General features: G+C 42.3%; 20 protein-coding genes and 2 long non-coding RNA genes across 85 annotated transcripts; 12 read left to right on the top strand and 10 right to left on the bottom strand.

The window, feature by feature from the left end:
• The first annotated feature begins 5,676 nt into the window (after window positions 1-5,676).
• Window positions 5,677-27,422, top strand: PITX3 (paired like homeodomain 3). Its single transcript, XM_061358872.1, has 4 exons — window positions 5,677-5,940; window positions 20,051-20,191; window positions 24,718-24,923; window positions 25,920-27,422. Exons 2-4 carry the CDS (start codon window positions 20,083-20,085, stop codon window positions 26,481-26,483), a joined length of 879 nt encoding a protein of 292 aa, XP_061214856.1. The 5' UTR covers window positions 5,677-5,940; window positions 20,051-20,082; the 3' UTR covers window positions 26,484-27,422.
• Window positions 27,423-41,219: 13,797 nt separating this feature from the next.
• LOC133215046 (2-hydroxyacylsphingosine 1-beta-galactosyltransferase-like) lies at window positions 41,220-54,347 on the bottom strand. 2 transcript variants are annotated; one of them, XM_061358724.1, is made up of 6 exons: window positions 54,206-54,347; window positions 46,975-47,822; window positions 44,043-44,182; window positions 43,793-43,869; window positions 43,181-43,400; window positions 41,220-42,170 (listed from the first exon to the last, which is right to left on the bottom strand). In XM_061358724.1, the coding sequence occupies exons 2-6, from the start codon at window positions 47,818-47,820 to the stop codon at window positions 41,855-41,857; spliced, it is 1,599 nt and encodes a 532-aa protein (XP_061214708.1). In that variant the 5' UTR covers window positions 47,821-47,822; window positions 54,206-54,347; the 3' UTR covers window positions 41,220-41,854. The 2 variants fall into 2 exon arrangements, with proteins under 2 accessions (XP_061214708.1, XP_061214709.1); XM_061358725.1 differs by lacking the exon at window positions 54,206-54,347 and adding an exon at window positions 49,306-50,994.
• Window positions 54,348-57,323: 2,976 nt separating this feature from the next.
• On the bottom strand, window positions 57,324-67,315 carry NOLC1 (nucleolar and coiled-body phosphoprotein 1). Of its 4 annotated transcripts, XM_061358722.1 has the most exons (15): window positions 67,144-67,315; window positions 67,002-67,057; window positions 66,748-66,869; window positions 65,479-65,591; window positions 64,547-64,688; window positions 64,020-64,123; window positions 63,180-63,330; window positions 62,158-62,298; window positions 61,669-61,758; window positions 60,174-60,320; window positions 59,891-59,947; window positions 59,324-59,848; window positions 58,508-58,620; window positions 58,047-58,127; window positions 57,324-57,763 (listed from the first exon to the last, which is right to left on the bottom strand). In XM_061358722.1, the coding sequence occupies exons 1-15, from the start codon at window positions 67,264-67,266 to the stop codon at window positions 57,605-57,607; spliced, it is 2,124 nt and encodes a 707-aa protein (XP_061214706.1). In that variant the 5' UTR covers window positions 67,267-67,315; the 3' UTR covers window positions 57,324-57,604. The 4 variants fall into 4 exon arrangements, with proteins under 4 accessions (XP_061214706.1, XP_061214704.1, XP_061214707.1 ...); XM_061358720.1 differs by having other exon boundaries at window positions 59,324-59,947; XM_061358723.1 differs by lacking the exon at window positions 62,158-62,298.
• A 4,034-nt stretch (window positions 67,316-71,349) lies between these two features.
• PIK3AP1 (phosphoinositide-3-kinase adaptor protein 1) lies at window positions 71,350-117,322 on the top strand. 3 transcript variants are annotated; one of them, XM_061358715.1, is made up of 17 exons: window positions 71,350-71,482; window positions 77,904-78,320; window positions 94,596-94,744; window positions 95,498-95,642; window positions 97,190-97,332; window positions 98,474-98,606; window positions 99,212-99,408; window positions 101,622-101,811; window positions 107,638-107,733; window positions 109,137-109,316; window positions 110,118-110,180; window positions 111,164-111,369; window positions 113,116-113,188; window positions 113,526-113,681; window positions 115,402-115,472; window positions 115,658-115,767; window positions 116,862-117,322. In XM_061358715.1, exons 1-17 carry the CDS (start codon window positions 71,470-71,472, stop codon window positions 116,914-116,916), a joined length of 2,397 nt encoding a protein of 798 aa, XP_061214699.1. In that variant the 5' UTR covers window positions 71,350-71,469; the 3' UTR covers window positions 116,917-117,322. The 3 variants fall into 3 exon arrangements, with proteins under 3 accessions (XP_061214699.1, XP_061214701.1, XP_061214700.1); XM_061358717.1 differs by lacking the exons at window positions 71,350-71,482; window positions 77,904-78,320 and adding an exon at window positions 80,492-80,513; XM_061358716.1 differs by lacking the exons at window positions 71,350-71,482; window positions 77,904-78,320 and adding an exon at window positions 90,279-90,417.
• Window positions 117,323-121,336: 4,014 nt separating this feature from the next.
• TM9SF3 (transmembrane 9 superfamily member 3) lies at window positions 121,337-176,016 on the top strand. Of its 2 annotated transcripts, XM_061358718.1 has the most exons (15): window positions 121,337-121,522; window positions 133,186-133,381; window positions 144,635-144,757; window positions 148,123-148,283; window positions 151,848-151,925; window positions 152,734-152,865; window positions 153,344-153,510; window positions 156,171-156,265; window positions 158,197-158,327; window positions 167,083-167,222; window positions 168,776-168,844; window positions 168,936-169,086; window positions 169,519-169,598; window positions 169,707-169,783; window positions 174,349-176,016. In XM_061358718.1, exons 1-12 carry the CDS (start codon window positions 121,421-121,423, stop codon window positions 169,084-169,086), a joined length of 1,545 nt encoding a protein of 514 aa, XP_061214702.1. In that variant the 5' UTR covers window positions 121,337-121,420; the 3' UTR covers window positions 169,519-169,598; window positions 169,707-169,783; window positions 174,349-176,016. The 2 variants fall into 2 exon arrangements, with proteins under 2 accessions (XP_061214702.1, XP_061214703.1); XM_061358719.1 differs by lacking the exons at window positions 121,337-121,522; window positions 133,186-133,381 and adding an exon at window positions 139,157-139,247.
• Window positions 176,017-185,757: 9,741 nt separating this feature from the next.
• Window positions 185,758-694,028, top strand: TLL2 (tolloid like 2). 10 transcript variants are annotated; one of them, XR_009726296.1, is made up of 22 exons: window positions 185,759-186,001; window positions 220,359-220,469; window positions 238,058-238,135; window positions 241,992-242,162; window positions 244,069-244,186; window positions 244,595-244,773; window positions 245,072-245,177; window positions 250,137-250,261; window positions 256,510-256,625; window positions 258,585-258,687; window positions 261,330-261,446; window positions 264,992-265,137; window positions 266,084-266,279; window positions 269,312-269,437; window positions 271,093-271,253; window positions 272,017-272,197; window positions 273,464-273,589; window positions 274,409-274,536; window positions 275,282-275,495; window positions 276,212-276,462; window positions 277,768-278,443; window positions 694,016-694,028. XR_009726296.1 is itself a non-coding variant. In XM_061358695.1 (21 exons), exons 1-21 carry the CDS (start codon window positions 185,851-185,853, stop codon window positions 277,900-277,902), a joined length of 3,039 nt encoding a protein of 1,012 aa, XP_061214679.1. In that variant the 5' UTR covers window positions 185,759-185,850; the 3' UTR covers window positions 277,903-280,463. The 10 variants fall into 10 exon arrangements, 9 of the variants coding, with proteins under 9 accessions (XP_061214680.1, XP_061214681.1, XP_061214682.1 ...); XM_061358695.1 differs by lacking the exon at window positions 694,016-694,028 and having other exon boundaries at window positions 277,768-280,463; XM_061358696.1 differs by lacking the exons at window positions 220,359-220,469; window positions 694,016-694,028 and having other exon boundaries at window positions 185,758-186,001; window positions 277,768-280,463.
• LOC133215033 (cytochrome P450 2C19-like) lies at window positions 289,645-295,746 on the bottom strand. The gene is given in 10 exon segments (XM_061358659.1): window positions 289,645-290,268; window positions 290,910-291,051; window positions 292,042-292,229; window positions 292,645-292,786; window positions 293,314-293,490; window positions 293,924-294,084; window positions 294,393-294,542; window positions 295,034-295,196; window positions 295,535-295,601; window positions 295,603-295,746. Coding segments are annotated over 10 exon segments (1,479 nt in total). The 5' UTR covers window positions 295,710-295,746; the 3' UTR covers window positions 289,645-290,086.
• Window positions 302,596-304,944, top strand: LOC133215014 (zona pellucida sperm-binding protein 4-like). The gene is made up of 5 exons (XM_061358617.1): window positions 302,596-302,802; window positions 303,155-303,276; window positions 303,355-303,457; window positions 303,993-304,148; window positions 304,874-304,944. Exons 1-5 carry the CDS (start codon window positions 302,604-302,606, stop codon window positions 304,942-304,944), a joined length of 651 nt encoding a protein of 216 aa, XP_061214601.1. The 5' UTR covers window positions 302,596-302,603.
• On the bottom strand, window positions 304,980-311,099 carry LOC133215032 (cytochrome P450 2C19-like). The gene is given in 10 exon segments (XM_061358658.1): window positions 304,980-305,603; window positions 306,246-306,387; window positions 307,369-307,440; window positions 307,442-307,566; window positions 307,982-308,123; window positions 308,651-308,827; window positions 309,263-309,423; window positions 309,734-309,883; window positions 310,372-310,534; window positions 310,878-311,099. Coding segments are annotated over 10 exon segments (1,494 nt in total). The 5' UTR covers window positions 311,058-311,099; the 3' UTR covers window positions 304,980-305,421.
• LOC133215106 (zona pellucida sperm-binding protein 4-like) lies at window positions 316,019-321,514 on the top strand. 2 transcript variants are annotated; one of them, XM_061358870.1, is made up of 12 exons: window positions 316,019-316,256; window positions 316,623-316,744; window positions 316,823-316,925; window positions 317,460-317,615; window positions 317,992-318,179; window positions 318,355-318,452; window positions 318,787-318,917; window positions 319,128-319,317; window positions 319,400-319,547; window positions 320,787-320,865; window positions 321,105-321,221; window positions 321,355-321,514. In XM_061358870.1, the coding sequence occupies exons 1-12, from the start codon at window positions 316,058-316,060 to the stop codon at window positions 321,495-321,497; spliced, it is 1,674 nt and encodes a 557-aa protein (XP_061214854.1). In that variant the 5' UTR covers window positions 316,019-316,057; the 3' UTR covers window positions 321,498-321,514. The 2 variants fall into 2 exon arrangements, with proteins under 2 accessions (XP_061214854.1, XP_061214855.1); XM_061358871.1 differs by lacking the exon at window positions 321,105-321,221.
• Window positions 326,230-357,259, bottom strand: LOC133215031 (uncharacterized). 5 transcript variants are annotated; one of them, XM_061358652.1, is made up of 9 exons: window positions 356,887-357,259; window positions 346,132-346,985; window positions 338,709-338,870; window positions 335,975-336,158; window positions 334,865-335,019; window positions 333,633-333,659; window positions 332,078-332,196; window positions 327,548-327,667; window positions 326,230-327,025 (listed from the first exon to the last, which is right to left on the bottom strand). In XM_061358652.1, exons 1-8 carry the CDS (start codon window positions 356,933-356,935, stop codon window positions 327,571-327,573), a joined length of 1,647 nt encoding a protein of 548 aa, XP_061214636.1. In that variant the 5' UTR covers window positions 356,936-357,259; the 3' UTR covers window positions 326,230-327,025; window positions 327,548-327,570. The 5 variants fall into 5 exon arrangements, with proteins under 5 accessions (XP_061214636.1, XP_061214638.1, XP_061214639.1 ...); XM_061358654.1 differs by having other exon boundaries at window positions 346,132-346,982; XM_061358655.1 differs by lacking the exon at window positions 356,887-357,259 and adding an exon at window positions 356,626-356,841.
• HELLS (helicase, lymphoid specific) lies at window positions 378,772-403,669 on the top strand. The gene is made up of 22 exons (XM_061358714.1): window positions 378,772-378,900; window positions 378,979-379,100; window positions 382,731-382,853; window positions 384,230-384,289; window positions 384,755-384,791; window positions 384,886-384,950; window positions 385,275-385,316; window positions 386,036-386,257; window positions 387,712-387,894; window positions 388,122-388,265; window positions 389,262-389,458; window positions 390,144-390,240; window positions 391,127-391,288; window positions 391,801-391,943; window positions 393,500-393,638; window positions 395,013-395,096; window positions 395,181-395,300; window positions 396,968-397,084; window positions 398,002-398,161; window positions 401,286-401,382; window positions 401,600-401,676; window positions 403,110-403,669. The coding sequence occupies exons 1-22, from the start codon at window positions 378,870-378,872 to the stop codon at window positions 403,205-403,207; spliced, it is 2,520 nt and encodes an 839-aa protein (XP_061214698.1). The 5' UTR covers window positions 378,772-378,869; the 3' UTR covers window positions 403,208-403,669.
• Window positions 409,367-452,276, bottom strand: PDLIM1 (PDZ and LIM domain 1). 6 transcript variants are annotated; one of them, XM_061358647.1, is made up of 8 exons: window positions 452,088-452,273; window positions 440,380-440,531; window positions 431,146-431,230; window positions 420,622-420,683; window positions 418,625-418,921; window positions 414,680-414,834; window positions 411,508-411,625; window positions 409,367-409,897 (listed from the first exon to the last, which is right to left on the bottom strand). In XM_061358647.1, exons 1-8 carry the CDS (start codon window positions 452,181-452,183, stop codon window positions 409,711-409,713), a joined length of 1,152 nt encoding a protein of 383 aa, XP_061214631.1. In that variant the 5' UTR covers window positions 452,184-452,273; the 3' UTR covers window positions 409,367-409,710. The 6 variants fall into 6 exon arrangements, 5 of the variants coding, with proteins under 5 accessions (XP_061214631.1, XP_061214634.1, XP_061214632.1 ...); XR_009726295.1 differs by lacking the exon at window positions 409,367-409,897 and adding an exon at window positions 412,302-412,361 and having other exon boundaries at window positions 411,537-411,625; window positions 452,088-452,276; XM_061358650.1 differs by lacking the exon at window positions 418,625-418,921 and having other exon boundaries at window positions 452,088-452,271.
• SORBS1 (sorbin and SH3 domain containing 1) lies at window positions 455,678-533,039 on the bottom strand. Of its 31 annotated transcripts, XM_061358660.1 has the most exons (37): window positions 532,914-533,039; window positions 524,882-524,937; window positions 523,966-524,031; window positions 521,874-521,969; window positions 518,685-518,804; window positions 517,105-517,131; window positions 516,816-516,931; window positions 513,655-514,464; window positions 512,731-513,102; window positions 509,593-509,737; window positions 503,956-503,985; window positions 500,065-500,240; window positions 499,197-499,260; window positions 498,014-498,088; window positions 497,619-497,681; window positions 491,991-492,038; window positions 491,806-491,878; window positions 490,156-490,270; window positions 487,546-487,629; window positions 484,428-484,442; window positions 483,840-483,905; window positions 483,167-483,268; window positions 481,783-481,832; window positions 478,634-478,800; window positions 475,532-477,049; window positions 474,708-474,793; window positions 472,969-473,136; window positions 471,471-471,517; window positions 470,271-470,385; window positions 470,038-470,163; window positions 468,886-469,080; window positions 466,261-466,989; window positions 464,813-464,929; window positions 459,503-459,562; window positions 458,703-458,893; window positions 457,374-457,486; window positions 455,678-456,567 (listed from the first exon to the last, which is right to left on the bottom strand). In XM_061358660.1, exons 1-37 carry the CDS (start codon window positions 532,943-532,945, stop codon window positions 456,500-456,502), a joined length of 6,501 nt encoding a protein of 2,166 aa, XP_061214644.1. In that variant the 5' UTR covers window positions 532,946-533,039; the 3' UTR covers window positions 455,678-456,499. The 31 variants fall into 31 exon arrangements, with proteins under 31 accessions (XP_061214644.1, XP_061214645.1, XP_061214647.1 ...); XM_061358661.1 differs by lacking the exon at window positions 513,655-514,464 and having other exon boundaries at window positions 491,749-491,878; window positions 532,914-533,035; XM_061358663.1 differs by lacking the exons at window positions 513,655-514,464; window positions 517,105-517,131 and having other exon boundaries at window positions 491,749-491,878; window positions 532,914-533,036.
• On the top strand, window positions 693,019-699,587 carry EIF3F (eukaryotic translation initiation factor 3 subunit F). Its single transcript, XM_061358712.1, has 8 exons — window positions 693,019-693,329; window positions 693,405-693,475; window positions 693,701-693,780; window positions 694,788-694,925; window positions 695,994-696,085; window positions 696,266-696,402; window positions 696,542-696,655; window positions 697,401-699,587. Exons 1-8 carry the CDS (start codon window positions 693,044-693,046, stop codon window positions 697,476-697,478), a joined length of 996 nt encoding a protein of 331 aa, XP_061214696.1. The 5' UTR covers window positions 693,019-693,043; the 3' UTR covers window positions 697,479-699,587.
• Window positions 699,588-704,481: 4,894 nt separating this feature from the next.
• ANXA7 (annexin A7) lies at window positions 704,482-720,773 on the top strand. Of its 2 annotated transcripts, none has more exons than XM_061358710.1 (13): window positions 704,482-704,595; window positions 708,583-708,640; window positions 711,265-711,466; window positions 711,765-711,872; window positions 713,027-713,070; window positions 713,461-713,563; window positions 713,848-713,942; window positions 714,608-714,721; window positions 716,306-716,476; window positions 718,271-718,441; window positions 718,550-718,625; window positions 719,803-719,915; window positions 720,426-720,773. In XM_061358710.1, exons 2-13 carry the CDS (start codon window positions 708,584-708,586, stop codon window positions 720,546-720,548), a joined length of 1,377 nt encoding a protein of 458 aa, XP_061214694.1. In that variant the 5' UTR covers window positions 704,482-704,595; window position 708,583; the 3' UTR covers window positions 720,549-720,773. The 2 variants fall into 2 exon arrangements, with proteins under 2 accessions (XP_061214694.1, XP_061214695.1); XM_061358711.1 differs by lacking the exon at window positions 704,482-704,595 and adding an exon at window positions 706,691-706,813.
• On the bottom strand, window positions 717,559-766,544 carry PPP3CB (protein phosphatase 3 catalytic subunit beta). Of its 7 annotated transcripts, none has more exons than XR_009726298.1 (15): window positions 766,151-766,544; window positions 753,012-753,212; window positions 750,742-750,866; window positions 747,505-747,616; window positions 746,481-746,626; window positions 742,602-742,741; window positions 742,428-742,505; window positions 742,232-742,326; window positions 740,611-740,736; window positions 738,740-738,817; window positions 734,058-734,142; window positions 733,077-733,174; window positions 723,571-723,630; window positions 722,892-722,978; window positions 717,559-717,926 (listed from the first exon to the last, which is right to left on the bottom strand). XR_009726298.1 is itself a non-coding variant. In XM_061358706.1 (14 exons), the coding sequence occupies exons 1-14, from the start codon at window positions 766,218-766,220 to the stop codon at window positions 725,716-725,718; spliced, it is 1,560 nt and encodes a 519-aa protein (XP_061214690.1). In that variant the 5' UTR covers window positions 766,221-766,544; the 3' UTR covers window positions 724,180-725,715. The 7 variants fall into 7 exon arrangements, 5 of the variants coding, with proteins under 5 accessions (XP_061214690.1, XP_061214688.1, XP_061214693.1 ...); XR_009726297.1 differs by having other exon boundaries at window positions 717,559-717,944; window positions 722,908-722,978; XM_061358706.1 differs by lacking the exons at window positions 717,559-717,926; window positions 722,892-722,978; window positions 723,571-723,630 and adding exons at window positions 724,180-725,894; window positions 727,573-727,602 and having other exon boundaries at window positions 734,058-734,139.
• Window positions 766,545-774,716: 8,172 nt separating this feature from the next.
• On the bottom strand, window positions 774,717-837,236 carry USP54 (ubiquitin specific peptidase 54). The gene is made up of 24 exons (XM_061358645.1): window positions 836,985-837,236; window positions 836,820-836,909; window positions 829,846-830,700; window positions 827,540-827,632; window positions 817,328-817,462; window positions 811,841-811,954; window positions 811,597-811,679; window positions 809,020-809,125; window positions 805,193-805,339; window positions 803,596-803,745; window positions 802,202-802,370; window positions 799,158-799,328; window positions 795,101-795,232; window positions 794,445-794,825; window positions 792,831-793,065; window positions 791,817-791,956; window positions 790,560-790,733; window positions 786,433-786,552; window positions 785,059-785,251; window positions 781,405-782,858; window positions 778,923-779,041; window positions 778,226-778,366; window positions 776,870-777,056; window positions 774,717-776,133 (listed from the first exon to the last, which is right to left on the bottom strand). The coding sequence occupies exons 3-24, from the start codon at window positions 829,990-829,992 to the stop codon at window positions 775,502-775,504; spliced, it is 5,223 nt and encodes a 1,740-aa protein (XP_061214629.1). The 5' UTR covers window positions 829,993-830,700; window positions 836,820-836,909; window positions 836,985-837,236; the 3' UTR covers window positions 774,717-775,501.
• Window positions 837,237-883,391: 46,155 nt separating this feature from the next.
• On the bottom strand, window positions 883,392-901,309 carry MYOZ1 (myozenin 1). Its single transcript, XM_061358646.1, has 6 exons — window positions 901,111-901,309; window positions 898,879-898,980; window positions 897,056-897,237; window positions 888,941-889,184; window positions 885,956-886,115; window positions 883,392-885,123 (listed from the first exon to the last, which is right to left on the bottom strand). Exons 2-6 carry the CDS (start codon window positions 898,952-898,954, stop codon window positions 884,892-884,894), a joined length of 894 nt encoding a protein of 297 aa, XP_061214630.1. The 5' UTR covers window positions 898,955-898,980; window positions 901,111-901,309; the 3' UTR covers window positions 883,392-884,891.
• Window positions 901,310-910,741: 9,432 nt separating this feature from the next.
• On the top strand, window positions 910,742-912,543 carry LOC133215105 (uncharacterized). Its single transcript, XR_009726312.1, has 3 exons — window positions 910,742-910,826; window positions 911,077-911,180; window positions 912,418-912,543. It is a non-coding gene; the product is annotated as an uncharacterized LOC133215105 (long non-coding RNA).
• A 990-nt stretch (window positions 912,544-913,533) lies between these two features.
• Window positions 913,534-936,430, top strand: LOC133215027 (uncharacterized). Its single transcript, XR_009726294.1, has 5 exons — window positions 913,534-914,524; window positions 915,181-915,573; window positions 923,644-923,744; window positions 924,537-924,685; window positions 935,780-936,430. It is a non-coding gene; the product is annotated as an uncharacterized LOC133215027 (long non-coding RNA).
• Window positions 936,431-940,701: 4,271 nt separating this feature from the next.
• Window positions 940,702-988,416, top strand: LY75 (lymphocyte antigen 75). Its single transcript, XM_061358643.1, has 35 exons — window positions 940,702-940,973; window positions 943,443-943,817; window positions 944,904-945,077; window positions 945,355-945,519; window positions 946,101-946,211; window positions 947,954-948,094; window positions 949,796-949,984; window positions 950,582-950,739; window positions 951,645-951,755; window positions 953,038-953,126; window positions 953,482-953,654; window positions 953,826-954,022; window positions 955,388-955,530; window positions 961,107-961,188; window positions 961,725-961,796; window positions 963,173-963,296; window positions 964,149-964,184; window positions 964,463-964,638; window positions 965,463-965,527; window positions 966,761-966,837; window positions 967,900-968,036; window positions 969,008-969,113; window positions 971,140-971,300; window positions 971,959-972,088; window positions 974,485-974,711; window positions 976,384-976,552; window positions 977,725-977,886; window positions 978,882-979,004; window positions 979,466-979,660; window positions 980,696-980,916; window positions 982,047-982,221; window positions 982,724-982,891; window positions 984,124-984,246; window positions 984,679-984,846; window positions 985,831-988,416. Exons 1-35 carry the CDS (start codon window positions 940,874-940,876, stop codon window positions 986,013-986,015), a joined length of 5,208 nt encoding a protein of 1,735 aa, XP_061214627.1. The 5' UTR covers window positions 940,702-940,873; the 3' UTR covers window positions 986,016-988,416.
• Window positions 988,417-993,886: the final 5,470 nt, after the last annotated feature.

The raw sequence follows: 993,886 nt of genomic DNA, 5'->3' as shown, positions 1-993,886 counted from the left end.
GAGGACAGGGCTAGCACCTGCAGCCAGGTCAGCCTGGGGATCTGTTTTGGCAGGTGTTAAGAGTGATCAAAGCAGCAGCTACCACAAAATCTTTCTCTGAGGAAAACACAAATCAAACTGAAGGTGAAGGAAAGGTGAAAAGGTCAAAAAGTATTCATTCACTGTCCTGATCACAACTTCATCTGCTGCAGTATGGCTGAAGGAGGGAAGTTCTCATACAAAGAACCAGGGGAATGTGTAGCAGGACTCCTTGGCCAGTCAAACCCAAATCTGATGTGGACTCAAATGCTGCCCTGAAAGATGGCTATCATGTCCCTCTCTTGAGAGCCCAGCCTCCAGAGAATGTGTTGGGGGATGAGGCACTCAGGAAATGGTGGTCACAATATCATAGAATCATGGAATAGTTTGGGTTGGAAAAGACCTTAAGATCATCTAGTTCCAACCCCCCTGCCATGAGCAGGGACACCTCCCACTAAACAACGTCACCCAAGGCTCTGTCCAGCCTGGCCTTGAACACCGCCAGTGATGGAGTATTCGCAACTTCCTGGGCAACCCATTCCAGGGCCTCACCACCTTCACAGTAAAGAACTTCCTCCTTATATCCAATCTAAACTTCCCCTGTTTTAAGTTTTAACCCATTACCCCTTGTCCTATCACTACAGTCCCTAATGAAGAGTCCCTCCCCAGCATCCCTATAGGCCCACTTCAGATACTGGAAGGCTGCTATGAGGTCTCCATGCAGCCTTCTCCACGCTGAACAGCCCCAACTTGCTCTGCCTGTCTTCATACAGGAGGTGCTCCAGCCCCCAAATATCCTTCCCTTTCCACATGAATAGCTGCCCAAAATTGCCTGATCAAGAATCAATGTGCTTTAGACTGAAACTGCTGTTATCTCCCAGCTCTGACAGATGGAGACCAGGGTACCTGCTTCAGCTGGGCTTTATCTGTTGGCATTACGAAGTTTTTGGAGTTGGACTTTTAAGCTGTAATTGTGTAATTAAGCACCCACATTTATTCTCCAACAGTGGAACAAGATACAGCATGTTCCAGTGGTCTAACCATGGGCTCAGAAGCTAAAATATATCACCCCAGTCTCTCCTGCAGCCATGGTGCATGCAATTTTTAGCTTGATTTCCTCATCTATAAAACAGGTGGTCAAATACCTAGTGCAGAGAGATTGCAAAAGCCATCTGAACAGAGCAAAGGTTTGCAGAACAAGCACATTAGTTGCTAGTGCTTTCTCCTTCTCTTCCTCCCTGCTCCAGCAGCCACTGAAGCTCCTGTGGTATCTGCCACCCATATGGAAATTCACAGGTGTGATTTCCTGCCCAGGGAAGGGGGTTTCAGGTGCTGGCTTGGGCACCGCACATAGTGCAGCTCAGTCCAGGTCAGCCAAGCCTGCCTGCCCTCTCAGGGAAGGGTCTGTAGCCCTCTCCCTGCCTTCCTGCCTCTCTCAGTGTCAGCCACTGACGCTCAGGTTCCCACCCTTTCCAATCTGGTGAATCAAACCCTCCTAAGGTGTTATTTATGGAAGCCTGTCACGAAGCTTGAAACTGAGCCAGCCAGGAGCCTTCTGCTTGACCCAAATGCATCTTAGTGCATTAATAAAGAGCAAACATTGCAATGTGCTTTGCATTTTTACTTACAACCCAGCATTGTCTGGAGAGAAAAACAATATGGTACAGCCTCAGCTGCCTGGGGAGAAAAGAGTTTGCTGGCACTGTGTTAGTCAGCCCTTGAGCAGCCCAGCACCGCCCTGGCCACACAGAAAATCCTGCTGATGTGACAGTGCGGCACCAACGCCTCCACGCCGGCACCAGTAGGAAAACCTGGGCTGCTTGGGCCGCCTGATCCAGCGGCACGTTGCCAGAGTGGTGCACAGCTGCATACAGACCTTGTGTGGGCAAGCTGGAGCACTAATTTGCACCAAAGGACCCAGTTGTAGGAGCAGGACCCAGGACAGTCCCTTTATTCCCGAGGTAACACACTAGTTCTCACATACAAAGTGGTACAATGAAACCAGACACCACACAAGCACAGTCTGTGCAAATCCCTCAGGTTCCAGCTGCCTGATCAGGGAAGGTGGGCATTATCCTCACTGCAAAGATGCAGCTTTTTAGCAGTTTCTGTCTTCTTTATTCCTCCTCAGCCAACAAGGAGCACACAGAGGGGCTGCAGACTCAGTCATCTCCTCAGGCCTTGCCTATCTACCCAGTGAGCTCACCCGCTTTCATGAGACATCTGAGCAGCCACCTCCTTGCAAGGAGCACTGTCTCATGTGCTACATCAACTGCCTTCATTTGGGTCCAGGATGCCAGAGTAAAAGCCTGCTCCCCACAAGACTTTGATGAGACTTTCACAAAACCATGTTGCAAACCACCTCTGCCTCTGCAATCTGCATCAGCTTTGCACGGTCCATCACTCTTGCTCAGCCCCTGCCAGTTCACGGTTGTCTGTAGGTATCAGACCCAGGGGCACATGCAACACACAGATTTCCTAGCAGGTTATAGAGCCTGAGAGAGTTTGAATTTCACACTGTCCTCTTAGAGACTTTCGCTATTTCTCAGAGGCTTAGTAAGGTTTCCAGAAAAAGAGAAGAAAGAAGGAGTTGACTCGGAAGCAATTGTCATGGCTAAAAACTACTTGCAGCCACTCTCCCCAGAGCTGAGCATCCCAAAAACACTGCTGAATGCTGAACACAGTGGTTCTAACCAGCTGCTTCTTTCCAGAGCAAGCTCAGGGAGAGGCTAGTCCAAAGGCAGCTGAAGGCTCTCCAAAGGAAAACTGATGTGCTGCATCTGGTGCAACATGCACCAGGGCAAAAACCTTTTTAGGTTTCTGAAGCAGCAGAGCTAAACTGAGAGTCAAGAATATGAAAACCCTTCTCTGGAAACGATACAAAGTACAATATTGAGGGTGCAGAGCAGCCTCCTTAGGCTAAAATCCCCTTCCAGCTGTTCTGTTTAGCCCATTTCTCAGGAACACTCCTGCACTTCCCGGTGACATGGAACTCTCCTGATGAACATCCTTTGTCTCTCCATTGTCTTTGTTTTCCATTGTCTCTCCTTAGCCAACCCAAGCCATGGTTTTTTGGAAGAACCAACCCAGGCTCAGTTAGTCATACCTTTGTCACCTCTTGGCTGGACTACAGCTGTATGATACACCTGGGCATGAAGCCCACAGCACTTGGCAAATACCAGATAGAAGGGCATGCTGCAGTGGGAGCCCTGGCTACCACAAAGGCATAAAACCTACCTTCTGCTTCCTAGGCCACCTTCTGGCTTGGAAGCCAAGCCAAATTCAAGCCTGAGTCCTGGTCTTCAAGGCATTTGATGGCATGGACCCAGCATGGCCAGAAGATCAGTTAGGACACACAGATGGAAACCATGATCAACAATCAACAACTCCACTGCTCTCGGAGAGCAGTGAACACATCCAGCATGAGGAGTGCATCTGCCTGTGACAGAGATGGGAATTTCTTTGAGAACAAACTCTTCCTGGCTGGTGAAAAATGCAGAATGTCAAAGATGCTGAGTAATTCCCTCCCTTTGAATATCTTATCTGCCAAGATGTGAGTCAGGTTCACTTTGGGTTTAGTTTGCTTTTGCTTCCCCCCTCCCCTTTATTTTTTATTTCATGTAAAATTGTAATATCTGTTTCCTGAACCCAGCTGAAGTTCTTGGTAGCAGCAAGATCTGCTACTGCATTTCAACAAGACACTCTGGAGCACTCCCTCCCAAAGACATCCTTCAGGGGTCAGTCCAGCAGTTGTGCTGATGTTGCCCTAAATGAAAGGCTCCTCGTGCAGGTCCCTGGATGGTCTAATCCAGCAGTCTTCACACAGTGCTCAACACGGAACAAGCTTGTGACATACTGCCCAAGGGAGATATCTAAAACCACCTTTGTTTCGTTATTACTTGAAAGCGTAAGCGCTACCTGTGTTTGCCGCAGGCTACTGATGATGAAAGGTTTGGAGAGAGAAGGAAGCAATTCAAAATAAAGTCCCTTCATTGCTGCTCATCCTGAGTAGGGTTTGGAGCTTCCCTGTGGCCTGTGGTGGCAGAGACAGACTGTCCCATGGAAAGTGCTAGTGCTGTTACACTTCAATTCTCTTGATGGAGATGAGCCTATGCCGGGGTTGATTAAAATCTGGGCTGGAAAAAGATGCGGTCTAGTTTGCTGTCATTTTTGGCAGGCAAAAAAGCAGTTAGGCAAACACAAACCCCAGATTACAACCATTAAAAAAACATGGTAATTTCTCATAAGCGTGTCAACATTGTGACTCCTTTTAAACTCTCTGTGTCTCTACTGAATCAATGTGTTTGTGTGTGGTTTTAAACTGTAAGCCATAATGCCTGGGTCTTCTTAACCTCTCTTAACATCCTGTGCTTGTTCGTGTACATTTGTCTTCTTGTACATATCTATATGCCACGTTATGCGTTTAGCAGGCTCCCTAAATATGGCTTGTAAATCACCCGGGGTTAAAATTCACTCCTATTCTCGCAATTTATTTCCTAATCTCTAAAACATGTCAGTGGAAGAGCCTGACAGTGACCTTTGGCATCATAAATCGGAGAACGGGTTGACATGGAAATGACCTCAAGAAAATCAGACCGTAGAATCACGCGTCCAGCTCCCTAAGAGCCTGGCGGGGATAAACCTCTCCCCTGGGCTCAGGCATCCCAAGGCAGGAGAGGCCAACCCCGACTGCTGCAAACCTCTCCCTGTGAGCTCTGGGAGAGAAGGGACGTGTCTGCTCGGAGCGAAATGTGTGTGCAGAAACGCTCAACGCTTGCTGCAGCGGGGACACGCATTCGGCGACACTTCAGGCAGGGATCGCGCCCTGCCCGGCTGCACCGGGATGCTGCCATCCTGAACCTCGGGAGGAGCCAGACTGGAGCCTCAGCTACAAGTACCGTTTGTGTTCCTCGAGAGCTGTTAAGCGGGCGGGAGCGCGGTGTTTCCCGCAGAGCCGGCAGCCTCGCGTTCCCGGGAGAAGCGGCACGGACGATATCGCCGAAGAAGCGCTTGTCGGTACCGCCGAGAGTCGCAACAGCGTGCGCGGTAATTAGCCTGTAATTAGCATCCCCTGCAAGTCCTGCTCCATGCAGCATGTGCAGGGGAACGCATCCAGCAGCCGACTGTGGACTCAGTTCCCCCCCAGAAACCTCTGCCTGGATGGTGACTTTAACTGTAAAGCCCGAATATGCTTGCCGCGCCAGTACTGTCCCGTGCGGATGCCCAACACGGGCTCCAGGATACCGTATCGCCAAGCAGCGAACAGCGCACGCAGGCAATGGTAACGGCAGCGGTAACAACAGTATGTAAGTGTACGTGTACATATGTATTCACACACGGAGACCTCTACAAGCCCCAGGGCTGATGGGGCAGGACGCCTGCCACTGACCGACATCCCCCCTCCTCCGCCGGCCGCTCACCCTGCCCCGGCGCGGCCGTGGCGGAAGCCCCGGTGCGAAGGGACAGGGGCGGGGCCAACGCGGCGGGGGCGGGGCCTACCGCCCTCCTCTGCGAATCCCGGGGCCGGGGCGCGGCGGGAGGAAAATGAGGCGCAGGGCGATTGGACGGCGGGAGCGCAGGGCGGGGCACGGGGCGGGGCCGGGGCGGGCGGTGCTGGACGGGGCGGGCGGCGGCGGGCGCGCAGCTGGAATGGGGCGGGCGGGAGCGGGGTGCTCAGTGCAGCTGGCGGGGGGCGCCGGCCGCCCGCCATAAAGTGAATGGCCAGAGTGAATGGGAGGCAGTCGGCTGGCGCCCTCCGCCCTTCCCGTGAGCCGCGGGCCGGCAGCAAGGCTCAGAGTGCCCGGGGAGCCGGGGGGATTTACTTTCTGACGGCGGCAGAGCAGCCCGGGCCGCGGGGCGGGGGCCAGCTTCGCCCTCTCGCAGGATTAAGGCCGCCCAGCTGAGCCCGCATCTGGAGCCGCTGTAAGTGTCCCTCCGTCCCCGGCCTCCCAGGCGGGGGTCTCCCCTTCTCTCCTCGTAAGCCCCTAGGTACCAGCCCGTCCGTGCAGAGCCGCTCGGCCGCAGCCCTTGCCACGCTGCCACAGGACTAGAGCATCCCCGGCGGGGCGGCTCATTGCGCTCTGCCCAGCAGCTCCGCTCCCGCGGGGCACAGAGCGGCAACCAGGGGCAGGCGGAGAGCGGGACGTTCGATCCCTACCCTGCCACACAGGATAGGTCCCGGGGCTGAGTGCGGCGGAGCTGCTCCCCAGCTCTGCCCCTACAGCTGCCTGCCCGGCGGCGGTGCGCGGCGCCTCTTCCGCTCTGCCCTTGCAGGACACGGCGGTCCCCTGCCCGCTGGTACCGGGGTGCCGCCATCCCAGCCACGCTTCGGGACCACTGCGGACGCTTTCCCGGCGAGCGCTGCCGGAGCCTTCCGCCGTTGCTAAACTTAGTCATTTTCCATTCGGGAGAGTGGGGTAGCGGCTGTTTAAATTAGTCGGGGCTCGCCGTAAATAACGGAGCCGCGGGCTGCGGCTCAGCTGTCTGCAGGATCCATGGGAGAAGGGCGCGGGGAGCAGAGGCGGGGAAAAGGAAGGCAGCCCGACGGTTTTTGGACAGTTGGATAAATGATATTTATGTAACGGGCTGGCTCCTGTTTACAGCAGAGCAGACCTCCCTGCAGGGCCGGAGAGAGGGCGAGCCGGCCCCCGCAGACGGGGCGAACCTGCCCCGGAACGCCGCCTCCGGCTGCGCGCCGGGGCTCCCGGGCGCCTGATCGGGGCTGCGGGAGAAGGAGGAGGGCGGGAAACGCCGAGCTCCGCTGGGAGCTCCGAGCCGCCCCGGCAGAGCGCAGCCGCTCGGCGCTGGGGGGCTGCGGGCAGATCCGGCCGTCAGACCTGCGGGCGATTGCACGGGCTCCGCCGGCTCCCCGGCTGTGGAGGCACGGTGCAAACCGGCGCCCCTCCGTCCCGCTGAGTGCCCGGGAAGCCCGGCCGATCGCAGCGGGCGCCCGACGGAGCCCTGTGCCTGCCGCTCCCCCGGCAATTCCCCGCTCAACGAGTGCAGCCCCGGGGGAAGAGCTACCCCGCCAGCGCGGCACCCCCTTGTCATTCCCCCCGTCCTCCTCCTCGGAGCGGCAGAGAGGGACGGCTTCGCCACGGCTCCGGCGGGGGAGGGCGGCCGCGCTCCGCCGCAGCTGCTGGAGCTCGGTGGGGCCCGGGGGGGCGGTGGGCCCGATGCCGCCGAGCCGGGCACACCTGTCGGCCGCTCTCCCGGCGCCCCCGCGGCCGGACAGCTGGGGGGGGACGGGCTAGGAGGTGGCTGGCTTCCCCCCAGCAGCGCCAGGGCCCCGAAGAGGCGCTGCCGGCGTCGGTGCACTCTCCCCCATCCCCGGCGGGGCTGAGCAGCCCGGAGCAGCCTGCCCCCGGCGAGGCTCCCGGGACCCTGCACAGCTTTCCCACCCGGCTGGCGGGTTGTTGTGGTGCAGAGTTCGGCTGCGCACGGACCGCCGCAGAGGGCACGCTGCTGCAGGGCCCCGGGGTCCGGCAGAGCCCGGTGTGAGCTCCCAGCCGCGGCACCGGTTGGTGCTGCAAGCCGGAGGTGCAGGAACCAAAACCAGTCCCTCACCGGCCTCCCCGTTCCTTTGCCGTAGAAGGAGGCAGCCTTCGGACAATTGGTCCATGATCCGTGCACTTTTTTTAGTAGAGACTAGTGCTAAAGGCAAAGAGGGGAATTTGGCAATCCCCAGACAAGCTTTGTGGGTCCTCCATGCCTGGCGCGGGGCCTTGAGGATGCTAGGAATGAAACGGCTCTACCGCCTCTACGATTTCGGGAGATGCTAAAAGCAACAGCTCAGGAAGGTGCCTTTCGGGAGTGTCACCGCTGTTCCTGTCCTACCTTCCAAAGGCAGGGAAAGGACCTTCTTTTTGGCAATGGGATCAGGGTCTTCCTGGTTCCCTGCAATCCCTCTCAGTCCCTCAGCCTGTTGGTGAGGCAGAGGGATGGATGGGTGTTTGTGCCTTGCTGCGAGGGACAAAGCGCTGTCTGCTGGCTCCTGGGGGACCAGCAGAGCATGGTAGCTGCTTCAGTCTCCACAAATGTCTTCAGAAGCAGAGCAGGGTTTGATTCTTTTTTCGTTATCAAACAATAACACCATGCCCGCTGCTCCTCACAGGGAGGTGTCTTTCCCCAACACTCTGGAGAGGGGTTTGGTTGATTCTGGTGTTTTTCCTGCTGTCATTGGTGTTACTGGGTTTGCGTGACCTGCAGCCCAGGCTCCCCCCCCGGTGAAAGCCCACGTTTATTCCCGAGTTGTTTCCTGTTCCAAGGCACTGGTTTATAAACCGGTATATCTCTCTCGCAGATAAACTGTTGCCTCACTTAATACCTATCATATTTCTATAAGGACTTAATTCAGGCAGTTAATAGATCTGGAAATTGTGACTGGATTGCAAAAGTATTGGTTAATGTACCCTACAGAGAGTTGACAAAAAAGAGTGGCATCTCCTCTCTCTGTCAGATGCTACCCAAAACCTTGAGATTGAGAGGTGAGGCTGACTTTGGAGACTGCCAAAAAGAAAAAGCCAGAAACCTGATCTAGGAGACTGCTCCAAAAGGAAGATGAGATGAGCTGGGGACATAAGGTCTGTCTCGTGACATGTGCCCCAGCTCTGGGGACAGGGGAGGTACCTGGGCTGGGAGCGAAGTCCCAGATGGGGAGAACCAGTATTTTCATGCTGTGTGCTCTGTGTCGGGAAGGCAGCGGGATGAGGCTGTGCGGCCATGGAGGGAGAGGGGGTCAGAAACAGGCTTCTCTGAGCAGGCTCAGCGATTATCTGGCTGTTTGAAAATGGGAGATTGCTATTTACTTAGGGCCCAATGGCAGAGGGGGCAAAGCTCTCCCTCTTACCGGGGCCAAGGGCATCAGGCTGTGCCAAGCCCAGGCATTTGCTGTTGGCAGGGGCACAGCCACCACCAGCTGGCATCAGAGTTAGTGCTGAGGCCGTAGAAAAAACCCTCTCTTGTCAACACCCGGCTGAAATGGGCTGGGGCTTCAGACAGCTGGAGAAAGAGGATTTCTGAGGCCGGCCTGCGCGCTTCCCTTCCTCCCCTTTGTGTGCCGCTCCCCCTCGCCAGCACCCCTGCCCTCCTCCCGCCTCACCTCTGAATATTAATGCCTCTGGCAGATTGGATAATAATGTGACTGGGAATTGAATGAAGCTGGTTATTAGCTCTGGGCTTCCTTGGGGCATTTAAGGGAGTCCACAGGCTGTTCTTGGAGGCTTGGCAGCACAAGGAATGGGGCCGGACTTGGTGCAGAGTGGGTTGCTTCTGTAGGAAAGGACTTGCTCAAAAATCCTCAGTCTCCATCCAACCCCGGAGGAGGACAGGTACGGCAGCCTGGCCAGGGATGCAGATTCCCAGGAGATAGTTAGTGATGGATCTGCTGTTTTCCAGCAACAGTTAAATATTGAAAGTTGTTTTCAGGCAGGAACTAAGAGATCTAGCTGGGCAGAAGCTGGGAAACATTTCTTTTATTATTAGGCTTTATAAAGAGATGGGGAAAAAGCAAGAGAGGTCCTCCTCCTTCTCCCCACCAGTTTCAGAGTATTACCCAGCAGATTCGGGAAGAGGGCCAGTGCTCTGCACACTAAACAAGATATTTCCTGCTGCCTGGCGGGGTACAAGTTCAAGCTCAGAGCCCTCAGTTCTGAAGAGCTGCACCTTATGATCTCTCCTTGGGAGCTACCTAGCCTTCCTGTCGGCAGAGCTCTGGATGCTTAAACACAAAGAGAAGTATTCCTGTTGTGCACAGGAGAGACGGCTCTGTCAGAATTACCTGTTCTGAGCCAGAAATACAACCTCTGTCCCTTGACCCTCAATCTGAGGCTCTTTGCTATGTCCCAAACCACAGCTCCACCAGAAAATAAACATTTACACCCTGTTAACTAGTGCAAAAGAGGAGGGAAACCAGAGCTGAATTTGCAGAAGCTGCTGTTAATTTCGTCCATCTGATTTTTTGACTGTTGAGAGCGTTCAGAGATGCACTAATGGGTCTGTAGCTGCTGGGGATCTCAGCTGATGTGGGGAACTGGGTCCTGCTTGCATTAAATTAACCCCTCAAAATCACCATCAGAGCTAGTGTAAGACACAAGTTCCACAATCCCAAATCTGGGAAGCTAAGAAACACTTTTCTATGCAGGGTGCAGCATGTATGCCCCTCTGTTCCATGTAGTCCTGATCCTGCAGACCGCTCTTATTATATCAATGCATTTATTTGCTACTTGGGGAGGTTCAGTGGGGTGGCACGGGCTGGAAGGCTCAGTGCCTGCAGAGCTGCAGAAAATGAGAAAGTACAAAGATGAAATAGGAGAAACGACCGGACAGTTTGCAGTTACTTTCACCTTCCTCCCTCTTCGTTCCTTTTCCTCCCAATCTCATCTCAAGAAGAAGGAACACCCTCCTCCCATTGTCTTTTCTCCCCCTTCCAATGCTGCTGCTATTTATGCAAGCATTTTCCTTAAAAAAGGCTTATTAAAAATGCCCAGTGAGAAGCATGCAGATATAACTGTAAATCAAATTGACCTGTCTGTGTGTGGACATTTTTATTTACTCCTCTTTCTGAAAAAACAAATAAACAGAGAATCCCTCCCAAATAAAGCAGCTCCCTGCTTAGACTTGAACACACTTTAAAAGAAATCTCTTTTGTTTTAGCCATTTTTATTTCCTGTTTGTTTCTGAGCTTAGACTTGACAATGAAAACCACATGAAATTCCCTTTTTGTTCCATCAGTTTTATTTTTGGTGCCACAATATCCCAACTTCCAGTTCTACAAGTTGGGGTTAGGCGTCTTTTTTTTTTTTGTATGAGTTTATTGCAATGTTATTTTATAAAGTAAATTCATGGAAGTTTTCCTCCAAAATAAAGCAAGTACAAGGATAATTAAAAATATGAAATCTAAACCTTTAAGCTAAATTAATTGAGGCATAGAGGTCAATCTGGATACGTATCCGTACCTAACAAGGGAGACATTCCAAAATGTTGAACAATATGCGCTTTTGTGTCCCGTTTAAAAGGGTTTTGCAGCTTAAGTTGTGTTGGGTGGGTTTAATAATGGTGTTTAAAAAAACTCAGTGCTTGAGCTGAGATGTACCGCGAGTCCGAGGCCATGGTGGGAGGCTGGGGAGCTGCCGGTGGGGTCTGCTGGCGGGCTGGCTGTGGCTTTCTGGGCCGGGGGTATGTCAGCGTGTAAGGTCCCCGTCCTCAGCGCAGCCAGGCTGGCAGGGAGGTGATGTGACCCAAGCGGCAGCGTTTCGAGACAGTTCACTTCCCTCTGCCCCGTCCCTTTTCAATCCGAACCGCTTTGATGGGATTGCCCGGGGGCCAGGCTGGATGAGTAATGAGGGCTCTACAGCTTCCTTTCTTACCCACCCAAACTGCCTACCTCCCAAGGCTCTGCATGGGATGCAGCCTCCAGCAGATGGAAAAACTAAGGATTTAAGGGAAGGAAGGAAAAAAGAAACAGACTTTGTACATAGGCTGTAGGCAGCACAGTGCTTGGATCCTGAAATTCAAACCTCTTGTTTTGGTGCTTGTGATGCCTGTCGTGCCCCTGAATTCAGGGACACAGGGAGGTTTGCCATGGCCCTGAGTGGGGCACCTGGGTGAGAGGCTGTGGGGATGGAGGGCTCCCATCCCTCCCTGCTCACCCACCCGCTGTTCCTCTTCTCATGTCCCCCGATATGCACAATTTAACCATTTGCTGCAGGCACACAGCACAAAACCGGGTGCGCTGTGGGCCTGATCCTGTCAGGGCAGGCTGCTTGCAAAATGCTGTCAGGTTGGACCCAGCGGTGTTTGCAGTGGGGACAGCTAATTGCCTCCCTCGGCCCCCTTCAATGTCTGGGTAAACAGGCTGACCTTCAGGGCATGTTGCAAGGTCCATAAAGGCAGAGTATGGGGGAGCGAGCTCAGTCATTCCTCCTGGAGCCACCCTCCTCCTGTCCCAGCCCTACCTGCTGCAGTATCCTGAGGAAGAGGGGAGGGATACTGCATGCTGAGATCATCCCCTTGTTTTATTTGTGGAAGCCTGTGTCCCACAAGGGTTTTGTTGCCAGAGAGCTTTAAAAAAACAACTATATATATATATATATATAAATTGCTTGGGAAGAAAGAAAGGAAGAAGACAAATCATCAGGAAACCTTACAGCCGGGCGCAGCAGACATCGGCTCCCTCCGGCGCTGCGGGTTGCACTGTGAGACAACACAGCCCTCAGAGTGAGCCAGCCACTTCTGGGCTCTTCTTGCCCTAACCAGCAGAGCCATTTGTTGGTCATGGTGGCTGGTGGGGCTGTCACGGCACCCTCAACAGTCACTACTTTTCCCTTTGCAGCCCCGCAACCCTCTGAGCTCTGCCAGGTTGTTTTAAAGCAACGAACCAGCACCCTTCCCCAGAAAGCAGCTCCTTCCTAGCTGCTGGTTTTGCCAAGTTTTGTCACAGAACAAATGTTTATGATCAAGTCGAACTTCTCCAGAAAGGCTTTCTAGCAGAAGTGCTGATGGATGGCGGACGCCGGCAGCTCCACAGTGCACTGAGGTCAGCCAGCCAAAAGGGTGTGACGTGCCGACAGCATGGCGGGATCCTTCCTGACCTTCAGCCCCCTGCATCACCCGCTTGATTAGGGGCTTTCTTGAGCTTGTTTACTAATTGTGAGAATCATTTACATCTTTGATAACGTCTGAGTCATCCACAGCCCTCCATCTGCATACAAAACTCCTGACAGCAGCTGGAGTCATGCAGCTTCAGTCCTTGATCTTGCTATCTGAGCCTCCCTAAAATGGGCCAACTTTACGGCCGCAAAGATACAGAAATGACCCTGCCATGCTGTTGTGAGCGCAGCCCCCATGGGAATCGGGCCAGTTTCCTTTGAATGCCAGAATAATTAGTTGAATTCATACAATCACCCAAATAAATACAGCCACGCATACCGATCTGCTGATGCCAGCCCCTGCTGCCCTGTGCTGCTGCATGAGCAGCGCGTGTCTGGCTCCTGAGCTGCAGTCAGGCTGCCTGTGCCTCTCATTCCTGCTTGGGACCCTGGTTTGCAATTGTCTCTTCTTGCTCCCAGCTCTGCTTCTGCTCAGCTTGTGGGTACAAGGAGAGATCACGGTCCCTCATACACTGTAGCAGTACAGCTCTTTCCTCAGTGCAGATGCAGGCAGATCCTGCAGCGCTGGCAGGAGTCGCTTTGAAGCTAGCCCATGTTGCTGTGGGAGCAGGCAAGGGCAGGCAGGGACAAGCAGGGTTGGTACATCTGGGCCAGGCCAATGCTGGCGCTGTGCTTTAGCGGGTCCTTTGTTTCAGTTGCGAGATTCTCCCAGGCAGAATTTCTTACAGAAATCAGTTTCTTTTCTCCCTTCCCCAAAGCAAAGGGATTAATTTTCCTGAAGGACTTTTCTTCCCCAGTAATTGCAGACCACGCTCTCCTTCCCAGCACTCCTGTGCCATGGAGCCTCCCTGTGCCAGCAACTTTGTGCGATCTCAATTCGTTTGGGCAAAACTGAGCCTTTGCTGATTTATTTTGTTCCAGATGCCTAACAAACAAAATAAGCCGTAACAAAGCATGGCTTTATTAATATAACTGCATGGTCTGTCAGAAAGAAAATCCCAGCCCTGATGAAGCCAAGGTGCTGAGGTAGAGCATCCAAGGGATACTGGAGTCGCAGCCAGACACAGACCTGCAGTGCAGTGCGTACAAGAATGCAAGAAGTGTGAATGCCACGTTTAGGAAGAAACACAACTTTGCAGAATGTCTGGCAGGGCTTTCCTTCTGGGTTAGGTTTAGCTCTTTGAACCCAAATCATGGTCACCATTTGAAAAACTACCCAGGTAGGCTAAGGGCAGCACTGGGGTCCAAAGACACTAATGCAAATAGCTTGCTTTAAGCCAAACCCAAGTGTGTTGCTCTGTCTCTGCAGACCGCCACCTATCAGGGCCTGCACCGGTTGGGAGCCGCAGGTACACTGCTTGGGGAGGGCAGTGCGTGATGTACAGGGCATGGTTACATCAGGGCTCTTCCCCGGCACAGGGGCATGGCTTGGGCCATCAAATCAGCGAACAGGACAGATTCCATTGTGGGCTTTTTTTGCTGTGGACATGAGTATGGAGCTGTCAATCCTTGGGACGTTTCCATTGTGATAATCCTCCAGAATACAGGCGATTTATTAACCCTCTGCTGCCCAGAGAAAGGTTTTTTGTCATCGCCCCCCTCCACAGCCAGAGACTCCTGTCGCAGCGGAGGAAGGGAGCAGCTTGCTCTCACCTTGCAGGCTGCTGCCAGCCCCCAGGGAATGCACTAGACAGTGTTCAGCAAGGATGTGGACATTTCCCTAGCACCTCTTATCTCAGGATCTGGAAGCACTTAGAGAAATTCTGCTTCATAGCCTCTACCAGTTTAGATAGGTTCATTAACATCATTTCTGAGACGAAGGATGGAGTCCCAGGGCTGCAGAGTGGTTTTACCTACACCATAAACCCAGTCAGCTACAGTGCCTTACCTCCCCATCCTCTCCCCACCTCACAGTATCATGAACTTCTCAGTGGAGCCATGCACAAAAAGAGAAGACGGTGGAAACAGCCTGGACATCCTCTTCAGAAAGCCAGCCCATGCTGTAAGCTGTGGGTAAAAAGCCGACAGCAAGGTCTGCTGCAGCTAGTGTGGTACCACGCTGCTGCAGGTAATGTTCTTGCAGCCCACACCACGTGTGGGGCAATGCCAGGTAATATGCTCTGACAGCTAAAAGATACCAAGCACTACAGGGAGCTTTGGCAGTTCCTCCCAATGGGAGGAAAAAAACCCCAAGCCACGTTTCAGCCTTTAGAGCAGTTCACACCGCTACAAAAGCGCCCAGCAGCAGAGCTCAGGCGTTGGTGCCCAACTGCAAGGACTAAATCAAGAAATAAAGTTTATTATAACCTGTGACTCAGCCCTTGCTGGAGGTCGATGATCCATTTCTGATTGTGCGCCTGAAAGCCAGCCTGGGGCTCTGCACAGCCTGAAGTTTTTGGAGGCACGCAGCTTGCTCTCCTGTCCTGTAATGGCTCTGTGCTCTGGGTCACCAGTTGGCTGCTGCTGTTTATCTTCCAGTGATTAATGGTCGCTCTTGGTTCCTGCTGCAATTCCATTAAGATTAGAGACTTAAAGCTACACTGAGATGTTTAGCAGTGGGTCACCCTGGTCTCCCTGCAGTTGTATTTCTATATTCTTGAGGAAATGAAGTCTTCTTTTGCATCCCATCCTTTTTGCTTTCTAGCTGCAGGGAAAGAACCCCTTGCAGTCAGCATTCGTGTCTGCAGGCAAAGAGAGCCTGACTCTCAGGTCACTGTGCTATTCATGTGCTGTGCAAGCTGTGGCACTTGAAATCCCAGCCCACAGGCGCTCCAATAGCACCATCCCCTGAACACATGCATGTATCCGGAGAACAAAGTGCTCTTCCAGGAGGTTACAGGCACCCTTTGACACAGGGCAGAGGAAGTGGCAAGGACTGTTCCAACTTAGCTCATCCCCTCCTGGGGACCAAAGTACAGAGGCAGATCATCTTCTCGAAAACGTACAGTTAAATAGAGTCCCAAATGTTTATCAGTGCTAGGAGTAAGCCAGCATGCAGGGAACGTGAGCATGAGAGGAGTGAAGCAATCAGCCAGACTCCATTGGGAATCTAGTTACTCCCAGCAGTTTGACTTCTGGGATTGATGGAGCAGAAGGAGACAGCTCTGACCCTAAGACATCTAGTGTAACATCATCCCTTCACCTCAGGGGATGAAAGAAAGAAGACACCACCCCCCATAACTGATTGCAGAGCACCTTTCAGCCTGAGGGATAACCCTGAACCCTTTGTGGAGATCAGCAATCCCAAGCAGAGACTGCAGCTTTCATGGCCCTGGACAGAGACACAAGCAATGGGGGAAGCTCACAGGTCCACAGGGCTATGATGATCTGCCAAAGGGAGTGAAGCCAGGTGCGCTTCCCTCCTACCAGTGGGTCACCAGTGGTCCATGTGTGGCTGCCTAGGGACCCCAGCTGTCATGTCTGTGCTGAAGCATCACTGCATGCCCATGGAAACCAAATAACATCAAAACAGCATGAGATAGCTTTTTTTCTCCAGGTTGACCTGATGAAAGAGGTTCAGCAGGTACCTGCTCCCTCCTGGTAGCGGAGAGTTGAGCAGCACGCACTTGTCACTCCGAAGGCAGCTCTCAGCGGGCAATTTCCACATCACAAAAGCCGCCACTATAATTAGCCTCCCTTGGCTCACAGTCAGCATTTACGTTTCCTTCCCACCCATTCCAAAAAAAACAAGCAAAGGCATCTTTGCTCCTGGGTGATGGAGCAGTGTGTTACTGAGAAGCAGGAGAGAGGTCAGGGGGACCCTTGCTTGCTCTTTTTAGGTAAACAAGGTTGTCCTCCCCTATAGAAGTGCCCTCCCCCTCCTGCCCCAGCGTCCTTGTCTTGGGGAGGCTAGCATTGACCCAGAAATAGGAAGGGGGTGAATTTGGAAGGAGAAAAAGCCTAGAGCCAGAGCTGCTCTCTTTCGCTTGCCTGCACTGTGCCTGTGGGGCAGGGACGGAAGCCCCCAGTCCAGCTGGAGGGACCTGTGCTGCCGGCACTGTTGTATGGGAGCCAGGGAGAGAATACACACATGCAGTGACTGGAAGAAAAGGTGTGTACGTTACAGATTTGGGAACCTTTATCTTTGGGGCAATTGTGTACGTTGATGGAAGAAGATTGAGGTGCCAGAGCAAGGTAGGAGCCAGGGCTACTTTTATGAAACTGAAACCTCTGAGCAAGCCTGGCTGCATGTTGCTGGGACAGGAGCTGTCCCTAAAGAAACCCTTGTTTTATGTTAGTGAGACAAAGACTCAGATGGAAATGATAGATTTGATCTTGTCTAACGATGTTTTTGAGGTGCAATTTCAGTAACTCCCTGAGACAAAGCAAACAACTTAGTAGTAATGCAATGAAGGTTTAGCGTTGACTTTCTTAATGTCTCTGCCTACAGTGAAATCTAGCCAGCATGGAAGAAAGCTCCTTTAATTAAACCCAAAAAGGCTGTATAATCTAAAGTAATACCTACAGCCTTTTGTGTCAGTGGCATGGGATTGCCTTTGGGTAAATACATTAGTACAGAGCTCACGTGCTGTCCCCACTGCAGACTTTTCCTGCTTTCATAACCATGCTGAGCAGATCCCCCTCTCCTTTTGCTTTTGATTCTCTGTGAACTGCTTACAGCAAGCTGAGAAAGCCTGCCTTGAAGGTACCGTGTAGGCCACATGCGATAGGTATGTAATTACATATATATAAGATCTTCTCTGAAATCCTCCTAGTTTAAAATTCAGTTCAAAAAGCAAACTTGTTCATAGCCACAAGTCCCAGTTTCAATTTGAATATGGGCCACACTGTAAAACCTGTTAATCTAGTGCCCACTGCTTCTCTGAGGCAGGCCAAGCACATTATGTTGTGCTCAGCAGCTTGGATCAACCTTGTAATCACTGCAATGGTGTGGTTCAGGATGGGGAATGAATTTTTAATGTACCTTGAGCCTCGTACTGTCATTTACACCTGTGAAACCAGCTGTAAAATACTCCTCCATCGTTTTCCAACCCCACTCCAGTTTGCATAGGTGAACGCAATGCAAGACATGCAAAAGGACTCTCAAACCAAAGAGGACCCTGCACAGGAGGACACTGTCCTTCAGTTACAGCAAGGCGAGAGTCTGAATTCCTCCTTAAATCTGGTCCAGTACAGAGTCAAGCTCTAGAAAAGAGGAAATTGTGCTTGACAGATGCAATCATATGCAAATGGCTGTAGAAGAGGGGAAATTATCATCTACAAACATTGGGCAGAAATTCCATCTGCCGCTGCCTCAAGAAGGGCTCTTAATAAATTCTGAGACAGCAAAGTGACACACATCTTAATCAAGACTTAATCCATGGAATTAATTCACTGCGCGTTTCTGCATAATTCTGAGAGTAATACTAAAAGCCATAGCAATATCAGCAGCAGATGGACTTCCCCTACTCCATGCAAAGGTATTAAAGAAAACACAGCCCCTGTCACATCACTTCATGTACATACACATGGCAAAAAGCAACAGGGCTGTGCCCTGCCGCTGCCAGGAGCTTATACAGCTGGTGGGCATCAGAGGTCAGGCTTGCTGTGAGGTAGAAATAGAAAGCAGCCTCACAGCAAAGACAGAACCCTTGCCACTTCTCTCTCACAGAAGTCCGGAGGGAGGCAAAGGTCTGGGATACTGACACCAGGTCCATTTGTTAGATACTGCTTTTGGAGAACACTGATTGAGGCCAGTGTAGAGATGGATTCATCAGCACCTGTGAAAGGCTGGGGATGGAGGTCAAGCGAAGGGGAGAGCAAGGGAAACTGCTGGGGGATTGTGAGTGACATCTGCTGCATAAGCCAGGCGGATAACCATTAGAAATGGCTCCCTGCCCTCTCACCACAGCCTGGAAAGCATGCTGCAGGTATGGGGGTCAGCCTTGCCAAGGGCCCTGGCGGCAGCCCTGCTCAAATTGACAGGAGGTTTTAGACAGCTCTGAAAATACATTCTTAGTCACTGTCATCCACCTCCAAAGGAGGTGCAACAGCTATGTGATTAATCTCTTGTTTACATGTCTAAATGCTAGTGCAGTCCAGATGAAATACTGCCTTCAGCAGGCTGCCTCCCTGACACACATGGATTTGAGGGGCCAGGCAATCCTTCACCAGCTAGAATCCAGACTTCACAACTGACAACACCTGGTCCAAACCCCCCTAAACCCAGGGATCCCAGATCCAGGCATGGTGCCTCAGCTGCTATTCTGTTTTAGAGAGGCTCCTTAGCTGGGAAGGTATTAGCTGGAGTGACTAGAGTTTCAGGAGCTGCTGTGGTCCCCTCGAAGCAGTCCAGCCTTTACAAACTTTTACAGCTGCATTGGTAGCAATGCATTATCCTGTATGTGGCAGGGTTGTGACTTGAAACTCAGACTGAGGGCTAACACAGGGCCAGCTCAGCCTTCCAAGGTGATGTGGCTGGACTTGTAGCACCTACTGCCTCATGCCTACCTCTTCATGAGTGTCCAAGCGTGGGCAAGAACAAAGCAGTGCTCTTGGCTCTGAGTTCTGGGCAATACAGGTGGAGGGTGCAGTGGCCTTGAGGAAGAGCATGATGAGAACAATTGATCCTGGGACAGAGAGATGTGGAAAGAGGTGGTAGAGGAGTCCCAGTGGTGCCTGTAGTGGTGCCACCAGCTTACCAGCGGGGATGCTTTCAGCCACGGTAGATGGCTCACAGGCACAGTATGGTCACTTGAGGCTGGCCTTCAGCCAGGATGACCTAAGGCTGGAAGCGAGCTGGTGCTGCAGCCGGGATCGCTCATTCCCAGGCACCCAAGGGTGTGTAATGTGATTCCTGTGTTAATTCAGGCTCCAGAGATCCTTATGTACCCTGAAGGAATCAACTTGCACTGCCTGAGTCCCTGCTCAAGGTAGTGGCTGTGCAGACAGACATGTCTTCCTATCAGTACCATGCACAGGAGTGATTTTCTTTTGGGATGAGTGCATGTACATCTGCATTAGTGCTGTATGGACAGCGGTACTTGGGCTTGACTAGTTTGTGGAGAAGCAAGGGAGAAAGAGGAGGGAAGCTAGGCAGGGAGGATGGGAGAGGTAGGATGTCTGGGGAAGGTGCTAACAGCCCTCGGCTGGCCCAGAAGCACTTCCTCAGATCTCCATTACACAGCATGCTCCTGGTGTTGCTATTTCAGTCTGAATGTCACCTATAAATTGCAGGCTCTTTCTCTGAAGGCTGCAAATAGAAGTGTCACTAGATGATCTTTGATTTATAGGGAAGCTCAAGAGAAAGCCTGGCATGTCCATTTTCCAGCTAGGAAACTCTAAGGGGTCCAAGGATGACACAGGGATCCTTTGCTTTTCCTAGACCTTTCCGGAAGGGTTGGCAAGTCCCTCCCAGAGGAGCTAGGGAGAGGTCACACAAGAGATCCATCTCCCTAATCCCTCTGTGTTTACTGCTTTTTCAGATTCCACCTCTTCTGCCAGCCATCCCTGCCCCATGGATTTCAACCTGCTGGCAGATGCAGAGGCGCGCAGCCCAGCCTTGTCTCTCTCAGACTCTGGAACCCCTCAACACGAGCACAGCTGCAAAGGACAGGACCACAGTGGTGAGTGCAAGGCTCAGGATGCAAAGGCTCCAACCTGTCCTTGCAGGTGGATCCACGTGGCCAATGGCTTGCAGGAGCTGGATGTGGTGCTCCTGGGGAACCACTGAGCTTGCTCTTGTACCATGAGCCAGCATGGTGCTGCGGCAGCACCGCATCCCAGCAATCAGGGGGAAGGTGCAGGGGCGTATATCACAAGGACAGCCATTGGGAAGGCAAGAGATCCATCCCAGTGATCAGATTGCCTGGGCCCAGGCAGGAAGCCATGGCAGGCAGGAGCTAGGCAAGCCAGGTCACTGGCCAACCAGGATTTCATTGTATGTGCCTAAGCCAGGTCCCCAGAGCAGGAGAGCAATGCCTGCAATATGGGAGATCTCATCTCGGAAGGGGATGAAACCTAGTTTGAAACTGGCTTTGTTTTGTTTCGTTTGATTGCTTTTTAAAAAGCCTGTGCTTAAATTGCTTAGGTTGAAACTTTCCATGCTACAGGTTAACCTTGGGCTGAACTTCCCGGGGTCAGGCAATAAGGAAGAGAAGTACTGTCATGCCCTTGCTTTAATTGAAACAGCCTGCTTACCTGTGCCGTGGTGCAAGGCTCCACAGTGAGCTGCTGATGTCTCAGGGAGGTGCCTCTGACCATTCCCAAAGGCTGAACATACCCCAGGCCTACCACATTCTTTATCAGGCTCTGAAGTAGGAACATCACTATTCACACCTGGCTCAGAAATCAGCTACCAAACACCATGGCTTCCCCTGGATTTTGCATCTGCCCTGTGACTGCTCCATCCCTTGTTACTCCGGGTGCAGCAGGACAACCAAAGCTGCCAGTGCCAGCACGAGAGGAGGTGAGGGCTGTGGACAGCCTGCTGCTCTCCGTGTAAAGCCTTCAGGCTCACCCACAGGCAAAAGCTAATAAGCATAATGATGCAGGTTAAAATTCCCCAGAGTGAGTATCATGAAGGGAGTTAGGCTGGAATAACTATGGTCAGAGAATCCACCCGCCGAATTCCTCGTTGCACACATACCTTAGTTGGGCACATCCCCAACCAAGCTCAGTGGCTCCTCATCAGCTGCTTTGGATGCACGGCGGTCATCCCCATTCAAGTGGCCTTAACGATCAAGCCCACCCTGGCACGCCGCAGAGCTGCCAGTTTAGGAGCTGCCTTTTTTTTCCATTAGGCATGAACAGCTAATTCCAGATATGACCACAGTCGTTTCATTGAGTGGGTGAACGTGCGCAAGATATATTCCACAGTCTATTTTGGGATGACAATAAAATGCTGGGTGCCTGGCTACGTCACTCACCACTGCCTTGGTCTAGAAATAAAATGGTGCTGGGAGGTGGGTGTCTTCCAGCGCTACCTGCACAAAGAGGCTGGTGGGCACCGATGTCAGGCAGAGCAAAGCGCACCACCAAGGGCTGCCCAGGCCAGGCCAGGGCAGGGCTGCGCTTCTGGCACTTCTTGCCTCTCTTCTCTCCTCCTCTCTTTCGTTCACCTGCAGTGTAAGAGATCCTGAGGAAGGGAGCACAAACCTTGCTTGTCTGGGCTCAGCTGTCTGACTTCCCAAGTGCTTTCTATGGTGTGGTGTGTGACACCCCCTTCCATTAGGTTTCATCAGGCAGCACAGGTCAGTGGGAGAGCAACAATGAAGTAGGATGTGGTGAGAAGCTGCCCTGCATCTCCCTATATTCTTTCTGCTTCTCAATATGGATTCAGGACAGCAAAAGGCCCATTGTTTCTGCAAGGTCCCTTTTTTCCCTGTATTACCATGCTTCTGGTCCCCACTGCAATGCCCAAGCTCTGCACCATTTGCAGAGGGCACTTCTCCCCCGCCTATAGAAGAAGCAGAAACAGAGATGATGCTGCCTATAAGCAATGCTCAGAAAGAGCCACAGGTAGCAGGTACAGAAATAGAGATCAAAAAGAAGAATTTGTAGCTGCAGAGATTTTTCCAGATTCAAAGTCAGGACTCCTTGGACTTCACAAGATCTATGAAAAGTTCTACACCAGAAGGCATAGAGAAGAGCAGTAATAACTCAAGACACTTGGTGAGCTTATCCACCCACTTGCAGCCTATAAGCCAGTGGTACCTTTGCTCCATTTTCCTTCCCCCTCAGTGTAGTTTCTTCCTGCAATGAAGAAGGGCAGTCCTTCATCAGGAGCTCCTGATGAAAGCACAGCCTCTGTTCCGCAGCAGCCCCTTTGGAAATGCGCATTTGTCAGGGGCTCCTGTGGGAACAACTCCTGTGTGCATCAGGCTCTTAATTAACCCAGACTCAGCAGATGAACAAACAAACCAAATGTTGTCTCTTCATCTGTACTGAGCCATTTCTAATAACTAGCTCAGACACAGTGGCATCACTCCGCTTTTAATCTGTTTTAGAGATGGATAATGCAGGAATCTCCCTCTTCCAACACTGGCTTAGAGCACTGAGCTGGAGGAATCAGATTTATCTCATTGGCAAGAACCACTATAGAAATGGATCTTAAAAAGTTAAGAGCATTCTTCCAAGACTTCTGTTGAACATGGGATCCCCATGTGAAGATGCTCATGGGAACAAGGAGAGTATGAGACCAGAGCCGGCTCACTCTCCTTGCATTGGCTTTCCTGCTGGTGGCTAACATTAAATGTGCCACAGAAGTGGAGGTGGCTGGTGGGGACCCTGCGGGGAACCCACATTGCTTCAGTCAGTGCAATGCTTACCCATAGAAACAAACCCTTTCTGACTGCACCTTGCTGTCCTTCATGAAGAATGTGTGCCTCTCCTGCAAATGCTCCCTGTGACTCCAGCATTGCTCCCTTGGGAGGAGGGCAGGGAGGGTTTTCCCTGGAACAGCAGGAAGAGGTTTCTGAATTAACACAGATCAGAATAGTGGCACCAGGTTCCTGGGGCACGAGGTTCTCTCAGGGCTGGGCTCCGTTAAAGCACCTGCTGTTGGGTACAGCACAGCCCTGAAGAAGAGACCCTTCTCTCCTGGGGCTCAGGTGCTTTTCAGCCTCTCCCTATAAGCTTTCTCTTTTCCATTTAGCTTTCATGAGGCATATTTTTCCAGAGCATATCTGTCTGACTTGAGGAACCCTGTTATTTTTCTTCACCCAGCTGTATTCCAGGTTACTGTTTTCTTGGCTCCCTGCTTTTTAAGGGGCTGGATACACTTTTCATGTTAGGATTTTTCTGGACTTTGAAGCCTTTTAGGCTAACTTCCACTTAAAAATTCCAACCAAACAAGAAATACTTTTAATCTGAATCTCACCAGAGTGATGCCAGAATTTTTTAAAGGTTTTCTTCCAGATGCAACAGTTTGGTAACTTTGCAGTAATTTCTACTTAGTTTAGCTGAGTATTTCCCACTGTAAAACAACACCTCTCCCCCCACAAGAAATCCTTGATTTTCAGTTGGGACTGCTTCACTGTGCTTCTAGGTCAAAAGAAGAAGGTGGTGAACATCACAAGCTACTTATTTTCTCCGGAATAAAGTGGTTCTGTGGTGACTTACCTTGGTTCCCAGCAGAATTAAACACAAGCTGTATCTTTCCTCCCTATAGTTGTCCTCCATTGTTCAAGTGCTCAAATGTGACATTTTCTTCTGACAATGGAAGATGTTTATATTTGCCTTGTGCCCATTTGCAGAGTACTGACAGCCCCAGGAGGGGCAGTGGCACAGGGAAGTACCTGATGCCCACCTCCAGCCACAGCAGCCCAAAGCTCAGAGTTAAGGCCTGGGTTTAACACCTGGGAGGAGGCTGACCTGTACTTTCAGTTAGATACCAGCTGACCACTGGAGAGTTTCAGGATGTTCAGTTAAGGGCCACAGAATGAAAGATGCTGCTTCTAGGAAGGGGATCTAGGAGGGTGCGGTGGAAGGACAGGGAGATGTTGGAGTACTTCATGATAAGTTCTAAGAGTTAGTAAGTAAGCCTTTTCCTACTTTTAAGAAATGGATGTGCACCCAAGTAAGAAGGTAGAGGAGGAAGAAGGGAGGAAGGACAAAATAACTAAATCTGAGAAGCATGAATTTTTAAGAGCCTCAACCTGCTATCATTGGCAGTTTGCCTTTTCCCATTATTTGTCCTTAAAACCTCTATGGATCTTTTGCTGTAAGTGCCAGTTTCTGTTCACTTTTTCTGAAGGGCACCTAGGCAGAAAGTTTTAAGCAGAGTAAGAACCTGCTGGCCTGGGTAAGTTCTGTCACTATCTTCTACCTTAACTGTGACCAATGAAAACCAGAGACTGGAAGCCTGGGAGATCCAAGTCCAGTCACTTGGAAGCTGACATCCATTACGGCAGTTAAACAAGAGCAAGCTGTGCTGCAGCAAGGGGCTGTTGGTTTTGGTGCAGGGTGGATGCCTGCTCACAAGGGCAAGGGAGGGAGATGGGACCACGCCTGTAGGTGCAGCTGGAGCTGCTGGTGGCCACAGCAGATGGGGACCTGGCATGCACTGGCTGCCCCAAGGACGGACTCTCCAAATGCATCTAAGCCTCCAAGTTAACTCAGGAGATCTCTCCCATCTTTCTGTTTCTTGCAGACACTGAGAAGTCCCAGCAAAACCAGACGGACGACTCCAACCCTGAAGACGGCTCACTCAAGAAGAAGCAGCGGCGGCAGAGGACGCACTTCACCAGCCAGCAGCTCCAGGAGCTCGAAGCCACTTTCCAGAGAAACCGCTACCCAGACATGAGCACCAGGGAGGAGATTGCAGTCTGGACCAATCTGACGGAGGCACGAGTGCGGGTAGGACTGCGGCCCTCCCACCTTCCTGGGCCTCATCTGGTGGGGAGGAAGGCAGCTCTGATACAAGCCACCATGTTCCCCACAAACCAAGGAAGTAATTAGGGGCACCAGAAAATTTCCTATCTTAGAAACACCTCACCAAGCTCTAAAATTTGACACATCAGCCACATACGTACTCCATGCTGGTAGTGTGTTCCCATCCAGTGCCACCTTGTAATAACATAGAGAGGTGCAAAGTCCAGGGTCTGCCCCACAGAACCCCACTAGCTGCTGCCCTGACCCAGCAGACCCTTTCCTTGCAGTGCCATTGTCCCCCAGCCTTAGCCTTGTTGGAGGTCACTCTTTGGGGTTCCCAAACCACTGTGTGGTCACAGGCATAGCGTGGCAAAGCTCCAGCTGGAATCAGAGCTTCTCTCTGCTACTAGAAATATGAGTTAGCAGCACCATCAATAGCCTTCCAGCAGCTTCCATGCTCTAGGAAGTTACATTGTTTGAGTCACTCCACCACCAACAGATTTTCCTGTTAGGAGACAGACTTCTAACACCTCACCCCGAGCTGGTCCTGAAGTGAAGTTAAAACAAGAGAGGTTATTTCCTCCACTCAGCAGCTCTCAAATGACATCCCGCAAATACTTTGCTCCCAACTCACACAACCCGAACTGTTCCTCCTGGGCTGTGGTCACTCAGAAATACAGCAAGTATTTTCCTCCCTTTTCCTCATACAAAGGGCATCTGTTGGTTGAGTGAGGTGGGTTATTCTTTGGGTTGTAAAATGGCAGTGGCTGGGCTTTGATCAAGGTGGTGATTCTTGCTGGGAGATGACCCTGCAGCCCAGACATCTTGCTGCAACCCTTTCCTCATGCTCAGTCTCACAGCTCCCGGGGAGCATCCCCAGCCCTACAAAAGCTCTTGCCTTGCTGGGCAAAGAGACCAGGGCAAGGCCCCTTCCAGGGACAGCCTGGAGTGATTCCCATCCCCTCCCTCTCTCTCTCACAGGTCTGGTTCAAAAACCGCAGAGCTAAGTGGAGGAAACGGGAGAGGAACCAACAGGCCGAACTGTGCAAGAACAGCTTCGGAGCCCAGTTCAATGGACTGATGCAGCCTTACGATGACATGTATTCCAGCTATTCCTACAACAACTGGGCCACCAAGGGGCTTGCCACCAGCCCACTCTCAGCCAAAAGCTTCCCATTCTTCAACTCCATGAACGTCAGTCCCCTCTCCTCCCAGCCCATGTTCTCCCCACCCAGCTCCATCACCTCAATGACCATGCCCTCATCCATGGTCCCTTCTGCAGTGACCGGAGTACCAGCCTCCAGCCTCAACAACCTGGGAAACATCAACAACCTGAATAGCCCAAGCCTCAACTCTGCTGTCTCATCCAGTGCCTGTCCTTACGCCTCAACAGCCAGCCCCTACATGTACAGGGACACATGCAACTCCAGCCTGGCCAGCCTGCGGCTGAAGGCCAAGCAGCACGCTAACTTCACCTACCCGGCAGTGCAGACGGCAGCTTCCAATCTGAGCCCTTGCCAATATGCCGTAGACAGGCCCGTATGAAGGGCTGCCCTCCGCCAACCAGGGACTTGACCTTAGCCTGACAAAAGGAGACCTTTAGCCCTACAACAGCGTACGTACTGCAGAGAATGGGAGTGAACGCAGGAGAGCAAGACAGCGAGAGAGCAAGAATGAGAGGCGAGCAGGCAGACGGACCTTGATGAAGATTTGTCTAACTATCGTATGGTGAATTTTGACTGTATTTCCCTTCCCAAACCCCTTCCCCTCTTTGCCCACCAAACCTTCTCCTTTGTGGTAAAGAAACCAAAACAGTCTACTGGAAGCCCTACAGGGAAATAGGAGCCCCGACGTGTAGGGTGCCTGACCCATGGGCAGCAGAATTGAATGTGTTTCTATCTGCCCCTCTGAGCCCCACAAGGGAACAGCTAGGAACAGGGCAATGCAGGCTGCCATTTGGTGCTTGGATGACCCCTTCTTCCTGCACACATGCAAGATTTCAGATGGAGACATCTTGCCCACATATTTATCACACAGCCAGTAAAGAAAGCCTTGTCTCAGTCGGTTGGCATTGTTCTTTATAATGCATATATACACATAGCCCTTCAGACTTGAAGACTTTAGGACCTGGGAGTTGTAAGAATATGTGTGTGTATATATCTCCTATATATACAAATACATATATAGACATTAAAACATGCTTTTTTGTTTTGTACATGAAATAATTTACAATGTAGACCTTAAAACCAAAAACCCCATAAAGCAAGCACATCCACTGAGGCAACGTCCTGCCTGTCATGCTTTACTGCTTCAGTCATTTCCAGTCAGACAGGAACACTTTTGCCAGTGTGCATCCAAAGCATCCCCTTTTGCAACAATCAGCTACCCCCTGCACATCTTCCCTTCCTTCCCTTCTCCAAATCCCATTTCCAAACAAGATAATAAAATAAAAGTTGGCACAATCCCTTTAAGGCATCTGCCTGTCTGGTTATTGAGAGCATGAACCTGCGTCTGAAGACTGAAATAAAGAGCCAGCAGCCCAGGTGGAAGCAAGCATCCTTGGGAATATCAGCACAAGGAGGCCTGAGGTTTGGAGGAGCCATCTCTGTTCCTCGCTCACAAATCAAACACTTGATCCCGCAGGACAGGAAAAGCCACAGTCACAGCTTGAAGGGGAAACCAAGCCCCCCCTCACCCCGCTCCCTGCCTGCATGCACCCACTGCAGCAGGAAGGTTGAGCCTCTCCTGGCTCAGGTTTCCCCACTGTGCTGGATGGGGCCAGTGCCTTTGGGCTCCTGGTAGGCCAGGATAGGGAAGTGCCTCCAGGCACTCCTGCTCCAAAAAGCCATTCCCAGGGGAGAGACCAGCTGCAGCAACCCGCCCTGCTATCCTGTCCCGCTGCTAGCATGCCCTGGTGCAATTTCTGCTGGGAAAGCTGTAAAATCAGTGGCTCTCTGGAGATGTACAGCACCATGGGATCCTGCTGCTTCAGCCAGTGCGGAGGGATGCAGCTGGCTGCCCCAAGGGCCCAAGGAAGCTCCACAGGTAGGAGAGGAGCAGGACATCCCTACCCAGTGCAGCCTCCTTTCTCTTCACCAGGCATATGCTCCAAGGGGAAAGCACAGTCCTTATATCTTACTCTCCTCTCAGGAAAAACAAAGGCAAAAAAACACCAACACACAAAACCCCCCAAACCCAATACATCATCACAACAAACTATCTTATTTGAATGAATGGGACAAGCAAACCTGGTATAAACTAGGTTTATATATTCTTATCATGCGGAGAGGAAGAAAGTTCTTTGCTCAGAAGGGATCCTTACTAGAACATAGTAAGAGATTCTTCACAAGCAAAGCATATGAACCACTCAATCCTTGCCAAAGACTGTTCCACAGGGAGCAGCTGCTACTGAAGGTATTGGTGAGCAGATGCTGAAAGCAGCCACCAATGTTAGTCCAACTTCACTGTAACAAAATTATTCTTTACTCTGAGCTAATCCAAAACAAGGGAGCCAAATTAGCCTGCACTGAAACAGCTACCACTGGAAGCACAACCCTGTCTGCAAAGGGCACTCAAAGATCAAGCATAAACATCTAAAACACAGATGTAGCACATCTGAGACAAGACCGTTCATTGTAACCTGGATTGTACCTTGCCACTGGCAGGCAGTGCTACTGCTCTGAGCTGGAGCCTCCATCTAGCAGCCTTCCCACCAAACACATACATCATCTTAATATTACCGTTCGAATTGATGTTACCCCTGACCAGTCTGATTCCAGAGCAGGACAGACTCAGTCACTACCCACATGAGGCAGCTGGTGCATGTGGCCAATGGCTCTGCTGGCTGGCTAGTTTGTTCAGGTTTCTTTTTCCCAATCCTGTATGGAGAAGATGGTGGGGTCTGTTTCTGTGGTCAACGTCACTGCACCATGTAGTATCCAGACCAGATGGGGAAACACACACCAGCTGTGAGCTGAGAGTGCTTTGTACAGTGGCACCAAATAAATGACACAACCTCCAGAAAACTCTGGTGCAGACACCAGAGACGGCCAACAGCAAATAACAACATGAGCAAGTTGGCAGCAGAGCTCCGGGAGAGGTCCTCTGCTTTCCAAATGCACCTGCCTTCCTGATGCAGCTGAGCCAGTACAGCCTCCCACATTTTGGCTTCCTCCCCATGGGTCCAGGACATGGACATCATGCTCTCTGGTCCAGCACAAATACAGCAGGTGTCCTACAGGCTTTCTCAGGACCTCTCCAAGTCACCAGTACCTCCCTAGCTGTACCTCCTTGGTACTGCAACCCAAGCAGGTGGTTTTTAGCAGAGTCTTGCTTGTTCTAAAGACCTGCTAGGCAAGTAACTTTGTCACTGGATACGTCCCAATCTGCACATTTAGCAAATGCACATTCTCCTCCATCATCCAGGACATTAATGGAAATGCTGAACAAAACTAGATCCAAAACAGATGTCCTTGAACTTCACTCAACAGACCCCTCCGTTTTCAACAGTGAACCGTAGATGACTTTCTGGGTATAATTATCCAATGGGTTTAGTATCTACCCAATATCCAATCTACATCATCCTTAAAACCCACTTAAATAGCAGCCAGGACTCTTCACCGTACTCTTACCCTGCCATAGAAGAAGATCAAACCAGATTCTGCTCTTGGCAGATCCTTATGGCCCCTGCTCATCTACACTGCTTGCAAGTAATGAGATTCTTTGTGTCAGCATTTTTTGGGCGGTGGGTGGGTGGATGGGTGAAGGATTTAACTGTCAGCAGTTCCTGGCTTTTGACCCCAGTCCCCATTTCAAAGGAGGGGTACAAAGCTTGCATTTTACAGTCTTCCCATGCCTCAGTGTCCTGCAGTAGCTCTCCCAGATAACAGCAACTATTTCTGGGGTTGCTCTGCATGATGTTCACCACTCCCAGTAGATCTGAAAAAATTCTGTTTATCTAAGTACTCTCTTACTTGGGCTTTCCTTATTCGAGGCCCAGATTTCTAGCCCCCATCACCTGCAGGGCCTGTGCTGTCCTTTTCCCCGATGCAAAAGTGTACCAAAGAGTGGCTGCCCCCAGCGTTTCCCCTCTCTGCCGAAAAGCAGCACAGCACCATCCCTGGTTATTCTCTTACTAATGGAGACTTGCTCTGAGCATGCTTGGTGCGTGCTACCTGTAACCACGGTCCCTCTATCACAGAGCGCCGAACCGCAAGCTCCCCTCACTGCCACACCGCACCTTCCTCCTGCGGCAGCGGAGCCAGCGCGGCTCCCTCCGCGCAGCCGGCGGCGGCCGGTGAGCTGGTGTCACCTAGCGGCTGCCAGCACCCAGGGCTCTCCAGCCCGGCTGCTCCTGCTCTCGTAGCCTGAGGCTCCCTTGCCCCTGGCCCGTGAAGTCCTCCTCTGTGCAGCACATCCCCTGCCCGGCCTGTGCCAGAGCTGCAGGGCTTCTCCCCTGCTCCCCGCATCCTCCCCGCATCCCTTCACCCACCTTCAACGGGGACCACGGCTCCCCGTGAGCAAGGGCTCCAGCACAAGAGAGGCACTAATTGCTGTCCATGCCCTCAAAGTACAAAAGAACAAAACCAGACTAAAACTCAAAATACCTCCCCTCCAAAACTGTCCTGCTGGCTACTGCAGTTCACCAACGGCACATTAAGAAGGACTTTTCGTCACAGAGCACCAGGAGAAGTCATTTCCACAAAGCTACAGGGAAATAGCGCTGACCTGGGGAAGGACAAAGTTATTAGGTCCCTGAGCCCCACCAAGCACCACTGTTTTTTTCTCATCCACAGTTCAGCTCTCCAGACATCTTGCTAAAGAGCAGCAGCAGCAAAATAAAACACAGGAGAAATCAAAGTCTTCCCCTGCCTAGGTCTGGTAGATTTATTGTTATTTCTTGTTTAGCCAGAGAGAACAGCAGAGTGAAGGGGCTGATGCTGGGCCCATGGCATGCATTCCCTGGGGAGGGCACAGAGCAGGCAGGGAGTGGAAAGTCCTGGAAGCATTGGAAAGGGGGTACCCTCATTGTGAGAGGAGGGATATGGCCGTTTAAGAAGCTACAATGCTTTTTGGAGGGGGTGAAAGGGTCCCTACAAGACAGTCTCAGCAAACCTTCCTTCTTCTGGGGTGATTCCTGCCCTGTGAAAGATACTTCCCACCCCAGCAGCATGCACAGGTGAACTGGCAGCAAAGAGCTCTTCCAGAGGTGAAGCTTTCTGGGGATGCAGAGCCCTGATTCCAGTGCCCTGCTCTGCACTGCGGAGCATCACCTCTGAAGGACCAAGAGCACGTCAGGCAGGTTAGGCAGAAAAGAGCAAATGTGGAAAGACCACCTCGTTGGTGCTCTTCTGAATGCCTGGCGCAGCTCGGGGAGCAGTGCTGGGGCAGCCAAGGGCACAAGTAAGGAGAGAGGTGGTGGCTGCCTCACCCAGACCCATGGCTGTCGTAGCAAGTGCGCTAAATAGCACCATGCAAGAGAGAGGTACTCCCATGTGTTTACCATCACCTCTATAGGAGGACTTCCAAACGTGGAAGCCAGTTTATTCCTCTTTCCCAAACACCATCACCTCAACAGCCTGCTTATGCATTTCCCAAGGCTGGGGAAAGCCCTGTGATCGTTTTGTTACTCATGGTTTATACATCAGAGCACAATGGAAGCCCTTGAGTGATTTTCTTGCACAAGCACTGTAAGTTTTATTGGAGCTTAGGATAATGCCCTGATTCCATATGTCCTTGGCTGCAGAAAATATGATTTCTCCATCACACTGGCCACACTATGAAAACAGCAAACAGCCTTTGGATTCTTGGTCAAAATATCTTTTAACCCTTTTAATGGCATGAGAGAGGTGGCATGGCAGGTAAACCATGATTTTGTTATGCATACTACAGTTTGATTTAAGTAGGTTTAATAGATGGGAAGAAATGCTAAGGATAAGCAAATAAACTTTCTCACCTGGTTGCCTCCTTAACTTTGGAAAACAACCTAGGTTTAACGCATATTGCAGCAAAGAGCTTGACAGAAGATGCTGGAGAAATTACCCTGGGCTGTTGGGCTTACATCCAGCTAACACAAACCTTATGTTCATATAGTTCCAGTGAGACACTGGAACATGTTGCCCAGATAGGCAGCAGATGCCCCCATCCCTGAAAACACTCAAGGTCAGGTTGGACGGGACTCTGAGCAACCTGAAGGTGTCCCTGCTCATTGCAGAGGGGTTGGAAGGGAGACCTTCAAAAATCCCTTCGTAACTGAACTGTTCTATGATAAACCCAAGATGTAAAAGCTGATGAAAAAATTATTTGCATATTATTTACATTTTCTGGCACTTCAGATGTGGGCAGCTCCGAAAAGCTTTTTTAAAGAAGAGCAACAGCAGGTAATGCAACACAATAAACAGCATAATTGGTTGAAAGCCAAAGCTTCAGGCACATGAACACTCACATTTTTGCACAGATTGGGGCCATAAGCTCAGTCAGCTTATGTTTATGAACTGCTTATAGGCGGTTGAGGTAAAACCCAGGCAGCAGGCATATCTTGTCTGAACAAGAGGGAAGAACTTCAGTGTCAGTGTCAAAGGCAGAGAGCTTCAGTTAGTGGTGCAGGCAGGAGGAGGCACTGACTTAGGGAAGACTCTCAGATCTGTGCAGGTTTACCTGTGTTGCCCCTCTTTCCCAAGTTTAACTGTAGCCCTTCATACAAGCCACCACGACACACGTGCATTTCATGAGAGATGGAACAGAAAGAAAAAGTAAGCCCCAACAACTGGAGCTGGGGGAGACCCTGCAGTCAACGCAGTGCTGGGTATCCATGCGCCTGCCTGGAGGCTCGGTGCTCACAGGTCTCCTAGCACATGGGCACCCTCTGAAACCAGTCACCACAGCCTGTGACTCCACGGTCTGCAGCAAAGGGGCTCTCAGCTCTTTGGCCATTAGGGGGGAGCAAAAGCCCACACAATTGCAGAGATGCATCACCCACTGAGCAGAACCCTTTACTCCTCAAAAGCAAGAGCAAGCAGGAGGCTGGCTGTGCATCTTCCTGACTCCTGAGCTATCAGCTGTCCTCCCCTGGAGAAGCAGGACCCTCATATTCAGGGGGAAGAGAGGATCCCCTGCTCCTTGCAGAGGACTGAGAGAGTTGGGCATTAAAGAACAGTTTTTACATAGCGCCAAAGTATTGCTCATCAATGCATATATGCTCTAAAATACAGCTTCTGGGGAAGGCATTGGATGGCACTGCTTTCCCTCTGCCAGGCAGACTGTTTCCCAAACAGGACGAAACCAAAGCAGACCTACTGAATGAATGGGAAGATGAGGCCTCTTGGAAGGGATTACCTGGAGTCCTTACTACTTGCTCTCTGACCTAGTTGCTCTCGCAACAGTGAAGCTTCTCCAAAGAGAAAATAATGTAAGGGATAGCTAATGTCCTAAGGGTTAAACAAAATGATGGTGATGTCAAGAGCTATTAACCCAAAGATGTCAATCTGCAATCACCCTTCAGATGAGTGCTATCATGGCTCTAAACTAAGGGTACAAATCCTATATGAAGCACCAATGATGAAATTCACCTTCTAAGGAGCTCTCTTATCAGTTTTGTGGCAGCATGTATTGTTTACAAAACCTTTTGCTCTTTAAAGACTGTAAGTAGGTCCACTGGTGCTTGGAAACAGTGATTAAGCCAAGTGCATTAAGTGGGCAGCTGGGCTTTAGCCTAGAGTTGCTGTGTCTTCAAACTCCATGCTGAAAACAGCAGTTGAATGCACATGCAGAATCTGGAGAACCTGAGGTTAGCAGAGAATGTGTCAGTTTAGTTTGTCGGTTGAAAATTTAGGAGCTCAGCCTGGCTGCCTAACAAGTACTTGAACAAATGCAGGTACAAAAATCCTATTGAAGGATTTCAGATTAAGATCAAAGGTGTCTTTTAAACAGCCTGATAAACTACGCCTCTGTCACAGAAGTTTCAAAGCTCAGGCTGAGTTTAAGAACATCTGCAGGCATTCATGCACGTACCTATTTGTGTTTTCTGAACTGTTCATTAAAGACAGACTTTGTACAAAACAACATTGTGAATTTCTCAGCCAGAACAGGTCCAGTGCTTTTTTAAACAAGAGTAAAATAAACCACAGCACAATAACAGCATTATCAAATTAACCAAATTGCCGTCGTGAGCTGTTGCCTGTGATGGTTATGCTGTCTAAGAGTGCTCCACCCTGCATTCTCAAACATAAAAAGGACCTTCTCCTTTACTAAGACAAACAGAACAGCCCCAGGGTCATTCATGCAGCCAGACCTTGCCAATATCTCTGTGCTGGCCCCTCTCCACTTCATCAATCTTCTGCTCCAAAGCCCAATTAATTCACCTGCACTTACAGTTAGAAGTTACACCAACACCTGACACACACAAAGCATCATGCCCCCCACCCCCAACCTAAACCAGCATTCATTTTCCTTGATTCTGTCTCGAGAGTATTTTGATCCCTGGTAAAGCTTTGCTTGCCACTGCCAACTCCTTGCCTTCTCTTTCGCTTTTTGGAGAGCCCCTCGTGGAATCTTTGGGAGGTCCGGTTAGGAAGAGCCCATGCTCCTTTATCAGTCACTGAACTGATGCATTCAGGGGACTCCTTGCTTGGCAAGGTATGGCCTGTGAAGGAGAACAGTCTTCAAGCCTTTGGGTTGACAACTGGGGTTTTTGTCAACCCATTTGGTGCAAAGCTTACTGTGATACAACTTCCCTTGTTCCGATCAGACTCGACCTCTTCTTACAATACAGGTGCTCTGTTTGAGACTGGGAACTCCTGGCAAACCATGGATGGTGTCTGTGTGCTGCCCTAAAGGCTGGATGGCACACTAGATTCAAAGGAGCTCAGACTGAATGGAAATGAAGCTTTACATCCCAATCTGAGGCCTGAGGGAACAAATACAAGTCTGAAGGTAGGGGTGTTATATAAACATGTTTCTTCTGAAACAAGAGCATGGCCCTGAAGGCCACCTCAGCCAGAACTGGGGCAAGAAGGGGGATGTTCCTACAGTTAGGCAGATGCAGGCAGGGCAGCAGCACAGCAGAGAGGCTCATGTGTGGCTTGAAGTGCTCTGATCCCCACTGGCTCCAGCCCTGCGCTACTTATAACTTCCCACCCCAGCAATTAATAATTAATTACAATTAATTATTTCACACTCCTCTGAGAGGCCTTCAGGCCTGATCCCAACTCAGCTGATATTTTTACTGTCTGTAGCTACTTGAAGCTTTGTTCACCCATCTTCTGCCAAAACATGTCTTTAGCACCATCCCTCACTCTTCTGATCCAGCGGCAAGTGCAAGAGAGAAGAGAGCAAACAATTTTTAAGATCTCTTTTAACCAATCCATTTTTTGTGCCTGCTGAGGCCCTCAGCTTCTTGCCAGTTTAGTTTCAGCAAAAATTAACCATTCAACCCTTCTTTCCAGTTAGTTTAGATTTTAAAGACTGTCCTTAAGAGCAATCTACATACATCACTGGTGAGTTCAGAGCACAGACATTAATGCTTCCCTGCCTAGAGTCCAAAATCCAGCATTCCCACTCCTTGAGGTAATAGCTTTCCTCACTCAAAGCTTTGCACAAATAGTGTTGAAGTTTAGCTCCTTTTGGTTGAACTCCTATCATCAGGATTATAAAATTGAGTTTGCCACTTGCAGAGCAGGTAATGTTGTTTCTATTTTACTTTCTTTTTTTCTTGTTTTTTTTTTGTCATGATACACAGGTTAATCTCCATTGCTTTCAAAAAAGTTTAGCTATTCTTCTATTACTTTACATACTTTTCTAAGACCAGATGTATGGGCTGCCCTTACCCTTGTGAATGCTACTATTCTGTTTTCAACAACTCCTCTATCCTTCCTTGTTCTCTTGTATTTTAAAAACCAAAAATTCACCTTGTTTCCACTGTTAAAAGGTTCTCTGTGCACACTCACCTCTTCACAACCCAGCAGGATCACTCTGGTTTCCCAGGATTACCAACAGTGGAAGAAAACTCAATTCTGCAAAGCTCTGTACTGAGATCGAGCTTTATGTCAGCATGTGGGTTGATCTCAGAAGAGCTTGCCTTACAGGAACACATATAGCTGCATTCAAAGGAGACAGGGATCAGGTTAGTCAACAGCATTGCTAACATAGTACTGGTATAAAGTTATTCTTAAATAACAACTCAGATTCCCTTAAAAAGAACGCTGCACAGGCATTCCTCCTATAGACACCACTGAGGGTGGCTGTGAGAAGCTGAAAAGGAACTAACTCCAGCTACACCCCACCTAGAGTCTTTTATAGCAGCAGGGATGGTGCTTCTGATGGGAAGCAAAACAGGCTGAGCTGGAGTGTGAGATGCATTTTACTTAGCAGCAGCTCCTGAGGAGCAGGGAAGGGATGGGGGGAAGGAGGAAGGAGCTTCTTGAATCCCAATAGACCTGCCAGCTATTTGGAGCAACCAGCTGCCCTCAGCTGTCCTGAGAGGCATGGTGCTCAGCTCCTGGCTGGCTGGGTGTGCAGCAGCACCCTTGGCATGCAGCATCTCCCTGCTCCAGCTTGGGAAGGGTCACGGGTCTTTCTGCTGTTTGAGATATGCCTTGCCTGAGTGCCCAGCAGTACAGCTGCTCTCCACTGCACTGCCTTTGAGACTCGCCTACTTGGCTGTCCAAGTGAGCAGGGGCTGTTACAAATGTCAGAGCCCTGAACGAGCTTCCCCCATCCCACAGTTTGGCCCCAGCAGGGATGTGCTGTCCCCTCCACCTTGTCATCACACGGGGCTCCCTGAGCCTCACAGAGCAGCTGGTCCTTCCTGAACCCCAACAAGGAATAGCCCATTTGCATACCTCCTTGTATGCCTAGGTGATGCATGTTTTGAGCTGTAATTTATATCACATGTCTCCTCTCTGAAAGGCACCAAATCTAAGTTACAAGACCAAAAGTGTGGGTACATCTGCTAAAGCCTGCCAAGAACTCATTACCTCACTGTTCAAATGTTTTGCCCTGTTTGCAGGTGGAATTTCTCTCACTTCCAGACCAGCTGAGGAGCTGCTGTTGCAGTGTCCCTGCATAGTGTGACTGAGCAGGCTTTTGCTGCAGGCCAGCCACAGAGGACACCCCTCCTCATGTTGTCCCTTGGCTGACACCACAGCAGCAAATAGCTACTGCCTGGAGATGACCTGTAACTCCAGCAGCCTGAAAGACTCACCCCTGAAACATGGCTGGTGAGCCACGTAATCCCCACCACTGATACTTCAATCCAAGCTCTATTCAGCTTGTTCCCCCAAGGAAATCTCCCTCCTCAAACAAATCAGGGTTGGGACCTTTGCACCAGTCTGGTAATCCCTGCTCCCAGTAACAAGGGTGGTTATAGGTATGAGGAGCAAGACTTGCTGTGCAGCTCTGCCTGCTGGGACACAGTTCGAAGGAGGTCCCAGGGGGACTTGCCTGCTCCAGCTGTCTTGATGGCAAAGGGCCACTGCTGGGGACTGGGCGCCCACAGAGCCTGGGCTCATCCGCTTCCTCTGTGGGAAATATTTGCAACGTGGAAGCATCATAGAAAGGCATTGCCTGTGATCTCAAGAGCATCAAAAGGGTCACGGGGACCGCCAGGGAGACCTCCATGGGCAGAGCCTCCCTGTCAGGGGTGACTGGCTGGGGCTAAGCCATGTATATGCCCCTACATCACAGATGTTCCTGACACAAAGGCACACTTTGCTTATTGACGTTTAATGGTGGGGTGAGTCAAAATCACCGTCTTCTAGGAGCCAGTCCTCCTCCAGGCTTTCCTCCCGCAGCTGGAGCGGTTTCACACTTGCCTGCAGAGGGAGACGGCTCCTCTTTATGAGGCAAATTTTGTTGACACACTTTGGTGCCGCCACCTTACCGAGCTGGAAAAACCAGCCGTGGAGCTCATGTGGCCCTGCTCTTGCCACCACCAGGCTCTCCAGTGGGGATGCTGCCAATGGGTATGTGAGGACCCTCCGCCATGCAGAAGCACTGGGGGTGAAGCAGCAGTAGCTTGTTAGCTGCTTGCAAAGTCCTGCAGGAGAGCAGCTTCTGAGACAGTGCCAGGTCCTCTGTGTGCTCCAGCAGCGGTACAGCAGTACAGCCACTGACGCTGGGCTAAGAAGAGGGGCCACAACCGGAGCAGCATGACTGTATGGCTTCAACCCTTCCCAGCAGGGGACTGGGTCCCCAGCAAGGAGCTGTTCCCAGAAGAGGTTTGGGCAGACCTGCATGGCCTTCACCTGGAAAACACACTCATTTGCAAATGCAGGGTGCCTCAAATGTGGGATGCTCGCAGGGCTGCCGTGCCTCACGCACAGAGCAGGTTTGTGAGGAGCTGCCAGGGCGGGGTGAACCTGAAAAGCTGGCTCACGGTGTCCTGAGCTCCTCCCTGCCCGCAGAGCCACTCAGGGCCTTCACAGGGAGCTCTGCACACAGTGGCAGACTGATGGCGTGTCAGCATCCTGCTCAGGCTTCCCCGTGCCTTGCCAAGAGTGAGGCAGAGGGGCAGAAGGCAGCTTTGCACTGTGTAGGGCTTTGCTGCTGTTGCAGCTCCTGGGTGAGGTTTCTTCAGCCTTCAGAAAAGTATTGACTCATGGCCTACTTTTCCTTGAGGGGAAAAGAAAACAAATGGGCTTGTTCCCTGCTCGCTGCCTCATAAACCGTGCTTTTAATTTCCTAAGTTACGCCACAGCCCTACCTGCCCACCTGGGTACCTGTTGCAGGGGAGGGCACGCTGTAACCAAGAGGCACCTTGCCCAGAGATCAGGTACCAAACTGAAGGCAGAGCTGCCTGAAGGATAACGCTCACCTACATCCCTTCCCCCACCAAGGCTTTTAATGCGTGTGACAGGCTACTCATTATTCATAATTGAACTTAATAGCTAGCTTAATGTTTTGTTATACTTTCTTTCTGCATTCAGTACTGAAGGAATAACAAGGAGAAAAGGAAACAAAGGAACCTATGTGTTTAACAGGAAAAGATTTACAGAGGGGAATAAAGCTAGAGGAGCTCTCATCTTTAGGAAGTTTATCCAAGTACTTCCAGAAAACTGCCCCATAACATAAAGAATGGCTCCTGTCAGTTTTTAAGCCCATACACACCTTGTCCTGAGGAAGACTCTTCACTTCAGGGGTGCTTTTTGAATGTCTGCTTCTTACTCACAGGATCCTTGGGCAGGTTTGTGCTTTACTCCATTAGAAGTCATTCTCACCAAATTACTGAATAATTTTTTAATACACCATATATATTTTGACTCCCTGGATAGACATGCCTTCTAAGTCTGCTAATGCATATGGAAATGAAAGTAGTCGTGAAAAGCTCAAGGAATTAAGGACATATCTGATAGGAGACACCATGCTAATGCTGCACGTGGTGCTGGCTTGAACTTCTCTCTGAAGTTGTGAACAGCAAGAAGGCAGTGTCCTAAGAAAGCTGGAAAATAGACTCAATTTTATGTAAGCCCACAAGGGCTCCTTAGGTCTCAAACACTTCTCTCTGCTCTTATATTCACAAGCAGAACAACATGCAGGTCTCTGCAGTGCCCAGCACTGGTGATCCACATCTGGCCTGAAGAATTTCAGTGGGCAAGGCCGAAGCTGGTACCCTCTCCCCAGCATCTCCAAGGCCGGAGGTGACTGCTGTGGGGCAGGGCCAAACTGAAGCAGCCCCTCTCCTCCACTGTGTTTTGCTACACTGCTGGGCTGCAGGGGCTGCAGACAAGCCGCTCCACTGGAGCATCAGTTTGCAAACATGGTGCATTTGTCCTCTTGCTCTTTTTATTTCTCTTCAAGTTCACAGTAATCCAGTGTTGCCCCCAAGCCACAAGCTTCCCAGCCCACATGCTATATTCAGCCTAACATAAATAGCCAAACTCTCACATAGGCAGCAGTAATGATCTCCCTCTTTCACCCCAGAGACGGTAAAGAACTGAGCAAAATGCCCCACCTCCACCCCCTTGTCCACTCTCATCTGTGAGGAGATGACACAAAGCCACTATAGTGCAACTGGCAACAGGCAGGCATACTGCAAAATTTGTGGCAATATCTTTCCCCCCCCCAAAAAAAAACCCCAAACCCCATTAAACTTAAAATTTCAACTCAAAGGCAGAAAGGTGCCAGATACCGTTTCTGTCACTTATCTACAAATCCTGGATTTCCTCTGCTATCTATTATCAGCCTATCTTATTCTGATCTCCTCCCACCCCCACTGGGACAATTAGACTCTATATCCTCAGCTCAAAAGTGACATAGGGTGGCTACAGAGCAGGACTGATGGGTTGCTGTGCCCACCACTGACCATCGTCAGGCTTGGGCATCGCAGAAGGCAGACAGAAACTCCCGGAAGAGCAGCTTCTGCAACAGGATAGCTACAGGTCCCAGTAGAGGTCTATGGGGATTTCCCATCTGTCCTTGATGGCAAATGATACTCTCATCCAACCCTTTCTTCATCACAGCCCCCCTGCAAGCTGAGGGTTGGGTGAAGCACTGCTCAACCTGAGAGGAGCCACCGAATCAGAACTGGGCACTTTCCCAAGCCAGCGCATTCCAGGAGTCCAGCCAAACATGGCAACATGCCTTTCATCTAGAGAGAAACACATGCAATAGCAAGGGAGAGCAGAGCTTGAAAACACCAGCAGGGGCAGCGGTGGCAACGAGGTTACTCTTGAGTTAGTGCCAGCACTGCCATGCCCCAGCTGAGAGCACAGAGCAGAGCCCTAGATCTTCAGCATGGGCCATTGCTGGTTGGACCATGAGCCAATATTTCAGGTGGGCTGTGCAGCTGCACCCAAGCTTGTGGGCTTGCCTTAGAGTCCAGTGTGAGTAGAAACACAGGTATCACTCCATAGAATGTCCCCAAGTGGGGCAAGGTCATACGTGTTCACACTGAGATGAGCAGGCACTTCTCTTTTCCTCAGAAAGAGCAGCTTGTTTCTTCTATAAACGTATGGCGTCCCATACTGTATGGCCCATTGCTTACGACCAGCTCTGAGCTATTGCCAGCTCTCCCTGTGGTCCTGGCACTTGCATCTGTTCCAAACTTCTTTTATCACATCTGAGGTTTGGAGACTCCATGAGCATGGGTGTGTGTAACACTGGCAGAGGAGAGAAGGCACTGCCTGAAACCCCCTGGGAAGACCAAAATATTGCTGATGGAGGTTTGTAGGGATCCAGCGGTATGCGGACACTGTAGCAGCAGTAATGAGAAGGAAAAGGCACTTTAATACATCATGTTACACAGATCACAGGTTCACACCAAACCAAGACCAGAGAACTGCCACACAGGAGAAAGAATACAACTTTATTTTAAAAAATAATAATTTAGCTCAAACATGAACAGGATGGCAGAGGGTTGGTTGAAGCAGGAAGAACAATATCGACCCACAGAACTTAAACCAGACCAATTTCATTCTCGTGTAGATGACACTTTCAGTGCCCTTCCCTGTCCACAGCTCTGCTTCAGGTCCTCACCCACACATAAAGAAATCCTGACTCCCAGGGCTCTTAGTAACAAGGCAGAGGAGAAATGGTGTCTGCTACACATGAAATGCTATTCCTATCTCCAGAGCCTCCACGGAAGATCCAAAAAAGCCAGAAGAGCAACACCAGCACATAAACCAAGGTGCAATACAAAGGGAACAACCTGCGCTCCTCCCTGGAAGTCTACCTACCCATGCCCCGCTCCCAGCATCCTGGCCAAGTGCTTCCACCCATGCCTGAATCCGCGTCCCCACCCATAGGTGCTGTACACAGAGGTGTGCACACAGGCCTCTGTAACACTCCTCCCTCCCCAGTCGCTTCTCACCCAGACTTGCTGATCTTTCACCTCTCGCCGTGCCTGCATGCCGTACATTTCTTGGCACAGCAGCAGTTTGTTTCACAGTGATGGGATGGGCTCAGTGGAACACACTGAGCCACTACTGCCATTTCTTCTCTTCTGTGAAGTGGCCTTTCATGCAATTGCCATTCTGATACACAGGGCTGGCGCCCTTCCTTCTGCACCACACCACAGATTTGTAGAGGACGAATCCAACGCCAGCCAGGCACAAGAGGAGAAGAGCCAAGATGTCCAAGCAGAAGTACTCGTACAAGGAGAGGTCATAGACAGCAGGGCGAAGATAGGGTGCCCCATCGTGACGAAGGATGTACTCCAGCCAATACACTGTCCTATTGAGAGCATGCATTGGTCTGTCCAGGTGCAGCGCTGAGATGAGCTTGGCTGCTTTTCTGTAGCTGCAAGAGAAGGAGACAAGAACTTACCCTTCTCATAGGAGCTTCATAGCTGTGGTCTGTGGTGTCCAGTGGTCTCTTTCACATCCCAACTAGTACCTTAGGAGACTGGCAAATTTCTTCCACGATTCTCTTCATACACACCTCTGAAAGCCACCCTGACAGCAATTGTTAGCCACAGCAGCACAAGCCAGAGTGTATTTTATTCTGTGTTTCGTTAACAAGACTGGAGTTCAGCTCACAAGTACCTGCTCAGTGGGCTCATGTGGACTGCTACTTTCTGAGGAGAGTTTGCATCCAAAGACCTCACACAGCACCAAGCAACAGTTGCACACTTGATGTGCAACCGGCCAACTCCTTCAAGGTACTGAGTTACACCACCTTAATAACTTACACTGAGGTCAGTAGCTGAGAGATCCTAATTGGTAACAAAAAAAACCCCAAATCAAACAAAACATCAACAAAATAAAACAAACCCTAACAAAACAAACAAACAAGTCAAGCTCTCAGATGGCATTTCAAACACTAGCAGTTGCTCGTATCCTCTAGAAAGTGGGAGCCCTGTGTCACTGTGCTGCAGCACATCTAGGAAAGGGCAGAGTATCAGTTGTCAGAAGGAAGAGATGAAGCATTACTTTCAGTCCATTTCCCTGCGCTGTTTCTACAGTTTGGAGCAGACCAGGGAGATCCCAAGGTGAGGTAGCGAGCTCACTTTCCCTGATGGCAGGCTGACGTTAAAAGAGGTTTGTCCTCAGCATCTCAGAAAGCTTTCTAAGAAAATTACAGTTGGAGTCAAACAGGACTAAATCACGCTCTCTAACAGCTAATGCTGGAGTATCTTCTCCTGGACTGCATCTCACGGTTTCGAGGCACTAACACATCTGGCCAGCTAAGCAATGCTTGCAACTCTGCTTGGTGCAGAAGACATGAGAGGCTGTGTGGGGATCAACACAACACTGGTCCCTACATACAGTCTGTACCAAGGAAGAGCTCAATGCTTCTGGATGCCTCACCTGGGGTCAGAGATAACTGTGACGACAGCCTGGTAAAGATCCTCTTCTTTTACACTGCTCCAGTCCATGAGGATACCCATGCCCTTTGCCTGCACTCTGGTCATGATGTCAAACTGGTCCCCATAGAAAGGAAATCCCACCACTGGCACACCGTGATAAATCGCCTCAAATACACCGTTCATCCCACAGTGGCTGACGAAGGCTTTCACATTGGGATGACCTGCAGGCAACAAAACAGCAGCAAGTCAGTGCCTTCCACACTGAAACAGGACTAGTGGTGGCTTCAATCCACAGCACTCTTGTAGGTTTAGGAAAAACCAGGTATGCTGAGTAGACAAGATGTTACCCTTTGGGAACACACCTGGCTTTCAGCAGCCCAAAACTTGCTTAGTACCACTCAGAGGAGGAGGGAGATAGGGGCCAAGATGGAGCTTCAAGCAGGTGTTAGAAGAAGACCATGTTTTTTACAGATCAGATTCACAACATGCAACAGACTTAGAGCCACAAAGGTGCTGTTGTCCTTATACACCTTTGCTGTGGTTTGGGCTAAACTCCAGGGATGCTTCTAGTGGCACACACACACACATGCACACACACAGAGCCTAGCCTTACCTAGCAGGTCATTCTGGGGCAGCCACCCCATCATCAGTGTATTCTCACCGAGGTTTTTTGGCTTCTCCCCGAAGTATCTGTGGGAGGTGATAAAGGGGGGGGGGGGGGAAGGGAGAAGAAACACACAGAGAACAATTATAAATTCAATCAGATTAAGAAATGGAAAGCCAATCTGTGTTTCGAGATGAATCACCCCTCAACACTGATTTTCATCCAACCAGAGTTAAAAGGAATCCTATTCCCTCCTTACCTCCACACCACCCTCTGCGGGAGGCGAGCAAATGCGCCAGCCATCTTCTCCACCAAATCGCTTGGCAGAGCTCGGATCCCAATGCCAAAGGAGACAACAACAACACCCGCATCTGCTTCTTCCACCCAGAGACGCAGACCCTGTGGGCAAAACACACACAGCTGCCTTGAAGTCTTGCTGGAGAAAGGCTCTTCCCGCTGCTGCCTCTGCCAGTAGAAAGCTGCCTACAGAGAGGATGAAGCCAAATCCACCTAGAGCACAAAGCTACCTGGTTTTCACCAGGCAACAAACTAGAACCACTGTGATTTCTGCACCCAGCCAAGCAGAAATTACTTGAGCACCTGCTTGGCTTGGGAGCTTGCAGGGAGGTGTCCAAAACCAGCATTTTGCAGCATTTCCTCCTGCTTTGGAGGCAACACAATTACCATTTGGCAAATAGGGCTCTGAAAACATCAGGCCCACACAGGAGCAGCCAGAGCTGAGAAGGAAGAGGAAGGGATTTTCCATCATTAGTAAAGCAGGAGGCTTGTCAGGATCTCTAGCTGTAGGCTGATACAACAGACAAAACATCACACAGGCAGTCAGGAGCAGTACCTGGCTGGAGATTCCCCACAAACCCTCCAATGGCAAAGCCTCCTGGAGGTAGCAGAAGGTTTTCTCATCTTGCCAGCAGACTTCTACTTATCCTTGATAGCTGCTTGCAAGTAGCAGATTTAGCTTTCTGGTCACTCGGCAGAGAGGTAGCTACAGCTCCAGCAAAACCCACAGTTGTTTGTCCTTTGTTTAGAGGCTACATAAAGAAGGTGTGTATCCAGGACAGAGAATGTACTTTTTCAACCAGGACCAGAAGGCTGCAGGGAGAAGAAGTCAGCCACCACAGCTGCCATGGAGCAAACACAGATTATTCCCTTTTATGCCAGGTTGCGCTGAGCCTATTTCTCATTATGGATTCTATGCTGGTTCAGGTTTCCCATGTATCACAGCCAGGAGCATTTTAGGAAAGTTTCATAAAATCTGTCTTTGAATATGAATACTTCCTTGAAATAAACACCATAGAAGAACATGAAAAGCAAATGAAATAGTTCTCCCTGTTATTAAAGCAGAAAAATTGGATGACTAATAAAGAAATCTTATTAATAGTAGCCTACAGGTTGGGGGATCAGAGTACAGAAGAGTCACAAAGCACATCTTGGTATTATTCTCTGGGGATATCTGTCCTTTGTTGTATGCTTCAGGGACTCAAACTTATCCTTGCAGAAATCCTTAAAAAGCCCCAAAACAACCCAACAACCAAGAATCGTAAGTTTACAGTGAAGGGATTTTGGTTTCTCCATTCTCTTGAGTTGCACATCCTTTGATCAATAAAACCACTAAAACTGGTGCAGAAGAGAAAGTGCTAGTTTTACTTTTCTATATAAAATTATTCATAACCCAGATTATCACATTATCCATTACACCTGGGCCTTAGATATTTTTCTTTCAGAAACACCATTAAAATTGCTAGGGCAGCATGGCTGTCCACCAAAAGTTCTCACCATCTCTCAAACGCATAGCTATATTTCTTTGAGTTCTGATTAGAGGAACTCACAATCATACTGTTTCAAATAGGAAGAAATAAACACCTTAATTACATAACTCTGCTCCAGTTCAGAATGGGACATGCCTTGTGCTACCCCTAGACCTAGGGAGTCCCTCTCTTCTGCTGACATCCTATAACCTTGACAGAGACATCCCTACCTGCTCCACAGCAGCCACTGCCTACTGCAGGGCTCCGGATTTATCTACACCATTCTTCCCTCAGGTGCCTTGGGGTCTGTTCTGGAAGCTGTGAAGCACATGAGTAATGCCCCAGCAGACAACTCCCTTCTTTATAAGGCGGGCATGTACATGGGCAGATTGGACCAAGACAACGTTTTGCAAGAGCCATGAGGCAGCCACTCTCTGACACAGCTTCTGGAGCACGCTACGTGCATTGCATTATCTGCATGCTGTGCCACATGGGAAAGGGTGATGTGCAGCCACACACATCTGGAGAACTTCTGTTCTCAAGCATCTGATGTAACTTCTTGCTTTTAGCTGGGAAAAAGTTAGCACCCACAGTCTCAATTAAAGCTGCCATCAGAGATCTTGATAGGCCTCTAATAATTTGAAACCTTATTCTTAATATCAGAACACCAGGATCAACCTGACTGCCTGCGTGTCATTATCCAGGTTTAGTTCCCTTCAGTGTTTGTGAAAGTGGTAAGGCAATGGGAGGAATGGCAAACAGGTCCTCCTCTGGTTCAATATTGTCTTCAGTTGGAGGCTTTAAGAGCTTATGCCTCTGAATTTATTACTGGGGACAGTAAGGTACAGGCCAGAGAAAGCTTCCAGAATGCCTGGGAATTTTTCCTTAGGGCTGGACCTTGAGAAAAAGAGGATAATATAATTAAATGTTGTACACTTTGGGATTCCACATTGAATTTTATGAGGGAACATGCACAGATCTCCCCTATGGGTTCTTAAGTCTACAGACTCAAGGGCAGAAACACCCTGTGAGAAATAGGATTAAGGAGGAGATTCTGGATTGACATAAATTGGTGACAAAGCAATGAAGAATAATTGGTCTTCCCATTTCTGCTTCAAATATAGGAACAAACAAACTACTCGTGATCAAGTTCCAGGAGTAACATAGCCAATTGTGGACTTTCAGACACTACTTTACATGGAGAGCAAAGGCACATCCCACTGCAGGTTGGACAACTTAATTCTACATTTTCCCTGCAACCCCATGGTGTGCCATGTCTCCCTGCTGCACCCAAGCACCAAAACACAGAAGCTTTCCAGACTCCTGGGGCTTCCAAGCTTTTCCAAGGTTCTTCAAAAGATGATTTATATTGCATAACTCCCCAGGTTAATGTGCAATCACAGCTCAAAGCTTTCCTGCACTTACCACTGGAAGGGGCTTTGCCGGCTCAGCGAGGATGCCCCCTGTGAAAATGACATGGGGGAGTGTTGGACGGGGGAAGTCCAACACCACATCGTTACAGAGGAAGAAGAGACTAGTTCCATGGACAAGGTCCAACATAGATATCTTGGGCTCCACCCTATGCTTCTCCATGAGACGTTCAAACTTGGGCAGGATGACCAGCTTTGTAGCCACACGAGTGATCATGTAGACTAGGAGATTCCAAGTCCTACCAAAGAAGCCCATCCTGTCCGTCATCAGGGAGTTGAACTCAGGGACATAGGCAATAGGAGAAGTAGCACCAATCTCTGCTGGGAACCAGAAACCAGTGGAGATCACAGCATATTTCACCTGGAGGATGTGGGCCAGGATAAAGCCGCACATCTCATTAGGGTCCACCAACAGCAGGTCAAAGTTCTCAAACTGGAGTTTCTGCAGAAGAGTGGAGTTTCCCAGCACCAGGTCACAGTTCTCCAGGTACTTCTCCAAAAACGAGAACACCTCCAGAGAGGTCATTTTCCCCTGGAAGACACGCTTTATCTTCTCCTGCACCCAGGCGTCTGCACTCTCTGTGCTGAAGATACCCCGGTACCTCTGCACACGGAAGCCAGGCAGGTAGGTTTCCACATCCCGACCCTCATGAAGTAGCAGCACAGGGTCATGGCCCCGGTCAGTCAATGCCTCTGCCACTCGCATGAAGACTCGTAAGTGGCTGTCAAAGACTATTGTGGGCATGATCAGCACCTTGGCAGAGTGAGATGGCTCCAGAGTGAACGCAGCCACTAGGAAGAGAACAGCAGCAGGGCATGGCAGCACCTTCATCATCTTCATCACTGCAAGGAGAGAAACAAGCCATTAATACAATATGAAATGCTCTGTCACATAGTTGGGCAACTAACAGCCTGGACTGTTCCAAGCAGAAGCTCATGAGCTGGCAGAGGAGAGACACCTGGAATTCATCACTGGAAAAAAACCAAAACCAGCAAATAACAACCCCTCCCCCCAAAAAAAAGTCACAAAAATCACAAATAAATAAATAAATAAAAACCCAACACCCCCCCTCAAACAAACAACAAAACCAAAATCACACACCACTGTTCTTTCCAGAAGCTCAAGATCTCCTCTGTGCTCCTAAGGCTCAAACACTAGCAGAGTGACTTGCAGGAGGTTAGAGGGAAAGTGGCTGGAGGAGCTCTGCTGGCTCACAGCACCAGGAGACATCTGCTGCTCAACCCCCAGTTACCGCTACAGAACCAGCACAGCTGGATTTCATTTCTATTTCTGTGCAGCCAGAATGGCTGGTTCCCTCTGGGCCCTTGATCCTGTACAAGCTCACTGGGAGGCCTGCAGAGCCTGGTGGGAATGCCGACATGCACGCTCTGGCTTTGGCCCCTGCAAGGCCAACTTGCTCAGCACAGACAGGCTAGGAGTGAGCCCAGATTACAGCAGGAACCTCAAGATGAACCCAAATCCCAGCAGGGGTCTGATGGAGAGCTTCTCCAGTACAGATTAGCTGTGGGAAGATGGGAAGGCTCCAGGGAAGAGATGGGAAGGGAAAGCAGGTGCCAGGATACTGATGCACTGAAAGAAAGCAAACCCAGAAAGTAGCCCAGAGATAACGTGCTAGATCTGTGGCACACCGACGCCCCTTAGTCACACTCCTGCTGCTGTCATCCGACTCCCGGTTTGGTGAAACACCCAGCATTTCTCTTGTGTAAGGGATGTTGCTACACCACTGGAAGCGAACGCGCCTCACCCACACCTTGCATTATTTTGGGAGAAGAATTATGTGATAATTATTTGGGAACGGTCAGAAGCAGAGCCGTGTCCTGAAGACCCAGTTCAGACATGCTGGGAAGGGAGGGGGGAGGAAAGGTTACAATGGGAACAATTGTAAGTGGATTTTGGATGGCCTCATATGCTAAGCCCTGGGCGCAGCGGGGCTGAAGGGATGTGGTAGAGCAGAATCTGGTACAAGATTTTCTGCCAGCCTCTCCGCTATCGCGTGATCAATTAAGAGGCAGGAAAGAAAGCAATGGAGAAGATGCTGCTAAATACAATCTTCAGACCTTCCTCAGCACCTGGATATCTCTGGCCAGAGACAGTGCATGGGGGGCTGGTAAAAGTGACATACTCCTCCCCCATTATTCTCTTGCTCCATGTGGGGACCGGACATGGGAAAGAAAGAGAGTAGCCACTGGCTGAGACCTTCCCCTCTTTCAAAGACAGCTCCTACTAGTGCTTGGTCTCCCACCCTTCCCACCCTGGGCTGTGCCAGCAGGAGTGATAAGAAACATGAGAAATGCTAGCAGATACCAAGGAGGTTGTTGGACCCACAGAGCAAGAGCTCCAGGAGGAAGGAGACAAAGGTGATAGGCTGGAAAGAAGACAGCAAAAGCCTGGCAAGGAAATAAGAATCTGTCCGGCATCCTTCCTCCTGCCCATACCAGCAGAGCTGGCCACCGTAGAGCTATACCCCATGAAGCTGGGTCTAGTTCTCAGCTTATCTGAGAGGCTCAAAGGGGATTTATCCTGCTCAGCACCAGCATTTGGCTATGACATCGCACAGCAGATCTGGAGTGAATATGCAGCTTTCAGAGGAGGGAAAGAAGGAGGGATGGCAGCCCTGTACTGCTCCAGGTCAGCAGAGAGCTCAGGATAGGCCCCATGACAAGAGCAGGTATAGACTTGTCCTGGGGCACTTGGTGGGTCATGCACATGCATAACTATGCTGAGAGGAGCAGAAGTGGTTTTCTGTGTGGGGTGGGGTGTTCTATCATTGGGCAATAAGTAAAAGGCAAAGAAACAGTGCAGGCAAAAGGAATAGTTTTTTAAAGAAAAAATCTGTCACCCATCTTCAGCAAAGGCCATGGCTTGCCATGGACCTGTGTGCCAGATATTGCTGAGACCCTCAGCTCTGCCAGGACCCTCTAGGGGCTACCAAAATCCAAATGACAAGTAAGCTGTCTAACTTGGCCCTCAGGCCAGGGGCACTGCTGACACAGGAGACTGGAAACCTGTTCTTGACTGCTTCATCCCTAACAGCATTAGGAGCAATCCCTACAGGTGCTGGCTCAGGAGCCCCTTCTCCCTGTCCAGGCAACAAGAGAGGCTGTAAATCTTCCTAAGTGGTGAGAGGATGCCAGGCTGCAGGAAGGGACCTTTTTTCCTACCCCAGCCCAATACCACCAGAGATCTCTGGTCTGCCTATACCCAGAGGGGTACCCTGGCCACATCTCCAGACCTAGGTCTGTGCTAGATACATCAGGCAGGTTCTACCCAGGCACATTGTGCTTCTCAGTCCTCCTGGGATATAATGAAGGCATAACTATCAGCTCAAAGGGCAATACTCTGCTCTTCATCCCTTGTTCAGCAAGGAGTCACTGTTAGGACCTCAGATTGACAGCAAAGAGGAAAGCAAACTTATGCACACAACGGCTAAATGGCTTAGATGAGGGAGGGCTCAAAATCCACATGTTCACTTCTCTACTTTATCTTTTACCAACACTGAACAACAAAGCCACGCCATGAGCTTTGCAGCAGGATCCTCCAGCAAGGGCAGGTGCTGTGGCCAGTGCAGCACCTTTTACAGCTGGGGTGCTGGCTGCAGCCCAGCCCTCGGGCTACGGGAGTTCAGGTGGTCTTCAACAGAAACCTCCAAACAGCTGAGCACAGAAATCAATTCTGCAGGGAGGTGAATTCACAGCCTGTGCTGCAGGAGAGGTGCGGAATCCAAGTAAGCGACATATCCCACACTAGATCTGAGAGCAGGGCAGACATAGCCACCTCTTGCTTGTGGTCTGGAAGTCCTGGACTAGGAGCTAAGTCACATAAACACTGCAAGAAATAACACTGCAAGGAGAAGGCTTGTAAAGAGAGAATAGACCCTTCCCACTGTTTTCATGACAAGCACCCAGTAAAGCCATGCTGACTGGCTGATCTGCGCAGAGCAATCCCCCTAACAGCACAGTTAGCACCAACACACAGAAGTCAAGGTTCAAGAAAACTGTTAATAAAGCCTGTGCCACAGAGCAACAGAAAAGGAGCAAAGAGAAAGCAGCCCTCTGATACACCTCCCCCCCCCCCCAAACAGCTTACTGCAACAAAATCTGTCCTTGATTTTGCCCTGTTTAACATGTTTGGCAGGGTATGACTTTGATATTGATGGAAAATAACATCAGTTCAACTGAAAGTAACATCAGTTTAACTAAAGTGAAGTAACTGAACAGCTACAGCTCTAAAGATAGGGGTTTCTTTAATCCTGGTGCCTTTTCCTAGGTTGAAGTACTAAGACCTCTGCCAGCAGTCCAGGCAGAGAAGCCCACAAAGAAACAGCAGTGAACAGACTTCAAGGCAAGAGCCCTGCTGTGTACATTTATGCCTCTCTTCCAGCATTTTGTATTATGTAGCTCCTGCCTAGGACTCGGAAGCTGGGCTGAATTACTTCCCCTCCTGCACTCTAGTCTCTATCCAGCTCTTGACCACAGTAAGAAGAAATGTTTGCACTGTGAACTTCTCAATAGTTAACAAAGCAGCACAATTCATTTGAAGCCAAAAGGAAAAGACATCTTCACTTGGATGCTCAAAACTATTCCTGGAATAAGAAACCAAAGTTTGCCTCATTTGTTGGGTATGTTCCAGAAAAAACAGGACCATCTGCTACCATCGGGCTGATGACAGCTAACCCAGCTGTGGCTTATTTATGGAAGCCAAACCTCCATGCAAGCAGGTATGCAGCTCCGAGCGCAATTCTGCCGCTGCAGGAAGATGTTGCAGTACAAGCAGGAGCTGCCCAGGAGAAACTCTAGTAAAATCCTAGAAGATAAATGCTGTATAAAGTAAACTTAATAAAGCATGTGTTGAAGCAGTGTAGTCTAACCATCAATCACATCCAACCCAGTACTTGGAGGGCTTCTGTGCTCTGGTTTTGGATTATCACAGGCTCCTGCTTCACCAGAGTCACCTGGGTGAATAACACTAAAATACTAATATTAGTGTTATGGGATACTAATGTTAGCAATACAGTATACTAGTACTAGTATTCTAGTATAGAAAACAATGAACAAGAAAGAAACCCTTTGTCGTCAAATACAAGCCTCCCCAGGGAGCCTACAGCCCTGTGTTTTTTAAAACACTGTTCACACACAGAGTGAATAGTGCACAGACATGGTCTGCTCCAAACACCGCTCCTTCCTACCGTTCTTCTTTCTGCATCTTCATGGTGGCCCCCAAGGAAAACAGAGAATGAAGAAAGCCCAAAAGACCAAAGGGAACAACCACAGCAATGATCAGGCATGCATCAGAATAACTCATACTTCACACCACACTTGGTGCTACTGCTTCCACACAACAGCATCAGAAGTGCTCTGCTCATCTTCGTCTGTTTTGGACAAAGTCCCCAGTCAGTTCCAAACTTTTGGGACCTTGGGCCATCTTCAACATCCTTCCTCGCTCATCAGAGTTTTTTGGAGGAATCTCTACAGGCAAGGTGGAATCTGTGGGCCAGCAGGAAGTTGGCGTTCCATAGATCACAGCCAGGGAATCATGGTACTAAAGAAAATACTGATCCATAATAACCGAGAAAATAAATAAAGATCTGGATGCTTATCAAGGCATTTGAAACTACAGACATCCTCATGAACTTGAGATAGGGATGGTGTCAAACACCATCATCTGCTTCCCCATGTGGCCTCTCATCAGTCATTAAATCTGTCTATGTGGTAAGAGAGATTCCCCCCACTCCACATCCACAGGCTTCCTGGGTATCTCCTGTAAGGGACACCACTGTGCTCTGCAGGAGCAAGTTCTTCTGGATGTCCAAAAGGACATCCTCATTTACAACACAGCTGCAATACAGAAGCAGCTGATGTGTGGGCTGTGCTGCTTGTGAGGGTCTCATGTCTGCAGTGTGGAAGCACTTAAGTTTATTTGTAATCCCTGGATGCAAGAGACAAAAAGGCTTGGGGCCCTTTCCAAATATTCATGTGATCCACAAACCTTGAAGTGAGAGCACACGACAGTTCAGTGCACATTCTGGTCTTAAGAAGGGGTTTTGCCTGTACAGCAGTCAAGTTGAACAAGTTCTTGAGACTGCAAAGAAGACTGAAGAGATACAAGTGCACCAATCTTTAGAGAAGTGATCAAGGGGAGTGTGGAGGAGAAGAGCCTTCCATTTACTGCCCTGTCATTTCAGCTTTGCTCTGCAGAGAAGCACCACGTTAAAAAGAAAAGTCATTAAACAGCCCCAGAAGGTTGTGAAACCTTGTGTAGGAAGTGCTGGGGATTGATAAAGCCCTGACAGACAAGTCTGATCACATTTGACAGAATTACAGGAGTAGAGGAGCCAGAAACGACTCATATCTTCAATAAAGCAATCGCTGCCCTCACGTTAAAGAAAAACACACCAAACAACAATCCCAAGACCAAACCAAAGAGCTCCTTGGCTCTGAGCACGCTGGAGGAATGATGCCTGGCCAAGCTGCCATAAACAAAGGCTGAGGAGGGATGCGTAGGATGAGGAGGCAGAGCAGGAGAGAGAATACGCTCCTGAGATCTAATCTCCTGCAGGAAGATGAAGCAAGTTACACAAAAGCTCTTTGAACATTTGTTCAGGTGCCAAGGCTCTGATCCTGTGCAGTTAAGCAGATGCTTGACTCGTGGCCTTCAGTAGCCCTGTTGCAGTTACCCGGGCTGTTCACATGCATCCTGGCAGAGCCAAGGCCAAGCTGAGGGCTGGGAGCTCAGCCCGTTCCCGTCTCTCCTCCCCAGCAGCAGAGAGGCGTTCAGCTGCCTCTGCCATCAGCTCAAGAACTTCAGTCCAACCCTTCAAGGTCCTCGCAGAGCACGGCCAGGAGCCGTGCAGCACCCGCTGTTCGCACTGCACCAGCCGCCTGCGCAGCCGCGACCCTGCAGTGCCGGGAGCGCCCGGGGGCAGAGCAGCCCTCTTCCCTCTTCCCTCTTCCTCCCCCTCTCCCTCGCACGGCAGCGGGGCAGGACGGCGGGACAGACATCGCAACCTTCGGCCGTGTTCTCACCAGCAGCGGATGCCCCTACAGGGAGTCAGCGCGGCACTAGGGGGCCGAGAGCTGCCCCGGCAGAACGGGGTTGCCGAGCACCGGCCGCAGCCGCTCCCGTGCCGGCTCCTCCCGGACCGCCCTCCCTCTCGGGGCCCCTCCGCCGCGCCCGCCCCGCCGGTGGCAGCAGTGCCGATACCCACCTGCAGCGAGTCCCTCTGGCAGCGTGGCCCCAGTCGCGGCACAGAGAAGCTCAGCGCGGCGGTAGGAAAGGAGCGGAGCAGTCGTCCCCGCCTTCCTCTTTCAGGCCGACCGGCAGCGGGCGCGGGGGGGGCGGGCCGCGCAGCACCGGCCCCCGGGCCGCACCCACGGGCCGCCCTGCCGGGCCGGGCCAAAGGCGGGGCGGACCCGTCAGCACGGGGAGCGCGGAGAGCCGGCCCCGCCGCTCTGCAGCTGCAGCGGGCAGGAGGACAGCACCCGGCAGCTGCGGGACGGTGTGTCAAAAGGGCGTCAAAGCACCTCTCCAGTGACCGGTGCCGGACCCTGCTCAGGCGTCCGGAGGGCCAGGACAGGAGACTGCACCCAGATCAGTCAGGACAGCAAAATGTAAAGGACGGCGCTGGGAGAATTAGGGCGCTAGGGACATACATACAAGTACAGCACATGCCAGAGGGGCATGTCCTGTTTGGCCAGCTCCAGCATTAAACCATAGCAGAAACTGCACCAGTAACTAGGCTTAAGTGCTCCATGAGGTGTTTCCTTCACACCAGGACTGCACTAGAGATGTACGTTCAAGCCTTCTGAGCTGCTGCAAAAGCTTGTGAAAGTTTTCCCCTAGGAGCGTCAAAGCAAATGGAAGATCACACAGCTCTGAGCATCTCCCAGAGCATTCCCCACCACCCCAGCACTTGTCGCACTTGCTGAGTCATGTACTGATCTCCAGCAAGGCTAATGACATTCTATGCATCTGCTACTGCAACTTCAGGTAGCATTACACCTTCTACAGCACCAGATTTGATGGGGAAGGCTGTGGCAAAAAGCCTTGGTTAACACTCTGCGACAGCCGAATCTGCCTGGTGATTCTTCCCAACCTTTTCACAGACGCATAACAGAAGGGGTCAAAATAAGCATTATAGCACACAAGACCTCCACCAGGCCCTGCGTACTGGGGAGTTTCTTTTCCTTGCACACATAGCCACAGCAGAGGAAGAGATCTAAGGGGACACAGAAATAACTTCTTTGCACTAGGCATATACAGAATGTGTTCAGTTATGCCTTTAATTCCTTATTCCCATAGGCTGGTGCCTCTTACATTGCCAGCTGCCACACAGCCTTTTTGACAGCAGTATTTGAGAAGAGCTAACTAGATATTCTGGTGGGCAGTTAACAGCCTGAGTTTGTCTTGATATAAGCAAACATGTTTCTAGTTTCATCCAGATTTCTTGCAGTCACTCTACAGCCAGCTTCACAGGCCACCTTGCACTTCTGAAGGCCCATTATATGCACATAAGCATAAAACTAGGCAGACAGTAAGCTGCAGACAGATGGAGAGACCGTGGTACCTCAGCCCTTTTCCCAGCTGCTGTTGCACACCTTTAACTACCAGATCCACTCAGATTACAAAAGCATCAATCTTTATTTTTCTGACACATTAAAATTCTTAGACTTAAAATACCCCCAAAACAGAGAAATTTCTTAAAAGTTTAAGAGTTCCAAATGTAAGTTCTGATAAAGAGGGCAAATAACAAACCACAAGCAAGATGATGTTCAGATTCCCAGATAGAAAAAACATCCTCCACCTTCCCTTGGCATCTAATCCTTAATTTCTTGTAATAACTGTGGCCTCCTGGACCCCTCTGTGCTGTAGCCTAGAATTCAGGCACCAAACTGATCATGCAAGCCAGAGAAGTCCTGAAAAATGTTCACTGGAACAAGTTGCAGCTCATGTATATGGGGGTGGCTCATCAAGACTCATCCTAACCCTCAATTAGGTGACACTGCTTTGCAAACAAACATAGGTTCCTGTAACAACAGAGCTCTTCTCATTGTCACTCTCTGGGAAGAGAACGGAAACATGGAATCAGGCCCTGCATAACCTTGCCCGGTGGGTGGCAGTTTCATGAGATGGGGTAGCAGTTCTCACAGCCCTCTACCCCGGCTTCCCAAACATGCACTACCACTGTTCAATCCATACTGGCTGTGGGCTCAACAGACTGTTCTACCACTAAAATGAACCCTAACAGGGTTAATTACCCAACAGGGGAAAAAATGTAGTTGGAGGAACCATTTTCTACAGATGCAAACTGCACCAGAAATAAGTAGGCAGTCACACAACTAGAGCAAGCCCTCCTCTCAACAGCAGGAAGCCATTATATTGTCTCAAGTTGCTCATGGTATCTGTTTAGGCTGCAAACTGTTGAATTTGAGGGTCCTTGTATCAAACATGCACATGTTCAAACCTTGTAGCACCAGTCTTTATTTGCCCCAGTGCTATAGGGAAATACAATTTACCTTGAGAGGGATTTAACAGATGGAAAACAGCTCAAAGAGCAAGTGAACCAAACCAGAAATTTAAGGCATTAATGATACATTCATCTTGACTCCTAACAAGCTGCACAGCACACTGCTGGGAGTAAGCATAAGCTGGCATGTTTTATGTTCAGAAAAAACAAGGAGTAACGCCACACTGCAGTCAGAGCCTCTGAAACAAAAACATGGAAAAAAAGCAAAGCTGGGTAGAAAAGGTGGCTTTATTACCTCTGCTTCCTTACCCACTCCCACCAAGCCAAATGTCACAATCTCCATGCAGTCAAGTTTCTGCACATCTCCACTCCCCAACTACATTCCCAGTGTCATCAAGGAGTGCCACAGCAGTACTATAGACCTTAGTCTTCCTCACAATAGCCCACAGCTTCCAACTGCAAGCAACAGTTACTCAACTACTAAGGTGTATTTAGACTCTGCTTCTCTAAACACTCTTGTTAGCGGCCTCAACAGAAGTGTTAAGGAAGAGGAAGGTAAGAATTTACTGCAAGGTGAAACCATTAAAGAAGAAACCCTGTCACACTACAACTGTGAACTTGAAATGTCAGCTGGGGTAGGGATTACAGCCAAAGGCTTCAAATAAGTTGTTGCTTATACAGTAACTAACCAAAAGCAAGTTACAATACTTGCCATTTCACAGGTATCCCAGTTAAACTGGCTGAAAAAGGGGGAGATTAAGATGCAGAAGAATTACTTTCTTTTTTTCTACTAGATTGGCAGGAGATTGAAATGAAAAAAATTAAAAAAAAAAAAAAATTAAAAAAATCACTGCCAGCCTTTTAAAATAAGACCACAGAAAATTTAAGTCTTGGAGAGTCACCCTAGTGGTGTCAATAACACCAGCTCAAGGATGGTTTCAAATCAGGGGCTTAAACCAGAATTGGAAACAAAAGGGGGAAACAGCCAACCATTCTCCCACATCCCTACACTGAAGCTGCCTGACCCACAATGGGCATGGGGAGGTAGCACTCCAGGCAGGCTTGACGTCCATAATGTTCACATGCCCATCCAGGCCGTTCTGGTGAGCAGATGTTTTATGAATTCCAAAGGAAACATTCTCAGTCACTTTCAAACTTGACAGAATTGACTTGGGTTGATATAGTGCCCCCACGGTAGCTGCCTCGTTTTTTCTTTGTCTTCTCATGGCGGAAAGACTTGCCTTTAGTGAATTTGAGGATATTGTTAGCCTTCTCACCCCAGTCACCAGCTGCTCCTTTCTGTGAGAGTTGAAGGGGGAGAGGAAAAAGAAATTCAGGTCACTACCCAAGAGTCAAGGCAATGCTTTGCACTCAACCATACCCAGCACACTCCACTACATTAACACTGGAGCTGATACCACCCTCCCATGCACCTTCTGCCAGTGCTCACACGCTTAACAGCACCTCCTGGTGGAAAAAATTTCCACCAAAAAAGCTCCCCACAAGCACACCGGGGCTGCTCTGCCAGTATTTGCTGGGGTCAGGGTCAGGCATCACTGTAGTGGGCACTACCTAACTCTACCTTTGCTTCAAATGAGTTATCAGCAACACGGGCATCCACCTCAATTTCTTCTTCCCTTACGCGGCGGAATGGAGAGGCTGGCTGTTAAAGAGAAAGAAAACGAGATAAGAGTAGAGCATACACACACAACATTCACTTAGTGACAACCTCATCCTGCAAATATAGAGTGCTGCTCATGTCAGCTTAATCTTTCTCAGGTTTATAATTCTTTTCCTTCTTCAGATCAGGTGGCTCAGGGACGCTCCTGTGCAAGCACATCCAATCAACCTTTGCCACAGTAATGCTATGCACACACATGTACTCCCTAGGGTTCTCCAGACAAGGTTCAAGTGCTTGAAGAAGGAGCAAAACTACAATTAAAGCTGTGAGACCAACCTCCCCCCAAAGCCCCAAACATGCCTACTAGTTCAGGAGGCAGAAATGCCCCTGGGCTGCAGTCACCCCAGTCCATGCTCACTCACCCGCTTCACCTTGGGAACTGTGTGCGGTGTTTTGGCTTTGATCTTTGCCTTTTTCCTGTGTGGTGTCTCTGGCTCCTGAGCATCTTTCCTCTTTTGTTTCTTCCCGATTGTGCCTGTTAGATGTACGGTAGCAAAACTTCAAAGGGAGTAACTACAGTATTGGGAAAGGTAATGGCATCTCCTCCCAGAATGCAAACCCAATTTTGACACAAGTGTGAGAAACAGTCCCTGCATTATCTTACTCAGAAAACAGACGGCTATAACAGACACTAATAGCCATTCTGGGTCAGCAAGGACTTTGCCATCCTAGCCTAATGGAGACAGATAATTTTGTGGAATAGGGTACCTCTACATTTAAGATTTAGCACACTGGAAGTTCTGTTTCTTAAAATTTACTAGTTCTTGAACCCTTACAGTATGCACTTGCACAAATCATTAGTGCATTCAAAGCTGGTTTTCTCCTGGAGGAAAAAAGATTGAGACTGTGCACTGGGACATTATCCATGGTGTCCTACTCAACACAATGTCCTCCAGCACTCTGCCTTGCTGTCACTAACAGTCACTAACATATGGATCCACATACGGCAACTGACAACTGTACAGAAGTGTACCTAACCTTACCATAAATTGCATTGCCAGCAGATATACAGTAGAAACAAAAAGGATCACACCAAATGAAAAACAAGCCATTCCTTCTCAGTACTGCACCAGATGGCATAAACTAGTAACGCATAGAGACTAGACTCAATATCATTTAGGAAAGATCCTCATTCATGTTCAGCTCAGTAACGCTACCTGACAGACTATGGGTAATACCTCCATTGACTTCTCTAGTCTCTTCTTCAGAGCTGCTTTCACTGCTGCTACTGCTGCTATCAGCTGGCTTAGACTTCAGGTTGTTTGCTGCTGGTGTGGATGCTTTTGCCTTCTCTGTGGAGACAGCAGTGTTAGAATTGCTCTGGGCCCCTTTTGCTGCCTTTTTGGGCTTCTCGTCCTCTTCACTGGAACTATCGGATGAGCTGCTACTACTAGAAGCAGCTGCCTTCTTCCCCACAGTTGCTTTTGCTGTCCCTGTAGATTTGGTGGCTGGTTTCACTGTAGATTTGGTGGCTGGTTTCACTGCTGGCTTCTTTTCTTCTTCACTGCTTGAGCTATCAGTGTCAGAACTGTCTGCTTTGGAAGCTGTGGTAGAAGGTTTGGACACCGGCTTACCCACTTTGCCAGCTAATTTAGCTGGAGTGGCTTGCTTCTTCTTTGCATCCTCAGAGCTGCTGGAGCTGCTATCTGAATCAGAGCTAGTTTGTGTTTTCTTTGTGGCAGCTTGTGACTTATTTGTTGCAGCTTGTGACTTATTTGTTGCAGCTTGTGACTTATTTGTTGCAGGGGCTGCTGCTTTAGTTGTGGGCTTCACGGGGGCCTTCTTGTCAGAGCTATCAGAATCTAGAATGGAAAGAAAAAAAAATGATCAAGGCTAAGCCCCATTCCTTGAACATAAAGCTAACACACAGATTCCATGTTGATACACAGTGCACTTCACCAGCTACTTGAAACAATACTGCCACAGGTATTCCTGTCCAACTGCACTATCATACCCTGCCTAGAAACATGGAGGTCTGAGCAAGCACAACATGCATGTGGAAATTCTTCTTTTCTCCTACCCCAATACCTGAACTGTCTGAGGAGGAACTGGATTCTTTCTTCGCTTGTCCAGGCTTGACAGATACTTTTGCTAGTTTTGAAGTACTCTTCAGCACAGGTTGTTTAGCTGGGAGTTTATTCCCTACCTTCTTCTTGTCATCCTCAGAGCTAGAATCTAAACACAAACACAAAAAGAATGCTCTTTAAATGACTGAACTTTTGGTGTAAGTATAGAGCTCACAGGGAGTGAAAATCAAAAGCGGTTATGACTCAAGGGCTGAGTGACTAGGTAACTGGCAGTAAGCAGCATTTGATGAACATCTGGATGGTGAGGGTCAGCATTTGTCTTTCCAGATTATCTCCTTTGTTGGGAAGCAGTGGAAACATGCGGTTTTAAGTTTTTCACTAATGCATACACAAGGAAGCACATATTTGGAGAATAAGGTCAAAGACGTACAGAAGAAGGGACTGGAGAAAGTACAGGTATCACGAGGAACAAACTCAGGAAGAAGAAACCAAGAAAAGAAGCTAGGTGGTACAGATCAAAGAACAGGCAACAAACAAGGAGATAAAACTGACAAAGCAGGGAAACTGACGCAGCAACACTTCAGTATCTCACTTAAGCTTTCTATTTCCTGTATTAAATGTTTAGCAGCAGTCTGAGGATGGATTGGAGACTCCTGCATAGAAATATGCCTTTGTATTGTGTGTCACAGGAATCTGGAATGCTAAGCCTGATCTATTCCAACATTTATGAACACTAACAACAGTAATCAAAACCTTGTATGGTTTTGAAAAACTAGGTGACAAAACCAGAAAACACGTAACTGCTGTCACTTGTTGGAAGCGCTAGAATATGGGAAGACACCCATTCTAAATGCTAGCTTTCTGCAGACAGACAGGCTGCTGCCACCTACAGTCCCTGATGTGGCACTAGCAATGTTGAGATACACAACTGAAGCACCCTGAACTTGGAGGAGAGATGCAGCAAGCACATAGGGAACTTGTATAGGAAATGCAGCAGTGCAAAGTTAAACCTGATGAACAGAGGATACAAAGTACATTGTCCCCATTTCCGCAGTCACATTAAGAGAAGGCATCTTTTGAGTCTATTTCGAACGAGTCTATTTTGAACTTGGTATGGCAATGACGTTTTTCATTTCAGAAACTTCTCCCAAACACAATGGGACAACAGAAACCAAAAATCTTGAAGACTCAGATCCTCAAAAAATATAAGCATTAACCTTCCTGGAGAAACCTGATACACATGATGCCCCCCCCCGTCAATCTAGCAATATACAGACCTTCCTGCACTTGCCAATTGGTCTCACAATGGCGTCTCATGGTCAGGCTTCACTTTGCGTAGTACACTGCTGTTTTCCAACTTCACATTCTTGTTAAGATATGGAGACTGTGAAGCTTTTGAGCTTCGATACTAAGGATCTTAGTAGGTACACCGTTATACAGCAACCTAGCCAATAAAACCATTAGCACAAAAACCCCAAAACTATGTACTGAATTACCTGAGTCACTGTCAGAACTGGATTCATCCTTCTTAGTAGTCACAGCTTTTTTTTGTGAGACAGGTGTTTTTTTGGCTACTACTGCTTTGCCTGCAAAAGTAAGCTCAAAATTAAAAGGCCACATCCACATTAAACCTTTGCCCCAAGATCCAAATTTTTCCAGATGCACCATCCTCAGTGCACCAGTCATTCAGCCAGCACACTGGAAGCCAAGCAAGTACCTTGTCAGCTGCAGTAACAGGCCTGGCTTAAACCAGATCCTGATGACTTTTCAACATGCGCAAAGTACTCCAACCTGCACATAGTTTGGATCCACAGATCGTATCCAATGTTTTTTGGAATGCCTTCAAATTATTCAGAAGTTTCCAGAGAAGCAAATGGCAACACAGACTAAAGTCAAACGGCTTTTTCAAGGAAACCAAGACATATTCAAAACATTGTCTGCACCATGTAGTACTTCCTCTGCAGAGTCCTGTCCTCACAACATACCTGCTCCACCCTTTGGGGTCACCTGCTCTGCCTCATCACTACTGTCTGAAGAGTCACTGCTCTCAGCCTTTTTCACAGGAACCTTGGCAAGGCCTTTCTTGGTCTGTGTAGCCTGAGGAGGTGGTACAGCACTGTATGGACCTATGAAGATAGACACAGCATTCAGATGCCTGCATAATAACGTGAGTAGCACAAGAGATTTGTTGTAGTGAGAACAAAGCACTTCTGCTATTTGGCTCCATTTATTCACTGTTTATTTGAAAGGTTACACACACTCTACTGCTACTTCCTGTCTCTACTGTGAACTTAACTCTCCTCTTGGCGTTCACTGACCCAACCACTTCTGCAGAAGTTTCTTCTGCACTTTTATAATGGGAGTTTGTGTTGCCAAAACTTTTCAAAAACCCCAACAAATAGAGGTATCAATTGTTGACTGTTTTCCTCTACTGCCTTCTCAAACCCTCTAGTTAAGAGACCAGACTCAGTTTCAGTGTGTGATCCTCCACACAGATCATCTCTCTACTGGAATCTTAAAAGCACTGTACTGAAAAGGCCCATTTAGCCCGTCAGTTGGACTGCAACTGAGTAGCCCTGGGTACTTCACCAAAAAAAAGAAAAAAGGGGGACCCCACCCACCCAAACTCTCAAAGCCTTAAAAATGCTTGAATTGCTTCAGCTGCAGAATAACAAAACCACTGGCAAATTACTTCCCAAATCCTAGCAGTCAGGAAACCTGCAAGAATGTACTTAAAGGCTACTTGCATTGAAGACATGCAAACCAAGCAGCATCTGTCACAACCTCTCGCACCCCATGCCTTGCTGAGGGAGGAGCTGAATTGTAAGCTTAGCCTCAACAGCACACATGAAGAGAGCTACTGTATTTCTGGTTCATGGTACCACCATCACCTGGAACCTTGTGTGCAGCAACAGTTGCCTGTGCCCTGCACATGCTTCTCTCAAAACAGTGGGACTAGCAGAAAGAATCCTCCTCCCACGTAGCAGCAACAGTATTTAGTACTTACCAGGCTTCGGCTTTTGTTTTGCAGGTGGCTTTTCATCATCTGAACTGTCAGATGAGTCCTCGCTACTAGAACTTTCTTTGGCACGTTTGTTTTTTCCTGGACATGCTTGAGTGGCTGCGGGTTTTGGCAGAGGCGATTTCTTGGGAACAGCCTTATCACAGGAAGAAAAGAAATTCACATTAAATAATAAGTTACAGAAGTCTTGTGGGAAGAGCTGGATGTGGATCTTGTTTAACTCTATATCCCATGTAAGACAGCAAATTTTGAAGACAAAGTGAGAAAGATTAATGAAAATTCTCGAATGTAAATTTTAAGAAATATATGAGCATCATCTTTCTGGCCACTCTGCTCCTGTTTCTGTTGCGTGCATCCCTAAGGAGGAGCTCTTCTGATCAAGGGGCACAGAACTAGCTGAAATGATAGCAATTACATGATAGCTGATTAAATACAACTCTGATTATTTTTGTGTTGCAGAAAACATTTTTAAACTCCCTAGTGGAAAACTCAAAATTACAAATAGCTAAGCACAAAAGAACATGCAAAAGTGAACATATAATAAAGATTACAATATGGTTATGACACAGTGATATATTTTCATGTAAAAGGAAGGAGCAGAGGAAGTGGTAAGGAGGTATTAGGGAAGACAGCAAATGCACAAAGAGGTGCTAGAATACATAATCCTACTCTATAAGGGAGAAGGTACAAGAACCACAAACGCTGTGCTCAGCATCTGTGTCATCTGTGCCTTTGTCTACAAACTTTGCAGGCCCTGTGGGACAGATAAACTCCGTCTTACTAGACTTCTACAGGGTTCACAAAGCTTTTGACAGCCTAATTTACCTTTTTTGGTGCAGTTTCTTCCTCATCAGAATCTTCACTACTACTGCTACTGCTTGCTGCCTTTCCATTGACCACCTTGGTGGCTGCCTGGGCAACTTTACTTCCTTTTGAGATAAGCAAAAAGGGACATTAGAAAATATGCTACAGCAGATAAGGGGTAATTATACTCAGCATAAAGTACCACAGAGAGAAACAAATCACAGGAAGCCAGTAGGGCAGATTAAGAAAGTACTGCAAAGCCATTGTTTTAACCTAGTGCAAGCTTAGAGAAAGCATTAGGATTACTGATTACAACTGCTTATGCAAACAATGCAGCATCTGGGACCAGATGTTTTATTTGCAGTCAGTTCTACTCCTATTCCATATCAGAAGCAGACTGGAATGGAGCGCAAATGGCAGTGTCAGCAGATTGTCAGACTGCTGTTAACACATGTGCCTTTGTACGTAGCTACAGCCCACACCAGCCTATATCCTGCCCTGGCTTTTTTGGTTTTGCACTTCGACTCATGATACACAATAAGACATACCTGATTTAGGTGCTGCTGGTTTTGGTGGCTGTTTCTTTGGTGCTTCTTCATCTGAGCTGCTTGAGTCAGAGCTGGAACTCTCTGCTTTCTTCCGAGGCGGGATTTTGGTACCAGCTGGCTCCACCACAGGTTTTGCACTTTTCTAAACATCAAGAGGGAAAGGTTATTAGCCCTTGTAGCCATGAAATAGTGAAAAAGAGCTTAATAAGTGGAACACATGTACAGATAATATAAACAGCTGTCTTTGAAAGATATTATAATTTTGACTTGGAAATGCTACTCTGCCTAATGGTTAGGGCCTGAAAATCTCTGGATAACAATTCTGCTCTTGAAAACCTCCCAGCAGCCCATGGGAGACTTCCTTTGCACCTCAGACTCCAGTTGTGTTCTGCTTCCATAAATGGCGCAGCTCTGGGGCTGGCACTGTTCTCTTCCATCTCCAGACCAAGCTCATTTGAAGACAGAAGACACTGACTGGGCAACTCTGGATGGTCTCCTCTAGCATACACTGGCATCATTCTTCCCACCCCAATGCTTCTCAAGACCTTGACTGCAGCAAGAGAAGGTTTGCTTTTTATATAGGCACCCATATAAAAAAAAAAAAAGGTAAAAACTTTTTTTTGTGACTGTAAATAAATATTTCTCCCAGAAAAAAAAAAGAAAAAAAAAAGTAAGCCCTGGCAGTCTGAGGATAAAAGCAGGGAGCAGGATATGAATCAAAGTGGGTGCTGGACATTAAATCATCTTCCATAGCATCAGTTCAAATGGCACACCATCCAGTACAGAAATGTCTTCTTACGTTGTACCTGCAGAAGCCTAGGCTTCTAGCCTAGTTGAAGTGAGCCCAGTTTCAGAGAGAACTCTGCTGGTCAAATTTGCCATTATCTATCACTGTCAAATATGCGTGAAAGAGGCTGGAAAGAAAAGCTGACCTTTGCTGGCTTCTCTTCCTCTGAGTCTGAATCATCACTGGAGTCCTCACTGCTGCTCTCTGACTTCTTGGCTGGAGGAACTGCTTTTGCCTTGGGCACAGCTGCTGCTTTAGCTGCAAATAAGGGAAAGCACACATTGATAATAAGTTAATTCACGACTTTCCTGCACCCATATCCTGCACTCGTGTGTATCAGGGCAAAAGGATATGCTAAGATAATTAAACCATGAATGAAGCTCTTAACAGTGACTTGGTTTCTTCAGTTTTAGCCAAATCTACTCCCTTCTGGTTACTGACTGCTTTTATTAACATGGGACAAAAGAAATCGTTTTGCCTCAAGTGAAGTGTACACCATGATTCAGGTAAGGCATAAGAACAATTCCAGATAAAAAGGGAAAAAATATGGCTCGCCACATAACAAAGTGCAGTGGAAGGACATATTTTTTGATAACACTAGGACACAGGCTTGAGAGAAAGGAGGGCAGTAACCTCACATAAGCAGCAGGTGGGATACTCAGCGTTTCTCTGGAAGTAAAAGATATCACTACGCTGTATCAAACAGGTCACAGTGCCCACCAATACAGAAGGTCCTGATAAATCTCAGCCATGCGGGAATTTTGTCAAATTATGCGTATTTAAATAGATGCGAAAGCATTTAAAAAGCCTGAACTGGTTTTCCTGAAATAACAAGATAAGAAATCATCCTTTAAAGCTCCCAGTGAAACTGAGAATCCCTAGAAAATAGCACAGGGTGGGGTGGGTGGAGGATCATGTGGAGAGTACCAGTCCAAGCTACAGACACTTAGAAAAGTTTTGCTCAATATTTAAATTGACGCACGATTTGAACGTGCTGAAGCAAGTTGGAGTAACCCTGCCAAGACATCTTATTAGTGAATTTTTGGGAAGCAGAATCTCAATAGAGACAAGGTAATAATAATGCTACTTTTATGGCACCTACAAAACTCAATATGGCCCAATGTCTCTACCAGTCTCAGCCAAAAGAGACGAACTGAATGGCTAAAACTTCCTAGCGCACACAAACCTTGATGTGCTTATCTTAAAACTGGATAAAGAGATCTTCCTCAGCTAGGATGAATGTACCTCACATGTCTCTTGCAAGTCTTTTGCCTGTGATAAATCAATGAAAACCTAGTCCTTGATAGCTGTTGAAGCACCTCAAATGAGCTGCTCAAGCCGAGCTCTATATCCCGATGAGGATCCAATGCCAAACACAACCCTGGCCTGCCCTAGGGCCTCTCACAAACCCCACCTGGTTTCTTGGCTGGGGGCTTCTCATCCTCCTCGCTGGAGCTGTCATCGCTGCTGGAGGACGGCTTCCTCTTCGCCTGGGAACCGTTGGGAACAGCCTTTCTCTTCTTGGCCGCCGGAGACCTACAGCGAGGAAATCCAAGGGCCGGAGAGCGGTTGGCGCCGGTGCGAGACCGGCAGCATGGCAGAGCATGCCCGCGGCCTCTAAACCCCCACCCCGGTAAGCTTGGCCCCCGCGGCCGGAGGGACACTTACTTCAGCCAGTAACTATAGATATCCAGGAGGGAGGCTGCGTTGGGGTCTTGCTCCTTCTAAACCACGAGAGAAGACGTGTCAGTCGGTCAGCCACTGGGCCGCGCTCGCTCCCTCCCGCTCCCTCCCCTCCCCTCAGCCTCACCCCGCCGCTCACCGCCGCAGCCTCCTTAGCGAAGGCGCGCGCGGCGCCCTCGAAGCGGTTCTCGCGCAAGAAGGAGAGCACGAAAGGGAAGAGGTCGCTGGGCACCGCGCGCCACTCCGCCATGCTGCCCCGCCGACACGTGCCGTCCGCGCGCACGCGCGAGCAGCGCCACGTACGTACGTACAGGCGGGCGCGGGAGCGCCTTTCCGGCTCCGCCTTCACCGCCATGTTGGCCGGGCTGTGAGGGGGCAGCGGGGTCCTAAGCGCTTGGCAGGCTGGAGGTGTGGGTGTGACGGGCGAGTGAGTCGTAAGTGTTTTCCTGGTGAGAAAGGAGTTAGGTCCCGTTCAGTGGCTCTGATTACGTCTGCCTGAAGGCATCGACCAGAGCGGGAAGGCTGCTTGTGGGGCAGAGGCAGGCTTAGGAGGGGAGGAGGCGGTAGGAACCCGGAACATCTCTGCAATGAAACTTGTACTGTGCATGTGGCATTGGAAGATGGAAGGCTCCACTTCACTTAAACCCCGTCCCCCCATCAGTCTACTCTTGGCTGTAATCCATTTTAAATATGGTCACGGAAAGGAGAACGGTAGACAGCCGAAGGAACGAGGGTGCTGCGTGGAGGATAACAAACCAGTAGCTGCGGACTATCTCAGTCCTGGTAGTGGCTTCACCGATAGAGTGCACTACTACGTAGCTTGAACACGGCAAGTAGAACTAGGTGTTGACAAAATTAATCAGTCCCAGGAAAGGTGAGCCATGTAAGATGAAGCCAGAGAGAAAATTAGGAATAAGATTACTTACAACATAGGTTTAAGGAGTATCAAGAAAGTAAGGCTGGAGAGAAGACTTAAAACAGACACACTTATTAATTAGGATAAGCATGTACTGAATGTCCAAGCCTGGGCTTAAATTGAGCTCTTGAGCCTATGGACAAAGGGTAGGTGTCGAAGCCCCAGGTGAGGCTGATCAGGACAAACGGCCTGTTAGAGTTCTCATCTCTCCTGATAAGGAGACTTTGTTCAGCTGTTGTATATTGCTGTAGCTTTAAATTAGTCATTTTTCCACTGGAGTTTTTTCTTCTGTGAAATTAACAGTTGCTCTGATGGATGTAGTGCTCTGTTCCTGCCTTTATGATGGGGCTTTAAATTTTTTTTACTGCTCCTTTCAATTGAGTGTACTGTAAATCCTGCTGAGTGTAAAGGAAGAAGAAAGTCACACTTAGAAAGTCCTGAGTTAGGGCTGCCAAGGTTAATCAAGCAGCAGTAGTAGTAGTAGTGCAAGTAGGTAGGTAGTGTTACGCCTTTCACATTTCCCATACCTAGCCCTCTGCTTCTGATCACCTCTAGATGCTGCTGTGCCGTGCGTGTGGGTTCTGTCCCTCGTGTGCAGTTGGGTAGTGCCTGCTAAATGCTCGGGCAGGCTGTGTGCGCAGCAGAGCACCCCTGTTGGTGGTGTCTGCAAGGTGCTGTGTGTGTACTGCTGAGGAAATGAAAAGCAGCTCATATAGTGGAGGATTGTGCTGTAAGATACTGACGCTTCGTGCAAGTGCTGCTGCCTGTAGCGTAGAAAAGGGACATTAAACTGAGGGGTTATTATGGATGGGTACTTAGTTTTCAGATAGCCCCGATCTGGCCTGCCCCTGTTGTATATGGGATAACTTGCTTGTGTTGCAGAAAGGAAGCTGTTTCCAGGAGCCAATTCTCCTCTCAGTTTTTGTAGCTTCCATCCACAGTAAGCTACAGCTGGAAGCTTTATCTGCAAAGCTCAGCACAAGATCTGCTCTTTTGCCTGAGAAAGGAAGAGATGTAGCTATTGCTGATAAACTGTCCTTATTTTAAGTTCTGCTGTCTGAATTAACTGCTATGAGGAACAAGGAGAATGAGTGTGTTTCTGGTTTGCTTTGCTTCTTGCCTGGCTAGTATTTCCCTCTCCTGCCAGGCCTTTGCCAGTGAGGTCTGTTCCCACGTGCACTGTGACTGCTTCTCTTTGGAGCTGTTTAGCTGCATTTGCTGTGTTGTACCTGCAGTTGTCCAGGTGACCTGGCTGGGCAGTAACCATGCAAAGAAAGCTATTTTGTTCTTACATTCCCCAAAGGAGTAGTGGGAGATCCTGCTGCTGCTTGTAGCATACTACTTCCTCCCATCACATGCTCCTCATAGGTCTTCAGCCCTTCCCCTTGGCTGGCATCTCTTTTGTTAGGACTGCAGGGAGAGCTATTCACCTCAGAAGAGAGCATTCTCATGAGAGGTCTCTGTCACACTCTGGCCAAGATGTGAAAAGATGGCACGGGTATTCAAGCAGTTACTGAGTCCCTTCCATGTTACCCCTCAAAAAATACCTAGCAAAAAACCCCAATGGCTCCAGGAAGAGCAAACCTTGCCCTTTTCTTTGGACAGGGATAAAACAGATCCTTGAGAATAATGCTGCAAATGCAATGGTGTTCCCATGCTGCAGTGAATTGAAGGAAGGAATGGTCAGACTCGGGAGACAGTCAGCTTTGGGCAAGTGTGGATGAAGAGCTCTCTGTTTCTTCATTTTGTTCTTAACTCATTACAAACTCTGTGACTCTTCCTTCCCTTAGGCCAACGTGAAGGTGCTTTTGCGTCACTTTGTCATCTGAGTTCTTTGGTGGAGGTTGCTGTGAACAACCTCCACCTAAGCTGAAACAACAGCCTAGCAGTTATTTTACCTAGGCTCCTTTGGGAAGGCTCATTAATTTCACTTTAGTTTCCTGTTGGCTTTGTATTGATTAAATAAAATACATAGCACCATAACTGACACTAATCCATACGAGAAGCCCCATGGGTTCCCACAAAGCAGGAAGCTGACTCTGCTAGCCCTCTAAGGCTTTAAAGAGCAAAAGAATTTAAAAGCTAGTTCCAAAGAGCACGTTGAAATCCTCATCTAACATCAGAGAGATTATTTTGGTTTTAACATTTTCTTCTGAAAGTTAGAAGATAAGCAAGTTTATGTGGGAAATAATGTAGAACAATCATTATAAAGCCGTATATCCATGGTTATCCACCTGCTTTACTAGTTCTTAGTACATGTGTATTATTCCATAATAGTAAAAGAATTTGGCTAGAGACTGTAGTTTGAAACTAGTAAATTTTTGTCCCTCACACAAATCCCAAGCAGATTCTGTATTTGCACCCTTCCCCGGTTCCCAGGTGTTCTTTATTCTATTGTGTGTTTTGAGGGTGATTCAGATGGGAAAGTACTGCTAGTACTTTCTTACTGTGGGAGCAAACACTCTGCTTCTGGAAGGCAGGCTGTGGCACACAGTTTGTAAGCTCCAAGTAGGTTTGGGATAAAAAAGATTTGGAGGTCACAGGAGAGTTTGACCAACTTTTAAGTCAGAGTTGATTAGTAGGAAAGAGTTGGTTCATTAGTGTTTGTAACCAGCTCTGTTTCAACATTAGTGTTTGTGACATTAAATAAGCTGCAAGCACAATGTCCTCTGACTGCTTGGGGAATGATTGTTTGGGAATCTGGCTTGTAAGGTATCTGCTTTTGTTTTGCTGAAGTGCAGCAAGAAAAGACTACTAGTTCTTACCAAAGATGTGTTTCTGAACACAAATCAGTGCAAGTTTGCAAAGGATCATGCAATTATTTAGGCAGAATCTGTTGCTTGTTTCTAGCAACAAAATTAAATTGAATCTTACTCTCTGAACTTCAACAGTGTCCTTTCACTGCTTGTTTTCCCTGTACTCAGACATGAGCATGGTCATACAGAGTCAGGTAAATCTTAAGTTAAAAGACAGCATCTTCTAGAGGGAAATACAGAACATCAAGATGCATCATTCTACATGGAACTATTTGTTTTCCCCTAGGAAAACATAAACCTCCTTACTCATAGGAGGCAGAATTCAAAGCCAACTTTAGGGGTGTACATGGATCAGGTCTTGCTTGTTCTCTTCCACAACTATTGCTCTAAGTGTCTTGTGACTAACGATAAGGAGTTTCTGTATCACCATAATACATAAACATTCCTCGCTGTAGCGCTGTTTGCTCGGCCAGCCATGGAATGTGTGATTGGAGCCAGCTGGAATTTCCCTCCAGTGGCAGGAGGCTCCCGCTGTGTACCTGTCTGGAAGAGGCATGCACCGCTGGCTTTGGCTGGGCCGGCCCGGAGCCGCCCTCTGCCCAGCTCTGCAGGGGGCGTCGCGGGCCGCCGTGGCTGCCGGGTGCCCTCCCTGGCCGCGGGAGGCGGAGCCCGGTGCAGCACCCGGCCGGGGTCGAGGAAGTGACCGTCTGTGGGGGGGACTCGCCGTTCCGGCGGTGATGTGAGGGGAACGGAGCGGCGCCTTCCTCGCGAGTCCCAGACCATGGCGGCTCCAGGTAGGTGCTGCGGCCTCTTGTCCCGGGAGCCGGGGGAGCGACGGGGTTTCTCTGCCCCCCGCGAAGCCCGTTCTGTGAGCGGGCTGTCTCGCCCGTTGGTGCCGGTAAGTGGGGGCGTAGCGGAGAGTCGCGTCCTGTCGCTACTCAGTACCCGCTCCCGCCTGCGGGACGATGCTGCTGCGCGGCTCTGCTCGCCTCTGTTCTCGCTGCTGGGGAAGGGGGAAACGGGGTGTCTTCCCCGAGTTTAGGGGAGCCCGGGGGCTCTTCAGAGCAGCGGAAACTCCCTTGTTCCCAGCCAGGTTGTTGCGCTTTATGCCTTATCTTTCTTTACTTGGCTTGAGCACAGGCAGGTGCTGATAGAGCTATGCCTTCAGTGTACTTCAGGTTGGCAGCTCAGCTAGCTCTAAGGGAGGATATTTTGTACAGCACTGTGTCCCTGTTCAGTTTGGCTGGTTTTCAGCTCAGGTGTTTCTCTGTGATGTTTTGCAGAGATGTTCCTAAATACTAGATCTTCCTAAATACTGCTTTATCCCCCTGCATTTGCATACTTGCTTTTTAGGATATGACTTGATGCCCCTTGTGACACAGTGCACAGGATCACAAACAAACTGAGCTAGTTTGCCATCAATGAAAATATTTTAGCCAGCACATGTTCAGGTAGAAGTGGTGAGTAGAGCTGGAAACTCCAGGGGAGAAGGGTTTAACCTATATTGTGCAAGCCTTGCTAGTGCCCAGTTTGCAAGTTCTCCTCCCTGCACGGAAGTGTACGTGTTTTATCTAAAAAAGGAAAAACGTGCTATTCTCAGGGTGTGAAGTAACATTCGTGTTTCACTGGCGCGTATCTCCTTGTGATGTAAAAATAAGTTAAACTGTGGCCTCAGGAGACTTGTGGGCAAAACTACTCTTCTTATAAACAGAAGGTGATTTCACAGAGACTCTTAAAGTAGAACAACTTAAGGTCCACATATCATAATGCAAATCTCTTGTTCCTATCACTGAAGTTTGGCTTGCAAAGCTTATCTACTTTGATTCTGCTATTTTCTCTTGCTTTTTGTTTAAAGCAAAGGTTTTCTGTTCCAGTCAAAGTGAGAGGTCTCTCTAGGATGTTAGTAATTATTTTGTGATCACTGTTATTTTGTTATGTATTCCATTTAGACAAAGAATGCATTCATCTCCTCGTACATCACTTAAATACATAAAATTTAGGCACAGAAATATGAAAAATGCTGAGGACTTAATGTTAATGGCCTACCACCTCCTGGAAATGCTCTCTCTTTAAGAATCTGATTATTAAGGCACCTTGGGTTGGGTTTTATTTATATCACAGCTAATTGTCTTTAATAGGAAGTGAGTCCTCCTCTACCAAGGATTGATATTTTGGGCTGCCATATTCATGTATCCTCCATACACATGAATCTGAAAGCAATTTGAGAAGTTAGCTTTAGAGGCTACGTAGTGACTTCTCACTTAGTCACAATTCGGGGAAGATTTGATCCAGTAGATAAAAATAAATTTGCTTGCCATTGCGTATGGTCATCTGAGTGGGAGTAATGGATTTCTCTGTCAGTTTTTTACCTCGTCTGTGAACAATGAGAAGTCATGGTCTACACAGAAAAGCTGTGTAATTATTATTAGAGACCCTAAATTGTCTTTATAGGACCAACAAGTACAACGGAAAACTATTTATGATCTGTAAATTGAAAAAGCTCAAACGTTTTGGCTTGTACAGTGAAATAATAGGTAATAACAGTTGATGACATCTGATTCAAATTTGGGAAGTGTTAACTGGGCAAGATGTAGTCTTACCCAGAGCAGATATGCCAGCTTCCTGCAGTATTCTTTAGCTATTGCAGTGGTAATTAGAACCTTGCAATATAGTATTAATCCACTATCCCATGTTTGCTCTGGACTCAAGAATTGTCACCTCACTTCTCCCAGACATGATCTGAAGATGACCCTGATCTGTTTGCCTCTCAAAGAGGGGCTATGAAAGCATGAGACACTGTATCTCTGTAGGATATTTTTATCCTCTTGCCGTGGGTCTTCTGTGATTTTTGGCTGAATTGCTTCATTCCCTTCCATGCTGTTTATAAACCGGGGAAAGCTTTGTATCATGTTCTGTCTCTGTGCTATTTATTCTGTGGGCCTTCCACCACAATTAGCATTTCTACAGTACTAGTCTGTAATCTCATCAGTCTTTTAGCATTGCTGTATAATAGAGTGAGCAACTAAGCACTGAAGATGCAGTTACAGCAGAAAGAAGATATTGGTAAAATTTTGTTGTAAAACTAACAAGGTTACACTTGAGAGGATAAAAAAAACTTTTGAAACCGTTAGCTGGTGCAAATCTTTCTCCATCATGCAATTGCATATACTATTCATATCTTTTTTACTTGAATTTAGGGCTTCCTTGTGTTTGCTTTTCCAAAACCAGCCTGTTGTCAAAGCATCCATCTAAGGCCAGGGTTTAAAGAAATACAATGCTTGGTGTTCACCTAGGGGTCTCCTTATACGTTTAAAATAACTGGAACATACATTATGCTTCAAAGTGTGCTCTTAGGGTTTTTCTGTAACTGATATGTGACAAGTTGCAGGAAAAACTCCCCAAAACATGCTGTATTCTGTATTTGTTGCACTTTCCCCTGAAGACTGTGCAGTAGTTTGTACTGCAAAGGAAAGTAGTTGGTTAGACAAATAATAGCATGATCTAGAAAAGTAAGTCCTGTGTCATCCTTCTTTTAAATGGGGATGTGGCAGTTGAAACTATTTCTGGACTTTTGTTCTTTGAAACAGTCCTATTGCTGACTTAAGCTTATTTAGCTCTTCAAGATCCCCTTCCAGTATTTTTGCTTATGAACATACAGAATTTCCTTGGCTATAAAAGTGGAGTCAGTAATTTTATTTCTCAGTTCTTCTTTTAAAAGCGCTGTTCCTCAGTTTATCCTAAAAGTGTAAAAGGCCGAGGTAAGAGGGCTGAGAAGAGCATGCACAGCTCTGTTGAGGTGAATGGTTTGCCAGTAGAGCAATACTATCTAGGGAATCAATACATTTCCTAAACACTAGGTAAAGTTCCTTCCTGCAGGTTGCAGAGGCTACACTGCTCTGGGTGGTGTTGTCTCTGGGGATATAAATGGTGGCAGGGAACTTGCAGAGTCTGTCAAGTCTGCGTCTTTTGCCTACGTATTGGGGAAGGGAAGCTTCTTGGATACTTAGTGCCCCTACAGTGCAATGCACTTTTAAAATCAGTGTCTCCCCCACCCTGCATCCCCCTCCAAGCGCAGCTGCTTCCTTTCATTGAAAGATTGGAGAAGGTCCTGTTTGCTAACAGGCTTAGTTGTGAAAGCTGTGCTCTTTTAAAAAGGCATGGTAGGATTTGGTGTTCCATTTAATAGAACATTAAAATGCTCTGGAGGCAACTGCTGCTTTCCCCAGTGTCCAGAGGTGGGACTTCCCTTGGAGGCTGCCAGGGTGGGACTTTAGGAGCCCTGGGCATACCTTGGGGAGCTGCTGCATCATCTCCCTGTCTGATGAGGTTTGGCTCAGCTGGCTGTGCTGTAGGGTATGGTCTCCATACTCAGCAAATAGTTGCGCTGTCCTTTCCCACGGTGCTGTGTGTGCATCAACATGTGGCATTGGAATCACAGAATACCAGGTTGGAAGGGACCTCAAGGATCAACTGGTCCAACCTTTCTAGGCAAAGCATGACCTAGACTAGATGTCCCAGCAGCCTGTCCAGCTGAATCTTAAGTGTCCAGCATTGGGGGAGTCCACCACTTTCCTGGGGAGATAATTCCAATGGCTGATTGTTCTCACTGTGAAAAGTTTTCCTCTTGTGTTCAATTGAAATTTCCCCAGGAGTAATTAACTTGTGTCCATTACCCTTCATCTTTTTCATGTGACGCCACGTAGAAAGGAAGCAGAAATCTCTTGTGCTTCTCCCTTTCTAGAATAAAACAACTGACCTCCTGAATTCTGCTGGGTTTTCCTGTTTCTGCTCATGTGATTCTGTTGACTTTGTCAAGTGGTGTTCAGCCAGAAGGGGCATTTTGGCATATTGGTGTTCTCACTGGTGTTGAAGCCATTTTCTTTTCACAGCAGTTCTGCTCTCTTACCTTGAAGGTCCCAAAGCTTTGGTTCTGTTTGTTTGCTTTATGAATTTGCTGGATCCTCGCCATTGAGAATGCTGACTCCTACAGGCCTCCATCTGGGGTTCAGGAGCTGTATTCACCCAGAAACAGGCAGCTATTCTAGTGAATACTGCTGAACTGCAGTGTCCATGATCTTCATAGCTAGGACATCATCCTGTCACTGCTGGAGACTTCCCATTTATGTAGGTAGCCATAACCCTATTGGTTGAGAACAGAGCACATCTCCACACTTCCTAACTGCCACTTCTGTTCAACTACAGTCTGAAGTTGGTAATTGCCTGGTTTAGAGCGGGGGTACAGTAGCCTATACATCATTTCAGCCTTCATTTCTTAATGAAGGTTGTTGGGAAGGTGTAGTCTTTGGAGGCTGTTCAATTTTGGTTGAATTTTAATAAGATGACTACAAAACTGTCATCTTCAATTCTGATAAATCCACTCTCTGCAGATGCTCTTTTTGGCATGCCATATTTTAGGCATTGCCTTCTACTTTAATTAGAAAAATCTGTCTTTGTTTGCTTGCTTCTGGATGGAGATGAGTTGGAAATGTTGACACTTTTAAAGAGTCAAACTGGCATTAGATGACAATTTGCTAATAAGATTTGAAATGCTCAGCACTGAAATTTACTATGGGACCAGAGCCATAATCCTCAAATTTGGATATATTTCTTCACAGGTAAAAAAGAAAAATAAATTTAGACTTAAAGTTTTCTTAAGATTGGTGGGAGAGCCCTGTCGTACTTGTTCAATCTGTATGTGAGCTCCTGGCAAGCTGGAAGAAGTTTTAAAAGTGCTTTCATTCCAGAGCACAGAAATGCAGGAGTGTGTAAGTAGGAGCCTAGGGAATTACGGAATAAGTTCATTTTGTTGGGTCTGTTCTGGGCTGCACCACTGTTCTATTAGATCTTTCCCTCTGAAGAGACAGTTTGTCATGCCAAGTGATTGGATAACATTTGTATGACCATTCTGGGGGAGGGACTCCAACACAGGCTTGTAAAACGTCTGAAGCCTGAATGACTGAACTGCTATGCTGTGAGCATAGGGTCTGGTGTACCCTTCAGTTGCATGCATACTTTGCAGGCAGTTTGCTCTTTGCTGCAATGAGAGCAAATGTCTAACACCATGAAAGCCATCCATAGTGACTTCCTGTAAGCATTGTGGGACCTCATTTAAATAAAGGTCTTTCTTATTTTAGGTGTGCTATGTCTAGTGTATCACAGTATCACAGTATCACAGTAGGTTAGAGATTGGAAGGGACCTCAAAAGATCATCTAGTCCAATCCCCCTGCCGGAGCAGGAACACCTAGATAAGGTTACACAGGAACGTGTCCAGGCAGGTCTTGAATGTCTCCAAAGAAGGAGATTCCACAACCTCCCTGGGCAGCCTGTTCCAGTGTTCCGTCACCCTCACCGAGAAGAAGTTTCTTCTCAGGTTTAAGTGGAACCTCTTGTGCTCCAATTTGTACCCATTACCCCTTGTCCTTTCATTGTTTGCCACTGAGAAGAGCCTGGCTCCATCCTCGTGACACTCCCCCTTTATATATTTATATACACTAATAAGGTCACCCCTCAATCTCCTCTTCTCCAAACTATAGAGACCCAGCTCCCTCAGTCTTTCCTCATAAGGGAGATGCTCCACTCCCTTAATCATCTTAGTTGCCCTGCGCTGGACTCTCTCCAGCAGGTCCCTGTCCTTTTTAAACTGAGGGGCCCAGAACTGGACACAATATTCCAGATGAGGTCTCACCAGGGCAGAGTAGAGGGGAAGGAGGACCTCTCTCGACCTACTAACCACCCCCCTTCTAATACAAACTCTGCTTGAGCGCGTAATGGTTTGCAGTTGTGTTGCAGGGACCATATAGTTACCTAAAATGATTTCACTTCACACACAAAGGTGAACCCCCCTTCTCAAGCTAGTTTGTTTCGGAGGTTGAGTTTTTGTGGGGTTTTTTCCTATCAGCATGCTTTAAATCTGTAAATCTCCACATGTATGGTTTGTTTCATACTACACAGAAAATACTTTTCTCATAAGAAGATTTTTGAAAATTAAAAAACTACTTATATTTTAGTGGGGTAAATGCAGATAGGAGTTCAGCCATGCTTAGGATTGCTCTATGGCTGTGAACACCTTGCTTTGGATACGTCTGCTGTTTTTTGAAGAGCTTTGGAGCTTCTGACATGAATTACAGAGACAACCCTATGGGTTTTTTGCTGCAAAGTTGTGGGTCAGTTCTTGCTTTGAATTTAATCTTCCTCCCTGTGATCATCTTGTACAGGAACCCGTGGAGGATATGATGTGCTGATTGTGTATGCAAGTGATGCCACTGAATGGTGTCAGTACCTCCAGAACCTCTTCCTCTTTACTCGGCACATTCGAAAGCATCGGATTCTAAGCTACCAGCTGGAAGGCAAGTCTGCCATCCCACAGCAGGAGCTGGACCTTTTCAGTAGAAGTCGGAGCATCATCCTTTTGCTGTCTGCTGAGCTGGTGCAGAGTTTTTATCTCCCTCCCATTCTGCAGAGCCTTCAAGAAGCCTTAGGCCCCCCCCACAAAGTAGTCAAGCTGTTCTGTGGTGTTACAGACTGTGATGACTATTTGAACTTTTTCAAGGACTGGTCTCAGTGGCAAGAACTCACAAATGATGATGAACCTGATGCTTACCTTGCAGCTGTCAAGAAGGCTATTTCAGAAGGTAAGGTAGCACCTGTGGTGTCATGCTTCCTGGCCAGGGGTTGGAGGAGGGAGATATGTGGTATTGTTTATTTAAACAGTGGTAGCATGTTTTACTGAAACGGAAAACTAGAGAAAATTGCACAACCGTTGTAAACTAGGAAGTTTTGCAAGCTGATTTTGTTATGTCTGGTCCATTGGTCCCTAATTCAGGAGAGGTTACTGATGACTTACAGAGAACTTCTGAATTTGGAGGTTATTGTAGGTGCCTGGCTTTGAATGCAAATCAAAAATAAAAACTGGGTACCTTTGAAGTTATGCCTGTAAATATTGTGCCCTGCACTTTATTGACCCTAGTTGATGGAAAATTCCTTCGGACTTACATTTCTGTCATACCAAAACCAAAATAAGCTTGCCTAGTATGTATTCACTAGCACTGGGCCTGAAGTCAGAGATACAACCATACTGGCAGCAGATCAGCTTGTTACTTATGACGGAATGACAGAGGTTATCTGGAAAATTGCACTGATCACCTTAAAAATAATTGAACTAGTCTGCAAGTGGTCACCTCATTTTGTACTTACAGAGGACTTTCTAGCAGGAGACTACAGAAGCCAAATGTACTGAGTTTCAATTGAGTCTGAACTTTCCTAAACTCTAGGGGTGTGTGTGGTACTCCATTGCTATGATTTCTGTGGAAATGAAGGTGGACAGCTCTGGGGAGTCATGCTGCTCAGGATGTTTTAATGACACTGCCATACATAGGGTTGTAGTGTTCTTTGTCAGCCTTATCAGGATTGAAGTCCTGTGGTTGGCTTAGGATTTGTCTGTATTTAATGGTATGAATGAGTCAATGCAGTCTTCTAATGTGTCTGGTGGTGTGTGCATACAGGTGCTTTATGCCAGGATAATAACGGCAATCATGACAATGACAGATTTATCACAGTAAAAATAAATTTTTAAGTTACGATCTTGGCCAAAACAGCCTCCCTGAAAAAAGATGACTTAGGGATTGTGCTGAAGATGGTATTCTCAGGTAACAAGGTCACAACAGATATTTCCTAGTACCTTTTCAAAGCCTGCATAAACTAAAATTTGCATCATCCTTTCAAACACCCCTAAAACACCTTGGTTTCCCAATGGATAACCTAGGACTAAAATAATCTGGCTCCTTTGCTTTAAGCCTGGAAGAACGCAGAGAACAATAGCTGAGCTTTTGAACTCTGGAAAAGAAAACTGACCAGAGATTAGCTTAACTTTTCTGACTGTATCAGATCCTTCCTCTGTGTGGGGAAAAAAATGACTAGGTGACCTCTTCCATCATGTGATTCTACATACCAGGTTTTGTGAATGGCCTCAAATGCAAATGTTCTGATACTTCCCCTGGAGAGAAGACAACCCCAGGTGTACATAGTTCCCTTTCTGGCTGAAACTGGGAAAACTTTCTTCTTGGTTGGTAATATAAATTAGCATCTGCCTTGCGGTCTGGTTGCAGCCAACCACAGCATAAGCGACTTAAAGTAAGAGCGTTTTTGGCAGCAGACCTCTCCTATAGGGGAACACAGCCTGTGCTCTGCTCCCAGGATTTCATTGCTAGTATTTTAGGTGAAGATGAATTTTGAAGTCAGGAGCTCTTAGAAGGTCTTGGGTAAGTCCATTCTGTACGTCAAACTGAACTTTTCTAGAGTAAAGCAGCCTGCCATTGCTACAGTACTTAGCAGAGAAAGTTTATGACCATATTTGAAATTATTTGTCTGGGTGGCTTCCTCTGGAAAGAACTTCTCTCCATGTGCATTCACCAGTACTTCTAACAGCAGTGTCAGCATGGATTTTAAAACTAAGCCTGATGCAACAATGACCAAACTTCAGCTGCAGCTTCCTAATAGTTGAATCTTAAGCTAGTGGAGCGTATGACACAGGGCATGGGGATGGCAAATACCTCTCCAGAGCCTGCACTCTGGCCCTGCTCAGGTTGTGCTGTTGCCTGTAGCACAGTTGTTAGGCTGTGGTTTGTTTAGTGCATCATGGGAACATGACACCCCCAGACACCACATGGTGACAGCTATTTTATTTTTGTTAGTTTAGTATGAATTCAGAAAAGAGGAAGTACTTATCTAGCCTTGTTGAGAACTGTGTGCTGGCACTGACTCTTGCTCTCTTGTAGATGGGAGTTTTTTACAGTTTCTCAATCCTGGCAAACTGCAGAAGGCTGAAAGTTTGCATCTACAGGCGCTTCTGTTATCTGTGGGGAAGTTTTCCAGGCTAACCAAGTTTTTCAGGCTATACAATAACTGTGGGACATGAGAATGCTCAGGATGGCACGGTACCAGCCAGCTCAGGTCTGGCAGAGTATAATCAGCAGCGAGGGTGCAGTGACCAGCATGCCACTTAAGCCCTCTTGTTTGACTTGTGATACCACATCATGCTGTGCTGTTGTGCATGGGACAGCTGGAAGTCTGTGCCACACATTTGGAGTCAGTGACCTTTCTTTTCCTCCTGTGTTCTCAGAGCTCGATTGAAATATGTTTTGTATTATGCATATTTCTTCTTCTCTAGTTTATTTCAGCCACTACCTATGTTGGCTTGAAAAAAATCAAATTTTCTGCTTTAAAAGCTGGTGTTTCTGGAACATTTGCTATTTAATCAGTGGCTTTGAACTTAATGTACCCAAGCAAGCTCTTGCAGGGAAAAACCCAGGGTAGTCAACATCTGCCTGAGGTTGCTAAGGTGATAACAGAGTGTAACATCCGCTGTGAGCAGTGCTGTTGAAGGACAAGTGCAGCCTTGGCTGAACAGAGCTCTTATACAATGAAATGGACAAGAAAGAAAGACCAGTACCAGCAAACTTCTTGCAAAATGGGGGAGGTCAGGAGTAGGTATAAGGAAGTATGTGGTAAATATGGAGGACAGTGGGCAGTTAGAAGGAAGATGAGAATTTTGCTGGAGCCCTGTAGATGAGGGAGAGCTGAGATGTTACTCCATCTAGTGAGGGGCTTACTGTGAGATACTAGAGACCAAAGCAGTGAGCTTTTGTGGGAGAGAAGTAGCATAACAGAAACTGCATAAGGTGTTACCGTTCTCCTTCCTGTACATGTTAGGGAATTTAATGAACTTGTTGGCAGTCATTTGTTGCACTGGTGAAACAACAAATGAAACTTGAGAGCGTGTCACAGAATCAGTCAGGTTAGAAAGGACCTCTTGAGATCACCTAGTCCAGCCTCCTTGCTGAGACATGGTGAGATAAAGCAGGTTGCCCGAGGCCATGGCCAGTCAGGTTTTCAATGTCTCTGTAGGTGAAGACCTCACAGTCTTTCTGAGCAACGCATTCCAGAGAATTTGTTTGACACCCTCAGAGTAACAAAGCATTTTCTTGTGTTCACATGAAATTTCATGTGTTTCAGTTTGTGCCCATTGCCTCTTGTCCTGTCAGTGGTCACTATGGAGGAGAGTCTGGCTCCCTCTTTTTCATTTCCTCCCATCAGGTAAACATTGTTAAGAGTTCCCCAACTCTTCTCCATGCTGAAGAGCTCCAGCTTTTGCAGCCTCACCTTGTATGAAAGATGCTGTGGCTCCTTAATTATCTTTGTGGTCCTATGCTGTACTCTGCCTGTAAAGCTAAAGTAACCTTGGAATAGGCTATCCAGAGTTTGAGGTCAGGTTGGACAGATGCATGAGGTGTTCTCAAGTATCTCTCAAACCAGGGGGATGAAGTGATAGTACATGGGACATTCCTTTCAGCCTGACACCTCTAGTTGTTTGGTTGCTAGCTTTTGCTTGTCACTGCCATTTAGGGTTAGAGGCCTACATTCACAATGAATTTGTTTGGTGAGCTTCTCTCCTCTTACTGTAGGGGCTGATGTTGAATGATCTGTTTGGTGATGATCTATAAATTCTTATTTGTTATGTATGTCAAGATTTCTGCCAAAAGTCAGGTTTTTCCTGGGCCTGGCTAATAGTCTTTCATTGAAGGCTGTCAGTTTGTTCATTTGATTGCTCAGACAAACTCTGTGTAAGGGCTTTAATGCAGTTATGACTTTCTGCTTTACCATGTACCTATTTCAGGACACAAGTACAGTGAAATCCAGTATTATCTGTTATGTTACCCTTATACTTGAGATGTCCTGAGGAATGACAAAGCAAATAGCTTATCTTAGAAAAATAGTCTGTGGCTTTTGTGGATAGATTCAAACTTTACTTTCTTTCCCTCCCTTAAAAATACATTCACTCACATTGTTACTATCTGGTGGTTTTTGTGGTTTCTACTAAAAAGCTGCCTTTAGAAGTATTCAGAACTGCACACCTTGGCATAAGACAGGGGTGATCTTATCTCATTACAACAATTCATTGAGGCGTGGGTGCTGTGTACTCTATGGTGACATTGTTAATTATTCCTCTGAGAGTAGCAGTTACTGTATCTATTATGCTGTGTCTGTTTCTGGCAGGTAGCACTTCAGTCAGGACTGCTCTTTCAGCCTAACACCAAGACTTGAAGGTGAGGCAGTAGTTGAGATACTATAAACTGGGAACTGCAATTGTTTTCTCCACAGCTCTATTCTGTCCCTTATGGGAGCATGTTCCTACAAGATGGGGTACTGTGGTGTGATTTCCAGTGCCTGTGGAGTTTGCTGTTGCATGTCAGGCAGAACAGGGTCTCAGTGTTGTAGCAGCTCTTCCCTGTGCTGCTTGTTAAATTTCGTAAAGCATGGCCATTGAGAAACACTGAATACAGAAAGTAATCCTGCTAGGAAGAGGCATGACATGACCAAGTACTTTATGGGAAAGCTGTGCCACCCCCTTAAAGGATACAACCTGGAAATAAAGCAGCCAAAAATAGTTCTGCAAGTTAGTTTAAAAATCCCTGGTCATCATTTTAGAGAAGCGTCATGAAGCTATGACAGATCAATGCCTGTATGACGCTACCTCCTTAATATTTGACCTTACAGAAAATGATGCTCTGGAAACTATTCTATTGCTAGAGAGCTAATACTGCATCTCTGGGGCTCCAGCTTGTCAGCACACCCAAGTTCATGCAGCTCTAACTTCCTGCAGTGTTCCTCTGGCCCTGCTGGTATCTTTTTACTTGTCTGTATGACATCCTAGAGGAGATCCTAGCATTGCATTTTCCTCACAAGCTGTTGTCTTCAAGCCCTTATTTTGTGGTCCTACGTCCTTACAATGCTCCTGAAGAGTTTTTAGTCCTATGCATGCCATTTTCTGCAAGGTTCATTTTGGCCCTTAGTTGGTTCTGGAAATTGAAAATTGCATAGGGAAGCCTGTGACATCCAAGTTCGTGATCTCTGCTTCATCTTCAGAGTCTGTTTGGATCAGAAGTACAGTAAAAGAGGGAGGCTGGAGGTTGGAAGACATAAGAATTGGTCTTCAAACCTAAAGGGACAGAGAAATGTGAAACTGGGGACCATTTATTGTTTCCTTCTGGCTCTTGATGCTCTGTGGATGAATATGTTCTTTTCAGCCCTATCTTGGAGAATAACATCCAGCGCTTATTCCTGCCAGCTTATTAGAATGATCTTGAAGACATAATGCAGCATGATCATTTGCCGTACTGCAGTCTTCTCTCCCTCCCTTGCTCCTTTTTTTTTTTTCCCTCTTTGAAGGGGCAAAATTAAGTGAATTCTTAAAGCTGTACTTTTCTCTGTTACATTGTGTTGAAATAAAAGATACGCTTCTTTGACCCCGCTTTTTGAAGAGGAGCAGGTGAGGTATTAGTTAGCTCTCTGGGAGCAATGAGAGTCCACCTCATTATATGGGAGCTCTGTAGCCTGACTGTGTCTCACTGCCTGTCAAGGAGAGGAAACTGTGATGCTCTTGCACAGGAATCAAGGTTGAGAGAACATAGCGATAGCATGCCCTTCCTTGCAGATGCTAGTATGGTTATAAATGGCTGGTGCTGGAAGCACAAAGACTTCAGAGAGCTGGTTAAAGAATCAGAGAAACCTTAACTAAGTCCCCAAGTGATACTGAGAGAAATGTATGAATGACCTTATCCATCTGTAGCAAACAGGATTGAGCAGTTGAAGTAGAATCATAGAAAAGTTAGGGTTGGAAAGGACCTTAAGATCACCTAGTTCCAACCCCCCTGCCATGGGCAGGGACACCTCACACTAAACCATGTCACCCAAGGCTCTCTTCAACCTAGCCTTGAACACCGCCAGGGATGGAACATTCACAACTTCCCTAGGCAACCCATTCCAGTGCCTCATCACCCTTACAGTAAAGAACTTCCTCCTTATATCCAATCTAAACTTCCCCTGTTTAAGTTTTAACTCATTACCCCTTGTCCTACCACTACAGTCCCTAATGAAGAGTCCCTCCCCAGCATCCCTACAGGCCTCCTTCAGATACTGGAAGGCTGCTATGAGGTCTCCACGCAGCCTTCTCTTCTCCAGGCTGAACAGCCCCAACTTTCTCAGCCTATCTTCATATGGGAAGTCCTCCAGTCCCCTGGTCATCCTTGTGGCCCTCCTCTGGACTTGCTCCAACAGTTCCGTGTCCTTTTTATGTTGAGGACACCAGAACTGTACACAGTACTCCAAATGAGGTCTCACAAGAGCAGAGGGGTAGGATCATGTCCTTCGACCTGCTGGTCATGCTCCTCTTGATGCAGCCCAAGAACCAGTTGGCTCACTGTGCACACTGCTGGCTCATGTTCATTTTCTCATCGATCAACACCCCCAAGTCCCTCTCTGCAGGGCTGCTCTGAATCTATTCTCTGCCCAAGCTGCAGCTGTGCTTGGGATTGCTCCGACCTGTGTAGGTGTAGGACCTTTCCCAGTTGCAGGATGGATGAATTGTTTTCCAACAAAAAGTGCATCATAAAGTTCCAGTTTAAGGACATTAAAAGCAATACTTCACAGCTTTTCATGGCAGTATGAGATTCAAGCAGTGCTAGCATTGGTGCATACTAGCTTTTTAGACAGAGGCAATAAAATGATAGCCTGGAACTAGTAAAGTATAGAAACTAGTGTTGTCAGGGCTATAATGGACTTCATGCATATTGGAAATCCTAATCTTACTTCTCATTTCTCTGTATTTTATAGTTCTAATAATCTTTCTGCAGGTTGCTTTAAGGTAGCGACTAAGCCTTCTTCTACATATCTTCCAATGTGAACTGCAAGGCTTTAAAACACCCACTTAAAAGAAGAGCCCAGTGACCATCTCTGAGGGCTTCTTCCAGGTTTGAAACAGCTGAAGTAATTTCTTTGCAGAAGTATGTGGTCAAACCAAAGATGCTTTACAGGGCAGGTCTGAAGAAATGCGTGGGGCAGACTTCAGGTTGTTTCAAAGACCTTTGTGGTGCACTTGGACAGTTGTTTTCCTTCAAGGATTGCATTTTGTAGGATTTTCATGGCTTTTCATTGTCACCACAGAAAGCTGTTGATATATTTCTCAAAAGTGACTTGAGAATAACAGTGGATCTTAAGTTTTCTGGCAGAGGTTTCATCAGGGGCACAGGCTGACTTTAGCATGGAGTGCTGTGCAAGTGTCCACCTTTTCCATGTGTGTGGAATATCTGCAAGGCAGACTACCTGAAGGTCAGGAAGGGCAGAACTGCCCTTTCAGTAGTAATGTAGCCTTAGATATTCTGAAGCCCCTTGTAGAGCCACACCTCCTGCCAAACAGTGATCTGCTGATGGATCTTTCGGAAGCAGCTCACCAGCTCTCTTAGGTGGAATTTCAGCTTTAGGGGCTTTGTGTGGACAGTCTTTTCTGTCATGCAAGTGTTACACATTGTGCCTAAATTGAATCAAAGAGATACCGCAAGGAATAATTAATCAACAAGTTGGTTGTTCAAGTTACTTGCATATGGTTGCTCAGGAAGACTTGAATCAGTGCCCGGTGTAATGTGGGTCTTGACAGTCTCAAACATGAATAACCATGCATACACTTTTTCAGTATGTGTTGAGTTATTTTTTCCCCTTTCTTGGGATTTTGGTTACGTCTGCAGTGTCTGTTGTCTGGGTGGCCAGAACCCTGCATCTTCCTCAGAAGTTATTTCCTGTCTCTGTCCTGGTCCCATGCACCAAGCTAGTTCTTCAGATTGATACACTTAATCCTGTCACAAACTGATCAGTAGGCCTGTGAGACCCTCAGGCTAATTGTGAGGTCAAAGCGTTAGGATGATGAGTTGGCTTGCATTTTCTGAACCATAGTAGCCAGGCATGCTTTTAGCTTGAGGCAGGCATAGTGTTGTACATGTTTGCTTGAATCTTAGTGAAAGAACAAGCTAAATGGACTTTGCATTTGTAGCATGCTCTAGAGGTGGTCAGATAAACTATGTTATCTCTGTATTATAAGAGATTTCGTCCTTGAGCTGGAAGCTACTGTCTTTGCAGTAGGTATGAGTGAAATGTATAAATATTTCTCCTCATCCTGAAGTTCAGGAACTGGCAGCTTAGCTTACACCCCTGTTGCCAGCTGCTGAAGCAGAAATCCTGGTCCTGTGTCTTGCTGATGCAGCCAAATACGTGCCCTTTTCTCCTGGTTCTGCTGCGTGGGCCTCTGGTGAAATTAAAGACAAGGGGAAACAGGAAGAGGAAAAAGTGATGTGATGGGCATAGTTATATTTTAAACTGCTATAGCTCTTTCTGGTGTGAACATCTGCCGTCAGATGAATGCACAGATTTTACTGGTTTTTATTTATTTGATTTTTAGCTCAGCAGCCTCACTAAGCCAGGATAACTCTCTGAAGTCAGGTGTGTATTTGAGCTAAAATGTCTTTTCTGGACAAGTAATTTTGAGCTGAAAAGTCTTTTCTGGACAAGTAATTTTGAGCTGAAAAGTCTTTTCTGGACAAGTAACAGTACTGTAGGGGCAATGTTGGTACTCACATTATTAGGTAATAGAAGAAGACTTTTCTTTTTCAGGACTGTCCAGTGATAGGACAAGGGGCAGTAGGTGTAAACTGGAGCATAGGAGGTTCCATGTGAACATCAGGAAAAACTTCTTTACTGTGAGAGTGACGGACCACTGGAACAGGTTGCCCAGGGGGGTTGTGGAGTCTCCTACATTGGAGATATTCAAGGCCCACCTGGACAAGTTCCTGTGTGATGTGCTCTAGGTTACCCTGCTCTTGCATGGGGGTTGGACTAGATGATCTTTTGAGGTCCCTTCCAACCCTTGGGATTCTGTGACTGTGCAAGGTCATATTATAAGGTTTCTATGAGCAGAATTTGGTATAACTTGGAACAGTATTTTGAGGGGTCTGTATTTGTAAAAAGATTGCTTGTTACTGGGGTTGGAGGAAAACCTGTGCTGGATTCAGGCTGTGTGGTTTCCCCAAAGCCTTGCACGTTGCAGCTGTAAGACTCACTTATCTCAAACATGTCCAGTTCTTTACATTACAGGTCATGCTCTCAGTTCAGGGCTGCTAGTGAATGAACAAGAGCTGTAAGCTTAAAAGAGTTTTGCAGGAGGCCACAAACTGCAATTTCCTCTTTAATCTGCGATAGGACTACCGAATGTTGTCATCCTGGGGAAATCTCTGAGCTTCTGTGGAGCTTCCTTGTGCTTAGATCTTTGTGGATGGTGCCTCCATGCAGCCTGCAGCATTACAGAGTGAATGTACCTTCCTAAGCTATTGGGGAAGAGTGGGCTGCAGTGATCCCAAACTGAGCTGTAAGAGCCCATCTACAGTCAAGTCAGAGGAGGGTGAGGAGTGTTGCTGGTGCAGATAATATGTAGTAGGCAGTTTTTCAGCTGTTACCTATGTGTCACTATACCCATGACAAGAATTCCAAAGGGGTGTTAATCCGTTCCAGTTTCCATACATCAGTAATACAGGAAGGACTTCCCGTGTGGGGTTCCTACTGGTGCTTCTGCGCATCAGGAAATGCCACAGTAAGTGTGATGGTTGTATGCATCAGTCTGATCACAGTTGCTTTGCAGCTGCTTTGCCTCCTCACTTCAATTTTTCATCTGAAATTAATAATGAGTGCCAGCAATAATTAAAAACTGAGCCCAGCCCAAGTAACCAACTGGAAGTTACTGGTGACATTTGTTCCTGAATTGGAATATTCCCACAGAAGATCTGTGGGTTAGCTTTCTGTTCTCTGCAAGTTCCCCACCTACATGAGGGTTTTATTTTACCACTCTTTTCTAATGCCTGGTATTTTTTTCATAGTTTTTCTCTTACTTTCTTTTCTGTGTCCTTTCCACTCTTGTGGCTTTTCAGACCAGACTTTCTTAACCTCACTGTTGCCAGAACTACGTGCTCAGTTTCCTGTTCCTGCAACCCAAGTATGGTATTTATTGGCCACTTTCTCATCTCTACCTTCCAGTATTTAAAGTAGTGACATGGATTTGCCCATGGCATTGTAAACAATTTTTGGTGACTCAGCTTTTTCCAAACCCTTTCCTTTTCAAAGATGAAATAAAAAAACCCAACTTGGAAGCAGCACTTGGGAGCACCGAACCAAAGAAAGTGAATAGATTGGTTCACTTGGGTTAAATTTTCATGAAGATTGTTAAAGCCTCTTGCACTCTACTGTAAAGACATTGTTCTCCTTTCAGTAGTATGTCTGTAATTCTAAAATACAACAAAGAAAACCTGTTCTTTGAAGTTTGGATGAGATGTGCTTTATAGAGTAAAACTGTGGAGTAATGTATGTTTTTTTTAGTATTAAGGATATATGTTAGTTTAGTAGGTTAAGTAGATACTTTCTGGCTTCCCACAGTTTACTGATACACTGGTCCTGTCAACAGGTGTCTTAATAGCCCAGTTGTGTCACTCATAAGGATACAGCTTCCCTAAGCAATGCCCAAGCGTGTGTGCACATGCTGGCTCAAGCAAAATTTGGCATAGTAAAATACAGCTCATATCTTTGGTGAAATATGAGAACTCGTTTATTGTAACTTCCAACTTTACAGAAGAAATGAAACATGACCACTTTCTTTATAGAACTGAAAATCCATTTTTAGGTGCTATACTTGTAGATGAGCTGCTTGGAGTGAGAGGTTTGGAGAGAAGGGGGAGATATCCTGTACTTTATTTGTTCTGTATGGACAGTTTCAGAATCTTACATTTTCATCTGTATTTTCTACTTCTCTGCATTCTGCTGTCCACTCTGTTGAAAGGGAAAATATTGCTACAATATATCCCAGTTTTGAGGGGTTATCACGAGATGTTTCACTAAGTGTATATCTCTGTGGCAGAGCAGGGGTCCTGAGGTTAGCATGATGAAAGATAACTTTCCCTGCTTTCCCTGACTACTTTGTCAGAACATTGCCTGCTTCTTGCAAATGCAACTGGAGTTGCTCTGTGAGACTTAATGTCCTTGTTTGCCCTTGGAGAAGAAGGGTGGCCAGTTGCAAGCTTCAGTGATAGCAAGAGCTCTCTTTGAAGGTCTTCCGTCTTGCTCTAGGTGTACTGACATGAAAGGCTGAGGCCTAGAGAAAGCTAGTTGTCTTGGCTGGTGATCTGTCCTGTGGTTGGGTGGGAAGATGTCTGCAAAGGGGTAGTCTACACATGCAGAACCCATAGGGGTAAACTGTTGCCCAATTGTGTCATTTGCACCAGTATCTAGATGATAGAATGGCCTGGACTGGCTGCTGACTTGTTCCGAGCATTCACATGTCCTGTAGTGTAAGGGCTGACTTCTGAGAAACCACAGCTGTTGGCTCCATGCTGATAGCCTGCCAGCTTAGCCAGGAGGAAATGGATGACAGAGCAAGCTGTGTGCACTGTACAGGAACAGGCAGAATAACTGGCTGCTTCATTTACTTCCTTAAGCTGCTAAATGGCTCATGAAACATGTGGCCATGCCTGTGTCTTCCCTGGAATTTTCCCAGGCATGAGTTTCTGCAGGGCAACTGTCTGGGGAGCCGAGCAGGGCTGGCAAAAAGTGTGGGGCTGCTCTCTGTAGCTCAGCTACTGGTGCTTCCTGGAGTGGGGCATGTTCCTCAAGGGGAAATGTGGTTGGGTTTCTTGGACCGCATCTCCTTCCCTTGCTGCTATGCTCACAAGTATTTCACAGGCTGAAACGTGGCCAGAGGTAGCCTTCATTTAAAGGGGAACAGAAAGGCTCTCCAGGCAAGGCAGAGCTGTTTATAACCACAAGCTGTTGACCTACAGCGGCTGCTCATGGAGAAGCTCAATTCAGGTACACATTTAACTTTCTAATGAGACTGTTGATGTCGTCAGTAATGGTCTTTGTAGCTTGGGCATTGTTGCAAAGATATAATTGCTGAATCTATATGTGCAGATGGGTTGTCATTACTCAAGCATCTTTGTGAGTGGGAAGCCCAATCTAGCAACCTGTCCCTTTAGAGCATGGATGTTATTAAATGTAATGGAATGGCTTCCTCTTGCAGTGCTTGCACGTTCACAAGTCAGTAGCACGTGACTGGAACTTGCAAGATGACCGTAGCTTCACTTCACTGCTTATGTGGGAGGTTGCAACTTCAGAATTTTCTGAATGAGAAACCAGATGAATAATACCCGAAACTGTGACTGCTTGTTCCCTCAGCTGTTAATCCAATTACTGATTAACATTGCTTGCTTCTTCCCGTATTACCTAACAGATCTGTGCTTACATATGACCTCCGGGCAGTCAGCTCTGTTGCAAGAATGTAGAAGTGTGAGACAGGGTCAGGGAATACCAGAACTTCTTAAAAGATCAGATTATTCTTAATCTGCTGGGTTTTTTTTCTAGTAGAAAACAACATCAACAAAGCAGAGAGACCAGTGGGCTTGTTCTCTCCTTGCAACCCTCTTATTCTTGCGTAGTGTAGATGTTGTAGCTGAGATCCATAGCTTTAGGTTATATTTTACTCTGAAATGGACTGTATGTTAGGCAAATAAGATACAAGTTACCACACTAATGGTGCCATATGGGGGTGGGTATGATGTTGGTGGTATCAGCATGCTGGCAAGCGTCAGTTTGTGCATATGTTGAAGGAACTTTAATGCTTTGTTGTAATTTGGTCATCATTTGCTCTCTCTTATCTGTGGTGAGCTTAGTCTTTCTGATTTAGTCATACTGGAAATAACCAACAGAGATTACAGAGTCGCTATTCAAGTAAGAGTTGCCTCTTCTCCCTCTTGCTCTGCATGTGCTAGATGCCTGATGTGATAGCCATTGTATAAGGGAAGAATATGGGACCAGTGCTTCTTTTTTCTCCTGGGCAGCCTGACATTCCCAGGTGGGAGTAGTCCACCTTTTCATAAGAGAAGAGTTCCCAAAACTGGGGTCTGGCTCTTGCAGCTGATGACTTTGGACAGTATCAATTAAACATATTGTGTTAAGGAATTTAAAGTTTCAGTACACTTTCTCTAGTACTACCACTGTGTGAAAATCCGAAAGACCACCTTCAGTACACAGCCTTGTGTCAAAGTAGTTTCTTAGTCAAATCTGCATATTTGTGTTGGTGCAGTATTAAAATCTGTTTGCTAAATTACATGTGCTGTTCTTGGTTTGTTTAAGAAATGTCAGTGTTGGTGGTGATACCTTGAACTTTAGAGCTGCAGATTTTTGGCTCTACTCTTTCTACAGCAAATATTAAAGCAGCAACGTACTTGTACTCATGTGAGTAGGCTTACTTGCCATGTGGGATGACTCACATACATAAAGTTAGGCAAATGTGTACCACTATTCTTGAAAAAAATTTCAGCTGAATGATTTGCTTAAAACTTTGTGCTTTAAAACCTGTCTCCGGAAAGCAGAGTTGCAATAATATAATTCATAAAATCCCATTTAAATGTATATAAAATATATATTTTAAAAGTATATTTTTTTATTTCAAATATCTTAAGTTTTTAAAGATCTTAAATTTTTTTTCTTTTTTCATCTGTGAAATGACAAGGGTTTGGAGAAGACTGAGTCACCAAAAGTTGTTTACAATGCCCAGGGCAAGTCCATGTCGCTCCTGCAAACACTGGAAGGTAGAGATGAGAAAGTGGACAATAAATACCATACTTGGGTTGCAGGAACAATTTCAAATATCTTCATTTTTTTGTGATGGTGATGATGATAATAATGATTTAAATTCCCATCCAGAGGGACCTTGACACGCTTGTGAGATGGGCTGATGCCAACCTCATGAAGTTTAACCATGCCAAGTGCAAGGTCCTACACCTGGATCGAAGCAATCCCAGACACAGCTACAGGCTGGGCAGAGAAGAGATTCAGAGCAGCCCTGTGGAGAAGGACGTGGAGGTGCTGGTCGATGAGAAAATGAACATGAGCCAGCTTCAGTGTGCGCTTGCAGCCCAGAAAGCCAACTGTATCCTGGGCTGCATCAAAAGGAGTGTGACCAGCAGGTCGAAGGAGGCGATCCTGCCCCTTTATTCTGCTCTCGTGAGACCTCACTTGGAGTAATGTGTGGAGTTCTGGTGTCCTCAACATAAAAAGGACATGGATCTGTTGGAACAAGTCCAGAGGAGGGCCACGAGAATGATCAGGGGACTGGAGCACCTCCCATATGAAGATAGGCTGAGAAAGTTGGGGCTGTTCATCCTGGAGAAGAGAAAGCTGCGTGGAGACCTCATAGCAGCCTTCCAGTATCTGAAGGGGGGCATATAGGGATGCTGGGGATGGACTCTTCATTAGGGACTGTAGTGACAGGACAAGGGGTAATGGGTTAAAACTTAAACAGAGGAAGTTTAGATTGGATACGAGGAAATTCTTTCCTGTTAAGGTGGTGAGGCACTGGAATGGGTTGCCCAAGGAGGTTGTGAATGCTCCATCCCTGGCAGTGTTCATGGCCAGGTTGGGCGAGGCCTTGGGTAATACGGTTTAGAGTGAGGTGTCCCTGCCCATGGCAGGGGGGTTGGAACTTGATGATCTTAAGGTCCTTTCCAACCCTAACTATTCTATGATTCTATGATTCTAGCTTCACTGTTGGCAACTAGCATGAACTCCTATAAAAGCCTGTTTTAATAACTTTGACTTTCTTGTTTTATGGAAACTTGATGTACACAGAGATTGGGGGATTCTGAGTAAAACCGGGACTATTGGCAGCTTCACTGTATGGTTACCACAGGTTAGACAGTGCAATTGGTCTCTCAGGTCTTTCTCATCAGGACTGAGCATTTTAAATAGAGCACTTCTTACTAATTTAAGAACTCTGCCAGTCCAAATTGGAAATTTTATCTAGTAAATAGTTTATGCTGCTCTTTACAGATGTGTTTTACAGTAAATAATAATAATAACAGGTAACTTTCAAAATGTTGTCTTAAATGCTTGACTACTCTACAGTTTTCCAAGCTTTGGAAAATTTTGGCCATGGCATATTGAGTTTTAAGAGTTCATGCTAGTCTTCTGACAAGGGGGAGGCAGTGACTTTCACACTATGTTTTGGGAGATGGGTGAAAAAAGGTGTGACTCTTGAATGAAGAGGTAGAAACAAAAGCACTCTGCTAAGTAGATACAAAATCATCTGGTGTTTCCTGTCTCTAGTTGGGAAAAATATTTCCTGGCAGGGGTAGACGCCCTGTAGTCTATTTTAAGTCTTGCTAGGTGTTTTTTTTCTTGCAGGCAGTGATATCAATTCAGTTTTTTGCTCTTTCATCAATATTCATGCTGGTAGAGGCAAACAGGAATGAGAACACTGTTTTGTACACACAGATGGTAGAGTTACATGTGTTTACTTCTGCTTTTGGATCTGTTTGGGTATTGTTATTCTTCAGCGCAAAGGCTCTGGTACATTTCAGTTTCACTCTTGTATAGATACAGGAGCTTATAGTTCCTGCTTGAGGAACAGGATCCCTTAAGGCTATTGTTTCATATTGTATTTTGTCATCACAGCAATGAACTTGGGAGTTGGGGTGAGCAACATAAGCAGGATCCAGAAAAACAAAGTTGCTACTGAAAAGCAAGAAAAGATGGTTTTCTTCATTTACTTTAGAAGAGGAAGACTAAAGGCTGCTGCCCATCCTACAATGTGCTCAGAGCACAGCTAGATTCAGATGGGTCCAGTTGCTGATCGTTCTTACATTAGACCTCTACATCCTAATCTTGTTATCTAACATGAGAAGGGACTATCCATCTCAGCAAAGAGTGGCACTGCTGTTTGTTTTGTTAGCATGCTTAGTGCTACAACAGCACTTTTATGTCTTTGTGAATGTTACCCAACCATCTTTTTAAGGGGTAAAAAAAAAGCAGAAGCTCTGTAGTTTCCCTTTCTTCAACTAGATCCCCTTTCCTGAGAATTATATTGAGAAGGAAAGCAAGTTCCACCCCACCACTTCACTGGCTGTTTAGCAGGATGAATGTGTATGATATGCATTTTCAGCAAAGGGGAGTGATGTAATAAGAAGACCTTGTGTGCTTTATTTTAGACTCAGGCTGTGATTCTGTGACTGATACAGAAACAGAAGACGAGAAGAACCTAACTGACTCCCAGAGATTCGCCATGAGTGATGAACATAGATCATCCAAGAGTACTGGGGACCATCTGGTGGTGCAGCCTGATCACATACGGTGTGGGGTACTGTATGTCTACTCCTTGGGCTACATTCTTACCATGAGCTGGTGCAACTCGTGCTGCTGTGTAGTGGAAGCCTTTACAGGCCTGGGAATTAGCCCCTAATTCCTGTTCTATAACCTTTCCTCTCAGCCCCAATCCTCAGTGTCTCTGTTTCATGAGCTTGGGTCCCTAGGCCCAGAAATAGCTGGATAACATGCCATGCCCAGTGCTGTGTAGGCTGCAATGTCACTTATTGACAGTCTTGTTAACATAGCTGCTTAACTCCACAGCCTGGATGCAATCTAATATAACAATTTTGATGCATGTCCTATAAGTGACTCCAAAGAGCTTGGATCATGGCTTCCTGTCTGAAAAACAGCATTTCTTAGTATAGCATCTCCTCAGATGGAAAAAGTCTAAGTTTATTCTTTCGTTTCTGTTTAGAGTGGGAGTGTGCTGCTTGAGAGAAGAGACTGATAGAGTTGAGACTAAATAACTCTATAAATCTAGCTTTAATCAGTTTATGAATCTAGCTGATACATCTGGAGTTTTATCAGATTAATTCATCTATCTGTGCTGGTGCAAGCTGTAACAGAAGCCACCTGTCAATATCCAAGGGTGGAAGATACTCCTGAAAAGCATCCAGGACCATGAAAATGACAGCTGATAATTTATGCATTGATTGCAATGACAACAAAATTCCTATAAAAGGGGCTTAACAAAGTAAGTGTTTTCATGTTGTGAACCTGCATGTTGTAACGCCTTTTCTCTTAGGTGCAGACAACAGTTTATATTATCATGAAATGTAAACTAGATGGAGAAGTGAAAACTGAAGTTGAATTCTCTCCAGAGAATGCATCATCTGTGCGTGTGTTGGCTGAGATGGAGAATGAGTACACAATCTCTGTGGAGGCTCCAAGTAAGCTGGACTGAGATTTCCCCCAACCCTCTACCCACTGCTTCCTTTCTGTCTCAACCTGCCTGTTATGAAAAGTGCCAGAGGGATAAGGGTAAAGGCTGCAATGTAAGAAAACTTGAGGCCAGGAAATCTTGAATTTGCATTCTCTGTGATACTTCTGTGGTGAGAAACAGAGATAGATTTTTGCTGGGGGCTCTGTTTTTCCCTCAGCAGTGGCAGGGTTGCAGTGTGGAAACACCTTACTGGGAGTTCCGAGAACAGATTGCAGCTTGTAAAACTCTTTGAACTTGATTGCGTGTTATAACCACCACCACATTAGCATTGGCAGGGCACCAAGAGAATGTAAGTCCCAGTAAATAATTGCATGCTTATAACGGCATGTTTTTAATGTGTGGTGATCTCTCTGTGATCAGAGCTGAAACTGTTTATCCTGGTTTGCCTTTTAATACAGGTATGTTCTATTCTTCTAGATATTTACATTTACAAAACTGTAAGTTGTCTGAACTTTAGGTTCACTAAAGTTTAGGGGCAAGATTTCAGAGTCCTACACATTGGTAGTAGTTTTGCAGCATGATTTTATGTAATCTACTTTGGTCTGCCCTCTTGAAGAGTTATTATGACAGCTTTGAGAACAGAGACTAATAGCCATTATAGCAACTCCCTTAAAGTCAGTGAGGTGGATTGATTTAAAGAAGGTGACTTCACCCACATAAAAATGTTCAATTTAATCTGTCTTAAATCAAAATTTATAATTTAAGCATGGACCTGGAAATTAATCTTGCAGTTTGAATTATAAACATGACCTTTGAATTATCAACGTGGCATTGATGGAGCATACAACTATGTAAGCTCTGCAGTTTCTAGCATTAAGAGGAAATATATCTTTAATTCCTTTTGTGTACGACTGTAACTATTTCATAATTTCCCGAGACATTAATAGCCACTAGGGAAAGGTTAATTTCAGTGGGATTCAACATACTTGTGTTTCAAAGAGAAAGTTCGGATCTGTGAATGCACATTAGACAAAACATCGAGAAACTCCCAAGGTGCAGGTAGGAGATACATCCTGCGAATGAGTAAAGTTGCAAAGCTTGAATTCTTTTAAGATGATCTCCTTCAGAGACTAAGAAGGCTGACAAGTTGCAAAACCCCTAGTGTCTTTTCTGGTTCCTCTCCTCTTCTTCACCAGCTCTCACATTTTCTGGCACTGCTCCAGAGAAAACCAGGGATGGAGAGATATGAGGCTGTTTTTTTTTGAGGCGTGTGCTGTTAACATTAGTGGTCTAGACTACCGTTAACAGAGGACCTAGCAGGTCACAGGTGAAACACATTGATATAGCTATGAAGAAGGTAGTTCCAAAGTGCTTTATTACCTGGTGTTCAAACAAACATTATCTCATTTTCTTCATGACTTTTCATGAATTCAGTACAACAGAACTGTTTGGTATCCAGCTGGCAGTATCTCCAGGCTCCTGCTATCCTCAGGGTATTTGATGCAGACTCATTCACATTTGTTCTTAATGGTGATGTCTTCTCTTTCTTTTCAGATTTAACCCCTGGGACAGTGCCTCTGAAGATATATTCAGGGGACCTGATGGTGGGAGAAACAAGCGTCACGTATCATACTGACATGGAGGAAATCAGCCGTCTGTTGGCTAATGCAGCCAACCCAGTACAGTTCATGTGCCAGGTAATGACTAGCAAACAGCTGCTTTGGAAACCAGCTTTCTCAGAGACTAGACAAGTGGAAATGAGAAACAGTACTTCCATGAAGTAGCTCTTCTGAAGAGAAGAAATGCAAGGTTATTTAGGGATTTTCACATAACCTTAACATCCCCTTTTAGGAAAAGCTTTGGTGCTTTTCCTGTCTCTGGAGCAAATAGCTGCTAAGGTGACTCAGGCTAGCCAACTAACAAAAAAATGCAGTCAATCCTCACATTCAGACCTTGATGACTTGAAAAGATCATCAGGATGACAGAATTTGATACAACAGAAAGAATTGTAAAGGAGTAGATTGTTTGGAAACTTGTACCTAATGGTTTTTTGAAGAGATATGAATAGGTAGCAAAGATTCATACTAGCTGAATGAAGTAATGTAAAATGACTTTATTATTAGCACTTTTTTAAAGCCACTCCTCAGTTCTCATATCACATTTTGCACAGTTGAGGTACCTGAACCCTATTAGAAGGGTAAATCTTGCACAAGAAGTTCTCCAGATGTGGGTTTGTTTTGTTGTTTTGGGGTTTTTTGGTTGGGTTTTTTTTTCCCTGCCTGCTGGCGTGTCAACCATGTAGTGGGAACCTACAGAGCAGTGTTGTTAGACATAAGTATACCTGGGGCAGGAGAGACTGTCTTTCCCTTCTTTTTTAGTTCAAGTTGTGGAGCAGTTGGCACTGGGCTGTGCCTCTACTTGGTGAATAGGCATGCAGTTTTTGGCTAAGAACCAGTTCAAAAGCCAAGCCCAGAGTATACAAAGAGCAATTCCAAATGAACTAGTTCATGCTTAGAGCAGGAGTGACACTTCACTGGAACAGTTTCAGAAGTGAGAGTATACCTGTCAAGGAACTAAGAAGTAACGGTTTTCTGTGCTTCCGGTTGCATGAGTGACTTTCTCATTGTATTGTCTTGCTCTGGAGAGTGTGGTTCTCGTCTGCTCAGATTACTAATAATTTGTTTCTGGACCAGGAAGCTATTCATGTTTTTTGCTTGGCCTTCAGTGTTTAGGCCTACTGTTTTATGATATGTGCTAAATAAACAAACACCCTATAAATCTCACCTTAACTGAATCTCCAGGCACCTTCAAACAAAGTCACTTTCCATTTACCTCTAGGCCTTTAAAATCGTGCCATACAGTGTAGAAGCACTGGACAAACTATTGACTGAGTCACTCAAGAAGAACATTCCTGCCAGTGGCTTACACCTGTTTGGAATCAACCAGCTGGAGGAAGAAGATATGAGAACAAGTAAGTTGAAAGATTTTTGTTTTCATTTTAAACCTCGCCTGTATTGGTTGTTCTGCATTGGAGCCGCAAGTGTGTGGTACCTGTACAGGCTGTCTCAAATATTTTGGATCTCAACCAGGAAGCTAAATTTCTGATGATGCCTATAGAAGGGGGATTGCCATTTGGGTTGGGTGACCTTTCTTTATTACATGGCATCAGTCTCACTTCCTTGCACTGCAACAGAGGCCATGGACAGCTCCAAACACTACCAAAGTCAAAAGATGATGCTCTCAAAAATGTCTCCCATATTTTGTCCCTTGTTCTTCTCCCAGCCTTGTACGTCATTTCTCTCCAGCCCAGTCCTTTTCCCCCACCCCCATGATTCTGTTTGAAGGTTCACAGTGGGCACTCAGCAGTTGGACTGTGTGTGAATCACCATGACATGATTATCTTACAGCAGCTGGATTCTAGTGGTTTGATGATCTAAGAGGTCCTTGCAAACCTGGGATCCTACATATATTATACTATTAGAGTGCCAGGCTCCCCACTAAAGGTCATAAGACTTAAACTTACTGCCTCTGCTGCTTGAGAAAAACTTAGATTCTAACAGGTTCTTGTTCTCACAGATCAGAGGGATGAGGAGTTGCCAACACTGCTTCACTTTTCTGCAAGATACGGGCTGAAGAACCTCACTGCCTTACTGCTCACTTGCCCTGGAGCTCTGCAGGCCTACAGTGTAGCCAACAAATATGGCCACTATCCAAACACCATAGCAGAAAAGCATGGCTTTAAGGACCTTCGCCAATTCATTGATGAATATGTGGTAAGAGGAAGCAGCAGTCCTTCTGCATTGTCCCACAGCAGCTGTGGGCAGTGGCACCAAGCTTGTCATTTGGTGTTGTGGGAGCAGGAGTGAAGGGGTAATAAAGGGAGCAGTATGTTATGGTAGGGTGTAGAATACAGACATTCGGACACACTGAAAGGCTGGAGGTCTGGGTCTGTGGAGGTGGGGATGTTCTTGGAGGTTTTGCACAGAAACAAATAAGATGGAAGCAGAGACTGCCATGGCTGGGTTTCCTTATCATCCGTTCATCTAGTGAAGTTTCGGCAGGGATGTGGTTGGTGCCTGGTGTACTCTTCTAACCTCTGATCTTGGGAAAACTATATACCCTTCATCCCACTTACATTAGGGAGTAATATAGGTACAGGATATGTTTGGCAGGGTAGAATCTGAGATGCTCTCTGAGTAATCGAAGTTCAGTCTGGATTGTTTATTAGCTCATTCACAGCTGTTTTGTGTAGTATGCCTGCCGCACTTGAAATCCGTTTCTTCCTGTGTTAGGATAGCTGTCCATCCCCTACTTGTTATCTCTGGTAGCTCAATTCACAATTCAGTTCTCTTTGAGCTAACCCCATCCCTAGAAAACAGCATTCTGACTTTTCCAGATTATGACATGGACCTGACTCCAGCTGTTGTTTCTGTGGGGTCATTTGGTGTGCATGGGGGTTTATCCTTTCTTTTCCATTTGATTTGTTTCCAGACTGTATACTTCAAAATAATAAGCAGCTGCTTGACTCAGATCACATGAATTATTGAGCAGATTTTATTTACCTTTGCTTTCAGCTGAAAAGTTGTGCATAACTGCCTCTAACAGTTGTCTGAATGGTGGGTGGATCTGCCAGCCTTCGTGTGGTTCTGCCAGCCAGTTATGGTAGTGTTTAAGCTTATTTAGGAGGCATAGGTGGCTCTTATGATGTTGGGCTTGCTTCATAAGCATGAATTTAAGGTTATATGTAAGAGCTTCTTACAAAGGCCTCTTCCTGTTCTGATATCAGAAAGGCTGCAGAAACTCTTAAGTTGTGTGATTAAGTCTTTGCATTGGGATAAGTGAGAGATGCTTAGGAAGTCCTTCCAACCTCTTATTGCAGTACTGTACTCTTCCCATGTCCTCCTTTCCACCAGCACACTGAGAGCTGTGTTAAGAGTAGGTCCTGCTTCCTGACCATCAAATTATCTGTGCAGCTTACTACCAGAGCACACAAATTATCTGCACTACTGTGTCCACTGCAGGTAGTGACTAGAAGCATGACTAGTATGAGTATCTGAAAGTCCCAGTAATCCCAGTTACCTAATTTTCTCCCTGGAAAAAGTTCCTCTGCGCCTTCCTAAAGTATCCCATGAGCTACCTGCCTGACCTATTTTGACTGTGGGAGAAACCATGTGCAGGCAGTTCTGACACACATGCCCTGTGGATTGAGGTGACTGCTATGGATGGAAGGATTTCTTACAGTAGTGCAACTGGTTAAAATGGCTGTGGTTGTGACATAGTTGGAACCTGGGGAGGAAGCTGGAAGAAAGATTTATGTTTTCCTCCTTTGCATCATTTGGTGAAGATCCGCACTGCTCTTCCTCCACCCCATGCTGCAAATATGTGAGAAAGGGTTCTGCTGTCCTGTGAGTTGAAAGTTGCCTGTATTACACAAACAACTGCCTGCTGTGAGGTTTCCTGTTACTCTCACAGAAAAGGGTCTGTGTACTCCCACTGTGGGTGTTACATACTGCTGCTAATACTAGGAAACTGAAACCAAATCTACACCAAAGCTAAAACTTTGCTTTCTTGTAAGTGCTCTGCATATGGCAGCTACGCTTATCCCAAAATAGCCTTTGTCAGGCATTTGCATTTTGAGAATGAGCTTTGCCTGTGTTGTAGGAGTTTGCAGGTATCATGTAGGACACAAAATTGAGGGGGCGAGAGTCTGCAATAGCTATTCAGATATGTGTCAGCACCAACTTATATCACCTTCATTACCTGTTATTACACCATGGATATTGAAGGCTGGGCCCAGCAGCTGCAATGGGGATTTAATTCTTTTGAGAAGCCTTAGTCTTTGGGAATAGGCTGCTTTTAGAAGGCATTTTTCCATCGGTGATGGGAGAGTGTGATATCTTTTGCCTGCTTCAGTTTCCCAGATTCTTTATCTAAATGAGACTTGATAATTTTATATATTTTTTTCATTGCCCTCCTTCCTCTCCAGGAAACTGCAGATATGCTGAAGAGTCACATTAAGGAAGAGCTGATGCAGGGCGAGGAGGATGAGTCTGTTTATGAGTCCATGGCTTATCTGTCCACTGATCTGTTAATGAAGTGTTCCTTGAATCCTGGCTCCGATGAAGAGCTTTATGAATCCATGGCTGGATTTGTCCCTGCTGCCCCAGAAGATCTTTGTATGTATATTCATAGTATCACAGAATCATAGGATGGTTTAGATTGGACAGGACCTCTGAAGTCATCTAGCTCAACCTCCCTGCAATGAGCAGAGACATCTTCAACTAGATCAGGTTGCTCAGAGTCCCTGTCCAAGAGGCCTAAGCTGATCTGTCTCTCCTATACATGTCAGTGCCTCAGCTGAATTTCAGAGTAAGGGCTGATTATAGCTTTTATGCTCTCACCACAAGGAAACCGTGCTCCAGTTCTGAGCTGGCTGGCTAATAAAATTGCTCTAAACCTTTCTCCGCCACTGTACAAGGTCAAGAGCTGTTTTCCTCAGTGCTTTGAGCTCAGTGCTGAACACTGAGCAAGTGAATTAGGATTTGGAAGAGACCAAATTTTTACTGTCCTGCTTCTCTCTCTTGTGATTCAGGGTGTTAAGGGCACTGCTCTGTAGCCACTGGTGGAAGATCTGTTTTTCTGACAACTGGGAAACTGAAAAAACAAGAGCTGAGCTTCTAGCTCAACAACTGGAGAACAAAAGAAAATGAACATTTAGGAATGTGTACTGAAAAGATTATAAGTGCAAAATCATTATTTTAATCCACTTAGTTTATTGCTAAAAATATAGAGCTAATTCTGATAAATATGCAGATGTTTAAGTTTTCCACCATGCCATTAATATTCAGTGAGGCTGATTGAAAATATCAAGTTAAGCACCTGTGTTAAGCAGTTGTAAATTTGCTGTTCTTACCTGCCTGCCTATTTGGTCTAGATTCATTCCACTGATATATTTTATGATTCCCTTGGCGAGCAGAGAATTCAGCTACTTAAGTACCTGCATAAGGACTTCCAGTGTATCTGCAGTTTTAAGTGTGTTGCTTCAGGGGGAAAGCTTAGTTACTGAAACAGTTATGCTTATAGCTATATCTGCCCTGGGCTGGTTTGCACCTGTTTTAGATTAAATGATGTTATAAAGCACATTTTCATTGACTGTGGAGTCCAGAAGACTTTGTTGGTTCTCCATCTGAAATCATAAACTCTTTTCTGAAGCTTTGGCCTCTGCAGGGATAGTTTTGCTACCAAAACTAGGATTATTCTGCCTTCAGGTGGAGATGAAGAAATAAGACTGGTTGGACACCTAAGGAACAAAGCTACTGCTGTTTGCAGTAATGGGGGTGAGAATTTCTAGATGTTTGGAAGTGCTGCAAGCAACCAGTGCACCCCGATAGATTAAGTCTGTGGAGGGAAAAAAACATGCTTAAAACCACTAAGCCCAACTTGTTTTCTTCCATCCTGAAATGTCCAGATCTCTCAGAAACTATGAAGGGGATAATCTTTCTTTTGTGGATACAAAACAAGCTCCTTGTAATTTACTGATTTTGACCTGGACTCTAAAAAGCCTCTCTGAAAAGCCACACTAAGTTAAACTATTCAAGTACATAGGTGATCTGGCCCATGCTTACTGGATCCATCCATGACTGATGGATCTCAGGGGGAGGTTGGCTGGTGTTTTGGATGAATACACAAAACTGAGCCTGCTTGGCTGCCAGGCACAGGTATGGAGAGCTAGGAAAGGTTGCTGTGGGTGGGAAAGGTTGTGCATTTGAAGCCTAAATCAGGCTGCTTTCCTTAAGCCTCCTCAGTAGCAAAGGTCCATCAGGCATATTTCCTGATCAGCAGGGTGACAGAGGTTTATGAGATCAGCACTAGAAAGTTCTCCTGGTATGCAAATGTGCTGCAGGGTTTGCAGGCCTAGTAGGGCTAGAACGGCAAAAACTCTTTAGCTGTCCCTAAAGTAGGTACTTATGATTCCTTTACTCAAAAGCAGAGCTGAATGAGTCTGTGTTTTGAAATGTTTTCCTCATCAGTGAGATGCTGTATATGGCTTATACCTCAGCAAGGAATGAGAGTGTGTTTCCTGCTTCTTAAGGAGTTCTCTTGAGTGGAATGTAACAGAGATACTTGTTCAGGAGCAGTACACTAGGAGTCTTTTACTGAAAAATCCCTGTTCTTATGTAGTCTGTTAGTCTTTGCCTGAAGAATATTTACAGCTTGTCTGACCAGTGCTTAAAACCTACCTGTATTGTAACAGGTAAGTTTAAATTGGTACAGTGTTCAACACTTAGATTGGTTCTCTCAAAGTGAAGGTCTTTCAATATTATTTAAATATCAGCACACAGGCAAACCCTCACTAAAATTAATGGGTGCTGGCTGGTTTAGAACTGCCATCACAAATAAAGGCTTCAAGCTTTTGTACAGACTTAAAGGTTTATGAGGATGAAAAACTCCCTAGGACATCATAATCAACTTCCACTGAGGTACTTTCTCAGTGGGAGCTCTTACGTAAGTAGTTACGGCTGTGGTGTACAGGACAATACCTTAGCTATTTTAAGTGTAGCGGTATTGTGGCTGAATGCCCATTTGGTTATGATCAAGATGTGCTTCCACCACAGTTTTTCAGACACTGATCAAAGGAAGGTTACATACCACAGGGCCAATTTTTCTGGCAGGATTTGGTTTGAGAATAAGGTAATGCAGGACTGGAGCCATTGTAATGAGTTAAAAGCAGTAGCAAATACTCGAATACTGCAATGTTCTGTTAGTTCTTGTACTCTTCATTCAATTTTCAGTGTGTTTCATGTGTTGTTTTTTTTTTCTCTCTGCATTTGGTCCTTGGAAAATATTTACAGAGAGAATGCAGAAGCTGTGCAAGGGCCCAGTTCTGCTTAAGCTGGAGATGCACATACCTGTGTAGAGTTGCTAGTTGTCCCTTTGAGATAAATGATAGAATTTAAAAAAATGGGAAAATTTCGTTCATCTACAGAACACTGCCTCCCTTTCTGCTGCAGGGGAGTGTTCTTTTCCAGGTAGGTCTTAATGTGCTGCGTAGTGTAGATCATAAGGTACTCCCAACCAAATCAGTGGGAATTTACTAGCCCCTGCTGTTACCTTGTTTGCTATTTTTTAATGATGAGATTGAATTGCCTTATTTAATTTTTATCATTCATCTAATTGTTTCTGCTTTGGAAGAGCACTTTCCTTCTATTACACTTTCCTAACACCTGTAAAGTGAAACATAAATTTTCTAGAACATGCTGCAGGTTGATGCAGGTTGCAGATAAGTGTCACCTAGCTGAGTCACACAGTAGCTCAATAGCAAAATAGCTCCATCATATCAGTCTGGTAGTATGAACTACAGCATCAGATAAAGTGCTTTGCTTTTATTGCTATCCTTTCACTGGCACCTCCTGCTGATTTTTGCAAAATGGAGTATTTTGAGTAGGCTGAAGTTGTGTGCAGCATGGGCTCTGAGAGCAAAGGACTCTTGAAAATGCAGAAACCTGTTTGATCTGTGTGAAGATCAAACTGCCTGGTGTGTGGGTTACACTGTTTTACTTGGGGAAAGAGGCTGTATTTCCTCTGTCCAAGGTCAAACAGTGTCAGTGGCTAAGGGCTGGTGGAAACCTGGATTCTTAGCACTGTTTCCATATCTGTGAGCTGTGTGACACTCAGACCCTAGACAGTGAGAATTTCATGCAGAGATTTAATCCTCTATCCTAGAGAGCTTCAGCTGACTGAAATCTGTTGTCCTGCATTTGCAGACCTCCAGCACCTAAAGAATAGATGTTAGTTCACATACAAGTTGTGATGCTCTCTCTCTTGTATATCCCTTCTTTACTCTACTTTCTTGTATATCCCTTCCACCCTCCACCATTTTTATTGAGACCAAGCTTTTGACACTGCCCTTACTGGTTTTTATTTTTTCTTTCTGTAATGCAGGATACAGCAATCTCCTTGTTATTCTTGAGCAAACTGAGAGAACTGTGCACAAAAATCTAACTGTTTATAAAGTTCTGAGTTGCAATTTATGCCAACACATTGAAGCCTGTGTCTTGCATAATGAATGACTGGCCTCTATAAAGAGGTAGCTTGCTTCATGTGCACGAATACCTGGCATCTAGTGTTCGCAAATGTTTAGAGGGAAGGGTATTACCCCTTTGTAAAGGGTGCCCATGCATGATTTTTTTAGCTGTTGTGAAGGGTGTGTAGGTTATAACTTGTCTTCTGTGTGTCTGTCTCTTCGCTGTCTTCTGAAGCCTACAACCCTGCAAAGGGAAACTTAAAACTCTTTGAATAAATATCTTTTAGCTACTAAATTCTGACATCTGGGAACTACTTAACTGTCTTCCTGCTAAACCTTCAGACCAGCTTTCCCCAGTAGCCTCAGGAAAATCTGGGGACCTTTGCCGTTTTATCCAAGTTTGTGTGTGCCACATTCTTGTCACTTCTGTCTCACAACCCTGTTTTTTGCAGCAAGTGGAACTGAAGGTGTCATTGATGAAGTCTAAAACTCGTTTTCAATTTTGGTACATGGGTGAGTTGTTAGGTCTCATCTGTATGTTAGACATGCCCATGTGCACGAGGGTAGTGAGGTGGCAACCGTGTCTTTGAAGGAGAACTAACTAGTTGATTAATTTAATTGCATTGACTACGTGATGGAAAACAAACCCTGCAGTAGGTATCCTGTTGCACTGCTGTTAGGTTTAGTAATCCTGCAGAGAATAGCTAAGTCTGGGAAGCTACTGTTCCCTCCACAGAGGATGAAAGGAACTTTGCACACCTCTCACATCATGCTCTGCCCCCAAATCCATAAAGTGGTGGGTTTCCTCTAGGCCTCTGTTTGCTAGAAGCTGATTTCTAAAAGCTATGTTAAAAGTAACTGAAGTGGCTGCAAGAGGCAAAAATCACTCTAGAGAAAAATACAGGTCTGTAGTGGTCATACTTCAGGATGCTCAAATGTCAAATCTGTGCTTTCATGTAGTAATGCAGCAAAACTTAAGTGACCTTTATATGAGGTAGGTGATGCGCAATTAGCTCTAGCAGCATGGAGCTTGGCATGGACTGCAGAGCCCTTGAGAAGCTGCTAGTGTGGTTAGTCCACCTCTACAACATTCTAACAAAGCAAAATCCTGCTAGCATGTTCTTATCCCTCTCTCAAAGTCTCCTCAGCTTAGCAGAAGAAAGTCAGCAGATACTAAAATTACATTTATAGAGAAATATTTCATATTCTCTTGTGTAACCCAAACCATCTAGTTTACATAATAGATATTTCACAATATGCCTCAGCAATTCACTTACAATAATAAGCCTTAACAATTCATTTATATCACTCATTAGGAGCATTTTAGTTTTAGGATTAGTCTTAGTGTTACAATGAGGTTGCCTCTTTTTTGGAATTAGAATTCCTTATGTCAAAACCACTGAATTAACAAAATACCTTATTGTTCACTGTCACTGCTTTCTCGGTACTAAATTACCTTCTGACCTCTGTACACTTTCCAGTCCAACTAATTATCTCAGCCAGCTGTTTTGACTTTTATCCAATAAACAAAACAAATACTATTTTCTGTGTCATGGGCAAATTGCCATTAAGATCTTGTTTTGCCAAGTTGCAGAGCTTCCACTCACTTTGCCCTCTCAGGAGCATTGCACGGAGGCCAAAACCTTCACCTGGCCAACACACTCTCAATAATAGCTAATCCTCAGTGCCTGCTTGGAGGCTTGTCAGAACTTCTCAGTTATGAATGCTAGTCACCCTCAAGCATCAGGCAGCTGGCAAAGACTTGTGCAGAGCTGGCTGAACATAGCAACTTAGGAGCCTTTTTTGAGGCAGATATCTTGAGGCAGATATCTGGTCAGTTGCCTGGCTTTCCTCTTTGCTTTTCACCATAAGCCTGAAGTCCAGTCAGAAATATCACATGATTTCATTATGTTATGTTATATTACTCCACATATTTAAAGGCATAATCAACAGGCTCATCTTTCTGATTTCTTTTCAGATGTAGAGATGCTTCAGTCCAAACCAGACACTCCAGTTGGCAGAGATGAAATTTCTCTAACTACAAAAGACTCAATGCTTCGCAAGTTTTTAGAAGGTAAGACCTGTTTGGAGAGAGGATCGCCATAGCACAGTTAAAGCAATGAAGTGGAACTTGAGATTTGTCCTTGATCTGTAAAGATAGGAGCTAGTTGACACTTTGTGGCTTTGCCTTAGTGGGTACAAACAGGGCAAACAGCTTGTGAAGTGATATCACAAATGCAGTTAGTTTATTACCAAAGAGGAGGAGTGGTTTCTAGTTCCAGTCCTTGCCTACTAGTGAGTGCAAGCATACAGCTGGTACATATTCAGGAATCTCTGTCTTCTGTCCTTATCTTAGTGATGGGAATTAATTCTGGTGTCCAGATGTTGTTGCAGGATGTGAAGTGCAGCAGCACAAACTAGTGATGAATTCCAATGTAGATGCTTTATTCAAAATTCTATACATTGAAAACAGCAACCTGGAAAGAGGAAGGGAGCTGCTAGCTCCCAAACCTGATCTGTGCTCTGCCTCTTCGGTGCTCCATGAGACTTCTTTGACCACAATCAGACCTTAGCTCCATGCTATCCCCACCAAACATGATTGGGTTGTCCAAGCCTTTTCCTGACTTGCCAGGTGCCATGGGATGCAGACTCATGTTTTATGGGTGACCCATGGACTCAGACCTAGATGAAGTCTGGGGCTTATAACAGCTTGTTCTGTTTTCCCTGCCAACACCAGTGCTCTGGCAGTATTGACTCCATGAGGTGTTACAATATCACTAAAGGGAAGTCAGTCCACTGGTTATGGTGTTTAGTTGTGCAGTGGTAACAGAGTAGGGAGTTACTCCAGGGCTTCTTAATTCATTTTGCTGCCATGCGAACAGAGAGAAACTAGCTTTTAAATGAGGTATTACAACATTTGCAGTAATTTTAGGAGTGAGAATTAGAGTGGAGATGATGAGGTAGTACAGTGGTAGCTGGGTTTGTTAAGTACAGATGTGCATACCCAGCTTCCTCTGAGACACACTGTTCTGAGATCCAAATACCTTGTCAGCTGATGGAGATTGCTCATTTAAGACAAAGGAAAAATTCTGTATAGTACTTTGTAGACCACCGTAAGTAGCTTTTGGAAACCAGCGCTCTGACTTGTTAATTGTTATAATATGTTAATTAACTGGAATTAATTGAACTAAATGTTCCTCAAATTCTTAAAAACAGTTACAGGATTTTCCACTATGGGGTTTTTTTCCAAAACAGATCGTACAAGCTTAGTGGCAAGCACTTGCATGCTACTAGATGTTAGTGACTTATAAAGTCCTGTCTTGAAGGGCTTTAGCATTTTAAGTCATTGCAAAACTGAATGTTTTTGCCTGTGAAATGGCCGTGTTGGTAAGAATATGGTACACAGTGCATCTGGAATGATGTAGTGTTCAGTGAGGTGGCCAGGTTGTTTTTCTTACAAACTCTACTCTGTTATAGGCAGTAGAGTGGATGTGCCAGATTCAGAGGAAGGAGCTTACCAGCAGTATGGTGAAGATGTGTACTATTCAGTGGAACAAGATACTTTTCCGCAGGAAATGGCTAGCAGACCTCCGGTTCCTGTTCCAAGACCAGAGACCAGCTCTCCACAGCCAGACAATGAGCTGTACATCTCCAAAAGTGAGTTGGGTACCAGGACCTGAACTGTAGACTAGTCAGCTGTAGAATGGCCTTCACATGGGCTCCAGTTGCCAAATCAACACCAAGAAAATCTACAGGTTATTGAGGCCTCTGGGTTGTTTGGCTCTGGAGCTGGATTGCCTTTGGGATCCAATTTCAGATCTGTTTTCATCTGCCTCATCTGAAAATGTGAGGTTATTGTATTCTGAGGTCTTGGCCTGAGCTTGCGCTTAATGAAAGCAGTAGGATGACACATAGCCCCTAAGTAGTATAAACACATCTAACTAAATAGGAAAGATCCTGATGTTATAAGGGGACAATCAAGCTAATAAATTAAGACATTACTGCTCTATAATGGTACCACTGATTCAGTAACATTTGTACAGGCCCTGATTCTATACCTCAATACCTCCCTTTGAAGTGGGGTTTAATTGAAGAAAATTGTGTCTCCTAGCTTACTAGGCAGTTTTAGAAATCTTGGTCATATTTTACAAACATTTTAACAAGAACCACAGTAATGTGTGGGAGAGGAATTTCAGTGACTCCTCCTTCCCCCCATGACAGGACTGTGGGGAAATATTATATTATACTATCCAGATTTCTCTTACAAGTGGCTGAGCTAAATCCGTTGAGGTCCATAGAAAGGGAGATCTATTGCAACTCCTTGTTTTCTTAAATGGACTTAGTAGGGTAACGGAAGCTATAATGCAGTGTAGAATTATGTTTACTTCCCATATTTATGCTTGTTATTTCTGTCTTCATGAGATGTGTTTTAGTATTTAAGGAGTGTTTGTTTTACAGTTTTTGCACAGAAAGCAAAAAGACCTGAGAATCTATACGTCCCTAGAGGAAGAGTTAAGAAAGGTAAGTCAGAAGTTCACCCTGAGAATCTTTCCAGTAATCCTAAAGCAAATCTGCTGAGATAACTTCATTTGTATGAAATGTGACAGAACAGTCTTTTTTACAAGGCTCTGGGGATTACAGTCCTATATGGAGGACCCAAGCTTTCTGACCTTATGCGATACTGAAAACATTTTATAACTGCAGAATGAAAGGCACCCCTTTATCACACCCTGTATATATCCCCTGTCTTGGAGTTTATCCTCTGGCATAATGATCACTGGAGTCCTTTATGTTGTGATTCATGTTACTTCATGGAGTCAATGTCCCACTTCTGATCCTTCTGCATATATCTATCCACTGCCTGTTGATCATTATTTCCTGGGATCTGACCATTAGTGAGCCGCTTGCCATTGATCTCTGCACTTCCAAAACTGTGTCCTAATCTTTCACCTCTTGTCCTGTGCACCATCAGAGTGCTAGGGACTGCATCTGAGCTTTTGTCTCGTGTGTTACGAACACTTCATGTTGCAAATGAGTTACAAAGAGTAGGATGAGTTTCCACCTCTCTGTTTCTGCAGTTACGCTGCACAAATTACCTAAGAAGAGTCTACCTTGGTGAATGTCAAGGTGAAAGCTCTGTTTTGTGAACTGCTGAGGAGAGAGAGATTTTTGCAGGGAGGAAGCAGAGCATTTTAAGAAGTACGCTTTGTGCTGTTCACTTAAATTATGTTTGTAAGAGCAGAGATTATCCTTGGGACGTATTTGCATACAGGGCTACCTCTCAGCTGGGCAAAAAGCAAGATGGCATAAGGAGAAAATACTCTTCTGGTTCGGGAGTCGTTCAGTTTGTAGGTTGGGTTTGGTTTTGTTTTGTTTGCTTGTTTGTTTGTTTGTTTGCTTTTTTAGATCTCTGCTGTACCAAGGGTGCTTGATATTCTTTGTATTCAGTGAGGAGGGCAGATGCTACAAGTTCAGTAACATTTTTGGTGATGTTCTCTCTTCAGAGACAATAGTCAGGCCTGTAAGGGATCCATCTCAATCAAGTATATATGATCCATTTGCTGGAATGAAAACCCCAGGTCAACGGCAGCTGATAACATTACAAGAGCAAGTGAAAATGGGCATACTCTCTGTTGATGAAGCTGTACTTCATTTTAAGGAGTGGCAACTAAACCAGAAAAAAAGATCAGAATCATTTCGGTTCCAGCAGGTACAGGCTTACTCTACTGTTTAAGAAATGCATCTGTCTCTCTAGGTATATCTCACAAGCTGTTCAGCATGGTTACACCCCTTTCCTCGTTGGAGCAGGAAGGCTGCTAAGATAGTCTCCCACCTAGCAGAGTTCTGTCCTAACATAGAATCATAGAATCGTAGAATAGTTAGGGTTGGAAAAGACCTGAAGATCATCTAGTTCCACCCCCCCCTGCTATGGGCAGGGACACCTCACACTAAACCATGTCACCCAGGGCTCTGTCCAACCTAACCTTGAACACCGCCAGGGATGGAGCATTCACAACTTCCCTGTGCAACCCATTCCAGTGCCTCACCACTCTTATAGTAAAGAATTTCTTCCTTATATCCAGTCTAAACTTCTCCTGTTTAAGTTTTAACCCATTACCCCTTGTCCTATCACTACAGTCCCTAATGAAGAGTCCCTCCCCAGCATCATGGAGGGGTTGTTCTCATGCATCAGTAAACAGGCAGCTGTTTTACAGATTTGATTGTGTTGTAGTACTATTGTGAGGTTTTGAAGATCTGTGCATTATGAATTGGGCCAAATCCAGTTGGCTCAGTTACCTTTCTAGAAGTCACCTAGCACCTGCCTGCTGGTGGGGGACTTCTGTGGTGCACATTTAGCTTGTCAGTTCTCATCCCTTTCAGATCAGTGAAGATTCAGTGTCCCAGATGGTGTATTGGCTTTGAAGTCCTATATTGTAGATGGTTTGATCTTTCCCTGGGTGTTTGATGGCTGCACGACTATCTGTTCTTTGCATGTGTGCAATGTCTAGCAACGGTCAAAAGTGAAAGCGGTGTTTGGGTGGTTTAGCTGAAAGAGGGAGTTGTGTTGGCAGCAGCAACAAAATGACTGATGGAACTAGCAGTCATAGTTTAAAATTTCCATTCTCAAGTTAGAGTGGGGCTCCCTCTTTAAAACCACTGCCTGCTTTGTTTGAAGCTTTTTGTCCATGGTGCAGCAGTCTGCTCTCACACTTGAGGTGTTGATCTCCAGTATGTGACACTGTTTTGGGAGCTGTCGGAAAAAAAGACTTCTCCTGATTCACTTTGAAGGGTCCTCTCTACCCAGAAACAGTAGAGAAATCCCTTCTTCTGTCAATAAAGAATGCAGTGCTACTTCAGTGGATGCCTGTGGCAGAGATGAAGTGTCATGCTCTGTGCCCCATCCCATTAGCAGCTTTCAAAAGTTCCAAATCTTGCCAGTATGCTGCCATATAGTGGTGAGAAGGCTTTGCTCCCAGTTACATTTCCAGTTGTCCCCTCTTGCTTTAGAGGGGCATTCTGAATTTTCCCTCGCTCTCTGGGATGCATAGCAGTCTCCTCTGAACCCTGCAGTCAGAATTATCTGTTCATTAGTACAGAAAGGACTATGCTTGATCATGGGTCTTGTTTTTGTGCCAGTGTCACAGTGGAAATGGAAAATAGAGGAAGTTCTAAACTAAATGAGCTGCTTATCTGCAACTGCCAGTGCGTCTGTGCACTTGACCTAATCACACACAACGAACATCGGAAAAAAACTGGCTTCTGAAAGGCAGATGTGAATTTCTGAAGGGAATAAATTAAAACCTGTTGATATGGTTTGGACTTCAGCCAAGTCTAGCAGGCTTTGTTACAGCTGGGTTGAAAAGTTAGCTGAAACACAATACTGGCTAACTTTTCAGAAAGCTGCTCATCCTCCTTTATCCAAAGCCCTGAAAAGAATATCTTGTGATGTTTCTAGGAAAACCTGAAACGGCTACGAGACAGCATAACCAGGAGGCAAATGGAGAAGCAAAAAAAAGACAAAGCTGCAGGTAACAGTCTCTGATTCTGACATTCTCTGGTAATGAAGCAGCTGACAATATTAATATGCTTTTCAGGCAGAAGTGTCTCCATGTGTATTGTAGTTTTGTCATATTTTAATATTCACATCCATCTGTCTGTTGGCTAAAACATAGCGCTTTACTCCTTAATTTTTCAGACTGAGGAAAGGATGCCCACATCTGTGGAGTAAATCTTGATCCATTCAACATACATTGCATGTATGATCGTCCTTACGGGATCATGTTTAACCTTATTCTCAGGTGGAAAGCTGTCACTCAGGGACTATACTTGCCTAGAGCCTTCTGAGCTGTTCATTTTTCCTTTCAGATTTGGAAATTACAGTACCCATTCGACATTCTCATAATACTTTGGGGAAACCAGAATGTGGAATATATGAATACACACCCAGGAAAAATGTTTTCCCACCAAAAAATGAGTTAAAGCGAGGAGACTGGAAAACAGAAAGCACATCTAGCACAACAAGTAAGCAAGCCCTGAGTGCCACCCTCTCTACAGGAATGCTGGATGGAAAACACTTCCCCATCCTGACTCTGGAGTAAGCTCAGGGGACAAGACTTCTGATACTGAATCCCAGTGCTGACTCACCACCCCAAACCTTGCATGCATTCTGTTGCATGCTGGCTGTTCTCAAAACGGTGAAAGCAACTCCAGGTACATCAAGGGGGTTGAGCATCTCTTGCCTGCATCTCTGCAGGAGGAGAACCTGAAAGCTGAGTGAAAAATTCCCTTGAGCCTCTTCAGGGAAAGCATATTACCTGTCTTCAGTTCTTAAAAGTATATGGCAGCTGCTGCCTTAGAAAAAAAGGATGATACCTTGCCATAACTCTCAGCAGGCAATGTGCTCTTCTTGTTTGAAGGGCATAGTTATATTGCAGGCTGAGAACCCATATCTGCTGTAGTTTTCTCAACTGTTGCAAATAAAGGACAACATTTTTCATGTGGGACCTCTTGAGTAACTTACACAGTCTGCACATTTTTATTATCTTTGTTTTTTATTAGGTTTAATTTGCACAAATTAAATACCTGCGTTTTTGCTGTTGTTGCAGACTGCACAATTCTTGCAGAAATCAAGATCATTTTGGTGCTCTGAAAGGAAAATTGAGTCCCAGTGAGGTTACCTTTGTGGCTCTTGGCAAGATAGAGCTGGCACATGTCCAAAGTAGGTGCCAGAGGCAGTTGACAGAGCCAGTAACTTGCATATAAGTAGCTGAGAGAAATGTTAATGCGTCTAAGGAGTGCATTATGCACAGCTTGGCTCTCTTTTCCATGGCATGATTTTGAGAATGGACTCTAATACAGTATTTAGCACTCTTAAGCGCTGCTGTTTGAACCAACTGATAATGAGTTACTTCACCAAGGTTAGGGAGGAGGTGCATCTTATGAGAGAACCTCTCTAGCCTCCATTTCAATGTATAGGTTTCTGAACATTAGTGTCTTAGTATTGAACAGCCCTACAGCACATTATATATTTGTGACTGAAATCAGCCATAGCAGTGTAAGATATGTTTGTGTGTTGCTGTCCCCTTCGGAGATGGCATGTCTGACTGCAAAACCATTTCATAGTCTGGGTCCATGCAAGTTAAATGGGTTTGCATAAATGGTGGCTGCAGGCTGTTTGAACAAACTTGTAATTTTTAGCTCTGAAGTAGACTAGGAAACATTCCTGTAATGAGTAAGGATTGTTGTGAGAGGAGGTGGTGAACAGCTCTTGGGAACAAGAACATCATGAGCAGTCACTTACTGCAGGAATGAATGTGTGACAGTGCTCAGAGCCATTTAACTCCACACAGTTGTTAAAGACATGGAGACCGATAATTTAAATATACGTAAGTGTTGGGTGTGTAACACTTGTGAAAATATTTACCTGACTTGGCAACTGATATTGGCATTGTATCCTTTCAATTAGGTTATGGTTGAGAGTATTTAACCAGAAGCCTGGACCTAGAGAGGGCAGAAATCGGCTAGAAAGAAAGCAAAACTGAATGATATGGCCCTGTGGTCAGCATTGTGTGAAATGCAATTGTTTGGATCCTGAACATGTGAAAAATAACAGTGGAAATAAATTTATCTAAACAAGCATTAAATGACGTGTGCAAGAGATTAGAAGGAGCCCTGAGTTAGTGATTTGCAGTTAAATCACCAGGATTTAATAATCAGTTTGTTTTTATCTTGTTTACTCTAGGTAGTGCAAGTAACCGCTCCAGCACTCGGAGCGTATTGAGTATCAGCAGTGGGATGGAAGGGGACAGTGAGGTAGGTTCTCACCTCCGCTACATACTGATCCACTGTTCTTAAGTACATGGCTTTGTTTTCATGCAGAAGAAAAGGAGCTCAAGGATAGCACTGCATTTGCAGAAATGGCAAATGTAGCCACTTCTGTTGTAAAGCTAACAAGGACCAAATTTTCCTGGTCTGTAACCTCTTTCCTCATTTTGTAGGACAATGAAGTTGCAGAAACAATTAGAAGCCGCAGCCCAGTTACCCACCAAACAGAGAGGCTGCCCTTCCCAGAAAGGCCTCCCAGAGTGCCTCCTCGAGGTGCAAGCAGGTAAAGCTAAAAAGCAGCTTATACGTGAGTGTTCTGCGCATCAATATAGAAGTCTTGGGCAGAAAGCAAGGCAGGAAGCAAATGTGTCTTTCAGCAAGATTTACCAGTCTATTATTTATAAATGCATGCTGTTGGAAATTGTAAAATTCTTGTTCCTCATCTGGAATGCTTGGTGGAATCGGTTTCCTGGTTAGTAACATGCCAATTGCAGTGTTGTTACTGTGGTTCACATGCTGCAAGGACAGCAGTATTGAAGCACACAATGCTTGCCACAATAAGACTGACTGAGATGGAGTAGCATCCTGATCCTGGCAGAGATTTAGTACCTAATCGTCCTGAGATGATCTGTTTGTAACATACAGAGTGGAGTGCACAGGGAATTCCTGTTTGGCATTCCCTTAGACTTCTTCAGTTTTGACAAAATCTCTCCAAAGCATACTTGTTTACATGTATGATTGGCCTCAAAGCACAAACTGCACTGGTTTTGTAAACCGTGTTGAGGGGTTTTGCCTTGATTTGGCCACCACAAACTTAAGTGACTTACAAATATTTCTTCAGTCCAACCAACTGCAAGTCTATGAAGTCCAGGACTCAGAGGTTTATCTAAGTACAGACCCTGTTTGAAATTCTCCAACTGTTAAAATAGTAATTAGTAATGTGTGGATGCAGTAAATTCCGAATGTTGGCTTGAGGCTTTGGCAAGAACATAGCTGGAATTTCTCTCTAGTTAGTTTGAAGAAAAAAAAAAAAAGATTTTGGGTCTTTTGATCTCTTCCTATTGCTCTTCATGTAATTTTCAGGAGAAAGCTGTTATACTATCAAAGTTTTACTCCACCCAAGTATTACAGCATCTCTTTCCAGTAATAGTAGAATTACTGCAGCTGAAAAGCAGAAGAAATAACTTGTGCAGGAACAGGGCCCCGGTACCTTGGCATCTGCTTTGTTGCTGAATTGACGGAAGCCTGTTTTATTTCGTGTATGACTATTGCTTGTAGTGTATTCTTAGTTATGATGTTATTGTGTGCAATGTGTTGTTCCAGAACCCTATTCTCTACTTTTTTTTTTAAATGCATTTGTATTCTGTCTTTTTATAGGCCTGTAAGCAGTGAAGGCTTTTATCCTCCACCTGTGCCCCCAAGAGGTCGCTGAGTCTCTCAACATCTGTGGAATATGAGATTTTTCTGGTTTTATATGTGTTTGTACAGATATTTTTGGGTTGTCTTTAAATTATTTATAACTGGGAGCCAAATGCGTTCTTCCCCATCCTTCCCTTTAAAGTTATGATGACTTTTCACATGATTTTCACTGAGACTTCTAGGTCTTCTATAACGTTTTTTTTTAAATTTAAATAATTTTGGTGCTTTGGGACTTCAAGAAAAAGCATCATGGTTGGGAAGGAGAACACTGATGTGTGTCTTGGCAGCCCTGCACCAACACAAACTTTCTTTTTGACCAAGAAAGAACACGTGTCCTCTTAGAAACTAAATCCTGATAAGCATTGCTACCAAAGCCCTTGAAACATGCTTGAAAAAGTAAAGAAAATTAGTTGTTCAAAGACTTTGTTTGAAGAACACTCATTATAGGAGGAACAGCTGAATGTACTCCTGTTTGGTATAACATTTTGGGTACGAACATACTGACCTTTCAGAAGATGTGGAATCTCCCTCCAGCAATCATTAAACGATGGGAGGTTGAGAAGTTGTCTTTATTCAAGGTTGTATGCAAAATACATAAAAAACCCTCATGTTTCACTTTCTCCTTTCTTTCCTGAAGACAATAGACATTGTCAAGGTGTTATTTGTGCTACATTTGCCATGAAATTTCCCAAGGGAGCTGGTAAAAGACCTGTTGTATCACAAAACAGCTGTACTTAAAGCATTTTGGGGAGCGGGTGGGTATGTTGTTATTTGAAACCACATGACTGACCTCTTAAATTAGAGGAAAGAGTTGGCAGCAGTGCTGTGTTTGGCATCTCTTATATGTGTTCATTGTAGAAGCAATATGAAGGTGTTTCATGCTCTGGAATAATATAGCGAGTCTCCAGTTATAAATGCACACACCTTACAAATACCAGGCATGTAGTTGCCCTGCTGCTGTGGAAGCATGCAGCCCTGGGGCTGGACTCTGCTCGCCCTACTCTTCCTGTTTAGCAATGTGAATCTGCAACAGCTATGTCCAGCTTTTTTTCTGCCCGAGGTCTTATCTCAAGGGACGCAAGTGATGGAAGTGAGGTGTGTTGGGAATTTTTTGGGTTGTGGGGTTTTTTGGGTTGTTTTTGGTTGTTATTTTTTTTTTTTTTTTTTTTTCCTTCCAGGCCTTGCAGTCTTTTGTGTGTATCCTGGCCACTGGGGAACCAAGTATAGGGCTCTGTTTGTCCATGAGTGATGCAGATGGGAATTCTGCAAGATAAGATTCAGGGTAGAGAATTAAGCATCATACTTGGTTTTCAAACCATATGCTTTCTTACAGCCCTGACACGGACATAGATACATCTGTATTAGGTGATCCCTTGGGTGCAGGTAGGACATGTAAAGCTTCTGTCTGGTCATGTAAGCTCTCAATCTGTAAGAGAGCAAGAGTTGTAGCTCCTTCCTCTTGCAGGGTGGCAAAGTCAATGTGGGGAGGTGCAGGAGTGACAGATGGCAACTGTGACTCAGTCAGCACTGAACGAAGGTGGAGAAGGCCCTGCTGCTCTCAGGGGATAGGCATAAGCTAAGTATCATCTACACATTAAACTCATAGGATATGACTGCAAATGCAGTTCAGATAGCCTCTCCATTTTATGGTAGAGGGATGCAGGTGTTGTGCTGCAGGTCTATAGTGAGAGGTACACAGGTGACCTTTTTTTTTCTCTTTTCCAAAGGACCTCAGCACTTTCTCCAGTAACTCCAGCACTACAGGCTCACTGACAGTTTGCTTTTTGTTCACAGTAGCCAGGAGAATCGTGAGGTGGGAGCTGCCTTCCCGTACTGCTCTTGGAACAGAACAAAGTTCCCAGCAATATTCAGTCAAATTAGAAGCAGGAAAGGAGGTTTTGGTGCTGAAATTAGGAAAACAGTAGCATGGATAGGGGAAGGAAACAGGGATAAAATAAATGGGGAAATTCAACAGCTTGATTGTCTTCATCTGTCACATATGCTTTGGTTTGCACACAGCTCCCTGGTTTTGCTCAGATGTTCCCCATCTCCTTAGTGCCGCCTGCAGCTGTGCTGCAGAGCTTGGAGTGGTGATGTGGTAAGACGAGTTTGTTTCCACATCTCCCAGGCACAACATAAGGCAGACCTGTAGGATGTGGCGAAAACTATAACAAGGCAGGAAGGGAAGGGCAAAATAAGAGTGTATCACACAGAAGGTTTCCTTTCAAAGCCACTGGACTGAAGCAGTCCAGGTATCCCTGCCTTGCTCAGCTAATTTTTAATTCTGCACCCCTGCATGTGATAGCCAAATGTCTTCTGTGGGAGGGGTTTATCTGAACTGTATCTGAACGTTTGCCTTTGCACAGTCCTAATAATGTGGCTGTAAACTTGATTTTTATTGGTAGTGCTGCAGTTAGATGGCTTATATCTGTATTACTGAAAAGTAGCACCAAAGTAGCCTTTCAGTCCCTCTCCCGTTTGCAACTTAGATACTTCTTTAGTCTGACCTGACCAAATGCTGACAATGTCTGACAAAACCAAATGCAAGGGGGTTCTGGTTTAGAGGAGGTGAGGTAGGACAGGTGGGACTGAGAAATACTATAAATGCAGTCCGTTCAGCCCCCTTCCACATTGCCTAAGGGTGGGAAATAGAAGATAGAACTATACTCTCTGGCATTCCCATATTTCTTTCTAACTTCTCCTGGATCAGTTGGGAATTTCACTGACCAGCCATCACAGATTCTACTACTGTCCTATGAAGGAGGAAAAGGAATAGCTCTGAAATGGCTTCACCTGATAAATGCAGGTAAACATTTGGGATGCAGGCAAGACGCTTAAGGTTTATGAAGACCATCAGAGATGCACCTTTTCAACTGCCGAAACGTGTTCCATGTTGATGTGGTTTCAGTTAGTTGCCTGAAGCCTTTTCTGGCTCAGTGTGTGCAGCCCTTGTATCTGTAATTTCCATTTGTGCTGGTGAGCTTGTGGTGTGTATTGTTTCCACCTAAGGTGGGAAGTGCACTGACACTGAAGCTTAGAAGATAATGGAGAAGAAAATTGTGTGTAACCAGACTCTTGATTACTCAAGAATATGCTTGTGGGAGGAGAGTGGGAAGGAACTGTGTTTCTGTCAGACATTAGAGATCAAAGACTGAACAGGTAATAAAATTGCTGGTAAAAAGTAAATGACCTGGCCCCCTCCAGGGGCATCCACCAAGCTCAGGTGGCAGCTGGCTGGCTGGCCTGGGGAAAGCATTTGCTCTTTGTACAACTGCTTCAGAAAACCCACTGCAGCAGATGGCTCTGGCTGGCTCTGTTGTTGACTGAGAGACTTAAGTACTGAATAAAGTGAAGATGCTGAAGCCTCCTTTCTCTGTATCCCATGGGTAAGCTACTCTGTTTTGGACTGAGGCACAACTAGAAAGAAACATATGGTGTTATCACAGCTGACTAGGAAATTTTTGCTTTGGGTTTTTGCTTGTTTTGTGGTTGTTTTTTCATATAAACGTGTTTTGAATGGGTTTTGACAAGCATCTCTACAGCAACCACGCTTCTACTGAAATAGGCAGGAGAATGCGAATATACTGTCTGGAAAGCGCTTCATATAAAAACACAGCTCGTTAAAATATATTCAGGGAAGGTAGACTGAACGTGTTAAGATCACAAAGGGAAAAGCTGTTAGGATGTGTATGGTAGTTAGTGGTTAATGGGTATCTGGTTTTGCACCATTTCTACAAAGCATGGATGGCAGGTAACGGCACTGAGAGTGTCTCCTTTGCAATTTGTTAATGTGCACAAAATTTGAGCAGACTGTTTAGCCCTTTTTAAAAAAATACTGTCTGATAGTCTCTGAAAATTGTTTTTGCATTTGCTCAGTTTAAAAATTGTATCACTGTACACTTAATGCCATTAGCTTTTTGGCTCTGGGCTTTTGCTTGGGCTTTTCACTTTGGCCTTGTAGCCTGAGCTGGTTCCAAGCTCACACACAGGGCTGCAGGCTCCATCCGAGCCAGAGCTGACTGATAACCTCCCGGTGTGTGCCGCCCTGGTACCTGCCCTTGGGCAGCGGGGCTTTCTGCACTGCGGAGTTCCTGGATTTCTCCTACATGTACAAGTGCTGTAGGAAACGGGAGCACTTACTGTTACAGGCACTTTAAAAGAGTCCATGGCACGTTCCCCTTAAATAACTTTATCTGTTCACTGATCCGTATGTGATCAGTGAGAAGATAATCGAGGCCTTAGTGTCTAACACGCCCGTGGTGCGGGGCAGGTGCGTCCTGCCCGCCGTCTCCCTCCCTTTAATATCCGCAGGTACCGATCTTTCCCCCGCCCCGCGGGCACCACCCCGGCGCTCAGCTTGGCACCCGGCGGCCGCCGTAGGTGTCGCGCTTCCGGCGTGCGGCCGGATGACGTGGCCGGGCGGAGCGGAAGTGGCGTCTCAGGTCGGCGTTGGCGGCGGGGCGCGGGCCGGCTCCGCGGCGGGGCCTGCTGCGTGCGCGCGGACGCCGAGGCCCGAGATGGCGGCGCCCGGGCTGCAGCTGTGCGCGGCAGCCGCGCTGCTCCCTCTGTTCCTCCTGTGCCTGCCGCTGCGCGCCCGCGCCGATGAGCACGAGCACACGGTGAGGCGGTGCCCGGCCTCCCCCGGGGGGCCCGCGGTGCTTGGGCCGCCGCCCCGACCTCCCCGGCCGCGGCCCTTGCTGCCAACGAGGGGCAGCGGCGTCCGCAGCGGCCCGGGGAGTGCGGCCGGGGAGTGACGGGCCGCGGCCTGGGTTGGGGGTGAGTGAGCGGGCGGGCGGCGGCCCTGGCGGGTGGTCCCGCCCAGCGGAGCTTTCTCCTTGTCTTCCCCGCTGTGTGGATTGTGTTGGCAGCGCGGGGCAGGTGTGGGCTATGTTCTCTCTCATTTGGTGTGAGCGTGACTTTCGGGGAAGCGCTGCCGGAGGTTTGTGATCCGTTCGGACATCCGTGTGTCGTCCGGGCGCGGTGCCGCTTAGATAGCGGTCGCGCGTCCCGCCTTTTCCCGGCGCAGATAAAAACCCTGCAGGTGCCGGTGCGTTGTTTGAAGAGGGCTGCCCGGCTGTTGGTGTTGTGCTCTGCGGGAGTGGCCGTTCCTTCCGGGAGGGTGTTTGCATTTGCTTCTGCACAGCGGTACAGTCCGGAGCTGCCTGCCCCGGGGGAGCCGCAGCCGGGTGACAGCCGGTTCCGGGGGATGGCGTGGGCCCGAGCTCAGGGCAGGGCGGAGCGCTCCGCCTGGGGCACTGCATGGATCCCGGAGGGAAAGGGTGCGAAAAACATAGCTTGAGCGCTCGCTTGTCAGTGTGAAGATAGGTGTTCCGAAGCGCTTGCAATGTCACCCGAACAGAATCTCTAAAAAGGAAGTACCAGTGTACGATTTTGCATCGGAGTGTTGTTTTCTGTGGCTTTTGATGTGGGAGGGTAGAAGTCTGCGATGAGCTGAGATGGGATTTTATCACCAGCCTTTTCTGAAAACCATCCCTGTTTCCTCGGAAGTGGAGTGGATTGGAGTGTGCCCATGATTAAATACAGTGTCTGTCTCTGTCAGAACTTTAATGCTCCTGAGAAGCCTGGTGGGTTAATGGTTGCTCGGTTTCTTTACATGACTTTCTCTAAGTAGGGTGTAGTAAGCTTAATAAATGTTTTTAATAAAACAGATAAATAGCATTGGTAGTTTGCATAAGCAGTCATTAATCAGTTGCCCAATTCGATGTATTTGTGAGGTGTGAAAGCTGTTTAGGATTGTTTTTATTTTTTAAAAAGCTATGGGAATTATCAGTGCTGCAGTTAATGACAGTAAAGTTAAGCTAACATTGAGGACTTTCAAGGAGCACGGACACTTTGAACGAGCTTAAGTCCCAGTTTTATTGCTGAACCGGCGTTTTGGTGTTGGGTGTCTGCTGAGGTGAGGTGGTTTTCGACTTAGCACTGTCTATTTTTGAAGGCTGTTTGACTTGAGGAATTACTAATTATTTATGTAATATTGGTAGTCTTCTGGGGAAAAAAGGATTTAGTAAAGCTATTGCTGAATTTATTTGGTTTTGAGCTCTCCCATCAAAAGGGAATTCTGATAGTTTTTAGATCTTCTGAATGATTATCTAAACAATTACCAATGGAAATCACAAATTCCTTTTGAAGGCTGGTCATTTTTTTCATCTGAATTACTGAACTCTTCCAGGCTCTCTCTCTCTTGGTTTAGTGTTCTCACTCGTGTGGCATCTGGCTTAGTAACATCACATGATAGGTTAGGAATAGTTGATGCAGGAAGATAGTTACCTTTTTTTGGAAAGCTGTCTCCTTGATTAGATATTTTGATACTTTAATATTGTTCAGGAGAGTAGAGTGGAAGTGTTAATAGCATGAGTGAAACATGAACAAGATTTTGTAATAGTACACTGATTTTGAGATTAAAAACCTGAAGGAAATGTTCCTTAAATACTGCATTTTAATGAATTTCAGTTTTGAATATGGCTGCAGTTGGAAGATTAATCTTTCGATAATCAAAGTGTTTTGTTAAATTTTGGAGGCTCTGCACACTTTTGGGGAAGTTTGAGGAAATACTAGTATACCAGTTCACAGCTTGGTAACTTCAAAATGTATATTTTCACTAATTTTAAGACTTGAGTCTTATTGGTAGGAATACACACCACTATGTGCTGCTGTTTCCTTGTTACTGCCTTAGTGTGCAGCTTCTGGGTGAAGGCGTGCCGCAGTTTACTTTTAACTGCTGATGTAGAGGGGCCTTATCTGTACCAAGCGTGCCGAACGTCTAGAAGCACTGACTTGAAGGTTTAATGCTCTGTGTTAGCAGGTCAATTTATTTACCGCTGCTATAACACATAGTAGCATACAATGTTTATAAAATAATACGTGTGCTATAATGCGTATTTTTGTGTTAATATAAATTGGCTGTTAATAGTTTATATATGTCCCTTTTAACTGTAGGACTGCATAAGCAAATATTATAAAGGGTAACTGTAAGAGGACTCCACATGAAGCTTTATGGTTGTACTAGTATTTCTGGAGTTTCTAGGTGTGGATAGCTTCATTGGATCAACAGCTAAATCCTTTGTCTTAAAATTGAAATAGCCTTTAAAAATGTATTTCCTTAGGAGAAGAGTAGTTAAAAATACAATTATAAGGTAGGGACATAGGTATTTAAAATCATTAGTAAGTGAAGAGAAGTTAGGATTTGACACAGCATTTAAAATCTTCATCGTCAAAAGGCAGTGCAGCACGGTAACTTCAGACTACAACAGAGCAATGTGTCAGAAACTAAGTGAAAACTTGTCTGCTGATTCTTTAACTGGTTTTCATTCTTCAGAGTGTGTCATGTGTCTACTTTTTGCCTGTATTCTGATAGTTGTACCGTTTATTGACAGTTGCCCTTTTACCTGTACAGCTGAGATGTTGGTAGCCTTACCACAATATATACTGATGCTGCAGAAGCAGGGGGGGTGGGCTCCTGCCGGGCTTCTGCTTTCACATCTTCTTTTACTAGACTTGTTGGAGTTGACAAAATATGCAAACCATAAAATTATTCTGATATATGCTGGGGGTTTTATTAGGGCAGAATGATCTAGGCAGTAGGTAGCATTTTAATTTTAACATTGCTTCAGTTTAACTATCAGTGCTTCGTAAGCATGAGAGTACAGGACAAACATTGAAAAACAAACAAAACCCAGCCTATACTGCATAGCAAAATTCCTAATTGATAGTGACTGAGTAAAGCATTTTTGTTGGACTTTAGTCTGATGAAGTATGTTAAAGCCACAAGCATGTAATAAAATAATGACTTTTGTATAGTATCTGTAACTTGTCAATTAGAGAAACACTGTAGAAAACATCTCTGTGCTTGTAAAGTACCTCTTTGCATACTAAGTTGTGTGTAGATGAGCAGCCAGATTCCTTTTGAAGTTCTAGTGGTTCCATTTTGAAGAGGTGAAATAAATGTCACGGAAGCAGGACGAGGTGTCCCTGAGCAACTTGTGCATCTAGGAAGCGTAGCAGTAAAAGCACTGCTTGTACAACAGTTCAGACTGTCCTTCTGGTGTAGTTCCAGCCACGGTTTGGTGAGGTCTACAATTCAGAGAGAAATGAAAAGATGTTACTGGAAATAATGTGTTTTATCCAAAGGAGAGCACAGGGCTGAAATCCACAATTTATGGGTTCAGGTTATGGGTGCGAGCTGCAAACATCAAGTATTGTCACAGTGCTTGACAGAATATCTGTAAGGTACTGGGACTAGAAGCCTGGGTTATTACTCACTGATTGGGTCTTACTTGCTGCCTCTCTTGTTTCCTGTCCTGTTTCTGCAGCTTTGCTCTGCCGGTAACACTTGGTTCTTTTCCCCTTGAAAGATGTGTGCTGGTGTTCAAGGAACTGTATTGTGGAAAGCCTCCCTCCAAACTTCAACTTGAGAAAAGGAGTAAGATGGCATACTTTCTGAAAGAAGCTATCCTGATTTGAATTTATTTTGCTGAGTCACCATTTAAGATTTGGTAGTTGTAGTCCTCTCTGGCCTTCCATAATTTTTTGCAAAGGGTTTTCATGGTTCAAAAAGGATTATCACAACCTTCCAGTCTCATATCCTTTTCTGCAGCTTTTTGTATCCTAACTTAATCTAGCCTTAATTGTTTTGTAGAATAAATAGTTTATTTCTAGGGCTACGATGCTAATTTCTGCAGTTGTGCAAAAAGAATATTAAGTTGCTTTCCACATCATGAGTGCCCTGTTGGGTTAAAGAAAAGAAAGATGCATGTACTGTGCTGAAAACAGCCTCAGTATTGCTATAGAATCATAGAATAGTTAGGGTTGGAAAGGACCTTAAGATCATCAAGTTCCAACCCCCCTGCCATGTGCAGGGCCACCTCACACTAAACCATGTCACTCAAGGCCTCGTCCAACCTGGCCTTGAACACTGCCAGGGATGGAGAATTCACAACTTCCTTGGGCAACCCATTCCAGTGCCTCACCACCCTTACAGTAAAGAACTTCCTCCTTATATCCAGTCTAAACTTCCCCTGTTTAAGTTTTAACCCATTACCCCTTGGCCTATCGCTACAGTCCCTAATGAAGAGTCCCTCCCCAGCATCCTTATAGACCCCCTTCAGATACTGGAAGGCTGCTATGAGGTCTCCACACAGCCTTCTCTTCTCCAGGCTGAACAGCCCCAACTTTCTCAGCCTGTCTTCATGCAGGAGGTGCTTCAGCCCCTTGATCATCCTCGTGGCCCTCCTCTGGACTTGTTCCAACAGTTCCATGTCCTCGTTATGTTGAGGACACCAGAACTGCACACAGTACTCCAAGTGAGGTCTCACAAGAGCAGAGTAGAGGGGCAGGGTCATGTCTTTCAACCTGCTGGTCACGCTCCTTTTGATGCAGCCCAGGATCCGGTTGGCTTTCTGGGCTGCGAGCACACACTGAAGCTGGCTCATGTTCATTTTCTCATCAGCCAACACCCCCAAGTCCTTCTCCACAGGGCTGCTCTGAATATCTTCTCTGCCGAACCTGCAGGTGTGCCTGGGATTGCTCTGACCCAGATATAGGACCTTGCACTTGGCATCAGTTTGAATAGTTTTTAAACCATAAGGTTATATGGAAATTGTCTTTGTATTAAACCAGTAGTTGTCATGGAAGAAGTCCATATGTACCAGGTCAAAGTGCAGAAGCTTCATGCTAGCTTATTATTCTGCAGGGGACTAGAATGGTTGTGTTACCTTTTTGCTGGTATAGATGGGTTTAACATGATTTTTGCTTGCACATGCACAACATCTCTCTAGCCCAGTGCTCTGAATAGATAGTGTGACCATGTTGTGCTGCTTTGAAGCAGATGTCCCCAGCTGCCATAAGGGCTGTAGCTGATAGGTGGTTAACACTTGAGGTGCACATTGGTCCTCCACCAACTGGGTGTCAGTTACAGAAAAAAGTGTTTGCAGGTTTGTCTCCCATTACTCAGATTGTACCAGCAAAAGGTAGGTAACTTGTGTTGGTGCTGAGACTTGTTCAGGCTGCCCCTGTGATTTTTCATAGTTCAAGTAGATTATGATATACTTGTCATGGTTTAACCCCAACCAGACAGCTTGTGCACTCACTCCCAGTGAGTGGTGCCGGGCTGGAAGCAATCGAGGCCCATGTCCGCCCACCCCTCCCCAGAGGCTCCCCCCCTTTCCCCTCTCCCAGAGGGATGGGGAGGAGAATTGAAAGAATGCGACTCCCAGGGGCTGAGATAAGAACAGTCCAGCAGCCAATGTACAACACAGATCACCACCGCTACCACCACTAACAATGATAAGAGATAATAGCAAGGGAAAAGAGTACAATACCACCCGGCGAACAAGTCCGACCCTGCAGACCCCCTGTCCTTCCGAGTAACTCCCAGTTACCTCCTGGGCATGATGTGCTGTGGTATGGAATACCTCTTTGGTCAGTTTGGGTCAGGTGTCCTGTGTCTGCTTCCTCCCGGCTTCCCCTCCTCCCTGGCAGAGCATGAGGCTCACAAAGTCCTTGGCCAAACCAAACCATCATTGTTATCAGCTCTGTTCCCAGCCCGAAAGTCAAAACATAGCACTGCACCAGCTACCAAGGAAGAGAAAAATGACTGCTACTGCTAAACCCAGGACAATACTCCATATAGTTACTGAAATTACTGAGCTGATACCAAGCTTAGTGCAGAAAGATGCGAAGCCAAACTTGCTAAGTACTACATTTTTCATAAATTACAGTAAGTAAAAGGTATTTCAAATTGTGTTTTGTAGTCTTCTCTCATATTTGGAATTAGTGAACTCTGAATTCTGGCACCATTACCAGGTTGTTAAATGCCTGTGTCTTTGAGCTATATGCAGTGTATAGTTCCTTCACACGAACCAAAACCAGAGGAGTTTGCTGAGGTGTACTAGGGCAGAAATTGCAGCATCTTATTTGTTGATCTTTTTTGCTTTATCGGTTACTATATTCTTAATAGGATACCTGTGTCCATATTCTGGCATGTGAAAAGCTGCGTTTCCACCATCTACTTCTCTGTAAACAAGTCAGGAAGAAGAATGAAGAAAAATAAAAATAATTTCTGAAATAGTAGTAGTTTGTACATTGAAGTCAGTCCTTCATGTTAGAAAGATGTTTGGCACTTGTTTTCTGAAGGGATGAATATGCAATTCCATTGATGCATAAGTGTAACTCTAGGTATTAGATTTATGTCACTAAAATTATCTAGAGTCAACTCTGCAGATCATTAATTTTACTTCAAATTATTTTACTGTTTGACATTAATACTTGCTGTGTTGCAAGCCTCAGTAGTTTAGATACAGCTGTAATAGGAGTATGTTTAAGAACACTGTGGCAGTGATGGGTCAGATAGTGGCTGAAGACTCCTACATGTGGAGAGCAGGAAATGTTTTTTTACATCTCTTACCATGACAGCTGTTCTTGGTGATCTTAACGAACTTGTTGAGCACATGATATGGATGTTCTTGCACTTTGTAGTTGACTTCCTCTCTTGTTTGTTCCCTCCCTGTATTGACAGGGAGTTCTTGGTACTTTTCTCATGTTCTCGGATCTGGTGCAGTCTCAGTGAATCAGAAGTATTTTGTTTGCTGCTGATCCAGCAGAAGATAGGGAAACAATCACACTTACAACTGGTTATGCAAGTTTTCTGTCTTTGTATAGCAATTTATGAAAAAGACCATTGGACTCTTCACACCCTGTCTTACTCTGTGTTGGTTTTGACTATGAGTTATTGCTGATTTGCCTACTAAGGTTAATGGAAGGCAATAGGATTTTGATTCGCTCTGTTGCATTCAGAGCTCAGAGGGTACAATTGAACAGTTGCTCATCAGCCAATAGCAAAACCATAAAAATGAGAATTCAGGGTTCTTTGGTTTTGTCATTTTGTCCAGTGTGTCGAAGGCTGATCGGTCCCTGATAAAATGAGAATAGTTTCTTCTGTGTGTTCTTTCTGCCAAGAATGCAAGATGGAGCTACAGAGCTGGAATTTTCTTCCTGTTTTCTATGATTCCAAGTTTTCCGCGGTTTGCAGATTCCGCATATAGAGTGGTTTGGGTTGGAAGAAAGCTGAAAGATCATCTAGTTCCATCCCTGCCCAATCCAGCCTGCCTTGAACACTTCCAGGGATGGAGCATCCATAACTTCTCTGGGCAACCTGCTCTGGTGTCTCACTGCCCTCGTGCTGAAGGAAGATAGAATTTGACAGAAGTTGAAACTACTGCAAGACTGACAACAAATGTGCTGACCAATATCTGACTGGCACTGCTACAGCGTACCTGAGTGCTGTGGCTCCCCTTGTGACCAGGGCTTTATTTAGCACTGTATTTTATGTTACCTCTCTCATAATGTGACATTTTTGCATATTTGTTTGCCTTCTCTGAACCTGGAAGTCCTTTTAGAGAGGTGACAAAACGGTACTCCAAGATATGCTTGTTCTTTGTCTTGCCTAAATAAGAATTATTTTCCTGTGTGTCAACACTGTTCTTTGTTGTAGGTGCTTTGATATTTGTGAAGGCAGTAATACCACCACAAACGTGAACCTTTTGATAGCCCCGAGTTCTTGCCAGCAAATTACCCTACCAGTAGGGTAGGATGAGATATGTCATGACAGCAATATATTCAAATGTGAAGGATCATCCTTATAATGGGTAATGAGCAAAACCCAACTGTCATGGTTTAAGACCAGCCAGCAACCCAGAACCACGCAGCCGCTCGCTCACTCCCAGCCCTTCCTCCCCCCACTCCCAGAGGGATGGGGAGGAGAATCACAAGAATGAAACTCCCACGGGCTGAGATAAGAACAGTCCAATAACTAAGGTATAACACAAAACCACTGCTGCTACCACCAATAATAATAATGATAAGGGAAATAAGGGAAGAGAATACAACCGCTCACCACCTGCCAACCAATACCCAGCCCGACCCAAATGGCGATCTAGCCTTCCAGGTAACTGCCCCCGGTTTATATAGTGGGCATGACGTGCTGTGGTAAGGAATACCTCTTTGGTTAGTTTGGGTCAGGTGTCCTGTCTCTGATTCCTCCTGGCTTCCCCTCCTCCCTGGCAGAGCATGAGGCTCAGAAAGTCCTTGGTCAGAGTAAACATTACTGAGCAGCAGCTAAAAACATCGGCGTTATCAGCATTGTTCCCAGGCTGAGAGTCAAAAACACAGCATTGAACCAGCTACTAAGACTGAGAAAAATGTCTGCTACTGCTGAACCCAGGACATAATATAGGACAAATACAGGGAGAGGAAAATCAGATTCTGCTAGACACCCCCTCCTTCCCTCTCAAATTCAGGCTGATGAATTAAGTTGCTTAATCTGGGTTTCTTACTACAGACCTCTTAATTTTGTGAGGGCACTGGGAGCAGCTGATGGTCTGCAAATTGCTGTGACTAGGGACTTGCTGATTGTGAGTGAGGTATAGCTGGGAATGGCTGAGGTGCTGTGATAATTTATGTAGCAGCCGTGAACAGATTTCTCTTACAGTGTTCTGGGATGCTTGTAAGAAAGGGAGAAGTAATAAATGTAGGTTATATTCTTTGCGTATGTTTTAGCTGATCCCTTATGTCTCCAGAGGAGACTGATGGCATCTTGGAGTCATTGTGGGAAAAGCCTGTAGGCCCTGAAGGAGGTCTAAGCATCATGCAGATAAGAGACAAACACAGACCAAATTTATTATTGCAGATGTTGTAATTACAGTGTAGATCAGAAAATGTAACAAGATTTTTGAACAATGTGTTCTTAAGAAGTTGGTATTTGTTGCTTGAAGATGATCTGGTATAATTCCAAAAATAGAGAGGTCCCAACTCAGTATGAAGTAGGCTGGAAACAAGAAGCTAATTAAAGCAGTGGTCAGTCCTTACTTTATTCAGGCACTGACAAAGATGAATTCACAGACCTAATGATGTTGTCATATTCTGTTACTGAAAGTTGGGCAGAGACATAGCTCAGTTCTCACGTAAGCTGTTGCATTGCAAGGATTAATGCCAAAGTAGGCTCTTGACAAGTTAAGACCATTTTGAGACATGGCTGAAAATACATTCTGCAGCTGTTAGGGAAAGAAACAGAAGATGTGCTAGGCATAACACACTAGAAAGATACAGACCAAATTGTCCCTTGTTACATGTGCAAGAGCTAGAGGTGGTATCATTGTGCAGTTTCCACTGTTTCTGCTGCTGAGGGAGCTGGAACTGTGATCTTTCTTTCGCTCTTCATTCCCAACTTTCTTTGAAGTTTGACAGCTGTGCTGTACAGGCATAACCTGTCTGGTTGCTGGTCTAGAGGAGGAATATCTACTTTCTCTTTCTATGTTGTTTTCTCTTTCTTCATTGACATTTCTTCATTGGCTGTATGGAGACCTCATAGCAGACTTCTGGCATCTGAAGCAGGCCTACAAGGATACTTGAGAGGGATGCTTCATCAGGGACTGTAGCAATAGGACAAGGGATAATGAGTTTAAACTGAAACAGGGGAAGTTCAGGTTAGTTATAAGGAAAAAGTTCTGTACTGGGAGGGTGGTGAGGCACTGGAACAGGTTGCCCAAAGAAGTGGCAAATACTCCATCCCTGGCAGTGTTCAAGGCTAGGCTGGGCAGAGGGGTTAGAATTAGATAATTTAATGTCTTTCCAATCCTCACCATTCTGTGACATTCTGTACCTGTCAGAAATGTTTCAAAGTATGTGCTCTGTGAACAGGCAGGTTTGTGAAGCTGTGTTTGGTCTCTTCTACAGCTCAGAATGAAATCAGTAAGATATTTGAAGTTTCTTGTTGGAGATGGCTCACATAAGAGGCTGGAATTACCCTTGTGCACCTTTGTAACACAAAAAAACTATGCTTGTAATTGAGATGATGTTTTAGTGTAGAGGAATTAAATTATTTCCTGAAGCGTGTTTGTTTAAATCCTTGAATTTGACTTTTAAACAGCTCATCTGAAGAGTTTATTGCATACCACATGCAGCTAATTATTTGTGAGTTAACCTGTTGGTATGACTATGGTAATTCAGAATAAATAGAGTTGAAGAACCTTTGTTCACTTGTTAAAAAGGGAGATGCAAAGCTGTATTCAGTATTTCAGCTGTGTGCTATGAAATAGTTATGGCTAATTAACGTTTGACTTTCCTCTCCGGTGTGTTCTGTGTATGTGTATTGGTCTTGAAATAGTACTTCTGCACTTAAAAAAAGAATAAGTCAGGATTTATATGGTGATTGTACTTGCAGGTGCATACTGTTATTAATAAGTGTTTTCTGCCTTAAAAGTTAGATCACTGTCCCTCCTAATCTTTTGAAATTATAGTAGGTGAACAAAGTATGTTGTGAGGGAAGCTTTGTAGTAACCAGCAAACCTGATGCCTCATCCAGATGCAGTCAGATACAGCACAAATAGTGATTTCAAACCACTTCATGCAGGATTAGAATACTGATAGATTAATGGCTTTAAGGACTTTTTTGTTGTTGAAAAGTTATAGGGGTTTGAAAAAGATTACTAGCTTCTAGCCAAGGAATAAATTTTCCTAGCTAACAGTAGCTCTGGAGAGTGTAAGGTGGGTGTTCCCAGAAAGAATTTCATGGCAGCTGCCAGACTCCTTGCTGTTCTGTTTTGGGTTTTTTTTCACTGTGAGAGGGTTGAAGATACATCAGAATAGTCCTTCTGTCCGAGTGTTTTGTCCCTTGTAGGTATGTGACAGCTTCATTTTACTGCTTCCTGTGAGGCCTTGTGCTCTTCTGGGAATTTTAAATGTAATTTGTACCATTATAAAAATCGAAAGGAGTTGCATTTTAGGAAAATACAGTATACCTTACACCATGGGTAGACTGCCTGATTTATTTGCTTGTTTAACAAGATTTTAGTTTGATATTTTGTTTTTCTCGGTGGAGATAGGCAGGGTTCTGCTCTTAACTGGTGTGTGTTTCCACAGAATTTGTAAAAGCTGTTTTATTTTTGAAACTGATGCTTTTCTCCACTTCTGCTCACTGTATCTTTTGCCTCTCTGTTAAATTTGTATGAATCCCTCTCTTCTGATGCTTCAGGGGTAGGCTCTACTAAAGTATACAGTCAATGCAGCTTTCTTTTTGTAGGAAAGCAGACTGAAAATCTTTTCCTAGAATCCATGCCACCCGAAAGACAAAAATATGCAACTGTCTTTAAATATAGCTGTTGCCTGTGATTGAACAGTCCTGCCTTGCTAGTTAATATGAATGTGAGAGTTTCTTGAATATTTGTATTCTGCTGAGCTTGTCATCTAACTCAATAACTTTGTCTTTCAGTACCATGATAAAGAGGAAGTTGTTTTATGGATGAATACAGTAGGACCCTACCATAATCGCCAAGAAACGTACAAATACTTCTCCCTTCCTTTCTGTGTGGGATCAAAAAAAAGTATCAGCCATTACCACGAAACCTTAGGAGAAGCACTGCAAGGAGTTGAATTGGAATTTAGTGGTCTTGACATAAAATTTAAAGGTAAGCAATTGAAAGTGCATTTAGTCTCTTAAAAAAATCACAAACCCTTAAAAATTCATTTTTGACTTAGAACTGAAAGTTTGTTGCACTAGCAACTGAATGTATTTTATATTGTTGCTTGAACTGCCCTATAAGGTTGTCTATTACTACTTACTGTTCAGTTTACAGTAGTTTTTATCTGTGTGCCCTTTAAAGAAGATGCTTGCAGCAGATACATGCTTCTCAGGTAACTGATGACATTTTATAAAGTGAAACTAAGGTTTCTGTAAATGAATGATTAAAAGTATATTTACTGAAATTGTTATTCTGGTTTACCAGTTCTGAAGATGCAGTTGGAAAGGAGTAGCAAGGGTTCAACACCTAAAGTTCTATGTTAACATGAAGTTAATTATTGTATCCCTCTGGTTACTGTCTAGTTTCAAACACCTTTGAGAGATACCTTTATGTTATTGGCTCCAACTCATCATATGCCTACATTTGGAGAAGGCTGAGTTTCTAAATGACTTCTTTGCCTCCGTCTTCATGGCAGATACTCTGACCACACCACCCAAGTCTTGGAAGGCAGATACAGGGACTGTGAGAATGAATTAGGCCCATTGTAGGAGAGAATCTGATTCAAGACCATCTTAACCTGAACGTGCACAAGTCCATGGGACCCATTTGTGGGTTCTGAAGGAGCCGGCGAATGAAGTTGCTAAACCACTGTCCATCATATTTGAAAAATCATGGCAGTCAGGTGAAGTTCCCAACTACTGGGAAAAGGGAAACATAACCCCCATTTTCAAGAAGGGCAAAATAAATGATCCAGGGAGCTACAGATCAGTCAGTCTCACCTCTGTGCCTGGCAAAATCATGGAGCAGATTCTCCTGAAAGGCATGCTAAGGTGCACGGAAAGCAGCACTGTGGTTGGTAACAGCCAGTATGGCTTCACTAGGGGGAAATCCTGCCTGACCAATTTGGTGGCCTTTTATGATGGGGCTACGGAACTGATGGACGGGGTAGAGCAGTTGATGTCATCTACCTGGACTTGTGCAAAGCATTTGACACTGTCCTACACGACATCCTTATCTCTAAATTGGAGAGACATCAATTTGATAGATGGACCACTTGGTGGATAAAGAACTGGCTGGATGGCCTCACACACAGGGTTGTTTCTGGTCTCCAGCTGGACATTGAGCCATTGACCACGAGTGGTGCCCCTCAGGGATCGGTGTTGGGACCGGTCTTGTTCAACACTGTTGTCAGTGACATGGACAGTGGGATTGAGTGCACCCTCAGCAAGTTTGCTGATGACACCAAGCTGTGTGGTTCGACTGATACACTGGAGGGAAGGAATGCCATCCAGAGGGACCTTGAGATGCTTGTGAGGTAGGCTGATGCCAACCTTATGAAGTTTAACCATGCCAAGTGCAAGGGCCTGCAGCTGAGTCGAAGCAATGCCAGGCTGGGCAGAGAAGAGATTCAGAGCAGCCCTGTGGAGAAGGACTTGGGGGTTTTGGTTGATGAGAAAATGAATATGAGCTGGCTTCAGTGTGTGCTCGCAGCCCAGAAAGCCAACCGTATCCTGGGATGCATCAAGAGGAGTGTGACCAGCAGGTCGAAGGAGGTGATCCTGCCCACCTACTCTGCTTTTGTGAGACCTCACTTGGAGTATTGTGTGCAGTTCTGGTGTTCTCAACATAAAGAGGCCATGGAACTGTTGGAGCAAGTCCAGAGGAGGTCCACAAGGATGATCAGGGGACTGGAGCACCTCTCGTATGAAGATTGGCTGAGAAAGTTGGGGCTGTTCAGCCTGGAGAAGAGAGGACTGCGTGGAGACTTCATAGTATCTGAAGGGGGCCTATAGGGATTCTGGGGAGGGACTCTTCATTAGGAACTGTAGTGGTAGGCCAAGGGGTAATGGGTTAAAACTTAAACACGAGAAGTTTAGATTGAATATAAGGAAGAAGTTAGGGTGGTGAGGCACTGGAACGGGTTGCCCAAGGAGGTTGTGAATGCTCCATCCCTGGCAGTGTTCAAGGCCAGGTTGGACAGAGCCTTGGGTGACATGGTTTAGTGTGAGGTGTCCCTGCCCATGTCAGGAGGATTGGAGCTAGGTGATCTTAAGGTTCTTTCCAGCCCTAACTATTCCGTGATTCTATATGCCTGTCAGGATGGAGCTGGTCTGTTTGGTTTGTTTTTTTTCCTGTTGATTCCCATCTTCTCCCTCTTTTCTTACTGTTATTGAGATGGCATTTAGCTTCTTTTGCAAATACATTTCTTGGTGTTAGGTTCAGAGTCTTCTATTGCGTGATTTCTGTGTGTGTCTTCTTTGGCACCCAGAGTCTTTTTAGGTCTCTGGGTGCCAAATAATAACAGTCTTTTTGTCTGTGTTGAATTTTAGCATTTCTGTGTGTAATCCAATTTGGGTTTCTGTGTATATGTGTCTTTTTTTCCTTAGAGAGGTACAGTTCATTGCATTACCAGTGCTGAACTTAAGCATAGTATCTCTTGTCTGAGCATTTGCAATCATTGGAGTTAGTTTCTGTAAGTTACAAAAGTTTTATCCAAAACCGACATCTGCCAAATTATGTTTTTGTTATAAGTAGGTTAAATAGAATAAAGTGTTAGAAGCTTGTTAAAAGCATGAATTCTTCATAATATTTTAAGTTGCTCAGGGGATAGCATCTCTGCATTAAAGGAATTTGGAGTTGAACCTTTCCTTTTAAGAAAGGAACTGGACCTGCACAGTCACTGGAAAGCAGGCCTGTTACTTGTTTGCAAGACTTGTAGCCTGCTGAAAATTTTACTCAAGATGGGAGAACCAGTTTTCCTGTCCAGTCTCACAGAATGTGTTCAGAAATGCAAAATGGAAAGAACAGAGAAGGCAGCTGGCAGCAATTCAGCATGGCTGTGAAGATTAAATAAAACTTCTATTGTATGAATATGATAAATACATATTTTACAGCCAGTTATGTAAGTTTTACTTACTTTAATTGCTCTGTTTTTATAAAGAGCTTGTGTTAGCTCCAGTGACAAGTGTGCTGTCTATATGCAGCACTAAATTGAAAAGACTTGAAGGTTTGTGAGTTAGTTTACTGTTCTGAAGTATCCTGTTCCCAGATTTATTTCCTGAAGATTGTCCATGGTTAATTTATTCCCTTATGATATCAAACTTTTGCTAGATCAAGTCTTTTAATTTTGTGTCTGGAAAGCAGATTGTGCTGTTCTGTAGCTTGCTTTTTGTCACTTAGATCTTGGACCTGCTCTTTTCTTTATTGACCTGGATGTACTAAGTAATTGTTTTTGTAGTGGAAGTGTTGAGATGATATCAGGGGAAGGAAATGGACTGGCTAAACATCGGGAACTGGCTGAAATGCTTAAAATGTTTTATGCTTTAGGGGTCTGAAGAAAGCTAGAGCCTCTGTTATTCCAAAAGTACATGCAGTAGTCGGGCTGTCTTAGATTTATAAAATATGCTAATAATTTTTTTCTTGAAATAACAAATGAGATAGATGAAACTTTCAGTTTCTCTTTTGTCTCTTGTGACGACTGTATAGTCTGTAGTCAGATGTAGTTTAGCTTTCTGTCATTTCTGAGGGAAATATGCAGTAGAGCATTGGACAAATCAGTTCTTTGAATACAGTCTCGAATACTTCTGTAAAATACTCTAATAATGGAGAACTTAATGAGTTTCTGTTTTCATAATTCTTTAACAATTAAAAAGATACCTAACATCTGTTATCTTAAACAAAAAGAAGTACAACTTGGGTCATAGTGAGCCTCAAGCTCCTCAATACACAGAAATTGATACCGTTCCAATTTGCTTAAGTCTTTTGGAATTCTGAGCTATGGGGAGCCAAAATCATCCCAGAATAACACAGATTAGAATGTTGGAAAAATGCTTTGCTTTTCATACCCTGTGATTGTTTTGGTTTTGATTGTGTCCTTGCCATATTAGCTTATCTGTTGTCTCCTGTAGTTATTTATAACAGGCAAACCTGTTTTCCTTAAGTCTTATTTTTCTTTCTAGTTAGATATTTCTCATTCACAACTGGTTGTGCTTATGTTTTAACACAGTGTTGTGGTTTAAACCCAGCCATGTAGCTCATTCATTTACTCCCCCCCTTCCTCCCTCCCCCCACTTCTGGAGGGACGGATAGGAGAATTGAAAAGAATGCAACTCCCACGGGTTGAGACAAGAACAGTTTAGTAACTAAGGTATAACATAAATCACTACTGCTACCACCAATAATAATAATGATAAAGGAAGTAACAAGGGAAGAGGATACAACACCTCACCATGTGCCGATCGATAACTCACCCCCCTGACTGACTGAGCACTGACTGATACCTAGTCCAACCCTGCAGTCAACTAGCCCTTCCAGGAAACTCCCAGTTACATCCTGGGCATGATGTGCTGTGGTATGGAATCAATACTTCTTTGGTCAGTTTGGGTCAGGTGTCCCGTCTCTGCTTCCTCCTGGCTTCCCCTTGTCACTGGCAGAGCATGAGACTCACAAAGTCCTTGGTCAGTCTAAACATTTGAGCAGTAACTAAAAACATCGGTGTTATCAGCTCTGTTTCCAGGCCGAAAGTCAAAAACACAGCACTGCACCAGCTACTAAGACTGAGGAAAATGACTGCTACTGCTGAACCCAGGACACACAGAAAGCTTTGGATTTTTTCTGTTCTAAGTACTGTTTATTCTGATAAGTTCAGTGTGATTTCTTCAGTATTTAAGGTCTGGTCTTCCATTCGTGCTAGTTTTTTTTAGGTGCATTTTTGCACCTCTGATTGCTTTACCAGTGTACACCAGGTGTGTAGTTGCTATATCAGGGCTTGTTCTTCCACAGGCTGTGTGTGGTGTAGTTCAAAGCAGGCTTTGAATAGGTATGAAAGAGTAGGGATTTGAAAAGAATCAAGGTGTTTATAGCTTGTGAGTATAGGTGATTGATGTGCTGATGGGGAATTCCTCTTCATTCATGCCCTTGCTTGCTTTTTAAAAATGTATTTATTATTAACACATTGGTACTCTGGGCAGATTGATAATCTCTGTTGGACCTGCAGTGAATTTAACTCCTAACCAAAGTGGCTGCACCTCAGATACTTTCTGTAAAGCAGGTGGTACATGGTAGCTGGTTAATTACTAAACATGTGTACATGACCTGGGAAGTTGTCTGTGTGTGCTTCTAGATTTTTCCATTCCAATCTGTGCTCTCTGGATAAAAGAGGAAGACAATAATTTCTTTGCTGTTAACTGGGATCCAGCAGCTTCTGTATCAGGAGGTGCTTTAGTATTCCTAGGGTTGGATCCATGAAGTGAAATCTGAACGGGTGTCAACTTTATTTTACTATCTTTAATCTGCTATTGAAAGTATTCAAATATCCTTCACCCAATTTCATAGTAACAAATATAAAGTAATTGTAGCAGTCATTATTTAATATAAAATTCTGTAAAAAGGTTGGAATCTGAGATTCATTTTTTACAGTCTTAAAAACTGTCATAAACCTATTACAACTTACATCAAATGCATGCAGGAAAATTTAAGTTTCATAGACAAGCCCTTAAAATTTAGCATTAGTATAAACAATTCTTACCCAGTTTGGTTGTTGAAAAGTGGTGGTAGCTCATTTTTTAGTGACTCTTTAATGGCAGGTCTTATTCTTGGCTGAAGTGGTGTTCACCTTTTTGTGTTTCTTTTTTGGTTGTTGGGTTTGGGTTTTTAAAATAATTATAACTGGATTATATCAGTAAGATGGATTATATTTTTTTTAATGAATAGATTTTATCTGGTTGTGATTGATCCATGCTCCTGCCTCTTCACCAGTGGTTTAGAAATTGTTGCAGTGAGATTGAAAGACTTGTTGGTGATTTGTGGTTTGGTAGAGATTTCTGTGGGTCGCTTGTGGTGGGTTGTTTGTTGTTGTGGTTTCTTTTTAGTTCTTCCCCCTCTTTTGTTCTGTTTAATAAACAAAAGATTATGTTTTGGCACTTGTAGATTCATATGTTCTTAAGAAAAAGACTCAAGGAATGTGGAGTGTATAACATCTACAGCTGAAATAGTTAGGACCTGCTCCAAGTAACTTTCAGTAATCATTTTGGTGCTTGATTATGCATGTAAATACCTAACCACAAGGCCTTGCTTTTCAAAATGTTGGTGTTACTGTCTGAAAGACTTGTAGAGGTTTTCTTTGTGGGTATGTGAATTGGATCCAGGCTCTGAATTAACAGGTAACCATGTTTTTCCTCGTGTTTGGGATTAGGGCAATTCTAACAACTACAGTTATTTTTCCTCTTTAAATAAGAGTAGTAAGAATTTTTAAAAATAAATTATATTTGGATTTTATACTTCTAGATTTTTATCCTCTCGAGTCAGTAAAGAGGAATTAGAACTGTTCTAATTAAATTCTGCAATAAAAGAAAATTTTCTTCTCAACATAGTTTAACTAAACAGCAGTAGCAGGTAAGTGTGAAACTTTGTGTTGTTCATCAGATTGGAAGAGGTATTCAGGCTGCAGCTGTCATTTACTAACTTAAGTATTAAGCTGTCAGTTCAGTCAGCGGACCTTGCCTGTGATTTTGAAATAGACTATGAAAATTATGGCTCTGCAGAAACGTATTCTGAAAATGCAGGTTTGCTCTTGAATGTTTGTGGTGGGGCAAAACTACAGTGTATTCAAGAATCCATTAAGTAGTGTTTCTTTCTGTATTTAAAAATGTGTCATGTGAAAGCATAAGTGCAACCATACAAGATAGCTGGGTTTCCCTTCTGTTGCAAATATGAACCATGTTCTTCTTGTATCACAGGTCTCAAATCTGTGTAAATATCTTTATGAAGAAAGTAATTGAGTTATTAATATACACTTTTCTTGTCAAGCTAAGCCTAGAGTAATAATGCTTTTTATGTAGTATGTCAAGTTCTTTATTCAAGCATTCTGACATTCTCTACGTTACACCTGAGACCTAGTGAATTATGAGATCTTTTTGAACCTTGGATTATAGTAACTTCAATTAGAAAACTAACTTTTAATATTGGCATACAGTAACAAGTAGAGAAGATTAATTTAAAGGGGAAAAGGATTTTTTAACATATTTGAATTTTTGCTTATTAGAAATATTACTAAGTGACCCTACTGCCTATTGTGAACTCCTTGCCCAAGACTTCCTTTTGCAACACCTCTAGAAAATATGGCAGCTATTCAGGATGATGTTCAGTGTTATACTAGAAGATGGTTGGGTATAATGAGGTTTTATATGGTTTATATATTTGAATAAAACTCAATTGATCTGACTGTTCATAGGAAATTTTAAATCTGGCATAACTGCACCTACTTTTGTAATGAGTTTTGCTTTCATAGTCTTTTAAAAATTTGCCTAATTTGCTGTTGACATTACTGAGGCTTTAATACATAGTAGATGTTATCTCTTAAGCATCCCTGATGTAGACACAGCACAAAACATACCTCTAACTTCACACACCTCTTGGATGCACACACAACCGTAACTTGGGCAAGAACTATCTAACATACGCAAAACTTACATCTGGTGAAGGTGTAATGAAGTTGACTTCACTTTCCCCAGGTACTGAATGCTGTTCTAAGCCACTTTCATTTAATCATTTAACACAGTGAATTTCAGCTTAGCCTTATAATCCTGTCCTGTAACTAAATGACACCTTCAGTATTCTCAGTGGCTGGAGAAAGAAGCACTTGTCTTCATTCGTTTGCTTTCATTGATCTTTTCTAGGGGAGGTGAGAGGAAGTGTACTATAAGGTATGGTTGAGGGTGAAATCATATACCATATGTGAAGTCATGCCTATCACAGTATCACAGTATGCTAGAGATTGGAAGGGACCTCAAAAGATCATCTAGTCCAATCCCCCTGCCGGAGCAGGAACACCTAGATAAGTTTACACAGGAACGTGTCCAGGCGGGTTTTTTTCTCTCCAGAGAAGGAGACTGCACAACCTCCCTGGGTTCTGAGATCATTAAGCCCATTGTGACATCATTGACCCCATTGTGACGTCATTGACATCATTGTGACCTCATTGACCCCATTATGGCATCACTGAACCCATTGCAACTTTATTCTGAGATCATTGACCCCATTGTGACATCATTGACCCCATTGTGACATCATTGACCCCATTATGACATCATTGACAGCATTGTGACCTCATGGATCCCATTGTGACCTCATGGAACCCATTATGACATCATGGAACCAATTGTGACATCATGGAACCAATTGTGACCGTATTGTGACATCATGCACCCCATTGTGAGATCATGGACACCATTGTGACCTCATTGACCCCATTATGACATCATGGAGCCAGTTGTGACATCATGGACCCAATTGTGACATCACTGATGCATTGTGGCATCATTGAACCCATTATAACCCCATTCTGAGATAATTATTCCCATTGTGACATCACTGACCCCCATTGTGACGTCATTGACCACGTTGTGACCTTAATGACCCCATTATGATATCATATGACATCAAGGAACCAATTGTGATGCCATTGTGACATCATGGACCCCATTGTGACCTCATAGAGTCTATTATGACATCAAGGATGCCATTGTGACCTCATAAGTCCATTATGACTTCATGTACCCCATTAAGACATCATGGACCCAATTGTGACCCAGAGCACTATGTTTTACAAGAATTGAATGAGGTAGTTTCTAATGATTCTGCTGGGGGTTTGTGTATGTGCGCTGGAGTAGTTTGTAAAGTAGTTCATCCGCAGTTGTTTTTAATATCTCTGTGGTGTCTTTTGGTATTCTGAATACTGTCAGTAAAATCTCTAAAAATGGATGAAGACAGATTTTTGGTGGTGTGCTGTTGTCTGCAGCCTGGTTGGATGTCAATGCAGTCATTTCACTTCAAATGATATTTTAAAGGGGTTTTTTGTTTGTTTTGTTGGGTTGGGTTTTTTGTTGTTTAAACAGCAGTACAAGCCAATGTTTGCATCCGAAAGTTTTAGATGCAGAGTGGCTTTTTTTGTTTGCTTCTAATTGAAAAGTGGCAAATTCCAGAGATCCAAAAGGCCATGGAGTAGCTTGGTATTTGATTGCAATCTAATACCATGTTTGCCTTGGTTAATAACCGAAAACAAAGGCTTCTGTGTTCAGGCTATAAAATTGGACAAGTCTCTAAAAGGAGGGCTTGTAGTTCCTGTGATTTTTATTTTGCTAGTAGCAGTTGCAGCTATCCCTATGCTGCCCTCACTTGTGCTGGTAGTGCTGTGTGTATGGGTGAACCAGTCAGGAGAAGAGCCACCTAAAACCAGTCTGGCCTCCACATCAGATCAGGCTTCCATGCTCCAGCACTGGGTAATACTTCATTTGAGAGCCTCCACCAGTTTCTCTTTTACCTTTATTTTAATTCACAGGATATTTTTATTTGACTGCTCCGTAATGAGCAATCCTTTGTGAATTAAAAAAATTAACATTAGAAAGGTGTTATCCTTTATTTGAGATTAGTATGAAACTGCTGGAGACTGACAATAAAGTACCAAGTATTTCTTAAAGAATTAATCCTACTTTAGCAACAAATTCAGAAGATAGGGATTGTTTTTTTTTCTTTTTAATTAATGTCAAGATGACTCAAAAAATGTTAAAGTGAAAAAGTGCCAAGCAGAGGCTTTTTTTTTTTTTGCTTTTTTTTTGCTTTTTTTTTCTTTTGAGGAAGATGGTCCAAAAAATACAGGATCAGCTCAGTGGAAGCATAAATGCAAACTGAGGCCTGGGTTTGTAAGTCTGTGTTTCAGCTGTGTTGCCAACTTTAATGGCCTCCCTCTCCTGAAAGTACGAGTACAGGTCCTGAAAATACAGCCTGTGGTCTAACAGTCGTCTTGGGACGCTTGTGGGCTCGAATGGTTGTGTTATTCTCTGTTTTTCCCTCAGCAAAAGTTTTATTGTCTAAAAACCTCTACTTTTATTTCAGTGAAAAAATGAAGCTTAGAGTGCATTTGTGAGGTCTTGGGGGGTATGGAGGGTGTGTGGGAAGAGTGAGAGGAAAGAAAAAAAAGAACAAAAATAGAAAATACTGAAATGTTCATGAGAAATAGGAGGAAGAGATGCATCCATTCCAGAATAAACAAGGGCACTATTTTCTGAAGGGCTGTGGGAAATCACTGCAACTATGCAGGACTGCTGTTGGTTTCTTACTGTCTTACTTCACCTGGCTTTACTTCAGTTTTGCCTGACCAGACATACTGTGTATATTTTCATTTTTCTCATTATCTGAGAAATAATGTTTCATGTTGGAAACACTCTACTTGCTGGTGCTTTTTCTCTGCAGGTGATTTGATTTTCTTTTCAGTTTTATATTGCAGTTAGCGTACAGGAGAAAGCTGAATTTTGATACAGATTACAACTGTACTCAGGGCAGTAATTAATTTTATCTGCTAGAAATGGTCCAGTGAGAACACAAAGAGAGGGGAGCTGGAATTACATGCGTTCACTTTGTTTCACTTGAAAACGTTTGCTAAGAAGCAGATGGGGGGGTTGTATCTAAATGTGTTGCTGTCTGAATTATTGTAAATATGAGCCCTTTTGTCTTTTTTCACTTAAAAAGGAAACATTAGGGAAGGAATTGGGATGTGATAGAATGACTGCTAACTCCATTACTTACGAATTGTAGATGCGGGGAAAACAGCTTTCCGGCTCAAAGAGGTGGATTTAGTTTATTTCCAAATGGAGTCTCTTGTGCATTCTTTGTGTTATTCCTAATTTTGTCTTCTGTCCTTTTTTCTACCTTCACCTGATTGCTTGGTTTCTTCCTTTATGGTAGTTTATTGAAAATTGCTTTAAAAGTTTCAGTTTTCACAAACAGTATTTCTAGTCAGTGAGACTGATTATCCTAAAATAGGGTGAGAACATCATACATAGTGTAGGTGTTTGTTAATAACTTCATACCACTTCTTAAAGTAAAAGAGGCCTCATGGTCTGTCCAGGCAAAGCTGCCACCAGCTAATGGGTCTTAATTTAGTGTAGGTGAAGTAGCAAAAGGATACCTTGAAACCTTTCCTTATCCAGTCAGTATGAAGCTTCTACATGTGGAAGGGTAGAATTACAAAGTCATGTAATTGCTTTAATGGTTCCTTTTTAAATGTCTTTCTTTGTTATCTACTTCAGGATAGCCAAGAAGGGTTAAAGACTCCAGCAATGTCTAGTCCTCCATTCGCTTGCTTTGCCTTCCTTTGAGCCAGCTCATTAATAAATCATTAACTGTGCTGTATTTTTTTTACAGAGGATGTGATGCAGACTACTTACTGTGAAATTGACTTGGACAAAGGAAGAAGAGATGCATTTGTGTATGCTATCAAAAATCACTATTGGTACCAGATGTATATTGATGACTTGCCAATATGGGGTGAGTGATATTATGCAGAAATAGCTTGATTACAACTACAGGCGTCCTGTGCTGGTGGGTTTCATGGAGTCATTTAATGACTAAGCTTCGTTAGTTCACAAGTATATAGAAATTAGGTAACCAAATAATACAAAGAAATTGAAGGATTGTTGCATGGAAAGAACAGTAGGACGGCTTGTACTAGTGAACTGCAGAAACAGTGAAAAGCTGTTTTGTTTCTCAAGCGCTGGTTTAATAATGGTGATTTCTTAGGGTTAAACTCTTTTAAATGGACTTTTTAAATGGAGTGGTAATGAGATGTGTCAGATAAAAGATCCGTGTTAATGTGTCATGAATAACAACTTTTTGTAAAACTCAGTGTTTAAACTGTATTTTGCTGGTTCTTGTGTTTATTGCTAATGCAAGAGCTATTTGATTTAATAAACTAGTTTAGTCACTTTATAACAGTTTTGCATGTGCAGTCTGTGGTTATGTGAAGGAGTTTTTAAAATTGCTGAGTATTATTAATCTGGGTTTAAAGTGCCCGTGTCTTGAACAAAAATTTGTGTCCTTATTGCCATTGTCTCCTAAACTTTCTGCTTTTTGTTACTCCCTTGTAATCTGTGATTGCATAACTAGTAAAGATTGCTCTGAAGATTGCACTTTGCACTGATAGCAGTCAGTGAAGCCCCAAAGCCCTAGCCTCCCTTTTGTAGATACAAGTTGAAGAGAAATGAAGAGTACCACAAAATGCTTTGTTAAGGCAAGATCTTTATTGTCTGTGTTCAATGAGAGAGTTAAAACCATCTAATATAAACAAAATCCCACAACACCGTCAAGAATACAGTTGATGCCATGTGAAAGAAGTCCTTTGATAGACCGTATGATGAATAATCTTACCCATCATTCATTCTGTCAGAGGGCAGGGTTTTCTTAAGCTCTTTCTTGTAATTTTAATAGGTTTTAGAAAGTAGCTATCTGATGAACATGAGCCTCAGCCAGAAATGCTGGTGCTTTGTTTGGGTTTTATTTATATGTTAAGAAGGTTCTTGCTTTTTTAAAAAATGGATCTGTTTTTAAGAGATAACATTATAATGCCTGGTAGGAGAAGTACCCATGTATTGTACTTGTTCTTTTCTGCTGATTTGCTTAGTGTATATAACAGCTCTGTGGCAGGACTTGAAGTAGACCCTAATTAATCTAATTAATATGTGAGGCATTTATTTCTCGTGCAATTGCTGGTATGCTTTTTAAAAGCATTCATGAGTAACAGTTGTTGCTTCAGTAATTTTTATGCATTTGGCCTTTCAGCAAAAGATCAGTGATTTTCGTAGACTAGTGACAGCTGTGTTGGCTTTAGACAGCCCAAGGATGATGGATGCTAAGCTGATGTCTTTGGAATCATGTGTGGCTAGTGAGTCTTAGAAACTTTCTTTTTTTAAGACTGATTTTTCAAATCTGGTTTGTGAACATTTCTTCTCACCTCAAATACCAAAGAATAAATACTAAATATTCTACACACTGACTAAATTACATGCTTTTGGCTGAAAAATCTATTTTAATGTAATTCCAGTGTTTTTAACGTTCTTCAGTAGTATGCTATGTATGCATAAAAAACCATTCCTAATGCTACAACTAACAAACACATAAAACATAGGTATCATCTTCGTATTATGTTAAGAAGCTGGTTTTGATAGTTGTTTGGAAACAGGACCTCAAGTTGTGATGCTTAATACATGGCTACAGCATTGTAAATACTGTAGTATTATGCAAGGATATAATCTGACATGAAGCGTGAAAGCAAGTGGTGCTGATCTGTCCATGTCTCCTGTTTGCTAGGTAAAATTAGCAGGACTGTAGATTGGTCAGTCAACATTAGCTGGGGTTTTATTAAAAAAACCAACCAACCAACCAAGCAAAACAACAAAAAATCCCAAACAAAACAAAACGGCTCTTGATGGGGGGCTGAGAAAGGAATGGATGCACCTGAACTCGTCAGAAGTGTTTATCTGCAAGTCTGAACCAGTCTTTCTGACCTTTGTGTTCCCAGTACAGTTTAGAAGGCTGTGAATAGATCTTATCTGTATTAATTTTGTTTGTTTTTTGTTGGGTCTGTGTTCAACAGGAGGAATATTTTGGGCTCTGAGTACTACCTAAAACTTAAGGCTCTGAGACTTGCTGCTCAGGACATCTCCCTAAATATAGGGAGCACTGTGTTAGTTCACTCCTTCAGGTAGTGATTGATCAGAATGTCCTTTACATAGTTTAGAGGTGGGTATTGTCATGTTTTTGGATACTACCATGGGAGCAGATGGTAGTCCAGGTGCTAGGCTCTATGGCATAGGTGCAAACTGGCATATGTTTCATATGGAAGGCAATCCTGACAGATGAGCATGAGTAAAAAACATGACACAAAAATACCACCTTGAAAATGTAAAAGTACAGGTAATGCACAACCGCTATTCCTTCGTAGGCCTGCTGCTTTGTGGTAACCTGTTCCATATCCTCCACCACGTTGCCTGCCCTCACCTTTGAGTATCTTGACTGCTGCTTTTATTCGTGGCTTTCTATCTTGTATGTGATTTTTGGTATGATGGTCTTGACATTAAAGGTGACACCTGTAGCCTGTGAATTTCATGACTGTTAGACTTGACTTCCCCACTGCCTACATAGGACATTCTCTGGAATTTTCCAGAGTAGGTAATAGATAAGACATTTTTGTGGCAATTTATTAAAAAGTAAGAACTTAATCGTGGCTAGTATTGAGTTTAGTTGTGTTCTGATGCTCCAGGAGCATCTGAGGAGCTTTTAATGTTGGAGGTAATAAAAATCTTCACGTAAGTATATAACTTTATGAAATGTTCAGTGAAAGTAACAGAATAGTCAAGAACTACCATTCTTAACAAGTGTTGGAAGTTTGTGTGAAAATGAGACCAAAAGTATGTGTTGGGGAGTCAACTAATGAGGAGTACAGAATTTAAGTAAAATTTTTAAGAGGAAGAGAAATGAATGAAGTGATACACAGGAGATGGGAAAATACAGGGGTCTTGGCTAAGTTCTGTTCATGGAAATGAAATCTGTATTCAGCTAGTTGTTAATCTGGTAAGAATTCCAAAGAAACCTAGAGGGACTCTTCTGCAATGTTTGTAGCTGCATGCTTTTTTCTGTTAATACAGTTACAGAATGGTTTTTGCAAATACCTGTGGATTGAAAGAACATCCCAAGTATTAGATTTGAGAAGAGGAGCATTAAGGTCTGCTGTGATCTCTTCACTGCAGTCATGCAGCTTTTTTGGCTGGCAAAACTTTTGGAATGCATATTTAAAAAATCTCAGAGTATTTGAAAAGTATGCCTATAATAGATGCTTACACTTGTTTCCTATGCAGGTATTGTGGGAGAAGCAGATGAAAATGGAGAAGATTATTATCTTTGGACTTACAAAAAACTTGAAATTGGTTACAATGGAAATAGAATTGTAGATGTCAACCTGACAAGTGAAGGAAAGGTGAAATTGGTACCAAACACAAAAATCCAGATGTCATATTCAGTAAGTAATTTGATGATGCATCTATAATAATGTATTATAAATGGTGAAGTAGCTCAAAAATAGGTACTTGTATACTTAAAACTGTATTAGAGGAAGATGTATTTTCACTCCTTCACATTTTTTTTCATTACTGACAAACAATGACAGGTTTATTAATAATAAAAAATTATTTTTTAAACATTTCAAATATACTGAAGCTTCTATGATCTTCAGAAAAGTGTTTTGGTGAGAAAGGAAGATGTCTGATAAGGTATGGAGACGAAGTATGGAGGAGCCACCAGTAGGTAGACATCTTCTTAAATTTGGAGCTCTATCATTTACATCATAGATTTGAGCTGGATTCTGAGCTATGGCCTTCATACTTTGCAGGCAGTTATTATCAAAGCTTATTTTGGCACTGCCGTTCCAGCAGAAATTTGTCTTATTTATATAACTTATATAATAAGATGTCTTATTATATGACATCTTCTTAAATTTGGAGCTCTATCATTTACATCATAGATTTGAGCTGGATTCTGAGCTATGGCCTTCATACTTTGCAGGCATTTATTATCAAATCTTATTTTGGCACTGCAGTTCCAGCAGAAATTTGTCTTATTTATATAACTTTCAGTCAGGTTTTCTCTGAAGCCTTCTGCTAGTTTATTGAATTGCTGTGATAAAAGGTAGTGAACAAACATTTGCTGCTCTGAGGTATGGGTTTTTTTTCCTGCAGTTTTCCTCATTTATTTGATGTTGCTTAAATCTGTAATGGTTCACTTCTCATATTCACCATATTTGTGTACTAAAACTAGTTCTTAATGAATTTATTTTCTACAGTGTATTAGCAGTAGGTGTAAGCATACAATTCTATTTCAGAGGATATTCTTGCCATTGTTACATTCTTCTTGTGCTGGATAAGTTGTATAGTTTCAAGTACAGATAACTGTGTCTAAATATACCTTCTAGAATTACATTTACACTGATCACCCTATTTCTGTTGCAAAATTGATAGTAGAAATGTTAAAATTCTCTATTTCAAATTCTATGAGCATTGTGAAGTCCATTTGCTCTATGAATTTTGAGTTGGACAGCACTGAATTAGCTGTCAGAAATGAAAATAACATTAGATATTTCCTTAAAATACTTTTTAGTATACAAAGTTCAAGGCTTACCTCTACAGTTCTGTTTGCAGCACTGGGCAATCGCTGGGCTGGCATGTGTGTGGTGTTTAATTCACAGATTGAATCTAGTGGATTTGTTCTAAGCAGTGCTTCTCAGTGGCAGATGCTCTAATAAGAAGTGTATCTGCTTAAACCAGTGTTGAAATCTGTTAATGTTGTGAGCTACTACTCTTGAACAAGGTTGTAATTTGAACCGAAGAACGTTAGTATCATACCTCAAAGTAATACTTAAGTCTTGGCGTTTTTAACGTCTCGGGACTGTGGTGAGTGATATGGGTGTTCAATCTACATGTATATGCTTTCCTCTAAACTGAGTAAGAGAACATGTGTTTTGAAAAGGTAGTTCATTTTCATGTATTTTAAACAGATATGCAAAAGGGGCCTGCATTTGTTACAAGATCACTAAAAATCCTAGTATTTCCTAGGGAAGCTAGGGACTAGGTTAGGAAAGCTAAGGCCCAGTTAGAATTAAACTTGGTTAGGGATGTTAAGGATAACAGAAAGGGATGCTGTAGGTACATAGTGAATAAAAGACAGACTAGGGACAACGTAGGCCTCTGGAAGCTATTGGAGGAACTGGCTACCTTGGAGTTGGAGAAGGCTGAGGTTCTGAATGACTTCTTTGCCTCGGTCTTCACTGGCAAATGCTCTGACCACACCACCCAAGTCTTGGAAGGCAGACACACCCAAGTCTTGGAAGGGACTGTGAGAATGAAGACCCTAGGCCCACTGTAGGAGTGGATCTAGTTCGAGACCATCTTAACCTGAACGTGCACAAGTCCATGGGACCCATTTGTGGGTTCTGAAGGAGCCGGCGAATGAAGTTGCTAAGGTACTGTCCATCATATTTGAAAAATCATGACAGTCAGGTGAAGTTCCCGATGACTGGAAAAAGAGAAACATAACCCCCGTTTTCAACAAGGAGAAAATGGATGACCCAGGGAACTACAGATCAGTCAGTCTCACCTCTGTGCCTGGCAAAATCTTGGAGCATATTCTCCTGAAAGACATGCTAAGGCACATGAAAAACAGCAAAGTGCTTGGTGACAGCCAGCATGGCTTCACTAAGGGGAAGTCCTGCCTGACCAGTTTGGTGGCCTTTTATGATGGGGCTACGGAACTGATGGACAAGGGTTGAGCAGTTGATGTCATCTACCTGGATTTGTGTAGGGCGTTCGACACTGTCCCACATGACATCCTTGTCTCTAAATTGGAGAGACATCAATTTGATAGATGGACCACTTGGTGGATAAAGAACTGGCTGGATGGCCACATGCAAAGAGTTGTGGTCAATGGCTCAGTGTCTGGCTGGAGACCAGTAACGAGTGGTGTCCCTCAGGGATCGGTGTTGGGACCGGTCTTGTTCAACACTGCTGTCAGTGACATGGACAGTGGGATTGAGTGCACCCTCAGCAAGTTTGCTGATGACACCAAGCCGTGTGGTTCAGTTGATACGCTGGAGGGAAGGAATGACATCCAGAGGGACCTTGACATGCTTGTGAAGTGGGCGGATGAGAGCTTCATGAAGTTTAACCGTGCCAAGTGCAAGGTCCTACACCTGGGTCAGAGCAATCCCAGGCACAGCTTCAGGTTGGGCAGAGAATAGATTCAGAGCAGCCCTGTGGAGAAGCACTTGGGGGTTTTGGTTGATGAGAAAATGAACATGAGCTGGCTTCGGTGTGCCCTCACAGCCCAGAAAGCCAACCGTATGCTGGGCTGCATCAAGAGGAGTGTGACCAGCAGGTCGAAGGAGGTGATCCTGCCCACCTACTCTGCTCTTGTGAGGCCTCACCTGGAGTATTGTGTGCAGTTCTGGTGTCCTCAACATAAAGAGGCCATGGAACTGTTGGAACAAGTGCAGAGAAGGGCCACGAGGATGATCAAGGGGCTGGAACACCTCCCATATGAAGATAGGCTGAGAAAGTTGGGGCTGTTCAGCCTGGAGTAGAGAAGGTTGCGTGGAGACCTCATAGTATCTGAAGGGGGTCTATAAGGATGCTGCGGAGGGACTCTTGATTAGGAACCTGTAGTGCTAGTCCAGGGGGTAATGGGTTAAAACTTAAGCAGGGGAAGCTTAGACTGGTTATAAGGAGGAAATTCTTTACTGTTACGGTGATGAGGCACTGGAATGGGTTGCCCAGGGAAGTTGTGAATGCTCCATCCCTGGTGATGCTCAAGGCCAGGTTGAACAGAGCCTTGGGTGACATGGTTTAGTGTGAGGTGTCCCTGCCCATGTCAGGAGGATTGGAACTAGGTGATCTTAAGATCCTTTCCAACCCTATTTTATGATTCTGTGAATACATCTAAAGTGGATGATTGTAAAAATGCATTTTGGGTTTCTGCATGTGACTATAGCTGAACATATTATGAGCATTTAAAGTGGTCATTTTTCTCTCTTAAGGTGAAATGGAAGAAATCAGATGTGAAGTTTGAAGACCGATTTGACAAGTATCTGGACCCATCATTCTTTCAGCATAGAGTATGTATGGTTCTAAGACAACCTTACAAAATATCCCTTTGAAATGGTTGCTTTAGTTCAGATGTCATAGAATTTTTAGATGACATCTGAATGTTTGGATGTCAGAGGTGTTCTGGGACAGTGAAACAGGCCAGGTCTAAGTCTGTAGACGTTAAGGCGTAGTTCTGTGTTCCAGGCTTTTAGACTGCTTCAGTAAATGTGCAGGCATGACTTGTAAGCTGGATAACTGCAATTGATCATAAATACATTTTTTACTGAAGTAAATGCAAAGCAAAAAGTATTAGCCTAAGCCAATTGGCAACATTGGTTGTCATTGTTTAAACCTATGGTTATAGTCTCCTTATGGCTAGTGTAATGAGATACACTTTTTTCTGAAATCAAAGGGTTTGAATTCCGTTTGGAGCTTAGTGGTGTGCTTGTTAGACACAAAATAATGCCGCTGCATGTTTTGGTCCTGTGCAAAGCAGTGGTGTGAGCATTTTTTTTAGTCAAACCTCCTCTCTAGGAAGGCAGCAGTATATTATGTTGCCTTTCCTTTACCAAGGCAGCATGCATAGCCAACTGTTCAAACTTTGCTGTGATAACTTCGTCATGAGCAAACTTGGCCATTGGAAAGCTTTATGTATGGTGTTTCACAAGCTGGTCTTAGTAGGACTTTCTACAACTGTATTATTACTTACAGCATGGGTTTATTATTACTTTGCTAGTGCTGACAAGCTGTCCTGCTAGGCAGCAATTTATCCTTATTGGAACAAATCTGAAATATATTTACAGTTTTAAACCTTAGGGATGTGTTTTCTTTTTGTAGATTCACTGGTTTTCAATTTTCAATTCTTTTATGATGGTGATCTTTCTGGTTGGCCTAGTGTCTATGATACTAATGAGAACTTTGCGAAAAGATTATGCAAGATACAGCAAGGAGGAAGAAATGGATGATATGGTAAGATCTGCATTTGCAGTTTTTTCAGTCTTTTTTTTTAAGGCTTATTGTTTTCTCTTCAAGAAAAACTGCCTTATGTGTGTCTTGAAAGTTAGTGGTTTTCTTTATAACATGCTCCTAGAATTGTCTGTAGTCACTGTGTTAATGTTCATATCCATACTTGGATTAAACAAGGTCTGTTCTAAGTGTGTAATAGAAGCCTGTGTATACTCCTAGGAACTTCAGAGGATTTTAGGGGTAGGGAAGGAACCACATAGATTTTACTGCATTGTACATTCATGTAGTAATTTTTGTTGTTTTCCATAAGCGTAAGAAAAGGAAACTTTTCTCCTAGATTTGATGCTTTCAGCAGAGAAGATACAGTTGTACTTGAAGTTGCTTTAATAAATCAAAACTTTAATTTTCGCCTAACTTGTGGAGGTTTTTATTAATTGCCATGATTATACTTAATTTTTTTTGTTGTTGTTCTTGCTCCTAGGACAGAGATCTAGGTGATGAGTATGGGTGGAAACAGGTCCATGGAGATGTGTTTAGACCATCCAGTCATCCGCTAATATTTTCCTCGCTTATTGGTTCTGGTTGTCAAATTTTTGCAGTGTCTCTTATAGTCATTGTTGTTGCAATGATAGAGGATTTATACACAGAGTAAGTATAGTAGTACCATGCCTTCCACATATAAATGCTAAATGAACAAAATAATTGCAAAAGTGAATGTTCTAAGTGGTCTGGAAAAAATTGTTCGAGAGTCTTTAGTCTTTGTCTTTAGAACAGCTGTAGCTGTATTCAGAAGAGCTTTTTTAAGTTGTATTGAAACTTTGTCCTACTCTTATCATGTAATTTGTTCTCCTTTTATTCTTTTAATGCTTTTTACATGATATATTATGAAACTAATCTGTTGTTCTGCAGCATCATGGGTAGATGATACGGGAAATAAATGCTAAAAGGTACATATTTCACTCCTGGTTTCTTCTGGAGTGACAAGATATTGCTATATTTCTTACCCTGTTTTCCCCAACATGTCCTCTAAAGAACTGGAGTGGCAGCATGCTGTGTTGTGAATAGTCCTGTTCACTGCTAACAGTTCATTAAGCCAGTCTTACCCACAACTCTTCTCAGCACTGGAGATTCAATTTTTTAAGTTATTTCAAACACATACAGCTCAGCCTGTGTTTCACGTAAAACCTCCAGCAACAGAAGGGTCCTGATTGGAGAGAATTCATTTAAAACAAAAACAGTACTCAAGTTTAACACACCACTTGTGGTTCACCCAGTATTTTTCCTTTACCTTATACCTGTTTGAGATTTTTGGTGTCTTGAATGGACTTCTTATGTTTCTGTAGTGATTGTATTTTGGATATTGTAGGGATTTTTTCTTTTTTTTTCTTTTACAAGTGCTTTGTTTTAAGCACTGACTAGAATTTCAAATCTCTGTTATATTTTCCCTTGACTATCACCTGTAACTTGATTTTAACAAGTTGTAATACTCCTAGCGTGCCACTAGAGAGAGCTCTTGTTTTTGAAGGTAGCTGCCTTGTAATGGTGTTATTAAATACCTACTCTATAGTAGCAGTACTTTGGCATATTCTCATTTTTCATATGGTGTTATTCCCCCTTTATGTCCCATGGTTACATTTCTGGAGAGGTTTACATACACACTTTTAATTGTACAGCATGTCAGCCCTTTAAGGGAGGGAATGAAACCATTTCAGAATGTCCGTGCACTGTCGGGAAGCTGTAAATTGGTAATGGCAATTTTAAAATGCATCAGAACAGTAATTTTAAAAAATATATGTGCACTTAGTCTTTTATTGCATTATCACTTTATATCACTCTAAGTGAATTTAATTCTGGGTGTGTAACAGAACAATTGATGAAATCAGGTGTAGACAGTTCTTATGTTTAAAAGAATAGTGATGTGAGTGAAAAAGGCTGTAAACCAGAATTACAAGAATGATTGCCTGTCAGTGTTCTTCAGGTATTTCAGAACTCTCAGGAGTCATGTCAGCTGTTAATTTATTGTACTGTATTGTGTTTTGGGAAGCTTTTCTATTGGAATATTTGAAGCATAAGTGAGTAAGCTTGAGAATAGGAAATTCTGAGACAATTTAAGATGAACATCTGTGGGTCATTTTACAATTAGCCTGGATTTACATGTGTCATTTCAGACTATGCATAGGCTTCTGGGGTTTTCCATGTGTTTCTGAATTGTCTCAAATTAGGAGAAGTGTTAAAAGCGCTTTCTGTCTCACCAGTAGCTTTCTAAAATAGAATTACTACTTTTTTTTTTTTTAAGAGGCAATGTTAGCATGTGTGACCAGAACATGTATTTGCTTAATTCAATCCATAAAGTCATGGAACGCATTCGTACTAAAGATTACTACTTTGAGTAGAGCAGGCATCCAGTAATGCTTCATCAAAACCCAAAATGCCAGTAGTCTGGAATCTCTCAGAACAAGTAATTTGCAGAAAGTACAGCAAACTGGCTGAAAACTTTCTGCTGCCTTTTGCTGATAAAGAGCAGCAGAGGGACATGGAGATACAGGTCTATTCATGAATAACATTTATAGCTTGCTATAATTTTTAGCCATGACTTTTAAAAATAAATTTGGAGATGGCTTTTGTGATTTAAAATTATTAGCTTTGCCTGTAAAATTTTAGAAAAACTATTGCAAAATGAGTACTCCAGCATTTAATGCGGTGATAATTTTAAAATTACGGAACTCTTCTGGCTGGACTACTCAATGGTGACTTGTGGCTTCATTGTAGTATTTATAGCTTCTGAATCAGGTTTTCTAATTATCTGTAAGATGAACACATTCCATCTTCAAAGTTAATTTCTGAGGGATGGCAGAAACACCATTCACACTCTTAACATATTTTTGTTAATACTGGCCTTCATACTAAGTAAAGAGGGGCTTTTGTCTGCAGTAGTTGAATCTTATAGTTGATACATGTCATAGAAATAGTTCAGTTCTTTATACACAAAGTATACCTTGTCCAAATGTCAGAATATTTTGATCAGAGATGAGGTTTTGTACTCAGTGAAAATAAACAGATATTAGAAAAGAATGTAATACGTCAAAACACGTTTGGTTTTTTTCCAGGTTGAATTAGACTTGGCCAGAAGCTTTGGATACAAACAGTTCTCGTTATTATACAGATTTTACAATTTCAGCACTTTTAAATTACTACATTAGCTAAAAATATTAAGTAACTGCTTCTAAATGTACATATCTTACTGTAATCTTTTGCTCTAATAAAGCTTGTTTTTCTGTTTCATTTACCAAACAAATCACTTATTGTAGGAGAGGATCAATGCTTAGTACAGCTATATTTGTTTATGCTGCAACATCACCAGTGAATGGATATTTTGGAGGAAGCCTTTATGCTAGACAAGGAGGTAAATTGTTTTCATGTTTCAGCATTTTCATTAAATTCTTAAAGGAAGAAATTATTTTGTGATTTGCACCAGTAGAGGTGTCCTCGTGGAGTTGGGCCATTCAGATGGAATCCATTAAATTCTTAATAAACAGAAATATGTTGAGTATATTTAACTTTTTTCTTACTTCCTATGCAGTTTTGGCTGCATTTTCTAACTAAAGATAGCTGAAGTCTTTGGTTAATTTGAAAATAATAAGAGCTAAAGAACTGTTAACAGTTGTGTCTTATGAATTGCTTGTTATACTCTTTATATATAATTGTTTGGCTCATGAAATCCAGAGAGTGTAATAGTCTCTCCCTCATCTACAGTGTGCTGTTAAATAGCTCATATTGTCTTCTCCAGATGACTCCTACATAGCCCTCCTTTACAGGTACCAGGGGGTTATGTTTACTAACACAGAAAGTACTTACAGTACTTACTAGACCATTAATTGTGGATGGGGAGAACTGTTTATGGCATCTTTTAAAGAAGGTTATTCTTTCCAATATGTGCTCTGCTTTATACTTGGCAAACTCAAAATGAGTATCAGTAGAGAGCAGAAACCCAATAAAATTGACATAACGGATTTGGACAGGCTGTCTTCAAGTGCTCCCCGCTATGCCTTTGAGTTATGACCAGTTATGTCCTTGCAGTCCAATAGCTTCATCCATTCCCTATGCTGCAACAAAAGAGTAATCAATATCTATTATCTTCTACAGTGCTTTATTAAAAATAATTCTGGTAAGTTTGCAGAAGAAAATCTTGTATCTTTTTAGCACGGCATACTTGTTAGTATTCAGTCTCAACTGCAGTGTACTCTTGAGTTTTGGGGTTAGATGTTTCTTTTCATGTGGTTTGTTTATAAACCTAGTAGTTTGTAGAAAACCAGATCTAGGTAAATGAGGGTTGTTCTAAAGTGTACTGTGCCGTATAGTTGAGCCAAATTTGCATATTTTTTTGTACAGATCAGCTGTGTATCAAACCATGAAATGGTGGTTATGTTGGCTCACAGTGAAAATACATACAATGGTTTTAAAAAGAATATGCTAGTTTTCTGGTTTTATTTAGTGCATATTTCAGATGCATCTGTGGTGTATTTAAATATATGTAGTATTTAAGAGCATAGAAACTAAAGGGAATATAGACAGTGAAAATTCTTAAGGTGTTGCTCAAGAGGGTTGGTGTTTGGGGTTTTTTTTTGGGGGGGGGTTGGTGGTTTGGTGGTTTTTTTTTTTTTAGCTCCTCAGAGAGCTCTAACAACTGCGTACAAGTGATGTTGTCCTTTATGCCTGGGGTTTAGAAATCGCTTTCTACCTTTTCTGATGTTGAAGATGTATATTAATTCAATTTTAGTGTCTATTCAATGCTGTGGCATTTTGCTTAACACTAGGGACATCCAGTTCCTTAACACATTCTGAATGTAAGTTGGCTTAGTTGGGTGAAGACAATCCAGAGCAGGAGCTGCCTTGAAAGCAGCTGCAGTACTGAGTTGTCCCTTGAGTGGTGCTGAGCTCTTATGCTCTCAAGGTGTGAGCAGGCTCTGCACAGGACCAGCTCTGGTCTCTACTAACCTGCAGCTTACACGTAGACTTAATGTTCCATACTCTGGTTTGTTTGGCCAGCTTATTCAGCATGTGCTGTTCCTCAGCTGGAATTTTGTCATGCTGTATCCCTTTTCCCATCTTTTCAACTGATGTAATGAATTGATTAATGTGCTGCTTCTTGTGAGTTGCCAGGAGTCAAATCAAACTGTTAGCTGACTTGTATTGATGTAGTATGTTGTTACTTATTTCTTTCACCTTTTTGGGGGAGTAGAAGTTGAACACCTCAGTTCTAGACATCTTGCTGATAACTTTTTGAGCAAAATATGCTGTATCTTACCAGCCCCATTGGCATGTGCATTCTTACAGGAAGGCGATGGATAAAGCAGATGTTCATTGGAGCCTTCCTTATTCCAGCCATGGTGTGTGGAACTGCCTTCTTCATTAACTTCATTGCTATCTATTACCATGCTTCAAGAGCTATACCCTTTGGAACTATGGTGAGTCATTTTACTGGAGAATTTAAACACGACTGTAGGCACAGGAAAACTACATTTTACTCTAAGTACAATTGCGAGTCATAGCTTTAGCTTCCTAGTTTGAAATTTATTCTAGGAGCAGTTTGAGGTGCTTCAAGTATAATTCATTTTAATCATGATAGCAACAGCTGTTGGATGCCAATAACAGTCTTCTCTCTGCTTAAAATGACATTTCTGCTTTGTATTCAAGAGTAGTGTTACAACATGGGAAGTTAGTAACTTGAATTTTCTTCTGGATGACCAATTCAAACTGGTTATAAGCTAAAATGATTCCAACTGAAAGCGACTTCCGAAACATTGCAGTCAAGCAGAAAAAATAAAAAGACTAGGCAACAGTGTGAGATGAGATGTCCTGAGGAGATCTGGCTTTTCAAAAGTGAATCAGTTTTCACTTTGTGAAGTTGTATTTAGTATCCAATTACGGTCTTGTGTCTGTGTATTAACCATGTCACTTGAAAAACAATGCTGGTTGGATTACTTTTTCATTTAATCAGGATGACTTCTTGTTCCTTGTGGCTTTTGTCAGGGTTTTGTTTGTCATGGCCCTTTCAAGCAACCTCAGATAACCCTATGAATGATAGAATTGTCGAATGGTTTGGGTTAGAAGGGACCTTTAAACTTCTCTAGTTCTAACTTTCTGCCGTAGGCAGGGACACCTTCTGCTACACTAGGTTGCTTACTTTGTCCCCTGTCCCTGCCCTCCCTTTAACCCTGACCCATAAGCTCTCAGTCAGCTCCTCATCTATCCCCAGGCAGAGGTCCATGCACTCCAGCTGATCATTGGCATACGGTGCTCTTCAGCCAGACATTGACCATACAGTGTAATTGCTTGGCGCTTTGGCAGAATTTCTGTTTGAGCTTGCAAGAGGTAGTATTTGAGGGCGGATTATTTATTTCCTAAATATGTGCCATAAAATTGTTTTTTCTTATTCTGTGCAGTAGCACTGTTAACTTACAAAATATTTTAATATAGGAAGGCTTGTTTTCAATTTCTATAGCAAGACTTGGGATTAGCATTATATTTTTTTTAATACCTTCCGTCTTGACATATCAGTATTTGTGATATGTTAAATTATTCAGTCTGTTCAGAGATGTTTGAATAGCCTTGGATTTCTTTTTAGTTTAAATCCACCACAGAATGAAGCTTAGTGCTACAAGTTCTGTCTTATATATTGTATTATTTGGGATATGATCAAATTCAGTGTGTGACTGAAAATACTTCTTAAGAACACACTGTTAATGAATGTGGTAGAAATCATAAATGGTAATAAAAACAGATAATTCTCAGTTTCAGGCAAAGGTTTTCAACAGTTTTTTACTGATGGAGGAGTCATTAATTTAATTGTACATTGCTGGTTCTAGTCACCTCCTTATTAGTAGCATTTGCAATGCATGCCTAGGTACCAACTTTTTACGTTGAATTCATTGTTATAAACCCACTAAATATAATATCAAGCTAAATATTATTATAAACTGTTCACTTAATTTTTTCTGGTTTTCTTCAAGAAATTAGACTAAATTTCTATCTTTGGATATGTATCAAATATATTAGTTGTTGCCCCAAAGGAATATTGTATTGGTTTTTCTTTCCTAAGCTAGCAGTCATATACAGTACTGTCATAAAAGTTTACAACATTGATCTTCGATATGCGCAAAGAGGCTCTGTTTTACTGCTGAGCAAGCATTTATGATATCACATTTCTCACTTGTATTCCCATTTGGAGGTCAGAAATGCTGAGGGAAGGGAATTCTACCTGTGCTGAAGTTTGTCTTGTAAATGTGTTCAACTGATTTGTGTTTTAAGATCATGGAAACATGTATATGCCAGAAGCAAATGGGAATATAAATCTTCAGGGGTCACTTAATCAGGATGTTAGGACCCTTTGTACACAATGATTTTAATGATCTCAAGGTTTTATGAAAGTGTTTGAATCATTATGACTGTGGCAATAAAACTTCACTGGAGTTAGCAGAGTTTTAGTAGGAGCAGGTTATGAATCGTAAACTTCATCAGCATAAGCAATGCTCTGATGACTTCAAATCAGCTAATGAAGCTGCTTTCTAAAAGGAAATGAAAATTGTTTGAAATTACCATGTTCTGCCTTGGGTTTAAGTCCCCAGTAAGCCCTCTGGCTTTATGGATAAGGAACCTTTGTGTCTTTCTGCCTTTGTTTGCAAGGTAGAGAAGTTTTCAGAATTCTCTAGTGCAAACTTGCTGCTGCAACTTTCTTGGGAAAATAAAACCTTGGCCATCTCCATGTACTAGAACACAAAAATTACTTCCTTTACCTTCTCATGTCTTGAAGCCACCCTCCTTGATTTAAATTGCTGGAAAGAATTGCCACCCTTTCTTGACTACTGTAAATCTTGAAAAAGCAGAAACAGAGTTGCTGAAAAAAGTCTCTGAGCTAAAAGTCTGCTAAGAGACTCTGCTTCAATATGATATCCTGTGCTTTGCCATTTTGCATTGCCATCCTCTGTGAACCTCTTGGTAAGTCTCTTTTCTCTGTGACTTAATTCCTCCCTCCAGACAGATTTTTCTATGGAATGTAGGCAAGGGCAGCCAATAGTGTCAAAGCCAAGATATCCAAGCTAACAGTTGCTGCATCTGTGGTCCACCTGTCTGCTCTTTTACGCTTTGCCTTGAAATGCTCAGATAGATTGGGCTCTTCAGGATCCTCATACACCTCATTGTCATTGCAGTCTGTTTTTCTGGTTTGAACTTCAAGGAGATCCCAGACATCAGGAATGAGTTGTACGAGGTGAATGGAGCTCTGAAGATGTGATAGGGGCTGGGAAGTTCCAAAGCTTGTTTCTGAAATAATTCTTCAGTCTTGGGTCTCTGCTTTTAGCCCTGTTAGATATACTGTGCAAGCACTCTTACCTGTACTGTGACAGACATGGTGTAGTGAAATACACCATAAGCCTGGACAAAGACTTAACCTCTTCCCTGGGATATCTTTCAGCTGCCTTTCCCTTCAAAATTCAATAAAGACTGTGACAGATTTTATTCAAATATGGAAGCTTTTTAAAACTTAATGATTTAAAACTTTCAATTCCTTACGCATATGAAAGAGAGATAGAAGTCTGGGTTTTGCTCTCTCATCTTTTCACCTTTGTAGAAATGCAGTGGGTGCTGTTCAATTCTTTGTTCTTTTGGAGCCCAAATTTGATTTTTGGGGCTGGTTTGTTGGTGTTTTTTTTTATTATATCCTCTTACTAGTGAGCATAGATGAGTTGTGAAGGTGTTGTACACCTTGACTCACCTTCTGTTGCTGTTTGTCAGTCTTTTCCGTGTATTTAGCAATTACCTTTCTATTTTGTTGTGTTTAAATTATATGCAAAAAATAGAGCATGGAACAAGCAAAAAGAATTTTAGATAATGGCAAGTGAAGTGACCTTTTCATATATGTTTGAGGAGTGTGGTGGTAGTTCTATACAGAAATAGTAAGTAATGCAGAATTGCTACAGACTACAGCATGATTGAATTTGAAGGGAACATCTTAAATCTGGTATCTCATAAGTTGTGACTGCTTTGCGTTGCTCTGCATCTGATACATAATTTAAAGATTTCCTTTAAGGCTGCTATGACTAGTGTAGCGTTCTGACTGCAGCATCCATGCATCTTATATTAAATTGATTAAGATGTACCATTTTTGTTTTGTTTGAGCAGTAGGTTCCTGGGTGGCTAACGTTTCCAGGATGCGTTTTAAATGATTTAATTAAATAGGGTTATGCACACTGATTTTCTCTTGGGATCAAGAACCTAGTGTTTGCATCTTTTATACCTTGTTTAAACTGGAAGAAAGTGTTTCTTCCAAGAGATGGCTTAATCCAGACTGCAGCCATCCTTGACAGCTCTAACTTTATATGACTACTGGCTGCCACAGCAAAACGAGGACCTAATAGAAGCAATGATTTTCATGCCATGAGCCAGATAAGGAAATACACCTGGCTAAAAATAGAAAAAAATCTAGTTATATACATCTAGCAGAGTAAATCCTCAGATTGCCTGAAAATGACTCTGGAAACCTTGGCTGAAAGCCTCATTTTTGCTGAAAATAGATACAGCATAATGCTTCTGCCTAATTTTTCAACAGTTCAGTTTATTACCCAAAGCAGCATCCTAGATTAACAACTTAGTTGTAATAAAATAACACTTTATTTTGAAGCCTTTTTTCTTTTCTTGTTCTGTATAGTGTTTGGTCAGATGATGTGCAGAAAACTGTTTCATTATACAGATTCAGTAACCTCTATATGGGGGGAGAGTCGCATGACTGAGTGCGGTTTTGGTAGCTGACGGGAAAGATCAAGCTGCTGCTTTGACAGTTAATTTTTATTGCTTTTCTCCCTTGTGCATTAAGCAGTCAAAGCACCATAACCTGCCAGTAGCTGTTTAATATTAGATATGCTCATAAAAATTTTAATTATCACCTTTGAATGAAGTTTAATCTACAGTTGTCAGAAAATATGAAACACATGGCGCTAGAACATAAATTATATCCCTCTTGACAATGTTTCCTTTCAAATAAGGAAAACTGAATTCTGCATGTTCAGTCAAGGGCAGTAGAATATTCTTTCCCCATTAAAACAAAACAAAAAGGGGTTAGAAAGAATGTAAGCTTGGTGAGGCTGACAGTCTCTTCTTCTGTGGCAACTAAAACCTGCAAACTAAATCAGGTGCTTGTGTATAAATAAGATATTTTGAACAACAAAAACGCAGCAGTCAAAATGAGTATGTTTTAATAAACTGCTTAGTAGAAGAGCTCACGTAATTTGTCTTCAGCAACATGGATTATGGAGAACGTTCTTGTTTGCTTGATGGAAAACTGGGTTTGTAGATCTAGTAGATTTGCCTGTTTGCTTAACCTGTGTTTTCTGAAATAGCTAAAACTGTTCTCTGAATTTCTCTTGGCTGGTGTTACATTACTTCTCTTATAAGGCTCACAAAGGCCTAACTTTTTTACCTCTGCCAGTCATGCAACAACTATTATTGGGGTTTGAGCTTTTTGGTATGTTACTAGTGACCTCTGCAGGGAGATGCTTCTGCTGGAGGGAAATGCATGTGGAAAAGGTGAATGGAAACCAGTAAGTGCCCGAGCTGCTGTCACCATTGTAATCTGATTCTCCAGAGCTTTTGAGGCAGAAGTCTCAACTTCATCTCTTTTTTTCAGTAAAGACACTTGTGTACCCCAGTGCCCTATGTTCACTTCAGTTTGGATTTAAACTCTCTAGGTTTAGACATTGCCCACCCTGCATCTGCAACTGCCCTTCCTATGTGTGGCAACAGGCACTACCTGCTCAGCTCGGGGAGGGAGACCAGTGTCTTCACCTTGGAGTTAAAATTAAGAGGAACATACCTTTTAAAAAGGCAGAAGCTAGAAAAGCCAGCTGTCCCCAGTCTCTCACATTCAGAGAAGACTAGTGGTGCCAAGAATGAAGAATGTAAATATTCAAGCATCAGTCTGTGCAGGTAGACTACACTGTAGTCAGAGTTGGAAGCAAGAAAGAAGATGCTACTGAGATCAGCAGTGTCTGTTGATTCTAACCAGTACTGATTGTGTTGGTCAGCCTACTAAGGCCAGCATGTTGCTGCCACCAGGGTGGGGTTATCTCAGAAGACAGAATGTTCACATCTTCATCAACTTTAACAGGTAGAAGTGGAAGGTATTCCTGAGTCTGCACTATGGTGCATCCTTGCTTGCCTAGTTGGGCCTCCTTTGCACTGCGAAAGCATCAAAGAATTTTTAGACTCCTGAATGGCTCCAGGAAAAAAACCAAACCAAAACAAAGAAAACAAAACAAAAAAAACAAAACCAAAAGGAATCGTAGTTCAGCTCCAGCTTTCCTCAGGACATAGCATTGAGACAGGCAGTTCACTGTTTAACAAAACATTGTCTTTACCTGTAGCTACTTACTGTATTTCACTGAAGATGCTAGCTGTTCTGTCTCAAATCAGTCCCTTTTTCAGCCAAATGGCTAGTAGAATAGAACATGTTACACTATTATCAGTCATGCTTTGGGTGATCTGATAATGAAACTGCAAGCACTTAAATTTTCTGACAGATGCCAGTTATAAGTGTGCTTTTGAGTCAGGTTGGCAGTTCTTTTGAAGCTGTTATTCCAGGAACCTTCATCTGTCTCAGCTTGTTTTATGAAAATAAAATATTATAGAATTCAGAGTTGATGCTGAGTGAGTTTCTTGGACAGCACAGTAGCCAAGCCATGCTGGAACAAGTCAGGCCTTTTAATTGCGCACCTGATTTGAAGTTCTGCAGTGGGTGTCACTAGAATGAGATACTACTGACTGCCTTTTCTTTCCTCTAGGGTTTTCCAGTAACTGTAGTAACTAGGCCTGTAAAATCAGTAACTGGGCCTGGATATTTCCTTGCTTGGTTCCTTGTCCAAGATTATATTCTTTCCATGTGGATTCCCTATGGTAGATGTGTTTTGCAAGATGAACATTTAAAAGCTACCAAGTTTTGTTCCAGGTCAGTTTGGAACCCAAGGCTGTTCTGGACAGCTTCTGCACTGAAGCATTGGATTCACTTTTTACCACTATTCCCAATTAGGGGTAATTTCTGAGATTAAGAAATTAAGCTACAGGGGTTTTGATAAATGTGCTATAGACATTTGTAGCTGGATGAGAAGTGCAGGACCCTTTCACACTGCCTGTGTTGAGCTTTTTGCCTCAGCCAGGTTTGAAACCTACCAGCTGGGATGCCATGGAGCACCATGGACAGGGCCACCTGAAACACCTGGAGGTCCTTGCTGGGCCAGAAGCAGAGCAAGTTCATCCTGCAACTGGAAGTAGTTTCAGTATGATCAGCTTGAAATTTATTTGGATCCTGGATTCTCGGATGTCTCTCCTACCCAGTACACCTCAAACGTGCTGGGACTTCTGGTCAGGATTTTGGTAAATGTAGCACTCAGGATGATGGTTCTTGATTTTTTTTTTCCAGTGTTTTTTTGACATTCTTCTCTGAAAACTCTCATCTGCTATTCTGTTAGACTGAGTAGTTTTAAAAGGCAAAACCTTCACCCATTAAGTGAGTTAGCTGAATACTTCTGCAATTTATTTTAGGCAACCTAAGACTATGCTTGCTTTCCTGTGTTTTTTCAAGTAATGGAAGAAGATAAATAGGAGATAACAAATATGTATTAATTGTTTAAAATCTGCTTTATTATTGGCAAGTATAAATACTACTTAGCTTTTCTGTCTTTATCACTGAAGCTTCATATTGTAGTGGCTAACAATGTAATTCTTTAATAAACTCTCCTCAAAGATATACAGAGCAGTCTGGACACTGCTTCTGCTTGTTGACCACCTGTTTGGTGTACCCCTTCTATGAACCATGGAGGCTTGCTCTATCCAACCACAGGCAACATTTTCCATTTGCATCTGGCCTAGCCTAGTAATGCTATACAAGTCAGTAATAGAGGGATAACCCACAGGCTTTTGTCAGATGTGGCCTGGTGTGATTGATGTAATGCTTTGTATTGAGCTAATGTAGTTCTGGCTTTTCAGTTACTTGGCGTAGAATTCTACAGATACAACATATGTGAGCAGCCTTTATTTATCCTGGAGTAATTGTTTTGTAAACAAGTCAGTGTGTTGGTCTTAGACTTGGTCCTCTATCCATTGTTTTGAATTAATCTGCTGCCATGGACTTTGTGTCCTGATGGTGTGATTTGCTCAGGAGGCAGCAGGGTGTACACAGCACCTCAGGCAACAATCCTTTTAAAAGGCAGTATTTTCGTGTGTTTGCAAAAAGAAGGACACAGGGTCAATATTCAGAACTGTAGTTACTACATCACAGCTAACTGTTCTGTCTTTAATTATCAATATCAAAATCTTAACAAACTGTCTAATGTGACTGCATCTTGGAATGAAATGTTACAAATAGAGAACATCTTGCTAAACACTTTGATTTTTTCCCCATTTTGGAGGAAAAAAAAATGCTTTTAAGGAATAGCAGAAGTAGAGCTACATACATATATGGGGGGGGGGAAGGTGATTCATAGTGAAATTTTAAGGAGGCTGTTCCATTGGAAAGAGCCGGAACATTGGCTTGACTTTGCCGCATTGTGTGTAAACCTAACCTTTATATGTAATAGGACCATTGCACTTCTAAGTTGTATATGTGTGCATACAAATGATCACTTGTATCTTTGGCAGTCTGTGTATTTAATTACGCAGTTGGTGGATGGTAGAGAAAACTGAACCCTAAATTTTGGTTGTTAGCATTCTGATGTGGCTTTGCAGTTATGTTTGGGTTTCTTTTTTGGATTGGATTAAAATTTTGCACCCAGCAGTTTTAATCCCATGCAAGTGCCTAACCGCCAGATGTTAACTCCCAGGGATAGCTTACTCTGCAAAAGACAAGCTGACAAAATTTTCTGTGATGAAGTGCCGTGAAGATTTCCATTTCTTTCCTGTGCAGAAAATCTGAATCTGTGATGGTTCTGTTCTCTCAACTGAGGCAAGAAAATACACTTAATAATAATTATTAAGAAGTTTCTCAGGAAAATGAATGCTTCCGTTTGATAAAATAGATGTATGTTGACTAATGCTTCATGACTATGAGTACGATTCTACAGCAATAACTACCAAGGGCTAATATATAGAGAGTGGGCTGGTTGCCTTCTGTCATCTTACGCCTGTTGGGCTTTTATTTATTTATTTAATTATTTATTATTTTATTTTTGCTTGCAGGTGGCAGTGTGCTGTATTTGTTTCTTTGTCATTCTTCCATTGAATCTTGTTGGTACGATTCTCGGCCGAAATCTGTCAGGACAGCCTAATTTTCCATGTCGTGTCAATGCAGTGCCTCGTCCTATACCAGAGAAAAAATGGTAAAGAGAAGCATGAATATTAAGAAGTATTCAATTCAGTATGTTTAAAATGACTTTTCAGGTGTGATCATTAAATAAAATAGTTATCACAGAAAAAAATTAAGTTGAGCTGTGCCTAGAAGAACAGCTCTACTGATACTTTCTTAATATGATTTTTCTGTTGAATTAAAGCATGATAGTTAATAGTTGTAGCAAATTTTACAGTCCTGGATCACCGATTCACATTTGGCTGGATATACTCTTTAGTCTCTCATGTAAAAAGGATGGTCCCAACCCAGTTCTTACATGGGTATCTTGAAACTAAACCTTCCTCTTTTAGTTAATGCCTCTTACAAATTTAGGATAGAATGTGCCTTGAAGGCAGAACTGTTCTGGTTAATGGTCTTCATGTACAAGCTGAGACATCTTTGCAGGCTGATGGTGGGGAGAAGCTTGCAGTGCTGTTTTCCCAATTCTGCACTTTTGTTAATGTCACAGAGCTTAAAATATTCCAGGTGTACCATCTGAACTGTGAATCAGCCTTTATTTTTTAGTGAATGTAAAGGGGTGTCTAGTCTCAAAAAGCAGACGGGGCTTTGGAAAGTCATGAATGCAGTCACGTTTTCCTATTGATTTAATTCTGAGATGGAAGCAGCAAGCTATGGAAATGAAAATATCCTCAGAGGATTTTTTAATAGATTTTTCTTACTTTTCCGATTCAGAGGATTGGAACAGACGAATTGGGCAGTGAAACGTGTACACCTGTGATTATCCAGAAAGAGCAGCACACTTAGTCTCTTGTTAGTGGTGGGTTATGCAGCTCAGATACTAGAACCTGATTTATGCTGTGACCTGTGTCTTTGAAATCTGATGGATTTTTCTGGGTCAGCATGACAGATAAAAAGAAATAAGATACTTCTCTTGAAGGTAATGAAATTGCACACAGTCAGCTTAGACAAGTATCCCTATAAATAATAAAAGAAGCTGCAAATTAAATCACTGGTTACTAGCTAGACTTGGCATCACTGCAAGTACTGCACAGAGGTCACCTTTAGTAAGTGACAGTATCATGTACAGGTAGATGAGTATTCATTTTTGGCCACAGCTCATGACTCAGCATAGCATTAAAAATAAACACTGGTTCTTAGTTACATAACCATTACCCTGCAAAATTTTTTCTACGCTTTTTTTGCTGTATTTGTAGCCATCAACAGCGCTGAGTTTTCTCTAACTTTATTCAAGGCTAATGGATGTTATGGGACTTGATTGCTTAGACCCTTCTGGACCAAGGGAGATTCTTTCTGTAGCCTTTAGGGCTGGTTAGATATCTAACTTCCTGCCTGTAGGTGATACAGGCATGAGTCTTATGTTTTGTTTCAGCTTACCCCGCAAATAATTTCTCCTTCTCTCCATACACATGACATCTTTGGGGGAATCTAATATGCTGGTGTTATACATAAATGTTCTTGTTTAGCGTGCCTTTTAAATAGTAGTTGTAATCTGTTCATATATCTTAATATATTTATAAACAAAAGATTAAAAATTGCCCCTAAACTAATCTTAATACCTTCCAGGTTCATGGAACCAGCTGTTATTGTTTGCCTAGGTGGAATCCTTCCTTTTGGATCAATTTTTATTGAAATGTGAGTCTATCAGCTATTTACTGATTTGGTTACAAATTAAAATCAGTTAAGTTCAATTACAATATTGTTGCATATTTTGTTTACTCTCCAGGTATTTCATTTTTACTTCATTCTGGGCTTACAAGATCTACTATGTTTATGGCTTTATGATGTTGGTTCTGGTTATCCTCTGCATTGTGACAGTATGTGTGACTATCGTTTGTACGTATTTCCTGCTAAATGCAGAAGATTACAGGTGGTAAGTATTGCATTATTTGCATAGTTAACCACATTATGGGAGTTCTATAGAACACTAATGTTTCCTCAGTCTAGGTGGGTCTTACCAAAGTGTCCCATGTCCAAATTTTAGCTGTAGGGAATAAAAGCAGTTCTTGGATCCTTTCTGTACAAGAGCTTTCTGTGTGTATGTGCACCTGTGAGCACATGTATGTTTGTATAAAAAATGGTATGTGAAGGTATGCAGGAATATGTATGAAGAAGGATCATCACTTGGTGTCAGTGGTAGCTGTTGAAATAGAGGCTTTTGTCACAGCAGACAACATGTAGATTTTGTTAAATAAGTCTGTAGAACCAGTGCACTTTTTTTTCAGACTAAGGTTTTAGTGCGTTGTGCATCTTCTTGGAAAGCCTTTTGGTTAGATATATGATGGACATGTGTGTTTACTTTCAGGCAGTGGACAAGCTTTCTTTCCGCGGCATCAACTGCGATTTATGTTTACATGTACTCCTTTTACTACTACTTTTTCAAGACAAAGTAAGTGGTAGTTTTCTTGCTTGAATATCAGATTATTGCATTGTCAAATAAGTTTATTGTTAAAAATGGAGAAAATACTTAGCATAAATTCTTATCTATCTTTTTCAGGATGTATGGCTTATTTCAAACATCATTTTACTTTGGTTATATGGCAGTATTTAGCACAGCTTTGGGAATCATGTGTGGTAAGTTTTAAATATATAGGCAGTTTTCTATGGGAATTTTCCAGACTGTTATATTTCTGATTTTAGCTATGTGATTTTGGTGGTGGAGTGTGTATGTCTGCAAGTTCTGCTCAAAAAAGCTTACAATTTTGAAACACAGTCTTTGAGTTCTGTGCTTATACTTCATTCCTAACTAATATAGGAGATCTGTGGATTGTGCCTTCTGATAGGAAGATAGTTTATTATTCTCTGTGCAGAGAATTTCACCTTCAGCGCAAGCTTGAAAGACTCAATCTTAGGCAAGAAATTCTGCAAAACAAATTCCAAATCAAGTTTAGTCCATGCTAGAATTTCATTGTGCAGTTTTTACTGTTGTCCCAAGAAAAGGAGCTAGATACAACCATTGAGGTACCAATGGTATCACAGTGCTGATGACACTACTGTCTGTATCTTTTGGCATGCATATGTGAGGGTGACCAGAAAAAAAGGGCTGAAGTTTCAGGTTAACATTTGAGAAGGAAGTATTGGGATATTCATGGGTGAGGGGAGTTCAGAGTGCTCCTATGTGCACCTGGGTTTCATTGCTTTTTAAGATTCTGTTTGACAGATGTTTAGAGAAAACCATAGTTTTTGGTGTGGAGGTCATGTAATAAAGTTGGATATACTTGTTCACCTGTTAGCTTTATTTTTATCCTTCGTTTCCTGACTTTCTGAAAAGTGCTACTTAGTTCTTTTACACTTTGTATGATGTTACTTGCTTTTTAAGTGTGATCCTTATTTCATACTTCTCAGCAGTGAACGAATAGTCTTATAGACACTGGTGAAAGGCTTTCTTTGCATTAGATATTTGAGACATATACTATCTTACAGGAACTTACTTCTGGTAAAGTATACATTTCTTGATATCCCAAGAAGGTGGTTAATTTCATGGTGCTTTATAGAAAGGGGAGGGAAATAATCTCTTAACTGCTGAGTACCTGTTCCCCTTTTCTCTCATACAATCTAATCTTGCCTCATCAGGTTCTTGGCACATTCCAAGACTTCCCTGCTGTTCTGGTAGTCTTGCAACCATTTTTTTTTCCTTTTTTTTTTTTTCTTTAATAGGCTTACACTTTTCAGCTCTAATCTTTTCTTTTTAAAGTGCTCAGGCTGTTATTGATTAAAATGTCTATGATGCAGAAGCCAGGCTTGCCCACTAGTTTCTTTAATTAAATGTTTTTTAAAACGTGGAAAAGGAAGATTGTCAAATGCTTTCTTGTCATGGTAGGACACTACTTGACCGAATATTAAGAGTAAAATCCAAATTTATTCAGAATCAGAAAATACTTTAACACACATTAAACTTCATTTCCACAGCTCTATTGAGATTTCTTTTTGTCTCTTTAAGTGTGTTGGAAGAGAAGCTGTGAGATTCCTTTTTAGTGAGAACTCCCATTTACAGCATGTGGAGGGAATAAAAAAAAAATCCCCTGTCAAAAAGCATTTGTCTAGGGAACTTGCTGCCATTGAGGTCTAACAAAGACATTTGTGTTAAAGAATTGTGTAGTATGTGTGCTACTGACTGTATGTCTCCTGTGAAATGTGTGTAGAGCTATGCTTTGGAGGCTCCCACAAATGGGCGTGTTCAGCAGCACACAGCTGAATATGAGACAAACTAGTTAGGGTCCAAAGCAGCCACAGGGAAACTCTCTGTATGCTTGTATCATCCAACTCGGGTTTTAGTTCCCCTGACAATGCCTAGTGAACTCAAATCCCACATGTAGTGGGATGCTTTGATCCACGAAGTCTGCTGCCCTCTGTAGAGCATCTCAGTGCTGGGACTGGACAGTAGGGAGCCCATGAGAACTTCCAAACCTTTTGAGCTCCTTGTGTTTCCCTTTTAGTGACAGAAAAGAATAAAACTTACTCCTCAATTCAGTGGATGGCTTAGGAGCTAGGTAGTATACAGAACAGCCTCTTGTAATACCACACTTCAGTGTCCAGATAAATACTGTAAGTATGATTGAAGGGCTTTCTTTAAAAAATTCTGTGCTTACCATTACATTACCACTGTAAGCAGTGGTAATTGGCTTGAAGAATAGATAAGAATTAATCTTTTTTTTTGTTCTACGGTTTCTCTTTCTCACTGTTTTGATTTTTCTGATTTTTTTTTAAAAAAGCTTGTTCTGCTGAAATACACTTGCAGTCTGTTTCTGCTAAACCTGTATAGGCCACAACCAAGTCATAAATATCATCTGATAAGGGGTTTAATAAATAAATAATTTCCTTTAATATGGACTTTTTATGTAAATGAACCAATTGTCCTGCATTTGTTTCAGGAGGATGTTGTCTTGGGTCATTGTCTAGGGTTTCCCCCTCCCTGCCCCATGTTTTATTCAATGCCTATGAAGTAGCCTTGAGGCTTAACCCCTGCCTTGGATATTGGCCTTTAGGGTCTTCATGGATAAGGCTTCTATGATTCAGAATAGGTTTTGATTTGTTTATGGGGTTGAGAGCCTGTGGTCTCATGTGACTGCTACTCTCTGCTCCTCCCCCTCACTTCCATCTCATGCACACATTCACTAGATCGCAAATGAAACACAATTAATGCTTTGTTCTCCCAAATCTCTGTGGTATCTGGCATCACATCACTAGAGAAACCCTCAGAGAACGAGTTCTGGAATTTATCTGAGTTTAGCAACTAAAATGGGCATTAAATCTGTTGGTAGTGCCTGCTTTAACAGGCAAAACATGACAAGTCTTAAAACTGAGGTTTAGTGATGTTATTTTGTCCATTTACTGCATAAGACAGAAGGTGAGTTGTTGACAGACTGTAGAAGAATCTGCTTGCTCTGCTGTATAACTCTAAGCTCACATCACCAAGCCCATGCTTGGGTCTGTCTGAATGCTACAGTGGTCTCTCCTGGAACTGCCAGGTCTTCATAGACTCATTCCCTCTGGTGTGTGCTCAGCACACTTCATGCTTGGAAGCAGCAACCTGATCTTGTGTGTGCTGTATTTGTCTTAACTGAACTCTACTTTGTCCAAGTTAGTAATACAAATCCCTAATTTGCTGGCCATGATACTTATACAGCTTGAAATGCTGTATAGCCCAAAGACTGATTCCACAAGCTTTTTACCAGTGCAGTAGCATTGGAATAATGCATTGGGTTTGCCTTGTGCAGATTTCCTGATCAGATATAAATGTTGGCTTTTGGGGGTGTAAAAACCAAAATTTTACAAGTGTTTCATGGCTGACCTCAAGAATTATCCAATTAGTCTGCAGGATATAAATAACTCTCCAGATTCTGAGAAACTCTTGTATTCAGCACTGCTGGCTGCAGCTCTGTGCAGCCTTTAATTTCTGATAGCAAAAGAAACTTTTTATATTTTTATTGGGAAATGAAGTTGTGGCAGAAAACTGAGTGTTGGTTAGGATTTTGTATTTAACACATCTTGGGTTAAGTTTGGTGCATCCCACATCACTGAAAAATGTTGTTTCATACGTTGTTCTGGGCTTTTCTGTATTGCTTCAAGGAAGCAAAAATATAAAAAATCTTTTCTGTTTAGCATCTGTTCTTTACTGAGCATCCAGACATTTTATATGAGAAGTTCTCTGTAGCAAGTTACAGGCCCTGACTTCTCTATCCTTTTCTTCCCATGTTTTATGATGAATTATTCTAGCAGTCCGAAAGCAGTTGTGTCTAATTCTTCCATGATTTCCAACTTCACTTCTCACCTGAGAATTTGCCAAACTGACTTCCACAAGGCTGATTTTACTCTCATTTTGCTTGAAAGAGATGAAGCTATTACATGCAGATACTGTAAAACAACCGTATTTACTGAGCCTGGCAAATCTGAGGTTCTAGGTTTGACCAGCTAGGTTGCTGAATCTCTTTGTGAGAAGAGGTCTTGGTCCAGTGCATTTTTTTCATTTCTAGCTGTCATTACTCTTGCAGTATTTTGGATTTAGTATAAACTGTTGCCCTATCAAGACCCAGTGACCTGTTCTTTTATAACTGCTGTGACAGTGCATACTCTGCTCATGATTCTTACTAAGTTGAAAACCACAGGTTGCAATTTCCTTTAACTACTTACTGCTACTAGTTTAATCTCTTTGTACGGACCTCCTTGGAGTTTACGACTCCTGGGATGGGGATCTATTATTATTTGTGCCTTGTGGGAATGAAAAACCCATCTGCCAATAAAACATCCAGAAGGCATGTAACTTATAATAAAAACCCACCTCCCATCCACCTTCCCTGCAGAGTGGGTGATTGTATGCTTTTTACCCTCTGTTCAGAAAAAGGGACCCAGTTATTGGCAGCAGTAGGGGGGCTGCTATATTTATCAAGGCCAAGTGAGCATGGCCTCTTGGTAAGATGGCTTAATGGATTTAGATTGCTAGACTAGGGAAGTTCTTGCCAGATGTTCACTGGAAACATGGATAATTAGAGTTTGAAAACAAGTATTGCAGGTAAATAATTTTCTGCATGCAGAACACGTGCTTTAGGTGATTTTCTATTTAAGTGTGTGTGTTTTATATTCCTGGCCTATTTTGATGATCAGCTTTCTAACATACTAAACGTTTTCGGTTTATTTTGCAGGAGCTATTGGTTACATGGGAACAAGTGCCTTTGTTCGTAAAATCTACACTAATGTGAAAATTGACTAAGGAAATAAGAAAATTGAACTATGGATCACCTCCTGTTTTCATGGGGATGAACTTGCACAAGAAAAAGAGCGAGAAGAGATTTGGGTTTTAACACTGGGCACTATATGGGTCTCCATTTTGTGGATGGCTTAAAGTAACATCTATTTCATTGATCCTAGGTTCTTACTGACTGCTTTCTCCAACTGTTCACAGCAAATGCTTGGATTATATGCAGTAGGCATTACTACAGTACGTGGCTAATCTTCCCAAAAACAAAAAACAAAACAAAAAACCTAGCTCATTAAAAATGAATAGACTAGCTCTCTTCAGTGAAGAGGACAAACGGTTTATTTAAAGCATTTGTTCCATTCAGTAAAAAGAGGGAAACTTGGCTGCTAAAACTACCTGATTAGTAGTCTTCCTGGTACTTAACATTTCTAAATTATGTAAAAATGCCGTTCCAGAAAGATTACTCTTCTGATTTTTACTGCCATTGCCAGGATAGGAGGTATGTTTTATATTTTGACTCCAGGTGCTTTTTGGTTTATTTGCGGTATCAACTATGCCCTACACTCATTTGTTTAAAAAATAATTTAAAACTATATAAAAAACCCATATGCATGTAATATATCAGCTGTTGTTCTAGTTGGACCAACTTCAATTTATTTATCTTTAAAGTAATATCCAACTACATCTTAAATCCATCCAAAGAATATACAGTTTGAAGATGGGACGTGTTCTCTGCAATGCAGTTTACTGTACAGTTAGAAAGCAAAATGTTAAATGAAGAAGATCGTTTGTTTTATAATAAACAATTTGAGGTCTAGATTAAAACAAAACCAACATTTTAATGGAATGTCAAAAGTGATTTTCCTTTTTTTTTTTTCCAAGTTAGTCTTGCCTTTTTTTTTGGGGGGGGGGGTGTTGAATGATTTTCCTTTAGGCATTATACAAGGGGTAATAAGTGTATATAACATTAAATAATGTAACTTAGGTGTAGATCCCAAATGTATTTGGATGTACAGATTTACTACAGAGTACTTTTCTGATGATTCGGTGTAAAAATGTGTGAATTTGGGTGGCTTTTTACATCTTGCCTGCCATTGCATGAAAAGTTGGGGTTTCTTCACAATGTGTGTATGTCATGCTTTTCTGTTCTATTTCCTTTCTCATGCTCTTACAGGAATTAAATTTGTAATTTAGAACATTTTAATTTTTGTTAATTGTATCTGGACACTTGTGTAACATCAAAAGCACAGTTGCTTTAGAGTGTTCAGAGAACTAAAATAAACTTTTCAGACAAAAATGTTCTGATTGTGAAAATAGATGAGTTTGCAATTGAAAATGTTTGTAAAGGCGACACTGCTGACTGTCAGTTTCTTTATACAACATTAGTGTGGTTTTCAAATATCAAAACCCCATGCTTTGAATTCAGAATTTGCTTACACAACTGTATTGTACAGTAGAGCTCCAAAGTGGATGACCAGCCCAAAAAGATTCTTCTTGGCTAAATTGTTTGTGGAGAAATTTGTTTTGTGATCCAGCTAGTGTACTGAGAAAAGTAGGGGTAAGCGTGGGCTGAAATAAATGGGCAAATAAAGGTTAAGTCTTTCTAATATGACTGTTAATTATGCACTGTGTTTAGCTAGAAATATTCTGAATGTTTGTGACAGATTTGAGAGCCAGTTGGGTTGAGAGAGATATATATATGTATATGTATTTTATTTTTTTTTTCAGGCATCTGCCTGTGTGGCTTTTCTGAAATAAGAGCACCTTTTCTCAAATAAGAGCACCTGCCATGGAGGAGGCAACTTCCTGAATTTAAAAAATGAGCAAAGTGTTTGTATTGATCAGCACTGTATTGTCTCTGTTTAAAAGTACTGATAATGCAGTAGCCACAGTGAGAAGCACCCGTGCTTGGCAGAGTTGGGTTGGAGGCTGAGGAAGCTGAACTGATAGGTAATAGTGAGAAGCAATTCATCCTCCTGTATATAGCGTGTGAAAAGTATTTGAGCTTTCAGCTCTGATTTCCCTGGACAATTTTAGCCAGTCTGTCAGAAAATAATTAAGTTTTGCTTCAAGTGAATGGTTGATGTCTGTAGCTGAACAGTGCCATTTAACAGAAGGTAATGGGGTTTTTTTAAAGTACAGGATGATTTTAAGATGAGCCCGTAAACTCGGTCAACAGTTAGTTTTCCTTTGTTCCAAAACATGGAAACTTAAAGCAAAGAATGGGTTCTGTACTAGTTCTTGTTTGTGCATACAGCTGTGGGAAGCCCTCTTTTCATCCATGTTCTTATAAATCTGAAGTGAGAAGCCATTATCTCCACACAATAAATACATTAAGTACTCCGCTGAGATACAAGGTTTTTTAAAGGGATTATTTTGATAATGGGTCTGTTTCTCTATTTAGAGCACTGCTATGTGATTAGTCTATCAGAAATGTCACTAAACCGTTTGTGAATTTCATTTAATCACTTTTTAATGCCACAGAATGGTGGGCTGCCTACTTGCTTTCTCTGTCGTCTGGCATTATTAGCTTTTGCATATCCAGATAGGATTGTATAGCTTTTAAAGTGACTTTGAAAAGATACTTACTGCACAGGCATTGCTTTTGTTTCTGCGAGCACGTTCTTCTGGAGAGGTACTGTGTTGAAATAATTGGCATTTTTATACTTCCACTCTAGGATGCAAGTTGGGGGTTTGCTTTGTTTTCCCCTTTTCTTCTGGTTTCTTAAGGAGTGCAAAACGTGACCAATTTTGAGCAGCTTGTCTTTACGGTTGCTGTTTGGGGCAAGGTTATTTATTTGCCCACCCTCCCCTCCTCCCCAACTGTCGATATAGATTGAACCATCTTGCTTAATAGAATTTGGAAGCTTTCTGCTTAGATGATGTAGTCCTTCCTCTTTTATGGAAGAAATAAAGATCTTACAGCCAACACTCCTTTTCCCATGGTTGTTTCTTAGGAGTTTCTGGTTCTTGAATTCACACTTTTTGGTAACTCGTCAATTGGCTGCCCAGTGCTTCTCTTCCCACTTGTGCTACAGAGGTCAGAGAATTAGGTAAACAGTTGTGTACCAATAGCCAATCTTGATCAAATGCTTTAGATAAATACGGTTGTGTTTTCAATTGAGGCAGAGTGCATATAGAAATCACTTCTGAGACTTCATGTATGAAAAGTGGTGAATACTGGATTGGAGATAGTGGAGACTGCAAATAAACATTACACTATGCTCTCTTTTTGATGTCCGAATGTTTCAAGCAACAATGTCTATTAATTACTTTCCAGAATTACATTCCAAAGTATGTGTAAAGGACACACAATTAAATTGCTTTCTGTATGATAGTCTAGGTGTGTTTCTTTAACAAGTTTCAAGTTAAAAAAGAAAACCAAAACGCTTACACTTTCATGGCTAAAACGGGGGAAAATTTATAGCACATTCTTACCACTACTGCTACTGCAGAGGTAACACAAATGAGAAAGTTACATTTTGCTCTGGCTTCAGCATCACCACCATCTAGCCAGATTTGCCCAGTGAAGTCTATGTACACAGCTATGCTGAAGACAGCAAAAATGCCTAATGGTGAGTGCATCAGCAATTTCTCCATTGGAACATGTCCCAAAAGTATAAACTCAGGAAAAAAGTCTCTTCTCCAGTCTGTAGACAAGTAAACTGGGTAGTTGGAGATAGAGTGGAGGGGTCCTCTTACCTAGAATTAATTTGTAACTGAGCAGCTTGTGGTTCATAAGAGTCATTTGGAACTAGGTTTGTGTCCCTTGGATCTTTTCTAGCTAGATGTACTTATAGTAGTGGCAGCCTGGCAATGGCTATTAGCACTGCTGCTGTCTAAGCTGAGTACTTTGTGCCAGGATTAGCACTGAAGTCAGGAAAGCCCTTGCTGTTGCTGGACTTCAGTTGGAATAAAGCCACGCTTCAGAATTTTGAAGCAGCACAATTATGTCTTGCATTCTTCAGGAGCCTTTTTTAACAACAACAAAAAAAAGAGATAAACGATGCCATGTATTTTCCAAAGCCTTGCAAAGGAACATTTGCTTTTTGCTAAATAGCTTCAGTGAGAAAACTCTTTTTTACGAAGGAGGTATCTGCATGTGCGTCCTACAAGTTTTTCCTCACATCTCACAGTTTTATCCAGGAGGTGCTTTTTTCAGTTGTGGGAAGGAGCTGTTGCAGTATTTGCTTTTATAACTAGTTCTGTGGTTCTGAATTTTTTCTTCCATTTTTGGGTTATGGCATGCGGGGCAAGTGGGGGAGAGAAATGGGAGAACCCATGAATCTGGAGGGGTTTATGCGGTTCCAGTAAATTCAAGCAGTTCTTGAAGGGCAGAAATTAGATTTGGAAAAGGATAAGAAAAAGTTGTTTTATCTGGTGGACAAGCCTATTTCGGAGGCAGAGCTCTAAAGGCAAAGTTGCTGTTAACGGTGTGATGGGTCCCAGCCTCATACCAGTTGTGGTCTTTTTGTTTTCATCCATGTGTTTGCCATGGTGCAAGGCATTTGCAATAGACCAAGGATTCATCTGTCATAAGCAAGGGAGATTGTTAGTTGCTATCAGCACTTCTGGCTTGTTGATAGGTTAAGTAATGCAATGCAGAACAATATTTCAAGTCTTTCTGGAGGTTCCACCATGCTGAGGCTTCATTTGTTAGGTAAACCAAACCCATAGGAACTTTTCCTTATATTCTAGATGGAAAATCTTCAAGGCCTTCAGCTTGAAGCATTCCAAAGCGTAACTATGAAAGTTCATACTTACCCTTCAGCTGGCATCACCTGACTACAGCATTCCAGAAAATGCATGCATTTTCAGGCTTAGGAGTTTATGTGCAATAAACAAAATGCATAATTTCACGGAACTGTTATTTTAGGATTTTCTAATACTGAAACATGCTTACCCATATGATGCAGCAGTTACCTTGATAGATTCCAGTTCACCAAAGCACAGACCTGAAGTTTTGAGGGTGCTGAGGCACTGGCACTGGTTGCCCAGAGAAGCTGCAGCTGCCCCTCTCAGGCAGTGTTCAAGGCCAGGCTGAAGGGGGATTGGAGCAACCTGGTCTGTTGGAAGGTGTCCATGCCCCTGGCAGGGGGTTAGAACTGAATGATCTTCAAGGTTCCTTCCAACCCAAACCATTCTATCATTCTATAGTAACTAACTTGTTCTGAGAAGCTTCCAAATGTAGCTGAGAACATCATGCCACACTGAATTAAAGGAAGGCTTTGTGCCTACTCATTCTCAAATCTCAAAGATTTGTCTCTGGAATTTTGGTGGTGTGTGATATACTGAAGCAGTGGAGAAGGCATGGTGCTTTTCTGGGCTACTGGCTGTGTGCTGGATCCTTTGAGTTCATTTTACGCTATTTTTTTCATTCTGAATCACCAGTCTTGGTTTAGCCATATCGCTTAATTGGACTGAAAGAAACAGATATTATTAGCTTAGCATGGGGCTTTTCTAGCTTTGCTACAGAGGAGTAGCTACAGGAATGGGATGGAAATTTCCTCCTCATTTCTCTTCTAAATGTGTGGCCCGAAGTTGGCAGGTGAATTGGGTGAACATTACCTACTGTTTGTTTTAAAGAGATCTGACAGACACCCATTTAGTAGTTCTTAATAATCTGAGTTGCTTAGTTGAAGCTGAAAGTTGATTTTTGTTGAGATCTTTTCCCGTTTCTCTCTCTTCCAGAAACTGATCAAACACCCACCTTTGTCTGAATCTGAAATGTGCCACTTCTTTTTTTATGATATGTATAGTGAAATAAGTAATGAACCAGGAAATGTCTGACTGGTTTTAGCTATCTAAAGAATTACATGTAAGAATGACAAACCTTTTTAAAGTATTGTTTGCCTGACAAGAGGAAATGCCTGCACGTTCCGTGCTGAAGCCAGGTGTGTGGTTTGGATGAAGATGTTACTACAGAAAAATGTAAGTACAAAATCCTGTGCAGGAACAGCAGTTTCCTGTGGTTGGGAAACTGCTCTAAGGCAATTTTCCATTAAGCAGCATTTCTGCTTTTTTGAGAGGTTCATTAAATTCTACCCACTGTTGGGAAACAGCCTAAACTCAGGTAGCTACCAGCCTCTGTAAAGGATGCCTGTGGGTGAACAGGTAAATGCAACTATCCCATCTTCATTCATAGCAGAGGCTTAGGGGAATGTTTTTACTTTCCTAGATCCATCTTTAAGGGAAAAACAGAAGAAAAATAAATATATATGACAGATTTTTTTTTTCCTATTAAAAAAACAAAAACAAAAACCAAAACCCACCCCCCAACAAACCTTTGGATAGATCAGTGGATTCACCTTTCAGAATTTGGGACAGATGCTTTTCCAAAGGTATTCCCGTGCCCTCCTGCTTAACCTTGCTGCAGAGATCACCAGACCCACCAGCTTTGCTCAATGCTTTCCAAGTACAACTGACTTCCTTATGAACCTTGAAATGGATTTGAAGTGAAGTAATGAAACATGAGTTTGACATGCCACAGTTTGGGAACCAGTGGTCAAGCCAAAATTCATCCTTAAGACAGATTTCTCTTCCTGCCTCCCACAGCTTGTCTCTGATAAGATCTCAAAAATACCCTAGAAGTAACTTGGTTTTCCTCACACAGTTGAAGGATTACAGTAATGATGGGGAAAAAGTTTGTTTTTTTTTTTTAGAAGGAAAGACTTAAACTCCAGTCTGCTGCTACGTTGATGAAGAGGAAGAAATTTTCCAACCCTAGGTTACTTACTCTTAGCTTCCAAAGTGTCACTGCTTGTGTATAGCAGGGCTATGTTGTTAATCATGGAATGGTTAGGGTTGGAAAGGACCTTAAGGTCGTCTAATTACAACACCTCTGACATGGGCAGGGACACCTCACACTAAACCATGTTACCCATGGCTCTGTCCAGCCTCCCCTTGAACACTGCCAGGGATGGAGCATTCACAACTTCCTTGGGCAACCCATTCCAGTGCCTCACCACCCTCACAGTGAAGAACTTCTTCCTTATATTTGACCTGAACTTCCCCTGTTTAAGTTTTAACCCATTACCCCTTGTCCTATCACTACAGTCCCTAATGAAGAGTCCCTCCCCAGCATTCCTATAGGCCCCCTTCAGATACTGGAAGGATGCTATGAGGTCTCCACGCAGCCTTCTCTTCTCCAGACTGATGAGCCCCAACTTTCTCAGCCTGTCTTTATACGGGAGGTGCTCCAGGCCCCCTGCTCATCCTCATGGCCCTCCTCTGGACTTGTTCCAACAGTTACGTGTCCTTTTGATGTTGAGAACACCAGAACTGCACACAGTACTCCAAGTTGGATCTCACAGGACCAGAGCAGAGGGGCAGGATCGCCTCCTTAAATGTGTGCACAGGTACATGTCTTGTCATCCTTGCCTATGACTGCAACAAGCTCTGTAGAGTGGATTTCAGGACCCCTGAAACAAGTTTCAGCACATATAGATTCCTTTAGTGAAAGGGTAGTGAATCATTCAACCTTACAAGTATTTGTTGTGTGGCAATGCAATAAACTTGATTAAAGAAAGAACACCCCACCCCCCCACCCCCTAGCAACCTACTGCAGGAGAGACTAAAATGGATGATGGATGGAAATGAAATCGGGGTCAATATTGGTTTTATCACCTGGATTAGTCAATGATAGTGGTCAAGCTGGTGAAGAAGGGCTGTCTTGAGAGGGATCAACTCTAGGAGTTATAAGGAATGTTGAGAGTAATAGGCTGCTAGATAAAACCAGGTGGAGAAAATGTGCAAGAGAAGAGGGGGAAATTGAAAATGCTTCATCAGGGTGGGAAGCCTGTAATGGTACTAACAGATTAAATGAGCCTTTGATAGAGTGTCATCAAGCAGAGGGAGGTGATGGCTCTGCAGAGCATGCAGTGGTGCCTGTAGGAAGTGATGCACGGCACACAGGGTTACACGTGCAGCAGGAAGCAATGAACTAAGCCTAAGCAGATGTGAGGGGCACTGGAAATGCAGAGGCAAGAGAATGCTTTGTGTTCAGAGGGATGTGCTGCAGGTCTCCAGGGCTCCATCTGCCCTTGAGTGGCGATGTGCATGGAGGAAGAAATATGTTAGCATGTTTGGGGAGCTAAGACCAGGAAAGGAAATCTCTGTAAACCTGGAGGCGGGTGAGGAGTCAGCACTGGGACAGGCTCCAAAGGAGTAGTGCCTCTGTCACTGCTGGAAGATTCGCTGGACCCAAGTGTTGGCAAGAGGGAAGAAGCAGGTCTTGTGGAAGACCTAATAAATGTGTATGTGTGTGTTTTGGCCCCAGGACATGTTATGTGCTAAGTAGCTCCTGCATAGCTTTGCTCATGGATGCTGTTCAGAAAAAGCTGTGTGCATTCCTGCTCAGTGAGGCTTGAAAAGGCAGTGGATTTTGTTTGCATGTGTTGGGCAGGAGGGGATTCTGCAAAGGAAAAAGCTGCCTTTGACAGCGATGGATAGAGATTGTTTTGTTTTCAAATAGCTATCTGTGGGTGTCACGAGTTGCATTGCTGGTGTGAAACTTCACTGACTTTTACCAGCTCAGATGAAAAATGTGCTTTCACAGGGCTTATTGTGTTCCTTGTTTGCACTGATGTGGCATTTGCCAATCAAGGTGATGTGAAGTGATCTTCTAAACACCAGGTAGTAGCCATTACTGTGTGCACTACTTTGTGTGCCAGTTGCATAATGCCATGACTGTTACTGTGAGCTGGTTCTAGAAGGGTTAAGCAGCTCTCATGTTCAGGATTTCCAGAGCCTGCTTTAGGGGGCAACTTTTTTGTTTTATGTGGATGATAATAATAATATACTCCTCTGAATAATTTGCACAATTAACAAGCCACAATTTATTTTGCTCCCTTCCTCTTCCTTCTTCAAAGCTGTAGGATGTCCTCTTGTATGCCTATCCATGTCTATACAGAGCTTCTGTATGTGAGAGTTTGGGCTCCACAGCATAGGCTGCCACCCTCAAAGAGGTTAGTTTCCAAGTGGTCAAAAGACTTTGTTCTTAGTGGGTGACAGCCCAGCTCTCCACACTGCTGACAAGGGTGGTGCTTGCTCTGCTCATCCATGATGCTCATGAAGGAAGCTGTTGACCCACCCTTGCAAGTGTTCAAGCTTTTATTTTCCAGCTCAGAAGTGAAGTAATACTGCCAGCACCTTCTCTACAGAGTAGAGAGAAAGAGCTGTTATCTCATTAGAATTGGGAGTTCTGAAGCACAAAGAGTCAATCATCCTTTCCTTTTAAAGTAACCATTAGGCTTTGCTCTTTGTCTGACAACAACATAGAAAGTAGCAACCTAACACAGGTTTCAAAAATTACCAATCCTTTCCTTGTTTCTGTTCAGGACACTCATCAATGGCTGGGTCAGCTGCATTTCAAATCTTCAGGAGTTTGGTACTCATTTAGGGGTCCCATTCAAAGTGCTGATATTCTCCAGGGTTCATTTTGTGTTGCAACCCCAGTTTGGTGACCATCAGTGAGGAGTGAAGGGCAGAGAGTTTGGAATGAGCATCCTCAGGGAAATCAAGTTACCAAGCAGCACTTTCAGCAGTAAGTCCTAGTCACAGCCTTGAACCATCCGTTGAACTGTGTTCTTGTTAGTCCTGGTTTTGCCTCATTTTATCAAGACTGGTGCAACAAAGGGGTGTTTCACTCTTGCAGTGAAATTCCTGTTCATGCTTTCTCTTCCTACCCTGTGAGTAACAGTCCCTGGAGTAGCCTGAGCCTTTCCCTTGGGGGGGATCCAGACTCTGCACCTGCGGATCCCTGTCCTTCAGGATCCTCCTTTGATCTTTCAAGACCTGCTTGGAAGCACGAAGTGGAAGAAACGTGTTCTGTCTTCTGCTGAACTGTTGCCAGAACCACTGATGTTAAAGTCTGAATGCAGGTCTTGCGCCTTGCTGGGAGTAGTTTATTTGACATCTGTTCTTTATCTTTCTTGAGCTCCCCCTCTGGGTAGCTACATGGGCTGTGTCTCCCCAGTGCTGTGCGTTACGGAAAATAGGTAGAGAACCTGCTACTTGGTGTGCAAAGTGTGTAACTCATGCCAGTCTCCCCTTCACGTGTGAGGGAGTCTCCTTGTGCTCCCCAGCCAGCTCTTTGTCTTTACCCAATGGGTGTTTCATCAGCTGTAGAAAACTCTAGTGCATTCAATCAGCAGAGATTTTGACCATGGTCTTCATGCCAGGGTTTGATGCAGCTTTTTTGGCCTCTGTAAAGGTTTGGAGAGGATATTAATTTCCTGACTTTATCTTTTCTGGGAAGCCAATATTAGGGGGAGGGGGGAGGAGAAGAGGCAGAAACAGAAGCGGCTTGCAGTAGCCTGCATTAGCCTGCTGAGGAGATGCCTGAATCACGTTGTTTCTTTTTATGCTCAGGTATCATTCATTGTCGTAGATGAAGTGACAAGTTTATGGATAGCTGATGGCAAACCATCATCTGTCTGAGTGAAGGAAGGGATTGGAACTAGTGCTGTAATGCGAAACGCTGCTCAAAGATCCTGCTGTGGGAGCCTAGGAGCACACAGTTGAAGGAGCGAAGAGTTATGGCACAGGGTGATTGTGGTGTCAATCTTCACCCCAAGAACTCCCCACTGAGTCTGCACACTTGTCAGCTCGCCTCTGCTCACCAGGGCAGGGTTTGTACTGTCTTTGCCTAATGCTGTCTGTTGAGTGGCATGAGAATAGGTGACAGACCTTTTAACTGTTGCTGCAGCCTCAGACTCTAATGTCTTGTTTGAGCAGTAACTGTCCTATGCAGTGTTGAATCCACATGAAAGGACACAGCTGATCCTTGTGTGACAGCTCTTAAGGCTCTCCAGCATCCAGCGGGGTGATCCCAAAGCCCAAATTTCCAGGTAAACAGCCCAGTTGCCCCTGAAAGCTACTATAATGCACTTAAAAAGTGGATTAGAGAGGTAGACACCCTGATGCTTTGCCCCATCTTTCTTAATTTCTCCCATTCTTTACTTTGGGTTTGTTTTTTGCACATCTTTCTCCATCCACAGTCTTGCAACTCCTTGTACATGTGGATTTTAAGGCTGCGCTGCATAATAATGTTTCTCCCAGAGGTAGCTGAACTATTCTCTTTGGCTGCCTTTCAAGCAGTGATTATTTTGGGGGCAAACAATAATAATAATGGCAATTATTAATGAATTTGGTTGTCTTTATTTTAGTATCACAGTTTCAGCTTTTGCACCCAAGTGCGAGAACGGGGACGGGAAACGGGTGTCCCGCTCCCGACGGACCCCGCAGCCCTGGAAAGGGCGGGGCTTCAGGGTCCGTCGAGGGCGGGGAAGAAGCGCGGGTGCAGCCGTGATTGGCTGTCCGTGCCTTGATTGACGGCGGCGGCACACACACACCTCCCCCCCGCCCGCCCCTCACCTTGGCGGCGGGGCCGCTGGCGCCGCGCAGTGCCCGCATCCCGGGCAGCCGTGCTGCCTGCTCCGCCGCTATGGTCCGCGGGGCCGGCCCGCTCCGCTGCTTGCTGCTGTTGCTGCTACTTCTGCCTCCCGCGGGGGCAGGCGGAGGGGGAATCGCCTTAACGGTGCGGGAACCGGAGACGGCGGAGGAGCTGCTGGAGTACCGCGACCCTTGTAAAGCCGGTAGGGGAGCGGGCGGGCTGCAACTCCGGGAGAAGTTTGCAAGCGCGGCGGAGGTGCACAGGTGTCCCGGCGAAGCGCTCCATCGGTGTCCCGGTGTCGCCCGCTGGGACCAGCCCAGGGCTCACTTGGACGCGGCGGGAGCCCCACGGCCGGGAGCTGCCTCGGCATCCCGCTGCCTTCCCAAACCCCACCGGGGACCCGGCGAGAACCCTGCTGCTCCCAGTCCCACCGGTCGCCGCTTCTTGATTGTCCCTTTCCCCGTTACCTGCTGGCTGTAGCCCCGGGCAGGAGGGTACGTCTGGGGCTTCTTAAGCTCCCCCACTTGTTACCACCCCTCCTCCACGGATCTCCTGTGCAAAGCCAGGAAAGAGCCCAGCAGTCCTTCGCGTTTTACTGTTGGGGGTTCTCTCCTCCCCACCTCCCTAAGCTTTTTCTGTGCGTTTTGGCACCCCGCTGGCCCGGGATCGGTCCGACCCGATGCCGCGGTGGGTGCCTCGGCGAGGCAGAAGCCGGCCGCGCTGAGCGACCAGCCCCGGCACCAGCCGAGCCGCCGGTGTATCCGGATACTTTCTGTTGCCCGTGTACAAGTTACCGCATCCTCTCCAGGAAGCCTCCAGCTGCTCCCTCCATCCCTTTTTCAGAGTTCTTCGTTCCCGTGTTAGACTGCGCTCAGTTGTTTACGAGCTCTCTGTAACCTTTTTAAACCTTTGGATTTATCCAAGAGCTTCTGTCACCTCTACTGTCTTAATTTGAAGGGAATATGATCCCAGGTTTTCTTTTTGGAAGCTGGGCAGTACTTTCTCTTGATGTGACTGTTACTCCTTCTGGTTCCAGATATCAGCAAACGTGGTCTTGTGAATTGCTTCTTTGCTGGCAAATTTGCAATCAATACCTTGTTAATTTTATTCTATTTACAGGTAATGTGTGCAGTCCTGTTTTCTTAATGTAGGAATCAAAAAAAGGAAGGAGTTTCTTTGTATGTGGTGTTCTTGGTCTTTTGAGTTGGGGCTCTGCCTCCTGAAGGCTCTTCTGGCTGTTCCTCAGTGTCCCTTGGTGATAGCTGCCCCTGTTATCAGCTCTCTCCTGACTGTTTTTAGGGGACTCATAGCCGTATCTGCTCAAGAAGATTTGCTCTGTCATGGCAACATCTATTGGAGCCCCTCTGTCTTGTATAGGACATTGTTTCACTGGCCTTGCATGCAGGCTGTGATGTGAGTGGTGGATTTTATTCAACTTGGTCCTCTCCACAGAGTATTTTTTGCACAAAGCTTTCCCTTGATCAGTAATTTGTGGTTTAATATATGGGGCATGGGGGGGTGTTATTAGTTCTTTTTAATAAATATGGGAATTAGCCCACCCAGACATACTTTGCTGTGTTTGTGGCTGCTTCTAAATGGTAATTACTTCATGTCTCTCTCTTTCCAGTGAAACTAGTTATTAGTGGTAAGGGTGATGGTTCAGAGCTGGAGACCTGCAGGGGCAGCGCTTTGGCCTTCCTATCTGAAAATGTATTATCCTTGATTGCTCCTCAGAAGTATGGCATCACCTCCGGTGTGCCCCACTTGCACTCGGGGCTGTTTGGTATTAGTGTCAGGTCAAGTACATGGAGGATGAGAAATGCTTGTTTAAGCACCAGAGAGAGAACGTTTACTTTATTTGACTCACCTACATCAGATAGGGAACCTGTGTTAGAAAGGGAAAAAAGAAGTATTTCCCTAACCTGCCATTTACCTGCCTCTGCTGCAAGAGCCTTTGTTTTCTTTGCAGTACCCCCATTGTCCAGGCTCTCCACCTCTCGCTTCTGCACGTACACAGAAAAGAGCCTGGACAACAGCCTCCCTTCGTTGTACCTCCTCACCTTTTCTCCTGGTGGGCAGAAAAACCTTGTGTGTGTTATTCCAGTCAATTCAGTTCAGTCAGGATTGGTCGCAGAAATGATCTTTATATTCTGACTTCCCAGTGTTTGCCTCTAATACTTTTCCACTGTCTTCTTCAGGAGTGAATGAGACCTCTGGAGCTCACCTGGTCCTTTTCTGGAGCCTAGGGCCAGGCGGGTGTTCCTGGCAGTGCTGGCGCACATCTGCCTGTGGTGGCAGTGGCCAAGCAGCCTAGCCCAGCACTGCTTTGCTTTCCTGTTGTCTGACCTGAGGCTCCAGTGCTGCTGTTCAGAGAAAGTGGCTTTCTCACCAGCCTGTGTGTGTGTGGAGGGCAGCACGGTGCTTTCAGCTCTGCTGCAGTCTGTGTCACCGGTGAGCCCAGCCACTGGCTTTCTCAAGTTGCAGTCTTCTTTTCCATAGGAGAAACAGGCTCTCGCTCTTTCAGTGTGTCCTGACTGGCTGTGCTTCCTGGCCCTCTGATCCGGTTTCTCTCTATGTGAGCTTTAGCAACCCCTGAAGTGCAGAGCACTTGGGGAACAAGACACTGCTTACATGCTGTGTACCTACCTCTGTGCCTTGAATGGCTCCAGTTTCTAAAGTCAGCCCCAAAACAAAGCAGGCAGGACTTCTACCACAAGAACCCATGTTAGACCCTGCCTCTTCTCCCCCCCCGCCCCCCACCTTCCATTCACAACCTTCCTCTTCCAGTGCTAGACCATCCACAGAGCTAGGCAAGTGTTTGCTGCTGCAGATGCCATCCGAAGGGTTAGTTCAGCCAAGATTAATGACTGAAAAGGTCAGTTTCTGTGAGATGAGGTGAAGACAGAGTTGTCCATCCAAGACAGCCTCTGTCAGGGCTGTTCTCTAACGCCTGTATAGAAAGTCTATTGCGCTCTGTTCCTGATGTGCTGTAGCAGTGACAAGTCTTCTTAACCTCTTTGGCATTTCTACAGTGGTGGGACAGTGTCAGTGTTTGTCTAGAAGCACGACTGGCGGGAGGCAATGATTGCAGACCTACTGTGAAAAGCTCTGGTACCCTGCATATTCTTTAAGGGAATTTGTTTGATGGTCTGTGGAAACCGAGCTGGCACTGTGAGACTTTTGGTGATGTTTCCATTGCTCCTGTAGGCACAAGCTACTGTGCATGGTATTGTGGCTGCAGACTGTGTGCAGGCCTCAGCCCACTGTGAAGACAAACTGCTGCTCCACTTAGATGTTTTCCAAAGCTGTTAAAACTGTAGTGCTTTACTTCTTTCTTGCTTCAGGCTAATGGCTGTGACCCAGAGGCTGTGATGGATTTAGATCTGGCAGGTTACGAAGTAAAAGCTTGCCAGTTCCTCACCCCTGCAGCTCATGCCCTGAGGTTGAGTGCAGACTGTTGATGGTTGATCTGCTGGGCTGGAAGTGGAAAGCCTGGCACACGCTCCTGTCTGTTGCGTTAGCTAAGGGTATAATAATCTCCATCAGCAAGGCAGGATGGACAGCACAGGGCAGTAACCTCCCCAGTCACTGCAGCTACTGAGCTGCTAGTATAAATATGTGCCCAGTTACCAGGGCTTAGCTGATGGGCCAGAACTGCACTGGTGCTCAACCTCTTAACTCCAGGCATTCAGAATTTCTTTTTGCTAATCTGTGGCTGCTTTCCTGCCTTTTTTATAGGGTCAAAAGAGAGGGGGAAATGCTTGAATGGCTGATAAAGGGGCAGCTGAGGCAGAACTGTGCCGTTGGTCTGAGTTGCCAGGGAAGGTGACAGTGCTGACTCTGCTGGGTGGGTTTTGCTGAGTGTTGCAGCAGGTCACTGGAGCTTTTCAAAGGGAATGGTACAAAGGTTCCTGCCCAGATCTGCGGTGTTATAGATAGAAAAATGCCATAAGCCTGGCATGTGCTTCAGATAGATCTGCTGCTCAGAGGGTCCAGCTAAGGATACTCAGGTCAGGGTGCAGGTTGGAGTGAAGCTGCCTGACAGGCAGCATGAGGAACTATGGATTCCTCATTAAAAAAAGAAGAACATCCTTCTGGGTCTCCTCAGGCAAACTGGAACCAAAGGAATTAAATAGACTGTAATTTGTTCTGGTAGTTATTTTGGTGCAAGCTTATATGAACTTTAGTTTGAGGTGAACAGCAGAATCACTGAGGTTCAAAGTGATCGCTGGAGATGCTATAGTTCAGCTACAGTCATCAAAGGGAGGTAGAAGACATAAATAGGAAAGAGTAGTCAGTAACTCGCTCCATGAATGTTTACAGGCTTGATGACCCCTTCCCCCCCCAGTGGCAAGCCTGTGATGGGGCTCTTTTCCACTTCCTAAAATCAGCAGGTGAGAAGAAAAAGCTGCTGTTTAGTCTCAGCATCTCGGTTCCTGGGTACTCTGGCCTCTAGTATGGCGCCTCCTGCCCTTTGTGACATGGAGGTGCAGTGTTGCTTCCCAAAAACCTGGCATTTCCCTCAGTAGCTCAACTTCCAGGATGGGGTCCATTGACAGAGTTCGGTGTCGGAGTCCCCTGTTTCTGTCTGCTCTGGCTTAAGTCTTCTGTCACTTGTCCTGTCTGACTGAGCCTGGACACGGGCCAACCTGCAAGTCTTGACTCTCACGCCAAAGAGGCAATGTGGTGATTCTCTGTGCAGACGTGTGCGTTAGAAGGCAGGCGGATCTGCCTGCCTAGCCATGCACTCCTGCAGCAGAGGCCAAAATGGTCTAGGGCTCCTGCTGCCTGCGTGTGCCTCAAGTACCGTTCAGGAGGGTTGGTGTTGCTGAGGAGAGCCACGCAGGGGAAGAATTGCATGTGGGTTCAAAAGAGCCTTGCAAACACATTCAGCTTCTTTACATGAGACTTCAGTCAGAGACATGGTTTGTGCTCTGGGCTGTTGCTCGCAGGGCTTTGGCAGGTAGCACCTAGAAAGTGAGTTAGTTCCGATGGATTTTGTGGAGTGCTTGGAATGTGAGCTTGGGAGGGGAAGAACCAAGGCAGGAGGTGTGAGAGGACACCGTTAGGGAACAGAGCAGTAATCCTTGTTGCTTTGTCACCAGAAAAGTTGTTAGATTTCATTTGGGTTGTGGGGCAAACATCTGAAGTTGTGTGCAGACATTCCTGTGGGTAGCTGAGGAGCTTACCGCTAGGAACTGAAAGCCCTGAGTGGGTAAACAAATGAGAAAGGGGAGGGAGGATCAGTACAGTCCAGGTCGCTTGAGCATTGCTCGAGTTTGGACTGGGATGCAGATGCTGTTTGCTCTGTGGGAAGCACAGATCCATCATGGCAGCAGGGCAAACTGAAAGCCCTTTGCAGGCTGCACTGTGGATCCAGCACTCTCAGCTCTTGATGAGGGTCTTCCTGCAGTTTCACAAGTTGTTCTGCTTGGTTTGGCAATGGCAGGAGCATTAGCAGAGTGTATGCAAACCTGCCCTTTGCTTGGGGATCCCACAATGCTGTGGAGGAATCTCATTCACATCTCATGCACTTTCCATAAAGCTTCAGAGCCTCTGAGCTGGTGTGGAAAGCCTAAGGGAGCTGCAGTGCACCTGTGGTGAAGGTACCAGTGCCTCTGCTGTGGGGCTTTGAGTTGTGGAGGATGGTGGTGGGAGCCACCAGCGTACCCAAGGGCAGTCAGTATGGTGTAGCAGTGCTGGGAGCTGAATCCCAGTCTCCTGACATCAGAAGACATGTGTGCTTCCAGAAAAGAAAGCTTCCTTCCTCCTGTCTTTGCGACTAATACTTACATGTGTGCTTGGAGGGAAGAGTCTGGGACATAACCCAGTCTGTGGATTCCTCGATGCTGATGCAAGCATTTACAGAGGAAGGAGAAAACTCTCACCAGCAATCATTCCCATAACGTTTTTTTCCCTCTAGGCTGTGGGAAGGGTTAAATGCTCAAGGAGGAAGTTGAGCCTTTTTGGGTGGTCTGGGAAAGAATGAGAGAACAGGCTGTTCAGTCTTTAATTTACCTGCTTTAGGGAGGTGACAGCAGTTACAGGGTGGAAAACAGGTGGGTGAGGACTGCTGGAAACGCTGTCTTTATACACATTCAGTGCGGCAGCCTTTTGCTGTTTGTGAAGCTGTGTTTTGCACTGAGGTAGAGCTGCAGCAGAAGCTTCCTCCTCAAAGGGAAGGTTTAAGGTGGCTTTTATTATAATCCTAGTCAAGCACAAGTTAGTGGCTGTGGCTTAAAGGGAAAATAGCTACTAATCAGTTTTTTGCAGCTGAGATTCCCAGGTAGAGAAGCCATTGGCCTGGTGAATTGGAAAGCAAAACTGGGAAAAGCAGCCCTTGAGATCCAGGTCTGAAGTCCTTCCAGTGTTCAGCTTCTACTTGGGATCTGACAAAAACATGCATGATCTGTGACACTTCTTGTGGTGTGTTGGATCTACTTGTCGTGCGTGAGATGTAATGCTCAGTGTTACACCTACACCTTGGGGTTTAGCAATGGACAGGACAAGGGATGGGCAAGTTTAGGACAGGGGGATCTCTTTTCCTTAAAAAGGTGGTGGGGTGGGGAAGAGGTGTTTGGAATTGTCCTGGATAGTTCTCCACAACATTTTTGTAGAGCCTTTATTGAACCGTGTAGTGTGGGTGCGGTTCACAGGTGCATCCCATGGTCCATAGCCTGCTCAGGTTTGATCAGTGAAGACTGCGCCTTTCTCAGGTGTTTTGTAGTGTAAGATTAACAAGTCACAGAGCCCTGGACAAAGGCATTTAGAAACCATGCTGCAGGCCTCCGAGGCTTCAAAAGTCCACAAAACTTAGGATTTTGGTTTGAGGCACTTTCCACTTCTGTAATTATTTTCTACTTTTGCAGTTGTGCTTGGAGTTTTTATTCTCTTCCTATCCTAACCTCCTGTGTAGTGTGCCTATGCCTTGCTGGATGGCTAATGCAAGAACTAGCTGCATTTTATTGGTAAGCCAGCTCTTTCTCAGTGCTCAAACTGTGCTCGTGGATGCTTCCCAGGTGAGGGGCTGCTGCCCCAGGCCGGGGAGGAGCTGTTGACTACAGCTACTCGCTGCAGCATGTTCAGGCTCACACATTTGTACTTGGGAAATGCAGGTGCCGTGTGCCTGACACACTGGATTTTCTAGCCTCCGTTCTCTAATATATCCATTTTCTTTTCTTTCACACTGGCTTTGCTGCAGAGACTCTTGTGCTCTCTGCCTGATTCCCCCATGTTTCCTGCAGACCCATTTCAGAAGTTACCCATCTCCCTTTTCCTGGAGCTTTCTCCAGTCCCTGCCTGAGGGATTGCTCAAATCCTTCTCTGCTTTCTGCCTTGGGTGTTCTGTGATGCTTTCTCCCCCGGGCTGTGGGGTACCCCATCTCCTCTCCCACCCCAGCAGTAATTCATGCTGCTCTCCCAGTGATCAGTAGGATCTTCCATCCTTGCTCACCTAACAGCAGCCTTTTGCTATGGTATGCATTTACTTGCTGTGTTGCACTTGATGAACCAGTTCTGTTCAATGGGCTGTAATCGGTGGGCTGCTGTGCCCATCTCATCTTTCCTTCCAGAAACCAAAGGGGAATGGTGAGGCTGGGTTCTGTGAGTCAGTCCAGAGCTGTCTGTGCCAAGGAGGTGGTGCTGGGACTGGGAAGAACACTGACCTGACAGGTCGGTATCCTTTGTGGAGATTTGCAGCCCTGGAAGAAAGGAGGCACTTCTGACACTGAATGACCTGGTTGTCCTGGATCACGAGTATTGCAGGTGTGAACCTGCATCAGCACTGCTTTCAGCTAGTGCTGAAACGTGCTTTTGTTGATCAGAAGGGATGGATGATTGAAGGGATGGACTGTTGTTTCAATACAGCTACTAGGTTTTCTGGTTTGTTTTTTGTTGGGTTTTTTTTCCCTTCCTTTGTTTCAGCTGAGCTCCCAGAAATGCTGATCTCCAAGGGCGCCTGTACTTTGATGTTCAGATCCACTCTAGCACTTCCTGTGAACAGGAAGGTTTCCTGTCAATAGAAACTGCTTGAATGTGCAAGAAAGCCGTTGATTAAAGAACTCTCAATGATTGATTGCTCTTTCTTGGCCAGTTTGTGTCAGCCCAGCTTGGAATGAGAGCAGTCTTAAACTGCGTGTTGAGAAGGAAGCCCACGCGAAACCTCAGCCACCCGTAAATCACCCTCTGGTTTGACTGATACAAATTGTCAGAGACCTGCAGCTGCTGCCAGTCCATGAATCAGCTTCACTTTAGACCCGAACAGAAATTCACATCCTCTCATGTAATTTTGTATTCCTGCAAATGTCAGCACCCCAGCAAAAAGCATCTGTTTAACCTCCCCATCCACAAACACCAGAGCTGTTTGCAGAGCAAACGCTGCCACAGTGTTCCAAGACAGGAGTTCAAGTCTGCCGAGCATTTTATCTCCTCCTGTTGAGAGATAATGTTGGGGTATGGTTGTGTCCCTTTGTCTCCTTATTAGAATCTTGTTGATACAGTCCTGGAGAGTGCTGAGAATTACCTTTCTCCACTTCTCATGTCATAACTGTGGGTGTTGCCAGTCTCCCACGCCTCGTCAGCGCAACTTCCAACTTCGGTAGCATTGCCTGTGAATAGCGTTTTATCAGAAGCGCTTTCATTTTGCTCAGACCTTTGGCAAAATTAGCTGGTTTCATTGGTGCTTTGGGTGCTGAGTTTCAGGTGAGACCTGATGGGGGTTGTTCATTCATTTCAGAAAGCAAAGTTTGGCAGACAGAGATTTATTTACCCCGCCTCCCGTTAGCAGTGGCTATACCTGTCAGAAAGGCCAGGGGCACATGTCTGTTGTGGAAGCAGAGCTCTGTCTGTGCCGATGTATATGTTGGCAAAAGGTATTGGTTCAGTGAGGCACCAGTTTTGCTTGAATATTCTCCAGATATAAAATTACTTAAATGCACTGAATTTTCAAATCCAGTGCATTTCATTTTACAAATTTGCAAACTTCCTTTTTGCAGAAATTCCAGCACTAGCTCTGCTTTGGAGCTTGTGATACAGGTCCTTGGGCATGAAGGTAGACTTGAATGATATGACATGGAACTACCTCTGTTTTGAACAGGTATCCTGTACAGTAAGTCTATTTTGACTCTGCATCAAATATCGGCAACAAAAAGGCTTTTGGCTGTGTTACCTGTGTCTCTATTGCAGAGGTTGGGTAGTGGGTAGCAAACAAGGCAAACGCTGCAGGACAAGCTTGGGCAGCTGCATGGCAGAGGTGTTTGAGCTGTACTGGAGTCAAGAGGCCTCAGATTAGAGAGCAGCAGTTGGTAAATGATTACGGCAGGCAGTGGGGGAACCTAATATAGTGACCTACAATTTTGGTGGCCTTGAAAAGGATGGCAATCATGCACCTGCATTTCCTCTATTGAGTATCTTAGGCTAAAGTAAAGCATTTCTAGGGTAGCCTACTGCCAGTAGCTCAAGCTAGATGTAGGGAGGGGAGTGATAAAACAGCAAGGGTCTGTGCTTCTTTTATGGAGTCTGCCAGCAGGGCTCCAATCAGAAGGAACTGCAGTTCAAAGTTACATGCACCTGTCTTTGGATGTGTTTGATACTACAGAGGTCTAGTTCAAGCTTCTGTGGCCACCAGATCTTGTGCCCTGTCATTGTCCAGATGCTTCTCTGTTGCATTGTCTGCTTCCTGTGTGTTCCTGACAAGAGCAAGGCACAGCTCTTTACCTAAAAGTGAGTTTTGAGAAGTTTGTCCACAGGGCCAAGATCTTTCTGAGTTACTTGCCCAGTGTGACCCCTGGTACAGTCTGCTTTTTGTGATTCTATGGCAGTGGCTCAGAGACCCACAGACCATTTTGTTTTGTCTATGCTGGCTTTGCTGACCTGGGAAGGCTGAGATGCTCTGATTGTTGGGGCTGACCCTTTGGGGTTGGGGGGCTGGGGTGGCCTGTTGGACTGTTCTTGCCCTGGAAGAGAAGCCTGTTATTTGCTGTGCTGTTGACATTGCAAGTGTATGTTGCTCAGTGACGCTCTGAGCTGCAGCTGGCCAGTGTATCAAGCTGCTGATGTGTTGTGCAGTTGACCGCTGCCTGGATTTGATCTCTAACCTTTGATTGTTCTTGAAAGCATGTTCTAGGGATTGCATTCCCACCCACACTGCTCCTGTGACCCCTTCCATTTCCTGGGTGTCTAAGTACAGAACAGAAAAGATTCATTAACCTGGCAAGTAACCTCTTTTTATGGGGGAAGTGATTTTCTGTCACGCTCTGTTAGATCCTATTGATTTCTGGTTTTCTCCTCTTTGGCCTCTTCTGCCATATATTCTCTTCTTTGTCATGCTTCAGTAGGAAGGTGATATGTGATATGCTGGAGGGGTGTTTTTTTGCTGTTTCCTGGGCAGAGAGCTGGGATCTCCCAAGGCCATTGCTCAAGTGCCCAAGTCTGCCTTTTCTTGGAAAGCTTTGTTGTCAAGGTGAACTGCTGGTTAGGAGTGGGATGTTGACATCAGGAGTAAAACCTCCGGGCTGCTCTCTTTTTTCCTAGATGTTGAGAAGAGCATTTTCTGTCCTTTTTGCCTATTGTACAACCCCTCATCTCCTGGCAGAGGTGTGACGCATTTGCCATGGGGTTTGCAAGCATGCGTGAAATGGAGACCCTCAAACTGTCAAGTGTGCCTGCTCTTTTTGTCCTCCCAAGCTGTGTTGGTGTCTGGGTCCTGCTGCTTTTGCAGTGCCTGTGTCTCTCATAGCTGCACCTCTGCTCGGTGTGAAATGGAAGGAGCTGCCAGGTTTGCGCTGTAGTAGTGGCTTGTCATTACGGAGGTATATTGTGGCAATTGGTGGGGAGGAACAGGCATGTCCTTAGGGCTGGGTGGGAGGCCATGGGGATGTCCCCTGTTTTAGGAGGAATAGGACATTCTGTGCAAAATTCCACACAGGGAATGGGGACCACATTTTCTTCCCCACAAGTTCCTTTCCTCCTGTGCACATTTGTGTATTCCTCCCGCTAGACAGTCATTTTTATGCTAAAGCAGCGTTTGCAAAGATCAAATATGAAGGTAAATGCTAAATACATACTCTGTGAGCAGGATACCTCAGTTTTGAGAAGGCCGTTGCTGTTTACTAGTGTATTTGATTTTTAGACAGAGCCCGTCTGTGATTCTAGGCAGATATTTCACTAGTTGGAGGAACAGTTTTCCTTCCAAAAGTACACTTTGACTGTATTACTCTCTCAACTTTCATGACTCTTGTGAATCCCTCCTCTTTATGCATGAATATTCTGTGGTAGTCCTGCGTAAAAAGTATTGCAATTGAAGGGTCGAAGACTTAAAACCTAGGTGGGCATTGTTGTTTCTTTTAGACTTTTGTATTGTTAGAGGATGGTGTATTCTGGAGAAACAGCTGGCCTTTGCACTGCCTGTCCTACTGATGCCCAGGTTCAGCTGATCTGAGCGAGAAGCTCTGCCCAAAAGGAGAAATAAAGCTCGCTGTGGCCACGTTTGTCATCTAGGTTGTCCTAAGGAAAGATGTGTGAAGAAAAGATCCTGCTAATCTGCAAATCTTAAGCTGCACTTTCCCTAAGATGGGCAATTAAACCCTGAGGCATCAGTGAAGGGGTACAAGCTCTGTTTGCAGACCAGCCAGACTGATCTACACTGATGTGAAGAGCTGTGCTTCTAGCTCTTAACAAAACAGGGCCTGGCTTTTTGAAGGGTTGGTTTCATGGTTTGCTGCCTTAAACTGGAGAAGGGGGAAAAGCTAATGGGAAGGTTTTGTAGGAAAAGAGAGGGTAGGTAGTCTAGTGAGTGGAATACACCAGAGAACTCCTTAAGACCTTATTGTATAACAGTCTTTGCTTTTAATTGTGAGTGGGGAAACAAACCAACAAGTTCAGGAGTCTTAAAATGTATTCAATTTAGCATTAAAAGTTGTTTTCTTCATATTGCTTTTGAGGCTTTGAACTTTCAGTGTTGCTTTTTGTTTGTGTCTTTTTAAACAAACAAACAAAGCCAAACCAAAAAGTTTTTGCATGTCCTTCATTAACTCCAAAGCCTCTTCACATACCCTGGGAGGGGTCAGGGATCTGTACGAGTTGGAGTGGAAACGCTGGAAACAGCACAGCAAAACCAGGAAAGCTGGCATTGTTGCTGTGAGCAGAACACATGATCAAAGGAGCAGCTGGATGTGGGGCTGCCTCAGGAGGCTTGGGACTCTTTAGTTTGCTATTCAGTGTGAATGCAGAACTGGAGCTTGGTGACTGCTCCCTGCAGGACTGTTTTCAGAATGACAAAGTGCCCTTTCAGTCACTATGAAGGCTCAAGGCATTCTGTTTAGTCATAGAATCATAGACTAGTTAGGGTTGGAAAGGACCTTAAGATCATCAAGTTCCAACCCCCCTGCCATGGGCAGGGACACCTCACACTAAACCATATCACCCAAGGCCTCGTCCAACCTGGCCTTGAACACTGCCAGGGATGGAGCATTCACAACCTCCCTGGGCAACCCATTCCAGTGCCTCACCACCCTAACAGGAAAGAATTTCCTCCTTATATCCAATCTAAACTTCCCCTGTTTAAGTTTTAACCCATTACCCCTTGTCCTATCACTACAGTCCCTAATGAAGAGTCCATCCCCAGCATCCCTGTAGGCCCCCTTCAGATACTGGAAGGCTGCTATGAGGTCTCCACGCAGCCTTCTCTTCTCCAGGCTGAACAGCCCAAACTTTCTCAGCCGATCTTCATACAGGAGGTGCTCCAGTCCCCTGATCATCCTTGTGGCCCTCCTCTGGACTTGTTCCAAAAATTCCATGCCCTTTTTATGCTGAGGACACCAGAACTGTACACAGTACTCCAAGTGAGGTCTCACGAGAGCAGAGTAGAGGGGCAGGATCACTTCCTTCGACCTGCTGGTCACACTCCTTTTGATGCAGCCCAGGATACGGTTGGCTTTCTGGGCTGTAAGCGCACACTGCTGGCTCATGTTCATTTTCTCATCAACCAGCACCCCCAAGTCCTTCTCCGCAGGGCTTTTCTGAATCTATTCTCTAGTCGTGTGCAGGTCTTCCTCACAGGTAAGGAGCAGACCTCTCCTCTGCTCCATGGTGCTGCTGTGTGATGCACACAGCTGCTGCTTCCTCGAGGGCCAGCCTGAGGATGCTGTGCTCCTCTGGAGAAACTCTGGAATGAGTCATGTCCTGGAGGGACCGGAGGTGATGGATAGGTTTGTGTTGCAGATGGTGCCTCTTCTGCTGCAGGTGGGGAGGCAGAGGATGATGATAGACCAGCAGTGCTGTGCATGCTGGGGCTCTTGTTACTCATTACAAAAACCTACCAACAGCCTCTGTCACACTGTCGCACTGGTGTTGCCTCCGTCCCCCTGCCTTGCCTTGAATTTTGCTAACATGCATGAATGCAGAGTCCTGAAATTCAGGTTCATGGTTCCAAAGTTCATGGTCTTGAGAATAAACAAAAAACTATTGTGGTGGCTGAGAGCTGGGTACCCCATTAACCCAGAATCATGAATATTTATCATGCTGGATTACAAAAGAACATAGAGACTATATTGTATTTCCTATAACTTTATTTCCATGGCATCTTTTCTTGGCGGGTCACTTAAATGTAAGCTTTGCTTATTTAGTTGCACACTTTAAGCCGATTAACTTTTTACTAATAAAATGTGTGTTGACTCCCTTTGTCCTGGCTCCTGTTTGTTTGTACCTACACTCCTGTGACAAAGAGTCACAGAGAACTGCTTTAAGCTCTGGGTAAATCCTGCTGCTGGAAGCTTTGAATGAGCTGAATGTGTCTGGGGTGATTTCAGCCTTGCATTTTCTCTCTCTCCCTCTTGCTGCCTGGAAGTTGGTCAATGCAAAACAAGCTCTTTGGAACACCCCCTTCATTTCTGAAACTGTTCATAGTGCTTAGGGGTTGGGCAGGAATGATCCAACCTCTTATTGTCACTCCCTGAGCTGGCTCAGAGTAAAACTGCAAGTGGAGGAAATGGAGAAGATTTCCAGCCATGAACACTGGTCTGTGGCTCTGCATGTTCAGCAGTTTCCCAGGTGGTAACCGCATCGTTCCTTTCCTGCTTACATACCTTGGTCAACAATACCGCATGTTTTATTGTGACTTCTCTCTAGGAACATCCCAGAGAGATGATTACATCCTGCTGGTTTAGTAAAGGCCCTCTAGAAAAATTATTCTTTTCCACCAAAAACGGTCCAGAACAGAAATTTAAAGTTAGTTGGGACCCTAAAAAGATGGCTGAGGACTTGGAAAATACTTTCTAAAAGCCTTTTATAAATCCATTCCTTTGTATTTGGAGCTTTGCTAAAGCTAAAACGATCCCTTGGAAATGTTCTGTTAGTACTTAAGAATGGCTGGTCTGCCTCAAAACAAACTCAGTAGTCTGTTTCCATTGGGCAAATGCCAAGGGAGGTGTAGAAAAGCAGGGTAAAACAGAGCCAAAAGTCAAAAAATTCTCCCTGACTGTGGCAGGCTCACAATCCCTCAGCCATAGATGGCCAATTGTCTTTAACAATCTTGGATAGCTTTGTCTTTTGTCTGCTTTCTTTTTGGACCTGAATAAGCTTTTAGCATCCTTAGCCTTCTGGGATAAGAAGTGCCAGAGCTTAGCTACAACATCACTTCTCTCTTTTCTTATCCACTTGTGAGTTGGTACATCAGGTGTTGCAGAGGTTTAGTGAAGTGTTGCCTACCAGTTTCCATTCTTGTCTCCTTTTAGGTCAAAGCTTTCCACGTGGAACACAGATGGTTTTAATAGCAAAAATTACTCATGCTTTGCTATTGCGAGAAAATCCTTTCTTTAAGAACTCTGACATCATACTGGCTGGGGGAGGGAAATGTTGAGGACAATAGCAGCCATGATCCACACCTTGTAGAAATTGCTTAGTGGCTCTCTGGAGCATCTTTTGCAGGTGGATCACTCGGGTTTGAAGTACAACTTTGAATGGGCCCATTCATTTACTTGCAGTAGAGAAAGGAGGTACATGCCATTGGTCACCCATCGCCTGTCCTTCTCTTGCTCTCTGACCCATCATGCCACATTCTCTCACTGGTTTGTAACCTTTCCTGTGGAGTCAGAACTGCTGAGGAGACAAAACCAGCCTTAGCATGTGAAGCCATCACCCGCCATGGCAATACTGGTTTCCCATCTGACAATACTCAGTTCCTGTGTGACAGCTGTGCAATGTCCTGCACTAGGAACACCTTTAACGTAAAGGGACACTGAACTGTACTCATCCTACCTAACCAGCATTAAATACAAACAAAGGATAAATCTCTGTGCTGGATGCAAGCTGCTTCTTTGTGGTGCTGATGGTATCTCTTTTTGTTGCATCAGTTCCTACTAGGGACACAAGAAATTTAGGGCTCTTGCTGCTCCCAATTTCCTCCTGCTGAGCGGTTGACATGTTTATGTGATCTATTTGTCAGCATTGTAGTTCAACAGTCTCCATCATACCGATGTAGCTCCAGAGTGGAGTGTACATTGCATGACTGTTGAGTGTGGGGTGTTTGAATGTGTATAAAGAAGGCTGATGTGGGGCAGTAAGGTCCCAATAAATGAATGAAACATGGACATAAGCTACTTGTATAGTTGATTATGGAGAACCAATTGTCTTGTGTTGGTTGCTTTGTTTGAGGAATGGTATGTTGGGAACTAAGTTATGTTTTTACATTTATTACATTGCTAAAGTTCCTCAGACTCCTAGATCTTGGTAATAACTCTTTCCAGCAGTGGATTTGCCTGCTCTCAGCTCTTCAGTATTTGATGGTGGGGGATTTCTGTCCTCTCTTGCAGGTGCATGGAGAGCGGATGAAGGTTTGCTCCCCACTATACTGCATGTCTGTTCAAAATCTGGAGGGGAATCAGAGGAGTACAGCTCTAAGACCAGCATGCTGGGCAATGCTGCTTTATGGTGGTTTTAATCTTGTGCAAGGTGTGTACCATGCAGGGAAGCACTGGCGTTTGGTGGGTGTTGATGTGGCTGCAGAGGGATTACTGACAGGAGGGGAAGCAGATCTGCTGCTGCTGGGTTGCTACAATAGCTGGAAGTTTTTTTCCAGCCCTTCTGGAATGTGCCTGCATTTTGCTTTCCACTGATCCAGGATTGGCCCTGAGAGAGCGAGCCAAGGGCAGATCTCCCTGCTCATCCTTTCTGCTAATGGTGGGAAGGAAAGGGGTTTGCTACAGCTTCCTCAGGCTCTCCTGCTGAGCTAATCCCCTGTCTGCAGCTTCTTCTGGAGGAGCAGGAGGTGTTGAAAACCAGCAGCTCCTGGAGCAAATGCTGGAGCACTGACCCAGCACAAGTGTCCTTCTGCAATAAATGAGCCAATTCCCATTTTTGGTGCCTTCCTTTTTTTCCAGGGGGCTGGTGACCCTGCCTCCTGCTGATGTTCAGGGGTGCTTATGGCAAGACCTGGCATAAGGCTTTGGGAAACTGGAAGTAGTTTCTTGTTTGCAGCTCTTTGGGCTGGAGTTTTTCCTGACATTGGTCTGCCTGGGGCTGTGGAGTGTTTTTAGAGCTTTAGCCAAAAGTGGGCTTTGCTGCCTCAGAGTAAGACTAACACAGGGAGACCTTACTGGCACTGTTAAATCCTGGCAACTGTCTCGAAGCATCTCTCTCCACTCTCCCCTTTGCTCCTTGCTTTTGTCATACCACAACCTCCCACTTTGAAGATAGGCACGCTCCTGAATAAGTTGTCTTCATTCCAAAAGTAAAGAGATTTAATTAAGGCTGGAAAATATCAAAATTGAAGTTTGCACCTTCAGCAGAGCCCTGCTTATGTGTTGCAATGGTCACTAACACAATTGCATGATGCTGCTCCTTGGATAGATCCAGGAGTGGGGTGAAAGGGACTGGTGATGACCAAGATCCTTCCTTTTCTGTTGCAGAGCCAGAGAAGTGCACAATGAGCAAGGATGAAAAAAGCCTGTGTCTTTTTTGACGTCTGTGTGGCACCATGGCAGAGTGCATGCCAGTGTTCTGCATCACTGTTCCTACGTGGTCTTCAGTGAGCTGTGGCACCAGTCTTTCCAAGACTCCTTGCTACCTTTGTTCTTTTCTGGGTGTTTGACATGGGAGCATACAGATCACTTGTAAAAGTTGCACGTACTTGCTGTTGCAGAGGAGGGGGTGGAGCTCTGATACAGGCAGAACTAGGTGCATCCGGGGTGTTTCAGAGAGGGATGGCCAGCTGAAGTAGTTATGGTATATATTTATAGGGTTATATATTTAATATAACCTTGTGTGAATGTTTGTGAGAGTCTGGGATGAGTAACTCTGGGTAATGCTGTGTTTTCAGGGCAAAGCTGGAAAGGGAGGGATGGGCATACTTGAAGACCATCCACTACCTAAGCAGGGCTGAACAGCTGCTCTCTAAGCCATCCACGTCCACTGATGCTGCAGTCGTGACCACTTAAATCTGGCTGCTGCTGAGGAAGTCAGTCTTCCCTCCCATATTTCTTCTCCCAGTATCAGTGAACTGTGGGAGCCGAGTGCAAAGAGGAACTCATCTAGTTGAGAACAAACTGGTTTTTACTGACTTGGTAGGACCAAGTCGGTTTTTACTGTGTTGCTTCTCAGTCCTGTGAATGCTTGTGGTAGCACAGGAGAAACCATAGGAACAAGTGACTAGGAAGGAGGAAAGGAAGAAAACAGAGAAAACCAGCTGCCTCAGGGAGTGCAAACCAACAATTATGCAAGCCGTGTAAGTGCACAGTGAGATGATGTTTCTGTTGTGCATGTGCTTGTCTCATCATGCTGACTTGTCTGGACAGTCATAGCTGAGACCCTCCAGTTTCCAGGAAGTTGTAGGAGATTTTATGTGTAAGTGATCAAATGTGGCTATAAAGCACTAAGAATGAGTTAGCAGTCTATGGAAGTGTGGAAGGTAGACCGTATTTGCATACGCATGAAGCAGAAGCCTTGTCGAATGTCAGCTTCTGCTGGATGCTTTAAGCCAGTCTTGCTGCATGACAGGACAGAGCTCAGTTAGACTGGCCTTCCCTAGGAGGTGAAGGATTAACGGTGCCTCCTTCAAATTAACACTGTAGTATTTTGCTGGCTCTTTGCACTTGCTGAAACGTGATACAATGCCAGGTGCCATGAAGGGCCTTTAAATGGTGAACAGCTTCCACCTGAAATTCTCCTGACTTCAGAGCCTTTGATTCCAGCCCAGAGCTGGGTCTACTTATATTTTGTATGAATTCCACCACCTTGCCTTTGGAGATGGCAGTGTGTTGATTTTCTTTCTATAAGCAATCTCTAGTGCACTGATTTCTGTTCTTGATAAGACTTGTGTGTTCTGCAGTGATATCCCCAAAAGCTAAGGAGACAGACTGTGATGGAGAGCCTTGGTATGGTCCTAGCACTCTCTAAGGGCAGCCTTCCATGACTGTAGCCTCATACTTGAATGTGCTTTGGACTTCCTGCAGAGTTCAGGGCATAAAATAACTCCTATAATTTGGGAATTATACAGCCACGGGAAGAGGCTGAACTGGAGAGGATCCTGCACTAACAGTGGAGGAAGCAGAGGTGGCTGCAGTTACCATGCTGAATCACACAGCATTTTCATTCAAACTGTTTAATGGGAGCCACATGAAGAGTGGCTTCTGCCTGCAGGTGCTTCGTGCCTATGGAAATCTGCAGCTGTCTGGATTGGTTATGTGCAAATCCGATGCCTCCACTTTATGCGTCGGAATTTGTGAATGATGGAAACCATGTGAATCAATTGCATGAGTAATTTTTCATGTGCTTCACCCCACGTCAGGTTTGAGGGGGCTTTCCGTTAATTGTGTCTGTGGTCCCCGACAGCTTGCCCAAAGAGGGAGGGGATGCTTCTGGAAGGCCACTAGGTGTAGGAGTAGGATAGTTTTGGTGAAAGTGAATCCCCTTGCCTTGGGCAATGAGAGACATCCCAGTGTGCAAGTGAGCATGGTGCTGAATGCACTCACTTGATCCAACTGCCCTTTCTGTAGCATGACTGCCTTGTGAAGTGGCAAGGACTTGAAACCTTTCAGCCTCAAGAGAGGGATGGTCTCTCTAATGGAGGAGCACTGGAATGTGGACCTGGAACGTCCAGCTCTGCCTTGGATTCTGTGACAAAAATTGCTTCACTTCTTCAGGACAGGCTGAGAAACAGATCTTTTGGTGGTTCTTAGAGACATCTGTTTGGTGCCTGTTTTCAGCAAGCTTTGTCTAAAGAGATGAGGTGGGTTTTGCTGTGTGAGGCCTGTTCCAATAGGCACGGATCCCACACTGTGCTTTCTTGGGGTGCAAGCACAACATTCCGTTATTGACAAGGGAAATAGTGGCATCCACGTACTTTGCCCTTTCCTCCTAATAGCTTCCCCTGCATTTCCAAATAGAGATACTTATTGCCTGCTTCTCTGACTAGATCTGTCTTTTGGAGAGCAATACCCCTGAGTGGAGGCCTTACCTGTGTATCTGCTCAGTCTTCCCATCTACCCAGCTACAGAGCATTAGTTTGGACATGGTCTAACTGTAATATGGCAAACGCCCTGTTGCCAGGCTGGAACTGAGCAGGGAGCCATAATGGGTGCATTAAAAGTGAGATGCTAATTTCAGATGGCTCAGAAAATGTGGAAACATGAAATTATAGCTTACATGGTGCCCCAGAGCTTCATTTGTGCTTTCAGGAGTTCTAACAGCTCCAGCCTGGTGCCCGATGGTAATGTCTGGATGAGGGCTGAGCAAAAAGCATGCCTGTCCTATGAATAAGTGCAACCAGCTGGTTGCACTGCTTGACCTGATAGATGGTAGTGAAACACTGGAACAGGTTGCCCAGAGAGGTGGTAGATGCCCCATCCCTAAAAACATTTCAGGTCAGGCTCGACAGGGCTCTGAGCAACCAGGTCTAATTGAAGATGTCCCTGCTTACTGCAGGGGGTTGGACTAGATGACCTTTAAAGGTCCCTTCCAACCCAAACTACTCTATGATTCTATGATCTTCACATAGTGGGGTGTTCATTACAGTCTTTTCCAAAGACTGCTCATTGTGGTCCATAAAGAGTGTTGCTGTGGTGGTACAGTCCTGGGAGGAGGCAGCTTTTGGACTGGTCAGCTGCATCTGACTGCAGAAGGGACTGGGGAAGCACAGGCAGACCTGGGAACAAAGGAGCTGTTGCTCTGAGCTGCGTGATGAAACTTCTCTGTGTAAGCTAGACAATCTCTCCATTTATTTGCAAGTGGCGTTTGGTCACAGTTTTTTGGCAACATATGGAAACTGTTTAAATTAGCTGTATGAGCCATACGTGAAACAGATGCATATTCTTGAGCAGGCTTTTGTCATTGATGTTTGAGCAAGTGAACGGTGCAGCTGGCTTGCTTACGAAGTGGGGAGCATGTCCTCACCCAGATGTATTTAAGCGCTTGAAGCGAAACAGAGAACCAGAATGTTGAAGGATGTGTGTTGATAAAGACCGACTCCTTACGGGCACCTACTATATAAATAAGTTGAACGGCTGTAATGACACTTAACCCTTCACTGCTTTCCTGATTGCTCCCTGCTGGTGCAGGATCATTAGTATAAACAGAAGACTGTAGGTCCATAGCTCTCCTGCTACTGTTTTTCACTTGTATGGTAGTGTATCAACACTAGTTTAAAGCCCTGCAGTCTGATCAGAGCACATTGCTACACCTTTCTGAGCAATTTTAGTAAATAGTAGAGAGATCTTGTTGAAGAAAGCAGAACATTGTGATTGCTGTGGCTTTTGGGTGTGAATCTTGAGACCAATTCTATCTACATAGGGAGAAATTGCACCTGAAGCTGATGCCTTTGTAACTGGAGCTGTGATTGCCTCTGAACTTTAAATCCTTGCGGAGCTTTGTTGACTGTGATGATTGTGTTGCTGCACAGTCTTAGGTGCTCACAGTGGTGTGTATGGCTGGGACAATAAAAAATGGCCTTGAATATTGAGAGCATTGACTTTACATGTGCCAACTGCAATGGGATAGACAAGGGTGGGAGTTACTGAGACTGCAGTGATGGGTGCTGCAGATGTTTGTGTGGCTGAGTTTAGCTGATGTAGGACAGCAGCACCGAAAGGCAAGAGCAGAGAATTTAAGGCAGTAGGGTTCAGAAAGGGGTGAGGAAGCAGTGAAAGCAGAGTGCTGGGAGCATTGCTGGTAGGGCTGAGGAGCAGAAGAGGTTTTGGGACATCAGAAGGAGCCAACTAAGGGAAGGTCAATGCAGGATGTGAATCTCTGCTATGAGGGTAGAACTGTAACTTGTATTCCACACAGGGATGTCTGCTCAGTGCAACATTTGTATGTGGGTGTGCTGCTCACAGTCTTGTAATGCTCATCATCATGAGGCAGACTTGAGTGTCTGCTGGGGTGGGCTGGCTGGCCGGACCCTCTGCTATGTGTCTCTAAAGGTGCAAATCCAGGGAGGTATTTGAACAGGCTGCTGACAAGGCTTATGAGCTGCAGAAGGGGAAGCAGAAGACCCTGTTTACTCTATACAGATGATGAGAAAAGGCAGTAATTGTTTTTTCAAACTTTCCTTTAGGAGTTTAAAAGAGTCAGGGAATGACCAGAGGGACATGGAGTGGTTTAGGGGACTGTAGTTGTCTCCCTAAACTAGGTGGCCTTGCAGAAGCCTGTGCTGTGGACTGTGTTGAGCTGAGCTAGCAGCACACTTCCCATCTGGAGCATTGTTGTATCCTGCAGGATTGTCCCCTTCTGGGAAAGCCACCTCTTTGAGTTACATGGCACTAGAGATTGGGTTTTTGTGACCCAGGTGAGTTACTTGGCAAATGCCTGTTTCTGGGCAAGCAGGTGGTTTCCCTGAGGTGCATAGTGCAGGTGTGAGTGCCCCTTCTCAGACACCAATGGGCTGAACCTTCATTAGGCTTTTGAGCACCAGCAGCTGCCATGCAAGCGCAGGTAGATCCTGTGCAGAGGGGATTCCAGTTACTGTAGCATCAAAGTCTTCAAGTGTAAAACCAAACTTAGAAGGTGGACTGGACAGCTGTTTGTAGTGACAAACACTGATAGTTTGGCTTATGGACAAAGCTGGGTGAAACATCTCTTGGGATGCGCTTTGACCTCTTCTTTTTGTTTTGTTTTGTTCTGAAGTTTCTTTGAACCATTTTTGCCTGCCTTGAGCCTTACCCAGAAGCATCCTTGCCACAGGTGTTACTCTGATGAAGTTTTGTGTGCTGTAGGGGGTGGAGCACTTCATTTTGCAAGGTTATTTTTAACTCCTAAATGCTTATGCTGAGGCCAGTCCAGGATGGTGGCTGGATTCGTTGCAAGGAAGGGCTGTGCTCTGCTGTCAGGGTGGGTGGTTTCCACTCCTCCTGTTCGGGGTGCTGCTATAATTTTCTGGGTGTATTATCTTCCCTGGGGCATGTTTGTAAAGTTTGATTTTTAGAGGGAAGAGGAAGGAAAGGAGATAAAATCTGCTGGTCTCCTTTTGTTGTGTGTTTGGTTGTTGGGTTTGCTGTTGTGTTGTTTCTTTTAGTTGGGAGGGGAGAAATGCTTTTTCATATTTTGCCCCTTATTAATAAAACACAAATGCCGTGTTTCAGACTGCATCATGGTTCAGCATGTCCCTGGGACACTGCTGGTGCCAGCCTGCTTCCTCCTTGGTTTGTCTTCTAAGCTTATCTTGCCTTCTGCTTTGCTGTGTTGTGCTATGAGACACACTTGTCTGCTGTTTCATCTGCTATGACCTCCTGCTTTTCCTTGACACTGTGATTTTGTACCTTGTGAGGGTTGCAGTCCTGTGGAGTGCTGAGCCTTTCATTCCCTGGAGTGAGCTCAGTTGTCTGTGAAGGTTGTTACTGGTTTGCAGAGCAGGAATGTGGCGTTTGCCCAGTTCCTGACATCTCATGCAAGGGTGGCATTTTGTCTGTTCTGGTGGGACACCTATGCCTGCCTTAGGGCACAAACCCCACTATAGTCTGGGGGTGCCTTTGGTCACAGCCTATGCCCCCACCATGCCACTCAGTGCCGCAGCCTCTCTGGCTGCTAATCTCATTCTGATCTCTTCATTGTTGTGTTTTTGGCAACCCAAATTCCCCACCCGGGCCTGAGAATTTAACATCAGCACATTTGCATGACTGATCGGATTTGTCTCGCTTCTATGACGACATTGTTTCTATGGAAAATTAATGGATTCTCACGTTGTATTTTTAATGGCTGAAACCACTCCCCTGCCACCCTCCCATCCCCAAGCTCTCAGAGGGGAGGTCTGTAAACAGCTCAAATTATCTATCCTCTGTAAATAGCTCTCGTTTCTTTCCTGCCTGCTGTCCATTTCTTTTCTCTCTTCCAGCAGTGCTGCAACACTCCTCTCCTGGTGTTGGCTGATAAAGAACAATAAGTAAAACAAGCCTATGTTTGCTTTCCTTGTATGGCCCTTGAATAGAAGTGATCTATCATGAGCTACCCCCTTTCATCCAGGACCATGTGGTTTTAAATTGTCAGCTTTCCTTGAAGTTTGCTCCACACAGGCCTGGGTTGCTGCCTTCCTTCTTTGAGGATGCAGCTAGTTAATGGTCTCATTTATGTTCGGTTTTGCTATGACCCAATTTATTCTGTGGGTGGGCAGGTGGCAGTGATTTTCCTGCCTCTTTGGGATCACCCATTCTTCTGCTGAAGTGCTTGGGGTGAGAACAGTGAGTTTTTGACACCTACTGTGTCAAACATCCCTCCCCAGATGATGCAATGAAATAAGGTGTAATGGTCACTTTGCATTGTGGTGCGACTGGTAAAATGTCCTCAGTGGTGGGACAGTGCTTAGGTACTGAACCATTCCAAATGTGCTTTAGGTTTAGTGCAGTTTTAGTCATACATTTTCTTCTGTCATCTCTAAGGTTATTATTCCTCAACTTAGTTTTGAGGAATAAATACAGGGCAAGTCCCATGGTATCAGAATTACCTGAGGAGAAGGTTTGACCTGGATTTTCTCCTCCCAGAAGACTGAAGCTGGTGACTATAAGGTTCCTAAAGCGTCTCTTGTGGAATATCTGCTGAGGGGGATGTGATGTTTTAGGTCAAGATCTCCTAACCCATAGTACCAAGATAGCAGTGTTGAATAAGGACCTGAATGCCTGAGCCTGGTATCTCAGCCAGGAGGTCATGTTTGTGAGCAGAATAGGCTTTGCATTAGTGCTTTGGTAATAAGGATGCACTACTACAAATGGCAGGCAGAAAACTCCAGTGACCCGAATGCTTAGTTACTTAGGACAGAAGTGTTGCCAATTCTTAAGGCAAAAATGCTGAAGGTATGGAGATAAGATGATTGCTGTGAATATTTGTGGTGGTGGGAGAAAGGGGGGCAGGAGAGAATCCACCCTGAGCTGGCAGAAGCTGGGCTGAAGCAGTCAGCTGTGCAAAGTGTTACTTTTCTGCATGCGATTGTTGCTTGGGGCTTTGGATTATATTAGCATGGAAAAAAATGCCTCCAAGTGACGGGCTACAAATCATTGCTGGGCCAATAGGGAGGGAAAGAGGACTATAAAACAGGAAATCAATTTAATACTCAGTAGGTGTTTGCAGCGTGCTCACCCTTCCTTCAAATTGCCAAAGGAAAGATTAATTAAAGTTATATTGAGCAGCGGAAATGATGGAGGGTGTGTGATGGGGTTTGCATGGTACAGCTTTCTCCATAATTAATTGACAAAGGCATTCTTGGATTTCATTACCCAGAACCTTGCCATCTCCTGCTCTTAAAGGGCAGCTGAAGCACTGCTGGATTTCCAAGCCAGTGTTGCAGCCTTGCAGGTTGAACTAAGAAGGATCACTTCATAGGCACTTAGAGAAGGTGCTGCCTATGTCAAGCAGTTCCACTGTGCTATCTGTTGGGCCTGTCATTTAAATTCAGACTACAATATGTTTTTATCTGCTTCTGGTTTTGTTTCCTGATTCCCTCTTCTGAGGTTGAGAGGTGTCTGCACTGCAAGGTACATACATATTGCAAGATGAATGTGTTGGCAGGGCATAGAGATAGCCAGTGGCTGGGTCTCTCATCTCTGCTGCCTTTACTTAGTCAAATTTGAGCGGGGTGTGACAAAAGCTATAGGAGGCACAGCTTGTGTGGACCACTTGCTAACTGTCAAACAGGGAGAGAATTGTATGTGTCTCCCATTTCACTGGGTCATGATCCAGATGCCATCTGTGTTCCTTCTGTACTTTTCATGAAAAGATACACCTGATCAGTGCTATCTTTCAGAGAGGCTTTTCCTGCTTGCACCAGCTGTTTTGGGGGGCTCTTGTGAATTACTTTCTCTCTCTGGGGCAGTCTTTGGAGACATCAGGGCTTTGCCTTTGTGATGAAGTTTCAGAAGCCAGCTCCTGTAAGCTGAGATGCAGCTCAACCTACCAGGTTCTACCTATGACTAGAGCATTTTCTCCCAGATTTTCTCTTGAAGATCATTCCTTGGTTTGATGCCAGAGCTTCACTTAAATCTGGCTGAATATGAAGCTTTCTGCTCTTGTCCTTCTGAAAAGGAGCTGTGACAGTCCTCTCTAAAGGTGTTTAAACCCTTTATTGTGCAAAAGGGAATGTCTACATGCTATGCTGTTATAAGGGGAAAGCTCTGCTGTCTGCCCAGTGGTCCAAGGTCTGCCAGTCCTGGAAGCTTGTTTCCTCTGTTGATTTTGATAATAAATTACTAAACATGCTCACTACTGCAGGGTTGGGAAATGTAAAGCAGGATGAAGCTTTGGATTTATTGGATGCATCATCTCCAGTCTTTATTGGCAATATAAACACCATGGCCATACCTGACTTGTGTTTGTTGTGCATTATTGCTGTGATGGCAGACAGCACTTGCTGTGTTTTAAACCCAGCTGGCAACTGGGGTTGCTCATTCACCCTCTGCTGGGATGGGAACAAGAATCAGGAAAAGGTAAAATCTGTAGGTTGAGATAAGCACAGTTTAATAACTGAAATAAATTAAAATACAGTAATAATAATTTTAATGAAGAGGAAAAGAGAGAAAGGAATAAAACCCAATAAAAAACCAAGTGATACACCATACAGTTGCTCACCACCCTCTGACTAATGCCAAGCCTGTCCCCAAGTAGCAATTGGTCCCTCCTGGCCAATTCTCACTGCCGCATTCCTGGCAGAATTCAAGGCCAGGTTGGATGGGGCTTTGAGCAACCAGGGCTAGTGGAAGGTGTCCCTGCCCATGGCAGAGGGGCTGGAACTAAGTGATCTTTAAGGTCCCTTCCAACCCTAACCATTCTATGGTTCTATGAAGTCCCTCCAGTTTACACACTGAGCATGATGTGCTGTGGTATGAAATATCCTTTTGGCTAGTTTGGGTCTGCTGTCCTTGCTTTGCTCCCTGCCAGCTTCTTCTGCACCTCCTCACTGGCAGAACATGGGACATTGAAATGTCCTCAACTTAGAGTAAGCATTACTTTAGCAACAACTAAAAGATCAGTGTGTTATCAGCATGCTTATACTAAATCCAAAACACAGTACTTTGCCAGGTACTAGGAAGAAAATTAACTCTATCCCAGCTGAAACCAGGACACTCTTGGCTGTGGTAAATAAGTTCTTTGTTTAAAAAATATGTGTATGTGTAACAATCTCTTGATGAAAAGCCAGCACTAGATGTTCCTAAAAATCAATTGTAATTGATTGGACCAAGAAGAGGAGAAAGTGTCACAGTTTATGCTGGGTTTGGTACTTCTTAAACCTGCTAGGATGGAAGAAACAGTGGTTGGATTGTTTAAATTAGATGAAGCTGGCAAATCAAGGGTTTGGTTTTTGTTTTGTTTTTAGCAAGGGTATCTTGCTAGGCTGTTGGGTTAAAGGGAAGATAGCAGGTCTGTTCTGAGTCACTGTTGCCTTTTCTTCTACATGGCTCTGAACTGTGTGTAACTTGGAGAGCAAACAGACTTATGAACACTAGCCCTATTTAAAAGCAATTCCTTGGCACTCTTTTAAACAGGCTAGGAAGGTGTCAGTTGCTCAGCTTACGGATGTGTGTAGCTAAACACAGAAAATGTGTGCTTTCTCATCATCCCTGGATGCTCTGCAGAGAGACTGTTGCTTCCTAGTCCACTACCTCAGTGGAGTAAAATGTGAGGTTTTTCCTGGGCTATCTTACGTGGAGACTGCTTCCTTAAACATTAAGCAATAGCAAATGGAGAGTTGTCCAAGTGAGGGTGGGATGGGGTGGTATCCAGTTGAGAGCTATACACCAGGGTAGAGGGAAGTAATGCTGAGCTGGTGAAATTGCAGAGGAAGAATCTAACTTTGAAGTGGTGGCATGAGGTGAGGGCATGCTGCCTGCACTTGGGAACAAGCTGGATTGAAAAGCCCTTCCTGGCTTGTGGGAAAAGAACGTGCTGAAATTAAGCCCTCCTTCTCAGCAGGATGGAGCATCTGTGGCCATGGTGGAGTTGTACAGGAGCTGGGAAAGGTTCCTGTGACCCTCAGGCATCAGAAGGGTGCCAGGGCTGCCTGGGCAGAAGGATAACAAGAGTTACAGAGCTTGGTTTCTCTTGTGTAGGAGTGAGGTCTCCAAGTGAATTTAACTGCCTGTGGGTTGGCTCTGTGCATGTCAATGTTGGGGAGTAGAGATCAAACTACATCTGTGTGTCCCTGATAGCCTCTTCCTAAAGTCTGTTTCCTGTCTACATGTAAAATGTAGCCAAGAGGTGCTCTGCACAGTGAACAGCTTCAACAGAGAGCAAGTCAGCGATGCACAGCCAAAGCGCTGTGTGGTATTGGCATTGCCATGGGACATGCACTGTCAACTTAGAGCAGAAAGCAGAGAGAACAAAAATGTCATGAAGCTCACATAGCTCAATTTACTTTGCATGGAAACAGGAGGGGGTAAGCCAGTCCCTTGGGTTTTGCACACCACATTACAGGGGAGTAGCATTCTAAACCCTAAGTTTAAGGTGTAAGATGTGAGGTGGTCTGAAGTATTGGGCAGCAGACATCCCCCTGCAGTGCTTTCTTATGGAGAGGCAGGTGTTTAACCATTTAAGGGTCCATAGAGGGAGCTGCTTTGCTGCTTGTGGCATGGATTTCCAGTTCTGTGTGCTCGTATGTGCCCTTCTGCATTGCTCATCGTACCAGGAGTGGATTCATAGGTCACTGGACTGCAGTGACTCTTACATCAATGCAGAAAAGATGAAGACCTTGAGTGAAGAAGAAACCAGCAGCAGTAGTGAATATTAACATTAGAAGTTCTTTCTCCTATTTATGGCAGGCACTGTAATCCATGCTATGGAATTGTTCAGATCTTGTTTCAAATAACATGGCATTCAGCAAAGGGAGAACATCTATCGTTCCTTAAAGGTGGCCATTGTGTAGGTTCGCATGCATGATTGCAGCTTTAGACAAGCTCAAGCCCAAAGAATGTATCTGTTCCTGCATCCTCACCTTCCAGGAAAGGAAATTCATTGAACATAAATCAGAATTTCTGGCCTAATTTGGTCTCCTGCAGGTAGCTTCCCAAGAGGTGCTAGAGGTGGGAGCACTACACAGGATAATTTAGGCAATTCTGGTTTCTGCAGAAGCCTGAACAGGGATACAGACTGATTCCAGCAGGTTTTGATGGTTTAGAAATATCTGTTGTGTTTAGAAGTGGACCATCTTCACAGACATTCCTCCACAAACTGAGACTTGTTTCTGAAGTGAAATGTGCTTCCTGAGCAGGGGGACTCCTGCCCACTGAAAATTGAATTGTTGAGTTCCCATTGCCAGGAAACCCTGCTGATGCCAGACACCAGCTCTGGCTCCAGACGCTCTTGCTGTGTGGAGGGGTTTAGCGGCAGAGCCTTCGAGCCAGTTCATCCCTAGAGCTAGGCAGTAGAAAACTTCTGATCATTCCTATCGAGGAGAAAGAAACTGATCCAAAGGAAAACATAATGACTGAATGTGGTGGTCTTAATGCTTTTCTTTTATTCATTACTGCTGCTCGTTTCCCATCCCCCTTTGGCTTGAGGGGTCAATGCTCAGGATCTGGCCCCTATTTCTAAAGTGTTGGTTTGGAATATTTTCTTTCTCTTCTTTCACTGGGTTCTGCCTTGTTTTGAGGTTTTCTCTCCCCTCTGACACAGTTGTTACTTAGCGCAAAGGAATGCGTTTTTTCTTCAAGGTATAAATCTCTCTTAGCATAGTTCAGAATATTGTTCTGTTGGCTCCTGTGCCAGCAGGCGGTTCAGCAACAGCAGCAGACCTGTCTTCATGTGAAGAAAAATGAAATATGGAGGTGCTGGGAATGCACTTTGATCTGTTGATTTATTTATTTATTGTTAGACCGCAGAATGTTAGCTCTAATGAAAGCGTGGCCAGCCCTGAAAATTTACATTTCCCAGTGCTCAAGCCTGTCAGGTTAGGTAGCATCAGCAAATGCTCAAAAATAACCTGCTCGTTTTTGCCAGCGTATGAATAGTCATATTGTTGTTTGCCAGGAGGTGGCACTCATCGTTGCCTACCTGTGTCTGCATATGCCCAGCACTGCATATTCCGGCTGCTCATGCTGCTGAGGCGGGACATTGGTTTTTCCCTTATGTCATTTGGATGTGATACCAACTCTAGAGCAAGAGGAGCTGGTGCCCTAAGATCTTTCAGTAATGCAGATGGTGGAGAGCAAAGATATGAGTGGGCATGGACATTGTCCCTTACAAATACACATGTGATTGATCTGATGGGTAGGGTCAGAGTACATCCTTCAGCTGCACTGTAAGCCATAAGCAACCAGTGTAGCTCATCAGCTGGGTGACACAGCTGAGTCTGTGTCACGCAGATACAGGCAGGCCCCCTGGGTTGCCTGAAAGTGGCATCTGTTGATGCTTACAGAATTGGAGGTGCCAAGGTTAACTGTTGCAAATGCTTCTTCCTTGGATATTTTGGGCTGGCATAAGTAGTCTTGAGGTATCCCTGCTTTGGAGCCCAGCTAGCATCTACACGCAGAGGTTGTGAACACTAGTGAAAACTAAGTTGTGAGCATTGATGAAACAAGCCTGTGGCATTTACTTGGATTCACACTGCTATTTGGTTTCCATGCTCATTGCTGTGCTGCACTGTGGGAAACCTGCTGAGCAAGAGTGAAGTCCTTCCAGCAAAACTGTGTTAAAACTATGCTGGAAGAACTGAAACGAAGTCTGTCAGTGTGAGCTGTGCCAGATGGCTGCAAGTTCACATGAGACCGTCGAGCTGGTGACATACACTTTGTAGCTCCAGCCCTACAGAAAGAGAGCTCCTTTGGGTAAAGTTAGAAGACACAGTCCTCAATCTAGGTTCAGCATTCAGCATCTAAAACCTGCCATTTCTTAATAAACGCTTCAGCTGGTGAAAGAGTCTGTGTCTGAGGTTGGGTGGGATGGAGGGACCTCTCCTGGCAAGCAGGGTATTCCTGTTTCCAAGGCCTCTTTTTCTGTGAATCTCTGTCACAGCTGTCCTCATTGGTGCTAGAGGGAAAATTGCAGTGGTCTTCTATAACTTCCAGAGGGTGACTGCTTTGCTGATCCCTATCATCAGGGTATATCTATGGCCTATACTGATGCTCTGGTGCAGGAATGGGGGCTTCCTAGTAAGGGGTTGTGGCAGGTGGAAGTTCTGTTCCAGCTTGGTGGCTAGAGATCAGTTAGCTCAGACACAGACGTTTGGTGATGCTTCTCAAGCATGGAGTTATATTCTTCTGCCAAGGGGAGTATAACTTGTATAAACTCGTGTACTCGGATAAACTTAGAGCTGACTGCTGTGAGGGTGGAGGACACCCATCCCCAGGTATTTGTCTTGCAGTGTCAGAGATCAGCTTGTTTTTAGCAAATCACAATATTGGATTTGATTTTGAGATGTATTTTTAGGAACAATGTTATTCAGCTTTCTGGCTGAATGCCAGAAGCTTTTCTTCATGATTTTTTTCCTCCTGCTTGTTGTCTTTGGGAAATAAAAACAGAGCAACAAGAATTTTCTGAAAAGGCATGGACAAAACACACTTTCAACAGGAAAAGGGTATTTAAAACTATTGTGAACCCTTCTGTACTGAGTTATTATAAGAGTCAGCAAAGTTATTTTTCTCCCCTGAAATGATGAAATCATATTGTGCTACTCAGAACTAGAGAAAGAAGAAAACACAAGCAGGGAATAGGAGAGGGAAATTGCTTGGGGGTGTTGAGAGAAAAGGAGTTTGGAGATTATTTGTAGGGAAGAGTGATGGAGATTTTAGAAAGAAGACACCTTGGGCTGTCACATTGCTTTGGAGTGGGAGGCTGACAGAGAACCCCCCAGGGTTACTGTGGAAAATGTGAACTGAGAAGGCATTGCTGGGCTTGGACTCTGTGGTTGTGTGTGAAGCACCTGGAGAAACTGTTCAACCTGTTGGAAGAGATGTTCTTCTTCCCCAGTGCCACCTGCCATACCTTCCAGGTACCTCTGTGCTCAGCATGCAATGTGGACACCAGCATGTGGACTGTTTTCCTGGGGGAGAAATGTGCTGAAAATGGAGACAGCTTGCCAGGCTGCTTTTTTCATTTGAGTGCTGGACTTGTGTGTTAAACATAGTTGTCCTTCCCCTTTGCCCCAACAGAAAACTGCTGTCCGGCTGCATGTGCTGGAGGTGGTGAGGTTAAACATTTGGGGTGGTTGGTGCAGGTAACTAGCCCAGGGTAGAAGCAAACTCACATTGGCTCCATCCACCTCAGTAAGAGCTACTCTGTTCTTTCTATCGAGAGCGATTAATGCATCTTGTTAAAGAAAAGCTGGCACGCTGTTGCACTGAGTGTAAAGAGTTTGCACCTGGCTGTACATTGCAGAGCTCTCTGCCAAGAAAATACTGGTTTCCAAGTTTGTTAGCCTGCTGTTTGGAGATTTTAATGTTTTTTGTTTGTTTTTGTTTTCTTTTTTTTGGAAATCCTCCCACATTAAATTAGAAAGGAGAACCTGGTAAAGGAAATCAGAAGGGATGCTTTGAGATGCTTCATTTGCCAGCAGCCTCTGAACTTGTGACCCTCTAAAATAAAGTACTTGGGCTTTCCTGTGAGACAGCTCCCTTGGGGTGGAAGCAAGCATCTTTCAGGCTTGTTTGCCTTTAGGAAGGAGCCTTTGACAGCACAGGAGAAGTTGTAGTGCAGCATTCTCAGCCGCGACTTCCAGTGAGGAAAGTTGTTCAGCTGGTTGGGGACTGTGATAAATCATGGTTCCCCTGGAGCATGCTGGGACTGCAGAGAGCTGGAAATAAATGCTAGGGAAATTCACCTTTTGTAGTGAGCCATCTTTCAGGATGATGTATGGCTTTGTAACAGAAAGAGATTCCTTTGCTAGGGCTGGGAGAAAGCTGTTGCCTTCCATTGGGAAGGAAAATGTAAGAAGTTTGTTGATGTAAATCCATGCTGCAGGTTTTCCCTGAAAGCTGTGCTTTGGCATGGGCTACCTTACCCTGAGAAACAATCTGTGTGGTACTAATGGAAAAGAGTTGCTGATAGCCCAAGGTGGTGGTAATTAGTGTTTGGAGTGAAATGAGACAGTGGGTTTGGCAGGAGGGTAGGGACTGCACATTCAGTTGGCCAGTATAGTAATGACTTACCAAATGCGGCTGCGGAGGGGATCAGATGGCATGAGATGCTGTTTGCATCTCTGCCCCTTGGCTGCTACATTGTCCTGAGCAAGTAATTTCTCTGGACAGATAAAATGTCTTGTCTTCAAATTGCAGTCACAGGAGCCTATGTTTCTGGTTTTTATCCTTGGACATTCCAAATCAGCTTGGGATGTTTTGGCCATGTTGATAGGCTTGTTAGCTGGTGGGGATCTAACAATATTTTAGACTCTCCTCTCTTCTGTGTGAGGGGTTGGTTTGAATTGCTAAGAAGTAGGGGAGAGCCTGAGTTCTGTGTTTGTGTAGCAAACAGAAGTTTCCTAGTTATAATTGATGTCAGTCTGTGGCTAGGTTTGTCTGAACTAACTGTGTCATCTTCGGGAGTTGTTGCCATAGTTCTCTACTCAGGGTTTTGGTAGCACTGTTAAGGAGATGCAGACACAAAGCCAGAGCCAGCCTCCTTTGAGGCTTCCTTCCATCCCTCTGCGGTGGCCAAATAACCACAGGGAGACAGCTTTGCCCCAGTGAAAGGGGGAAACAGCTGAGTCGCGCTCTGCTCATGCCAGGGTTCTGCTGCTTGTAGCAGCTCTTGGCTGGGGCAGTGTATGGCAGCTGGGATATGCCCAGTAGCAGGCAAAGACTTCTTGCTTTTCCCATGTCCCAGACAGTGGCAAATGCTATTTTGCTGACTGAGATGCAGAATTGAGGAGACAAGTGCTGCAACAGAAGTAGTGCCATGTTGTATCAGAAAAAACTCTGAGTTAACCTTTAGCATTCAGTTGGTACAGATCTGATTGCAGGCTTCTGATAGTCAGACAAAGGTCCATATTTCATTTGGTCTTGGTAGTAAAAGTGAGATGATCAGTGATGCTGATCAAAGTATGTTCTGTAGAAATGAGATGTTTCCACTCCCTAACCTCCCCAAGCAATGTAGATGCTGTTGACTTAACAAGAGAAGAAGAAAAGGATTCCATCAAATCTGGTCACTGTTGCAGACAGTGAATCAGTGTTGCTCCTTGTATGACTTACTGAGCTCTCTTGAACTGTACCACTAATTTGCTCTGTTTCTTCTTATTTTTGATCAGCCTAAGCAGGCTTCTTGTGTGAGTTTGAGCAGTTCTGTTTGTAACCTGTTTGTTACCTCTGAAAGATCTTGGTCACCTGCCTCGTTGCCTGTGTTTATTTTGTTCAGATTCCCCACATGGTAACTATATACTGTGCAGTGTCAGCTTGGTTAGAATACTTCAGGGGTATAATTTTGTCCACTCAGATGATTTCCAGTCTCTCTGAGCTATGAATGTCGAGTTATCAGTTTGTGTACCTTGTTGTCATGGCTTCTGCCTGAAACTCAAAAGATTTTTACAAAATTAAATACTCTGCAAACTTAAATCTGGGTAACTGATCCACAAGTTAACTCGCGTTCCTCCACCAAAGTGGAAATAATAGGCTGGCTCTCAGCTTGGATTCAGACCAGTGCAGTGCGTGTGAGCGGTAACCACTTGTATGAGGTCCTGCAGGCTGACAACTGTAGCCTTTAGATACAAGCTGCTGAGCTTCAGTGCTTCACCACTGTCCTCCTGTCTTGTGCAAATTATTAGCCTGGGGATGGTACTGATGCAACGTCTCAGTCAGGATCTGTGCCACAACTTAGCTAGCTCCTTCACACTAGGAGCTACCTAGGGAAATGCCACTGATTGTGCTTTTTGTAGGCTTGAATGAAGAGTGAATACCACCACCACCTCAGTGCCTGGTTGAGAGTCAGACCTAGAATGAGTAACATGAGAATCCCAACTAATCATTTTCTTCTGGGGGATCTCCACAGTGGCTACATTTACATGCTGTCACCTGTCTCCACTGATGTTCACTCTGTACTTTTAAATAGCTCCTGTATACTACCTTTTCCTGGTCCGGGGAGTAATTGCCTTTTTGGTATGATACAGGCCACAGAGGAATTGTACTTTCCTTTCAAAATAAAACATAAACTAATTGCAGTTTGTTTCTCTCCAGCTGCCTTTTGGGGAGATATCGCTTTAGATGAAGATGATCTGAAGCTGTTTCAAATAGACAGAACTGTTGACTTAACAAAGCACTCAGATGGCAACGCAAGACACACTTCAGGTAAGGGCAGCCCTGGGATGGTGCCTTCTTTCCCCTGGTTTTGTCCTTAGGGAGGAAGGACTTCTCCCTCACTTGTGACACTTGTTTCCACAGCCAGGGCAGAGCTTAGTTATGTGACTGGGGGTGGCATCCAAGTATGAGCTTTGTTAAACAAAATCCAAGTCATAGTTTGGTCTATCCAAATCCTATCTTGTTTGAGGGAGGAGACTTTAAAATTTTCAGCACGTGTCTTTTCCTGTGAGGAACTTCCTTTCTGTGAACTTGGAAGAAAATGTGTTTGAAGTTGGGCCACTCAGTTTGGAATTAATTTTGACTCTTACTGTCCTCCTCCCTTTCTTGCTATGTATGACCTTAATGGAATAATGCTTTTTTTTCCAGCCATCTATCTAAATAAAGCCACTGCAGTCTTGTAACAGACTACCCTTGAAGTGATGTTATACTTGAAATAGTCTAACTGTTGTTTTTATTTCCTATAAAGCCAATAGATGTTGCCCCTGTACATGGCTCTTATGTCTACTCAGTCTTGTGCAGGACCAGAGCTGTTTCTTGACTCAGGAGCTCTGACTGGACTCCACCTTTAACAGCCTGAAATGCTTTTCAGTTTGTTTGGAGGGTTTGGAGGGCTCGCTGCATTATTGTTGCCTCCACTTTATGCTGCAAAAGAGAAATTATTGGAAGCCTGAGCTCTGAGAGATACCAGAGGGACTGGAAACAGAGCAGGTCAGGACAAACTTATTTTCTCTCTCTGCTCTTACACTCTTAGGTTAGCAATTAGGGTGAAAGGTTTGATAGAAGCAGAAATCACTGAAATCGTATTCACCTGCCCCTTGAGCATCTCAGCAAATTATACGATAAATGTTGTATAATTTGTAAGGACTTGTGGCTGCATCTGTATCCTTGTGACTGCCTAACTTTGGTTTCAGATCATCTAAGCACTGTGTAGGTCCTGTTCTGAGGATCAGTGCTCCAGCTTTCTGTTGGGATGAAAGATGACATATCCAACACAGAGGCATGCTTTTGATGTTGATGTAACTGATTAAACTCATGCTGATGCTGAAATTCTGGGCAGAGGAAAGGTATTCAGTTCTTCAGATTATGGACTGCTCCCTGGAAATGCTGTAATCCCACATTGTCATGTCACTTAACCCATTCATATCATGTTTTGGGCTGTGGTGCATTCTCAGGTCATAGGTAATTAAGAGTAGGTTGCCTTTAGAGCAAAAGGTAAATCAGAAAATGAGGGCTAAGAATGTGGGTCAGGCAGCATTAATCTCTTCCATATTAGTTGACAGTTCCTGAAGTTAGGTGAGGAGACTACTGGGGAAGCAAAGCCAGACAGTGTTTGACTGTATTGTTTTGCTCTGATAGCTTTTTCGGTTGTCATATCTAACACATTTCTTTCAGTTGGCACTGGTGCCAGACCACCATCTGCAAATGGACTGAGTTTTGTAGCCCACATCTATATCACATAACGCAGGCACTGGTCTCTTAGATCCGTGCTGTGTGGTTAGACTAGTCTCTGCCTGGCACCTTTTACTGAGGCAAAGCTGGAACATCATACGATGCTTTGCATCAGGTTAATGGTGGTGTCACTTCACTCACTTGGCCCTGTCCTCATCTCTGGTTTCATTTGTCCTCCTGGTTTTCAGCCCCTAGAACCACAAGCTGACAAGGGGGCAGCCCCCGTGACTGCCATGCTTTCTGTGGAGCATGCACAGTGCTCACTTGCCCTGTGAGGGGGCTCTCTGCAGGAGCAGGGAGGGTTGATTCTTCTCTTACAGGGCTTGCCTGACACTCACGTGAATTGTAAAAGGGTGGTCTACTTCAGCATGGTAGGGACTGGGACCCATTCTTCCCTGGGATAAATTTCTGCTCTCTGCTTTTCTTATTTCCAATGGGAAGAATGCAACCTCTGTATAGAAAGAGCCTAAAACCTTTTGTGAATGGGACCCCGTGAATTATAACATTTCAGAGTTTCCTAAAGCTGTTAATCGGATTATTTGTATAGTGGAGGAAGTACTTAATATGTATATACAGACATACAGGCTCTTCGTATCTGGTAGCTGCAGTTCTGAGCATGCTATTAGGCCAGGCATTCTTCTTCTCCTGTGTTGTTTCCTTGTCCCTGGAAAATGCTGTTTGGGTGGAGGGAGGGGTGAAAATTGTGCCATTTTGCATTGTTGGACTGTTTATAGACATATACCCTATTAGCTTGTGTGGAGCATCTGCAGCTGGCAGACTCTGGAGGAAGAATGAGATTCTTATGTGCTTATGGATGACAGGGGACATGGTTCTTTACTGGATCCAGTTGAAGATGATATGCTTTAGTAAAAGCTCTACCTTTGCTGGTGAGGACTGAGACTATCAGATATTTTAAGCTTTTCCCTTCTTTACCTGCTTCTAGGCTTTGTCTAGAAAGATGGCTGTGCCCATCTCTAGGCCCTTGAGAGACAGGCAGGGAATGTGATCTGAGGACAGTCTGGATTCTGCCACAAATTTCTATGCTGAGTTTAGTTTCACAGCATGAATGTGCTTCAGGCTTGTTTTCTGCATTAATTTCCTGCTTGCAGAAATGCCATAGTTGCTATTCAGACCCTCAAAATCTGTGAGCCTGCTTTGCTTGAGAGTGGGATGCATCATAGTTTAGTGTTTCCAAGCATCTTCTCAGCAGATTTTGGAGCTACTGTTTTTTTTTCCTGATATCTGGGGCTTTAAGGAATGGACCAAATAGCATTTACAACCAGTAAGGGGTGATTGTTAAAATAAAAGCATTTAAAACATTGAAGTTAGCTACCTCCCTGTCTCTGCTTCTGTGGGATCAAGTTCGGATGTCATGTTTACTATGAAAATCTGTTGTTCTCATGCAGTGGTGTTGAAGTGGATACACTTAGGATTTGGCCCTGTAGAGATTTGGCAATGGTTCAAGACATAATGAGAAGAACATGGTACCTGGAGATCTGCCAGTGAGTGCTATCCTCAGCAAGCCCAAGCTTTACCAATGCCTAATCACTCTGATGAAAGATTTTTTTCAAACAGCTCACAGTTTCAAAAAGTTTCCCATAGATTTTTTTCTTTAAGTTTAGTGAAAATCCTTGCTTTTACAATGCAATTTTAGCTTAAAAGAAACCTGAATTGAAGCTTTAGGGATTTCTCTGCTGCTGAGAGCCCACGGATGGCTTCAAAATAGGAAACAAGAAGATCCACAGGCTGTGAAACTGCCCAGTGTCACCTCTCTTTTGGACCCAATTGAGTCCACTGGTTCAATGTGATTTGCTTTATTGCTTTCTACTGAAGCATTAGCTGTAAAGGAAGAAGACCTTTTCTTTTCTTGCTATGCCTGTGGAAAGAATGTGCCTATTTAATTCAAATGGGTTTAATTTAAATCTTTTCAGGCATCTTAGGGATTAAGAGGACTTTTCTGATATATTACCCCTTTTCCTGATTTTTGTATCGTGGAGGCAGTTTCTAGTCCTGAAAGGCACTTCTGTGAGTGAGAAAGGCAAGTTTGTCTTTTCTGGGTTTGGCACCAGCAGACCAGAAGACACATGGGAGTCTGGCTGCCCTCATCAGTGCCATGCTGTGCTGGACTTGCTGCTGAGGCACTGACTCTGCATCTCACTGCCGCCAAGAATGCTTTTCAAGAACAGTCAAAACAGGTTCTCTTTGCCTTTGATCCTGAGAGGTTTTTTCAGCTTATGGCTTGAGGGCCTTCATGAGGCTTTCACACTATCACAAATGAGTGGGAGGGAGGATTTGCAGAGCATCTTTGCTACCTAAAGTAACACTTCACATAACAGTGAAGCTGGGATGGGAGTATAGTTGATTCCAGGATTTCTAGTGAAATCAGAGGGGAGACAGCGGCTGCTGTGAATGGCTGAAGGCTCTGACATCAAATTTGTGTGTTATTCTCTGGCAAACAAGCTAGGCAGGAGTTCTGCATTAAACCTTCTCTTAATAAGAGCAGGGAGTTGGTTTGTTGGCACACAGTAGATCCGCTGCTTTTGAGCATACTGTGAAAATGCAGGCAGCCAGATGCTTCACCAGATCTGCATGAGGCCCACATCTGCAGCAGGCTGCTTTGGTTTATCTTGCTTTGGAATGCCCCTGGTAGCTTTTCCTGGTTCAGGACTGGCTCATAACTTTTTTTTTGTAGCAACCCAGAAATCACAGGTTTCAGTCCAGTGTGCATAAACTGCTTTGGAGCATGGAGGCAAACCTTGAAGGAATCTGAAAAGGAGCAGAAGAACGTGCGGTCCTGTGTAAGTGCACACATGAAAGACTGTATGGTGCAGGGGGGATCACTGCAGTGCTTTTCAAGTTACACAGCAACTTCTAATTCACCTGAGGTGGGCTGTCAGACCTAAAACATGTTTCTCTGCCCTCTGGTTGACTCCCATGTGAGCTGGAGTTGCTTGCAGGACAGGTTGCTGGGGTGCAGCTCTCCTGCTAAGAGTTGTACTGTTTAGCTTCAGGGTGGAGAATAAGACATCTCCCTAAGGTGCTGGAAGCAGTCTCAAGAGGGGCTTCTGCTGCTTCTCTTTGTGAGAGGTTGCACAGTCTAGGGGCTGTGGCCACTAATAGTGCTGCACATTACTTCCTTTTTGATGCTACTGACGTGTTTCTAGTGAAATTCAGGTTAGTGCAAAACGCACCTCTAGAAGAATGAAAAATCCAGGGATTTTAGACCATAACTATCTGAAATACCAGAGAAGATGTGATTTACGGATTTGAAGGAGAGACTGTTAAATTTCAGCTGACATGGCACATGCATGCCAAGTGCAGAGCTGTTTTTTCCCTCTAACTCATGTCTGGTGCTCTCCTGTAGTGGCACTTGGCTAAGGGTAGAAGGGGTGGACTTAAGCATTAGTGGTTTCAGGGCTTCCTAGGGCCTAACCTTCCATTAATTTAGACTTACAGCAAATCCATGGGTTGTGCTAACTGAATGTGAGTTGTATTGGTTGTAATTGGCCAGGAACAATGCAAATAACTATGTATGTGCTGTAACATAACCCACATCTGTGAACTCTCTGCAGGGGTCTGCGCTTCCACTGGGAAATCTTTAGTGAAGGTTGCTTCCTCTTATGTGGGTAGAGGAATATCTCTGTTCCAAGAGACCTGTCTGAGGGCTCTGTCCATCTGTTTGCATACCTTGTTTCAGTTTTCCACAACATGTGATGTGCACTCCGGGGATGTCTCTTTTCAGTCCATGCAGCCTCTTAACAGGAAGGGGAGCCACAGCCCCCTCTGTGGAAAGGTAGGTGCCAAGTGCCTGATGCTTGGCCTGACGCTGAGGTTTGTTTAGCTGTGCCAAATGATTTTCCTGTGACTAGCCACAATGTTTATCTTTTGAAGCCATTCAGTCAGGACTTTTCCCAGAGCAGACAACCATGAAATGGATTTCCTACAGTTCTGTAGTTTGCTAAGGCAAGGCAGGAGCTCTCCTATGGAAGAACTGGGTAAGTCCTCTATGGCTGAGGGTGCTCTTATTCACACTTGTTTTTCTGAGTTACCCCCTTTCCCAGTTCCACATTTCTGTGCAGTAAGACAGTGATCCTCTCTTTGCAGAAAAGGAAATACTGTGTTTTTGCCATTCCAGCCCAGTCTTGCAATCCTATTGCAAGCTTCTCAGACCTGCCTGACTTTCTCCAGCATAAAGATAGTTGTCTACAAAACCCATGACCCTTGACTACTGCTGATCGATCTTCTAATTCCCATTGCTAGCAAATGCTAATCTTTAAGGTTGATAATTTTCTTTTTTTGATTCCTGAGTGCCAACTTGAATCCGTTTTGGAAAATGTTGAGAGGTATTTTTCTCTTATTGCTGGCCTTAGCAATGCCATTTTGCTAACTACAGGAATAGAATCTGCCAGTCTGGTGCCTGACAGTAGGAAAGGAGAGAAGGTGATCAAGTAAATGTGCCAAAACGTGGGATGTCTATATGTGCAAAGAGGACAGATTTCCCTTGCAGTGCTGGAAAAGTGGTCTTGCGTCAGGACAGCATGGCTGTCAGGAGCAGGGAAGTTGGTTTGTTAGGCATGTCTTCTTGTTCTAAGCTTGCCACTGGATTGATGTGTCAATGGACAGTGCCTGGTGTGATTGCAAAGCACATAATGCTGGTCCATCCACTGAGCTGCAGCTCAGTTCACAGGCACGGATTCTGCTCTCGAGGGCTTCGCATCTCACACTTCCAAAAGCACAGCACAGGCCAGCTTTGTGGTTTTGGCTGGGCTGTTTTGCCCTTTCCATATTGCTTGCTTCGAATAAGGAAGAATGCCCCCAGCTGTTCAGTGTGGGGGCACAAGAGAAATGCAGAGCAGCAGCTTATTTCTTTGCTCCTGCCCTTGTATGTGCAAGGGATTAATCCAATTTCCTCTGTTGCATGTTCAGCTCTTCTACTTTAGAGAGTCCTGCTCATCCTTGGGCTGTCCAATAGCCCCTTCCCCCTTGTCCAGAGGGTTGTATTCTCCTCCATCAGGAGGCAGTTTCACCTTGCCCACTGCCCAGAGAGGTTTTGGTGCGTTTGGCAAATTTTGCCTTCCTATGTTCACCAAAGGGAGTTTTTTCTTTTCCTTATATGTCCCATCAGACTTCTCCCTTAGGAAATACCCATGGAGAGCTGTCTCATGTGCTGACAAGTGCTGTCCTACTGTTATATCTGCTTCTCAGTGTTGTTTTTGTTCCTACTTTCACTGAGTTTTGTACAGTCCCTATGTGACCTTGAAGTATGATGCAGGAGTGGTCATTGAGTGCTAGATAATGTTAACATCAGATGTTAATGGAGGGCTGTCCACTGCCTCGGTAGGCAGTAAGGTACTGCTTGTGATATGCCTGACTAGCAATAAGAGGTTCTACAGATTTTACTCCACCTGTTCCACCAAAATGTATGCAGGCTCCCATTTTCTTTGGATGAGGGTCTTTCCAGTACAATACATTGCTTAAAAACCAGTTGAGACCAGTGGGGCTTGCAGTGTTCCTTCACGTACTGGGCTGTGGTGTTCCAAAGTTGGCTTGTGTCAGGCAGAGAAATGCTTCACTCATCACAAGTAAATTCTGTCTCTTCTTTCACCTTTGCTTGTGATAAAGGTCTTGCAGGGCAGGGTAAAGAGAGTCCCAACCAATAGGTGAAGATAACACCTGGCCCTTGTCAGAGCACAGCCTGGATGACATAGCCCTGCATTCCCCGCAGAGTAGCATGTACTTTTTCTTCTTGTCCAGGTTCCCAATGGCAGCTGGTCACATGCACCACAACATTTGTTTTGTAAACGCACTGTTCCCTGAAATCAAGTTTTCTGGATGCTGGCTTCCCACCTGTCAAAATAAGTGGTTTTATTTCTGCTGCGCAGAAACGTTGTGCAGTCCGCATGCAGCCTTACATAGCTTTTCTTTCAGCGATTTTATGAGCTCTGCAATATTGCTCAAATTAATCCACACAAGCAGTAAAGCTTTCTCCATTGTAAGGAAAATCCCCAGCTATTTCAAACTCTGCCACTTACTCATTCTGAGTGGAAACTTTGGTTGTGTTTATCCTGTGAGTCCAATTCATATGCTTCCTTCAGAAATCAGCCAGGAAGGCAGAAACACTGTAACACTCTTGTCAAATGATGCACATCAGAAATTAATCTGCTTGGATTTTGTTAACGAGCAATTAACTTTCTTTAAGTACCCAAAGAGACATCTGCAGAAATTATGTATGATGCCATGTTTGAAGCTGCTTCAAAACAGTCTGTTTCTATAGCTCCTTCCTATTCAACATGGTGCCTCCATCAGCTTTGGGCATAGCTGCAGCCTTGGGCACAATGTTGCTGCATGGCCAATGCTGAATCTCTGCGGCTCCCTGCTTGGCTTCGCCTGACTGGCTGCCAGCATACTGCTTTCCCTATCCCCTAAGTTCTCTTTAGGGCACATCTCAAGCACCTGGAAGTTGGAGGTAGATGGCAATATTAACCCTTTAAGGAGATGTGATAGTCACCATATAGAGCATTTGTAACGCCTGATTTTTGTTTGTGACTGTCTTGCTCTAGATCACTCTTAATTAAATTTTCTTTCGCTCTTGTCTACAGCTGGTGTAACACACTGGGAGGCTGTTCCTTTTACTGATGCCAGAAGAGTCTGAATAGTCTTTTGTGTTTAAGTGGAGGTTATTAAATAGCTTTATATTAATTAGCTGTGATGCAGGGAACACATGGGCAAATGTACTTGACGGGATCAGTTTATCCATATGGAAATGACATTGGATGTTAAATCCATTACCCTAATGGTAAACTTTGACAGTGCTTAGCCAGTAACTGCAGAATTGCCTAAATCATGCGTTTGTTTCAGAGCTGGGAAAATGCCTGATTTCTTGGAACACTTGCCCAAACGAAGAACTGAATTTGCCTGACCTGTGTACCCTGCCTTGTGTTTTAGCAAATGAATTTGGAGGCAGAAATGGTAGGGTCTAACAAGGTCTGACAGTAGTCATAGCAGGATGGTCACTCTGCAGGGATGGCTTGGGTGCCTTGACCCTCTGGCTCTCTCCTTTCAAGCAGGGATGTTGCTGTGCCCACAAAATAGAAGTTGCTTACCCTGTTCAGGGAAATAGCTGGCAGGTCCAAGAAACAATCAGCAGCCAAAATGGCTTGATGGATAATAGCAAACAACAAATAAATTAGAAGTTGTAAACTGCTCGTGTTTGATTGCGAACAGAAAGGGGTTACGTTTGTGGAATAAATGTGTTCACTTCGAGCTACTTGTTAAGGCCTAATTTGGAAAGAAGGCTGGTGCTTGTAGCTGCAGTGGACAAAACCCCCTTCGCTGCAGCTCCCCTTTTCAAATGGCAAGGACAAAGTATTTATTCAGCTGTCAAGTGGGAAAAGAAAGCAAATTAGTTTTAGGTTGAATTGCTGGACTGTGTTTACCGCTGTAGTTTTGAGGCCAGATGGTGACTTGGACAGCCCTGGGGAATGGGTAACAAGTTTCTGCGGGGCAAAGATCAGAGGCAGAAGAAAATATTCAGATTATCTTGCTGTTTCACTTCCTAGAGCGCAGAAGATAGTGTGCAATGCATAAGGCTGTGCTGGGGAGGGGATTAGCCACTCTTTTTACAGTTGATGGTGCTGCTGAATCCTGGAGTCAGCGGCAGAGTGGGTTTGAGACCTGACTCCCCCACCAAACTGCAGCTGTTCCTGGGATGGATGGGGCAGCTTCTCTGCCAGCAGCTCTCAGTGGGCAGCTTGCTGCAGTGAGGAAAGCTCCTCTGCCACTATTCCCCACTGCTCCCCCATGGCTTCTTTAATGACTGCATATGATTTGGGCATCTGTTTCCACAAGGAGCCCGGACCTTAGTGCTGGATGTGGCCTAAGGCCTCCCAGTAGTAGCCATGTTTGGCTTGTGCTCTCAAAGCTTTCCAAGCTCCACTTGTCCTTCTGCCTCAGTGCTGGTTCATGCCTCAGTTTCTCTGCTGTTGGCAGTTCATTTGAAGTGAACTGTGGTGGAGCTGGTAGGTAACCAAGGAAATGGGGTGTCTTGGCTATATCTTCTTAGGTTGCTCAACTGCCTGTTAAAGATGGTACATGTTCCTGGGGGCCAAGGCAGCACCAAAAACTCTCCAAGAAGCTCCAGGATTGTAAGGGTCTGAATATCCAGGCAGAAAGCAAGCTGGAAGAAAAGTCTCTGTACTGGCACCACATACTCTGTATGGACGGAGTTTTAATTGCATTCAAACATAATTGAGCTTCCAGTGTAGTGTTTTTCATTTTGAGTTATTTTTTATCCAGTATAAACAAGGTAGGGGAAAACAGAAGGATTAGGAAGGCTGAGTGGGAAGAGTGGTCTGGCCAAGCTGTGGAGAGCCCTGGGATCTGACTGGGAGCCCACAGCTGGAATGGGGCATGGGGGTGCTGCAAGGCAATGTAGGGAGCCTGTCATGGCTGTGCCCAAAAGGGGCCCAGGGTAGGCTGAGGCTGAAGCAATTAGACTGTGTAGGTCAGAGGGAAAGGGGTGTTAGCGGAGGAGGACCAGGAGGGTTTATACTGCCTGTTAGAACGGTAATGGGTGAACCCAAGCCAACTCTTACAGATTCCTTCTCACCTGCAAGTTCGTTTGTCTCTCCTTTGAAAGGAGAGACAGGGAACAAGGTGGATTATTGTGAATCAAGAGGAATACGGTGGGGAGGCAGCCACCTGTTAGATTTTGATCTCAGGTTGACAAGAAATCAAGTGCAATAGGCTGGGGGGGGGGGGTACTTGTTGCTATACATTATTGGTTTTATGTGCTGCTGCACACTGTGTGTGTGGACCTGGCCATACAGAGACATGCACAGGCCAAAGTACCTGTGTACTCACTTCAGCTTTTCATTTTCACTTACTGCAGTAAAAGCACTGTAAGCCAGTGCTTTGTAGGACTCCTTCCTGGAAGAAATCAGTGACATGACACAGCTTGTAGGTAACTTTTTTTACTCGCTTTTCTTTCTCATCTGTCTGTCTTTCCACGCCGAGGGACAGAGGTGGTTGTTACAGCCTGTGGGAAAAGGCCTCTTCCAGTATTCTCAGTCCTCCCTTGTCTCCAGATAGCATTGCTCCCCTTAAACATTGATTCTCAGTTGAAAGGTTGGTGGAGAGCTTGGGTCAGGTTGTCCCATTTCCTGCAATGCCTTCTTTCAAAAGAATGCATAGCAGAATAAAAGTGATGCTGCCATTTACAGAGTGGCAGGGAGTGCCCTGGGAAAACACAGGGTGTTGGGGTATGGTGCTGCCTACACTATGCTTCTGCTCTGCCTGCTGTGCCATGCCAAGCATGGCTGGCCAGCAAAAGGGTTTGGTGCATTAAATGCTTTGCAGCTGATGTTTGTGGCAGCCCTGTGTTTGTTTAGCTGTGTTCACCTTCCTCTTCTCATGAACTTCCCTGGGAGACCAGTGTCCTCGCTATGCACAAGCATTTGCAGAGCTGATGTGGAGATGACACATCTGCTTGTCAAGCCTCTGGACCCCGGGACTCTCCTGAGTTATTGCAGCTAGTCAGCTTACTCTGAATATGAAAAACAGATTCCTGCAGGGAATTTGGGGTTCAGAATTCTTCTCCTCTTTAATTTATTTTTCTTTAAGTAAATTGAGGGAACTTCGGCTATTCCACTGACAGGAAATGCTGAAGGATCTATCTCAAATCATTTGCTCAGATCTCTAGGGCCCAGGGGTTTATGAAAGGTTCTTGCTATAGACTCTCCACCAGCTCTGGGAAACATCTGTTCCATATTCTGAATGCGTTTTCCCAGCAGAGCTTGCTTTTAATAAAATCATTGCTTTCTCCGTGGTTAGAAAATCCAGTGCAATAAAGTGTTTTTTCTATGCTAAAAACTTCTTGACCACTGGTTAATGAGGAAGTTAAAAAGCAGAATGTAACATCACGTTTGATTTACCCTGTTTTTCTAGAAGCTTCTCTGCTGGTCAAGCTATGATAGAGTTCAGCAGAACTGAAGCTCTAAACAGTGACAGTTCAGTTGTTGGACTCACAGTGGACAGTTCAATGTTACCTGCGTTTCTTGGTTTTGTTGGTGCTTCATTGTAGCCTCTGTTTGAAATCCAGTGTTTAAGCTGTGGCATGTGACTAGCTTATGTATTGAATGAGACTATGAAAGTGAGTTGTTCTGAGGCATAGGCAAGGGAGATGAAATTGTTAATTTTTAAAACTTATTTTATGATGATTTTTTCCCCTGGGTTGTGTCACAGCTCTGAAATGGCCTTTCCTCCACAGTAAAACGCACTAGAAAAAGTCTTGCTGTTGTTTGATTCGCCTGAGACCAGATAATGTACAGCCACAGTATCTCTGCTAACAGAAAAATAAGAGACCCTGGCAAAGTCCTCAGCGCTCCTTTGTCCTAAATAGAGGTGATGAACTTAGTGGTGGTAGCTACCTTCTGTGTCCAGCTATGGAGCTCTTCGCCTGTGTGGACAACCAGGGATCCAGTGAACATGGAGAGAGTCTTCATTTGTATGGAGAGGAAAAATTATCCATGCTTGGAACTGCTCTGAAAGTGGGATGTTTTGATTTTAATGGGACTCTTATGTTTTTGGAAAAAAAGGGAGAATATAGCACAGAAATAAATGCCTTCAACCCTAAGCTGCATCTTGCAGAAGACATATTACTACTTCTTCTAGTCCCACTCTGTCTTGTGGGAAGAATTGGTACTGAATGGAGTCTGCTTCCTGCTCTTTCACTAGGTTATGCATTTTTTGTTCTGTGCTAGTGGTACAAGGGAGCTGCAAGCAGTACAGTTTTGATGGCATGCTTTGTGTGCTCTCTCTCTCTCTTCATAAATTGTCTTTTGTTTTGGTTCCAGTTGAACAACTTTGACTTCTTTTGACAAAATTAGATTTTTGTTTTCCTCTTCTGGAAGAGCAAGAGAAACTGCTTTCTTCCCAACAATGCTGCAGCCTGCTGCTTTCTGCTTCGGTGGACTCTTACCACCTCAGGCTGCCCCTCTAGTTCCTGCAAACAATTTAGGCACCTGTTCTTCAGCCAGGGTTACAAGTGTGGTGGATTTATATCAGATTTATGGTGCATTTAAGCTACTGGACATTTATTTCAGTGAGCCAAGCTCCCTTGGCAGTGCTGGTCTGTGGGAAACAGAAAAACGAGTTGTTATACAAGTGTGCTGTAGGTAGAAGATGAAATATTCCCGGCCTGGGCAGAGAACCTCTTGTGTATTCCCTGCCAGGTCATGCACAGAAGCTGAGTTATCTAGTTAGGGAGTCCAGAAGTGTCCTGCTGGGGTTGTAGCTGTAAAGCAGGAAAAATCGTTAGGAAGGACTGAATCACAAAAATGTGGGAGTTAAAAGAGCTTAAGAGTTCTAGTGCAGCTCTCTGCATGGAGGCATGATCTAACAAAGTCTGTATCATGCCTGGTTGTGGGAGAAGCAGACAAAGCTTGAACAGCCAGGCTGGAGAAAGATGATGACTGGTCTGGCACACCAGCAAAGTACTGAGGATGAAAGTGATCTTGGAGGTCTTATCAACTGCTGGATATATATTGAAAAACAGAAAAGTCAACCCTGTTTTGCTTATTTCAGTAGGGGTTACTGTAAGCAGTAGGCCAAGCCTGACTTTTTATTATCCTGTTGGTTTTCCATGGAGCACTGTGTCAAACTGAAAATCTCCATTCTCTTCAGTGTTTCTAAAGATAATAGGCTGAAACACATATACGGGCATTTCATGGATGTGGCAGCATAATCCAGCAGAGAGGTACAGCTTCAGGAACATGTTAAGAGGGCAAAAGGAGCTGCACATCGCCTGAAACCTTTGTGTAACTGCTTCCAGATGCAAAGTGTATTTCCTGGATTGCTTATTTATTGATTATGGCACATCAGTTACTTATCTTTGTTTTGCTAGGATCCTGCATTAGCTTTCTCTTGGGAGGAATCAGAGGACTAAATATTTGTCAAGTCACTTTAATCTTTGTGCTTTACCTAGTTGTCATAAGGATATGAAATGTCTAAACGCTCAAGTGAATCAGAACAGGATCTCTCAAAATTCTCATGTATGATTCAAAAAGACGCCTGTGGGAGGGAAGTGTAGGAGTGCTCCTTGTCTGTGCTAGTGAGATTAGTGATGTTTGAAAATATGTGATATATCTGCTCACCCATATCTGGCCTTTGTGTAGTGCTCTCCCTTTTCAGCAGCTACAATGAGACAAAACATGCAAAGATGTTGTAGATTTCATTAGTCACACTAGTTTATTCAAACATCTCCTTTGCATAAGAAACCAAGGCTTGCACTGATCTCTGGGAAAGAATGTGCTCACATCTTGGAAAAGCAGTCTGTGCAAATGACACTGCAGCACGGCAGAGGTCAGCAGCTTGGGTGCAGGAGAGGGGCCTGGCTGTAGGGTTTGGTGCCATCATTTGCAATTCAATCCCACACAGCTCCCTCTTAGGGGAACAATTCACTAAATACAGAGTTGTTCTTTTTTCCTAATTCACCATATAATTCACCTTCCAAGTTCAATTAAGAAGCAATCTGTTTGTGGCTGGAAGCAAGCTGCATTTATTTAAAAATACAAAATTATTCTTTGCTTCAGCAAAGACCACATGCCTTAATAATTCTGGTGGTGAATGGCTGGTTAAGGTTTCCTTTAAATGGAATGGAATATTGTGTGAAGAATAGCATACTTTGGGGGGGAAAGGGGGAGGAAGGGTGTGAGAAGTCTTGGGGATGTAAAATTCAACTAAGAAGAGGAACTTTTGTTGAGCTTGGGCTTAAGGAAGTGACGAGGACTGGGCATGAAAGAAAACAAAGGGAAATCTTAGGATGGGACATTGAGGCTGGAAAAGAGTGATAGAGTTCAGAGCAATCCATCTTGTTGAATCAGGCTTGTTCCTGTTCACACATCTAGTGGCTTTTGTCCAGCCAAGCTCTGTTAAACTATGGCACTTCCTCAGGGAGACAATCCCCTGATTTAGTGTGTCTCTTGGACTAGGAAACTTTAATCTATAGTCAGCTGAGGGTCTGGGTATTTTATTTTCCTCTGGTTCATTTTGTCACTGTCTTTCATCATCCCTGATATTCTAAGTAGTATAATGCTGGAGATGTAGAATTTGATACCGTCCTCTAAAGTGTCAGAGATGGATTTTTTCCCCCCTATTCTTGCCCCTTAGAAGGGGCTGGAGAAGGATTTGCAAGAAGCCAGCTCCAGAGCACAAGGGTAGTTTTACAGCTAGCAGAGCAAGACTGGTTTAGGGGCTGGAAAATGTTCAGTTGTCTTGAAAGTGGGACATCCCTCTTGGAAGTGTCCACACAACATCCATCAATGTTGCATAATACAATATCTCCCCTTCTACATATGGTGGTTGACCATGCTTTTTGCTCTTTACCTTGCCACATAGACTTTAGAAACTTGCTCTTGCTAATACCTCTGCAGAGATCAGCTCATTCAGCTCTCCTTCTATTCACAGGGGATCCACAATTCCAAGATGGGGAAGGAGGGAAGGGGACAACAGTGGTCAGCACCACCATTTTAAGGCTGTGAATGTAGTTTGGGCCAGTTTCAGTTATCTGTTATACATTTTGCTGTCTCATGTGTTGTGCTCTCTCACTATGTAGGCCTAATTTACAGGTTCAAACTTAAACAGGGGAAGTTTAGATTAGATATAAGGAAGAAGTTCTTCACTGTGGGGGTGGTGAGGCACTGAAATGGGTTGCCCAGGGGAGCTGTGAATGCTCCATCCCTGGCAGTGTTCAAGGCCAGGTTGGACAGAGCCTTGGGTGACATGGTTTTAGTGTGAGGTGTCCCTGTCCATGGCAGGCAGGTTGGAACTTGATGATCTTAAGGTCCTTTCCAATCCTAACTATTCTATGATTCTATGATTTTTGAGCTCTCCCTTCTACTGCAGTCACCATGGAGAGCTTTCCTGCCAAAGCGATGCCGGTTGTTTTTCCATATTGGGTCTGTGACTGTACAGTGGCTTATTGCCTGGGTTCTCTCTATAGTTACCTTCTGGCTTCTCTGGTAATCCAAAGTTGGACCTTGCAAAATGGAATGCCCAGGAAACCTAGAAGACAAACAACTACAGAAAGAAGAGCCTTGTTCTTATCTCTTTCCCTTTCCACATTTTCCAACCATTTTTCTATCCCTTTCACTGCATTTTCTTCTACTGTTCCTGTCCTGAAGGTTCTCTTGCTGCTGGATGATCCTTCATTGCTCCTACCCTCCCGACACTCAGCAACTGCTGGTACTACACAGAATTCAAATCTCAAGGCTGCATGGCTGGTGGTTCCTCCCCTGGTGGGACAATCAGAAGATCCCTGGGCAGATTTAATGATAGGATACAAAAGCATTAAGCACTCTGAACTTTTTATTCATGTAGACATTTTTAAGAAACTGAAGAATACCACAGGAAATCAATATTGTGATAATGCCTCTGCTTTTTCACCCTTTTGAAATACTTAGCCTCTCTTGAGTTTGGGTTTTGTTTTTTTTGTGGTTTTTTTTTTACTTTGGTTTTGGTTCTTTTTAGTTTTTCTTTTGCTTTGCTGGCTATTACTGGTGGAGCTTGTTTTTGAAACAGGCATTTTAGAGGAAGCTGACGGGAAGAAACAAAATATTTTGTGAACAGAAAAATACAGTCACAAAATCAAGGCAGAAGATGCATAATTCAGGGGCTTTTCAGTGCTCTGAAAACTGCTTTGATTAACAGTACTTACAGAAATCAGACTGTAGTGGTAACAAGCAATTTGAGTGGAGGCAGATTTCAGTTTGCTTCCTGCAGCACAGGTCAGTTTGCACAGTTGGTATTTTTCATTGCAGTGAGCAGAACTATTCTAAAGTCCTTTGAAACAGAAGTGTGAACAGGTTATTGTTTTAAATCAGTTTCTGGCACTGGGTGACATTTTAAATCTTTTTCTGTGGCAGAATGGATCTGGTATTGAGGGAAGATCCAATTTCTATGTTATACAATAGAAAAACTGAAATCAAGTACTTGTGCTACTGCTAAGTATTGTGGTACCTTAATGGTCAAAAGACTAGTATGGCCTAGAGACAGAGGTCTCCATCTCCATTTGTTAGCAATGTGACTTTCACGAGGAGCTAGGATCTCTCCCTGGCTTTGTCTTACGGTGGAGGATTCTGGATGCACTGAGCCTACTCTGCCCTGTCTCTGGGTGTGCTGGACAGCCTAACGTGGCAGAGTCACCTTTGCAGCCCCTGCACCCTGCTATGGGCAGTGCTCTGATGGAGCACTCTGGTTGGGAGAGGATGCCTGGATAAAAGGAGAGGGTTAGGCACAGTGCTGGTACAAAGTTGCCATAGAACTGTTGTGGTTTCTGTACCAAATAGCTGGACATTAAGCAGTCAAATCCCTCCTCCAGCATGTTGGTGTCTTGTGCATCATGGGAACGTTGTAAGTCGGTTTTCTGTGTGGAAATAGGAAAGGCAGGCAGCAAGGCACTCAGAGTGGACCTAGCAGTTTTGGTTCAGTGACTGAGCTGGAGAGAGCCACCTCCGTGAACAAGCTGGGGATCTCCCTGTACGTAGCAGTTCCTATGCTTTTCCAAAAGGTAGCTAGCTGGTCCTGGATGAAGCACAATAAATACTTGGGAGCTAACGTTACAGTTCTTCCTGCTTTGATAGCCAATGGGAATTAGCATCACAGAGAAGGACTTTTCAGATTAAGCTGAGTTCAGGCCAGAGGTATGAAAGTTGATAATAGTCTATTTGTCTGAATATATATTATTCTTCTTCTTGACAGTGTACCTATTTTCATTTGAGATATAATAGGGGTACTTATTATTCCTAGCACCTTTCTTGTATAGCTCCTTTTCTCAGTAAAGCTCTGTAGAATTAGCCTTCCCTAGAAGAGACTTTCTGCCTATTCAGTGTATGGCCAAACTAAGGGACAGGATGGTAACAAGTTGCAAAGTGTCACTGTAGGCTGGGAACAAATGGAGGAAAAGAGCCCAGCTTTATTGTGCTCTTAGTCCCTGCACTGTGTATAGGAAAAGCAGCCAGTTTCTGAGGCCAGCCAGCCTCCAGAAGGCATCACTGGTAGCTGCTGTCCTTCCCGTATCAGAGCTCTGTCACCCAACTCACCAGATGTCTCTGCTCTTCTTTCTTTTGCAGGCGGCCTGGGAGAACAGTCTCTTATGTCAAGTGAGAACACCACTGCAACCGATCGTAGTAACAAAGCAGTTAAAAAGGGTAATGTGGTACCCCACCCAGACCTTTGGGTATTTTTTTATTTACTTTTTTATCCCCTGTAAAACCGTGTTTGTCCTGTGTACATCTGTGTGCCTCTGTGCCTGGGAGACCAGCCCAGCCCAGCCCAGGCATCTGCATTTGTTGCTGTTGGTGGACTCTGCAAGGCTGGGTTTGCCTTGTAGAGTGCGGTGTGTTGACCCCAGCCAAGCACCCACACAGCTCCTTGGTCACTACCCCCCTCCTCTGGCAGGATGGGTGAGAGAGCAGGAAAAGCAAAAGTGAGAAAACTCTTTGGTTGAGATAGAGTTTAGTAAGTGAAGGAAAGAGGGGGAAAAGATCCCAAACCAAGTGATATAAAGGCAACTGCTCACACCTACCCACAAGCAGACTGATGCCCAGGCAGTTTCTGAGCATTAGCTATATTGGGAGCCAAAACCTAGCAGATTTTATTGCTAATAATTATGACACATGGTATGGAATATCCATCTAGCCAGTTTGGGTCAGTTTATCCCAGCTGCATTCTCTCCCAGTTTATTGCCAATCCCATGTCTACTTGCCTGGGGAGTGGACAGGGCTCAGCAGAATAATGAAAAAAAAGCCTTGATGCTTTGCAAGCAGTTTTCAGCAATAGCTTGAATGCTGGTGTGTTACCAACACTTTTTTACCACGAGTCCACAACAGTGTGTGTTATGGGCTGCTATGAGGACAGTTAACTTGATTCCAGCCAGACCCAACCCATACAGGTAGCTACAACTGTCACCAGGACAGCAAAAACATTTTACCCCAAGGCAGAGAGCATAATGCCAGCTGGCTGCTCCCTGCTGTAGGGATGTTTCAGCTGAACCAGTTTAAGCTCCTCTTCCCCTGAGGAAGCAGGGCTATCACCCAGGCCAAGTTTTTCTTACTTGTGTAGGTAAGGTGTTACTTACAGGATTGGTCCAGACCTGTGAACTTAAAAGGCATTCTCTCAGGGTTACCCAGTTCTATGCAAGATGTTTTCAACCCACTGTGTGCAGGAGGGACTGTTGTTTTCCATGTATAGACAGAGGCACTGAGGCAGAGAACCATATAGTGAGTTAGTGCAGGAGAGAGACATTTGAACTCATGGCTGCTGTGTTCATAGCCCAGTGCTGTATTTCCTCATCAGAGCTGCTTATGTCTTCTGAGCTGGTGGCAGGCCTGAGGCAGTGAAGCAGTGGGCAAGAGCACTTGAGGAAGGTGCTTCTGCTTGCAAAGCTGTGTTGGTGCTTCTGGTGGCCTGTTTCTACTTAGAGATGGGCTGGTGCTGCTGTTGGCATAAAGCTGGACTGTCTGTGCTGTTCAGATGAGTCCAAGAGACCCCTGAGTAAGTTTCAGAGAGCAGCAAGGACTGTTTTATGGCATGTTGCAGATGCAGAGAACTGCCTGGGCTGTGGGCAGTGTAAAGAGTCTCCCACAGCTGGTGTACAGAAACCTCTGAGTGCTGTTCATCATGAAGGGAAGGGGGATTTTATGAAAGGATCTCAGTTCTCCCAGGCTTAGTGATAGTAAGAGAGGTTATGTCCAGGTAGACTAAGCATTAGAAAGGCTGCATGGCTTTATTTTTCACTGAAGAAACCCTCTTCATGCATGCCACTGGGCAGTGACTGTAAGCAGTGCTTCCTCAAGCATGCTGTCCAGATTTCTTCTGTCCCCTGGTGGTATAGCATCTGCTGCCTGCTTTCCCCAGGTCCCTGCTAGGAAGGTGTGTCTCCAAGGACCCACTGCACATCTAAGTTGTTGAAGGCAGAAAATCTCAGCAGGAATCAGGAGCAGTCAAGAGCTGCTGCAGGACTGGTGCAGAGAATTCACACAAGAAAGTGTGTGGCTACCAAGGAATGGAAGCGTTGGTGGGGCAGAAGCGTGGATGCAGGGTCCTCTGTGCAGAACTCCAGGTGAAGGCGAGTGTGAGGCTAATGACTCCTTACTTGGCTTTGCTGGCAGGAGCTGTCTATGCACAAAACCATGTAGATTCTGGGCAGCCCAAGGAGCAGTTTGTGACTGAGAGACAGGTATCCATGAGACTACTTCTGTCTTGAGACCTCTCCTGAACTCCAGCTGTGGCCCTTGTAATGCAGCTGCAGTACATCTGTGGGAGATGTGTATGAAAAGAAGGGCAGGATGGTTCTTATTTCATTGAGGGAACCACCAGTCTCAGAGCACTTGCCTTCCACATCCAGCAGCTGGTTTGGGGACAGGGCAGCTTCTGAAATGCTAGGTGCATCCGGTATGCCAGGGATGTGCTCAGGAGGAAGAGGAACAAAAGGCAAATTCCCAGCTTTGTCCTACAGCTCAGAGCAAGGCCTTCAGCAGGAAGGGCCGGGCCTGGTGAAGCAGGAAAGAAGGGTTTGAAGTTCATTCCTTCCATCCCCCTGCACTGCCTTAATTTCCTTCCCATTGTTTTGATCCTCTCAGCCTTGACAGTAGTGGTTTGCTTACCAGTGCTTCCGCTGCAGGGATGAATGGGAGCTATCTAGTCACTGGAGGAAGGTCTCAGCAGGGCTTGTGCTTTTTCATAACCTGGCAGCCCATGTCCCTGACTTGGGAGGCAAAGCTGTAGCCTGTCTTGCTGATTTCCATATAAATCACAAGACCACAACTGGAGCTTAGATCTCTCCTCTTGGAGCTTCAGAGAGATCACCAGCACCGAGGAGACACCACCACCAGTGCTGCCTCTGGAGATGACCCAAGCTCCCCTTGGTGTGACCTTTTAGGTGAGGACTCTCTGTGGGTGTAGCAACCCTTGTACTCTTATTATTCCTCTGCCCAATTCCAGCTGAGGAGTTGGCTGTGCAATACAGACAGCTTATTTAAGACGTGGTGTCTACACAGTCGTTACACGTGCTAGTAAAGCCCCGTTGGTCTACAGTTGCTTGGAGATTTTGGGTCACCCACGGCACAGCAAATGGGGACGAGCAGCCAGACAGTTTTGAATGGAGGGTATTTTCTGCTGGGCCAGACCCACACCACGTTCAAGTGTAATGTGTAAGCATAGCCAGTATCTGAGCAGAGCTGCTGCAGCATGAGAGCAGGCTAAGGTACAGGGTCTGCGTAGGAGCTTGTGTGAACCCTCAGGCAGGTTTTATGACCAGCACTGATCACACAAACAGGGCTCTTCTGCCTTTTTAGCAAGAAATTAGACATGTTCTACTTTCCTTTTTGTATTTTTGCTCCTTCCATTAAAATGAAGAGATTCAGCATGGATGGAGATTTGTGCTAAGTATAGAATGTCTTAGGTTTTTCACCCTGAGTATCCCTCCTCCAGCAGAGACTGATCAGTATGTTTCTAAACCACCCAAGGTCTAACATGTGAAAACAAACACACTAATGTAATACTTTTCATTCTTTAGTATAGGTTTCAGTCTAAGGGCCCTATTTTCTTCCTCCGAGACTAACTCGAATGAGTAGCTGTTGCTGCTACGAAGCTAGCCCTGAGAGAAGAAACCCTTCTCTGCAGATCTGGATGAACAGGGCATGTTGAGAATATACAGTGGTATCTGGGCTTGTTTAACCCCCCTTCCTCCTGTTCTCCTTGTTTAAGTGCTGTGTTGCCATGTATGAAGTTGCTGTTGGAGAGGGGAGGGTGTCCCTTTATGCTTCTCTAAGAGAGTAGGTTTGTCATAGTGTGTATGAAGGCTCCAGACAAGAAGGGCCAGGTTGCTGCAGATTAACTGTCTCTAAGTCCCATACAAAGCACTGGCAAATATGACTATGGCTTCTGATTTGGGTTAGCATCTTGCTTTTTCTGTTTTTCTTTTTCTGAAGCTCCAGGGTATTACCTGAGGGCTGCATATGGAACTAAAGAGGATTTAAACAGTGTTGCCACTGTGTCTTGCAGACGGCAGGCAGAACACAACGCTTGCAAGGAGGCCGAAGAGGAAGGAATATAAAGATGAGTCTGGGATGGATTCACGCTCCTCTCCCAGAGTGCGCAGGGCAACCACGTCCAGGGCTGAGAGGATCTGGCCAGGGGGAGTCATTCCCTATGTGATCGGAGGAAATTTCACTGGTCAGTAGTGAAAACATTGTTCCCTATTTGGTCAGCGGTGAGTGTCTCAAAATGTGAGGCAGATCTCAGGAGCAGAGTTTTCCCACAGATAACTCTCCTGGGGCACAGTGGGCATGTACTTGCACAAGGAATCATGCACTGTGGAGGCCTGAGACCGAAGTGAGATGTTTCTTCTCTTGGAGTCCAAGAAACAATTGGGTGACTTGGTCACTTTTCTTGATTGCTTCAGGCACCAGCATCTGTGAGTTGTGCTCACCCCCTGTGCTCCCAGAAAGGGATCCTCCCTGCTGTTGGAAAAGGAGGAGCAGGAGTACCCTGGGTTGCTTTCTGAATCCCCACTTGGAGAACTTTCCCTGAGCATTCTGCTTCCTGACCTGCTGTTTTTTGGGTACCAACTTCAGGATCTCCTGTAGGTGTGTGAAGGGGAGGATCAGTGAGCTGTGTCCCATGGTGGATGAGGAGCTCTCCAAAGTATCCTTTCCAGGATCTTCATAGCATCTCCTGGGCACTGTCCAAACTAAGGTGTGTCTTGGGGTGCAGCATATCACTTGTCTGTGCCTCATGTGAAGCAGAGCACCTCTCCATAGCTCAGTGGTTCCCCACGGGATTTGTTTCATTGACTCATGGATGACAAACGCCCTGTGCCTCAGTGAAGCCAGCTCCTTCCTGTCTCCCCCAGGCTGCCTCCACCATCTCCCAGTAGGATCCAGCAGGCCTTACTGGCTTGGGCTCCTATCATGTACTTTGTTCCAGTGCCCACGCTGCTGCCCAAAGTCTGCAAAGCCCCAGTGGAACAGTTTGTTCCCCTCCTACAAAGGGAGGGGCTCCTGCAACCTGGCAGGATATTGAATAGCCTGCTGGCCACAGCTGTCCTCCCACACTTGTCAGAGAACAGCCTTCCCCGTCCCTCAGGGTGTGATGAGAGAGTGTTCTCTGGGTTACATGTACCCCACTGCCTTAACCAGTCCAGAGCAGGTAATGCCATCCTTCCATTTGGGAGACTTGTAAGAAGCAGCTCTTGCCGTAGGACAGTTCTCTCGTGTTCAGTTTGGTGTTTTGCCTCAGCTTAATCCCACCCTGGAGTGCATCTCTCTATTCCTTGTGGCTTTCTGATGTACTTCTGGCCTTTCTCCACTCTCTAGTCCTTCTTGAGAGTGGCAGCTTGCTCTGCAGCTCTGTGTGTACCAGAGGCTCTGCTGGAAAGACAGTACTGTGGGAAAGCCGCCTGAGGCTGTGTACCACTGGGGCATCGCTGCCCAGCTCTCTGAATGGCTGTTCTGGATGCTACTGAATGGCTGCTGAAGATGGCCCATTCTCTGGGGAGGGGACATCCTGTTTCCTGTCTTCTTACAAGTGTGAAACAGGCATAATACCCTGCTTCACAGGTGAGCTTTCCCTCAGTTCAAGCATAGAGCAGTGTATCTTTACACCTTCTCATACTGTCCTGAGACTGCCTCTAGCTCCTATATAATTCTTGCTTCTAATTTCAAAGATCAACTGCCTGACGACAGCTTTGCCTTAGTTTTGAGGAGCATCTGTAGCACTCATGAGGTTTCTTGGTCTTGAAAGATGTATGTGGTCATGGTACATTGCACGATGAGAGTAAACTTGGCACACCACTAAGCAGCTGGTGCACAGATCAGATCAACAAGCAGCTCTGTCAGAATGACCTCTACATAGTGAGGTGACATTTCTCAATGCAGAAATGAGATGCACAAAGAGAGGAAAGGATGATACAGTAAATTAGTGCTGTAGTTGGAAGTAGGTCCCAGATACCTAGAGATGTTTACAGGTGTAAGATTAACTGTTGGAAAGATTGACCGTTCTTCTATCCTGATGAAGTCCACTAGAGATTTTCCAGAAAGCCTGGCCTTCACTGTTTGCTTTTCTTGGTTTTCCTTTTCAGGAACCCAAAGAGCTATCTTTAAGCAAGCAATGAGGCACTGGGAGAAGCACACTTGCGTGACATTTGTGGAGAGAACCGATGAAGAGAGTTTCATTGTGTTCACATACAGAACATGTGGGTAAGTGACACACATATCACCTGCAGCTATGTGTGTTGCAAACATCCCTTTCGTTGACAGATGGCTTTGTAAGTCCAGCTCTTGTCAGAACAGACCAATGGCTACCTGGAGGAATCTGTCACAGAGATGCATCTGTCACTTATAGTATGGATTTCCAGGATAGTTTAGTATTTGCTCAGAAGAAGGTGCTAAGCCTTGCTGAATTCTTTTCCCTGGGTTCACTTAATTGTATGTATGCATTTTTACTGGTATATGCTTAAATATTTTCTTTATACATACACATGTAGGTACATATAGTATATGCAACTGGCCTGTCCTGGACCCTGCCAGATGCCATCCTCTGTTTTTATAGCTCAGACTTCCCCAATTTACTGATTTGCTCATGAATTTGTGGGTTTTCTTTTCCAGATGTTGCTCATATGTGGGTCGCCGAGGAGGGGGCCCTCAGGCTATATCCATTGGAAAGAACTGTGACAAGTTTGGTATTGTGGCTCATGAGCTGGGTCATGTGGTGGGTTTCTGGCATGAGCACACACGGCCTGACAGGGACCAGCATGTCACGATTATCAGAGAGAACATACAGCAAGGTAAAATAGCACTTTAGGTTATTCCACCTGGCTTTTGGGTGATGGGAAACATTTCCTGCTGGACTTCTGGAAAACCCTAGTGGTCTATGAGCTGGGATGGAGAAGAAAAAATATAGCTAGTTCTTGCCTACAGCAAGGTCAAAATGGTTGGGTGAATAGAGATTTTGGATGTCCAGCTGGAACTGTTGGAACGCAGGAATATATCCCTTTCATTCTAGGCTACCAGAGGTGGAAGAGGGTTTTTTGCTTGGTTTTTTTAAGTGATTTGTTTTTTTCCCCTTTGTGTTTGGCACCATAGGACAGGAGTACAACTTTTTAAAGATGGAAGCTGGGGAAGTGAACTCACTGGGAGAGACCTACGACTTCGACAGCATCATGCATTATGCTAGGAACACATTCTCCAGGTGATGATCCAAGGTTACATGTCATTGGGAGTATTTTCATTAGTTGTAATTCACTCTGTGGGATACATGGAGTGTAGAAGGAGGCCTATGATCTATTGCAGAGATATGTGGAAGCTGCAGTGAGCTCCACTGCATTGCAAAGCTTGAAAAATATGTGAAAAAGCAAGATGGGTGAATAGAAGTATGGTGTATTCCCACTATATCCACCCAGTGTTGTTAATCTCAGAGACCTTCCAAAGCCATATTAACATGTTTTGCAACCTTTCCAGGCAGAAGGGTTGCACAGCATCTATGTATGCCTGTGTGTATCTGCCCACATGCAATGAGGGCAGTGCTAAAACCAGCTTTGAATCTCTTGGTTGTCCAGCTCATGCTTTGGAGTCACAATATTGCCTTCAGAATCTATAGCAGCTTTACTAAGGGCGAATATAAACTCTAGATCATGATCTTTAATTACTTGGATTTTTTTTTAGCCATTTATGTGCGTGCTTTAAATCATAGCCTCTGTACTTCTATAGTTCTGGGTGACTGGATTCTTCATGAAGGAGTTTTCAGTCCTGGCCTAACTAACTGACCAATTTCTGTGCACACTGTTTGCCCTTGATTCCTGTCTCATCCCTCCAGAGGGAGGAATTTTCTGATCAAGCAGCCTTACAGTATAGAGAGGTGAAATGAACCTAATTAGTTATGTTCTGGATTTGGAGTGAGAGTTGCTGTATGACCAGCTTCATTTGGTTGCATTATTTTTTCATAAATCCCACTACTGCTCCTTCTAAAGAGCTTTCCACCACTACATGTCAAGAGTAAAGAGGATGGGAGGCAGAGCACAAATATTCACACTCTTGAGCGCTTTTTGTTGCAAAAATTAAAGGTGTCTTTGCGCTTTTTAAATTTTCTCATTCCCCAGTCTTATGGAATTGCCAAACCTATTGGTTTGTGTTCTTGTTTCTGAAGCTTCATGTCAACTAGGGGAAAATGATCAAACTTGCTGAAATGCTGCTTGTTCTGGCAGGAGGAAATGGTGGCTGGGCAAGAGTGCTTTGCAGTCTTCAGAGATTTCTTTGGCTCAGATACCCAAAGCAAACAGTTTTTCTTCCCTTGAGGCATCTGCTGGATACTTCCAGCATTTGCTAGGCTCTAAATGGTTAGAATTGTCTTGCACAAAAGCGGGATTAAGTTATTACTGCCATTTATATTGTAGATGCCTTTGAGTTTGTGTCTCTTGAAAACCAGGGTCCTTCAGAACACTGCTGGGCCAAAAAGGGATAAAAATGGCAAGAGTCCTTCTAAATTTGAATTGGTGCTTAATAGGATTTTTAAGTCTGTTTTCTTTAAGTCCTTTGTCTCTGTAACCCACCCTCACCCCAGTCACAGTCTTTGTGCAGTAATTGAACTGAGGACTAAGTGCCTCTGTGGGCTGATTGTGTTCTCACCATAAATAGGCAGTTCTGGGAACAAGCTTTTACTTTACCAAGACCTTTCTTGACATCTGCTCCCCTAAGGAGAATGATGCTTACTTTGACTGATGAGTAGAAATCTGTGAGTGTATGTGTATCTCCTTCCCACCTTACTGAGTTTTGCAAGTGCTGGCCAATTGCAACCCAAGCTGACAAAAGCATACACCCCATGAAGACAATAAGTTCCAGCAAATTTCATTAAGATCAGTGGCTAGGTATGGGAGATAGCCCCTGCATGACCCAGGGGGAGGGCTGTAGGGGCTGTTAAGACATTAGCAGATGCTAGAAAGCCCATATAGGAAAAAGATGGTACCCCAGCACCCCACCAGTGGAGGTGGGGTGTGAGTGGAAGAGGAAGTGAAGGACGCAGAGCAGTATCTGTGACTTGTTTCTTGAAGCAACTCTTACATAGCACTTAGCACAACCTTGATGTTTTTAACTCTTGTGAATGTTGACAGCAAGTCATACGGTCAAACGCTGCTGCAAATCCTGGGTCACTCCTCATTTTCAGTTCACAGCAAAACAAATTTCTCATTAGCATCTGTAGCTAATAGGAATAGGAGTGTGGCACAAGAGACTGTAATGACAACAGTTACAATTTTTTATCATGGGAATTTCTGTTCTATGTCAGAAAGTAAGTTGTCTGCTTTGCAGAATGTGGCTGCAGGCTTATTTCCTGGTGCATTCCTTTACAGACATGGCAGCAAATTAAATTGGATGTTGCTGTCTCATTAAACAATTTCTTTTACAGCTGTCAAGACCCATAAGTGGCAGCTTATCAATAAGAAAATTTAAACCTCTGCAGAACCCTAAGCAAATCGTGGGTTAAATTCACTAAGTCTCTTGCTAGTAGACATGGCAGCATAGCCTGGAGTTACAAAACATAACCTCTGCAAAGCTTGTGTTCGAATCAGGACACAGGTAGCACTGCCTGTGTGTCAAGGGACATCTTCTTGATGTATTTGAAACACACCATACAAATCCTATACAACATGTATACACATCCTCCACAGGTTTTACTGTCTGGAGTTACACTGCCTTTCTTGTGCACAAGGGAATGTAAATACAGAGCTGGAACAAACCGTAGCAGCCTGCAGCTGAGTGCTTAATCTGCCTTGGGTATCTGCTTCCTTGAGTAGCGTTTAAGCACCTGACGGGACAGTGAATGTTCAGCATTTATTGAGATCAATTGATAACTTCATAGCATTTGCACAACACTTTACGAATTCAGGCAGATTAGCAGATGCTAATGATTCTTGAGAGTATCTCTTCTCAAACTCTGTTGTTCTTAGCTGGTAGCAATGGTCAGTTGTGCTTGACTAACCCCTGCATTGGGCAGGTAGTGTGAGCTCTGCCCATGCCTGGACAGCAGAACAATGGAGCATCCAAGATTCCTGGGTTATTTTCCTACCTCTGGGAGGATAGATTAGGTATCTTATTCAATGGTTAGGGTGTTAGTCATTGAGCTGCTCTGTTTAATGATGTCTGCCTGGTGTTTATTGATTTGTGAGCCAAAGTACTGGTGCTCTTAGAGACACTCGCCAACGGTGCAACTTAACATTGTAAGTGTTGTTAAGCAGATGCGGTTTGGGTGGACAGCATGGGACTGCTGGAACCTGTGTGGTTTAAGCCAGAAAGACTCTTCCCTGTTCTCAGTTCCTTTGATTGTTAAATGAGGGGAACTAACTGCTTCCTAATTTGGAGTCATGTTCAGCAATGCATGTGAAGGGAGTACAAAATTCAGGTGGTGGAAGAAGGAAAAACAGAAATCTGACAGCCCCAGCCTAGGATACAGCCCTCTGGAAGAAAATGTGTTTGGCAAGTTGTAAGCGTAATTTGAAGTATTGTGTGAGCAATACGCTAGCTCTATGCTATGTGCAGAAGGCTGGGGGCTGTGAGTATGCAGTTGTGAGGGATGGAATGGGAAAAAGAACCAAAAGTTTGCTTGTGCAAGTGGTGGTTTCTCTATTAAACTTTGTCATTCTCCCCTGGTTGAGCCTGGAGATCTACAGAAAGCATTTCACTGGCCACAGAAGTATGTCCCTGCCAAACACTAGTTCTTCCGTGAACTCCTGAGGAGGCTTGAAAATTTACCAACCTGTTTCTCTGTAAGTGGCGTTTCTAGAATTGGAGGATTTATTTTCAGTGCATAAACTTAAATAAATTCAGCCTGAGGCATGCAGCTGGCATGTAGAATGTCAGCCTGAATTTGTCAATCAAAATTCGATGGGCTCACCTCAGAGCTTGTAAGCACTGATTTTGGTGCTGATCAGGAATTTTCTTACCACTGAAGAAAAACAGCATTTCCCATGCAAAAGCTGATTCTAGTTTCAGTTCCCTTCCCTCTTTCTTCAGTTTGAATATTTACAAAATAAGTTTACCTCACAAAAAATGTTTAATAGAATGACACTTTATTTTCCAGAATAATGACTGCAGCTCTGGACAGCTGTGATCCAAATTGTCTACTTACAGTATTTATTTAAAATTAAACCAATGCAAAAGAGCCCTCTCAAACTCCTTCCAAAGGCTCTTACACAGCTGAGCATCCCAGTGAACAGAATTACTTTGTCTTAACCCGTACCTGAAGACTCTTTCATCAGGACTAGGCAGTACTAAAATTACTGCTTCTGCCCCTCAGAGAAGTCTACCTCACTGAGCTGATGCTAAACTGTCAAGCTCACTGTTAGCCTTGGCACCTCCAAGCCTGTTAGGCATTCAGGGGTGCAGTGAAATGGTTCCTGTGGACTGGGCAGCCTGGCTGCAAGAGCTTGGACTTTTCCAACCTGAAATTCTGGTTTCTGATTCCTCCCACTTCAGCCAAGGCTGCCCTGGGGTCTCTCTTGCATGCAAGATTTTGCTTGGATGCACTGACTTTTCTTTTTGATGGAATTGAGGCCCCAGCTTAAGTCCTTTACTGGACTAAGATCAGAGGTGCAGTAAAGAGCTCCTGAGTATGAAGTACCACATGGAAGAAATAGTAGTGAGGAAAAATAAGCAGAGACAAGTTGAGTTATTAGCTTGGAAATTTGTGCAGAACAAAGGTAAAACTCTTGGTGTCTTTCTCTTGTCTGTGGCAACCAGTCACTGCCGGCCCAACCTCAACTGCTGCTGAACAAGCTCCTCTTCCCTCTGCTCCTTTGGCTTAAGCATATAGTCTGTGCTTCTGCTGAGCCAGATGTGCCATGAACCTTCTGCAAGAATATTTCATTGCCTTTTCTGATTTATGGCAAAGAATGTGTCTATACTCAAACAGAGGCAGCAGCAATTTAGGTATCTCAAAAGAGGAATTTACTGGCTTGGCAGACTTGTCTGTACATTTGGAAGCTGTCTGCTCTAGTGAGAAGGCCACCTCAAGACATGCAGTTTTCACAGTCTGCATTACTCTTGCTTGTTAGCATGGGATATGGTCAAGGGGATGATGTGGGAGGCCTGCCAGAATAACCTCCTGTGCATCGTGTCGCTTTCCCTACTTCACTGCTCTGTGTCTCTGTTCTTCCTTTAGAGGGGTTTTTCTCGACACCATCCTTCCCCGTCGTGATGATAACGGGGTCCGGCCAACTATTGGTCAGCGTATCCGCCTGAGTCAGGGAGACATCGCTCAGGCGAGGAAGTTGTACAAATGCCCAGGTAAATATGGCTTATGGAGATGGCTCCAACTTTATTATAGATACATGGTTTATCTGTAAGGCACTGGAATTCAAGAGCACCTTAACAATTCCTTTGATGAAAGAGACTCAGGCTGTACAGACCATCAAATGCTTCAGGCTGGAGCTGTGGGAGAAGTGAAGTTGCCTAACGTGTCTCCTGTTCGTACTTTGCTAGTATTCCTGTTTGGTTTAGGCTTCAGGTTGGTCCAATGTACACTCTGCTCATAGAAAATTAAATCAGTGTACAAGACCACGGAAAGAGTGGGGTCTAGGAGGTAGCAAAGTGGCTATAGCAGGGAGATATCTGGTATGCTGGTTCTCTGCACACCAACCATCACAATTCTGTTGAGTTATTTATATAATTGTTGTCCAAGAGATAAGCCTTAAGGGAATGGCAAATTTATGTTGTGATTATGGTGTGTTGCACTGAGGCTTGGGAGATAACATGGAAGAAAGCTCAAAAATGCTGATTTGTGAAACAGCCAGGTGGTGGCAGCTGGTGCTCTGAGCTGTTCAGGGGAGGGTTGTATCCCTCTGTCTGCTGTGAAAGGGTTGATAGACTGGGAACAGCTTTGATAGAGAAGCCATCTACATATGTGTGACATACCAGACCAACAGTCTGGGTCTTGCTTTTTGTGGGGTCTAAAAAGTTTGTCAGTGTTCCGGGTTCAGCAGTAGCAGCCATTTTTCTCCTTCTTAGTAGCTGGTTCAATGCTGTGTTTTTGTCTCTCAGACAGAGAACAATGCTGATAACACCGATGTTTTCAATTGTTGCTCAGTAATGTTTACTCTGACCAAGGACTTTCTGAGTCTCATGCTCTGCCAGGGAGGAGGGGAAGCCGGGAGGAAGCAGAGGCAGGACGCCTGACCCAAACTAGCCAAAGAGGTATTCCTTACCACAGCACGTCATGCCCACTGTATAAACTGGGGGCAGTTACCTGGAAGGGTGAAATCACTGCTCGGTCCAGCTGGGTATTGGTCAGTGGGTGGTGAGCAGTTGTATTCTCTTCCCTTGTTATTTCCCTTATTATTATTGGTGGTAGCAGTAGTGGTTTTGTGTTACACCTTAGTTACTGGACTGTTCTATCTCAACCCGTGGGAATTACCTTCTTCCCATTCTCCTCCCCATCCCTCCAGGAGCAGCAGGGAGGAAGGGTGGGGAGTGAGCGAGGAGCTGCGTGATTCTGGGTTGCTGGCTGGGCTTAAACCACGACAGTCAGAAAGAGATTTGGGGTCACAGATATGATTGAGAGACTAAATTTAGCCATGAGAACAGAAGGATCATTTAAAGTGGAGATGTTAGACAGTGAAAGTTTATGCAACAGTTTTAGCTGAATAGGTTAATAGAGAAAACTAAATTTCAGAGAAGTAATCTGCTGGTCTTAAGGACAGGTTGAATATGAGGATTCATAAAGAAAGGCTCTTTGCTTGAAAGAAGCTTCAAGCAAAGATGGCAGCCAGTCTGGTGCCTGTGGCATGAACTTCAGCAACTGAAAGGGAGAGAGCATGGAAAGTGTGAAGCTCAAAAGCAGAAAATTTAACATGTTCTGCTGAATTTCTGCAGGTAATGAAACATCCATGAGAACGTGTCAGAGAATGAGAGAGCTGCAATAATTTTGCAGAATTATCATGAACGCTCATAATAATGCAGAGGGGAAAAAAAGGACATTTGCAAGCATGGCCCAGGAGTTTATCTGTATGGGTTGGTCTGGACAGCATATTGGTCCAGTTGAGAGTGGCTTTGACTAGTTATAAACCTAATATAGTCATAAGTGATTAATCCTCTTGGAATCAGCATATTATCAGAGGGAGAGGGAGAAGGTGAGGAGGGAGGGATGAGTTTACCAGTATACAGAGTCACATTTTAAGTGAGTAGCTGGCTAGCACTGCTCTGTGAACCATTCGTGAGGCAATGGGAACTTGCTGTGCAAATCTGCTGCTTCTCTGTATATAGCTACAGGAGAGAGAGCACGGATTCATAAGGGTCTAGAATAAATTCTGGGGACTTCAGGATCTGTGACGTTTAAGGATCTCTTCTTAGCTTATAGTGAATGATAATAACTTTCTTAGGTGTGCTAGTTCTAATTACCTTTTTTATTTTTTTCTTTGCCACTTAGAATTTTCTCTTATTTGCTTTGGTTGAACAAGATGTAGTTTTTGGAAAATTATCTCATGGATTAGCTTAGGAATTTGTTTGTTTGAATACTCAAAAGAAAGAAAAAAAGGATGTTTTGTACCATGTTTTTTTGATTGAGTCAGACTTAATGCAAGCAGGCTTTTCATTCTCATAGCTGGAAGCATCAACTACAGACTCCGATTTCTTGAAGCAAGCTGAAAAGCCACTTTGGCCTGAGGTTAAAGTCAAACTAAAAGCACAAAGCAACTTTCTTTAAAATGAGTCTCAAGTTTTCCACTTGCAAAATCGAACTTTTCTACTTTTTAGGTTTTGGTTTTTTTTTTCCCATAAAGTTTTAGCACATGTTATTGCAGTTCAGAGCATACTTGGCAGCAGAATGATTAGAGCTTTAAGCCTACAAAACCAATTGGCTTCATGTACCTGTTGTTTTGGTTTGGTTTTCTTTTTTCTTTGCATCAAAATTTATACACATGTTGCATTTGAAGAGAAGGGGTGCAGTATATTTTATAACATTAATATCTTCAGCTGCCATTTGAATCTGTAGCTTGAAAAGTTCTGCAAAATGCAAAGCGCAGGAGTTCACAAAGGACTGCAGTTGTATGATCAGGCAAGGACTGAATGAGACTTTAGGTTGAGGACAATTTTGTTCAGTAGTCAAACTGAGGAATTTTAGGTAAAATGCACAACATAATACAGAAATTGGATGGCAGATGGTTTCCCTTTTAGAAAGAGAGTCTCCATCTGAGAATGACTGAGAAAAAACCCCAGAAAAGAGCTAACATGGTGGAGGATGAGTTACAAGCATGCACTGGCATGAGCCGGGACAACTGCTGTGTCTATTGTAAGAAACAGGGCTTTCCAACTCATTAGACTGGAGCTCTTGTGGCTCCTACAGTTAGGGCTGGCTTAGCTTTTTGATTCTAAAACCCTGCTGGTTTAAATTGCTCTTAACTCCCCAAAGCTTATACCTGCTGGGTTAAAGTTAGTGTCAAGCCAGGTGAAACCAAATGAAATTTGTCGAAAGAATTTCTGGAAGGCAAGATGCATTCTGCTACATAGTAGTAAATGCTAGATTTGGTATGGTTAAATGGTTGAGGATTTGATGAGTATAGTCACTACAAAAGACTTGAAAACAGCATGTCCTGCTCTTTTGTGCTGAGCTGAAGGGAACAAGCCTAACTCTGCAGGAATGGTTAAACCATAAATTGAGAATGGTCCTCTATTATACCATTTATTCCAATTCTCTGTACATTTTCAAAAAGATTTAGTGTACCAGTAAGCAGATGGTAAGCAGTAAGTGCCTGTCACTCAACTACTTCATTTACAAATGACTTCTGAAGCATTCACCTATTCTACTTTGCTTTTCAACTCTGCTCTTTTCTAGTTGCTTATATGTGCAACAGCCTCTTTACCATGGGCAAAAAGCACCTTGGCTCAGTTTCTTGGATCCCAGAAGTACCAAACACTAGTGTTGTTGGACCTATTGGCTTCTTTGCTGCTAACCGGAGTATAGTTGTACTGCTTTTTGTTGTGCTCTGCAAGAGATTATGCTCTACACACAGATATGCATTGTTCTTTATTATAATGCTTCTCCCTGCACGTGCAAGCAGTTTCTCTCCTCTGTGCTGAAAGGCCAGCCTCTCGCAGCTTGTCTGGAGAGTTTCCTCTGCAAGGTTTGGACAGTTAACTAGATCTCCAAAAACAATGTTTTGCAGAGTAGTGTTTGGTAGTAGATACATTAGTACCTGTTCCGTAGTTACACGGTCTTGCCAGGAACTGTGTAAGTACGCTTGGGAGAATTAAGTCTGGGCTGTTGGAAGCCTTCGCTGTGGTTCAGCTTAGGGCAGTAGTCCTCTTTGTCCTATGTGATTATGGTCATGTAGTATATGTTTCCAGTGATTTAGAGCCTACTAAACAAACTTTCTCTTTCAAATAGATTTTTGAACAGAGAAAAAGAATCTTTATGTATCTTGGTGAGTTATGAATTAGAATCCCCTATTTACTGAGACACCTTGTCAGATGGTGGCATTTCTAGATACATCATAAGGTGGTGGTCACTCCAGACCATGCATTGACCAGTGATGATGCCAGAGGATCAGCTGAAGAATGGCTTGCTGTCCTCAGCATAAGTATAGTGGGACTCAGCTTCTTTGAGATGTCTAACTGTTAAATAGGTAGCATGCCATTTCCTAGTTGAGGATCCTAGGAGCATTCTAGGAGCTGGAGTTATGCTGACAGATTTTGATGAAGATAATAAGGCAAGGCATCATTGCAAGAGGTAGAAAGGAAGAAAGTATACTTATTTTGCAAATGGCAGCCATATTTGTTCTCTGATTCATGCGTGTTATCACTTTTTATAAGCATCTTTCTGCCCACCTGATGAATACAGACAGCATCACCTGCCAAATATTTTGGGAGAGGTGGGAGGATCTTAGCTATTTCTGCAGAACTGAAACTCTAACTTGCTGTGCAATGCTCCTTCGTAGTTGCATAATGTAGGGGGAGTTGTCAGGCCTCAAAACTGCTTGAGAAGGAAGGAGCAATGTAAAGGTTTTGACCTTTCATTTATTTTCTTCATTCCTCTAGGGCAGGTGTGTTCATTTACCTGATGATTTTGCTAAGTCGTGCTCTTTTCAAGTAGTTTAAAATACCTTTGGCTTTCCTGACAGGAATCACTTTTCCACATCCCATGCTGACCTCTGCCTTGAAATATGTAGAACTTGTTCCTTGGAGTGACTCCGCCTTCCAGAGCACCCCTATGAGCTGCTTGGTTGGGCAAAACCCTTTTTTATGTCCTCACCTATTGTTCATCTGGTCTGCTCTGTCAAGCTGGGGATCAAACTGCTTCGGGGAAATTAAGGAATTCTGGCCTAGGTGACTCCCTCTTTCCTTTTTTGAAGATATTAAGCTTTTTGAATGGGGCCAGTCTCTTTTCACCTCCAAATTCCAACCCGCCCATCTAAATGTAATTATGGCTGAAAAATTAGTGAGGGTGTGATAACATGAGGCAGAGGAATATTCTCTAGCATTTCCATGGGAAGGGGAGGTCCTTGTCGGAGCTTTCAAAGCACTCCTGCTTAACAAGGGATTTTTGGGAGCTGCCTTACCGTCACTGAGGAAACCAAGTTGCAGGTCAAGGCAGCCTTGTAAGATCAGCTCATTATGAAATTGGAAAAAAACTGGAAAGCAGATAAGCCAAGGTCCCTGCTCCTTGCAATAGGCATTTGCATGTGTCTAGTGAGCACTCTGAAGGAGATGGGAGCTTTGATATTTACGATCCTCCCACCTAGCCCATCAGCTGCTCTGCAGATGTAGATGGTCACTCCCTGTTCCAGCTCAATCCTTCTGGATCAGAGAGCAGGAACTACAGTAGTCACAGCTTTCCCAGATGTTGGAAGCTGTAGTTCCCGAAAGGAGCATATGTGTGTGCATATTACTTGCTTTCCAAAAGTCGCTCTGGGATCTACATTTCATCAACTGCAGCAGGCCACAAAAACAGGAAGGCGGAGAGCAGTGAGCTGCAGTACTCACATTTTATCCTGCACAGTATGACAGAAGGGTAGGTGCTGAACAGATGAAGCATGAGGGCAGTGGGGCTTGCCCTGCTTTTGTTAGGGTATTTTAGCCCTCCAGAAAGAGGAGGTACCTTAACAATGGTAACTAAGGAGAACTTCATTGTGTAGCTTGTAATGAGGGGAAAACAGATTTGCTGGCAGCAGTCTTGGGGTTGCAAGGTGGAGTGGGGTTGATATTTTGCATTTGAATGATGGATAAGATATTCCTCAGTAGGGTTGAAACCTGAAAGTGCTGGCATGTGGAAGGAAGATGAAGGAGGAGGGGTGTCTCTTTAAAAGCTGTTTCACCTGTGTCCTTGCACTGACCATCATCTATCCAGAGGATTCTGCCAAATTTCACATCACCGCTTTGGCAAGGTCTCATTTGGTCAGCGACCTTTATCCAGTACCATGAATGATCATCCTTGGAGCACCAGCCACCAACCTGCACACAACCATGTGCAAACATTTTGGTAGCCTCTGATGTCTTTCTGAAAGTCACTCCTTGTTGCTGGTTTCTTTTTCCTCCTCCTGCAGCTTGTGGAGAGACTTTGCAGGACTCAACAGGGAATTTTTCAGCCCCTGGCTTTCCAAATGGCTACCCGTCTTATTCCCACTGTGTCTGGAGGATCTCAGTGACCCCAGGGGAGAAGGTAGGTGCCAAGCCAACACAAGGTGTACTCTGTGCTTCCCTTGCATGTGGTTTTGCCTGTGATGATGGCTTTAGCAACTACCAGTGATCTTCAGCATGCCTGGAGTGCAGGGTTGGAGCCTGGAAAGGCTCCTGAGCACCACTGCTGTCTTTCCAGAGACAGGATCAGGAATACATGGTCCTGAGGAGAGAAGAGGTACTGCTGGAGCAGAGCCCCCTCACAGGTCTGGGTTGCATGTTGATCTCTGATCCTTCCTCTCTATTTGAGGCTGAACCCTGCGTGGACATTGCATGTCACCCACAGGTGACTGTCAGATGAGTTGGATAAAATGTGCCAGCAAGCTGGCGGCCCAAAGACAGCCTGAGGAGCTGTGACTGACGTTAGTGGCCTGCCCCTGTCACACAGCATAATGTTCCTGTCAGCGGACTCCTGCTCCCAGCCTTGAAACAGTGAGCCCCGCTGTGCATCAATCACCCACCCTGTCCACTTTCTTCCCAGGTCCTTTTATTTTATTGATCTTCCTGTGGAAATGAAATCTTTCCTTAATCCACTAACACCAGCCCTTCAGGCCTTTCATGCCATACCAGCCTGCAAAAATGCACAGCCTGGCCTGGGAGCTGCTCAACAGAGTGGCTTTGCTGAGGACCACCCTCGAAACACACTTAAGACTCAGACTTGAACAAAGAAGAGCAGAGCTCATTCATTTTGCAGCAGACGTCTTGCTCTGGGACAGTTCTGTCTCCTGCAAGCCTGGTCCAATGCAGTGATGAGCTCCCACCATTCACTGCAGGGAGAGCTTCGCCAGGGGCAGAGGTGTCAGGAACTGTCCGGGTTTTGAGACTGTGGCACTGGGAGTTTTGCAGTGCAAATGTTTCTGTAAATTCTCCCTTTGTCTCTCAGCTTCTTCAGAAGAGTTGTACTGGATAGGACCCAGCATCTAAATACTGAACCACTGATGTAAAATAAACAACAAAAAAACAACAAACAAAAAAAAACCCAACTTCAGATTAAAAGATCAAATGCTTCAATTTGTCTGTTTAGTCAAAAGCAGCACTTGGTACAAAGTAGCAGGATAGCACTGAGGCATTAGCTTAGGACAGATACTGGGCTTGTAGTATTCATTTGCATAGAGCAGATGAATCTCTTTTTGCTGTCCTAAGTCAAAAAACTGCTAAAGTGTGAACAAAATAAGCAACACAGTTCCAGACTGGACTCTGCACATCCAGCCAGGGCTTTGGGGGAAAACATCTATTTTAATCTAATGAAGCAGACTGTAGATGTAAGTTAATAAATTCATCAAATCTTGCAAGGAAAAATGCCAGAAGTACACCCCATCAATTACTTCCATAAGCCCATAGAGAGGCCTATATTCCATGTTACAGTGGAAGGGGAGACCAAATGGATAAAATTTTAATGCTAAACTCTGCTCAGTTAATCTGCCAAAACACAATTGTATCATAATGATGGTGTGGGTGTAATTGTCAGAATGTGGAAACTTGTCAGCAAAATTAGCTATTTTTTACAAGTGTCATTTACATAAGGGTAGAGACCCCAAACATCTGTGTTTTGGGTCTGTGTGTTTCTCCATGATGTTCACATTAATCAAAACCAGTGATTCAAATTTTTATGGAAAAAAAAAATAATCCCAAAACCAAATAAACCGCAACAAATAGGGCTTTTTTTAGTAATTTTAGTAACTGAGGAGCAGTGACTGTGAATTACAGGATGGATAGTTAAGTGCTGTCCGCTGTCATGTACTTTCATGGTTTCATTAAATTACTTTGAGAAGCATTTCTTTTTTTTTCAGGAAAGCTGATTAAAAAATCAGCAAACTGTCCAACTGTCTTTTCCTGTATACTCACTTAGGCAGCAGTGTAGCAGAGGTCGAGCACGTAATCTGTAGGGTCTTCCCTTTAAAGTAGCTCCCTTCCCACAGAAGTATATGCTCTCTCCTTTCAGATTATGTTAAACTTCACATCCATGGACCTATTTAAAAGTCGCCTTTGCTGGTATGATTATGTGGAGGTGCGTGATGGCTACTGGAGGAAGGCTCCATTGCTGGGTGAGTACTTGCTTCATTTCAATTGCATTTTGTGTGTTCCTCTTGATGCTTAGGGGGGTAGGTGGAGAAAATAAGCAGAAACAAACTTCTTTACCTGGAAAGAGCTTCCACTGAGCCAGTGTACTGGCCATCCATTAATGTCTCCATCCAGGATGTCAGTGTGCTGTATTCACATCAGATGATCCCTGCTCCAATTCCTTTGGTAGCAGTCTTTATTCCTCCCTTTTGTGGCTTCAGAAGAGATGCAGAGAGGGCATGGCTGGGACTGAAAATGTGGTCTCTGGAGTTTTATTGTGGGGTTTTCCTAAGATCAGGGTAGAACAACCAGGCAGTCGGAATGAAGAAGCCATAGAGCTCCTGGCATTATTTCCCAAGTATTGTGTTTACAAATACACAAGTAGCCTGTGCTTTCAGCCTTTGTACTTCTATCAGGGAACTTGCTAGACCATGCCTAGGATGTCAAAGTGTGCAAGGGCCCTACTCTACTCCTGCTCTCAAATGTAAAATGGTGCACTGCAAACAGCTCTTCCTGCCTGAAAGGAAATAAGTGATCAGGTTGTTTAGCATCACCACTTGTGTTAGAGGTGCTATGCCCCATGCTGCAGCACAGTCAGCATGGGGTCAGTAGGCTTAGGGAGGTCTGGGTGCTCTCCTTGGCCCCACGCAACATCCCAGCCCTGGTACCAGGTGAGGCGCTAAGGCTGAAGCCATGCTGCTTTCCACAAGTTTCCATGGGCCTGACTTTCAGTGCAGAGTTGGAAGCTGGTTTTACTGCTTCCTGCCTGTTTCAGGGTTGGCAGCATGTGTTGCTGTTTTCTGCTGTACGTACATCAGGTAACATTGCTCCAGCAGCTGCGACCTAGCTCCTCTTTACTTATTTTTTTCTGCTGAGTAATTTAAAGGTATTTCAGAAGGCAAGCACCTCCCTGTCCCCCAGTGCAGGTGGACCTGCGAGTGTTCCCATCTGGAAAGAGACACTGCGTGAGTGGCCACAGCTCCCGCAAGGGGCTGAGCCCATGAAATTAGCTCAGAAGAGGCAAACAGACGGCAATTCAGAAGGGGGTGGGGAGGGGATTAGCGTGAATTGTGAAAGCACGGGCTTCTTGCAGGGAGAAAAAAATACATGTGCACTGCATATTTTCCCAGGGAAGTGTGTGAAAACCCAGCCTTTAAATGGTGTATAACTTTTTATGAATGGGCCTTTTATCACACTCTGAGGAGTTTGCTCATTCTCGTTCCTCATCTGCGTTTCCTCTCCTTGACACCCTTGTTAAACTCCAAGTCTAAATCCAGGAGGCAGTTGCTCAGTGACCCTAGAGAAAGGTGCTTTGCAGTGCTGATGTTTTTTGTTAGTATGCCCTTTGGGAGTGGAGGTGGGAGATGCTATTGGTACACTGCAGGGCTGTCACGCTGCCCCAGCAGTGCTGGGCAGCTGGGGGATATAGCAGCTTAGAATTGAGTAGCCAAGTAAAGCTAGGATCCAAGATAATATATGGATGGGTGACTTCGTAAGAGAAAAAAGTTGCAGGTGAAACTGCTGAAGAGAAACAAAGTTTGCAACTCACTTGTGGCCTGCCACAGAGGGATAGCTCTTGCATCCTTGAAGGTCATAGCCTTTGTGACCTGCCAGCCAACAGGCTTTGAACTGACACCTTATTCAGTGTAGGGAACCACCAGTGCAGCCTGCTAATGGGAACTAAGGCGATGTCTTGCAGGTAAGACATTAACCAGGTTTTTTGCCCATTGGAGGTAAGCCTTTGCCTGGTGATGCAATGCCAGGATCCCTATCACTGCTGTCCTGAATAAATTCAACCTCGCAAGCTGCTCTCTGCCCCTATCAAATTCCCACTGGGGATTCAGAGGGACAGGTTGCCAAGGCCACGCTGAATTTCGCATATAGCCCTGCTGGTGTCAGCTGAAGTGAAGAACCACGCTTGCACTGAGTCCTCTCATTGCATACTTGGTTTTTGCTCTGTTTCTGTGAGGAGCTTCTGGCTGGAACTGTTACAGCTGAATCCAGGACAAACAGGTAGAGGAGCACCAAATCAGGTTATTAAGCTTGTTTGGGACATCTGCAGCTGTTCTTTTTCAGGGCTCATTCTTGTTGGCAGGATTTGGGTATTTACCAGTGCAGGTGCCCACCAGAGAGCTCAGATATGGGTGAATCATGGAGCAAAAGGGCTCTTGGTCTCTCTTGAAAGAGATTGAATGGGTTAGGGTTAGGGTTAACTGGGAAGAGGTGAGAACAGAGGACAAGATAGACAACATAGTGTTTTCTCATCAGCATGGCCACATCTCGCCTTTGGTTTGAGTTGGACAATTTTATCTTAGTGCAAAATGCTGAAGGAATTTCCAAGGGCTAACAGGTGGAAAGGATGTTTCTTCATGTCACATCTCTAGAAGGACAAGGGATGTTTTCCCACTTTTATTGAATTAATACTTGAAGAGGATATGAATTAACTGGGGGGGTGGGAATGGGAACAGAAACTCGTTTAAAAGCACAAGTGGTGGGAGGGAAAGGGTGTTTTACACAAGCAAGCTCCTTTAACCACAGCCTCTTTCCTTCCTGGAGCCGTAGGTGCCTGCTATGCTGTGCTGTCCATCAGCCAGGAGATCTTGATCATCTCTTTCCTGCCTTGTAGGTAGATTTTGTGGTGACAAGATCCCTGAACCAGTAATTTCCACGGACAGCAGGCTGTGGATCGAGTTCCGGAGCAGCAGTAACATCCTGGGCAAAGGCTTCTTTGTGGTCTATGAAGGTACAGCCACTAGCTAGAAGTCTGTTGCATTGCACAGAGCAGCCAGAACAGGATGCAGGGGGTTATGGGATCAGCAGGAGTTCTGTGTCACCACATAATTAGAAACAGCTCTCACTCTTGTCTTTATGGGAATAGGCAGATTTTGCAGGCTGCTTCAGCAGACAGGGCATGGATCTTCCAATGAGATCATCACCTTTTGGGGAGGACAACAGGATGGCAGCATGCAGCTATAGATCGTGTTCATACACCACATTCTGCTTCACATAACCAGCTCCTGCAAGCAGCATTGCTGGGTATAGCAGGATTTCTTCCAGTAACTTAGTAGGCAATATTCTGTTTCGGATCATGCATTTTATATTACTTCATGCAGCTTATTTTGTTGTGGGTTTTGTGGGTACTATTTTTTTATTATTATTTATTTTTTTGTAGTCTTTTTGGTTTTGCTTTGTTTTTTCTCAAATGCAGAGGTTGTTCTTTGGCTTCTCCCTTGTATATTTTACTTCCAGAAGGTTAGAAATTAGCATATCGAATCTTCTGCAGGTCAGGTACTTTGGAAACTTGCATGGCACGGAATGCTGAAACCACTTCAGCAGAGCAATACTATAAAAGTCAGTAACAAATGAGTAACATCCCTTCTTCATACATGTTTATTTTTTTACAGTATTGACTCTAAAATGTATTACAAGCCTTTATGGTTATCCAGGCAACAGGCATTTTCTTAGAAGTACCAGTGTTGGCCACAATATTGACTTTCACTGTATCAGTATCAACATTGCATTATCTTCTTTCTGCAGCCACAGAAACAAGCATGACACTGGAAGCCAGTGCTCAAATGTCCAATATACTCATGAATAATGATGCTAACAGAGGGAAGCGAAGAAAACATGGGACTGTTGGAGAAGTGCAAATAAAGCATATGAGGATTTCACAACCGTGTGGGGCTAACAAATCTGTTTGACAGGAGAAATATCTGGTTTCTACAGGAATTGTTGCCCCAGAGACAGAAGTAGCTTCCCTGATTATGGGTTTTTTTACATCTCTCCTGAGAAGCAGCTGTTGCCTGAACCATGTGGTTTGTAACACCCCTTTTATGGTAGTTTGTTGGAATTAGAAGTGATCAAACTAGTACGTCTCTAATAGACTGATTTATTTTGGGTTTTTGTGTTGGTGGGCTTGTCAGATTAATTCTTACAGTGGGTTATTCCCCAGTGATACCTGCTCCAACTTTAGAAGAAAAAGAAAAATAAAAGTCAAGGTGAGGAATGCTTTGGGGAAGCAACTTCTCTGTTCTTCGCCATGGATGTTAATATGGCATCATGCTTCATATTGTTAAATGGTATCAGAAGAAAATAAATATTACCTTGCTTACATGCCAAAGTCACTATGCAGGCTTTCTTTTCTCTTCGTAATTTTCTGTATTTCCTGTTGATTAGTAAATGACCCCTAGAGGCTTAGTAAATATGAGCTATACTTGCTTCGCTTAACTTTTGAGGAGAGCAAATGAAAGCAGAATGTGCATCTTGTGGTCAAACTTCCCTTCGACTCTTCACATTTTTCTAGCTCTTCAAGACTCTGGCTCTTTATGGTAACACTTTCCTGCAATAAACTTCCAATTGGAAAGGTATGAAGTCTATAGCTAAGCCTCAGAGCAAGCAGAGACTATGACTCGCAGAAGCCAGACTGTACCACAGAACCAGTGACAGTCCATTGTATAATTCTTAATTTAGCCTCCTCATGACAGAGCAGCAGGTAGTGAGATTATCAGCACCTCTCTCCATAATTCATTTGCTGAAATTGGAGAGTTTCCAAAAATCCTTAATCCCTATTGACCTCCAGTGCGAACTCTGGCAATGGCTTGTTTCTTTCCTCTGTTGTGACTTCTGTGTCTTGGCAACAAGGGTAACTTTTATTTTCAGGAGGAATTGTGCTTAAATGCTTTAATTTTTAACAATTCTTGTTCAAAACCTCTCTGCATTACTATTAGTTCCTCTTTTTCTTTTGAACTTTTCTCCCTCACATACTAAAAAGCAAAAGTATGGTTTAGCACTTTGTTTCTCTGTGCTCTGCTTTACTTAGAGTGCATGTAAATGTTTGTACATCTGAACACTGCTGGGAGCTCTGTGGCTGAGGACTCATTTTTGGATTTGGATTCCTCCAGGTCTTGGCCCTAAAGTTTCCAGTAAATGGGATGGAAGAGACAGAAGGATGTAGCCACTTGATGGGAAAATTACTTGATACTAAATGACAGTTAATGTAGTGAGAGTGTCCTCATAGTTCAGTTTTTCCTTTTCTTTCATGAGATTCAGGATGGGAAGATGCTGGTGGTTTTGCCCTACAGCAATGCTGACAGCCCTGAATTTGTCATCGTTATTGTCTTCTGAGGCTCTATCAACAGATGTTCTTTCCATTTTACAGTAATGCTCTTCCAGTATACTTTGGAGCTCAGCTAAATTTCAGTGTGAACTATGGCAGTGGTAGAGAATATATTGTTTGCTGGCTGACAGTTTTACAGGGAGACAGTTCTCTAAAGGTTTACTCAGAGGTTCTATATAGCACCAGTTGTAGATCTGAATATATGAATTTCAACTTCAAACTATATTATGCTCTGAAGCTGAATTTTGGGTGCAACTATTTGGTGGTGCCTTAATACTGATTCTCTAGGAAGAAGTTATCACTGCATTAGTGAATCAGTGCTTTTAACTAGGCCACAGTTAAGCATTAGCAGCTTACAAGGCAAAACCAAGGCAATGTTACCCAATGCAGGCAATTTCCAGGACAGTATAGTGAGACCCACATCTGAATACAGTCTCTTGTGGAGAGACTCCAGGAGTGAAGATGATTGATGTCTGTCAGGTGTCATTGCAGTGCCATCTCTCTTGTACCTACTGTCAGTGCGGTTTGTTTGCTTGACTTTAAGCACAGCCAAAACATACATAAGCCTTCTGTAGACATGCATTTTGTGCATCATGGGTTAACACAAGTTTTAGCCTGTGGTCTTACTTTCATTTGTTATTGTCTTGCAGACAATTATGCTGAACTGCTATTGTCTTTGAGGTCTCTGCTAGTTTTATATTAAGCTAGATTATCATTAAACTTTCTGTTCTTGTCTTTAAACTTACTCATCCTTACATTTAGCAACAACCTTAATTTTTCATACACAGCAGTCATCCTGGTGGTCTCCTGGGGAACAGCTGAACTCATGCTTGCTAATGTTGCCATCTTGTGGCTGGATTAGATTTGCAACTGATTTTTTTGTTTTGTTTTGTTTTTTGTTTTTGTTGCCATTTTTCCATGGTCTTTATTGCTCGCAGCAGGTTTTAAGCACTTATTAAGGTGACCAGGAGTGTGAAATGTGAAAAATCATAGAACTTCTCTGTCCCAGTGAGTTCACCTTCTACAGCAGTTGGCACAGAAAGAGAGGAGACACTGTCACTGGGACAAAATGCTAGATTTGTAAAAACTTCCAAGACTTGTATTCTGCCTTTGGGTAACAAGCAGTATCGATACAGATTTGAACAAGGTTTTGCTATTTGTTTTTTATGAAGCTATTTGTGGTGGAGAAATTCACAAAGATGCTGGCCAGATCCAATCGCCCAATTACCCAGATGACTACAGACCTTCCAAAGAGTGCATCTGGAAAATCATAGTTTCTGAGGGTTTTCACATAGGAATCACATTCCAAGCCTTTGAGGTGAGAAATGTAATTTTGTATTACATCGTGAATATTTTTTTGCCTCTGTAGATGTTTTAAAATGAAGATGAAAGTCTAAAAAGTTTAAAAAAAAAAACCAACCCAACTCTTTTGAGTCCTTCATAACGTAATTTCTTCTCACCAGAAGTTTGTGCATTTTGAAGCCAAGTTTTAAATACGAGTTTTCAAAAACTGTTACTCTAGAGAGAAAGAATTAGAAGGGGCACAAAATTGTAGATGATACTAAGTAAGGACTCATGAGTCCTTAAATTTTCAGCTTGGTCAAATGAAGTTGAATGGTCACAATTCAGGTGTCGCTAGGGCTTGGCAGATTGCAGGATGTTTGTGACTCCCCAAGGATACATCATGTTCCCAGATGGCAGACAGGCTTTGAAAAGCTCAAAAAAGCTTTTCTCCTACTGCTTATAGAATCTCTTACACTTTTATCTAGGTGTCCAGTGATCTGTTTCTGGCTACTGATGTATATGTAAGTCAGAGATCGGAATGGCCAGGACCTGGATAAATCCAATCAACCCCATAGACTCTTGTGGCTTGTGTACTTGTACGATGCTTGTCCTGGAAAGGGCTGACACCACCACCTCCTAGCTGTGACCCCACAGCTATTTCTGTAGCCTTTTTTTTTTTTATAGTGTTCTGCTCTGTTCCTTCCAACTTCCCATGGAAAAGCAGCTTGTAGATAGTCGTGGACTGGGCTTCACCAAAAGGAAGCCATGAAAATAGCAGTAGAACTGAGATGTGCCCAGGCTTGAATGCAGTTTCCACTGCAGGAGAGCTCAATGGCAGCAATGAGGCAAGTATGTAGTTGTGACCAGTTGTTTGGGATGCTTGTTTGGAGCTGATCTCTGGCCAAAGTCAAACTGGGTAGCTAGCCTAACTCAGAGCACTCATACTACTGAACTACAGTCATACCCTTTTCCTCTTGCAGATTGAATGGCATGATGCATGTTCTTATGACTACCTGGAGATCCGAGATGGCCTAACTGAATACAGCCCACTGCTTGGTCACTTCTGTGGCTATGAGAAGCCAGAAGATATCAAATCCAGTTCAAATAAAGTATGGATGAAGTTTGCATCTGATGCAACCATCAATAAAGCAGGCTTTGCAGCAAATTTCTTTAAAGGTACATGATCTATTACCTCACAAGGTCAAAGGTTGGGACCGTTCGTCACCAGTCTACTGACATCTCAAAGTGATCAGTTACCACTGTATCTACTTGTAGTTAAGAGCTGTTAGACATTCCTGTACAATCACCAATACTAAGTTTATATACAAATGGTTTAGGGAGTATAGCGAGGTTTGATGCTGAGGCACGAATACCGCCTCCTTGATTAAAGCAGAATGAAAGAGTGCTGGGTCAGTACCAGCACAGGCACTGATGCCTTGTGTTGCACTGCTGGCAGAATGTAACCTCCACTTAGCCATGCCAGGGCACATTTTCAAAGAAAGTACTGATGCTGGGTGCGCAGTGTTCAAACAACTCTCTGCTAAATTGTATTCCAAAGGAAACCTCTGGAGAGAAGGTGAATTTGAATACAGGTAGAATCTTCTGAGTCTTTAGGAGACAAATGTGTTCCTGACCTGAGATCCTCTTCAGAAAGATGTAGATAAGACTTAAGATTTTTCTTAAGAGCTAGACCCAAGACATGGTCCTTTACCAGCATTCTGCTGAGCTGAATAGAGGCAAGAACCAAATATCTAACCACTTTGGAAAATGCCTGCTGAGCTGCTGCAAGGTAGATACTCATGTTTCTGTTAGGTTCAGTGACAGTTTTACAGAAATAACAGTTGCAATGCCAATATTTGGATTGCACAAGTCCTTTATTTATTCCTACTTTAACTTCTGGCTCATGTTAAGGGTGTCATGGTTCATTTGGATCTCTCAAATTTACAGGACAATGTACTCTGTGAAATAAACATCATTTCATGAGCCTGTTAGGAAGTACAACAAACACAGCAGGGCTCAACCCCCTTTGCTTGGACTAGTCTATCGTGTGAATTCACTTACTCACTTACTCTAGTTATAAGGTTTCATAATTTATGGCCTGTAATTCCTAATCCATGTGCTTATGCACAAAAGAAAATAATTACTTAAAGTTTGAGAGATCCAAATGGACCGTGACAAAGGGCAATTGCAAGATCACTGGCAAATACTGTGGTATTTAATTTCAGACCCTGAACAATGTTCACAGTGCCTAGACATCCTTGTTTAAATTTCTCATGTTCCATAAAGACACAGAATACTTCTTCCTAAAGACATTTGGCTTCTTTCAGGAGCTGAAAGCAGTGCAGGCTGACTAGCAGAGTTGTCTTCCAGAGATTAGTACTAAATGGAGACTTTCTGACCTGCAGCAAGCCATTCTCCAGAACCTGAGCTCATCCTGCAAATTTGTAGGAGAACAAAGTTACATACCTGAATCTGGGGCGCTTTCCTTGTGAAACAGTCATAAGTAAATGTATTTGTATTTTTTACGTAAAAAAATGCATAAATGTGCACTTCTACTGCAGTTGCAGACACAAGTGATTTACAGCCACGTTAGAAGCTATTGAACCTGTCATGGAGCAGCAAAGAAATACTCTGCATTCTTTATAGTTAATTCACAGACCAGAAAATAAAATCTGCTCGATCTAGAACTGTTGCAGTATGGGGTTCCTGACTGTGGCAAGGCTTTGCAGGAAGGCAGAGTTATGAATAGAAGAGAATGGAGTATTTCAGTTGGAAAGGACCTACCGTGATTAGTCAAGACTGGTCCTATTTGATGAACATAGCAGTAACTGTAACTGTAACATTATATTGGGTGTAGGTGGCAAGGTGTTGACAGTGGGAGGCTGCAGGGCTGCCTTGTGCTAACTCCATAGTGGACCCACCACAGGACACAGATGAACCTATCAGCTATGTTGGTAGCACCTCGGTGAAAACATAAACCAGAAAGGAGCAAAAAGGGCTGAACAGCAGAGGTAACACCAAAGTGAGAGGTGTTACTCTTAGTAGGAGATGTTGTACTTAATATGAGGTGTTACCTCTTACTTAGTGAGCAGAAGGTGGAGGTGCTTCATGGCAGAGCAGATACTCCCTGCAGCCCATGGAGGACCCAGCACCCGGGTGGGGGGAATGTATTAGAAGGAAGGAGTGCCACACTCATGTACTGGCTGTAGCTCCCCATGCCCTCTGCCTTTGCATGCTAATGGCCTTGCTGAATGGACTGAGTTTAAGCTGTGGTGATACAAGGTGGGGAGAGAAGTCTGGAGTGTAATTGAGCTTGGGAAGGGGGCAGAAAGGTATTTTCCCTAAATGTTTTGACGTTTGTTTCTTTTTTTTTTTTCCCCAGTGTTTGTTTCCCAATAACCAAATCAATACTCAAATATTTAAATTGTCAATAAATTAAGTTAAATTCCCTAAAGTTGAGTCTGTTTTACCTACAACAGTAATTGGTGGATAATTTTCTGGTCTCAACCCAAGAACTTTCTTGTTCTTTTTCTTCCTATATTCTCCCCCATTCCACTGGAGGGTGGGGATAGAGAGTGAACAAGCAACTGGGTGGGAGTCTGGCTGCTAGCTGAGGCCAGTCCACCACAACCATGTTAATAAAACCGTCCATTTGCACGGGGTCAGGGGGAGAAGCCAGTACATCTGGCGATCTGTATATGAAAATGTCAGTTCAGGCTGTTGAGGTGTAATTGGAAGAACCTGGATTCAAAGCCTAGCATAGTAAGTCTTCATGCATCTGTGAAAAAGGATTACCTGTGTATTCTCACAGCTCCTTCATTGCACCCCACTCAGTGGGATATGGCATTCTACAGCTCTGTTACTGTGGGCACCATGATGGGCTGGTTCATGGTAGCCCAAATTACTCAAGAGAGTGAGAAATTTAAAAAACAAAACAGGGGCAAATGAGAACAAAAAGCAGTGAAGTCATTTCAGGAGATCATGTGTTCCTGCTCCTGTCCAGAAAAAGCACTCTTGAATTGTAACAGTACTCTTAGTTCCTTATGGTTTTGGTGCTAGGAGTGCTTTAGCTCTTGTGAGATTTGCAGCAGCTCCATGGGCTTGGCTCATCAGCTAGTCCTCTCGTCCTTCTGTCCAGAAGTGCTGCATGAGGAATATGAGGGGGGTTGAGTGGTCTAGAAACTGACTTGTTCTGGTTTTATCGACAGAGATGGATGAATGTTCTCTGCCAGACAATGGTGGGTGTGAGCAGCACTGTGAGAACACACTGGGCAGTTACAAATGCACCTGTGAGCCTGGCTATGAGTTGACAGCTGATAAAAAGAGCTGTGAAGGTGAGTAACCTACAGATTGTCTGTATACAATTCATATATAGTATGACTGTATCAGATATACAGATACAGTATATCTGTATTCAGATACAGTATACAGATGGTCTGTATATGACAATCTTGGAGATGATTTTCCTTGCCCTTGGATCCTCTTTGCTTCTGTTTATCTTTCCCCACCTGAAAAAAATCCTTTTGTCAACATCTTCCATTGAAAAACAAGTTTTGGTTGAAAAACTGAGAATACTGATTCTGTAGTAATAAACATCTCTAAAACCATTTGCTCTTCATAACTAGAGATTCCTGTTCAAATCAGATCTCCCACAGTGCAACATAAGGGAGGATGAGCATTATAACCTAAACATTAAGTGGCACAGAAGTATTTCAATTTAAGGTTGAGTTTCTTATTTTTTAAAAGACATTTATTTTGCAGAATAAAATAGCTATGTTTTGCCTGCATGCAAACCAGACATTCTGCATACTGAGGAGTAAATTTCCTTCTTCGGTTATGGGAGGGGAAAAAACAGCCCTACAGCACATCTTCAGTAGAAACTGTTTCTGTCAGCTTTCTATTTACACAGTTGATCTCTTGAAACTAGCGCTTGCTCCTACCAACAATACAGCTGTTGGTGTGTTAGAATCCACTCATTGTTCTTGTCTCTGCCTTTTAGCTGAGATATGTAAGGAGCTCCACACCGAGTGGTGCTCTCAAAGTCACACGGTTTGCCCTGACTTCTAATTTTTTCACTGTCTGGGAAAGGCTGGTATTGACTTGGTAAGGCCAGAGTTAGGTGCCATCTTTTTTTCAATAATTTCTTGCAATTTTGAGCAAACAAGTTGATATAATTTGGCAAGCATTTTCTGAACTTCACTCTTAGTCTCCTATTTTAAACTTCATTTGTGGGCAATACAGGAAGGATAATCTTTGAAATTGTAGCGAGGCACATCAGAGTAAATTGCTTTTGTTTCTTCTGATATGCTTGCCACTCTTTTTGTATCAAAGCTGCTCCCTTGGGTTTGCCTTACTGCAAATGGAATTTTGCAACAAAAGAGCAAACTGAGATGGATTCCTTTGATGTAAAAGCCATGTTCTCCCACAAGAGGATGAAGCTGAGATGTCCCAAGTTTTTAAAATAAATTGGATAATAAAGTCTTTGGTTTTGTCTTCAGTTTTCCCTAGAGAAGATGCAGTCCACATATAATAAGCCACTGAAGAGTTGATAGGGGTGTCTTCCTAGGATTCCATTATCTTCCAGTAATTCCATCACTAGTAAACTTGAAATAGTATGGTTTGTATGGCTGAATGTGGGTAAATTTGCCAAGCTGGCCTTTACAAATATGTTGTACATGTCAAGTCAGCTGATCCACAGTTGAAGCTACTACTAATCTTTAAGCCCAAGGTTAAAGAGTAAAAAGGAGATCAATCTTACATGATTTAAGTGGCTCTCAAGGTCATAGCCTGGCTGTGTGTGTTTCACTGGTGAGTAAAGGTGAGGTTTCTGTCTTCTTCACAGCTGCCAGCATTTTTACCTGTTCTGGAGGCCAGGATTTGCAATGCGCTACCAACCAGGATCCGATTCGTTTTATAGCTAACAGTGTGGCCCAATCTGTGTGTCTGAACAGAACCAAGTAAAACTTGTGTTCATTTATTGCCTCTCCAGCTGCGTGTGGGGGCTTCATCACCAAGCTCAATGGGACCATTACTAGCCCTGGATGGCCCAAGGAATATCCTACTAATAAAAACTGCGTCTGGCAGGTGGTAGCTCCAACCCAGTACCGGATCTCTCTGCAGTTCGAAGTGTTTGAGCTGGAAGGCAATGATGTACGTAACCAGTCCCTGCATCTCAGAGGTGTGACTACTGGCTAACTCAGAAGGGGATAAATCCTTGGGGTACAAGGAAAAGGAGACTCTGTCTTGCTGGTGGAGCTTCTGGTTGTTTCCCAGCCTTTACAATAATAAGCCATTAACAGTGATTGTTCTCTCTGAAGTCTGGATCCACTTTCTCTTTGGAGTGGAGAAGTGTTCTGTTATAAATGGGCTTCTTTTCTCTACTAGTTTTGAGTAACTGTAGGTGTTTTCGTTTCCTAATAAGTATATCATCCTCCCCTTACCCAGGGCTGTCTTTGCAGGAAAATAATTGAAAATGAACAGTGAAGTAGAGTTCTTCAAGGACAAACAAAATAGCCAGTAAAAAAGTCTGTTCCCTGCCCTGCCAAGGGCAGGGTGGAATTTGAACAAAACATTCGGGTTCTAGCTTCCCACTGTAAATGGGAGCAGTGATTCTTCCTTAATTCAGCAGGCTGCAGAAGTTTGTTCAACTCTGTCAGGTTCCTGGATAAAGTCAGAGTAATTATTTTAGCTAAGTTGCATGGAACCTTTGCTAAACTGGAAACACACCCATGCTTTAAGGTGAGGGAAGCAATGAAAGGGGATGAGAACACTGACAGAGGAGAGTCTGGGGAAGATAAGAGTGTGTTTGAGTAGCAAGCAGGCTGTTTCTGTTCCCTCAGTCAAGCCTCTGTCCCCTTCCTCTGAAATGTTCTGTTCAATGTTGATAGAGCTGAGAAATCTCCTCTCTTGGCAGGTCTGTAAATACGACTATGTTGAGGTTCGTAGTGGGTTGGCTTCTGACTCCAAGCTGCATGGCAAATTCTGCGGCTCAGAGAAGCCGGAATTAATCACATCGTATGGCAACAACATGAGACTGGAGTTCAAATCAGACAACACGGTCTCCAAGAAAGGCTTTAAAGTTCACTACTTCTCTGGTGCGTGGCTCTATTCTTTCACTTGGTTACCTGTCTCCTCTGACTGAACCCCTTGTTTTGGGGGAATTTTCTTCAACCTCCTGTCAAATCAGGCAGAGCCTGACATGGTTATTTTCATCTAAAAACCATGGTTGCCCTCTGCTGTGTCACTTTTCATCTAGGCTTCTCAGTGCAGTGTTTGGTCCAATTTCATAGTGTAGTGTCAACAAGATACATTGATGAAATCCATACCTCCAGTCCTTCCACAGCAGGAAGCAATGGGGAACCTGACCTGAAACTAAAGGAGTCAGAAAATTTCCAAAAGTCTTCTGTATGGCAATCCTTTCAATCAAAGCAGTGCATGCTGATTCTCTGTTCTGAATCCATAGTAGCTTTTGGTGTCAGTGTTGTACCTTCTTAGTAGGCAGCTCTGGATTGTACAGAAGTGGAATTTAAATTTCATGCTGTGTCTTCACTGAGGAGTATTAATGTTTTTGAGGAGGATGATGAGGCAAAATGGCCTTGAATTAAACAGTTGCGGAGCAGAATCAGGTCTAAGGGCTTGGCTAATTAAATCTTAGGAAGGATGAGGTGGGGTATGTTTCATCTAGAAATACATTTGAGGGTGAGGAGACAGATAAGGTTAATGAGGTCAAGGGAGGATATTGGTCCAAGAAAAATTGGAGATAAACTGCTCATAAATTAAATTGGACTGGAAACCATAAGCAGATTCAATGCTCAGAGCACTGAGATTCAAGACTATATAGTCCTGAACACAAAGGAGTGAACATCCACTGGGGCATATTTCAGCTTCATGGAGCAGCTCAAACCTTAGATCCCCTTTTCCACCTGTCTTTCTGTGCTCTTGAACAGAGCTATATAAAGATGGAGGCTCATCAGAGCATGTAAAAACTTGAAAATACAAAGACTGGCCAGTGGATATTTGCCTAGGCTAGTGAATTTGTGTGATACTTTTCCTGGACTCTGTTCTAGAAGAATGACATATTGCTATATGTTTCTTTTAACCTATGGCACTGCTCTAGGTTAAAAGAGGTATTTAACTACTCAAAACCTACATTATATAATAAATTTGCAATGCATTTTATGGAATAAAGAACAATCAAAGAGAGTTGTATCTGGGCTAAAAAGCTGACTGGACTAATCCAGCAGCAGAGGTTGGATGCTTGCACTGGTATCTGCCAGTCTGTGTATGGCACTCCCAGCTGGCAACTGTGGTTGTGTATTTCTCGTTGTCAACGGAGTGGTTGTTGGTTTGATCTTGCCCAGACAAGGACGAATGCTCCAAAGACAATGGTGGTTGCCAGCATGAATGTGTCAACACCTTTGGTAGCTACACATGCCAGTGCAGAAATGGGTTCATGCTGCATGAAAATGGCCATGACTGTAAAGAAGGTAAGGTCCTCACTCCCTGCCCTCAGGAAAGATAAGGTGCTTTGAATATAGGTTGCTCCAGGATGCTTTCATGCCAGGTGTACCATGTTTGTACCACAGGCCAGTCTGGAGCCCTGAAAAAGCCCCAGTTAGCTGAAAAACTACCTAATAAAATGAAGGAGACCTGTTTTCACTGTGTCCATTCCCTAGTCTGGCCCTCTGTATGGCCATGGGGGATGGACGGGGAGGGCAAGAAGCTGGCTTAGCGAAAGGATCAATCGTGGGACATCATGATTTGACTAGTCACTGCTACTTCAATTTAATTATTGGGTTTGAGTCAGAAGATGAAGGATGAGCTGATCTAACTGCTTGCTGCTGCCAAAACTACCCTTCTTCCTGCACCCTACCGCTACTGTGTGCAGCAAAGGCCTTCTTGTGTACCACCCCTGGTCCTTTTCTGGTCTTCCAAGTTGGCAAAACAACTCAAGGCTGAGATAGCATCAGAGTCAACAGGGTTGGAGGGGTTGGATACCATGTCACTGGAAACAGAGCAGATGAGATGGAGGAACAGGAGAATACACCTGAAAGTGAGGAGGTGGATGAGGTTAATGAGGCCCAGGGGAATGAGGTGGTCCATTTTACCAGCTGATGAGTTAGCTCAAAGGAGTGTAGGACAAACCCACCAGAACTATGCAGTAATACTAAAAGGTGTTGTTCAGTGAGTGAAGCCTTCCCTGTTTCTGCCGTGCTGAGGGTGGGCAGAGAGGAACATGTAGGATGTTACATGGTTCCCATGTGAGATCTGTCTTGATGACTTCATCTTGTGACCTCTCTCTCAAGCTGGTTGTGAGCACAAGCTGAGTGGTGCAGAGGGAGTGATGAGCAGTCCAAACTGGCCTGACAAGTATCCCAGCCGGAAAGAGTGCACCTGGGACATCTCTGCAACGCCTGGCCACCGAGTGAAAGTAGTGAGTAATCAGTGAGCGGGAGGGGAGGAGTAGGCTGGACTGTGAGGAGATGAAGTATTTCTCCCCATACTGTGTGAGTGGGACATTGATCTCCATAGGTCCTGTTCAGGGTGCTCAGAGGAAGGCATCCCAGGAGGCTGCATCTGGCCTGCAAAAGGGCAGAGAGTCTCAGAGAAACGTGAGGCAGAGGTGAGTCTCTTGAGGAGATTGCTTTCTCTGTTAACAGAAGGTGTAACATGCCCTCCCGCCTCTGCTCCTCCCTCTGAGCCACTCTGTGGGACCACATCTACATAAGGTGGTGGCAGAGCCAGTGCCCAGCCCCTCTGAGGGAGAAGTGTGAGGCCCACTTTACAGCATGGCCTGATGAATATGGCAGGGCATGCCCAAAGCTGTGCAATGGGGAAGATAGTGCCTCGATCACTGTGCTCAGTGGAAATAATACTGAATACCCATTCAGTGTGCTAGGCAGGATTTCCAGCAGGAAAAATAAGAGCATATAAAGCTTGCAGATGAAAACCATTGTTGTGCACCCATGTGAGGCAGCAAAGCTGCACATTCATATGAAGTTCTGAGCTTTGTCACCCTGAGGTCATTCTTGTCTGAAAGCACACCATTCTAGTTTAGTCTGTGGGAGGAGTGAGACAGACATACTATTTGACCTGTTTTTCCTTTGTTTTCATACTCTGTTAAACTGCATACTCAGATTTACAAATGTCTGTTTTAATTCTCCTTATTCTTGCTGTAGACCTTCAATGAGTTTGAGATTGAGCAGCACCAAGAATGTGCCTATGACCACTTAGAAATGTATGATGGGCCCAACAGCAAATCACCTGTCCTTGGCCGTTTCTGTGGCAGCAAGAAGCCAGACCCTGTAGTGGCTTCTACCAACAAGATGTTCCTCAGGTTTTACTCTGATGCTTCTGTGCAAAGAAGAGGTTTCCAGGCAAAGCACAGCACAGGTAATCTGGTTGCCTGCCAATACCCCAGTGCGATAAGATGTCATCAAGTCTCACTGCATTTTCTTACTAGGCAAAACTAGACACACTTTTCACCCAAATAATCTTAGCCTGATTTTTAAGTGATTGTGTATTGTGCTGACCATTTCCCAGACCATTGTTGGCACCATACCATAAATGCCAGCTTCCTTGTCAGTTTAGAGATCTCTTGATATCAGACATTCCTGCTCATGTTCTTTTGTTTAAACTGGAGGTGTTTGGTTGAGCAGCAACCCCTTCTGTTCCACATCAACCGTCAGAAAATGAGATGATGCAACTTAGTCCATGTACTGGCCCAGATCAGAATTTCAGCTACAGGACAAGCACAAAGAACATGTGGAGTCTTCCTTTAAGCAATTGCATTCTAAAATAATGCTGTTTTCTAAAGTACAATGTAGCAGGAATCCCATCCTGCTAGTTTTAGCTGGTCACTTCTTTCTGTGCATGTTCAGTACCCAAAAAGCCAAGCTCTTCTACTCTGTGTGGATCATCAGATTCACGGGTGACTGGACAATTCACTGGTTTATCATAGTTTGTTGCAGTGGTTAATTACCTTCCCTGTTGTACATGCACTTCAGGCTGGAGGTCTTATCTCCTCATGGCTGGCCCAAAAGTGGTAGGATACATCTTTGTTGTGAGGTAAGGCCTTTGAGAGACTGGTTTGTGCCCTTTTCTTCCAGAATGTGGTGGTCTCTTAAGGGCTGAAGTACGAACTAAGGAGCTATATTCCCATGCTCAGTTTGGGGACAACAACTATCCAGGTCAAACCAACTGTGACTGGGTGATTGTAGCTGAAGATGGCTATGGAGTGGAGCTGATATTCCAGATATTCGAGATTGAGGAGGAGGCTGACTGTGGGTACGATTACATGGAAATTTATGATGGTTACGACAGCACTGCACCCCGCCTGGGACGCTTCTGTGGCTCAGGGGTAAGCTGTTGTGGTGGTAATTTCATAGGGATAACTGGGGTTGGCAAAGAAGAATACTCTTGTACCTTTTTTAGAGAGGGGCAGATGTCACAAACTGGTGATGAGAATGCCTTGTGTGTCTGGGTTTTGCTTTTCCCCTATTGCTGCATATAACAGCCATTATATCTGATGCACAGAGTTGGTCTGAAAACCTTGCTGACTGCTTTGCCCTTTTTAGCCCAGGTCCACATGCAGCAGGATGGGACTGCCACAAAAGTGTTGTGTCAATGTGGGAAACTTCTTCCAAAGGCCAGTTTCATCCTCAGTCACTTCTGGCCTGAAGCCACATCACGTTGCGGCTGTGCTGTGGCAAAGGGTGGAAGGACTTGCAGAGCTGCATGTTGATTCCAGGATGATGTGCTGTCTCCTGAACTGTTATCTGTGTCCCTGTTAACAGGAATTACTCTGTTAGCATAAGTAATGGTGTGTGGTTTTTAAAACCAGCGAGTATAACTTCTTTCAGTCTTCAGCAATGAATTGGAGTGGGTTCTGAATGAATTTAAAGAGAGACAATCAGGGAGCAGGTGTGTGGAAGCATTCCTTGCAAACTGGGGAGATGATCTGGAACATAAAAGATAGATTGGTGTGAAGAAGTTCAGGGCAGTGGGGTAGCAATCTACCTACCTGCACACTGCCAAATGGAGAATGGCTGAGAAAGTGTCCCACAGAGAGTACAGGGAGGCAGAGAGGTTGGAGCAGGTCACAGCAGTGAGGGAGATAACCAGTGCTATCATGTAAGATAAGTAACTAAGTTATTTTGCTGCTAATGAGCTCTGGGAGAATCTCAATTGTTGAACAGGGTCCAGTTGAATTGTGCAATTTCCTGAAAAGACAAGGACAAATTAAAGCAAACTCAGAAGACTGGAACAAGAATATCCTGTGGGAAAAATACAAAATGAAATGCCACAAAAAAAAAAAAAAAAACAACAAAAAACAACAAAACCCAACAAACAAACCCAAACCCCAAAACAAACCAACCAACCAACCAACCAAACGAAAAAAAAACAACCCAAAACCCAAACCAAACAGGTGGAAGAACTGGGACTGTAGAGTGGACTGACATCAGTCTTCAAATATAAAAGGCAAGCATACAAAGAGCAAGGGAATATGCTCAGGAAGTCAGAGCAGGGCAGGAGGTACTGAGCACTCAGTCTTTGTGCTTAATGGCCAGTCTGTCTTCACTGTGAGCTTAAACTCTAGCATCATAGTGCAGACAGTTATATAGCCTGCAGATTTGACCACTGTGTCTTCTTTCCTTTCCTGCAGCCTCTGGAAGAGATCTACTCTGCAGGGGATTCCATCATGATTCGATTCCACACAGATGACACCATCAACAAGAAAGGCTTTCATGCCCAATACATAAGTACCAAATTTCAGGATGCACTGCACATGAGAAAGTAGTTTAACTGCTCCTCACAGACATTCCCTGTCTGAAGACTGAGGCATTTAACTGTGATCTTTGGTGGGTTTTTTTTTCCTTTGAAGCTTCTGTGCAGCTGGCCAAAAGCAGTGTACAGTATTTTCTGTAACTAAAACTAAATCCAGTCTCAAAGGTTTGCCTTTGCAGTTATTAGTATGACCCTTTCTTGTTAACATACCCAGGACCAAAAATTGTCTTTTAATCATACCTGTCAGGGCATAAACATTGTATTTTGCACAGCTTGCCATGGGGCTGAGTGAAGATTGAGCTTGAATTGGGAAAACCCTTCGTCTCTTGTGTGTCCTGTTTCTAGGTGACATTTCCTAAGCATCCTGTATACATGAGCAGTCTCAACATATTTTCTGGAGCAGGTGATGTGGATAGCCACCCAGTAGGAATTTCTCAAAGGAGCATGTAAGCTCCCTACTTTCCCCTAGCAGCCCAAAACACTCTGTGCAATAAGTGAACAACAAGATGGCTGGAACTCCATCACTGCTTCTGTCCTATCTGTTTATTGTCTTGGTTATTGTGGGTTGAGAGCTAGGCAGGGGCACAGGGACAGTCTCCTTAGGGCTGCTAACTACTTGGATCACGGTGAATGAGAAGGGCCCAATTCCTGAATTGCAGTAATTGTCATGGTATATGTTGAATGGAAGTACTTCAATGCAGTGGCCAAGGGAAAGGTGGTAGCTGACAGAAAAGTGCTGTGGTGGGTTGCAAGGCATGACTGTGTGACGGTGGCAAAGCTTAGCAATTAGAGCGCTGACAGCATGCTTCAGTTACACCACCAAGCAATGCAGCTCAAAGAGCTGTAGCAGCAGTTCAGGCCTTACCTGAAATAAGGAATCTCTCCTGCTTACTCCACCCACATTAGCTTTCTTAGCCTTGTTTATACTGCTTCCTTGCCTCAGTACCACTTCCCTGGGAGCCCTTCCTTTCTACAGCTAAGCTGCTCTCTCCAGGGCTCCCCACTACAACCTAGGAGTGCTATTCAACATCAGCTAGCCAGAGCATCTCACCAGAGGAAATATTGGGCCAGAGGTAGTCATGGTGTCCATGAGGCAGAGGGACAGAGGCCATGCTGCAGGTCAGCTCTGGTGAGCTGGTGAAACCTGTCAAACATGTAAGCTCCAGGCATGGGACTAGGAATGGGAGAGCTGTGCTGGTTTCTGCTTTCTCACAGTTCTTTGCCAGCTCATGGCCCAGGCTCTTAACTTCATGGCAGGGGTGCAAGCAGGATGGTGACTAAAGCACTTTGAGCTATAAGGCTCAGACACGCTCTGTGTTGCAGTTATTTATGTACATAGAAGCTACCAAGCCATGGGCTCGCAGAATTAACAGGTAGCTTGGCACTTCTTTGGGAAAAAAGTAGTGAAAACTCTGCTTTTGAGGAAACCACTGTAAATTGAACTGTTGCTGGGGGGGGGAGGGGGGGAGGCAGGGAGGGAAGAGAAGAAAAAGACTTTATTGTGAATGATATTTCATTAAGGCACTCATGGGCAATTCTGAGCTAAAAGCTGCGGTATGTTAGCTTTAATAAAGTATTTATAATCCATGGATTACTATGTTTACATAACCAATGTACTGTCAGGCTCCGGGGTGAAACCTCCTCTTTGGTGTATGACTGGAGAAATGTAGGGCCAGCACTAGTCAGGCACAAATGGCATTCCTGGAGATGAGGGTATTTCTAGATAGACCCAGCCCTCTCCAGAAGTCCTTGAACAGAACATGGTCAAAGTATTGTGAATACTAGGAGAAGCAAATGCATGAAAATATTTTCTTGCTTAGAACAAGAAAAATAAAGTAATTTATACACACACACACAAGAATATATGTATATAAAATGTGCATGTAGAAGACCAGTAGTCAAAGCCTTAATAAGTGTCGTGTGAACAATACTGTACCATTGACTATAGCTTTATTGCAGGCTGTATAAAGCCATGTTTTGTTTTTTAGCTCTGTTTTGTTCCTCTTTCCAAATGCTATGGCCTTTTTACAGGCAAGAAGTCTGATCTCAAGTTGTTTGACCATTCAGGTCTGGGGAAGCAAGCTCGGCTAGATGGGGTCTGCAATAGTCCTTCTCTTCCTTGCCCCTGTTAAGTAAAACCAGAGTGACTTGAGTCTGGAAATAAAAGCATGACACTGATCCCTGTGAATGAGAAAGAAGTTTCAGGTGGTAAGCAGTGGTTCAAGTTTCCTGGCTCTCTAATGGGAGCAATGACTCCGGAGAGAAGTGACTGTAGCAGCTTCCCATGTACTTTAACATCTTTGTTCCATGTTCTGGTAATTTCCCATCTTTCCCAGACTGGCTCATTGCAGATGCTTGCAATGTTGTTTGACAGATCTACTACACTTAGCATTCATGCAGGTCTCGTGACAGTGTGCTTGCAGCTGTTATACTGTGCATTTCAACCAATGATCTATGTAGAATATTTCTGCTGTACTGACTGGGCTTAACAGTCAATAATTCTGAATGTCTGAAAAGTTTCTTCATAAAAAAAAAAAAAAAGAAAAAAAAGTTGGTCCCTCTAATGTGTGTAAATGTACCCTGGTCTTTTTGTGATTTTACATTTCACTAACTAAAATAATTTTTTTAAGAGGGGGAGGAGAGGAGGGTATGGTGTCAATCACAAATGTACCTGTGCCCAGAATGAGTCTCTGCATTCATTAAAGACTGTGGATTTTGTTGCATCTTGTATTGTGTGCACGCATTTACTACTTCCTCAAGGGGAGGGAATTTTTTAATACATTCCTTGTTCTGCCAACTGTTTGTGTCTACTGCTAACACCAGGTGGGATTTACCCTCTGCAGGAAACAACTTTTCCTTGAGCCTTTAATTTTGTCTTGGCTTTTACAATCAAGATAGCATTTAGGAAGTGGGGCAAAGGAGTAAGTTGATCAGCCAAAGGGCTACATTGTTGTTGCAAGTTCTGCACTCATGCTTTATTAGGCTGAGATGCAGGTCTGCAGCAATAAGCATCAGGAATCTGGGAATAAGTACATAAGTAGACCTTAAAAGAGGAGGCTTATTTACCACACCACAGGGGATGGTCCCCGAGACTCTGAGGCATGAAACTCCTGTGCAAAGGACAGCAGGATGAATATGAGGCAGATGTTCCTTACTGCAAAGCTGTGGTCTGTACTCTCACTACACTAGCTGAACATTCAGTAGCGGGGCAGCACTTAGCATGCTTTTCTTCCTCTTTCTGTCCCCTGCTTGATGTCTGTCCTGCTTGCTACGGGTGTCTGTGTTCCTTCCCCAGTACTTGCGTTTCCCATCACCAGAACATTTCCTGTGGTGTGATGAAGTAATAAGCATCCCCACGTAGCCTCCTGCACCTATCATGGCACAGTATGACCTTGGAATGAGGCTGCAGTCAAGTCAGCAGGTGGACATAATTTCCAAAGTGAGGACCAGCAGCCTTCAGTTGCACAGAGTTACACTCCAAAGCAATGCTGTAGCATTAGAAATTACACAGCTCAAGTGAAGATGGTGGGAAGTTTGAGGTAAAATAGAAGGTGGAATATGAACTGGAGTCACATCTGCTAGAGAAACACAGACATTTGCAATTGCAGTGACAGATTCTTACTGTGTGCACAATCTCTCTGTTGTATGTGTAAAGATCTTTTGCAGGCTTATATCTTCCCTGCTGTTCAGCTATCATGTTCCCTTAATGTCTCTTCCCACACTGATTGCCTGCCACCAGTGCTGTGTGACATGGTGGGTCCTCATTTTCTCTGTTTACTTTTAGAAGTAGGACTTAATTTTTCAGAAAGCACCCAAGGACCATCCAGTCACTATGTGTGTGTTACTGAAGGAAATATCCATCGTCTACCAGAAGATGATTCGTCCTTTAAAAACACAATTACCGAGTAGTATGGTTCACTTCAAAGAACAATGCCGCTGATGCAACAGGCTCTTTGTCTCTGCATCAAGCCAGTGGAAATATTCCACTTTGTTCTGGCATTTCCAGCAAATGTGCTCTGACAGATGAGGTGCTAACCTTAGAAAGCAAAAGCAGGATTCCCGTGCAACTCATCTGTGGCACATACTAAACATGCTCTGGGAGCCAGGAGCAATTTTATTTGCTGTGGGGCTGGTAGAGAAGAGGCGGAGTCCTCACCCCTGAAGCCCAGCTTCCCAGGTGCATGCCAGACCCTGCCCTGTCAGGGACCTGTCTCTAGTCAGGTGTGCTGGGACCCAGCCAGGTTGGCTGAGTCAGCCCAAGAGAAGTGTCATTGCCTCTTCCTCTTTGCAGGTCTGCTGTTCAGTTTTTAACAGGAAGAGAAAGTCATCCTAAAAGGAAAACTAACCCTGGTGTTGGGCAGTCTGCTGTTAACATGTGCAGGGATTTCTCAAGGAGAAGAGTGAAATGGTGAGTGGGAGCTGTTCTGTCAAGTTGGGTCTTGTTTGAATGGAAGTCACTGTCGGGAGGTCAGAGTGCAGGAGAGGTGAGGCCACCAGACAGTTAATCTAATCTGTTGGATCAATAGCTCCCTGGGAGTGTTTAACCCTACCTGTTCTTTGCCCTGACCAGATCAATGAAGATGGTCCCTTCATTAGATCTGCATTTCCTTATGGTGCAACTAATAGTTTCAGACACCTGCTTGGGTTTTAGTATCCAGAAAAGCCCCACCTTTTCTGTCCTGGAATTACTGCCTGGGTTTTGGGCAGCTGGAGAAAAGAGGAGGCTTGTGTCCTGGATCATGCAATGGGCCCTTCTTAAGGAGATTCCCTGTCCTCGGAGATGGGACCTGCTGAAACACACAAGCTCTTTGTTTAGAGATTGCCAGGAGAGAGTGGCTGGGAATGAAATCTCCTTCCTCCCAGCAGTTAGCTGGCTCTGAGGCTAAAGCAACATTCTCCTCCGAAATGTAACCATTAATTAATTCTATGAGTATTCATTGAAAACATGCTCTCAACAATTCTTAGATCAATAGCAGAGCTAGGAGAGCACAGCAAAAAATTACTTCCTTATGGCATACAAACAGAAATGATAGATCTGTGGCTTTGGTCTAACCTCTGTTGATCTTCTTTCACTTCCCCATATTGGTCCCCTTGGGATGTCCCTTTGTCTCTCTCCCACAGCCTTACCCAGTGAAAGACAGCCTCTGTTGCCTCCATCCAAGAGCTGGTCAGGTGTTACCTCTAGAGCTGTATAGGCACAGAAGAGGAGATAGTCGCTGCCCATGAGCAATTGAATTTGAGCAAGTGTGAGAACAGCTACAGGAAAGGGAATACTATCTGTATGTTGGAGAACAGAGTAAGCATCTGTGGTAAATCTGAGGAGTAAATCAGGAGTATGTGATCACTGGATATGTGTCTTAACTGCATTTGCCCATCTCCCCTCCCTTCAGTGAGAAGCTCTCTTGACTGAGCTGCAGGGTCCCAGTGATGCTGATTTTGGCTGGGGAAGAGGCTTGTCTTCTTGTGGTCTCTCCTGCGTATAGGTCCGCAAGATGCTACAAGTTACTGAGTGGCAAAAAGGGAGAGGGAAAGGTTGCAATGTTTGGCATTTTTTTACCTCAGCTGCAGTATAAGGCTTTCTCTCCCTCAAGATATGCTCTTGACAGACAGATGCTGTAGGTAGTCCTGCCAGGAAGGCTACCTGACTCACATCAGGGTCACTGATACTCAGAGCCCTTTAAACTCTGACTACTCTGGAGTAGTCAGGGCAATGTACGAGCAAAAGCAGGGGCCCTGCAGGCATAGAGGAATATCACAATATTGAATTACTTTCACTTTATATTTAGAAATTTCAGAGCAATTATCACTTTTAATCAGGAGTATTACAATTGCCCTTTCTTTTTGAAGTAAATAAATTAGAAATCAATAGTAATTTTCATGTAAAGGACATACTTGATTCTCCTGACATGGCTAGCATACAAACTTGCATACTGATCCATTTTTGCAAGTGACTTGAGACAATGTGTACAATGCGCACAATTGAGAGAAACAACCTGTTTCTCAGTGTCTTGCTGTGGCTTTCTATATTTGCTTGTTAGCAGGTGGGACACTCTAGCTTCCAAATATGGTGGTCTTAGGATACCCTAAATCCTGCATTTTGTAATTAAAGGCCGTTAGAGCAAAGTACAAATGCCCGCTACCCTCAAGTCACCTACTGAAGGTTTAAGTGCAGAACCAGGCTTTTGTTTTAAATAAGGTCTGACTTATGTGGTCTGTTAGTGTCCCACCTTAAGAAGCCAAATATTTAACCCTGGTCTGGAAGTGTGATTGAATAAGCAAGGAAAATAAATAACATTTCTACTCAAAGCAAGGGCTACTAATCAGGTTATTGTAACAGACCTGTTAAGCTGTCAGCTTAAATTTGTAAATAGTCAGTTGCACACACATATATAGCTTCACAAATAACCTGAGCAAAGTGACCATATGTAAACGTTATTTATGGGGCTCCTTCTATTCAAAATTCCATTTTACTCGCATGCACAGTCATAAAATTAATAAAAGTCCATTAAGTGCACTGTCTTTAACCAAAAAGAATGAAAGAAAACATATTCACAGCTTCAGAGAAGAGGCAGGTATGAAAATCTAAGCTCAAAATTTAACAGTTCAGCTGTTCAAGAAGGTTTGTTTCAGTGATGAAGTTCAATGAAGTCACAGTAGAAAATTTGGGTGAGAAATGTCTCTGCTATATTTCATTGCCAGCTGGCAGCCTGCGTGCAGCCATGCCTGCACCTCTAAGGAGTTTGAAAGAAAACCCTTTCACTTAATGACCAGCTGCTAGCTGTGGCTGCATTCTCAGTGGCATTCTCCAACATCTGTGGCCCCATAAGCCAAGATATTCAGAGATTACTCTTACAGTACAATTTCCACAGCTTGCATATAAAGGCAACACTTATAAACAATGCTCCAGTTGGCATCTATAAGGGAGGATGAGTTCCAGTTCTTTCAATAATCTCATCCCCTCTTTGGTTTTGATGTGATTGTGGTCCTCAGCTTGCAGCAATGTGTCCCTCTCCTCGACTGCAGGACTTGAACTGAGCCAAATTTCCCATAGCTTGCTTGCATTTTGAGCCTCCCTTCTTCATATCCTGTAATATCCAGACAACTATTGGCACACTTTTATGGCACTGTTCTTGTTCTAAAGTAGCCAGGCCATCATCAGTGCATGGCAGCAGAACTTCCTGTAGTCAGAAAAGGGCAACTTTCTGCCAGATTCCCTTCATACTGCTGTTTTGGGGTGGGTTTTTTTTGTGGAGGCAAAGTGAAGCTCTTTCAGCCTTTTCCTGTCACTTTCCAGAGCATCAGAGTTTCACTTCCAAGAAAGACCTCAGCAACTTTTCTGTTTCATTCCAGTTTATTTTATTCTTACATGTTTCTGGGACTGACTGGGCTTCAAGAATAACATTGAGCCTAACTGTCTTAAAAGAGCTGTTTCATACAGAAGTGCATGATACTTAGCTCTGGATTATAGGAGAGAAGAGGCTCCTGCACTGCTTGTCCTGATAATCAACCTCTGAAGCTCAGCTTCTCTGCAGTAACACTCCCAACACTGTCACTAGCACCGATCCCTGCAGGCAGCCCCTGCTGCCAATAGAACTCACCATGTAACGGACCCAGCATTGCTACCAGTGGTAGAGCTGCATCAATAAAAGAAGTTAAGAGCAGCTTTCAACTGCCTCCAAGCCTCTTTCTGCATTCCTCCCAGTTAACAGTGTCTCTGACAGACAAACAATCTATCTAGCAAAGACTCTTCTAAATACCCTCCTCTCTAAAAGTGTAGACAATTTGGTCAGGGAGGACTTAATGTGTTTATATTATTTCCAGCTGGCCTTGAATCAACAGGCACAGGCACATGTGATTAGTTTGAGGTTCAAAGGCTGCAGGTGCCATGTTCTTGCTAATTTAGAAGCTACCACTGAACTTCAGCTCCCAAGCCAAAGTGGGGTTAAACAGCCTTACACTTTCCAACTTAGGAGCTATCAGGGTAAGTGCATTAAATGACAGGCTCTGATTATTCAGAGGTATTGCATGGTATAAACAACTTGGGCAAACCAGTTCATGTTACCTCATATCACTTTCTTCAATAGCATGGCATGGCTTCTGTTTTCTCTGGAATGTGCCTTCCCTGTTCAGCTCAAATGAGTATATTCTCATGCTATCATTTCCAGTCACTTCAGAAATACTCCTCCCCGCTACCACACCTGGCCAGAGTTATCTTCCAATAGCTAATACTCTGTTCTGGTTTTCTTCTTCATCATCATCATTATTATTATTTATTAGTTATTATTATTATTGTTTTTTCTTTTACTTCATTTCTCTACAGGAGACAACATCTTTCTCACCGTTTTACAACACAACTCTGAAGTCAGTAAGTACATTGCATAGGATGAAGACCAACTAATGACTCACTGTCATGTTACCTGTAGGAGCTGTGGGATGGGATTCTGGAAGAGAAATTCTTGCTTTTATGGATGAAGTTTTGTATAGGGTACACCAGGTTTGCCAGTGCCCTGCACTACACGCCTTGCATCTGTGAGGCACTGATTGATCCTCCAGGCAAGGCTGTGCGGGCCACTGCCTCCGGCATCATGGCAAGGACAGAGAGAAGACTGTGGTAAAAGTGCATCTTTTCTTGGAGTTTCCCATTCCCCTTTGTGCTGTTTTTCCTTCTGAATCCAGCTTTCTCTGGCTTATATATATGCTTATCTCTTGTATATACTTTGCATATGCTTTCTTTCAGCCTCAAGCCTCCTTTTCAGGAAAAAAAAATACATTCTTCCCATTCAGTTAGAACCATTGTTGGTAGGACCAGAGTTTGGGTTTTTGCTTATGACTGGCAAGTACAGGCCATGACTTCAGGGGACAGCTGGGTGCTCCATGTGTTACTGACCACATGCTGGTTTTAGGGTCTTGAAACTGCTCACTTAGCCTTTCTCCTTGCTTGCTTTCTATGAAACACTTCTTTGTAAATGTTCTATAACCATCTTATTTCTAGTCTTCTGCACACATCTGGAAGCATGACTGCCCAGGCAGATTGTTCTTCTGGGGTAAGAGCTTGTTTCATTATGTCATGCAATTGATTACATGGAATGTTTTCCTTCTGAAATCAAATCTCTTCTTCTGTCAGTCTCAGTGTGCAGTACAGCTGTGTTGGGCGACACTGCTTTGATCCAGGTCTGTGGTTTTGTTCCTTGCATTGGCTATTCTTGATGTCGTATGGTAGCCACTCGCCCACCTACAAAGCACAGCGTTAAAGGATCACATTCCATGCATTTAATCTGTCTTTCTTTGCAAGTTAGTATGAGCCCTGGGTTGTTGGAGTAGCCGCAGGGATACCCAGCATTCTGACCTTGGTCGTTGCAGTCATCTTGGTGGTGGTCTGTGTTACCCAGTGGAAGAACTACAGCTTGAATCACATGACTACCTTTCACTTCTGGATGCCTTGCTATGTCCAGGCCTAGGCCTCTGTATCAGAAACCTTATTCAGCATCATCTGCAGCTCTCTGCAAGTTCAGCACCACATCCCTTGGCACTCAGACTGTCTCTGCTCCATCATCAAAGGCTGGACCTCAGACTAAGAGTTAAAGTTTCATAAAGATAGAAGAGAAACTCATGTGAAAATACTGTGATTGTACCTAATTAGAGAGTGTTTTGACATCCAGCTTAGAATATGTTGGATATTATCCCAAATATTATTCCCTGTGTGGTTATTTATCCCCTGGGCATGTCCTGAGTTCTGGAGCTGTTTAGTAACTGACCATTTTCTCACTTCCCTGTGCTTCTTATGCAGTTGTTTGTGAATTGTAGGTAGTTGTTGTTTGCCACTGTTTTATTCATTGCTTCAGATGAATCAACATCCCGATGGGCAGGAAGAACGTGAATATGAATTATCCCCTCCCAGACGTCCAAATGTAAGTCACCTCTTAACGGATTTGCAACATAACACACATATTGCTGAGCAACTTACTAAATGCATGACTGGCTTTAAGGGTAGCCCTAAACTAATACAGAGCTCACGGTGATCTCTTTCCCCATGCTTGCCTGGGGCTCCTACATGACTGCTGTTCCTGGTTGCATGTCTGTCCCTTAGATGCAATCCCAAATAAGAGGCCAACAATGGTTTGCCATTGGTTTAGAACACCCAGGCATTATAGCTGTGCTCTGCATAAGCAAAAATGGAGGGCGAAAGAGGGAAGAACCCAAGATGTGAGCATATGTGATATTTCTTCAAAATACTGGTAAATGTTTCCAAAGGGAGGTGGAAATTCTTGCATACTGAATTCTCTGCAGCACTCACAAGGTCTCTGACTACCTTGTGACAATCATCATAGAAATTCTATTTTCCCTTTAGGACTTTTATATGACCGTGGTGCAGGGGACAACAAATACATACGTAAATGAAGATCCAGACAGACACTGCAAACCGGAGATCCAAACACAACCAAAGCCCATGAGGATGCAGAAACACAGAAGAGAGACACCTGTGGTGGAATCCATTTATGAAAACCATCCATCCTGTCACTGAAAAAAGCCGCACCAAATAGTGGCTGGGACCAGCAATAACAGGAACAATCCTTCTCCTGGACACCAAGGGTCACACGGTGGCAGTGAGAGTTTTCTCTTTGTGCGTACATGAAATTCTGTGGAAAACGGGACAGACTTTGGATGGGGGAAGGACTGCTTGAAATGATGTCTCTAAGATGTGGAAGCAAAATCTGATTCCCCTGGAGCACCCAACCTCTCTGGGAAAGATGTTTTGCTGTCTACCTAAATTAATTCATTTTAATAAAGAACATATAAATCCTTGCAGTGATACCGATGGTAGAAAAGAGCAGCCAGAGAGTTTGTTGGAGTCCTTACCACTCAGGTGCCTGAGCTCCTTGCAGCAGCCTGCAAAGACAAACTCTTCATTTGACAGAAGGAGTCCAGACCATAACTGAGATGAAATGATATGCCTAAGAAAAGCGGAATAAAAATGCAACTCCAGCTGCAGAACTTTGCCCCCATGATGGCAGCTTCCCTTAGTTCTCAGCTGTTCCTTACCAGCAGTGGTCTCTCACTACTCTGTTTTCTCCCTTAGACTTAGACTTTTCAGCTCGAGGTGGAGTGAAAGTGTGATTCAAGCAAGAGACACCATCCAGAGAAACTGCCTCCTCAGCAGCCCCATCTTGATTCACGGCAGGGTGCTGAGTGGCCACAGTGACAGGTGAGGTTGTACTGGCAAATGCCTGGGTGGGAGCAGAAGGGGGAGATGGTGGGAGGAGAACAGGGCCGAGCCGTAACAAAGGCTTCCCACTCCTAGCTTGTGGGAAGGCTGGGCCACAGAGTGCCTGAGACATGAAAGGAGCCTCCAGGAGCAGCCATGGCTCCCACCAAGAGGGTGAAGGCAGACAGAACTTCAGCCTCTGAACCTCTGAATGTACCACTTTAGGAGGGATGCTGCAGTTATACTTTGTCCAGCTCTGGGTAGCAGGGTTGGCAACCCCAAGAACAGCAGATAGAGCTGCATAAAGGCCCCAGGCTGCAGGACCCTCTTCCTATCCTGCACTGCGAGTCTTCCTGCCCGGTCTTGTGCTGTGACTGGCAGGGGGTCCTTGCAGGCAGCAGCAATGGGTCCAGCAGGTGAAGCAGGCAGGAACCTTGCCCCTGTAGGCACAGCCTTCACCACAGGGCACTGGCCACAGGCACTGCAGACCTACTCTGCAGTGGAGCAGCAGATGTAGGTACCAACCTAACCCAAAGAAAATAACGGCTCAAATCTTTTCAAACAGATTTTTCTTTATTGGGTCATTAACAAAGACACATACAGTGGTATCCACATGCAAAGCATGCTGCTTTTTTGGGGAGACCCATGCTGAAGGAGAAATATGTCATGGGTAGTCACGAGAGCCGTTTGTGAGAAAATAGGCTGTTTGATGCAGCCACTGCACTCAATGAGCCCATGGACAGAGTATCAGTGCAACAGGCTACAATGACACCCAAGGCCTCCCTGAGGTGTGATGGAGCAGTTCTGGGAGGCTTTGAAGGTGTCTCCTCTGTATCTGTACCTGTGTTTGGGCTGCCTTCTTGGAGGCCTTGGAAAGGTGGGCCAATGCTCCTGCAATTGTTTTTATTAAGGGGCATGTGTCCTGGTTTCAGCTGGGATAAATTTTCTACCCAGGAGAAGGAGTGGTAGAGTGCAGAAAATGGTTTTGTACTTTTCAGCGGGGGATAGCACAGAGCTGGTAGGCAGGAGGTACGTTGCCTGTCCCGCTCAGCACTGGGGTTATGTTGATTTCCTGGGGGTTGACAGTAGGCTTCAGGGTATAGTTCTGCAAAATGGTGGTCATGAATAAGAATATCTCCATGCGTGCCAGGCCCTCTCCAGGGCATATTCGCTTCCCTAGAGGTGAAAACAGCAAATGGCACTCTGCTGACTAGACCAGAGTGTGTACTAAGCAGATGTGTTGCACAGATACAACCACAGCAGTGAGATGACCGTCAGGATTACTGACGACATTTGCAAGAGAAGAGTTTGTTGAAGAAAAACCCTTGGCCCTTTGATTGGGTATGTGAAGGAAGAACAGTAGTAAGAAAAGTCTTAAATGTGGAGGGGGCATCACAGGAAACAAGATGAGACAAGGTGACATAAAGCATGGATGAGAAAGCAGAGGGTAGGGGCTCTGTTGGTAGGAGAGTACTTGAGAGGGCTGGGGAAAAGTGGAGCTACCACAGAAAGACAGGATGGTTAAGGATGACTGGTGGCTTTGCAAGAAGGTGACAGGTATTTTAGAAAGTGTCAGTGGGTCCCACTCATATCATTATATTGGCAACTCCTAGTAGGAGGTTTGAGAAGCCCCAGACAAGATGGGAGATGCAGCTGAGGAGGATAGCAGCAGGGAGGAGTTATCCAAAGAGCAGTGAGCCCCAAGGGAACACCAAGAGGACCATGCTAGGGAGAGGGAGTGTGTGTTATAGGGAAAGACAGGATGATTGCCAGAGCAGGAAGTCAACAGAGGAAGAGAGAGAAAGCCTGTGCTTTACCTGCTGAGAAGGGCATGAAGAACTCGCTCTTCCTAAAGGTGCCATTCGCGTTCAAGAAATGTCCAGGGTTGAACTCATTTGGGTTTGGAAACTCTTTACTGTCATGGAGGACAGAATTGAGGATGGGAAAAATCGTAGTGCCCTGAGGTAACACAAGAAGAAGAGAACATGAAGGGGAGTCTAGTTGGACCACTTAATCTGACTGCGTGCCAAGGGAACACTCAGCTTCCCAGCACAACCCTACCCATGTTTCATTTCCCTTTGGGGACCCTTCCTTTGAGGAGGCAGCTTTAGGGAGACCCTGCTAGATATTACAACAGGGACAGTTGGCTTCTCTTCTGGAGCACTTCCTCTCACTTTCACATCATTTATCCTCACCCTACTCTAGTCAACTGGGGACGCCTTATCTAATTCTTCTTCTTAGTGTTTCACAATCATGAACTTGTAGATGCATCATGTTCCTTCTTTTCTGCAAGATCCCAAAAGCAAAAGCATACACGGTGGTGGAAATAAAGCACTGTTGCATCCTCCTGACAAATTTCTCTTGACGGAAATCCTCTTCTTTCTCCCATCCGGATCTTTTGTGGAGCTTTTGTGTGGATCATGGGTAGGGAGAAATAAACAATCCAGCAGTGATGACACAAGAGGTGGAAGCTAAGCAGATCCCTGGGTCCTGCGTATTGATTTTACAAGATAGCTGAAAATCAAGATGGCAACAGCCACATGCGACTGTTTCCCATAGCCACCCATTAGAGAAATGAGCATTGCTGTAGCCTGCCCGGCCAGGCCAGGTCCTGGGTTGCTCTAGCCCTGCCTCTGGCTGTGGCCAGCAGTGACTGCCCCAAGCAGTGTTTAAAAACAGGGCAAACAGGTTTTTCTTGTTCCCTTGAATACCAGGAGAGCCTCCAGCATTTTGTGGCTGAGGGGCTTTCTGTGTTCAGCACCTACCAACTGACTTTGCAGTCTCTCCTGGAGGGTGGTGAGCAGTTCCACAGCTTTGCTGCCTTTTGTGTGAGGAGTCACTGCTCTGTGTTTTTTGTGAACCCACTGTATTTCTACAGGGAGGTAAAGCTGCAGAGCAGGTGAGCAAAGGTGTTGGGCAGAGCTGCTCTTCCACTCTTTGCCTACTAACCTTTGGAATGACGTAGTCTCTGAAGCGTGTGTCTTTAGTCACAGTGTGAGGGAGGGCCATGGGGATGAGGGAGATGAAGCGCTGGATTTCATGGGCCACTGCATCTGTGTAGGGCATCTGGGTCCTGTCAGCCGCACAAGGTCTTCGTGACCGTCCTACTACCTGGTCAATCTCTTCTTGAACTTTCTCTGTCATGAGAGGCACAAACCATAAAATGGGTAAAGAAAACCAAACCTACCTCAACAGGTTGCCCTAAGCTGTCCAAAGATCACAGGTGACAGGAGCAGTGATGCTGGTTTTGGTGTCAACTAGAACACACCTGCACTGGAGCCCATGCAAAGAATGTCTTCCTAGTGACTTGGTGAAATAGGAGTACTGGGAGACAAAGATGTGAACGCAGTCAGGTCCCTGGCCGTGAGGAGAGTGTGGCTGATGATGATGCCAGTGAAGCTGAGGGATCGCTAATGACCACCCCGGGGAAAGATGGTGCAGGGACTTTGCCCATTTGGATAAAATATGAGAAAGGGAGGAGAAAAGTTCTGGTATTAGACATGTGCCCAGCCCAGGCAAACAGCTAAAGAGGAAGAGGTCACAGACTGGTACCTTGTATCTTTGGGTGTTTCAGAAGAAGCAGAAGCCCATATCTTATGGTGGTGCTAGTTGTCTCAGTTGCAGCAATGAACAAGTCGAAGGCGGTGGTTATCAGGTTCTTCATGTGGAAAGTGGAATTGGGACAGTCTTTCTCCTAGAGAAAAAGCTGGGATGTTTCTCCAGCTGAGATAAGAAAAGTGGCCCTCTCTTGTGTCATCCCAGGCCTTCCTTTTCACCCAGAGCTGTTGCATTTCTCTGCTAAGGTGCAGCAGTCATCTGGGGCATTATAATGCCGTCTTCATGCAGTAAGCTCAACCCCACAGCAATCTTCTTTCAAGCTGTTGACCAAATGCTACGTAGCTGCCTCTTTGCCCTGGCTATGCCAACTACTAGTTGGCTAGTTTCTAGTGAAAGAACTGCAAGACCAGACTGCAAATGTCCCTGTGTTTTGGTGAGAGCAGGTGAAGGTCTTGATGTCCAAGCAGCTACAGGAAGTGGCTGGTAAGTGTGTAGACCCAGAGCTGTAAGCTCTAGCAGAGTTAGCATCTGAGGTTTGGTATCTTCCCACAGCCCAGCGCAGCTGCCTGGGAAGGAGTCATCCTAATGCCCGTGTTAGGAGAGGAAAGGGGTTCAGTGTAGGTGTGTTTGGGGCTGAGCTGGGGCTCTATGCTGTCTCCTTACCTCCTGCATTTTGTTGAGGAAGAGGTCGATGAAATCCTGAGGGGAAGTGGGATCTAGGGAGGCTTGGTGTATTTTCACTTCCTCTGACACAAAGGCTTTTAGAGAATCAAATTCTTTGAAGATGTTGTTGTGTGGGCCAGGCAAGTAAACCAAAATGTTTGAGAACATCTGGTAGAGCTGGAAAGAAAGAAACAGGAAAGTCCATAGCATGATCATTGCCCTTTTCTTTCATATTAGCAGAAAGCCTAGGAAGGCTACAACCCTCTCAACTGTGCCCAGCAGAAGGCTTGGCACAAGCATGAGGCTGGGCACCAGCATGAGGCACAAGTATGGGGCTGGGCAGTCTAACAGTGTGGTAGGGTCTTGCTTAGTAGTAGTGGAATTCTCAAAGGTGGAAAAGAAGGATGTTCAGGACTAGGGGGAAGCTGCACTTAGCTGGCAAAGCCAACTCCATTGGTGAGGGTGCTTCTTACTCTTGAATGAATTCCCTCTTGTGCAGCAGGGCATTGATGGAGTCCTAGTTAGAAGACTGAAATGCAACTTCATTGGGAGGGAGACCTCCTGCTCCCCTGGGATAATACTGACACTGTGAAATGGCTACTGAATGTACCTGTCCCCAGCGAGAATTCATCATCTCAAAGATGTTGTTCATGTTGTTCATCAGGGCCAGGAACTTCTTGTCTTTATAACCATATCGTTTCCCAAAGACGATGGAGCATATGACATTGGAGATAGCACAGCTCAGGAGAAAGGTTGGGTCAAAAGGTGTTCCTGTGATTTCAGATAAGTTACAAACCGTAAAAAAATCCCCCAAACTGTGGCTACTTATGACTACTCTGGGTACCCTGAGATCTGGTTACTAGAGCAAATATCAGATTACAGTCTTTCAGTGACACAGAAGGGTCCTCCAAAAAGAACAGTACATGATTATGGAATTATTTACTGCTTTGTAATGGGCATAGCTGGTGCACAGACCAGACACATGGGAACTTCAACTCTATGCTGAAGAGATGAGTCCCTTAATATAGTCTTTTTTTTTCTTTTTTGCAATCATAAGCTATATTAAAAATGGACCATACCCTTTGTTTTGTCAATCTCTTCCAGAAAGTACTCAATTTCCTCCTGGATTCTCTCTTCAATGCTCCTCTTCCCCATTCCAAAGTTGCGCAGAGCGCTGAGAGCAAACCGCCGGGCTTGCAACCACTCCTCGTTGTTGCTAAACACAATCCCTGCAGAGGAAGAAGGAAGAGGAAAGACCTGGCTTGGGCATGCTACATGTGAGATGAAGAGGTTCATGGTGACAGTGAATCCTGTCCCTGTGACAGCATTGACATGGTGGTGTCAGTACTGTGGTCTGGAAAAAATCCCTGGAGGTCCTGTAGCCCAACTACCTGCTTTTGGCTTTTTTCACCACATACCCAGCCTCCCTGTGAACAAAGAAGTCATCACTCATATCCACATGTAATTTCCCTTGTTGCAACTGGTGGCTCCTGCTGCTTACCCTTTCACTGGCCATCACTGGTATCAGTCCAGCTTCATTTCTCTGCTATGCTCATTAGGTCATGTAAGCCAACAATCACAGCCCACTCTGCCTTCCCTTCTACAGGTGGGTCCCATTAACACCCCACAGTCTTCCCTTGTGTATAATAAACTCCAACTCTGCCGAATGCATACTCAACACTTCCCTTCTCATCAGAAGGAGCTTGATCAGCAAACATACCTAATCCATTGTTAGCCCTGTCTCCTATTGGCATGTGTCCTCTGCCAGCAAACTCATCCGCACGATCAACCAAGGCTTCTTTCACCACATCATGTCCATGCAGGACCACCACTGGCTCAGAGCCCAGGTGCACTGTGAACACTGGTCCATACTCTTCACTGAGCTGTCAAAATGCAAGAGAGAATGAGCAGACAGGGAGGAGGAGTGGAAAAGTGGCCTTGCTGCTGCATCCCAGTGCAGGTAGCGCAGCTTCACAGATCAGGAGTGTCCAGGTTGGTCCTGTCATGATAAATCTGGGTGTGGAGAGGGTTTCCAGCTAGCAGGCCCTGAACAATGGCAACAGCAGTGAGGGGAGAAGCTGAGATCCCTATCACTTTTCTGCTCCTCTAGGCTTGCCACTCATCAAGCTAGAGCCACATGTTGTCCCCATGCACAGGTCGTACATGTTTCTCAACCATAGAATAAGAGAGAATAACGTAAGAGAGAAGAAAGTAGCTTTACCTTCTGGAGGGTTTCAGACATGTTCTTTGGTTTCACCTGCAGCACGTTACCTAGGATGGGAAGGGGAATTGTCTGGCATCTTCCCCTTTCCAGACTTCCCTCTCCATGCTGCAACAGAAAGCAGGCAAGCAATGCAAACTAGAAGGACAACACCGGCTGCTCCCAGGAGCTCCATTTGCTTCTGCAGCTCAGGAGGGAGTGACTCTGGCTGCCGGAGCCCAAATTTATATACAGAAGGGCTATGTTGGTTGAATAGCAGGTTTCTGATTACATGGCTTAGTCAACACTACCAGTCAATCATTTGTTAGACTGCCCTGTGTTATGAAACTAGGATTTCTTTTGGTGTTATTAGGTCATTGAAAACATACCTTATCTCAAATAACTGCAGCAGCCAAGAGTGGTTAAGAAACTTGTGCTGATAAAACTTCTTTTGTTTCATCTAAAGTTTATCATTAAAGAGGTCCCGCATAGGAGCGCACTTTTCTACTGGGGTGCTCGCAGAAATTCGCTGTTGCGAGAACATCTTCCAAGTTCTTCAGTGTCATTTGGATTTTCTGTTCTTTGGTATTGACTGTACAAGCTCTCAGTGGGGTCAGCCATCCTTGCGTGTTCCTGAAGTCTTCCTGACATTATCAGTGGAGTTTGTGCTTCATGCAGTAAGAAAAAAAACTTACTGATATGTTGTCAGTGCACAGCAATCGTCTGGGTCTCTCTCCCTAGGCTGTCTGGCCTCACAAGAGACAAAAGTAAAAAAGTATCCATGTAGCAAGGGCAGAAAGGCCTCCATACATCACAACAGACAAGAAAGGATTTGCTGAGAGAGAGAACATAAACACGTAAGAAAAGGGGACTGACCTCTTCAAGGTCTCCTAGAGGAGAGAAAGACTGAGATAAGTAGGTAGAGAAATCAACAACTGGAGCATCTCTAGGGAATGATTTCCCAAGCTGAGACAAAGCTGCACATGTGAGAGGCTGGGTATAGGTTAGTGCAACCTGGCAACTAGTCCTTGTACTTGCAATGGCCAAAGAAGCTCACCCAGCCTACTGATGGAAGCTGGCCCGCGCAAGTTCCTGTTTTGTTGATGTCTTGACTCTGGCATGAGGAACTGCTTCCCTGGAAGGGCCAGAGGTGCTCTGGAGGCCAAACAGCATGTCTGGCATGTTGCAAGGACTTCAAAAAGAGTTGGGGGCTTCCTGACAAAGATTACTCCAGGGGCAGCGTACTTTGAAGGTCCCAGCAGCAGCGGCAATGGCAGGTAGAAAGGACCTTTATGGCTGTGGCACTGAGTGTGCTCAACTTGCTCAGCCTGGCTGTATCCCTCTGTGCCTCCTGAGCTGTGACACTTTTGCAGGCAGGTAGATCTCATCTAACTGAGCTGGTGTGTGAGTACCTGGGATGAGGGACGTGGTGGGAATTAGTGAGGGGCCTAGTGTGCTGGGTTTGCTGTGCAGCGGTGTGTTAACGTGAGTTTCCCTTTCACTCAGAGATCCTAGTGAAGGTCTCCATCCAAGGCCAGGTTGAATGGGTCTTTGAGCAACCTGGTCTAATGGGAAGTGTCCCTGCCCATGACAGAGGGTTGGAACTAGATGAGCTCTATGGTCCCTTCCAAACCAAGCCATGCTATGATTCTGTGATCCCTTGCAAAAGTTTCTGTGGCTTCTATATGTCATCCTTGTTCATCTTTAAGTCACCCTTAAGTCATCCTTGCTCTCTCTCACAGACACAATAATTTGCTAGTTGGTATTTTAAAATCTCATTTTACTTCTTAAAGATCTGTATTTGTTACTTCAGTGGAAAATCTGAATTGCCAACAAGTTTGGGCTGGTTCTTGGGCTGGCCTAAACTCCTGCATCAGCTCAGATGTTTCCAGAAAAGGTCATGGAAGTTCATGTAGTTCTATGGCCTTTGATCTGGTGAAAGTGGAGTTCATGGGAGTTTGTGCTGCTACATGAGGTACCTCTGCTGATAGAGTTTATGAGCTTACCATGTTCTCTGTAAAGTTCCCTCTTTCCTGGGAAGTGACAAGGGGTCACTTCTCAGCTCTGTCTCACAGTTTGCCACATACTTTGGGCAAAAGCCCTGGAACAAGGAATACTTTCAAAATTTCTCATTTTTATCAGGATAAAATCATTATATTCCAGATATTCCCACCACCCTGCAGGCACTCTGGGGGATTTACAAGGGGGCGGAACCCCTAAAACTAGTCACTCAAATCTTTCACTGTGGGAAAGCATGGACCATTTCATGTGACGGTAGTGCCCAAGGGTTTTCTGAGTACTCACTTCTGTTTGCAGACACTAAGAGTAGGAAGGGCTGGTGACTAGTGACCTGAAGAGATGCTTGCTTCACCTACCTTCCTCCTCTGCATGTCCTGTTTGTGGTGGTTTGGGTGTTAGCTGAATTACAGCTGGGCCATTATATCGTGTGGGAGCTATCAAATACATGAGGAAGAGATTGGAGAGACCTGCCTGTTTCCTCTTAGCCAGGTTGCTTTCCACTTCCTATAACAACTTCCAAACAAAAGCATTTCATTTCCATGAATTTCAGGTTCATTTCACTTGCCACCCGTCTCTACATCACCCAACCTGGCTTTCAAATGTGTGTGTAGAAATTACGAAAGGGTGTTTACTTGAGAGTGTTTTTAGCACAGATATTGCTTGGGGATCTACAGCACTCCCAGTGTTGATTCACAGAGTTGTTCTTTAAGTATGTGTAGACGTTTTATCCTGCCAGCATAGGCAAGGAATTGATGAGTTAAAGTGTAATGAAAACTATCTATGGCTCCAAGGTACTTTGTTTATTTGTTACACTTAACCCAATTATCAGCAAGTATTGCAGTCAAATGAAGCATTCAGCAGTCATACAGTAGCTCTGAGATGAGGCAGGGTGACTTGGAACAATGATCAGCTTGTACAGAGGTGAAGTCTCCCTCCCTGACAAAGTCCAAACGTTTTTCCTAGGTGCCTCTCCACCGTGGCTGGTCAGTGCCTTGGCAGGGCACAGGCAGGAGCACATCTGGTTCATGAGCACTGCTCAAGCAGCAGCCCTACAGGCAGCCTTTTGAGATCCATGTGTAGCAGTTTCTGCGGTGCAGAGCAGCTGAAAAGGTCTTGTTCTTTGTGGAACAACCTTTCTGGTTGGAAAGCGGTGTGCAGGCCAGGCACAGTAATATTCTTCACCTAGATGGGATCACAGCATCCTGTACAGCTGTAGAGGAAAGATGGGCTGTAGGCTAAGGTGGAAGAGCAGAGGAAGCACTTCCCTTAGACTCAGTTACTACCCATGCCTGCTGATGAGGGCTGGCTGGAGAGGCAAACATGCTGCCTGCTTTGTGGTGCTGTGCAAACATCAAGGAGCAGGAGGGTCTCCTGAGAGCAGAAGTGCAGTTGGATAGCAATGGAAGTACATTATTAAGGGTCAAGATTAGAAATCCTACTCATCTAACCCACAGACTCTTCTGGGAAGTGATGATCTAGCCCCAAAGGAATAAGCAGATTACAAAAGAACATGATGGCACAGGCTAGGCCAATGCTCCCACTGCAAACAGTAGGGCATATAAAAGCATGCACAAAGTATGTGTGCATCACCCCTACAACAATGTAAAGACATGCACACCTCCATTGCATGAATGCAGAAACATCTGTATGGAAGATGGACAATAAGGCTTTTACTCTGTGTGGTTGCTGTAGCCTGATGTGTGGCATGGGAGAAGGCTCTACATGAGACACATTGCAGTTACAGCAGGCAGTGGCTGTTGGCAGGAAGGGCTTTCTCTGGGGTCACGGAGGCCCCTATTGTCTGTATTTTCAGGCCCATCAGGGCTCTTCCTGCCAGCTTGTAAGGGTCCCATACAGTGGATGGCCCTGCCACCTTGCAGCCAGGCCTGGAAGAGTCTTGCCGCTATCCCATACAACCACACTACAAATGCAGGTGTAGTCCACAGCCAGGAGTGCTTAAGGGGAATCACCTCCTTTTAGGTGTGCAAAGTCTCCTGAGCATCATAGTTTTCCACAGATTTCACATGGAGGGCTGTTTCTGTGTTTATATGTCAGCACCTGTGTTGGCATTTGGAACAGTGGCACCTTGAAAAGAGCAAAAGAGCATTGTCATTCAGCTTCTTGCACTCATGTGATGTAATGAGCACTTAGAGCAGCAGCAGGCTGCACAGAGGCAAGCAGGCAGATATCCTGGATGAACCAGTGGTGGGAAGAACTCAGGGTCAGGAAACAGGGTTTGAAGATCCTCCTGGAGCTCTACAGCAAATGGCACAGATGAGCTCCTCTTAGCTTAGGGAGACGAAGACACATACGGCTCCTGACACAAGCTCAGTTCCTGCCCTGTGGTTTTCTTCAAAGGGTGCAAACAGACTGTGGTGGGTTCAGAGCCAGGTGAGGGCAATGGAAGGTGTTAAATTGTTGGTCTGGGTCTACCTGGACAGTCAGTGAATTTCTGATCCCAGCTGACTCCAACATATAAAAGGGGTAGGCTAAGAGCAGCTGCTTTGTGGCCCTTAGCAAGTGTCCTGGGTTTAGCAGTAGCAGTCATTTTTCTTCGTAGCTGGTGCAGTGCTGTGTTTTGACTTTCAGCTGGGAACAGAGCTGAAAACAATGATGTTTTGGTTTGGCCAAGGACTTTGTGGGCCTCATGCTCTGCCAGGGAGGAGGGAAGCTGGGAGGAAGCAGAGACAGGACACCTGACCCAAACTGACCCAAGAGGTATTCCATACCACAGCACATCAAGCCCAGGAGGTAACTGGGAGTTACCCGGAAGGGCAGGTGGACGGCAGGGTTGGAGGAGGTATTGGTCGGTGCTTGGTTGGGCTGGGGGGGCAAGTTATCGGTCACCTGGTGACGGGGTGTTGTATTCTCTTCCCTTGTTATTTCCTTTATCATTACTATTATTGGTGGTAGCAGTAGTGATTTGTGTTATACCTTAGTTACTAAACTGTTCTTATCTCAACCCGTGGGAGTTGCATTCTTTCTGATTCTCCTCTCCGTCCCTCCGAGAGTAGGAGGAGGGCAAGAAAGGGGGGGGGAGTGAGTGAGTGAAAGCTGTCTGGTTGGGGTTAAACCACGACAGTTCTTTTTGGCGCCCAACGTGGGGCACGAGGGGTTGAGATAACGACAGATCTGACCGTCACAATGCTGATTTATTGGCTCTCAGAGTTGTTCCTCTTGATCTCACAGCTTCAGAATGTTGTAACTTGCTTAGAGCCGGTATTTGCTGTGTTAGTGTTTATCAAGTGTGGGGCTTGGGCTAAGGTTCCTGTCTCACTGTACTTTATGGCAATGACTTGTAATACGGGTGGGCTCCAGCAGCAGGGTGGGACGGACGTGGCCGTTGACTGGTCCCTGGCCGTCCGGCTGCTCCTCACCTTCCTGGCCCTCACCCTCGCCTCCATCTGCGTGAGGCCGCGGGGAGCCGAGGGGGCGCGTCCCCGGGAGCCGGCGGCTGCTGAAGCGGCCCGGGAGAGCGGCCTCGGGCACCAAGCGGGAGCGGGACCGGAGGCCGGCAGGGAGCGGCTGCCGGTGGAGGAGGTCAGGGCGGTCGAGGAGCGGGAGGAGGCGGCTGCCGAGCAGCGGGAGAAGGCGGTGGAGGAGCCGAGCCCCACAGAGGAGCCGAGCCTCGTGACGGCCAAGAGCATTCCCCGGAAGCCGCCCGCCGAGCCCCAGGAGGACGCAGGAGACCCCGCAGCATTTCCCAGCAAGGCAGAGGTGGAAGAGCTGGACTCAAAAGAGAAGCTGGTGGTGGGAGAGCCGGCAAGCACAGCAGCTACACCAGCCCCAGTGACAAGTACAGCAGCATCGCTTGAGAGTTCTGAAGGTTTTGGATGGCCTTTGGGTATCCTTGGGACCTCCCTGCTGATTGTGATGGGGATCAGCATGCTGGCACACACGCAGAGTGTGTTTTACCCACCACCATTTTGTCTGATCTCAAAAGTTAAGCAGAGTCAGGTTTGGGTCTTGTCTGGGGTTAGATGACAATATGGGAGGACCAAGAGGTTCCCCCAAGGCTGGACAGCCATGAGTGGCAGGGTGTGTGGGACAGTATGGGCAAGTATCTAGTCCACTGGGCCCCTCCAGTGCTTTGGAAACATTGGAAATGGAAGGCAGCTGTATGGAGTCCCCAGTAACAAGCTGCAGAAACTGCTGAAGGGGACAGTGAATTATTTTGAGCCTAGTGGGCCCATGACACTTAAGGCCATCAGAGCAGAGATGCAACACAGAGATGAACTCATGATCGAGGGGTGGACTTAGCAATTGACACTACTGCCCAGGTTATTCACAAGTGTGAACACTGCACACAGTCTCTCCTGCTCTGGAAGACTGCTACAAGAGGTGGAGCCTGACATCATAGACCAGATGGACTCAGCAGCTTTATAGGGACTAGTCCATGCACTAAGATAGAAGTGCACTGAGATCAGAGTGATGGTATCTTGAAAATGTAGGATCTGAGCATGACGTGAATGGTATGGAATAAGGGGTGGATAATGTCCTGGGTTTAGCAGTAGCAGTCATTTTTCTCTTTCTTGGTAGCTGGTGCAGTGCTGTGTTTTGACTTTCAGCTGGGAACAGAGCTGAAAACAATGATGTTTTGGTTTGGCCCAGGACTTTGTGGGCCTCATGCTCTGCCAGGGAGGAGGGAAGCTGGGAGGAAGCAGAGACAGGACACCTGACCCAAACTGACCCAAGAGGTATTCCATACCACAGCACGTCATGCCCAGGATGTAACTGGGAGTTACCCGGAAGGGCAGGTGGACGGCAGGGTTGGAGGAGGTATTGGTCGGTGCTTGGTCGGGCTGGGGGGGCGAGTTATCGGTCGTCTGGTGATGGGGTGTTGTATTCTCTTCCCTTGTTATTTCCTTTATCATTACTATTATTGGTGGTAGCAGTAGTGATTTGTGTTATACCTTAGTTACTAAACTGTTCTTATCTCAACCCGTGGGAGTTGCATTCTTTCTGATTCTCCTCTCCGTCCCTCCGAGAGTAGGAGGAGGGCAAGAAAGGGGGGGAGTGAGTGAGTGAAAGCTGTCTGGTTGGGGTTAAACCACGACAGCAAGAGAGCAGGATGGGTGTTGTAGGACAATCTAGGACTGCATTTGGAGCTATGCTCTTCTTGGGGTTTCTTGGTCTCCTGTTTTTGGTTATGGGAGCTCAGGGTAGTGTTTTTTCTGACCCCAGTCTGCTGGCTTGTGGTCAAGAAACCATGCAGCTCACCTTATCTTTAGGCTGGCAAGGGAATACTACCTTTGTGTTGATTGCTTGGGGTAAGTGAGGATTCTGTCAAGAGGCTTTCTTGCTGCTGTGTCTTTGTACAGTGCACAGGTATGTCTGGAATGAGGAGAAAGAGGAAGGTTTTAATGTGAAGTGTTGCCTAGCAGCCTCAATGCATCTTGTGTAGCCAGGGGGCTGTTAGGTGACCCCCCAGTCAAGGGTTGTGGTGGAGTGCTGTGCTTGGCTCTAGACGGTCTTGGCTGCTGGGCTTTCCCAAACACCTCTACTGATTCAGACCCTAATACTGGCTAGGGTTTTATTTCCTGTGGAAAAATAGGATTGTAGTGGACTCTATATTCAGTGTAGGATGCTGAAGCCCCTGCTGCTGTCTTCTTCTCTCTCTAGATGTTGAGGGGAAGGCACATGCTTTGCAGAATGACTCAGAGTGTGGGCTCTTGGTATTTGGGACTTTAGATGGCTCCCAGACAGTAATGATCTCCTACGCTGGCTGTTATGTCTTTGAATGGGTAAGCGACCTCAGGAGTTCTGCTGGCACTGTGACTACCGCTGCTCTGGCTGCCCTGACTGGTGTGGCTCTCCTGCAGGATGGCCATTATCTCATGCTGGTCGGGCTTGAAGGAAGTGATGCTGCTGGACAAAAAGTTCTTCATGAAGAGAAGCTGCTCAGGTGCCCTGTGGACCTTCCTGGTAAGATTCTGGCATCCCCTTGGGAGACTCTGCTTGTATCTGTGTCAGTGGGTACCCTTCCTTTCAGATGGACATTCCTAGTCAGTTAGTGGGTTGGGAAAGGGGATTTTCTGTTGGGCAGAAGACTCCCTGGAGAACGATTTGGACGCAGGAGCCACTAGCTTGCTGGGGACTTGTGCCTCCTTTGTCGGGCTAGCAGGTGAGTGTTTCTTGTGTTTCCTGGTCCCAGTTTGAGTGTAAGTCCCTGTAAACCTGGGGACTGGGCAGAGACTAGCTACAATGATTTTCCTATCTACCAGAGCACTTTACCTTGAAAGGTGCCATACAGTGCAGTCTCCTTTACAGGGCCCCAGGGAAATACAGGCCTTTTCTGAGCAGGCTTCCATGCCTGCTCCAGGCATGTGTTTGATCCTCATCAGAGTCCAGCTTCCTTTGATTTGTATGCTGTGTCACCATGACACCTTCCACCAGTGTCCTCTGTGACTTTGTCCCTCACTCCTGAGCTTTAGCTACAAATTCCTGCTGTTTCTTCCAGCCCTGGATGCTCCAAGCAGCAGTGTCTGCTCTGCTATACTCAGCCAAGACCGACTGCTGTGTGCCTCCTTGCCTATCAACCAAGGAGACTGTGAAGTGCGAGGCTGCTGCTATGACCCTAGGGATAGGGTGATGCCTTGTTACTTTGGTAACAAAGGTAAGTGTGAACAACTGCTCTCCCCTCCTCCTGGAGGAGCTGCAGACTGGGATTCCTCACTTCCCTGGCAGGGCAGGATTAGCATGTACCAGTTTTGCAGGTGGCTTAGGGCTATGGTTTTGGCTGTCAAGAATACTCAGTCCTATTGAAGCACCCAGCTCTTTCATGTGTATTGCATCATCACCTGGCTTATGGTCATAATTGGTGTTAGTCTTGGAGCTGGTTGTCTTGCAGCCCCATCTTGATTCACGGCAGGGTGCTGAGTGGCCACAGTGACAGGTGAGGTTGTACTAGCAAATGCCTGGGTGGGAGCAGAAGGGGGAGATGGTGGGAGGAGAACAGGGCCGAGCCGTAACAAAGGCTTCCCACTCCTAGCTTGTGGGAAGGCTGGGCCACAGAGTGCCTGAGACATGAAAGGAGCCTCCAGGAGCAGCCATGGCTCCCACCAAGAGGGTGAAGGCAGACAGAACTTCAGCCTCTGAACCTCTGAATGTACCACTTTAGGAGGGATGCTGCAGTTATACTTTGTCCAGCTCTGGGTAGCAGGGTTGGCAACCCCAAGAACAGCAGATAGAGCTGCATAAAGGCCCCAGGCTGCAGGACCCTCTTCCTATCCTGCACTGCGAGTCTTCCTGCCTGGTCTTGTGCTGTGACTGGCAGGGGATCCTTGCAGGCAGCAGCAATGGGTCCAGCAGGTGAAGCAGGCAGGAACCTTGCCCCTGTAGGAACAGCCTTCACCACAGGGCACTGGCCACAGGCACTGCAGACCTACTCTGCAGTGGAGCAGCAGATGTAGGTACCAACCTAACCCAAAGGAAATAACGGCTCAAATCTTTTCAAACAGATTTTTCTTTATTGGGTCATTAACAAAGACGCATACAGTGGTATCCACATGCAAAGCATGCTGCTTTTTTGGGGGGACCCATGCTGAAGGAGAAATATGTCATGGGTAGTCACGAGAGCCATTTGTGAGAAAATAGGCTGTTTGATGCAGCCACTGCACTCAATGAGCCCATGGACAGAGTATCAGTGCAACAGGCTACAATGACACCCAAGGCCTCCCTGAGGTGTGATGGAGCAGTTCTGGGAGGCTTTGAAGGTGTCTCCTCTGTATCTGTACCTGTGTTTGGGGTGCCCTTTTGGAGGCCTTGGAAAGGTGGGCCAATGCTCCTGCAATTGTTTTTATTAAGGGGCATGTGTCCTGGTTTCAGCTGGGATAAATTTTCTACCCAGGAGAAGGAGTGGTAGAGTGCAGAGAATGGTTTTGTACTTTTCAACGGGGGATAGCACAGAGCTGGTAGGCAGGAGGTACGTTGCCTGTCCCACTCAGCACTGGGGTTATGTTGATTTCCTGGGGTTTGACAGTAGGCTTCAGGGTATAGTTCTGCAAAATGGTGGTCATGAATAAGAATATCTCCATGCGTGCCAGGCCCTCTCCAGGGCATATTCGCTTCCCTAAAGGTGAAAACAGCAAATGGCACTCTGCTGACTAGACCAGAGTGTGTACTAAGCAGATGTGTTGCACAGATACAACCACAGCAGTGAGATGACCGTCAGGATTACTGACGACATTTGCAAGAGAAGAGTTTGTTGAAGAAAAACCCTTGGCCCTTTGATTGGGTATGTGAAGGAAGAACAGTAATAAGAAAAGTCTTAAATGTGGAGGGGGCATCACAGGAAACAAGATGAGACAAGGTGACATAAAGCATGGATGAGAAAGCAGAGGGTAGGGGCTCTGTTGGTAGGAGAGTACTTGAGAGGTGCTGGGGAAAAGTGGAGCTACCACAGAAAGACAGGATGGTTAAGGATGACTGGTGGCTTTGCAGGAAGGTGACAGGTATTTTAGAAAGTGTCAGTGGGTCCCACTCGTATCATTATATTGGCAACTCCTAGGAGGAGGTTTGAGAAGCCCCAGACAAGATGGGAGATGCAGCTGAGGAGGATAGCAGCAGGGAGGAGTTATCCAAAGAGCAGTGAGCCCCAAGGGAATACCAAGAGGACCATGCTAGGGAGAGGGAGTGTGTGTTATAGGGAAAGACAGGATGATTGCCAGAGCAGGAAGTCAACAGAGGAAGAGAGAGAAAGCCTGTGCTTTACCTGCTGAGAAGGGCATGAAGAACTCGCTCTTCCTAAAGGTGCCATTCGCATTCAAGAAATGTCCAGGGTTGAACTCATTTGGGTTTGGAAACTCTTTACTGTCATGGAGGACAGAACTGAGGATGGGAAAAATCGTAGTGCCCTGAGGTAACACAAGAAGAAGAGAACATGAAGGGGAGTCTAGTTGGACCACTTAATCTGACTGCCTACCAAGGGAACACTCAGCTTCCCAGCACAGCCCTACCCATGTTTCATTTCCCTTTGGGGACCCTTCCTTTGAGGAGGCAGCTTTAGGGAGACCCTGCTAGATATCACAACAGGGACAGTTGGCTTCTCTTCCGGAGCACTTCCTCTCACTTTCACATCATTTATCCTCACCCTGTTCTAGTCATCTGGGGACGCCTTATCTAATTCTTCTTCTTAGTGTTTCACAATCATGAACGTGTAGATGCATCATGTTCCTTCTTTTCTGCAAGATCCCAAAAGCAAAAGCATACACGGTGGTGGAAATAAAGCACTGTTGCATCCTCCTGACAAATTTCTCCTGACAGAGATCCTGTTCTTTCTCCCTTCCGGATCATTTGTGGAGCTTTTGTGTGGATCATGGGTAGGGAGAAATAAACAATCCAGCAGTGATGACACAAGAGGTGGAAGCTAAGCACATCCCTGGGTCCTGCGTTTTGATTTTACAAGATAGCTGAAAATCAGAATGGCAACAGCCACATGCTACTGTTTCCCATAGTCACCCATTAGAGCAATGAGCATTGCTGTAGCCTGCCCGGCCAGGCCAGGTCCTGGGTTGCTCTAGCCCTGCCTCTGGCTGTGGCCAGCAGTGACTGCCCCAAGCAGTGTTTAAAAACAGGGCAAACAGGTTTTTCTTGTTCCCTTGAATACCAGGAGAGCCTCCAGCATTTTGTGGCTGAGGGGCTTTCTGTGCTCAGCACCTACCAACTGACTTTGCAGTCTCTCCTGGAGGGTGGTGAGCAGTTCCACAGCTTTGCTGCCTTTTGTGTGAGGAGTCACTGCTCTGTGTTTTTTGTGAACCCACTGTATTTCTACAGGGAGGTAAAGCTGCAGAGCAGGTGAAGAAGGCGTTGGGCAGAGCTGCTCTTCCACTCTTTGCCTACTAACCTTTTGGAATGACATAGTCTCTGAAGCGTGTGTCTTTAGTCACAGTGTGAGGGAGGGCCATGGGGAATGAGGGAGATGGAGCGCTGGATTGACTGGGCCACTGCATCTGTGTAGGGCATCTGGGTCCTGTCAGCCGCACAAGGTCTTCGTGACCGTCCTACTACCTGGTCAATCTCTTCTTGAACTTTCTCTGTCATGAGAGGCACAAACCATAAAATGGGTAAAGAAAACCAAACCTACCTCAACAGGTTGCCCTAAGCTGTCCAAAGATCACAGGTGACAGGAGCAGTGATGCTGGTTTTGGTGTCAACTAGAACACACCTGCACTGGAGCCCATGCAAAGAATGTCTTCCTAGTGACTTGGTGAAATAGGAGTACTAGGAGACAAAGATGTGAACGCAGTCAGGTCCCTGGCCGTGAGGAGAGTGTGGCTGATGATGATGCCAGCGAAGCTGAGGGATCGCTAATGACCACCCCGGGGAAAGATGGTGCAGGGACTTTGACCATTTGGGTGAAATATGAGAAAGGGTGGAGAAAAGTTCTGGTATTAGACATGTGCCCAGCCCAGGCAAACAGCTAAAGAGGAAGAGGTCACAGACTGGTACCTTGTATCTTCGGGTGTTTCAGAAGAAGCAGAAGCCCATATCTTATGGTGGTGCTAGTTGTCTCAGTTGCAGCAACGAACAAGTCGAAGGCGGTGGTTATCAGGTTCTTCATGTGGAAAGTGGAATTGGGACAGTCTTTCTCCTAGAGAAAAAGCTGGGATGTTTCTCCAGCTGAGATAAGAAAAGTGGCCCTCTCTTGTGTCATCCCAGGCCTTCCTTTTCACCCAGAGCTGTTGCATTTCTCTGCTAAGGTGCAGCAGTCATCTGGGGCATTATAATGCCGTCTTTATGCAGTAAGCTCAACCCCACAGCAATCTTCTTTCAAGCTGTTGACCAAATGCTACGTAGCTGCCTCTTTGCCCTGGCTATGCCAACTGCTGGTTGGCTAGTTTCTAGTGAAAGAACTGCAAGACCAGACTGCAAATGTCCCTGTGTTTTGGTGAGAGCAGGTGACAGTCTTGTTGTCCAAGCAGCTACAGGAAGTGGCTGGTAAGTGTGTAGACCCAGAGCTGTAAGCTCTAGCAGAGTTAGCATCTGAGGTTTGGTATCTTCCCACAGCCCAGCGCAGCTGCCTGGGAAGGACTCATCCTAACGCCCGTGTTAGGAGAGGAAAGGGGTTCAGTGTAGGTGTGTTTGGGGCTGAGCTGGGGCTCTATGCTGTCTCCTTACCTCCTGCATTTTGTTGAGGAAGAGGTCGATGAAATCCTGAGGGGAAGTGGGATCTAGGGAGGCTTGGTGTATTTTCACTTCCTCTGACACAAAGGCTTTTAGAGAATCAAATTCTTTGAAGATGTTGTTGTGTGGGCCAGGCAAGTAAACCAAAATGTTTGAGAACATCTGGTAGAGCTGGAAAGAAAGAAACAGGAAAGTCCATAGCATGATCATTGCCCTTTTCTTTCATATTAGCAAAAAGCCTAGGAAGGCTACAACCCTCTCAACTGTGCCCAGCAGAAGACTTGGCACAAGTATGAGGCTGGGCACCAGCATGAGGCACAAGTATGGGGCTGGGCAGTCTAACAGTGTGGTAGGGTCTTGCTTAGTAGTAGTGGAATTCTCAAAGGTGGAAAAGAAGGATGTTCAGGGCTAGGGGGAAGCTGCACTTAGCTGGCAAAGCCAACTCCATTGGTGAGGGTGCTTCTTACTCTTGAATGAATTCCCTCTTGTGCAGCAGGGCATTGATGGAGTCCTAGTTAGAAGACTGAAATGCAACTTCATTGGGAGGGAGACCTCCTGCTCCCCTGGATAGAACACCTGACACTGTGAAATGGCTACTGAATGTACCTGTCCCCAGCGAGAATTCATCATCTCAAAGATGTTGTTCATGTTGTTCATCAGGGCCAGGAACTTCTTGTCTTTATAACCATATCGTTTCCCAAAGACGATGGAGCATATGACATTGGAGATAGCACAGCTCAGGAGAAAGGTTGGGTCAAAAGGTGTTCCTGTGATTTCAGATAAGTTACAAACCGTAAAAAAATCCCCCAAACTGTGGCTACTTATGACTACTCTGGGTACCCTGAGATCTGGTTACTAGAGCAAATATCAGATTACAGTCTTTCAGTGACACAGAAGGGTCCTCCAAAAAGAACAGTACATGATTATAGAATTATTTACTGCTTTGTAATGGGCATAGCTGGTGCACAGACCAGACACATGGGAACTTCAACTCTATGCTGAAGAGATGAGTCCCTTAGTACAGTCTTTTTTTTTTTCTTTTTTGCAATCATAAGCTATATTAAAAATGGACCATACCCTTTGTTTTGTCAATCTCTTCCAGAAAGTACTCAATTTCCTCCTGGATTCTCTCTTCAATGCTCCTCTTCCCCATTCCAAAGTTGCGCAGAGCGCTGAGAGCAAACCGCCGGGCTTGCAACCACTCCTCGTTGTTGCTAAACACAATCCCTGCAGAGGAAGAAGGAAGAGGAAAGACCTGGCTTGGGCATGCTACATGTGAGATGAAGAGGTTCATGGTGACAGTGAATCCTGTCCCTGTGACAGCATTGACATGGTGGTGTCAGTACTGTGGTCTGGAAAAAATCCCTGGAGGTCCTGTAGCCCAACTACCTGCTTTTGGCTTTTTTCACCACATACCCAGCCTCCCTGTGAACAAAGAAGTCATCACTCATATCCACATGTAGTTTCCCTTGTTGCAACTGGTGGCTCCTGCTGCTTACCCTTTCACTGGCCATCACTGGTATCAATCCAGCTTCATTTCTCTGCTATCATTAGGTCATGTAAGCCAACAGTCACAGCCCACTCTGCCTTCCCTTCTACAGGTGGGTCCCATTAACACCCCACAGTCTTCCCTTGTGTATAATAAACTCCAACTCTGCCGAATGCATACTCAACCCTTCCCTTCTCATCAGAAGGAGCTTGATCAGCAAACATACCTAATCCATTGTTAGCCCTGTCTCCTATTGGCATGTGTCCTCTGCCAGCAAACTCATCCGCACGATCAACCAAGGCTTCTTTCACCACATCATGTCCATGCAGGACCACCACTGGCTCAGAGCCCAGGTGCACTGTGAACACTGGTCCATACTCTTCACTGAGCTGTCAAAATGCAAGAGAGAATGAGCAGACAGGGAGGAGGAGTGGAAAAGTGGCCTTGCTGCTGCATCCCAGTGCAGGTAGCGCAGCTTCACAGATCAGGAGTGACCAGGTTGGTCCTGTCATGATAAATCTGGGTGTGGAGAGGGTTTCCAGCTAGCAGGCCCTGAACAATGGCAACAGCAGTGAGGGGAGAAGCTGAGATCCCTATCACTTTTCTGCTCCTCTAGGCTTGCCACTCATCAAGCTAGAGCCACATGTTGTCCCCATGCACAGGTCGTACATGTTTCTCAACCATAGAATAAAGTAAGAGAGAATAACGTAAGAGAGAAGAAAGTAGCTTTACCTTCTGGAGGGTTTCAGACATGTTCTTTGGTTTCACCTGCAGCACGTTACCTAGGATGGGAAGGGGAATTGGTCCTGGGGGCATCTTCCCCTTTCCAGACTTCCCTCTCCATGCTGCAACAGAAAGCAGGCAAGCAATGCAAACTAGAAGGACAACACCGGCTGCTCCCAGGAGCTCCATTTGCTTCTGCAGCTCAGGAGGGAGTGACTCTGGCTGCCGGAGCCCAAATTTATATACAGAAGGGCTATGTTGGTTGAATAGCAGGTTTCTGATTACATGGCTTAGTCAACACTACCAGTCAATCATTTGTTAGACTGCCCTGTGTTATGAAACTAGGATTTCTTTTGGTGTTATTAGGTCATTGAAAACATACCTTATCTCAAATAACTGCAGCAGCCAAGAGTGGTTAAGAAACTTGTGCTGATAAAACTTCTTTTGTTTCATCTAAAGTTTATCATTAAAGAGGTCCCGCATAGGAGCGCACTTTTCTACTGGGGTGCTCGCAGAAATTTGCTGTTGCGAGAACATCTTCCAAGTTCTTCAATGTCATTTGGATTTTCTGTTCTTTGGTATTGACTGTACAAGCTCTCAGTGGGGTCAGCCATCCTTGCGTGTTCCTGAAGTCTTCCTGACATTATCAGTGGAGTTTGTGCTTCATGCAGTAAGAAAATAAACTTACTGATATGTTGTCAGTGCACAGCAATCATCTGGGTCTCACTCCCTAGGCTGTCTGGCCTCACAAGAGACAAAAGTAAAAAAGTATCCATGTAGCAAGGGCAGAAAGGCCTCCATACATCACAACAGACAAGAAAGGATTTGCTGAGAGAGAGAACATGAACACATAAGAAAAGGGGACTGACCTCTTCAAGGTCTCCTAGAGGAGAGAAAGACTGAGATAAGTAAGTAGAGAAATCAACAACTGGAGCATCTCTAGGGAATGATTTCCCAAGCTGAGACAAAGCTGCACATGTGAGAGGCTGGGTATAGGTTAGTGCAACCTGGCAACTAGTCCTCGCACTTGCAATGGCCAAAGAAGCTCACCCAGCCTACTGATGGAAGCTGGCCCATGCAAGTTCCTGTTTTGTTGATGTCTTGACTCTGGCATGAGGAACTGCTTCCCTGGAAGGGCCAGAGGTGCTCTGGAGGCCAAACAGCATGTCTGGTATGTTGCAAGGACTTCAAAAAGAGTTGGGGGCTTCCTGACAAAGATTACTCCAGGAGCAGCGTACTTGCAAGGTCCCAACAGCAGCGGCAATGACAGGTAGAAAGGACCTTTAGGGCTGTGGCACTGAGTGTGCTCAACTTGCTCAGCCTGGCTGTATCCCTCTGTGCCTCCTGAGCTGTGACACTTTTGCAGGCAGGTAGATCTCATCTAACTGAGCTGGTGTGTGAGTACCTGGGATGAGGGACTTGGTGGGAACTAGTGAGGGGCCTAGTGTGCTGGGTTTGCTGTGCAGCGGTGTGTTAACGAGTTTCCCTTTCACTCAGAGATCCTAGTGAAGGTCTCCATCCAAGGCCAGGTTGAATGTGTCTTTGAGCAACCTGGTCTAATGGGAAGTGTCCCTGCCCATGACAGAGGGTTGGAACTAGATGAGCTCTATGGTCCCTTCCAAACCAAGCCATGCTATGATTCTGTGATCCCTTGCAAAAGTTTCTGTGGCTTCTATATGTCAACCTTGTTCATCCTTAAGTCACCCTTAAGTCATCCTTGCTCTCTCTCACAAGCACAATAATTTGCTAGTTGGTATTTTAAAATCTCATTTTACTTCTTAAAGATCTGTATTTGTTACTTCAGTGGAAAATCTGAATTGTCAACAAGTTTGGGCTGGTTCTTGGGCTGGCCTAAACTCCTGCATCAGCTCAGATGTTTCCAGAAAAGGTCATGGAAGTTCATGTAGTTCTACAGCCTTTGATCTGGTGAAAGTGGAGTTCATGGGAGTTTGCACTGCTACATGAGGTACCTCTGCTGATAGAGTTCATGTGCTTACCATGTTCTCTGTAAAGTTCCCTCTTTCCTGGGAAGTGACAAGGGGTCACTTCTCAGCTCTGTCTCACAGTTTGCCACATACTTTGGGCAAAAGCCCTGAAACAAGGAATACTTTCAAAATTTCTCATTTTTATCAGGATAAAATCATTATATTCCAGATATTCCCACCACCCTACAGGCACTCTGGGGGATTTACAAGGGGGCGGAACCCCTAAAACTAGTCACTCAAATCTTTCACTGTGGGAAGCATGGACCATTTCATGTGACGGTAGTGCCCAAGGGTTTTTGAGTACTCACTTCTGTTTGCAGACACTAAGAGTAGGAAGGGCTGGTCTGTCCTCTCCATCCATGTAAAAGTCCGGGAAGGTAAGGTTGAAATCCTCCCCTCTCCATCGTCCCCAGGAACTTTTGTTTTAAGTTCACTGGAAGCACGTATTAAGGATCTTCAAAGAAAAGGCTACCAGTGTTGTAGCTTCGCCTCTTTTTTAATAAAATAAAGCACAAGCATGAGAAAAACCTGCCATCACTGTGTAGAATCTCCTCAGGCTTGCTGCCTGTGCCTTCTCATTTTGGACCTCGGTTCAGAAGGTGGCACTGCGAGATGCCACGTCTGCCAGAACCCTTGTACCTGGAATGCTTAGTGCAGACATCCCTGTTGTCTGCAAACGCAATTCAGCTTCTGTGGAGGATTATTTTGGATGAATCACTCCTTCATGCACTTCCATTTTGTACCATACGTGGGTACTGCCCATACCACGTACAGGCCAGACAACACACAGGGCATTTTTAATTCCTTTTCCCAACACTTCTTGATGGTCGTGTTCAATACCAAGTTTCCTTCCAATAGGTCTCTAGAGCCAGGACAACTCCTACTGCCACCCTGTCTGCCCAGTTTCCCAGGCTCAAAATCATTAGGAGGAGATCTTCCTGATGGACATCCCAGGACAATATTAGCTTGCTGGAGTCATGATCGGCTTAAGACTACTGACCTGAAGAAATGCTTGCTTCACCGAACTTCCTCCTCTGCATGTCCTGTTTGTGGTGGTTTGGGTGTTAGCTGAATTGGTGCTTACAGCTGGGCCATTATATCGTGTGGGAACCATCAAACATATGAGGAAGAGATTGGAGAGACCTGCCTGTTTCCTCTGAGCCAGGTTGCTTTCCACTTCCTATAACAACTTCCAAACAAAAGCATTTCATTTCCATGAATTTCAGGTTCATTTCACTTGCCACCCGTCTCTACATCACCCAACCTGGCTTTCAAATGTGTGTGTAGAAATTAGGAAAGGGTGCTTACTTGAGAGTGTTTTTAGCACAGATATTGCTTGGGGATCTACAGCACTCCCAGTGTTGATTCAGAGTTGTTCTTTAAGTATGTGTAGACGTTTCATCCTGTCAGCATAGGCAAAGTATTGATGAGTTAAAGTGTAATGAAAACTATCTATGGCTCCAAGGTACTTTGTTTATTTGTTACAGTTAACCCAATTATCAGCAAGTATTGCAGTCAAATGAAGCATTCAGCAGTCATACAGTAGCTCTGAGATGAGGCAGGATGACTTGGAACAATGATCAGCTTGTACAGAGGTGAAGTCTCTCTCCCTGACAAAGTCCAAACGTTTTTCCTAGGTGCCTCTCCACCGTGGCTGGTCAGTGCCTTGGCAGGGCACAGGCAGGAACACATCTGGTTCATGAGCAATGCTCAAGCAGCAGCCCTACAGGCAGCCTTTTGAGATCCATGTGTAGCAGTCTCTGCGGTGCAGAGCAACTGAAAAGGTATTGTTCTTTGTGGAACAACCTTTCTGGTTGGAAAGCGGTGTGCAGGCCAGGCAGAGTAATATTCTTCACCTAGATGGGATCACGGCATCCTGTACAGCTGTAGAGGAAAGATGGGCTGTAGGCTAAGGTGGAAGAGCGGAGGAAGCACTTCCCTTAGACTCAGTTACTACCCATGCCTGCTGATGAGGGCTGGCTGGAGAGGCAAACATGCTGCCTGCTTTGTGGTGCTGTGCAAACATCAAGGAGCAGGAGGGTCTCCTGAGAGCAGAAGTGCAGTTGGATAGCAATGGAAGTACATTATTAAGGGTCAAGATTAGAAATCCTACTCATCTAACCCACAGACTCTTCTGGGAAGTGTGATGATCTAGCCCCAAAGGAATAAGCAGATTACAAAAGAACATGATGGCACAGGCTAGGCCAATGCTCCCACTGCAAACAGTAGGGCATATAAAGCATGCACAACGTATGTGTGCATCACCCCTACAACAATGTAAAGACATGCACACCTCCATTGCATGAATGCAGAAACATCTGTATGGAAGATGGACAATAAGGCTTTTACTCTGTGTGGTTGCTGTAGCCTGATGTGTGGCATGGGAGAAGGCTCTATATGAGACACATTGCAGTTACAGCAGGCAGTGGCTGTTGGCAGGAAGGGCTTTCTCTGGGGTCACGGAGGCCCCCATTGTCTGTATTTTCAGGCCCATCAGGGCTCTTCCTGCCAGCTTGTAAGGGTCCCACACAGTGGATGGCCCTGCCACCTTGCAGCCAGGCCTGGAAGAGTCTTGCCGCTACCCCATACAACCACACTACAAATGCAGGTGTAGTCCACAGCCAGGAGTGCTTAAGGGTAATCACCTCCTTTTAGGTGTGCAAAGTCTCCTGAGCATCATAGTTTTCCACAGATTTCACATGGAGGGCTGTTTCTGTGTTTATATGTCATCACCTGTGTTGGCATTTGGAACAGTGGCACCTTGAAAAGAGCAAAAGAGCATTGTCATTCAGCTTCTTGCACTCATGTGATGTAATGAGCACTTAGAGCAGCAGCAGGCTGCACAGAGGCAAGCAGGCAGATATCCTGGATGAACCGGTGGTGGGAAGAACTCAGGGTCAGAAAACAGGGTTTGAAGATCCTCCTGTAGCTCTACAGCAAATGGCACACATGAGCTCCTCTTAGCTTAGGGAGATGAAGACACATACAGCTCCTGACACAAGCTCAGTTCCTGCCCTGTGGTTTTCTTCAAAGGGTGCAAACAGACTGTGGTGGGTTCAGAGCCAGGTGAGGGCAATGGAAGGTGTTAAATTGTTGGTCTGGGTCCACCTGGACACTCAGTGAATTTCTGATCCCAGCTGACTCCAACATATAAAAGGGCTAGGCTAAGAGCAGCTGCTTTGTGGCCCTTAGCAAGAGAGCAGGATGGGTGTTGTAGGACAATCTAGGACTGCATTTGGAGCTATGCTCTTCTTGGGGTTTCTTGGTCTCCTGTTTTTGGTTATGGGAGCTCAGGGTAGTGTTTTTTCTGATCCCAGTCTGCTGGCTTGTGGTCAAGAAAGCATGCAGCTCACCTTATCTTCAGGCTGGCAAGGGAATGCTACCTTTGTGTTGATTGCTTGGGGTAAGTGAGGATTCTGTCAAGAGGCTTTCTTGCTGCTGTGTCTTTGTACAGTGCACAGGTATGCCTGGAATGAGGAGAGAGAGGTTGGTTTTAATGTGAAGTGTTGCCTAGCAGCCTCAATGCATCTTGTGTAGCCAGCCAGCCAGCCAGGGGGCTGTTAGGTGACACCCCAGTCAAGGGTTGTGGTGGAGTGCTGTGCTTGGCTGTAGACGGTCTTGGCTGCTGGGCTTTCCCAAACACCTCTGCTGATTCAGACCCTAATACTGGCTAGGGTTTTATTTCCTGTGGAAAAATAGGATTGTAGTGGACTCTATATTCAGTGTAGGATGCTGAAGCCCCTGCTGCTGTCTTCTTCTCTCTCCCTAGATATTGAGGGGAAGGCACATGCTTTGCAGAATGACTCAGAGTGTGGGCTCTTGGTACTTGGGACTTCAGATGGCTCCCAGACAGTAATGATCTCCTACGCTGGCTGTTATGTCTTTGAATGGGTAAGCGACCTCAGGAGTTCTGCTGGCACTGTGACTACCACTGCTCTGGCTGCCCTGACTGGTATGGCTCTCCTGCAGGATGGCCATTATCTCATGCTGGTCGGGCTTGAAGGAAGTGATGCTGCTGGACAAAAAGTTCTTCATGAAGAGAAGCTGCTCAGGTGCCCTGTGGACCTTCCTGGTAAGATTCTGGCATCCCCTTGGGAGACTCTGCTTGTATCTGTGTCAGTGGGTACCCTTCCTTCAGATGGACATTCCTAGTCAGTTAGTGGGTTGGGAAAGGGGATTTTCTGTTGGGCAGAAGACTCCCTGGAGAACAATTTGGACGCAGGAGCCACTAGCTTGCTGGGGACTTGTGCCTCCTTTGCTGGGCTACCAGGTGAGTGTTTCTTGTGTTTCCTGGTCCCAGTTTGAGTGTAAGTCCCTGTAAACCTGGGGACTGGGCAGAGACTAGATACAATGATTTTCCTATCTACCAGAGCACTTTACCTTGAAAGGTGCCATACAGTGCAGTCTCCTTTACAGGGCCCCAGGGAAATACAGGCCTTTTCTGAGCAGGCTTCCATGCCAGCTCCAGGCATGTGTTTGATCCTCATCAGAGTCCAGCTTCCTTTGATTTGTATGCTGTGTCACCATGACACCTTCCACCAGTGTCCTCTGTGACTTTGACCCTCTCTCCTGAGCTTTAGCTACAAATTCCTGCTGTTTCTTCCAGCCCTGGATGCTCCAAGCAGCAGTGTCTGCTCTGCTGTACTCAGCCAAGACCGACTGCTGTGTGCCTCCTTGCCTATCAACCAAGGAGACTGTGAAGTGCGAGGCTGCTGCTATGACCCTAGGGATAGGGTGATGCCTTGTTACTTTGGTAACAAAGGTAAGTGTGAACAACTGGTCTCCCCTCCTCCTGGAGGAGCTGCAGACTGGGATTCCTCACTTCCCTGGCAGAGCAGGATTAGCATGTACCAGTTTTGCAGGTGGCTTAGGGCTTTGGTTTTGACTGTCAAGAATACTCAGTCCTATTGAAGCACCCAGCTCTTTCATGTGTATTGCAGCATCGCCTGGCTTATGGCCAGGATTGGTGTTAGTCTTGGAGCTGGTTACGCTTGTCTTGCTGTACTTTGCACTTGCTTTGGGGGTGACAGGCAGGAGAACCTGCAGGACTTGCTGGCCTTGTCCTTGCTGTGATGTTTGAGCCTCCTTTCCATCCCTCTTTTCCCTGAGTTCAAGACTGGTTATATCTTTTCCTCCAGTGACAGCTCATTGCACACCGGATGGCCATTTTTCCATTGCTGTCTCTCGGGATGTGACCCTGCCACCTGTTATCCTGGACTCTGTGCAACTGGCCAGTGGACACAGTAGTGGCTGTGTGCCTGTTGTGAAAAACAATGCATTTGTTGTGTACCACTTCCCGCTCCCTGCCTGTGGCACTACTTTTCAGGTAAGAGCTACAGCTATCCCCAGGCTGGAATAGCGAGAGCTTGCAGACCTGGAGCAACCTGATGTGGCTTTAGCTACTTAGTGGGTGCCTTGCAGATTTCCAGAGGCTGTTCTTCAGCCCAGTGTTAATCCAGCTTGACTTTACTGCAGTGACAGTGCTGGCTCTGTCCTTCCAGGTGACTGGAGACCAGGTCATATATGAGAATGAGTTGGTGGCATCCAGGGATGTGAAGACTGGGAAGCTTGGCTCTGTCACTAGGGATAGCACTTTCAGGTAATGCTCTGGGACTTGTATTGCTGAATGCCACTGTTTAGTGTCACTAGAGAAACTTCCACTTGTCTTTGGCTCTGAATTCACAACAGGGCAATGGAGTAAGCTAAGGTCTGGTATGTCTCTAGTTGGTATGAATAAAGCTGATGCTGATCAGTGAAGCTGTGCATGCTCAAGCTGAACTCTGAAAAGAATTTAAAGTATGTGTTAGAAGGATATGTGGGATGAAAGACTGGGGATATGACTAATTAAAGCAACTATTTCTTTGTGATCTTGGAGAAAGGAGATATCAGAGTGACCTTTATCCGATTCATTTGGGGCTTTCCTGTCCTACCAGGTTACATGTCCGCTGTAGTTACTCCACCATTGGGAGCCTCATTCCCTTGAGTGTTCAAGTCTTCACACTGCCTCCACTCCCTGCTGTGTCCCAGCCAGGTCCTCTGTCCTTGGAGCTGCGTATTGCCTCAGGTAAGATAGATTTGCAGGACCTGTTCAAGCCTCCTGGTGCAGAGCTGTGATCTCTGTTGAGAAATAAAGGAGTATTTGATTAGTGAATTTAGCACTGCTTCTTCCCTGCCTTGGTGGGACCTTATTGCCATGGCTATAAAAGATGCTCTTGGGCTCTCTCTTTCTCTTTGTTCCTGCTCTAAAATGGCTGTTGGTCTTCTTTTATCTCAGATGGAAGCTATACTTCCTACTATACTGACAGTGACTATCCTATTGTGAAGACTCTGAGAGACCCTGTTTATGCAGAAGTCAAGATCCTTCAGAGAACAGACCCAGACCTGATTTTGGTCCTGCACCACTGCTGGGCCACAGCAAGTGTCAATCCCCAGCAACAGCTGCAGTGGCCTGTTTTGGTGGATGGGTATGTGTACTTATAAAGCTATTTACAAGTCACAGGGTCAGGTGAATGACTTCCACTTTTTTCACTGCTGGCTTCTTTTCAGGTGCCCTTATACAGGGGACAACTATCAGACACAGCTGGTGCCTCTGAGTGTTACCTCAGGACTGCTGTTCCCTTCTCATTACCAGCGTTTCACCCTCTACACATTCACCTTTGTGGACTCCACTTCTCAAGAGATGCTCTCTGGGCTGGTAAGATCCTGTCCTGGTTGCCTAGCTCCCTAATGAGGACAAGTAACATGTGAGCAGTAAGAACTACTTTATGATACTTCTGATTTTCTTGGGAGGAGGAGGCCATAAGTCCAAGAAAATCCCCTCCTGAGACAGGAGGAGAGAGGTTGATGCAAGAAACTTAATTTCCTGAATTTAATGTGGTAGAGGTAAGGTGCATCAAGAGAGGGATGTGTCAGGAAATGGGCTGAAAGAGTAACTTCACTTAAGCATGGGCTAACTTGCTGCCTAAGCTGTTCTGTTGAATTAGCTTAGGGTGTGTGCTTCAACCATGCTAAACTGTCTGTAAACTGAAGTGTAGTGGTGTTGGGGCAGCTGTGTCCCAAGTGTCAGAAGTGCTGTAATGCCAGATGTGAGTTTGAAGGTGTGTAGCAAAGGCACTGAGGTTGCTCTCCGCAGGCAGCAGAGGGCTCCAAGGCTACGCAGGGCCTGTATGCTAAGCAAGCCGAAGCAGTGTTCTTGTTTTCTGTTTTGTACTCAGGTGCACTGGGTCTGGCTGGAATGGTGTGCACTTTCTTCATAGCAACGCATAGGGGGCTCTTGCCCTCAGAAGCAGTTCTCTGGTGGGGGTTTTTTGTTGTTGTGGTTTTTGTTGTTTTTTTTTTTTGGGGGGGGGGGCAGGGATTGTTTGATTGGCTGTTTTTTTTCTTGTGGCTAAAACTGTGTTAATAGCTAGAACATAGTGTTAATTTCTGAATAGTGCTTGCAGAGCATCAAGGCTTGTTCTCCTAGCTCTGCTGTCCAAGCACCATGTCTTAACCCCAAGTGAGTAGGCATACGGTAGGCTGGAAGGAGTACAGTTGGGACAGCTGACCCAATTGGTCAAATGGATATTCCATCTGTTATCTTGTCATTCTCTATAATAAACACTGGAGGGTTTTGTCTTCCAATGTAGCTGCTACTCAGACTGCCTGGGCATCAGTCTGCTTATGGGAGTGGGATGGGTGAATTGCCTTTGCATCACTTGTGCTTTTGTTACTTCCTCTTCCGTCCTCCTTCTCTTATAAAACTGTCTTTATCTCTTCAGCCATGTTTTTGCTTGCTTTTGCTTTAATAGCCTTTTCCCACCCAGCAGAGACAGGGTAGGGAGACAGGCTGTGTGGGTTCTTACCTGCTGACTAGGCTCAATGCACCACACCAGGGTATGAACTGTCTACAGATATTGGCTGAGTGGTTTCAGGCTGTGTCCATTCTTTCTAGGTGTACCTGCACTGCAGTGCTTCAGTGTGCCACAGATCTGTACAGGAGTCCTGCACTACCTCTTGTCCTGCTACAGCCAGTAAGTGTCCTAGCCCTCCTGCTTCCCATCCAAAGGGGCAACAAGGGTCTAACCTCTAAGCTGGGGTGTAGGATGTGTAGCATATGGATAAGTTATCTTGAGCCACAGACAGTTTGAAAGGTATTTCCTACTACTTTCTACTGAGGAGGTCTTCAGAGGCTCTTAATTCTGTATTGACTTGCATGAAATCCTTCAGGTCTATGTGTCTTTTGAAGTAAAAGCTTCATATTGCTCTGTAGGGAATAAAAGGAGTGCTGAGCATCCTCTTGAGGATGGTGCCTCACATGTCTGCAGCAAAGGCCCTGTGATTTTCCTCCAAGATGAGATAAGATGGGACACAGCCAAGGATGGCCTTGGTAAGTGTGCCAGCCCAACATGACCACCTGTGGAAGGTCCTGCTCCAAGTCTTTTCCACAGAAAGTCTGAGCCTCTGAGGCATCCCTCTGCCTCTCCGGGAGAGCATTAACTGAGGCTTCTCTCTCCTCACAGGAGCAGATATGAATGCTGCAGCCCCCTGGGCTCTGGGGTTTGCTGTTGCAGCAACTGGTGCAGCTCTGTGCATGGTGTTTGTGGCTGCTGTGCTGTGGTGCAGGAAGGGGTCTGTAATGCATGAAGTCAGTATATTGCAATAAAGCAGTTGTAAAATCCACTTGGTCTGTGGGGCTTCTTCTCCCTGGCCTGGAGCCACATACAGGATTGTGTCCTGGGGACCCTGGCTGAAAGCCTCTGCTTGCAAGACAAAAACTTTCCTGATGGCTGAGAACTTTCCAAATGCTGTTTCTCTGAATCAGTCTCACTTCCTGGCTATTTATTGTGCTCTGGGGCTAGCACTGACTGTCTGCTGCTGTTAAGAGGGAGCCTTTTTAATGACCAGGGCAGCTAGAAAGCTGCAGACTGAGTCAGAGGAGTGATGCTGGGTGGTGTCTACATTTGTGTCAGTGGCTAAGGTGGTCTCCTGAAGTCCTTGCCCCTCTCAAAACACTGTGTAGGAGTGCAGCAAAACTAACCCAAAGCAAAACTTGCAGCTGCTTCTCCTCTGGGGATGCAGAGCTGGTATCTGACTGCTCAGAGGAGCTGGGAACTGCCTGCTTGTCCCTGAGTTCACTAGGTAAGTCAGGGTTGTGCTCATATGGTGGGAGACTCAGAGGCAGGAATGGCAAAGCACTACACAAATGGACCTTCTTAACGATCCTATATGGGAACCTATGGGAAACAAAAAAGGGCAGGTGGGGCTTTTTGGAGGATAAGAGCAGGGAAGCTTTACTCCAACTGGAAAAAATATCAAAGGGCCTAGGTCGTTTGAACTTCAGGAAAAAATTCAAACTTGACTTGAAGTTTAAAATTAAACTTTAATGTGAAAGCAGACAATGAAGTCTTCAAAGCTTTTGGTTTAAAGCTAATTTGACACCACTGTTGGCATAACAGTGCCACAGGTGTGCTGCTTTGAGATGAGAAAACTTGCTGTTCTGAGCATCAGGAGCAGTTTAGTGTGGTGATTTCAGTCACAGCAGCTGAGCAGGGTCATTCTTGGCTTCCTGAGGTCATGGACAAAGACAGTCCAGCAAATGTCTCCAGATGGTGGAGCAGGAAAGGGGGTCCACCACCCTATTTCCTGCCCAAGCTGGGGGAGCTCTGGTGCTTGCACCCACACTGAGACCCCCTTAGAGCTGATGGAATAGTTCTTGAGCAAGTACTTTAGAGGGGAAGGAAAAATATTTTTCTCTGCCCCCGTTATTAGAAATTATTAAGTGTGTCATCCTCCCCTTCCCCACCTCTGGGCTATATTAGACATTTCCCCTGTTAAAAGACAGTTGAGCAGTCTTAGTCATACCTTTCAGAGGCCTTTAAGGTAGAAGAGCAGCTCTTGTATACATGGAAGCAAAGGACTGAACAGTGTCTTGCTTGTGGTATTTTTCTATGTAATTGGCCACTGCCAATGCTGCAGTTGGAAAGCATTAACAGGTGGGGGGAACTACTTTTAATACTTTTCTTATTGCAGCAAGATTTTTTTTTTTTGAATCATCTTACAATGCTTTTGTTTTCCTAGCAGAACTGTTCTTCCCTGCTACTTTCAGGATAACCAGTGCTCTTTAAGTCCTGCCTGTTTTGAAAATGTAATCAGAAGATAAGACTGTTCCAAGTTGTATGGTTGGAGGGTGAACAAGATCACAGGCTGGAGAAATCCTCATCTGGGTATAGGTCAAACAGCCTCATCCTTTAGGGAGTGTCTCTGGCAACTAAATGGCCTTGGTACAGGTGGTCATCTGTTTGGGGAAGCTGAGTGTAAACTCCTAATGACAGGTCTTCATCTGCTGTCTGTAATGTTAACTGGGCAATTAGAGTAATATAGACCACACCTTTCCAGTACATGGAAAGTGTATCCAATGCATTGGCTATAAGGAGGAAATTCTTTCCTGTTAGGGTGGTGAGGCACTGGAATAGGTTGCCCAGGGAGGTTGTGAATGCTCCATCCCTGGCAGTGTTCAAGGCCAGGTTGGAAGAGGCCTTGGGTAATATGGTTTAGAGCGAGGTGTCCCTGCCCATGGCAGGGGGGTTGGAACTCGATGATCTTAAGGTCCTTTCCAACCCTAACTATTCTATGATTCTACATCAGGCAGGGTGCTCTGGCACTGCTTTTAGCAGTGTGTTAGCCAAGTATTACACACACTCCTTGCTGCTGCTGCAGTCTTCCCGTGCCCTGTAAGGTAGACAAAAATACTTGCTTAGAGAGCTTAGGTGTCTGTGTGGAGACTGAAGGAGAGCGAAGTCTCTGCTCAGTTGCTCCCTGCTGCCCTGCATGGGGCTGCTGAACCATCCCAAAGAGGTAGGGAGCTCTGGGCACATAGTCTATGGGTATCAGGTAGGTTCTGCTGTAGAGCTGGATCTTTCTATAATGGCCCTGCTTCTGAGTGCAGGGTGTATACACAGATAAGTAGAGGCGAGAGCAGAGGAGTGAACTTAATTCCCTCAAGCCAATCCAGGAAGTGTTCTGTGCTTAAGGCTTAGTATTTGGTCTCTAGCAGGAGAGGAAGGATGTAAGCAGCAGTGGGATGAGGGGTGTGTGTGTGTGAAGCACCAGTACAGGGTGAAAACAAGGCAACACAGACATTTCACCCTCTGCATTGCTCCCATCTTCCTAGCTTGTTCTTCCCTACTAGGATGTTGGGGCTTTCATAGCTCCATTCTGCAGGAGATAAAATTGCAAAAGTGTGGTTTGGGTTTGTTGTTTTTTTTTTTTTTTCCCCTACCTCCACAGGTGCATTTCTGTCTCTTCCCCACCCCCCAGCCTCTACTTTCTTTAGCTGCATCTCATTGATTTCTCCTTTACCCTTTTTTTGAGTAACCTATATGACTTGTGTCGGCACCCTCTTTAGCTTCACTCTACACTGCCTGGTTATACAGCTGAACTAAAGGTGTGGGTTGTGTAGATATTGGCCTTAGCTCCTGCAGGTGAAGGAAACCTTCCCTGTTCAGGATGTTGCTGTGGTCTGTGAGTTAAGGAAGTTGATGAAAAACAGCCTTGAAGCCAGCACCTCTTGGCTGAGCCTGTTGTGTGGTGCTGCTAATTAGACCAGATTTTTGGGAAGAAACCCTGATGCTGAGCATCTGCATACTTTGTCACCAGCGCCTTCACCCTTTCCTCTGGAGGTGGTGTGTGCTACCTTGCTGTGTCTATCTCCTTTGTGGCTTTGGAAGCACTTAATATAGCACTGCTAAAACTGAACATCTACATGTGGCCTGAGCTTTCCAAATGCTCTCTGTGCTGTCCGGGTCTTTGAAAACAGCACCAGCCTCAAACAACCAAACTTGATGCTTTTCTGAAGCTAAAGTTCTTTGAATGTGTGGAAGTAATGGTTCCTTTCTTGCCCACCTGTGTTTACCTGAAACTATAAATGTGGCAGTTGCTATACTAACATCCAGGGGTTCATTAATCAAATATGTGAAAACAATTATTGTAGTGATGCTTTTATTAAATTTTTTATGCTTGTATTACAATGCATTCTGTAATGAAGAACTATACAGTATGTTACATTTTATAAATATATTTCTGAAAATACATGAATATATTTCATATAATACTATAGTAAAAAAGAGTGCTAGATCATTTTAGTAAAAAAAAAACAAACCAATAAATTTATAATGTGAGTGGTGGTGGTTGGAAATAGTAGTTCACGATGCTACATCTTAAAATACTTCAAATTCAGTTTGCACTGATTCACATTCCTTACAGACTCTGTAAAGCTGGAGGGATAATGGAGGGTGTAAGTTAATGCAGAATTTTAGGCCCCTGTATTTATGAAGATATACAGACTATTCACAGAATAATCAAGTTATAAATCTTTCTAGCTTTGGATGAAGCTAGCAAGATATACAGTGAATAACAGAGTCCTGCAGCAGCTACAACTGAAATATTAGACATAGCACCTACTTTAGGGTGCTAACTTTGAGTCAGCACAGACCTGTTGGGGTTTTTATTAGGTGGGTGGTTTTGGGTTTGGTGGTTCAGTTGTTTTTTGGGTTTTGGTTTTTTTTTGGGGGGGTATTTTATTTTTGGGGGGAGAGGGTGTTGGTTGGTAGGTTTTTTGTTTGTTTTATTGTTGGTGGTTTTTGATATGCTAAATAGCAACCCTTCTGATACTTGAAGAACCAGGACTGGGCTGCTGCCTTTACTTCTGCAAACCACAGCTGCCTGGAAGAGTGTGGCTGGGGAGCTTTGAATCTCCAAAGAGATCCTGATCTGGTTTAGCAGACTCCTAGGGCTCCACCTGATCCTAGTGGGCAAGGAGGAATCATCTGTTACTAAAAGGCCAAGCCTGCTAAAGTTGATCCATTCCTGACAGCTTCTCAAATCTTGGTTCCCAGGCAAGTTTGGGTTATGGAAGGATTTTCAAAGAGCAATTGCTTGACTTCCACTTGCATTGTAATTTAGGGCGTAGAATGATCTACTAACAAAAGGAAAAGTTTATTTATTTAAATCTTTCCTTTATGTACATTAATTATTGTGCTAATAACAGTAAGAGCTGGTCTGCAGAGACCACTGCAACCATGGGACCTTCAGAAGCATGTGCTGCCTGTCTCTTGAGTCTGGAATCAGTGGACATGGGGCAGTAAGGCAGCTCCAAACATGGCCACTGTTACAACTGTTACACGATTGTTAACAGGGCCCTGAAGACCAGCAGCTTGTAAAGGATGTATGTGTTTTAATAAGTCTTCCTTGCAGCTCTGTGCTCCCTCTTGCCTTTTCCCAGCAGTGAGAGCATAGGCTGAGCCATTTGACAAAATGACTATCCTACCTGCACAGCTAGAGGACTTAACTTGTAATTTAGAAGTAGGAAATCAAGTGTGGTTCCCTCCCCAAAAAGCATAAGAGCTGAGCTGCCTGGTGAAACTGACGTGTTGTCTCAGATGAACCCTCTGGTCTCTTTAAAGGCTAATTCCCACAGTGCTCCTCACTCTGATGTCTGCAATGAACATTCATGATGTCTGCAGGGCAGCACTAGATTTGAGGGGCCTCTGCAGAAGGAGGAGGCTTGCAGGATTAGAAGCCAGGGGTGGATTCAGGAATGGCCTTGTAGGAAGTCTTGACATTACAGACTTGGTTTTCCTGTTAGATTCCAGTAAAATGGCACAGCTGGTCAGATGCTGCTCTGAATGGAGGAGCTGCGTTGGGGACACACAGAGGTTGCCATTCAGCCCACCCTGAGAGGAGGCTGTCCTTCCACCAGCCACTTCTGCACTGGGCAGTGAGTCCCTGGCACCTTTCTAGATGCTGCTGTGTCCCATAAAGCTTAAATGTATTTCAGCTGGAGAAGTTCCCCAGAAAGCAATGATAATTTAAAAGCTTCAATGTTTCAGTAATGGTGTTTCTAAGCCAGAGAGGAGGAAGAATAATTTCTGTATCTCTATCATTTACGTTGCCAAGACACTAACAACAATTTTCATCTGTGGCTTGACTTTTGTGAGTGTATTTCAGATTCAGGAGCAAAGCCGTACATAGCTGAGCATAAAAAGGTCCACGCACCCTTCTCTACCATCCCCTTCTTTTTCCCTTCCAATACGCAAAGTGGAGTTGCTCTGTTGAAAACTGCAAGATGCAGGTTGCACAAAGTAACCTTGGGGTTCTTGGGTTTGCATCCATTGGTGTTCCCATTTTGCCTTTCTGAAACAGAAACATGTAGTGAGTATGAGAGATCAGCAAAAGTTTCTCTGTATTTAACTCGTTGGCCGAGTTGGGAAGATGGAAGATGAGGCTGAGCCTGGTTCTCATTTAGTCTTGATTATGGGCAAATTATTTCTTTCCCAAGACACCTGGTTGGCTTATTATTTGGGAGTCTTTTAACTGACTTCAGATATAAGAATTTGCTGCTGCTCTTCTTACAAAAAGGCTGCATGATGTAGCCTGTATAACTACAGATACCTTTAAATTGTGTTTTGTGTTTAGTTTTGGTTGTTTGGTTTTACTTTTTGTCAAAGTGAGAACTATTAAAATGAAGGTATATGGGCCAGTCCTCAGCTGGCATGAATCCATATAATTAGAACTTCAAAAATCTGACATGTTTTTGTCCTTTCATGTTGGAGCACGTCTGGATGAAGGTACAGGACTGTTAAATTTCTGTGCTGAGAAGAGGCAAAAAACCCCCTCAAACCCACAAAGACGAACATGCTGCTCTACTTATTTTACCTTGTCCCGTTTGACTCAGGTTATCAGAAAGGCCATAGGTTTTCATTCTTTGTGTTTTGTCCCAGAACGATCATGGAGTTCCTCTCAGTTTTCCTTAGCTCTGAAGACATAATATCTGGCCTTAGAAAGGGAAAAATACAATTAAAATTGACACCCAGCAGTCAGAAGGCATGGCTATGTTTTTAGTATTAATATGCTGTGCATATGTATTTAACATCCAAGCTGCACCCAGAGCAGCTTCCCCCTCTCCAGTTTGAAATTCCAAAACAGACACTGTGCAAATATTTGTGTCAGCATACAAAAGGGAAAAAAAAAGAGTGACAAAATGCAGCACTTGGCACAGAGTCACAAGGTAATGGATGAACACAAACATCAGTTTGTTGACAGCAACCACTATTTTCTGCCTAGCTGGAAGCGAAGGGGGGAGACTGGTGGATGAATGTCGCAGGGAAGTTAAAAACTCTGGCCTGAAGTAGTAAGGAGGAAATGAGACATTTTGAAGAACAGCAGTAAGCTAGCTGCTGCAGACTGTCTCCAACTTATTTTTTTTTTCTTGTTCATCATTTATTACATACGATTGAAGTAAGTGTAATGCATCCTATTCGGTTGTAATGGCTTAGCTCAGCCTTCTGGGAGCTACGGAAGACAAACCTTCTGGAACACTGTTTAAAAATAGCTGCTGTTTGAGAACGAAAAGCTGTAGCTTTGTGGGGGTTTTAATACAATATTTCAAAGCTATTTATTTAAAATAACAGTAACATCTATTTGCTTCAAATCCTTAATTTTACACATTTTCAACACAAAATCCTGACTGATGTGGTGCAGACTTTTTATTTTGCCAGGTACAAATTTTTCTTTTTGACCTAAATGTTGTATGATTTTTGTTTTGTTCAGCTTTTAATTCTTTTTCAGTGGAATTGTCAAATGTCTGCCTTGATGTTATTCTTTAATTCTTTGGCTGCTTTGCAACCCTGAGCACAGAAATCTCTTGGTAGTAATTTGCCACATGAAGGGCAGTGTTTGGACCCAGATATGAGGCTCTAGGGCCCTTTTCAGCCTTTGCTATACAATAATGAAGATGGGAATTGTCATGTTAGAACTGCACTGTCCTTCCTAACTTACTTTACCTGAACCATGAAGTAGTTATACAGCAGCAAGCTTTTGGTGGCTGTCAAACTGAAACTAGCATCCTTACCATGAAAGATATCATAATTTGAGGTTAGCTCATTCCCATGCAGCTTGCATTAAAGCTGCAACTCCCACAGATAACACAGGTAGGTGTGTCTGCACTGGAATGCCAGAATGGGATTGCCCAGAGCTTCCCAAATTAGATCCTGCCCTGGAGAGGGGTTGGGGATAGCATCAGAAAAGCTCCTGAGCACAAATACTTTCATTGAGATAGCTGCCTCTGTATCTGTGCCAGGGCTGGAACAACTGCTGGGCCAGTCTGCTTCTCGGCAGCAGTAATGGCAAGCAGTGGAAGGCTGTATGTCTCTCTGTTTGTCCTCAAAGGGAGCTAGGGAAAGTAAGGAAAAATTATGTAAAAGTGTTAATTCGCTCCTCCTTCACCCTGGGTTTTTGGGATTGTAATGTGATTCCAGCCAGAGTCAACTCCACACATTTTATAATGTCAGATGGAGTGGCAACATACAGGCAATAACTTGATCAAGGTTGGCTCCTGCAGAATTTTCAGCCCAGCTTTCACATGTCAAGCTAGATTCTCTGCTTACTGTTCAAAGCAGCATCAGGTTGTCATTGTTTAACAAGGGCAAGTATTTAACCATATCATCTGTTATCATTATCAAACTAGTCACAGTGGAAGGGCAACAAGTTTTTTGTCTTGGGGGTCATTTGAGCTAGAGGTAATTCCTTGCTCTTTGTGGAGGGATCATTCTGCAATAATTTGGAGAAGAAATCTACTTTCCCTGCCTTAGGTCAGATGCGGGCCCATGTGCTGCTTAAGTTCATGACATGTAATCAAGTCACTCATCAGCCTGTTCTGGCCCTTTGCACTAAATTTTGCTTTGCAGGGGTAAATGTACTAGCAGAAAAGAAAAATGAAATGAAAACCGGAGCCTGTTTAGAACAATGTATGACAAACCACCAAGTCTTGTGCCAGTAGGTTTACCTTGGCAGGCCCCCCTCTCTTCTGCTGGAAGAACAAAGTTCTCTCTACTCTGAGAATTCTTTTGTGGATGTTTGAAGAAAAAAAAAATAATGAAAAGAAAACCAAAACAACTGCCCTGAGCAGATCATTCATCATAGCAGAGTGGGAGCATGAAAGGGGATTTGCTTTGACCTAGTTATAAAAACAAAAACAAAGAGACTTTCCCTAATTGCCCAAATGACTGGGTGTTAAAAGCAACAAAGAGAATCATAGAATAGTTTGGATTGGAAGGCACCTCTCTGCTTCCTTCAGAGCTGTATGTTAATACAGGGCACCAGGCTCCAACCTGTTTCCAGTGCAACACCTTGGGAGATGCCTCTGTGACTAAGGAAGCCTGGGTAAGCAAAAGCCAGCCAATTCCATATGCCTGCATGTACAAACAGAATCAGGGCCAGGACAAACATGTTTCATAAATTAAAACAAAGACAGTGGCTTTAAATGCTGAAAGTATCAGGGCTTCAATGTTTGCTTTGTCAAGAGCTGTAGACAAGCAAGACTTTCTTGCTTTGCCATTCTGCTGCAGGAAGGGCTTCGCTTTTTTTCCAGCAGCATTTGAAGCCCTGTCACTAACCCTAAACCTAACTTTTTATTTCAGAGGAGCTGAGGGCCACTGTGTATCCAAAATGCCATAGGAGCAAGGTGCCCAGCTTTTCCAGGCACTGGTGAAAAGCCCAGTGTGCAGTGCTGTTGCAGGGTGTGGGGTAAAAAGGGCAAGATCAAATGCAGATATGGCTGGGGAATAAAAGGTAGGAAGCAGGAGAAGAGGCAGTGAAGGGAGATAAAGGGCATGAGTAGAGGCAAGCTTTTTATGTAGATATATGAGAGAAGAAAGTTAGTGAAAGAAAAGACAAGGCCATTCATCAGCTATGGAAAGCAGCCTGAAAAAATCAGTGTATGAGATATCTGGGGCTGTCTAGTTACAGTCAGGTGAAAAAAAATCAACTTGGCATCTTGCTGTATAGCATTTCCATGGCAGTAGTAGCTGTCCAATACATATGTGGAAGTAGCAAAAGCTGTTTCTGTTGGGAGCTATTGGCCTGACCCTATTGGAGTAAGCCCAATGAAGCCGAGGACCTAGCCTGCCATTCTCAGTGTCCTCAGTGCTGCAGAGAAAGGGACAAATGGGAGATCACAGAGACATGACTTTTCTGAAACCCAAATAAAATCCTGGTTCTATTCAGGTTTAGAGGGAAGGTTCCCAAGTTTGTTTTTACCCCAGCTGGTTCACCATCTATTTTAGATTGAACTGTTTGATCTCTTTCTGCTTTGCGTTTCTTTCAGTTTCCCAAACAATAGGAGGAAGTTTGCCTGTTATGTGTGCTTGGGCTCCAACCAAGCTTTTCCCAGCTGGAAAAATCACTCCATGAACTACAGCAGATTTTTTTTCCAGATGTAATTATGAGATTCCCAGTTCCCTTATGCGTATTTTAAGGTAGGTACAGGCTAAGGGGAACAATGGGACATTCCTGAGTGCTTAAACAACTGCTGTTTCCCCATCACAACCCCCTCTAAAATCTGAGGAGGGTTTAAGCACATTTGAGCTGTTTCATGTAAGGTTACTGAGACCTCAGCTGAAAAAACACATGGAGGTACGCAGCTCCATGTAATGCTCCTGCTTTGGTGAGTAAGATACCCAGTCTCTTCCTGTTACCTGATTATGTACACAAACAACCCAAATTCACCAGACCAGCTGGGAGATCTTGGTAAATGCACAGGGAATATCTGTGCAAGGGGTAGCTGGCAGCACTGTCATTACCTCAGAGAGACATGCACTGCACAGCATAGCTCAGAGGCCAGGCTGTAACTAGCCTGGTAGACAAACTTGCCCAAGGGACCAGCACAGATCTCTTAACAGAAATTAAACCCTGCTTGACCCAAACATTCATCTGTAGCAACAAGCACACCCTGCCCATAAGCACACGCTCAGCAAACTTCATGTCATCTTCTGACAGGAAACCTTCCAGCTGATCCTGACTGTCCCATCCCATCACACATCAGATGTAAGATGGGTTGCAGTTCCACTAGATGAAAAGCGTGAAGGTGGATAGAGAACAGCATTAACCTTGACTGTAATGCTTAGGAGCGAGCTCTGCCTAGTTGTCAACATGCCCTTGCCATGTTGGGGATATGTATCTTCTTTTAGGGACTAACATTTCCATTATTTTCACACAGGTAACATTATCCAGTTAGGATCTTAGAGCACCTGAGGCACTAAGGAGGCAAATGGCTTTGCTGGCCAGGATCACTACGTGCAATGGAGGGAATGTAAGGAGAGGTCTTCTCCAGCCAGCAGCAACCAGAAGTAAATCTTACATCACCTCTTCCCAAAGACTAACTGAAAATCTCCCACAGCTCTGCCTTACCTGTATAGCTGTGGACAGGACCTCTTCAGAGCAGCAGAGGACAGACCCAGCTTGTTCTGGTTTCTCAGACGTGTCTTCCTCATAAGATCTTTCATTCTCCCCCAAGCATGGCTCTCACCCTAGGGAGCAAAAAGAAGCCACAACTTGGAAGGACCAAAGGCTAGCTGCTGGCAGACCTCATCTGGCCAACATATGATAGATACTTCAGGGTACTCCAGGGTGGTAGGAAGAGGGGAGATTCCTTATTTCAGACAGATAAGAGTCAGGTACCAGGACACCACCCCCCACTCCCACCCCCCCCAATGATGCTCCAGTGGCCAGCCTGTACTTGTATGGGACACAATGAGACAGGATGGACAACTGTCACTAATACCATTCTTTTTCTGTTTTGTTAACCAAACTCTGTTCTGTTCCTAGGACACTCCTGTTCTTTCTGACCCAAGGTTTCAGAGAGTGAAGGCACTTCACTAGGGAGTGAGTAGCTGTAGAATGGCACGTTTTACCTTATTGTTATACGGTGCTAAAGGTTTGGTTTCCTACCTACTCATATGCACCCAGGGGGCCTTTACAACAAAAACAACACAAAAAAGCAGCTTGACTCCATTCTCCTTTCTATTAGGCCAGGTGCATTGGTATCAGCCCTTTTCAAGGTGATGACTTCTGTGGACCATGAATTAGAAGAGATCAAGCCTTTGTTTTCCTGTCAGGTTTGCAAGCTGCAGCTCTTGGGCAGTTACATTTGAAATGCTAATAGAGATTATCAGGAGGTCAGGGAGTCCCATGAGGCCTTCCCTAATGTTTATTCTCTTCGGGCTGTGAGCTCATCTGGACTCTTGAACTGTAAAGGAGCCACGCACCAAAAAAAATAACGGGCTGTTTTGGGGTATTTTTTGTTTGTTTGTTTGGGATTTTTTGCTACATTGTTTTAAACTTCCTAAAGTAATGGCTGGAAAACCTTGGGAACTGGACAAAAAGGATCATGCCCCAAGACTCTTGTAGTGGGAAGAAATGGTTCCATTTAATGAAGTTCTGAAACCATTGTCACATTTGGGGCTTTGTTCTGCCAGGTCTCGAGGTGCCTTCCCACTGTGCCACCAGCAGAGCCATTGCTCCATGGGAGCACAAGCTGAAAACTGCACCACTGGTTTCTGTGCTATTGAGTTAATTGCCTGTAAGTGAGACTGTTTACTCATGGAAATATCAAACCTTTGTGTTTACTACTAGGATTAATGTATGCCGTGGAAGGGTTTTGGAGGTCTCCACAGTTAGTCCCTTATTGTGCTGGTGGTATCCCAGAAAAGCAAGCACTGCTCATGTCACAGAAAGCCTGTTGCCTGATCCTGAAGGCTAGCTAGCTGTTGTCTGCAGCGGGGGTGGGAGGACAGCAGACCACATGTAAGTAAGTCATCATATATGTCTATCTCTTACTTTGATAGTAAACACTGGGAGTGAGTGAACCTTTTTTTATTCATGTATAATATCATGCACTATACAGAGGTTTAGTCCATGCTAATGCAGGTACCAGTTAAATACATTCTGGAAAGGCAGTACATACCGAGATGTTCTTGCTGATGTCCAGACCCTAAAAACAAAAGGCAAATAACACTGATAAATAAGTCAGAGACCATCTCAACAGTGCTGGGAACAGACTGGCTCTATTCTCAGCTCTGTCCTGGAGTCCACCCATAGCCTCTGTCAAGTCTCTTTACGGTTCAGTCCCTCACATATGTGATAATCCCTTCTTTCCTCCTCCACCTCTTACCTCTCTTTTGTATTTAGACTGCCAGTTCATGTGTATAGCACCCAGTAGTGCCAGACTTGTGCAGCAGGATTCCCACACAGTACCTCACTTTAGAAGTAAATGGGGCATTTAATGCTCAGGGCACAAAATGCAACACTGACAATACTAAGGTGCGTTGTAACAAAAAGAGCATGAAGATTTAGTTTAAAGATGGATCTTGATTCTGCAGTTCTGTGAAATCATCAGGGCTTCCTATTTGCTTAATATAATGCTTGCACTCCAGAAGTTGACTGGACACAAGGCAGAACACAGAGCACTTTTTAGGATTCGGCCTTGATTTGGTTGTGAAGTGTTTCATCAAAGCGTTTGCAACTTATTTGCAATTTTGGGGTGGAAATTTCATGAGAAGGTCTTTCCCGTGAGAGCCCTCCTCTTTCCTCTTTCCTGTCGGGCTGGGAATACTGTGATTAGAGCCTCTGCCCTGGCATTTCAGCAGTTCTGATCCCCAACGGAACCTGAAAATGCTGAGGCAGCCACAAACAACAGGAAAGAAAGGGAGAGGAAAAGCATTCGTTCTGGCTCTCTGAAACATGCTTTGGGGAGTGGAGCTAATTATACTGATAATGCTGCTAGTCTGGTACTAAGTGTTGCCAATGAAGATTTGACCTACTAGATTTTTTTATATGTGGTAATGAACGCATAGTTGGTTTAATCTGGGTAGCAGCAGTAGTGAAGATACTTATAGCAGAGTTCGTGCATTATTTGTAGTGAGGGCTAAAGCCCATGCTGATGCCTGCAGTGCTTCGCTCCCCTGCACCAGTGCTCTGCTTGTGCCTTTCTTAGCATAAAGACATAGCCATTGCCTTCCTTTAAGGCTGGGAGCAGAGAGGCATAGAGTGGCCTGGCCCTCAATGCCCCAGCACCATTCACTACCAGACAGGGTTGGCTTGTTCTCATGGCACCCCATTCTGATCTGCCTGAGCAGAACTTCTCCCTGCTTCTCCCACAGATCCCACTTGGAGTCTGACTCCCAGCTTATCACTCACCTTTCTTACTGCAGGGTCCTTTGATGGAAAAGCCTGAACTTCAGTCATACTACCAGCTTCTCTGGACTCATTCTCCTTGTTGCTCCTATTGTTTGACAACTTTCTGAGTCCCACCATCGGTTGGCTGTTTCCTGATTCTGGGTATCTCTCACCTCCTGCAACGAAATGCAAGGATTTTCTCACGTTTCTCATCAATGTCCTGTTAGGACAGCCTCTGGGCAATGCTGCTAGCAAGCTGCAACTCCAGATGGGATGAGAACCCATTTGCTTTCATGAAAAGCTGCAGTGGAAAGAAGATAAATGCTCCAAAAAAGTGTCTGACCACAACAGGACTTTCTAATTGCTACCTCATGCTCTTTATTTTCCTTCCAGGCCTGCTCTGAAACTGCTCAGCACTAGAGATCCCAAAGGTCATTTACACTCTGACTCAACCCTGCTAGGAGGTGTGTTGATGTTCTGCATTTCACCAGGTATTAGAGGCAGGCTTAAGTCCAAGGTTTGAAATAAACTAATCAGCCTTACTTGGTGGGTTGGCTCACATCTAACATTGGATCCAGACTTTTCAGCTGGCTTTATCATCGGTAGGCTGAGCCCAGTCTTTCTCAGCCTTCAGGAAAAGTTGTTCTCTGGATCCAAGCTTTGCAGCTGGGGCTTATTTCCACTTGGTCTATATAAAATAAGTCATCCTCCAGGAATGTGTTCTGTGCCTGCTTGAGAGGGTATGAGACTAACAGGCATAAGGCTTTCCATCTTGGATCAAATTCTACCTTGGCTAGTGCTGTTTTAAAGCCAAATGGAGGGACTCCACTAACAAACCCATTCAAGCATGCTAAGTTTCCAAAAGAGAGACCCATTTTATAACACATTTGTCCTAATCTTTGTAGCCACAGCTGCAGAGCAAAGAGTCTTGCTTCACACATGTGAAGCAGCAAGTGTTAAAATCCTAGGAGTAGATTTTAGAATGCTTTTCTTAGATTTCCAGCTAAAGTTTAGCTCCTTTAACAATTGCTCTGTTCTCATCTGTCTTTCCTAGGGAAAGGAAGTTGCTGGTCAGCTTATTTCACCAACTGGTGGCAAACAGGAGGACAGGTTTGAGGCATTTGAACTCACCATTGCAGCTGCTCAGCTTTTCAGTATTTGCTCCTATTTCTGGGATGATGGAAAGATCAGATGGGTTTCCAGTCTGAACTAAAAGGCTGTGAGGTCTGCTCCTCCCAGCAAAAGATGTCTTCACATCCTGGTGTGAGTTGAGGACACTGGCAGCTCCACAGGAGCAATGCTGAAGAAGGTACTCCTACACCAGACAAAAAGAAAGCATTCAGACTCTCAGGCTGCAATGGCCCAAGGTAACTGGGTGGTGTGATGGTACAGAGAAATTGCAGTCATTACAGTGAAGGATGCCCAGTGTTTTCCTGAGAACCATCAGAACCCAGACAAATTATTTAATTCTATAAAAGTCTAAGCAGCCTGGAACAGGCAACATAACATTTTTCATGGGCTCATTGATGTTTAACTTATATTAACTCAGCATCTTTTGTGCTTGTTTCCCAGAAGGAATTGAATACAAATTTCTAAACACAGGGCTGCTCAGCTAAGGCATTTGTGTAAATAAACAGATCTGTTACAATAATGACTCTCATTTTAAGACAGCACTATTTGTTTTGGAATGTGCACAGACAATATCTCGTATTTTTATTGATGGGATGCCATAGTTTGCTTGCATATTACCAGTCAGATTCACTGTTTGTGGTACTTCAGCTGCTGTACTTCTGCTCTAGTTGTGGTGGGCAGGGAAGATTTTCTACCTTGCACAACCATGTCACACAAGAGTTTATCATGGCAGGAAGCAGGTAGAGCTTTATCTGGCTGAAGTGGAAAGGGAACCAAACTATTGATGTTGCAACCAGGACAGACCAACACCAACTTAGCACCTCTGGAGATCCCCAAGCCATTGATGGTTTTAACATAACATCTCTTCTGGATACATGCCACAGGAGCATGGCACTTTGCATTACCTTTGAGAGGTGCTTTGAAAGTCTGGTGAAAGATGCATTAATGCCCACAGCATTAAAGATTTCCTGGTAAACCAAAGAATGTGGAGTAACTATGTTCCCTTTGTGTCCCACAACCAAAATGTCATCAGTCTCTGTGGTGATGTGCGTACAGCTCTCAAGAACACCATTGAGAGCACTGGCTACCTACAGTCCTCATGGCCAGCTCTTAGTACTACATCAACCCATCTCTGCTCTTGGGGTTGTGTCTTCCGCAGATGCACCTGAGGCATGGAAATCTTTCTATGCTTATAGTCTGCATGGAGATTGAACATGGTTTGGAAAGCAGCTTTAGGATGCCTTCCAAAATGTGATGTGGACTGCAACCTTCACATCTCATGGCAAACGGGTGTAGTATAGTGTTCCTCTTCTACAAAGAGGGGCTGTGACTCTGAAGAGGAAAATGATGGAGAGCTGCTTGATCATTTATAGGAGCTCCATCATGATATAGGAGATGCAGGCACCACAGAGATATCCAAGAGAGAACACCCATGCAGAGCATGGTGCAAATGCAGTTAGACATCTAGGTGTCCAATTCCCCACTAAAGAGCAGGGGACAAATATGGCTGAGAAGGCGTAGCTCAGACATCTTGGAAAATACCAAGAAGACCCAAGTTTCAAAATATTTAAATGAAAGCATGGTGCCATTCATTTCAGTAGGACCTGGAAACGACGGGGTGTATAAGCCAGATGAGGATTTGACCCTGAATTTGCAGCTTGGAAGAGCTACTTTGAGCAATGACTCACAGTTGTAAAGCTTCAGGAAATGCGTTAACAATTCCCAGGCTCCATGTAGGAGGCTGCATTCCTCTGAGCGTAAGAGATGGGTACATGGAAATGACGGGCTATTCTGCAACCTGACTCAACTTTTCTTTGGCTCTGAAGAGGAGTCAGTGACCTACTGCAGATCCAGTCCCAGCAGGTGGCACTAGGGGAGGAATGACACTGTCAGGAAAATAAAAGATTTGCCACAGCATGGCTAGGAAGAAATAGCTGAGTGTGACAGACCCCTTCTGTTCTTTTGGGAGTGATAAAATAAATAGAAAGGGAGGGGAGGAAAAAAGCTGGAAACCTGGTGTGATGGCCAAAATAAAGAACTAAGAAGCAGAGGTGGGATAGAGCTGAACGAAATATGCAGATGCTAAAAAATGCTGTTTAGGATGCTGAAATAATCTGCAAATTTCAGTCAAATTCCCTAGCTAGCTCTGGATGATAAAAAAGACAAATGAGCACACTGAGATGTTTCATGCCATAGATTCTTCATTTGGCAGCTCAGAAGTGCAGGAAAAGAAAGAGAGTATGGAGTTGGGCAGTAGTACCTCTGCTTCTCTTTCCCATTGTATCCGTTTTGTGGGAAATTCTGTGATTTTGACAGTTTGAAACCAGAAGGAAAAGAAAGAGCTTTTAATTCAAAACACAATTGCTAAGGAGGATCATGGATTTTGTTTTGGTAGCATTGACAGGGGGAGATATGTTATTGGGAAGTTTACAACTGTAGAGAAGTAAAAGCTACTGACTCTGAGCTTACCATCACATGAAGTCAGGACACTATTTAACTCAGAAGCAAGCACATCTGGGAAACAAAACTGAAAAAGAACAGAAACCCAAGCCCACCCTAAGGGAAGGTAAGCCCACTATGGTGGGTGAAAGCTTCTGGAAGACCAGAGCACCCAGCCCAGGTGAGTGTGTGGTCAAGTAGATCAGCATCTTCTCTTACACAGACTTGGAACTTTAAAGGCAGACCTGGGCCTTGAGTATATAATTTAATTGGAGATACTATGGTGTCTGCTTACCTCTTTTATCTGGCTGATCTTCTGTTCTTTCTGCAAGCTGCACACTTGCTTTTGGAGACGCATGTTGTGCTCCTGCAGTTGCCCGATCTTCTCAATCAGTTGACAAATGTGTTCCAGGTATCCCAGACCAGATCCTAGGGCTTTGCTGTTACCCTGGTTCACCTGCAATAATAATGCGTCTTGGATCATGGAGTAACAGCAGAGCAATTCCTGCTAGCAGCTGGGAGCCCAGAACAGTCCTTACAGTTGCGTGGGCTATGGTAAAGACACTCATGCTTTCTCTTGCAAGAGGCTTTGGGTATGGGCAGGTCTGAACTACAGCATTGCTTGCGCACAGCTCTTTTATGGATTACTTAGCAAGATGTGCCATCAGAGGAACGCATCTGACTGATCACAGGCTGACACAGAGGACCACCTCATGTCAACCAGTTTCAGTTTCACCTCCCAGGGTAATTTTAGTCTTTTACTTGCCACAGGACCCTTACAAACAAATACAGTTCTACTGTATGGTATGGCTGGGGTTAGTATGGCTTACTTAGCCATAGCCCCCAGCACAAGTCACACTTACGTGTAGTGAAGCTGAGCTTGGCCCCTATCCAAAGGCACATATCTGCAGGTTGCAATGGTTTAATTCTTTGTGACCAGCTTGGGTTGGTCTGCCTTTGGCAATCTGCAATCTTTACAACACAGCTGAACTCAGATCCTCATCACTACTGGGTCAGTGAGAGGTAAATGTGCCTGAACCATGCTGCCAAGGTGAAAGAACATTTTTCCACTGGTCTTTAGCAGATCCCAGATTACATTCCTGCTGCTACTTTCTCAATCATTAAGTGATGCCTGAAGAAAATCTTCAGGATCAAGCTTGCTGTCTGGGTATGGTGGGATATTCTGTACCATTGACTTCTCCACACCAAGGGCCTGCAGAGCCTCACTGCTGCTCAGCCAAGGGTGCTGCTGGAGACAGGCAGTAATCCTGTGGCAGAAGAAAGGCAATGGTGCTTCCCAGCCCCCTGCTCTGCACCTCACCATTTCTGGCCCCAGGACTTTCCCCATGCACAGCAAGTACCTTCTCCTGTGCCGCAAGTGGACTTCGCTGAACGTGCTACTAGCAAATCTGTACAGAGGCTCACTTCCACCTTGGCCCTGCCTGCTGATGTGCATGTGATATAAGTAAGTAAATAAGCCTCGATCTTTACAAAAGCAGTGCTCTAAGTTTATCTTACTTTAAAAAAAAAATAAGTTCCCTCCACAAAAGCAGGAAGCTTACTCTGTCTCCTTTCCCACAACAATCTACATTTTTGGGGAAATGCCAGCCTTGGGACTCTTCCTGTCTTTTCATTATGTCAGAAAGCTCATGGTGTGTTCAAAAATAATCAACATTAGGATTTACTTCTTTTTAAACAAATGATGATACAATGTTATTTATAAACAGGTATTATTATGTCCAGATGCTTTTGTGTCTGAGGTTGGGACAGAGGTCACATGAAATCATACGAAAAACTGTGATGAATACAAGCCAACCAGTCATTTACAGTCACGATTTTTATTTTCCTCTCAGGCAGAGCCTGCAGAAGTGGTAGCAAGACAAAGGCTTCTCAGCCATAAAATTAAGTCCTTAGCGTGTCTGTGTGGTAGGAAGGGGCACAGACCCAGGACCCTCAGGGAGAACAAAGCCTCCATGGCATCTGCTGGGAAACGCTTGAATCAATGCACTTGTAACCAACATATCTGAAAGCAGATAGGGATTTTGGGGCTGCCCAGCTTCAGAAGCATGATTTGCAGGAAGTATATGATATAAGCTTCTGAAAATCTGGCAGTATTGAGCTGTCCCAAAACGCATAGTCAATTTTTTCACTGTCCCATCCATTACCCTTCAAAATGTAGGTAGCCACTCAGTACCGCTTTTTTGCACATTTAACTCCCCTTTCTGCCAGTTTGCCATTGCAGTGTCTGATGCCACTAAGTGGCTGATGTCACTAATGTCTCCCCAAGCTGTTATAGCTGTAGAAACACAACAGAAGACTACAAGAGACAGAGGTGCTCTTGGAAAAGAGGATGATACTTGGCTGTAACCTCAGGATTTGAGAGAAAGCATAAAGCATTTGACTGTGACCTCTTTCACTTAGACACCCTCCTTTTGTTCCATATTTATCTCGTGCTTAGCATTGTAAGGTCCTTCTTCATGTTCATGGGTGCTAGGTTTATAGAGCAAAACAGGCAGGGAAGGAGAAGAGAAGGTGGTCTTGATTTTCAGTGCTCTGCTTCTTGGGCTGAAGGCACTTGAAAGCACAGGTGTGTTTGGAGCAGGCATGGAAAAAATCTGGCTTTTAGCAAAAGTTAGAGAGAACTTCCAACTCCTGAGCATAAATACAGGTGCCTAGAAAATGAGAAGGAAAAAGCATAGAGCAGTTGCTCCAGGTTTAGGGGCAAGGTAGATTTACACCTGTAGAGGGTATAAATAAGACTAAAGGGTTGTACTCAATATGCTGGAGAACCCTGTTTCACAGCCAGCCTTCAGAGACTACTCAGGGCAGACAGTTTGGGACTAGTTAATAGGAAATTAACCTGCATTTTATTGAAGTGATCCCAGAAAGTGCAAATGAGCAAAAGGCAAATAAGGCAGAGCCTCTGATGCCTGCCCATCCCTGCAGGGCCAGCCACCTGTGTGGTCAGTGTGCAAGGGCAAAAAGCTTTTGGGGGGACGCCTCACCTTGCTTGCCCTGCCGCAAGGCCCGTTAGCATGAGGATTGCTCAGATATGGCAGGTGCTCAATACAGAAAATTCGCGTAATTTAGCTGGTTGCCTCCCAAGCAATTGCTCAGAGAGGGCCTCTCTGAGGACTCTTCCAGGACTTTCTTTTCTATAGACTGGAAACATCTCAGCAGCCCTCGCTATCTTCTAGTCATGGCAAGTACAGCATAGAACCCATGCTGTCACGTTCTGGCCTAAATATTTTCCTCCTGGCACCTGTGAGACAGTTTTATGCTAGCAGTGGAGGGTGAGCAAACACAGAAAAACTGCAAACATCCTCCAGGATGAGTCTCTTCCCATCCCTGTACTCCCAGTTGAAGCTTCCCGAAACATTCACCTAACTGGACTGAAATTTTTCACATCCCCCACATGCGGATTGTCAAATGGTATTTGATCAAAAGCCATGTGCCCATTTTTGAGTTGATGAAACCTAAGAGGGAAAAACATCTCACCTACTTTTTTGAAGCTGAAGATGCAGAGATCAGACAGACACAATTTATGAGCCAGATGGTTAAAGCTGCGCTAGAAAAGTAATGTATAAATAGGTGACAGATTTTGCTTCCAGGTACATCAGACTGAGCCTGATTCTTAGCTGGGAGAAAAGGAATCCAAGGCTCTCAGCTATACTACGCTGAGTTAATTTCATTACAATTTTGACTGTGTGGAGTTAGGTGCACTATGCTGACTTTACACACATGTAACCAAAGAGAGATTTCTGCCCTTGTTATTGCTCCCCTGGCAAAGTTTTGGAGTTAAGTTTTCAGTACATGTGCCCCTGCTCAGCTGGCAATAAACCATCACACTTCTGCTGGCTCACAAGACTGGCATCTGCACAGGGAACTTTGGCTTATCTAGAGCCTTTCAGTCAATATTTTCACTAGTGTAAAATCACAGTTTTCCTTTGAAGCCACCAGAATCACAGAGGTGGGAGCCTGTCCCTCTGTGTATGTGTGAAATCATGCTTACTGCAGCATCTGAGCACTACAAAGGTTTGAAGTTCAGTGGGAGCTGCAAGAAAGACTTGTTTTCAAGACTCTTGTCCAATTGAGTTATAATCAAAATCTGCTTTTCAGATCATCTAATCAGCATTTTATCCTGTCTCTGAAATGTTAATCTTATCTGTTACTCTGATGCATGTCATAGGCCTTTCTTCCACTGGGCTCAGGGGAAAACTGTCTTGGCCTGGGCATGGCAGCAGGAGCTGAAGCTGACAGGCAGAACTGGCTTGCAGGTGAAGCTCTTCATCATTCAGCCAACAGTTCGCTGCTGGTTTTTGCAGTGACTGAGGTTTCTGTGCTTCACGCAATGCTCTTCACTATCTTTTGTGGATAGTTTAGAGTTGTACCTCTCTCCATCCTCCCATAAATTCCTCACTGCCCGCTCCCACCACATTCGTGTGGCCAAATATGGAGGCAATGTGGTCACTGCACTGACAGCTAAGGAACATAATTACAAATTGCCCATCGTGGGCTTAGGGCAACTGATTAGTGACGCCACAGGCTGAGCATTTGTCACTGGAAGCTGACAACACCAAAAGGCTTGTGAATAACAGGAAAGAGAGGGATCGTGCTGTATATTTCTGGCGGCTCCACCCTGCTGTCCAGGAGGGGCTGTGCTTGCTGATAGCTTTTGGTTTCCTCTAAGCAGCACACACACGCTATGGGGCTGACCATCACAGGTTGCCCTCTGCTCCCTCTGAACTGTACCACTCTCTGAGGAAAAGTATTTTGACTGCTTTGGCCCATGATAATAATTAGTACTGTGTGAATAATGTGGGGATTTTTTATTTAATGATGCCAATGCTCCCACCCTCTCTCTTCTTCTAGGGGTATGGGCTGACCTTAAATGTAAACTTAATGGAGTGTGAGGAAGTGTTTGCAAAGCAAAAGCATCAAAAGCTATGTCTCTTCAAACTGACCCCAAACATTTCATTTGGCTTAAAAGGAAATGCTTTTATTTAGCCTTCAAAGTTCTTTCACTTGCTGTTTGACAGCTTCCACTTCCTTTCATCTTTCTAAATGTAGGCAAATGTCAAAATAATGACAGTTGAAAACAAAAGATCAGAAAGCTTTGTTTAAGAAATGTCAGACTGAAATGATTTGATGTATATTTTCAGCCAAAGCCATGAATACAAATGGTCAAAACATTTGGTCATTTCTAGTCCCTCTTCTTCAACACTTTCCTTCCTGTTCTCTTGGAAGTGGCCTCAGCAGTCAGGGAGGACATCAAGGGGCATCCTCATCCAGAGACTGACTCCTTGCTCAGCTGTGGTATGCCATTAAGCATGGTGCTGTTGGCATTGCCGCAGCCAGCTGGGTGGGGGAAAAGCAACTGCTCTCCTGATACTCAAAAGCTGTATTCCCCAAACCAGCAACAGAACTGAGAAAGCTGCTGTCACCTAAAATCAAATATTATCAGCTGGCATAAAATATAAGCCAATGTAAGCACTCTTGCATCTCTATCAACATGAATTTAATGCAGCAGGAACAGATTTGATAGAACAATTTGGTTTGCCATGTTCTTTGTGGCAGAGCAGGAATACCCTGTACTGGCCTGCTGTCTTTCAGACAACACTGATGGCATTTCCAGCGGTATCTAAGTCCCAGAGATGACATTAGGACAGAAAACATGTCCCACATAACTTATTGTGTCTTGGACATGTTACAGGCAAATGTGAAAACCACAGAGTAAGCCTGGAGCAGGGTCTCAGCTGGGGTGAACCATAATGCACCCATCAGTTGCATGGGCAGATGATCATCCAGGCATCATTTCTTAGCAGGTCTCACTCTGTCCTGCCTGTGTTGTATGGCAGTGAGGAGAGGTCAATCCTGTGCATGTCTGGCGAGGACAGGTGGCTTTACAGCTACAAGAGGCTGTCCCTGTGCTCGGAGGCACACAGCACAGCTGCAGGCACGGGTCAGTGCAGCAGCCATGGGCATTTCTTGCCGCAGTCAGCTTGGGTGATACTTGGCATCCCAGCAGTTTGAAGAGCACTGCTCTTGAGATACAGCAGCCCGGAGGTGCTCTGCAAAGAGGGGCAACCCTCCCCAGGATCTAGGTCACAGCTGTATTTATACAGCTCAAAAAACAAAGAAAGAAAAGTGCTCTGGGGCACAGAGCTTTAGCACTCAGCCAGTGAGGATATTAAAAAGGAGGGAAGATAAGCTACCAAGAGCTTCATTTCCTCTTCAGCTTCTTTCTAATTTATTCTCTTGTTTATTTAAATGCTCTCCTTTGGGAAACTGAATCTCTATTTCACAAAAGATTTAAAGGAATTTCACAGGCAGCCAGAGCTGTCAGACAAGACCAAGCTGGCTGCACACTCTCTGGAGGGTGACAGAGAATTTAGGTAACTTTATTAAAAGTCTTCTTTGTGGCAAATGGTCCCTTTTAACTGTCAAAAGGCCAAGCTGCTAACTGCTTAGGAACTATGCAAAATAGACATTTGTCTTTGCTGTGTGTGAGACAGCTCTGGAGAGGAAGAGGCTACTTAAGTGGATCATGCGTTGCTTTTTACCGTCTCAATATCCAATGTTAAGAGAGATGGGCCATCTCTGACCTTCCTCACTGCTCAGGAGGGTTTGGCATCCTGGCCAGGAAGGCCGTTCCCTGATGATTTAGAGCCCAGGCAGACAGGTCATGGTAAAATTATATGCACAGCACACAGCACTTGTCACTTGGCTTCCTTCCACCCATCTCCCATTTCAATTCATCACTATTACTGCAGTGAACACCCTAAAAAGAAATCCCTATTATGCACTGATGTTTTTGGTGACTCTGTGTGACTCTCTTCACCTAGTCTGCTCTTCTCCTTTCCTTTTGCTCACGGGGCTCTTTGGTATGCCTCCTTGTCAGGAATCGGCTACCCACTTATATCTTGCCTTTGCTGGTTCATGGAAGCCACCACAGTGAGCAAACAAAGCGGTGATCTGTTGGCATGTCTGCAGCATGGGGTGAGTGCTTGCCAGCATCCACTATGGGAGAAGGGGCAGCAGGGCTTTTTATCCTCCTGTCTGTGGCACAGTGTACACAGCAAGGGGGGAAAGGAGTCTGGTGTGGAACAACCTACTGAAATTATGTCTTTAAGTTGTGTCCACCACACCTCTGCTGGGGAGTTAAAATGCAATCTCCATTTCTAGCCCAGCAAAGATTTGGATTGGTACATGTGCTCACTGCTCCCTCATTAAGAGCTGGCTCAAGGGAACAGGACAGACCTGAGCAGAAATTAGCTACTCCTTAGATAAGTTCCCTCCAAATTCTGGTGCGCCAACAGCAGCCCAGCTGCTCCCAGAACAGGAATAACCTGACCTTGAAAAAGAAACTATGTTCTGATCCACGTCACATGTATCAGAGGACAATGACTAACTTCACAATCTTCATTTTAAGACCAAAAGCAAGTCCATTCTCTAATCTAGGGCTTTTTGAAACATCAGATCTCCATGAGCCGTTAGTCATCATTACCCAGACCTGATATACGTGAATTACTTAAGAATTTCACTACTGGGAAAAAAAGCTCTTAAAAATCAGTTACCATGATTTGCTGCTTACAACAGTTTCAGGCGAGATTTTCTAACTCGCATATGTCCTAGTTTGTGACAAACAAAAGGACTTGAACCTTGGCTGACATATTTGGACAGGCCTAGCTCTAAGATTCAGTTTAGGTGTTTCTTACCTCACTCAGTCTACAGCATTTATCCATGTATTCATCTAGACTGTCACTTGTGGGGTACTTCTTCAGCTGATGGCCATGGATCTGGAGGTCTTGCATGCTGCCAAAGTTCTCTGGGAAACTGTCAGCAATTGTCTTTGGATCTTCAATGGGATCTGGGGTGTGAAGAGTGCTCTCCCTGGGAGGGTCTGTCTCCGGGGTGGGTTCCTTTTCCAGAGATTGGCTTTTGCTCTGGTCAAAATGTTCATCTGGATTTTCTTCCTGAGGGACACTTAAGTCTTCAAGGGAAGCTGTAGGACCCTGCACAACATCCGCCTCCTGGCTGTAGTACTCAGCTTGCTTTTCATTCTCTGGATCTTGGTGGCTGACTTTTCTGGCATCCTCTTTACATGTTCTCATTACCAAATGGTCAATTTCTGGAGAAGAAGAGGTGCTAAGCACACCTGAGTCACAAAACGAGTCTCTGCTGTGAAGCACAAAGCTCTTCTCTGAACCGGTTGGTGTTGATGGAGAATTAGCCCCACTCGGCAATTCAACCCCTGAGTCCTCAGATTCGAATTTGGAGAATCTGTGAAGTCGGCACTTGGACTGGAAGGCACTGAGGTCAGGCAGTGTGGCTACATAGTCTGTGCTTGCTGGGGCATCTGCATAGTCTGGATCTGCTGGTTCGGCTGCTGCATTCGGATTTCCCTGGCAGTCTGGTGGGAGGCTGGCACCAGGGAGATGGGACTCTTCTGTGCAGGCTGTGTCAGCTGCAGCCTCTGTGATTAACCCTGGGTTTTGAATTCCTTCATTGCTCAATATCTTCATATGTGTTAACACAACTTTGTCCTCAGCAGGTGGGCTCTTCTTACCTGCTGAAATGAAAGTAAGTAGAAGGTCACAAAAGGCTACAAAACTTAGGGTCTAGTGCATCCCCTGAGGGATGTGAAATGCAGAACTTCTACATTAAGGTGGTAGAGGGGGACAGCCCTTATTTGTTTCTCTAGAGCTACATGAAGATTTCTTGTAGGCTTTGCTACAATAGAAGTGTTTCGTTTCATAGCCCCAGAGCCCTCCAAGGGGAGTCATAAATGCACACTGAGTTCTGATTTAGTAGATAGGTAGAAAACAACACATGCATGTAGCCAGATAACTTTTTAGTGATTACCTGTGTACAAACACAGAGAAGTACATGCCCTTTCAGCACAATAGCTGTGAATTTAAGGCTAAAACATTTCCTCTGATTAAACGTATCCTGAACCAGCAGACAAAAAGGATAAAATGAAATTTCCAACAGGCTTAAGTGAATTTTACAAGCAGCTTGCAAACTGATATTCTCTACACACATAGAGGTGATAGAAAGCAAGAACTGATAGGAAAAGCAAATGAGGTACTCTGGATCTTTTTCACTCCCTGTATGGTTTTAGCTATGAAATAATTTCTTTAAATGAAATCTTACCTTCTCTGAAAAGAGAAAGGAAATGGGAGCTTTGTTCATGAGCTTTTTGCACACAAAGAAGACCTTTTTTCATATCACAATTATTTCACATGGTAATGTGGTAGAACAGTCTCTGGATGAAAGGCTGATCTACAGGAGTTGAAGATCTGCCCCCAGGTTTTCTTACTGTTTTCCTGAATCTAGTATTTATTTCACCATGCAGTCTTCTGGTATGAAAGCCAGTGTGAAAGCTCTGCATCCACCCTTTAGCAAACTGCAACCTCAGCTTCAAGTTCTTCTGTATGTGGATTTGGAACCAAAACTTCAGTTTCTCTGGTACCTTTTCGCTTATTAGTGCCTGACCCACAGCGCCTCAGAGGGCTACAATGCATACTCTTTTCAGGATATCTTACTTCCCCTTCATTTCCTTTCATTCCCCTTTCCTACTTGCTTCCTTCTGCCTGACATCAAAACTGGGCAAACCCACTCATGGTAATGTAAACATCCATAAGCAAGCAGAGAAGCTGGGGACCCTCAGCTTGGTGGTAGAGCAGGGCGAGGTATGCTGTACAGCCTTCCTTCAGAGTAACTCAGAAAACTCTCCATTTCAGAAATAACCCATTTTTCATGCTTCCCTCCTCCAGTTTGCTTTCTGCAATGTCCACAGACAATGGAAAATTTTACTCATTAAGGCCATTTTCTATTTTATTTAAATTCCTTCTATTTGATCCTGAGAATTTCTTGGGATGCCACTGAAACATGCCCTTTGCTGTTCATAGGCAGCCATAAATCTAGAATTTTACACTGGATTTTCATAAGGTGCTGTCAGTGATAAATCATGCCATCTGATGGGGTTTTTTTTTGTGGCATTTAGGCATAGTGCTTCTGATACCGTACAGAATATCTTGTTTATCATATACAGAATTTGCACCTGCCTCCATTGTCAGGATTCACGGGCATCTGTCCAATGTAAAGAGCCACATCTGGGACAGTAAATGCCAGACCATCAGCAGTGCAATACCAGTACATTGCTGGGAGCGGGGAGCCTGATTTGCAGCCTCATGCACAGCAAAATGCCACCTATGAGAGGGAGTTTTGTGCCAGGTCTTGGAAGGAGGTGGAGCTGAGTCGTTACTGATTTGGAATAAAGAGGATCTACCTGCTCAGTTGCAAACACCTTTGGCAGAGTGAGGCAAAGCATCGTATCTCCATGAAAAATAAAAGGCTAACAGGCTCTTCTAATGGCATCACCACCCCAGATGGCACAACAAACCCACTGAGGCTCAAGAGGAGAACAGCTGCAATGCTGCACTTTCTTTTTAAGAACAAATAGTACAGCTATCACTCTTGACAGGAATTACTAGATGCAATGGTAGTTCCTTCCCACAGACTCCAATAGCCTTCAGTTATTAACCATGCCATGCTTTCCTTTGACTGGAGATTGATTCTCTTACAGTCTTTCAATCTGTCCCCTTTTTTCTTGCTTAACTGGTTCCACCCTGGCCTACACAAATATTTCTTTGTCTGAAATCAGGAGGCAGCATATTAAAATGAGGTCTTGCTACTTACAGAAGGAGATGTCAGATGCTTAAATTCATGTCTTTTATGACTACAAAAGCTATAATGTGTACCAGAAAGTTTGGCTGGGTAGAAAAACTGAAAAATGAGATGAAATCTCTGACCCTCTACACGAGGGTTCCCTCAATACCAGAAACTCCAAGCTGAGAAAGGTCTGCACTCTGGACAAGACAGTCCCTTGCTCTCCTCATCCTGTAGTCACTAGCCACATTACATGGTTTCACAAGAGTTTCTTATTTATCTGTTCTAGGCTGCAAACCACTGATCTCAGCATTGGCAGATCCTGGTAATCACAGTCTTTGAGCATTTCTGATTTAACCTCCCAACCCTTTGCAATGATGCAAAATGTTATCATCCCCCTACCGCAAGTTCAGAATAGATGCAGAGGACAGCAATATTTTGCAAAACACTTAGGCACCTCACCCTCATCCATTCAGTGATGCTTTCTCGTGGTCAGTGAGGTCACCTGTGCTACAGCAGAGAGATTTCCCATGATTAAGGCAGTGACCTGAAACTCGAGTTTTTCTTGCTGCACCTCACTGACAGAACAGTCTCTTCTTCTCTGTTAACTGGGTTATGGGATCTAAACCATGGGGCTTCCAACAAGCAGGTTTTTTCTGCTATAAATCTTGAAAGAAACAGGGAAAAAAAAAAACCCCTCAGCTCTTTCAAGCCTATTTCAACAAACACCAGAATGGTGCAAATAAGGCTCATCTGTGCAATTACAGAAAAAAAAGTGAGTCAGCCCTTCAGCTGCTATAAATAAGCTCATCACCAGGGCCTCTACCAGAATTGTGTCAGCTAACTCTGGTTGAGGACTTAGCTTGTAAGTGCTTTGTACAACAATACCAGGGCCTCAAAGCAAAACAGGGGAGATGGTGTCCTGTCTGTGCTAGAGGGACTGTGCTGCAGGGGTTCAGTTACAGTGCTGTGTGGAGGCTTCTGAAAGGAGGTGTGAAGCACTTCAGAGTGCTGAACGCGTGGCACTAAGGTTGGTAAGATGCATTTACTTGTGCTGGAGGCCAGCCAGGTTTGACACTGTTGCTCCTGGGAACTCAGCCAAGAGTTTTGCTGTTGTTTTTTGTTTCCTTTCCCCTGGACTGCTTTTCCACACCTCTTCTAGGTGGGGATAAGGTACTGGAAGGCAGCTGGCTGGGACACTGGTATAGCAGCAGGGGAGAGAATCGAGTTGTATATGCTTGGGAATCAGTATAGCTTCCTGCATCTTTGGCAACATGTGTCTAGGCCAAATATGGTCTTGGGTTAACCTGTGCTACTTGCCTAGTAGCCCTCTCAGAGGGTTTTAAGGCTCTGTAATCACACTAGAGATAAAAAGGGTTCCCTGAGTGGTAATATGAGCCTGTAACAGATTGTGATTGTGTTGCCATGGGCAAGTTGCTGGATTTCCTATACAACTGGAGAGTAAGACTGCTTCCCTTCTAAGGAGGAGGTGGTAACAGTGAACTAGCTAATATCTGAAGGTAATTAGTAGGGCGGAAAAGGAATTGATGTGTCCCAGCTAGGTCTCTAGAAGTTTGCTTTGCTTTGTTTCCAAATTGCTTTCTAGGATACTTCTCTGTTGCCAGTTAGCAAAGTCTAGCAGAGAAGTAAATCCTTCAAAGGTGAGTAACATTCCATCAGCTCCTGTCCCTTCCTTTCCTTGCAGTTTTAAGTCCAGGTGTATTTTTCCTGTTGCACAATAAATAGTAGCTGCCAGGGCACAGCCTAGTGCATTAATACAGAGATTTCTGGCCTGTGGAAGGAGGGCAGGTATCTGACATGAAATTAATTTCAAGCACTTTCTTTATCCCAAGTAAGTTGTGTGCAAGAGATGCACTCCAACAACTGCCCAGGCAAAACTCCTAGGCATTCCCAGTCCTGGCCAGACCCAACTTTTGCAGAAGCTCCCACCTTTCTAGTAAATCAAGCCAAAGTCTGTGTTCAAATTCTCATGTTCCAAAGCATTGAAACCCAGCTCCAGGTGTTTTTAATTTTTTTGCATTTACACCTGTGGCTCAAAGGCATGTTTCACTGGCAGCTCCTTCAGCCTGAGCCCTGTTAAGCTCTGGTAAATCACTTGGGGGGTTCTTGGCCTCAAACCCATTGGCTCAAGTATCATAGCACATGGTCTTCTGATGCATCTAGCTAATAGGAAGAAGCCAGATTGGCAGTAGGATGAGTGCTGCTAGTGGCAGTAGAGAGCTATACCATACAGTTACTGCCCTGTGCTGCTCTTCTCTCTTCTGGTCTGTGCCCACCTATCTTCCCAAAATGTCTATGCTTTGTAGGCTACTTGCATGGGGAGAATCTCTATGTGCACAATGACTGACACAACTGGAGCCAAAGCTTTGCTTGTCTCAGTCTGCCATTCTGTTACAAAGGATAGCAGCAGTGGAGCTACGGCAGCACTCTGCTTGCCCCCAGAGCTGCTGCAAGGTTCATGTGCACAGAGTACCCATCCATGGTGGGTGGTGCTGACAGGATTTTGCAGGGTGGCAGTCCCAGGGAGAGGCACAAGGTGAACAATCCAGAGATGCTCAGAGTACCTTTCCCTCCCCCGCACTCCCACCCACCACAAGATATGCAACACCCTCTAGATTTCAGTTTGTAAGGCCAGTACTTTCCAACTGTAGTGTGTCATGGGAAAAGGGCACCAAAACCAAAGGGCAGCACCAATGACTTGAGTTGCTGGAGTAGCAGGGATTTTGCACAGCTGCCCTGCAAAGGAAGACCAGAGTCAGCCACCTTCATTCCTACCAGTCTACTTAGCCCTGAGCACAGGAGCAGGATGCACATGCATCCCAAAAAAGGTTTTTCAGCATCCCATAGAGGACCCACAGAGCCTGCCAAGTAAATCCTTTCTAGCTGTGCCAAGGATTTAAGTCCTGTGCTATGCAGGACAGGTTCCATGACGGGGCTGTGGCCTCCAAGTAGCAGACTAAGAGATGATCATCAGCTTCTGAAGAATCATTAGGCAGCAGCGACTAGTGAGCTGGAGTCGAACTCATGACGTAGAAATGAAACGATGCCTCTCCCATTCAGTCCTTGCACTCCCTTACTTTCCTTCCTTCCTTTACAAAAAAGTCTCCCTTTAGTCCTGTTACTGAGGCACGTTCTCTAACGCTGCTGGCAGTACAGCTCAGGTGGTATTTCCCTTTCACTTCGAAGAGGGGATTGGGGTTTTTTTTCCTCAGCAGTGATGAGGTCTCAATTTCCCAGCATTTAAGGGGAAAATGCTCACTTCCTTTCTGAAACAATAGGCATTTTTTTGCTGTTGACTCTTCCCCCATCTGTGCTGAGGGGTGGTGCTGGGGCTGTGCTGGCACCTCCTCCTCAGCACTAGCATACCAGTGAGCCACATGCAGAGCATTCAGGAGCTGTGTTAACTTTGCTAGCTGGGCAATGGCTGTCCCTTGCACAGGCCCTGTGGGCACACAGAATTGTTGCACGTGCAGGATCCCATTACTTGGAAGAACTGGATTACTTCTGTGCTGCAGAAAAACCCAAAATCACACATCAAACAACCTCTACCAAAAAAAAAAACCAACCCTGCAACCACTACCAACTGATGGTCTGGGAGGAAAATCTATTTCCACAGAGCTTTGCCATGGACTTCCATGGGGTGAGGATCTCCCTTGTTCCCTGATGCTTTAGAGGCCTGTTCAAGACCACATCCCAGGCCCGGCAATGGCAGGGGTGCTGCCTGGCCCCAAGTACCTGCAATTCATCTGCCTTCCCAATGCCTTTCATGCAAAGCTAGTATGTGAGCATGCTGCTGTAATTTGGGCTGCCCAACCTGAGCAATGGCTTCTCATAAACAATTAGGACAATTGTGAGCCAAAGCATTTCTAAGGGGTGCTTATGGAAATGTGTTTGGTGCACCACTTACAACCTCTATCTGCAAGGGTAGAAACTTCTGAAGGCATGAAAATCACTGTCTTAGAAATATTTGGGTTTACTGGAATTGTGACTGAAAAATCCACATGTGCAGAGGAACAAACTCCCACGTGGTAACTATATTTGTATGATCAAATTCTTGAAATCTCAATTTATCCAACTGGGGAACTGAAAAGCACCTGGATTTCATGAGAATGTGTACAGTTCGTTTTGTTCGAAATGCTGAATGCAAAGGAATAACCACAATAAAACTGAGATCTCAGACAGTCCTTAAACAAAAAAGCACAAAGTTCTTAGATTGTTTGGCTCCAAGGTGCTCGCCAGTCACACTGTTAGTTAAGGGTGTGAAGTTCCTCCGGATGATAGTTTAGTGATATAAGGTGACCAGAAATGTTATAAATCCCCCACAGCTGCAGCTGATAATGGTAAATCCATAAAACAGATCCATAAAATAGATGTTCAAAGATAACAGGGTTCAAGGACTCTGACTGGAGAGGTATTCATTGCTTTAATACATATGTTTTAGAAGAGGAGGAGATAATTATAGATCTTCCCAGGCATTTGAGAAGGAATGAGAGGGAGATTGATTGTTTACTGATGGATATAGTTGGGTGGATTAAAGAGGAAATGGATTTCCAAGTAGAGAGGCCACTTGACATTTTTACAGCTTGCTCCTATTCATTCCAAGTGACCTGTGAAGTTTTTGAAACAGGGCGACAGGTCTGATGGATTACTGACCTCTGGCAGAAGGTGGCACAGCAGGTCCCCACAGACCACCTGCTTTATCAGAGATAACTTGGGTAGCTGCCAGTCACCAGTTTTCAGATCAGTGCCTGACCTTGCGCATCGCTAAAGAGCCTTTGCCACCTATTGCTGCCTTTATCCTGCAACTTATTTCACAGAATCACAGAATGGTTTGGGTTGGAAGGGGCCTTAAACACCATCTAGTTTCTTTGAATATATTGCCCAGTGGGAAATCCAGGCCAAGGATGATTTTGGTGCACGAGGATCTGTGCCCAAGTCCTCCCTACTCTACAGCGTAACCATTCCTGGGGTCAGGGGGAAGCTCACTTCTCACCATCACCTGTGAGGCTTATTTGTGAGACTCTGTCAGGGAGATGACAGTTTTCACTGAAGACCTGCAAATTCTTCTCTGTGTAAATTCCCATGTGCTTCTTCAGGAGAAAGGTTCAAAACCTCAAATAGAGGAAATGGTGCTTCCAGGGGTAGCCCGGTGTAATACCAAAAGATTATTTGGCTCGCAACTTATTAGTGTGTCTGAGCAGAAAATTAAAACAATAGAAACAAATACACCACATCTTGGCAAAACTGTCTAATTTAGGAGCTCTTTCCTTGCACATCTGATCTGCAGGCTGCCTCATATTCTAAAGCAGTATTCAGCCAGTAACGAACTAGGAGACTGGAAGACCTTTGCAGGGATGGAACTTGCCCCCCAGTGATGACAGGTATGTAGTAATTCAGGTTTTATTGCCTATAATAAGCTTGGATAAACAACTGTTCAATAGCCCCACAAACTAAAGCCATTAAGACCCCAGTGCTTCTACTGAAGCTAAAGGAACCCATGAATCATATCAGAAAGGTCACTGTTAACCCATTCTTCATGTACAGTCATTGCTGTCCCTAGGCAAAAACCTGGAGTGCTGGTTTTGCTAAATGAGGCAGCAGTGGGCAGGAATAAGCATGCTCTTTGGTATGTCTGAAATCTTTTATGGTTGAAATGAGAGTGGTGACAATTTGGGGGTTTGTTGCTCTTGCTGGGGCCACACAAGGACCTTGCTGAGATAACAAGGAGGAGATGGTGATCCAGGGCTCCGTAGCTCCAGTAAACTGAACTTCTTGATAGAAGGTCCTGCTACCCTGGTACTTCTGCTCTAAAAGCCCTCGGGGGGGGGAGGGGGGGGGGTGCAGAGGAAGAGGAAGATCAGCTTATATCTCTGTTATTGAGATGCCATTCTAAAAAAGTTTTGTTTGGTTTATATTCTCTATTTCGAGATGCAACTATAAAGTCCCTGCCACAAAACTTGCACAAAACAGCATATTCTTGGCTCTTTCTGAATACAAACAAGGTCCAAATCAGGACACAGTATTTGGTACCCCTTTCCAGCCAAAGTGATTACAGAGTGCTGTCCCTGTTTCTTACCTGGAGAAATTTTAGCTGTATCTCTTTTTGATTCCTCAGTGCTCTGAGGGATATGTCTCTTCCCCCACCAAAAGCTTCCACCTACCCTTCTGACAATACTGCTGTGCCTGGGTAATGAGGGACACTTCCATGTGGAAGAGCAAGCTTCCTTTCCCCTCTTAACCTTGCCATCAGACTTGCGGTATATAGTTTGGAGGAAACAAAGTTCATGGTCAGATTACATCCGGGGGGGAGGGAGGGGGGGTGTGTGTGAATAACGAGCAGTTTCCATCATTCTGTAAAATGGAATCTCTTCCAACACTCCCCATGTCTTGTGGTGATGATGGAGTGCTCTCGCAGCAGCACTGCTCCAGAGTCCTTTGTGTCATTGGGTAAAAATGCAGTCTCTAGACCAGACCCAGGCAGAGAAATGTGCTTCAGCAGCCTTGCTACATCAGTGCCCAGCAGATACCTGCTACCACACCTCAGAGAGGCTCCAGCTCACACTGAGCTCTGAGGACCTGCCCCAGAGCAGGATTGCTGGGAAGCATAGTAGCAGCAGTGAGTGCCTGAGCACATGGGCACACAGATGCCCAGGAACATGGCAGCCCTGTTGAGTCCTGTCTCCTTGAACTACGGCAGTACAAGCAGTTCCTGCAGAGTTCAGCATGCTGATGGGAAGTCAGGACCCCAGGAGGCATAGCCACACCACCACGGTGTTTTACATCTTTACCATTCTGCTCTTGTACAGCAGGCTACACTCAGACTCTGGCAAACCCTGAGTGGACACCTCTGTGCCAAGTAAACCAACCACCCAGTGCAGTGATGTTAATGGAGACAGAAACTGCAGATCTCATTTACATCTGGCACAAGCTAAGCTGAAGGGTAAATAGGGAGGCTAAAGGGTTTCTGCTACCTGGGACTTGCAATCTCAGTCTGCAGCCTTGGCTAAGTAATAAAACCAGACCTATTGTGCCTGAGAAAGGCAGACTGAGACCACATAGTTTGTTTCAACAGACTTGGAAAGTTGCAAGCGATCTGCTGCCTTCTCTACTTGGGTCACCTCATGTGCACAGAAAAGGAGGATGCAAATAATACACCTCAAACTGGGGATAATCCCTGTTGGATGCGGATATACGTGCCCAGAAAGCGATCCGATGCGCGTTGCCAGCGCAGTGTCAGATCGAGGACAGATCCGACCCGCCTCACGTTAGCGCAGAGCCCGAGCGATGCGTGCGGGCCAGCGTGCGCGCAGCTGCTGGGATGCCGAGCCCCGTTTTCACTCTCCCTGCTCCCATCCTGGGCAGTTCGCCCTCCTTCACTCACTCACATCCCACTCGGGATCGCAGGGCTCCCGCCTCTCCCGCTGTTCTCTCCCAAATCTTATAAATGCAAAATAAACCCATTTAAAGAGGAAAACAATTCGGCTTCAGGCGCAGGGACGGACTGGTTGCAGCCTTACCTGCGTGTGGGCAGAGGCAGCCGGAGAGCAGCGAGCGCAGCATGGGGCCGGGAGCGGGCGGCAGCGGGTTGGCGGGGCGCGGGCAGCCCGTCCGGCGGGGCCCGGCAGCGGGGCGGGCCGGGCTGGGTTTGCCCTAAGTACCGTCTGCGCGGCCGCTGAGGGGAAGGAAGGGGGTGGCGGAGGAGCGGGTTTAGGGAGGTGTGCCGGCAGCGCCGGCTGGCCCCGGGCGGGCCGGGGCAGCCCCGGGGGGCGCGGACTCACCTCTCCTCCACGGCGCTCCCAGGGTGAAGCTCCGGTGCCAGCTGAACATCACGGCAGCAGCCGCCCTCAGAGGCGGGCGGGGAACGGGGATGCCATCGCCGCCGGCCCTCCCCCGGGCTGCTGCGCGTCCCCCGGTGGGCGAAAAGGGCCGGGGGCCCGGGCTAGGGCATGGCGGGGCAGCGGGCAGCAGGCAGCGCTGCCGGCGCGGAGACTGCGGAGCGGCGAGTGGGCGCCCCGCCAGCAGTGACTTATAAAGGGAGCAGCCCAGAGGAATGCATCTCCTTTGGCTGATAAGCCGAGATGACTGGAGGGGTTTGAACTACCTTTGCAACCCCCAGAGGACAGAGGGGGAGAAAGGAAAAAAGGCACGGGAGAGAAGAAAACGTAAAATATTTCAGCACTTGCATAATGTCAATAAACAACCCCCCTCTCAAGTGGCAAGAAAGGAAAGGCTGGAATGTTTTGGGTGGAGAGGAGAGGGAGTAGAGTGGGTTTGGTGGTTGCTTTTTCTATTTTTTTCTTTTGATTTTTTTCTTTTTCTGTTTAAATAACATCTTCATAATGCAAAACTCTACCGTGGTTGTAGCTGGGGCTGCAAACTACGGGTAAGAGGGGTGAGGGGGAAGTGGCAGGACTGTCCTGAAAGCAAGCTTCCACGGGCAGGTTTGTGGTGTCACCCCACTGCACTGAACTCCGAATATGCAGGCCAGGTGTGAAGAGTCTGGCATGCCCTGAGCATGGCTGTGCTCACCAGAGTGCTGCCCTGGGAAAATCGTGGGAAATTACTCCTAGGCTAGGTTTAAGCAACACAAGCTCCCTACAGCCAGTAACCCCATAACAGATATGGGGTCTCTGCTTGCTAAGAAAGCACCAGTCCCTGCGTCACCCTCCCACCTGACTCAAGCACTGGCAGGTGCTGCTCCACCGGTTAAATCAGCCTAATTCTGTGGACTTCAGCTATCCACAGGATCAGTGGCCCTGAAGAGACCACAGAGTGGGTGCTACAGCCCTGTTACAAATGCCACGAAAAAGCCAGGCAGGAAGGGAGCTGTCAGGAGAGACCTGGTCCAGCTGCCTTATCAGCTCTCAAAGGTGCTGGTCCTCCTGTGTCTCTGCAACAACCATGTTGGGCCAGATACCTGCTGAGGTGAATTGACTTATTGCTGTAGCAGTCACTGGAGTTTGCTGATTGACACCAGCCACAATTCAAAGACAGGGAGTTTAATCAGCCCCTTTTCTCCACCACATTGCTCTTGTATTTAGTTATTATTTTATTGCTCCAGAACTCATATCATCCAACAGAAGGCATAATTCATCCCCTGGCTGGGAGATTTATCATACTGTTTCCCATCTTGCCTCCCACCGCAGTGGGATACAGAGTCTGTGGGTTGCACCCAGTTTTCTTGTAGCGTTCCACTCATCATGCACCTGGTGCCTGCTCCCATTTTTGGGGGAAAGGCAGAGGGTTGTGAGCAGGGCTGGTGAGAAGGAAAGCCATAAATTCCCTCAGGGAAGGAGGTCCATATTTCTTGCACTGAGACAGTGCCAGGGTGGGGAGGTATACACTGCTGTGGTTATTGCTGTGTGGTGTGCAATGTGCTGCCATGCTCTACCCATGGCACCAGTCTGAGCTCACCAGCTCAGCTGCCAGCTGCAGTGGGCAGACTTAAATTGTGTGAGCAGAAGCATAATTTAAAGGTGCCTTAGCATGAATTCAATAGCACTGTTAGCTAGAGGAATTCTGGGGACAAAGTTATTACTCTCCCACCTCCAGCTCTGCTGCCCATATACCACTGCACCCTCCTTTTTTCCTGCCATTAAGCTCCATTGCTTTGTACATAGATGAATGCTCTCTTACTACCCAGAGGCTTATTTAAAAAAACAACTAGTTTGGGAAAGGAAAAAAGCTGCCATGCTGATGTCTGTGTATAGCTGCAACTGCAAGTGCTTTGGGATGCATTAGATTTGTAGTGAGAAAAATGTTCAATGTCAGAAAACAAGGTTCCTAAAGGTGACTCTGAAGCTGCTATTTCTATGCTCAGTTTACCCCCCTTGTGTTCAACAAATTCTTGAGGCCAATAGAAATGACTGTGTTACCAAAATATAATAGATAAAAGAACCCAGTTACAGTAAGCTTTTTGAACAAGAATAAAACATCCCCTGAAATGCACACAAGCCAAGTGCTCCAGCCCTGGGCTAGGGCAAACATGGAGTGAAATTGGCTGGCAATAAGCACAAGATTTCAATGCTCTAGCTACTCTCATGAGAGGGTATGTGTGAAACACACAATTACTACTGGAAGCGTCCTGTGTTGACACAATATATGACAGTGTTCAGAGTCTAGAGGGCCCCACAAAGTTGTCATTAGGTGTTGTCCATGGTTATTTTTGTCTACACTTGAGAAGTTTTAGTTGCATAACTGTTCTATGTATTTTTTCAATTCAGGTTTATTGGCCATATTAGGATCAAAATGTTTTACACCTGAATAGCTTAGCACTGGATCAGGAAAAAGCATGCTGAGCACTTTTATCCAAGTATAAATGCATCTACCTGGAGGGAGTTTTACCATTTTGTAGTTGTATTATTAACAGCAAGGGAAGCCTTCCACAGGGTGGACACCACAGATTCCAGTCCTTGTCAAAAACAGCCTACAAGCAAGAAAACTAAGTGGTGCTTGGTTTTGGTGTCCAAACTTGAAGAAGTGCAGAAAAGGGAACCTGATTATTAATATGCTTTTGTCTAAACCTTGTGAACACCCTTGACATGGGAAAGGTCATATCCCTTCTGCACAGAAATACATGAGGCCCAGTTGTGTCTGTAGTCTACATGTGGAGAGAAAGGAAGGATGCTTCCAGCCAATAGCTTTTTTCTCTTGTCTGGCAGCAAGAGTATTGCCAGGTCTATTTAATTGGGAGTTTTGAGACTGGTTGGCTCCTTTTCCTTAAAGCCCAGCCTGTTAGTGAGGGGATCATGGGGCACCAGGGCTGAGCTGTAGACTGCTGTGACAGATGCAAAGCATAAGGATGGGGAGGAACCACCTGGGCAGGGAAATGGACCTGCTTCAGTCACAGGGACAACCTGGTCTGAGGACTGGGGCCATGCTACCACATACCCCCTGATAATACTGTCATTTTTGGCACATGTTATATCTGACCTTTCCCAGCAGCTGCCAGTTCTCATGCTGGTGCTCCTTCCCATTTACTCATGTGCTGAGAGTGTGAGATGAGTTCTCAGAATTGCAACTGGGCAGGAAATTCCCTCTTGAGCTGCAGAGGTTGTAACGGGAAGAGGAAAAACCTCTTAGTCAGCATCTACTTAATTTCTGATGGATGCATCAATTTCCTCAGCCGTAAGAAAACTCTCCACTCAAAGAAGTCTCTGAGTGTGGAAAGCTGTTGTGTCTCTGGATTCCTCAGCTGCATCCTGTCTTTCTTGTTGCCTTTGTCAGACTCAGGGCCAGGGGGAAGCGACTTCAGAGGGAAAGGCACTTCCCTACCACAGAGAAACCAGGCATGAGCTCACAGGGTGCTGCTCGGCCTTTGCACCAAAGTGGGTGGGTGGGGGTGTGTGGCAAGGTCTGTTTATAGTGCAGTTCCCAAGTTAGGGACCTGGAAAGCCAGACATACATTTAATGGTGACTCCTAAAAATACGCTGGCCCTTGTGCTGTTTGTCCATGCCCCAGTCAGTACTGTGCATTACAGGGGTTGAATCTTCCTTAAAAGTGGCTCCTGGTGTCCCTTGAGATACCATGCAGTTGCAAAGGAGGTTGCATGTTGAATGTATGCCCTATTCAAAACACTCCCCAGGAGCCAAATTATGTGGTATGAGGACAGAGCCCTGAGCGTGCGCATGGGTGAGCTCTCCTAGCTGGGACAGGTGCTCCTCTGTTGTTTGTCTTGAGGCAAGTTCTCTGTGCAAATAACTTCATCTCCTTCTGCTGCAGCTTGTCTGGCAGAACAGGATTTTTCTCAGTACTTTCAGGACCTGTCTTCTGTAAATTTTGCAGCCCCCAAGTCACAGGATTTCTCATGCATATAAAAGGCCCCTCCAACTGTTGTGAAGTATTTATGCTGACAAAAAACACATTCCAGTATCATTGTCACTGTGGTTTTCACACTGAAGTACACAGTGAAATAGCTGTCAACCTTTCATCATATGTATATATTAGACCTCATTTTCCCTGACCCCTTAGTTAAAGGCTAGATCTGGATAGGTTGCTCCACTACCTCCTGGGTTGGCTTGTACACCTGCAGTGCTGTACTGATGTCATTTAAGCAAGGACTGGCAGCACCTCCTGCATGAGGGTGTACAGTGCCACCCTGGGGGTACCCTGTGCTGGCTAGTGTGGCTTGGCTTGCGGAACACACACTGCCTCGGCCAGCAGCCTCTCGCACAAGAGATGGGTCAAGGGCAAAAAAAAGACAGGGGGGTGATGGTGTTCAAACGGAAGTTTCCAGAAGACTCCAGTTTCCTGTGAAATGGTTCTCCTGTAACTTGGCAGTGGCCTGCACATGTCCTGCTTGTGCAGGTGGAGGTTTGGGGTCACAAAAGAGGAAGATGTTTTACTGCAATGCCCTTACAAGTGTAAAAATAGCCTGTTGGGCTAGCAAGCAGCTCTCGAGTCTGCTAGCAGTAATGTGTTAATTCCTGTGAACCTCATGCTTTGCTCCAGGCACTTGCCTTAGTCTAGATATGTTGTAGCTTTTGCTCTTTCCTCAGGGAATCTGATAAATGCACGAAATACTCAAAATGAGCAAAGCCTGTCTGTACAAGCAAAGCCCCTCTGCATCTTCTTAGCCTTTTGCATGGAAGCCTCTTCCCAAAACAATTCACAGAGTAGGGGAGAAACCTGCCACCCAGCTCAACACTTACTGCCCAGTCTGCTTGCTGGTGTGTCCCGTAGCCTTTCCAGAGCAGAGAAGGTTCAAATGCCAGGTTTGTTTTGGATCCTGGAGCACGAACATGGTCCTTGCTCCTCCCTGCTGTGAAAGGAGCCCTGGTGAGCCAGGTGGGAAGCAGCTGCCCAGCACGGTGCCCCAGGGAGCTGGGGCCAGTAGCTTGCCAGTGGCCTTGCCACCTTTGTGCTCACTGTGTGGGGCTGAAGGGACCTTTGATTTCAAAAGCTCTTGGGGTTAAACATGCTTAAACTCAGGTTGCTGCTCTCTAACTCTCCAGAGCCAGCACAGTCCCCCTCCTTTCCTGTGGATTACCTGCCCTGAGAGTCCACACCTTTCCCAGCCAAGCGACAAGCTGGCATACTTTGTCAACACCTTCCAAAGGCAGGTTGAGCTGTGCTGTGCTGCACTGGCTGCTTTCTGGGTAATGGCACAACCCAAACCCTCTGTGATGCTGCAGGCTGGCTGGTGGCATGCAGGCACTCAGGGATCCCCATCAGGTCCTCCTCCCCACAGCACACCTCCACCCCTCTCCACCAGTGTTTTTGGGTGAGGTTTTTGAGTGGTGGGCACCTTGGGCAGCCAGGCACAAGTGGACGAGGAGTGGGGTGATGCCAGGCAGCTGGCAAGGGGCAGGAAAGGCAACAGAGGTACTTGGGGAGCAGTGGCAACCCTTCATGAAGGAAGAATGGAAGGAATGAAGCAAGCAAGTTGACTGGGTCTGAGATAGAGGTGTCTTGGTTTTCTGCTGGGACTTCGGTGTCCTGAGAATACCAGGGTACTGCTTTAGTAGTCCCAGCAAAGGGCAAATCTCAGCCAGGGGCGCTCTGCTCCTGGGCTTTGCCAGGGGCCATTGCCCTCCTCCAGGGGTGAGAAGCAGATCCCACTTTTGCTGTGCTGCCTTTATTTCTACGATTCTTTATCTTTGTGATGGAGGGCAGCTTGTCCTCCAGTTCAGCAACCCTCAGCTCAGTTTCTGTGCAACAGCCCTGATAGATGCTGTGGGGTTACTGTGAGGAGCACAGGTGCTCTCTCATCCCAGTTCACCTACCGGCATCCCCCTGCTTTCTGCCAAGCACTGGTCAGCACCCTTCACCAGAGCCCTGCTGTCATGGGAGCCACCTTGATGCCAGCCTTGCCATCCTCTCACCACCTCACATGTAGCAGCAGAACAGATGGGTGGAGTTTTAGGGTGTTGCAGCTGCAAGAGTAGATGTGACTGCCTTGAGGAGCTGTGCCTGCTGCCTGCCTCCTGGCTTCCCTGGCATCAGTAAGCCTGTGCGAGACAGTGAGCATGGCCTCTGCCTTCTATCCAGCTCACAGCTGGGCCAAGCTTTGTCCCTGTCCTGCACATCCTTTCACAAAGCCCATCCAACAGGAGTGAGTGGCACTGTGTCTAACCTCACATCTGTGTGTGCATGTGCTGGCCTGAAAATACAGCCATGGGGCAGAGTGGTGCGAGGGTCATAGCACAGCAGCATAGCGTAGCAGGGCTGGGTGCATGGCAGGAGGGGCATTTCACCTCTGCAAAGCTCTAGCTGAGCATACTGGAAGTGCTGCATAGTTTCATGCTCTGCTTTGTCAAGAAGAGACTGGTAAAACTAGACAGGAATCCAGGGAACCGTGACAGAAAATATAGAGGGCGTGAGGCAAGTGTTGGGGAGTTTCCCACCCTGAAATCAGGTGAAAAGGTGATGAGAAGGAACTCAGAAGAGCTGTGCTTTTGACCTGGGCCCCGCTTTCCACCATCTGAGGTGTCTGCAGTACCGTTGAAGCTCCAACAAGGTCTGTGTTTGGCCTGTTCCTCTGTCCCCATCATGACTCTGCTCAGTGCAGAACAACCAGTACCCTCCACCCTTACTCACTCTGCTGCCAGGAGGTAGCCAGCCTGGGCAAGATCTGCCAGGCACACACCAACACCATATCCTGGGCCAGAGCTAGGGAGCAAGAGTTTCCAGAGCATCCCTTAGCCTGTTTGGCTTTTTATCCCTGGAGAATCCTGGTGGTTGTGAAAGTGGTGCTTAATCCTTGCAATTAACAGGGCTGAGGGTTTGGCAATCTGTGGCTCATTTACCTTGGTGTAAATGCTGGATCATGTGCAGCTTTTGGTTTGGAAATGCTCACTCTCAGTTTAGAGCAATCTGTTTCAGTGGAGTGCAAGAAAAGAGTTACATGTGACTTGCTAAATATATCACCAGAGCATAAAGCAGTACAAATAGCGATTAATGAGATCCTGGGCAATTTGCATTGCTTTCCCCTGAATATATGTGTACTCATCAGTAGAAGTAAATATTTTTCTTGTGTAGCAATTTAATTAGAACTGATTAAAGTAAACATGTCCTGAAGGTTTGAATATGATAGTGGCATTACATTATAAATGTAATTTTGATTAAATAATGGCTTCTTTGCTTGAACAGGGTAACTATCCACCTGAAACACAGAGGTGAAACTTTAGTTAATAATAAAACTCCCACCAACTTCAATAGGGCTGTATTTCACCTTAATTGTATTCGTAATTACGCTTTCATTGTTTGACTGTTTCCTGCTTGGAGGGGGTATACATTGTTGTAACACCTACAAAAAAAACTGAACCAAAAACTGTTGACATACAGTACGTGAGCCTGGGCTCAGGAATGAGGTGATTTGTCCCATCCAGTGAAATGATAGAGCTCCCTTGTCCTTGAAAAACACAGGAGCACTGAGAGTTGCCACATGGGCTCTCATTAAAGAAGACACCAGATTAGCCTGGAGCAGTGGTTGCCAGTTCCTGTGGATCTGGCTGCTCTGGTATTCAGGAGGAGTAACTGAGGAAAGAAGGATGACTGTGAGAAGGTTTAAATATGCTGCACAAGACCTAACCTCCACTGGAAATGTATACAGGGGCTTCCTGGGCTCAAAAGGGTTGAAAACAACTGTCCTTGATGAGCAGATAGTGTTCAGTAGCCAAGGACCTGGCAGATAACCCCAGGACATACTTTACAAATAGCATCTGTTTCTGCAAACCTGCTATTTAAAAAATCTCTTGCTGAAGCCAAATCAATGCTCTTTAGTTTGTGTACAACTCTGATATCCAGTTCTTGGGTGTGTATTTCCTCTGGACATCCCGGAGGATATTGCTGGCTCCACTGTTTGTGAACTGAAGTTGGTAACGTGACTGTGGACTGTGTACACAACCATGAGCAGCAGCAGGTGTGTGCTGTTGCTTGGCCCCACAACTGGTACCTTCTGAATGCAGTGGAAAGGGCATAAGAGCTCAGATTTGACACTAGCATTGAGATGCTCTGCCCCTTCAGCATGTCACTTCACTGCTCTGTGCTTTTTATCTCCCTCCTTGAAAAGAGGTAAAACCATTCTCCTTTGTAAAGCTGCCTGGGCATTAGAACTGTGAATCTATATTAAGCTTTGTGTTTCTATGAGCAATAAGTGACCATTGCCATCCAGAGTAACAAAAGCAAATTCACCATAAATAGATATTTTTTCCTCTCCAAAATTAAGCCCAAAGCAGATTATCTCCTAGGTCCAGATGGGAAATGCCAGTGGAAATATCTCTCTTCATAGCCCCTCTGTTCAGTCTGATGAAGCTCACTGAAGAAAATTAAATACTACCACATACTTTTCTGTGACCAGGACCTTTGTGATTTTCATCTTAGCAGTGCTACTTGTGCTCTTATCTATAAAACTCTGCTTCTTTTTGTATGCTTGTTTAGTGTGGGATGAATGGAGACAGTCTACTGTTTTACTGCAGACTTCCCTGCGCTTACTAATTTAAGGCTGCCATTCAGACTGAAATTTCCATGTTGGCTCACGATGAATCCGTACTTTATATGCAGTGCTTGAGAGATATTTCCGTATCCTGAAATAACAGGAGGGATGTGATACATCACTTCATGGTTCTGTGGTGCTCCACAACCCACAGGATGGAGGACAGATGTCACTGAACTGCTGCACACCAAAACAGTCACTGTGCAATGATCCTTCATCAAAAGCCAATACGGTTGAACTGATACACAGGTTTCCATGCCAGGTAAAAATAACAGGTGTATGTATTTTTAGTGGATGTGTGTAAGGAGAACACAATTCTTTGGTGCCTTCCACAGTTCCTGGCAGTGGTCTTAACAAAAACCAAAAGAGTAAATACTGACCTCCAGATGACCCAGCTTTGAATCTCAGTGATTTGCAGTCTGACAGCACAATTTGCTTGTCCCTAAGTTAGTTTTCATGTGAAGAACAGGCAAAGACACAATAAAATATTGCCCCAAGTTTGCAAACTGAATCAGCCAAGTTCTAGTCTGTCAAAAACAGCAGTAGGCGGGGGGGCAGACTTACCTTTGTCCTGATAACACATGTTAGTGCAGGCTGAGAAGGTAGCAGGGAACAAGGGAAGGGCTGCAAAGGCCTGCAAAGCAGATTTAAGGTAAGCTTGGCTGCCAAGGAGGCATTGAGCTAGTCCAATTTTTCTGCAAACGCTCCACATCTAACTGTTTCAGGGATACTTAAAGTCATGTTTTCAAAGCACACCATTACAGAGAGCCCTCTGGGAAGAGCTGGCTGCTCATTTTAGTGCCCAAAAATGCAGGGTAAGCTGTTATGAAGATCTGGCCCTGTTTGTGGCTGCTGAACTATTTCAAAAGCCAAACCCTTTATTCATATAAACACCAAACTGCCTGATGTCAAGTCAGGTTTGCAAGATAAGATAAGAGCACTTCAGTGAGGAATAAATGGAGGAGAGTTTATGGAAACTGAGTTATGGTAAATAGATAGCATCGAGAAGGGGGTTTTAAGTGGTATTCTGCATAGCTGAGGTGGATAGGGAGTGTAGATATATTTTTCAGAGCTGTGGGAGAAGATGAGTGGAAAGCCAGGGGTTCCCTACCCTTGTCTTTCCAGTGGCCAGGAACCCCATGACACAGGTCTGAGCAAGGGGATCTGGAAGCAGTGGGGTGCAGCAGCGCAGGCTCAGTGTTTCAGAGGCAAGCTCTGAGGGTGATGAGAGGAATGGAGAGAATGTGATAAGGCCAGGGGAAGATTCTGTGAGGGAAGGGGAAGGAATGAGCACGAGAAAGGAGGAGGTGTAGGGAGGCCATTCCACTGTCAGTTTCCCCTTACTGGAGGCAAGTTTGGGTCCTTCAGCTGAAACATCAGAGAACTGAGGGCTATGCCTGTTGCTTTTATGGGTGAAGCAGATACCCTGACTAGTGTTCCCTCAGCCATCCCTAACAGCAAACATGGGACAGCATGCTGCCAGCAGCCATTCATCCTGGCCACCAGCAACCTTAGAAATAGCAAGCCTTTGTTGTCACTGTCCTTGTGTTTGTAGGTGATTTAGCCCAAGCAGTGATGAAAGCCAGTAGAAACCTGTAACTTACTGCAGATGTTCCTGTGAAGACAGTACAGGTCCAAAGGATCATACAGTTGCACTGTGTGGCTGTGGTGCTGCTGGATGCTGAAGGAGCAGCAGCAGTGTACCACCACTCCCTGTTAGATCTGGTGTAACATTTCTGGCTCCAGCACTAACCCAAGTGTCTGCACATTCTTATCAGCAAGCCTTGCAGGTAGCATTACATGCTTGTCGACTTGAAATAGAAATATTCCTTAACTCTGAACCTCCTTGGCCTCTCTCTTCATGTGCTAGTCTCTGTTGGTGGCAAATAGATTCGACTAATTTATATTTAACCTTCCTGGCTATGAGCTGGCTGCAATGGCTCACAAAATTCATGCCTGCAATGGCTCACAACTGTTAGAATTCAGGAAAAAAAGGCAATCAGAAAAAATTCACCATGATGCAAATGTACAAGTGAGTCTTCTAACACACTTGCTATCCCCACATGAAAGCTCATGATCTGGGAGCTTTGAGGTATTAACATAACGCAAGCTCCATATCTGGACACCTGGACCTTTATAGACATTTAGCACAACTTGCATTGGGTAGCTCACAAACACTTTGAGAAAGCTCTAGGAGAAAGAGAGGTGAACTTTAAGGCCATGGATGAAGGAAGACAGTGGGATATGAAACAGACTAAACTAGACAGGCTCTAGTTAGCACCTGACTGGTATTTTTTTTAGAGGATTCTTTGGCATAGTTCCTAAACTTTTTGGATCATTGGTCAGTTTTAACTTTTAGTTTCTTGCAAGCCATCACTTAACTTAAAGCACTAGAATGATGGTACTCTACAGATTTCCTGACCTCCCAGAGCAGACCACACTTCACTGCTGGCACAGAAAATACTATGTGGAAAGACTGTGGTGAGGAAAAGATTTCACAACGTCAGCAGTACCCAAAGGGAGGATAAGATGGAGCTCTCGATGAGTAATGTGAGGTTTGGTACCAGCAGGTTTAAATATCTGTGATAAAAGTTGTGATTTCATCCGTTGTTCTGGGGAAGACCTGGCCTGCCAAGTATGCTGTGTTCACCCTGCTTTGCCCTCACAGAAGAAAATTAGTTTTCCCACCCTTGATATTGGGGTGCTGGCCTCAGGCAAGGGAGAGTTACATCCGTGTTCTCACTCCATCCCCAGGCCTTCAGATCCAGAAAGGCCTCCAGATCTTTCCAGTGCTGTTTCCCAGGTGTTTCTCTGCATATTGAGTGGGCACATCTTAGGCAACCTCTAACTCTTCAAAACTGTCCTGCTTTTCCCCAAACCAGATGCTGCTTTCCTACCATCACACACATTAGCCATGCTTTCTACTGCAAAATGCATTAACAAGGGTTTAAGTCAATGTCAGGTGGGTCCCCAAGTGTTACATCTGAGAGGCAGCTGAATTCCATTTGTGTTGCAGTAAAGGGCCATGCTGGATCTCGGTGGGATATTATGACAATGTCCCAGTGAAAAGGATGTGTGATGTCATTTTAAGCTGGAGGAGAAAAATGGTGAGCAGCCTGCATTAATTAGTATTAAATCACACTTGGCAGCCACGGACTCCTCTGCAAAGTATCTATTGCTAGAGGGCGTGAAAACATACCTGTTGAGTTGGATGGGTGAGGTGCAGAGATAGTAATACCAGGAAACAGGATTTGCAACAAGATGGTGCAGAAAGCAGCATGATGTTCTTTGGTGAAAAATCACTGAAAAGCAAGTAGCACTGTCCACGAATTTCATCTCCCTTTTCACTTGGGCACTGAAGTCAGCTGATATTGGAAAGAAAATGGTTGAAGACAAAATGGTCTGTTCTAGACAGGAAAATGCAGCTGTGATTGCTGATGACTGCATATGTGTGTTTCCCAGCATATGGAAGTGGCAATGTGTTTCTGCTGTTGTTTTACCAGTAGATCTAAATGCATTTTGCAGCAGAAAGTCTCTCTACAGTTAATTCCACTCTTCTGTGGGAGTACAAAGTTCAGGTAGCTAAGGCACAGGGAAGGGAAGAGAGTCAGGAAATCTGCATATACTGTTACCATCTTTAGGGACACATGATAATTAAAGCAGACATACAGAGAGCCTTTGGCTAGATCAGGGTCTCTGTAAAGCAAACCCAAGCTACCAGCATTCATTGTCTCAATTTTGTGACAGTCATTTGGGTGTAAGAGTAAAGTGCTATACAGGAATGGGAACTTTTTCTTGTTTACCTTTTTCTACCAGATGAAAACTAGAATTTCCAACTAAAAAAAATGCAAGGTACCAGCATAGCTGGAAGTGGCTCCCTGGGCTCTCAGGTTGGTCTTCATCTGCTGGGAATCTCTGCCTGAGTTAGTCTTGTGGGCATGTTCAGTGTTCATGTCTCATGGGTTTCAGGGGAAATAAAGTGTCACTTCAACTTCTTTCCCCACAAATCTTTGGTTTTACCACCACCACCCTAACAAAACCCTCCAGCACTGAAAACAATAGAACATTAAACCTAAATTGATGCTTTCAGTATTACTGGAATAGAAGAAAATTTCAACACAGCATTAAAAATATGTCACCTTTGCTGTGGCATTGTACGGGAACTGACATGACTTCTTATTTTGTTTGCCCATGGAAGGGAACTGTCATTTTCATTGCTAAAATATTTGTCCATTGGATGGAAATAGTCACAAATGGAACAAACCAATATGTTTTGATTAAATACAGGGCTAGTCTTGTTTTTTTCCAGTAAATGTTCGATGTTTTCAATTCTCTTCCTCCTCCCCTGGGGATAATATAATGGACAGTTATAGATCACCTTGCATCTCAGAAGATTTCAGATTGCATAGGGTCACTATCCTTGCACTGGAGCGTTGGTACCTATGCAGCAAACAACAGTGAACAATTTATCCCCATGGTGTACTGTAGTGAAGGTGAGTCACCTTCCACAGAGCAGGGGAGTTTTCAGGAGACAGACTCCAGTTCGTAATTTGTGCCAAACCCAGGGGTTAACACTGCAGTGTCAGATCTGGCTACCCTATGGCTGAGGAATGAAAACCAGCAGCTGTCTGAATTCCAAGGATGGTGCTGGGAATAGCTGCGATGAAACAAAGTCCCACCAACTTTGATCTTGGATCTCATGCACTGAATTAAAAGGGTAACTGAGTTTGGGCCTCAGGCACAGGCATCTGGGGAAGCAGCAAGGGAATTTGCTATGTTTTCATGGGAATTTTCTAAGCATATGATGATAAAGTGAAGATAACTCTCTTTTATCACTGAGATCAATTTATTTTGAGTGCTTCGAGGCCCCTGCAAGATCACAGTGAGGCCATCAGCAGACTTCTGATGCCCCCTGCATGTTGCTGCTTTGGGTTGAAGAGGTGACGCTTTGGCCTCAATCAACCTTGTAAATAAAAATGGGGCAAGAAAAGATTTGTTTGTGCATATCCAAACACTTTCCTCATTCCTTCTGCTTTCTCCCAAGTTTGGTGTGATCAGTTCATATACCCACCACTTTCCTGGGATATGAGCAGCTGCCAGAACCCCCTCTGGCTGTTGTCAGTTTGGCTCAAGACACCTCTGCAGGAGTGGCTCCAATAGAAGAGAGTGCTGTCCATACAGATACAGCATTCAATCTCCACCATTGTCAGAGCAAAGAATCATATTTCTCCCACCCCTGCCCTCTGGGTAAGAAAAGGCAAACATGTCATAAAGGTACCATAACAAGCCTGCTGGAGATGTCTTTGCAGCCTCTTTCTCCACCCCAAATTGGAATGTACCTAAGCTCCTTCTGGTCTGCTTATTTATTTTTTTCTGGCAGCCCTTGGGGAAGGCACCTAATACCTTTTTGCAAAGATTATTTATGGACTCAGAATGCCAGGAACGTGTCTTTGACAATTAGTCTGTACAATATGTCCTGAGCCCTCCTGTCTGGCACCTAATGGTGTCAGTCCACAATGCTCAGATTTCTTTGGCTTTTTGCTGTAAGCTGGATGTATATGATCCTGGGTTGCTTCCATGTGAGCAGAGTACTGTAATGACCAATGAGATGCACTCGTATGACTTAACATGGTAGCATCCCAGTAGTGCACAATTCCTGGTGATTCCTACTTAGGTTCTAGGAAAAATGTCTAGTGAAAAGAGAAAGATCACTGCTAGCCCTGGAGTAATACCTGCACAGCACCCTAAGGTGCTACAGGCTTGTCCCACAGAGGGTGAGCTTGCTTGATCTGTAGTGTACCATCTCCTACCTAGCACCACTTGCTACTGTGAGGTCTGTATTACTTAGATGCACCTATGGGTCCAAGTGGGAGCTCTGCCTGTGTACCCAGCACTAAGGTTAAAGAGCATATTTGTATCAGACAGACAGCTGTAGACACACTTTGTATCAAAAAACCTTAAACCCCTTCTTTTGGATGAAAAACACTGGCTTAGTTAGTATTTCTGCCTTTTCAGGATCAAGATCACAGCATAAAATCTTCTGAGAGAAGCTTGGTGGGTTTGCCTCTTACCTAAAAGAAAGAGGGAAAGGTTGCATTTTCACACCTTCATAGTGTTTCCCATCCCCTGTGAATCTGGAATACTTTATAAATGACGTAGATCTTGGTCTCAATATAACAGCATGAAATGAAACTCCTTACTCCCAGTCAAGACTTTGAGACAAAATGGAAAACAGTGTATCCAGCTGAAACCACAGGGCAGGAACTGATCCCAGGAAGAATTTGGTCTGGCTGCAAATATTAACATCTATTATTCAGTCAATACTAGATGACATTTAATGACTGTAGTTGCATAAACCCTCCAGTTTTATGTTTAAATCAAAGTGCAGTATCTCCAGCACAGATCCTGCAGCCTATCCTCTGTCATTTCCATGTGTAGGCTTTACCATAAAGCCTTCTGTGACTTGGGGTTTAATCATGAACAGCAAACTCTAGAGGTGCTGAGAATCTCGGTGAAATATTGGGAATTTTGACAGAAATTTGGTGTGGAAAGGATATGCACTGACATGGCAAAATACTCAGTGAGTTCATTGAGGCTGGGATTCCCTCCAGTTACTCCTGGATGTTTTGCTGGCCATTCCAGCCCCTCTTCAAAGCCTCACCTACAGCTACTCCTGAAGCTCTGCACCCATTGGTTTGTCTTCATGGAAGACACTGAAGCATCATGGAAGACTAGCATTTTCTGAATGCTGGCAGAAAAGATGGGACTTGCTAATGCAAGACAAGACGCCCGAGCATGCAAAAGGTCTTTACTGTCAACAGTCTCTTAAAATTCATTTTAAAAGGAGAAAGCGATGAAGGGAGGAAAACCAAAATACTCAGAGATGCTGACTTGCCATCTATAGTCATCCTCCCTCGCTGGTAATTAATCTTCTCCCCCTCTGAGCCCAACAGACCAGCTACACACATTCCTTATTCTCTTTATTGCTGGAAAGAAATTTGATTTTTGGCATGCCTTTGGTAGGATTCAAAATACCTTTGTGCTGTGGTGAGTGTGAAGGAAGGGAGTTTCTCTCCTCAGCAGATATGCTAAAAGCATAGCATGTCTTATGGGCTGGGCTCTCCACCCCACCCAGGTTGCAGGGAACCATTTGTGGCTGCCTGATCCCACAGCTCTGGCATATGCTGGACTTACAGGCTGGAGACACTGGGTCTGTGTATATTGCTGCCTGTTGCTGGAGATCAATATTCTCTTGCAAGGTGGAAGTTCCTTCTGAGTCATCAAAAAAATCAGTATGTAGGAATCAGGAGGAATGGGATTTCAGGTGAAATAGTAACTTCCCATTACTGTCTGCATGCAGCCAACTGAGTAAATTTTGGGTCTTGTATTACAAAACATAAATAAATCACATTAGCAAGTACAATTGCAAGCAAACCATGAACAATGTAGAATTCTCTGAAGGCGATCTAAGCCCAGTAAAGAAGGTGTTGACTAAACCCTGTGAGAAGGTTCTTAATGGTACTGACACGTCCTTTTCCACCATAGCTGTGGTTCAAGAGGCCTTCAAGAAGGCAATATGAATGGGAATCTGGCCCTTCTTACTGCTGGGGTTAAACTACAGTCTTGCTAATGATGCAGCATTTCCTTATATTTGTAACGAGAATTAAATGGATAAAGAACATCTACCTGGTGATAAAGCTTGTGTCTAGCCCAGTTCTGAAGGACTTACAATAAAAGACTGATCATTTCACACAAACCAGCTGTCACGCAATGTGGCTGAATCACAGTGATGAAAAGCCATGAAAGAAGGAGCCAATTTACTACCTATGAACAGAGTTTTGTGAACATCACAGTGCTTGAACCACTACTCACATGTTGTCAGTGCTGGGTTTTGCCTGTACATAAGTGTTTCCCTGCTCTGTGCTCCCAACCTGTAGTAAGACCTCAACATGCATGTTTAGTACATTGAGCTCAGGATTGTTTGTGTTCCCCCTTTGCCTGCCAGCAAAAATTTCACAAGAATTTTCCTTTAGCATGATTTAGAGGTCATTATGTCATGTGACACTCAAAAATGTAATCATTCCTGGTTAGAGTTAACTCTGACTATGAGGAGAAGCAGGGAGCTGGTAGGTGAGGACTCTGAGCTTGCACCTCTGTGGGTTGCTGTGCAGCACACACAAAGCTGCACCTTGTGATTAGCTTTTCCAGATCCCTTAAACACATTCTGTGACCTCTCGGCATCCACTGGGTCACAGGCTGCAGTCAGTCATGCTGTGGCCCCCAGACTTCACTGGGAAATTGGAAAGAGTGCTGGGCAGGTAGCAAGCTGCACCACACCAGGATTTCTGTGCTTGCACTCTCTGCCTCACCTGTAACATTTTAATTTCTTGCAGCCACAAGCAAAGAGGTGGTTTAGGGACCAGGAGCTTTGTCCAATGGGATTGGATGCCATCCAGTGTTTGGAGCCATCTTGCCCATGTGGGGTACCTTGATAGGAAGCTGTAAGCTCTGATCCGAGTATGTACTCATATCAAGAGAGGGCAGCCTGTATTTTTGAAGCAGAGGATTATCAGGATGAGTGCCATTCCTCATCATGCATGAAGCTGGTGCCTGTGTGAATACACAGCCACAAATCACTGCAAAGAGCCAAACAGTTATGGGCAGAGAAACTAGGAGAGGATTTTGTTAGTTACCCAAATGTAAGCCAGGAAACACATTGCTGACAGAACTTTGCTTGAAAGATTTGGACCAAGGGATCCGCTGGATAAAAATGTCATTTCTTACCAGATGCTGTATTCTCAGTTACAAGCAGAAGTGCTGTAACATCCAGACCTTATCACAGTGGAAAAACACAAGCAATCTTTTAAGAAATGGAGGAATAAAAACTGTGTATTTAAGCACCAGGCTAAACAGCTCACTAACTGACAGATTAATGTGGTGATTTTTTTTTTTTTGTCACTTTTGCATCAGCTTTTCAAGGCAGGATCCTGGCCCCCAACAGAACTGCTTACCTGTTGAAGTGTGACATCATGCTATCAATTGTTTTCCCTGACAATTCTGATCCTGTTCTCTTTTGTCTGAGCTGCATGCTGCAACAGGAGCTAGAAAACAGGGAACTGTGTACCCCAAAATAACCTTGGGATGTTGATGTACAGAATGGTGGGTGGTGTTATTTAGATGTCTTTGTAAACAAACAAATACAGCTGATTAAAGCTGGAAGGCCACAGGGGTTTCTGCCTCCCTCTGCACACCCCACCCTTTGCAGTTATGGGGATTTCAGGTTACTCCGAAGGCCAGGTTGGAAATGGGTTTCTCAGGGGATGCTCTATATGTGGTTCAGCTCCTGCTGGTGGAGACACAGCAAATCAGGAGGAAGACTGCATCGCTGTAGCATATTTTTATTATTTGGTGGGATGTTTCAGTCCAGCCATCAGCAAATGCCATTCCTAGTACCCTGCAGCTCTGACTGATAGCTTAGAGAACTTGATTGCTTATTTAACACAGAGGGAGTGGCACACAAACGTGCTCCTACTTCACTGATCAATACACCCTACGTTATATATTTCCGGTGCACAAGCCACACAACTGAACTTGGAAGACAACAGCAGTTTCTTGGAGACTGTGCAGCCATCTAGCGTTACTGTGTATATAGCATGCTGGTTATCTGCTGAGACCTCAGACAGCTTCAGTGCTTTTTTCCTGCATGTGTCCCAGCTGGATGTTTAAGTTACAGGAGATTTTGTTAAATGTGCCAATTCACTGGTCTCGATGGTCTCTGAAATTTCTGACTACCTAAGGACTGTGGTTGTGGATGGAGAAGAGGATGCTGCTATGGTATTTCTTTAAGCCATAGCAAGTACAGGGTGTTACTACCAGGAAGATCAACCAGGGAGTCTGTGGCTGCTACTGCTGCATTTTAGCAATCACTGAGTCTTAAGGGGAAAAAAAAAAAAAAGTAAAAAGGGAAAAGGAAAAACTAAATTTAAATTCGAAGAACAGTGAGCAAGTTCAGGGATGCCACTGCTATCTGCCACAGTTTTGGAGACTTTTCATTTGCTCAGGAATAGGAAAGCCTTGTACCCACAACGTGAAAGAGTAAGATAAGGGCAAAATAGCTTGAACCTGAATGCCTCACTTTTCATATCTGGAGAAAACCATCTTATTTCAAAGCCCCAGCTTCCTCTTCAGTCATTCAGCAGACAGGGCAATTAGTTCAAGGAACTACTTTTACAGTTTGCAGTAAATTAGTTAGTCAACCTGTGCAGGCAAGGAGCATGCTGAAACAACATGCATTCTTGTATTGCATACCAGAGTGACAAGTAAATCTCAAAGGTGACAACCCAGGGTTACTGCGACTTAGCAGCAGCCTCTTGGCCAACCTGAGAACAGAACCGTCTTTGTTTACAATCTGCATTTTTCTAACTCTTATCTGCTCTCTTGCACTGTAATTTCCCCCAGCCCCCTCTGTGCACTAGGTTCATCTTTCTCTGCTCCTTGCATTACACTGTGTAAGTGTCCAGGTGTGTTATGAGGAACTTTAATCTTCTGAAACAAAAGGTGATGAATTGGTGACTTTCTGCACTGCAGCAACAAGTCACCAACTACTGAGGTAAAAGAAATTGCTTCTAGATAGAAGTTATATATTACAACCTCTTTGCTTGAGCTAAGCAGCAAGTGGAGATTTGTACCATGGAGACACATCATTTTCTGGATCCTGCTGCACTTACGGATGGTGCTACCAGCTCTGGCTTTTTAACATCCTTTGCTGATAGAAATAGCCTTATTCTCAACCCATAAGAATCTACCCCATGAACAATTTACATAAACATTGCCTTATTCCCCTTGTTACCTCAGACATTAATATCAAATATAGAAGCCTCAGTCTCTAGAGCAGCTGGAGAGGAGCAGTGACAAGCAGCAATTACTCATTCCACAGTAATCGCTGGATCTGGATGAGGATGTTTGTCAGCATCACCTTACTCACGTGTGCTAAACCAGGTAAGAGCAAGACTGGACATGAATCTTTTGCACACTCCCCTTCTGTCTATCTGTGGGATGTTAAAACCAGACCATGGTATGTGTCCAATAGGCTCTAGCCACAGTTGACTGATCCGGTAGCATTTACCTGGAATACTTTTTTTTTTAAAGTCACATTCTACAAAATCTTTCACTTCATCAGTTTTTGTGGATATTGGATATTTCAGTGTCACCGAAGACGTAGCTTTAATTACTATTCTGTCATTTATTTCTGATGACTTTTACCGATAAACAGGGAAAGTAATATTCCAGCCCTAAATTATGACTAGTTGAACACAGAAACACTCTGCACACAAAGGAAATACTCTCCTAGAGGCTAACAGAACCGCTCTCCTGTTGTGGTGCTTAGTAGTATCTTGGGACTAGTGGCTGGGGTGGTGGGAAGAAGGGTGAGGGCTGTTACACAATGGCACAGTCTCTCCCTGCAAAACTGAATGGCATTCATGATGCTGAGCAGCCCACAGGGAGTCAAAACTGCACTACCCACCATCAAATCCCTTCCTGCCACGAACAGCTTTCAGACAAGGTGTTGGCCAGAGCAGGAAATGGCTGAAACACAACTGTCTGATTTAAGTGATAATCTGGGGTAAGGTGGTTTATGTAATCACAATTCTAAAAATGGCTTTAAGTACATTACAAAATAATGTGTATGGATACCAAAGTGAAATGGAACGTTTGTATTCTGTTATGTATTTTATGTAGAGGCTTATTTTCTTTGGAAAGAAGATATAAATTGTGCTACTTAGAATTTCTGGGCAGAACAGGTTTTACGGTGGTTTGTGAAAGCAGCAGAGGTGTTAACGTTTACATCCCAGCCAAAAGCTTTGCAGTTTCATTTTCCTGAGTGCTCCTGAAGTTCCAGCTACATCTTCATCCATGCTTCCTGCTTGCAACTGATGTTAGGAGCCACTTAAGCCACCACCATATTCCAGCTTGAACGCATTCCAGTTGTCATCTAGGTGATTATTCTGCTCTAGTTTGGAAAGCACGTTATGTCTCATGGAATGAAAGATGCCTCAGAAAAAAAAAAGGTTTTATTTATTTACCATGATGTCTTGAGAATAGTTTCAAGTGAGACAGGCGGCTGGAAAAGCCTGCATTCAATTGCACTATGCCAGTAAAATAACCTTACTAGGGGTTAAGAACATTCCCTTACATCCATGCAGAACCATCCCAAGTTAGCCTCCAAACTGTGCCTTGCAAAGCAGCATCACTTTTCCACAAAACACATTACAACATCCAGAATCAGCCTTTAAGGCTTTGGGAATGAGAAGAATGCCATCTACCTCAGTTATTACTAAACTTGTTTGCTCTACCGCTGCTTCTTTCATTCCCCTTTCTCCCTTTCCAGGTTTCTGTTTAGAACCAGGAGGAGCTCTGGTCCCCTTGTTCACAGAGTAAGTTTCAAATAGTGATCAATTTTGACACAAGCCAAGAAATGAGTAGCACAGCATTTTTTTTTATTTTTTTTTTTTATGGATTTGAGGTGATAAGCCCAAAGGTATTTCGGCAGCTTGTGTTATTTAGGTGACGCTAAAGTGTTTGTGTTATGAACAACTAGAAATAATTACTTTGATACAGATTGTGTTTGGGAAGGAGGGTTTTTCCACTGGTGAAGGAAGCACAGCTGTCCCTTGGGTTTTAAGCGTTCCTCCGCCCTCTCGTGGCACAAAGCAAATGTTCAAAGTATTTCGGTCCTTGCACCGGCGGACATAATCAGCCTTTGCCACGTTCACGCTCCTCCAGGTGGAGATCCAGTGACGGGTACCGGTGCCGCTCCTGTTTGCAGAGGAAAGCAGGATGATGGAGCCGACAGTATCGGCCTACGGCGGCCCTCTGAGGGCGCGCTGTACACCACAGGACCCCAAACACGGCTGAACTGAAACAACGACCACCACCCACGGCAGAGGTTCCCCAGGCTCGCTGCAGAGAGTGGAGGTCCCTCGCTGGGAGGGAGGACAGACAAGCCCAAGAGCGCTTCAACACTGCAGCAGCAGTCGGGCTCGAAGGAGAACACCGGCAGAGGAGCTCCCCGGCATAACCGCAGCGCCGCGGGGGGCAGAAAGACAACCAGCTGTGCCCGTCGTCCGCCAGGACTCAAGATGGCTTCCAGGCAGGCCACAGAGGGGGCGGAGCAGGCTGCCTCGCGAGAACACCGCCACCTCCCGCGCGGCTTGGTCTAGCGCGCGTTTCTCTTGGTCTCGCGAGCGGTGGTGTGCGCGGGAGTCTGGGCTGTGTGTGTGGTGGCACTGCACCGGTTTGAGCTCTAACGGTCCCGGCGCTTTGCCATGCCGGCCCAGAACACGGCGAGCAGTGGCGGTAAGGGCAAGGTTGGGGGGCGGGCGGGATTGTGGTGTGTGAGGGCGGGCATACCGAGTAACCGTGCGCTCGTTGCAGAACCGCTGGGAGTGGAGATGGGGAAGCAGGCGGAGGCAGCGGTGATAACGCCGGCCATGCTGAAGGAGGAGGAGCAGCTGGAGGCGGCGGGGTTGGAAAAAGAGCGGCAGATGCTGGAGAAGGTGAGGGGCGGCCTGAGAGCACGGCACATGCGGCTATCCCCGTACCCGTGGGTCCGAGCGCCGTGCTCGGCGGAGGCTGCGGGCCGGGGCCGGGTGTCTGCAGCCCCGTTGATTTCAAAACAAATAAACGTGGGAGGCTGGTGAAGTTCCGGGAGGCGGCTGTGATTCACAAGCGCCTTTGATCAGCCACTGGAGTGTTTGGATTTTTTTTCCTTCTAAAGGCTAGCGGTGGCCTCTCGCAGCCAGTGAGAAGCCTACTGCATTTTTTACGCATTTAAGTTTGCAGTGAGGAAATTATTACCTGTTGATTTTTGTTGTTCTGAGCTTAAGAAAATTATAATGTGCCTTTAGAAAGTGTAGTAAGATAAATATGAATTTCTACATGAAATATTAAAGGGAAGCTTTTTTCTTTGCGTTTCCTGTGTGTGTACATAACGCTTCTTTTCCTAGTTTTGCTCCTTACTGTACAAAGCAAACAAAAAAAAATACCCTTCCCCATCCCCCCCCAAAAAAAACAAACCCAAACCAACCAAACTAACTGATGACCTGATACAAGCCTGCAGGACGCTGACACTGTTAGCTTCAAACTGACTGGAGGTAGATTACAGTTGTCATTAGGAAAAATTCTTCACTAAGAGGGTGGTGAGTTGCTGGCACAAGTTGCCTAGAGAAGCTATAGCTGCCCCATCCTTGGCAGTGTTCAAGGCTGGATGGAGCTTTGAGCAACCTGGTCTAGTGAAAGGTGGCCCTGAATGTGACAGGAGGGTTGGAACTAGGTGAGGTTTAAAGGCCTTTCCAACCCAAACCATTCTATGGCACCTCTATAGATACTATTCATCCTTTCCAGAAATAAGCAGTATTTTTGGTAGCAGGTATAGTTTAGGCAGCATCAAGGAAGTAGCCTAGCCAGAAAGGATCAATTTATTGCCAGTCGTTGTCCTTGTCTGCTCTTCGCTGCATGCAGTTGTGCAGGCACCCCTGAGTTGAGGAGAGCAGGAGCTGCTTGAACTGGCCTTGTTGCCAGAAGAAATGGATATTTGAGCATCTGAAGAGTCAACGTTTTAGTCCTGTTATGTTGCAGGAAATACAGACTGTATCAAGGAAATGATACATGGCTAATTCAAGTGACCTAATCATCACTACACTTCGTTTCTCTCTCACTGTGAATGTTTTCTTATGTTGAAAATAAGTATTGTTTGATATGAACCAATTTTGGAGAGAGAAGATGAAAACATGATGCTTCTCAGTCTCTGCTGATACAAATTATCAAGCTATTGGCATATTACATAAGATGCTGTATTTCAGGTGTAAGAAAATAAGGCTTGAAAAAACTCTTAAATGCTTTTGGGAATTGTATTCTGAAGAACTAGTGCTATTACTTGAAATACTTGAGAAATAAGTTTGATTTTTTTTTTCCCCTATCTGAAAAACTGAAGCATTAGTGTAAGGGGATGAAAAATACAGTTTCTAAAACCTGGAATTAATTTTAATTTATCTTTTAGCTAGGAAAAACTGATTTATGAAGGTGGTTTTAGGCTGCAGCATTTTGTGATGCTGTAGTTGGAAAATAATACTTCATTTTCGCAGAAATTTTACAATCTTCTTGCAAACAAAAAGCCACTATGGAGCTTGTTTGAACTTCTGTGCAGGTACTTGATCGGACTTGAAACTAAAAATTTGGAGGCAGTGCTTTTATAGGCTGAGAAGGGAAGGAGCTCTTGTAGAGCAAATCATCTCATTGCACAGGAAGTGTTGACAAAAGGGCTTAGAATTTCATTTCTTTAACAATCAACCGCTTCTGCAACAGTGCTATAATGTGATAGTGCTGGGGGTTTCTGTATTCTCAATTTGTTCAGAATCCATGGAGCTTACCTGTAGCAAGAGTGTTGCTATATTTTTCTGTGTGGTTCTGTTACGCTTTCTCTGTGCAATCTGGGGGCAGTGAGACCAGAGGAAATTACTCTTGTAGTTAAACCCAGGCATACTGGCACCTCACGGGCAGCTGATGTTTTTGAAGCATCTGGGTTTCTTATGCTTGTCACTTAAGCAAGCTCCCTGCCAGGTGATTTGAACAGCCGTTCAACAAAGCAGTCACTTGTTCTTTCTGTGGGTTGATGGCAGTATTCCACTACACAAATACATAGGAATGTAGAGTGATGAAAGAGAGTGACTGAAAAGGTCAAAAATTTGCCAAAAAAGAGGGAGGGGGGAACCCATTTTCTTGACACTTTAAGGTTTGGGTCAGAGGACAAGATGGAAATAATAAGAATTCCATGCTGTTTGTCATCTTTGAGGTTTCTGTTTTCCCCTTGATATTTTCGCAGTTGGACAAGGTAAAGTCATTCAGATTGATCGAATAATGGAAGGATGCTGTGTTCAGTAAAAACTGAGCAATAGTTATTTGCTGAATGAAGTAGTTTAATTATTCGCTCCTTGCACTGCCACCAAGGGTTGATCTTTCTGAGCTCAGGTTCTTTTCATCTGAAGGAAAAAACCTGTATTGGGTAGGGCAGAAGTGAGTAGAAACTATGGAAAATCACAGGCAGGCAATCTCTTCCTCCAGAAAACCTGTGGAGATAGGTTCTTCCTCTCCTAAAAGGATCCAGTGGTAGCTACTTGATAAGAACGACATGGAGTATTACTTGTGGAAAATAAAGGTGTGATTTCTCTGGGAGATAAACATGCCCCCCCCATTCTTGTGTCACACACCAGCTAATTCAGCTAATACCCTTTCCCCCTGTCTGTTAACTCTACTTTCAGAAGGTTCCCTTGCCTTTCTGTTTTAGCGTGCCCTTCCCCCAGTTTCTTCTAAAGGCAGTGGCGTAGATAAGCATCTTGTAAAGCTCTGCATCTTGCCTTCCTGGGTTTTCTCTTGGAGATGCTAATTTTACCTTTTCAGTTGTTTAATACCTCAGTCTAATGGGCAATGTTAGATGAATGCAGAAGGGTGAACACTTTTTTACTTTTGGGTGGGAGTTTTGATCTGAGTTTTAAAGAATAATTGGAAATCCACTAAATGCACATCCTTGACTAGTTCAACAGAAGTTAGTTTTAAAAGCATGTGTTGATTTTCTAAGCGAAGCAAGCAGAAATTGCTGTTTTCACATTAGGAATTAACCTGTGTAAATTAGGCATAATGAGTCTTGTAGTCGTCTGAATATCTTGTTCATGATGGACAACTACCTTTGTGCAAGTAGTTGGCACATGGAGGAGTCCCAGCTGGTACTTGGTGAAATTGTTGCCATGTGGATTCTTTCTCCCCCTTCTCAAATTTTGCAGGTTACAAATTAACTTCAGTTTCAGTTTGCTCTAAATCTGTTATATTTGAGTTGAGACAGCTTTGAGCCCTTGAATGCCTTGTGCTACTCCACTGGTGTGTGTGTGTGTGTGTGTGTGTGTTACAGAGCTCTGTTTATGTATGCAACTGAATGCAACCCTCAGTTCCTTTGATTTTACAGAACTTTGTAGGTACATGCGAGTCCATACACTCAGGACTTGTACACCTATAACTGAGGGAAGGGAAAAGGGTATGCGTGTGAGACAATTGTAGTTATCCCGAACCCTTCGATGTATTAAAAGCCTTCTCTCTGAAACATTTGTAAGTACTTGACATCTCTTTGTGTTGGTTAGGCTCGCACTTCTTGGGACAGGGAGTCAAGCGAAATGCGCTATAAGAGGCTTCAACATTTGCTGGAAAAGAGCAACATCTATTCCAAATTCCTGCTAACGAAAATGGAACAGCAGCAACTGGAGGTAGGTGTATTCTTGTCTGCAGTGGGGATACTTAAGATGTGCTGCCATCTGGTTGTGTTTTGGTCATTTGTTGTTGTTTTTTTTTTTTTTTTTTTTGTCATCCAACTGTTTGAAATGAAGTAAAAATGCTGTTAACAGTAACAACATGAAAATCCACTGCCCAGCCATGAAGTTGTGCTTTATATAATATTCAGAATTTGTTCTATAGATTAATAGCTAAATTGGACTGGGAATAGCATGAATTATAATTTAAAATCACAGTGTAAAGATGGCACTGATATCTTTACAATTATTCTGTTGGCCTGAATGCTAGGAAGGAAAAATAAGCTTCAAATAAGAAACAAAGTTTAAGGGAGCTAGAGGATAGAAGACACAAAGAATTGACAAGAAGTTGTGCAGCCTATTATGTTAATTACTGAAGGCTGAGATGATGTGTCTCTTCAGGATGCTAATGTAGGCCTCCCTCAAACAAATTTATGAATTAAAGTGATCTGAGGCCATGATGTTACTAAACAAGAGCTTCCATAAAATGATGCGGAGTTTTGTTGTTTGTAGATTTTGTTTTGATTGGTTGGTTGGTCAGGGTTTTGTTTGCTTGGTTGTTTAATCCATGGGCTGCTGACTTCATGGGTTGCTGACTTCATTTTTATCTTGACTTTCTTAACTGTACCTTTGTGGACAAGCTTATAAGAGTTTATGCTTGAGAGAGGGGGCAGTGACTTAGGAAAAAGACTTGGCAGACTGCAGGAATCTCCTTTCTGTAGTTTAACTGTTAGCTCGAATTCATGGTTACTGCTTTGATAGAATGCAGGTTTCAGTACTAAGTCTTGCTCCATCTGATAAATACCGAAGTCTGTTATCTCTTTTTCCCAGGGTCCTTTTGCATTCAGCAAGTAGAAGTAGTAGATGGGATGAAAATCTTAAATTGTTCAAGGCATGAAAGCACTTCTTCCTTAAAGGCATTATAGACTACTTAAAAAATGCTTTCTGTTCTTCAATGAAGACAGGTGGTAGTATGTTAAGGAGAGCTGAATACATGGAAAGCTTACTGCAGTAGATGTGATCTTGAAGAGTTTGAAAATTTTTGTTGTATTCTTTCTAAAATACTGTATTTAAGTGTTCAAAGTATTCACTGACAAGTAATTCTGGGCAGGTGCCCTTTCTTGTCTAAGTTTTGCTTTACCATTTTAAACTATGTCAGAATAGAAGCTTTTAGTGAGAGTGTAAAAACAGTGTAAAAACAAAGTCCATAGAGTGAGGAACCCTGCATTACCAATGTAATCTCTGCCTGTTATCATTTCTATAATGGGTAGTGTTATTGAAGGATAAAAAAATGTGTGGGTGTTTGGTTTTTGTTTTTGCTTTTTTTTTTTTAGGAACAGCGGAAGAAAGAGAAGTTAGAAAGAAAGAGGGAGATGATGTTAAAATCTGCCAAGGTAAGATTAACCAGCTATTTATGCAACTTCCTGAATAAAAGTCTAACAAATTATGACAATTTTGATCAAGGTAGCTAAACTAAATAAATTAGATTAGCTGGTATTTGAAATGCAGGATCTATCTAGTATGCCATATCTATTTTAACCATAATAAAACTGTTTATAAGTGCTTAAAAATTGCATAACATGACAGTTATCTTAAGGAGATGCTTCTAATTAATTTATACTAAAGAAAATGGTTTCAATCTGTGTTGAGATTTTTTTTATTTTTTTTTTTAATTTAGGAATGATTGTTTAATTAACCAAGATGCTGAATAAGTAGTGAAAAAGCAGGAACAACTGCTTAATGGTAAAAGTGCTTCAAGAATCTTTCGAAGGCAGTGGTTTGAGGCTGATAGTGTCTTTTATTTGTGTCATGACAGAGATGGAAAAGAAGATGAACCTCTTCCTCTGTTTATTTTCTAGGGTCAAAGTGCAGTTGATGGCAAAGAGGAGAAACCAGGTACTGTTATTACATATTGAGTCTTGTCAGTTACAGGTGTTTTTAGTTTCCTTAATGTTTGATGTGTTGTATAAACTCAAATGTGATATTTTAGGTGCAAAGAAGAAGAGAGGAAGAGAAGAAGGGACATACAACATCTCAGAAATTATGTCCAAAGAGGTAGGCTATAACTAAATAGGTTTGTCTGGACTTTCGTAGCACAAACTTTAACTGATGAGGCAAATTTTTTTTAAGACTTTGGGGAGACAACCTGTGAAGGGATATCACCATTTGAATTTTCAGTTACCCTTTGTAACTGCAGTGTATTCTCTGGTGTGTGTGGCCTTGCTTAGAATCACGTGTATGATTAATGATGTTGTATAGGAAGATTCCTAAAGTATGTCCAAATTCTTCAATTAAAAGATCTCATGAAATACAAATTGTAGTAGCCTTTAAGGTTGAAAAGCATGTAAGATTTTAATTTTTTTTTTTCTTTGCTTCCAGGAAATACTGTCTGTGGCAAAAAAAACTAAAGTGGAAAATCAGGTATGTTGGCTTATGTTATTGCAGTTTAACTGTCTTAAGCCCAAAGAGAGGGAGGGCTTTTTATACTTTATAGTATATCTTTAAACTTTTCCTAAATTACAGGTTTAAAAAAGTGATAAAAGTGAATGCTCTTAAATACTTACAGAAATCCAAACTTTTGATTTATTTTTTTAACACTAGAGCACCTGTATTTTAAAAACTGAAGGACATATAAATTTACTAAGAAATATTTTTGCTGGTGTATAAGACCTTAAGACATCATTCTTAAGCATTCAAACATGCTGATAACAGGTGTGGTCTCTTTTCCTTCTATAGTTTAAAAGCTACATGCACAGTATGAATTTCTTCCCACCATTTTCTAGAATCAGCTTACAGAAGGGGAATGGCTTCATTAAATGCCAGCCGCTGTGGGGAAGGTTTTAAGTCTGCTCACTTTTATAAGTAGAAAATGATAAGCCAAATATCTTTAGTAGCTATCCCTGCTCTTCAATTCTTAAGGAGTAAAATATGCATTGAAATTTTGCATCCCCCTAGGTAGTAATATTAATCTTAAAAATAAATTCCACTTAAGTTGACAGTTACAGAGAATTAGTCTTTGTGTCAGGGGCTGGCTTACATCACTGCATATTAAGACCGGTGTAAATTTGGCAAAAGTATGTTTTGGTTGGGATTTGTTGTGTATTACACTTGCCATGTGTTTCTTGAACTTCATTCTATAGGATGGAACTTCTGCTAACCTGTGTCCAGAAGACCTGCAGAAAAATGAAGACTCAAACAGCGTCATTAAGGACAGATTGTGTCAAGCTGTACGAAATAGTGCCAAGCAATTCCTTGATCCAGTACGGAAATTTAATGGACAACCAGTGCCTTTTCAGCAGCCAAAGATTTTTACTGGCGGTGTAATGAGGTGGTACCAAGTGGAAGGCATGGAGTGGCTACGGGTATGGAGTGATTGTTGTTGATACTGAGATCTGCTGATTGGAAACAGAGAAATGGAGGGGAAGATACACTAAAAGTCTGTGGTAATAGTTGATACAGGGAGGGTGGAGAAGACACAGTTCTTCATGATTTCTTATGACAGAAGAACCTGGTGTTATAAAAATTGTCAAGCAGCAGATAATGTTTCAGCATGGGGAGGATATTTGTAAACATTTCTTTAGACTTTCTGGCTGGTCTTCTCCATCTTCCCCTTGCCCATCTATTTTCTTGTTCAACTCTGTCTTTGCAGCATCTTTTTACAAAATACTTGGTGAAAGCAGGACTATGCATACTATTAAGGGACAGTTACTATTTTTCTCTCTTAAAAGCTTGAATCCCTAGCGCATAGGTGTTTAAAGGCCCACTGCCTTGTAGACTTGGCATGGATGAGTTTTCAGTTCTCTGCATCTAGAAATCTTAACTAGTGATACCAACACAGTATTTTAAAAACGTTTTGTCTTTAGTTTTTTAAATAAACCTACAGAAACTTGCCATAAAAAATGCCCAGATACATATTTAACTTGTGCCTGGTTTTGCTTGCAAGCCAGATTAGAACAGCTTTGATTTTTTTTATTATTGGAACCATACAGAATTGATATTCATTCTGCTACTGATCTTATATTTTCCTTATGCTTTTTTTTCTAATTTTTCTTCCCCACAAGTGTATTTATCCTGTTTTAACTGGCTTAGGCTGAAGTGAGTGCCATTAAACTTGCTCACTGACTTCTGTCTTTGGGAAGTACCTAGGGAGGACAGGCCACTTCTGAGGGGAAAATCAGCTTTCTTAGTGGGGCCCTCAGTTATCGTAATCTTTTTCATGAATCTTTATGATTACTAGTTAGAGTAGCCAAAGAGCAATCCTATGTCTTCGTTTCTCTTCTTTTGTGAGAGTTTGCTCTGTTGCTTGTTAGAATAGGCAGAATCTGCACAAAGAACTTTGGCTGGAGCAGGCAGCTATATTGGTCAGGAGTTGTACCTTCTTCCTATGATGAAGTAGCCATGCCTGCAGAAGCTACTTGTCTAGATAAAACTGAAGCATCAGCATAATAACTTGCTTTTTTAGAGTTAGAGTGGGGAGCTAAGGGAATTCTTTGGAGCTGTGATGAATAAAAAATCGTATGAGCTGTACTTGAAGTGCTTTTTGATATAACACTAATTTATATTTTTTGATACTGTTCTGGGCTTTTTTTGTGCCGTAGTCAGGCACTTAATTGGCTAGGAACATGCACCTACTTATAAATGGCTCAGGTTAACAAGATGCTTGTATTTATTTTCACCATGGAGAAAATCATCTTCATCTGTAATGTAAAATGTGCTTAGTAGAGAGTTTCCACATGTCCTACATTCCTAAAAATGTCTGTTGTTCCTAAGGTGTGTTGGTTATTTTGTATTTACAATTCTTTTTCTATATATGCAGATGCTTTGGGAAAATGGTATCAATGGCATTTTAGCTGATGAAATGGGGTTGGGGAAGACGATCCAGTGTATTGCGACAATAGCACTGATGGTGGAGCGAGGAGTACCTGGTCCATTCTTAGTATGTGGTCCTTTGTCTACTCTTCCAAATTGGATGTCTGAATTCAAGCGATTTACTCCAGAGGTAAAAGATTTTTCTTTTTCTTAGGTTTTAAAAGAACAAATTATTCTTATTCTTTAAAGCTTTCTCTGTATAGGACATAAGTTTAATTTCAGTTGTTGGTTGCTACACACTGTGCCATGATGTGCTATGCATTTACAGCCTTCTTGTAACAGATCATTATCTCTACTATCTTCTCTTTAGGTTTAAATGAGCTTAGTTCACCTGACTTCTCAACCTCTTTTTTTCAGATTCCCCTTATGCTCTATCATGGAGCTCAGCAGGAACGTCGTAAACTGGTTCGCAAAATTCATGGGCGACAAGGATCACTGCAGATCCATCCTGTGGTCATTACTTCATTTGAAATAGCCATGCGAGATAGAAATGCCCTGCAGGTACCTAAGTTCTCCTGAAATCCCTCAGGAGGGTGGAATGCCTCACCACTAATAGCAGTGCTTTTGAATACAGTAAAAAACCCCTGTATGCTGCCCATACAATTAATGTCATACTGTGGCATTTGTATTATCATTCTTTTCTGTTTCATTGGTAGTAGTGGCTCTGGAATTTCATGTTTAAGAAGTTCATAGAATCATAGAATAGTTAGGGTCGAAAAGGACCTTAAGAGCATCTAGTTCCAAACCTCCTGCCATGGGCAGGAACACCTCACACTAAACCATGTTACCCAAGGCTCTGTCCAATTTGGCCTTAAACACTGCCAGGGATGGAGCGTTCACAACCTCCATAGGCAACCCATTCTAGTGCCTCACCAACCTCACAGTAAAGAACTTCTTCCTTATATCTGACCTAAACTTCCCCTGTTTAATTTTGAACCCGTTAGCCCTTGTCCTACCACTACGGTCCCTGATGGAAAGAGTCCCTCCCCAGCATCCCTGCAGGTCCCCTTCAGATACTGGAAGACTGGTGTGAGGTTTCCACACAGCCTTCTCTTCTCCAGGCTGAACAGCCCCAACTTTCTCAGCCTGTCTTCATACAGGAGGTGCTCCAGTCCCCTGAGCATCCTAAGCAGATAGTTACAGCATACCTGCTTTTCTTGCTGCCTCTCTGTAGGTGATGGTGAGTGAGGCTTAGAGTGAAAGCTAAGCTTAGTGTATAAATATCATGGTTAACATGAGAATGGCTGGTTCAGCAAGATGAGTTTCTTACAGAAGTTTTATTGTAATCACCTAAGCTTTCTAGATGTAACCGCCATGAAGCAGGTTTATGGCATTAACTGTTTAGACTCAGCTCTTCCAGTCTGGCAAAGTGAGAACCAAAAGTAAATAGAATCTTTAACAGGCAGTATCGATCTTATTAGTCCTACTTTATCTCACCTGGCATGTGTTTTGATGGAGTAAAGCTAAGAGTTATTGAAATATCCTTTCTTTTTGTAGCACTTCTTCTGGAAATACCTTATAGTAGATGAAGGTCACAGGATTAAAAACATGAACTGCCGTCTTATTAGAGAATTGAAACAATTCAATGCAGACAATAAACTCTTGTTGACTGGTACTCCCCTGCAAAACAACTTGGCAGAGCTTTGGTCATTGCTTAACTTCCTGTTGCCAGATGTGTTTGATGATTTGAAAAGGTAGGTTGCAATCTGATGGTGAAAACTATTCCCGTTTGTTCTGTTTGGGCATTACTGTGAATCTTTTAATTATTAAACTTATACCAACATATAAAGAGCTATTTTATGGTATGGTTGTAATTTGGTATGATTATTTGGTGGCAAAGGCTTTGAAATGTGTCTTGCCTTCACACTTTGCTGTTTCAGAAAGGAAGTGATTGTCAGCTCTGTCAGTAGTGGAAGCTCAACTTTGAGATAAGACTTGAGCATTTAATGGGGAGATGTTTGCCTAATCAAAGGGCCTTGTGCTGCTTGAGGATACTCTCAAGGTGCTAGAGGAAGCTGTGTGATGCTGGCAGATGTGGGACCCATGAGAGATTGATCCTTTTCTGAAGCAGTCTGGGGTCAGGTGAAAGAATGTTGCCAAAACATTCTTTAGGCTAATTTTGGAAAAAGATATAGACTAGATTGAATAAATTGTAGTGAATATTCCAAGCAATAAAAGTATTTTTACCAATCATTTAAAACATCAAGCATCTGAATTGGCAGGTATGTTTCAGTGATGCTTCCTGTTCACGCTTTATTCATGATGGATGTTAGTGCTTTGTTTTTCTTGAATTACAGGGTAAGACAAGAATAGATTACTTAAATAATGAAGAATAATACATGTGAAGAAAGCTATTTTTTTCTTTCTTTGTTTTTATAGCTTTGAATCCTGGTTTGATATTACCAGCATTACAGAAACTGCTGAAGATATTATTGCTAAAGAAAGGGAGCAAAACATCTTGCATATGCTGCATCAGGTTTTCACTTTGTGTTGTTTTTTTATTGTTTATTTCTAACATTGACCATTATTGTGAAGTGTGTCAAAATCTTGTTTGTGGAGCTCAATTATATAGGCCTGAGGCTTTTATTGTGACACTTCCAGACTTAGACTTGTGGGTTTTTCTTTTAGTCGTTACAGCACATAAATGCTGAAAGCAACAATATACCTCTTTGACAATGACTCATTTTTATTCTTGCAACTGAATTGAGTTTAGTCAATCGTGGTTACTTGCTTCTGTTCGAAAGAAGATTTAATTGGTGTATCGCTTTTGTTGAAAGGTAATTTTGAAGGAGTTTATGTAACTTTTACAGGTTGAACAGGATACCTTTTGACAAACTATATTATGTCCCTGTCTTCAAAAACTTACACTCAAAACTGAAATGCTTATATAACTCTAATTTTTCCATCACAAGCTGATGGCAAATTATAAATTGTATCTTCCACATACAGTTGTCAATTACAATGAATTACTTGGTTAAAGGTTTGGGACTTTACTGGAGTAACTTGATTTAAGAAATATGACAAGTGAAATAAGCTGTTCATAATAATAAAATTACTTTCAGTTAATGAAAATTATTGAAAGGTCTGTAATACAGTTACTACTGCACCCCTGTGAAACACTTCAGAATTTAAAAAATGTCAGTAGATGTGGTGTTTGAATGCATGTATTACTGACATGCACATAAAAGTTTTGGAGAAGGTATCCATATTAAGAAATGAAACATGAACTCTGCAAATTAAGTCCCTTGTATTAAATTGTCAAAACAGCATTATATCAGTAGGCCTGTTTGTGTATTGTTTTGTTTTAAACTAACAATGTTGAGAGCTTTGAATAATAGTAAGTCATCTGTTCAATGTTTCAGATTTTGACACCTTTCTTACTGAGAAGACTGAAAACTGATGTTGCTCTTGAGGTTCCTCCTAAACGAGAAGTTGTGGTATATGCACCACTGTCAAAGAAGCAAGAAACTTTCTATACTGCCATTGTAAATCGCACCATTAGGAAGCTATTTGGAAATAATGAGGTATTTACTAATGTGGATATTAGAAATATGCTATTAATGGTTTGTAGGCAAAACCACATTAGTGTTGCTTCATTACCATTGTAATGAAACCAACATTCTGCTTAAATATGTAGTCTGATCCGTTTGTTATCTATTTCAGTGGTAATTACTGTGACTGACCTCAGTGTGCACAGAACTAACACAATATAAGCATAAATGTTTTCTTGATTACTTGTAGCCTTGGGGTAAAGAAAGCAGGTTTAATAGAGTTGACAATCTCTGCTGTAAAATCAACAAGCTATTAATGCAGCTTTTAAAAACTAAAGCAGAAGCTTTCAAAATCTACAATTATAGACCTTTAAAATTTGGATTGCATTTTCTCTATAGCAAAGCTTGCAGCTGCTGAGTCTAAGTACTTATTGCATGATGCATATCAGTGAGACCTCTTTTTCGTATTGAGAATTACAGGGTCAACATAGCCCTTTGAATCTGAAGCTGTGTGTTGTTGATGGCAATGTTATCATTTCCTACAGGAAGAAGTAACTGAGTTGGGTCCTACAGGTCGACCAAAACGCCGTAGTCGAAAAGTGGTTGATTACTGTGAAGACCATAATGGTTCATCTGACGACTTGGAAAAATGGATCAGCAAAATGCAAGAGGAAGTAGAAAAAGAGAGGTGCCTACTCTTAAAAGATTCTTTTATTTACCATTATACTGCTTATCTCACTCTTAATTTGGTTTCTGAGCTTTGCTTATTCAAATTGATCAAGAAGAACAGAATTTTGTCAGTCACTATCTTTGTAGCTTTATGACTTATTTCTTTGCTTTTAGCTAATATGCTTTTGCTGGGCCATGATAGCAATGATTAGCTTGTAACATCACTCATTAGAGTTAATGTTGAATAAGACATTTACTACTAGATGTGTGGCCTTTGCAGAGTCACAATAAATTTGCTTCTTGAGTCCCTGTTTTCATTAGTCAGTTTTTTGTAGGCCCTGTGACAATAGTGCTGTTGATAGCCATAGAGAGCTAAAATGTCCTAGTGTGAAGTGTAATTTTGGGGGGCTGTTAAAACTTTTTAATAGTGAAGAACTGTGTTTTCACCAAAGCCTCGGGGTCTAAGGTAGTGTTAGGTGCCAGCCAGGAAAGAACTGCTTCATCTTAGTTATTTGGTTGTTGAAATTTCATTGTAATAGCTTAGGTCTTGGCTATGGCTGGCAATGAGGACAAAGAGCTGAAGAGCTTGATTTATTGCTATGTTTTGTTGTCTCTGATGTCCAGCTATATTTACAGCTGTATCTTTCAGTGGCTCCAAGACAGTGGACAAGGGATAATGCTTGTGTGCTAACTACAGTTAACTCCTAGTTTTTTGCAGAATTACTCAAGAATACTTAAAATTTGGGTTTAAGACTGGAGAAAAGAGAGGAGTCTTACTTCCTTGTTAAATTTTCTAAAATATGTAGGCTTAAACTGAGGCCTAGAACCCAGATGGTCAGCACAGTTATTGCTGTTTTCGTGACAAGCATTGGTCACTTTCTGGTGCTTAAGATCAGAGTTGAGGTTCAGGACTGAGGAAGCTGAGGAATCATGTTCATTCCTGAGTTTGATAAGGTCTGTTGTTGGCTCTGAATTGGCTGGAAGTCCCTTGGATGTAAGGAAAAGCAGGTTAATCTTCAGGGTTGAAATGTATTTTACTAGATTTTTATTGTAATCCTGTTCTTTACAAGAACAGGCACTTAAATACATGTTTATATTAGTTTTATGGTACTCATGGACCCTTATGTTGGAAACAGAACTTAGATGTGGAAGAGCTAAATAGCTGTATTTGTTGCAAATCCTGCACTTTGTAGGTGTGGCCAAAATGGGATAGGCAGAGAGCTGATTTGAAATAGCTTATGTATTATTCCACAGGAGATGTCACCATTTGTTTTACAGAGGGCTTGCTTCTGTTCCCTTTTCTGCTGGGTGACTTGCACAAGTGGGGGTATTTTTGTTTCTGATTATTGCTGATTGCCCTTTTGTATTTTAAACCAGTAATGGCAAACCCATCCGAAGTGTGACACTAGAAGTTTTATCTGATAATAGCTATACTAAATATGAGGAATTTTGAGGACATTTGACCAGCATGTGAATCCAGTACTTTCTTGTGGTTTTATTGTTTTCTGCTGTTCAGTATCTGTAGCATAATAAAGTGACAGTTTCCATACTAATAAGGTGACATATTTTTTCAAGGCCAGTGGTAGCAGTGAGCGTTCCCATGGATTCTGAGGTGAACCTGAAACTGCAGAATATTATGATGTTACTGAGGAAATGTTGTAATCACCCCTACCTTATTGAATATCCTTTGGACCCTGCTACACAACAATTCAAGGTACATATTTTAAAAGGATTACAAGAAAAAATATTCCAACATTAGAAAGCAATAGACTGAGGTGACAGCAGTAAAGAATGACCTTTTCAGTGTATTTGGCAAATGCTTCCCCAATGAATTCCAGCAGTGTCCTGAATCCATTATTTGAAATTTCCTGCAGTAGCAGTTTCAGAGACTATTTCAGTCTCTGCGTGTTCAGCCTTCGCATAGTGATGCTTAATGTTCTACATTATGGCAGCACTCATCTGCTGGGAAGAGAGTTACTGAATTCAGACAGTAGCTGGGTTTCCTTTGACCTGAGGTGTTTTAGGATTTGCCTCAAGCTCTCCTCACTAAGGTTTCTTTTGAAAACAAAAATGCTGACCTTGGTGGACTGTTCATAATGTACACGCTGCAGGAGGTGTAGCAGTAACTTTAAAGTGTGAGGTGTTGAAGGGCTGAACCAAGTACAACAGAGTTGTCTGCTCAGAGAATACAGCATTCCTTCTCCTCAAAAGGGGAAAAAAAATCCAAATTATATCATGAGGGCCAGCTGGTAGCTTAATCTACACAAAGCAATTGATAATATAGGAAACTATGAAGTAATCTGAATTGAAAGAATCTTGAGCAACTGTAAGTTACTTGCACATTCTGAGTGTAGGTTTGTGGTCATGTTTAATGGTGTTTCCTGTTCAGTGAGTGATAATAGATGCAGCTGTGCTCAGGAGCAAGTTGCTGAAGCTTATCAATGTAGAGTCGGTGCATGAAAAGGAGACTGCCTAGTCTGGGGGATGAGAGGAAATTATTGTAGAAAATGCAGGCTGACAGTTGACACCACTTGCAGGAGCTAGTACCTGCTCAGGAAAATGGATTGGGAAATACTGAGGTGATTGTTATATGGCTCAGGCCTGAGAAGTTTACTACATCATTGCTCTTAGAACATACCAAGAATTAGGAGTCTAAGGTAGCAGTGTGGAAGCTTGTTCTGCGGACTTTGTCACTTGGATACGTGTGCAGTAACTTCTTCAGCAGTGCTTCCTTACAGCCAGTAGGTGGAAGTCTTGTGCATTAATTATAAGCTGTGAAAGAAACAGTGGCACTTTTCTTTTGGAAAAAATAAGTGTCGTCAGGGTTTTGCCTTCCAGAATTGGGATAAAAATGATATATTTTTTTTTAATAATTATTTGGGTGTATGAAATGTTGGGGTTGGTTTTAGTTTTGGCATGATTTATTTGATTCAGTGTAGTTTGCTAAAGTTAGTGTTGCTTTTAGTTAAAAAGATGGTACAAGCTTGTTTCTGTGAGCTTTCAGACAGCTTTTGTTAGTGCTTCTGAGTTGGTGAAACCTGTGATATCGTTCCCTCCTAATACATGATCCTCTCTTCCCTTTTCCAAGATTGATGAAGATCTAGTAAAGAATTCAGGCAAATTTCTACTCTTGGACAGAATGCTTCCAGAACTGAAAAAAAGAGGACATAAGGTAAAGCTTATGATTTTACGGGGGAGCATAGCTATCTTCTTGTGACCAAAAAAATGGTATTAAGGAATCTTCTTGCTTTTGTAGGTCTTAATGTTCTCACAAATGACTCTCATGCTTGACATCTTGATGGATTATTGCTATTTAAGGGACTTCAAATTTAGTCGATTGGATGGCTCTATGTCCTACTCAGAGAGAGAAGAAAACGTAAGTAGATGTATATACCCTTTGAGCCTATTAATAAATTGCAAATAGCTTGATCCTGTGACACTGGAATATTATTTCATGCAGCATTTAACCTTAAATAGGCAAAAGATCTGTGTTGAAAACTGACATCCTTGCTGCTGCTTTAATATCCGTAGCTCCTGAATACTGAAGCAATGAAATGTGTTACTACAAATATCTTGGGGTATGCTTAGAATGAGGAGTGTTCACTTGCTCTGTTGTACAAATACGATATGTATTGTGTGCATGAGGTGTGTATGTAATATATCTAGATTGTGGAAGATGCTAATCATAATTTTACCCCTTCATGTATCATTTCCTAGCATCCAGGGTATGATACCAACATCTATGGGGAGTGTACTGCAAGTCTAGTGCCAAATAAAGTACATTTCCAGAACATCAACTTTTTGTACCTAGTAGGAGACCAGTAACTTCAGCCTGAAATTGCACATGTATTCGTTCCAGCACAATCCTCTGCACTTGGTTGCTTGTAATATATTTTCAAATAACTACAGAATACCTTACGACTGATGCATATATTTATCATGAAGAGCAGCCATGCAGTGTTGTTCTGGAAAACCACCTCTCTGAGGGTTTGCAGGGATGTAAAAGAGGAATATGGAGGAAATATGCAGGATATATCATGGAGGTGTGCTACAATTGCTGTCTGGTCTACAAAGTATGCACTAGTGCTTTTGAAGATACAGAAGAACAGTGGCAGATGACAGATATTCTAGCTCAAACTGTGCTTCCTTTTGTGCAATTCTTTCTTCTGTGCTGAGGAAAACCAAACCCTGAACACTTAAGTTACTACTGTTAGAGCTGATTCTTAATGAGGAAAGGCTAATTAGCAACATATTTATGAGCTATAGTAACTTTTATTAAGCTGGTAAAATTCTGAACTGGCTTGTGGCAGTGGGGGGGATTAGTCAGTTCTGTGTAAACCACCATGTGATGTGTGTGCAGGATGAGAGAAATCTTTGGGTCACCAGTCTGAATTTCAGCAAGGCTCTTTGATTTGCTGCTGTTGATACAGATGTTGATGTCCAGGAAAGTCCAGAGAATATGGACTCTCCTGGACACCCTTTCATTTAGAGAGCTTGGGTAGCTGCTTCCACCTGGCAATGGGGTGATAGTTTATTTTTCTGTGCTGTGATCAAGGTCCTGAAAGTTACGGTACACTTGTACTTTTCTACCAGTATGTGACTGGTCAAAGTTAAGTAGACTAGGTTTTGACTGGTACTGTAAACCTGGCAGGAGCTGTGCTGACACTTGGAAACATCTTGCAGTGAAAGTAGGCTTAATGTTGAGTAGGAGGCCAGAAAGTTACTCTTAGCTTTGAAATAAGAGGAGGGGGTATACAGGGTGGCTGGAAGGTATAGTCAAGTTGGCATCGGTATTTTAGTAAGTGGATATGTCTTTAGGCTCTGGCAACTTGGACTGTGCTCATCAGACAAGAAAATACAATTGTTTCACTTCTTGGTGTTGTCCTGTTCCAAATGCATGCAGTGTTTCTTAAAGCCTTGCTTTGGCCTCTTGACAGCATGTGCTGTATTTTATCTGTGTTAATAGTTTTAAACATACATGTCTCAAAATGGAGCATCTTGTGTTTGATTTATCTGCTGTTTTTTTAATGAATTCTCTTCCAGATGCGTCAATTTAATACTGATCCTGAAGTCTTCCTGTTCTTAGTGAGTACAAGAGCTGGAGGCTTGGGCATTAATTTAACTGCGGCAGACACCGTGATCATATATGATAGTGACTGGGTATGTTGACAGACTGTTAACTTAGTGAGAAGTGTCATCAAATGCTTTCTGTTGCTGCTTTTGATAATTATTTACTAACCCATTATGCTATAGACCATTTCTAGAACTTTAATGAGGTGTTACAAAGTAACATATGCAGACATGTTATGTAATATGCAGCCTTGTTTGAAAAGTTCTAGTTTATGAAATGTTAGAGCTGGTTTCCACAGCTAACCTGTTTGCCCCCGAGTTATAGAAAAAGCAGGGAGGGTTTTCTTACTACTGGTGAAGATGTTTCCTTCTTCAGATTTACTAAAGTGTGAATGTAGCTGGACCTTCTACAGGTTCCCTGTTTCTAGCAGCTGCCATGTTAGTATCAGCCTCTTGAATTTTCTCCTGTGACTTGATATGTGTTTTACCTAGCTAGGATTATACTGCTCCTGTGAGTCTGGAGGCAGGGTAGAAGAGCAGTATGGAAGCATATGACTGAGGACCTCTCCATCTTCACTTACTTTAATAGGAATCTCTGCTGTTTTCATTGACTATTCAGCTTCAGGAGAGTTAAAGCAGCTTCACAAATCGCTGTATTTTTATAATATTTTTTTTTTAAATCCTCCAACAAAAAATCCTCACAAACCTAAAACTATGACACCCTCAGCTAAATCTGTGATACCCATGCCCATTTGTTGAAAACTGCAGCATATAATGCAGAAGCTGCCCAAATTAGTTGGGTTACTCTGGCTGCGTAGCTACAGCAGCAGAGTTTGGACAAGTGTAAGAGTAGGACAAGCGTAAGATACAAGGTTCTATTATGCCATGGATGCCCTGCTTACTGCTTCTGCTCTGACTCTTAGGGCTCACTACTGAAAGTGCTGCCTGTGGTATGTCTCTTAAGAAAAGGTTAATGGTATAACTAGCTTGTTTCTTCATCTGCTTAGAACCCCCAGTCGGACCTGCAGGCCCAAGACAGATGTCACAGAATTGGCCAGACAAAGCCAGTGGTTGTTTATCGTCTTGTGACAGCAAATACCATTGACCAGAAGATTGTGGAGAGAGCTGCTGCCAAAAGGAAGCTAGAAAAGCTGATTATCCACAAAAGTTAGTTTCTTTCTCTTACTACTTCCAGTAAACATGTGTTGCTTCTTTGAATCTTGAGACAACTCCTGCTGCTCGGTTTTGTGACTGCTTAGTATTTTTTCTCAAATGCAAAAAGCTTCATTCTCCCAGCAGATGGCTAGATAGTATTACTTTTCAAAATGCAGTCTTAAGACACATCGTAAATAACTTCTGCAGCAAATTAAAGGAAAGCACTTCTGTTATCTCCGAAATACCATGTCATGACTACTCCTTTGCTAGTACATACAGAAAAGAGGGGTGATGAGCCTACCTGGAAGATACGCAGGTAAAGCCAGGCAATAAATGAGTAGAGCTCTGGGCTTTTGTGGCAGCTTGTCAGGTAGTTTGACTGAAATGCTTTTGGACTTTTTTACCATTGAAAATGCTGGTGGTAGATGATAAGTCTTGAGTTGATAATATTTAAAAAAATCTTACTTAAATGAACCAGAATATAAATCGAAAAACCACTTAAAAAATTCTTAATGCATGCAGTTTAATTTGTAACAGTTCTTCATTAGGAGGAGCAATATGCCCTCTTAATGACATCTAGAGCAGTGTTTCATGATGTGAAGTTTAGCAATAGACTTTTCCAGCTGCACTGGCAAACTTGCTTGAGTAGGGAGTGCTCCTATTAAAATTGTTAAAATTAATAAAGAATATAGAACAGAAAGTTGTTTACCCAGAGGTACCTACTAAACTTGGTTGAGACTGCAAATCCTAGAGCTGTAGGAAAAAAAAATCACCATCCTGTTTGCATCTGTCCTTTTGAATTTTAAGAACAGTATATTATAACCCCCATAGAATAGTTCTGTTTGAACAATTAATAGTGCTGAATAGAACAATAGTCCTTGATTTTAGGTGTAGAACAATGGTGCTTCTTGTTGTAGTTCTTAATTACATAGCTGGTCATACTCAGAAGTTTTTAGAAGCAATTGCGTTGAAGTAGCTCTTTTGGGGGTAAATTTTTCTTGTTTGTGTCCCATAGGGATCATGCTTTGATTCCATAGTTTATTCTGTTTGTGATATTTGGACAGTAGCTACATATAGCATTTTTTTCAAACACTAAGCTTACTTGAAAAACACAATTCTTGTAACTTGGTATGGGCAATAATTAGCCTTATATTAAACTTGAAAAGTGGGTAAAGAACTTTCCCATAGTATACTGGGGGAGGCAAGAAGCAAACTTTCGTGTGGATATAAAGGGGCAGAAGGCCACACCTGTAACTGTCTGCTGCACAGTGCACTGCATGTCAAGCTGAAGCTGTGGTTTGCCTCTGGTTTTGGATGATGTCAGTCAGTCTTTGTTAGATGCTTCCTTTATCCTAGCCTTTTTCTTTGTTTTGTTTGCCACTGGTCTCTTCACGTGACAGCCAGGACTGCCATCTGACTCATCCGTAGGCATGTTAATGACCATTTTAAGTAAGAAAAAAGTGGCTTTTTAATGGTATGATTATGGTCCAATCTGAAGTTAAAATGAAAGTGGCAAGATGAGCGCATGAAAGAGAATGGGCTCTAATAGCAGATAACTGGCATTCTATAGAAGCAGTGGGAACTGGTGTAAGCTAAGCATCAAGTTGGGTCATGCCTTCAGTTTTGCCGTAAGTTAAATATTAATGTTCATAACTGTTGGTGGATCTTGCAACTTAGTTAGGGGTGTCCCCTCCAGGAACCTTTGGATCCACTGTGTACATATAAAGGTGCTGTAATGGATCCTGTTATTTTGAATATTTAGAAAGTGTTGTAATTTTGGAGGAATGAATGAGGAAGAAATATCACAAAGCTTACTTAACTCAGGCCTTTCCATAGTGTCTAACCAAGTAGAGTGTACAGTACTAGTACTAGAGCTTAAGAACTGGAATGTATTGCAAAACAGAATGCTTTTTTGTCCTCAGTACCAGGTTACTCTTTCTGTGTTGTGCTTCTGTTTTACTGGCAAAAGTTGCCTAGCAAACTATATGAGAACCAGCATGCTTTTAGTTAAATTAGTAAAATTCAGACTAAGAGGAAGTAATAATAATCTTCTATTTAAAGTGTCAAGCACTTGATAGGGTTCTCTATATTTTTCTGTATGTTGCTATTATGGCAACCCAAAATCTGTACAGCACTAATTCAGTGCCAGGTAGTTTGTGAAACTCTGAAAACTAAAAGGGAGAAACTACATCACTAATAATGCATGACAGGGCTGATCCTGTGTCTCAGCAGGAGACATTAAGGGGTAATAGGGAGAACCCCATAGCTCAAAGTCCTCTAGAACTTGCATCTGATTTGCACTTCACAGAGAAACAGCCAGTCCTTGGAGGGAGATGGGGAAAAGGTGTGAGAAGGACTTCTGAAACCAAGATATAGGAAAGAACAACAGGGAATATAGTGAAAGGGGTCAGTAAAGCCTCAGTAAGAAAATGAGTAAATGTGTTGATAAAAAACGAGGAAACTTGGCACAAAACAGTAAGCCTTGCCTGTCTCCTCAAAATGTGCAAGACTGAGCTTGACTTCATCCATGCTCAGCTTTGCTTAAGTAATAATTGTGTACAATTTTTTAATATATTTGGGCAGACGTCCAGATTTGTGTGTAGACAGGAGTTAGCATAATCTCTTCAAGAAATCAACCTGTCAGGTGTATTACTTTGTCATGCCTATCTAGTCCATCAAACTGAGGTATGTTCTGTCTGCAAACCATGTATCCTTCACGTGTTTCCTGTCTTGTGGTTAATACCGCTTACTTTGTTTCAACCAGCTTACAGTAGAAAGGGAACAAACTTCAGTATCCGCCATCTAACTTTATTTACAATATTTTTACTGTAAGTAGAACTAATGGCTGTTCTGCTCTGTGTGTGTGTGTGTGTGTGCATGTCAAATTGGTGTTTCAATCAGTTGTTCTGCATACTGCGGCTAGAAGCTGAAAGGCCTGCATGTAAAAACTCTTCATGTACCTTTGACTTTTTCTCACCAGTTAGGTTATTAACACATTATGTGTTTACCTGAGGGCTAAAACAATGAAACTTAGCATTACTAATTTGTTCAATACATGATTCCAGCATTGATGTAACATTTTACAGAATTTGTTCCTGTCTGTGTGTACTGACCTTAAAATTTCTTCTTTCTACAGATCAGTTTAAAGGTGGCAAATCTGGTTTAGCACAGTCAAAGAGCTGCCTGGACCCTCAGGAATTATTAGAATTACTGAAATCCAGAGACTATGAGAGGTATGCAGATTTCATATTTTTATTGGATCATGAGTTTGTAACTTGCAGCTTGCCAGCAGCTGTTAGAAGTTCTCTTCTCTTCTGAAGTGATATGTGGATCTTCATAGTGGAAAGAATGTCCTAGGGATTCTGTAGAGTGGGAAAACTGACTTCTATGCAATACTAACTGTAAAATGCTTTTTTATCTTATTAAGAGAGATTATTTCTTCCTCTACAGGGAGGTTAAAGGATCTAAGGAAAAAGTAATCAGTGATAAAGATCTGGAGTTACTCTTGGATAGAAGTGATCTTATTGGTAAGTCAGTTTTCATCTGGTGGATTGAGTTTTTATTTCCCTCTGTTCAACAGTAAGTTTGTATTTTCTAAAAGTCTTTATATAGAGAAACCTGCCATAGCTTCACTTCCCTACAGCTGTGTTGCACATCTTAAGAAGGACTCTTTCGTTCCTTTGCTGACATTTCCAACAGGATCTGATGAAAAAGAAGCAACTTACTTAGACAAAAGTATTCCAAACTATATTCCTATCTGCCTTGAGCATCCTGTGAATAAAGAGTAAGATCTGGAAGTGTTCTGCAAAGCAGTTTTCACTGTAAGATGCTGTAATTGGATCAAAATAGAAATTACTCTCAGAAAAGATTTATTTCAACAAACTTGTATAAAAACCTATGTTGATACTATCATAATTCAAAATATAACATTGGGGGAAGTTGGGCTTTTTAGAGTTACTGTGACTTGTCAGTGGATCAAATATGTAAAAAAAATAGGTTGTCTGCACATTCTAGTGCTTGATTAGGTAGGACAAGCTGCTATAAAAAAAAGAAAAAACAAAACAATCCTTAACTCTTTTGATAAAGGAAAAAAATCTTGTCCAGTTCATCTAAAGTAGATTTAGAATGAGTGCTTTGCTTCCTTCAGCATCTTCAGCAGAGGTAAGCCTCAAAGCATATATACATGAAAAAAATCAGTAATTACTGGATTTAGAAGTACAAAATGCTAGCTAGCCTTAAGTAAGTGTGATACATATATTCTGAGTAAAATAACTTTGCCTTAGGAGAACTATTCCTATAGTTTTTTCTTCATACATTACGTAAAGAAGTTGTTCTATAAAATTGCTTATTTCAGTTAACTGACTGCTAATAGAGAAAATTATTCCATGGTGTGGTACTAAGCAAATTTAGTATATCAATTTTCAAAAAAAAAAAAGTTTATACAAAGACACTGATCTGTCATTACGTACTGAATATTTACTACAGCTAACTATAGTTAATGCTTTTGGAACTGAAATGCCACCCCATATGCCATAATTATTAAATTTGATATAAAGACAGTACTTCATCATCTTTATATTTGCAGTGATTATATGCTATATATTTGTAGTGCTATATGTTGCTATATATTTACAGTGATTGCAAGTGCTAGGAAAACAAGAGGTAGGTCTTTGAACTTTAGAAAATAATATTGCTTAGCATGGCCATAATTTTATCTTCCTGGTAACTTCACTAAATAAATAGGTTTACTGCATTCTGTTTATTCTCAGGAAAATGAGACTAGTTTTTCCAAAGTGGCAAACTAGTTTTTCTAGTGGCAAACTGTAGATGAAGGAGCAAAATGATTTTATCAGCTTGCTTTCCAGATCCAAACAAAAATACATGCAACTCTTATGTTGCAGTAGTTAGGTTGCATATACTCCATCTGTCATTGGTGATCTTTGTTTTGTTTTAATCCTAGATCAAATGAAGACCTCTGAAAAAATGAAAAAGGAAAAAATGGGTGTCTTCAAGGTCTTAGAAGAATCATCAGATTCCAGTGCAGAATGTGTGTTTTAATGTGCAAATGTGGCTGGTAGCCTTACAGCACAAATGTATGACTGACATCAGATCTTCCAGAGATGTTACTTACGCATACTGTTCGTTTATGCTGACTTTCTTTAAGGCATTTTTCAAATCCCTTGTGTTCTTTCAGTGAAATACAACATGTTCTACATTATAATGCAGGTGATAGTTTCATGTTATAGCTTTGTTAGGCTCTCAAAAGGTTAAGAAAATGGACATGTTTCACCTTTACAGCTAGCTCCTGTGAGCAGTGGTAAATACTGGCAAATTTGTGTACAAAAAAATCTTCCTGTGGAAGTCCTAAAACACTTTTTTTTTTTCCCCTCCTTATATGGTGTGAATTACGGTTTTATTTGGAAGGGAGAGAACGTGTCCCATCGTTACAGCCATTTCTGTAGCTTGTGTTTTAAATTCTCCAAATTATTTTGATTAAATAAATCTCTGGTTTGTCTTAAAGGTGTAGGGGTTTTAGCATAGCTTCTTAAATAAGTGAAACTTATGTTGTGTCCATTAATTTCATTCTCTGCCTACTCTGGCTAAGGTCTAAATGTAGCACACATTAAAAGAGGGAGAAAAAAAAAAATGCAAAAAAAAACCCAAACAAAGAACAACCCCCAAACAAACAAACCCAACAACCAAACAAAAAAAGGCAGCTTGAATTTTGCTGGTGCAGGCATTACTTCAGTATTGACTTGTCAGCTTGCACAGCTAAGGTTCCTTTTCGAACCATGTGGAGGGGAAAGTGCAGAGTATCTCTGGGGCTCTGTGGATGACCAGGGAGTACTTTCTAGGAAGGCTTTGAGACTACAGTGGAGCAGAAAGGATAGGTGAAGGATACTATGTTTATGTTGCCTCAAGCAATGAGACTTCCAGTGAAGATGTTTTTCCCAGTATCCAACCTAAACCTCTGGTTTAACTTGAGGCCATTTTCTCTTGTCCTGTCTCATATTACTTGGGACGTGAGACTGACACCCACCTCCCTCCATCCTCCTTTCATGTAGTTGGGAGCAATAAAGTCTCCCCTGAACCTTTTTTCTCCAGGCTAAACAACCCCAGTTCCCTCAGTTGCTCCTTGTAAGACTTGCGTTCTGCACCTTTCACTAGCTTCATTGCTCTTTGAATGTGCGCCAACACCTCAATGTCTTTCACGTGGTGAGGGGCTCAAAACTGAACACAATATTCAAGGCATCAAGTAGCCTTTAATCTTTGAGTTCTGATTTGTGAAAATGTCATCTAGGTATAATTAGAAGCTGCAGTCATGGAATTGCAGCTGGAGCCATCACAGTGCACTAGTGATGCTAAGGCACAGGTAAAATGCAGTAAAATAAAATCCTACCTAATCCCATCAGACTTTGGAAACCACATTCCAGTCACTTTATGATCATAATTACTCTCCATAGAGAGTAATCTGATTGCATGATAGAGCACCAGTTATTTTCTGTTAGTGAGAGATGTTTATCCTTGCCTCTATAAGGTAACAAATCTTTTCAAGTAATGAGTAGGCTAGCTTTGACCTTTGCCTGTTGAAAGCCCAGTCCTGTTTCTAATATCTGAAGACAAGTTTCCAGGTTTTATGCTCAGTTACTTATTAGCCCAGGTAATGGGAAGTCCAACATGTGTTGTCTCCATGTGTTACTTGTACTGGCTGAGCTACTTTGCTAGTCTCCTTTATGCCTCATTCTATGCTGGCAGAGACCTTCAAGGTTTAAGAGTAGATAGAGCTACAATAGTATCTAAAAGAAATAATTGTAAAAGTTTTAATAGGAACTAACATAACTGCTTCCACACAGGCATACTTAACTTTTGAAGACTGATTTACCCTGTTTAACCTGCACAGCTACCTGATTGTCATCACCAGGCAGTATGGTAGAAAATAAAAATGAAGTTTCTATCCTATAGCTAGGATTTAATACTTGCAGCCTTCCTGAATTTGCATAAACTGGCATTAATGCTAATGGTACCATTAGCGAAATGTAGTTGCCATTCAGTGATGTGTGGAGCTTGATGTTTTGTAGAGACTTTGCAGAGCTGTGACTGCTTTTGTAGCCCACCTCCAAAAAGCAAAAGCAATGCATATTTTTTCATGTTTTTTGCTTACTGCCATAGAGGAGCCTATCTCTCCATCCCCTGTTGTTTTTAGCTCCTGAAGCAAGCACTGTGCTTTCTTTGTACGACTTTATATTTCTTATGCCAATAGTCAAGACTAATATTCAAACTTGCCATCCAACTAAGCTTTGAAGGGGCAGTCCTGCACTTGTGTGCCTACTGCTGACAGGCAAATCTTGTGGCATGCTGTGAGGGGTGTTGGTATTTTGGAAAGCAGCCTTTCTAGGCTGGGGGAGATACACAAGTAAATGCGGTAATGATAATGTGGGATGTCGGGGGCTCTGTAGGGACGTGACTGGAGCTAGCAGTTTTTAATTGTTCTGGGTGAAATAATGTCCCCTTGGTTGTCTGAGGGCAAAAATATTTCCAGAGCTGCAAGACACATTCTTGAAGCATAGATTGTCCTGGTAATGGAAGCAGTTCTTCTGTCCCATGCTGCATCCAGATACACTCAGCTATTGTTCTCTTGCTGGGGATGTTTGCAGATGTTTGAGTTGAGACCAAATTCATGGACAAAAAGATGGGTCTCAGCTCACTTGTGTGTTAATGCTGTGTGTCTGCTTGCAAGTTGTTTTTCTCCTTTCTGGGGTTTTGTTTGTTTGTTTGTTTGTTTGCTGGGGGTTTTGGTGTGATTTTGGTTTTTTTTGTTTAGGTTTTTTGTTATAACTGGTGAGCAGTTCATATTCTTGGCCAGGGAGGGTCAGGGAGAGGCTGCTAGTGCTTTTTCCAAGTGGTGACAAGAAAATGTGCGGTAAACTTATCTCACATATTAGAATCTATTTAGTGGCATTTCACCAGTGCTCAAATGCTCTTTGCGCTTACCATCATTTGAATATTTTTACTTTCTGCCTAGCAAAAGATGATGATTTTTGAGCTGCCAAGACCCATGCGTTGCCATTAACAAATGAAACTTCAATGTCCAAGCTGGAGCAACTTCCTTTACTGCCCAGAGCTGGTTTTGCTGGGGGCAGTGGTGGTCGTGGTGTAGGGTGTGAGGAGGAGACCTATATGAGACCTCTGTCTTGATGCTGTTAGTTCAGCAGCTTTTAACCCTTTCCTGTCTTATTTCCTTGGGGCTAGCTCTGTCAAGTCACTTCCAGCAGCAGGGTCTTTTTGACTGTGTAAACACTTGCAAAATAGTGATCTGCATTCTTGGTTCAGGGAGGAGATGTGCTACTCTGGCCCATGTGAGCCCTCTTCTCCAGCCTGCCATGGCCCACGGCTCCTGCTGTGCTCACAGGTTTCCATGCTGCAGCTGAGCTTGGCACCCTGCGCTCTGGGGGGGGAGGGGGGCGCTCCTGCCAGCCAACAGGGAGGAGCAATACAGGACCCTGTCTGCTGCAGAAGAACGGGAGATGTGGCAGTAAGAGACCAGAACTGGAAACACAAGTGGTCTGGTCCATGTTAAAAGTCACAGATTGTTCTTTCTGCAGTGCTGTACACCTATGTGAGACAATCCCTCCTTGGCAGGCTGCTAGCTCACTTACAGACTGCCCGATACACTTCAGCTAGGAAGAATGCATAAAGCATTTCTTACATTATTGTTAAATTCTGGAGCAGACACCTCAGTGTGGTTGCAGATGTGACCCTATTTAAACCTATTGTTGACAAACAACAATTCCTCTGTTAAACTCCAGAGGAATTTGGAAAGTGAGACTACAGTGAACACTGCAGTTGCCAAGTATTTTGTCCTGCATCATGAAAAATGAATACATTCCTTTTCTCAGCAAGCTACAGCGGAAAGCTATCAATGTCCTCCCTAAGTAATGAATGTGAATTGCCTGGCTAGCCTGTTCCCATAGCGATAAATTGGATCAGCTCTGGTATCTGCAGAGAACCCTCCATCTCCAGAGCTACCCCACAAGCCTTTTGTAGTTCCCGGCTCTTGCACCATGCCCTGCACAATCGGTGTTTTCCCAGCAGTGCTGCCAGCCTTCGCCCCAGGAGCTCAGCCGGGTGATAAACGCACATGGCGTTGGACAAAGCCAGGCCTGGCTGTTTGCTGGAGTGGGGAGGGCAGGGGAAATGCCAGGCACGGTTCAGGCTCTTCACCCCTGACCCCCTGAAGGAAGAGCAAGCTCGTGAGTTTATCTGGAACAAGCCCCGTTTTGTTGACAGACGTTTGTACAGTAGGAAAACAGTCGGTGACTGCAGGCGCTGGCGGGCTCAGCCCACCCGCTGGTGTTGGGATGCAGCACTCCAGATGGCCCCAGCAGCCAGCATTTTCCTCCTGCCGTGTGTGGTGGGCAGCCAGGAGACCGCAGCCTGCTGAGAAAGTGGGCAGCAAGGAGCATGCGGTGCTGAGAGCAGCCACGCTCCCACGCCATGGCAGGGCAGGAGCACCCATCTGAGATGCAGCCAGAACAATTTGTTCCTACAGGTTTACTCACTCCTTCCGCCCTGCGGGTCTGTGCTCTCCATTGCAGCACTGGCTTTTTGTCCAGGCCAGCCTGCCTGCACCTGCCAGCACTGCAGCATGGAGGGCCTTTCCCTGGGGAAATGTGCTGCAAATGGAAGAGAATTAGCCCCCATAGGCAGCAGTGAGGGGAGATGTCACCCCAGCAGGCCAGAAAAAACCCACTCACCTTGAAAATTAAAGCTGCTTGTGTAGTGGCTGGAGTGTGTGCAGGTGTGTGCAGGCATGTGCTGGTGGCATGGAGAAGCCAGGCTTTTCCCACGGATGAGCAGGACAAGGAGTCTGCTGTTTGAGCTATGCCATCCTTGCTTGCTTGCCACTGCTTATAGAAGGAGTTGGGGGGGATGAGCTAAATTGAGCTGGATTGGTGAAATTAGTTCCCTCCCAACCTGTCAAAAAGCTGTAGAGTTGAGCTGGACCATAGGAGGCTTATAATCTTGGTAATGGGTCAGGTTTTTGCTGATAGTTTTGGGGTTTGTGGTTTGGGTTTAGTGTTTTTGATTGGGTTTTGGGTGAGATTTTTTGCAAGTAGCTGTGCTGTGGTGTGATTCATTGTGAAGGAGAGGAAACACAGAGTGCAGCAATAACGGGTTGCTGAAGACAGCTAGAACTTTCCAAGCTGCTGCAGATGCACCCATTAACCCCTGTGCCTGCAAAAGTGGTTCTGTATGCAGCTACAATCCCTTCTGTTTTCAACCTCTGGCAGTCTGTTTTAAAGCAAAGATGACACTACATCCTAGAAACCATTTGTTTTTACACCAGAACAGCCAGTGTCTTGTTCAGAGGTGTGAGCCCAGAAATAACTTCACTGCACAGCTTTTTGCTATATACATGGGTGGAGCAGCACTGCTGCTCAGGCACCATCAGCCCTTCATCCAGTGCACATGGGGCATGTGCCCCCTGCCCCCGTCAGTCCTGTGGCACCTCTAGCAGCTGCATGCCTGGCAGCACAGCAATACCTCTGGCAGCCACATGGGCCCTTGCACAGGGGACTGTCCCAAATGTCTGCAGACAGAAACAACCCTGGCCACAGGTCTGCCCTGCTTTGGACAAGAGATGTGGGTCTCCAGCCTGCACCCAGCCCTGAGCCTGTGGTATGGGGCTGGGGAGCCAGCACAGGATGGTCAGGGTCAGCTGGAACAGGGGAGAGAGACCACGGCCACTCAAACCTTCCTCTCTTTGAGGCAGGACTTCCCTGGCTTCCAGCAAGCCTCAAGTGGATGTTTTTTCAGAGAGCTCAGTTTGTGACCACGGGGAATAGAGTGGCAGATAAGTGATGCAGTATGGGAATCACAGGACCCATCATCATAGAATCATAGAATAGTTAGGGTTGGAAAGGACCCTAAGATCATCATGAAGCAGTGCTGGATGTGGAAGGAGGCAGGTTCCAGTTGCCTTGCACCAGGGACAGGCCACCGGTGCCAGCTATGGTCTGTGGCTTGGTTGTGCCCACTGGGCCTTTGCTGGGTGCCAGCAGGCAGCTGCTAACAGCAGCTGGGCAGCATGTGTAATCCTTGTAATCCCCCCCTGCTACTCTCTATAAACACAGCCATGCACCGAGTACCCTTCTGCTGCCCAGGGAAACCCAGTCCAGTGCACAGGAATACCAGGAGAAAGCAGAGCCATCTGCCTTGTAGATTCACCCCGTTTATTGAATGCAAACCGAAGGCAAATAACTGGGACACAGGAGAGTGGTAATGTGACTTTGGCCTCTGATTTTCCTGTGTGAGTGACAGTGTAAAGGAGGGAAAAAAAGTATAATTCTGTGTATTAGGAAAAAGCCAAGAGGAAACAAAAAGAATGTTGAACAATTAGTGACATCTCATGTGAACAAATGGAGGATTAATAATGGCAAGGAAATTCAAAGCCATGCCTAGCATTCCTTATTGCAAACAAGATTCGGCAGGCAGGCAGGGATGATGCTTTTCAAGGAAAAGCAGCTGGGGACCCACACTGGCTTTGTGAGCAGTGCAGTTTACTTTGGGAAGACGGTGACCACCTCGTAGCCCTCTGGGGGAATCACCCGCTCCCGTGCGTGCTTCTCGCAATAGATTTGGTCTTCCACGAAGAAGTGTCCTTTCTGCTTGAGGTTGGTGCCGCAGTCACTGCACACATAGCACTCGGGGTGTCGCTGCTTGTCCCGGATCTTCACAAACACCCCTCTGGGGAAGGAACCAGTACCCCTCAGCACTAGGTACTCCCCACTGCCTCCTTCTTCCCCAGCTACCTCCCACCCAGCCCAGACCCACACCAGTGCTGAGGGCAGAAAATTTTCTCCTGCTCCTCAGAAGTCAAAGGATTGACTTCTCCTGAGAAGTCATAGAAGAGTCCCTACCTCCTGCCAGGCAGATGTTAGCAACACTTTTAGAGCCCAACACATGCTGGCATGGGACTGCTCCTCTGGAAGGTGTTTCCTATCACTGCCCTGCCTAAGTTTCACAGGGACCCTATCGTGTAGCGACAAGAATCACTGTGATGGCATCTTTTAGCTGATAGCTGGAGACAGCACAACAGCTTCCAAATGCCCAAAATCAAATGGCAGGCATCAAGTCGACCATCTCAGGGAGCAAAATCCAGGTCCAAACCAAGTGGACTGCAAAAGAAATACAGAAATGACTGCCTGCCACCAACCTAGGGCTGCTGTTGCTGCCCTTTTGCTAGTGACCGATGTGCCAGGTTTGTGTGGGAGAAGCACAGACCAGATCCTTGTTCTGATCTCAGACACTGATGCTCAGGCGCCACAGTGAATGGATCCAGCCAAATATGGGCCAGCTCTGGAAAATTTCACAGCTTAACTCAGCAGATGATGAGGAAAACACAACAATTTGCCAGGAGTATAATTTTGTTCCAGCAGCCACCTGTATTTTCCGTAATTCATTAAGTTTTTATTGCTGTTTATAGCTTTGTGCTTTCTCTCCTGATCTACCCAGCTGTTAGAATAATTACAGGGTTTGTCTCTGATTCATATTTTACAGGGTATGGATTGCCTCTAATGACTGCCAGTCCCTGGTGCTCCAGGCAATCAGTGTAGAGAGTCTCAGCAACTATCTGATAGCTTGTGGTGGGCAGCATGGAAGAAAGCTGAATTCTTCCATGACAATGCAGGTGGACTACCAATACTTAACTGCTGGAGTCAGCTGTTAAGCTAAGGCGGTTGTGGGAAAGAATCTGTGGTTGAGAAACTGAACATCAAACTGAATGCATGCGTTGGGTTCCTCCTGTTACACTTACGGTGCAGCAGCTCTGTATCAAACCCATGCCCCTGGTGTGCTGGCAGTCAGACATACCCACATAGAGACAACTAAAATTATGTCTGTGTAAGCAGAGGTGTGCTACAGCTAACCAGGGAGAACACAGCTCACTTGGTCCACACTGCCTCTGACCACCAATGCACCTCTGACCATGGCAGGGGGTGCCAAGACATTAAAAGCATTGAATACACAGGCCCTGGCTGAATAGCACATTTTGTTTCTGGGTGTTTCCTACCTGAAAAGTAGGAAGCAAAACACTGCAGCAACAACTGTATCAAAGTTTTCTCATAGGGCCTGTTTTGGTTTCCACTGATATTAATCTATAGAGGGAAACCCAACTCCTGTCTCACTACAGAGAACTGCAAAGTTGGTGCTATCAAAGCTGGTGAGAATAACTGTGCCTTGAGCCAGCTCCTGGATGCTCTGGATGTGAGCAGGTGACGTGTTTTGGGTGCAGCACCTCAGCCCCTCGCACAGGCATGGTATGCTTGGCCTGAAACCCCAGGGACAGGCTTACTTACACAATGCCAGATCCACACTTCTCACACATGGGCAGCTTCTGGGCATTCCCAATCGATGAGGCCACCTTTGTGGTGGGGGCTTTGACGCTCCTAAATCCAGATGGTTTGGTGGGGTCTCCTGGGGGGTGGAAGGAGAGTGCTTCAGAGCATGTGAGATGCGTGGTTCTGGGCTATCCCTCCCAAGCAGATGTTTTTCTAGGGAGGTGTGGTGTTCTTTGATGCCAGCTCTGAGGCTGGGATTCATGCATAGAAAGCAGGCAGGGATTTAGGGATGTGTGGGAAGGAGGGAGAGAAAGGGCACAGCTGAACCTGGCCCTGGAAATTTGAGGGCCTGAGATTGTGGGCAGTCAGATTAGAGTTTCTCTTCCTCGTAACAGCCCATCAGACCTCAGCCGATGTGTCTCACATGCACAGATGCACAAAGCAAAGCAAAGCCTCTACCCCTGCGCCAGCCTTGGCAGCACCAGAGACTGCCTGCCATGTCCCAGTCACACACACAGGGTCAAGCTAATTGCCAGATTTGGGCTCAGCAAGAGGAGGTGATCATCCTAGCAGACTGGGGAGGGCTGTCAGAAGTCCTTTTCCAGTCTGCTCTCTGGCATATGGTAGGGCTGACTCTCCCAAGACTCCTGGAAGATCTTGTTAACAAACTCCTTGTTCTTGCAGGGCCCTGGGACACTGGGGATAACCTCGTGCCCTCCTGCTGCTGCATAGCATGCTCCAGGTGTCTCCCTAGTGCAGCTCCTCTGGAGCAGGGATGTCCTGCAGGTCCTTTGCAGGAGACATCTGCTGACCTGAATTCCTACAACGGCAGTGGATCCTAGATGCAGGATACAAAGCAAGCCTTTAAATATCTGCAGTGAAAAAGGAGCCTCTTACAAAATGACACCATTGATGTGACTAGTCTTATCTATATCACTTTTTCAAGCAGTTCAACATGGTGTTTCACCCAAAACAGAAGGGATCAACAGGCACCTCAGGCTAGGAAGGACACTGATAAAACCCTTCTGACTAGCATCAAACCAAAAGCACACTGTAGGGGATGTTCCTGGTGTAAGGGAAGGAAATATCCTCCAGAGGCATATGCTGTTGACCAGCAAAGTTAAGGACATGTCACAGCCCAGGGCAGCATCACTGACAGGGGAGCTGAAGGATAAAGGAAGGAACTGCCCTGTCACCACTGCTCACCCATGGGGCAGGTGACGCTGATATGCTTTGCCTCTGTGGCAGCCTTCAGCTCAGAGGTTTGCACTCAGTTCAGTGAAGAGATGCTGGTCGAGAGGTGCATGTTCCCTACAGCTTATGTACCCTCCGAACACAGAATGAAGCACCTGGTCTCCAACAGTTACTGCAAGTGACCCTTCCTGGGAAGGATACAGCAGCAACCACATTTACAGGCTCTTCCCTATCACCTCTGCTCCCTCCCTGTGCCTCAAACTTTGCTCATATCAGCATTTACAGCATGATTTTAAATCTTTCTGAAGGGATCAACTTAATCAAATGCCCACAGGAAACATAACGTGTTCTACCCTGTGAAACACCCTCCCCCTATTAGTACAGGGTCAGGTCTAAACATGGGAACACAGACCAGCCATGGTACCTCCACACACCAGTGCCCACACGTATCCCCTGTGTGTTGGGAGCTAGGTTCTCAGCTGGTGTAAATCAGCACAGCCGACAGAGCAATGCCCGGAGGAACTCGTCCCAGCTGGGGAGACAGCTCCCTGCTGCTACTCACAAGCCATCACTTGAAGACAGGCTGGGAGAAGCACCCAACCAATGTGCCACTTATCGCCAATGTGCTATTTATCACAGCAGACATGAGCTGACTCAGCAGCAGGGGTGTTTGAGCCTGGCAGGCAGGAGGACCATCTCCTCAAGGACTGACATTCCTTTGGGGCTGTGTAACCTTCCGGCCCTCCTCCGCATGGGTGATTATCAGTTCACAGTGTAGTGATGCCAAAGCCCACCCTGGCCTGTGATCTGGCAGGCAAACCTTGTGCCAGAGAATCCCAGTAATTCTGCAAATCTTCGAAGAAAGATAAAGCAGAGAGGCCTTGGCTTCATATCTTCTTCAGCACTACTAAGCATGGAGGAGAACCTTGGCTGCGTAAGAAGTCGCAGCTACTCAAGTCCTTCCACACAGGAGCTGAAACCTGAGGGCAGGTTGCAAACCCAGTGTTTAAAAGATGCTTTCAGGTAGGTATTTTAACAGCATATTAAAGACTCCAAGATCCTGGTTTATTTCTTCCTATTGTTTTCTTATTTCCTTCATTTTTCTGTTTCCGTACAGATCCCTCAGACCTACCAGGTCTGAGGCTAATCTGTTTCCCTTTGTGGTGAGTATCTCAGCACCAGGCTTTTGTTGGATGAAACTGAACATACCACTGCCAAGCTAGTAACAAAAGACAAAGTCTCAACTGATCTAAGGAAAAAAAAAAAAAAAGTCATTCTTGGAATTCTTTTCCTATTTACTTGTTTATTTTAGTTTATTTAAGGGGAAAAGTGAGTACAATTTGGCCCCCATCTAAGTCAACTGGCTTTTTTTGTCTTAAGCTCTATAGCCCTTAACTGCAGAAGTCCAGATGTCAGATCAAGAATGCCAAGCAGACTGAAATTTCGGAGTTTAAAAGCTATATGAACTGCTTGCTGTAACTCAACTTCCATATTTTTACATTCAACTGTAGAAGCAGATAACTTTTTCTTATATAAAAGAATAGCTATCAGAAGCATTAAGATTCACTAAAGATCACTATCTTGAGGTACCTTTCAAAATCTTGAATCCAAGATGGTCTTTAATCAGTGAATATTATCTTAAAGGGGCAAAACTTTACATGTTACATGGACAAATTTTTGCAACTTTGTAAATTCCTTCTTGATAACTAAATGTTGTAGGGGGTTATTTCTTGAGCACTTACTCCAAGAGTGAGCAGTGATATAGGCCTGTAGACACTGACACTAATCAACAAGAGAACATTTAAGAGTTAAGTTTATGAGAGGGTCTGTAGATTGGAAACCATTAGTTAGGAAACCGTTGACGTGTGCTACCTTGAACAATCAACAGCTAAAAAAGGAAAACAAAGTTTTAGATATTACTCTCAAACACCATATGCTGCCCAAGGAATGGCAAAGAGAAAAGCACACTCAGATTAGGTGTGCAGTAAGTGCTCACCTTTTTCTTCTGACTCCAAGATTTCTTGCAGCACAAGGAACGAAGCAGACTGTCTGGGTGGCTCATTTGACTCTTGATTCTCCTGGAGCATCTTGTAAACCTCAGATTCTCTGTCTATGACAATACCGCCTGGGGGCTGGTTATGCTGATCTAAACTGAGAAAGGAACAGGGAATAAGCTTGTTAAAAAGCTGAAAACTAAAGCCAGTGCTTCTAGCAAAATTTTCACAATGCATCATATGACTGAAGAACAAACGTGCAAAACAAGTGTGCAACAGGATGCCATAAAACACAGAGGTGCTGGATGTGCTCACACAAGACCCGCAGCCCAGGTGGGACTGGCACCCTGCCCTATCCACATACACCACTGTGAATGGGTTCACATTTACTGTCCCCAGCCAGTCCCCAGGTGTTCTCTGTGCTTCACAATTAACTATTTACTCCAGAAACTAAAACTCTCTCAGGAACTCACCACTCTGTTAACAGGAAAATAAAGAATTTGTGCTGTGATGGGATCCTGCATGGTAGCTGTGCCATCTGTGCATGTTCCTTGCATGCATGAACTAATACCTTAGACTAATACCTTGCACCACTGTGAATCTCAAATTAAGTAAAGTTTATTTCATTAAAAAGATGATTTTTTTTATATCTTTGAATGTACACTATGAATGGGTCCTAAAGGCTATCCTCACAAAGTAACAGCTGTACAATCTAACAATAAGAACCCCTAATTGGCAACAATTTAATTTGGTTTTCAAGTGAGTGTTATTTCCATTTTATAGGAGAAGACTCTGAACCACAAGCCATTTACAGCATTTAATCAAGGTTAACAAGCAAGTGAAGGGCAGAGATTTCTGTGTGCTAACACTAAGCCCTCCTTTCAGCTGCCACTCATTTCATGAGGGACCTGCACCCTCAGTCTAGAGCCTTAAGTGCTTCAGTGTCAGCTTTTCACAATGCAGGGTGGTTGAAAGGGTGGTTATTATGCCAGTGGAAGGGTCATTAGGGGGGGAAAAAGAGAGGCTTGGAGGCACTACCTAGGATGTTCTCCACATCCAGTGGGTGCAGGATAAGCTACAGGCTTAAAACTGCAGGAGGATGTTCAGAATATTCCTTGCTGCCTTCCAATGGACAGACTCCAAAATGCTGGAGATTGCTACGGAGAAGTGAGCAACCTCCATCCTAAAGGATTTAAAAAGAGTCTGGACAGATATCCCATGGGAATTATTTAAATTGATGGTTTAAATCAAATAACTGCTGGGCTAGGGGATGGACATGGGAGGTTCCTGCCTACTTTGTATTCTATGACTGGAGTAAAAACATCTCTAGAAAAATGAGACAACTGACAAGTCTCTGACAGCTCAACTACATAAGCAGCCTTATAAATGTAAATGGTCTATTAGGTTTCGCTGTTCCTGCACCCTGTGATTGCCTGAAAAGTACATAAAGATTCTAAAGTTAAGACTAAACTGCAGAGGGAATTTTTTTTTGAGGAGGCAACTGCATACTTTCCATGCCAATGTGCAGCAGACTCATCTGAGAGTTACTCTACATAATAAATCTTCAGGCATCAGAGCTAAAATCATTGCACGTGTTATAAAACACTATTTCCATAAAAAGAATTTCATAAAATGTTTCCATCTTTAGTAATTTTCAGTGGAGCAGGAAGCACATTAGGCTTGCAAGCAGTTGAACCCTTGATGCCTGAATGTCATTTACTGAAGCCTCTCACCCAAAATAAAATAATGATGTGCTTTCTATTACACAGAAAATGTCCTAGATCCTTCATCCAAAATGAATCCATGCTCCACATTATGTTCATCTTATGTAAACCCATATACTCCCCCCACTCTATAGGCCCGTGAAAACATTAGGCAAAAAACCTTTCACTGCAGTTCGCATACTAAGAATGTTTCATTAACATGCATTCAAAAAGCAAAGGCTACATCACCTTCAAGAGCACTGAAGTCAAACAAACATTTCAACCACATGTTGTGGCAGTGTGCAAAAGATACAGATCACCTCTCCCTGGTACACACCCTATAGGTACATTTGCCTCTACAAGACTTCCAAAAGACTATAAAACCCCCCAAATCCTAGGATTTGTATGAGCAGAGTGAAATAGCTCAATTTGTCAGGGCAGAAAGCTATGCTGCTTAAAGAAAATGAAATATAAAAAAACAAAACGACAAAAGCACATGCATCTTTTGAATGGGCGCAGGCACACGAGTTGTGCCTGCAGGACAGTAAGTCTCTGTACGTTTGCTGATTTATGGCAGGTACTTTATCTGCAGCAGTCACCAGCGACTGGTCTCATTTACCATGCACCAAAGTTCCCCAACTCCAAAACTTTGTAGGGGACAACTCCAACATGCTTTACTGGATTTCAGACTCACAAAACCATTACTGGATCTCACAGCTTCTGCCATGGGCAATTTGCAACACTGATTGAATAACACTGCATTGCTGAGCTTTTAAAATTGGCAAGAAGATGGCAATAAAACCCATAAAGCCACAGTCTAGCACAGCGTCTTCAGAAAAGCACAGCTTATTCTTTACTACTGGCATTTTATGATTTTCTGTTAGCACATTTTGTGAAGTTTACAAGGATCTCAGAGCTGGGCTCCAAAGTACTTGGGAGCACTCACTTTTGCAATGAAACAACTGCTGATGCCTGGGGCTCCTTTGGTGAGTGTTATCAGCTGTCTGGACTGGCACAGCCAGCCAGCACACTGTTACTGGAATGCTCTGGCTTCTGGTTTACCAACTAGAAGCCAAAGCAAGTAACTGGCCTGAGTAACGAGGCAGGAGTAAAACCACAGCCTCCCATTACCTCTTGGCTGCTGGCACACAGCAAAAGCTTGGCTGTGTGGGTCCATGGGTGAGGACACCAACTTTTCTTCTTCAAAGCATGTGGTGCTTAGCCCAGGAGGGCACTGTGAGCAGCAGAATAGCTATGAGGTCTGTGCCCTTTCACTCTATCCCTTGGAAGCCATAGGACTGATCACCTCCCTGAACCACATGTTACACAGCTCCAAGCTGCCTGGTTACAGAGTGGGGTAAGTCTGCTGATGGTTCACAACTGAAACAATTCAGCCTTGATTGGAGCCCTCCTGTGAGATGCCTAAATGTACTTTCTGCTTCACCCTTCTCAGTACTGAAGTCCTCCCTGTAAAACCCTGTGGGCTGACATTTAGAGAGATAGGCCAGCTGGTTCCCAACTGCCACAAAGCAGAACACCTAAAAGCACCCCGGCCTTGTGATGCTGAGGCTCTTGCACATGCTGCAGAAATCAGACCATGTTGAGCATCCTCCACTCCTATGGGCAAAGAGGCAGCTGCAAGAGCAGCAACCTTTGCAGCCAAGTGGCCAGGGGTGGGAACACAGACTGGGTCCTCCCAGTCCACTGCCTTCCCAGGCTGCTCCGAACTCATGACTGTTACCAACATAAGATGGACCTGCTTCAGCCTGAAATGAAACACGCCCAGCGCATACACAGGGCCTTGCCCGCAGCCTGTGGAACAAAAACACAAGGACACATGTGGCAACACCTTCCAGTGACATACAACAATCAGTGCAGGAGAAACACCAGCTTTCAGGATAAAGCACTCTCCTGCCCCCAGCAAAGCCATCTGCTACAGGTGGCTCCTCCAGGAAAGCCACCAGCTGCTGGTCAAGGGCGTGCCGCATGGGTGCACAGGGGGCAATGGACACAGTGACAGGCTGAAATCATGTTTGGTGCTTCCCGCAATGTTGGACACAGACACGATGCAGAGGAAGTCCCTGTGAAGAGTCATGCACTAGTGTCAGAAAGGTGAAATGTAGACGCTGTTTCCTTGTGACCAGCAACACTGTGAGCCACAGACAGGGACGAGGTACTCGTGGACACCAAGATACAGATGAAGGGATGCACTGAAGCCCACTGCAGAGGCGGTGGGCATGTTACCTGGGGAAATCAGGGCTAACAGAAGAGATCTGCCCCTTCAGGGAATCCATGATGTTGCTCTGCGAATAGAGCTGCAGGGGAGAATTGAACTGCACATGTAGCACTTTGAGTCCAGGCACCTCCACTTCCACAGGGCTCTTGGGGCAGATCTGAGCCGTGCGCTTCAGCTGCTCAGGCCCCACTCGGACTTGGCTGGGCATGGAGGAGGTGCTGTGCCTCCGCTCGGAGCTCTGCACCTGCAGAGGGTTATAGATGGAGGCCACGGGAGCCTGCATCGGGCTCACTGGCAAAGGGCAGCTAAGGCCCCACAAGTTCATGTGGGCAGATTGAGTTGTGTTTGTTTGGGGGTTCATTTGGGTTTTACGTTGTAGAATTGAGGGAAGGGTGCAACGGAGGAAGAAAGGAAAGAAGGAAGATATTAATAGACTAAACCTAATACTCTAAGCAGTACAAGCAGTTGCAGAATAATGTCTGAGGGGCACATTACTGAATACATGACTTTACATTAAAGGCTTCTGGCTAATGCTGTGGCTCTGGTCTCACGCCCCGTAAAGGCTTCTGGCTAATGCTGTGGCTCTGGTCTCACGCCCCCAGTGTGTCCACACAAAAACTTAAAATGTAGTCACTCTACTGATGAGCAAAGGGGTTGTAAAGGTAATGAAGACATGGCAGCATGGATTTTAATATAAACTAGCACTCATGGTCCCACTGTCCAACCAAGGAGTGCCACCTTCACTGCTACCCTTCCCAAACCTAGCCTGGGCATCCTACTGAGGGCCCATCTCACCTCCAACCCCAAAACAGATGTGTTCAGCAGTGAGGCTTCCCCCTCCCCTCCCCTCCCCACCTGCTTTGAAACACCAGTTGCAAATCCAGTGGATTTGCTGGTGTTTCTGTCTGTACCAGCCTTGCATTTACATCATACAGTATGGAGCATGGACCAGGTCCCCATGTCGCATCACCATGTGCAGTGGCAGGATCAGGCTGTTGGGTTCAGATAGGCTGTGTGTCTACTGGGTGCAGCATGGGGGTGCAGATAAAATGCCAGGTAAACCCACAGCAAGGTGGGCCATGTACAAATAACTCAGAAAACAAAAGGGCAGGAATATAAAGACAGCTGCAAGGCTGTGTAGAGGAACAACCTACACATCCTTTGCTTGTGCCAAATGGTCCCATCAGCTTAATGCAAAGTCAGATTTCTCTTGTTCTCTCTGCCTTTGCTCAGCCCCTGAGTGAGGCTGCTGAGCTCTACCAGAAGCAAATGAGGAACAAACATCTGGCACCTTGTCTGCCAGCTGCAGCACTGGAACTGCCTAGAAGGGACCCTGCTACAGATGGGGCTGCCAGTGTGAGAAGCCGGTTTTGGTCAGGGGCAAGTTTTTAGGCTTGTGTTAAGACACAATCTCAGGTCTTTGTGCCCTACAAAAGCAAAGGCTGAAATTCCTTTTGGCTCCACATTCACAAGTCAGAAATTTAACTGAGTATCATGTAAAGCATTGGTCATGCAGCTTTTGTTGTAAAAGTGGCCAAAGTTTTCCTGGCAGTTGGTATGGCTATAGACTTAGGGCAGTTAAGCAACTTGACCAACACAGCCAGAAAGATTTCAGACAGCTCCTGCTTTATTGCTTCCAATGAAAAAAGAGGAATGTTGGACTTTTGGAATAATGTCTCTGGCGAACTCAGACACAACCACAAAAGTCAGCAGGCCCTTTTAAGGTTGGGAACCTTTCCAGTCCCATATATGAAATTGTTCACACAGGTATCAATGTTTCAGCTATCAATGTTTCAACTACTTTTTAAAACTCCTGTGAAAAACAAGGTTCAGTAGTAAGAAACAGAAAGATCCAAACTTAGGCAGAGTCTGACTATGAATCCCAGACCAGCCAAGAAGGGGGACGTGTGTGCTTCCTGCATTAGCTAGTACCCCTCCTGCCCAGCATTACCCACAAAGCCAACACAAAACTCTAACTAAGTGCTCGTAACAAGCTGTCAGGCACCTGGTCGGACCAGCAGGCTGGCATGTCATGCTGAATGCACGTGGAAACTGCGTCGGCCTCTGCTAAACAAAGAAACACAACAGCATTAATTTCATTTCTGGATCTGTTGCAATGTTCCCCGCTCCTCCAAGCCCTGCCCTGGGAACCACATTCATATTCATGTGTCTGCTCCTTCCCTTGACCTGAAAAAAAGCTCTTCTGGGTTAACAAACCGGTGTCCTCACAGTGAACTCACATCTCCTGGAGCCTTTCCCTGGGGGCTTGGGCAGGGATGGGAAGCAAGAAAGATACTTACGGCTTGGTAGATTCTAGGGCCCCTGGTGATGTCTTTGACTCCACAGCAGTGTTGAAGGACTGGATGTTCTCTGAGGAGTAGAGCCCTGCTGGGCTGTTGTACTGAGCAGTGATCACCCTGGGGGCAGAAGCTGTGGCAGCAGTGAAGGGCACTGCACTCCGGTTGTGTGCACTTCCTATGTGTTTTACTTCCTGCATGCAAAGGAGCAGAGGCAAAAATCAGAGGTGCCCAAGCATGCAGGTGGGATGTGACAGGGCAGCCTGAAGCAAGCAGCCACTGCAGTGGTGGCCTTTATGTGTGGTGTCAGCTGAGGAGTACAGAACCACAACCATCAAATCAGGCAAGTATCGTCCACAAGTCACAAGGGCCTCAGCCCTATCCTGGATGGCTTCAGGCTGACTTTCAAGACATTTCAGAGGTGATATGCTGGCAACATCAGAGCCCAGAAACATCGCCAGAGCTGTTAGTTCCAGGTGTCACATACCTGGGACCTACTGCAAGCCTGTGGCAAACCACAGGACGTACCTTCTCATGCAAGACTCAAGCATTCCTTGCAATTCCTGAAAGCAAGGCTTTCTATGGAAAAAAGATGAGCAGCAGAAAGAGGCAGACTCTTCAATGACATCTGAAAGCTTGGTTTTACTTACACAAGGGCAACCCAGAAAGAAGGGGTTTGTTATTACTGTATGTGGTCTGGAGTGTGTCTGCTCCTTCAGCTAAGACTGGGGTTCACAGCTGTCTCTGATAAACAACTTTGGACTTTCTGGACAAGAAATTCCCACAATAAGGGTGGGAAGATGGCTGTTGTTAATAAAAAAGACTGTCCACAGGCAGTGACAGCTAACTGCCAGAGACTTCTACAGTGTCGGAAGTATGAGATACCACCCAGACATCCTGGGTTTGCCGCAAACAGGAGGTTTTGAGCAGTATTAGCGGATATTAAGAAACACTAATTACAATTTAATATGAAAGGGGGAAAAGCCAAATCTTAAATAAGACATGAGATGATGTAAGACTCTTCTGAATCACAAGCAGTGCTAACAAGAAGAGGAAACTTTCTAAGCCCCATTACCAGTTCAGGAGGCTGGGAATTAGCAGCCTGGGCAGAGATAACATTTCTCTCCAGAGAAGACACTTGACCAAAGCAAGAAGAAAGTACGATGAGGCCTCACTAGAGCAGGCATAAGAAAGGATTTACAATGGCAGCTGAAATATCCAGGGCTAAAAGATGGCACCCAAATGTGCATTTTGAAGTATTTTAGCCATCTGTAAAGTCTGGGCAGGGCTTCAATACAGGGTCAATGGCACAAGATGAAACAGGGCCCTTCTTAACATGCTGGGCCCATGGTTCCCAGCACTAATTAACACAACCAGTTCCCCCTCCCACTCAGTATAGGCGCTGACTTTTACAGCAACGAAGTGAGCCTTCACCGCCCTTTGAACATCTCATGACATTTGTTTGATAGAGCTATAGTTACAGGATAAACACTCAATAAAAACAAGTATGACTAAATTCCCCTACAGATTTTTTCTTTAAATCACTTTTATGTCCCCTGATTTCCTTAGGCAGTTGGCTAACATTCCCAGACTGACAGATGGGAGTCATCTCATGTCATGGCACTCAAACGCTGTTTATGGCACCAAGCACAGCACATAGGAGCCCTTAGAGAAGAGCAGTGTGGATCCAAACACCCTCATGAGTTACAAGCAATCTGAAATCAGTGGGCTAACTCAAGATGTGGGGTGGCAGAACTGCTCTCCCATGACTTTCTGGCTGATGCTTATGGAATTCAGCCATGCAGCTTTCCCACACACCAAAGGAAGAAAGACCCTGGAGTAATTAGCTAATCTCCCTTTGTTGCAATCTCACTCAAAGCACATAATAGTGCTCATAAAAATAGTCTTTCCCATGGCATAAACTGTGGATTTTAGCAAAAAAAATTACTTCAGCCTGTATGTCACACCATGGGGAAAAGTATCAGTGATCTTTTATCAGCATTAAATGCACATGCTAGCCCACCATTTGGAGGCCACAAGTAGGAAATGGGTTCAGAAGTGCACATAAATAGCTGGTTTAATGAAAGACAGAGGCACAAGTTTTAGGCTAAAGGAGTTACACTCTTAGGTCAAATAGGCTCAAAGTTGAAATCATGTCACAACCTGAATTGCAGAAATGTTTAAGTATTAATCAAGAATTAGAAAAAAAGAAGTAATTTAGAGTTGCTTTTATTTTTTAATTCTGGTTTCCTAAGGAAACAAGGCATCTCAATTAATCACTCCACATGTACATGGGCATGTTCCCACTCCCAAGAAGGACCTCTGGATCTGTCAGCCAAGCCCAAATCAGTTTGACAGTAATAGAGGCCTCAAGGATGTTTAGGTTCCTACAGGTGTTAAGAAAATAGACAGCCAGATGGATGAGTGAGGCTGAAATCACATTAGTGCTTTGACTCCAAGAGCTCCAACACATGCTCAGACACAAAATCCACACAGGAGATTTTGGCTTACTTTTGGCTACCAGATAGGCTTTCTGCTGTGTAATAGTATCCAAGACCACAAAGGAAGCTTTCAAAAGCATCAGGACATCTGTAGTAACTCTCACGTGGATCAAGTCCACTGATTATAAGGGAATTTATAACAGGTTAAATAGAGATACTGGTGCTTAAGGTATTATCTGAAGATTATATTAGATGACTAGAAAACTTCCATCTAGAGAACAGTGTAGAGGTGTATAATCCAAGAACCTATGGACAAGTATTACAAGAACAGTAACATTACAAAGAGCATTTTGGATAATCCAAAGTCTCCAGCACTTCCTGTCATGCTGTTCTGCTCTTTCTGTGTGAGCTGTGAAAGGAATTTGCAAAGAACAAGTGCTTTCATGATCCCAAGATCAAAAGATAGTGTGTTCTCACTGTCAAATGTATTTACCTAAGGATCTGCCAGAACCACCAATACAGGCTCTGTGGTGTTGCAGCAGTTTTGTTAAAGCCCCAGCTCCTGAAATCATATGTTTATGTGAGAGTCTTGGACTTGTCTTAAAAAAAAAAACCAAAACACCCAGAAACGTGACATTCCCAAAAACCTGACCACCAGAAAGCAAGTGAAACATGTTAGTACAAAACCAGTGCATACTGCATTTGTATGCAGCTGAGATGCCTGGGGTTTGCAGCATCTCTAAGGCTGTGGTGTCCTCAGGACCAACACAAAGGAAAGGGGGCAAGCAGCATTAAACAGCATCTCTGGCTGCACATGCACTGCAAGATCAGTAAGCAATGATCTGCTGGCAGTCAGACACAAAGACATGATCTTATCCAGGCAGAGCATGGCCTACTCTTTCTTTGTCAGCAGTAGAGAGGAGTGTGACTAATTAATATTAGATCTTTTTGGAGACATCTTCAGTTGGAATCTGCAGTCAGATCCGGAAGCACTTGCCTCACCCTTCCTGCAAGCCATGGCGCTGCCTTCCATGAGGCACAGAATGCACTATAGAGGTGTGGCTCATTAAGTCATTGCTATTGTTGCTAAGCCTGTGGACAGGCTGCCCCAGTCCCCCCGACGCCAGCCCTGTCTGCAGCGGGTTGCAGTCAGCAGGGAACAGGGGCAATGGCAGCAGATGTTTTGGTCTGAATACAGCGTATAGAAGCTCCCAGCCTCCAGGCAGTATACTCAAGAACAGTATTTTACCACTATAAATCGACACCACGATAGTTAAAGCACTTTATCTGCACAGCTACCAGCCACTGCAGAGGTATGCCTCCAGGGAGCCTGGCAGGGTGGTTAGCCCAAGCTAAAATGGATTAGCAACTGCACAAACTTCTCTGCCAGGGTTCTGCTTCTGAACTTAGGGAGGTCTCATGTTGCTTCACTTCAAAATGAAGCCTGTTCCTCCAACAGCCCCCTCCCTATCTGATACTACCGCCCCCTCCTATGAACAAGCTCCAAGTGGCTTTGGAGCACAACCCTGTGTGCTCCCAAGTCCTTCCGGCACTAGTGCAAACCCCTCCCCCTGCATCCCAGAGAAAAAGCTATTCCCCAGTCCCAAGGACAAACAAGGTTTGTAGGACCCCAGCTTCAGGTCAAATACGCAGGTGTCCTGCCAGGTGAGTTGTCTGAGTGCCAGCCGTTAGTGGTAGAAGCCCTCTCTGAGAGCACAGGGGGTTGCTGCTGTGTGCTGCAGACACTGCACAGTGGCTCTTCCAGCTGGGTGCCAAGTGGCTCCCCTGCTATCAGCCCTCCTGGCAGGGAGCCGCCAGCCACAGAACCAGGCTGTGGGGATGGGGACATCATCCCTGCGCGGGGGCAGGAAGCTGATCAGCATTTCCTACTGCACGGCTGCGTCATGGGGAATTATCTGGGAAAACAATAGCCCCTTCCTCCCACTCATGCCAGGCCATGCTCAGTGACGCTGAAGCCCAGTCTGTGAAATCCCCAAAGCTACGTCAGCCACCACCTCAGTGCCTGGAGCTGGGGTCGGGCAGCAGCTCACAGTGGCTGGCTGCTTCCTCCTCACCATGCACGGACACCACCATAGGGCCTGTTTATCCTGGGAATCTGAATGGGACTCCAGGGAAATTCCAGCTGTCAGCAAGGCAAATGGATAGGCAGACCAGGATGAACCACCTCCATCAGCTGAGCTGCAGCACATCCCATGCATCAGGGGCATAAAGCCACCTGGATGCCTCCATGGCCCCAAGTGCCATCAGGCAGGTTAGAGGCAGTCTGGGATGAGGGTGGGCTCTTGTGACCCATCCGCTGCGCAGTGAAGTAGCCAAGGCCATCCCGGCAGCACTGACCTCACCACCACCAGAAACAGGAAAAAGCTGGAAGTTCTTCATACTTGCTAAATAAACTAAACCAAGACATGAGGGTTGGGCAGCCTTTCCCCTAAGCAGGGTTTTCCTCTCCCCACAGCACAGCCTGAAGGCAGCCAGCAGTGCTGGCGGCTCAGAGGTGCTGGCTGCTGCCCTGCTGCCTCTGCACCTAGAGTACCCCACTCCCCTGCCTCCTCCTGCCCCCTCCCAGGTCCCTAGTCAGAGCCTGGCGGCTCGGCGCGGGTGATCCTGGATTGCACACCTCGAGAGCCACGCCAAGCGGAAACAAGATTAAACATTTCTCAGCACGAATGTTTATTCAGCTCTAAGAAAACAGGCCCCTGACCAAACCTCAGCAAACGAGAGCTCTCTGGTCCCACAAGGAGGGACGAGTGGAGCCTGGCAGCCAAACCCCCTGGTCCCATCCTCACCCTTGTGAAGCTGCCTGGGGAGCAAAGGCCATGCTTGTGCCCAGCTGAGGGGTAGGCTGCTCTCACCAAACGTGCAGCAACAGCTCGGAAGGGGAAATCTGCATGGCAAACTACCTCTTGCTATGTTTCAACAGCTGTGATCACAAGTATTCAGAAGTGCCTTTACTTTCACCTCTCCCACTGTTATGGTTTGGGGTTTTCAGCTATGGAAAGATCTTTTGCAATGCTTTGAAATATGATTAGAAATTAGGAAGAGTTTGGGGTCTTGTTATTACAGGGGGGTAGAACAACAAGCTGGCTTCCCACATTCTCTCCCTTCACATCCCCGACACATTCCACATCCATGTGGTAACGCCTTTTAACCAAAAACAGGTCACAATATGCCAGCACAATTCCCTTGTCTGAAATGTGATGTTATTACTTTATATACCTATTGCTTCATGCTTTGCCCATACATGCATGGCCTTATCAAAGGCCAAGCCAGCCACACACCCAGTTTCTATAGCCCCTGCCTTCTCTGTATCCAAGGAGATAAAATACACAAGATGGAAACAATGACATCACTCTGCAAGGACAAGGATGACAAGGATAAGGACAGGACAGGCACTCAAGAAGCCATGGGAAGACAGAAGTGGCTGTCTGTCTCTCTCATCCCACAGATACCCCGATTCACCCCCAGAGCTCCTCCAGCTGCATGTCTGTAGGTTATTTTTCATTTAAAACAAAACAAAACATCCTCATGTTTGACTGACTGTATCTTCTGTGGTTAGGAAGAACTGATCATCCATTGTAAACGAAAAGTTTTTGCTGACATTCTTGAGGGGTGACGTTAATATGTGCCTCACTGCAAACAGGGTATGTGGCCTTCACGGAGCTGGACAAGCTTTGTTGGAGACAGTGCTGGCGTTGACCTCCCTTGAAGCTGGCCTCTCTCAGCTCATTCCCTGCATGAGCTCACTCAGCTCAGAGACCTAAACCCCACTGATCTCACTGTCCTACAAATACAGGGAGGGATAAAAAAAGATGACAAACTTTTTCCCACAGAGCCTAGGTCTGACAGGACATGGCACAGTCTGCGGGATGGAGCTTTATTGTTTAACTGACCAAGGGGCAATACAGACACACAGACATCAGCGCATGGGTCCTAAGCTTAATTCCTGGCCCAGGGTCACCACAGGGCATGGCTGAGTCTGAAAGTTATGCTGGTCTCTGGTCACTGTCATGAGCATTAAAATACCTAAGTCACCACATAACTTGCTCTCTCCTGCTGTGATCGCTTTCCTCAAGAAACATTAAACAGAAGAGAGAGGCAGACATGCTATTTTAATCTTTCCCACTGCGGTAAGGAAAAGATGGCAAAATGACACTAAGTTATCGCCCTGAGGATCTGGGTGAGAAGTGCAAGTGAAATAATTGAGTAAATGCACTAAGACGACTGTCATTTCCTCCCCCTAATGTTGCCATGGTCACTCCCAAAACAAAGCTGGCTCAGCTGCTGAGCCATCATCACCGACAGGCTGCTGCACCTTTTGATGAAATGTGATTTTGTCATCACTTTTGCCTCAGTTTAAAGTAATTTCAGAAGACAAAGATAAGAATAATAATAATGAAATAATAATAAGGCTGTAACTCTTTCACGGGCAGAGGTCAGCTTAGTGAAGTCAGTCTTAGGATTCAGGACTTTGGGAATGCACAAGGGGTTATAGAATGTCTTTTTATTTTCCAAAGATGCCTGAACGTATCTTGAACTTACATTCCCAGTAAGGGAAAATACTTACAGAGGATGACACAGCACTTCACCAAGTATCAGCCTCCAAAAGGATTACAGCAATAAACAAGTAGACTATATCAAATGGGGTAAAAAGAATGTGTAAGCAGTGATCTGAAAATATGTGGCTAGTCATCTAGCTCTTGAGACAAACGGGAAAATAACTTCTTTTGCAAGATCTTTTGCAAAGACCTAGTTATTTAACTGCACCAACAAAATGTGAAGAGGAAAGGAAGGCAGACAAGTGTGAGAAACTTCAGTTAAGATATTGAAGGTAGTTTCCTACCTTCAACAAACTATCTAAGAAAGGCGGAAACTTATTTGAATAACTGCAGTCTCGTGTCTTCAAAGAGTTTAAAAGCTTTTGGTTGTTTGGTTTTTGTTTTTTTTTTCTATTCACATGTATTTCTGCATTTTTGAATGGCTGTGTGAAAAAAGTTAGATGTCAGAGGACCTTGGATCAGGGCTTAAACGAACCACTTGGACTCCCTATGTCCTGTTTTCTTTGGTAAGTGAATTAATAAGTGTTCTGTAGAAGACTGTTGCCAAGGAAAGCAAATACACTGTTTTCACTGGCGAACAAGTTAAAAAAACCTGAACAGCTCAGCACTGCCTTCGAAGATTCAGCTCTACTCATAACTTCAACCAATCCTGTTGGAAAAGTGAGATCAGCATCTTTGTGCTTAAATTCATAACAGTTTGCCATTTGGTATGTATATGCACAGCATCTGCTCCACTCCACTGCTGCTAATTTGAAGCAAGCCTGGCTGAAATCCCTGGTGATGCTGCAAAGACACAGACCCAGAGTGACTCAGCCAATGCTTGCCACAGCTCTGACACCAGTTGGTGTGCTCCACTGACTTCATGCTCCAAGCAGACAGATCTCACCACAAACTTTACTTGCTGCAGTCAGCTACTGAACAAGTAAGCAAGTCTGTATAAAAAAAAAAATAAATAAAAACCAAACAACCACCAACACAACCTTAAAACTTCATGGTGTTCATGGCACCTTTCTTTGACACAGTGGACTGGAAGCATCAGGCCTATGAAGCAGCAAGAGTAAATGGGAACTTGAGGTTTGGTGATATTGTATGTCTTCCCTCTCACAGTTGAATTCCTTTGAAAATGAAGCAGGCAAAACCTTTTAAAGGAAAGCTCCATGCTCTGAACAATAGCACACCCCACTCTCTTAGGCAACTGCAAATGACTTCCTTGGCTTCATTTTAGGAAGGGGAATAAGAAAGGCAAGATTTCTGTGAGATCCTGAATGTTCCTTTCACAGCAGGAAATAACTCTTCTGTTAGCCATCACAAGGGTCAAAGCTTAATTTTGAGGCAACAGTTTAATCCTAGTATTAGATTAAGACAGTGGTGACTGCTCAAAGATAAGGTTTGTAACAGGAATCTCTCCACAGTCAGTTTCTCACCAAATTCTCCTGCTGAAGTCAGTTACAGGTTGGTGTTAACAAATTCAGTTGTGCCACATTTACAAATTGGCAGCATAGGGTTATCTGTACACCTAACTCCACCTGTGGCCAGACCTACAATCAGCATTAGATTAAGGTTAGGATTTAGGAGGGAATGTGCTCCACACCATCAGGATTATTCCTGAATCCTGCACAGTCTGAACTTCATAGTACCCTTTACTTGGATTCTTAGAAAGCAGGGCATGACTTGGTAGTCAAAGACTAGAGTTAAGGTTAGTCTCTCTCAACCGTCTGTTGCTGATTGCAGCAGGCTCCCTGCAACACCCCAGGGCTGACTCACATACAAACACTCTACCTGGAGGGCAGCTGACTAAAAGAAAGCTATTGATTAGGGTTAAAACTGCAATAGGAAATGAGTTTAAGAGGTGGCATTAGTTAATTAAAATGGCCTATGTTTAGTACTTGAGCAGCAGTGAATTCAGTTACCCAGCCTGGACTCAGCCCGGGGGGGTAGGAGGTAAGGGAGGGGGGACACAAGACACAGGCCAGATCTCAGCTTGAGAGTGTCACAGCCAGGTGTCATTGCATGGCCCCACCCCAAACTAAGTCCGAATGGCTCAGTCTCATACTGTGCCTTGGCTGAGTTATGACATACCTGGAGAACACCACACTGCATTCTTAAGCCAAGCAACACACAGCTCAACATGAAACAGAACAGGAACAGATCCTAGGCCAAGGTCTGGACAGGGTATTGCTGCAAATGTGCTACTTTTGATTCAGGTCTTTTCCAACCCAAATAGATTTATTAGTGTTTAATTAATTATTATACAATCACAGAATGGTTAGGGTTGGAAAGGACCTTAAGATCATCAAGTTCCAACCCCCCTGCCACGGGCAGGGACACCTCACACTAAACCATGTCACCCAAGGCTCTGTCCAGCCTGGCCTTGAACACTGCCAGGGATGAAGCATTCCCAGCTTCCTTGGGCAACCCATTCCAGTGCCTCACCACCCTTAAAGAATTTCTTCCTTATATCCAATCTAAGCTTCCCCTGTTCAAGTTTTAACCTGTTACCCCTTGTCATATCACTACAGTTCCTAATGAAGAGTTTTATCTCTACTGATTTTGCTAGAAAGACTCACATGGGATGTGTGCTAGGACCAAAATCCATGTGCTAGGACCAAAATCCATGTGCTAGGAATCCACGACAGAGGCAGCAGACCAGCGAAACAAGGTTGTCAACAGGTTACAAAACCAACCTTCTAGATAGAGGCTGAAAGATCTGCCACACAGGTAAAACTGTAAAAGACTGATGTACTTCTCATCCACTTTCTCCACAGCTAGACTGCTAATAAGAACCTACTAAGAGGAAGAAAAAACCAACAAACCAACAAAAAGAAACAACCCAGCAACAAAGTGTAAGAGTGAATCGTTTTCCTTCCCTCTCAAGACCTTTCTTATCTATGAAAATCATCAGGCTTAGCAACAATAGCAATGATTTACTGAGCCACACCTTTACAGTGTGTTCTCTGCCTCACTGTAGGTATGAGCATGCAGACAACAGGAGACAGCACCTCTCCACAGCAGCAGACTTCCCGCCATGAGGCAGGGGGTCTGTCTCCCAGGGTTTCTAAGGGACATGTGGTTTCCAGGACACATGGGGCATGGTGCTATCCCCAGAGCTACCAAGGGAGCGACACATGCTCAGCTGCTTGGAGTATAGGCCACAGGCCACGCTGAAGTTGGACAGGAGTATGCAGGAAGGGCACTCAGTTATTCCATTACTTACCTGTGGTTGAGAGGCCAGATTCATCTTATAAGGATGTGTCTTTCCCTCCTCATTTACAAGTGGTGACCAGACTTTTGACTCTGTCCTGCAACACACAAATTTTGAATAATCTGTTTTCATCAGGGAGAATCATTATTGTGACTAAAAGACCTAAAGTTCATCAATTTCTCAAACTTTTCCCCAGTCTTTTATGTAATATTATCCACATCAGAAGGAATCTAGACAGCCTCATTTTAGGCATGTAACTTGAATGACTTAATTATGTTGTACAAGGTCCTTGGAGAAAGACAGGATCTCAGCAGTTACTGTCCTGGCTTATCCTTTGGGACTTCACTGGCTACACATCAAGCATGGGCTCCAAACCAGGCAGTAAAGTTGGTGGTCACCCAAGAGCAGAAGGTGGAGATATCCCTAAGATGCAGATTCTTTAAGTAAATGGGACAATTCAGATTACTGTGTGCTTCAGCTTTTAGGGATAGCTGGGAAGAGAAACAGACTGTACAGCTAGCATTTTGCTCTTGAAGTTGGGCTGCCTTGGATAACCTAGAAATATTTATTTGGGTCTCTGAAATTTTCTTCTTATTTATACAGCAGTATCCATGCTAAACAAAGAGGCTTTTGGGAATTGTGGGGAGGAAAAAAAACCAAACCAAACCAGACGCCTAGGAACTGAGATGACATCATGTGTCAGAGAAAGTCTACATAACCTTTACTGGTCTGTGGTCTGACCCAGTTACTCACAGAAGCCTGAAACACAAATGAAGGTCTGTGACCAAAACCAACTGCTTTTACCATCATAATTTTGGAGTTTTGCTATGTCCCAGAGAACAACAAACAAGTGGTGAGGAAGAAGAAGAGTGCTCTGATCTGCTTGAGATACTGTGTGGGAAACATATTACCAGCATTTGTCAGAAGTACAACAGTAGCTGATATCACAGGTGGACTAAACATTGCCACTTTTCCCAAGGTTTTTAATAGTAGGGAACGAGTGGCTGCAGTATTGCTGAGTGAAAACTGTAGTTCAGTGCTAAACATTGCATAATGCAACAACCAGATGGCTGATAAACTTTTAGGATGAGTTTTGAAAACCACGTCCTGTTTTGACAAGAGCCCTTTGTGGAATCTGCAACTGCAGATAGATGTACTTCCCAGGTACTTGTGGGTGCAGGGCCAGTTCCAATTTAAGTACTTTGCAAAACAGGAATGCTTCCACTGGGAATTAAGACTGATAACTGGAAAAAAACACAACCCAACCTTTAAACAGAAAAGGCTTATAAAACTGATAAGGACGGAGAAATAGGTGTCAGAGCTACCAGTGATAAATCCAGTCTGATCTATACCATCCTTCTAGAAGCTCTCTAATATCAGGACATTTTTTAAACAGCCCAAAATTACCTGTGATGCACATGTACATCCCAAACATTTGCTGCATAAGCAGAATTTTAACACTTAACATCCAGAGGGCAACTCAGTGGGAGGCAGCAGGAGGCAGCATTCTCACTCTGGGAAGAGGAGAAATTTCATTGACCTGCTATTGCCTGTATTGCACTCTGGACTTTACACAGAAGAAACCTGAATTATGTCTGCTCTGCTGCACCCCCTTTCACAGAAAAGTACAAAGACACAGGTGACACCAGATATCCTTTACAAGCGTTCAGGTACAGCAAACCTTTGATTCCAGGCTACTGCATCTTGCAGGACCAGCCACAGTGCTAATACCCGAGAACCTGTTACCCAGATCTTGACATCTGGCATGTTATGGCACACACGGACTAACAAATATAAATGTAACAGCTGCATGGGATCAGATCTATGCCAATCCAATCATTATTTTGTCTCAACAGCTGCTGCTACTGAATGCACAACTTACCCCAGGTGAGTATAAAACAACCAATCCCTCCTTGCTTCTGGCAACCCATGCTTTAAGCAGTTTTACCCCGATTATGGCTATCGACCCTGACAGTCACAGCTGTATCTAAGATAGAGGTTTTTGCACTTGAAAATTGTATTTGCAGAGCAGAGCAGCCTGTTGACCAATGCAAAGCCTTACTCCTTGAAAGTGTTTTGAACTCATGTGTGACCAAGTTTCATCTCCTCTGGAAAAACAAGGAACACATCAAAGTATATGGAATTCAAACACCCTGCCAGCCAGGCTGCAAGCAAGTGGACATCGGCTGCTTCATGAAGAGGTGAAAGAGCAGGTCAGAGAGCATTAACACTTCAGCTGATTTCTGGCATGAGGCATCCACGTGCTGGTTCCCACTAGCAGTGATCTAAGTAATTTTGAGGTAGCATTATCTTTTTTACAGCAGCTTAATATTATTAGATGTCAGAAGCACCAAAAGGCCTTAATCAGACTGGAAGTTTAAGCTCATAGCAGGCTAATGTCTGAATGCGGAGTGGAGACTTCTCAGGCACTTGCCCCCCACTCAGTGCATTTGAGGTGGCACAGTACACTGGTCTCCATCATAGCAGAAACAGCTATGGCCAGCTACTGCAGCCCGTGGGGTTTGGTTGTTTTGTTTTGTTTTGTTTTGTTTTACCAGATTTTTCTCATTTATTAGCAAAGCAAAAGCTCAACTTTGTTTCCCAGCTTGCTGCCATTCTGATCTGTCACTGGATATAAATGGAAGCAGCAAGGTCGCTCCAGGCTTTACTTTCAATCCAGTTTAAAAGTTATCCAAACAGAAAGGTTAAATAGCCCGCATGATTGTCCCTCTAAGGCTGGAAGGATAAAGCTTCCCTTTGTCTTCACAACAGCTGCAGCAAAGCCCTTCAGCCACTCTCAGCAGCCCATTTATAGCCCCAGTGAAGCCACCAAGAGGAGACAGCTTTGCTTCCCTGCCTTTATGTAGCTTTGAAAAGGTGCATGCCCATCCCACCACACTGCCAGTGGAGCCCATGGTCTGCAGGTCATCAGTAGAACCACTATGGTTTCAGCTCTCAGCAAGGGTTTTCTGCATCTCCTCCTGGTGTCAGTGCTTGCACTTTTACTGAAGCATAGAGAAGAAAGAAAAGCTGCACCTAAAACTTCACCTCCTGTCCCACTGCTAGCCAGGGACTTTCTGAAAGGCTGGGACATGTGGGCATAAGACAAAGACAGTAGGCTGGATTCATCAGGCTCATCATGTTTGTACTTTATCTACATTTTTCCATCTTCTTTATATGAAGCCAGGAACAAGCATCAGAGTACATAGCTCAAACCCAGCCTTCACAATGGTGCCTTATCACAGCAGGCTTCTACAGGTAGGGCTGTAGTAGCTTTCTGGAGGACTTTTTCCCTGATTTGGGAGAGAAGATCCCCACCCACAAAACTACCTCCATGCTCACTGTACCTCTGCCACAGAGCGTGGCCATGCTAGCAGGGCTACCAGACTTGCCGCTCCACCAGTGGTGGGGCTGGATGTCCAACAACATACTGTGGAAACCCACCCCATCTTTGGTGAAAGCCCCACAGGATCTCACAGACTCCCGTTTAAATTGATGAATATTTATAATATGGCTTCTAATTGATATTCTTTCAAATGAGACTCCAGCAGAGAGCACCACTTAAACAGCGCAGAAAGAAAATACAGAAACATGACACAAACAAGCCTGGAAACAAGTGCCAAACAAATTAATTGCAGGCATGTGGATATACAAACTTTAACATGTTTGCAGTTTACATTTCCATGCTGTTTTCCTCACTACAAGAGAGAAAGCAACCAAGACAAGGCCAGGGAATGAGCTGTTTTGTCCAGGCAGAAACCAATGATTAGAAGGGAATTTCTCTGATTCTGGTTTGGATGGGGAGGTACTGGTAGGAAGGGAAGGAAAGAAAATGCATGCAAGTCAAGGCAGGAATCTGGAGAGGTATTTACAAAATACAACATTTTTCAAGAAGCTTGGCCTGAATATGGTGTAATATAAACATTACAAGAACCTAGATTTTGCTATCAATGCTTTGGTGCAGGGCTGTGCCATAGCTTCAAGGGAAAATTCAGAGCTGGAAAATGAGGGTCTATTTCTGTGCACTGGGAACTGTGTAAGTTCCGTGAAGAAAAAAATGTCACATTTACATTCCCATTTCAAACACTGGGATGGAAATGACTAAGACAGCAAAGTATAAGCGCATACAGATTGAAAACTTCCCTGTAAAACACAAAGTTTGCTAGCAGAAAAAATGAGGAAAGACCTAAAGAATTATTCTTTGAACCCTCTCCAGAGTTTTTAGACAGGCATTTTAATAACGTTTAGAAACTAGCTGCAAGAGCTCTCAGGCTACCAGGAAGGTATCATCTTTTAATTAGCCTTTTAGCTGCAACAAGCGCAAAGTACATGCCCTTGGATTTAAACATGAGCAGTCACTTTTAGCAACCATCCATTAATGGAATTACTCTCTTTGGCAAACAAAACTGTACTCCAGCGGCATGCAGCCTATTGCCAATTCAAACAGCAATGCTAGTCACAGCTTCCTAGAGACAAGAGGCCCCAGATTTACTCCTTCACACATGGCCCTCTGCTCTTTGCGCTTCAGGTGCCTCTTCACACAACTACTAATACCGAAAGGGCAACTCCAGCTACATAGAAGCAGCAACAGAAGTTTATAATAAGCAGTTTTGTTACAGAGCTATGACTGATAAAAAACACCTGAGTGCTTAAACTCACTGTTCTTCCACTAGCCAGCTACAGAGTTAACTAGCTACTTTTGCCTCACCTAAGAGGCTGTAAACCACAATCAGTGGCAAGCTTCACTTGCCAAAATGACTTTGAACTTGCCAATCCTTAGTAAAAGCTGCCAGTATGCACCCAAGAGGGCTGGAAGCACCACACCAGCCATGGAGAGGTTGTGAGCTGCACAGAGGGCCAGGCCATCTGCATGCCCTAATATAGCTGCAAGCAGAGCATCGGCTTTTCCCAGAGCCAGAGGAATTATTAGTAAGATGACAGAGCTGGAAAACTTTTCTTGGCAGGGAAGCAAAAAGCAAACCTAAATGAGTCAATGGATTCCACCAACTTCCTAGAACACAAATTTGAGTCTATTGCGGCTTTGTGCAACTAGTACCCAAAGCCAAAAACTGCAAACATGCGGATCAAGCAAGAGTGCAGCTGAACCTCCCGAATAAAATACAGATGACATTGCACAGATGCTCTCTTCTTCTTCATAAACATCTACACATGATCCTTTCTGACAATGCATTTAACATGTACTACTAGCAGATCTGACTTCCCCAATCCCAGCACTCTTCAAAAAACAAATACATAATTTCTTCCTTGGCATCACTTTCAGCAAAGTAACAGCCTGTTTTGCAAACAAAACCGGTGCATTAATATATTATATGCTGGCAGCAGAGCTGCAGAAAAGTAGTTTGAAAATTGAAGAAAAAGACATTAGGAGCAGAACAAAAGATTACATGTTTGCACTCCCTTTTCACAAATATTCACTCTTACTACCACCCCCAACCTGCCTCCAAACAGAGGTAAGGACAGACGCCCTGTAGGAACACTTCTGTTGGGGAAGAAAACAAACAAACAAACAAATAATCACCAAAAAAACTCCAAACCACCCACTGTACCTTCAAATTGCTCAGGGCTGCACAGTTCCACCACCCATTTGGTGACTAAAGCCACAGGCAAAAAGCCATTTCTTTTAGAAGCAACTTTCACCTGTGCTTCAATGAATAGCTGTCTGCTTTTGTACATGTGCAGCTACAGGTACACAGATGTGCATGTCAAATTCATCATGAACATTATCACTGGCATTGGTAATGCCTGGATCTTTTGGTTATCAGGGGAATTGTGTTGTTAGGAGAATTGCTCCTCCTGAGCCTTCCCTTCTTTGAGTGCTCTTCATCAGAACAAGTGTCCTTCCCAAAATAACATCAAGTTTCCATAGGAAGTTGATAGCTTTCTCCAGTCTGTTGGACAGGTCTTGCTGCTTATCCCCATTAAAGGAAAACCAGAGGTAAGTTTGGAAAGGGCGCAGACTATGGGGGGGCTTTGCTTGACCTTAGCATGTTACACTGACATTTACACTCCCTAATTGGGAAAAGAGGGGGGAGGGGAGAAGGGGAGAAGAGCAGCTCTTCTCAGACACAAGATCCAAAACTTTGTTTTTCCTGTGAATGGGAGAAGCTCAAAAATTTGCCTGTGAAATTTCTCAGTTTATCAACCAGGTGGTTTTGAGTTGACTGAAGAACACTGTCTGCTGCAGGTCAGTCCTTCTCCATGTACCGTACGAAACCATGGTGCTGAGCTTGAATTTACACTGCTGAAGTCAGTAATGGAACCTTTATCTTGATTTCCTGGAGAACTACATTTCTAAAAGCACTCCCTAGCCTTAAACAAAAAGCAAAATGAATGAACAAACACAGGCTCAGAAAAGCGCAGGGAACTGCCAGACATGTTAAGTTCAGCAGGAATTTGGTGTATGCGCCAACATTGTTGAATACCCACTTTTGAGGCTGAAAACAGACCCTTCCAACTCTTCACACATCAAACAGTAAAGCACCTGGCAATCCTGCTTAAAAAAGCATATTCAGGGAAAGCAATTTGTGGCTGGGTTTTAAATCCTAGGCAATTAACAGATTTGCACCTTTGGGTGAAAAAGCAGACCAGGCATGTTTTCTTCAGCTGGTAATTTGATCCATTTTTAATGGTGACATGTGTTAAGACTAGATTTCCTGCTTACAATCTGATCTGAAACATTTTTGGACTGTTACCATCGTTAAGGAAAATACCAAAACAGGAAACATTGGAATGCTGTTGATATTCACAATCAAGTACACACTGCAAACAGCGTTTCCTTTACCAGAAGTGTTTAAGTCCTTTCAATTTTCTACATTTACACTTCTCTTAAATAATCATCAGTACAGCAAAACATGAAGACATCTTAACCACTTGACTTCCATGAAAAGAGAAAAGAGGGTTGCATATTTGCAGAACACATACAAACTTTGCTTTTGTCCACAGAAGGAGCACAAGAGACAAGCATAGTGCAATACGTCCCTGAAACTTTCCCAGCCTCCAGCCACTTGTAGCTAAAGGCTTTCTACAGCAGAGATACTGCAGACCAGTGGTCTTTACTAATACAGCTACTTGGTACAACTGGTTCAACAACAAGCTACAACTGCAGAGCCTGGAGACCAGACCCGAGAGCTGGTGATGCTGAAGTATTACACTTTCATTTTCATACTCAGCCAAATGCTTACAGAGCTACTTTGACGGAGAAAAGACTTCCAGCTCTGACCTGGCTGTATTGCCAGCCTTCCTCATTAACTGTATGGTCAAGCCTTACTGACAGAGTTTGCCCACCAAGGTTCAGGAAGACCAAGCCATACCACTTTTTCAGGTGGCACTTCTTTTCCAAAGTGCTTTCCACCCTTTCTGCCTCTGCAGCTCCCCTTCTTCACAGAGGGGGGCTGACCGCTGACCACTGACCCAATCAGCTTTCCTCACCCATTTCCTCTACCCTAAGCTGAACAGGAAGATGAAGCGTGGGTTCCAACTGTTTTAAAATGCCTCCTCTATCACCCCTCTAGGCCTCTTCTCAAGATCTTCCATTTTAAGGTCTTGGCCCTAGACTGCAAAGTAAAGGTCTCCAGCCTCAGCAGCAAGGACAGAGACATAACAATTCTGACACTTGTGTCCAGCTGCATTTGGGGCAACACAGTTACAGCGGGCCAGAAGGAGACAGCTGGGTGCTAGGGATAAATTATTCTCAACAGAGCACAACCAGGAAAGACCAAGTGATACACGCTGTTGTCTTTTGGCATTAAAGAGTTTCTCCTCCAAGAAAGCCTCCTGCAGTATCATATTCCTCAATAAAAACACATCTCTAGCAGCTATCAAGCTATCAAGTACCCAAAGAGTAAGAAATTCTTCCCTAAGCAGAACTTTACTTCCAAGGAGGAGGATGACCAAAGACTTAAAGTCCACCAGAATCATATAAAATGGATTTCATATAGAGCAATGAGTAGCAATATCAAACCCTGAAGTGGATAAGTAGTCAGATCAATGTTTTCACATCCTTGTGGTCTTGACACTCCTTGTCTCTTTCGTCAGCAGTGTTCATCAATCAGTACAGCAGCAGAAGTGTCCAGCACACACTCATGCTACCTCATTGAAAAGGGGTCTTGAAAAAGAGTTGAGCTTTGCTAAATCAAAGTCCCTGCATCCTTTTACACAGCTGCACATCCAGCTAGAAATCTCTCCCTGGACAGCTTCCATGCCCAAGGCCCACGAAACATGCATAGGGTAGCTATAAAGTTAACGACTTTTTAATTAACATTAGCAAACACATTTTATAGACTCAATGATCTGTAAGAGTGAGCTTGCCCGCAGGCTGAAAGAGCCCTAGCCTCCCCTCCTCTCTCCCAGCCAGAGCCACATGGCACTGGTTTGCTAAGTCAAGCAGCCGGATATGACAGAGAGGAAAAGGAGCACTCTTTTGCAGGAAGATTACAGGATGCCAAGTCAGAGGCCATTATGAGAAACTCTGGGGCTAACAGGCTGCTGCAATGCTCGCCACCCATTCACACTGCCAGCACTGTGCTCTCTTCTTCCCTCTGTGAATTCCCTCAATGAATTATCAGGCTTTTTTTGGCCAAGACCCATCTCTTCTTCCTGAACTGGGAAATGCCTGCTGAACTCCTGGCATTGTAATTGCTATGGTAAAAGACTTCTGTTTATCACAGAAAAGCCCTGAACAACTAAACTACTGTCATGCTTTTGTACTCCTTCTGAAAGCACTTCCCTTGCATCTGCCATGATGCTGACGGACGATTGCTCTGGTAGGAGGCAGCCACAGGAAAATCTCACTCCAGAGCAACTAGAAATGCCATGTGACTTTGACAAGTGCTGGAACCCAAGGCTACAATTTAAACCACGAGGAAGGATAAATCCCCAGCGCCCTCAAAAAAACCCCAGGTTCCAGTTGTTTATGAGGGAAGTTTTCACAAGACCCATCTTTGCTGTCAGCAGTAACAGAACAGGCTGCCAGACCCTGCCACAAATTATCAGGGAATTTCTCAGTGGGAAAACTGTTTTCATAAGGTCAAAGTGCAGCAAATGCAAGCTGCATTAGGATTAAAGACTGAAATGGAGTTGCTATACAGTGCCTGACCACAGAAAGCACTAAGAGGTCAAATTAAACAAACCAGCCAGAGGTCTTTTGTCAACCCAAAACACAGGTACTGCCCACCCCAAATCCCTCCCTCCCTCCCTCTTCCCACCCCGCCTCGCCCAGTGATGTACCTGCTGACCGTCAGAGTTAGTTCATCTGTGCAACCTTTGATTTTGTTCTGTGCCTCAAGGTGTGTCATGTTATCTGTGTTAACTCCATCAATAGCTATGATCTGGTCTCCTATGCACAAGTTGGCTACTGCAGCTTTGCTACCTGGAGTCACCTAAGAGAAAACAAAAAGAGTGATTTGACTTTCAATGGAGAACCTTCCATAGAAACATTGGAAAAAGCCCCAGGCAGTTGGAGCACTCAGGGTTTCTCTCACTGGCACCTGGAAGCAAAGAGGTGGAAATTCATGGAAGTAAATTCTCAGCAGAAACCTCTCTGAGTCCCTCAGATAGTTCTCAGTATTGGGGGCAGGATCCTGTTTTGGCACCCACAGTCTGAGGGGGGGACAGCAAGTAAATAACAAAAATTATGTTTTCACTTAAGGCAATTTTCTTTGTGCTAGAGAGTGAGATTGTACAGAAAGCAACTGTTTTTTGCTGGACAGAGAAGTGCTCTCCTTGAACAGAAGGTGCTGAGGACAGCTAGGAAGTTGGAGTCTCTAAGAATGGAAGTGACAAAAAAGAGGATCAGAGTCATTGCAATATAATCAATGACAGTCACAAACACCTCCATCTGCATCATGATCTCATTTGTTTCTGTCCTTGGGAGAAACATTTGGGGTCAAGATTTTGGATCACTCCTTTAGCTGTAATGAACTGGTTTTGCCAGTAACAGGTGCAACACTCACTGACTTCAGTGAGATCAATCCCAAAGCAGTGCTTTATCTAATAAGTAGACTGGAAGGGAGAAAGCCATCAGTAACTTCATCTTTAAACCACAACCTGAAGATACTTTCTGAAAAAGAAGCATCATCTGCAGCCTGCCAGGCTGACCACAGCTTAGCTTGACACATTCTGTCATATTGCATCTCCCTTTCCTCTGCATATGGGGTGCTTGGCTTCCCACTTACACCACTGCACTGCTAAAGAGGTGCTGTGCTGTACCTGAGAAATCACTGATAGGAAGGAGCTCAGCGTAACCTCAGAGATCCCAAGCAGAAGACACTAAGCAGGAATGCCATCATTATGATACTCCTCATGAAAACGAAGGTCCCAGCTGAAACTTGGCATTTTCAAGCAAATCAACCAACTGGCTAATTCATTTTTTTCCTACTTCTTTTAAAGGGGTGTCCTCTTAACAACCAAGACCTCTTTGAGACTAAATTATTGCCTAGGCAGAGGGTGAAGAATGTCATGTTTGTTTGTGGCTTTGCAAACACAACATAAGATTTGGTGCAGTTTTAATGATTTTGTGGAAGAAGCATGATGATTACTGTGGGCTCTCATCAATTATTTAACAGGCAGAGGAAATTAGAAGGGTGGGCTAATCTCAGACACAAATACAGATTAAAACATGCCTTGCAGCTGAGGCATACCTCGTTTATGAATCTGTTGCAACTGGCATTCATTCTATGCATTCATGCTAGGTTTCAGCATGCTGGAAAGCAGCTGAGCAAACCCAGCAGAGCTGTCATACATAAATAAACATTGTTCACAAGATTTAGAGATTCCTAATGTGGGATTGGATGGCAAATCATTGCCCCTAGGGAAACCTTCATGTCCTGGAGGTGACACACATTAGCTGCAATCACTGCTTTCCCTGGGCCAAAACTGAGGCTGTTCAGCACATCACCTCACAGCTGTACTGGGAAATTTTCCCTAACCAGAGGGAAGATCATAAACTGCTTTTCTTTATTGCACCACTCCACTAAGATAGTATTTTATGGAAATGGTAAGGATACAGATGTCCCAGGTTAGCCAAGGTGCTCAATATTTACCCAAAGACCATCAGATAGGTCAACCAAATACCTGCTCACCACTTTCAATGCTTCAAAGCAGAATACAAAGTGACATGAAATGAACAGACAAGCCACCAGATGGATACAGAAAATCTGCTTTAAATGTGAAGATCACCATCTCCCAAGCTGCATCCTGCAGCTGACTGGTGACCTACTAAGACCACTGAGTGTAGCTTGCTGCTGCTCCACCGGATGCATTGCTTTGAGAACCCCTTCATGTAAACCTTGTGACAGGGACAGCTAGAAGCCATGAAGAAATCTTGAGCACTGGAAGTCACCCATATTCACACTGGATTTGGAAGCTGTCATTTTAGAAACCATGAGACAGGTCCCTAAAGACATCTCTACACCAGAGGGAGCCTGCAGGAGATGCATTGTGGGTCACTTGACCTTAACCAAGTCACTTGGTTTCTTGGTGCCTTTACTTCCTCTACTACCGAAGGAGGGAGAGCAGCACGTTACTCACCCCTGTGAGGAGCACTGAGCTCAGCACACTATCACTGTGATTCATTTTTGATCAAACAAGACTGCCAAAGGGTGAAGAGTAAGTGTGTATTAACATTGCCGCTGAAGCACTGCTGGAGGCTCGGCCATATAGCTTGCATTTAAAGACCACCAGGTCTACACAATGTGTCAGGGTGCTAGAAATGATCCTGTACCACAAGGAGCAGCTGAGCCAGACCAGTCAGGGGTACTAAACACTGAAGCCTCCTGAAGAAATTCCCAAGAGCAACAGGGATGAGCGAGTGGCATTCACAGTAATACCTCAAGCCAGTGCTTGTAGTGTCACATTCCCCTTCTGTGACCACTTCAGAAGAATTTGAAATGTGAGTGCTCCTCTTCATCAGATAAAAGCCACTGGTAGCACAAGGGTGATTACATCCACTCAGGTACCATACAAACCTCTCCCCTGAGGGGAAGCTACAATGATGCACAGTAATGAAAAAGATAAGTGAATTTGCCAAAAGGAAACATGCTTTAAAATCCAGTTTCTTCAGTTCTGGAAATAACTTGCCCTAAAATGCAACCATCCACAGACTGCTCCCCTACAACATCCAGCTCATACTGCCTGCCAGGATTACTCTGAGCAAACATGTCTGCACAAGGGCATGGTACTGCAGGGAACCCATCCCCCATCCTTTTAGGATGATTTATAGCTACTAATAACATTCCCTTCCCCCCTTGCAGTAAGGTCTGGGCTTATCTCAGTGCTGTCAACGCTCTTTTGAGATCTGCTCACCTACCAGTTAGGCCAGGAAAGAAAAAACATTTCTGTTACTAAGTGAAGAGCAGAGAGCTGCCGCTGGGAAGACCTTTTCCTGCTTTTATTTTTGTCCCATCTCTCCCTGACCATGGTGAGCAGCAAGGGCAGGCGTACGGCCCGGGAGGGAAGGCAGAGGCACTCAGAGTACTGACAGCTACCAGCCATCTTACACAACCCAACCAAAAGGACTCCAAAAATGAGCAAAAGCTTTCAGGCTCACAGGCATCCAAGTGAATGTTGCACTGTCTGAAACAGCTTTGGTCCTGCTCCCCTCTCAGATGACTTAAAGCTTTGCACCAGCCTCTCTCCTTTGAGCAGACAGAGCTGCACTGCTGCATGGGAAGGCAAGGAGGGATGAAAGACACTGCGAGGAACAAAACCTGCAAACACAACTCTGTACAAGTTAAGTCTCATGCAAAGGCAAAGTCTCTGGTCTCCTTCAAAAGAGCTTCCTGACTGGCTTCCCCCACTGGTCAAGCAGCATCTGGCAGAGCAGATATGGGCAGCATCACAGGGCCCCAGGAGCCCCCAGCTCCAGGGATACTATCTGTGAATAAAGCTCTGCACACCTTGTAACATCATGCCCAAGGACTTCCTTTGGAAAGGAGCTGTGTTCTACCTTGTGGTGCCTGCTGCCAGGGAATTGTGTAACACTTTGCCATTAGGTCACTTCACTGTTGAACACACAATGCTGAGACAGGCTGAACAACACTGCTTCATACTGTATCCAAAATAGGTCCTAGAGGTCACCAGAGTCTGCCTGTGGTGATGCCATTTGACTGATGTCTCTTGTGTAAGAAATCTGGGCTACCACGAATCTAGATACTTATAACCAGACGTATCAAGCTAGGTCCCTGGTACCACGTCAGACACTTTTGCCAGCATGTCGGAAAAACAAATAATGTCTATAATCCGTAGGCTTGATTGCGCACTCCACACTCATGCAGAGCTCAGTGTGGTACATTACAGTTTAAACCAGCTATAGGCTTGAAAGCTGGTTTTTTTTCCCAAGCGGACCCATAGATTCAGGGTTGGTATGGATAGAAGAAAAACAGACGTTACCTTCTAATACTACAAAGTGAAGCTTTGTGTACATGTGCACACACACACAGATTGATACAGATATATAAAGCTCTGTAATTATGAAGTGAGTAGAAAATGATTCGTTCCCCTCACTTTCCCTGCACATACACTGTGGGCTCCACCTTGCCAACATCACAGGGACTTTACAAAGTTCACATTTCTGTCTACTAGGTGGTTTGTTGGCTAGCATCCCCTTGCACTGGCAGCCAAGCAGCAAATGAAAGACTCTGCTATGACATATCAAGTTTTCAGCTAGTCTTTGGGCAAGTGCATTTACAATAGAAAAGGAAATACTTTGCTTTAGTGGAGGGATATATTTGGAGGAGTGGAGATATATTTGGCTGCTTACCCAGCTCCCAGGCCCTCTTTATAAAACTCCTATCTGACCCAGAGCTAGATGAACACAAATATATTTTACATTCAATGCAATTACTTCCATACATGCTACCTAACAAGATTTGCAGTCCCTGGACGGGGATATACAGTGCTTTTTTTTCTTACGTAGGCAAGGATCTGAGGCAGCAGTGGATATATTAAGGGAAGCTGCTGCCCACAGCAAATGAAAAGGAGAAAGGGTGGGAAACATTTCTATGAAAAGCAGCATAACACAACTCCATGTGAGTCAACACAGATGGGTGGGTCTAAAATTCATTCAATACTTTCTGGCATTCTCTCCCTGTGGATTCAGGCACACTGCTTGCTCACTTCATCAGCCCTTCAGTTTCGCACAGACCCTACAGCCTCCGGCACCACCCGTCACTCCACACCTAGACACACATAGCAAGAAGTGGTGAAGAGATAAGAATGAGAAAATTAACATCAGCCAAGACAAAGATCCTGAGAAACAGCACCTCTCTGAGCTTGCAAGGAAAACCCAGCTGTGTCTTCGTGGGACAGAACAGACATGCAGCAACATACTTCTGAGGCCACCAGTGACAACTAGACAACTCTGACATGCAGCTTAATCCTCCCAACCCACACACACTGCTCTTTTACCATGAGTAATGTCCTCAGCACTGGAGTATTATGCTAAGCAGCCACAAGTTCTCCCAGCAAAAGCATGCAGCTGGGTCAGCAGAGATCAGAGGCTATGAGAAAATTCAGGCAAGCACGTTCCCCACCCCTTGTTTTTAGGGGAGGGGGAATGACAAGCCGGTTCCTTACAACCGGCTCTGGGAGATTTTCCTCCCAAGCTGCTCCCATTCTCTGCACCATTACAGTCTGACACTGCCGTAGCCCACACCACACCATTACAAGGAAAGAAGGGGAAAGCGGATAAGCCCTTAGCTGGTGAAACCCCTGAGCATCAGCCCACACCAGCAGGGTCTAGGCTTCCACTACAACAAGACCCTCTGTGATAGCCCAGCTTTCCCTCACCTTCCTGCCTGCTTCATGTCCTGCCTATTCCTGACAGCCAGATGGGCATTATTAACACAGAAAGTGGAAGGCATTAGGCACAGCACAGAGAGGGCTGACCTCAGGAAGGTGGTGTAAAAGGACATATGTGAGATTATTTGCTGAGACAGAGGCTCAAGTGGTGGTCAAGGAGTTGCAGAGCAGCCTCACAGCTTGTTCTGCAACATGCCCTACATTAAAAAGAAAAATAAATTAAAGATTTCTTGCAAGACCTCACAGACATTACACGGAGCTGCTCATCAGCTGAGCCTTCCTGATGGTTTATTTCATCCTCTAAACAAACAACATGTCCAGTAATCAGCAACCATCTAAGATACTGTGTCACTGTCCAGAACAACATCAATTATTTATGTAGTTAAGGCCTCCTTTAATTTCCCTGTTTATACTACTGAGGGAAAAAAACCCATACAAAAAAATTCCAATTGCTGCTGCTATTTTGATGTTGCACCCTTCAAATACAAAGCATTTTCCAAGCCAAATACATCTCTTGCTGGACAAAGTGAGTTTTGAGGGTGAAAGGTGCCAAGAAGCTTGCAACCATCTGTAACTTGACAACTAGGAATAAGCAGATAAAAGAACAAAAAGGAGTCTCTTTCTGCCAGTAAGTCCAATGTTTACCTTTATCAACTTCAGTCCTGAGACTTAAAGCTCTGCCTGTCTGTTCCAGAGCTAGCCAAATTGGAGCTCTCAAAGTGGAGTTCTCTATGTTCTTTGGAAAACTTGTCAATGTGGGTTGCCATTCCCAAAAGAACTTGGGTTTGACTCAAAAGAAGAGGTACAGAGAAATGAGTACTCCAGAGTCTGACAGTATCAAGTTGCCGCATAATGGTGGCAAATTGGTCTGAAAAGGTGAACTGCAGAAAGTCCACTTCTGGCTCCTACTGAGGCAAGGGTACTGATGCTGCATGTAACTCTGATAGAAGGTGTTTTACTAATATCCTAATTCTTTTAAACGTTTTTCTAAAGATAAAACTGCCCCCAGACTCATGAAACAGGGCTGGGAAAGGTCACGCCTGTCCTGTGTCCCAAAGTGCTCTCTTTACAGACAGAAAATTCTGCTACTTTCCCTTGCTACAATTCAGGATGATTTCATCTCAGCCAAACCCCAGCAGCCAGGGAGACAGGGAGCCATTTGTATCTTTGAAGCACAAGCTTGTCCAGCCTCAGCAACTGCCCGGGAAGCTGCCAGGGTTCGTGTTGGCTTTGAAGTCTATAGGAGCATTACTGCGATGTGAACCTCTGCTCTCCATACCCCACACAGTCAGACACCAGGCAGGACTCCCTCCAGCATCAAGGGCACAAGGCATCATGTTGGGCTCTAAACATCAACCCAGATTCTTCTGGGGGCCAGAAGCTCTTGGCCAGTGACCTTAATGACCAGTACTTGACAGGCACTGATCAACTGTCTAGTTATGGAGCAGCTGTGCCAGACACCCTGAGCAATGCAGCACAGCACGGCCCAGCAGGGCGGGTGCTGCCACAGCCCCTGTCCAGCCTGGCAGCTGAGAGCAGCAGTGCAAGAGCAAACATCAGTGCAGGAAACATAAAGCCACTTTCACCTTCCCATAAACCCCAGCAGTTTTCCCCAGCCGGCTCCCTCTGCCCAGCCAGCCTCAGAACAAGAGCCAAGCGTAATGCCAATATCTGCTGTTATAGGCAAGAAAGCTGGGCTGTGCAGCAGCCATAGGCATGCACAATGGGGACCAGCCAATGCTCCCCATGCTGAGGAGGAAAGCCAGCCCAATCCTGAGTCCTATCACATCCACCACGCCCCATGTTTCTTTTGCAGAGGGGGAGGCATTCCAGCACCCGTCTGGATGCAGAGGCCTCCCCGATCAGCCCCAGCACTCCCCACGTATCAAAACATGGCTGCAGGTTATTTTCCTTTCTTTCTATGTGGGAAAGAGGCTGCAGCCCAGCTCCCAAAGCAGACACTTGTGCCACAGAGCTGAGCACTGGCAGGGTTCAGATGGAGCTCAGTCTCCACCCACCCACTGCCATGGTCACCCCACTGAGCCCCCACAAGAGACACCCATTAGCAGGCTGTCTCGTACCACTGGAGCTTCCTTTCACTGGTAGCTCCAGGATGTCTTTGCTCAGCTGAGAGAGGGGTAAGGATGTCAGCCGGTACCAAAGTAAAACCTAATGTCTTTTCATACCATGGGATTCAGTCCTGTGCTTGATTTCAGACCATCACATCCAGTGATTTCACTAAATCAGATTTTAAGTTTACAAAGCTGGTTCAGAGGACCATGCTTAAAAATACCAAACACCAAAAAAATGCCCAATTATCTTCTGATTCTGTAATTGCTAGAAATCCTGAAATTTTAAAAGACCATGAATAGATAAAGCATCAGACTAAGCAGGGATGAATTCACATTACTGTGGTTGAACTCAGCAGCAAGCATAATACTGAGATTTCATCTTTTGCCATTTGCAAAACTGGGCTGTCCTGAAACCACTTTTTCATTGGGAAAATGCTCAGTTTCAATACAAAATGTTCAGTTCCACAGACTCTGACAGTCACCCCTCCTTAATTAAGCTGGGAGGTTTTTAAATGACAAAACATAGAGCAAAACTCCCCTGTGCCTTTATTTTGGGTCAGATATTCAAGATCAACACATCACTACCACAAACCACATAAATCATCTCAAGAACAGGGTTTATTGGACAGTTCCATGTATATGTGCAACTGGAAAGAGAAATTGCCAATGTTTATCAAAATTAAAGGCAACCAAACAGGAAAAAGCTCATGTTACCTGAGGATGGAGGGGGATGGGAGTCTATCAGCTGCGCTGCTTTTTAGCCAGCTCCACTTCATCAGCATCTCATCTCATGAAACACGTCATGTGAGAGGGGAGCTTGAGAAGCCAAAAGCCATTATGAAGGAGCTGAGGTACAATGCTAATGAGGGCCATAAATACCAAGACAAGCCCACTGCAAGGATAACACGGCCAGAAGCCAAATCTGAGCTCCTGGTAGGCAACATAGGCTGAATTCTGACATCTTCATTCAAAGAGAGCTGCAAAACACCCAATTCAGGCCCATGACTGGATGGATGTCTCTCTCCTGGCATGCTACCATGCGAGCACACACCTGGAACAGCAGGGTGACCCTATCAGTGCATCGCTGGGATGGGCAGCCTGGATGAGGCATAGCCAGGCTCCACTGGCCACGCGGGAGGGTACTTGTCCCCCACGTAGCACACCTGAATTGCTGTGCTCCCAGCTGGCAGTGGCCAGGGATATATGGTTGTATATATGCCTGGCACAGGGTAGGCAGCCCAGCCCTGTGTACTGCTCCTAACAGTACTCCCCATGAGCACATCTGTATCACGGGCCTACAACCTACATGCTGCAGTAAACATATAACAGTGCTGGGAGAGACAGCCACATCCTCCCTGCTCTGTGGGCAATGCTCTCATCACAGACTACAGCTTCCCCACCCTCTCATTCTCTTCAGGTAGCCCCTATCTCACAGCTTAGTGGGACCAAAGCCCTCATAACCCTTGGCAGATGCCAATCCTACAGCCAGAGCTTGCTGACAAAGCTTATCCACCATAGAATCACAGAATGGTTAGGGTTGGAAAGAACCTTAAGATCATCTAGTTCCAATATCCATGGGCAGGGATGCCTTACACTAGACCACATTTCCCAAGGCTCTGTCCAACCTGGCCTTTAAAACTGACAAGGATGGAGCATTTACCACTTCCCTGGGCAACCCATTCCAGTGCCTTATCACCCTTACAGTAAAGAACTTCCTCCTTATATCCTACCTAAACTTCCCCTGTTTAAGTTTGAACCCATTACCCTTTGTCCTATCACTACAGTCCCTAATGAAGAGTCCCTCCCCAGCATCCTTATAGGCCCCCTTCAGATACTGGAAGGCTGCTATGAGGTCTCCACACAGCCTTCTCTTCTCCAGGATGAACAGCCCCAACTTTCTCAGCTGATCTTCCTATGGGAGGTGCTCCAGTCCCCTGATCATCCTCATGGCCTCCTCTGGACTTGTTCCAACAGTTCCATGACCTTTTTATGTTGAGGACACTGGAACTGCTCGCAATACCCCCAGTGAGGCCTCATGAGAGCAGAGTAGAGGGGCAGGATCACCTCCTTCGACCTGCTGGTCACACTCCTTTTGATGCAGCCCAGGATACGGTTGGCTTTCTGGGCTGTGAGCGCACACCTACAAGGAGAGGAGGGCTCCATGCCCAAAAAGCTCTTTGGTCAGAGCACAGGTATAAAATGCAATAAGGAAGAAGAAAAATTAAGTTATAGCCCCGTAAAATCATCACACAAGGAGGATCAGACTCTAAAATTTACGAACCAAAACTTTACCAGATCTTGGTACAGTTTGGGGATTTTTTACATGGTGAAGGAGGAATCTCCGAGACCTTTGTTCCTGAGCCAAGGGCACAAACCCAGGAACCTTAGGAGCGAGGCACAGGAAAGATTAATGGCTTGAAGTCTTGGAGGGGAAATTAAACATGTCAGAGGGGCCACCAGAGAAAGCCATGATAAGCGCTGCCAATTGTCAGCATTTACGTCATCACCACCAGAGAGGATATTTTATTACATTTTAGTCTCCAGGGTCACAATTTCCCATAAGGTGGTTATTTTTGCTGCTTTGCTGATCTGTGTCTCTTGGTATGTGCCCATAAGTGCTGACAAAGGTGACTGAGCAGAAGAGGTAAGAGCAGTGAGGTAGGACTTCAGCCATTTTTCTTCCTCAGAGCCTTTTGCTGGAGGGAAACGGCAACAATTACCATAACAGTGAAGTAAATATCACTTCCCCTACACTAAAGCTGCTTTCATGGCAAAAAAATGCTTTAGAAGAATGAGGCATTATAACTGTGATTGAAAGAGGTTACACGGAAAACTAATAACTTCCCCCCCTCTGTGAGTCTGACAGCACTCCCAGCTCTGCCCTTCCTGAAGCCAGCAGCCTTCCCCACGGCACCTGGGGTCATTCAGGCAGCAGCACCCCACTGCATGAGACCAAGGGGCAGGAGATATTTAGAACAATTCACAAGTTTCACCATCCTGGCCTTCCTGAAGTGCAGTTCACAGAGGTTCAAGTTCTTGTATGTCCCACTTCCCATGGCCCTTCCTCGCCTGAAGACCCTAAAGCCACATAAAGGTGGTGGCAGAGCCAGAGCCCAGGGCCGCCAGCAGCTCATCGGATGCCTGCGGTTTGCAGAGGAATTGCTGGAAATCATGAAATCAGAGCAAGTCCTTCCCCCGGGGGGGGGGCGGGCCTGCAGCCAGCCCCAGCAAGACACCGAGCAGCCCACCCCATCGAAAGCCACAGAGGGACAGGGAGTTTGGGGTGCACTGCCGACACACAGGAAGCAATGGGCATGTACACCTTTGGTTGTTGCAGGTGTGCAGCGAGCAGCTCAGGGCAGGGCCCAGCTCCCAGCCAGCAGCAGCCATGCAGGCGGCAGCACCTGCACGGGGATGTCTGGGTGCAGGGGGTACGTGGACAGCAAAGCCAGGCCCTCTGAACCAATCCCTGACGTTACATGGGCAAACACTGGAGCCCAGCACGGCGCATTAAGTTACACCACTAAAACTGTTTGCATGTGGAACTTTACTGTCATTTCATAACTAATTTTTCTTTAAGTGGGTAAGAAGTACTTAGAACAGAAACAGGCTGCAGCACTTAAGGTACGTTAATATGGCTTCTGTAAACAAAGGCTTTTCTTTTACCTATACATGGCAAGCCAACACAGGCGAGCACTAACACCACCTCAGCGTGACTGCTTCCCACAGCATGGGCTGCAAAACCCAAATTACAGGCTGGTGGGAGCAGAGAGCATTCTCTGCCTGCAGTAAGGGGTTTGCTATGGACGAACGATAAGAAGCAAAGGCTCTGGTCAAAGACAGGTCAAAGGGCTGCGTGGGACACTACTTTCTCTATACATGCCAGATAAATAAACGGGGGGAAGAAAAAGAGAAGATCCCCCCGTGCCCCTGTGCCACCAACCCTGCCCCTGTGCCACCAGTCAGCCCCAGCCTTCCCCGGAGCCGCCGCCGCGCAGACCCGGTCCCAGCGACTTCCCCGGCCCCCAGCACCGCCCGCTCCCCCGGGCCGCCGCCGAGCCCTACCCGGGAGATGGCGAGGGGCTGCTCGAAGTCCCGGCCGCCCACCAGGCGGAAGCCCCAGGGCCCGGGGCCCGAGAGCACGATGCGGTGTGTCCCCATGTGCGCGACTGCACCTCGCAGGACGCCCAGCAGCCCCGCCGCCTGCACCGGCACGGCCCGGCACGGCCCGCCCCCGGCCCGCCCCAGACCCTCCCCAGGACTCCCGGGCTCCGCCGCCACCAGGCTGCCGGGCCCGCCCCGGGGCAGTGCTCCCCGGATACCGCTGGCCCGTCGCGCTCCAAGGCGAAGCCCTGGGGAGGTTTGCGGGGCCGAGCCGCGGTGGGAGGGCGAGAATTTCGGTCGTCGGGAGCTGGGAGCGCCTCACGCCCCGTCTCGGCCCATTCCACTCCGTCGCCTCCCAGCTGAGAGCCGAGCAGGCCGCCGGTGGGAAACCGCATGCAAGACTGCCCCGGTGCGGCGCTTCTCGTGCAAAGGCGGACCGGCCTGCGGTAGCTTGGCGCGGTGTTAACTCTGAAACCTAATGGGAGCGATGGAAATAAGCAGCATTGTGTGCAGTTTCCCAGCTGGGAGCTGATGGGTAGGGGCGGAGCCTGGGAAGGGTTCAAGTCCATCAGTGCTTATTTCTAGCCCCTTAGAGTGGTACCACCAACAAAGGAATTCCCTTATAGGAGTTTTTTTCCAGCCAACCTCCTTAGCTATGATTTGGGAAAAATACTTGTTCCAGTTGCATGTTAAGCCCCCACCAATCTGAGATGTTGTTTACAGCAACGGTGCTGGCATTTACAACTTGAGTGTAAGCACTGCTGCATATTTGATAAACGCACATCAGTGAGCAGAACAGTAGCAACCCGTAGCACAAAGCGGCTGCTGAAGCTGGGACTCAGGCACAGTGGGAGAGCATGGAGCAGTCAGCAAATGTGGCTGAGGTGGGTCACTAAGTGCTGGCATTATGAGACATGGCCACAAATGACCACAAGGCACACCCTTGCCTCTGCAATCCCCTTTCTTGGCTTCCTCCTTTTTTCCTGCATTCACTTGTTGTTTCATGGGTTATTTCCTTCCAGGGTACCTGCATTCAGACTGTTAATCTCATTTCTATCAGAGAGCAGCAGTTCTTTTACCACATAATTACACATCTCCTGGCAGTGAAGAAAGTAACACCAAGAGCTCCTTCCCTCCCAGGTGTGAGGGATTACCAGAGGGCTGTGACATGCCACTGGGTCCTCTTCTTCCCTGTGACCCAGTATATTAGGATAGACAGTGCAGCAAAGCAGTGATCAGGCTGCCCTTTTGCAGCATATAAGGTAACCTGCAAAACAGAAAAGTGGGCTTGTGTCTGTGTGCTTTCTGGGGAAGTGGAAAACAGCTTGAGGCTTTTGCTACTCTGTTAGTTCAGGTTTAGGGTTGGCTTGCTAAAGTTTCCCAAAATCACTGTGACTGCAGCCACGACGTGTTGTATGTGTCTGCCTGGTCACCCCATCAGCCATCACAGAGTTTGTTGCCCAATTTTGGCTCAGGCTGAGGTGGAGGCCTCAAGAAGTGAAAGACCAGCCTTTGGGGTCAGCACAGCCCCACATAGGCAGATTGCATTAGGCAGATTTGTGGAGGTGCAAGGTGCAATTTGGTGGTACCTGTGAGTTACTGAGCCCCAGTGGGCTCCCCCAAGGCAGCTCAGCTCCAGCCTTCCCTTGCTCTGCTCCTGCAGGGACTGTTCCTCTACAAGGCACACCCAGAAAGCCCCAGTTAGCTCTGCTGCTCCACAGATAGAAGACATGGTGTGTTCACCACAAACCTTACACAAACCCCTTGAGTTAGTGCTGCAGCCCTACCTGCCTGGTCAGAACGCAGCTACTGCAGAAGTCAGCATCTTACGGCTTTCGACCCAGGTTAGGGTTAAAAATGCCTGTGTAAACCCAGTGTCAATCAACACCCCTTCCCACAGAGGTTGGCATTTGGGGTTTCTTGCCCTACTTAACCTGTGTGGTCTTCTCATCTTAAAAGAGAGTCACAAAGAGCCTCTGTAAACTGGTGGACTTGGGCACGCTCCTGAGCTCCCAGCTCCGCATGCACACCACAGCAGCTGCACCCTGACCCCATGTTACAGTGAGATCTGGGTGCAAAACAGCTTTTTCTCTGCTTTTACACCTTGGTTTCTTTGAGGAAAAAGTCATGGCCTGCCTACAGCTCAGGAGGGAGAACTGGTCAACAAGTCATAAGCAGGATCCTCAGGTGCAGGACACTCAGAAAGTCCATAGCAGACACTTGCTGCTTATATGGACACAGCCAAGGAGGGGCACTCATACAGAAGCGCACTGCTACAGGAACAGTGGGAATAGACTTTATTTAATAATTCATACAAGGTACACAATAGTAATTCAATAATTCCATTTATTAATTGTCAAAGAGTAATCCACTGCAATAAGAAACAAAAAAATCAGCACAAAAATAAGTTGCAGTTTGTACGTGTGTGTGTGTGTGTGTGTGTGTGTGTAACTTAAAATGGCAAGAGCAAGAACAAAAAATAAACCTTTAAATGAGTATGTTATATACAGTCAGTATCATCATGTTACTTTGCTGGAGAGATTAATTTGGTCTTATCCAATCTTAGCAACAGACCTAAATATTGCTGCAAATAACTGGAGAGCAAACCCAAAGCAGAAAAACAAACCCATAAATAAGATGCAGGATTAAAGGTATCTCCTGCTGAAAAGAAACAGTGGTGCTTTGTGTCATACCTGAAAACCTTTCATAATGGATATTTTGTGCTAAAACTCTTTATGTGAACATACACAGAATTCCATCATTTAAATAAAAGTGGAAAAAATATCCTGACCTTTCACAACTGCCTTTTTTTCCCCCTCCCTTCTCTCAATGTGTTTAAATTATTTTTTCTATACAAGGTAAGTACATTGTCTGTACAAAGTTAAATATACATATTTACAGTCAAACTTCTGAGACAATGAGTCTTCTCTTCCGCTGAGCTAGGCGGAAGACAAGCCTACTTGATTTCAAACCCAGGAGCATGGCTAGTTTATCAAAACATTGCAAGTCGTGCTAACAGTTAGTTGTAGTTACTCTTAATAAATCTGTATAAAAGCATCAGCATAAAAATAGGCATTTTATATTATTAAATACGGCTTATGACAAAATAGCAATTTAACCCTTTGCTATTTGTATGGTAACTGCAGGAAGCAGAGTCTGATAGAACTGGTTTTGTTTATGCTGTTTCTTAATAACAAATTGTCTATCAAAAGAGTGGATTTACAGGCATGCCACAGTTTCCCCCCTCATGGAAACGTGCATCTATGTAACTGGTAGTAACTGCTGGAAACAGCTTTCCAAATTGATTAGAATTTTGTATGCCAAAATGCATGTATTTGTTTGAGACCTACCATCGACACTGACCAAAAAGGAAAAAAAAAGGCACCCTCAGTGATATGTTGCTCAGATATATCAGAGCTTCTAAGATTCAATGCTGGGAAAGAAGCAGTCTTCATCCCCAAGAGTATACTTCAAAAAGTGTGTGATCCTTTAGGAACAACAACAGGGCAAGGAAGAAAAAGAAAGTGAATGGCCATAGCACTCAAACAGGATTTGCTCTCATGGATGTTCTGTTTATTGGTTCTATTCTTTGTGCAGATAAATGTCAAAGACAGGCTGATTTCTCTTTAAAAACCAGGACTCGGTTCGTTTTGATGCACACTCACACACACACCACCTGCACAAAAGAAAAAAACCCTGCAGAGATAAGGTTATATTAAAGAGTTTGTGATTTTCACGTTTGCATTACGTGCATTTAACCTGCACAGGTTAAACAGATTAAACCATGAGTGCCAAACTCCTTTTCCACATAGAGCTCTGCAGTTTAACCACATCAGTTGTCCTCTGCCTCTGCTGGGTCTTAAGATGCATGTCATGAAGGAAGGTTTTTCTATGGAAGTCGAAGGCTGTGCAAAGTGAGTCTTCAGGGAGGCAGAAACTGGGCAGAGAGCCTGGCCTCCCTGAACCTTCCCAGTGAAAGGGAGCAGCTGCAAGGGTGCACACTGCCCCAAAGCATTATCCTATCTCAACACACAAACAAAACCTATATATACCATGTGCTTCCCTGAAGCCTTCTCAGAGGTAAGTACGCCATACAAATTAAGATTATCATCAAAACTCTTGCTGGGAGGGAAGAGGAATACACAAAGGCAGCACTGTAAACTAGAAACTGTCTCTTTTTCAGCAAACAAATCACACCCTGAATCCACTGAAGCAGGGTTACACATTCAACTCAGTACTGTACCACGTAACCACGTCCTCCTAACACGTCTTGTCTCTTCTCTATTACATTCATAAATTGTCTGTTTCTTCACTGTTTAAAAATGCCATCTGGAAAACAACCCCATCATTGTCATGGTGGGATTACTCTTATTTTACAGGTACAGAAGCTTCACATAGTTGCCTGGGAAGGTGCCAAATTGCCTTGTTCTCCTGGATGTACCTGTCACAAAATAAAACACAAGGAAGCCAGGGTAAGATGGAGCCATGCACAGGAGGCTTAGAGGTAAGGTAGAGATGGCAGCCTCTCCTGCCTGCAGGCATTTATTTCTAAAGTTAAATAGGAATCCTTCTCAAAGAGCCTTTCAGTAAAGACAAGCTCACAACTAGTTCTACTACTAGTCATCTTTGTCTTCCCTTGTAACACTTAGTAAGGTGCTGGTGAAAGCTCCTGGACCCATAGGATAGGAGCCAAACTCCTATCAGTGTAAATGAGCTAATATCCCTTAAGAAGAGAGAACAAGCTTAGATTTGCAGTGTTGAGATGAAGAACATTGTCCAGACTTGCATTCTTCGCAGGTAAAGGGATAGATTTTGCTAAATGTACAGCTACAGTTGAGGCTGAATTTTCAGGGACTACAATTCCCATCCATATGTTTCCTTTGTCCCCTACTTGCCACTTGTGGTAACTTGCCACAGCTACCTCAGCTTTGGAAAAGCTACAGAAATCCATTTTTCCTTGGTTCCCTCTGTTGCTCTGCTATCTGGGAGAGCAGAAAGGATCAGGAGGAAGAGGGGAATGGGGAAATTAAGAAAAGGTAAAAGTTAAAACTAGAGCCATAGCAAGGAAAACAAAGCTCCACCTCCCTGAACCCCAAATTTAATGGTTTTGGTGGGAAAAGATGAGAAATCGTGAAAAAAGTCAAGTTCACTGTTTTGACCCCACAAATGAAAGTAACTTGCAGACACTCTGCAAAACTGCTCATCTGCATCTCAAAAAGCTCTGCTGACAGAAAGTATCACACTCACCCACAAACCAGCCATCGTCACATTTCTCCATGACATCAACGATGTCACCATCCCTCAGTTCCAGCTCATCATCATTCTGAGGAGTGTAGCTGTAGAGGGCTTGGTAGCTAACTCTAAATCCAGAAAGATACTGCATGTTAGTCATTGGATTTCCCTCACATCCCTTCAGGAGACATCTCCCTTCTCCTTTCTAATTCCTACTATATTTTGTTCAATGCAATCTAGACCTGTGTTTTCCATTTGAGAAGTGGAAGCCAAGTGCATTAAATTGGCTGTTGTCACAAGGCCATGGCAGTAAAAAGTGTCACGCCTCCATTGTGTGGGATATGCAGAGAGCTTCTACTTCCTTTTTGCCATGTAGCGGTCTCCATAGACTGTAATAATTGGAGTCTTCCTAGCATGTAGCACCTACAGAATGTACGAGTGCAGACACGCTACTGAATACAAGCCAAAACCTGGATACACTCATTCCTGGGCTAAGTGAGACATCTCTTCCCTTGCCCAGGCTCATGGCAGAGGAGGTACAGTGCCTACAAAATCCAAGGTTGAATTCTGCCCTGAGATACCACTTGCACCAGAGGCACTCTGTATTTGTTAGAAAGGAGCTTTATGGAGTGGCAACAATCTTTGGGCAAATCTGGGGAGGCTTGGATCCCCTGTCTGTGGTGAGTGAAAACAGCTGATGTGAAACTTCCCATTCTGCATAAAGGAGCAGGGCAAAGCGAAGCAAAGTGCCCAGGAACTTCAGTCCCCAGCACATAGTGCAGGCTACTATTCCCAAAATCATCAGCGAAAACCTGCACCTAGCTTAATGGCTGCTCCAGGTTTAAATCTACCAGACAGCTTTGAAAATCTCAGGCTTGGTCTCTCAAATCACCTAGCACCAATTTATCTGTAGAACTGGCCAACAAAAGACCAAGTGGCATCAGTGCTGAACTGCTCACTGTACTGGGAGAAGCTAAGAACAGGGGTGAATACACTGACCCATGCCATACGAGCATGATGTAGCCAGTGGATATTAATTTGAACTCCAGGTTCAAAATACAAAGACACTGAGATAATCTCCATGACCAGCATGAGCCAAGTGCCCAAAAGGAGACCCATTCTTGGATCATGAGGTCACTTTTTCAGGTGCTATACAGACACAAGGTCCCAGATTCAAGCTACTCATTATGATGATACATGGCTATTTTTTTTCTATAAAGAAAAGCTGACACTTTCCCATAATTCTAATGTAACTCCTGAAATGCTGAAGCTTTCACAGCTCCCCGTTTTCACCACCAATCAGATATAAGGCTCTTGGAAGAGACGGGAGCCAAAAGGACTTACATGTCTCGTGGTGTTTGACTTCTGTCAGGGCTGGTTCCTTGCTGCTGTGCTTGAGGTTGCTGAGAAATGATGAGAGATGGTTTATGATCATTAGAGGTCACCTTGTGGCGAGAGTCAAGAGGCTGAGCAATAGTACTGCAGTAATGAACAGACTTTTCTGCAATGTTTATGATCTCATTGCAAACAGCTTCCTGTGTGGTGAGCAGCATTGACATCCAAGAACACCCAAAGGACAGTCAACAGGGGGGAGGGAGGGGAAAATATAGACAAGAAGAGATGGGACATTCCAGATGCAGCACATAAGTCCAGTAAAAGGAAAAAAAAAAAAAGAGAGTTGTAGATCCAGGTAATTATCCAGGTAGTGGAGTGCAGAAGGGATCCAGGTGTAAGCATGGAAAAATAGGCAAGATACAGAAGAATTTGGCATTTAGTTTGAAGATTTGTAACAAATACATATACATACACTTTTAAAAGCAGCAGCATATGAGGTTGCAATTAGTTATGCAGTGGCACCAATACAAATGCTATGAAGTCAGTTCAAGAATGCAGGGCAGGCCGCTCCATTCATGCATTTTGCTTCATTTAACTTATACCCAGGGACTGGCAGCACAATTAGCCCAACTTCGCATTGACAGTTTTCCTAATTGATAAGTTCCCTTTTACTGTTGCAAAGAAAACAATATATGCAAATAGATAAATAGGTACCTACTTTGTAGCTAAAAACAGTGCTGGCATTTTATCTCTACTGTCTGGGTGAGGAGAGTCTAGGACTACACATCTGATTTAAACAGTGGCCTTACCACATAGCTCTTTTCAGACTCTGTGAGATCTGGTCCAGCTCTCAATGAATGGTGGGAAGGCTGTGTGATCACCAAGCAAATGATAAGGAAGACATTTTAGCAGATGATATATTGGTCAGAATTAAAAAAATGTAAATGGAGAGCAGACAAAAGAAAACAAACAATTCTTCCCCTCCCCACCCCAACACCACACTTCTTGGACAGCAATGTCTGTCTTTTACACAAGAGACATTGAGGCTACAGTAATGCAACTGCACTGCAGCACACAATGCTACAAAGAGAAAGGTGACAGCAAGACAGAAGTTCAGTGCAGGGAACTGGAGTGGAAGATTATGGACACTGCTACAACCAGAAATGGTACATGGTGTCATACTGCCTTCCTATGAAGGGGGAAAACCCACAAGGACAGAAGCACATACTTGAAAGCATCAAACTTTAAAAGCCAAAAGCATGCTGGAAGGAATCTACTGCTGTCTTTACAAAAAGTCCTCAATGACTTTGACACAGGAGAGAAGAGTAACTCTTTTGCTTCTTAAAAAAAAGATCAGCTCAGGTCTTTAGAAGGCACAGTGCCATGCAGCCCCATCAAAAATCACTCTAGCTTGTACAAAGAGAGGATCTGAGCTGCTCTGTTAATTCACACAGAGGGAGAGCTTCAGGTCAGAGGAGACCCTGAGTGGAAACCCCAGCTCCAAACACCACCATCTGTGAAGCTTCTGACCTCTACCCAGCCTCTCTCCCCAGTCACAACTTTTCACAAGGACTCGTATATCCAAGGGCACAGCAAGGAAAATCAAGGTGTTTGAGGCTGGAGGTTTTATGGGGAAGGGAAAGGTCACCGAGAAAGTTGCACATGTATCCAGACCCTGGTTTTGCATGCTTTTTGTATATTCAAACACCTACTGAAGGCAAGGGGCATGCTGTGAGTAAACGGGACGTCTGAACTAGTGTAGGGTTACTTGGACTAACTGCAGGACTGCTTCCCAAAGTGGATTGTGTAAGATATAGAGCACTGCCAACCTCTGTGATCATTCAATACAATTTTAAACCCAAATTCTAACAACCTCAAATTTTACACTTTCCCTCCTTTTTATTCACTTTAACAGTGTCCTTCAGTAACAGGTTTGCTTTCTCACAGCATTCCGAGACAGAGCAGAAGCAGAAGATCAAGATGTTTGTGACGCCTTCAGTCTAAGCATGGTAAAAGAGTTTGGAGAAGTACAGGGTGATGAGCTCAGCCCTGTCCAATTCCCATTCTCAAAGCTCCTCTGAACCACATCTTACACCTCTGGAGCTGTGCCCATCACTGCATTAAAACAAACTCTCTTTTCTTGAGGACTGTGACCCACTCCAGGCCAACCCAACCCAATAGTAACTCCTTCATAATCAGCTGCACTGCCTGGTGCAGGAATCTGGGATCACTGCCCTACAAAACAATGCTCTGTTACCATACATATTCCTATAGAGAGAACATTAAATGTCAGTTGGATGAACTAATTGCAGTGGAATCTGCATTCAAAGCAGATTCCTGGAGCCTGAAATCGTCACAGGATTTCTGGAAGTCATTCCTGCCTCTCTATCATCAGTCCTGAAAGGGAAATCAAATAATTAGAAATTTAAAATTAATATTGTGGAAAGCAACCAGATACAGTGGATCAAATCAGATGAGATCAGAGCTAATGCAGGTGGGCAAGCAGCTGGGAAAACCAATTTCCAGGCTGAGCTGAGAGGCAGTTGTGATTTATTTTTTTAATTCAAGAAAGTGCTTCTCTACTCCATGCTAATAAATTGTCTGCTCGAACTGCTCCATGAGCTCCTAAGATTCTATGGTCCCTTTCCCATTGATTACTTGTGACCTCCCTGACCAGCTTTTCCTGCAAAAAGCATTAATAACTATGAAGTAAGTCTGTTATCTGAAAGCTGAAAAAATCTGATACTACCTCTGAATGCTCTTCAAACATGGGTTCAGAAAGCCCGTGTACTACCTACAGTGATGGCTCTATGTGCCAGAAGTGGCCAAGGAATCAGCAAGTGTGGGGCACAGCTCCAAAGCAAAACCACAAGAGGTTTCCCCAAAACAATAAGCCAGCCCTGCTGCTGCTGCTGGAGGTAAACTGAGGGCACTAAAAGTGATCAAGTATTCAAAATCCCTGAGGACACCTCAATTCCTACCCATCAGTCACACTATGTGCTTTGTAAAACTAAGTGAATAAACTTAAGCAGGTGCTGAAGCGTGTATGTCTCCTTTAGCGTGCACACTATACAAATATGTGGTATAATCAGTCCTGAAGCACAGCTGGCCACTACTTCCACCTTATATGGAGTCTGAGGATGGATCTAAAGAGTACCACAAATATGTAACAATACCAGAAAAATATTCTAAGATAATTAATAGCCTAGCAAAGCCCTGAGACAGGTTTTAACCATTAGGGAGAAAGATGACGGTGCTAATTCAGTAGTATTCTCCCTGATCCTAGTGAAGTCGAGTGTCATCACTGTGTCTATCCATTGCAGCTCTTGTTTACCTGTATTCTTCCATCCCTTTCTGGTGGGAATTAGAGGACTACATAAGCAAAAAGAAAGCTAAGCAGAACAGACAGACAGACAAGACAGATATACAGACAAATTGGTAGCCCCTCCAAGAAGGGCACACATCAGCAGTGATGCTCCCACACGTGAATGGAGAACCATGAGCAGGGAAGAGTCCCCAGCCCAGCTGAAAGGAAAAAAGAAAAACTTCTGGACACACCAAAGCCCCAGCTCTGGTGAACATTAGGGAAAAGCTGGACAAAGAGCTCTCACAAAGGACCCTGAGAAACCTGAAGTGCAGAGCAGCCTGAAGGCTATCAGAAGGTAGACTCCCCCTCAGCCTCTGGATCAGAAGCTGAAACACTAAGATGCGTCTCCCATGGGGAGCAGGAGACAATGCCTGCTGCAGGTTGTGCAGCGCTGGCTTGGACAGTAAACATGCTGGGTAGAAATACCACCGTGCTGAACCTCTGCAGCAGCAGAAAACCACTGGGGGATATAAAAGCTTATCTGGAGATGTTGCTAACTATGTAATAGACATGCTAAGAAAGCATAGCTAGTCTGTGTTGGGGAAGATGGGGTCTGAGCACCCTCCTCATATGCTCTCCCTCTCTACCACAGGCAGATTAAATTAACACTCTGCCACAGTGGTTTTCTACAAGTGCAAAAGAGCAGGCAGCCTCCCTGACACTCCTCACACTGTCAGGTGATACAGGGACCCTCGTCCAGCCACTCCTGCTGCTTACACACTTGATAGCACCACTGCTTACCACTGCTGACTGTCACACTGTGCTAACAGGACCTCAGAATACAACAGGGGTTAAATTAGAAATTCCATGATACATTGCATTACTGCTTAATATTTATGTTTTACTGGAATATTCAAACAAATTATCTGGAAGTTATACTTGATGTATCTTTCACATGCTGAGGGGTATTTATTTTTTCTTTTTAGTATGGACAGTAAAAATAAAATGCAACAACTTCAGAATAGGTAAAAGCCATTGCAATTTATACTATCAATAAATGGAATAGGCAAAACCACATTCTTTCCACCAGCCCTGTACCAAAGAAGTCTTAAGCCTGCAAAAAAACCCCTGGGTCAGACTTTTATAACTGGGAAGGTTCTCTATAATGAGAAATAAAATTATAAAACTAAACTTTAAAATAGTAAAATATCTCAGACACCAAGGATGGACAGCACTGGAAACAAAACCCAAATGTAATGTCTCATTTTCATGTCTACCAGGCAATTTTCTCATTTGATTAAAACCAATGAAAAGATACAGATTTTTGTAAAGGCCTCCAACATATTACCCATAGTTTTGCTGAAGTCATCAGCCTCTGCATGGGACACACAGGTAATTAGAGGTCATTTGTACACATAAATAGTGCTCCTGCTCCCTAAACAACTGTAGGCCAAGAGAGGGAAAAGAAGCTAAGACTACTGGTAATGTCAGACAGAGTTTTAATTCGACACTGACAATGCTCTGATTGTCAATGCATATAAAATATAAATTTTGTCTTGACTTTGACTTCAAAGAAAGGCCACAGGGTCCTATTACAACCAGGTGCAACACCCAAAATAAACCGTGTGCTAGTCAGCACTCGGGAGAAATGTTTTTCCCCAAAAGCAGCTTTTTGCTCCTGCTGCTTTAAATCACACACGTCCAGCGCAAGCACGAGCAGGACCAGGCCATCACAAGTCAGGAGAAAGGCCAACAGAGAAAATTTCTATGTATTTTTAACATGAGGCAGAATATGTATCCTGTTGGACTCAGACATTGAAACTAAAATGGAAGCAGGAGGTGGCTGTTCAGTAAAAAGTTGTGCAAGCTCACAATCAGAGGGAAATGAGCAAGTAACAGGGAAATTTCAGGGTTCAAGCTGTATCTCGGTCTCATAAACTGCTAAAGAAAATAAGTAACATTGGCAGCTACTTCTGACACTCATCCTGCATGAGCAGCCTGCCTGGTTCACAGAACAAACCAGATTGCTTCCCAAACACCCATCACTACAAACTCAGTCCAGTTTCTGCTGAGCTTTCCGTTTCAAATATTGCCATCTTGTGGAAGCTGCCTGGAAGGACTGATGAGCCACCAGCAGCTGCGAGCACTGGTTATGCCCGGATCTTGAACAGCTCAGCCACAGAGTCCTGATTGAGACAAGGGGGTTGCTGAGTTGGTTGTGCTGTACAGACCCAACTGCACCCCTCCTTAAAGGCGTTTGTATCTGTCAGCAATAGAGCTGAGAACCTCTGGATCCTACTTAAGAAGGCTAGCACAGGTCCCTGACGTTATGGATAGCAAATTGTGTATGCCTTACCCCTAGGTCCAAAATGCTCAAACCTTGAATTTTGATCTGATGTGGTTAAACAAAACCTGAACCAAAGTATCTCACACTACATCATTCCTGTTAACAAGACCACCAGTACTGCCTTATAATGCAATCAAGCTGTAGGAATTCAAGGTCAGAACTAGGTGAGCCCTGGGTTAATCCTTTGGAGGAACAGAAAACGAGATCCTCAGCTGGTACAAACTGGCAGAAACCTAGACTTTGAGCTATGTGGATCTGCACCAGCTGAAGAGTTTGGGCATACCTGCCCTTCTGCACAGCCTGGAAGTCATTTAAAATTATAAAAAAAAAAAGCCAACAAAAATTCTGAATTAAATGATAGGATAAATATCTCACCTGTGAATGAATGGCTAAACAAGCACATGACAAAACAATGGCATGGAAACATCTCTAAATAATGGAAGAGTAATCAGCAAAGATGATTACCTGTGGCTTATTGACTCTGCATGTAAGTCTGGGAGGTGGCTGTGTTGTGACAGTAGAGGAAGAGAGGGCAGAGGAAGGGAGAGGAGCAGATGAAGAGAATGCTTTTGAGTCTGCAGTCTTTTGAAGAAAAGAAAAGTTGGTCAGCTTCGCACATAGTCTCTTATCACTATCACTGCTAGTGATAAGAGCATCTACTATGCAGTAAATCTGATGCACACACAGCAAACATAACTTCATGCAAAGGCAAGTGCAGTTTTCAGCTAGTTCATCTGAGCTGACCACCTCATTCTGCTTTAAACATGCAGCTTATGTCTGTAAAAAATAGTACTAGAAGTATGTCCAGGTGGTAAACAGCACAGTCATTATACAGCTTTTGATGCACCTCTGGTTGACTCAAGCAGAAATCAAGCAATTCTTCATATGATTTCCCAGTGTGAAATGTGTCATCTTAGAAATCTTAGTTCTTCACTATTTAATGTTTGCTAGATGGTGTATGTCATAGTGGCTTATCACAGTGCATTCCAGATGGTATTTATAATGCTGTGATTTTGAGCTCTCCAAACTTCCACTCTTACACAACATAGCATGGGGGATGCTGTCATGTATTTGGGCTCTGTTGTCCACAGTGGACCCCAAGTCAACTGAGAGCTGCAAACTAGGGCAGATCTACATCAAGACAAAGGTTTAGAGATTTATTGTAGAAGCTACTGCAGGGTTACCCTATCTTCCCTTTCATTGTAACATACAGCTTTATGTAACTAAGAACTCTTAGGGAAAAGTATCATTAGTTCTAATTCTTATTTATGGCTAGATCCTTTCACATCATTTTGGAGACACAAAAGCAGTAAGTTCCACTCAATGTATAGACAACAGTCAAGCTCCCTGACTGAGTCACATATATCTCAAGAGTGAGGTTCACTGAACCACAGACTCTGGGATCATCAAGGGACAGCCTTTGTGATGCTAGGAGCCAGGTTGACATTTACAAGGCTTTTAGTCCTTGGCTTTAGGAGGAACAAATAAATCCTATAAACAAAGATGATCCATTATGCACTGGAAAAATCCCTGAATAGCAAGGAATTGCTTGTATTCCACACAGTGGAATATAGGTATATGTGCATGAGGCCTGTGTGATACTTTCATCTGACACATCTGGTAACAGCCACTATCTGGGACAATCACCTCATTAGAGGTGACCAGTTGAGTCAGTCCTTTGTTATTACCTATTCTAAAATAATTTTCACTACACTGCTCCTGAGCCCTCTTCTAAAACTTTTTGATCTACTACCCAGTGAACACCACCGGTAAACCCTGGAAGAAGTTTTTAGGAACATCAAAATTATGTGTGGCAATCACTGGCTCTGCCTGGCCAGCAGAGCAGCACAAACCTTAACACACCAGTTAAAATCAGCAATTCAGAGCAACACACACACATGCAGGAGAAGTACCTTATTTTCCCCGCTTTGAAACTTTCCCAGATCACCTTTCCTCATGCCTCTTTTCTCTGTTTTACCTCCCTGCACAATAGCCATTAGTTCCTGACACAACTGGTTGTCCTCAGACGAACCCACAAGTCTCTTTTCTGGGCTCACACGCATGTCTAGTTGGGATGGTTTCAGGCAGCGCTCAACAGAGATCTTGGGAGCAGTGGGAGCACCCTGCTCAGGGTTGCTGCTGCCCTCTCCAGTCTTTTGGAGCCAGGTTTGGCTGCCAGCGATGTCACGCTGCTCTGTGAAGATGCCTTCGGGGCTCTCCGCTGCCCAGCGAGGGGAGTTAGAGTAGCTCATGCTGGGAGAAGGGGAACGAACAAACTTTTCTTCGCTTTGTGGGGTGGCCTCATAGAAACTGTGGGTGGAGGACTGAGGTCTGGATGAGTAAGAGGGCAATGGGGATTTAGTGGACCTGGGAGTTGAGGAGCCAGAGAGAAGAGAATGGTGGAGGCTGACCGTGGGGGAAGGGCTGGCTGCAGCAGAAGGTGAGAGATAGCCAGAGTGAGAGAGAGAGGCTTCAGGTGGAGGAGGCAATGGAGGAGTTATGGCAGGAGTGGGGCTAGGAGATACTCCCACGGTCAGAGCAATCCACTCAGATGTGACTGCCTGCACCTCTGGAGATAAGGCACAGCGTGCGAAAGGCAAAGGTGGAGGAGTTGGCGTATGGAGCTGCTCAGAGCTGGGAGACTTAAAGGAGACAAAAGTGGGAGAGAAAAAGAAAGAAATGAACAACAACAAAAAAAAACCAAACCAAAACAAAGGAATATATAAAGTGACTGAGCAAAAGTAAAAGGAGAGCAAACGAGAATGGAGAAGAGCAGATCCGTGATCAAGCATGGTGCTTAGGTCTTCCACAGACAGCGCACTGTGTGGAGAACATGCTGTTCACGGCTACTCCAACCACAGGGTCCAGTGTGTGTCTGTGCTGCCAATAACCTTCTCCAGCCTTTCTCAGGTTCCCAGGCACAAAACATCTTGCGGAAGACTTAAAGACTTCATACTGTATGTCCTAAGTCCCTTAGGGAGCAGTTGAAGCCACCATTCGTGATGGCAACATGTAGCATTTGACTGTCCCGCAGTAACAGCTGGGGCCCCAGCAACTCACACTGTGAAGCCAAGTCAGAATTCACTGCTGCAATGAATTTTGACTTTATCCACTCTAGCATGAGCAATGCCTGCTCCTCAAGAGACTTGCACTGCTGATGCTGTGGAGGAGAAAGGGATAAAAAAGCCGACTGTGGCTATTTGGCATTTTGGTGATTAAAGTAGGTCCTATGTTTATAAAGGCAGAACACACAACTGACTTCTGCCCTTAGCTATTACAACCAGTAATGTCAGTGAGATCAGCTACATTAGCACTGATCATAGTGTTTCCTCAGTCCTCTGCCAAGTTAGACAAAAAAAAGTAAGGGAGAGAATTGATTTACCAGAGGAAGAATCACAAGAATAGTAAAAGAAATGAAAAAAGGGTGAACATGATCCCTTCCATTAAAGGGAGAAGCTCGCAGACAGCTGGCAGCAGACAGGTCACAGCCATGGAGAGAGACTGCCAAGCTCAAACAGAAAAGCTCAACTGAGGTCCACTTTGACAGGGGACCCCCAAAAAGCAACAAGTCTTTCCTGTTTACATAGTGGCTAAGAATAAAAACACTCCTTTTAGGGAAGATCCAGATAGACACCAGGCATGAGCCATGGTAGCCTTCCCCTTCCCTCCTGATCCCAGTTCTCCACTTCTGTTCCTTGGAGGCTTGACCTCAGAATGACCTTGCTTCTGTCCCATGGGTGAGAGAGAGATGTACCAGAACCTCATGGCTGCAAACCAAACACATATGCTGACCTTCAAGCATGAGTATTTTCAGGATGAGAGCAAAAGAAAGGGATTTAGAGACTCACTGCTGCCCTGATATATTTTCCACAGCAAACATTCTGGGATCCCCACATAATTACCTGCTGCCATTTTGATTTTTGCTTTGAACTGCAGCATGGTTTATAGCGACTGTAATATTCGTCTAAGATCCCAGACTGGCCTGCTTTCAAACCCTGAGTTCGTTTAGCACCAATTTCAAATAATACAGGCTGCTCTCCTGACCCTGTCTCCCAAAACCTTGGTTTTGAGCTGGAACATTTAAGGGCAAATACACAGCTTGATTCAAGCTGACTGGAATTAACATAATGACTGCTACAGACTATAACAGTCTGCGACACCCTTTTGATAGTCATAATAAGAAATTCACTCTTCACAGTGGAGGTCTATAAAGTGTAAGCAAGGACTCATGAGGAGCTGGACCACCAATTCATTTTATCTCTGGCAGTGAAATTTGTTCAGATGGCAGTGAACTGTAGCCCTTTCAACCTGGCCTGAATTCAAGCTACAGATCAGAGATGAAAAGCTGAGTCTCCAAATCCCCACGTGACCCATTCACTAACCCTTCTGGTAAATGAAACATCATGTTTTCCTGCAGTTGCACTATATTGCAGGGAGCACATGGCTTTTACTACGCAGAACACTAGTCTTAGCTGCAGCAACAGCAACATTCCTCTGTTCTACAAGGTGTTGTAACTGGCTGCATCTGGTCCAAATACCTGTGGTGAGGCTGTCATGCTGCGGTTAGGGGAGATGGACGTTGGTGGGTCAGGATAGTCAATGGCATTCTTGACCACTGGCCGCTTCAGCACTTCCACATAAGTGACAGGGAAGATGCCTTGACGATTGGTGCCAGAGATTCTGCCTTCGTACCAATTCTCATCCACTCGTCGAATCAATGTGATCCTTTCACCCTATGGGAAGGAACAGTAATGTAGTCCTGATCTTAACATATTTCATCAATCCAAAGAAGATTACATTTTTAATCTTGCTGCATCTGATTTAAAACAATTGGTGGCTCTCAGCCTCCTCCATTTCCCAGTTATGCAGGAACCCTAGGCTCTGGGTGGAATGATATTTTTCAGTTCAGAGAAGAGGGAAATGCATATATTCTGGAGCTGACTTGGGCTGTCTGCAGACTCAGTTATGCTCACATTTTTAGGACTCTACTTGCTATAGCCAATTAAAAAAATGGAAAGCAGCAGTTTCAGGCTGACCACAAGACTCCTGGGTATGAGATATACAAGGCATATGCACAGGTCTGCAGTTTAAACTGGGTCTCTGCTCTCTCTCCTCTTCTGCTGACATAGGAACTGACTTCCAGACCACTAATATAAAGTGCAAGCCTTACCTTCATGTACAATTAAAAGAGAATTAGACAAAATCTAATCTGAGCTGTAAAACAGAAAGCTGGTTGAGATGTCTGACTGCTCTGAACAGCCATTACACAACCCATACACAACTTGACTGTCTCTATTATTTGGCTTGTGGCATGAAGGAAGATGAATCTAGTTTCCTTCTCTTTTATACTGCTGTTCTCATGTGACTGTATGCATCTCCATTGGAGAGGATCGGACTGGAGACATGTCACCAAATATCTAATGTGTCATGCAGAGCCAGGCTTTCAGCACTTGTGCTCAAAGTATCTTCTTAGCTAGCCCTAAGGAAGCAACTGACACTTCCTGAGTCAGCCTACCTGACTGTCTCTGCAATACACTGCATGATGAGTATAGAGTGAAAACATGGGTGGTAAGAAGGAATCCTTCCTGAATATGGACTTCACCTTATTTGAGCTTTCATTTGGAAACTGCAAGTTACTAGTTAAAAAACATATGTCTGGATTCAGTTCATCAGCACAATGAAAGTCCTACCTTTCTGAAGGACATTTCCACTTGGGTATCTCCATTGAAGTTGAACTTGGCAATAGCATCTCCATATTCCAATACTTGCAATGGTGATGGCTTTTTGGGCTGAGCTTTCTCAGCTGGTGGGAGGAGCTGGAATGAACAAACAGAATCATATGAGTCACATATAAAAAGCCCATAAACTGGTCACTGGCAGAAAGGGATTGGGCAAAGAGAACACCTGCAAGGAAAGCAGCTACCTCTATGTATGATCGTGGGAAGATGCCAACTCTGCCATGGTGTTCGCCTTCATACCAGTTCTGGTCAATCTGCTTGTAAATGTAAACAATATCTCCTTTTTGCAGAGGAAGCTCCCTGTTAACAACACAAGTGCTCCATAAGAACATCACTGGAGAACAGATGTGCTTCTTTTCTGTCCAGCAATCCTGAAGTACCAAGGTCTGCATCAGCCCTATTGATACAAATCATGCTCCATGCGAAGTGAAAGCTACATGTTGAGAATTACATCTGCCTCTCTTTTACTACAGGTGCTGGGGAGATGCTGTGTAAATCATCACATATAGAACATATACAGAATACTTCCAGGTCATTAGCAGCTGAGAAGAAAAACAGCAGATCCTTCACTGAATTCTGCTCTCTTTCTTTCTTCTCTAGCAATGTTAAAATAAGAGCTTCTCCAAGGTCATGCAGAGGGCCTTCTAGGCCTTCTCTTCACAACAGTGTCTCCCAAAAAGAATGAGTATTGCTGTGCAATTCACGCAAGGCACTGCAACAGGGCATGTGGTACATCAGAGGCATCCACTGGTGTAGCCACAGATGCCAGAGGAGGCGTGACCACTCTGTAACCTTACAGCTCCTGAATCAGAAAAATCCTGAGTTAAGGGCACACCTTGACATGCTTAAAGTCAGACAACTGTTTAAGTCCCAATGCTTAGCACAGTGAAAAGGATGCTGCTGTTCTGCATATATATGTTGTTCTGACCACCTGTATGATAGATTTACTACCGGTATGGTAGTAAGCTACTGACTAATACAGTTCTTTCGGCCCAGAGGTTGGAGCACAACCAGGGATGTTGTGAAGTCCCTTCTACCTCCAGCACAAGGGCAGTGCCAGAGCTTCTGCACTTACAAGGTGTGTGGAAGAACATCAACCAGAGCACCTTCCCATGGCTCAACTCACCCCCAGAGCAGACCACTAATTTGTTCCTGGGTTACAGGTGCACTGAGAAAGAAGACATGTTCCTGAAAGTCCTTTAGAGAATATGACCTGTAAAATCCATATTACTTTTCCCTGTCTTACTATGGACAGCTTTGGTTTAAGCTGCTTCTAAGATACTCCCAAAACATGAATGCAGTTCCATGACACTTCAAAAATGCTGCATCCTAGGGAAAAAAGCAGATGAAGAACACTCAAGGCAGTAGTAAAGAGCTGTACTCACTTTAGCGTCTGTGCTTTAAAGTCAAACTTGGCTCTAGCAGGTCTCATCTAGAGATCCGAAAAAAAAAAAAAAAAGAAAAAATCAACACATTAAAATTAATAATTATGTTTTTAACCCTCTTCTGAGGAAAAACACCCAAACTCTTCTACAGCTAACATTAGTCTGGGGAAGAAATTGAATGCAGGTATTCTGCATTGTGTGCAACTGGTACTACAATGCAAATATGTTGGATGGGTCTCTCCCACCAGGGCAAAAAGTGCCAGCTTCTGCTATAATAGTAATTAACAGCTCTACAGGACATGGATTTAACACCAATAAACTTTTAAATGTGGCAAACCCTGCTGAATGAAAGCTGCTCCAGTAACTACAGTTACTGGGGCTCCAGGACCAAATTTTTCCTGATACGTAAATGAAAAAGCAAAATTTACTAACTGGGGGAAAGAACAGCAGGACTTTATTTTATGTGGTTCTTAACGGATTATTATCTGGTCCTGCTGATTCCTGCAATGTGACCCATGTACTTTATATAAATTGGTAGGAAAGAGACAAAGGTGAGGAGGAATTATGAATAAATTAAGTATGTAGCTAGAAAAATGTCTCCAGTGGCTACAATGCTGAAGGTGACATTGACAGCAGGCCTCTGCTTTAAAAATTGATATACTTGGCTGAGTTTCTAATGGACACACAATAGTCAGACAATTTTAACGTAATTTTGGTAGCAGAGCACAAAATAAGCAGCAGTCACATTCATGTGGCACCAGAGCATCTGAAAGTACATACAGGGCAGACAAGTGTACTCCATCCATGCGGTGACCACCTCAAGCACCGCTGCAGTGCAGCACCCCTGGGGAAATAGAACCACTGTCAAAAGCCCCAGCAAAAATCCCTAAGGCAGAAAAAGGCATTTAGCCAGGACACCTGAAGTAGCATTCAGCCCTTAGGAAAAGTGCCTTGGGCTCATGGGAAATGCATCTACTTCCTCCTTTGTCTCCTTCAGAAAGACCAACTGGGTCGTATGCAGTGAAACATGCCAAGACTTTTTCCAGTTGTTCCTAAAGGATGTTAAGCACCTTTCAAGAGGAAAAGAAACAATGTATTTCTAAATAAAACTACAAGACAGTGACATGGCCAGGATCAACAAGACATGAAGTTTCTAAGCATAAGGCACAGACAACACAACAATGTAGCAATATGATGCAAAAGATGTAGAATGCCTTTGATTCACTAAAAGTAGCTGATCTTTAAAGGCATGCATCACAGGTGTGCACCAGCGATTCTCAGCAGCCATGCTTTAACATATGCAGCTTGATAACAAGGTATCAATTAATTTACCAGGCACAGGAGTCAAAGCAGATCTAAATGAAGCCAGAGTGGGAAAGGGGAAGTTGGAAAAAAACCCGAACATTCTCTGAAGAGCTAATGTCGGCCTAAAGCACAACTTTGTGAGAGGTGAATATTGCTTTGGGTCAAGCAGCAGATTGAGGCAACTAAAACAGACCTCTGACCCAGATTTCCTCTTTGCTGTATCGTCTACATTTAGGAGGTCCCCAAATCGCTCATTAGTGATAAACTGATGGTGCGTTGGAATAACCCCTGTGTGCCTTCTAGCTGCAATATCTGCTTCTTCTTGCTCACGTTTAAGCCGTCTCTGGTCCTCTAAAAGTTTCTGCCATAAAATTGCATAAAATGGGCAGTAAATCATCTAGTTAAATGTATTCAAAAGCTGCCACAAATGTGACTTAAGTAAAACTTCGGAGGTCTCAGCAAATAGCTAGACTTTTACAGTTCAACATAAAATACTGATTCTGCTAATTACACAATATCCTTTCATTTTACAGCCACAGAAAATAAAACACCATTATGGCATAACTGAAATCCAGCTCAGGCAGAGGATCTGATCCAAAGCTAATGGAAGACAACAAGGAGTTTTTCTAAGTTCTGGAGGGGTCCTGGGAGTTTCTAAGAATATCGTTGATAATGCAGATGGCTGATCCAAACACCCTTCAACCAACAAAGTTTCTCTCATTGACTTCCGAGAGACCTGAATCAGGTCCACAAAGTAAGTTCCAAGGCATCAAACTCCCCTGGGGTTTGCAAAGAGCTTGGGAGAGATCCTAACCACCTTCAGGTTTCACATCCTCCATACTTCCTTTGGTTTCATGTAACTTTGTAAAATAAATAAACCCCAAATAGTTATTTTGGACTTCTGAAGTCTCTGGAGCACTAAGGGAAATGGGCATTCTTGAGCATCTGGGTAGAAGGATTCTTCCACCTTTTAGGGCTGACTGTAGGCTGAAGAGTTCAGCTCCATGCCAATTTATTTGAAGCAGTAGGTCTTAGTGAATTCAGAGTTTTGCTCTGACTTCTTGTGCTGGATTTCAGAAATGAGGGGATTACCAAGTCTTTCACAGGAGAAGACAGCAAAAAAAAATTTCACATAGAAATTAAGAGCAGGTTTTACCATCTTTCAAAGCACACATACACATTATCCGAACTGAGAAAGTCAACACTAAAAATGTATCTTTCCCTCCCCACTCCCACAGTGAAAATTAAACCCAGCTTCCTGGAAAGCAATCACTTTGTAACTTTTTTAACTCAGTGTGAATACAGTCAGTGCTGAAAAGTCTATGTGGTTTTCCTATTATTTTGGCTTTTCCCAGTGTTGACCAGCCAGTTTGGAAAGGACTGCTACATTTGGTCATCAACAACTTGAGATGCCATAAAGAATTCTAGTTTGCACTGAGGGAAAACTTCACACTTTCTGGTAGCTTAAAATACCTTACATTTGCTGTTCAAAACATAAGGATCCCCCACAAGAAAACACTGTTCTCACCAGTGTGATTAATACTGACTCAAGAGGCTTGCTCAGAGAACAATAAAACCTTAATTCACAGAGTAACCATTTCATCTTTATCTGTCAGTACCGGGTGTTGTACCACATCTCATACACATCTCCAACCTTTTTACAGTCTTTAAAGGCCCCACATACAATTTTATGCAATTGAGAATAACTGTCAGTTTTATTTTAAACAAAAACTAATCTGGACTACACATTATACATTAAATCAGTGTCAGAAGTATTATTAAAATTAAAGCATACTAGTTCCAGCTAGATTGTTCTAATTTCCAATATACTTAGCCATGGACATACAAGCTGTCCTCAAATAAGGCTGAATGCTCTATGTCTTATCTATGCAGCTTCTACAACTGTTATTAGGTCATAAAGGAGGGCATTACCTCTTTATCGTCATGCCGTCTGCGGATAATTTCTTCTGGAGTTTCCATGTAATCAACTGGTGCAAAATACCTTGGTGATTCTGAATCTACTTCGAAACAACATAAGGAAGTTAAAATACAGATGGATTTATCTAGCATAACCAGAAAGGAAAAAAATAGATATTTTAAAACAATTTGTTTCCATTCTGACAATAAGGATTCTCAATTGCTGTTGACCAAATTGCCAATCAGAGGCCCAATAATTTATCCATTTTCATTTTTTCCCTTTTGGGCTGTACTTGTGAACAAAGGTCAAAAAAACAGGGAGTAAATAACAGTACGAGAAAGTGTAAAGACATAGAAGGACTTTGTGAAGAAAAGATTCGCTGCCATCAAAAGTATGATTTGGCATTTTACTGTTGAGAAAAATTTAACACACACACACACACACACACACACACACACACAACTAGACCTTGAGAAACTACTCCTTAAAGCAAATCATCTGGGTTTGGTTTGTATTCCCATGCGCGCAAATGATACAGGACTAGAAACATCTCATGTTGAGATTCTTGCATCCCCAGAGTTGCTTGAGAGACAAACTGAAACTGATGTGATTAGAAAGGCAGCAGAAATGGTTTCTCAGAAGTGCAGCTGTAAACAAGTCCTCAACAAAAATGTCCAGCAAAACACGCAAAGGACGTTAGACACACGAGGGGAAAAACCAGAGAGTCAGGGGAGGCAAAGGTGGGGAGTAAAAATGCAAGGGTTGTGGAAGAAAAGGGGAGGGAAAAGGAAGCAGGAAGACAGATGAAGGGACACTGGTAAAGAACACAAAAAGCCACCTCCTAGGTATGTCCCAAGTTCACTTTGCGGGTTGTTGTTTGTGTCCAGGCTGTGACAGAGGGCATATGGAACAGGGTTCATATTTAAGGAGTCAGGAGTGTCAGCCCGGCCCATGAAGCTATCTTGGCTAGATCCATTGGTGGGGAAGTAGCTAAGCCTCTCCACAATGTCATAGGAAGACAGGCGCATGGGGGCTAGAGGCCTGCTTCTGGTGGAGCACAGTTGGTGCTGGAAGTGGTGACTCTTGTCTCCTATGCCTCCCTGCAGCTGTATAGGGTCACCTGGGTTCTCAGGGCTGGGTACTGCCAGGCTTCCCGGGCAGTCTAGGGGTGGAGTCCTGCGGGATTTGTGTTGGAAGGGCTTTTTCAATCGGAAGGGCAGCGGGCTCATTAGGTAGACATTTCTGGGGAGCAGGTGTTTGTCTCCATAGACATCCCCTTTGGAATCAGGGCTCCTGGAGGCCTGCTGCTGCTCATGCCTTCGGATGGTAGTGAACCTGGTGTAGGAAGCTGGGCATGTGCCTTTGCATCTGTTGATTTTATGCTTCTGAGGCCCACTGAGGTTGCTGCTGCCACCACTGTCGTTGGATGCATTTGAGAGGAGTTCTATCTCATCCGTGCAAGCTGAAAGTGTGTCCATAGGGATGGCATCACTGACATCAGAAGCAGTGTCCTCCATGTTGCTGCAGGAGCGAGAGGATTTATCTGCCAAGCTGGTAGCATCCTTCTCTTCTTGGTGTGCTTTTGGCAAATCCAGCAGAAACTCTGCAGAGTAGGCTGAACTGAGGCAAGTTTTAGACTGGAGAGAAGTGGTGAGTTTGTTTTGTCCAGTGGAAAAGTCAAGTGAGGGCATTGATCGGGATCTCTGGATCAGCTGCTCAAAGGCACTGATACGGGAGGAAACGGTGTGTTTCGGAATCTGCTCTGAATCCTCTCGACTAAGGCTGTGCTCCATCCTGTCCTTTGCTTCATTCTCAAACTGAGATGCAATATCCCTCACACTGCAGGAGGAGGCTGTGCTCAAATGGATCCTGGACCGGTTGATCTGGTGCATGTCTTTATACAGCATTGTAAATTCCATCCCACTCTTCTTGGAGGCAGGGAACAGGTAGCCTTTCCTAGAATTGGTACCATACTCCTGCAGGCTCATGGTACTGCCAGATCTGACGGCATACTCCTCCTTCGACTTCATCAACATGTTTTCTATGCTTTCCCCTATGTCTACCATGAAAGCTTTTTTATTATCAAACAAGGTAATGGAGCTACGAAGGTTTTCGCAGCTTTGAGCTTTCTCATGAGGCAGCAAGATACCCTTCTTGTCCTGCACAAGAACAGCTGGAGCTGCTAGTCTGGGTTTGAATTTAGAAGGGAGGATTTCAGTAATGCAGGCTTTTGCAGCTGATAAGGGCTTCTTATGTTTACATGCGTGACCTAACATACCGGTATGACTAGCGTTAAAGGTTCGGCTATTAACTGAAGAGGGTGCAGTCATATGAGCATTCCCACCTTTATGATCCACTGGTAAGCATGCAGAACAAAATAAATACAACCTGTTAGCTTAAGTGCTAGAAAGCTGTTGAGAAAGGAGAAAGAACATGCTTGGATTTCATAAAATGCACTTTAAAGAAACAAAGTTTCAAACCAAAGAAAAGCAGGCAGAAACTGCAGAACAAGCCACGCTTACAGGACCAGGTGAAGTGCTGCTAACATCTCTAAAATGTGAGGCTTGGCCAGAAGCAGACCTGGAGCACTGTGAAGGTACCCTCCTGAAAAAGTGCTAGCACATCAGCTTCTAGGAAAGCTGCAGCACCATGGAAAAGGGCAGCTGAATTGTGGGCAGGATCAGGGTGTCAGCAAGGATGCAGGGGCACTAACATTGCAAAAATGGCTTCATTGTAAAGCTTGTAATCACACCTACTATGGTCTCATCACATTGCTTGTCAAACAGTTTCTTTTTGGGAGGAAGATGGCAATTTGTGGTTGGCTGTTAGCACACCCAGGCCACAGCAACTGGTGTTGCTCGAGAACAGCCTTCTTTGAGAGTCCCCACACTAGGAATAAGCCAAGTGTCCTTCAGACACTGTGGTTGGCATATTTCCTTTAAAAATCAAGGAGTCAGATCAGGACACTACTTTTTTTTTTTTTTAATTCAGATTCAGTCTGATTTCAGCTTAGACTGCAGTTTTTAGGTCAGTCTCCAATTTGAATTTAAACTTGGATGTCAAAACCTCCATTCAGGTTCAATTGCAGTTTGGGAAATAATAACTGTTTGAACAGATTTTTTTGTTCAGACCCAGTTTGACTCCCAGCCCTACAGGCCTGACATAAGGCTGAAAACAGCTGAAAGATGGAGACAGAGAGAGACCTTTTTGGTATGATGTACTATTTTTAGGGAGAGCAGTTCAGAAAGCCAATGCATTCCTTCCTCAGTCCTCTCCCCATCTGAAGCCATTTTTAGGTAGAAGTTGGCTCAGGATATATTCCCCAGTACAACTCCCTTATGGGAATCAGGCTCTTCCTTGTCCTACTCTAGAGAGTCCATGATGGGGGAAGGAATGGGGAAGAGGTGCAGCAGTCCCTGCTGCCTCCCTGTCTCAGAGCCTGCCGGGCATTGCTGGTTCACAGTATCCCATGCATTCTCCACACACCCCTAGCAGGCAGGAGGCTGTGGAGCACACAGTTCCAGCTACATCAAGGTAGCCAGGCCAGCAGACATGGTGTGGCCTGCTGAGATACCATAGCAGGAAGAGCAGAATGGGCAGGGAAGGGCTCCAGCATGGCAAGGTAGTGGGAGCAGATGGATAACAAGGCCAGCTTAAGCAGCCTTGAGGAAGAACATTAGGGTACAGGGTGTGGTTGATGTGCTGGATGCAGTGAGCTGGTCCCTGTTGGAAAGAGGAACCTGGATCAGATAAAGGGGTCATGAAAATTATTGGCCAGTGTGGTCTAAGACAAAAATGGAGGGAAAACGGGGTATGGCAAGAGGGAGGACAAGGAAACCTGAACTTGGTTGAGGACTATCAACCTTGCAGCAGTTCGCACCATTATCACCTGTCTTTTGACACTGTGCAGAATGAAGAGGTTAGTGCCCTGACCACCTACCTTTTGTGGAAGCAGAGCTAGAAGGTCGCTTGAGGCCACTCAGCCCCTGGAATGGGATATCTCCACCTTCCAGCACACTCTTGTATATCTGCCTTTCATTCTCCAAGCCAGCAGGGTCTGGTTCCGATTCCCTCTTCACTGCTTGGTAGTTGGGTGAATATGCAGAGCTGGAAAACACAAAAGAGGAGGGACACCAGCGAGTCATTTCTGTTTGCTGAGAGCTTCCTGCAGAGTAAGAGAAAACCACACTTGTGAACACAGAATAAACTGAGTATGAAGAATTGGTTCTGAATGAAGAATATGACATTTCAATAATGTTCTAGATTTGGCACTACCATAGCATTCTCCACCTGTGGAAACTCTCCCAGCTCAGTCCCACAGAAAACAGGTAGCAGAAAACCACTCCTTCTTCATTTCACAGATTAGACAGGAGAGTCTGAGCAGATGCACCATTTCTTTACAGACACAAATTCACTTGCTAGCTGGAAGTAGAACAAATAACTTTCAGCTGCCAGCCCTCTCTCCTTAAACACTAGCCATGCCTGTACCCTGCTTACAAAGCACAGCTGCTCAGGAGTTCATCCCAACCAATTCAGCTTACCAATTCAGCTTACTATAGTGTTACCAACACTATAGTTCACGACTTCCAGAGCAATTTCTGAATCCCACTGGTGGGGGACCATGCAGAGAAGAAACAGCATGAGGCTACTGACACTACTGTTTTAAATACCAAAGAAACTCCCAGATGTACAGAGTTCTGCTCAGCTTTTCCTTAGGCTTTCACTAGAGGGAATGAAAAACACCGGACTCTGGGTCTACCATGCAGATGTATAAACAAAATGCTGCTAAGGTGAGTACAATTTTAATTTCTTCGTCTTTTAAAGACTGAACATTCATCACAAATCCCTTTCCTCAGACAGGAATCTGAGTACAAGTATGCCCCTACATCTGCTTTCTAGATTTCTCTCTATAAAAAAATAATAATTGCAATGCTGTGGTATAAATTGCCTTGCCAGGTACAAAAGGCTTACTGAGCAATCAGGCAGACAGTGTTTTTCTAAAAGCTAAACTCACCTGATACCAGTTTTTGCGCTGAACTGAGCTCTTCAGAATAAGATGCAGTTTCACAGAAAGCTATTTTTGGGCCAAAGCATGACTGCTGGAAAGCTTGAAAAAATAAAAAAGCATGGCATTTGCCAGTTCATGGAAACATTTTGAAAGCCGGTGAGCATTGTCATGTCCAGGAGTGATTCAAACTTATGTAAGTGTGGAAATGCTTGTGGTTATGCCTGCTTGTTGGGGACAGATTTGTACATGCATCTGTTTATTTTGGATACATGCTGTACTTATGGGGAAAGAGAAAGATTTCAAATACATCAGAGGACTGGCTACAGAGGTGGAATTACACAACGTCTGGATCACAGAGAAGATTTTACTTTCTGGACAAGGAAAACCAGGTCATATGCAGTCTCATAAATCACTTTCTGGAGTAAAAGCTCATGAAAAGCACCACAAAACAGAAAGGGAATACTGTCACTTTTTCAACCTAGGCAATGCTCAAACAGACTGACAGCTACAGAGGATTTGTGTCTTACGGGGGTTATCCCAGTGCTTCTCTTTGTCAGGTTCCCTGACAGGGAAGCCTTGCCAGTTGCTGCAGGGAATAATGACTGCCCTGAAGTTCCTCACCTGGGAAGTAAAAGCATTTTAGCCTAGTTGTTAAAAACCAAAGAGTTAAAACTATTCACCTTTCAGAATACAGTTGGGGGAGAGAGAGGAGGCCTTTGGAGAGCTCCTTTAGCAGTTGCTCCCTTATTAGGGCCAAAGCAGGCTGCAACATCAGAATCAGGTAAACAGAGGGAAGAGCAACACTGCAAAAAAGCCAATAAACTCCAGGTATCTTTTCTCCCTGCTCTCTAAAGATGGGGCAGTGAAGAATGTGCAACTCTCACACCAGGCCTCACTGTTTTGTCCCATTCCTAGACCATCCCTTCACTGGCTCAGGCACTAGAATGCCTGTGTGTTTTTGGTGGTGTCAGAAAGGTGACAGACAGTGCTCCTGTGGGCGGAAACCTTAGTAGTCCTTTGGCAAATATAAGCTTTTTATACTAATCTCTGAGATTTTCATTTATCTTATTGCTCTCTCCCTACCAAAACAAAACTAAACAGTCATAGGAGCAAACAATAAAATACAGCAGTGTGCAAGTTTCTCAGCACAATGAGCACAAACAGAAGGCAACAGAGTTCAAAGAGGTATCTCTAAGACAGCCCCAGAGGGGTGGTGAACACGTGATATTAACGAGTGTCTGGAAAAGAACATGCCTTTCCTACCAACCATCCATGCAGAGGGGATCTCTGTACATACAGACAATGTTAAGCATTCTGTCCGATTACAAGGAGTAGTGGCTTCCCAGTAGGAGCTGGCTCCATAGCTCAAGTACCTTAGTACAGCTTAAGTAACTCAGTACAACTGAGCATCTTGATCTGGATTTGTTCTGTGTGTGTGTGTTCCTTTTTTAAAACAAACCAGCTCCATATGCAACTGATTTAGACAGTTTACTGTTTATTATGTATTCCTTCAGAAAAGCAAACCCACATTAGAACTTCAGAAATCTAATTTAGATATTTTTTTTCTATAGAGAAGTATCATTACTACTACCATTGTTCCCTCCTGGAAGCTGGAAAACTACTTCCTTCCATCAACGGCATCCTTTTGATCTGGTGCACGTAACTGGGAATCTCTAACAGGAGCCAATCTATCATAAGTGTGTATCAGAAACAAACTTTGTTTATTCCACACAATTAAGTTACTTGCATGAAGTTAAATCAATTTCCAAACTACATCATGATGGAGATTAAAAAAACCCAAACAACAACAAAAGCAGACCTTAAAGTCATTGCCTAGCATAAACAGCAATTCTTATCTAGACAATAAAATTACTCATGTAATTACTTCAAAATTCATTCAAGATCAAAGAGCAGATATTGTACCTGGACTCATCTAAAGCACCTGTACAATTCTCACGGTACACACATTTGTCTATATCCATCACCAAAAAATAAAGCCAACCCATTTCCAACACCCAAAACCCTGTCCTACATGCCCTCAGATGGTAAAAGAAACATCAAAAAGCAATCAGAAAACTTACTAGGAAGAATGGTCTGTGGAAGTTTCCAGAGGAGTGACACCTGCTGTATTCTGCAAAAGTCCAAACAGAAGTCACTGTCACACACTCACACATGGGGAGAAAGGCTTGCCTAAGTAATTTTCCATCTACTGCTTGAATATTAGCCTTTAGAAGACATTGAGGTTTAAGTCTAAATGAAATTTAAGCTGTCAATGTCTTTGCAGAAAAGTGACAATTTTCCCTAGTTCCTTCAGGGCAGTGACAGGTTTTCAGCATAGTCGATGCCTTTTCACAGAGCCTATTCTTTGTCTGCAAATGAGTCATTGTGAATAAAGCCAAAAGCAAGAAGAGATAACCAGCTGGGCCATGACCAGGAGACACATGCTCATAATTATTTCCCCAAGCTTTTTCCCCAACCGGTCACTGCCCGCCTTTGCTTTAAAGGTATATTACATTTCTGCAGCAAAATACTCCCCAGCATTCAAAAAACAATACCAAAGCACTAACAAGTAAAGCAATGTTTCAGTACAATTTCCTTACTTAAGAGAAGCAATGCCAGCTGCACAGGTTCAATTGCAAAAGCCAGTTCTTATCCGCTTGCTTTAAATCCATCTAACACTTCCTAGGCACATTATTTAAAAAACCGAAGGCAATTTTAGCAGAAATGCTCTATCTGAGGTAACTATCTGAGAATTCCCATGTAGAAAGAACGAGCAGCTTTGCTCAGGTGCTGGTGAAACGCTGCAGCTTCAAAAACAAAATATAAAATCAATCACAACAGAATAAAACAGAAAAATGGCGTGTTACCAAATGAGTCTATTGCTTCATGGTTCGGGTCCTGCAGACCCTCAAAAGCGCAGCAGCAGCAGCAGCTGACCTGCCCTAGAAGGCCCTGGCAAGGTGCAGCATAAGAAAAATTGTGTAAAATCTCTTGGGAATATCCAAATCGTGGATAGGCATGAGCTTCTAGGAGAGAGCAGGGCTTGGATGAAGGGAGGGTAGACGGCAACACGCTTGAAAGGCACGAGATGATGACGTGACGCCAACCAAGAATTTTAAGCTGATTGCTGCTGCCTATTCATGTGAAAAATAGGGTTTTTTTTTTTGCAGACACTGAACTCCAAATCCTAAAGGGAGATGTGAGGGGGAGGGAGGGGTTGGGCAGCTGAAAGGGAATGGGGGATAGAGGAAATCACTGCAGATGTATCTGTATCTGAAATGGATTGCAAGCCGGATTCTCAGCATCACGTTCTATTATTTCTGACAGCAACACAGCAAGCCATGCAGTCAGAACGGTCAGAACCATTATTTATCCCAACCTCATTTAATAATCATCCAGCAGTGAATAGATTAGAGCAGAGAGTTTGGAAACAGGGATTGGCAGCATGAAAAGAATAGGAAATACCTTCTGTGGCTTTTTATGTGGCGCTTTATAAAGCTTCTCCATTTTTTCTAAATCTGCCTCTAACTCAGTCTGGTAGAGGTAGAGGTCTTTTTCTAGATCAGTCTGGTTAAAGAAGGAGAAGAAGAATGGGAAAATAATGCTTAGGGTTAGGGGAAACCAAAGGAATGTTAATTAAAAAAAAAAAAAAAAAAAGGCGAGCCTTTTAATCAAAAAAAGACAAAGATGGTTTGGACAATACAAAGAAATTCACCAGTAATTAATCATGATTCAATCATTACAGAAGAAATAGTTTTAAGCATTTAACACTGAAAATTAAGAGATGCACAGGCCTGCTAGAATCTAATTCTACAAACCATAAAGTTATAAAACCCACCTGTAAAAAAAAAAAAAAGACACTGTAACAATATGCAATATGCTGTTAGTATCATTATCATTGCAAGATAGCAAAACCACCACTCTAAATTATGGCTGATTATGCTTTAGGAATTGCTTATTAAATCGATTTACTAGTTACTTAATTGTTAGGCTAATGAGCTCAAGCCCAATTAAAACAAATCACTCACAAGCACACAAAACCCAAGCAATGCTACAAGAAAAATAAAAAAAGGAAAACCACATACACACATACGTACGCGCTAGATGCTGTAGTACAATGTACGTGAGACACAATTACCTTTCTATCCTCTCTAGTAAGGATAGAGCAATCTCCAGGAGTATAATCCCAAATCTTTTTTGGAGGCTGATGAAAAGCAGAGGAAGGAAATGAGGAAATGAAGATAAGGAAAGACATCACAGAGAATATGGAAACTGGATTAGAACAGAGAGGGAATACAACAGGGGATTTGCATCAACATGGAAAAGAAGTTAAAAAAAACCCCAAACACAACAGAGAACGAAAGATAGAAAGAGGGATAAATCCGCTATAGCACAAATATCAAGAGATCATGGGAAGTAAAAGGGAGCATACATGCAGTCTGGGAGGGGCTGTTTACAGTAGTGTTTGAGGAAATTCTTGTTTTTGCAAGGTGATCTAAGGGATTTTGGATTCTCTAGAGGGAGCCCACAGGTGGTGGTTAAAGCATTCTTAGCACAAAAAAACAAAGGGGGAGGGGGGGAGGAAAGGGGGAAACACACAGTCATAAAAAGCATTTGTTTTGCTCATTCTTCTTTTCAAAATGAAAGGGTAAAACAAGGGCCTTTGGTTAAAAAAAAGAACAACAGAGGATCTTCCCCCCCCTCACACCAGACTATGAATACATACCAGGTGAACAAATGGCTGAATTTCCAGTGGTGGCATTGTGGGGTAATGAGAATGCAGAGTTGTTATTCTTTATTTCACTCATTTGGGGGTTTGCTTGTGGAGGATTTTGGTGGAAAGAGTGGGACATGTTGAAGTTTGGGAACTAGTTATTTAAAATTAATCCTGTAGGTGAAGGCATCAATTTCCAAATAGGATTTTCCTGTTTGGATGCACATGTACACATATTCAAAGTGAAAGACCTTTGTCCTGACACTCCTATCCAAATGCCATGCTAATACCTTTGTTTCACCAGATATGCATCTCTCACTAATATGCTCAAAAAGACTTACTTCATGAAATCAGAATACATCTGCTGTTTCCAAACAAAAATAACCTGTTGGCTGGCATTTGGACAGCCACTGTGGATGCAAATACTAAATACCTGTTTCTTATCCATCACATCAGCAATTGCAGGAGTGTAAATGGTGTTGTAAAGATTTAGGTCAAAGTTTTGGAGCAAGGAACTGAAGGGAAGGAGGTGAGAACAGGATACACACCTCTTTTTCCAGCCCCCTGCTTCTCCATTTATAGCAGAGTTTACTCAGTGCCATCTCAGGAAGGGCTGGGAGAAAGTCCCTGTGTGCGTGATCCCACAATCACAGCAGATGACAACAGAGCTCTACACTGACCAAATGTCATGTTTCGCAGATGGGCTCCATGGAGCTGCACAGCCATGGGTCAGGAGGAAGGAGTGCATGAGGATTTGGTCCCAGCAGCACAATGAAAAAACATTCATACTGCAGAGACTGATCTACCTATCTGCAGAGCACATGCATGTCCATGGAGTTACCCAGAAATGCATCTGGGATGTTGGTCCAGGGAAGTGTTGCTTCACTGCCCTAAGAAGCACATATGCCTTCTACAATGGGGAGAGCCCTGTCCTGGCCATCCGCTGTCTTTGGAGAACTACACCCACAGACTTAGGAGAATCCTTATGAGAATCCTTTTACTGCAGGTGTTTCCTGTCCATGTCATATAGCTGCAAATAAAGTCAGAAAGCCAGGGGAGACCACACCTGTAGAAGCATGCCTGTAGAAGTACACCTTATCTCCAGCACTGGGAAAAAAAGCTGGAACAAATAGAATCTTTGAAAATCCCAGGCACTAGCAAACATCAGTTTAAACTCTCTGGTTAGGCATGAGAGTTAGCCACCAGCTGATAACAAAAATCTTGTCCTCTCCTGATCAGAGTGAGCAAAACTACAAAAAGAATGCTCCATTGGCTGTGGTAAAGAAGCTCAGAGAGAGCTTTGCTAGCTATAGAAGTCTGAGATGGCATCCTCAATTTAAGCGCTTGATGCCAAAGTACAGAATACTACATTCATAGTGATCAGGGCACATGGTTGTATGGCTCTGGAGCTAGGGCAAGTTGACATGATTGAATGTTGGTGTAGCCTGACATGCTTTCTTCTGAAGCAAGGCCAAGTCTGCATGACTAAAAGCACAAATGCACACTTCTAGAGGAATAGATATACCCTCACTCCTAAAAGGCCCAAGAGCATAAACATTCACCCTTCTCTGACATGTTTTCCATTAATTTACACTAACTCAAAGGATGATGGAGATGCAAACATTCATTAATTTCAAGAGCATAGGGTGATTAATTATGCAGCAGCAAAGAGAACCAGGTTTCTTCTCAATTCATGGAAATCTTAAACTGTGACAACTTGTGAAGAGTTAAATACTTTCACTGATATCACTTCAAAGCTTCAGTGAGGTTGGTTTTATCTGACTTCTACTGCTAAAAGTTAGCAGGTTTCATTTCAAACACTGTTGAAGCTCCTTCTTTGACTTAGGATGGAAGATTCATAGCTACAAATACATAGCTATGGCAAAATGGACTACCATACAGCCCCTGTGCATGTTTGATTTTCAGCAAAAATTGCACTATTTCTATGATGTGATCAGACTGGGCACCCAACCTCAGGCAGCTACATTCTGTGCAGAGGAATTTTGTCACTTCCATAAGAGCAAAAGCTGGATTTAAAGAAAACCTGTCCTCTGGTGTCCATGTGCAGTTGCAGTTGCTAGCACTGAATTTTAAAATGTAATTCTGTTTTGCTGTACATGCAGGGAAATCTCAGTAGCACTCAAAAAATGGTGTGCGTGGGCAACTGATGACTGACCTCCAGGAGAAGGGAGAAACAACCACTATACTTGAGTAGATGTAAGAGGCTGATACTGACCCTCTGGTGCAGTAAGAGTAGCTTATTAAATAGCGTTTAATAATGAAGTTAACGTGTTTAACCAGTAAGGACCAGGCCATAAAATGCTTCAAAGTCACATTTTTTCCAGTAGCCATGACCACTGTTGTGTTCTCTCCATCAAAATGTCCTTTGTCCTACTGAATAATTAAGCTTTACTTCATCTTTTCCAGAGTGGGAAATCAAGGGTTTCTTCTCTTTTTTTTTCTTTTTTTTTTCTTCCTTTCCCCACACATAGCAACACATTTGTAAAGAAAGCACACTGTTCTCAGACTCTTTTGCTTTCAGGGAATAGCAAGGGCTATTCAACACGGACTGATGCAACTCATTTAGGGAATGGGCAGCTACATGCGTAAGAAAATGAGCAGGAAACAGGGTCATGATCTGTTTATGGATAGCTGGAAATTATTGACCTACAGTTTACAAGCCAAGGCCAGGAATAAATGAGCGATTCGCCTTGACTTAAAGCCACCTATCAGCCATCCAAGATCTTGTTAGGCAGAGGGAGAATAAGGGCTTTGAATCAGGCCTTTCAGTAATGAGAACAAGGCATTACTTTTACACATTAACAATAAAAATGCAGTTTGAACTATGATGTGTGAAAAAATGTTGCCTTATTGATACATGTGGCTGGAAGGTGGGGAATGTCTGTAAATGACAAAAATACTTAAAGTGGTCACAGAACACCTGCTTTGCATCAGTACCAGAGTGACGTTATGAACAATCACATTTTTAAATATGTGAGGCAACTGTTCCAGGTTTAAGGCCTATCAAAGGAATGTGACAATCATTAAAAAAAGGAGGGAAGGGGAGGGGGCAAAAAAGAAAAAAAAAAGGCAGGTTGACTTCATTGGTCATCGCAACTATCAAACTTACCGGTTTCCCAAACTCCAATTCCGAAAAGAATTTATACCAAGGTTCATTCTTTAAATCTATCTCTTCTGGGCTTATATCCCGAGTCTAAAGGAGTTGGTGATAGGGGAATGGAAGAAAGAGAAGGATAACATTATGCAAAGAATACACGGAAAGGGACTGTTAGAGATGCAGATTCCATGGTTCCCATTCTAAAATGTAGATATTTCGCCTTATAATGTGGAATTTCTGTAGCACCTCTCTCACAAAGGCCATGAACTGCTTTGCAAACATCAGTTAAGCCTAACGGCATCATTGTGAGTGAGCAACATGAATATGAATGAATTGCATTTTACAGATCAGGAGACCCCAGAGAGAGAGATAATGCTGCTTGGCCAGAGTCACAGGGAGACTCAATGGAAGAGCTGGGAGTCAACCAGTTCCTCAGTCCTACTGTCAGACACTCCATTGAGTCCAAAGCTGCATGTACTTAGAATTTTGTTTTTGATCTTCATTTGGTTAAAAATAGAGATTCAGTGAGACCTGAATCAAATACTGCATCTTTAACAGCACATGAGTATGTGAGAAACCCTGTGCTATACACTGCAAACAGAGTGAATGGTGGTTTTCTGAACCAAAGGAGACAAGTCAGAGAGAGTGCATCCTTGAAAGATCTCTGAAGGGATGGATAGAGAGACAATATTACTTGTTTCTTCACAAATAAAAGTTAGAGAATCAGACAAAACTACAAAGAAGGAAAAATCAGACAGGACAGAAAACAGTACAGGTAAAAAGTAAGTTCCCTTTTGTTCATACAATCTGTTTTAATGAAACAAAAAAAGTTGAAATACTTGTAGCTGTTTAAAAGCATTACTGGTGAGATAAGAGAATAAAGTCCATTGCTGAGGGTTATGAGCTGCCACCCTCATAAAGACATCTAGCAAACTCTTGTATTTCAGTGTACCTAGTCTTAGACATAATGGATCTCTGTGCATTAAAAACATAAATACATTGCGTCTGATATGCCAGTGTGATTCCAAGTGCTCTATCACAACAAGCGATGAGCCACACACATGCACAGAGAGCCAATACAAAGTGTCTTGATGCAAATCATTCTGTGATGAGGTTACTGAGACAATGGGGAGTTCCCAACATAGCTGGGCTTTGCAAGTTGTCCCAGACTCTGACACAGCCATTAGACATCACAACAAACACCCTAGGACAAGAGCTCATGAGTGATCTGAAGGAGAAGCAATGCTTCAATATCAAAGATAAATCATTACATCTTGTTCAATCTCCAGATCTCCAATCTCTGAGGAATATTTGCCTATTTCTTAAAGGCACAATAGAAGCAATGCCTCTATTTTCTTCTTTACTGCACTCCAACGAGAAGTACTCATCTTGTTATATAACTGCCTTCACATGGAAAAAGCCCACTGACATCAACAGGAGGCTCTTCATTGCTCTGAAGTGGTTTTGGATTGAAATTCTGATAGTCATGGGTGTGATTGCACATGGGTGTAATTTGTGATATCACACATCTCCTGCAACCTCCTTGAAAGATCTAGTTGATAATCGCTATATTAGTGTTGTATTTAATGAGACAGAGACCATGAAGCCACTTCTTCAGGACCTCCTTTCTTCTGTGATCAATGGCTTGAAATTAAAACTCAAAAAATAACATTGGAAGTAACACATTCTTCTTGTCTTTGATGAGCTTTGAACAATTTCTCTCAATTATGCTGATGATGGTCCTTCAAATTAACACCTATATAGAACAATTATATCTTCCTGTACCATTTCTAGCACTTACACACTTATACCACTGAAGAACACCTTGAGTGAGCTGTGGTGATTTATGCAGGACTGGCTTAGGAGGTTAGCACCACCTCTCTGCTCTCTGCCCTGTGCTTTGCCAAGTGTTCTCAGCCAAACCTGCAGAATAAGAGTTTTGTTATGTCCCCTAGCTGTCACAATTCATGGCAGCTCTTACTGATTCAAACTGGAATTGGTAAAACCTCACTTTGTACTTCAGGTTACACACTGGCATAGCTGAAGAGCCAGCTCACATTAAGTTTTGTCACCTCTGTCACAGAATAGTGAAATCCAGCTGCGGAAAAAAGCAGCCCTAGGGAGATGGCCATGCCCTAATTCACCTCAGAGGTATTCCCTGAGGTACATTACAGGTACTCTAAAAATCAGGCATTAGGTGTTTAAAGCCTCAGAGGAACACAGAAACTGAACCAGCCTGCTTTGTTGCATAATGCATTCAACCCTCCTGCACCAACTAACACTGTGCAATAGAAAAAGCACAGCTGGCAAAACAGCTGCTGAAGAGGTCATAGTGTCAAACATGGATTAAAAACTAGGGTTAGTTATCCATACTTAACACAGAAAACAAAACATGTTGAAAAGCAAAGAAGTCTCTCAATCCCCCTGGATCTTGCTTTAAAGAGAACAAAAATGTTAGGAAGTTATTAAAAACAAAAACCAGTTATTAAACAAAATATACAGGAAATATGAGCATTGCAATGTAAGCATAAGGAATCCTACGTAAATGGAACTGGACAAGCACTTGAGGAGTATTTTACAATCACAGGATAAAGGCACAACATAGTATAAAAGAAGTATTACCATCTTTTCATTGTTCAGAACTGAAGACTTTCCTGGCTGATAGTCATAAATGCTCCTGGGCTCTGCACGGTATTTTCTGGTGTCCACCTTCTTGTCCGGAGGCTCCCAGTCAGTCCTAAGGAAAGAAAATCAGTTAACTCAAAACACTGTGGCCTCTGTGGAGATAAGCACTTCTTTTTGACAGGTGCCTTTCCCTGTTAATCTGTTAAACCCAGTACTTTACTGTTACTCTGTTACTTTACTGTTACTGTGTTAGAGTACTTGTTTCCATCTAGGAAAGAAGCCTGCTGCAAAAGGAATAGTTCAGCTAGGGCTCCAGGTGTGTATTTGTTTATCTATAGCACTTTCGTACAGCTCAACTGCTAAACCACTGGAGCAGAGGGGTTTTTTTTTGCAAGTACTTTCAATAAACTTCCAGGCTTCCATACCTTTCCTCATTAGAATTAGCTTAGTGATGGGCTTCAACTAAGCTCACAAATATGAACACGTCCAAACTGGGCAGAACTCAAATCTCTTTTGCTAAACTTCTTCATTTTACACACATCACTGATTACCTGAGTACTACTATTAGGGGCCATGCTGGGGTCCATGAGGGAGTCTTCCCTAGAGATATGAACAAATCATCTCAGACTAGTGTATCTAATGACTCAGAACAGTCTATTGACTATCCAAACCACTATAATTTTGTGCAGTGTCCACACTAGCACAGTTCAGACAGCAGTAGTCACAAGGTATTCAGGGTCCATATCCTACAATGTTCAGCTCCTCTGAAAAGGAATATAGAAAGGAAAAATAGGAACAGGGAATATAAGGAAGGATAAGGAAGGAATGAAGGAATATAGGATAATAGGAAGCACTAATTATTGCAATCTTTTCAGTTGAAAGAGTTTTCTCAGAGGGCCAAAGCAATATGCCTTCAATTCCTGCATAAGGAAGACATGTTTTATCAACAGACACTGCCTCCTGATCCAGTGGCTTGAGATGTTCTCTGAATTAGCAATCTCAAATTACAGCATTGCTCATTTTAGGCAGCAATTTTCTTAAAGTGAAAAACATTAAGAACATGTGGAATTTGGTGAGGGAAAAAAGATCAGAAGACAGAAAAGAAACATCAGAAATGACACCACTACCAAGAACCTACTTCTAATAAAGTTCATGTGAGTGGGACTCCTCAGAAATTGAAAATGTAACAAAACTTTTACCAAGGCTCAACATAAATCCAAGTTTTACTTCTCCACAATTACTGCTACTTGCTTATATTCTGAGTTGCCTTACAGTGTCACACTGAGGTTCCACTGTGCCTCTGTGGTAGGCACTGTATCGGCACAACACCCAGGGAAGCACTCCTCACCCAGGGAGGAGACTATGCAACAGACTGTGGGATGCCCGGTAAAAAACGGGACATACAAAATGGAGGATTGGGATGTGACAATGATGGAGCTCACTGCTAGCTAGTAGAAGAGTCTGAGACAAAACTATATCTCCACTTCCTCAAAAGAAGTTTAAATGGAGTTGTAGACCTAAAGCTTCCACCTTTGTTCCCTTCCCATTCACAGCTCTCAGAGATTCTTTCACTACTGAAGTTCAGGTCACCTTTCTGGGCTTGATTTCAATGATGAAGTACGGTTTGGCAGTGGCAAAGTGGCAGACCTCTTAACAGCCTTCTCTGAATCAATATTGTCCATCGCACTCTTGGAGCGGGGAACTGAAAGCTGGGTTCTGCCTGTAGGATGAGAAATATACAAGCATTGGGGAACTGGATAAGAGCCAAATAAGTACATGGTTTACATGCACTTTCTATTTGACAGATTACACAAGAAATGAGAAGTACTTACTGTCCTCAGAATAGGAATAACGAGGAGAATATGAATCAGAATCTTCATCTGAAAGACACAAGCATTTTGCAAGTGAGCTGAAAAAGCCCCAGAGAAGCAACAGAGACCCTTCTCATTTCTTCTACTAAAACAATGGTCATAATTTGTGTGATAAGCCCAATACTTACCACAGGGAAAGGATCCTAAAAAAGAAAATCCCAATGAGGTTTAATTTGCATTTAAATGTAATTCCTAGGTTATTCATAAATATGAATTATTACTTACACTAATACCTTTTTCCCAGGCTCTAAAAGCACTTCAGAAAACAATCACTTTTTCTCACAAAACCCTACAGCAAGGATTATTAGATCCACTTTATCAAAAGCTGAAAGGTAAATAGAGTATCTCAAAGCCATAATATATGCCAAAAGTAATTCATTATGTGCTGGACATAGTAAAGAACTGAGAAGTCCTACTCCCAGTCACATATGATAATCACTGGGACATCTTCATTGTATTAACTTATACACCAAGTTGAAGTCTGTTCTCTGAGTCAGATTATTTTTTAAGCACAGATAATATTCCTGGCAGGAGACACACATGTACACTTGCACCAACAGGCTATCCTTGTTCTGAAGAACTTCCTTTTTAAATAGGAAAGACATGTCTATAGTATGCAATAGAGATATTCAAGCAGCTCTGAAAGAGCTAGCAATGACATCAGTGTAACAGTGTCTGACCTCCAAGCTGAACAACCTTCCCTCTTTGACAGTGAAAGTATTACACTGCATCAACACAGCAATGTCACTCCTAGGACACAGTGTCACCTTGGGCCATGGAACCACAAATTGCCTTATTCAAAGGTAACATGGTACTGTATTGCACAAGGCAGACATGCCCAAAAAGAAGGTGGGAGGATATCAGCATTACCACCCCTCGCTCTATAGGTGATGGAAACGAGACTCAATCAAAAACCTAGCAGTATCTTTCCACCATCTGCAACAGGCTTTAGAATGAATCCTCAATGAATTGGAGGTAGTAGCAGGGGAAGTTGGGATCAGACCTGGAAACTGGAGCCACAGGCAGATCACCTTTCCACGCTGAGGAGGGCTCAAACTTGCAAGGATGTGTACATGAGACATCTACAGGACTGCCAAGGAATTCGCAGGAAACTACAATGCAATGACTGCAAGAACTGTGAACAAAAGTATTACCAATGCTTTTGTGAAGAAACCACCAAAAGTGAGAGATTCAGAGATAAAGAGAGAAACAAAATAGATGAAGAAAGAATAAGCTAAATAAGAAAAGAGCATACTAAAAAACTTCTGTGAATTTAGTGATGCTGATCAACAGACTGGAACAATTTCTAGATAGATATTCTCTCAAGGAGGACATCAATCAGATGCTACAGCCACTCTCATCTGCTGGAAAAAAACCACAATCTGGCTAACAAAGCTGACCTGAACTTGCACTACAGCCTTAAACAAGCCTTTCAGGAAGGCTCAAATAAGTCTTAACTTCTAGCTCCTCTTTTGGTGAATGAATTACGTTTAAGTTCCAAACAGATGGTTATTGCCTCTAGGGTGCTTATCATAACCTTCAGGTTAAAAAACAGTGAAGGTCAATTTTCAGGCCAATTACAACATTTTAAGCCTAAGAAAGGAAACAAATATTTATTTGATGTTGTTACACAGAACTGTTCACAAAATTCACTGGTATTCCTTTATAGAAGTTGTGTTTATTCAAACAGCAAACTACTTGGTAAATCACAAAACTCTTGTACCTGCAAATAAAGATGAACCAATGTCTCAAACCATCTTCACAGCCATTCACCTATCTTAGCCCTTTTTAGCGCTGGTGATCAATGAAAATACTGATTTACTTGAAGAGAAATATCAATATTCATTACAGGTCATAATTCAGACAGGAAAATCACACAATGAAAAATTCACTTCAGATAAGTGCTATTTTCCAGTTGCTACTATTCAAATATCTACAATAATACGAAAACCAGGTATGCTTTGTCTTCAAGTATTTTTAAAGTGTCTACATTTCTTCCCTTTTCATAGCAAGGAATACTGACACACAGAAATCTGGAATGATTTGATAAAGATTAAAGAATGAATCAGAAATAAGTGTGACTTCTCAGAGCTGCATTCTATCTATGGGACCCTCCCTAATGGAGCAGGGTATCACCAGTTTATTACTTCAAAACCTGATCGCTATAACAAGAAGAGACTGTTACCCTGCAGTTCATTGAGAATCTGCAGGTGGTTGCTTTTGCTTTTTCATGGGTTGGCCATATTTTCTGTTTCTAGAGAGACTGTAGTTTTTTTAGAGGAGAGCCTAAATCTTGATGTTTCTAGGAGATCTTATGCATCAATGCTCTGACCACACCACCCAAGTCTTGGAAGGCAGACACAGGGACTGTGAGAATGAAGATCTTGGGCCCACTGTAGGAGAGGAACTGGTTCGAGACCATCTTAAGAACCTGAACATGCACAGGTCCATGGGACCTGATGAAATCCATCTGCAGGTCCTGAAGGAGCTGGCAAATGAAGTTGCTAAGCCACTGTCCATCATATTTGAAAAATCATGGCAGTCAGGTGAAGTTCCCAACAACTGGAAAAAGGGAAATATAACCCCCATTTTCAAGAAGGGGAAAATGGATGACCCAGGGAATTACAGACCAGTCAGTCTCACCTCTGTGCCTGGCAAAATCTTGGAGCAGATTCTCCTGGAAGGCATGCTAAGGCACATGAAAAACAACAAGGTGCTTGGTGACAGCCAGCATGGCTTCACTAAGGGGAAATCCTGCCTGACCAATTTGGTGGCCTTCTATGATGGGGCTACGGAACTGATGGACAGGGGTAGAGCAGTTGATGTCATCTACCTGGATTTGTGTAAAGCGTTCGACACTGTCCCACACAACATCCTTGTCTCTAAATTGGAGAGACATCAATTTGATGGATGGACCACTTGGTGGATAAAGAACTGGCTGGATGGCTGCACGCAGAGTTGTGGTCAATGGCTCAGTGTCCAGCTGGAGACCAGTAATGAGTGGTGTCCCTCAGGGGTCAGTGTTGGGACCGGTCTTGTTCAACATCTTCGTCGCTGACATGGACAGTGGGATTGAGTGCACCCTCAGCAAGTTTGCTGATGACACCAAGCTGTGTGGTTTGGCTGATACACTGGAGGGAAGGAATGCCATCCAGAGGGACCTTGACATGCTTGTGAGGTAGGCTGATGCCAACCTTATGAAGTTTAAATATGCCAAGTGCAAGGTCCTACACCTCGGTTGGAGCAATCCCAGGCACAGCTACAGGCTGGGCAGAGAAGAGATTCAGAGCAGCCCTGCGGAGAAGGACTTGGGGGTGCTGGTTGATGAGAAAATGAACATGAGACAGCAGTGTGTGCTCACAGCCCAGAAAGCCAACTGTATCCTGGGCTGCATCAAAAGGAGTGTGACCAGCAGGTCGAAGGAGGTGATCCTGCCCCTCTACTCTGCTCTCGTGAGACCTCACTTGCAGTATTGTGTGCAGTTCTGGTGTCCTCAACATAAAAAGGACATGGATCTGTTGGAACAAGTCCAGAGGAGGGCCATGAGGATGATCAGGGGACTGGAGCACCTCCCATATGAAGATCGGCTGAGAAAGTTGGGGCTGTTCAGCCTGGAGAAGAGAAGGCTGTGTGGAGACCTCATAGCAGCCTTCCAGTATCTTAAGGGGGCATATAGGGATGCTGGGGATGGACTCTTCATTAGGGACTGTAGTGATAGGAGAAGAGGTAACGGGTTAAAACTTAAACAGGGGAAGTTCAGACTGGATATAAGGAAGAAATTCTTCACTGTAAGGGTGGTGAGGCACCGGAATGGGTTGCCCAGGGAAGCTGTGAATGCTCCATTCCTGGCAGTGTTCAAGGCCAGGTTGGACAGGGCCTTGGGTGACACGGTTTAGTGTGAGGTGTCCCTGCCCATGGCAGGGGGTTTGGAAATAGATGATCTTAAGGTCCTTTCCAACCCTAACTATTGTATGATTCTAATCCAAAGCAAAAAAACACTGATTATATGGAACTGAGACTTCAGCCCATCTTTTTATAAACACTTTACCATTGAGTATGTAACTCTGAGATGTTTTCTAAGCATGAAACATGCACTCCAACCCATCAGATATTCTGGATTCCTTATATAGGAAAGAATACAAGCAGATATTAGAGAAACATTTCCTAACATACTGAGAATAAAAACCGAGTGTTTGGTCCAAGAAAATTCCAACTACCTAAGCCAGCATATTACTTTCATATGCGCATTTGTAAGTGTATAGGGGACAGTAAACCAGACCCAATATGTTATCACCATTGGTTTTGCAAGCTATGTTATTTCAAAAAACAGCAAAATGAATCTCTGTAGAACTCCATTATCAATTAGGTACTGAGACTCTTTTTTCCTCTCTCATCCATATTCACATACCATTCTGCCAATAGAAAATAATTTACACTGTATTATGATTTGCAAGACAGGACTCTTCACCTACACATTACACCAAGAAATGAGCAGTTATCTTAGATTCCTGGGTGACAGTCATCCACATCTATTATAACAATGACATACACGTTACATCTCCAGGTTTTCTTAGAGTATCTCAGCTAGAACCCATATTGTATGCATATGTATTTTTATGCAGTACCCACCAGATGTTTAATATAAACATAGAATGAAATGGTTAACAGTCTCACCAGGGTTGGCTTGAGGCACAGGCTAAGTAGGCAAGTTCCTAAATTGCAGGATCTAAAGTGACAGACACGAAAGCACTACCAAGTCAGCAAGGCTGTCACCAATAAGAAATTCCCAATCAGTAAATTTCCATATGTCCAACGTGTGCAGCGGATTCCAGTGTTTCTCATATATGTATTTTCATGTGTATGCACACAGTTACATGATTATCACTGCAAGAGATGCTATTTCACCACCCCTGAAACATGACTGCAAATAATTCTGGTTTGTACATGAAGTTTAAAGGAATCTGCTGAGCACATGAAGAGGATCAGGTAAAGACAACATATATTTGCAAGATGCACTGATGAGACTATTAGACTCTGTCCTTGCCTAGATATGCCAAGTGCACCTAAGGCCAGCCCTGAATCTATGTCACCAAGTTATATTTATTTTAAAAGACTACATTGAGGGCACTGACCCAAAACCCACTGAAGCAAGCAGCCTTTTAACCAATAGACTTCAGTGGCATTTTCGGTCTGGCCCTAATACTGTGTTAATATTCAAAACCAGAAACCAATACTGAAAGAAATGTATTGATCTCAAAGGGGGGTGGGAGAAATCTCAGTTAAACCACATCTTTATGTGTAAGTCAACAATCTAAGCATGTTAAATAATCACTGCACGCACATGGCTAAATACAACTGATAAGCACATAAAACCAAGCAAACCCCAAGTAGCATTAGTCAAATACTAGTTACAAAGCCAGAGGAGCACTGCAAAGCCAAAAGGCATCATACAGTCAAGGCAATGCTTAGGGTGCAGCAAATCATTATGAGGCAGCATAATGCTCAGCAACTACAAAAAAACTCCAGGAAGAAAATAAATGGGTAAGGCAACATTTGTGCAGAAAAATATATACGGTCCTTTATTATTACCTTCAGAGATAGGACTAGGAGTAGACTCAGGAAACTGGTATGTAGGAGAATAAGGATTGTCTTCTGCAGCAGAGAAAAGCAGTGGATTTTGAAACTATCCACAGTAAAAGTGGAGGTTCTGCTTCATCCCCCAATTTCCTATCATCGTATGATTTTATTGCCTACTTCAACAATACTAAACGGCATCATACTTAAAAAAAAGATTAATGGATTAGCAAAGATTTTGTTATTTTATGCATCACAGAAGAAGGTATAGTGGGCATAACTGAATTTCCAACCAGTGTAACACATGGTTTAACAGAAATCTAGAACCTGAATCTAGTTACTATTAGGGTGCTATAGTACAGTTAACTCAAAGCACAAGACAACAGATACTCTGACTAAACTTCTGGTACCTTCAGTTTTTTGCTGGATTTCTGGAAGTTCAGGAAATATGTAGGTAGGGCAATAAGGGTTTTCTTCAGGAGTGTCTAAGGAGAGGAACGTAATTTGCAAAAAAGAACAGAGAGGACAGATTTAAAGGGGAAGAAGGGTGAGACAAGAATCTATACAAGCTGGCTGCAGAACAGTCTCTCTCATGCTGGTGTTCTAGCATGACACAACCTAGATGCCTCTTTACTTATTGCTGCCATGCATGTCTGGGCCCTATGAGAGGTTCTGGAAGCCAAGTGGGCTGAAATAATTCTCCTTCTGAAGCTGAGCTTCTAAAGCTGAGCTGAAGGACCTCTGTTAGGACCACAAGGATTAGGATCACATTCCAATCAGTATAACACAGCATCTACCTATGCATAAAGCTCATCATGACAGCACCTGTAGCAGCAAATACAGCTCCACTTTTGCATGCTCTGTGTTTTATTATGTAAGCATGGTTCTGAACTGCATTTTACTGCATGTCAGGCTGTTCAGAGAGTAGTTTTCAATGCTACTGCAGCCATTTTTCACACAGAAGAAAACATGAGTGTATCAGCAGCCAGGCACAGAAGTGCCCTGAAGTAGGGGATCCCCTGAGAGTACACCATTACAAGGTTTGCAAGTCATCACCACAATCTGAGGTTTTTGAAAAGAGAAAAATTGAGGTTCTAAAAAAAGCAGAGTTCAGATTCTGAACTCACCAAAAAATCAATGGAAACCTTTCAACTAGTTTCAGTGAGCTTCAAATCAGGCTTTACAGTGTAAAAATTTCTCTTTTGCACAGAGCAGTTTTAGTCATAACCTACTGTCCTTTAAAAGTGTGTGTGTATGAGGTTTAGCTGCTAAAACTGGAGTTCAGGGATCTATTTTCTTTAAATATGGAATTATCAGCAACTTTCTGATCTCAAATAGTTCTCTTGATTTCATGAGGGCACTGCAGTTCACCTTTCAGAACAACTCAGACCTTCCTCAGGACTTCACTGTTCTCTCACCTTTGCCTTCAGAGATTTCAAGTGCATTATTTGAGTTCTGTGGTGCAGAACAAACACTAGTTAACATAAAATGTTTTTATTTGATTATCCAGTACAATTCTTCCCATGAATGAAACAAAATGTTATCAAGGCGGTCTTTTAAAGTAAATAAAAAAAAAAAACTGTGTTACAGTACCTCTATTTAGCTTGTGGATCTGTTTGAACATTGTCTTGTACCAGTCCTTCGATCTGTCTGTATTCTATTGGAAAAATAAATATGCACATAAATAATCACAACCATGACTTCTACCAGTCTTTCACAGTTCTTACGAATCTTACAGCAATGAGAAAGGTTTACACTCTGGTATATGAAATTAATACTTTGAAATACGAGTGATTTCACTCAGATATATAATCTCATACATAATGAAACTAAAGGCTTCACTAAAGTTACTAATTAACATACAAGCTTTGCATGGATTCGTTATATATACCCATGTAGAATTGTAGATTGTGCGGAAGGTTTTGCATGTTAATTGGATTTGACATCTTAAAGTAGACACCTTGCCCATTTTAGTCATACATACCCATTTCCTAAGTATTCAATGGGCAGTTAGAAGCATTTACTGCTCAAGTCACTCCAGACACTAGTTTTAAAAACAGGTTAATAATTCTCTTTACGATAATTCCTCTGAACACTGAATTAATTTAAACATGTCATATAAAAACAGTATCTGCCTTTAAGAGAGCTAAAATAGGACAAAATTCTCCCTTAGCTGCTAGCTGCAAAGGAAAAGAGCAGAAATCAGTATTTTCGAATATGATGAGAAGAGTGAATTAAGTTTTTATCCACATCCCTCCCCCATTCCCCAAGGTGACTGAAATAGGTCACCAATAGGAAATAAATAATAAATATAAGAAATAATACAATAAAATACATTAGAACTAGAATTATGTCTCCTCTTAAATTTCTGCAACATCTGGAGCTTTAGTGAATTCCCCAACCCCTAAGGTGGGCAGAATCTGGCCCAGGTTTTGTACATTTGTGCTCAGTGTTGCCTTACCCTCAGTGGAATGCCAATATCATCAACAGAGGTATCAGTCATGTGCTGAGGACTCTTGACAGTGCTTCTCTTTTCCTCCATTGCTCTCTTCTCACTTGGCACTGTCTCCTTAAGCGGCTTGTCCCGTGTGGGAGCTGAATCAACTTTATCAGAAACTAGTCTGTCTGGCACTGAATCTGGAAATGACAATGAGCAATTCTTATCCCAGCATTTCACCACATCACCTAATTCCACACTCAACACAAAAATCCTAGCAAGTAGTTGATGAGACAGACTGTGCCACTGCTAGTTGTGGTTAACACGTGGACTGAAGGAAACCTAGCATGAAAACATTTGATGCCAGCAAAAGGAGGCTAGCGCCTCTCAGCTGCCATGTAAGACAACAGAAAATTCTGGTTTCAAGGACTGTCTGTGGGTTGGTGTTTTGTGTCTTTCTGACTACATAGTGACTCTCCAGTCTCATTCTTCCTCCAAAACCATCAGTGATACAGTCTCCTAAGCATCTTTTTCTGCTGGTGATTTCAATCTAATGGAGCATCCTACCAAGTAGTGGAGCAGTAGTTTTTTAACAGCTTGCACTCACCTGCCTGGCAACCCCATTCATTACAGTCCCATTCATTACGTATGATGCTTCTAATTCACCTCTGTGCCCTAATCAGTTTTTAAACAGTAAACTCCAGTTTTGTTTAAGCATACATATGATTCCTCTTGAACAGGAGTCTGCATAAAGGTTGGGCAAAACAACTAATTGCTCCAGACCATCTTGCTCCACCCAGAATTCCTTGACACAGCACAAGTGACACCCACACATAGCAGCAGGCATCACCACTACTGGCCAACGAGCCAAAGGAGCCCGGATTGCTCTGAAACTCTACAATGTTTTGGAGAGCTGCAGCACAGTAACCCTTAGGCTCTGCCAATGACTTTTTCTATGTGGATTTTCTGGAGAGGAAACATGTATGATTTTGCAGTCTGCCTCATCAAGACTTTGCCAAGTTCTATCATTTTTACGTCACTGCATGCATTGAAGAGAGAAAGAGAAAGATACTTTTATTCACATGCACATCAGCATACTGCCCAAAGCCAGTAAGTGTGCAGAAATCTGAAAGGGGCAGTTAGCAGAGGAAAGTCTCATGCATAACAAAGCATTGGTCTGCTGGTACCTTGAGCAAACACAATTCTGCCCTGCAAAACTCAGTGCATGAAGGATTTGTGTTTGAGTGGTTGGTATGAAATTACCATCAAACTTTGAAGTCTTCATCTTCTTTAAGAGAAAATTAAATAACGTTTACGCATGTTCAAAATCCGGCAAAACATCTATTAAATCCTTGCTTAGTATTTTCATAGAATCATAGAATGGTTTGGGTTGGAGGGTTGGAAGGGACCTTAAATAGATCATCTAGTTCCAACCCCCCTGCCACAAGCAAAGGCAACTTCCATTAGACTAGGTAGACTATTTCCCTGCCCTGTGAAGGTGTGTGCACTGTCTTTTGGTCCTTTCATGTTGCTGATGTACAGGGTTCTCTATTTTGTAGGAAGTATTTAGTCCATTTACATTACTAAACTCCTTATTAGGCCTCTAGGCACGGTAGGGAAAGAGCAACTGAAACTAGACCATTCTTCCATAACCTTGAAGACCAAAAGGAAGTGGGTTTTTGGATGCGGATGAAGATGTAGCACAGCTTTCTTCCGTTACTTATCATTGTCACTGCTGGGTACAAGTCCTGAGCTTCTGTCTGGAAAAATCATTATTTTCTGCAGGACAAAGAATTTCACACCAGAGAAGGTCACAAAGTCCTTCTCTAACAGGACTGGTAAATATGTGTTATTTCTTTTTGATTCCCTAGCTTCCTGCACTGGAAAAGTGGTGGCTGTTTGCCAGGCAGACCCCAGTGCCCCAGCCATGATCTAAGCAAAATCATTAATTTAGCAAAAATTGACCCCTGGCCTGTGCCAGTCATCTCCCAGCCACGGATCCACATCTTTAACGTTATAACATGAAGTTTTAGGAGCAATTGAGCATGGTATAGCCAGGTGGAAAACCTACCAGCCAGCTAAATGTATTAAAAAAATATTTTCTTAGAGTGCACTTAGAACTTGCTGAAGGTGCTGGACTGACAACCCTGGAGACAGGAGAGGCCTGTCTGACAGGACAGTTGTATTAGGGCAAGCTCTCCCTGTGTACTCTGCCAGGAAAGCTCTTCCAAGGTCCACAGGACTCAACCAAGAGAATCAGCTTAGCTGCTGGTCCAGTTTGGCTGCTCAGCTGATGCTGCAAACAAAGACACCTGCTGCCCAGCTTTCTTTGCAGAGGGAGGAACTAAAGCAGACATCTTTCACCACATATTTCCTCTAATACCCTACAACTTGGAAAATAAAGGCTAAATTTCATACTTATTTTTTGCCATGGGGTTTCAATTATTTCAGAAGAGCTTATGGAGCTGTATACCAGGCTTTGAGGTATTTAAAAATTAGAGCACCAAATCTGATGCCTTATCACCCAAATAAACACATTGCACCAGCAAGCACACTACATGGTACCTGAGCTATCCTTTTGCAAGAGCAGCAGCAATATATGGGGTTCCACAGCAAAAGAGTTTTACTGCTGTGACAAATAGGACATAAAAAGTAGGGGGAGAGGTGGCAACAAGCAGCCTTGTGTTGTTGTTTTGGTATGCTAAGAGCAGATGCAGACCCAGCTGTGCCACAATATGCTTCACTCTTCCAGACCAAGGATCATTCAGGCTCTAGTAAACTGCTCTGTGGCTATCTCTAGTTCAGAAAACAAAGAAGTTCCTGATAACTAAGAGAAACACCTTGCGAAAGCAAAAAACAACAGGAAACCTCTATCCGGACTTGCAGGCAAGTATCAGTCTCGTAGCTGAGTGGCATCAGATGATGACATACTACCTACCTAAAGAAGGAGCTGAGAGAAACCAGTGTAAGCTGTATGCAGCCTGTCACCTCAGCAGGGTGGCAGCAGGGAGGATGGACAGGCTGGTGTAGCGGCTGAAGGAGCCTGAAGGAAAGTTGGACCAAGCCAGCAGCTGCCTCATGGGACAGGCTCTGTTAGTCCAGGGCCCACGCAGCAGAGTAAGAGCACACAGTACTGGCTTCCTTGTGTTTCTATTTGTGACATTTAAAGTGCTTAGGCACTCTCTGTGGCTCTTCTCTCTCCCCTCTCCATTTACTCTGCCACGGCCATAACCCAACAATAACAATATGGGTAAGTGGTGCATAATGTGCTGGTCCTATAATGCCCACTGCAGACTGACCTTCTTCTGTTTGGGGCATGGGGAGGGAAAGATGGCCAGGAAAACAACTTGCTCTTCTTTCAGGGACAGACTCTCATACCCATTAAAAGAGCAGAGAACTGCCCAGAGAAAGAAAGATGGCAGCAGACATGCATACTTGCACATTACAATTTTATTGCCTATTTCTTGACATCTGGCACAAATACTTATGCTCTTAGAGTCACGTAAATATTGTTTTATATTCGTTTTCCTTTCCCCTCACCACAAGCAAGACTAACTCTAACAGCTATGTAGAGAAACTTGATAATATGCCCCCTGAGAACAAACCTAAAGGCTCAAAAGGCAGACCCAAAGTCAATTGGAACAATCAAACTTTATGTAAATCTCATGACTTATGAGGAATAGATGAGTAATTTAGGTTTTTAGTATGCTAACATGCAGCAACACAGGTAGCATTTGGGTAACAGACTGAAACCAAACATTAAGTGACCCAGACTAAGCCAGGACAAACATTTATACTAATTTCTTTGCAGTTCCTGGGAAGTGTGTTTGCTAAAGGTACTCCACAAGCTAACAAAGCAGCAGCTTTGCTCCACCAGAGGCAGCAGTTGAGGGTTGCAGACCTTTCATATCATACCTGCCAGGCTACTAAGCCTTTTTTGCTGTTCTGTGGTAAAGGAAGAAACAAAACAAAAAGAAATACAGAACAAATGGGTGAGACATAAACAGCAAGTGCTCTGGTGCTGCATTCCTGACAGGCAAGAAAAACACTGTAGACAGAATGGCAGCAGCTGCTGAAGAGAATCTGTTTTCAAATACCCTGCCAAAGTGACAGCCCCCAGTCTCTTCGTCACACAGCAGGCTTGTGGAATAATATAAATCTCATGATGCAGTGACCAATATTATTTACAAAGGACTTTTTTTTTTTTTTTTTTAACATCAGATAATGAAAAAAGTTGGACAGGAGACAGTTTGAAAAACAGTAAAGACTCACAGAGTCAAACAACTTGTCAGCTAACTCTGTTACCCATTAGCATGAAGTACATTTTGAAGCAATAATGCTGTAGCACTTTGAAAGGATACAGGAAAAGATCAAGTTATTGCTGGTGCTTGCTGAGTCTCATCACAATCTACTGAGCCACAGAGTTGGTGATTTGCACACAGACACAGCTTGATTAAGGCTTTGATTCTCAGAATGCTCCCCTTGGTTTAGGGTCTTTCATTACTGAGTTCCCAGACTCGGACATTTGCAGTATCTTCCAGCATGCTTGACCACCCTAAAGTTGATGCTCAAAGCTGCTTTCTAAAGGGTTGCCCAGAGGACTTGCCCAAGTCACAGTTGCGAATGAACCAAGAATCCTTAGCATTCTGTTCTCTGCTTTTTCTATTCCCTAGCAATTAATCTTTTTATTTAAAGCATCAAAACCGTTTGAAAAGAATAAAGGATTTCATTTACACACAAAAATACAAACACTCTTGAAAGCTCATACTGTTAATGCAAAGATTCAAAAACTTTAATATATTAATCACACCTGTTATATAAACATTATAAATCATGCCATGCAATGCCTGACCAGGAAATAAGTGTGCTGTGGGGTTGCATGGGACACTTGCCAAGCAAGTCTGCAGTAGGTAACAATCCTCCAGGATTATGCTGTTTGCTAGCAGAACCCACCTTTACTAGATATTTGTACTAAGTGGATCATCTTGGCAAGGGAGACCAATATTTCTCCTCATTAAGTGCAGTGCCCTCACCAACACCTATCAGCTTTCTTCTTTAACCCTAGCACTTCTACTCTGCTAACCACCAATGGTAAGCTGCTAGTGCATGTTATGATCACATGATAGCTACTATCACATGAAACAAACCCCTATATGCAATAGGTAAAAGGGTTAGCAATCTGAACCTGAAAAGCAGATGGGAACTACCTCCTTCAGGGTTCACTCTTTTAAGCAGGCCATCAGGATAGGCTGCTGTATTGTGAGAAAGGAGGAAAAGATGCAAGTAAAGGATGGGCTCAGCTTCTGCTATCTCCTCTCTGCTCAGGAGAATTATGTTCAATCACTAAGGTCTCCTGACAAGAACATGTGTGTTAAAGAGTAGACGCTTTAGAGCTCTTTCCTGTCTTTTCCTCCACAGGGGAGAGAATATAATGGATTAATAAACTTTTCATAAAAAAAAAAAAAAGAAGTACTTTTTACATGAAGAGGAGGAAAAGGAAGTTTCATTTTCACTTATGTTTCTGAGTAGGAAAGAATGCTGCTGATGGATAGAAGTGGAAAGAGTAGGAGGTATCTATTTCACTCTTCTGCATGACCAGAACCAGCTTGCAAGTCCCAGGCACACATCAGCTAAATGAGTTTTTAACTCCTGATCTTGTGCTCTGGAACTGTAAGCAACAGCCAAAAACTTGTAGGCTTCTCAGAGAAAGGGCTGAGCAGAGGAACAGAACTACTGGCACCAACGAAGGAATGAATATAGATGCCTTCAAAGTTCCCAGAGGAGGGAGCACTGCAGGAAACTAAGACATGAAACTAGCAAAAAAAAGGGAAGAGGAGAAAAGTACTTAGTGCAAAATAAAAATGAAGATTAATCAAGACACCAACAGATTGTGAAGGGAAGATATCCTTACCTTGCTGCTAGGAATGAGAAAGAGGATCTGAAATGAATTGTTTATAAGCATCAATCTTATTCCATTGGCATTACTGAAATCCGGTATAAAAAAATCTGAGCTCTCTCATGACAACCAACTAAGATGAAGCAGGAAAAAAAAAAAGAGGATATAGTGTAGTTTCTGTGCTTCAAATGCCATTACCTGTTTCTAAGTCTCTGACAGCTCCACATCAAAGGATCTTACATGCTTACAGATTAATGAACTAGCAGATAAAGCATAAACTAGGACAGCAGGTGATGTCTGATACAACAGTCACTCCAAAAACAAAGTTAACCAGCTCCTTAAAAAGCAGGCAATAATGTGCTGAGGAGAAAGTCCCATTATCCATCTAGAAAACTAACTAAACTACTGTAGACCTCAGATGCCAATATTAAAATGACCTTAAAAATTCTAATTCAGAGGGTATTTCATAGCAGATAAGAGGAATTTATTTTAAACCTCATCTTGACATGAAGGAATTTATTTCAGCACAAAACACAATTGACCATTCAGGTGAAGGTGGATCATAAACTAGTAAGAATTTTTACATGCTACAAGACGAAACAATTTTTTAATAGATAAGGTCCATAAAGTTGAAACCAAATATGAATCATGTCAGCCAGGACAAAAATAGATAACTAAGATCTGAGAACCACTTTAAAACACTAAGCAAACAGAAATTTGAATGCTATGCTTGGATACAGCCTAGATAGGAATGGAAGCATAATGAATTGTAAGAAACCTTCAACACTTGAAAAGATGGAAAACTAAGAAAATATATACACATGAGTAGATACCTGTCCTGGGTTTAGCAGTAGCAGTCATTTTTTCTCTTTCTTGGTAGCTGGTGCAGTGCTGTGTTTTGACTTTCGGGCTGGGAACAGAGCTGATAACAATGATGGTTTGGTTTGGCCAAGGACTTTGTGAGCCTCATGCTCTGCCAGGGAGGAGGGGAAGCCAGGAGGAAGCAGAGAGAGGACACCTGACCCAAACTGACCAAAGAGGTATTCCATACCACAGCACGTCATGCCCAGGGGGGAACTGGGAGTTACCCGGAAGGACAGGGGGTCTGACTCATTGTTCGGCAGGTGGTATTGTACTCTTTTCCCTTGCTATTATCTCTTATCATTGTTGGTGGTGGTGGTAGCGGTGGTGATCTGTGTTGTACATTGGCTGCTGGACTGTTCTTATCTCAGCCTGTGGGAGTTGCATTCTTTCGATTCTCCTCCCCATCCTCCAGGAGCGGGGAAGGGGGGGAGCCCCGGGCCTCGACTGCTGGAATCCAGCCTGGCACCACTCACTGGGAGTGAGTCCACGAGCTGTCTGGCTGGGTTTAAACCACGACAATACCATATGCTCAGAAATGGAAGAAAGTGACAATGGAAGAAAAAGAATAACAGAATGTCTCAGACTCAAAAATAGGTTTTGAAGTACATGAAGAATAAACAGAAACCTAGTAATGATCTTGTTCTACCAAATAGACACAGTGGAACTGTTAATAAGAGGGCAGAAAAGATGACACATCTGATTACTCTTTCCATTCTGCACTTGGAGGAAAAAAAAATTAATAAAATCTGACATTCTGCTGCCTGATGAAGAAATACTTTCCACTTCAACAGCAACTAAGGACTATGCTGAATGACAGCTGAGGTCAGATGCTTGAAAAGTAGCATCTTCATATAATTTGTAGTGAAGAGTTTTAGAGCAGTTTTCTGCTCTAAAGAGAGCAGCTCATTGGACCATTAACATTCATCCTCCATATGTCTTGGAATACAAAGGAACCTTCCTTTTCCAGGACAAGCAAGAAAGCAAATGTTGTGACAACCTTTGAAAAGCATTAGTGTGATGGCTGGGACTTCTATTTGTCAAGTTGACAATAATGCCAGGAAAAAAAACAACAGTAATGACTTATATGTGATTTTACTAATAAATACACAGCATGACACACAACAATCAATGCAGATTTATGACTAAGATGCCTTGTCAAACCAGTTCAATATGATTACAAGTTTGACTACAAAAGACTGAAAACCACACATCAGAACAAGATATAGGCACAATCAAGTTGCTCATCAGGTGATTATCTATATTGCAGTCAACAAAAATGTGATCAGAGAAGGCTCTTCAAACTATCAGGATACAATATTGTGAGTGCTAGTGGTCAGAGTAAAGACAATCAGGACAAATCAGTAACTGTGAAGGTGATTAGTTAATGGAAAAACTTGATATCAGCTGTCTCAGAGCCACTGTGTGTGGGTCATCGTATTTTAGAGATTTGTCTCTCATGCTATTAAAACCTACAAAGAGAAAATATCCTTGTGTGGTACACACTGAAATGCTCCAGATTTAATGCAAAAAACAACCAAAACAGTATCCCACCTCAAGATAGTGAAAAAAAGCTTTGAGATAAAAAAGAATGCCTCAAATATTTTTTCCTCTTGAAGTGGCTGAGGAATCCAGACAGCATCATTCAGAAGCACATAAGCAAAGCTGCTTCAGATGCTGGCAAAAAGGAAGAGATCACCCACTCATTACCCCTATAATCAGCTGGGCTACAGTGAAGATCCTATCCTCAAGATCAACGACTGATATCTGCTTTAAAAATACACTAAAAAACAACACATGAGAGGTGGCAAAGCAGCACATAAATGCATGCCTCCAATTACAGAATGACTACAATATGAGGAGTGCAGGCCTTGCCCCTATTTCCTTATTTTCTTGTTTTATTTTGCAAAAGGTAAGTCATACCATTGTAGACTGGAATCTGTCTGTCCTGGAGTTTCCTAAACCCACTGGAAATCAAGGCAAATTGGACTGCATTGTTGTGGCCCTTTATAAGCTACTCTCCTCAGTGATTCACAATAAGCGAGGAAGCTGGGGAATGTCAGCCACCGGGGCACTAAAAAGGAGAAACAAAGTTTCCCTCTAATGCCAGAGGCAAAAAGATGCAACTATCCACTCAAAAAAAGCTGCTGTGAGGCAGAGAAAGGTTTAGATGAGTAAACACGAGTAAGCAGTGCTCAAACAACATTGTTTTGCTCATAGGTAAACCCAGAGCTTTAGGCCTACTAAAGTAGAGTTTTAGTTGATCTAGTTATATAGGAAGAAATTGCCAAGTTCAAACTTATGGGCAAATGGATTATTGACTATTGGGTAAATTCTGCTGAGAATCGGAAGTCAAATCTCTCCCACAGTAACTGAAAGTATGGCTGTTTCACACTGCAGTAGCTGAGAAGTAACATATTCCCTTTTCCAGTGAGGGCGAACCTACCTCAAGCTACCTTGCTCCTACTGACACATGTGTGCATACACCCTTTCTGCTATGACAGGACACCTGATGGGGGATAAGCAGTTACAACACTGCAATAACTTACTCATATGTCCACAGCCTGTTGTAAGCCTCTCCCCCAACCTCAGAGTGCCTGTGATCCACAGGTATTGTCCCACAGCTCTAACCTCTTACTTGTACCTGTTGTATGCTCCAGTAACTACAACTTTAAGTTTTGCTAGCTTTTAGTAGTCTGGACTTAATTGTCCATGGCACACACATTCCCCAGTTCCTTGTAGCACAACAGGTTGCTCAGTTTGAGTCACAAATATCTAATTGGATGTCTCCTTACCTCGATTGTGCTGCAAGAGGACAATAGTAGGATTGACGATTGTGGTTGAGGGATAGGCAGAGGAAGACTTGATTGAAGTGAAGGAGGTTGGATAGTCAGTGCCAATGCCAGGCTGGGGCACTTCATTTAGCACAGGACTTGGGTCCTGAAAAGGAGAGCAACATATCATTAGCAGCATGATACACTGTATCAGCAGGCTGATACAGTGGGAAAATCTGGAAAACACTCCCCACATTTTAAGCTGAATGAGAAGCACCATCACAGCAAATTTTAGTAAAACAGGCATAAGCATGAGTGTTACCCTGCTCCCTGTACGTACCCTCCTCGCTGTTAATGCAATTAGTTTGCTAAGGCAGTACTATAATTATTTGGTGTTGAGTTTCACAACTCCAACTCCGAAAGGAGGTACTAAATTAATACAGCAAACTCTCTGGAGGAAACACAGGGTGCCAGAAATGAGCGTATCTCATTTCTGAGGTGGGGGAAAACACAGAAATCTTTCCCCTGATACATATACACATAAATCTTTGTTTTGAAAATATTCCTTTCAGAGCAAGAAATCAGGCATGCAAAACTCATGCAATTCTGTAGTGAAACAGTATTATTGCAGCTGGTTTGGTAAGTAAAGTCTGAGGAATAAGGTCAACATTGTCACTCAGGAGATAGTATAACACCTACCTGGTTCAAATAATGAAATTAAAACCCCAAAACTGATGAGAACAAAAAGCAGGACTGTAGCAAGGAAGATACTCAACACGGCTTTGCAGCTGGAGCACAGATAGCAAGCTGCTCTTGTTCTCTTAAAGCATCCAGCTGCATTATTTGCTTATTTCGAAACCACCTTTGGTATCACTACAGCTCTGGTTGTTCTGCAGAAATACAGGCTGTTTCAGCAAGGAGACTTCAAAAACTAGTTCAGCTTTGAAAAATCTGAGTCCAGGGATACTATGCTTTTGCTGGTAGTAAGGTGAAAAAGATAAAGAAGGGATGATGACTAAGACTATGTCAGTTTAGGCTGAGATTTTTCTTATCTTTTTAAGGAATTTGAAGACACAACTACCATTAATTGGGAATGAGAATCCAAACAAAAAGAGTATGGAAAAACATAGCATATTTCTGCACTCCTACTCCACTGCCAGTCTGAAATGATGCAGGCCACTGATCTGCAAAACGGAGTTGAACATTCAGGGGGATTTTCATTGATAACACTACTAATACTAATAATAAAAAGAATATGTGCATAATAATGCTCCAGAAGAATTCCTACTCCTGGCTTTTCTGGCCAAATGCAACCCAGCGCCCTTCATATCCACCAGCATCAGGGGAAAGGACTTACAAAATCAGGCAGGGAGATGAACAGAGGCCAGAGGGAGGCCTGGCACCAGTGCTCAGAGAGAAATCATTAAGAATTTGCCAGAATCAGAACAAGCATCTACAGTCTGTCCAACCAAGAGGGGAAATAGGAAAGCACAATCCTATTCTGATGGCTGGAGGTGATCTTGCTCCAAGCAGCATCTGATCTTCATGTGGACAGAAGAGAATCAACAGTCTTCAGAAATAGATGTCCCTAACAGGGATCCCCAGCCCCATTTAGCTGGCTGTGATAATATTCCAAACAATGCAATTTGGGAAAAGGAGTGGGAATCAAGGAGAAGTAGGAGAGATCTGATCTTCACTTTGGTACCTAAAATATAAAGAACCCCTGGAAGAGGGATGTCAGATAAGGACAGGCTCAGCAGCCCCAGCTGTCACTAAAGTTGTGAACAAAGATAATTGGAATCATTGTGGAAAACAGCTCTGTGACTACATGCCTGAAATGAACATACCCAAAAATGTTTCAAAGCTCTGATCTCATGACAATCAGGTGCAACGAAATTTCCACTCCTCTGCCTGCTGAATTCTTCTGGAGCCTGCAGATAGGCTCCACTAAACAAACAAAAAAACACACCCGAAACAAACAACCAAACAAAAACCTCAACCACCCCCCGCCAAAAAAAAACCCCAACCAAAGACCCAAAAAACTAAAACCAAACAAACCCAAATCTGACCCAAACAAAAAAAAACCAAAACAAACAAACAACCAAAACAAACAAAAACACCACAGACAAAACCTTCAAATATTGCTCTCTGCAGTAAAATCCCCACTGATTCCAACAGAAGCAGAAAGGCCAACGTTGAGAACTTTTGAAAGTATCATCCTGGTTGCTCTTTTGCTTCTTTTCCTCCCAGCTGCCTGTTTGCTAGATGCCTATAGAGTCAGAGGGCAGAAAAGGCATCATGATGAGAGGAGGGGGTTTCTGCTGAACTTCTTGCTTGTCCAAAATAAAACCACAAACAGTGGTTGTAAGGCTTCCGGTACAAGGAAGGTCAGGTACTTTTTGCCTCCTCTGCAACTTTGACTTAGAGCTACTTTTAGTTCTTGTCCTTAAGGACTTTTTAAAACAGGTGATGAGCTTAAAGATGAACAAACACCTAATCCAAGAAGCACACAGTAAATTCCAAGTTAAAACTGATGTGGATTGAATTCTTCAAAATTTCCAAAGACCAGCAATTCCAAACTGAAGAGACACTCTCTTGCTTATCTATCCCGTAACACCTACACACTTGGAAGACTGTTAGCTCAGTAACTGATACTATTGCTTGTAGGTCATTGGATACTGGCATTAGTCTTACACTGATTTCAACAGGGATTTGTGTGGAGAGTGTACAGTGGCTCCAAGTGCAACAGAAAGTGAGCCCTAACCTTTAACTGCTCTGCTGTCCCTGCTTTAAAAGTTATTCAGACACAATTAAGGATGCTATTAAAAGAGCCTGAAGAGATCAGTTAGTTGCAACTATTGTGTTTATACAGAATTAATTATTCTGATCAAGTCCTGTGAATACTCTTAAGGTGTGTACCACCTGCAGAAGGAGCACAACAGGAGACAGTCAAATATTGTTGCGAGAAGGTTCAAAGCTGCACAAGGCAGGCAACATGCATGCACTAGCACAGGATGTAAACAGGGTTTCAGTTGTCATGCTGTTGGCAGGGAGTGAGTCATCACTCCCCCTTCAAGTTTAGTATTGCAAGGAGAAAGTAATTTTTATCTGGGAATACAAATTTAGGAAAAGGGCGAGGAGTGTACTTGGCAAGCTTACTGTACGTGAGATGACTCCAGTGATTTCAGGCTTCAAGCCCCTGTGCAAAGTCCCTGTGACTGGAGGGACAAGTGAAGGTGGTGATGAGAAGAATGCCAGTTTCGGGTAAACAGAGGGTAATGTGTCAGATGAGGAGGGTGCTTGGTTATGGTGGGAACCCCTCTGGAGATGTGGGGGAATGAAATCATCTAGAGTCGGAAAAGTCAAGGGTGAGCCAGGAGGAACAATCTCAGGGAATGTGGAGCCTTGCCCGAAAGGAACCAGAGGCGGTGGTGGAGTGCTGGAGCTGCCTTCTTGCTGTCTTTCTGGATTAACCTGGAGGAGGGGGACTACTATAACCCCAGGCTGAGTTGTGGTGGTGGCAGTGGCATCCTGTAGGAAACAAGGTGTTGTTATGCAACAGGGGAGACTGATACTTTAGTCTAATGCAGCCATATAGTGCCATGCAAGGATGCACCCAAAATAATGCAAAGCCCCAACAGATATTCTTTACTTCAGAAGACATACTTCAGTCTTGCAGCCCTGGCCTCTATGAACATGCACAGTTTTTCACAAAGATCTTCCTTCCCTTCACCACCCCTCTTCTCCAATTCTGTGCTGTGAGGCATAAATGCATCCACCATTATTTGAGAAGCACTAACAATCACATAACAAAGTTTGCTTCTTGTGCACCTTCCTAAAATAGAAAGATACTTGCCAGCCCAATCCAACCCCTTACAAACACCACACACACACAAACACACAGATGAATGCTGAGGGGGCACACAGGGGGTGTTAATTATTATCAAGTAGAAGACCACAAGACTCAAGTGGCACAAGTGCTCAGAAATTAGGTAGGGAATAAAGCATCAAGGGAACATTGTAATGAATTAAAGAACTGTTCACACGGCTGAAAGAAAACAAGGTTATGGAGAAAACATGTACCATGCTGCGTCCCATTGCCTTGTATGGTGCCTGTTGCTGCTGGGTAAGATAAGGCTCTTTTCTCATCCTGTCCTCTGTGGTAGCTGTGCTCTGGGGCTCTAGCACTCTGTCCCTCACAGCTTGCGGAGGTGATGACTGAGTCCAGGAGGGTTGGCCCGCACCATAACTAACTGCGTCTTTACTGAGGACAATGTAAAAGTACGGCCTGGGAGGAACAGGAGGAGGAGGAACAGCAGGAAGAGACTTTCCAGTGTCTGTTACAGAGGAAACAATGTCGGTGGCTGGTGCCGGAGTGAGCTCAGCGCCCAAACTGGTGCTGGCTGCTGGGTCATGTGTGGTGCCAGTGGAATTCTCAGATGTGGCTGAGCAAGTGCTGTTAGATAAACAAGCTACATATAGTTTGCTGACCTTTTTATCCGCCTTCGTCTCATGACTGGAATTCATTCCAGCCTTACTACTGGGATCTGCCCTGTTGGTGTTGTGTTGTACAGATGATGCATTTGACGAGGAGCAACTTTCCAAGAGTGGCTGCCCAGCATGCACCTCATCTTTGGGGCCTGGAGAGCGAGAATACCCTGATGGCAAGCCTTGCTTCCCACTGGGGACAGTCCCATAGGGGGTAGGTGAGGAGAAATAACACCGTGCACTGGCATTTTGTGATGCACACTGCTGCGTATAAGGCTTGGGTGCATTCAGGTACACACAGTCCATGATGGGCACTGGCAACAGGTTGGTCACTTTAGTGTCAGTGCGAGGACGCCATGCAAAGCTTTCCTCTTTGGGAAGAGGAGGACGGGGCGGAGCAAGGGCCTGCCCAGGCAGTCAAGAAGGAGGAGAGGGAGAGAGAAAGCAGCACCAAATGGAAGGAATAAGGAAGGAAAAAATAAATAAATTCAAAGAATTAATTTGATCATTAGACTTGGGTTAAGCAGGTTTTAACACAGTAAGAACAAAAAAAGCAAATACAGTATCTGGAAGGCCAGTGCAGAACTCACATACATCACCTTGCACACTCTGTTTTTCCTAGCACTGCTTACTGCAGCACACAAACTTTACCCAGCTCTCAAATCCCTGCCTACACGTTGCTCTCTCTTAGCTAAATAAGTCTCAGTGCTGTATTGTTTCAAGAGGCCTGCAGAGCAACACCCACCATGCCCCTTGGGAAGCTAGAGTCAAGATTTAACATCCTGCCTAACAAAACCCAGGCTCTTGTCTGTATAACTAAATACTTCCCACTGGAGACATCAGAATCACTATGCTAAATTCAGAGCTCTAGGCCATCTCTGCATGTTAAGTGCGCTGCTAAAAAATGAACACTGCAAAGTTTCACAAGTGCTAATGAAAGCAGACACCATGTGAATATTATAGACTGCCACAGCTGGCTAAGTAAAAAGTCAGCATTTCTTCCTTCTAAAAGCTAGCTGTTGAATTCTCTTCAGGATTTTTCCATCCTGAAAATGCTTCCAGGAAGACAAGAACAATTAAAGTTTCATGATGAACTGAATTCATAAGAATTTGCCTTCAGAATCAAGATCACCAACAGAGAAATCCTACTTCTAGTAAGTAATGAACAACTTAACTGTTTTTAGTACTTTGCAACATACAGGTTGCTAAATGCAGAAATGCCTGTCAACTTCAACTCCAGCAATTTTTTTCCGAAAGCCAAACCATTTTGAAGTAAAAAAAAATCAGCAATAGAGAAGTTTTATTTTATTTACTGCTTTGTTGCCAGTGGCTGAAAACTATAAACAACTGAAAGGAAGAGAATTAAAACACCCACCTAGTGAACAGTAGCTCCCTGAATTCTTGAAATTTAACCCTCTGGAGACCATGAAAGTAGGTTTTACCCTGTTGTCATATCTTTATAGGCAAAGGCTGGCTAAACCACTGCTAAAATGGCCAAAATCAGAAAATGAAGATGCCTTAACAGCTTGCAATATTCAAACCTGACAAATATACCTCCTTTATAATTCTTCTACATATGACAACTTGCAGCCAGCATGTATTATTCTTACATGGATATAGACCTAGAACAGCTTCATAAAATTACAGCTGCTGTCCCAAAAGCTACTGTCCTCATGCTGCAACTCTTCCCTCCACTTTCCTCATATGTAAGGGAGAGGAGAATTGGGCTGGTAAGTGCTTCTTCTGAAGGGCTTCTGCTTCTGGAACAGACTCATTCCTTTTGATTCCTTAAGGACAGTAGTTTCAGTCTGGAAACTTCAGAATGCCACTGTATTTCCCCTAGGTTAGGGGAAGCCTCACTTTCCTGCTACACAGTATTATCAGGAAATAACAATTCTCCACCTAAAACTGCTGTTTTCCATTTTCTTCCACTTCAGCTTATTTTGGACAACAGCCCTTGAAACTTCCATAGAAATCACTATGTGCATCAGTGCTCTCTGTGTTCATCGACGAGGTCGATAATGGACTACAGGACAGCTGTATCAGGCAGTAAATGGGTTTCTCCTCTAGGGTGCTGCTCCTTCTTATGCTTTCCTACAAGTTGTGCCTCCTTCCACTGTCACTTACCATTTCAGGAACACTGTCCTGCAGCATTGCTATAGGTCCCTGATAGAGGACAAGGCTTTAAAGAGACTTGTTTCACATGGGAAAGTGGTTTCTAATGAAGGGTTTCCTTACCAGTTTTGAGACTGTGCAGACCAACTGCCCAATAGAAAAAGGATGAAGTTACTCTTAACAGATTGATTTCAACCATTCACCTTCAGGTACAAATAACCTTTCCCTTGTTGGCTTCTATCAGTTACAGTGTTAAGAATGAAAGGCATTTCCCCAGTATCTTGTTTTTAATTTAATAATGCTTTCAACCTGCAGCAACCTCTAGGAAATATACCAACATAAAATTCAAAACAGTACTAGATGGCTACTTCACCTTTTTTCTTCCAATCAGATAGTGTTGTCCTCCTCCTTCATCCACCAAGGAAATACTGTGGCATGCCTGAACACACAAGCTCCACAGCACTCTGGTCATATCAGTGTTGCCCCATTTTAAAGGCAGGAAAAGTGGAGGCAAGCTGAAACTTACCGAAGTCTGCAGCGAAGTCTGCAGCAGAGTCTGGAGTTTGACCCAGGGATCCTGACCATGAATCCAGTGCTTGTACTCAGAAGAGCACCCTCAGAGTCACAGAAGAAAGGCTTACCTGTGGTTTGCTGTCTGAGGAAAGGTTCGGACGCACACTCCTATAACCCTTGGCAGCCAGGGAAGATGGTTGGGCATCCCCATTGGCATCAGTGTTAGATGATGACCTCCAATCATCTGAGGGGAAGGAAAACAGATCACAGAGAATTCTCTCCAGCTACAGTACAAATGAAAGGAGGGGACTCTTTTCTTCCTCTTTCCCCCCCGCCTCCCTTTTGTTTTTTTCCAGGCAACAAGAAATACTCCCAAGAAGCAACAGAAGCAACAACATAAGCAGCCAATGTTTGTACCTGTTTCTGGGTTTTCTGGCTCCAGACCTAAGCATTTCACAGAAAGAAGGGATGGAAGAGGTGGGGGTGGAGAATAGGCATAGAGAAAAGGGGGGGGGGGGGGATAAACCGTTACATTTACAGAAAACATGTACCAATTGAAGTTAAGAGTTGAGCTACTTCATTTCACACATAGAATGCTTTCTGACAGGGCTGCCTAATTACCATAGAGACCAGCCCTAAACATGATGCCCTCCTTGTTTCTGACCTTTGTAAACACAAGGCAATTCATTCAGAGCAATGAAGAAACAATTGTTCATTGACATTCTTATTTCAGAGGCAAAAAGGCAGCCCAGCTTGCTAATTTCTAAAGCTGCAGCTTGACATCCAGGCACCACAAATTACTGGAAATGTAGGGATCCCCTATTCAGCCATAACACAGGCTACAAAGACATAACCATCCTTACCAAATTCACTATGTGTGATTAACTGAGACAAAGGACTGCTAACAACTAGATCAGGTTTTGCAGTCTAAATGTGTGTGCATGAACGGAGTTACAAAATAGTGTCACTTTATAGCCCGGTTACTGCAGTGACCTGCATTGGTCTCATCACGTATTTACCCACACTCCCACTGGGCTCCTCCGTACCCCTCTACCCATTTTGCTGCTTAAGTTATACACAAAAAGCTCTTCCAGCTCCAAAGTACATTTCATAAAGTGATTGGGAGACTAAGCAAAGGAAGTATTAATGAGCTGATTTCCATAGTAATGGGCTCATTGCCATTCAAGCTGCTGGAAATTTATGAAGCCATCAACAAAAAGGAAAGAGGCAATTGTGGAGGGTAGGAATGAAGAAACAGAGAATGCCAAGCATGAAAAAAGGGTAGGTCATAGGTGGAGCAGAATAGGAAGAGAAGACAGAGCAGAAAGCAGCACATTGGAGCTGGAATTAATGGAACTGCCTTTCCTCCAACAATACATTCATAAATGACGTATGCTTTGCTTTCAAGAGTAAGTTTGACTCCCCCCTCCTCTTAACTGCATCGTGCCCTTAGGACTTCATCCCCTCTGCCAGACCCAAAACACCAGCCAGATTTGTTATGCTTTGCCTGTCTCCTACAATTAAGTAATTACACATCTGCTATTGAAAGATGGCACAGCTCTGTGGCGACACTGTCTGTCTGGGACTCTATCCCCATCCCTTGACAACCCAAGTGAATGCTTCAGTGGCAGGAGCATCACCCGCCCTCTTTCTGTTAACCTTGGGTCTGGGATAAAAGGAGGTGACATAGGCCTGCCAGGAGAAAAAAAAATAATAATAAAACAACATCTGAGAGTTTTATCTGAAAGAGGTTTCTATGCTCCTGACAGCAAAAGGGAGCTGTAAACAAACTTAAGCCAAAGAGTCAGCAGTCATCAAACTGGCACTAAGAAAGAATAGGGTTCAGTCTCCCTCCACTGGCCTGGTTCTTGCAGAGGTTTCTGACCATGCTACTGGAATTTGGGGCTTTAAACTGTAGCTAAAACAGAGTCACCCCAAGACCCTGGACTGACCTCTCTTGAGATTAAGGTATTCCTGTTAACATTCCATCCACTTACTTTCAGGTTGCTCAACATTCTGAGGACATGGCAAAGTGATATTCTGATTCTCCTGACAGGCTGGAGATGCCCGGAGGGTCACAGCTCCTTTTCCACTGCAGACTCTAGTGGAATCTGTTTCTATAGGAAATGCACATACACAGAGAAAACATATTGAAACAGATGGTACAAAGCTATTAGGATCCATCAGAGCTCTATGGAATAATTTTAGCATGGCTGCCTCTGGGTGAACCAATCTAGTAATGTTTATGCAGATGAAGATTAGCTCTGGATTTAAAGCATTGAGAAATCAAAGCAGTTTCACAGTCATGTAACTGATGAATATAGAAGTAAGTTTGGAGTCAGTGTAACAGAGCTGAGAAAGGAAGAAAATTGAATGAGTGTTTGAACCAAATTTCACAGGCCCATTTGCTTTATTTGGTCAGCTTTGTATGGATATATTGTACCAAGAAGGACATTCTACCATTGCACCTCTAGTTCTTCTGTTGGGATGTCCCAATGGTATAAAGCAATATGATTTGTGTACTGAAGCCTTAAATATGTCTTTTGTGCAGGACTGAAAGAGAAAAAAAAATGTCTTATGACCACTGGTGGATAAAATCTTGTAACTATACTGAGTATGATCTAAAGGCAGGGCGCTGCAAGCCGTCTACTTGCCATCTCCCCCCATTTCACGGCAGTGTTTCATCTTCTGACATTGGAATCAAAACCCCCCAAAATAGGAGACTCAGCATATACGCACTCGAATCACCCTGTGAGCCAAACACTAGATCACGCTAGCACCCTTGCTGAGGCCCAATTCAGCACAGCTTCTGTGCAGCTTTACCTTTGTGCACTTCAGTCCATGGATTTGTTGGTTTGTTGCTGTTTTATTTTTTTTCTGTGGGGGTTGGCGGGGTTGGTGGGTGTTGTTTGTTTGTTTTTTTAAATCTGCTATCATCCTTTAAAGTCATAACAAATCAGTACTTCAATGTTATCTTTCTCCCCTTACTTAAAATCCTTCCAGAGAGCTGTTTCTGCCAAGATACCTATAGAAAAAATAAGCCTAAAGAGTCTCTCACTTATCTAAGCTACTTCCACAGGAAAACACATCACCTCCCTTTCTCATGCACTATTACTGACCCTGCAGCTGCCATCAGGCTTCACTCTGACCTATCTAAACAGAGGTGCTGGTCCTACCATGCAACCACACAGGGAGCCTGAAGAAGTACTGAGCATATACACTGTGTTACACAACATGATGATTTTTATTTTTATGGGGTGAGGATCATACTATCTCTCCACGGGGATGGCACTGGGCAGTTACGTCTTCAGACTGAACAGAGCGGGCAAAGGCTGCCACTCATTGCCTAGACAACAGCTGATGTCTTTGCAGATCAGTATTCCCTGGCTGACTCCAGGAAGATAATGCCCCATTAAAATCACACCAGTACAGTGCCTATAGACCATGATAACGCCTCAACTAAGGTTAAAATCAGATCACAGCCAAGCTGGGCATAATATAAGGAAACATTAATAGTGCCAGATGAACAACAGTGGTAGGGGGAAAGACTCAACTAACGCTGAACACTTGGCTCACATGGAAAGTCCTCTATGCTGAAGTCACCGCAGTTCAGGCTTTTACATGGCTTCCGATGCTTTAGAGATTTCACAAAAAGCATAGTTTCAGATCCACACTTACGACTTGAGAAAGGATGGAATAAGTACAGAATCAGAGGATACTTTCCTACAGTTCAGCCTTTAGTTAATTTAGGCAGCACAGAGGCAGCCTGGGTGAGGGGAAAGACTATCCACAAAGACATATCAAATGCTCTTCATCCTTAAATATACCACATTTGCCCTGACACCACACAACTGATCATGCCTTAAGGTTACCCACATGCCTGGTAAAATAGAAGTTGACTTCCCTGACTGACTTTTGCATGATCCAGATAGGGTTAGGATTCCTTTTGCCCAAGAATCCAGTTCTATCATTCCCATACACACAGCATAACACATCCAAGGACTCTAATGGATACACTCACATCAGAGGACAAAGGTTTAAGCTCTGGCAATTCAATACTGAGATCGCTGTAATTCTGAGGCATGGACACACTGTTAGGGGTCACCAGGCCTGATTTAGACAATCACAAAGAGTACAGGGTTCTCTCATGCTCCTACACCTAGATTCCCTTCACAGGCACTGGAGAAATGGAAACACATAAAGAGTTCAAGAAGCCATAAATGTCTATATCATATTGGAGCAGGATCAAATTTGGGAATCAAAGTACTTTATTTTCATACAACATACTAAAGCTGTATACCGAATCAGAAGAACAAGAATGAGAAAAAAAGTGTTCTGAACTCAGAAAAATGAAAATGTTCTGAAAAGCTTTGAAAATAAAATATTGTCAGACTATTTCAACTTGGGAGAGGAATACAAATATTTAAGATGTTGAATTCCTTCACAATTTAGGCGAGATGATGGAAAACAAAAATCTGAATCTCTCAGTACAGAAATCCAGCAGATGGTAATAAACATGACATTGGCACTATACTAATCCAACAGAGCACATGCGTGACAGATTAGGAGAGACAAGCAGTATCAGCTAGACTACTCTGACTGTGCAAATCCAGCAAAGTACAAAAATATTCTTCTACTTTTAGTGGGAAAATGTGCTTGAGGAGGGGGTGACATACAGCTTAACATCCTTATTCATCTGTATAAAGATTCTGTAAAGTCAGTGTATGTACAGAAAACCAAACCCATCCAACCAATGTTGAACTATGCCTGAACCTGTAAAATCCCATCTCTGACATCTATTCATTTTCATAAAGACTAAAGATATGCAGGAAACATTCTCTGGTTCATCAGGAGTTTGGTTCAAAATGAGGCTGTAATAACAATATTATTCATAATCAAGCATTAGTTGAAGAGCTTACAACAATCCCAGATTCAAGCAGACACAATTATGTCTGCAGAAGAGCAGCATAATTGAGAACAATGTACCGTGCCATTAAGAGCTAACTTTATTACCTACTGATGAAATCTACAGCTCTGGAAACAGTGAGAAGAGCATGAAGCTGAAAACTAGCCAAAGCACATGGGTGAAGCAGAAAGCTTTACGGAGGAGGAGGAGGAGGAGAGAGAAAAAGAGGAGGGAATGATGGCAAACTAATGCATGGCAGGGGGAGGATAGAAGAAGATACCTGTAGGCAGCACTAGGTGAGGAGAACTTTTCACTTTCTTCACAGGGATTATTTTAACGGCAGAAATAGAGCGTGTACATAAAGGGACATCAACAGCTGCAAACACAAAAGTGTAAATGGCACATCCAAAAAGGGAAGAGCAGAGTTTGGGAAGCATGCCACAAAATTTTCTAATGTACTTGGAGACACAATAGCAGGAAATTTCAAATACAAAAGCAGTCCAGAGAGCAGTGATGCAACCGTTAAAAATATCCCTTCGTTCGCCCTAATTCAGGACATGTCTGTTTTATGCTGCATACAGAACTGCTTACTGAATTGACTAACTGCTGACTGCCACTATGCTGCAGGCAAAAAGAATCTGGAAGCATTAGTTCTTTAGAAGCCATCAAAAAATTTTAGTGTAATAATTTAGCTGAGATACACTACATGCAAAAATAAAAATGTTAACATTAATATGACTCAGTTAAAACAAAAGTAAAAAAACAAGGACTGAAAGGTTGAGAGAGGAACATCGGACACATTACATGAATTCTGTATTTTATGGCACGTATTTTATAAGTTCAGCAACAGAAGGAAGTGAAATGTGAAATAATCTTAAAAACTGTTCAATGCCAAAGGGCAGCATCGAAATACTTATTTGAGAAAAAAGTCCATCCTTTTAAACAGTAAGTTGAAGAAATTTCTACTGGCATCCATCAGCTAGCACACTAATTATACTAGGTGTAGTAGCACAGGGGAAAAACCATACATAGCACTGTGCAAAATTCTAGCAACTGTTACAAAACTGCCCAAACCAGGCAGTGATTGCTCTCTCTGACTCTGTATTGCAGCTAGTGGGTGCAGGTGTTTTTTAAAAAAAATGAGGCAAAACTACTCAGAGGTGAAGCTCAACAGGATATGCCAAGATAAACATCTTGTAAATCATGGATCCCCCAGAATAACTTGAGTTTTGTTCTTGATTTCTGAAGAGCCAGGATTTTCTCCTTTAAAACCTATTAGCTTTCTGCATGTATTAAATGGGAAATGCTAGGTGCTTTCTCACATTCCATGCCATCCCTCAGAGGCCTGCGAAATCAGGAGTAAGAGGAACCACATTTCTAATACTTTACACACTGATTCTGAGCACTGGGCCAGACCAAGAGGCATCCACATCAGGGTGGTGTGGACACCCCCTCTTGTGGCAGATCTCTCTGGTCCCTGGCAAAACTGAAAAGCGCAGACCACCAACCTAGAAGAGAGCTCTCAAGGCTCTCAACAGATGTGGGAAGAGCTTGGTAGAATGTTTTCGAACCTCAAAATCGTGAGTTTTTTCATTGATGGGATTGTTTTAAATTATTTTTTTACAGATGAATAACACAGATCAAACTCTGTTTTCCATCCTTCTTCCTGAGTACTGTAGGCCTTGCAAATACAATAGATCCCAAATCCAAACAGCCTGTGGTTTAGGAAACAATCCTAATTGTGTTTTACACAGTAAGTGACTGAATTCATCCGTCTACAATGCAGTTAAAATACTAACCACTATAAAAAGGCATCAAAAGAGAAGGAAATTAAACCAGCAGAGAACCAACCTATACGACCATATACTCTCAGCCTGCCAAAACACACAGCATCACTATACAAAATTGAATGCTATAAAGCACACTGCAAACCTGTTGAAGTTAACATGAAGCCTGGTTTTAGATTTTTTTTTTATTTTATTACTTGAATGGTTAGTTCCTGCCCTTTAATCCTGGGCTCAAAATTTCATCTCCTACTGAAGTTAACAGGATTCACACATAGGCATCCGCAAGCCCATGCTCTCTAAACACACTAATACTGATTCACAGGTGCTCACAAGTAACACAAATAGTGCACAAAATACATGAAGAGGCAAAGCCATCTTTACACGTTCAAGAGACAAAGAACACTTGTTCAGCTAAGAAATGCTGCTGCTACTGGCACAGTGCAGCACAAGGCTTTTCTTGTATCAGTAGCCAAGCAAACTAAGTTTGGAAACCGCTGCTGCAGTGAATGTCTAGGGAAATTAACCACATCACTCAGCTGACATGCAGGGGGAGCTGCAGAGATGTCTCTGAAACTCTTAACCCACCTTTTTCTCGTCCGTTGCTGCTCAGCCCATTAACAACAGTTTTTGCAACGTCAGTTTCTTCGTGTTCTGCAAGACAAATGAAGAAGCAGATTACTTCTGAGTTAAAACCTGTGCAACTGAATTTAACCTCTGACTATGAGGGGATGCCATGCATCAGCACTATTTGATTCATGAAGTATTCCTACTATCTCAGGAGATGTTGCTAAAATCAGGTGGGAATATTATTCCACAGGTACTACATATCTCACTTCATTATGGTGTCTGTTTTTCACTCTAATTTAGCCTGTCACCAAGACAAGCCAGAAGTTTTCTTCTTCCCAACCAGCCTCTTTTTTTTTTTTTCTTGAACAGCTGACCTTTCCTATCCAGGTGTCAAACTTTGCATTCACCCCTACTAAAACATATCAAATTCAGGGGTTATTTTCCAGGTAATTTTGAATTCTTGTATTATGAAGTTAAAAAAGACGATAACCTCAAGATGTTTTTAATCATTTTTTGACCATTGTGGGCCAAATTGAAACAAGAAACATGAAGCCAAGACACTTTTTAGTACAAAGCCATTCACTGTTGCCATTATAACTCAGATTCCCAGAGCTTTCTTGACAAGCTTTAACGCTTTTCTGGGAGGCAGAAGACGAGGCAAAAAAATCCCCCAAAACCAAACCAGCACAACAACAAAAAACCAACAAAACAAACAAACAAAAAAAGCAAAAAAAACCCATAAAAAAGCCCACCAAAACCAACAGCAAACAAAAAAAGCCCCCTCTAAGCCCTCCCCCCCCAAAAAAAACCCAAACCAACCAAACAAAGAGACGAAGAAAAAGAGCAATTGCACAACAGCATTAGATAGAGAGGAATATTTCTAGTAATAAAAAGGAATGCCAAGGAGGGCAACTGAAAAACAACAGAGACTTACGAGAGCTCATTGTCGTAGAGGGTCTTGCCTTTTTCACTTCTTGATTCTGTTTATGTCTGTTTAAAGTGAAAGGCAGAATGGTTATGTTATGTTCCATGTCTACCCAGACAGCACTGGGCATGATGCTGAACGTTCATTAGGAAAGTCCAGGCAACAGTCACAGGTCTTTTTCAAAAAACTTAGTTTCAAAACCAAAATGGATTTATGTCAACCACCAGTTACATTTTTTTCCTGAAAATTACCAGAAACTAAAGATTATTTCCACCCAATATAGGTACTACTTTCAGACTTTAAGACTAATCCTCAACCTTAAATCATAAAGTACTGATTAAAGACCAGCACTCTATATATGGCAAAGTGCAAATCCAGCAAGCTTCTAATATATAAAATATGAATTACCTTTAAGAAAAAAAAAACAACCTCAGTGAAACTAAAAGCTTTAAGTTAAACCCCTAGACTTAGACTATTGCTAGATTTCAAGGCCATCTGTTGCTCAGTCAGTGTCTCCTTTGAAAGATGTTACAATACAAAAGAGATATACTTGTCAAAATGCTTAACTTCTGCACCAACCATTTCCAGTCCTGCAGTGCCACTTATATTTTCAAGCAAAATTTGAATCTTTAATCCTCCTGGGACCAAAGGCAGTGAAACTACTAACTCAAGAGAAAAACTTCCAGGTGAGGTCAAACAAGAAAAAAAAAGTCAATTATCATGGTCCTGACAGTCTACACAGGACACAAATGGGTCCCATTCATACCCAGTACCCACTCCTGTAAGGACTTGATATCTGCAGCAAAAGAACACATTCAAATGTCACATCAGAGATGTTGGTTTGAACATTCAAAAAGCAGCATTTCTAGAAAACAAGGCATACTTGCCAGGATCTCTCAACTCTGTAAAGGACCTAGGTTGAATTCAATGACCTTAAATTTTATGTTTCAGTCTCACTCCCCTCAAAAGTTGGTGCTGAAGTTAGTGAGATCAAGACTCACTACAGTCAATTAATGGCTTCTATGACATGAATAGAAATAGGTATCTGAAGCTACAAAATCATGTATAAACAAATACCCTAATCTGTGAATTATAGGGAAAAACTGCTCATGTTAACAAGAAACTAGAGAGTTTGAGATACTTGTTTTCACGTTACATGAACCGAAGCCAGCAGTGGGACATTGTAGGAGGTGGAAATTGCCCTCAGGGACCTGAATTTGCTCTCTTGCTTCAAAAGTATCCCCATTCTTAACTAGCATTTGTTTCATACCAGCCAGAACATAATGAGTATATTCAATAGATATCCAAAAGGAAATAAAAGAAAATTCAACAAGCAAATATAGTAACAGATCAGTCCGTAAAACCAACATGGCACCAAGCAACAGCTGCCAACACTTAATTATTTATATTTTCTTTGTTAAAATAACCATATGGGCTGGTGAACATTCAGCATCATGCAGCATAACTCCAAGCTGATCCCAGTAAAATACAGTGTGAAGTGGAGGGCACAGTCTAAAACTAGTCAACAACAAAAGCTGAGCCCAGCTTAATGATGTAAGGGGGATGGTGGGATTGGTGAAATCTAGTCTAATACCTTTTCAGGAGGGGAAAAAAGAAATACTAGCTCACATGCCCAGGCAAAGGCAGGGTCCACTGCTGCTGCAGTCCCAAGAGCAACACTGGTCCCCTTCCACAATGGCAGTATCCAAGCAATTAAACCTGTGAGCCCAAGTTTTTAAATGGCCTGTTTAGAAACAGACAGTTTAAAAAACTCTACTTAGAAACAGTGACATCACAACTGCCATCAACCTGATTTTCAGTTATGTCTTTTTGATTCAAGAGTCTTGACACTGCTTACAGTGCTGGCCTTCATTGCATTAAGGAAAGCATTAAGCAAAGAATTCACACCAAAAAAAAGCACAATTATTTGGCCTTAAAAGAATAAATTACTTTCCAGAAGAAGTGATTCAAGGTTAAAAATAAAGTGATACTTAAAGAAGTTTGCTAAAATTAAACGTAGGAGGTGTACAAACTCATTAGAACTAGATCTAGAAAAACACTTTTCCACATATCACCACACTTAACAACTATGGAATTCAATTTAAAATAGCAAGCTTTCAGTGTTCACTTACTGTGAAACTAATCAACATTATTCAAGCACTCAAACAGATACTTAATGCAGGTTCCCATACACAGAATGGATTCAGCAATGCTCAGGCTAAGCATAATCAATCCTGAGCACCTATAGTTCCAGAAATTCCATTTAAAAGTTGATTTTGATCAGTTGAGGACCTGCATACAGATCTGCTGCAGGTAGAAATAACTGCTGTTTAGGTTGAGGAAATCATGGTGCATGTTTGAAGAAAAGAACATGCTTCAGTGCCTTTGTTTGCATCAGAGCTACAGAGTTATTCTACCTGTCTTCTACATGCTTAACCTGAAACACATACTGAAGTCCTATTAGGCCTATTTTAGCCAAAAGGCTGCTGTTGGGACTAGATACGTGGTCCATGGCCCCAGTATAACAAAGTGTTGCCTTCTAACACCTGGGAATTTACATGCTGTTAATCACTGCGCTGTGAGTCTTCGGATGGTAAATCCTTAGACAACATCAGTTCCTGTTAGGTTGACCAGAAAAGCTGTCTGTGGGCTGCGGAAGCAAGTGGACCTGGATCCCAGTTCCCAAGAACTTCCTGTAGATAACGGCCAAGCCGTTCCTATAGATACACATGAAATACGCACAGCAGTGCTTCAGAAGGGAGCCTTTCCAAGGGAAGCAAAAATGAGATCTGTCAGTATTAAAAACAGAGGAACCAGTACTGCCAGATCAGTACAAGCGAAACAAAAACAACAACAAAATAACAACTAAAAAAACCCCAACAAACCTCCAGAACCCCCAAGTGTCTCCTTCCAGCTCCCTGCTATGTGTCTCCTTGACAGACTGGAACTAGTGCCTTTCCTGAAATGTAACAGACATAGCAACAAAGGTTTCAAAGCTGCAGACATTCAAAACACAATGAAAGGTAATTAATTCCTCAGGGCATAAGCAAGCAGCTGTACCCTTGAACATGCCAATGTCCAAATGTAACATCCACCAACTACTTGCCAGCTCAGTCATACCTCTAGACGAATGCTTAATGCTTCCTTTCTCACTTCCACCACCACCCCACTCTCCACCCCCATTTCTTCCACGGCTGTAGCTCCTTCCCTACTTGGTGTGGAAAAGAGAACAGGGCATTTAGAAGCCTAGTCAGGAGGAATGCAGATAAGTGGCAACTACTGCACAGCATGTCTCTGGATTATCTCACATGTGCTAAACATTTGAGTACTCCCCCTACAATGGCAGGGGGGTAACAAACAGCTCATTAATAGTTCCAAGCAAGGACACATGCTCTTAAGTCACTGCTATCTCCACTAAGAGTTGCAAGTGGTGGTTATTTTTGGTGATCTAATGTGTGTGTGGGGAAAAGTAATTTCCTTTTGTTTCTTCTTTTGTTATTATTGACAGCTCTGATGACTCACGTAGGATTTTAAAACAACTGCTAAGCATGAGACAAGCATTCAAAACTTATTGCGCAGTTCTCCTATACTCCTGACACTTGGACTCCTGCTTTATTTTCTCAGTTCCAAGTTTTTAACATTTTCAAAGTTTTCTCTCTATATTCAAGAATTTCAAGTGCTTTGTGGCTGCACTTAAATGAAAAAATAAAAGTTTTATTTATATTAGGATAATCTAGGAGTTGAAGCTTTTAGAAAAATGGTAATCTTTTAGATTAAAGGTATGATCTGCAATCACAAAACTTGCTTTTCACCTGGTCAGGTCTCACACATCACTGACAGCACTCATTCATTTACCCCAGGACTCAGACCTCTTCCTACGTTGTCACCAGTGTCCCTGACCAAGATGCTCTGCTCAACCAGCCACGCCAGCAATGTGGAGTCACAAATCTGGGAAGTGGGCAAAGGGTTGCACTGCAGCTAGTGCCTCTTACCAGGAGGTTCCTCCTCTTAGAAGAACTTGCTGGAAAGCACATCTCCTCTGTACTTCTCACTTTGTATCACATAAAATGTGACAAGTAAAAAAAAAAAAGCTAGCATACAGGAGGCAGCTTCAGGTTAACCCAGGCAATCAGCTCTCTCTCCAAGAATCATTATTCTCTTATCCTAAAATACTGAGAGGAATACATTGCCTGTCATTTTTATTTTAAGGGTTAAAGAACATTCTGTTATTCCTTCAGAGGACATTATGCTTCTAAGAATAAATGTCATGAAAAGACTATGAATAAGCAAGCAGTGCACATAGAAGAATCACAGCAATTCTGTACAAGACCACAGCTTCCCCATGCTCTTCAGTGAGTGGGAGCAGTGAAAGCTCGCTCAACGAAGTAAATGGCAGCATTCAACAGAAGCATGCATAAGGTATACTTATAAATAATTGAGCTTAGAGCTGTTAGAATAAACAACAGCACATTTCATATGCAGTATCACTGTCCCTTTTTTTTTTTTTTAATATGGTACATGTTTGTTTCCTTCCTAATGGACAAAATTATCTGGGTCACATGCAGCAGTTCTGCAATTTAAGAGGAATATGCCACTTTTAAAAATCAACCAGGAAATGTAAACTAGGAGATGTGGCTTTAAGAGCTCAGAAATGCTTTTGAACTAAGTCATCTTAGAGTCATCAATTACTTTGAAGCAAACAAATTTTAGCTGCAACCTGAGTTAACTCAGTTCAAGGTCACCACTTTTGGAGCAGGGAACAGAAAAGGATCTCCTAGGTCATCAGGCCTACTCCCATGCTATTGCAGGCAACTGTGTCATACAATCCTATGCAAGAACATTTCACATTCCAGCTTAGAACTGGTAAGGCTTCCTGCCTCCAGTGGTCTTCCTGGAAGCCTGCTCTGGAACTTCTTCCTCTTATGGTTTGAATGCTGTTTCTCATTTGCAACCTAATGCATGAACAGCTACAGTTAAATTGATCTGTACCGACATGATTTTTCTCTTTAAGCAGCTCTTCCTCCTTGCACTCATCCCATACACTCATTTTTAGAAGATGGTTGCAATGGGTCTTCATTTTGCAACCCTGTGAACAAGCATTTCCAAAGCAACTGGTCTGCACATTGCCACCCATCTCATTAAAATACGGCAAATAGCAGAAGACTGCAAAAGCTTGACAGTCCAAAGTCTAAACTCTGCTTAATGCAACAAAACCAGACAGCAAAGCCTATACCTGATTTGCCCAACAGCTGAAAAGCAAAGTTTAAAAGATAAATTGGCTTTTTTGGTCCATTCTAATTTTGGCCTTTATATTAAAACCAATTATTTGGTCAGTGTTAGTTCACACAGTGATTTGATGTCTACAGGGACCTCCCTGCAAAGAAATAGGCTGGAATACTTCATATCAGCCACTGGTTATAACTTACACATGCAGGGCTGGGGCATAGGGGGAGGGTGTGAAAGGTGCCTCCTTCTTGAGCCATCAACCTTCTGCTCTACTACAGACACAGGGTTTGGGAAACAGCCATCCAGAGGGTTGTTTGGCACAGAACAGACAGAAGAGTAACTTGACATGCAGTGCATCACCAGTTCCGTCCGGATAACTGCTATCAGAAGCTTTACAGTCAAAAACCTTTCTTCTCATGACACTAGATTTTTTTAAATACACTCTGACTGAGCTCTGACTTCCTCCAGAGTCTGCCATGGTTACTCTCTCTTTTTTGTGTTCCACGGCTGAGATCATGGTAACAGTAGCTGTGGCCCACCTAGCATTCCTGTCTGCTAAAGAAACACATGCCTTTGTGCCACACCCATACACCCAAGCAGCTCACACGAACACTTTAAAACTTCAGACAGGAAAATAAAGATTTCTATGGTATTTTAAATAAAATCCCATATTCATCTGTGCAGGAGACATGAGGCACAGCATCTGAGAGCAGCAGAAGCCGAGATTACGAACAGCCTGATGTACATCCTGTACAAGGGAGCGCACTGGGCACAGCTCTCAGGCCACCAGTTCAAGGGAAAGCTGTAAAGAAATTAACAGCATAATGCAGCCTGGAGCATCCAGGACACTTAACTGAGACTCCTACAGGAATTTGGGCAGGGAGCACATAAATACTGAAATTAGGATTTATTTACAGTTAAGGGGTAAATAATTCAATGACATCAGATTTACCTTTAGACAATCTGCAATGACCACACCTAGCCAAGAAGAAGCTGGTTTTAGACTTCAGCTGGATGAAACAAAAGATTCATAGGGTTCAAGCTGTTGTGAGACTACTTGTAAGAGCTATGCAGCTGGGGTGCTGCTATTTGTGCCACACTTTGCTCTCTGTACACCTCTGATATGGGGCCACTTGCGCCTCTGCAGAACAATCGATGTAAATAAACAGACCCAAATTCCAGAAGCTCTAATTATGTATAACAATGAATCCATTCAGCTGACTGCAAGATTGTGGGACACAAACACTACATTGCATTTACTACAGTGAATGGCATTCTATAAATACAATCAATTAGATCATCTAAAGAACATCCAGAAGCTTCTCTTACATGATTTTGTATAACAAAGACTACAAAGACTGTCTTCACCTCTGTTCCACACTCTCAAATGGTGAAGTAGTAAATAAAAGGAAGTTGCATTAAGTAGAAATACTAATTAGAGATTCAATACTGTCACAAAGTTCAAATCCAGATTACAAATGTTTCACAAAAATGAGGGTAGACAGAAGATTCTGATACACCCCTGACACATAAACCAGAAACTTTAATGCTACAGGTCACCTTATGCCATCCCAGACATATCCTGAGATTCCTAGTAGTGTAAGGCAAAGGAATTGCACAGGCATTGTGACAACAGTGCTCATTGTGACAACAAACATTAATATTTTCTTAACCTCTGCTAGCACTAGCAGTTTTGAAGCTCTGCACAAGCACTCAGTAAGCAACAGCTAACACTTTCCAAGGTATATAAATGATATTCCTATTTCATACAGAGATGGGAGAGTCAGGTCTCTATTCTATGCAACATCTGAAATCAGCTAAGCTAGCACATCATAACAAGGTGCATATATCAGTCTTACAGATTGCTTTTTGTAGTTTCAGAATAAGTAAAACCAGTTTCAGAGTTGGTCTCATTTACACACAATTACAGTGACCTTCAGGGAACCACATAAAGCTAAGTCTAGCCAATGCATATGGGGATCCAGGCATGAAGTACTTCCAACACACTTTTGACAAGCCTAAGGATGCAAGTTGAAATTAGACAGGGTCATTTTCCTTAGCCTTTGCTGACCTTGAAGCATTGCTACACTACAAAAATTACCAGGAAACTGATTAATCTACCTGAAATCAAGCACAAAAAGGTTCCAGCAAAACTCAGAAAGCTGGCTACTGTTACACATCCAGGCTAGACAGCAAACCCATGGCTGCCAGAGTTCAGGCTGGAGTGCTGGCTTGATAGCCTTGTTGGACTGTGCTGCCCCTAAGGTCACCTACACACTGTAACAAGAACTCCTCTACTCAGTACTGAAAAAGCTCTGAGAAAACCAAACTGCTGGAATAACCAACAGTCTGACATTCGAATCATCTCTATAAATAGCTGAAAATTACATCCTCATCTTCACTTCCCTCTGACTCTTCCAGCCTCGGGTGACCAAACTTGGATATCGCTGGGAACTCCACATGCATTCTTATCACTTTCATTTTTGCAACTTCCTCAGAATCAGTATTCAGGAATTGCTTTCAATCCCTCCTTCCCATAAAAATAGTCAGGAGAAAGATCCAGTCACCAGGGAAAGGAGTGCCTGCCCATTTCCCTTCATGACAACACAAACCCACATAATGACTACCTTGGTATCTCCTACCTTTTCAAGCAGCATATCCAAATGAAAGAAGCAACCTGAACATCAGTGTACCCAATTACCAGTGTCATAGCACACACCAGTGCCATGTAAAACCCTGGAAGTTCAGCTCACAGCAGTTCTAGAAGGGCTACCTATGACTAACTGTGACTAAAAAACCATACTGATGTCCTTACCTTGATTCAGGCTTTTCAGTTAATGGTGCCATTTTCCTGGACCCTTGATTTCACTTCATAAGAGGCATGAAAGAGTTAAAGAAACCAGCTATTTGGATGCTGAGGTGTAACAAGAAATTTGTGGAGGCATCTCTCTGGCACCCTTAAATACTTTGCTCCTCCCACTGCTGTGCTTTAATTAGCCAGCTGGTTCTTAGTCACCCCATCCTGTCACTAGGCTTGCTCACCGTCAGCCACCCCCACCCAGCCTGCCTGTCACTACCCTACCACTGTCATAACGAAAGACACTGACTCTTGCAGTTCTGGAGCTAGGGAATGAAAAGAGAGTAAATTTGGAGTTGACACTCTATGGTAGCACAGGCATACGATGCCCTTCAGAAGGGAAAGGACAGGCAGACCTTGAAGATATAATAAAATACAGGGAAAATACTTGAAAAAGCATTTTGTTTTTGTTTTAGACCAGGCAGCATCTGCTCATCAAAGTATTTTCATTAGCACTAGACATGGCAGATGCTGTTTCAATGGGTAGGAGCTGAAGGGGCAGCTAAAGTTTCCGCACATGGCAGCTGAGATTTGTAGCATAAATATTTGACATGACACAAAGAGAAACTAACTGCCTGAATTGCTATTACATATTATATACCTGCTCTATGGGCATCATAACAGGCATCAAAGGAGCTTTTAAGCCATAAGCTCTACTAGGGTATCCCTAGAGTGGAATGTCCCTACCACAGTGCAAACTGGTTTCCCTTGAGATAGCCTAAGGCTTGCACTGCTGTGAAAATGGTGCCAGCTTTTAAGAGAGTGAGGGTATATTCATACATCCCCTGGGCCAGGCAGCTTCTTGGTAAGTGAGTAGCAGCATAGGATCATGCTTCCTTCCGCAGTGACTGTCTATGAAACAAACCACTGGCACCAGGACTTCTTGAAATCAGACCTTGGTGGTTGGTTCATGCAAGACCAAGTGATAGTTTAACGGTGGACATAATTTGAAGTAGACCCTCAAGTGTCTTGGTACTGTCCTTTGTCACCAGACCACAGCAACCAGTGTGCCAAACACTGCTGGCTTTCATGAATAACACTCCAGAGTGTCTCTGTCTGCAGCCTGTCTCTGAATTTTTATTCCTCCAATATGCATGTGCAGGCATTGATAAGCTGCCAAACTCACAGACTGGGAAAATTTACTGAAAATTATTCGAAGGCAAGCATATCAACACTGAAACAAGACTTAGAATGCAACACAGATGGCAAGAGCTGCTGATTGCAGAAGGGCATAGAGCAAAGGCTACTTGTGGGTCAGCGTTTACTTTAGCTTCAGATTCTTTCAATAAAGTGCTGCCGAAGGACACAGAACAAAGGTCTCCAAATACCTACACACATAAACCCATACTGATGCAATGTGAAATGCTGACTGAGGTTCTGTCAGCAACACAAGCTCTCCTTTTTCCTCCCCAGTACACCTTTTTAGCATCCTAGTACTTGCTTCCCACCAATTGAAGCATTTAATTGTTAGCCAACATGGGCACAATTCTGACTTGGTTTATTGGCTGAGGGGCCAGAAGAGGTTGGAAAATACTGCTCTATCTCACTTCATTTATGACCAATCCCGTACCTCAGTGTGAGCATGCTGCTGGTAGTTCTAACCAGAGGAAACAAAGGGCTCCTGAGCCCACATTTACTACTACATCACAAATTACTAACACTGGGGAGCTTGTACCTGGAATTTTGTTTTCATTCACTACAGCAGGTATTCAGAGGTTATTTGCAAAATTCAGGTCTGGATATGGGTTAAGACTCCAGCACCTTTGAAAGTCAGGTGTGTTTGGGTGGAGGAGGAAGAGGATTCTTTCAGACATATCAACAGTCAGAATAAAGAATGGGGAAACAGTATGTTTTGAACAGTTGGACCCTACTGTCCCTTCTGCAACCCCCCCCTCCAGCCCCCTCCGCAAACCCCAAACAAGCCAACACACATTGTGTCCAACAACAAAGCAGGAAAGCCAACAAAAAAGCCTACAACATTGTCTAGAGTAAGATGTGCAGTCATCACCAGTGCCAATTACTTGAAATGTACCTGTTTCTACAGCAGTACACAACAGGAGACCTCCCTCACCACCTGAAAATAACCTCCTTTATCTCTTCTAGTCTCTTGTGGAGCCTGGGCCACACAAGAGTGTGTCAGTTGTAAGCCCTGCTTGCTGTGTAGCAGGGGTTTATAAACAAGCCTCTGACAGTTTGTCTTCAGGTAACAAAAATGACTGCGATTAAAATGTTGAAAGAGTAGAAACTATACTGTAAAAATAACATCTAGTGACCAAAAGAATGGCACCTGGGGAGAGGCAAAGTAGGGAACAATCCAGGGGCTGGCTCAAGACCAAACTTAGATGGAAAAGTTCCGGTCAAGGGCTGGGGTCTGAAACATTCTACTTTGCAGGAACTAGCTTAGAGAACCTTCAATGAATGTGGCATAATGGAAAGAACTTCTGCTACAGACAGCTACTAGACTAGAAAACTGAATTTTCACAGAATTTGCTATGCCACTTGGGTGAAGGTAGAACCTGGCAGCAAGTTTTGCATGGCTGTATGGCCACATAGCTTGGTTGTTTCCAAAGTCAACCTTGAGCGCAGGTTAAACAGCCTTATAAAGTGTTGCTGTTTTACCATCAACCTGCTATAATAGTGTACTACACATTGCAATTTTCCTGGCACCTACTGCTACACATCCACTGCTGTGGTTTTCCCCCCATAATACCCATGTCTTTGCAAAAGACATCACACCTAGCAAAAGGGCCAAAATAAATTGCACAACAAAAGAAGTCTTTGGTATAACAGGGGCAGATGCCAGTTCTAGGAGGTTCCGGATCACTGCTGTAGCAGCCCCTGGACAAGGCTACCCTCATCAAGTCTGTTTTGCTACCAAAGCCATAAGCAAATCCTTTCACTAGAGGGAGTGGGTTGTTCCAGTTATAAGCTACCCTGAAAAGTTTGCTGTACAATCCACACACTTTTGGTGTTTCGATAAATGTCACAAAGCCATTCAAGTTCTTTTATGTCACCCAGTATGCCATGGGACTAGGCCTCTCAGCCACCAGAAGAGGTCAAAGAAGTGCTGTGACACGCAATTTAAAAAAAAGAGGTACTTTTGATAGATCTGGAAGACAGTAAGCAAAAGTGATTGAGCTTACTTGGTTTTGCCAATGGAGGAGGAAGGCAAGCAAACTTACATCACGGTCATTCAGTGTCCTCCACGTTCTAGGGTTTGAATTGCAAAACATAACTCAGCCAAAGCAACACACTGCTGCTAGGGTTCCACCCACTACCATGAATGAGCACAAACTCATTCACTCACACCCTCACCCTGCTGGGCTGGAGCTTCTGCTTTGTTACAGAACAGCCACCCAAATTCTGGTTAGTACAGTTTTACAGCACCCTCCTTGTTATCAGAGATGAGCCCTAGCTTGTCCCAGAGCTCCCAACACCCAGATCCCCTTGGATGCCTCCGACCTGAGCCTGAACTCTGCAGCTCAGTCCTCCCAGCTGAAAGCTACAGGAACCAGTGTCACCCCAGAAAGACATACTGCTGCCAGCAGCCCCTACAACTGTCAGGCACCTTAGTGCAACTGCATAAGGACTCAGGGAGCACTTACAGCTGAATCTGCATGGCATAAATGTGCTCAGGCTGTCACCAGAGACCGAGAAAAATGCCTTGTAAAGATGTATGCAGCCTTCTAAGAGCTCTAGATAGGAACTTGATCTACCAGTATTAATAAGTCTTTGGGGCAGAAGCAGTTAAAAGCTACCAAGAGGCCCTTGCAATAATAATATATGTATTTATCCAATGAAAGCACATTACCTGTTAAGTGTAAAGAGAACACACCATGAACTACAAGACAAACTGCTAGAAAATTTTCTCAAATGGCTGAGAAAAGCAAATATGTAATTTGGCTTCTTGGCTGAAAACTGAAGAACTGTCCTAGTGTCCCTTCTGCCTGTTGGAGACAAGAGATGCTGTAGGCTAGTGATCTCTCATTTAAAACAGAAAAAAAATACTACCTGGCAGGATTACAGTTAACCAGGATTTAGGATCTACAGCATCTTAAGGGAGACTTCTGTGAGAGGCATAGTTCCTGCTGCTGTCCTCTACTGAACAAAGAATTTGGCAGGGGCTGGAAATCACTGCCTCATACCAACACAAACTGGGAGTGATCTTCTGTTTAGCAGTCACCTGAGTAGCACTTTCTCCCAGCTGCTGACCTATTTAAACTCCCACGCACAAAAGAAAAGTATAACCTTGCTTATCTGTCTTGAATAGTTGCTGACCCTGGACCAAGTAATGTAGAATTCAGGATGTGCTAAATACAACACTACAGGGGAAAAAAATTAGGGCTCAGCTATGCTTATCCAAGTCCTAAGGAAATTGCCACTCCAGCATACAATCAATAAAACATGCATCCTCACCTGCAAGTAAGTATGTCTGGCACTCTGTACCCTGTACTACTATCTACACTCAGGCAAAATGGAAGCAAAAACTTATGCATGATTTGTGGCATATGTGCCAAACGGGGGTGTGAGACACAAGGATTATTCTCAGTGATACTGGATTGTGTGAGACAGGTGAACCCAGGCTCTTCTGTTCCTCTGCTACAGAAGACCATCAACAACAGTTCAAGTGCATAACAAGTTTAGTTTAGGCCAGAGCCAACATAACTGATCCAACCAGCAGCACCTTATTCAGTGAAAGGCACCACTGACTGGGAAGGTAACAGAATGCAGCCCAACCAATATTATAAACTTGTGTAATGGCACAAGCTGTTTACCAGTGCTCTTAAACCTTTGTGCTGTAGAGCTTAAATTAACCTTAAGGTACAGCCAGGACAAAATCATCTCCTGTATGATGCACAAGGAAGCTGATTTTTGTAGAATTCTCTTATTCAAAATACTCAGATATTTAGCATAATCTCTGGGCCAAGTACCCAAGCTTACTATCTCTTCTAATTACAATGATTTGGTAGACTGTCAAGGGTAAAAATGAGAGGTAGGAGTGCAGTGAAGAAGGGAACTAGCAAAAACAGCAAAGAAAATTCAGGCTTTGCATTCTCTTCATCTCAGTATTTTTCTGCAATGCTTTTCCCTAATTGCTAAAGACAAGTGAATATCAAATGAGGCTACCCACAGTTCATCCTGTGTTCTCCAGGAACAGAACTATAGAGCTAAAAGAAGCAACATGCCTTCCAGCAGACAAGCCCAGGCTATCATGGAAATTAAGTCCCAGCAGTTCTGCCCAATGTACATGCTGTGTGTGTCATTAATAACTAGAGATCCAGCCTAAAAAAAAAAAAACAGGCTGAGCATAAATGTGGATTTGCCTCTAACTTGGCCAGCTGGCTGGAATTATTAACCAGTTACATTTGTAACTATGAAAGCTAATGAGAGAGTAATCATATCTCACAGTTCACAGCCGAAAGTCATTGCCTTTGGGAGTTAATGAGGTTTTAAGTTCCCCCTTCTTACTGATTACTCTCCCTCAAACTGTGGCTGCCACCGAGTTTCCTCACTAAGTCTGTCCTCTAATGGCAGCACTTTGGTACAGGTGTATTGAGAGGAAATGTGCTTGAACCTCTTAAAGGATATGAAGACAAAAGCTGATCTTCTGTCCCCTTTCACTACACCAACATTCCTTGTCAGAGCAAAGAAACAGCGAGTGGGTGACTAAGTAATGATAATGACTGCCGGTCAGTGCACTGCTGGGCTATGATTAGATTCTTCTTGGCTTCTAACCAGATTTAAAAAAAGCCCACAGAAAGAAAAACAAACACGAAAAATACCTCCAACATAGGCCAGTTAGAGAGGCTGGAATCGGTACCAGGCTCAGTCGAGATGTTCCTGGGTCATTGTCTCTATCCAGAAAGCCCACCACTACAGTGACTTGGAATGAAGTAAAAAAAGACATTGCCCATCAGGCCATGAGCTGTTCCCATGACCCTTTATGCCAGAAGTTCCTTAACCAAAAAAACCACAGCTCAACAGGCCTTGGGGAATACCCACCTGTGGAGGCCTGGGGGCGCTGAAGTGCTCACATCACACACTAACTGCCCCATACTGAACAGGCAGGAGCTATGAATCTATGAGCAGATTGGGAAGACATTAAGGAAAACATTTGAAACATACTGTCCCTTCCAGAATCTCTGCCTCATCAACTCTCCATCTGTTCCCAAAAGTTCAATGGAAAAAATGAAAACTCCATCTTCCTGCTTTCTATAAACTCCCTCTCACTGTTACTGCTCTAGTTTCTGGCACCATGCTGCACCATTTAAACTTCTTATAGTCTAAAATGGGCAGAGCTAGTATAGAGCTGGTGTGATGAGCTGACTGGAGACAAAATGACATTCTGGGCAATGCCTTCCTCTAGAAGAGATCCTGGTCTGTCTCCAGGGAATTAGCTAATGGAGGACTCACTGTACCTTACAGCAATCTGAGCAATCTTCAGAATTCACTTGAAGCAGTGAATTCAGGATCTGAATAAGGCAACAGATACTGACCAGAAGGCCCTGGGAAATGTGGCCATCAGTGAGAACAGCAGCTCTTTAGCCGCTTCTGCAACAGCTCTCTACATGCACTAGGGGCAAATACCTCCTTTGCAGGAAAAACAATTAGAGGCCTTGGATCTACTTGGCAGTGTTCTCCCACACTTTGCCTCCCTCACCTATGACAGCAAAAGATATAGTAAAGATTTCCCCCCTGTGATTTCATAGACTTACTTTGTTTACTGGTACACTGGCTAGATATCCCCCTGCAAACCCATGCCTTTGGTCCAGCTTGTCAAGCCCACAACTGTTTTGTCACCACTAAGTGCCAGATGCCTGGACTAAAGATATGAAGTGAATAGCTGATCTGCAGCATGAATTGCAGGTCATGTTTAAACCCAACACAATGCCTTAATTATAGCTTTAAAACCAACAAATGCAAAAATCGTATGGTATACAAACACTTCCATGCATTCCCATGAACCTTCAAATAAGGGAAAAGAGTAATCAAACTACAGAAGGGCATATATCTTCTCTTATATAAAAAGGTAATGTAAGAAGAGCCATTTAAATCTCCACCTAACCTGGAATGGGGACTAGTACCATACTCCCACCTAAAGCAGACAAACTGAGGAGAAGGAGCTTTCCTCCGTTTTCCAGGCAAAGCATGGGATCATAAAATGGTGTGAAATGGCCCAAGCAGTTGTACCAGTTCAAAAGCAGGATTAATGTGATTTGCTTATAAGGCAGCAGGACAACATAAAACATGGCTTGATACATCCCAAAAGTTTCTCCAGCTTCCTCTCCAACAACCTGGACTTTCATTCCTCAGAGAGGACTAATTCACAAAAAATACAGCACAGTCATGCTAACAACAGCCTCTGACTGAGACTGATGCAGCCTTACTGGAAGGGCCCTGTATTGGCAAAGAATAGAGATATAAGCAAACCCTGAGAATCACAATGTCAGAATGGATGCAAGAGTGGCTTCGAGACAAAGATCAGGTACAGTGTTATATGGAAAAGGCGTTGAGATGATCATACAGAGCTGAAATTTGAGACCACTAGAGCATCCAGGCAGGGAAAAGGGAAGGGGAAAGACAGGAGAAACTGCTCCCCTGATGCTTTCAGCCTTTTTAGAAACAAAGAGAGAAGTAGTCCAAAAGAGTTGTATTTGCTATTTCTGGGATGGCAGTGATTCTGTCTTCTGTAACTGCTACTTTGACCTTTGCTGTCCTGATAACAAACAGGCTCCATTTCACAGTCGTCCTAATGGGGAAAAAATGGTCGCAAGAGCTTGACGTGTGAGCCTCAGACTTGATTGTGTCTGAGACTTCTGCTTCAATGCAGAGTTCTCAAAGGCTGAAGCACTTCTGCCTTAGGCAAGTAAGAATATCAAACCTTATCTAAGAACTGTCAAGCTTCTTTCCACCAGGGCTTAATCTTAGACCATATGGTACCAAAACCCCCACACCATCTTTAAAGAAAGCAAATCAGCTTCACCAGTATTTGTAGCTGTCGTGTCTGCAGTTATCCTAAATCTAGTCCAGTAACCCCTTGAGGATCTGATCTTATGTCATCAACTCCGTATTTCCCCTCCAAACCCCAATCCCAGTCCAACAGCTGTAGTCTGCTCTAAACCTACACCAAGTCAAGTCACACACCCTGACATCCACTCAAACCTAGCCCAATGACCTCTTACAGAGGAGGCAATGAATCCAGCTCACCATTGCCATACAGACAAGCACCAGTGCTAAACCTGTGTTTGTAGCCTCAAGACCAACCACTAAACTTTGGTCCTTATCCTAAAGCCTAACTAGTTCCAAAAGCCCGCTACCTCCATATGCTTCTGACCTAGACTAAGGCACAAAATATTCTTCTGGCAGCAGCACCAAAATAAACAGAAAAGGATGTCATAAATGCAAATAATAAACAAGGAATACATCTGATGGTGACAAAGGTAAATTTAAACCTTGTTGGAACTACTATGTTTTATCCAATGCACTTGCGATTTGCCAGAAAAATAGCACTTGGATCTTGACCTTCTTTCATGAACTGGAGCTTTCGACTGGCTCATCTACCAAAAAAGCCCCTATATTACACTGGTGCTCTTCCCACAAACAGCTTTTGCTGCACCACCCAGGTAGGTTGCTATTAGGAAGACAAACTTCTTCACTGCAAGTGATAGAGACAGACGGGATTTCAGTGCCCCAACTCAGGATGAGGTCTCAGTGACATGCTCCTTCCCCACCCCTTCAGAGTACTCACACCAGTCAGCTGGCTGAACTCTTTTAGGCCCGGCTTAGGAGGATAGGATCCTCTGACAGGAACTTCCACTCTGTCTTCTCTTCACATGCAACTGCTACGTAACAGCACATACCTACAAAAGTCAAAGAGGAAGAAAATGCTATTAGTGTCACTAGTCCTGCTGTCCAATACAACTATCAAGAGGACTGTACCAAAGCAATCAGCCATTGACAGAAATAATGTTATTTTTAGATAAAGCAATTCCCTCTCCTCACCATGCAGGAAGTTGGGATAAACAGCAGCCTGACCAGATCTGTATCCTAGCATCCCCTATGTGAGAACGGGTATTTACGGTTATCTCCTGGGAAAGCTGAAACCACATCTGTTTTCCTGCCTTTATGATAGAGATTCCCCCCCAGGCAGCAAGGACAGATAATAGCACAAATACTCACGCCTCCCTACAACCTACAGTCTGTTTACTAATGTAAATGACTGCTGATTTCGGCTTAATTTAGTATACTGGTTTGCAAGATGCAGAGAGAGAGAGATGTGAATACACATCTCATGCAGATATCCCTGATGCATGAACAGGCTTGTCCCATACAGACCCTAGGCTGGGAGATAGGGGTAGGGACAGCCACAAAATATAACTTATCACTGCCAGGAATAAAAACCCTCAGAAAGAAGGACAGATAGTAGACACATACTGAGAAACATACATCAGGTTGTCTTCAGACAAATTCCTTGGTACACTGCTAGACTGACAGCTACAGAGGCAGAATTCACAGAGGAGAATTTATTTTTTTTTTGCATGTATTGATGGTTACTAACTGTGACTATTTTAAGTCCAGATCAATGGTAAGTCTAAATGGTTAAATTTGACATTTATTTGATAGATGGCTGTGCAGCTTTATTCGTTCACACAAAAACATTAACAGAAGCCTTGCTTTAGTGAGATGTCTTTGAAGTTTGATTTATAAGGCAAGTATTGACACCCCTCAACTTTAATCATATCATTTGTCAGACTGAACTAGTCAGCCACTCACCCTTAACTTCTTCCACACTGAGTGAAGGGAGAGTTTCCTCCAGGGGGCAACCTGGCCTCTACCTACACTGCCTTCTTCATACATCTCTGTGTTCAACAACTTCAAAAAGAACTTGAAGAGATCAACTAGAAAAGTTTCATGCTTGATGACTGAACAAATCCTTATGTGTGTTTTATTCAAGCTCTGAGAGGAGCGGATCAACATTTCTTTCTACAAGCAACACAAGACCAGAACCTCCAAAGGCCTGGTACTACCAGCTTGTCAGCCAATAAGCCTTACTAGCTAGATGTCCTCATGACAATGCAGGGAGGGCATAAACAGAAGTTGATGCTCAGAGGTAAAACTCTCAGAGCATCAGGGACCTTGCCTAGGAGTAGGAACCATCTCAGAATATGCTCACAAAGTTCCAATACTGTGGTATTTTTACAAGCTTCAAGGCTTCTTTCAAAACTCATTAATACCTCAAACAGTGAGCCTAGAAGAACCAGGCTAGTTTTCAGTAACCTAGAATAGTCTTAGGAAAACACAAGTTGAAACAAATTTCTCTGTCCAGGACAGTATAGTAGTAGAAATCTGCAACAAATAGAAAGAGATCAGTGAAATGACTCACTTTTGAAAGTCTTATTTAGTACTTTAAAGAAAATTTCCTATAAAGTTGACCAAAGTACGCACCAAGACAGAGTTAACACTCCAGTGGCAAGGTCAAGCCCTGGTTTTGCTTTGATACAAGAAGCTGCTCTGCTGGCATTAACTACAGCTTGATTGCTTTCCCAACCTGCCCTGTCCTTGTGAGTTGGCAAGAGGCTGAAGTTGGCCAGAGTCCCAGCTACCAAAAGCTGCCCAAAGCAGAGAACTTGTTACTCATCACAAGGGCTAAGAGCTAGGTTGAGAGGGGGAGGAGAGAGCACATGGCACAAAAAAGCAACTGATAAAAACTCCTCTGGTGCCTAGAGTTGTTACAACTAAGACTCTAACCTGGCATACAGCCCTGGATTGCAGGAAGACACAGGAATACAGATGTAGGTTATAGCTGATCTGTGCCCCAGACTAGAAGACACCACTCGACATCTGAACTTTCCCCTTGGAAATATGCCCCACATTAACTCCTGGAGGACCATAAAAAGCTATTTTTTGGTGAAAAATCAATGCAGGATTTACACTAGGATTCAGTTCGGACAAACTTTATACCCACTGCTGTTAGTGACAAAACTTCCCTTACTGTCAGTGGCAACAAAAGTAGGGCAGCTGACAGTGTCAGAGATGAAGGACACTGCCAAAATGTTTTCAACATTTTTTAATTGTAACGTAGTTAGTGTTCAGCTGTGTTCTGGCTTTATCCACTGTAACAGAAAATTCTACTGAACGAGTTTCCACTGAATAATGCAAGAGGTAGTTGGACTCTTCCAGCACAAGCAGGCAGCACACTGGGCCCCCAACAGTAACTTAACTGCTTGGTGAGCTACAAAACTGAATAACTTAGCATAAAACTGGACCAGCACTCCCACCTGGTAACTCTGAGTGAATGCAGCAGTGTAACAGATGAGTGCTGAAACCATAGAATCATAGAATAGTTAGGGTTGGAAAGGACCTTAAGATCATCAAGCTCCAACCCCCCTGCCATGGGCAGAGACACCTCACTCTAAACCATATCACCCAAGGCCTCACCCAACCTAGCCTTGAACACTGCTAGGGATGAAGCATTCACAACCTCCCTGGGCAACCCATTCCAGTGCCTCACCACCCTAACAGGAAAGAATTTCCTCCTTATATCCAATCTAAACTTCCCCTGTTTAAGTTTTAACCCATTACCCCTTGTCCTGTCACTACAGCCCCCAATGAAGAGTCCATCTGCGCATCCCTATAGGCCCCCTTCAGATACTGGAAGGCTGCTATGAGGTCTCCACGCAGCCTTCTCTTCTCCAGGCTGAACAGCCCCAACTTTCTCAGCCGATCTTCATATGGGAGGTGCTCCAGTCCCCTGATCATCCTCGTGGCCCTCCTCTGGACTTGTTCCAACAGTTCCATGTCCTTTTTATGTTGAGGACACCAGAACTGCACACAATACTCCAAGTTAGGTCTCACGAGAGCAGAATAAAGGGGCAGGATCACCTCCTTCGACCTGCTGGTCACGCTCTTTTTGATGTGGCCCAGGATACGGTTGGCTTTCTGGGCTGCAAGTGCACACTGCCGGCTTATGTTCATTTTCTCATCGAGCAAAGTAAGTAGAAAACAAAAACCCATCACAAAGTCAACCCCTCACCACAGTGCTGATAAAGGGGTTTCCTGTGGGGGTGTTTGTCTCACACTCCCACTCTCTTAAAGGTAGGTGTTTCCCTAACTCTAAGCACTGCTTGAGTTCAGGGTGTTCAGATCCTCAGTCAAATAAATCACCCTGGCTTAGGGAAACTGCTGTCTGTAATTCTGATGAACCAAACCACAGCCTCAGTGTGTTCTGGTACCCAAACCTGCCATAAGGAGCTTTTCAGTGTGACATGGGAAGGGGAATAGCAAGAACAAGATGAGGATGAGTACCAAGGTCCCCATTTTTATGGATGCTTCTGGAGGCTGCTCTATTCAGGCTGATACAGCGGCTGACAACACCACAGTAGTGCAGAATCAAGCTATCCAGCTCTTTCTTACTTTCTCAGATCAACAGCCAGTAACCTGGCATTTCTTAAAAGGGCTGGACATAGGCCACACTCAAGCCGCATCCCCATGGAGAAAGCAATGCTGCCAAAAATCAAAAAGGAGAGGTGAGAAATGAGAGAAAATTCCTTGTCACAGACAGTGGTCAGACATGATCATCAAGACAAGTGTATACTTGTGAGCCCTAGTAATGGCACCTAGTCACAACCAACATGCTGTAGACATAGACTTCAGCTCAGCATGCTGCTATACCTACATTAATTTTCTATACCTCACAGCTTGTCCTCACACACAACCAAGCAGACAGCACAGCATCTAGTATGCCCATAGTCAGCAGTGGAAAATACTGCCCAAGTGGTCTCACACCTGAGCGCAGCAGGAGGTCAGCACACACACAGGCACACATGGCCTTGAGCTCAGGAACTGAAGGTGCCAAGCAAAAGGAACACAGGAGTTTCACATTGTTTCCAAGGTAAAAAGAGAAAGGCTAGCCCTGCTTGACTTCATCATGTTGTTTGTATAGCGCCCTGTGATTTGGGCACTGAGCTGCAAAATCAAAGCAAGTACAACGGTAATGAAAAAATAATCAAACACATCAGCATGGGGCCAGATTTGCAATGGAAACACAAAGGGTTGGAAAGAAATGAAAAAGCCAACAATACTCAGATCTAAAGGCCATTTAGCAAACAACAAATTTAAGCAGCTCTGGAAGACTAGCAGGATAAAAATATTATTTCACCATTGTCCACATAAGGCAGACACTTTTCCAAGGAGTTTAAATGGACAAGGCAGATGAAGGGAAAACAGAGTGGATGAGAAGTGATTTGACCTGATCACATAACACCAGGATCAGTGCCAAGAACAAACTGTGGCTTCTGCTTTCCCAACACAATGGTCTTTTCATTGTTCTAATACTGCCTCTAAGGGTGTAAATCAACACCCATCTTTTGATGGTGTTTCCATTTAAATCTGCTAGTCATCATCCCACCTGCTGGAGGTTACCACTTCTCACAATGCTGGTAGCAGAAGTGTCAGTGTGAGCACTCCACAGTCCACAGAAAGCAGAATCCACCAAGTTAAAACACAAACCAGTGAATAAATTAAGCTCATCTATTTTCTTGATGCTGATCAGAGAGTGCTCACATGCATTCTTCAGCTGGCACAACTGGAAGTGAAGTCAACCATTAGCATCTGTACAGCATCAAACAGCAGTGTGGAAGAGAGGACAAGGGTCCCTGTCTTCAACCTGAGCAACTGTTTGCTCAGTTAATGCTTGCCCTTGGTCTTCAACTCTGAAAGCCATTAGACTTGTGGTTCAGGTAAGAGGAGCTACCAACAGATCTTTTAAAATTCCTTATCTCAGCCATTCCATCTTGAAAGTTCTAATTTAGTAAGTATCAAACACAACAAAACTGCTGCCTCAGCTATTGCAGCAAAGATCAGATCCTGGTAGCATTTTGCCACTTACAGTTAATAATAATACTGAGAATCAGCCTGATATTGATAAGCCATCTCTGATGTTATTGACTTGTGAACAGTTTATTAGACTTTACCAAACAAACTGTATGCAACTTATATGGACTGCTTAGGGGCAGATGGCCACAGTTCAGCCTGTGTCTATAGACTGGACTGTCTGACATTATACCACTTTGGGCCAACAGGAACAGTGAAGACAACAGCGATGCTGTTACTAATTCACATGTAAGGCCAAATCCTGCAAAAGCATGTGATTCCCAGTGAAGTCAACAAAAAAGGCCCAAGTACATTCCAGGTTAGATCTCAGTCTCTATAAACAGGTGTAGATTTTCTTCAGTGTAAAAATGAACTCTTTTAACCAACAGGCGAGCTTATGTAAACCAGTAGCTTTCCTCACCCACTGCTCAACAAACATGACCCACATAGTATGTGATCTCCAAATGCAAATTCCTTACATGGACTACTTGCATTCAACTCTGTTGAGAAAACACTGCCAGCACATAACAGATTAGCTCAAGCTGCCTTCTCAGAAGAAGCAACTCTTGGCTGCTGTTGAAATTCCTCTTTCAGGTTTGTTCAGCCCATATCCAAAAGTCTTGTTTTACGTGCCCAAATGAGTTGGCAAAATCCATTTCACCTCTTCTTCAGTGCACTGCAGGCAATGCGCCCTGCCTGGCAGCAGTGTCAGCCCAGTACAAAGCACCTGTCTTTCATTGTGTGTAGCTGTCTTTCTGGTTGGGCACACCAGCAGCACTTCACAGAGAAAATTGCTCAGAAGCAGCCAATATATACCAGTAAGGCAACACAATAATGGGGCCTTTCCCCTGAAAAAAGCATAGGCATTCAGGAAGACGGACAGAATGGTCATCGGTAGCTCTCTGCCCATCACAGAACTCAAGAACACACCCGCACAAAAAAAGGAGAAGAGAATGGGATAGCTACAGAGGAGGTATCCTGGTTTCTCAATTCTTCTGCATCCACAGCTCAAAGCCGAGACAGGAATAAACAAAAACCAAACAAACTGCAGAATAAAGAAACAAAGTCATGGTGCATTTTCATGACAATCACAGAGAACCAAGCTTGTAGATCAAGACTAATCCACCCTCATATTTGGTCCTTAAAATGTAATTCCAGCAATGTGTAGTTGCTCACACCTACAATCCTTTGGTTACCTCTTGAAAGAAAAAAAAAGTGTCACCAATGTGTAGAGATTGAACAGAAAGAACAACACTGCAGCAGTGCCACAGCTCAGAGCACATTCTCACTTTGTTGCCATTTTCCATTAGCTAATATTGTCAGCTCTGCAGAGGCGAGATATGACTTACCCCAGAGTAATACCATCCAGATACAGAGGTTACTCTCAACTGACCCCAACCTAAGTGAGATTAGAGTCAACCCCTCCCCTTCCCACCTCTTTCATCAACTCTATATTTAACTACAGATTAACTCATTTCCTCTTTCCACATTTGAGATTATAGTGCATCAAGTGCTGTCAGTTCACGCAGAGCCTCAATGCATCCTCATGTACATCACCACTCAGTACATGTATTAAAGCATGTCAAAGAGAAGAATGAGTCACACACTTCATACTCACAAAACCAAACGCTTCTTCTCGAGAAGTAAAACTGGCAGGCTGCCCACGCCCCAAAATAGTAAAAGATAGCTTCAATTCTAATCTTCCCCGTCTGTTACATAAATCTTAAAGACATAAGAAATGCCACTATTTACCAATGTGTTTGAATGAAATGTGGGTCAGTGACCAAGGCAAAGGGTCAAACACACAGTGACTTGGCCTCCGGGCACTGTGTCCATTACACTTTTCTAGGAGGAAACAATAGCCCCTCATTCTAGGGAGAGGGGAAACATAATGCAACAGAATCTCATTGAGGTCACTCACACCACGTTTGATTCACGAAGGCCAAGAACTATAAAACTGCCCAGGAAAAAGAAACCACAGTAGGGAAGGGGCAGAGAAAGAGAAGGGCTTTTTACAAGGGTGAATATGCTCCAGTCAGGCCACGGTTCTGCACTCACTACAAGGCAGACTCAAAGTAAGAAGAGAGCTACTCTGGACTGGGAGGAGGGCAATAGCCACAGCTCCAGGGGTTGCAAGGATCCCACCCTCGCTGGGTTGCAGCACAGCTGTGCTTTGACCCTGGTAATAGCCACCTCCCATGGGGTACTCCCCATGGAAGGCAGGTGCCTTTTGCACTTGCATCTCAAGAAGGCTATGCAAAGAAGACAGTACGTTAATTCTACTTGGCCTCTCTGCAAAACACTTGGAGCCCTAAGGTATAAGATCTTTATCACAGCTTGAGGTAAACATTAAGTGGCTGTAAATAAAGCTGTGACTTTAAATCCAGCCACATGAGTTAACTCCACAATTAATATAATTTTTCACAGCTAACAACTATGGTAATGAATTTTACCTCAAAGAACATGGAAAGGGTGAAGCATGCAAAATTCAGAACAATAGTAAGTTTCTTGCCTTAGATTTTATATCAGTAATTGTTTAAAGTACAAGCACTTATTTTCCTCATCTCCCCAGTGCTAAAATCTCTCTTGTTCTAACACTTCAAGAGACAAGGCCCCCTTAATTTTCAGTGGCTGCAATAATAGGCATCAGTATTTCTGCCAAGAGTAATAGAAAAATCAATGTGGACAGCAAGCAGGGAAACACGCAGAAGAGCCACTGGCATTTGCTTCAGCTGAACAGCTGGGGTAAGTTGTCAATTCCCCTTACTGTTTCCTCCAACTGCACTGCCTGGCAAAGAGGGCTATTAAAGGAAAGAAAATGCTTACGACAAGCTTATGACGTATCCCAAAAGCAATCACTGTGTCTCCATTATTCAAGAAACTCCAGGATGACAAACAGATGGGAATGAGAAAAGGAACAGTGGAATAATATAAAGAGGGTTCGGCTGTAGACTGCAGGAGCAATGGGGCATGTCAGGCAGACATATCAATGCCAGAGCAGAATCTACCTGATCTAACACAGAGTCTGCATTGCCTTCAGATGAAATCACACAATGCTGGACAAAGACAGATGTAACTAGAGATTTGGCTCTGCCATGCATCTACCAAATGAGAGATGATTATACACCAAAATACAGACAACAAAGAGTAAAGTGGCTGAATTCTTAATTCTGTCATGAAAATGAATTGATCTCTGCAGACATCAATAACCACCAATGTAGTGGCGATTCTCTTTCAACTTGGGCATTCCCAGAGGGTTGTAACAATTTCTAAGCATCATCCATTTATTTAAGGGTAGATGTTGGGCTGAAGGTGTCTTGAAATCTTTTTTTCTAGCTGTATGAGGTCACTTTACAGCAAACTTAGGACACATTTAAAAAACAACAGCAAACTTCCAGTGATTTGAGAAACTGGAAGTCTGAGCAAATGGAAATGAGAAAAGGAACAATGCACTGCATGGGGTCACTATCAGCTCACAGATAAGCTAACACAGGCATACCGTCCACAAGCTGTGTAACTGATGTGAAATGCTCCTCCACTTTCTCTGTACATTAGCTCTGTGTTGCAATGAAACAGCAAGCGTGTCTCATGTAAGCAAGTCACATTGCTTGCTTCTATTCCCATCTGTGCATGACTGAGACTTTCTATTTTCCTCACTGAGACTTTAGAAGATGAGCTCTTTTTCTCTTTCTTGCTCTTCTAATTCAGAAATAGGGCTCAGACTGAAAACATGATCTGTTCTTGGCAAAATAAAGAGCAAATGCTAAGGTTCTCAATCAGGACAACAGGAAAAGGAAAATGCTTCCTGTTCTAAAGAACAAATTTATGTTTTGTATTTCTTTAAATCTCATGTTGTTTTGATGTCTCTATACATAACAGAAGAAAATTGATTGTAATCACTAAGAGAAAAATTGTCATGAGATTCCCTTCTAATTCTGTATCTTGGGCTTGAACACTGGAAGTGACAAAGTAGCTGGCAAAGTTACATCAGGTACGATTGTAGTTACTCTCATAATAAGGTCTCCTTAAAATAGGTGAAAACAACTACAAAACATCTGCTCAGATGGCCTTTCTAAGGTTCTAGAATGGATTAAACAGAGATTTAAGATCTCAGAGAACAGCATTCAGACCAGAGCATGCCAAGTTACAGCTACCATTGCACTGCAGGGTACTGTTACAGGATGCTGAAGTGAGGAACACCGGAGGCAGTTTCAAAGCTGCTATGGCTGCTGCTGGACTATGCACTACCCTGCCTACAGCTGTAGGTCCCAACAAACATGATTTAAGATAATTCCTGCTTATCTTAAGCACAAGAAAGTTCTAATGGGAGGAACAGCTCTGGACAGTCATATGGATGCTGTCAAAATCCTGGAGACCCCATCATTACCTGGAGCAGGATTCATAATGTTCCAGGCAATAGTTACAGAGGAATCAGGCAGACTCTTGGAGCAGCCAGCCAGCAAATTTTACTCGCTAACCCATGTATTAAACAATAACAACAAGGAACCCTGTAAGATTAGACAACTGAATCAAATCAATGCTTAAAAGACTGAAAATGACAAACATATATTAAGGTTACAAGGGAAGACTAGAGGAATATTTAGCTTGAAAAGATGGAAACAAAGAAGAAAAGCTGATTGATTTCAGGCTGCAAGTGAAGTAATGAATAAATAATTGTGAAGCAAGATTGGGATGTGCTGCTTCTTTATAGCTGCTCCATGCTATAAAAAGGCAGTAAATGTAATAGATATTCTTTCATGAAAATAATTTATAAAATGTGGCATAAAATCAGCCTGAGGAATTTATTATCAGAGGGCAAGGAGGGAATAGCATAGAGAAATAGCTTTACTGGCTTTCAAAACGGATTAGACAATTACATTAACATAAATAATACCTACAGTTGGGAGAGCTACATGCAGAGTTACAAGAATAAGCGGCCCAAAGGCACCTCTCAACCATTTGCAGCCCTGTACTTGCGCCTTCAGGCAGGGTCTGCCCTTTCTGAGTCATTGCTGGAATTAAAAAGGCTGTAAAATTCCTGTTTGGCCCTTACATGGTCTTGTGTGTGACGGGTGCACAAACCATGCGGAGCACTGGTTCAAGTTCTCAAAAGTTTTAGATTGCATTAATGCCAGTAAGCAAGCCTACAGACTTTTCTGGTATAACAATTGATATTTCTACTCCTCCAGTGAGCTGGAAAGCTAACGAGCTTACTTCAGCTCAAGAGTCCTTCTCCCCCTAAAGTCTGCCCCAGCTGTGATTCAGTCTGTTCCTATGAATGAAGAGGAGCATGAAAAACTCCATCTTTGGTCTTCATACTTGGACCAACAGGAAGTGCACAAAATTTAACAGAGATTAATTTCTTGTAAAGTGGCTTTAAAAGCCACCATGTCTTCAGCAAAGCCCTGGTGCTAAAATACAGCCCAGATTTTTAACATTACTGTTCAAGTAACTGAAATAGTTCCAAAATGTCACTGCCAAAATACTGAAGTCTTCTCACATAGCTCTAGTCAAGTAATAACATTCAGTCTTTAACCAAGAATCTCCTGGGGGATTCTCAAAGCTTGAACCCATCTAGAATTGTCAACAATCACTTATGCAGCTATTCTAAACCATATAAAATCTCCCAGTCAGTTAAGAATGGGCACAGCCCGAAGTGCCACCTGCCAGTCTGATGCACCATTGGGTACTGCACATCTAGTAGGGCGTTGTCAGTTCTTAAAATATGTGATGTTTTCATAAAGCCAAACCTGATGGAAATAAAAGATTGTGTGAGAATCTCAGCTTTCATCTGAAGTAAATAAAAAAGCCAACCCCCAAAATAAAAACAGGGAGCTCTGACAGAGATGGTGAAGAGACAAACCTGAAGAACCATAAGGCAACTAAAAGTCATTCTAATGTATATTGTTACATGACAAACAAAACCCCCTCATGATCCCTTAAGTGAAATTGCTTAATTTGTGATGGGGAACCCACACGCTGATGCAAGAACATCTGAAGTGGCAATACCATGAACACACAACATGACTTCACACCATGCTCCAGGCATTCTCTCTTGGGAGGCACAGATCCTATTTTAATGCAAAGACCCACAATATCAAAGGACAGAGGAGGGAAGACTCATAAATAAGAAGCTGAAATGCTGCCAAACAGAATGATTTTCTAAATGCTTGATGACAAGTTTCCAGAAGCCAGTGCTTCCCTTTAATCATTGCACAAGTGCTCTGGGTGCAGGGGGCAAGAAGGTGTTGTGCTCGGTCGAGGATCCCCTAACAGAGCTCAGTTACTTCCACCTCTGCATACTGAAACCCAGAACAGCAAACACCTTGGACTGCTATTACATCCTGCCAGGTGTCTGAGCCAAACCTGAACAAAATCAGAGGAATGCCACTCGTCACTGTCTCCACCTGGACATTAAGACATTGACTGTAACTCTTGGAGTGTAGCCATCCAGCCAATTCGTTATCCACCAAGTACTTCATCCATCAAATCCATGCCTCTCCAGTTGAGAGACAAGAATATCAAGGGACACTTGGACAACTGTGCAGAAGGCACAGTCATGCCAGTCTTCTGCTCTGACTGCGATTCCCATGACAGCTGGGGTTTTCTGCAAAGTCTGTGCTGTTGTAGCTCACACAGTAACCAGGAATCTTAGGTTTCAACTAAAATAGAAAATATTAATGTTCTGGGAATGCCTACTCTGCACAACATAGGGCCATATGGAGATATGTGAGCAAACTGCCACATAACTATGTCAGCACTGTGCTCCTGGGCATAAAGCAGGCTGCTCCAGATTCCCAGGTGAGATCAATCAAGCATTTATGAGTATTACTACTATAAATACACACATGGCCTAGACAGCATTTACTTCTCACATTCCTAAAGACTGACTTCCCCTTAGAGACTCTATTTATCACCTCTGAAGGACCAAGCTGTCAGCATCATTCTCCAGAGAAAATAACTACCTGTAGCTTTTGCAAAAGTGAGCACTGTACTTCCACTGCAGAAAAGTGATAAAGACTCCATCACCTTGCAGAGCAGATATACCAATCCTTAAAGGGCTATTTTTTATTTTTGTTGGCTTCTTTATTTTTTTATTAAAGAACCATACGATTCTATGATTCTTTGAGGCTACAGAAAATAAGTTTGAAAAACATCATCAAAAGCTCAGAACAAAAATCAAAATGATGCAGAAAGATCCTTGTATTATTTCAAAATCCACATACCTCATAACAAATTAACTACAACCACCTTGTTATTGCATTGAAATTCCTTCTGTTCACTGGGATTCTATAAAAATAAGGAGGCAAATACACTTCATAGCTAAATATCTCATGGGATGTGAGATATAATGGTAATCCAATTAATAATTGAGCACACTTGCTCAGGCTGTGCAGAACATCTCAGAATTTCTCTGTCTACAGAGAAATGGCACTAACATAATCAGTTCCTCACTCTGAAATGGGATGTCTTGGCCCCTTACATTTTCACTCAGGATGGTGAACGGGTAGTACGAAAGCATGACCTACGTATCTTTGTACATACTCCATCGTTCACCAGAAGAGATGCTGCCCATGAACCTGAATAACTGGCCTTTTCTCATATTTCCCATGAGATATTATTAAAGTATTCATATCTGTGAACCACTGATTACTCTCCTCTTGTTTACAGCTTTGCATAAAACACAAGCCAGCAAGTCAAGTTGTTTTTCAAATTCTGTAAGCATATTAAGCTTTCAGAGCTGATCCTATAAACTAGATTCTCTGGGCTTTCAGAGCTTCCCTAATATGGTCATTAAATATCTGAGAGATGAGGACACCTCACAAATACTCAGATGAATTATAAACTTTTCAGACTTATGATTAAAAAAAAAAATAAAATCAGAGACAAAAAATAGGCCAGATCAGAAATCTGTGCCAAAGGACAAATAAGCCATGTGCTTGACAAGAGCAAAAAAGATGTCTAGGATAGCACAGGCAGAACAGTCATATATGGTGGCAGAACTTCAAAAGGGAGGAAGGATACTGTTTGTAAGGCTAAGATAAAATAATCCAGTACTTTCTGATTTGTAAAATGATTCAGAGGTGACATATTTCCATTTTTAAAAACATGAAAAAGTATTAAAATCTGAGAGAAGCACGAGTAACTTATCTGGCATTAGATATTCAAATGAAACTCAGCTTCTTTCTTATTCACTGATGCATAAAATTCTGTCTTCAGAAATGTTTATACACTTAATCCAAGTCAAAACTTTCAACCTGAGACAGTGCTCCCATTTATAAGACCACATCTTGGTTAGATAATTCTCTGTTCACCCTAACCCTGGTCATGTGAAGATCCTTATCCCCTTTAGACTTAAGGTCTGAAATTTTTACCTAAAGACTCCTTTAATTTCATGGAACTTTACAGGCTGTGTAGAAAACAGCATACTGACAGAAAGAGGTTAAATTCTCTTCTCAATCCTTTCACCTATCACCCATCATCTACCATACCTGCACTTTTTAAACAAAGGTAGGGAATTTTGCAGTCACTCCCAAGTAAGCAACTTGCTTGTCCCGGCTAAGGGGCTGCTGAACAGAGCCTGCTCATGCATTCAGAAGTGGAGTATGCTTTGGCTCAATCAGACAATTTCCTCTAGGTGGTAAGGGCTGGAAAGACCTTTTGGACATGACTACGTAGTAAAAGTGACACACATTTCAGAAGATCAGTAACTCAGCTGCTTTGTATTTGGCTATAATATGACAAATATTTTTTCCCATCCAGCCATCCATCCATCCAGATAATAAAGGGCTTGGTTTTATTATAACACAGCTGGGCTAGCCCAAGTGATGCTGGGCCAAAACATTTCCAACAAGTTGTTCAAACATTATTAGTTTTATCCTAGAAAGAGCAAGGTACTCACTTGTCCTGGGATTTACTAACTAAACAGATGTTCAAACACTAACAAAGACATGCAATGTCCATTAGCTAAGCTGCCAGGATCTTAAGAACTTCCATTACATTGTACTCCTGTTCCCAGCAATTGCAAGCCAGCTTTGTTCTACCACACTTCCTTGTAATCAGAGCAAACAGAACTGCTCCCAACATGACAGGACTGGAATGAGTTAGGAATATATCCCCATTCCAAAGATCAATATCAAGAGGCACACAGCATTAGACTCAGTTCTTTGTTTCTCAGTTGCTAAAAATCTGCGAAGTCTGAACATAATGAAGGTAACTGTGCTTAACTGTATACCATCATTTGTAACGTGTGCTCATGGCCAACATATTTTACTCTTAAAACATGTTCAAACCTTAGAAGGAGAACTATTTCATTCTCAACTCTCCATAACTCACATAGGGTATAGAGGCTCCCAACTGTGTTATATGCCAAGAGAAGCTAAATAAGCTTTCACAATAATGATTAAAATTATTCTTTTTAGAGAATGAGGGAGGTGAAGTGATCTCTGTTCTGAAGGTGCAGATTTTCTATAAGTTACATTCACAGTACGTACACATTTCTGTCACAGTGTACCAGTGATACGTCCTTCACATGGACCTGACCTGACTTCTTGTACAAATTAATCCTCTCTAGCTTTGCTATCAGAAAATTGCCATGTAGTAATAAGGAAAGCGAAATGCCACATGTGCTCTGTGAAGAGGTGGGTAGCTAAACATATTTTAATGCAGTTTAGATTATGTATCTGAGAGTTTGTTATCTCAGTTGTACAGAATGATATCTTCCATAGAAGACCAACTGATTTGCTGAGATCACTAGTACACGTGTTTCCTGGAGGGGGACAGAATTCTATAATGCAAAGAAATTCCCTGGTAACTTCTGCAAACCAAATTTGATGTACATTGGACCTTTTTATTCTCCTCACCGTTTGAATAATTCACCAAAAAGTATTCAGGAAGCCTAACCTCAGATAGGTAAAAGGACAAGTTCTAACCTACAGCTTTCAGAAGTCAAAAGTCCATATATACAGAAGATGATACAACAGATTCAATACTGGTAACTAAATAGTATCTGCAGCTAATTAGCTTGATGTATTTGAGATATTTCGTATTACAGCTTTAAGGAAACAAACAAGACCGGAACAGTTGACATTTCATCTTCATGCATAACTAAACTGTATCACAAATCAAAGACCTCCCTATCAGCAGAAAAGCAGCACTGGCCCTAGCTACATCAGGAAGTTCCAACAGCAATCTGCCTTCAACAAAATATTGCAGGAGCTCTTCTGAAACAGGAGCCTAAACTTGCTTTCATCTTCTGTCAAATCTCATTGTTCCACTGTGACACGGAGAACAGTCCTAGGGGTTCAATCCAGAGGTAGGTCTATCACCACCACAGGCTGCTCAAGCAGGTAGGAGACCAGGCATCTCCTTGGTGGTTCACAGCTTTTCTACTCTCCCTTTGCCATTCAAAGCTCTGCACTTTCCTAGCCCCAGGGTTCCTCCTCAGCCCAGACTGGGTAGGATGTACTTCACATCTCTGCTGCAGTAAATCACGTAAATGCTTCACATATTTGGCAAGCAATATCCTTCCCCAACTTCTTCTATAAACAGATGCCAAGCCATGCTGTTTTACTGACTCAACTGCTAAAAATCAGAACAGCACTTTCCATAAAGCCCACACTGCTCTAAGACCTAGGTTTGAGGCACTGGAGTTTGTCTTTTATTCTGAGACAACGACTGAAACCCAAACTGCCTCACCATGAGGCCCTTTTGGGGACATCAGTACCTTTAAAGTAGTATTTTGTCTCACCCCCCACTCCAAGCACAAGCCACCCTTCATTCCTGGCTCCTGCACACAGAAAATGAAAGGATGTTTTCTGAGGGCCAGAGGTAGCCATGTTTTGCAGCAAGCTGGCTTCGGCCAGCACTCTTCAGAAAGCAAGTCAGTACAGCACTGTTGTTTACTGATCATGCTACATTGTAACACAGCTTATAAGATACATAGTAACTGCCCAGAGTTGCAGAGAGGCAGCATTTGATTTCGAATCGTTTGTGACAGGTGACAAAGCTGTTGGCAATTAGTCCAAATTGCCACGCAAATTGCTAGGCAGTCTATTACCAGATATAGACCTGTGAGGAGAACCACTGCGAAAACAGACTGAGTGCACTGTTACCCCAGGGCTGGCTGCCAGTTCCAAATGTCAGGGCTGTGCTACTGCAGGTTTCAGAATCCTGTCCACCGTATGAGCCACTTGACATCTTAATAGGCTTGCCAAAACAAGGAGGGTTAGCTGTTCAAACCCCTGTCTCTCTCTTGCATCAACAAGTCACTTATATTTTAAACACTGCTAACAGCACTTACTGACTATGCAGAAGGGTGATCAACGCTCAGGAAAGCAGCCTTGCTTCTGTCAATGCCAGTATGATAAGTAAGGTGAAGAGGAAACATAATGAAAATATTTAAGCCTTATTTAGTCTCAGCAAAACCTTGGGTAGTTCAACCTGATCTATTGCCAACCCGCTACATCTGGACTTGGTTTTTGGTGAAAGCATCTACAGAAACAAAGTGATATAATCCAGTTCTAAATAATAAGCAGAGTTTAGAAATAGTCTGTCATCACAAATGGAAACTATGCTGGTACAAATAGCAAGAACTTGCCCAGCGATGCTGGTACAAATAGCAAGAACTTGCCCAGCGATGCAGTAAGAGAACTGCCATCAGTGCTGAAGTCCTGGCACTCTCTTCTTAAACAGACTTAAGAGGGGAATTTTAATGCTGCATTTCAGTCAGAACAAAATAATATATTTCTATAACATGTCATCTCAAGAACTTCATTGCAAGTCTAAGTTGAGAACTCCCTCTTTCTGTGACTATGTAAAGGTTGTCCCTGCTCTATCAACAGAGAAATTAAAGCACAGCCAGGATGTTCTGTCTCAAGTCTCAAGGGAAATCAGAAATGGTGGCCGGATGAACTGAGTTCAGAGTGCAATTAATTGCCAGTAGACTCCTGAAGCGATAAAAGTCATCCTTAGTAATGCAGCCAGCCCTCTTCAGGCTCTGCTTCTCTAAACAACTGAAGTGATTTGGGGCTTCATGACTACAATCAAAGTATTAACAGTTAATTAATACACTTATACAGTGAAGTGCTGACACTCTTCGACACTCTCCACGAGTGTGCCTAGAGAAGCACATAAACAGCATAATGAAGACATTGATAATGAAGATGACTCTGAAGAGAACCTCTTTCTATATAATAACCACTCCATGCCAACAGGATCTTGAAACCAGGAGTGAACAGAAGTGACCTCCATATAATAACTTTTTTGGACTGTGTGAAACAACTTAGCTGCCCAGGGTCTTGTGAAGAACTCATCACAGAAACATCCATTCAAACTAGCCCCATCAGGAAACAGCTCAGGTTGTATCAATGAAGCAGCTCAGCAGACTAGAATCTGATATTGCTACTACACATGGAACACCAGGCCCATGACTAAAGGAATTTAATATGCTTGGCAATCAAACCAGGTTTTCTTTCCTCGGTAATGCAAAAATTGAAAACAAGGACACAGCATCTTACCACAACTCCTTCCTCCCACCCCTGACAAAATGAATACAAACAGAACACCATTCTTCCTGCAAGAATGATAAACTGGGTATCCCCACATACCGTAAGTTAAGGAACCCCCAGTACAGCTTTGGATATCAGCAGGTCTAAGCTTCAAAGAAACTACAAAACTAGGATTTATCCCTGCACCTACTTAAGCCTATGCACATAATTACTTTCACTATACAGAATTAGGTATTACCATAACTTTAAGGATGTAAAGAGCTGCAGTTGAAGAAGGCATCTGAGGCAGCACACCACTTCTGCAAGTGCCATTGGGCTTTACTGAACAGATTTAACTTTGCCCCACCTTGCTCTGGATACTTACATTCTTTGCAAATTCATAACAATTAGTTTTCACAATTAGGTGATGTGTTCAGAAGAAAACTGTCCATTCCTAACAACTCCACATACGCAAAAAGGTGAAATCCCAGTCAGCTCTGAGTAACCACCAAAGATACCACGCACGTTAAGCCCGTGAAGCACAAAACTCTAATCTTTTTAATTTTTCAGAAATTCTAGATCTTGCAGAAAGCTGCAGTGTTAATTATCTCTTCATGAACATCAGCTTTCTATTCCTCAACAGGACCAGCTATACAGTGCTTTGTAACAGCAAGAATCTTCCACCAAAAAAAATAAATAAATAAATGCTGCCAAAGCTTGGCTTGCAAACCAGCATACACATACAGGAACTTTGTAGAACATAATCCTCACTCAAGATAGCAATTAGTGATGCCATTGATTCTAAACACATACACTTCCACACACAAAAACAAGAAGGATAAGTAGTAATGCCAGGATCCACTTCACCTAACTAGAGTTAACCCATTGTCAGGCATCTAGGCAGTTACCTCTGAGGTCAATGGTTAGTAACAAGGCCTTTTAGGAGGACAACTCATTCTGTCCTAAGCCAGCCACTGGGAATTCCAGTAAACTGGAATGAATCACCACACAGCAGTGCTTTTCTTTCTCTCACTACAGCAAGAGGCTGGCACCCTAATTTTTACTCAGAGAAATGAGATTTACGTCCCCTTAGCAAACACAGCAATAAACCCTCTGTCATGACCTTGGGTGGTAACAGTTGAGATCATGGACACTAGCTACATGTAGCTCATAGCACATGGGCAGTATCCTGAAATTTGCAGGGCTGCTGTCATTCCCTGCTACATGGAGGTGCTTAATCATTTACAAAAAGAAAGGGTACAAGTAGCACTGAACAGCCATGCAGATTTCTCTTCCTACCAGAATGGTATCTATGCCATTAGGTAGCATCAGCTTATAATAGACTTAAAGTTGCAGATTTTAAAGCTGTGGTTTATGTTTTGGCAGAGAAGTTGTTTAAAACCAACCACACTTGGTGCAAATATTACAGCTGAGGGTATCAATTCCAGGCTGGAAATGTGGTTGTACTTAAAGACCAGGCTACATTGGAATATTTAGGATTCTGTGGCATTAAGATAACTAATCCAGTGCCAGATGGCACAGTTCTCTGGTGAAAGTGGTAGGTCTGGAACCCTAAAACAGCAATTTCATTACATGGTCACCTTTTCACCTTCCCAAAAGTCCCATGGAGGCTGTGTGGCTCAGCACCCAAATGGTATTAAATCCTGGCACACTCCTGCTCTGACATGGATGAGGCAAGGGCTCTTTTTTTTAAAGATGGATTTGGGTCTAGATTCCTCAGACGAAATCTGCACCCTGGCTACAGCCACGGATCTAAGGATGGTTATTCATCACTGGTGCTCTCTCGATGCAACCACTTTGGAGTACTGGGGTATCTGGACAACTCTATCAATGATAAAATACTGGAGTTGATAAAGCATAATGCATTTAAGTATCAGCTGCTTAATATATGATGCACTGGACATCACAGAAGGTAAGAAGTCCTCTCACCTAGCTACACAGTTACCAGAAAAGCGCTGATTTACTCATCTTCAACCTGCTTTACTGCTACTCTGTTAACAAATCCCAGTTAGTTTTTCTAATTGTAAATCAGGTTTCACTCCAGACAGAGTCAATGTTATTAGCTGTATTTAACAACCTGTTCAGGCAGAACCTCTTTATTCCAATGTTGACAGACAAAATACAACACCATGAGAAGGAAATACAGATTAAGTTCATGACAGATTTATGTACATTATGGATCATGTGAATCCAGAGACAGCACTATGGACTGGAAGTGGAGTGAGATGTTTCCTGAAGCAATGTTTTAGATCATCGCCATTTTGCACCATAGACATCTCTTTAAAGAGATGGCAAAAGCTCTGTGCCTATAAACTCCCCCTTTCACAGACTAGCCATGCTGAATTCTTTATTTAGGATCTGATTTTGCAATTTCATACACAATCAGCCTTTTCATAAGCAAGTTCACTGACAGCAAGGCAGTCACGCATGTAGGCAGGGATTTCTCTTGCAAGCAAGGGTTCACAGGCATATGTTAGTATGTGTTTGTATGTTCCTATTAAATTGACACTATTGCGGTCTCTTAATTTATCTGACAATCATTTCAGATCATATAACAAGAACGCCCTTAAAATAATTTTTTATTTTTACTTCTGCTATCACTTCATTACAAATCAAGCAATGTTATCCTGAGCTACAGAGTGTGGTATTAATTTGAGATCTAGAATGTCATCAGGAAAAGAAAAGGCAGTTCATCATGATAACAAAATGCTCCATTTTCAGTCTGCAAAATACATATGGCATTTGGAAGACAGTGATCCCCATATCCTTATGAACTTACAGTAACATACAATGCCATGAGCAACTGAGAGGTTGTTGTAGTGCTGGGATGGAAAGGAACTGGCCCTCGCCAACAGTCTTGTGACATACAGCATAGCTAACACAGGACTGAACATCCTCCTACAATGATGCAGCCCTGCCTATCAGATGTCCGTACCATGCTTGAGGCTCTCAAATTCACAATCAATACACTGTTTGTCTTGATAGAACTAGGTTACTTGGATGTGCGGATGTTTCTCAGAGAGATATAAAATGCCACAAAACATTTTCACTGATCAGCATACAAATTAGTTCAAGTTAATGATGAGACACTTGCATAGTATTGTACACCTTCAAATGGCTGTGCAAACATTAAATTAGCTTTGCTGCATTTGTAGGAAGTAGAGACATGTTATTAGGCTTATTTTTACACAGGGGAACAAAGAAGCACAAATTGATTTTATAATTTCTTTTTAAGCTGCTGTGCGTGTTTAATTCCGCTTCCACTGAAATAAATGAAAAAATTGTCAGTGCCAGATATGGTCCCTTTATACCCCTCTGGCAGGGCAGAAGGCCTAGTTTTAAGTATCTTGACCTTGCAGGCAGTGTAATGAAGCCTTAGTGAAAATAAGAATTAGGCCTCCATCAGCTTGAATGGGAATAGATTCACATAAGCACTCTGTGCTTTTGAAAATCTGCAGTGGGTGTCCACTGTTAAAAGAAGGTGATATTAACCAAGTTATTTCATTAACCTGTGCATAAAAAATGGCAAAGGCAGAAAGGCTGAAGGGATCTGGTAGTAACAAGAGCCCAGGAAAGGATGCTGACTAAGGTGGACCCCGATGGAGGATTGAGGTTAGCTGTCCTTGCTGGATGCAAACACACTGCATTCACTGTACGTGGATAATTATTTCCATTAGCTCCTAACATGATTAAGAGAGATACTCTGTGTGTGAATATATATCTAGGACTTTGGACTGAAATGCTGTTTCAAGAAAACCACCCACGTTTGTTTAAAACTCTATCAATTCAGTAAGTTGTTCCCTCCATCCTCCCCTTCCACCCCCACTGGTTACACTTTAACCATGTATGGAAGAGATTTCAGAGGTTTGAGTCATTAAAACCTATGGAGAACAAAAAAGCTTGGCAAATATGAAAGAAAAGCATTCCAAATGGCTCTGAGATAGCCTGCTCTCCCTTGCTACTGAAGTTGTAATAGATGAGTTTCCATGTGTAGGAGTTGTCTATTTGAGATTTTTGACAAGTCTATAAACTTAATTACATACAATGTGCCCCCAAAATGGTTTAAATACAAATTATCATGTCAAGAACTGTGGAAAACCTTTTGATCTTATAAAAAAAAAAACCCAAACCATAACCAACATTTAAAGTAGTAGTATCATGTTATCTGCAGATGACCTTCCTGACAAATACTTTTATCCCTGCCAAAAACTATGGTATTTTGGGGTAATTTCTTATTTACGACCCTTCAGTGTGCATAAAACAGCAATGTTTGGGCATTTTTAGGAGTGGCTGGTCACATGAAAAGCTCTAATACAATTTAAAAATCACCACCTCCCCTTGCGGCATATGACTTACTGGGGAGAACATTGCAGCAGTCTTCCTCTTCCCTATAAGAAACAGACATCCAGGAAGGAAAAAAAAAAACAAACCAGCAACACTTTGAAGAAAGATCCAGGATACAGGAAATGTGTGGAAGCTTACACAATGATAAGACATTCCCCGTAAGCATGTGGAATTTACCATGTACAACATCCTGCTCCTGGTAATAGTGCAAGATGCAAGTACAACTAATGGATATGTTCCACTCCCCCCTTCAATATTTTTAGAAGACATTTATCCACACATTCACCACATTCATCTTTATGAAAAACAGATATCTGATTATACTCAACTTTCAAACCTTTTAGGATGTTCCCATTCAGAGCATTGCAAAGTAATCACAATTCAGTGTGATGTTTTCTCCCTGAAGATAATGCAGCAGGACTCAGATTCTCAAAGAGCTCATAGAGGAACTGGGATTCAGGAAATCTGAGCCTTATTCCCAGCCCTCTGTAGTCACTGCACTACAGAACAGTGTCTCATTTTCTCCATTAGAAAACAGAACTAAAAGCACTGGTCTTTTCAAGCACTTAAAAAATTGATCAATACTCTACAAAAGCTTTGCACTTTTATCACCATGTTAAATACCCAGTCCTCCCACTCCAAACCAACCAGATTTTGACAGTTATTTGCTGCATTCTGCCAAAATATTCCAAACAACATTTACACCAATTCATCCACAGAAGCATTTCTCAAGAGCAGAGACTTCACTTACTCATGTGTCAAACCAGAATAACTGATTTCAAACTCAGTTACAGGCAGCTCTATTGCAGTAAATCCAAGATCTGGCTCTCGTAATGGAATCTGATCCATGCCTGTACTTACAGCCATAGAGATCCCAACCAGAGAGAAAGCATTCATCTGTCCCATCACAGAAAACACCCCAAAACCAGATAATGCAGAGAAAGACAAAATGATTCCTAGTACCATTTGTTTTCTGATGGCATCACTAACTTCTACAAATCCCACCTTCCTTCCTATCCAGCCATTCACAACATGAATAAATTGGGAAGAATGAGAATACCAAGTGCACTGAAAGAAAAAATCCACCTATACCTTTTAACTACTTCATAGATGACTACTTCATAGTCTTTCTATGCATGCTATCCACAAGAAGGTATATCATTACAGATAATTAGTATTCTATTCTTTGTAAAATACATTAAATCAAATAATCTTTAAAGAATCACTTGTACATCAGGCAGAAAAATCATGTATGTAAACAATACTTCCTATGAACCTCTTCACATTTTATCTGCTCTCCCTAACTCATTAATGAGAACCCAAATTTGCCATTTGGCCATTTTTTTTCAACATTTTTGTTTTTTTTTACTCCAACATCAGAAACAGCAAAGTTGAGAATTATTTTATCATACGGAAGATATGAGGACACAAAGTGAGGATGAAGACTCTGAAGAGGTATCAGAGTGAGCTGCAAAACAGGTTAGCAAAGACTTGAATGCCAAAAGCTTCTTATAACCCGGCAAAATTATGAGAAGCTTTTGGCAAAAAAAAAGAGTTCAGAGTTTATTCTCTGTGAAAATTAAGTGGGTCTTAAGAGTCTTGGGAGCTCTGAACATAACACTGTGGGAATTCAGAAACTAATCAAGTCAGGGGCTGAATGGGGTTTCTTGTATAAGTCAGGACACCCCTGAGTTATATGTTCTTGGCCCTGGAGAATCTAGCACATACAGAACCAGCAGATTTCAATGGCATCTAAATTTAGAAGTTACATTAAAACATGTTCATGTGCAAAACATTACTGCAGCTTGCCTAGTAGGGGACATGAACACATAAATCTCTGCTTCCCTCCATTCAGATATTACCAAAACCACAATCAAAAATAAGAGACAAATATTTCAGTTCTGTGAGCTAACTGAAGTGAAATAAAGAAGACGCGTTCTATGTGACAGATGTGAATCTTCCCTAACAGAGCTTTCAGCAAATCTTTAATTCAGCATATGCCTTCTGTATAAATACAAATGATGCAGTTACCTGAAACAGTCTGTTCCCATACTTCAGTATTTTTATTACAGTGTTATCTAAAGGTCTAGTCAAATCTTATCTCTGATGTGCTAGGTGTGAATAACACTATAGTCCTATCAGACTAGCCCATAGCCAATACAGACAAATGAAGCATTATGACATTCACAGGTGGGGAAACTTAATGCAAACAGATCAGATCACATGCTAGAGAATGTACCACACAAATAAGTATTAAACTTATTCCTCCTAGTGAGCCTCAGTTCATTGCCAAAGCTTCTTTTTATCTGCCACAAGGCAGGCTGGAAATGCTGCTATGCCCACTTATGCTTTCATCTAGTTATTTCTTTCTCTCTTGTTGTCCATGGACTATAGGTGTGCAAGATAGTAAACTATCACATGTTGGTCATACAGAGAGGATATTTTGCATCAGGGAAGAGCATTCAGTCACCTCAGAAGAGTCTCATAAGAGAAATCTTTCTTACAGAACAGTCAGGAACCCCTCTACAAGGTGCTTTAAAAGCTATTAACCACACTCTGGGTTCTGGCTCTCCCTCTAAATGACTGCCTCTATTGAATTGTTTGTCTCAGGAAGTTGTGGAATAATAAAATTTGTCATTTAAATTTCAAGGAAATCATCTGGAAAAGCGTGACACGAAACTGAGACAGAGCACTCAGTACTGTTCAGCCCCCTAACATCAGGTCATTAACAGCCGTCTTCAGTCACTGATAGGAGAACTGGGAAGGCATTGGTGGGTGCTTGAGAAAGCTGTGCTGCTGCTCCCTTCTTCACTTGGAAGCAGCAGCAGGTAGCCCTTTATTTACAACAATATAAAATACAGCTCCAGCCTATCAGAATGACCATAAGCTACTCAGCAAGATGATGAATACCTGAAGGCAACATCAAAGTTGAAGTCCATCATGAGATGGAGAGAGGGTTACCATCATCAGGTATTACTCAAATCTACCTAAGCCAAAAAGTGTTTTTTAAATGATCATAGAGTTACTGCTTAATTTAAGCCCAGTTTTCCTAATCAAGACAAGCTCATAGCCTAGAGCTATGTCAGAATGAAACCCAGACCAGATGCAGTTTTAATTTTTCAGACTGAAGTCTATAGAAGAGCTCTGGTACCAAAGAGCAGTAGCTGAACTGCTCCACACAACACAGCATACCTGTGGCCATAGGAATGCCCAGAGTAGTCATATGCCATTATGGGGAAGCACAGGCTATTTGCTGCCATGTAAATCTCAGGTGAAATGAACATTGCAAGGGCAGATGCTTGTCTTAAAGTCCAAGTGTCTGCATGCTCACAGAGATTGGAACTTTTAAAATGAAAGGAATTCGTACTGTGAAGGTGGTGAGGCACACTGGAACAGGTTGTCCAAAGAAGCAGTAAATGCTTCACCCCTGGCAGGGTTCAAGGCTAGGCTGGACAGAGCCTTGGGCAACATGGTCTAGGGTTAGACCTATATCCTCAGGTCCTCTCAAACCCTAACTAATCTATGATTTAATGATTTATGCCAGCATAACCAAGAAAGACCTAACCTTAAGTCTCATTTAAACTATTTTAACTGTGTTACTAATTATTGTGTCAAATTACCAAGTTTGAGTCTGGCCCTAAACAGTTCCAGCTGCAGCAGAGAAATCTAGAACCAAACACAAAAGTTTCTAAGGCTTAATGTTAGCCTTAATTCTCTCATAAATTAAGACAATAATTTCAGCTCCAAATTTATTAAGGCGTCTTGAAGTTGAGCCCTTTTTACAAGCAGTTATAGTAAAAACTCGCTCAAATTTGCAATTAGATGCATGGCATCTCTTTTACTTTTGTTTCAGGATGTTCATTTGGGGAAATATAACAGGCAAGAGATGCCTATTTAAGAATGGAATCAATCAGGAATGCAGTTACAACAGAAAGAATTTCAGCAGACCATAAAAAAAGAGAGCGGGGAAAAAAAGAAAACCCTGCTACAAGAATAGTCCAGCAAAATGCAACTGTAGTGAGTTTGTGCTGCTTCCCAGTACTCCAGAGGGAATTCTGCTATTTGCTGAGTTTAGTGAATGTAATCTAGTGCGACGGAAAACCAGTCAAAAACCCTGCTACTTTCACCATTTTCTAAGTCCTGCTTCATATGAGAAAGCATACAAAAGACAGAGAAATTATTGTACTACTGTGAAAGAGGACAGAAACTTGCAAAGCAGATGTTCTTAGCACACATAAGAGGGACTGATTAGACATTCAATAAAACTGTACAATCAAGATTAAAAAAGTCACTCAGCAGGCAGAGATAAATTAAGAAATAGGAGACTCACAGTATTTTGGAAATATTTGTAGCAGTAAGTAAGTATCATTTTCTTATACAGTAAAAGGGAATCAATACTTTCCACTAAACAACATACACAACACCATTTGAATTACTTTCCTCCAAGAATCTCAGTATGCAACTTTAGAGAATTTAGTAATTCAGAACAGTTAACAGGAAATGTAAATTGAAGTAATTCAAACAGAATCTACCTACAAATCCAACAGACTGGAAAGGTTTCAAATCTTCCAAGGTTTTAAATACTTACTTCTTGCAGCCAAAATCAAATCGGTTGAATATCCAGGAAAATTTTCAAAAGCTTGCATTAAGGAGCTTAACTAGCTGAGAATATGATGTAGCTTTTCCTTTGGACTGTCCAGCCACAGGCATTTACTCACTCAACATAAGCACAGAGCATGATACTGTAAGTAAAGCCTTTTACGTTGTGATGCCAAGGAGGGGGAGGGAGGGGAAAGCCCTTCCCCAAAGGTTTTCGTTCAGCCCACTCATTAAAATTCAGAGTGGAAACAGCTGCCATAGAAAGGAAAAGGATGTCCAGGCAGTTCTTGATTAAGTTGCTTAGGTGTAATATGGTTTCATTCTGCAATCTCTGAAAGAAAAATAATTTCTCTTCTGAATTTAATTTTTCCTTTGCCTTGCTCTTAAAGAAACTGTTTCTAACTCGGCTTAGAAATAGGTACAACACAGTGGATAGCTCTACGTTCTCAAAATCATTACATCTCACTAGAGGAAAACAGATCCCTAAAATATCCTCCCTCTCCTCTCTGCAAGGACTAGTATAAGTACATGTGTGCTTTATAATGCTTAAATCTTCATGTAATGCAATCCGCAATTCACCTCAAATGACTGCCCACCAAGAAGTCTCAAGGAAACAACAAATATTAGCTCACAAATAGTAACATTTAGAATTGATAGCATGCCTCTTACAGATTATCACCTCAAAGTTAAAACTAGATAAGGAACAGTGGTAAGAACAATGAAACCTCTCCAACTGTTTGACATGGGGACACTGAATCAATGAGGATTCTTCAGGCTGAGAAAGCGTTGGCAGAAAGGAGATGAGAGCGCTCTATTATGTTGTAAAAGGCACCAAAAATGCCAGTCTGGAGCAACGGCTCATTCCTTCTGGTAATACAAGAACTAAGGGACCAAGAACAGAATTGTTTAAGCAGAAGTTTTAAACCCCCAAAGGAAGTACCTTTTCACATGATACATAATTGGACTGCAGAGCTCATTGCCCCAGGATCTTGTGGAGGTCCACCATGTCAGCAAGCTCAAAAAATTAAATTCAAAAACATGAAAGAACAATCCTAAATTAAAACTTTTAGCTTGGGAAGTTATTAACCACAAGTAACTAGAAGGTGTAGATATCTCAGGTGAAGTAGCAATTTGGATTTGCCCTCTACATTAATTTTTCTACTAAATCTGTGACACTGATCACTGCCAGAGCAGCAGATGTCATTAGAAGGATCTTTGAGCCACAACCCTGCCCATTCTTATATTCCCATTTACTTAACTTTCACAACAGTCCTTAATGAGAAACTGTCTGTATCATTAGGTCCATTTCAGAGATGGGGAATTAACTATGTATATTAAGGCCCAAAGCAGCACAGCTCTTTGGAAATTTTGACTAGTAGCCACAATTTGATAGCTTGTACTACCCTTAAAAGTCATCCTGAAATGACTTTGTACATCTCAAGGGCAGCACCTGATGTGGCTTGCTCTTCAAAACCCTGTGACCCTTTCCTGTTCACTCCAGTATAATTACCTCAGTATAACTACTTGCATGAGCAAAGTTATTCACCAGAAGTTTTTTCATAATGATTTCAGTAGCTATTACTCCTATTTTCTGCTCTCTCTCCCTCTGCCTACAGTTACAGAAACTAATGTATTCTGGTCATGAAATCCTACTGTAGCAAAGCTATTTTAAATACATGTGTGCTTTTTATATATTGTCAAATAGCATTTTTCAATGTAAGGCAAGCAGGCAATCACTGAGTAATGGCTGTTCTTACAGCAGCAACTTGCACATAGTTTGTGCAATCAAGGTTGTGTTTGCTTGTTGTCACTTTTTCCCTGTTTTTAAAAATACCCTTGTAGTGGCCAAGCATTCACTGTGTGGCAAAAGGCGGAACTGCCCCCTTGAACCTAGCTGGTTCAACAGCTAGTTTTAATTAATAGTGAAAACCAAGATACTTTTATGCAAAATAAGTGAACTGACTTGAGATCCTCTTCAGATCAGGTCTGAGAAAAGCAGCCACAAACGCTGTTTCCCTTTTCTGCTCCTAATTTTAAACAGGGGCTTCATAGCTGTTTGTCTTTCTTTGTGTGTTTAATGTTTCCTGGAGGCCTGCAAAGGCATGCAAAATATTTTAGTTCAGGGCCTCTATATGGTTGTAATAGGAAATAGATGTCTCCCTTTAAGACATGGGTTAGTAGAGAAACAGAGATTATCTGAATGACTGCAGAGTCTTAAGTGCTTATTTCAAAGGGAAGGAAAGGACAAATATTTACTGCTTTACATTCCCATTGTAGAATACAGATGACGCTTATTTTTGGTTACTTCTTGTCAATTAATCCTGGTACTGTTCTCTCTGTCATAATTTTTCTTCATATTAAAAAGAAAGTTCTGATGCTATCTTTGTCAGCTAGTTCCTTTAAGCTGCAGAAGGGCCTCACAAAGAGAAAGCTTTCTTCTAAATCCTGGGCTGGTCAAGACTTTAAGCTTGTACAAGATGTGTGGTCACCAGGCCCTAGCAAACCACAGACTTTGGACTACCTAAGAAAACATGTTTTCTTTGCAATCCTTCACACTTACATTGAAACAACCTTTTACAAAAATTCTGAGTGTTTTGGTGCAAGCAAGTTAGAAAATAGTGAAGACAAATATAAACAAGGCTTTGCTTCTTACCTCACTTAATGCAATGTGAAGAGTATGTTAGGTGTTATAGAGGGAAATGATGGTTCAATAAATGATGTTTCCCTCTGAACAAGTGCCTTTGCACACAAATGTTTTCACAGATCGGAAAAGTCACTGTGGTGTTTGGAGGTGCAGCTGAATAGCCTTCAGCATGCCCAGTTGAGAGTTACACCTGTACTACTAGCTGAAACAGTGTAGCAATTTATTGCAGCAACTGCAATCCAACAGGATTTTTTTCTGAGCAGTTCCGCAGATTTCATCTTGCCCCATTCAAAAAAAAAAAAAAAAAAAAATAAAATCTTTTGAAGTATTAAATCAGGTTTGAGATACCAGTGAGCTTCTCCCAGTTGTTTCTTTCTTACCGTCTTTTCCACTGGATGGGGCAAACCAATGAAAAGGAAAGGAGAGCACAGGTATTTAGGTTAGGAAAGGAGAAGCAGAAAGGATGGGAGAACAATTTTTCAAGGAAACAAGGGATTTCAAAGCTGAAAAGTGAAAAATTTTGTGTCCCATTCTGGAAGCATAATGCAGTTAATCCTGCCATTAAAACTTAAGATCTTATTTTGCTACATTCTGTATTACCGTTTTCCTCAGCAATTGCTTCTTTCTGGAAACATTCATAATTATTTCAAATTCAACACTGAGAGGGAGATGGGAGTTGCAATATAAATGGACTGGATGTCTAAAATTTATCAAAACAACCACCTTTGATTATTGGTTCTGGAATGGCAGGCACTGTATTACTAGTGATGCTATCCTTGGAAAATTTGCAGTGATTTTATTAGTACACAGATTATTAACGTTGGCTTTAGACATTGTTGCTATGACGTAATCAAAGGGTTCATGGGATCCTTCCCAAATTCTGCCAGGTTTGACTTTTTCAGGCCATTTCTACAGTGTACCCTGAAAATCAGCTTTGTATTTTCACAAAGATCACTGAAACACTTCTGGTGGACAACATCTATTGGTCTCTCATCACAAAATCCTAAAAGATGATGAATGGCTACTGCTCTTTAACCAGCATCTGCAAGCACACCAGTGGGCCTCAGAAACTGGACACAACCCGAGATTTTAATGGCAGTACTTCAGGATAAGCTCTCAATTCCCACTTTCAGCCTAACATATACTAACAAATTCCTCAGCAGTGCTATCTTTTTTAAAAAAAATAAGCACTTTCTCAACCAAGGTCAGCAAGTTGCCCATGCCCAGCATTTTTCACAACCATGGAAGATAAGATTCATTTTGACTGAGGTTGCCACAAACTGCCATGCTTACACTGTAGTCCCATGGGATATTTTAATACCCATCTTGAGCACAGAAGGCTCAATTTTCTCAGGATCCATTAAACAATGCACATGTTTTATGGAACCAAACTGCCATTGACCTAACTCAGAAATCTGGCAGGCTGAAGCAACATGCATCAGAGATGCTGAGCAGAACCTCAACAGTCTCAATCTGTTATTTGGATCATGAAGCCTCTCCCTTCCAGCTAACTTCCCCACCCACCCTGAAAGCACGCTGCTTTGGGAGTGGCTTTTCTCACCAGGGAAGCAAAACTTTCTTTTAATGTGGTTCATGGAAAGTTTTGTTGGGTTTTTTTCTCCAGCCCACCTAGGCTGGAGAAAAATACTGGTCCCAGCCAAAACCCAGTATAACTTTGCCCATCTGCAGAGAGTTCTTTTCAACTTGCAAGGAAGCAATCCCATAATTGCAATTTCTTGTGGCTCATTATGGGAATGGTGGTGTGGCACAACCACAGAAAGAGCTGTACTGGAATGGTTTGAGCACAGTTATGGTAGAGCACTTTGAAATGCTTTCATCCAAAAAAAAAGGTTTTATAAAAACAAGGATTAGATCAGTTCTAGGGCAATTGTGGTATCTAAGAATAGGAAAGACTTCCCATGAATTCAAAGCGTAATAGAGACAACTGGATATACAGGATAAATTTTATTCCAACTTGTCCTTAATGATAACTATGGGATAACGAAACTGGGCTGTGGAGTATAAACAGTACAACCACCAGGCATAATAAATGAATTTACTTCTGATCTGAAGTCTATCAATAATATGAATCCTGTTATTACCTTCAATACCTGAACCTTAAGATTGGTCTTTCATGGGCAACATTAAAAGAATATGAAGTCTGACAACCAGAGAAACAAGGCCAGTGTAATTTCACCAATGTAGAAGAAATAAAAATACTTTCCAGAAAAAAGGACCTGGGAGATGCCACAGTTGATCATATAATTAATTTACATAACTCAAAAGCTTTTATCAGTACCAGAAGCCTCAGGGTCACATACAAGAAACCAATCAGCAATTCTGGGAAAGATGAAGCTGGGCATCCCTCCTGGTTGAGAAGACATAAAGCAGCTTCGCCACTCCAGTGAGGCACCACTTTGTCTTTGCTGGGTAAGATTTTAGCTGGGTTCATTCTCAGTTTATCTGACCATATCCCATCAACGCTAGAGCTAACACAAGAGTAAAATTGGGGTAGGGGTAAAGTGGAGCATATTTCAGTGGCAGCCAGGACTTGGATCAGTTTACACTAGTCACAAAATCACAGCTCCACAGAAGAACTTAAAAGTTATTCTACAGTTTAGTGCAACAAAGTAAAAGCCAAGAGAACAGACTGAGTAAGCCAGGTATTTGAAAACAAGTATGATTGTCTGTACTTCCAGAACAATGCACCTGCCATTTCTGAAGACCTAGAACCAAACATCTGAATTTACTCTTAAGTGCTCTGCCCAAGGTCATCTAAAGAACTCGTGGCACAATAAGAAGCAAAGCTCAGAAGCCTTAACCTACCCTCTTCAGTTGGCTTAATCTTCTCTAGGCACCTCATTTCCCTCCCTCCATGAAGAGCACACCATTTCTGATAAATCATTCTGTATGTTTACCCTGTATCCTGCTTTCAGCACAAGTTCAGAGCACCCTGTTCCTTTCCCTGAGATAGGTCTAGGCTAAAGGCAATTGTAAGATCCACAGACACTCCACATTTTCACTTTCAGTCTAGGCTATAGAGGTGTCTCAGTCACAAAGTTCCAGTCTGGGTCTTCCCTCAGTCTCTTTCTTTAATTTGGTGGAAGCTTTATCACTAGCTCTGCCTCCTCCCTGGATTTGGCTGAAGCTTTATCCTAGCTCTGCCTCCTCTCCTGTTTCTCTCTGCAGCCCTGGTGGTCCCTTGCATGCAGCACAGCTGCTTCCCCTTCCCTTTTGCTGAAGCTTATTCCTAAAATGTCTCCTTAGAGCAGATGTTTCCCATGTGTTTCACCCTTTATTTTCTTCCCCACCCCCACATGTTCCAATGCAAGTAATAATTTATCTCCTTGATCTTTCAGATCCAATCCCAAAATAGTGCAAGCATCCCTTAAACAACCTGGCCAGCTTGGTTGGGGCAGGCAAAAAATAGCAGTCTCTACCTTTTCCCCTATGATAATACACTGGGAGGAGATAAAAAGAAAGCTTAACCTTGGCACAGTCTTCGGTTCCTATTTCACCTTCAGATTATCAGCTTTGGCTTTGGTATTTTTTGGTTTTCTTCAGGGATGAAATTTTATTTCTTGGAAATATTTTGCTAAGCAGGATTAATATCTGCATCATTTGCTACTTTCCCTTCTACCTCATCCTTGTGTTTTTTTAGCTGCCACTTAAATCTTCATTACAGATACGAATCTGAAGTTTATAGACACTTTAAAGGTCCCATCCCCCTTCTCTGTGACATTTCCTTCTCTCCAGCTGTCTTTCCTTGGCAGCAGTGCCTGTATCAGCAGTGGACTTTTATACAAATTACCTTTGCTCTGCTTCATGTTTCTAAACTTGATTTTAATATCAGTCCAATTCAAGCCTGTTTCACAAGCTTAGGTTAACTGCAGATCAAACCCAAAAAGAACACAGCTGGATGGGGCCTGTAACCCCAATGCTAGTGTAATACAACTTCCTTTTTGGTGGAAAGGGCTGGGTACAGCCCTGCTTTGCAGTATTATGTTCTCTGAGCAGGCCTTCTCATTTCAGGCCAAATCCTGAACACTGTCAGTGGTCTACAAAAGAAGCACATAGCCACACTCCGTAGACTGGTCAGCCAGCCCTGCCCCAAGGAGTGGGTAAGCATCAGACTATGAAGTACTAGCAGCTGCCAAGAGATCAGATCAGCAGAAGAACCCAAGCACCCAGAAACTAGAAACTAAAGTCATCCAGAATTTATCCAAACCAGTCAAAGACTTCTGGATGGAGGCTTACACAGACACAGTCCACAAAATACTTCTCAGGAGGGGTTTCATTCTTTAACATCCTGACTCTGGTCTCAGTTCCAAGCAGGGAGTACCCAGTAGCTGTGCTGTTTCTCTGCATTCCACAGCCATGGCACTAGCCACACTACAGAAACACTCACAAATAGACTTGAGCTGGCAGTCAGGAAGCAGGAGGGACAGCATGTCCAGCCTTCTCACTTCAGTGGCAACTGTGTCAGACAACAAAAGCTGGTGACAGGACGTCCCTTTTCTGACCGCAATACTTCTGGCTTTGCTGTCTCTGTGCAAGTAGCCCTCCAGTGTGTGATTTCCCACATTCCGTGAGTGCTCTGATAAAAATTGCTGCATTCAGCCAAATGTTTAGTTACTCCTCTGATATCTGCATATTAAAAATGACTGTGTTGGTGAGGGAAAGCAAAGAGAAGTGTAATGGTCTGAGAACATTAAGTGCAGTGCTGGGCAAAGAAAAAATTTGCTTTCCAAATGCCATATGCAGATTTTTTGCAGGGACAAAATGGGCACATAGGCACTGAAAAGCCCTAGGCAAAGCCCTTCATTTCATTTCCAGCCTTACCAAGAGTTTCCCTCCAGGACTTGAGCTGAGTCATTTTATCTCCCATGTTTCATAAACAGGCAAAGTTTACATTAACACTACATATATCAAGGTTATATAACCAGAGTCTTTCACTATACTTGCACTATGCACAGATCTCAGTTGAAACCTCAAGGCACCACAAAACAAAATTGGCGGAAACCTGCATAATTTTGTAGCACTGCCATGTAATTATTCTTACAAATGATATACTAAGAGCTTACACTTGTTAGCTGTAATAGGCAAAAAGCTTCCCAGCAGTATGGGCAAGAGTGAATGCATCTGAATGATGCATTTGGCTGTGTCAAGATTGCTGTGCAGCCCTGCTGCTCCCAATACTGCCAACACACAGCAAGGAGAAAAAGCAGCAACTGATGCCACTTCTTTCTCAACACCAAGTATGTAACTGTTTCATGCACTTTCTTTTGACAGTTTCGGTTTCTCAGACCAGAGAGAACCCTGACTTTTTGGGGAGGGTTTATTTTAGGGCTATCTAGCTGTCTAGACAGCTTTGCTCAGAGTCAGCCTCAGCATTTCTATCTTTTCCTATACAGTCCACTAGACTTACAGATTTACTGAGACTCCATTTGGCTGGAAGCTCATCAGTATTTCCTATAACTCCCATATAGGCCACATTCCAGGCAACAGGTAAAAAGCATCTGCAACACCCTTTTTCAATTCCTGATATTACTGTAAAAAAAAAAAAAAAAACAAAACCAAAACAAAAAAACTGCAAGAAGCCATTAGAATTCATTATTAACTGAAAGAAATTCAGTTCTGGAAGCACCAAATCAACAGAAGAAGCTTCCTTAGGTGGAAAACAGAGACGAACAAAAAAAGAAGTGCAGAGCTCCAAAGACCAAGGTAACGAAGGAACACTTGCATTTTGATCAGAGTAGACCAAAGAAACTATACTTAACTGCTTTTCAAAACAGACACTTTGAAAGACTTCATTCCATTCAGCTAGTATGTGGAGAATATTGAGAGAAAACCACCCAAAGTGTCCCATCCTCAGTATCTCCAAGATACTTTCAATCAGATCTGGATATGAAGCCATTTCTGATTGAATGTTAAAAAGTGGCAAGATGGCCATTTAATAGTCAAGCTTCTCTCACATCTAACAACTGCTTTTCTGTTCTTTACTACCTCCTAAATTTGTTGTATCACTTCAATGCCTATTTTTGTTCTTGTTACACCTTCCAATTTGTTAGTTTCTAGAGCTGCAAATCCCCTTCACTAACCACTGCCTTCTCAGAAATCACTTTTCTTTCAGGTATTTCTCACCCTTCCTCATATAAGCAATGTGCTGTATGTCATCATCTAGGCATGATTTAGGCTAAAGGCTCCACAGTGAAAAGAACGGGTCTTGTTTGTGTTTGTGAATCCTTGTCTAACTTTATGCTTCTGTATAAATGTTTAATAGGTACTAATGCATTAGCTGGAACAAGCTGTGTGTGTTGGTACTCAGTGAGACAATTTGGATATAATCCTTGCTGACTATCAGAAGCTTCTGGAATTAAAAAAACCCACAAAGCATGCAGTTGTTTGGTGACACTGCAGTTTCAAAGCTAAAGGATGCAACAGTTCAAGTAGTCTAACAAAACATCATAGCACTGGAAATGGCCCTATCTAGTCTTTCCATGTTTGAATTAGGATAGAGTTTGGGAGCTCCGCACTATGGATGCAGGGCTGCGCTGAGACGCAACCATTGCGCCTCATCTCCTTCACGTTATCTACCTCTAGACCTCCATGTTAACAAAGTTTTAAACAAATATTTCAAATATCAGCTTTCTCTTTAATGTCAGCTGAAGAGTCTAGAATGGTCCTGTCCATTTTCACACTGCTCTTGGCCTGATTTTTCTCTGGGTTTCAGTGTATTATGTATCATGTAGAATTAACTGTGAAATAGAAACCCCAGTGGCAGATCAAATGCATAGTTTTTGTTTCAGGGACCAAACAGGGGCCGAGTGATTCATCACTGACACCACACAGGCAGCGAATGCTCAAGCAAACAGGGAATATATGATGTCTTGGCCTCAGGGCCAATGAATAGAATATGGTGATGCTAATGGAGAAAATTCAACAGGGCAGTAGGATTGTCAGCCTTTCATGTCATCCAGCCTCAGGTTAACATTAACAAAGACAAACCACATCACAAATTCCCACAACCTGTACAAATAGAAATCACTGAGGTTTGTTCTCCCTATATTAGGTTGTTCCTAATGGTGAAGTTGGTGATGACATATCTTGTCCCATAATCTCAACAATTTGTGCGCTGTTGACATGAAATCCAGAGATATAAAGAATCACTTCTGTGGCATGGTCATGAAAACAGGAGCGTGGGATGGTGCCCATCCAGCCAGCACTGCAGCCTATGGTCAGCATCTCTTTCCTATTAATTTTAATACAGTTTCACTAACAGCACTGTTAATATTTTATCCTTGAAAGAGATTTGAGTAAGCAATGAATTGAGAAGGCTTTCCAAATTGCCAGTGTGCATTAGGAATCTAATGGAAGCAAGTCTAAAACTAAGCAAAAAACAACTCTATTCAGAAAAGTTCCTGTAACAGTGAAATCTATTGGACTTCATAGAGTTTCCTCAGAGGCATAAAAAATACTCCACCACTTCAGTCACTTAACAGTAGATTGAACCAAGCAGTAAAAAAATATATTGCAAGGAACACAGCTATATTAGCATGGCAGTAAAACAGATGAACTAATCTTTTCTCTTGACTTCAGGATCATGCATGACAAAATTTCAGTACTAGTCAAAATTTATTTACTTGCAACCAACACATTTTTTGGAGTTCAGATTTGGTGTAAATTATATCTCTCTGGGAGGAAAGGTGTGAGAAGTATTAAAAACAACAAACCACAAAAGCACCAAATCCTGGCCATGGCTCTTTTACCTATTGTCATTAGTGTCAGGAACACTTCCTCTGACGATATAAACATTTTCATGAACTTTTCAGCTCATAAAATATCAGAGCTCACATGTAAGACGATTTCCCCATGAAAGCTGTGTTCTACAAGACCAAATGACTTAGCAGAATCAAACTAAAATGGAGAGGGGACCTTTAATCAGGCTAAGTTAAAAGCACACTCTTTTTGAGAGACCAGGAAAAAAACAAAATAAAACCCCCCAAAACCAAAAACCCCTCACCCAAACTTTTAAGCAGAAGAATGTAAACCTCTTTGTGAAGTCCTCATTACTTTAGCAACATTATTTGTCAATTAAAATCACTGTTGTATCACCAAGTGGACAAATTGGTACAATGCCTTTGTGCTTAATGAAGCTAATGTGAAACAAAGAGAAAACTTGAGATCCATTTGTTGCTTTATTTTGTCTCTTCAGAACACAGTTTCAAGTACCCAAACAAATAATCAGAAGAATATTTAACGGAGGAACTAATCTCATTTAATTAATTAATTAATCTCAACTAATTTAGAGCTCATAGCTTGTGGGAACTCTTGAAACTACTGCTGAGAGTATGTCCCTCCCTCCTCCACCACCCACCACCCCCCTCAATATGTATTGCTTTTGTCAAGGAATCCAGGCCTAATCCACAAAGTATATTTTTGTAGAAACCATAAAACTTCATTGCCATTTTGCTTTGTTTCTACTTCACTTAAAATGTAACAATTCTGACTTCGATATAATTAGTTATTTGCATGCATTCTAGTACTGAACAGATTTATGATTTTTTATTGTATTTATTGCATTTTCACAGAAGAGTCACACTGTCAAAAGGTTTCAAGAATGAACTGCTAAGCCTTGGGGACTAAAAAGCCCTTTAAGATTAGGGTCAAGCTAGGCATTTAGATTCAAAAAACAATAAATAAATCCATTTGGAGACAAAGGCCTATTGTATACCACTCTTCCTGGAAAACCCATGGGTGGCTGAGAATTACTTGGGAAAACTTTGTGTGAATTAATCATTCTCAGTTCTTTCTTCCACACTGAAAAGAGGGGTCTACAGAGGCAGAAATGCATTGGTGAGTTCACACAAGGTCAGGGAATATCTGTTTTTCAAAATGCAGAACTAGAAAATGTTCATGGTTCTTGGGACACTGAAAGCAAGAACCAGCACCTTCCCTTCCCATGGCTCATTAAGTACCTGGGGCATCATCAGCTGCAGCTACAAGGAAGGGGTGGTATGTTTGGAAGGTACAGTGGGAAGTACAAATTGTAGTAGTCAAAGCTTATGTGATAGTTCAAAGGACCAATTCCATCCTCTGCTCAAAAGGAAGAAAAAAAAAATCAAAAAACCTCCACCACCAAACCAAAATGAGTCCCACTGTCTCTCTTCATACATTGCTTTCTCTGCTACAAGGCAGATACTGTCAAACTGATATGCAAAGTTCATCAGAAATTAGAATTTTATTCAGAAATTTTTCATTATTTTATATATATAGAAATTAATCACTAGGCTACATATTTTTTGCATTAGTTTAGAAAAAAACACAAATATAATGAATTATGGGCTTTTACAGTAACATTTATAGAAAAACACTATTCTTTATACTTAACTATGCAACTATATGTTAACAATTATTATAGAATCATAGAATAGTTAGGGTTGGAAAGGACCTTAAGATCATCAAGTTCCAACCCCCCTGCCATGGGCAGGGACACCTTGCTCTAAACAATATTACCCAAGGCCTCATCCAACCTGGCCTTGAACACTGCCAGGGATGGAGCATTCACAACTTCCCTGGGCAACCTATTCCACTGCCTCACCACCCTAACAGGAAAGAATTTCCTCCTTATATCCAATCTAAACTTCCCCTGTTTAAGTTTGAACCCATTACCCCTTGTCCTACCACTACAGCCCCTAATGAAGAGTCCATCCCCAGCATCCCTATATGCCCCCTTCAGATACTGGAAGGCTGCTATGAGGTCTCCACGCAGCCTTCTCTTCTCCAGGCTGAACAGCCCCAGCTTTCTCAGCCGATCTTCATATGGGAGGTGCTCCAGTCCCCAATCATTCTCGTGGCCCTCCTCTGGACTTGTTCCAACAGATCCATGTCCTTTTTATGTTGAGGACACCAGAACTGTACACAATACTCCAGGTGAGGTCTCACGAGAGCAGAATAAAGGGGCAGGATCACCTCCTTCGACCTGCTGGTCACACTCCTTTTGATGCAGCCCAGGATACAGTTGGCTTTCTGGGCTGCAAGCGCACACTGCTGGCTCATGTTCATTTTCTCATCAACCAGGACCCCCAAGTCCTTCTCCACAGGGCTGCTCTGAATCTCTTCTCTGCCCAGCCTGTAGCTGTGTCTGGGATTGCTCCGACCCAGGTGTATTGTCACAAAAGCTATTTCAGTTCTTCCAGTTTTACAACAAAACTAGACAGCAAGGACACCTTTGAATGTTTGAACATCAGGCTGTTATTTACTATATTTCCTATTTTTAGGTCAAAATTTTACGTATCTGCTGAAAGTACTTTCTCTACATAAGGCAGTTCTGCTAAAACTGCTTCAGATATCAAGCTGCTGAGGAGAATCACTTCAACATTGACTCAGTGCTTAATTAGGAAACAAAGCCTTCTTATAGAGGGCTAGGAAGACTCCCAGAGTCATACACTTCCAGTATGTCACGTTCTTTTCCCAGGAGTGGTAACTGACTTAGGGTATAAACTTGGGGAATCATATTAATTAACAGACTGACCATGATTTTGCAGTCAGTGTAGACCTGCTATTAAATAGCTCTGCTCTTGTTCTGAAGCCTCTGAAACCAAGTGTTTATCCATTACCAGGCGGACCAATTTTGAGCATCAGTTAGTACAAGCAGGAAGGCACTGTTGTACAATTAACAAGCTTAGTTTTGATTCAACGCAACTTTCTGGGGAAGACCTTTGCTTAAAATACTGCATTCACAAGTCAAGGAAGTAGACTTCTGCTAACAACTTTGAAACTTACTTTTCTGAAAGTTTCCACACTGCATTTCAGATGTATACTGGGGAGAGTAACAGTGCATAAAGTACATACCTTTGGCAGAGCTTGGAAAAAGAGAAGACACAGATCTACAGGTATGTTCTGGAATCCTCCTGGGAAAGAAAACAGCTGTGTTATAGAACACAATAATCTAATGTAGCTGTTAGAAAAGTGAACTATAAAATGTTCTCTCAGACTAAAAGAAACGACCACCCTGGTGTCTGCTAGGAAATTTGACAAGTATTTCTAGCCCATCTACTTCAACTAGCAATGCTGTCTTTTAAAGCTGAGAGTCACCATTTGTCTATGAATCAGCTTTTATGATGCAAGAGCATCCATGTCTGTATGAAACCCAAAGCAACATCATCTGTATTTATCATGCTGTAAAGAGGAACTGTGCCAAACTTCCAGCAACGCCTACTTTAGCTCCTGAAATCCAGAGAACTGAATGTGCTGCTGTTAGCATTTGGAGACAGGAATATGTTTTGATCTAATACATCAGACATAGGCTTGCTTGGAGACAAAAAAGCACTAGATTCCATAACAGCTTAAAATAGATCCAAATATGAAAACACTGTATGCAAGTCATACAGAGTAATTTCGACTAAGCATCTTTGTATTTTTTTCTGGAGTGTTCTAAACACTCTAAAAATACCATGGAAGTTGGTAAATAGTTAAATTTTTCTAGTTTGTCACACAAATAACAGCTTGATTAATGTATACAAATATTTAACACTACTCTTACTATGCTGTGTATAATACCAAGTTACAAGTGAATCAGGACTAGGACAAGAGTTCTCATGTACAGAGAAATCTGCTGTACAGCTTTGGCCATCACTATCTAGTTAGCTGCCTTCTTCCTTGCCAAGGACAGAGCCTGTGGATACCAAAATGTAGAAACACATTTGTTGTGAAGCAGAGCTAGTTCCCTCCTGTGGAAATTTCGCTGCTGCTGCTTCTCCATCTTGCAGTCTTTCAGGGAAGTGCCTCTTCCTGGCTGAAGATGTTGGCCTTTGTGTGTCTCTTCTTCCAGGTCTCCCTAAGAATCAACTGAGCACAGAGGTGCCCAGACAGACAGATCTGCAAATGCTATTTAGAGTATTTCAATGAGATCTAAGCCCTGTAGAAGATCTGTTTTCAGAATCTCTGCTGAAGGCTAAATCTAGGTTTTTCTCACTTCTTTAAGGCCATATAGTGGAACTCATCTGATAGTCTCCACACCTGCAACAGATGCTCTCTATATGTTTTCAAGAGCAGGTGATAGCAGCTGGGGAATTCATTCTCTGCTGCTGCCACCAAGGACAAATGTTTTGAAATACCAGCAAGCAGCAGAATTCAACTCTTACTCTCCATGTTCAGTGTGCATGATACAAGCAGGGCACATGCTCCAAGCTTTCTTTGAGCCCATGCTACAGAGCCTTGGCACAGATAGAGCTCACAGTTTTGAATGTTCATTATACTTGGATTCTGATAAGGGAACTTTTACACCCTTTGTATACTCCCAGTGAAAAGCTGTCTGTTCTCAATACCAATGAACTTGTTTGCTTTTCAAACGGTAGACATGTAGGTACCACTGGATGGGGAAAAGACACCAGCTTCTCCCCAGTGGGGAAAGGTGCTACAGGATGAAAAGTATTCATTTGGCTGTATATATCATGTACACATTTCCCTTTCTCATCCTTGAAGTCAGGACAGCTGGAGTCCTGAAGCAGGAGGAACACACCTTCTGCCACCAGAAAGGGCAGAAACCTTCTGCCTTTGCATTTTTCCAACAAAATCACAACTCTCCAACACATCTACCACCATGAAGGGCTCCTGCCTACGGGACATCAAATACTAGTCCACTGTCCTATGCAGCAAAAGCTAGTCTGGGGAACTGCTTACACCAGATTCACAGCACATCACTGCTTTTCTATCCTACTGTTGCTTTCTCAGTCACAAGATTTATGCATGTGTTGATATGGTCTTGCGGGTACTCCAGTCAGTGAGGAGTTGAATTTCCAGTCCCACAAGGTAAGTAAAATTCCCATCAACTTTGCTACCTCTTTCTCCCTCTCAGAAAGCAACCTGACTCACCAGCTACTTGAACCCAGAAGTAAGAACAAGGACTCTAGGAACACCTCATCCCTCTTCACCCCATCTCCTCAGGTTCTGAGCCTCATTTTCCTCAGGAGTCAACAGATCAAGCTCACCACACTGTATAGTACAACCCACAACCATGTCATAACACTGCTGGGTATACCAGTCAGTTACCATGTGGTACCAGTGGTACCCTAATGCCCCTTTCAATAGCAGAGACATTTGCCGGCTTGCCTAGCCCAGCTGTCTTCCTGTGACACTCAGCTCTTGATTTCTCACTTACTGTCTGCCAAGCAGGAACAGTAACACTATTCTACACAATTTGAGTGCTATGATGTGCTGACCTCCCTGTTGAGAAACTCTAATAAAGAAAAAAAAGAGGCACACTAACAGTGTCACAGCTGTATCTTCCTATTCTATCCTATGCTTACTCTGGATCAAATCCCCTAGCTACACCTATCTCATGCTCTAATGCTGGTGCTTACATGGAAACACAGAGGTTATTTTCATTTCCCCTGTATTAATTTATGAGGGTCACATGTTGACTACAGGTTGCCTGTAACATATCAAACTTGGGTAGTTTACCTGCACAAAAAGCTTTTTGACTCAAATCATGCCCTACACACTGCACAAATGCCTCTGAAAACAGAAACAAACAAAAAAAAGTAAGATTTCTTTAAAAACAAAAACAAAACCAAAAACACCCTGGGTGGATTTGGCTAGAATGTAGTCAAAGGCTGAGAACTGGAAGTGAGATACATCCACCCTAATTCCAGCAAGATTGCTCAAGGAAAATCACGGAATTTCTACACACCACAGGACAGCAAAATGCCCAATTATACTGGAATAAGCATTATTATGAATAGCAGTAATAGTATGTGTTCCCATTAGATAAGTAACTCTGACACAAACCATTCTTATCTAATGTTAATTCAGAGCTCCAAAGGATTGTTGTTTCCATGGTTTGCAATGAAGGAGAACTTCTTTTAGAGTCCAATTAAATTCAGTCACTAACACATGCTTCCTACAGATATCCTTGAGGATCATACACACACTGCAACTGCATTCCTAACAGCCAGAAAGGCAGTAACAGCAAAATGAAATTCTGCTTTTAAACTGTCGATTTACATCTTGAAGACACTGTATCCAGCATGTCACCTGTTCACTGCAAAATGGCTTGGTTAGGGCAAAATATGCACAGATTTCCTTTCTGGCAAGCACAATGGTCTAACTTTTGCTTAGGTGGCAGCCAAGCAGCTTCCAAATAGCTTGAGCAAGATGAGAGTACAGTATCTGAATTACTAACTTTTAAATTAAGTAGTATGCAAAATGTACAGAACATATGTTCTGACTGAGGCACTCTTTTAGGGTCCAAGTAAATTTTCTAAATTTCTTTAAAGTGTGAAATGTTTGGATATCCAGTTAGGAGCAGCAAAAGTACATATCCAAAATACCATCCATAAAGATGCTGCAATATTGAAAGTTGTTGGAGGTAGAAGCAGATATTCTGGAGAACCTTCCTTGCATCTCATGCAGAAACCTCATTCATACTACTCCACTTCACTGCCTCCTCCCAAATCACCCTTTGCAGTACTTCCTAATTACCATTCACCATAAGCTTTTAGCTTTTCACTTGTGCTCTGTTCAACCTTCAAGCCAACTTTTGCCACAGCTGTTAAGCATTTAAGCTGAAACAAGTTGAAGAGCAGGCAAAGTATCCAACAAATCTGGACAGCCTCCTGTATGTAAAACCCAGGAAGAAGCTTACACAGAGATGTTCTGTGCCCTAATATAAGCTGTTCTGTGACAGAAAGGGTAAGAACATTTTACTGTTCTTTGATGGCGTAAATAATGTCCTGAGTTTACTGCATAGAGGGGCAACTGCTGAATATCAGTTCCTCTCTAACCACATTGTATTTTCAGGTGAATGACACATCTTCCAGCCATTCATCCTCTCCTTTCCCAAAGCACATGGCTCAGCGATGCAGAGGCAAGACTTCAGTGGTGTCCACTCCCACAGGGTGCCCAAGGCAATGTGGGGATCAGCCAGGCTGCTCAAAGCACAGATCAGTGCAGGCTGTTCAAAACTTCACTCTTTACCATGGCTGCATGTTGGGGCTCTTGATCAAGAGGCATCATTCAGCTGCAGCAAGATTATTAAACAACTCACTCCTGAGTATCTCAGGCAAAGTGTTCAGACGCATTGAAACCTCCTTCTGAAATGAGCTCCTGCCTTTTGAAACAGGTCCAGTGGGCTCAGAGAACTTGGTACTATCCTGTACTACTTTCAGCACTGTGAAGGCATTTCAAACTTCAGGTTTTACATAGATTATGGAATGACTACACTTTTTAACCTTTCCAGGGAAAATCCATGGTAAGATTCCTGGAAGAAGCACTAAAACTTTCTGTAGCTGAACACTGTAGCTCAAGCAGGCTGACAAACAGCATTCATGCTTTAAAAAAAAATCAGTGCTCACACTATACAGAAGCACACATTTATTAGAAAACAAATACCATATATATCCATCCTTCTACCCATAAGCAGTACCCACGGTACTAATACAGTGTCAGTTCTTGCCTGCAAGAGTCTGGCACATCAAAGGATGGCTGCTGTGCCACTTGAAATAATGTGAAGGCTGTCATTTTCTACACACCTCCTGTGAAGGAGAAACATACCCAGTTCTGCAGCGTACATGATGCATCAGAGTCAGCATCCACCCAAATACAGGGCAGGAGGGAGGAAGGAGAGGGAACAGAACAGCAGCGCTGCCTCTGCCATTTTAGAGTACCTGTCCCTTTTCTTCTAAATTATAGTAGCTCCTGCGCAAGGCACCAAAGGTTTAGCTCACAGCATGCAATGAAATTAAATCATTTTCTCCAACTTAGTCACTGACTTTCCATGCCTTTTTAAACAAAAAGCCAGGAAGAGCATCAAGGACAGCAAGAACAAAAACATCAAACACAGCAGCAGCGTTGCTGTCAAAGGCCTTAAAACAAACATGCTTTTGGAAAAAATGACTTAATGCAAAGATCACAAAAGGAAGCTGACAATTAAGCAACATTTTTTTCTCAACCTCTAGCCTTATAAGAACTGTAATCGTAGCAAATGGAGTTGTTCAAAAGCATGTGTAGGAGGATAGGGGAAAGAACGGTAGCATTGTTTACAGTACATGTACAAACGGACTGCAGCAGAAGCCAAATGAGGAGAACAACTTCCATGAAAGAATGGAAGAGTGAAAGGAAATTGGTAGGTAAGGCCAATTGTAGAATTTGTACAGTACAGAAGAGAATCCTTTCCATATAGGATGTAATTTCTTCTATGGAAAAGATGTTTCATCCATGGAGTTGTCTGACACAACTCCTGTGGAATATTAATCTTTCAATGTTTGTTATCTGTGGTTTTGTTACTAGATGGGTTATGATTCTTATAATTAGCACTTTATCAGCTAAAAAGTCAAAACATTCCTTGCATCACCTTTATGAGGTGGGTATCAATGAAAACTGAAAGGAGCGTCTGGAGTGAATCATAAATACTTTACAGGTTTGTCAAAGTACAAATACTCAACACTTCTGAAAATAAACCTCCTGGAATGAGCTTCTGGGTCACTTCCCATCAGTAAGTCTTTCTGATATCCTGATCATTTCCCCTCTTTCAAAGCTAACAAAATGGAGATGGCACAGAGGCACCAGACAGCTTCTTTAAAGAAATCTCATTTTACGAACCTAGAAGAAAGCAGTTGTCAGGCACTTCAGATCCCACTAGGAAAATTACAGCCACCTGCAGAACTCTGTACAACAGTTTGGGAACTTACTAAAAGCCATCTAATAAATCCCACAGGATTTAAAACAAATGCCTACAAAACCCCCATTGCATTCATGTAGAGCTCACACAAGCTTCTCTGTGGACAGATTAAGTAATGTCTGCTTGCTGATCTGCTTGAGTATGACATTAATTACTCAATCCACAGGCATGAAAATACTTTCCTAACTGAATTGCATCAGGACCAGAAATACATGCAGAGCACGTATTTTTTTGACTAATGGCATTCTTTCACCACAATTACTTCTATGTGGACTCCTCCTCTACAGCACCAGGTGAGTTCAACCAGGCTGTCACTTAAGCATAGTTTTCTGTGGACTGCTTCAAGGATGCCCATGAGGAAAAGCAAGTCTGCTTTCAATAGGTTGAAGTAAGATAGGCAGGGATCTGCAGCTAACACATAGTCCTAAAGGGTCCACACAGAGAAAAGTGCTGAAAAACAATTATTTACACCAGCAGTATTATTCACACTATTATTTGGTGCTATCAGAAAAACACCTAAGTTATCTGGAAATGCAAGCTGTACGAAGGCAAAAATACACCAAAATAAAGTGAAAACAGATCCCCATGATTTGATGGAGCTGTGACAAGCATCCAAAAGAAACACATTTCTTGATTAGACTTCTTCATGTTATTACCAACTGATTTTTGACACTGGAACTGGCTTTTAATAGATGCAAAGGAGATAAATGTCTCATTACCAAAAATAAATCTGTCTGTTAAGGATGACAGAGAGAGGCAGAAGCACTGCACTGCCTATTATGGTATTGAGCAACAGATTTCACTCCCTTTGCTATATGCCCATTAATTAAAAATCTGACAAGCTTTACCAAAGAATTTCTGAGCTTCTTTGGTCCTCTTTTTAATTCCTCCATAATTCTTTGTATCTATAAACATGTCAGGCCTGGAAAGAAGGTGGCATGCACATAATTTACCACAGTGTTCTTTTTCTGTTCAAACACAAATGCCGGTAAGGAAACAATAACAGATAAAAGGGAATAATGCAAGAAATGGATGCAATGAGACAAATGTGCCTGCAATTCCCTGTCCAGTCACCAGATGAAGCTGCTTAAAAGACAGCACCAATACATTTTTCTGTCTTTTCAACCAGAGACCTCTTATTTCCATGCCAGAACTCGATGCATCAGCTCCCAGTGAGCTAAATCACTTTGCATCACAACCTCTGTTTCATGAACATGTAAGACACTAATAGGAAATGGTAGCTTGCTTTAGCATTAAGAGTGTGTCATACACAGCCGTAATGCAGCATGGCCTTCGTTCTCTTTGCAATGTGTTGCCTTTATAAGATTCCCTCCCTACAGTCAAGCAGAGTAGCCATTTTATTCTCATGATAGAATATGGACACACCTCTAGCTCTGTCAAACACGCACAGACACACACGGTCTCACAGACAGCCATACTTACAGATTTTTGCCTTTTCTTCTTGTTTTCCTTTGATGAGATAAAAATCACCCCACAAAGAAAAACTGCACAGCTGCACAATCAGAACAGTTTCTATTTAAACCATTGTTACACTTTAAAAAAGAAAACAGCTTGGAAAAAATTTCTCAGGGATATTGCTGTTTATGAGGTTCAAAGCTAGATGTGCAGGTGAAAACTGAAATATATATAGCCTTCCACCATATCATACAGAAAATGTGATCCTGTGTTTTACTCAGCTATTCATCTATCCCCTAAAGCAAATCCAGTCAAAACAGTTCTTCACTGGCATGCAGGAGGGATAGCCTAATAGGTCTCTTCCACTTCTGAGCAATTCATGCCTTGCATACTTGTTTTTATTGACTTATCTTACTGTCTGTTTGTGGGCAGAAGCACATGCCTCATGCAAATGCCAAGATCTCTCTTGCTTTGGGATGCTACTGCACAAATGCAAGTAAATGGGAATTAAAATAAACCCCATAATTTTATTTCTGACAGATTAAGTCCACATTCTTATGCATGGTTTCTACATACACAGAGAAGCGTCAGCAGTACCACCCCACAAATATTACATTAACTGAATTAGCGCTTCTAGTTCAGGATCAGGCTTTATTGCTCCTGCTTCACTATACCTGACACCTGAGCTGCTCCACAAAGATTAGAGCTTTAACACCTTGAGCAGGGATTCCCAGTGCACTGAGGCAAAAGTTTCAACACCTGAGACAACCAGCAAGACAGAATAAATATGTCTTCAGAATATATTGAACTGTTAAGTGTGAAAGACTCCTCTTCATCAAAACCATTTCCTTTGTGCCCCTTTTATCTCAGCAGAGACTAGTGGTGGCATTACAAGTCAGCAGAAGAAAATGCTGCATTTGAGGCCTCAGCTGACTAGGTCCTCAGGTAATACACAGCTGGACAGCTACGTAGGGACAACTATGTGTCTTCGTAACTCAAGAGGAACCCCAATTCTGATTAAGGAGTTACTATAGCATCAACATAAAATCACAACATTTATTTACATTGCTTTTCTGACCATAAAAGCAAGCAATGAAATTTCTATTTCCAAGCCAAAGTACAGAGGGAAGAAATAAAACAATAAAAATCAACCTCTTACCTTGAAAAATCTCACTATATGTTTCAGCACTAATTCACCACATGAGATTTTTCCCCTAAGTCTATAATCTGAAAGAGAAGCAATCTGGACACAAGAAAGGGCTCCCAATTTCTAACTTTTAACCACGTTAAAATGACCAAGGAAGCTATAGTTTTAAAAGTTAAGAAGCAAAACTTAACTACAGGAAAGGAAAGTGTGCTTTCACTGCTTGGAAGTGTTCCTGATTTTTTCAGTGGGAACATTCAGTAGCACATGTTAATATTTAACTCTGTGTTTTTCCAGTATTATACCAGTAATGCAGCTGCATAGCTGAACTGATACTATCCTTTAAAAGCCAGAGAAGTGACCGCCACAGAAAAAACAGCAACAGAAAATACAAGAAAAAGGAGAAAAGTTTATGGAAAGAAACTTTCTGTATCACACGTCACAAAAATATCTTAATGAATCAGCATTTCACATAGACAGTAAGTGATGAAAAAGACATTAATAAAAATCATCAACTGTACCCCTTCACAGCTGTTTGGGGAGTGATAGTACTGCTTTATTTGGTCACTTACTCTTTCTCAAAGTGCAACAGGTAAATCTCAAGAAAACTTTCAAACAATGGCAGTGAATACCTGCTCTTATCTATGGCATTGCTGTTCCACCTGCGAGGATAAATGCAACAAGGTCAGTTGGGTAAACCCTGGCAACCCTACTGCAAGGCATTCCTACTGTCTTCTCTAATCTTGGTATGAGACATTTCTTCCTTCTGCCTGCCCATTTTTCCACAAAAGTTTTCCAAGTCCATTTCCTTGTTTTCCGAGTGAGCTAGAAATGAGACTTTCAAATTAAACACTGAAAGGAATCTGCCCACATTCACAGTTGAGACATAAGGAGGAAACAACTGAGTGTTCAGAGATGGTAGCAACTGTTGTCCTCTGGTGAGCACATGCCCCACATCCTCCCTTGTGCCAGAGCACAAAGGTAGTCATAGCCCCATTCTTCAAGCACGTCAGGTAAGAGGATGCGGTCCTGACATTTCGAATGGAAATCAGTGGTACCTAGGTGTGACCACCACCTTTGAAAACAGAGACATGCTGGTTTTGTGCTTCAAAGACTCTGGGTGGAAAAAGCCTTTATTGTTAAAAAACACAATGAGAGAATAAAAGTTGGCATGTTTTTCCAGAAGCTAACCTCATTGAGATGCAGAAGGAAAGTTGATACTCCTACAGATAGTAAAAAACTCATCATATCAGTGCCTTCTATCCCCCACCATTCTCTTCAGCATCTTTAAGTGGGAGGTATTCTGCTGCCTTTCACACTTGACCTCTTAATTAAAGCATGGTAAAATTAACATCTCAGACACGATAGATCCTTTACCCACCTACATCAGTAATTAAACTAATACTCAAGGGAGCAAGAACATTTGTTATGCGTGATGTAACTTTAGCTGGGGTATTCCAAAGAAGGAAAAAGAGCTGATGTAATAAATGCAGTCATTTATATTTTAAGGGAGCTATTGTTAATGAAAGAAGAATACCTGTGACAGCTTGTGGCAGCCCCAACCAAATGAAATCTTTTGTGTCACCCTGGAACAGTACATTGCATATGGCCTCCCCATCTCCAGCTGCAATACAGCTTCTGTGTGGTTCAGTCCAGAGCAATAGTCTTTTTGTTTTGCATTTCTGAAAACCCTAGGAGACCCTGACTCATGACTGAGGCAAGTTTGGACTATCACAATACAAACAACTGAATAATCATGTACACAGAGTTTATGTAATAGAAGATGAAAATGACACCATGTTAGAATAGCAGAATTTAATATTCTCTTCATGCTGATGTATAAAAGACTGAACAATAAGAAAAAGGTCCAAGAAAGTAACTACAAATGTATATGAAACCAAGAAGGTATAGAGAATACTTGAAAAGGTACAACAGCACAGAACACAAACTCCATTCATTTAGGAAACAAGACTGATTGCTGACATCTTCTCAGGTACAAGTTTGAGGGCTTCAGTTTTGTGCTTAAGCCTGAAAGCATGAAAACCACTATTTCAGTTGTCAAACCTGCTACTTGCTCAAAGAGCCTATTTACTCAGACATAGCATAACTGTTGAGAAATATGGCCTGGCAAAGGTCTGTTCCCCTTCGTAGTGACTAGGTAAGGATCCTTTGCTAAGGATTTGTCTAAAGCAAGAAACAAGCAATCCAGGCCTCACTGAGCTTCAGAAAGTCCTTCCAAACATCTCTTCCACTCAGGGTTTAAACACATTATAAGCATTTGAAGACTATAAGCAGCCAGCATGCATGAGACATGATGTCTCTCCTGAAAACAGAGTCAAATCTACACCAGGTAAGGTCAAAATTTCCCCAGTCTGTCCTTGCAGTATTACTAAGTAATTAAACGTTAAAAATAAAGTCTAAACCATTGTCCTCAAGTTTAGCTGATGCCATGATTCATCCACTTGGAGCTACTCAGGTAAGACCGATTGACTGCCTGTCACAAAAACAACACAAAACAAAGCAAAACAAAAACTACCCCAATATATTATTTCAGAGAAAAAGAGGTCACAAATGATTCCTTACTCTCATGCCTATGGTGGAATTAGTCAATCACCTGCAAAAATGAATCATGACTCATTAAGAGGAACCCTGCAACAGTGTCTATGCCTCTGAAGGAAGAGAAATCATAGCATTTCCTTTTGATATAAGCAATAAAATTGGTGGGGGAAATTGCTTTGGGTAGAGGTGTTTGGTTTTCAGTGAGGGTTTTTTGTTTTGTCTGTTGTTCTTTGCGTGTGGGGTTTGGTTTGGTTTGCTCGTTTTTTTTACACAGGCAATATTGTGTTGGCATTAAGGACACTCCTTGATTTTTAATATAAAAATTAGGCTTCAAAATTGTTCTCATAAAATTGGTAATATGACTTTCAAAACAGTTAAAAAACCAAACTCCAATAGGAAAGATTTTTAAGAATACTTGAAAGTACTTGAAAACAAAACCCTTTCCCTAGATTTTTTAAAGCCTTTCCTCTCTCCCACATGGTGCTAAACTGAAAAAAACAGGAGCTCTTTCTCACATGCAGACCTCCACAGCAATCTCCCCGACATGAAGGAAGCCATTGCTTTAACTGCTTGGAAGCCTACACTACAGTGACTCATGTGCCTCTGCCTGAAGTTTATCTAATGAGTGGACACCCCTCCAGCCCCAAGGGAAACATATCCACTTCTGCCACCCGTATTCACTATTTGACTGCTTACTGCAGTCTCATCAAAGAGCGAAAAACAGGCACAGCAACTTTAGCCTTGCACATTTAAGAATTGTTTCACCACTGCTCATCCAAATTTCAGGCACACAAACAAGTCATTGTGGTGGTTGCAAATTCTGCACCAAGTTATCAAAATATTGAATCCAAGCAAAACAACATGAAGAAAAATACTTTATTTCTAATCTATTTCAACTGTCTTTTTCTTGGCTAACACCACTCTCTATGATTAATCTTTAAAGTATTGCTAAGGAAATGAGACAGCTAAATGGTAATTGTCTTATATATACACTGAACGTCTTATAGCACAGCCAGTTTATTCCAGTTCTACTATGCAAAGCATCAAATACTGAGCACATGACAGCTGAAATAATCAAAGGCATTCAGTCATGAATAAACAAGACCAAAGCAGAATATGAATATAGGAAGAGAGGATTTTAAACCTTTTATAAGCAGATTGTTATCAGCCCATGGAAGGCAAAATTGACTGGGCTTCCATCATATCCAAGGTACCATCTGGAAAACGAAGAGAACATTTTTAGAAGCAATTAAGATAACTTATTATTATATTAACAGTATTAACGGGAGTGTATATATAGGCTCGAAAGACCAGATCTTCAACAAGTGCAGTAAGGGTAGCTTCTGAAGCCAGTGATATTGTCATGAACGGACATCTTTCTTTGTCCATCTCAGTGCAGAGTCAATTATTTGTCACTTCAACAAATCTCATGAATTATATGCCAGGATAGTCAGAGTCTTTATATTCACAACATGGGGATATTCAGCTTGAAAGCTTATAGAGCAAGGTATTTGGGAAGACTACAATGACATAAGGAAATAAGCCAAATATTTTTTTCTCTATAGAAGAATATTTGAAAGTTTCAGATGTCAAATGCCATAGTGAAACTTGTTCCTAAACCTTCTGACATATGACAGTAGCCACAGACTATGAAAGAACTTCAGTGGTCTAATCAAAACAATACAGACAATAACCAGAAGATGACATGCTTTCCATTTACGTACACATAGGAAGCTGCTTCACCTTCACAGGGGATAGCATGGCATGGCATGAAGAGCAATATTAATCTGCCCAGTGTGTCTGGATGGACTAATTTCCATCAGAGGCTTCTGAAGTCATGATTTCTGCTGGAAGCATATCCCAAAATGCTGGAAATGGAAGGGACAATAATGCTTCAAAACTACACTGCCAAAAATGTCGCTGTCTCCATCCAGAGACACTGGATTGCATTAGCTTTGCGGTCACTAGAATATTTCAGCTGTGTTGGAGAATGAACAGAGCAAGAGACAGTAAATAATTCACTTGAGAAGCCCTCTCATAAATCCTTTCGGGACCAAAAGAATGTAGGCTGTCCATTGTCACCATATGGTGCATCATCCTCCTGAAAATTTGGTCTGAAGGAAAAACCATCCTGGACTGAATTGCATAGAACATTTGAAAAATGTACGAGAGAAACACTGCACACAAGGCATAATGTAAGACCTGTTAAGATTCCCTGGACAAGTCTGCTTAGGACTTTATATCATCCTCCACTCAAACAAACCTCCACAATTTACATTCTACCTGACAGCAATTTAGCATCAGATTTCCAGAGAGCCCTTGCTTATTCTCCTGCTTCACCAATAACTAGCTCTTCCCCTCCACTTACTGTCTTTTGTAATGAAGCCAAATGCCAGGACTTTCCTACAAAACAACGACAAACAGTCTCTTATCTGCTATCAAGCAGATCATTGCAGCTTGCGTTAGTTTGCCTACACATAAACCCTGCTGTCATGAAAACAGAACAGCAGGCAGACACACCGTGTTCAGGTCCCTGGAGAGGGCTGGGGACCCTCACCAGAGAGAAGCTACAGAATGAAGATAATTTTGCTAGTCTTTGGGCATCACAGAAATTTACACTTTTAGAGTGATTGAGTTTGGATGACAGATGGAGATTTATTCAGTCGTTTTACAATAGTGCTAAACTAAGTCAGGTCAAGGGCACTACATTCAGCTCAACCCTATTATGGAAAGGACAAATCATGTCCCACACAAAGGGATGGGACATTCAGAAGGGGCTACAACTCCATCAGCATGTACAATGTTCCTGCAGGTTACATTTGTGATGATCAAAGAAGGAGCAGTTGTAGGTACATACACCCTTCAGTCATTACTGTAATCCATCAAGAATGGGACAGCATTTACTTTGCTAGCTCAGGTATGGTTGGAGAGCAGTGCAGCCACAACCACAGACAGCTCAGGGAAAACCAGCAGACCAGGCTGAAAAGCAGAGTGACAGCCCAAGAAGTTAGTCCGTTCAGAGCGCCTAGCACCTGATCTGGTATCTGAGCTAACTCCACACGGGAGGAGCGTCGTGAGAAGTCAGAGGTGACACACATGCTTTGTTTCACCTCTTGCTGCATGTTTTCTGAATCTCCTTCATGTCTTCTCAAATAAAAACTGGGGGGCGGGAGGGGGGGAAGGGGGAGTTAAGTTTCTTACTACACCTCATCCTTGGAATGACATTTTGATGACATTATACTAAATGCTCGTGGTTATATTCTAATATCACAATTAGATCCCAGTTAATCATCACTTCAAGACAGCAAAGTTGTCCACCTTTCCCATCAGAGACAACAGCTTAGGGACTCTGCAATTTACAATTTCCTTGTTACTCTGAGGCTGCCAGAAAATGAAAATTATGGTTGCAAAACGGCAGTACTTTTCATTAAAATCCCAAGGAGTTAATTACATAAATACTGTTATACACTGCACTTCACAGTCTCTCCCCAGGAAGCTTGTTAGTCCCTTTTAATAATGCACAAGCATCATCTTATTCCCATGAAATGGAGGAAATCATGTTCAGCACAGCCACAGATGTCACTGTGAGGCGTTCCTGCACAAAGATAACAGGGATCAACTTCTACACACATCCAGTGGCAGAAACTGCCCTTTATAACAGTTACATGTCCAACAGTATCAGAAAGGATAAAATATTTCATGAGGACAAGGGCAACGGTGCTCTGTTCAAGGGCTTGTCATCACTTCCGATTAGAAGTTCATGAATGCAAAGCCTGCTTTCACTCTAGCCATGCAGGCAAAATAGCATCAGCCTCAGCAGTGCAAGTGAGAAGTAAAACAAAAATAAAGGAGAAGAGGAGGGAAAAAAAATATCTCTGAATTTTCAAAAGCAAGGCTGACATGCAATCACACTTCCACAGTGAGAAAGAAAACACTTCTAGCCTCCTTTAGGGCCTAAGCGCACAGGCTTCAAAGAACAGAGTGTTTGTTCATCTTTCTCCCAGCTTTTTTATCCAGGTTATATTTCATTAAGATATAAGAAGGAGCTAGAGGACAGAAAAGCAGAAACAAGTACATTTTCTTCTCCACAGCCTAATAACTCCTGCCTGGTTTCAATCTTCTGTAACTACAGGGTATTACTACATATTCCCGCAGGAAGTTTGGACAACCCTAATTAGTCCATGATAATGAAAGATAACTATCTTCTATATAACTATTTAACTGCTATATCCTTTCTACCACATACTGGAGGCCATCAGAATTTTTCACAAACTGAAGCATACAGTAATTTGACCCAGACCCGCTGTGCCTGAATTCATATTAACCCTAGTGGCCCATGGCCACCAAGTGGGGCTACCAAATAATCCAGGCATGCTGACAGTGAGAGGACACTAGGCACCAATTAAAATACCAGTAGCTATCATCGCTGTGAGCACTAGTGCAGCTTAGGGAAGGGAAACGCTACTGTAGCTAAGGCTGGCAACTTCTGTGAATGATTCCTGGTTTTGCCATGCTATGTTAAAGCTAAATAAAAAACACAACAATAAAGGAAGAGGCAATTTAAACTTACCACTTTTTAGTTTAAAAGCTAAGAAAATAAAAGTCCTTCCCAACTTCATTAACATGCGCTGCTTGAGCATTCTGTGCTTGAACCAAGGCATATAACAAGATTCCTATTTTTATAGCTGAAGAACACAGGAACAGAGCTTCTAATTTAGTTACAGTTCATACCATCAGCCAAAACCATATCATCACACCCACATGGGTACCTGAAGCCAGCCTTCAAGTGTAAAGAAGGTGGTTCCACTTGAAGAGTAACATGAAGAGACCATCAAATACAGAGACTTCTGGCAGCAAGACCATGAAAGGTTTGAAAGGTTTCACAAAGGAAAGCTGGGTGACCCTGTGGTGAAGGCTGAAGACTTAAGTGCAGCTGCTTTGGAAGAAAACTTTCTGAATAAGTTAGACAAGTCATTTAACCTCCTAGCACCACTACCCCTCTAAAATGGAAGGCTAGCATTAATCTTCTACCCTGCAGCAATATAAAACATGATTCTGCAAAGTGACAGCAATTTAATTCTACATCAGCAGAACAACTTAAGTTGTCTATTCTACTTGCCAACATGATGCATGCTCTAGAACAGTGCACAAGAAGATAATTCTTGACTCTGGGGAATTTTTCCATTCTGAATTATGTTTTCCTCTTCCAACATCTGAAGGGGGCCTTTAAAGATGCTGGAGAGGGACACTTCATCAGGGACTATAGCAATATGACAAGGGATAATGGGTTTAAAAATAAAACAGGGGATGTTCAGGTTAGATACAAGGAAGAAAGTTCTTTACTGTTGGGCTGGTGAGGCACTCGAATGGGTTGCCCAGAGAAGTGGTAAATGCTCCATCCCATGCAGTGCTCAAGGCCAGATTGGACAGAGCCTTGAGCAACATGGTCTAGGGTTAGAAGTCCCTGCCCATGGCAGAGGGGTTAGGATGACCTTAAGGTCCTTTCCAACCTTAACTGTTCTATGATAATGAAGAAGCATCAAATCTTTGTCCATTCTTTGCAAAAGGGTGCAGAGCACTTGACCAGGGCAAGGTGTGGATCCTGGCAGCCTGGAACCTGCAGCTCAGAAGCAGTTCAGTCAGTATGTCCCCAGGCTACTGACTCCAGGACAAGGTATCCCAGCAAATGGACAACCAATGAACCAGACATGCACCCAGACAGGAAATGCGTTTGGCAGTTAGGATCCTGTCAGCATTTTGTCAAAATTGAGCTATCTCTGAAGCATATTTCAATTTCAGAGAATTTGTGACTTGCTAAAAATACTGCACTGGAATGCTTCCAACACCTTGTAGTCACTGGAACCAAACTGTAATGTGCCTGAATGTGCATCAACATTATGTAAGTTTCACACAGTATTTATAGGTTTAACACCAAAAGCTCTGATGATCAGAATATTTCTTGGTTTCATGAACTAGTTGAGAATGTTCACTCTAATGCGTGATACTTGGTGTTTACCCAAACTGGGGTAAAATCAGGGGGAAGGGATGTTGGGGGTTTAATCTGCTATTTTTTTGTCTTTGGCAGGGGTCCATCAGAGTTAGACTCTTCCTGTGTTACTGCTCAATCTTTCAAATAAACAGGCTTCAGCTCTTTCACAGGATGTAAACTACAACAGACTCAGCTATGCCAATTAATAAAAAAAAGGAGGAAACATACAAAACCCTCCAAACAAGCTTCCTCCATGTCAGGACAACATATTCCCTATGGAAACATGTTTGGTATTTTTCTAGACAGATATAACCAAATCATCACAGAGGTTTGGTGATTTGCCAGAAAACCAACTGAATTCAATGTGGTTTGCTGTGTGAATGTATTGTATAAAAAATCCCCCCCCCCCATGTATCTCCTGGCAATATTTATTTCAGTGTATACTGTTGCACCAAGTACCTGGAATGTTACGCTTGCTCAGAAAGTTCTCAGAGCCCTGATGCATGAAATAATTTTGTTTTACTTACATATATCTTGTGGTATGTATAAGTCAAACAGATCTGATGCATGACTGGAATTAAATGTTCTTCCCATAATGAGACACTGGAAAATGCCATGCAAAACTGATTCTAACAGCACAACCATATTTCAACCCATCATTTTATCTGTCCTGTGGCTCTGCACACTTTGTAACATGTGTTCTCAAAATATACTGCAAATTGAACCAAGATAACAAGAGGAGGAAAGACTTCCAAATTAAGCTGTTTGAGGCTTTTGGGGCGGTTGGTCTTTTTTCTTTTTTTCCTTTCAAACGCACAATACATCCAGTCTCTATTGCTGAGTTAGTACATCAGTTGTGAACTGATACAACATTTTACATTAAGAACAATTTTGTTGCTGATGGCTAACAGGTAGGTAGACTTGGATGTGGGATGCAAATAAAGTGAGAATAAATGACTTGGAAGAACAGTCTGAGCCAAAACCAGATAAACCAAGGTTCAGCCGCAGCCATTACTACCGTTTAAGAGTGTGAGAAGCTGCTGAACAATGTCATAAGAAAGAATTTCAGAGTATTGTTTTAGGCTAAGTGATAATTGCTTTCTGCTTTTTCCTAAACTTACACTTCATTATACGATCCTTCAGTTAGGCAGATAAACAAAGGTACTTTCATTTGGCCACAGACAAAATGTGTTCACAGTACAATGTCTCATTGACTGTAAGCCTTCCGAGACAAGAGCTAAATTTTTGTTCACATCCTAAGTAATGGAGGCTGTGGTCCTAACTGTGTCTTAGCAGCACTGCTACATACATTTAAATACTGTCTCCTGTTCAATTGTAGTTGTGTCACAGCTGCCTATATACTAAAACCTCCCAGGCTACATATTAAAAGTTATTTACTGCCTGGAAGTCATAAGATAACACCCTACCCATTGACAGTTACTGATCAAAACTTAATGAGTGGTTCCAGAGAAACTGGAATAATAGTACATAAAAGATAACCAACAAAAGTATGAACTAGCTTAATTAATCTATATATTCATTGAAGGAGAAACCCATATTTTCACAGAAACTTTCTCAAACACAGCACTAGGTAGTTTTACTCTAGCCAAGATGCCAGCCTTCCTTAGTGCTCATTTAGCTTATTTGCGCTTAATTTGTGTATTAAGAATTCCTAACAGACATTCAGCGCAGTGCAGAATGGAAGCAACCAAATATTGCTAGACTACTGAGATGCAATATGATGGAGTGCTGAGGGCAGAAAGGCGCCAGTATACTGACTAGTTCATCAGACACAGTTCCTGACATCCCACAGAGAAGAAATTCTGGCAATGTTAACTTTGGCTGAGACTCGAATTAATGGTGGAAACCTGAAATGCATCTAGGTAGTGCTCTTTACAATAAAACAGGATGACATAACACTTTGCCTAATTAAACTTTCCTGCCTCTTCAGACTCATGGAATCAGATCCAAGAAGGAGGCGGTTACTTGCAAGAACAGCTCTACAAGCAGGTCTGAATTTGACCTTAGAATCTTTCAAAATGCTATGTAAAATGCCTATAAATTAGGCTGACCTAGCAAAAAGGCTGGCAGACTGACCAGTGATGCTAACGAGTCTTCATCTTTGTTTGGTACAGTAGTTAAAACATAGCTTCAGTTTTTCTTCCTAACTATAAGGTGCTACATCCATCAAATGTAGGTATATGGAAATAGGAGATAGGCATGCTTTCATCCTTACCATCGTTTGTAGACATCCAGGCTGCAGTAAAAGACAGTTTATCATTTTGCTTTTAGTAGTCAAAGAGCAGTTAAATTTAATGACCTGGGGAAAACAGGTCTTGCAGAAGTCTGTAAGGTACTGAGAAAATTAGCCTCTTTTCTCTTGACTCTCTCTACAGAGATCATGGACTTTAAGATAACAAAGTTAAATACCACTTCCTGAGTCTGGATCTTGTTCTTGGCACTACACAAAGAATAATATCCACAGATCTTCACAACAATAGGGCTTTTTTTTTGTTGTGGTGTTCTTTTTTAAAAGCTGTTTTTTCCATGATACCCATATTTCCCACAGCTCATACTGAGGTATCTGATCAGGTTTTAGAATCTTATCTCACAGTTCCCGTCTCCTGTCAAGTGAATTCACATCTCTTAGAACAGTGCTACAAAAAACACTGCAAAGAGAAAGACATTGCAAAGAAATTTGTGTGAAAAGCAATTTTGCTTTAAGTGTTTTAAATCTAAATGGCTTTTCATTCTGATTCCCCTACAAATCATTCTAGTTCATGTTTAATGAAAAGAAAACAAACAACAAAACTGTTCAAGGTAGATTATTACAGATGAATTGCTACTGTCAGTGAACCATTTGAGCTCTCAATAGGAAACCATAATGCCTGCCAAACAAATAAACATAATATTTACACTTGAAGCATGCTATCAAATGTAAAGATTGTTACACTGTACAGATCACCTCACTCAGCAAAACCACACAGGATTTACCCTGTTCTCAAACTGCAATGTCATTAACCAAAACACTTTGTCTGAGCATTGAATATCCTATTTTTGAGGACTATAAATTGCAAGGACGTTCAAGATCCCTACTCACAGGCCAACCTGATGGTTGTTAAGCAGTGAACCAGACTAGTTAGAGCACAACACAACCTTTCTTTTCATACAGAAGAGAAAGACCATCTTGAAGGACACATTCAGTTAAGGACTTAGGCAGCGAAGATGCACACCGTATTTCTAATTATTTGAGATTGTTTACCCTTCATCTACCTGCACTTGCTTCAGATACTCACAGTCTTAATTTCTGTTCATGTTTATTTCTAAGCCTTTAACACCTGATTCTGCTTCCCCATGTCTAGACAGCAATGAAAGCTGGATTGAGTTATTCATTGATTGTATTATGGGAACTGCAAATACATAACATGTACTGTCTCAGAGACTTACAGCCTAGGAATCAGACAACACAACCCCTTCTATTATATTTGATCCTTCCCCACTTAACAAGCTCAATAGTCTAGCACCACTTTGCCATGTAAGTCACAATAAAAATCCAGTAAACGTGGAGCTTCTACACCAAGCCTTTAAAAAATCAATTAAACTAAACTAGCAAACTTTCCAAAAGCAGACTTAAAATAAATATTCAGACTTCCATTTCCAGTGAGGATAGGTCTGAGGCTTTTCTTATACAATATATTTTTCTATGTAACAAGAGTCTCTGTATTAATGGCAATTAAATATTCATTAGCTAACTACTTGGTATACAAGCCAGCGCAAACCAAAACTGCCTATTGTAGCAAAATAAAAGGAGGCAAATACATTCAAGAACCTGCAGTGAAAAACTTTAAAAGGTGTATTAATGGCCTTCCATTGAACATCTTACTACAGAGTTTTAGCATTTTCAGATTACAGCAATATGCCATTATAACTATGAATACAGTAATATTTTCCCAGCCTTTTTACAGCCTTTTGCAAAGCACTGCTCAAAAACATGCGTTTTGTGCTCTCCATGTAGTACATCCTCAGAAGAGTGTTACTGACTTTTTCTACTCAGGATATTCAGAGAAGCCCAAGATATTTGGGAGCCCTGCTGGTATTAACAATCTTATGCCTTTGAGTACCTGTGAAATTCCCAGTAAAAGAAACATGCTAATTTGTCTAGACTTTTCAAAGTTAGTTTCTGAGACAAAATAGTTCTTTGGAATGTGGGGCTTAAATTCTATGACATGGTGTGCTTCTTGCAACATCACTGTGCCTAACCAACAACTTTTTGTTGGTATCATTCCACCAACTGTCTGCCTTTGTCCCAGTGCAAGAATGTGTTAAGAACACAGAAAGCAAAACTGGAACACTAACTTAGAAGTACAATCCTCTGCTGCTTCAGATTAAAAGACTGTCCATCAGCTCAAATGAAGCAGAAAATACACAAAGCTTTACACTATGATCCAGCTCTGGAGTATATAGACCCACCCTTTATTACCAAGAGTTACTCTAGCATGACATTAATGTATGCTTGTAAAGGTTTTACTGACTTCTCTACCTTTGCCTCTTTTAATGATAGCAGTGCTCTTCAGTATCCAGTAAATCCCAGGTGTATTTGACAATGAAATCATTTCCAAGGGTTAACAGAGGAAACCCAAATATTTGACATGTAAAAGTAAATAAAGATACTTCTCAAAAGTGCTTCTGAGGAATAGTTTTGCATTCACTTTTGAATGAATTAAGAGAGAATTCATTCAAAGAAGCCTTAACAAAGAATGAAAAAACACAGTCACAGTGTGATGTGTTAAAAGATCTAAGACCTAGGTAGAATACTCAAAATTTTTCCCCTGGAATTCACTGCTCACCTTCAATAACCTTGTTGAATAGTCATACACAAATCTGAGATAGATCAGTCTCAAACTTGTTCAGCAGCCTTGAGACAAATGGCATTATTCAGACTACACATTACCCATGCCCAACTTTGGTGTTGTGACTACTATGCCATTTTAGTCAAGACCACAATACGTACTTTAGACCACCTACAATTTGAGAAAAGACTGCACCATCAGTGGATCACAGTAGACATGTCTACATTGCATACCTAACAGTGGCATTTGAATATAGCCCATAGCCCAAAGTGATATCCCAGGTAGGTCATAAGATTTTCAACCCACATAATCTGTATGAGTTCTAAATCTGATATAAGTGAGTATAACACAAAAGTCAAGGACAGATGAGCTGGATCAGCTTACAATTTAGGCAATTTTTGCCACATGCTTGAAAAGAAACTTCTCTTGTGTAAGAACCTTCTCAATTGACTGTTAAGAACTTAATAACAATTCTCTGAGACATACAAAATTGGTAGTGATCATAATAACTGCAAGTATGTAAAAATCAGACTGCTGCAAAACTGAATATTTGAAGACCTATTCAGGATTTACAGGGCCCAGTCCTACAATTTCTGAAGTTTTTTAACGTTTTCTCATTTCTCTGCTAAGAGAAAGATCAAGGTATGCACTAAGTTTAAAGGGTAAGTTGAAAACATTTTCAGGACATTTCTTTGGAAACAAATTACTAAAGGTCTGCCTACTGAACATATGTGTGAAAGACAAACTTTCTTTTGCAAGAACCCAAAGCTGAATTAAATCAACCTAGGGAATGGCAGTATTCTGAGGGAACACTGAGTTTCAAGCTGATGAGGTACCTACCATGGATTTCTCAGTTGCCAATGTCTTTTGTAAGTTTTTATTCATATCAATAGAAGCAGCATGAAACAGCTCCAGACTGTAGCCCAGCTGGTGCTGGAAGTGGCACAGGCTACACATTCATCCTATCAGCCCCACGTCCACTTCAGTCCTGCCCTATAGCAAGGGCTCGCTCAAGCTGGTGACTCAATGCACTTTGAAAAACAAAGCTGAATAAGAAATTCAGAGCCCTTTACTTCTTCAGTAATCTGAATACTACCAATTCAAAAATCTATCAAAAACTATAGTGTTCTGACTATTGTTTTGTGACTTTCACAGATGCTTTCAGGCTAGTTCCTAGTATCCAGCAGACAGCTATACGAACAAAGGTATTTAGGCACCCAGAGATACACAAAGCCTCCTAATCAGATCTACAGTGAATTAGAAATCTAATTTACTTAGGCACTTTTGAAATCCCTTTTAGAATCTAATGGCTCTTAAGCAAATAGATACCTTTGAAAACCTGGCTCCAGGTCACTAAAAGTATAAAGATTATAAGAATGGATGACAGCAGTTGGTAGTGCCAATGCAAAGGCTGCATGCCTTGTCACAGGTGCAACTTGCTCTTTAATTCCAGAAATACATCCCCTGGAAGTGGAATAAAGGACTTTCTAGACTACACATGGAGGAAACTGGGCAGCCATATTAGAACTACTTTTTGCTAGTTACAGCAGAAGATAAAAGTTTGCCACTTTCAAAGGAATATTCAGTGGCACAAAAGACTACTGCTTCTAATTATTCATAGTATTATATATAAATAGACCACTTTTATAACATTTCCTTTATATTAAAAGATCACATCATATTAATTAATTACAAGGGAGTATTCTGAAAAAGCACTGAATGGTGTCTCAAACATAAAAAGACTCAAAATTATTTCTTTAGCATGGAATAATGCCAAATTAAAAATATGGTCAAATTATATACTTTCCTTACCACTCTCTGGGGATCCACACTAAGGGAAGCTACCCTGAGAGCAAACTCCCAGCTACCATTCCCAGAGCATCATGGTTCTATAACTATATCCTTACACTGGGCTTCTCCAGAACTGCCACAACATAGTCCTGAGGATAAAAGCTTCAAGGTTTCTGATTCCGCTGTTGAACCAGTGGATCTTCTTCACCCGCCTGTCACTGTGTTCTAACAAGAGAAATGAATGAGCTTCTGAAGGCTGAGATGTGAAAGTTGGTACCAGCGCCTGCAGTGGTTTCAAAATGTCTTTGTTCTGTTAAAGGCAATGTTGATTAACACCAACCAGGGATGTAATTTTTTTAACAGCATCTTCTAGGCACAGAAGGGTTTAATTCCTTGGTAGCTATATTGAGAACACAGCGATTTCAAGATGTGGTTTTAAATAAAGCATTTAAAAAAACACAACCCAGCCTGCATCTGAAAATTCCTCTCTTTTTCCTGAAACAATGGAAAGAAGAATTGTAGAACAGCATAGCTCCCTCATTAAACTGGCCTAAGCACATAAACACAAATGAAACTATGGCTCACCAAAAAATATTTTCTAGCTCCTCACTAAAACAGCTTTGGGAGACTAGGTCCATACATGGAATAAAATGGCTTTCACTGCAGTCGTAAGCCAAACTCTCCTCTGGAATGACATTTTAGGTAATATAAACAGTTTAAAGGCAAATGTAGAGCAGAGCAGCCTAGTTTTATACAACTGGTGGAACAAAACCGAGATTTATTCTGTGCTGACTTAAGTTCTTCATATTATTTTTACTTATAAGGAAAAGTATCAAATGCAACAAATCCAACAAATTTAACCTTTACTACAAAATCTTTCATAGTCTATTTTTTATTTTACCAAACAGTAGCAGGCCCAAGCAAAGTGGGCAGAATTTTGGCCCCACTCATTTGAAAACAGTGCAAACTTTACCCTTTCTACTGTCCAAGCAACTTAACTGGTGGCAGAAGTCCTCCCACTGCTTTTCCAATAAACTGTAACAATAGTCACATAAAACTCTTGGAGAGCATGACTTAGGATGCTATTCAAAACACCTGCCTGCATCCTTCAGCTTGGATCAAAAATTCAGGATCTGTATTTAGAGATAAAACCCCTTTCAAGAAATGTAATGTTCAGAGCACTATTGGATGAGTCATTAACCCTCACAACTTCCTGGTGCACTGTGTACATTAATTCTCATCTGGGAGCAGAGGAGAGAAATGAGAGAAAAAGTTTGATCAGCAACATACAGCATAATGACAGACTGCAAATTATGCTTTCATCTTTCAGCTTTACTTCACAAGCTTTTCTGCATGCCTGAAAATAAAGTCTAATGAAACTGCTAGAAGAACTAGATTGCGGATTTATGAAGAAACTGAAAGACCAAAGTTAACAAATGGAAGGTGTTATAAAGCCACCAGAGCCCTCAGTAGTACCTGTTCCCCTCACTTGACTCCCTTCCTCAGGACCCAGACACATCTCTCCTCATGGTGCCCTGGCCCAGCATCTTGTAGATGAAGACTCCACAGCACACCCAAAACATTTATCAAAGCATGTTTCAACTCATGTTACACATGCAGTGGTGGATTTGGTGGGCTAACTAGCATTCCTCCCCATTCACGCAGAACAAAGGTGTGCAACTGTAATCTCTCACTGCAACTGTTACTGCCTGCATCACCTGAGTGTCACAGCAGTTTCTATTCATGAACCATGATGTAGAGGAATGAAGGAATTTGCTCAACGTGGCAGTTAGACTCTGACAGAGCTGGTATCAGAATCAGATGCTGATTCAGAGCTCCTTTCTCAAAAGCATTAGATCACATACTTTCTCGATTACTATGTATGTAAAACACATGACAGTATATCCTACAACGCATACCACAGTGCACCAGAATATCTGATAGGAAGCATGCAGACATTTTATGCCAAAGCCCAGTACCTGCATGCATATAAATAGTTAACAGGATCTGTTTATCAGCAAACAGCATCACACATGCATCAGAGTAATGGCTACCAGACTGAAAAGCCTGTCTGAAAAAGAAATCAGAATGAAAGTGACAAAAGAGAAAAAACAGGATAGACAAGTGTTTAGGACTAACTCCAATCCTAGAAGTTTAGCAAGGACAAGAGCAAAAAACAGCAAGAAATCACTGCTAAATATTACTTCAGACAAAATTCAAAATAGCAGAAAATATACATGAGAACACTCCCACCACGGATGAGGAAACACAACTGTAATACTTTAAAGGGCAAATTTCATGCAGAACATTCGGAGACAGAAACTGCAATCATGGGTCTTGACCAGCCTGGCACTGACATGCATTTTATCATTACTAGAAAACTTTAATGAATTACTTTTGCACCTTGTAACAGCCATTCAGAGCACTACCTGCTGTTAGGACTTGCACCACAGCTCATTAGACTTAGAAGAGTTACTACAATGGAGCTCTGAATTAAGATTTTTGTTGCTTGAGCAATTCTGGGTTTCAAATTGCAGAATTTAGAAGATGACCACCTTGAAACCAGGGCCACAGCTAAACATTCAGAAATCAGGAGAGCTGGCTATCTTGACTCAAGAATTTTGTTTTAATCATAAAGTTTTGCTTTGTCTTTTAGATAACCTCATAAATAATACATTTTGAATCTTTATTATATTTCACTTCTTTATTTCATAGCTTTTAGAAAACACATTTTGATGCTTTGCTTTAAAAATTTCTTCTGTTGCTTTCCAGAGAAAGAATAATCCTGCACTAGGACACCTCAGTACTCTCACAAAAATAATTCATTTTTCCTTTCCCCAGCAGGTTAAAAGGGATGTTGGAAAGAAGAAATAGACCATATTTAGTCAGCTGAAGCACTTAATAAATCATTTTAAATGCCTGAAAAGATCAATAACTAATAAAGCAATTTAAATCTGACTATCTGAGCCTGAGACATCCCATTCTTATTTCAATTTTAAAACGCCACATAAATACAACCTTAAAGGATGCTCAGATGAGGGATTCTGGTTCAGACCTTACCACTAAAAGAGGAAGAAGACAAAAAGGAATTCTGAAGGCACCAACATTGCTGAGATACTGGGGTGAAGAGGAAGGGAGATCAGCTGCAGAGGTACCTACATAGGAAAGTCACAGATTTTTTGTAGATGCTTTCCTCAGTCATTCAACAATCTCTTTCTGCCACTGAGCTCTTTACTGCTTACCATCATGCTGCTCAGGAGGGGAAATAAAAAGATCAGTGTCCAGTGTTCCAGACAGAAACCATGACAATTAATAAACAAACTGCTGAATTTAAATTCTAGTACAGACTGATTAGATTGAAAAACAAGTTAGAGTGAAATGATGTAAGGTTTAGTGAACCAAGTGTAAAGGTTGTTATGATTACATTGGCATTTCTGCCACAGTTCATGTGTCAGTGACTGTATTGGATTATGTCATTTGAGAATTTAAATACTATCATATATTTCTAATGAAAAAAAAAGGCACATGTGAGTAATACAGCTCCATACTACCTTAATTACATATCGCAATTACAACAGCACTGCTTCTGGGGTGAAATGATTACGAATGAGCCTCCCCATACTCCACTGAGGCCTTTTCACAGGAGCCTCAATGCAGCCTCACCTGAACTTGCACTACAAAATCAGTGACAAAGACCAGAATGTGAACTCTGTCTATGAATGACAGAAATTTCATTACCCTGAGTTGGCTCAGAAAAAAAAAAAAGGACAAAATTTGATTTCTATGTAGAATACTGAGGTTCCTTGAAGGAGGAGCTAAAAACAAGTGAAGACATTTTCCCTCAGAAAAATGGACAACCACAGCACTTTATGGAAAATACACATTAATGATTATTCCAGACTTACAATGATGATGTCCCTTAAGGCCAAGAAGGACCAACTGAACTAAACCCACAGTACTCTTCTGCTATTCCTATGCTTCTTGACAAGAGAGAGCTGGAATTCCTGCCTATCTTGCAGTACCTAGAAAGACAGTGTGGCATAAGCAAGGGCAGACTTTCTAGTTATCAGCCTTGACATCATCCCAACAACATGGTACACACTGCAGGGCTTGGTTCAGAACACTGTTTTCCTTTTCAAATATTTTCCTTTCCTCTTAGCAATAGCGATTTTACTGAGGGGCATGCTGGTATGTGAATTTCACACAGAGAAGGCACCGCTGTCCTTTTGCATTACCTTTGTCAGGTTGTCTTACGCAATTTAGTGTCAGTGCCCATCAGAACCACAGACCTGAAAGTTTGCACTGGAGTAATCAAACACAGGTCTAGTGACAGCAGTTTGCTCAAATCCATATCAAAGCTCTATTTCTAAGCTTGCCTGGAACTTAAACCTGAATTTAAAGTAAACCAGGGCAGAAAAAAAAATATCACTGTCACATCCATTTCCTAAAAGAAAGCAGTAACAACAGGGGGAAGAGCTGAGACTGTAAAGACTGAGGATTCTCCTCTCATATTTTCATTCTCCTTAATGTCGTGTAGTGGCCGTTCTGTCTCTCACAGACCAGCACTGAGAGGCACATTCCCTTTGGTATTTATAAATCAACAGCTCGCAAAAAATAGGAGCACCTTACTGCACTAAGGCCATGCAACCTTCTCAGCTATGGAAACAAATACGTGAATTAGTTGTGGCTTCACTGGTGATTTGCAATTCCACAGCAAGGACAGCAAGTACATATTCTTGCTCCAGAAGCGTATATCCCTAAACAGGGAGATGCTTTCCCATACTCTCCAATGCATACTCCAGTGGTAGCACAGGACTTATACAGTTAAAACAGTTAACATTTATCCTGCAGAGCACTGAGTACACAGACAAATCAAGCACAAAACCAGCCCAACACAAAGCACTAGTATAATACTTCATAATCCCAAGAAACGTCTAATGGGAAATGCTTTCAGATATATGAATTCGCTTCAGAAATAACGACTTTTTTTTTTTTATACCTCTTTTAAGCTTCTTGGGGAATCAAATCAATTAAATTGGCTAGCTGCATTCAGGCAATTGAAAAACATTTCCCAGAAGACATACATACATAGCATTAATAAGGCTGGGTTTAAACCACGACAATAGAGTTAAGTAAGAGAGAAGGAGTCTAGTTTGTTTTCTGTCTGGAATTGAAGGACAGGGTGTGACTTTGTGACCTATCTTGGTTCAGAGGGACAGAGAACAACCCTGGTCTGTATTGTCTGACAGATTCTCCTAGCAGCCTTCCCAGCCCTTCCTTCCCCCTCAGCCCTATGCATCTCCCTCACCCTAAGTCACATACTGATATAAATGTTGACCCTTTATCAAAGTCAGCTTTTACAAAGCAAGACACAAAGACATGATTAGCAGCTGATAAAATTAAAACCAAAACCCTCCTGTACAAAGAAATGGAATGATTCCCTGAAACCAGAGTAATTACTAATCACCAACAGCAGCAAAAAAAATGTTTTTGAAACTCCATGTTCAGTGACACAGGAATTGCAAAGCTATCTGTACAACCGGTGAGGGAAAAAATATTGCAACCTGGCTACTTTCATATGAAAAGATTTATTCAACATAGTTAATATTTTCTACCATAAACTGTATCTTGCTTATCAATTTATATAAAATTGACTTCTATGGTGAAATATACAAAAGATGACCTTTCCAGTTCTGTGTCCTCTTTTTTTTTTAATTCCCAGAAGCTTGAAAACTGTTTAGAATGAGAGAGAAGGGTTTTGGGGAGTTCTATTTGCCACTTGGTCTTTTCATTTAAAATATCACAGAAAACTGCAGTTTCCTTAGATGTCTTGTAGACTTGAAGCTCCTACAGCCATCTATCTGAGCAAGCTGTTACATTCTGGCAAACAACTTTACTCCCACATATTTATTCAGGTGTTCAAAACCCTGGGGGCTTTGTTAGTTTGTCTTAAACTTTTACGCCATCAAAATAAAAATACCTCCTCCCTGGACCTTTGGTCAGCTTTCATTCCCATAATATCCATGAGATAATTCTATCGGATCATCAATTATGCATGAACTCTGGAAGAAACTGTAAAAAAAATTAAATAAATAAGGGGGAGGGAAGGAAACAAGACATGCTATCCTCATACAGAAGAAAACCAGAGGCAGAAAACAGAGGAACCCTTTGGGCCTATTTTATATGGAACAGGAAGAAGAAATCCACCACAGCAGGTGTGTGTACACACATGTACTTTTTATGTTTTATAGATTATTTAATAATAGCCTGCAAAAATCCCCAGAAGGACATTAAATATTTAATTGATTAGTGCATCTGCTAAGTATGGGGGGTTTACATTTACAGAAATTAACAACTCTCTGCTTAAGGACAACAATTGAGCAGGCAGTTAGCTGCTATGCAATCATCACAAACATAATTTTTAGATTCAAAATAACATTTTCTTATGAAATATTAAAGTGGCAGGAAGTGAAATTATCATAAGGTTTGCATAACTAAATTTCTTTGTATTAATAATATTAAAATCTAGAAAGGTGGTTTTAGATTAAAGAAGGAAAACAGGTGCTGCCTAGGAGTCCAGCTAACAGGAGTATATGGACTGAATCTCTTTTTCCTTCAGCTAACTCTATTTGTATTCTGCTTCCTTGTGCTCCTTTGCTTTTGTGGCTCCAGCTTTCCTAATCTGGACATCCAAAAGCTAACCAAGGACTTGTCAAGAAGATGCCTTCTATAGTAAATGGATTTGGGATAACCCATTGATCAGAGTAACCAGAGAAGGCTACAGCAAAATAAGAAAAAACTCACACATTTTTTCACTCTGCTGTTCATTGTCCATGGCTGGTTCTTATAATTGTCCTCTTACGCTGGTTGGGATAACACAGAGCACAAGAGTCTCCTGGTCCATACCTGGGGCTCCCAGGCATAAGAGCCCAAGTCCCAGCAGGGAGACTGCCCACCTTATTTTAATGGTCACAGTGAACTTCGTGTATAGCCCTTCTCTCAACACATCTGTGATACATGCTATGCCAGCAGCTGCCATAACAACAAAGTTAATTCTGCCTCATCCATATCCCTGCTTAATTCTGATATGGCCCTTAAAAAAAAATACAAATCCAGATGCAAACTGATAGACTCAAATACTCCAAGTCACAGGCTGGTCATCCTTAACAATGCTGATAAAAACAGAGTAAACTTACATGGGTACTTTAGAAGGGCTCACACACGTAATTCACAATCAAGGATGCATATGCTGAGTGAACTTGGCATCACCCAGTTTGAAACTGAGGAAGCAGTGGCTCTCATACAGGAACCATTACAGACCTTGAGAAGATCTACGGCACTTGTTAACTTTGTGTGACACGTGTCTTGGGTATAAAATGGCTTGGGAAATGTGACAGTCTTATTTTAGCTCTTTTCATGTCCAGGGTATCTAGTGAATTGAATTATATGTGATTACTAAACTACTAGTGATTGGACAGCTGCACCTCTATTACACTGTGTGTCTGCCTCAGATGCCCCCTGTGCTGTCATTGTTCTGGGAGCAAAAACCAGTATTCTACCCTTGACCATGCCAGAACACTTTATGCATGTGTTCTCTGTCACATACAACTAAATAAGAATTTTTTCTCACTCAGATTCAGATCTAGCCTGAGGTGAGGCTCCAAATACTTCAGCTATGCTTTTGGTTCAGGTCTCAGCATCACACATCAGTACTGTACCTAAATGGAGTTACAATGAAGCTTCTCAAGTCAGTGGGTATTTCAGCATGTAGCACACATTCATAATGGCTTAATGGAAACAGAATCCCTTCGTGGGAAATTATAGCTTTTACGGGAACATATGGCCCACAAACAATGTGTGATAAAAGTGTTTATCTCAACATTTCATGGAAAAAGCAGAACAGAATTGAAAGATACACAGCTTCTGAGAATTTTGTGAGTAGCAGACTTGCACAAAACACTGACCAAACAAAAAAGAATATAGAAGACTTCAGTATTTGGAGTGGAAACTTACAGTAGTGAAGATGATTAAGTCAGCTCCAGCAATGCGTTTTTTTTCCCACAAAGATAGTGTCTCTCACATCTATTGTGCTTTCCAGTCACAATGGCCCGAAGTCACTCCCATAAACCACATGTGGCGAAAGTTCCTGTACTCACTACAGGGAGCAAGGACAATTCTGGGGTAGGCTACAACAGATGCTTGGAACTGTGGCATTTAAAAAATTAGGGGATATCACTAGAGTTCATGTCTCTGTACACTTGCAAAGTGCCATGCAGATAATCAGACCTCTTGCTCACATTTTTGCTTATGAGTCCACTAACTACTTGCCCTGGTTGGTATGATCAGCATGCAACCAGCAGACTGCCTTGCACTGAGCCATCAACATTGCTTCCTCCATCACTTATCTTTTCATGTAAATTTAAATATTAGATGTGGACAGGATATCCCTCTTCTGCCCCAAAATCACCTTGAGCCCTAACACAAATAAACCAGGGTTCTTACTGTACAGCAGAAGGAAACTCTGATTGGATGGTAAAAATCCTCCAGCCACATCACAGATGGGAGAGTGGAAGCATAAAATAATGTTGTGTAATTTACCCGCTGCCCTGCTCTATAGCAGTTACAGAGCTGGAAATAGAAACCTCCCCTATTAGACACATCAAGAGGCATGACAGGTGCTTCATAGAGTCCTGTTCCAAAGCATGTGTAAGCTAGAATGTAGGCAAAACGTCACGGGAAGGCAAGGATGGGTGCTAAGACAGGCTCAGCTAAGCTTGCTGGTGAATTCTTTCCCCTGCATCTACCCTTTATGCAGTCACCAGCTTGCAGGAGATGAATTTTTATCATTCTGTCTGCACCTACGTGATGACAAGAGGAGGTAACATAATAGCAACTCATTTTTAGTAGTCTTAATAATGAAAGGCACTGATACCAAGGCTCCTTATTCAAAGAAAATGGTCTTCATTTCAGTGGAAGCCTTCCTAAATACAAAACTAATTGTATTCTCAGATTTGGCCTTAATTTACTAAGCCATTACAAACAGGATTAATTAATTAATTCTGAAGTAATACGAGGACAGACCATGGTTTGGCAAGATGCCGAGCAAAGCAGACTTTTCACAGGATTAAGCTTTGTCTGAGAAGCTAATTGTCAACCACAGGCTAGTTCGGCATCAAGGAGTCACTTAAGATAAGGACGTCTGTGACATCCAGCAGCTCAAGCAGCAAGGATTTCTTGTTGCTCATTGCTATGAGGCAAACAGAGGCTGTGGGTTGTCCTTGTACCCAGGACTCGCAAAGGACTTTGGTTGCCAGGTGACTGAATTCCTGTCTCAGCTGATGTGCCAGAGAAGCAGCATGATATTTTTGAAGGTCATGAGTCTATATAAAATTATTATGGTTTGGTTGTTTGTTTTTTTTTAATTCAATAGCTAGATTTCACTTGAAAAACTTCACTGAACTGACTCATAGGAGTATATAACAGGGATAGGATTCAATTGCTGAGCAGTGAAAGCTATTAATTAACAGTGGTTTTGCTCTAGCACACGTAGCAGGGAATGTACTGGAGCACAAGGGTCTTAATTAAAGCCTGCAACCAGCCTGAAATTCCTACAGACTTCTCTCATATTTATCACAAATGTGGAAGACCTAGTGGCATAGTAGTGCAAAATACTAGTAGAGGGATAAAATCTATGACAGACAGGCATGAAATCATTGATTGTAAAATTTTAGTCTTCCTGTAAAAGAAAAGAAACTATATAGAAACATCCATCATCTCTTGGCCAAGGGCTTATAAGCTTTTATAATAGAACAAGGGCATATCATGAATTAGTCACAGGATTTCACGGGGCTGAACTACAAGCCTTTATGAATACCAGGCTCTGTATATTATATTGTATTATATTATATTATTATTATTTTATATTGTTTTTTAAAAAATCAGAGCACAGTACTTCACCTAAGAAGGCAGCAGGACAACATTTGACAAAAAAAAGAAAAAAAGGAGAAATGTCACATTTAATTAAAAAAAAAAAAAACCAAACAAAAAAGGAATACCCACCCAGTTCCAGTGACAACCAAAATGCAAATGAAAACATTCATGTAAACATGTTAAGATCAGGGAAATTTTCAACAGCTCTGCTTTGGGAGGGAGGGATGGACATAACTGCACTGTCTTCTCTTAATGCACTGTAGGCTAGTAATACCTTTGTCCAGGGCTCCTCTATCAACTCTATTCAAGGAATACATACAAGCCCCAGACTATCAGGAAACACTGAACCACTTGTGACTTGACCTTTCCTGTGGGCTGGACTCCGGAATTTGTCATCTCTTCACAGCAGGGAACCTCTGTAGCGGTGCGGACAATCACAGGGCAAACAGCATGGTGTTCAAAAGGAGATTTTGGCATCTGTTGTGACTCATGCCAACTGCTGTACAGCAGTAAGGGCCATCCACTGAGCCTAACATATTGCTCTAAAGTAACAATGAACTACAATGGCACTGTAATATTTCCATGTTCTTTCTCACTCTCTGTTAATTCCAGGGTAAATTATTTACGTTTAAAAACCAAAAGGAAGAAATTATTTCACATCCTGTCCTAACAACACAACCCAAAACCTTTCTGGATTAATCTAGTTCACTGAAGCCAATAAGATTGTTTCTATTAACTCCAGTAAATTTGGGTCTGATCTTGGGTCCCTTGCACTGGTGGGCGCTAAACGCAGCTAACAGCTATAGTCTCGTGAAGCATGAGTCACAAAATACCACAGCTCACACTGTGTCTGAGCTCACCCGAGTACAGTATCAGCAGCAGAACATTTGTTTGGGTCAACACAATGGGCACATGCCTAGCACTATGGTTTTCAGTGAACATGAATATGTGCATCTGAGTGCGCTCATAGTTTATTTGTTCTAGTACAAAACAAAGCAGAAAGCAACAAAGAACAGAAGTGAAGGCTGTGAGATAGCAAAGGGTTGTTGTCCTCTCTTTAATAAGGTCTCACAACATAACAGATGACTTTCCATAGGCCATCTACTAACATTATGATTGCACACATTAGGGTATTAATATTATAATCCCCCCTCCAAGGGGATGGAGGGGATCAGGTGAGATGTTTCTATTCCTGCCAACAATCTGACTGCAAAACAAGAGACTAGGATTCTTTTTAACCAAAATTCCACCCAAAGAAAGACAGCCATATGAAATATGTAGATTGAGGAAAAAGACTTACTAACAGGACCATGAGTTAAAGCCAGCTGCAGGGAGAAGGAACACCTCTGCCTTATTCATTTCCTGCACTGAACATAACAATTTTATGTGGAACATCTGACTGTGAAGTCTATCCCACTTTCTACCCTTCAGAGTTAAAATAACAGGATTCCCTTCTATCCTTCATGGCTTCTAACCCAAGAAACCCCAGTTAACTTGCTTGATAAACCCTTTTCGTTAGAGTTCTTACTGTTTGGTTTTAGCATCAAGATACAGACTAGCATTTTTACAGAAGTTCACAAACCTCATGTAAAGATACATGTTTCACATTTCTCAGCTAATTAAACAATATGATTTAAGTCTAATCACTTGTTCAGTGTCATGAGCACAAAGACTGTTGGCCAGTCATTTGCTCCATTCACATTCATTTGCTCTACAAATTTTTGCTGGGTTTTCTACTTCTAGCTTTGTCACATACCTATCTGAGGCAGGAGAGGACTCATTACCAAATATGCAAACTGTCCAACAATGCCAGATCACAGACCAAAGCCGACCTACAGAGATAAGGGAAAGGCGGCAGCCCACCACATTGCTTGTATTACAGCACTGTCAGATATGTAACTAAGCACCATTTGTAGGAGAATCATAACACAATTTGTACACATTTTGAAACATTTAGATGTTAGAAGAGCAAGCAAAGACTGTACAAGTATTTTGACGATCTGCTCAAGATGTTAAATTCATACACAAATGTCTTCAGTGTCTGAAGAAATTTGATTTCCAGTGGTCTTTGATTCTATAATTTTTTGTACACCTGTATAGCTGGCTGTAAAGACTCCTAACTCACAGATGTGCTAAGAAATGGTATCTAATGATACAGTAAGATAGGACACAACCATGTATTCTTCACGGATGTCTGTCTACCCTAGTCACAACATGCGACCTTTGTTTGGCACATCTCACGTAGAAAGCACACTTTCTGCCACATACATTTGGATTTATTCTACATTCACCTAACACCTTGCATAAGGGGAGCACAAATTTGACATGTAAATAAATTTGATTACTTACCCAACAAAACAGATTCAGAGGGGCATTGCAGAGAAAATGAGAATAAACTGAAGCACAGGTGAAGTGAGGAAACAAATATTTACAGAGTCTTTGGGGTTTCTTAATCTTTTCTAGGAAGCTATATAAGTTCTTAACATATATTGTGATTAGTTTTCCTGCTGCTCTAAAGTCACCAACAGGGAAGGGCTCATTGGAAATGTGGCACTGCAGGGCAGCCTTGGATGCAGCGACCACGAGATGGTTGAATTTGAGATCCTTAGGACAGTGAGAAGAGTGTGCAGCAAGCTCACTGCCCTCGACTTCAAAAGTGGAAATTTGGCCTCTTCAGAAACCTGCTTAGTAAGGTTCCATGGGCTATAGCCTTAGAGGGCAGGGGGGCTCAAGACTCTTGGTTGGTCTTCAAGGATCACCTGCTACAAGCTCAGGAGTGTTGCATCCCAACCAGAAGGAAGCGCAGCAGGAGGGCCAGGGGACCTCCTTGCATGGATAAGGACCTGCTGAGGAAAATTCAAATGAAAAAAGAGTTTTATAGAAAGTGGAAGCAAGGACAGGAGGCCTGGGGATGTTGTCCGGGAAGCTAGGGACCAGGTTAGGAAAGCCAAGGCCCAGTTAGAATTAAACTTGGCTAGGGATATTAAGGATAACAGGAAGGGATTCTACAGGTACATTGCAAATAAAAGACAGAATAGGGAGAACGCAGGCCCCCTCAGGAAGCTCTCGGGTGAACTAGCTACACAGGATTTGGAGAAGGCTGAGGTTCTGAATGACTTCTTTGCCTCAGTCTTCTCTAACAAAGGCTCTGACCGCACCACCCAAGTCTTGGAAGGCAGACACAGGGACTGTGAGAATGAAGACCTTAGGCCCACTGTAGGAAAGGAATAGGCTCGAGACCATCTTAAAAATCTGAACGTGCACAGGTCCATGGGTCCTGATGAAATCCATCCACGGGTCCTGAAGGAGCTGGCGAATGAAGTTGCTAAGCTGCTGGCCATCATATTTGAAAAATCATGGCAGTCAGGTGAAGTTCCTGATGACTGGAAAAAGGGAAATATAACCCCCATTTTCAAGAAGGGGAAATGGATGACCCGGGGAATTACAGACCAGTCAAGTCTCACCTCTGTGCCTGGCAAAATCTTGGAGCAGATTCTCCTGGAAGGCATGCTAAGGCACATGAAAAACAACAAGGTGCTTGGTGACAGCCAGCATGACTTCACTAAGGGGAAAACCTGCCTAAGCAATTTGGTGGCCTTTTATGATGGGGCTACAGAACTGATGGACAGCGGTAAAGCAGTTGATGTCATCTACCTGGATTTGTGTAAAGCGTTCGACAATGTCCCACATGACATCCTTGTCTCTAAATTGGAGAGACGTCAATTTGATGAATGGACCACTCGGTGGATAAAGAACTGGCTGGATGGCCACATGCAAAGAGTTGTGGTCAATGGCTCAATGTCCAGCTGGAGACCTGTAACAAGTGGTATCCTTCAGGGATCAGTGTTGGGACCGGTCTTGTTTAACATCTTCGTCGCTGACATGGACAGTGGGATTGAGTGCGCCCTCAGCAAGTTTGCCGATGACACCAAGCTGGAGGGAAGGAATGCCATCCAGAGGGACCTTGACACGCTTGTGAGGTGGGCTGATGCCAACCTTTTGAAGTTTAAATATGCCAAGTGCAAGGTCCTACACCTGGGTCGGAGCAATCCCAGGCACAGCTACAGGCTGGGCAGAGAAGAGATTCACAGCAGCCCTGTGGAGAAGGACCTGGGGGTGTTGGTCGATGAGAAAATGAACATGAGCCGGCAGTGTGCACTTGCAGCCCAGAAAGCCAACCGTATCCTGGGCTGCATCAAAAGGAGTGTGACCAGCAGGTCAAAGGAGGTGATCCTGCCCCTCTACTCTGCTCTCGTGAGACCTCACTTGGAGTATTGTGTGCAGTTCTGGTTTCCTCAACATAAAAAGGACGTGGATTTGTTGGAACAAGTCCAGAGGAGGGCCACGAGAATGATCAGGGGACTGGAGCACCTCCTGTATGAAGATCGGCTGAGAAAGTTGGGGCTGTTCAGCCTGGAGAAGAGAAGGCTGCGTGGAGACCTCATAGCAGCCTTCCAGTATCTGAACGCGACATATAGGGATGCTGGGGATGGATTCTTCATTATGGACTGTAGTGATAGGACAAGGGGTAATGGGTTAAAACTTAAACAGGCGAAGTTTAGATTGGATATAAGGAGGAAATTCTTTCCTGTTAGGGTGGTGAGGCACTGGAATAGGTTGCCCAGGGAGGTTGTGAATGCTCCATCCCTGGCAGTGTTCAAGGCCAGGTTGGACGAGGCCTTGGGTGATATGGTTTAGAGCGAGGTGTCCCTGCCCATGGCAGGGGGTTGGAACTTCATGATCTTAAGGTCCTTTCCAACCCTAACTATTCTGTGATTCTATGACTCAAAGGATCAATAGATAAAAAGATAAAAAAAAATAAAAAGGTGTAAAATATTTAATGGGTTCTTTTAATAATTAATCAGCCTAAGAGCTTTCAGTCTAGCTGCACTGACAGCACAGCCAGACATTTCAAGAGGAGAAACAAAACTAAATATCTAGTCACCTATTAAAATATGTTATCAGAGTGCTATTTCTGGCCTTTCAAATGTCACACTGCATCAGGAGAAGCTGTGATACCTAACCATTTTTTCCTGACACTGTAACTAAGGGGCACATGCAGCTTTTAACTGTCATCTCGAATGTTTGCATATGTGATATATTCTTTCCCAATTTTGCAGACTTGTGCCCAACAGATTTCCTCTCAAGACATGTTATAACAGTACAGGGGGCTAAGCAGTAATTCATCACAAATTTTCTTTGCAACACAAGATTTGACTGGTAACTCTGAGACAATATACAGAATACTACGTGCAGTATCTCACACACTACATCATGGAGAAATTCCATTGTAATTAACACAAAGATCTTCTCTAAGGGTTTTGGAGACAGATGCTGTACCCTCATTATTGTCTAGAGCAGTGAATCGATTTACTTCCTGGATGGAGCCTCTGGACAGGTTTTCAGTGACCCTGCTAGTAATCCCAGAGAAAACCTTAGACACAACCAGCTATATGAGGAGAACCCTACATGGTACAGCCTCTAGTCACATCATCTGCCCTTGCAGTGATGATTTCAGGAGGGCAAGGTGAGGTGGGAATCATTTGAAAACACCCCACAGTCTCAAGATTACCTGATGCAAGGACTTGTAGCATTTTTAGGCAGCCTGAACTCACACTTGATTCAGACTCCGCTAGGCCAGTATGATGTCAGACCACAAGTGCCAGTGCGTTACTCAGTATCTAGGACCTGGGTCATCCTCCAAGACACAATGTAGGCACCAACAGATCACCCTATTCTTCCTGTTTTTTTCCTTTTCTACCAAGCACTGGCTCAGCTGCCTCCTATCATGACCATACAAATTTCAACTCAGAGTTAAGCAAAAGACTGCCAACCACACTTTAATATCCACCAAGTGTTCATGCAGCTCAATGCTGCATGACTGGCTTGTCTCAGTACAGCTTACGCTTTGCGACTGGCTTATCTCCAAAAGACAAAAATGGTTTTCCATGAGGATTAGAGGTACTTCATGTGCAGACAAATTTCATTCAAGTTTTCAGAAAAATAGCTATTTGTAAAACCAATACTTTATTCCATAAAGTTCTACAAAATTAGCCAATAAAAGGGAGTTATAAGTACTACCATTGCAAAGATGTGTTACTTAAGCAACCACTTGCAGTTTGCCACAGTATTCAGAGAGCTCAGACAAAGCACACCAGAATAAAGAACAGAGAGTAGGAACAAGAGCCAGTACAATCTAGTACTATCCCTTGCTTAAGTAACACCAATGACAAACGGATAAGTAATTACACCATCTACACTGAGGCAGTTTTGTAAATATATCATTATCTACCATAAATGCTGTATAAACTCTCAAATGAATTGATCTGAATATTTTTGAGATAATGACATCTATAATTTCACTTTGTATCAAATCAGATTTGGTTCCAGTGTAGGAATCATTGCTTTTTCTTAGCTCTTCCAAACTATGGGCTTGAGATAAATAAGGGCTAACACTACCTTACATGTCACTACTGCAACTGACGTAGCTGGGCAAAATTCCAAGTCCCTAAATCTGGCCTTTCTCTCTTGGCACCTCACATGACTAACTGGCCCTGCTTGACAGAGAAGAACCATTCCTATGATTATAAAAGGCATTTGACTGTGAGGACCATTAGGCCTGGCCTTCCTGCAAGACACTGATGTCTCTTGTAACAGCAACACTGCAGGCACTGGAAAGTGGGCTGAAACTCACAGAACTCATAATAATAACTGAACAACCACTACTTTTGACCTTTAAATGCTAGGATCAATACAGATACAGAAGTAAAGAAAAATGGACTTACATACTCTTATCAGCCCCTCTTTCCACACAGTCATCCTAATTATGTTCGTTCTGCTCTATGAAAAATATAACTTCTGCTTCTTACATGAATGAGTGTTGCTGTGTTTATTCAAAACCAGAATAGCCTTCTGGTCTCCGGACATATTTCATTCATATTAAGTAAATAATTGATTCTTTGAAAGACCAGAATAGCTATAAACCAAACCTGAGGGCAAACTATGTTTTCATGCATGCTGCTGTTTCCTGTTTTCCCATTTTGATGGAGGCATTGAAAACCCCCAGCCGTTATAGTACTGAATAATCTTCTCTCTGTTCTCAGGATAGGAGGAAGTGGAATTATTTCAGAAGTCTTCCTAACAAAGAATAATTTTAGCAACAGTTTGCTTTCTAAGATAAGGCCACTCACTTCAAAGTTTTTATTGTTTATCAAGAGGGCAAACATCAATAAACCGTTACAAGACTGGCTATGGATAAAAAAGATAATTTCTTGTAGAAATTGCTTTACCTCTCTACATCTCGTTTCCTTCAGCTGTAACGTGACAGCAGAGCTGCCTGCCTATGCTGGCAACTGTAGATAAGGAACAGATTTAGTACTACACTGTAGTTCTGCTGCTGGGGAGACTTCACACAGTGTATGGAACAAACTTTCCTAAAAATCAATCCAGATCATCTCCTCTTACTGTGAATGGGTAGGAAACCCAAATATCCAGGTTTACGCCATATACTTCAGACAGGTGTAAAAGTAAGGGAAGAGAGAGAGAGTAAAATGCTGACTGACATACAAGCATTCACACACCCAAATTCAGATATGAAGTTGTCTGATCTGAGAAGCACATCACAAACCAGTTTTTCTACCTAATTATTCTCATCTAATACTATTTGTTTTTCTAAACACATTCCAATGAACAGCATCTATGATGCAAGAATCCAAAATTAGTTAATCATGCTTCATGATATCTTAGCAAGACCATGAGAAGGCATATCATAGAATCATAGAATAGTTAGGATTGGAAAGGACCTTAAGATCATCTAGTTCCCACCCCCCTGCCATGGGCAGGGACACTTCACACTAAACCATGCCACCCAAGGCTTCGTCCAACCTGGCCTTGAACACTGCCACGGATGGAGCATGCACTACCTCCCTGGGCATATATAAAGGTATTATTCCTTCTAGTATTTAAATAGTCTTTCTCTCTGGGATAGCATGTAGTGTCTGTTTTAGCAACACCCAGCAACCACACACAACAAGGAGAACGAGGCATAACTGTATCTAGTTAGCAGAGTTATTACACAGCAGCCGACCATCACTATCCAAGCTGTGGCTTGGCATGGATCAACTTTCATGCAAAAAGAACCGCAGAGTACTGAAGAACTCAAGCACGCATGGCATCACTATGACACCTTCTTTGAAAGACACCTCCAGTAGCACATTTGCCTTTATTGCCATGCTTGGATAAGTACCATCTTAGCTGTGTGTGAAGAGGACACCATCAAATCCCAAACCCTTCCTAAACCTGCTTATGTTTTGGCATGCAGAAAGGTCAGAGTGTAGTACACACAGGAACAGAGGCTGAAATCATACTGAATTCAAAGACCAGGTTCATAAATCCCTATTTAAATACACAGACTAAGTGCCAATCACCCAAGGAAAAGAAAAAAGTGAAGGGAAACATGTGGGTACCCAGCACCGTTAAAAAAACAGGCTTTTGTTAGGCTCCTTCTTCAGAAATCTTGAGCAGCAAGTAAAAGCCCTAGCATATTTTTTACACAATAAGAACAAAGAATAAAACAACCTACCCATGTCCGAGAACTTCAAAGGCCTGAATTAAAAACAATTTTCAAAGAACATTGAACATTATCCATGCTGCCAGTGCATTTCCCAATGCTGAATAAATCCAAAGGGAAAATCACACACACACATAAAAAACCAAACAAACCCTGCTCTGCTGAAACTTCTTGTCCGCTTTTAAAGGTGCAAGCAATTTCCATAATCCCATAGGTAGCATCTGCTCTGATATAAATTACGCTAAGCAATGAAAGTGCTGACCCTGTCTTAAGACTTGTACCACAAACAGGACACATCATACAACCTAATTCTGTAATGCTCATTCACATATATAGCTACACAGAACTTAATGGGATTATGGAAGGGATTGAAGATTTCAGAATCAGACCAACAGAACCTCTCTGGCTCACCACAAAGGACTCAACAAAGAGAAAAACCACGATTGTTCATCCGTCTGGGGAGATCCATAAACTATAGTGTTTGCTCAAAACAAAACAGTGCTGCTTTGGTATCCCCATCTGCTCTATTCTATGACAAACCAAAGAGGCATTTAGAGAAGCTGAGGATGAGAAAACTGAAGAAAACACACCAAAGAAACATAGAGGAACAACTAATTAACCCATGTAGTTTTCTGCTGCAAGATACCATTGAGGCAAAGCATTCTTAGTAGTTTCATCAATTATTTAGCACATTGTATACAGTAACACATTAGAATAAATAAATTTTGTGACCAACATCTGCTGCCATCTCTTCATAGTGATACGAGTGTCTGTGCACAGATGCATGCGCTAAAGTACACGTACATAGAGCACATTCCTAAAAATAGGATGTGTAATTTGCAGGAAGGCTTAACATTCCTGTTTCAACCTTTGCAAAAAACAGTAAACTTGTAATTCAACATTGGCAGAGTGCTTCCAAGTTTCTCTGAGCTCTCCTTTTCCCCCCACTCCGAATATTTTTCCTCCCCTACAAACAGAAAACACAAGAAGAAACCTGTTTATCACATGACCTCCTTCCTTTGGAAGAATCCTTACATTTGTACTCTCTGAATTGCTTATATATTGAAGAAAAAGGAAGCTGCAAATAATACTCACATGGAGTACACAATTCTTACCTTCCTGACTTTCAGGTTAGCTTTCTGGGCATGTGAAATTTATTAGGCACAGTTTCTTTCTTCTTGTGGACAGCTTACGCATGAGCTTGCATGTATGTGTGTGATCTGTTTATGTTTACAAAAATTCTGATGCATTCCAAAGACCACACTTGCTGTGTTTTGACTGCCTAAATATCACTACTTGTATCTCTTTATGGTATTTTAAATCAATATTGGGTTTATAGAATAGAATTATTTTTACAAATAACTACTCCTATTTAAAGATACTAAGTTTACTCACTGAACAATAAAAAGGGTGTATAAAAGAAATGGGAGTCATTCCGGGCACTAATGTGACACACATTTTCTGTATGTGTACAAGTGCAGCAGAACCAACATGGTCCAGCCTTAAGGAGTTAAGAAATACTAACTCTGCTAATAACCCTGAGCAAGCTAACTGCCCCCTGCCTTTCTGTACCTTCTAGGTAGAAAAAGTGTGGGGCAGATACTGTTTCCTTTTATGACATGGTAGCAACATATACAAGATGCTACTTTCAGTAGCATAAGCCATAAAAAATATATACTACTGTATAATAACACAAATATTGCCCCAGAACAGCATCAGTAGTGGCTGTACAAAGTAGAATAAATAAGCAGCAACTACAAGTAAGCAAACACTGATCTTTGGGTAGAAGAGCACATTCTGTTTAGAAAAAATTACACTAACAATCTGGGCTCCACTCTTTGTTGATTTGGAGGCTACACTGAGCACCCATAGATGAAGGTGTAGCAATCATGGCACTGACACAAGGCCAGGGCACTCACTGGTTAAAAATCAAACATGGGTAACAGCAGGAGTACAGGCAGTTTTGCTGAAATGAGATCTGCACAGCAGGGCAGGCATGGCTTTTCTTCATTATCCTAATAGCCTAATAAATAAATAACGGAGGGTTGTGTCCATGGTAATCACGCTGGTGATTTTTTCTGCCCCTTCCTTTCCAAGACACCTTAACAGAGGGGTAGCCATACCAGGGCTGCAGAATCTTATCTGTAAATAAAAGCTGAGATCTAAATGAAGCCCTTTCCATGATAGGATTTAATTAAAACTACTGTGAATTCTCAGGCATCTGAACCATGTACTATTTATCAGGCACTGGTGATACCTGAAACTGGTGCCAATAATTTTCACTCCTGAATTTCTTATGGACAGATTGCAAAGGGTATTTACACCACTGCATAAAAGCACACAAAATACAAATCCTCAGAAACGCTAGTGAGACTGACCGGTAGCCTCTACTTAAAGACACAATGGTTTCATAACTTGTCATTCCCAGCTTGTTTTATCCAAACTACAGCAAGTGTTGGCTTCCTAAAGTACGGTATTCTCAGCATGTCATATGCAGGGCAGCATCCATGTGCCGCTGACTTGGTAATTGCATTATCTGCAGCCGCTGATGAATGAACAGTCGTAATGCATACATCCTGGGTTTAGCTGTCTCGGGACAAGTAGAATCAGACTCCCCATACCAAATTCACTCAGTTTGCTGAGTCCAAAGGCTCACAGAAAACGCCCGTGTGTGTTCCCTCTCATTTTAAAAGCAATGTTGTATTCTGCTCCCCCTTCCCACTAAAGGAAAAATAACATTTCTATTTACAAGCACAAGGGAACTAATTCCCAAATCTACTTCTCTGCATCTGCAATCAGTTTTACCCGCAAATAACAAGGCTCACAAAAATTGTGGGGTAACACCGACCACATCCCCAGATATTAGGAAAAAAGAGGCGCTAATATCCCACAGTATAATGGCCCTTTAAAGGACACATAGTCCTTATGGGTATAAATAATCTCAGGAATAAAATGGAGCCAAAGCGATTTTCACTGCAGACGGGGGGAGGGAAACGGCCAGCTGCGATAGCCCCGGCTGCTTCGAAAAGTTGACCGCGCAGAGGAGCTTACCTTGGGGAGGCAGCGTCAGCCTCCTCACCCGCCGAGCCGGGCCGCCACAGCCCCGCCGCCCGCTCCCCCGCGCAGAGCCCAGCCGCCGCCGCGGCTCCCCGGCAGGCGGCGACCGCCGCTGGCACCGCCCCCTGGCCGCGGCGCGGGAACCGCCCGCACCGGCCGCGAGCGAACCCTCCGCGGGAGAAAGGGGAAAAGGAAAAGGGCCTGCGCTCCCCGGCCAGGGGAGAGGAACTGAACCCGACTGCGGCAAGGGAGCACCCTCCCCGGTGGCAACCCGGGAGCGGGGGGTGCGGTGGCCCCTCGCCCGACCTGTTGCGTGTGGCAGTCGCTGGTGGCGCCCGGGGTGGTGACAGTTGCCGGGGACGGAGGGCTGGGGAAGCTGTTTATGGGTGCAAATAGGTACGTGGCGTAGCAAGCGATAAATGAAGGGATTTTCAATGCAGCCGTCTGACTGTATGTAATACGAATCAGCGAGAAATAAGGGGAAGATACGAAGAAGGGGAAAGAGATGACTCTGGTATATCACTGAACGATTTATATGGGAAACAAGATCAAATAGAGAGTGGGGAAATCTCTAACAAACCCCTGTCTCGTTCACCCTGCATTGTATGGGAGTAATATTCCCATTTTGGTTTCGTTAATGCTCAGGGCAGTGCTCCTGCATCAGCTTAGGTGCTCCACAGAAGTCCATGCTCAAGACCATATGCACAAAACACATAAAGGTACCAACCCACACAAGGCCTGACTGTGCCGCCTTTGTGTAAGGAGGAAACACAGTGGACACTGAGGGAATTTCATCTTTCTCAGGCTGTCATGACATCTCATGTTCTTTTTATCTTCTTCAGCAGTTACAGTTCTATTTTCTTCCTTTTCACCTTCAAAGTTATTTTTTGGTTTTAATATTCTGACAGCCACAGGAATCTAGTTTGTCTTTACTTAACTACTACTATGAATTAAAAATATCACCAAATAATTCAAAGCAATTGCCAAAATAAGTTAACTAGATCTCAATCTGTAAATTAGTTTGAGAAAAGATCAAACATACTTTGGCTTCAATTGATAGAAGACACAAAGGAAGTTTAGCACCAAACTTTGCTCCCTCTGAAAGCTCACTAACCTCTCAAGGGCAGCTGGAAAAGCCTCCTTCATTTCAGAGAGATGAATACATACAAAAGGCAGGCTAGCTGCCTTCCAGATGGGGACCGGAAGTTTGCTTAGATGATCCTGAGCAGCTCTCCACTTCTTGCAGTCCCAGGAGAGAGGAACATGACCATCATCTTGGAGCAGAATGGACAGCCGGGAAATCTCAAAACTGAAATCCAGCTTGGGCAGAAAATAAGTGTTCATATCTCTCTCATCTTCTCTCATCTGACAGAGAGAATGGTAATAAAGTCTGTGGCATCCTGCCAAGACCACTGAAGCCACTTAGGCACAAAAACTCATATTGCCCAGGCTGAATAGCAATAAAGAAAAAAAAAAAGTTCAGATTTTACTCACTAATATTCCCACTCCTAAAAAAAAAAAAAAAAAAAAGGCATAAGACTAGCAGTCTATGAAAACAACCGAGTGCAAGGCATGGGGTTCACCTAATAGCTGAAATGCTCACTTTCAATTTAGACACTTCCTTAAGTGCAAAACATGTGCAAGTGTGTATATACATCTCCATGCAAAAGAGACAGAAGACAGGATCAATGCAGGTAGAAAGCCAATTAATCATTGCAGCCTTGATCTCTCCTGACTTGTTCAGGGTGTGTAAGGGTTGTCTGTCTCTACTCCTGAAACAGTGCTCTAAGGACCAGCTCAAGTACTGTTAATTTAAGTAGGTTGGGGACTTGCTAGTTCATCTCCTGACTCAGGAATGTCAATCCGCCTCTCTGAAATAGACAGATCCACTATCATCAAAAAGCAAAGCTAGCTCTGCACTTCTACTGTGTTAGCACCCCTCAGTGCAGGAAGTCTTGGGCCATATTTTTAACTGCAGTGTTAAAGTACCACTCCTGCTATCCTTAGAAAGATGATACATTGCTTATAGACCCCGTACAGCACTACACATGAGTTGGTGAAATCACAGGGGCTGTACAAATGAAAGTTTATTCTGCTTTGAACAGGGTCCTACCCACAGCATCAGAAACTGCAAGTCAAACTATGGAGAAACTGCAAAAGCATACCTACATACATGACCCAATTTTTAAAAGCTGTTGAGCTTTTCTGAACATCCACCCAAATAAGAGAAGATACCTTTCAATAAATGCTCAAAAAACAAGCCTGCACCATTTTACAGCTAAAAATGCCATCAAACTATACTTGGTACATCTGCAAGAAGCCAGCATTTCCTCTGTAAAAGGAGAGGGCTTTGTACCTTACTGCTGTCAGCAGGTGACTTTACAGATGCCCATCTGCTAAGCAGTTTTGTAAATAGCAAACATTTTTCTCCTGAAATGCCCCATCTTACTGCTCCACTCAAAAGCAGGAAGCCTGCCTTCCTGCTTATGCCCCTGCTATATTAAAAAGGCATGCAATTGACTGTTACATTACTAGCAGCCAAACTAGTAACAACAGTCTAAGATGACACATGAACATGAGAATGAAGTATGTAGCAGGGCCAATCGTTTCATTAGGAAGTGAACTCAGTCCTTCCTGCGAGGAGTTATGTTACCAGAGGGAGCAAATCTTTCATCACAAAGTTACTGGTTTGAATCCAATGCAGAGGAAGCCCAGGCTAAATAAGTGAATGCTCCCCATTGTGATTGCATCCTCAGCAAACAGCCCCAGAGAGCAAGGACTGAACTCTATTTTTCTCTTTAATGGTGTCTCTGGAGGACAAGTACAAGGAGGAAACTAACACTGCCGACATTTCAGGTAGAGGCCTGTAAGAACAACTGTCTAAAAGCCTTCACAGTAATACTCATTTTTAGGCATCCCTCCCTTTAAAGGGTTTGTCCTTTGTGCAAATACAAAGACTGTACCACATTTACAACCCTGAGACATTATCCAGGTGCTTTGGAATTTTAATGCTAATATAAATACCCTCACTGAAACAAGATAAATGTAATGGTTAAATACTGGCATGAGAAAACAGAGATAAACGGATTATGGGGCAACACAGACAAAAAGCACTCAAAAGTATATCAGAATCCTTCTTTCTAGGAAGAATTTGGCTATACCACATATTTGCTCTTCCATCCCCCCAACCCACCTTTCCACTGAAAATTTTGTGAGTTTAACAAAAAAAATGTGACCCTTCACTAGACAGCTCACATTTAAGTCCACATGCTGGTCCCAAGAGCTGTGATACCTCCCTTGAAATTTTTTCGTGCTCCCATAAACCATGTAACTTGGTAGATTCTTAATGACAGATGTTTATATGTAATACAGATATAGGTACAGATACTCCTAACTTACTGAAGTTTGTGAGACTTCTGTGATCATCTTTCATGGTGATGAGAGTTCATCACACTGATCATGAAATTCCCAAACTGTGCCTCTAGATGAGGTCAGAGGAGGCACACATTAGGTCTTTGCATGAACAGGATGCCATTTAGTGTTGGAATGGGGATCCCCGGGTGAGGTGGCAAAGAATTGGATGGGATAGAGCTTGCTAGCAGCATGCTGGCAGTGATGTGAGAGAAAGAAAAATCCCTGCTTGACTCAGACACAGATAAACTTTCTTCAGCAGTAAAGCAACACCATCTTTTCAGGTATAAATAAAGACATCGTTAAAATAAAATCTGTGACACCACCAATCTCAAACCCTGGTATTTCCATACCCACAGCTTGAGTAAAACTGCACTTCAAGGGTGAACGACCCCAGTTTATATGACAGCAGCTTAGACAAGTAAATCAAGTGTTGTCAGTCTCTTAGATCAGTCTCTTAGTATCACAGTCTCAATGCAGGTATGCTGACTCCAGGCCCCTCTTCTGGACGCCAACCATCCACCGTCGCACTATTTAAACCAGACACAAAGTCATCTGATTATGTGAAGGCATTCAGACAGAGCAACTGCAACATTTTCCAAAGGCAAAATCATAGAGTGTAGTGAAAGGGAAATTGTATTGACTTTTTGCATTGCTAACAAGGGATTTGCAGGCACACAGACTATATTTGTTCAACCAGAGTTGAAAAGAAAAACAGAATCATATGAAACATCCCTCTAATCCATGGAGCCAGTGAACAGGATGGCCCTGGCTATTGTGTCAGTACATACGGCTCGGGGTCCTTAATCCTTCAAATTATTGGCAGGGTGCACTTGTTCTGACAGCTCTTTCAGTTCTTTTCCCATCTCTATTGTTTTGATTTCTGCTTGAGTAAATAATAGTGCAAAAGTGAGACACATTTGTTTCTGCTGTCAGGATGAATGGCCTGGATCTTCACTGCCCTGTTGACATTGTATCTTGGCTAATGCACATGGGCTACCATCAAGAAGGAATCCTCTCCCACTCAGTCTTGTATAAAAAATGCAGAGTGGAAATAATCGCACGAAGTACAAAGCTGCTGAGGATAAGGCCCAAAAATACAGATTAAAAAAAAAAGAAAAAGAAAAAGCAGAAGCTACCTTCTTTGCGTAACAGACTACCATTCATATGCATTGTGAGAAAATGCAACATGAACAAATTGCTTCAGTTTTACAAATGGAGAAACTGTGGCAGACAATCGCAGTAAGACTGTGGTCACCCCACAAAGCAGTGGCAGAGCAGAGAGGAGATCTCAGACTTTCTTAGTCCTAATTTGCTCATGCATCCTATTAGGCAGTACTGCCTTGGTTTTGCATCAGAACCATTACAAATTATTAAATCAGGATTATGGCAATTTATACCACCTTTGCACTGACCAACAAGGGAAACAGAAACTACAATATGGAAAGGTTTAGCTATGAGATGATCCTGAACAGTTCAGGGATTTTGTGTCATGGTTTTTAACCTTGGCTGTGGCAAATGCTGCAGGCTCCCAGCTGATATGGGAGGGATCAAGACAGCATTGCCTTCTGGAAATTGTTTGGCTAAAAAGATTTGCACTCATTCAATGGGCAGCCTTTATTTGTCCTCAAAAGATTCTGAGTTACTTTTAAGCTGTTTTTGAGTCTCTAGAGAGTTCCAATAACTTTATAATATAAATAGAATCACTGTAAAGAATTATGATCCTTGTTGGTATTGACAGTAAAAAGGAAAGAAAGCAGCATTCTGTTTGTGCTTGCTCTAGAGCCTCACTGGAGAGATAGCACAAAGATAACCTTGGCATCTGTTGTTATATTCCAAATCCCAGGAGGAATGAGGGCTCTGAATGCTGGTTTAACACTTCTCTTGCTGGGAACTATGTAAAGGGAAGAAGCAGGCTCTGCAAACCAAGACAGTTTTCTTGTGAGCAGAGATAATGTTTGTCTTTTCCCTCTCTGCCTTCCACCGTCACAGCCTATTCCTTCTCTCTGTCTGGTACACAGGGTGAGGATGGAAGAGGATATATAGACATAATCATTCAGAGATCTGACTGTTTCCAGCTTTGTCACTACTGCATGCAGCCCTGTACAAAACACTTGTCCATTCTTATCACACTGCCAATATTTCCAGCCCCTTCAATTTAAGTAGGGTCTGCCACACATGTCCACAGACATGTTCCCTGTTCCTTATTCTCCTGGGTTAAGCAATAGCAGTCATTTTTTCTCCTTCTTAGTAGCTGTGTTTTTGACTTTCAGCCTAGGAACAGAGCTGATAACGCTCAAATGTTTGGTCTGGCCAAGGACTTTTCTGAGTCTCATGCTCTGCCAGGGAGGAGGGAAGCCGGGAGGAAGCAGAGACAGGATGCCTGACCCAAACTGACCGAAGAGGTATTCCATACCACAGCACGTCATGCCTAGGATGTAACTGGGAGGTACCTGGAAGGGATAGGACTGCGGGGTTGGATGAGGTATCGGTTGGTGCTTGGTCAGGTGGGGTGGGGCGAGTTATCAGTCGGCTAGTGGTCAGGTGTTGTATTCTCTTCCTTTGTTATTTCCTTTATCGTTATTATTATTGGTGGTAGCAGTAGTGATTTATGTTATACCTTAGCTACTAAACTGTTCTTATCTCAACCCGTGGGAGTTGCATTCTTTTGATTCTCCTTCCCATCCCTCCGGGAGCAGGGGGAGGGCAAAAAAGGGGGGGGGGGGGGAATGAGAGAGCGACTGCGTGATTTATGGCTGACTTTGTTGTTTAAACCACGACACTTATGCAGAAAATCAAGAAAGCTTTTATTAGTCTGACTCTGCTGCAGATCATACATGCAAGAAATCCATGCTTCCTCAAAGGGAGTGTCTTGACCTGCAGTTGTGACAGGTTATGTGGGCCTATGTTTCTGTCTGGCCTAATTAATCATTAAACCATTTCAACAACCAATTCTTCTTTGGCAGGCTAGGCAGGGTCATTCATATCTATTAATATATACACACATATACGCATGTGCACACAGAGAACATAAAGCCATCTTTCTTAGTTAAACACAACTCATCATTTTAACACTTAATGTTGTGTTCCCTGATAAGATACAGATAATGCTTAGAATAAGGTTTTCCATACAAACAGTAATAATTTATGAACCTGAAATGCTTTCCATAAATACATTATAATGGCTACTTCAACTTTTTGTTGTGAAGAATAATTCTGACAACAGACTAAAATACTTATTAAGAAATAATAATAAAAATGACATTAAAAGGGTAGAAACAGAGTCCAAGTGCATTTCAGGTTTTGGTTTAAGCAATTCTGCATGTAGGTTTTCTTTCACTGATATGTTCGTCTTTAATCAGAATTCATAGGGACTTCCTACCCTAAAGAGGGATCAGATGTGATCTAGATGTTTCATCACTACGGAGACTTTTCCCATCTATCTCTACGAATACTTCAGCCAGCACAATGCATAAAGTGGGCTAAATCTCAAAAAAAAATAGTGAAGAAAATTCAAAGCAATCAATAATACTATATGCAATGTTCATGACTAGCTGTAAAAATAACTTCATCAGATTGGCTGCCTTTCCCATGATCCCACTTTCCAAGATCTGATACTATTCCTACCTTAAAGAAGCAGAAATACTCTGTGGCTCAGAACAATTTCTTCCCTTCCACTCACAGAAGAATTGAGAGGGCTCTTCTGCCCATTCTTGCCCCCTCCATCCTGGGAAAGGAGAGAGAAGAAATGAAACAATTTTTAAAACCTGCAGAAGGTGAGCTGTGCTATTGGGGGCAGATTTTAGAAAGTGAAACTGCTGAAAGAGTGTAGATTTAGAGGCAGATTTAATTGTTTACATGGACAAATGGGTGAGCAAAAGTACACATGATGATTTTTTTTTTCTTCATTCAGAACTATTTAAGGCTGATTGCTTTAGATGAAATTCCAATACAGCTCCAGTAACCTAATTTTTAATTTTAATTTTAAATGCAAATTGAACTGAACAGATCTGGAAAAGCTTTTCTTTTAGGTATTTCTGCCTTCTTTGCATTTCTTTATACCTACTTTTAACTGAAAGATAGGGAAAGCAACAATTCAAGACAGGTAGTGAATCTAAACATCTTTGGAAATTAATAAAGCAAGAGAACCTAAGCTTGTAATACTTTAGACCAAGGCCCATCACCAAATCTCTGACCTGTAGATATTTACTCAGCACTACTGGCAGCCAGGTTTATTTCTCAGTATTTTTACTAGTAAAACTGAAGTCTTGAAAGCAATCTGGGAAAGGAGCAAAGCACTTATTCTCTGCTTGTACTTAATTTGCTGTCTGTCTCTATTTTTGTCAAGCACAAAGGAATATTCACCTATCCACAGCAAGCCTAAAACTATTTGTAGCGTGAAGGAACTGAGCACAGCAACATTAAAAAGAAACAAAGAAACAAAACCAGATACAAAGCTAAGGTTGACAAAAAAAAAAAAAAAAGTATTAGAAAAATCATATTCCTTCATGTCTCCTTTACAATGGAGATTTAAGCTTGCACAGAGCATTAGATCTGAGGTTCAGACCTATCTTGCATAAAGAAACATAATAAATAGTGGTAAACTTAACACTCAGATTTTGAAATAATAATACTTGTCATCATCATCATAGTCTTGCTTTCCATTAAAGACTCTAAAGGCATTTTGGGAGCATCACTGAGTATTCACAGTCCAGCTATTGCACAGACAGGGTTTTTTCAAATTTCTTTTTTTGTCAAAGAATAAAATAATATGGTGTGAGTGCTCCTCTTCTCTACCTTAAAATTTAATAACCTGGAAATACTCACTCAAAAGCCTAACTCAAAACATCCTCTAGGGGACTTGTTTAAGAGCTGCACAGTCCTCTTCTGTTCCCTAAACTTCCAAAATACTCCCTTTCCCACCAGAGCAGCCTCTTATCCCAGTGACTGGTCATTTACCATGAAACCTGTATAATGCAAGGAATGCAGTAAATAGTAAATCCAGGTATTTGTCCTGTGATCAACCTACGTGAAGCTGGACATGTTAACTCCTGCTGAGTGCCAGCCCATCATGGGCAGCCAGCTTTCACTACCCAGTTTAGTGCTAGAACTTTATATTTTTCATGTCAGATTTAAGCATAATGCCTTACTGACTCATCATCTATCTCTTCAATTTCCAAAATCATCCATGTGACCTGCACTCTGAAAACCAGGATTTTCTAGTCTTCTAAGTAGCCATCATCCCACTGAGGTAAATTAAGTGCTGTCCACAAACCTTGGACATGGACTTGCTTCCTAACAGCTGATCTACCAAGTGGATTAAGCAAAAATACCAGTATTAAAGTCGCAGGACAGAGGACAAATCTTTCTCTGCCACCCTCTTGACAGGAAGTTTAATTCCAATTAATGGGCAAAAAGGGAAACTGGGAACAGTCCTGTTTTAAAAGTTATTGCAGCTAGTCAACCAAAATTTGTAAGTCCTCACATTTGTGTTCTGATGCATAGTCTATGTCTGTCTCAGTCTGAAGATTAAAACTGATGAGTGAGAAGTAAGCTGTGTATATGGAATCCCTAATGTTCTGAAATGCTTAGATAATATCGAGTCATTGTACTAGCATTTGTTTGAAATAAACATACAAATTACAGAGAATTACTGAAAGACATCCCCTGAGTCACTGGACTTTCACTGTTGTTTGTTTACTGAATAAACCCTTCACTCTGGGAGTGTCAGTGCTTTATATCAATAAAGACAAAGGATCAAAGAGCCACAGCTTTGTGACATATACCTTATAAGCATATAGAAATTCTTCTGCTATTTAATTTGGGATATCCTTAATGACCAAGCGAGAGTCAACTTTCCTCTGTAGCTTTCAAAGCAGTTTCAGATGGAAAGCAAAGCTAATTATTTCTGAGACTCAGAAAATTAAATGACTGGTACACAGTCTAACACCAAGCCTTGGATCTGGGAGAGAAATCCTGCTCTTCTGACTCCCAGTCTGAGGTCTTGTGCACTAAATGCTCCATCACAGGACTGCAAGGCATAATAATTTCTTTTAACACAAATAAAGACATTTTTGTATTCCAGGATAGAAAACTGCCCTTTTATGCCTATGAATCACCTTGAAATCTCCATTATCTCATTATCTCCAAGCCAATAAAATAATCAGTTCTATTTTGCAATCCTAGCACTTCCATTAGTTGCTGAACTAGTGTTTTCCTTTGGAAATGAACAGTATTTCAGGAAACCTATCTGTATGAAAGCCTTTGTCTAAGAACTATCAATAGAAACCGTATCTATGATAAATAAATCAATAAATGTTTAAAACAGTTAATACAGTATAGCTGAAGGAGGGAGATACAGAGCTCCCACATACGGATTATGAATATGAAGCCCTATTAGGTCAAATAGTGACATAGATTGCTATTGCTGAGGTATTTCTGTGGTGTGCTTAGAACACTTTGTGCTTAGACTGCTTCAAGACTATTCATAACAAATAAGCATATTCATATGCTTGACATACCTTAATGGGATGGACAAAGGAAAAGAGAAAAAGTATCATTTAGCACACACACTCCAGAAATGGCATGAGGATAACAACACTGGGGACTACTGGGGAAAGCCTAGGGGTACTGACTTAGATGCTGTACTACAGTGATGAATCTCCTGTGCCAAGTCAGTCTGATTACCATTATTATCCACAAGCTTGGGGACAGATTTTTGTCCTCTGCATATTAACTAAGGGAACATATGCAAATGTAAAAAGAATTAAAACCATCAGTCATAAAGCTTGACTTAATAAATATATCTGGACATGGCATGAAGACCACTCTTGCTTTACTGGCTGTAGCAACCCTTTTAAGAACATCGCCATGTGCCATTTTATCACACTCATACAAAGAGTGTATCCTGTTGGGTTTTTTTTTCAATAAGACCTTTTCTGTAATCGATACAAGGATACATTCACTGGTAATTTTGATAGTCAGACGTGGTCACATTCCAAGATATGGACAAATATAAACCTGCCTGGTACATTCTTGTTTGAAAACCTGTGTAGGTAGGTATGTACTTACGTATATTCTAGTTCCCATGACACACAATGCATTATGTGAAAATAGTTATACTTTGTGAACATCATCTTCTGGTGATCCTTGAAGCTACACAGACTGAAGAAATTGCTCTGCCTTCCACTAAGCATTTAATTTGCCTGAATGTTAACTATTATGATAAAAAGATTGTAATGAGTGTGGTCTTGGAAAAATTAATCCATTTCTCTGTTATTTCATTGCAGCTTGAGTCTGTAAAAGGGCTATGGAAAATTAGTTTCATATAGTAGAGGAAGACTATTGCTAGCCTATTGAGGCTTTAAAATAATAGACACACACTATCCCTTCATGAGTCGTATACGTCAACAGTAATACTGTGCCTTCACTGACTAGGAAAATATAGTCTGGCATGAGAACAACTCTGCAACAGAGACTACTGCAGCAGAACCAGAAAGAGGTTATATTGCATATGATTTGCAGAAAATCATAGAATCATAGACTAGTCTGCTTTGGAAGAGACCTTCAAAGGTCATTTCCAACCCCTGTACAATGAGCATGTCAGGTGTTAACTTAATTTGAATTCACTTTCCATGCAAATAGAAATTACTAGAGTAGATGGTAATAGTCTAGAGAAAGATGTTTTAAAAGGATTATTATCAATGACAAAACCCCTGCTAAACTGGGTTTTGTGAGATTAATCTTCAAAGATCCATAAAAGAAAATGCAAAGCAAAAAGGCATTTTGACATAAGGAATGTTGATTTGATGGCTGCTCTGGTGAGCAACCTCAAGGTACAACTCCTGACACTGATGCCAGCATTTCTGATGAAGCAATATTTATGAACATGTTGAAACCTGATGCTAGCAGCACACTTAATAATTATGCTTTGAAATGTTTTGTCATACCTTTGAGTAAGAGCAACAGGATTGTAAGCAGAGCTGTTTGTGCTGCCAAAAGTCTCAAGGCTCAGACTAGAAGCAGGAAAGGAGAAGGAGACAAAACGTTTTTCAAACCTTTAGCACTAAGCTAGCAACAGCTCTGGCCCATCACATTACATTAGCTATTTGCTGAACAGGGCCTTTATGGGTTTACACACGATATTGGCACCTTTCCTTTACTCTCAGAACATGGATGGATTGAGAGTACACTGAGAAAGGCCCCTCCAAAAGTAAGTATTTGGCAACACTGAATTGCACATCCCTGGGGACCCCAACGGTGCATGCAAAGCATGCACTGTAGATTGGGATAGTCGTCAGAGCTGACACTTCTGTAAATTTCTTTTTCTATCATTTCTAAATGTTTATAAAGCTCTGTATATTCCTGAAACACAACAATGTCTTATTACACATAAACAAGTCTGGGTTACTAATATCAGAAAAGAAAAATGTCAACTTACTATTATATAGCAAAATTGCATTGGTGACATGCAACACAATATGTTAATTCTACTATTTTTACGCAAACTTAATCCACTACAATTAATTGTTTTAGCCTTTAGAAGCCCTTAGGAATATAAGCATACAGAAATTAAAATTAATTGGAATGTGTTAACAGGATAGTCAGTACTGGGACAGTATCAGGACTCAGATTTTAGGCAAGCCATCACTGGCACCATGGAGAAGTCTAGCAGAAACTTCAGATTTTGGTGGGTTTAGTAGCTGACATCCTAAAACTGTCACAAACTTCAGGTTTCACTGTGATCCCCAAAACTTTTCATAAGTTCTGGGGTTTTCCTTTATTGTGCTTAGGCAGAGTAATTATGGGAGGGGCCATTAAAAATCCAATGTCACTTTGAATCTTGCTAGCCCCTTGTCCTCCATGACATTCATCAACTGCAAGTTCTATTTCTAAATTATGTGCTGTGTAAAAAAATATTTCCTTTATTGCTACATCAGCACATTTCTTCTTGTTTTGTTGTTGTTCCATCTTTACTGCAGCAGCCAGACAAACCTAGCATAACCATACATTTAAGCAACTTGGATGTTGGAACCAAATGAACAGCTCAAAGTTCAATTATTTATATACATCCTGGAACATGCAAATAAATTCATGTCACCTATGATTATTTTATTTAAGAACAATAGAACAAAGCCCTGTCTTGTGAAACTCCAGTTAAACTGGTGAGATTAACTGCAAGCTGGATACATATTGAAATAAATTCCTAGAGATATATTATCAACAGAGATCTGACCCTCTACGATAAACCACTATGTAATCAGTTTCTGTGCAAAACCAGAAGTCAGCGTTCCCCCTCTCTCTCTGACTATAAAAAACTGCTCCATATTAAATTAACGGGTGCCTTTGACTCCTCAGCCTTTGGAGGCTGTGTTTGTGTGTGGTCTGTTTACTCTGTGAAGTATGACCAGCAGCTCATATGTGTTAGCCACACTTGCTCAACAGCAATGAGTGGCCCAGAGTATTGGCTGCAAGATGAGGCACACATGGCAATGATTAATGGGGCCGAGATAAATGAACTGCCCGAGTCATGGGGGGAGCTTTGAAAGGGGCACAGAATGGAGGAAGACAAGGAATCCCTCAAGTTCGATAATGTATGCACAACTAACTGCAAAAGTAAATGAAGAGATAGTGCCAACTCCTGGAAGCAAGAAAAATAAATTAGACAAAAGCATTATGATCGGGATTTATAACACAATAAAAATTAAGAATATCATACCTAGAAAATCATAATAAAAGCATCAGCTTCCTGCCAGTTCTCAAACTGGCAGCAGGGCTACGACACTTAGAGAGAACTTCAAACAGCAGCTGATAAAGAAACAAGGGGAAACTAAGAAAAACAATATCCCTTATGTTAACCTATAGAGTTCTGTGATATTATTTTACCAATTGCATCTTTCACCTACTAATGCCTACAAATCTTATATGAGATACATGTACAAGAACAGAGCTGTGCACAGAAATACGTGCTAAGATATGAATGCCATAGCTGACAAGATAAGTAGGATTCAGGTCTACTTTTATGTTAATATTTGAGAACTGTCCCTTTCTCTCCAGGATTAAATGAGAGGGCTCCAAAATTGTTCAAGATGCCAGCAGTCTTATGAGGAAAATATCAGATAAAAGAACCTATTATCCTAGGCCAAAAGGCTGGGCATCAGCAGTCTTCAAGTTGTCTTGCCCATGGTCTTTTTCCTCTATGTCCTTGCCCTTTTTCCATTTATTGCCAAACACTATGTTTATCTGCGTGCATGAATGGAGGGAAAAATGAGCTTTCACATCCGCTGAATTTGCTTGCAGTGCAGCCCAGCCCTCCAACACTGTCGTCCCACCCAGCAGCCTCAGTCTGCAGAAAAAAACATGGGAACTGGAAAGCAGCAATTAGTCCTATGGCCTTTACTCCTTGGACCATTAATTGCTGCTAACCATTCTCTGCACTCCCTCAAAACAGAAGAAAATGTCCTTGAAACAGCTCTCCTTTCTTATGTCTGATTGGACCAAGTAGAAAACCCTGAGTACTTTCCTGTTGATTTCACATATTTCTTCGGGATGGGGCACAAGGTACCATTTGGTTACTCATCCAGCGCACAGATGGGTCTCAGGAGGAATGGAATCATAAGCCTTTCTGAAGCAGGCTGTCTTCTTAAGGACCAAAACTACAACTAACCTGAAACAAAAAAGCTTTCACTTAATTTGTGTTTTCATTTTTTCTACCTGAAAATCTCAATACAGCAACATGTATCAGTAATACATATTGCAGGTAAGCTTCCTAGTACATCAGAGCCTACATCACTTCATTATCTCTGGTGGTGTCTCTGATAGAAAGGATGAGGCTATCCAGTCCCAGAGTTTCAGGCATTCAGTTCCAGAGTTAAGTGTACTTCATCCACCTTGTACAGCTTTCCTAATGCTTAGCCAAGAATGGCTTTGATTCATCTGGCCAACTGCATCAGTCGATTCAGATGGGGAAGATGATATTATGAAAAAAAACAATTAAAGGAGATTAGCTGTATGGTTTTAGCTCTTTGGCTCCTTCAGCATATTCAAACAGTTGTGGCATTCAATGGTATTTCATTTAATAGTTTTTGAATTAAGAGGCGAAAGCTGTTCTTTTTCCAATTACACATTATTCATTGCTTCTCAGCTAGCATAGACTGCAATGACTCTAGCGAAGTACACTCCAGTGAAAGACCACTCTGAAACTGCAACTAGTGGAAAACAGTGCTGCACAGAGGTCATATTTTCATTATTTTGAGTTCTACCTCCTTTGTGTTACAACACTGATTTCACACTGAGTGCAATGGCTGAGGAGAGCAGTGCCCATATGTAAATGTAGGACAGTGTATCTTTAGAAAAGAGACTCCCCAGCTGAGAGCTGTCAGTCTCCCTAAGTTACTGGGAGAACAGACACACATTGGCTTCTGGGCCACAGTGCAGGTTTGGTCTAATTTGACAATGAAGTTGTCTAACTGACAAAAACTTAAGTGGGAAGCTCTGGGTGACAGGACAGAAAGCACTGCCAGAAGCTGAAGCCAGCAGAAATAGTTGTATTTATTTATTGGCTTGTTATCCATTGTGCAGAACTCTGGAGGGGTAATTTTAAAAACTCATATACATTATTTTTTAAGGAATTACCCTGTTAAAGCATGAATTAGTACTACCATATATATCTCATCAAATTACCACCTGGATTGCATTTATTAGTAAAATCTGAGTATGAGGCCACAGAAATAATGTCTTATTGCATAGGACAGTAGTATGTACTAGCTACTTGTTTATATACTCTCAGGTCACTGCTAGGAGGATAAAACACTCACATACTGCTCTCTGGTTCTGTGACATGAGCAGAGCTCCTTTAGTGAGTTAAGATATTGTATTAATTCATTCCATGTACAGCTGTTACCCAGGACAGCTACAGTTCCATTTTGATGTTCTGAGGTTTGCACATGTAATAAATCACAGTGGCAGCACCAGGATTTATGTGAGCAATTCCTCATACACTTATACAAATTCATACACCTATCAAAGGCTGTCTTGTTTTGCAGCTCGCTTTACACACCACCTGCAAAAGCTTACTAAGTTCCAGGATCTGATATGTTCATTGGATCAATTTATGCAACAAGAGATTCAGCAGGACCAAAGATTCACAGGACCTTTTGGAGAAATGCTTAACATAGAGACTCTTACTGTTACCTCCTTGTTCACCCTTTACAGCCCCAAATGCATTCAGTACCCTCATGTACTAAAATCAGAGTTAGAGTGACACTCAAGTTATGCACCTTGAGTGTCCCTGCATTTTCAGGCGTTCAGCATATCCCAATTACATTGGCATGGCATTTTCAAGCAAGCAGAATAACCAAACATATATTCAGCAAAGCTGGTACATAGAAGAAATAAGTTTCCCCTGGCCCAGAGTTATGCTGAACAAAAGGGACAAGATTTTCAGAGAAGCTCTGGGCATTAGACACCTTAATCCCATTAAAAATTGGTTAAGTGAATTCATCTTCTTTAAAAAATACTAGATGTAATTATTTAAAGAACACATCAGTTAATACATTTGGATGTCACAGCATGTGTATAAAAATAGGAGCCTAAATAGGAGCTCCTGAGCCCATACTGAGGTATTGAAGTAAGCACCTTGGTTTGCAAAAGTGTTGAACACCAGACACTCCCACTGACTCACCAAATGTGCTCAGCACCTTGCTAGCAAATCAGGCTCAAATTAGACCACTGACACAAAGCTTATTAATCAGACAAGTTTCAAACCAAAACCATTTAATCAGAGGAAGCAAGGAATGGATTAAATTTAAGACTACAGACAAGAGTGGAGAGATTACTCTGCAAAGGCAGCTTTAGGTTGCTCCAAGAGCTTTTCCTTCAGAAGTTTGACATTATTAATGCATGCAATATAAAACAGTTCCACAAACAGAAGCTCTTTGCTTGAGTCTGCTCCAACAACAATAACACCAGTCTCATAATGCACAAGGCATCCTCAGAGATTTGCACTAAATCATGTTGACAAGAAAATCAAGACAAAAACCATGCAGAAGCACTTTGAAAAATAAATCGAAAGAGGCTAGTGTGATTCTGCAGCACCACTCTGTGCATGGATAAGTCAGCTTTCTCCAAAGTCATCTTGGATTGCTGCTATGACATGTGAAAATGTAGAAAGCCGTAACAGGGGCAATGTATCTATGGCTATGAAAAAGAATCTTCACTTAACACCCTGAGAATTCTGTTCTAGGTATGTCAGCACTACCACTGCTTCAATGATGGCAGGATCAGGCCCCTAATGTTGAATATAACATGTTCTTCTAAAAACTTTGAACTACCACTAAATTAATTTATTATGTTTAGTCTAGACATAGGCTTTCCCAAACAATGTATTTTCAGATTTATATAACAAGTTTTCTTTACACAGATTTATGTGCTTCCCACTTACATATTTTCCCATCTTGCCCTAATATACTTTTATAAAAAGGTAAACGTTTGGCCCCTTTCCAGAGACACCAGGAAAGCTTTATGGCTGTCATATGTGTCCCCTGAGAAGTCTCTGGGACAGAGGAGTCCTATCAGAAAGATCTCTGTCACACATTGCCTTATTCTCAGCCACTAGTGCTGGGGCATTTAGCCATATGAAAGAGAATATGTCCCCAAAATATCAAAGCTCTGGTGCACCTTGAGAGCCATGAAAGACAAATTCAGAAAAGCTTCAAGGTTACCCTGAGTTAGATGGAGGCTTGTCTAGCTTTGAAGTTTGTGAGTGATTTAAGTCACCCAAGTCCTTGCAGTTTTTGGCTGGATCAGTGATTCTGGCCTACATATTTTGATAGGTATGTCCTCTACCTATGTAATTGTATTTTATATAATCTTGTTTTGACAAAAATGTACTCCAAATATATTATTGTTTCTCAACATATTCTTCACAAATCTCTAACATATTTTGCACCTTATAATTTTAGGTATCTCCCCCTTCTCTCAGACTCTTTGTAGCGCATGTTCGAACAGAAATGGAGTGACTAAGGGAAAAAATGTGTAAAGGAAAGTGGCATGAATAATAATGAAGATGGGTGTGCTAACATAAATCAACAGTCACCATGGTCACAGATGGCCTCTAGCTTCGAGACTGCCAGGTGACAGTGATTTGTAGGCAGTGCAGCAAAGACAAATCTTTTGGAGGACAAGCTGAAGTCTGGCAGAGGAGTTCCTCCCATTTACAAGAGAAGGTGCCTGAGTGGAAAAATGCAGACAAATATCCATTCCAAAAATGCAGATAAATATTGGTGGAATAAAGTGGAGGCATGGGGATGAAGTTAAATGCATTAAATAGTGGATGAATTATTCGCAATGAACAAGAAACTACTCCTTTAGCTTTATTATAAGTACCAAAGCTGATTTTTTGAAACATGATTCATTTTAATGAAACATGATTTCTCATTTGGTTTTAAGTGTCCAGCTTATACTACCTTAACAAGCTTGGATTTGTTGGGGTTTTGGGGGGTTTTGTTTTGTTGGTGGTGGTGGTTTTATTTTGTGGGTTCTTTTTCCACTTGGAAAAATAATGAACATCCACATCCTGAAAATAGTAAGAACTTTAACTGGAAGACTGGTGAAAGGCCAACTATATTAATATATTGTTAAGAAACAAAGTGCATATGAAATTGATCTGATACAGAATTCAATACTTCGTATCCCTGCTTGAACTGATAGTATCATTCATTAATACCATGTTTAGTAGCTCTTGCTGAATCCTAGCCAGCAGTTCTGTTACTAGTAAAATCCTTTGGGGCAAGATTTGTAGGCAATGGTAATATCTCTTTCTAAATTAACTGATACTGTTGAGAAAAAACAGACAAGCTTCTGGTGATGTCTGCTTCCTAAGTCTTTGACAGAAACACTCCATCATTCCCAGTAGATTTACCTTCTTTGGCCCTCTGACGCGAACCTTTAAATATGCTGGTTAAATAACTATTGAGAATAACACACTCTTGGGGAAGACATGGACATGTTCAGACTACTTACCTTACTCCTGTATCAAATTTGTTCATGCAGGAGCTGCCCACTGAAAAAATCTGTTCTCAAGAAGCCAAAATCCAATGTTCAGAATAAGCACCATTCTAGGACAGATTTTCAAGCCTGCATCCCAGTCTCTTTAGGTCCTCACAGAGACCATGCATTTCATTTGCATCTGGGAGTGATCAACAGGAGGGAGCACTTGCAAAGACCAGTTGATTATTATTGAAGATCAAGCAACCCACTACTTAAGTTCTCTGTATATCACTGGAGGAAGGGGGGGACACATGACAAACAAAGCAAACTAACAAGCAAACAAAAAAAAAAACTACAACACAAAACCAAAACCTATTCATTAATCTCCTTAGATTTCTAGGAAAACAAAGAGAAATTTCACACCTTCTTTAGTGCTATGTATCGAGAGCAAGTATCCAAGCATGCAAGATTACAGTTGCAGGAGCCACTCACTGGCTCCTTGATTTGTCTCAGTATTATGTTAATCTACAGAACCAGCTGTTTCTTTGCAAGGCACAGATTCTGATCCTGGTCATGTATCACATATTCAAAAAAGTGAAAGTTTGAGACAGAGTGGAGTATCACTATTGAAAAAGAAACTTCAAACAGGCTCACTGTGCTTGAAATGTATACACTGTATACCCTTACCTAGAAAAACCTCCAACACAGACAGCAAAATCAAAGAAGACAAAGAGTGCCTAGACTATCACTAATCACTTTCCTGGTCTATTCCTGACAGAGGAGAGGAAACTAAAGCCATCTAAACCAACATGAAGAGTCTTGGCAAACGAGTTCTGTTACTTCATTAAAAGGTCAGGACATAACTGCAGAGCATGTGTTTATCCAGAACTGCTGGGTCATGAAAAGGTGGGGCTGTCACTACTAGCAGAACTACATGTAGTGGGTGGTGTTATTCAGCATAATGACAGTATCTTTTATGTCTTATTTAATGTTTCTAACAACATATAAGACTACACTAATAACTCATATTGCTGCTCCTATTCTGTTAATGATCCTCAGTAAATCAGGAACCTGTGATTAATTTATTTCCTAAAATGCATATTTTAAAAACAAATTCTCTGTACATCACTATATTTATACACTATACTTATTATCCAATGCAAATTTAAATAAAATGGAATTGTCCACTAACAAAATAACAGTGTACAAACACAATTTGAGATATTGAATGTGAATTTTGAACCCTAAAGATATTCTACCTTCTGAATCAGTAAATTTGTCTTTCTCTGATTAGTATCCCATATCTTCATTTAAAGCTGACAGTGGCCTGAAAGCAAATGAAAAATTTTCTATCTCCTCTTTTCCATGCTATTTCTGTAAAGACATGAACATTATCTTGCTGGGGTGTGCAAAGATGATGCACAGTTAATGTGTGGTTTTGGACAACTTTGACAACACTAGCTAGAGTTCTACTGCATATTCTCTTCTTTGTCAAGTCGTTAAATTTAATGTACCAAAAAGTGCTGTCAATTGGACGCTATCCTATCTAACAGTGTTTGTGAAAATGCCATGGTATAACCGAAATCTCCCAGTATCCACATTTTCTTATCAAAGTCTGAAACCTGTGCCTTGGCCTCATCTTCTGTACCAAACTTCACAGTGTGAACTAATGGCCCAGTACAGAAATAACAATGTCTCATGTAACACTGGAGCACTGTTAAGGAAAATCTTTAAGAGACTAGAAGACAGTGGAGGAAAGCAAACATGCCTTTTGGTATAGAAGGAAATAGGAAAAAAGATGAAAGGAAAGAGTCAGAATATGCCACTATATGAAACACTATCCATTATTTGGCAATTATATGGCTGTTTCTACTATAGGGAGTTAAAAGCAAGCAACGACAGTTCGAACTTTTCTCGAGGGATTCTTGAGATTGTTATTACTCAGGTTCATGAAAACTATGAGTACTGAGAAATAGGAGCAGGGAAGACAGATGGACTTATACTTTCAGGTCCCAAGAACCTGCAGGATATTCCCTTATTGGCACAGGAGGGGGCAAAAAACGTACGTGCTCCAGGCACCAAAAATCATCTTGTTGTTCTGGTTACTACACAGTTGCTGACTACACAGGGTCCAAACAGAACCTCAGTGTTCCCTTATTTCCACCCCAATAAAGTCCTTTAATATTTCTCTTGTAGCAGCAGATCAAATAGTAAGGTAGTAAGGCATTTTCATGACGCTTCTCTACGTAACAGCACTTTATTATGACAGAAAAAGTTTTGTATGTAGCCATGAACTCTCCTGAATAGAACAGTCTTGATATCTGCTCCACCGTAGAATTTCTGTAAAAATGAGGTCTATGCAATACAGGTGCATTCACATTTCTACATACTCTTGCAGTTGCATCAAGACATCTGTGAAGCATTCAGCAGAGAGGGATGGCTTTGCTGCTTGGAAAGAGGTTTTTATGGTTTAGATCTATAAAGGGTTCTTTTTGCCTTAGGGGAAGAGGGTAATAAGTTTCACACAGTGAAGGATCAAGGACACAAGAAGCAAGTGATCTATCACATGTAGGCTGCTTCTCACATTTTGTTATCAAATCTGTCTCTTTCAGAAGTTGCCAGTGCTGTAGATCCCTGTTCTAAAATATAAAGGCAGGGCTTCTTAGTTCTTCTCTAAACGCAGAGGCTCTACAGCATTTCAACATTCAAATGTTTTCTTGTAATCATAAATAAGGTACAATTCTGCTAATTATTCTTGTTGACAAATTAAGAAGCCCTCAAAAAGACAGGTGAAACTTGTTCTAAGCCAGCCACTAGGCAGGAAAGTTGCAACAAGTAGCTCCTGACCTCTGATCATGAACCGCAAAACATGCAGGCTCTAGCTAGTCTGAGCTGCAGATTAGAATACACAGGCAGAGTGTAAACCGTAACCAAATGTGATTAGTTTTATTTTGCAAAAAGTATTGTGCATAGTAGCTCTTCTTAAACTATGTGTCAGGATAATTCAGTGACTGTATCTTCCAAAAACCAGTGTTGGTGAGTGTGGTCTTTTATAACACTCACAGCTTTCCACAAAGTATTAAAATGAGTGATGTTCATTTAAAGCTGACAGTCTGAATGCACAAATCAAGTACCTCAGTGACATAAATGTCAAATAAATTAAATGTGGCAAGGTAGAAACATGTCCTATAGCATTTTTTACATGATATTAGGAATGCAGTAGCATGGGTGATATGGTTTAGAGCGAGGTGTCCCTGCCCATGGCAGGGGGGTTGGAACTTGATGATCTTAAGGTCCTTTCCAACCCTAACTATTCTATGATTCTATGGAAGTTAAGAACAAGGCTGTACTATGTAAGGGAAAGCAGTAAGAGTAGAGAGGATAGCAGCAAATAAAATGAGAATAGTTACAAGTGATTGGTGATTGCGGGTGCCCAATTTGAATTTTTTTGGGCCTGTAATTTTTTCTTCACAAATGCTGAGTGTCTGCAGTATACAAAATTTTTGAAAACAGCTTTTAAGTTATATGGATTTCAATTTAAGTACACCAAGAGTGAGGAGTCATTCAAACATTTGCTTTCTTTTTTCAATCTTTTTTCACATTCTAGTATCAGTGGAGCCATCTTCAGAAATTTCTTTCGCTTCTTTATTTAATGTCTCCGGCAAAGAGGAATTTCTTTGCTAGAGCTCAACAATATTTTTAACTCCCTTATTACATAACTAAATAGCCATAAAACAAACCAAGGATGGGTTTAGCACAGCTAACATGGAATGAGAAAATGAAGCCCATCTGCCACAGCCCTCTGGGTGACAACAGGAAAGGCCCTTCACTCACACAACTTCTGCCTCTGCATAGCACTGGTTGAGATATATTCCTCCTCTGTAAAGCTTGAAAGCTTGAGCAGACACTTTTTTTTCCCCCGCTCACCCTTCTATGGATAGAGCTCAATCTCACACCATATTCTGTTCACGGATTTTTCTGTTTCAAGGCAGCTGCTAAAGCATACTTCAGGATAAAAGATCTGTTAGCATTTTTGTTGAAGACAGAATCAAGAGCCCTGCCTGGTAGTGTTAGAGTGCAGGGTCTCCTTTCCACAGCCTTCAGGTCGCATCACACACAGCTGTACTATAAGGAGAATATTGAAGTTTCCCCAGAAATGCCATTTGATCATAAACCAAAGTGTATGGCTCACAGAACCATGTCTTGATTTATGGCAAGTGCTGAGAAAAAGCTAGAGAACTCCAATGCTAACCTATTTTCATCTATTAAAGTTTAAAATTAAAGTAATATATCAAAGACAATGTCATTCAGTAACCTGTTACCACATACTCTATCTCTCAGATGCACACCTTGTTTTCACTGAGATAATTGCTACATAAAGACTGTATGTATCTCGAATATAATAGGAGTGGGACAGGTAAATATCTAAAATAAAGTCTTGTTGTTTATGCACCTGCTTTTATATTCCAAGCACCAGCTAAACACTGGACCAGACAGATGAAGAGTAATTAAGTTTGGCTGTCATATCTCACACACAATTTCTCATACTAAGCACAAACTTCCTTTATAAGTAATTGCAATGAAGAGCAGATAAAGCACCAATCTGTTTCCTTCATGCTGATCCGTGTTTAGTACAGCACCTAATAAGAAAACTTGTTCTCCAACTGCTGGTTATGGAGGAAAAAAACAAAACAAAACAAAACAGCACTTTGCAAAGTTGTATTCATTACAAGTTTCTGTGAATTTCACAACCTGAATGAGAGCAGTAGTAATTGAATGGACTCTAGCAACCTGTTTCAGAACCAGAAGAGGAGAGAAACTTGTCTCCCAAGTCAGTACATTACTGGTGTGATGCTGATGCTGCAGCATCAGTTCTGGAGAGGAGCCTGCACAGGGAATGTCAGAGGGCATTTAAGTGGACGCTACTGGTACAGCAAGTTCAGGGTTTTCCTCTTAATGAATACTTCTTGCAGATACTCAAGGGTCTATTAGTTGACTACTTAGCTTCTAGTGCTCCAGCCAACAGAGCTGCCACAGACACTTCCTCTCTGACAGAAACTTCATAGTCCAGTGTCTTCCAGACAAAAAGAACCAAATCCTCAGGGAGTGCAAATCATCTCTATCCCACTGAAATCTGTGCTATTTACAGATAATCTAGAAATCTGTTCACACACATAAGCAACTTCAGCAGTAACGAAAGTCATAGTATAGATGGCATGAACTTCACTACTATAGTTCATATAATTTTGCCAATAAGCATATCCAATCTCAGCTTAATATCAAGACTTTCAAAGCAGTAAGTCACTGCAGCATGAGACTGCTGGCACTTATGAAGAGGTGTCAGCCAAGCCCCTCTTACGGGAATTCCAGAGACAAAATTTCTTCCTATTGCAGCATGTCCCAGGAGACTGTGGAGAATGGCTTTCCCCTGCAAAGATGACACTGGGTCTGCTCAACAATGACAGAAGAGTTCAAAACAACAGGGAGTTCAAGCCACAGGCAATTTTTCCTGTGTTGACTTTAGCAACACTGATATCAAAATAATCATCATAGAGGCATAAGTTATAATATATATATATAAACATAATGTTAAGATATCATGGTGATCAGAATATCTGGAACACTGGCTGGTCTACTTTAAAAGACAAATATGGCTTTCTATTTTGATAGCACATATACAGCCCAAAAGGAAGCCTCCAGCAACAATACCTGCCTTTCTCTCAAATGGGTATGCTGAGACCTTGCCTATTCTGTTCCTATGTGTTTCTGCAGCAGTGTTAGCCAAACGTTGCCTCATTGTTTCAGTTGCCTGACATGGATAATGTGGCATTCAGTGAATTTGTAGCAAACCCATCTACTCCCTCCCACTTATGAAGGATCGTGCAGATAAGATAGCAGGAGACATGATTCACTGCAGTCATCCCACCATCATGTATTGCATTTCCCTGTAATCACTGGCTTGCAGTCTGGTTTTATGCAAATCCCTTTGCCCCATGCTGAATTCTGTCCCACAGTTCACAGGACAAAAGATGGGATCAAAATTAGTGTCCTAAAGACCTTCAAGTTGGATCAGGCCTGGCATAGCATCTCTCAAATAAAGCCACCAGAAACATTGTGCAAGGCCAGCATAGTTTCAAGTAACTATTAGGGCTATATCATCAGGACTCCATCCACTGTGCACTTTCTGTAGCCACATGTGCTGTCACAGCAAAAGCCTGTTTAGTAACCTCTGATCTAGTATGTGTTGATCTGCATTGCAAGGCATTTCATAACAAAAGCTTACAGGAATTAAACACCAGAAAGTCTGTGGGCATCATATTGCAATTTACTACCACAATAATTATGTGGGTTGCACTGAAGTTTTACTACTGCTTTCCAGGCAAACTATGAGAAAACATGAAGGAATTTTCTATGCTTAGGTAACAGCTGCTCAAAGAACAAGACAACCTCCAGCAGGAAAAGGAGCTATTGCAGTATTGGCTGAGACATATGCCACAGTATTTTATTTTATTGGAATGGAAATTTAGTTACAATTTTTATGCACATAATGTGTATTCAAACACTCATTTAAATGTTAGTTGTTCAAAACATACAATAAAATTGCAATACTTGACACAACCTATTTTAGTTGTTCTGACCAGTCCTCTAGAATCTGTAGACTTGTTAACATGTTTTCCCATACATACAAATATTCTGTTTTCATTACAGTTGGTGTTAACCTAGTATCAAGCCTCTGCTAGGCCCAAAGATCTGCACCCAAGCAGCAAGGATGTAGATGTACTGCTAGAGGCTTCTTCCTTCTAAAAACAAATTGACCTCTTGAAGAAACAGCAACTGCTTCTGCATTTAGTTTCTGCCACTAATCTCTGTAATTCTTTGTGAAACAGACCCATTCAATATTATTTATTTTTAATCAAGAAGAGATCACTGGGATTGATGGAAGGAGTGACTAAGATGAAATACCTATGCAGTGCAGGTGGATAGCTACTTATATCACTATTAGGAATAAGATGGTCATATAGAACCTAGAGAAGGCAAAGGCAATACATAAAGTTATTTAAAGAGACTGTTTTTAGTTAGATAAACAGTTTCAAGGAAGAGGTTATAGTTTCATATGGTACTCAGGAGGTTAGATCCTTTCTGGTGGACAGAGCATTACTGTCAGAGACAGTACTACTGACAAGGCACAGAAATGTCATGGTTATGGATTAACTGTACTAACTAGAGGGACTTGCAAGCCACATACATAGTGCTTAACAGGATGTGCAAGAACTATGCACTGAAAAAACATGAGAGGGAAACATCAGAAAAGTTATCCTAACACCAGTTCTCAGAAATCAGCTGCTCTGTATCTAGTATTATCTTTGAAAGAACCAGTTCTGTAACTGCTACAGCTGCCCTACGTCTAACACTCTGTGCCAAGCAGACTTAAAACCTAGTGAATCCACTCAGCATGGGACTTCTTCTGTGAGAGGGAATCCCTTTGTATTATAAGCCAATTGCAGCTGTTCCTTCCTTGGCTCCTGCTAAAGGAAATGCAGCTGGGAAAGTTAGCAAGGCCTGAACAGCAACAATTCCTCTGTTCCCAGCTCCTGTAATAACAGGTCAGCAACCATTTGTATAACTTTGAAAGCAAGATATAAACAGAAAAGTTTTGCTAGGACAAGTTTAACACAGTTTGCCCCCGAAATGGAAAACTACCATGTTCTCTGCACCCCTAACCTTGTCCCCAACCCTATTTCCATCTGCATTCAGCAGTGAATTACATTTGAGAAAACGATCTTTCAGGATGCAAGTCTTTCAGGGAGCTGTTTCCAATTAATTCAGAACCTTGCTAGATAATACCTGTTCACTGTTACAGTGGCTGGCACAGAGCTCTGTGCTCAACTACCATTTCTAATGCATATGGCAAGATCTTCTGTAGAAGGGAAGTAGAAAATGATTAAAATTCTCATGATTTTTTTTTTTCTAAAATTAGAAGACCCACTTCAAACCCTGTAGATAAGCATCTGTAGGTACACCTATACAAAGACAAGCCCTGTTACCTCGATGACACTCAGAACAAAAAGGCTTGCCATATTTCTATAAATTAATCAAAGTGATAGGCATGGGGTTTTGGTAATGTTTTTAAAGATGCATTTACAGCAATAGGGAACACACTACAGTCTTCTGTATCTCTTGCCATCACTCCAATAGGAATATTCAACACCTGCTCTTAAGGCAGGCTGTGGGCCTTTGCTTTGAGTTTTCTTAGTTCTCTTGACTTGAATCAAACTGCTTAGGAAGTACTGGAGTAGTCAGACACCAGTTCAAGAAGGGCACCTAATAAGCAGCTTACGGTCTCATTAAAGTCAACAGATCTAAAAGCACCTGGGCTGTTGCAGCTTTGCTTATCAGCATTCATTCAAGAAACTATACTAAAGTATACTAAAGAATGCAGCCCAGAGCTCCTGGTACAGCATTCGAGTCATGCTCCTGGAGCACACAACTGGAAGTCTAACAAAAATATACTCCTCAGACAGCTAAATTAGATTATTTGGAACTCCAATACTCTGCAAGTTAGGGTTGCTTGTATCCATTCATCTAGCTTAGACAGATCTTAAGTAGTAATTTTCCCTATACTTTCTTCTCTTACATTGCCCTGTACAGGAGTCTGCCAAGAACAGAAGCAAAACATTAGCCAGGACAAGATACATAAGACAAGAAAATCCAAGAATTTGACTTTTTAAGAAGTGTTTTCAGCTAAGGTGTGGATTAGCCCTTCTTGGACTTAATCAGCTTTTCCAGTGGTGGGTATGGCAGCCACACTTCAGCAGATTTAAAAGAACATATGAGGAGAAGAGAACAAATTCACTTGTAAAGGAACTCCTCTAGTGTCTGATATTATTCTAGGTATGAATTAACCTAAGCAGTTTATCCCCAAGCAATGTGCATATTTGAACTCTGTGCCAACTAATACTTTGCCAAAACCATAAACCTGACTGCCAAATCTTATCTTGTAGTTCAGCACAGTGTTGCCTCTTGAAAACCCATTTTGGGAGAACGGTTGGGCTTGGAGGTGATAAACAGGATAGGAGAGTTCAATGTTATGTGGCTGCTCCTCAGTTCCTTCTAAAAATAAGGTGCTACACCCTCTAAAACAAAACCTTGACCATACAAGATATTAAAGCCCTTAGCTCAAGCACTCTTTGTACACAGCAGGAGAAGATGTTATCAGAGCAGGCCAGCCAACAGAAACAAGTGCTAAAGCAAAATCCTTTTGTGACTGATCCATTGTTTCTGAACACCCAGAAAGAAGCAAAGGGTCTTCCCTCACTGGAATAGAACAACCCTGTGTAATAGCAAGAAGCTTTGCACATATCATTAGCTTCTATTCCAAAGAGCAAGACAGTGAAAAAACATTTACATATGCTTATCACTTCTTTGCCATTCCCTCTCCTTATGGACAATCACCATCCCAAACAGTAAAAGGGCAGGAAGTTGCTGTCTAGTGAACAGAACAGGATGTTGTAAGGCAGGACTTCCCATTGCCAGGCTCAAAGTTAAGTGTGAGCTGTTGTAAGCTGTGCAGCAGGAAGCTTCAGACTGAAGTTCTGGCTACATTTCTTTACCAGGGAGCAAGAGAACACAATGATGTTCATCGTGACTTGCACGGATAACCTGCATTTGGAGTAACACTGTCTATGCCTCTGGCCACAGACAGACTTTGGCCCATGCAAGTGCATAAATACTGTCTCAAAAGCCATCCATGCCATTTGGAGATGTTTCCTCACTGAGGTTACAGAGACTCTCAAGTGTCATATTTGGTGACTGGTCTTTGGCACATCCTCCACAGAACAACCGTCATTCAAAGCATATGAAAAGAGTCACACAGAGGACAAACAAGTATTATGTTGTAGCTGATACAGCCAGAGCAAGCTGATGTATAAAACGGGAAATGCAGCTAGTAGGAGAGTGTAAGAAGATATGAGATACAGCAGTCCCACCCAATGATGTGCTGCCAATATTTTAAAATAACAGCTCCCAGAAGCATCTCCCTGTCATGTGGTGTATCCCATACAGCAGGAGTGGCTGTGCTGCAGAGAGAAGTGCTGGGTGGGTCAAGGAATCTGTTTGTTCTTCTCGTTTTCCCCATTTAAACAACGTTTTCATAAACAACCAAGGAGGGAGGTGGCTCCACTTGGCAGACAGAATCCTGAGTAAATTTGCTGGAAGTGTTTATTCTCTGTGCCTGAAAGCTGTACTGAGCATACTCAATAGCTGTGCACAGAGCTCAGCAGGTACAACCCAAAGTAATGCTGAAGGTTTGCGCAGGAAATGAGATTGACCGTTCCCTCAGTAATCCTCCTTCCCCCCTTCCAAAATTAAACTGGTCTCCCAGTATAAGATGATGCATTTTAAAAGTAATGTGGTTTTATTCCACAGAATTGTTTGCATGAACCTCAAAAAAGAATGAAAGAATAATAAATTGAAAATGCAATTTGGCATAAGAAATCACTTTCTTCTTCAGGCTTATTCCTGAAATTCCACTGACCATCCTCCTAACTCACAGTTGTCCCAAACCTGACAGACACAGATTTACCAGGTGGGATAAATAAGTCTTAGATTCTTTCCCTATAATTCCCCTCCTTTTAGATGCCCATTTGTTTCCTGACCATCTTTTTTGCTTCTTGGAAACTGAAGAGACGTAAAACCACTGCAGTGCAGCAAGGCTCATCTCCATTTTCAATACGTGATGCAGTGTAGGAAGAACTCAGTCCTGTTCCCCCCATCCCACATATAGATGATGCTTAGTTATAACTGCTACAGGGATTGCTTTATGTATTTCAGTCACCTAATGCTAAAAAAAATCCTAGTCTTATTTTAGTCCAGACCATGTTCTCAAAAATTGGAGCTAGCCAACTGAATTTATGCTCAGTGAGGAGACAAATGTACCTACTTTACACACCTCTGTCTTTTCATACTTGATAACGGGGTGTTGTGTTGTCCTCTAGGGAGGAGACCTATCAGGGCTGGGAGGCTGAGGCATTACAAAGCTGCTTACACTTGAGGCCACTTAGGATTTATATACAGTACGACTAGTCAGAATCAGCCTCTAGGGTTAAGCTTTCAGATACTAGTTTGCCATAGACAGAAATAGTAAGTGATCTAATCAAGTATTTTGCTATTTAATATGTGGCTAATTAAGATATTATAATATATTCAGGAAGCAACATAGGTCTATGCCCTGTAAAAGATTTCTTGTAATATGAGAAAATCACTTTTGTATAGGTTTAGAGTGATTAATGAGAGGAAACTAGCATTAGAAAAATAAATAAGAACCAGAAGCATACAGGAATGTTGGCAAAGAAATAAGGAGGCCCATCAGTAAATAAAAGCAGCACTGTGAACTGTGCTGAAAATAGTCCCCCAAGTAAATTTATCATCTTTGGTACATTAATAAATCTATGTGCGTGGCATTTAGAAAATGCGACACAGTGCCAAAGATGCTGAAAATGCTGGTAAGGGAAATGGTCTGTGTTACCATCAAGTATTTAAAGGCAACAGGCTCTTCACTCTAGGGTGAAACAAAGGTAACCTTGTTTCAGAGAAAGCAAGACAAAAATGGATTTGTGCTCTATGCAGGACTGCTACTCATTACAGGCAAAACATAGTGACAGCAGGCAAAGTCCTTATTTACTGTAGCTTAAATGTAATCTCCTATTCTAACAGGTTAAACTTGTCAACATGGTCTGAGTGAGGGGGAGAGTCAGAGTCCATTGCCTGAGAGGGCTAAAAGTCAGCTCAGCATCCTTATCACAGTTCAGCCTGCGTCCACTGCAGCCAGAAAACCTATCACTATAACATACCACACCCCCTCCATAGTGTGTGTCAAAACCCAACAACAGCACATCGTGAGGTAGGCACAGAGTTGGCCTTGCCTGGACAGCTTCCCACACCCTAAGCTAAGGAGTCACATCAGGACATGACATTCCTCATTTTAGGACTCTGACCTCTCTGGTCTGTGTTCTGGTTACAAACCACTATTGATAGCTGGCAGCCAAGACTCCCAGCTCATGCATGTAAGTCACACAGAAACAATAAGCAGTCTCAGAAATGTGTGAGGTTCCTATACTTCAAACTGCAGAATATCTATATATGCAGGAGGCCATAGCCCAGGTAGGTAGGGACAAACCACAAAGCTGAAGGAGAAGGCTTGTGCACAGTTTCCCATGGCTAGCATCAACTTAGTCTAACAAAGATTACCAGAGTCAAGCCACAACACTGCTTTGTTATACCATGATCCAATCAGCAATTCACCTTCCCTCATTCACTTAATCCCAATAGCAACACTGTTTTCCAGGGGGTCAGTGTTTCATGAGTGCAACACAATACCACCACACACTCCACGTTAAGGAGGAGGAAAAGCCACCTATTCAAAAACTTTAGAGTAGATGCCAATCTTGGAATAAAGATGGCAAACTATGTAAAGTCCACTGAGGACTTTTAGGCACATTCTGCAACTGTTCATTTATCCACACTATTAACAGTTTAGCTATCATTTCTATCTTAAATTTGCTGACTTCCACTGACCACAGCTATCTGTGCTTTAGGCTGAGCTACCTTAGTTTGCTTTTCATTTGTGAGATATTTCACCCTGCCAACTTCAGCTAAAATCACAAACCCCAAACATATTTCATTATTCAAATTGCATCAGATTTGTACCTACTGTAGAAAATTTCAGAGCCTTACTGGGAAAGCCATATTCAGTTCATTACATTTTTTAAATAGCAGTTACTAGGAACCTCAATAGATAGCTGAAGAGCAGACAGTATTTTATTTTTTTTTAATCAGGGGTAAATTCAGCTGCATAAGCAAGATTGAAACAAGCCAGAACTTAGCTTCTGAGACTCCACTGACTTAATTGTCCCTGCAGGATATGGAATGGCTACAAACAGGACAAATTCAGTACTTGATAACAGTGTTAGATTAGAAAACATTACTGACTCCATATCCCCACCAATAGTGTTAGAGTTGTGCTATTTCCCCCTCCTTTTTGTTTGTTTGTTATTTGTTATTTGTTTTTTACTTAAACTGCTCACCATGGTCAGCTTGGAAGCTTTACCCAAAGTGTAGTCTAACACAATGGCATGACTTGCCAGGTCTTAATAATTCAGTGAAGGCAAAATGTTTAAGTCTGTTTTCTTCTTGTAAGAGAATCCTGGGGTATATGGTGATTATCATAGCTTACTAGACAAAAGGAACTCTACGATCTAAAATAGTTTATAATTAGGATTTTACTTTCAAATATTTTTCATGTTTCAAATGCTCAGAAACACATTTAATAGGCAAAGGAATTGCCAACTGAAACATTACAAAAAAAAAAAGTTTTCGTCTCTTGCATTATATGAATTCTACAAGACAGCAGTGGGACATTCACGTCAATAGTGCTGACTGAATATCTTTTGCAAATAAAAGATAAAATTAAAAATGGCCATCATTTTACTCTTATCACAGATACAGTCACTGTTAGCGCTGAGCCAGTCTGAGTGGCATATTGTAGATAATGAGGCCAATCTCAATGTTATCAGGATCTGTTACCTCACATTAGAAGAAATGAGTAAGCATGTTAATGTAGTCATGTATTTTTAAAATATGCATTTTAAGTGTTCCCTGAGTCTAGTAAGCTTTAAGCAAGTAATCCCTGTAGAGAATATTCTGGTACTTATTTTGTGCATCAATGTTACTAGGCAACATTCAAATAATCTTACGCAGTTGGCCATACTTGTGCAAGATCACACAAAAAAAGGACAACATTGCAAAACCATAGGCAGAGGTGGATTGAGACACCTGGAAGACACTGGAGCAATGCAGCAACATGACTGTAGAAGTGTTATGCAACTGCAGTTTGTGTGCACTGGGTAGTACTACAGGAAGCCTATGGACTTTTTAGTCTCCCACATCCTTTCTTCAGGCAAACTTACACCTACCTGTACCAAAAGACTAACTTTTTCACAGGCTGTCTCTTGTGAAACCATTTTTGTCTCTGCAGTTGAGTACAATATGACCCTCATTTTAGGGCAGCAAATGAGATTCAAGGAATCTCAACAATGCAGGTAAGAAAGATTTTTTACTGATCTTTTGCATTACTCTTGGGTACACACATATTATGGCAGACATCTGTGCTCCTTAGGATTTAGCTTTAGAGGAAATAAGGTCAGTTATTAAAGTCAGAAAGCAACATGCTATGACAAAGTAGCAGCAAGTCTGTAATGTTATTGTCACAATGTGCTTTATGTGAAAAGCACAGACAAGCCAAGAGAGTTGTACTTAGAGGGTACAATGATCACCAGCAGATCCACGCCCCCTTATGTCTGCAACACTTGTCTCAACCTGATGTTGCACACCTGTGTTTAGCCATAGCATTTGAAACATTTTCTTACTGAAGTCTCAGCATCAGCCTGTATTTTCATTGTTCCATAAGTCATCCTGTTGCATTCAATGGAACCATTCCTGAAAAGTCATCAATTGCATTGGAAATGATAATAAACAAGTACAAATCTCTCTGCACTCTCCTGACTCCACTACTTCTAAAGATTCAAGTATAAATACTTTAAACTCTAGAAATAATTCTCCAGCTTTTGGACACTAAACGTTCCCTTCTAAACTCCAGAAATAATTCTCCAGCTGTTTGGACACTAAGCATTCCCTTCTATTGAATGGTAACTGGCTGGGCTGTCAGTTGAACAGTTAAAAAAAAAAAAAGAAAACCCAACTACAGGTAAATAAAAGTCCTTGAATCTTCTCCTGTTGATACAGCAGCACTGTGTCACAACAGAAACTAGTCCAGACTTTCTAACTCCAGTAGCATAAGTACTCACTGCTACTGCTGTGGAAGATTATCAGATCCATGAGAATAGTAAGATGAGATATGCTAAAAGGGGATTTATCTCAACAGTTTCATACACTAAGTCATTAATGTCCTACTCCTGCAAAGTGCATGTCTTCTGCAAGGCTGCAGAAAGAATCAAAGACTCAGCTGTATCAGTTGTTTATATAGCAGAGTCCATTTATTTTTTTTTTTTCTGGATTTATGCCCTAGGTGAAATTATGGCCTCCAAAAGAAACTGATATCTCTAGTCACTATATCCATTAACTATAGATTTAATGATTTATTTTATTATTATTATTTTACAAAGTCTTTATTAAAGGCTCTTGCTATAACAACATTCACTTTATGAGTCCTTAGGACTTCAGTCCCTTTAAATGCAGAAATAACTTTCTCAAATATTCTGACCTAGCCAGCCAACCACATCAATTCATCAACTTCGAGAAATAAAGGAAACAAGACTCTGAGGTTCAAGATTAGAATTCCACATGATACTCAGAAGGGTTACAGAACTGAATTCTAGATTGAAGAGGACCAGCAACTATTTTATGCCAAATTCAGCACTAGCATTAACAGATGCAATTTCCAAATTTATGCCAAGCTGCAGCCACTTATTCTAAGAACATGACCTGTTTCATTCCAGTTATTCCTACCTCTCCTCACCCCCAGTCCCTTCTTTATTTTGGCACACAGCCCAAGACTTCATGCACCAGTTAGGTTTCGATAATACTTCAGTGGCAGTTTCCAGTAAGAGGTAAGAACAGCCAAAATGCACATTACAGGGCCTTTATAAATAGTTAAAACCTAACAACACTCCCTAAAGAACAGACTGAAAATAGCAGCAAAAGGCTGGATCTGAGAACTTATAAAAATAATGAAAATTGAAGAATCAAACTTAGTTGATAGAGGAATCAGAGTGCACAAGACAATACTGTTTCAAATATGATTCTGCATTCATTAATAGCAATGAGTATATTTATTACAATTTGGTCAACCACAAAGCACTTAACTCCTGTAAATTCATGTTAAACAGCAGGCTAAAGGCTTAAAAAGGATTCAGTTAACTATTATTACACAGAGATCTCATTAATCCCCAGATGCTTCATTCAGATGTCTAGGTATCCAAAGGCTTAAAGTATAAGCAAACCAACAGGTCAACAATGTAGGCTTTAACATTGGCTTTAAAAGCAACCTGGATTAGCCAGGCCTGGCTGTCTAATCATCATTGAAAGATTTTGCTCTTTTTATGCCAAGTTTCAGATTTATCCAGGATAAAACTGCTGAAAATAACTTTGAACAAAGTTATGGCTAAGGATGTTTGTTGCTTAATTTCAAGCCCCCTTAAAGGCTGGTCAAAACCCTCATCTTACCTCTCTCCATTTACAAATGAACAGGAAGTTGACATTCTCTCTTGCAGTAAGTCACTTCAAAGTTATTTCAGTTTTATATCCTAGCATCTCAATAAGACCTCTATTTCATAGAACCATAGAATCACAGAATAGTTAGGGTTGGAAAGGACCTTAAGATCATCAAGTTCCAACCCCCCTGCCATGGGCAGGGAAACCTCACTCTAAATCATATAACCCAAGGCCTCGTCCAACCTGGCCTTCAACACTGCCAGGGATGGAGCATTCACAACCTCCTTGGGCAACCTATTCCAGTGCCTCACCACCCTAACAGGTAAGAATTTCCTCCTTATATCCAATCTAAACTTCCCCTGTTTAAGTTTTAACCCATTACCCCTTGTCCTATCACTACAGTCCCTAATGAAGAGTCCATCCCCAGCATCCCTATAGGCCCCTTTCAGATACTGGAAGGCTGCTATGAGGTCTCCACGCAGCCTTCTCTTCTTCAGGCTGAACAGTCCCAACTTTCTCAGCCGATATACATATGGAAGGTGCTCCAGTCCCCAGTCATTCTTGCGGCCCTCCTCTGGACTTGTTCCAACAGATCCATGTCCTTTTTATGTTGAGGACACCAGAACTGCGCACAATACTCCAAGTGAGGTCTCATGAGAGCAGAATAAAGGGGCAGGATCACTTCCTTCGACCTGCTGGTCACACTCCTTTTGATGCAGCCCAGGATATAGTTGGCTTTCTGGGCTGCAAGCGCACACTGCCGGCTCATGTTCATTTTCTCATCGACCAGCACCCCCAAGGCTCTGAATCTCTTCTCTGCCCAACCTGTAGCTGTGCCTGGGATTGCCCTGACCCAGGTGTAGGACCTTGCACTTGGCATGGTTAAACTTCATGAGGTTGGCATCAGCCCACCTCACAAGCATGTCAAGGTCCCTCTGGATGGCATTCCTTCCCTCCAGCATATCAACCGAACCACACAGCGTGGTGTCATCGGCAAACTTGCTGAGGGCGCACTCAATCCCACTGTCCATGTCAGCGATGAAGAGGTTAAACAAGACCGGTCCCAACACCGATCCCTGAGGGACACCACTCGTTACAGGTCTCCAGCCAGACATTGAGCCATTGACCACAACTCTTTGTGTGTGGCCCTCCAGCCAGTACTTTATCCACCGAGTGATCCATTCATCAAATTGATGTCTCACTTTCAAGTGACTCTAGCACAAGAAGTATTGAACTAACAGCTCTGAAGACAAAAGATCTGACCACAGAGAGCACGCAACACAGGAAAGTAGCAGAGCAGTCTTTCATTCCCCTAGCCATAATCTAGCTGGTGAATATAAATACGGACTTGATATAAATGCAGGCTTCAGCAGCATGTCTCTCTGCATACTATAATGGTAGTCTCCCTCAAAAGCTATAGAAGTCTAATTTGCAGATGCACTGACCTGAACAAACCCAGGGGTGAAATTAGTGAGAATTTAACAAGGTTTAATATAATGTCCGAGAAATGGAAGATCCACATCCTGCCATCCACCATTTGAATCAACTAATTGACTATCAACCTTGTCTAGTGGAAGGTGTTTCTGCCCATGGCAGGGAGGTTAGAACTAGAAGACCTTTAAGGCCCCTTCCAACCCAAACCATTCTATGGTTCTATGAATTGTTATTGAATAGAGAGTCATTCAAGATCCAGGTTAGGAGCAGAGTTGTAGAAGATGGTGAATTCAGGTACATACAGTTTTTAAAGAGTGAAAAGTATCTTTAGGAGTATGATTGCTAGGTACATGCACATTCTTGAAGCTGGCCTGTGACTGCCAAAGCCATCTGGATGCAAGTACTAAATATGTAATTGCAGACAATTATTCCCTAAATAATACCTGCAACATCAGGATTTGGAGTGATCACTTATAATGAGTGATCCCTAGCAACTAGAACAACCAGAGCAACTGCAGTGTTAACCATAAACAACTGATTTCCAGTGTTAATGGAAGTCAGGAGAACAAAAAAAACCAAAACAAAACACAAAAAAACCCCACACACACAAAAAAACCCCACCAACCAAAAAAAACTCCAAACCCAGAAATCACATCACATAGCTATTGTTACAGCTAATACTACATATAAAGGCTTAGAGCTAACAAAATGTCATGGGCTGCGTTCTTCAGCAAGTTTCAGTTCCAATTTCAGAATAAGTTTCTATGGCAACTGAATTGTTAATCCACGTGGTTTATATTCCAATGCATGCTTCAGATCATGTTTGACATACCTCATAAGCTATCAATTTACATTTAAGTGATTCTTTATTTGGGGATACAAAATGCCATATGCTGGGTTGCAGGGATTACCATGGCTTTTGTATTTTCCACACTGTTTCTTTTAATTACAAAGATAAAACTCTAAATATTTTAATCAGAATTTTAGTAATGCTTTAAAGTACAATTTAAAAGAAACAAACATGTTCAGTATTTGTGGTACTGAATGCCTAGAGTGTCCCTGTTATTTTCCTTACTCCTTTCCTCTAGCAAAGGCATCAGCGGGCAGGACGTGTCTGCACCTCACAATTACCCTACCTAACTGCTAGCAATGCCGTTGGTAGTAGCATGGGACCAACAAAGGATGCACAGAGCTCACCAAAGCCTGGCTCTGTGTCAAGGTCAGTCATTAGAAGATATTCTAGTACAAGTGTATTTCTTTAAAAAAGTAAGGGGTACTACATCTCTTTTAAGGTATATTTTATAGCACATGTACTCCCTTTAACGAATTATGGTTCTTTCTCCCCATTCAAATGTCATTATCTACCTCCAACTATAAATTATTTTAAACTATTAAAGCTCAACAGTTAGAACATTCAAAAATATTGTAATTGGTTTCATATGACTGCTTAAATTAAAAGGGAAGTTAATTTGAAGCTGTCTTAAAAAAGCAATATTTAGCAGTTTTGAATATTTAGCAGTCTTAAAATTAGAACTTGTCCCATTTTTTACAATAATTAGTGTTTGTATCATAATTATAGTTTGCCTATCATTTTAGTAATCCTTGAAGGGTTCAGCTGCAAATAGAGAGTGCTTATCAAATGTACAAGAATGCTTCTAACCAATGGAACACACTCAAATCCTTTCAGCTACAGAGTTTAAGAGATGCCCTTGGGTGTGGGAGAAAAGAGGGTATGAAGACAATACACACGCGTTTCCAGATATTCAAAGCCTGCAAAATGAAGGTTAATTTGACATCACAGTCAAGTGCCTTCAGAGAAGCTCCATCATTCAGAACTTATTTGGGATATTAAGCATTCAGTACTTCCTTTGTTCCAAAACTTCTACAATGCCTGCTTCTCCGGATGTCCTCTAAGTCTGACCATCAGGTCACAGTTTTGGAGGAAGCAATTGCATTTTCCAGTTCTTTCACTTAATCCTGAACCTTCCTCAGGCCACTTATTATCAGCTTTGTATCAACAAATCTCCCAGAGATAAAGTTTCCCTCTGTGATAGCCTCTGGACCCAGACAAAGATTTTTCAGAAGGCCTCTACCTAGAAACTCTGTCCCAGTCAGATGAGTTATTGAAAACCCTATCCTGGACATACTATCAGCTGAAAGATTTAAGACATGTCAGTCTCTACCTGCTGTTTACATACTCATTAAAGAGCCTTTTGAAGTTTGCACACTGTATGCCACTTCTTTGTCTGGGTCACAAGTATAAAACACGGTATTACTCTGACCTGTAATTTCAATGGCAAGGTCTGAAATACATCTGTGATTTATTACCCTTACACAATTTCTACTATTTTAAGTGTAGGCTTCTAATAACGTAAGATGAATACTTGAACAGAGTATAGTCAGGTTTGTTAAGATCAAAGCTTTTTCAGGTGGAAATCCATGCTAAGAAGAGGATGCACTCAGTAACTATATTTTTAAGTGTTTTTCTGCTGACTTCAAGCTACTGAAGAGCTAAGTCATTTATTTAGCATATGAATAAGTGATATCCCTTAAAATACACGGCTTTTCATGCAGGCCAGCTTAAAGCTGTGGGGATTCATTGTGAAGTCTGTTCAGAACAGTAGTTAAGTTTCTGGGACAGCATTATTTTCATGAAGTGGAAACTACATTAACAAATCCAAGGTTCAGTACTTTTGTTTCTTCCTAGTCTGACATAGCTCTTTTAGTTTAGTGCCTCTCCAATTTCGACTAGGACATCCTTCCAAAACCAACATTTATGTGCTCAGATTTTTGCATGCAGCATCAGTCCTTAAAATACCAAAACTTACTAACTTTAGTCACACTGCAGAAATGGAAAAAGTTCTGGAGAATGAGGGGGAGGATTCCTCAAATAGCTTTTCAACAGAACTATGCAATTTGCAAATCAATTTTGTTGTGCCAATGACTAATTTGTGCTTTTATACAGTAATATTCTGCAGTTTCCAGTAATCTTAGTAAGACAATGCTTCACCACTTTACCAACTGCATTAGAAGAATAATGTAATTTATTATTTAAAATGGACAGTATATTACTTTTCATATAATTTTGCACATATAATTCACAGCAAATATTTTCAACTGATATTTTTTCTCCTTCCCCTCTCAATTTCCTTCTCCACATTCAAGTACCCATTGAGGACAAGAATTTGATCCTTGAATGAAAAAGAAAACTGGCAGTTTAGGGCTCTGCAGAGTCTCTCTTTAATCTGTGAAAAACACTTCAAAGCCTAAACAGAATGTCTTCTTTGTTATAGGAGAACCAGGAAATTTTATGCTTACCAGCAAGTTGGAATTCATGATGCATGATGAGTTTGGAAGCATCATTTCTGAGAATGGAAGGAGATTTTGAATATCAGTAACTAGCTATACCAAGTATTCTCAATAGTCCCAGTATTTTTTTCCTTCTGAAAAGGGAAAGGAGAGGGCGTGGAAATAGAAAAAATGCATAAATGGTAAAAAAAAAAAAAAAATAAATCAAACTTGTAGGACTCCTTGTAGCTCATAAGTAGAGTCATCACCCTACCAGTTTTCTTAAACTGCAGTACATTAATGATGTTCTGTATTACGTACTACTTTATGTGAGGTGTGTCATTAAAAACAATCAAAGAAAACAAAAAAACCCCACAAACCTACAAAGAACACAGCATCCTCCCAGAATTCAGACTATGTTAAGCAAGCACAGATGTCAGTAAGGTAATGCTATTCAGCAACCAATGCTTAGCCTTTATGTCTATGTTTCCTTCTCATTCCTTTCCAGCTGTTCTCTTGGGATAAGGTTAATGAAGGAAAGCTTAAAGGTAAAAGAAATCAAAAGGAAAACCAAGAACAAATTACCACTTAAGCTACCTCTGTAGCATGTCTTTCACACTGTGAATTTAGGCAACTCAAGATCTTTCTCAACTCATGCCACTATCAATTACCCTAGATAACCTTCTTCATATTGGGCCTGGAGAAGAGCAGTACAGGTATACACAGCTGCCAGACTGCTCCTTTGGGGCACTACATGTAGATCACTGAAAGAGTCTTCCAAGATGACCTACAAAAAAATCTCATGTACTGCATGTGCTACTCTGGGTTCACTGTAATGCATCCTGAAACTTCAGGCTCATTCCTCTCATTGACACTATCTTAAAATTCCAGGAACAGGAGATACTGCTATATCACTACTGTCCTTTGCCTTCTGTTATAACAACTGTTCTTAATATGCCCTTGAGACTACTCTGCAGTCCTAGGAATGCCCATCTGAGCAGCCTGGCCCAAGCCAGCGTTCTTGCTACCCTAGCCAAACCCACAACATGTACAGATTATGCTCTCAACTGCCCGGAGGAACATATTTTCTTCTGGCAGAATGCAAATGAACTCATGGTTTAGAAAATTCTGTGTAGAAAAGAAGGAAGACAATAGCAAGTTAATAGTGCTAATATCACGTTTCTAGGAAGAAGTTCCTTGTTTTGTGCCCTGTAACACACTGCGCTACCAGAACAAACCAATTAGTGACAAAAAGCAAATAGCAGAGATGGGGCCACATGAGGAAACCAAGTCTTCAGGTTCTGCTGACCCGAGGCAGTTTTCTATACTGTCCATTGTATCATGTGAATAACAGTGAAACTGACACAAACACAAGCTCACAGAGCATGTTGTTTACTGGGGTTTTCCTTGTTGTGACCAGCTTACTCATGTCATTCATGACACTGGCAACAAAATCTGATACTACTGTAGAAGCCACTTTCTGCTACTACAAAATATTTGCTGTAAATTGTTAAGTGGTTCTGTAACTTCAAAATTGCTAGTTTTTATTTGCTTGGGAGAAAATTGTTTAAAGTAACAGAGCCTGTTTGAGGGTAATTGCTACACTCATGCTTCTTAAATAACAAGCAGTCTTCAGAGTTTATACAGCAAACATGGATCATGTGAACCAAGCTGGGTACCCCCCATTTACATTACACAGGACAGATTAATTTTTTTGACAAGCAGGTGAGTACCCTTGCCATCATTTAGCACTAGCTACCAGCCATCAACAGAAATAATTGGGTTTTTTTTAATCCGCTACAGTCTGGATCAAAACTCCCATTGTGCAGTGGTTACTGGACACCAGATTTACAAGAACATTAAGCTGTGAACTACGTATTCAGACCGGCATTTATGTCATGCTGTCCCCTGCTACTTTGAGGCAAAAAAAGACAGGGACAGGGACTAAATACATGCAGGGAATGGTCAGAAATAGATTGAACTCGGCTAACAGGGAAGACTTATCTGCTGTCCTCCAGCTTCTTCTACTCACAACAAAGTGTTCCCCATTTTCTGGAAGTCCAAACTTACAACTCCCTTGAACTAAAAGGGAGTGGATGCTTTTAAAGTGTGAATAAAAAATGAAAACCATTATCTTTCTGCTTGTATGTTATCTCATGTAAGTAGTCTGTGCACAGGTCTTCCATGTGGTGAGAAGTATCAAACTACAGCCTATCTGGTCACACCGTTACTTTTTCTCCAAATGCAGCATACGAAACCTTAAAACCTTCATCTGAAAGAAAGGGATACCATCAAGTGATCTCTGGCTTCACTGGTTGTCAGTTACCCCAAAGTGAACTCCTTGTCCTACTGTAAGCCAGTGTGCCAAAACACCATTCAGTAATTTTTAAATATGCAAGATGCTCCCCATTGTCACTGCACTGTATGTTTCAATTTTAAACAGGACAGGAGAAAGAATTACTAAAGAGTTTGGCAATATATATATAATAGGCTGTATTTAGCTTTTCCAGCGTCATAGATTTTAGGCAATTAATAATTAAAATAAAACCTGGGTATCTGTGGGGGGACAAAAATGAGAGGGTGACTGGGGAGGAATTAAAAAGACAATTTATCAGCTTAGCAATAAACTTCAGAACTATAAAAAATTTATTTTAAAAAAGCATTCATTCCATGTTATTTTAATTTACTACAAGAAAATAACACCACTCCTTCTGTGGAAAGGATAAGGGGCTGCATCTCAAGACAACAAAGCTGAGTGCTTTAAATCTGAACTCTTGCTAGGAATGGATTCATAACTCTGAGAGCTCTCAAATTGGAACTTACTGGCTTATGCCTATCTCGGAAAATATTTTGCCCTACCAAGAAGAAAGGTCAACCTCAAGTACCACAAACTGCATTACAGTACTGCACACATACAATACTACACTCTCACTTTCCATATCATAAACCACCTTCCCTATCTTCCAGGTGACCTGCATTTACTGATCAACATTCAACTACTTATTCAAGTAGTTTTGACAAATTTAGGACTCATGACTTCAGCTGAACTTTACTGGTACTCACCTTAAGGGAAGATAAAATAAGGACTGAAGGTAAGGGCTAGATACTGAGTTTATACTGTTGTGTCCTCTCCACTCCACTTACTTAGTAACTTTCCATTCTATGGCTGTTGCTTTGATATTCTGAAGAATTTTGTGCTCAGCAGTACACACCTAACTGTGCAGCTCCTGTCAGAATGCCCAACCAGTTTTGCAGTGGCTACTGGTATTTATACTGAAGATATTACACATCCTACCAAAACTGACTCAGACCTCCTTCAGACAGGTATCATGACAGAAAACACTTAACCAATCTCCTTTCCAGGCATTTGCTTTAAATGCACAGGCAAGTGCCTAGAAGCTCATCTCTGGGGACACACAGGGGTCTAGTACAGAATCACCAATGCATGTTTTCATTGTATAGCATTCTATTAACATTAGATTATTTCCAACAAATTATACTGAACTGATTATTAGAACTCCTACCAATAAATTCTGAAACAGCAGACACAGGGAACCTACATACCAAATTTGCCCTTTTGATCACATATTAAACTCGACAAAGAGAACCCAAAATTCCAAAGTGGTCTCCAACTTTGGAAAGTAATTTGATCCAAAACCCACAAATCTAAGCTTCCCAAGGGCTATGCAGTATAAAAGCTGTGTTTTTTCAGCTGGAAATGGCATTGAGCTACTTTAATTTCATCAGTTATCTTTTAGACAAATATATAACGTTAGATGTATGCAATGTCAAAACAGAACTGTATATTCTCTGCGATACTGTTATTTTTCGGAAGCCTGTTAATTCATGCCAGTAGAAATTGCATTTCCAGAACAGCACACTTGAGGTGTACTCCAGACAAACTTGAGCTAGACCAGACAGGCTCTAAATTTTCATTTTATTTTTACTTGTTAATGCAAGAGCGTACTCAATGAAGAAGCACACAATAAAGAAAACATCCTTCCTCCCACCCTTGAAAAAAAGACTAGATGAAACAATGACAACAACAAACCAAAACCAAACAGAAACATCTTAATAGTATGTAGGACATATCAAGAATAGCATGAAATAGCACTTTGCTTCACACCAAGAGCTCATTCTGCATATGGTCTCCACAAGTGTCAACTCTGACCATGCTGCTTGGCTTGGATAACAAGCCAGTGGCCAAAGATTTAAGAACATTTTATTGATGGCAGTACTTAGAGTCAAAAAGGGTCCTCTGAGCTGAACTGAAAAGTCACTGTCCTAAAAAGCATATAATTTTATATATGATGGGAAGAAGAAAGTATTTGCCACATTGTATAGACAGGAAATAAAAATACATGGTTACAACACTATTACAAGAAGTTGGTGGTCAGATCTAAATATTTAAATCAAAACAATTTTCAGATTATTTTGCCAGACCCCTCCCTTCTCCAGTCTAACGTCACCTGGTAACAGAGCAGTCTGTCTATAGAGGTAAGAAGACAAACTAAGTAGTCTGGATACCATGCTTATCTAGTAATAAGCAACAGAACCAGCTTCTGTGGCCATAATTTGAAGGAGTGGCAAGCCTAACTTCAAGCTTCCAAACACTTTTTCTTACAAGCATAAGATTCAGCTTGTACTTGGTTTACAAGTCTGTAGGGAACCCAAGATAATTCTTCACAGAACTGTAAACACGATGTTTCCTGCATACAGAAATGGTTTGACAGAGGCAGATTCTTTTGAGGAGCAGCAAGAATTCTAAAAGAGGATTTAGCAAATAGATACACTAAGACCAACTTCAAATTTTTTAGCTATGTCAAGTATTCTCTCATACTTCCATGTTGTAGCTTTGATTGTTTCCTTCTTCACAGATTCACCTTCTTGCTGTGAAGATTCCCAATAGAGATTGAATCCTGCTGTTAATACAGAATCCAGCACAAGCAAGATCGGTTACATGTTCTTTCACCTCTTTTCTTTTGCTTTTTCCTCAGCACCTGGGCCTCCTGAAACCAAGCAGAAAGCTTTCTTAACAGATACATTCAAACATTCATAGACAAATCCCAAGAATGCTTCATTTTGATGTCTTAACACTAACACCACCATTGCTACCTCAGCTATCCATTAGAATAGACACACTTCCTCCAACTCCCAGCTTGCTTCTAGCCCCCCAGATGTCCAGGAAACTCTTCTGGCCCTTCTCCACCCTCAGAAGAGAAATGGCCTACTAGGAAGCAAAATTACATTATACATCTTCAAATCAATTGCATTGTACATACAAAGTTGACAGACAGCAACATCCTTCCTTTCTACTGTCATAGCTGTGTTCTTAGCTTAAATGCCCTCAAGTACTGATTTTTATTAATATCAAATATTGTTTCAGCAAGAATGAGGCCCACTGAGCCAACTATTGGTCTCAAACACCTGGTGAGGCTTTGAAGATCTGCCTAAATACTTTCAAATGCCTGCACCAGCTAAAAAAAACCCCTCACAAAATATGGATAAACAGCTTAGCTTTACACACACAAAGTACAAATTACGAGGTTCTCCATATGCTGCAGATCATATATTCATAGAATAGTTAGGGTTGGAAAGGACCTTAAGACCATCTAGCTCCACCCCCCTGCCATGGGTAGGAACACCTCACATTGACCATGTCACCCAAGGTGCTGTCCAACCTGGTCGTGAACACCACCAGGGATGGAGCATTCACAGCTTCCCTGGGCAACCTATTCCAGTGCCTCACCACCCTCACAGTAAAGAACTTCCTCCTTCTATCCAATCTAAACTTCCCCTGTTTAAGTTTTAACCCATTACCCCTTGTTCTGCCACTACAGTCCCTAATGAAGAGTCCATCCCCAGCATCCTTATATGCCCCCTTCAGATGCTGGAAGGCTGCTATGAGGTCTCCACGCAGCCTTCTCTTCTCCAGGCTGAACAGCCCCAACTTTCTCAGCCGATCTTTATATGGGAGGTGCTCCAGTCCCCTATCATCCTCGTGGCCCTCCTCTGGACTTGTTCCAACAGTTCCATGTCCTTTTTATGTTGAGGACACCAGAATTGCACACAGTACTCCAAGTGAGGTCTCACGAGAGCAGAGTAGAGGGGCAGGATCACCTCCTTCGACCTGCTAGTCATGCTCCTTTTGATGCAGCCCAGGATATGGTTGGCTTTCTGGGCTGCAAGCGCACACTGCCGGCTCATGTTCATCTTCTCATCAACCAACACCTCCAAGTCCTTCTCCACAGAGCTGCTCTGAATCTTTTCTCTGCCCAGCCTGTAGCTGTGTCTGGGATTGCTCTGACCCAGGTGTAGGACCTTGCACTTGGCATGGTTAAACTTCATAAGGTTGGCATCAGCCCACCTCACAAGGGTGTCAAGATCCCTCTGGATGGCATTCCTTCCCTCCAGCATATCAACCGAACCACACAGCTTGGTGTCATCAGCAAACTTGCTGAGGGTGCACTCAATCCCACTGTCCATGTCAGCGATGAAGATGTTAAACAAGACCAGCCCCAACACCAGTCCCTGAGGGACACCACTCATTACTGGTCTCCAGCTGGACACTGAGCCATTGACCACAACTCTTTGCATGTGGCCATCCAGCCAGTTCTTTTTCTACCAAGTGGCCCACCTATCAAATTGATGTCTCTCCAATTTAGAGACAAGAATGTCGTGCGGGACAGTGTCGAATGCTTTGCACAGGTCCAGGTAGATGACATCAACTGCTCTACCCCTGTCCATCAGTTCCATAGCCCCATCATAGAAGGCCACCAAATTGGTCAGGCAGGATTTCCCCTTAGTGAAGCCATGCTGGCTGTCACCAAGCACCTTGTTGTTTTTCATGTGCCTTAGCATGCCTTCCAGCAGAATCTGCTCCAAGATCTTGCCAGGCACAGAGGTGAGACTGACTGGTCTGTAATTCCCCGGGTCATCCATTTTCCCCTTCTTGAAAATGGGGGTTATGTTTCCCTTTTTCCAGTTGTTGGGAACTTCACCTGACTGCCATGATTTTTCAAATATGATGGACAGTGGCTTAGCAACTTCATTTGCCAGCTCATTCAGGACCCGTGGATGGATTTCATCAGGTCTCATGGACCTGTGTACGTTCAGGTTCTTAAGACGGTCTCGAACCAGATCCTCTCCTATAGTGGGCCTAGGGTCTTTATTCTCACAATCCCTGTGTCTGCCTTCCAAGACTTGGGTGGTGTGGTCAGAGCATTTGCCAGTGAAGACCGAGGCAAAGAAGTCATTCAGAACCTCAGCCTTCTCCAAATACAGGGTAGCCAAGTCTCCTGATAGCTTCTGGAGGGGGCCATGTTGTCCCTATTCTGTCTTTTATTTGCAATGTACCTGTAGAATCCCTTCCTGTTATCTTTCACATTCCTAGCCAAGTTTAATTCTAACTGGGCCTTAGCTTTCCTAACCTGGTCCCTAGCTTCCCGGACAACATTCCTGTATTCTTCCCAGGCTGCTTGTCCTTGCTTTCACCTTTTATAAGCTCTTTTTTCCTTCAAACTTTCTTCAGCAGCTCCTTATCCATCCAAGGAGGTCTCCTGGCCTTCCTGCTGCACTTCTTGTAGTTGGGACACAACACTCCTGAGCTTGTAGCAGGTCATCCTTGGATATCAACCAACAGTCTTGGGCACCCCTGCCTTCTAGGGCTATATCCCATGGAACATGACTAAGCAGGTTCCTGAAGAGGCCAAAGTCTGCTCTTGTGAAGTCCAGGGCACTGAGCTTGCTGCACGCTCTTCTCACTGTCCTGAGGATCTTGAACTCAATCATCTCATCATAGCTGCAACCAAGACTGCCCTGGAGCGTCACATTTCCAACGAGTCCTTCCCTGATGTTGAGCCTGAGGTCAAGCATGGCACCTCTCCTCGTTGGCTTCCCCCCTATTACTTGCAGAAGGAAGTTGTCCTCCACACAACCGAGGAACCTCCTGGATTGCTTGTGCTGGGCCGTACCGTTGCTCCAACAGGTATCAGGGCGGCTGAAGTCCCCTATCAGGACAAGGGCCTGCGGGCATGAGGCTGTTCCTATCTGTCTATAGAGCACTTCATCCACAGAGTCCTCTTAATCAGGTGGTCTGTAACAGATCCCCATAGTAATGTCCCCCATAGCTGTTCTCCCTTTAACCCTTACCCACAAACTCTCTGTCCCCAGACAGAGTTCCATACTCTCCAGCCTATCCCTAACATAAGTAGCAACTCCCCCTCCCTGTCTGCTGGGCCTGTCTTTTCTGAAGAGTCTGTAATCTTCCATTCCAACATTCCAGTCATAGGAGCCATCCCACCATGTTTCTGTGATACCTATTATATCATACCCCCGTAGACGTGCACACATCTCTAATTCTTCTGCTTTGTCCCCCATACTATAGGTATTTGCAGAGAGGCATCTGAGCCAAACTCCAAATGAAGCCAGCTCATTGGCTGGAGTGGCTGGGATCTCTCTATATTGTTCCGAGCATTTATTATAGGTGTTGGCAACTGACTGGGAGAGTTGGGATGGAATTATGCCCTCCCCTCCCCCAACACAGCTAGTTTAAAGCTTTCTTAACCAGCCTGGCAAGACTCCTGCCAAAACCACTTCAGCTCTACCAGCCTCCAGTAGACCTAGCCTCCCAAATCGAGTCCCACGTTCTAAATACCCCAATCCCTGACTATGGCACCACTGTTCTAACTATTTATTAACCTGGCAAATCCTCCTAGCCTTTTTAGGGTCCTCCCCTTTATCCTGGAGAACTGATGAAAAGACTGTCTGAGCTTCAGAGCCCCTAACCATCTCTTCCAGGGCTCTGCAGTCCTTCTTAATGTTCTCCAGGCTACTGCTATCTATATCACTAACACGATCAGACTTCTTGGTGCCTCTGGCTTATTACTACATCTGCCAGCATTGTGTGCCACTGTCTACTACAAGGTTCCACAAGAAGGGATACTTAATAGTGCCACACACTATGGTGTTCCACAGTGCTTTGCAGAAGGCATTAGATGCCACTCCTATTGCCCTTCCTGACATGCAGAGAAGGCAGCCAGAGTTCAAAGTGGAGGCAAAGAGTTTGGTCTCTTTAGGGAGGTGAAAACATCAAGATTACCTATGGGAAATGCTCTGAATGCCTGCATGCTCAAGATGCATAACAGATTGAGGGGTGTGGTCCTGGAATTGGTTCCCTTCCTCTGAGCACAGGAGATCCACCCAGAGATGTTTGGATTGAGGGTTGATCTATTAATTCTTCAGATGTTCATGCAGCCAGTCCTCAAGCTGGCATCCCTGTTTAAAAAGGCCACAGATGACATACAGAGGAACGTGTTATTTCCTATTAGTTTTGGTGCTTTAGATAGCTTTTTTTATTCCTTTGGGAAGACACCTTCATGGTGCAGAGTATCTTCCCAGCCTTTGCAATGGTCAAGAAGGAACTGCAAGTCTACATTACCAGAAACAAGAGTGCTGGCCTGTGAACTCCAACTAACCAAACATGATAGTTCTTATTTACTTGCTTTGCTCTGTTGTATTCACACAGCCAGCTTTTCATGAAAACACACGTATTTTACGTAGATAACACTTGCACACTTTTGACTGAATTAGTGCTCAAGGAACATGTTGAAGAACCTGACCAATGTTTTAGAAGATTCAAATGAGGATGAGTAAGCCTAAGGCTCAAAAATCCTTATATTGAAACAGGAAACTTCAGAAGTAAGAGTTTGGAGACTTCCAAGCATAACCAGTTTTCATAAAAGGAGCAAGTCTTAGATCAACCAAAAGCAGCTGAAACTCTGTTGTTGATTGGACCAAGATCAGCTGGTACTGCACTAAGGCCTTCACTACCGTAAAACACACTGTCCTATTCACAACACAACAGCTAACCTTATGTAGGTAACTCCTGCTTACAGACATAAATTGCATTAAGATAATCAGAAAAAAATGCTTACAGGCACATTTATTACCAGCTTCTGTTTATCTGAGAAACAAGTGGGTTGCATTTGTGTCATACAAGTCTTTGTAAGCACACCCTGCCTTGCTATGAGCTGCAATAGCAAAACAACCCTTATATTTGTTTATGCACCAGTGTCCTCACCCTTCTCACTCCCGACCACACACCAAATCAGAGAGTAGAACTGGATCACAGATTGCCAATACAAGCATGCATCCCAAGTCAGGGGCATTATTGTATTTAATTCTTCTGCAGTTTCTAGTGTGCTTTTTTGTGCTAAATTTCAATCCAGTCTCAGGACTGAGAAAACCAGGTACCTCTTCGAGTAAAAACACACACAGGAGATACACCATTGGAGCTGGAATACAGATCTTATTCAAAAAAAGAGCCTCAAATCACTGAAATCTATGACTTTGGCAGGGAAAACCAAACAAAAAAACCCAGCTAAACAAACAAAACCAACAGATTCTTGTTACCTTTTTGGACAGTGAAACATACTGTTATAGTTCTATGTACAAACAATATTTCTGTTTCACCAGTTGCTAGGGAGCCACACAGCAGGTATGACCTCACTGGTAGACCTGGTCAAAAATTAAAAAGAAAACAAATTCATTCAAGCCCTATCGCCTTTAATTTCTAGTCTAGTCTGATTAGTCTAGTAATCTAGCTCACTAACCAGAACTACAGACAGTATGGGGTGTAAGGCTTCTTTTCCAAGGTAACCTAAAGTCTAAAGAACTCAAGGCAAACCACTAACTTCCTGGGCTTCCAATAGTCCTTCTCCCAAAGCAGAAGCTCTGGGCTGAAGCCCTCAAAGCTTCCAGATTCTAATCAGCTGTTCTGCCTTGCTCAACACTTCATTGTGTCCTAACCAAGCAGGTGATTTGAATCAGCAACTGATATTTCCAAGGGGACATGTAAAAATTCTGATTTGAAGATTACTGCAAGCAGTGGTTTTATTCTGAGTTGGGATAAACTTGAACTAATATTTCTGATTAGTCAGAAATACTGCAAGTTCATAATGCTCAGGAATAAACACTGCTTGCAATTTGGTTTTGTAGAGCATCAGTAAGTGTTTGGGGCATTGCAAATGATTTCCTAAGGGTAGCACTTGAAATCCCCACAGACACTCAAGAGACGTTAACCTCAATAATTTAGGTTTTGTTGAAGTGTTTCACAATGTCAAAGATGAACTGGAGAAGAAAACTCCATCATTTAAAAGACGGTATCTTGGGCTTACAAGTCACTGATTCTTGTAAGAGAATGAAAATACAACCTGAGGTCAAATCAGACGAAACAAAACCAAACTAAACCAAACCAAAACAAACAACAACAAAAACAACAACCAGAAAAAAAAAAACAAAAACCACCCCAAATGACAATTCATTCCCACCACAGAGAGTAACATGCCCACTCCTTGAGCCACGATTTTTTTTCATGGCACTTTCTAGCCATAATCAGCATGTCTTTCTTTTTGTGACTCTTGTCTATGCTTATAGAGAGACAACTAGTTTCAGACTCTGCTCAGTCCCTCTGCGAAGATACAATTCCTTATATTGCGTTAAAACAAGCACATCTGTGCTTTTGCTAGATGGTATGTGCATAGCTTATATATGTCCTAGATCCCTCACTACTAAATGCAGGGTCTTAGCCAAATTTGCAGGAGTTCTTTAAAGTCAGGTATTGGAGGTTTCTTCCTACTTTCACAGAGACTGAACAATTCTTGATACACAGTCTGTCAGCTGCTACATCCCACAGCATGTTGCTATGGTTTCATTAACTTGAAGGTGAAGCCAACACCCCAGTTCTTTAGAGCAACACACTAAGGTTTCTTTAAATACAGGATAGATAAAGCCACCTCTTCTACCAGACCTCACAAGGTTTGGACCAGTGAGCAAATCAAAGCTCAACTGTCCCCCAAAGGCAGCTCTAGGCAAGCCATACAAACCAACCAGTCTGCAGCACAGCAACCTTGTTCACAACGTGGCCAAGGTGACCCATAGGAAATACTGGGAAATAGACTTTTCTGGTATTGCACTCTTGGTAACACATTGCTGGTACATATTTAATGCAACATCAGATTCTAGAGAGAGTCAGATGTTCTCAGTCAAGTTTAGATTTTCAGTGTTTTCCCCTGGGTTCTAACTTCCCAAGAGCTTTGCCTGCTATGACCATGCTCATAGCACTTCATTGGGCAATATCAGAGTAGTAATTTACCAGGTTGTGACAAGCTGTTGTCACTGCTTTTGGAATCCCCTTTGTCCAATAAAAGATATTGACATCAATGTGAACCAAAACCTTCCAAAGGATCTCTCCTGTTCATTATGAGTACTTTTTTGCCACTAATGTTATCTTGGTTATATATCACAGTACAGCTTGCTTCTGAGAAAGCATATGCTAGCTATTTTTAAGTGTGTGTGTGTGTGTGTGTGTGCGTATGACACCCAAATTTTTTTCTTTTTTTTTTTTAGGCAATCTTTCTCCCACCACTATTCCCTACTGGGATCCTGAATTTCAGATGTTAGGAGTTACAGTTATGGAATGAGATTACCTGCTCCTTGGATTCAGCAATACTGGAGTTTATGCAAAGGAACATCAGTCACATTGTGTTATTTCCATGGAAACAGGCATCACAGAAGCATCTTAGGTGAAGCTCCTTTTGAATTTTGCCTAGGAAAGAAGCCCAGTGTCAAAGACAGTCTAAATAAATAAAGCCACATACACAAACAAATACCTACTTCTTTGTATTTAGAGACTTATGAACAGGTTCGGTATCCTTGCTACTTGCACTCCTTTCTGCCTCAAGCTCTAGAAAAATTTAATTTCACAAGACACCCTGCTATCAGTTACACCAGACAAAATGCCTACTCCAGGCATGCATCAAAGTCAATAAGATAAGAATCTATCCCAACCTGTGCTGAAGCACAACCAGTATTTACTTAGCTTTTCCCTTAAGCATTGATGCCTGCTATTTCTTAACTTGAACAAAGCCATCTAGACTGTCTGACCATTTCCAGAAGAGCAGCAATTAGCTGCTTATAACCTCGTGATATCTGTGATTACAGTCTGACTTACGAACCCAGGACTTCAGTTCTGGTTACGGATCAGGCATCTCTGTACCCCAGGAAAGCTGTTTAGCTTGTTTGTCCTCACCTTCTCTCACTGCCAAGATCTGGAGAACGACCAAGTATTTAAGCTGCAGTTTCACAGAAACTATCACAGAACAGCATCATCAGGCTGTACTTTCACAACAACCTAATCCAATTCAACCGCTAACCACCAGTCCTGCTTTGTCCTTGCCTCACGTTAACTGAAAAGACACCACAGAAGTTATTCATTTTCTCAATGGATCTGAGAGCAAAGACAGCATTATATGGGGAAAGATAAAGGCCAGAACCAGCAAATGGGAAGGAAAGGAGGACTGTGTAGCCAATTAGATCAACCTCAGTCATCCTAGGAGCACAGCTTTTGCAGTCCTCAAATCACACTGGCATTTGAAAGCTGGGGGCTCATTTTTTGTTTGTCCTTTTTTTTTTTTTTTTCCAAGCTCAAGTATTAGAAGTGGAAGGAAAAATGTGAAGGGAAAGCCACAGCAGAGCCTCTTGGTCCAAAGAGTTTTCACTGTTTGAACTAATCCGAGTGTATTAGAAAAGGACAAGATTAGATTCCTCAACTATCATGAACAGAGGGTCTATTGTTGACTACAGCAGTACTCAAAGCAAGAAATGGATTAAGTCCCAGAAGCTGAAGTGAGGTGGCAGACAAATGAGATAGGTCCTCTAGCTGGCAGACCACTAGGACAGAAGGGATGCAGTTTGACCACACACCAACTCAGAAGCAGAACTAGTTAGCTGCCCTTCCCTTTCCCTGTATACTCTTTCAACAATTTTAACCAGTCAGTCTAGTGCTTTCTAATCTAAGCATTTGTTAGAGCTTATTTTGGCTCAGCTTCAGGTCTCAGTCCTGCTCTTGGGAAGGTATTTTGCCAAATGAAATAGCAACCTTTTGGCTCCAGTGCTTGTGAGCAGATATTTAAAATATTGTTTTTGTCAAGGACAACTTCTTTTGATGGGCTGCAAAAGAGCCAACTTGAACTTGAAACATTATTACAATTCCTTACAATCCCTGGAAGCTCTGGTTTGCATTTGATTAAAGGAAAATGTAAACCAACGATTTCATTTTAATGGAGCAGTTCTGAGCCTTCGCGAAAGTTCTACCCAGAAACCAGAAGAACTTCTGTGGTGACACAAACTGGATGTACCACTTAAAACAATTAAGTACCATGTTCTATTTGCATAGAATGTGTCCTGTAATTTGACTTCAGCTGACAAAACAAATGTGTTTAGCCACAATCAAGATACATTGAAATCAGTACTGTTATGAACCTGTGGTGAGAACTATGTCTTAGGAAAGGCTTGCTATTGCACAGGAAATACAGTTCTAGTTCCAATGCTGAACAAAGATGATAAAGACTGAACAGTACCTTACACAAGCCCTGTTAAATACTATATTATGCTACAAGTCACTATCTACACAGGCAGTGGTATTTGTTTTGAGTATCTCAGTATCAACAGAATAGCAAACTAGTTTTTAGTTGAAGAATACTGAAATACTCTGTTCAATGCTATTGATGTGCAACACAATAGCATAGAGAGTTTCTATGGCAAAGCAGATTGAAAAAAGGCATACAAAAGTTTTCAAACACAAGGAATAAAAAGAAGCAAAGAAGCCTAAGAAAAAAGGCTTCTGAAAAGCTCTGCTAGCATGCAGTCTCATCACCTTTGGAGAGTTCTGTTACAGGATTCAGAGTGACTCAAAGGTAACAAGCACATATGCTAATTTACAGGTAACAAACAAATTTGTTTTGTTACCAGAAGGTAACAAGCAAATTTGCTAGTTTGCTATAGCCAAACATCAGCAGCTGTACAATTCTTAACCAACAACTTACATATTTCTGTGAGCCTTTGTATACTCATAAAAAAGTACAAGTCTCCCCAGGAAATGAGAAGTATGTTCCGCACACTACCTTTTCCCCCACAGCGCTCAGACTTGCTGTAGATGGTGGCAAGACTGATCATTTTTTACCATATGTCCAACATCTGCTTTTTAGGGAAACCACCCTGCAAATATGATTAGCTGGCTCTAGGATACCATTATTTACAATGAATACCCTATTGTATATTGAAGGTATCACTAATGTTATTCCCTTAAAAAGATATAGTATACCTACTCAAGAGCCTGAAATCTCTGCTGGGGATGTTCTTTGTTTGTCCCCATGTGCTTGTCCCTCTGTGAAGTTTTATGCCTGCATTACAAACATCACCATACAGTGATAGCTGTGGTACCTGAGCAAGTTAGCTCGGGTGTGGGAAATAACATAGCACAGAAATTGAGTGAAGGGTGTATTAGTCCAGGGAGGCTGCTGTACTAACATGGCCTTAGGGCTTCTCATACCTAAACTATTTTGAGTGTGTCTGCATTGCAGTGTATTTGCTGATACATTTGTTCTAATGCATTCAACACAAACGTATGTATTTTTGTATTTTAATTATTATTTTCATCTTGACAGTGATGCTATATTGCCATCAGCTTTCAATATTCATACTACTTAACAATCCCCAAATCTGTGAAAGTGGGTGAAAGTTTTGGCATATTGACAAAACAATATTTGCTTGATACAGCATTCCTATGGTAATAATTTTCTTTTGTAACATTAAGAATTAAAACCATAAAAAGAAAAGCAAGCCCCAAATCCAAATCCAACAATTATTGCAAGACTTGCAACAAAATAAAATGTGTTTGGTATCACACTTTTGGTGGCAATACACTTGCATGGCACCTTACATAGAGAAAGCGTTCCAGACTCAGAATAGCTATGGGCAGAATTTCGGGTGCTTCAGTCATTTTAATGCCCTGACGTTGCTACAAACTACATTTAGGATTCCCTTCCAGTTCCAAGGCATTAAGTAAGCTCAGCCCAGCCACTGACTATTCCTGATTTCCATCTCAACTGCAAACTCTTTGGAGCTGTACATCCTTTTGTGCCTGTGTAACTCCATCAGAACAGAAACAACAATCAATACTGCCACAGATCCAGATCCCAGACTCAGGAAAGCTACCAAAGCTTTAAAGGCACCATGACCCATATTCTTTCTCTCAAGCTTCCTCTAGACTCATAAATAAAGTTCTGTTTCCAATAACGTGTTTCTATTTAGCATTTTTTGCATTTTAAACCATAATTATTTGATAACTTTGGGAATATTTGGAAGATGTATATAAAAATAAATTAAAACAGCAACAAAAAAAAAGGGCAGTTAGGCATCCCTAAAGTTGATTGTTTATATGAATTAGCCATTGAACAAATAGAAGTTGAGACTGACCACAGCAATAACTCCCAATGCTGATTTGAAGAAATTAAAAGCAGGCCAGGAAGCTTAAATCTAAATGTGCTTTCAATTGATCTTTGTTCCTGACTGTGTTTAATGGTCAGCTGTTTGTGAAACCCTCTGGGGTTCTACTAGTTGATTTCAAACAGGGAAACAGCAAACTACCACAGAGAGCAAGATGCTTTTCTTTTCAAGAAAATGAATTTAAACACTGCTGAAAGGTTGCAGACTGCCGGTCTCAGAATGTTTTACAGAAGAAATACAGAGAAGCTTTTTTACACTCCCTCTATTTTTCTACATTACTCATACATCTCCTAGGAGAGAATACCCAAAGCTTCTAATAGACTAAAATAGCTGTTTCCATAATTCTCCTGTAAAGCAAGGGGGTGTTATTATCCATATCTTACTCTGATGCAGAAGGACTCTAAACTACATACTGATGACCAATATTTTATCTATGGCCCCAAGTTTAGTGTTTCTTACAGACTAGATATATCTGAACACCACATCAGCCAATAGACACCATATGGACCGAGGTAAAATTTGACTCAGTTCCAGGAGGCACAATGTACACCTAAGCTCTTAACCTCTATGACTCTGAAAGCATAAGTTTCCAAAGTGCAACGCTCTAGACTTTCATTTTGCTGGAGAGATGCGGCACTACCCCTAAAATGAGTCTTTAATTTCTGTTCTTCTGTTTCTAATAAATTTTAGAGATATTTGAAGCCACAGGGGCTGGCACGCTCAGAATGAGCTAGAATGCAATAATGAGCTAGTTATTAGAGTGTAGAAGCAAGAACAGAAAAGTAAGTTGTTAGTCCAGCCTCCCTTTTATTCACAAACACTCAGATTTCAACTACTCCACTGCTGGCCAGCACTATCACAGGCTGATGCCACCTAAGTTCTTCACTTCATGTTGTCATCCTGTTTTCACAGGTTAGGGCTGCATTCAGATGGTTTGTATCAAGCAGATTAGATGCTTACGTTAGCTGTCTAGGCTCTATAGACTCCCTGTACAATAAATACTCAGAGTGATAATTACCTTAAGAGGTATTAATTAATATAAAGCCTATATATTAGACTTTAGCAAGGTGACTGAATTGCCTTCTGGAGGTACTTCTCTTACCATTAACCACAGAGAGAACATGAGGAGTCCAGGCTCCAAATAATGGACAATCACCCAAGACAGAAAATGATAGATTATGGAAATACCACCCATGCTTGTGTTCCTGGAACAGGAATTGCTAGAAAAGTATCACCCAGTAAATTTTTGGCTACCTAATTTTTAAAACATTAAATGAGGTATAGGAGGAGTGAAAACTGAATAGTAAGGCTGCAACACCTACATATTCTGATCTTTTAAAGCCATTGGGAGGCTTCTTACTATAAAGACAAAACAAGGTCTTTTTTTTGGGTAGGTTTCTCCTACCATTCAGAAATATTTCAGAAATGAGGAAGGGTTTTACTTATCAGGTTTGTTAAACTGGGACAAGGCATAAATACACAAAAGGTGAATTTCACTGTCTTTAAGATAAGATGTACTTACTAACCTGATCATTCTGTTAATGAGCTCTACAGAATATCCCAAGGTGTATACAGATGAAGTGTAAGATACTGGCATGTTTAAAAATTTGGCAATTTATTAATATTTGTTAAGAAAAATGCCTAAAACCAGAATGATCTGGGAGAAAAGTCTTACAGTGTTTTCAGAGAGAGACAGAATCCAGTGTAGACTTCAAAGGGCAGCGAATATAAAAGAAAGCTTTCTAGACAGAGCTAGATAAGAGAAGATGAGTGGGCATGGTGAGGGATCTCTCACCTAAGTTTTGCGATTAGCAGATGGCTGCCTTGCTGGCAGCTATGGAAACAAATGACTGGGATGACATTTCACTGCTGGACCAGCTCTTTTTATTTCAATGAGAAAAAAAAAAACCACACAAAAAAAAAAACCAACAAAAAACACCACAAAATAAAACACCAAAACACGAAACAAGATGGAAAAGGGTGCAAGTCAGAATTCAGATTAGTAAATGGCAAATCCCAAATGTTTGAGAGAATTAGAACAGAAAATCCCCAGAACATCTAAAAACAGCTCTGGAAATTCTGAACCTTTCAGTTCAAATTACAATAGATGAAATAAATTAGCTGTGAAGTTGTAGCTACAAACAGAAAGCTGACTTTTGGGAAGGGACTGAAAATCCCACCTGAGCAGCCTAATTACTTGTGTTGTGTACTCCCCTATCTGCCACAATAACTCAAGTTGAGCATGGCTGTAAAGGCTTGTGATTCAGCTGGAGTACTGGGCAGCTTGGCATCAATTCTTTATTTGTTCAGACCCATCCAACCAGCCCTATGCAGATCACTCAGCCAATGCTGTATAACACTTTCTGATACAGAAAGACCAATTGGCAAACAGAATACAGAAGGTGAATTTATATGTCACCGCTTGGAGTATTATAAATCTACAGATTGGTTAGGACAGCATCTAGCAAAAGCAGTCCTTTGAAATACTATAGTATAGTCCAAGTTTGATGATAAGCAGGTTTGATATAAAATGCAATCAAATTTTGCTGCTACGCCTGAGGTCTTAACAGCATGAACTCACCTCAGCTAAAGAATTATTTCCCTTTATTGTTGGAAAACAGTGCAAAGACAGTTACTGTTCTCCTTCTTAGGCTCCCGCTTAAGCACTTCCTCCCTCTCCAAATTTCAGAGTCTCTGGGTCAGGAAATTTACTCTTCAGCTTCCTCTCAAAACTGTTTCCTTAAAGGGTAAGGTCTTTCCTGCCTTTCCGCAGTAGACCATCTGTGCATGTCCTATATACAAACTTAGCCACTACAATATCATTAGTCACACTTTACAGAAGCGAATAATTGAGATTTAAATGTTAAATTACTTCCCCAAAGTAAACGGCCAGATAGGAGAGGAATACTATCTATTTCTCAAACACTTCACATTGAAAGAGCTAAAACACTACCCAAAGCATGTTTCCATCATTACTTCAGTTGTATGGATGACTTGTCTTAACATTGCCCAAGATGCCATTAACAGAAATGTGATGGGCCCTCAGGTCTCCCATGCTCCTACACAGAAACTGTCACCTAGATTTCGTTACCACAGTTCCTTCCAGCTCCCATTTCTGTATGTAAATTATTATCTTCTTACCTTCTCCATCATTGCCTACTTATTCATCCAACACATCATGATGCAGCTGCCTCATACTGGACAAAGCACAGAGCTGTGAAGGGACAGACAACACTGAGACACAGAACCTTTCACACAACAACATTTTTTGCCATTCTGTCTCTCAGCAGGCTCCCTACACCATCAAATTAAATATGTATTTTCCAGTCTAGCTGCTTCACTTCTGCATGCAGACTCCATCTTACGACACCGAAGCAAATTATTGTCCTGAGTGACATAGCTAATAGTGTCAGTCCCAAAGGTCTAGGTCAATGCTTTTGGGCACATAAGCAATTCTGGTCTGGGCTGAAATGTATGGAAAGTGGTGACTTTCACCCATGCTGTAAAGGACACCAAGGAAAGGCCATGCTTTGTGACAAGAGAAATAAAGCTGTAAAGTGATTTTACAAGAACAAGGGACTGTGAGAAGAGATTATTTTCCCAACAGCACATGAATTATTAGCTGTTACAAGTGTTAAAAATTTTTAATATTTGAAATTTGCTTGCACAAGATTTTTCACACTTATCTGCTATCAGTGACATTACACCTCATTTTATTTGGATGCCAGTAGGTATTCAAGGACAGAGCACTGCTCTGTTACAAACACTTTTAAGTCAAGCACAGTAGCAGCAAGTTAGCAGACAAAGGGACACTGTGTAAAGGCTGCCTGCCAGAAGTTACTTACTCCAGCTGATTACCCAGAAAGGACAGCAGCACTGCAACATTTCTGCCTCGTACTCCCTGGGAAAAAACAACCCAACTCAACAGCCAGGAGTCACAAGCAGGTTTTCTTGATTTCTCACTGCATGGGGTAGGCAGGAAGAATGTAGTATAATGACACAATGTTTGATCTTGCAAGGTATTGCACCTAACTGCTTTGCTAGGTCAGTGCAAGCACGTTCCATCTTAATTTTAAGTACAAGTAGTATATAAAATGCGTCTCACTTGAAAGCTGACTGTGAACATGAGTTGGGTCAAAAGCAGAAAATAACCACAATCATAGATCATCAAGCAGCAAGAACATCCTGAGTGCTTGGAGAGTTTGTGCTTTCATCAGACACAAAACACCTTTCAATACCATATATTTCAGTAAAATGTGGGGTTGTACAACACATTTCAGGATTGCACATCTGTAATTCAATCTCTCTTCTTATAGGAAATGGCATGGAAGAATTAAGGTAAAAATCAATGAATTCCACCTCATTGATTCTACCTTAATTTTATTAACTGAAGGAATTGGCAAGTCAAATACACATAATAAATACTGGTGGGAAAAGTACTGTGCACAAATTCCCACTTACGGTGCTTCACTCCAGGCAGAGATAAGTCACTAATTAATTCGCATTAAGTGATTACAAAGGATGCGGTTTGTATTCATGGCCATCTAATCGCTTTAGTATCGGAGGAAAATAAAATTGCATCTCTGGGCAATAGTCAGCAAACCCAGTTAAGCACGACGCCGGTGTCAAGGCAATGATTCAGGAGGGATTGTGCGCGTTTCCCGGCGCGAACCGCGAGCGCCTGCCGCCTCCTCGCGGGGAGGCGCCGCCTCAGCACCCCCAGGGCCGGGCCCTTCCGCGCCCTAGGCATTATTAATACACTGCATGTAAGGTTCTCCCTCTCATGTCTTTCTATCTGTGTACCTGAAACGTTCACGATGATCTGCTCAACATAAGTGATTAATCTTTAAATACATAAAATGATGAAACTACCTCATACAAAGTCCAAAAAGCAGGGGGCCTTCTCTAGTGATGTCTGGCATCAGCTCTCTTTATGCAGATGTTTGTAATGTGCGCATGTAAGCTCGGGCATAGCTGTTAAATATTTCTGTTTTTTCCCAACAAGCTGTGGTACAACAGTTGTATTATCACAGACTGGTTTGTGTTGGATGAGACCTTCAAAAGTCAACATCCCTACAACGAGCAGGGACATCTTCAACTAGATCTGACTGTTCAGATCTCCATCCAGCCTGGTCCTCTATGTCTGCAGGGGATGGCACATCTACCACTTCTCTGGGCAACCTGTTCCAGTGGTTTACCACCCTCATTATAAAAAATTTCTTCCTCACGTCCAGCCTGAATTTCAGGGATTACGCCTTGCTAAGCTTTTCCATTATTATTTGAGCAGCCTTAGTCCCTGCCATGGGTATCTGAACATCCTGCAGCCAGTACTAAAAACCAGGCAAGCATGTATGGGGGATTACCTTTTTACCCATACTGGCTTAATAATCAAAGAATTAAATTATCTTGACCTGGCCCTGAAAACAGCTGAAACAAACTTCCAAACATCATCTGGCCAAGTGTGTATCCTCACAGTATAAGTTCCATAAGGGCTTTTAGGAGTTCACTCACCGTTTTCTAGATATAAATGTGATGCAGACCTTTATAATAAAATGCACTAGTGCTTTTATATAGAATATTAGGGCTAGCATTTTCAAACTCATCTGGGGAAAAAAGAATGAACATCTGATTGTACATACTGGGGAAGAGGCATCGTATGAGACAACAGAAGGTTGTTTCAGGATATCCTATCAGCATTTGGAATAAAAGCAGTTAGCCATTGATCCCAACAGTATGCACTGAATTGCAAAAAGGAAGAAAAGCACAAAGCCTACCCTCTCTTCAGGAAAAGCCTGTTCCAAGTTGTTACTGATACGCTTCCACTGAAACTGGAGAAGGTACAGTATTGCAACAACAGAAATCTGCCTTTTAGATCAAAATGCCTTTACCACGGCTTTTAAATGCAGGTCACCTTCTCTCTTTTTAGACAGATCTCTCACTGGTAATCAGAAGCAATGGAACTGGTACATAGAGATTCATGAACAGCCAAGTAAATGGTTTTGGGACATTTCGACAATTTAAAATTTTCAACACTTGTCTGAGGCAATTAGTTTGGATCTCTGTATTTCCACATATTGACAAAAAGTACACAGCAGTCCTTAATGTCCTATTTTTTAACACCTAACGATGACTTCCGTTGCCACTCTAACTTTAGAGAAGGTATATTGTTTTATCAGTGTGGCATGCAGTTAACACTATGCCTTATTATTTTTAGGTAGAATTTGGATTTTCTCTCTAAGCATTACCTCAGTGGTCCCATGTGTCAGTGCTATTTCTCTGATAATTAAGGTAGTCTACAGAACATTACACAAAGCTGAATCAGCTGACTCATTACACTCAGAATTGGCTGCTGCCACCAAGTGCCTTTCATCTACTGACAAACCCAAATGCACGAGAAGCAGACGAGTATTTAAGACATTCCATTAAGACCAAATAAGGGAACTAATACTAGAGAGGGGCAGACACAAAACCCAAACAAACCAAAAAACCAAAACCCAAAATTATTGTCCATGTCTACATCATATAAAAGCCCTGGATAGAAGACAGAACATATGAATTCTGAAAAACCCAGTAGGCAACACAAGTTCTGGTAACTGGATTGACAGAAGGTAAAGAGAGAGCTCTGTGAGCACAATGAAGGCTGGAGACCCAGTCTCGAAATTCCAGGCATGGAAATAGACTTACAATGATGGAATAAAAAGTCAGATTCAATCCCATGAAACTAAGCAGATAAAATAACGTCCTGAAATGATGAATCAAATAAATTGTAACTATTTTATGTTACCTGTAATGCAACGTATTTTTTTCCTCAGAGCAAGAGATGATGTTGCTTCCAGTAATATAAGTACAATGAAAAGATAGCTACTGATAAAGAAATTACACCTCATTTGTGAAAATGCAGCTGACATGACAGCAAATGCAATAATGACGACTCAGTCACACATAAGGACTGTAAAGAGAAATCATACAAAACCAGACACAAGGAAACCAAGCAATTGAGATCAGAAAGCCCGAGGTACAACACTGATCCATGTTCATGCGCAAGTGTGTCTTCTGGTTCTCCTCTAGGCAGATTTTACTGTAATGAGGTAGTATCTGAACATCTGAATCATCTCACCTGACAGACACTAAGTTTCCAACAAGGCACCATTAATGGGTCACTGGTAACTACCCTACTCTAAACATAAACTGATATTTTGTGAGGAGGACCATGAGGATGATCAGGGGACTGGAGCACCTCCCATATGAAGATAGGCTGAGAAAGTTGGGGCTGTACAGCCTGGAGAAGGCTGCGTGGAGACCTCATAGCAGCCTTCCAGTATCTGGAGGGGGCCTATAAGGATGCTCGGGAGGGACTCTTCATTAGGGACTGTAGTGGTAGGACAAGGGGTAATGGGTTAAAACTTAAACAGGGGAAGTTTAGATTGGATATAAGGAGGAAATTCTTTACTGTGAGGGTGGTAAGGCACTGGAATGGATTGGCCAAAGAAGCTGTGAATGCTCCATCCCTAGCAATGTTCAAGGCCAGGTTGGACAGAGCCTTTGGTGACATGGTTAAGTGTGAGGTGTCCCTACCCATGGCAGGGGGGTTGGAGCTAGATGATCTTAAGGTCCCTTCCAACCCTAACTATTCTATGATTCTACAAAACAGTATCAATTATGAAAGTCTCTTTTTTTTTCTGTAGTCTTTCAGCAAGGAAGAACAGTTTTGTAGCTTGGACACATCTGCTCCAAGTACTCTCACATGATTGATTTTATAGTTGTTAGATTTATACAATCTTTGTATGAAGTGGGTTTTGTGCGAGACAACCACTGATCTTTGACTCTTGAGATACAGGCTATCAATTTTTACTCACCCTGGCATTCTCTCCAGCAGCTTTATGTCAACGTATGAGAAGGTTTTCACAGTTGCCAGTTTTGAAGTACAACTGCAGCTTTAAGTTCACCAATTTTTAAAGTGGCAACATAAAAGTGTAATGGGCAGGTCTTAAAGAGCCTTGCTTGCTTCACCTGAACCTACAGCTGACTATGTCAAATCAAGCACTTGATGCAAACAAGAACAAGATCAAACAGCTGCTCTCTAATGAGAACACCTCACATGTTAGACTTCTCAATGACACATCAAAGCTCCAGGAACAGAAACATTTTAAAGCTTTATGCAATTTGACCTAGGCACACTTACAAGAAATGAAGGCTGCACAGTGAAAGCCTAAGAATAGGAGAACCAGTTTTTACTGATACACAGACTAGGAAGTGCTTTTATGAAGAGATAAAATCTGTTCTTGTTCACAATCACTAGCTCTCCTTTGTAGCTTTGACAAGTGCTCCCCATTTATATAAAAGCAGCAAATTGGTACCACATGGGCAGAATGTATTATCTTTAGTGAGCTGCTCCTTTTCTACTTAGGAACTTGTCTTTACTGACTGAGTTAAAACTGCTCATCAACTGATGACATTCACTCCTCAGCTGAAAAGAAGAAAAAACTCCAAAAGCCACCAAGCAATAAAATCAGGTTCTGTATGTTAAAACTACTTTAAACTGGTAATCCATATATGGGAAGGTGTGTCAGCCCAAAGTGGATCTGTAAGAGAGTAAAGATGATTATACCTGAGGCAGTAACTACAACTGTATTTTGCTGCTCCTGGAAATGTTCTCAATTATTCAAACAGCCACCTCCCAGACAAAGTGGTGCCAGAGAACTGATGTGGTTTCTGGCTGGCATAGTTTCATGAAACTAAGCATTTTATCAGGTGGTGAGACTTCTAGATTTTTCAGTGTTTATATATTTGTAATCACACATACACAAACAGTTTACTTGTGGGAAAAGAACAGCTTGAGATGAAAAATTCCCAAACATAGAATCATAGAATAGCTAGGGTTGAAAAGGACCTTAAGATTATCTAATTCCAAACCCCATAGGCAGGGACTCTTCACGCTAGACTGTGTTGCTCAACGCTCTCTCCAACCTGACCTTGAACACTGCCAAGGATGGAGCATTCACAGCTTCCTCAGGCAGCCTATTTCAGCACCTCACCACCCTCACAATAAAGAGCTTCTTCCTTACATCTAACCTGAACCACGCATTTAAGTTCTATCCCATTACCCTTGTCCTACCATTTCAATGATACCTGAAATTCTCCCTTAAAAGTTTGTCAAACTAACATTAAAAACTATGATAATCAGTTTTTGAACTAAGAGAATTAGAGGTTAATCTGTTACCATGTTGCTACTCCTGTTAGTATACAGCTACACCTGCAAGTATACCGCCAAGAAAGGGACAAGGGAGATTCAAAAGAATAGAGTCTCCTTAGCAGTTATCAAAAGCATACATGCTTCATTCTGCAGCCATACCTGTCCCCACTTACACAGTCTTGTTGCTTGAGAACAAAAACATGGGGAGCTATAAGCAACAGGCAAGTTATATCCAAGAAGTCCATTCGTTGGGTAACCCTTAAACCTTGCATAGAGGTAGCCAGCATTTGCTCTCTACATGTTACTTGGCATGCACTTACTCTTCCGCACTACAAAGGCCTGGAAAACACGGCTTAACAGCACTTCCCTGCCTCACAGGCCCAATGCCGGAAGGGTTGCGGGTCCCTCACACACAGCATTACTGGCTAATCTTCTTCCCTATGCTGGCCACTTGGTGGCGTCTCTGAAGGCTGTTATGTTCATCACACACTATATAGCTTTAAGGCAGCAGGCAAAGAGCTACTGTCTCTACCCTCATCACAAGCAGGACAAGCGGGATACAACAGCCCCGCCACTGTGACCAGAACCATACTATCATTACCCAAACACCTCAGCATTCACCCACAGCTGGCGGCAACACGGATCTGAAGCATAACCAGGAACGTGCCACAAACACACAACCAACTAAGGCAGGCCCTTGGATACACAGGCACCCCTAAGGCCAGCGAGATGGTAAGGCCTGGAAGGGCACAGGGAGCTCTGAAACACCCGGGCCGGCTCAGCCTGCCTCCAGCAGGGCTCCCTGCTGCTCGACCGAGCGAGCGAGCAAGCGGGCAGGCGAATGGTCGGCACTATAGACATACACAAACCTTCCCTTCTCGCAGCCACCACCAGGGTGAACAGCAGCGCCACAGCCAATACATAAACCCTCCCGCTTTGCCAGAGGGCAAGGGCGATGCTAGCCAATAGGCAGCGAGAGCAGACACGCAGGGAGGTGGGAAACATGAGAACCCAACTGAGAAACTTTCCAGCTCCCAGAGGGTGTGAGTAAGACTTCAGTCACCGGCAGTGTGCTCTTCCTCCAACCAGAGCGTCTTCCCTCATCCCTCTCCCCAGATTGGTTAACAGATGGCAGGAGGGCCTTAGCACAACCCTTTCCCCAATAGAAAGGTAACGCTGCGTGACAGACGTTCAGATCAGCCAATTACTGCCATCGTGGACCCTCCCCCCCTTTCTCTAGTGCAAAATGGCGGCGACAGCTCCTTCTCCAGCTGCTCCCGCGGCGGCTCCGGCACAGAGTCCGACGACGGCGCCCACCACACCGACAGGAAACGCTCCCCCCCCTGCCGCGCCGCTCCCGCCTGCCACTTCAGCACCGCTGCCGCCGCCGGCCGCGCCGCTGTCGGCTGCGCTCTCGGGCCCGTTCCCCGGCGGCCGCGTGGTGCGGCTGCACCCGGTCGTGCTCGCCTCCATCGTGGACAGCTTCGAGCGGCGCAACGAGGGCGCGGCGCGGGTCATCGGGACGCTGCTGGGTAAGAGCCGCCGACATCTGGGAGAGCAGCCCACCTCCCCCACGGTGCCCCTCTAACCGTGCTGCCCTCCCGCAGGAACTGTGGACAAGCACTCGGTGGAGGTCACTAACTGCTTCTCCGTCCCTCACAACGAGTCCGAAGATGAGGTACGGAGTGCGGGACAGCCCGGGCGGGTGTGGCTGCGGTCTGTACAACCCACCCGAGCTGCGCTGTAGAGCGGGTGGGTCTCTCGGCGATTGTTGGGGAGCCGGGGGTGTGTGGTGCCCATGTGCCGCTCCTCATGGCGGCGTGAGGGTTTATAGCCGTGTTGTCCACCGTTAAGGGTTCAGCATCCCTGTGACCAGCTGACTTGGGCCTGTCCCATTTTTTAGGTGGCAGTCGATATGGAATTTGCCAAAAACATGTATGAGTTGCACAAGAAGGTGTCTCCTAACGAGATCATCTTGGGCTGGTAAGTTCTGCAAGAACATGCAAGCAGTTCTGTTGGTCCCTTAACTAATTGAAATACATCATTCTCCTTGTCACAGGTTGAGAAGCAGAAGCACTAATGCTTGTGACAGTAAGATCTTGCAACTCTTGTTATAGAATCAGTTGTAAAGCTTTTGCAGTTCACAAGAGGAAGAGATGGTATTGGAGATGTACAGGATTTGTTTTTGTATCTATCTACCAAAGATATCAGAGAGGAGTGATGAGTTGAGAATGCCTGCATGGCTTTGCTAGAAGGACTGGTTATAAAGAAAGGAGTACACAGAAGAGTAATTTAGAGTACCAAAGGCCTCAGGAGGAATCAGTGATAACAGCTGGAGCACACAGAGTTCTCTGCTGAGAAAAGGTGGGAGTATGTGTGTGTGGGATGCGAAGCAAGATCAGTATGATGTCAGTGCCTGAGTGTGTGGATGGCTCTATTAGTCTTTTAATGCTCCCCTGTTCCTACAGAATAGCTCAGTTCTGTTCCTGTGGAGTAGACCTTAACCACCTTCTAATGGCACAGAAAAGTGCAGTCCTGATGACAGGAGTTTTCCTGTGAAGCTAATTGCAGAGCAGTTAAAGGAGCTAGATTAACGAGTTGTTCCTCCTGCAGAGAGATGCTTTGTGGAAGATCTACTTGGTTGGTCCAGATTTGTTTGGTATGCTTTGACTTACACAGAATTAAAGAGTTGCTCCAGAACATAATGTCAGATAACTGAATCTTGGGTGTCTGATGTCAACTGTACCAACTCTTTATGTCTGGTACTACAACACTGGTCTTGTGTGTGTTTTTGCCGTGGGTATGCTCATTCTGTAATTCCTACAAACTGCAAATTCCTTAGTTAAAACACTTGTATTTAATATGCTTCTGCAACTCAGTGCTTGGAAATGAGTGGTTTAGGATAAAAACCTGTTGAATACCAACAGTACCAAACACCAGGCACTAGAATGTTGGAAGAATGGCTCATCAGCCTGTGATTTCTTTTGAAGGTATGCAACAGGCCATGACATCACAGAACATTCTGTCCTCATCCATGAATATTACAGCCGGGAAGCACATAATCCAATCCATCTCACTGTGGACACGAGTCTCCAGAATTCACGCATGAGCATTAAAGCCTATGTCAGGTACTCTGGGAGGCTGCATTTCTGGGATGGGAGTTATCTGAATTATTAAAAAGACCACATCAGGGCAATGAGAAACATAATGAGCTGCAGTGTCCCATTTTGAACAATGCTGTGCAGTAGCTAAAACACAGTAGAGATCCAGGGATCAAGTTTACTTCTCATTGGAATGTCCTGACCACTGAGTGTAAGATGAAAGACCTAACCATTCCTACTTCATTGGGGTGGGGAATTGTGACTTCATTAGTAGTGTTCTGAACATCTTTGTGACATTTCACAGGATTCATATAGCTAGTGTTAATGTCACTAACTTCCATGACACTGTCAGAATGCTAGCCTGTAGTTACGGGCTTTACGGCTTGGCAGTTTATTTATGCAGCTTGGAGGATTCGTGTAGTTAAAACAACTGAAACTGCATCTTTCTGATCAGTCTTCATTCCCCCCCAGTCCCTCAAATTTTTATCAATTAATAATGGAGATTAAATATTGAAAAATGAACCTATTCCCCCTCACTGTTCTTCCTAGCACTGGTTGTAGAGCTCTCCTCCTTAAGGAACAAAACCCCAGCCTTTCTTTATAGTGGAAGTCTGCTGCACATCTTCAAAAAGGAAGCTGTTCCATGACATCTTAAAGCATAAATGCACTTCAAATACTTTGAATAACAGGAATAATAAAAGTGTTGAGAGCACTTTGTAATTGTATCTGTCATATTTTTGTTTGTTACTTAAGCGATTTCTCAAAGTGTGGAATATTTCAGGACAGGGGAATACCTGCTCTATAAGCAAAAAGGAACTGTGGCTAAAAAGATAATACTTAGCTCTTCATGCATTCATGCTGACAACATCAGACCAGCTAGGAATATTCTCGTTTGAAAATGAGCAGTTAATAGTACGGCAGACTGATTTTCTGTCCTCGGTTATTCATGGTTTTAGTATTGCTGATTTTGGTAAGAATGAGTAACATATTCATGTTTACACTTCAGTGCTAACAGATATTATTGAGATGGAAATTATTACTTCCTCCCTTAAATATATCCATGCTGAGAACTTTTTGTTGTTCTTTTTTCCCTAGTGCCCCAATGGGAGTCCCTGGTAAAACTATGGGCGTGATGTTCACACCTCTGACAGTGAAGTATGTTTATTATGATACAGAGCGGATAGGAGGTGAATCTTTTCTTCCTATTTTGGCTATAGGCATTGTTGTGACACTGTTTTAATGTTGGGTTTTTTTACCCTGGTAAAATTGCAATTCTGTGAATTCTACTGAAATAAGACTGTCTTGCTGAAGTCCTCAACAAGTTGGTTTCTGTGACAGTTTTTTTACTTTCCCCCTTTTGCTTGCAGTGGATCTTATCATGAAGACTTGTTTTAGCCCTAATCGAGTGATTGGCTTGTCCAGTGACTTACAGCAGGTGGGGTCAGCATCAGCCAGGATTCAGGACACCCTCACCATGGTGCTGCAGTATGCAGAGGATGTGTTGGTAAGGCAAACTTTTTATGAGCCAGCAAATACGTTTCATGTAAGCTTGTGCATCTTGGTTTTCTTTTTCTGTATTGTCTCTCTGGGCCATAAACTTGCTGAGTTTTACTCATGTTGAAGTGTATGTTTCTTACATTTAGTCTGGCAAAGTGGCTGCTGACAACACTGTTGGTCGTTTCCTGATGGATCTCATTAACCAGGTGCCAAAGATTTCACCAGAGGACTTTGAGACAATGTTGAACAGCAATATCAATGTAAGTTCATCATGCAGTTTTTTCAGTTGACAGCAATTCTGAAAATTTGTCATACAGACACAAGTTTGTCTGAGATCAAAACAATCTTTGATTTCATACAAACATGTTAAGATACAACCCTTTTGTGTCAGTAATTTGATGTTTTAAGAGCTGAAGGTGGATAAATCAGTTCACCATAATAATCTTGAAAGCAATTGTGAATGAGAGAGTAAGTTCTAAAGTACTTAGGGATTATACAGGTAATCTGAAAGCCAGCACCAACTCTTTTTAGAGTGACTGTACAATGCAAATTACCAGGCTTAAAGCAGCATGGATTACAAGGATGGACTACAACTGGTGACTTGCCAGCTTCCTTTGCCTGAGCTGAAGTTCTGTCTCCTTGCGTAACATTTAGGACATGAGCAGGGTTTTAGTGTGCTACCTTACTTCTGTAACAGAATTTTAGAAAGCAAAAGCTAAGTTTCTGAATGTGTTGTTCAGCCACAGTCTGCAAGACCGGAACTAATTTTTAATTTTGCTTATACCTTTTGAATTGCCTGGTTAACATGCGTGAACTCGGAGTTAAAATTTCACAGGCAGTTTCATATTCTGGGAGCGTTAAACCCTTCTTCCTGTGAGGGAAGCATTTCTAATAGCCGACTGTAAACTGCTTTACAGGTGCTAAAAATTTAACTCCCTAATAGGCTATCATCTTTGTTAGTATTTCTCATCACTGTGGGTTGTTTTTTTTTTTTCCTCCTCTCAGGACTTGCTGATGGTAACCTACTTGGCAAACCTCACACAGTCACAGATTGCTCTCAATGAAAAACTTCTGAGTTTATAAAGAAAATTGTGCCACCCTACATGTCAAAGAGCCTGAAGAATGGGCAAGAAACACTTTTCTATGTTGTTACAAAATTTCCCCAGATGTTAATTTAATTACCTAGATGACTTGGTTTACATCTTTATTTCCATTGTCCTGAAAAATCCTTACCATGGTTTAGCAAATTCATGGGAACTGCTGCAATTTAGATGAGCCCAGTATTTTTAAACTGATCATGAGTCTTTTGTCACTTGGGTTTATGTACTTGTATAACAAAATACAGCTTTATTGTAATTGAAATAAAAAGTTCCATTGCAATGGCAAGATTGGCTTCTGTCCAGAAGAAAAACTTGTTTCATTCATTATTGTATAATGAATCCACTTTTGAAAGAAAAGGGGGGATAACATGACATCAGGAAAGAAAACCAGAGTGGATGCAACTCAACTTCAATTCTGCAGGCTTTTGCAGGGTGGTTGTTGTTTTTTTTTTCAGCTGTTAAAGCACACTGAAAGTGTGACTTCTTGTGTTGTGCGTAATATGGAGGACTACAGGATATTATGGCCACTGATTTATTAGTGGTGCTATGTATGTGCCCTTCTTCAGCAGGGTACTGACAGAGTATGAGACTGAATTCAGACTTTTAGAAGTCTGTTTAGCTATACTGAGGGGGAAGGTTGGATGATGGATTGTAAGTGTCCCTCTTCTACAACATAATTGTTCCCCCTAATTACTGATGATGATTTCCGATGCCTCACATCTGTTTTGATAAATGAATTTGAAATTTACCAGGATTGGGACTCAGGTTACAGATCTGTAGATCCTATACTGGTTCCAATGTGGAGAATTCCCCTAGTGACTAAATGCTAAGTTCTAATTGCAAGGACAAGGTGCATGAGAACTGAAGGTATAGCAAGGATTCTCACCTCTTTGAAAATGTTATTGGTGAGCATTAAGTAAGTTCAAACTCGGCTCACATTTTTTATGTCTGAATAAAAATCTTTGGTTTCCCTTCTTTAAACTTAATATTCATAACTTGGGCCATTTAAATATTTTGCAGATTTTTAGGTCAAGGTGTTCTTTAAAGTAAGCCTTGAAATAAGTGGAGGGAAAGAGCAAGCAGCAAAGCTGGATAAGTCTTGATTACTACAAAAAAATTTGGGAAGAAAGGATAACATCCTTTCCCTGATCTCTCCTCTGCAGTAAACTCTTGCCATTCCCTGTTAGGAAAACTAAATGTTAGAAGATAATATGCAAGAAGAAAAAATTTAAATGCTGTACAAGTCGAATAGCTATGCTATCTAATAAGCACAAAATGCAAAGCCCTGAAAAGAAAGATTAATTTGTGATCACTGTCACAGAAAATGTATCATAGAATTTGCCAGTCCTTGCAAGTACCTGAAGACTAATTATACATCAGAAGGGACAGAGGTTATGTCTTCCTAGGTAGGTTCACTGCAAAGCAGAGGTGTCAGAAGAAGAGACAGTCCATAGATTTGGTTGTATGTCAGACACCACAATGACAAATGCTTGGAACTGAAATATGAAAAAAAAATAATTGCCTGTTTAGAAACCCTGTATCTGATTCCATCCATTCTGTCCCTTTTTACTGGGTGAACAGGACATTGTGAACCTTACTTTACTGCTGGAAATTTGAATGCCTGATTTCAAATTTCAGTGGCCATTCTTGTGAAGGACAGTATTTCAGACATAAATGTAATGCATCATTTTGCTTAATTATAAAGCCTGGCTGTACATAGGAGGCATTGCTTCTCTGGAGTTTGAAAGTCTAGACAGGAATTCCTAAAAGTACTTTATGTATGTGAATTGCTCCACTTTATGAAAATCTATCTAAAAACTTGAAGTTCAATAGAAAATCTGGTGGGGAAAGCTTGGGAGTCAAGAAACATCACCAAGGATTTCAAGCTTTAACTTCCTATTGATTTGTAAACCAGAGATTTCTTGGATTAATTAGGGGAGTTTTTCCTTGGGTTTTGTTTGTTCAGGATGCGTTGCTTCAAATAACTTTGATAATAGTCAGGATAGATAGGTCTCTGTGTATGCTTCTATATACAGTGTTTATTATATTTAGACGTATTAGTGCCCTTACTAATACAATTTTTTGTATCCTCGGTGGTATGTTCAGCCTTTTTGTTTTCTTAGATGTCTTCTCTGAATGAGTACAACTATACTGGACATTACTGTATTACATGTTTATTTCTGGCAGTGTGCATGTTTTCCTCGGAAGTATTAGGCTTTAAAATACCTTGTTTAAACGGCTCTGTTAACCACCTCCTAGCACTCAAGTATGTAATTGCTCAAATGATGGGAAGATCTTTCCTTGTATCCTAGCTTAGTTGAGCTCAATATACACAATATTCATGACAGAGTTTACTGTGACAATCGAGTCTCTGATATACTGTGTACTGCAGAAAGCTGCCTTGGACCCTTCCAGACATGTAATCTCAGTCAGCCTCAACAAAGGAATAGAGTTTCAGCAAAACATCTCTTGGCAGTACAAAGTGGCAGTGAAACCTTGTGTTTTTCCACTCAGCATGATGACTTCTGACAACCCGCAGTTAATTAGCATGCAGATGCTACACTTTGCTCTGACATCTTCCTAGTGTAGTAAGACAGTGGTTGCTCCCATCTTTGAGCAAGTGCATGTAAAATCCACAAGCACATGAAAGTACTCAGTGTTATACTATCTTTAATAGAAATGCCACATTAAAAATGTAGGGAGGAGCTGGTAATGCTCGAGTATTTCCTAACTGATAAGTCTCAACAGTAGAAAGGTGGTGTACCACAATGGAAATTGAAGGTACCTGATGGTAATTAGTTTCCCTGTGCTCTGTTGTGTTGCAAGACTTGCAGATGACATTTAGATGATTCTTCAAGAGATGTTAGTGGATAGGCAGTATGCAACAGTCAGGTTTCAGGCTTCCTATGACTGCTATGAGGTATTTAGGATCAATAATGCACAGAACACTCCTGGTGGTGGTTGTGATCAGGATTAGAATATGATCTAAAGGGAGTCCTTGCAGACTGCACTGTGTTACTGTTAGTTTGCCAGTTAAGCTAAAAAGCAATTGGAATTTGATATTCTAAGTGTGTGCAACTAAAGTGTTTATACTATGTGTTTCTCTGCTTAGGGAAACAAGTTTGTGCTAATTTGGTGCGTTTAACAGATACTTCATTGTTGCCATCTTCTCTGGTTCAATAACTACCTTAGAAGGAGTCTCCTGAATCATAAATTCATCTCTTTCCTGTCTCAACCAACTATATCTTAAATTCTACTTTAAATATACCTAAATATAACTCCTTTGTCCTTACTAAAGTTCTTATGTTATGCTCTTTCTGGTATTTATACATAATCTATATATTTATACATAATATATATTTATACATAAGTATTTATACATAATAGGTTTTTATACATAATAGGTAGCCATCGTACTATAGCTTTCATTTTGCTAAGCATGGTAAGCTTTATCTCCTTTCCACTGATGCACTGTTTATGCTTTGATCACTTAGTAGCCCACTTAAAGCTTAATTCCAGTCTTTCTTGAACATGAGTTGGTAAAGACCATACCCACATCAATTATATTACAATTAATATGATAATATATTAATACTTTCCTGTTATAAAGTCCTTGTTTGCCTCTTGGTGTCTGTCATGTAGTGTGATTGAGCTTCCCGATCTCATGTCCCTGCTCTCATTTGCAGCTGAGCTCCAATTTGCCAAGAAAATTATTAATTTAAGCACATGATCTGACATTATGAAACTTTTTAATTAAAAAAGTCTAAATCCATGTATTTCTCCTGGTTTGGATTATACTCAGTATTGTCGACACCTCACAGTTTTGTCAGCAGGTATCAGCAGTTAGCTTATTCCTGACTTTTGTGCCCTAGTCAGTTAAGAAGACTTGGAATTGATCCCAGACCAGCTTAACAGAATTCTTCTACAAGTTCCCTTTTCAACACAGCCTTTGTTCTTTCTTCTAAGTTTTTTATCCTTGCTCATGCTAATTCCTCTCTTCTGTACTTTAACTAATTCTGGGTTCTTGTCAACACTTCTGTGGATGTCCAAGTGGTTTACACTGCATTCCTCATTTAGAATGTATGTAGTGTCAGACTGACCCAGTATGGCCAATGATTGATCTCTGATAAACCATGTGTTCAATTGGGAGCCTTGGAAGTGGAGATAAGAATAATTGTTCTATATGGTGAGAATAACAAACTTTTTATTTTGCAATCTGCAATTTGATACTTAAAAAAAATCCTCACTACCAGAATTACAATTTGCGTTGTAGTTATTGCACTACAATTTTGGTGACTATTTCCATATACTGGGACGAAGGTCACTAAGTTTGCTTTGTTAGCTGAGTCATTTAAGTTTCTTGGCAGAATGCTTAAGTGTGCTGCAAAGAGGAAGTAGTGTTTTGGTGTGTGATTTTCTGAACTTGTGGACATATGCTATCTATATCTGAAATGCATGGGCTTAATTGTAAGGATCAAAAAGCTGATTGTGAAAAATATTGGATGTGCTGCTCTTTTAAGCAGTCTAGCTGAAAATCCTGCTGTTCTCTGCTTTGAGAAAGGGTAAAGCGTCTAATTTTAGTGTGCTTCCACACAGCAGAACTAGAGACCCTGGTGGCAGCTGACTTGTAAGGTTTGTGTGGAACCTTAGCATGACTCATGGGGTAGTGACTCTCACTTGAGCAGCTAACCAAACACGTGGCTCTTCCTGAAGTAAACTGAACTTGCTCTGCTCCCTGTGTACATAGGAGGCTAACTCAACAGTTAACTTTGACTATCTTCATTTTAATTACTGCAGTCACATGATAGTGTAACAGGAAAAGTAAGTTTTAGTGCAAAACTTAGACTTGGGTCACTGCAGTGTCCTGTTGGATTATTATACTTTGACCTATGGTTCAGAGCTGACCAGCTCTTCTTGCTTACCACAAACTATGGGAAGGGGGGGGGCGAGGAGCGTGGGTTGTATGTACACTTGGTTGGCTTTGATTTTGTTTGTTTGTTTGTTTCATGTTTGGTGGGGGTTGTTTATTTTGTTTTGGGTTGTTTTTTTTTTAATGTAACTGTATTGGCTAAAATAGAACATTAAAAGTAATCCTTCGTGTTATTTAAGTGGGAAACAATATTCCAACCATGATACACAGCACAAAGAAGCAGCGATGCTTTAGTGATCTATATCACCAACAATAAATTACTCTGGTAAACAAAAAAAGATTTTTCAGCTCTATTCATAGTACTGTTAGCACAACTATGTAGTTGAAAGCAAAGACCCTCCAGACCAGAATTCTGTCCAGTATCATGTCTTAGCAGAAGATACAAAGATATTACAAAAGAGCAAGTTTCTCTCAACCTCACTAAAGTTGAATTTTCTAATAGTGAAAAGCTGCCTTGAATCTCCATGAGGTTTTAGAAGCTTTCCTGAATGCATTAATTGTAGCTATAGTAACAAGCCAAGTGATTTCCTTAAATATAGGGAGTGAAATTAGATGACCACAATGGTTTCATTCCATGCTTTTAAGAAGTAATTTGAGATATTAACATACAAACATGCAACATATAATAGGCTCTTCAGACTTACGCTGTTTTGCTCAAATGTTTTCTCTTTTTCCACTTGCCAGTGGGGAGAAAAAAGAAAAAAAAAGTTTCTTTCCCAAATACCTCAAATCCAAACAGTCCACTAAATGGAAGAGATAAAGAACTGTGTATTTTATGAAGGTACTTGGTTCCCATGGAAACAGGGATTTAAAGCTATACCCCACTGGAAAAGAAATGTGTATAACAGATGTGAAATAAAGTAGACATACACTCAAAGGGTCAGCTGGAGAACTGTGTGAAGATTACACTCTTAACGCTGTTCCTGATCCATTCTGGGCAAACAAGGGAGAACAAGCCAAATCTTGTTGAAGATAGGTAATTTATTAGGTTCTTTATGTGGCTTTAGGTGCTTTTCGTTTGAAGCAGGCAAGCACAGTAAATTATTTACCCACCTATTTTCTGCTGCCTGCACTTAATGCTGGTTTACAAACAGAACAGTGGCTGTTGTTCCATCTGGAGTTCAAGTGTGGCACCAGGTTAGAGGAAAAAGAAAGTAGTTTGCATTTTAATGATCTCTGAAATGCTAAGATGATTATCATAAAAATAAAAAACCCCTTAGGAAGTTATTTTGAATAATCCCAAGTAACTGGTGCATAATATCATAGGTGGATCCTTCATAAATTCTATCTTGCTGGTCAGAATCTCCTATGGATAAATAATCAGGTAAAGAAAGGACTATTCATATCTAATTTCTGTTCTATGTATAGTATGAATAAATGTTATAATAGGCAGAAATAAAACATGAAATGCACTTCCCACAACTGCATACATATAATTAAGATTTCTTTCTAGAGAAAGGTATGTCGTAGTCAGGACACTCTTACTTTTATGCCCTCTTGGGACCTAGATCCTGATTTGAATAACTACGTAATTGCTCCAGCTCCACTAAAATCTTTTACATACTTCATGTTACATGCTGTTCGGGTGGCTAAGATGACTCTGCTGACTACCTGCCAGCTACTGAATGATGATGTTGTGCTAAAAACTCACATGTAACTGGTAACAGACTCGATTTAGAACTACGTGCATGAACTCCACTGCAGTGGTGTTGCAGGGAAACTGCAGTGTGGACTTCTCCTTTCCTAGGCAGGTGGCTAAGGAATGTCATGGGGTGACGGCTAAGGACTCCTGAGGGATGGCATCGCCTGGCACTTCCCTGACAGCTCTACTGAGAAGTCACTCCACGTTTCTGTAGCACTTCCATTTTTGAACTTACCTTTCAGACGTTTTGAAGAAGAACTGGACATACTGCAGCTTTCCTTCAGCAAAATGGGGCAAACCTGCACGTATAGGAAAGGGGTCCTGGGTTAGTAGGGTGATCACCACCTGGAGCCGCTGCTGGCCCGCCTCGGCCCTGCCGGCACCCGGTAGCGGACGGGAGCGCGGCCCGTGGGCCGGGCCGGGGCGGTCTCGGTAACAGGGGCGGGACGCTGCCGCCTGGCGTCACAGCCTCCAGTTGGCGGTGTCGCTGCGGGAGAGAGGCCGGAGGCTCTGCAGGTTCCTCCTAAGGTGAGGCAGCTGGCGGGGTGAGGGGAACAGCCAGCCCGCGTGACTCGCGCCCCCCACTTCAGGCCGCGGGCCAGGCGGCTCATCTCACACGACGCCTCTGGTGGGGTGGGGGGGAGGCAGGGGGGAAGGATGGGGAGGGGCTCGGCCCCGACCCCGCTGCGCCCTGCAGCATGGGCGTGCTTAAGAGTCCGGGGCGGCACGAGTGGCAGCCTGGAGCAGGGCTCCAGGAGCCGCAGCTGCTCGCCAGCTGGGGACTCGGCAAGTGTCCGGCAGTGAGACGTATCGGCCAGCCGGCCCCCTCCAGAGAGCCGCATCCCCCGGCCGGAGGTCTGCCATCCTGGGGCGGAGCTGGAACGAGGTCCCGGTCGCCTCAGGAGAAGCAAACACAGTGCTACCTGCCTTCGCCTGCAGCTGTGCCTCGCCGGAGGGCTCGCCGCGCCGGGTCTAGTGGCTGAGGGAGTGGGAAGAGAGACATGGCAATGCATGACCGCCCCAAAACAGAGCGGGGCGGTGGCTCGCCCGGCGGGCAGGGCTGGGCCGGCTCAGAGCGGAAGGCAGCGGTGGCCCCACCGGCGTCTTTCAAGCCTTCTGAGGGCGGGTGTGGTGCTGGCGGGCGCGTCCCCGGAGAGGGGAGCAGGCGTGGGCGGAGCCAGGCCGGGCGGGGCTTCCTCCTCTGAGTGCCCGGAGATCCAGCGGGGCCGGGCTGAGGCAGCAGCTGTAGGAGCCTTCTCTGTTTTTAGCTGCTGGGCTCCCGTCCAGCACTCAAGTTCAGCGGGGCCCTTAATGTTACACCGCCAGAGCTACATATACGTCTCCCCCATCCGCCAAAAAAGAGACACCCCCAGAGGTGGGTTCCAGCCCGCAGAGGAGAACCGACGGATGCCTCCCTTGGGCGGCCCCGCGGCTGACTCACCCCCGGGCGGGCTGTGACAGCGCCCGGCCCGCGGCTTCACCCTCCACCGCCCGGAGAGAACGGGGCGGGAGTTAAAATCTGACAGGAAAATCTGTTGGTTTTGTTATCAAACTAGTATTATCAGAGCCTGTGTTCTGCCTGAGGATGCTTGCGCTGCGGATAAGTGAGGCCGTGCCCTACGGCAGCGGCAGTGCAATGTTTTATCAGATATTTAACACTGTGTAAGCGACTTAATTAATCTCCTGGGAAACGTATCTACATACGGAGAGGTTTCAGTCAATACTGCTGTCTGGTCATAGTAAGTTTTGAGAGACTCTTGTAGCTGGTGTCAGAGGCAAGTCTGAAATGCCAGTTTAGCATCATGTCCATCTAGTTATAAAAGGCTTGAAGAAATAGAAGCAGCAGCCCTTACTTGACCCTTTTATCACTGTCCTGGGTTCAGCAGTAGCAGTCTTTAAAAAAAAAAAAAAAAAGTTCTTTTTTAATAGAAAAGGAAGTAAGCTAAATCAAGCAAATGAGAAAAAAAATTTTAGTTTTTGCAATCCCAAAGAATGACAAATAGGAATTGAAGTCTTGTTAAACAGGGGATGATTAAATGAAAAACTGCAATTCCCTGTACCTGGCCCAAAGGAACTCGCAGTACAAATTGTCTCCTAGAAAAGGAACCAACACAGCAAAAGTAAGGAAAGTGTTAAACAACTTACCAGTGCACCGTAAGTCACAGGTTGACATGGCTGGTTAATCAGCTAATGAAAAATACAACATAGCTGTCATGGCTTGTTTGCTTGAAAGTGAGATGTTGGAAACTCATCTCTTAAAAAGCTTTTTGCCAGAATGTGTCTGCTAGTAAATCAGATTCTAAATGAAGTATCTTACCAATAAGTGTAAAATTTGGTGTACTGTAATATGGTTAAACATTGCTGGGTTCCGTTTATTGTACAACTTAAACTTTTTACAGCTGTTCAAACAACTGAGTGGCCATCACTGCATCATGAAAAACATAGTAAGTTGTACAGTGAAAATGATACAGTGCACCTCAACAAGTTTCACAGTCTTTATAACCCTGCCTGCTTAATGGTGAAGCTGAAAAGCTGAAAAAGTTTTTGTTTACAAAACAGTTTGTTTTGCTGGCACAGTATTTTCCTGTAAGCAGAGAGTGACATTGAAATCAGAAGGAAGTGTTGCTGATCATCCTGTTCCTGAAAGGAGTTACAATTAGTGTTAAAGTCAGAAATAACAAAGTGTGCTGTTGAAAGCCAAATTTAAAGTCCATTCAAGCAGCTGTCAGTAATAAATACTGTACAGGTATTGTTTGAAGATATTACTTCTTAGGGAAGTAAAAGCCAGAGAGGGACTATTCATTAGGAACTGTAGCAATAGGACAAGGGGTAATGGTTTTAAACTTACACAGGAGAAGTTCAGGTTAGATATAAGGAAGAAGTTCTTTACTGTGAGTGTGGGGAGGCACTGGAACAGGTTGCTCAAGGAAGTGGTAAATGCGCCATCCCTGGCAGTGGCCAGGTTGGAGAGAGCCCTGGGTGATGTGGTCTATGGTGAGGTGTTCCTGCCCATGGCAGGGGGCTGGAACCAGATGATCTTAAGGTCCTTTCCAACCCTAACTATTCTATAATGCAAGCACAGTTCTACAAACACTCATGTTGCTCTTCCCCCTTTATTTACTTGAAAGTAATGACCCCAAGTTTATCACAGAACTTCTTTACATCTAAACTTCCCCTAAGTTTAAACCCATGACCCCTTGTCCTATTGTTATAGTCCCTGACAAAGAGTCCCTTTCCAGCATTCTTCTGGGCCCCCTTCAGATACTGCAAGGCTGCTATGAGGTCTCCACACAGCCTTCTCTTCTCCAGGCCGAACAGCCCCAACTTTCTCATATGGGAGGTGCTCCAGCCCCCTGATCATCCTCGTGGCCCCCCTCTGGACTTGTTCCAACAGTTCCATGTCCTTTTTGTGTTGAGGACTGTACACAATACTCCAGGTGAGATCTCACGAGAACAGAGTAGAGGGGAAGGATCACCTCTGTACTTCTCTGCAAGCTGGTTTTGTCTCTTATTTGAACAAACCTACACAGAGTTTTAATGTTTTCCACATTAAGTCTCAGATGTTTAATTCCACTACCACCTACTGCCTTAATGGTCCAACACAGAAATAATTCTGCTTTAAAATCTATTTGGTTTGGCTACTGAATACCTAGAAATGTGAATAATCATTCACTGTATTGCATTCATTTTATATTTCCCATGTCCTTTGATTTGTGCAGCTATAGTGCATGCTGTCTTAGAAACATGCCATGAGTAACTCCCAGACCCTGATCAGGGAATGTGGCTGGTTAACATTAACAGGATTTTTTTTCATACCATTATGTGTTTCATAACCTGGCTAATGGCCTCAAAAAATCCCTGACAAGTGGTAGGCATTATAGGGAATGATTTCTGTCCTGTTTTGTTCCCACTCCGCAGGACCCTCTATTAAAAACTGGGCTAAAATAAAGTTACTGGCAGGAAACAGAAATTTTATACCCAAATGAAGTGAAGCTGGGAGATTACACATATTTCTATCAAATTATCATTCTACATGGGATAGATAGGGTATTGCTTTTCTTATAGGAACTACCCCTGTGAGCAGAAGAGTGCAGGGTGGTGGGAGGCAGGTGCTTGGTGCAGTTCAGGACTGGGACCCTGCTCTAGCCTGACCCTTCTGTTTCTGTTCTGGTAAAGGGTTCAGGCCCTCCTGCTGGCACCTTGAAGGGTATCCTGTATTTCAGAGTTCTTTTTGGAGGTTTAAGCTTCTTACCATGCTTCAATGTCTACCTGACTGAAGTAAGAGTGGTAGATAATTATGAAGTTGAAGATGCTTCCTTTCTGAATCCTGCTTGCTATGGTCATGTTTATGGAAAAAAGGAAAGGTTTTGTGGGCTTAATAGCTGACAAGTACTTCTGAGCAATTCTAAACCTGCTAAACATATTGTTAAGTGATTTAACAGATAATTAGCAAGCAAATAACTACAACAGACTCATATACATAGTGCCTTGACAGTGACAATATCTTTTTCCCAGAATGGCATACCCGGGTTATCCTCCGTCTGGTGGCTATCCTGCTTTCCCTGGTTATCCTGTAAGTAAGGCTCTTAAATGTGTTGCATTCCTAAGGTATTTATATTCTGTGAATACCCCTTCTTACTGTGTTCTCTGTGTGTGAATAGTAGCTGGCAGTTCATATACAATATTCTCTAGAGATTAGGGGCTTTATTTCTGTCTTTTTAAATGTTGCCTGTTGTTCCAGAAAGTTTTTGATTATTTGGTCTTATCCTTTTCTTGCTACTTTGTTTTTTAATAAATATAGCTTAACCATCTCAGCAATTTTTTATTTTTTTTTAATGTATTGGCAGTTCTTGCAGCTCTTTACGTACAGGGTCAGAGGTGACCTCTGAACCAGTCTACCACAGTCTGTACAAATATCCCGTGTACCTGTATCCCAGGATTTACAGAGATGCTGAAAAATCTTCAGTGGCCACTACCCTCAGAAAAAGCTTGGAACGCTTTACTCAAGTAGTCCAGCTTTCATACAACACAAAGTAAATATTTTTCTGAGGATAAAGAACACTGTATCTTGACTTCGACCCCCTCTCCTTCAGCCACAGGACTTTGTTCTACCTTCAGTTCATGACTGAATAGGCTGAACATTCCAATGAAACTTAACAGAAGGCTGGAATGTATCAGGTGTGACTGATACTGCAGTCTTTTTGATATCCCTGCATCGTTTTTTCAAAGCTAGACGCAACTGTGTGCTTCTATTAGCATGGCACCAATCACACCATAATTGTGTAAATTTTATATGGTCTGTGTTTCATGTAGCACAGAACTAGACTTCAGCATGGAGCTCAGCCTTGATCCCATTAAGATACTGAAAAACTACAAATATATCCAATATGTATAAATACATGCAATGAATTCTTCAAGTATTCTGCTTCACCGTTTACCCTTACTCCTTCCGAAACACTGAAATCAGTCAAACTGAAGACAAACATGTTAGAAACGACTTTTCCTAACTCCCGGATTTCTTTCCCCTCCTCCCAGTTCCGCTAACCCTCGTGTCTGTAGCTGTGATTTGTTTTTGCTTACATCTGAATATACCTTTTTTTCTTAGCTAGCATCTAAAATATAGCAAATTTTAATGGATTAATTTAAAAGACCCTTTAGATTTGATACCAACAGTTCTAGGTTTCCTAATCTAACTGATGATGCCTAAACTGATAACCAGTGCAAAAAAATAATGCAAGATTTTTTTCTTCCACAGTAGTGATAGTTATCTGAGCAGGGCTTTTGAGGATCCTAAGTTTGGATTTGTAAATCTAAATACTATTAAAATCTTCTAGTTGAGTCTGGCAGGTTAGACCGTACTGCTGCAGGAGAGAGTATTATATAGCCTGGGCACCATAATCTGGGGGTAGAAATCTTGGGGCAACCAAACCTGAGGAGAATATTTGAGCTAGACTTTACTGCTTTGAAGTTTATTTCTGTTTTGGGATCAAGAATGAATGTGTACTGTATGTAATGTGTGATCCATATTTCTAAAGCTAGTTAGTAAGATGATTCCCACTGAGTAATGAGTCCATACATTATACTTCATTATGAAGCTAATTTTAAATACCTGCTTGATTGTTAAGATCAAGTGTATGATTTTTAACTTACAGGGTTTTTCCCTTAGAGATCCTGGTCATTCAAGTAAATATTTCTAATGTATGTTAATGCTAATAGCAAACATTTGTGGTATGACTGATAAGTCATACACAGCAAAACAAAGGCATATAGATGTTTGACTTGTTCTTTTTATTTAAAGCCTGTAATAGGTATTCAATCTGACTCAGTGGTCCAGATTTAGTCATTGAATGTCCATGCTTTATAACCTGGATTCCAAAGGAAATGGAAAAAAAACCCAACACCTCTTGTAAGCTGTCACTGCATAACAAAGATCAAAGATGCTAAGCTCTTAAAAGTCCTGTAAAAACAGGAGTTGAGCTTCTAATGATGCATAGAGAGCAAGCCTGGATGAGCTCACGTTTTACTTATGCAGGATAGAAATAGCAGCTTTCCAGTAAAGGACATGGGGTCCTGGTGGTTGACAAGTCAGCAGGTGCATGTCCCCAGGGAGGAAGGCTAATGACATACCTGGCTTTAGCAAAGACCGAAGCTAGCAGGTCAAGGACAATGATTATTCCTCTGTGCTCAGTGCTCACAAGGCCACATCTGGAATACCATGTCTAGTTGTGGCCTCCCAGTACAACAGACGTGGACAAACAGGAAGACAGCCCAGGGAGGGCTGCTCACTTGGAGGAAGGCTAGCGGAAATACATTCAGTCTTCTGCTGAGCAAACACTGGAACAGGGGCCCAGACCATCTGTGGGTTCACTATTCCCTGGGGATACTGAAAACTTGACAAGGCCTTGTGTGACCTCATCTAACTCCGAAGATGACCCTACTTTAAAGGTGGAAGGGATCAGAGTCTGTTCAGAGGTGCTTTCCACCCTGCAGCACTCTTGATTCTGTGTCACCATACAAGATGCATCAGAAAACCCAACAAGAAGGCCCCTATCCAGGCTTCAGGAATTCTGCTGCTGCTTCAAGTGCTGAATTTAACTATATAATTCACATTATTACACACCTGGACATTTTTGTAGCTTGAGAGTTTTTACTTTAGTATCCTGTTAGCATGCATACAGACCCAGTTTTGTGTTTCAGCCCACAGGACAAGAGTCTGTCTACCCACCAGCTGGTCAGTACTCTTATCCCCCAGTTCCTGGAGGATACCCTCCAGCAGGAGGAGGCGGCACCTATCCTGCAGCACCACCAACTGCTGGGTATGCAGGGACAGCAGGATATCCTGCCTCTGGGGGCTACCCTGGAGCTCCCCAGGCTGGAGGAATGCCACCTTATACTGGAGGTAAGATTCCTTGTTAGAGTACCCTTTCTGGTGTAACCATTCCCTGTGCTTGGTAGAAGCAGCAAAGAAAAGTAGCTTTGTTCAGTGATCAATTTAGGCGGCAGCATGTAGGCAGCCAGCCAGATTGCTGTCTTGCAGTAAATACCTATGTGGTGATGGCAGGGCCTTGATGGTTTTGGGCCACTGCACAGACACAGAGGATTTAGTCACTTACATAGCTCTGCTCAATAACCTGGCTCACATGTCAGAAGTCAAGTACAGAACACTAAGTGGGCTAAAGTCACCATTTTTCCCCTAGCTCCTTCAGGCCCTGGGTTTGGTGTGCCTCCTGCTGGCCCTGGCTTTGGTGGCTACCCACAACCTCCTGCACAAAGCTATGCTGGAGGTGGACCAGCACAAATGCCAGGTAAGTCATATATATAAGAAACTTTAAGCATCCAAGGTTAAACGAAGAGATTCCGGGACAGGTAGTAAAAAATTAGGCCCTTACCTTTATTACTTCTAGCTGTTGAGGTTTGTACACCTTCTCCTACCTTTCTTGATGAGATCACTGAAGGGCTAATGAAAACCATCTCTGTAAGTGCTACATCCAAAAGGGATGGCTGTTACTGATTAATGGTCATGCTGTAGTGGTTTAGGTGCTTATCCTTCTTCAAACTGCAAGTATCTGATGAAAGCTGTGAAGTCCAGAGTCCGCATTCAGTGAGTATCTGGCTGAGTATATAGCTGTTCTGTTAATATCAAATAAATGAATGCATTTTTCAGATCTGTGTGTTCATGGTGATCGCTGGCCTTATAGAGAAGTGGAAAGGAGAATGCACACAATTCCTTAAAAACAGTGCTCTATTTTTACTGATTTGAGTGGTCAGTTACCATCAAGACAGTTTGTCCTGGAATGTGTCAGTTGTGTTTGCAAGAAATCCAGAGCAGCAAAAACTAGTTTTAATGGTTGATTTGTTAACTCTAATAATAGCTAAGCTGCTGTTAAAAATATAACAATTGTACATACGTATTATGGATAAAAATACAATTTCAGTATGAAAAATGTATTTGTAGCTTTTGTATTCAAAGTGCTTTTGCCCACAAAATGTGATTCCTTCAATTCTTTTTGCACCAATGAATTCTTAATATTTATCATTTGGATGCTAGACATTTTAAAGTGCATAATATGACTTTAAAAGAGATCACGGGACACACATTCTTCATTTGCATGGGCTATCTTGGCTTTTGTCAAAGACAGCAATATTCAGTAATATTCATAACTATTCTTATTAATTTAATAATATTTTATAAGGAGAAAGCCTTCCAGTTCCCACAATACCAATAAATATAGTATTTTTAGAATAGTTTGCTAATATACATACCTGAATGCGCCTATGATGGCTTCTTCCCATCATTCCCAAGGGCAAGAAGTTCAGTTACTGATCATGATAGGTTACTTATGAAACAGGTTTTGTGCCGAGGTAAATACAGGTCTTTAAATTGCTTTATTTTCAGATAAGATAGCATTTACATAATAAGAGGAGACCTAATTCATTAATTTTATCTTTTGAATTTCAGTAGGATATCCCAGTGGACAAACACCATCACCAATGCCTGGCCTGGTATGTCTGTACCCTCTTCTATAATCAATCTTATGTAGCTTCTGTAGTTTTAGTATTTTTTACGACTAATTTCCAACAATTTACAGTGTGTTCTGCGTCAATAATTCCCACCTACACTCAGTACAACCTGAACAAAATCATAACCCTTTATCTGTGTATACTCAGTCATCAAGTAGATCTTCATCCATCCAATTGGCTAAAAGCATCTCTTTGGCATTAGTGGGCCAAAGCTGTTGAATGAAACAGAATGTCACCCTGGTTCTGTGCTAGAAAAAGAAAAAAAAGGGTTACTCATGGACAACTCTGTTTTAAGTACTGATTCCAGTGCTGTGATTTTAATGTGAATTTGCATTGTGCAGCACATCTAGTTAACCCAACTCGTACTTTCAGCCTGCAGCCATGGCTCAGTGTACCCAGGGCACAATTCAAGCTGCTCCCAACTTTGATGCTGGAAGGGACGCAGAAATTCTACGCAAAGCTATGAAGGGGTTTGGTAAGTAAACAGTAGAAGCTTAAATTTCTATTGAGCTGGCCTTGAGATGCCATTTTGTCCTTTTCTTCAATTTTTATATAACCATACATTTCCCCTCCCCGAGCTTTTCAAAAGTCACACTTTTTAAAGTGCTCAGACTATTTAGTGGACAAAGCTAGAGAAAATTCAGTAGACTTAAATGGTAGTAATTTATTATGTAACTGTGCCCAAATGCAAGATGATAAAATGCATTCTCAGAGGGATTATTACGAATTCTTACATGAAACTGCCCTTCTGTTTCCAAGGAACTGATGAGCAGGCTATCATAAATGTTGTTGCTAACCGCTCCAATGATCAAAGGCAAAAAATCAAGGCAGCTTTCAAGACTATGTATGGCAAGGTATGTTCATTAGTTCTTTGAATCAGTAAGAAACCCAAATCAGCTGCTGCTTCACCTGCCTGATTGCAGTTTAGTCCTGGGGAGTGGTTTGATCATTTCTGAAATGCAATTCTTTTGGTTATAGTCTTTCGATATATTCCCCTGGCAAAAGCAGGGGTGGGGGAAGGTTGGGTGGCTGGCTCTGTCCCTGACCAAAGAAGAAGCTTCTCTGCTTTTGCAGTGCTTGATAGAAAATAATCAAGCTTAATCTGTCCTTGTATTAGGGTTTAAAACTACTGAGATTCTTATGCATACAAAGCAGCCCTGAAATCTGTTTTTTTTTTGTAAGAAACAAACTGAGAAACTGGTTGAGGACTGGTTAGTCAATAAAAGGCTGAGATAAATTAATTTCTTTCCTCTGTCATTTTTGCAACTTAAGAGTGAAATGTTGTGGCATTTTTCAGGACCTAACTAGGTCCTAATCAGTGAGGAGATAACAGAGAAGAGCTGAACTGTCAAAGGTTTGATAGAGTGAAGTTCTTTATAAGAAATTAAACTAAGCTTTATAGGAAAAACAGCACAAAGCTGGAAATCAGTCACAAAAGTAAGTTTGATCTTTTTTTTGAAATATATGATCTACACAGCTAACACTCTGCAAAGCCCTTTTTGTATTTATAATTGAACAGGATTTAATTAAAGACCTGAAGTCTGAATTAAGTGGAAATGTGGAAGAATTGATTTTAGCACTCTTCATGCCCAGCACCTACTACGATGCCTGGAGTTTACGTCATGCAATGAAGGTATGGTTTTTGCGTAAACGGAATAGCTTAAAAACATCTTAAAATGCTTATCCAAGAAAAAAACATGCCTGACTGCTGCATTGTTAAAAAATCTTCTAGTGGCAAACAAATTTTGGGACTGCGGGGCTTAAAATTCTTTTCTGTTGTGCGCCCCAGTTGCAGCCAATTTCTTCAGGATTAGCCAATTCAGAGCTGCTGTCCATTCATCATCTGCTGTGCGCCACTTAGTCAGAACTAAGTTCTAAACTTAAGTCAGAACTAAGTTTAGTTAAATAACTTATTCTGCCACTTGGTCACAACTAAGTTGCTAGAACCTAGAAAGGGCCTGGCTGCTGTTGAAACTGTAGCCACTGTTTAAATTGAAGGTATGTACCTCTCCTTATTAGGAACAAACAATTGTTACTGAAATTTATTTTTTGATTAGCCCAGTTTTTTTCCAAAAGGACAGTAGTGAAAAATTAAGGTCAGATGATGCAGGTACCTGTTCAAGTGTTAAGACTGCATTAAAGATTGAGTGAGCTTTTTCATTTAAAATTTTAATTCAGGTAGACTGGTACATAGAGTTTATCAGAATTTCCTTCTTGTTTGAGCTGCAGCAGCTAGCAGGTGGGGTGATACTGGAATCAACTAGCTCAGCCCATGTATGAATGCTGACCTTCCAAGGAATCTGGAGCTTAAATGAAAATCTGGCTTTAGTGGAGCCAACAGTCACTCTTAACCATTTTAAAAAAGTCATAACATTACCCAGAAGCCTCACATAGATCCACTTCTATCTAATCCTTGCCTGAATAGAGATGACTAGGCCAATAAGATATTTATTCTGGGGAGAGGGAAGTGTAGAATCATAGAATGGTTTGGGTTGCAAAGTACCTTAGAGATCATCTGGTTCCAACCCCCCTGCCATGGGCAGAGAGACCTTCCACTATGCCAGGTTGCTCCAAGCCCCATCCAACCTGGCCTTTAACACTTTCATGGATGGGGAAGCCACAACTCCTCTGGGCAACATGTTCCAATGTCTCACCACCTTCATAATGAAGATTTTTTTCCTAATATCTAATGTAAATCTCCCCTCTGTCATTTTAAAGCCATTCCCACTTGTCCTGTCACTGCATGCTCTTGTGTAAAAGTCTCTGTATCTATGAAAAGTTCCTGCTGGTGCTCCATGTTAATGAAGCAGCAACATTTGGAATAGGGAGCACACTTGCATCCTGACCAAAACAGAATTTGTGTGTGTATCTTTGACTTTAATGATTAGCATAAGTCTGTACCTTCCTCCAGTATGTTTCCAGGTTAAGGTTGTCAAAGAACTTCCTTTCTACACCATTTTCTAGTTAACTTTGGCTTCTGTTATTGCTATGGATATAAAGCTTTGGGGTATTTTTCTGAACTGGTGCAGAACTGAACATTTGAGGAATCTTCATTCCATTTTAAGTACACCGAAGACACGGTGCTTTCGCATTGAAGGGATATTGTTCTTGCAATGTAGACTGTATTAAGTTTTGAATTAACATGCTTAATTTCACAGTTGAAGAAAACTGAATAAGTAGAGCTTTTTAGTTATGCCCTCTTTTTCTCTGCCTACAGGGAGTAGGCACTCAGGAGAGAGTGCTGATTGAGATTCTTTGCACAAGGACAAACCAGGAAATACGAGAAATAGTGAACTGCTATAAATCAGAATTTGGACGGGACATCGAACAAGACATCAGAGCAGACACTTCAGGACACTTTGAACGATTACTGATATCTATGTGCCAGGTTAAGCTTTAATTTTTGTTGTTGTTTTGGTAAGGTAACTGTGTACAGTCCAACTTTGAAGCATGTAGTCATAATGGCTTCAGAAATAGCCTGTGCCTCTTAGCAAGAGCCAGGTTTTTAAGAAATTACCTCTGGGCCATTTATTCCCTAATGACAATATAAGACACTTCAGTCCCTCCTCAAGGAAGAGATACTATCTGCAAATTTGATGAATTGTGTGACCTAATTTAGCACCCTGTATTCATCTTGGAGAATTTACGTGTAAATACTTTATTGTGCAGAAGCAATCAAGTGGTACTATAAAGCAGAGCTCCACATGCTGTTAAAGCAAGATGCTTTGGGGGTTTTTTTGCCTATGTTAACAAAATAATTTGGGTGGATGTGATTATACAGGTATGGCTCAGTGGAAACCACATAGCAGCCTTCCAGTATCTGAAGGGGGCCTATAAGGATGCTGGAGAGTGACTCTTCGTTAGGGACTGTAGTGATAGGACAAGGGGTAACGGGTTAACACTTAAACAGGGCAAGTTTAGATTGGATATAAGGAAGAAGTTCTTTACTGTAAGGGTGGTGAGGCACTGAAATGGGTTGCCCAAGGAAGTTGTGAATGCTCCATCCCTGGCAGTGTTCAAGGCCAGGTTGGACAGAGCCTTGGGGTGACATCGTTTAGTGTGAGGTGTCCCTGCCCATGGCAGGGGTGTTGGAACTTGATGATCTTAAGGTCCTTTCCAACTCTAACTGTTCTATGATTCTATGTATAACACCTGTAAGAAGCCCTGCAAACAAGTCAAGAGGTACCAGAGCTTCTAAGTTACACCATAGCCTTCCTTCCCTTCACATCACTAGAATTTGGGAGCTTGCTTATCCCATATCATATACTAGGGCTTTTTTTGCATTGCAGTTATCCATGTCAAGGAAGAAATATGTACTAATGCAACTTCCATGTTTCTCTGATCCATCTGCTTATTTGCTGTTAGAATTTCTGTGATGCTTCTCTGTCTCATTTGCCTCTACCTTTGTGAGAGTTCAGCTGCACACTAGCTATCTGGATTAAAAAGTCAAAATTCACAAAAAAGCAAACCTTGAGAAGCTCATGCTGCTAATTTTTATTTTGGTAAATCCAGTAGTTTACAGTAACTGACAACCACATAATTTAAATATTGTAATAACCACTATAGATACAACACTATTAGAGAGCTTGTGTTCAGCCTACTCAGCCAGTACATTTAGCAACATCCATCCATGCACTGGGCAGCAAAAAAACCCCACAAACCCAAGGCACATAAAATGTCATATAAGCTCTACTGACATATTACAACTACAGTAAGTGCTTTCTGGAGGCATTCTATGATTCTTAGTCAAAATTAGCAAATTCTAAATAAAACAGAAGACCTGAGATATTTCAGGTGTGCATATTCAGTAAGATAATTCATTAGTTCGTTTGGGAAGACTCTTTGCAACTTCAAGCCTAGAAACAAACAAATCAAGAGAAAGCTTACATTATTAAGGAAAATAGAGAATTAAGTTCAGTATGTAATTAGAAGCATGAGATGGTATGCAGGGGTGAAATTATCTGAGTCAGTGTATCTGCAGCTTAAAGCATGCCCTACGGGTAGGGTTCTGGGTCACTTTTGAATTTGTTGCCTATAAGAAATCTTAAACTAAAGGGTAGCTTTAAAGCAATGTGAAGTATTTCAAACTGGCATTACTCTTTCTGCTTCAGGCTCTGAAGATATGCTGCAAGCACAGACCCCAAGCCTTTTTTCATTTGTCATCTGTTATCTTTGCTTTTAGGGTAATCGGGATGAGAACCAAACTGTGGATTACCAAAAAGCTCAAGAAGATGCTCAGCGTCTGTACCAAGCAGGTGAAGGAAAACTTGGGACTGATGAATCTTGCTTTAATATGGTTCTGGCAAGCAGAAGTTTTCCCCAACTGAAAGCAACAGTCGAGGCATACTCCAGGGTAGGAGTTCTTTCTTCATTTCAAATGAGCTTGGTCAGTGTATTTTAAATTAAGCTTCCAGTTGTTACCACATTTCATTATCCTCATATTAATCTCATTTATTTGTAGATTGCTAATCGTGATTTATTAAGCAGCATTGACCGAGAATTTTCTGGAAATGTGGAACGTGGTTTGAAGGCTATTTGTAAGTGATACGTTCTTCCCTCCCTTTATTGCTTACGAATTATACCTTATACATGTAACAAAATAGTAATCCAATTCAATAGTGGCTGTATGGCAAATGAACACACAACCTGACACTTTGCTAATACAAAACTTCAATTGTTCAAATTACTCACTTTACCCTTAATTGGAGAAAATAAGCATCCACTATGGAGAAGTGAGTTCAAAACAAGAAACGGCTACACAGAAACTACTTGTCCCTTCTCTGGGAAGGCAGGCAAGGACACAGAAGTAAGGGTTACTGGTTAGCACTTGTAACTGTATTTTTCAGAGCCCTGCAAAATGATGCGAGTACTGGTAGAACCCAACCATGACTCTAGTTGTGACACACTTCAGCAGAGTTGAGCCACCCCACACATCATCTCAGAGCCAACATGAACATACTTTAGGCACAGTTTCCTTTCCACCTCCTTTCCCCACCACCACCTACCCCTAAAAACCTCAGCATTTTCTAAGGAAAATGTCAGCAAATAGAAGGCCTGTTTTGAATTCACTTTTTCCTACTGACTTGTATAGTAAAGCAGTTAACATTTAATACAATTTGCCAATAGTAAGCATCAGTATGACTTAGCAGTAAATCTGCAGACACCAATGCTTACCAGAATGACAGCATTTCTGTAGCCATAACAGATAACCAAAAACTTCCCAGATTATATTCTACTTGAGAGTTTTATGGGGAAAATGATGTAAAAGAATAAAGGCTTGTCTCTGAGAGTGAACAATCTAACTGAAACAAGAATCAGTCTGAAACTACCGGAGTGACAACTTTTTACAGTTGTACTTTTCTTAGTGAGAGTCAAGCAGTGGAATATGAGTAAAATACCTTGTGTTCCAGTACCAGCCTACCCCAGAAGAATAACTGCTTCTGAATTACCTATTTGAGAATTAAGGTTTCAGGCAGCTTTGAAAAGCACTTCCAGAAAAGTTAACTGCTAATAACTGTAACTTAGTGTATGAAAGAATAAGTCACTTGGTCAGCTTCCAAATAACTCAGCTCTGTAAAACAGTTCCTGCAGTCCACAGAAACTGCATCTTCACCAACACCTACCTCTACAGCAAAAATCATGAACTGGTTCTGCCAGGTATCACTGTACAGTGTACAATGCTGGAACTAATCCTAAATATATACTTTATTGCAGTGCAATGTGCTTTAAATCGCCCAGCCTTTTTCGCAGAAAGACTTTATTATTCTATGAAAGGAGCTGGCACAGATGATTCTACCCTCATCAGAATTATAGTCACTCGCAGTGAGGTAAGAAACCTTCTCTGAAAGTACTGCACATAGCAGAAAGCTTTCTGCCCTAACCAGCTTTTCACTTAGTCCTCCTTCACAGCTACAGAAACACTGTTTTGCAATGAAGCTTTTACGGGGTTCAGATTTAGATGAACATGTTAATTAGCTTTAAAGCCAGCTTTTATGTAGTAATTGAATTATCTCTGGCTAGATAGCAATACTGCTTGTCTTCCTTCTTAACTGTGGTTGCCTGCCCATGTAGCAGAAATGGCACCTCAAGTTCAACGTTTCAGATGTTAGGCATTAGGATAGTATAGTCCTACCAAAGCAAGAAGAGCTGATAGATTCTGGTTTGGGAGCTGCTCCTCTGGCATTGGAGGGACCAGCTGGCTTGCTGACATGCAGTTATCAGTTGCACGTTTCACCCATAGTGTGTGTTCTCTAGTCAGTGAGGGAGGAGATGTGGGGTGACTGTCAAGGCGTTAAAATCATACCCTGTGTTCTGTGCTTTTTTCTTCCTTTGCTTAGCTTGACCTTGTGCAAATTAAACAGATGTTCTCACAAATGTATCAGAAGACTTTGGCTACAATGATAGCAAGTGATACAAGCGGTGATTACCGGCGTTTGCTGTTGGCGATTGTTGGTCAATAAAAGAGTACCTGTTTTTTTTGTTTTCTTTTATAAAACAAGCTGAAGGACATGTAACATGCTTTCCGCAGACATTCACTATCCTTGTGTGTAAAAGAATAATTTTAAGCTTTGTATAATCAAATATGCCTTCTGGGTGATTCAATAAGCTTGATGCACTTAAAATTGCCTTAATTTACAGCACATAATATTCCTTATTGTATAATAAAAGATCTATCTTGTCTACTACCCCAAGCCTTAGTTCTTCTGACCCAGACAAAAAATCTCTCCCCTCTGCCAGACTCCCACATGATTAAACTCAAGACACATCTCCAGCTCTCAATAAGTTCCTTGATTTACCTGAACTGCTGAGCTACCTGCGAATGACAAAAAAAAGCCTGAGACTGTGATGTAAAGCATTTTACACCCTGTCCTCCCCCAGCGTTTCCACTGTAATGTTGAAAAACATGCAAGTGCTCAGTTTACGTCCCAGTACAGTGACAGTTTAGGGACCTTGGCAGAATCTGACTGTACAGTCCCCCCATCCCCCCTTTAATTTCTTACATTAGTTACCATTAATGGTTAGTTATAATTATGCTTAAGGGAGCAACAGAAGAAACAATTTTGTATCTAATTTTGAGGCATCTGCTCGTAAGGGAGTAGGTTACACAGCAAATGACTGAGCAATGAGAAAAGCTAGTACATAAATGCTAACACTACGGATCATGTGTCAAGCGCAACTGAAAGTGATTGTGACCTACACAATATAAATGAGACTGGATGTTTTCAAAGAGCTTAAAAAGAACAGCGCTGAATAGCACATTTGGTTTTTCAGAAAGCCACATTGAATCTGTCCCCAGCCATGAATTTAACAGAAGCTTCAAGTCAAGCAGCTGGCAATGCATTTCCTAACATTTCTAAGCAAAGCTTTAACAGTGATTGTGTTCTAGGACACCCTCACACAAACAGCAAACCCCCGTTTCTGTTATCTCTCAAATAAAACCAGTTAAGGCTGGCAGAGTTGATTCTAATCTGGCAAACCTTCACTCCTACACAGCATGGACATGAAAGTTTTGCAAAGCAGTGACAGGCAGAGAGTTTACCACACCAAAAAAAATGTTGTATTTCACTTATATTGATGTTATGCTACCTAAAATCTGACTTCAGACTGTATGTATATAGCTGTCAATAGCTTTATAAGCATCACAGAGGTTCTCGTAAGATTTGGTTCTTGTTTATTTGCTCTTGATCAAACTTCCTTACAATTGAAGAAGCTTCGCATTTAGTAATTAAAGCATATTAGTGCCTCTTGTATCTTTTTATGTGACTAAAATAATCCCCACCACTTGTCATTCAAAGTGGAGTATTGATTAAGTCTGGCTCATACATACTACTACAAGAAAATGCACAGATGAATAGGGTTCGATTTTCTAATGACATTCACCTGGTTTATGTGGCAAAAAGTTCTCTTCATTACATGCCAGTAAGGAAGACTTGTTAGATGGGTAACAAGAGCTGAATGATAATGAAACTGTAGTAGAAAACAGGCAAGGGAACAGATACTGCCTATTCTGCATCTGAAAAAGCCTTACTTTTCTATGTTGCTAACACAGCGGTGTTTCAACATGAAATATTAGAAAAGAGAAAGCCATTTGCGAGACTGTTTCACTTACAAGTGTTCAGACTCAAACCAGAACAGACCTACCACTTCCAAAGAGAAAACCAGCCACAATCCCAACCATCTGCCTTTTTGGTAGAGGCCAACTGTCACAATTCAATCAACAGGACTATAGCAAATTTTCCACTTCACAACTGGAATTTAGAAAGCTTCTGAAAGGAAAGCTGCTGTTTAACACTGTAAGTAATGCTGCATTCTGAAGCTGTGTGTGCCCTTATACTAAGTACAGGCAGACACTGAGCTACAGTGGTCTTCCCTGGCTGGCTCACCAGGTAGCAGCAAGTTTCTCAACAGCTCAAGTCTCTGCCTTGAAATAGGCCCAAAACCTTCATCAAGTTTCAGCACAACGCATTTACCCTCCTTGGCAGAGCCAGAATCTCCAGCCTGCTTCTGAATACTCCTCCTCGCTGCTGATGCTGTACAGACAAGGGAACCATACATGGTTTAATCCATCACCTCAGGGATGACATGGCCTCTTTGGGAGCCACACGCCATCCACAGAACCCAGGGCAGGGCAGCACTGCCTACACCAGCTCAAACAAGAACCCAGCCATGCCTCTCACAGCTTTTGCTACCCGTGTTCTCCAACAGAGGCATTCCCAAGACTTCTGCCCTCACTACCCAAGAACAGACCAAGGTTACACACTTTTTTCTTTCCCTCCTTAAAATGCTGAAAGCATGAAACAAACAAAGCAAACTACTTACAGTTTTCTGGGAGGAAGGATATAATTTCTTCTCCCAACAATACAAGAATTAGAGACAGCTCCAGACACCACCTTTCAGAAACACAGTAGCAGAAAATGAGTACCTACTTTCCAAACAAAGAAAACCCACCAACATCATCCTGTTACCTGACTTAAAGGGTGGCAGGAAACCCATAGGTTTCCTGTTTGACCCATCAAGAAACTCCCTTATTGCAGATCTGCCTTTGTGTCTGGCAAAAACTACTACAGACAAAAGATGCTGCCAGGGAATGCTCAAGCAAGCAAACCAAGTGCTGCAAGGGAACCCTCACAAGAGCCAGCTTCACTGCAGCTGGGAACTTACTGCCATGCAAGAATCATAACCAGTTCTCTCCAGTTATACCAAGGACTTTCCAGACAAGAACTGAATCTGTATTTTCTTTGCACAGACAACTCCAGCTAGTCAGAATACTGTGATATCACATCATGACAGATACTGTTTTGTGAGGGTGAGAAATTTTCCACTAGTGCTCACAAGGAGGAAGGTACCATCATAATGTTCATCATGTAAAATTTCAGTTGTACTTAGTAACACATGCTTGTCCTGCTCTAATATGACATCGTATGCAGACATGAGTCAGCTCATGAGTATGGGAGTGCTTCATACAAAACACCAAACACTTACCGTTTTTAAACTTGTTCTTCTGCACTCAACCTTTGAGGAGAGTTTCCAACTAGAATGCATCTGCAATAAAGTAAAATCAAATATTAAAACTCCATTAGCATAATATAAATATAAATTGTGACTTAATGATTTTTATCTTTCTCACTCTGTTCAGCAGCTTATCCTTATTTTAAAAAGAATACACCAAAACCACTGAATGACTTATCTGTACTATCAACACAAGCAGTCCTCCCTTTCTACCCCAAGAAGCAGCCCCAACACACTTCACTGGTTTTGAACATTTAGTTCAAACCGATACCCAGAATGTAGCTACACTGAACAGCCTTTCTAGAATCAACTAACACTGCTCTGTGGAAACCAGCAATGGATGCCCAGTTTAGCAGACAGGAAATATCTGCGTATTTTATTTGTGAGAGAGAATTCAAAAGCAAAAGAAAAAAATCAGGAATCAAATTTAAATTAAACAGCACTGACATTCCAGCAGTTCTCTGCTAGCCACATCTGAGCCTTCGGGCTCTTTTTGCTACCTTACATTTTGAAGACTATTTTCAAACGATTTTCAAGGCCAGATCAGACCTGCGTATGCCAAATAACACCCATACACAGTGATAAGAGCCGCAGCCCATGCACAAAATTTATTGTGTGCTACCGTTTATAAAATACTTGAATAGTTCAGAACATGCATAAAATTTCCAACTCAGGGGTATGTACAGATTGTACTTCATGGCAAACAAACAAAAAAAAGGGGGGGGGGGAGATGAACTCTAGTGACCTAAGTTTCAAGTTGTGTTCCAGGGGGTGAGGGACACGTAGCAAATGTCAAAATAGATAACAAAGTACAGTGGCAATCAGTACAGTCCATTAGTTGTGAACAGATTAGCACAGGGCTTCAACTTTTATTTTAACCAAGCAGTCCTGTAGATACCAAAATACATGCAGTCTCAAGTTTACACTTTCACTAATGCCTTAGCAGTTGAACAGAGCAATTGCTTATGTGCTGCTTTGCCTAAACAAAAAGTATGTCTCATACAGGTTCAGTTTCCTTTACAGATTGAAAAATAATAAAAAGCTTGCAGCTATTCAGCCCAGTGATTATCAGCTATTTATGCAACCGTAATACTCACAATAAACTAAAAGTACCCATAACATCTAGGTAACCTATAGATGTACATCATAGGTCTATATATTAAATATCTGCAAAATGAAAACATGCATACACAAAATACAATGCCAAGCTTTACAGACTTGATATGAATCAAAATTTACTTAAACAATGTACAAAGTTCAATTAAAAGTACCTTAAAATTAACACTTCCATATTTTTCTTACTTTTAAAATTAGTATATATAATATTTTAATTTTTTCTTTTTTTTAAAATTCAAGGTGGGGAAGAGTCTTGAAAAAGCTGGGCAAAAAAGTTTCTGAATTAAATATTTGTTTTTTAAATCTGTGTTCAAGTAATAAACATTCCTACATAGAAATCTTCTGATAAGCTGTAACTAAAAAATACAGTGAATACAATATAGAATCAGCAACATCTACGGAGTAAACCTGAGGTCAGCATTTTACTGAATGACCAACTGAGATTTTTTTTTTTGGCATTTTTTCTGTCTACTTAAAACACAGTTTTTGCAGCCTCAGATATTTTAAGACCATTCTAATCTATTATTTTAAAGACATTTCATGAAACCGATGTCCATTAATAAATAGTTAGCTCTTAGGGTTGTATTTGAAAGTCTGATTTAAAAAAACAAACGAACTACCTATACTGAAAGAAAAATCCCACTTGTAAACTTAAGTGTTGACAACGATAAGCGCTAAGATGCTAGTCTAGTTGTGCTTTAGCGGTAACAGCCTCATCCTTTCCCCAGACTTCTTCTGAACTTCAGCAGCCGGTGGTGGAGTTTGTGTGAATAGGCGAGGCAGGCTCCCAGGAGGTCAGGTCACCATGTAAAGAGAGGGGCTGTTGTCTCAAAAGCACGACGGTCATTCTTCAGCGGGATCAAGTCAGATGGTTTTCCACCTCATGTGAAGTAGTTGCTTCGAGTGATCCCCCCTGGCTATTTCATCTGTTGTCACATCAAAAAGCAGTAATCTAGGAATTCTCAGGCAAGACATGAGTGAGTAAACCAGAAGCTGACGTGGTCACTGTGCATTGTTGTTGCCAGTTCCATTGTTTCCATTGGCATTTGTTGTGTTTATAGTATTAATACCATCTTGCTGAAGAGCATCTTTTCTTGGTGGCATTCTCTCATTGATCCTATCCAAACCTTTTGCTTCTTCAAAACTGCAGATTCTATGTTGCGGAGAGAATCCTCGTATTGCTTAACAAAATGCAAATTTGATATGTCAGTAATGGAAAAATAAGTAGAAAGCATATACTTTTTCTAACAAATGATGTTTTAAAAACAGGTAAGACATCAGCCAAAGAAACTTATGGCTCTGCGTCTGTATTAGTAAAAGCTTCTCTAACCTGCTTTCCTGAAATGTTCACCTTCAATCATGAGTTCAGCTTGTAACAAAAGAACAAAGTATGGCAGAATATTCTGCAAGTAGGAATCAAGGGGTTTAGACCCACTTGACTGCTTCTGCGCATCCCTGGTGTGGCCAGCTATCAACACCAACTGCTTTTGCTGCCTGGTGTGTCAGGCTTATCTTGACATCCCCCTTCTCTCCAGCAGAATGTCAGTAAGATCTAAGCAGCACAGCAAGTGCAGTGGAGGCAAAGCAGCAAAGGATTCTAAAAGTAATAGTAGATTTACATCCTGCATACGCATCGATGGCCTGATCCTGCAGTTTTCATGCAGGCAAAACTGCAGGATGTGGTTCACATTTGGTGCTAATTGTGGATGATGGAAATGGACACAACCACAAGCACTGAATTAGCACCATGGTTAAACAATGGTACCATTTAAATACAAATGTATTTAAAATAAGTGTAGAAAATAGGTATTATTTTGCTACTGATTATTTTAATAAATGAGGTCTGTTGTCGAATTGACACCTGAAAATGGTGGACCACATAATAAGACTGAAGTCTTTGGGATGAAATAATTCTTTGGAGAGTAACTACAGCTTTCCACTCACAAAACAGGACCTCCTGCATGTGTGTGCGAGCACGGAATATGGCACTTGCTTATACTTTTGGAGCTCTGACTTCCTTAATTAAAAAACAAAGAACACAGTCATTAAATGGTGCTTTGCGACCAAATCTGAAACCCCCCCAAGGGCAGCTCTCTTAACTGCTGTGCTGTTTGACATTCACTACACTGAATATTGAGCAAGAGGAAATTAAAGTCTCAACAAAAAGACAATAATCTGAAGTTGGATACCCTGAATACCAAATAATTTGATGGCGTTTTGCTCAATATCACTAAAAAAGGAGAAATATACTACTTATATAGCACAGAAGCACTGATAATCCATGGAAATTAATAAGCCTTATACTGGCAGGCTGGCATATATACTGGAAATAAATTTGGTCAACAAATTATGTTCAAAATCTATAGAAAAATCCCATTACATTTATAAATCTTGCACTATCAGAAATGTTACAGAAAGTTTTAAAAACATTTCTTCAAAGCCATTAAAATAGATTTTATGAGAAAAGGCATGCATAAACAACCCTCCTTCCACATGTAACCTCCCATCAAACACAACCTTGCAGTTGAAGGAAAAAGCCCCAACACTAAACACTACCATTTCTAAGGACTTCAAGACAACACCACGTATCACAACATGCTAGTATACAAAAAACCTACTGAATAATTTGTAAAAACAAACAAAAAAAGACCAAAAAAACCCCAAGAATTTCCCTAAAATATTAAAGATTATCATCATCCTAAAGCCAGAAATGAATGTTACATGTAAAAGGGATGAATCAATGCAGTTGATTCATCTCTGCTTGTGCAAGTTGAAAGTAAAACACACCCACACAGAGTACTTTTGAATTCCCTCCCAGACACCACAGATCTCTGCCAATGGCAAAGACTCTGATCATACCTTTTTCAGCCTCAATTGCCTCTACAGTGGCTGTACAGAAGTGAGCAGATGCATGCAAAATGAATGAGAAAGATGAAGAGTGTAATATCGCATAGCAGAAAAGGCAATGATCAATTTAATATAGTATGCTACGCCAGATTAGATTACAGTTAGCTAAAATGATCATTAAGGTTTTGGGGAATTGTTTTTAAGTGAATCTTCTGAATTTCACCTAATACAGTTTATCACCTGAAAGTAACTAAGAGCAACACTAATTAACTGATGTTATTAATTACACATTTCTCTAAGTTTCCTGGGTTCGTTTGGGTTTCTTTGAGGCAGCAACAAAAAACTTACACTGAGGTTAAAGCTGGGGTACGGATTTTAAAAAGTACTAAAAATCTATTTGAGACTACTGATTCTAAAGATTAAAACACAGTAGTGAACTTCATTCAATTATCAGGACAGATACTATGAAAATATTCTAAGAAATTATTTTTCTTTTTATGTTTAGCTTCCTGAAGTTAAACAAGTACATCAAATTCTCACTGTATTTTAAGTAAAAACATCTATGAGAACTGAACAATGAAATTTAAGCCAGGAAAGACAAATCCAGCAAATCATCTTTACAAAGTCTCATCAATTGTTTAGTTGAATGAAAGACAAATTCTATAGCAGGAAGAGGTTTGGATTTAACATAGTCTTGGTGGGTGAATCAATGTGAATATGAAAAGTTTAGCTTTTTTTTTTTTTTTAACTAAATAATCATGACATCTACTGCAATTTCTTAGGTGTAAGACCTTTCCCAATTGTTTTAGCTCTAGAAGTCAAAGCTTTAATATAATGTTATTAGGATATAAATCCCCCTTTCTATTAGGGCAGCCTTGCTAGAGAAACCAATTTGTAACTACAACCTAAAATATCACTAAGTTTCAATAAAGATAACAACTTTTTACCTCCCCTGCTATGTGCCATGCCTTTAATACCATATTTTCATAAATATTAACAAAAAATAGCACACATAACGGTAAACCTACTTGTGTAGTGCTTGGTATATACTGTTAACAACAAAACTCATAGCACAGTATGGGGAAACTAGCCATATTAAAAATACAGCATTAGATCAGAATGCTTTAAACTTAATTAAGTTTATTATTTCTCATTTCCTATCCAACAAAACCCAGACACAAAATTTCAGTTGCCTACACTATGCCTCAACTTCACTGATGCATAAAATTACAATTTCCACTGAGAATCTCTAAAAATAAATTTGGATACTTGCATTAAGCGCTACTGAAAGCATGTGGGATGCTTAAGGGTAACGCAGCATTTTAACTCTTACGTACTGCACATTCCATGGTAGGGAAAAAAATACATTTCCTGCATGTCAATCTACAGAGACAAGGGCAATCCCAGAATTAAATAAAAAAAGTCTCTTCTATGGATAGTTATTTATTTACATTAAGGGAAAGAATTCTTCTCGAGTTGTAAAAATAAATTAGTTAAGAATTATTTTAGAAAGTCACCAAATACATACTTTCACACTATAATCAATTTGCCGTACAAAACTATGTAGAAACACCACCTCTTTCCACCATTTCCTGTTACCTGTGAAGTCTTTGTTTTCAAACTTTTCCTGAAAAGATCACGAATACTGATTTATCTCTGTAAATTATGTAGCTTGTCATAAATACAGATTTCAAAATTTACTCCTAGTTCAGTCTATGTGTAGTACTATTATTCCAAAAAGATCTTGGAATATACATCACATTTAAGAAAAAGGTAATTTTCAACTTGACATAAAAGAACAAACTGACTGGAAAATACAAGCACTTAAGAAAACCCCACACTGTAAAGACTCAATTTGGAATTTTGTTGGATTCTCTTTTGCAGGTACACCTGAATTAAAACTGTATTTGTTGTAAACCCTGATAAACGTCAAGTAAACACTGTATCATACTAATGTAATGGGTTAATCCTGATGTCTTCGCTCAGAAAATTCTCAACTGAGAGCAAATTTTAAGCAACAGGGTTCAATGACATTTCCATCCTCACTTGCAGCTCTACTCCCGCTTTATGCAAGGGACAAATGTGATACAAAATCCTTGCCAACTTTCAACATAAACCTCAAAAATCCTATCTTACTGTGCCTCTGATTAATAGCAAGGGCAGCAATGGAAGGTAAGATGTATTTGGCTAGTTCAACTGACTTCTATGGAAGTATTACAGCTTTTCCTTTAGGCTTGTGTCTAGTAGGTTGCTGAGTAAGGTTTTAGGTGTTTGGGTTTTTAACAGACCTTAACTTAATTTGGAAAAGAGTTTTGTTGGATTCAGCTCAGAGTAAATCACTAGGAAATGCTACGCTAAAGAACAGTAATTGGTTTTTAATATTTCAGCTACTATTATGCAAGCAACATAATTAATAAAAAACATAAATCTACATTAAAAAAAAATACTTAGAAACATGCAAAGGGCATGATTTTCCAAAGTCTGTTTTTATTCTAGCACATCAAAGCTATCAAAAAATAACCTCTGATTTGCTTTTCAAAAATACATTCACATATTTCTGAAATTTAAAATAATCATATATTGACTTCTTCCACAGGATGGAGTTTTGCCCTTTTTTCCAAAACTATCTTTTTTTAACTGACCTGTCTTTAACGCTTTCACTAGAGTTCAAATTTGTGTTTCACCCTCAGACTGTTCTGCTTTGCAACAAGAATCTGTTCAAGCATTGCCAATCAAGGCATTGCATCAGACTGACCCATGCGTTTGGTGCCCTACTCTGCATTATGTGAAAGCCAAAAAGTTTTGGTCCTTTAAGAATGGGCACTGAGTATCTGACAAAACACTGCAAGTGTGGCTGAACAAATTCCTGAAACAGAAGTGGTATCTGCTAAGATCTAGTACAGATTGCTACTGACATTACAAATTCTAATAGGCATATATGCAAAAATCATATATGCATTGTTTCAGTGGTGACTTACATATATATGTGTGTGTATATATATATTTACCCTGATAAAAAAATTCAGCCCAGCTCTCTAGAATATTCTAGATGTACACTCCAACTTACAGCTTTCAAAGCTTCTTACAGATTTAATAGCAACCAGCACAACTAGACCTTTTCTCAATGTGCTGTGGAAAAACAAGCACTTCTGAGATTGAAACCTGGAACCCCATGGCAATTTTGTGAAATTTCCAACAAACAAAAGAATAGAATAAAAAAAAATACTATGTTCTTTATTCTCAAATCCACACTAGTTTAAATTATTGATAGTGTACTGATCAACATAGTACAATATACTTCAAATAGTAATTAAATATCTTTAATAATAAATCCTGCCCTACTATCAGTGACCATATTTTTGCCAAGAATAGGACTTCACTGATACTATGATGGTTTAGAAAAGTGTTAAGTACTGAATTATTTCATTTGTTGTTTACCTCTAGCTTTGAAATTGAGCATAGTAATTTGAAAACTACTTTCAGACTGAAACAATCAAATTCTCATCAGTGCGTAGAAGTTACTGCAGTTTAGGGAGAACTAACAGTTGGCACAAGTTATTTTGAACGATCAACATGACTAAAACAAATGAGGTATATTAATGAAGTGCATTAAGGAATACTGCCATCAAAAGTTCTAGTCAAGACAAAAACACCCACAAAAATCCAAACTGCATTTTGCATACTTTCCAAATGTCCCACATTTTCAGCAATAACAGAAAGTCGTATGTTTCATGTTAAAAAAATTTTCTAGTCAGTTTGATCCTCTCTGATTTTTATAATGCAACATGAATAAAAATCTGTTAAATGAGTGAGAGGAATACAGACTCATTTTTTTAAGCATAATAAAGTATCTTATTAAACAATGAAATTTAAACTAGAACATATGTTTTTGGAATAGTTGGATGGATTAGGAAACATACACCATTTCTTATTATAGACACTCACAAAACAATCACATACATACACTGGACATATAAAACTTCCTTGTAGACATTATATGTCCACTGAAAAAAAATGACTTTCAATGTGACATTTATGTTTCAAAGCCATTAAAATAACAGCTTGGGTAGTTTAATAGAAAATGTAGTGAAAGACTTTTAAAAAATTACATAAAAAATTAAAAAAATTCAAACAGCCCAAGTCACAAAATGAGAAAAGCAGCTGCTCTTGCAAAATAGATTGTGTAAAAAGTGGTATTCATATATCACAATCTTTCAATAGTTATAAAATTCAGTGGTCCCATACAACAGTCTAATACTTTCTAGTAAAGTTAGAAGATGGCCAATAAAGAGCCTTTGAACAGTCTATGTTAAGAGTGCTGCAGATATGAAGTCCAGTTTCAGACTGGTATATTTTAGTTATCCACCACTGTGAGCAGAAATATGGACTTAATTCTTTTAATACATTTGGTACAATCTCACAGCATTTTCCCTGAGCCTAGTTAATCATTTATGGGCCCTGTGAAAAATGTGATCCAATAATTCAACAAACTAACAAAAAAAGCAGAAAAACCTTTTACAAAATATTCAATGAGCCAGATTACAGGTATATTTTGTATAGAGTTCTTTTTATTTTCATGCAAAAAAAATATATGCACACTTAATAACACCCTTTTATTTTGATTTATTTACAAGTTTTAAATTCAATCCCTTTATTCTCAACTGATTTTATAACAATTACTGAATATTTTTCAAGTACATTATTGTTCAAAATGCACAGACAATGTGCAGCAGCAAATGCAGCAAACCTCAAAAACAAGGTGCTACAACATTGCTTCTACATCAAGAGACAGACAAGTGTCTGGGATAGTGGTTTAATTATAACACTTATACAGACATACATCTATACCTAGAGAGAGACAGACAGATCTAAGAAAGCAGCTACATCTGCAGAGGAAGGAAACAGCATGTTACAAGGACAATTCAGGGAGGTCAATTATACATAGAACATTTGACAAACAACATAGAGAACAAACTTTGGCATTAATTACCAGGGTACAAAACGTAGCACAGTTCAAATCTATCAATGGAGTATAATATGGAACTCTGCAGCCTGTAGCTGTTTGTTTATATTAATATCAACAAGTATTTGACATTGTCAATGAAAATACTAACACATCTATAATAAAACCATCTTAATGGAAAGCAGACATGTAATGATGCAAAATTACATTACATTTTTGTATCTAGAATGATCAAATGCCTCAATACCAGGTATATAATAAAGTCACCTCACTTCAGGCATCCGCGCTGCCTGAAAAACTGCAAACTAGGGAAACTGAAAGTCTGAAAAATGTGGCCTGACACTGCTGAATTAATTTGCTTTTAGTTTTATACCCTGGTTAAGTATCCATTTCACATTGCCTGATTAACACGTAACACTATGCTTGTATCAGCCGCTAAGACAAGAACTGAAAAGCATAAGAAATTCCCTGCATGCATTATGTGTAGTGTTAGCAAAAGAGTGAGATGTGCCCCAGTCCATCTGAGGCACAGCAAGTTGCATAACATCATTACCACTTTGCAGGGTCTGTCGTCCTCCAGCCAACACTCCACTAGGTAACATTCCAGTGGGAGTCAAACCCTTGAGTGTCAGCACACTTTCACTCTCCTCCCTGATATGAGAAAAAACAGTAACAGAGCCTTAAATAACCACTCATGAAAACTTGTATTGAAGTAAAATAAGGGACAGGGAGAGGGAGAGCCTATTTTTGCTGTGCTTTATGCATGTCAAGACTGAATGCAAATTCAAACAACTAGAAAGAGGAAAATATTTCTATTCCATACCAGTCCTTCCTCTGCGTATGAGTTATAAATGCTGATTAGTTCTGAACCACATTCTAAGCAATTATTCACACACAAACTCATTAGCTTTGAAATTAACACTGAATGTCTCATGAGGTACTGAACACATCTCAGTGGCACAAAACAACCCAGCATATTGTTCAAAGCCTCTGTGCTTCAAGAAATGCTAACTTTACAAAATTATCCCTATTTGGACACCCATGTTCTGTGGAAAACTATTTATTTGGGTAAATGTGATCAGGAAATTTCTGGATCTAGACAGGTGTAAGAAGACAAGTTTTTTAAAAACCTGAAAACAACAAACAAAAACCTGAAATGAAAAGCCTCTAGTCCTCAACTTTCTGGTATGCCAGCAATTTTCCAAGGCAATCCTGACCACCTCCATTACACCCTTGATTTCAATCTCTCTTTTTTTGGTATTTTCTTTCCAACACCCATAGCCAATGGCTGGACAAATAACTTGTAAACTAAAGATCATGTTCTCTGATTTCCTGAAACACGTTTCAAAAATTACATACAAACATTCTGTAACCAAAAATACCAACATCAATGTGGTACATCAATAAGCCAAACAAGATTCTGACGCACAGCTCGTTTCCCTGAAAAAACATTTGGCACCTATAATCCCGGAGCAGAGATGTTTTCCTAATATATGTAAGAGGGGGATTTGGAATGCAGAAGTCATGCAAGTACCTGAGAACAGAGAAGACTCTTGCCATCTTGCCAATTGCACGAATTTTGTTTCTGATTATCTCCTTCCGTGCGGCAGCTGTACCTACTTTCAGTGGAATAAGAGAGAGAGTCTCAAGCTCATGAGTATTTACAGGGTCACCATTTTAAAACGCACAGATTTCAATACAACTGTTTAAGTTCAGTGCTCTTCACAGGAGGCCAGTACCCAAACACTTAAGGGCACAGTTACAAAATTATGGACTTGGAATGCCACCAAACCCACGATCACTTTTGTGTCCACAAAACACACGCAAAAATTTAGAATGTTTACAGTGATTGCCTAAAGCTAGCAAGCACCTGTATTACTGCCACTACAGTGTAACAACGATCATTAACTCATCTGCCTGAATTTTACACTTGTAATTCTTCACTGGCATCCGTATGTATCAAGATTTAGGCATGCAGCATAATACAGAAAACAAAGAGATACTAAACCCACAAAAAATAAAGATTTGTTGCTAATTCTTACACAACTGTCCAAAAGAAAACACTAGTTCGTTTGCTTGGTTTTTGGTCATCCCCCCAAAAAGGCACCGCAAAACAAAATGACAAAGAATTGCAGCATTATGTCCCTTAACACCTAAGCCTATGTCCTCATCATTTTAGGTTTGCATCATTTCAGAAATTACAAATACCAAAGATCTGGAGTAAATTCTGTATATTCCACAGAGCAGAGAGACATCATTTGTGAAAGAAAAAAGTGAAGACCAAACTCCGAATGCAGCTTGCGATTGGGAAAGTGAGCCACCTTTACTTGCCTTAAAAAAAATGTATAAACGTTATAAAAACAGGAGCTCCTTTCTCCAGCACTAAGTGTTGCTGGTTTGTTTCAGTGCATAAAAGTCATCCTTCCCCTCATTCTCCACTCCTCCTCCTGACTCCTCAATTCCACTAAAACAGGAAAGGCAGATGAGGAGATATCACAACTGAACTCCTTAGTTCTTCTCAGACACTGAGGAAGGAGAGTACTGATCACACCAAGATTAACTCTGAATTCAACCACAGGGGATCAAAAGTGAGCAAACTCAGACAGCTGTTAAACATTCCAGATCTTCCATGTAACATTGTTCTTCAACCCCCCTCATCAAAAAGTTCCAAAACTAATTTGCAAGAATGTAAGAATGTAGAACAGAGGATCTCAGAAGTGGGCAAAGGAAAGCTGCATGGCCACAGATTTGTCTACTTGCATTCAGAAAAGGCAGCTGTGAAAGAAGCCTTTTTATAACCCTGCTCGCTAGTATTTAGCTTCCATGTGAGAGTACATACACTCCAGCACCACCAGCCACCCTTCTTAAACCAGAGCTGCAAGAACACAAGGCTTTTTGCTGCACAAGAGTGGGTAGATTTCCCGCCCTGAACACAAAACCAAGTAAAATACAAAAGAGAAGGCCTGCAAGGGCAAATGACAACAACAAAATCACATAAGAAGGAAAATATACAGTAGCGACAAAAAAGGAAGCAAGAGACAACAACCTTCAAATGAACACAATGAAAGAATCTTGGGATAAGCCAAGTATTTGCCAATCCATTTAAACCAAATGAAAAAGCCCGGAAGTACTGAGTTAAATTTTTTGAGACAACTGAACAACTATAATAAACTGCAGACGCCAAATTAAAAAAAAAAAAAAAAGAAAAAACAAGAAAAAGAAACAAAAAAAAAACCAACAAAAAAACCACAGAAGGCTCAGGAAAATCTTTGACCAGGTTAAGTGAAACATTCAAGTTCTACTAAAAATATTTTTTTTCACTTTCAATTTTTAAAGTCTAAAAGTTTTTACTTTCTCTCTTTGAACACGATGAAAGGAAGACTCCTGGAAGGAGGGCTCCCTCAGAGTTTTGAAAAAGCTGGGGCTAAATGAGGGGCCATCAATCTTTCCCTCAAAGTCTCTTGGTTTTCCCCTTACCTATACCTATTTGAGGGCTAGAATAATGCAGAGCTGTAACATGTAGGCTGAAAAGATTTCAGGCAGTGCTAATGCCTGTATCTAACTCTGGAATGTCCCCTTGCCTTAAGAGAAGATAGGCTGGCTTTGTGTGGTTTTGGCATTTGCTTGATTTGGTGCTGGGGTTTTTTGTTTTAACATGATCTTTAATTGCCCCAGCCCTCCAGAAGTACCACAGCCAAGCCAAAAGACCAAAGCTATTACTTCAGGCTGCTGCACTGCGCTAATGTGGCCACTGGACCCTGTTTAGTTCAGAGAAGACTGTAAGGTGGCATCTGTGTGCTGAAGAATGTCTTGATTATACCTTGTATTAGAGGAGATATGACACAGAACTCTCCCATCCCCCATTCCCAATGCCTGCACAGGAGAAAATTTTGAAAAGCTTGTATTATTATGCTCTAAAGAACTCAGAACTTTTGGAAACATCTCCATAATCTAATGCATTCCCAAATATTAGAAATATTATCTGGAAGTGACAAATTTAAACAGAGAGCAAACTTATTTTATTAGGTAAGTAACAGAAGAATTTTTCTGCACAGGATTATCTACCCTGAGATTTCTGAAAAACAGGTGACAGACCATCACTTTAAGACGGTAGGTTTCTTTTTACCATTCTGTTTCCAGCCATCTTCAAAATTGTACATACAATCGAAAAGTCCCTTTTTTGACATACCAGTTGAAGGAGACTAAAAATACTACACAAACCAGGTTTTGGAACATTGTATAAACACATTCCATGCACAACCTCAACAAAATCCTCAAGATAAAAGTATTAAAGAGCAAGACAGACAACTGAACGCTCCCTACACATGCAGGACCAGAGATAAAATTTTAGAAACAGGTAAAAGAATGAAATTCTACAAAAAAAAAAAAAAAAAAAGGAATGGAAGGAAGGAGGAGAAAAATTCATGCACAGAAAGACAGATGTCTTGGAATATGACTTCTGATAGCAAAATACAGAAGCTCTTATAAACATCCCATTAAAACGGGTAGTAATAATAAAGGCTACATATGTCTTTCGACAGAAAGGTATTTTCTGCATTAATACTTGTACTGCCAGGTTCTATGAAGTCATATTTCAAAACATTCCTACTCTGTCTGGTCTGTACCTTTTTTATTGCCATATATGAGTCGCTCTTCAGATGGAGAGTCCAGAAAAAAAGGAAGTGAACGATGGAGAAAAAGGTGAGTGAGACAAATAAAGATATTTAACTTGGCAGCGATAATAAAGAAGGAATGGAGAAGAAATGCGAAAAAATAAAGTGGAAAATTGAAAAACTTAAAAATGCATTCATCAAACAAGAAGTGGAATTGTTGAGTGTGTTTTAAAATTTGACAATAAATAAGTGAAAGCTTGAAAGTCAACAGTTTAAAAAAAAAATCCATTCACATAGAAAGATAAAGCGTAGACAGTACCTAGGTGCAATTAAGAGATGCATCAAGCAAAGAAAGTGTTAAAAGAGACAGAAGAATAAAATAATTCAAACTAGGAAACTGCAGCTATCATACTGAAGACAGGGCATGTGCAATCAACTGATGACTGCAATTATACTGGGCAACATGGAATACCACCTAACGCTACCCTGCAAGTGCTTGGTATACTTGCTTTACACTCAGTTTAGCAGGATTATTTGAATGAAAAACATAAATTGTTTTCAGGATCGCATCTGAGACTATTTCTAAGTTTTCACATCTCTGCCAACAATCTGAATGGCAGCAAAATTCCAGTGGCTCATAACCAATGCACCCCAATCTAAACCACACAGCTGCTTAGCACAACACTATTCTGCTACTGAATTTGAACACAATAGTTATCAAACATTAAGAACGGCTTCCTGTCTCTACTATCTTTATAAATGATCCTTTAGTGTTCCTCAACGGCTGCTGAAACTTTTCTTCGTCCTCCCCCATCATCAAATAATTCACCAAATCAACTGTTATTGGATAAAAGGAAGCAAGTCTGAAAAACTTTTAGGTGTGACACTAAGCACTACTGTAAAAACCCAACAAAATAAAGTGTGATATTTTAGGTCTTGATGTTAATGTTGCTTCTCAATCATCATGTTGCAAACATATCCTTAACAATCTATTGTATCATAGTTGAAAAGGTAATGTTATAATTAAATAAATTCATATTATATAATGTACATATACAAGCTATCCTTTAACTTTTATGCTTTAAACTGAAACACTAAGACTCAAACTTGTATTTCATACTTATTGTATACCACTTTGCCATAAGAAATATTACATATGGTTTTCACCTACATCAACTCTCTCCTGAAGAGCAAGTATTAAGAAATTTAACATCTCATAATAAATAAATTCATTCTAATGACTTTACAAAGTTCAGTATTTTTAAAATTTAAAATCATAAAAATTATGAAAAATTTCCACAAAAAGTTTCAGTTTTAAACAGAAATCAGACATGAACATTTGTAAAGAATACCATTAGTGTTTCTTGATCACAAGTACAAAACCACAGCTCCCTTCCCTGTCCCCCAAAGCATTTCTGTTGCACAAGAGCAGGCAGATTTCCCACCCTGAACACAAACCCAAGTAAAATACAAAAGAAATTTGAAGAAAAGTTTGAAGCCAATTTCCGTCAAATTCCAAGTAGTATTACACCAGCCTAAGCCAATTACTCTTTCACAAGTTATTACCATTAAAAAGATATATGCATCTTAAAGTAACCCCTACCGTCAAATTGATCTTCCCCCTCTGTCATCAGTTCATCATCAGAGCAAATGCTCAAAACATTCACCAACATTTCTGTTACTGTATAAGAAAAAAAAAGAAGTCTTAATTCATTCCCTGTAGAATTGTACATATTTTCATGCACACGAGATATAACCAGTGACCAGCAATGACAGCAAATGAACATCTTACATCACAGCTATTGCTCAATAACCTGGTTTCAAAAATGTTTTTCTTGCTGTGCGCTGTCACTGAATTTAAAAAGCTCAGAAATATAAGCTAAAAATTATACCACCTACCGATCAAAGACCACAGCAGAGCTTTCTCTCCTATCATACAAGGAGTTCTTTTAGATAAGGATTGTCTTCTTGTATATTAGTATTTTTACATTAGGATAAGTATTTGAACTAGAATTTATACAAAATTTACTTAAATAAGAAAGTATTTTGACTGCTCAAATTTAGGTTTAAGACAAAAAAGCTGTTCCATTCCTGGCACCTGCAGGCATGTAGCAGAAGCACCAAAGCAGAAAAATATTATGACATAAATATGATGCAAATTACATGTCTTTTTCAACTCCCCTTAAAAATATCGATAGAGCTTCATTTTATTTCTTCAGGAATCTCCCTGTTCTGCCAATCAAACTTGTTCTCTTATATCAGCCTTTCTTAAAACAGCCAAACTTCTCCTCCCCCTAGATTATCTGATTTTGATCTGTTCAATGCAGACCAGAAAAATATTGACACTGTATCCCTCATCAAAAGTGAAAGTATGTACTTGCCCAAAGGCAAACTACAAGGGCCATGATTTCAGCAACCTTAAGCAGACAGTGAGTCAATGAGCAACTTATTTAACAGTACTTGGGTGTTTCATTACCAGCAGCATAAAAAAAGGCAAAATAAAAAGTACCAACTCTTTGTTCTTGAAAATGTTATCTATTACATCATCAAGTAAATGAGACATATACAAAAATCTCCTTTCAAATATGAGGTCCCTCTGTTTAAAAATAAAATAACCTGTTGAGTGGGTTAACCGTACTAAGAAGTATCCAAATTATTTGTGTTAAACTGCTCATTAAAGACAATATAAACAAATCTAGAATCCTAGGTTTATATGACTGTGGATATATCATCTCAAGAATACTTTTCAAAGGAATTTAAAGAGCTTTCCAGACCTCTTTTATAAAAAGAGCAGTTTCTGTCATGGAGGATTTTAAACAGATCCAATAGCCTCCAACCTCATTGCTTTTTCCCTGAAAACAAGTGTCTCAGATTCAGAGTTAGCAACTCTAGGGAGGGAGGGAGAGAGGGAGAGAGATGAGGGAAACAAGGAGGAAAAAAAAAAAAAAATCCATACTAAATTAATAACTGAAAAAGGCATCTTTAACGAAGGTCAATCTGTTATAACTCTATAGGAAAGTTATAATTTTAAATGAACATCTCAACATATTTTATACCTATAACTGTACAAGATTAATAATACATTAATTCAAAAGTTCGAAGGTACTACTTAACAATGCATTTATACACCCTCAATGGAACTGATAATTTCTATTAACCTCTCTGCTTTACTGGATGCAGCTTAAACTATCTTGACCGAAACAGGTGAAGTAAACAACCAAAACCTGTAGAACACGTTGTATTTCAGTCTATCATTTCTCAGAAATGGCATTTTCATATACCAACCCCCCTCCAAATCACTTTAACAACTTCACCAAATCTGTCTGATAAAGACAAACACAGATACTATTTTTTATAAAACCCATGCAATTAATCTCTCATTGGTAAATATATCTAAAAAAAAATGTAAAATCTTCCCAGCATCAACCTGGGAGAAACAGAAAATATGCCCACTGATGTGTAGCTTTTGCTTACCTTTTTCTCCAACAAATGGCAAAGACCATGTAAAAACATCCATAAAATTTGGCAGCCAGTAAGGGTGAGGAGAACAATTGAACTGACGAATATTCATCACATTGTTTTCATATTTTAACACAGCAGCTAAAAGAAAATTCAGACATTTTGAAAAGAATGTTTAAAACTTGCAAGTAGCATAAATGTAAAGGCACAAGTTTGTTTTAGCTCTATTTTCCTCTACAGACAAAACAATCGCAGAGATACTCCACTCTCTTTCACAGATTTCTAATAGAGAACTTGGAGTTTTTATTGCACATGTTGCAGTTTAGGGCACTGTTACATGTCAATAGTTCTGTACTATCTTATTATAGGTCTGTAACAAATAAAGACTTTAGAAGATCCTGAAATGGTATATTTTCAGCACCGACATCCTAACTCAGAACAGTAGTCTATCCAGTGTATCTAGAGTCAGGTGTTTTTTCTTCATATAGAATCACAGAAACAAATAGGCTGGAAAAGACGTTTAAGATCACCAAGTCAAACCACTACCCTAGGACTGTCAAGTTCACCACTAAACCATGTCACTAAGGGCCTCATCTATAGGTTTTTTGAACACTTCCAGAGATGGTGATTCTAGCACTTCCCCTGGCAGCCTGTTCCAATGCCTGAGCACCCTCTCTGTGAAGAAATTTTCCCAAATATCCAATCTAAACCTCCCACAGCACAGCTTCAGGCCATAACCTCTTGCCTCAAGTAAAACCATAGATACCTAGAAGATCAGGAGGAAGGGGAAGCAGAGAGAAACAAAACAGCAAACCAGAAGCATTCTAAAGCATTGACTGCATTTTTCCATACTTACACTTACATTACACTGGAAATAGCTGATGTGAAAAAGGATTCTCAAAATGCAATATCCACAGAGATGGCAAAAATATGTAAAAAGCCAGCTGCAGCTAGTTTTATTTCTCCTTTACTCCTTCAGTGCAAATAACAGCAGCTTACCTTTTCCTCTATACAGCTAATCACCCTACATAAGTGGTACCAGTTGGTAGTTGGTTCTTTGGAGGTTGGACAGAGAAAATACAACATATTTCATAGAAAAAAGGTTTTGGTTTCAAAGGAGCACTATTTAAACATTTGGAGATCATTCACTCATCACATAATTTAAATGCCAGACTTTAATGTCATAATTGAATTTCAGCAGACTTTATTTTCAAGTATTTGTTGTTGAACTTTGCTCTCATCTATGAATAATATTAATTCACAGCTAAGCTCTTCCCTGTAATTCTGACTTGTAAATCTCCACACTATTAAGTACGCTCCTCCTGTGCAACTTTGTCATAAGCAGAAGATAGACAAAAATTAATTCCTTCAGGCCTACACCTCCCTAATAACATTTCCAGTGGTGATCAGTATTTAGATCACTATTTGCTCTTTCTCTTTTTTATGGCCCTCTACCATTTCAATCAGACTCTCAGAAGCTGTGATACACAACACAAACTACCTTATCCATAGACTTCTGATCAGTATTTCCTTCCTTTTTGCCCTCCTGGCAAAAAATTGTTAATACCAGATGACTTAATCTAGCAAGCCATTTTTATTTTATTATTATGTACAGTTATTAATAACAAGATCTTACCTTTATTATTGTAGACATCCAGGTAATTAGGTGCTGAAAAAATTGTTATTAATGATGGGAACCCTGTAGTTTGACTTTTCCTGTACATTCTATAACTGCAAAACCAGACAGATTATTTCACATCTTACAGCAATAAGCAGTTATATGCTTTTATTTTACACTGTGAATAATTTCTTGCAAGACACAAAGTACTTACCCTGCATCTTGTGCTTCATGTGCTCTAATGATTGACAACAAATTATTATTTTGCAAAAATTCACAAACCGCTGGATAGCTGCAAAATGAAAACAGCTATGAGTAACCAAAATTATCTAAAATACACAGCAAGAGTCAGCATCAAGACATCAAATAGGTCATAGCATACTCTCACCTATAAAAATATGAGCATCCTCTGACTGTGTTATGACTGAAATGCTCTTGTGAATTTTCATTTCCAAAATCTTCTGAAGGATCTGACCACAATAAGTCACACATTGGTCCAAATGCTGGAGGCTCTTTGAATCTATCTAACTGTTAAAGAAAAGGTAACAGTACAAAGATTCTTTGAATATTAAATCAGTAAGTTTTACACATTTGTTAAACTACATATCCATCAATACTGAGCATTTTTACAATAAATCACAGTACAAAAGAGAAGTGGTTTCTGTATATGTTTTCCCTCTCCTCCTCATGAAATAAGGCAGAGACATACCCAAAGAACCAAACCTGTTAAGAGCAATAAGATTTGTTAGTTGTAAAAGGAAGGGAGATAAATTACAGACTGATGGGTATGTGTAATACAAGGTCAAGTTACAGACAAGGAACAAAATGGTTCTTTTTCATGCACATGCCACACCTACCAATCTGGAGACACTGCCAGGAATTAGCAAAGAGAAACAGTACAGGAAACAGGAATTATAAAAGAAAAGCATGAATAATTAGCACTGACTAGAAGAGACTAAATAAATTTAAGAAATTATAATAATAATAATGATAATTAAAACAAAACCTGAAACACCAAAATGGATCATTTAACAACTTAATGAAGAGTCGACCAGCTTAGCCATCTTAGACTTCTTTCATTCAGGCTTTATTTCTCAGCTATGGGCCATTATACATTTTGGGAGATGTCTTTGTTTTCTTTCTCTAGCTGCTGCTTTACAGATTTCTACTTGGAAATGCCTGTTTTAGCAGCCTGCAACTTTCCTAGTAACAACAGCGAAAACAGGCAGAGGTAAGGAGGACAAAGCATTTGTCAACTTAAAAGGAAGATACCCTGCTTAATAAGTAATGCTCAATCAATCTCTGATGTCCCAGAAATAAAATCAGACATCCCATATTCAATATAAGTTTATTTGATCTTTATGTAGCTGGAGTTTGTTCACAAGATGATTTTATCCAAGAAATGTAGGAACGGTTCTTTGATGGACAGTGCATTTATCTCACTTTACCTCCCACACCAAAAAAGATGACTTTGATGGTACTAGAGAACACTTAACTCTTCATGACAGGTTCGAAGGGAGGTTTGCTGGGCACCTGGTGAATTTGAGTCTAACGGTCCATAGGAATCCATTCAAATATGGAACCAGCAGTAGTGCCAAGCTCTCTCGTGCCCTGGAAAATCAGAGCTCCCGAGGTTGCCACCTGTAACATAAGTGGAGAGGTCCAGATCTTTACAAATTCCTGCCATATAATGGCAAGGCAGGTATTAACTGAAGTTGTTGTAGGAATTTATTTATTATTAAAAATCCAGTGGTTTAACATTTCCCACACTGGACAATAAACCCTGCATGGAATATTTCTTCCAGAAACTGAAGAAGTCAGTCCATCAACTTCTGCAAGTACCTGAATTTCTGTAGATTAAACCATCAAGTTTCTAAACCTCCAGCAATAAATTTGGGTCCAGAAGCTAACAGCAGCATTCACACAAAGAAGATTCAACTGTTTCCCAATTGATGTTTCCTGCAATACAGAAGGCTAAAAGACTAGAAAGCATTTCTAAGATTTTCTCTGGGTTTTCTTAAAGGATTTTCTTTATGACTTTGGCTAAATGGATAGAGATGTTATAAAGTTTTGGTTGCTGTAAGCAACCCTCTCTCCCAAACATCTTTCTTGTAGCATTAGAACAATGATGTTGACATCCTGAAGTAAGGAGGTCAGTTTATACAAAACGAACATGCTTACAAACACACCAAATCAGTGTCTCCTTCACTAGACAGTTTACCAACTGGCATGGTTCTTAAGACATCTCAAAAATTTAAGGAAATGTCACTGCAAGCTACTCAACCCTGATTGTATATATCAAATCAGAATAATCAACTTAAGGGTTTCTCTACATCAGGACAGCAAGAAAGTTAATGAAGGACATGAGTCAATTCAAACCACTTGTTACTGATCAGCTATTTCTGCGTATGTTGCGACTACGGCAAAACAGAATCTCAATACAAATTAGCTTAACATATTTCTAAATATGATTAAGGTAACTGAGAAAGACAATTTTATTCAAGAATAAGAATCACTACACCTGGTGCTAAAACAGAAATAGGTAGTATAATTCTTAATATGTACCATAAGATCATAGCATCCAAATTAATTTCTAGGCATTAAGCAGTCAGGGCTACTAAACTAAAGTGCATCATACCTCCACACTGATGTTCAAATTCAGGTGTAGCAAAACCTTGGAGGTAGATTAAGGTACAGCATATTAAAACTATTATATTTTTGAGGCAAAAGACCTTCGCAGAAGCTTCTCATTCTTGAAGATACAGACAGCAGTTTAAATTAATCTGTAGTAATTTTCCTGGGAATCATCACATAGTAAAGCTTAAAAACAACGTGAAGGCCAGTGAAGAGTGGCAGTCATCTTACATACTACTAAAGAAAAGGAAATTTAAGCAGACCATAGAAAGCAAGCAAGGTATTACAGATTCACAGTAGCACCCTGATACCTTTCAAGGCACTTTGATGATCAAGCCTTAGTTATCACCAAGAACTAAAAAAAATAACAACCATCTGTTGTAAATGAGGAATTCTCTGTCTCTCTTCTTTAAATTAAGAATCCCCATAAACTTCTCCGGACATTTCCCTCCTTATAAATCACAAGGCTTAAAAACGTAATTCCTAGAATTTTGTTTCAGCTGAAATCTTGGCAGTGCACAGCCTTTCATAGCTAAGAGAATGAGAAATACCATAAATGAAGATAAAAGACAAAATGGGTATCAATACTTATATAGTATAAAAAGTTGTTCCTAATTTGGTTTTCCTTCTGAAATTTGGATCTTTTTTTTTTAAACAGGTCCCCATGTAACTCCATCCATATGTGGATAAACGACTTTTTTCTTGCATCCTTACTAACTCCAAAATTTCTTAGAACCACATATTTATATTTTAAGCTTACACCAGTTACTCTTCAGCTGTTACTAATCATAACAGGAATGGTTTTGAATCCCAAACACAGCAGTTAAGATGTCAATTAAATGAACTAAAATAAGTCAAAAGGAATACACAAAAAGGAAAGCAATTTGAGAATTCCCATCTGATAGCTCTTTACCTGACATCAGCAGTCCATGCAAATTAAAACCAAGTTGCTAGAAACAGATACCTTGTGTCATCACACTCTTCTTCCCTTTAAATTGCACATGACTATTTTATGTCTCTATTGTGTAATTTTCAAACTTGTTTTCATTCTTACCGATGTACACAGCACATTTACCACAGTGAGAAGCACTCTACAGCTGTTACTGAAGTGCCTACCAAATTTGCCATTTTAAACAGCAATCTGAATTTCTATTAAACACTGCAAAAGAAATATAAGAAATATTCAAAACTTTCAAAGAAATATAAGAATAACTGAAGTATGTTTGATATAACAAACCATTTTAAGACTACAATTAACTTCAATGAGCTTTGTTGTGAAAGCTATGAGAACACTACCTTTACCCAGAAAGAAATACAAAACATTATTTCAACTGGATATGAAGCTCTGTACATGTACTACCTGCCTCAGGAAACTATGGGCAGTTCTTGAGAGGTTTTTTTTTAATGTAATAGTCCCAGCTGTCCCAAGGAGATGGACTAATGGAAACTAAACTAAATAATCCAAGAGTTTTTAAATGTGATACTACTTAAACTACATTTCAGTTCCTAATTTACACTTCAAAAAGAGACAAGAACAGAAAACAATACACTGACAATTTCACAAAGATGACTTTGTGTAGTACCATATAAATATCTGTATTTCCACTTATTTTCATATACACAGAATACTCACTCTCCTAATGTCATCTAGTGTATTAATTTCTGGTGAGAGTCCACCATGAACACAAAGAAACTGTTGATTTAAGAGAGCAGCAAGAGGGAGGCAATCAAAAGCTTCCATACAGGCATCATAGACTCTTTCCGAGTACTTTATTTTACCTACAGGGAAGAAAATATAAAACATTAAGAAATCCGTATTAGATGGAAGAAGTAATCTAGTGAATCATACTTATGCGAACAAATCTCAAAGCTAATGCTTAAAAAAAAAAAAAAAACCCAACCCAAAGCAATGAATATTTGGGGTTTAAATGAGCATTTCCAAACACCGCAACCGCAAGCATATTTCTGAGATATTCTATTCCAGAACTATAAACATTTTTCATTTCTTCTTCAATTTCAAGTGTGGAAAAACAGTGGTTTTTTTCTTTTTTTATATCACAGAGTTATTTTGTATTATACAGTTATACAGCACACTTCATGTAAAATACTACCGAGAAGTGTATGATTTCTCATTTATAGTGAAAGCTAAGAACTGCTTATAGATTATATCACTTTTCCCTCCATCAAAGACAGTTTTACCAGGGCAAATGATCCATTTATCACTGGATCAATACTTACACAAGCCTCCAAGTGGAGGAACACCGAAGAGTTATCTTACTAGTATGGTTCAAATCAACTCCCCAAATGCAAAAATAACTCAGCAGTAGGGTTTTTTTGCTAGCTTCACAGTGCTGCTCAGCATGTTACTTTGCACTCCCAGTTATAGCCAAGACAGCAAAATAACCTTCCTCTCTCCAGGATTTTCAAATTGGGATTGATAGAACAAAATTTGGTCTACAAAGTATCTTTATGGACAGCACCGTTCTACATAACTTGCAGTCCCAACAGCACGCTTAACTGCAAGCAATTCGACCAAAGTCAATGGGTCCTCCAAATGTTCTCAAGACCTTAACTAAACTAGAAGACAAATATCTCTCAAGCAAAATTAGACTGCAGATCATCAGGTTGGAAGCTAATTTTACATTCTTAGTACTTACATTCTTGCTTAAAGGTAAAATACTCTGTTAGGTGTCTGCATTCATGGTTGCCTCTCAGAAGAAATAATGTGCTTGGGTAGAGAATTTTCAGGACCCATAAGTACAGCACACACTGTTGAAAAACAAAGATATCCAGTAAAATATACTGGTTTATAAGAACTTAAAAAATTATTACTGAGAAACACTGAACAAGAATGTTAACAGCTTCAAAAGCAAGAACAGCTTAATGCACCATTTTTAAATACAGCACTGCTTCCCCAAGTCCAGTTCTAGACATGTGTTATGCAAATTACTTATTTTCTCAAGAACAGCCACAAAGAATGCTGTAAAAATATTTATATTTATCAGACACTCAACAGTTAAACTCAGCAGAGTCATGCTATGGAACACTTTCATCTAGACAAATAATGTATATGTTTGTGCCTAAAACCTGATTTTATATGATTCTAAACACTGGCATAAGAAGAAAAGCAGAGATTGAAGAAGGAAAAAAAAAAGCAACCACAAATTTATTTACATTTAAGTCATTTGTATAATTTGAAGACTATTTTTAAACTAACAATGGACAGAGTAAACCCTTTTTTTCCTCAAAAATCTGGGAAAGCCGGGTTTTTATTCAGTGTTCAATACTCCAATTGTATTTCTTAAATTTCATATCTGATTCTTGTATTTTTAACTGAGCACAAAGATCTCAAAATCCCGTAAGTTTTGGACTACACTGAAGTCACCTGCAAGTTGCTATTATTGTTCTTCTTAAATCAAAAAGAGTACCCTGAAGCTATCATTCTTCACAGTTATTTCACATAGAATAGCAAGTACATGAAGGAACAAAGAAAACAAAGGAACACTTAAAAAAAACAGCAAACATGGAGAAATACATCGAAGACTTCTACTATGAAGTTTAGCTAAAGCTAAACTAATTACTGAATTTTTCTTATCTTCTTAGTAAAAATATGCAAAATAGTAATTTTTCTAATGATACCATTTGCTTTCCAACACTTCTGTAACTCTAAAATATCCTGATAGATTGCAAAGTCCCCAGACTCTTTAAAACTGTTTCCCAGCAGAAAGCATAATCAGTTTCTTATAAAACAAGTGCTTATCATCAAATGAATATATGAATTAATTTGGCAGATTCTACAACTGTGAACTGTTTTAGTTAAGTCAGTTGGGATGAAAAATTTATAAGAGTTGTCAACCTTGAAAACATGTAATAGAAAAATAGCAAAACAGTCCCTTCCTTTCAGTGAATGGATACTACACTTGATTAAATTGTAGATTTACACACTCTCGATCATGTTACCTCTTGAGCATTAAAAGATTTATTTTTTATTTTTTTACCTTTTGCTGTATTGGCATATTTCTTTTTTTTATTACCAAATGCATGCAGACCAATGTCAGAGTTTTCTATGTCCTGATACTTCCAGCACAGAAAAGAACTTGCTTGCACACTTATGTGAAGGACTCCATCTTGACCCCAGCAGTTTGTTATATACAATTACAGTAGCATGTAATTATCTTTCCTATTAGGAGCAATGACATTATTTTAATTGGACATGGGTTATTACTAAAATATCAGTGCAATTACAGATTTTTTAGGACAGACTGACTGAAAATTTAATGGTGAAAAATCAAATTTCACTGTTGGGATATTTTTAGAAAATTTCACCTTTACTGTGTTGTAAAACATCAAATATTTTACCAAAAGTATATTATGCTTCCAATCTCTAAGAAAGATTTTTAAGTAACCACATATAAAAACTCCTGGAGGTCAACTTAAACTTCCTAACTGCTAATTAAGGCAAAAACGTAAGCAGGAATTTTTTTAAAGGTTAAAACAGAGAAGAAATGGCTGATTTTCATATATTATTTTTTGCTTTCTCAACGGGGCCACAATGCATAGCCCTGCCTTCATGCACTTGCAGCAATTCAACTTTATTCAGATAATATGCCATGTACTTCACTGCTGTTCCAAGAACCACTCACAGGAGAAGAGAGCAGATTATCTCAATGAAGAAAGACAAGCCTTTTAAGAACCCTGGAGTGGTTTCAAGGGTACATTTAACATATTTTTACATGTTCCACAAGTATATCTAGCATGCCAAATATTATATTAAAGACTGAATTAAAATTATATGACAAAGAAACCCCAAGCCTCTTCTTATTAAGAAATTCAAGAACATCCATTGTACAGAAGTTTCTTTCTAAGAGTAATGGTTGGAAAGCTTTCATACCATGTTTTTATATAGTAATGTACAGTGTTGCTATGCAAATGTCCTTTCCAAGGACAGTTACATTACTTGTAATCATCAATAACAGGGCAAGAAGATCAAATTGATAAATAGGGAAAGTCTGTTGAAATTTTTCCTTATAAATGAATTTGAGGTAATCATTTCTGCTGCATCTCCTTTTGTCTACCATCCCTAACAACCACAAAAGGCACTGTGCGTGCCCTTCACAGTATATACCCACACACGCTACTAGAACAGCGTAATTTTAACATAAAAATGAAGTTATCATACACCATGACTTGCCAAGTACTATTTCAAACAATATGCCACTCTTAGATTTGGTGCCTATTAAGAGACCCCATGCTGAGGCGCTTCCAAAGCTCTCTCCAGAAGAATAGTTAACTTAAAATTCGTAACTCTGAAACTAATTGATATGAATACATGAGTTATCTCTGGAATTTAGCATACTTAACAAACATCCTGAAAAATAAAAAAAGCATTTTAATTCAAAATACCTGAAAAATTAATGGCAGAAACACAGGTCATCCTTAGGGAATATCTGTAATCGCCCTCAGAATTTTAGTAAAGAAAAATATTAATGATTATTAAAAAAACACTTGATTACATAGGGAAAATTAATCTACTTTATACAAATAAAACAGCCATAATAAATTAAAACACTTTGCAGTCATTACTCACCTGTTTACCAAAAACCTACAAAACCAACTTCCTGCCTATTTCCAGAGAAGCAGGATTATGTATAATGAAGCTACAGAATTCAACTTTTCAAAAACTAACTAAAGAAAGAGGAGGAAAAATGAGTAACTCCATCGGTTTCAACAGGACAGTTCAAACAGTGGATCAATATCCTCCTGTGAGCAGGCCTCTCTCATAGAAGACAGCACAGCAACGAAGAACATATTCACATCTAAAATTTCATTTGAAAACCTTCATAAAAGTGTGCTTATAGAAAAATTTAGGACAAAACATTAATATATTCAGTTACCTCTATACTAAAATAACCTCTGTCTACATAGTCACCGAGGAAGAGGTATCTTGTGTTAGCAGGTGATCCTCCCACTTCAAACAGCTTCATTAGATCAAAGAACTGGCCATGAATATCACCACACACTGCAAGCAAAAATTTTGGTCAAATTAATTAAAAAAAAAAATCTAACGGAAAAGTTACTAAGTTACAGTTAAGAGCCACAAAGTACTTCTAATTAAGAGGAAAGGCAGGTATAAAGCAGGAATAACAAATTTTTGAAGCTTCCCCCTTTGCTTTTTGTTAAGATACTGCCCTCACTACCTGCAACAATGCTGATGACAGCCCCATCTCAGTCTAGCAAACTGTTGAATACTTTTCAAAGACATTTAAGGCACTGAGCGTTGAGGTCTTGAAAGCTGTCAGCAGCTCTTTACTGTCCTCCCCAGCCCCTTAGGTATCTTCATGAATTCTCCTTGGTATGCATATTTGAAAATGCCTGTTGCTTTGCAACAATTTGCTGTGTCCATGTGGGACTGAATAAAGCAGGGAGTATGCTTTTGTTTCTATGTCAGACTAACATACCTTTTAATATCATCATATCTTCTCTTTGCTCAGTTACTTTTCTCCTTCAAATAACCATGTTCACTATTTCAACAGTGGATTTTTCTTGTGTTTTTAGAATATGAGACAGGACAAGACCAGTGGTCAGCAACCTAAGGCAGAAGTGCCAAAGATAGCAGATGGGAAGACTTTGAAGAGCATACAACAAAGCCAGGTCATCTCACAATTCAAAAAATAAGGAAATAGAAATTTAAAAAATATGTGGAAGAGAACTGCTCCTAATTCCTCATTCCCACGGGAATTCCCAGCTCAGTGGAAGTCAGGAGCTGCCTTCTTGCTTCTGCATGAGGGATTTTGATAACAATTAACAGGAATTAGAGAGATCGTGCCTTCCACTGACGCAAAATGTCACTGAACAACTGATGAATAGCATCTTCTGACTTCTCAGAGTTTATCAGTAAATTTTTTTGTGGAAAAAAAGTCTTCTAATTTTGGAAAGAAGTATTGGATATAGCACACCACAGACAGGACTGTTATTCCCTTGGAGCAGACCATTTGTCATCATGACCTACAAAGTATTAGACTAAATAGAATGAGTTCTCTTTGATGTCACTTTTGTTAAGATTTCTACTGAAACACTGCAAGAACTTTACTTATTTCTCAGCTGCTAATTAACCAGTAGCTCTGGGTAACTACCTGAATAAATGGAAATATATAAATTCTAAACATATAAATAACTGTGTAGTTTTATCTGGAGCTTCAGAAGACTTTGAGTTCAGACAGTAACTTACTGGTTTCCACCATTTCAATCACTTATTTAAAAAAAATAAATTGCAGTAATAATGAAGCACTATTTAAGTGTTTTCATTTACCTGATATTAATAAGTGAAAGCAAGGTGATACACTAAAAGAAGCTTTTCAGACATAAATTTTACAGAGGTCCATTTAGAAGAAAATACATTCACATCAAAGAAAATCTGATTTGAATGCATAAATCAAATTTACTTTCATTACCATAAATAATAGATACGCAACATCACTGATGTTCTGCCCGTCTGGATTGTTTATAAATAAAAGTACTAAAAGACACCTGTTCCACCTTTCATCAGGTCAAGCAGAAATTAAACTAGTCTAACCATGAAAATACTCACACCCCCACCCCCCCCCCCCCCCCGTCAGTCTTGTATCACAGTGGATCTGGTCCTAGCACATTAAAATTGCTAGAACCACCTTTCAACACAAGGACATGGTTTCACATGCAATCATGAGTCTCATCTACAGAGGAACTACGAAGGTGTATTTTCACTCAGCATTCCAGTTCACAGTATTCGCTTCAAACTACACCAATTAGCTTCTCTCCACATGTTTAGACTTTAGGATAATTCTGAGTTCATTTTTCTATAGCAGGTAGGTATCTTTATTCCCACTTACAATACTGCAGGAATTAGTAATCTGTAATTCATCAACATTAAAGTATTTTCTGTTTTGTCATTTTAATAGCAATCATACGATCTTTTTCCAATAGGTTTAATGACTTCATTGTGAAAATTAATGTGCAGCCTATTTTTTCAGATCATTTGAGTATTGTTAAGCAAGTACAGTTGGGACAGATAATTCAATGACTATACAGAAATTTTATTTTAGCAATTTTTAACATGAACTCAACTACTGAAAATATCTGGCTTTTTTCAAATTTATTTATGAGTGAAATTACATATAAATATTACCTGTAATTGGCGCTTCAACTTCTATCATAGTTTTTTCCCTCCGTAATATTGCAGCACCCTCGTTGATGATTCTAAGTGCAATTTCTTCATCTACTCGACCCTCTTTTATCAAGTGGTTCTTCAAAATGTCAACCCTTGGTCTTCCATCTGTGTCAAACACTTCTTCAGATGTCAAGCGATGCGTTGGTGGAAAAGGGACAGCTAAAATTTAAAAAGAAGAAACATTAGTCGCAACAATGCCATTTTAAAAATATACTCCATCTAGGCTTGGATCTGTCATGAAATAGCTGCTATCCAAAGTAGCAGATTTGTCTTTCAATGAACCAACTTGATGACATCATTAAAAGCCAGATGGAACAGTGCCATCTGTGTATGTGTATTTTAAAAATTGGCATCTAGAATGTGTGAATTTGTAAACTATAAAACAAGAGTTAGAAGACATATTAATATGTAAAACATCTGGAAGAGTCAAAAATGCTTTTGCAAAGGGACACATCTCTCTCTCTCCAATATACTGCCATTCTCTGAAGGACACAACAATTATCAAGGATGCAGGAGATCCATTTCATATCCATTCAGACTTGCAAAAGGCATTTTGAAATGATTTATTTCCACCATCAAAGTGTCACACACACCCCAACCCAAACACCAAAAAACCCCAACCAACCACGCAAAAAACCCCACCTAAACAAATCCAACGCTAGCAAGTAAAGGATACAATAATGTTTAAAGGACTAGATATAAAAGGAGGTAATAGCCAGCACCTGGAAAGGAAGAAGATTACTAGAGGACTTCCACTAGAACCTGTGCTATTTAATAAATTCATAAATTACACTAAAAAGAAGGTAACTAATGGGAGTGATGTAGCATTTAGGTGACAGTAAATATTCCAGATAATGAAGAACATGGTAGGCTACGAAGAGCTATTGTCCACGCTACTGAGTGGCTTAGCAAAATATCACATATTAAATAAAAATACATGCAAACGAATGAATGAATGAAATCAATCCTAACTTTACATATAAAAATCACAGATTATAAAATTACTACTACTATTCAGAAGCAAGGTGCTCTCTATAGTTCTAGGAAAATACTTGATGCTGACAAGTCAACGAAACCCAGAAAACTGAGTATTAAGAATTGTTAGTAAATGAAAAACAAAAGAAGTAATTGTGCCACTGATAAATCTAGTATGCAACTCCAGTTTGTCCGACTTATAAAAAAAAAAAAAAAAAAAAAGAAGAATCAGGAAGGATTCAAGAGACAGTAATGGAAATCAAAAAGTTAGATTTTACTTCTTCAGGAATAACTAGACTAACTTCAGCCCAAACCCATGAAAACTAAGGGGGACTCTAACAGAGTTCTATGACAGCATAAACGGAGAAGATGGAGAGCAGCACTAGTGCAGATGGCCCCAGAACGGCAGAAAGTGCCAGGGTGGACTCTGCCAGTTTGAAGTTTTGTCAAACCACTGACTAAGCAGCCTAACAAGTTTATGCTGCCAGGAAAAAAAAAAAAATAAAAAAATATTGGGAGCCTACAAGATTGCCACTTTAGGTTGAAATTCCTTCTTCGACTTTGTTTTCCACATTTTCCTGTTGCACTGTCTCTAAAAAGACTGAATTTTAGTAGAGGTTGTTCATATCCTACACACTTCAGAAATTAATGGAAGTACAAGAACTACTTGGATCCCGGCTTGCAGGTCAAAAGCAGCCCGGTGTGATCCATCTCTCAAAGAAGTAGCACAGGTCTGACACTGGGGACAAAACCAGGCTCAGCAACTGCTCAGACAGCACATTGGAAGGCCATCAGCTTATACGAATTCAAACAGTGTTAATTCAGTTACAAATGAAATATGAACATGGGATGTGGAAGAAGAGGATACATCAAACTTGCCACTAAGCAGTGCATCAGAATATCATTGCACTCCTGCTAGACTCCAGGAAATGAAACTCATCTGACATCTCCCTACCAAAGCATACTGCTATTGAAAGAATTGGAAAAAAAAAAAAGAGCAGAATCATTCAGCTACACTCCATTTAAATATTATTTCAAATACATTCAAGAACAAAACTTAGAGAAACACATCTATTCAAAGATAAGAACTAGCAGTATGAATGCACTTGCAGACAGCTTATTCATACTTAACTTTTTTAAACTTTACACGCAAAAAATCAACGCTTAAATACTAAAACAATCATTGACTTCCTTTAAATTGACTTCTAGATTACTAGCAAATTGCTACCCTTCTGGTTTATGCAGTAATAAAAACCTATGAATAAAACGTCTGATGCCCAGATCACACTCATATATTCACTGAAATGAAATTATACTAGAATATAAACTGGAGAATTGTATGTTCTTCCTCTTATAAAAGATTCTAAGAAGGAAAAAGCTGAAAAATGTGTCTTTGCAGTTTAGAACAAATTTGGCACTTTATTTTTGGACATACAGTATTTTATTAACAGGAAAGAAATGACATGCCTGTTCTTCCAGACTCTTCTAGCAATGATTCAAGTTTCATCTGGAAGTGCTAAAATTCCATGTAGTCAAAATGTTAATAAACTTAACATATTTACGAAACCAAAGGACAACCATGTCTGTTCCATGCACAACAATTGCTTAAAAACATAAATCTGTCTCTGAAAAGAGAAATCCATTGTTCCAACATGATAAATTTAACTGATTTTTAGAAGCACTTAATTATGACCATGCAAATATCAATTCCAGCATTCACTGGTTTTTTGAACTTGACTTTCTGATCTTAATATTCTCTTCATGTTATTTTTGCATTACTTGGAAGTTTATATTAATCTGTGCATGAATTTGTTTTAGGCCATTTCTTCTCCCACTTTCTTTAACATATTATTTGTGGGCCCAAAACTGCTTTCAGCAGCAGAGTTGATCTCATCCTTTCATGAGGGACCAGACAACTCAAGAAGTACATTTCTCCGGCTCTAATTTTTGTAAAAGCATTAGAAATCATACCTTCCCAGAACCAAAGTCAATCACCTCCAAGACACAGTTTTATAGGAACTGCACTTCATTAGTTCTAGCACTATTCCTAGATAATGATGTACTTACGTGAAAGATGACCCTTTTTTCTTTCTGGAGTTTTTTTTTGGTAGATGCAGGCTGTGGTAGAGAATGGTTTGTTGAGGTGAATGATCTCTAATGTGCAAATCATTCCTGACTTCTTACTACTACCAATGGCTGCAGAACTCAGAAATATGGTTTTGACCTCTTCCTTACGACAGTTCAGAAATATTGCAGGGGTTCTAAGCACAGGGCAGATGAAATTTTCTTCTCTTAAAAAATTTCTTATGTTCATGTATTGTATTTCAGATCAAATTTGCACTAAATTCTGCTCATTTTAAGAAACTACAGCATGGAGTTTGTCTAGCAAGTTGCAGTATCACAGTGTCACAGTATGTTAGAGAGTGGAAGGGACCTCAAAAGATCATCTAGTCCAATCCCCCTGCTGGAGCAGGAACACCTAGATAAGGTTACACAGGAACGTGTCCCGGTGGGTTTTGAATGTCTCCAGAGAAGGAGACTCCACAACCTCCCTGGGCAGCCTGATCCAGTGTTCTGTCACCCTCACTGAGAAGAAGTTTCTTCTCAAGTTTAAGTGGAACCTTTTGTGTTCCAGTTTGTACCCATTGCCCCTTGTCCTATCATTGTTTGCCACTGAGAAGAGCCTGGCTCCATCCTCATGACACTCCCCCTTTATATATTTATATACACTAATAAGGTCACCCCTCAATCTCCTCTTCTCCAAACTATAGAGACCCAGCTCCCTCAGTCTTTCCTCATAAGGGAGATGCTCCACTCCCTTAATCATCTTAGTTGCCCTGCGCTGGACTCTCTCCAGCAGGTCCCTGTCCTTCTTAAACTGAGGGGCCCAGAACTGGACACAATGTTCCAGATGAGGTCTCACCAGGGCAGAGTAGAGGGGAAGGAGGACCTCTCTCGACCTACTAACCACCCCCCTTCTAATACAACCCCGGATGCCATTGGCCTTCTTAGCCACAAGGGCACAGTGTCGACTCATGGTCATCCTGTCATCCACTAGGACCCCCAGGTCCCTCTCCCCTACACTGCTCTCTAACAGGTCGTTCCCCAGCCTATACTGGAACCTGGAGTTATTCCTGCCCAGATGCAGGACTCTAAACTTTCCCTTGTTATATTTCATCAAGTTATTCCCCGCCCAACTCTCCAGCCTGTCCAGGTCTCGCTGGATGGCAGCACAGCCTTCTGGCGTCTCGGCCACTCCTCCCAGCTTAGTGTCATCAGCAAACTTGCTGATAGTACGCTCAATTCCCTCATTTAAATCATTGATGAATATATTAAATAATACTGATCCCAACGTTTTCTTCGAGGCTATAAAAACCAATGTTTCTGTCCAGTGCCTGGAAGACTCAGATTATTTTAATTGCTGTTCTTATGAAGACTCAAATTGAAAACTCTGTATACCTAGGGGTTATCCATAATGTCCAACACCAATGAATGTAGTATCAGAAGTAGTTAAGCATCCATAAAGTTATATTTGCCTCATGAAAAAAAAGTAAGTCTTACAACTAGTTCCTCAGAGTTTAACAAAATCCTTTTCACAAAATTCATGTATTTACCTATTGCTCACTAAGAATTTTTATTCTTAGATTAGTCATCAGAGAAGACAGACTAAAACGTGGAAAAAGATTTTATCTGCATCACCCAGCTGCATAAAACAGTAACACTTACTAGAAAAAAATGTTTCTTTCTATTTTATACTTTAATTTTTGTCTTAATAGTTAACACTATATTAGAGCTCACACCTTCAAAAAATATTACAAATAACATCTTTTAATATACATATATACACAATTTCTGCAAACTAAAGGGTTTAATGAAACCTTTGATGAAGCAGTAATAGAATGTTATAGCCTAAGGAAAAAGAATTGCAGCATAGTGTGTTCCAAGACAGAAATATAATCCATGTTTCAAAGTCTCTGTGCATAACCTGAGCTCTTGGGAATGTAATGGAATGGTAATTAAGAGGAACTGCCCTAAGGAAATAACATGGTGTTGGTCATTAAAGGATTCCCTTCTTCCATTCCCAGCAAAGCTAAGCAATAGGAAAACATTTAGAGATGAATCTCTAAAAAATTACTGCTGCACAAAATAACATACTATATCCTATTAGTAAAAGCATAGTAGCAACAAAGATAGCACATCATGATTGCACATTCAAAATTTTTAACAATAATGCTGGGAAAAAAACAAGCAAACAAGCAAAACCGAAGAGTGAGAAGCTTTTGGGATTGCTTTTTATTATTATTCGTATACCCATTTGCAAAGAGGAAAAAAAATCACCTTACCCTTATACTGCACTAGTACTTAAAAGAGAGATACCAACTGCAAAACCTCTAAACCTAGTTCTACACTGACTTTCTAGAAATCTCTAGGTATATTTATACCTTAGAATAAAGCATGCTACAGAGATCCAAAGTTAGCACCAATCTGAATAAATTCACAACACACTGTAAAAAGGTTCAAAATCAGAAAACTACATTAGCATGGCGCTTTTACCCAGTACAATAATCCCTGCTGAGAGGTGCATTATGGCAACTAACACAAACTCACTACTTTCAGACCCAAAGCAGATCTCACACTGCCTAGTAACCAAGTGCAACAGTAGCTGCTAATGAAATCTTACATGTAGATACTGTAAATTTAAACCACACATATATATGCCTATTTTAATAACCTTGGTTAAATATGGCTTGTATCAGAGACAATCTGTTGGAATAGGCTCATGAAAAAAGATGAGATCAGTGCCTCTAGACTAATGGTTAAGTATCAGGGATCAACTGTACAAGGTATTGTACTTCCACAGGCAAAGTATTTTCTGCTCTTAAGACCTTAAAACTTACATAATTTTTCTTCTCTGACAGTGAAAGAAAATAAGCCATTTTTTCCTCTATAATCAGAGGTCCATGATACGTTTGATGAACTCAGTTTGGCTGTAAAATCATGTTCAATGTCCCAGATTTCATTTTCTGTTTCAAGAGTAGTTTTGATTTCACAAATAGTCTCAGCTCACATTATCAAGGTTACTAAGCACAGACACTGTAATGAATTTGTAGCTTCGGTGGTATTTATATGTGAAACAGTATGCAATGTTTGTCTCCACTAAGTGGTATCACATATCAATACAACCATGTTGTTCTGTGAAAAGATAGGCCAGTCTCCTTCCTTTTGTCAGCAGGCTTATTACCACGACAGCACAGTTGTCTGTGTGTTTTCTGTCATTTGGTCAAGTTTTGTGGGCTTTGGTTTTGTAAGTGCATTGGTGTCTATGTATTGTCATTTCAGTCTGTCCCTGGAGTTTTTTCATGCTTTTGCCAACATCCCTACAGAAGAAAGAGATGTAGCACCCATGACTGCTATAAAGACAGAATATATCCAATTATCCTCCTGTATTTGGAAGAACAGATTGGAAAAGAAACAGCATAAAGACATCCCAGATGGTCTACGGACCAGGAAACTTGAAAATATTAGTTAAGCACAAATACACAGCAGTGTCTACTTGACTCAGAAAGCTACAATCAGTTGTCAAAAGATGAACATTACCCTATTCATCCTAAGCAAGAAAGAACAAATTCAGCAAAGTCCGTTTCTTGCGAATTACGGTATTTTTCGTAAATGCCACGTATCTATCCCTTTACTCAAGTTTACTTGAATGCATGCTGCAAGCTATATTAACAAGCATTCTAGAAGCAAGGAAAAATGACCTTGTAAACCTTGCAACCCTATAAAGGCACTGCAGGTACTTTAGGTATTTTATCCTTACTATGTATCCTAGGTAGTTTATCCTTACCATGTATCCTAGAATCATATAATGGTTAGGGTTGGAAGGGACCTTAAAGATTATCTAGTTCCAAATCCCTGCCATGGGCAGGGACACCTACACTAAACCAGGTTGCTCAAAGACCCATTCAACCTTCCCTTGAACATTTCCAGGCATGGGGCAGCCACAACTTCTCTGGGCAACCTGTTCCTGTGCTTCACCGCACTCTCAGCGAAGAACTTCCTAATTTTGTCCAGATCCTGAAAAGACACTTTCATCATTTTTGCTTCCAGTGCATCTTAGCACCAGGAATTCCACAAATTTAATTACATATTAAATGAAAAAGTATTTTACCTTTCCTTTATATTAATCTCTGGAAAATTTTGTTCAGTACTGCATTTCTCCTTTTCACAGAGAGACAAGAACTGTAGCTGTTTCCTATTCAACTGTTCCATTAAACATCATTCATGGTGTAAGCAGTATCTAACTCTACCCCCTACTGAGCTATCCCCTTTCCAAGTCACAGATTTCTCACCTTTGTTGATCCACCTTCCATGACAGGCAGTCAGTGCCTTTGAACATATCTTTAGATAAAGAAGAAAATCAGGAAAAGGTACCAAAATTACATGCTGCTGTTCAAGATGCACATATAACACAAGAGGCATATAATGGCATGATGGTGTATTCTGTTTTCTAAACTGATCTTCTAATATTCCCTAAATTCCTCTCAGCCTGTTTGACTGCCACTGTACTAATATTTTCATAATATTATCCATACAAACCCTAATGTTTCTTCTCTGAGTTCACTACCCTCTACATTTAAGTGAAAATTGATCTTTCCCTCCTTGTGGAGTCTACTCTACCTTTATTAGAACAGCATCTCCTGCAATTTCTTTGCCCAGCCACTCGGTCTAACAAGAGCAATATGAAACATCTCTGAAGTTTACCATCCTGAATAAGTGTTACTATTTGCCATTCATTTTCTTTTCTAATTAACTTATCAATACATTTAAAGAGCCCAGATGACAGATGTTAACCTCACTCAACTATGGAAGTTTATAACCTAATAACATCTTTTCTTTACCAATTTTGATCCAAAAGAGGATATTTTCTCTTTTGCTTACTTTAAGACTCTGATGAAGGAACCCAATGAATAGTTTTGCACAGATCAGTCACCTAACTGCCTCCTCCAAAATATTCTAACAATTTCTCTTGCTTTCCATCTATAACTGTATCAACTCCTCTTTAATAGCGTATTTCCCCAGGGGCATAGTTAGTCCACTTTCTTACAAGTGCTATGAGTCTGCTTAAATTAAACTTACTGATCTACAGTTCCCATTTCAATCTACAGTTTATAAAAAAATGCTGCTGTGCTCTATCTCTCAGGCTCAGAAGATGAGTTATGCCACAGGCTATGGAAAATAAATCCACAATTTTGCACCCAAAAACCCCAAAAGAATTCCTTTAGAGCCACTGGACAAATATGTTCTGGTCCTGGGATATTTTTTGAACGTTTGTTTTGTTGATATGTTCTGAAACCACTTACATTTCAATAAGACAATTCTTTGGTCCCATTCAACAATAAGAACTGACTCATGTATGGAAGTGTCCTTAATTCCTTATGCAATAAACACACACGTAAGTAGTCACCAGATTTTTCTGCTCTGGCCTTACCTTCCCAAGCCTCAACTGCCAATCTGCCCTCCTGAAGTTAAGGCAGGCTTCCATTTTTGGGTGGGTTTTCTTGCTGTTATTTTAAGATTTATTCATTCTAACCATCCTCGCAAAACAAAGTATAAGGCCAGTCAAGCATTCACTTGTCAGAAGTCAGCTCCATTCCATTGTCTCTCCCAAAACAAAATTGTTATTATTTTTTAAGTATGACCTTTAAATACTCTCTTTACTCTGCTGCTCTTCTGGATCATTTCAGAATCATTTCTGACCAGCGGCATAAAGGCATTCTAAGTGCCTTATAATATTTTTAAAACAGCCTTCATGCTGCCTGTAAACATTTATCCATTTACCTGTTGGGTTTTGGTTTGGTTTGGTTGTTTTTTTTTTGTTTGGTTTTCTTACCAGTCTCTTGAATGCTGAAATTGTGATGATTTCTGTGATGATTTCTTTACCTCCTACATGGAAATCATTGTTAAAAAGCAGTTATTAATGTCTTAATTTAGGACCCTGCTGAAGGATAAGAGTTGCTTCTCTTCTCAATTCTCTGAAGAGTTGTTTCAATGAGCTACCATTTAATATCCATGATGACTGGCTGTCAGTCAAGACTCTATCATGACTTTCCTCCAAAACAAAGGAATACCAAAGCCTCCCATTTCCAGAAGAACAGAGATAATCTCCAAATTAGCATCAAGTATCCGTTTGTTCAACACAACAAGGTCCTGTGGATTGCTTCCGAAAACCTAGTAGCACCTGTAGTGGGCAAAGCACAATGCCATGAAGACAGAGTACTTCCAAGCACAACTTTATGGGGTAGCTACCCACAGGTGGGTCAGAGAAGCCCTGATGCATTGCCCTCCAAGGAAAACCAATGAAGGCTCATCCCTACCATGCTCAGGACCACTCTATCAAACTGAGCTTACAAGCATTTATTTTTCCTTTACTACGAGATAGGAAAACAGTTGTTTTGGTAGAAAAGATACATTTCATTGACAAATTTAAAGTATAAAAGCCGTATGCACTGAAAGGTCAGCTGCATTGACTGAAGTCAGTCTATTATCATTCAAAAAGAAAGGCAAACCCAAGCCCAAAAGCACAAGATACATCAGGTAAGTATCAACAGCAGTTTAAAGAAAAAAGATACTGTTTCCTCCCCCTATGATTTTGACAGAACATAACAGAGGAAACTGCCACCTTCCACGAGACACGATCATCTTTTAAAGCTGAAGGGGGTGTCTTACAAAGCAGTGAACGAAGATGACAGGTTCATTTTCTCATCTCTATTTAAAAAAGCAGTAACAAGAACCTCACCATAAGACACGTTTTGGAACCAAATGCCAAAAACTGACTTCAGACATTTCAATTTCACAGCTAACCATTAATTAATAGGAAACTCTGCAAGTACAAATTGCTTCGACAAATTGCTTACACCATGAAAAGAGAAAATTTTGAGCTTTCTATACACTTTAAAAGCAACCAATCTGATGATACAATTCATACTTGGGAAGGTATGCCAGACCAACACAGCTAGACTGTTTCAGACTGCATATTTAAAACCATTATCATGTGTATTATATATATGCCTAATATGAACACCACACCTGATCTTATTTCAGATTTTTTTCTAGATACATGTACTTCCCACTAATTGCTAAATATACAGGTCAAAATACAAAAAGGGACACATCCTAATTATTATCTTACCTTACTAGAAAAGTTACTGATTATACAATAATGTAACTATTTTTTCTTGAGTAGCTCTTGCCCACTTCTACCAACATATATTATTAGTGATAATGGATTTAATTTCTCATGGCCTCTGAAATGTAATAGCTATTTTTCTTCTCTTCCAGTAACAGAGGAAGGAGGCAAAGCTAAAATAAAAGCAAGAGATGAAACAATGCAAATACCACGAGGCATTAAGTCCTGAATTCACATTTCCTCCTAAAAAGACCTAGTATATGGAGAGCATAAAAGCTGAAATATGGACCAATAGAGACACACCAGATAACATTATTACATTTTTCACTGTAGCTTTTCTCAAGGACTTAAGACATTATAAATGAAATGTCTCAGAAAAGAGAGGCAGAAAGCCTGGTTGCCCCAAGGATGTTTTTTTTTTCCTTGGGAACAGAGCTCACACAACACACACACACACACAAATAATATTTGCAGAACACTTTCATGGGTTTTTTTCCCTGTAATGGGTCACATTAAACAAAATAAATATGTTAAAAAAATGACCTTAAAAAGAATCCCCAAACCTTATTACAGTAAATAAATACTAATAATTATCAACAAATAAGTGGACACTTAGGAAAAAAAGAGGCAATTTCTGCAATGAGCATCGGAGAAGTTAAAAGTATAAGATATTATGCAACCATATGAGCTGCTGTCTTAACAGTTCCACCAGCATGCCTGTTGCACACATTTCCAGTATAAAAAGTTAACACTTTGGTGTCCTTTAGTATGCAATGTTGCCTTGACAAAAGCAGAGGGCCCACCTTAAGAAAGTATCACCGTATCTTCAATCTATTCATCGTAAAACAGGCAAGAGCACGGTGATCATCTCTTGGTATGCAAGAGGCAACACATCTATTGGCAAACAGGGATGTGACAGTTGTCACATTTTAACATGGTTTTAACTTAGTTATCTTGCATAGATATTCCCAATCAGCACTGACATAACCTGCAATCTTGCATCTCTGGAGTCACTGTACAAAAAACACATTTCCAACTGCATAGCATCTAATGGGGGGTGGGGGAACCAAACCACCCTGTCCTTCATATCAGGAACACACACAGCTTGGCACAGCTGTCCAAGCTTTCTCCAGAAGCCAGTGATTCAGCACAAGAGGCATGGACAGGACAGGTCAACAGAAGGAATAGAGAAATGGTGCCACAGTAACATTTAACTGGTTGTAACTATGTCAGATGAAGCTGTTAAGGCCTGATTACCTTTACAATAGTTACGCATCCTGCACAACCAGGCTCAAAGATTAATACTGTAGCCCCAGGCTGTAATCCTGTTAGAATGAAGCAAGTCTTACCTATGATTCTCAACAACCAGATTCAGGTTTTCCAGCACACTAAGGTGTCTAATCACTTACCATTAGCTCTCTTAACACTGTTTGAAGAACTTAATTTGTTACAAGAAATTGCAATAAAGGTACAAAAATCCAGCTGCGCTTTATACTAGCACTAATGAGCACAAATTTCCAATAGACTAGTTTTAACATTTTCTACTTTTGCTCTTGCAATTCGTTCAAACAAATCAACAGGTTAAGCAATCCAAAATGAGTAACAGCTTACTGTGAGCAAAGCTTTCCAGCTTACTGGAAAACATGCTGATTTCCAAAACATACTATGGGATTCCAAGGCTTTAATTAAGACCTGATGAAGGCAAAGATACCCTTTTAATTTCTCAAGACACTCCCCCCTCCCCTGTTACATAAAAAGTTAAATGGACAGATCTCCGGCACTTTGAACTCCATCAGACCCTGTGCTCCCTAGGAATGTCAATCTTAAAAGCAGGCTGCTTTGTCTATAACCAGGAATTCCAAATATCACAAGTATCATCACTGCCATTGCCAAATACAGCTCAATATCAAAACCTTCGAGATCAAAATAAAATGACCTGTCACTTGAGTCAACAAAACCTAGAAATTGTTTGAGGCATTACCTATGCCATCCTATAAATGATAATTTATATCTAATGCATGTATTAAGGAGACTTTAAGGATTATTCTTGTCACAAATACTAAAATGACACATTTGATGTGCTCCAGAGTGAGACTATTAATGTTTTACAGCATTCTGGTTGCTAAACCGCCTTAGTTTTACACAGACGTTATCTACTTTAAAAGGCTTTACTTTTCTTTTCCCTAAGAAGTATAACACGTTCGACTTTTAAAGGCTTCCCATGAGATTGTGCTACCCAGAAAGGCCGCGAAGAAATAGATCAAGGTGATTTTTTTTCCATCAGAACAGGGAACCTGAGACCAGCAGCCAATAGAAAGGGCGGCAGCGCCTTTCCACTCCCTCTTCCTCGGTGCTGTCAGCTTCTGCAATTACAAGGATCTCCTTTGCGCAGACAGAGGAAAACCCCCGCAGAGAACGAGGCGTAAGGGGGCCAGACCCCAGGCAAGGAAGCCGGCGGTCCCCGGCCTGCAGAGCACACAAACACTTGTGACAACAGCGCCCGAGCAGCGCATAGGAGCGGGAGGCGCCAGGGCCGCAGGCCGTGGGCGCTGCTTCCACCCGCGGCACCGGACCCGCAGCCCCATGGGCAACTCGTTGAGGCGGGCGGCAGCCCCGGGGGTCCCCGCAGGCAGGGTCAGCCCCGCTGCCTTCCCGGTCAGCCTCCACGCCCGGCTCGGCCTCCCCGCCCACAAACCAAGCCGACCAGGTGTGTCTCTCCACCGGGGCTGGGACCAGGCAGCCATCCCGCGGTCACACCGCCCCCCAGCCCCACCTGCGGGCAGCCCGGCGACCATCAGCCGCCCCTCCCAGCCCGGGCGCCCCCCAGACTCCGGCGGCGGCCGCCGCCCTCCGCCGCGCTGGGCAGCCATGTTCCCCGCACTCCCGCCAGATCCGGGCCCGGTCAGCGTCAGGCCGCGATCAGGGGGACGCTCACCCTTGACGGCGCGCTCGCTGGTGGCGTGGGGCGTCAGCAGCAGCACCTTGCTCCCCTCCTTGGCGGACATCGCTGGGCGCTGCCGGGCTCCGGCCGCTGCTGCTGGGCGCGACGGCGCCTGGGTCCGCCTCCTCCGCCGGCTGGCTGGCGGGGAGAGGGGCGTGCGGCAGCCGGCGGCGGGACGGGGCGGGGGCAGCTAGAGGCCCCAGGCGGCGGCGGCCCAGCGGAACATGGCGGCAGGAGCGGCTCCCAGCTCCTCGCGCAGCGAAGGGACAGTCCGCCTCGGGCCCGGCATGCACCGCGCCGCCACCCCACGAGGGGACTACGGGAGCGTGGCGAAACTCCTGGCTTCGCCGCGCCGGCAGCGCGCCAGTTAGGGAGCGTGGCGAAACTCCGCTCTCCCCGGGGCGGTGCTCCGCGGCCGGGGGAGGCAGGCGAGGAGCAGGGCGCGTCCCGCCCCCGGGACAGGCGGGTGGAGGGCCGAGACTTGGTGGGGGGGCGGCGGCGCGGTAGGCGGCCCGGACCGGCGGCCACCATGGAGAGCTCCGCGGGGCCGCCCCGGCCGCTCCTCCAGCCGGGGCAAAGCACGGGCCAGCAGGCCACAGGGCTAGGGGAACCATTTTGTTAAGCGGCGAAGCCCCTACTTTTCCGGCCGAGCTGACCGGGATGCGCAGTCCCCCCGGACAGCACCTCGGAGCAAGGGACTGCATCCATTCCCCACCGGAGTGCCGCTCACCTACAACAGACGGTTGGAAGGGGCTCTACAGCCTGGCCTCTCAGGTGAGGCCTGAGGTAGAGGGGGAAAAAAGGAGTCTACAGGAAATCTAGAGTGGGACTTTTTACAACGTCATGTGGGGATAGGACAAGGGGGAATGGCTTTAGACTGAAAGAAGGCAAATTTAGATCAGATATTAGGAAAAAATTCTTTACTGTGAGGGTGGGGAAACACTGGAACAGGTTCCCCAAAGAAAGTTCCATCCCTGGCTGTGCTCAAGGCGAGGTTGCGTGAGACTTTGAGCAACCTGGTCGAGTGGAAGATGACCCTACCTGTGGCAGGGGAACTGGAACTAGATGATCATTAAAGGCCCTTTCAACTGAACCCATTCTATGACTCTATGAAAAACCACCACCACCAGGTAAGTAAGCCAAATGTCTCTGCCCCACCCAGGGAGCTGAACAACAGTGGACAACACAGGCAGCCAGAGCACTGAGTGCCCTGGGTATGGCAGCACCAGCTGCCCCCACCCAGTCTCTGGCACCCTTCAAAGCTGCATGAGAAGAAAATGGGGTAGAGGCACCACTGGCCTGATCTTTGCAAATGCAGCAGGCTACAGCCCTTCCATTATATACAAACCACACAAATTATGAGTAGAGCAACTGGCCCAGTGATATGGAGGGCATAAGACAGGCAAAAAGGCTGGCACAAATGTATTAAATCTAAGCTAATATGATCATTATTTATTACTACTCTGTATCAGGTTAACTTTGCTAATGAAAAAGCCAAGTAGTTCTTGCTCTCCCCTTTGTACCAGTTAATTTCATTCTCTCATCTCCAATGTAGTGTATTCTCAGTAGTACCAGTGTAGGTAGGCTGTAGGACTGCACTGTAGTTGAGATCACAGGAAATCACTGCATTTAAAAATAATAAACAACCCAAAACCACACAAAAAAACACCCCCAAAAAGCCCAAACCAAAAATTTCCAAATTTGGTATCAGTGAAATATCTACCAACAAACACAGTCGGATCTAGCAAGTATCTAACATATACCTGTATTTAATCAAATGCAGTATATCTAAAGAGTTGCTGCTTTGCATCTCAACTAATACAGCTCTTAGGCATTATTTGTACTGAGCCATGCAAACTATTTCATGCAGGAATTTAAGAAAGAAAAACCATTTGGGGGTAATAATTTCAGCAATGTCTTAGTTCTTGCCCTATTCAGGTCCAAGGGAATAGGATGACACCTGAGGTAAGTGCCTGCCATCTTGATCATGAAAAGCTGTTTGGCTTAAGCAAAAATACATTGAACCCAATGGGTTACAGGAGCACTTGGGTTGACCTTGCTTTTCAATTACATAGCCAAGACAGTCCAAGCAAGAAACTCTGAATGAAACACTTCCAGGAAGACATTGAAAGGAAGCAACTGAAAATTTTAAAGGAATCAGAATTATAAATCCTTGAATTATTTATTAATGACACTTGTAAGACTACAAAATTCTGGGAAAACAGAATTCTATTAATTTCACGTCCACAAGTAAATGTGTGCATGTATGCAAAAAGAGAGCTGGGATACAGCAGAGTATCATGGAAGAAATCCTGGATAACTTCTGGATTTAATCTCTTAAGATTTCCAGTAGTGGGAAGTACTTTACTTTCTGCAAATGTCTGTCATCCTACAACCAACTGAAAGGGCTGTTTCTTAAATGGAATAAAAGCTCATTTGCTTGGATAGCATGCAAGTGTATCCTTTCAAAATATGCAGTGAGAGCATGGGCTAGGAAGAGCAGAAAGTAAATGCTGCTCCTGTCGACTTAGCGTTAGGATAGAGTAGATCTGCCAGAACAAAGAACAGGGAGAATGAATTCAGTCTCCTGTTTAGGATCAGAAGCGTGGTAATAAATACAGTTTGAATGTTTGGCAGCATGAAACAGCAGAGTGATTCTCCTATTATAAAGAAATTTATTTGTTCATACATTTGCAAACACAGAAGGAGCCTGAGATCTTGCAGAGTGTTGTCAGGAACCACCTCTTCACCTCACCTGAGTGCAGTCACCAAGAGAGATGCCTTTTACTTCTTTCACTTGCTCGCTTCTCTCATGAGCCCACAGCCAACATCATCTCATCTCCTAGGGTATGAATTAAAAGAGACTGACACACTCAGAACTCTGGTTGAGGAAGAAGCATAGCATAATTTAATTTTGCTATCATGCTGTGCAACAGAGACATCATCAGCTTCTTGGGATATTATCTAGTATACCTAGTGCCCTGTGTACTGAAACACTTCCAGTCCTATGTAGGCATGACGTGAAGAAAAAGCTCACACAGATGAAACCTGGCTGGGTTTCATCCCCCGCAATACATTAGGTTGATGTGATAAATGGTGTTACGTCTCCCAACAAACCACACCTCCTTAAAACATTAAAAGAAATAATTTGAATATTTCTTTTGGATAAGAACAGCTAGAAAGAGAAATTAGCTAGCACAGTTGCCTTGGGGTTTTATTGCTGTAATTTTTCTAATATATTCCATCTTGCCTCATTAAATTACAGAGCAAATGCCTTTGTCATTAAGAAAATACCAAAACCTACATTAGGGAGAAAGAACTACAGAACTCTACCTAAGCCCTTTAGCTTGTCATGTAGCATTGTCTCTAAGTCTGCTAGGGACTCTGGAAGGGGCAGTCACATTGCCCCAACTCACCTCACAGTGAAAGCCAAGCTGATTGATTTGGAACATCTGGTGTTCAAGGAACAAAACGATTTCTACTGGCACCACAAGTAGTAGTACAATTATAGGAACTTACAAACATAATTACAAACAGAAACGTGGCCTTGCAGGTAGAAGCGTGTGCCTTTATAATCCTGAGTTTCCCACAAATGCCAGACAAAGTGTTTCTGAAAAGCAGAGTGACATTTTACTTCCTGTTCAGCTTTGCCACCAAGTGGCCATTCCATTCCACACATTTTAATACCCAGTTAAAAAAAAGACCAGAACAGGAAACAGCCCAATTCCTATCTATTCTTACTGGATATTCCAAGCCATTAGCTAGCAGCTATGCTGGCACCGGACTAATTTCTGAAGAACTAGTTTCATAACAGAGAAACAATTAAGCAAGAGGAGCACACAGAATAACCAAGCCAATCCATCTTATTCTGTACCATGGGGAATGCAGCCATTTGGGATGCAGCTGATCTCTGACTTCCTCCTGCTTCATCTAAAAGCAGTACAGTGAAGCTGCATGTGAAAGATGTTTAACTAAAAAGGTGTTACATTAAAACCTAGACTTTTCGACACCTCTCCTGACTATTGCAAGGTATAGTAGCAACAGAATTTTAGTAAATCATCGCCTCAGACAAGTGCTGTTTACTGAAGTTCAGACAGAAGTTAGACAAAAAAATGACTATGTGAAATTCTGTAACCATCCCATGCAGAAAGTCAGGTGATCAGAACAGTCCCTTCTGACTAACAGTGACATATCTTTAAACTGGCACAACACAATGTCCCAGAATCATCTAATTATCCAACAAGAACTTTTTGAAAACTCTAAGAAGGAAATTGAATCACAGGAGAGAGATATATTCCAGATCCCGAGAGAAAGATGCATAGAGCAAATCATGCAGAGATAAACCAGATCTGAGAGGGGAAGATGTGAAGTGGCAGAATAAGCTGAAGACAAAACTTCTAACAGGTTGTTCCATTTCATTGATTCTCACTAGTGAGAAACTACTGAAACTGTCCTTTCTGAATTGCCAGAAACAGTACTGCAGTTGGTATAAACTACAAGATTGCCTCAGAACAAGCCATATTTTATTTTAAATATGTTTTTGCTGTACTGTTTCAATATGAATACTTGAAAGCTTTCTTTTAGGAGGTCATAAGATTTCCCTGGTATCCCAAGCCAGTTTTATGGCATATTTTATTATCTGTAACATGAGGGTGTAATTCAGAAAGTTTGAAAGCATAATCTTAAGCCATTTTCTTCAGCATTATGAAATTGTTATCACTGCAATACCCTAGCTGACGATGTCATCCAGTACTGAGAAGTTGCACTGACTTAATTCCCAAAAAAACAAAATTATCAGAAAGTTGCTGACATAAATCACAAGCTACTTTACTATTACAGTCTATCCTGTTATGCTCCCTCCTGCACACATTTCCTCCATTCTCCAATAACCTCTGTGAGCAGGCTGTGCAAGTTAAGACTACATTTAAAAAAAAGCAAGTTAAGGCCAAAATCATTCCTTGCACATCCCTATCACAACTGTAAAGTACAGGCATCCCAGCCTGTGCCACTTAGTCTGGCTCCATAATTTTAGGGGTTTTTTTCATATCAAAAGCTACCAGCTGCATCTCTAAACCTCATGTCTCTGGAGTGATGGTACCCCAAACTCTTCCTTTGGTTCCTCAAAACACTGCTCACTTGGCTCTGCTTAAAGCATTCCTCCCACCCGCTTATTATCTAGTTCAAACTTTTCCTTCCTTAGCCTTAAGCAATTGCTCTTTCTCCTACCGAGACCAAGCAATTCCCTCTCTTAATTTATCCTACTACCTTGATGATATTAATAGAATATAATCCAGTCACCTCTACTAACTCTAAAAATTGAGTTCACTCTGCTTTTTGCTGCCCTCCTTTGTGTTCCCTCTCATTTTCTCTGAGCCTGCACAAGCAAGACTTCACTGTTAAAAGTATTAAACAGCTCTACATGTAGGACCTTACTAAAAAACAACTATCTTGTTGCTCTGTAACAAGAATTGTGATGTAAAACCATGTGATGATTCTTTTTTTTTTTTAAACTTTGATGCTGCATGTTGATCCATGAACACAATGTCCTACAGATCAGAAAAATCCCATTAAGGAATATTTTTTTTTTCAGATCTGTACCACTCTGCTCTTCGTATAAATTACATCCCTGTGTTCAAAATAGTAGTTTACTGCAAAAAATCCGTTGAGACTCCACCACACACACCTTCCTCTCCCTTTTCAGATGAGTAAAGTGTCATGAACACCTGGCGTATCTTCTGTATTAAATAGCTGCTTTTAAGCCTCTAAAGGCTGTAAACCAAAATCAGTCTACAGTGCTGAAATGACTCTTTAATGTCAGCTGAGGGGGTTTTCCACCTATCTGGAGAAACCAACTGAACTACTAAAGCAAATGGAAAAATTATTTATGCATTACTTCATCCAATTAGGAACAATTAAAAATAGTGTAATGAAAAATCAGTTATTTCTTCTTAAATGTTTTTAAAAATACATGCCTGATTTCTAAAAACTTGTAGCTGACTTAATGATAGTAAATGTTAACTTGCATGTATTTGACATATTTTAGATCTAAAAAAAAAAAGAAAAAGTCAATCTGAACTATTACAAGAAGTTGATGTTTAGTAAGCTGCAGTGGAACTACAGGAACTTGAAAGCAAATTATTTTCAAGCAAAAAAGAAAAAACCCATCCAGCTCCACTGCAAACAAAATCCAGGTATTTTTCAAATAGTGTATAGGTTATGATGGTAGGTTACACGATTATGTTTGTTCATATATCTATCTCAGAACCAACACCTTGTCAGACAAGAGAGATAAGAAATACATATTCCTTAGTTAAATTACCCTATGTGCAGCATTCCAGCCAAGTAATTCAAGATTAGTAAATCAAGATTTGCAAACTGAAGCAAGTTACTTGTGTTCACCTGTTTATTCTTCACATAGATATTGTATATTAATATGCTTATGCATTAATGTGCTTTAAGCTACTTAAGACAACCATGAATAGTTTGAGGGTTTTGTTTTTGTAATTAGTGAGATTTCTATGCTTGGAACTCCCTCAACTGATAGCCACATAACAATAATCTGGTATAAATTTTAGAAAAAAAATTAAAATGGAGTAATGCTAGACTTCTGTCAAAATCACCTTGTCTGAGCCAAAAAAGTTAAATTTAACCATATGAAATTATTAGACTTATTATTATTAAAGCGTAGCTTTATTGTACTCACTTTTCTCATGTATTCACATTTGAAATTATTTTAATTAGAGATATATATACACACATAAAGCTTCTCATGCCTGTGATTCACTGGTGAATTATCTGGGACTGAGCCATCCCAAACTCAGTATAATCCTCCTTCAACAAACCCCATGTTAGTTAGTTTACAAATAGACACCTGATCGTTTTTATTCATGAGTATATTCAGTGCTTACTCACTCAAGAGTTAATACTAAAACAATTTTATTGATGCCAATAAAGTTTAGGTTTCTTTAGCTGAACTTACCTCTTTGCATCTGCTTCCATAAATATGCTAGCAAACATATCCAGTGTTCTGAAGAAAAAAAATCTAAGCACAGACATTTTCTTTATTTGCTAACATTTCATACTCCATATTGATCCATGAAGAGGTGACTTCGTACTTTATTGTGGCAGATTTAGGGTTTTTTTAGATACTTGTGTTCAAGACTACTTAAGACTTACTCTGCAATCTGAATTTTTTTAGAGCTGTAGTCAAGCAAAGTGTCAAATATGTCTTCATATCCTCATTTGCAGTCTTGGGCTACCGTAACTTTAACTGCTGAAGGTACCGAAAAGCTGAAAACGGGGACTGCTGCCTAGATTCCTTTTACTCCAGTAGTATCATTCTATCCATGAGAAAGAGGGGAGAGAACTGCAACAGGAATGTTTCTGTCCAAATCCACCTCTGCATTGCCGTCACTTCCTCAAATTGTATTTTCTACAGCTAGAAACTTAGCAGTTGGCTGTAGCATGTCCATGTCCAGACAGAGGCTAATGACTCCATGTCTGTTGCAAAGCTTTGATCAAATAGCTGTTTCAAGTAAAACAAAACTCTGGGGTTTGTTTGTTGTTTTTTTTTTTTTTTACATTTAGAACATCAGTAAAAAATCAGTACTGTTGAAAGTTTCATGTAACAAAGTTGGCAAAACCATGAGGTGAAAAAAGCCAAAGTCAGTAGGGCTATTTTGGAACAGAGGGAGAAAGAAGAGAGTGCTTTGTTCCAATAGCCACTGCTACTGAAATCAGTTAAGTGGAAAGAAATGTGGAACATAATCCCAAATATAAAACACATTTGTCATGATGTAGTTAAAACAAATTGTAACAATAACAGACATAATAGCAATTAGTTAGAAACAGAAACTGAGAAATTACATTTATTATAATAAATGAGATTAAATCTCAGATTAAACAGCAAAAACTGATGAAATTCCATCAAGCACTGAGGTGCAAAACATGAAACTAAAAGACTCTCAGCTAGCCAGAGCAACAGGAGAGCAGGTTACCAAGGAGTACCATGCACTAGAGGGCAGCCTGCACCTTCCACTGGCTGGCTGGGCCACAACCACCACAGCTGCTATTCTACTTGCAATACAAGCATGTAACAGAGCCCTCCACATTTTTGAACAACCCATATAACCACCACACCTGAAAGCTTTTGCTAGAGCTGGAGTGCAACTCGTATTAAAATGACACTTCTCGCTACATCAATAATTTCTAATGACTTTTTTTTTGTGTAAGAGTCCTATCTGCATACACTACCATTTTGCACAGATTCTGTGGTTTTCCCTTCAACAAAGTCTCAAAATACTTTTCTAAGGACACTGTTAATTACTGTCCATTATGAGGGGAAAGGGGGGGAACTTAAGCACAGCGTAGTGATGAAACATATGAAATCCAGGGACAAAATTAGATATGTGCTCCAATCTAAGTAAACATTACTTAACTTTTTAAATGAACCAGAATAAACAACTTACTTGTTTGTTAGTGTGTAAGAAAATAAATCGGCAGTTTCAGGCCAACTGATGAGTAAAGCTAAGCAGCAAGGAAATCTCATACACAGGTAAACAGAACTATTTTCACAGATTTATTTGAAAAATACTTAGAAAAGCAAGTATGTTTGACACTAAAATAGTTAAACTTATTCTGTGTTTACATTGGTGTAATTAAGCGTGTAGCATTAACAGTCTTTTCTGTTTGAAGCATTGTTAGTTTGCTTTAAAGGAAGTGGGAAAAATTCTGTTTTACAGATGAACAATGCCTCCCTACCACTTCTTCAGCAGCAACTACAGCTGTGATCTCTGCCCAAGATCAGCACACTGAAAACTGGGTTTGCTTTACTAACTGCCAGCCTGCCAAGTGCAGATTTACTGGAACCTGGAAGGTGGGCTAGTTTTTCCCCTAAGAAGCAACAGAAAAGGGGAATGAGAGGAAAACAAAATTATTGTGGTTTTTGTTTTTTTTTATGTGAAGAATATACCAAAGCTACATTTCATGAAAAAGAGTCCTCCAAAATGTCCTTTTGTTAGTATCCGTCTTCCTTCAAAACATGCACATACTTCTGAATTTACCCGTAAACCAGTGCCCCTTAAGCTTGCCATTCCTATAGCACTTTTTTGCTAGGACAGGCCAGGACTAGAATAGCTAAGATTTCCCATCCAGACAGCAGTTCAGTAGTGTCAGAAATGAAATACAGTGCAATTAGTTTCCATATATTGTATAGCTACATTTTAAGATGAAACTGGCACAGATACTGATTCAAAGAGTTTGCTGTCTCCATGTAATCCATGCTCTGGCAATGGCTTTAGTCTGTTCACAGAGCAGTTTATTACTGCACATGGAGTGGATGGAATCTCACCAGCCATTATTTTGCATGGTACCAGTAGCTGCTGCTGCTCGAGCCAGCGTATTTCTGTGTGCCTCTGAAGCAGAAGAGTAAGTCCCATCCACCACATGCACTGGCAGCATTCGCCTTCTGCCAGGCTGAGGGGTGTAGCTGTTCTGTCGCCAGTCTTCTTCTGGGGGCATGTCAACTCTCCTTGGACCCGGGGCTTTAACACAAGAAGGGGGCACAGGACAACCTTGAGAGGAACTGGGATCCCAAGAAGGCTCATGTGGTATTCTTAAAGTGCTGTAGTCTGTGCTGACTGGTAGCCTGCAACCGGTGGCGTAAGATTCATGAATTTGATGATGTAAACTCTTTCCTGGCTGGCCAGCATGTTTCCCCCAAAGCATCATTCGCTTATCTGGTAACGTGGCTGTTTGCCTGGCAGAGTAGCTCGTGTTCAGCCAACAGCCAGAGACACTTGATGCGCCACCTCCTAAATGTGGATTAACAAGAGGCTTTTGCCCCTGGGAGAGGGTGCCTTTGGGCGCAAAAGGGAGACTCCCATAGCTCAGTGCCACACCTGGGTAGTCTTCGCCTTGGAAAGCTTCACCCCTGTCAGGCACAACCAAAAGTTTCTGGATGATGTTCTTCTGATCTCCTGCAGTGGGAGGAAAAAAAAAAGAAGTTTGCTTAGTTTAATTTGTTTTGTTTCATCTTCTCTGAACTTTCGGCTGTGGCCAGCACGTAACAGAAGAAAACCAAAATCACTAGTACATCCAGTTACCGGTTGACATGCAGTTCTGAATAGAAGATAGCTGTACCCTTTCTATCATTCACTTTCCTCACTGCATTTATATTTATCCTACCACAGCCACTGTCACAGACTTCTGACTTCTTTACTAGCTCCTTGTGTCATCAAGGAGGAGCCCAAAGTATTTCAAGATAGAGCTGGTAGATCAAACTGGTTTTGATGGCTATGTCAGATAAAATAATTCTCATGCAGGAATTAGTTATTTCTGTTGGCACAGTTACATGTGTGTGGGTAGCCTGTGGAAGTACTCTCATACATGATAAAGTGGTGGGTCTTACTGCTATTTTTACACTAAAGAAAATACCTCACAAAAATGTGAATCGGATTTTAAATAAAAGTCATCATGATGTTTCAATAAAGATTATTCCCTTTTTTTAAATGTCCACTTAACACAGAATCACAGCATAACTCAAAAGGGCAGAGAAGAAAAAATGTGACTTGTCCTTTCAGAGGAGGAATTCTGGCAGGAATTCTGGAGGAATTCAGGCAGGTGGTGAAACATCATTACGAAAGACAAGATCTGAAGAGTTGTATTTCAGCAATATTTCTGATCACAAAGGAGGATTAAAAGTCCCGTGATTACCTGACGGTTTACGTGCCTTGCCCACCATGCTAGGCATCAGTACATCATGGGGTAGGTGCAGCACGTGGTTTGGGTTGTGCTGGGGATCAAAGGGAAACACAGGAGGATCATGGGGGAAAGGAAGGGAAGTGGAGCTGGAAGAACGGTGGCTGGTGTCCACTGGCATTTTCCTTGTACTTGGTGCTTCCTTTTATAAAATGAGAAAGGAGAAGAACATAAAATGATGAGTAAACACAGAGTTGGGTTGAAACAAGCAAAGATGGTGCTAATCCAAGGAAAGGGAGGAGTCACCAGACCAGAGACATGCATACAGAGACATGTGAAAAAAAAATGCAAATAAGAACTGCATCAATCCAGTAAGGTTCTTACTGCAGTGGTGGGCTACTTGGGAGAATCACTTGACTGGGAATATAGGAGAAAAAGCAAAACCAAATACAAATCACTCATGGAGGTTTGGTTCACAAACTGTGTGTGTGTGTGTGTCTTGGACAGCTAGAGATTCTTAATTGCTTCTGCCAGCATCCCCAGGTATACATTCAAGCCCTCAACTAAAGTATGCTAAGGAGCAAGCATGTCAAAGTTGACATATTCCTACCTTATGGCACACAGCAGAAAGAGAATCAGACCAACCAGTCTAAATAACGGATTTTGCGACTGAGACTCCTCTATACTCACTACGCAGTTTGTTTGAAATCAAAACTTGAGCTCAGTTCACAAAAAAATTCAATCCAAGCTAAATCTTCACATTTTATCTGGCTATGTTGCTAAACACCAACAATAATCTGTTACTGTTTTCCTCACTGGCAGTATTAACTTGCTACTTAATAGAGACTGATTTTTTTATCTCCCTGGTTTTAGTTAATTCCTGTAACTGACTGCACGTTACATACCAAGTCTTGAACTGTCCCTCCCTTTTGTTTGCTTTTACTCTCTGAAAATACTGTTTGCTGAAATATAACCACAAAAGAGCAGAAACATTCAAATGGCTAGTGGTGTCTTTTTAAAATCACAGGTATTAGAAGTTTTCTTGAAAATACAGTAATGTAACTGAAAAAAAAGTTTATACGGGATGTCTTTGCATACTGGCAAGTAATATTAGCTCACATGTTTACCAGGTGCAGCAGGTACTACTCTGCACTGACACCTGAAGTAGATGGCCCTGTTACTTAAAAGCTCATTCTTCTTCCAAAAAGGGAAGAAAAATTCACAAAGAGAAGCTTTCATTTTCTGAACAATAATGGCTTATTATTCAGTTGTCTGCTGTCTTGTTTGTTACCTTCTAAATGCAGACAGATAAAACAGCAACCCTACACACAGATGATGGTTCTCTGGAAAGCTGAACATCATTCTACTTACAAAACTGTGAGAAGAGACCAAGGTCTCTTCTCTGTTTGAGACGACTGTCCCACTGAGACTGCGAGCAATGCGACGGAAATTCTCTGCACTGTACATTTCCTCCTCTTCTGGTTCCCTGCTATGTTCTCGGGTATATCTGACCTGCAGACAATATCACACATTTCAGAAAAGGCTCTCCAAAATGTCAGTTTTAACAGCTAAGGCCATTGTCTCTTATCCTATTGCTTGTCATGTGGGAGAAGAGACCGACCCCCCACCTCACTATGGTCTCCTTTTATTCCTTCTTTTCCTCTCTTTGGTACAAGCAAGACTATTAAAGCTCCTTTAAATGAGTATGGACACTATGGGACTATATACTACACTGTAGGACATGTCATTTCCCCTTGAAAATACTTGTATGTTTTCATCCAACACTGATGTGTTAACTGCCAGTTATTTAAAGTTTCTCAAAGTTTTCAGGGATTTGTTCCTCAATCAGAACTTGGGAAATTTGATTGCACGCAAGCTGCATGTAGCATGAGTCACTCACTTTTAGCTAATTAATCTTGAGCTACACTGCGCTTAAAATTCTCTCTTACATTAGTATCAATGACCCCAGTACCTTTTTCATAATATATTCCAGTTTTTCCATTATAATTTTTTTCACTTGCACAGGACAAGCCCTTTCCCCTCTAGCACATTCTAAGTAATACGTCACCTTGGAGACAGAAGAGGCAGCGGATCCAGACAGGCTGCGCTCGATCTCTGCTGTTGGGGTTTTCGAGAGTCCCATGCCAGCTGTAGCATGCAGCTTCCTCACATTCAGGTTCACAGAGACTGGAAAGGAAAATGCTCTGGTTAAATTCAACACCTGATAGCATGTTACAGCCAATTTCTGACTTCCTTAGGCCTGACTCCAGCAAATACAGACTATACACACAGAACGAGAAGTCAGAGATCCTTTGAACAGTAATTTATAAGCTAGCTCCCAACATTTCCAGGGCAGACAGTCTATCAGGAAACTTACACCTGCTTTACTTGCCCTTTTGCAGGCTTCTGGTGAACAGATAACTGACCTATTTAAGAGTTAAATGATTTAACTGCACACCAGCACTTACTTGATACAGAGACGATATAGTTTAGAGGGCCTTAAGGGACAGGAAATCAGCTACTGAGAACAAATTATCTAAAATTACTTGGGATTAACAAGACTCATCAGCTTTAAATTCCGCACACATTCACCTGCTGGTTCCCACCCACTGCTACAGTTTGTCTGCCATTTGTTGTGCTGCTTAAGCAGTTAAAATTGATATTTTTGATTGGGATTGCTACAATCCTTTCATTTAAGTGCCATCCCAACCTAAATCTCATAATCCTAAAATTTCTCATAGAACAGACATGCAGACTATTGGCCTAATATAAATTCCCTTACAGGCAATCTCTCTATAAAGGAAGAAAGCTGATGTTCTGGTAACAACACATTTTCTGCATTGAGGGTGGTGCATTTGGAGGATTAGGTCTTTGCTTTAATGTCTGTTGTAAAGCTCCAGTAATGAAACAGAGGCATTTCACCATTACTCCGAATGCAAAGGTCTGACAAAATCAGCTGATACAGAGCTGAAGGCTTGAACAGCATTTGCAAATGAACAGGTAATCCAAGCTGAAAGTGAGAAAGAGCTGTCCTAGACCCACTCAAGTGATTTTTATCCAGTTCATCACAGTAGACACACTAGTTCACTTTTTGCCTTGTAGAGAATTTGCAGAACTTAAAAAGAAACATCTGAAAGTGACAGCAAACCAGAAGTTCTCAAATACAAACTTCATTTTAGAAGTCTATCTGCATCTTGTATCCCTCATATATATAGTGAGAAAACAGGCAAGAAAAGTGTCAGCGTTAAGAAACGAGACATACAAGGACAGAAGTCTGAAGCTCCAGGTAACACTAAAGCAGCTGGACTTTATCCTGTTAAGATTTCCAGAAAGAGCTTCCAAAAATCAGTAAGTCGGAATACATAAGACCTGATTCAAGCCCATGCAAGAGAATATTTGCAAGGTTGTGAGGTCAGATCTTGCCTAACTCTGAAAGAAAACCAAAGGACAACAAATGGGAAATAGCCACCTTCAGATGTGGCAACTGGTCTGACAGTGGACTGCAAGACAAGAGTTTCAAAGAAAACTCAAGCTGTTGAATAAAAACCTGTTAAAGAGTTTACTGCAGTATTTGCTCTATTAGCAAGCTAAGCTTGATATTGTCAGGAATGATGGAGGCTCTACTTCCATGGGTGCAAAGCAGGGGAAAGCCTCTCTTGTGTATGTATTGTAATACAGATCACACACACATGTATATGTGTATGTATGCATCTTTCACTTTGGTACCCATGAAGTTTCAGGCTGCTTTGTATTTAAAGATGCGTACCTCTAAAACTATGACATGGATTATAAAGGAATTTGGTTCACTTGTGCTAAGCAGAGAATCAAGGATGCCCTATCTCAGTCAGGAGATTAGATCAGCTTAAGTGGAACTGGACTGCTATCATCAGACTCTAACTAAACGTCTCCAGCAACAGCTGGGTGTTCTCACCAACAGCAACAGAATCTGTTCATTTTCTTTCGGCATCAACTAATCCGCAAGGTCTCAAGGAACTTAGTGCAGATTGTGTACCCCCCGTGCTGCTTTCCAAGTAATTTTCCAGAATTTTAAGCAGGTAGTTCTTAGCAAAACATAAGCTCAACTCTCATAGATCTGGAAACACTTTTAAAAGTTACTCCCCTCAACCAGGTACAGATTAAGTTCTCAAATACAATACAATCAGTTCAAATTCACAAATGTGGTGATACAGAAATCATTTAATGAATTCCAGAGGTGATGTGGGGCTTTAAAACAGCAAAATTCATCAGCTTGACCTAAGCAGCTAGTTCCCTGCTTGAAAACAGGATCAATTATTTCTATGTCACTCTTGACAGATGTTGCTCTCCATTTGCCAAGATCAACAGCTACTCTGCAGCCTCCACAGGCACTGCTTTCACACTGCTTCTCTACCTGTATCATTAGAATGTTTTCAGAGTCCACAACCTCAATCTTTCTGCATCTGTGCACAAATTCATGCCCATGTAACTATACTGACTGGAAAAACGTATCTTCACCTATATTGGGAGTAGATAGGCAGGTCAACCAAGAAAAACAGCTGCATCGTTCTTACCTGATTGGTCAAATTGATACCTAGCACTGTCCTGTCTTCCCAAGAAAGGCCTAGTGGCCTGAGATGCCTGCAGACTATTCTGATAGAGGGATTCCAGTTCTGAGAGTTCCTGTTCTGTGTCTTGATTCCACTGTGGATGCAGATGTACTGGGATCCTGCTCAAGTCATCTCCAACTGCTCTCTGATCAGAAAGGGGCGGACTCCTCCCAGGTACAGGAAGCCATTCAGTATTCTTATTAGCCTTCTGAGAACTGTAATACCTAGTAACATTATTCACCCAACAGTCCACAGGCATAGAGGCAACCATGCTACTAGTAGCTCCATCATCCACCTGCTTCATTCCTCCATCATGAGAGTGCCTTTCCAGGTAGTGTGCAGGGTCTGCTATATTCTGTCCACCTCTTCTACATAGCTCTTCGCTGTGAGAACAAATACTCTTAGAAGCAACATGCTGGACACTAAAACCCTCCAAAGAAACTACCACGTCCCTAATATCCACAGTTGAGTGTAATTTGTCAGAAGATTGTTTTTTGTTTTCTTGGTTTTGATGAATTAGCTGTCTGTGACCAGAGGATGAAAGGCTGATGGAAGATTTTTGTGGTAACTTTGGAGACTTCTCATCCTGACACACTGCAGTAATCCAGCCTTTTTCAGGAGTACCTTTTCTCTGGGAGACTGCATGCATTTTCTGAAACTGCTCTGCCAAGGAGCGAACATGTCCCTTTGTACTAAATGCCTCAGATTTACAACCTTCTCCTGTGCCATATTCATCCTGTGAGGGTAATATCTCATGGCTGTTTGCTATGGAGCACTTATTTGTTTTCTGCAAAGGATCCAAGGAGCACTGCTGTGTAGGGGATAAAATTACAGGGGTCACTGCATGGCAGGACCCTAAATGATCAATGCTGGGCTGCACTGGAGAGCTTGAAAGTTTCGAACAGGGACTGTGCTGGCTGTCATTTTCAGGAGATGCTGGTTGTGGTGGATGTGGACAGGGAAACAGTGTAGGAAAAGACCCAGAGCTTATTGTGTTAGCCTTGGATTTGTACTGAGGTGTGAGAATAGGCATTATGTTATGAACCTCTTCTAACTTGCTGCTTCTGCAGCATTCCCTATAGCCTTTCAGCCCTGTGGCTGTGGTGTCAGCAAATTCCACACTATGGTGGGCATCATTCTCAGTTCTTGCAGACCTCTCTGCCAACCCTTGCCTACTGGGAAAAGAGGGAACTTGGTCATGAAAATCAGCAGAAGCAGACTGGAAGTTTGGAGAGATCCTGTTGGATGGATTGCTTTCACAAGGGGGCAAGGAGGAAGATTCTGGATATAATGATGAGTGCAATTCATGGCAGGAAGCAGGTGGGTGGAAGAAAGAACTGGACCCAAATTCCACTTCTTTGTTGGGTTCCAGTGGTACTTCCTGGCTCAGCAGTACTTGGAGCGGGCCAGTCTGTTCACTAAAACACACAGAAGGGTAAATGATTAGCAGTAGTCATTGCTTAAGTTTACTCCTAGGGTAAAGAATGTGTACTATGAGACATATGCCTCAAGACACTTTGCTAACTGTATTCTGATGAAGACTTTGCATTAATTTAGTAGATACATACGTATTAGGCCCTGGATTCTAATCCTGATTTTCTTACTGGAACTGATCTACTGAATTAGTTTCATAAAGTATTTCTCTACAGTTAGGCTCTATATATCCTTGTACAGCACCCTAAGCACTTTAACCAGCAGTGTGAGCATGTGGGTAGGTATTAACTGTAAGAACAGTAAAAGTAACATTTATATAAAATAAAACAACTGTTTCCAACATTCACATCTTAGATATTTTTGAAAATACTTTGGACATGTTCATGATCTGAACATGAACAGACTATTTCCATAAGCTGTTCTCTCTCTCCAGACAACTTTACAAAGAATTATATGACAAATCAAAGGCAAAGGTTGAAATTTATTTCATATCATCTTTGTATTCTGATCTTTGAGATATTTATCCAAAACATAAAGTTCAAATTAAATATGTAACTATTATTTTGTAAGAATTTGTATTCTAAGTCTAATTCTAAAAATCAATTTGTATTCTTTCATGTAGCAGTGCAAGACAACTATATCCTTGGGTCATACACAGCCTTGGCGTTTTTCTGCATTTAGTTAGCATTTTAATTTGCAGATAGACAAAACAGTACCAACTCCATGTGCCTGTGAGGAAATGACAGGCTACAAACATCTCCAACAGAGAACTTAAGGAAACTGTAATATCCCTGCTTTGTTTCCTCCTCAGATGCACAAAATGAAAGTTATCATATGAAGACCTGGTTAATACGTGTAGCAGAATGACCTTTCCTGTAAGCAATAGCTACATTCCATTTATACCAAAGCAAGAGTATAGAACTCTCACTATGAATAGATTCTTTTTATTGGCTGCAATATTAACATTTGCTTGGATATAACTTTTTGCAACAGCAATGTTCTTTTCACAAGGCAGCAGTGAGCAAGTTCAGCATTAACAGAATGAGGAGAAAATTCCTTTCTTTCATTTTCTTAGAATTTTGCCAAAATGCTCTGCATTTATCCTGTAAAAGAGGATATAATGGACCTCTGATTGACAAAAAGATCAGCCCTCATTACACATAATTCAGCTAGTGCAGAAAAAGAAAAGAACATTTTGAACTATAGCCTGGCAGGTGTGCAAATTAACTGTGTTTTACTATATAGCTTTATGTGTCATTCTAAAAAAAGGGAAAAGAAAGGGGATTCTCATCTGAAATATCATCTAAGCTTCTAATAATACAACATGTTAAGAAAGGGTAGAGGGAAGAAAAGTAACAGTTCAAGAAATTGGATAGGGATGGTCTAGTGCTAGGAGGGAATGGCATGGGAAGAAAGAAGGATTAAGCTGCATGCTAAAGAGGGTAGGAAGAAATGATCAGTTATAGCAGAGCGTTAATTATGCTATAGTTAAAGTCGGTAAAGAAGAATCATGAAGAGGCACTGAAGAGGCTGCTAAGCCAGGCTACAGGATGCTGGGAAGCAGAGAGAAAATGAAGAATGGTACAGAATCAGGGAGAGTAGTCAAGGTGACAGGATCAGGATCTGGATCCAAGAGTTGTACCAGTGCACCACTAGAGAAGTAGACTAGGACGAAAAGATTGGCATACTTGTCACTTCAAACTACGGAGCACTAAACCACACTGGCTGCAGATCCCAACATAAAAGCAATTACAAGAAGAAGTTTACTGTAGCACACTCTTTACTGAGTCCTGAAACTGCTCCTTATTATAAACAGTTGCATATTTAATCCTAATACACAACCCCCTTTTGGCCAGGTTATTGTCTATTGTATTCTTTCCCTTGGTGCATAAAACTTCAATGCAGCCAGGCACCAACTGCTGCAGTTCTCTGTCACAGATCACATTTTGAACACATGCACACTGAACTACTCTATAAAGACTTGAGATAAAAAAAGGGGGGGGGGAAGAGATGTTAGCTGACCATCTTATTATAGGATTTAACCTAAAGAAGAAAGGAATAGGGAGTCACACTGTAGGATTTGGACTATCCAGGGTGATATATATGTAGTTTGCTATTTCTTTCCAGGCTGCACTGCTCATAGATGCAGCTCAGATCTGGGTCTAGGTGATATACTTGGACTACCTTGTAGACTGGGCCATGGTGCCGCCCTGTGGTGGGTGGCAGGTTGGCGGCGGCAGCGGCTGCGATGGCTGTTGGTGCTGCATGCGATCCTGGAGGCTCCGGGCTTTTCGGATACTGATTTGCAGCTTCTTATCGACTAGGGCTCTGCTGTGAGTGCTAGCGCTGGCATCATGCATGGCAAGTCTTAGTTTAGCTAAAATGCAAAAGAAAACATAGCAGAAAACAAACAGAAAAAAGGAATAAAATTGAAAAAGAAAAAGAAAAAACAAAAGAAAAAAGATGCAGCAAGAACATAAAACACAGACCATGCAAATACTGCCACAAGAGTTCACAAGGATGCTATTGTTTCCATTAATGCACATTCAGCTTAGGCAGGTGTCCAAACACGTTAATTGAAACTAAACCAAAATAAAGTAAAAACTTAAAAATTAAAAAAATAAAAAATTCATGTTTTAGCCCAACTTCTCATCCCCTTCACACAGGCTCTTTCCAACATTACCACATTGATGCTTCGTTCTGTCATCTACCCTTCTGTTACATCCTCCATATGTGGGACTCACTTTATCAGCAGGAATACCCAGCTGGGATTTGAAATTCAGCACATACCTGGCTGGAATGGGAGCTAATAGAGCTATCACAACAGCTGTATGCTGTGCCCCTTACTCTGCAGTCCATAAAAGCCGATTTCTAAATGCAGATGCACAGTAGCTACCCACTCTGTCTGCAGCCATTCTCTACAGACAGAGGGGAGCATGGGGTGAGACAGCCAGCCAGTCATAATGGAAAAAGACTGAAAAAAAAATGAAATCATACAGCACACATTCTCAAAGGTCACAATGCATTTAAGCACTCGATGTCCTAAAGCTTTTTTCTTCATGAAAGTCAGATACTGCATAGCTCATTTCTGCTAATTCACAGGACTCAGTGGGCTACCATTTAGTTCCTCTGCTACACCCTCCATGAGAAAACAGAGAAGCTTAATGCCCTTTGTCATTTGGCCTGAGGATGGGGGAAAAATTGTTAACTGAGGACCAAGTGGTAGGGGGAGTTCCCTACTAGGTGCTTGCTGAAACACACCGTTTAGTACCAAAAAGGGCACATCAGCACCCCAGTGCTGCTACTGCCACAGTGCTAGAGAGAACAACAAAACCAGATGCAAACATGAGAAAAACAGAGATGAAGAGGAATAGGACTAAAACCCCCAAAAGGGAATGCGTTCAAAAAAAGGAAAGATTGTGTCTCCCTGTGTATTTCTAAAGACCACCTGGATCTCCATATTACTACCTGACCATTTAACATGATTCAAAGTTTCAGACTTTTTTACATATTAGTAAACTGTCAAAAGCGCAATAGCTCAAGCAGTTAGTTACTTACAGATAGCTTCGTTACAGAGAGCCAAAGCTGCAGCACAATCCCCCTTCTGCTCCTGATTCAGCGACTCTTCAAAGATTGAGTCTGCCTCCTGCATCGACTTCTCAAAGCCATCATTCCTCCCTGCAATGGGCAGCACCCTTCATTTTGGTTTCATTCACTGCAGACCCCTCAACTTACCCTCATCCCATTCGTGACTGCCAAATTCTTCCACACACAGAGTCTTGCAGAGGCTGCACATATCCCAGATCACACCACCTCACCTTCCCTAAGCAGGAAGTACAACTTGAGCACCTGATATGCTTGACATTGTTTTACACAGTAAAACAACGACCTATTTCCCCCCTCAAATTTTGTTTACTTGAGTTGAAATGGTTTATTATTTTCAACAGTCTAAATCAGTACAAAAGATGGTATAGATGTATCACAGAGTCAGTTCTGATGACTTCTGTCAAGTAGGAATTAATGTAAATTTAGAATTAAATCTAAACCAAAATATATCAGTAACAGAAATCTAGCAGGGCAAGGCTTCCCTTGTATGTTAAGTCCCCTGCCAAAAATCACCTCTCTCCAGATACCAAATCACTTCCATACAAAATGGAAACAAACTGAAACAACTGAGACATCTGGGAAACAAAACTCAAGAGCTGAGTGCCAGTGTAATGCCTGCAGAAAATAATTCTGCAAACATGAGTTCAATGCACAGTACACTCAACTGCTGAGACAGACATAAGGAATATCAAAACCCAATGGTCTTGCAGCTTTAGAAGAAAAAACAGGTGTAAGAAGCCGAGAAGAAGGAGACAGTTGTCAAGAATTCTTTATGCAACAATTTAGAAAACAGTGTTGGAGAGACGGATAAATTATCCTTAGGCACTAAAGAAACTCTGTGTCCTGTCATCGGAACATCCAATTCCGAGAGGAAGAAATGCCCAAACAATCTGCTGTAACCTATTAGGCATTACACCAAGTTATGCACTAAAATGTATAGGAGAAAACAGAAAAGTTTTGTTTAGTTTAAGGGTGGGTGTTTTGTTGTGGGTTTTTTGGTTTGTTTGGTGTTTCTTTTTGTGGGTTTTGTGGGGGTTTTTTGGTTTTTTTATTTTTTTTTTTTTAATGACATGTTTCTGTCACTGTGGTAGAGAACATGAGTATCATTACCAGCCAGTAACATTGTTTTCTCAACTTGCCCAGCATATGCTATGGCCTGGCCTGCTCCCCAGCACCCTCATGCACAGGCACAAACACAAACTTTATTACACCATAAACCACAAAGAACTTGCATAAAGGACAAGTACTGCAGAGAGAGAAGTGAGAGTTGTTAGAGCAGTGAGTTAATCAAGCAGCACATTCAGTTTCAAAATCAAGGCTACTGAGGCTTGTAATCAAAACCAGTATACTGAAGTTAGCTTTCTTAGCATGATTTTAGCAGTTTACTTGAGGGCAAAATGAGTCACAAGTGTCCTGGAGTAATATGCACAAGCAAGTCTTCCAGGCAGTCAAGTAGTTCACTAATGTTAAGCTATTATTACATCTCTGACTGGGGTGGAGAAAGACTTAAAAGGAATAAACAAAAACTCTCCCAGATCTCACGTCGATGCCTGTGAACTCCTCAAACAGTCTACTCAAGTCTTTTTTGATTCGTTTTGTTTACTTTCTTTTTAACAAGGAAAAGCTAAGAAATTTTTACTTTTACCAACTAATAAAGCAAGAGATCACAGGGGAAATACCCTGGAGAACATGCTATTTTCTTTCAGGCAGGAGAAGCAGAGAAGACATCATCTTCCTACTCAACAGTAGAGGTTAAATTTTCAATTTTTACATCATTAGCGTTTATGTTACAAAAGTAGACATAAAAAAAGGTATCCGTCCACTCTGGTATATCAGAATTTTCCAAATAGTTACTGGCAGGTCACAGCGGGACTGAAAAGGATAACTAAGTGGCTCACTGATGGTCAGCAAAAATTATAAGAACATACCCACAGTCACATACTCTCACAGAGATCGTATTTTTCATCAGTCATAGAATCACAGAATCATAGAATAGTTAGGGTTGGAAAGGACCTTAAGATCATCAAGTTCCAACCCCCCTGCCATGGGCAGGGACACCTCACACTAAACCATACTACCCAAGGCCTCGTCCAGCCTGGCCTTGAACACTGCCAGGGATGGAGCATTCACAACCTCCCTGGGCAACCTATTCCAGTGCCTCACCACCCTAACAGGAAAGAATTTCCTCCTTATATCCAATCTAAACTTCCCCTGCTTAAGTTTTACCCATTACCCCTTGTCCTATCACTACAGTCCCTAATGAATAGTCCATCCCCAGCATCCCTATATGCCCCCTTCAGATACTGGAAGGCTGCTATGAGGTCTCCATGAAGCCTTCTCTTCTCCAGGCTGAACAGCCCCAGCTTTCTCAGCCGATCTTCATATGGGAGGTGCTCCAGTCCCCTGATCATTCTCACGGCCCTCCTCTGGACTTGTTCCAACAGATCCATGTCCTTTTTATGTTGAGGACACCAGAACTGCTCACCATACTTCAAGTGAGGTCTCATGAGAGCAGAATAAAGGGGCAGGATCACCTCCTTCGACCTGCTGGTCACACTCCTTTTGATGCAGCCCAGGATACAGTTGGCTTTCTGGGCTGCAAGCGCAACTGCCGGCTCATGTTCATTTTCTCATCAACCAGCACCCCCAAGTCCTTCTCCGCAGGGCTGCTCTGAATCTCTTCTCTGCCCAGCCTGTAGCTGTGTCTGGGATTGCTCCAACCCAGGTGTAGGACCTTGCACTTGGCATGGTTAAACTTCATGAGGTTGGCATCAGCCCACCTCACAAGCGTGTCAAGGTCCCTCTGGATGGCATTCCTTCCCTCCAGCGTATCAACCGAACCACACAGCTTGGTGTCATCGGCAAACTGGCTGAGGGCACACTCTATCCCACTGTCCATGTCAGCGACGAAGATGTTAAACAAGACCGGTCATTGGCAAGTAACACTCTGGCTGCTGAGCAGTTGGCATGGCTGTAGGCTACAGAGCACTGGCTATACTGTGCCGAGCTAGCATTGCTGTGGGCTGTCCCTCTGCTTCCTCTCTCTCCTGTAGCATCAGACCAGCATCTCTCACCTACAACAGGTCTGAGGAAGTAGCATGGGATGCCAGGAGGCCTGGTAACGCAGGAAGCCACTGTGGGTTTGCCCCAGTCACACAAGCATTTGTGGGAGCAAAGCCTAGGCATTCATTCACTACACCCTGCTTGGCTCTGCTAAGGCACCAGCAATCCCCCCTCCCCAGTTAAATACCAGGTTTCATTCTTGACTGGGTCAATGCATTTCACTCCCCTTCTCTTTGACTCCCCTGGCCGACTGATGGAGATTTAAGGTTAAAACAAAGATGCTACAGACAAATCCTGTCACCAAGTTGTCTCTGCTGCAGCTCTATCCTTCCAATTAAAACTTTTGCTGCCATCCCCTGCCAGAAACATGAGGAATCATGGAAGACAATCAAACTTAGTATTTAGCTTTTCCTTTTTATCACCCCCCAGATTCTTTTTCCTTAGAAAACATATGTAATCTAAACCCAGCCCAGATTTTCAATTAGATCCAGTTTAAGCCTGCCACAGTTCCTGTTCTCACACCTGTGCTGTGGCTGCACAGCTGGTCAGGGATAGAGTGGGAAGTACAAGAGCAGGAACAAGCAGAACTGCTTACTGGTGGTAGTTCTACCAGAAACAAAACAATGGCCTAACTGAACAAGCTATGCTGCATGTGGATGGCTCATTTTGCATCATATTCCATCAACGCCTCATTCCAGGCCATTGATTGAAGCCTTAGAGCTAAATCTAGATATCAATACTATTAATGGTGCGTATCACCATAAAAATGGAAAGGTGCAACTCTATTAAAAACACCTCTGCATCTTTGTCTCATTTAAGAAAGTTTTTGGTCAAAATATCAAACAGTTTTTTTGCATCCTACAGATTTGAAATTGACAGTCTTTCACTAACTGAAGGTACAAAATTACAATGGAGAGGGAGAGAAAAAGAGAGAGAGAGACTTACAACAGGAAGGTTCAAATGTTTAAAAAATTCCAGCACTAGTCTTGCAAAATATACTGCATTCAAAAAGTTACCCTGATTCTGCAGTTCATCTAGATCCATGAACCTGCTTGGGTGGGGATTAAAGCCCATTGCTGCCTCCATTTCCTTTTCTCTTTTTCTGCGTAGTTCTTGTTCATGTGCTCTCCTTGCCACCTCCTCTTGCAATTCATCCAGTTCACTCTTTAAAGGGCCAAACATCTCCCCACCTTCCCCAAAAAAAATAGAAGAGAGAAAAAAAACTTTTTTGATAGTAAAATATCTTCAAGATACTCTTTAATATCCTTTAAAAGACAAAGAAATATTAATGGAGAATACAATTAACACTAGAAAATAACAGACTGACCAAGCAAAAGAATACATAATTTCAGATCACAAATTTTACTTTGTTAAATCTTACTTTCAAAACCCTGCCTAAGCCATTTGGTTTCCAACTGCCTTCTCTGTGCCAGTGACTGGCATAAACGTTGCAATATTGCTTCAAGCTCCCCTGCAGCACAGCCCATCCCTGGATTCACTGACCCAGACAGGGCAAATGGAACAGAGAGAATCACTGCAAGAGGGAACTCTAAGCTGATGCTGAAATCTCTAAGTTTCTTACTGTGCTTATAATTTGTAAATAATGCTATGTCAAATTAGCCAGATCATTAGCTTAACTAAGTACAATGGATTCCAGCTGAAAAGCTTTTCATCTAACTGCACAAGCAGATGAAAATGGGAAGAAAATAAAGCGTATCAATATCATAGTCAACAAGCAGATACCAGTCATCATTCTTGCACCAATTATGACCTGTACACGGAAAGTGTCTCCTCTCTGCCCCCCTTTCCCTTCCCCAGACATTCTCTGGCATAAGTTATTTGGTCAGAACAATACTTAACTGGAATGCACATCTGCAAGCAAAGCTCAGCCTTAACCTGATACTGTAAATATCCATTCTCATGAGCTTTTTTTTTTTCAGGACTTGTCCATCCTACTAAGTTGTTATGAGTTATGCTTGGGAAGTTATTTTCCACTGATGGCAGAATACTGAGGTACGAGGAAGAATAGGAAAAATAGTTTTACTTTATCAGTTACATCAATACTCAAAAAGATGTCAGAGTAACACGATCAAAGGAATATTCCAACAATGTTTTTTACAAGATCTCCCAAAGGGGGTTGCAAGTTGTATCTTGTAAAAACCATGTTGTGATCCTCAATGTTTCCTCTCCCTTCCTTGTAATTTCACTGTGAAAATAAATATCCAATGCAATTTACCTTTCAAATTCACTGCTACCAGGGAAGTGTATCTTACCATTTCCAATGGCCTGTGAGCTGTTTGCCCAGCTACCAACTGATGAAGTAGACTCCACTTCCAAGATACTGCTACTATGAGACTTTGGGATGTTACGCCAGGCAGGAACCAATCCACCTGTTCGCTTCATATGAACATCCCTCCAAGAAGAGAAAAATTAGTTTACCATTTTAGCAATTTCTCCAGGAGAAATTATATCTATCTTTCCTTTCTTAGCATCACATAAATATTTATTTGCATTTTCATTTAAGTTTAAGAAAGCCTATCATCAGAAAATCTTCAGAAATACAGGGAAAGAGAAAGTTAACAAAGGGGAGAACAAAAATTCTGTTCTCCTCCATGACAGTATGGAATGCATATTAAAACTGTGGTCTGGTAGCTGTTCTCAACAGATTTGGACAGCTGAAAATCTATTATTCTGGCCATGAACAGTCTCAGTTTGTGAATGCCTGAAGCTTCCTGAGCCAAGAAGAGAAACACACTATGCTGCCTATTTATTTTTGCATATAAATATTGCAAGTGTCTTCAAGACTTCACTAAACCTCTCAAAATGAAAATGTCAAAGATTTTTATACAAGAATATTGATTTCTCATTTTACACAAGGCTTCTCTCAAGCAACAGTTTAACTGAAACAAAAAGGTCCATGCTTGTCCTTTGAACAAAATTTCAAAGGACAACCATTAAGTTTGATAATTTAGTTGAATTTTTGAATCACAGACTAATGGTACAACTACTCAGGAGTGCAATTTTAGTCAACATTTCTCATTTTGTGAATCCTATTTCTTTCTCACTAGCAGTAAGCTATCATATATAGCTAATATACTGACAAGAAAAGGCATCAAACTCACTCAGACTCCTATTTCATTTCTCTTTCCCCCCTGCCCCAATAAACCTGTATTACAAGCTAGGAGCACTGTTTTGCATTTGTAAAGAAACGTTCCATACCATTATGCAACTACAAAAACCAAATCAAGACTTCAATCACTCAAAAAATGAAGTTTCTTGCAATCTACCTGTGGGTACTTGAGCTTTCAGACAAGGGCAAGTCCAGACTAACAGGGCTGTTGCTGTTGCGCTCGCTGCTTTCATAGCCAGACTCCATCCTCTGTATTAGATGAGGCTGCTGATCCACCATATGATGCTGGGTGCCCCGGCCTAGCATACCACGCTTGTATCTGGCATTTGACTGGCTTGATCTTACTTCTTGAACGGTGTGTTCCTTCGCCACATTCTCAATAAGCTCTTTACCTGTTAAAATGAATACAGCTGAGTAGAAGATCAAAACTTCAATATCAGCAAATCATCTATATATACATGTTAGCTTCTCAACCATGCTTAAAACCAGAAGCTCTGTCTTAAGTATAAAACGAGCAATATTAAGCAGAAAAAAATCCCAACACTTTTACAGCATTCCTAGTAATATTAAGCAATAATCTATTCAACAAATCTATTTTTTAATCTCTCCCATACTTACCATATTCCTCTCCCGGGTAACAATAAAGTCTGGAAAGAAAATCTTTTCTTCCTCATAACTATTTGTATTATTGCAAGATCATTTTACAGCTTACCCAACTTTATTTCCAGTTTATATTTGTTACCATACTCTGTCATAGCTACATCAAACTCTGCACCTTTTACATTATTTTGCCATGGACAGGAAATTTTTTTTAATTCTTCCTTACTGATTTCACTGTCTTCCCACTTGCCTCTTGTTTGCTTCCTTTGCTTCCTTCCCTGGAACTGTGCTCTTCTCCCTTCACCTTCCCTATACATGGTTTTCTACACTTCCCAATTCTTTTCAACATTTAGCTCTTCTGAGTTGGTATCATCTGTCCCTCCCTCTCTCCAGGCTCACTAATATCCACATCAGCTTCCTCACTAACCACAACTCTGCTGCCAGTCACACAAACCTCTTTTCATTCACATAGTATCCTTCAAGCAATCTGAAAGGTGAACACAGCAGCATAAAAACCAGGAACTGGAACACATCTATTCTTCAAACCCTTTACAGTTTCAGGAGTACTCTTCAACTGATAGGGAGCAAAATAACCATTATATTCATTTGCCGACAGAAAAAAGGAAAGCAAGGGCTAAGGCAACAAAAGATGCCCAAAGTTGTTTTACCACAGATTTTATTACCTTGAAAACCAGCAAAGCTGAGGACAAAGTCTCTGTACAAGTGTAAAGTGGCCCATAAAAATCATCACTGGCTGCCAAACTCCTATCCTCACAATGAGAATTCAGCAATGACATGTGAGGTACTCACAGCACCATAGTCTCAGCCATCATGCAAAAAGACCATGATGAACTAGAGAAAACAACAGACCAATAGAGAAGTCCCTTACAAGGGATGAACTTCCAGATACTTAGCAGTTTAGCCTTGCATTAATTTAAGCAGCACAGGCAGTAGTGTTTCTCTTATTATTTCCTTACATGTGAAATTTAGCAAACAGTTATCATGCATGCAACACAACTATCCATACAGAAACTAGCCTTCAAGGACACGACTCACCACTGACCTAAATGCCACGTTCAAAATTTCACTTCCCTACTTTACTTAAACCAAATGGCACAGTGGGGTATTACAAATTCCACACATTCAGAAATAAATCTTTTTTTCCTCTTACCTGCTTCTTCAGAGAAGGGGCTAAGTTGAGTGTAGCCACAGTGTTTCCTCTTGTCTTTACTGAAGATGCTGTCTATATTCAGAGACTCTCTTTTGGGTTTCCAGGTTGGCCGATACCTGCTAGATGAACTGGATTTAGATCCACTACTGGTACTCTCCACTTCCCAATCTCGAGAGTGTGCATACAGGCTTTTTGAGGGTCGTGTTTCTGTTTGATCCACACTACTCCCTCCACGAGGGGAATTATGGATGGTCTGAGAAATCTGCTGTGGTCTGCTGTGGATCATATTGCTCACTGTCTCTTTAAACTCCCTCAGCCTGCTTGTGCTGCTGGATGGTTTGGGGGCAGTTCTGGGGGCTTGTTTCTCCTTCAAGGTTTCTCCTGCAGTTTAGAGAGACAGCAAATGCCACAAAAATAACTTCAGATTAAACTAGCAGCATCTTCAGCAGATTTTGGAAAGGAAAAACCAAAACAACCCCACATCCCCAGTGCAATAAAAAAAACCCTCAGCCAACCAACACCCCCCAAACAAACAAACAAAACAAGCAGAGACAGGACAAAATACAGAGAAGTAACAAACAAGGAGGGAAATGCATTCATCTTAAAAACATGCATAAGGAGATACTGGTATCTAAAAATAAAATAGCATCTCTTGCCTTCACTATGGTATCCTGATGACTGAGCCTCATCTCCTTTTCGCCGGGAACGGCTAGAACTCCTCTTGCGGTCTGCCAGTGAGCCCTTTTTGGAAACATGCCTCTGATTGCACTCACTGTCAGTCAGGTGCCCTGGAAGGACAGAAGAACACAACAGAGATGACAAGAGCCTTTGGACTGAGTGTTCTGTGCATTAACAGCGGCAGGGCTTTCCTGCTCCTTAGAAACTGCAGACATTCCAATGCTAACTGGCAAGTATGGGTTAATTTCTGTATCCAAAAGTTTTTGGTTTTGTATGGGGGGCGTGTTCAGTTTTTAAGGTCATAAAAGATAAATACAGCCCCTCCAAGGATAATTAACCAGCTCCCGTCTGGTTAATGACAGCTCATCCACAGGGAGAGGAAAAAGCTGACTCTGATTTGTCTTCTAGCGTAAGGACACCACTTCTCTTGCTGCCTTTCTCAGTTTTAGCAGCCACAAACACAGAACTCCTGACAACAGCTTGCTTGACATTGCTCTGTTGAATAAAGACTCAAACACATGAACGAATCACCGTTTAATAATAAATTACTGCACATCATCAGCTGCTCTGCACTATTTATCTACACTCCCTTTGCCTGTAGCAAATACTAGGTAATACGAGTTATCTTACTCTACATTGAAGAAGCCTCAGTTGGCTCTCAAGGGTAAGCCATCTAATCTGCATTTGTCACAAGCTAAGAGCGTACACACGAACCATCAACACTGATCAGCTGACACACGATAACATTCCTTTACTACAGCTCACGTGTCTGAGTGCTAGTATTTTCTCTTGCACACAATTTATTCCCCATTTCCTCACATCAAATGTAAATTAACAGTATTTGACATCACAAGTTCTCTATTCTCTTTTAATTTTATGGTTCTCACACATTCACAGACCTAAACCTGTAAGCACAAACACACGCATGGCTTTACTCACGTGAGTAGTCCCAAGCAGAGATGCGGGATAAGAAGGGAATTTATGAATAAGCTACAAAGACTTCTTTCTAGCCTTTATACTACCAATTTTCACCTTGCATAGGATGATAGGAAAGGGAAGTCCCTACTACCCAAAAGTGAATTAACAGCCCTGAGACTATAGAGCTGGCTGTTCTGAGCCTTCCCCCTTCTTTAAAAAATTAACATAAAAAATTAACAACATTTAAAACAGATTTTACACATTAAAATGTACTTCCAACAGCTGAAAAAAAATAATTCGCTTCAACTACAATTGCTACAGAGATACTACAATATATGAATGGGAAGGAATCCGAACAACAAAAAGCAAGCTACCCAAGACTCGCATTTCTATTCATTTGCGAAATGGAAAGTGATTCTGTAGCCAAATTCTTTAGAAACAAGAAAATTACATAAAAGAAATTAAGTAAGTCAAAGAGAAATGTTGGCAGTGAAGACAGAAGATGTGCGGCATTTAGGTGAGCATAGGTCAGTGCTTTGGGAGTATTTTTTTCTTCCTTTACAGCATGGACTCATACATCTTTCAGGGACTGAAAGAAACGTATTATCTTAGAGCTTCTAGTGGCTCCCCTCAAGACAGAAGAGGCTTATGCTTCATTTCAAGGTGTACAACTTCTCTAGTTCAACATTTTTCCCCACAAGCTGGTAGGGAGTGCTTCATTAGAATCCTTCCAGTACTTCAACAGAAACTATTTAAAGGCTGCTAGCTTTGCATAAATATTTTCTTCTCCTTTCATAAACTGCAAATTTTGTTCTATTGTCACTGGACATTTAATAGCCATGGAAGACATGCCTACAGTCCAAAAGTCTGCAGGACCAGGCTTTGTTGTCTGTACACGTATCCTCTGGAACAAATGCACGGTTATAGGAATTGCAATACCAAGAATATATGTTAACACTTTACACTTATTTTTTTTAATCCACTAAAATAACAAGCCAGGATTTCTGTCTGTGTACCCAGTCATATGCTTAAAAGGTGTCCCTTGCTGCATGTATCACCTAAACGCCTCATCCTCCAGAGATGGGATGGCTTCATAAGCAAACAGCGATACTCAAAGGAAAAGTCTGGGGGTTTGTAGGGGTTGTGAGCATGTCTAAGAATATGTTAGAGAAGAGAATGAAATCAAATGGGTTAAGACAGAACACCCCCTACTCCCTCCCACTGTAATCTCAGTTGCATGAATAGGGCAGCCAGAATACGCACATTTTTCTCAGCAGCACAGGTTGGCAGGAACAAGAGAGGGCTTATGCAGCCACTCTTCATGCCCCCATTCTGAAGTAACCGGGTGCCTGAGGTCATACAACCCAATGGTGGTCCTTCCCTGGAGGACGATGTGGGATAGAGTCCATAATTTTCTGGGCTGGAGTAGTGGGTAAATGGCCATTAAATGAAGAATCCTGCTCTTGCCCAGAATGAGTCAGTTGACAGGTCAATGTGGATGGCTTCTTTATAGCCCCACGGATCAGCATTTGGTGACTGAGCAGTTGTATCAGTTGGCAGACTGACTTTTTTGGAAAGGTTTTGGGTAGGTAAAAAAAGGGGGAAATGCCCAGACAGGTGACTAGCTAAGGGGGCAGGCTGACTATAGCTAAAGCTGAATCAGGGAGGATGAGGACAACTGAATTAGGTAGAGAGACAGGCTAAGCTGAAGGGAATAACACAGGATAGAAGCAGTAGGAGAAGAAAGAAAAAGAAAAGGAGAAAGTCACTAAAAATGACATAACAAAAGGTTACATGCTGAACTTCATGCTTGAATGTTTGCAACCATCCCCCTACCCTACTTTTCTGCTAACTTCTGCATGGCAAGTTTTGCGAAGGTCTAATCAAATAAACTCTGTGCCAGTTGTGGACTATATAAACAATATTCCACTAAGACTTTCAATTTTGTCTCCTCATCACTCAAATTCTGCTCTAACTTTTACTTCTTTCTCACACTCTACCTAGGACTCTGACTGGGACATACTGTAAAGTATTTGCCAAAACAATGGAAGTACTGTCTAGCTATTTAAAAACACATATTACATTTACTTGGACCTCTGATGAAGAATCAAAAAGTACTGAAGAAAATTAACTTGAAATATTTTTCCACATTTTAGATGTGAAATGTATTTGTATCACAGAGTCTTTCAAATGAACCAAATATGCATATATAGTCACAATGCAAGAGAGAACTACTCTGCAACTAAAAGGACAAAGTGGTATAATCTCTGTTGACACACCGGTGCAACAAACAGTTGATTCAACTCTAATATAGTCTTAGAAAGTCTACTTAAAGCACAGTAAAGTAACTTTTCAAACAGACTTAGCAAATCATATTTCTGATGATTAAGAAGTCTGACTTTAACTCATGCACTACTTTTTCACAAGTCATGTCAGAGTTACTATATGCAGAAACAGGCTGGCTAGGGTCACTGGGCCTGAGAAATGGAGACAATCTAAGCCTTCAGACTTCCAGCTAACCTCTTTTCAACTAAAAAGTGTTCAGCTGCCTGAAGGAATATATATATATATATATATATATATATAGGCTTCTCACTGCAGATTCTCACTTGCTTCCATAGCAGAGGCAGGAAATCATCCTATGCTCTTTCCTGGTGCTGTAAATATTACTGCCAACACCCACTTACACAGAAAGTCCTTAGTCCCAAAGTACGAGATTCTGGTGATGAAAACGCCTTTCCCAGACAGCTGTCGCTCCTGAAATGAAGTAACTGCCCGCAGATGAGCAAGTGGCACACACAGCACTTACCAAAACATATAATGGCACTGCACAAACTTAGAGAAGTATGTAACAAAAACAGTAGGTACGACTGTGGATAGCGGAATAATATGCCTGTAACTGTTTGTCTGGCTAGATAGAAGTCTACAAAAGCCAACAAGACATTTAAAATCATGCTTATTTTTTTGTGAATGCTAATGGTTCGTTACAAACCAAAAACATTTAGGATACTAAATTGGTCACCATTCCCTTATAGGTTGTATATAGAGGCATTTTCCTCTGGAATCCAGTGCAATCATATTTAATGACAATCACACAGATACAACAGTATATGCTACCTGTGTCTCTGCTGCTTTGTGAAGCTGCATCATTATCCACATTGTAGATGACTGTCCCCTGAGAGTCAGAGGAGAAATGACTGACCACAGACTCGTGGTGTGCCTGTTTATAAGGATAGCTGTCTGTAGAAGAATCTGTCCTGGTATCACTTGATATGGAAGGTTCTCTCCCTAGGGAATGAAGCAATGTCAAATTTCAATCTTTTTGGGCTATTATTAAAGTCAGAAAAGGCTAAAAAAAGAAAACAGAGGAAACTGCATAAAATTTAACAGAAAAACAGAGTACCAAACATAAAAACTTATATTCAAGGATGCCAAAGCTTACAGGAAAGGTCCCCTCCTTCTGAAGGGGAAAGAGATAGTCATTCCTTCTGCAAACCTTTATTTCATTCTCTCAGGTAACTCCAGATTTATCAAATCCTTTTATTACACAAAATAAAACTATGTCTATTGGACTGAAAGTACACATTAGCACCACACAAATTATTCTTCACTAATTTTCAACAGTGTCAAGCGTAATTAAAATATAAAATACACTGCTTCAGGGGAAATAAAATTAATAAAGTACAAAATGTTAGTACGGGTAACAAGAACATAACAAGTTATAATAATTAGCACATTTAATCTACTATGAAACAAATGCTTACCTAGCAAAACTTTATACTGAAATTGTATTATCTAAAGCAAAGTAACCTGTTGCTTCTCGAGAAGCTAGCATTGATCCCCTGCACAAGTCAGGTACTGAAATGATTCAAATTCACTACAGTTACTCCTAAGCTCATTCAAACGAGAGGAAAAGACAACCTCCTCCCACCACTTTCAGTCCATAAAAGTAAAAATCTGAACACAATTTGAAGACAGTTGGCCATTTTATAAATGTGATGTATACACTCTTGAATATACAAAATATTCATTTCATACTTGTTTCTCACTGGAGAAGATAAAGAAGAAATAAATAAATTCAAGAAGAAAGTCATTCTTATGTTTAATTGCAAACTCAGCCTGAGGGCACTTCATGGTTTTGCTAAAAGCAAACTGTGTAGCTGATGTCCTATTTAAGGATGGCCAACAAACTCTGAAGTCAGAACTTCCCCCACCTCCTCATAGATAAAAAATACCACTGTCTAAAGAAGTATAGAATACAGCTATTAATGGAATTGACAGTTGCAGAAAGATGAATTTAGGCAACAGAAATCAGTGCTGTGGAACTGAGTACTATAAAACAATTTGCAAACTGAAGTCTTTATTCAAGAGAAAATCAAAAACATTAACAGGAGCTGTTAGCACTTAGCTTCACAACATTTCATAGCAGCATTTGACAATCTTTCCTCCATAATTTGCAGTATCGGATACTGATATGAGTAGAGGCATTTTTCAGATTCCCTTGACAAAATTTCAGGTACAATATTGTCATTAACAGCTTAAGAATAAGCAGTCTCTGCTCGTTTCTGAATTATAAACTGTGGATATATAATAACACTAGGGAATCCAGAAGCAGCTGTAGTTACACTTAATGAGATACAAGCAGGCCACCTGGAAAAGGTGTATTAGGATAGAAAACCCTGGGTATCACCAAGGCTAGAAAATAATTCTATTTGAAAGGAAAATGTATAGGGTATGGTTTTCCCCTGGCACTTCAACCTACAGTAGCTCATAAATTCTCTCAAAATCAGTGCTGAACACTGCAGACTACAAGAATAAGCCTTGAGGACACACCAAATGTTTCTGAAACACCAGAGCAGGTTACTCGCTATAGCCTTATGAATTTTATCTGAAAGAAAACACCTTTAAATATATATATTTGTATTCAGCTTCCTGAAGTAATTTTAGAATACAACAGTATTAGATACTGCAGAGACAATGAGTAGAAGGGTTATCTATGTATTTCCTGGAAATCAATCAGCAGAACTACAAGGCAAATTTACAGCGTATATTGATCTGAAGCTTGTAGAAATGCTCACAAATGACAGGGAGCACCACTCTCCCTCCTTCAAACTTCCTTTTTTGTTTATTTATTTGTTTGTTTGTTTGGAACAGGAAGACAGATTTATAAATTGTGATGCATCTTGTCAAGTAAGAAGTGAAGGTCATCTTACCACTGGTTTTATTTGCGTTTAAGAAGAGTTGGGAGATTTATTTCATCACCAGTAGATTGTCAACACATAAATAAGGAGACAGCAAATGTTCTCTACAGATTCACTGATGAGTAAGTATAAAGTTAGCTGTTGGCCAGGAAAACTGTAAAAGATTCTTGGAATTACAGTTGTATAAATAGGCTAAAATCCTGTAAGAAAGGTTGCATTTTTGGTTTTAGTCTCGACCTTGATGTGCTTGGCAGCTTAAAAACACATCTGTAATTCAGTCTATTCTCTGCAAACATCCAAAACCAGAAACAACCTTCTTTCGCAAAGCCATTAAACATAAACTGGGTGAAAACAAGAGCTGGATCTATCTGAATTGAAACTGCGTATCTCTCTCAGAATTTACCTATTCTTCTTTAAGTGAGGCCTCAACTGGTGTGACTAAATGTCTGCAGTTATCCAGAACAACAGCCTGTTCAGATCACTACTGGTATCTTGAGCAGAGCAAGTTCTAACCTCTGAAGCACTTTATTTGGACATACCCGATTCAATAGACTATCAGGAATACAAAGAATTCAGAAAGTAGCAATGTGTTGAAGGCCTCCGAGATGTTAAGTGCTACGTATCTATTGTTGCAGATCTATTTTAATGCAAAACCATGAAAAATGAAGAAGCAAACATGATCTATGCATATAAGCCTTTGCCAATACCTTCCCCTTCAGTCTCCACGAATTGGTTTTTGTTTTAGCTCCTTTCTCCAAACCTTTCTGGAAAAGATTGCTACCGAAACAATAAATAGTCTTGGAAAGAGAGAGGTTCAAAGTTGAAACGCTAGATGTCCTCTTCAGAATTCTAGATCAGCTTTGACAAGCAATAAGAACCCCTGCTAACAAAACCACATCCAAACCCAAAGAATTCACATGCAGCATTACGGCATAAAGGTATAAGGCATATACTGCTTACCTGAGTCTTCACTATCATAGCAAGTCCTGCTATATTGCTGTAAATCCACCTGAGGGGGCAAGTCTTGTGTTGACACTGGAGTTCCTCTTGGATCTGCATACAGCAGCAGCAAAGGCTGATAGTGACCTTTAATGCACTTTGTCACAACATCTTTCCATTTTGGACCAATCTGAATTCACAACAATAAAAGAATAAACAAAAATGTAATAAGCTCTGTTCAGCCCCCATCATACTTCTTTCAGAGTTTTATTTTCTTCCTCTGACATTTTTTAACTCTTTCTATCTGCAATATTGAACTGGACTCTCCAAGAAAGGTCTGGAACCAACTTAACTAAAATCAAGGTATTCACCACCTTATGGCTGAACGCATTACAATTCCTAATAAAACATGACTAGAAAAATAATCCTTCCCTTTCAGATTTCTGCCCCAATAAAAAGCTTTTCATCCTCAAAAATGTTTTTAAACAAGTAAAAAAAAATTTGTTAAAATATCTTAATCCATAAAAACATGAATAACAAAATACATCAACAGCATGACAGCAGATTCAAGTCAAAGCTAACCATTTTGGTGTATTTCTGTTGTTACAGAACCTCTGCAAGCATTTTGACAGGCCAGAGAATATTTCATATAGTTATACAAATATCAAAAGCAATCCAAATGCACTAATACAGGTTTCACCTAACACACTGAATATCTATTCCAACAGATTTACACCATGCATGAGTATTCTGCTAAAGCACTGTGCTATCTATCTTTGTTTTGCTGCAGAGAAATGTGACTGAACAAATGCAAGGATTAGAGCTTTTCCTTTGAGACTGAGCTTGGCATGACTACAGGACAAAATTTTCCTCTCTCATCTTTATGCTTCCATGACTTGAAGAAAAAAAAGGGCAGTGGTGTGAAATAATGTCAAACAAACTAATGGGATGTAATAACAGTGTGCCAAGATTCCAGTACTGGTATCTTTAATGCCAAGGGACTCATGCTTAGTGAAAAGGGGACAAAAAAGCACTAACAGAAACAGAAAAATTGTTGGCAACAACCACTAGGGAAGACTGGCATCAAGATACTTCAACAAAGAATCCAAAAAGCAGGCACCAAACAGCTATACTGCTTGTCAGCAAGAGAGAGATGTATGTTAGCTGTGTGCGCAAGCAAACTGTAGGATTTCAAAAAACAGCATAAAAGCAAGACAGGCAGCCAACACAATACAACTAAGAATAGGGCTTCTGAGACTACTGATACTCTTTTTTCAGAATGCTTTACTTTGCTCAGAAAAAGGCGCAACAGAGTCCAGGATATTGAGTGGAAAAACATCCAAACTTCCTTGAAATCTGTAGAAAGCAGTATGGATATACACACGGGCAGCTTATTCTGAACATTAATTTCTCACCTCTTTGACATGAGCATCATCAAAGTACATCCACTTGCGGATTTTAGTTTGGAAGAAGAATGTAGAATAGTGTTTTCCATAGTAACAGATCATTCCCACCAAATACAGCTCCGAGTGTTTTGCTCTGTCATCAGTTACTCTGAAGAAGAGCTTCAAGAAGGGAGTTAATAAAAGTGAAAGAAGAAATCAATAAAATGCCCAGAATTTTACATACCGTTATGTTTGAAGACCTCCAAGTACTATAAAGAGGTGCCAGGTTTTTACTTTAACGATCAGGAAAGTAAAGTAAGTAATGTAAGTAAGTAATGATCAGGCAGTAAATACTTAAGTAATTAACCAATGTTTAAGCAAGCCCAGTGACACAGACTAGGAACAGACGCCTACCACCTCAAGAGATTCTCAAAATTCAAGTCAGCCTGGGAGACTGTGGCTGCACTTTAAAGAAGACATTTACAACAATAATAGAATACCTCTTCGGTATCTGGGGTGTCATTCTATTCTGAAAATCTGTATTCTCTGTGTCACGCTGCCTGATTATATCAAATATTGTTAAAACATTCATTCCTCTTTGTTTTGTAGAAACAAAGCTTTTCTGACAGTGAAGAGCTGACATTTATTCTGACTTAGGCTAAGACAAATTCATGACAACACCACATAAAAGATAAACTGAATACATTTGTAGATCAAAAGAAGTCAGCACACAGAGAAAAACTATTTTCTATTTAGTTGACCATGTGTTATTTAAAAATGCACAGGACTCATTTTCTAGTGCGTTATTGCTTTACTGTGCAAGGACCACAATGTTTCATAACCACATTTCCGTTAACTTGCACTAATTTTGGTACACTGTGCACTGGCAATGCATTTTTTTAAATGTATGTGTGGGTAGATATATTTAATTATTTTAATGTAATAGTTCAACACTACAGTGAGACACAGCTACAATTTGTTATACCAATAGTTCAGCTCTAAAGCATCAGCTAATGTAGAATAAGTGAATCCTTTAGGGCACAAACCTCCAGATACCAAACACTCTCAATTTAATCTATCTTTCAATCACACAGTGCTAGCCACCATCTCTCAGATTGCTCCGTTATAAATAGCTCTTAAGTGTTATGAGCACATACTTCAATGAAAAGGATTTAAAGAAGCACAAAAAAAAAAAAAACAACCATGCCAAACAACTGAAACTACCAACAAACCCAGACAACCCCGATCTTTCAAAAGAAACAGAAACAAACTCCTGATATTCAAATGAAAGCTTACATATGTATTTTCATAGAAATAGCACAAACCCCAATAAAGTTTCCTTCCACTTGATTTTTATATTTTTTATTCAGCCAAGCTTTGTTTTGTGGAGTAATTTTTAATTTTCAGCAAGTTCAGGAATTCAAGAAATATGCAATTACATTAGTATTTTCAGAAGGTTGTGATTCACTGAGAAACAGTTTAGATCCTTCAAACTGCTTTCTACTCCCCTATCTATAGACAATGAAAAGGTAAAGGCAGTGACATTTTACTTTTCTCAATCTGCTACTATAGACTACCATGAGAAAGACTGTGTCTGTAAGTAGTGTCAAAATAGAAAAACACTCACATCTCCCAGTTTAAGGCAAGTGCCCAGACTGTGAATCACATCCTCAGCCAGGTCAGAGTGGTCAGAGTCCCAGACTAAGCCAATGGTGATGATCTGTGGAGAGTTCATCAGCACACGACGAATACGGATCTTTTCCCCGCAGTTACTCTGAGGATTTAAATAAAACAAAACATTAAATATAATCCTCCTATTATTATAATGTTAGGGCAAGGCACTAACAAGTATAAGTTTCAAAAGTGCAGCTTCCAGAGGTGGTGGTGAAACAAAGCGGATAATACGCTCAGTGTCAAGATAACGAGTTTCTTATGTCACAGATGAGGAGCATTAGCAAGACTATCTCGTATTTTCATGTTTTAAAGTAAACATTGCTGATTCTTTTCATACTGCTAATAATGATTAAAAGGCATAGTGCAAAAGCAGGCTTCTGTAAAAAGAGATAAACCAGCATACATGAAAGAGTCTAAAAACATCCTTAGGAATTGGAGGGAAAGCTCACTTTCTTTGGATCAGAATCTCAGATTAAAAACTGTATTTACAGAGACTGATGCTTTCTACTACAGCGCCAAAAAAACATTCAGGTGCTGCTTTGCTGTAAAAATTGGCTGCTGTTTTACAAGGTACTCAGAATAGTTAGACCCATATTCATATAAATGTGAGAGCAGATGGAAGATCTGGACGGCATCTTTAAAGCAACATGAAAAAAGTGTGCTATCTGAACTAATAACTATCACTTAACTTTAGTAAAAAGTGCTTTACCTCATTTTAGGGTGACAGGGATGACAACAGGGATGGGACATGGTGGGACAAGACAACACCTGTGACAAAGTCTCTTTGCAACGCTCATTTTTGCCCTATGGCAGGTCACAAAGGTACCTCTGCAAAATTCCAGGAAAAAAAACAAAAACCCAAAACCAAGCCAACAAACAAACCCAAAAAACCCAAAGCAACCAAAACATTTTAATACTAAGAACAGTTTCTCATCTTTACAGAGAGACCAGTTTCACAACTGAGTATAATCATTTCTGACACTACAACCAGGGAAGAGATCATAAAGCGTTTCTTCCCCACAGCAGTCTAGAAAATTATCCAGAATTTCAGTCCCAATTATCAGACAGAAACAAATGAGATTAACAACATGGGGCTGAAAGACAGATATTTTTACAGGCAGAGGACGATGATATTTTGTCCTGGGTTCAGCAGTAGCAGTCATTTTTCTCCTTCTTAGTAGCTGGTGCAGTGCTGTGCTTTTTACTTTCAGCCTGGGAACAGTGCTGATAACACCAATGTTTTCAGTTGCCGCTTAGTAATGACCAAGGACTTTCTGAGTTTCATGCTTTGCAGGGAGGAGGGGAAGCCGGGAGGAAGCAGAGACAAGACACCTGACCCAAACCAACCAAAGAGGTATTCCATACCATAGCACGTCATGCCCACTATATAAACTGAGGTCAGTTTCCCGGAAGGGCTAGATCACTGCTCGGTCGGGCTGGCTATCAGTCGGCAGGTGGTAAGTGGTTGTATTCTCTTCCCTTGTTATTTCTCTTATCATTATTATTATTGGTGGTAGCAGCAGTGGTTTGTGTTATACCTTAGTTACTGGACTGTTCTTATCTCAACCCGTAGGAGTTATATTCTTTTGACTCTCCTCCCCATCCCTCTGGGAGCGGGGGGGGAAGAAGAAGGCAAAGTGAGCAAACAGCTGCGTGGTTTCTGAGTAACAGGCTGGGCTTAAACCACGACATGTTTAAATGTAGATTATCAGGCTCTAATATTGAGGTGCCTATATTCACATGTATTTTGCAAGGGTCATTCAAAGTACAAGCATTCTCCTGTGGATTACCACAACAAACCTATCTCACTCTTAAATTGTCTTCTTTCCTTCAGCTAACTAACATCATCATTTTCTGCAAGACAGGAGGAATATGGCATCCTGATAAAAGTTTCCCTTGTGTGACTTTTAGGCCATCCTTAGCTAAGCCTCAAAAGAAAAAATCCCAAATAGAAAAAGAAAGGGGCAGCAAGTAGTAAGCAATTTTATCCCACTGATTATTTCACAGTTAAATAGCAGTTCAACCTGACAAAGAATGTCTATTAAATTTCCCACGCCTTAGTTACTAAATAGCTGGACTCATATGAATCTTTTAGACAACAACACAATACCTTTGTTTCTTGTACTCAGATGAGCCACTATTCGCCAATATTCCAAAAACCAAAATAATGTTTTGATGGAGACTAAGAGTGAAAGTTTCAGAGTTACACATTACAGAACATGGGGGGATAAAATGGAAATACACTGCCCCCAGGGAACATATACACAAACCATTCCTGTTAGAGCCTGTATTGCTTCACTGAGGACTGGTGAGGCATCTAACATTAGCATTATATGAAGCAGCAATTATACATCTGTTTCCTGCCCTACCTATTAATCAATAGGTGAAAAAGTGTGATGATATCTCTTCTTGCATACTTACCTGCAGCCCTGGATCTGGACATACACAAAAGGCAGAACAAGATACCAAACTCCTCTTTTTGAAATTGAGCCCTTACAATTTAAAGAAAAAAAAAAATGTATTTACATGAAGCTTTTATAGACTTAATTCAGCTGAATTTTGTCAAGATTTTTACTGCATAGCAGAATGGAACATTTTTAAGAATAACAGCCTCTGACTATCAACTGGACATATGTGGTAATTGTTTTTAAGTGGTTAAATGCCAGTCATCACTCACAACTTAGCCTACAAATTCTGGTCAGCTTCTCCCACATTCCTCACTGAAAAACAAGCCAATACTCCCTCAGACTTTCTGTGATAATTCCTGCCTTTGGCACAACGCTTGCAGATATACTGTGTAGTCTATAAACTTTTCATTGTCAGGATACTCTCTGGCAGTGGGAAGCAGCAGTCCTTTTCTCTTTCCTTTCACTCTGATCAACATTTTGGCTGTAAGCTGCAGGTTTAGCAGTTTGGCCAACAGATAAGTTTATTCCAACTAAGAGGTAGTAAGGAAGTTGGATGGAAGCTTATCTAAGCAAAACTACTGATTTCGTACACATGATTAGTAACTGATGCAAAAGTTCTGTATGTGCTACTGAAGTTCTGCAGGTACTACTGAAAACATTGTATCATAATTAATCCTTTCTCATGCTATTATCATAGAGGAAGCACACTAGCCTCAAAGGAAACAATCGTTACAGAAACTGGGTGAACTGTGGAAAACACTGTTCTAAAAAGCTTAGCCAATCAAAACCACCTTAACTTACAGACATTTCCTACAAAGACAGCCTCCAAATTCTTTGCCATTTCCATTTCTTTAGGTAAGATACCAGAAATTTCAACATAAGATGAAAGCAGCATGATTGCAGCTTCATGTAATCCTACCGCTGGAGGCCTCAACAACTCTCAGTGAAGCTGAACAGCAAACATGGTAAGAACTTCTAGCAGAAACAGACGTGAACAGGAATGGATTGTGTGGCCATTCCTTGAGAGGAACATAAGTATTCCCTATTTATTCCCCCTCACCACCTTTTTTTTATTGTTTCTAACTCTCTGACACATTCATTTGTAGTTTCCAGCCAAAACCCTCAGAAGCATTAATTTTTACTTTCCACACTATTTCTTCTCTTCTCACTACTTCATCTAGTCAAAGAAGCACTCAACATGTGAGAGGTTAAGTGAGAGGTACTGAATTCAAACACCAAGAAAACTCTCTTTATCATGATGAGCTGAACCTTGAAAATGCTTACATTAAAAGTACACACCAGTGTGTACCCTTTTTGTCTTTTTGTACCCTTCTCCTCCCCCGTCCCCCCAAGGAAAATTAAGGATACTAACTGGACAATTTCGTAGGTCTCCCATTGTGCTGGCATTCTGTAGTAGCTCTCCAAACATATCTGGAGTGGGTTTCTCTCGTCTCTCCAGCATACAAATAGCTTGATTGCTTCAGTATAAAGAAAGCCAAGGGGAAAAAAAAGTTAAATAACAAAATAAAAGCACAAACCCACATTAAGGAAGTATATGTTTCACTTAAATTTTATTAAAAGAGCCTTAAAACTACACAACTTTTTTACATTTAATATTATAGTATAGAAAAAACACATAATTATTCAGTGATTTACTACATCCTCCATGACAATATTGCATAAAGAAAACAACTATAACTTAAAATAGAAACAGCTTGTAGTTTGGCTTAAAATTTACATCTTAAAAGCCAACTTCAGGCTTTTTTATTTATATTGATAAATACTTGGTTTCAAAATGAAGTATTTGCCTCATAATGAAGTATTTGCCTCATAATACTTCCCTTCAGTAACCCTAGTAAAGTAGCACAGTAAAGCGCATCCTTAATAATAAAGCTATAGACAAAAATAGCATGATACTCAACTAATTTCAACTGTCCAAGTTGAAAGATGACAGTAAGTACGCAAGAACATTAGTGCTCAAAGCATGTTCAACCTTAAAATGCTTTAAGTAAATATATTACTTTTTATTGATGATTTTAAAATATCTTGTGACTTAGATTTGAGATATTTAATATAAAATACTGAATACCATTTACACTACTTTATTCCTGGCCTGAAAACATACTATTTATGTTTTTATAATAAATAATATTCTGAACACCCAGTGTCTGTTGATGACCTAAAGGAAAACTTCAGTTCGACGGAACAGCAGGTAGCAGCCATAAGGGGGAATGCTTTACAAGTGCTTTACAGCACTTATAAAATGGTAGTTTTTAACAGATCTGCATGAGAAGAGCAGCTAGCAGTTTTCAAGACATTTTTGGGGGGCTCTGTAAATACACACCTCACACAAGAGAAGTTTTCACCCAATCAAAATTTCAAGACAAAAGCAAATCAGACTCCTACCTCCATCAGATTTAAGCAGCTTGTAACTGAGCAGCAATCTACTAAAAGAAGCCTAGAGCTAGAGCTATTGCTCTGTGCACAATAGAATAGTTAGGGCTGGAAAGGACCTTAAGTTCCAAACCCAATGCCATGGGCAGGGATGCCTCACCCTAGACCATCTCCTTTAATGAAAGGTTATCGTGACCAGGGGAATTCCCCAATAACTAGAGAAAGCAGGAGCTACATATCCATCTAAGAAAGAGGGTTTGAGGAACTACAGGCTGGTGACAGTACCTGGGGTGATGACAGATCAAAACCCCCTTGGATATCAACTCCAGGCATATGAAGGACAAGAAAGTACATCTGAGCAGGCAGCAATGATTTACCAAGGGCAAAATACGCTTGACCTACATGATTATCTCCTGTCATAAAACAATGGGTTCTGCTGAGGAAGTGAGAGCAGTTAATATCATTTGGTCTGTAGGAAGTTTTCCAATCACCTACTGCATTCTTTTGGCCAAACTGGGAGGTGTGGGCTGCCTGAGTAGAATACAGCTGGACCTTCAGGCTCAGAGGACCAAACATAACCAGCAGTGAGTCAAGAGCTGTGGTTCCTCAAGGGTTAATACTGGGGCTGATGCTATTTAACATTTTCATTAACAACCTGGATGATGAATCAGAATACACCCACATCAGGTTTACAGATGACATCAAACTGGAGCAGTCAATATACAGAAAATGAGTGCTGCCACCCAGAAAGTTCTTGACAGATTGGAGGAATGAGTTGATAGGAATCTCATGAAATTCATTGAAGGAAAATAAAAAAAGTCTTGCACTTCAGATGGAGCACACCTGGTGCAGCAGTACTGGCTGGGCACTGAACAGCAAGGGAGCAACACTGCAGAAAGCTGAAGGACAAGCTGAACATAAGCCAGACGCGTTGCAGAAGCGATCAGAGAAAGGACAAGAACTAAAAGACGCAGAAAGGGAAATTCTGACTGGATATAAGAAAAAATTCACACTGTGTCATTAAGCACTGGAAGAAGCAGCCCAGAGAAGTCAAGGAATTTCTATCCTTGAATGTTTTCCAAACTCAGCACAAAACCCCAGTCAGCCTCATCTAGCCTTGAAGTTAGCACTGCTTTGAACAGGACGATGGAGTAGATGTACAAAGGTCCTTTTCAGAGTAGTTCTTTTTTTATCTTTCTTAACTCACCTGCTCACATATTAATGTTTTTCAAAACATACACGATGAGACCTTGCCCCCACAGCTGTCAGATTCAGAATCACAAACAAGAAGACCAAACAAGAAGACACACTGATCCATGCCTAAAGTAGTATCTTCTGCTCCACTAAATCCTCATGTTCTTTATCACAGTTATCAAAGCTCCACCAACTTTAATCAAACCATGTTCTGCAGATTTAATCTTGTGAAGGAAAAGCTCAAAATGCAATACCAGTTTAAAAATAAACAAACAAAAAACACCACCACAAACACACACACACAAAAAAAGGGACACATACACACACACACATTCTCTTCCTTTTAATAATTTCAACTCACCAGAGTGAGGTTGTGGAAATATAGTGTACCATCTGGATGAAAGGTAGTGGGTCAGATGTGGCACCACAGCTGGTACAAACACACTAAAGAAAAAGAAAATGTGATACATTGACAAGATTAAGCAGGTATTTTCATAGCAGCATTTCTGCTTGTATTTTTTTTTATCATGGCAATGCATGCCTTACAAATGAAAATTTGAAACTGGAGAACTTGTGATTGGTATAACACATTATCATTACCTCACCTGTTCAAACAAGGTCATTGCAAACTTCTGATGGGAAACGCAATGTGATGCAGTGCAAATATCTTCCTTTGTCTCATCTGCAATGTGGAAGTGAATTCGCATTAACAGGTTTTCCTAACCAAAGAGAGAAGCAAAAAAAAAGCATTAGATCATTTCAAATGTAAACAAAATTTAAAATGTAAATCACAAAAGTATGTCAGATGTAGTGATGTTGTAAGCATTATTTATGGAGATAGAAGGTTCCCACAAATTTTCGAATGTCGCTTACACAACACAAGTTAGCGTATCTTTGATATAAAAGAAAACAGCTACCACTTCTGATTTGCAATGCTGTGTCAGGTTAATCATTTATTTCCTAGCACAGCTAAAGATTTGTTACTGCTTATTCTACCCAATTCTTAAGTACCAATGGATTTGACAAATACAACAGGAAGAGCAGGTCTGCAATTTTAAAATCGCTGCATTTCCACTAACTTCTGCTCATCACCACAAAGTAACCTGAATCAAGTTCTACATTCCCCAAGGACTTTGAAATATGGCAAATAAGCTACATTCTATCAAAAAGGGGGAGAACTAATAAACGACGGGGCAGACTAAAATCTGCATGAAATAAAAGCACTGACATTTTCTAGATACTATTTCAGACAAATCCATATTGTTTTCAAGTTCCCAGAAGTTCTTGTACTCTCCTACCACTGTTGCCAACATTAAGCTGGGGGTGACAAAAGTATACTGATGCCTCTTCCAGAAGCACACCTTTCACTATCACTATGAGCTGCCTGGATGGTTTCTAGGCCTGCAATAAACAGATCAAGATTAATTCTTAGGCAAAATATATCACAGAATAGTTAGGGTTGGAAAGGACCTTAAGATCATCTAGTTCCAACTCCCCTGCCATGGGCAGGCACACCTCACACTAAACCATGTCACCCAAGGCTCTATCCAACACGGCCTTGAATACCACCAGGGATGGAGCATTCACAACTTCCTTGGGAATCCCATTCCAGTGCCTCACAACCCTCACAATAAAGAACTTCCTCCTTATATCTAATCTAAACTTCCCCTGTTTAAGTTTGCATGCGTTACAGTCCCTAATGAAGAGTCCCTCCCCAGCACCCCTATAGCCCCCTTCAGATACTGGAAGGCTTCTATGAGGTCTCCACACAGTCTGCTCTGTCCTCATACGATTTTCTTAGAACCTCAGAGTCTAAGCTCTTCTTCCATTTAAATTAAATATCTGTCTTTATGGCTGAAAAGGCTAACTAAGTGAAAAGCTATGGAATTCAATCATGAGATGGTCGAATTCGAGATCCTCAGGACAGTGAGAAGAGCGTGCAGCAAGCTCACTGCCCTGGACTTCAAGAGAGCAGACTTCGGCCTCTTCAGGAACCTGCTTAGTAAGGTTCCATGGGATATAGCCCTAGAGGGCAGGGGAGGCCAAGACTGTTGGCTGATATTCAAGGATCACCTGCTACAAGCTCAGGAGTGTTGCATCCCAACCAGAAGGAAGTGCAGCAGGAGGGCCAGGAAACCTCCTTGGATAGATAAGGAGCTGCTGAAGAAAGTTTGAAGGAAAAAAAGAGCTTATAAAAGGTGGAAGCAAGGACAGGCGGCCTGGGAAGAACACAGGGATGTTGTCTGGGAAGCTAGGGACCAGGTTAGGAAAGCTAAGGCCCAGTTAGAATTAAACTTAGCTAGGAATGTTAAAGATAACAGGAAGGGATTCTATAGGTACGTTGCAAATAAAAGACAGACTAGGGACAACATAGGCCTCCTCTGGAAGCTATCAGGAGAACTGGCTACCTTGGATTTGGAGAAGGCTGGGGTTCTTAATGACTTCTTTGCCTCGGTCTTCACTGGCAAAGGCTCTGACCACACCACCCAAGTCTTGGAAGGCAGACACAGGGACTGTGAGAATGAAGACCCTAGGCCCACTGTAGGAGAGGATCTGGTTTGAGACCATCTTAAGAACCTGAACGTACACAAGTCCATGAGACCTGATGAAATCCATTTGCAGGTCCTGAAGGAGCTGGCAGATGAAGTTGCTAAGCCACTGTCCATCATATTTGAAAAATCATGGCAGTCAGGTGAAGCTCCCGACAACTGGAATGAGAGAAATACAACCCCCATTTTCAAGAAGGGTGTCCTGGGTTCAGCAGGAGCAGTCATTTTTCTCCTTCTTGGTAGCTGGTGCAGTGCTGTGTTTTGACTTTTGGCCTGGGAACAGAGCCAATAACAATGATATTTTGGTTTGGCCAAGGACTTTGTGAGCCTCATGCTCTGCCAGGGAGGAGGGGAAGCCAGGAGGAAGCAGAGACAGGACACCTGACCCAAACTGACCAAAGAGGTATTCCATACCATAGCACGTCATGCCCAAGATGTAACTGGGAGAGTTACCGAGAAGGGCTACGAGACTGCAGGGTTGGAGGAGATATCGACTGGTGCTTGATTGGGCTGGGAGTGAGTTATCGGTCGGCAGGTCGGCAGGTGGTGAGGTGTTCTGTTCTCTTCCCTTGTTATTTCGTTTATCATTATTATTATTGGTGGTAGCAGTAGTGATTTGTGTTATATCTTAGTTACAAAACTGTTCTTATCTCAACCCACGGGAGTTGCATTCTTTTCGATTCTCCTCTTCGTCCCTCCGTGAATAGGGGGAGGGAAAGAAGGGGGGGAGTGGGTGAACAAGCTGTCTGGCTGGGGTTAAACCAGGACAAAGGGGAAAATGGATGACCCAGGGAATTACAGACCAGTCAGTCTCACCTCTGTGCCTGGCAAAATCTTGGAGCAGATTCTCCTGGAAGGCATGCTAAGGCACATGAAAAACAACAAGGTGCTTGGTGACAGCCCATATGGCTTCACTAAGGGGAAATCCTGCCTAACCAATTTGGTGGCCTTCTATGATGGGGCTACGGAACTCATGGACAGGGGTAGAGCAGTTGATGTCATCCATCTGGACTTGTGCAAAGCATTCAACACTGTCCCACACGACACCCTTGTCTCTAAATTGGAGACAAATCAATTTGATAGGTGGACCACTCAGTGGATAAAGAACATGATGGCTGCACACAAAGAGTTGTAGTCAATGGCTCAATGTCCAGCTGGAGACCAGTAACGAGTGGTGTCCCTCAGGGATCAGTGTTGGGATCGGTCTTGTTCAACATCTTCATTGCTGACATGGACAGGACTGAGTGTGCCCTCAGCAAGTTTGCCGATGACACCAAGCTGTGTGGTTCGGTTGATATGCTGGAGGGAAGGAATGCCATCCAGAGGGACCTTGACATGCTTGTAAAGTGGGCTGATGCCAACCTCATGAAGTTTAAATATGCCAAGTGCAAGGTCCTACACCTGGGTTGGAGAAATCCCAGACACAGCTACAGGCTGGGCAGAGAAGAGATTCAGAGCAGCCCTGTGGAGAAGGACTTGGGGGTGCTGGTTGATGAGAAAATGAACATGAGCCAGCAGTGTGTGCTCACAGCCTAGAAAGCCAACTGTGTCCTGGGCTGCATCAAAAGGAGTGTGACCAGCAGGTCGAAGGAGGTGATCCTGCCCCTCTACTCTGCTCTCGTGAGACCTCACTTGCAGTATTGTGTGCAGTTCTGGTGTCCTCAACATAAAAAGGACATGGATCTGTTGGAACAAGTCCAGAGGAGGGCCATGAGAATGATCAGGGGACTGAAGCACCTCCCATACGAAGACAGGCTGAGAAATTTGGGGCTGTTCAGCCTGGAGAAGAGAAGGCTGCGTGGAGACCTCATAGAAGCCTTCCAGTATCTGAAGGGGGCATATAGGGATGCTGGGGATGGACTCTTCATTAGGGACTGTAGTGATAGGACAAGGGGTAATGGGTTAAAACTTAAGCAGGGGAAGCTTAGATTGGATATAAGGAAGAAACTCTTTCCTGTTAGGGTGGTGAGGCACTGGAACAGGTTGCCCAGGAAAGCTGTGAATGCTCCATCCCTGGTGGTGTTAAAGGCCAGGCTGGATGGAGACTTGGGTAACATGGTTTAGTGTGAGGTGTCCCTGCATAGCAGGGGGTTGGAACTAGTCTTAAGGTCCTTTCCAACCCTAACTATGCTGTTATTCTATTATTTCTACCTTAAAGCTTAACCTCATAAAGGAATTTGTACCCATTTTAACTGTCCTTCTGCCAGTACAGTTAACCTAACAAACCTGTTTGTGAGGACTTCCACAGCAATATGAAATAGGCTATATAGCTTTCTCAAGAAAGAAACTAAGTCAGAAGTTCCCATGTTGTACAACATACAGAACTTCATTCAAGTGCTGTACTGCATACAACGATTTGGCATAACTGTGCTCAGGGGCTCCTGTGTAGGCTGATGCAATTTTTTTCAGTTTGAGGCTTTCTTGGCATGATGTACTTCCATTTTAAGCAAGCTCATTAAAGTATGATGTTTTGTTATATTAGTATTCTAGAAACAAAGGGCATGTTGAGTTATCAAAGGCCAATGTCAGTACACTGAGTTTAAGAGAAGAACTACAACAGCTATGTGCATTTACCTAATTTCTTTGATCTCTTAAGTGCAAGCTTCAAATTAGCTAGGTATCAGAAATGAAAGATTTAATATACAGAAATGACTCCACTCTGATAGGTGCTTTAGGTGAGAGAAGTTCTACCTTGCAATAGTAAATCCAGTACTCTGGTTAAGAAGTAACATCTTTCCTAATAAACAAGTTAAGATACAAATACACTTGGGCCACCCCTTCCAAAAAGGGGAGCAGCCAATAGGTAAGCAAGACAAAAATACATGCTAATTAAGTTTAATCAGCTTAGGAAACTGAAAAGGGAAAAGGATGAAATGTGGGTGAGCATAAAAGCTTAACATGATGCCAGGAAAGAGTTTCAGTATATAAAGAAAACAGGTGGGCAAACCTAGCGATGTAAGACTAGTGTTAAAAACCATCTGTCAACCACACTGATGAGACAACTAGCCTAAGACAAATTGTCAGATGGTTTACGAATACAGCAAGAGAAAAATTGGACATGACCCATTTTACTGTTGCTTACCTCAGCTTACAAACATGAACAACTGTTTTGGGTTGTGTTTGATTATTTACTTTTACTTTCCCTTAGAGTTTGTCAAAACATGGTTTCACAATAACTGGCAAAATGTCCTTTCACCCTTTTGAGGTGATCCTTAAAACTAGAATCCTGAAATATTCTTGCAGTGCAGTTGCTTTTACAATTCCTATCCAAGATGCACTTAAGCATGCAAGCAGTAGATATGCAAAAGTAACTGTAAAAATGGGTAACACTGATGTTTCTGTTTCAAAATCATTACTAATGACTCTCAAGCTGAATAGTGGTTCCCCACTGGATTACTTGAAGATTCAGGATCTCTCTGTTAAGGTCTGTTAGAATTTGGGGAGGAATGAAGGAACTAAAAAAAAAAAAAAAAAAGAAAAAAAAAAAGTATGTAGTGGGGGTTCACATCTACACCTGTCAAACCATCTTTCAGTTATACTCACAAAACATTCAGCAGCATCATCCATGATGCCCAGCTGGAAGCGTTGCTCATCTTGAAATGTCTTTGCAAGAGCAGTGCGCAGGGCATCAGAAGGCAGTACTTTCTCACTGCTACACTGGAACTGGTTGAAGATACTCTAGGGGTAAAACAAAAATACAGGTAAGTTACTGTATTTTGAAAACATGACTCAAGTTATCTGAAAACAAAACAGCAAACATTTAACTCACTTTGATCAAGCAACACACAGATATTTTGTATGATACAGGGACTACCACAGAATTAGTTCCTCCTTTGAAATTACATGCACCTTTGTGTATTCCTTCCTTTCACATACCCAAGGGAAGGTCCACAGCTTAGGGGTAAATTTCCCTCAGTGTTAATAATCCCCCTTGGATCTTCCTCCAACTTTGATTCCCAAAGCAGACACAACAGACACCAACATTTTCTCACTTTTTATTCCTATTTCTTCAGTTCACTTTTTCATTCCCACCTCAGTAGCTTTTTTCTTAGATAAGCTGCCTTCTTTCCTCTTTCAAGCAACTCTTTTCAAATGTCTTAGCTATCAAACAGCCACAACCTGCTGCTTTCACTGTTTAAGGAATTTACCTTCCAGTAAGTCCAAGCTGGTAAGAATCAGATGATTTTTGAGTCAGCACGCAGGAGGGAAAAGGCATGACACAAGTAACAGTTCCTATATATGGCCAGTTGCTCATCTGCTGCCATAAACCTGCATTTTCATAACTAACTTACAGGTCATGTGGGTAATCATTTGCAAGGAGGAGTACCTCTATAAAGGCACATTACGTCTGAAGTGCGGATTATATGCATGAAAGTTTGGTACATATTCCCAACTGATTAAAAACCCACTTTTATTTTGTGTCTGTGTCTATGTGCATATACTTGTGCATGTGACATCCAAAAGATCTTCTGAACAGTTATTTAATTTGCACTGTGCTCTCCACTAAAACAGGAACATCATCCTGTATGCAAAATCCCCAGTTTAAGTAAAAACTTCTAGCCCTTATTTTCATACAAAACCACTCTGTCTCCAACACCCCTCTGCTCTACTTCATTTCATTTGACAAGACACCATCTTCATCACTGTCAATCTCAAAATTCTGCTTGTCCTTTTCTATCAAACCTTTTTCACAATTTCCCTAAAGGTTGCAGAAAAGCTCCATTCTAACTGCAAGAGAAAAAAGATCGATTTGGTATCACTTAGCTTTTCTGCCTTCTAAACTTAGTCAAACAAGGAGAAAGCCAGCCTCAAACTGTTTTGCCTATTTGGTTTTCTTTCAACCCTATACTGAGAATCCATAGCAATGTTGATTCATGCATCACTTCCTCCCTTGACTACAGAAAGCCTCTTCCCAGCATACTTAGGATCTGTATTAACTGGAAATAAATCACATGAATCTTTCTCTCCTTTAACTATTCTTTCTTGTTTCTTATCAGGAAATGAGACAGCAAACTGGGAGATGGTTAACCAAACTGCAACCTTGGCTACTCAGAGAAAGCTGAAAGGGTGCAGAACACAGCTGTTATTGCATAGCCAGCAACCCAACCTCCGAACCCCTGCCATTTCTGGCTGCAGGAATTGCAGTTTATAGTATTGACATGTTATCTAATATAGATGTAAAATGCCCATTTCTCTTTACTGCTGTTTTTATTTTGATAGCCCTTTATGGTGCTCATTCATGTGTGAGGGCCCACTGTGCTGAAGCCGAAAGCTCTTCTAATATTGCCTTTATCAGAGTATCAAATAACGACAAGGAAAGTGGTAATGCAGAGAAGGCTGTAAGGCAGTACATCTCACACCTTATGAATGACAATGCCTACCTTTCCTCAGTTCCTTTATATATATGCATACATAAAAAATGGAAAGAATGACAATGTCGCTGTGCTTAAGAACCTTCATCTCCATTTCTGTCACTGTTAACTGAGCAAGTTCCATGTTTCATTGCGAAATTTTCTCATTTCAGTGGACCTCAAAACCCAAACACCTCCCCCCCAAAAAAACCAAACTAAATCAAAACAAACAAAAAAACCCCAAACCAACCCCAATCCCAGTGAAACATAATTTCATCCTGCTTCAGCACTTTATATTAAACAATTTAAAAGCACTTGAAAATATTCATGACTATGCTTTAGAAATGTGGTTATCATCAATCTCACTTCATAGATCTGGAAAATGCGACACTCGCCTAGCAACTGGCCCACAGTCTCACTGCAGGAAACTGATGGACAGGCACAGGTTGCTTCAACGAGAGCTCTGAAATGGCTCTGCACTTTTGGGGTGTGTGGGGAGAGAAACAATGCAGCCTCCAAACTAAGTAAAAGGAAAAACAAGCAAGCAAGCAAACCACAATTATTTTATATTTCCATCTTTAAAGAAATAGTATACTGGTATGCTTTAACTGTAGCATACCTACTAGTTAACATAAACAGATCCAGTAAGGAAAAAGTGATCTTGAGGATCAAGAGCAGCTGTTTCTCACAAGATCCTTTTTTTTTTTTTTTTTGACATTGCAAAATACTTACATAGCCTTCACAATTAGAAGTCTTAAAACCAGTGAGTAATTCTGCATTTTAGTCTAATAAAGTTCAAATCTTTTCATGTCATTGCACAGTGCAGTTTAAAGCATGCTTGAAGACAGTGCTTGCAGGAAATACAAGAAATACCTCAAATGGAGTCAGAAGTAGTTTGAACAAAAGGGCTCTGTTTTTTGTTTGGTTTTGGTCAGGGTTTTGGGGGTGCAGGTTTGGCGGCTCGGGTTTATTTTGGGGGGGCGGGGAGAGAGGGCGTTTTCCCTTTTCCTTATTTTTCAAGGCAGGTTCTTTGCTCACCTTCAGAACAGGCCTTTCTTGTGTCTCAGCCTCAGATGGACAGGTGTGGCTTTTCCTGCATTTTCATTGCTAAGTTATCTAAGTCAGATCTCTTTCCTTAATTTCAGGTCTTGCCCTTGAGTGATACACTTAAACTAACATATCTGTTCCATACACAGATCTGAAAGCCAGCTGGGTGCAGACCAGAAAAGCACTGCTGATTCTGCCCCAGGAGTTTTCATGACACCCTTCCTGCAAGTGCTTGTAGAACTTCATGAGAACTTTCTATACAAAACACTCAAACTTTGTTCTCTTTCAAAACCTTCTTCACTTGAATTTGAAAATAGTGAAAACCCCATTAGTGTATTTACCACACTAATGACCTCCCTCAATGCCTACATTCCAACACAAATGAGTGTATCCCTAATGGCAGCAACAATATGAAAACACATTGCTAAACGCTTCAAGAACAATGGAAGTCTCTCATATTTTACCAGTTTTCAGCAACTAAAATCAAGGATCTTGGGGGGGGGGCATGGGGGGTGTGGTGGTGGTGAAGAAGGAACAAACCAAACCACAAAGCCCCAGAACTTTCGGAAGAATAAACTGCCAAAGTCCATCTGGTTGCATCCAGTCCTTCTCCAAGTACTAACTCAAAAATCAACTACAGTTGATCTTTTACCCAAGGCATCCAAATCTGGAAATCCCTTAACCATCACAGGCAATCTACTGTAGGGCCTCACTTGGCTCATTACAGTTCAGAAGGCTTTTTGCTGCTTTTGTAACTGGAAGCCTCATGTTTTTTCTATTGCAGATCTGGGCTTCTGACATACATCAGTGGAACAAAGGCTTGTAGAGTCAGTGGTATACCAAAATAATCATAGAATGGTTAGGGTTAGAAAGGACCTCAAGATCTAGTTCCAATCCCCTGGCATGGGCAGGGACACTTCACACTAGACCATGTCACCCAGGGCTGCATCCAACCTGGTCTTGAACACTCCCAGAGATGGAGGATTCACTTCTTTGGGCAACCTGTTCCAGTGTCTCACCACCCTCACAGTAAGAACTTCTTCCTTATACCTAAACTGAACATTCCCCTCTTAATGTTTAAACCCACTACTCCCTGTCCTATCACTACAGTCTCCTCCAGTTTCAGAAATGTGGGGATCAACATAAAATTCCTAAAACTTCAAAAGAAAATCACCTAAGGTTTGAGACAAGGAACCTTTACCACACAAGTTAAAACCTGGCTTTCTATTTCAGAATGCTAAAATTCACATGCCTTATCATAAAATAAGTTGTTCTTCACTTGGTTAGAGAATACAGATAATAAATCTGGTAATTCATGCGATTGACAGTTTAGAATTCTTTTAAATTTTAAAGATTTGGAAGCTGAAATAATTTTCTCCCTAGGAAAGAAGTATTCCATTTATTCAGGGTAAACTGACATCTGCAATGTGTATCTAACCACACTGATGAAACAAACCCCAGACTTGATACACATGCACATATGACTTTTTAATCAAGCATGTGGAAGCAGGTTGACATAAGAATAAATTGATAGCTGAAGCAACACCTACTGAATCAGATTGCCATTCATGCACTGTGAATTAGAGTTATGTCCATGTCAGCTTACTGAGAACTGATTTTTCTCTTCCAGCTTTATGCAGAACTTTCTTCTGGATGGGGATATTACTGCAGCAAGTGTGGTATTTGTTTCAAAGAACGAAACATGTTCTACCCAAATGCTTTAGTATTCCCTATATCAACAGCTTTTGCTTTTAGCAAAAGCTACAAATACTAACATGGCCAATCCTCAGCTTTCTCTCACTGCTCAACATGTCAGTATTATTCTTGTGTTACTCAACTGTTTCTGTTTTTTCTTTGCTTATTTAAGGGTTGCATATTTTTTTCTTTTTTGTTTGTTTGTGGTTGGGGTTTGTGTGTGGTTTTTTGTTTTAAAACTTTATCTTGCATGCCCTTCATACTCCATTCCATTAGTGGCACATTTTTCTGGTCCACAGTATCTAATCTCTCATCCAGAACATCACACTCTTCTCATGCAGCCTCTTACTACAACAACCTGTTTCAATAAAAATTCTGGCTGCTAAAATCACTTTTCTCCCATCCATCAGCCTCCACCTACAGTATTTTAACTGGCTCCCATTTCTTCCTCACACTACATTCTCTTTCAAGGGTACAATAAAATTCTAGTTCTATCTGGTTTTGGGTCTCCTTCCAAACCTCCAAGTCTGATCAATCAACCTAGATTTCCACTTATTCCTTTCTTTTACAGTCTCTCCCATTTTTACTCACACTGTGCTCTGAACAATACAGTCCATACTGGGGACATTATACACTAAAGTCAGGCTCCCTGGCTACCACTAAAATCAAATTAAAATATACTTTCCATGAGTTTTGTTTAGGAGGGTTGCAGTAGAAGAAATCCAAATGAGTGTCCACATCAACTAGGTGACCTGAATAACTGTTTGATCAAGATCAAATAAAGCAATTGTTATTTGGAAGCTTCTGTTACCAGGTTATTAAATCAGGGAACTGTACTTGTACAATACAAGTAACTACTTTACATATTTTTACTACTGCTTTACCCTGCAATGCTATCCTGATTTGGAAAAAAAAAAAAGTACAAGAGAATGAAATCTTTGCAACCAACTGAACTATTGCTGTCTCAGCCATATAATGAACTTTTCATAACAAATCCCTCCATTTCCATCAAGTAGCCAATCAGAACTATAGTAATTTCACTTCTTTAAAGCACTCTATTGTTCTCAGTTTTCACCTTAGACAGCATTGTTCCTATACAGAAAATTCACATTCTTCCTGTTTTTGTTGCACATTACAAATCACAGAAAAGACCAGCCCTACTGGAATTTATCAATCAATAGAGCATTCTTCTTTGCGAACTACAAAAACCACTCTGTCCTATATCCTGGCACTATGGAGCTCCCAGTACAATGCCTGGAAGGAGAACAAACTCTCTGTGGCATGCTCAGTACAGTAGACGGATTTCCCCCTTCCTGCCCTCTTCTAGCTGTTATAAACAAACACCAAAGCAAAGTCAGGCTGTAGAGAAAGGAAAACCAAAACAGAACACAGTCGATTTCAACATTAATAATAAATCAAAAATCTGTACCAGTATTATGGCAGGCAAACCACATAGTGGTAAAGACAGCTTGTGCACTCAAAAAAACCCCACTTAAGTAATTCCACATCTTGAGAAACAGTGTTTGGGATTCCAGCACAGTCTGCAGCTCTCCCTTGTCTTTTTATAGTTGTTGGTGCAAGGTCCCTTCAGAATAACTAACGAGCGTATGTCTGGAATGATTTCAAGACTCATTTTATAGCCATATAAACATAGCCAGGTAGCACAGAAAGTTTTAAAATCACTTCAAGCATTCATGCAATGGATGTCTTCAATGTGGTACAAAAATAAAATGTGATCTGATATCAGGTATGACATCACTGTCCTGTGATCCCTCATTTTAGAAAAAGTAATTTAAAATTACAACCAGTATTTATAGAGCTAGCTAAGCACTTACAGTAAATATTCTGCATGACATCAGAATCCCTAGAAACAGTCACAGCAAGCCAAGGAAGTGTGGAAAACATACAACTTCTTTGGTGTTATTTAAAGGCTAAATTTAGCTTAGTGAAGACTATCTCCCTCTAAAGTCAACAGGAAAAGAATGTCACCGTTAGAGCAATGGTTCAAAGTTATTCAAAGTCAGGAAGGAGTGTGAACCCTCTCAGCAAAACTCAGCAGGTAGCAGGTATCCTGTGAAGGGAACCTGGAGGGGTCGGAGGGACAGGGGGGACATACAAAGTAGACTCTTCCTCCCCCATGTACTGCCCCTTTCCCTGGCCAAGCTGGAATCTGAACATGCCAGCATGCTTTGGAGAAGAGTAAACATGTCCTGCCTCTATCTTGCTTGGCCTGGACAGGTATTTCTGGCAGATCCACCTGACAGCATGCAAGGCTAATTACCTCTCCCCAGACCCTAATGGGAGACTTTCGCATGGTATAGAGCTCCAAATTCTTGTGTTCCCACTGGATCCAGCCATATCTTCTCCCTCATTTTAGCAAAGCCTAAGGCAAGATTCAAGAGAAAGAGGATGTCAAAGACCTGGAGGCTAAGCTGGCATTACCCTGGCAGGACAACAGTTAAAGGCTTCCAGAGCAGATAGGAGGGCTGGGGCAGGGGAAGAGATGAGCAGAGAACGGAAGAGATGATCCTGCTGCACTGGAACATGAAACATGCTCTCGGTGAAGCTTCCAATATTAGATGCGTATTAAGCACATTATCCCATTTGCCTTATAAAAGTTTACACACAGTATGTGTCAGACAGACAGCTTTTACGGCGGGGGGGGGGGGGGGTGTGAGAGGATGGGAGGACGAAGAGCAGTTTGAGAACAGAGATCCAGAGGGCAGCAGAGAACAAGTAAATACCTAGAACAACCTTTCCAGCCCCATCTGCTACCTGCTCAAGGAGTTGAAGATGAATGTAGCCTTCTCCACGGTTTGGGGTTACCCCTTGTGCATACTTCTATCATTTAGTATCCCTACCTTACAGATTGTCCTGCTTGCACACGACTCAGGTTTCTGGTTTTGGGGATTCTGAAGGGGGGCTGAAAAGGTGAGGAGAGGTTTGCATCCCCAATTTCACTTACAGTTAAGTGATGCCATTTATTACTCACCTTCATAATTTCATTTCACTTGTTAGCAATCTAAAAATGGTGATTTTTTTTTAAATGTATACACATCCATATTTTACACAAGTTAATAAAGGTAGAAACTTGTCATGGTATCCCCAGAGAAAAACGTAAAATTGTGAGTTGTTTTATGAACATAAGGGAATTCGAAGTAAAATAGTTCTGTAAGTTCTCAAATAGGTTTCTATGTATTTTATTCTCTTGTACAGTTTTACAGTAGATGTCTGTAAACTTTCTGAAGGTTCTGGAATAGGCTTAGGTAGAACACACTGAAATTTCCCATGAAGAACAGAATGTAGATAGACAAAAAAATAACATTTTGGTTTTGATCAAAGCCAATTGGAATTCATTTACCTACTTTGTCAAGTACTGGTAATTACCCATATTGTCCAGATAATTACTTACTTGTTTATGTATTTCTTCAATTTTTCATTGTATATTGAGTTTTGGGAGCTACAGGGATTCTACACACAACCAGATGCAAGCTTTCTAAAATGTGCAAAAGCACTAGAGACTTGGGTGCAATGCTGTAACTTTGTTGGAAACTAAGGGTTGTAACACCTTCTGGCTAAGCATGGCACTGTAAGAACTTCAGATAGGAAACAAAACCAAATAAACCTTTGCAGACATCTGGGCGCAAGGAGAGAGAGCAGCAATTTTTTTGAAGGCTGCCTAATTTAAAAAATAAGCATATGGCTGCAGGCATACAATTTGTGAATTCTGCCACTCTACCTGTCACTTCCAAGTTTATAATAGCATACTGCACACTTCAGCAAGACATCAAAAGCAAGGACTTTATTAACAAAACTAAACATTCTTTGCCCAAATGCATGTTTTTAATACATATATTCCAGAGATCCTGGCATCCCTCTCATACTGGTATTGCTAATCCAGATGCATGTTTGTCCAGAATTCATCTTTCAACATCTGTTCCACAAAGGTTCATCCTCTGTTTTTCCTATAACATCTCCCCCAACTCCCTTTTCCATTCAGAAAAAGACTTTTAGCTATTATATTTATATTAAAAAACAACTCTGCTTGAAAGTCCAGTCTATTTTCATTCAAATTTCATTCAAATACCCGTTTGATTTCCTGGTATTTCTTTGCCATACCATGCAGTTAGGTTAAACCCCAAGAGAACAAAAGCTTACATTCATGGTAATTTCCTAAATCTTTTTCTTACTGTCCCCATCTCAGCTACTAAAGAATGACAACAATCACTTGGCAACACTCGAGGGAATGATTCAAGAATTAACTCAAATTATTTATCCCACTGAACTTAATGAACTCAAACCAGATGATGACTAAGTCCTGCCACTTCCCTAATAAAGGAGGGGATACATTTAATACTCCATCTTTTCTTTGTCTGGATAGCTGTATTTCTCTTTTTGATGTGCTACCTTGCTTCTAACCCCTTATTATATCCTCTTCTGATGATAATGCTGTAAATATTATCTTGTCTCATCATTTCAAGAGATACATCTTGAGACAAATTCCATTTCAGAAGGAAGTTACTTTCTTTTTCAATGCCTTAATAGTCTCCTCTTTGCTCTTCTTTGCAAGGGGAAACCCCTCAACAACAGTCCAAAAACTCACCAGATAACGAATTTCAAGACTGTGTCTCCCAGAGCACCTGTAAAGTAATTTAACAGTAGCAACACAGCTGTTATCTATAAATACTGCCTGTGAACTTCATATGATCTTAATTTAAACCATGCATTCTATATTTTGCCATATTTATAAGACATGCTGTCTGTCCTTTTCATTACTGCACATGGAACTCATGACACATTCTCCCACAGTGGATTTATATATTTAGTTGGATATTACAACCTATTTATGATCAAAGAAAATGTCTTAGTACCTATTTCAGAAAGGAAAATTATTGCTCAGGAAGATTAAAACTGGTATTTTCATCACATCCTTTCTCTTTTACAGGGTTAGAGGGAGCCGTGGGTTTGAATTAGCAAAACTTAGAAAGGAAAGCACAAAAAACTAGAAGTGCTAAAAATTAATGGATAGAGAGAAATGGAGATGTAGGATTGCCCAGTTTACTCAAGTCTGTAACAGTATTCTGAATCAGAGGCAGCATCCGCATTTTACTGTCCAGGCAGCTTCTCTGACAGTCTGTATCTGCATGTACAAACAGAACTGATGTTTTTTAGAACAAAGAACACAAAGAGCCCAGCAATTTAATGTAGACATCAACATTTACAAGTAGAAAATACCCTTCAGTCTTATGTAATCAGCAGTTTTGAACAGGAAGTCTTACAGCTAAAGTAGCTCTGAAGAAAAAGTAATTTCTGAAAAGCAAATTAACTGTATACACTATAAACAAAATGATAAATAATTAAAAACTAAGCAAACTGGTGTTTTAGTGGCTGAACTGATCTTCTGAACAACATGGAAGCTGACAATCTGCCCTGCACTAATAAGAGTCCTTGTACCTGAGAACTTTAGCTGGAGTATTTTCACAGTTTACTAGCTTGAACATAATATAAAAAGAGTACTGTGGGTGTCTTGGGTGAGTATTGATCATATGTACTTTTGTTCTCATAAATTTCCAGATGGAAGTTTGACTAAACATATAAATCAAACATCAGAAATACTTGTTAACTTCTTTTTAAACTCTTTTGAATTTATTTCCAACTTTACCTTAAGAGCACAGAAGATGCAAGAATCTCCCATACATTTGTGCGTAGTGATTTGCCGGAAACTGCGCCGAAAAATGTCCAGGTGCCAAAGAACCTGAAATACAAAAAGGGTCACAGCCAATTTTATGAATATATAAAATACTGCACAAAGCTCCAGTTAAAACTGCACCTGCTAAATGATCACAGAAGTAGCCTAATTCCAGTGAAGATCACTTTTAAAATGGAATGCCTTTTATCTAACTGCTAGTTGACATTTTCACCTTTGTTCCTCAGCTGTAGCATTCACTCACATTAATGTACAGTAGGACAGCCCTCTGAATTTCTTGCCATGTGCTTTCAGATAAAAACAAAACAAAACAAAACAAACAAACAAACAATAAACAACAACAACAAAAAAAACCAAACACCAAACCAACTCACTTGTTGCTAGTCCCATCCTTAACAGCACTTACCCTGACTGCTCCCCCTTGCTGACACCACATTGTGCAGCCACACCATGAGGCTGGGCAGAGCTGCCACGAATACCCCACCGACTGCTGGGACCAAAACCTGTTTGTTGTTCCATCTCCTAGGCAGCCTCCTCATTCTGAGCAGGAAGGCCAAATAATGGGAAAATGGAGCACCAGCAGTACATACATTAACAAGCTGTTATGCCCAATATTATCATCAGGAAGTATATTTACATGCCCTGATCACTGGCAGGTTTTTAATCCTAATTGTGAGGGCAGTTTTACTCTTCTCTCAGGACAAGCGTGGTAGTAACACCAGGTATATGGTCACAGCATATAAAAGCAAGCAGGCTTCTCTATGCTCTGCTAGCAATAGCAAGAAGCAACGCTTGCTGTAACAGTGCCAAATCTTGGCCAATTATCTAAATTCTTATCTGTAAAACAGCAACAATACTGATCTCTGAGATTTTTCACAGTCAGCTCTTTGTATATACATGTGGTTGGTGCTGGCCATTTCAGCTTCGACCAGCAATAACTGGACCTTCTTGTAAGCCTCAGAGCCACCAGCCTTTCAGGAAGCAGAAGCTTTCACTGAAAGAAGCCATGACCTAAATCACGTCCTGCCATGTTCCGGAGTAGCAAGGTCCAGGCTGGCATCTGACTGGGCAAATGCTCTGTTAGCACAAAGAGAGGAACCAAACTTCTTCTTTCTAATGAGCTTGTCCAGAGCAACTGGCTAGAAAAAAAAATCAGCTGCCCTGAAAAAAGTTGTGCTGGTTTCAAGAAGTATTTCCAGCTGGACTAATTTGTTAATTAAACTACAGCACACAAACATTAGCTAAAATTATATTTAAAAACACATTTATTGAGTATTTTAATCGGTAACGTTTCCCAAAATGTCAGAATTGCCATGGCTATGTTTATGCTCAAACTTTCCCTACACTTAAGGGCCTGGGAGGCAACATAAGCCTTGGAACCATCTAATTACACACAACATTCCTGAAGAACTACTGCAGACTTCACGAAAGGACAAAAAAAATAACAGATTTAGGAACAAGTCCAATTTTTTCATATAATTGGCTTTGGAGTTTATCCTCAAAGTTTACACAAATTTTTAAGAGTAAGGAGCAACAAGCAGTAAAGAGCCTTTCAGGCTAATGCTGAATGCTAAAAAATAAAAACAACAGAAGTGTATATATATATATATATAGTGAAATTATTACCATCTTCCTTTTTTTAAAAAAAAATTCAGCTTTAACAGTAAGTATTTTTGGTATCCTGTCTCTCTTAAGCTTTAGAAGGAAATGGTTTATGTAGAAAAGTAAAGGTCAGGTCATATACTTTCATCTTCATGTATGGCATGCAGCTGTTAGGTTCTGCTCAGTTCTGACCAAAGTTCAGTAACTCAGTATTAGGAGGCAGCTAGTGATTACACCCTACAACTTAACAAAAGCAATAGAGTACGTAATTGGAAACTTCACTTAGCACTTCTCTTACTATAAATCCTCTTTTAAAGAACAGACATACTGCAAGCTATGCAATGTTCTGTTATTTTAGAATAATTTTTCTACATATACTTTCCACTTTGGTTGACATTTTCCAAGTTTACACAAACAAGACTAAAATACAGTAAGTGATGACTATTCAAATGCTGTCAATTTCAGCAGGAAAACCTGAAACTTAAAAAAGGCTGCTCTATAGCTCAACTAGTCTGCACTTCCACATATACCTTTATTCTATCTAAACCCACAAATGATTATGTCAAGCCTGGCTCTATCTGTTGAACAGTCAAGCCTAATAAAATATTGCAATAACAGAGGATAAAGAAACAAACATTTTTTTTATTCTGTATTCTTACCTGTAGTGCGCTGTTCAGAAAGCAGCTGTTCTGTCCTGGTTCATTGCTGAGACCTTTACTGGGTGCTATTGAGGTTGTATTTCGTGGAGTAAACATGCCCTGTACATTCCCCCGACCCACAGAAAAGTAATTTCTTTTCCAAGACATTCTTCCAGTTTCAGCTGTAGAATATGTAGGTTTAGACTGGCAGAGTATTTGACTTGGATCAGGCCCTTCCTTTCTTTCAGTGAAATTCAAAACAAGAACAACATCCAATCTTCTTTAAATTATAGTTTAAACAGAACTTATCCTTTATCAGGACACAAGCGGTTTGCTTCTTTTAAATCCAGCCCGGGATGCTATTCTTCATTTGATGCCTATGTATGCAAAAACCTCTTTTACAAGCAGCCACATATAAAGTTTGCAAATGCGAGGAATCCATGGTCATGCAAGTTCTGTTATGCTGCTTCTCCCTTTTCCAAACAGGCAGTGACTTCAGGGAACAAATGGCAAATCAAGTTGGTCCCAGAATCACGGAAAAAAACAATAGCTACCTCCCACACCCCAAAACTCCCAGCTTCTCTAATCCTTTTATAATCCTCCTGCAGAAGATGGGAAAAATCCAATTAGCAAGGGAGCAGAGAAACCAAAACCAAAATAAAAGCTTGGCAACTCCCTTTCAGTTACATCTATCTTGGGTGATGAAAGAGACATCATCCTCACAGGGGAAAAAGACGCAACTCCAGGACTTTAGAGCAAAGAGCATTAAGCAGCAAAAAGTCTCCAATACAGTTGTTTTTATTCTGTGTGCAATCTTTAGAAGTTTCTTCTCCTGATCCTCCTTTTGCAATTGGAATGCCCAGCCGTGCCAGAAAGCTTGAAAGAGAAAAATAATCAAAGGCTTACGTCATTTAATTACTCTTTGGGCTTCGTGGTGTTCTGCCAAGACCAGTGTTGCCTCACCTCCCACAATACACTGAATCTTCTGAGACAAAGCAAAAAATATAAACCTTCCTCCACCCAAAAAATAAAGTAACATGCAAAAGAACAGAGAATTGTGAGAAAAGTATGCAAAAGAAAGAGGGCTGGAGTATGCTGAAAGGGTTAAGAAGGAAGTCGGATTAATAAAAATAAACCAGAGTATTCATGTGTATCTATAGCAGTTTTCATATGTATCCTTGACAGTCTAATCAGATCTTCTAGTCACTCAAACAGCAGTATAAGGACTTGTGATTCTGTGAATAAACACTAGTACATTGTCCACTCAGGAACTGAGATTTTGCACTGAACCTGGAAGGCCAAACTGACAAAGGCAAAGGCTCACCTTGAACTCAGCAGCCCACAGCTCTCTCCAGAAAAAAAGTCTCTGAATTTTCTTAATTAGAAACTGTTTCTCTATAAAATGTTACTTAATCTTTATACAATGTCTTCCAAAAGACACTGGTGCTCTGAAGAAGCCAGAACTATTCCATGGAAAGTGTTCTTCCCATGACAAGTTCACTTTTTCCCTTATCTCACAGGAAATACAAAAAAAAAAAAAAATTGATCTAAGAAATTCCTAGAAACAGGAACTACAAGCTTCACGGCAAACCATTTTTCAAAGTTCTCACAAGCATAGCCTATCTGTATTTACTTTACACACAATTGCTTAATATTTTCCAGGGACATTCTCAATGACATTTACGATTATCCCATTTTTGACACACATAACTGAATGTACCTATTAAGGCTGGTATGAGCAAGATGACTTTCACACATACTGTAGTAGTAATTTCAGCATGAAGTCACTATAAAATAAACAGAGTTTGTACAAAGATTAACTAAGAGCATAATTCCTTATAAAGATATTCTAGGTGTCTGTAAAGGCACGCTTTTTCTGCCATCCACATAATTATAAATACACCTGTCAGAACTCAGAAGGAACTTCCTCAACATCTGCAAATGTGATACAACAGCCTTACCCCTTCCCTTCTATTATTATTTTGTTTGTGTTTCTATTAAACTCATTCTACAAATATTAATGAAGCCTCAGTGTTGCTTTAAGGCAGGCAAATATCTATATACAGATTAATATTCTTTTTGGTTGCCAGTGTGCCATACAAAATTTTCAGAGGTGCTTGCAAGCCTGGAGACACAAACCATTACCACGCCTGTCGCACAACATTCCTGAGCACTGGACGTATACAGGATTCATTTAAAAGCTATTTCAGTCTCAGCCCCCTTTCTTTGCTCAATCCCTTAATGAACCATGAACCAACCATACCGTGTGAGATAATTCAGTTTCAAGCAACAATTTAAGGATCTCTGTACACCAACGCCACTTGCAATAGGTGCAGCGGCTAAGTCTGTGCTGCAGAGATGGAGCAGGATGCTGTGTGAATGAACTGAGGCAAGCAGGCTCTGTGCTACCTCACAAAAACCCCTGAGCCAAGCACTCCATCATCTCTTCTTCATAGTACCTACGAAAAGATAGTCAATACAAACCCAAAACATACCCAAAATGCACAGCTATAAGAAACACCTGTTCAGTGGACTTCAAGTTCATAGCAAGATTCTGCTCTCAAATTGAGCTATAAAACTTTTAAGTACTTTTTGAGCCAAGCTGTCTCAGTTATAATAAAGCAAATACTTTTCTTTTTCTATTTATTTTTATTGCTGTGGAACCAAAATCAGATAGAGGCTTTGTGGTTCAGCTGTCACTGCAGCAAGATTACTGCAAGCTGGCTAGGACTCTTGCAGTAACCATGCACACTTACTACCTGCACTGCATTTGCACAGGTTTAGCAAAACTGACTTCTTACCACGTATTTGCTATGATCACTCATGAACTCAAATTCAGTTTGCTCATTTGGCTATACAGCTTTTGCAGAGCTAAGAACAAGCAGAAAACACTTAAGCTGGTAACCGCTCACCTATGACAAAGCCACATCTCTGGAGATCCATGGCAGCTTCACACTCTGCTAATCTCTAAAAATTTATCAATGTTATATAATAACCATAAAATAGAATACTAATTAATCTTAAATCTATGGAAGACATTATTCAGATGAATTATTTATGGACTCACTTAGCTTCTGCTCTATCATATTTTATGATATAAAATATCGTAACACGGTAACAAACAGCAAGCAGGAAAAAAGAATTACAGTAACAAACAACCATCATTATTAAAACATCCTGGGTTTTATCCATCATCACTGACGAACCACCAGTAGGAAAAAAGCTAACCATCCTGTACTTCAAGCACCCACCATACCACTGGTAAGAAAACAGCAGTGACCTGCAAGGGAAAGTGAAGCCTATTGCTCTGCAAGCCTATCAGCAGATGTAGGTGTTCTCCAAACACAGTACTTCTCCCAGATACTCTGTTAGCTTGTAAGTGGTCCCAGACACAGAACTAAAGAAAAAACCAAAATTTACCTTCTGAAATAAAATCACGGTAACACTTTGATGATATATGTCACAAGCTCCACAAAATCACAGTTAAGTGAGAAAAGATTTTCATGTATTCTTTCCAATTAAAGAAGTTTTTCAGAAAGACTGCTGCCCTATTAAAAACACAAGCCAACAGCTTTTTAATAGTACGAGGAAACCCCCTACAATTGAATTGCCAATGGCGTTTCCCAGCCTTCTGTAGCATTTTAATGTTAAGTGACAACTGCAGCTCCACCTTAGTCTCTTATTAAAAACAAAAAAAACCCAAAACAAACCCAACAAAAAGCAACAAAACACACGCAAAACAAACAAAAAGGGGGGGGGAGGGGAAGAAACAAAACTAAACCAACAAAAAACCACCTCAGATGACAGATTCAAAAGCTGTAGCTACTATGTATGTCCCAGTGGCATCTTGGCATGATTCCCAAAGACTGAGTCCGAAGTAAAAGATATTACCAGACTTGAAAAAACTGTTTTTATAGGAAAGAGAGAGGGTTCTCATACCTGGAAATGTTACTAATACAGAAATATGACCACGATGGGAGGAGTGCCAGATGCAAAAGCACAAAGGATGCCCTTAGTTCATTATTCAAAGCATTACCTTAGAAAAACAACGAACTGAGGCAGAAAGCCTATATACTTTTAAGGTACTTGAATTCTGTTTATCGTATTAAGAACTCTATTCACTGGACTAAGGCACTAAATTAATCTAGCCAGCAGGATTAAAAAAGCTAACTATATCCCTGAAAAGCTGCACAAATTTGTAATAATGTTACACAAATTTTATAATAAAACTGTATTTAAAAAAAAAAAAAACTAAAAAAACGTATTAAATCCAGCATTCTAGATCTTCCCTTGAATTCATGCTGTCTGTCAACAGCTTTTTTCAGGAAGGAGGGCTCCCAGCTGCAGAGTCAGGCTCAACAGACAAGAGAAGGGCATGGGGCACCATTGCTATCTGTCTCCAGCAATGCAACCCCAGAGCAAAGCTGATCATGGTTCAAGCACATACTTCCAGCCTGAAGAAATCCCACTTTGTCTTTGGGACAGAAAAGCACAGCATTCTCATATTCATTTGCTAAATCAATCCAATGGAAACAAAATATCCCAAGTTGCTTCCTTTTTTTTTTCTGCTGAGGTCCCACTATCACTGTTCATTTTAAGGGAAAAAAATAATAATAAGAAAAGTCATAACATTACTCTCTTACTGCAGTCTCATTACTCTCTGAACATTTTAGAGCTACTGCTTGTTGAATCATTCCAGGCACACATCTGAATTAAAACAACCCATCTAGAACAGGAGATGTCTCCATTTAGCACTAATTATGACTGAAACCACCAATTAAGTATGTATCACACACTGTTAAATAAGAGCAGAGGTCCATTACTTTTTTCTTCCTGAAGAAACTTTCAAAACACAGAACCAAGTAAATGCTTCAACGTGTGAATGTGTGCGGGTTTAGATAACAGACCCCCACACACTCTCAACATCCTACAACCTCTTCTGTTAGTAGGGAGTAGATTAATGGTCTTGAGGGCTAATTGCCCTTTCACATGTCTTACCACCTCAGAAAGCGTGAACACATGAGAAATGGATTTTAAACAAAGAAGAAAGAAAAGAATTGTCCAAGGCAATAGATTCTAGTGAAAGTTCTCAAACAGATGACACCCAGCTGAGTGGCTCTTTTGATGAGGAAGCACAGCAATGATCCCCTCGACTGATCCCGACTGTTCTCAGCTAGATGGAAAAAAATTTTCACAGCTAGAGGCTTGAGAACATACTTTCTCCATGTAGCTGAATGATGAAAGTAGTTGCTAATTTCTGCATAGATTAAATTATATTTAATTGCAGAGGTATCAATATTACGAGCCTTGTTTACAGTTTGGACAACCCAAAGAATAGCCAGCTTCGCAAGTCAGTCTAAATTCAATCTTGAAGGTGATGAAATAAAATAAAGTGACAGAAATGTTCCCATTACCAAATAACCATGTGGCTGGCTGAAGAAAAGTGTCAATGGGGCAGTAATCTTAAATGTAAGCATACCTGACAGAACCAAAGGAGGAATGACTTCCTCTTGAAGATGTCTCCTCTTTTTGAGAGTCTTGGCTAGCCAAAAACACAAGACAGACTTCTTTGTGTACCGAGATGATACAATGTAACTACAAGAAAGTACAATTATTTCCATTCATCTCTATCTAAGAAAGAACTTTTTGAAAGTGCAAATGGGAACACACATTAACTTTCTGCTTTCTGCATGCATTTTCTCAGTCTTGATTGACATGCTGAAAGAAAAGGGCAACCGGGGGAAACCTGCTGTCAAGCTTACACCCATTCTTAAGTCTTCCTTTTAGAGGAACAGCTTAATTACCTGGCTCTCCTACTTGTACCTACTGGCTGGAACCAGGAACTGACAGCACCTGACAGTGCCAATGATGCGCTCAACAGACTCCTACTTGTCTTCCTTAGTTTTCATTCTGCTACTGCACAATTCCTAATCTGTGAAGTGTTGTAACATTACAACAAAGCTGTGAGTATCAGAGACCATAGCTGACAGATGATTCCCAGAATCATCTTTGAAAATATACTCAAGTGCTTGTATAGGGTTATTCTAAGCGGTCTTTCAGACACCGGGGAAATGCTTCCACTTACCTGATGCAAAAGTAATTATCCAAAAGTAAAAGTTCCTAGTAAAGACAATTAAATGATTTTGGTGTGGAAATTAAAAACAAGTGTTTCCCCAAATCCACTTAGAGAGTAAGGGTACAGCAAGTCTATGACAAACACCACAGATTTTCCAGAAGACACAATGAAGGCCATTTCAGAGAGACCACCTCAAGATAACAGAAACCAGAAACAAAGGGATTAGACAGAACAATGAGCAAACTGGGATAATACTCATCCTTGACTAAAACTTCTGTCATTTCAGATACTACCAGTGTATCTGTACAGCCTACCAACCACTAGAAGAAACTGTAGGTAGGATACTGATAAGCAAAACTACCTCTTTGGAATACAACTCCCAGAAGGGCCAACAGTGGCATTCCTGAAGTACTAGACAGCTTACTACTTCTACCGTGATTTGGGGGGGAAAACTGAACAAGCTCTTTATGAAGAAAGAATCTTACACCAACTTTTCAAATCAACAAATAACGCATGAAAAACAAAAGCAACCCACTCTCTGCTCCTGTTAACTGCTCAGGCCAACAAAGAGCATGGAGAGACCATGTTTTAGAGAAACACCCTGAAATGAAACTGCAGAGCTGATGGAGTCAAGTATAGCTTTATACTGCATGAAGATCTTCTTTACAGCAAGCAGTACTCCAACTTCTTCATCCAAAACACTTGTGGGTTTTATAAAACTATAGGGTACTGTCTCTTAAAACAGTGTAATGAAATCTTACATCGAACACTTACCTAATCTGAATCATTTGATTTTAAGCCTGACAGTCAGCCAAATCTATTTAAAGAGCATCTCTCACAGTAATAAAGCAGCCGAAACCCAACGGCTTTGAACTGCAGAAGTTTCAGTGGTGGTGAAGGACTGGAAATTTCTATTTACTCGAGCTCAAGAGGAACCTCTGTGCTTCTTCCCAACTGCCTACAAGTGCTTCTCCAGGATTACAAAGTCTTAGCACTCATTTCTGCAACCCTTCATGAAAGGAGGACATCAGCTGACAAAAACCCATCTTCTGTGCAAAATTATGACCACAAAGATTTCTGTCACTTATCCCATAGACCAACTGAGACAGAAGGATAGCCATGTCTAATCTTTAATAAAGCAGTTAGTAGGACTCCAAGTATACAGTTGGCTCTCAAATAACCAGAAAGGCTATTAAAACCCATTCAGTACAGACTTCTAACATATTACAACCATCCAAAGGCATATTACAGTAAAAATAAATTAAAAGGCCAAATACACAGCTCTAAGTACCTAAACCCAGCATTATAGTATTTTCTGATTGAAAATAACTTATCCTCAAGATGATCCAGAAGTTTCTGGAAGAAAGCATCTCTGCAATTTATACAAGCACAATGTGGACTAATTGAGTTATAAAGGGCTTCTGTTCAGACAAACAATGAGAGGGATGAGGTCAGAGCTAGAAACGCAAAGGCCACGTTATTTACTTTGTGTGAGGCTTATTGCCAAAACACATTTTACTCCCCAGCTAAAACTTTTTTATCAAAAACATGGTATTAATAACCACTGATCTCATGCACCACAGTACTTTCAGCACATGCATTTGCTGTGGTTACAGGGAATAGAGGCAGGCAAGCCTGCAGTTTTTTGTCCTACTTCTGAAATCCTTCAGAAGCAGCTTCTCTCCTTTTCTGTTACACAGCCCAAAGGATCCGTTATCTCAACAACTTTTCTCTGACAGCTGAAGAGAGATGGAACATATATAAAATTAAGAAAGGCTGCCCAGCCTGAAGTAAATTCAAAACATTTCAAAACAATCTTCACTCCCTTCAGATCTTCCCTTCACAGCTGCCCAGCTCTTTAAGACTGCTGGGCATGGTAATAAAAGCATCTTAATACACCTGGATTTCCAAAGTCATGATCCTAAAGTTTTGTATTGTTTCCTACAGGAAAACTAAATATATTCTCCCATGCCTGTGTTAAAAAAAAAACAAACACCCTACCTACCCCTAGGCTTGGTGGCTGGGTATTTCACAAGGAGGAAAGGTGGGGTGAAACCAGCTCTTCAACCCACCCCATATGGAACTTGTGGAATTCAGATAAGTAGGGGAAACACAGCAGCTTCAAGTGCTATGCCAGTCCTCAAAAGCAGTTGAACATCACCAATCCTATACAACACACAAAATCAAGACAAATAGGAACAGGACAGCTGTCAACCATATCATAAAATGCAAGGTTCTGGTTTGATTCTAGCAAACACTAAGCCAGCCTCCTACTGCCAATTATTCCTTTTCCAAATCTTCACCTTGGCTCTCTAAGGAGAACTTCAAGATGAATTTAGTATTTGATTTAACCTCCAGATATAAACAAATATTTTCATTGCAAAATTCTGTACCTTACAACCATCAGATACTGCAATAAGATTGCAAGCCCCTTTTATCTGTGGCACCTTATTCACAAGAAATTTATTTCATCTCTCTTCCCATAGTACCACTGACCCAAGAAGACTAAAGTTTTTTACTCTGGCTTGCAAATTCCCGCCCAACAATGACTAAAGAGCTCCTAGAAGCTTTCAGATGTAGTCAGTAGTATCCAACATAAGGCTTAATGACTGACAAATCCTAAAATCCTGCTGCCATTCTTTTCCTGACCTTGCAGACTTTAACTGCTGAACAGAAAAATTCCTATTCTGTAACCGCTACCTTGTTATGAATTTTCCTGTCAATATTCATACCCCTTTCCTTCTAAAGCCAAAAGCAGTCAACTCTTAACTCATATGATGTTCACATTACACCACCACAAATCCCTCTGTTTCATTAAATTCCATCTAAATATACTTTGATTTCAGTAACATTTGAAGAAACCAAATGTGTTCACACACACACATCCACATAGAAAAAAAAACCACAGGTAAGCAAGAAGTGTATTTTGCAGGAAAACAAGCAAACAGAAGAACTCCATCACCATTAGTACTTCAATTTTGAAGGAAAACCAAAACAGACTAAGCTAATGCAGCAAAACATTGAAAGTGGCAACAGACATTGGCCAAACAGATGGGTAGCCTTTGGGTGAAGAAAACAGGTCTTTCCGGTGATGCTTCAAGAACCTCAGTCAAATATTGCAATGAACTCTTCTCTCCAGGTAGTGCAAAAGAGGAAAGTCTACACCCAGAGCAGAAACCAGTTTCCTCAACACAAGCAGCGCATAATGGACTTTGTGATACCACTGGCTAGCAAAAACCCCCACAGAGGATGGGCAGACAATTCCCACCTATGTCATGATAAAACAGCTTGGGACAGACAATATAAAAGCCTTTAATCCCTCTTTTATCTCAGAGTACTATTTAGTATTAAAATAATAGCTACATCTTATTCTCAAACTACTAATTCACTGTATTTTGTGTTCTATCTATACCACCATTACCACATACCAAGATGGCTTATAATACATTCCTGCCAGACTCGTAAAATACTGAGGTGCAAAACAGAAGTAAGATAGAAGAACTCACATAAACAAGTATCAGCAGAAAGAACAAAGAGAGAGCGAGCAGCAGCTCAAGGTGCCTATGCTGGGTCCTGGTATTAAATGCTTACATCATTTTTTTCCTTCCTTGCCAAAACTGACAAGCAGAAGGAACGCTACTGCACCACAGCGCATTATATAGATTAATACTTCTACATAAAAATATAAAACCATGTGCCTAGTATCCACAACATGCTGATTATTCCTCTTTTTTTAAGCAGTCATCTGTGCTGTATAGCTATAAATAACACTTCAGCAGAATCACGAGTGTGCACACACATGCATAAGCACTTAATAATCTCAGCTTAGGTTTAAGATCATTACTATTTAGTTTTAGAGGAATAAGCATAAGTAACAAGAAAAGGGAAAATCATTTTTACTTCATTTATATTTGTATACAAAAGCATTTTCCCACAAAAAACACTGAAGACTTCAGAATCTGAGTAGGAAAAACACCTGCACATACCACAAGAAAAAGCTTACGGAATCAAAATATACCATATCCAACAGCAACAGCAGTTAATAGCATATGGGAAGAGAAAAACAAACAGGTTAGGGGAAAGATACCATGATATACACCTTACCAACAACCTGGAATAGAAGAGCATGGGGGAACAGAACTCAAAGCCCAATTTTTATTTTCTATACAACCAGGAGACCAGCAGAAGACAACATCTGATCAATACATTTAGGGAAATTGCAGATGAAAGACTCTGTGCAAGTTGATGAGGTGGTTTTATTTTCCTTTTTCAGATAGGAAGCAAACAGACATGACCAAACTCAAAACTTTACAGCCCAAACTTGCACATGGTGCTATCTCACACAAGCAGATAAGGCTTTTGTAATATGCTCCCACAGCTTCCGTGGGTTCCGGCACCCCAAGACCAGAACTGGTCAGACAACCTCTTTTAAAGAGGGTAATGACAACTGAATGCACAACAGTCCTGAACTCACACTTAAACACCAAATACAGGCAAGGTCATGTAATGATTCCTGCAAACACAGGAAAGGAGTCCTTGGATAACAGGACACATGCCTACCTCCATTACCTGAAATTTTACTTTTATTGAGAAGCCCCTTACAAACAGACAATTTAATCTGTTTAAATTCTTGTGGTATAAGATGTTCTGAAAGATGTACTAGAATAAGTACTTTTTTCTTTTTTTTTGGGGGGGGGGGGGGGGCGGAACCAAAACCAAAACCCCAAAGCCCACAGCTCTGGTACCTGTTCATCAAGCAGTTGTAAAAAAAACAAAACAAAACAAAACAAAACAAAACAAACAAAAAAATACCCACACAAAAACAAACCTTCAAATCCAGTTCAACACATTTAACTATGTGAAATTTAGAGTAAATGGATACAACAGGCAAAGGTACTTTCTTGGATTTTTGTATACAGTATATTTGGCAGAAATACATTTCAGAAACTAAAACATTACAGAATATGCACAGTATACAGAGATGGAAGTTTCAAGTGTGCAAAGCAGATTGTATCCTATAAACAAATTTTCTAAAACACGGATCTTTCATTTTATGTTAGAACTAAAAGTAAGGTGAAACCATAAAATGTGCATATGAACTTACAAAAAACTCTGTCCTCTCTGAATTCAAAGTCTGAATTCAAATTTCTAAGTTACGATTTGAAGAGACTGTCTATGTAAGTCTTACCAGATGCTACTATAAGGAACTAGTTCCATACTGATTTAAAAAACTGATGCAACTCCTTCCTTACAGATTTTAATAACTTAAAATCTTGGGATCTGCTGGGAAAAAAAGCTGCTGTTCATTCTGTAAAACACGGAAACAATGATAGAATTACCTTGTACCAAAACCAGGCTTATGGAGATGATGTTATTGTTTTCATTCAAAAAGGTTATTTCATCTTCACCAGAAAAGTACTGTGAAACTACGAAATGCAAAAGGGATTATTTTGTGTCATGCTGTGGCCTGAAGAGATCCACAAAGCATGAAAGAGACTCTTATTAAGTACAAGCAGGCTCTGTCCTAATGGGTCATAGAAGCAGAAGCTGTGCAAATGCAGTATAATAGAAGTTGAACAGACCAGTTGGATGTTGGGGTAAAGAAAAGAAGAATGATGTCAACAGTTTTGATTTATTTATTCTCTGCCTGACAATGAAATGACACTACTGAGTGGCCCAGAGCTCTCCACCAAAAAAAAACCAGGAAGTGCTTGAGAGGAGGTATATACCATGAAAGGAGCCTTTCCACATTATTTGCAGGTTGCTCAATGGCAGAAAAAGAGCATTAAGAGGTAGTTCACAAGAGTTACTCTCTTTGCAACTCGAAGAAGCCTGTTAAATTAAAACAGAATTCTGTGGGTGCCCAGTGGAGTTATAATACATCTAACCCACTGGTACTTGTGGACAGAAAAACACCCTTAATAAAACTTGTGGTCATCATTATTTTGAAACAGAATGAAAAAAGTTTGAGGGTATGTACACATGCCCCCACATACAAAACCAAGGCCTGGCCTGACAGTACTGCAAAGTATCCAGCCAACAACAAATGTTAAAGCCACTGCGTTTAACACTGGAAGGGTAGATAGAGAAAATAGCAGCCTTGCTCAATTTTGGACAATAGGATTTCAGCCTGGGCCGTAAATAAAAGGATGCTTACTTCAGAGATTTAGTTGAATTTCTTTCAGCAACAGTTCAGCTGTCCCAATGCTGCTGTGGGTCTAAGCTCTACTGAACAGCAAGCGGCTACTTCTGTTATTCTCTCAAATCTAATCCTGCACTGATGGCCGAAACCACTTGTGAAACTAAAGACAGCATGCATTTGGCAGAAACCACATACCATTCCAACAGTGACTCCACTCCCAGAAGTGCTACAAGGTTAAGCACAAAGGATTACGCAGCTTCTGGCCTTAGTTCAGCCCAGAATACATGAAATTTAAAAAGCACAGCATCTTAAACTCGTATGTTATATTCTATGCACTCATTTAATCTTTTTCTCCCCCTGTACAGAGGAGTACCCAGCCTAAATTGATGTATCTCATTCCTTCAATCAGAATCCCTCAGGGAACAAGACTGGGGCTAGAGCACAGAGCAGCTTTGGGAAAAGGTCTCAGGCAAAAGACAACAAGGGCTCTAGGGGTTCTTCTGCTCTGTCGCACACAGCAGGGGATGAGGAAATAACTGGGTCTCAGGATGGTAACATTTACATAAGTGTTTGGTTTCTGGCTTCTAATTATGTGTGTGATCCTTTAAGAGTGTGGCTCTGCCATGTAGCACCCTTGGAGGAAGGGGTACAGCTCCATTCTGGCCTGTACCTCTTGGGGAGGTACCACGAGTTTTCAAAGGAGAGAGCTCCAGTGACTGCAGGGTATGGCTGGTCTTAGTTTATTTCCATTTCGGTTTACCTACTTTTTTGGAATTTTCCCTTTTTAAAAAGCAAAAATTCCAGTACTTATTTAAATAAAATTTGGCTTTTTTGACATTAAAATCCTTTCAGTCTTTTGGGAGCACACTAAAAGAGAAGGGAGCCCTCCAAACCTGTGGAGGACTCCAAATCCTGCCATGGCAACCCAAAAGAGTCTCTGAGGCTTGCATTCTACCCCAGCCTCCAGCCCTTGTTACACAGCTGTCCCCATACCAGCACCACACGAAGCTGTTCACAGGACAGAGCGTTCAGCTTCCAACTGCACAGAAAAATGACATGCCACACATTGCCCACACTTCCTCTTGCTCAATCCTACGAAGACAAAACCTGTTGATACTGCTCCAGGCTCACACTTCTGGGCATTGTTAATGATGTACAGTGTAACTTGTTTTCCCCAGAATTCCCTAGACAAAATGCTGGAAACACAAAAAGCTGCTGAAGGGACTAACTGCTGCATTTGACAGAAGAGGGTCTGAGGAAGATTAGCAACTTGGTACAGGAACAGATGCAGATCCAGAATACCAGTAAGGCAATAAAAGGACAAAACCCAAACATAGTTCGGATTCAAAGTCCTCTCCCTCAGGATAATCAGCCTTCAAGGAACAATCACCTGACACCTGGAAAAGCACTATCTGTAAAAGTTATGCTTATCAAGAAGGGTTACCACACCATGATGGTATTTTCAGTCACCTCATTACACCACAATAAACACTTTGTTGAGAAATCATTTACAAAATTTACCTTCAACGCTAGAAGAAAGCACTCAGACACACTGTTGCTATTATTATTATCATTATCCATTGCTTAACCAGCATTACAACATACAACTCTTCCTTAGACACACCTACAAGGGAGACAGGAAAAAATAAGAATATTCTATTCTGATTAAGAGTCTATGCATCCTTCCTTTGTGATTAAGAAAATAAATCATACACATGTGTGCACGTGCACATGCGCAACCACATGGCTGACCTGGAAAAAAATCTTACATTTCTGGTCAATTGGGACTGAAGTCACTCTATCTAAAGCTAAGCTCTCTGAGCTTGAGCCAAAATGTGTGGTGTTAGATCTATTTCCTCTGCTAGACTATATGGAAGTTCTATGATTTATTTTCTGACTTTTTAGCATTCTCATTTTTTCCTCAGTGCCTGCCAGGTTGTCCAACTGCAATATACTCTGGTCACCTAGGTACTCAATTAGGATAGCAATAGTAACACACATCCTCTTGTGGAATCAAGTACATAAAGAGACTTCGTGAAAACTTGTAAAATTTTATACATATTAATACATCAGTTAAAAAAAACCCCACTATTATTATGGTCCAAAACATTAGAACCTGAACAGATGCAACTGGAAAATGGATAAGTGACATGCTGTGCGACACACCACTCTTTGGAAGAAGTAATCTTGTCTCGCAGCTTACATCTGTGACAACTCCGAGGAGAAACAGGAACTGATTAACATCATTTGGCTCTTAGCGGAGTCAAAAACTGTCATACTGAAAAACCTACAAATGCTACAAATGTATCTGTTCCGGCTCTCTTCATTTTGCTTTTTCATAAGTAGAAATCCTCATTTGCTTGAATAAATGTATATAGATATGTTTGTATCTATTCTTGAGGATAGTATGAGCATATTTTCTAACACATTGCTTTGAATATATGCCACTATTACCCCTTCCCATGGTACATCCACCTCTGCTTTCACCTTCTAAGGGCCCTCAGCTCCAGCATAATATTGACTTTTCCGTTCATAAGTACATTATTAAATCCTGCTCAAAAGTTGATGGTGCCAGCCTTTGCCAACCATTTACTACATTATAAAAGTGCTTCTGTTTTCTCTCCCTCAGACGAGATGGAAACATACCAAAACCATCTACAAAACTATCTGGTTATCCTCCAAATCACTCCTTTCCTGCCAAGCACGGAGAAGCTCAGCAGCGAGGCAGCAGGTGTGCCAAAACCATTGTTCATCGTGACAGCCACCACAGTCTGCTTCCTTCACTCCTCTGGCTGTTTATCATGTTCCTCTGGCCTTAGACAGGGAACTCTAACCCAGGATCAGCCTGTTGGGGTTTTTAAAACACTTAAACATCAGATTACTGCTGTAACCCATAGGCATAAGCACATCATAAATTAACTTCAGAAAACACAGAAAACCCTGTATGTCCACTACAGTACTCTCCGTCTAATACAAGCAAGAGGTTTTATTGCACACCCAGGATTAACAAAAAAAAAAGAAAAAAAAGAAAAAAAAAAAAAAACAAGCCTAAGGCTTCTCTAACTCCCACACACAACATACTAGAAGGCCAACCTATCACTTCAGATGCAGGCATTGTCCACGAGCGACCTTTCTATATGAACAAATGAACCCAAACTCTCATGGCCAACACAGCAGGGAAGAGGGCACTCCCCTCTTTTCACCTCAGTGCTAAGCTCACAGAAGCAAATCCAGCTCACAAAATTAGCATTTTGAGTCGGATGGGAAGTGGGGAACTTGCTTTATTTCCTACTGGTTTAGTGACCTGAATCAACTCATCAATAAGTTATAGCCAGAGGTGGGCCTTCATTTTTCAGGTGTGTATCAGTTGAGCCCTGCCTCAGCAGACTATGATCAGTCTCTCAGGCAGAGAATGCATTTTATCAGGCAGAATGTTTAATATACTCAAAGATGAACATGAGAAATGATACATAGATTTTCTTTTTTTTTTCCTCATGCTTTTGGTGACAAACTCTAGGACTGGATTTATCATTTTGTGGAACTAAAATATGCTTGGTACCACCAAATGTGTGAAAATAGTTTGGTTTTTTGTTTGTTTTTTTTTTCTTTACTCAAATCTACAAATTTAAACAAAGATGCTTCATGATACACTGAAGTGAGATATGTGGAACAGTAGTGGTAGAATTCCAAAATTTTCAGAACAATTACTATTTATTTTCGAAACAAGACACTTCACAGAAGGCAGGGGACAGGGAAACCGCCAAAGCAAGTTGACTTGCATGAACCAAAGCATTAAAATAACGGAAAAGCTCTACATATACTTAATACCTCATGTCATTATCAACTTTCTAACACAGAATTCAACAAGCAGAGGGAAGGAAAGCCACATCTAAGTTATCAAAAAAAGCAGAGCTTCTGAGGAGGTAATAGTTATATTGTCAAGTAACAGGGATGGGAAATGAATTACCAACACCCTTTCCAGCTGTGACAAACATTACGGTGAGAAAAGATTCTGACTGCTTCATCTTCAAATTTATCATAGATACTATTAGTCAGAAGAAGCCATGGCATGGTGAAGCAGGGGCAGCTGATAGTTTAGGAAGTGCCTCTTACAAGGTAGCAGAACATAAAATAGAATGCACCATACAAAATGACCTCAGACAGCAGGACTAGAATATTGAAAAGCAAACTATTAACAAACTAAAGCAATACTCTTTCTTTGCATCTTAGAAACAAAGGCACATTGAAAAGCAGTATTTTCTACCTTTCAGTACCATATATAGGAGAGAATTCCTGTGGTAACTTGGATTCAGTTAGAGAAAAAAAAAACAACAAAAAAAACAAAAACAAAACACAAAACCCAGCAAACCAGTCAATGTCACAGCAGTGGTGACACGAATTATAACAACAGATTTAAAAAAATCAGAAAGACCTACCTTCAGAAGCCACTTTCTATTTATTGCGTGATCGCCACACTGGTACTGCAACAAAGCTGGAGATCACAGTGGGTTGGGAAAACTCTCCAAGGACTCACTGCTAGTTAACTACTCTTGAGTAACACTTGTGTGGAAAACTTATTTAAGGGAGGAAGAAAGAGCTAGAATAGTGTGGGAGGGGACAACCCGCTGTTTCAAACAATAGGAAGCTGTTAAAATAAAAAAAAACAAGGGCCTCCCTAAGCACAGGAAAGTTTCATTAGAAAAGCGCTGTCCCGACTGCCACCTACCAGGCAGGCAGCTCTGACAAAGAGAGACAAGACTACAGGCCCAGCCCCCCTTACCTACAATTCCCTTAGGAAAGAGGGCAAGAGGGAGCAAGGGTCTCCAAAACCCTTTTTTATAAAAGAAACCCGACTGTGGACAGAGGAGGAGGAGAAAGGACTGTAAGGGCTGACTTCATTTTACAGCAGCAGCCTGTCTTTGCAAGGCAGGGCTCCCTTTAGTGCAACAAGTGAACTGGCAAGGTTCCTGCAAACTGTTGAGTTAAACATGAAGGATTTCTTCTCATAGGACGGGTTGATAACCGTGAGTGACATGTGGCCACTTACCAGAAAAAGAAAACGCAAAGGACCCAAAAGATGGCTTCAGTTTTGATCCCTGTGTTTAGAGCCCCATGGCTGCAATGCAAATTTAAAAGCGGTTTTTCAAAGATTATTGCAGTACAATTCCTGGAACCATCCCCTGTGGTTCAAAGCCAGTGATACTGATCAAGGAAAAAAGAAGTTTGTTCAGAAAAACAGCTTCCTACCCCCAAAACCTCCCATAAGCTCAGTTACTTCAGCTCAGAAGCAGCATTACTACATGATTATTCCCAGACTCTTACAATACAGCTCCAGGACACTGGTGCCATCCGCATTCAGCATAGATTTGTTCTTCTAACATGGTCCCATTCATAGCACAGACAGGGAGAGTTACTGTATATCCAAGACAAGAATAACTTTAAAGAAAACTTTGGTTATGTTACAAAAAACAATGCGTACCATTGTCTTTCTGTCCTAGCACAATATAATGCTAACAAACAGAACTGGACTGAAATATATCAAGGCTTTGGACCATGCAAGGTATTGAAGATACTATCCCCACTGGGACCATTTACCTAACAGAAACAAACAATGCAAAAAGGAAGCAGTTGGAATACAATTAAATTGGTTTGCCTTACGAACAATCCAGTCTTGCAGGATAGAAGCGGCTGAGCCAAGTTTTAACTATGTCTTTCCATAATGATAGAGTTTCGGTGAGACAAAAATAGGAGTTAGCACAAGAAAGGAAAAAAAAAATACAGAAAAGGCACAATACTCCAAGCAGTGTTTTACCTCACAATGATTCTACACATTTTTTTTTTTTCCCCCGCCAGGATTCAGATTTATGTGTGCAGATTTCAAATAAAGTAATTTCTGAGCTGTACTAATAGTGGCATAATTGTGAACAAAAACAGCACAATGTTCAGTAACCATGCTGGGCTCGAAACCTGCTCCACAGCTATGTGTGGTTAAAACAGCATCTGAACTCCATAGCGCACTTTCCTCAAACAGCTTGTTTCAAGGAAGCCAAACCACTTAAAAAAGAAGTTTGCAACACCAGCAAAGGCCTTTTCTAGACAAAAACAATATGCCAGTCCTCATTTTTATCATATAGAAAGAGTGATTGAATCTTCCAGTATTTTACACCATTACTTGGAACTGCAGACTTCCTTTCAAATACCTGTACACATCTTACTGAGAGTTAGCAAGTTTGTTCGTTCAAGTGGCATTATGTTCAGCACTCAATGACCTGAGGTTGGCAAGCACCCTTGCAGAAAAAACATTAGTCTCTAAGCTCCCCTCCTCCTTATTCCAAAGGACAAAGCATTCCTCTCCTCAAACACAAAGATGATATAGATGCTCCCATGACTCTACCCATTTCCTTGCTGAAGTGGTGTGGGTCAATGTTTATAAGATGGCAGAAGAACCTAAATTAGTAATACCAAGAGCATCATAGTGATGTTTACAAATACCTATTTGCTTTAGCCTCAGTTTCCATGATTCCAAAACTCTCTCAGCTTTTCACTAAAATGCTTCAGGCAACCACAGAGCCTCAAGTAACTGATAGAAGTATGGATCAAATTATAGATATTTTCAAGTACCTGCTCTGACACCATTTTACACAGTCCCTCAGCATGTGGATACGGGAGGCTAATGAGTTACCTGGCTAAATGTCCAGTTCCTGAATAGATCAGTGCATGAAGCAAGCATGAAATTTATTTTTAGTAGCTCTCTTTAAAGCAAAAACAGTCCTGCTTTCATCACACCTAAAATTAAAACTTTTTAAACTCACATAGCAGCAAAGGACAGGTAAGTGGTTTACTACTAAAAGAAATCCCTGTGGATCAGATAGAAAAGATTAGACTCCCTGCTGCTGCTGCTCAAACAATTCAGACAGCAAGTGGGGCCTCCGTGCCCCTAACAGAAACAAAGGGACACATCCCCAGCCAAATCACAACAGCGCTGCTGCACTTACAAAAGAGAGCTTTGCCAAACACACCAGCTAAGCATCTGACTCACTGCCACCAAACTAAAAAAGAATTCGGAGCAATTACCACATTTCTGCAAAGAACAGAAAGAAAGAAGAGGGGAAAAAAGTGTTTTCACTCTTCCATCATTTCACCTAAACCAGGACAGCACAGCAACCCTCAAATAGCTCTGGTCAAGTACTGCAGCCCCCAGGGCTCTTAGGGCCTGATCGCAATGCTAGCAATTGCACAGCCATCCACACAGCTACTTCAATCTGAAACGAGGCAGGAAAACCAGGCAAGATAAAACAACGAAAACAAGCCCAGAATCTCTCTCTCCCTTTCTTGCTTTTCTTCTTTAGTTCAGAGATCAGCAATCTGAGAAGCAAATGTATTTGCAGACAACCCTATCTATTAGAAGCATGTATGCCAACAACATACGTTCATGGTTGGCAAGATACACTGTCTAAGAAAACAACAAAAGCATAAGCTAAAAAAAAAAATAAAACTGAAGAAGCAAAGTATAGATGACAGAGCTGCAATAACCATTCTTTCAATACTGAAACATTCTTTCCCAGCGTTTGCAGAGTCATATGATTTCAGCTTCCTTCTGCTGCTGCAGATCACAGTAGCTTCCTACCCACCAAAGGCTATGCTAGCCCTTCCCTTCACCTTCGAGTAATTTTCCACCACAGCACTCCTACTCATGAGGCTGTAAATGTCAGCACATTTAGCATAGCTTAAACACCATAAGTTTGTCTACGTGGAGAAGTTTGTCAGGAAAAGTGCTACATGGTGAAGATGTAGTTTCTTGGGTGCCTTCAACAAGAAAGCTGGCTGCAGAAGTTCCTGCCCACCTTACACAGATCACTTGCTCCTGTTCTCATCTGATGCTCTGTTCTGCAGATGGCAGTCTACATAGGACCGCATTACAAAGGGGATCATTAAAACAATCTGGGTTAAAATAACCATAAAACAAAAGTATGAAGAGAGCTATTTTTATAATTCCAGTTATTCAGGTTACAGGGCAGTCCTGCAGTAAGCAGTTATAACTGGTGGCACTACACAGACCAGCAAACTACAAGAAGTACAGAAGCAGAGGAACAGTACTTACAATAGCTTCTTTTATGAGCTTTGCCACCAAAGCCAAGATACTGCGTAGATGCACTAATTCCTTGCATAGGTAAACTTACAGTGTGTTTTATGATACATCTATGCCAACATGACAGCTGCTACCAGGGAGGATCTATTCACCATAACATGCACCTTCTGCTTCTCTTGTGCTAACACTGGGTGGTCTGCAAGATGAGCTAGTATAAGGTGGTAGGTCAGCAATAAACAACTCTACCAATGGGAATAAAAATTAACAGGGTTTTTTTCATCAGGTAGCTCACTCAGGATTTGGAAAAACAGGCCTGGTGAGCAATGCCTCTTGACAGCGGCGTGAAGTTAGACTCTCTTACCTAAGCAACAAAGCTGCCCCTTCATCTGCAGTCAGACGCCTGTGTGGCAATCAGTAAGGCGAACTAGAGGTGTGGTTTCATTTAACCGTGGGAAACACCAGTGTCAGTCTGTTTACTTTCCCAAGCCTCATGCTCCCACTGCTTCCGAGTATTGCACTGAGCTGCAAGCCACTTGCATGAGCCACTTAGACCAAGAGCACACATGCCACACGGGTGAGCAAGGAGAGGGCAGGAGCACCCAGTCGAGACCCAGCAACCCGTCCAACCCTTTCCTGAAGCAGCCACAGTGAAACAGCATTAGGTTAACATCACACTGCACTCCAGGAAAGACCAGTTCAAAACAACTGCTGTAAATTAAAACCCCTGGTTAGTCTTTTCTACCCTCCTCTAGTGCATTCTTCTAGGACACTAATATTTAGTTTAAACCATGCATCCCTTGGACTTTTAAAAGTCTGAAAACAGATGTTTGCCCCCTTCACTGAAAACCTTTGATGTCAAAAAAGTTAATTCTGTGAAGTGGATGCAAAGCAGTAACCATCAACAATTTCTTTTTGGGGGTGGTGAGGGCAGGTTGAGGAGGAGAAGCTCATGTTCCCACATCAGCAGTCCATTTTTCAAGAGGAGGAAAAAGGCCAACAAAAACACACACAAAAATAAATATCTAACAGTCTAACAAACTTCAGGGCAATGTGTTCAAACATATTAGGCTGTTCAAATACATATGCTGTACTCGGCTGACCTTCTTCACGTGGCAAGACAACTGTTTTAATACTGTTTGGGGAACAAGAATACAACAAAATCTTATTTTACTTTATTGACACAGCTTGCTTTGGTAGGGTGGACAGAGCCTTAAAGTCAAATGGACCCACAAAAAGAAAAGTGATAAAAATCAATACTGCTTTCTTCCTTCTATTAAAATCAGGTTACCTAGAGTTCTTCAAGTAGCTTCTATATTACAAGATGAGCAAAAAGCTTTGTCATTTCTCAATATTTTTAAAGAATAACCAAGCATACTGTTGTTTTGATAGTTAACAAGAGAGAATCAGAAATACTTCCGAAGCCTTCAGACACCGACTAATGTGAGGCCAGAGTTTTGTGCCCTCCACTTCTGGTTCCTAACTGCTCATTCCCGTCCTTGCGCAAGGCTTTCCAACATGGCCACACAAGCATTCGTGTGGCCAGAGACACAACCTGGTCAGACTAGACTATGATCAGGTGGAAAGACAGGCCAGGGTAGTTAGAAGTCATATCTGTTCCTCAATGCCCCCTACATAGCAACACAAGTGTTTTCATTTTTTTTCCGGGGCTGAGGGGTAGCTCAGGGTGCTAATGCCCGTTAAAGTATTTGAGAAGCCATGGCCTCTAGTCTAAACTAGCTTTAAAAATAACCTTAGGAGCAGGGAAGTGGGAAGGATTCCTTCGCATATGAAATCTAGCTCACCACTACCAGAAGTGCTATCTCCATAAAGCCTTATGGTTTGACAAATTGATTTGGCCTATTCACAACTTTAAGAGTAAAACCAGTTTGTATATACAGTTTGTATACACACTCCATATTTTCCACTTGACTGAAAAAAGCTGTTTCTCTGATGTGTGCGTACTACAAGACAAGCGCTCCTCACTGAAACCAGTCTTCCTTTTAGCAGATGACTCAAAACAAACAAAAAAAAAAAAAACACTGGGAGAAAAACCAAAGCATTAGTAACCTGACCATATCATTATGAACATACCCTGCTAACAGTTTGATTTTTTACATCTAGGAACTAACCCAAGTGCTTCTAACTAGTTTTACCAGTAGCACTGGGACATTTAGGAGTCTACAGAACAGCCAGGGTTTAAAGGTTACCGAACAAGCAGGAACCAAAATACCACTCTTTACCAAACAGGTACTCCCACAAATACCACAAATAACTGCATGTCTTGTTGCTACTACACTCCCAAAACCCAAACCAAGCCATTTTATTGCATACTTATTCCCAGTGACTGCAAAACACTGCACTGCATTTAACCCACCCCACTTCTTCCGACTTTCACCTCAGTACGTGGACCAAAGCCAAACGAATGTTTTATAAACATCCTATCAAGAAGAGATGGTAAAAGATCTTCTTGATTACAAGCAAGGCACCAGGTTATAGATGCCTGTTAATCAAGCAAAGCACTTAATTTAATTTTTTGGTCAAAACACGAGCACATTCTTTGAATGAGTGTGATGCCATGCTGTGTCCAAAGCCACAGACAAGCCTCCTGCCACCTGCGCAGGTGGGGCAGACACACACATTGGTTTATACCCTAAAAGGCACAGCACAACATTTGTTTCCCTGCAGGAGATGGAACTTCCCGTGGTTTTAATATGACCCTGAGACATTCAGGAATTAATTTACAGTTTGACTAAACTGGGAATCAGAAAGTAACTTTCTTTATGAAAAGCACACACATGGCATTGGACCAGCATAACTTGAGCGATAAAACCATATCCACTTTTCCCAGTGTCATCAAGAACTTACATAATTTTATGACCCTAAATTATGGCACCCAACCTGTAAACTTTGATACATCAGGATCTTAGCAATGCTGTGGTACCTGCAGGAAACTCTTGAGAAAGAAGATTATGCAAAATTTCTTCAACTGCCTGCATCAAATAAACCTGATGCTTTTCAGGATCTTATCTGACATAAAAAAAGGGGATGACAGGTTGGAGGTGGAAGATTCACTTTGGAAACTAACTTACATCAGTGTGAAACCAAAATTGGTTCAAGTAACTCAAAGTAAGCTCACAAAAAAGTTCTCCATACCTATATTCATTTATCCCATTTGATACTCTAGTTTCTTGGCTTTACTAGTTTACCTTTATCACTTAAGAGAAAAAACAAGATCACACATCCAGTTATAAAGAAGGTAATGAGACTCGTAAAATTTTATCTCCCACCACTTTAAATTTCCTGCCCTATTTTCTGTTGTGTCTTATTTTTAGTGTTTGTCCTACAACTGAACCTTGGCAGACTGACATGAAGTCAGGATGCAAAGCACAGAACTCCCAAGAGCATTTAAATTCGTACCGTATGATATGGAAGAGCTGAAAACAAAAAAAAAAACCGTAAGTCAATGACACAGGTGATTCTAGGAATCACCCCACTCACTGGAGTGGAAATCAGTATTTTAAAACACATTTTAGTTTGAAATTCATAAAATAAACTTTCTATGCAAATCTGCCATTAAAAAGCAGAGGAGAAGCAACAGCATTTATCTTTCTTTCCACCTTGAAATGTTTGCTAATGATTGCATTAGAACAGCCACTATTTCTTAAAATTGGATGCACCTACAAAAGCTATTGCTGATGCTTAAAAATCAGTGAATTTTTCAATAGTATATACAATCACACATTATGAGGGTTATTGTTGTTTCCCAGCCAGTGAAAAGAAACTGGCTTAAGATGCTAAAATATCATCATGGGGGGTAAGAAACAGCTGATGACTTCCAGAGGAAGCAATGACCCATTTGCCAAAAACCTATGGGAAGTCACACCCATCAGTATGTGGACCTGTATTACATAGCAACAGGTGCTGTAATAAGAAAAAAAGTACTTAACAGTTAAAAAGATTTTCATGTTGAAATGGAATTGACCAGATTTCATGCTGTAGCCTAATCTTTCTATGTCCTGGACTACATACTTGTTTACCTTAGTCTGGCAACCTAAAGCTGCACTACCCCTTTGGACTACAAACTTGCTTCTGACAGACCACCAGTACTCTCTGCATAAGAGAGAAGATGAGTACTAATTAAGCACTACAGTAATGTGACATTCACATGAACATCCCTCTCCCCGAGGTGTGAGGCACATACAAAGCACAAGCATACATTAATGTACCTAAAGACTCCATCAGTCTTAAACCATGCTAATTAATGTACTTCACCTCTTTAAAAAGTTAACATAAGTCAACTAGGACGATGCACATTCCAGGACAAAGGTTGTTGCAGCCCATCTATCCATACAGATGCCCACTACAAAGAGCAATACAGAATACCAAGCAGTGTATGAACATCAGCAGCTAAATTTAGAAAGTAAAAACATCATCCACTGCATACTGATTAGACTGAAACACTATCAAAGCAACAGAAAAAATAAACCTGCAAGAAGATGGATTCATAGGTGTGCATTCAAAGCTAAAAATAGCACATATAACAAGTACATATGGCCACACATAAAGTATTTTTCTTTATTTTAAGGAGAAGTTACTCCAGAATCCAGCTCTGTAGATTTAGAGACTAAATCTGCTTTGGAACCCAATGCTGAAATTAGATGTGGTAGGGATGGAGCTTTCCAATGAAGACTTCAAAAGGAAGTCAGACTACATTTTTAGCATAAAAATACCAAGGAGACCTTCCTCTAGTCAAGAGTCAAGCTTGATAAAGCCTTGCTTTACTTTGTCACATCCTTCTGCTACAATGAAAATGACAGAGGCTCTCCTGCCAACTTTATCTTCATGTGATAATTCTTTTGAGCAGAGATTTTTTTCCTTTATTTATTTCTGCCAATTTTAAGTTATCTGCTGAGAACTGAATATATTAGGCCAGAACTTAGAACTGCAAATATAAAAAGCCTGATTATCATGGAGATCAAATGAATGTTCAAAGAAAGGTTTCAGTGCCCCATCTGCCCTTGTTAAAAAAACAAAAAAAAAAGCAAAACCATAATCAATACTTTGTCTTTCTTCATCAGAACTAGGAAATGCAACATCTGTGCATGTGAAAGTTTAAGTAGTGCAAATTCCATATGGGCTTGCACATTCCCACCTAATTGGCAAAGGGCACCGGTAGGTGGGCTATAATCTTCCCACTGGTGAGGGAGGTCAGCTATAAAACACCTTACATACCTCCTGTACTCCAAACATCAGTATTCCAGTTTGGAACTGCCTTGATTTAACCAAGTATCACGAGTAAAATTTAACATAGCACCTTCTATGAAGGGTACTAGGTACACAGCACATTTCATCACCTTGTGAAATAGTAAAGGAATACCAGATACTGCCTTAGCTGTTTCTATCTCAGCAACACTTTAAACAAGTAAATACATATAAGTGAAGTACCTAACATTAAGCGTGCCGATATAAAAAAAGAAAAAAAAAAAAGGCTAACAATTATGTTTCCAAATAACTAAACACCCTGCACACAGCATATTTTTCCAGCCTCGTCTGCTGAAAGAGAAATCCTTTATTTGCTTATACAGTAGCCAGCACAACATGGAACAAGCCGACACCTGCTGCAGCGGACCCGCATTGAGAAGCCATCCTTCCCTCCCTCCCGCAGCACCAGGATCCAGCTGCATTTAACGCGCCTTGTCCAACCCGCCGCACCCCGTCCCGCCCGCTCCCGCCGCGCTCTCGGGGCCGCGCTACTCACCGGCACCTCTCGACGTTCTCGTGGGGCTCCGGCACACTACCACCAGACCGGCCCGGTTCGGTCCGGGCCCACCCGGAGAACAACACCACCACCGTCCCGCACACACGTGCGGAACCGCCGCTGCCCTGTCCCGCGGCGCGGATAGCGCGGGAGCGGGAGCCGGAGCCACGGCCCCGCCTCCGGCACCATGACGTCACCGCTCCGGCAGCGCACCTGATCCCCGGGCAGGTCGGGCCTTAAAGAGCCAGCGGCGAGGCCGGGGTGGAGAGGTAGTTGCCTTCACGGCCCCTATGTTGGGAGCGGGCAGCAACGAAGATAGCGGCCCTCAGGTAACACCCGGAGCTCGCCGCCTTCCAGCTTCCCCCAGGGGAGGAGGCTGGGCACGCAGGGCAGTGTGTGCTGCCCAAGGCCTTCCAACAAGTGCCCCCCCACCTGTGGGAAGGATGAGGAGACCCTTGCTCTGCCCTCGGTGCCAGGGCCTCTCACTCCAGCACAGCCGGACAGGACATTTACAGCCCTTCTCCAAGGAGTAAGTTACCTCGGGGTGCTGCTTCTGTAAATAATTTAGTTAAGCAAACCGTTCTCCTAGTTGAGTTTAGCAGCAGACTTCAAATCTTCTTTACATAGCTCTTCTTGGCAGCAACCAGAGCAGGACATACCCCTCTGACACACCTACCATCTACAAATCATGGCAGCATTTGGATTTGTGATGGCTACAATTTTCCTCTTTCACCCCAAAAACATGATGCCAGTTTGCTCTTCACAAAGGGAGGCTTGCCAGTTCTCAGTGGCATGTACCAAACCAGGTACAGAACAAGTAATATTAGATACCAATCAACTTACCAGTTTTGTGCCATGTTAAATGTTTAGTTTGAACCTGGCAAATGAGACACACTCAAAATGTAACTGGGACAAATCAAACCATTATCACTGTCCTCTTCCCTAATCAAAATTAATTGTCCTCTTACCCTGCTCAGTGATCTTCTTCGCTAAGGAAATGTGCTGGAGGACAAGAGACCTTTAAATCAGTATCTGCATCACTTCCACTCAGCTGGGCAAATAATGTTAAACATGAAAGAGAAAAGCATTAAATGGAAGATACAGACAGTAGAATTTCCTAATCGAGAAGCAAATTTGAACAGAAAAGCAGGAGTTCTGATGCTGTGTCATCCTTCCCATATATATTTAACCGATACAGAAAACATTGTATTGTCATACACCAAGTCATGAAAACACATCAGTATCACTTAGACCTTGAGGAGGTTGCTGGGAATTCTCAAACTGTAGCCATGCAGTCTAGACCAACTACCAGAATTAATCACCACATCCTCCGGATTTTCAGGGCAATTTCATGCAGATCAATTCATCTCTGTCTGTTCCAATTCCTCATCTCTAAAATACCAACAAATTACACTTAATTTCCCAATTCTCATCTGTATTTTCAGTAATAGTTCTTACTTTTAGATATCAAAGATGATATCTAAATCACAATCAACTGTCACTCGCAGTCCAGCTAATACCATAAAGGTTTTACAGAACCTTCTACAGACATTTTCAACCAATGATTGTATCAAAAGAAGTGTGACCAGCAGGTCAAAGGAGGTGATCCTGTCCCTCTACTCTGCTCTCATGAGACCTCACGAGTACTGTGTACAGCTCTGGTGTCCTCAACATAAAAAGGACATTAAACTGTTGGAGAAAGTCCAGAGGAGGACCATGAAGATGATCAGGGGGCTGGAGCACCTCCTGTATGAAGACAGACTGACAAAGTTGGGGCTCTTCAGCCTGGAGAAGACAAGGCTGCATGGAGACCTCATAGCAGCCTTCCAGTATCTGAAGGGGGCCTGCAAGGATGCCAGGGTGGGACTCTTCATTAGGGACTGTAGCGGTAGGACAAAGGATAATGGGTTAAAACTTAAACAGTGCAAGTTTAGGTTAGATATAAGGAAGATGTTCTGTACTGTGAGAGTGCTGAGGCACTGGAATGGGCTGCCCAAGGAAGCTGTGAATGCTCCATCCCTGGTGGTGTTAAAGGCCAGGCTGGATGGAGACTTGGGTGACATGGTTTAGTGTGAGGTGTCCCTGCCCATGGCAGGGGGGTTGGAAGTAGATGATCTTAAGATCCTTTCCAACCTAAACCATTTTATGATTCTGCAAAAGGCCCCCTTCTTATGCATGGGTCCCACCATCAGCTGCACCAGCACTGATCAAAACCAGTGTCGGCCTTTGGCAGTGCAGCACTGAGAGCATGAGAGACAGAATTTGGTTTCCCTATAGGAACAGGCTGAGTTACAGTTTAACATTATTAAATAGTATATTATATAGTATATTATAGCCTCATATACAAGATCCTGCTTTTTGCTTTGGTAATAAGATACTGTAAAAGATAATTTTATTAAAATACCTGAATAACATTCAGCTCAAATTTTTCCACTATAGAAATTATTCCCCCTCCTCTCTTTTTAAGCATTCTTATGTCTAAAAACATTTTCTTCATGTTTAAACTCTTCCCTTCTCCCCTTTCCCTAACTGTCTGAGTATTTGCAAAATCTGTGTTTCTGCTTTACTGGATATTAGTTACCCAAGACTACTATACTAAATTATCACAACTATCTATCAGGAAATGGTGAATGGGATACAGCATTTTAGAAAACCCTATTTTTTTTTTAGATATATACTATTTATGTTTTTTCTAAAATAGAATTTCACATTCATCCTAATATCAGACTCGTGGGCAGAACTTACATGGCATTATTTTATTTAACTACATAAAGGTTTTACAGTAATCTGAATTAAATTGATATTAATGGTAAGCACTAATGCTAAGCATTTTTAGAAGCGGGGGATCTCATCCTCTCAGGCCTCTAGGCTATTACTCAAACATTAAGAGAAAGTTTCTTGGGTTTTTTGTCTTTCATTCTAAGCTGAGAAACAGTATGGAACAATCAAAACAGTTCTGTCTACACTAGAATTAAAAAAACCCCACCTACTGTTAAAAGCTATGTTGTCACTTCATTAGTGCTGGTTTCAATTCAGCATCCAATTTGCTAAAATTTAGTGGCAAACAAGCAGTCGGATTTCATTTTAAAGTATGTTTAGAACAGATTATCTTAATTCTTGATAGTATTAAATGTGGAATTTAAATACTCAAATACACTGTTCCATCAATAAAAATAATTTTAATCACCTAACAATATCATTAAAAATCCCTTGTTGATTATTATCCATCCTGTTTGTTGCCCTTTTGATCACTGAGCTACCCTTAGAGAGGTAGCTATGTAACTTCATCTGGAGCCTGCAAGTTGGCTCTTCACAGCTAACAGATTGGCTGTTGTCTGTAGCACGTTTCCAGCACTCTTGCTTACCCACACTATCGCATTGCCTTCCTGTTGCCTCCCCTAGAACCAACTATTAAGTTAAACCAACATATTTACACATCTTACCATCCAACATAGCTATCCACTGACAATGCTGAATATTCAAGACCTAATAATTAAAATTATAACTCAGTTATGTTTTGCACAGTGAAAGCACAACAAAATCACTTCTAAACCTTATTTAAGGAGCATTGAATTCTCCAAGTCTCAGTAGTCTAAATAAATTCAGTGTCCTTTTAGCAGCCTAAATAAGTTTGTTGTCAATTAAAGAGCACTTGGCTACTAAATTCATAGAATAGTTAGGGTTGGAAAAGGACCTTAAGATCATCTCCTTCCAAACTCCCTGCTCTGGGCAGGGACACTGAAGTTTCTAACATAAGACAAACTTCATTTACTTCTATTTCAAGGAGACAGTTCAAACCCCACTTTACAGTGAAAATGGGTGTATCCATTTCATAGTCCATGTTGAGGTACATAAAAAACCTTGCACTGAAATACTGTTGAAGAGTAATAAAGTGGTTCAGTTTAGCATGGTGGTCTGTGCTCAAGAAAGCAGAAACAACTAGAAAGAGGACTGATTTGACAGCATTCATTTTTCACATCAGTCACCTATGATATTTTCAGATGATAATGATCTCAGAATAAAGATGGGCCACATGCCATTCTGGAACTGCATCAGCATCCAGTGCTGTGTTAAGCACTGACCTTCCTCCACTTCTTTCAGAACTGAAACCTACTACTCAAACTTCAGACTTTGAGACATCACTAAATGGTGAGTTTGGATTGTAATCCTGCTATGAGAGTCTTCAGAACACCACACTTTAACTTATGCTTATAAATAAAGCTTCTGTTATGTATCTTCATGTTATAATTCTACAGAGACAAATAAGTTAATACTTTAAAATCCTAATCCAGCATTCCACAGTGAGAGGCATCCTTCCTTCACTGAGCAAAGCAAGATAAAAGTAACTTTGTTGGTCAAATGGAAGTTCATTATTATTTTCATTAAGTCAAGCACAAAAAGAGCAACATGATACACCATAAACAGTAAGACACGTGGTCTGTGCTTTCTCAGTAGATTTCCAAGTGCATCTAAGCAAGGCAGAAGTCAAATGCCATGAAAATCAAAATTATTTCAGGCATCCACATTCCAGCTCTTTAATTAAAAATAAAGCCATGAGTTTTCTGACCTACCTTTGGCTTTCAAAAACAATAGGTAAGACTCAACATGAAATTATCCATTGACCAATAGCCCTCTTCTGCTATAGGTTTCATTGCTACCTAGCCATGAAGGGGAAAAACAGCTCTATTGCCCTAACTTAAAGGGCTGGCATGAGCTCAGCACTCTGTGGCAGCATCGCAGCACTCCCAAACCCCAGGCATTCTCAACTAGATCATTTGAATTGCACCAAAAGTTGTTTTTGCCTTGTATGCCCAGAAGCATCAGTACCGCTTAGAGCTGGTTGATGAGGTTGCAACATCTTGCAGCTTCTATACTATGGTATGTCTTTATTATACATTCCTCCTACATAGTAGTCTCATCCTTCCAATTCCAGTGGCACATGCTATTGGCATTCTCTCAGAGACTTAGCATTTTTGACATGTTTTTCAAAGATTATTTTATCACCAAGTATTCATCAGCAATAAACTGAGTTAGTTTGCTTTCCATTAGAGTAAGGGTCCTCCTTTTTGTTCCAAATGTCTGTATCACCTGCTAGGTACATACAGCTAGGTATAAATTTTCAGTTGGCTCTGATGGTTAGAAAGAATACCATTTAAATATGACCAGAGCTTGAAGAAGCACAAACCTGTGAGTCCTCTCGCATGTATTAGTCTGGAAATTTGAAAGCTAATGATCAATATTTAAGTAATCCATGTCAGCAATAACTTCCCTTGCAGATATTATTAATATGACCATCCAGCTGGGAAAGCAAGGTATATGATGACGGGAAAACATTAGAATTTACCACATTTAGCCCAAATTCACTGTGGTATGGAGAAGCAAAACAGTAGGATAAAAGTAACCTTGTGATCTAGCAGAAGAGAGGAGTTCAAATCATCCCTTCATAATAAAGGACATGGAACTGTTGGAACAAGTCCAGAGGAGGGCCATGAGAATGATCAGGGGGCTGGAGCACCTCCCATATGGAGACAGACTGAGAAAGCTGGGGCTCTTCAGCCTGGAGAAGGCAAGGCTGCATGGAGACCTCATAGCAGCCTTCCAGTATCTGAAGGGGGCCTGTAAGGATGCTGGGAAGGGACTCTTCATTAGGGACTGTAGTGGTAGGACAAGGGATAATGGGTTAAAACTTAGGGCAAGTTTAGGTTAGATATAAGGAAGACATTCTTTACTGTGTAGGTGGTGAGGCACTGGAATGGGTGGCCCAAGGAAGTTGTGAATGCTCCATCCCTGGTGGTGTTAAAGGCCAGGTTGGATGGACACTTGGGTGACATGGTTTAGTGTGAGGTGTCCCTGCCCATGGCAAGGGGGTTGGAACTTGATGATCTTAAGGTCCCTTCCAACCCTAACTATTCTATGATTCTGTGACAATTCAAACCAAAAACAAACATGTCTTTGAAATTACCCTTAACCTTTCCGTGGTATGCCTCATAAAGGTTCCAGAATGCTTTCCTGCACAATGCAGGACCCCTCAAGTTTCCACATCAGACATCTGCCCAGCATTTACAGACTGTTCACCAGCTCTCACCAGCTTCCAGAAATTCCAGATTCCCTCACATATATATCTTAAAAGGGGGAAGGAGAGAGAGGGATTATGGAATTTCCTTCAAATCTAGTTAAACAAAAAGCCCCATTAAAAACTGCTTGATGCTGTGACAAATTCCACTCTCAGGCACAGAATTCAGGTTTGGCTGGCTACACTATATGCAGGCTGTTGGCTTTGGCTCATGAAATCACTTATTTCTCTTTGAGAAAATAGAAGCTGGAATTGCTAAGCAATGTAATTTCCAACTATAATGATTAAAGATGTGTTCTAGGGTGTAACAATGAAAATGGAGACTCAAAATATGCTAACAACAGACGTTAAACAGCCTCAGGTAACTGAGGCTTGCACTCATTTCTCAGTGGAGAAATACACAATGGAAATTGGGAAAGATTTTATAAACAAAACAGTTACCAACAGTACACTCCTTGTTTTCTTATGATAATAGTATGTTGAGTCCCCAAAGTGCTGGTCTGACAACAGAAGTCATTATGAAAATGAGAAAGAAATAAAAGTTGACTACCAACAGACATGTCAAGGGCGTATCAATAGGGAAAGCGAGCTGAAAATCTTGTGTGGCATACCTCGTACTTACGTAGTGAGGTACCAACAAGAATAAAATGAAAGCTACCAAGTTAGAGGACATGAGATGTGGAAGGACTGGCAATACAAAGGCTGGCTGCATCATCATTTTGTCCAGTGGGTACTGTGTCAGGATAAATTACCTCCATGTACATATTGTTCATTTTTTAAATCAGTAACATTCCAAAGTCTATACATACTGTTTATCAGTCTTAATATTGTCATTCAAAATACAGGTAAATAAAAACATGCCTTATGAGAAACAAAAGACAGTTATCTCAGGATCTGGCTCTTCATTTTCAGTCCAAAACCTAATCTGCATTTTTCACAACAATTTAAGATCACTTGTCATGCCGTACCTCTCATGGATGGGCCTTACACTTGACAACTTCCAACCTTCCTGAAACAGCCCACTACATGCACCACCACCACCCCCCCACCCCCCCAAAAAAAAAGTCCTTTCTTCCAGTTCTCTTTTCAGGCCTTACATATGTCCCCTTCTCCCTGGGGGAGTCTTATTTCAGTCTTTTTTATCAGGCCCCATTTTCCAGACATCAAAGTATTTGATTACTCTTCTCCCAGCCCCTCTTCAGCTCAGCTATATTTGCTTGAGGCATTTGACTTAACTAGATGCAACAATTCAACCAAGGACTTACCCATAGATTAAAAAAATGATTGGTCTGTATGTTTTACAGCCTATACTGGTATTTTTATCTCTTCTGATATAACAATGTCAGGAATTCAGAAGAATTACCACCTAATTACTTGTTCCATACCCTGTATTTGTGTATTTCATGATTTCTGCTACACGTAGAACTTCAAACTGTACCGATTCATCTCCTAAGATTTTTCTCAATATTCTCAAACCAATTTTGTGCCTTTAAACTTGTGTCCCCATTAATATACATCCCCTCCAAGTTTTGGGGGCATTTTTAGTGAATCAATTTTGTAAGCACACTATCTATAGTCAAGGTCATTAATGAAAAGATTGAAGTGAAGCAGAATGAGTACAGACCCAACAGACCATGGTGGATCCACATTCAATAAAATCATTTCATCCTGACAGACAATCGTTAATAACCACCCACTGGGCACTATCATCCAATGAGTCTTGCTCCTATTCAACAAAAGTTTTTTTCAGGCCACATCTTCACTTGTTCGTAAGATTACTGCATGGAACAGTGGCAAAGAACTCACCAACATCAAAATATTAACATTCACACTTTTCTTGTCAATTCACAGGCCTTATTGTCATATTAGAGAAGAAAATTAAACTGGCATGACTATTTACTCTCCTGAATTTGTGGCAGTTGTGGCTCACGTTCTTCTTGCCTACGAAAGGCTGAGTGCAAGAGTTTATTCAAAATGTGGAAGATGAGAGGAATGGTTTTCTTTTCCCCACCTTTCAAGTATCAAGCATCTCAAATAGCACCCAGTGGTACTGAGGTGTCTTCCATCACTTGTTTGGGGTTTTTTTTTTTAACATGTCAAAGGATTAATTTCATCAGGCCCAGACTAATAAATAAGCTACCATGTACTAAGTGTGCAAAAGTTTGCTTCAGATTTCCCATCCATCTTCTATGTCCTCTGTGCTTTTTAATCTCCTTCCTGTGCTAAGTGCTGCTCATTTATACTCTTCTGCTAAAGTTTTGAGGGTATTTTCATAGTACTTACTTCAAGTACATCCTACAAAATTGTGCTGCCCCTCAAAAACACTACATTAGAGCACCATGGATATATTGGCAGCTAGAAAACACTGTGGTGGGGGCAGCTCAGCAGGCAGCAGTACTCCAGTTCTGCCTGCAGTCTGTGCAGCCCTCAGAAAGGTCAACACAAGGCCCCAGGATGAGGAAGGGGTACTTCTAAACAGGGTGGCCATCTCTAGTTCAATGGAAATATGTAGGAAAACTACAGAAAGACAGTAACACAAACAGAACCAGAGCTCTGCAATCCAGACTTGCTATCTCACCAGCAAGGGAAGACCATTTAGCAGATCTTTTGCAGCATATTAGCATCACTTCTGTGTCAATTACGAAATCTGTTCTGTACTCCTAGCTAGGCAGATAGAGCTGGGTTGAATCAGGAAGAGGGATGGGGGAGGGAGGGCATGTACTTTGGTCACATACTCATGCACATATACAGGACAAGGGATTGCAGATAAACAGGATTAAGTCTGACAGATGATTCTGCAGATATTCTGGCTCTCGCAGAGTATTTGCTCTAATAGCACAAAACCAGCACCCTTCTGTACATTCCTACTCTGTTGCATCATGACATTTAGAAATGTTAGTTACTTGCTGTCACTGCCCAAAATTAAACTACATAAGAATAGACTCTTATTATAGTACATGTTTATGTGTCAGTTTAAGATGTAAATGTTTGATTTTATTATTTTAAAATAGCAACAAAGAACAGGAAGAAAAAAGTTTAAAGACACCAGTAGCTGTAATGCAGCTCTGCTGATTTTTTTCCAGATAACTAATACCTAAGTTTTCATAAGGGAATTGGAGGGTATTCATTATGCACCCAAATTGTTTATTTCCCTTTCATAAGAATTATACAATGGTTACATAAAACTGCAAACCGTTCATTATCTTCTTCATACAGTAAGCATACTTAGAGCCTTCTAGCCCTTCCCTGCACTGAAGAATTTCATCTTGCGATAAATACCTGAGACCAAAAGAAGTAGAATACTGTAATACAACTGGAAATTAATAAAAGTGAATAGTTAAGATACAAAAGTATCTTTAAAATTAGTTAGATCCCCTTATACTGTCCAAAATTCATCTGACACATTCTATAATGACATTACTTTATAAACAGCACAGCAAAATCTAACAGGCTTAACATTAGAAGAATGAAAATACTGATTCTGTAGGTTAAGATGGTAAATTAATACTAAGCTTTTGGTAAGTATCCAGCTTTATCTAGTTTATAGTATCACTATATGGGTGTAAACTGGAGCATAGGAGGTTCCATGTGAACATCAGGAAAAACTTTACTGTGAGAGTAACAGAGTACGGGAACAGGTTGCCCAGGGGGGTTGTGGAGTCTCCTCCGTTGGAGATATTCAAGGCCCGCCTGGACAAGTTCCTGTCTGATGTACTCCAGGTTACCCTGCTCTTGCAGGGGGGGTAGACTAGATGATCTTTTGAGGTCCCTTCCAACCCTTGGGATTCTGTGATTATATCCATGTTTTTAAGGGGTGGGGGTTGGGGGGGGGGGGAGTACCATTACAGATATCAGCCATACCCTGCTCTGTTCACCATGGAAGGAGGAAGCTAAAACACTGATTTATCAGGACTTAACAAGATACTGACTATCAGCTGAACAGCATCAACTGACTAATGCTCTTCTAGTCCAATTACCCTGAGAACCAAAACATGTTAGTATAAACCACAAGTGAATTAATGATATCTACTCAGGAGAAATCTCAGACAATATATTAACAGAAGACAATTTACATTACAACTGCTCAGTCACTAATTTACAGCTTTCCACATTTTTCCTGATGAGGCAAAGAAATTTACAAGGACAAATACTTAGGCTTCAACTGATGGGATTTGGTAGTGGGTTTGGGGTTTTTTTTGTGAGGGGTTTGTGTGTGTTTGATTTTTTGTTTGTTTTGTGTGTTTTTTTGTTTGCTTGCTTTTTGCTATCACCACATTTTAAAAAAAGATTAATTTTGGAAACTAGTAAGAATGTTACAAATATAACTATTAATTTTCTTGATCCTCTTAGCCATACTGAACACTAATACTAATCACTATTGGATAGTATTTTGCTGGTCAATTTGAAGTATATTTTGAAAGAGACATAAACAATAACTGTGTTTGATTTTCTTTTATATGAAGTAGATTAATTACTACAGTTCCTACAGCATAATCATTTAAACTTGGCGCTCAAGAACTTCATGTGTTTAGGAAAACATGGTAAGATGCATGTCACCTTGCAGACAGGATTTGCGCTGCTGTGTCATATGTCACAGCTGTTTCCATCCATACAAAAAAGTACATTGATGCAGGCTCCTACTGTTACCTTTAAACTTGGAAAGAAGAGCTCTCTCATATCTAGTTTGCTATCTGCTACATGATTAGCTTCTACAATGTATTCGCAACCACACTGGAATTCAATCCAAACACATATTTAGTTTAAAAATTCTCTAAAAATTTGAATGGTTAGTATGGTCTGTATTTACAATGCTTGTTTATGTATAGTTTTAGCTGCAAGCTCAGTTGCATACTGTCTATGTGGTCAGGATCCACAAGACATTATCACTGCTGATTAATCTAGGTTCAGAGAAAGACTGAATTATGGTGAGCTTCTGAATAATATATAATTTCTGTCTTTTGTATTGATATGCCCACAAGTTACATTAGCAAAATCATTTGCTAACTCATAAGAATTCTTTGTAATGTAGTTTCATTATGTTACTTTGCATATCCTCCAAGAACTTCCTCCCCCAGTAGAAGTTAACAGATTTTAGAACTATTTCTGTACAAAGACAGACAGCGCAAGATCTGGTTCCTCTTCTCACTGAACTGGGGATGTGACAGAACTGGAACTGTCAGAACACCCAATTCTATTCCCACTTCTACACTAACATCTTCCAACAAGCCAAGCCTCCGTGCCCATCCACTCTGGCTACTGATGATACCATGTCAAAGTAAAGTCATTGAAATATCTGGACTGAAAGACTCAAAACAGAATTCTGGCTTGGAAAAAAAAAAAAAAAAAGCTGAAAAACATACTGAGAACTGCATTCATCTGGATTAATTTGAAATTTCAAACAGTAAAAGGGATACTGCCTGGTTACGTAGCAAAGAAAAGAAATAAATCCTCAACCCCTTGCTTGTCAGAGGAAGCCTTGTTTCCGAACATCCATCGCAACAAGCAAGGCAGTGGGGCCATATAAAGCAGCTGATCCTGATACCAGTACATTTAAATTTAGGTAACAGCTACGTACAATTTGACGGGGAAAGCTAGAATGGAGGCTGAAGTAATAAATATCCAGTGGAAGCTAATGGTGTCGTGTCCTAGTTCTCACTCCTTTAAAATTTTAAGTGCTGTCATCTTTTTCATAGTATCAAGCCCCAAGTTACTATTGGTATGGCCAAGCTAAATCTAAAGACATCACTGAAGCAAAAAAGTTGTGGATATTCCTTTCTTAAGGATCTACCAATAAAATGAGCCCACCAGCCTGCTCTGCTTTATATTTGCATTCTCTTTGATAGGTCAACAGCTTTACAACTTAAACATTGGCTACTTTGAAATGTCAAAAAAATATCAGTATTAAGGCTCACAAATGTTTCAAATGAAAGTAGCAGAGTCGAGTTCTTCTGTGTTTTCCTTCGTATTTTTCCTCTCCAAACTGCAAAGGATCTGAAAGAGCCAGTACTGCTTTTTGAAAATGCATTTTAATACTTCGCCTAGCAAGTCTATCTGATTATCTTTTCTACTAAGCAGTTATATTTCTGATCAAAACATAACTAAATATGCAGTCAAGTAGCATATAAAACATATTATGTCATAACACAAAGCTTCCAATATTGGCATCCTGGCTGCATCCAGAAATCTGAAGGTACTGGTAAACATATTTTTCTGTTACTTCATTCAATGGGAATAAAAGACTCACAAGATTTAAACAGTATAAGAAAACAGGACTGATTCCAGCTGTGTCTGTACTTCCAGTCCTGGGTTGCCTTAAGCAGCAACAGCCACAGAAGACACAGAAATTCTTTCCTGGGAGAAACCTCTTTTTGCAAGAGACGTTATTCTTGTGGAAGCAGAAGAACAGACACTATTGAAAAGACAAGAAATGCTGCTCTCCATTATCCTAGTCTAAATTCCACATAATTTCTGCAATACCACTACACATTGATAAAATCCTAGTGCAACAAAGTTTTCCTAATGACTAAAGAATCTCCAAAGAAGTTTTACCTTGTAAGTACACAAAGATACCATATTTCATCCAGGAAAATAGGCTTCTTTATTAAAATGTCAAATGTATTTTTGGCAATTATATAATTTTCTTACTCCAACTTCCGATTTTCAAAACCATTACTTCAAAGGTTGCAATCTGCCAACAGGGCAAGAAGATAAACAAGTTGTGACATTAAGTCCAAGTAAGCTTAGAAGAAGGCATGGGATTTGGCATTGCATTTCCCAAGGAATATGCAGATGACAGGCAAAGACATACACATGCTTTCCCCTCTGCACTTGGATTCAGAATTCAAGACTTTTAACTGAACACTGTTGAGGCAGAAGAATCTAATTTCCCCTCTTTAAAGACATTTGTATAATTAGAGCCTGCAAGAACACTTGAAGGAACTGCTGAATAATTAGACTTTGCAGGTGTGTTACTATTTTGTAAAGCCCAGACAGGAGGCAAAAAAAAAATAATACACGCATACACTTGTTTGACCATCAGCTTTCCCAAGAAGTTACAATTGTCCATGTTTTAAAAGCCAGAATTCAAGTGATAGCTTTGTCTAGACTGCTACATGTAGTACTCCATTAGTATTAGTACGTTTTTACAAGATCAATAATAAAATCCTCCGTGAAAGCTGACTGAAAAAACACGAAGGATGGTTTTCTAGAAGTGCATGGACTTAAGTAGGTAAATCCTCTGCAGAGCAATGGGAAGTCCTACGCACCAGCTCCTGTTGCAAACATAAATTTTGTTCAAGGAGTACATTGTGCTATTATTTCTTTTTCTTCTGGGAAGGTAAACTACTTGTGAGATGAAGCATGAAGGGCAGCATTACTGAAGACAGAACTACTAACCAGGAGCCTTCATACTATACAGAGCCAGGGCATCTGTGGATGATAATGTAACGGCTGTTATTAAAAGGGACCAAGGGTTTATCACCCTCCTGAAGATTAAGGTTTTTTTTAAAAACCTCTCTGCAGAAGCCTGGAGTCAGGCTTCACCAGTCCTTAAGAGTCAAAAAACATCATCACTGCTTCTCATATCAATGAGATAATATTAACAGTCAACAGACACTCCTTTGGTAAGCAGCTAAGGAAACTTCTCTCCACTCTGACAAATAAAAAATGAACAACTTAAAAGCCCCACACTAACCAAACAAGTTGATACTCATAAAAAAGGGGGGAATGGAAACCCTTCGTTTCCTTTGACACCACTTTCCTCCGTATTTAGTAGTTGTTGGGGCTCTTGTTTTATTAAGAACAGAGTGTTGGCAGAATTAAAGCTGCATGACTACATAGCTAAATCATGAAAATGGGCAGAAGAAGGAAAATTCAAACATTAATTTAGGAGCTAAAATTCTATTTACTGCCTACAGTCATTGTGGGGGAGGACAGTTGTAAGATCATTATTGGGGAAAGTGAGGGGTTATTTCCTGAACTGCTTTTCAGTTGTTACCAGCTGTGTGCAGTCCAAACCAAGCAGCTAGATCTTACTTCAGCATTCACACTAGAAAGCACTGCCAGCATGTACCTCCTATCAAAGTAACTTGGCAAACTGGAGTGGCCATGCAGAACACCGCTGCACAGCACCTGTGGTTCTGCTGTGGCAGTCAGGCCATGAGCCTGAAGCTCTCCTTAAATATACATAAATGAAGATCAACTATTGGAATAAAGCTGAAATGTAAAATGGGTATTTAAAACAAAATACACCTCAGTTAAGTCTAGGACCAGTTTCATCAAAAAATATTACTACTAGGTAGAGAAGTAAAATTTCTTCCTCCCCAATCTTTCAGCAGCCATAATCTCTTCATAAAACTATCATGATTATGCTAGAGAGGCATAAATTATGATAGTTTCTATAATTTTTCTTATGACATAACTCTGAAGACAAAAGGAATATTTTTAACACAGTCTCAAGAAAATTCATCAGAAGAGATTTTTTCTTTTTTTTAAATCTAAATGCATCTTTTTTTCTCAAAGACTGAAAAGTAATTGACAGTGCTATTCTTTTAAAAGTATTTATACAATTCGTTGTGCCTAACAGAAAGAGTGTGCTGGCTCCCTTGCTCTAATTTTTCTTGTTTACATTATATGTAAGTTATGCTATATCCTACCAACAACAGCTAGAATTTGTTCTGAATGTGTAATGTGTAATATGTATCAGAACCCTTTATTCCTTGTACCAAAAACAGTGTTTTAGTCAAATTCCTCCATAATTTATTAAAATTTATAACATAGGATTTAATAGTTTGATTAAGTCCTCATAGAAAAATGGCTTGATCTAAATCCCCACATAAATATTCTTCAACGCAAGAGTTAATCTGACAGTTGGACAGCAATTTCTCCACACTCCTCCTCTTCCTGAGCTGGAACTTCTAATTCTTCAGTCTCATGCGATTCTTACTGAAGGAATTTACTGAGCACTCCAAATGATCAGCTAATGCAGAACAAGGAATACTGAAGAACAGTGCGATCAACAAGTAAATTAGAATCACAGAATAACTGAGGTTAGAAAGGACCCCAGAGGAGGCCTCTAGTCTAACCTCACGCTCAAAGCATGACCGAGGTAAGATCAGGTTGCTCAGGGCTTTATCCAGCTGGGTATTAAAATCCTCTAAAGATGGAAACTGTACAGCCTCTTATTCAAATGCATGACTGTCCTAATGGGAAGGGGGAGAAGGGGGAAAGTCTTACAACTAGTCAAAAACTTTCTTGGTTTATATCCATAAATTCACAGCATACTTCACATGCTTTCTCATGAAAGTTCCTACCACTTGTTTTTGACTGATTTTCACAATCCAAATGAGGAGATTAGTATGACTGGACAAATTAAGACATTATTATGTCCTACATAAAGCAGAGATCTGTTAGCACTCCTGTATCAGCTCAACAGGCCAGCATCACACAGAAGTAGTGAAAATTTAGTATGCAGAAAAAAAGGAATTGCCACTGAAAATTTTCAGAGTCCACCTAAAGAACAGCATTTCCACTGTTTTATTGAAGTAATTTCGGAAATTTGAGTGCTATTAATACTGAAGGCTGTTAGCAATTACAGACCAGATGAGGATCCTAATTCATTCACGTATTTGGATAACAATATGGCCCCAGCATTTCACATTCATGTAATTATTCAAACGAATTCCAGACAAACTGGAATAAGAAGAGGGAGCGAAGCCTGGGAACACCCTGGAATATTGTTGCACTTTATTGATACCATCAAAATAAAATGGGAGGGTAGAGATACAAGAAAAGAAGCACTACAGCTAGCGTTACCATTTTCAGTTCTGCCAGAGACCGCTAAACTTTAAGTAAAACAATACTAAAACAAGTTAGTATTTAATATTTCAAGCTGTGAAAATCTAAAATAAAATAAAAAAAAAGTTTTAAAATATTAGGATTAATTAAAAATCTTGGTTTAGGCTTTAGATACTTGTTCAAACAATTTGACTTTTTTTTTTTACTATGCACACATGAGAAAATATCTCAAAGGTTAAAATTACAGATGACATATCAATCCTATCTCCTGTACAAACAGTACATACACTCCTTATCGGAGGAAAAAAGCAACATAATTTTGTAATTGATACTTGAAGTGATGTTTTTCACAGAATTAAGCAATTCAGTTAGGCATGACACTACAACAGTCATACATTTTCCACATTTTCTCTCCCAAAACCTGACACATTCCTTTGCAGATCTTGCTAGTACCACTGCTTCTGCCTAAAAACATTCCTGGAGCTACACAGCCAAAAAAGGAACTTCAACTTAAAAACGTCACTCTATCTGTAAGCCGGAGAAGCCCTCTGTTCTGGTACAGATGACAAGACTCTACCATCTTCTGTCTGTGAACACAGCCAGTTCTCTCCACAGCAAGAACTGAATACAGTGGAAATGCGCAGGTACCTTTCCAGGCTGCAGCTGCAATACCAGACAAACAGGCAGAGGAGAACCCATCACAAGCAAAAAACAAACAAAGAAAAACACAATAGAGAAGTGGTAAATAGCTTAATCTATGTGTTAATTATACAGTTAAATATGACTGCTATAATTAACAACAGTAAATAGACTGAATGAGGAAATATATTACTATATTAATTAAACTACCTTTCTACCTCTGCCAAAAAGGAAGAGCCCTTTAAGAAACTACATTTGCACAACAGAAGGTATTTCATCTCCGAAGATGGCTATTTCCATATTGAACTTACAGTCTTAACCAGCTATCCAAAAGGAGAAGATAATGTAAATACCCTTTGCTAACAGGAAAGTTATAATCCTCTCCCAAAACAATGCATTTAAAGATAAATGTCTAAAACAATGTTTTAAAAAGCTTCCTTGAAAATTTATGGAATTTGTCTAGCTTTGAGACTTTATACAAACCAGGAGCACCTTAAAAAACAGCACTTTCAATGAAGATTCTTGTTCATCCTGCAGCATTGCCAAGCTCACACTGCATCATTCTTTCCTGGTTCTCTTTAAGAAAAAGAAATAAAACTATATTTAAGATCTACCAAGCATGATTTATCAAAGGATCCTAAAGCTTTTGCTGACAACGCCTTTTTAACATACTTCTAAATGTTTACGTAACTCCCCAGATATTATCCATTACAATGTAAGTACTGCATAGATTTGTTGTGCATAACAATGTCCATAATAGATACCACAGACAATGTTGCAGTTTACTAATCACAAATTTTATGAAGCTTTGCTGTCTATTTGTGAGTATGCCTCAGGTACAGTTGTAACGGAAAACTTTTAGGGAACAGGCAGCACATATAAGCAACACTTTTTTTTTTTTTTTTTCCCCACCCCTCCATTTCCCTTACCATGACCTATTTTTTTTAGTAACATGTAGACCTAGTAAGGACATTAACCTGTTTCCATGTCACAGTACAGCTCATGTAGTGATGTGCTGAGATGCATTAGCTGTCATCTATTGATCCATTTCTAAGTTCATTCTACTGAGACTACCAGCTGGAGGATCAGAAAGTCTTTTGCTATTCTCTGCTGTGTGACACAATTTACTGATTAACTGTTTCCCACGGTACATTCATTTTAACATTTTATGGAAATACTTACAGAAGATTCCTCCTCTTCAAACAGTCTCCCACGTCTGAATCATTCTTACATATTTTTAGTCCATTCATTATTTTTAAAAGCCAAAATGTAATAAATCGTGTTTTTATTTTAGAAAGAATTACATGCACCAAACATTATCTACTACAAATACCTATTTACATTTTAGCAACTATTAGAAATGAACACGCTTTCAGGTCTTAACTTAAGACTGTAAAATGACAAAACAAGTTTCATGCACATAGGGAAAAAAAAACTTAAAAAAAAAAAAAGCTATTTTCCCCTGGATTCCCGACAGGCTTCTCTCATGCAAACTGTTCCCACACGCACACAGAGTATACAGTATATTTACACTTCTGTATCAATTCTGTTGAGCCAAACATAAAAGACACTAATGTATGATCATTATTTATTACAAGTCATTCTACTTGTTTCTGCCTTTAGCATTAACCTCTGAACCAGCAATTACTTACTACTTATTTGCAATGTATATACTCATAAAAACCTACCTTTGTGCCAAGAAGTGTTTATACAATTTTGTAAGCCTGACTAGATTTTCAAAATAAATGTCTACAATAAATCCACGGTCACTGTTCCAAATTTAAACAGGATGGGGAAAACAGCTGAGCTTTAACTGTCTGAATTTTCAGAGCTGTAAAATATAACAGGGAAAAGTGATTCCAAAACCCAGACTTCTAGCTTTCAAATTCAAGGACTGCAAGCTTGACCAAATCCATGCATCAAATCAATTATGGCAACGTCAGTGATACTAATTTCAAAGACCCTGCTGATAGAAAACCCTTTTTGCCTCCAGCATCCTTTCTCGTAGCTGCTACTGCTTTCCTCGCCTGAGGCTACCAGCTGCAGGCAGAGGGGGCCCTTCCCTCGCAACTACCTCGGCGGTCAGGCCCTAGGCTGAGCCCCACCACAGAACCCGCTGACCGCAGCCTGCCCCGCCACCTGCAGAGGCCAGGCCGTGCAGGCATATGGGGCTGCACTGCCCTACACAGGCGGGAGAGTCACTACTGAGACTCCGGGCACGTGGCACAAGCAATCAGTTAACGGCTGAGTCTGGTTTATTGGTTTTTTCCCCTGAGATGCCGGGACAGGAGGAAAGAAATCCCAAGTGTTCGCGAAAGCGGTGGATCCTGGATTCCCGCCGCGCTCCACAGGGAGCTGGCCGCTGCAGGCACGGCGGTACAACCTGCGCCTCCAACCCCTCACCCAGCCCACCGTGCCGCTGAGAGGAGCGACCCCTCCCGTCCCGCCGCTGGAGCCGCGACCCGCAGCCACCCAGCGCCGCGAAAGTCCGTACGGCGATAGTCAGTACGGCGATAGTCAGTACAGCTCTAGACAGCCACAACAGGACCCAGGAAATGAGGAGAACCCCAGCTCCTCGTAGGGGCGGCGGTGACGTGAAACCCTACCTGCCGGAGCCCATTCATACCGCAACACCAAATATCTCTTCCCCTCAGCCAGCCTCATCCCTCGCTGCTATAGCTACGGGGAGCCGCGGCAACCACTCTCGCGAGAGGAGCCATCTTCCCGCGAGAGCCTGCAGCAGGGGTGTGCCTTCTCTCGCGAGAGGACTGAAAATGCACAGGCCAGATCGGTAGAGTTGGACCTCGTCTGTGTCTTTCGTCGCCATTTCTCGTTCCTTCAGCTCAGGGCAGCCCTGTACCAAGTGTGGCGTTTCGGAGGGCAGGTGGCCTGAACCGATGTCCCGGGCGAGAAGGGGAGAGAGGGCCCCGATGTGTTTAACTCTCGTTGGGAGGGAGGCAGTAGAGCTGTTCCCAGACCAGGCTGGAAGCCAGGACGTAGCTAGCGATCATTTCAGATGTGTGTGGGGCTGAGAGTCCCGCAGATTGAGTGCCTTAAGCCGATACAGCAGAGCTTGTTTGATGGAGCTGCCTACATAGAAAAAATCTTTTTCTTGCCAGAAAAGGAATAGGTGAGTTTGCAGAGTGTGCGTAATTGCACAATTTTAAAGTACGGGTTGTGATAACTGGGGGATGTGAGTGGAGTCCAAAATACTGATGTCCAGCAAAAGTTCACCTGTAGTTCGTGTGGGAGCTGGGTTTTCTCATGGGTTAGAGCAGTATAACATATGTTCAACATGATCTGTCCAAGTACTTCAGGTGTCAATTAGATCGTCTCAGGATCTGGGAAAATTTGAATAAGATCTTTTACAAATTTGCAGTTTGATTTTCAGAATCCTAGACAATATGTAAAATACTAAGCTCACATTCCCTGAACTGCACCAGCCCGACATTTTGCAGTGTGTGATTTTCCTGTCACTAGTAAAGAGCGCTGGTGATAACATTGACTCTGGTGCAGTAGTATTTTTGGTAATACCCAAGAAACATTTCAAGCCTGCTGAAATAAATGGGTCCTTTCCTATAAATTCAGGATCATGCACGTAAAAGAGAGTATGACACTTTATTTTCTCCTGTTTTATTTTCTTGTTGCAGTGCGGTTGCTCTTTGTTTTTGTAGGTTATTGCACAGTTACCTCATGGATTGTTCCAGTACCTCACCCACAGCCAGTGGCCTGTGGACTACTTGAGCTTCTGTAGAGTATCTTTGTTGGCAAGTGACTGGCTGAGGGAGATCTGTGCCTTTTTTCAAAAGGAGATTAAGAAAAGCAAGGCAAAGAGAAGTAGGGCGGGATGGGGCAAGAGGAGGCAGGCCGGGACAAGGCAGGGCAGGGCAAAGCAAGGCGGGGAGGGGTGGGGCAGGGTGGGGCAAAGCAAGGCGGTATAGGGCGGGGCAAAGAAAGGGGGGGCGGGCCAAGGTAGGGTGTGTCAAAGCAGGGTGGGGTAAGGCTGGATGGGGCAAAGCAAGGCAGGGTGGGGCAGGGTGAGGCGAGATAGGGCGGGGCAAAGCAGGTGGGGTGGGGTAGGGCAAGGCAGGGCGGAGTAAGGTGGGGTGGGGACAAGTAAGGCAAGGCAGAGAGCTGAAGGGCGAGGTGTGGCGGGGCGGGGCGAGGTGAGGCAGAGTGGTGCAGGGCGGTGCAAGGCACAGTGGGCATGGCAGGCTAGGGTAAAGCAAGGCGGTGGGGTAAGTTGGGGCAGGCCGGGGCAAAGCAAGGCAGGGTGGTGCAAGGCAGGGTCTGTGTTCAGTTCTGGGCCCTCACAACAGGAGAGGCATTAAGGCCCTGGAGTGAGTCCAGGAAAAGGCAACGGAACTAGTGAAGGGCTTGGAGTACAAGACTGATGAGAAATGTCTGTGGGTTTTGCAGTTTAATCCAGAGAAAAGAAGGCTTGGGGGACCTTGTTGCTCTCTACAACTGCCTGAAAGGAGTGTGGACCCAGGAGGTGTCTGGTCTCTGAACCCAAGTAAGAAGTGATAGAATGAGGTAATGGCTGCAAGCTGCACCTGTGTAGGTTTACATTGGAGATTAGGAATAATTTTGTCACAGAAAGGGTGATCAGGCCTTGGAACAGGCTGCTTTGGGCAGTGGTGGAGTTACTGTCCCTGAAAGTGTTCACAAACTGTGTAGCTGAGGCCCTTAGCGGTTTAGTGGTGGACTTGACAGTCCTGGGATAAAGGTTGGACTTGATGATCTTAAAGGTCTTTTCTGACCTAGTTGGTTCTATGATTCAATGAAGATTTCCATGAGCAGTTGATATCTCAGTGCTAGTACCCTGGCTAAACAGTATAATTACAATGTAAGTAATTACTCAAACCGAAACACAAGGATATGAGGGGTAAACCTCTTTATTTTCTGCTCTTGTATTTCAGTCTTTCTGAAATCTGAGAGACATGCCCTTTGTAACAATCCTTAGAGGACTGCTGCCAGCTCTCTAAGTTGTAGAGGAAGGGTTTTTTGATTGGACTTTTTTTTTCCCAGTAGTTGAGCCCCATTTTTACATAGGGAAGGCATAATGTTCTCTATCTAAAAGATATGTTTCTGTATGCCAGAATTACCAGCTTCTGATAATTCAGGTATGCCGTCAGCAGTATACCAGATGATTAGAGTATGCTTAGAGGACTGGGGCTCCCTTTATTTCTGCACAAACACTCAAAGCATACTGTTTGCATATACAGGTATCTGCAGGACCATTTGTGCTGCTGCTGTTAATATGGCATTTATACCACCACTAAAATAAAAAAAAATTAAAAAAAAGCTTGTGCATTTGGAATAATGGTTGTTTACTTGTGACTTTCCATCCTATTTCAGTCTTTTGCTTTGGGAATCAAGCCAATGATACTGGGAGAGAGCAAGCAAATGAGAAAGGCCTCAAAACTTTCCTAGGGACCAAAGATAATGAAGAGAAACATTTAGAGATACTAGATATAATGAAGCCCTGAATCCATGCTAGCTTCAGGCCAATTAAAGTATGGTGGGTTTTATAATAGAATATGGAAGTAATTAGTCCTCAGAGTACTGTGGAGTTTGACTAAAGCGCCCTTCAATGTAATTGAATTTGTGTAGCATCTCTGAGCAGGGGAGGTCCTGTGCAATAAGACCTGTAGGTTATCCTTAGGCTGGCCAGCAGAAAGTTTCTCATTTGTGCATCCTCTGGGGGCCACTTTGTTTTCCCTGCAGTAAATTATGTATGATGAGATTGTTACTTAAGGCAGGAACTTCCCCCAGTAAGAAGGGGAAATCTCTGGAATCCTTATTTACCCTTTTGTGCACACGGATGTTTTGGAGCACAAATAAAGCATTGGTTCATGGGTAGCCTTTTTTCCATGCTGTTAGTGCCCTCCTTGTATGCATTTTTTTTTTCTAGCTACAAATGCAGGCCCTCAGCAAATTTGCCAATGACACCAAGCTGTGTGGTTCGGTTGATACGCTGGAGGGAAAGAATGCCATCCAGAGGGACCTTGACATGCTTGTGAGGTGGGCTGATGCCAACCTCATGAAGTTTAACCATGCCAAGTGCAAGGTCCTACAGCTGGGTCGGGGCAATCCCAGACACAGCTACATGCTGGGCAGAGAAGAGATTCAGAGCAGCCCTCCGGAGAAGGACTTGGGGGTGCTGGTTGATGAGAAAATGAACATGAGCCAGCAGTGTGCGCTTGCAGCCCAGAAAGCCAACCGTATCCTGGGCTGCATCAAGAGGAGCGTGACCAGCAGGTCGAAGGAGGTGATCCTGCCCCTTTATTCTGCTCTCATGAGACCTCACTTGGGGTATTGTGTGCAGTTCTGGTGTCCTCAACATAAAAAGAACATGAATCTGTTGGAACAAGTCCAGAGGAGGGCCACGAGAATGATCAGGGGACTGGAGCACCTCCCATATGAAGATCAGCTGAGAAAGTTGGGGCTGTTCAGCTTGGGGAAGAGAAGCTGCGTGGAGACCTCATAGCAGCCTTCCAGTATCTGAAGGGGGCTTATAGGGATGCTGGGGGTGGACTCTTCATTAGGGACTGTAGTGGTAGGACAAGGGTTAATGGGTTAAAACTTAAACAGGGGAAGTTTAGATTGGGTATAAGGAGGAAATTCTTTCCTGTTAGGGTGGGGAGGCACTGGAATAGGTTGCCCAGGGAGGTTGTGAATGCTCCATCCCTGGCAGTGTTCAAGGCCAGGTTGGACGAGGCCTTGGGTGATATGGTTTAGAGTGAGGTGTCCCTGCCCATGGCAGGGGGGTTGAAACTTGATGATCTTAAGGTCCTTTCCAACCCTAACTATTCTATGATTCTATGACCCTGAAATAAATCTGGTGCTGCCCTGGGAAGAGTTGAGACCTTTGTCAGACTCTCATAGTATGGTTGTACCTGCCCTGTCCGATTTCCCCCAAGTAAGTGTTCCCAGTAAGCCTTGTTAGAAGAACAAAGAATAACTATTTTGTTTTGGCACTGAAAGAAGAACTTGGAACCATAAATTAATCTCATCTTGTATATGCATTTATCTGGTCATTGTGGATTTTTTTAAAGGCAAATGTTCGTTGCAACTCTGTCTAGAGCTATGCCTATAACTTGTTCTTTAAAGTGTAGTGGCTCCTGTCTGCAAATATATTTGTGTCAGTTCTTCCTGGAAGTACGGCAGATTGAATTTTTCTTTAAATGAAAAACAGACTTCTAAAATTAAAATTCTTTATTTTTGAAATTTATTTATTATATATTTATTTATAATATTTATTATATAGTAATATAATAAATCTATTATAAATTTTAATTCTAAAATTAATTTTATTTAAAATTAGAAACATTGTGTGGCTTTTTATTGTTAATCAGAAGGTCAAAGCTAGCAAACAAAAAAGAGTGCAGGTTTCCTTGAAGAAAGTTGGAAAGTGTACATTAAAAGTTTTGATATAAATAATATTTCTAAGATGTGTAATTAAAATTAAATGAAGAGTTTATATTTGAGAATTTGGTTATCAAGCTGACTGGAGTTTAAGTTGCATTTAAAAGCATTGCTTCAGAATGGTTTATGTAGTTATCTTCCCTTTACTCCATGTGTTAACACAATATGTATCTGAGCAAGTACTTGCACTCATTAAAGCATCATGTAAGCTGTAATGCAAGCAGAAGATGATCATCTGAGAGAAGATGGCACTTACTGTGTGTTAAATACACAGAGAGCAAGAGGTATAGCATAAAGGCAAGGCTAATTAATTAATTACCTTACCTGAAGAGGCTTCTACTGGTAAATATATGATGCCGTGAATATAATTAATAGTGTCTCAAATCCCATATACTCAGCAGTTCATGGAAGTTGTAGGGTTCCGCAAAATGTGTGCAATCTTGCTTCTGTGTGTGTCTGCAAATTCTGCTTAATTATCCGTGGTCCTGGTCAGGCACTTCTCCAAAACAGTATAGGCAACTTGTCTTAGCTAGTTTGTAACCTACAATTTGAGGCTGTGGGCATAGATGAGATTACATATAAATGTATTAATGTGCTGTGAGCCAGTAGGCTGGTTTGCAAACTTTTCTAATGCTCATTTAAGAGAAATTAGCATATGTGCTGCTGATGAACAGTGGTGAACCTCTTGAGTTGTCAGAGAAATGCTAACAGCAGCTTGTTATGCCAGAGGGCAGTCATTTGGAAGTGGGGTGTTTGCCAGATGATCACACCTGTGGCAGTCTTCTATGGAAGAGAACATACACTTGCAGACAAGCTAGACAGGAAAAAAGCCTCAGTGCAATGAATGTTCAAGCCTTGTGCAACAAATCAGCGCTTCTCATGGAGGGACAGCTGCATGCAGACCTCTGCTCCATAACAGAACAATTGTGTTCATGCTCTTGGCTGTCTGGTGCCTGCCATCTTGTGTAAGGGAAGTAAATGCATTCGATATATTCACAGTGCGATTTTAAAAAGTCAAACAAGATAAAGCCTGTATTCTCCCAACAGCCTGAAACTTCCACATTTTATTTCAGGGACTCACTAAGCCTAATGGCAAAACCATCTCCTCTAAATGCTCTGTCAATAGCAACATAAAATGTAATTCCCACATGTTACTTGTATGAATTATATCCTCATCATCGCTAATGGAAAGCTATTCACATGAGAAGTAATTACGAGATGCAAACCCTTTGATTAGGGAATGTATTAAAGTCAAATGGAAGATTTTCTGTGCTATACCAAGAAGCATATCAAGCATGCTACTACCTGCCAAATATTTATGCCATCAGCTGTAACTTCAGGCAATATTTATAAACATACATTCCATATTTGTGGATAGTATTGCTGAGATTTTGTTGAACAACTTTCTTTTACATTAAAACGCAGGCACTATTTTTTATGCATTTTCAGTATAGCTTGTAGTCTGTATCATACAAGTTGCCTTACATGAGGCAAACATTTCAAAGCTGGGAAACTGTAAAAGAATTCCTAAAAGTAACATTGTTAAGTATAAGAACTTTTTGTTCTGAATGAAAGATCTCAATGTCACAAAATTCTATCCAATCTGTTTTTCATGGGCATCCCATCTCTGTTAAATGGATATTTGGCTCCTGTTCCATGGAGTGTAAGCTTAATATCCAGTACATCCTTTCTGAGGGAACTGTAGCATGCCTTTACAAGAGGATGAGCTCAATAATTTGTTAGTTCTTTTTTATCTCTATGATGATCCTGCTTAGAAACAGATGACAGTTTCCATTCTGTAGCACCTAGTATGTAGGGAAATCCACTGTAATTAAATCTTATAAAATCCTCTTACTCCCAGTATAAATAATTCTCTGACACAGGCAATTCCCCCGAATCTACATCATAGCCCTAGGAAAACAAAGAGCAAGAGCAGTTACTTACTTACTTTTAAATATTTGATCATTTTGAACAAACTTCTGCTCTGATTACAGTGGCTGCAAGCCTTACTGAAATTATTTTTGAGGCAGAATCTGCATTACTGATTTTTCTCACATTTAACATTACTTTTAATGATGACTAGCATGCATCTTAAGATATGTAAACAGCAAGACAATAGTCTGAATTGTTCTACAATGTGTAATGTTCTTTCTTGTTTTGTACTAGAAACAAAACCACGTAAATCCTGCTTGACAGGATTTGAGATTTAAAGTGTGCTGGCAAAAGATCTATATGCCTTGTTAAGTGAATTTACCAAAAACAAAGGATCCTCTTAGTTTATAAATATGAATTATAGCAATATCGTTAATATTTGCAGAGATACAATTCTAATCCCAAGAGCATTGCAACTTTTTATCCCCATTTAGGGTTTGTGATAATGGAGTGCACAGGTAAAAACTCTTGTCCAGCAGTACGAGGCAAGAGAGCTTTGAGTATATACCCCGTCCTTTGACCTACTTGCTGGATGATGCTGCCTTCCTTCTATGCAAGAACTTTGAAACTACACCACCACAGAGCACTGTGCTATCTTTCTACAGCATTTGCTACCTTTCTGTATATGTTTAAAGACCTATTTTATTTAGTCTTTCATTTAGACTCTTGTCTTTTGAGTGGACCTGGGACCTGTGCTTGAGCTAGCTTGTCTGATAGATGGACTTTGGACCAACAGTGTAGTTTGTGTCCAGCCCTATTTCCTCTAGCTCCTGATCAGATTCCCTGGATGGTCCCTGTGCCTGATTTGTCTTCCACCATGTCTGGGATAACTGATGGACCTTGTCACAAGCACGCAGCTCTGCTTGCCATGTTCAGATGTGGTGGGGTTGTGTGCTGGTTGGTGAAGGCACTGCCTGTGCTGGGCTTGCCTGGGGCTCACCCCTCCTTGGAGCAGCTAGCCCTCTGAACTTTGACATGTCTAACTGGCCTATGATCTGGAACACCCATTGAAAACGGACCATGGCATCCAGGTATCAAACTGTCTTGTTTCTGCTGCTCCTGACATATTTACAATGAAAACACCATGTATTTCACTTAAAAAAAATCATGTAATTCTGTGTTGTTAGAGTCTAAAATCTGTATCAGAAAAGGCAAAGCCATAAATGTCATATTTGGTGGGAAAATATTTTGCATAGCGTTGCCTAGTTTTCTCTGAGATTTCGTTTGTCTTTCTGAACTTCTGGCATTCTCTTCATAGCCTGGGTTCTTGTAGAATACTTTCTATATAGTAGAATACTTTTCAAACTGGAAAAGAAATCTCCTCCCCCTTAATTACACTGCAACTGAAAAAGCTAGATTGATTAAAAATGTTGAAAAACCCACAGCATCCTTATCTTCAGACAGAGCTCAAATATAGAATAAATTAATAGTTTAGTAGAATATGAGAATTTCCCATTTAGATGTATTTCACCAGTGAAATTTGCATGTATTTATGTAGGCATTAAAAAAGGAAATCAGTGTGGGAAATGTGTTTTCAGCTAATTGCTGGATCCATTTTATCCAAAGATACAAATCAAGTTTTTCTGAGGATTTGTTTTCAAATGAAACTTCAAATACTTCGTAAGAACATGTAAAAAAACCCAACCTTTTTATTTTTGTTGAATTGTTTTTCAGAAGATCAAATTACCAAGTTTTAAATTTAGTTACAGAACTGAGTTATGGATACTTCTTAATCATTTAATAAGACATACAATAAATGTTTTATAGCCATTTCAGCAAAAAGGTTGGGAAATTACTCATACATCACTTCTGCAGTTTACTGTTAGCATACTTTTAAGAGATCTCAGGGTAGCCCTGGCAGTAGCCTTTTAGAGGAGTGTAACAAAGCCAACCTCATAACTATCCAAACAGAATGAAAATCAAATATATCATTGGGGTTTCTAGACAAGGAGGAAAAATTCCTAAATTAAAAGTACTTCCATGGAATCTGTCCCTCTAAGTAAGCTGTTTATCCCTATTTATAAGAGGATTTGTTGATCTAAAGAAGGCACCAGGACAGAGAATTCCAAACCAGTCTCCATGCAGGCTGAGGTAGGGTATGGTAATGAAACAGCAGTCTTGTGTGTTATGTATGTGTCAGAATGTGAATGTTCATGAAACAGAAGGTATTTAATGTGGAAAAATGAAGTTCTTTATTGATTTTCCACAGTGTCTGCCTTTCTTCCTGTATGTGTTGCATCAATAAAGCTGTTACAAGAAGTGGAGTAGACTCTGCTGTGTACTTGGATAAGTAATGCATTGTGGCAGGTGTCAAATTATTTCTGTTATAATTAAAGCTTTTACTTTCTTGCTCTAAGACTATGTAACTATGGGAAAGTCATCTCATTTGGGTGTGCCTCTTTTCCTTCCCAACCTGTTGCCTTCTTTGCTTCTCTGTGTCAAAAACAAAACAAAACAAAAAACCCTGCTTAAGCTATCACCTGTTTTATACCTTGGAGAATTAGGAATTTTAGGTGACAGTGAAATACTTTAATCTGTCTATTACACTGACAGGGTGACTTGCTATTTTACCTCTGATGTTGTTAATACCTCTGATGTTGTTAAGATAACCTGTATCATTTCCTCTTAAAGTCATCATTCTCCACCATCAGTTTTGCGGTATTTATCCAAGCCACCTGTATGTATACCTATATTATGAACATCTCCATCAGTCCTCGCACTTTCTTCACGTACTAACAGTCTAGCTATAAGATTGAAACTTTTATTATTGCTATTCCCCAAATTGATTCAGCTGCATTTTTTAAGGAGAAAACACAAAGGCTTTTTTTTCTCTTGGTGTTTTATTACTTGTTACTATGTGACAAAACAGATTCATGATGGAGCAGACAGGCAGCATTTAGCAGAAAAACACTTCCTAGTTTTGCCTTTTTATGCCCTGGTGAATAAAAAGCTTCTTTCCCTCAAACTGTTTCTGATGGATTAACTCCACAGTGAAGATAAGTTTAGAACCTGCTAGGATCTTGTCTGGCCTAAGGGCAAATGAACAGCTGACAGAACTAGAGTTGCACTCTTCAGCTCCTTCCTATCAACTTACAAATAGAAAGGGCTGAGGAAGGTCTTGACAGTAGGGGTTTACAGCTCTTCTGTTTCACCACTCCTTGGCACATTGATTTCAGTATGATACTCAGAGGAGTCTCCTGAAGGCATCCATGGTATAGGGGTTCTGTTGAAGGAGGGTCTGCTGCTGAAATTTTGATTATATATCATGAGAGATTCTGGAAGCAAAGGGCAAATATCAAACTGAGGCACTTTGAAGGTCATCCGTTTGGCTGCTTTCTCAAAACCCCCATAAGGCATGGCAGTCCTGGCATGGGGAATACATGGAGTTAGTGAACACAGCATAGGTAAATGACAGGATTTAGAAAATTGTTAAACAAGGTTATGGAGATTGTAAATCTTACTGCTGTTGCAGTTGACTAGCCAACAAATCCTTCCTTGAGAACATATATGCATCCATTGCCTATGTACTAAAAAAACCAAACCACCACGTCTCTGCTCCTGTGTACTTCCTTCACTCCTGTTGCATCGATCTCTGATAAATCATACACTTTTCATACCTGATGGTACCCCATACATATAGGAGGCAGAGGCTGCATTATTGCAGAAATTAGTGGGATTTGTGTTTGTCTTGGGTATTGATGTCCTGAGGCTATGGAAGTGGGTAGCAAAATTATATACAGAGGTTAACAGAATACTGTTGCTGCCCTAGAAATATTTGTAAAACTCTCAGTTCTTATCAGAAACAGCAGGAAATTCTGATTCTTATCTGGAGTGCTGTGAAATATATGTCATCTGATCATAAGTATTTTTCTTGAACTTTGCATAGCTGCAGTAATAAACAGTGGCAAGCTAAATCACCCTGGTCAGATGGGGTGAGAAAGGAAGGGAAATAGGATTAAAATCCTCTTATGCAGCTGTATAGGCTTTCAGTCCATAAACTTAATTAAAATCTAGCTCTAGCTTTTTATGTATCTTCTCTTTGTAGGCCTCTAGATGTTTCATCCATGGAAGACTGTGCTAAGCAGGTGACATGTAGCTAAACCTTATTTACTTTGCAGGAGATGGGACGGCTATGGCCAGGGTTATTGTGTTTTCTCATGCTAAATAAACTGATCTGAATAACAAAGAAGACTTACCTGTTAAAAGACTTGTAATGGGGGAAATCAGCTTTGGGACTGTATGACAGTAAGTCAATGGTGAACTGACTTTTGTCCTCTGGGCTGATACCCATTGCTCGTTCCCAGGGAGAGATATAAGTTTTAAATACAGTGATTTTTTTGCCTCCTGACTTCCCATCTGTAAACAGAGGAAGGTAATACACTCTTGTTAGATGATGCTCAAAATACCTTGCTTTTTTTGAGTTCTGCTGCTGAAGTTAAGACACCAGCTTTATTTCCAGATTCTGAAACTCCTAGATCAAGTCCGAGAAGTTATGGTTAGATTTCTTTTAAAACAGACTGGCATACACCCCTTCTGACCTTATCCACGAAAGCAGGTGTGCCACTGTCTAAAAGCCACTCATCCAGGAATTTACATTAAAGCATATATTTGAAAGCTGATTTTTCATTCTTCTCCCTGGTCACTCAAATAAAAACCTCTTACCCTAAGAACCAGTATCCCTACCCTGTCACCTCTTTCACTACCTCAGGTGAAGCTTTATACAAGGCAAAATGCTATATAATTTCATAATTTATTTATTTCTTCTCTGTCTGATCATAGCAGATAAAACCCCTACAGATCAACTTCACCATCATCATCAGATGCATCAAACAAAGCCCTGAGTATAAACTCCAAAACTAGACTTAAACTTCTAAGTTGACTCAAACTGACCAAAACACTTTAACCATCATGTTTCAGGCTCCGTATTGGTTTTGGCTAGAACAGAGTTAATTTTCTTCACAGCAGCTAGTATGGGTCTATGTTTTGGATTTGTGCTGAAAATAGTGTTGATAATTCAGGGAAGTTTTAGTTGTTGCTGAATGGTACTCACAGACTCAGGGCTTTTTCTGCTTCTCACCACCCCACCAGCGAGCAAGCTGGGAGTTGTGAGGGGACACAACCAGAACAGCTGACTCCCCCTGACCAAAGGGATATTCTGTACCTTATGGCATCATGGTCAGCATATAAAGCTGGGGGAAGAAGAAGGAAAGGTGGGATGTTGGGAGTGATGACATTTGTCTTCTGAAGTAACCCTTACGCATGATGGAGCCCTGCTTTCCTGGGGATGACTGAACACCTGCCAATGGGAAGTGGTGCGTGAATTCGTTTTGCTTTGCTTTGTGTGACTTTTGCTTTACCTATTAAACTGTCTTTGTCTCAACCCATGAGTTTTCTCACTTTGTCTTCCAATTCTCTCTCCCTTCCCACCAGGTAGGGGGGAGTCAGCATGGTGCTTAGTTGCCAGCTGGGCTTAAGCTGTGAAAGGATCTTGGCAACTCACAACCATCTTTACCAATGCCTTCATGATTCGTTCTTGAATGTTCTAAAATTATCATCTCCCTTGCTTCATTATTTTTATAAATTGTAATTTCCTTTGTGATTACATGAACAGACATTCATATTTTCCCTCTCCTGAAACAATGTTAGAGGCAAATCTGGCTCAAACACCTCAGAATGTCTAAAAGCAGTTGGAAAATACAACAGGCGCTCTCTCTGGAAGTTTAAATCCTGTCAATGAAAGAGCTACACTTTGCTGTTCAGTCACATGTTTCTGGCTGCTTCACTAAGCAAATGAGCTTAGACAAAAGTTTTCATTCTGTGTGCCTCTTTTATTTTTCCCTCCCTTCCAATTCTGTATAATACCCCCTTGCTAATAAGAGCATTGGTTGTGTATTGATATATAGCATGTTTTAAAGATACTCATCCTTCATAAACCTTAGAACTCCTGAGCAGTAACTTCTGCTTAGCTTGGTTAGGGCAGATACGAATAATAGGTTAGTGGAATCAGACATTCTGGTGCTTTCATGGTGCTACAGTTTGTGTTGGAAACATCCTTATGAAGTAAGTGGCAAAGAATGAGTATTACTACTCTTAACTGAAATTTTCTTACTTATCACAGCTTCTTTCTTTGTCTTGCTTATTTTATTCAAACCTTGCCAAATCCTGGGCTTTGGTTTCAGAGAATTGCAGACGTGTACAACAATCTTATTTTCATTAAAAAATAAAGCCAACTATCTGCTTCTTTCTGTGTGAAGGACTGAAACCAAGTAGTCTAGAAGTAAATTGATTGCTAGGTTTGAAAAATAAAGGCAGTTGTGATCCATTTTTGCAGTGAAAACTACGGGATGATATTAATCCTCCCTCTCCCTGCACAAAGAAATAGGATAGCAATGGAGAAAATTCTCCTGTAACAAGGCATATACTCTACACAGTTTTCTTTTCCACAGAGATGGTCAGAAATGTAAAAGCAGATTTTGATACAAAGTGCGCATGCTTCCAGAATGTAAATGAGCTACCTTGGATTTTACAAGTCACTCATTTGGTCACTTACGACAGTGATTCCTGGTTCCCAAGCAAATTTACTTTTTGTTGTAAAATCCCATAGGGACTGCTAAAATAATAATTTCATCTGCTGATTCTCATACAAGACGAAAATCAATGAAAAATACTTTTACTAGTAAAGATGCTGCTTCAGTAGACCAGTGGTGATTACCAGGTAACTTTTACAAATACGCGGTTCCTTTCTGAAGGTTATCGAGAAAGTGCTGCTCATTTAGATGGAAACTTTTATTTGAAATCAGGACTCATATATTCAAAACTGATGTGTCAGGTCAGACTACTGAGCAAAAGAACTCCAGTGATGGTCAGTGTGAAACCCTTGGAAGAGTATGAAATACTGGCTCTATCAACCTTAGGAGCTCACGTAGTAGTTAACGCTTTCTATAATTTCTTTGGTCCAGCCAAGGAAGGTATTTCTGCTTCTTGCATATGATTAAGCAACACAGAAGCATGCAAACAAAACTGTCAAGCTGAGGGCAGTTCAACTTTTCTAGATTTTGCAATGGAACTTAGTTTGGAACAATTCACATTTTAGACAAATTTATCTACTTGTCCCTAGGAGTAGGGTTGGCATGAGCTCTCACAGCTTTAGCTATTTCTTAGTCCTGCAGAGAAACACTTGCCTTTCTCAGTGCCATCACCTCCTTCTCCACCACTTCCAGCTGATTCCCCAGCATGCTCCCCTTTGCTGTCCCTAGGGCCTCCTTTGCTTCCAGGCCTAGAAGGAGCACCAGGATACTGCTGCTTATTGGAGCCATGCTGCCCATGCTGTCCAGCTGTCACTCCTCCTACCATCCTGCCATGGGCATAGCCTTGAGCATCTTCACTGTAATGCCCTCCTGGTGTGATGAACTTCTGAAAGTGATCCTAGGGCAAGACAAAAGAACAATAACAATCCCTGTTACAGGACATGGTCCATTTACATTTCAGAACGTGAACCCCTGAGTCTCTGTAATCTGACCAGTTTTGTGTCTCAGTTACAAAACCCTATGGCAGAACTTTATGTGAGTTATTGTTTATATTACATATAGAAGCAGTTGTTGAACAGTAAGTTGTTGAACAGTAGTAAGGACAAAAGAAACACACCTTTTAATGGATGACTCACAATCATTTCATCGGGGTGAGAAGAGAGCAATCTGTGTTTTGTCTCCAGCAGTGATCAGTATGAAATACAGGAGGAAGGGAATGGAAATGCAGCTTTTACCAGTGCAGGTAAAGGTCCAGAGAGATACTTCCTACATAGGAAGTGTTTTCATGTCAAGATTAAGATAGCCCAGCAAAGTCAGTGTGATTATAGTGTGGGAGCTAAGTGTTACAGGGCAGAAGAACAACAGGGTACCTGTGACAAAATAAAAGCCTGAAAGATGACTACCCACGTGTCTATTTTCCATATGAAGGAAGGTCTGCATGGGGCAGGATATTTACATCTGCGGGATTGAAGTGATAGCAGCCTGGAAAAACATGAAAGATATTCTGGGCCCAAGAGGAAAATGACAAGAAGAGTATTGCATGTAGTAATGAAGCAAATCTAACCAGCAACAGGGTAAGAAAGCAGACTGTTTCCATCAGTAAAAGCAAGTTGGTCTTATTTGCCAGGCCATCCTCTCTGCGAAGTCCAGGCTAGAATCTGCACAATCCCTGTAGTACATAGTGAAAGAGCAAACAGTCAGTGCAGGGTTTATACACCCATTGGTGCCAGCACAAAGTCCTGGTTTTGCTCACCAATTTTAATAAATATTTGTGGGGAACAGGAACTGATACAGTATGTTCAGAAAAATACTTTATGTATTGTTCATAAACAAGATCAAAGCTTGACTCCTATCAGATATAAAAAAGTATCTCTTACGTATGTATTACAGCCCACATGGATGTATAATAAAAGTAACCTGGGTTATGCATCACATATGGTTTTTCCTGTTGGACTAAGGGACTGGCTGGAGATGCACAAAGATGCAACAAATATACAGATGAAGTGAATGAATCTGTGGTTCCTTGTGCTGTGTTTCTGCTTGAATAAATTAATCTCAGGCAGTTAATGGCAGACAAGAGTGCCAACCTCAGGCCTGGCTCTCAGACGGTTAAAGCTTTCTCAGGACTATTACACCTAGTGCAGTTTAGCATAAAAGAAGCTTTCCAGGCTGTAAACAGGCTTCCAAGGCCAGCTGTTCGGTCATCTAAAAATAGATGAGAAGTGAAAACCCCACAAGGCTCAAGGCAGAATTATTTACCCTGAGTTCCCTGTGTCTCCAGCAGCAGTGTCCAGGGTTTCACAGCAGGTCACCGGGCTGCAACCCAGGCAGGCAGCCAGCTGCAGGCTGAAGTGGCAGAGCTGGTGCCCCCAGGGCTTTTAAGGACTGTCTCTCCTCCTATCTGTAGGGAATTCCCTTTTTAGGAACAGAGGGATAATGTTCCCCTGAATGTCAGGAAGCACTGAGAGGGGAGAGATTGTGAGCATTAAGCTGTACACAGGAGCTAGTAGGGCAATCTGTTCAGTTATGCATGAGAGCTACGTAGCTGTAAGAAGGCAAACTGAAAGAAGCGTATTTTGAGGTCTAGAGGTCAAAATGAGGTTATTCTCAAAATGTTAATATGTATCCAAGGGTAATGCTACTACTCATTTGCTCAGTAATGTCAAAACAGGATTTGCATCTGTTTTTTTTTTAAAGTTTCACCCATGCTGTGTGCCCTTCCAGATAATTAAATGCTTATTTATCTTTTCCTCTGGTTACTTATATGCACTCTCCTGGAAAAAAAAAAAGTCACAAAACATCGGCATAACATGCGATACGGTAAAAAGGGCTGGTTTAATTTTGTGCATAGCAGTATTTGATTTGACCAAGAAGGAGCATCATTGTCACCTGGTGTTATTTAAAATTGCAGTATTATCACTAAAGAGGAGTGAATTTTCTGTGAAGCACAAGGTTTGCCTCAGGTAAGCCACACCTAAATCTTACTTAGTTGTAAATGAAATTAATTTGATTGGTCTCAGGATTCTTCATGGACCTCCTGAGAAAACATCCTATGTTCAGCAGACATCTCCATTTAGATAGGAAAGACCCATTTTCTATGTAATAACCCACTCTATCCCCTTGCTAGAATAAAAATATATTTTTCTTTAGCTTTGGCCTCCACAATAGATTGTCTTCGCTCAGAGGATTAGCAGAGGACAAAGGCAAATAAATCTTTTTGAAATCTTGAAATCTTGAACTTTGGCTGATTCAAACGAGCTCATTCCAACAGAGGAGAGCTCAGGAGCAGCAGCCTCAAGCAGGAGTCTCAATATAAGCAAAGCTGAGTAGGTGCAGCTCTGTCCTCAATACTTACATCATGCCTCTGCTCAGGGTATTGACAGTGAAACAGGGCTTACACGAGAGGGGAATGTGTGTCTTGAGCCATAGTTAACAGTATACGGAGCTTTTATGTATATGGTTATTTACATCACAAAACCAACCTCTCAGTTAGGGTTGATTGACCCTGTTGGTAGGAGTCCCAGGAGAGAAACCTAGGAGTGTGTGTGTAAACCACCACAGAGTGTCAGCTGAGAAGGCTAATAACCTTCTCTAGTTGGCGCTGGGGCAGATCACACAGTTCCTTCCTGGTATAGTCTGCCCTGTCTGCATGTTACTGGAGGCAGGGGATGTTATCCAGTCCCTGGGTGTCCCTATATCCACTTTAACAAGGGAACAAATGTAGTAAGTTCGTGTGATGTTCCCTGGGTTGGCTAAACAAATTAGGCTCATGTCTTTAAAGTCTTTAGTGACAGCAAGAGCCTGATCCTGCAGGCTGAGTGCCCAGATAGATGAATTCTGAATTCTCTGGAGCTACTGCATGTGCCTCATGAAAAATAGATAATGAAAGATGATCCAACTAATGGAGCTGAGATCTCTAAGCATCTCAAGGCCCTGACGTCACTGCAAGGCAGTCCCCAGGAGGAGACACTGTGTGCTTCCCATCAGCTCCTTGCTGTGCCCTAAAGAGAATGATTGAGGCCACCAAATGTGTTTCTATTTCCACCTCACTGATGAAGAGCTTCCCAAAGTTTTGATGCCTATGTGGTTACTAACACTTCTGAAGTTACTGTGACTGAATCTTCTCAGTGTCAGCCACTCAAATGCTCCTTAACAGTGGGATGGGAGATTTAAAATTCAGACACTTGGAGAGTCTCAGAGACTCCCTACTGTTTTTATCAAAGTCTGTGCCTTGGTCCTGGAAACCTATGATTGACTTTATAAAAAAAAAGAAAAGAAAAGAAAAGAAAAAAGGAAAAGAAAGGAAAAGAAAAGAAAAGAAAAGAAAAGAAAAAAGAAAAGAAAAGAAAAGAAAAGAAAAGAAAAGAAAAGAAAAGAAAAGAAAAGAAAAGAAAAGAAAAAAAAAAAAAAAAAAAAAAAAAAGAAAAGAAAAAACGAAAAGAAAAGAAAAGAAAAAAGAAAAAAGAAAAGAAGTAACCTCAGCTGTATCTTAAGTTTTTTGGTTTTTTTTAAGCATGCTGCCCTGAGAGGCACAACAAGTCGAGCTCTTGCTTTCTGTTTCCAGGTCTACTTCTGACTTTAATTTTGGGCAAATTATTTCTTCATCTCTATGCCTGAATTCACCCATCTAAATAATAGGAATTTTTATCTAATACTGCCCAAATCATTTATATCTTATTTGTATATTTTATATCATCCTTGTGGCATTTTCTTTGTGGATGAAAGAAATTGAGTTTCAGAACTTCAGTCAGCAGTTTTCTCACATTGCTCTAGGAAACAGCTATGGAAAATAAAAGGCTCTTCCTCTCTGTCATTTTGCTATTTCCACACCGGTCATTTTTTGAGTAAAAAGGCATCAGACTTAATGTTCACACTTACATGGCTTTGAGTGTAGTTGGGGCCTCTAGGTCTTCTGCATTAATCCATCTGCAGCACAGCAAGTCTCATTTTGTTAGAAAAGTTACATCTCAGCTGGCTCACTCCACCTAGGTCATAACTGAGACCCTCTCATAGCTTAGGGTAATAATGAGTGGGGCTGTAAAGCTGGGAAAAATAGTTTCACATGATCTTGATGTGTTTGAAGCCAGATAAATTTAACATGAAGTGGGGAAAAGGTCTGTGAACTGCTGATCTGTTAATTGCTGAACTGTGAAGTAGGATTTAGGAGACCAGGAAATAAGACTGAGACCCTCTTTACGATTTTGAGTGATTCGTTAGTCTACCCCATGCTTCAGTTTCAGTGTTAAAAAATTAATGTAGCAATTTCCTTCATGCTATAGTTGGTCAGATGCTACAGCAATAGAGCACATAGCAAGGTAGGATTTCATCATGGCCTTTAGCCAGTAGTAAGTTGCACCTTGCAGCTCCACAGTGAGGTTGACAGTATCCTCTGAGACATGGAGAGAACTACAGTTCCTATGACACATTGGCACAGCATGGGGTGAGGAGAAGAAATCCTTCTCATTTATTAGACAGGGCTCAGCAGAGCCCAGCTTCTCCAGCCCAGCAGCAAACAATGAGGGTGTCACATGAACACTCCCTGTTTGGCAGGGTATCAGTGTGCTAGAAGTGTCAATCTGAGTCTTCCCAAAAAACATCCCCTTGTATTGTGTATTTGCAAGAGAAGAGGGTCACAGCACTGAACACAGCTGTACAGTACATAGTGCATTTCACTTTGCTCATGTTGGGAATGGTCAGTCCTTTTGTCTGTGTGTTTAGCTACAGTTTGCCTTTATGGATGGAGCTGCGCTAGTGAAAGACTGGCAGGTTTTCACTTTTGCATGGAGCTGGTCTGGCGCTCATGCACACACAACATACGTGTTTTCTCTGCCAAAAGTAAAGAGAATGATCTGATTGTCGAGTGTGGCTCTTTGGCTGGAGGAGAAGGAGGAGGAGAGAAGCAGGAGGGTGGATCAATGACACATGACTGCTGAGATCTTCTCCCTTGTGTGGAAGGTTTATAGCTATGGCACTGGCTATTCTGGAACCCCTTATATGGTTTTGATTTATTTTCAATAACGTTTCTCTCTGTGTATTTTTATATTACATTACCTTGCTGTAAAAACTTTTTTTTTTTTTTTTTTGAGGGAAAAACCCCAGCCGGTTTTAACCCCAGACCTTTCCTGTTCTGTTTTGCTAAGTGTGTCTGAGAATGTTTTAAGACAGTTAAAAATTTATGCTATAAAAGCAGTAAACACACCACCAGCTTTAAATCCCTTCCCTGTACCACAGCTGTAAAGGCACAAAGACTTCTTTAGGAGCAAAGGATGTGAAAATTAACTGGGAGGGGGAAGTAACTGGAAGTAGTACTAGAAGTTCTTTGCCATTATCTTCCTCCTACAGTTTCCTTTTGTTTAAGCTTTCTTTTCTGCATCTGCCTTTGAGCAGAGCCAGGAACAAGAAAGGAAGTGAACAGAAAGCTAATCAAACATTGCAATCGAAAGGGCTTTTAGATGAAAGTTATCTGGTGCTAAGGTCAGGCATTGTCCTGGTGGTTTGGAAGATAGCAGTGAGGCTACAGATGTTGCCTTTACCTGCCCAAGAGCAACCAGCTCTCAGAGAGGATGGCTCAGTTGCTGCAGTCACTCAGCTTTTCTTCTCACTGCTCTGACTGCCAGCAAAGATGCTAATTCATGCTGGCTGTGATGATGACAATAGTTGTCCATGGCGGCAGTGGATGCAGCCTGGCAGAGTCCTCCCACAGAGCACACTGGGCAGCTAGCAAATGGTGACAATTATGTTTGTGAACCTCCTAAGCTGGTCCTGTGCACAGGCTGTAGGGCAGACCAAAGTCTTCTGAAATGACCAATGGAGATTTGTTATCTGTATCGTAAATGTGGAGAAAAGGTAGCCATGAAAATGAATCATTGAGGGTTTTAAAACAGATTATCAGCTGCTGTCTGGAGACCATGCCTTTGTTCTCATATAGCAAAGCCATAAAGAAAATCCTAGGCTTGTTAGACTTTTGTCTAAAACACCCAAATATTTATCCACAGCACAGGATCTTACCGTCTTGCTCAAAGAGCCTGGGAGCAGAGGTGCTCTTACAGAACAAAGGGAGAGATTGACAACAGAAAGGGTATGGAGTGAAAGTCAGGCATAGGTGAACAAACAAAGCAGGAAAAACAGCTAACAAAAATTAAGCATTTGTCATCAGCCTTTGCAATGTCAGCCTTGGCAGGACCCTGTGCACGTCCAGTTTTGAGTCAGTTTGTCACAGCTCATTCACTTTGTATTGCTCTGATTGGACACCCTTAAATGACACCCTCAAATGTTTGAAACTTTGGAGTTTTTCTTCTCTCACCTTATTGTTTAGAATTAGAGACTCATAGAATCAACTAGGTTGGAAAAGACCTTTGTCTCACTCTTCCTCCCTGCAGCAGATTCTAACATGAACTTGGCTCTCATATGTTTTAGGAGATCTGAGATTGCTGGGTATTTATAAAAGTAATGTATTTTTCTAGGATTTTTGTCTGAAGAGTTGAGAGTTCAAAACATGATTCATTCTCACATCCTTTCAAGGAGTTATCTCACTGAAGAGATGAAGTACCTAAAGCACGAAGAGATGAAGTACCTAAAGCACAAAGAGATGAAGAAACTGCCCGAAGTCTAACAACACCGGATATGCTTGCTGTATCTCTGGTGTGTCATCCCTGATCTGTAAGCTGACCTACTGTTGTGATTTTAATCACATTTTGTCTTTCAGGCATCTTTCCACTTCCTGCTTCCCAAACTGTCATTTTTAGAAGTGAACTACAAAGATCTACTTATTGCTGCTTTTAAAAACATAAAAACCCCTGAAAAATAGGAGTAAAACATAGCATGTTTTTGTTTGGCAGAACATTTTCTTCAGCTTGACTTTTACTATTTTGCTTGAGTATCCTTAGACTGGAAAATAGATGCCGTAAAGGAGCAAAATGATACCAAATAAATTTAAAAAAACATCAGAAGATGAGATGCTACATCAAAATGCATATATAGCCTGAAACATTTTCTATTTTTTTTCACTGAACTTCTGCCAATCAAGTAAAAGGAGAGTTGTATTTGTAAAAGGTTAAGTATCTTCAGAGGACTTTACACCAGCAACAAGCTGTATGGAGAAGTTCAAAGCTTAAATAACAGTACTAACTCATGGGAAAGGGGGCAGGGAGGAAAGAATGTCTGAATTTATCCACCATATCTGATAGGAAAATACTTTAGAAGAAAACAAAATACTTTAGAAGAAAACAAACATAGCTTCTATCAAATAAACTGAAGACACTGCAGTATCAGGTTAGAGGTTTCTGTCTGAATTTTCATTTATGGAACTTCCTGCAGAAATGAGCAAAGGACTCTGCCCAGCAGGAAGCATAAAAGTGTATCATAGGCTAAAAATAGAACCACGACTATGGGAGCTAGAGTTAGACCTGGATGGATCATTTCCATATTGCAAAGAAGAAATGGAATAGGTACAGAAACAATTAGTCCTGCCCTGTGCAGCTCTGAACACCTGCCAAACATGCAGTCCGCCTTTGTCACTCAGTTCTGAATTTTTTCATGCTTCTGTATGTCTGATACCAAGTATTTGCCGAAGGAAACTAATGCTGCTGCCAAAAGGAAATATGATTGTGTGTTTATATAATTTTGGCTTTTTCCTGCACTAGATATCCCTTCCCCATGCTCCTCCCTACACCCCCGCTCATGCACATTCAGACAGACGAGCTTGGGCACACTCCATTCCTGTTTCCCCTGGGTGTATGGGGCAGCTTTTTAATTTTATCCTCAACTTACCACAGAATTGTCAGTGAAGGCATCAGGGTTATTCTCATAAATGAACTTCTCCACCCTCAGCTGACGTAATTTGAACATCTTGGATCCTTTGTTAGTGAGGAGAGAAAGCTCTTCTAGCATCACATCTCTGGGGATGCTGATCTTCTTCCCCAGGTTCAGCTTAGACACCTCTTGTGGCATGACTACAAAATATGGAATGGGATGCTTTAGGAAGTGCTCTGGTCCACGTCTCTTGTGCATTGCTTCCCAGCATCAGTACTGACTTCAAAGCGGACAAATTAGAATTATCTTCTAAATTAAGTTTTAGGAAATAACATATGCACCAAATTTTTACCTTGATGTCACATATATGTAGCATGGGTATAGATGGGTGGAATTTACTCTGGACTGCAGTCAAAGCAAATCTGAACAGAGAAGAGTTGCGTATGGGTGGAGCTAGAGGCATGTGTCCCACATCTGAAGCTCCTCAGTCAGTGCAGCAGGATTCCTTAGAATTATCTCAAAATGCACCACTGTCTTGTCTGGTTGCTTCCTACATGTGCCTCCCCTCATAAGGAATTAGATGAGTAGCAGTCAGTTCCTCAGATTGGGCTGACATATAATAAATGAAGACAACTGTGGTGTGGTTTAAACATTACCCTGAAGCCATGGCAAGATTCAATGTTATTATATCTGTTTGTTTGTTTGAAGGAGAATTTTTAAAGGGAAAAGTAGTTGAAGTTCCCTTCAAGTCTTAATATGCCAGTCGTTCAGTAAGTCCTTTCCATTTAATTTGGTACCACCAATTCACCATCAAAACAACAGATTAAAAAATGTTTAGTGTAAAAATCTTGCAGAAATACAGTTAAAGCTTTTCATTCAGAAACACATAACTTTTACTAGGCTTTCTTTTTTTCTGTATTGCCCAAGGTTAAGACCACTTATCACCCTTGCATCTCATTTACAACAGAGAATGAATCTCCATCCTTAAACTAGTACAATATTGGTATAAGCCCATTCATTTCATTAAACATTCTCTGAAGAAATATTTTTTTTAGGAAGCCAATTTTATATAGCACTATTTCATAGCACATGAGGAAATGCCCTTTAACTGAAAATTGGATTTTCACTTATTTGTTTACCTGAATGAAGAATTAGGGCCAAATAGAAAAATATATTCCTGTACCCTAGCAAATAAGTCTCTACAGCCCTTTTTGAGGGCTGCAGAAAGGAGCAACTTTGAAATGATGCTTTTCAAAACCCCTAAAAATCTTCTCCATGCTGTCAAAAGTAATGAGAAGTTAAGGATATCACAGTTAATTAAAAGTCACCCTACCCGATACACAGGTATTCTGTAGAAAGAAAAGTGTCCCAAGTTATATTCTTCCTATTGTATTACCCCCTCTAAGAAACAGACTTTTTCAACTGGTGAGTGCTGGAAGAATTCTGTCACACAGAGGAAAAATAAATTAGAGACAAAGCTTATAAGAGAGATAATGACATAGAATATAACTAGGCTCTGCAATATTGATTCACATAAAAGATGATGTTCCCTTTCCATTTACACTGGTGTGCCTCCAAATTAATGCTGCAGGAGAATATGAGTTTACAAAGTGTGATGTAGGTCAACATTTAACCTGAGTGTGTGTACAATGCTTTTGAACAGTAAATTTGAAAATGTGATGTGATTGCAGGCTGAACTTCAGTAATATTTGTGGCTCTGTCTCCTGATACGTTCACTGCATGTCTTGCTCTGGGAGCTGAGTCAAACAGTGACATTTTAAAGGCTGAAATTCAGGTTGAAAGCCAGACAATTCTCATGTGTGCAGTTTTGCATGTCTTACCTTCTTGTGTCAGCTTCCCAATGAGTTTAGTGGACTTTTTCCTTTTAACAGGAGCAGGAGTCCCTGCAAGGGGCATTCCCACAAAGGGTTCTCTGCTTTGCTCTAAACACACAAGGAAATGGAGAATGAAACACTGGAAACTTATTTCTTGCCTCTCTTCTAGTTGCCATCCTACAGTTTCGAGATACACAGCCTTCCTTTTATGCACAGGTTCTTTTCTGTCCCTTCCACATGAAGGAGCTAGTGAGTGGTATCATCCTATACAGAATATTAGCAGCCAATTGTGGTGTTCTCTCGGGGGCTTAGCATTATGACACAAAACATGGCAGCAGATCACAGCACAAGCATTGCTTGTGTCATATAGCATTGTAATCCAAAGTAAGCATTTTATCTGCAACATGGCAGTCTCCCAGGCCCACATGTGCCACAGTGGTAGTCTGTTATCATCCTGTGCTGTGCTAAAAGAATGTCAGTTTGAAAATTTGCTTTATCACACCATATTATAATACCATGCAGTTATCATTGCATGGTAATCAATACTTTAGTATAAGGATTTTGAATCTGGCCATGAGTTATTTGGGAGCATTTTGAATAATGTGCAAGTTTGGTTTTGATATTTAGATGGTACTATTAGGATTAATATAGGTATTCATAAAACCACGAGACTGACAGTTCTGAAAACAAAACAACCAAACCCCTAAGTAATTCTGTCTTCTATGGCTGCTACTGTTTTGTTATGCAAGGGCTGGAGGAAGAAGGCACAGGCAAACTTGATAAAGGAAAAGTTTGCCTAATTTGTTTGAAATCACTTGCACCTATATCTTATGTATTGATCATACACGTATCATTTGAAAGGGGGAAGGAGAGAAAAGGGAGATTTCTTCTGGTGCAGTGTTCCCTATCTCTGTCCCCAGATAGAATGAGAGCCCTGTACTGAAAAGTCAGGGAAAACAAGGAGAAATCTCAGCAATTCCACTTGAGGAAGCTTCTCAGGGTCCCGCTTGGAGGGTTATCACACATAATGTAAGCAGGGCAAATGTCTTGCCTTCCCTTCAACATTGTCTATGCCCAAACAGCAACATATAGGGGGCAGATCCTCACCTAACAGAATACAAATGAGAATGATGAAAACCCTTTGGCTTCAGCAATAGCACTAATTAACCATCTCTGTCCTTGTGATTCTTTGCACTTTAGTTTCTTAAACTTGCAGAACTGAAGACACTAAACTATGAATTATATTTTAAAACTAGCAAGCAAACAGTTGGCTCTATGAGTTTGTACATGGTCTTTGTTGTGATCAAGACATTTTTATCTCCTGTGTATTTTGCAGTTTCATTCCACCATTGCTCCTTTTGCAACATGATTTTCATGTGATGAGGTGATGCTAACTGCTAAAAGAAGCCCACGCACAGCAACAGCTCCAATCACATTGACAAATACTCTCTTGAATTAGTTTTTCTTTCAGATTTCCAAGATTTTTTTTGTTTTGTTTTTTTTTTTTCTTTTACAACAAGATGCTGCCTATGTAGTTCACATCATAAAAGAACCCATCCTGGTGTATTCCCAAAGCAAGCATGAGCAGGTGCAGCCATAAAGCACGTGCTGCACATTCTCCTCGAGCAGTCAGACATCTGCTTGGTTATGTAAAAGAAGCAGGCCCTGCTTGACAGGAAAGGGGCAATGCTGCCAGGAGGCAGGGGGGTGGGAGGTTGTGGCCCATCTGATGGGTTGTAAGACTGGCAAAACAGGGAAATAATCTGTATTCCTCAAATGTGGACTCCCTGTGGCAAGGCAGAAAATGCTGGCCCTGGTGGGGAGATGTGCTCCTCTAGAACACTCATTCCCAAGGATCAGCGAGAGCAAGCCTACCCCATTCTGCTGTCCTCCTTCACTAATCCAGCAGGAATGGAAAACCTGCTGCGTGAAGTTAATCTAGCATAAGAAAAGGGGCAGCAGTCTTTCACTATGGACAGGTTCCAGAGCTACACTGGGACTGCTGCTCTTTCAGCCACCCCACCAGAGACTGCTGGAGCCTCAGTCCCCATCCTCCCCAGTATCCCACACATAAAGCCAGGGCCACAGTTATCTTTTTCTCCCCTGAGCTCTACCCTTGATTCAATTCCTCTGCATCAGTCTTTGCAGCAGTGATTTGCTTGGTTTTGCTGCACACCAAACCAGTCTTTACCCTCTCCAACACCTGGTCTAAACTATTTTGCTACCCAGTCAACTCACCTTAGGTTTGCAGTGCCAGGTTCAGGCCAGCTCAAGTGCCTGCCCCAGAGCTTGGCAGTGGGCTGCTTCCTCCTAGCCTGTCTCTGGGTGCTGCTGGGAGGCTTGTCCAGCAGCCCTGCTCACCCAGGGTGCCTGGGTACAGGCAAACTCTGCCCAGCACAAAGTGTTGATGTGAAGTGCTGTGAATTTGACTCCTGAAGGCTGCTTGCACAGGCATCCTGTGGTTATTAATAGCCAATGGCCCAGAGGGAAGAGTCTCAGATAGCACTACTGCCATCCCTGAGGAGAGGGGAAAGGAAAAGGTTCCTCCTCAGCTCTCCTGCAGTCTCTGCTTCAGTTCCCAGAAAGACCAGTCACTCCATAGGTGCCTCACTTCTTCCTCCTCTCTTTTTAAATCAACATGTTGGTCCCCTTCCTCCTTCCATTGCATTTTAATGCAATTTGTAAAACCTTCTCAATATCCTGTTTGTCATTAATGCCTCAAAAGCTCTCTTGGATCTTGTTCTGTTTTATACCCTCCTTCTGCCCCTCCTCACTCCGTCGTTCAACCCAGTGTCTTCAAGACTCTCATGCATAATTTCTAAAATGGCAGGTATTCAGATAATACATCAGAAACCACAGAAGAAAAATAATTGTATGCATGAAGAAAGAAGTAGTAGGAAAACCATAAAGTCTAGAAAGGTATTTACAGAGTTCTAGGAAGTACCTGTATCATGTGTATGGGAAACCCAGCAGAATCAAATAGCAAGGAAACTTAATTTCCTGATTCATGACAGAAATAGAGTTGATTGCCTGCATTTGGTGTATATGCAAATGACCCCCCTTCTTTAGCTCCTGTTCATTATGAGGCAGCTCCTCAGCTTTTTATCTCTGTACCCAGTTGGGTTATGGTTCTAGGATGAAGGGAATGTATCTCATCTTACTGGATTACTGCACATACCTCTCAGCTTCTATGTAAAGTGGAAATCTGACAGAAAACATTACCTTCCTATTTCACATTGAAGCAAAATCAAGCTCCCCTCTGAATAAACCTAGAGTCCAACCCAAAACTGTTGTGATAGTAGTGGAAATTAATTTGCCCAGAGAATTTCAAGCAAAGTTTATGTAAAGGAGTATCAGGAGACAGTCACTTTCCCTTTTTCCTAGGTTTTGCAGTTGGCTTCGTCTGCACCAAATGCATATAAAAATTCCCAGTGTGATAAGTGGGTTTAAAGCACAAAGCATTAGCCCAAACTGTTTGGAAGATTCTTTCTAAGAGTGCTGTATTATACTTATGGGCAATAATCAGCCCCGTAATACACTACTTGGAGTCAGGGCATGTATGGCGAATTCCTGGCCTAAAGTTTCCCGTTTTCTTTTTGCTTCCACCCATATAACCACTATGTGTACTTCATGTTGTGTCTGTAGCACAGCTCTTAACTCTTCCTGATCTATATCTACTGTAACACAGTGATGTAAGATTTCCAGTATCCAAGAGTGCTGCGTCCTTCCCTAAGCCCAGCAGATACACCAGAATGATGTCTGGCCCAGATCCTGCCCCCACAGTCTCATTCTGGTGATCTGGGATAACTCCCTGGAGCTGTGCCAGTGTAAAACAGGTGCAGGGGGATAGGACAATTGAACTGTAAACACCTGCTGCCTGCTCTGGGCACCATCACCAAGCTTCATGCCTGTGAAGGCATTTACATCTGTGCAAAGCTGGATGGTGCCAAAAACTACTATCACAACTGATCATTTGTCCACACTTCACACCAGCCATAGAGGACCAGGTGTCTTGGTGTTGGCCAAGCCCTGCTCATTGCAAGTTTTACAAAGAGGAGTATTTTTTCAGCATATGTATTTCTCTTGGATTCGTTTAGCACCATGGTGGGCATTTGCCCAGAGCGCTCAGTGCCTCCTGTAATGTCCAGTTGTGCTCTTTGAGATGCTGCTTTCCTATTCAAGTTCCCTGCATTCTAAGCCCTCTTTATTAAGGGCACCACTGCCTGTCTCAAGGTGATGGCATGGGGGGGGGGGGACAGACCATAGTGAAAATAGACAGAGTGTGCTGCTATATTGCTTAAAATTGGCAGACCTTTGCTTCTCCTTTCCCAAAGTCATGTGCTATAGTTACCTCTTAATTTTAAGAAGTTTCTAGCTCCATTTTGATAATATTCTAAGAAATTAATATGATTTATATTATGGGGTAGGAAGCTGAGAAATGCAGCTACTGCTATATGTCACCTTCTTGCAGTCACTGGAGTGATGTTGAAATCTACCTCCTCTCTACTTGCTTCCAGCAGCCGTCTGCAGACCAATTTATAGCTGCTGTATTACTTCTGCAGTCATTTTCTCTGCCTTCCTGAGCACAAATTACACTTTAGGGGAACACTTTGCACCAGATGGATATCATATGGAAACCTGCTGGATTTTCAGGCATGGTATATTGCCAAAAGATGATGTAGCAGGGAAGAATGTGGTTGCTTTTCCATGGCATGTGCATCACCTGCTGCTCCTCTGCTTCCTCCCACCTCAGAGGTTCACAGCTTCTCCAGGAGCCAGCTGCAGGGAGAGAGGAGCAAAGCAGGCTGGAAGGGACCCCATGGCTAGCTGGTAATTGGAGGTGAGCACGTAAGAGGTGTGAGCCCTCTTATAAAACTGAAGGGAGAACAGGGAAAAGCAATAGCAAGAAGATGAAGAGAAGTCATGTCTAGCATGATGTGTGAGGATATCAATCAGGATATGAGCAGGCATGCCCAGCAATTAGGACCAGAATCAAAGCACAGAGAGCAATTCAGGGTGAGCTAACTCCAGGAGACAAGGCTCCTATGTGGATACCCAGCTCAAAGGGTAAGAGGCAAGCAGGATTAGGGGCAAGGCCAAGAACCTTGTATGCCACATCAAGGTCTTGTGTGAGAAGTAGGCAGGGTAGTGAGGAACTTGAAATGAGACAGGTTGAGCAGGCATATGAAGGAAAGTAAGCTAGGAGTAGAGAGTTCAGGGCAGGATATTTATCCAGCATTCAGAAACAGGATCTGGAAGCTGAAATGGTCAAATGAAGAGATTCCTTTATTCCCTAGATGCTGGTGGGTAGTATTTAGGTTCCTAGGGCAATCATCATACTCCTCAGAAACTCCAGTAGCAAAATCCAAGGTTCAGACCAGTCTCTTATCTAGGTTTTTCAGTGCTTTTGCGACTGTGACTGTCATCAGGCTGAAATTCTGAGAACTTGGCCACCTCCTCTTTGAAAGATGATCCACAGCCCTCATTCAGTGCTATGTGAAGTCCTGTTCTGTTGTTGCAACCCTGATCCTTCAGAGGTTATTTTCATCTGCATGTGCATATATACGTACACCAGATTAGACACAAGACCTAAGAGTGCAGCTGGAGAGTACTTCACAGAGTGTGAACATTGAACCCAGAAGAAATGTCAGAGAGGGTTTATCTTATTAGCATGGCACCAGGATTTATAGGGTGATTTGGATAAAGCCATCTTGTGTCTGACACTTATGCACCGAGGCACATCTTTAAGTGAGATTCTCACCTCCTACTCTACCGTCAAATAAAGTTATGTCTCCATTTTCAGTCACCAGGCTGAGAACTGAATCCTACTTCTTTCTCCTCTTTATGAACAGTTTCTTCTGAGAAAGAGAAACACTTGGTTCAGTAGTCTAGAAATGGCAGTGGTGGGTTTAGCAGAGACTTCACTTTTGCCCAGCCATGGTGTCAGGTTCAGGATCTCAGTGGCTTTTTCTGCTGAGGATATTGTACCAGTCTGATATCTGTGCTATAAGTAATGCCACGAACTCAGCAGAGATAAGAAGTTATGTAGGGCTCTTAGTGTTATCTTACCCACGCATGCTACTCAATGCTCAAGGTTTCAAATTGCGACAAGCCCTGCTTGAGGAACTGATTTAGGGTTGTTTGTGGTTTTGTTTTAAATTTTTGGGGGCAAGGTTGGGATTGTGGGGTTTACCTGGAGCGCGATTAGGTTTGGTGGCTAAATTCAATCTTTGCTTGAGTACATGCAGTTTCGACTTAGGTCAACTGGGTAGTACACCTGCTATCTGTACAACATTACAGCACTTCAGAGAGAAGTTTTTAATCATACAAGGAACTGTTTGTATTTCACTGTGATCTCCTCCCTCTTTCCAAATATATCCTTTGTTTAAGTGGCCTTAGGACCAGCCTGCATAAAGCTTGGCTTTCTCTGATTTATACCTTAAAATTAATTTATTTTTGCACTGCATTCTTGTGCACCTAATTTCAAATGGTCTAAATTCAAATTGTTGATGTCTGCAAAAGTATTTCAAGAGCAGCAGATGAGATCTGTCTTGTTACACAGTGCTAGATGGACACAAGCAGCAGCTAAGATAGGTGTATCAGCAGGGCTGTCTCCTGAGCAGTTTTGATCATGTGGAAGTCTGGCAAGTAGCATTCACCATTTTAACTTTCCAAAGATAAAGAATTAAATCTTTGACCTTACTTCCCTTTTTCCCTGGAGCCCAGGACTGGTCAGTGCTGAAAGTATTCAGCATTTGGGCAGATTTCAACATGATTCAATCTGTTCCAAAAAAGAGTTGCAGAACTCTTGATTTGGCGCTTTTTTTTTCCCCCTTGTTGTTTTTTTAAATACATTATCGATAATATTTGTTATTTTGAAATATTTCTTATATGCTTACTCTCCCATTTTCACACAAACATCAAGAAGACTAGTTAGTAGTTTGTAGAACTACAATAGGAGAAACTGTTAATGTCAGGTTCCATCCTGCCACTAAGTGTGCTTAATGCATAAGGAGATATAGGACTGGGACAGCTATGTAGGATTTTATCACAGAGCTGGAGTGTGTGTTGAAATAGCTGACGTGCCCATGGTTTGTTACTTTCTGGGCAGCCTACTTGCCCGCGTGCCCTGCATGCTACCACCCAGGAATTGCCTCCAAGCCTCTCAGTGCCAAAACTCCCTGGCATGAGGCTGCCCTTCTCCTCTTGTATGTGGGACCGAGCAACACCAAATGTGAACGCTAAAAGAGGACAGATTAGGAAGAAAGGATTTCCAAAGATTTTAAACCCTCCAGTTTTAATACCACATCAGGAGCACGCCAAAAACCCAGGTAACTCAGAGAAGAACAGTGGCAACATCTAGTGGCCGTCGAAGCTATAGATCTGTACTGCCTGGTAATATCCTTACTCCTCCTGCATGCCTAATATTTGCCCTGCTGGACCCTTCTCCTTCCATCGGGTACGATTGTTTGGGGGTAGATAGCCCACTAAGCACCTTACTATTTTCTGGTGAAGTCAAATTCCTCCCTAGCCTGCTGCATACCTCTTCAGTAATCCTTTGACTTTGCTTTGGGCCAGTAACCTCAGGGCTGGCTTCCGTTCCACCTTTGAAATTCTGTTTGTCTGGCTCCTTCTGACATGATCTGTTGTGAGAAGAAACGACTCTCACTTGGGAAGACTGTAGAGGTTAACAGAAAATTTAATCAGAGCCCTGGACACAGCAACTGTCCTGCAATGTGTCAAACCATCTGGAGTAGCTCATAATCCTACTATGTCAGCTTTATTAGGCAAAGCAAGATGCAGTCCTAATCTGCAGCCTGTGCATCTGTAGACTTACTGGTTTGACAGAAGCTCAGGTTTCACAAACATTGCTGTCCCTTTGTGTGTTTCCTGTCTGAAAATCAACCAGAAATAGTCCCAAGACCGACCTCCAGACCACTGCATAAGAACCCCCTTCTTGTAATTAATCTGAAAAATATCCACAAAATGATACCTGGGCAAGTGTCTGAAGTCTGCAGTCTAATCATACATCTGACACCAGCATCTCCTGCAGTGCTCATGAGTTACTGTCTGTGTATGATACATGTCTAGGAAAGGCGGCTTGCTAACGCTTGTCCTAAACTGAGCAAAATGAACCTCTTGGGACCCAGAAACTGAACAGACTTTAACATGAATTGGGTTAGGACTAGGGTTAGGCTTGGAGCCTGAAGATACAGTGAGATATATTTGATTTTCTGACTGATGTGGGCTTCTGATCTCTTGGTTATTATTAAGTTGAATTGTTCAATGTGAATTTAAATTTGGGTTTACCACAACTTAAAAAAATTTGTTGATACCAGATTTACAAGCAAGGGGTAGAGTTTGGGTTAGAGCAAGCTGAGGGGCAGGCCAGCTGGGGTGCCCCCTAAATTCTTCACCCTATCAGTATGTGAGTGTATTATAGCCTGTAGTGACAATGTTTTGAATCTTGCTGAAGTTTTTACTTGCACAGGGCTTTTTTAATATATAGGGCGTTAAACTCCTTTTTTTGCCCTGAACATGTATAGCAATATTCTTTATGATTTTGATCGAATCCTTACCATATGGAGAAGGCAGTTTCAATTAAATCTCTTTTTTGTTCTTAATCAGCGATGTTCTAATTTATTTATGTAATTTTGCAGGTGTTAGAAGAAAGAATCCAGATTTGTACATAGCTGGTATGAAAACATTTTGGGTTTTCACATCTTGAAACATTATATCTTGGAACTTCGAATTATAACATTATGACTTCACCTGACTTTGTAGTCAGGTGAAGTTCCCAACGACTGGAAAAAGGGTAATATAACCCCCATTTTCAAGAAGGGGAAAATGGATGACCCAGGGAATTACAGACCAGTCAGTCTCACCTCTGTGCCTGGCAAAATCTTGGAGCAGATTATACTGGAAGGCATGCTAAGGCACATGAAAAACAACGAGGTGCTTGGTGACAGCCAGCATGGCTTCACTAAGGGGAAATCCTGCCTGACCAATTTGGTGGCCTTTTATGATGAGGCTATGGAACTGATGGGCAGGGGTAGAGCAGTTGATGTCATCTACCTGGACTTGTGCAAAGCATTTGACACTGTCCCGCACGACATTCTTGTCTCTAAATTGGAAACACATCAATTTGATGAATGGACCACTCGGTGGATAAAGAACTGGCTGGATGGCTGCACACAAAGAGTTGTGGTCAATGGCTCAATGTCCAGATGGAGACCAGTAACGAGTGGTGTCCCTCAGGGATCGGTGTTGGGATCGGTCTTGTTCAACATCTTTATCGGTGACATGGATGGGGTTGAGTGCGCCCTCAGCAAGTTTGCCGATGACACCAAGCTGTGTGGTTCGGTTGATATGCTGGAGGGAAGGAATGCCATCCAGAGGGACCTTGACACGCTTCTGAGGTGGGCTGATGCCAACCTCATGAAGTTTAACCATGCCAAGTGCAAGGTCCTACACCTGGGTCGGGGCAATCCCAGACACAGCTACAGGCTGGGCAGAGAAGAGATTCAGAGCAGCCCTGCGGAGAAGGACTTGGGGGTGCTGGTCGATGAGAAAATGAACATGAGCCGGCAGTGTGCGCTTGCAGCCCAGAAAGCCAACCATATCCTGGGCTGCATCAAAAGGAGTGTGACCAGCAGGTCGAAGGAGGTGATCCTGCCCCTTTATTCTGCTCTCATGAGACCTCACTTGGAGTATTGTGTGCAGTTCTGGTGTCCTCAACATAAAAAGGACATGGATCTGTTGGAACAAGTCCAGAGGAGGGCCATGAGAATGATCAGGGGACTGGAGCACCTCCCATATGAAGATAGGCTGAGAAAGTTGGGGCTGTTCAGCCTGGAGAAGAGAAGGCTGCGTGGAGACCTCATAGCAGCCTTCCAGTATCTGAAGGGGGCATATAGGGATGCTGGGGATGGACTCTTCATTAGGGACTGTAGTGATAGGACAAGGGGTCATGGGTTCAAATTTTAACAGGGGAAGTTTAGATTGGATATAAGGAAGAAGTTCTTTCCTGTTAGGGTGGTGAGGCACTGGAATGGGTTGCCCAGGGAGGTTATGAATGCTGCATCCCTGGCAGTGTTCAAGGCGAGGCTGGACAGAGCCTTGGGTGACATAGTTAAGTGTGAGGTGTCCCTGCCCATGGCAGGGGGATTGGAACCTGATGATCTTAAGGTCCTTTCCAACCCTAACTACTCTCTGATTCTATGATTCTATGAAATACAGATTAAGCCATTGCTAACAATAAAGTAACTAAAATTAGTTCTGAGTTAAAAATTTACATTAAGAAACTCTGTAGGGCTTGTTGCTGCAGCTCAAAATCTGCCACTCTTTTGTTTAGGAACATTGAAACATAAGATACTACTTCGATTCGGTAAAGTAATATTGCCCGTAAAACGAAGAGGAGTTTCAGAACCTCTCCATCACGTTAAAACTGCCTTTTTGCAAAGGCTGGGCAACTCTCTTAATATTACTTCACTATCACAAGATAGAATTTATTTATGTATTTATTTACTCAGAGTGCTTTTTTGGCTGTTGTTGTTGTTTTGGTGGTTTTTTGGTCTTTTTTCCCCCAAAATCGGTATGTTAAATCTGGTTCGTCTGTTAGTTGTGGCATATTTGCCATGTGACATATGGGTGAAGGTGGCCAAGTGGGTCACAAATAATAAGACTTGAAATGAGTTGTTATCCCTGCACACCACTGACTGTTTCTGCTTTTCTAGAACTGTCATGGTCATACTACCAAGGTCATATTATCATTATACCTCTACCATGTCAGTCCAACCAAGTTTACTCCCTTGGCATTGAAAATCAGGTTAACTTCCATGAAGTTTTGTCTCAGACTATAACAGATGTAGCTGTTTTTAAGCCTGCTGCCTTTGGCTAAGTGCTCCCAGTATAGCCAGGTGTGCTCCTATGTGATTGTAACAGGTTTCCTGTGGAAGCAAGAGTAAGGATGGCAATCAGTAAAATAATGCTCAGCAGTCTGAATAGACTTTGCACTTGTCATTGTAAAACTTAGTCAAAAAATTCTAGCATGGAATTTGAAATCACGTTTTTCACTATTTCTTCTAAAACTGTTATGTGTAGGCTGAGTGCTGTGATTAGAAAACTAAAGGCTGGGGCCAGGCAATACAAAATCAGACAATGTTCCTTCCTTAGTTTCTTCTTTGTCAGAAATGTTTAATTTCTTCATTTGATATTGCTGTATAAGCTGTAGGCTGTTGAAATCCTAACTGTAACTCTGAGGGCAGTGTGGGTGCCACAGCAACTTCAGGTTTTTCTAGGAAAAAAAATGCTTTTCAGGGTGGCTTTTCTGGTATCCTACGCATTCAGAACTTTTTTGTTGTTGTTGGCTCTTTCCCAGGACCTCAGAACTGTTATTATTGTGTGGCTAACCCTGAAAGTAAAGCCCGTTCATAGTTTAAGGCAGAATCAAGTCAGCACAGCGATTAAGAAGTGGGTGTTTGAATTACATTATTTCTGTGACTTTTCCATAATACTTTGCCTTTTAGGAGTGGAGGTCTAGAGACTTTCATGAGAATAACAAGCAGTTTGGAAAGGATCTCTAGGAATCTCTTGCATGAGATAACAAAGTTAGTAAATGTTCCTAGGAAAAGTTTTGGAAACGTTAACCATGAGCAGTATATTAGTGCTAAAAGGAAATATTTGCTATTGTCTTTTTCTAGGAGTGGGTGAAAAACCAAATTCCGGTCTAAGGCTACAGTCCTTTTTAAACCAGATAGGCTGCAAATTCCTAAAATTGTAAATTCCTAGGTTACACAAGATATATCAGCAATCCAGTGGAAATGAGTCTAAATCATGCTCTACTTACATGAATAACCTTATTGAAGTGACAACAGCTAAACATATGGCAAATCACTTCTATTTTTTTAGCTATCAAATAGTGGATTGGATTGCATGCTGAAAACCTCAGTAAGGTAGGTAAATATAATTCAGAATGTATTACACTTCATTTATCTCCATGTAACAGTATTTCTTCTAGAAGGGTTATAAAATAGACAAACCAAAGGCACGAGTACCAGCCTTGTTGTTGGTTGCCATTTTTTAACACTTAGGTAATAAAGGGGCACTTTATCTTCTGTCTCCTTACAAATGCTTATAACAGAGGGTATATTTTTAGGTAATGATAGGAGAAAGTGTAACTACACTCTTAACATTTCTTCGCAGCTGGAGAGATGAATCACCAGGAACATGCCAGAACTGGAATGAAGGGAGAGAAAGAGATCAGCAGAAACCAGGGAAAAGATGTGGCTTCATTTCATCACAAACAGGTTTATTTTATATTTCCTTTTGCTGCCAGAGTTAAGACTTGATTCTGTTGTTGGCCAAAGAGGTTATATATTAACTGCTCTCTCTCTTATGATTAAGAAAAGAATAGAGAAATATCATTAGCATGCTCAGAGACTAGTTTGTAGGACTTAAAAGTATATTAATAGTTCCAGTTCTCTAATGTCAAAATACAAAAATTCCAGTGATACTGATACTTTAGTTTTACTTAAGAATCTGTTATGTGGCACAGCAAAAATGTTAATGCATTGCTGGTTTTCACAGCCAGTTTTCTCATAACCAAATGAGCCAGATGGACTGAGCAACAGTATTTCCTACGTTTATAAACTGTTTTTTCTACAAGCATACAATATACTCAGGTTTCTAGCTTATTTCTGATCCCATAGCCAATCTGCTGAGGGATTTTGGGGTACTATGGTTTTGGTGCTAGCATTTACATCATCACATAGCTCTGTATTTTACTATGGCAATAGTAATAATAGCAACAACAATAATAGCAATAAATACAGTGCTGGTGGTTCCAGTGATTTCTGTCATCTCACAGTCTCTGTTTTCTGAAGATCTGCAAGTCATATGAGAAAGTAAACATATCAGGTTCCATGGATATAAAATATGCCCAGCTTTGTGTTTGTGCAAAGAGCTGCAGAAAACTAATCCAGCTGCACTCTTGTAATCTCAGCCTTGAAAGCCAAAATGGAAAAAAAAAAAAAAGTAAAACTCTTTTTCTGCACATAATCTTGGGTTTTTGATTCATGACTTTCAAATTCTTGAGTTTGGTGTTACTAGAGCTAGTATGAAAGGAAGAGACACCCACCCTTGCCCCTCAGCTGAACAGTAGATGGGAGCTGGTCAACAGCTTGTTGAGTGCACTGAAAAATGTATTTTCCTCCTTAGCAGGTCAGTGTTTTATGGCAGTACCTGGATCTTGCCAAAAGTCTTCAATGTAAGGAAGTGAAACTGTTTTATCTGGAGGCGTATGTTATGTGACTCAGTGTAGAGGAATTGGTTTAACACAATAAAATCAAACTGGGGATGAAAGTATGAGCCCTGTAGGCCATCAAATCCACAATAATGTGATAAGTCCCAAAGTATTTGATGTAGAATGTCATCTTACTCAACCACTAAAGGATACCCTTATTAACAATGTCTAAGCTCTCTAAGGAAAAAAGCCCTTTCCAATTCTTAAGCCGATATTGAACTGTGATTTTTCTTTTTACAGAGGACTCTGGGGTAATGCAAACTGTACTGTCTCTCTTCGTTGTATTTGTAAAAGTAAATTTGCATGGAAAATAGAGAAAGAGATCCCAAAAGACCAGAACCATCAAGGAGTATGCCCCAAACGCTGGCTGTGCTTTGGATTCAAAGCAAAACATCTTTTTTCTGCTGTTTAATTTTTCAAAGTGCTTTCCATATTTATGGCAGAAATTGGACTTCTTAAGGATTATTCTATATTTGAAAATTTTATTCCTTTTTGAAAGCAAAGACCTTAGGTTTTTAACTACTTATACAGTGATACAGAGGTTTACAGCAAGTTGAGTAGCTTTGCACACAGAATAAGGTGTCTTAATAAGGTGTCAAAAATTTTACCTTAGTTCAAGGAAATAAATACTCAGATATGTGAAAGCTATTTAAGTGTATTTGTGCCTTTGGTGTAAAAAAAATGCTCCATCCTGTCTTTTCCTCTTATGACAATTCCAAGAGTCTTTTATGCTCTCAAAACAGATCTCTTATCCCTTCTTCCACTAAATGGATCCTTAACTGATGCCATCCTTGGAGAGATGTTGTTTCAAATAAGGTTCAAATATAATTATAATAATTATAAACCAAAGTCTATTTGAAATTGAACATTAAAAGGCAATTATTTCATCAGGCTTCTTTTAAATACATTCATTCCTTAATAGCAACATGTGTGGACGTGGCCAGATTTATCTCAGTACTGAACTGCAGTGACCACAAGGATAAATTTAACCCAGATTGTGTTTGCATTTAAACAGCTGATTTGGATCCAAGCCTGGTCGCAGCTGAAAACTGATACCAAGCATGTTGGAGAGGTCCATTGCAGGACAGAAACTAATGAAATATTTAATATTCAGTGAATTCAGTGAAATGTTTTGGTGATCACTCTTGCTGATAAATAATTTTTAAACTGGCAAAAAACCAAAACAAGCCCTTTTTTTCTTTTCTTTTTTTTTCTTTACAGCTTTTGGATACAAATTCTGAAGGATCCAGAGCTTCTAAAAAAACAGTACATTTCACAAGTATTCTGCAGTAACTATCATAGGTCACTTGCTTCCCTCGAAGATGAATTGCAACAAGGTAGAGTACTGAAAATATTGTTAAATAAATAAAATTTCATCTTCATTAGGATAATAAAGTTTCATCTTGGATAGCAATGTAGGAAAAAATGTTATTCAGATCCTACTCATGGTTCCACTGCTTTAAACAAATTAGTGTTTCTCTTTCCCAGATTCCTAAGATGTAAAGGTTCAAATATTCACTGAGCTATCTGGCAGGTACATTTTGAGGAGTAATTAGAATTTCTTTTGTGCTTACTATCATGCATTAGAAATATAAAACCATAATGGAATACCCATTTAACAATTTGCCATGCAAAAATTCTATGTTAAGAACGTACCATCACACTGTTATAAAAGCAACCTCTTTTTTTTTTTCCTTTAATAGTGCTTAAAACCTGATCTGTAATATAGCACATAAGCATAACGCTAGGCTGGAACTGCCAGAAATAAATGCCAGCACTTTCAGAAATATTTATAAAACCTATTCATACAAATCTGGGCTTGAATTGCACACATTTGTAAAACCACTTATTTAGAGGTGGGAGGAATCTCACTGGGTATCTGTAACTGAAAAATCTTATTTTCAACTAAAACTGAGAAAAGTTTTACCGATGGGATGGTACCCGAAGCTAATAACATAAGTTGTTCCAGCTGCTGTGAACATTTCTGGAAGAATTCTTAGGTAATGGACTAGATCCTAAACCAAATGAAATTAACTTCAGTTAACTGAATTTACAGCTAAATGACCTTGAAAGGCTGCTCAAGTTCTTACTTTCTAGTATCTATGCAATGTCATTGATTACTAATTAATTTTTTCAGTGCTTTGGTGTTCTGGAAGAGACTTCATCTATCCATAAATGGCTACCAATTAATTTCATTTTATTCCTGTTTCATTTTCCAGCTTTCATAATAGTGAATCTATTTGGACAGAAAATTAGTGTTTGGATGGTTTCCAGAGTGACAATTATGAAAAATAGGTGAATGAAAATCCTCCAATGTACACCAACTGGTCTCCAGTTGAAGTAGTGCATGTGAGTATTTCCAGTTGGTTTAAGGACAGTGGGAAGTTGTTTTATCCATAAAAATGATGACTGCTGCCAAGACAAGGCCTAACTTGTTACAGTAACTTAATCTTCTATTTATTTTTTCAGTTTCAAAAAAGCTGTGGCCACAGACTTATGGGCATAACTGCAGGTAATAAAATGCACTATCAAGACAGTTATTTACTTAAATTTGGGTTATAATTACATCCTCTTGCAATTTCTTTTAAGCACCAAAGTTCAAATGATATTGTTGATGAGCATATAATAAGGTTATGAATTTTCTTATTCATAAGGAACAAGATTATTAATTTTGCATTTAAATTTATTGTTTTACACAATGTCCATACTGGTCTTAGCATTTGAGTTTATTCAGTGAAAGCTTTTGCCTTTTTTATTATGAGCTTATTGTTTCAAATTGTATTTATGGGAGTGTTCGTTGTTCTACCTAAATATTTGTAATAATGACCTTCAGATATTTATTGTTCCAAATTTAGTATAATAATTATGCATTGTTTTTACGCAATGTCTTTTTTAAGAAAAGGTTCTATATTGATTGTAGAGACAGTGCTATAACAGTGCAAATGTTGAAGAACAACTTCCACTGTGTACAGTGGAATCAAATAACCCTGATTTTTATTTTACAGGGAAACGGTACTTTAAAAAAGTCAGAAAAATTTTGGGTTTGTCTGCCAAAAGTCTCAGGGAAAGGTTTACTTTTGCTTTGACTCTGTTCTCTTTTCTTACTATATTGAATTCATTTTACATTATTTTCATCTAGGAGCAGCTTATTATAGGTATGTCTAAAAGCAGGAACATAAAAGATTTCGAAGATTAATATTCAGACAGACTACATCAACGCTGTTTAATAAATTAATCGCTGTGATGTAGAATTGATTTAAAAAAAGAAGTTACTAAGTTTTCTTTCTAACTTTGAGCTTTCTATTGCATAACTTAGAATCAGGTATAGAGATGAAATTTCACGTTTTCTGTCATGGCAGCAGATTAACTGCATGAAATTAAAAAAAGCAAAACTGAGGGTAACTGATGAAAATATGATGAGGGGGCAGGACTTGTAAAGTTAGATTAGAACAGACTCTATAAAATGCATTTCTGTGAACAGTGCAAACTGACTTGTCGTTCAAATAGGGTTTGGCTTTTCATATTTGTCTAACTTTGTTACCGTAAGTTTCCTTGCTAGAAGCATGAGGCTTTTGTGGGGACCACACGTTGTTTGGTTTCTTCAAGCCACATTCCTGTGTTGTATCTGGGATGGGGAGCCGCCAGGTTCCCCAGGGTGCTGGTGCAGCTTTGGAGCCCAGTGGGAAGCTGCCAAAAATACCAAAATAGACCAGTGGCAAATTATTAACCTAAAGCAGGGCAGGGAGGGGAAGGTGGGGGGGGGGGGTGGTAATCTGAATCTGTTTGGAGTGCCCTTGGGTGCTGTACTTACTGCAGGAGTGGTTTAATATGGCTCAACTTTATATATCACCTCTTAGTTAAGCTCTGGGCCTAAAGAAACAATCTCTCCTGCTGGCTGCCTAGGAGGTAAGGGAGAGTGAGTCGAGAAGTGAAATAAACAAATGCAAGCTTTGGGCAGTGCTCACATGTGGCTCTAGCAAACCATATCCATATTTGACATCATTTATTATGAACTGCATTTGAGGGGAGTGCTGGAGTAATCCTTCACATAGTGTGTGAAAAAAAAAAGCAAGCATTTTCCTGCTGGTTTGTTTTATTTACCTCCTAAATGTTTGTATTTTAAGCATTTGCTGCTGCTTTGGGTAGATGGAAAAGGCATTAGAAGTTAGAATAACCTCTGGCATAGTGTGGCCAGGCTGCAGGGCACTGGGGGGGAATGAGGCTGCAGTGGGTGTTACGGGCCCTCACCATGTTTTCCCAACTGGGTGAATGTGAAAGTAATTCATGGGCCCCAGCCAAAGCATGATGGGGATGGGAGGACACACTGGACCCCCAGCTCAGTGCTGCCTGCCTGGCCCAGGTGCAGCAGGATGCTCCTGGAGGTGAAGGGGCCAGTCCTGCCTCTGCAGTGGGACAGCCGTGCCACTCCCCCAAACCATCTGCAGATTGCTAATTTAGCAGAAAACTTTCTTGTCTGATGTTTTTTCTTCCCTTTTATTTCCACCTCCCCCACAATTCATGTCCTTTCCTATGGTTTTCCAGGTGCATCAGCTCATTGCAGGGGCAGGCAAACACCAGACCTGTGCATGGGAATATGCAGCTGGAAGAGCAGAGAAGCAAGGAAGGAAGAAGTGAGATAGCCTCTTGCTGGCAGTAGTGAAGTGCTAGATTTGCTGAAACGTCCAAACAAATGTGTCAGTTCCTGGAAAGATGAGCTGGTGCTTTGCTTCTGCCATCCTGTCTGCATCCCATCTTCCCTTTTTTAAATTATTCTGCAGGAAACTAAAATGGAATAAACCAGTGGGAGATACGAACTGGGCTCTGATGTATTAGTGATGATTGAGTTAGCATTGTGTCAACATTTTACTGCATTTCGTGCCTTTTCATTTTTTTAAGCAGTGACATGCACTGTGAAAGCTGGAACAAAATGAAGTGCTTCAGTTAGCTCAAGAGCAGAATTGTGTCTTGCTTAAAAATTTCTTATTTTAGACTATTTGTGAATGACAAATAATAAATTAACTATTTTAAGGTACTTGTTAACACTCCTCCTCTCTTAGTCATAAGGGGAACCAAATCTAAAACCACTCCACTTCATAGCAAAGCACCCACTTCAGTTTGTAATCACAGAGAATTTTTATACACGGAAGTCCAAACTGGCAAACGGGGTTAAAACTGAGGCATTGATTTACTTTGACAGTCTTGCTTAAAGTATACTATGGACATTCATACACATTAGCAAAAGCATTTGCCTTCTGTAGACAAGTGAGAACAGCAACCGCAATCACAGACTGGGCTGGGGTGGAGATGGTCTCTTTCTCCTGATTTTTTTCTTATGAGAGACTCTATTTCTTAAATCCAAAAATTCCACTTCTTCCTTTCATGTTTGGTTGGTTTGGTTTTTTTGGTTTTGTTTTTTTTTTTAGATATTGCTGTGTTAGTTTATCATCAAAAAGAGATTTAAGTCTTCATGCCCAGAGGGTTTCTCTTTAAGCACCAGTACTGTGATCTTGCCTACATTTGCCCCTGGATAGCAAAGTTGAGCTCAGGAAGCTCCCACACCCTTGTACTATGATTCATAGAATAGTTAGGGTTGGAAAGGACCTTAAGATCATCAAGTTCCAACCCCCTGCCATGGACAGGGACACCTCGTTCTAAACCATATTACCCAAGGCCTCATCCAACCTGGCCTTGAACACTGCCAGGGATGGAGCATTCACAACCTCCCTGGGCAACCTATTCCAGTGCCTCACCACCCTAACAGGAAAGAATTTCCTCCTTATATCCAATCTAAACTTCCCCTGCTTAAGTTTTAACCCATTACCCGTTGTTCTATCACTACAGTCCCTAATGAAGAGTCCATCCCCAGCATCCCTACATGCCTGCTTCAGATACTGGAAGGCTGCTATGAGGTCTCCACGCAGCCTTCTCTTCTCCAGGCTGAACAGCCTCAACTTTCTCAGCCTGTCTTCATACGGGAGGTGCTCCAGTCCCCTGATCATCCTCGTGACCCTCCTCTGGACGTGTTCCAACAGTTCCATGTCCTTTTTATGTTGAGGACACCAGAACTGCACACAATACTCCAAGTGAGGCCTCACAAGAGCAGAATAAAGGGGCAGGATCACCTCCTTTGACCTGCTGGTCACACTCCTTGATGCAGCCCAGGATACGGTTGGCTTTCTGTGCTGCAAGCGCACACTGCTGGCTCATGTTCATTTTCTCATCGACCAGCACCCCCAAGTCCTTCTCTGCAGGGCTGCTCTGAATCTCTTCCCTGCCCAGCCTGAAGCTGTGTCTGGGATTGCCCCGACCCAGGTGTAGGAGCTCGCACTTGGCATGGTTAAACTTCATGAGGTTGGCATCAGCCCACCTCACAAGCGTGTCAAGGTCCCTCTGGATGGCATTCCTTCCCTCCAGCATATCAACCGAACCACACAGCTTGGTGTCATCAGCAAACTTGCTGAGGGCGCACTCAATCCCACTGTCCATGTCACCAGCAAAGATGTTAAACAGGACCAGTCCCAACACCGATCCCTGAGGGACACCACTCGTTACTGGTCTCCAGCTAGACATTGAGCCATTGACCACAACTCTTTGTGTGTGGCCATCCAGCCAGTTCTTTATCCACTGAGTGGTCCATCCATCAAATTGATGTCTCTCCAATTTAGAGACAAGGATGTCGTGTGGGACAGTGTCAAACGCTTGTCATCCTCTTGGTTGTTCCAGAACAGTCATTTATGAGGCCAGTCTTTGTGCTGTAAACTGATCTTTGTACTTTAATGAGTGGATAATTACTGCTGCTCATCCTTGCACAAGTGTCAGTTAATATATCTTGACAAATTTAAGGGATTTTAGATAACAGATTAGATCATGTTTAATGTAGCCATTTGGAATCCAATTGACATGACTCAAAAGAACAGTCTGCTTTTGTATGGGTTTAGATAGATTGTCTTCTCATTATCAATTTTACAGTGAGCATGTGCTAGCTTTGTGGGTAATTTTATGATGATTCTGGATTCTATTTCAGATACTGATGCAACAGACCCCCTGAAAAGGTTTTACTTCTGTACTTTCTTATTTTTTTATAAGGAGTAATTAAACATTTTGAGCTGATATTTTGTGAGCTAACTTTTTCACTGTTAAACCTCTAATTTAAAATGTGTGACATATGGGGAGTAATATGTTTTCCATAAAACACCTATGTGTTTATATTCAGAATTATCTATAATTATAGCTGTATTTGCTTTATAATACTTTATGTCTTCCCTTTCAGCATCATATCATGGGCTTGTAGCTCCGGCTGTTCCCATGACATTGGTGATGCTGGCTGCCATTTCCTTTTTTCTGTGGTGCCTGTAGAAGCAGAATAACCAACTCTTCCACAGGATACTTTGGGTCAGAAATACCTATTTGCCACTGATAAATGCTGACATTCCTGCTTTGGAAGAAAGCACCCTCATTTCTGATTTTGAGAGAAGTGGCAACAAGTAATTGATCAGAAACAGCAAGCGGTCATGTCTTCCATGTGAGTCTCCATGATCTGCAGTAGTTTTCTCCTTCTTGGGAGTCCCTCCTTGGGCAGCTATGCCCAGAAAATCCCTCACAGCCATTGGTATGAATGCTGTAGGGGCTCCCTACTTTGGAGAGCTTTTCCTTTGTGGCAGGATGAGGTGAGGATGCAGGACAGAACCACTGAGAAATTGTCCCCTTTGGGGCAAGCCAGGAACTGAAAATACTCCCACACCATAAACCTCCAACCACTTACATGGAGCAGTGGTGTCTGAGGCCCCAGAACAGCAGGCATTCTCATGAAACTTTTTGCTTGGGAAACATTTGGGCTTTTTTCTTTTGTTTTTATGTGTTGCAGAATCTGCTCCTCAGCCAGCATTAAAATTTAGTGTCGAACTTAGGAACTCTGAAACATACCCCAAGAATTCTGGGGTTATTTTTCAGACAGTGGATTCTTGCCAGGTGGATTTTCAAGAGAGATGAATTCAGGTGGATTTGCAGAGATGAAGTCACTTTTGACTTGAGAGTGCCAGAGTTTGGCCCATGATACCTATTTCATGTTGTAAAGCAAGTTAGTCTATAAGTATAATGGCATATAGGTTTGTCATCCTGAAGTTAACATATTCATCTGAGATGCATCCAGTGTCCTCTTAAAGATTTAAGTAGATGGTATCTCTCCTAGCTTATTTCAGAAATGGAATCCCATCAACCTCTTTTAAAGACATTTTGGGGCAATATCTGCTTGTATAAATCTTGCTGAAGTTATGGTTAATAAATTGCTTTACTGTTCACCTACATTATTTCTGCAAGCAGTATTGATGTGTGCTCTTCTGAGACTATGCTCTCAAAAGCTAAGGACGATAGGTGGGGAAGCCGCACTGCTGTTCCTAAAGGGTTCTATAATCCTATAAGCTGATGTAGCAGACCCTCAAAAGGACACTTCTCACTTTAAGTGTTCATAGGAAGGTGCTAATGAAGGAGATGATAGGTAAACTTAGCTGACTAGTTGGTCTGCGGGCTGATGGTTGTGAAGGTCCCAGCTCAGGTCTCAGCACTGCCTCAGTGACAGAAGCCCAGGAGAGCAGAGCTTACTCTCCATGGGACTCCCACCACCCTAACAAGCCTTCCACCCATGTCTGAAAATTGCTGGAAGATTTTCAGGGATTCTATTTTGTATTTTTATTGCGGTGTTGAAAAACAACTGGTTGGTCAGGATGAGTTACCTCAAAATGGATTTACTGTGCCTTCAGTGGCCTCTGAAACCTGCTGTGCAGGGCTGCATTCATTGTTGGGTTTGTTGGCTTGTTTGTTTTATGATGACTCAATCTAACAACTTTGCAAGAGCCCGAAAATGGAGGTATGTTCCTCGGAATTAAGCAAGCAGCTAAGGCCAACTGAAATGCTTTTACACGCTATTTGTGCACAGGCACAGGAATGTATGACTGCCTTTTAGCTATATTTCACATGGCCAATTTTAGAAACAAAAATTGCCTGTTCATGTTATGATTATGTATAAGGCTATTTAAAAAAAATTACTTAGTACATAGAATATTTCTGTGCTGGTCTACAGAACTATTAAAAATGTTGTCAAAGATGCTGTAGAAGGTTTTGATCCCAATAAAATTTTCAACCTACTGTTTACTACAACTTCTATGGGTGTAGCTATCACAAGTTCTTAATATGAGATTTTTCCATCATATGAAATATAAATTGCTTTTCTGGGTATATTTTGCCTAATCGTATAACCCCCTACATTAGTATTCAGTAATGTTTTGAAAGTTTGAGTTTAGTCCTCTAGATTTGTCTATGGGGCTGTTTTTATGTGAAGTCCACTATTAGAGTTTCTGGGCTGAAACATTTGCATACAATTGCCAGGTCATCTGCAATTTATATATATGAACTGTGATAGCTGCTTTACCACTAAAAGCAGCAGCTTCCCCATGAGAATGTCACCTATTTAAGCTACATTTGGAGGAACTTAAACCAACAAATCCCCTTCATCGCATAAACTGACAAGCATGTAAAAGCTTCCTTTTCACACTACAGCAAACAGAATGGCTTGCAGGATGGGTTTTGTTTGCCAGTTACCTGGTTTTGTCTCTGATGATGTGTATTTTTCAGGCTACAGTGTTGTTACTAGTTAGGCAAAATCTTGTCAGATTTGATGTCCTTAATTAAGGTGTATATTTTTCTCACAAAACTTGACATAGGCAATTTCCCTTGAGGTATGTTATAATATGTTTGAAGGGCAGTGGTATAATATACAAGGTGAAGATACGTGGACTGCAGCACTGTAGCTTCCATTGGTTGCACTGAAGCGCTTTCCATGTCGAAGAACTGAGTTCACCAGAGCCTGAGCAGGCAAACGAATGTTGCACTTTCTTCCGCCATGCAGGTTCTTTGATGGTGTTTACTGAAAGGGAAGTGTTAGATGTTTCCATACCACTCCCTTGCTTGGGGGATGGAAGGCTATTCCCACCAGAGATGGATACATTCAGGCCAATATATGACGAACCTTTCCTACCAGATGTTAAGGTTTGGAAAAAAAATCCGTGTGCTTATTTTTGCAGATTCCATTTCAGGAGAAAATTTACCTCCTGGTGCCCTTAGCAGTACTTGCATCATGTCTCTGAGGGAAAGAGATGCCTCATGCAGCTGTCACATTCAACCTGGATGGGAGTCTGCAATGCAAACATAAGTATGTCAGAGATGTCCAGCATGATAGGGCAGAGTGAGGGGTTGTGGCACAAGGCTGTAAGTGGGCAACATGACTCCTAAGCAAAGCCCTTTCCAGCTGTGCCTCTACTTGGTGCAGTGCTGCCCTTCTTTGTGCAGGGATCCTCCTCGCTTCTGCTTGCCTTCTCCCTTCCTCTATCTTCACACACACACACACACACACTTTTATGGCCTAGTCATGACAAGAGAGGAGTAGTGGGGCTGCTTGAAATCTGTGCAGTGCAGTCTAGAGGGAGTGCAAAGATGGGGTTTTGCATGTTGGTTTTAAATCCCCTCAGATCAGCACAGATCTATTACAATCTGATGCAGCCCTAAGTAACCGTCAGAAGCAAATTCACAGCTTTACAATGTTCTGAAATGGTATGAACTAAAGTTGGGAACACTTGGGGCTTGGAAACACAGTCTCGCTTTCGCCAGTAGATGGTAGTGGAACACACAGAGCTGACAAAATGGGCTGCGCACCAGTTAAAAATCGGGGATGTTCTCCGGATCTTTTAGAAGTTTTATTTAAACGAGCAGCCAAACTGTTAAGTTTGCAGGACTGCAAATATCGGTGTCAGTTCTTCGCCACACCTGCAACATTACAAAGCTTTGTTAAGACGTTTTTCAAGTCTCAGAGTTCATTCTCAACAACTTTAATGGGATGCACTGAAATGATTGGAAGGGGATAATGCAAGTCCTTACATTGTTCTGTGGGGTTTTCTTTTGGTTGGTGAGTGATGGAAACGTCCACTTGGATTCCTTAGTATTAAATAAGTAAGTATATCTTTGAGGTATGTTCTCAATCTGACCCCTTTGCTGGAAAAGTAATTCACAGAAAATGATGTGAAAATGCCACAAATGCATTCCTGTAAATGGATTTGTTTTAAAGTTTTATTTCTTGACTGTATTAGTGCAGGCATTTACTTATTAATTTACATGGGAAAAAAAAATTAAGACATAGTATTGAAAGTTATTAAACATTTTAGACATCCACTGCAGGAGTAATCATTCCACAGCACTGTTGAAAACGAATTTATTTTCTCCTTTTTTCAATTTATTCTGTGAACTGCTCAAATGTAAGAGTTGTTGATCCCTTTCTATATCCATTATCGTTGTGCAGGATGACTGAGATTTGGATTCTGATCTTAGAAATCTAATCATAAAAAAGGGCATTGAGAATCATTTTGGAATAAAGCCTCACTTCAAAGTCTTAGTTTTAATAATCTTGTTTCCTTATACTGCAGCTCTTCTAGACTTCCCTGATCCTCCTGTGACAAAGTAACTGCAGTTGTCAAAGGCAGTGTATTAGACCCTGCCTGCCACAGTACTTGCAAGTAGCACCATGGTAATTTATAACTACTGAAGTGATTCTCAACTGCAATCATTTCCAAAAGTGCACAGTTAGATAATAGCAAAACTACTTCCTACCATTTCCTTTATTTTTGCTGCTTAGTTTTCGTTCATAGGCTTGTTGCTGTTGTAGAAAAATCCTGATCTTTTCTTAACCTCAACCTACAGAATAGATCTCTACTGCAGTTCTCAGAAATAAATGATTCAAAAACATAGTTTTAGTGGCAACAGCTAAACTTGTACATACTAGATAAATCTTGAAATGCATAGTGGGCCAAAAGTTACTCTTCTCTGCATGCTAGCTAAGGCAAATGGTGAGGTTCTTTCTCTGAGTCACGCACATAAAGGCCTAACTAACAACCTGTGTTCCACAGTGGTGGCCAGCCTGCAGCAAATGGTGGCAGTCACTGGGGCTTGTAAGCCACCCACCACCACTTGGCTGACTGGTAGAATAGACTAGCTGGGTCAGTGTCTCAGACCATGCATCGGAAAACCAAAATTATTCCTGTATCCTCTCAGAGTTTTATAGGTGGATGTTTGTCTTTAAAAAAAAAAAAAATTTGAAAAAAAATTAATGTTTCCATTTATGCTGTGCAAAAAAAATCTTCTGTATTTTTCTTTCACTTTTTTAAATACTGAAAGTTAGCCCATCAAGTACTTTTCTTTTGTGAAGCTATTTATTCAGGTAATTTATACTAAGCATGATATTAGGCCTTTGAACTCAGCCATAACCTGATTAAACCTGCTTTGCCACTTCTTCCTGCCATAAACTTCATGTGTGTTGTAGGTAAGAAGCCCCTGGAAAGCCCTTGCTGGAAACCAAAACCAAGCTTGCACGGTGCTGATAAAATGCAGACTTATCAGCAGCTTTGGGCTGTATGGCTTCACTGGATTTGGAACTTCATCCCAGAGCTTGATGCTTCCAGGTTCATTCAGGTATGCAAGCAGAATCTCAAACATTGGGCATTGCCAATAAGCTGGAGTGCATAAAATTTTAATATATATATATAAAACATATATTCTAAGTCATATAAGGCTTCAGCTGTTATAGTCCTGGCACAGGTTACACATAATTCTGTTTTATCTGTTCTAGTTTCTTTTGTGAAGTTTCTCCTGATCCTAACAGGCTTACCTATTCTCTATCTGAAATATGACACCTACCTAAATGCTTACATTACCTAGACATTATATATTTTGCTATTTAATATTCAAGAGTGTCAGAAGGATTCTTTCTGAAAAGGTAAGAAAGTATTGTTTCTGCTGCTGTATATTGTGTCCTGCTAGTCCTGTGGGACAAAAACTACGTTGAGAGGCAAATTGAATTACTTTAAATATTGTTTCAAAAGCAAATGATGAAGATGGAGTTGTATATATGGTACACATTGTAACTATAAAAATTTAAGGAACTATTCAGTTAAATGTGGAAATGCATCAGAACAGCTCCAGTAGGCTTTCCATCTGGAAAGAACAGATTAATAGAATACTTACAAAAACAGCAGCTACTTTACCCTTAAAAATAGTTGTAGTATAAATCGCAGAGTGGCTCTTCCCCACACACCATACACAGGAATTCAGCCGACATTGATTTTACTACTGCAGGCTTCTGGAGTGCCTTGACTCACTGAACACAGCACATCTGGACCATATGTACCATGTGTCTGAGCATTCCAGTACAGTTAAATTGTGGAAGAGGGAAGGACAGCCTATGTGGGCTCCTTTCTCCATCTTGCCCTTGACCATCCATCCTCCCCTGACCTTCCAGAATCTATTCTGGATCGATGATCTGGATTTTAGCTACTGCTATTTCCCTATAAATTTGTTTCATTCTGATTGAATGTAAAGTGAAGTTGGGTGAGTCTCAGCTGCTTGACCACAGGTCATGCCTGATGACCTGTTTACTTGGGTTCTACTATGAAGATGTGTCCGTGATGTACCTTTGAGTAGTCCAGTTGCCTCAGCAGGTCTGGAGCAGGACCCCAGGTTGGGTGAGTCTCAGGTTGCTTGACCCCTTGTTCTGATGTAGGACAAAGCAAACCCTCATAGAAGGAAAGATGAAAGGAAAAGCTGATCAGTGGTGAAAGCAGAAGTATAGAAAGAACAGGGATCTGCCATTGAATAATTGTGATTTAGACCAGCACCAGTGCTGGCGAACAGATCTACAACACTGGATGGCCCTTTCAACTTAGTCTGGGTAAAGAAGAGTAAGCCTGATCTGAAAATATCGGTATGTGTTTGCGGGACTGCTGATGTCTTATCCTGCTGCCTTCTAGCCCAAAACTAGCTTCCAGATTTCTGACCCAAACAAGTGTTCAACAGCCACAATTTAGGACCTCTGTGGACACAAATTCCAGACAACTGGGATATGAGAAACACCTCTGGTTAAGTCTGTGGTCTTCCTCAGACAGACAGTTCTGAAATGAATCATCCGATTCATCTACTACAGCAGCCAGGTACACAGAGGTACCCAACCTGCCCTGTGTACCAAAAATCTACATCCAGGGTGAAGGAAGTAAAAGCCCAGAATCTCTACAGGAAGAACACAAAAATGAAAGGAAGAGCACAAAAATAAAAGAATGCATGCAAAGAAGAAGCTGTCTTTGGTTTTATTATCGTTTTCCCCCAGAGACATCATAGACCCAGGTCACGGGATACCTGATGACCTGTTTACTTAAGCTGTACTTTGAAGGTGTGTCTGTGATGTACCTTTGAGCGGCCCAGTTGCCTCAGCAGGTCTGAAGCAGGACCCCAGGTGGGGACAGACTTCTGAGATAAACGTGAGCCCTTGCTTCTGCATAGGAGACAGCAACGTACTGAGCTCCTCTTTCTTCCTCTTTTGTAACATTTAGTGGAAATGGCAACTTCCTGCACAGCAACTGCCCAGTTCAAAGCTCTCAGATATGATTGACTTACAGGGCAGCTTTTGTCAGACTTACAAATAGCTGTTCCTAGCTCCATGTGGGTCTGCTGGAATGTATCTGTGGCCAAATCTGGTTCAAGAGCTGCTGGATAGACAGTAAGGCTCATGACATTCAAAGCAAAGCCAAAAGCTATGAGAAAGGGCAGGAATGGTTGACCTCAGTACTATCAGGATGATAAAATTATTAAAAAATTCCTTTTTGAAGTTGGATGCATTTAATCCATTTGGATGCAACACTGAAAAGAAGAAATTTAATTGACATGGACATTCTTCAGCATCTATGGGAATGGTATTTAAACAGAGTCCTAACACAGCTAGGAGGTTTTCCGTCTCCCTTTGGAGACAGAGGAATATTCATGGGATGCTGAAAAAAGCTGCAGCCCGGAAAGCTCACATTGGAGTGTGTTACCAAATACAAGAACACCCAAAACAGATGCAAGGCTTAACCTAAGGTGCACAGTGTTATGTCAGTGCTAGTATTTATTATTTTGACGATTGCATTTTAAAGCAATCTTTCTTTTGATCCACACTAACTGCTGGGCAGGGAAAGAAAAATAAAGCTTGCTTAGAAAATAATAAAATTTTCTGGCTGGAGGCCAAAACTTCACAAAAGAATACTGGAGCCTAGGATGTTTTGTTTGACGTCTTTGTTTCTGATGGATGTTGACTGAATTCAGGAGGATGATGGCACTTTGAACAAAACCAGCTGGGGAAGTCAGTCTGCTAATTATTAACCCTCTAAGGAAGAGACTGAATTGGAAATGTGCATATGAGATGTTCTGGGGAAATATAAAACATAATGTAAATCTCTTTGGAAAAGAAATACCTATACTGCAGCTGGTATTTTTAGCAGAAAGGGAGGAGACAACTTGTGATATATAAATGAACTCAAGATGGACAACAATTCAGTCTTAGACGCATTTTGTCCCTGTAGTATGATTCAGCAGTCCTGAGGCTGAAATAAGTCAAACATCAAGGAATTATGAGAAATTACATATTTATTGTGATAGAAATCATAGGGAAAAAAGACTGTTGTGCGCATCTTGACCACTTTGTGATAAGGAAAAGGGGATTTTCAAAGCTCTAAAGAGGAGAAGTGCATCAAACTGCATACTGTGCCTTAGAATATATTATTGAAGAGCTACTGTGATAAATATTCAGATACTTAATGTAAATATTTAAATCACACAAAGGGAAAAAGAAAAGGCATAATGGTCTTTGGACAGTAGCCACTGCTGTGACATATTTACAACTCACTCCACCTGAATGCTCTAATCTTTCCACTACAAGCTGGCCAGAGACGTCACTGTATAGTCTATACAGGTATTTTTCTCCTATTTTAGGTGCTTTAGGGATAGAAGAAAGGAAGAGTTAGATATGGGCACTACACCGAACTCTGGTGCAGTTCAGTGTTTAACCTGTGGCCAGTTGTAGCTATAATTATAGCATGAAATGGAAGCAGAAAAAAAAAAACCAAAACAAAACCACAATTAAAGGAAAAAAAAACAACCAACCAACCAAGCAACCAAAAAAAAACAAGGATGAGAGAAAAAAAGAAATTTAGGAAGAGCTTCTACCTTTGCTTAAAATCAGAATTCTTTTTCTGGTTAATACACTGGTTGCAGCACAGAGACATCTGCTGTTAGCAAGTGCGTGCCAAAATAGATGTAGCAGAATGCTTTACTGTTTAAAACAAACAGATCATGTGAGATGCCAAACTGATTTTTGTTTTCCCTCTAATTCAGTGAATAGTCATTTTAGGTGTCAGACTCTTAGAGAAAAATGTTATTGTTAGGCAAGCTTTTTAAAGTTGAATTGCTTGACAATTAATTTTGCTATCAGAGATGTGGCAGGAGTTGGAACTACATAATCTTTAAGGTCCCTTCCAACTCTAACCATTCTGTGATTCTATGTGTGTATTTTTGACTTTGTAATGCTGTAGGTGGTATTATAAGCTTAGCTAAACTCCTATGCAGTAGGTTATACAGTGGCTAGCAAAGTACCTTCTGAACTTGTCCATTTCCTGATTGTTTGCAGCTCTCTAAGTTGCTTTGAAATAACTCGGGTGTGTGTGTACTGATAGCTATTACAAATTATAAACTAGAGTAATTGTAAAGCATGCCAATTCCAGAATGCTGCAACAGTCTTCTGTCCCTCCCAGGACTGATTTTAATTGCCACTAGTTATGTAAAGTGAACCCTTACAGTACTTTTGACCAAAACCATGAAACTCAAGCATCCCATAGTGACCATGAATGCCAGTCTTAGCATATTATCATACACTTCAAGATCAGACAGGAAATCCACACATTTGCACAGGAATTAATGCAAAAGGGACCCAACACTTACTCTACCGGTGAAGTGCCAGTTGTGTGAGGTGCCTTCAGTTGTAGGTCCAGCTGCTTTCACCCTGACCTTCTGAGAAAAAGCCAAACTTCCAAAAAGAAAACAAATCTAATGAATGGAGTATTCAAGATGAGTGGGCATGCATCGCTATTCCTTTTCTTAGGCAGCTACAATACTAATAACAAACAAGCAGTCAAATGACATCAGAGCAATGGACAGTCACTGAGTCCATGAATCAACCAGTCTTTATTTCTCTATCTCAGAGGAAAACTGGGCAAAAGAAAGGAGAAGCTATGCATTTTACTGTTGTGCTGTTTGGTGGCAGGTACAGGCAAAATGCTGTTTCCTGGCCTTGCTATCACTATGTCATCTTAGCCAACTCACCTGTTTTTTGAGTATTCCACCTATAAAATGGGGGGGGGGGGGATACATTCTTTGGTGGTCTTCTAGAGAGAATGATTGCCAGGTACTATGCAAGTTGCAAAAACAACACCTTGTTACTAAAGAGAAACCCTCTTGCAGAACAGTGTGAAGTATCTTGCTCTGTCACTGTTTCCAGACTGCTTCTGAGGCCAGACAGATACATGTTATGCCAGAAAACTGTTGGTAAAATTTTATTTCCAAAGTTCTTTTTTCCAACTAAACTTGAAATAACTTTTGTGTGCAGTTCAGGCTAATAGCAGTAACAGGAAGGAGCTAAAATGACAATGTAATGAAATGGATAAATGAAGTCTGTTTTCAGTTTTGTATTGGGTTAAAAATGTGAGATTACCATCACAAGCTTGTTTCACTACAGCATTGTTACGGTGTTACTTTAGAGCATTAGCAATCTTTCAAAATCCATAGTATTGTTATAAAAATAAACTAATTGAAGCCAACTTCTGTTTAAAGTGATCTCTAGCATTGTGTTTGTGTTTGCTCATGCTTTCTTTATACGTCCAACATTTGTGTTTAAACATGTTTTGTTAGATGCATAAAATAGGCTCTGACTTGGAGTCTCCAGTTCACTTTTGCTTTTAAAGTCAAGACACTTGGCTTCCTTTTTGCTTATTTCTACTTTGCCATGTCTGTCATGTTCTCTCTGGCAGGGCTTGTGGCTATAAAAGTGTGTGGGAGTAAAGGTTAAAAATAAATGCCAGGTTTAGCAAATACGGTTATTGTTGCCGTAAGGATTCACTTCTGAAGTCAGTAATTGAATTGTTCTGCTTTTAAGGTAGGATTACAATAGTATTTCACATCTGTGCCTGAGTTAAAGTTAAAATCTATACACTTCTAGCACTTTGTCTTTCTGGAGACTTCAAGGTTGTCAAGTCAAAGGTTAGATTCATAAGACAAACGTAGTGTAACCATCAGACTCTATATCAATAAATAAACATTCAACAAGTAACAATGAAGATATGAGTGAGACTGCTTCAGTAGTAACAGCACTCATTTGTGGGGAAAAGGAAGAGGGAGACCTAAATTCCACTTTGTGCTCTAATAAATGTTTGAGTGCTTTGAATAAAGCAGATCATCTCCAAAAGGAGATACTGAGAACCTGCTTTAGCCTGGCAGTTACTGAATTAATCTGGCTCAATGTGGGTTCAGATTCCTTTTAGAAAAAGGGATTGCATTTGAGTCTTTCATAGCAAAGATGCCCAAACTGTTCCTGTGTTTGTTAAAATGGAGACCACAACAGCTTTTCTTTCTCTGGGAACTTTCATAGGGGGCCAGACCATTGACAAAGTTTAGAGAAAAGTGAGGAGCTGAATAGCTCTGTGCTGTCAAGACTTCTGCAAGTGTATCAGCAGCAGAAGGAACACTAGAAAAAATGTGGGCCTGCTGCTGAGTGGGGTGGTGGTAACAGAGAAGGTGGAAAAGGCAGAGATAGTCAATGCCTTCTTTACCTCTCTCTTTACAAGTAAGATTTTCTTTCAGGAATTCCAGGACCCTGAGACCAGTGGGAGCATCTGGAGTGACGGAGAATCGCCCTCAGTAGAGAAGATCAAAACATTTAAATGAATCCATGGGGCCCAATGGGGTACACCCACAAATGCTGAGGGAGCTGGCAGATGTCATTGCAAGGCCAGTCTTAAGTACCTTTGAAAGGTCACAGTGAACACAGGAGGACTGGAAGTTCAACGCCAGTGTCATGCCTAGTTTCAAAGAGAAGGGGAAGGATGTGTGGAACTACAGGCCAGTCAGCCTCACCTCAATACCCAGGAAGGTGATGGAGCAAATGATTCTGGAAACCATTTTCAAATATGTTAACCACAAGAAGATGATTGGGAGTCATCTGCATGGACTTATGAAGGGAAGATCATGCCTGACCAGGCTGATAGTCTTTCTTCTATGATGAAATTACTAGCTTGGTGGATGAGGAGAGAGCAGAGGATGCTAATCTTTAGCAAGGCGTTTATCACTGGCTGTCATAGTATCCTCATTAACAAACTGCTGACTAGACAAGTGGACAGTGAGGTAGATTGAAAATTGGCTGAAATGCCAGGCTCAAAATATTGTAATCAGTGGCACAAATTCTAGCTGTAGACCAGTTACTAATGGTGTACTCCTAAGGTCAATACTGGGGCCACTACTGGTCAATAATGCTCCTTAATATTCCTGAATGATGGGACAAGGTGCACTCTCAGCAAGTTTGCAGAGAATTGAAGACTGGGAGGAGTGGCTGATACACCATACGGTTGTGTTGCCATTCAGAGTGATCTTGACAAGCTGGAGAGATTGGCCAAGGGGAATCTTGTGGAGTTCAACAACAGGAAATGCTGAATCCTGTACCTGTTGAGTAATGTCCCCCAGAGATTACTAGGGGCTGGGGACCAATCAGCTGGAAAGTAGCTTTACAGAAAAAGGCCTGGGAGTCCTGGTGAACACCAGCTTGAACATGAGACAGCCATGTGAACTTGCAGTAAAGGTAGCTAACAGTATCCTTGACTGCAGTAGGAGAAGCGTTGCTAGCCAGTCAAGGTGGGTGATCATTTTTCCCTACTCAGCACTGGTGAGACACATCTGGAGTGCTGGATTCAGTTCTGGAGTTCCTGGTGCAGGAAAGATATGGATTTACTGGAGCAAATCCAGCAAAGAGCTGCAGAGATGATTAAGGGACTGCAGAATTTGTCATATGAGGAGTGGCTGAGATTTGGAAGAGAGTAGGCTCAGGGTGATTTTATCAATGAATCTAAATACCTAGTGCTGGAAAGAGCAAATAAGAGGGAGCCGGACTCAGTGGCACCCTCAGAGAAAAGGGTTCAAGTGAAGGGACAAGAGGCAATAGGCACAAACTGACACACAGGAAATTGTTTTTAAACAGAATTAAAAGTTGTGTTTTTTTTTTTTTTTTTACTGTGGTGGTGATGAAACACTGGTGTAGATAGACCAGAGAGGTTGTAGAGTCTCAACCTATGGAGATACTCAAAATGCAACTAGACACAGCCCTGGGCAACCTGCTCTTGCTGATACTGCTCTAAGCAAGGGGGGATGCACTTGGTGGTCTTTAGATATCCTATGATTCTTTCACTTAGTTATTTGGATTAATTTCAACAGCATATGAGTATTTCTTCTGGGTTCACTGGTTGTAAAGACATTTCTGATGTTTCCAAAGTTTATGCATGCCCATGGGGCCTAAATATACTCTTTTTCTTTTTTTTTCATTTAAAAATATAACTAGAAGTGCTCATCCAGTGCCTGCCGTAAGATACCATAAAGAGTAGGCTTACATTTTGAGCAGCCTCAGAAAAAGAAAGAGTGGGCTCAGAATCAAGGGTAGGAATAGGTTCCACTTGGACACAACTGATGATCTCTACACTGGGGGTATGTCATTCACAGAGGTGGTCTCTGAAGAGATCAAATCCTGAAGGCTTTATAGCTTGAAATCTACTCTGAAGTTTTGTCTAGAAGCCTATTAATGGTTAGTGCATGTGCAGAGCACTGCAGATTTGAGTCATAAGGGATCTGTGCTGCTCTGTACTATCTTCATCTTCTACATTCTCCCTCATACTCTGCATTGAGCACATGAAAACAGCACACCATCAGTACTTGTGCAGTGATGAAGAGCTGATAGCAACACTCTCATACACTCTCCCTGATTTACCCATGGTGTCAGTCACAGATAGGAATTTTATAAACTCATTTGTATGCACTGTCCACCCACAAGCTTTATCTCAGGTTGTGTGCATGTTGAGTCACAGACAGGTAGTTCTTGTTCTAAGTCCCAGCTTCATTAAGCTGCGGGTAATAACAAAAGCTATTTCAGTCTCACTCTCAGAAATAGTAAGAGAAAGGTGTAAATAATTTCTTTACAACAAAGCCCCCTCACATCAGTAGAAAAATGCGAACAGCAAGTTCTAGCTAGAAGTGCTTGCTGATTTGCTCACCCAGTAGGAGCTTTCATCCAGATCAAGAAATTACTGGTGGACTATATCAGACAGATCACTCTTGTCTGCATGCTTGCTGACCTCATAAAAAAACTGTCTAGAGGCCCAGAATGTAAATACTTCATTTAGAGAAGATGTGTTGGCACTGCCCAGATATACCATATTTATCCAGTTGCACTCTAATTCCATTCTTCATTGCAGTTTCTACTGCTTTGCCTGTCACTGATGTTAGGCTTGTCAGCCTTTAGTATTGTCCACCCTGTCCCCTTATTTCCCCATGGAGAACTTTCAGGCAGTCTCTGCTGACTCCCTCAGAAAGAAGGGTTCAAGTATGGAGTTTATCTACTTATTCCAGTGACCACATACAAATACATCATTTAGCTTCTCTGGAAATGCTTTTGCCTCTCCTCTTTTTCAGTCTGCAGTTGTTATTTGAGCCATTGGACTCCAGTGGGCTTCTTGGGGTTCATGTGTCTAAGGGAAGATTTAATATTAAACTGGATTCCTTTTGCTAGCTGCTGCGCACACTTTTTATTGTTCTTTCAATGTTCTTTCCTTTAACATGTCAGTTTATGATCTTTTCTGTGTTTTTCACTTGGAGATGACTTAAACGTCTTGTTTTTAATAATCTACTCGTTAGATTATCTGAGATAATTGAGATTATCTGTGCTCATTTCCCTTTACCAGTTCTCAAGTCTTCAGTTGATGGCATACACTGATGCTGTGCTGTGCATCCTTCAGCAAATTCAGCTCCACCTTTAAGAATTTACTGTTCCTAGCTGCTCTTTTTTGTTTCCTCTTCACAAGCTTCCTCATTTCTATGTCTCTGTCCCTTTTGAAACTGGGTGCAACTGCTGTGAATGCTTGGGCTTTCTCAAGCCTGTGGGAATTTTGCAGGAACAGCAACTGTAAGATGAAGATGTAGGACAAGACCTTTCACGTTAATAAGGACCAAATGAAGGGCTGCATCTTTTCAGTAGCCCCTCTGTCCCATGGGAGTGCTCCATGAAGCAGTACGGTTGGAGCTGAATGTAGTTTGTGTGGCATTCCAATGCTGCAGTGTCCAGACAACATGGGGGTTAACTGAAATACAGTTCTGGTTGTATTTCCCACCCTCTTTGACCATCTCTCTCTGTCAGCTCAGCATATCCTCTCTGTTCTTCTGGCCAGGCAGGCAGTCTGCAGACTCAGTATTACAGACACTTAAAGATGGCATTTGGTCTATGCAGATTGTGTCACCTGCTAGTTCCCTACTTTGCTAGTTTGATTCGATTGTAAGATTTCACTAATAGATTTCACTACCTCATCACTAGCAGAGGTGACTTTTATTTTTTTCTGTATATTTTATATTCTGTTATGGAGATGTTCTATATGTGTCTAGCATGTCATTGTCTTTGTGTAAGACTAGACATATGGTTTCCCTCAATTTATTCATTGGTTATTTAGCATTTGTGTAGAAGTATGCATTATTGCAGTGTTTGTTTCCTTTTTCATCTTCCATTTGAAAGGCAATCTGTCTGTTTTCCGTTCCTTATTTCTGCTGTCTAGCCAATCCTGCATTTAAAAAGGCACAATTTCTAAGCTGTTGCTAACCACATATGGAATGGTGTGTTCCCCACACTTGCTGCTCTTCAGTTCATAGCTTAATCAATCACAACCTTTAAATGCCAGCAGTTTAGCCCCCAGTGAGTCCACCCTTTTTACACAGGTTATTTTATATCAGAAGTGCTCCCAAATCCAGATCAATCTGAAATTTTCCTCTTTGTACCATGCTCTCAAATGCACATTGAAATTTTGCCCCTTTCTGGTCATACAAAAGGCAGTGGGAGCATTGGGGAAAGTGCTGATGAAGGTCTTATCTTCCCTTCAACAAGCTGAATTTTGCCTGCAGAACATCTTGTGAGACTGAAAGCCACAGGCTCTTCCCCAGCACTTTTATTGGAGCTGTTCTGCTTTGCATGTTTAAAGAAGACAAAAAGTTTTTTTTGTTTGAATGTAAAAGATCTTCCACCTGAATGAATTTGTATCTGCTTAAAAACATTTCCCAAATTACAAATGATGTTCTTTCATAAACCATTCCTCCAAACAATGGTTTTTTTTTGCAACAAATGTAATGCGGCACAAAATATCATCTGAGTTGCCAGGTCCCACAATCATAATTTGAGTTATAATCCTACACTGGCACAGTGACAACAGAAAACAGCTTTTGAGGGGACTGAGCATATAAACATTGCCAGTAGAGATACTACACCGAGGTACAATTTCCATTAAAATTGCACAGTATACGTATCTGTACCTTTTTTGACATGTTACAAAACAGTATCATTTACCACTTACTTTACAATTTTAAGCAGTTCCCTGAATGTTAAAATACCGTTTGTATTTTTTGTTGTTGTTCCAGGAGCATGCAGAGATCCCAGCAGGATTCGAAACCAAACCAACACTCAGAGAAAGACATTCCCTGCTGTCAACAGGCAAGATGCAGACTGAATGTGTCCACACTTTCACAAGGTTTTTTTTTTTTCTCAAATTTGTTTCTAGTATTTGAGTAGGCCTTGTCTAATCTGAGTTTGAATATACAGCAGGACAGAGCCAGAGCCAGTACTACAGTAGCTGGCACTGTTACATTTGGGTAAAAAATAGAGGTTGGTTTTAGAAAAAAGATTTGTAATACCTATTATTATCTCTGGAAGTTACCTACCATGTTTCTATGCAGTAGAAGTACCAGAACAGTCTCTAAAATGCTATAATAACATCTAGCCTATTTATTATGAAAGATGACACTTTCAAAGAGTCAAGCGTAAGGATCCCTAGCAATAATAAACTCTTCAAACGCAATGAAAAACTCAAAACTTTGGAACTTGTGCCGAAGAGTCATACAGAGAATGTTAAAGGATGTAAGAAATAGATAAAAATTCAACTGAGAGAGCGTGTGATTTCATCTTAAGTTTACTCTACAGTCCAACAGCTTCATAATGTGCTAAAGGTTAGGCTGTGGCTGACGAAATGGGAAATCTAAAGCAACAGCAGAGAAATGCCATTTTCCTTTGGTTCCCTTTTTGCTTGAAGTGAAATATATTCCTTAATGCTTAAAAAGAATTAAGTCCTCAACATCCAGTTAAAAAAAAAGACAGCAAATAAAGTAAGTGTCCATAAAGAAAAGACCATCCAGGCGGAGTTGCTGCAAAACCAAGTCAAAAGTTACTGCTCTAAAAGACCTCTCTGTATCCAAATCAGTTGCTGGATGCTTGTCACTTCCCTTTGAATTTTAGTAATTTTTTTCCATAGCCACACGTGGAATTAACTCAACCAGACCAAACTTGAGTATATGTCAGAAAAGAACCACCTGGCTTTTAGCCATGCTCCTGGAAAAAGTTGCAATTGTCCAGTTTTCCTGTCCATTAAACTACCTTTAAACATGACCAGGGCTGGTATTTTAAAAGGATAGCCGGTACTTTACTCAAACCATAGCCATATTCTAACATGAAACTTAGCAGCAGAATCTAGGTAGGACTGAAATCTTTGCTAGCTACTTTGTGGGCACTATGACTTTCTCAAAGTCCCCTGCCTCAGGAAATAACTCTGCTCCTGCAACTCTTGTAAGCCCTCATTTGTTTGATTGTTGGTTTTGGGGTTTGTTTTATTTTTTTTCTGTAAGGGCCTGGGTATTGCAAGCACCAATGTTGCAAGGCAGGAAAAGTGATAAACAACTAGTGTTCCCCGTTCAGATGTCACAATTTCAAAGTCACTGCTGGAGGGAGCAGAGAAGAGGAATTACCATCTCCAGAGTCTCTTCCCACTCATGGGAGATGCTGGAGGTAGCAAATCCTTTTCCAGCGTTCCCTTTGTGCTCACTGGCATGTGGATGTGCTCAGCCTAGCCAGAAAAACTGGATTACAATGTGTGGATTGTAAAGAGAGGGAGGAAGGTTGCTCATGCAATGTATTTATTTCATGTGGTAAGCAGAAGAGAGATGGGGTGGAGATTTATGGATAGACAGGTGTTGACACTTTCTGCAGATAATGCTATTGTTATAAACGTACGGGAATAAAAGCAAAGAAGTTATCTGTTGATGAGCAAGAAAGACTCCTGCTAGAAACACGAGGCTCTTATTCATGATGTTGGCACCTTGAAAGGCTTTTTTGACTGGAAAGGCAAGAGAAAAGGCTCCTGTGCATTACTGTCAGCCCTGTGGTTGGGTCCCTCCTGTGTATGAAATTCTGTATTTGGTTATCTCTCCAGGCGTGACTGAAGTTTGCTTTGCTATTAGGTGCTGCTTTGCAATGAGCTGTAGGTATTCATGGGGACATCATAATGTTTGTGATTTGCAATCAAGAAATTGTTCATTGATTATGCTGTGGGTAATGCTGTTGCTCAAAGCCCTGTCCAACCTGGCCTTGAACACTTCCAGGGATGGGGCAGCCACAATTTCTTTGGGCAACTTCTGCCAGTGCCTCACCACCCTCACAGGAAAGAATTTTTTCCTAATGTCTAATCTAAATCTACCCTCTGTCAGGTTAAAGCCATTCCCCCTTGTCCTGTCACTACATGCTCTTGTAAAAAGTCCCTCTCCAGATTTCTTGTAGGCAAGATGTTTGCATATTAGCTTTTAATTGATCATTTCCACAGATGACAAAAGATTGTACTGCAACTTGTTTTATCTGAAGAAAAAAAAAAAACCCACCCCCCAAAAAAACAAATACTGCCCCCGTCCCCCCCCAAAAAAAACAACAAAACAAGAAAAAAACCAAAATGATAACAAACCAAAAAAGTAAGTATTTGTGTTCAGGCTTTTTAAAAAATGCTCTTGATATAAACCCCAGTAAAGCTACTATTTAGATGTGATCTTTAATAACTTCCTATTCTTTAAACTTCTGTCCTCAAAACACTGACTTCTTGCTTGGTGCATAAAACTTGAAACTAATAGCTGTACAGGTGTGAGTCTATGTGTCTCTACTGTTCAGCTGACGTCAGACAGAAGGAATGCATTTCGTGTATCTTCTCTTACATTAATGCGTACAAGGCCAGGTTGGACAGAGCCTTCAGTGACATGGTCTAGTGTGATGCAAACCTGCCCATGGCAGAGGAGCTGGACCTAGATGATCTTAAGGTCCTTTTCAACCCTAACTATTCTATGATTCTATGATTCTGTCACAGAGTTTAAGTGTAGGGCAGGCACATGCACACGAAACTGTAACAAAGAGGCATGAGTGCAAACAGCTATCCATCCTATCCTTGAGCATTCTTTAATTTTTGAGTCAGGATGGGGGTCAGATCTTGTGTTACCCTGTATGATATTTTATAAACAGATAAAAAAGGACCTCAAATTGGATGTGCATATTGGGAAACATATATGTTAAGGTACCTTAAGAGAATCTCTATTAATATACATATTTGCTCATACATGTTCAGTAAATAGGATGCTGTTAATGTCACAGTTGGTCATGTATGGTCAGTAAATATCCACTGAACGCTATTAGTTTCAAGGTTAAACTCCTCACTACTCTCCATAGCAAAACTGGGACGGTCACTGACTACATTGAAAGCAGCACACATTCAGAAAGGTTCATGGGCATGCAGGGTTCACACGTGCTGTTCTTGTTGTGGTGTTTTATTTAAAAAGAGACACGCCATCCTACCACATATTTAATTTTAGTTTCAATAGCTTGCTTTTGTATCAGGCTCACCAGTGGGGAAATTCTGCCTTCCACACTCTGCATGGAGACTCTGAACCTTTGCTTTTTCAGAAAACAAACTGTTTCTGGTAGCACAGCATTGATTTTGCTGCAGCTGCTGACCCCCCTCTATCTGAACCTTATTTCTGATTTTTCAGATAGTCCCTGCCTTGCCAGGCAGGTATTGGTCTGTGGTTTCCAGCTGGAGAGAACATTTGCTCACTGACAGATGCCTGGTTTTGTTCATCTCTTTCTGCCCAATTCCCAGCTTGGCACACCCTCAACTCCTGTAGTCTTTGGATGTCCAGATGGGTATATTTGAAACACATAAAACAGACTTCACGTTGCTCTTCCCATATTTTTGAAAATCTAGTATTTCTTTTTCTGAGTAACTGCTCTTTCAAGTCTAATCTGAATAGATTTTCCTAGCCAACTTTTTTTTTCTTGTGACTCTGCAAGTGCTTTCCTGCACAGCTGGGGTTCAAGCTGTACAGCCTTTAACAGCTCAGCACTGAATCCCCCAAAATGCAGCTATAAACAGCTTATTTTATTTTACACAGTTTTTGTCAGTTTCCCTTATTTCGCTTTTCCTCCTTCAGGCCAACTGGTTCTCTGTGTCTTTGTGCTTTTATTTTTGGTTTCTGTATCTTCCTGTAGACAGCATCATAATTTTCTCAGCAACAGTCATTTCAACTGCTCTCAGCCTCATCCCCCCCTCCTGCCTCCTTTCCCTGGCAGAAAATGATCAGACAATTGCAATTTTAGCTGCTAGCTACCATAAAACTCAAAAAAAAGCATGGCAAGGCTACCTGGCCTGCTTCTGTTCCCTCGACAGATTTGCAAAGGTCCAGCTAGCAAATTTGCAGAGGCAGGTCTGCAATGGGGAGGGAGGGATGGGGAGGGAGGAAGGGAAGAATGGTGCCTGGCCGTGGAGTCCCTAATGCTCGCCATGGTGGTGAGGGCCACGGCCCTGTGCTGTCAGCCACTCCCTGACTCAAGGACTGCTGCGGCATGGAGGGACCCTACAGTAACACCAGGTCCTTCAGTTGATCCCAGGCACAGCAGCAACCCCTGTCCCTACCCCACAGCTCCTGGCCTGGCTCCCAGTGCCGTCAGGGCCATCACGCTGACCATGGCCAGCACACGGCCTCACAGCCTGACACGGATGAGTATCACAGGGTAACCTTTAGAAATTGTGTTGAGCATTTTTTAAGCGTTTTACTTCAGTGTATGCTGTCATTAATTCTAGTTTATATTCTCTTTAGGTTTTGCTTTTTCTTCACTTTCAGCACTTTCACCTTCCCTTTATTTCCTAACTTCTAAAAACTTTAGCTTTAACTTTAATTACCGAGTGATAATTAGGCCCGGTTTGCTATTTTTAGTTTCTTTTTCCTCCCCCTTTTCACTATTTATTTCCTCCTTCCTTTTTCCCTTCATTCCCTCCCTCCTTTTTTAACCCCTGTCCTAATTCTGCCTTCAGTTTTCTTCATCTTTACTCTTTTCCACTCGCGACTCCCCTTCCCTTTCCCGTGTCTCCTCCACCCCCAGCTGTAACTCCCTCCGCCCGAGGTAGCCGGGCCCTGCTGGTCCCTTCCCCGGTGCCCCGACCCCTCACACCCGGACACCGCCCCGGCCCGGCCCCGCCCCACACCTCGCCTCAAACCCGGGGCCGCTCCTCTCCTGGAAACAAGTGACGCTGCCCGAGTGGGCCAATCCGGGCCGGCTGCTTGCTGTCCCGGCCAGCCGGCGGCGGGCGCGACGCTCCGGCAGCTTGAGTCCGGCGCCGCGCCCGCTTCGCGCAGCCTGCGCGCTGTGCGAGGATGGCGCGGGCGGCGGGGCTTTGCCTGCCCTTCTGGGGCCTCGCCTGCCTCCTCCACGCCTGGCTCCTCGCTTGCTGCGTCGCCCGTCGGAACCCCTCAGGTAAGGCGGGCGCCTACCCTGCGAGGGGGAAAGCGCTGCGCGGGTGCGCTTCGGCGCAAGGGGTGCGGAAGGGCCATTCCCACTTCGGCGGGCGCTTGTGAGGGAAAGGAGGCGCTGTGAGGGGCCTCCGCTCCGACGGTTCCCGGCTTCTCCGTGCGTTGCGCTAGGAGACAAAGTCTGGCTGCGTGGAAACAACGTGCGAAACTTACGAGGAGGAGCAAGAGAGGGAAGAAAGAAAAACCCCACGGCTTCTTCCTGGGGCGTCGCGAAAGCAGCCGCTGCCCCGCCGCCTCCGGGTGCCACGTTCCCGGTTCCCGCGGTGCCGAGGCAGCGCCGAGCGGTGCGGAGCGGTGGGAGGGAGGCGGGCCTTCGGCATGTTACCTCGGGAGGAGAAATAACCCGAGCTGAGGCAGGGCCCCTGCAGGACGTCAAGTGTCGTTTTCGTTCCCCGCTGTATGAGCGGAGAGAGAGGAAGGAAGATTACTCTTTTCGAAAGCAGGTGGAAAAGTTTCACGTTGAGTAAGTTCTTGCCAGCCAAAGGTCGGTGAGAGCTGCTGGGAATGAGGTTGAGCACTTTGCTAAATAGTTGCACGTCACATGTTTTTATGTCTTTTGACAGTAATAGGCTTGGGTTTGTAGCTAAAGATGTCAGGTAAAACTTCATGGCCAGAGTGCTGGATTGAGCATCAGTATTAGTAAATTGCTGTACAGAGAGATTTCGTGAGATAGCAGCAGCAGTTCTGCCAGGAAAATTTAAAAAAGGGGTTTTCTTTTTGATGTCAGAATGAGGGTTGTGAAAGGAGAACAACGAAAGGGAATTTCTGAGAAGAGGTCAATAATGCTACAACTGAAAAGAAGAAGAAAGTCTGGAGAAGAGAATAAATAGCAAAAAGATACAGTGCTGAAAAAGCACAGGGTAAAAAAGCAGGTTTGGTTGTTAAAATGTCTTATTTAGGTAACAGGATGAATGAGATGGTTGGTTGAAGTGAGATATTTAGAAAAAGTCACTCCCACAAGTGGCTGACTTAAGAGATTCTTCCTCACAGTTTGACCAGTTCAGTACTATTTAGATACTATTTGGCACATACACAGTAGAAAATTCACTAGTATTCAGGGAAGTAGTGGTAAAATTCACTGCATAACATCACTGAATATTTTTCTTGCTGTTTAGCCAAACCTGTTATTAAGCCATGTTAAAAAAACACAGTGGGAATGTGATTGACAGTGTGTTACTATTAAACACAAAACACTACTCAGCAGATTCCTTATTTAAAACAGCAAAGTAATAGCCTTGTGGATCTTGCACAGTCAAGGTCCATTTCAGCCTGGTTAGTGAAAGTTTTATACTGCGGGGCTGTACTTATTGTGGCATTAAAATAGATTCAGGGCTGCTTTTTCTTGGTTAGCTAAACCTACTGCCACTTGTCCAAGGTGTTCTTACACTGCTAGGGGCATCAGCTTGTGTCAGTAAAGCGATCCATATATTTTAAAAATTGTATCCTGTGCTTTATAAAATTTTATTGTTTTTCTCTTTTTAATGACAATCTACATCACAACTGGAAATAAAACTAGGATTCCTCTACCATTTTAAAAATCTTTGCGTGCCATCTTTGGTGGGGTGTTCATTTTAAAACTCCCAAAAGCAGTGTCAGTTATTTTAGTAATACTGCAGCTGCACCCACAAACCGGATCACATATGAGCCTGTCATGCTGTGTATTGTATAAGATACACAGTTAAAAAAACCAAACAGTGCTTACTGAGTGAAAATGGTTATTATAATGCATAAGAGCAGGTAACATGCAGACAGTCATGAAAACAAGATTCTTTACCCAGTAAGCTTGCAAATTAATCAGGGGTTGATCACTGAATCATAGAATCATAGAATAGTTATGGTTGGAAAGGACCTTAAGATCATCAAGTCCATCCCCATGGACAGGGACACCTCACACTAAACCATGTCACCCAACATTCTGTCCAACCTGGCCTTGAACACTGCCAGGGATGGAGCATTCAGAACTTCCTTGGGCAATCCACCCTTACAGTAAAGAACTTCTTCCTTATATCCAGTCTAAACTTCCCCTGTTTAAGTTTTAACCCGTTACCACTTGTCCTATCACTACAGTCCCTAATGAAGAGTCCCTCCTCAGCATCCTTATAGGCCCCCTTCAGATACTGGCAGGCTGCTATGCGGTATCTAATCAGTATGTGTTAAAATTGAAGGAGGAATTCTCATTGGTAGGATTGGACTTAGAAAATAGCCTCATTTTATCTCCCCTCTTTTTGTAATGACTTTGAAAGAGAAAGTAAAGAATACTCATGGAAGAGTAGGAAAATGTGGCTTATACGAAGAGATAGTATAATGTACAAACAGCTGTACTTTTCTGGTAGCATGTCTCAATGTGATTACACTTTTAAAAATTAACTTCTGTGAAAGTGATAATGATACGTGGGTATTTGTTTTTATGCAGGCAATGCTGCTTTTACCATTCGCCATGACACACTGAACAAGTGCATACATGTTAAAAACTCACGGATAGTGATAGATGACTGCAAGGAGACAAGTGAAGCTTTATGGAAATGGGTATCCCAGAATCGCCTCTTTCATCTGGGATCCAAGCAGTGCCTGGGACTTGATATATTCACTACATCACTGTCTCGCCTGAAAATGGTTGATTGTAACTCAGAACTAATGCTGTGGTGGCGGTGTGCAGATGCTTCCATCCTTGGTGCATCTCAGTACAAAGTGACTGTCAAAAGTACATATGTAACTGCAAGCATAAATGCAACAGACCAGTGGCGAAGCAACAATTCCTCTGATGTTATATGTCAGTATCCTTACCATGGTAAGTTTGCACAGGGGTTTGGAGGACTTTTCCTTTTGCTTTTCCTTTCCCCTTTTTTCCTTCTTCCTTTTTCCTTTTCTTTTTCTTCTTCTTTTCCTCTTCCTCTTTCTTTTTCTTTTTTTTTTTCTATTTCTTTTTCTTTTTTTTGTTTAGAGCTTTTTACTGTATGTCTATGACAGTAGATTCTTAAAATTCATCCTATGAAAAGACCAATCAGAAAAGCAATAGAAAATTTTGCTCTAGAGAGATACTGATATTCAGGTATGAAACTTGAACTGTGTTTTAATAAAAAATAAATACACACAACTGAAGAAGTTGTGTTATCAAGTGGCTTTCTTTCAGTTTAAATCCCCCTTCCCATATTTTAGTGAGAGCTTATTTATGAAATATCAACCACCTTTCCTCAGAACTGATGCTGCCCTCTTCACAGCAATGTGAATTTCACTGTTAGTGGTATTTGAGGACATTTTCTTTGCTGGTAAGCTCTACAATCAAATTCAGTGCATGCTGCAAGACTGCATCCTTTTGTACTGTCAGGAGCTACCCATTTGCTTTGTTCTGGTAGTCTGTTCACTTGTCATGGAAGCCAGTCTCATCTGAAATCTCATGCTTGCTGGAAGAAGTGGTGAAAACTTGCTTTACTTTAACAGCAGAATTTTCTTTGTATGTGAATTGTTCAAAGGGGACACTCTGAAGAGCCTATCAGCCTCCAGTTTGAAACATTTGTGTTTGAAATGTGTACATGTTGGTTCCTAGAGCCTTGTTCTATAGCGCTTGGTGCAAACCACCTGGCTTTCAAGAGACCAGTCTATTTATCCCTAACTTACCAGGAAAGGGGAAACAAGTTTCTGCTGTGTTATCCCCACTCAGAAAAAAAAGTACATAAAAATATTTTCCTCTCATCTCTTTCTGTTCTGGCATTGCTGTATATTATCTCTAACAAGGTACAGTGTTTTAAGACCATGGTGTGATTTGCATGCTTTTAACTTAGCTATGTCTGGACATGCAGTAATACTGATTTGCTGTCCTTTCCTCCCCTAGACAACTACTTCTTTAATTTAATTGTATTTTATTTTATTCCTGCAGAGGTTTATACCAAAGATGGGAACTCCTATGGAAAACCCTGTGAGTTCCCCTTTCTGTATAATAAAATGTGGCATCATGACTGCATTCAAGATGAAACACATACGGGTGGAAAATGGTGCGCCACATCTGAAGATTATACTCGTGATGGAAAATGGGGAGTCTGCTTACAACCAGGCATGTTGGGTTTCTAAACAAACGTCCTAAAAGTGTTCTGTGACTTCATGTATGTATGGCTTCACCTTGGTGTAGCATGTTGCTGTTAAACTGGGTAGAAGCAGGTCCCTTTTCTATTGCAGCATTGACAGGACAGTCACTGCACACTTACTCTGTAATATATGTGATTAGCAATATAAAAATTGATAAACCTTCAGTATTACATTTTTTCTTTTGCAACTTCCATGATGTTTCAGTATAGTTGTAGTTACAAGTACTTTCCGCTTCCTTTAAACAGAGGATGGTTGTCATGATATCTGGAAACATGATCCAGGGTCTGAAAGTTGCTACCAATTTAATACACAGTCTGCTCTTTCTTGGAAGGAAGCTTATATTTCATGTCAAAGGCAGGGGGGAGATTTGCTTAGCATCCAAGATGGATCTGAATTAAGTTACATACAAGGTAGGTGTAATTATTCACGTACTAATATCAGGAAATCTTGACAAGTTAACATAAAGTGTAGACAGCATTTTAGTTTCTCTCTTAAAATTCTGGGTTAAAACTTGACTGTACTTAAAATGCATTGGTGCTTTCATTTGTCTGGCAACAATAAGCTGCTAATCTCACTTTAGAGGCTTTTAAAAAAATTGTCTGTGGTTTCATTATAGCCATTAGCTGGTTTTTATATCTATAATGAGGAACATCCCCAGAATCTCAGATATGGGCCAGAATGGCAGTTCGTGTTTTAGCAGTATGTTACCCACTTGTTGCTATGAAATCATCTTCACTGATGTCCAGTCTTGGAGGAACTGTCATGTGCCTTTGGGAATATAAAACCAAAGGACAAACATCTGAATGCACTGAAACTTGTGTGGGTGAATTTCTCTTCAGTTCAAGAAAATTTGCATGCCTGATTATAGTAGCAATCTTTCTTTCCTGAAATGCATGTCCTTTCAGATCACATTTTTAATTTAAAGGAGACCAATTAAAGAGAACATTTTATGCTAATTGTTTTCTTAAAAAAACCCCCCAAAACTCTCCAGCTAAGGATGACATTGCTGAGATCTTTTGGATTGGCTTAAATCAACTGGACGTTTCTGGAGGTTGGCAGTGGTCAGATCACAAACCATTGAATTTTCTCAACTGGCATCCAGGTAATAATTCGGGTGGTATTAAGAGTATCCACAACATTAATATTTTGCTTTGCCCCCTCCTGCCTTTTTTCTTTTTTTTTTTATTTCTAACACCTCTCTGTATTGGCTTCTTCAGAACAATCATTGTTATCACATTTCTGTTAGAAGTTGTGAAGCATCTTTTCTCCTTAGAGAATGAATCTTTCTGTACGCATTCTGTATTTAGGGATGGTTAGGTTGATAAATCTGTAAAAACCAAAAACTTAAAATAGTATCTTTGAGGTTTAATTTATTAAGGTATCTACAGCTTCCTTAGCTTCTAAATTTCTCCTCCCACTGACAGAATGGCATAATGGAATTGACTTCCCTCAAATATTGCAATTATTGGCATCTGTGTGAGAACTGACATTACTTAGAAGACTGACTTGTGTTTTAAAACTTCAAGGTTGCTTAAATTTGTATTGAGGTGAAGATGAAAGAAGTATAAAAACCTTTTTTTAATTACTCCCAAGTTCCTAGTAGAATTGGTGAGGCTCTTGTTTGTTTGGAATTTTCAGTGTGTATTTGTAATATTCTCACAAATACACAATGGATAAGTATAAATGAGAATCCTGGAGGAATAATAATCAGGAATACTGAAGCTAATATTGTTCCATCTTTCAAGCTGAATTTGACCTTTCTAAACTGCTATCCTATTTTTCTATGAGATCAGTTTCTGGAATAGTGCTGCAACGTGAATTCTGTGAAAAAATAAGAAGTGGTTTGTCTTCCTTCTTTGAAAGCTTTACCAAGAAATTTCTATGAGATTTTTCAAACGTGGTCTGGGTTTTGGAAAGATTAAGGGCTTTCCTGGACTTGTACTGCTGGTTGCATCTTCTTCTGAAACTGTGATGACACTTTAGAACTGTAATGAAGAGCTGGAGACGAAACTATCCTGAGTTACAGTGTTACAATTTAATCTTCAGTCATGGCAGACACACTGATGTCTACACTCCTTGTGAAAAATATGTACTGGTATCTAACAGGAATTTTGCTAGCTGCAATTTGTACCTATTACTTGGTGTTCTTTCACTGTACACCTCTGAAAGGAGGCTGGCCCTGACTCTTGTACCCTCCCATGAATAACTAAGATTCACTCTAGCCTTTTGTGTGACACCGAGCAAACCCAGTGCAGGGGAAAGTGGGATACTCTGCATAGGACACAGCTCAGGTTTGTGCTGGGGCTCAAAAAGAAGAGAAACCAAAAAAGTTCCATTGCAGTGGGGCTCAAAGAGAAGCTGAGGACTGTAAAAAAGGGTTCTCCTCTGTGATATTTTTAATTTGTGGCTTTTTCTCAAGTTAAGGTAGGAGTTAGGTTTAGCAGAGAGTGCAGAGCTGTGTTTGTAGTGGGGTGGGAAAGGGGCTGCCAAAGGAAACTGAGGGCAGCACAAAGGGTTCTCCCTTGAGATATTTCTAGTCTGGGAAAGTGCTCAGCCAAGGGTTTGTTTTATTGTAAATAGAACATTCCTCCTGGTTCTATGATTAAACACTAGAAAAGAAGTCCAGATTCCTTGATTGTGAAACTCTCTTACAAAAAACTTTCTATGGGACCTATGGTAGGGCAGGTGCCTCTATTCAAAGCAAGTTACATTCTTCAAATACAAGGGCCTGTACTATGCAAAATATGTTCTTATTGTATTGAAAAGTAGTAGAAAAAAAGCAGCAGTCACTACTGTCCTACTGTTTGATAACTTGTACTCTTCTCGCTTTGTTCCTGTCCATAGATATGCAGAGTTTGTCCCCGCTGGATGGGACTAGTTGTGTGGTGATGAATGCTGCCTCAGGTCAGTGGCAAAGTTACCATTGTGGGACTCCACTTCCATATATTTGCAAGAAGTCACTCAATGAAGTTCCAAGCCTCCCAGGTAGGACAACTTGCATTTTTGTTTTTCTATGTTAATATGAGTGTAATACTCACTTCTGGAGGGTTTTTTTTTTTAATATTTGTTTTCCTAGTTTATGCCTTTTGTTTGCTTGTTTTTTTGTTTTTTCCATCCCCAAGACTTCTGAGGCATCTCTGCCAAAACACTTTCACAAGAGCTTTGGATTTTTACTAGAAGCAAACTACCTTCAGTGTCAAGATGATGCATCATGAACAGATTTCACTTTTTGCACCTTTTTCATTCACACATAAAGCATTTCCTAGGAGTGTGCTGCCCTTTTCATCGCGTTCTCCTGCATGGCTTGTGCCTTCTTTTGCATGTGGCTGAAAGTCTAGAACTGGCAGTAGCGCATTGAATCTTCTTCATCTCATTTGGTGTGTGTTGACATAAAATGGGACCTACCTGAGGCTTGGATCAAAATCTGTTGAATTCAAGTAGAGGTAGTTAAGTGATCTTTACTGTCCTTTGAACCAGGCCCAGAACTGAACTGGAAATCAGAGTGAAAGAGTTGGTGGCATGCCCAGTGTGTAATCTTTACTGTATCTGTAACAGCTTTTACAAGGATACTTACTCTCTCTTCCCTATACACACACACACATACAGTCTTCCAGTATTTACAGTGTAGCTGTGACATATAACTGTTTCCATGCTTTTGGACATTTGCCTACACCTGGATGTCCAATCCTTCCCATATCCATGGCCTGTTCTTCCATGTACATTTTGGCATTTCTGAGTTTCCGGGGCTCATGCTTATGGGGCTCTTGTGAGAAAATTTTTACTGGAAGGTGATTCCCCTTGGATGAGGGGGAGGACTAGAGAATAAGAGGAAAGTGTTATTGAGTATCTCTGGCTAAGGCACATTCTTTCCGGCTCCGTCAGGAGAAAACAATAATAAGTAGTTTAGATTTAACTAAACTGGTTGAAGTTTTTAAGTGATCCCTTGAAAGCTAGTTGTCAATTAACCATCCTTATCTGTTCTCTCTCTCCTCAGTGGGGTATGTGGAGCTGTTACGAGTATTTATTCAGTATTTTATTAATTAAAGAACAAATTTCTTGTGGTCGGAGTATTTTATAGTGTGTTTTAAACCAGAAAAAATATTAGTATATCCTTTTTTCAGCATGCATTAGAAACAGCTTGAATTCTTGAATATCTTAGCTTTCAGAAGAAAAAATATTTAAAACTAAGCATTTGTTTGATTGTGAGCTATTCAAAATAGGTCTTACACATAGTACTGCATATAAATAATAATGCCCTATTAAAGTGCAAACAAATAAACAGTACAAAACAGGATTTTTTTTTTGAAGCTGCTGTACTGCAGTGAAGTAACTTGATTTGCCTTTGACTGCTTTTGAAATCTTGCTTACAATTCTGAACATTTTGCTAGTACTAAGACCAGCTTAATGTAATGCATTCCAGCTTTTTACTTCACTCTTCTTCTGCCTACTTCATGGCCCCAAAATATTATGAATCTCCATAATGCTGCTCAGTCATTTCTATCTGCTTGACTAAACTGTGACCCTTTCTTAAAACATTAGCCCTGAAGAGACGTGAACATGTTCTGTGTGCTGCATTCTGGCTGTTTTCAAGGTGCTTCCTGATTTCAAACATGAAGAAAATGCTGACCTGTTGCGCTAGCCAATGTAAAACAAAAAGCTCTAATTCTGTTTCTCCTCACTGTTAAGAGTTTTGGAGACACTTGGATACTCGCTGTGATTCAGGCTGGCTTCCCCACAATGGTTTTTGCTACATGCTGATAAAGAGTAAGGCATCTTGGAGTACAGCAGATGAATTGTGCAAGACAAATAAGAGTAATCTCATCAGCATTCACTCATTAGCAGATGTTGAACTGGTTGTTACAAAGCTTCATAATGGTGAGTTGGGATACTTTTAAACGTCAAGCAGCGGTGCTGTACACCTTAAATTACAGACCACTTTTCATGTTCTAACATATGATTGTCATAATCTCTAGCTTTTAAATAAAGGTGCTGATGCTGGGCTTGTACCCAGGCCAGTACTGAGTGGTATTGTTCAGGTCCAGGCCTTCTGTTTTAGTACTTGTTTTGTTTGATCTATTTCAATTCATTTATTTATTTACAGAGCTAACTTACTTCTAGTTACCTAATACCTGGAATTTAATTTTCTCATGGTTGTATATTTTCATCTGCACACTAAAACTTTAACTTGGTTGAGCTTTTTTTTGGTTGTATATTCATTATTTCTGTTGGGTTTTTTTTAATTCCTGTTTGCTGCCTTCTCTGTGAAACTCACTTGTATTTAAGAACGTAAGTTAAGAAACAAGAGTATACATTGTACTTGTCTCAAATCCCTTTTCTTACTGCAAGGAAAAGATTGGCATTTATGATGTGCAGTATAGTAATAAAACCATAATGTTGCTGATTTCACATTCCTTTCCAATTAATTTGAACATTATTTTAAAACTACAGTATTGTCCTAATTCTAAATTACAGATGCTAAAGAAGAAATGTGGATGGGTCTCAGGAATGAAGATGTACCAACCTTGTTCAAATGGTCAGATCATTCAGCTGTGGTTTTTACGTACTGGGATCAGAATGAACCAAAAGTTCCTTTTAACAGCACTCCTAACTGTGTATCATATTCAGGCGAGGTAGGAATACAGTGTTGGGTTTTTTAGGTTTTTTTCCATTGTAGTAGATTTAACATTGATGTGTGTGAAAGTTAAAAGAGGGGAGTAAAGCGGATAACTAATTTCATTTTTTGAATAATCTTTAAAATATAGATGATACTATTTGACAAGGAGATTTCTTAAAATAATCTGGGTTGGTGCACTTGGTAACTGTGTATTGCAACAAATGGAAGAAATTGCTCACAGCTCATGAGACTGTTAGCCACCCTGTTATCCTTGTCACTCTGCATTTTGTGTTTCTGTATTCTTGCATGTCTGTGGTGGAGAGCTAGGAAGGAGGCAGGCCAAACTATCAAAAGGAAAATGTGGCTTCAGTCATATCCAGGACCAATTTGGGCCATCCTGTTGGAGGATGAGTAGTGAATTACTTAAGTAAGAGAAGACTGGGCAGATACGATACAGAAGAAGCAAGGGGAGGATGGAGGAAAGAGGACAAAAAAGTTGAGTGGAAAGAGAAGCAGGCTGTATCCCATCTCACAGATTTAGTAGAAAACTGAGGCAAGCATCTGCCTGCTGTCAGGCTGGCAGTGGAACTCGCATCCCAAGTAACTCTGAGGTGCCTTCTCAGCACCTCCACAGTAAGCTGAGCACAGTTCTGTACCCATTCTCTTTCTGATCTGAGGGAGTTGGCACCACCATGGCCTTCTCTTCCTTTTTCAGATATGGTCCAGAATCCTCCTATCTGTACATTTGTCAGCTTTCTCTTCCTTCCAGACATGCACCAATGCATATAATCCAGGGCATCCCACCCCAAGTATTTTTACTAGAGGCATTTTGACTTTCTCTGTAAGAAAACTCAGCCCTGCACTATGGAAATTGACATACTTTAGAATTTAAAATACTTTTTTTTTCTTTCCTTCTCACAGCTGGGACAGTGGAGAGTCAAATCCTGTGAAGAAAAATTGAAATACGTTTGCAAGAAAAAAGGAGAGATTTTGAATGAAACAAAATCAGATGAAAGTTGTTCATTAGAAGAGGTAATAGGAAGTCTGTATATTTACTTTCACTTGATTCAGAAACCTGCTTAAAATCACTTACTCGCTGCTCTTCCCATTTCCTTCTTGCCTGTACAATAAAATCTGTGGAACATTCCCATTACATGAGAAAGGATGAAAAAAGATGAAAAAAATACATAGTATGAGCCAAATTTCAGATTTCCCTAAGCAGGTTCTGGATGTGTTACCAGTCTTTTCATTGATTAACGTATTATGAGCTTTGACTAAGGAGATATGTTCTATTAATTTGTTTGAAAAAATAAAAAGATTGCTTTTACTAGGTATATTATTGCTAGCGTCATTTGTTCCTGTGGTTTTTACTTTACATATGTTTTAAAATTTAGAATAAGCACTTTGCAACATAAGGGTATGCAGAGATGGGTAATTGAGATTAGGTTTCTGTTACAGTTAGCTTTCGTTTTTGTTTTTTGACTTGAATAAAGGCGGGGAGGTGGCTGTTGTGGGGTATTTTTGGGGGGTGGTTTTTGTTGCTTGTTTGTTAACATGTTACAGCATAAATAAAGCTTGAAAAGAAGGCTTTTCTGTTTTGAAAAATCTTGGGATGATATTACTAGTTACATCAGAGTTCTTTGGTTCAGTTTTGTGTGGCATATTGCCTGCAACAGGAAAGATGCTTACTCCTTGTCTTTCTGCACAACCTTGGGGCATTTGTACTCTGCCTCTTCAGAGGGTGACAGCATGTAGAGTTACAGCTTTCTGTGCTGTTCAGATACCAGTGGCATTGGTAAGCTAGCAAAGGGGTAATGCATTAATGTTCCTTAGAATTTCAGTGTAAATATAGGGGAAAATATTTGAATAATAGAGAAATTTTTTAAGTTCACACATTTTCAATACAGAATGTTTTTTGCAGAAGTAAAGAAACATTAGTAGTTCCCTCGTAGTATTATTATTATTCCTCTGAATCCTGGTTTTGGTAGAACAGCATGAAAACTCCTATTGTTTTGAACGGGACTAGGCTGTCACCCTTGTGTTTTCTCTCTCTAAAATGCGTGTAGCAGTCAGAAGACTGTACAGTCAAGGAAAAACAGTGGTGTATTTTATTCTTGTGGATGCATTATTTCTTAGAACTCTGAATCTGAGAGTTGGTGGTACAGGACCTTGTATGTGATGCACTACATTTCTTTCTTGTATAGCTGTAACAGCTTGGGGGTACCAGCCAATGTTAGCAATTATTTATTTTCACTTGTTGATAATACCTAAATAAGGTTGTAATGTATAAAGGTGTTTGTTGTTCTCTAACCAGGGATGGGAGAGACACGGAGACTACTGTTACAAGATCTACAAAACAGAAGTTTCTTTTGGAGTACAGTGCAATCTTACAGTGATGAACAGGTAAAGCACATCTCTGTAATTTATGGGCATGTTTTACAGTATGATCTTGGATATACAGTCAGAGATTAAAACCTCAGTATGCCAAGTAGTGGTTTATAAAGAAAAAACAGAGATACAGTTGGTTTTTCAAACAACTAGTAAACTGTGTTTTCCATGGTGTGACAATGGTAAACCTACAGTGTAAAACCTTCTTGGAAGTATGTGAATTCCTAGCCTGCTGACCCTGTGCTGAGTACTGGACTGCCTGGACCACCAGTGGAAGTAACTCATGTAATAGTGTGCCTGGTTTTCAAACTGTCTCAGTAGTTTCCAGTATCTTTCAAATATTGACTCAAAGTAATCTGTGAATTTTCAGATTTGAACAAGAATTTATAAACAGTCTAATTAGAAAACACACCAAAGTTGAAGAAAATTACTTCTGGACTGGTTTGCAGGACATTGGCCAATCAGGAATATATTCCTGGGGTACAGTGGATGGGGAGAAAGCCAAGGCTGTGACATACACTAACTGGAATTCCTTGCAACCAGGTAAATTTAACAATAAGAAAAACAAACATAAAAATACTATTATCTTACATTGAGCAAGCATTGGGGTACCATGTTACAGAACTCTAAGCATAAAATCCTCATTCAGAAATAGATGGATTTTTTTGGACAACCAGCCAACAGTTTTAAATATGTCTTTGGCTTTAATCTTAGAGTTTTCAGGAGGATGTGTGGCCATGCCCAGTGGAAAGTATCTTGGAAAGTGGGAAACCAAGGACTGTAAAGCCACTAAAGCGTTTTCTGTCTGCAAAAAATACATTGGGCTGCCCAAAAAGCCAGAAGTACTCCCAAAGCCAACTGATCCCTGTCCTCCTGGATGGCACAATGGATCTGGCCTTGCATGCTACAAGGTAAAATGTAATTTCTATTCAATGTTAATTGTTCATTACTATCTTGCCGTGTGTGATTAACCATTTTGTGGCTTACAGCTGGTCTGCAGAGTATTTCAAAGATGTTTTACACTGAGAGGAGGAATTTACATTGATTCAGGTTAACTGCCTCCAGATACTCTCATGCATCAGACTCTGCTGATTCCTCTCTGCTGATTAATGAAAGATGCAGTGTGCCTTTCCCTGTTCTTTCTGTGGCCAACTGAGTGGGCTGGCACCAGTTGCCCTGTGCTACTGACTCAGGAACTTGCTGCTGACAGAGGGTGCCACATCTGTGTCTTAGCCTGCCTGCCATCAGCTGGCATGCAGAGATACCTGAATAAGTGTCCTTCTCTTGTCCTTTTCCGTTCCCTTTCTATATGCTTAAGAGTGTGAATAGGAGAGATGGGATTTTCTCTGGTTTGAATATGGATAATCAAACATTATTAAAAAAGTGCAGCCTCAGCTGTATTTTACTGGTTTTGAAGTAAATAGTGAAAGTAAGCAGCCATGCTGTTAGCTGGAGTGGCTTAAACAGGTTTCTACTTAGAAATGCAGGTTTTCCCCCTTCTGTTAGCAATCAAATCAAGTTAAAACTGAGACTGTTTATTAGATTGTTTTTTCATTATTTCTGGATTAAGTGTCTGTAATGAACTGTGTCTTGCAAACAGCTCATGTAGCAAAGTGGGAGAACCCAGCTTGAATAACAAGGCTGTGGCCAGGGATCCCAAAAGGATGAGTCTAGCTAATGTGCAGCATAGCTGTCCCATAGCTGATAGGATGTGACAGCTGGCTGTTTCTCCAGAACTCTTGTTGACCAAGTGTAGCATGTCTGTGCATGATTTAGCTGATGGAAATTGACTTGGACTGAAGTCAAGGGGATCAGATGGTTCCATTAGCTGAGGTGTATGAGCCAAACATGCAACTTTGATACATACAGGTAGCAAAGGGCTTGCTGAAGAACTTTCTTCACCTGTAGCACCCAAATGGGCCTGGTTTCTGTGAACGCTGGGGTTTGCAGTTCACCACAAATTTGAAAGAACAGCATCCCTTAAAACCTGTAATTTGGTTGCAGTTTTGGAATGAGTTGGGTACTTTCTGGTAAAGAAAACCAGAAAGTCTGCCATACGGAGTATGCTGCATTTGAAACAAATTTTGTGACCTTAAATAGCTGTTGTCTAACAAACTGAAAAGAAGTAAAATAATTGTTAAGAAGTCACACTCCCTCCTTATGGAAACGCTGCTTATACATTCCTGCCTATGGTGGCCCTATTTTAGTAGTACAGAGTGTTTTAAAAAGGCTGTCACTTGTGTTGTTTTCTACTCTGATGTTTGGCTATTGTGAAGTTCTTCCACAGTGAACGAGTGCTACGAACCAGGACCTGGGAAGAGGCAGAAAGGTTCTGCGAAGCACTTGGAGGCCATCTGCCTAGTTTTAGTCACTCAGAAGAAATCAAGGTGCTTCATTCTATCCTGAGAAAAATAATCAGGTAACAAACTAGCCATGTGCTAAAATTTTGGTTTCAGTCGCATTTTACGGTAGATCGCAAAAGCTGCTGCTGACCCCAGATGGCAAGTATGAGCTAGTGTGCAGCGACCATCTTTCCCACAGTAAAAACAGCTAGATATGGCATTTGAACCGTTGGTCATGTCACTGCCTCCCTGGAAAATGTCAAGGGAATACAGCCTGGGCAAATGTTTCACATTGCTAGAAGGAATGCAGGAAAAGAGAGCATCTTCCATTTGGCACAACCAGATGATAGTTGTTCCTATTCTTTACTAATACATTATTTAGAGATGTTATTTGTTTTTCAGATAAGTCTCACCTTTATTCATGAAATGCTTCCTGACTAAACTGGGTGCTGTTTTTTAAAAACGTGAATAGTGTAACGTCCAGCAGTGTGGTTGGCACAGATCCCATTTGGTGTAGCTGCAGTAACACTGTATGTGCATTAGATGGGTGTGTTGAGGTTTCTGGTATCAACAAATCATGCTACATAATTTATGAGTCTAAGGCTCTATTTTTAATCAAAGGAACTGTCACTGCAAAGTTTTATTAGGCATTCGTGTGATGTCAGGTCCTTATGTAATATGTTGTTGAGGTTTTGTTTTTGATTGGCAGCATGGTTTTTCAGAACTTTTGCCAGCTTAAACTCAAATGCTGCCAGTGTCTGATTAAATATTTTCATTCACAAACTAAATCAGGATTATTTCAGAAGCTGCCAACTTACAGCACTGTGATTACATTTTAAAACTTGATGACTGAAGAGATGCTTTCTTGAAAGCCCAGTGAACTTTATTTGGAAGTGCACAAGTCATGAAAATTACTCAATGTTTATGTTAATAAGAGACAAAACCAAACTTGTATGCTGTATGTATAGATGGTTTAGCTTGTATAAAATCCACATGTGATTCCTTACTAAAGTGACTAAAAAGTAGTGCACAAATTATTTTTACCTATATATCTTCTTATACTGTTTTGCAGTTACAGATTTTTGGTTTACTGTACCTAGTCTACTGTGCAACATGAATAGAGAAATAACTTGTTTTATTTTCCTACAAGTATTTCCAGCTGCTTTCCAGGTTGCGGACCATCTGAGGTATTAATTATAGTTAATGGTTATTCTTTTTTGTTAGGAGTTTAAAGGCAGAAACTTTTTCTGTCTTTCCAGAAAGTCTGCTGACACACAATGCTACTGCAGTTCCCATATTTCAGAAAACTTGAACTTAGGCTGTAAGGAGTATTATTCTACCAGAACTAAAATAAGGGGCAGTATATTGAGCCCAGTATAAATTGGCTTTGCAATCAGTGTTTCAGTCCCTGCATGTGTCAAGTATAACCCAAACCACAGTATTTCCATCTGGATTAACCCCTTTTCAAGTATTGTATGACTTCCTGAACAGAAATACTGCATATTTGATACTGAAGTCTTTTAAATAATGTTTGTTTGTTCAGATAACATAATGAAGTGTTTAAGTTAGTTATGCTTTTAAATTACTTGGAAGTCGTGATTATAAGAAGTATTTTGGAGACCAAGAGTAACTTGTCTGAAAATAAGCTCATTTGAGAAAGGAGAGAGGAAACCAAGTGCATTATTTCACCAAGAACAAATAATTTTGGTAGCTGAGAGGAATCATCATAAGATAGTGTGATTAGATGCTGGAGTGCACTGGCATGCAGTTTGTCCATGTTCCTTGCATTTACTCAGTGCAAACTATGACCTAAACTATTCATTCAGTGCATTCATTTCAGTCTGGGAAGGAGCCACACCTTGGCTTTTTTGGTTTTGCGATTTTTCCCCTTGCACGGTTCTCTGGTGACTCATTGAGAACTGTTTGTTTTTAAATGTTAGCAAAAGTCTGTTTGGTTCACCAGGAAAAGGGCAGATTGTCTAGTCCATTCTGTTCCTTACTGGGATTCCACCTTGGAGGCAAATAAGAGCTAAAACTGCTTCAGCCAAGTTGGGCCATTGCCATTGGAAAGGAAAATAGAATTTGCCTGCCAACCTTCCCGTGTCTTGAAGAAACAGGAGATAACCTCTTTTCACTTTGAGGGACATAATACAGTCAGGGCAGATCCAGTTCAGTTGCTTCCATTCTTTTAGGATTGTTTTTATGAACATTCTGCAGCTTACAGGTTGCAGCGACGCTGGACATAGAGTAACAGCTTGGATTGGTTAGAAATAACATTTCAATGAGAACACCTTACTGGAAAGAAATCTGTTGCCTTTTATATGCACAGCTCTGCTGCTGCAGTTCTTCTGAATCTAGAAAGTGTTTTCCTGATGCTTGAATTTGAGTTTGCAAGAGAAAACTTATCTTAACACACTGTCCAAAACAGCAATAAAGCTGAGTTGCTCTTTTCTGCTGATAAAGAATATGTGATTAGCAGGGCGGAGGCTCAGCTAGTGGCAGTAGCCTGTTGCAGGGGTCCAGTGGGTTTCATATATACTTCTAAGCCAGCACTGCCTAGGTTTAAATGGTGTTTTAAATTGCACCACTAGGAAGATGGCCCAGAAGTATACATTACTTTGTGTCGAGAACTAGGTTGAACTACAAGCCACAGTAATTTCATTTATGCTCATTGTCCTGTATTGGAGCTGACATCAGGGACAGGAAATAAAAGACCTTTTTCTATTTCAGCGGTTAGAATATGACTATAGAAAAATTACTGATTTATATTCCCTTCAATAAATCTAAACTGTATTTTTCTGCTCCTGCATAATACTGACTTTTATGAAGTTTAAGTTCTCTGTGAGAGAAAAGCCACTGGTATTCTGCAGGGATTGCTGGAGATTCAGGGTCTTCTGTTGTTAGTCAGTGTGGAGTTCATTGTAAAGCACAAATTGCACCCATTTCTTGGTTTAGAACTCAGCATCATGTAGGTTTTAGAGCCAGTTCCAGGAATGTAGCTCAAAGAATACTCTGGTAGTGATAAATCTATTTTGATAGCAGCCCATAAGAGGGGTTTTAAATGCTTTGCAATGAGGAGTCAGACACCTGAAGTACAAGCAAATTCCTTGCTGCAAGCTTAGTTGCAAGAGAGTCCCATTTCATGCTTGTCTTCAGTAGTTGGTGTAATTCTTTTCTGTGATGAGATGATAATATAATTTCAGAGGGTTATCAAAAGGCTGTAGTTAAGCTTCAGAGTGCTGTGGAGGATACTGCAGAGTTACTGAATTGCTCATGGTCATGTCTGGACAATTCCAAAAGAACCAAAAAATGTGCATTCATGTCTGAATGCCCAGTCAGCTGGAAAATGTTATGTTTGTAGGCCAGTAATTGTAAATTGGGAGATAACCTGGAGAAATTCTTCACCTGACACACTTTTAATTTTGTTTCTTTTTTTTTTTATTTTCATAAAAGCCAAATAAATACAGGTTGAAAGACTTTGAAAAATTGCTCTAGTTCCTCAGCTAATTACTGCAGATCCTTTTGAACTGAGTGTCTCAAATTTTCTTTTTAGTAGATACTCCTCTGTGATGATCAATTGCTTAAACTGCACTAAGCCTGTAGGTGATGATTTGGGGAGGAGGGTTAAGCAATGTCTGATTCATAATTGAAAAGAACAACCACAGGAAAATAAAATCCTAAAGGCAGATTGCCAAAAGTCACGTAGGTGCTTGACAGCTGTGTTTGCCTCACAGTTTTCCCTCTGGAGTTCTATGGGGCATTTAGGTTCTTTAAAGGCTCCTTAGTGATATCATTAAAAGCCAGAAGACTATTCAGTGTGATAAGATCACAGCAGTGTGCTCATACTGTCACACCAATGTCAGAAAATTGATACTGGAGTTGAGAGGGGAAAAGAAAAAAGGTACGTTCGTGGCTGATGCTTTTCTTTCAGTGTGAACCCTACTAAATAAGGTGTTGTTTCCCTTCACATACTCTGGCTAACATGCTGTTTGTTGGTGCTGCACTGTCAACCATTTCAGGCTCAATTTAGCATCTTTACTGTAATACACATGGAAAGGCAGTGGCACAGTCTTGCCAAAGAATTTCTTAACATCGCACCTTGATTTCATAACACTGCTTATGCAGATAAGCCTGGGTCCATCCCTCCGTGTAATAACATTATTTTTGTAAACTTTCCAAGTTCTGTCTTAAAATCACTTTAAATTTGTCAGCGCTAATTTTTCTCAAAGGCTTTTCAAACTCTGACCTCTGCTGGTCAGGCATTTCTTTCCAGTTTTAAGCCTAGATTTGTTTGAGTTGTGCTTCCTTCACAGATGATGTTCCTTTTGCTCAGATAACTTCTCGGGGGTTTTCTGAAGAAAAATTACATCCTTTCCCTGTCCTTCTGTGTCAAGGCTAGACAAGAAAATCCTTAATCCTTGTTAATAACCTAAACCTCATTTCCTCAAATATTCTAAATTCCTTCTCTGTATTTGCTACAACATGAATTTATGGAATAATGCTCCTTATATAGTTTTACCAGAGCCCTGTACTGTGGCATCAGTACTTTACTACCACTGTCAGACCATTTGGATCGGAGTGTCTTTTCCACAGGTCTGTTGCAGTAGGGTTTCTTGTAGTCTGTGGTTTCACAGCAAACTCATGGTCTGCTGCTTCCAGCTGGTACTGTCATTCAGTAAAGTATCTGTTGTCTTTCTTGGGCAGTGTAGCAGACTGGGGTGAATTATTGTAAACTTCATTATGTAGCACAAAATTGATTCTTTGAGAAGCAGAGGTTGCAATACAGAACTAACCTGGCAGTTTGGCTAGCACGTTTTATTGTGTTTCTACTACCTATAATACAATGTACAGTATCATAAGCAATAGTGAAGAGTAGGATAAAGGCTGTTACTGCAGATTTAAGTATTTACATTGTAAACCCATTTTTTGTGGACAGCTTTGTATCTTGGAGCATAGCTGAAATTTTGAATTTAAGTGTCCCCTGGTTATAAAAAAAATGAAAAAGTAAAATCTAGAAAAAAATACAGTTCTGATCATAATCCTGTAAAATGGGATGAAATATCAATTGACATTCTTTTATGCAAGCATTAGAGTCAGTAGTGTTATGTGCTCATTTATGTCTATGCCTCTTTTATGAAGGTGCATAATTGAAATGTGTGCCCATGCTTGGTTTGTTTATATCACTGGTAAATTTGAGGAGTATGTGAAATCAGTTATTCTGTATGAGTAGAAGTTTTTGTGTGTTTTGAGGAAGAGTACATTTGAGCTGATGATGTAGAGAGAGATGACCTAAGATGGACAAGAGAAAGAGTTAAGACAGATAAACACTGTGTGTGTGATTCTGGAAGAAAAGTGTAGAAAAGAAACCTTTTATCAAGTGACAACAGATGAAGTGGTGATGCAGCGAACAAAGGAATTACCCAATACAGTTAGTTTTAGTCTGTGCTCAGGGAAAGACAACCTATAGATCTTCAAGAAAAGTGCAGAAGAGGTCCTAGCCCTTAACACTTCTAGTTTGAACTGCTGCAGCTTGCAGTAGTGAACCTTTGGTTTTGCTGCTTGATCCTAAGTAATGCTGTGGCATAGATCAGTCTTTCTATTAAATGAGCTGAACCATATACTTGGTTTAAGATTTTATCTTGTTTATTTACAGCAATGACAGATGGATATGGATTGGAATGAATAAGAGGAGTCCAGATTCTCTGGGAACCTGGCAATGGAGTGATGATAAACCTGTAAGTTAAATTTTAACCAGGAAGCATCATGTCCTGATTTGTTTCAGCTTGGACTGTATTGAAAGTAAATTTGTAAATATTGTAGTTAAAATATGGTAGATCCTCCAACAGTTGAATAATTCAAAACAAGATTGTGCACTTAAGAGCTGCCATCCAGACAGATTTCCATTTAAAAACTTGATCTTTAATAAGGTTGATCTCATTTCTGTCTCTACTGCATTAAAATATTTTAACAGAACTATAGTAGGAAACAAGATGTCTTCAATGCCACAACAGAGGGGAGGGTTTTTTGATCTATCTCCTTGAAAAGTCAGGCTGCTCCAAAGTTACCTTCCTCACTGCAGTTGATGTATTTGCCTGAAATTGTGAGTTTCCCCCAGGTAACAGGTACACAGACTCAAAACTGATCCAGTAACTGCCATTTAGCACACATTTTAATAGTGATAAATGTAGTGGGCTTTGAGTGGTTATCTCTGGGGTAACTGTTGCAAAAATAGCCATGAAGTAATGATTCTTTCATCCTGTCCATCCAATAGGTAACTAGCGTTGTTATGCCGCTCGATTATCTGGAAGATGAATATGATACAAGAGACTGTGCTGCATTAAAGGTTAGTTTCAAGGATTTTTATAACAGTGTGCATATTTTTACATGGAAGTACTTGGAAAAAATACTTTTACCAGCCATATATTGAACTTACATTGACTGTCTACATGCTTTCTTTGCATAGTGAAAGAGTTGCTAGTGTTCCCTTTATCAGTATCCACCTATTACAAATTTTCCCTTCAAGCAGTTTTTTATGAACCAAGTGCTCTGCTAATGATAACCTTTTGTAAGACTTCTTTAGAACTACAAAATATTTTAATAACAACACTATTCTCTCTTGCATAATGCTGTACTATGTATCTCTTGTATGTTACACTTAATGTAAAGCAGAGTCTAAAGCAAAAAACAGACTGAGCCCTACCAGTAACTTTTCCTGAACTGCTAATTAAGAAAATGGTTGCAACCTAAAGTAAGTGAATGCAGTAGCTAAGATATAGTGTGTGCTTGTGTTTATTGTGTGTATTTCCTTATTTACTTGTAAAATAGACTGTAAGTGCAGTGTCAGTTTCTAATCAAAATGTCAGGCCTTCTGGTTAATTCCTAATTACCTTCTTCATTGCTTAATTTGGGCCTGATAGCTTGAATTTTAAAATGGCCTTTTAACTTTTCTGAAACATCATATGACTTTTTATAAGATTATTCCAATACCATCCTTTCTTTTAACTTAATTAGAATCACCTCTGCTGTTAGGATTTACTGGAAGAGAGGGTACTTGCTTCTGTTCACAATGATTTCCCCTTGTTCTCTTCTGCTGTCTTCATGACACCAGGCCAAGAAACTGTCAGCATTAAGCTACTGAAAATTCTAGACAACAGAAGAGCAGTTTGAAGGGAACACTGTGAATATAGTAACCTCTCTCACCTACCTGTTAGGTATAGACATGTTCTTTCACTAAGTGATAGAAAATTGTCCTTATTGGAGAGATCACCAAGAGCGATATCAGATTTTAAGTTTTATTGTAGGAAATAATTTTAAATAGGAAAGATTATTTCTCTGCTAGTTCAGATGGTTTCTTCTTTTGAGCAGACATGATAATAATTTCAGGGCAACAAGCAGCAACAGATAATTCAAAAATAAGCATCAACGAGACTTTGTGTGCTACGAAAACCCCCAAAGAAACAACATTGCAAGAAGAGACTTGTGTGTGTAGATTGACCTTAAGCCCTTTACCTAATTGCTTCACAAGCTTGGCTAGCATGGAGAGTTGTAGTTGAAGTGTTAAAGTTGTACCTGCTCTTTTTTTTTGCCAGATAAGTTGTGGGGCTAGCACCACAGTGAAATACACTGACTTTGCTGAAGTACCTTTTAAGTACAGTTTCATTTCTCATTTCAGAGGCCTATGCCGTACTAACTCACTTCTCTGTTTCTGCTTGTATACAGACTTCTCAGTTTTCACGGAGATCATTTTGGAGATTTTATTTCCATGAAGGCAGAGACCTGGAATTTTACTTTAAGCCTTTTGATTGTGAAGCTAAACTTGAATGGGTCTGTCAGATAACAAAAGGTAAACTGCAGTTACATCCATTTATTCAAATGAAAGAGTTTATTATTCATTTCCACTGAGTTGTCCTTATTGCTGAGTTACAGAAACAGCAAGCAATATATTTCCTCTCTGAACTGTTAAGAGGACAGTAGGTGAGATGTCTCGCCTCTGTCATAAACAGGTGTGCACTTAGAATATTCAAAGCTATATCAGAAAATGACCATGAACAAAATCACAGCTCCCATATTCTTTCTTGTCTACAAACTGAGAAGTGGCTTCTTCTTAGGCGAGGTGATAAAAGCCACTGAGTTGCAGCATTTGTGGATTTTGCTTAATTTTTTGTAGTGATATTTATAACTATATGAACACAGACATCTTGAGTGTACAGTTTGTGTAAGCCTTAGGTGAATCAGCCGCCTTCTGGTAAAGCTGGTGTACTAGCTCATCATTGCAGTGAGACAGAGGGGTGGGAATACAAAATAATGGCTGGCGTATCTGCACAGATCCAGGTTTTTCCATGCAGTATGAAACCTGCTGTAATCTAGTAAACTTTTATGCTTTAGTTGTTTATTAAAAAGCAAGTTTATTAAACTTTCTTGTTGTGGGGAGATATTGGTAGATACACTACTTTAATGCTTGTATTCTGCTTGAGAGAAAAAGCCCACAGATGTTTAAGGCTGAGGTATGCAAAACTCCCTTTAGTTTTACAGCAGCTTATTTTGAACTGTCAAACCTATGTATGACTTTCTTCTCCTGTTTTATCCATCATGCATACTGAGAAGCAAAAGTATAATCCATCACTTCCGTTACTGGTGACCAGTCTTGTTAGAAGGTGAACTTGAAGTGACTATTACTTTTTTTTCCTCTGGACAGGTAGCACTCCAACAACACCTGAGTGGTATATACCAGGTAAATGTTTTTTTTATTTATTCTTCTGCTATGTGTATATAGTTGTTAAGACTGTATCTTTTATTAGTTTTGTCATTATTGTGGTAACACCTGTTTGATACCGGCAAAGGTCATGACTGATAGAATTTGATTCTGAGAGAGCTGAGAGTGCAAGCTGTATCGGCTCTTCCCAATATCAAACTGAAATTTCTTACTACATTCAGAAAAAAAAAAGAAAAAAAAAGCTGACTTTTTTTTCAAAATTGATTTCTTATGTGTGTGGTATTTCTTCTGCATAGATGAAATCGGAATTCATGGAGCCCCACTTGTTGTTGATGGAGCAGAGCTGTGGTTTGTACCAGATAAAAACCTGAGCTTCCAAGAAGCTATTTTCTACTGTCAAAAAAATGATAGTGATTTAGCCTCTGTGGAGTCTTACCCCAAACTCAGGGCAATACTGTCTCAAATAGAAAAGGTAAGGGGGTATAATCTATCTAACAGACACTTTCCACTATAGGGAAATTCTCTTGCCGTTTTTTTGCACTGTAAGAAGATGTTAATCCTTAATTTCTTTCTTTTTCATGTTGGCCTTAATAGTTTTAATAGTTTTTGCACTATAATAATAGACTTTAAAAATATTTTAATGTCAGTCTTGTAAAAGAATTTTTAAATTTAAAAGTGGCCTTAACAACACGGTAAAAAAAAAAAAAAAGCCAAAACCAAACCTCCAAATGGAGAACAGAGAATGTCATAACAGATAGGACTACCATGTAAGCATCCCACTGTCTGCAAATACTTCACTAACAATTGTGCCCATTCTTAATTTTATGCACAGGACATCACATCATTTTTCAGCTGATGAGAGGAATGAATTAGAAATGCTTGATGGTCTGATAGACTTTAGTGGAATGGTTTTGTAGTGTTGAAAGCATGAAAGTACATTCTTTTAAGGAATCTTACCAAAGCCTTTTAAGTCCTAGTTATCTGGTAGAATTCCTGCTAAGAATTTTGTGGGAATGATGTATCTAGCACATGCTTAAGACAGTGCTGCAAGATTTCCTTTGCTTTATGCAGCACAGTGGAAAATACAGCTTCTTTTTCTAGTAAGTGCAGGGGTCTATCTACTTCGTGTATTTGTCTCAGATTGTATCCTTTTGCTGAAGAATAATAATTCCTTCACATTTTAGAAACATTATAAATGAAAATTAATTTTGTCATTGATTTATCCTTGTTAGAGACTGGAGCATTTTCTCTGTGGGTTGTAAAATACTGGGGGTTTTTTGTTCTTTGTTTCCACAGTTATCAAACAGCGAACAGAAGTGGTGGCTGAAGTTTATTGATTATGGCTACAGTTATCATTCACCGTATGTAGAATAATTATGAGATACGTTATTGAAAGCTTTTGTTGGTATGCTTTTTAGGAATATAGTTAAATAGAATAGTTTCCAAAGGAAAATATTTTATCCCAAAATTTGTAAAAGGGGATACCTCTTCTGTGTCATCCCAGAGACGTAAAAAAAAATTTTAACCAAGCTAGAAAAAAATACAGCATTATTCAGTGACTGTTGCTCTCCGCTTCTGTTTTGCGTGTACCTGCACATGTTCTTGCCATGATAAACTTAAACTATAGAATGTCTAAACCAGAGAGAGTAGAACTGTGTAGTGCTCGAGCAAAGCAAATAATGGTTAAGACAGCATGAGTGTATGATTAGAAAGTGGGTATGTTTCAAAATACTGTTAAAATATTTCACTTAGCTAACAAATTGAGTTCTATTCCTGTTAGAAGCATTATAGACATCAAAAGTTTAATGTATAATAACACTAATAAGTGAATTCATAATCCGTTTCTTGTGTGCCTATGAGAGCCTCTAGATTTCACGATATTGGGCTTTAACATCTTAGTCTTGACATGAATCCTTGAAATCTGTGGTCGTAGTGACCACTGTATTCCATTGATCTTTAAAATGCTTTTGTTGGATTTTTAAGCTCAACAGTGTTCTGTTAGAAACTGGGGAAGTGGTAGAAAAAGAAAAAAGAAAGGGCTATCTATTGGCTCTGAGGATATCCCAAAAGTACCTGGGAACAGGGAGTGGGAAATGGGCTTGAGAGATCACTCTTGCATTTAAATGATGCTAAAGTCTTGGAGGGCTTATGTGGAGCAGAGATGACTCTCAGCAAACCTTGGATTTTGCTATTTGTAGCTGCAGTAAAGGATCATGGCCTTCTTACAAGGAAGATTCTGCACTTTCCAAAATATTGTGGAAATATATTACTGTGCAAATAGAATAGACTATTGCCCATTTTCCTTACTTTTCCTGAAAGTGTTCTGAAATTCAGCATGGTGATAAATAACCTCCTACCCTTGTTCTGTATATTTCCTCAACAAAGTTAATTTGGGCATGGTACATGACTACTGAATCTACCGCATTTTTTGTTCCTAGTCTAGTTTTTCCCCTTCTGTCCTTTCTAGTGCTGTAGGGCATCTCTTAGAAACAGTTACCAGCCCAAATTTTTGTTTGCACTGGCTCTGTTGCTATCAGAGCTTCCATTTGAAGATCCATTGGATTGGAGATTGACTCTGAAATATTTATATCCAGTTTACAGTTATTTTCACGCTTCCATGATCGATTCCTGAGAGATTGCTGGTATGTTTCTAGAAAAAACTGGTATAGAGGTAAGGCTGTTCTTGTATTTTCACCTTTAAGTCATTATTACATTAAAAAAAAAAAAGGTAATGACTCTTCTGACTAAACTCTTGTATTGATTGCAAATTGATATTGAATTAGAAGTGACTGGCTTCTTGATGATCTGATTGAATCGGGAATCATTTATTTCTTCCTCATGGTGGAAGCCATGGTAATATTTCTTGATGGCAAATCTGAATTCAGCTGACAAATTTTTAAGATTAATTGTCACTCTTTTTACAACATCAATGAGGTGAAATCTGGTTTTGGTGGTTACCTTTTTTGTGTTTATGCATCATATTCTGACCTCAGGAAATTCAGTCTTAGCGTTGTGTTAGGTAGAGAAGCTTGACTGAATACTTGCAATCACATATGCATCTGAAGATGCAAATTTGTAATGGAGTCATACTGGAAGAAGTACACAAATGGAAGTGCTACCTGGTGGTACTTGAAGCTTCTTACTTTGTTTTTTCAACACTCTTTTATATTGGGGAAAATATGTAACTCCTGAAGAACAAATAGTTCCTCCTGTCTACTACAATTTTCACTTTAAAGCACATTTTCATATTATTGGTTATATGCTGCTGACCTGTTTCCATCCCTATTAGCCAAAAATTGCTCTGGACTGGGAAGCCATGTAAAGCAGCATAGGCCAGACACTCTCCATATGGATATTTAAGGGTTGCTTTTGGCTTTAATGACCACATATCCTCTATACCACAATATGATATTAGCCCTCATATTCAAAATCTTCTTATTTCATGATTTTTCTGTTTTGAAGTTGTCTGCCTCTGTGAAATGTTACTAATGGAAGTAATGGATCAGTGTCTGTATCTTTAGAAATACTGTATTACTGTCTGATACAAATAATTTATGTTTGTCTTTTGCTCTATTGTTACTTTTATGGCTTTAGATTGCATAGTACTTCACCATGGTTGCACTGAAAAGAGCTCCCCTTCAGATTGGTCTTTGTCATGTCAGAAAGTATGGATGGCAATTGGAGGTTGATAGGCATTACCATAACTGTTGTTTTTAAACTTTTATTTCTGCAGACTACCCAGTTAACTGTAATGTGAAACTGCCCTTCATCTGTGAAAAAAATAATGCCTCCTTACTAGAGAAACACGATCCCAGTTACCGCCCAGTCAGAGGAGGTTGCCCTAAAGGTTGGCATCAGTTCCGGAATAAGGTACAGAGATAATACAGATCAGTCATCCTTTGCTATTTTTCATAGTCTAGTAAGCTGGAGTGCCCTGCTGAAGGAGGTGAGAAACTAGCCCCTGTGTTTAAGAATAGACTGGAAGGTGGCTTTTGAAAATGATATGATTAAAACCATCTCCCCCCACTTCTCTGTCCCTGTTTCAGGATTGATAGTTTCTTCCTTTCAAAGCAGTAATTTTCAGGTTTTTTACTTTCCCATTACCGTGTATTTAAGTCCAAGAACACTAGTTGTATTGTCTAATCCTGGGCTCTGCTTTGGAGGGAGAGGATGAGGTTTCTGTGGCAGAAGTGTCTTGATTTTCTTGTTGAGTAATCATAGGCAGGCAGCAAGTTGGCAGACACTCTGCTTCCAAGTCGCCTTAAGGACTTAAGAGTTAGAAGCAGCTTCTAAGAATTAACCAACAGGTCAGAAACCATGGTATAGTAGATTTCAGTACCATGTTTTAAGGCAGTCATCTAAAGTCTTAGTGAGACTGATTCCTGTTATTTGGTTCACCGTTATTCTGTATGTAAGAAGGACCTTGCATCAAATCTGCACATTACATTGTGCCATGGTTTGCAAATTTAATTTGCACCATTGCAGAATGCAGTTTTTAAGCTCCCATGTAGTTTCTCCTGAAAAGTAATGAATTACAATACAGGTTCATGGCCCAATCCTGTCTTGACTTGAGACTTCATGTGTGAATTCTCAGTCTTAAAACAGTATATGATCCTGATATAGCTGATTAAAAATTACTGAATTCTAATCGTCAGTGAATGAGGAGTTAGTCAGTGGGATCATTTTATATTTAGCTATTCTGTTTAATAAGAAATGCATGCAGCTAGTTCCCTTGCTTTTAAAGGAAAATAATTATATGTTATTGCAGGAAGTGAGAAGTGAATTTTTAGGGTTGGTTTAAGAACATGATGAAAATCAGTTCCATTATGTTTGTTTTGCAGTGTTTTCTAAAGATGAAACCCGAATATTTAACATTTAATGCAGCTAATGAAAAGTGTGTAACTTTTGGAGGCTCTCTGCCATCTATCTCAAATCAAGCTGAGCAAGGTATGATGGTGAACTGGGGGCACTTTTAGTATGCAGCTTATCTTCCAAATTCAGTATGGTCCTGCTTAAGAACGTGAGCATAAAATAAGTTGGTTATCTAGTGGCATAATGGGAGCATTCTAAAAATCTTAAGACCAATTAAAAATGTGTTGTCTATTCTTGTTTGTATCACTGGAAACATAACATGGAAATGCAGTCAGCAAATGTTTGGGCCAGTTTGAAGTGAAGCTTCTCTGTATGATTCTAACCTGTTATGGAAAGTCAAAAACAAACAACCAACAAAAAAAAACCACCAAAAAACCCTTTCACTAAGTGTTGAGAATAGAATGGTCACCACCAAATGAAGAATTGTCATGTTTTGCTTTGCACATTAAAACATAACTGAGACTGTACTTTGTGCTGTGAAAATCCCCTTAGGAGCTCCTTCCAAGACAAGCTCAGCTATCTGTGCGGGAATGAGATAGTAAAAGACACCTGCTGGATCACGTAGGACCCTCTGTGTCTCAGCGTGCTGGGCAGTTTAATGGGGCAGCGTATCTAAATTGCAAGCTCTCCAGGACACTGATAGGGGGAAGGAAAGCAGGGGGCTTGCAAAATACGGAGTTGTTCCACCTGCCTCTCAGCTCTTGTTTAAACTAGAGCCAGTGAGGTAAATGCAGTGAGGAAGAAAGGTGTTGGCATTGGTTGCCAGTGATGTTGGCTGCTGAATGAAATGGCTGTATTGGCATCTCTGTTCTTGTGGATAGCTAACAGTTCTCTACAGGTGTATCTGAAGTTGCTCAGTTGAATTCTGCAGTGTGCACAGTGCATGTTTTCTTTATATGCAAATAACCTTCTGCCAAAGGAAGTATGGAAGGTGAACTATGAGGCCACTAGTGTGCCTGCAGGTATCAGCTGAATAGCACTCGGTTTTTACTGATGTTACTGGGGAGAAATAGAGTAACCATACAGAAATACACCTGTGTGGGTTTGAATGCTTTTAATATTGCATCAGCCATTATAAAATATTACCTAGTAGGATCTTTTGTCTGATTTGGTGCATATGGAACTGTTGTTGTTTCATTTGTTTTTCTTTCTGCCCTGCAGCGGAGGCCACCTGTATGGAAGGAAGGCAGTCCTCTTAAAAAAACTAACCAAACAAACAAAACCCAACCAAACCAAACAAAAAAACCAACCAAGCAAACAAAAAAAACCAAAACACCCTGCCTCTTTCAGTAGGCTGCTTCTACTCTTCTCAGTGGCATCAGGTGGCTAGCCAGCTCTGACATGTAAATCTTCAGTGGCTTTGTCTAGCTCAGAAAATAGGTTACAGTTAGTCTGGCATGTGGCCAATAGTTAAGACATGTCAGCAGTAGCTAATTACATAGCTTCAATTTGTCTTCCTAATCTAGACAAGTTCAGTGAATGTCTTTGGTGCCTGGAGGGTTACTGAAGCCTGTTGTTTTGTGCCAGAATGTTCAGTAAGAGGGGGTCTGATTTAAGGGTTTCCTGGGTGATTTTTTTTTTTCCCCGCCCAGCTAAACCTGACTTCTTTTGTCCTGTCCTGCTTTCTCTGTTGATGGGGTGGGCAAACCCTGCCAGAATCCAAGAAATGCTTCCAGTTTATGGTGTACTTCAATAGGAGGGGAAGATGGCAGATAAGACTTTCTCCATCAGTTAAGAGGTCAGGAGGGAGCTCTTCTATTGTCTTTGCAGGATACAACAGAAGATCTTGCAGGCCTGTGGAAAAGCAGATTCTGAAATTTTGATACAAGAGTGCCAAGTAGTGGGCAGAGAAACAGGTTAAATCCACTATCTGCTCCTCAGCTGAGTATTTGGAGGACAAATACCAGTCCTCTGCTCTTTTCAGATAAAATCAACATGAAAGGTGTAATGGAAGGAAGGGATGATAAGCATTTCACAACCATAAAGGGCTAGGAACATTAAGTTAATACAGACGGGGTTTGCATTATCTTGTTTATGTGAAGCCTTTTTTTCAGAGGTTTACTATTGTTACAGTATGTACATTTACTGTTCTTCCCAACAGATTATATAACGTCTTTGCTTCCTGGTATGCCAAAAGATATTTGGATTGGTTTGCAGTTTCTGTTCAGCACAAGGGAAAACAAATGGATAGATGAGAGTAGACTGTTGTATAGTAACTTTCACCCACTTCTGACAGGAAGATTAAGGAAAATTCCACTGGATGTAAGTTCTGACTTTTGACTTTTCTTGGTTATTAAGTAATGAAATTTGAAATATTGAAGAAAAAAAGAAGAAAAAAAAGCCCAAAAAATCTATAACAGACAAAATCCCCAATTAGTGGTTTTAATTTCCAAACATGGTGACTGATGATAATGGAGTTCTGTTTATGTTTATTTTGATGACAACTTCTGAACTGAGATACGAAACACTGGAGGGTGAATAAGAAAAGCTGAAACAACTATTTAATGACTCTTCTGGGACTTCTATTTGCAATTTAAAGACTGCATGAAGACAGTTATCAGAAAGGTGTCATCAGTAATTCTTGATTCAGTTACACTTAGAATGCATCTGTAAGCCATTATACATTGGTATTTTGCTTGCTGCTCTAACCCAGGTGAAGCATTTGAAATGTAATCAAATCACACCTACAAACAGGATTTATTGTATGTGTTAAGTAATTTTTTTACTCTCCCCTGTATTTAATTTATGAATTACTTTTGTGTACAGGCACCTACCAGTGCGTGTAAAATAGGTAAGCTGTATTGCACCACTTCTTTGAAACTTCTTAAACAAGTTCAGACAGCTCAGGTTCTCCTAGCCTCATCTTACTTCCCCTTCTCTATGCAAGTCTGTTTATGTCTTGTTTGATTCTGGTTTTCAGCTTTTTGATGAAGAATTTAACAATCAGTGTGGTGTAATCCTCAATGATCCCAAATCACAGTATGTTGGAACATGGAATTTCACTGCTTGTGCTGACAGGCATTTCTTGGGTATATGCCAAAGGCCTATGGGTAAGTCTGAGGAGTCAAAATAAATTAAAGCTAGAATTTGCAGTAAAGATGCATGTTGCAAGAGGCCTTTTAATGCATGTAGGTTATTGCACTTAAAGATCAGGAGAGACTGAGCAGGTATATTTTTAGAAAGGCAGAGTGTGGAAAGGTATCTGGGCCCTATTTTGTCAGTTATTCAGAATTTTCCCTTTTGTTTTTCATAGCCCAGTTCAGAGGGAATCTCCTTTTCTGAGAGACTCTGTGTTTTGGTGCAACCATACTTCAGCAGACAGGGCTCTAAAGTTCTGTGGGCATAAAGGTCATATCAGTGACCCTTTTTTACTCTTCAGAACTGTAGAAGTGAGAAGCCCTGGAAAGGAATCTTCACAGTATTTCCACCCTACTTAAACATACCATGTGGGGTTTAGTGCTGTCAGAATTGGGGTGATGCAGCTTTCCCTAGCTTCATACAGATCTGTTGGTGTAAGTGGGTTTTCTTAATCTAAACTAAAAATAATACTCTGATGTAGCTGTGTGGGTTGGTCAATAGCAGTTACTGGAATCAGATCAAACACATGTCGCTGTTATACACATTTAATTAGTGCTATGGGCTAATGTTCAGCATACCCACTTCTGAGTATGTTCCTCTATGTAAATAATCCTTTTAAGTCACTAACATGCTATCATCTAAAAAAAACCCAAGACAACCCACAAGAATACCCCGAAGAAAACCAGCAGTTGTGCAAAACACTGAAGAATATGCCCACCTTCTTCATTCTCAAATAGGCAAAGATATTTCCCCACCCTTAATGCAAAAAATATTCTTTATTTCAGTGCCAAATACTTCTGAAATTCCAAGTGTCCGTATTAGAAGTCTGGATGGAAGAGAGGTAGTCATAAAAATTGGAAAAGGGATTTTTATTAATAGGAGGTTGATTATGTATATGTGTAGATTATTATATTATTAGTCCAGGCTGACTGAAATACGAAGCACTTCTTTGCCATAGCTGTAGAAGGTGTAACGAGAAACGTTTTTGGACTGCCAGCAAATGTGTCCTGGTATGGTCTGGTCTTAAATCCTTGTTGAATTAGGGATCTAAGTATAGTTCACATTCGAAGTGTGCAGGGACAGCTGTGAGAGTCCAGACCAGCCTGGACTGGGGTTTTACCCTAGAGAAAAAGATGATTCCTGTTCCTTGGAAATATTGGCATGATTGTGATTTGTAGAACTTCTTCAGGTGTGAATTTGATTTCACATTTCATTTCTTCAGATGGCAATTGCTTCTTTCAGAAATGGACACTTCCATCACTACCTTGTTTCAGTTTAGTACCCGGTGACGTGTGATGGCACTCTTGGTTCCATGATTCTTTTTTTGAAGCTGTTTACTAAGTGAAAGCATTTGGCAGCAAGACACCACTTGAAACAACCTGTTTTAGACTTGTCACTTTTCTGATCTATTTAAAGCTGTAAATATCAAATTAATCCTATGTTTCTGTTTACCTGTATTTTGGAAAGTGGTCCTGTCAGTCAATCAATCGCTTACACCCTGGTATTTTTAATATGATTCTGTCCATCCCCATAAATCGTTTTCTGCTGGAGGTATTTTAAATGTCAGGGATTTTCTCCCTTTTGGAGAGCCAATTTATTTTTGATTGAGTATAAGTTTGGGGGGGTTACCTGGTTTGCATGCGTTAATTTGCCATTCATGGGAATGTTTGCGTCTTTTAGTATTTGCAGTTGTTATACATCACTGAACTGTATGCCTTCAAGTATGATGCTGATAATGCTCAGTGCTTAGAGCATAAATAGTGAATTATACCCCTCCCTTTGCAAGGTGGATTTTCTGCAATTAGTTAAGCACACGTGAAGGCAAAATCAATTCCAACTATACTCATGGATGTAGTAAGGTATTCTGGGACTGTGCTGTGCTAAGATGTGCGTAGACAAGTTTCATAGCCCATGAGATTTATGTAATCATAAATCCACATGCTCCACGGAGATAAATGAGTCAAGTTTATCTGTTGGTGGATTGCAGCAGAGAGCAGGCACTCTCTCCTGTTAATGTATTTAATTAAAATTGTAGAATGTTTTTAATTCAACAAATAGAGTTCTTAACATTATGTCATGGTTAGTTAAAAATAGCAAATATAAAATGATGTGAAACTTAATTGAGAGAAATGTATGTAAAAATAGATTGGCTGAAAGTAATCCTTATTTTTTCTTTTATATATTTTTCTTTTTTAAGCGTCAAAGACACTTGCTTCTAACGATAATTATTAGCAAAATCTGCTATTACTTTTTTTTTTATCTGTGGGAATTCAGACAGTTTTTTTCTGTTTGTTATAGAGAAAATGAGAGTTTAAAATGTATTCCAGTGTTTAACCACCTAGTAACGGGATTGATTTCTTATGCATAGGAGCTGCTGATAAACAGACAGAGGAAGTCCTTAATGAAACATTGAGTTATCAAAATGTTCAATACTTCATAATTCTGAAGAATTTGTCCTGGAGTGATGCAATGACTGCATGTGTAAATAACCAGATGCAGCTGGTTAGCATCACAGATCAGTTCCAGCAGGCTTTTCTTGCTGTTCAGGCTGCCCTTCGTAATTACCCACTGTGGATTGGACTCTTCAGCAGAGATGTAAGTTTTATTTTCCCCTCCGACTGTGGCTTAAGGTAATTTTAAGAATTGTGTGAAATAGAAACCAGGTTAAAGAAATGCAATGAAAAATTAATTTCTGGGGTAACTGTTTTCATTTGGGAATGACCATCTGGAAGGTCTCGAGATTAATGTTCTAAATCTTCAGTTCTCCAAGTTACATAGTTGTTGAAGCCCACTGGAAGGATCATGAAAAGACAATTCTTTTAAAAGATGATAGGGTGAAAGGATATCTTGTAGGGTGGCAGCATCATAGATAATTGAATCATCTTTGTCTTACTCGTTAACGAACAAGTAATTAGTGTTGCCATTTAATGCCATTGCCACTGACAGTAAGACAATGCAAAATCTGTTTTAAGAGGGAGAAACTAGAAGTGGCAAGTAACCTCCAAAACAAATCACTGAATTCTTCTGGAGATAGTTTAGAGGGAGACTTCCCTAAGGCTGGTTAGTGGGCTTTTCTTTTTTTTTTTTTTCTTCTACTGTTATGTCTTTGGAAAAATCAATGGAAGAGGTACTGCTTGCTTTTAAGACCTCTTAAAGATCTTCATTGTGGATTGAGGGCTCTGTCAGCTGTTAATGAAATGGCTTGAGCTTGCTTTCAGGGTTTATGTTTTTTGTCAAGCATGAGTCTTGAGGTCATAATAAGAAAAAAGTTAAAATTTGTTGGAGAAGTGCCTTACCCAGAAAGCTTAACAGTGCTCACTCATCATCTGTGATGTTATGATCATCCTATGTCAGTACTGGGCTACTGAGTATTCTAGGCAAAGTGGAGAGAGGGGGAATAGTAACTTGATATATATATCAAGTGTAAATACATACTTCTATATATCAAGTATAAATACATCAAAGTATAAATATATACTTTGTAGAGAGTATTTTAAAAGGAATAGGGCATTTCATGTTAGTGAAGGTGGGGGAAACCAGACAACTTATTTTCCCCTCCTCTTTTGAATCTTCATCTGTAGGTGAAGATCAAATGATTAATTTTGCTGCATACAACTTGGGCATGCACTGGCTTTTCACTATTGCAACACTTCATTATTTGGGCACAATTAAGAAGTCACATGAAAGGAAATTATAATGAAAGTGGTCAACAGAACTTGTTACTCCAGTGCTGGAATCACAGACACAAAAGAAAGATATGAGATGAATTAAATTACAAAGTAGCAGGGGGATTTCCTGAAGAAAACTTTTAAATATAGGACTCTTCAAGGATGGCGTGCTTGCATGTGGGGTTTTTTTCTTATTCCTCTTGCATCCTCCAGGGCAGGAATGCACTTATTAAATCAGTTAAGTATTTAACAGATTACTTTCAACTCAGTTTGAAGTAGCTGAGACTTATTCTCAGATATTCCATTTCCCAACACCAGATAATTACATACACCATTTATTTGCAGGTGCAAATGATGCCACATTTGAATAATGTAACATCTACTTCATCTAATTCGTATTTTCTGCAACTGAAAAACTTAAAATAATGACACTTGTTATATTTTGAGCAGCAGATCAGATCATGAGGACAGTGGAACATTTACAGTTCTCACCAGAGACTCTGTAAATATCTAGCCAATATCATGTCATTATCATGTCATTTTCTGTACCTAATATTTTTTGCTATGTAAGCTCATCCCTTTTACCTATACAATGCTAGGGTGGAAGACATTATGGCTGGCTGGATGGGAAACAAGTTAGTTTTAGTCGCTGGTCTGAAGATGATGAAGAAACAAATGAAGAATGTGTGTTTTTGGATACTGATGGCTTCTGGAAAACTTCTGACTGTTCCTCTGAAAATCGAGGTGCTATTTGCTATGCATCAGAAAGTATGTATCCTAGCATAATATTTATAAAAGCTGAATTACACATTACATACTTGATAATTCCAGATTGTAACTTCAAAATTGGAACTTTTTTAACTCATGTTCTCAGGCAGGCTGATTTGCACGCCAGGAAAAAAAAGAAACAAACTTCGAAGAGGGCACAAACCAGTTCTTCTTAATCAACACTACTTATAAATTAATTTGGCATGGTTGCATTGGGCTAGACTGCACTATTCATATTGCCAACTGATTCTGCCTTTCCGCTGTTTCTGTAATATTGTTGCATACTAATTTCTCCCATTTGCATGTGGGAGAAGATTCAGCTACCTCTGTACTATTTACATGTTAATATTGGGACCTCTTGAAATCTCTTCAGACATGGAAGGCAATACAGGGAGGAGGAGGTACATGACTACATGGAGAAGACAGATAGCAGGTAGACATTGAATTGAAAGGTGTACATTAAAGTCATATGCAGTTCACAAAACCCTACTAAATGTCTACCAATTATAGCAAGACAGGTAGGGAAGACATCTCTGGGGAGGAGATACATATGTAGCACAGCCCTTTTCTGAAAAGTAAGAAAGATTGCAGATTTCTTCCCTATGAGAGACAATTATAATCTGTTTTGGCTTGTTGGTTTTGTTTTTTTCTGTGAGGGAAATACAGTTAAGCTGTTGTTGTACATACTGAGTCACAGTGAAGTATATACTTGGCATTATGACATTCTTAACTATTTTGTGCTTGCATTTTCAGGGACTGCAGAAAGAGTCCTGACTTCTTAAGTGTTAGATAAAGCCATAGAACTAAGATGTGTTGACAGCTAAGTCACTGATTTGTTATGGTGATCTGCCTTCAATGCAAGAGGTGGTCTGAGGTTTTAGTTATTAGCCCACACTTAGCACTTTCATGTAGGGATTTTATTCTTAAAACTATATAGCATAACAATTGGAAAAACTTGGAATCATCTGTATTCTTTGATAATGCTTACTGTAGGTGTTGCTAGTTAAAAACAAAACACCATCGTGAAGAAACAGGAAAAATGTATTGCACATTTAGAGGATGGCACTTAATTTGCAAGTTTTTCAGTGGTACCAGAAGGTAGTATGTGGTGTGTCAGGTTATGTGTTGTTATTAATGAGTCATGTCCTGCATGTTGTCTTTCCTTTCCTTAGAGAAGGTTGAAAAAGAACGAGCTACACAAGTTAAGTGCCCACATAAGATTAAGAATACACCCTGGATATCATTTAGAAACAATTGTTACACATTCGTGATAACGAAAAATAGATGGAGAGAAATGAAACCTCAAGAAGCTCATCATTTATGCAAGAAAATGAGTAAGTACTTTGTCATACAACAGATATTTATGGACATACCAGCTTCAGGGAGATGAGATCTGAGTCACTGTCTTACAAGGACAGCAAAGTGAGTGTTGAGAAAGGTTGTAGCATTTGGAAATGTGCATTAGTGTTGCACTAATTGTGTGCCTAATTGTGTTTGCCCTTGCACTACTCTGGTACAACGTGCCAGAGCATGGGTAGGAGAATTTGAGAGAGAAATGGCTAGGAACTGTTGAATTCTGAGATCTCTAGAAAACTGAAAGGTGTTTTGCTGTTTGCTTGGTTTTGTGCTTTTGTTGTGCGTGGTTTCATGATTGGTTGGTGATTTTATTTTTTTTTCCCCTCTTTATAATAAGTAGATTTTAAATTGGTTGAGTAATTTTATCCTGTTGGCAACAGTCTGGCTTTACGATCACATTTACTTCATGTTGTTTTTTTTTCTCTCCCTTGCTATGTGGAACACTTAAGTGAACAAAGTAAGTGAACTGAGAATAGTCCCATTCAGAAAAGCACATGGGCTTTTCCTGTCCATCCTGAGCAAAGTGTAAACTTAGGAACAGCTTCCCTCTTCTATTAAACCGTTGCTTATGGCACTTCACACATGCATCTCTTCAGAAACTTTTAATTTTTCATTGATTGATTTCAGTTCAGTCATTTTCTTAGTACTGTTCCTCTACTAGGCAGTTCAAGAAGGTAAGGAAAGATTGCTGATATTTTTATGTTCTGTGCAGAGAATTTTTACTACACATAACCTAAGTGGCAGTAGGACCCACAGATACCTCTGGAGCTGATGTCTTTCAGTTATCCACAAAACCAGGGGAAGCACTGTTGATAATACATACCTTCTAAAAATTGTTTTCACAATGTTCGTTATTGTTATAAAGGCCTTTGTGCATTCTTGGCCTATCTTTAATAACCATTTACAGTCATAGAAAATAATTTGTAACTGAAAGGTGAATTTTTAAGAAAGTAATTAAAAAAATTTTCAACAGACTCTGAAGCATATGTTCTGAGTGTTCGAGACGAAGAAGAGAATAACTTTGTTACTGAGCAGCTTCATTCATTCAGCGGTCTGGCTACGTGGGTCTGGCTGGGTGTGATTTATGATGATAGTGGTAAGATTTAAGGTGTTTGTTTTTTTTTTCTTAATAACTGGATTGGAGACAAAGTTTGCAGCATTAGGTTCACGTTTCAGTATACAACTGAAGTCAAACTGAATGCAAACCTATAATAATGTTTTATATATTTATATATTATTTATATTTATTATTTATAGTTTATATATTTGTCTTCTAGAAGAAAATAACCCAACATGCTTTCTGTTTGAGTGATAATTAGATCCAGTATGTTCTGTTTAGTCTAAATTTGATTTCCCTGGAAAACAGAATGTAAAAAGGCCTGGATAAGTAATGCTAACATACTTAGCATTGTCTATGGAACTGATTTACAGTAACTGAGAGTATCACTGCATTTTTTCCAAAGTGAATATCCGTAAAGGCCATTAATATATTCAAAGTTAAATTAGATTTGTACACATAATGCCAGTATTTTAGTAAATATGCAATGTTTTCCACAGATAAAGTTCTCAAATGGTATGATGAAACTTACCTGACTTACAATAACTGGAGACTGGGAAGACCTAACATAAAGAAGAACAGTTTTTTTGCTGGTGTAAATCTTGATGGCTTTTGGGATATTTATAATTATTCTCAAAGCTGGCATGCTCATCACTATAATGTGTACAGTATTCTTGCCTGTAAAATTGAAAGCGGTAAGTAGCAGAGATTTATGTGTAGTAATGGAGTGTTGGATGAGGGTCATAATTTAAGTTCTACTTCTGTAGTGCCTGCTATAAGGCTTCGGTTTTGCTGCCAGTGAAACACGTTACAGCTGTCATGCCCTTCTTGGGCTATATGGTCAGCCTGTGCATCGCTTCTGTAATACTAATTTTAATAATAAATCAGGAGGAATTGTGTTTGGTGTACTCCTCCATCACCTGCTCACAGTGTTCAAAGTAGCAAAAGATAACTTGTAGAATCATAGAGTAGTTAAGGTTGGAAAGGACCTTATGATCATCAAGTTCCAACCCCCCTGACATGGGCAGGGACACCTCGCACTAAACCATATCACCCAAGGCCTCGTCCAACCTGGTCTTGAACACTGCCAGGGATGAAGCATTCACAACCTCCCTGGGCAACCTATTCCAGTGCCTCACCACCCTAACAGGAAAGAATTTCCTCCTTATATCCAATCTAAACTTCCCCTGTTTAAGTTTTAACCCATTACCCCTTGTCCTATCACTACAGTCCCTAATGAAGAGTCCCTCCCCAGCATCCCTATAGGCCCCCTTCAGATACTGGAAGGCTGCTATGAGGTCTCCACGCAGCCTTCTCTTCTCCAGGCTGAACAGCCCCAACTTTCTCAGCCGATCTTCATACGGGAGGTGTTCCAGTCCCCTGATCATTCTCGTGGCCCTCCTCTGGACTTGTTCCAACAGATCCATGTCCTTTTTATGTTGAGGACACCAGAACTGCACACAATACTCCAGGTGAGGTCTCAAAAGAGCAGAGTAAAGGGGCAGGATCACCTCCTTCGACCTGGTGGTCACACTCCTCTTGATGCAGCCCAGGATACGGTTGGCTTTCTGGGCTGCAAGCGCACACTGCTGGCTCATGTTCGTAGGCGGCTTGTAATGCACACTTTAATGCTTGAGTTGCATTGATACGGAATGATTTTAATGCTTTCTGTATGTTCGTGGTAACATGAATGAAGTACACAGAACTTGTCTTTTTATTCTTTGGCTTAGGACCCCAACAGCACAAGCCTCCGTTGCCTGAGTCTGTTCCACATGGTAACAGAACATACAGAATCCTTCAGAAAAAGTTAACGTGGTATGAAGCACTGAGGGAATGCAAACAAAATGCGAGTGATTTAGTAAGCGTACACAGTGAATCACAGCAGTTATTTCTAGAAGATATTGTCAAGCAGGATGGCTATCCTCTGTGGCTTGGGTTGTCAATTCATGATGTGAGTATATGCTTACATGTACTTATATAGTATATGTTGGTGGCATCAGTAGCAGAGCCTTGTAAATAATGTTTTGCACAAGATATGAAATACTTTCTGATGCTTTTTTCCAGTTTATTGGAATCTCTATTCAGTGTACTAAACTATACCTACTTTTTCAGCCCTGTGTAACGTAAGTTAAAGTATATTAAATTTTAGTGTAAGTAGCCACAACAAGATATTTTTCCAAATCCTTGACATTTTAAAATAATAGAATGGTCCCACGTCATTCCTTGCAGGACAAGAAAGTGCAATTTACAGTACTACCTTTAGAGGCTCCAGATTTTATGGCCTTCTGCAGGATGAGATTCCATTTGCAAATACAGTAAGACAAAGCTGCATGGAGTCTGTTTAGTGCAGGTCAGGACTGGGTCTCCAGGAACTGGCTGTCTAGTAAATTATGCCTCCTTCCCAGGAGGCATAGGAGGAAGCAGCAGCAGATCTTCCTTCTCCTTTGTCTATTTAACCTTGGAGCCAAAAGCCTGTGGCCCTTACCCTGCTCCCCATACTAATTGCTGCTAGACCTGGCAGGAATACCCCCCTGCAGAGGTGTGTGATTATTATGTGTGCCTTTGCTGACTCTGCCTGTTCTTTGGTCTGAATGGGTCCCTCCACTTCTGACAATTGACTCTTCATTGTCGTGGGTTTCCAGCAGTGTATCTGCAGTAGGAGCTAATCATTCCTGAGCTGCCCACCTGTACTCACTGAGGCCATTCGGCAGTTTAGCAATTTGGAACATAATGATGTTCATAGTGAGGAATGCAGACTGCTTAAATGAAACAGCAGGATGAAATTAAGTAAAATGTTCTCCATAGAATAAAACAAGCCACATTACCAGTTTAAATTTCTTACAAACATGCCACATTTTCTCGGTTCCCACAAATAATCAGGATTTCTATCTTAAGAATTCATTGGAAAATACAAACCATGTTGTACCTGTATTGAGTACGGGTTTAGAAAATGAGGCCACCCACACTTTATCCATCTACAAGGGGTAAACATTTCTACATTACTTACTAATGGCTGCCAGGATTTAAACCACATCCATATACTGTGGTTTAAAAGTTACGGGTTTTTTTTTGTTTAACTAGGGAAGTAAAGCTAATTTTGAATGGTCAGATGGAAGCGACTTTGACTACTATCCTTGGGAATTAGAAAACTCAAATACTACTGAGAACTGTGTTTTGTTGGACACCAGAGGATTTTGGAACCGTACAAAATGTACAAATGTTGCTGAAGGTGCCATTTGCTATAGCCCTCCAAACAGTAAGTGTTATTTTTAATGTTTAGTGTAGTTCTCCTATCTATTCTATTTACACATGTTGTATTTAGAACTACAAATGAAGGCTGAAATGCTACATGATTGTCTATCAAGGATGATAAAATACTTTTTTAATACTTCAGGGAGATTCATTCTGTCTATTCCAGTGGTGAAAGTGTAAATCAATCCTGGTCACTTTTTTAGCACCTGTGGTATATCACACTGTATCTGTCTTTCCTGAATCAAAATCCTTACCAAACGCATACAACAAACTCCAAACCTTCCTAAAAGGTAGGAAAAATGTTAACATGGTTCCCAAGATTTTTTGGGGCTTGTCCCATGCTTGTTTTCAAATAGATTCACTTATGATATATGAAGGAGGAACAAAAGTTAACTGAATCATGGTTGTTGGTAGGAGAGGTAGTCACTAATACTGTCCTGTTACTCCAAAGAGACTATGCAAAAACTTCTGCGTCAGAAATAACATAATTTTCATTGTTTTTGCAGAAAGACAATTACAGCCAAAGCCAGTGAGCAAAGCCCCAGGATGCCCGCAGCTTAGCAGTACTCTGCAATGGATGCAGCACAAGTATCATTGTTACGCATTTGACATGGCATTCTACAATTTTTCAGTATATAATGTGGAAGATGCGAAGAAAGTCTGCCAGAAACTGAGTATGTTTAGACTCCTCCTTACGTTACAACTTATAATTAGTCCACTATTCTAAAAGTAATAAAACCCAACAACCAAAAAGCCTGTACTGGTTATACTTCACCTTTTTATCATCTTCAGTTTAGGAAAAGTAACAGCAAGCTTTATCTCTGAATGTCTGATAAAGGTTCTTGATAAAATGTTGCAATGTACTGACAGATTGTTTAGCACACAGATATCTGCAAGTAAAATGCAGATAGCGTTGATAGAGGACTCAGAAATTTAAGGATTAAACCCTTTTATTTGCATACAGTTAACTTTATAATGAATATAATGCTGTTAGTAGTGCTTTTGTACATCCTTGTACTAGCTGCTTGCTAATAAGGAGCTTAATAACCTGTCAAATGGTTCAAAACATGTACTTTATAGATACTATTAAGGCACATAATATCACTAAAAACCTTGATTTTACTTCAAGTTAAAGAATTTTTTCTCTTCTTTGAGAAGCTGTGTGGGGAATTGTATTGCAGATGATATTAAGCAGTGTCATGTGCAGAATTTTTAATTAGCTGCTTAGCTTAGAAGCTAGTGACTGTCATAGCTTTCTTTTATTGGATTACCTTATGATGTGTACTCTGTGTAGGATGAAAAAGAAAAGGTGCAGGTAGTCCCAGTCCTGGGTGCAGTTTTTTGTCAAGTCCTGCCTGACCTGGTAGTTGAAAGAGAAAGTGATCTTCCTCTAAATTAAGCTTCTGTCTTATATTTGTATGTGCTTGTAAAGAATGAGCCTGTCTCCAGTATACCCTTTCTTCCCTCTTATTTCTTAATTGCTGTAACACTGTATCTAAAAACCTGAGGCACAATGAGGGGATCAATTTAGAAATTAACTCAGCTCAGCAAAATGATGAGCTTTAGTTCAACTGTATTTTTGAAAAGGGTTTATTACTTGACAGGACTTGAGTGTAGTGTATCATTTGATGTTTTCCATGTGTGAAATCCACAGCTGCAGTAAGTTTACTCCCATTTTATTTTCTATGACCTGTCTGAATAACCAACCAGTCATCTGAAGCCATCTGCATAAAATGCTGTATTTTAGGGAATGGGAGGTTTATGTCTTTATTCTGCAGGTTACTTTAGGCTATTTTTAGAAGCCCAGATTAGCAAATCCTTTCCTGTAGTAACTGTTCCCACAAAAAGCTCAATGTACAAGCACCATGAAAAAATCTGAAGTTTCAATTTTTCCTCTTCCCCTTAGATCCTTCAGCAACTCTTCTAACTATAGTGGATGCTGAAGAAAATGCATTTGTGAGTGCCCACATAAAGGAAAATGATCTCATCACCAAGAACGTATGGCTTGGCCTAGCTCAAAGCTCTAAGGGTAAGAAGTAGCAACCATGTATGAGCATGAACGTTTCATATGGTAAATAAAAATGCTAAGTCCTCAAATAAGAATACAGTTTTGTAGTGTTGATATCTTACAGTAACATGTGCTGAGGTTGGAATCCCTCATTTAGCATTATAAAGCCTTCCTTGGACTTCATTATAGCTTAAATATCTTCCTGTGGCACCCTTCAGGAGTACAGCATTTTCCTCAACACTGCCATTGATGCCTAGTGATTAATCAAACACTAAAGGTCTGGAGAGGAAGCGTGGCTGAAAGTGATGTGTTCATATTTATTGCTTTTAATATATGGGATAGTTCTGTTTCTTTTGGCAACATAAAGAAATCAACAGATTATCAATGACACTGTGAAGCATTAGAACATATTCTAGTGATCTAAACTAAGCAAAAAATTTTTTTCTCCAACAGATCAGTCCCTGAACTGGCTTGATGGCTCATCTGTTAATTATGTCAACTGGGAAAATAAAACTGCAGCAGTCAATGAAAACTGCAGCGTTATCCTGTCCACAACTGGCACGTGGTCCAAAGTTGACTGCAGTCGTAGTCAAAGCAGAGTGGTTTGTAAAGCTCCTTTAGGTACGGAAGCATTGATTTTAGCAGAGACTTTTTTTTATAGTGAACATATTCAGGATTTTCTTTTTCTGGTGGGAAAAGTCTGTGTTGAAATAATGAAAGTGTAATTCACAAAAGAACCTGTCAATTACCTCTGCCTAAGCAAGACCTTTCTATTGCTGTTTTGCCATAAAATTGCATTCAGGGACAAATTAGCTAGGAAAGTAATTCTCCTGGCTCCTGCTATCCACTCAAAGAGTAAAGGAGAGAACTGAAATTTCCACTCACAAGAGTGCATAGAGTAGTTGCAGACACTTCTTACCAGGGGATCTCTCTCGCAGGTAGGTGCAGTTTGGAACAGAGAGACTTCTGCTTTTAAGATGCTCAGTAAGCAGGTGCTGCAGATTGTGTTTTCAGTCCTGAGGAGGCTTCTGAAAATGGTGCCCTGCAGTTCCAGAAATTCATTCAGGCCTTCTGTTACTTCGTCGTGCTCTGCTCTGTACAAGAAAGCAAGCAGTTACCCGAGCTTTAAGCAAGTTCCTGAGAAGTACTGGAATCTTTCTTATTTTGTATATGTATTCACTGAAATGGAAACTACATGTTGCTGAGGAAGACCTCAGCAAGACATCTTCAGTCTGAGGGAAGCATAATTCCCTCCACTCCAAGAGAGTCCATGATCTCATTAGATTTCTGAACTATACAAACCTTGGAATTAGTACAGCATTTACTAATAGGGGTTTTTTGACCTCCAGAGGTCCCTTCCAACCTAAATATTATTAGGAAATTAACAACAGAATGATCAGAAATAAGCTAATAGATGCTGATTCATATGGGAATGTAAATTCCCATGTGATAATGTGAAGACTATTAATATGATGAAGCAGTTTGCCTTAACTTCAACTAAACGCGTGTGGTATTAGAGTATAGTTACCTAAGCATCAAGCCCATGACAAAATATTCTTACTAAAATTCTGAAAGAATAACTATTTGTGTTTTGTTCTGTTACAGGTTCTAATCATACCGGGGTGGCTGTAGCATTTGCCCTGCTAATTATCTTAGTCTTCATGGTCGGATTAGTCTGGTATCTCTATAAAAAGAAGCGTCTTCACTGGAGTGCCTTCTCTTCAGTACGCTATCAAAGAGGGGTGAATGATGATGAAACTGATGATGTGTTCACTAAAGATAGCTATTGAGAAACTGTTCCTTCTGGGCAATTTTGCATGAACTTCACTGTGTGAAGCTGTAAGGAATGAGCTACTTGATGGTTTATTACTTCTTTTTGGAAAAGTAATAAGAAGGTTATTAATAGGTGGTAAATTTTGTTCTTTTATACAAGTGCAATTTTTATTCAAGTCCATGGTAATTACATTTGGCCTCAGCCATTTCGGCACAAGGTTTCTAGAGTTCAGTGATATTTTTTAATTTACAGTGTTCTCTCTCTTTACTGGAGAGAGTGGAAGAATGCCAACAGTAGTTCATGCAACATCACATTAATGAATGCACTTAAAATTGCTACATGAATTCTGTAACCTTGTACAATTATCCATCGATAACTTCATGCCAAATGATGCACCATTTTGATATGCCATAAGGGTTTTGCTGCTAGCGTTGGATTACCCTGTAGAAGCAGCTTTTGTAATTAACAGTTATAAATTTTGATGTAATGGGAGCAGGGAGTTATCAGGCAACCAAGTATTTGTTCCCAACCAACTAGAATTTAAATATTCTCGTTACAGTGGAGGAAGATCATGCTGTGATTTCCCCCCCACAAAAAAAAAGTAGAATCATAGTGGTGAGAGAAGAATTTTCCTTAGAATGCACATTTTGTATGAAGAGTTAGGAGGAAAACCTTGAGCTAAAGCCATGCCATCTAGGAGTAAATTAAATAGAGTATTTAAAAGCTAAGACTGTGTCGAGCTGGCAGATCACTGCTCTTATCCCCTGCAGGTGGTAGTGGGGCTTAACAAAAACACCCACTAAGGGCTTACTGCAAGCACAAGCACAACTCAAGATATAATAAAAGCCTTAGCCCTATAAAAAACAAAGGCATAAATGTTTTATCCTGTGACATAAATGCTTTTCAAGTAATTGGCTCAATTTCTTTTCACAGCTCCTTTCACTAAGTTTTGGAAGCACAAATAGCAGGAATGTTTACAGTGAAAAATCAGTATCTAGACCTAAGTATTAATTAATTAAAGGTTAAAAAGCCTGCACTTGGAGTAGTACTTAGAGGAGGAGATACCACATTCTATCGTACATCTTAACCTACTCTGAAATTAGACTAGAGTGATTTTCTTGTAGATCAAAGCACAAAAGACCTGCTCTATATTATGATCCACTGCACTGTGACACCCAGGGACAAGAGTGTTATAGTTCCTAGTTCTGTAATGAGATTCTCCCAACATTTACTTCCCCTAATACTTCCTTATTTATACTGGGAGTAAATACCTAACTAACTTGATAGGTGAAATATGTCATCTGTCTAGGAAACATGATATATGTAGGGAAGGAGCCAGAAAGAATGTATGGTAAATAAACTTGTGCACATAAATGCTAAATATACTTGAGTATTTTACTTAAAATTTTAACTTTATTTTTGTATGTGATGTGTCACTGTGGCCTTTTCTATGTACTCCAAAGAAAGCTATGAAGGGAAAAAGGGAAAACAAAATTGCATATATTAATTACTCTAATGATTTAATGTTTTGAAAAAGTCTTCACACTTTAAGTGCATGAATCAAAGAATAAACACTTTTACGAAGGAGGATGTGTAAAAGGCCACATCCATTCCCCATGTAATGGTGGTATGATACAGGAAATAGGAATTCGTTTGGTCTGATGTGCTGAGAAAAGTACTACTGATTTCTCTGAAGCAATGGCACGAGGTCGTGATGTTCCAGCTGCCTTTCCCTCCCTGCAGTTTACTTAACTTGAGAGCACTTTCCTTTGTTCCTGTTTGCACTATTTTGATAAGCAAGTGTTCATAAATTGTCTTGAGAAATAGAGAACGTTTTGTAGATACCGTGTTAGACTCTGTCAGAACAGCAGCCTGAAGGGGCACAGAAATGGAGCCAATGTTTGCGTTCGCTGAACAAAGAAGTAAGCACTTTTATTGTTTATTTGGTACTTTGGGCACAATTGTGAACCTTTTCTTTCTTTCTTGATGTAACTTGTAGAAAAAGTAGCCATTATGCTAGTTACTGTGTAATGAAAATAATGCTCACCCCCTTCTTAAACTTACCATGGTATGAGAAGTGTTTGAAACGTAACAAAGCCTGGTTCCTGTCATCCTCAGGTTGAGCTTATATACCTAAGTGCTTTGCCAAATGACTTCTAACTTAATGGATTAAAAAAGTGTTGGTTATTGTCCTTTTCTAACAGTAATAAGTGTGGAAAATTATTTACAGACTCTCATGTTTTCAGATTTACTAGTTTTATAGATGTTTATACTTTGAGCATTTTTAGGTGTGAATCTGAAATGGAAAACGGACATTAGTAAATTCTTAATTCTCCAGCATACACAGATACATACTTTTTATTAGAAAAATGTATATTTTATTCTTATGAATGATGTAAATATTTTGTAAGGCCTCATTTCTCATGTTTGTTTCATCATACCCAAGTTGTCTAATCACTGGTGATTCTTATTTGAGTAAGCACAACTCAGTGCAGGTGAATAACCCACATTATTTGAAATACACAGATTCTTTAGCAGTATTTGTTACTGAACGAATAAAGTGAAATAAAGCACTAAACTGCTTACACTGGGTTTATTTCTATGGAAGCAGTTATCAGAGCTAAAGGTACAGCTTATTAATCAGTAGCTAAAAAAAGTACATAGCAGAGGTGTTGTGATCGCAATGAAAGCAGATGGGTGTTACCATGAGTAAAAGAAAAAAAACTACACCAGACTTTAGAAGTAATGAGAATCTTTGATGTATTTAAAAAGAATGTCAGTAACTTTCTTTTTGCAGTAGAAATCATACTTATCACAGACTGTGGTTATACCTAGCTTTTATCAAGCTGCTTCTGGGCTTACACAAGAAGGGAGCATTCTTCGCTGCCTTGTTTTTTTTAATCAAGGTGTGTAGTTCATTAGCACCTCATGGCCCAAATTAACTCCAAAGCAGTTTATAAGGGCTTCCAACATAAGTCAGAAACATGAGCAAAGTTAAACTACTTCCCGTGATGTAACATTTGCAACTAAAGCACGAGATTTATTAATTTGGGTCATCTGAACTCTGGATTCCAGACCTCCGAAATCTGTGACTGCAGATGAAGGAGCAGGGTTGTTTTTAGCTACAGTGGTGCATTGCTGTGCTTGCTGGGAGAAACATTCCATTGTGCAAGATGACAAACAAAAAGTTAAGCTAAAAAAACTAAAGATGATGAGTAAGGAAAGAGAAGCAGAGAAGATAAAGAACTGGCTGGATGGCCGCACACAAAGAGTTGTGGTCAATGGCTCAATGTCCGGCTGGAGACCAGTAAAGAGTGGTGTCCCTCAGGGATCGGTGTTGGGACCGGTCCTGTTTAACATCTTTGTCGCTGACATGGACAGTGGGATTGAGTGCGCCCTCAGCAAGTTTGCCGATGACACCAAGCTGTGTGGTTCGGTTGATATGCTGGAGGGAAGGAATGCCATCCAGAGGGACCTTGACACGCTTGTGAGGTGGGCTGATGCCAACCTCATGAAGTTCAACCATGCCAAGCGCAAGGTCCTACACCTGGGTCGGGGCAATCCCAGACACAGCTACAGGCTGGGCAGAGAAGAGATTCAGAGCAGCCCAGTGGAGAAGGACTTGGGGGTGCTGGTTGATGAGAAAATGAACATGAGACAGCAGTGTGCGCTTGCAGCCCAGAAAGCCAACCGTATCCTGGTCTGCATCAAAAGGAGTGTGACCAGCAGGTCGAAGGAGGTGATCCTGCCCCTTTATTCTGCTCTCGTGAGACCTCACTTGGAGTATTGTGTGCAGTTCTGGTGTCCTCAACATAAAAAGGACATGGATCTGTTGGAACAAGTCCAGAGGAGGTCCACAAGGATGATCAGGGGACTGGAGCACCTCCCATATGAAGATCGGCTGAGAAAGTTGGGGCTGTTCAGCCTGGAGAAGAGAAGGCTGCGTGGAGACCTCATAGCAACCTTCCAGTATCTGAAGCGGGCATATAGGGATGCTGGGGATGGACTATTCATTAGGGACTGTAGTGGTAGGACAAGGGGTAATGGGTTAAAACTTAAGCAGGGGAAGTTTAGATTGGATATAAGGAAGAAACTCTTTACTGTAAGGGTGGGGAGGCACTGGAATAGGTTGTCCAGGGAGGTTGTGAATGCTTCATCCCTGGCAGTGTTCAAGACCAGGTTGGACGAGGCCTTGGGTGATACGGTTTATAGCGAGGTGTCCCTGCCCATGTCAGGGGTGTTGGAACTTGTTGATCATAAGGTCCTTTCCAACCCTAACTATTCTATGATTCTAAGTGAAGTGGTCTTTCCAGGTCCTGGAGCAGTGGAGTCGGCCTGACTGCTGGGCTGTGGGTAGCACCAAGCAAAAACTGTTACGGCTTCAGTTAAACACAAGTTTTTGCACACTTAAGCTTGACCTGTGACTCTGACTCATTGGCCTCCCTCCTGGTGAGGCTGGGCTCACTCCCATCAGTACAGGCTCCTTCTGGGGCAAAGGGAGCAGCATGGGGCTTGGTTCCTCTTGAATTTTGCCCAGTTTCTGAAGATGCTGTGCCATGGAAAGGTTAGTCTGCATTTGCCACTTGGCCAGCCAGCATTTTCATTTTAATACTGCTGCTGCATCAGTAACTTAATTAACATATAAATCAATGACAAGTACTTAAGCATGAGCACTGTTTGGGCCTGATGCACTTACATTTCTTACCATTTTTCCCTTAAACCAAAAGCACCATCTGCTTATGGCGTGGGACATGTGTTGCACATTTAAACATTTCTGAAGGAGGAAATCAATTTCATGGCCTGTCAGTGATAGTTTTTTTCGTGTGACTGCAAATAAACAAAGACCAAATATCACAATTTGTTGCTAAAAGTCAGAATCACAATTTGGACCCTTTATGCGTTGGCTATTGCTGTGCGTATGGGACACAGTGGGGTACACAGCACCAAGGTTCATAAAAGTAAGTAAAATTCTGTTGTTGAGAATTATGTAAAGTCCTTATTTAGCAAATTAAGCAGGCTTTACACAGTTTTGAAGCAAGAACTCAGCAATGTTAAAGAACTAAGCTTTGGGAAAAGAGCAGATCGGCTGCTGGAGAGAATTCAATTGCCACTCTAATGGACCTTTCCCATTTAGTTCTGAAGGGTTTCAAGATGAGCGTTGACAAAGCGCTGGAAAGGGTAATTTTCTGTTGATAGCAAATTAACTTGCAAATGGTGCATAGCATAAATGGCATTATAAAAGGCTGTTTTCTTGATTTTATTCCTTTATGCTGTTTTAACATTGAAAACTCTTGTGCACTCTTACCATAATAACTGCCAGTAACTACAATTTTTAACAGATTTGAAGGGTTAGGGGAGGATACAAAATGAGGTTTTGATTCTGATTACACAGTAATGCAGCACAGACTGTAAGTTCTTCTGGATTTCTGTTTGCCAATGCAGAAGGACTGTAATTACCAACAGAACAACAGTTGTTTGTTAGCTTTGCTCCTTTTCAGCATAAACAGAAAAAATTACTCCAAGGTGGCTTTTAAGAAGCTGGAATTTCAGAGATACAAAATAATTATTGCAGAATCTGCTTTTTTTCATTATGCTGGCCTCTTACGGATGCTTTTTTTTTTGTTAGAACAAAGAGCCTTTAATTCCATGCTGTGACTCAGGACTGTCAGTAAGAGCGCTCTGGATTTCTGTAAGACTTCTCTTTTCAAACATCATGTGCCATAGATCCCCTTTAACAGATGATCTAGACCTGATAATGATACAAAACTGTGGTGCTTGTACATTGTTAAAACTAGCAAGCCTTGTAGGCACATTCAAATTAGACTTACAAAGTAGGTGGCTGAGATGATTTCACAACTGCACGTGATTGAGTGTCACCCCCATGAGCAGCTGAACTACGGTCTGTTTCATTGAGGGGTTTATTTTCATAAACATGATCTGGGTATTTAAAGAGCATCTTGTGTCAAGTGAGAGCGTGAATTACACATGGATGTGGACAATAGGAGGGTGCATTTACCAAGGGCTTGGGTTGCGAGCTATTTTGAGGGAAAGGGCTGGGTTCCTGAGATTTCCATCTTGCATTGTTTCCTGTGGCCACTGCTCTGCTTTGTACCTGTCCTGTCTCATACCAGCTTCGCAGCACTGATGGCTGAGCCATCAAAGGGTGAACTTACTGCCACAGGTAAGAGCCAGACAGGCAGCCCTACACCAGCACAACTTGCTTTCTAAAGAGCAGCAGCAGCCACAAGCCGAACACAGCTACAAGTCTAAAAGGTGCAGGATGAGCACTGCTGGCAGCAATACAACAGGCCAGAGTGATAGGAAAGGGCCAGGACAGCCCAAGTGGGCAGCCAGAACATCCTGCAACAGCAGAGCATCACAGCCTGGGCAGGGGTGAGTCTGTTCCCCTCTCTGAGCTGCAAACCTATAGCAGGCAGGAAGAGAGTGGCTCTCTCGACCCTGGCCCAAACACTCACAATAAAGATGAGTTTGCTGGGGCAATAGCCAACACTCCTCTCTTCCAGCCCTGGGGGACTCCCTACACATCTTCAACCAGGGCTTCTCCTACCACACAGAATCAGTGCCTTCATACCCCACATCAGTCTCACCTTGCAGGAGCAGTTCTGTTTCTGTGCCCTTAATCATGAGCCGTCGTCTGTATTGCTGTGCTTAGAAAGGGTGACTTGCTAAGGTACAGTTATCCCACGGGAGGTGGGAGGAGAAGGCTCCTGCTTTAAATCCTGCTGTGACCATGGGTACACCCTGGCAAGACACTTCCAGGAACAGCTGAGTTACCGTCAGTTGGCCTCATGCTGCAACAGGAGTAAGAAGCAAGGCAGGTAAGCTGCTCCTATGAAGGTGTGCGCTTCACTAGTGGACTTGCAATACTGACAGGCTGTCGCAAGTTCATGGAGTCACTAGGGATTCACAGGTCTTTGCTTTTACAGGTAGGACAAGTGTTTGTATAGTAATCCTGAGCCATCATGCCATTTTCGGTAGGCCTGAAGTGCTGCTCTGCCAGGGTGCAGCACCTGGTGGCTGTAGGAGGCCATGGACATGTCTCTGGGTGCAGTGTTAGTTGGGGTTAGGGCTGGGCTCCCTACCAGCTAGCTGTGCACCACAACCAGCCAGGCTGCCTGAGCCATGCGGCAGCAGGTTGTGGCATATGTCTGGCAAGAACCAGGAACTACCCAACATAGTGTTTTTGCTCTTGGTTGCATCCAACCCTGAACACTGGTGCAGAGTCCAGGTATGTTGCGAGACAGAGTCTCCCTGATGGGGTTTAAATGGCCAGTCAGTGTGTGGCTGTGGATGAAGAGCAGCACTTGTCAGGTGGGTAGATACATCAATTTTATTGGTGATCAAGTTCACAGCAATCACCTCTGTGCTGGCAGTGGCAAGGGCCGAAGTGTATATCTAATTGGAGCATTAGGAATCTCTGGCATAAAATGTGGACTAGAGTTCATCAAATTTGCAATCCAGATTTAGGAGCTTATGTTTTTACAGTGGAGGTTGGAATTCATGTGTGAGGAATTTGCTTAAGTGCCCAAGGGGAGCATCTCATTTTGAAATCAGTGCATGGATTAATACAAAGTACAGCCTACATAGGGAAAGGCTGGGTGTTTTAGAGCAAGGTGTAGGTAAATAGTTGAAGTTTACAGTCAAACAGGTTTAATATCTAGATATCTGTGCTTGTGCCATACCTTACCAGGGGCTGTGATTCTGTATATAAACCACTTCATGTTTATTGTGTAGATGGTGATAATAAATTGTACCCTCTTCCAAAGCCTTACACCCACCCTTGGCATGAAACTCTTTCATATGAAATGAATGTTAAACCATCTAAACTTGAATTAACTATTAGGGGAATACCAGGGTGGAGGTCAG

Source organism: Neopsephotus bourkii, unplaced genomic scaffold (genome assembly GCF_033783945.1).
Source record: "Neopsephotus bourkii isolate Nb327-2 ecotype Australia unplaced genomic scaffold, CSIRO-AGI_Nbou_v1 NB_951, whole genome shotgun sequence".
Taxonomy (NCBI): Eukaryota; Metazoa; Chordata; class Aves; order Psittaciformes; family Psittacidae; genus Neopsephotus; species Neopsephotus bourkii.
The sequence above is the reverse complement of the archived record's forward strand: the minus strand, read 5'-3'. Positions and strand labels throughout refer to the sequence as shown.

Coding starts and splice junctions, on each gene's coding strand:
- PITX3 (XM_061358872.1), top strand. CDS start 20,083: ATGGATTTCAACCTGCTGGCAGATGCAGAGGCGCGCAGCCCAGCCTTG. Junction 20,192..24,717: donor CAAAGGACAGGACCACAGTG/GTGAGTGCAAGG, acceptor TGTTTCTTGCAG/ACACTGAGAAGTCCCAGCAA. Junction 24,924..25,919: donor TGACGGAGGCACGAGTGCGG/GTAGGACTGCGG, acceptor TCTCTCTCACAG/GTCTGGTTCAAAAACCGCAG.
- LOC133215046 (XM_061358724.1), bottom strand. CDS start 47,820: ATGAAGATGATGAAGGTGCTGCCATGCCCTGCTGCTGTTCTCTTCCTA. Junction 43,401..43,792: donor GCCCCAGAATGACCTGCTAG/GTAAGGCTAGGC, acceptor TGTTGCCTGCAG/GTCATCCCAATGTGAAAGCC. Junction 42,171..43,180: donor ACAGTTATCTCTGACCCCAG/GTGAGGCATCCA, acceptor CTTCTCTTGCAG/CTACAGAAAAGCAGCCAAGC.
- NOLC1 (XM_061358720.1), bottom strand. CDS start 67,266: ATGGCGGAGTGGCGCGCGGTGCCCAGCGACCTCTTCCCTTTCGTGCTC. Junction 63,331..64,019: donor AAGAAACTGCACCAAAAAAG/GTAAATTAGGCT, acceptor TCCTGTGATAAG/GCTGTTCCCAAGAAATCGCC. Junction 59,948..60,173: donor TTCCTCCTCAGACAGTTCAG/GTATTGGGGTAG, acceptor TTTCCATTCTAG/ATTCTGATAGCTCTGACAAG.
- PIK3AP1 (XM_061358715.1), top strand. Junction 95,643..97,189: donor AATCTCTGTGGAGGCTCCAA/GTAAGCTGGACT, acceptor CTTTCTTTTCAG/ATTTAACCCCTGGGACAGTG. Junction 98,607..99,211: donor GGAAGAAGATATGAGAACAA/GTAAGTTGAAAG, acceptor TTGTTCTCACAG/ATCAGAGGGATGAGGAGTTG.
- TM9SF3 (XM_061358718.1), top strand. CDS start 121,421: ATGGCGGCGCCCGGGCTGCAGCTGTGCGCGGCAGCCGCGCTGCTCCCT. Junction 144,758..148,122: donor TGATGACTTGCCAATATGGG/GTGAGTGATATT, acceptor TTTCCTATGCAG/GTATTGTGGGAGAAGCAGAT. Junction 152,866..153,343: donor AGGAAGAAATGGATGATATG/GTAAGATCTGCA, acceptor TCTTGCTCCTAG/GACAGAGATCTAGGTGATGA.
- TLL2 (XM_061358695.1), top strand. CDS start 185,851: ATGGTCCGCGGGGCCGGCCCGCTCCGCTGCTTGCTGCTGTTGCTGCTA. Junction 261,447..264,991: donor CTTCTTTGTGGTCTATGAAG/GTACAGCCACTA, acceptor TTTTTTATGAAG/CTATTTGTGGTGGAGAAATT. Junction 266,280..269,311: donor TGCAGCAAATTTCTTTAAAG/GTACATGATCTA, acceptor TTTTATCGACAG/AGATGGATGAATGTTCTCTG.
- LOC133215014 (XM_061358617.1), top strand. CDS start 302,604: ATGGGTGTTGTAGGACAATCTAGGACTGCATTTGGAGCTATGCTCTTC. Junction 303,458..303,992: donor GTGCCCTGTGGACCTTCCTG/GTAAGATTCTGG, acceptor TGTTTCTTCCAG/CCCTGGATGCTCCAAGCAGC. Junction 304,149..304,873: donor TTGTTACTTTGGTAACAAAG/GTAAGTGTGAAC, acceptor TTGCCCCTGTAG/GAACAGCCTTCACCACAGGG.
- LOC133215106 (XM_061358870.1), top strand. CDS start 316,058: ATGGGTGTTGTAGGACAATCTAGGACTGCATTTGGAGCTATGCTCTTC. Junction 317,616..317,991: donor TTGTTACTTTGGTAACAAAG/GTAAGTGTGAAC, acceptor CTTTTCCTCCAG/TGACAGCTCATTGCACACCG. Junction 319,318..319,399: donor TGGCCTGTTTTGGTGGATGG/GTATGTGTACTT, acceptor GCTTCTTTTCAG/GTGCCCTTATACAGGGGACA.
- LOC133215031 (XM_061358652.1), bottom strand. CDS start 356,935: ATGTTCAGCTGGCACCGGAGCTTCACCCTGGGAGCGCCGTGGAGGAGA. Junction 346,986..356,886: donor GGGAGCGCCGTGGAGGAGAG/GTGAGTCCGCGC, acceptor CTTTCATTTCAG/CAGGTAAGAAGAGCCCACCT. Junction 336,159..338,708: donor AGATCAGCCAGATAAAAGAG/GTAAGCAGACAC, acceptor TGTCTGGTGTAG/GAGTACCTTCTTCAGCATTG.
- HELLS (XM_061358714.1), top strand. CDS start 378,870: ATGCCGGCCCAGAACACGGCGAGCAGTGGCG. Junction 384,290..384,754: donor TGATGTTAAAATCTGCCAAG/GTAAGATTAACC, acceptor TTTATTTTCTAG/GGTCAAAGTGCAGTTGATGG. Junction 401,677..403,109: donor GGATAGAAGTGATCTTATTG/GTAAGTCAGTTT, acceptor TTTTAATCCTAG/ATCAAATGAAGACCTCTGAA.
- PDLIM1 (XM_061358647.1), bottom strand. CDS start 452,183: ATGGGGACACACCGCATCGTGCTCTCGGGCCCCGGGCCCTGGGGCTTC. Junction 440,532..452,087: donor AGCCCCTCGCCATCTCCCGG/GTAGGGCTCGGC, acceptor GTTTTCTCTTAG/GTGACTCCAGGTAGCAAAGC. Junction 418,922..420,621: donor CAGCCTGCTGGTCCGACCAG/GTGCCTGACAGC, acceptor GTGGGGCCTTAG/CTGCCCTTTGCCAGTGAGCC.
- SORBS1 (XM_061358660.1), bottom strand. CDS start 532,945: ATGGCACCATTAACTGAAAAGCCTGAATCAAG. Junction 477,050..478,633: donor TAGCTCTGCTTCCACAAAAG/GTAGGTGGTCAG, acceptor CATGCTTACCAG/TGGATCATAAAGGTGGGAAT. Junction 464,930..466,260: donor TTCAAAGCGGGGAAAATAAG/GTACTTCTCCTG, acceptor TTTCTTCAAAAG/ACTGCAGACTCAAAAGCATT.
- EIF3F (XM_061358712.1), top strand. CDS start 693,044: ATGGCGGCGACAGCTCCTTCTCCAGCTGCTCCCGCGGCGGCTCCGGCA. Junction 696,086..696,265: donor TGATACAGAGCGGATAGGAG/GTGAATCTTTTC, acceptor TTTTGCTTGCAG/TGGATCTTATCATGAAGACT. Junction 696,656..697,400: donor TGTTGAACAGCAATATCAAT/GTAAGTTCATCA, acceptor TCCTCCTCTCAG/GACTTGCTGATGGTAACCTA.
- ANXA7 (XM_061358710.1), top strand. CDS start 708,584: ATGGCATACCCGGGTTATCCTCCGTCTGGTGGCTATCCTGCTTTCCCT. Junction 716,477..718,270: donor TACTGATATCTATGTGCCAG/GTTAAGCTTTAA, acceptor CTTTGCTTTTAG/GGTAATCGGGATGAGAACCA. Junction 718,626..719,802: donor ACGTGGTTTGAAGGCTATTT/GTAAGTGATACG, acceptor ACTTTATTGCAG/TGCAATGTGCTTTAAATCGC.
- PPP3CB (XM_061358704.1), bottom strand. CDS start 766,220: ATGTCCGCCAAGGAGGGGAGCAAGGTGCTGCTGCTGACGCCCCACGCC. Junction 750,867..753,011: donor AGTTGAAGCGCCAATTACAG/GTAATATTTATA, acceptor TTTTGCTTGCAG/TGTGTGGTGATATTCATGGC. Junction 740,737..742,231: donor GGATGTCTACAATAATAAAG/GTAAGATCTTGT, acceptor ATTTTCTTTTAG/CTGCTGTGTTAAAATATGAA.
- USP54 (XM_061358645.1), bottom strand. CDS start 829,992: ATGTCTTGGAAAAGAAATTACTTTTCTGTGGGTCGGGGGAATGTACAG. Junction 805,340..809,019: donor GAGACCTACGAAATTGTCCA/GTTAGTATCCTT, acceptor TTAAATCCTCAG/AGTAACTGCGGGGAAAAGAT. Junction 782,859..785,058: donor ACCATGGCCCAGTCTACAAG/GTAGTCCAAGTA, acceptor TGTGTGTTTTAG/TGAACAGACTGGCCCGCTCC.
- MYOZ1 (XM_061358646.1), bottom strand. CDS start 898,954: ATGCCCCTTGCAGGGACTCCTGCTCCTGTTAAAAGGAAAAAGTCCACT. Junction 886,116..888,940: donor AGGTGATGGCACTGAGAAAG/GCAAGTGTTTCT, acceptor CTCTGTTTACAG/ATGGGAAGTCAGGAGGCAAA. Junction 885,124..885,955: donor CATTACAAGTCTTTTAACAG/GTAAGTCTTCTT, acceptor TCCCCATGCCAG/GACTGCCATGCCTTATGGGG.
- LY75 (XM_061358643.1), top strand. CDS start 940,874: ATGGCGCGGGCGGCGGGGCTTTGCCTGCCCTTCTGGGGCCTCGCCTGC. Junction 961,189..961,724: donor AATGGAGTGATGATAAACCT/GTAAGTTAAATT, acceptor TCCATCCAATAG/GTAACTAGCGTTGTTATGCC. Junction 977,887..978,881: donor TCATTTATGCAAGAAAATGA/GTAAGTACTTTG, acceptor AATTTTCAACAG/ACTCTGAAGCATATGTTCTG.